Source organism: Phyllobates terribilis, unplaced genomic scaffold, assembly GCF_046119375.1.
Source record: "Phyllobates terribilis strain yellow unplaced genomic scaffold, ASM4611937v1 Scaffold_2__4_contigs__length_985480577, whole genome shotgun sequence".
NCBI classification, from domain to species: domain Eukaryota; kingdom Metazoa; phylum Chordata; class Amphibia; order Anura; family Dendrobatidae; genus Phyllobates; species Phyllobates terribilis.
The window spans coordinates 375,030,130-376,183,562 of record NW_027362762.1 but is presented as its reverse complement, the minus strand read 5'-3'; the positions used below and the strand labels follow the sequence as shown (position 1 = coordinate 376,183,562).

Here is a 1,153,433-nt window from a genome sequence, read left to right as displayed (position 1 = left end):
ACTGAATATATTTTTTTCTGCATTTACCTCTGAAAAAATATTGGGCTTCTAGCTGTGTGTGGGACTTATTGTATTAGTCCATCTATACTGACCTCCATCAGGTTGCAAATTGAATATAATTTTTATCTGCATCTAGCTCTGAAAAAATATTTGGCCTTCTAGCAGTGTGTGGGACTTTCTCTATTAGTCCATCTATACTGACCTCCATCAGGTTGCAAATTAAAAATAATTTTTATCTGCATCTACCTCTGAAAAAATATTTGGGCTTCTAGCTGTGTGTGGGACTAGTTCTATTAATCCATCTATACAGACCTCCATCAGGTTGCAAACTGAATATAATTTTTTTCTGCATCTAGCTCTGAAAAAATATTTGGCCTTCTAGCAGTGTGTGGGACTTGTTCTATTAGTCCACCTATACTGACATTCATCAGGTTACAAATTCAAAATAACTTTTTGTCTGCATCTAGCTCTGAAAAATATTTGGCCTTCTAGCAGTGTGTGGGACTTTCTCTATTAGTCCCTCTATACTGACCTCCATCAGGTTGCAAACTGAATATATTTTTTTTCTGCATCTACCTCTGAAAAAATATTGGGCTTGTAGCTGTGTGTGGGACTTGTTCTATTAATCCATCTATACAGACCTCCATCAGGTTGCAAACTGAATAAAAAATTTTTCTGCATCTACCTCTGAAAAAATATTTGGGCTTCTAGCTGTGTGTGGGACTTGTTCTACTAGTCCATCTATACTGACCTCCATCAGGTTGCAAATTGAATATAATTTTTTTCTGCATCTAACCCAGCCAATAGTTTTGGCCTAATACCACAGTTTGGCCACTCAGCTCTGCTCGGTTCCCATACATTGTTTTTTTGTGCAAACAACTCCAGAGTTGTGAATTAGTTAACCACCAAAATGAGTGGAAAAAGGCCTGCTGCTGGTGGAAAGGGGAATAGGCGTGTTGGGAAGGGGAAAAAAGGTTGTGTCCGTGGGGTAGGTGTTAAAGCAACAGTAACATCTGCAGAAGAAAGACCATCTTCCAGCCAAACTAAAATGTCTACTTCTTTTAGCGGACAATGTGATAAGATCCCTTTCTTACGGCCACGCCAATCGCTACAAATTCCAGATGAGGCACAAAAACAGCAGGTGCTTCAACGGATATCAAGCGCTCCTTTAAGTGGGCTCTCCTCCACATCAACTTCAACATCACAAATACTCCAGTCCTCAAAGGTGTCACCCCAATCGCACTTACTTCCTCACAGCTCCCAAATCTCCAGCTGCCCGTCTGAGTATGAGGTAGAACAGATGGTTGAGTCTGCAGAGCTGTTTACTCATACTATAGCCTGGGAATCAGAGGTCGACTCCAGCGCTTCTGTGAATCCAGACGAGGAAATGATCTGCACTGATGCCCAGAATCTTTATGAGTCGGATCCAGGACCAGACGCAGAAGGTTCTGACCATAATGTAGACCCTCATTCCCAAACTGTAACTCCTGTTGGTGGAGACAATGAGGAAGACAATGATAAGACTCAAATACCTGATTGGAGCGACAACTTTAGTTTTTTGTCAGGGCAGGAACAGGTTGGCTCTGAGGACGACGGGTGTGATAACGCACAGGGTGATGATGATGAGGTTGGAGATCCCACTTACTGTCAACCCACAGTCAGCCAAGAGATGAGGTCAGCAGAGGAGGTGGAGGAAGATGCTAGTGACGACGAGGTCAGGTTGCGCCTTCCTGGACAGAGACGTAGTACTGAAAGCACGTCAACAACTGCATCCTCAAACACAACTCTGCCTCTCACCACAAGTCGTGGTGACTCTTCAGGTCGCATGGGTGCTAAGCCTTGCATAGCCTGGGCATTTTTTCAGATCGATAAAGATGACCCAACTCGTGTTATCTGTAACATTTGTCAGCAAAAGCTAAGTAGAGGCCAAAAAATACATAGTTTGAGTACTTCATGCATGAACCGGCACATGGACATGAAGCATAAGTTGCAGTGGGAAGCTCAGTGTGCTACAATGCGGCCTAGCCGGCCGGGCCAGCCGCCGTCTGCCATATCTTGTGCATCCGCGGCCTCTTCATCCTCTGTGACTGGGGGGACAGCAGTCACACCTGTTTTGGGGCGCAGACATGCCACCTCTTTACCCGCAACAACCAGCGTGATTGGCAGGTCATCATTTTCTTTGGAGGTGGTAACACCAGCTGGTGTTGAGCGCTGTCCGACATCGATAGCACCACCTTTGGATCAAGGCAACCTAACATGTCCGCCTGCATCTTCCTCACAGACCGGCAGTTTGCCGGGGACACCCTTATCAACCCCGTCTAAGCACAATAGCCAGCCCTCGGTCCCTCAGATGTGGACAAGTAAAAGACCATTTCCTCCTAGCCATGAGAAAGCTAAGAGGTTGAATTTCACCATCTGCAAGCTCTTGGCTACAGAAATGCTGCCTTTCCGCCTGGTGGACACAGAGGATTTTCGAGACCTTATGTCCGTCGCAGTGCCCCAGTACCAGATGCCCAGTCGGCACTACTTCTCAAAGAAAGGTGTGCCTGCGCTCCACCAGCATGTCGCACACAACATCACCGATTCTTTGAGAAACTCTGTGTGTGACAGGGTGCATTTCACCAAAGACACTTGGACGAGTAGGCATGGACAGGGGCGTTACATGTCGCTGACTGGGCACTGGGTAACTATGGTGACAGCAGGACAAGGGGCTGCTGTACAAGTCTTGCTGTCCCCACGAGTTGTGCGTCAATCCTCTTTATGTCAAAGTTCCTCCACTGCTTCTGCCCCCTCAACCTCCTCTCGGTCTTCCACCTGCACCCAAAGCCTGTCTGGTCATGCCACAAGCTTTCTAACTGCGCAGAAGGGATCCTGCACACCTCCTTACTATGCTGGCAGTAGGGCTCAACGTCATCAGGCGGTTTTTACATTGAAATGTCTGGGAAATGTGAGTCACACAGCTGAGGAGTTGTGGTCAGCTCTGGAGAACCAATTTCATGAATGGTTATCTCCACTGGACCTGAAACCAGGGAAGGCCGTGTGCGACAGTGCTGCAAACCTGGGTGCGGCCCTTCGCCGGGGCAATGTCACACACGTGCCTTGTATTGCTCACGTGTTGAACCTGGATAAATGGCCGGAGCTAGCCACTTACGCCTTGGAGATCTTGTCATGCCCCTCAGCCAGCGTTCTGTCTGAACGTGTGTTCAGCGCTGCTGGTGGTGTGCTGACAGATAAGCGCACGCGGCTCTCCACTGATAATGTAGACAGACTCACGTTCATAAAGATGAACAAATCATGGATCCGAAATGACTTTTCTACCCCTGTGTCATCCTGGGGAGAGTAAAAGCTTGATGATTGGTTAAAATCACCCTACCAACCGTTTTAAGCTTTCAAATTACTAATTATGTTTATCTGTATCTTGGCTGGAAAATAATTTGGGCTTTGTAGCAGTGTGCAGCACTGATTCTATTAGGCCATCTATAATAAGCTCCACCAGATTTAAAATTACTAATCATGTTTATCTGTATCTTGACTGGAAAATAATTTGGGCTTTGTAGCAGTGTGCAGCACTGATCCTATTAGGCCATCTATAATAAAGCTTCACCAGATTTAAAATTAATAATAATTTTTAGCTGCATCTAGCCCGGAAAATAATTTTGGGGCTCCAAGATGCGCAAGACACATAAGTGCCTTCTTGCTGCACTACCTGCAGCATGACCCTCATATTGTCAGAATTCGAAGTTATCATAACTACTGGGTTGCCACACTCTTAGATCCCCCAAACTTTTCGATCAACCTTTTCATTTTAATAAAGACCAAAAAAATGGTCATTTTTGAAATTATAAGCATTAGCAGGTTGTTAGAAACTGAAATCAAACAGTTTTCAACTCAAAACTTTATTCTAGGTGATGTTACATTTTCACATAGGACCCCTTGTTCGAAAGGAGCTTCTGAACTCTCTCGTCCATTGAATTTGTCAGGTTTTGGATGGTTTCTGCTTCAATTGTTTTGCATGAGGACAGAATACCCTCCCAGAGCTGTTGCTTAGATGTGAACTGCCTCCCGCCATCATAGACACTCCTTTTAATGATGCTCCAAAGGTTCTGAATGGGGTAGAGGTCAGGGGAGCATGGGGGTCACACCATAAGTTTGTCCCCTTTTATGCCCATATCAGCCAGAGATGCAGATGTTTTATGTGCAGCATGAGATGGTGCATTATCATGCAAAAAAAATGATCTTGCTGTGAAATACACGGTTCTTCTTCTTGAACCATGGCAGGAAGTGCTGTTCGAGAAAATCCACATACATTATGGAGTTCATCTTTAGCGCCTTCAGGGATCCTAAAGGGGCCGACAATCTCTCTCCCCATGATTCCAGCCCAAAACATTACTCCACCTCCTCCTTGTTGGCGCTGTAGCCGTGTTTGCGTGGGGTGTCCATCAACCAGCCATCCTCCAGTCCATCCATCTGGACCATCGAGCGCTGCACGGCACTCATCCGTGAACAAAACAGTTTTGAAATCAGTCTTCATGTAATGTTTGGCCCACTGGAGCCGTTTCTGCTTGTGTGAAGTGGATAGAGGAGGTCGACAGGATGGCGTATGCACAGCTGCAAACCTCTGAAGGACCCTGCATCTTGTTGTTCAGGGGACGTTGGAGGCACCAGCAGCTTCAAAAACTTGTCTGCTGCTATGACAAGGCTTTTTTGCCGCTGCTCTTTCAACCTGACGTAATTGCCTGTAGGAAAGAGTCCTCAATTTGCCCTTATCAGCACGCACACGTGTGTACTGTGAATCAGCTACATACTTCTTGATTGCCAAGACACTTCATCCTGATCATCGCACAATGTTGATTGTAGTCATGCCTTGACCTAAACACTCCACAATTTGTTGCTTCTCAGCAGCCGACACATCCTTTTTCTTTCCCATTTTGGCAGAAAATGTAGGCTGCTTAATAATGTGAGACAGCCTTCTTAAGTAGTCTTGCCTTTCATTGGACACACCTGCCAAACTAATTAGGACAGGTGTCTGCAATTGCTTACAGTGATATAAAAAGCCCTGACACACATCACCATCAATGAGTTTAACTGACAAACAAACAAATTCTTCCCTTATCACTCCTAAACACTTTTTGCATAATAATTTGGAACACAGTGTACATGTGCTTTTCCACAAAACACCAGTGGTTCACGTAGTGAATCTTACAGTTCTAACTTGCCAACCGTGGTCTGTATGGAGTTGTTCAATAAAGGGCCCAAAATTAAGATAACATAGATGGAAGAGGTCTCTATGAATAGGAATTCCTAAGTATTTGATACCCTGTGAGGGCCAGGCAAAGGGAAAATTGGACTGGATGGAATCCTATATGGATTTGGGGAGGGAGACATCGAGGGCCTCAGACTTCGCTGCATTGATTTTAAAATTTGACCATGTAACAAAGTGATCTATTTCAGCCATAACAGCATGGATGGATATATGTGATTGAGTGATATATACTAGGACATCATCAGCAAATAGAGAGCACTTGTACTCGGTGCCTCCCACCTCAATCCACCTAATATTGGGGTTATGGCGAATTGATGAGAGCAGGTGCTTCGTCACTAGGATGTATAAGAGAGGGGACAGAGAACATCCCTGCCTTGTCCCATTGGTGATTGTGAAAGGTGATGAAAATGTTCTGACGCGCCCCCTGGGCCTTGGGACACCCGGAGCCGGACCCTTTTTGGTGGATGCTGATGGTTGTAGTCTCCGTGGCGGCGACCCGGTTCCGTGGCTCAGGGCGGTCAAACCAGTGGCGGAACTATTTATGTGGTTTTGATGTTTAAATGTCCGACTACGCCACCCGTGGATTGCGGTCAGAGTGAACCGCCGCTCCAGGGCAGACCGCTGAGGCTGGTGTTGTGGGTGCAGCAGAGCGTAGCATAACTCCCCACGGGAGGAGTATAGCCTCAGGGCAGTGTATGCAGAGGATGGGGGTGATGGTGCAGGGCAGCAGCAGTAATGACACGGAGTCAGTGATGCAGTCCAGGGCCTTTACTCACAGTTCTTATTATCCAGACCACGTCTGCAGGTAACGGCTGCCCACGTCGTACTGTGCTCACCAGGTGAGGGGCTCAGACAACTCCCAGATAACTTTGGAGCGCTTCACAGGACCCCCTTTGTGTGTCCTTTGTCTGGCCTTTCTTACCAACCCTTCTGTCCGGCTGCCTCGGGCCTCCTCTTGGTAAACTTGGCGCCAGTTTCCCTGACCCTATGTGGTGCCTTCCTAGCGGGTGTAGCGAGGGGCTGCGCCACATAAAATGTCACAGCCTCCTGTTTCTAGCTGAGGGTCGTTTCCTGCCTCCACTAGTTTCGGGGACCGGTCTCCCCCTTTGGCCTGACCCCTCCACGCAGGTGGATTCGAGCGTGCGGTGGCGACTCGCCCGTACGCACCCCTGGGATCCCTTCGTTCCTCGTTCCTGGAGCCTTCTCCGCTCCTCTTCCTTCCTTCTCCCTCTTCCAGGCCTGGGCCTCTGTTACTAGGCCCGTCTCCGGAGCAGAGCTCATGCAGGGCCCCTGCTTCCTGCCACTTCTGCTCAGACTTCTCTGCACGGAACTAAGATGGTGCCCACCTTTTATACTCCCTTCTCAATGCACCCAGGAACTGCTTCCTCCCTGCTCCTGCACTACAGGGTTCCCCTTCCTCAGTGTTCCCTCCCCCCACTCCAGCCAGGGACAGGGACTGTCGTGCCCATCTCAGGGGCATATTGGTCGCCCTGCCCCACGGCAATGTGGTGTAATGCATGCAGGTGTCGGGTCCTGATCCACACTACATCCTTACCTGAGAGTGAGATATCACACCTCTGGGTGAGGTGCAATACCTCTGTAGCAAACGAGCCCTCAGGGTGCTACAGTTCCATTTATCTTCAGCCTAGGTGACATATTGCGATACAGGGCCGTGATTTTGGCTATAAAAGGGTCCCCTAGACCCCTACCCCAAGCTTTTTAAGAGAATCATATATGGCGTGCAGATTACGCGGCTGCTGGCATGAGACTTGCCCTCCAATAGATCCTTGTAAATGGATTTAAAGTGTATTCATTCAAATTAGAGAGACAATTTAAATTAAAAAGCTTAGAGCTGCCTCCACCACAGGGGGGCTCGCTCGACCCACCAGCGGACAGGCACCAGTATTGGGAGAGGGGGGCTGGCCGTCAGGGTTCACCGCGGCTCTGGCACAAACCCGGCGACACGGAGGTGGCACGGGCAGGAGCGGACTGAACGTGTCGGCTTCTCACTTTTTGGATTTTAGAAGGGCATGACATGCCTATATCTGTGTCTCCCCCTCCTTTTACTCCTCCACCTCTTTTCTTTTCGCATGACTATATGTACTTGTCACTTTTCCATGTGTTAGTTGTGTCTTCTGAGCAGTTTGTCAGCTTTTGGACACCTTTGAAGGTGTTTTCTATGTGTTTCTATGTGTTTTTGTTTGCCTGCCATTGGTTTTAACGGTGTTCGAAGGTGTTCGACGAACAGTTCGACGAACAGTTCGGCGAACACACAGGTGTTCGACGAACCGAACCGAACTCGAACACTACGGGGGTGGCTCAACACTACTCGCCACTTACGCCTTGGAGATCTTGTCATGCCCTGCAGCCAACGTTCTGTCTGAACGTGTGTTCAGCGCTGCTGGTGGTGTGCTGACAGATAAGCACACGCGGCTCTCCACTGATAATGTAGACAGACTCACGTTCATAAAGATGAACAAATCATGCAATTGAAATGACTTTTCTACCCCTGTGTCATCTTGGGGAGAGTAAAAGCTTGATGATTTGTTAAAATCACCTCACCAACTGTTTTAAGCTTTCAAATTACTAAACATTAGTGTTGAGCGAGCACTAAAATGCTTGGGTGCTCGAAGCTCGGGCCGAGCTCGCCGTGATACTCGGGTGCTCGACCCGAGCAACGAGCCCAATGTTAGTCTATGGGAGACTCGAGCATTTTTGCGGTGGCACCCCCGGCAGTCTTTTAAAAGCCTAACAAGTGCCCAAAACGACAGTCCCCAAATGACATGGGGACAGCATGGGGATCGCCCTAGGAAGCATTTCTGACCCCCAGGTCACTGTTGTCAACAACGTGGTCAGAGGTATTAAGCCACTTTTACAGGCTCACAATAAAACGAAAGTGAAACTTTTTTCCTGTGAAATATGTAAAGGAACCTCCTTTCCAGGGAAAAGACTTGTGTATATGTTAAAATAAATGACCAAAAACAAAAATACTCCTCCACACCTTCGACTATGTTCACAAGTAGCATTTTTTATGCGTATTTGCACTTTTGTATTGCTTTCAACTATGACAAATGCATTCACCGGGAAATGTCATTTTAACATTTTACAACCTTATCTGGCCATGTGCTGTGTGACACATGCATAAAGTGCTGAAAAGACATGGGAACAGCATGGGGAAGACCCCTAGAAGCATCTCTGACTCCCAGGTCACTGTCTAAAAGTGTGCCCATCATAAGTGATCCTTGCCGCATCAGAAGATGCAGACTTGCAACTATCCCCATGCAAGTTCTAGTCCCAGGGCAGTGTTCAATTGTACCTCCCCCATTCCTTGCAATACAAGCGCAAGTATGCAGCCTGCCATCCACCCACCCCCAGGCTGCAATACCATACTGCTTGCTTGCTTGAACTTGAAATTGGGCCTTTTAGGCATGTGGAGGCGGAATCTTACCACCACATCATGGCTGTGTTGGCGGCCTGGAATCCATACTCAATCCCCAGCCGCCCGGCGGCCGGGTGTCCATACTCAGTCCCCAGCCGCCCCGCGGCCGAGTGTCCACACGGTCCCCAGCCGCCTGGGGGCAGTCGGGTGTCCATAAACGGTCCCCAGCCACCCCCATTTCACTTTGGAACATCCCCCCACACACTTTTCTTAGCCCGGCCTGCTTTAGGCAGCATTGGACGAGCCCACCAGAGAACCAGACTCCTCCGGTAGGCCCTGACTTCTCCATCGGTGGAGTTGAGAGTGCCAAGGTGAGGAGCATGATGATGATGACAGAAGTTAGCATCTGCTATGTTTTCTTTTAATGCAAGTGTAAGTGTGCAGCCTGCCACCCACCCACCCCCAGACTGCAATTCATATTGCTAGCTTGCACTTGAAATGGGGCCTTTTAGACATGTGGAGGCGGAATCTGGCCACCACGCCATGGCTGTGTCGGCGGCTTGGTATCCATACTCAGTCCCCAGCCGCCTGGTGGCCGGGTGTCCCCGCTTGCTCTCCAGCCTCCAGTGGGTGGCCGGGTGTCCATTCTCGGTCCCCAGTCACCCCTATTTGTACCGGTAACCTTTCCCACACTTTTCTTAGCCTGGCCTGCTTTAGGGCAGCATTGGCCGAGCCCACCGGACTATCAGACTCCTCCGGTGGGCCCTGGCTTCTCCATCAGGGGAGTTGAGAGTGCCAAGGTGAGGAGCATGATGAGGATGATAGAAGTTTGCATCTGCTTTGTTTTGTTGTAATGCAACCGCATGTATGTAGTAGCGGCTAGGCCTGAGGAGGTCAGCGTTTTGGCACATATCCTACCTCCTCCGAGGATTGCTGGATGTTTTCCTGCTACTATCCAAGTTCTATGACTCCCGTTAAAACAAAGCTTCAGGTGATAAATGATGGATGAGGTAGTGGCAAAGGAGAAAGAGCAGGAGGAACAGGGACCATTCACATCAATATCAGGCCAGTCAACCAGATATGTCTTGTAGGATATGTTTCTGTAACAAAAGGAGCGGTTCGGCTACACAGTTATAGCGCATACAGTGAGTGCAATGCCTACCAAAAATTTCGAGGCACTCCAATGCCCCTTGAAAATGACATGGAGGTCAGAGGGCGTTAACTAAACCTTTTTTTCCATTTATAGCAACTGGGTCTCCTGTGCACTGTTGGCCTAAGCAGTGAATGGAATGCTTTCCAAAAATTATGAGGTACTCCAATGCCCCTTACAAGAGCCATGTGTGGCACCCCAGGGGTCTGGTCACCACAGTAATAGAGATTACGTCGGAGAGCAAGTGGGAGGTTTCCTGGTCAGGATCCCTTAAACATGCAACATCCTCCTGCCCCAGTCCTGGGAGGGGAGAATTCTGCCCTTATAAACTGGATCTGGGGTGGGGTTGAGTGAGTCAGAAAACAGAGAACAGTCAGAGTCAGAGTGAGAGCAAGGGAAAGTAACAGCAAGGAGCTCTGTAGGAGCTAGGAGCTAAAGACGATGGGCTGGAAGCTGAGCAGAGCTCGTCCTGGCAGAAGACAATAGGAGCCGGACACAGGAGTCCGAAGCTGTGAGGACTTATATATCCAGCAGCAGAACAAGCCGGCAGGGGATTTCAGGTCCTTTGGCCGTCGAAGCCCGGAGGCTCAGTCACAAGCAAGGGACCAGCACCGCCGTCGTGGAGCGGAGGCTAACAGAAGGCCCCATGTCACCAGCCATACGGTTGAGCACTACACGGTACACTCAGGGACGTGGGCTACTTCTACTCGCTTACAGCAAGGTAGCCAGGAAGAGTGCAGACAGACGGGGAGGCCTACAACTCCACCTGGCCAGGGGAACTCCTGCTTGCTCACAGACTGACCAGGCCTCTTATGCTAGCCAGTACTCCCGGGAGGGTCTACCTTATAATCATCAGTAAAGACCCTGAACTGCACTGCAAAGACTCTGAGTCATTCCTGCTGCGCTCGTGCACCATCACCCCCATCATCCACACTCACTGCCCTGAGGCTATACTCCTCCCGAGGGGAGTTATCCCATTTTATGCTGCGCACACAACACCAGCCTCAGCGGTCTGCCTCGCAGCGGTGGTACTCCCTGACCGCAATCCACGGGTGGCGCAGTCGGACAATTAACCTCAAAACCTAAGAAAGATTGCCATTGGTTTGACCAGCCTGAGCCACGGGACAGGGTCACCGCCACAGAGACTATAGACCCCAGAGACCCGGCACCGGGTATCCCACACACGAGTACACACGGCCCAGGGGGCGCGTCACATGCAGTACAGCATATTACAAACATAAGTCCCATTATTGGGGAGTGGGTGTCCCATAGTATTTGCTTATGCCTTGCAAGCAAAAGCTGCCAAAAATTAGGACGGAGCAACTTGCAATGCCCCTTACAAGAGCCATGCAGTACAGCATATTACAAGCATAAGACCCATTATTGGGGAGTGGGTCTCCCATAGTATTTGCTTATGCTTTCCCAGCAAAAGCTGCCAAAAATTAGGATGGAGCAACTTGCAATGCCCCTTACAAGAGCCATACAGTAAAGCATATTACAAACATAATTCCCATTATTGGGGAGTGGGTCTCCCATAGTATTTGCTTATGCTTTCCCAGCAAAAGCTGCCAAAAATTAGGACGGAGCAACTTGCAATGCCCCTTACAAGAGCCATGCAGTACAGCATATTACAAACATAAGTCCCATTATTGGGGAGTGGGTGTCCCATGGTATTTGCTTATGCTTTCCCAGCAAAAGCTGCCAAAAATTAGGACGGAGGAACTTGCAATGCTGGCACCCTGGTGGTATAGTGGTGGTGGAGGCTGAGGATAAGGAGAAGAAAATGAAACAGCCGAAACGAAGAAGCATATACCCATGTGTGGGTGTGAAGCGGTGCATGTGAATATACCTCCCGAAATAACACAGTGGATTTGACTTTATGTTACTCTGCTGTCATTTGGTGGTGATGAGAAGTCTGGCCCAATCCAGGCTTTGTTCATTTTGATAAGGGTCAGCTTGTCAGCATTGTCAGTTGACAGGCGAGTGTGCTTATCAGTTATAATTCCCCCAGCGGCACTAAAAACACGCTCCGATAACACGCTAGCGGCAGGGCAGCCCAGGACCTCCAAGGCGTACAGAGCGAGTTCATTCCAAGTGTCCAGCTTGGATACCAAATAATTAAAAGGCACAGAGGAATCACGGAGGACGCTTGTACGATCGGCAAGTTACTCCCTCACCATCTTTTGAAACTTTCCACTCCTTGTGAGAGTACCCCGCGCCTCAGGGCCTGTAAGCTGGGCGGGTGTCAGAAAACTATCCCAGAACGTTGACAGTGTTCCCCTGCCTCTGCTGGATTGGAGTTGCATCTCTCTCGCCTGTACGCCTTGTTTGGGCAACGAACTGTGACCTCTGCCGCTAGCGTGTTCAGATGGGAATTTTTTTAAGAGTTCTGCAGCAAGGGCCTTCTGGTATTGCCCCATTTTTGTAGACCTCTCCACCTCAGGAATAAGAGAGTGAAAGTTCTCCTTGTACCTGGGGTCTACAAGTGTCACCAACCAGTAATGACTGTCACCCAACATTTTGACAACGCGAGGGTCACGTTTAAGGCAGCGTAACATAAAGTCAGCCATGCGTGCCAGACTGGTAACGGGCAAGATTTCCGTGTCCTCACCAAGATGACGACTGACCATGCTCTCCTCCTCCTCCTCCTCTTCCTCCTCCCCCATGTCCTCAGGCCACCCACGCTGACCCAACGGTATGACACTTGAACAGGTACTACCGTCTACAACGCATTATAGCAGCTCCTGTTCTTCCTCCTCCTCCTCCTCTCCCTCATTGTCCCCCAATGCACAATGGGATGAGATGAGGCTGGGCTGTGTGTAATCGCCCACTACGGCTTCTTGATCCATCTCATCATACTCTGGCTGCAATGCCTCCTCTGTAATTCTCTGCAGAGAGCGTTGCAAAAGACAGACAAGTGGGATGCTGACACTAATGATGGTGTCATCGCCACTCACCATCTTGGTGGCCTCCTCAAAGTTTGTCAGGATGGTATATATGTCAGACATCCAGGTCCACTCCTGAGGTCTTATGTGTGGAGTCTGACCTGAATATCGACGGCCTTGTTGCAGCTGGTACTCCACATCTGCTCTCTTCTGCTCACAAATCCTTTGCAACATGTGGAGGGTAGAGTTCCAACGTGTGGGGACATCACACACCAGTCGGTGTGCCGGAAGCTGCAAACGCTGCTGCAACACAGCAAGGGCGGCGGAAGCTGTAGCCGACTTGCGAAAATGAGCTGACAGGCGGCGTACTTTCACGAGCAGATCTGGCAACTCGGGGTACGATTTAAGAAACCGCTGAACCACGAGGTTAAGCACATGAGCCAGGCATGGTACGTGTGTGATCTCACCTCGCCTCAGAGCCGCCACCAGGTTACGGCCATTGTCACACACGACCATGCCGGGATGTAGGTTCAGCGGTCTCAGCCACAGATCTGCCTGCTCTTTCACAGCTGTCCACAACTCACAAGCAGTGTGAGGTTTATCACCTAAGCTTATGAGTTTCAGCACAGCCTGTTGCCGCTTGGCGGAGGCAGTACTGCAATGCTTCCAGCTTGTAACTGATGTGGTGATATCTGAGATGGAGGCTGAACATGAGGAGGAGGAGGAGGAGGAGGATGCGCAGGAGCTGTACACTGTGGGGGCAACTCTGACTGACATAGGGCCCGCAATCCTCGGTGTGGGGAGGATGAGTTCCGTCCCAAGGTCCGACTGGGTCCCGGCTTCCACTATGTTTACCCAGTGTGCCGTCAGAGAGATGTACCGTCTCTGGCCACAAGCACTTGTCCACGTGTCCGTTGTCAGGTGGACTCTCCAAGTAACTGCATTGTTGAGGGCATGGCAGATGCTTTGGGACACGTGCTTGTGTAGTGCGGGGATGGCACACCGGGCAAAATAGTGTCGGCTGGGGACCGAGTACCGAGGAACGGCCACCGCCATAAGATTGCGGAAGGATTCCGTCTCCACCAGCCTAAAAGGCAGCATTTCCAATGCAAGCAGTTGTGAAATGTGCGAATTTAGGACTGTGGCCTGTGGGGCGTTAGCTGCAAATTTCCGCTTTCGTTCAAAGGTCTGGGATATGAACAATTGAACGCTGCGGTGGGACGTGGACGTGGACGTTGATGCTGTTTCTTGAGAAACTGCCATAACAAGTGAAAACTGAGAGGAGGGGGCATCTTTACATGCAGTATGGACAGGGGATTGCCTTGCACACTCAACAGGGGGTTCTATTGCACTCACAACAGCGGAAGAAGCAGTGGTGACACCCGCTGACACTGGTCGTGGACCCGGGGTTTCGCCCCACAAAGTCGGGTGCTTTGCTGCCATGTGCCTGATCATGCTGGTGGTGGTCAGGCTGGTAGTTTTGTCACCCCTGCTGATGATGGCATGGCAGGTGGAACATATGGCCTTTTTGGGGTTATCAGCAGAGTCTTTAAAAAAATTCCAGACTCTGGAAGACCTACCGCTTGTACTGGCAACGTCCCTCGTGTTGGTGTTACGGGGAACGGTTGCCTGCCTTTTGTCTGCTGCCACCACACTGCTTCTTCTAGCCTGTTGGGGTACTCTGCCTCCCTCCCCCTGTGTGCTGCTGGCCTCACTCTGCATGTCCTCCTTCCACGTTGGGTCAGTTACTAGATCATCCACCACCTCCTCCTCTTCCACTTGCGCACCACGATCCTCCTCCTCACTTCCTGGCAATTGTGTCTCGTCATCGTCCACCTCTTGTGACAGATTGCCAACGTCGACTTCCTGTGGCCGTGGCTGTTCAAATATTTGGGCATCGCAACATGGGATCTCCTCTTCCACCACTTCAAGAGTATCAGGCGAGGGGCCCAAATATGGAAATGGACCAGTGAACAGCTCTTCAGAGTGTCCAAGTGTGGGATCACTTGCTGTCTGACGACACTCGGCATGGTGGGAGGAAGTAGCATCAGGGTGAAGAGGAGTATGCGGTCGAGACTCACGGCTACTAAGAGTTGACCGTGTGGAAGACAGACCGGAGGTGGTGGTGCCCAGGTAACTGGAAGTATTGTCTGCTATCCAATTAATAACCTGTTCACACTGATCAGTTCTCAATACTGGTGTTGTTCTGTGCTTCCCTAGTAATTCGGTCAAGAAATGGGAGCGAGAAGATGTGGCTGTTGGTTGTGGCACATTTTCACCTTGGCCACGGCCCCGTCCTCTGCACGAACCATCACCAGAACGCTCACTTCCACGTCCCTTGCCACGCGCCTTGCCCATTGTAAATGAAGTAAAATAGCTTACACTTGCACTATCAATAGAAAAAGGGTAATAAAGAGTAGATTACAACCGTGGAAGAAGAAAACCACAGTTATTGTTTACTGGGGTATACCACACTTTTTTAAATAGAGATATTTGCGGCTGAACAGTGAGCGACACACTCAAACTGCTTTTTTTTTAGATACCAAAGGCCCAAAACTGGATAGTACAGCGATTTGACCCGTGGAACTGTGAAACCACACTGGGATGTCGGGCTTACACAAGACAGATATATTTTTTGTGTCACAACAGTCAGGAGACACTACTGTTTTTCTTTATGGAAAAAACTACCAAAACCTGAATAATAGAGATTTTTTACCGTGGAACAGCAAAACCACAGTTATAATTTACTGGTGTATACCAGGCTTTTTAAAATATATATATATTTGCGGCTGAACAGTGAGCGACACACTCAAACTGTTTTTTCTAGATACAAATGGCCCAAAAGTGGATAATACAGAGGTTTGTACCGTGGAACTGCAAAACCACACTTGTATTTCTTGGGCCTACACCAGACTATTTTCAACAGATATATTTGTGTCTGAAAAATCCTTGAGACACTATTTTTTTTTTTTTTACAGCAAAAAATGCAAAAAGCAGGATAATAGAGATTTTTTACCGTGGAACAGCAAAAGCACACTTCTGTCTCTCTGGCCTACACCAGACTATTTTCAACAGATATATTTGTGTCTGAAAAATCAGGGAGACACTATTATTATTTTTATACAGCAAAAAATGCCAAAAACAGGATAATAGAGATGTTTTATCGTGGAACATCAAAACCACAGTAATAATTTACTGGTGTATGCCAGGCTTTTTAAAATATATATATATATTTGTGGCTGAACAGTGAGCAACACACTCAAACTGTTTTTTTTAGATACAAATGGCCCAAAAGTGGATAATACAGAGGTTTGTACGGTGGAACTGCAAAACCACACTTGTATTTCTCGGGCCTACACCAGACTATTTTCAACAGATATATTTGTGTCTGAAAAATCAGGGAGACACTATTTATTTTTTTTTTTGCAGCAAAAAATGCAAAAAGCAGGATAATAGAGATTTTTTACCGTGGACAGCAAAAGCACACTTCTGTCTCTCTGGCCTACACCAGACTATTTTCAACAGATATATTTGTGTCTGAAAAATCAGTGTGACACTATTTTTTTTTTTTTACAGCAAAAAATGCAAAAAGCAGGATAATAGAGATTTTTTACCGTGGAACAGCAAAAACACACTTCTGTCTCTCTGGCCTACACCAGACTATTTTCAACTGATATATTTGTGTCTGAAAAATCAGGGAGACACTATTATTATTTTTATACAGCAAAAAATGCCAAAAACAGGATAATAGAGATGTTTTACCATGGAACATCAAAACCACAGTAATAATTTACTTGTGTATACCAGGCTTTTTAAAATATATATATATTCGCGGTTGAACAGTGAGCGACACACTCAAACTGTTTTTTTTAGATACAAATGGCCCATAGAACTGCAAAACCACACTTCTATTTCTCTGGCCTACACAAGTCTATTTTCAACAGATATATTTGTGTCTGAAAAATCAGAGGCACACTTTTTTTTTTTGGGGGGGGGGCACCAAAAGGTTAATAAGATGGGTAGTTGTACATTGTGAAGGAGAAAAAAAAAAGAGGATTTAGATTAAAAAAAAGGATTTTTCCTGGCCCCCGGGACCTGGAGCTAAGTCCAGCAATTTCAGCAACAGGAGCAGCACACAGGACTGTAATGCAGGGTTTGCTGGTATAACCACTGCATATCCTATACAGCCTGCCTGCCTGCCTGCCTGATATACCTGGGATGGATATTAGTCCTGAGAAGGACTGTTTGTTTGATCTGGCAGCCTTTACAGACCCTACACTAACTATTTTGCAGGATATATCTCTCCCTAAATCAGCAGCGCTGTCCCTACACTGTCTGATCCGGAGCGACTGTGTCCAAGAAGGTGGCGCCCGGTTTTAAATACTCGAGGTTACGCTGTGCGCCAAGCCAATCACTGTAATGCCCACAAACAACATGGCTGCGGCATTACAGTGACTGGCTGGCAATCCCTGCATGTTCATTGGCTTTGTAAAGAGCACCAAACATGCAGGGCGGAGACCCGAGCTCCTGCCCGAGTAACCCGGAAATGCTCGGTGCTCGCCGAACAACCCGAGTAGCGTGATGCTCGGGCGAGTACCGAGCACTGTCGAGCATGTTCGCTCAACACTACTAATCATGTTTATCTGTATCTTGGCTGGAAAATAATTTGGGCTTTGAAGCAGTGTGCAGTACTGATTCTATTAGGCTATCTATACTAAGCTTCACCAGATTTAAAATTACTAATCATGTTTATCTGTATCTTGGCTGGAAAATAATTTGGGCTTTGGAGCAGTGTGCAGTACTGATTCTATTAGGCCATCTATACTAAGCTCCACCAGATTTAAAATTACTAATCATGTTTATCTGTATCTTGGCTGGAAAATAATTTGGGCTTTGTAGCAGTGTGCAGTTCTGATTCTATTAGGCCATCTATACTAAGCTCCACCAGATTTAAAATTACTAATCATGTTTATCTGTATCTTGGCTGGAAAATAATTTGGGCTTTGGAGCAGTGTGCAGTACTGATTCTATTAGGCCATCTATACTAAGCTCCATAAGATTTAAAATTACTAATCATGTTTATCTGCATCTTGGCTGGAAAATAATTTGGGCTTTGTAGCAGCGTGCAGTACTGATTCTATTAGGCCATCTATACTAAGCTCCACCTGATTTAAAATTACTAATCATGTTTACCTGTATCTTGGCTTTAAAATAATTTGGGCTTTGAAGCAGTGTGCAGTACTGATTCTATAAGGCCATCTATACTAAGCTCCACCAGATTTAAAATTACTAATCATGTTTATCTGTATCTTGGCTGGAAAATAATTTGGTCTTTGTAGCAGTGTGCAGTACTGATTCTATTAGGCCATCTATACAAAGCTCCACCAGCTTTGAAATTAATAATAATTTTTAGCTGCATCTAGCCCGGAAAATAATTTTGGGTCTCCTAGATGCGCAAGACACATTAGTGCCTTCTTGCTGCACTCCCTGCAACATGACCCTCAGATTGTCAGAATTCGAAGTAATCCTGACTACTGGGTTGCCACACTCTTAGATCCCCCACACTCTTCGATCAACCTTTTCGTTTTAATAAAGAACAAAAAAATGTTCATTTTTGAAATGATAAGCATTAGCAGGTTATTAGAAACTGAAAACAAACAGTTTTCAACTCAAAACTTTATTCTAGGTGATGTTACATTTGCACATAGGACCCATTGTTCGAAAGGAGCTTCTGAACTGTCTCGTCCATTGAATTTGTCAGGTTTTGGGTGGTTTCTGCTTCAATTGTTTCGCATGAGGACAGAATACCCTCCCAGAGCTGTTGCTTAGATGTGAACTGCCTCCCGCCATCATAGACGCTCCTTTTGATGATGCTCCAGAGGTTCTGAATGGGGTTGAGGTCAGGGGAGCAGGGGGGTCACACCATAAGTTTGTCCCCTTTTATGCCCATATCAGCCAGAGATGCAGATGTGTTATGTGCAGCATGAGACGGTGCATTATCATGCATGAAAATGATCTTGCTGTGGAATACACGGTTCTTCTTCTTGAACCATGGCAGGAAGTGCTGTTTGAGAAACTCCACATACATTATGGAGTTCATCTTTACCCCTTCAGGGATCCTAAAGGGGCCGACAATATCTCTCCCCATGATTCCAGCCCAAAACATTACTCCACCTCCTCCTTGTTGGCGCTGTAGCCGTGTTTGCGTGGGGTGTCCTTCATCCAGCCATCCTCCACTCCATCCATCTGGACCATCGAGCGTTGCATGGCACTCATCGGTGAACAAAACAGTTTTAAAGTCAGTCATCATGTATTGTTTGGCCCACTGGAGCCGTTTCTGCTTGTGTGCAGTGGATAGATGAGGTCGACAGGATGGCTTACGCACAGCTGCAAACCTCTGAAGGACTCTGCATCTTGTTGTTCGGGGGACGTTGGAGGAACCAGCAGCTTCAAAAACTTGTCTGCTGCTATGACAAGGCTTTTTTGCCGCTGCTCTTTTAACCTGACATAATTGCCTGTAGGAAAGAGTCCTCAATTTGCCCTTATCAGCACGCACACGTGTGTACTGTGAATCAGCTACATACTTCTTGATTGTGCGATGATCAGGATGAAGTGTCTTGGCAATTTGGATTGTAGTCATGCATTGACCTAAACACTCCACAATTTGTTGCTTCTCAGCAGCCGACACATCCTTTTTCTGTCCCATTTTGGCAGAAAATGTAGGCTGCTTAATAATGTGGGACAGCCTTCTTAAGTAGTCTTGCCTTTGATTGGACACACCTGTCAAACTAATTAGCACAGGTGTCTGCAATTGCTTACAGTGATATAAAGAGCCCTGACATACATCACCATCAATGAGTTTAACTGACAAACATACAAATTCTTCCCTTATCACTCCTAAACACTTTTTGCATAATAATTTGGAACACAGTGTACATGTGCTTTTCCACAAAACACCAGTGGTTCACGTAGTGAATCTTACAGTTCTAACTTGCCAACCATGGTCTGTATGGAGTTGTTCAATAAAGGGCCCAAAATTAAGATAACATAGATGGGAGAGGTCTCTATGAATAGGAATTCCTAAGTATTTGATACCCTGTGAGGGCCAGGCAAAGGGAAAGTTGGACTGGATGGAATCCTGTATGGATGTGGGGAGGGAGACATCGAGGGCCTCAGACTTCGCTGCATTGATTTTAAAATTTGACCATGTAACAAAGTGATCTATTTCAGCCATAACAGCAGGGATGGATATATGTGATTGAGTGATATATACAAGGACATCATCAGCAAATTCAGAGCACTTGTACTCGGTGCCTCCCACCTCAATCCACCTAATATTGGGGTTATGGCGAATTGATGAGAGCAGGTGCTCCGTCACTAGGATGTATAAGAGAGGGGACAGAGGACATCCCTGCCTTGTCCCATTGGTGATTATGAAAGGTGACGAAAATGTTCTGACGCGCCCCCTGGGCCTTGGGACACCCGGAGCAGGACCCTTTTTGGTGGATGCTGGTGGTTGTAGTCTCCTTGGCTGCGACCCGGTTCAGTGGCTTAGGGCGGTCAAACCAGTGGCGGAACTATTTATGTGGTTTTGATGTTTAAATGTCCGACTACGCCACCCGTGGATTGCGGTCAGAGTGAACTGCCGCTGCAGGGCAGACCGCTGAGGCTGGTGTTGTGGGTGCAACAGAGCGTAGTATAACTCCCCACGGGAGGAGTATAGCCTCAGGGCAGTGTATGCGGAGGATGGGGGTGATGGTGCAGGGCAGCAGCAGTAACGACACGGAGTCAGTGATGCAGTCCAGGGCCTTTACTCACAGTTCTTATTATCCAGACCACTTCTTCAGGTAACGGCTGCCCACGTCGTACTGTGCTCACCAGGTGAAGGGCTCAGACAACTCCCAGATAACTTTGGAGCGCTTCACAGGACCCCCTTTGTGTGTCCTTTATCTGGCCTTTCTTACCAACGCTTCTGTCCGGCTGCCTCGGGCCTCCTCTTGGTAAACTTGGCGCCAGTTTCCCTGACCCTATGCGGTGCCTTCCTAGTGGGTGTAGTGAGGGGCTGCGCCACAAAAAATGTCACAGCCTCCGGTTTCTAGCTGAGGGTCATTTCCCGCCTCCACTAGTTTCAGAGACCGGTCTCTCCCTTTGGCCTGACCCCTCCACGCAGGTGGATTCTGGCGTGCGGTGGCGACTCGCCCATCCGCACCCCTGGGATCCCTTCGTTCCTCGTTCCTGGAGCCTTCTCTGCTCCTCTTCCTTCCTTCTCCCTCTTCCAGGCCTGGGCCTCTGTTACTAGGCCCACCTCCGGAGCAAGGCTTATGCAGAGCCCCTGCTCCCTGTCACTTCTGCTCAGACTTCTCTGCACTGAACTAAGATGGTGCCCACCTTTTATACTCCCTTCTCAATGCACCCAGCAACTGCTTCCTCCCTGCTCCTGCACTACAGGGTTCCCCTTCCTCGGTGTTCCCTCCCCCCACTCCAGCCAGGGACAGGGACTGTCGTGCCCATCTCAGGGGCATATTGGTCGCCCTGCCCCACGGCAATGTGGTGTAATGCATGCAGGTGTCGGGGTCCTGATCCACACTCCATCCTTACCTGAGAGTGAGATATCACACCTCTGGGTGAGGTGCAATACTTCTGTAGCAACCGAGCCCTCGGGGTGCTACAGTTCCATTCATCTTCAGCCTAGGTGACGTATTGTGATACAGGGCCGTGATTTTGGCTATAAAAGGGTCCCCTAGACCCCTACCCCAAGCTTTCTAAGAGAATAATATATGGCGTGCCAGGAGACTCTATGGAATGCTTTCTCAGCATCCAATGAGAGTATCTAATTACAAATTTTTAACTGCATCTAGCCCAGGAAATACTTTGTGCCTAGTAGCAGTGTCTGCTAGTCAGCGGATGATCCCAGCTGTTAAGCAAGCTACACCACCTGTAGTTTGGCACTTCATTTTTTCAAAGGAAATGCTTCAGGACCCCGGGATACTCAGTGAAGAGCATCAGCAAGCACCCAAAGGCATAGGGGCTGGGACTGGCGGTAGGACGCCTTGCGGTGGACTGCCGAGCTCGATCCTTATGAAAGCTTTTTAACTGCAGCAGCTTTAGTGGACGCTACTGGATCAAGAATTACGCGGCTGCTGGCATGAGACTTGCCCTCCAATAGATCCTTGTAAAAGGATTTAAAGTGTATTCATTCAAATTAGAGAGACAATTTAAATTAAAAAGCTTAGACCTGCCTCCACCACAGGGGGGCTCGCTCGACCCACCAGCGGACAGGCACCAGTATTGGGAGAGGGGGGCTGGCCGTCAGGGTCCACCGCAGCTCTGGCACAAACCCGGCGACACGGAGGTAGCACGGGCAGGAACAGACTGGCCGTTTTGGCTTTGCACTTTTTCGGTTTTAGAAGGGCATGACATGCCTATATCTGTGTCTCCCCCTCCTTTTACTCCTCCACCTCTTTTCTTTTCTCATGACTATATGTACTTGTCACTTTTCCATGTGTTAGTTGTGTCTTCTGAGCAGTTTGTCAGCTTTTGGACACCTTTGAAGGTCTTTTATATGTGTTTCTATGTGTTTTTGTTTGCCTGCCAGTGGTTTTAACGGTGTTTGAAGGTGTTCGACGAACAGTTCGATGAACATACGGGTGTTCGACGAACCGAACCGAACTCGAACACTACGGGGGTGGCTCAACACTAGTAGTTACTCTTTAGGAGCCCATCATGATACCTGTTAGACTAGCCTTAAAGCTCATTAAAGAGAACTTGTCATCAGGATTTTATACTCCAACCTGTGGATATGTGCTTTATTGCAGATTAAATCCTTACCTTTCTAATATTTCGATTTGAGAGTCCTCAGTGGTTGATATCTTTTAATGGCTATCTGAAAAGATGGTAACAGGTTGCAAGCTTTTGAGACTACTCAGGCCTCTTCATCAGGCTAGTATAACCCAAAATCTGAAGAGTCACATATTTATACACAATATGGCACAGAAATAATGCAATAGATGAGACAGGTGATGAAAAACAGAGCAATTACTATGGGAGAGATAAACATTTCTGGCTGTAAATATTTTAGCAGTTCATAGATATAGACTGTGAAAGTTTTATTGTTTGGTTAAGTGTGGTGATGACCCCACAAGTCTTATGGCCACATTCCTTAGTTGATCTAGAATGACATAAATCCATGTGACACATTCATTCCTGCTCTGAAGGTGTCAAAGGTCACCATTAGCTTATATTCGGAGACTCTCCTTTCTCTCTGAAATTTGAAGTTACCTTTTAATACCAGTAAAAGCACATAAGCACATCTAGTATGAATTAGGATGAGATAGGGTAAGTCTTCGATGTGGGCTGCGCCATTGATGTGTATGTAGGGTGCCAACCTCCGTGGCAAGGCAAAGCAATTCACAAGGCATTTGCAGGGAAAGGCTTTCCTCAACATCATTATAGGGCATAATAGAAATCCATTTTGCTTGAAAAATTTAAAGTTGAAATTGCATGCTAAGGAGCCGCATGTTCAGTGGGATGAAGTTTGCACTTACTGTACTCTTACTTTGCCTTTTCATCACCTGCTGTCCACCTCCTGTCTCTGACCGACAGCTTACTGAAAGATGAGTGACCTGTCACATAAAGACATGAAGCAGGCAGTGCACTGGGGATTAGGCGAGAGGTCATGAAGACTTTAAGTGCAGTGCTTGCCCACTGCACTTGCAACTCATTAGCATATAATTTCAACTATGGATTTCTCTAAATCAGGAAAACAGATTTGTAAAATAACAGTAAGGATTTAGTCAGTATTAAAGAATCTTTATATATATGCCTTTAGTTTGGGGCATAAAATCTTGATGACATTTTTTTTTTAATCTGCATATAACTCAAACAATACTTTTGTTATGATACAATTTGTCCTCGGTTCTGATTTAACTAGTGCTATTAGTTCTATTGAAAGAGTAAAGCTTGACCAAAGAATATTTTTGATATAACTTTCAACCCGGGCCCAATAATGGACATACATGGACAGTGCTACCAGATATGTGGAAGGGAGCCAACATGATTAAAAAATATCCAGCATTTTATTTGAGTTTCAAGCCCCTAAGCATGCAGTCATTCTGAGGTTTTTTACCACGTTGTGGGGAGTTTAAAGTGGCTCTCTTGAAGGTAAATCTATGGAGAGTAAAGCATGCTTCATTTGAAAGGATGAAAGGTTTTAGGATTAACAAATAAGTCATTAAACAGCCTTGAAATCTTCCTAGGTTTCATAGTCTTGGAGTTTAAGCAGCAAAGTTTTCTAAAGTTTGGAAATTGTCTTAACTGTAAGCAAATGCTTATGAGGTTTTCAAGTTTAGTATACCTGACTGTGAGGACCTGAGTAGACTTTTTTGACATTTATCATTAGCAATTTGGTTTAGTTCGGCAACTCCAACATGTTTTTTTGAGTCTAGCTTGTGCTATAAACTAATATTTAGGGTAATTTGCAGAGAGAATAGGAGATGGAGTAGGAGATAGGGGTGGTTGTAGGAAAATTCACATTAGACAATCTCTTTTTAACCGAGGGAGGAACAGTTATATTTTTACTAAGTCTAAAAGTTGTGATTGAATAATCTTTTAAGAAGTTTGACCCATGTGCTGTTTTTGGTAGTTATTAGTTGTAACATGCTGGAGTTCTTGCTTGGGTTTACAAGCTCCACCCATCTGCCAAAATAATTGGATTTCTCAAAGCATATATAAATTATTATTAACCTGAACCATCTTTCATTTTCTTTTGTTTTAAATGTGAATGTGCTGGCCTGAGTCTTCTGTGCTTCCATAAAAGGTGGAGAAGAGCCACCCTATTACCCTATTGTTTGAACGAAAGTTAGTGGGAGGTAAATTGATCTGTAGTATTTTAGATGTACTATATGTATGTCTTTAACAATCTATTTCTTCCCATCCAATATATTAATGGGAGGTTAAAAACTTGGGTTAGCCTTTGAGTATAATACATTTTTCTAATTCCATAGATCGAGCTCATTGAACAAATTATATGAATAGCTTCTATGTTTCTATTCTTTATGGTTATTTTTTCACATTGTGACCTATGGCTATTCATATTTAAATAAATTATTATAAATAAACCATTAGCATAATAAAATAATGTAGTAGCGTGTTTTTCTGCTGATGCACTGTTTTTCCAGATAATTTGCCAAATCTTCACATGATTTAGACTGTGTTCTATAAACAGTCTTCCCACGTATTTTAATCAACAGAATAATGCTCAATTTGATCTTATTGAAATCCTTGCTGTTGTGCTCAGTTTCAACTCCATTTCTTTACTCTCATTAGTAATCTTTTAATAAAAATTAGTTTTGATTCATATCACACATTTTTATATTTGTGAAATAACACATTTCGGTTACCCTTCAATATAACCTTTTAGTCAATATAAAAAAATGGTGAAATTAGAAATATGCACTTCAAAATGGACTAGATTATAATTCAATTTCTGGAATTAACAAAGAAGGTAAAATTGTGTTGTTGATTTCAGCGAATAGAGAAATGAAAGTCAGGTTAAAAAAGGGGTTAAACAAGTTATATTATTAGCGCTTGGTAGCAGAACTCTTATTAAAAATGGCAGTACCATAAATGTTCAAGTATTGTCAGGAATATTCTGTTGGATGACACTACACTGTGATTTGTACACACAGCGGACCATAGCTGATGGGTGAATGAAATGATCCATAACCCTCACTGACACATTTAGAGCAGTTCAGCTGCACACAGAGAACAGTCCATCATTTGCACCCTTCTGTGAAAGCTGGCTTTACCAAGTGTTTCAATGAAATATGTGCAACTTCCCATTTAAATTAGTACCACATGAACCATGAAGAGCACCACAGGTATCTGTTGTAGCACCAGCCTAATGCAAAAGTGGCCAGAGTTATATTGCTTTACCAGGAAAGCCGTACAACCACTCTTCTGTAACATATTAAAACCAGAAGAAATAAATTACTCCATATTTGATGAATTATTGCATATGTAGAGAAAATATTAAAGAAGTGCTTCACTTCTAAAAAGCATATGATATATATTTACTAATTTATTGTATTATGAGAAATTATAATTATATTTTTTCTTTGCTTTTTTTGTTAAATAATACGTATGAAACCAATGTTTTATTCAATATTACCTTCCTTTCTTGTAGTATTTTTTAATAAAAAACAAGAAAAAAAACTTGTAAAAAAACATGATCCATTCAACAATATGATAAAATAATATTAGATAATGTTTAAGCCACATTAGATCTTTGTTCATAATTGAACTGTGACATTCCATCAGTCTTTAAAGTATTTTTTTATGGCAGGTATTTAACAATATGAAGAGCTAGGCCAGCCTTTAACCCCTTTCCAATCAAGTCAGTAATAGTACGTAGCTGCGCCATGGGACTTATGGACCAGCTACGTACTATTACGCATAATGCGATCGTGCCTGCACACAAGCGGTGCGGGGCGATCGCCGCCGGGTGTCAGCTGATTATCACTAGAGAGGTAAGCGTCAGTACTCACCTCCTCTCCTGCGTCCAGCGATGTCGCCCAATGTCATCATGACAACATCCGGGTCACCAGGAGGCAGGAAGTTACTTTGTTCATGCGCAGTGCATGATCAAAGTAACTGTGCAGTGCGAACAGACTGCATGGCATAGGGAGCTGCTGCTCTCTATGCTATACAGCCGATCAGGCTGCAAAAAGTGAAAGTCCCATAGTGGGACAATGTGTAAAAGTAAAAAAAAGTGTAGGAAAGTGAAAAAAATAATAAAACATTTTTTTTTTAAATATAGAAAAATGAAAAAAATAATCCCCAAAAAATACAAATATATTGTACCCATAATATTTATTTATTATGAAAAAAAAAAATAAACCAATAAAATGACCTGACCTATAAAACTGTCCCACTAGTTAACCCCTTTAATGAGCATGATATAAAAAATAAATAAAAAACAAAGCAAAACGCAATGCTTTATCATCATACCATCAAACAAAAAATGGAATAACACGAGATCAAAAAGACGAATATAAATAAAAATGGTACCGCTGAAAACGTCATCTTGTCCCGCAAAAAACAAGCTGCCATACAGCTCCACCATCAGAAAAATAAAAACGTTATAGGTCTCAGAATGAAGCCATACAAAAAGTTATTTTTTCTCGAAAATACACTGCTCAAAAAAGGGAACACTTAAACAACAGAATATAACTCCAAGTAAATCAAACTTCTGTGAAATCAAACTGTCCACTTAGGAAGCAACTCTGATTGACAATCAATTTCACATGCTATTGTGCAAATATAATAGACAATAGATGGAAATTATTGGCAATTATCAAGACACCCTCAATAAAGGAGTGGTTCTGCAGGTGGGGACCAATGCTTTCTGGCTGATGTTTTGGTCACTTTTGAATGTTGGTTGTGTTTTCACACTCGTGGTAGCATGAGATGTACTCTACAACCCACAGAAGTTGCTCAGGTAGTGCAGCTCATCCAGGATGGCACATCAATGCGAGCTGTGGCAAGAAGGTTTGCTGTGGCTGTCAGCGTAGCGTCCAGAGGCTGAAGGTGCTACCAGGAGACAGGCCAGTACACCAGGAGACGTGGAGGGGGCCATAGGAGGGCAACAACCCAGCAGCAGGACCGCTTCCTCCGCCTTTGTGCAAGGAGGAACGGGAGGAGCACTGCCAGAGGACTTCAAAATGACCTCCAGCAGGCCACAAATGTGCATGTGTCTGCAGAAACGGTTAGAAACCGACTCCATGAGGGTGGTATGAGGGCCCAACGTCCACAGATGGGGGTTGTGCTCACAGCCCAACACCGTGCAAGACGCTTGGCATTTGACACAGAACACCAGGATTCGCAAAGTCGCCACTGGCGCTCTGTGCTCTTCACAGATGAAAGTAGGTTCACACTGAGCACATGTGACAGACGTGACAGAGTCTGGAGATGCCGTTGAGAGCGATCTGCTGCCTGCAACATCCTTCAGCATGATCGGTATGGCAGTGGGTCAGCAATGGTGTGGGGTGGCATTTCTTTGGAGGGCCGCACAGCCCTCCATGTGCTCGCCAGAGGTAGCCTGACTGACATTAGGTACCGAGATGAGATCCTCAGACCCCTTGTGAGACCATATGCTGGTGCGGTTGGCCCTGGGTTCCTCCTAATGCAGGACAATGCCAGACCTCATGTGGCTGGAGTGTGTCAGCAGTTCCTACAAGATTAAGGCATTGAAGCTATGGACTGGCCCGCCCATTCCCCAGACCTGAATCCGTTTGAGCACGTCTGGGACATCATGTCTCGCTCCATCCACCAACGTCACGTTGCCCCACAGGAGTTGGCGGATGCTTTAGTCCAGGTCTGGGAGAAGATCCCACAGGAGAGAATCCGCAACCTCATCAGGACCATGCCCAGGCATTGTAGGGAGGTCATGCAGGCATGTAGATGCCACACACAATACTGAGCCTCATTTTGACTTGTTTTAAGGACATTACATCAAAGTTGGATCAGCCTGTAGTGTGATTTTCCACTTTAATTTTTGGGGTGACTTCAAATCCAGGCCTCCATTGGTTAATAAATTTTATTTCCAATGATGATTTTTGTGTGATTTTGTTGCCAGCACATTCACCTTTATACTGAACAAAGTATTCAATGAGAATATTTCATTCATTCAGATCTAGGATGTGTTATTTGAGTGTTCCCTTTATTTTTTTGAGCAGTGTAGTTTTTATTGTGTAAAAGGGCCAAAACATAAAAAAATTATATAAATGCGGTACCGCTGTAAATGTACTGACCCGTAGAATAAAGCTGCCTTATCAATTTTACTACACGTGGAATGGCATAAAAAAAAAAAAAAAAACAATCCAGAATTGCTGTTTTTTGTTTATTCTGCCTCCCAAAAATCGGATCAAAAAATCACGTGCCCAAAAATGGTACCAATAAAAAAGTCAATTTGTCCCGCAAAAACAAGCCCTTACATGACTCTGTCGGCCAAAATATGGAAAATTTATAGCTCTGAAAATATGGCGATGCAAAAAAAAGCGTCTTTTAGTGTGTGACAGCTGTCAATTATAAAAACTCGATATGAAACTAGTATCGCTGTAATCACAACAATCTGAAGAATAAAGTCATCTAATCACTTATACCACACGAGGAACGGCATAAAAAATAAACTCTAGGATTAGGGATGTGCTAGGGTTATGGTTAGGGTTGTGCTATGGTTAAGGTTGGGGTTTGGGTTGTGCTAGGTTTAGGGTGGACTAGGGTTAGGGTTGGGCTAGGGTTAGGGTTGAGCTAGGGTTAGGGTTGGGGTTGTATTAGGGTTGGGGTATGGGTTGTGCTAGGGTTGGGGTTGGGCTAGGGTTAGGGTTGGGCTAGGATTGGACTAGGGTTATGGTTGGGGTTGGGGTTAGGGTTAGGGTTGGGCTAGGGTTAGTGTTGGGTTAGGGTTGGGGTTAGGGTTGGGATTTTTTCAAAAGTAAAGAAAAAAAAAATTATGACGATATGGCGACCAGTGTTGAGTGCAAGTGCTCGCTACTTGAGTTTGCATCGGGTGCTTGGGTATGCATTGAGTATCGCGGGTGTTCAAGTGATATGCTCGAGTCTCTGCCCCTTATGCCAAGAAAAAATTGCTGGGATCGCCTGCCATGCTCGGGTGATCTCCACATGTTTTTTTTTTGGGTGTCTTACAACCGTGAAACATGCGGGGCGGGGATTCGAACATGTCACTCGAGCACCCGTGATACATGGTGCATACCTGAGTACCCGATGCAAACTGAAGTAGCAAGCACTTGCGTTCAAGACTAATGACAACTTATTCAATATGATGACCTAATGTTATCAAATTCTATCATACTTCTGGGTTCAAAATGTACACTATACCCCTTAATAAAATCCTTGAGGGGTCTAGTATCAAAAATGGTGTCACTTGTGGGGGGTTTCCACTGTTTAGGCACATCAGGGGCTGTCCAAACGCAACATGGTGTCCGCTAATTATTCAAGCAAATTTTACATTCAAAAAGTCAAATGGCGCTCCTTCCCTTCCGAACCCTGCCGTGCGCCCAAACAGTGGTTTTCTCCCACATATGGGGTATCGCCTTACTCAGAAGAAATTGCACAACAAGATGCATGGTGCAATTTCTCCTGTTACCCTTATGAAATTGCAAAACTGGGGACTGAAAAACATTTTTGTGGGAAAAATGAGAAAATTTTATTCTTGCGGCTCGATGTTACAAACTTCTGTGAAGCACCTGGGGGTTCAAGATGCTCACCACACATCTAGATAACTTCCCTGAGGGGTCTAGTTTCCAAAATGGTGTCACTAATTATTCAAGCAAATTTTACTTTCAAAAAGTCAAATGGTGCTCCTTCCCTTCTGAGCCCTGCCGTGCGCCCAATCAGTGGCTTTTCCCCACGTATGGGGTATCTGTGTGCTCAGGGGAAATTGCACAACAAATTTTGGGGTCAATTTTGTCCTGTTACCCCTGCAAAAATAAAAAAATTTGAGTCTAAATTAACATTTTAGTGAAAAAAGTTAAATGTTCGTTTTTTTCTTCCCCATTCCGAAAATTCCTGTGAAGCACCTGAAGGGTTAATAAACTTATTGAATGTGGTTTTGAGCACCTTGAGGGGTGCAGTTTTTAGAATGGTGTCACTTTGGGGCATTTTCTGTCATAAAGGGCACTCAAAGTCACTTCAAATGTGATGTGGTCCCTAAAAAAATGGTTTTGTAAATTTTGTTGTAAAAATGAGAAATTGCTGGTCAACTTTTAACCCCTATAGCTCCCCAATAAAATAAAATTTTGGTTCCAATATTGTGCTGATGTAAAGTAGACATGTGGGAAATGTTATTTATTAACTATTTTGTGTGAAATATCTCTCTGATTTAAGGGCATAAAAATTAAAATTTTGAAAATTGCGAAATTTTCATATTTCACGGGTATGCAGCACATGGTGGATAATTAGGAGAGATTTGAACAGCTCTCCTAAGGCAACATCAAGGATCACAGGTATCCAACTCAAAAATCAATGTGGCTCTTCCCAAAAAAATCTTTCACATGTTCTCATCATACAGTATATATGAAAATATTTTTTTATTCTAGGCAATCAATAAAGCGCAACGTGTTTCAGCTAATTTTTCACAATAGCCTTCTTCGGGTGATAAAAAATAAAATCAAAAGCACAAAAATCCATGGTCAACACACAACAACAGTTCTTCCATAATAAAGGGAATCAAGTTTAGTAGGAGTGGTTGTTCACAAGAATAGGCTATGTTTCACATACCTATTTTTAGCATTATGCCTGTGGCCATTCATGCTGGACGGCACAGTCTGAACAGTGAGGCCCACATATTGAATACCACAGGTACAGCTGATAACATACAGTACAGACCAAAAGTTTGGACACACCTTCTCATTTAAAGATTTTTCTGTATTTTCTTGACTATGAAAATTGTACATTCACACTGAAGGCATCAAAACTATGAATTAACACATGTGGAAATATGTACTTAACAAAAAAGTGTGAACCAACTGAAAATTTGTCTTATATTCTAGGTTCTTCACAGTAGACACCTTTTGCTTTGATGACTGCTTTGCATACTCTTGGCATTCTCTTGATGAGCTTCAAGAGGTAGTCACCGGAAATGGTCTTCCAACAATCTTGAAGGAGTTCCCGGAGATGCTTAACACTTGTTGGCCCTTTTGCCTTCACTCTGCGGTCCAGCTCACCCCAAACCATCTCGATTGGGTTCAGGTCTGGTGACTGTGGAGGCCAGGTCATCTGGCGTAGCACCCCATCACTCTCTTTCTTGGTCAAATAGCCCTTACACAGCCTGAAGGTGTGTTTAGGGCCATTGTCCTATTGAAAAATAAATGATGGTCCAACTAAATGCAAACCGGATGGAATAGCATGCCGCTGCAAGATGCTGTGGTAGCCATGCTGGTTCAGTATGCCTTCAATTTTGAATAAATCCCCAACAGTGTCACCAGCAAAGCAGCACCCACACACCATCACACCTCCTCCTTCCTGCTTCAAGGTGGGAACCAGGCATGAGTCCATCCGTTCACCTTTTCTGCGTCGCACAAAGACACGGTGGTTGGAACCAAAGATCTCAAATTTGGCCTGCTCAGACCAAAGCACAGAATTCCACTGGTCTAATGTCTTTTCCTTGTGTTCTTTAGCCCAAACAAGGCTTGTTGCCTGTCCTTAGCAGTGGTTTTCTAGCAGCTATTTTACCATGAAGGCCTGCTGCACAAAGTCTCCTCTTAACAGTTCTTGAAGAGATGTGTCTGCTGCTAGAACTCTGTGTGGCATTGACCTGGTCTCTAATCTGAGCTGCTGTTAACCTGCAATTTCTGAGGCTGGTGACTCGGATAAACTTATCCTCAGAAGCTGAGGTGACTCTTGGTCTTCCTTTCCACGGGTTGTCCTCATGTGAGCCAGTTTCTTTGTAGCGCTTGATGGTTTTTGCAACTGCACTTGGGGACACTTTCAAAGTTTGCCCAATTTTTCAGACTGACTCACCTTCATTTCTTAAAGTAATGATGGCCACTCGTTTTTCTTTACTTAACTGCTTTTTTCTTGCCATAATACAAATTCTAAAAGTCTATTCAGTAGGACGATCAGCTGTGTATCCACCAGACTTCTGCACAACACAACTGGTGGTCCCAACCCCATTTATAAGGCAAGAAATCCCACTTATTAAACCTGACAGGGCACACCTGTGAAGTGAAAACCATTTCCGTTGACTACCTCTTGAAGCTCATCAAGAGAATGCCAAGAGTGTGCAAAGCAGTCATCAAAGCAAAAGGTGGCTACTTTGAAGAACATAGAATATAAGACATATTTTCAGCTGTTTCACACTTTTTTGTTAAGCATATAATTCCACATGTGTTAATTCATAGTTTTGATGCCTTCAGTGTGAACGTACAATTTTCATAGTCATGAAAATACAGAAAAATCTTTAAATGAGAAGGTGTGTCCAAACTTTTGGTCTGTACGGTATATAATGTAATTGCTGTTGCATGACATTCTTTGTTTAATTTGGAATGTTTCACCATTAGCATTGGATCTGATACTTTTTGCTCAATTATTGATCAATTATATTGCAACTGCAACATTTTTTCGAATTGCATTTATATACACCTGCATCTCGTGTTTTAAAGGTAGTGATTTTTTCTTTATTTTTAATCGCTTTAATACTGCTTGGTGCTAGTAAATTCTTTATTGCTTGCCCCCTTTTGAATGTTATTCCTGGTTCAGTCGGGAGGAGTTTAATTAGTACTGGATCTTTCATAGGAATATACCAGTATTTTTTCAAAACCTGACGAACTATCCTGTTCATAGTCATCCAGAATAGAGATGATTATCTCAAAGAAGTGATAAATATACTTTCTGTTAATAAATATTATAAAGAGGTATCTATAGATCCAAGCCACGATTTTAATAAGGAATATCACAAATTAATTAATAATGCCTTCGAGGAAAATATTTTGAACAAAAAAGAAAAACATTTTTTAACGAATAATTCTCCCGCTACAGCATTTTTCTATCATTTGCCGAAGGTCCATAAGGACCCAGTGACACCCCTGGGCCGCCCGATAATATCAGGGATTGGGTAATTAACAAGCTACCTCTCGCACTATATAGACCTGTTTTTACAGAATATTGTGAAAACTCTACCGTCATACTTGCGTGACTCAAGTCAACTCATCAAGGAATGCAAATCTCTATCATGGCATGAAATTTTTTTTTTTATAACACTTGATGTTAATGGGCTCTATTCAAATATTGATCACGAACTGCGTGTCAGAGCAGTGGATTATTATTTGAGTCTTGTTCCAAATATGCAGGTTGCACAAAAAAACTTTCTACTTGAAGGTCTATATTTTATTCTAAGGCACAGTTTGTTTTCTCTTCAAGATAAATTGTATATACAGCAACTCGGCACCGCGATGGGGACTCTAGTCGCGCCAAGTTTTGCTAATTTATTTATGGGGAGATTTGAGTCCCTATCGCCATTACAGTCTCCACAATATAGAGAGATCATGTTATACCGGCAGTACATAGATGATTTGGTTATATTTTGGAAGGAGAGTGAAGTAGATGCTCAAAAACTAATAGAAGATTTAAACCACAATGATTGAGGTATATCTTTTTCCTCTAATATTAGTAATAAAACTATAGAGTTTTTGGATTTGGAAATAAGCTATCATAATACTACTATAATTACAAAAACTCATTTTAAAAAAGTTGACAAATGGTAATCTGGACTTTCGCAGCGCGCACTATACAAAGCGGAAAAGAAACATCCCCTATAGTCAGCTTTTTAGGATTAGAAAATATTGTACTGATACTAATCAATATATTACAGAGTCTGATATTTTAAAAAGAAAATTTAAAGAAAAAAGATACCCAGACAAACTTATAAGTGGAGCATATGAAATTAACTTACAAAAAGCCCAGGAGGATTGTTTCATAAAATCGAATGAGAATAAAAAAACAGAAATGAAAATGCATTGCGAATTAAGAAAAAAGGAGAATGTGAAAGAAAAGAAAATATGTGGAAATACAATTTTGTGACGACGTATAATAAAGGGAACAGGATAGTTCGTCAGGTTTTGAAAAAATACTGGTATATTCTTATGAAAGATCTAGTACTAAATAAATTCCTCCCGACTGAACCAGGAGTAACGTTCAAAAGGGGGCAAACAATAAAAAATGTATTAGCACCAAGCAGGATTATAGCGATTAAAAATAAAGAAAAAATCACTACCTTTAAAACAAGAGATGCAGGCGTATATAAATGCAATTTGAAAAAATGTTGCAGTTACAATATAATTAATCATGGAGCAAAAAGTATCAGCTCCAATGCTACTGGTGAAACAATCCAAATTAAACAAAGAATGTCATGCAACAGCAATTACGTTAGATACGTTATCAGCTGTACCTGTGGTCTTCAATATGTGGGCCGCACTGTACAGACTGTGTGATCCCGCATGAATGGCAACAGGCATAATGCTAAAAATGGGTATGTGAAACACAGCCTATCAAGACATTTGATGCTAAAACATAAGAAATGCTTTGATGTGAAAATGACTCCTATAGAGCAGATTCCCAAAAATGCGAATAATCGCAATGCACTATTACCGCCTGCAATGCCTTTACCCAGATGTGTTGAATGATGTGGTGGAGAAAATATAATTTTTTAGTACTCATGATTTTATTTAAAAATATAGTGAAACAAAGCAGTGAATTTTAGATATGTTTATCTGATTTATATGCAAGTTTCTAAAAAAAAACAACTTTTGAATGGGTGTGGTTGTAGCAATTCTCTTCCTGTGAACAACCACTCCTACTAAACTTGATTGTCTTTATAATGGAAGAACTGTTGTGTGTTGACCATGTTTTTTTGTGCTTTTGATTTTATTTTTTATCACCTGAAGAAGGCTATTGTGAAAAATTAGCCAAAATGCGTTCTGCTTTATTGATTGCCTAGAATAAAAAATTATTTTCATATATATGATGAGAACATTCGAAAGATTTTTTTGGGAAGCGCCACGTTGATTTTTGAGTTGGATACCTATGAGCCTTGATTTCATCTTGAAGGTCTCTGGAAGGCATTGCCCACACGGTCTCCAATCTAATCTCAGTCTATCATTGCATTCAAAACAAAAGTGGGTTTCATCTCTAAAGAGGATAGACCTTCATTGCAGTTTTTATTGTCATCTTGCTTATGACAGGTGGCATGAGATCATGAAGAGGACTTCATAAGGTAATTTCACACCTGCCCAACTTCTGGGATTATGGTGGTGGGTAGCATAATATACAGTAATCGGACCCCTCTGTCTTAATTTCAGGTAGATTAAGAGCTCAGCATTACATTGATTTGGTTGTAGAATAGCCTGCATGGCGTAAATATACTACAATGGTCTCCAGACTTGATTCCCATTGACCATATCTGGTGAGTAATTAATAATAATAATAATAATAATAATTTTATTTATATAGCACCAATATATTCTGCAGCACTTTACAATTAAGCTGGGACATGTACAGACGATAAAGGCAATACAAAGTAACCCATTGAGGTTGTTGAAGGGGGCCTGTATTTTAGGGCTCATGAGGGAATGGAAAATTTGGAAGGGTCAGTTTGGATTATTGTATAGTTATTTGATGAGGGTAGTGAAGTAATCTTGTTTGGCCAGATGGAGAGCTTAGTTATATGTTTTGAGCTTATACTGGATGTAGACTTCTGCTGAAAGTGATTTTTTCACTGACACTCATTACATCTGGTGCACTGCTGAAGAAAATCTGTTTGCAGCATGTGCCAGGGTTGCCATCATCTGTGTTGGGTTGTTCTGGGTGTAGAAGGTGCTGCTTCACCCAGGGCACTCTCTAATGTTGTATTATAATGTGACAATAATATGTCTGGACAAGAGAGGGAGGCGATTGGAGTTAACGATGACTGTATATTGTTCATAAGCTGCTGGATATTGCAGACACTAAATTTCTGTATGTGTGGTACATGGGGTTGTCTTGAGTGTGGTAACAGTTTTTGGCAGAGAAAAAAAAAAGTTGTGGTCAGAAAATGGGAGAGGTGAATTAATAATATCAATCACTGAGCAGTAATGGGAAAAGACCAGGTCCAGTGTATTCCCATCTTCATGCGTAGGTGAGTTAGTAAGCTGTGAATGGCCAATAGAGGAGATAAGAGAAAGAAGATGAGCTTCAGATGCAGAGAGTGAATTATCAATGGGGATGTTAAAGTTCACCATGATGAGAGTAGCAATGTTAGTGAATAGAAAGTGTGGAAGAAAGGTGGCACAGTGTTCCAGAAACTGGCTGATTTTGCCTGGAGTACAATACATAACCACTAGTGATGAGTAGAGATGAGCGGTGTTCGACTAGAACTGTTCGCCAATCTCAAATTCGAGCTGTTTTGGGCGGTGTTCGAGTTGTTCGACGAACCCGAACGATTTGCAAAAAATTCGGCTGTTCGAGGTTATGTTCGATAACTGTTCGTACACCAAAAGCGTGTCCTGCATGGATTGTCTGCCACTCACTGTAATGCCACAGCCATGGTGGTTGTGGCATTACAGTGATTGCCCAAATCGATGGGAACAGTGCCAACAGTGAAACATGAAAAGCCGGCAATTCAGCAGCGGCATACACCTGTACCCGACAATTTAGAACCGAAAGAATAGAGCTTCACACATAGATTAGATAGATATAAACATGTCAGTCACATATATATGAAGTACAGTGACAGTGTTGCTTACTGTACTTGTCATTTAGCGTAAAGGATTTATCAAAAAAAATAATAGTGTTTTCATGCACCGTCTCTTTAAAAAAGCCGGCCAGCAATTCAGCAGCGGTACCCGACAATTTATAACAGACAGAATAGAGCTTCACACATAGATTAGATAGATAGAAACATGTCAGTCACATATATATGAAGTACAGTGATAGTGTTGGTTACTGTACTTGTCATTTAGTATTAAAATAAAGGATTTATTATTAAAAAAATTGGCGTGGGGTTCTCCTTAATTTTAGGCTCTAGCGGAGGTTAAGCAGACGGCTGGGGCAGATGTTTGAAGCCTGGGAAGGGGGTAATACCCACGGAGCTTCCCAGGCTACTAATATCAGCCCCCAGCTGAATACATAGCCTTTACTAGCTATTAAAATGGGGACCCCCCCAAAAAAATGACGTGGGGTCCCCCCTAATTTAATAGCTAGCAAAGGCTAGGCAGACAGCTGGGGGCTGATATTAATAGCCCAGGAAGGGAGCCATGAATATTGGCCCCCTCCCAGGCTAGAAACACCAGCCGTCAGCCGCCCCAGAAATGGCGCATTCATAGGATGCGCCAATTCTGGCACTTAGCCTCGCTCTTCCACGCTGCCCTGGTGCGGTGGCAGGGGGTAATAGGGTTGGGGTTGATGTCAGCTTATAATGCCAGCTGACATCAAGCCCAGGTTAGTAATGGAGAGGCGTCTATAAGACACCCCCATTACTAACCCCATAGTCAAAGTTAAAAAAAACACAAACACCCAGAATAAAGTCCTTTAATTGAAATAAAGACACAGTCCTTTATTGTTCTAAATTAAACCATACTTACCGTCACGCCCATTCCAGCTGAAGCCAACGATCTCCTGCAATAAAAGAAAAATAATAAAGCAACCTCATCCTTACCTTTCCATGGTTCCCACGACAGCTTCAGCTCTGCTACATCGAGATGACAGGCTGGACCGCAGCAGAACGCTGCCATCCAGCCTCTCATCCCGCAGACACTGAGAAGCGCAGGCTTGCTTGCGCTGCTCAGCGTCTCTCTGTGACGACATCCAGATGAGCCGAGTTCATGTCCAATGAACTCGGCTCACCTCATGCACGTCACTGACAGCGTGGGAAAATTCTCAAGCTGAAGCGCTGAGTGCAGGAGAATTTTCCCACGCTGTCAGTGACGTGCATAAGGTGAGCTCATGTCCAATGAACTCAGCTCACCTCCTGCACGTCACTGACAGCGTGGGAGAATTCTCCTGCACTCAGCGCTTCAGTGTGAGAATTCTCCCACGCTGAAGCGCTGAGTGCAGGAGAATTTTCCCACGCTGTCAGTGACGTGCATGAGGTGAGCCGAGTTCATTGGACATTAACTCGGCTCATCTGGATGCCCTCACAGAGAGACACCGTGGAGCGCAAGCAAGCCTGCGCTTCTCAGTGTCTGCGGGATGACAGACTGGATGGCAGCGTTCTGCTGCGGTCCAGCCTGTCATCTCGATGTAGCAGAGCTGAAGCTGTCATGGGAACCATGGAAAGGTAAGGATGATGTTGCTTTATTATTTTTCTTTTATTTCAGGAGATCGTTGGCTTCAGCTGGAATGGGCGTGACGGTAAGTATGGTTTAATTTAGAACAATAAAGGACTGTGTCTTTATTTCAATTAAAGGACTTTATTCTGGGTGTTTGTGTTTTTTTTAACTTTGACTATGGGGTTAGTAATGGGGGTGTCTTATAGACGCCTCTCCATTACTAACCTGGGCTTGATGTCAGCTGGCATTATAAGCTGACATCAACCCCAACCCTATTACCCCCTGCCACCGCACCAGGGCAGCGTGGAAGAGCGAGGCTAAGTGCCAGAATTGGCGCATCCTATGAATGCGCCATTTCTGGGGCGGCTGACGGCTGGTGTTTCTAGCCTGGGAGGGGGCCAATATTCATGGCTCCCTTCCTGGGCTATTAATATCAGCCCCCAGCTGTCTGCCTAGCCTTTGCTAGCTATTAAATTAGGGGGGACCCCACGTCATTTTTTTTGGGGGGTCCCCCATTTTAATAGCTAGTAAAGGCTATGTATTCAGCTGGGGGCTGATATTAGTAGCCTGGGAAGCTCCGTGGGTATTACCCCCTTCCCAGGCTTCAAACATCTGCCCCAGCCGTCTGCTTAACCTCCGCTAGAGCCTAAAATTAAGGGGAACCCCACGCCAATTTTTTTAATAATAAATCCTTTATTTTAATACTAAATGACAAGTACAGTAACCAACACTATCACTGTACTTCATATATATGTGACTGACATGTTTCTATCTATCTAATCTATGTGTGATGCTCTATCTTTCTGTTCTAAATTGTCGGGTACCGCTGCTGAATTGCCGGCCGGCTTTTTTAAAGAGACAGTGCATGAAAACACTATTATTTTTTTAAATAAATCCTTTACACTAAATGACAAGTACAGTAAGCAACACTATCACTGTACTTATTATATATGTGACTGACATGTTTCTATCTATCTAATCTATGTGTGAAGCTCTATTCTTTCTGTTCTAAATTGTCGGGTACAGATGCTGAATTGCCGGCTGGCTTTTTTAAAGAGACGGTGCATGAAAACACTAATATTTTTTTTAATAAATCCTTTACACTAAATGACAAGTGCAGTAACCAACACTGTCACTGTGCTTCTTATATGTGTGACTGACATGTTTCTATCTATCTAATCTATGTGTGATGCTCTATTCCTTCTTGTCTAAATTGTCGGGTACCGGTGTATGCCGCTGCTGAATTTGCCGGCCGGCTTTTTTAAAGAGAGTGTCTTCTGAGCAGTTTGTCAGCTTTTGGACACCTTTGCAGGTGTTTTCTATGTGTTTCTTTGTGTTTTTGTTTGCCTGCCATTGGTTTTAACGGTGTTCGACGGTGTTCTAAGGTGTTCGACGAACAGTTCGACTAACAGTTCCTCGAACATCCCGGTGTTCGAGGAACCGAACCGAACCCGAACACTACGGGGGTGGCTCAACACTAGTGATGAGCGAGTATGTTTGGTTAACCCTTTCGCCGAGTATACTCAGCCGAGCACCGAGTATTTATAGTGTGTTCGGGCTTTAAGTTTTCGTCGCTCCATGAACATGATTTGCAACTGTTTGACAAATTTAATACATGTGAGGAATGCTGAAAAAACAGGCATTCCTCACATGTATTAAATCTGTCAAACAGTCGCAAATCATGTTCACGGAGCGACGAAAACTTAAAGCCCGAGCACGCTATAAATACTCGGTGCTCGGCCGTGTATACTCGGCGAAAGAGTTAACAAAACATACTCTCTCATCACTAATAACCACCACTCACAGGGAGAATGGTTTGAAGAGTCTAACAGTATGGACTTCAAAGGAAGGAAACACAAGCCAGGGTACTGGGGGATAACCTGAAAAGCACATTGTGATGAAGAGAGCAGACCAACTCCTCCACTTAGTCTGCTCTCAGGTCTGGAGAAATGTAAAAAATGTAGCCTAGCATACGAGAGAGCAGTAGCAATGGTAGAATCTGACTGCTGAATCCAGGTTCACTGAGAGCCAGAAGGTTAAGGGAATTGAGAAGGAAGAAGTTGTGGATGTAGGGGAGTTTGTTACACACTGACTGAGTTCCAGAGGGCTCAATTAAGAGAGGCAGGAGAAGGTATGTACTGAATGTTAATAAGATTATCAGGATTTGTATGTGCAGCATGAACAGAGTTATATTTAGTGGAAGGAGGGCCAGGGTTAGAGAGATGGAGATAAGGAGAAGGAGAATAAGAGAATAAAGAAAATGAGCAGGTGATTCAGTGATTTGTGTGAGTGTTTTGTGAACTGTATAGTGGTAGTGGATGGAAACAGACAAATGAACAATTAGTGTATACCAAAAATAAAATCTTGCAATAAAAGGAGAGAAGATCACACATGACAGGGGTTAAACAGCAGTATCAATAGTATATACCTTTATGAAGAGAAGGGAGATGAGTATAAGCTTCATGTCATGTTTAACTGTAATACATTTTGACAATATTCCACTTAGAAAGATAATGTACACATGCACCCAGCAGGTTATTGGTCGGCAACTGCATTGGGATCTGCTGCTGCAAGTCTTGATGATTTACACACCCAAGTACATTCAGTATGGCAGAAAATTCCACAGACAACCATTAACAACCTAATTGGTAGCATGATAAAGTGTTTAAGTGTGAGCTTTGTGTGCCATACTTACATCAAGATGGTTTGAATACATTTGAATAAATATGATTAATTGTGCTTCACCATTTTAAGCCATGAAACATAGTTGTGTGGATGGAAAATTTATCACCACACACACTATTTGTTAGGGAAAAAAACATAGAAATTAGTTTCCAAAAGAATCTGCACCATGGCCTGGGCGCTGGGGGGGTCTGAGATTTTTGTCCCAGACCTTTGACAGTGTTCAACTTCCATCTTGTTTGTGTCTCCCTCACCTGTACTCCTTGGTTGTCCAAGGAACTGTGACCTTTGCCGCCAAGGTCACGGGAAAGGCAGTGGAACATAAAGTCAGTCACGTGTGCCAGACTGCCAAGGCTTCCCTTTCCTCACCAAGAGGACAACTGTCCATGTTCTCCTCCTCATCCTCCTCCTAGTCCTCCTCCTCGTTCTTCCTCTCCTCAGGCCATCCACGCTGAACAGACGGTATGAATGCTTTGTGGGTAGTACCGTCTGTAGCGCAGGAAGCCAGCTTCTATTTCTCCCCTCTTACTCCTCCTTCTCAATATCACCCAATCCGTGTTAAGATGAGATGAGGCTGTGTAGCATCACCCTGTATAGTTCCTTGCTCTATCTCATTATGTTCCGCCTGCAATGCCTCCTCTTTAATTGTGAGCAGCAAGCGTTTCAGTAGAAGTGGGATGGTGATGCTAATTATGGCATCATCGCCGCTCACCATCTTGATGGAGTCCTCAAAGTTTTGGAAAATTGGCACAGATGTCAGACATCCATGTCCACTTATCAGCTCTTATGTGCGGCGGCTGACCTGAATACCGACAGGCGTGATCAAGCTAGTACTCAGAAACTGCCCTCTGTTGCTCACAAATCCTTCCCAACATATGCAACTTTGAGTTCCAATGCGTGGTCACATCGCACACCAATCAGTGAGCTGGAAGCTGCAAATGCTGCTGTAGCACCATGAGGGCGGTGGAAGCTGTAGGTAACTTTCTGAAATGGGTCTACACACGGTGTACTTTTACAAGCAGCTCCAGAAGATACGGGTAGGCTTTGAGAAACTGCTGAACCACTAGGTTAAGCACATGGGCCAGGCATGGTACGTGTGCAAGGTTGCCAAGCTTCAGAGCCGCCACCAGGTTCCGGCCATTGTCACACACGACCATACCTGGCTTTACACTCAGCGGTGGGAGCCACAGATCTGCCTGCTCTGTTACAGCTTTCAACAACTCTGCAGCGGTGTGCGGTTTGTCACCTAAGCATATTACCTTCAGCAAAGACTGTTGCTGCTTGGCTAAGGCAGTACTAGAGTGCTTCCAGCTTCCGACTGATGTGGTCATTTCAGAGATGTAGGCTCAAGAGGAGAAGGAGGAGGTGCAGGAGTTGTAGAATGTGGCGGCAACACTGATTGACCCAGGGCCCGCAATCCTCGGCGTTGGAAGGATGTGTTCCGTCCCAGTGTTCGACTGGGTCCCGGCTTCCACAATATTAACCCAGTGTGCCGTCAATGAGATGTACTAACCCTGGCTACAAGGCCTAGTCCACGTGTCCGTGGTTAGGTGGACCTTCCCAGTAAATGTGTTGTTGAGGGCATGGGTAATGCTCTGGGACACGTTCTTGTGTAAGGTGGGGATGGCACCGAGAGAAAGAGTGGAGGCTGGGGATTAAGTACCGAGGGACAGCCACCACCCTGAGGTTGTGGAAATCAGTTGAGAAATGTGTCAGTTTAGTGTTGTAGACTGTGGGTGGGTGGCTGCGTATCTGTGCTTGCGTTCAAAGGACTGGGATAGGGACAGCTGGGACAAGGACGTGGACGTGGATGTGTTTGCTGACGGTGATGGTTGCATGTGTGCAATGACAGGTGCAGGGTGGGAGGCATCCTCTCTCGCATCATGGATGGAGGCTTGGCATGCACGTACAAAAGGTGAAGAAGCAGTGGTGTCACCCGCAGACACTGTTTCTGGACCCTGGTGTTCCGCAGCCCCCTAGAAATTGGGACAGGAAGGTAGGGCGACATGATGTGGGTGTTGTGCTTCCTCTGCAGGCACAGTTTCATTTTGCTCATTGCCTCGGCCTCTGCGTGTGCCATCCGAATCACGTCCACTTCCCCGTCCCTTGCCACGCGCCTTGAATATTTTAAATGGACTATAATATTTTGCAGCTTGCAAAAAAAAATCAGGATTAATACCACAGTATTTGATCACGTCTGATGATCAATTCTTTTGCCCAGCATGGTTATAGCGATGCTATTGGTCAGCAAACAAGTGTGAATATATTTTTAAATGCAGTATAATATTTTGCAGCTTTCAAAAAAAAAATCAGGATTAATACTAGTGATGAGCGAATTTGTTCGTAATCCGAACTTACAACTTAAATTAAATTTGACATGAATATGGCACATTCGGATTTGCGATTGGAAATGCGAGCAAAATTTCTTAAATTCAGGAAAAATCGGCAACGTTCGGCGAATAAATGGGGTAACGTGATTGCGGGGCAACTACAGTGTTTTGAACTGTTTGGCTAGCATAGTGCTTGTATATGATGAGCGAGGGGACCTGGTAGATGAGTAGGGGGGCTGGTGATAGCTCAGAACAGGTTAGATCAGCGGCACGCTTGTAATTTTTTTCTTCTTCCAGTAGGCGGTAACTTTAAGTCAGGAAAGCGCGGCTAGCCAATCCGAGCGCAGGAAGCATCCACACTGTCCAGACACAAGGGCTTCTGCAATTGGCTGGTGAAATCACATGTCCTCTCTATATAAAAAGTGGCCATGTTCCCTCAGCGCCATTTTATCCATATCACTGCTGGAGACGCTGCTCAGTGTGCGCTTGTGTACTGAGAGATATTAGCTAGATACAGTGGTGGCCAAAAGTATTGGCACCCCTGCAATTCTGTCAGATAATACTCAGTTTCTTCCTGAAAATGATTGCAATCACAAATTCTTTGGTATTATTATCTTCATTTAATTTGTCTTCAATGAAAAAACACAAAAAGAATTGTCCTAATGCCAAATTGGATATAATTCCACACCAAACCTAAAAAGGGGGTGGACAAAAGTATTGGCACTGTTTGAAAAATCATGTGATGCTTCTCTAATTCATGTAATTAACAGCACCTGTAACTTACCTGTGGCACCTAACAGGTGCTGTCAATTACTAAATCACACTTGCAGCCAGTTAACATGGATTAAAGTTGACTCAACTTCTGTCCTGTGTCCTTTTGTGTACCACATTGAGCATGGAGAAAAGAAAGAAGACCAAAGAACTGTCTGAGGACTTGAGAAACCAAATTGTGAGGAAGCATGAGCAATCGCAAGGCTACAAGTCCATCTCCAAATACCTGAATGTTCCTGTGTCTTCCGTGCGCAGTATCATCAAGAAGTTTAAAGCACATGGTACTGTGGCTAACCTCCCTAGATGTGGACGGAAAAGAAAAATTGACGAGAGATTTCAACGCAAGATTGTGCGGATGGTGGATAAAGAACCTCGACTAACATCCAAACAAGTTCAAGCTGCCCTGCAGTCCGAGGGTACAACAGTGTCAACCCGTACTATCCGTCGGCGTCTGAATGAAAAGGGACTGTATGGTAGGATACTCAGGAAGACGCCACTTCTTACCCCGTGACATAAAAAAGCCAGGCTGGAGTTTGCCAAAATTATCTGAGAAAGCCTAAAACGTTTTGGAAGAATGTTCTCTGGTCAGATGAGACAAAAGTAGAGTTTTTTGGGAAAAAGCATCAACATAGAGTGTACAGGGAAAAAAAAGAGGCAATCAAAGAAAAAAACACGGTCCCTACAGTCAAACATGGCGGAGGTTCCCTAAAGTTTTGGGGTTGCTTTGCTGCCTCTGGCACTGGACTGCTTCACCGTGTGCATGGCATTATGAAGTATGAAGACTACCAACAAATTTTGAAGCATAATGTAGGACCCAGTGTGAGAAAGCTGGGTCTCCCTCAGAAGTCATGGGTCAACCAGCAGGACAATGACCCAAAACACACTTCCAAAAGCACTATAAAATGGTTTGAGAGAAAGCACTGGAGATTTCTAAGGTGGCCAGCAATGAGTCCAGACCTGAATCCCATAGAACACCTGTGGAGAGATCTCAAAATGGCAGTTTGGAGAAGGCACCCTTCAAATATCAGGGAGCTGGAGCAGTTTGCCAAAGAAGAATGGTCTACAATTCCAGCAGAGCATTGTAAGAAACTCATTGATGGTTACCGGAAGCGGTTGTTCGCAGTTGTTTTGGCTAAAGGTTGTGCAACCAAGTATTAGGCTGAGGGTGCCAATACTTTTGTCTGGCCCATTTTTGGAGTTTTGTGTGAAATGATCAATGATTTGATTTTTGCTTCATTCTCTTTTGTGTTTTTTAATTGAAGACAAATTAAATGAAGATAATAATACCAAAGAATTTGTGATGGCAATCATTTTCAGGAAGAAACTGAGTATTATCTGACAGAATTGCAAGGGTGCCAATACTTTTGGCCACCACTGTAGATGGGCGCTTGTTTGGAAGTCAGATAGAGTAGATAAGTCCTCTGCTGTGTACATGTTCAATTGACCTTCCAGCACATTTTCTTTTCTTATACAATTACTGAGATTCTGACAGAAAAATCAGGGCCCATGCACTAGAACAGTGTGTGCACCGGTTGTATTGTGCTCCATACATGCTCCATACACAAGTATACCTTCAATCTATTTTTTCACTTGATAAAGTGATAAAGCAAGCAAGACCTTGTAGGCCACTTTTTTATTTTGTGGGGTTGAAATGCAGCTATCTGTAAAGCTTGTCAGTGCAGAGCTTCTGAGTGCAGAGCACAAAAACCTTTTTTTTTCATTTGCTAACGTGATAGTGCAAGTCCACCAAAAAAATTTTTGTGTCGCAAGCGTGATGCACTCTGCTAAAAGCCACCTACAACATTAGAGGTGTTGAAGTTCTGCTGTTTTCAGAGTTAAAAAGTAGACTTTGTCTTGCTAGACAGAGTCCACAAAAGATTTTTTATGTCGTAAATAGTGTTGAGCCACCCCCGTAGTGTTCGAGTTCGGTTCGGTTCGTCGAACACCCGTGTGTTCGCCGAACTGTTCGTCGAACTGTTCGTCGAACACCTTCGAACACCGTTAAAACCAATGGCAGGCAAACAAAAACACATAGAAACACATAGAAAACACCTTCAAAGGTGTCCAAAAGCTGACAAACTGCTCAGAAGACACAACTAACACATGGAAAAGTGACAAGTACATATAGTCATGCGAAAAGAAAAGAGGTGGAGGAGTAAAAGGAGGGGGAGACACAGATATAGGCATGTCATGCCCTTCTAAAATCCAAAAAGTGAGAAGCCGAGACGGCCAGTCCGCTCCTGCGCGTGCCACCTCCGTGTCGCCGGGTTTGTGCCAGAGCCGTGGTGAACCCTGACGGCCAGCCCCCCTCTCCCAATACTGGTGCCTGTCCGCTGGTGGGTCGAGAGAGCCCCCCGGTGGTGGAGGCAGCTCTAAGCTTTTTAATTTAAATTGTCCCTCTAATTTGAATGAATACACTTTAAATCCATTTACAAGGATCTATTGGAGGGCAAGTCTCATGCCAGCAGCCGCGTAATTCCAGCTCCAGTAGCGTCCACTAAAGCTGCTGCAGTTAAAAAGCTTTTATAAGGATCGAGCTCGGCTGTCCACCGCAAGGCATCCTAGTGCCAGTCCCAGCCCCTATGCCTTGGGGTGCCTCCTGATGCTCTTCACTGAGTATCCCGTGGTCCCGAAGCATTTCCTTTGAAAAAATTAAGTGTCCAAACTACAGGTGGTGTAGCTTGCTTAACAGCCGGGATAATCCGCTGACTAGCAGACACTGCTACTAGGCACAAAGTATTTCCTGGGCTAGATGCAGTTAAAAATTTGTAAGTAGATACTCTCGTTGGATGCTGAGAAAGCATTCCATAGAGTCTCCTGGCACGCCATATATAATTCTCTTAAAAAGCTTGGGGTAGGGGTCTAGGGGACCCTTTTATAGCCAAAATCACGGCCCTGTATCACAATACGTCACCTAGGCTGAAGATAAATGGAACTGTAGCACCGAGGGCTCGGTTGCTACAGACGTATTGCACCTCACCCAGAGGTGTGATATCTCACTCTCAGATAAGGATGGAGTGTGGATCAGGACCCGACACCTGCATGCATTACACCACATTGCCGTGGGGCAGGGCGACCAATATGCCCCTGAGATGGGCACGACAGTCCCTGTCCCTGGCTGGAGTGGGGGGAGGGAACACTGAGGAAGGGGAACCCTGCAGTGCAGGAGCAGGGAGGAAGCAGTTCCTGGGTGCATTGAGAAGGGAGTATAAAAGGTGGGCACCATCTTAGTTCAGTGCAGAGAAGTCTGAGCAGAAGTGGCAGGGAGCAGGGGCTCTGCATGAGCTCTGCTCCGGAGGCGGGCCTAGTAACAGAGGCCCAGGCCTGCAAGAGGGAGAAGGAAGGAAGAGGAGCGGAGAAGGCTCCAGGAACGAGGAATGAAGGGATCCCAGGGGTGCGGACGGGCGAGTCGCCACCGCACGCCCGAATCCACCTGCGTGGAGGGGTCAGGCCAAAGGGGGAGACCGGTCCCCGAACTAGTGGAGGCAGGAAACGACCCTCAGCTAGAAACCGGAGGCTCTGACATTTTATGTGGCGCAGCCCCTTGCTCCACCGGCTAGGAAGGCACCACATAGGGTCAGGGAAACTGGCGCCAAGTTTAACAAGTGGAGGCCCGAGGCAGCCGGACAGAAGTGTTGGTAAGAAAGGCCAGACAAAGGACACACAAAGGGGGTCCTGTGAAGCGCTCCAAAGTTATCTGGGAGTTGTCTGAGCCTCTCACCTGGTGAGCACAGTACGACGTGGGCAGCCGTTACCTGCAGACGTGGTCTGGATAATAAGAACTGTGAGTAAAGGCCCTGAACTGCATCACTGACTCCGTGTCGTTACTGCTGCTGCCCTGCACCATCACCCCCATCCTCCGCATACACTGCCCTGAGGCTATACTCCTCCCGTGGGGAGTTATGCTACGCTCTGCTGCATCCACAACACCAGCCTTAGCGGTCTGCCCTGCAGCGGCGGTTCACTCTGACCGCAATCCACGGGTGGCGTAGTCGGACATTTAAACATCAAAACCACATAAATAGTTCCGCCACTGGTTTGACCGCCCTGAGCCACGGAACCGGATCGCCGCCACGAAGACTACAACCACCAGCATCCACCAAAAAGGGGTCCGGCTCCGGGTGTCCCAAGGCCCAGGGGGAGCGTCAGAACATTTTCATCACCTTTCACAATCACCAATGGGACAAGGCAGGGATGTCCTCTGTCCCCTCTCTTATACATCCTAGTGACGGAGCACCTGCTCTCATCAATTCGCCATAACCCCAATATTAGGTGGATTGAGGTGGGAGGCACCGAGTACAAGTGCTCTCTATTTGCTGATGATGTCCTAGTATATATCACTCAATCACATATATCCATCCCTGCTGTTATGGCTGAAATAGATCACTTTGTTACATGGTAAAATTTTAAAATCAATGCAGCGAAGTCTGAGGCCCTCGATGTCTCCCTCCCTAAATCCATATAGGATTCCATCCAGTCCAACTTTCCCTTTGCCTGGCCCTCACAGGGTATCAAATACTTAGGAATTCCTATTCATAGAGACCTCTCCCATCTATGTTATCTTAATTTTGGGCCCTTTATTGAACAATTCCATACAGACCACGGTTGGCAAGTTAGAACTGTAAGATTCCATACGTGAACCACTGGTGTTTTGTGGAAAAGCACATGTACACCGCGTTCCAAATTATTATGCAAAAAGTGTTTAGGAGTGATAAGGGAAGAATTTGTTTGTTTGTCAGTTAAACTCATTGATGGTGATGTGTGTCAGGGCTCTTTATATCACTGTAAGCAATTGCAGACACCTGTGCTAATTAGTTTGGCAGGTGTGTCCAATGAAAGGCAAGACTACTTAAGAAGGCTCTCTCACATTATTAAGCAGCCTACATTTTCTGCCAAAATGGGAAAGAAAAAGGATGTGTCGGCTGCTGAGAAGCAACAAATTGTGGAGTGTTTAGGTCAAGGCATGACTACAATCAACATTGTGCGATGATCAGGATGAAGTGTCTTGGCAATCAAGAAGTATGTAGCTGATTCACAGTACACACGTGTGCGTGCTGATAAGGGCAAATTGAGGACTCTTTCCTACAGGCAATTACGTCAGGTTGAAAGAGCAGCAGCAAAAAAGCCTTGTCATAGCAGCAGACAAGTTTTTGAAGCTGCTTGTGCCTCCAACGTCCCCCGAACAACAAGATGCAGGGTCCTTCAGAGGTTTGCAGCTGTGCATACGCCATCCTGTCGACCTCCTCTATCCACTTCACACAAGCAGAAACGGCTCCAGTGGGCCAAACATTACATGAAGACTGATTTCAAAACTGTTTTGTTCACGGAGGAGTGCCGTGCAGCGCTCGATGGTCCAGATGAATGGAGTGGAGGATGGCTGGTTGATGGACACCCCACGCAAACACGGCTACAGCGCCAACAAGGAGGAGGTGGAGTAATGTTTTGGGCTGGAATCATGGGGAGAGAGATTGTCGGCCCCTTTAGGATCCCTGAAGGTGCTAAAGATGAACTCCATAATGTATGTGGATTTTCTCAAACAGCACTTCCTGCCATGGTTCAAGAAGAAGAACCGTGTATTTCACAGCAAGATCATTTTTCTGCATGATAATGCACCATCTCATGCTGCACATAAAACATCTGCATCTCTGGCTGATATGGGCATAAAAGGGGACAAACTTATGGTGTGATCCCCATGCTCCCCTGACCTCTACCCCATTCAGAACCTTTGGAGCATCATTAAAAGGAGTGTCTATGATGGCGGGAGACAGTTCACATCTAAGCAACAGCTCTGGGAGGGTATTCTGTCCTCATGCAAAACAATTGAAGCAGAAACCATCCAAAACCTGACAAATTCAATGGACGAGAGAGTTCAGAAGCTCCTTTCGAACAAGGGGTCCTATGTGAAAATGTAACATCACCTAGAATAAAGTTTTGAGTTGAAAACTGTTTGATTTCAGTTTCTAACAACCTGCTAATGCTTATAATTTCAAAAATGACCATTTTTTTGGTCTTTATTAAAATGAAAAGGTTGATCGAAAAGTTTGGGGGATCTAAGAGTGTGGCAACCCAGTAGTCATGATTACTTCGAATTCTGACAATATGAGGGTCATGCTGCAGGTAGTGCAGCAAGAAGGCACTTATGTGTCTTGCGCATCTCGGAGCCCTAAAATTATTTTCCGGGCTAGATGCAGCTAAAAATTATTTTTAATTTTAAATCTGGTGAAGCTTATTATAGATGGCCTAATAGGATCAGTGCTGCACACTGCTACAAAGCCCAAATTATTTTCCAGTCAAGATACAGATAAACATGATTAGTAATTTGAAAGCTTAAAACGGTTGGTAGGGTGATTTTAACCAATCATCAAGCTTTTACTCTCCCCAGGATGACACAGGGGTAGAAAAGTCGTTTCGGATCCATGATTTGTTCATCTTTATGAACGTGAGTCTGTCTACATTATCAGTGGAGAGCCGCGTGCGCTTATCTGTCAGCACACCAACAGCAGCGCTGAACACACGTTCAGACAGAACGCTGGCTGCGGGGCATGACAAGATCTCCAAGGCGTAAGTGGCTAGCTCCGGCCATTTATCCAGATTGGAAGCCCAAAAAGAGCAAGGGTCCAGTGACACAGTCGTGGCTTCAATGTTTACTTGGAGATACTCCTGTACCATCGTCTCTAGGCGTTGACTATGTGTCAGACTTCTTGTCTCCTGTGGCCTTGCAAAGGATGGGCTAAAAAAGTGGTGAAATGATTCCGCAAAATTGATGTTACCAGCAGATACTGTGGTTCTGTTACGGTTTGAGTGCTGAACACTTGACGGTCCCACGGTTGGCAAGTTGGAACTGTGAGATTCACTACGTGCACCACTGGTATTTTGTGGAAAAGCACATGTAAGATTCTGCAACAGTCTCTGCTGATACTCCTGCATGCGTGCATCCCTTTCTATGGCAGGAATAATTTCTGCAAATTTACTTTTGTACCGGGGATCTAACAGTGTGGCAACCCAGTAGTCAGGATTATTTCTAATTCTCACAATTCGAGGGTCATGTTGCAGGTAGTGCAGCAAGAAGGCACTCATGTGTGTTGCGCATCCAGGAGCACCAAGTCCCTGTTGTGTTGGTGGCGAGGTAACAATCATGCTTCCTTCCTCTGTCCTCTCCCCCCAACCTCGCACAACAGAAATGTGATCAAGGTCTCCCTCATCTGATGAGTCTTCCATCAGTTCGTCCTCCACTTCTTCCTGGGCTCCTGCACCTTCCTCACTAGTTTGGCTGCTACCATGCGCCCTGGTAAAATCATCTCCCCCACCCTCACATGCCTGCCGCCTTGGTGCTGCCGACCGTCTGGACCTTGCAGATGTTAGCCCTTCCGCATACAACTCCTCCTCCTCTACTTCCTCCACCTCCTCTTGTGCCACCACCTGACTCCGAATTCTGTTTAACATGTGCTCCAGCATGTAAATCACCGGAATAGTCATGCTGATAATGGCATCGTCAGCACTAAACATCTTCGTCGCCATTTCAAAACTGTGCAGAAGGGTGCATAGGTCCCTGATCTGAGACCACTCCTCCAGCGTGATTTGCCCCACCTCTGAATCTTGTTGGCCCAGGCTATACGTCAGAACGTATTGCACCAGGGCTTGTCGGTGCTGCCACAGTCGCTGCAACATGTGCAGAGTTGAATTCCACCGGGTAGGCACATCGCATTTTAGCCGGTGAAGTGGCAGGCCCAACGACTTCTGTAGAGATGTAAGTCGCTGAGCTGCGGGATGCGAACAGCGGAAGTGAGCACACAGCGACCGTGCCCTCTGCAGAAGGCCATCTAGTCTGGGATAGTGGGCTAAAAATTGCTGGACAACCAGGTTCAACACGTGAGCCATACAAGGCACGTGTGTGACATTGCCCCGGCGAAGGGCCGCACCCAGGTTTGCAGCATTGTCGCACACGGCCTTCCCTGGTTTCAGGTCCAGTGGAGACAACCATTCATGAAATTGGTTCTCCAGAGCTGACCACAACTCCTCAGCTGTGTGACTCACATTTCCCAGACATTTCAATGTAAAAACCGCCTGATGACGTTGAGCCCTACTGCCAGCATAGTAAGGAGGTGTGCAGGATCCCTTCTGCGCAGTTAGAAAGCTTGTGGCATGACCAGACAGGCTTTGGGTGCAGGTGGAAGACCGAGAGGAGGTTGAGGAGGCAGAAGCAGTGGAGGAACTTTGACATAAAGAGGATTGACGCACAACTCGTGGGGACGGCAAGACTTGGACAGCAGCCCCTTGTCCTGCTGTCACCATAGTTACCCAGTGCCCAGTCAGCGACATGTAACGCCCCTGTCCATGCCTACTCATCCAAGTGTCTGTGGTGAAATGCACCCTGTCACACACAGAGTTTCTCAAAGAAGCGGTGATGTTGTGTGCGACATGCTGGTGGAGCGCAGGCACACATTTCTTTGAGAAGTAGTGCCGACTGGGCATCTGGTACTGGGGCACTGCGACGGACATAAGGTCTCGAAAATCCTCTGTGTCCACCAGGCGGAAAGGCAGCATTTCTGTAGCCAAGAGCTTGCAGATGGTGAAATTCAACCTCTTAGCTTTCTCATGGCTAGGAGGAAATGGTCTTTTACTTGTCCACATCTGAGGGACCGAGGGCTGGCTATTGTGCTTAGACGGGGTTGATAAGGGTGTCCCCGGCAAACTGCCGGTCTGTGAGGAAGATGCAGGCGGACATGTTAGGTTGCCTTGATCCAAAGGTGGTGCTATCGATGTCGGACAGCGCTCAAGACCAGCTGGTGTTACCACCTCCAAAGAAAATGATGACCTGCCAATCACGCTGGCTGTTGCGGGTAAAGAGGTGGCAGGTCTGCGCCCCAAAACAGGTGTGACTGCTGTCCCCCCAGTCACAGAGGATGAAGAGGCCGCGGATGCACAAGATATGGCAGACGGTGGTTGGCCCGGCCGGCTAGACCGCATTGTAGCACACTGAGCTTCCCACTGCAACTTATGCTTCATGTCCATGTGCCGGTTCATGCATGAAGTACTCAAACTATGTATTTTTTGGCCTCTACTTAGCTTTTGCTGACAAATGTTACAGAAAACACGAGTTGGGTCATCTTTATCGATCTGAAAAAATGCCCAGGCTATGCAAGGCTTAGCACCCATGCGACCTGAAGAGCCACCACGACTTGTGGTGAGAGGCAGAGTTGTGTTTGAGGATGCAGTTGTTGACGTGCTTCCAGTACTACGTCTCTGTCCAGGAAGGCGCAACCTGACCTCGTCGTCACTAGCATCTTCCTCCACCTCCTCTGCTGACCTCATCTCTTGGCTGACTGTGGGTTGACAGTAAGTGGGATCTCCGACCTCATCATCATCACCCTGTGCGTTATCACACCCGTCGTCCTCAGAGCCAACCTGTTCCTGCCCTGACAAAAAACTAAAGTTGTCGCTCCAATCAGGTATTTGAGTCTTATCATCGTCTTCCTCATTGTCTCCACCAACAGGAGTTACAGTTTGGGAATGAGGGTCTACATTATGGTCAGAACCTTCTGCGTCTGGTCCTGGATCCGACTCATAAAGATTCTGGGCATCAGTGCAGATCATTTCCTCGTCTGGATTCACAGAAGCGCTGGAGTCGACCTCTGATTCCCAGGCTATAGTATGAGTAAACAGCTCTGCAGACTCAACCATCTGTTCTACCTCATACTCAGACGGGCAGCTGGAGATTTGGGAGCTGTGAGGAAGCAAGTGCGATTTGGGTGACACCTTTGAGGACTGGAGTATTTGTGATGTTGAAGTTGATGTGGAGTAGAGCCCACTTAAAGGAGCACTTGATATCCGTTGAAGCACCTGCTGTTTTTGTGCCTCATCTGGAATTTGTAGCGATTGGCGTGGCCGTAAGAAAGGGATCTTATCACATTGTCCGCTAAAAGAAGTAGACATTTTAGTTTGGCTGGAAGATGGTCTTTCTTCTGCACCTACCCCACGGACACAACCTTTTTTCCCCTTCCCAACACGCCTATTCCCCTTTCCACCAGCAGCAGGCCTTTTTCCACTCATTTTGGTGGTTAACTAATTCACAACTCTGGAGTTGTTTGCACAAAAAAACAATGGATGGTAACCGAGCAGAGCTGAGTGGCCAAACTGTGGTATTAGGCCAAAACTATTGGCTGGGTTAGATGCAGAAAAAAATTATTTTTAATTTGCAACCTGATGGAGGTCAGTATAGATGGACTAATAGACCAAGTCCCACACACCGCTAGAAGCCCAAATATTTTTTCAGAGCTAGATGCAGAAAATTTTTTTATTCAATTTGCAACCTGATGGAGGTCAGTATAGATGGACTAATAGACCAAGTCCCACACACTGCTAGAAGCCCAAATATTTTTTCAGAGCTAGATGCAGAAAAAAAATATTTTTAATTTGCAACCTGATGGAGGTCAGTATAGATGGACTAATAGAACAAGTCCCACACGCTGCTAGAAGCCCAAATATTTTTTCAGAGCTAAATGAAGAAAAAAATTATATTCAGTTTGCAACCTGATGGAGGTCAGTATAGATGGACTAATAGAATGATGCTATGCCCAAAAGATTTTACTTCACTAGGTGCAGTAAAAAAATTGGTATTCTATACACAGGTGGTATATCTTGCAACACAGATAGGCTACTCCACTGACTAACACACTCTGCAATAGGCCAAAAAGGATTAGCTTTGCTAGATTCAGCCAAATGCTGTGAAAAAAACTTGCACAGCACTGGCACAGACCTGCCTGGCAAAAACTGATAGGAACTGATGTAACCTAGTCCTGAAAAGGACTCCAATTACAATTAGTCTTTACTCCCACAATCTATCTATTTAAGAGCACAGACCTGCTTGATAAAAGTCGTAGGAAATGCTGTAACCTAGTCCTTAAAAGGACTGCAATCACAACTATTCCCTACTCCCAAGCTATCTGTATATTTGTGCGAAAATTGGCTTGAAATTAACAAGGTATAGCGCACACAGCAACAGCGGTGCCGTCTAACACGCAGCTGCAGCAGTGAGAAAATGGTGGCGACGGGGAAAATGGCTTGGTCTTATAGGGCAAGGACATGTGACATACACTGCCAATCACACATGCCCTTGCTTGTGTGAAAAAAAGCACTTCGCTCCGTGTGTGCGCTGCTGATAGGCTGACAGATTGCACCTCCCCACTGCAAATGCGGGAAAGAGAAAAAAAAATGGAGATCTTCATTGTTCCTGCAGAGATCCATCCCCTGCCCCTCCCCCCGCCCCGCTGTACACTCAAACTGCGTATTAACATTAATTTTCATCATTACTGAGAAAAAATCCAGTTATGATTTTGGTGCACGAACAGTTATCGAACATAACCTCGAACAGCCGAATTTTTCTCAAATTGTTCGTGTTCGCCGACCGGCTCGAACACCGCCCAAAACAGCTCGAATTTGAGATTGGCGAACAGTTCGAGTAGAACAACGCTCATCTCTAGTCGTAAACATGATACACTCTGCTAAAAGCCACCTGCAATATTAGTGGCATTGAAGTTCTGCTGTTTCCAGAGTTAAAGGGAATCTGTCACCCCCCTGGGACCTACAGGACCTCTAATATGGGCTTCCACGTGATAGAAATGTGAATCTATACTTACTTCTATGGCCCATATTGGAGGTCTACTTGCTTTGTAATAGCTTTTTATTAAATTAGCTTTGGCAAGAAATCCCCGCCTATTAACTTCATTTCCATATCTCCCCCCTCCCCTGCACGGCACAATGCCCTGTAACATGCAGTTCCCGGCCGGATCCCGCGCCTGCGCAATTTACCCTGTACGGAAGGCGCTCTTTTTCCTGCAGTCTGTGTAGCCTTGTGGAGCAGGAAACTTGTGCGCAGGCGCCGGGAAGGCTGAGTGACTCACCAGCGCCTTCACACAAGTTTCCTGCTCCACAAGGCTACACAGACTGCAGGAAGAAGAGCGCCTTCCATACAGGGTAAGTTGCACAGGCGCGGGATCCGGCCGGGAACTGCACGTCACAGAGCACTGTGACGTGCAGGAGAGGGGGAGGGGGTATGGAAATTAAGCTAATAGGCAGGGATTTCTTTGCATCCCCCGGATGGGAATCTTGCCCAAACGATTTAATAAAAAGCTATTTCAAAGCAAGCAAACCTCTAATATGGAGCATACAGGTAAGTATAGATTCAGATTTTTAGGACCTGTATGCCCATATTAGAGGTCTGATAGGTCTCAGCTAGTAATGAGCGAGTATGTTTCGGTGATATGTTTGAATCACTCTCGTGTGCATGATTTGCGACTGTTTGACAGCTTTAATACATATGAGGAATGCTTGTTTCTTAAGCATTCCTCACATGCAATATTGTTGATAAGGGTCAGAATGAGCAGGTGCTCCAGTAGATGGCAAGCGCTGCTTCAAGTTGCCTCTCCTTTTCTTCCTCCACCTCAACATCACACACAGTACAGTCCACAGTGGTGGCACCCCAATTACAATTGCTTCCCCCGCGTCACAACTGTCCAAGTGTTCAACTGACTGTAGCGAGCCACAGATGGGCGAGTCTGTAGAACTGTTCACCCATTCTATACCAAGGGCATCAGAAGTGTACTCCAAATATTCACATAGTCAAGAAGAGGAGGAAAGCATCTGCACCGATGCCCAAAAATTTTTTAGGTTGGATTCGGGACAGGACTGAGTAGGGTCCGAGCAGGTTCCTTACCCTTGTCACCAGACGTTAAGCACCAGGCATGAAGGTGATCCTGATGAGATACCTGAGGCTCATGCGGACTGTACTGTGCTGTCAGGGCAACAAGAAAAGAAGGATCACTCTGAGGGTGAGGAATGGGATAACACATTGGATGATGACGAGGTTGAAGATCCTACTTGGTGTGAATTCAAAGTCACGCAGCCGAGTAGCTGAGTAGCTCATCTGAGGAGGAAGACAAGGAGGTTACCTTTCACCCTACAGCGCAGACACGGAGTGATGCCAGCAGCGGTCACGGATCTGAAGCTTGCAGGGGCTGCAGGGGTTGCCTCTACTGGGCCTTTTTTGTCACCACAAAGGATGCGCCAACTCACTTTGCAATAAAAAACTCAATAGAGGGAAAAACTGCAAAAATTTAACTACTACATGCATGAATGTTCACATGTGCAAACAACATTCGTTACGCTGAGAATCTCACCGTTCTGAAATGCAGATGAGCGGACCTCAACCACCATCAGCTGTCCAATCAACCGCATGCCTGGCTTCTTCCTCCTCCTCTGTTACTGTGCCAAATATTGGCATGCTGGTCTCCCACCACAGAACCTCTGGTTCTCTACCCGTCCAGTTAGGTTGAGTGAGAGCCCGTCATATGTAACTGAAGTGGATATGCCTGCTGTGTTTGCTTCACCGAGCACACCTCATCTTTCTCAATCCACCGTAGCATCTAGGCTTGCACCTCACTCCAGCAGTTTGTCCGTTTCACCTTACTCCGCCCTCTCTCAGCACTTCAGCCAGCCCTCGGTCCTGCAGTTGTGGTCACCTACACATGACAAAGCTAAGAGGTTGAACTCCACCATCTTCAATCTGTTAGACACAGAAATGCTGCCTTCCCACCTGGTAGATACAGACGGTTTCTGAAAGCTGCTGACCGTCTCAGTCCCCCAGTACCAGTTGCCCATTCGCCATTACTTCTCTAAGAAAGCTGTGACTGCGCTACACCAGCATGTCGCAGACAACATCATCTGTTCCTTGACTAAATCTATGTCTGCCAGGGTGCATTTCACCACAGACACCAGGACGAGTAAGCATGGCTAAGGACGTTACATCTTGCTGACTGGGCACTGGATGACTCTGGGAGCAGGTGGGGAATGGGCTGCTCCACAAATCTTAGAATCCCCAAGGCTTGCAGAACAAACCTCTGTATTTCCCACTTCCTCAACTGCTTCTGCCTCCTCCACCTCCTCTAGGGCCTCCACCTGCGCAATCAACCTCTGCCTTAATGAGACAGGAGTTCCAACACTGCAGAGCGAATCCACACCACCTCTGTACTGCGCAGCCAGGGCTCACCGCAATCAGGCAGTCTTCAAATTAATATGCCTTGGAGATGGCAGTCATACAGCTGAAGAGCTGTGGCCAGCTCTCCATGCTCAGTTTGAGCAATGGCTGTCTCCACTGAACCTGGAGCCAGGTAAGGCAGTGTGTGATAATGATGCAAAAATGTTGGCGGCCCTACGCCGAGGTGAGCTCACACACGTGCCTTGCATGGCTCACATCCTCAATCTGGTGGTATTGCGATTTCTCCGCCACTATCTCAGCCTGGATTAGCTGCTTCAGAAAGTACGGAAACTGTGTGCTCACTACCGCCGTTTGCACTGCTCATGTCATCGACTTGCATGATACAGAGGTCTTTCTCCATGTCGGCTAACAGGTTGATATTCGTTGTGCCGTCATGGTGGAATTCCACTCTGCACATGTTGCAGTGACTGTGGCAGCAGCAATGAGCCAATGAAGCAGCAGGTCATGTCATAAAGCCTGGGCCAACGCAGTACGGACGTGGGCATATCATGTTTACGGAGTGGGAACAGATTAAGGACCTCTGCACCCTTTTGCACAGTTTTGAAATGGCTGCTAAATTAGTTAGCACTGACGAAGCCGTCATTTGCATCACTATTCCGGTCATCTACATGCTGGAGCAGAATTTGAATAGCGCATTGCACGAGGTGGTTGTCCCAGAAGAAGAGGAGGATGCGAAAGGGATAAGAATGTCCAGACTGTTTTCACACAGGCGGATGCCAAGTGATGGTGAATTCCCTCGATCGAGGGGGTTTGGTGACACCAGACATACTGTTAGTGAAGGTGCAAGAGCCAAGGAACAAATGGAGGAGGAAAAGGTGATGGATGAGCAACAGTCAGAAGATGAAGAGGATGGAGGAAACAAGCATCAGTGTTATGCAGCCAACAAAAGAGCCTGGGCTTGGACCACCTGGAAGAGCCCGACATATGAGTGCCTTCTTGATGCACTATCCGCAACATGATCCCCGTATAGTTAGGATTAGTGTTGAGCGATACCTTCCGATATCGGGAAATATCGGATCGGATTGGATCGGACCGATACCGAAAAAGTATCGGATATCGCCGATTCCTATACGGGAAACCAATGCAAGTCAATGGGACAGAAATATCGGAATGAAAATAAACCCTTTCTTTCCTTGTAGGTTAATTCTACATGAAGGAAAACAACTAAGAATAATGTAGAATGTATTGGGGGAGGTGGTGGAGACAATAAAGGCATAGAGTTTTAGCCCAATCAAATGGAATAGCAGGAATTAATATTTTTTTTTAAGACGTTCTGAGTTACAGAAATATTGACTATGCTAAGTATTTTTATATTTTGTCAGATATTTATGTTTCACTACTTCCATGCTCTTCACCTTCTTTTTACTTCTCCCACACTTTCTCCTTCATCATCCTCAGCATCTTTTTCATCCACTTCATCTTCTTCTTCTTCACCTTCTTCGTATTATTCTTTTTTTTTTAACATTCTTCATATTCTACTTCTTCATATTCTTCTTCTTCATCATATTCTTATTTGTGACAGGCATTCCTGTAGTTGTTATCTATAAAAGGTTGGACATTACACCTTTCGTTCTGCCCGTCACAAAAGATTTACAACAGGATTTGTCCGCGTTCAGTTTGGCATGCAGCAGCAGGTCTTTTCCAGGGGCACCACGAGGAGGAACGGACTCACCCCCATACACTGCTTAGTCATCTTCTGCTTATAATTTAGATATTATCCTTTGCTCTGATTTTTAGTCTTATGCGTAATGTTCTTCCGCTTTTTGTTCAGCAGCTTCTTGTATTTCTGCTTCTTGGTTTTCTGTCTCTTGATCTTCTGTATCTTGGTGCTTGTCTTCTCTTCTTTGTCCTCCTGGTCAACTTCTTCAGGGTCATCTTCTTGGTCTTCTTCGGGGTGGTCTTCAGGGTCGTCGTCTTCTTCGGGTTGGTCTTCTGGGTCCTCGTCTTTGGGGTCCTCGTCTTCTTCGGGGTGGTCTTCAGGGTCCTCGTCTTCTTCAGGGTGGTCTTCAGGGTCCTCGTCTTCAGGGTCGTCGTCTTCGGGGTCCTTGTCTTCTTCGGGTTGGTCTTCAGGGTCCTCGTCTTCAGGGTCCTCGTCAGGGAGATCCAGAGTGATTACCAAGAACCATTTCAAAAAGCTTGAACTTGGAAATGTAGCAGAAGGTACAAGAAGGCTGAGAACCTACCGAGGACCAGCTGACGGTACTGGAACCTGGATAGGTAGCAGAAGGTAAAAGAGCCAATGGAACTACCGAGGACCAGCTGACGGTACTGGAACTCGGTTACTAAGCAGGTGGTACCTGTGCCAGAAAGCACTACCAAGGACCAGAAGGCACCATAGAGTCAGCTGATGGTACTGGAAACCGGATGGGTAGTAGAAGGTACAAGAGCAAATGGAACTACCGAGGACCAGCTGACGGTACTGGAACCCGGATGGGTAGCAGAAGGTACTAGAGCCAATGGAACTGCCGAAGACCAGCTGACGGTACTGTAACTCGGTTACTAAGCAGGAGGTACCTGTGCCAGAAAGCACTACCAAGGACCAGCAGACGTTGGTGGAACTTGGATACCGAGAAGGAGGCACCTAATCCAAAGGCACTGCCGAGAACCAGCTGACGGTACTGGAACCCGGATGGGTAGCAGAAGGTACCCATGTAAAAAAAAGTTTCAAGGCCGCGAGCCGGCCGCAGTTACCAAAACCCACAGTCCTACAGGGGGTGCTTGTCCTATTGGCACTATGTAACCAGCCTTCATTGCCAGATTCCGCAGCCCACATAGGAGTCACCTAAACTGCAGGCACCATAGAGTCGGCTAACCCGACCGCAACACGACAGGACAACGCAATGGAGGCAAAGTGACGTTGACACTACCCAGAAACAGCTAGCGTGCTGGAACCAGGCTGGGCAGGAGGGAGTACCCGTGCCAAAGACACTGCTAGGAAACAGCTGGCGGTGCTGGAACCCAGGGTAAATACTAAAAACAGAGGAGCCAGAGGTGTAATTGGAGCAAGTTTTAAATCAGTAGTACAGTGGATGTGGACAAAGCAGGAGAATTCGCCGGACACACAGCTGGGGAACAGCTGACGTTACTGAACCCCAATAACACTGGAGCAAGCGTTGACTGTGCAGACGGCACTTCTGAGCAGCAACTAGCGGTATTGGAGCCCAGGGTAAATACTAAAAACAGAGGAGCCAGAGGTGTAATTGCAGCAACTTTAAAATCTGTAGTAGTGAGAATGTGGACAGAGCAGGAGAAATTGCCGTCCGCACAGCAGGGGAACAGCTGACGTTACTGAACCCCAATAATACGGCAGCAAGTGTTGACTGTGCAGACGGCACTTCCGAGCGCCAACTGGCGGTGTTGGAGCTCAGGGATAATACTGAAAACAGAGGAGCCAGAGGTGTAATTGGAGCAACTTTAAAATCTGTAGTAGTGAGAATGTGGACAGAGCAGGAGAAATTGCCGTCTGCACAGCAGGGGAACAGCTGACGTTACTGAACCCCAATAACACGGCAGCAAGTGTTGACTTTGCAGACGGCACTTCCGAGCACCAACTGGCGGTGTTGGAGCTCAGGGATAATACTGAAAACAGAGGAGCCAGAGGAGTAATTGGAGCAACTTTAAAATCTGTAGGAGTGAGAATGTGGACAGAGCAGGAGAAATTGCCGTCCGCACAGCAGGGGAACAGCTGACGTTACTGAACCCCAATAACACGGCAGCAAGTGTTGACTTTGCAGACGGCACTTCCGAGCGCCAACTGGCGGTGTTGGAGCTCAGGGATAATACTGAAAACAGAGGAGCCAGAGGTGTAATTGGAGCAACTTTAAAATCTGTAGTAGTGAGAATGTGGACAGAGCAGGAGAAATTGCCGTCCGCACAGCAGGGGAACAGCTGACGTTACTGAACCCCAATAACACGGCAGCAAGTGTTGACTGTGCAGACGGCACTTCCGAGCGCCAACTGGCGGTGTTGGAGCTCAGGGATTACAGTTCAGGTGGTAGAAACATGAACACAACAGGAGACCTGGATACTGTTGCCAACCAATTATTTATTCTGGAAGAGGACTGGCAAATTCATGAGCGATCCAGGCCTTGTTCATTTTGAGAAAAGTAAGCCGGTCAACGTTATCGGAGGATAGTCGCATGCGACAGTCTGTTAGTACACCACCTGCGGCACTAAAGACGCGTTCCGATAATACACTAGCAGCAGGGCAAGCTAGCACCTCCAATACATACTGACTAAGCTCTGGCGATGCATCCAGCTTACAGACCCAAAACTTGAAGGGAGAAGAGCCGTCTGGGAGTACACTAAGAGGGCAAGACATGTAGTCTGTCACCATCTGACGGAAACGTTGCCTCCTGCTGACTGGAGCCGTCTGTGATGGTGTAGACATTTGTGGCGGCGGGGACACAAAACGTTGCCACATTTCGGCCATAATGGTCTTGCCTTGTGCTGAGGCGCTGCTTCTGCTCCCTCTTTGTGCAGAGCTTCCTCCACTGCCTCGACGCACTGAGCTGCTTTGTAAAGCACTAGCAGCACTGCTCTCGGTTGGAATGGAGAACATGATGGAATGCACCAGTGCTTCTTGGTACTCCCGCATTTTACGCTCCCGGTTCAACGGTGTTATGAGGCTTTGTAAGTTGTCCCAGTAGCGAGGATCTAGGAGGGTGGACACCCAATAATCAGCCGTGTTGAGAATGTGGGCGATGCGGCGGTCGTTTCTCAGGCACTGCAGCATGAAATCAACCATGTGCTGCAGACTGCCAACTGGCCATGAAACTCTGTCCCCTGCTTGAGGCGTGATCTCTGCCTGCTCTGCATCACCCCACCCTCGCTCTAGATACTGACTACTAGAGCATTGTGTACCTCCCTCCTCTGGACAGATGTCTTCCTCATCCATTGACTCCTCCTCATCCTCCTCACAAAGTGTCCCCTGCCTAGGCCTTTGTGAGGAACCACGTTGCGCAGACTGTAGAGAAGCAGATGGCATTTGTGACTCCTCATCCTCCACCTCTTCCAAAACCTCGTCCCTTAGTGCTTGCTGTGTTTTTTCAAGCAGGCAGATAAGGGGGATAGTCATGCTGACTAGTGCATCATCTGCACTCGCCATCCGCGTGGAATAATCGAAGGCACGCAAAACGTGGCAAATGTCCTTCATAGGGGCCCACTCAGTGGTGGTGAAGTGTGAACAGCGCACACTGCGACTTGTTTGCGCCTGCTGCAGCTGGTACTCCATTACTGCAGCCTGCTGCTCACACAACCTCTCCAACATATGTAACGTTGAATTCCACCTGGTGGGTAGGTCACATATGATGCGATGTTCCGGAAGACGTAATCGGCGCTGCAGAGCTGCAATGCGTGATCTTGCGTTGCTGGAACGCCGCAAGTGAGCGCACTCTATGCGGACCTTGTGAAGCAGTGCATCAAGATCCGGATAGTCCCTCAAAAAACTCTACACGACCAAGTTGAGCACATGTGCCAGACATGGGATGTGAGTGAGGTTGCCTAGGCCCAGAGCTGCCACCAGATTTTCGCCATTGTCACACACTACCATGCCTGGCTGGATATTCGCTGGCACAAACCACACGTCGCTCTGCTGCTTGATGGCATTCCAGAGCTCCTGCGCTGTGTAGCTTCGATTCCCCAAATAAATTAATTTTAATACGGCCTGTTGACGTTTGGCCACGGCTGTGCTCATATCGGTCGTAACAGGTAACCGTTCACGGGTCGATGTGGAGGTAGACCGTGACGGCTCCTGCAGCGCTGATTCAGAGGAACTGGAGTATGAGGAGGAGTCAATGTGTACAGACTGGATTCCTGCAATCCTTGGAGTTGGCAGAACACGTACAGCGCCACTCTCAAGATCTGTACCCGGCTCCACAACATTTACCCAATGGGCAGTGAGGGAAAGGTATCGTCCCTGTCCATGCTTACTGGTCCACGTATCGGTGGTCAGGTGGACCTTGCTACTGACGGCGTTTTGTAGCGCATGTTTAATTTTTCCCTCCACATGATGTTGCAGGGCAGGGACGGCTTGCCTGCTGAAATAAAAGCGGCTGGGCACGTGGTATTGTGGGACTGCCAATGCCATAAAGTTAAGGAATGTGTCAGTCTCCACCAGCCTGAATGATAGCATTTCAAGGGCCAGTAGTTTAGCAATGCCAGCATTCAGAGCCTGTGCTCGGGGGTGGTTTGCCGAGTATGGGCGCCTTTTCTCCCATGCCTGTGCTAACGATGGCTGTAGACTGGCCTGGGAGTGTGAGGATGACTGGGAAAGTGGTGCTGTGGGTGGAATTACACTGTGTCTCTATACAACAGTGCCAGAGATTCTTCCATGGCGATCCTGTGAGTAAGCCGAACCAGCTGTGTGTGAGCTTTAGGAAGAGGCTACAACACGAGCTGAAGAGGTGGTAGGTGGCGCTGTAGGTTGGCCTAGGTCTTCAGTGTGTTTTTGTAACTCCACCACGTGCTTGGTCCGCACATGTTTCCACATATTTGTGGTATTGAGGTTGCTGACACTTTTCCCTCTTTTCACCTTCTGATTACACAGCTTGCATTTGACAAAGCAAATGTCATCTGCAACTGTGTCAAAAAAGGATCAGGCACTGCAAGTCTTGGGAGCACCCGCTTTGGATTTTGGAAGAGCCATGCTCCTAATGGGTGCCGAAGTGGAGGCTACAGGCAACCAAGTCTGCCCCCTCCCTCTCCCTCCTTTTTGGGCTGCTCGGGGAATCTCTTCCTCAGAGCTGCTCCCACCACCTTCCTGTCCCTCAGGCCATGATGGGTCAAGGACCTCATCATCTACACCACCCTCTTCAAACAACTGCTTCTCCTGGGTAGTCTCGACAGCACAGTACGCACCAGAAAGTGGCACCTGAGTCTCATCATCAGATGCGTACTGAGGTGTGCTGCTGACCATAGGCACTGGCTCACCGGCCTCTTCAGATTCAGAGAGACAAAACGGTTGCGCATCACTGCATACTACCTCTTCTTCAAATTCTCGAATTCTGCTTGGCTGGTCCCCTCTTTCCAAGCCAAGAGATTCAGAGAACAGAAGTAGAGATGGCTCCTGTCCAGGGCTCTCTGACTGCCTGGGCAATTTGGCAGGTGGTGAAGAGACAGATGGGTGCTCTTCAGTGCTCAGGACCTGAGAGGATCTGGAACTAATTGAAGTCGATGCGTTAGCTGCCATCCATCCGACAACGGCTTCAATTTGGTCCTCCTGCTGCAGTGGGGTACGGCTAGCTCCTACAAAGCTGCGCATAAAGGACTGTTCCCTGGTAAAACTGAGGGATGCTGAGTCACTGGTGCCCGCAGCAGTCACAGAATCCCCACGTCCTCTCCCTGCAGGCACAGAATCCTCACGTCCTCTCCCTGCAGAAACTCCACGCCCACGCCCACGACCACATGCCTTACTCCCTGCCTTCTTCATCTTGGTAGACTGAAAAAGATAGGCAGAAAAGTACTAAGGGCTTAGTGTGCTTATTCCTGAACAGCTGCTAACAGGTATAAGAAACACTAATTTTATAAAGTGTGGACTAGACTTTAATATGAGCTAATGTGGCCTACACAACTGTAAAGTGGAGTGTTTGGTGAACTTTATTTAGGTTTTTTTTGTCACAAAAAGACACTGGATGTGCCTAAAGATGAAATACCGATAGTATCACAAACTTTTGTAGCTATTACAATGTAGGAAGGTAACCTACAATGCAATAGATGAGGCTACAAAAAATAGGCTAATACTAATCTGGCTGGGGCTGCAGGATCCAATGCTGCAGAAAGGCTCCTCTAACTACTCCTATATAGTGTGTTTGGAACCAATTTAGCTGAATACGGATGGAACCACCACACTAATAGGAGATATCAGGAAAAATTATGAATTGGCAAAAAAGGACAATGTATGAGGCAGTGAGACACACTGAGTGCACTACAACAAGACGTGGCTGAAGTACACACTACAGGGTGAGCTGCACTCACACACACAGACCTTGCAGAAAGCGGTGAACAGTACAGATGCAGAGCACTGTGCACTAGCGCTGCAAAACCAAAAAAATTTCTCTATCTACTCCTATATAGTGTGTTTGGAACCAATTTAGCTGAATACAGATGTAACCACCACACTAATAGGAGATATCAGGAAAAATTATGAATTGGCAAAAAAGGACAATGTATGAGGCAGTGACACACACTGAGTGCACTACAACCAGACGTGGTTGAAGCACACACTACAGGGTGAGCTGCACTCACACACACAGACCTTGCAGAAAGCGGTGAACAGCACAGAGAACTGTGCACTAGCGCTGCAAGGCACAGCGATTTATAAAGTAGCTTGGGTAAAGCAGAATAGACCAAATAGGTAGCTAAAACTGTCCCTCAGAACAACAGCGTCCTATCCCTAACTGAATTCACAGCAGAGTGAGCTCAAAATGGCGGCGGCGGCTTTTATAGTGCATCATGACATCATTTCAGCAGCCAATCACAGCCATGCCATTAGTTAAGATGCCTACATGCCTAACAGGATGTGCCCACACTTCTTAGGATCCTCATTGGCTGAATAAAATGAAAATGGCTCATTGCATTATGGGAACTTCCGATTCCGGCATACGATATTGCAAAAGTATCGGAATTAAGTATCGGAATTCCGATACCGCGAATATCGGCCGATACCCAATATTTCAGTATCGGAATGCTCAACACTAGTTAGGATTCAAAATAATTCTGACTACTGAGTTGCCACTGTTATGATAGGCTACAAGCACTAAGGAAAGACAGGAGATCTGTCCCTACAATAGAACTAAGCTAGATCCCTACGATGTAACGGGGAACCTGATCCTGCGATCAGACCCGCTAAAGTCCTCAGCTAGTCTGAACGAAGACCTATAGATGTGAGGGAGGGATCCCTACAAGAACTAGGGACTGGGAGAAAGATGGACACCTCCTAGCAGAAATTGTAGCAGTAAAAAGACAAACACACAACATAGAACATAAAGGTCAAAAGACCTAGCTAAACTGACTGAGAAAGCTTACAAAGCACCTGGCTCGCTTTAGAGTAGAAATTACAATGAAGTCCAGCATGGCCAGAAGGGCGGAGCAGGATTAAATAGGCAAAAAGGTCATGTGACCAGCATAATAGAAAAAACCTAACAGGAGAGTTCTAACAGTACCCCCTCTTCTATGAGGATCCTCCGGATCCCCTAGGCCCAGGCTTATCAGGAAGCCTCTTGTGAAACGCTCTGACAAGTCTGGAAGCAGAAACATCATCCACCCTCACCCATGAGTTATCCTCAGGACCGAAACCCTTCCAAGCGACGAGATACTGCAAACTCCCCTTATACAGTCTAGAATTAAGGATGCAGGAAATTTCATATTCCCCGTCCTCCACCACCGAGGAACAGGGGCAGTGGCGTCTCTATCTGATACATCAGCTTTTTTCAATAGAGAAACATGAAACACCGGATTAATCTTCCAGGAGGTAGGAACCTCCAACCTAACAACAGATTGGTTAACTACCTGAAGCACCTTAAAGGGCCCTACTAACTTGGGATCCAATTTTTTAGAAGGAGTCCTCAACTGCAGATTCTTAGAGGACAACCAAGCCATGTCACCAACCATAAACAAAACCTCTTGACGTTTCCTGTCAAAGTACCTCTTAGATTTTTGTTAGCCTCCTGAAGATTACCACTCACATCCGTCCAAACTCTCTCCAAATCACCGGAAAAACTCTCCTCCTCAGGCACAGCCGATACCAATTTGGAGAATGACCCAAAAGACAGAGGTCTCCCAGAACAACCAAAAAAAGGTGAACACCCAGCAGAAGAGGATGTATGGTTGTTAAGAGCAAATTCAGCAAGCGGCAGAAACTCAGACCACCCCTCTTGATTGTCTGCCACAAAACAACGCAAGAACTGCTCAACATCCTGATTCTTCCTTTCTGTCTGGCCATTAGACTCAGGATTAGTGTTGAGCCACCCCCGTAGTGTTCGGGTTCGGTTCGGTTCGTTGAACACCGGGATGTTCGAGGAACTGTTCGTCGAACTGTTCGTCGAACACCTTAGAACACCGTCGAACACCGTTAAAACCAATGGCAGGCAAACAAAAACACATAGAAACACATAGAAAACACCTGCAAAGGTGTCCAAAAGCTGACAAACTGCTCAGAAGACACTCTCTTTAAAAAAGCCGGCCGGCAAATTCAGCAGCGGCATACACCGGTACCCGACAATTTAGACAAGAAGGAATAGAGCATCACACATAGATTAGATAGATAGAAACATGTCAGTCACACATATAAGAAGCACAGTGACAGTGTTGGTTACTGCACTTGTCATTTAGTGTAAAGGATTTATTAAAAAAAATATTAGTGTTTTCATGCACCGTCTCTTTAAAAAAGCCGGCCGGCAATTCAGCATCTGTACCCGACAATTTAGAACAGAAAGATAGAGCATCACACATAGATTAGATAGATAGAAACATGTCAGTCACATATATATGAAGTACAGTGATAGTGTTGGTTACTGTACTTGTCATTTAGTATTAAAATAAAGGATTTATTATTAAAAAAATTGGCGTGGGGTTCCCCTTAATTTTAGGCTCTAGCGGAGGTTAAGCAGACGGCTGGGGCAGATGTTTGAAGCCTGGGAAGGGGGTAATACCCACGGAGCTTCCCAGGCTACTAATATCAGCCTCCAGCTGAATACATAGCCTTTACTAGCTATTAAAATGGGGGACCCCCCCAAAAAAATGACGTGGGGTCCCCCCTAATTTAATAGCTAGCAAAGGCTAGGCAGACAGCTGGGGGCTGATATTAATAGCCCAGGAAGGGAGCCATGAATATTGGCCCCCTCCCAGGCTAGAAACACCAGCCGTCAGCCGCCCCAGAAATGGCGCATTCATAGGATGCGCCAATTCTGGCACTTAGCCTCGCTCTTCCACGCTGCCCTGGTGCGGTGGCAGGGGGTAATAGGGTTGGGGTTGATGTCAGCTTATAATGCCAGCTGACATCAAGCCCAGGTTAGTAATGGAGAGGCGTCTATAAGACACCCCCATTACTAACCCCATAGTCAAAGTTAAAAAAAACACAAACACCCAGAATAAAGTCCTTTAATTGAAATAAAGACACAATCCTTTATTGTTCTAAATTAAACCATACTTACCATCACGCCCATTCCAGCTGAAGCCAACGATCTCCTGCAATAAAAGAAAAATAATAAAGCAACCTCATCCTTACCTTTCCATGGTTCCCACGACAGCTTCAGCTCTGCTACATCGAGATGACAGGCTGGACCGCAGCAGAACGCTGCCATCCAGCCTGTCATCCCGCAGACACTGAGAAGCGCAGGCTTGCTTGCGCTGCTCAGCGTCTCTCTGTGACGACATCCAGATGAGCCGAGTTCATGTCCAATGAACTCGACTCACCTCATGCACGTCACTGACAGCGTGGGAAAATTCTCACGCTGAAGCGCTGATTGCAGGAGAATTTTCCCACGCTGTCAGTGACGTGCAGGAGGTGAGCTGAGTTCATTGGACATGAGCTCACCTCATGCACATCACTGACAGCGTGGGAGTATTCTCCTGCACTCAGCACTTCAGCGTGAGAATTTTCCCACGCTGTCAGTGACGTGCATGAGGTGAGCCGAGTTCATTGGACATGACCTCGGCTCATCTGGATGCCGTCACAGCGAGACAGTGAGGAGCGCAAGCATGCCTGCGCTTCTCAGTGTCTGCGGGATGACAGACTGGATGGCAGCGTTCTGCTGCGGTCCAGCCAGTCATCTCGATGTAGCAGAGCTGAAGCTGTCGTGGGAACCATGGAAAGGTAAGGATGAGGTTGGTTTATTATTTTTCTTTTATTGCAGGAGATCGTTGGCTTCAGCTGGAATGGGTGTGATGGTAAGTATGGTTTAATTTAGAACAATAAAGAATTGTGTCTTTATTTCAATTAAAGGACTTTATTCTGGGTGTTGTGTTTTTTTTAAATACTTTACTAGAAATTCATGGCGGTCATGTCTAATACTGGCGTGACCCCATGAATTTTGGGCTTGGGGCCAGCTGATAATACCAAGCTGGCCCTAACCCCTTTATTACCCAGTGAGCCACCGCACCAGGGCCCTGGATGAGTTGGGTACAGCGCCAGAAGATGGCGCTTCTATGAACGCGCCATTTTCTGGGGTGGCTGCGGACTGCAATTTGTAGCGGGGGGGGGCCCAGAAAGCTTGGGCCTCCCTGCGCTGCAGATTCCAGCCCCCAGCTGCCTAGTTGTACCTGGCTGGACACAAAAATAGGGCGAAGCCCCACGTACTTTTTTTTTAATTATTTCATGAAATTCATGAAATAATTAAGAAAAAAAGGGCTTCCCTATATTGTTGTGTCCGGCCAGGTGCAAATAGGCAGCTGGTGGATGGGGGCAGCCCGTTCCTGCCTGCTGTACCTGGCTGGACACAAATATAGTGCGAAGCCCCACTTCAATTTTTTTTAATTATTTCATGAAATTCATGAAATAATTAAGAAAAAAAGGGCTTCCCTATATTGTTGTGTCCGGCCAGGTACAAATAGGCAGCTGGTGGATGGGGGCAGCCCGTTCCTGCCTGCTGTACCTGGCTGGACACAAATATAGTGCGAAGCCCCACTTCAATTTTTTTAAATTATTTCAGGAAATTCATGAAATAATTTAAAAAAAATTGACGTGGGGCTTCGCACTATATTTGTGTCCAGCCAGGTACAGCAGGCAGGAACGGGCTGCCCCCAACCACCAGCTGCCTATTTGTACCTGGCCGGACACAACAATATAGGGAAGCCCTTTTTTCTTAATTATTTCATGAAATAATTTAAAAAAAATTGACGTGGGGCTTCGCACTATATTTGTGTCCAGTCAGGTACAGCAGGCAGGAACGGGCTGCCCCCAACCACCAGCTGCCTATTTGTACCTGGCCGGACACAACAATATAGGGAAGCCCTTTTTTTCTTAATTATTTCATGAAATAATTTAAAGAATATTGACGTGGGGCTTCGCCCTGTTTTTGTGTCCAGCCAGGTACAACTAGGCAGCTGGGGGCTGGAATCCGCAGCGCAGGGAGGCCCAAGCTTTCTGGGCCACCCCCGCTGCAAATTGCAGTCCGCAGCCACCCCGGAAAATGGCGCGTTCATAGAAGCGCCATCTTCTGGCGCTGTACCCAACTCATCCAGGGCCCTGATGCGGTGGCTCACTGGGTAATAAAGGGGTTAGGGCCAGCTTGGCATTATCAGCTGGCCCTAAGCCCGAAATTCATGGGGTCACGCCAATATTAGACATGACCACCATGAATTTCTAGTAAAGTATTTAAAAAAAACACAACACCCAGAAAAAAGTCCTTTAATTGAAATAAACACACAATTCTTTATTGTTCTAAATTAAACCATACTTACCATCACGCCCATTCCAGCTGAAGGCAACGATCTCCTGAAATAAAAGAAAAATAATAAAGCAACATCATCCTTACCTTTCCATGGTTCCCATGACAGCTTCAGCTCTGCTACATCGAGATGACAGGCTGGACCGCAGCAGAACGCTGCCATCCTGCCTGTCATCCCGCAGACACTGAGAAGCGCAGGCTTGCTTGCGCTCCACAGTGTCTCTCTGTGAGGGCATCCAGATGAGCCGAGTTAATGTCCAATGAACTCGGCTCACCTTATGCACGTCACTGACAGCGTGGGAAAATTCTCCTGCACTCATCGCTCCAGCGGGAGAATTCTCACGCTGAAGCGCTGAGTGCAGGAGAATTCTCTCACGCTGTCAGTGACGTGCAGGAGGTGAGCTGAGTTCATTGGACATGAGCTCACCTTATGCACGTCACTGACAGCGTGGGAGAATTCTCCTGCACTCACCGCCTCAGCGTGAGAATTTTCCCACGCTGTCAGTGACGTGCATGAGGTGAGCCGAGTTCATTGGACATGAACTCGGCTCATCTGGATGTCGTCACAGAGAGACGCTGAGCAGCGCAAGTAAGCCTGCGCTTCTCAGTGTCTCCGGGATGAGAGGCTGGATGGCAGCGTTCTGCTGCGGTCCAGCCTGTCATCTCGATGTAGCAGAGCTGAAGCTGTCGTGGGAACCATGGAAAGGTAAGGATGAGGTTGCTTTATTATTTTTCTTTTATTGCAGGAGATCGTTGGCTTCAGCTGGAATGGGCGTGACGGTAAGTATGGTTTAATTTAGAACAATAAAGGATTGTGTCTTTATTTCAATTAAAGGACTTTATTCTGGGTGTTTGTGTTTTTTTTAACTTTGACTATGGGGTTAGTAATGGGGGTGTCTTATAGACGCCTCTCCATTACTAACCTGGGCTTGATGTCAGCTGGCATTATAAGCTGACATCAACCCCAACCCTATTACCCCCTGCCACCGCACCAGGGCAGCGTGGAAGAGCGAGGCTAAGTGCCAGAATTGGCGCATCCTATGAATGCGCCATTTCTGGGGCGGCTGACGGCTGGTGTTTCTAGCCTGGGAGGGGGCCAATATTCATGGCTCCCTTCCTGGGCTATTAATATCAGCCCCCAGCTGTCTGCCTAGCCTTTGCTAGCTATTAAATTAGGGGGGACCCCACGTCATTTTTTTTGGGGGGTCCCCCATTTTAATAGCTAGTAAAGGCTATGTATTCAGCTGGGGGCTGATATTAGTAGCCTGGGAAGCTCCGTGGGTATTACCCCCTTCCCAGGCTTCAAACATCTGCCCCAGCCGTCTGCTTAACCTCCGCTAGAGCCTAAAATTAAGGGGAACCCCACGCTATTTTTTTTAATAATAAATCCTTTATTTTAATACTAAATGACAAGTACAGTAACCAACACTATCACTGTACTTCATATATATGTGACTGACATGTTTCTATCTATCTAATCTATGTGTGAAGCTCTATTCTGTCTGTTATAAATTGTCGGGTACCGCTGCTGAATTGCCGGCCGGCTTTTTTAAAGAGACGGTGCATGAAAACACTATTATTTTTTTTGATAAATCCTTTACGCTAAATGACAAGTACAGTAAGCAGCACTTTCACTGTACTTCGTATATATGTGGCTGACATGTTTATATCTATCTAATCTATGTGTGAAGCTCTATTCTTTCGGTTCTAAATTGTCGGGTACCGGTGTATGCCGCTGCTGAATTGCCGGCTTTTCATGTTTCACTGTTGGCACTGTTCCCATCGATTTGGGCAATCACTGTAATGCCACAACCACCATGGCTGTGGCATTACAGTGAGTGACAGACAATCCCTGCATGATTGGTGCTCTAAATAGCGCCAGACATGCAGGACAAGCTTTTGGTGCACGAACAGTTATCGAACATAACCTCGAACAGCCGAATTTTTTGCAAATCGTTCGGGTTCGTCGAACAACTCGAACACCGCCCAAAACAGCTCGAATTTGAGATTGGCGAACAGTTCTAGTCGAACACCGCTCATCTCTACTCAGGATGATATCCAGATGAAAACGACAAATGAACTCCCAACCTGTCACAAAAGGCACACCAAAAATGAGCCACGAACTGAGGTCCCCTATCAGAAATAATGTCAGTAGGAACACCATGGAGTCTGACAATTTCCTTGACAAAGGCCTTAGTGAGTGTCTTAGCGCAGGGCAGATTGATGAAGGGAACCAAGTGACACATCTTGCTAAAACGGTCCACGACCACCCAGATGACCGTGAAACCCTCAGAGGAGGGAAGGTCAGCAATAAAGTCCATAGCCAGATGTGTCCAAGGTGCACTAGGAACCTCCAGAGGGCAAAGCAACCCCGCAGCAGGAGTATGAGAAGACTTAGATCTAGCACACACAGTAAATTGACGCACGCACTTAATGACTTCCTTCTGCCATCCAGGCCACCAAAAACTGCGACCCACAAGTCTCTTGGTCTCAGGAATTCCTGGGTGACCTGCCAACCGAGACTCATGACACTCAACAAACAAATCTCTCCTAAAGGTCCTAGGCGCAAACAGCCTCCCATGGGGAGTGTTGGATGGGGCATTCTCCTGTGCTTTAAGAATCTGTATCTTCCAAAACGGAGTCCAATGCAGCAATCACAACACCTTCTTTTGAAAGGTGCTCCTCCTCCTCCGCACCGACCATGGGAGAAAAGCTGCGAGACAACGCATCAGCTTTAACATTCTTGGTATCTGGGATGTAAGTAACGGAAAAATTAAACCGCGAAAAAAAAAGTGCCCACCTTTCCTGACGGGCATTCAAGCGCTTGGCAGCATCAAGATAGATCAGATTTTTATGATCAGTGAAAACCTGAATGGGAAATTCAGCACCTTCCAAGAGATGACGCCAGTGTTCAAATGAAAGTTTAATAGCCAGCAATTCCCGATTACCAATATCGTAATTAAGTTCAGTCTCAGAAAATTTTTTTGAAAAAAAGGCACAGGGATGTACTCCATCCTTGTTTTCCTGAGACAACACCGCACCGACCCCCACCGAAGAAGCATCAACCTCAACCAAAAACGGCTTAGTCACATCAGGCTGCATAAGGATGGGAGCAGAGCTGAACCTCTCCTTTAGAAACACAAACGCTTCAATGGCCTCAGTAGTCCACTGAACCGTATTAGCACCTTTCCTAGTGAGATCGGTCAGTGGTTTAACAATAATAGAAACATTTTTAATGAATTTTCTGTAATAATTGGCGAAACCCAAAAACCTCTGTATCGATTTCAAACCAATAGGCCTAGGCCATTCCTGCACAGCTTGAACTTTCACTGGGTCCATCTCAAAGCCCTCGCTGGAGATAATGTAGCCCAAAAAACTAATTCTCTGTACAGCGAATTCACATTTCTCTAGCTTAGCAAAAAGCGAATTGTTAATTAATAACTGTAATACTTCACGTACGCTCCGCCAATGAGACTCCAGATCAGGCGAATAAATCAAAATGTCATCCAAATACACAACCACATTTTTGCCGATTAAAGGTCTAAGGATGTCATTAATAAGATTCTGAAAAAATGCTGGAGCATTGGTAAGACCAAAAGGCATAAGCAGATTCTCAAAATGACCCACAGGAGTGTTAAAAGCAGTCTTCCATTCATCACCCTTCTTCATGCGCAACAAATTGTATGCCCCCCGGAGATCAATTTTAGAGAATCACTTGGCCCCCACTAACTGGTTAAACAAATCAGGAATCAATGGCAGTGGGTAGGGATTACGTACAGTAATTTTATTAATCTCGCGAAAGTCCAGACAAGGATGTAAACCGCCGTCCTTTTTTTTAACAAAAAAAATCCAACAGCCACAGGTGACTTAGAGGGTCTGATATGACCGGCGGCCAAGCTCGTCTGTATGTATTCCTCCAAAGCCTTTCTCTCAGGAATAGTAAGACTAAATAAACGACTTTTAGGAAGAGTCGCTCCAGGGACAAATTCAATGGTACAGTCATAGTCTCTATGGGGAGGCAAAATTTGCGACTTCTCCTCAGAAAAAACTTTCCAAAAATCCTGAATAGGTACTGGTAATTCCCCTTTATCCACAGCAGCAATGCGCCCATTGCAACACTTGTCATAACACGTAGGGCTCCAGGACTTAATTTCATTAGTAGACCAATCCAGTACAGGATTGTGCAATTTTAGCCAGGGTAACCCCAATATTACTGGAGAAGGCAAATTATTTAATACTACCAAATCCAAATTTTCTTGGTGAATACCATTAATAGTGAGGGGAAATTCATAAACCTTGTGAGTAACACATTTCAAGGGAGAGCCATCGACAGAAACCACGGCAATAGGGGATGACAAAAGTTTGGGTTTTAATTTAAGTTTTCCAAGAATCCCCCATCAATCACATTCAGAGTAGAACCACAATCCACAAATACCCGAAATTCAATTAATTCTTCCTGAGCTGCAGTAGTAGCAGAAATAAATACCCCCTTAGTATTTAAACAGGCTATATGGGCGTAACTGACTTTTTTCTTTTTTCTTTGTTCATACGAAGCACAATGAAATGGTCAGATTGTCCGCAATAAAAGCACAAACCTTCAGAAAACCTGCGGTCTTTTTCCTGTGAGTGGGATGACTTAGCCCCAATCTCCATCGGCTCTCCAATGTCAGTACAGACCCTCTCAAGACTAGGAGCTGACATGGCAAAGGATTTACTCTCATTAACCCTTGCACGCAGTCTGTCCACCCGTATAGCTAATTGCATTGCCTCCTACAAGTTTCCAGGTGTAGGATAAGCAATAAGCAGATCCTTAACCCTTTCACCTAGCCCCGCAAGAAACAAACTTTTCAGAGCTGAATCATTCCACCCCACCTGAGTAGACCACCGACGGAAGTGAGTACAATAATTTTCCATATTACCTGATCCCTGCCTCAAAAGTCTCAATTCCGTCTCAGCTGATGAGACACGACCAGGATCATCATACAACAACCCCAAAGCAGAAAAAAAACTATCCACTGATCTAAAGCACAGATCACTAGGTTGGAGAGAAAAGGCCCATCCCTGAGGTTCTTTGCCCAAAAGTGACATTATAAACCCTATGCGCTGTGATTCATCGCCAGAGGATCTGGGTCTCAAACGAAAATACAATAAACAAGCATTTTTAAAGGAAAAAAAGTCTTGTTGTTCACCTAAAAATAAATCAGGCAATCGTACCTTTGGCTTCACAAAATGCGCTCCAGAACAGCTACTCACGTGTTGTTGGAGCTCGGCCACCTCCAGAGAGAGTCCCTGCAGGCGTTGAGCCAAATCCTGAACCGACACCATGATGGAAACTGGAGGTCTTTCCTTAGAGATATTTTTGGGCTGGACTTACTGTTATGATAGGCTACAAGCACTAAGGAAAGACAGGAGAGCTGTCCCTACAATTGAACTAAGCTAGATCCCTACGATGTAACGGAGAACCTGACCCTGCGATCAGACCCGCTAAAGTCCTCAGCTAGTCTGAACGAAGACCTATAGATGTGAGGGAGGGATCCCTACAAGAACTAGGGACTGGGAGAAAGATGGACACTAGTGTTGAGCCACCCCCGTAGTGTTCGAGTTCGGTTCGGTTCGTCGAACACCCGTGTGTTCGCCGAACTGTTCGTCGAACACCCGTGTGTTCGCCGAACTGTTCGTCGAACACCGTTAAAACCAATGGCAGGCAAACAAAAACACATAGAAACACATAGAAAACACCTTCAAAGGTGTCCAAAAGCTGACAAACTGCTCAGAAGACACAACTAACACATGGAAAAGTGACAAGTACATATAGTCATGCAAAAAGAAAAGAGGTGGAGGAGTAAAAGGAGGGGGAGACACAGATATAGGCATGAACAAATAAAGTAGCACACTGTAACACTGAGTATATAGATATGAAATATGAAATATGAATAGCATAACTGCTGTAAAAAATAGAAATAAATGAAAAATGTTTTAAAAAAATTTTTTTTTTAGTGCATGAAATATGAAGTATGGAAAATGAATAGCATTACTGCTGTAAATAAATGAGAAATCTTAGCGCAAAAATTGGCCAATTCATGTGTACCTGACAGCCGCGGTAAGGCGTTTCTCGATGTCAGGACCTACCAATGTGAATACCTCTCTAAGAGACCTCCGTCTGCTTATGTGTGGGAAAGACAGATCCTGATGCATTTAAAACCACCTGCGGCATGGGGGTGGGGGTGGAGTGCTCAGTCAACGCTAAATCTAGTAACAAAGAAAATGATGGCACTTCCACTACAAAAACTAGGTGTGAACAGGTGCTTACTAAGAGCAGCTACCTCCATATATAATGAACAAATAAAGTAGCACACTGTAACACTGAGTATATAGATATGAAATATGAAATATGAATAGCATAACTGCTGTAAAAAATAGAAATAAATGAAAAATTTTTTTTAAAAAAATTTTTTAGCGCATGAAATATGAAGTATGGAAAATGAATAGCATTACTGCTGTAAATAAATGAGAAATCTTAGCGCATAAATTGGCCAATTCATGTGTACCTGACAGCCGCGGTAATAAATACTTCATATTTCATGCGCTTAAAAAAATTTTTTTTAAAAAATTTTTCATTTATTTCTATTTTTTACAGCAGTTATGCTATTCATATTTCAGATTTCATATCTATATACTCAGTGTTACAGTGTGCTACTTTATTTGTTCATTATATATGGAGGTAGCTGCTCTTAGTAAGCACCTGTTCACACCTAGTTTTTTGTAGTGGAAGTGCCATCATTTTCTTTGTTACTAGATTTAGCGTTGACTGAGCACTCCACCCCCACCCCCATGCCGCAGGTGGTTTTAAATGCATCAGGATCTGTCTTTCCCACACATAAGCAGACGGAGGTCTCTTAGAGAGGTATTCACATTGGTAGGTCCTGACATCGAGAAACGCCTTACCGCGGCTGTCAGGTACACATGAATTGGCCAATTTATGCGCTAAGATTTCTCATTTATTTACAGCAGTAATGCTATTCATTTTCCATACTTCATATTTCATGCGCTAAAAAAATTTTTTTTTAAAAAATTTTTCATTTATTTCTATTTTTTACAGCAGTTATGCTATTCATATTTCATATTTCATATCTATATACTCAGTGTTACAGTGTGCTACTTTATTTGTTCATTATATATGGAGGTAGCTGCTCTTAGTAAGCACCTGTTCACACCTAGTTTTTGTAGTGGAAGTGCCGTCATTTTCTTTGTTACTAGATTTAGCGTTGACTGAGCACTCCACCCCCACCCCCATGCCGCAGGTGGTTTTAAATGCATCAGGATCTGTCTTTCCCACACATAAGCAGACGGAGGTCTCTTAGAGAGGTATTCACATTGGTAGGTCCTGACATCGAGAAACGCCTTACCGCGGCTGTCAGGTACACATGAATTGGCCAATTTATGCGCTAAGATTTCTCATTTATTTACAGCAGTAATGCTATTCATTTTCCATACTTCATATTTCATGCGCTAAAAAAAAATTTTTTTTTAAAAATTTTTCATTTATTTCTATTTTTTACAGCAGTTATGCTATTCATATTTCATATTTCATATCTATATACTCAGTGTTACAGTGTGCTACTTTATTTGTTCATTATATATAGAGGTAGCTGCTCTTAGTAAGCACCTGTTCACACCTAGTTTTTGTAGTGGAAGTGCCGTCATTTTCTTTGTTAACAGATATAGGCATGTCATGCCCTTCTAAAATCCAAAAAGTGAGAAGCCGACACGGCCAGTCCGTTCCTGCCTGTGCCACCTCTGTGTCGCCGGGTTTGTGCCAGAGCCGCGGTGGACCCTGACGGCCAGCCCCCCTATCCCAATACTGGTGCCTGTCCGCCGGTGGGTCGAGGCCCCCCACGGTGGGGGGGGGAGTAACATCTGCAGAAGAAAGACCATCTTCCAGCCAAACTAAGATGTCGACTTCTTTTCGTGGACAATGTGATACGATCCCATTCTTACGGACACGCCCATCGCTACAAATTCTAGATGAGGCACAAAAACAGCAGGTGCTTCAACGGATATCAAGTGCTCCTTCAAGTTTGCTCTCCATCACCTCAATTTCAACATCACAAATACTCCAGTCCTCAGAGGTGTCACCCCAATCGCACTTGCTTCCTCACAGCTCCCAAGTCTCCAGCTGCCCGTCTGAGTATGGGGTAACACAGATGGCTGAGTCTGCCCAGCTGTTTACTCATACTATAGCCTGGGAAACGGAGGTCTGCTCCAGAGCTTCTGTTAATCCAGATGAGGAAATGATCTGATCCGATGCCCAGAATCTTTATAAGTTGGATCCAGGACCAGATGAAGAAGGTTCTGAGCATAATGTAGACCCTTGTTCCCAAACTGTAACTCCTGTTGGTGGAGACAATGATGAAGACGATGATGAGACTCAAATACCTGATTGGAGCGACAACTTGACTTTTCGGTCAGGGCAGGAAGAGGTTGGCTCTGAGGGCGACGGGTGTGATAACACACAGGGTGATGATGACGAGGTTGGAGATCCCACTTACTGTCAACCCACAGTCAGGCAGTCGATGAGGTCAGCAGAGGAGGTGGAGGAGGATGTGACTAGCCCTGGGGATGGGGATGACTCGGTACCCGGGCATTTGCCTGGCCTTGGGGATGTCGCGGTGGTCGGCTCCCTGGCCCGTACCCTGGTGTCTCTCTTTAAAAGGGTGGATAATTGTTAATTTTATAAGAGTTCATGACGCCACCTGTGGTATCTGGTGACAAGCACCAGCGCTGCAGCAGTCCACTGTGGCCGGTGATAAGGCAGCTCGATGGTATAACTCCCCACAGGTGGAGCTAGGTCTCAGGGCAGCATATGCAGGGGGAATGCAGGACAGGCGAGACCCAGCTGGGTCAGAGCAAGAAAGGGAACGGACACGGTAGTCACTTCAGTACCTTTTACTGGTGTAAATTCAGGCACATCCCGGAGCACTGTAGGGTGAAGGGTGCATATCAGGATCCTCCCCAATGAGCGGGTGTAGGGCCTCCTGTTTCTTGCCTCTGCGTAGTAAGTTTCTGACCTGCCTGGAGCTAGGCTTAACTTTGTCTCTGTCCTGCGCTGGCTGACCTTGTGGTAGGGCCTTCTCTTGGAGTTCACGCTCCCAGTATGCGGGGCCTAAGCGTCTCCTGGCTCTGTTACATATCAGCACCTTAGCGATCCTGGGACTTGTAGTTCTCCAGGGATTCCGGTTATGCCTTACTGGGTCATAGAGATACCGGTAAGCTCGGATCCTGTGTCCGGTAAATGCTTCGGGGTGAGCTGGTTAAGCTCCTCTGCCCCTTATGTACTAACTCGCCACTCGCCTTCGGCCTACTCGGGCCCTCACTAGGCTATACACACTAACAGCAGCTTGCCGCGCTTCACTGATCTTACGGCACCGGCACACCTTAAGCTCTATCTGGGCTCCCTGAATCTAGCAAGCAGGAGCCTCGTGCTCCACTGCTGAACTATTAACTGCGTTCTCTAGACTAGACTGAGCTTCACTGCAGACTGACCTCTCTTAGGCTTCTCTACTGCAGGAACTCTTCAGAGGAACTGAACTGCCTAGCTCCACCTTCCCTATTTATATCCCTAACGGGCTCCCTCTGCTGGTCTGAGGTGGAAGGTGGAGATGTGTGAATGTTTATGGGGGCCTCTTGTGGAGGATTCCATCAATGCACTCTTGTAGGATCTGTGATACCAAGCGCAGCGGGGCATCACAGATGCTATTGACGACGAGGTTAGGTTGCGCCTTCCTGAACAGAGACACGTCAACAACTGCATCCTCAACCACAACTCTGCCTCTGACCACAAGTCGTAGTGGCTCTTCAGGTCACATGGGCTCTAAGCCTTGCATAGCCTGGGCAATTATTCAGATCGATAAGGATGACCCAACTCGTGTTATCTGTAATATTTGTCAGCAAAAGCTAAGTAGAGGCCAAAAAATACATAGTTTGAGTACTTCATGCATGTACCGTCACATGGATATGAAGCATAAGTTGCAGTGGGAAGCTCACTGTGCTACAATGCGGCCTAGCCGGCTGGGCCAACCACCGTCTGCCCCATCTTGTGCATCCGCAGCCTCTTCATCCTCTGTGACTGGGGGGACAGCAGTCACACATGTTTTTGGACGCAGACCTGCCACCTCTTTACCCGCAACAGCCAGTGTGATTGGCAGGTCGTCAGTTCATTGGGAAGTGGAAAAACCTGCTAGTGTTGAGCGCTCTCCGACATCGAGAGCACCACCTTTGGATCAAGGCAACCTAACATGTCTGCCTGCATCTTCCTCACAGACCGGCAGTTGCCGGGGACACCCTACTCAACACCGTCTAAGCACAACAGCCAGCCCTCGGTCCCTCAGATGTGGAAAAGTAAAAGACCATTTCGTCCTAGCCATGAGAAAGCTAAGAGGTTGAATTTTACCATCTGCAAGCTGTTGGCTACAGAAATGCTGCCTTTCCACCTGGAGGACACAGAGGATTTTCAAGACCTTATGTCCGTCACAGTGCCCCAGTACCAGATTACCAGTCGGCACTACTTCTCAAAGAAAGGTGTGCCTGCACTCCACTAGCATGTCGCACACAACATCACCACTTCTTTGAGAAACTCTGTGTGTGACAGGGTGCACTTCACCACAGACACTTGGACGAGAAGGCATGGACAGGGGCGTTACATGTCGCTGACTGGGCACTGGATAACTATGGTGACAGCAGGACAAGGGGCTGCTGTCCAAGTCTTACCGTCCCCACGAGTTGTGTGTTAATCCTCTTTATCTCGAACTTCCTCCACTGATTCTGCCTCCACAACCTCCTCTCGGTCCTCCACCTGCACCCAAAGCCTGTCTGGTAATGCCACCTGCTTTCTAACTGCGCAGAAGGAATCCTGCACACCTCCTTACTATGCTGGCAGCAGGGCTCAACGCATCAGAGTTTACTTTGAAATATCTGGGAAATGTCAGTCACACAGCTGAGGAGTTTTGGTCAGCTCTGGAGACCCAGTTTCATGAAAGGTTGTCTCCACTGGACCTGCAACCAGGGAAGGCCATGTGCAACAATGCTGCAAACCTGGGTGCGGCACTTCGCCGGGGCAATGTCACACACGTGCCTTGTATGGCTCACGTGTTGAACCTGGTTGTCCAGCAATTTTTAGCCCACTATCCCGGACTAGATGGCCTTCTGCAGAGTGCACGGTCGCTGTGTGCTCACTTCCGCCGTTCGCATCCCGCAGTTCAACGACTTACATCTCTACAGAAGTCGTTGGGCCTGCCAGTTCACTGGCTGAAATGCGATGTGCCGACACGGTGGAATTCAACTCTGCACATGTTGCAGCGACTGTGGCAGCACCGACAAGCCCTGGTGCAATACGTTCTGACGTATAGCCTGGGCCAGCGAGATCCAGAGGTGGGGCAAATCACACTGGAGGAGTGGTCTCAGATCAGGGACCTATGCACCCTTCTGCACAGTCTTGAAATGGTGACGAAGATGTTTAGTGCTGACGATGCCATTATCAGCATGACTATTACGGTGATTTACATGCTGGAGCACATGTTAAACAGAATTCGGAGTCAGGTGGTGGGACAAGAGGAGGTGGAGGAAGCAGAGGAGGAGTCGTATGCGGAAGGGATAACATCTCCAAGGTCCAGACGGTTGGCAGCACCAAGGCGGCAGGCATGGGAGGGTGGGGGAGAGGGATTAACCAGGGCGCATGGAAGCAGCCAAACTGTTGAGGAAGGTGCAGGAGCCGAAGAAGAAGTGGAGCACGAACTGGCAATGGGCATGGAAGACTCATCAGATGAGGGAGACCTTGATCACATTTCTGTTGTGCGAGGTTGGAGGGAGAGGGCAGAGGAAGGAAGCATGATTCTTACCTCGCTACCAACACAACAAGGACTTGGTCCTTCTGGATGCACAAGACACATGAGTGCCTTCTTGCTGCACTACCTGCAACATAACCCCCGGATTGTCAGAATTCGAAGTAATCCCGACTACTGGGTTGCCACACTCTTAGATCCCCGGTACAAAAGTATATTTGCCGAAATAATTCCTGCCATAAAAAGGTATTGACGAATGCAGGAGTATCTGTTGCAGAATCTTACATGTGCTTTTCCACAAAACACCAGTGGTGCACGTAGTGAATCTCATAGTTCTAACTTGCCAACGGTGGGACTGTCGAGTCTTCATCACTCAAACAGTAACAGTAACACAGTATCTGCTGGTAACAGCAATTTTGTGGAATCGTTTCACCACTTTTTTAGACCATCCTTTGCAAGGCCACAGGAGACAAGAAGTGTGACACATAGTCAATGCCTAGAGAGGATGGTACAGGAGAATCTCCAAGTGAACATCGAAGCCATGACTGTGTCACTGGACCCTTGCTCATTTTGGTATTCCAATCTTGAAAAATCGCCGGAGCTCGCCACTCACGCCTTGGAGATCTTGTCATGCCATGCAGCCAGCGTTCTCTCTGAACGTGTGTTCAGCGCTGCTGGTGGTGTGCTGACAGATAAGCGCACGCGGCTGTCCACTGAGAATGTAGACAGACTCACGCTCATAAAGATGATCAAATCATGGATTCGCAAGGACATTTCTACCCCTGTGTCATCCTTGGGAGACTAAAAGCTTGGGGATTTTGTAAAATCACCTCACCAACCGTTTTAAGCAACAATGGGGCAATTGATGCCACTTAACCCTAGAACGCATAACCATAAAAATCTACACTTTCACATACCTGGGGCCCTTTAGGCCCATGTGCACATAACATGGAATAACTCAAACTCAAATGACAAACAACTATATACATGAAGAATACCTAGAGTTTCAAAATTCTAACTAAAGCAATCTTGCAGAAAATAGAAAACAATTAACTGGGCGGGCCTGCAAGGCCACAGGTATGCGTTCTAGGGTTAAGTGGTGTCTGTGCCACAATTTTGAGAGTCCCCTTGCTGTGTCTTATGTGACATTGGCATCGTCAATTCCAGGTGGGTTGGGTCGCCCCCCCCCCCCTTTTAACTGTAAGAAACTACATACACTATGGCTTGGGGTAACACAGATGGTTGAGTCTGAAGAGCTGTTTACTCAGAGGTCTGCTCCAAATCTTCAGTGTCTGCTAGTCAGCGTAGAATTTTTAACTGCATCTAGCCTAGGCAATACTTTGGGCGTAGTAGCCCAGCTGCGAAGCAAGCTGCACCGCCTGTGTATCTAATAAGAATTTTTAAATTAATCTAGCCTAGGCAGACTGTGGGGACCCCCAACCAAACCCAGATGCTCAGCCCCCCTACCGCCCCCCTTTCATGGACAACCCAATAATGTAACTCTTACAACTGGATGGGTGAGGATGGGTCACAGCTTTATTAACTCTTTATACTCATTCCATTAGAAAGGCATTTTATTTCTAAAATAATTCAGCTTGTTGCAGCATGCCCTGGGTCCCCACTCCGGCAAGTTGGCCAACAAGTGTAACTCTCCAACATGTCCTTTCTATTTCCAGGCCACGGAGGATCCAGCGTACTCGTATGCAGGACTCTGACCCAAACCCATCACTCTTAACGCTTGTTCCACTCCGTCCTGGAGTCCTGACAGGAATATGTCCAGTCCAATATCTATTAAGTGAACACCGTCGGGTCGTATGAGGCCTGCTTTATCTCCTTCCAGTTGTCGGTGTCGTATCACTACACCGCCTCTGTCTCTTCTAAATTTTGCCATCCGAATATTTATTACCCGCCTTGTCCATTCGATGGCCGTGATGTCTCGCGCACCTTGCCATACCGCTATCGGCACAATCTCTGACCATACTATAGCTAATTTTGTGAAAAATTCTCTGAAGCGCTCAGTGTCTAGTTTCATTAATGCCATTAGTTATGCGCTCTTGTGATGACCTAGGTTGTTTCCCCCGGCCTGTATAACTAAGATCACCGGACCTCTTGCCTCTCTCCCTACCTTGATTACCTCCATTAGTACCTGTGGCCATAGCAGGCCTCTAATACCTCTCCAGTTGAAATATGTGTTATGAAACTCTAATTTCCTCCCGCCTGGGCGGACTTTCGCCCTTTTTTGTGCCCAATATATATACGAGTGGCCTATCACTCACACTGTTGGCTTAGCGTCACCTGTAAAAGAAACAAACCACGTTAGGATAACAAGTCCGGTCTTATGTATCTCGCCAAACACGTGGATCGCCATCTCCCTATCCTCTGAACTTCCGTTTCTGACAGTCCTGCTCTTGCTGCTTCCGTGGCCGCACCTATGCGGAATGAGTGTGTCCCGTAATCTTTGGGGTGGTTCCCTGCCGATGTTATGCATTTATTAAATATAGCTTGGAACAGGTATCTTGATAATGGTGTTCTATCAATGTGTGATACGAAGAAATTACTTTGTGATCTGATGGTTAGATATGTTTTTACTATTGTTACCCGACTCAGTGTACCATTTGTGGGTTGTAGAAGTACCCAAGTACCCCTGCCCGCTGGAACCGTTTTCGATTTGTGTATGCGTACACGTATTGCATTATTGGCTATGACTACTTCCTGGTGTAATAAGCGTCCATTGGTGGTAATTTTGGATTGAGGGACTAATTCGCTTATACATAACGCCCCGAAGAAGGCGATCACAAATGCAGTAGACATTAGTGTTGCTTCAAATTGTGAGTGTCATGTTAATGGTGTTAGGGATAAGATGTGAGAAATCAGTTTTAGTGACACGGGACGGGACGTCTACATTCCTGACTTGGCTGACCCCTTTTCCACCCTTTTATGGATTGTCTGATGATGAATCTTTGTCACATCTCCCCAATTCAGTAGTTGGAAGTGAAATGCTACTCCGGTCAGACACCGCTGCGCTGACGCCCCTGATATGCCCCTCATCATTAGCTGGTGGAGAAATTCTATGGTGACTTGTGATCTGGCTTGTTCACATTGGTCAACCCGTCTGCCTGCTACTAGTCGTGTCCACTCTTCCCATGCCTTACCGTATACTTGCCACGTTGACGGGTCAACTGACGCTCTGATTAATGGCATCAACTATTCGCCACTAGATCCCATAGGGAGGGTGGGCAACTGTTGCCCGATGGGTGGGCGTTGTGGAAGAGCTCTGTGAAAATCTGCCAATTGAATTGTTATAAACCGTTAGCAGCAGCTTTATACCCCTCAGCATAGTGGCTAGCGCGGACCCATACATTGTGTTTTAGGCACAGGAATACTAGCCTGCGTAGTAGGCCTAGCACTGGGAGAGACGATGATGCCATCTTATTAATGCAGTGCGCTAGGCTGGTGTTTTGTGTTATGAAGCGTATATTTTTGTTAGCCAGGCGCGCGCCCCATATTTCTATTGCTACCACTTTTGGGAAAAATTATTTTCAGGGCTAGATGCAGCTAAAAATTATTATTAATTTCAAAGCTGGTGGAGCTTGGTATAGATGGCCTAATACAATGAGTCCCACACACTGCTAGAAGCCCAAATATTTTTTCAGAGGTAGATACAGATAAAAATTATTTAAATTTGCAACCTGATGGAGGTCAGTATAGATGGACTAATAGAGAAAGTCCCACACACTGCTAGAAGGCCAAATATTTTTTCAGAGCTAGATGCAGATAAAAATTATATTCAATTTGCAACCTGATGGAGGTCAGTATAGATGGACTAATAGAACAAGTCCCACACACAGCTAGAAGCCCAATATTTTTTCAGAGGTAGATGCAGAAAAAAATATATTCAGTTTGCAACCTGATGGAGGTCAGTATAGATGGACTAATACAACAAGTCCCACACACAGCTAGAAGCCCAAATATTTTTTCAGAGGTACTGTAGATGCAGATAAAAATTATTTTTAATTTGCAACCTGATGGAGGTCAGTATAGATGGACTAATACAACAAGTCCCACACACAGCTAGAAGCCCAATATTTTTTCAGAGCTAGATGCAGACAAAAATTATTTTGAATTTGCAACCTGATGGAGGTCAGTATAGATGGACTAATAGAGAAAGTCCCACACACTGCTAGAAGGCCCAATATTTTTTTCAGAGGTAGATGCAGAAAAAAATATATTCAGTTTGCAACCTGATGGAGGTCAGTATAGATGGAGTAATACAACAAGTCCCACACACAGCTAGACGCCCAATATTTTTTCAGAGGTAGATGCAGAAAAAAATATATTCAGTTTGCAACCTGATGGAGGTCTGTATAGATGGATTAATAGAACAAGTCCCACACACAGCTAGAAGCCCAATATTTTTTCAGAGGTAGATGCAGAAAAAAATATATTCAGTTTGCAACCTGATGGAGGTCTGTATAGATGGATTAATAGAACAAGTCCCACACACAGCTAGAAGCCCAATATTTTTCAGAGGTAGATGCAGAAAAAAATATATTCAGTTTGCAACCTGATGGAGGTCAGTATAGATGGACTAATACAACAAGTCCCACACACAGCTAGAAGCCCAATATTTTTTCAGAGCTAGATGCAGACAAAAATTATTTTGAATTTGCAACCTGATGGAGGTCAGTATAGATGGACTAATAGAGAAAGTCCCACACACTGCTAGAAGGCCATATAATTTTTCAGAGGTAGATGCAGAAAAAAATATATTCAGTTTGCAACCTGATGGAGGTCTGTATAGATGGATTAATAGAACAAGTCCCACACACTGCTAGAAGCCCAATATTTTTTCAGAGGTAGATGCAGAAAAAAATATATTCAGTTTGCAACCTGATGGAGGTCTGTATAGATGGATTAATAGAACAAGTCCCACACACAGCTAGAAGCACAAATATTTTTTCAGAGGTAAATGCAGAAAAAAATATATTCAGTTTGCAACCTGATGGAGGTCAGTATAGATGGACTAATACAACAAGTCCCACACACAGCTAGAAGCCCAATATTTTTTCAGAGGTAGATGCAGAAAAAAATATATTCAGTTTGCAACCTGATGGAGGTCTGTATAGATGGACTAATAGAACAAGTCCCACACACAGCTAGAAGCCCAAATATTTTTTCAGAGGTACTGTAGATGCAGATAAAAATTATTTTTAATTTGCAACCTGATGGAGGTCTGTATAGATGGACTAATACAACAAGTCCCACACACAGCTAGAAGCCCAATATTTTTTCAGAGGTAGATGCAGAAAAAAATATATTCAGTTTGCAACCTGATGGAGGTCTGTATAGATGGATTAATAGAACAAGTCCCACACACAGCTAGAAGCCCAATATTTTTTCAGAGCTAGATGCAGAAAAAAATTATATTCAATTTGCAACCTGATGGAGGTCAGTATAGATGGACTAATAGAATGATGCTATGCCCAAAAGATTTTACTTCACTAGGTGCAGTAAAAAAATTGGTATTCTATACACAGGTGGTATATCTTGCAACACAGATAGGCTACTCCACTGACTAACACACTCTGCAATAGGCCAAAAAGGATTAGCTTTGCTAGATTCAGCCAAATGCTGTGAAAAAAACTTGCACAGCACTGGCACAGACCTGCCTGGCAAAAACTGATAGGAACTGATGTAACCTAGTCCTGAAAAGGACTCCAATTTCAATTAGTCTTTACTCCCACAACCTATCTATTTAAGAGCACAGACCTGCCTGATAAAAGTCATAGGAAATGCTGTAACCTAGTTCTTAAAAGGACTGCAATCACAACTATTCCCTACTCCCAAGCTATCTGTAGATTTGTGCGAAAATTGGCTTGAAATTAACAAGGTATAGCTCACACAGCAACAGCGGTGCCGTCTAACACACAGCTGCAGCAGTGAGAAAATGGTGGCGACGGGGAAAATGGCTTGGTCTTATAGGGCAAGGACATGTGACATACACTGCCAATGACACATGCCCTTGCTTGTGTGAAAAAAAGCAATTCGCTCCGTGTGTGCGCTGCTGATAGGCTGACAGATTGCACCTCCCCACTGTAAATGCGGGAAAGAGAAAAAAAAAATGGAGATCTTCATTGTTCCTGCAGAGATCCATCCCCTGCCCCTCCCCCCACCCCGCTGTACACTCAAACTGCGTATTAACATTAATTTTCATCATTACTGAGAAAAAATCCAGTTATGATTTTGGTGCACGAACAGTTATCGAACATAACCTCGAACAGCCGAATTTTTCTCAAATTGTTCGTGTTCGCCGAACGGCTCGAACACCGCCCAAAACAGCTCGAATTTGAGATTGGCGAACAGTTCGAGTAGAACAACGCTCATCTCTAATGGACACCTCCTAGCAGAAATTGTAGCAGTGAAAAGACAAACACACAACATAGAACATAAAGGTCAAAAGACCTAGCTAAACTGACTGAGAAAGCTTACAAAGCACCTGGCTCGCTTTAGAGTAGAAATTACAATGAAGTCCAGCATGGCCAGAAGGGCGGAGCAGGATTAAATAGGCAAAAAGGTCATGTGACCAGCAAGATAGAAAAATACTAACAGGAGAGTTCCAACAGCCACTCTGCTAGATCCATGTTATAAGAGTAAATTTTGCCAGATGCTTCCAGCCCTGGAAAGGGATGCGCTAATGTTGGAGTATTGAAACAAGCTTTTAAGCAACCTTAATAGAGCTTTTCCCCTAGATAGCAGTGAGACACACAGTGTGTATCGCAGCTGTAGTCTTTGAACCTCCAGCATGTCAGTTCGTCAATGCCAAAACATTAGCAGCAGCAGAGTAAGTGGCAGAAGCAATTTCTGTGAGTCCTTTCACACATGATTTAGACCAGCTCATGCACCAGCACAACAGAGTTCAAGTCTGACACGTGGTGAACGACTAGAGTGTCTTCAGCGCTGCTGGTGGTGTCCTGGTGATTACGTGCAGCCGACTGTCCCATGAAAGTGTTGACCGCCTAACTTTCATCAAGATGACAAGTCATGGCTCTCAAAGAACATTTGCACCCAAATTGCAGAGGGTACAGACTAGGCAATGTTGTAGTTTTTAGTGTGCTGCATTGACCATGCGGAATTGCAGTCTGTGATACGGCTTGTGTGCCTGCTCTTGCTGCTGCTGCAGGTTTTAGGCCCTAATTTTATGAAATGTGGAGAACACAAATTTGATCTCTCAATCCATTGGGTTGGCTGTAGTGGAAGAGGTGTCGTTCCTAATTCTACAATTTCTACTGTACTCAAATTGATGCCACTTTGCTGGCGCTAGGTCCTAATTTAGGATAACGTGAACCCTCAAGGTTAGATCTCCATCTCCTGGGTTGGCTGTAGTGGGGGAGGTGTCGTTCCTAATTTTACAATTTCTACTGTACTGGAATTGATGCTACTTTGTTGGTGTCTGCCACTAATGTTTGAAAATGTGGAGAATCCTGATTGGTTCTCCATCTATTGGGTTGGCTGTAGTGGAAATGGTGTCGGTCCCCATTATGCTACTTATACTCAAGTGAAATTGATGCCACTTTGGTGGTTTTAGGCCCAAATGTTTTCAAATGTGAACACTCCTGATTGGGTCTCCATCTACTGGGTTGGCTGTAGAGGAAGAGGTTTTGTTCCTAATTCTACAATTTCTACTGTAGTGAAATTGATGCCACTTTGTTGATGTCTGCCACTAATTATTTGAAAACTGGGGAATCCTGATGGTTCTCCATCTAATGGATTGGCTGTAGAGGAAGAAGTGTCGGTCCTAATTATATTAATTCTACTGTAGTGAAATTGATGCCACTTTGGTAGTTTTAGGCCCAAATGTTTTCAAATGTAAATACTCCTGATTGGGTCTCCATCTACTGGGTTTGTTGTAGGGAAAGAGGCGTCGTTCCTAACTCTAAAATTTTTTACTGTAGTGAAGTTGATGCCACTTTGTTTCTGTCTGACACTAATTTTTGGAAATGTGATGAATCCTGATTGGTTCTCAATCAATTGGGTGGGCTGTAGTGGACGAGGTGTCGGTCCCCATTATACTCTTTCTACTCTGGTGAAATTGATGCCACTTTGGTGGTTTTAGTCACAAATGTTTTCAAATGTGAACACTCCTGATTGCGTCTCAATCTACTGGGTTGGCTGTAGGGGTAGTGGTTTTGGTCTCCTTTACAATAGTAATACTAGTGAAATAAATTTTTGGTGCGGATATTCTTCTCCACACAGACCTGATAAACTCAAAATTGGTATATAAAGCAGGATACATCTCCACTTAAAATTGTTTGGGGCAGATATTCTTATTCATACAGGGGTACACAGACTCGATAAACTCAAAATTGGTATATAAAGCAGGCTACATCTCCGCTTAAAATTGTTTGGGGCAGATATTCCTCTGTGAAGTGAGAAACAATGAGTGGGGATTGTGGTCTCCCTCCGTGGGGGGATCCCCAGTCCTGGGCTTTCTCTCTGCAAACTAACTCTCCATCCCTACGGTCGGTGGACGAGTTTTTTACGGCTTTGGCGTTGGTTTATGGTGACCCTGTGCTACGCTCGCACCCGGACTGACTGGCGTGAGCGTGATTAGTGATCCCACTGTACCATGAACCGAGGAGTGCCTGGAGGGGCGTAACTAAGTATCAACCCGATACTAACCCGCACGGCGGCTTAGTCGACTCCGTGGACCAAGGAGGAACCAAGCAGAGGGGCCAGGTGTGACTCCAGGTCAGACCCCGGTCAAAATTGTTGACCCTCACCGGGGTATGCAGGAACAGGCAGGTTAGACTGGCAGACATGCAGGTGGGCACTGGCAAGCACGGTTGGCATGCAAACAGGTGGGCACCGGCAAGCACGGCTGGCATGCAGACAGATGGGCACTGGCAAGCATGGCTGGTATGCAGACAGGGGGGTACTAGCAGATTGGAGCACAGGCTGAATAGGGTCCATTACAGACTGGGAGACGGGTTCAGAGCCGCAGATGCGGTAGTGAAGCAGAGCAAAGTGAAACCACAGGTGCGGTAGTCAAGCAGAGCAAAGCGAAACCGCAGATGTTGTGGTGGACAAGGCTAAGCAGAGCGATACCGCAGGTGCGGTGGACAAGGCTGAGCAGAGCGAAACCACAGGTGCGGTGGACAAGGCTGAGCAGAGCGAAACCGCAGGTGCGGTGGACAAGGCTGAGCAGAGCGAAACCGCAGGTGCGCTGGACAAGGCTGAGATGAGCGAAACCGCAGGTGCGGAGGACAAGGCTGAGCAGAGCGAAACTGCAGGTGCGGTGGACAAGGCTGAGCAGAGCGAAACCGCAGGTGCGGTGAACAAGGCTGAGCAAAGCGAAACGGCAGGTGCGGAGGACAAGGCTGAGCAGAGCGAAACCGCAGGTGTGGTAGACAAGGCTGAGCAGAGCGAAACCGCAAGTGCGGTGGACAAGGCTGAGCAGAGCGAAACCGCAGATGCGGTGGACAAGGCTGAGCAGAGCAAAACCGCAGGTGCGATGGACAAGGCTGAGCAGAGCGAAACCGCAGGTGCGGTGGACAAGGCTGAGCAGAGCGAAACCGCAGGTGCGGTGGACAAGGCTGAGCAGAGCGAAACCGCAGGAGTGGTGGACAAGGCAGAGGGGACAGGGCTCTGTTCACATGGAACAGACAGGAAAATGAAGGAAGATTGCTAGAACACAGGAGGAAGATACGGAGGAAAGGAAAAGGGACAAGCAGAACCAGATACACACAAGGTACTACACATGAAGTAGCAAGCGGACACAAAACTCACAAACAGAAGTACAGAAACAACGAGATGGAGTTAGGTGCAGGTTCAGATACTGCAGGAAAAGGGAAGGTACGGACATAGAGACAAACAGGCTAGGAGAGTGTTCAGACAGGAACTGACACTGCAACAAAATACAGGAGCGAGTCTGGGTATACGGCCCCCAGAGAGGCGGACAAACAGGCTAAGAGATAGTTCAGACAGGCCTGGGAATACAGCCCCCAGGTTGGCGGACAGGCAAGAAACAGAACGAGACCTGGCACATCAGAGGCAAGGAGCCTTCAGAAGGTAAGAGTTGCTCAGGCACCTTCTTCTGGGAGAAGGAGGTTTAAATATCCAGTGACCCACAGCAATAGGCTGGGGACGCATTAGGGGTGTGCCCACAGCAGCTACAAGAATCAGGAAGTAACCGGGCCGCCGCCCTAAGCAGTCAGACCAGAGCATGCACACCGTAGAACAGGAGCACGGCTTACAAACTGGACTGAAGGTTAAGATGCGATCTTGCATAGTGGGAGATGGTGCACTATGCAAGCATGCCGCCAGGAATGTTACAGTACCCCCCCCTTTATGCCCCCTTTTCTAAAAGCCTGCAAGGGTCTTCCGCAGAGAATTTGGAGGCCAATTCTTCTCTTCAAGAGGATTACCTCTTCTGTCCACTAGAGGAAACGAAACTGGTCTCATCATCTTGGTAACTAGGATGCTTCCTCCCATCAAGCCATCTTCAGCAACAGATGAAGTGGGTGAAGTACCAGGAATAGCACATAGTAAAGTCTCTCTCCATTTGTTATCAGATAGCACCCCGGTGGATTCTGGAGACAACTGGAGGTCCTCCGCCTGCTTGGAGGGGTGCAGAGACTTGGGAATAACCATCTCCTTGACGTACACTTTGCCAAGCTTACTGGATGAAGTGGGCGGCATACCAAGTTCAGGGTGTAGGAAAGTCTCTCTTCCTTTGTTATCAGGTAGCACCCAGGAGGATTCAGGAGACAACTGGAGGTCCTTTGCCTGGTTGGAGGAGTGCAGAGACTCGGGAGTAACCACTGCTTTGAAGTATACTTTGTCAAGCTCACTGGATGAAGTGGGCGAAGTATCAGGTACAGGGTGTAGGAAAGTCTCACTCCAATTGTTATCAGGTAGCACCCCGGGGAATTCAGGAGACAACTGGAGGTCCTCCACCTGGTTGGTGGGGTGCAGAGACTCGGGTGTAACCACTGCTTCGGAGTACACTTTGTCAAGCTCACTGGATGAAGTGGGAGAGGTATCAGGTACAGGGTCTAGGAAAGTCTCTCTCCATTTGTTATCAGGTAGCACCCTGGAGGAATCAGGAGGCATCTGGAGGTCCTCCACCTGGTTGGAGGGGTGCAGAGACTTAGAGGTATCCACCGCCTTGATGGACGTAAGGCCAGATTTATTAGAGATGGAGGGTCCATGCTTTGGGACCATCTTAAGTCTGGTTTTCAGAGATGACATGTCTGTGAGGCGGGACGGTACCTTAAGCCAGATCATTGGTACAATCGTCAAGACTGTGTGGGGACATTGCCGCCACTTCTCTTCCTTCGGAGACTTCAGTGCACAGCGAGTCAGCGACTAGCAGATCTCGTGAAGAAGAAGAAGAAACTGCTAACTGTCCTGAAAATATGGGAACTGGATACCCCTTGTACCTTAGCAGTCCCCCAGGATACACCATGATGCAGAGTCTCCAGACCTGAGCGGGCACTAGATCTCTCGGCTCTGGACGACTTGTGGGTAAACCAGTCAGCACCTGGAATGTAAGCTTCTTCATGTGTAATGCTCCAATCTGGAGCTTAATTTGTACAGACATATTTTGACTGTTTCTGAGTAGGGCTCGTCCTTCCGCTGACAATGCCCAAACCGGCTTCTGGAGTCTTCGGACGGGAATCAAACACTGACTCTTCAAGGCTTTAAGCCCGAAACTTCCGGTTAATCCGAGGCCTTCACTTGCCACGGAGACAGTCATGGTCATCTGTGGAGAGGAAACACTAAAGCCAAGGGCAGCCTCTCCTACAGGGATAATGTCTTGGGATTCTCCAGCCTTCGCTGGACAAAGACCGTCAGGGGGTCCCAAACCACCGCAGCGGGACCGCAATCCGATTTTGTGACTGAGTTCTGGCTTCTGCTTTGCCTGACAAACATGGTCAACCTTCATGGATTCAGTGCAGGTAGCTGCTTCTTCAGGCTGGGGAACAGGAGGTCTTTGGGAGGACAGAACCTGGCGTGATGGTTTGCCTCTATGCCTTGCACGTCTGGACTGCCTCTTGAGGTTGGGAAGAGAAGTATTCTGCGGAGCATAGTCATCCTGTGTGGATTCTGGGTGGGCAGCAGTCTCTTCAGTCTGTAGAACTGATGAGCTACCCACACACATTACCCATCGGGGCTGCTCCGGGATATTGGGAAGGGAAGCTTTAGCTGAGGCTTCAGGATTAGGGTCATCGAAGACCATTAGAAAGGCCACCAGGAAGGCCTGCAGGTCAAAGACGATAGGATCCCATGCTTCCCATAGGGGGGTGATCCATTTCAAGGCGTCACCCGCTAGGTAGGACATCATAAATGCCACTTTAACCTGATCAGTAGGAAAATAGTGAGCATAGAACTTGAAATGCAGCATGCATTGCTCCACAAATACACGGCTTCGTTTTGGATCCCCATAGTAGCGTGGTAGATCCGCAGGAACGATTGTTGATAGATCCATTTGGGCTGATGCGTAAATCGCCTGGGCCATAGCTTGAGAAAAAATTTTTTCTTGGTGCACATATTCGCCAGACAAGGATTCAAAATGTCTGTGAAAGCAAAAGGCCGTGGGGCTCAATGGGAACCATGGCCTGAGCAAACTGTTACGCTCGCGCCCGGACTGACTGGCGTGAGCGTGATTAGTGATCCCACTGTACCATGAACCGAGGAGTGCCTGGAGGGGCGTAACTAAGTATCTGTTAGAACCTTGCTGTTAGGTTTTTTTTTCCTTTGCTGGTCACATGACCTTGTTGGCCTATTTAATCCTGCTCCGCCCTTCTGGCTTTGCTGGACTTCATTGTATATCTACTTTCTAGCTAGCCTGTGCTCTGTATCTAACTCTGTTAGTTTGCTTGGTCTACGGACCTCTATGTTCTATCTATTTTGTTTGTTCGTCTGTCTGCTACTATTTCTGTTAGGAGGTGTCCCATATTCCTCCCAGTCCTTAGTACTTGTAGGGATTCCCTCCCCAAATCTATAGGTCTCCGTACAGACTAGATTAGGACTTTAGCAGGTCTGATCGCAGGATCAGGTTCCCTGTTACATCGTAGGGATTCAGCTGAGTCTTATGGTAGGGACAGATCTCCTCTCTTTCCTTAGCTTTGGTAGCAGAACATAACAGTAAGTCCAGCCTGTAAATTCTCTAAGGAAAGATTTTTTTTTGTTCCATCATGGTGTCGGTTCAGGATTTGGCTAAACACCTGCAGGGACTCTCTCTGGAAGTGGCCGAGCTCCGTCAGCACGTGAGTAACTGTCCTGGAGCATATTTCTTGGAGCCTAAGGTATGTTTGCCGGATTTATTTTTTGGTGAACATCGAGAATTTTTTTCATTTAAAAATGCTTGCTTATTGTATTTTCGTTTGAGACCCAAGTCCTCTGGGGATGAATCCCAGCGCGTAGGGTTCATAATGTCACTTTTGCGCAAAGAGCCTCAGGAGTGGGCCTTTTCTTTGCAACCTAGTGATACATGCTTCAGATCAGTGGATAGTTTTTTTTCTGCTTTAGGACTATTATATGATGATCCTGACCGTGTGGCATCAGCTGAGACTGAGTTGAGACGTTTAAAACAAGGATCAGGTAATATGGAAAAATATTGTACACATTTTCGTCGTTGGTCCACTCAAACAGGGTGGAACGATTCTGCTCTGAAAAGTCTATTTCTTGCTGGGCTCAGTGAAAAGGTTAAAGACCTGCTAATTGCTTATCCTACACCTGAGGATTTGCAACAGGCTATGCAATTAGCTATACAGGTGGACAGAAGACTGCGTGCTAGGGTTAATGAGAGCAAATCCTCTGCTATGTCAGTTTCTGGTTATGATAATGTGTGTACTAACAGTGGTGAACCGATGGAGATTGGATCGGTGGCACCTCGCTCTCAAGAAAAACACCGTCGTTTTTCAGAAGGCTTGTGTTTCTATTGTGGAAAATCTGGTCATTTGATTAAAGGCTGTGAGCTTCGTATGAAGAAAGAAAAAAAAATGGTCAGTCACGCCCGTATTGCCTGTTTAAATTCCAAGGGTATATTTTTAGCTGCTTCCACGATTGCTCAGGAAAAATTAATGGAATTTCGGGTGTTTGTTGATTGCGGGTCTACACTGAATGTTATTGATGGGGGATTCGTGGAAAAACTCAATTTAAAACCTGAACCTTTATCATCCCCCATTGCTGTGGTTTCTGTGGATGGCTCCCCTTTGAAGAATATTACTCTCAAGGTCAGTGAATTTCCTCTCACTATTAATGGTGTTCACCATGAGAAATTGGATTTGGTAGTGTTGAATAACTTGCCTTCTCCAGTAATATTGGGTTTGCCCTGGTTAAAATTTCACAATCCTGTACTGGATTGGTCTACCAGTGAAATTAAATCCTGGAGCCATAAATGTTATGACAAGTGTTGTAACGGGCGTATTGCAGCTTTGGATAGGGGAGAATTGCCTGTTCCTATTCAGGATTTTTGGAGAGTTTTTTCTGAGAAAGAATCGCAGGTTTTGCCTCCCCATAGAGACTATGATTGTTCTATTGAATTTGTCCCTGGAGCGACTCTTCCTAAAAGTCGTTTATTTAACCTTACTATTCCTGAGAGGAAGGCTTTGGAGGAATACATACAGACAAGTTTGGCCGCCGGTCACATTAGGCCCTCTAAGTCTCCTGTGGCGGTTGGATTTTTTTTTGTAAAAAAAAAGGACGGCGGTTTACGTCCTTGTCTGGATTTTCGTGAGATTAACAAAATTACGGTACGCAATCCTTACCCACTGCCATTGATTCCTGATCTGTTTAACCAGTTATTGGGGGCCAAGTGGTTCTCTAAAATTGACCTTAAGGGGGCATACAATCTGTTGCGCATGAAGGAGGGTGATGAATGGAAGACTGCTTTTAACACTCCTGTGGGTCATTTTGAGAATCTGGTTATGCCTTTTGGTCTTACTAATGCTCCTGCATTTTTTCAGAATCTGATTAATGACATCCTTAGACCTTTGATCGGTAAAAATGTGGTTGTGTATTTGGATGACATTTTGATTTATTCGCCAGATCTGGAGTCTCATTGGCGGAGCGTGCGTGAGGTATTACAGTTATTAATGGACAATTCGCTTTTTGCTAAGCTGGAGAAATGTGAGTTCGCTGTACAGAGAATTAGTTTTTTGGGCTACATTATCTCCAGCAAAGGTTTTGAGATGGATCCGGTTAAGGTTCAGGCTGTGCAGGAATGGCCTAGGCCTATTGGTTTGAAATCAATACAGAGGTTTTTGGGTTTCGCCAATTACTATAGAAAATTCATAAAAAATTTTTCTAGTATTGTCAAACCTCTGACTGATCTCACCAGGAAAGGTGCTGATGCGGTTCAGTGGTCTTCTGAGGCCATTGAAGCTTTTGTGTATCTCAAGGAGAGGTTCACCTCTGCTCCCATCCTTATGCAGCCTGATGTTACTAGGCCGTTTTTGGTTGAGGTTGATGCTTCCTCTGTGGGGGTTGGCGCAGTATTGTCTCAGGATAACGGGGATGGATTACATCCCTGTGCATTTTTTTCAAAAATATTTTCGGAGACTGAATTGAATTACGATATTGGTAATCGGGAATTATTGGCTATTAAACTCGCATTTGAACACTGGCGCCACTTCTTGGAAGGTGCGGAATTTCCCGTTCAGGTTCTTACGGATCATAAAAATCTGATATATCTTGACGCTGCCAAGCGCCTGAATGCCCGTCAGGCTAGGTGGGCACTGTTTTTCTCGCGGTTTAATTTCTCCGTTACTTACATCCCTGGTACTAAGAATGTTAAGGCGGATGCCTTGTCTCGCAGTTTTTCTCCCATAGTCGGTGCTGAGAAAGAGGAAAACATTTTACAAGAAGGTGTTGTGATAGCTGCTTTAGACTCCGTTTTGGAAGATGAGATTCTTAAAGCTCAGGAGAATGCCCCATCTAACACTCCTCATGGGAGGTTGTTTGTGCCTGGGACCTTTAGGAGAGATTTGTTTGTTGAGTGTCACGAATCTCGGTTGGCAGGTCATCCCGGAATCTCTGAGACCAAGAGACTGGTGGGTTGCAGTTTTTGGTGGCCTGGATGGCAGAAGGAAGTCATTAAGTGGGTGCGCCAATGTACTATATGTGCTAGATCTAAGTCCTCACATACTCCTGCTGCGGGGTTGCTTTGTCCTTTGGAGGTCCCCAGTGCTCCTTGGACACATTTGGCTATGGACTTTATAACTGACCTTCCCCCCTCTGAGGGTTTTACTGTCATCTGGGTGGTCGTGGACCGTTTTAGCAAGATGTGTCACTTGGTTCCCTTCGTCAAACTGCCCTGCGCTAAAACTCTCGCTAAGGCCTTTGTCAAGGAAATTGTCAGACTTCATGGCGTTCCTACTGACATTGTTTCTGATAGGGGTCCTCAGTTCGTGGCTCGTTTTTGGCGTGTCTTTTGTGACAGGTTGGGAATTCATTTGTCGTTTTCGTCCGGATATCATCCTGAATCTAATGGCCAGACAGAAAGGAATAACCAGGATGTTGAGCAGTTCTTGCGTTGTTTTGTGGCAGACAATCAAGAGGGGTGGTCTGAGTTTCTGCCACTTGCCGAATTTGCTCTGAACAATCATACATCTTCTTCTGCTGGTTGTTCGCCTTTTTTTTGTTGTTCTGGGAGACATCCGTCGTTTGGGTCGTTCTCCAAGTTGGGATCTGCCGTGCCTGAGGAGGAGAATTTTTCCGGTGATTTGGAAAGAGTTTGGACGGATGTGCGTGGTAATCTTCAGGAGGCCAACAGAAAATCTAAAGACTACTTTGATAGGAAACGACAGGAGGTTTTGTTCGCTGTTGGTGACATGGTTTGGTTGTCCTCTAGGAATCTGCGGTTGAGGATTCCTTCTAAGAAATTGGGTCCCAAGTTTGTAGGGCCCTTTAAGGTGCTTCAGGTTGTCAACCAATCTGCTGTTAGGTTGGAGGTTCCTACCTCCTGGAGAATTAATCCGGTCTTTCATGTCTCTCTGTTAAAAAAAGCTGTTGTGTCGGATGGTGACGCCTCTGCCTCTGTTCCTCCGGTGGTGGAGGACGGGGAATATGAAATTTCTCGCATCCTTGACTCTAGACGGTATAGAGGTAGTTTGCAGTATCTTGTGGCCTGGAAAGGTTTCGGACCCGAGGATAACTCTTGGGTGAGGTCAGATGATGTTTCCGCGTCCAGACTTATCAGAGCGTTTCACAGGAGATTTCCTGATAAGCCTGGTCCTAGGGGATCCGGAGGATCCTCTTAGAAGGGGGGGTACTGTTAGAACCTGGCTGTTAGGTTTTTTTTTCCTTTGCTGGTCACATGACCTTGTTGGCCTATTTAATCCTGCTCCGCCCTTCTGGCTTTGCTGGACTTCATTGTATATCTACTTTCTAGCTAGCCTGTGCTCTGTATCTAACTCTGTTAGTTTGCTTGGTCTACGGACCTCTATGTTCTATCTATTTTGTTTGTTCGTCTGTCTGCTACTATTTCTGTTAGGAGGTGTCCCATATTCCTCCCAGTCCTTAGTACTTGTAGGGATTCCCTCCCCAAATCTATAGGTCTCCGTACAGACTAGATTAGGACTTTAGCAGGTCTGATCGCAGGATCAGGTTCCCTGTTACATCGTAGGGATTCAGCTGAGTCTTATGGTAGGGACAGATCTCCTCTCTTTCCTTAGCTTTGGTAGCAGAACATAACAGTATCAACCCGATCCGACCAAGGTCGCACGGCAGCTTAGTCGACTCCGTGGACCAAGGAGGAACTGACAGAGGGACCAGGTGCGACTCCAGGTCAGACCCCAGTCACAGTTGTTGACCCACACCGGGCAATGCAGGAACAGGCAGGTTAGACTGGCAGACAGGCAGGTGGGCACTGGCAAGCACGGCTGGCATGCAAACTGGTGGGCACCGGCAAGCACGGCTGGCATGCAGACAGATGGGCACTGGCAAGCACGGCTGGTATGCAGACAGGGGGGTACTAGCAGATTGGAGCACAGGCTGGATAGGGTCCAATACAGACTGGGAGACGGGTTCAGAGCCGCGGATGCGGTAGTCAAGCAGAGCAAAGCGAAATAGACAAGCAGAGCAAAGCGAAAACGCAGGTGCGGTGGACAAGGCTGAGCAGAGCGAAACCGCAGGTGCGGTGGACAAGGCTGAGCAGAGCGAAACCGCAGGTGCGGTGGACAAGGCTGAGCAGAGCGAAACCGCAGGTGCAGTGGACAAGGCTGAGCAGAGCGAAACCGCAGGTGCGGTGGACAAGGCTGAGCAAAGCGAAACCGCAGGTGCGGTGGACAAGGCTGAGCAGAGCGAAACCGCAGGTGCGGAGGACAAGGCTGAGCAGAGCGAAACCGCAGGTGCGGTGGACAAGGCTAAGCAGAGCGAAACCGCAGGTGCGGTGGACAAGTCTGAGCAGAGCGAAACCGCAGGTGCGGAGGACAAGGCTGAGCAGAGCGAAACCGCAGGTGTGGTGGACAAGGCTGAGCAGAGCGAAACCGCAGGTGCGGTGAACAAGGCTGAGCAAAGAGAAACCACAGGTGCGGAGGACAAGGCTGAGCAGAGCAAAACCGCAGGTGTGGTGGACAAGGCTGAGCAGAGCGAAACCGCAGGTGCGGTGGACAAGGCTGAGCAGAGCGAAACCGCAGGTGCGGTGGACAAGGCTGAGCAGAGCGAAACCGCAGGTGTGGTGGACAAGGCTGAGCAGAGCGAAACCGCAGGAGTGGTGGACAAGGCAGAGGGGACAGGGCTCTGTTCACATGGAACAGACAGGAAAATGAAGGAAGATGGCTAGTACACAGGAGGAAGATACGGAGGAAGGGAAAAGGGACAAGCAGAACCAGATACACACAAGGTACTACACATGAAGTAGCGAGTGGACACAAAACTCACAAACAGAAGTACAGAAACAACGAGAGTGAGTTAGGTGCAGGTTCAGATACTGCAGGAAAAGGGAAGGTACGGACATAGAGACAAACAGGCTAGGAGAGTGTTCATACAGGAACTGACACTGCAACAAAATACAGGAGCGAGTCTGGGTATACGGCCCCCAGAGAGGCGGACAAACAGGCTAAGAGATAGTTCAGACAGGCCTGGGAATACAGCCCCCAGGTTGGCGGACAGGCAAGAAACAGAACGATACCTGGCACATCAGAGGCAAGGAGCCTTCAGATGGTAAGAGTTGCTCAGGCAACTTCTTCTGGGAGAAGGAGGTTTAAATATCCAGTGACCCACAGCAATAGGCTGGGGATGTATTAGTGGTGTGCCCACAGCAGCTACAAGAATCAGGAAGCAACCGGGCCGCCGCCCTAAGCAGTCAGACCAGAGCATGCACACCGTAGAACAGGAGCACGGCTTACAAACTGGACTGAAGGTTAAGATGCGATCTTGCATAGTGGGAGATGGTGCACTATGCAAGCATGCCGCCAGGAATGTTACAGTACCCCCCCTTTACGCCCCCTCTTCTTCAAGCCTGCAAGGGTCTTCCGCAGAGAATTTGGAGGCCAATTCTTCTCTTCAAGAGGATTACCTCTTCTGTCCACTAGAGGAAACGAAACTGGTCACATCATCTTGGTAACTAGGATGCTTCCTCCCATCAAGCCATCTTCAGCAACAGATGAAGTGGGTGAAGTACCAGGAATAGCACATAGTAAAGTCTCTCTCCATTTGTTATCAGATAGCACCCCGGTGGATTCTGGAGACAACTGGAGGTCCTCCGCCTGCTTGGAGGGGTGCAGAGACTCGGGAATAACCATCGCCTTGACGTACACTTTGCCAAGCTTACTGGATGAAGTGGGCGACATACCAAGTACAGCGTGTAGGAAAGTCTCTCTTCCTTTGTTATCAGGTAGCACCCAGGAGGATTCAGGAGACAACTGGAGGTCCTCCGCCTGGTTGAAGGGTTGCAGAGACTTAGAGGTATCCACCGCCTTGATGGACGTAAGGCCAGATTTATTAGAGATGGAGGGTCCATGCTTTGGGACCATCTTAAGTCTGGTTTTCAGAGATGACATGTCTGTGAGGCGGGACGGTACCTGAAGCCAGATCATTTGTACAATCGTCAAGACTGTGTGGGGACATTGCCGCCGCTTCTCTTCCTTCGGAGACTTCAGTGCACAGCGAGTCAGCGACTAGCAGATCTCGTGAAGAAGAAGAAGAAACTGCTAACTGTCCTGAAGATATGGGAACTGGATACCCCTTGTACCTTAGCCGTCCCCCAGGATACACCATGATGCAGGGTCTCCAGACCTGAGCGGGCACTAGATCTCTCGGCTCTGGACGACTTGTGGGTAAACCAGTCAGCACCTGGAATGTAAGCTTCTTCATGTGTAATGCTCCAATCTGGAGCTTAATTTGTACAGACATATTTTGACTGTTTCTGAGTAGGGCTCGTCCTTCCGCTGACAATGCCCAAACCGGCTTCTGGAGTCTTCGGACGGGAATCAAACACTGACTCTTCAAGGATTTTAGCCCGAAACTTCCGGTTAATCCGAGGCCTTCACTTGCCACGAAGACAGTCATGGTCATCTGTGGAGAGGAAACACTAACGCCAAGGGCAGCCTCTCCTACAGGCCTAATGTCTTGGGATTCTCCAGCCTTCGCTGGACAAAGACCGTCAGGGGGTCCCAAACCACCGCAGCGGGACCGCAATCCGATTTTGTGACTGAGTTCTGGCTTCTGCTTTGCCTGACAAACCTGGTCAACCTTAATGGATTCAGTGTGGGTAGCTGCTTCTACAGGCTGGGGAACAGGAGGTCTTTGGGAGGACAGAACCTGGCGTGATGGTTTGCCTCTATGCCTTGCACATCTAGACTGCCTCTTGAGGTTGGGAAGAGAAGTATTCTGCGGAGCATAGTCATCCTGTGTGGATTCTGGGTGGGCAGCAGTCTCTTCAGGCTGTAGAACTGATGAGCTACCCACACACATTACCCATCGAGGCTGCTTCGGGATATTGGGAAGGGAAGCTTTAGCTGAGGCTTCAGGATTAGGGTCATCGAAGACCATTAGAAAGGCCACCAGGAAGGCCTGCAGGTCAAAGACGATAGGATCCCATGCTTCCCATAGGGGGGTGATCCATTTCAAGGCGTCACCCGCTAGGTAGGACATCATAAATGCCACTTTAACCTGATCAGTAGGAAAATAGTGAGCATAGAACTTGAAATGCAGCATGCATTGTTCCACAAATGCACGGCTTCGTTTTGGATCCCCATAGTACCGTGGTGGATCCGCAGGAACGAGTGCTGATAGATCCATTTGGGCTGATGCGTAAATCGCCTGGGCCATAGCTTGAGAAAAAAAATTTTCTTGGTGCACTTATTCGCCAGACAAGGATTCAAAATGTCTCTGAGAGCAAAAGGTTGTGGGGCTCAATGGGAACCATGGCCTGAGCAAACTGTTGCTCTCGCGCCCGGACTGACTGGCGTGAGCGTGATTAGTGATCCCACTGTACCATGAACCGAGGAGTGCCTAGAGGGGCGTAACTAAGTATCAACCCGATCCGACCAAGGTCGCACGGCAGCTTAGTCGACTCCGTGGACCAAGGAGGAACTGACAGAGGGACCAGGTGCGACTCCAGGTCAGACCCCGGTCACAGTTGTTGACCCACACCGGGGAATGCAGGAACAGGCAGGTTAGACTGGCAGACAGGCAGGTGGGCACTGGCAAGCACGGCTGGCATGCAAACCGGTGGGCACCGGCAAGCACGGCTGGCATGCAGACAGATTAGCACTGGCAAGCACAGCTGGTATGCAGACAGGGGGGTACTAGCAGATTGGAGCACAGGCTGGATAGGGTCCAGTACAGACTGGGAGACGGGTTCAGAGCCGCTGATGCGGTAGTCAAGCAGAGCAAAGCGAAATAGACAAGCAGAGCAAAGCGAAACCGCAGGTGCAGTGGACAAGGCTGAGCAGAGCGAAACCGCTGGTGCGGTGGACAAGGCTGAGCAGAGCGAAACCGCAGGTGCGGTGAACAAGGCTGAGCAGAGCGAAACCGCAGTTGCGGTGGACAAGGCTGAGCAGAGCGAAACCGCAGGTGCGGTGGACAAGGCTGAGCAGAGCGAAACCGCAGGTGCGGTGCACAAGGCTGAGCAGAGCGAAACCGCAGGTGCGGAGGACAAGGCTGAGCAGAGCGAAACCGCAGGTGCGGTGGACAAGGCTGAGCAGAGCGAAACCGCAGGTGCGGTGGACAATGCTGAGCAGAGCGAAACCGCAGGTGCGGTGGACAATGCTGAGCAGAGCGAAACCACAGGTGCGGAGGACAAGGCTGAGCAGAGCGAAACCGCAGGTGCGGTGGACAAGGCTAAGCAGAGCGAAACCACAGGTGCGGTGGACAAGACTGAGCAGAGCGAAACCGCAGGTGCGAAGGACAAGGCTGAGCAGAGCGAAACCGCAGGTGTGATGGACAAGGCTGAGCAGAGCGAAACCGCAGGTGCGGTGAACAAGGCTGAGCAAAGAGAAACCACAGGTGCGGAGGACAAGGCTGAGCAGAGCGAAACCACAGGTGTGGTGGACAAGGCTGAGCCGAGCGAAACCGCAGGTGCGGTGGACAAGGCTGAGCCGAGCGAAACCGCAGGTGCGGTGGACAAGGCTGAGCAGAGCGAAACCGCAGGTGCGGTGGACAAGGCTGAACAGAGCAAAACCGCAGGTGCGGTGGACAAGGCAGAGGGGACAGGGCTCTGTTCACATGGAACAGACAGGAAAATGAAGGAAGATGGCTAGAACACAGGAGGAAGATACGGAGGAAGGGAAAAGGGACAACCAGAACCAGATACACACAAGGTACTACACATGAAGTAGCGAGTGGACACAAAACTCACAAACAGAAGTACAGAAACAACGAGATGGAGATAGGTGCAGGTTCAGATACTGCAGGAAAAGGGAACGTACGGACATAGAGACAAACAGGCTAGGAGAGTGTTCAGACAGGAACTGACACTGCAACAAACTACAGGAGCGAGTCTGGGTATATTGCCCCCAGAGAGGCGGACAAACAGGCTAAGAGATAGTTCAGACAGGCCTGGGAATACAGCCCCCAGGTTGGCGGACAGGCAAGAAACAGAACGAGACCTGGCACATCAGAGGCAAGGAGCCTTCAGAAGGTAAGAGTTGCTCAGGCAACTTCTTCTGGGAGAAGGAGGTTTAAATATCCAGTGACCCACAGCAATAGGCTGGGGATGTATTAGTGGTGTGCCCACAGCAGCTACAAGAATCAGGAAGCAACCGGGCCGCCGCCCTAAGCAGTCAGACCAGAGCATGCACACCGTAGAACAGGAGCACGGCTTACAAACTGGACTGAAGGTTAAGATGCGATCTTGCATAGTGGGAGATGGTGCACTATGCAAGCATGCCGCCAGGAATGTTACAGTACCCCCCCTTTACGCCCCCTCTTCTTCAAGCCTGCAAGGGTCTTCCGCAGAGAATTTGGAGGCCAATTCTTCTCTTCAAGAGGATTACCTCTTCTGTCCACTAGAGGAAACGAAACTGGTCACATCATCTTGGTAACTAGGATGCTTCCTCCCATCAAGCCATCTTCAGCAACAGATGAAGTGGGTGAAGTACCAGGAATAGCACATAGTAAAGTCTCTCTCCATTTGTTATCAGATAGCACGCCGGTGGATTCTGGAGACAACTGGAGGTCCTCCGCCTGCTTGGAGGGGTGCAGAGACTCGGGAATAACCATCGCCTTGACGTACACTTTGCCAAGCTTACTGGATGAAGTGGGCGTCGTACCAAGTACAGGGTGTAGGAAAGTCTCTCTTCCTTTGTTATCAGGTAGCAACCAGGAGGATTCAGGAGACAACTGGAGGTCCTCCGCCTGGTTGGAGGAGTGCAGAGACTCGGGAGTAACCACTGCTTTCAAGTATACTTTGTCAAGCTCACTGGATGAAGTGGGCGAAGTATCAGGTACAGGGTGTAGGAAAGTCTCACTCCAATTGTTATCAGGTAGCGCCCCGGGGAATTCAGGAGACAACTGGAGGTCCTCCACCTGGTTGGTGGGGTGCAGAGACTCGGGGGTAACCGCTGCTTCGGAGTACACTTTGTCAAGCTCACTGGATGAAGTGGGAGAGGTATCAGGTACAGGGTCTAGGAAAGTCTCTCTCCTTTTGTTATCAGGTAGCACCCCGGAGGATTCAGGAGGCATCTGAGGTCCTCCGCCAGGTTGGAGGGGTGCAGAGACTTAGAGGTATCCACCGCCTTGATGGACGTAAGGCCTGATTTATTAGAGATGGAGGGTCCATGCTTTGGGACCATCTTAAGTCTGGTTTCAGAGATGACATGTCTGTGAGGCGGGACGGTACCTGAAGCCAGATCATTGGTACAATCGTCAAGACTGTGTGGGGACATTGCCGCCGCTTCTCTTCCTTCGGAGACTTCAGTGCACAGCGAGTCAGCGACTAGCCGATCTCGTGAAGAAGAAGAAGAAACTGCTAACTGTCCTGAAGATATGGGAACTGGATACCCCTTGTACCTTAGCAGTCCCCCAGGATACAACATGATGCAGGGTCTCCAGACCTGAGCGGGCACTAGATCTCTCGGCTCTGGACGACATGTGGGAAAACCAGTCAGCACCTGGAATGTAAGCTTCTTCATGTGTAATGCTCCAATCTGGAGCTTAATTTGTACAGACATATTTTGACTGTTTCTGAGTAGGGCTCGTCCTTCCACTGACAATGCCCAATCCGGCTTCTGGAGTCTTCGGACGGGAATCAAACACTGACTCTTCAAGGCTTTAAGCTCGAAACTTCCGGTTAATCCGAGGCCTTCACTTGCCACGGAGACAGTCATGGTCATCTGTGGAGAGGAAACACTAACGCCAAGGGCAGCCTCTCCTACAGGCCTAATGTCTTGGGTTTCTCCAGCCTTCGCTGGACAAAGACCGTCAGGGGGTCCCAAACCACCGCAGCGGGACCGCAATCCGATTTTGTGACTGAGTTCTGGCTTCTGCTTTGCCTGACAAACATGGTCAACCTTCATGGATTCAGTGCGGGTAGCTGCTTCTACAGGCTGGGGAACAGGAGGTCTTTGGGAGGACAGAACCTGGCGTGATGGTTTGCCTCTATGCCTTGCACGTCTAGACTGCCTCTTGAGGTTGGGAAGAGAAGTATTCTGCGGAGCATAGTCATCCTGTGTGGATTCTGGGTGGGCAGAAGTCTCTTCAGGCTGTAGAACTGATGAGCTACCCACACACATTACCCATCGGGGCTGCTCCGGGATATTGGGAAGGGAAGCTTTAGCAGAGGCTTCAGGATTAGGGTCATCGAAGACCATTAGAAAGGCCACCAGGAAGGCCTGCAGGTCAAAGACGATAGGATCCCATGCTTCCCATAGGGGGGTGATCCATTTCAAGGCGTCACCCGCTAGGTAGGACACCATAAATGCCACTTTAACCTGATCAATAGGAAAATAGTGAGCATAGAACTTGAAATACAGCATGCATTGCTCCACAAATACACGGCTTCGTTTTGGATCCCCATAGTACCGTGGTGGATCCGCAGGAACGAGTGCTGATAGATCCATTTGGGCTGATGCGTAAATCGCCTGGGCCATAGCTTGAGAAAAAAAATTTTCTTGGTGCACATATTCGCCAGACAAGGATTCAAAATGTCTCTGAGAGCAAAAGGCTGTGGGGCTCAATGGGAACCATGGCCTGAGCAAACTGTTACGCTCGCGCCCGAACTGACTGGCGTGAGCGTGATTAGTGATCCCACTGTACCATGAACCGAGGAGTGCCTGGAGGGGCGTAACTAAGTATCAACCCAATCCGACCAAGGTCGCACGGCGGCTTAGTCGACTCCGTGGACCAAGGAGGAACTGACAGAGGGACCAGGTGAGACTCCAGGTCAGACCCAGGTCACAGTTGTTGACCCATACCGGGAAATGCAGGAACAGGCAGGTTAGACTGGCAGACAGGCAGGTGGGCACTGGCAAGTACGGCTGGCATGCAAACAGGTGGGCACCGGCAAGCACGGCTGGCATGCAGACAGATGGGCACTGGCAAGCACGGCTGGTATGCAGACAGGGGGGTACTAGCAGATTGGAGCACAGGCTGGATAGGGTCCAATACAGACTGGGAGACGGGTTCAGAGCCGCAGATGCGGTAGTCAAGTAGAGCAAAGCGAAACCGCAGGTGTGATAGACAAGCAGAGCACAGCGAAACCGCAGGTGTGGTGGAGAAGGCTGAGCAGAGCAAAACCGCAGGTGCGGTGGACAAGGCTGAGCAGAGCGAAACCGCAGGTGCGGTGGACAAGGCTGAGCAGAGCGAAACCGCAGGTGCGGTGGACAAGGCTGAGCAGAGCGAAACCGCAGGTGCGGTGGACAAGGCTGAGCAGAGCGAAACCGCATGTGCGGTGGACAAGGCTGAGCAGAGCGAAACCGCAGGTGCGGAGGACAAGGCTGAGCAGAGCGAAACCGCAGGTGCGGTGGACAAGGCTGAGCAGAGCGAAACCGCAGGTGCGGTGGACAAGGCTGAGCAGAGCAAAACCGCAGGTGCGGTGGACAAGGCTGAGCAGAGCAAAACCGCAGGTGCGGTGGACAAGGCAGAGAGGACAGGGCTCTGTTCACATGGAACAGACAGGAAAATGCAGGAACATGGCTAGAAAACAGGAGGAAGATACGGAGGAAGGGAAAAGGGACAAGCAGAACCAGATACACACAAGGTACTACACATGAAGTAGCGAGTGGACACAAAACTCACAAACAGAAGTACAGAGGCAACGAGTTGGAGTTAGGTGCAGGTTCAGGTACTGCAGGAAAAGGGAAGGTACGGACATAGAGACAAACAGGATAGGAGAGTGTTCAGACAGGAACTGACACTGCAACAAAATACAGGAGAGAGTCTGGGTATACGGCCCCCAGAGAGGCGGACAAACAGGCTAAGAGATAGTTCAGACAGGCCTGGGAATACAGCCCCCAGGTTGGCGGACAGTCAAGAAACAGAACGGGACCTGGCACATCAGAGGCAAGGAGCCCTCTGAAGGTAAGAGTTGCTCAGGCACCTTCTTCTGGGAGAAGGAGGTTCAAATATCCAGTGACCCACAGCAATAGGCTGGGGACGCATTATGGGTGTGCCCACAGCAGCTACAAGAATCAGGAAGTAACCGGGCCGCCGTCCTAAGCAGTCAGACCAGAGCATGCACACCGTAGAACAGGAGCACGGCTTACAAACTGGACTGAAAGTTAAGATGCGATCTTGCATAGTGGGAGATGGTGCACTATGCAAGCACGCCGCCAGGTATGTTACACCCTGATGGCGTCTCCCTGGCTGAGTCTAAACTCCGGAAGATAAGCCAAGGTGTGCGGCCGGCTGAAGAGTATTGCTCAGAGTTCCAGAGATGGGCCACTTATACTCAGTGGAATGACCATGCACTGAGGAGTCAGTTTATTCAGGGTCTGTTAGATAGGCTGCAGGATTCTCTGGTCCAGTACGCTTCTCTGGGTTCATTGGAGGCCACCATGGATCTTGCTATCAGTGTGGATAGATGCCTCAAGGAGAGACTAAGAACTACATTGCCCCCTGTTGTTCGCCCCAGGGGGAGGACCCACAGGTGTCGCCTGAGGAACCCATGCAGTTGGGGGGTACCTTTGTTCGAACTGGGATGCCTGCGGTTCCCCGGGGAAAAGGGGCATTTTTTTCTGTGGTCACATGGACCATTATATTAACGTCTGTCTGGCTCAGGCTAAGGCTGCTACTCCATCTCAGAAGCCTCACTCCCCTGGTCGTTTGGAGGGAGATGATCAGGTTGTATACATTTCCTCCATTAACCGTTCAGTGTTTTCCATACAAGGTGAAATTGTTGTTGGAGGGAAGACGGAGACCACTCCGGTTTTTGTGGACAGTGGAGCTGAAGTTAATTTGGTGGAATCTCACTTTGCTCAGACCATGGGTCTAACATCTAAGGCCCTGGTGAGTTTCAGTCTTTGTCATTGGCTCAGCTCCTCTCAGCCAGAAGAGTTTGACTCATGTGATTCATGGTGTGAACTTGCGCATGAGTTCTGACCATAGTGAGTCCATGTCGTGTTATGTGTTTTCGGGTCTGCCTGCCCCATTATTTTGGGTTATCCCTGACTGAATAAACACAACCTGGTCTTTGATTGGTGGTCCAGTAGCATAGTCAGTTGGGGCAACTTATATGGTAAAAATTGCCTGGCTACCACTATTTCTGTCGTCCTGAGGAAAGCTACCTGTTCTCTGGTGGGGGGGCATAGGTGCAACCAGAGAATAGGGGTGGGTCTCTTCCCATACCCCTGCTTAACGGGAGACTGCGGGGCCCCCCTGGGAGGTGTGACAAGGTGGGGGTGAAAATTGCCACAAGTCATCCAGTGGGTAAGAATTCTTAGATAAGGGGAAACTCTTCCTTAGTCGGTCCTTCAAGGGGAGATCCATCTACTCCCAGTCATGTGTGTGGTAATAAATGTCCAGGACCGGACCTGTGTGTGAATGATCACTTATGGGTGTCCACTAGGAATATCAGGTGGAGGTATTCATCAGGGTCTCAAGGTTCTCGGGAAATTGGTCCATATAGAATTTCGGCCATACTCAGTTCTACGACCTTTCAGGTGGAGTTACTCTCGGTGATACCATGCCATAATGTTTTCCACAGGTCATCGCTTAGGCGATTAATTGTGACTTTGAAGCTTGTGTCTCTATCATCTTCTTTAGTGTATTATGACTATGGGGACCATGTGTTTGCGGAAGTGACCTGTGACATTCGAAGTGTCACTTCTGCAGGTTATTTGCGGGATAAATCCGGTCTAAAGTGTCCTGGGGCCACTCGTAGAGGAGGGAGTACTGTCACAAAGTATTAAATGATTTGTGGCGGCCCTGTCTTCTTTGCTGTTTTTTCCCTTTGGGCTGTCAGGGGTTAATGTCAGTTTTCCTTGCCTAGCTTGATGTGTGGATTATTCTGCTGATGTGGGTGTGGCCTCTTTCTCTACCTTATAAATAGTCTCACCTTCAGCTGATGTTGGTGTTCAGTTCATTCTGTTGGTGTTCAGTTCATTCTGCCTAACCTGGTGTGAGGAGTAGGAGTCTGTCGTCTGGAGAAGGTGGAGGTTTTTCTTGTGTTTTCTGCTTGCTGTTTGGCTGAGTGTTTTCCTATCCTTGGTCCCATTTAGTTTACCTACCTTCTCTTTCCCGGTGTTTACCTTTATGGCTTTGTGTGTATTTTTTGGAAGCTTGCTTAACTGTTATCCCTGTGTGTGTTGCCCTGTTCTGTTGGTTCTGTTCCCTTCTTCCTGAGGGGAGAAGGGCTCACTGACAAGGCTTCGGTAGGAGTCAGGGATACGCTGGGGGCTCGAACTTTGGCACCATTAGCGGTACCTTCGGGATAAGTGTTACCCACCAGTTGCAGGGTCTGGTGTGGGTCCCAGTTTGTAGCCACCTCCCCAGTTTGCTGTATATCGGCTTGACAGGTACATAGACCTGATAAACTCAAAATTGATATATAAAGCAGACTACATCTCAACTTAAAATTGTTTGGGCCAGATATTGTTCTCCTCACAGGGGTACACAGACCTGATAAACTCAAAATTGGTATATAAAGCAGACTACATCTCAACTTAAAATTGTTTGGGCCAGATATTGTTCTCCACACAGGGGTACACAGACCTGATAAACTCCAAATTGGTACATAAAGCAGGCTACATCTCCGCTTAAAATTGTTTGGGGCAGATATTGTTCTCCACACAGGGGTACACAGACCTGATAAACTCAAAATGGGTATATAAAGCAGGCTACATTTCCGCTTAAAATTGTTTGGGCCAGATATTGTTCTCCACACAGAGGTACACAGACCTGACGAACTCAAAATGGGTATATAAAGCAGGCTACATCTCAACTTAAAATTGTTTGGGGCAGATATTCTTCTCCACACAGGGGTACACAGACGTGATAAACTCAAAATTGGTATAAAAAACAGACTACATCTCTGCTTAAAATTGTTTGGAGCAGATTTTGTTCTCCATGCAGGAAGGAAAAAAAAGGTTGGGTATGAGCAGCTTCCTGACCCTCAACTGTACTGTGCTTTCAGGGCAAAAAGAGGAGGAGGGTGATTCTGAAGGCGAGGAATGGGATAACACATTGGATGATGATGAGGTTGTACATCCAACTTGGTGTGAACCCAGAGGAACACAGCTGAGTAGCTCATCTGAAGAGGTGGAGGAAGAAGAGGAGGTTACATTGCGTCCTATGGCGCAGACACGGAGTGATGCAAGCACGAGGAGCACTGTTTCCTTGCCCACAACCGTGGCAGTGACCAGCAGCACTTGCAGGTCTGCAGCTCACAGGGGTGGCAAGGATTGCCTAGCCTGGCCTTTTTTGAGACCGCAAAGGATGAGCCAGCTCACGTTATCTTCAAACTTTGAGATTAAAAGACTCAGTAGAGGGAAAAACTGCAATAATTTGACTAATACATGCATGAATCTTCACAGGCGCAATCAACATGCGTTACTCTGGCAATCTCATTGCGATAAAATGCAGATCTCAACAACCATCAGCCGCCCTATCAACCGCATCTGCTGCTTCTTCCTCCGTCTCTGTTACCGTGCCAAGTATTGTCACGCAGATTTAGGCTCTCGGCATATTTGTCCCATGCATCTCCCCTACTGTGATAACACTGTACCCCAACACATCAAACTGTTGCCTAGTATTTTCACGCAGGTCTCACACCGCAGAACTTCTGGTTCTCTACCCACTCCAGTCAGGCTGAGAGAGAGCCCATCAGCTGTAACAGAAGCGGACATGCCTGCTGTGTTTGTTTCACCGAGCACACCACATGTTTCTTAATCCACCGTAACATCTGCGCCTGCACCTCACTGACTCCAGCAGTTTGTCAGTTCCACCATACTCCGCCCTCTCTCAGCACTGCCAGCTCTCGGTCCCACAGTTGTGGTCACGTAAAAGATTGTTTCCTCCCACACATGACAAAGCTAAGAGGTTGAACTCCACCATCTCCAATCTGTTGGTTTCAGGCCCTAATTTTTTTTAACTGTGAACACTCCTGTATGGCTGCTTTTTTACTGAGGAGGTAACCAGAGAACCTGGGAGAAACTCCCGCAAATACGGGGAGAACATACAAGCTACTTGCAGATGTTGTCCTCTATCATCATAAAAGAGTTAGCTCGCTGTCTAGGAGACCAACAACAGCTGCTGTCTACCTTGTGAACATTGTGTTGAAGCTTGCAAGGTTTCATGGGTTTACCGTGACAGAGAGGAGCCAGAAGACCGCAGCGTCTGATTCCTTCCACTTCTGCAGTCATTAGAAGCCTTTCGTCTTCATATTAATCAGTGCAGGGGTTAATCAGCTCAGTTGTGAGCTCCTGGAAGCTTACGTGATTTAGGTTCTCAGCATATTTGTCCCGTGCATCTCCCCTACTATGAGAACACTATACCCCAACACATCAGACTGTTGCCTACCGTGGAAACTATGAAAAGGGAGCTGAAGATCCAATTCTTGTGACAAGCGTACAACCTGCGGTAAACTTCGCTTCAGCATACTGCTGCACGACTAGCTGTACCCTGACCTACTTTATCCTCATCCATCCCTTGTAGATTGTTTGTGCGCCCTCGTAACCAGGGTCCTCTCTCTTCTTGTAAATATCTTGTCTAAATATGCGGCGAACATTTCCAAACCGAACATTGAAATGTTTGCTCATCTCTAATTAATACCACACGTCTGATGACCAATTCTTTGGCCCAGTCACGGTATAGCAATGCTATTGGTCAGCAAACAAGTGTGAATATATTTTTGACACACAAGTAGCAGACTTTAAAAGGAGTATAATCTTTTGCAGATTGCAAAAAAAAAAACAGGATTAATACAGCAGTAATATTTGACCACTTGAAATGATGGACAAGTTTTCCTGCTTCCACTATACAGCAATGCTAGTCAAATCAACCAAATTTGGCTGTATGCTGCTAACAAGCAAATGGAGCAGTAAAAATAGTATATTATATTGATTTTCACCAAAATTAACAGGATTAAGAACAAAGAATATTATCAGCCCTGATATCTAGGGCTATTGATAGGAGTTCCAGCAGCAGAAAGAACGTGTAATGGACCCTATTCTGTACTATACTAGCTCTCCACAAACTCTGCCTAACTAATGCTATCAGCAGGATTAATATATTCTTCAGAATTAGTCCTTGGAAGGACTGTTAGAGTAGATTTCTGATAGTGGTGTGGATTCTCTGTTTAAAATAACCGCCAATTCTCTCCCTCACTCAGATGCAGCACTCCCTACTTTGTGTCTCTGACTGGTAGGCTGTGACAAGCATAGGGTCCCGGGACTTATATAGACACGATGACGCTATGCAGCCAACCAATCACTGTAATGCCACAACCAATATGGCTACGGCATTACAGTGACTGTCAGACAATCCCAGCATGTTAATTGGCTGCCTAAAATGCGCCCAACATGCGGGGCGGGGACTCGAACTCCCGCCCGAGCATTTCAAAATTACTCGCCGAGCACCGAGCATCTCGAACACTGTGATGCTCGAGCAAGTAGCGAATAGTAGTGAGCATGCTCGCTCATCACTACTAAAGACTAGTGTTGATCGAGCACTAAAATGCTCGGGTGTTCGAAGCTTGGGCCGAGCTCGCCGTGATACTCGGGTGCTCGACCCGAGCAACGAGCCAAATGTTAGTCTATGGGAGACCCGAGCATTTTTGCGGTGGCACCCCCGGCAGTCTTTTAAAAGCCAAACAAGTGCCCAAAACGATAGTGACAGTGCTCAAATGACATGGGGACAGCATGGGGATCGCCCCAGGAAGCATTTCTGACCCCCAGGTCACTGCTGTCAACAACGTGGTCAGAGGTATTAAGCCACTTTTACGGGCTCACAATAAAATGTTCAAAAACGAAACTGAAACTTTTATCCTGTGAAATATGTTAAGGAATTTATTTTCCAGGGTAAAGACTTGTGTATAAGGTAAAATAAATAACCAAAAACAAAAATACTCCTCCACACCTTGGACTATGTTCACAAGTAGCATTTTTTATGCGTTTTTGCACTTTTGTATTGCTTTCAGCTGTGAAAAATGCATTCACCGGGAAATGTCATTTTAACATTTTACAACCTTATCTGGCCATGTGCTGTGTGACACATGCATAAAGTGCTGAAAAGACATGGGAACAGCATGGGGAAGACACCTGGAAGCATCTCTGACACCCAGGTCACTGTCTAAAAGTGTGCCCATCATAAGTGATCCTTGCCGCATCAGAAGATGCAGACTTGCAACTATCCCCGTGCAATTTCTAGTCCCAGGGCAGTGTTCAATTGTACCTCCCCCATTCCTTACAATGCAAGCACAAGTATGCACCTGCCACCCACCCACCCCCAGGCTGCAATGCTATACTGCTTGCTTGCTTGCACTTGAAATTGGGCATTTTAGGCATGTGGAGGCGGAATCTGGCCACCACGTCATGGCTGCGTTGGCGGCCTGGAATCCATACTCAGTCCCCAGCTGCCAGGCGGCCGGGTGTCCATGCTCGGTCCCCAGCCGCCCCGCGGCCGGGTGTCCACACACGGTTCCCAGCAGCCTGGGGGCAGCCGGGTGTCCATAAAGGGTCCCCAGCCGCCCCTATTTCTCCTTGGAACATCCCCCCCACACACTTTTCTTAGCCCGGCCTGCTTTAGGGCAGCATTGACCGAGCCCACCAGACAACCAGACTCCTCCGGTGGGCCCTGGCTTCTCCATCAGGGGAGTTGAGAGTGCCAAGGTGAGGAGCATGATGAGGATGATAGAAGTTAGCATCTGCTTTGTTTTGTTGGAATGCAAGCGCATGTTTGTAGTAGCGGCTAGGCCTGAGGTGGTCAGCGTTTTGGGGCATATCCTACCTCCTCTGAGGATTGCTGGATGTTTTCCTACTACTATCCAAGTTCTATGACTCCCGTTAAAACAAAGCTTCAGGTGATAAATGATGGATGAGGTAGTGGCAAAGGAGAAAGAGCAGGAGGAACAGGGACCATTCACATCAATATAAGGCCAGTCAACCAGATATGTCTTGTAGGATATGTTTCTGTAACAAAAGAAGCGGATCGGCTACACAGTTATCGGGCATACAGTGAGTGCAATGCCTACCAAAAATTTCGAGGCACTCCAATGCCCCTTGGAAATGACATGGAGGTCAGAGGGCCTTAACTAAATCTTTTTTTCCATTTATAGCAACTGGGTCTCCTGTGCACTGTTGGCCTAAGCAGTGAATGGAAGGCTTTCCAAAAATTATGAGGAACTGCAATGCCCCTTACAAGAGCCATGCAGTACAGCATATTACAAACATAAGTCCCATTATTGGGGAGTGGGTCTCCCATAGGATTTGCTTATGCCTTCCAAGCAAAAGCTTCCAAAAATTAGGACGGAGCAACGTGCAATGCCCCTTAAAAGAGCCATGCAGTACAGCATATTACAAACATAAGTCCCATTATTGGGGAGTGGGTCTCCCATAGGATTTGCGTGTGCATTCCAAGTAAAAGCTTCCAAAAATTAGGACGAAGAAACTTGCAATGCCCCTTACAAGAGCCATGCAGTACAGCATATTACAAACATAAGTCCCATTATTGGGGAGTGGGTTTCCCATAGGATTTGCTTATGCCTTCCAAGCAAAAGCTTCCAAAAATTAGGACGGAGCAACTTGCAATGCCCCTTACAAGAGCCATGCAGTACAGCATATTACAAACATAAGTCCCATTATTGGTGAGTGGGTCTCCCATAGGATTTGCTTATGCCTTCCAAGCAAAAGCTTCGGAAAATTAGGACGGAACAACTTGCAATGCCCCTTACAAGAGCCATGCAGTACAGCATAATACAAACATAAGTCCCATTACTGGGGAGTGGGTCTCCCATAGGATTTGCTTATGCCTTCCAAGCAAAAGCTTCCAAAAATTAGGACGGAGCAACTTGCAGTGCCCCTTACAAGAGCCATGCAGTACAGCATATTACAAACATAAGTCCCGTTATTGGGGAGTTGGTCTCCCATAGGATTTGCTTAAGCCTTGCAAGCTAAAGCTTCCAAAAATTAGGACGGAGCAACTTGCAATGCCCCTTACAAGAGCCATGCAGTACAGCATATTACAAACATAAGTCCCATTATTTGGGAGTGGGTCTCCCATAGGATTTGCTTATGCCTTCCATGCAAAAGCTTCCAAAAATTAGGATGGAGCAACTTGCAATGCCCCTTACAAGAACCATGAAGTACAGCATATTACAAACATAAGTCCCATTATTTGGGAGTGGGTCTCCCATAGGATTTGCTTATGCCTTCCAAGCAAAAGCTTCCGAAAATTAGGACGGAGCAACCTGCAATGCCCCTTACAAGAGCCATGCAGTACAGCATATTACAAACAAAAGTCCCATTATTGGCGAGTGGGTCTCCCATAGGATTTGCTTAAGCCTTCCAAGGAAAAGCTTCCAAAAATTAGGACGGAGCAACTTGCAATGCCCCTTACAAGAGCCATGCAGTACAGCATATTACAAACAAAAGTCCCATTATTAGGGAGTGGGTCTCCCACAGTCTTTGCTTATGCCTTCCAAGCAAAACCTGACAAAAATAAGGATGGAGGAACTTGCAATGCTGGCACCCTGGTGGTATAGTGGTGGTGGAGGCTGAGGATAAGGAGAAGAACATAAAACAGCCGACATGAGGAAGCGTATACCCATGTGTGGGTGTGAAGCAGTGCATGTGAATACACCTCCCGAAATAACACAGTGGATTTGACTTTATGTTACTCTGCTGTCATTTGGTGGTGATGAGAAGTCTGGCCCAATCCAGCCCTTGTTCATTTTCATAAGGGTCAGCTTGTCAGCATTGTCAGTTGACAGGCGAGTGCACTTAACAGTTATAATTCCCCCAGCGGCAATAAAAACACGCTCCGATAACACGCTAGCGGCAGGCAGGCCAGGACCTCCAAGGCGTACAGAGCGAGTTCATTCAAAGTGTCCAGCTTGGATACCCAATAATTAAAAGGCACAGAGGAATCACTGAGGATGCTGGTACGGTCGGCAAGGTACTCCCTCACCATCTTTTGAAACTTTCCACTCCTTGTGAGAGTACCCCGTGCCTCAGGGCCTATAAGCTGGGTGGGTGTCAGAAATCTGTCCCAGAACGTTGACAGTGTTCCCCTGCCTCTGCTGGATTGGAGTTGAATCTCTCTCGCCTGTACACCTTGGTTGGGCAACGAACTGTGACCTCTGCCACTAGCGTGTTCAGATGGAAAATTTTTTAAGAGTTCTGCAGCAAGGGCCTTCTGGTACTGCCCCATTTTTGTAGACCTCTCCACCTCAGGAATAAGAGAGTGAAAGTTCTCCTTATAGCGGGGGTCTAAAAGTACCAACCAGTAATGACTGTCACCCAACATTTTGGCAACGCGAGGGTCACGGTTAAGGCAGCGTAACATAAAGTCAGCCATGCGTGCCAGACTGGTAACGGGCAAGATTTCCGTGTCCTCACCAAGATGATGACTGACCATGCTCTAGTCCTCCTCCTCCTCCTCCTCCCCCCTGTCCTCAGGCCACCCACGCTGTACCGACGGTATGACACTTGTACAGGTACTACCGTCTACAGCGCATGATAGCAGCTCCTGTTCTTCCTCCTCCTCTCCCTCATTGTCCCCCAATGCACGTTGGGATGAGATGAGGCTGGGCTGTGTAAAATCACCCTCTACTGCTTCTTGATCCATCTCATCATACTCTGGCAGCAATGCCTGCTCTTTAATTCTCTGCAGAGAGCGTTGCAAAAGACAGACAAATGGGATGCTGACACTAATGATGGCGTCATCGCCACTCACCATCTTGGTGGCCTCTTCAAAGTTTGTCAGGATGGTACATATATCAGACATCCAGGTTCACTCCTGAGGTCTTATGTGTGGAGTCTGACCTGAATATCGACGGCCTTGTTGCATCTGGTACTCCACAACTGCTCTCTTCTGCTCACAAATCCTTTGCAACATGTGGAGGGTAGAGTTCCAACGTGTGGGGACATCACACATCAGTCGGTGTGCCCGAAGCTGCAAACGCTGCTGCAACACAGCAAGGGCAGCGGAAGCTGTAGCTGACTTGCGAAAATGAGCTGACAGGCGGCGTACTTTCACGAGCAGATCTGGCAACTCAGGGTACGATTTAAGAAACCGCTGAACCACGAGGTTAAGCACATGAGCCAGGCATGGTACGTGTGTGATCTCACCTCGCCTCAGAGCCGCCACCAGGTTATAGCCATTGTCACACACGACCATACCGGGATGTAGGTTCAGCGGTCTCAGCCACAGATCTGCCTGCTCTTTCACAGCTGTCCACAACTCACAAGCAGTGTGAGGTTTATCACCTAAGCTTATGAGTTTCAGCACAGTCTGTTGCCGCTTGGCGGAGGCAGTACTGCAGTGCTTCCAGCTTGTAACTGATGTGGTGATATCTGAGATGGAGGCTGAACATGAGGAGGAGGAGGAGGAGGATGATGCGCAGGAGCAATAAACTGTGGGGGCAACTATGACTGACATAGGGCCCGCAATCCTCGGTGTGGGGAGGACGTGTTCCGTCCCAAGGTCCGACTGGGTCCCGGCTTCCACTATGTTTACCCAGTGTGCCGTCAGAGAGATGTACCGTCCCTGGCCACAAGCACTTGTCCACGTGTCCGTTGTCAGGTGGACTCTCCCAGTAACTGCGTTGTTGAGGGCACGGCAGATGCTTTGGGACATGTGCTTGTGTAGTGCAGGGATGGCACACCGGGCAAAATAGTGTCGGCTGGGGACCGAGCACCGAGGGACGGCCACCGCCATAAGATTGTGGAAGGATTCCATATGCACCAGCCTAAAAGGCAGCATTTCCAATGCAAGCAGTCGTGAAATGTGCGAATTTAGGACTTTGGCCTGTGGGGCGTTAGCTGCGAATTTCCGCTTTCGTTCAAAGGTCTGGGATATGGACAATTGAACGCTGCGGTGGGACGTGGACGTGGACGTTGATGCTGTTTCTTGAGAAACTGCCATAAAAAGTGAAGACTGAGAGGAGGGGGCATCTTTACATGCAGTATGGACAGGGGATTGCCTTGCACACACAACAGGGTGTTCTATTGCACGCACAACAGTGGAAGAAGCAGTGGTGACACCCCCTGACACTGGTCGTGGACCCTGGGTTTCGCCCCACAAAGTCGGGTGCTTTGCTGCCATGTGCCTGATCATGCTGGTGGTGGTCAGGCTGGTAGTTTTGTCACCCCTGCTGATGCTGGCCTGGCAGGTGGTACAAATGGCCTTTTTGGGGTTATCAGCAGAGTCTTTAAAAAAATTCCAGACTCTGGAAGACCTACCGCTTGTACTGGTAACGTCCCTCGTGTTGGTGTTATGGGGAACGGTTGCCCGCCTTCTGTCTGCGGCCACCACACTGCTTCTTCCTGCCTGTTGGGGTACTCTGCCTCCCTCCCCCTGTGTGCTGCTGGCCTCACTCTGCATGTCCTCCTGCCACGTTGGGTCAGTTACTAGATCATCCACCACCTCCTCCTCTTCCACTTGTGCACCACGATGCTCCTCCTCACTTCGTGGCAATTGTGTCTCGTCATCGTCCACCTCTTGTGACAAATTGCCAGCGTCGACTTCCTGTGGCCGAGGCTGTTCAAATATTTGGGCATCGCTACATGGGATCACCTCTTCCACCACTTCAAGCGTATCAGGCCAGGGGCACAAATATGGAAATGGACCAGTGAACAGCTCTTCAGAGTGTCCAAGTGTGGGATCAATTGCTGTCTGACGACACTCGGCATGGTGGGAGGAAGGAGCATCAGGGTGAGGAGGAGTATGCGGTCGAGACTCACGGCTACTAAGAGTTGACCATGTGGAAGACAAACCGGAGGTGGTGGTGCCCAGGTAACTGGAAGTATTATCTGCTATCCAATTAATAACCTGTTCACACTGATCAGTTCTCAATACTGGTGTTGTTCTGTGCTTCCCTAGTAATTCGGTCAAGAAGTGGGAGAGAGAAGATGTGGCTGTTGGTTGTGGCACATTTTCACCTTGGCCACGGCCCGTCCTCGGCACGAACCATCACCAGAACGTCCACTTCCACGTCCCTTGCCACGCGCCTTGCCCATTGTAAAGGAAGTAAAATATCTTACACTTGCACTATCAATGGAAAAAGGGTAACAAAAAGTAGATTAGAACCGTGGAAGAGGAAAACCACAGTTCTATTTCTCTGGCCTACACCTGACTCTTTTAAACAATCTGAACAATCAGGGAGAAACTATTACTGTTTTTCTTTACGTAAAAAATACCAAAACCTGAATAATAGAGATTTTTTACCGTGGGATGGCAAAACCACAGTTATTGTTTACTGGGGTATGCCAGACTTTTTAAATACATAGATTTGCGGCTGAACAGTGAGCGACACACTCAAACTGTGTTTTTTTAGATACCAAAGGCCCAAAACTGGATAGTACAGAGATTTGACCCGTGGAACTGCAAAACCACACTGGGATTTGTCGGGCCTACACCAGACTATTTTCAACAGATATATTTCTGTGTCACAACAGTCAGGAGACACTACTGCTTTTCTTTACGGAAAATATACCAAAACCTGAATAATAGAGATTTTTTACCGTGGGATGGAAAAACCACAGTTATTGTTTGCTGGGGTATACCAGACTTTTTAAAATAAATAGATTTGCGGCTGAACAGTGAGCGACACACTCAAACTGTGTTTTTTTAGATACCAAAGGCCCAAAACTGGATAGTACAGCGATTTGACCCGTGGAACTGCAAAACCACGCTGGGATTTGTCGGGCCTAAACCAGACTATTTTCAACAGATATATTTTTGTGTCACAACAGTCAGGAGACACTACTGTTTTTCTTTATGGAAAATATACCAAAACCTGAATAATAGAGATTTTTTACCGTGGGATGGCAAAACCACAGTTATTGTTTACTGGGGTATACCAGACTTTTTTAAATAGATATATTTGCGGCTGAACAGTGAGCGACACACTCAAACTGTTTTTTTGTTAGATACAATTGACCCCAAAGTGGATAATACAGAGGTTTGAACCGTGGAAGTGCAAAACAACACTTCTGTTTCTCTAGCCTACACCTGACTATTTTCAACAGATATATTTGTGTCTGAAAAATCAGAGACACGCTTTTTTTTTTGGTTAATAAGATGGGTATTTGTACAGTGTGAAGGAGGAAAAAAAACGAGGATTTAGATGAAAAAAAAAGGATTTTTCCTGTCCCCTGAGACCTGGAGCTAAGTCCAGCAATTTCAGCAACAGGGGCAGCACACAGGACTGTAATGCAGCGTTTGCTGGTATAACCACTGCGTCTCCTATACAGCCTGCCTGCTTGATATCTGGGATGGATATTAGTCCTGAGAAGGACTGTTTGTTTGATCTGGCAGCCTTTACAGACCCTATACTAACTATTTCGCAGTTTATATCTCTCCCTAAATCAGCAGTGCTGTCCCTACACTGTCTGATCCGGAGCGACTGTGTCCAAGATGGCGGCGCCCGGTTTTAAATACTCGAGGTGACGCTGTGCGGCCAGCCAATCACTATAATGCCCACAACCAACACGGCTGCAGCATTACAGTGACTGGCTGGCAATCCCTGCATGTTCATTGGCTCTGTAAAGAGCACCAAACATGCAGGGCGGAGACCCGAGCTCCCGTCCGAGTAACCCGGAAATGCTCGGTGCTCGCTGAACATCCCGAGTAGCGTGATGCTCGGGCGAGTACCGAGCAGTGTCGAGCATGTTCGCTCAACACTACTAAAGACCTAACAAATATGCTATAGTATATCCTTCCATGACCTTAGGACTAAAATGTCCATCTTAAGTACTTTCAGTTAACTGACACCTCACTTGTGCTCTATTGAGGTCCAATTTTGCACCACGCCTATATTTGTTGTAAACACCAGGAAAGTCCTTGTAAGGTATACATCTAAAATATGAATAGACTTTGATAGGCAATGTGTCAAAAAAGTGCAGTTTTGACATTAGTTTTGCTAACATGCATGAATTATATTATAGCAATTACATTGAAGAGTGTCAAGTTTGCCTGGTTACTTTTAGGCACTCTGCTTTACATTTTATTCCACACTGCTAGTTTTTCCTTTCTGCTCTCCAAGGTAGAGATGTGTTATGGCAACCAACATAAAGGGCAGTAGACAATTGGGCCAGAATTTTAACACTCAATTATGTAAATTATATATAAATAGGAATAAATAAGTATACACATTTAAGGGCACTGTGAGACAGCTGTATAACATGGGCAACGATTGCATCGCAATGCTTGGATTGGCCGGCTGCTCTCCTGACCCGGGCATGATAGCACATATTTCTATGCAGCTGTCATGCTCGGGTCAGGAGGGTCGTTGGCCACTCCGTGCACTGCGATGCAATCATCATCTGTGTTATATGGCCATCTGACTGCACCCTAATAGATATTTCCCACAATTGATAAACTCTTGACCAAATGCCATCCACATCGCAATCACTGTGTTATCACTCATATTCACAAATAGCATGTCACAGAGTATCACAAAATCAGGTTTTCAATAATCGCATTTGATGAGTGAGGAGAAAAAGTTATGAAGAACACATCAATAAGCTCCTTGAAAAAGCTACAATGATCACTAAGATACAGCACATGAAGGATTCCTCATCTGGTTTGGGCAATATACTAAATTAATACAATAATTCATCCTTTTTCTCATGCTGCTGCATGACTTCCAGGAGAAATGAAAATATACATTTTAAATGCATTCAACATATTTTAAGAAAAACTGAACTCTGAAAAAAATTACATTTAGGGATAATTAATTGTTATAGATTTTCGTGTACCTTGTTTTCAATTCTTACTTTTTTCTCCCCTGCTGACTCTGCAACCAATATCGTCAGATAGATATAGTATCTGTTTATTAAAAAAAAAAAGGAATTTAAATTATTTTCTAGAAATATTGCAGAGGTGAGTGAGTAATTATAAAAATAAAAGTAAGCGAATATATAGTTTAGAGATACAGACATAGAACAAAGTGGCCATCTTCAAAACACCATCTATCCTGTAGTCTCTAATGATATTGTCTAATTTTAACTGTATTTTAATGAAATGATAATTCCTTTATGATAAGTGAATAGAGCAAATTTTAATTAACAACAAAAAGGTAAAATTTAGAGATATGAAACCTTAGTAAGGATATTTCAATATTGCTTTCATGTCAGCATTGTCAAAAAGACTGGTCAGCAAAAGTAATCTTAACTCGCTAGGAAGCTATGTATCGCAAACTTGTATAAACACATGTACAGTACATTTTCACTGGAAAAGGTGGTCATATAGTTACATCAGTAATATGACCATTTGTATACATAATATAGGCCAATAATACTAAATATATATAGCACACTCCATGAGTCATTCGTCTGTCATTACAGTTGGGCAAATATACTTGATTGGAACTGAATTCTACTCAAATTTTGCAAAAAAAATTATTCGCCAGAATGCATATTTTTGTATAATTCACTCCAGGCAAATTCATCAAAATGGCGGCCATGCCAACTGTAGAGGGCTAACAAAAGCTTAAAAAAAAGAATATTCTCCTCATCACACATCTCTCTGGCCTCCTCTGCTGTTCACTCTTCATAGGGTCTTCTCAATAGGTGAAATGTTCTAAAAGAGCTGGTAGACAATTTACAGATAGAGGTAAATCTCAGATCCGGAACTAACTACAAATCTTCTGTGAATTGCACAAATTCTTCAGTCTCTTCTTGTAATCCCAGACATACTTGATGTCGCGCTCACTGCTCTGTAGAGGCAATATCATCACTTTCAGGTCTCCTTTTTTTACCCTAAAGATACTTCTTAGGGACATTGGCTGAATGTTTGGGGTCATTATCCTGCTGCAGAATAAATTTGGAGAAAATTACATACCTCTCTGATGGTATTACAAGATGGATAAGTATCTGCTTATATTTGCCAGCTTTGAAGAAACCATTAATTGTGAAAAAATCCTATATTCCATTCCGTCAATGACATTTGTTTCTGTTCTTCCTCATAGGCCCTTAACACACAGTACCCTAGGCTCTAAGGAACATGCTAACTAGAACAACTTCTTCTAGTTGATTAATTGGAAGAGATGAACAGTCACCCTTTGTACTCAGATGACATGGAATGGAAGGAGATGGAGTGTATGATTCTAGTGCCAAGCTGTGTTGCATTTTCTGCAAACTAAAGTGGTAGGGGCATTGGTAAGGGTAATAGCAATGGTAGAAGAACTTTAACCTAGGGCAACACTCAAGGTGGGATTGAGGCAGGGGGACAAGGACCTTAGGACAAGACATGTGTACCAGACAGGTGTGCTAAGAAGGTGATGTCCTTGGAGGAGTGCGTTGGCATCGGCGCAAAACAACACAATTAAATGGCAGCTAAAAGATCCTCTGGGGCAAAATCTGATTCTTCCATGGTCATCTCTGAAGCTGGTGGTGCTGCATGTGCTATTGGTGGTCAAGGCAACAGTGCTTAAAAGATATGGTGTTGGAGATTTTTATGTGGTGGCACACATCAACTAGCAACAACATCACTCCATCAGCACATGCACTGGCATCAACTGTTCATGTAGGGAAAGCAAGCGGACCAGCAAGAATAGGAAGTTTCAAGCTGTTCTTCTCTTTGTGATCCTCTATCTGGTAATTAGTCCACATCAACAAGTAGTGCCTTGCTTTTGCCATCAGAAACATTATTATTATTTATTATTATAGCGTAATTTATTCCATGCTGCTTTACATATGAAAATCATCATCATCCTGGACTACTGATTTCCATACTCTTCCTTCTCTCCCTCCATTGTGTTGTCAATTAGCCTTTTGTGTGCCCAAGAAACACAAATTCAGTCATCTGTTTGTGTGGATACTTAATTCCCACTTGTCCAAGGTCACCACAATCTATGCTAAACCATCTGAATTGTGCTGACTTTTGAAAAATAATAATTTGCATTCAACCTCATTGGAAGATACTTAGCTGCAATGATTTAATTTAAAACAATCAGACCACCAAGGTTTTGGCCCAAAATGCAACATTTTTCCCATAACAAAATTTATCATGTTGAGAGCATAACATTTTTATATGTCTCATAATTCTCACCTTTTTTTCAAATACTTGGTGAAATTAAATGTTATTGTGTGTGCATCTGAGGTGACTTTTCCCAGTAGCACACATTGCAGGGCAGGGTTCAAATGGTAAAATTCTGGGAACTTAGTTAGAATAAGTTTCTTGGAATTCCGTAAATGAAATTTTCATGTTTAAAATTCACAATTTTTGTTGAAATTGTTAATGATTTTTTTGCGTGAGTGAGCCGGTGTATTACCATGATAAGCTGTGTTTCCTGCTTGGTGAGCTATTGCAGAAAAGACAGCTATCAACTGCATAAATCTAAACATAAATTAACCATCAGATGCAAGAATTGTAACATTTCCCATTCCACTTGAACAAGATGGGACCCAACATCTCACAGTTCAGATTGCAGATAGTGGAACATGTTCTACCTGTTAGATGTTAGATGGCAAGGAGTAGGGATGGGGAATAGTACTGGGATATTGAAAAAAATAGAAGCCTTTTAAATCCATACCCTGCAGTCCCTAGAATCTAGTGAACTGAACAGTGCGTATGAGATCCAAAGTTTCAGTACTTACAGTAAATCTTTTAACCACCATAGTTTCAGTATTTCAGCTAATTCTTTACTCATTCATATGTTTTGAGTATGCCAACCAATACTTGACTTATTTGTCCTCTTCTTGCTCCCTTTATATCATTCTACTACTATTTTTACTAGGATTAGTAATGAGCGAACATGCTTGCCACTGCTCGGTACTCACCCGAGCACAACTGTGCTCGACAAGCTCGGCTAGTATTTCCGGGTTGCTCGGGCGGGAACTCGGGTCCCCTCTCTATATGTTTGGCGCTCTTTAGAGAGTCAGTAACCATGCAGGGATTGCCTGCCATGCACTGTAATGCCCTAGCCATGTTGGATGTTAGCATTACAGTGATTGGCTGGCCGCACAGCATCATCAGGTCTATATAAGACCTGGCGCCGCTATGCTCATCACAGTGTAACCCGGAATCAGGCACAGTAGGGAGAGGTGCTACTACGTCAGGGAGAGATTTGCTTCTTTATAGATAGTATACTGTAGGTAGAGATGAGCGGTGTTCAACTCGAACTGTTCGCCAATCTCAAATTCGAGCTGTTTTGGGTGGTGTTCGAGCCGTTCGGCGAACACGAACGATTTGAAAAAAATTCGGCTGTTCGAGGTTATGTTCGATAACTGTTCGTGCACCAAAATCATAACTGGATTTTTTCTCAGTAATGCTGAAAATTAATGTTAATAAGCAGTTTGAGTGTACAGCGGGGGGAGGGGCAGGGGATGGATCTCTGCAGGAATAATGAAGATCTCCATTTTTATTTCTCTTTCCTGCATTTACAGTGGGGAGGTGCAATCTGTCAGCCTATCAGCAGCGCACACACGGAGCGAAGTGCTTTTTTTCACACAAGCAAGGGCATGTGTGATTGGCAGTGTATGTCACATGTCCTTGCCCTATAAGACCCAGCCATTTTCCCAGTCGCCACCATTTTCTCACTGCTGCAGCTGTGTGTTAGACGGCACCGCTGTTGCTGTGCGCGCTATACTTTCAGTGTTAATTTCAAGCCAATTTTCGCACAAATCTACAGATAGCTTGGGAGTAGGGAATAGTTGTGATTGCAGTCCTTTTAAGGACTAGGTAACATCATTTCATACAACTTTTATCAGGTAGGTTTGTGCTCTTAAATAGATAGGTTGGGAGTAAAGACTAATTGTAATTGCAGTCCTTTTCAGGACTAAGCTACATCAGTTCCTATCACTTTTTGCCAGGCAGGTCTGTGCCAGTGCTGTGCAAGTTTTTTTCACAGCATTTGGCTAAATCTGGCAAAGCAAATCCTTTTTGGCCTATTGCAGAGTGTGTTAGTCAGTGGAGTAGCCTATCTGTGTAGCAAGCTACACCACCTGTGTATAGAATAATTTTTTTTTTACTGCACCTAGTGAAGTAAAACCTTTTGGGCATAGCATCATTCTATTAGTCCATCTATACTAACCTCCACCAGGTTGCAAATTCAATATAATATTTTTCTGCATCGAGCTCTGAAAAAATATTTCGGCTTCTAGCAGTGTGTGGGACTTGTTCTATTAGTCCATCTATACTAACCTCCATCAGGTTGCAAATTCAATATAATATTTTTCTGCATCTAGCTCTGAAAAAATATTTCAGCTTGTAGCAGTGTGTGGGACTTGTTCTATTAGTCCATCTATACTGACCTCCATCAGGTTGCAAATTCAATATAATTTTTTTCTGCATCTAGCTCTGAAAAAATATTTCGGCTTCTAGCAGTGTGTGGGACTTGTACACTAATGCCAGAAGCCTCACCAACAAAATGGAGGAATTAGAATTAATTTTGTTGGAAAATAATTATGGCATGGTAGGGATATCTGAGATGTGGCTGGGCGAGAGCCATGACTGGGCAGTTAATTTACAGGGCTATAGTCTGTTCAGAAGTGACCGTACAAACAATCGAGGGGGGGGTGTTTATATGTAAAATCATCCTTAAAACCTGTCTTGCAGGAGGATATATGTGAGTCTAATGAAAATGTAGAAGTTTGCAGGAGTTTGATATGTCTCCAAAAATAATGGAAGTAGCAGAGAATATCCTCGTAAATCAAATAGATGAAGCAGCGACTCAAGGAGAAGTCATTATTATGGGAGACTTCAACTACCCTGAAATACATTGGGGGACAGAAACATGTAGTTCAAGCAAAGGAAATAGGTTTTTGACTACTATGAGAGACAATTACCTTTCACAACTGGTTCAGGACAAGAAGGGGGGCACTGCTAGACCTAATATTAACCAATAGGCCAGACCGCATATCAAATATACGAGTTGGGGGTCACTTGGGTAATAGTGATCACAAAATAATAAGTTTTCATGTAACCTCTAATAAGATGTGTAGTATAGGGGTTACAAGGACACTAAACTTTAGGAAGGAAAATTTCCAACAGTTAAGAGATGATCTTAGTGCAATAAACTGGGACGATATCCAGAGACATAAAACTACACAAAGCAAATGGGAGACATTTATTAACATCCTGAATAGGACCTGTGTACAATATATACCCTATGGGAATAAACATGCTAGAAATAGGAGGAAACCACTATGGCTAAATAGAGCTGTAAGGGGCGCAATAAGTGACAAAAGAAAGCATGTAGAGAACTAAAGCAAGTAGGTAGTGATGAAGCATTAAATAAATATAGAAAATAAAATAAATTATGTAAAAACCAAATCAAGGCAGCAAAGATTGAGGCAGAGAGAATCATTGCCAGAGAAAGAAAAATAACCCCAAAATATTCTTTAACTACATAAATAGTAAAAAACTAAAAAATGATAGTGTTGGCCCCCTTAAAAATAGTCTGGGAGAAATGGTGGATGAGGATGAGGAAAAAGCCAATATGCTAAATGATTTTTTTTCAACCGTATTTACACAAGAAAATCGCATGACAGAAAACATGATTAGTGATAACAAAAATTCTCCAGTAAATGTCACTTCCTTAACCCAGCAGGAAGTACGGCGGCGTCTAAAAATCACTAAATTTTACAAATCTCCGGGCCCGGATGGGATAAACCCGCGAGTACTGCAGGAATTAAGTAACATCATAGATAGACCATTATTTTTAATCTTTAAGACTCCATAATAACAGGGTCTGTACCACAGGACTGGCGTATAGCAAATGTGGTGCCAATATTCAAAAAGGGGACAAAAACTGAACTTGGAAATTATAGGCCGGTAAGCTTAACCTCTACTGTGGGTAAAATCCTGGAGGGTTTCCTAAGAGATGCTATACTAGAGTATCTGAAGAAGAATAACCTCATAACCCAATATCCACATGGGTTTACGAGGGACCGTTCCTGTCAAACTAATCTGATCAGTTTTTATGAGGAGGCAAGTTCTGGACTGGACCAAGGAAATGCAGTGGATGTTGTGTATATGGTCTTTTCAAAAGCTTTTGATACGGTTCCACACAAAAGGTTGATACATAAAATGAGAACAATGGGGATAGAGGAAAATATATGTATATGGGTTAAGAATTGGCTCAGTGATAGGAAACAAAGGGTGGTTATTAATGGAAAACACTCAGACTGGGTCTCAGTTAACAGTGGGGTACCACAGGGGTCAGTATTGGGCCCACTTCTTTTTAACATATTTATTAATGACCTTGTAGGGGGCATACAGAGTAATATTTCAATATTTGCAGATGACACTAAACTCTGCAGGGTAATCAATACAGAGGAGGACAATTTTATATTACAGGAGGATCTATGTAAACTAGAAGCTTGGGCTGATAAATGGCAAATGAGCTTTAATGGGGATAAATGTAAGGTAATGCACTTGGGCAGAGGAAATAAAATGTATAATTAAATGCTTAATTGTAAAACACTGGGCAAAACTGTCACTGAAAAAGACCTGGGTGTATTGGTGGACGACAAGCTCATGTTTAGTGGCCAGTGTCAGGCTGCTGCTGCAAAGGCAAATAAAATAATGGGATGCATTAAAAGAGGCATAGATGCTCATGAGGAGAACATAATTTTACCTCTATACAAGTCATTAGTGTGACCACACTTAGAATACTGTGTACAGTTCTGGTCTCCGGTGTATAAGAAAGACATAGCTGAACTAGAGCGGGTGCAGAGAAGAGCGACAAAGGTTATTAGAGGACTGGGGGGTCTGCAATACCAAGACAGGTTATTACACTTGGGGTTAATTACTATGGAAAAAAGAAGGCTTAGGGGTGATCTTATTACTATGTACAAGTATATGAGTGGACAATACAAAGACCTTTCTACTGATCTTATTACTCTGAGTCCTGAGACGGGGACACGGGGGCATCTTCTACGTCTGGAGGAAAGAAGGTTTAAACATAATCATAGACGGGGATTCTTTACTGTAAGAGCAGTGAGACTATGGAACTCTCTGCCGCATGATGTTGTAATGAGTGATTCACTGTTAAAATTTAAGAAGGGCATGGATGCCTTTCTTGAAAAGTATAATATTACAGGTTATAAATACTAGATTCCTTGATAGGGCGTTGATCCAGGGAACTAGTCTGATTGTCGTATGGAGTCGGGAAGGAATTTTTTTCCCCAATGTGGAGCTTAGTGTTTGCCACATGGGTTTTTTTTGCCTTCCTCTGGGTCAAAAAGTTAGGCTATGGGTTGAACTAGATGGACTTAGCCTTCCTTCAACCTTAAAAACTATGTTATTAGTCCATCTATATTAACCTCCATCAGGTTGCAAATTCAATCTATTTTTTTTCTGCATCTAGCTCTGAAAACAAATTTCAGCTTGTAGCTGTGTGTAGGACTTGTTCTATTAGTCCATCTATACTGACTTCCATCAGGTTGCAAACTGAATACAATTTTTTTCTGCATCTACCTCTGAAAAAATATTTGGGCTTCTAGCTGTGTGTGGGACTTGTTCTATTAGTCCATCTATACTGACTTTCATCAGGTTGCAAATTTAATATAATTTTTATCTGCATCTAACCCAGCCAATACTTTTGGCCTAATACCACAGTTTGGCCACTCAGCTCTGCTCGGTTCCCATCCATTGTCTTTTTGTGCAAACAACTCCAGAGTTGTGAATTAGTTAACCACCAAAATGAGTGGAAAAAGGCCTGCTGCTGGTGGAAAGGGGAATAGGCGTGTTGGGAAGGGGAAAAAGGTTGTGTTCGTGGGGTAGGTGTTAAAGCAACAGTAACATCTGCAGAAGAAAGACCATCTTCCAGCCAAACTAAAATGTCTACTTCTTTTAGCGGACAATGTGATAAGATCCCTTTCTTACGGCCACGCCAATCACTACAAATTCCAGATGAGGCACAAAAACAGCAGGTGCTTCAACGGATATCAAGTGCTTTAAGTGGGCTCTCCTCCACCTCAACTTCAACATCACAAATACTCCAGCCCTCAGAGGTGTCACCCCAATCGCACTTTCTTCCTCACAGCTCCCAAGTCTCCTGCTGCCCGTCTGAGTATGGGGTAGAACAGATGGTTGAGTCTGCAGAGCTGTTTACTCATACTATAGCTTGGAAATCAGAGTTCGGCTCCAGAGCTAGTGTGAATCCAGACGAGGAAGTGATCTGCACTGATGCCCAGAATCTTTATGAGTCGGATCCAGGACCAGACGCAGAAGGTTCTGACCATAATGTAGACCCTCGTTCCCAAACTGTAACTCCTGTTGGTGGAGACAATGAGGAAGACGATGATGAGACTCAAATACCTGATTGGAGCAACAACCTTAGTTTTTTGTCAGGGCAGGAACAGGTTGGCTCTGAGGACGACGGGTGTGATAACACACAGGGTGATGATGATGAGGTTGGAGATCCCTCTTACTGTCAACCCACAGTCAGCCAAGAGATGAGGTCAGCAGAGGAGGTGGAGGAGGATGCTAGTGACGACACGGTCAGGTTGCGCCTTCCTGGACAGAGACGTAGTACTGGAAGCCCGTCAACAACTGAATACTCAAACACAACTCTGCCTCTGACCACTAGTCGTGATGGCTCTTCAGGTTGCATGGGTGCTAAGCCTTGCATAGCTTGGGCATTTTTTCAGATCGATAAAGATGACCCAACTCGTGTTATCTGTAACATTTGTCAGCAAAAGCTAAGTAGAGGCCAAAAAATACATAGTTTGAGTACTTCATGCATGAACCGGCACATGGACATGAAGCATAAGTTGCAGTGGGAACTCACTGTGCTACAATGCGGCCTAGCCGGCTGGGCCAACCACAGTCTGGCCCATCTTGTGCATCTGCGGCCTCTTCATCCTCTGTGACTGGGGGGACAGCAGTCAAACCTGTTTTGGGACGCAGACCTGCCACCTCTTTACCCGCAACAGCCAGCGTGATTGGCAGTCATCATTTTCTTTGGAGGTGGTAACACAAGCTGGTGTGAGCGCTGTCCGACATCGATAGCACAACCTTTGGATCAAGGCAACCTAACATGTCCGCCTGCATCTTCCTCACAGACCGGCAGTTTGCCGGGGACACCCTTCTCAACCCCGTCTAAGCACAACAGCCAGCCCTCGGTCCCTCAGATGTGGACAAGTAAAAGACCATTTCCTCCTAGCCATGAGAAAGCTAAGAGGTTGAATTTCACCATCTGCAAGTTCTTGGCTACAGAAATGTTTCCTTTCCGCCTGGTGGACACAGAGGATTTTCGAGACCTTATGTCCGTCGCAGTGCCCCAGTACCAGATGCCCAGTCGGCACTACTTCTCAAACAAATGTGTGCCTGCGCTCCACCAGCAGGTCGCACACAACATCACCGCTTCTTTGAGAAACTCTGTGTGTGACAGGGTGCATTTCACCACAGAACTTGGACGAGTAGTCATGGACAGGGGCGTTACATGTCGCTGACTGGGCACTGGGTAACTATGGTGACAGCAGGACAAGGGGCTGCTGTCCAAGTCTTGCCGTCCCCACGAGTTGTGCATCAATTCTCTTTATCTCAAAGTTCCTACACTGCTTCTGCCTCCTCAACCTCCTCTCGGTCCTCCACCTGCACCCAAAGCCTGTCTTGTCATGCCACAAGCTTTCTAACTGCGCAGAAGGGATCCTGCACACCTCCTTACTATGCTGGCAGCAGGGCTCAATGTCATCAGGCAGTTTTTACTTTGAAATGTCTGGGAAATGTGAGTCACACAGCTGAGGAGTTGTGGTCAGCTCTGGAGAACCAGTTTCATGAATGGCTGTCTCCACTGGACCTGAAACCAGGGAAGGCCGTGTGCGGCAATGCTGCAAACCTGGGTGCGGCCATTCGCCGGGGCAATGTCACACAGCCTTGTATGGCTCACGTGTTGAACCTGGTTGTCCAGCAATTTTTACCCCACTATCCTGGACTAGATGGCCTTCTGCAGAGGGCAGGGTCGCTGTGTGCTCACTTCTGCCGTTCGCATCCCGCAGCTCAGAGACTTACATCTCTACAGAAGTCGTTGGGCCTGCCACTTCACCGGCTAAAATGCGATGTGCCTACCCGGTGGAATTCAACTCTGCACATGTTGCAGCGACTGTGGCAGCACCGACAAGCCCTGGTGCAATACGTTCTGACGTATAGCCTGGGCCAACGAGATCCAGAGGTGGGGCAAATCACGCTGGAGGAGTGGTCTCAGATCAGGTACCTATGCACCCTTCTGCACAGTTTTGAAATGGCGACGAAGATGTTTAGTGCTGACGATGCCATTATCAGCATGACTATTCTGGTGATTTACATGCTGGAGCACATGTTAAACAGAATTCGGAGTCAGGTGGTGGCACAAGAGGAGGTGGAGGAAGTAGAGGAGGAGGAGTTGTATGCGGAAGGGCTAACATCTGCAAGGTCCAGACGGTCGGCAGCATCAAGGCGGCAGGCATGTGAGGGTGGGGGAGATGGTTTTACCAGGGCGCATGGTAGCAGCCAAACTAGTGAGGAAGGTGCAGGAGCCCAGGAAGAAGTGGAGGACGAACTGATGGAAGACTCATCAGATGAGGGAGACCTTGATCACATTTCTATTGTGCGAGGTTGGGGGGAGAGGTCAGAGGAAGGAAGCATGATTGTTACCTCGCCACCAACACAACAGGGACTTGGTGCTCCTGGATGCGCAACACACATGAGTGCCTTCTTGCTGCACTACCTGCAACATGACCCTCGAACTGTGAGAATTAGAAATAATCCTGACTACTGGGTTGCCACACTGTTAGATCCCCGGTACAAAAGTAAATTTGCAGAAATTATTCCTGCCATAGAAACGGATGCACGCATGCAGGAGTATCAGCAGAGACTGTTGCAGAATCTTACATGTGCTTTTCCACAAAATACCAGTGGTGCACGTAGTGAATCTCACAGTTCCAACTTGCCAACCGTGGGACCGTCAAGTGTTCAGCACTCAAACCGTAACAGAACCACAGTATCTGCTGGTAACATCAATTTTGCGGAATCATTTCACCTCTTTTTTAGCCCATCCTTTGCAAGGCCACAGGAGACAAGAAGTCTGACACATAGTCAACGCCTAGAGACGATGGTACAGGAGTATCTCCAAGTAAACATCGAAGCCATGACTGTGTCACTGGACCCTTGCTCTTTTTGGGCTTCCAATCTGGATAAATGGCCGGAGCTAGCCACTTACGCCTTGGAGATCTTGTCATGCCCCGCAGCCAGCGTTCTGTCTGAACGTGTGTTCAGCGCTGCTGTTGGTGTGCTGACAGATAAGCGCACGCGGCTCTCCACTGATAATGTAGACAGACTCACGTTCATAAAGATGAACAAATCATGGATCCGAAACAACTTTTCTACCCCTGTGTCATCCTGGGGAGAGTAAAAGCTTGATGATTGGTTAAAATCACCCTACCAACCGTTTTAAGCTTTCAAATTACTAATCATGTTTATCTGTATCTTGGCTGGAGAATAATTTGGGCTTTGTAGCAGTGTGCAGCACTGATTCTATTAGGCCATCTATAATTAGCTCCACCAGATTTAAAATTACTAATCATGTTGATCTGTATCTTGACTGGAAAATAATTTGGGCTTTGTAGCAGTGTGCAGCACTGATCCTATTAGGCCATCTATACTAAAGCTTCACCAGATTTAAAATTAATAATAATTTTTAGCTGCATCTAGCCCGGAAAATAATTTTGGGGCTCCGAGATGCGCAAGACACATAAGTGCCTTCTTGCTGCACTACCTGCAGCATGACCCTCATATTGTCAGAATTCGAAGTAATCATGACTACTGGGTTGCCACACTCTTAGATCCCCCAAACTTTTCGATCAACCTTTTCATTTTAATAAAGACCAAAAAAATGGTCATTTTTGAAATTATAAGCATTAGCAGGTTGTTAGAAACTGAAATCAAACAGTTTTCAACTCAAAACTTTATTCTAGGTGATGTTACATTTTCACATAGGACCCCTTGTTCGAAAGGAGCTTCTGAACTCTCTCGTCCATTGAATTTGTCAGATTTTGGATGGTTTCTGCTTCAATTGTTTTGCATGAGGACAGAATACCCTCCCAGAGCTGTTGCTTAGATGTGAACTGCCTCCCGCCATCATAGACACTCCTTTTAATGATGCTCCAAAGGTTCTGAATGGGGTAGAGGTCAGGGGAGCATGGGGTTCACACCATAAGTTTGTCCCCTTTTATGCCCATATCAGCCAGAGATGCAGATGTTTTATGTGCAGCATGAGATGGTGCATTATCATGCAAAAAAATGATCTTGCTGTGAAATACACGGTTCTTCTTCTTGAACCATGGCAGGAAGTGCTGTTTGAGAAAATCCACATACATTATGGAGTTCATCTTTAGCGCCTTCAGGGATCCTAAAGGGGCCGACTATCTCTCTCCCCATGATTCCAGCCCAAAACATTACTCCACCTCCTCCTTGTTGGCGCTGTAGTCGTGTTTGCGTGGGGTGTCCATCAACCAGCCATCCTCCACTCCATCCATCTGGACCATCGAGCGCTGCACGGCACTCATCCGTGAACAAAACAGTTTTGAAATCAGTCTTCATGTAATGTTTGGCCCACTGGAGCCGTTTCTGCTTGTGTGAAGTGGATAGAGGAGGTCGACAGGATGGCGTATGCACAGCTGCAAACCTCTGAAGAACCCTGCATCTTGTTGTTCGGGGGACGTTGGAGGCACCAGCAGCTTCAAAAACTTGTCTGCTGCTATGACAAGGCTTTTTTGCCGCTGCTCTTACAACCTGACGTAATTGCCTGTAGGAAAGAGTCCTCAATTTGCCCTTATCAGCACGCACACGTGTCTACTGTGAATCAGCTACATACTTCTTGATTGCCAAGACACTTCATCCTGATCATCGCACAATGTTGATTGTAGTCATGCCTTGACCTAAACACTCCACAATTTGTTGCTTCTCAGCAGCCGACACATCCTTTTTCTTTCCCATTTTGGCAGAAAATGTAGGCTGCTTAATAATGTGAGACAGCCTTCTTAAGTAGTCTTGCCTTTCATTGGACACACCTGGCAAACTAATTAGCACAGGTGTCTGCAATTGCTTACAGTGATATAAAGAGCCCTGACACACATCACCATCAATGAGTTTAACTGACAAACAAACAAATTCTTCCCTTATCACTCCTAAACACTTTTTGCATAATAATTTGGAACACAGTGTACATGTGCTTTTCCACAAAATACCAGTGGTTCACGTAGTGAATCTTACAGTTCTAACTTGCCAACCGTGGTCTGTATGGAGTTGTTCAATAAAGGGCCCAAAATTAAGATAACATAGATGGGAGAGGTCTCTATGAATAGGAATTCCTAAGTATTTGATACCCTGTGAGGGCCAGGCAAAGGGAATGTTGGACTGGATGGAATCCTATATGGATTTGGGGAGGGAGACATTGACGGCCTCAGACTTCGCTGCATTTATTTTAAAATTTGACCATGTAACAAAGTGATCTATTTCAGCCATAACAGCATGGATGGATATATGTGATTGAGTGATATATACTAGGACATCATCAGCAAATAGAGAGCACTTGTACTCGGTGCCTCCCACCTCAATCCACCTAATATTGGGGTTATGGCGAATTGATGAGAGCAGGTGCTCCGTCACTAGGATGTATAAGAGAGGGGACAGAGAACATCCCTGCCTTGTCCCATTGGTGATTGTGAAAGGTGCTGAAAATGTTCTGACGCGCCCCCTGGGCCTTGGGACACCTGGAGCCGGACCCTTTTTGGTGGATGCTGGTGGTTGTAGTCTCCGTGGCGGCGATCCGGTTCCGTGGCTCAGGGCGGTCAAACCAGTGGCGGAACTATTTATGTGGTTTTGATGTTTAAATGTCCGACTACGCCACCCGTGGATTGCGGTCAGAGTGAACCGCCGCTCCAGGGCAGACCGCTGAGGCTGGTGTTGTGGGTGCAGCAGAGCGTAGCAAAACTCCCCACGGGAGGAGTATAGCCTCAGGGCAGTGTATGCGGAGGATGGGGGTGATGGTGCAGGGCAGCAGCAGTAACGACACAGAGTCAGTGATGCAGTCCAGGGCCTTTACTCACAGTTCTTATTATCCAGACCACGTCTGCAGGTAACGGCTGCCCACGTCGTACTGTGCTCACCAGGTGAGGGGCTCAGACAACTCCCAGATAACTTTGACGCGCTTCACAGGACCCCCCTTGTGTGTCCTTTGTCTGGCCTTTCTTACCAACCCTTCTGTCCGGCTGCCTCGGGCCTCCTCTTGGTAAACTTGGCGCCAGTTTCCCTGACCCTATGTGGTGCCTTCCTAGCGGGTGTAGCGAGGGGCTGCGCCACATAAAAAGTCACAGCCTCCTGTTTCTAGCTGAGGGTCGTTTCCTGCCTCCACTAGTTTCGGGGACCGGTCTCCCCCTTTGGCCTGACCCCTCCACGCAGGTGGATTCGGGCGTGCGGTGGCAACTCGCCCGTCCGCACCTTTGGGATCCCTTCGTTCCTCATTCCTGGAGCCTTCTCCGCTCCTCTTCCTTCCTTCTCCCTCTTCCAGGCCTGGGCCTCTGTTACTAGGCCCGCCTCCGGAGCAGAGCTCATGCAGAGCCCCTGCTCCCTGCCACTTCTGCTCAGACTTCTCTGCACTGAACTAAGATGGTGCCCACCTTTTATACTCCCTTCTCAATGCACCCAGGAACTGCTTCCTCCCTGCTCCTGCACTACAGGGTTCCCCTTCCTCAGTGTTCCCTCCCCCCACTCCAGCCAGGGACAGGGACTGTCGTGCCCATCTCAGGGGCATATTGGTCGCCCTGCCCCACGGCAATGTGGTGTAATGCATGCAGGTGTCGGGTCCTGATCCACACTACATCCTTACCTGAGAGTGAGATATCACACCTCTGGGTGAGGTGCAATACCTCTGTAGCAACCGAGCCCTCAGGGTGCTACAGTTCCATTTATCTTCAGCATAGGTGACGTATTGCGATACAGGGCCGTCATTTTGGCTATAAAAGGGTCCCCTAGACCCCTACCCCAAGCTTTTTAAGAGAATCATATATGGCGTGCCAGGAGACTTTATGGAATGCTTTCTCAGCATCCAACGAGAGTATCTAATTACAAATTTTTAACTGCATCTAGCCCAGGAAATACTTTGTGCCTAGTAGCAGTGTCTGCTAGTCAGCGGATTATCCCGGCTGTTAAGCAAGCTACACCACCTGTAGTTTGGACACTTAATTTTTTCAAAGGAAATGCTTCGGGACCACGGGATACTCAGTGAAGAGCATCAGGAGGCACCCCAAGGCATAGGGGCTGGGACTGGCAGTAGGATGCCTTGCGGTGGACAGCCGAGCCCGATCCTTATAAAAGCTTTTTAACTGCAGCAGCTTTAGTGGACGCTACTGGAGCTGGAATTACGCGGCTGCTGGCATGAGACTTGCCCTCCAATAGATCCTTGTAAATGGATTTAAGGTGTATTCATTCAAATTAGAGAGACAATTTAAATTAAAAAGCTTAGAGCTGCCTCCACCACAGGGGGACTCGCTCGACCCACCAGCGGACAGGCACCAGTATTGGGAGAGGGGGGCTGGCCGTCACGGTTCACCGCGGCTCTGGCACAAACCCGGCGACGCGGAGGTGGCACGGGCAGAAGCGGACTGAACGTGTCGGCTTCTCACTTTTTGGATTTTAGAAGGGCATGACATGCCTATATCTGTGTCTCCCCCTCCTTTTACTCCTCCACCTCTTTTCTTTTCGCATGACTATATGTACTTGTCACTTTTCCATGTATTAGTTGTGTCTTCTGAGCAGTTTGTCAGCTTTTGGACACCTTTGAAGGTGTTTTCTATGTGTTTCTATGTGTTTTTGTTTGCCTGCCATTGGTTTTAACGGTGTTCGAAGGTGTTCGACGAACAGTTCGACGAACAGTTCGGCGAACACACGGGTGTTCGACGAACCGAACCGAACTCGAACACTACGGGGGTGGCTCAACACTAATTGTTACCTCGCCACAAACACAACAGGGACTTGGTGCTCCTGGATGTGCAAGACACATGAGTGCCTTCTTGCTGCACTACCTGCAACATGACCCTCGAATTGTGAGAATTAGAAATAATCCTGACTACTGGGTTGCCACACTGTTAGATCCCCGGTACAAAAGTAAATTTGCAGAAATTATTCCTGCCATAGAAAGGGATGCATGCATGCAGGAGTATCAGCAGAGACTGTTGCAGAATCTTACATGTGCTTTTCCACAAAACACCAGTGGTGCACGTAGTGAATCTCACAGTTCCAACTTGCCAACCGTGGGACCGTTGAGAGTTCAGCACTCAAACAGTAACAGAAACACATTATCTGCTGGTAACATCAATTTTGCGGAATCATTTCACCATTTTTTTAGCCCATCCTTTGCAAGGCCACAGGAGACAAGAAGTCTGACACTTAGTCAATGCCTAGAGATGATGGTACATGAGTATCTCCAAGTAAACATTGAAGCCATGACTGTGTCACTCGACCCTTGCTCTTTTTGGGCTTCCAATCTGGATAAATGGCCGGAGCTCGCCACTTACGCCTTGGAGTTCTTGTCATGCCCTGCAGCCAGCGTTCTGTCTGAACGTGTGTTCAGCGCTGCTGGTGGAGTGCTGACAGATAAAGCACGCAGCTCTTCACTGATAATGTAGACAGACTCACGTTCATAAAGATGAACAAATCATGGATCTGAAATTACTTTTCTACCGCTGTGTCATCCTGGGGAGAGTAAAAGCTTGATGATTTGTTAAAATCACCTCACCAATCGTTTTAAGCTTTAAAATTACTAATCATGTTTATCTGTATCTTGGCTGAAAAATAATTTGGGCTTTGTAGCAGTGTGCAGTACTGATTCTATTAGGCCATCTATACTAAGCTCCACCAGATTTAAAATTACTAATCATGTTTATCTGTATCTTGGCTGGAAAATAATTTGGGCTTTGTAGCAGTGTGCAGTACTGATTCTATTAGGCCATCTATACTAAGCTCCACCAGATTTAAAATTACTAATCATGTTTATCTGTATCTTGGCTGGAAAATAATTTGGGCTTTATAGCAGTGTGCAGTACTGATTCTATTAGGCCATCTATACTAAGCTCCATCAGCTTTCAACTTAATAATAATTTTTAGCTGCATCTAGCCCAGAAAATAATTTTGGGTCTCCTAGATGCGTAAGACACATGAGTGCCTTCTTGCAGCACTACCTGCAACATGACCCTCAGATTGTCAGAATTCGAAGTAATCCTGACTACTGGGTTGCCACACTCTTAGATCCCCCACACTCTTCGATCAACCTTTTCATTTTAATAAAGAACAAAAAAATGGTAATTTTTGAAATTATAAGCATTAGCAGGTTATTAGAAACTGAAATCAAACAATTTTCAACTCAAAACTTTATTCTAGTTGATTTTACATTTGCACATAGGACCCCTTGTTCGAAAGGAGCAGTTCTGAACTGTCTCGTCCATTGAATTTGTCAGGTTTTGGATGGTTTCTGCTTCAATTGTTTTGCATGAGGACAGAATACCGTCCAAGAGCTCTTGTTTAGATGTGAACTGCCTCCCGCCATCATAGACACTCCTTTTGATGATGCTCCAGAGGTTCTGAATGGGGTTGAGGTCAGGGGAGCATGGGGGTCACACCATAAGTTTGTCCCCTTTTATGCCCATATCAGCCAGAGATGCAGATGTGTTATGTGCAGCATGAGACGGTGCATTATCATGCATGAAAATTATATTGCTGCGGAATACACGGTTCTTCTTGAACCATGGCAGGAAGTGCTGTTTGAGAAGCTCCACATACATTATGGAGTTCATCTTTACCCCTTCAGGGATCCTAAAGGGGCTGACAATCTCTCTCCCCATGATTCCAGCCCAAAACATTACTCCACCTCCTCCTTTTGGCGCTGTAGCCGTGTTTGCGTTGGGTGTCCATCAACCAGCCATTCTCCACTCCATCCATCTGGACCATCGAGCGTTGCACGGCACTCATCGGTGAACAAAACAGTTTTGAAGTCAGTCTTCATGTATTGTTTGGCCCACTGGAGCCGTTTCTGCTTGTGTGAAGTGGATAGAGGAGGTCGACAGGATGGCTGACGCACAGCTGCAAACCTCTGAAGGACTCGGCATCTTGTTGTTCGGGGGACGTTGGAGGCACCAGAAGCTTCAAAAACTTGTCTGCTGCTATGACAAGGCATTTTTGCCACTGCTCTTTTAACCTGACTTAATTGCCTGTAGGAAAGAGTCCTCAATTTTACCTTATCAGCACGCACACATGTGTACTGTGAATCAGCTACATACTTCTTGATTGTGCGATTATCAGGATAAAGTGTCTTGGCAATGTTGATTGTAGTCATGCCTTGACCTAAACACTCCACAATTTGTTGCTTCTCAGCAGCCGACACATCCTTTTTCTTTCCCATTTTGGCAGAAAATGTAGGCTGCTTAATAATGTGGGACAGCCTTCTTAAGTAGTCTTGCCTTTCATTGGACCCACCTGCCAAACTAATTAGCACAGGTGTCTGCAATTGCTTACAGTGATATAAAGAGCCCTGACACACATCACCATCAATGAATTTAACTGACAAACAAACAAATTCTTCCCTTATCACTCCTAAACACTTTTTGCATAATAATTTGGAACACAGTGTACATGTGCTTTTCCACAAAACACCATTGGTTAACGTAGTGAATCTTACAGTTCTAACTTGCCAACCGTGGTCTGTATGGAGTTGTTCAATAAAGGGCCCAAAATTAAGATAACATAAACGGGAGAGGTCTCTATGAATAGGAATTCCTAAGTATTTGATACCCTGTGAGGGCCAGGCAAAGGGAAAGTTGGACTGGATGGAATCCTGTATGGATTTGGGGAGGGAGACATTGAGGGCCTCAGACTTCGCTGCATTGATTTTAAAATTTGACCATGTAACAAAGTGATCTATTTCAGCCATAACAGCAGGGATGGTTATATGTGATTGAGTGATATATACTAGGACATCATCAGCAAATGCAGAGCACTTGTACTCGGTGCCTCCTTCCTCAATCCACCTAATATTGGGGTTATGGCGAATTGATGAGAGCAGGTGCTCCGTCACTAGGATGTATAAGAGAGGGGACAGAGGACATCCCTGCCTTGTCCCATTGGTGATTATGAAAGGTGATGAAAATGTTCTGACGCGCCCCCTGGGCCTTGGGACACCTGGAGCAGGACCCTTTTTGGTGGATGCTGGTGGTTGTAGTCTCCGTGCGGCGACCCGGTTCCGTGGCTCAGGGCGGTCAAACCAGTGGCGGAACTATTTATGTGGTTTTGATGTTTAAATGTCCGACTACGCCACCCGGGGATTGCGGTCAGAGGGAACCGCCGCTGCAGGGCAGACCGCTGAGACTGGTGTTGTGGGTGCAGCAGTGCGTAGTATAACTCCCCACGGGAGGAGTATAGCCTCAGGGCAGTGTATGCGGAGGATGGGGGTGATGGTGCAGAGCATCAGCAGTAACGATACGGAGTCAGTGATGCAGTCCAGGTCCTTTACTCACAGTTCTTATTAACCAGACCACTTCTGCAGGTAACGGCTGCCCACGTCGTACTGTGCTCACCAGGTGAGGGGCTCAGACAACTCCCAGATATCTTTGGAGCGCTTTACAGGACCCCCTTTGTGTGTCCTTTGTCTGGCCTTTCTTACCAACGCTTCTGTCCGGCTGCCTCGGGCCTCCTCTTGGTAAACTTGGTGCCAGTTTCCCTGACCCTATGTGGTGCCTTGATAGCAGATGTAGCGAGGGGCTGCGCCACATAAAATGTCACAGCCTCCGCAGGTGGATTCGGGCGTGCGGTAGCGACTCGCCCATCTGCACCCCTGGGATCCCTTCGTTCCTCGCTCCTGGAGCCTTCTCCGCTCCTCTTCCTTCCTTTTCCCTCTTCCAGGCCTGGGCCTCTGTTACTAGGCCCACCTCCGGAGCAGAGCTCATGCAGAGCCCCTGCTCCCTGTCACTTCTGCTCAGACTTCTCTGCACTGAACTAAGATGTAGCCCACCTTTTATACTCCCTTCTCAATGCACCCAGGAACTGCTTCCTCCCTGCTTCTGCACTACAGGGTTCCCCTTCCTCGGTGTTCCCTCCCCCCACTCCAGCCAGGGACAGGGACTGTCGTGCCCATCTCAGGGGCATATTGGTCGCCCTGCCCCATGCAATGTGTTGTAATGCATGCAGGTGTCGGGGTCCTGATCCACACTCCATCCTTACCTGAGAGTGAGAAATAACACCTCTGGGTGAGGTGCAATACCTCTGTAGCAACCGAGCCCTCGGGGTGCTGCAGTTCCATTTATCTTCAGCCTAGGTGACGTATTGCGATACAGGGCTGTGATTTTGGCTATAAAAGGGTCCCCTAGACCCCTACCCCAAGCTTTTTAAGAGAATATATATGGCGTGCCAGGAGACTCTATGGAATGCTTTCTCAGCATCCAACGAGAGTATCTAATTACAAATTTTTAACTGCATCTAGCCCAGGAAATATTTTGTGCCTAGTAGCAGTGTCTGCTAGTCAGCGGATTATCCCAGCTGTTAAGCAAGCTACACCACCTGTAGCTTGGACACTTAATTTTTTCAAAGGAAATGCTTCGGGACCCCGGGATACTCAGTGAAGAGCATCAGGAGGCACCCCAAGGCATAGGGGCTGGGACTGGCGGTAGGACGCCTTGCGGTGGACCGCTGATCTCGATCCTTATAAAAGCTTTTTAACTGCAGCAGCTTTAGTGAACGCTACTGGAGCTGGAATTACGCGGCTGCTGGCATGAGACTTGCCCTCCAATAGATCCTTGTAAAAGGATTTAAAGTGTATTCATTCAAATTAGAGAGACAATTTAAATTAAAAAGCTTAGACCGGCCTCCACCACAGGGGGGCTCGCTCGACTCACCAGCGGACAGGCACCAGTATTGGGAGAGGGGGGCTGGCCGTCAGGGTCCACCGCAGCTCTGGCACAAACCCGGCGACACTGAGGTCGCACGGGCAGGAACGGACTGGCCGTGTCGGCTTCACACTTTTTCGGTTTTAGAAGGGCATGACATGCCTATATCTGTGTCTCCCCCTCCTTTTACTCCTTCATCTCTTTTCTTTTCGCATAACTATATGTACTTGTCACTTTTCCATGTGTTAGTTGTGTCTTCTGAGCAGTTTGTCAGCTTTTGGACACCTTTGAATGTGTTTTCTATGTGTTTCTATGTGTTTTTGTTTGCCTGCCATTGGTTTTAACGGTGTTCGAAAGTGTTCATCGAACAGTTCGGCGAACATACGGGTGTTCGACGAACCGAACCGAACTCGAACACTACGGGGGTGGATCAACACTAACTGTAGGTATTCCACAATATATATATATATATATATATATATATATATATATATATACAGTACAGACCAATAGTTTGGACACACCTTCTATTGGTCTGTACTGTATATATATATATATATATATATATATATATATTGTGCAAAGCAGTCATCAAAGCAAAAGGTGGCTACTCTGAAGAACCTAGAATATAAGACATATTTTCAGTTGTTTCACACTTTTTGTTAAGTATATAATTCCACATGTGTTAATTCATAGTTTTGATGCCTTCAGTGTGAATGTACAATTTTCATAGTCATGAAAATACAGAAAAATCTTTAAATGAGAAGATGTGTCCAAACTTTTGGTCTGTACTGTATATCCAACTGAACTAACAGTTCTTCTGAGGACTAATTCAGCTGCATATATTCAGTGGTGATAGCAGGAGTTAGGAAGGGAGGCAGGGTATGTGGCTGACTGCAGTGCATATAGTGCAAGATGGTCCATTGAACATCCTGTTAGTATAGGTATTCCGCAACACACATATATATATATATATATATATATATATATATATATATATATATATATATATATATATATATATATATATATATATACTGTATATATATCCATCTGAACTAACAGTTCTTCTGAGGACTTTTTCAGCTGCATATAATCAGTGCTAGGCAGGCAGTGTATAAGGCAGACTGCAGTGTATGATACAGCACAAGTGGGTCCATTAAATGTCCTGTCTGCTGCTGTAATAATTACAGATATTTGTAGACATAGCCCCAGATATCAGGGGTCAGGGAATTTTTTTTTTATCTTAATCTTGGTTATTTGCTTAAAAAGCAGTCCAGCGTACACCATTTTTCTGCTCCATTTACTTGTTCTCACTGCAGAATAAAGCCAGTTCTGTTCCATATTTCCACATTTCTGTGTGTCAGTCAAGCTATTCACACTAGGTTTCTGTGACGAATAGTATTAGTAAATTAGAGGCATGCTATTTAAAACCAAGGTTCTCTGTCAGATATATCACCTATAAGACTGTTCCAAAATCAGACATTTCTTCCATTTTTATTCCGTTGCAGTGTATTGGTCAAGCTATTCACACTAGGTGTCTGTAAGAAATAGTATTAGCAAATTACAGGCCTGCTATTTAAAACCGTGGTTCTCTGTCAGACATAACACCTATAAGAGTGTTCCAAAATCAGCCATTTCTTCCATTTTCATTTCATTCCAGTGTGTCGGTCAAGCTATTCACACTAGGTGTCTGTGTAGAATAGTATTAGTAAATTACAGGCTTGCTGTTTAAAATTCTGGTTCTCTGTCAGACATATCACCTATAAGACTGTTCCAAAATCAGCCATTTCCTCCGTTTCCATTCTGTTACAGTGTGTCTGTCAAGCTATTCACACTAGGTCTCTGAGTGAAATAATATTAGTAAATTACTTGCCTGCTATTTAAAATTGTGGTTCTCTGTCAGACGTATCACATATAACTGAGTTCCAAAATCAGACATTTTTCATGAATGTGGAAAATATTGTCATTAAAAATGGGCAAGGTGTGTGGCAAGGGACGGGGAAGTGGACGTCATGGCGATGGTGCATGCAGAGGCCGATGGGCAAGCAGAAATTGTGCCACAACAAACACCCACATCTTGTCGCTTGACCTTCCTGTCCCAATTACTAGGGGACCGCAGAATACCACTATTGAACACAAAGCAGTGTCAAAAGGTTGTTGGTTGGATAGCAGATAATGCTTCCAGTCACTTTGCCACCACCACCACCACTCTGTCTTCCACATGGTCAAGTCTCAGTAGCCATGAGTCTGGACTGCATATTCCTCACCCTGATCCTCCTTCCTCCCACCATGCCGAGTGCCCGGAGACAGCTGATCCCATACTTGGACACTCAGAAGAGCTGTTCACTTTTCCATTTGTAGATTCGGGCCTCTCACCTGGCTAGCTTCAAGAGAGTCAAGAGGAGAACGCTTGTAGCGATGCCCAAATAATGGAGCAGCCGCGGTCACACGAAGGCAACGGTGGGAATGTGCATTTACTGTCACACTAGGTGGATGATAATGATGATGAGACACAATTGCCAGAAAGTCAGGAGGAGGACCAGGGAGCATAAGTGGAAGAGAAGGTGGTGGATGATATAGTAACTGAGCCAACCTGGCAGGGGGACATACAGAGCGAGGACAGAAGCACATAGGGGGAGGGAGGCGTAGCAGTACAACAGGCAGGAAGAAGCAGTGTGGTGGCTGCAGACACAAGGTGGGAAAGAGTTCCTCGTAACAACAACACGACGGAAGTTGCCAGTACAACTGTTAGGTCTATTTTTTAAAGACTCTGCAGATAACCTCAAAAAGGCCATTTGCACCACCTGTCAAGCCAGCAACAGCAGGGGTAGCAAAACTAGCAGCCTGACCACCATCAGCATGATCAGGCACATGGCAGCAAAGCACCCGATTAAGTGGGCCGAACCCCAGGGTCCAGCAACAGTGTCTGCGGGTGACACCACTGCTTGTTCTGCTGTTGTGCGTGCATGCCAATTCCTGTCTATGGTGCATGCCAAGATGCCTCCCGCCCTGCACCTGTCATTGAACCCTCTCAACTAGCACCAACAGCAAGCACGTCCATGTCCTTGTCCCAGTGCAGCGTTCAGTTGTCCTTACCCCAGTCCTTGGAATGCAAGTGCAAATATGTAGCCAACGCCCCACAGGCCACACTACTAAATTCACACATTTTGGGAAAGCTTGCGCTCGAAATGTTGACTTTTAGGCTTGTGGAGACGGAAGCTTTCTGCAATGTGATGGCGGCAGCAGTCCCTTGGTACTCGGTCCCCAGCCGCCTCTTTTTCTCCAGGTGTGCCATCCCTTCATTACACGAGCATGTGTCCCACAACTTTAAAAGTGCCCTCAACAACGCAGTTACTGGGAAAGTCCCCCTAACCACAGACACATGGACAAGTGCTTGTGGGCAGGGAGGGTATATCTCGCTGACAGCACACTGGGTTAATATAGTGGAAGCCTGGACCGAGTTGGACCTTAGGATGGAGCATGTCCTCCCGACTCCGAGGATTGAGGGCCCTGGGTCAATCAGGGTTGCCCCCACATTCTACAGCTACTGCACCTCCTCCAACTCTGAAATTACCACTTCAGTTGCAAGCTGGAAGCACGGCAGCACTGCCTCGGCCAAGCAGTAACAGGCTGTGCTGGAGGCAATATGCTTAGGTTACAAACCGCATAACGCTGATGAGTTGTGCACAGCTCTGAAAGTGCAGGCAGATCTGCTGTGTCATCTGGCTGACACCGCTGACCCTACAGCCAGGCATGGTCGTGTCTGAAATGGCTGGGACCTGGTGGCGGCTCTGAGGCAAGGCTGTTAGAACCCTCCTGTTTGTTTTTTAGATCTTGTGTTTGCAGTCACGTGACCATCTGCCTTTATATTCCAGCTCCGCCCTTCTGGCTGTGCTGGACTTCAGTGTTTAGTGTGTAAATTGAAGTGGTCAGTGGGGCGCTAGAAACTGGATAAGGTGCTGGAAAAGGATAAAACAAACCTCTTATTGAAGTTCTAATACCCTAATGGGCATTAGAACTTCAATCAAGTGGTTTGTTTTATCCTTTTCCAGCGCCTTATCCAGTTTCTAGCGCCCCACTGACCACTTCAATTTGCACACTGTTCACCTTTCCCTTGGGAGTTGTGTCTCGGGGCTGCAGAGAACTGGTTACAATTTCAGCTGCAGGACCTGTAGGACCTGCGATGATGTCATCACCCACATGATCCTACCCGGAACCACGTGATTGGAAGCTCCATCTGCTAACCCAGAGGAGACACTGAAGGCATCATGGCAGCGCTATCAGTTCCAGCAGCTGTTTAACCTGGGTTGTGCAGTCTGCACAACCCACTCAGGTGAGCAGACCACTGTATCTGCACGCATATTCTACTTTCATACAGGTTCACACAAGCACTGCGCTTTTCCACCCTACCCACTTTTCGACTTCAGTGTTTGACTGTCTCTCTAGCCAGGTGCTTCTGTGCCTTTCTCTGTCAAGTTCGCTTGGTCCTCTGGGACCTCTAGTACTTTTTGTCAGTTTGTCTTTTGTGTTCTGCAACAACTTCTGTTTAGGAGGTGTCCCATTTTTGTTCCAGTCCTTAGTTCTTTTAGGGACCCCTCCCTTAATTCTATAGGTCTTCGTTCAGACTAGCCGAGGACTAAGGCGAGTCTGTTTACTAGGAACAGGCAGCCCGCTACATCGTAGGGATTCAGCTTCGTCTTACTGTAGGGACAGCTTTCCCCTATCTTTCCTTAGAACATGTTGCAGATCATAACAGAGGCGAGCTCACACATGTACCATGCCTGGCCCATGTGCTTAACCTCATGGTTCAGCGGTTTCTCAAAACCTACCCAGATCTGCCAGATCTGCTTGTCAAAGTACGCTGCCTGTGTGCCCATTTTAGAAAGTCAGCTACAGCTTCCGCCACCCTTGCCGTGCTTCAGCAGCATTTGCAGCTTCCAGATTACAGACTGATCTGTGATGTCCCCACAGGTTGGAACTCTACATTGCAGATGTTGGGAAGGATTTGTGAGCAGAAGAGGGTAGTTGTTGATTACCAGCATCAATAAGGCCGTTGGTATTCAGTTCAGACTCCACACATAAAACCTCAAGAGTGGACATGGATATCAGACATATGTACCATCCTCCAAAACTTTGAGGACTCCACCAAGATGATGAGCGGTGATGATGCCATAATTATCATCACCATCCCGCTTCTCTGTCTTCTGAAATGCTCTCTGCTCACAATTAAAGAGAATGCATTGCAGGCGGTACACGATGAGATGGAGCAAGGAACCATACAGGGTGATTCCACACAGCCCAGCTTCATCTCATCCCAATGTGGATTGGGTGACAATGAGGAAGAGGAGGAGGAGGAAGAACAGGAGCTAGTTTGCTGCGCTATAGACGGTATTACCTGCACAACTGTCATACCGTCTGTTAAGCGTGGATGGCCTGAGGACAGGGAAGAGGAGTAAGATGAGGAGGATGAGGAGGAGAGCATGGTCTGTTGTCCTCTTGGTGAGGACACGGAAGTCTTGCCTCCTTTCAGTCTGACACACATGGCTGGGTTTATGTTACGCTGCCTTTCCTGTGACCCTCGTGTTTTCCAAATTTTGGGTCACAGTCATTACTGGTTGGTGACAATTCTAGACCCACGCTACAACGAGAACTTTCTGTCTCTTATTCCCGCACAAGACAGGTCTAATAAAATGGTGCAGTACGAGAAGGTCCAAATTGCAAAATTATTAAAAAAATTCCCATCTGAAAACGCTGGTCGCAGAGGTCACAGTTCATTAGACAACAAAGGAGTACAGGCGAGAGAGACACAAATGCAATCCAGCAGAGGCAGAGGAACACTGTCAAAGTTCTAGGACAGTATTCTCAGACCCCCCTATCGCACAAACCCTGATACGCGGGGTACTCTCCCAAGGGAGGAAAATGCTGAGGGAGTAGCTTGCTGACCGCACCAACATCCTCCGTGATTCCTCTGTGCCTTATAATTATTGGGTATCCAAGCTGGGCACGTGGCATGAACTTGGTCTCTACGCCTTGGAGGTCCTGGCTTGCCCTGCCACTAGCTTTTTGTCAGAGTGTGTTTTTAGTGCTGCTTGTGGAATTATAACCGATAGGTGCATCCGCCTGTCAGCTGAAAATGCTGACAGGATGACTCTTATAAAAATGAACAAGGGCTGGATTGGGCCAGACTTCTCAACACCACTGATAGCAGTGTAACATAAACTCAAATACAGTGTCTTTTTTTCGTGAGGTCTAATTCTATTCACATGCACATATGTCTACACACTCAGACATGGGTATAAACTTCCTGATTTTATCTATTTGCTCTTGTCCTCCTCCTTCTCCGTATTCTCATCCTCCACCACCATATCACCATCATACTGTGGGTATGGAAAGTATTCAGATCCCTTATAATTTTTCACTCTTTGTTTCATTGCAGCCATTTGGTAAATTCTAAAAAGTTCATTTTTTTTCTCATTAAAGTACATTCTGCACCCCATCTTGACTGACAAAAAAATCACCATCATATGTACCATATCAACATATCTACATCTCTTGCAAAGGACATTGGAGTTCCTCCAAATTTTTGGCAGCCGTTGCTCCAGTGCATAGGCAAACAGTATGGGAGACCCACTTCCTAATAATGGAAACATTGTTTTTAGGATGCGCTCCGACCTCTACATCTCTTGCAAGGGGCATTGGAGTTCCTCCAAATTTTTGGCAGCTGTTGCTTCACTGCATAGGCAAACAGTATGGGAGACACACTTCCTAATAATGTGAACATTATTTTCAGGAGGCCCTCCGACCTCTACATCTCTTGCAAATGCATTTGAGTTCCTCTATATTTTTGGCAGCCGTTGCTTCACTGCATAGCCAAACAGTATGGGAGACCCACTTCCTAATAATGGGAACATCTCTACGTCTCTTGCAAAGGGCATTGGAGTGCCTCCAAATTTTTGACAGCCATTGCAGTCACTGCATAAGCAAAGAGTATGGGAGACCCTCTCCTTTCTAATGGAAATATGTCGTTACCGTGGTCCAGCTCTATGTCTCTTTAAATTGTTAGTGGGGTTTTTCCTAAATTTTGGCAGCCTTTGGACTCACTGCATACCCTATAACTGAATAGCAGACCCTCTCCTTTCTAATGGGAACATGTCATTACTGTGGCCCAGCTCTATGTGTGTTTAATTTGTTGGTAGCATTTTTCCTAAATTTTGGCAGCCGTTGCACTCACTGCATACCCTATAACTGAATAGCAGACTCTCTCCTTTCTAATGGGAACATATCGTACTCGTTACTGTGGCCCAGCTCTATGTATCTTTAAATTGTTAGTGAGGTTTTTCCTAAATTTTGGCAGCCGTTGGATTCACTGCATACCCTATAACTGTATAGCAGACCCTCTCCTTTATAATGGGAACATGTTATTACTGTGGGCCAGCCCTATGTGTCTTTAAATTGTTAGTGGTGTTTTTCCTAAATTTTGGCAGCCGTTGGACTCACTGTATACGCTATAACTGAATAGCATACCCTCTCCTTTCTAATGGGAACATGTCGTACTCGTTACTGTGGCCCAGCTGTATGTGTCTTTAAATTGTTAGTGGGGTTTTTCCCAAATTTTGGCAGCCCTTGCAGCCCACAGCATTGGCATTACCACTCTAGGAGACCCGCTCCTTTATAATGGGGACATTTTTTTTACTGAGACGCTCCTCTATGTCTCTTGAAAGGGGTATTGGGTTGCATCCAAATTTTTGGCAGCCCTTGCCGTCACTGTATACGCAATGACAGTATAGGAGACCCACTTATTAATAATGGGAACAACAAAGCAGAACCGGCTGATGGCTCTCTAACAATATCAAGGGCCGACTGCTGGCCCATTAAGAATAGTAAGGGCCGTCTGATGGCCCTATAAAAATAGGCTTTGTTACTTTCAGAGTCCCTCCATCATAAATGAAACAGGATGTGTCTGATGATGTGTCACACACCACATGGCCAGATAAGGTTGTAAAATGTTAAAATGACATTTCCTGGTGAATGCATTTGTCTTGGTTGAATGCAATGCAAAAGTGCAAAAACGCATCAAAAACACTACGTGTGAACAAAGCCAAAGGTGTGGAGGAGCATTTTTGTTTTTGTACATTTATTTTGCCTTATATACAAGTCATTACCCTGGAAAGGATATTGCTTAACATATTTCCTAGGAAAATCCATTTTGGTTTCGTTTTTGTATGTTTTATTGTGAGTCCATAAAAGTGGCATAATACTCTGACAACTTTGTTTACAGCATTGACCTGGGAGTCAGAAATGCTTCCAGGGGTCTTCCCCATGCTGTTCCCATGTCATTTTAGCACTGTTCCCATCGATTTGGGCAATTTTTAGGCCCTCTGCAGACCGCAAGCGGGAGCCGCCGGAAAAATGTTCGAGTTTACTAAAGACTTGCATTGATCTCGTTACTCGGACCGAGCACTCGAGCATTCCAATTTGCTTGACTCGAACAACAAGTACCCAAGCATTTTAGTGCTTGCTCATCACTAACTAGGGTATCTTTCCACAATCCTCTCACTTTTAATGACCACTTCCATTCACCCATAGGTGCACGAAGAACATGTCCTATATGGAACTGAGATGACTTGTTACAATGTGTCCCACTTCCTTCTTAATAGGAGAAATGCCCACACATGAAAAAAGGTAGTAATGGGTGATTCCGAACTGTGAAGTTTGGGATTCGTACCGAACACCTAGTGTCCGGGCATGGACCCCGAAAACGGACTTCTCCCGGAAGTCTGTGTTACTGTTCGGGTTCAGCAGCCCAAACATCCGGTGTTTCCCACACTGTCATCTGTGTGACAGCTCCAGAAACATTTGCTCTAATCGGCCAAGTTCATTACTGTCAGTCAGAGCACGGCAGTTCTCACGCAGCAGCTGTGACCGGCAGTAAAAATGTTACAGCCGGCCACAGGCATCAGCTGATGAGAGTACTACACTCATCATCCTACACCTGGTCTCGCTGAGAGCAGCGAGAACAGGCGAGGTTGATGAGAGTATTCACCAGCCAGAACCTGTGCAATAAAAAAATAAATAAATGATATGCTGTTCCCTCTATTTTTGCTAACTCGCTCAAGTAAAGCTGACAGCTGAGGGCTGCAGCCCCCAGCAGTCAGTTTTATATTGGCTGGTTATCCTAAATAGAGGGGTCCAACGTTTTTTTTAAAATTATTTTAATAAATAATTTAAAAAAGGCATGGAGTCACCCCATTTTTGACAAACGGCTCTTTCCACTTTTCATGGTGCAGCGGCAAGTAGGGTAATATTTGTGGGGTTGATGTCAGCTTTGTAATGTCAGCTGACATCAAGCCCACAGGTTAGTAATGGAAAGGTGTCAATAAGATGCCCCTATTATTAACCCCAAAGTTAAATGTAATAAAAACATAGCCAAGGTAAAGTCTAGTGATGAGCGAGCACTAAAATGCTCGGGTACTCGTTGCTCGGGTCGAGCAAATTGGATTACTCGGGTACTCGACCCGAGCAACGAGCCCAATGTAAGTCTATGGGAAACGCGAGCATTTTTCAGGAGGCTCCCCCCGCAAGGGCCTAAAAATTTCCCAAATCGATGGGAAAAGTGCTCAAATGACATGGGGACAGCATGGGGAAGACCCCTGGAAACATTTCTAACTCCCAGGTCACTTCTGTCAACAACGTTGTCAGAGGTACTACGCCACTTTTACGGACTCACAATAAAACATATCAAAACGAAACCAAAATGGATTTTCCTGGGAAATATGTTAAGGAACATCCTTTCCATGACATGTACAATGTATATAAAGCAAAATAAATAAACAAAAACAAAAATACTCCTCCACACCTTGGGCTATGTTCACACGTAGCGTTTTTGATGTGTTTTTGCACTTTTGCATAGCTTTCAACCAAGACAAATGCATTCACCAGGAAATTTAATTTTAACATTTTACAACCTTATCTGGCCATGTGGTGTGTGACACATCATCAGACACATGCATACAGTGCTGAAAAGTCATGGGAACAGCATGGGGAAGACCTCTTGAAGCATCTCTGACTCCCAGGTCACTGCATAAAAGTGTGGCCATCATAAGTGATCCTTGGGGCATGCGAAGATGCCTCCCACCATGTACCTGTCGTGGAAGACTTGCAACAATCACGGTCCACGTCCTTGTCCCACTGCAGTGTTCAGTTGTCCCTACCCCATTCTTTCGAATGCAAGCGCAAGTATGCAGGCAGCCAGCCACCCACCCAGCCACAGGCTGCAATACTATACTGCCAAATTTTTGACAGCTGCTTGCACTTGAAATGTAGCCTTTTAGGCTCATGGAGGGGGAAGCTTTTCATAACCTCATGCCGGTGGCAGCCGGGTGTCCATACTCGGTCCCCAGCCGCCACTAAATTTCCCGGTATCGCCTCCGCTTTCCACAATCACGGGTCCCACAACATTACCCGTGCCCTCCCCAGTGCACTTACTGGGAAGGACCGCCTAACCACAAACAAGTGGACAGGTGAATGTAGCCAGGGACGGTACGGAGACACTCCACAACTTTGTTTGCTGACAGTTGTATTTAGCTCGGTGAAAGGACTGGCATAGAGGGAAACCCTATCTACCCTGCATGTCATTTCTCACAGGAAGTCCTGTAATGCAGCTTGTTGCAGAAGCAATGGCAGCCCGTCCAACATCAACTCGCCCTTGTCGGTGGTGCTTTGACACACACACATCTGTCTTTGCACATTTAATTTCTTAAATACAGAGTTGGACAATGGCCGGATCTGTAATGTGGTTTGAGAAATAACATGCATAAGCATTGCGGATCCACATTAAAAAAGCAGCCATAGAGTGTCTGGGAACCTTCCCCCACACTTTTCTTAGCCAGGGCTGCTTTTCTCCAGAGAACAGGAGACTCCTCCAGCGGGCCCTGGCTTCTCCTTCAGGAGAGTTCATAGTGTCGAGGTGAGGCCATGATGATGATAGAGGCCACCATCTGCTTAGTTTTCTGTTACTTGGAATGCAAGTGCAAGTATGCAGCCAGCCACCCACCCACAGGCCGCAACACTAAACTGCCAGATTTCTGGGCAGCTTTTTGCACATGAAATATGGACTTTTAAGCTCGTGGAGGCGGAAGCTTTTCACAACCTCATGCGGGCAGCGGCCGGGTGTTCATACTCGGTCCCTATCTACCCTGCATGTCATTTCTAACAGGAAGTTCTGTAAAGCTGCTTTCACTTGAAATGTGGCCTTTTAGGCTCGTGGAAGCGGAAGCTTTTCACAACCACATGCCTCATGCCTCGTGTCCATACTCGGTCCCCAGCCGTCACTATTTCTCCCGGTGTTGTCTCCGTCTTCTACAAGTGCGGGTCCCTGAACATTACTGCTGGTACTTTTCTGTGGGAATTTGCTTGCCTCCTACAAGCCTGAAATATTTCCAGCAAACTACTGCTCCCTGTACCAGTAGCGAAACCACCCCAAATTTCCTTCTCAGGAATTTTATTTGGTAGACTGAGTGGCTGCCCAAATACATTTTCTCACAAAGGAGCTGAAGATAGAGTGGCAGTAGGTGCAAGTTTCTCCAGCCTGTTAGATATTAGAGGGTGAATGGCAGCACATTGGATCAGTGGTTAGCACTGAAGACTTGCAGCGCTGGGATCCTGGGTTCAAATCCCAGCAAGGCCAATATCTGCAAGGACTTTTTATGTTCTCCCCGTATTTGCGTGTGTTTCCTCCTCAGTAAAAAAGCAGCCATTGATTGTCCGGGAACCTTTCCACACGCTTTTATTAGCCAGGATGGGTTGGACGGTCCCACCAGAGAATCCTCTGGTGTGCCTTGGCTTCTACATCAGGAGAGTTCATGATAGAGCTAACTTTGCAGCTGCTATGGGGCTCTTGAGAGGGGGAGAAAGGTTAGCCCTCAGAATCAAATCCTCTGGTGGGCACAATGTTTTTCAATCTGAAACAGCTTCTCAGTGGGAGTGGTATTTCACCACAGCCATATGAAAGGACTGGCATAGAGGGAAACCGTATCTATCCCGGCTGTCATTTCTCCGTCACCAGGTTCCGCCCATTGTCACACACGACCATGCCTGGCTGTATGTTCAGCGGTGAGAGCCACAGATCAGGCTGCTGTGTTACAGCTTTCAACAACTCTGCAGCACTGGGCGGTTTGTCAATTAAGCATTAAGCATGTTAGCTTCAGCACACCCTGTTGCCACTTGACCAAGACAGTGCTGCAGTGCTGTCAGCTTGTGACTGATGTGGTCATTTTGGAGATGGAGGAGGAGGTGCATGAGCTGAACAATGTGGTTATATTGAGATTAAACTGGTGATGCTGTTTTTTATACTAAAGAAAGATCCTATTGTTTTTTTTTTGTTTTGTTTTTTTTTAAGACAAATGCACCGGGAAATGTAATTTTAACATTTTACAACCTTATCTGGCAATGTGGTGTGTGACACATCATCAGACAAGTTCTGTTTTATTTATGATGGAGGGACTCTGAAAGTCATAAAGCCTATTTTTATAGGGACATCAGACGGCCCTTACTATTCTTAAAATGCCAGCAGTCGGCTCTAGCTATTGTTAGAGAGCCATCAGCCGGCTATGCTTTGTTGTTCCCATTATTAACAAGTGGGTCTCCTATACTGTTATTGCGCATCCAGTGACTGCAAGGGCTGCCAAAAATTTGGACGCAAGCCAATACCCCTTTGAAGAGACATAGAGGAGGGTCTCAGTAAAAAAAAATGTTCATATTATAAAGGAGCGGGTCTCCTATAGTGGTAATGCCCATGCTGTGACTGCAAGGGCTGCCAAAGTTTGGGAGAAACCCCACTAAGAATTTAAAGACACATAGAGCAGGACCACAGTAACAAGGTATGACATGTTCCCATTAAAAAGGAGAGAGTCTGCTATACAGTTATAGGGTATGCAGTGAGTCCAACGGCTGACAATTTTAGGAAAAAAAACACTAAGAATTTAAAGACACATGGAGCAGGGCCACAGTAACAAGGTACGACATGTTGCCATTATAAAGGAGAGAGTCTGCTATACCGTTATAGGGTATGCAGTGAGTCCAATGGCTGACAATTTTAGGAAAAACTCCACTAAGAATTTAAAGACACACAGAGTAGGGCAACAGTAACAAGGTTTGACATGTTCCCATTAGAAAGGAGAGGGTCTGCAATACAGTTATAGGGTATGCAGTGAGTCCAACGGCTGACAATTTTAGGAAAAACCCCACTAAGAGTTTAAAGACACATGGAGCAGGGCCACAGTAACAAGTACGACATGTTTCAATTAGAAAGGAGAGAGCCTGCTATACAGTAATAGGGTATGCAGTGAGTCCAACGGCTGACAATTTTAGGAAAAGCCCCACTAAGAATTTAAAGACACATAGAGCAGGGCCACAGTAACGACAAATTCCCATTAGAAAGGAGAGAGTCTCCCATAGTGTTGGCCTATGGAGTGAATGCAGAGGCTGCCAAAAATTTGGAGGCACTTCAATGCCCCTTGGAAGAGACGTGGAGGAGGGCCTCATAAAAAAATATTCCCATTAGAAAGGAGCGGGCCTCCTATACTTACAATGCCCATGCACTAAGTGTATGGGCTGACAAACATTTATCCCTGGGGGGTATAAATGAACATACTGGATAACATTTTTTTTTACGGGCATCATAAACTCCCTTTACAAAAATTAGGTGGGTGTTGCATCACGGACCACGGTCACCCTGGTGATGTGGTGGTGGAGAATGAGAAGAAGGAGGAGGACAAGAGCAAATAGCCCAAATCAGGAAGCGCATACCCATGTGTCGGTGTGAAAAGGTGCATGGGAATACACCTCCCAAGAAAAGACACTGGATTGGAGTTTATGTTACACTGCTATCATTCAGTGGTGTTGGGAAGTCTGGCCCAATCCAGCTCTTGTTCATTTTTATAACAGTCAGCCTGTCAGCATTTTCATTTGATAGGCGGATGCACTTATCAGTTATAATTCCACCAGCGGTACTAAAAACCCGCTCTGATAAAACGCTGGCGACAGGGCAGCCCATGACCTCCAAGGCACAGAGAGCCAGTTCATTCCATGTATCCAGCTTGGATACCCAATAATTAGAAGGCACAGCGGAATCACGAAGGACGTTGGTACGGTTGGCAAGGTACTCCCTCAGCATCTTCCCAAACTTTGCACTCCTTGTAAGAGTGCCCCACGCCTCAGAGCCAGTCCGATGGGAGGGTCTGAGAAAACTCTCCCAGAAATTTGACAGTGTTCCCCTGCCTCTGCTGGATTGAAGTGGTGTCTCTCTCGCCTGTATTCCTTGGTTGTCCAATGAAGTGTGCCCTCTGCCACCAGCGTTTTCAGATGGGAATTTCTTTAATAGTTCCGCAACAAGGGCCTTCTGGTACAGCCCGACGGAGATAAAAAGTTCTCCTTGTAGGGTGGGTCTAGAAGTGTCACCAACCAGTAATTACCCAAAATTTTGAGAACGCGAGGGTCATGGGAAAGGCAGCATAACATAAACTCGGCCATGCGTGCAAGACTACTAACAGGCAAGACTTCTGTGTCCTCACCAAGAGAATGACTGACCATGCTTTCCTCCTCCTCCTCCTCTCTGTTCTCTGGCCATCCACGCTGAACAGACGGTATGACAGCTGTGCAGGTAGTACCATCGATAGTACATGAAACTAGCTCCTGTCCTTCCTCCTCCTCCTCTTCTTCCTCATTGTCACCCAATCCACATTGGGATGAGATGAGGCTTGGCTGTGTGTAATCACCCTGTATGGTTCCTTGCTACATCTCATCGTGCTCCGCCTGCAATGCATCCTCTTTGATTGTGAGCAGAGAGCGTTTCAGAAGACAGAGAAGTGGGATGGTGATGCTAATTATGGCGTCATCGCAGCTCACCATCTTGGTGGAGTCCAAGTTTTGGAGGATGGTACATATGTCTGACATCCATGTCCACTCCTAAGGTCTTATGTGTGGAGTCTGAACTGAATACCGACGGCCTTGTTGATGTTGGTACTCAACAAGTGCCCTCTTCTGCTCACAAATCATTCCCAAAATCAGCACTGTAGAGTTCCAACGCGTGGGGTCATCACACACCAGTCTGTGAGCCGGAAGCTGCAAACGCTGCTGAAACACTGCAAGGGCGGCGATACCTGTAGCTGACTTTCTAAACTGGGCACACAGGTGGCGTACTATAACAAGCAGATCCGGCAACTCCGGGTAGGATTTGAGAAACCACTGAACCATGAGGTTAAGCACATGGACCAGGCATGGTACATGTGTGAGCTCACCTCGCCTCAGAGCCACCACCAGGTTCTGGCCATTGTCATACATGACCATGCCTTGATGTAGGTTCAGCGGTGTGAGCCACAGATCTGCCTACTCTTTCAGAGCTGTCCACGACTCTTCAGCATTGTGTGGCTTTTCACCTAAGCATATTAGCTTCAGCACAGCCTGTTGCCGCTTGGCCGAGGCAGTGCTGCAGTGCTTCCAGCTTGTGACTGATGTGGTCATTTCGGAGATGGAGGCTGAAGAGGAGGAGGAAACTGAGGAGGATGAGGTTCAGGAGCTGTAGACCTTGGGGGCAACCCTGATTGACCTAGGGCCCGCAATCCTTGGCGTCCCAAGGTCCGACTGGGTCCCGGCTTCCACTATGTTAACCAAGTGTGCCATCAGCAAGATGTACCGTCCCTGCCCACAAGCACTTGTCCACGTGTCTGTGGTTAGATGGACTTTTACTGGTAACTGCATTGTTGAGAACACGGCTAATGTTTTGGGACACATGGTTGTGTAATGTGGGGATGGCACACCAGAAGAAATAGAGGTGGCTGGGGACTGAGTACCGAGGGACAGCTGCCGCCATCAGGTTGCGGAATGCTTCCGTCTCCATGAGCCTAAAAGGCGACATTTCGAGCGCAAGCAGTCGTGAAATGTGAGAAATTAGTAGTGCGGCCTGTGGGGCATTGGCTGCATATTTGTGCTTGCGGTCCAAGGACTTAGGGTATGGACAATTGAATGCTGCGCTGGGACAAGGACATGGACGTGCTTCCTGATGCTGCTACTTGAGCGTGTGCAACAACAGGTGCAGGGCAGGAGGCATCTTCGCATGCACCATGGACAGGGGATTTGCTCGCATGCACAACAGCGGAAGAAGCAATGGTGCCACCCGCAGACACTGTTCCTGGACGCTGGGGTTCTGTCCACAAAATCAGGTGCTTTTCTGCCATGCGCCTGATCATGCTGGTGGTGGTCAGGCTGGTCATTTTGCCACCCCTGCTGATGCTGGCCTGGCAAGTGTTGCAAATGGCCTTTTTGGGGTTATCGGCAGAGTCTTTAAGAAACAACCAGACTCGGGAAGACCTAACAGTTGTACTGGCAACTTCCTTCGTGTTGGTGATATGGGGAACGGTTGCCTGCCTTCTGTCTGCGGCCACCACACTGCTTATTCCTGCCTGTTGGGGGTGCTCTGTCTCCCTCCCCCTTTGTGCTGCTGTCCTCGCTCTGCATGTCCTCCTGCCAGGTTTGGTCAGTTACAATATCATCCACCACCTCGTCTTTCACCTCCGCACCCTGGTCCTCCTCCTGACTTTCTGGCAATTGTGTCTCATCATCGTCCACCTCTTGTGACACTTTCCCACCGTCGCCTTCATGTGACCGTGGCTGCTCAAATATTTGGGCATCGCTACACGCGATCTCCTCTTGCCCTGCTTCAAGTGGACCGGGCGAGAGGCCCAAATTTATAAATGGAAAGTGAACAGCTCTTCAGAGTGTGGGATCAGTTGTCTCTGGGTACTCGGAATGGTGAGAGGAAGGGGGATCAGGGTGAGGAATATGCGGTCCAGACTCACGGCTACTGAGACTTGACCGTGTGGAAGACAGGGTGGTGGTGGTGGCTAAGTGACTGGAAGCATTATCCGCTATCCAACCAACAAACTTTTGACACTGCTCTGGGTTCAATAGTGGTGTCCAGCGGTTCCCTAGAAATTAGGACAGGAAGGTCAGGCGAGTGAACGTGGGTGTTTGCTGTGGCACAATTTCGGCTTGCCCACGGCCTTGTCCTCGGCCTCTGCATGCACCATTACCATCACGTCCAGTTCCCCGTCCCTTGCCATGTGTCTTGCCCATTTTAAATGAAGGACAGTATCTTCCACGCTCACTACAATTGACTGAGTTTGAAGCAAATTTATAATACTTGGCCTGTAGGTATCTATTTTGAACAGCAATCTGGTGTCAATTGCTTCACTGACACACTGAAATTTTTTTTTAATGGAGGCCAGAAATGGCAGTATTTTCTGAAATCTTACATGTAATCCGTGTGACGAAGAAAACACAGTTTTAAATACCTGGCCTGTAGGTATTTGTTTTGAACAGCAAACCAGTGCAAAAAACTTTGCGGACACACTGAAAAAAATATGTAATGGTGGCCAGAAATGGCAGTATTTTCTGACAACGTATATGTTAGCCGTGTGATGGAGAAAACACAGTTTAAAATACCTGGCCTGTATGTAACTATTTTGAACAGCAATCTGGTGTCAATTGCTTCACTGACACACTGACATTTTTTTTAATGGAGGCCAGAAATGGCAGTATTTTCTGAAAACATATATGTAATCCATGTGACAGAGAAAACACAGTTTTAAATATCTGGCCTGTAGGTAACTATTTTGAACAGCAATCTGGTGTCAATTGCTTTACTGACACACTGAAAATTTTTTTTAATGGAGGCCAGAAATGGCAGTATTTTCTGAAAACATATATGTAATCCGTGTGACGGAGAAAACACAGTTTTAAATACCTGGCCTGTAGGTAACTGTTTTGAACAGCAAACCAGTGTCAAAAACTTTGCTGACACAGTGAAAAAAAAATTTAATGGTGGCCAGAAATGGCATTTTCTGACAACGTATATGTGAGCTGTGTGACGGAGAAAACACAGTTTTAAATACCTGGCCTGTATGTAACTATTTTGAACAGCAATCTGGTGTCAATTGCTTCACTGACACACTGAAATTTTTTTTTAATGGAGGCCAGAAATGGCAGTATTTTCTGAAAACATATATGTAATCCATGTGACAGAGAAAACACAGTTTAAAATACCTGGCCTGCAGGTAAATATTTTGAGCAGCAATCTGGTGTCAATTGCTTAACTGACACACTGAAAATTTTTTTTAATGGAGGCCAGAAATGACAGTATTTTCTGAAAACATATATGTAATCCGTGTGACTGAGAAAACACAGTTTTAAATACCTGGCCTGTAGGTAACTGTTTTGAACAGCAAACCAGTGTCAAAAACTTTGCTGACATACTGAAAAAAAAATTTAATGGAGGTCAGAAATGGCAGTATTTTTTGACAACGTATATGTGAGCCGTGTGACGGAGAAAACACAGTTTTAAATACCTGGCCTGTAGGTAACTATTTTGAACAGCAAACCAGTGTCAAAAACTTTGCTGACACACTGAAAAACATATTTATTGGAGGCCAGAAATGGCAGTATTTTCTGAAAATGTATGCGTGATCCGTGTGACGGAGAAAACACAGTTTTAAATACCTGGCCTGTAGGTAACTGTTTTGAACAGCAAACCAGTGTCAAAAAGTTTGCTGACACACTGAAAAATGTTTTTAATGGAGGCCAGAAATGGCAGTATTTTCTGAAAATGTATATGTGATCCGTGTGACAGAGAAAACACAGTTTTAAATAGATGGATTTTTAGTGCTGTAATATGAAAAGGACCTGGCTGTATTCTGCAGTGTCAACAAGCAAATGGCGCAGAAAAACCGTGTTCTCTGGATTGCTTTTTAAGCAAATATTGAGGATTAAGATGCAAAAAAAATTATTCCTGGCCCCTGAGACCTTGGCCTATTTCCAGAAATATCTAACAGCAGCAGCCGACAGAACTGGACTGGAGTGCTATGTGCACTGCAGTCTGCTATTTACACTGCCTGCCTGCCTATATGCACTGCCTGCCTGATATCTCGGCAGATGGATTAGTTAGTCCTCAAAAGGACTGTTTGTTAAGATGGATATGTGTAATGAATGGTTTTTCTCCCTACACTACCTAATACACAAGCAAATCTCTCCCTGACACAGCAGAAGCTCTCCCTACATTGTCTGATCTGGAGTGACTATGACGAGCATGGCGGCGCCAGATCTGATATACACCTGATGACGCTGTGCAGCCAGCCAATCACTGCAATGCCCACAACCAACATGGCTACGGCATTACAGTGCATTGCAGGCAATCCCTGCATGTTCATTGGCTCTCTAAAGAGCGCCAAACATGCAGGGACGGGACCCGAGTTCCCGCCTGAGAAACCCGAAAATACTCGAGGACCATGATGCTCGAGCGAGTACCGAGTAGTGGCAAGCACGTTCACTCATCACTAGTAAAGTCTAGTGATGAGCGAGTATGTTTTGTTAACCCTTTTGCCGAGTATACTTGGCCGAACACCGAGTATTTATAGCGTGCTCGGGCTTTAAGTTTTCGTTCCTCCGTGAACATGATTTGCAACTGTTTGACAGATTTAATACATGTGAGGAATGCTGGAAAAACAGGCATTCCTCACATGTATTAAATCTGTCAAACAGTCGAAATCATGTTCACGGAGCGACGAAAACTTAAAGCCCGAGCACGCTATAAATACTCAGTGCACGGCCGAGTATACTCTGCGAAAGGTTTAACAAAACATACTCGCTCATCACTAGTAAAGTCCTTTAATTGAAAAAAAAACACAGACTCTTTTATTTGAAAGAAACACTCCCCATCCTCTTTCATCTATTTATTAATGTAAAAGTAAAAATAATAAAACATCTTATTCACCGCCGGTCACAGGTAGGCAGCACTTTTCATGCTTTGCTCAGTGTAAGCCAGCTGGGGTGGAGAGCTGTCGCATCACTGATGTGACTGCTCTCCAAACCATCCAGATCGTAGTAAGACATGGCCATTAATAGATTATCTATCAGCGGAAAGGTGAGGAATATGGTGTTTTATTATTTTTACATTAATACATAGGTGAAAGAGGGTGGGGAACAATTCTTTCAAATAAAGGAGTCTGTGTTTTATTACATGTGCCTTTTAGGTTAATAATGGCGGTGTCTTATACACGCCTCTCCATTACTAACCTGTGAGCTTGATATCAGCTGATATTACAACAACTCCACAAATACTAACCCGCTTGCCACCGCACCAGGGCAAGTGAGAAGAGCCGGGCAAAGATCCATAATTGGTGAATCTAATAGTTGCACCATTTCTGGGGAGGCTGCGGGCTGCTATTTTAAGGCTGGGGAGTAGAGATGAGCGTTGTTCGACTCGAACTGTTCGCCAATCTCAAATTCGAGCTGCTTTGGGCGGTGTTCGAGCCGTTCGGCGAACACGAACGATTTGAGAAAAATTCGGCTGTTCGAGGTTATGTTCGATAACTGTTCGTGCACCAAAATCATAACTGGATTTTTTCTCAGTAATGATGAAAATTAATGTTAATACGCAGTTTGAGTGTACAGCGGGGTGGGGGGAGGGGCAGGGGATGGATCTCTGCAGGAATAATGAAGATCTCCATTTTTTTTTTCTCTTTCCCGCTAGTGTTGAGCCACCCCCATAGTGTTCGAGTTCGGTTCGGTTCGTCGAACAGCCGTGTGTTCGCCGAACTGTTCGTCGAACTGTTCGTCGAACACCGTTAAAACCAATGGCAGGCAAACAAAAACACATAGAAACACATAGAAAACACATTCAAAGGTGTCCAAAAGCTGACAAACTGCTCAGAAGACACAACTAACACATGGAAAAGTGACAAGTACATATAGTCATGCGAAAAGAAAAGAGGTGGAGGAGTAAAAGGAGGGGGAGACACAAATATAGGCATGTCATGCCCTTCTAAAATCCAAAAAGTGAGAAGCCGACACGTTCAGTCCGCTCCTGCCCGTGCCACCTCCGTGTCGCCGAGTTTGTGCCAGAGCCGCGGTGAACCCTGACGGCCAGCCCCCCTCTCCCAATACTGGTGCCTGTCCGCTGGTGGGTCGAGCGAGCCCCCCTGTGGTGGAGGCAGCTCTAAGCTTTTTAATTTAAATTGTCTCTCTAATTTGAATGAATACACTTTAAATCCATTTACAAGGATCTATTGGAGGGCAAGTCTCATGCCAGCAGCCGCGTAATTCCAGCTCCAGTAGCGTCCACTAAAGCTGCTGCAGTTAAAAAGCTTTTATAAGGATCGAGCTCGGCTGTCCACCGCAAGGCATCCTACTGCCAGTCCCAGCCCCTATGCCTTGGGGTGCCTCCTGATGCTCTTCACTGAGTTTCCCGTGGTCCCTAAGCATTTCCTTTGAAAAAATTAAGTGTCCAAACTACAGGTGGTGTAGCTTGCTTAACAGCCGGGATAATCCGCTGACTAGCAGACACTGCTACTAGGCACAAAGTATTTCCTGGGCTAGATGCAGTTAAAAATTTGTAATTAGATACTCTCGTTGGGGACCCTTTTATAGCCAAAATCACGGCCCTGTATCACAATACGTCACCTAGGCTGAAGATAAATGGAACTGTAGCACCCTGAGGGCTCGGTTGCTACAGAGGTATTGCACCTCACCCAGAGGTGTGATATCTCACTCTCAGGTAAGGATGGAGTGTGGATCAGGACCCGACACCTGCATGCATTACACCACATTGCCGTGGGGCAGGGCGACCAATATGCCTCTGAGATGGGCACGACAGTCCCTGTCCCTGGCTGGAGTGGGGGGAGGGAACACTGAGGAAGGGGAACCCTGTAGTGCAGGAGCAGGGAGGAAGCAGTTCCTGGGTGCATTGAGAAGGGAGTATAAAAGGTGGGCACCATCTTAGTTCAGTGCAGAGAAGTCTGAGCAGAAGTGGCAGGGAGCAGGGGCTCTGCATGAGCTCTGCTCCGGAGACGGGCCTAGTAACAGAGGCCCAGGCCTGGAAGAGGGAGAAGGAAGGAAGAGGAGCGGAGAAGGCTCCAGGAATGAGGAATGAAGGGATCCCAGGGGTGCGGACGGGCGAGTGGCCACCGCACGCCCGAATCCACCTGCGTGGAGGGGTCAGGCCAAAGGGGGAGACCGCTCCCCGAAACTAGTGGAGGCAGGAAACGACCCTCAGCTAGAAACCGGAGGCTCTGACATTTTATGTGGCGCAGCCCCTCGCTACACCCGCTAGGAAGGCACCACATAGGGTCTGGGAAACTGGCGCCAAGTTTACCAAGAGGAGGCCCGAGGCAGCCGGACAGAAGGGTTGGTAAGAAAGGCCAGACAAAGGACACACAAAGGGGGTCCTGTGAAGCGCTCCAAAGTTATCTGGGAGTTGTCTGAGCCCCTCACCTGGTGAGCACAGTACGACGTGGGCAGCCGTTACCTGCAGACGTGGTCTGGATAATAAGAACCGTGAGTTAAGGCCCTGGACTGCATCACTGACTCCGTGTCGTTACTGCTGCTGCCCTGCACCATCACCCCCATCCTCCGCAAACACTGCCCTGAGGCTATACTCCTCCCGTGGGGAGTTATGCTACGCTCTGCTGCACCCACAACACCAGCCTCAGCGGTCTGCCCTGCAGCGGCGGTTCACTCTGACCGCAATCCACGGGTGGCGTAGTCGGACATTTAAACATCAAAACCACATAAATAGTTCCGCCACTGGTTTGACCGCCCTGAGCCCTGAGCCACGGAACCGGGTCGCCGCCACGAAGACTACAACCACTAGCATCCACCAAAAAGGGTCCGGCTCCGGGTGTCCCAAGGCCCAGGGGGTGCATCAGAACATTTTCATCACCTTTCACAATCACCAATGGGACAAGGCAGGGATGTCCTCTGTCCCCTCTCTTATACATCCTAGTGACGGAGCACCTGCTCTCATCAATTCGCCATAACCCCAATATTAGGTGGATTGAGGTGGGAGGCACCGAGTACAAGTGCTCTCTATTTGCTGATGATGTCCTATTATATATCACTCAATCACATATATCCATCCATGCTGTTATGGCTGAAATAGATCACTTTGTTACATGGTCAAATTTTAAAATCAATGCAGCGAAGTCTGAGGCCCTCGATGTCTCCCTCCCCAAATCCATATAGGATTCCATCCAGTCCAACTTTCCCTTTGCCTGGCCCTCACAGGGTATCAAATACTTAGGAATTCCTATTCATAGAGACCTCTCCCATCTATGTTATCTTAATTTTGGGCCCTTTATTGAAGAACTCCATACAGACCACGGTTGACAAGTTAGAACTGTAAGATTCACTACGTGAACCACTGGTGTTTTGTGGAAAAGCACATGTACACTGTGTTCCAAATTATTATGCAAAAAGTGTTTAGGAGTGATAAGGGAAGAATTTGTTTGTTTGTCAGTTAAACTCATTGATGGTGATGTGTGTCAGGGCTCTTTATATCACTGTAAGCAATTGCAGACACCTGTGCTAATTAGTTTGGCAGGTGTGTCCAATGAAAGGCAAGACTACTTAAGAAGGCTGTCTCACATTATTAAGCAGCCTACATTTTCTGCCAAAATGGGAAAGAAAAAGGATGTGTCGGCTGCTAAGAAGCAACAAATTGTGGAGTGTTTAGGTCAAGGCATGACTACAATCAACATTGTGCGATGATCAGGATGAAGTGTCTTGGCAATCAAGAAGTATGTAGCTGATTCACAGTACACACGTGTGCGTGCTGATAAGGGCAAATTGAGGACTCTTTCCTACAGGCAATTACGTCAGGTTAAAAGAGCAGCTGCAAAAAAGCCTTGTCATAGCAGCAGACAAGTTTTTGAAGCTGCTGGTGCCTCCAACGTCCCCCGAACAACAAGATGCAGGGTCCTTCAGAGGTTTGCAGCTATGCATTCGTCATCCTGTTGACCTCCTCTATCCACTTCACACAAGCAGAAACGGCTCCAGTGGGCCAAACATTACATGAAGACTGATTTCAAAACTGTTTTGTTCACGGATGAGTGCCGTGCAGCGCTCGATGGTCCAGATGGATGAAGTGGAGGATGGCTGGTTGATGGACACCCCACGCAAACATGGCTACAGCGCCAACAAGGAGAAGGTGGAGTAATGTTTTGGGCTGGAATCATGGGGAGAGAGATTGTCGGCCCCTTTAGGATCCCTGAAGGCGCTAAAGATGAACTCCATAATGTATGTGGATTTTCTCAAACAGCACTTCCTGCCATGGTTCAAGAAGAAGAACCGTGTATTTCACAGCAAGATCATTTTTTTGCATGATAATGCACCATCTCATGCTGCACATAAAACATCTGCATCTCTGGCTGATATGGGCATAAAAGGGGACAAACTTATGGTGTGACCCCCATGCTCCCCTGACCTCTACCCCATTCAGAACCTCTGGAGCATCATCAAAAGGAGAGTCTATGATGGCGGGAGGCAGTTCACATCTAAGCAACACCTCTGGGAGGGTATTCTGTCCTCATGCAAAACAATTGAAGCAGAAACCATCCAAAACCTGACAAATTCAATGGACGAGAGAGTTCAGAAGCTCCTTTCGAACAAGGGGTCCTATGTGAAAATGTAACATCACCTAGAATAAAGTTTTGAGTTGAAAACTGTTTGATTTCAGTTTCTAATAACCTGCTAATGCTTATAATTTCAAAAATGACCATTTTTTTGGTCTTTATTAAAATGAAAAGGTTGATCGAAAAGTTTGGGGGATCTAAGAGTGTGGCAACCCAGTAGTCAGGATTACTTCGAATTCTGACAATATGAAGGTCATGTTGCAGGTAGTGCAGCAAGAAGGCACTTATGTGTCTTGCGCATCTCGGAGCCCCAAAATTATTTTCCGGGCTAGATGCAGCTAAAAATTATTATTAATTTTAAATCTGGTGGAGCTTAGTATAGATGGCCTAATAGGATCAGTGCTGCACACTGCTACAAAGCCCAAATTATTTTCCAGCCAAGATACAGATAAACATGATTAGTAATTTTAAATCTGGTGGAGCTTATTATAGATGGCCTAATAGAATCAGTGCTGCACACTGCTACAAAGCCCAAATTATTTTCCAGCCAAGATACAGATAAACATGATTAGTAATTTGAAAGCTTAAAACGGTTGGTAGGTTGATTTTAACCAATCATCAAGCTTTTACTCTCCCCAGGATGATACAGGGGTAGAAAAGTCGTTTCGGATCGATGATTTGTTCATCTTTATGAACGTGAATCTGTCTACATTATCAGTGGAGAGCCGCGTTATCTGTCAGCACACCACCAGCAGCGCTGAACACACGTTCAGACAGAACGCTGGCTGCGGGGCATGACAAGATCTCCAAGGCGTAAGTGGCTAGCTCCGGCCATTTATCCAGATTGGAAGCCTAAAAAGAGCAAGGGTCCAGTGACACAGTCATGGCTTCAATGTTTACTTGGAGATACTCCTGTACCATCGTCTCTAGGCGTTGACTATGTGTCAGACTTCTTGTCTCCTGTGGCCTTGCAAAGGATGGGCTAAAAAAGTGGTGAAATGATTCCGCAAAATTGATGTTACCAGCAGATACTGTGGTTCTGTTACGGTTTGAGTGCTGAACACTTGACGGTCCCACGGTTGGCAAGTTGGAACTGTGAGATTCACTACGTGCACCACTGATGTTTTGTGGAAAAGCACATGTAAGATTCTGCAACAGTCTCTGCTGATACTCCTGCATGCGTGCATCCCTTTCTATGGCAGGAATAATTTCTGCAAATTTACTTTTGTACCGGGGATCTAACAGTGTGGCAACCCAGTAGTCAGGATTATTTCTAATTCTCACAATTCGAGGGTCATGTTGCAGGTAGTGCAGCAAGAAGGCACTCATGTGTGTTGCGCATCCAGGAGCACCAAGTCTCTGTTGTGTTGGTGGCGAGGTAACAATCATGCTTCCTTCCTCTGTCCTCTCCCCCCAACCTCGCACAACAGAAATGTGATCAAGGTCTCCCTCATCTGATGAGTCTTCCATCAGTTCGTCCTCCACTTCTTCCTGGGCTCCTGCACCTTCCTCACTAGTTTGGCTGCTATCATGCGCCCTGGTAAAACCATCTCCCCCACCCTCACATGCCTGCCACCTTGGTGCTGCCGACCGTCTGGACCTTGCAGATGTTAGCCCTTCCGCATAACTCCTCCTCCTCTACTTCCTCCACCTCCACTTGTGCCACCACCTGACTCCGAATTCTGTTTAACATGTGCTCCAGCAGGTATTTGAGTCTCATCATCGTCTTCCTCATTGTCTCAACCAACAGGAGTTACAGTTTGGGAATGAGGGTCTACATTATGGTCAGAACCTTCTGCGTCTGGTCCTAGATCCGACTCATAAAGATTCTGGGCATCAGTGCAGATCATTTCCTCGTCTGGATTCACAGAAGCGCTGGAGTCGACCTCTGATTCCCAGGCTATAGTATGAGTAAACAGCTCTGCAGACTCAACCATCTGTTCTACCTCATACTCAGACGGGCAGCTGGAGATTTGGGAGCTGTGAGGAAGCAAGTGCGATTGGGGTGACACCTTTGAGGACTGGAGTATTTGTGATGTTGAAGTTGATGTGGAGGAGAGCCCACTTAAAGGAGCACTTGATATCCGTTGAAGCACCTGCTGTTTTTGTGCCTCATCTGGAATTTGTAGCGATTGGCGTGGCCGTAAGAAAGGGATCTTATCACATTGTCCGCAAAAAGAAGTAGACATTTTAGTTTGGCTGGAAGATGGTCTTTCTTCTGCAGATGTTACTGTTGCTTTAACACTTACCCCATGGACACAACCTTTTTTCCCCTTCCCAACACGCCTATTCCCCTTTCCACCAGCAGCAGGCCTTTTTCCACTCATTTTGGTGGTTAACTAATTCACAACTCTGGAGTTGTTTGCACAAAAAAACAATGGATGGGAACCGAGCAGAGCTGAGTGGCAAAACTGTGGTATTAGGCCAAAACTATTGGCTGGGTTAGATGGAGAAAAAAATTATATTCGATTTGCAACCTGATGGAGGTCAGTATAGATGGACTAATAGAACAAGTCCCACACACAGCTAGAAGCCCAAATATTTTTTCAGAGGTAGATGCAGAAAAAAAATATATTCAGTTTGCAACCTGATGGAGGTCAGTATAGATGGACTAATAGAGAAAGTCCCACACACTGCTAGAAGGCCAAATATGTTTTCAGAGCTAGATGCAGACAAAAAATTATTTTGAATTTGCAACCTGATGGAGGTCAGTATAGGTGGACTAATAGAACAAGTCCCACACACTGCTAGAAGGCCAAATATTTTTTCAGAGGTAGATGCAGAAAAAAATTATATTCAGTTTGCAACCTGATGGAGGTCAGTATAGATGGACTAATAGAACAAGTCCCACACACAGCTAGAAGCCCAAATATTTTTTCAGAGGTAGATGCAGATAAAAATTAATTTTAATTTGCAACCTGATGGAGGTCAGTATAGATGGACTAATAGAGAAAATCCCACACACTGCTAGAAGGCCAAATATATTTTCAGAGCTAGATGCAGATAAAAATTATTTTTAATTTGCAACCTGATGGAGGTCAGTATAGATGGACTAATAGAGAAAATCCCACAAACTGCTAGAAGGCCAACTATTTTTTCAGAGCTAGATGCAGAAAAAATTATATTCAGTTTGCAACCTGATGGAGGTCTGTATAGATGGATTAATAGAACAAGTCCCACACACAGCTAGAAGCCCAATATTTTTTCAGAGGTAGATGCAGAAAAAAAATATATTCAGTTTGCAACCTGATGGAGGTCTGTATAGATGGATTAATAGAACAAGTCCCACACACAGCTAGAAGCCCAATATTTTTTCAGAGGTAGATGCAGAAAAAAAATTATTTTTAATTTGCAACCTGATGGAGGTCAGTATAGATGGACTTATAGAGAAAGTCCCACACACTGCTAGAAGGCCAAATATTTTTTCAGAGCTAGATGCAGAAAAAAATTATATTCAGTTTGCAACCTGATGGAGGTCAGTATAGATGGACTTATAGAACAAGTCCCACACACAGCTAGAAGCCCAAATATTTTTTCAGAGGTAGATGCAGATAAAAATTATTTTTAATTTGCAACCTGATGGAGGTCAGTATAGATGAACTAATAGAGAAAGTCCCACACACTGCTAGAAGGCCAAATATTTTTTCAGAGCTAGATGCAGAAAAAAATTATATTCAGTTTGCAACCTGATGGAGGTCAGTATAGATGGACTAATAGAACAAGTCCCACACACAGCTAGAAGCCCAAATATTTTTTCAGAGGTAGATGCAGATAAAAATTATTTTTAATTTGCAACCTGATGGAGGTCAGTATAGATGGACTAATAGAGAAAGTCCCACACACTGCTAGAAGGTCAAATATTTTTTCTGATCTAAATGCAGATAAAAATTATTTTTAATTTGCAACCTGATGGAGGTCAGTATAGATGGACTAATAGAGAAAGTCCCACAGACTGCTAGAAGGCCAACTATTTTTTCAGAGCTAGATGCAGAAAAAAATTATATTCAGTTTGCAACCTGATGGAGGTCTGTATAGATGGATTAATAGAACAAGTCCCACACACAGCTAGAAGCCCAATATTTTTTCAGAGGTAGATGCAGAAAAAAAATATATTCAGTTTGCAACCTGATGGAGGTCTGTATAGATGGATTAATAGAACAAGTCCCACACACAGCTAGAAGCCCAATATTTTTTCAGAGGTAGATGCAGAAAAAAATTATATTCAGTTTGCAACCTGATGGAGGTCACTATAGATGGACTAATAGAACAAGTCCCACACACTGCTAGAAGCCCAAATATTTTTTCAGAGCTAGATGCAGAAAAAAATTATATTCAGTTTGCAACCTGATGGAGGTCACTATAGATGGACTAATAGAACAAGTCCCACACACTGCTAGAAGCCCAAATATTTTTTCAGAGCTAGATGCAGAAAAAATTTGCATTCAATTTGCAACCTGATGGAGGTCAGTATAGATGTACTAATAGAATGATGCTATGCCCAAAAGATTTTACTTCACTAGGTGCAGTAAAAAATTGGTATTCTATACACAGGTGGTATATCTTGCAACACAGATAGGCTACTCCACTGACTAACACACTCTGCAATAGGCCAAAAAGGATTTGCTTTGCTAGATTCAGCCAAATGCTGTGAAAAAAACTTGCACAGCACTGGCACAGACCTGCCTGGCAAAAACTGATAGGAACTGATGTAACCTAGTCCTGAAAAGGACTGCAATTACAATTAGTCTTTACTCCCACAATCTATCTATTTAAGAGCACAGACCTGCCTGATAAAAGTCGTAGGAAATGCTGTAACCTAGTCCTTAAAAGGACTGCAATCACAACTATTCCCTACTCCCAAGCTATCTGTAGATTTGTGCGAAAATTGGCTTGAAATTAACAAGGTATAGCGCACACAGCAAAGCTAATCCTTTTTGGCCTATTGCAGAGTGTGTTAGTCAGTGGAGGAGCCTATCTGTGTTGCAAGATATACCACCTGTGTATAGAATACCATTTTTTTTACTGCACCTAGTGAAGTAAAATCTTTTGGGCATAGCATCATTCTATTATTCCATCTATACTGACCTCCATCAGGTTGCAAATTGAATATAATTTTTTTCTGCATCTAGCTCTGAAAAAATATTTGGCCTTCTAGCAGTGTGTGGGACTTTCTCTATTAGTCCATCTATACTGACCTCCATCAGGTTGCAAATTAAAAATAATTTTTTGTCTGCATCTAGCTCTGAAAAAATATTTGTCCTTCTAGCAGTGTGTGGGACTTTCTCTATTAGTCCATCTATACTGACCTCCATCAGGTTGCAAATTCAAAATAATTTTTTGTCTGCATCTAGCTCTGAAAAAATATTTGGCCTTCTAGCAGTGTGTGGGACTTTCTCTATTAGTCCATCTATACTGACCTCCATCAGGCTGCAAATTAAAAATAATTTTTATCTGCATCTACCTCTGAAAAAATATTTGGCCTTCTAGCTGTGTGTGGGACTTGTTCTATTAGTCCATCTATACTGACCTCAATCAGGTTGCAAACTGAATATAATTTTTTTCTGCATCTAGTTCTTAAAAAATTTTTGGCCTTCTAGCAGTGTGTGGGACTTTCTCTATTAGTCCATCTATACTGACCTCCATCAGGTGGCAAATTAAAAATAATTTATATCTGCATCTAGCTCTGAAAAAATATTTGGCCTTCTAGCAGTGTGTGGGACTTTCTCTATTAGTCCATCTATACTGACCTCCATCAGGTTGCAAACTGAATATATTTTTTTTCTGCATCTACCTCTGAAAAAATATTGGGCTTCTAGCTGTGTGTGGGACTTGTTCTATTAATCCATCTATACAGACCTCCATCAGGTTGCAAACTGAATATAATTTTTTTCTGCATCTACCTCTGAAAAAATATTTGGGCTTCTAGCTGTGTGTGGGACTTGTTCTATTAATCCATCTATACAGACCTCCATCAGTTTGCAAGCTGAATATAATTTTTTTCTGCATCTACCTCTGAAAAAATATTTGGGCTTCTAGCTGTGTGTGGGACTTGTTCTATTAGTCCATCTATACTGACCTCCATCAGGTTGCAAACTGAATATAATTTTTTTCTGCATCTAGCTCTGAAAAAATATTTGGCCTTCTAGCAGTGTGTGGGACTTTCTCTATTAGTCCATCTATACTGACCTCCATCAGGTTGCAAATTAAAAATAATTTTTATCTGCATCTAGCTCTGAAAAAATATTTGGCCTTCTAGCAGTGTGTGGGACTTTCTCTATTAGTCCATCTATACTGACCTCCATCAGGTTGCAAATTAAAAATAATTTATATCTGCATCTAGCTCTGAAAAAATATTTGGCCTTCTAGCAGTGTGTGGGACTTTCTCTATTAGTCCATCTATACTGACCTCCATCAGGTTGCAAATTAAAAATAATTTTTTGTCTGCATCTAGCTCTGAAAAAATATTTGGCCTTCTAGCAGTGTGTGGGACTTTCTCTATTAGTCCATCTATACTGACCTCCATCAGGTTGCAAACTGAATATATTTTTTTTCTGCATCTACCTCTGAAAAAATATTAGGCTTCTAGCTGTGTGTGGGACTTGTTCTATTAATCCATCTATACAGACCTCCATCAGGTTGCAAACTGAATATAATTTTTTTCTGCATCTACCTCTGAAAAAATATTTGGGCTACTAGCTGTGTGTGGGACTTGTTCTATTAATCCATCTATACAGACCTCCATCAGTTTGCAAGCTGACTATAATTTTTTTCTGCATCTACCTCTGAAAAAATATTTGGGCTTCTACCGGTGTGTGGGACTTGTTCTATTATTCCATCTATACTGACCTCCATCAGGTTGCAAATTAAAAATAATTTTTTGTCTGCATCTAGCTCTGAAAAAATATTTGGCCTTCTAGCAGTGTGTGGGACTTTCTCTATTAGTCCATCTATACTGACCTCCATCAGGTTGCAAATTAAAAATAATTTTTTGTCTGCATCTAGCTCTGAAAAAATATTTGGCCTTCTAGCAGTGTGTGGGACTTTCTCTATTAGTCCATCTATACTGACCTCCATCAGGTTGCAAATTAAAAATAATTTTTTGTCTGCATCTAGCTCTGAAAAAATATTTGGCCTTCTAGCAGTGTGTGGGACTTTCTCTATTAGTCCATCTATACTGACCTCCATCAGGTTGCAAATTAAAATTAATTTTTTGTCTGCATCTAGCTCTGAAAAAATATTTGGCCTTCTAGCAGTGTGTGGGACTTTCTCTGTTAGTCCATCTATACTGACCTCCATCAGGCTGCAAATTAAAAATAATTTTTATCTGCATCTACCTCTGAAAAAATATTTGGCCTTCTAGCTGTGTGTGGGACTTGTTCTGTTAGTCCATCTATACTGACTTCCATCAGGTTGCAAACTGAATATAATTTTTTTCTGCATCTAGCTCTGAAAAAATATTTGGCCTTCTAGCAGTGTGTGGGACTTTCTCTATTAGTCCATCTATACTGACCTCCATCAGGTTGCAAATTAAAAATAATTTATATCTGCATCTAGCTCTGAAAAAATATTTGGCCTTCTAGCAGTGTGTGGGACTTTCTCTATTAGTCCATGTATACTGACCTCCATCAGGTTGCAAATTAAAAATAATTTTTTGTCTGCATCTAGCTCTGAAAAAATATTTGGCCTTCTAGCAGTGTGTGGAACTTTCTCTATTAGTCCATCTATACTGACCTCCATCAGGTTGCAAATTAAAAATAATTTATATCTGCATCTAGCTCTGAAAAAATATTTGGCCTTCTAGCAGTGTGTGGGACTTTCTCTATTAGTCCTTCTATATTGAGCTCCATCAGGTTGCAAATTAAAAATAATTTTTTGTCTGCATCTAGCTCTGAAAAAATATTTGGCCTTCTAGCAGTGTGTGGGACTTTCTCTATTAGTCCATCTATACTGACCTCCATCAGGTTGGAAACTGAATATATTTTTTTTCTGCATCTACCTCTGAAAAATATTGGGCTTCTAGCTGTGTGTGGGACTTGTTCTATTAATCCATCTATACTGACCTCCATCAGGTTGCAAATTCAAAATAATTTTTTGTCTGCATCTAGATCTGAAAAAATATTTGGCCTTCTAGCAGTGTGTGGGACTTTCTCTATTAGTCCATCTATACTGACCTCCATCAGGCTGCAAATTAAAAATAATTTTTATCTTCATCTACCTCTGAAAAAATATTTGGCCTTCTAGCTGTGTGTGGGACTTGTTCTATTAGTCCATCTATACTGACCTCCATCAGGTTGCAAACTGAATATAATTTTTTTCTGCATCTAGCTCTGAAAAAATATTTGGCCTTCTAGCAGTGTGTGGGACTTTCTCTATTAGTCCATCTATACTGACCTCCATCAGGTTGCAAATTAAAAATAATTTATATCTGCATCTAGCTCTGAAAAAATATTTGGCCTTCTAGCAGTGTGTGGGATTTTCTCTATTAGTCCATCTATACTGACCTCCATCAGGTTGCAAACTGAATATATTTTTTTTCTGCATCTACCTCTGAAAAAATATTTGGGCTTCTAGCTGTGTGTAGGACTTGTTCTATTAGTCCATCTATACTGACCTCCATCAGGTTGCAAACTGAATACAATTTTTTTCTGCATCTACCTCTGAAAAAATATTTGGGCTTCTAGCTGTGTGTGGGACTTGTTCTATTAGTCCATCTATACTGACCTCCATCAGGTTGCAAATTGAATATAATTTTTTTCTGCATCTAACCCAGCCAATAGTTTTGGCCTAATACCACAGTTTGGCCACTCAGCTCTGCTCGGTTCCCATCCATTGTTTTTTTGTGCAAACAACTCCAGAGTTGTGAATTAGTTAACCACCAAAATGAATGGAAAAAGGCCTGCTGCTGGTGGAAAGGGGAATAGGCGTGTTGGGAAGGGGAAAAAAGGTTGTGTCCGTGGGGTAGGTGTTAAAGCAACAGTATCATCTGCAGAAGAAAGACCATCTTCCAGCCAAACTAAAATGTCTACTTCTTTTAGCGGACAATGTGATAAGATCCCTTTCTTACGGCCACGCCAATCGCTACAAATTCCAGATGAGGCACAAAAACAGCAGATGCTTCAACGGATATCAAGTGCTCCTTTAAGTGGGCTCTCCTCCACATCAACTTCAACATCACAAATACTCCAGTCCTCAAAGGTGTAACCCCAATCGCACTTGCTTCCTCACAGCTCCCAAATCTCCAGCTGCCCGTCTGAGTATGAAGTAGAACAGATGGTTGAGTCTGCAGAGCTGTTTACTCATACTATAGCCTGGGAATCAGAGGTCGACTCCAGCGCTTCTGTGAATCCAGACGAGGAAATGATCTGCACTGATGCCCAGAATCTTTATGAGTCGGATCCAGGACCAGACGCAGAAGGTTCTGACCATAATGTAGACCCTCATTCCCAAACTGTAACTCCTGTTGGTGGAGACAATGAGGAAGACGATGATGAGACTCAAATACCTGATTGGAGCGACAACATTAGTTTTTTGTCAGGGCAGGAACAGGTTGGCTCTGAGGACGACGGGTGTGATAACGCACAGGGTGATGATGATGAGGTTGGAGATCCCACTTACTGTCAACCCACAGTCAGCCAAGAGATGAGGTCAGCAGAGAAGGTGGAGGAAGATGCTAGTGACGACGAGGTCAGGTTGCGCCTTCCTGGACAGAGACGTAGTACTGGAAGCACGTCAACAACTGCATCCTCAAACACAACTCTGCCTCTCACCACAAGTCGTGGTGGCTCTTCAGGTCGCATAGGTGCTAAGCCTTGCATAGCCTGGGCATTTTTTCAGATCGATAAAGATGACCCAACTCGTGTTATCTGTAACATTTGTCAGCAAAAGCTAAGTAGAGGCCAAAAAATACATAGTTTTAGTACTTCATGCATGAACCGGCACATGGACATGAAGCATAAGTTGCAGTGGGAAGCTCAGTGTGCTACAATGCGGCCTAGCCGGCCGGGCCAACCACCGTCTGCCATATCTTGTGCATCCGCGGCCTCTTCATCCTCTGTGACTGGGAGGACAGCAGTCACACCTGTTTTGGGGCGCAGACCTGCCACCTCTTTACCCGCAACAGCCAGCGTGATTGGCAGGTCATCATTTTCTTTGGAGGTGGTAACACCAGCTGGTGTTGAGCGCTGTCCGACATCGATAGCACCACCTTTGGATCAAGGCAACCTAACATGTCCGCCTGCATCTTCCTCACAGACCGGCAGTTTGCCGGGGACACCCTTATCAACCCCGTCTAAGCACAATAGCCAGCCCTCGGTCCCTCAGATGTGGACAAGTAAAAGACCATTTCCTCCTAGCCATGAGAAAGCTAAGAGGTTGAATTTCACCATCTGCAAGCTCTTGGCTACAGAAATGCTGCCTTTCCGCCTGGTGGACACAGAGGATTTTCGAGACCTTATGTCCGTCGCAGTGCCCCAGTACCAGATGCTCAGTCGGCACTACTTCTCAAAGAAAGGTGTGCCTGCGCTCCACCAGCATGTCGCACACAACATCACCACTTCTTTGAGAAACTCTGTGTGTGACAGGGTGCATTTCACCACAGACACTTGGACGAGTAGGCATGGACAGGGGCGTTACATGTCGCTGACTGGGCACTGGGTAACTATGGTGACAGCAGGACAAGGGGCTGCTGTCCAAGTCTTGCCGTCCCCACGAGTTGTGCGTCAATCCTCTTTATGTCAAAGTTCCTCCACTGCTTCTGCCTCCTCAACCTCCTCTCGGTCTTCTACCTGCACCCAAAGCCTGTCTGGTCATGCCACAAGCTTTCTAACTGCGCAGAAGGGATCCTGCACACCTCCTTACTATGCTGGCAGTAGGGCTCAACGTCATCAGGTGGTTTTTACTTTGAAATGTCTGGGAAATGTGAGTCACACAGCTGAGGAGTTGTGGTCAGCTCTGGAGAACCAATTTCATGAATGGTTGTCTCCACTGGACCTGAAACCAGGGAAGGCCGTATGCGACAATGCTGCAAACCTGGGTGCGGCCCTTTGCCGGGGCAATGTCACACACGTGCCTTGTATGGCTCACGTGTTGAACCTGGTTGTCCAGCAATTTTTAGCCCACTATCCCAGACTAGATGGCCTTCTGCAGAGGGCACGGTCGCTGTGTGCTCACTTCCGCCATTCGCATCCCGCAGCTCAGCGACTTACATCTCTACAGAAGTCGTTGGGCCTGCCACTTCACCGGCTAAAATGCGATGTGCCTACCCGGTGGAATTCAACTCTGCACATGTTGCAGCGACTGTGGCAGCACCGACAAGCCCTGGTGCAATACGTTCTGACGTATAGCCTGGGCCAACGAGATCCAGAGGTGGGGCAAATCACGCTGGAGGGGTGGTCTCAGATCAGGGACCTATGCACCCTTCTGCACAGTTTTGAAATGGCGACGAAGATGTTTAGTGCTGACGATGCCATTATCAGCATGACTATTCCGGTGATTTACATGCTGGAGCACATGTTAAACAGAATTCGGAGTCAGGTGGTGGCACAAGAGGAGGTGGAGGAAGTAGAGGAGGAGGAGTTGTATGCCGAAGGGCTAACATCTGCAAGGTTTAGACGGTCGGCAGCACCAAGGCGGCAGGCATGTGAGGGTGGGGGAGATGGTTTTACCAGGGTGCATGGTAGCAGCCAAACTAGTGAGGAAGGTGCAGGAGCCCAGGAAGAAGTGGAGGACGAACTGATGGAAGACTCATCAGATAAGGGAGACCTTGATCACATTTCTGTTGTGCGAGGTTGGGGGGAGAGGACAGAGGAAGGAAGCATGATTGTTACCTCGCCACCAACACAACAGGGACTTGGTGCTCCTGGATGCGCAACACACATGAGTGCCTTCTTGCTGCACTACCTGCAACATGACCCTCGAATTGTGAGAATTAGAAATAATCCTGACTACTGGGTTGCCACACTGTTAGATCCCCGGTACAAAAGTAAATTTGCAGAAATTATTCCTGCCATAGAAAGGGATGCACGCATGCAGGAGTATCAGCAGAGACTGTTGCAGAATCTTACATGTGCTTTTCCACAAAACACCAGTGATGCACGTAGTTAATCTCACAGTTCCAACTTGCCAACGGTGGGACCGTCAAGTGTTCAGCACTCAAACCGTAACAGAACCACAGTATCTGCTGGTAACATCAATTTTGCGGAATCATTTCACCACTTTTTAAGCCCATCCTTTGCAAGGCCACAGGAGACAAGAAGTCTGACACATAGTCAACGCCTAGAGACGAAGGTACAGGAGTATCTCCAAGTAAACATTGAAGCCATGACTGTGTCACTGGACCCTTGCTCTTTTTGGGCTTCCAATCTGGATAAATGGCCGGAGCTAGCCACTTACGCCTTGGAGATCTTGTTATGCCCCGCAGCCAGCGTTCTGTCTGAACGTGTGTTCAGCGCTGCTGGTGGTGTGCTGACAGATAAGCGCACGCGGCTCTCCACTGATAATGTAGACAGACTCACGTTCATAAAGATGAACAAATCATGGATCCGAAACGACTTTTCTACCCCTGTGTCATCCTGGGGAGAGTAAAAGCTTGATGATTGGTTAAAATCACCCTACCAACCGTTTTAAGCTTTCAAATTACTAATCAAGTTTATCTGTATCTTGGCTGGAAAATAATTTGGGCTTTGTAGCAGTGTGCAGCACTGATTCTATTAGGCCATCTAAAATAAGCTCCACCAGATTTAAAATTACTAATCATGTTTATCTGTATCTTGGCTGGAAAATAATTTGGGATTTGTAGCAATGTGCAGCACTGATCCTATTAGGCCATCTATACTAAGCTCCACCAGATTTAAAATTAATAATAATTTTTAGCTGCATCTAGCCCGGAAAATAATTTTGGGGCTCCGAGATGCGCAAGACACATAAGTGCCTTCTTGCTGCACTACCTGCAACATTTATATTGTCAGAATTCGAAGTAATCATGACTACTGGGTTGCCACACTCTTAGATCCCCCAAACTTTTCGATCAACCTTTTCATTTTAATAAAGACCAAAAAAATGGTCATTTTTGAAATTATAAGCATTAGCAGGTTATTAGAAACTGAAATCAAACAGTTTTCAACTCAAAACTTTATTCTAGGTGATGTTACATTTTCAAATAGGACCCCTTGTTCGAAAGGAGCTTCTGAACTCTCTCGTCCATTGAATTTGTCAGGTTTTGGATGGTTTCTGCTTCAATTGTTTTGCATGAGGACAGAATACCCTCCCAGAGCTGTTGCTTAGATGTGAACTGCCTCCCGCCATCATAGACACTCCTTTTGATGATGCTCCAGAGGTTCTGAATGGTGTAGAGGTCAGGGGAGCATGAGGGTCACACCATAAGTTTGTCCCCTTTTATGCCCATATCAGCCAGAGATGCAGATGTTTTATGTGCAGCATGAGATGGTGCATTATCATGCAAAAAAATGATCTTGTTGTGAAATACACGGTTCTTCTTCTTGAACCATGGCAGGAAGTGCTGTTTGAGAAAATCCACATACATTATGGAGTTCATCTTTAGCGCCTTCAGGGATCCTAAAGGGGCCGACAATCTCTCTCCCCATGATTCCAGCCCAAAACATTACTCCACCTCCTCCTTGTTGGCGCTGTAGCCGTGTTTGCGTGGGGTGTCCATCAACCAGCCATCCTCCACTCCATCCATCTGGACCATCGAGCGCTGCACGGCACTCATCCGTGAACAAAACAGTTTTGAAATCAGTGTTCATGTAATGTTTAGCCCACTGGAGCCGTTTCTGCTTGTGTGAAGTGGATAGAGGAGGTCGACAGGATGGCGTATGCACAGCTGCAAACCTCTGAAGGACCCTGCATCTTGTTGTTCGGGGGACGTTGGAGGCACCAGCAGCTTCAAAAACTTGTCTGCTGCTATGACAAGGTTTTTTTGCCGCTGCTCTTTTAACCTGACGTAATTGCCTGTAGGAAAGAGTCCTCAATTTGCCCTTATCAGCACGCACACGTGTGTACTGTGAATCAGCTACATACTTCTTGATTGCCAAGACACTTCATCCTGATCATCGCACAATGTTGATTGTAGTCATGCCTTGACCTAAACACTCCACAATTTGTTGCTTCTCAGCAGCCGACACATCCTTTTTCTTTCCCATTTTGGCAGAAAATGTAGGCTGCTTAATAATGTGAGACAGCCTTCTTAAGTAGTCTTGCCTTTCATTGGACCTACCTGCCAAACTAATTAGCACAGGTGTCTGCAATTGCTTACAGTGATATAAAGAGCCCTGACACACATCACCATCAATGAGTTTAACTGACAAACAAACAAATTCTTCCCTTATCACTCCTAAACACTTTTTGCATAATAATTTGGAACACAGTGTACATGTGCTTTTCCACAAAACACCAGTGGTTCACGTAGTGAATATTACAGTTCTAACTTGCCAACCGTGGTCTGTATGGAGTTGTTCAATAAAGGGCCCAAAATTAAGATAACATAGATGGGAGAGGTCTCTATGAATAGGAATTCCTAAGTATTTGATACCCTGTGAGGGCCAGGCAAAGGGAAAGTTGGACTGGATGGAATCCTATATGGATTTGGGGAGGGAGACATCGAGGGCCTCAGACTTCGCTGCATTGATTTTAAAATTTGACCATGTAACAAAGTGATCTATTTCAGCCATAACAGCATGGATGGATATATGTGATTGAGTGATATATACTAGGACATCATCAGTAAATAGAGAGCACTTGTACTCGGTGCCTCCCACCTCAATCCACCTAATATTGGGGTCATGGCGAATTGATGAAAGCAGGTGCTCCGTCACTAGGATGTATAAGAGAGGGGACAGAGGACATCCCTGCCTTGTCCCATTGGTGATTGTGAAAGGTGATGAAAATGTTCTGACGCACCCCCTGGGCCTTGGGACACCCGAAGCCGGACCCTTTTTGGTGGATGCTGGTGGCTGTAGTCTTCGTGGCGGCGACCCGGTTCCGTGGCTCAGGGTGGTCAAACCAGTGGCGGAACTATTTATGTGGTTTTGATGTTTAAATGTCCGACTACGCCACCCGTGGATTGCGATCAGAGTGAACCGCCGCTGCAGGGCAGACCGCTGAGGCTGGTGTTGTGGGTGCAGCAGAGCGTAGCATAACTCCCCACGGGAGGAGTATAGCCTCAGGGCAGTGTATGCGGAGGATGGGGGTGATGGTGCAGGGCAGCAGCAGTAACGACACGGAGTCAGTGATGCAGTCCAGGGCCTTTACTCACAGTTCTTACTATCCAGACCACGTCTGCAGGTAACGGCTGCCCACGTCGTACTGTGCTCACCAGGTGAGGGGCTCAGACAACTCCCAGATAACTTTGGAGCGCTTCACAGGACCCCCTTTGTGTGTCCTATGGCTGGCCTTTCTTACCAACGCTTCTGTCCGGCTGCCTCGAGCCTCCTCTTGGTAAACTTGGCACCAGTTTCCCTGACCCTATGTGGTGCCTTCCTAGCGGGTGTAGCGAGGGGCTGCGCCACATAAAATGTCACAGCCTCCGGTTTCTAGCTGAGGGTCGTTTCCCGCCTCCACTAGTTTCAGGGACCGGTCTCCCCCTTTGGCCTGACCCCTCTACGCAGGTGGATTCGGGTGTGCGGTGGCGACTCGCCCGTCCGCAACCCTGGGATCCCTTCGTTCCTCGTTCCTGGAGCCTTCTCCGCTCCTCTTCCTTCCTTCTTCCTCTTCCAGGCATGGGCCTGTGTTACTAGGCCCGCCTCCGGAGCAGAGCTCATGCAGAGCCCCTGCTCCCTGTCACTTCTGCTCAGACTTCTCTGCACTGAACTAATATGGTGCCCACCTTTTATACTCCCTTATCAATGCACCCAGGAACTGCTTCCTCCCTGCTCCTGCACTACAGGGTTCCCCTTCCTCAGTGTTCCCTCCCCCCACTCCAGCCAGGGTCAGTGACTGTGGTGCCCATCTCAGGGGCATATTGGTCGCCCTGCCCCACGGCAATGTGGTGTAATGCATGCAGGTGTCGGGGTCCTGATCCACACTCCATCCTTACCTGAGAGTGAGATATCACACCTCTGGGTGAGGTGCAATACCTCTGTAGCATCCGAGCCCTCAGGGTGCTACAGTTCCATTTATCTTCAGCCTAGGTGACGTATTGTGATACAGGGCCGTGATTTTGGCTATAAAAGGGTCCCCTAGATCCCTACCCCAAGCTTTTTAAGAGAATCCTATATGGCGTGCCAGGAGACTCTATGGAATGCTTTCTCAGCATCCAACGAGAGTATCTAATTACAAATTTTTAACTGCATCTTGCCCAGGAAATACTTTGTGCCTAGTAGCAGTGTCTGCTAGTCAGCAGATTATCCCGGCTGTTAAGCAAGCTACACCACCTGTAGTTTGGACACTTACTTTTTTCAAAGGAAATGCTTCGGGACCACGGGATACTCAGTGAAGAGCATCAGGAGGCACCCCAAGGCATAGGGGCTGGGACTGGCAGTAGGATGCCTTGCGGTGGACAGCCGAGCTCGATCCTTATAAAAGCTTTTTAACTGAAGCAGCTTTAGTGGACGCTACTGGAGCTGGAATTACGCGGCTGCTGGCATGAGACTTGCCCTCCAATAGATCCTTGTAAATGGATTTAAAGTGTATTCATTCAAATTAGAGAGACAATTTAAATTAAAAAGCTTAGAGCTGCCTCCACCACAAGGGGGCTCGCTCGACCCACCAGCGGACAGGCACCAGTATTGGGAGAGGGGGGCTGGCCATCAGGGTCCACCGCGGCTCTGGCACAAACCCGGCGACACGGAGGTGGCACAGGCAGGAGCGGAGTGAACGTGTCGGCTTCTCACTTTTTGGATTTTAGAAGGGCATGACATGCCTATATCTGTGTCTCCCCCTCCTTTTACTCCTCCACCTCTTTTCTTTTCGCATGACTATATGTACTTGTCACTTTTCCATGTGTTAGTTGTGTCTTCTGAGCAGTTTGTCAGCTTTTGGACACCTTTGAATGTGTTTTCTATGTGTTTCTATGTGTTTTTGTTTGCCTGCCATTGGTTTTAACGGTGTTCGAAGGTGTTCGACGAACAGTTCGACGAACAGTTCGGCGAACACACGGGTGTTCGACGAACCGAACCGAACTCGAACACTACGGGGGTGGCTCAACACTACTGGGGAGGGCCAATTTCTATGCCATCTTCCCAGGCTGAGAATACCAGCCCCCCAGCTGTCTGCTTTAGCTTGACTGGTTGTCCAAAATAGGGGTGACCCCACGCATTTTTTTTCAATTATTTATTTAAATAATTTAAAAAAAAAAGCATGGGACCCCTCTGTTTTTCATAACCAGCCAATATAAAGCTGACAGCTGGGGCTGCAGCTTTACTTGCGCTAATTAGCAAAAATAGAGGGGACTGCACGTAATTTTTTTTTTTTATTGCACAGATGCTGGCTGATGAATGCTCTCATCATCCTCGCCTGTTCTCACTGCTATCAACAAGACCAGTTGTAGGATCATCAGCAGTGATGAGCAAGTATGTTCTGTTAACCCTTTCGGCAAGTATGCTCAGGTGCTCACTGAGTATCTTCAGCGTGCTCGGGTGTTATGTTTCAGTCACTCCATGCTCATCATTTGCGACTGTCTGACAGCTTTAATACATGTGAGGAATGTCTAAGAGACAGGAATTCCTCACATGTATTAAAGCTGTCAAACAGTCGCAAATCATGAGCACGGAGTGACTGAAACATAACACTCAAGCTTGTTGAAGATTCTCAGAAAACACCCGAGCATGCTCGCAAATCTCAAGTAACGAACATGCTTCCTCATCACTTAGAAGGGATAGAGGGAAGAAGTATAGGAAGGCTGGTTCAGAACCGGCATTATTGGAGCACGACAGATCCTCTGACCGCCGGGGTAGTGTATGCTCCAGTAATGAGGGGGAGGGGGGAAGTGTAGGGCAGGCTAGACAGGTCCTGGTAGTGGGTGACTCTATTATTAGGGGGACAGACAGGGCAATCTGTCACAAAGACCGGGATCGCCGAACGGTGTGCTGCCTCCCTGGCGCTCGAGTCCGGCACATCGCGGATCGGGTTGACAGGTTACTGGGTGGGGCTGGCGAAGACCCAGCGGTCATGGTCCACATTGGCACCAATGACAAAGTGAGTGGTAGATGGAGGGTCCTTAAAAATGATTTCAGGGATCTAGGTAGGAAGCTTAGGGCAAGGACCTCCAAGGTAGTTTTCTCAGAAATACTACCAATCCCGCGAGCCACACAGGAGCGCCAACGGGAGGTTAGGGAGGTGAATAAGTGGCTAAAGAGTTGGTGCAAGGCAGAAGGGTTTGGGTTCATGGAGAACTGGGCCGACTTCGCTGTCGGCTACAGGCCCTACCGTAGGGACGGGCTGCACCTCAATGGGGAGGGTGCAGCGGTGCTGGGGAAGAAGATGGCTAATAGGTTGGAGGAGTTTTTAAACTAGAGACGGGGGGGGGAAACCAAGGAAATAGGTGGGATGTGAGGCAAGCAAGGGGGAAGGGGAGAAGTGAATATAATGAGGGTGGAGAGGGGGGTGGGGATAGTACAGTTAGATCGTTAGAGAAGAATAGGATGCTAAATAACCCCAAAGTTTTATCTTGCATGCTGACCAACGCAAGAAGCCTGACCAATAAGGCGGATGAGCTGCGGGCGCTTATATCGGAGGAGAGGTATGACATCGTAGGTATAACAGAGACTTGGCTAGACGATAGCTACGACTGGGCGGTAAATTTAACAGATTATAGTTTATTTAGAAGGGACCGGAAACAGGGGAAGAGCGGAGGAGTCTGCTTATATGTAAAGTCACGTCTAAAGCCCAGACTAAGGGAAGATATAGGAGAGGGAGAAGAGGGGGTCGAGTCCATGTGGGTAGAGATAGAGGGGGCAAAAATTAATAATAAAATATTACTGGGGGTCTGCTATAAGCCACCCAATATAACAGAGGAGAATGAGAAACTGCTATTAGGACAAATAGACAAAGTAGCAAAACATAATGAGGTGATTGTAATGGGGGACTTCAACTACCCGGATATTGACTGGGAAACAGAAACCTGTAGATCGCAGAAAGGAAAAAGGTTCTTGACAAATATCAAGGATAATTATCTCTCCCAACTAGTGCAGGAACCAACGAGAGGGAAGGCAGTGTTGGACTTAATATTGACTAATAGGCCTGATAGAATAACTGAGGTACAGATAGGGGGGCACCTAGGTAATAGCGATCATAATATTATCAATTTCAAAATGCCCTTCAGTAGGGTTATCAATAAGGGAACAACTAAAACATTAAACTTTAGGAGGGCGAAGTTTGATCAGCTGAAAGAAAACCTTCAACTTATAGACTGGGACAAAGTTCTTAATCAAGGAAATACGAATAGTAAATGGGAAACCTTCAAAAGAATTCTGAATACTCAGTGCGAGAGGTATATACCGTATGGGAATAAAAGGGCCAGAAATAAGAGGAAACCAATATGGTTGAATAAGAACGTAAAAGGGGCGTTAAATAGCAAAAAAGAGGCATTCAAGAGATTAAAACAGGAAAACAGCAAGGAGGCACTAATGTGTTACAAGGAAAAAACGAGAACCTGCAAAAAACAAATAAAAATAGCAAAGGAGGAAACAGAGAGACGTATTGCTAGGGAAAGTAGATCAAATCCCAAACTGTTCTTTACGTATATAAATAGTAAAAGGATTAAATCGAATAATATTGGACCGATAAAAAGTGATGAAGGCAAAATCATAGAGAAAGATGAGGATAAAGCTAATCTATTAAATAAATTTTTTTCGTCAACTTTCACAAAGGAAAAAGAACTAACAGGCGAAATGAGAAGTGACAAGCTTAATCCTCCACTAAGTATGACAAATCTAACCCAAGCTGGGGTACAGAAACGCCTCAGTAACATTAAAATAAACAAATCACCAGGACCTGATGGCATACACCCACGGGTACTAAGGGAACTAAGTAATGTGATAGGCAGACCGTTATATCTTATATTTAAGGACTCTGTTGAGACTGGGTCTGTACCACTTGATTGGCGACAGGCGAATGTAGTGCCAATATTCAAAAAGGGAGCAAAAAGTGACGCCGGAAACTATCGGCCGGTGAGTCTGACGTCCGTTGTGGGCAAAATTTTTGAAGGCTTTATTAATGAGGCAATCATGGAGCATCTTGACGCTAATAATCTATTAACCCCGAACCAACATGGATTCATGAGGAATCGCTCCTGCCAAACAAACCTGATTGACTTCTACGAGGAGGTTAGCTCTCGAGTAGATCAGGGGGAACCAGTGGATGTCGTGTATCTCGACTTCTCAAAAGTGTTCGATAGCGTGCCACATAATAGGTTGGTATACAAAATGAGAATGATGGGGCTGGGGGAAAATTTCTGCAAGTGGGTAGCTAACTGGCTAAAGGATAGAAGGCAGAGGGTGGTTATAAATGGAATATACTCAGATTGGGTAAGCGTCACTAGTGGGGTACCACAGGGGTCTGTACTAGGCCCAATGTTATTTAATATCTTTATTAACGACATAGTCAACGGGATAAATAGTAAAATATCAATATTTACAGATGACACAAAGTTATGTAAAACAATTAATACAAAAGAGGATAGTGAAGACCTTCAGAGGGATTTGGATAAGCTGGGTAGGTGGAGCATTAAATGGCAAATGAGGTTTAACGAGGAGAAATGTAAGGTCATACATATGGGAAGGAAAAATGGAAGTCACCAGTACTCACTGAATGGGAAATCATTGGGGAATTCAGAGATGGAGAAGGACTTGGGCATCTTGATTGATAGCAAACTAAATTGGAGTGCCCAAAGTCAGGCCGCTGCTGTAAGGGCAAACAGGGTAATGGGATGTATCAGAAGAGGTATAGCTGCAAAGGATGAGAACATTGTTCTTCCACTGTACAAAGCACTGGTCAGACCACACTTGGAATACTGTGCTCAGTTATGGGCCCCAATATATAGAAAGGATATAAATGAGCTTGAAAAGGTACAAAGGAGGGCAACAAAATTAATAAAGGGAATGGAGGGACTGCAATACCCAGAGAGGTTGGCAAAACTAGGACTATTCAGCCTGGAAAAGAGAAGGTTGAGGGGGGACATAATAAATGTGTACAAATATGTTAGGGGACAGTATAGAGACCTTGCCCGGGATTTGTTCAAAAGGAGGGATATTACGGTAACAAGAGGGCACTCACTAAGACTGGAAGAGAAAAGGTTTCAGCACCAGCATAGGAAGGGGTTCTTTACGGTAAGAGCAGTGAGAATATGGAATTCACTGAGTGAGGAGACGGTAATGTCGGATTCACTACACCAGTTCAAGCGGGGACTGGATGCTTTTCTAGATACCAGGCAGATTTCTGCATATACTTAAAAATAGAATAAAATAGTAGGTTGATACAGGGATTTATTCTGACTGCTGGTTTCAGAGTCGGGAGGGAATTTTTCCTCAGGTGAAGATTGGCTAAATCATTTGGGGTTTTTGCCCTCCTCTGGATCAACTTTAGCAACTACAGAACTTACAGGTCGAACTTGATGGACGCAAGTCTTTATTCGGCTTTACAAACTATGTATGTAATCATCAACTGACAGCTGTGATCGGCGGTAACCTGTTTCCTGCAGGTCACAGCTACTGTGTGGGAACCGCAGCAATCTGACCGGTGGTAACGAACTTACCGCCGATTAGAGCTTGTGTTTCTTGCCCTGTCACACAGATGACAGCGTGGGAAACATCGGATGTCCAGTCCCCCATTCAATTGAATGGGGTCAGGGTTCGGGTTCGAGTTCGGGTACTGTTCTGGTATATAAGGGAAAAAAAAGGGAAAATTTCAGCCTCCCATGCATATGCCATAAGGGTCCACTGATGCACAGAAATCCTTGGTAGCAAATCCAGGGATGAGAATCAATAAGAAGTAGATTAGAAAAACTCCAGCATTTTCTCCATATCCATTACAAGAGATGTAAAGTTAAAACGTCCATTTTATTAGCTCCATTAAAAAAGCACCATATGTAAGGCAGACCTTACGCATTTTGAACCAAACAGGGGTTGAACAATCTCTTCAACAACTATTAAGAGGAGACTTTGTGCAGCAGGCCTTCATGGTAAAATAGCTGCTAGGACACCACGGCTAAGGACAGGCAACAAGCAGAAGAGACTTGTTTGGGCTAAAGAACACAAGGAATAGACATTAGACCAGTGGAAATCTGTGCTTTGGTCTGATGAGTCCAAATTTGAGATCTTTGGTTCCAACCACCGTGTCTTTGTGCAACGCAGAAAAGGTGAATGGATGGACTCTACATGCCTGGTTCCCACCGTGAAACATGGAGGAGGAGGTGTGATGGTGTGGGGGTGCTTTGCTGGTGACACTGTTGGGGATTTATTCAAAATTGAAGGCATACTGAACCAGCATGACTACCACAGCATCTTGCAACGGCATGCTATTCCATCCGGTTTGCCTTTAGTTGGACCATCATTTATTTTTTAACAGGACAATGACCCCAAACACACCTCCAGGCTGTGTAAGGGCTATTTGACCAAGAAGGAGAGCGATGGGGTGCTACTCCAGATGACCTGGCCTCCACAGTCACCAAACCTGAACCCAATCGAGATGCTTTGGGGTGAGCTGGATCGCAGAGTGAAGGCAAAAGGGCCACCAAGTGCTAAACATCTCTGGGAACTGCTTCAAGATTGTTGGAAGACCATTTCCGGTGACTACCTCTTGAAGCTCCTCAAGAGAATGCAAAGAGTGTGCAAAGCAGTCATCAAAGCAAAAGGTGGCTACTTTGAAGAACCTAGAATATAAGACATATTTTCAGTTGTTTCACACTTTTTTGTAAAGTATATAATTCCACATGTGTTAATTCATAGTTTTGATGCCTTCAGTGGTCATGAAAATACAGAAAAATCTTTAAATGAGAAGGTGTGTCTAAACTTTTGGTCTGTACTGTATATATATGTCTTTTAACTATAGCAATGTAACCTATGATTAAGAACCCCTGTTTGTTTCGAAATGCGTAAGGTCTGCCTTACATATGGCGCTTTTTTAATGGAACTAATAAAATGGACGTTTTAACTTTACATCTCTTGTGATGGATACCGAGAAGGTGCTGTAGTTTTTCTAATCTACTTCTTACTACTATTCTGGTACCTGAACCAAACTTTTTAAATGATAGTCCGGACCCGCCGGACTCATGGGTTCACCCATCACAAGTGTCAGGCAGTGGTAACATCCTCCATGCTTGCTCTATACCAGCATCGTTTAACATGTACTACACAGCGACTTTCACAAGGGCGATAATACCACCACTCTTTGTGTCATTGTGCTTCTCTTCTAAATTCTGATCAGCTCCTGCAATTTGGTAAGGGTCATTCTTCATTTCATGCTATATTGTTTTGAATTACTATGATTTTCAACAACCAAATGTGATTAACTATGTTGTATTTGACATCCAAGTTTCACACAGATATACTGCTTAGGGCACTGCTGGAACTAATTTTTATACCATTAGAGATAAGCGAATCAGGAAAAATTAGAATTTGCATGTTTTTTCCTGGGAAATTTAATGTCCCTTATGCTCTGAGGACTTTCCATAGCCCCAAAGCATATTAAATGTAATATGTGAAAAATAAGAGAAATTGTTATATTCAACCTCTCTACTTACCTCTCCAGCCCTTCCCTTACTCATCGCCAACGGTCCTTGCCTCATCTTTAGGTCTCCCAATGCTCACATTTGAATCTTGGGTCCTCTCGCACTGTGTTGGACTTCAGGGTATCATGGCGCCTGGGAGGGTTCTGCATAGGGGCGAGGAGGTCAATGGCTTCATGAGTTCACAACCTGTGTATGTGACTTTCTGTGCACATGTGCAGAATGCTCCCAGGCACCACGGAAGTCTGGCAAAGTGCAAGAGGCCTGAAGATTCCATCGCAAGCGGTGGAGGATCAGAAAATGCTGAGAGGGCAAGATGGGTGGCATTGAGTAGTGAAGAAGTGAGTAGTGAGCCAAATATACATTTTTTTAAAATTATTTTAACCTTTTAATCGCCCATTATGGTTCAGAATAATGGCAGCCATTGACCGCCATTTTGCTAAATCTGCACAGAAGCAAATTATAGAAAAATCCACATGGCGAAAGAGTTTTGTAGAATTTGAGTAGAATTCAATTCTGCTCTAATTTATTTGCTCATCTCTACCTACCATTGATACATTTTAGATACTTTATATAACTTCATAAGCAGGTATACCTTAGTTCGAAATGTATTCCTGTTTATATAACCCCCTCCTGATGTTTATAACTTCCTGACAGAGTAGACACATTTGTCCTATTAATATTACACAGTACTAAAGATTGCTATTGTATTTAGCTACGAGAGGCTAATCAACCTTCCTTTGTTGTATCATAATACTCGTCTTATGGTTAAAACATTCTTGTTTTTGGTTCCTTTCTTATTCCATATGTACAGTATGTTATATATGCTTATTATTTTTAACATTTATTCTAGTTTACACAATATATTATATAATGTTTACTAACTTTGTACATACAGTATGTATATATTAGATGAGATCTATTCCCTTCCACATGTCGCTTTGTACATTTTGATTTTTTTTTCTCAGTTTTGTAATATATACATATGTTTGAGAATGGTCATACAATCTGATTGAAGAGTCACATTTTAGAATGCTTAATAGTAAACAGAACAACTATGCATCTTGCAATTGTACTGGAGTGCTGTGTTCACTATTCAGTTGCTGACTGCATGTCTGGCCAGGAGAACCCTCTCTGCTTCCTGCATAGTTAACACAACCTCATGTGTCCCTGCATAGGGCTGGGGCACAAGGGGCAGAAATGTTACAAATTATCATACCAAAAGTCTTGGATTTCTGTAATGTAATTTTCTTTAACAAAGTTTTAAATTTTTGTCAAATATTGTGAATGAATTTTTGGGATGGCATTTCCCCACATGTGCCAGCATTTCAGATATAACAAATAACCAAAGCAGACATTAGAATATATATAATTTGATGGACCAGATGTTTATTCTTCCACTGCATTAACCCGATTAACATTAGTAAAATGAGTCTCAGATACCCTAAACCACGATCCCATGATTTCAGGCACAGCAAATTAAACCAGTGACAAGAAGTGACCCAGTTTGCTGTCATGTGCAGCCTCCAGTGTTCTGTCCGAGAGGTAATTCAGTGTGGCCAGTGGCTTTATCACACCAAAGTGAACAAGGTTATCCATGACATATGTGGAAAACCTTTGTAAATATTAATCAGACAAGGATCAGTGCCGATTTTCATTTACCTATGGCTGATGCCAATAATTTATTTGTCAATACCAGCCTGACTGTCTGATATCTGTCTTTTAGACATTTCTGCTGCCATTAATTGGGAATATTCAGTAACGTAGGTGTATTGAAATTTTAAAATAATCAATCATATCTAGTGGTCATACCAAATATTGATTTGATTTATATTTCTCATTTGTTCATGCACTTTGCATTTTGCTAATTGATAAAAATAAATTAACACTTCTATTTTTGACAGCATTTTCACTTTGCAGTATTTTTTCTAAATCCTACTAAAACTTTTGCACAGTACATGTACAGATACTATGCAACTGCACCCAGCAATCAACAAATACATGAATTCCACTATTGCCTCGTGTAATGCACACGCCCGGACTGACTGGCGTGTGCGAGTATATGTAGTGATTCCACTGGACCGTACAGGAGAGTGAATGCCTGGAAGGGCGTAACTAAGTATCCACCCGATCCGACCAAGGTCGCACGATGGCATACAACGCCAGTGCACCAAGGAGGAACCGAGCAGAGGGACCAGGTGCTACTCCAAGTCAGACCCCGGACACGGCTGTTGACCCACACCGGGGAATACAGGAACAGGCAGGTTAGGCTGGCACACAGACTGGTGGGTATAGGCAAACACGGCTGGTATGCAGACAGGTGGATGCAGGCAAGCACGACTGGTATGCAGGCAGGGAGTTACTGGCAGGTACGACAGGTTGGAGCACAGAGTGGATAGGACCCAGTACAGACTGGGACTCAGGAAAAGAACCGCAGATGCGGTGGACAAACACAGCAGAGTGAGGCCGCCCGGAGCGGCGAGCAAGAGCAGAGCAAGACGAGGTCGCCTGGAGCGGTGAGCGAGAGTAGAGCAGAACGAGGCCGCCTGGAGCGGTGAGCAAGAGAGGAGCAGGACAAGACTTCCGGAGCAGTGAGCAAAGGGTCAGAGCAGAGCGGGACTGCCGGAGCAGTGAGCAAAGGGTCAGAGCAGAACGAGACTGCCGGAGCAGTGAGCAAAGGGTCAGAGCAGAGCGAGACTGCCGGAGCAGTGAGCAAAGGGTCAGAGCAGAGCAAGACTGCCGGAGCAGTGAGCAAAGGGTCAGAGCAGAGCGAAACTGCCGGAGCTGTGAGCAAAGGGTCAGAGCAGAGTGAGACTGCCGGAGCAGTGAGCAAAGGGTCAGAGCAGAGCAAGACTGCCGGAGCAGTGAGCAAAGGGTCAGAGCAGAGCGAGACTGCCAGAGCAGTGAGCAAAGGGGCAGAGCGAGACTGCCGGAGCAGTGAGCAAAGGGGCAGAGCAGAGCGAGACTGCTGGAGCAGTGAGAAAAGGGTCAGAGCAGAACGAGACTGCCGGAGCAGTGAGCAAAGGGGCAGAGCAGAGCGAGACTGCCGAAGCAGTGAGCAAAGGGTCAGAGCAGAGCAAGACTGCCGGAGCAGTGAACAAAGGGTCAGAGCTGAGTGAGACTGCTGGAGCAGTGAGCAAAGGGGCAGAGCAGAGCGAGACTGCCGGAGCAGTGAGCAAAGGGTCAGAGCAGAGCGAGACTGCCGGAGCAGTGAGCAAAGGGCCAGAGCAGAGTGAGACTGCCGGAGCAGTGAGAAAAGGGGCAGAGCAGAGCGAGACTGCCGGAGCAGTGAGCAAAGGGGCAGAGCAGAGCGAGACTGCCAGAGCAGTGAGCAAAGGGGCAGAGTGAGACTGCCGGAGCAGTGAGCAAGGCAGAGCAGGCAAGATCTGCCGGAGCGTTGAGCAAGGCAGAGCAGGTAAGATCCGCCGGAGCGGTGAGCATGGCAGAGCAGGCAAGAACTGCCGGAGTGGTGAGCAAGGCAGAGCAGGCAAGAACCGCCGGAGCGGTGAACAAGACAGAGCAGGCAAGAACCACCGGAGCGGTGAACAAGGCAGAGCAGGCAAGATCCGCTGGAGCAAGGCAGAGCAGAGGGGACAGGGCTCTTTTCACATGGAACAGACTGGAAGGGAAAGGCAGAACCAGATACACACAAGATACTTGCAGTGAAGTAGCGAGTGGACCACAAACTCACAAACGGAAGTACAGTGACAACGAGCAGGAGTTAGGTACGAGTTCAGACTCTGCAGAAAAAGGGAAGATATGGGCGTAGATAGAAACGGGAAACAGGCTGGAAGATAGTTAGGGCAGGAACAGACACTGGGAAAAGACACAGACAACAGATCTAGGTATGCGGCCCCTAGAGGGCAGAAGGAACAGGCTAAGAGCGTGTTCACACGGGCCTGGAATTACAGCCTCCAGGAAAGGCAGAAAGACAGCTGGCTAGAGTGCACAGACAGGACACAGTTCAGACACGGGAACTGATACGGCAAGGCAGGAAACATAGACAGGACCTGGCACATCAGTGACAAGAAGCCAACTGACAGAACAAGATGCTCAGGCATGGATTCCAAGGAGGAGCTGGTTTAAATACCAGGTGACAGACAGCAATAGGGTGAGGACGCATTAGAGGTGTGTCTGCAGCAGCTACAAGAAACAGGAAGCAGCCAGAGCAGAGCAAAGCAGACACTATGGAAAGAAGCCAGAGTGTCAGTCTGGACTGGAAATCAAGTGCGCGCTCTTGCACAGTGGGAGATGGACCACAATACAAGGACGCCGCCAGGTATGTTACAGTACCCCCCCCTTACGCCCCCTCTTCTTCAGGCCTGCCAGAATCTTCTGCAGGGAATTTGAGGGCCAATCCTTCTCTTCAAGGAGATTACTTCTACTGTCCACAGGAAGAGACAAAACTGGTCTCATCTGGGTAGCTAGGATGCTACCTCTTATCCAGCCATCCTCAGCAACAGACGAAACGGGTGGAGTACCAGGAACAGCACACAAGGAAGTCTCTCTCCACTTATTATCAGGTAGCACCCCAGAGGGTTCAGGAGACAACTGGAAGTCCTCCGCCGGGTTGGAGGGGTGCAGAGACTCGGGGGTAACTTCTGCTTCGGGGTACATCTTGTCAAGCTCACAGGATGAAATGGGCGAGGTATCAGGTACAAGGTGTAGAAAAGTCACTGTCTCTTTGTTATGTGGTGGTACCCTGGAGGATTCAGGAAACAACTGGGGGTCCTCCGCCGGGTTGGAGGGGTGCCGAGACTCGGGGGTAACCTCCTCTTTGGAGTACACTTGTTCAGACTCACTGGATGAAGCAGGCGAGGTATCAGGTACCGGGTATAGGAACATCTCTGTCCATTCGCTATCAGGTAGTACCCCGAAGGGTTCATGAGACACCTGGAGGTCCTCCGCCGGGTCAGAGGAGTGCAGAGACTCGGGGGTAACCTCTGCTTCGGAGTACACTAGGTCGGACTCACTGGAAGAAGCGGGCGAGGTATCAGGTACCGAGTATAGGAGAGTGTCTGTCCATTTGTCATCAAATGGTATCCCGGAGGATTCAGGAGGCAACAGGGGGTCCTCCGCCAGGTTGTAGAGGTGCACAGACTCGGAGGTAATCACTGCTTTGGAGTACCCTTGGACAGGCTCACCGGGTAAAGTGGGTGATGTATCAGATACCGGGTGCAGGAAGTCCTCCTGTGTGGATTCTGGGTGGGGAGCAGTCTCTTTGGGCAGGAGAACTGGTGCGCTACCCATGCACATTACCCGTCGGGGCTGCTACAGGATACTGGGAAGTGAAGCTTCAGCAGGGACTTCAAGGTTGGGGTCAGGAGGTCTTTGGGAGGACAGACCCTGGCGTGACAGCTTGCCTCTACGCCTAGCACGTCTGGACTGCCTCTTTAGGTTGGGAGAAGTATTCCGGAGAGTGTAGTCATCCTGTGTGGATTCTGGGTGGGCAGTAGTCTCTTCAGGCAGGAGGACTAGTGCGCTACCCACACACATTACCCATCGGGGCTGCTCCGGGATATTGGGAAGTGAAGCTTCAGCAGGGGCTTCCGGGTTAGGGTCATCGAAGACCATTAGAAAGGCCACCAGGAAGGCCTGCAGGTCCAGGACGATAGGATCCTGTGCTTCCCATAGGGGGGTGATCCATTTCAAGGCATCACCCGCTAGGTAAGACATCATGAATCCCACCTTAACCCGATCGGTGGGAAAATAAAGAGGGTAGAACTTGAAGTGTAGCATGCATTGCTCCACAAATGCACGACTCTGTCTTGGATCCCCATGGTACTGTGGCGGATCCGCAGGAACGGGTGCAGAAAGCTCCATCTGGACGGGTGCGTAATTCGCCTGGAACTCAGCTTGTAGCAAAAAAAAAATAAATTTCTTCTAGATGCACGTATTCGCTGGAAAACGACTCAGAGAGCGAAGGCCGTGGGGCTCAACGGGAACCATGGCCTGAGCATGCTGTAATGCACACGCCGGACTGACTGGCGTGTGCGTGTATAAGTAGTGATTCCACTGGACCGTACCGGAGAGTGAATGCCTGGAGGGGCGTAACTAAGTATCCACCCGATCCGACCAAGGTCGCACGACGGCATATGACGCCAGTGCACTAAGGAGGAACCGAGCAGAGAGACCAGGTGCTACTCCAGGTCAGACCCCGGACACGGCTGTTGACCCACACCGGGGAATACAGGAACAGGCAGCTTAGGCTGGCACACAGACTGGTGGGTATAGGCAGACATGGCTGGTATGCAGACAGGTGGATGCAGGCAAGCACGACTGGTATGCAGGCAGGGAGGTACTGGCAGGTACGACAGGTTGGAGCACAGAGTGGATAGGACCCAGTACAGACTGGGACTCAGGAACAGAACTGCAGATGCGGTGGACAAACACAGCAAAGTGAGGCCGCCCGGAGCGCGATCAAGAGCAGAGCAAGACGAGACCGCCTGGAGCGGTGAGAGAGAGTAGAGCAGGATGAGGCCGCCTGTAGCGGTGAGCAAAGGGTCAGAGCAGAGCGGGACTGCCAGAGCAGTGAGCAAAGGGTCAAAGCAGAGCGAGACTGCCGGAGCAGTGAGCAAAGGGTCAGAGCAGAGCGAGACTGCCGGAGCAGTGAGCAAATTGTCAGAGCAGAGCGAGTCTGCCGGAGCAGTGAGCAAAGAGTCAGAGCAGAGCGAGACTGCTGGAGCAGTGAGCAAAGGGTCAGAGCAGAGCGAGACTGCCGGAGCAGTGAACAAAGGGTCAGAGCAGAGCGAGACTGCCGGAGCAGTGAACAAAGGGTCAGAGCAGAGCGAGACTGCCAGAGCAGTGAGCAAAGGGGCAGAGCAGAGCGAGACTGCCGGAGTAGTGAGCAAAGGGGCAGAGCAGAGCGAGACTGCCGGAGCAGTGAGAAAAGGGGCAGAGCAGAGCGAGACTGCCGGAGCAGTGAGCAAAGGGACTGAGCAGAGCGAGACTGCCGGAGCAGTGAGCAAAGGGGCAGAGCGAGACTGCCGGAGCAGTGAGCAAGGCAGAGCAGGCAAGAACTGCCAGAGCGGTGAGCAAGGCAGAGCAGGCAAGAACCGCCGGAGCGGTGAGCAAGGCAGAGCAGGCAAGAACCGCCAGAGTGGTGAGCAAGGCAGAGCAGGCAAGAACCGCTGGAGCGGTGAACAAGGCAGAGCAGTTAAGAACTGCCGGAGCGGTGAATAAGGCAGAGCAGGCAAAAACTGCTGGAGCAAGGCAGAGCAGAGGGGACAGGGCTCTGTTCACATGGAACAGACTGGAAGGGAAAGGCAGAACCAGATACACACAATATACTTGCAGTGAAGTAGCGAGTGGACCACAAACTTACAAACGGAAGTACAGTGACAACGAGCAGGAGTTAGGTACGAGTTTAGACTCTGCAGAAAAAGGGAAGATATGGGCATAGAGAGAAACGGGAAACAGGCTGGAAGATAGTTAGGGCAGGAACAGACACTGGGAAAAGATACAGACTACAGATCTAGGTATGCGGCCCCAAGAGGGCAGAAGGAACAGGCTAAGAGCGTGTTCACACGGGCCTGGAATTACAGCCTCCAGGAAAGGCAGAAAGACAGCTGGCCAGAGTGCACAGACAGGACACAGTCCAGACACGGGAACTGATACCGCAAGGCAGGAAACATAGACAGGACCTGGCACATCAGTGACAAGAAGCCAACTGACAGAACAAGATGCTCAGGCATGGATTCCAAGGAGGAGCTGGTTTAAATATCAGGTGACAGACAGCAATAGGCTGAGGACGCATTAGGGGTGTGTCTGCAGCAGCTACAAGAAACAGGAAGTTCAGGGGCGTAGCCCTAAGCAGCCAGAGCAGAGCAAAGCAGACAGTATGGAAAGAAGCCAGAGTGGCAGTCTGGACTGGAAATCAAGTGTGCACTCTTGCACAGTGGGAGATGGACCACAATGCAAGGACGCCGCCAGGTATGTTATACCTCATATGAAAAAAGCATAATTTACTTAGCTAACATTTCATTTTAATCAGAAAGTGTATAAGCCATCCATGAATAATAAAGTGACTTCGTTGGATGAATCCTAAGTCATGATTTACTGTACTTTTCCATGTGCCTAATCAGGCCTCAAATGACCTGGGGAAGGAGATTCCAACTTAGCTCTAATTAAAACCTGTCTAGGAAAAATGGGTGGCTAAGGGTGCACTGACCAGAGGGCAGCCACACCTCCCAATACACAAAGCAAAAAATATATATGGACAATGCCATCATTCCTATATTATTTAACCCCTTTACCCCCGAGGGTGGTTGGCACGTTAATGACCAGGCCAATTTTACAATTCTGACCACTGTCACTTTATGAGGTAATTACTCTGGAACACTTCAACAGATCCCACTGATTCTGAGATTGTTTTTTGTGACATATTGTAATTCATGCCAGTAGTAAAATTTTATTTGTGAAAAAAACGTAAATTTGGAGAAAATTTTGAAAATTTTGTAATTTTCAAACTTTGAATTTCCATGCCCTTAAATCAGAGATATGTCACACAAAATAGTTAATAAATAAACTTTCCAACATGTCTACTTTACAATTTTGGAACCCAAATTTTTTTTGTTAGGGAGCTATAAGGGTTAAAAATTGACAAGCGATTTCTTATTTTTACAACAAAATTTACAAAACTATTTTTTTAGGGACCACATCACATTTATGACAGAAAATACTCAAAAGTGACACCATTCTAAAAACTGCACTCTCAAGGTGCTCAAAACCACATTCAAGAAGTTTATTAACCCTTCAGGTGCTTCACAGCAATTTTTGGAATGTGGAAGAAAACTTTAGACCCGAATTTGTTTATTTTCACAAGGGTATCATTAAAAAATGAACCCCAAAATTTGTTGTACAACTTCCTCCTGAGCACACTGATACCCCATATGTGGGGGAAAAACACTGTTTGGGCGCACGGCAGGGTTCGGAACGGAAGGAGCGCCATTCGACTTTTTGAATGTAAAATTTGCTTGAATACTTAGCGGATGCCATGTTGCGTTTGGGGAGCCCCTGATGTGCCTAAACAGTGGAACCCCCCTAAGTGACTTTATTTTGGAAACTAGACCCCTCAAGGATTTTATCTAGGGGTATAGTGAACATTTTGAACCCAGAGGTACGACACAGAATTTAATAATATTAGGTCATCATATTGAATAAGTTGTCATTAGTTGTCTTGAGTTCAAGTGCTTGCTACTTGAGCTGGTATTGAGTTCTCGGTATGCACAAAGTAAAGCGGGTGCTCAAGTGACATGTTCGAGTCCCCACCCACATATTTCACGGTTATTAGACACCCAAAATCATGCGGGGATCGCTCATGCATGGCAGGCAATTCCCGCAAGTTTTTTTTGGCTGTATAACAGCGGCAAAACATTTGGGATGGAGACTCGAGCATGTCACTCGAGCACCCGCTATACTCGGTGCATACCCGAGCACCCGATGCAAACTCAAGTAGCGAGCACTTGCGCTCAACATTAGTTGCCATATCTTTACTTCTGAAAAAATCCCAACCCCAACACAATCCCAACTCCAACAAAAGCCCAATCCTAGCCCTAACCCTAGCCCAGCCCTAACCCTAGCTGAACCCTAGCCCAACCCTAACCCTAGCATAACCCTAGCAAAACCCTAACCCTCACCATAGCCCAACCCTAACCCTGACCCTAGCACAACCCAAGCCCAACCCTAACCCTAGCCCAACTCTAACCCTAGCCCAACCCTAACCCTAGCCCTAGCCCAACCCTAGCCCTATCCCAACCCTAACCCGAGCCCTACCCTAACCCTAGCACATCCCTAGCCCAACCCTAACCCTAGCCCAACCCTAACCCTAGCCCAACTCTAACCCTAGCCCAACTCTAATTCTAGCCTAACCCTAGCCCAACCCTAACCCCTTGCTCAACTCTAACGCTAGCCTAAACCTAACCCTAGCCCAGCCCTAACCCTAGCCTAACTCTAACCCTAGCCCAACCCTAACCCTAGGCGAGCCCTAACCCTGGCCCAACCCTAACCCTAGCACAACCATAGCCTAACACAACCCTAACCCTAGAGTTTATTTTTTACGCCGTTCCTCATGTGGTTTAAGTGTTTAGTAGTGTTGAGCCACCCTCGTAGTGTTCGAGTTCGGTTCGGTTCATCGAACACCCGTGTGTTCGCCGAACTGTTCGTCGAACTGTTCGTCGAACACCTTCGAACAACGTTAAAACCAATGGCAGGCAAACAAAAACACATAGAAACACATAGAAAACACCTTCAAAGGTGTCCAAAAGCTGACAAACTGCTCAGAAGACATAACTAACACATGGAAAAGTGACAAGTACATATAGTCATGCGAAAAGAAAAGAGGTGGAGGAGTAAAAGGAGGGGGAGACACAGATATAGGCATGTCATGCCCTTCTAAAATCCAAAAAGTGAGAAGCCGACACGGCCAGTTCGTTCCTGCCCGTGCCACCTCCGTGTCGCCGGGTTTGTGCCAGAGCCGCGGTGGACCCTGACGGCCAACCCCCCTCTCCCAATACTGGTGCCTGTCCGCTGGTGGGTCGAGCCCCCCCCCGCAGTGGGGGGGTGGTAAGATCTGCAGAAGAAAGACCATCTTCCAGCCAAACTAAGATGTCGACTTCTTTTCGTGGACAATGTGATACGATCCCTTTCTTACGGACACGCCCATCGCTACAAATTCCAGATGAGGCACAAAAACAGCAGGTGCTTCAGCGGATATCAAGTGCTCCTTCAAGTGGGCTCTTCTCCACCTCAATTTCAACATCACAAATACTCCAGTCCTCAGAGGTGTCACCCCAATCGCACTTGCTTCCTCACAGCTCCCAAGTCTCCAGCTGCCCGTCTGAGTATGGGGTAGAACAGATGGTTGAGTCTGCAGAGCTGTTTACTCATACTATAGCCTGGGAAACGGAGGTCTGCTCCAGAGCTTCTGTTAATCCAGACGAGGAAATGATCTGCACTGATGCCCAGAATCTTTATAAGTCAGATCCAGGACCAGATGAAGAAGGTTCTGAGCATAATGTAGACCCTCGTTCCCAAACTGTCACTCCTGTTGGTGGAGACAATGATGAAGATGATGATGAGACTCAAATACCTGATTGGAGCGACAACTTGACTTTTCGGTCAGGGCAGGAAGAGGTTGGCATTGAGGACGACGGGTGTGATAACACACAGGGTGATGATGACGAGGTTGGAGATCCCACTTACTGTCAACCCACAGTCAGCCAGTCGATGAGGTCAACGGAGGAGGAGGAGGAGGATGTGACTAGCCCAGGGGATGGGGATTACTCGGTACCCGGGCCTTTGCCTGGCCTTGGGGATGTCGCGGTGGTCAGCTCCCTGGCCCGTACCCTGGAGTCACTCTTTAAAAGAGTGGATAATTGTTAATTTTATAAGAGTTTGTGACGCCACCTGTGGTATCTGGTGAGAAGCACCAGCGCTGCAGCAGTCCACTGAGACCCGTGATAAGGCAGCTCGATGGTATAGCTCCCCACAGGTGGAGCTAGGTCTCAGGGCAGCGTATGCAGGGGGAATGCAGGACAGGCGAGACCCTGCTGGGTCAGAGCAAGAACGGGAACGGACACGGTAGTCACTTCAGTACCTTTTACTGGAGGAAATTCAAGCACATCCCGGAGCACTGAAGAGTGAAGGGTGAATATCAGGATCCTCCCCAATGAGCGGGTGTAGGGCCTCCTGTTTCTTGCCCCTGCGTAGTAAGTTTCTGACCTGCCTGGAGCTAGGCCTAACTTTGTCTCTGTCCTGCGCTGGCTGACCTTGTGGTAGGGCCTTCTCTTGGAGTTCACGCTCCCACTATGCGGGGCCTAAGCGTCTCCTGGCTCTGTTACGTATCAGCACCTTAGCGATCCTGGGACTTGTAGTTCTCCAGGGATTCCGGTTATGCCTTACTGAATCTAGCTAGCAGGAGCCTCGTGCTCCACTGCTGAACTGTTAACTGAGTTCTCTAGACTAGACTGAGCTCCACTGCAGACTGACCTCTCTTAGGCTTCTCTACTGCAGGAACTCTTCAGAGGAACTGAACTGCCTAGCTACACCTTCCCTATTTATATCCCTAACGGGCTCCCTCTGCTGGTCTGAGGTGGAAGGTGGAGATGTGTGAATGTTTATGGGGGCCTCTTGTGGAGGATTCCATCAATACACTCTTCTAGGATCTGTGATACCAAGCACAGCGGGGCGTCACAGATGCTATTGACGACGAAGTTAGGTTGCGCCTTCCTGGACAAAGACGGAGTACTGGAAGCACGTCAACAACTGCATCCTCAACCACAACTCTGCCTCTGACCACAAGTCGTAGTTAGTGTTGAGCCACCCCCGTAGTGTTCGAGTTCGGTTCGTCGAACACCCGTGTGTTCGCCGAACTGTTCGTCGAACTGTTCGTCGAACACCTTCGAACACCGTTAAAACCAATGGCAGGCAAACAAAAACACATAGAAACACATAGAAAACACCTTCAAAGGTGTCCAAAAGCTAACAAACTGCTCTGAAGACACAACTAACACATGGAAAAGTGACAAGTACATATAGTCATGCGAAAAGAAAAGAGGTGGAGGAGTAAAAGGAGGGGGAGACACAGATATAGGCATGTCATGCCCTTCTAAAATCCAAAAAGTGAGAAGCCGACACGTTCAGTCCGCTCCTGCCCGTGCCACCTCCGTGTCGCCGGGTTTGTGCCAGAGCCGTGGTGAACCCTGACGGCCAGCCCCCCTCTCCCAATACTGGTGCCTGTCCGCTGGTGGGTCGAGCGAGCCCCCCTGTGGTGGAGGCAGCTCTAAGCTTTTTAATTTAAATTGTCTCTCTAATTTGAATGAATACACTTTAATCCATTTACAAGGATCTATTGGAGGGCAAGTCTCATGCCAGCAGCTGCGTAATTCCAGCTCCAGTAGCGTCCACTAAAGCTGCTGCAGTTAAAAAGCTTTTATAAGGATCGAGCTCGGCTGTCCACCGCAAGGCATCCTACTGCCAGTCCCAGCCCCTATGCCTTGGGGTGCCTACTGATGCTCTTCACTGAGTATCCCGTGGTCCCGAAGCATTTCCTTTGAAAGAATTAAGTGTCAAAACTACAGGTGGTGTAGCTTGCTTAACAGCCGGGATAATCCGCTGACTAGCAGACACTGCTACTAGGCACAAAGTATTTCCTGGGCTAGATGCAGTTAAAAATTTGTAATTAGATACTCTCGTTGGATGCTGAGAAAGCATTCCATAGAGTCTCCTGGCACGCCATATATGATTCTCTTAAAAAGCTTGGGGTAGGGGTCTAGGGGACCCTTTTATAGCCAAAATCACGGCCCTGTATCGCAATACGTCACCTAGGCTGAAGATAAATGGAACTGTATTACCCTGAGGGCTCGGTTGCTACAGAGGAATTGCACCTCACCCAGAGGTGTGATATCTCACTCTCAGGTAAGGATGGAGTGTGGATCAGGACCCGACACCTGTATGCATTACACCACATTGCCGTGCGGCAGGGCGACCAATATGCCCCTGAGATGGGCACGACAGTCCCTGTCCCTGGCTGGAGTGGGGGGAGGGAACACTGAGGAAGGGGAACCCTGTAGTGCAGGAGCAGGGAGGAAGCAGTTCCTGGGTGCATTGAGAAGGGAGTATAAAAGGTGGGCACCATCTTAGTTCAGTGCAGAGAAGTCTGAGCAGAAGTGGCAGGGAGCAGGGGCTCTGCATGAGCTCTGCTCCGGAGGCGGGCCTAGTAACAGAGGCCCAGGCCTGGAAGAGGGAGAAGGAAGGAAGAGGAGCGGAGAAGGCTCCAGGAACGAGGAACGAAGGGATCCCAGGGGTGCGGACGGGCGAGTCGCCACCGCACGCCCGAATCCACCTGCGTGGAGGGGTCAGGCCAAAGGGGGAGACCGGTCCCCGAAACTAGTGGAGGCAGGAAACGACCCTCAGCTAGAAACAGGAGGCTGTGACATTTTATGTGGCGCAGCCCCTCGCTACACCCGCTAGGAAGGCACCACATAGGGTCAGGGAAACTGACGCCAAGTTTACCAAGAGGAGGCCTGAGGCAGCCGGACAGAAGGGTTGGTAAGAAAGGCCAGACAAAGGACACACAAAGGGGGTCCTGTGAAGCGCTCCAAAGTTATCTGGGAGTTGTCTGAGCCCCTCACCTGGTGAGCACAGTACGACGTGGGCAGCCGTTACCTGCAGACGTGGTCTGGATAATAAGAACTGTGAGTAAAGGCCCTGGACTGCATCACTGACTCAGTGTCGTTACTGCTGCTGCCCTGCACCATCACCCCTATCCTCCGCATACACTGCCCTGAGGCTATACTCCTCCCGTGGGGAGTTATGCTACGCTCTGCTGCACACACAACACCAGCCTCAGCGGTCTGCCCTGGAGCGGCGGTTCACTCTGACCGCAATCCACGGGTGGCGTAGTCGGACATTTAAACATCAAAACCACATAAATAGTTCCGCCACTGGTTTGACCGCCCTGAGCCACGGAACCGGGTCGCCGCCACGGAGACTACAACCACCAGCATCCACCAAAAAGGGTCCGGCTCCTGGTGTCCCAAGGCCCAGGGGGCGCGTCAGAACATTTTCATCACCTTTCACAATCACCAATGGGACAAGGCAGGGATGTTCTCTGTCCCCTCTCTTATACATCCTAGTGACGGAGCACCTGCTCTCATCAATTCGCCATAACCCCAATATTAGGTGGATTGAGGTGGGAGGCACCGAGTACAAGTGCTCTCTATTTGCTGATGATGTCCTAGTATATATCACTCAATCACATATATCCATCCATGCTGTTATGGCTGAAATAGATCACTTTGTTACATGGTCAAATTTTAAAATCAATACAGCGAAGTCTGAGGCCCTCGATGTCTCCCTCCCCAAATCCATATAGGATTCCATCCAGTCCAACTTTCCCTTTGCCTGGCCCTCACAGGGTATCAAATACTTAGGAATTCCTATTCATAGAGACCTCTCCCATCTATGTTATCTTAATTTTGGGCCCTTTATTGAACAACTCCATACAGACCACGGTTGGCAAGTTAGAACTGTGAGATTCACTACGTGAACCACTGGTGTTTTGTGGAAAAGCACATGTACAGTGTGTTCCAAATTATTATGCAAAAAGTGTTTAGGAGTGATAAGGGAAGAATTTGTTTGTTTGTCAGTTAAACTCATTGATGGTGATGTGTGTCAGGGCTCTTTATATCACTGTAAGCAATTGCAGACACCTGTGCTAATTAGTTTGGCAGGTGTGTCCAATGAAAGGCAAGACTACTTAAGAAGGCTGTCTCACATTATTAAGCAGCCTACATTTTCTGCCAAAATGGGAAAGAAAAAGGATGTGTCGGCTGCTGAGAAGCAACAAATTGTGGAGTGTTTAGGTCAAGGCATGACTACAATCAACATTGTGCGATGATCAGGATGAAGTGTCTTGGCAATCAAGAAGTATGTAGCTGATTCACAGTACACACGTGTGCGTGCTGATAAGGGCAAATTGAGGACTCTTTCCTACAGGCAATTACGTCAGGTTAAAAGAGCAGCGGCAAAAAAGCCTTGTCATAGCAGCAGACAAGTTTTTGAAGCTGCTGGTGCCTCCAACGTCCCCCGAACAACAAGATGCAGGGTTCTTCAGAGATTTGCAGCTGTGCATACGCCATCCTGTCGACCTCCTCTATCCACTTCACACAAGCAGAAACGGCTCCAGTGGGCCAAACATTACATGAAGACTGATTTCAAAACTGTTTTGCTCATGGATGAGTGCCGTGCAGCGCTCGATGGTCCAGATGGATGGAGTGGAGGATGGTTGGTTGATGGACACCCCACGCAAACACGGCTACAGCGCCAACAAGGAGGAGGTGGAGTAATGTTTTGGGCTGGAATCATGGGGAGAGAGATTGTCGGCCCCTTTAGGATCCCTGAAGGCGCTAAAGATGAACTCCATAAGGTATGTGGATTTTCTCAAACAGCACTTCCTGCCATGGTTCAAGAAGAAGAACCGTGTATTTCACAGCAAGATCATTTTTTTGCATGATAATGCACCATCTCATGCTGCACATAAAACATCTGCATCTCTGGCTGATATGGGCATAAAAGGGGACAAACTTATGGTGTGACCCCCATGCTCCCCTGACCTCTACCCCATTCAGAACCTCTGGAGCATCATCAAAAGGAGTGTCTATGATGGCGGGAGGCAGTTCACATCTAAGCAACAGCTCTGGGAGGGTATTCTGTCCTCATGCAAAACAATTGAAGCAGAAACCATCCAAAACCTGACAAATTCAATGGACGAGAGAGTTCAGAAGCTCCTTTCGAACAAAGGGTCCTATGTGAAAATGTAACATCACCTAGAATAAAGTTTTGAGTTGAAAACTGTTTGATTTCAGTTTCTAATAACCTGCTAATGCTTATAATTTCAAAAATGACCATTTTTTTGGTCTTTATTAAAATGAAAAGGTTGATCGAAAAGTTTGGGGGATCTAAGAGTGTGGCAACCCAGTAGTCATGATTACTTCGAATTCTGACAATATGAGGGTCATGTTGCAGGTAGTGCAGCAAGAAGGCACTTATGTGTCTTGCGCATCTCGGAGCACCAAAATTATTTTCCGGGCTAGATGCAGCTAAAAATTATTATTAATTTTAAATCTGGTGGAGCTTAGTATAGATGGCCTAATAGGATCAGTGCTGCACACTGCTACAAAGCCCAAATTATTTTCCAGTCAAGATACAGATAAACTTGATTAGTAATTTGAAAGCTTAAAACGGTTGGTAGGGTGATTTTAACCAATCATCAAGCTTTTACTCTCCCCAGGATGACACAGGGGTAGAAAAGTCGTTTCGGATCCATGATTTGTTCATCTTTATGAACGTGAGTCTGTCTACATTATCAGTGGAGAGCCGCGTGCGCTTATCTGTCAGCACACCACCAGCAGCGCTGAACACACGTTCAGACAGAACGCTGGCTGCGGGGCATGACAAGATCTCCAAGGCGTAAGTGGCTAGCTCCGGCCATTTATCCACATTGGAAGCCCAAAAAGAGCAAGGGTCCATTGACACAGTCATGGCTTCAATGTTTACTTGGAGATACTCCTGTACCATCGTCTCTAGGCGTTGACTATGTGTCAGACTTCTTGTCTCCTGTGGCCTTGCAAAGGATGGGCTAAAAAAGTGGTGAAATGATTATGCAAAATTGATGTTACCAGCAGATACTGTGGTTCTGTTACGGTTTGAGTGCTGAACACTTGACGGTCCCACGGTTGGCAAGTTGGAACTGTGAGATTCACTACGTGCACCACTGGTGTTTTGTGGAAAAGCACATGTAAGATTCTGCAACAGTCTCTGCTGATACTCCTGCATGCGTGCATCCCTTTCTATGGCAGGAATAATTTCTGCAAATTTACTTTTGTACCGGGGATCTAACAGTGTGGCAACCCAGTAGTCAGGATTATTTCTAATTCTCACAATTCGAGGGTCATGTTGCAGGTAGTGCAGCAAGAAGGCACTCATGTGTGTTGCGCATCCAGGAGCATCAAGTCCCTGTTGTGTTGGTGGCGAGGTAACAATCATGCTTCCTTCCTCTGTCCTCTCCCCCCAACCTCGCACAACATAAATGTGATCAAGGTTTCCCTCATCTGATGAGTCTTCCATCAGTTCGTCCTCCACTTCTTCCTGGGCTCCTGCACCTTCCTCACTAGTTTGGCTGCTACCATGCGCCCTGGTAAAACCATCTCCCCCACCCTCACATGCCTGCCGCCTTGGTGCTGCCGACCGTCTGGACCTTGCAGATGTTAGCCCTTCCGCATACAACTCCTCCTCCTCTACTTCCTCCACCCCCTCTTGTGCCACCACCTGACTCCGAATTCTGTTTAACATGTGCTCCAGCATGTAAATCACCGGAATAGTCATGGAGATAATGGCATCGTCAGCACTAAACATCTTCGTCGCCATTTCAAAACTGTGCAGAAGGGTGCATAGGTCCCTGATCTGAGACCACTCCTCCAGCGTGATTTGCCCCACCTCTGGATCTCGTTGGCCCAGGCTATACATCAGAACGTATTGCACCAGGGCTTGTCGGTGCTGCCACAGTCGCTGCAACATGTGCAGAGTTGAATTCCACCGGGTAGGCACATCGCATTTTAGCCGGTGAAGTGGCAGGCCCAACGACTTCTGTAGAGATGTAAGTCACTGAGCTGCGGGATGCGAACGGCGGAAGTGAGCACACAGCGACCGTGCCCTCTGCAGAAGGCCATCTAGTCTGGGATAGTGGGCTAAAAATTGCTGGACAACCAGGTTCAACACGTGAGCCATACAAGGCACGTGTGTGACATTGCCCCGGCGAAGGGCCGCACCCAGATTTGCAGCATTTTCGCACACGGCCTTCCCTGGTTTCAGGTCCAGTGGAGACAACCATTCATGAAATTGGTTCTCCAGAGCTGACCACAACTCCTCAGCTGTGTGACTCACATTTCCCAGACATTTCAAAGTAAAAACCGCCTGATGACGTTGAGCGCTACTGCCAGCATAGTAAGGAGGTGTGCAGGATCCCTTCTGCGCAGTTAGAAAGCTTGTGGCATGACCAGACAGGCTTTGGGTGCAGGTGGAAGACCGAGAGGAGGTTGAGGAGGCAGAAGCAGTGGAGGAACTTTGACATAAAGAGGATTGACGCACAACTCGTGGGGACGGCAAGACTTGGACAGCAGCCCCTTGTCCTGCTGTCACCATAGTTACCCAGTGCCCAGTCAGCGACATGTAAAGCCCCTGTCCATGCCTACTCGTCCAAGTATCTGTGGTGAAATGCACCCTGTCACACACAGAGTTTCTCAAAGAAGCGGTGATGTTGTGTGCGACATGCTGGTGGAGCGCAGGCACACCTTTCTTTGAGAAGTAGTGCTGACTGGGCATCTGGTACTGGGGCACTGCGACGGACATAAGGTCTCGAAAATCCTCTGTGTCCACCAGGCGGAAAGGCAGCATTTCTGTAGCCAAGAGCTTGCAGATGGTGAAATGCAACCTCTTAGCTTTCTCATGGCTAGGAGGAAATGGTCTTTTACTTGTCCACATCTGAGGGACCGAGGGCTGGCTATTGTGCTTAGACGGGGTTGATAAGGGTGTCCCCGGCAAACTGCCGGTCTGTGAGGAAGATGCAGGCGGACATGTTAGGTTGCCTTGATCCAAAGGTGGTGCTATCGATGTCGGACAGCGCTCAACACCAGCTGGTGTTACCACCTCCAAAGAAAATGAAGACCTGCTAATCACGCTGGCTGTTGCGGGTAAAGAGGTGGCAGGTCTGCGCCCCAAAACAGGTGTGACTGCTGTCCCCCCAGTCACAGAGGATGAAGAGGCCGCGGATGCACAAGATATGGCAGACGGTGGTTGGCCCGGCCGGCTAGGCCGCATTGTAGCACACTGAGCTTCCCACTGCAACTTATGCTTCATGTCCATGTGCCGGTTCATGCATGAAGAACTCAAACTATGTATTTTTTGGCCTCTACTTAGCTTTTGCTGACAAATGTTACAGATAACATGAGTTGGGTCATCTTTATAGATCTGAAAAAATGCCCAGGCTATGCAAGGCTTAGCACCCATGCGACCTGAAGAGCCACCACGACTTGTGGTGAGAGGCAGAGTTGTGTTTGAGGATGCAGTTGTTGACGTGCTTCCAGTACTACGTCTCTGTCCAGGAAGGCGCAACCTGACCTCGTCGTCACTAGCATCTTCCTCCACCTCCTCTGCTGACCTCATCTCTTGGCTGACTGTGGGTTGACAGTAAGTGGGATCTCCAACCTCATCATCATCACCCTGTGCGTTATCACACCCGTCGTCCTCAGAGCCAACCTGTTCCTGCCCTGACAAAAAACTAAAGTTGTCGCTCCAATCAGGTATTTGAGTCTCATCATCGTCTTCCTCATTGTCTCCATCAACAGGAGTGAGTTACAGTTTGGGAATGAGGGTCTACATTATGGTCAGAACGTTCTGCGTCTGGTCCTGGATCCAATTCATAAAGATTCTGGGCATCAGTGCAGATCATTTCCTCGTCTGGATTCACAGAAGCGCTGGAGTCGACCTCTGATTCCCAGGCTATAGTATGAGTAAACAGCTCTGCAGACTCAACCATCTGTTCTACCTCATACTCAGACGGGCAGCTGGAGATTTGGGAGCTGTGAGGAAGCAAGTGCGATTGGGGTGACACCTTTGAGGACTGGAGTATTTGTGATGTTGAAGTTGATGTGGAGGAGAGCCCACTTAAAGGAGCACTTGATATCCGTTGAAGCACCTGCTGTTTTTGTGCCTCATCTGGAATTTGTAGCGATTGGCGTGGCCGTAAGAAAGGGATCTTATCACATTGTCCGCTAAAAGAAGTAGACATTTTAGTTTGGCTGGAAGATGGTCTTTCTTCTGCAGATGTTACTGTTGCTTTAACACCTACCCCACGGACTCAATCTTTTTCCCCTTCCCAACATGCCTATTCCCCTTTCCACCAGCAGCAGGCCTTTTTCCACTCATTTTGGTGGTTAACTAATTCACAACTCTGGAGTTGTTTGCACAAAAAAACAATGGATGGGAACCGAGCAGAGCTGAGTGGCCAAACTGTGGTATTAGGCCAAAACTATTGGCTGGGTTAGATGCAGAAAAAAATTATATTTAATTTGCAACCTGATGGAAGTCAGTATAGATGGACTAATAGAACAAGTCCCACACACAGCTAGAAGCCCAAATATTTTTTCAGAGGTAGATGCAGAAAAAAATTGTATTCAGTTTGCAACCTGATGGAGGTCAGTATAGATGGACTAATAGAACAAGTCCTACACACAGCTAGAAGCCCAAATATTTTTTCAGAGGTAGATGCAGAAAAAGAATATATTCAATTTGCAACCTGATGGAGGTCAGTATAGATGGACTAATAGAGAAAGTCCCACACACTGCTAGAAGGCCAAATATTTTTTCAGAGATAGATGCAGATAAAAATTATTTTTAATTTGCAACCTGATGGAGGTCAGTGTAGATGGACTAATAGAGAAAGTCCCACACACTGCTAGAAGGCCAAATATTTTTTCAGAGCTAGATGCAGAAAAAAATTATATTCAGTTTGCAACCTGATGGAGGTCAGTATAGATGGACTAATAGAACAAGTCCCACACACAGCTAGAAGCCCAAATATTTTTTCAGAGGTAGATGCAGAAAAAAATAATATTCAGTTTGCAACCTGATGGAGGTCTGTATAGATGGATTAATAGAACAAGTCCCACACACAGCTAGAAGCCCAAATATTTTTTCAGAGGTAGATGCAGAAAAAAATTATATTCAGTTTGCAACCTGATGGAGGTCTGTATAGATGGATTAATAGAACAAGTCCCACACACAGCTAGAAGCCCAATATTTTTTCAGAGGTAGATGCAGAAAAAAAATATATTCAGTTTGCAACCTGATGGAGGTCTGTATAGATGGATTAATAGAACAAGTCCCACACACAGCTAGAAGCCCAATATTTTTTCAGAGGTAGATGCAGAAAAAAAATATATTCAGTTTGCAACCTGATGGAGGTCTGTATAGATGGATTAATAGAACAAGTCCCACACACAGCTAGAAGCCCAAATATTTTTTCAGAGCTAGATGCAGAAAAAAATTATATTCAGTTTGCAACCTGATGGAGGTCTGTATAGATGGATTAATAGAACAAGTCCCACACACAGCTAGAAGCCCAATATTTTTTCAGAGGTAGATGCAGAAAAAAAATATATTCAGTTTGCAACCTGATGGAGGTCTGTATAGATGGATTAATAGAACAAGTCCCACACACAGCTAGAAGCCCAATATTTTTTCAGAGGTAGATGCAGAAAAAAAATATATTCAGTTTGCAACCTGATGGAGGTCTGTATAGATGGATTAATAGAACAAATCCCACACACAGCTAGAAGCCCAAATATTTTTTCAGAGCTAGATGCAGATATAAATTATTTTTAATTTGCAACCTGATGGAGGTCAGTATAGATGGACTAATAGAGAAAGTCCCACACACTGCTAGAAGGCCAAATATTTTTTCAGAGCTAGATGCAGATATAAATTATTTTGAATTTGCAACCTGATGGAGGTCAGTAAAGATGGACTAATAGAAAAAGTCCCACACACTGCTAGAAGGCCAAATATTTTTTCAGAGCTAGATGCAGAAAAAAATTATATTCAGTTTGCAACTTGATGGAGGTCTGTATAGATGGACTAATAGAACAAGTCCCACACACAGCTAGAAGGCCAAATATTTTTTCAGAGGTAGATGCAGATAAAAATTATTTTTAATTTGCAGCCTGATGGAGGTCAGTATAGATGGACTAATAGAGAAAGTCCCACACACTGCTAGAAGGCCAAATATTTTTTCAGAGATAGATGCAGACAAAAAATTATTTTTAATTTGCAACCTGATGGAGGTCAGTATAGATGGACTAATAGAGAAAGTCCCACACACTGCTAGAAGGCCAAATATTTTTTCAGAGCTAAATGCAGAATAAAATTATATTCAGTTTGCAACCTGATGGAGGTCAGTATAAATGGACTAATAGAACAAGTCCCACACACAGCTAGAAGGCCAAATATTTTTTCAGAGCTAGATGCAGATAAAAATTATTTTTAATTTGCAACCTGATGGAGGTCAGTGTAGATGGACTAATAGAGAAAGTCCCACACACTGCTAGAAGGCCAAATATTTTTTCAGAGCTAGATGCAGAAAAAAATTATATTCAGTTTGCAACCTGATGGAGGTCAGTATAGATGGACTAATAGAACAAGTCCCACACACAGCTAGAAGCCCAAATATTTTTTCAGAGGTAGATGCAGAAAAAAATAATATTCAGTTTGCAACCTGATGGAGGTCTGTATAGATGGATTCATAGAACATGTCCCACACACAGCTAGAAGCCCAAATATTTTTTCAGAGGTAGATGCAGAAAAAAATTATATTCAGTTTGCAACCTGATGGAGGTCTGTATAGATGGATTAATAGAACAAGTCCCACACACAGCTAGAAGCCCAATATTTTTTCAGAGGTAGATGCAGAAAAAAAATATATTCAGTTTGCAACCTGATGGAGGTCTGTATAGATGGATTAATAGAACAAGTCCCACACACAGCTAGAAGCCCAATATTTTTTCAGAGGTAGATGCAGAAAAAAAATATATTCAGTTTGCAACCTGATGGAGGTCTGTATAGATGGATTAATAGAACAAGTCCCACACACAGCTAGAAGCCCAAATATTTTTTCAGAGCTAGATGCAGAAAAAAATTATATTCAGTTTGCAACCTGATGGAGGTCTGTATAGATGGATTAATAGAACAAGTCCCACACACAGCTAGAAGCCCAATATTTTTTCAGAGGTAGATGCAGAAAAAAAATATATTCAGTTTGCAACCTGATGGAGGTCTGTATAGATGGATTAATAGAACAAGTCCCACACACAGCTAGAAGCCCAATATTTTTTCAGAGGTAGATGCAGAAAAAAAATATATTCAGTTTGCAACCTGATGGAGGTCTGTATAGATGGATTAATAGAACAAGTCCCACACACAGCTAGAAGCCCAAATATTTTTTCAGAGCTAGATGCAGATATAAATTATTTTTAATTTGCAACCTGATGGAGGTCAGTATAGATGGACTAATAGAGAAAGTCCCACACACTGCTAGAAGGCCAAATATTTTTTCAGAGCTAGATGCAGATATAAATTATTTTGAATTTGCAACCTGATGGAGGTCAGTAAAGATGGACTAATAGAAAAAGTCCCACACACTGCTAGAAGGCCAAATATTTTTTCAGAGCTAGATGCAGAAAAAAATTATATTCAGTTTGCAACTTGATGGAGGTCAGTATAGATGGACTAATAGAACAAGTCCCACACACAGCTAGAAGGCCAAATATTTTTTCAGAGGTAGATGCAGATAAAAATTATTTTTAATTTGCAGCCTGATGGAGGTCAGTATAGATGGACTAATAGAGAAAGTCCCACACACTGCTAGAAGGCCAAATATTTTTTCAGAGCTAGATGCAGACAAAAAATTATTTTGAATTTGCAACCTGATGGAGGTCAGTATAGATGGACTAATAGAGAAAGTCCCACACACTGCTAGAAGGCCAAATATTTTTTCAGAGCTAGATGCAGACAAAAAATTATTTTTAATTTGCAACCTGATGGAGGTCAGTTAAGATGGACTAATAGAACAAGTGCCACATACATCTAGAAGCCCACATATTTTTTCAGAGGTAGATGCAGATAAAATTATTTTTAATTTGCAACCTGATGGAGGTCAGTATAGATGGACTAATAGAGAAAGTCCCACACACTGCTAGAAGGCCAAATATTTTTTCAGAGCTAGATGCAGACAAAAAATTATTTTGAATTTGCAGCGTGATGGAGGTCAGTATAGATGGACTAATAGAACAAGTCCCACACACTGCTAGAAGCCCAAATATTTTTTCAGAGGTAGATGCAGAAAAAAATAATATTCAGTTTGCAACCTGATGGAGGTCTGTATAGATGGATTAATAGAACAAGTCCCACACACAGCTAGAAGCCCAAATATTTTTTCAGAGGTAGATGCAGAAAAAAATTATATTCAGTTTGCAACCTGATGGAGGTCTGTATAGATGGATTAATAGAACAAGTCCCACACACAGCTAGAAGCCCAAATATTTTTTCAGAGGTAGATGCAGAAAAAAAATATATTCAGTTTGCAACCTGATGGAGGTCTGTATAGATGGATTAATAGAACAAGTCCCACACACAGCTAGAAGCCCAATATTTTTTCAGAGGTAGATGCAGAAAAAAAATATATTCAGTTTGCAACCTGATGGAGGTCTGTATAGATGGATTAATAGAACAAGTCCCACACACAGCTAGAAGCCCAAATATTTTTTCAGAGCTAGATGCAGAAAAAAATTATATTCAGTTTGCAACCTGATGGAGGTCTGTATAGATGGATTAATAGAACAAGTCCCACACACAGCTAGAAGCCCAATATTTTTTCAGAGGTAGATGCAGAAAAAAAATATATTCAGTTTGCAACCTGATGGAGGTCTGTATAGATGGATTAATAGAACAAGTCCCACACACAGCTAGAAGCCCAATATTTTTTCAGAGGTAGATGCAGAAAAAAAATATATTCAGTTTGCAACCTGATGGAGGTCTGTATAGATGGATTAATAGAACAAGTCCCACACACAGCTAGAAGCCCAAATATTTTTTCAGAGCTAGATGCAGATATAAATTATTTTTAATTTGCAACCTGATGGAGGTCAGTATAGATGGACTAATAGAGAAAGTCCCACACACTGCTAGAAGGCCAAATATTTTTTCAGAGCTAGATGCAGATATAAATTATTTTGAATTTGCAACCTGATGGAGGTCAGTAAAGATGGACTAATAGAAAAAGTCCCACACACTGCTAGAAGGCCAAATATTTTTTCAGAGCTAGATGCAGAAAAAAATTATATTCAGTTTGCAACTTGATGGAGGTCTGTATAGATGGACTAATAGAACAAGTCCCACACACAGCTAGAAGGCCAAATATTTTTTCAGAGGTAGATGCAGATAAAAATTATTTTTAATTTGCAGCCTGATGGAGGTCAGTATAGATGGACTAATAGAGAAAGTCCCACACACTGCTAGAAGGCCAAATATTTTTTCAGAGATAGATGCAGACAAAAAATTATTTTTAATTTGCAACCTGATGGAGGTCAGTATAGATGGACTAATAGAGAAAGTCCCACACACTGCTAGAAGGCCAAATATTTTTTCAGAGCTAAATGCAGAAAAAAATTATATTCAGTTTGCAACCTGATGGAGGTCAGTATAATTGGACTAATAGAACAAGTCCCACACACAGCTAGAAGGCCAAATATTTTTTCAGAGCTAGATGCAGATAAAAATTATTTTTAATTTGCAACCTGATGGAGGTCAGTGTAGATGGACTAATAGAGAAAGTCCCACACACTGCTAGAAGGCCAAATATTTTTTCAGAGCTAGATGCAGAAAAAAATTATATTCAGTTTGCAACCTGATGGAGGTCAGTATAGATGGACTAATAGAACAAGTCCCACACACAGCTAGAAGCCCAAATATTTTTTCAGAGGTAGATGCAGAAAAAAATTATATTCAGTTTGCAACCTGATGGAGGTCTGTATAGATGGATTAATAGAACAAGTCCCACACACAGCTAGAAGCCCAATATTTTTTCAGAGGTAGATGCAGAAAAAAAATATATTCAGTTTGCAACCTGATGGAGGTCTGTATAGATGGATTAATAGAACAAGTCCCACACACAGCTAGAAGCCCAATATTTTTTCAGAGGTAGATGCAGAAAAAAAATATATTCAGTTTGCAACCTGATGGAGGTCTGTATAGATGGATTAATAGAACAAGTCCCACACACAGCTAGAAGCCCAAATATTTTTTCAGAGCTAGATGCAGAAAAAAATTATATTCAGTTTGCAACCTGATGGAGGTCTGTATAGATGGATTAATAGAACAAGTCCCACACACAGCTAGAAGCCCAATATTTTTTCAGAGGTAGATGCAGAAAAAAAATATATTCAGTTTGCAACCTGATGGAGGTCTGTATAGATGGATTAATAGAACAAGTCCCACACACAGCTAGAAGCCCAATATTTTTTCAGAGGTAGATGCAGAAAAAAAATATATTCAGTTTGCAACCTGATGGAGGTCTGTATAGATGGATTAATAGAACAAGTCCCACACACAGCTAGAAGCCCAAATATTTTTTCAGAGCTAGATGCAGATATAAATTATTTTTAATTTGCAACCTGATGGAGGTCAGTATAGATGGACTAATAGAGAAAGTCCCACACACTGCTAGAAGGCCAAATATTTTTTCAGAGCTAGATGCAGATGTAAATTATTTTGAATTTGCAACCTGATGGAGGTCAGTAAAGATGGACTAATAGAAAAAGTCCCACACACTGCTAGAAGGCCAAATATTTTTTCAGAGCTAGATGCAGAAAAAAATTATATTCAGTTTGCAACTTGATGGAGGTCAGTATAGATGGACTAATAGAACAAGTCCCACACACAGCTAGAAGGCCAAATATTTTTTCAGAGGTAGATGCAGATAAAAATTATTTTTAATTTGCAGCCTGATGGAGGTCAGTATAGATGGACTAATAGAGAAAGTCCCACACACTGCTAGAAGGCCAAATATTTTTTCAGAGCTAGATGCAGACAAAAAATTATTTTGAATTTGCAACCTGATGGAGGTCAGTATAGATGGACTAATAGAGAAAGTCCCACACACTGCTAGAAGGCCAAATATTTTTTCAGAGCTAGATGCAGACAAAAAATTATTTTTAATTTGCAACCTGATGGAGGTCAGTTAAGATGGACTAATAGAACAAGTGCCACATACAGCTAGAAGCCCACATATTTTTTCAGAGGTAGATGCAGATAAAATTATTTTTAATTTGCAACCTGATGGAGGTCAGTATAGATGGACTAATAGAGAAAGTCCCACACACTGCTAGAAGGCCAAATATTTTTTCAGAGCTAGATGCAGACAAAAAATTATTTTGAATTTGCAGCGTGATGGAGGTCAGTATAGATGGACTAATAGAACAAGTCCCACACACTGCTAGAAGGCCAAATATTTTTTCAGAGCTAGATGCAGAAAAAAATTATATTCAGTTTGCAACCTGATGGAGGTCAGTATAGATGGACTAATAGAACAAGTCCCACACACTGCTAGAAGCCCAAATATTTTTTCAGAGCTAGATGCAGAAAAAAATTATATTCAATTTGCAACCTGATGGAGGTCAGTATAGATGGACTAATAGAATGATGCTATGCCCAAAAGATTTTACTTCACTAGGTGCAGTAAAAAAATTGGTATTCTATACACAGGTGGTATATCTTGCAACACAGATAGGCTACTCCACTGACTAACACACTCTGCAATAGGCCAAAAAGGATTAGCTTTGCTAGATTCAGCCAAATGCTGTGAAAAAAACTTGCACAGCACTGGCACAGACCTGCCTGGCAAAAACTGATAGGAACTGATGTAACCTAGTCCTGAAAAGGACTGCAATTACAATTAGTCTTTACTCCCACAATCTATCTATTTAAGAGCACAGACCTGCCTGATAAAAGTCGTAGGAAATGCTGTAACCTAGTCCTTAAAAGGACTGCAATCACAACTATTCCCTACTCCCAAGCTATCTGTAGATTTGTGCGAAAATTGGCTTGAAATTAACAAGGTATAGCGCACACAGCAACAGCGGTGCCGTCTAACATGCAGCTGCAGCAGTGAGAAAATGGTGGCGACGGGGAAAATGGCTTGGTCTTATAGGGCAAGGACATGTGACATACACTGCCAATGACACATGCCCTTGCTTGTGTGAAAAAAAGCACTTCGCTCCGTGTGTGCGCTGCTGATAGGCTGACAGATTGCACCTCCCCACTGTAAGTGCGGGAAAGAGAAAAAAAATGGAGATCTTCATTATTCCTGCAGAGATCCATCCCCTGCCCCTCCCCCCACCCCGCTGTACACTCAAACTGCGTATTAACATTCATTTTCATCATTACTGAGAAAAAATCCAGTTATGATTTTGGTGCACGAACAGTTATCGAACATAATCTCGAACAGCCGAATTTTTATCAAATCGTTCGTGTTCGCCGAACGGCTCGAACACCGGCCAAAACAGCTCGAATTTGAGATTGGCGAACAGTTCAAGTCGAACAACGCTCATCTCTATTGGTAAGTAAAGGCTTTTTTCTGCCCACTCTTCCATAAAGTCCACCTCTATGGAGTGTACAGCTTATTGTGGTCAGATGCTACAGTCTCTGTTCAGGAACTTTGCGGCTCCTTCAGGGTTACCTTTGGTCTTTGTGCTGCCTCTCTGATTAAATGCCCTCCTTTTGTCTTCTGAGAGTTTTGGCGGGCAGCCCTCTCTTGGCAGGATTATTGTGATGCCTTGTTTTTTTCCATTTAATGATAATGGATTTGATGGTGCTCTGGGGGATCATCAGAGATTGGGATATTTTTTTATAACCCAACCCTGACTTGTATTTCTCAACAACTTTGTCCCTGACTTGTTTGGAGATCTCACCACAAAAGAGAAATACCTAAACAGGTCCCAATAAGAAGAACAACACTAAAAAAAAACCCACCTACTATATACAACAAGCTTTATTACCAAATATTACAGAGGGGGGGTTGTAAATGGTGGAGCAGGGAGGGGTCATACATGTGAGGAAAAGGGGTACTGACCTTTGTAATGGTCTAATAGTTACCCTACCTTGCTGTGGAGGTCAATTCTCACCTCAGTTGATCATATTATCTCCTCAACTGTGAGAATTTCCCACATGCAAAATGCCTTCTACACTGTTCCCCTGATGAACCCCTGATATGAGAGGGGGAAAACACTAGGGACTAGTGATGAGAGAACGTGCTCGCCACTGCTTGGTACTCGGGTCCCCTCCCTACATGTTTGGTGCTCTTTAGAGAGCCAATGAACATGCAGAGATTTCCTGCCATGCACTGTAATGCCGTAGCCATGTTGGTTGTGGGCATTACAGTGATTGGCTGGCCGCACAGCATCATCAGGTGTATATAAGACTGGGCACCACCATGCTTATCACAGTCTACTCCGGAAACAGGCAGAGTAAGGAGAGCTGCTGCTGCTTTGTCAGGGAGAGATTTGCTTCTTCATAGTTAGTATAGGTATTTCACAATATATATATATATATCCAACTGAACAAACAGTCCTTCTGAGGACTAAAGCCCCCGTCACACTAAGCGAGATCGCTAGCGAGATCGCTGCTGAGTCACAAGGTTTGTGATGCAACAGCGACCTCAGCAGCGATCTTGCTACATTAGACATGTAGCAGCGACCAGGCCCCTGCTGTGAGATCGCTGGTCGTGTTGAAATGGCCTGGTCCGTTTTTTGATCTTTGAGGTCCCGCTGGGTAGCATGCATCGGTGTGTTTGACACCTTACCAACGACCGCGTTGGCGAGTCAGAACTGAGAAGTCGTCCCTCTTAGAGGTCGGAATCGTCAGAGTAGCTGCTATGTGACAGGGTCCCAATGACCGCCGACATCGTTATACAGGTTGCTACGGGTCGCCGTATCGTTGCTGCGTCGTTGGGAAGATCTGACTGTTTGAGATCTCACCAGCGACCACATAGCGACGCAGCAACGATCCCTGCCAGGTCGTATCATTGTCGGGATCACTGTAGCATCGTTTAGTGTGACGGTACCTTAATCCAGCTGCATATATTCAGAGATGTTAGCAGGAGTTAGGCAGGCAGGCTGTGCATGTGGCAGACTGCAGTGCATATAGTGCAAGAGGGTCCATTGAACGTTCCTGCTGCTGCTGTTCTTACAGATATTTGTTGACATAGCCCCAGATATCAGGGGCCAGGGCAATTTTTTTTTTTTATCTTAATCCTGCTTATTTGCTTAAAAAGCAATCCAGAGTACACCATTTTTCTACTCCATGTGCTTGTTCTCACTGCAGAATAAAGCCGGATCTGTTCCATATTTCAGCGATAAAAATCCAGAAATTTAAACTGAACGGGGAAAATATTGGCCTCCTTTTCCATTCTGTTGCAGTGTGTCAGTCAAGTTATTCACACTAGGTGTCTGTGAAGGATAATATTAGCAAATTACAGGCCTGCTATTTAAAACTGTGTTTCTCTGTCAGACATAACACCTTTAAGAGTGTTCCAAATCAGAATTCTTCCATTTTCATTTTGTTGCACTGTGTCGCCCTTAGTCGCCCTCCTTTGTACCCTCTCTAGCTCCAATATGTCTTTCCTGAGCACCGGAGCCCAGAACTGTGCACAATATTCTAAGTGCGGCCTTACCAGCGCTTTATACAGAGGAAGAACAATGTTCTCATCATATGCCCCTATTCCTCTTCTGATGCATGCCATTACTCTATTTGCCTTCGCAGCTGCTGCCTGACACTGGGCACTCCAATTTAATTTGCTATTAACCAAGACGCCCAGGTCCTTCTCCATGTCAGATTTCCCCAACGGTTTCCCATTTAATATGTATGGGTGACTGCTGTTTTTCTTTCCCATGTGCATGACCTTACATTTATCGGCATTGAACCCCATTTGCCATTTTTTGGCCCAACTCCCCAATTTATCTAAATCCTCCTGTAGCTGTGCCCTATCCTCATCTGTATTAACTACTTTACAAAGTTTAGTATCATCTGCAAATATTGCTATTTTACTATGCAACCCTTCCACTAGATCATTAATAAATATATTAAATAATATAGGGCCCAAGACAGACCCTTGAGGCCCCCCCCCTAGTAACCCTGACACACCCTGAGCTTACACCATTGATAACCACCCTCTGCTTTCTATCACTCAGCCATTTTCCCACTTGCACACATTATCCCCCAGACCAAGCATTCCCATTTTATATACCAACCTTTTGTGTGGCACGGTATCAAACGCTTTGGAGAAGTCAAGGTATACAACATCCACTGAATCTCCCCGGTCCAGCTGTGAGCTCACCTCCTCGTAGAAGGCCATCAGGTTTGTTTGGCAGGAGCGATCCCTCATGAATCCATGTTGATATGGAGTTAGACAGTTATTATCATTAAGATATTCTACAATAGCATCTCTAAGAAATCCTTCAAACAATTTACCCACAACAGACGTTAAGCTGACTGGTCTATAGTTCCCAGGGTCACTTTTAGACCCCTTTTTGAATATTGGTACCACATGTGCTTGGCGCCAGTCAAGTGGGACAGTCCCTGTCCATAAAGAGTGCTTGAATATAAGATACAGCGGTCTGTCTTTCACATTACTTAATTCTTTTAGTACCCGGGTGTGTATGTCATCTGGGCCTGGTGACTTGTCTATTTTGATATTATTTAGGCGTTTCTGAACTTCCTCCTGGGTTAGGTGGGTGATATTTAGCAGAGGGTTTACTTTATCACTCTGCATTTCCTCTGATAAATTGTTTTCTTTTGTGAAAACAGTGGAGAAGAAGCTATTGAGTAGGTTTGCTTTACCCTCGTCGCCCTCTATGATTTTACCCAGGTTATTTTTCAATGGGCCAACTCCATCAGTTTTAATCCTTTTACTGTTTATATAGTTAAAGAACAGTTTGGGATTCGTTTTACTTTCCTTGGCAATTAGTCTCTCTGTCTCCTCTTTTGTTATTCTTATTTGGTTCTTACAGATTTTGTTTTTTTCCCTATAAGATATTAGCGCTTCCTCGCTGCCTTCTTGTTTAAGTTTACCGAAAGCCCTTTTTTTGTTTTTCATTGCCCTCTTGACTTCCTTATTTAGCCACATTGGCTTCCTCCTATTCCTAGCCCTTTTATTCCCATAAGGTATGTACCTTCTACAGTGACTATGTAGGACTGTTTTGAAAATTTCCCATTTTCTATCCGTGCTCCTATTACTAAAGATACTATCCCAGTCTATAAGGTGAAGGGCATCTCTTAGCTGATCAAACTTTGCCCTCCTGAAGTTCAGTGTTTTTGTGAGTCTCTTGCTGGGCACCCTACTGAAGCACATGTGGAATTGTATAATGTTGTGGTCACTATTTCCCAGGTGCCCCCCGACCTGCACCTCAGTTATTCTGTCTGGCCTGTTAGTTAATATTAAGTCTAAAAGGGCCATCCCTCTAGTTGGTTCCTGCACAAGTTGTGACAAATAATTGTCTTTGATAATTGACAGAAACCTGTTTCCTTTCTGAGATGTACAGCTTTCGGTTTCCCAGTCTATATCGGGGTAGTTGAAGTCCCCCATAATAATCACCTCGTTATTTTTTGCTACTTCGTCTATTTGTCTCATTAATAGACTTTCCGTGGCTTCTGCTATATTTGGTGGTTTATAACAGACTCCTATGATAATTTTATTATTGTTTTTTGCCCCATGTATCTCCACCCATAAGGACTCGACCTCCTCATGTCCCTCCCATACATCCTCCCGTATTGTAGGCTTTAGACACGTCTTTACATATAGACAGATTGTGCACCCACATCTTGTCTCTCGACCTTCCTGTTCCAATTACTAGGGAACCGCAGAACACCACTATTGAACACAGAGCAGTGTCAAAAGGTCATTGGTTGAATAGCAGATAATGCTTCCAGTCACTTAGTCAACACCACCCTGTCTTCCACACGGTCAAGTCTCAGTAGCCATGAGTCTGGACCCCATATTCCTCATCCTGATCCTCCTTCCTCCCACCATGTTGAGTGCCTGGAGACAACTCATCCCACACTTGTACACTCAGAGCTGTTCACTTCTCCATTTGTAGATTCGGGCCTCTCGTCTGGCCAGCTTCAAGCGAGTCAAGAGAAGAAAGCGTGTAGCAATGACCAAATATTTGAGCAGCCACGGTCATACAAAGGCGACGGTGGGAAAGTGCAATTACTGTCGAAAGAGGTGGATGATGATGATGATGAGACACAATTGCCAGAAAGTGAGGAGGAGGACCAGGTTGCGGAAGTGGAAGACGAGGTGGTGGGTGATATAGTAACTGACCCATTCTGGCAGGGGGACATACAGAGCGAGGACAGAAGCACATAGGGGGAGGGAGGCATAGCACTACAGCAGGCAGGAAGAAGCAGTGTGGTGGCCGCAGACACAAGGTGGGAAAGAGTTCCTCGTAACGCCAAAACGGCAGAAGTTGTCAGTACAACTGTTAGGTCTTCCCGAGTCTGGTTATTTTTTAAAGACTCTGCCGATAACCCCAAAAAAGCCATTTGCACCACCTGCCAGGCCAGCATCGGCAGGGGTAGCAAAAACTAGCAGCCTGACCACTACCAGCATAATGAGGCACATGGCAGCAAAGCACCCGACTAAGTGGGCAGAACCCCAGGATCCAGCAACAGTGTCTGCAGGTGACACCACTACTTGTTCCACTGTTGTGCGTGCACGCCAATCCCCTGTCCATGGCGCATGCCAAGATGCCTCCCGTCCTGCACCTGTTGTTGCACGCTCTCACGTACACATCCTTGTCCCAGCGCAGCATTCAGTCCTTGGAACGCAAGCGCAAATACGCAGCCAATGCCCCACAGGCCACACTACTAAATTCACACTTTTCACCACTGATTGCGCTCGAAATGTTACCTTTTAGGCTCGCAGAGATGGAAGCATTCCGCAACCTGATGGCGGTGGCCATCCCTCGGAACTCGGTCCCCAGCCACCATTATTTCTCCTGGTGTGCCGTCCCCGCATTACATGAGTATGTGTCCCACAACAATAGCAGTGCCCTCAACAACGCAGTTACTGGGAAAGTACACCTAACCACGGACACGTGGACAAGTGCTCTTGGGCAGGGACGGTACATCTTGCTGACGTCACACTGGGTTAATATAGTGGAAGCCGGGACCCAGTTGGACCTTGGGATGGAACAAGTCCTCCCGATGCAGAGGATTGCGGGCCCTGGTCAATAAGGGTTGCCCCAACATTCTACAGCTCCTGCACCTCCTCCTCCTCTTCAGTCTCCATCTCCAAAATGACCACATCAGTCGCAAGCTGGAAACACTGCAGCACTGCCTCGGCCAATCAGCAACAGGCTGTGCTAAAGCTAATATGTTATGTGACAAACCGCACAACGCTGAAGAGTTGTGGACAGCTCTGAAAAAGCAAGCAGATCTGTGGCTGACACCGCTGACCCTACAGCCAGGCATGGTCATGTGTGAAATGGCAGGAACCTGGTGGCGGCTCTAAGGTGAGGCGAGCTCACACAAACCATGCCTGGCCCATGTTCTTAACCTCGTGGTTCAGCAGTTTCTCAAAACCTACCCTGATCTGCCAGATCTGCTTGTCAAAATACGCTGCCTGTGTGCCAATTTTAGAAAGTCAGCTACAGCTTCCGCTGCCCTTGCCGTGCTTCAGCAGTGTTTACAGCTTCAAGCTCACCGACTGATCTGCGATGTCCCCACAGGTTGAAACTCTTCATTGCAGATGTTGGGAAGGATTTGTGACCAGAAAAGGCAATTGTTGACTACCAGCATCAACAATGCCGTCGGTATTCAGGTCAGACTCCACACATAAAACCTCAAAAGTGGACATGGATGTCAGACATATGTACCAGCCTCCAAAACTTTGAGGACTCCACCAAGAAGGTGAGCGGCGATGACGCCATAATTAGCGTCACCATACCACTTCTCTGTCTTCTGAAATGCTCTCTGCTCGCAATTAAAAAGGATGCATTGCAGGCGGAGCACGATGAAATGACACAATGAACCATATAGGGTGATTCCACACAGCCCAGTCTCATCTCATCCCAATGTGGATTGGGTGACAATGAGGAAGAGGAGGAGGAGGAAGGAAAGGAGCTAGTTTCCTGCACTATAGACGTTACTACCTGCACATCTGTCAATCCGTCTGTTCACCGTGGATTGCCTGAGGACAGGGAGGAGGACGAAGAGGAGAAGGAGGATGAGGAGAGCATGGTCAGTCATTCTCTTGGTGAGGACACGGAAGTCTTGCCTTTTTGCAGTCTGGCACACATGACTGAGCTTATGTTATGCTGCCTTTACTGTGACCCTCGCTTTGTCCAAGGGGTCTCCTGAAAACAATGTTCCCATTATTAGGAAGTGGGTCTCCCATGCTGTTTGCCTATGCACTGAAGTAATGGCTGCCAAAAATTTGGTGAAACTCCAATGTCCCTTGCAAGAGACGTAGATATGTTGATATGTTACATATGGTGGTGATTTGGTGGTGGAGGATGAGGCTGTGGAGAAGGAGGAGGACAAGAGCAAATAGATAAAATAAGGAAGCGTATACCCATGTCTGGGTGTGAAGACAGAGGTGCATCAGAATAGAGTTAGATCTCCAAAAAAGACACTGTATTTGAGTTTATGTTACGCTGGTATCATTCGGTGGTGTTGAGAAGTCTAGCCCAATCCAGCACTTGTTCATTTCTATAAGAGTCAGCTAGTCAGCATTTTCAGTTTACAGGCAGATGCTCCAATCGCTTATATTTCCACCATCGGCACTAAAAACCCGCTCTAACAAAACACTAGCGGCGGGGCAGGCCAGGACCTCTAAGGTGCAGAGAGTCAGTTCATGCCATGTGTCCAGCTTGGATACACAATAATTATAAGGCATAGAGGAATCATGGAGGACATTGGTATGGTCGGCAAGGAACTCCCTCAGCATTTTCCAAAACTTTTCCCTCCTTGGGAGAGTACTCTGCGCCTCAGGGCCTGTGCGATTGGAGGGTCTGAGAAAACTATCCCAGAACTTTGACAGTGTTCCCTTGCCACTGCTGGATTACATTTGTGTCTCTCTCGCCTGTACTCCTTGGTTGTCCAACAAACTGTGACCTCTGCAGCCAGTGTTTTCAGATGGGAATTTTTTAATAATTCCACAACAAGGGCCTTCTCGTACTGCCCCATTTTATTAGGCCTGTCCTGCGTGGGAATAAGAGACAGAAAGTTCTCCTTGTAGCGCGAGTCTAGAAGTGTCACCAACCAATAATGACTGTCACCCAAGGACCCTGCCCGCGAAGGCTTACAATCTACAAGGAATGGGTGATGATACAGTAGGTGAGGGTAGGGCTGGTCATGGGGCGGTATGGTGGAGCGATGGTTAATCCATGTTGTAGTCTTGTCGGAAGAGGTGAGTCTTCAGGTTCCTTTTGAAGGTTTCCTCGGTCCGCGAGAGTCTGATATGTTGAGGTAGAGAGTTTCAGAGTAGGGGTGATGCACAGGAGAAATCTTCTATGCGATTGTGGGAGGAGGAGATAAGAGGGGAGTAGAGAAGGAGATCTTGTGAGGATCGGAGGTTGCATGCTGGTATGTACCGGGAGGCTAAGTCACAGATATATTGAGGAGACAGGTTGTGAACGGCTTTGTATGCCATGGTTAGGGTTCTGAACTGGAGTCTCTAGGCTATGGGGAGCCAGTGAAGAGATTGACAGAGAGGAGAGGCTGGGGAGTAGGGGGGGGACAGGTGGATTAGTCGGGCAGCTGAGTTTATGATAGATTGGAGGGGTGCAAGAGTGTTGGAAGGGAGGCCACAGAGCAGGAGGTTGCAGTAGTCCAGGCAGGAGATGATGAGGGCGCGCACTAATGTTTTTGCAGATTCATGGTTGAGGAATGTGCGGATCCGGGAGATATTTTAATTTGGAGTTGGTAGGAAGTAGAAAGGGCTTGGATATGTGGTTTGAAGGAGAGTGCAGAGTCCAAGGTTACCCCAAGGCAGCAAGCTTGAGGGACTGGGGAGAGTGGACAGCCATTGACGTTGATAGATAGGTCTGTTGGGGAGGATGAATGAGATGGCGGAAAGATGATGAATTCTGTTTTGTCCATGTTCTAAGTTTTAGAAATCTAGCAGAGAAGAAGGATGAAATAGCGGACAGACATTGTGGGATTTTGGTTAGTAGGGAGGAGATATCGGGTCCAGAGAGGTAGATCTGTGTGTCATCGGCATAGAGGTGATAATGAAAACCATGAGACTCTATGAGCTATTCCAGGACTAAGGTGTAGATGGAGAAGAGTAGGAGTCCTAAAACTAAACCTTGGGGGACACCGACAGAAAGGGGGTGAGATGAGGAGATGGTGTGTGAGTGGGAGACACTGAATGTCCGGTCTGTTAGGTATGAGGAGATCCAGGATAGGGCAAAGTCTGTGATGCCGAGAGATGAGAGAGTCTGGAGTAAGAGGGAATGGTCCACTGTGTCTAAAGCAGATGACAGGTCCAGGAGGAGGAGGACAGAGTAGTGTCGCTTGGATTTGGCGGTTATTAGGTCGTTGGTGACTTTAGTCAGTGCAGTTTCAGTAGAATGGTGCGGTCGGAAACCAGATTGTAGGTGGTTGAAGAGGGAGCAGGAGGAGATGTGGGAGGACAGTTCAGAATGGACGTGTTGTTCCAGTAGTTTTGAGGCATAGGGGAGAAGTGATATGGGGCGATAGCTACTCAGAGAGGATGGCTCAAGGGGGGCTTTTTGAGGATGGGTGTGATTGAGGCATGTTTGAAGCATTAGGGGAAGACACCAGTTGTTAGTGACAGGTTGAAAATGTGGGCTAGGGTTGGGATGAAGACCGTGGTAAGGTTTGGGAAGAGGTGGGATGGGATTGGGTCAAGTTCACAGGTGGTGAGGTGTGATTTGGAGAGTAAAGAGGAAAGTTGATCTTCCATAATGGTGGAGAAGGTGGTTATGGAGGAGGAGGATTGAGTAGGTGTGGGAAGGGGCTGTGGGGACTTTAGGCAAAAGCTTTGTCTAATGGTGTCAATCTTCTGCTTGAAGAATGAGGCAAAGTCTTCGGCTGAAATAAGAGGAGAGGGAAGAGGCACTGGGGGACAGAGGAGAGAATTGAAGGTGTTGAATAGCTGTTTAGGGTTGTGAGACAGGGAGGATATGAGAAATGAGAAGTATGTGTGTTTTTCTGCAGTGAGTGTGGACTTGAAGGTAGTGAGGGACTGTTTGAATGCGATGAAGTGCTCATTGGAGTGGGACCTTTTCCATCTATGCTCAGCAACCCAGGAGGCCCATCGCAGTTCTTTAGTTAGGCTGGTGTGCCAGGGTTGCTCGATTGTGCGAGCTTTGATATGTGTGAGGGGGCGACCGAATTGATAGCTGTAGCTGTTGTGGTGTTGTATAAAGTGACAGCAACATCTGCATCATGTAAGCCCATTTTAAATGGAGGACAATATCTTCCATATTCACTACAAATGGCTGAATTTGGAGCAAAGTTAGATAGGCCAGAAATGGCAGAATTTTCAGAAAACGTATATGTGATCAGTTTGACGGACAAACCACAGTTTTAAATACCTGGCATGTAGGTAACTATTTTGAACAGCAACCCGGTGTCAAAAACTTTGTTGACACACTGAACAAAAAATTTAAATAAAGGCCCAAAATGGCAGTATTTTCAGTGTAATTATATGTGATCCGTGTGACGGAGAAACCACAGTTTTAAATAGCTGGAATTTTAGCACTGTAATATGGAAAGGACCAGGCTGTATTCTGCAGTGCCAACAAGCAAATGGCGCAGAAAAACCGTGTTCTCTGGATTGCTTTTTAAGCAAATAATGAGGATTAAGATGCAAAAAAAATTATTCCTGGCCCCTGAGACCTGGGCCTATTTCCAGAAATATCTAGCAGCAGCAGCCGACAGAACTGGACTTGAGTGCTATGTGCACTGCAGTCTGCTATATACACTGCCTGCCTGCCTATATACACTGCCTGCCTGATATCTCTGCAGATGGATTAATTAGTCCCCAAAAGGACTGTTTGTTAAGATGGATATGTGTAATGTACGGTTTTTCTCCCTACACTACCTAATACACAAGTAAATTTCTCCCTGACACAGCAGCAGCTCTCCCTACACTGTCTGATCGGGAGTGACTGTGACGAGCATGGCGGTGCCAGGTCTGATATTCACCTGATGACACTGTGCGGCCAGCCAATCACTGTAATGCCCACAACCAACATGGCTACTGCATTACAGTGCATGGCAGGCAATCCCTGCATGTTCATTGACTCTCTAAAGAGCGCCAAACAAGCAGGAAGGGGACCCAAGTTCCCGCCCGAGCAATCTGGAAATACTCGCCGAGGACCGAGCATGTCGAGCACCATGATGCCTATATACTCGGCGAAAGGGTTAACAAAACATACTCACTAGTAAAGTCCTTTAATTGAAATAAAAACACAGACTCTTTAATTTGAAAGAAACACTCCCCATCCTCTTTCACCTATTTATTAATGTAAAAGTAAAAATAATAAAACATCATATTCACCGCCGGTCAAAGGTAGGCAGCACTTCTCATGCTTTACTCAGTGTAAGCCTGCTGGGGTGGAGAGCGGTCGCATCACTGATGTGACTGCTCTCCAAATCATCCAGATCGTAGTAAGACATGGCCATTAATGGATTATCGATCAGCGGAAAGGTGAGGAATATGGTGTTTTATTATTTTTATTTTTACATTAATACATAGGTGAAAGAGGGTGGGGAACAATTCTTTCAAATAAAGGTGTCTGTGTTTTATTACATGTGACTTTTAGGTTAATAATGGCGGAGTCTTATACACGCCTCTCCATTACTAACCTGTGAGCTTGATATCAGCTGATATTACAGCAACTCCACAAATACTACCCCACTTGCCACCACACCAGGGCAAGCGGGAAAAGCCGGGCAAAGATCCAGAATTGGCGAATCCAATAGTTGCACCTTTTCTGGAGTGGCTGCGGGCTTCTATTTTTAGGCTGGGGAGGGCCAATTTCTATGGCACCTTCCCAGTCTGAGAATACCAGCCCCCAGCTGCCTGCTTTAGCTTGACTGGTTGTCAAAAATAGGGGCGACCCCACGCATTTTTTTTTCAATTATTTATTGTGATCCGTTTGACGGACAAACCACAGTTTTAAATACCTAGACTGTAGGAAACTATTTTTAACAGCAAACCGGTGTCAAAAACGTTGTTGACACACTGAAAAAAAATTGGAATAAAGGCCAAAAATGGCAGTATTTTCAGCGCAATTACATGTGATCTTTGTGATGGAGAAACCACAGTTTTAAATAGCTGGATTTTTAGCGCTGTAATATGGAAAGGACCTGGCTGCATTCTGCAGTGCCAACAAGCAAATGGCGCAGAAAAACGGTGTTCTCTGGATTGCTTTTTAAGTAAATAATGAGGATTAAGATGCAAAAAAAATTATTCCTGGCCCCTGAGACCTGGGCCTATTTCTAGAAATATCTAACAGCAGCAGAAGGCAGAACTGGAATGGAGCCTCTTGTTCTGTATGCACTGCAGTCTGCTATATACACTGCCTGCCTGCCTATATACACTGCCTGCCTGATATCTCTGCAGATGGATTAGTCCTCAGAAGGACTGTTTGTTGAGATGGATTTGTGTAATGTACTTGCTTTCTCCCTACACTACCTAATACACAACCAAATCTCTCCCTAACTCAGCAGCACCTCTCCCTACACTGCCTGATTGCGGAGTAGACTGACGAGCACAGCGGCGCGAGGTCTGTTATAGACCAGATGATGCTGTGCGTCCAGCCAATCACTGTAATGGCACAACCAACATGGCTGTGTTATTACAGTGAGTAGCAGGCAATCCCTGCATGTTAATTGGCGCTCTAAAGATGCTTGGCACTCGCCGAGTACTTGCGAGATGCTCGGGCGTGTACCGAGTACTTGCGATTATGCTCGCTCATCACTACAGTCCGCAAAAGGCGCCACTTCCCTGCATTTTTAATGGAAATGGAATAAAAGAACATTTTATTACATCGGTGTGCCACATCACTCTTTTCATGTATGAATTGTGACTTACTTTGTTTCTGGAGGGAGTTGCACCCGATGGTAAGATTGATTGCTCCAGCTGATGAGGTCGAGCTTCTGGAGTCTCTGCACAAGGACTGAGTCGCTGCAGTGCTGGTTGCCTGTGCATTTGTATTTGAACTTTATATCTCTTATTCCCACAGCAGACAGGCCTAATAAAATGTGGCAGTACCAGAAAGCCCTTGTTGTGGAATTACTACAAAAATTACCTTCTGAAAACACTGAGGTAACAGTTCCGTGGGACAACCGAGGAGTACAGGCGAGAGAGACACAATCCAATTCAGCAGAGGCAGGGGAACACTGTCAAAGTTCTGGGACAATTTTCTCAGACCCTCCCATCAAACAGGCCCTGATGCGTGGGATACTCTCACAAGGAGGGAAAGGTTTTGGAAGATGCTGAGGGAGTACCTTGCTGACCGTACCAATGTCCTCCATGATTCCTCTGTGCCTTATATTTATTGGGTATCAAAGCTGGACACGTGGCATGAACTGGCTCTCTACCCCTTGGAGGTCCTGGCCTGTCCTGCTGTTAGCATTTTGTCAGAGCGGGTTTTTAGTGCCGCTGGTGGAATTATAACTATAAGCGCATCCGTGTGTCAACTGAAAATGTTGACAGGCTGACTCTTATAAAATTGAAGAAGGGCTGGATTGGGCCAGACTTTTCAACACCACCGAATGGTATCATAAACTCAAATACAGTGTCTTTTTGTGGGAGGTCTATTCCCAAGCACTTCTTCACACCCAGACACGGGTATACGCTTCCTGATTTTGTCTATTTGCTCTTGTCCTCCTCCTTCTGTTCATGCTCCATCACCATATCATTCACCACTATATCTACCATATCACCTCCTCTACGTCTCTTTCAAGGGGCATTGAAATGCCTCCAAATTTTTGGCAAACATTGCATTAACTGCATAGGCAAACATTATAGGAGAACCACTTCCTAATAATGGGAACATTGTTTTCAGGAGGACCTCCTCTATGTAGCATCGGCGTCTCTGCCCCGTTCTAGGCAGAGACGCCGTCCCTCTCACCTCCCCGCTCCTGGCGCGGCGTCCTCCAGCGCTTCTCTCCCCGCTGCTTCCGGCAAGCGCTCCTTCCCCGGCAGTGTGCTTAGGGCGCGCGCGCGCGCGCTCCCCCTCTCTTAAAGGGACCGCGCGCGCCGTCCTAAGGAGTCCCCGGCCAATTGCCGGAGGACCTCCCATATAAAAGGCACCTCCTCCAAAATGGAGGTGCCCGAGCAATGTTGTAGCACTGTTCACTACTCTGCTTCAGCCCTCAGGTCCCGTTGCCAGTTACCTGCCAGATACCTGCCAGATTCCTGCCAGTCTACTGTCTAATTCCTGCCTGATATCCTGCTACCTGCCTGCTAGCCTGAGGTCCGACGGTCTGCCTTCCAACTTCTGTCAGTCTGTCTAAGGACCAGCTTGCCCGCTCACCTGGGAGCGCACATCTTCTACCTGCCTGCTTGCCTGAGGTCCGACGGTCTGCCTTCCAACTCCTGTCAGTCTGTCTAAGGACCAGCTTGCCCGCTCACCTGGGAGCGCTCATCTGCTACCTGTCTGCTAGCCTACCAGGAGGCTCTGCCGTCACGTGCTGTGACCACCCGCCTGTCCAGAGACTCCTGCCCGCTCACCTGGGAGCGCTCATCTGCTACCTGTCTGTTGGTCTACCTGGAGGCTCCGCCGTCACATGCTGTGACCACCCGATTATCCAGAGACTCTCGCCTGCTCACCTGGGAGCTCACGTCTATCATCTGCCGCCACAGGTCGTACCAATCCTTTACCCAGAGACTGCCCCGGTCACTTGCCGTGACCTCCTGCCCGTTCATCCAGAGACTGCCCCGGTCACTTGCCGTGACCTCCTGCCCGTTCATCCAGAGACTGCCCCGGTCACTTGCCGTGACCTCCTGCCCGTTCATCCAGAGACTGCCCCGGTCACTTGCCGTGACCTCCTGTCCGTTCATTCAGAGACTGTCCCAGTCACCTGCTGTGACTGCCTGCCCGTCTACCCTGGTCGCCACCCGCTCCCTTACAAGGACCGCCCCCTTGTATAGTAGCTCAGAGGTTCCGCCTCCCAGACCCGTTACACTCTATATCTTTTGCAAGGGGCATTGGAGTGCCTCCAAACTTTTGGCAGCCGTTGCATTCACTGCATAGGCAAACAGTATGGGAGACCCACTTCCTAATAATGGGAACATTGTCTTTAAGTTGTTATTGAGGTTTTTCCCAAATTTTGGCAGCCGTTGTACTCACTGCACACCCTATAACTGTATAGCATACCAGCTCCTTTCTAATGGGAGCATGTCGTACTCATTACTGAGGCCCACCTCTATGTGTCTTTAAATTGTTATTGGGGTTTTTCCTAAATTTTGGCAGCCTTACAGTCACTACATGGGCATTACCACTATAGGAAACCCACTCCTTTATAATGGGAACCTTTATTTTAACCGAGACCATCCTCTATGTCTCTTTAAAGGGGTATTGGGATGCATCCAATTTTTTGGCATCCCTTGCCATCACTGTACAGTATGACAGTATAGTAGACCCACTCTTTAATAATGGGAACAATAAAGCATAGCTGGCTGATGGCCCTCTAACAATAGTGAGGGCCGACTGCTGCCCTTTAAGAATATTAAGGGCCGCCTGATGGCCCTATAAAAATAGTCTTTGTGACTTTCAGAGTCTCTCTTTCATAAATGAAATGTGTCTGATCGTGTCTCACACACCACATGGCAAGTTAAGGTAGTAAAATGTTAAAATGACATTTACCGGTGAAAGTATTTTTCACCATTGAAACCAATGCAAAAGTGAAAAAACGCATCAAAAATGCTATGTGTGAATATAGCCGAAGATGTGGAGGAGCATTTTTGTGTATTAATTTTGCCTTATATACAAGTCATTACCCTGAAAGGGATGTGCCTTAACATTTTTCCTAAGAAAATCCATTTTGGTTTCGCTTTTGTATGTTTTTTTGTGAGTCCATAATACTCTGACAACATTGTTGACAGCAGTGACCTGGGAGTCAGAGATGCTTCAAGGGGTCTTCACCATGCTGTTCCCCTTGTCATTTGAGCACTATTCACATCGATTTGGGCAATTTTTAGGGCCTATAGAATTTTACAGGAAGATATAGGATGTTTTCATGTTTTCATATGAAAATAAAGTTGTGTATCTGAGCATGGTCCCATTTCTCTTTTGAAATAGGTAAATAACCTATTTTTATACTTGCTTGTATAGTGCCAACAAATTGAGCAGCTCTTTGCAGACATTGTCATCACCATCCCTATTTTGGCTCACAATCTAAGTTCCTTGTCACGCATGTCTTTGGACTATGAGAGGAAACCCATGCATATACAGGAGAACATGCAAACTTGGTAAAAGTTGAACCCAGGACCTCAGTGCTGCAAAATAACAGTGCCGACTATTGAGTAGCTATGCTGCATAAGCTATCAGAATGTACATTATTTCACACACACTAGAGCTCATATTTTCTGCATTGATATTTGTAATTGTAATTTTCATGTTCATAATTTGAGCTAGCTCTTCAAAACCCAGAATTAAAATAAGAAAAGATCTTTTATTCTGTTTCTATCCCTGATTTTACAGTACTGATAGCTCTTTATAGTCCTGAGATAATAAATGAGAAAAAGTGTGTGCTGATGACAAGTGAATGTCATTGTGTAAGTGGATAGACAATTCGCTATGTACCGTATGTTTCACAAAAAGTAAATGACACCGCATGCTGGATGGGAATACAAATGAGATGCCATATAATTCTTCAGAAAGTCAAGTACATTCGGACCATCTTGTCTAATAGTGTCAATCGACTCAATCACTGTAGTTGTTTAGCAATGTTCAAAGCACACTGATTCACTGTTACATTCCTAACTATTATATTTTTTTCTTTGAGTAAAACCACCAGCTATGAATGCATGAGCTTTTACCATATATGCCTATATTGAAGAGAATCTGTGACTATAATAAAGCTGTTAACAAATGTTGTTCTATTTTCTTTAATGTTTTAAATGCAGTAGTTTTATGAACTGCAGCTTCCACAGCCATCTCATAGCATAGTGACTATTTTCTCACTATACACATTGGAAAAAACTTTTAATCAACCAGAGAAGGGTGGGTGGTTGTGTGTCCTTTTTAAATGCTATATTTGACAGCTGTGATTAAAATTATGTTGCCTTCATTAGTTTATCATTCTAGTGCATCTTCATTCTTCTAATGATTTCTTTTTCAACAACAGTGCATAATTTTCTAAAACCCATCTTACTCGCCACTCCACATGCACACACATTTCTACACAGCCTGTATAATTTTCTATTCTATAAACATTCTCATTTAATCTTTCCTTGTTATCTTAGCCTCTGTGTTCTTCTCTTCCTTGGTTTTTCATTGTTCTCCATTCATGCCTTGACCAACCTGTTATTTGTCCCTACAAGGGGGAGAGCAGGGAGAGACAACAGAGCCAAAAGCAGTACCCTGTCTGATTTATGTAAGAATCAGCAACGCAATCAGACACTACAGCAGTTGAATGGTTGGAAGATTCTTTGGAAAGTTGTATAATTTTGAATTTAATAAGAAAACGTAGGTATTTACTGTATCACATTTAACTATTTCCCTGTAAAAACATTGTTAATAATTAATGAAATGCACCTATTACTGACCATTTTAATTTTGCAGCCATTATTGAAGCAAAAGCTGACAATGAATTAAAGGCTTGCAAGAGATGTCAAAAGCAATAAAAAAGGATTTTGGGGGTATGTCAAAAGTAAAAGAAAAGTCAAAGATGCTATAGGATTTTTACAGGATGAAAATGGTGAAATGGTAAGAAAGGATGTTGAGAAGGCCGAACTTTTTAATTCCTATTTTGCATCTGTTTTCTCTCAGAAAGAAAATGTAACATCAACTGATCTTCACTGTCCTATTAAAGGAATAGAAAAATCCAAGTTATCTGTAAACAGAGAGATTATGAGGGAATATTTAGCTAACATAAATGAGTTCAAGTCTCCAGGTCCAGATGAATTACACCCCAGAGTACTGAAGGAGATCGTAGAAGAAATTTTAGAAAGACTCTCCATAATCTTTGAAAATTCTTGGAGAACAGGAGAAGTCCCAGAAGACTGGAGAAGAGCAAATGTTGTTCCTATCTTCAAAAAGGGGAAGAAGGTGGACCCAGGGAACTATAGGCCGGTGAGTCTGACATCTATACTAGGTAAGATCTTTGAACAAATTATTAAACAACATGTATGTAAGTACCTGGATAAGAATGAAGTGATTAACCAGAGTCAGCATGGGTTTGTAACTAGCAAGTCATGTCAGACTAACTTAATTTCCTTCTATGACAGAATCACTGACTGGGTGGATGAGGGAAATGCTGTAGCTATAGTATATCTTGACTTCAGCAAAGCATTTGACAAAGTATCTCACACCATCCTTATTACCAAGTATGGAATGAACAAGGCAACTGTTAGGTGGATTCATAACTGGCTTAGTGATCGGACTCAAAGAGTGGTCGTAAATGGCTTCACATCCAGTTGGATGAATGTCTCAAGTGGGGTACCACAGGGCTCTGTCCTGGGACCTGTATTGTTCAACATCTTTATCAATGATTTAGATGAAGGAATTGAGGGTAAACTGATTAAATTTGCTGATGACACAGAGCTAGGAGGGATAGCTAATGCTAGAGAAGAGAGAGAGAGGATTCAAAAAGACCTAAATAAACTGGAGCAGTGGGCTGTAGCCAACAGAATGGATTTTAACAGGGAAAAATGCAAAGTACTACATCTGGGCAATAAAAATGAAAAAAGCATATACAAAATGGGAGGAATAGAGCTAAGCAACAGTACATGTGAAAAAGACTTAGGTATACTAATATATCATAGACTGAACATGAGTCAACAGTGTGATGAAGCAGCAAAAAAGACAAATACAATTCTGGGATGTATTAACAGAAGCATACAGTCTAGCTCACGTGAAGTCATTATTAGACTTTACTCCTCTTTGGTCAGACCTCATCTGGAATACTGTGTCGAGTTTTGGGCACCACATTTTAAAAAAGACATCGACAAACTGGAGCAAGTTCAGAGAAGAGCGACCAGAATGGTGACCATTCTGCAAACCATGTCCTATGAGGAATGGTTACAGGATTTGGGAATGTTTAGCTTGCAAAAAAGAAGACTGAGAGGAGACTTAATAGCTGTCTACAAATATCTCAAGGGCTGTCACATTGTAGAAGGATCATCTTTATTCTCATTTGCACAAGGAAAGACTAGAAGCAATGGGATGAAAATGAATGGGAGGATACGCAGATTAGATATTAGAAAAAACTTTTTGACAGTTAGGGTGATCAATGCGTGGAACAAGCTGCCACGAGAGGTGGTGAGTTCCCCTTCAATGGACGTCTTCAAACAGAGGCTGGACAGATATCTGTCTGAGATGATTTAGTGAATCCTGATTTGAGCAGGGGGTTGGACCTGATGACCCAGGAGGTCCCCTCCAACTCTACCATTCTATGATTCTATGATTCTATGATTCTATGAAAATATATTAAATTGTACAAAAATAACACCCACGATGGAATATTAAAATGAAATATAAATTTAAACAGTAGTCTGACTAATTGAGCATCACATTTATTTGTATTCTTAGAAAAACAGCAACATGACAATCCAACAGTGCTTTCTGAGGCCCTCTCCACAAGTATACACCAGGGGTAAGCAAACTTCAACTTATCAATTGAATTTAACTCTATTAAATAATCAGTGCTAAATGCAGTGTTAAATAAACCCAGTTAGGAGATGAGAATTATAGATGAGCTAACTGTTTGAAATTCGGCTTTTCCAAATTTTTTCATGAGATTAAGTTTGCGTCTAATAAAATTATTAAAAAATCTACTAATTGCCCAGAAAATACATGTATAACACTGAAATATTTTTGGAAGATGTATGGTAACTGGTTCTAACCAGCAGCTTATTTAACTGAAAACTGGAGGCTTAGACCTTGCAGGCTACTTAAATTGTTTAAAAGGTCCAAGAATTATAACCTTTGGTGGCAGATGACTGCTTTGCTGGTTTTTAAACACAGGCAGTTCAAAAGGAAGAAACCGTGACTTTTTCACATGGATAGCGCAAAAGTTTTGGAGGTATCAAGAGCTTTGTTCTTTGCTATATGAAGTTGCAATGGCTTTTTCACAAGTCATCCAAAAATTATCCCTTTATTTAAGGAAACAAAACACGTGTACCATTTTGAACATCAAAAAGCAATGGATTCTCAACTAGGAGTAAAAAAAATTGCCTTTTTTGAGATTCGCAGCAGGTATGTTTTTTAGCAAATGGTTAAGCTGTTCAAAGGCTATCCCTTTTTTTTAGAGAGCAGGAACAGACTAGCTGTTTTGAAAGTTATAAAGCAATGGCTTGTCACGAAGCCTTCCAAAAAATTAGCCCTTTTTTTGCGAGCTGTTTCATATTTGTATTTACTATTTGCATTTACTATAAAATACAGTAGGCATGCAGCCCGGAAATGTGTGGCTAATATGGCTGTGCTGGTAGGATGGAGCAGGCAAGGAGATGTCTGGCAGTGTAGGGCTAGCAACAGCAGCCCGGAGAGCAGCAGTATGGTCTAATGTTGTAAAACACTGTGGGCAGCCAGCCAGAAAATATGTGCCTGGTGTGGCTTGGCAGTGGCAAAACCTGCACTGTAAATAAAGCATTTGGATGGACCAGGCAAGAAGATGTGTGATAACTTGAATAACTATGTAGCAAAGGCAAACCTGCAATGTTAAATGTCTCAATTTACTGTAATAATTTGTTTGCAAATTTTGGGTAAAGCACATTAGCCCCAGGCTAAAAAGGACTACGCAAAAGCAAATGCCAGGAGATAGGAACATAGCCAAAATATGCTGCAGCAGACCGCTGTATAGTGTGCTATACTGGTTCCAATCTGGAATATAAAAATAGATATGTAAAAAGTAAATTGTGTGAAACTGTGTGGGCATTTCTTTTCTTTTCATTTTTTTGAAGGGGGATAAATATCCTTCCCTTAACAAAAATTGCTTACAGAAGTTGTCCATGTCCCAAACTTAGTTAAACGTTTTGCCTAAGAATAAGACCCTTAAATAAAACCATATATTTTTTTTGTTGTATTCCTTTCTGCTTCATTTTCTGTACCCTGGCACTAGTTATGATACACACAGCCATCATTTCCTCTTCAAATTACTTTTCAAGCCAGCAGTGAGCACAACTCCTGTATCTCCACCTAAACCCCTCCCTTTCCTCCTTCAATTTCACACAAAGCATCAACATAACAGACTGCTGTAGGTAAATCAATGTTACAGTGCATAGAATCTTTAGTGTCTCTGTTGCTCAAAGCACCAGCACACCAGCCCAGTATGTACATATATAATTTACTGTATAAATACAGATATAAGTGAGAGCTCTTGAGGTAGAAATGTGCAGGGAGATGGGAGAGCTGTGTTTCCAGTTATATGAACAGAAGTAGTGAGTGAGCTCTGCTGAGTAAAGCCCCATCCACACACTCAGCATGAAAAGTCACATGATTTTGATGTCACACCAGATTCCAGACCTAAGAAATCAGGGAGAAGTTGATGTGACATTACAGTAAGTCAGAAGATTCTCAGCCTGAGATCATATGACCAGGAAATCAGCTCAGGTTACAGAAGGATTTAGGAAAGCAAAGTATTTACAACCGAGCTTTTATGGCAATTAGTTCAAATGAAAGGGACTTGTAAAGTAGTGGCCATAACTCTTAACCCTAAAAACTAAGCTGCTACATAGGTACACAAAATGAAAGTAATTTGTGGCAATAGACAGCTGAATTGTGACTCCTACATTATTTTCACTTTATTTTTGCTTATTTTTGTACACATACTCAAAAAGGAGCACATGCAGAGCATGTTTACAGAATATTAATTTTCTTATAATGTTTTATTTTTCAACTGTGACTGTTCAGATCTCACAAATTGGACCTTTATTCAGTTGTTGTAACCTACCAAGCACAAAAAATAAGTCATGGGATACAATAAATTCAAAAATTTTCCAAAAGTTTATTTAATGATACTTAACTTATTAATATTTCTTTAATACATCTAGTAGACAAAGCTGTACAGATCAAGTCATTCCAAAAACTGAGAATTAAGATCTCTAGTATTGGGCCAGTTTATAGTATTGTGACCATCTCAGAACCTGTCAGGCTTCTACCAACGGACCCTGATCTACTGGTTTCTTTCCTGAGGTTTATATCCCATTATTTATATATTGCTGCTTTTCAGTCATGGAATAAAAACAAATGTGTAGCTAATTGTTAATGGGGTTCTCCACTTTAGCAAAAGTAGATCTCAATTGACTCATGTAATGTAAAGTAACATAGAATCACCCTCCTCCAATCTAGCACCAGATTCCTGCTGCTGATTTGGACGCTATTTTGGTTGCAGTAATTACTTCAAATTACTACAAATTTTGCACTGTTAGCCTCCTATAGCCGCTGTATTATACTGTCTATTGCTGGCTGCAGAGTGAGTTAATGAGGTTGGCCACATTATCTTTACTTTATCAGATGTATTGGTAACATGATTACTTGGCTCTTATTATTATACAAGTATTACAAGTTCTCCTCCTGCTCTTGTTACTGCAGCTTTTCTAACAGACGGCACAATTCTCTGGTCCATAAAATGACTGCTGGCGGAGGACCATGTGACCAGACCTATCCATCAGGCTTGTCCAATTGAAAACCTAATATGAGAAAACTGATTTTCTATTGGAAAAGACTGATGGACAGCTTTGGTCACATGCTCCTCCACCAGCAGCCATTGTATGGACAGTAGAACTGTTAGAAAAGCTATTGTAACAAGTGCAGAAGAAGAATCTGTCATACCTATACAGTATAATAGTAAATGCCACAAAATCATGTCTCCAACACATCTGATAAAATAAAGATAATATGACCGACCCTGTTAATGCATTGTGCAGCCAGCAATAGACAGTGTAATACAGTGGCTATAGGAGGCAGATGGTGCAACATTTTTAATAAAACAAAATTGAAAAAATTATTTTTGGTCCCAATTGCATGCATTTAAGCAAGCAAAAAAGGCTCCAATGGTGAACAATCCCTTTAATAATCTTCCTTTTTTATTCACCTACTGTTTCCTCACCCATCCCTTGTAAACTATGAGCCTTAGCGGGCAGGCTCCTCTCCTCCTGTACTTGTATGTTCATGATTATTGTACTTGTTTTTTATAATTTATACCCCTTTCCACATGTAAAGCGCCATTGATCGAATGGGACTATAATAATAATAATCATACTTGACTTTTGCAGGCAATCTGTTTAATTTTTAAGATACTATTTTCAGCTTTATAATTCCTAAAAACTGGAATATTTCATATTAATGAGCTAGTCCCTTCAAGATTTTATCATTTTTATAGCTGCTTATAGACTTCAGACCAAGCCAATTTTAAAGTAGACTGAAGTTCAGATGAACCACAGGTTCCCATTAAATTCCTCCAACAGTTTGCAAGAAGTATATGCTGTCAATTTTAAAATTGAGCACCCTGCTGGCTCCAGACTTTAAAATTGTTTTTATTAAATGTTTATTAGAGAAGACAAACAATATATGATATGTTATTCAACTGAAATATTCTTGTTGAGCTGGTAAGCTGCTCCATAGGGCTCAGTCAAGACTAGCTTGTAGAGACAATTAATCTAAACATATCAGCAATCCGATCACATGGGGTAGCAGAGATAATCATGGGGCTAATACAGGCAGTATAAAACATAGGGATTGGCTACAGAAAGCCATTTTGTACGTGCATTGTGTAGGGCTAAGAGCACTCAGAGCACACATAGGGACAGATTAAGGCCTAATGCAATTGTGGTGAACTACTTCAGTGCTTATGTGCCAAATTGAAAATGAGAGTGATGGTCTCATATCTGTGATATACAGTGAACTGTTGTAGCAGTCTCATAATTACCACTCAGTGTGTGACACCACCACTCAGTGTGTGAGAGTGAATTAATACATCTATAATATACAAAAGTACCCTAATAGCTATTTTCGTTTTATACATTGACAGCAAGCGTGGGTAGTTTTAAAGCACTCAATGCATATTTTGCAACTAAAGCTGGATTCAAGGGTAGCTTCTCTTTGTAAATGAAAGTGCATTCACTCTGTTTTGAGATCCAGTATTTTTCTTAAAGGGGTTGTCCGGTCAAAAGTGATAATTCTGCAGTCACTCTGTGTGACTGCAGACTTATGAATATCCCCAGCGCACGCACTGTGAACTGCGGAGATTCACTGGCTTCAGATCCGGTAACAGTGGTATGTATGTGTTATACAAACCCCCGGCCAGTGGACGTGGCCTCATTCTCCATACACTTGTATTGAGCAAGGCCGCTCCTTCTAGTCGGATGCGCCCACTGGCAGTCCACATCACTAGATGGGGCATGGCCTCGCTCAATACAAGTGTATGGAGCGAGGCGACGCTGACTGGCCAGGGGTATGTATAACTTATACATACCCTCCGGTACCCGGTCTGAAACCAGCGAATCCCCCCACGGACAGTGCGCTGGGGGGATTCATAAGTCTCCAGTCACAGAGTGACTGCAGACTTATCACTTTTGACCAGACAACCCCATTAAAGAAAAGTCTCTCAAATCCTGAAACTTAAGCACAAATGTTTACCTACCAAAGTGCGTGCGCTGTTTAAAGTATTTTTTTGAGCTCGCTTCATTCCTCCAATAGTCTAATAATAGTCACGTACACACACCACCTGAATACAGCGGGCAGTTACGCATGCTTGCTATTGGGACCTGATTTTATCCGGATTTCCTGGTTCTATCCTATTTTGGTACAGTGACTTTTTTTTTAAAGAGAAAAGAAAAACAACATAATCCAGAAAGTTAAACACAAAAGTTTAACTAACAAATTGTATGCATTGTTTAAAATAATTTGTTGAACTCTCTTCATTGCTTCAATGGTCTAAAATTAAATTTGTATACATGCCACCTGACTACAGCAGTCAGTTGCACATGCTTTATTGTGGCAAGTGATTCTACAAACATTTTCTGCTAACATCCAACTTTGTGAATGCACTTCAACTTTTTATTTCTTCAACTTTAATATAGAAAGTCTCTTTTTTTTTTGAATACCAGATTTGTTTAGTCTAGATAGCACACACCCCACGATCATACTGCCGTTGCTGCCACAAATTTGTTACCGGTTATGAAACTACATGTAGCAACTCTGCAACATAGAATTTTAGGTTTCATTGACTTACTTTTCATTTTAGTTGTACTTTATTATTGAACAAAAAAAACAACAATAAGAGGTTAAGGTTTTGCAACTGTGTGACTATTCGCATTTAACAATCATAGACGCCACAACAATACTGCTGGCTGTAGCCACAAATTACTTTCTGTGCATGTATTTATGAAGTGATCTTTTTATTCAGGGTTAAGCTTTTTTTTTTTTTACAACAAAAATTGGTTAAATTTGTTACCAACATTTAGAAACAGAAACAAAATGTTATACTTTTGTCCAAAATGTATGCTGAACTCAAACATGGTACAAGCAACAGATGTGGCAGGACAATAGAAAAAAAATTTCAGATAAGAATGTGGTTGCCTCAAGCAGTAGCACTAACATCACTGGCAGTGCTGGCAGCAACCATCCCAGCAGTAGTAGTGCCAAAGACAAGCCACATTTGGCCTACATTGTAAACTCTGGCAAATACATTAGTCAGCAGTAAGCAGAGAGAATAATAGAGTATATGTCCTATTGCTCATCTCAATCACAGCAGGATGATGTAGCCTCTAACAGCGACACCATCAGCTGGAGTCAACATTCTGCTCAGTACACCTCCTTCTAAACCATAACAGTTAGCGCAGCCTCATATTTTGCCAAAACGTTGAGACTTTTCAAAGCTGTCTAGACCAGAATCCTGGCTTAAAAGCTTTGAGAAATACAGCCCTATAAGGTTTTTTTTGTATTATTCATAGGTTGCCTTTCTTTCAGTTGTGAAAGAACTTTTCTTCTTCCACATCAGTTTTGGCTAGTGCCCTAGTCTTGTACTTGAATGCATTTTCTAGGGCATGATGGCTTAATTGTGCCACAAGAGCACCCAGAACCAAGGACACCTAGCCAGCTTGCACCCCTTAATTTATTTCTACCAGTCATTTCAGTCATTTCTCTCTTGAACAAAACTTTACACAGTCTAGGTATAAACAAATGTGAATTGAATTCATGTTGAATTTTAGATTTCCTAGACCCAAAGAATTTCAACAATTTTCAATTTGATTTTCATCAATCCCCAAAAATGCTCACCACAATTTTACACAATGCAATATATTGCATCAGCTAGAGATAGCTCACATGATCTTGAGCGTGACCAGGAGAGCATTCCAATAATGCTGTGCAGCTATCACATGACATAGATTAGCATAGTCATTATACCATAAAGCACATCACATAGAATAACACAGCCTAACATAGCTTGTTTAAAAGCCGAGGCAGGGAATAATTTCAGCAACAATTTTAGGGTGAATCTGTTTCGTGAGATGATGTCACAGTTCACAGCTTAGTAATAGAAATGGTAAGAAAAAGACAAATAACTCTGAATATAATGCACTGATAGTATGAAAGATAAAACAACAATTCAACATCCATTTACATATAGCCATATATTTAGAGGTCAGTTTTACATTACTTTAGCTGCGGTTAATGAAAAAACTTGGAAGGGTTTGGATATAGTCCTGGGAGACCTGAGAGTCTACAGAGTATTATACATGTCATTTCATGGGAATTGGAGTGATTCATGTCCAATAATTTGAATTGAATTGTTTGGGAAAAATTTGTCTAAGCTTTCAAATTCGAATTTTAAAATATATGATCATTTCTAGTGCAGTCACAAATCTATTTTTTATTTTTTAATTAGTTTTGTGAATTCTGAAAAGTAGAATACTTTCAGTCAATAGTAGCTACTTAACTGAAAAGGGCTAATATTACTTTTTATTCCAAAACTGTATCACATTCTGTAATATATTTTTAAATACTGGAAAATACCCCTTTTTCATTTTTCCAATTCATAGCTCTGCCTAACTTTTATTATTCTGATATGTTTAACAGCCATTGTCACTTCTATCCCTTTGTAACATATGCTTCATAAGTGTCTAAGTAGAGAGTATAATCAAGAATAATTTTTGAATGTTTTATTTTAACAATCTTTTGCCATCAGTCATGAAACTCAGACAGTTGTAATGGGTTTCTAATGCTTTTGGTAGATTTAAAGTCAAGTAGACAAAGAATGATTTCTCCAAAATGTATCTACATAGAATGGCCTCATCACAAGCTTAATGCCTTTGGGTTGAGCATATACTTCTAACTCATCATCTTTTATATATATTGCAGGCAATCATACTTTTGGACCTAGACTCCTACTCTGAACAAAGCTGCCCAATATGCCTTTTGGGAGAAATTTATCATTTCACATGTTGCTTTGTCAGAAAGTGTGACTGAAACAGTTATGGGCTGAATGATGAAGGAATGATTTTCTAAGATTCCACCTTGCTAGCAATAGAGGACACAGAAGTCCAGCAAAGTATTTCTAGACAGCTTTTAAAGAATGCAATGCATTTGTTTATATATGTATATATATATATATATATATATATATATATATATATATGTATATATATATGTATATATATATATATATATACATATACAGTACAGACCAAAAGTTTGGACACACCTTCTCATTTAAAGATTTTTCTGTATTTTCATGACTATGAAAATTGTACATTCACACTGAAGGCATCAAAACTATGAATTAACACATGTGGAATTATATACTTAACAAAAAATTGAGAAACAACTGAAAATATGTCTTATATTCTAGGTTCTTCAAAGTAGCCACCTTTTGCTTTGATGACTGCTTTGCACACTCTTGTCATTCTTTTGATGAGCTTCAAGAGGTAGTCACCGGAAATGGTCTTCCAACAATCTTGAAGGAGTTCCCAGAGATGCTTAGCACTTGTTGGCCCTTTTGTCTTCACTCTGCGGTCCAGCTCACCCCAAATCATCTCGATTGGGTTCAGGTCTGGTGACTGTGGAGGCCAGGTCATCTGGCGTAGCACCCCATCACTCTCCTTCTTGGTCAAATAGCCCTTACACAGCCTGGAGGTGTGTTTGGGGTCATTGTCCTGTTGAAAAATAAATGATGGTCCAACTAAACGCAAACCTGATGGAATAGCATGCGGCTACAAGATGCTGTGGTAGCCATGCTGGTTCAGTATGCCTTCAATTTTGAATAAATCCCCAACAGTGTCACCAGCAAAGCACCCCCACACCATCACACCTCCTCCTCCATGCTTCACGGTGGGAACCAGGCATGTAGAGTCCATCCGTTCACCTTTTCTGCGTCGCACAAAGACATGGTGCTTGGAACCAAAGATCTCAAATTTGGACTCATCAGACCAAAGCACAGATTTCCACTGGTCTAATGTCCATTCCTTGTGTTCTTTAGCCCAAACAAGTCTCTTCTGCTTGTTGCCTGTCCTTAGCAGTGGTTTCCTAGCAGCTATTTTACCATGAAGGCCTGCTGCACAAAGTCTCCTCTTAACAGTTCTTGAAGAGATGTGTCTGCTGCTAGAACTCTGTGTGGCATTGACCTGGTCTCTAATCTGAGCTGCTGTTAACCTGCGATTTCTGAGGCTGGTGACTCGGATAAACTTATCCTCAGAAGCAGAGGTGACGCTTGGTCTTCCTTTCCTGGGGCGGTCCTCATGTGCGCCAGTTTCTTTGTAGCGCTTGATGGTTTTTGCAACTGCACTTGGGGACACTTTCAAAGTTTGCCCAATTTTTCGGACTGACTGACCTTCATTTCTTAAAGTAATGATGGCCACTCGTTTTTCTTTACTTAGCTTCTATTTTCTTGCCATAATACAAATTCTAACAGTCTATTCAGTAGGACTATCAGCTGTGTATCCACCTGACTTCTGCACAACACTACTGATGGTCCCAACCCTATTTATAAGGCAAGAAATCCCACTTATTAAACCTGACAGGTCACACCTGTAAAGTGAAAACCATTTCCGGTGACTACCTCTTGAAGTTCATCAAGAGAATGCCAAGAGTGTGCAAAGCAGTCATCAAAGCAAAAGGTGGCTACTTTGAAGAACCTAGAATATAAGACATATTTTCAGTTGTTTCACACTTTTTTGTTAAGTATATGATTCCACATGTGTTAATTCATAGTTTTGATGCCTTCAGTGTGAATGTACAATTTTCAAAGTCATGAAAATGCAGAAAAATCTTTAAATGAGAAGTTGTGTCCAAACTTTTGGTCTGTACTGTACATATATACAGTTAGCTCCAGAAATATTGGGGCAGTGACTGAATATTCTTGATTCGGGCTCTCCGTGCTACTTGTTTTTATTTAAAATGAAACAACTGAGATGCAATTGAAGTGTAAACTTTTAGGTTTAATTAAAGGGTTGAACAAAAAATATCTTGTGAGAAGATTAGGAATTGCAACAATTTTTATACAAAGCCTCCTCATTTCAGAGGCTCAAAAGTAATTGGACAAATTTTACCATAACTCTGCCATAAATAAAATGTTCATTTTTAATACTGTGTAGAGAATCCTTTGCAAGTATTGACTGACAGAAGTCTGGAAGCCATGGACATCACCAAACGCTGGTTTTACTCCTTTGTGATGCTTTCCAGGCCTTTACTGCAGCTTACTTTAGTTGTTTCTTGTTCGTGGGTTTTTCTGTCTTAAGTTTTGCCTTAAGCATGCGAAATGCATGCTTGATGGGGTTGAGATCTGGTGATTGACTCAGCCTTTAAAATAATTCCACTTCTTTGCCTTAAACTCTAGGGTTGCTTTTGCAGTATGTTTTGGGTCATTGACCATCTGTACTGTGTAGCGCCATCCAATTAATTGTGCTGCATTTGGTTGAATCTGAGCAGAAAGTATAGCCCTGTACACTTCAGATTTCATGCTTCCGTCTTCAGTCACATCATGAATAAACACTAGTGACCCAATGCCATTGGAAGCAATGTATGCCCATGCTATCACACTGCCTCCACCATGGTTTAAACGGAATGTGGTGGGCTTTCGCTCATGAGTCATTCCAAGCCTTCTCCATACTTTCTTCTTCCCATCTTTCTGGTAAAGGTTGATCTTACAAATATTCAAAAAGCACATATAAATATTCACTTTGACTATAAACATATTGATATCAGTCTCTCCATCAGTATATGAAAAAGTAAAGGGAGTGGGTTACTCAAATATTAGTACCTATATATGAATACCAAGGTATTCACTAAACCACTCACACATAATAAAATCTAAAATAAATTGTATTGAACAGAATTAAAAACGTTTTTAGACATACTAAACAAACATGGGGTTCAAAGAGGAAGGATCTTCGGGTGGTCGTGGTGGTCTTGACATTATGGTTGAGTAGTGACACTTTACTATTCAAACAAAGTATGGTCTCGCTTTACCTTACTTGTGTCAATACCAGACTGTTTATATGAATGGCAGCCATCTTTAATATGTTATAGTTGTGAATACTGACTTTTATTGGATCTACCATCCTCTTAACTTTATCCTTCTTCTTTGAACCCTATGTTAGTGTATTATGTCTAAAACTTTTTTGATAATGTTCAATAAAATGTATTTCATATTTTATTATGTGTGAGTAGTTTAGTGAATACCTCAGTACTAAAGGTACTAAAGAAAGCTTTTCCAGAACTGCACTGGCTTCTTTAGATGATATTTGGCAAAGTCTAATCTAGCCTTTCTATTTTTAAGGCTGATTTGCACATTATGGTGAACCCTCTGTATATGCTCTCATGAAGTCTTCTCTTTATGATATACTTTGATACTGAAAAACCTACTTTCTGCATAGTGTTCTTCACTTGGGTGGATGTTATGAAGGGGTTTTTCTCCATCATGGAAAGCATTTTGCGATTCTCCACCAGTGTTGTCTTCCGTGGACATCTACACCTTTTTGAGTTCCCAAGCACACCAGTGCACTTTTTTTTGGAGAATGTAACAAACTGTTGATTTTGCCATTCCTAGCCTTTCTGCTATCTCTCTGATGAATTTCTTATTTTTTTCAGCCCATTGATGGTCTGTTTCTCTTCCATTGAGAGATCCTTTGATTGCATGTTGTGGGTTAACAGCAGCAGCTTCCAAATGCAAATGCCACACCGGGAATCACCTCCAGCCCTTTTACCTGCTTAATTGATGATGGATTAATGAGGGAATAGCCCATGAAGTCCATTAAAAAGCTTTTGAGATATCTGTTCAATTGCAGTACTTTTGGTCCCTTTAAAAAGAGGCAGCTACATATTAAAGAGATGTATTTCTTAAACCCTCACTACAATTAGGATGTGAATACCCTCAAATTAAAGCTGAGAGACTACACTTTAAGCCATATTGATTATATATGGGAAGCAGGCCCGACGCGCTTTTCGCATTATAGTGTAACGCTTTGTCAAGGGCATAGTGCCAGAATGCGTCCACCATGATTATATACCCAAGTATCACTCAATCGATTAGGCATTTCCAGTCAGGTGGCCGGCTCCGGTCACATGGGAGTAAGAAAGTGATAGCGCCATGTGGCGTCGCCCCACTGATCGGACCAGGTGATGTGATCAATGAGGTCACATGATGCCCGAAAGCGGAAGTGCATAGACGGCACGTGCGCAGTGCACCGCGGGTGGAGAAATCCCAGGCGTGCGCAAGGAGCCAATAGATAGCCGAACATGGGCGGAACTACGGGGTGCCTCAATGCACATGTGAACCGCACCATTCACGAAAATAAGAAAACATGACTGAAAGGAAGAAAGCACAATTTAAGCACGCGGCCAAAAGGTACAAGGGACAACAAGGTATAACATATAATAATACAGTCGCACATGAAATATAAATGCTTTGAAATAGTAATGTTTACAACAGTAAAAGTAACAAAAATTTGTCAAATGTAAACAAACACACACAATGATACACAACAGTACAACCCTAATACAAGAATCCATGATGATCAAAGCAGATGACGTTGAAGGCAATCGCCATGTGGACTGTGTCACAGTGCGTTTCTGGTCGCATGGCATAAAGTATGGGATTAATCATGGAGAGAAAGCATGAGGCACATCAGAATTTAGATCAGTGCTAATAGGATGTAAAAAGAGAATAAGATATAAAATTAAAACAATTAAAACAATTAAATGCATAAACCAACCCCCACAAAAGGGGGAGGGAAGGTGACAAGAACCGAGGATACGACAGGGCAAAGCACACTCCCCATAATCAATTATTATACGCACCACCACGTAAATCTAAATTAGGCGAAGATCGCATTAGATTTATTGCCACTTTTATCCATGAATGGACGAACATCAGAGAAATTTTGAGATGGCACTGGGATGTGTAGAGAACTAAGCCCTTCCTGGGTGCACATGTGGGTGACACCCCTTCCATGACACCTAGAAGATCCAGAAATTTGGGTGACCTCCTTTTGAACATTCATTACCTTCCTGTCAGGCCAAAATCATTTGGCTCCAGAGGACCAACTTTGGGGTGCTTTACGTGCGGTCACTGTCTTGCCTGCGCCAATGTCCTTCGCTGCTCCACGTTCTGCTCCACGGATGGCCTTAAGTAGTATAACATTAGACTCCACATCTCGTGTAGCACCTCTAATATTATTTATTACGCGACATGTGGTTCTCTCTTATTTATATAGGCCTCACGTCAAGAGAACTTAGGGTGTGAGTCCGGTAGCATATGCGGGACATTGGCGCGACCAAGACAGTGGCCTACCCATCTGAGTTAAACACTATCCCGCGTCATTTTCACGCAGCCCATAATTGTGACCCTAGGTCACTTAAAATAAGAGGTATTGATGTCGCCCACAAGGGGATTGGAGGGGGCAACGTAAAGAAAATCTTGCCCAAAAAGAAGCTCAGTGGATTGTCCGACTCAACAACATGGTCCCTAGGGGTCTGAATGAATCCTTGAGCTTCTCCTCCTTCCTATGATAAGTACTTCTCCTTTGTCGTAGGTTCCGACATACTACTGGTTCTTGTCACCTTCCCTTCCTGACCGGAAAACCCCTTTAAGTAACAGAATCAGGTTAGCCATTTTGAAAGTAAATAAGTAATGGCTTCTCAATTAGGAGTAAAAAAATGTATCCCTTTTTTAGGAACCATAACAGATTTGTAATTCTCAAAATGAATGATCAATTACAAAGATTTTTTATCAAAAGGTCCAAAAATTATCCCTTTCCTTAGGTATCTAGAACAGGCTAGATATTTTCGAAGTCAAGAAGCAATGACTAGGGATGAGCGAATGTGCCCAGTGATACTCGGATATCACTCGAGTATCTCGGTGCTCGGATGTGCTCAGCACTCAGCCAGCATTAGCCGATGCTCGTATCTGAAGCTTGAATCTCCGCCCCACATGTTTGGCACCTGTTACACAGCCAATAAATATGTGAGGATTGCCTCCCAGTCACTGTAATGCTGTTGTCATCTTGGTAGTGGCATTACTGTGATAGTCTGGCTGTATTACATCATCAGGGGTTATAAAAGGACAGGTGCTGCCACACTCAGCACACTGATGCAATTGAACATCCCAGGGACAGTTCTTACTGAAAGGAGAGAGTAGTTGTTCAGGCCTGCATGTGCACAGTTTAACAAATCAGAGTCTTATAGTGTTGATACTGGTGCTGATGCCGAACCACCATACTAACAGTCTTACTAAGGACTAATTTTGTGCTCTATTGTTTGTATCAGATCCATTCTGCATTTAACCTAGGGAGGGACATTTGCAGGAGCAGAAAGAGTGGCAGAATACAGTCTCTAGGCAGGGCTTAGGGCTTTCCAGGCCATTGCTCAATGTATAGATACAGCAGTTGACCACGTTCTTTTTTTGGGGGATGAAAAATTAACTATATTGTCATCCATAGAGTATTACATGCTTTGTGGTACATTTTGGTGGTATATAACACGCCAAAAAAGTATTGAAATTTTTTTCTGGATTCAATTAGTCATCCATACAGTTTTACATGCTTTGTGGTGTTGAGCGAGCATGCTCGACACTGCTCGGTACTCGCCCGAGCATCTCACTACTCGGGATGTTCGGCGAGCACCGAGCATTTCCGGGTTACTCGGGCAGGAGCTCGGGTCTCTGCCCTACAGAGCCAATGAACATGCAGGGATTGCCAGACAGTCACTGTAATGCCGCAGCCATGTTGTTTGTGGGCATTACAGTGATTGGCTGGCCGCACAGCGTCACCTCGAGTATTTAAAACCGGGCGCCACCGTCTTGGACACAGTCGCCCGGGATCAGACAGTGTAGGGTCAGTGCTGCTGAGTTAGGGAGAGATATATAGTGCAAAATAGTTAGTGTAGGGTCGCTAAAGCCTGCCAAATCAAACAAACAGTCCTTGTCAGGACTAATATCCATCCCAGATATCAGGCAGGCAGGCAGGCTGTATAGGAGACGCAGTGGTTATACCAACAAACACTGCATTACAGTCTTGTGTGCTACCACTGCTCAAATTGCTAGACTTAGCCCCAGGTCTCAGGGGCCTGGAAAAATCCTTTTTTTTTCATCTAAATCCTCTTTTTTTTTTTTTTCCTCAGTCAGACTGTACAAATACCCGTTTTATTAACCTTTTGGTATTTCCACCCACCCCAAAAAAAAAATTGAGTGTGTTTGTGAGTGTTCAGACACAAATATATCTGTTTAAAAGAGTCTGGTGTAGGCCAGATAACTAGAACGGTAGTTTTGCAGTTCCACGGTTCAAATCTCTGTATTATCCACTTTTTTGCATAAAAAAAAACATTTTGAGTGTCTCGCTGACTGTTCAAAGTAGAGAAATCCCGGCACTCACGTGTATTCGATCAATTCATTTTTTCCACATGTAGGAAAACTACAACAAGACGTTTCAGCCCCTTGCTGGCTTTTTTCAATTGTGGATAAGAAAACAACTTCCACACATATATAAAGAAATTTCAAGGAAATGACATCATACAAAATTTACAAAAAATAAAACTCATGCCAAAATTTGGCTTAGATTTATAGACGATATTTTTTGCATATGGGAGGGGCCACATGAAACACTCATGGAGTTTCAAAACTATTTAAACAGTATTTGGCTGGAATTAAAATTTACTTTATCATGTGATGGTGAACGCATGAATTTTTTGTATACAATGATCTTCAAAACTGGCACTGGACGTGTCGATGTTGATTTATATAAAAAGACTACAGATAGAAATAGTTTTTTACACTTTAAAAGTGCTCACCCATATTCTATGAAGCAGGCGATTCCTAGATCACAGTTTTTAAGGGTAAAAAGGATTGTTACAGATCCTGCAATCTGTGAGCAACGTATAATGGAAATGAGGAACAACTTCCTACTTCGTGGTTATCCCAAACATGTTTTGGATCAGGCAGATAGAGATATGGGACTTGATAGGGTTAAAGGAGACAGTGATGTGCCACGGATATCTTTGTAAGACAGCATCATCCGATTAATGTTAAGGTGGATAAAATAATTAATGAACATTGGCATATTTTGAGGGAAGCTTTCCCAAATGTTAGTAAATTTCAAACACCTCCCCGAATTTGTAATAAAAAGGTTCCTAACATCAGGGATAAATTAGTGCATGCTGATGTAGGCAGTGATTTATTGATCCCCAGACAGACATTCCTTAGTACAAAAAATAAAGGAACATATCCCTGTTTGGGATTTGCGCAATGTAATAATGTTATCAGAGGAGAATATTTCTGTCACCCCCTCACTGGGAAGAGATTTAATATCAAAGGTTTTTTCACTTGTAAATCTGTCAATGTTGTTTATTTAATAATGTGCCCCTGTGGTTCTATTTATATAGTCGAGACTACACAGGCAGTTGGTGTACGCATTAATAAGCAGAAATCTACTATTAGATGTCGCAATGTCACACTTCCGTTACCACTGCATTTTAAAGAAAAAAAACACTCTGTGGCACAATTAAAATATCAAGTAATTGAGGAAGTTAGTGTACCCAGAAGAGGGGGAAGCCTCAAAAAACTTCTTTTGAGGAAGGAGGCATTTTTAATTTTTAGACTTAATAGTTTGTTTCCCAATGGTTTGAATAAGGATTATAGTGTAAGCCAAATGTTCTAAATCTCTACCCTTTTCCTCTCCTTTTTTCAGACTATTCAAAACCAGTGAATATTTTTTTGGGACATTACAGTATTGGATGAAGTCAATGAGAAGGCGATATTCAGATATGGCCATATCTTGCAGTAGTGTAATATGTTATTTGTGGCATAAAACTATATGTTTTTGAGATTTCCTTCACTCTCTATCACTTTGAATTAATTAATTTATTTTTACAACAGGACTAGTGGTAGGAATGACTATAAACATGATTTGGTAGAAACATCATGGATGGTGATGCTATAATTGTGATACGACTCTACACAGAATGATTTGATTATTGGCACCATTTTAAAGATTAATCTTTATACATATTAAATTCAGAGAGCATCATAAAATTAATAAAAACTTTAAAGCTATATATAGATGTTTGTAAAAAATCCTTTATGAAATAGTCATGGTTTGCGATGCTATAATTGTGATATGACCCCATATAGAATGATTTGATTATTGGTACTATTTTAAAGATTAGTGTCAATATATTGGAGCTATTAATTATGTTTAGTGAGCATTATAAAATTAATAAAAATTATAAAGTTTTTTTATATATATAAAAATTCTAAAAAGTAGTTTCCAAATAATATTCTATAAAATCATATTAATTGTAATAATTGCGGATGGTCTATGCATATATTCTAGTTGGGTGAATTTGACAATTGGAGAAAATTTTGATAAATGAGAATGTTTAGGTTTTTGTTTTAGTACTGGTATGGAGACATCATTATATTAATTTATGATTGTATTTTTGATGTTTTTTCTTTTTATAATGTTTCATTATTATTTCATACATTATTTCATATATGATGTTGTATTTTGTGTAATATTTCGTTGTAGTTTTTTATAATATATACAATTTTTATATTTTTTGTTACATTTTTTGTTTTGTTTTTTGTAAATTTTGTATGATATAATTTCCTTGAAATTTCTTTATATATGTGTGGAAGTTGTTTTGTTATCCACAATTGAAAAAAGCCTGCAAGGGGCTGAAACGTCTTGTTGTAGTTTGTGTGGAATAAATGAATTGATCTAATACATATGAGTGCCGGGATTTCTCTACCTTGTCTGCAATTTCTCCACGTGCACCACTATTACTAACGAGGACTATGGAGTGCCAACTATTCTTTGTATCAACATCGCTGACTGTTCAGACACAAATATATCTGTTTAAAAGAGTCTGGTGTAAGCCAGATAACTAGAACTGTGGTTTTCCTCTCCCACGGTTCAAATCTGGGTGTAATCCACCTTTTTGCATAAAAAAAAACATTTTGAGTGTCTCACTGACTGTTCAGACACAAATATATCTGTTTAAAAGAGTCTGGTGTAGGCCAGATAAGTAGAACTGTGGTTTTCCTCTCCCACGGTTCAAATTTGGGTGTAATCCACCTTTTTGCATAAAAAAAACATTTTGAGTGTCTCGCTGACTGTTCAGACACAAATATATCTGTTTAAAAGAGTCTGGTGTAGGTCAGGTAACTAGAACTGTGGTTTTGCAGATTCACAATTCAAATCTCTGTATTATCCACTTTTTTGCCTTTTTTGCAAACAAAACATTTTGAGTGTCTCGCTGACTGTTCAGACACAAATATATCTGTTTAAAAGAGTCTGGTGTAAGCCAGATAACTAGAACTGTGGTTTTGCAGTTCCACAGTTCAAATCTCTGTATTATCCACTTTTTTGCCTTTTTTGCATAAAAAAAACATTTTGAGTGTCATGCTGACTGTTCAGACACAAATATACCTGTTTAAAAGAGTCTGGTGTAGGCCAGAAAACTAGAACTGTGGTTTTCCTCTTCCACGGTTCAAATCTCCTTTTGATTACCCTTTTGCAATTGATAGTGCGAGTGTAAGCTATTTTACTTCATTTACAATGGGCAAGGCGCGTGGCAAGGGACGTGGAACTGGACGTTCTGGTGATGGTGCGTGCAGAGGACAGGGTCATGGCCAAGGTGAAAATGTGCCACAACCAACAGCCACATCTTCTCGCTCCCAGTTCTTGACCGAGTTACTAGGGAAGCACACAACAGCACCACTATTGCGAACTGATCAGTGTGAACAGGTTATTAATTGGATAGCAGATAATACTTCCAGTCACCTGGGCACCACCACCTCCGGTCTGTCTTCCACATGGTCAAGTGTTAGTAGCCGTGAGTCTCGACTGCATACTCCTCCTCACTCTGATGCTCCTTCCTCCCCCCATGCCGAGTGTCATCAGACAGCAACTGATCCCACAGTTGGACACTCTGAAGAGCTGTTCACTGGTCCATTTCCATATTTGTGCCCCTCGCCTGCTCCACTTGAAGTGGTGGAAGAGGAGATCCCATGTAGTGATGGCCAAATATTTGAACAGCCACGACCACAGGAAGGCGACGCTGGCAATTTGTCACAAGAGGTGGACGATGACGAGACACAATTGCCACGAAGTGAGGAGGAGGACCTTGGTGCGGAAGTGGAAGAGGAGGAGGTGGTGGATGATCTAGTAACTGACCCAATGTGGCAGGAGGACACGCAGAGCGAGGCCAGCAGCACACAGGGGGAGGGAGGCAGAGTACCCCAACAGGCAGGTAGAAGCAGTGTGATGGCTGCAGACAGAAGGCGGGCAACCGTTCCCCGTAACACCAACACGAGGGATGTTGCCAGTTCAACCGGTAGGTCTTCCAGAGTCTGGAATTTTTTTAAAGACTCTGCTGATAACCCCAAAAAGGCCATTTGTACCACCTGCCAGGCCAGCATCAGCAGGGGTGACAAAACTACCAGCCTGACCACCACCAGCATGATCAGGCACAAGTCAGCAAAGCACCCGACTTTGTGGGGTGAAACCCAGGGTCCACGACCAGTGTCAGCGGTTGTCACCACTGCTTCTTCCGCTGTTGTGCGTGTAAGAGAACCCCCTGTTGTGCGTGCAAGACAATCCCCTGACCATATTGCATGCAAAGATGCCCCCTCCTCTCAGTCTTCACTTATTATGGCAGTTTCTCAAGAAACAGAATCAACGTCCACGTCCACGTCCCACCGCAGAGTTCAATTGTCCATATCCCAGGCCTTTGAACGAAAGTGCAAATTCGCAGCCAACGCCCCACAGGCCACAGTCCTAAATTCGCACATTTCACGACTGCTTGCATTGGAAAGCAGGCTAATGGAGACGGAATCCTTCCGCAACTTATGACGGTGGCCGTCTCTCGGTACTCGTTCCCCAGCCGACACTATTTTGCCCGGTGTGCCATCCCCACACTCCACAAGCACGTGTCCCAAAACATCTGCTATGCCCACAACAACGCAGTTACTGGGAGAGTCCACCTGACAACGGACACGTGGACAAGTGCTTGTGGCCAGGGACGGAACATCTCCCTGATGTCACACTGGGTAAACATAGTGGAAGCCGGGACTCAGTCGGACCTTGGGACAGAACACATCCTCCCCACACCGAGGATTGTGGGCCCTATGTTAGTCAGAGTTGCCCCCACAGTGTACAGCTCCTGTGCATCATCCTCCTCCTCCTCATGTTCAGCCTCCATCTCAGATATCACCACATCAGTTACAAGCTGGAAGCACTGCAGTACTGCCTCAGCCAAGCGGCAACAGGCTGTGCTGAAACTCATAAGCTTAGGTGACACTTCTTGTGAGTTGTGGACAGCTGTGAAAGAGCAGGCAGATCTGTGGCTGAGACCGCTGAACCTACATCCAGGCATGGTCATGTGTGACAATAGCCGTAACCTGGTGGCGGCTCTGAGACGAGGCGAGATCACACACGTACCATGCCTAGCTCATGTGCTTAACCTCGTGGTTCAGCGGTTTCTTAAATCGTACCCCGAGTTGCCAGATCTGCTCGTCAAAGTACGCCGCCTGTCAGCTCATTTTCGGAAGTCGGCTACAGCTTCCGCCGCCCTTGCTGTGTTGCAGCAGTGTTTGCAGCTTCCGGCACACCGACTGGTGTGTGATGTCCCCACACGTTGGAACTCTACCCTCCACATGTTGCAAAGGATTTGTGAGCAGAAGAGAGCAGTTGTGGAGTTCCAGCTGCAAAAAGGCCGTCAATATTCAGGTCAGACTCCACACATAAGAACTCTGGAGTGGACCTGGATGTCTGACATATGTACCATCCTGACAAACTTTGAGGAGTCCACCAAGATGGTGAGTGGCGATGACGCCATCATTAGCGTCAGCATCCCACTTGTCTGTCTTTTGCAACGCTCTCTTCAGAGAATTAAAGAGGAGGCATTGCAGCCAGAGTATGATGAGATGGATCAAGAAGACGTAGCGGGCGATTACACACAGCCCAGCCTCATCTCATCCCAACATGCATTGGGGGACAATGAGGGAGAGGAGGAGGAAGAGCAGGAGGAGGAGGAAGAACAGGAGCTGGTATCATGCACTGTAGACGGTAGTACCTGTACAACTGTCATACTGTCGTCGGTTCAGCGTGGATGGCCTGAGGACAGGGGGGAGGAGGAGGAGGAGAGCATGGTCAGTCGTCATCTTGGTGAGAACACGGAAGTCTTGCCCATTACCAATCTGGCACGCATGGCTGTCTTTATGTTACTCTGCCTTAACCGTGACGCTCGCGTTGTCAAAATATTGGGTGACAGTCATTACTGGTTGGTGACACTTTTAGACCCCCGCTACAAGGTGAACTTTCACTGTCTTATTCCTGAGGTGGAGAGGTCTACAAAAATGGGGCAGTGCCAGAAGGCCCTTGCTGCAGAACTGTTAAAAAAATTTCCCTTTTGAACAAGCTAACGGCAGAAGTCACAGTTTGCTGCCCAACCAAGGCGTACAGGCAAGAGAGATGCAACTCCAATCCAGCAGAGGCAGTGGAACACTGTCAACATTCTGGGACAGTTTTCTGAGACCCGCCCAGCTTACAGGCCCTGAGGCGCGGGGTACTCTCACAAGGAGTAGAAAGTTTCAAAAGATGGTGAGGGAGTACCTTGCCGACTGTACCACCGTCCTCCTTGATTCCTCTGTGCCTTTTAATTATTGGGTATCCAAGCTGAACACTTGGAATGAACTCGCTCTGTACGCCTTGGAGTTCCTGGCCTACCCTGCCGCTACCGTGTTATCGGAGCGTGTTTTTAGTGCCGCTGGGGGAATTATAACTGATAAGCGCACTCGCCTGTCAACTGACAATGCTGACAAGCTGACCCTTATCAAAATGAACAAGGGCTGGATTTTGCCAGACTTCTCATCACCACCAAATGACAACAGAGTTACATAAAGTCAAATCCACTGTGTTATTTCGGGAGCTGTATTCCCATACACCGATTCACACCCACACATGGGTATATGCTTCCTCATTTCGGCTGTATTTGGCTCTTCTCCTTATCCTCAGCCTCCACCACCACTATAACACCAGGGTGACCGTGGTCCGTGTTGCCAGCATTGCAAGTTCCTCCGTCCTAATTTTTGGCAGCTTTTGCTTGGAAGGCATAGGCAAAGACTATGGGAGACCCACTGCCCAATAATGGGAATAATGTTTTTAATATGCTGTTCTGCATGGCTGATGTAAGGGGCAATGCAAGTTCCTCCATCCTATTTTTTGGCAGCTTTTGCTTGAAAGGCATAGGCAAAGACTATGGGAGACCCACTCCTCAATAATGGGAATAATGTTTTTAATATGCTGTACTGCATAACTTTTGTAAGGGGCATTGCAAGTTCCTCCATCATAATTTTTGCCAGCTTTTGCTTGGAAGGCATAGGCAAAGACTATGGGAGATCCACTCCCCAATAATGGGAATAATTTTTTTAATATGCTGTACTGCATGGCTCTTATAAGGGGCATTAAAACTGTCTTGTTAAGCTACTGTGACCGCCATGTCTCTTCCAAGGTGCATTGAAACCATCTTGTTAAACCTCTCTGACCTCCACGTCTCTTCCAAGGGGCAATAAAACCATCTTGTTAAGCTACTGTGACCTCCACGTTTCTTCCAAGGGGCATTAAAACCGTCTTGTTAAACCACTCTGACCTCCACGTCTCTTCCAAGGGGCATTAAATCCATCTTGTTAAACCACTCTGACCTCCACGTCTCTTACAAGGGGCATTAAAACCATCTTGTTAAACCACTCTGACCTCCACGTCTCTTCCAAAGGGCATTAAAACCCCCTTGTTGAACCACTCTGACCTCCACGTCTCTTGCAAGCGGTATTAAAACCGTTTTGTTAAACCACACTGACCTCCACGTCTCTTCCAAGGGGAATTAGAACCATCTTGTTAAGCTACTGTGACCTCCACGTCTCTTCCAAGGGACATTAAACCATCTTGTTAAACCACTCTGACCTCCACGTCTCTTCCAAGGGGCATTAAAACCGTCTTGTTAAGCTACTGTGACCTCCACGTCTCTTCCAAAGGGCATTAAAACCGTCTTGTTAAACCACTCTGACCTTCACGTCTCTTCCAAGGGGCATTCAAACCATCTTGTTAAACCACTCTGAACTCCACGTCTCTTCCAAGGGGCATTCAAACCATCTTGTTAAACCACTCTGACCTCCACGTCTCTTCCAATGGGCATTAAAACCGTCTTGTTAAACCACTCAGACCTCAACGTCTCTTCCAAGGGGCATTAAAACCATCTTGTTAAACCACTCTGACTTCCACGTCTCTTCCAAGTGGCATTAAAACCGTCTTGTTAAACCACTCTGACCTCCACGTCTCTTCCACGGAGCATTAAAACCATCTTGTTAAACCACTCTGACCTCCAAGACTCTTCCAAGGGGCATTAAAACCGTCTTCTTAAGCTACTGTGACCTCCACGTCTCTTCCAAGGGGTATTATAACCATCTTGTTAAGCTACTGTGACTTCCCCGTCTCTTTGAAGGGGCATTATAACAGTCTTGTTAAACCTCTCTGACCTCCAAGTCTCTTCCAAGGGGCATTAAAACCTTCTTGTTAAACCACTCTAACCTCCACGTCTCTTCCAAGCGGCATTAAAACCGTCTTGTTAAACCACTCTGACCTCCACGTCTCTTCCAAGGGGCATTAAAACCGTCTTCTTAAGCTACTGTGACCTCCACGTCTCTTCCATGGGGTATTATAACCGTCTTCTTAAGCTTTTGTGACCTCCACATCTCTTCAAAGGGGCATTGCAACCGTCTTGTTAAACCTTTCTGACCTACACGTCTCTTCCAAGGGGCATTAAAACCGTCTTGTTAAACCACTCTGACCTCCACGTCTCTTCCAAGGGGCATTAAAACCATCTTGTTAAACCACTCTGACCTCCACGTCTCCTCCATGGGGCATTAACCCCTTTACAACCCAAGGTGGTTTGCACGTTAATGACCAGGCCAATTTTTACAATTCTGACCACTGTCACTTTATGAGGTAATTACTCTGGAACGCTTCAACGGATCCCCCTGATTCTGAGAATGTTTTTTGATGAAATATTGTACTTCATGATTGTGGTAAAATTTCTTCGACATCACTTGCGTTTATTTGTGAAAAAAACGGAAATTTGGCGAAAATTTTGAAAATTTTGCAATTTTCAAAATTTGAATTTTTATGTCCTTAAATCAGAGAGATATGTCACACAAAATAGTTAATAAATAACATTTCCCACATGTCTACTTTACATCAGCACAATTTTGGAACAAAATTTTTTTTTGTTATGGAGCTATAAGGGTTAAAAGTTGACCAGCGATTTCTCAAATTTACAAAACCATTTTTCTAGGGACCACATCACATTTGAAGTCACTTTGAGAGGTCTTAATGACAGAAAATACCCAAAACTGACACTATTCTAAAAACTGCACCCCTCAAGGTGCTCAAAACCACATTCAAGAACTTTATTAACCCTTCAGGTGCTTCACAGGAATTTTTATAATGTGGAAGAAAAAAATGAACATTTAACTTTTTTCACAAAAATGTTACTTTAGACCCAATTTTTTTTATTTTCGCAGGGGTAACAGGAAAAAATGGACCCCAAAATTTGTTGTGCAATTTCTCCTGGGCATGCAGATACCTCATATGTGGGGAAAAAACACTGTTTGGGTGCACGGCAGGGCTCGGAAGGGAAGGAGCGCCATTTGAATTTTCGATTGTAAAATTTGCTTGAATAATTAGCGGACGCCATGTTGCGTTTGGAGAGCCCCTGATGTGCCTAAACAGTGGAAACCCCCCACAAGTGACCCCATTTTGGAAACTAGACCCCCCCTGAGAACTTATCTAGATGGGTGGTGAGCATTTTGAACCCCCAGGTGCTTCACAAATTAATCCCTAAAAATGAAAAAGTATTTTTTTTCCACTTTTTCATTTTTACGAATCAATTTGTGAAGCACCTGGGGGTTCCAAGTGCTCACTACGCATCTAGATAGGTGCCTTTCGGGGTATAGTTTCAAAAATGGGGTCACTTGTGGGAGAGCTCTAATGTTTAGGCACCCAGGGGCTCTCCAAACGCGACATGGTGTCCGCTAACAAATTGAATGGAAAATCGGCTCAAATTGTAAGCGGACACCATGTTGCATTTGGAGAGCCCCTGTGTGCCTAAACATTGGAGCTCCCCCACAAGTGACCACATTTTAGAAACTAGACCCCCCAAGGCACCTATCTAGATGCATAGTGAGCACTTGGAACCCCCAGGTGCTTCACAAATTGATTCTTAAAAATGAAAAAGTATTTCTTTTTCCACTTTTTCATTTTTACGAATCAATTTGTCGTCTTGATAAAACACTCTAACCTCCACGTCTCTTCCAAGGAGCATTAAAACCGTCTTGTTAAGCTACTGTGACCTCCACGTCTCTTCCAAGGGGCATTTAAACCATCTTGTTAGGCTACTGTGACCTCTAGGTCTCTTCCAAGGGGCATTAAAACCGTCTTGTTAAACCACTCTGACCTCCATGTCCCTTCCAAGTGGCATTAAAACCATCTTGTTAAACGACTCTGACCTCCACGTCTCTTCCAAGGAGCATTAAAACCGTTTTGTTAAACCACTCTGACCTCCACATCTCTTCCAAGGGGCATTAAAACCGTCTTCTTAAGCTACTGTGACCTCCACGTCTCTTCAAAGGGGTATTATAACCATCTTGTTAAGCTACTGTGACTTCCCCGTCTCATTGAAGGGGAATTAAAACAGTCTTGTTAAACCTCTCTGACCTCCAAGTCTCTTCCAAGGGGCATTAAAACCTTCTTGTTAAACCACTCTAACCTCCACGTCTCTTCCAAGCGGCATTAAAACCGTCTTGTTAAGCCACTCTGACCTCCACGTCTCTTCCAAGGAGCACTAAAACCGTCTTGTTAAACCACTCTGACCTCCACGTCTCTTCCAAGGGGCATTAAAACCGTCTTCTTAAGCTACTGTGACCTCCACGTCTCTTCCATGGGGTATTATAACCGTCTTGTTAAGCTTTTGTGACCTCCACATCTCTTCAAAGGGGCATTGCAACCGTCTTGTTAAACCTTTCTGACCTACACGTCTCTTCCAAGGGGCATTAAAACCGTCTTGTTTAACCACTCTGACCTCCACGTCTCTTCCAAGGGGCATTAAAACCATCTTGTTAAACCACTCTGACCTCCACGTCTCCTCCATGGGGCATTAACCCCTTTACAACCCAAGGTGGTTTGCACGTTAATGAACAGGCCAATTTTAACAATTCTGACCACTGTCACTTTATGAGGTAATTACTCTGGAACGCTTCAACGGATCCCCCTGATTCTGAGAATGTTTTTTGATGAAATATTGTACTTCATGATTGTGGTAAAATTTCTTCGACATCACTTGCGTTTATTTGTGAAAAAAACAGAAATTTGGCGAAAATTTTGAAAATTTTGCAATTTTCAAAATTTGAATTTTTATGTCCTTAAATCAGAGAGATATGTCACACAAAATAGTTAATAAATAACATTTCCCACATGTCTACTTTACATCAGCACAATTTTGGAACAACATTTTTTTTTGTTATGGAGCTATAAGGGTTAAAAGTTGACCAGCGATTTCTCATTTTTCCAACAAAATTTACAAAACCATTTTTCTAGGGACCACATCACATTTGAAGTCACTTTGAGATGTCTTCATGACAGAAAATACCCAAAACTGACACCATTCTAAAAACTGCACCCCTCAAGGTGCTCAAAACCACATTCAAGAACTTTATTAACCCTTCAGGTGCTTCACAGGAATTTTTGGATTGTGGAAGAAAAAAATGAACATTTAACTTTTTTCACAAAAATGTTACTTTAGACCCAATTTTTTTTATTTTCGCAGGGGTAACAGGAAAAAATGGACCCCAAAATTTGTTGTGCAATTTCTCCTGGGCATGCAGATACCTTATATGTGGGGAAAAAACACTGTTTGGGTGCACGGCAGGGCTCGGAAGGGAAGGAGCGCCATTTGAATTTTCGATTGTAAAATTTGCTTGAATAATTAGCGGACGCCATGTTGCGTTTGGAGAGCCCCTGATGTGCCTAAACAGTGGAAACCCCCCACAAGTGACCCCATTTTGGAAACTAGACCCCCCCTGGGAACTTATCTAGATGGGTGGTGAGCATTCTGAACCCCAGGTGCTTCACAAATTAATCCCTAAAAATGAAAAAGTATTTTTTTTCCACTTTTTCATTTTTACGAATCAATTTGTGAAGCACCTGGGGGTTCCAAGTGCTCACTACGCATCTAGATAGGTGCCTTTCGGGGTATAGTTTCAAAAATGGGGTCACTTGTGGGGGAGCTCTAATGTTTAGGCACCCCGTGGCTCTCCAAACGCGACATGGTGTCCGCTAACAAATTGAATGGAAAATCGGCTCAAATTGTTAGCGGACACCATGTTGCATTTGGAGAGCCCCTGTGTGCCTAAACATTGGAGCTCCCCCACAAGTGACCACATTTTAGAAACTAGACCCCTCAAGGCACCTATCTAGATGCATAGTGAGCACTTGGAACCCCCAGGTGCTTCACAAATTGATTCTTAAAACTGAAAAAGTATTTCTTTTTCCACTTTTTCATTTTTACGAATCAATTTGTCGTCTTGATAAAACACTCTAACCTCCACGTCTCTTCCAAGGAGCATTAAAACCGTCCTGTTAAGCTACTGTGACCTCCACGTCTCTTCCAAGGGGCATTTAAACCATCTTGTTAGGCTACTGTGACCTCTATGTCTTTTCCAAGGGGCATTAAAACCGTCTTGTTAAACCACTCTGACCTCCATGTCCCTTCCAAGTGGCATTAAAACCGTCCTGTTAAACGACTCTGACCTCCACGTCTCTTCCAAGGAGCATTAAAACCGTTTTGTTAAACCACTCTGACCTCCACATCTCTTCCAAGGGGCATTAAAACCATCTTGTTAAGCTACTGTGACCTCCACGTCTCTTCAAAGGGGCATTATAACCATCTTGTTAAACCTCTCTGACCTCCACGTCTCTTCCAAGGGGCATTAAAACCATCTTGTTAAACCACTCTGACCTCCACATCTCTTCCGTGGAGCATTAAAACCATCTTGTTAAACCACTCTGACCTCCACGTCTCTTCCAAGTGGCATTAAAACTGTCTTGTTAAACCACTCTGACCTCCAAGTCTCTTCCAAGGAGCATTAAAACCGTCTTGTTAAAACACTCTACCCTCCACGTCTCTTCCAAGGGGCATTAAAACTGTCTTGTTAAGCTACTGTGACCTCCACGTCTTTTCCAAGGGGCATTAAAACCATCTTGTTAAACCACTCTGACCTCCACGTCTCTTCCAAGGAGCACTAAAACCGTCTTGTTAAAGCACTCTGACCTCCACGTCTCTTCCAAGGGGCATTAAAACCGTCTTCTTAAACTTCTGTGACCACCACGTCTCTTCCATGGGGTATTGAAATGTTGTTTTTAATTAACTCTAACCTCCACAACTCTTCCAACGGGCATTGCATTTCCTCCTAATTTTAGTCAGCTTTTGCTTTTCAATGCATAGGCGAACACTAAGGGAGACCCACTCCCCTATAATGGGTAGAAGGTTTTTAGTACGCTGTAATCCACGTCTGTTTCAAGTGGCATTGCAATTCCTCATAATTTTTGGAAAGCTTTCCATTCACTGCTTAGGCCAACAATGTACAGGAGACCCAGTTGCTATAAAAAGAAAAAACGGTTTAGTTACGGCCCTCTGACCTCCATGTCACTTCCAAGGGGCATTGGAGTGCCTCGAAATTTTTGGTAGGCATTGCACTTTCTGTATGCCCTATAATTGTGTAGCCGAATCGCTCCTTTTGGTACAGAAACATATCCTACAAGACATGTGTGGTTGACTGGCCTGATATTGATGTTAATAGTCCCTGTTCCTCCTGCTCTTTCTCCTTTGCCACCACCTCATCCATCATTCATCACCTGAAGCTTTGTTTTAACGGGAGTCATAGAACTGGGATAGTAGCAGGAAAACATACAGCAATCCTCGGAGGAAGTAGGATATGCGCCAAAATGCTGACCACCTCAGGCCTAGCCGCTACTACATACATGCGTTTTCATTCCAAGGAACAGAAAGCTAAGGAGATGGATGGCCTCATGATCATTAATAATTTACTCGTTGTGTAGGAGGCCAACCACTGCTGCTGTCTACCTTCTGAACTTTGTGTTGAAGCCTGATTCACCCAGGACCCGCAATCCTCTATGTCTGGAGAACGTGCTGCATCCCAGTGTCCCACTGTGTCCCGACTTCCACAATATTAACCCAGTATGAAGGCGTCAGTGAGATGGACCATCCCTGGCCACATTCACTTGTCCACGTGTTTTTGGTTAGGCTGTCCTTCCCACTAAATGCACTGGGGAGGGCACAGGTAATGTTATGGTATGCACGCTTGTGTATAATGCGCACCGGGACAAATAGGGGAGGCTGGGGACCGTTCATGGACAACCGGCCGTCCCCAGGCAGCTGGGGACCGTGTGTGGGCACCCGGCCGCTGGGCGGCTGGGGACCGAGTATGGATACCAGGCCGCCGACGCAGCTATGACGTGGTGGCCAGATTCTGCCTCCACATGCCTAAAAGGCCCAATTTCAAGTGCAAGCAAGCAAGAAGTATAGTATTGCAGCCTGGGGGTGGGTGGGTGGCAGGCTGCATACTTGCATTTACATTGCAAAGAATGGGGAGGTACAATTGAACACTGCCCTGGGAGAAGGACTTGCACAGGGATAGTTGCAAGTCTGCATCTTCTGATGTGGCAAGTATCACTTCTGATGGGCACACTTTTAGTCAGTGACCTGGGTGTCAGAGTTTCTTCCAGGGGTCTTCCCCATACTGTTCCCATGTCTTTTCAGCACTGTATGCATGTGTCACACAGCACATGGCCAGATAAGTTGTAAAATGCTAAAATGACATTTCCCGGTGAATGCATTTCTCACGATTGAAAGCAATACAAAAGTGCAAAAACGCATAAAAAATACTTCTTGTGAACATAGCCCAAGGTGTGGAGGAGTATTTTTGTTTTTGGTTATTTATTTTACCTTATACACAAGTCTTTACCCTGGAAAGGATGTTCCTTAACATATTTCACAGGAAAGCAGTTTCAGTTTCGTTTTTGAACATTTTATTGTGAGCCCGTAAAAGTGGCTTAATACCTCTGTCCACATTGTTGACAGCAGTGACCTGGGGGTCAGAAATGCTTCCTGGAGCGATCCCCATGCTGTCCCCATGTCATTTGAGCACTGTCACTATCATTTTGGGCACTTTTTAGGCTTTCTACTGACTGCCAAGGTTGCTGCCGCAAAAATGCTCGGGTCTCCCATAGACTAACATTGGGCTCGTTGCTCGGGTCGAGCACCCGAGTATCACGGTGAGCTCAGCCCGAGCTTCGAGCACCCGAGCATTTTAGTGCTCGCTCAACACTAGTGCTTTGTCGTAAATTACAGTGATATAAGCACTCAAAAAAGCATTGAAATTTTGTTCAGGATTGAATTAGTCATCCATAGAATATTACGTGCTTTGTGGTACAGTTCAATGGTATGCAACACTCCAAAAAAGCTTTGAAATTTTTTATGGATTCAATTATTCATCCATAGAGTATTACGTGCTTTGTGGTACATTTTGGGGTATATAACACTCCAAGAAAGCATTAAAAAAGATTTCTGGATTCAATAAGTCATCCATAGAATATTACGTGCTTTGTTGTACATTTCGGTGGTATTAAAATAAAAAAAAAAAAGCTTTGACTGCTGCAGGTGAATAATTTTTTTTATTAAAAATAAACTTTGTTTCAAGAGATAAAGAGATGAGAAAATGCATAATTCGTGATATAAGCTCTGCAGCACTGCCTCAGCGAAGCGGCAACAGGTTCTGCTGAAGCTAATTTGTCTGGGAGACAAACCGCACACTTCAGCAGAGTTACTTAATGGAGTAACAGACCAGACAGATCTGTGGCTTTTGCGACTGAACCTCTAACCAGACATGATTGTGTATGATAATGAGCATAACCTGGTGGCGGCTGTGAAGGTTGGCAAGCTCACACAAATACAATGCTAGGTAAACGTGTTCAACTTGGTAGTTCAGCGGCTTGTGAAAAAAAAAACAGAGCTTCAGGTCAAGGTACGCCACGTTATCGCCCATTTCCACAAGTTGGCTACAGCTGCTGTTGCTTTGGCAGTTCTGCAGCAACACATGCAAGTTCCAGCTCACCGACTGGTGTGCAACGTGACCACGAACTTGAACTTCACACTGCACATGCTGGAAAGGCTTTGGAGTAGCATAAGCCAGTTTTGGAATACCAGCTCCAACACGCCCATCAATATTCTGAGCAGCCTCCGCACATAACTGAAGAGTGGCATGGATGTCACTTTGAGGACTCCACAAAGATGGTGAGCAGCGATGGCGCCATAGTCAGTGGAATAATCCCGCTTCTGTGCCTGCTTAAACAGTCGCTGCTCTCAATTAAACATGAAGCTATGCATGTGGACCAAGTGGAAATGGAGGAAAACATGAGACGGGTGGATACTACCTAGCCCAGCCTCATCTTAATTGCTTAGCATGAATTGGGTAACAATGAACAGATGGAGGCTGGAGAGGATGAGGAACAGAAGCTAGTTACTAGCGTAACAGAGGCTAGTACCCACATAACCTTCGTTCTGTCTCTCCTACATGTATGGACTGAGAAGGGGAATGAGGAGAAAGAGAGGGAGGAGGAGATGGAGATCATCATAATGGAGACAGGGAAGTGTTGGCTGTAGGGAGCTTGGCACATATGGTCGACTTTATGTACCGCTGCCTTTCCCGTGACTTGTGTTATATTTGTCTTGGCCAAAAAAGAATACTGGTTGTTCACCCTGTTAGACCCATGCTACAAGGAGAACTTTGCATCTCTCCTTCCTGAGTCAGAGAGGTCTTCTAAAATGGTACTATACAGGCCCGGCATCAGCACCCGGCGCACTCAGGCAAGTGCTGGGGCCTACATTGGTTTAGCGGCCTCCCAAACCTATTTTGATTTATCGCTGCTTTTTTTAATTTATCCATAAAAATTATATTTTATAGGGTTTTTTTATTTTTTGCTTTTGTTTAATACAGATCCTTATTCTATCTAACGTTTGGTTTTTGAGCATTATATGGGGCCCATTATGTATGGAGCAATATATGGGCCCACTATGTATGGAGCATTATATGGGGCCCATTATGTATGCAGCACTATATGGGCCTATTATATTGTATGGTGCATTATATGGGGCCATTATGAATGGAGAATTATATGGGGCCCATTATGTATTCAGCATTATATAGGGCCCATTATGTATGGAGCACTATATGGGGCCCATTATACTGTATGGTGCATTATATGGGGTCCATTATTCTGTATGGAACCTTATATGGGGCTCATTATTCTGTGTGGAGCACTATATGGAGCCCATTATACTGTATGGAGCATTATATGGGGCCCATTATACTGTATGGTGCATTATATGGGGTCCATTATTCAGTATAGAGCATTATATGGGGTCAATTATTCAGTATGGAGCATTATACAGTGGTGGCCAAAAGTATTGGCACCCCTGCAATTCTGTCAGATAATACTCAGTTTCTTCCTGAAAGTGATTGCAATCACAAATTCTTTGGTATTATTATCTTCATTTAATTTGCTTGGAAGGAAAAAACACAAAAGAGAATGAAGCAAAAATCAAATCATTGATCATTTCACACAAAACTCCAAAAATGGGCCAGACAAAAGTATTGACACCCTCAGCCTAATACTTGGTTGCACAACCTTTAGCCAAAATAATTGCGAACAACCGCTTCCGGTAACCATCAATGAGTTTTTTACAATGCTCTGCTGGAATTGTAGACCATTCTTCTTTGGCAAACTGCTCCAGGTCCCTGATATTTGAAGGGTACCTTCTCCAAACTGCCATTTTGAGATCTCTCCACAGGTGTTCTATGGGATTCAGGTCTGGACTCATTGCTGGCCACCTTAGAAGTCTCCAGTGCTTTCTCTCAAACCATTTTATAGTGCTTTTGGAAGTGTGTTTTGGGTCATTGTCCTGCTGGAAGACCCATGACCTCTGAGGGAGACCCAGCTTTCTCACACTGGGCCCTACATTATGCTTCAAAATTTGTTGGCAGTCTTCAGACTTCATAATGCCATGCACACGGTCAAGCAGTCCATTGCCAGAGGCAGCAAAGCAACCCCAAAACATCAGGGAACCTCCGTCATGTTTGACTGTAGGGACCATGTTCTTTTCTTTGAATGCCTCTTTTTTTTTCCTGTACACTCTATGTTGATGCTTTTTCCCAAAAAGCTCTACTTTTGTCTCATCTGACCAGAGAACAATCTTCCAAAACGTTTTAGGCTTTCTCAGGTAAGTTTTGTCAAACTCCAGCCTGGCTTTTTTATGTCTCGGGGTAAGAAGTGGGGTCTTCCTGGGTATCCTACCATACAGTCCTTTTTCATTCAGAAGTTGACGGATAGTACGGGTTGACACTGTTGTACCCTCGGGCTGCAGGGCAGCTTGAACTTGTCTGGATGTTAGTCGAGGTTCTTTATCCACCATCCGCACAATCTTGCGTTGAAATCTCTCGTCAATTTTTCTTTTCCGTCAACATCTAGGGAGGTTAGCCACAGTGCCATGGGCTTTAAACTTCTTGATGACACTGCGCACGGAAGACACAGGAACATTCAGGTCTTTGCAGATGGACTTGTAACCTTGAGATTGCTCATGCTTCCTCAAAATTTGGTTTCTCAAGTCCTCAGTAGAGATTAGCGATGTTCGACTCGAACTGTTCGCCAATCTCAAATTCGAGCTGTTTTGGGCGGTGTTCGAGCCGTTTGGCGAACACGAACGATTTGAAAAAAATTCGGCTGTTCGAGGTTATGTTCGATAACTGTTCGTGCACCAAAATCATAACTGGATTTTTTCTCAGTAATGATGAAAATTAATGTTAATACGCAGTTTGAGTGTACAGCGGGGCAGGGGGAGGGGCAGGGGATGGATCTCTGCAGGAATAATGAAGATCTCCATTTTTTTTTCTCTTTCCCGCATTTACAGTGGGGAGGTGCAATCTGTCAGCCTATCAGCAGTGCACACACGAAGCGAAGTTCTTTTTTTCACACAAGCAAGGGCATGTGTCATTGGCAGTGTATGTCACATGTCCTTGCCCTATAAGACCCAGCCATTTTCCCCGTCGCCACCATTTTCTCACTGCTGCAGCTGCGTGTTAGATGGCACCGCTCTTGCTGTGTGCACTATACCTTGTTAATTTCAAGCCAATTTTCGCACAAATCTACAGATAGCTTGGGAGTAGGGAATAGTTGTGATTGCAGTCCTTTTAAGGACTAGGTTACAGCATTTCCTACGACTTTTATCAGGCAGGTCTGTGCTCTTAAATAGATAGGTTGGGAGTAAAGACTAATTGTAATTGCAGTCCTTTTCAGGACTAAGTTACATCAGTTCCTATCAGTTTTTGCCAGGCAGGTCTGTACCAGTGCTGTGCAAGTTTTTTTCACAGCATTTGGCTAAATCTAGCAAAGCTAATCCTTTTTGGCCTATTGCAGAGTGTGTTAGTCAGTGGAGTAGCCTATCTGTGTTGCAAGCTACACCACCTGTGTATAGAATACCAATTTTTTACTGCACCTAGTTAGGTAAAACCTTTTGGGCATAGCATCATTCTATTAGTCCATCTATACTGACCTCCATCAGGTTGCAAATTGAATATAATTTTTTTCTGCACCTAGCTCTGAAAAAATATTTGGGCTTCTAGCAGTGTGTGGGACTTGTTCTATTAGTCCATCTATACTGACCTCCACCAGGTTGCAAATTGAATATAATTTTTTTCTGCATCTAGCTCTGAAAAAATATTTGGGCTTCTAGCAGTGTGTGGGACTTGGTCTATTAGTCCATCTATACTGACCTCTATCAGGTTGCAAATTAAAAATAATTTTTATCTGCATCTAGCTCTGAAAAAATATTTGGGCTTCTAGCAGTGTGTGGGACTTGGTCTATTAGTCCATCTATACTGACCTCCATCAGGTTGCAAATGAGAAATAATTTTTATCTGCATCTAGCTCTGAAAAAATATTTGGGCTTCTAGCAGTGTGTGGGACTTGGTCTATTAGTCCATCTATACTGACCTCCATCAGTTTGCAAATTAAAAATAATTTTTATCTGCATCTAGCTCTGAAAAAATATTTGGGCTTCTAGCAGTGTGTGGGACTTGGTCTATTAGTCCATCTATACTGACCTCCATCAGGTTGCAAATTACAAATAATTTTTATCTGCATCTTGCTCTGAAAAAATATTTGGGCTTCTAGCAGTGTGTGGGACTTGTTCTATTAGTCCATCTATACTGACCTCCATCAGGTTGCAAATTAAAAATATTTTTTTTCTCCATCTAGCTCTGAAAAAATATTTGGGCTTCTATCAGTGTGTGGGACTTGGTCTATTAGTCCATCTATACTGACCTCCATCAGGTTGCAAATTAAAAATAATTTTTATCTGCATCTAGCTCTGAAAAAATATTTGGGCTTCTAGCAGTGTGTGGGACTTGGTCTATTAGTCCATCTATACTGACCTCCATCATGTTGCAAATTCAATATAATTTTTTTCTACATCTAGCTCTGAAAAAATATTTGGGCATCTAGCAGTGTGTGGGACTTGGTCTATTAGTCCACCTATACTGACCTCCATCAGGTTGCAAATTGAATATCATTTTTTTCTGCATCTAACCCAGCGAATAGTTTTGGCCTAATACCACAGATTGGCCTTTCAGCTCTGCTCGGTTCCCATCCATTGTTTTTCTGTGCAAACAACTCCAGAGTTGAGAATTAGCTAACCACCAAAATGAGTGGAAAAAGGCCTGCTGCTGGTGGAAAGGGGAATAGGCGTGTTGGGAAGGGGAAAAAAGGTTGTGTCCGTGGGGTAGGTGTTAACGCAACAGTAACATCTGCAGAAGAAAGACCATCTTCCAGCCAAACTAAAATGTCTACTTCTTTTAGCGGACAATGTGATAAGATCCCTTTCTTACGGCCATGCCAATTGCTACAAATTCCAGATGAGGCACAAAAACAGCAGGTGCTTCAACGGATATCAAGTGCTCCTTTAAGTGGGCTCTCCTCCACATCAACTTCAACATCACAAATACTCCAGTCCTCAGAGGTGTCACCCCAATCGCACTTGCTTCCTCACAGCTCCCTAATCTCCAGCTGCCCGTCTGAGTATGAGGTAGAACAGATGGTTGAGTCTGCAGAGCTGTTTACTCATACTATAGCCTGGGAATCAGAGGTCGGCTCCAGCGCTTCTGTGAATCCAGACGAGGAAATGATCTGTACTGATGCCCAAAATCTTTATGAGTCGGATCCAGGACCAGACGCAGAAGGTTCTGACCATAATGTAGACCCTCATTCCCAAACTGTAACTCCTGTTGGTGGAAACAATGAGGAAGACGATGATGAGACTCAAATACCTGATTGGAGCGACAACTTTAGTTTTTTGTCAGGGCAGGAACAGGTTGGCTCTGTGGACGACGGGTGTGATAACACACAGGGTGATGATGATGAGGTTGGAGATCCTGCTTACTGTCAACCCACAGTCAGCCAAGAGATGAAGTCAGCAGAGGAGGTGGAGGAGAATGCTAGTGAAGACGAGGTCAGGTTGCGCCTTCCTGGACAGAGACGTAGTACTGGAAGCACGTCAACAACTGCATCCTCAAACACAACTCTGCATCTCACCACAAGTCGTGGTGGCTCTTCAGGTCGCATGGGTGCTAAGCCTTGCATAGCCTGGGCATTTTTTCAGATGGATAAAGATGACCCAACTCATGTTATCTGTAACATTTGTCAGCAAAAGCTAAGTAGAGGCCAAAAAATACATAGTTTGAGTACTTCATGCATGAACCGGCACATAGACATGAAGCATAAGTTGCAGTGGGAAGCTCACTGTGATACAATGCGGCCTAGCCGTCCGGGCCAACCACCGTCTGCCACATCTTGTGCATCGGTGGCCTGTTCATCCTCTGTGACTGGGGGGACAGCAGTCACACTTGTTTTGGGGCGCAGACCTGCCACCTCTTTACCCGCAACAGCCAGCGTGATTGGCAGGTCATCATTTTCTTTGGAGGTGGTAACACCAGCTGGTGTTGAGCGCTGTCCGACATCGATAGCACCACCTTTGGATCAAGGCAACCTAACATGTCCGCCTGCATCTTCCTCACAGACCGGCAGTTTGCCGGGGACACCCTTATCAGCCCTGTCTAAGCTAAACAGCCAGCCCTCGGTCCCTCAGATGTGGACAAGTAAAAGACCATTTCCTCCTAGCCATGAGAAAGCTAAGAGGTTGAATTTCACCATCTGCAAGCTCTTGGCTACAGAAATTCTGCCTTTCCGCCTGGTGGACACAGAGGATTTTCGAGACCTTATGTCCGTTGCAGTGCCCCAGTACCAGATGACCAGTCGGCACTACTTCTCAATGAAAGGTGTGCCTGCGCTCCACCAGTATGTCGCACACAACATCACCGCTTCTTTGAGAAACTCTGTGTGTGACAGGGTGCATTTCACCACAGACACTTGGACGAGTAGGCATGGACAGGGGCGTTACATGTCGCTGACTGGGCACTGGGTAACTATGGTGACAGCAGGACAAGGGGCTGCTGTCCAAGTCTTGCCGTCCCCACGAGTTGTGCGTCAATCCTCTTTATCTCAAAGTTCCTCCACTGCTTCTGCCTCCTCAACCTCCTCTCGGTCCTCCACCTGCACCCAAAGCCTGTCTGGTCATGCTACAAGCTTTCTAACTGCGCAGAAGGGATCCTGCACAGCTCCTTACTATGCTGGCAGTAGGGCTCAACGTCATCAGGCGGTTTTTTCTTTGAAATGTCTGGGAAATGTGAGTCACACAGCTGAGGAGTTGTGGTCAGCTCTGGAGAACCAATTTCATGAATGGTTGTCTCCACTGGACCTGAAACCAGGGAAGGCCGTGTGCGACAATGCTGCAAACCTGGATGCGGCCCTTCGCCGGGGCAATGTCACACACGTGCCTTGTATGGCTCAAGTGTTGAACCTTGTTGTCCAGCAATTTTTAACCCACTATCCTGGACTAGATGGCCTTCTGCAGAGGGCACAGTCGCTGTGTGCTCACTTCCGCCGTTCGCATCCCGCAGCTCAGCGACTTACATCTCTACAGAAGTCGTTGGGCCTGCCACTTCACCGGCTAAAATGCGATGTGCCTACCCGGTGGAATTCAACTCTGCACATGTTGCAGTGACTGTGGCAGCACCGACAAGCCCTGGTGCAATACGTTCTGACGTATAGCCTGGGCCAACGAGATCCAGAGGTTTGCAAATCACGCTGCACAGTTTTGAAATGGCGACGAAGATGTTTAGTGCTGTCGATGCCATTATCAGCATGACTATTCCGGTGAAGTACATGCTGGAGCACATGTTAAACAGAATTCGGAGTCAGGTGGTGGCACAAGAGGAGGTGGAGGAAGTAGAGGAGGAGGAGTTGTATGCGAAAGGGCTAACATCTGCAAGGTCCAGAGGGTCGGCAGCACCAAGGCGGCAGGCATGTGAGGGTGGGGGAGATGGTTTTACCAGGGCGCATGGTAGCAGCCAAACTAGTGAGGAAGGTGCAGGAGCCCAGGAAGATGTGGAGGACGAATTGATGGAAGACTCATCAGATGAGGGAGACCTTGATCACATTTCTGTTGTGCGAGGTTGGGGGGAAAGGACAGAGGAAGGAAGCATGATTGTTACCTCGCCACCAACACAACAGGGACTTGGTGCTCCTGGATGCGCAAGACACATGAGTGCCTTCTTGCTGCACTACCTGCAACATGACCCTCGAATTGTGAGAATTAGAAATAATCCTGACTACTGGGTTGCCACACTGTTAGATCCCCGGTACAAAAGTAAATTTGCAGAAATTATTCCTGCCATAGAAAGGGATGCACGCATGCAGGAGTATCAGCAGAGACTGTTGCAGAATCTTTCATGTGCTTTTCCACAAAACACCAGTGGTGCACGTAGTGAATCTCACAGTTCCAACTTGCCAACCGTGGAACCGTCGAGTGTTCAGCACTCAAACTGTAACAGAAACACAGTATCTGCTGGTAACATCAATTTTGCGGAATCATTTCACCACTTTTTTAGCCCATCCTTTGCAAGGCCACAGGAGACAAGAAGTCTGACACATAGTCAACGTCTAGAGACGATGGTACAGGAGTATCTCCAAGTAATCATTGAAGCCATGACTGTGTCACTGGACCCTTGCTCTTTTTGGGCTTCCAATCAGGATAAATGGCCAGAGCTAGCCACTTACGCCTTGGAGATCTTGTCATGCCCCGCAGCCAGCTTTCTGTCTGAACGTGTGTTCAGCGCTGCTGGTGGTGTGCTGACATATAAGCACACGCGGCTCTCCTCTGATAATGTAGACAGACTCACGTTCATAAAGATGAACAAATCATGGATCCGAAACGACTTTTCTCTCCCTGTGTCATCCTGGGGAGAGTAAAAGCTTGATGATTGGTTAAAATTACCTCACCAACCGTTTTAAGCTTTCAAATTACTAATCATGTTTTTCTGTATCTTGGCTGGAAAATAATTTGGGCTTTGTAGCAGTGTGCAGTACTGATTCTATTAGGCCATCTATACTAAACTCCACCAGATTTAAAATTACTAATCATGTTTATCTGTATCTTGGCTGGAAAATAATTTGGGCTTTGTAGCAGTGTGCAGTACTGATTCTATTAGGCCATCTATACTAAGCTCCACCAGATTTAAAATTACTAATCATGTTTATCTGTATCTTGGCTGGAAAATAATTTGGGCTTTGTAGCAGTGAGCAGCACTGATTCTATTAGGCCATGTATACTAAGCTCCACCAGATTTAAAATTACTAATCATGTTTATCTGTATCTTGGCTGGAAAATAATTTGAGCTTTGTAGCAGTGTGCAGTACTGATTCTATTAGGAAATCTATACTAAGCTCCACCAGATTTAAAATTAATAATAATTTTTAGCTGCATCTAGCCCGGAAAATAATTTTGGGGCTCCCAGATGCGCAAGACACATAAGTGCCTTCTTGCTGCACTACCTGCAACATGACCCTCAGATTGTCAGAATTCAAAGTAATCCTGACTACTGGGTTGCCACACTCTTAGATCCCCCACACTCTTTGATCAACCTTTTCCTTTTAATAAAGAACAAAAAAATGGTCATTTTTGAAATTATAAGCATTAGCAGGTTATTAGAAACTTTATTCTAGGTGATGTTAAATTTGCACATAGGACTCCTTGTTCGAAAGGAGCTTCTGAACTCTCTCGCCTTTGAATTTGTCAGGTTTTGGATGGTTTCTGCTTCAATTGTTTTGCATGAGGACAGAATACCCTCCCAGAGCTGTTGCTTAGATGTGAACTGCCTCCCGCCATCATAGACACTCCTTTTGATGATGCTCCAGAGGTACTGAATGGGGTTGAGGTCAGGGGAGCATGGGGGTCACACCATAAGTTTGTCCCCTTTTATGTCCATATCAGCCAGAGATCCAGATGTGTTGTGTGCAGCATGAGACGGTGCATTATCATGCATGAAAATGATCTTGCTGTGGAATACATGGTTCTTTTTCTTGAACCATGGCAGGAAGTGCTGTTTGAGAAACTCCACATACATTATGGAGTTCATCTTTACCCCTTCAGGGATCCTAAAGGGGCCGACAATCTCTCTCCCCATGATTCCATCCCAAAACATTACTCCACCTCCTCCTTGTGGGCGCTGTAGCCGTGTTTGCGTGGGGTGTCCATCAACCAGCCATCCTCCACTCCATCCATCTGGACCATCGAGCGTTGCACGGCACTCATCCGTGAACAAAACAGTTTTGAAATCAGTCTTCATGTACTGTTTGGCCCACTGGAGCCGTTTCTTCTTGTGTGCAGTGGATAGAGGAGGTCGACAGGATGGCGCACGCACAGCTGCAAACCTCTGAAGGACCCTGCATCTTGTTGTTCGGGGGACGTTGGAGGCACCAGCAGCTTCAAAAACTTGTCTGCTGCTATGACAAGGCATTTTTGCCGCTGCTCTTTTAACCTGACGTAATTGCCTGTAGGAAAGAGTCCTCAATTTGCCCTTATCAGCATGCACACGTGTGTACTGTGAATCAGCTACATACTACTTGATTGCCCAGACACTTCATCCTGATCATCACACAATGTTGATTGTAGTCATGCCTTGACCTAAACACTCCACAATTTGTTGCTTCTCAGCAGCCGACACATCCTTTTTCTTTCCCATTTTGGCAGAAAATGTAGGCTACGTAATAATGTGGGACAGCCTTCTTAAGTAGTCTTGCCTTTCATTGGACACACCTGCCAAACTTATTAGCACAGGAGTCTGCAATTGCTTACAGTGATATAAAGAGCCCTGACACACATCACCATCAATGAGTTTAACTGACAAACAAACAAATTCTTCCCTTATCACTCCTAAACACTTTTTGCATAATAATTTGGAACACAGTGTACATGTGCTTTTCCACAAAACACCAGTGGTTCACGTAGTGAATCTTTCAGTTCTAACTTGCCAACCATGGTCTGTATGGAGTTGTTCAATAAAGGGCCCAAAATTAAGATAGCATAGACGGGAGAGGTCTCTATGAATAGGAATTCCTAAGTATTTGATACCCTGTGAGGGCCAGGGAAAGGGAAAGTTGGACTGGATGGAATCCTGTATGGATTTGGGGAGGGAGACATCGAGGGCCTCAGACTTCGCTGCATTGATTTTAAAATTTGACCATGTAACAAAGTGATCTATTTCAGCCATAACAGCAGGGATGGATATATGTGATTGAGTGATATATACTAGGACATCATCAGCAAATAGAGAGCACTTGTACTCGGTGCCTCCCACCTCAATCCACCTAATATTGGGGTTATGGCGAATTGATGAGAGCAGGTGCTCTGTCACTAGGATGTATAAGAGAGAGGACAGAGGACATCCCTGCCTTGTCCCATTGGTGATTATGAAAGGTGATGAAAATGTTCTGACGCGCCCCCTGGGCCTTGGGACACCCGGAGCCGGACCCTTTTTGGTGGATGCTGGTGGTTGTAGTCTCCGTGGCGGCGACCCTGTTCCGTGGCTCAGGGCGGTCAAACCAGTGGCAGAACCATTTATGTGGTTTTGATGTTTAAGCTTCCGACTACGCCACCCGTGGATTGCGGTCAGAGTGAACCGCCGCTGCAGGGCAGACCGCTGAGGATGGTGTTGTGGGTGCAGCAGAGCGTAGCATAACTCTCCACGGGAGGAGTATAGCCTCAGGGCAGTGTATGCGGAGGATGGGGGTGATGGTGCAGGGCAGCAGCAGTAACGACACGGAGTCAGTGATGCAGTCCAGGGCCTTTACTCACAGTTCTTATTATCCAGACCACTTCTGCAGGTAACGGCTGCCCACGTCGTACTGTGCTCACCAGGAGAGGGGCTCAGACAACTCCCAGATAACTTTGGAGCACTTCACAGGACCCCCTTTGTGTGTCCTTTGTCTGGCCTTCCTTACCAACCTTTCTGTCCGGTTGCCTCGGGCCTCCTCTTGGTAAACTTGGCGCCAGTTTCCCTGACCCTATGTGGTGCCTTCCTAGCGGGTGTAGCAAGGGGCTGCGCCACATAAAATGTCACAGCCTCCGGTTTCTAGCTGAGGGTCGTTTCCTGCCTCCACTAGTTTCGGGGACCGGTCTCCCCCTTTGGCCTGACCCCTCCACGCAGGTGGATTCGGGCGTGGTGTGGCGACTCGCCCGTCCGCACCCCTGGGATCCCTTCATTCCTCGTTCCAGGAGCCTTCTCCGCTCCTCTTCCTTCCATCTCCCTCTTCCAGGCCTGGGCCTTTGTTACTAGGCCCGCCTCCGGAGCAGAGCTCATGCAGAGCCCCTGCTCCCTGTCACTTCTGCTCAGACTTCTCTGCACTGAACTAAGATGGTGCCCACCTTTTATACTCTCTTCTCAATGCACCCAGGAACTGCTTCCTCCCTGCTCCTGCACTACAGGGTTCCCCTTCCTCAGTGTTCCTTCCCCCCACTCCAGCCAGGGACAGGGACTGTCGTGCCCATCTCAGGGGCATATTGGTCGCCCTGCCCCATGGCAATGTGGTGTAATGCATGCAGGTGTCAGGTCCTGATCCACACTCCATCCTTACCTGAGAGTGAGATATCACATCTCTGGGTGAGGTGCAATACCTCTGTAGCAACCGAGCCCTCAGGGTGCTACAGTTCCATCTATCTTCAGCCTAGGTGACGTATTGCGATACAGGGCCGTGATTTTGGCTATAAAAGGGTCCCCTAGACCCCTACCCCAAGCTTTTTAAGAGAATATTATATGGCGTGCCAGGAGACTCTATGGAATGCTTTCTCAGCATCCAACGAGAGTATCTAATTACAAATTTTTAACTGCATCATGCCCAGGAAATACTTTGTGCCTAGTAGCAGTGTCACATGATTTTTCAAACAGTGCCAATACTTTTGTCCACCCCCTTTTTTAGGTTTGGCATGGAATTGTATCCAATTTGGCTTTAGGACAATACTTTTTGTGTTTTTTCATTGAAGACAAATTAAATGAAGATAATAATACCAAAGAATTTGTGATTGCAATCATTTTCAGGAAGAAACTGAGTATTATCTGACAGAATTGCAGGGGTGCCAAAACTTTTGGCCACCACTGTATGGGGTCCATTATTCTGTATGGAGCATTATATGGGGCTCATTATTCTGTATGGAGCATTATATGGGGTACATTATTTTTTATGGAGAATTATATAGGGTCCATTATTTTGTATGGAGCAATATATGGGGTCCATTATTCTGTATGAAGCAATATATGGGGCTCATTATACTGTTGGAGCAATTTATGGGGTCCATTATTCTGTATGGAGCAATATAGGGGGTTCATTATACTGTATGAAGCAATATATGGGGTCCATTATACTGTATGAAGCAAAATATGGGGCTCATTATTCTGTATGGAGGACTATGTGGTGCCCATAATTTTGTATGGAGAACTATGTGGTGCCCATAATTCTGTATGGAGGACTAAGTGGTGCCTATTATACTGTATGGAGTACTATACTGTCAGGTCTAAAATGAAAACTTTTGAATCTCCCCAGGGCACGCACTGTGCGCTGCGAGGATTCGCCGATTTCTGGGCTATTGAAGAATTTACAATAAATATCACTCATGTAACGTAAGTAGTAGTGTTGATCAAGCACTAAAATGCTCGGGTGCTCGAAACTCGGGCAGAGCTCACCGTGATACTCGGGTGCTCGACTCAAGCAACGAGCTCAATGTTAGTTTATTGGAGACCGAGCATTTTTGTGGCAGCACCCCCGGCAGTCTGTAGAAAGCCTAAAAAGTGCCCAAAACGATAGTGACAGTGCTCAAATGACATGGGGACAGCATGGGGATCACCCCCGGAAGCATTTCTGACCCCCAAGTCACTGCTGTCAACAAAGTGGTCAGAGGTATTAAGTCACTTTTACGGGCTCACAATAAAACGCTCAAAAACGAAACTGAAACGATTTTCCTGTGAAATATGTTAAGGAACATCCTTTCCAGGGTAAAGACTTGTGTATAAGGTAAAATAAATAACCAAAAACAAAAATACTCCTCCACACCTTAGGCTATGTTCACAAGTAGCATTTTTTATGCGTTTTTGCACTTTTGTATTGCTTTCAACCATGACAAATGCATTCACTGGGAAATGTAATTTTAACATTTTACAACCTTATCTGGCCATGAGCTGTGTGACACATGCATACAGTGCTGAAAAGACATGGGAACAGCATGGGGAAGACGCCTGGAAGAATCTATGACACCCAGGTTACTGCCTAAACGTGTGCCCATCAGAAGTGATCATTACCGCATCAGAAGATGCAGACTTGCAACTATCCCCGTGCAAGCCCTTGTCCCAGGGCAGTGTTCAATTGTACCTCCCCCATTCCTTGCAATGCAAGTGCAAGTATGCAGCCTGCCACCCACTCACCCCCAGGCTGCAATACAATACTGCTGGCTTGCTTGCCCTTGAAATTGGGCTTTTTAGGAATGTGAAGGTGGAATCTAGCCACCACGTCATGGCTGCGTCGGTAGCCTGGCATCCATACTCAGTCCCCAGCCGCCCGGCGGCCCGGGTGTCCACGCTTGGTCCCCAGCCGCCCGGCGGCCGGGGGTCCACGCTTGGTCCCCAGCCGCCAGGGGGCGGCGAGGGTGTCCATACTCGGTCCCCAGCAGCCCCGCGGCCAGGTGCCCACACACGGTCCCCAGCAGCCTGGGGGCGGCCGGGTGTCCATAATCAGTCCCCAGCCGCCCCTATTTGTCCCGGTGCGCCATATACACAAGCACGCATACCAAAACATTACTTGTGCCCTCCCCAGTGCATTTAGTGGGAAGGACAGCCTAACCACAATCACATGGTCAAGTGAATGTGGCCAGGGATGGTCCATCTCACTGATGCCTTCACACTGGGATAATATTGTGGAAGCCGGGACACAGTTGGACACTGGGACGCAACACGTCCTCCAGACATAGAGGATTGCGGGTCCTGGGTCAATCAGGCTTCAACACAAAGTACAGAAGGTAGACAGCAGCAGTGGTCGGCCTCCTACACAACGAGTAAATTATTAATGATCATGAGGCCATCGGTCTCCTTAGCATTCTGTTCCTTGGAATGCAAGCGCATGTATGTAGTAGCAGCTAGGCCGGAGGTGGTCAGCATTTTGGCGCATATCCTACCTCCTCTGAGGATTACTGTATGTTTTCCTGCTACTATCCCAGTTCTATGACTCCTGTTAAAACAAAGCTTCAGGTGATGAATGATGGATGAGGTGATGGCAAAGGAGAAAGAGCAGGAGGAACAGGGACCATTCACATCAATATCAGGCCAGTCAACCACACATGTCTTGTAGGATATGTTTCTGTACCAAAAGGAGCAGTTCGGCTACACAGTTAAAGGGCATACAGTTAGTGCCATGCCTACCAAAAATTTTGAGGCACTCCAATGCCCCTTGGAAGTGACATGGAGGTCAGAGGGCCTTAACTGAACCGTTTTTTCCATTTATAGCAACTGGGTCTCCTGTACACTGTTGGCCTAAGCAGTGAATGGAAGGCTTTCCAAAAATTATGAGGAACTGCAATGCCCCTTGAAACAGACGTGGACTACAGCGTACTAAAAACCTTCTACCCATTATTGGGGAGTGGGTCTCCCTTAGTGTTCGCCTATGCATTGAAAAGCAAAAGCTGACAAAAATTAGGAGGAAATGCAATGCCCGTTGGAAGAGTCGTGGAGGTTAGAGTTAATTAAAAACAACATTTCAATGCCCCTTGGAAGAGACGTGGAGTTCAGGGTGGTTTAATAAGACGGTTTTAATACCCCTTGGAAGAGACGTGGAGGTCACAGTAGCTTAACAAGATGGTTTTAATGCCCCTTGGAAGAGACGTGGAGTTCAGAGTGGTTTAACAAGACCGTTTTAATGCCCCTTGCAAGAGATGTGGAGATCCCAGTGAAATAAAAAGACAATATCAATGCCCCTTGGAAGAGTGGTGGAGGTCCCAGTGGAATAAAAGGACAATATCAATGCCCCTTGGAAGAGTGGTGGAGGTCCCAATGGAATAAAAAGACAATATCAATGACCCTTGGAAGAGAAGTGGAGGTCACAATAGCTTAACTAGATGGTTTTAATGCCCATTGGAAGAGAAGTGGAGGTCCCACTGGAATAAAAAGACAATATCAATGCCCCTTGGAAGAGTGGTGGAGGTCGCAGTGGAATAAAAAGACAATATCAATGCCCCTTGGAAGAGTGGTTGAGGTCGCAGTGGAATAAAAAGACAATATCAATGCCCCTTGGAAGAGATGTGGCGGTCACAGTAGCTTAACAAGATGATTTTAAGGCCCCTTGAAATAGACGTGGAGGTCACAGTATCTTAACAAGATGATTTTAATGCCCCTTGGGAGAGACGTGGAGTTCAGAGTGGTTTAACAAAACGGTTTTAATGCTCCTTGGAAGAGACGTGGAGGTCACAGAAGCTTAACAAGACGATTTTAATACCCCTTGGAAGAGACGTGTAGTTCAGAGTGGTTTAACAAGACGGTTTTAATGCCCCTAAGAAGAGACGTGGAGGTCACAGTAGCTTAACAAGACGGTTTTAATGCCCCTTGGAAGAGACATGGAATACAGAGTGGTTTAACAAGACGGTTTTAATGCCCCTTGGAAGAGATGTGGAGGTCACAGTAGCTTAACAAGACGGTTTTAATGCCCCTTGGAAGAGACGTGGCGGTCACAGTGGAATAAAAAGACATTATCAATGACCCTTGGAAGAGACGTGGAGGTCACAGTAGCTTAACAAGACAATTTTAATGCCCCTTACAAGAGCCATGCAGTACAGCATATTACAAACTTTATTCCCATTATTGGGGAGAGGGTCTCCCATAGTCTTTGCCTATGCCTTCCAAGCAAAGCTGGCAAAAATTAAGACGGAGGAACTTGCAGTGCCCTTTACAAGAGCCAGGCAGTACAGCATATTAAAAACTTTATTCCCATTATTGGGGAGTGGGTCTCCCATAGTCTTTGCCTATGCCTTCCAAGCAAAAGCTGCCAAAAATTAGGATCGAGGAACTTGCAATGTCCCTTACAAGAGCCATGCAGTACAGCATATTAAAAACATTATACCCATTATTGGGGAGTGGGTCTCCCATAGTCTTTGCCTATGCCTTCCAAGCAAAAGCTGCCAAAAATTAGGAGGGAGGAATTGCAATGCTGGCAACACGGACCACAGTCACCCTGGTGGTATAGTGGTGGTGGAGGCTGAGGATAAGGAGAAGAGCAAAAAACAGCCGAAATGAGGAAGCGTATACCCATTTGTGGGTGTGAAGCCGAGCATGGGAATTCACCTCCCAAAATAACACAGTGGATTTGACTTTATGTTACTCTGCTGTCATTTGGTGGTGATGAGAAGTCTGGCCCAATCCAGCCCTTGTTCATTTTGATAAGGGTTAGCTTGTTAGCATTGTCAGTTGACAGGCGAGTGCGCTTATCAGTTATAATTCCCCCAGCGGCTCTAAAAACACGCTCCGATAACACGCTAGAGGCAGGGCAGGCCAGTACCTCAGGAATAAGACAGTGAAAGTTCTCCTTGTAGTGGGGGTCTAAAAGTATCACCAACCAGTAATGACTGTCACCCAACATTTTGACAACACGAGCGGCACGGTTAAGGCAGCGTAACATAAAGTCAGCCATGCGTGCCAGACTGGTAACGGGCAAGACTTCCGTGTCCTCACCAAGATGACGACTGTCCATGCTCTCCTCCTCCCCCCTGTCCTCAGGCCACCCACGCTGAACCGACGGTATGACAGTTGTACAGGTACAACCGTCTACAGCGCATGATACCAGCTCCTATTCTTCCTCCTCCTCCTCCTCCTCCTCCTCTCCCTCATTGTCCCCCAATGCACGTTGGGATGAGATGAGGCTGGGCTGTGTGTAATCACCCGTTACGGCTTCTTGATCCATCTCATCATACTCTGGCTGCAATGCCTCCTCTTTTATTCTCTGAAGAGAGCGTTGCAAAAGACAGACAAGTGGGATGCTGACGCTAATGATGGCGGCATCGCCACTCACCATCTTGGTGGACTCCTCAAAGTTTGTCAGGATGGTACATATGTCAGACATCCAGGTCAACTCCTGAGGTCTTATGTGTGGAGTCTGACCTGAATAACGACGGCCTTGTTGCAGCTGATACTCCACAACTGCTCTCTTCTGCTCACAAATCCTTTGCAAAATGTAGAGGGTAGAGTTCCAAAGTGTGGGGACATCACACACCAGTCGGTGTGACGGAAGCTGCAAACGCTGCTGCAACACAGTAAGGGCGGCGGAAGCTGTAGCCGACTTCCAAAAATGAGCTGACGGGCGACGTACTTGACGAGCAGATCTGGCAACTCGGGGTACGATTTAAGAACCCGCTGAACCACGATGTTAAGCACATGAGCAAGGCATGGTACGTGTGTGATCTCGCCTCGCCTCAGTGCCGCCACCACGTTGCGGCCATTGTCACACACAACCATGCCTCGATGTAGGTTCAGCGGTCTCAGCCACAGATCTGCCTGCTCTTTCACAGCTGTCCACAACTCACAAGCAGTGTGAGGTTTATCACCTAAGCTTATGAGTTTCAGCACAGCCTGTTGCCGCTTGGCTGAGGCAGTACTGCAGTGCTTCCAGCTTGTAACTGATGTGGTGATATCTGAGATGGAGGCTGAACATGAGGAGGAGGATGATGCGCAGGAGCTGTACACTGTGAGGGCAGCTCTGACTGACATAGGGCCCGCAATCCTCGTTGTGGGGAGGATTTGTTCCGTCCCAAGGTCCGACTGGGTCCCGGCTTCCACTATGTTTACCCAGTGTGCCATCAGGGAGATGTACCGTCCCTGGCCTCAAGCACTTGTCCACGTTTCCGTTGTCAGGTGGACTCCCAGTAACTGCGTTGTTGAGGTCACGGCAGATGTTTTGGGACACGTGCTTGTGTAGTGCGGGGATGGCATACCGGGCAAAATAGTGTCAGCTGGGGACCGAGTACCGAGGGACGGCTACCGCCATAAGGTTGCGGATGGATTCCATCTCCACCAGCCTAAAAGGCAGCATTTCCAACGCAAGCAGTTGTGAAATGTGCGAATTTAGGACTGTGGCCTGTGGGGTGTTGGCTGCGAATTTGCGCTTTCATTCGAAGGTCTGGGATATGGACAATTGAATGCTGCGGTGGGACGTGGATGTGGACATTGATGCTGTTTCTTGAGAAACTGCCATAACAAGTGAAGACTGAGAGGAGGGGGCATCTTTGCATGCAGTATGGACAGGGATTTGCCTTGCACGCACAACAGGGGGTTCTCTTACACGCACATCAGCGGAAGTAGCAGTGGTGACACCCGCTGACACTGGTCGTGGACCCTGGGGTTTGCCCCACAAAGTCGGGTGCTTTGCTGACATGTGCCTGATCATGCTGATGGTGGTCAGGCTGGCAGTTTTGTCACCCCTGCTGATGCTGGCCTGGCAGATGGTACAAATGTCCTGTTTGGGGTTATCAGCAGAGTCTTTAAGAAAATTCCAGACTCTGGAAACAATACCGGTAGCACTGGCAACGTCCCTCATGTTGGTGTTACGGGGAATGATTGCCCGCCTTCTGTCTGCGGCCACCACACTGCTTCTTCCTGCCTGTTGGGGTACTCTTCTTCCCTCCCCCTGTGTGCTGCTGGCCTCACTCTATGTGTCCTCCTTCCACGCTGGGTCAGTTACTGGATCATCCACCGCCTCCTCCTCTTCCACTTCCGCACCACGGTCCTCCTCCTCACTTTGTGGCAATTGTGTCTCGTCATCGTCCACCTCTTGTGACAAATTGCCAGCGTCGCCTTCCTGTGGCCATGGCTGTTCAAATATTTGGCCATCGCTACATGGGATCTCCTTTTCCACCCCTACGTGCGGAGCAGGCGAGGGGCACAAATCTGGAAATGGACCAGTGAACAGCTCTTCAGAGTGTCCAAGTGTGGGATCACTTGCTGTCTGACGACACTCGGCATGGTGGGAGGAAGGAGCATCAGGGTGAGGAGGAGTATGCGGTCAAGACTCACGGCTACTAAGATTTGACCAGTTGTTGTAGTGTGCTTCCATAGTAATTCGGTCAAGAAGTGGGAGCGAGAAGATGTGGCTGTTGGTTGTGGCACATTTTCACCTTGGCCAAGGCCCCGTCCTCTGCACGCACCATCACCAGAACGTCCAGTTCCACGTCCCTTGCCACGCGCCTTGCCCATTGTAAAGGAAGTAAAATAGCTTACACTCGCACTATCAATGGAAAAAGGGTAATAAAAAGTAGATTAGAACCGTGGAAGAGGAAAACCACAGTTCTATTTCTCTGGCCTACAACCGACTCTTTTAAACAATCTGAACAATCAGGGAGAAACTATTACTGTTTTTCTTTACGGAAAAAATATCAAAAGCTGAATAATAGAGATTTTTTACCATGGAATGGAAAAACCACAGCTATTGTTTACTGGGGTATACCAGACAAGTTTAAATAGATATATTTGCGGCTGAACAGTGAGCGACCCACTCAAAATGTTTTTTTTTTAGGTAAAAATGGCCCAAAAATGGATAATACAGAGGTTTGAACCGTGGTACTGCAAAACCACACTTCTATTTCTCTGGCCTACACCAGACTCTTTTAAAAAAATATATTTGTGTCTGAGGATTTAGATGAAAAAAAAAGGTTTTTCCTGGCCCCCGAGACCTGGAGCTAAGTCCAGCAATTTCAGCAACAGGAGCAAACAGGACTGTAATGCAGCGTTTGCTGGTATAACCACTCCATCTCCTATACAGCCTGCCTGCCTGATATCTGGGATGGATATTAGTCCTAAGAAGGACTGTTTGTTTGATCTGGCAGCCTTTACAGACCCTACACTAACTATTTTGCAGTATATATCTCTCCCTAAATCAGCAGCGCTGTCCCTACACTGTCTGATCCCAGCCGTCTGTGTCCAAAATGGCGGCACCCGGTTTTAAATACTCGAGGTGACGCTGTGCGGCCAGCCAATCACTGTAATGCCCACAAACAACATGGCTGCGGCATTACAGTGACTTGCTGGCAATCCCTGCATGTTCATTGGCTCTGTAAAGAGCGCCAAACATGCAGGGCGGGGACCCGAGCTCCCGCCCCAGTAACCCGGAAAAGCTCGGTGCTCGCCGAACATCCCGAGTAGCGTGATGCTCGGGCGAGTACCGAGCAGTGTCGAGCATGTTCGCTCAACACTACTCAGGATATAACCACATACAAAGTAGTATTAGAAACAGTCTGTTACATATCATAGATATAACAAAATCTTAATTCTAGCTGTATTGTGTCACAGAACTTTGACTTTCCAGCTCATCCAAGTGCCAAATAGTATAGAAATAAAAAAATAATATTATAGTGTTGCATAGTGATCTCTATGGATCTGTTATAAGCCATTGATACAGAAATGTTGTCTTTTCTCTATCAATATAATAGGTTGATAAGAGTATATGCTTTAATTTGAAATTAGTTTCATTTTAAATTTACAAAACGAATGCCATTCTTCCCTCTAAGCAATGTACTTTGGAAAATAAATAATTAAAACAAGATATTAATGAAGAATAACAAGCACAATAGCTGCCATACCTATCTGCAAAGTTTGGAAGTTTTAGCTCTATCATTCCTAAAGCATAGCATAATCAATGCCTACAGCTTCTTAATCATGGCATGGCCATGACAAAACTTTGTTCTTTTCTTTGGCATGTTCAGTATTTAGTTACATTGGAGCATTTCTTGGTTCCAAAGCAGCATCCACAACAGTGACAGTCACTTTCTGTCTCTATTTTATATATTGAACATCTAAAAATTCATTAGTTCAGATAAATTAACTTTTTTCCTAAAAAGACAAAATGTATTAGCACATTTCCTGAACTTAAATGTCATCGAACAAATGAGACAATTAAATGAATCAGTATTAGTATTACATTAGCTACCCTTTTATTTAAAATTGAATTTAAAATCTTTTATGACAAAGAGTCATGATGAATTATGTGCTATAGTCTTGGTCAAGCTTTTATAATGATAATACTTTTAAAGTTCACGTTTCGGGACTAAAAACTAATTAATGCTCAAAGGACTATTTAAGAAAATAATCATTAAAAACTCCAAGAATTGGCACAAACTATTTTTTTTCTAGATTTGACATGGTCATTCTCAATAGACTGCAAAATATCCTGGAGGAATACAACTTTTCCCAGCATTTTAAATTAAATGGCTCATTAATACACTGTACGAAACTACACAATAGAGTCAGGGTCTCCTTATGAACACTACTCTAAACAACTTGATGCTTGGTTAATCTCTACACAATTATCTGCATTTGCTAATCATCCCTGATACTTTTTCACTATGCAAAGTGCGATTCAAAGATTTTATTTTGTTAATCATCTCAGTTTGATCAGGAGAGATGTTAATCATCTGTAGACATTTGTAATGACCCTTGAACAAAACTGAGTAAAACTGAATCAAAGCCCTGACAAGGGAATGGGAGCGGAAACAGAAGTACTAATTATGGTCTTGTGAAGTACACTTTCCCTTTTGCACTATTTGTAAGTGAATTGCATACTTGCTCAAGAATACTTGTTCAATGTAACTTTTATGGATTCAACCATTAAAAAAGTAATGCCTTCCAGTCCTGAGTGTAAATTAACACATTTGATGTGTAAAGACCTTGAAGATAGACCTGTGGATTAATAAGCACAGAGAACAAAGAATTAGGTAAGAACTGGACAGATAAATTTGACTAACCTGAAAAAGGGGAAAAAAGCTTGAGAAGCTTCATTATTAGATTATAAGCTTTGAGTGAGCTCTCTTTTTATTTTTCTTGTCATGTAAATATTTTTTCGGCTTACTGAGCCACACACCACCACTTACAAAGACTTACAGGCAAAGAATAAAATGGTAAAGAAAATGGACTACTGGCTGACGCAAAAAATGAACAGTAATGATAACTGTTAACTATCCCACGTGTCACTATAAAACCAATTTTATTAAAATCCACCTATTACAGAGCCAGCAGTTTGGGGACGGCTCTAAACTTTTTAGGCTTTGTTGTAAACAAATTATTATGCATTTTAGTATCTATCCAAGGAACAAAGGTAAGATGACATGAGATTTCATTAGTGTAATTGTTGCATTTTTCATGATTGTGCCATACATTGATGGTGAATCCACCACTGCACCAGAGCCCAAAAAATAAATACAATTTCTTTTGCTGCTAAAAAGTATCTAAGAATAATGTCAACTAAGAATATCTTTTAAGGCTCTAAACTTGTATAAAAGTATTAACAGCCTAAGAAAGCAATGTGACAGTTCAAAGAAAATAAATCTAATCTATGTCTAGAGTTTCTACATGCCATAGTTAATTCCTCCAAAAAAAAGAATAATTAACGTGGAATAATGTTAAAATCTTCAGGTCTGGAAATTCTTGCTTCTCTAGCTGTTGTCATTAAATGCCCTACATTTTCCAAATCTGGAACATAAGATCGAGTAATCTGAATATATATATTTTTTAAATAGTTTTTAATGAAAATAGATGAAATAAAATATTTAATCTTTTACATTTCATTCCTCCTGTAAACTGGTAGAATATTTTTAGTAGGCATATCATTTTAATATTTTTATTTGCACACATGAATAGATAATAAGAATATGAAACACTTATATTTTGTTGAACTTATCAAGCTCTAAACAATAACATTAAAATGCATTGTTTAATTGAACTATTCAAATGCAGTAGGTATACAGTAATATTAGGTGACTATGGAATGCAACATATAAACATAAAGTTGTATGCTGATAAATATTTCACATAGTATAAAAGTTGAAAAATTAAATGATAGATTGCAGCACCTGAAGTTGTAGTGTGTATTGACACAATTATGTATTTTATTTATATATATAATCTATATGAAAAATGTTAACTACATATGAGATAAGTTATCCGATAGGATAACTTACTCTTTACAGTAACTCTTAGAAAAGATGACACTATCAATGTTCTGCTAGCACAATTAACGTCTAAAGCACTGTACATTTTTCCTAAAGAGCCTTCTCCTCCACCAGTGTTTAGCATGAATTTGCATATATTTTCTAACACGTTGATCCCTATTGTACAACAGAAAAATATGGAAATAAGTGTCTTTTGCTCACTGTTACATTAATACTTTTCATATATGCAATTGTTTATTTGGGACAGAAAAATGATTGATAAAGAAATATAAGTAAATTAAAATAAATATTTAGCAAACTTCTCAATAGACAGTAGCAGGGATTTGATGGGGAAAGCTGCAGAACGGGCTTCAATAAGCAGGAGGATGTGTGAGTGCACCAACAGTAGATTATATGGTGATAGGTGTAACGCCTAGGTTTTATTAAAGAAAACAAGAAATATATTATTTCCCTCAATAGCACTATATACCTGTTTGTAATTATATTTCATATATGTAATAATTTATGAAATAATCATGGTTATGACTTTCTAATTCTTTTTTTATTTTAAAATCTATTTTTATGACACTACATGGAAACATATACATATATAAAAGAGCGCGTACAAAATTTTTTTTAAATTTGATATATCTGTTGTGAAGATAAATAATAGTAATAATTAAAAATACAAGCTATCATTTGTTCTAATCACTGTTGCCTTTTCTCATTATCATTTATGCAAGAACAGTATGTCATGTCACAGGACATTTTCTGTTGATTTATGGTTACAGTAGATGTAAGATCTTCACTTCTGTTTTGCAAGTTATGCCGTAGTCAAGGAAGAAAATACAGCAGTATTGGTAATGCAATTCATTTGCAACATGGGACTTGCTATATTGGACATGTATTTTGTGAACTAAATGGAAAACAGAAATAGATCAGGTGACTGATGCAAAATTCATAACAGGTCTGTGGTGTATTGTTGTACATGCAAATTTATTAAACCAATATGTCCATAGACTTTAGTGGACTCAACTGTATTGAAAAATAGCTGATTATACTTTTTGATACAAAAATGTATACCGTGCAGAATATGTTTTATTTCTTTAAGATCATTGTATGGCAGATGTACTCTACTCAACCATATTGTCACTCCCCTCAAACATAGTGAATTTGAGTCTTAGCTCAATCAGGATCAGTTTTCTAAAGGATCCAATGGTGTGGTATGCTTTGTCTATGAATATTGTAATAATCAAAGATGTAAATAATTGACTGAAAATTTTAAAGAAACTGATGCCACTGGATAAAAAATATTCATCTTTATGATGAACTGTTTATTAAGCTCCAGATTAATAAATATTATTGCAGCATAAAAAATAATATTTTAGTAAAATGTATGCAATGCATGTTCAGCCAATTGTGGTGAGCCCAAGCTGTTCCTTGCTAATGGTTGAATAACTAAGTATACTAATTTCAGGTGTGATTACTTTTTAGCAATTCTGGTTTTGGCAAATAATTAGTGCTTGTATGGTATATAACATATTATTTTCTCGATCATGTTAGATTTTCCATTATATTATTTAAATTGATTTCAGTTTATTGAAATGTGTAAGTCTGCGTTCCAAAGAAATGTTGTTGGTGTTAGGATATAATTTTTATGCAGACCAATAGCCTGAATTGCTACTTGTGAATATAGTAACATGTGTCATATTTTCATTCATAAATTACTGATAATAGTAAAATATCAAGGTAAAATTGTAAATAGAGCATTTCTTTTATAAAGGTTAATGTAGTTATATGCTCTTAAATTTTATCTGGTCCCTGCATCTTCAGAATTAATTTTTATGTGCTGTTGTAAACTGTATTTTATTCTTCGTAGAATATTTGAGAATTAATTGTAAATTACTGTATGAGTAATGTGCTGTACACTTTGTCCTTTTTCAATGAAAACTGTTTCCAGGACTTTAACCTCTTACTGATATATGAAGTAATGGTTCATAAGTCGTCTTCCTGTGTTTGCTGCTAGATCAGAGACTTGCCTGCATCTTTGCTGGCAGGTGATAGCTGTGTTATTCAGCCATCATCTGCCGCTAACAGTCATGAGTGGAGCAAAGCTGGTAACCAGTTAAATGCTATCAATTTGTGACAGCAGCATTTACAGTGCACAGCCTGGGATTCGAGCTGTTGTAACTGCCCATCAGCTTCTCTATGAGGCGATAGTGGGGTGTTAATAGGTTGCCATGACATCCTTGGGTCTTCTGAAGACCTCCGTGACTGTCAGGAATGGTACTCCTGTAAAAGCCAGCCCATGACTGGTGTTAATTTGAGGCAGTGATTTTTGACTATGATTTTTGCTATACATAGCAGTACTGTGAAACTGCTGTGTATAGTACAAGCAATCAGACGATCGCAGGTTTAAGTCCCTTAAAGAGATTACAGTATACTGCAAAAATAAATAAATAAAATATGTAAAAAAAGTTTAAAAAATAAATAATAATAATAGCTCTGAATAACTCTCCTTATCTCCATTAAAAATAAAGAAATTAAAATACATAATATTTAATAAATGTATTATATCATATAGTAATATATTAATAAATAAATGCACATATGTGGCATCACTACATCCATAAAGGGCTAATCTATCAAAATATAAAATTAATTAGCCCGATCACTAATCTCTGTAATGAGAAAAAAAAATTAAAACACCATAATTGCAGATCAGGCATGATAAGGCAATTATAACATCATATCTACCCCAAAATGGTATCAATAGAAACATCAGGTTAAGGTGCAAAGCTGCTTTGACCAAAAATTTAAAAGATTACGGATCTTGGAAAATAGTGATGCATGCAAATATTTTTCACCACTAAAAAAAAAATAAAACTATGTATCTTTGGTATCACCATAATCATTCTCACCTGGAGAATCATAATGCTAGGTCATGTCATAGAAGGAACACTGTAAAAACCAATCCACAAAAGTATTGGGGAATAGCACTTTTTTGCAATTTTGACCCATCCCTGAAATTTTTTCTCTCTTTCCATTAGATCACAGGGTAAAATGGATGGTTTCATGCAAAAGTATAACTCTTCCCACAAAAATTAAGCCCTCATACAGCCTTCTCAATGGAAAATATTAATCGTTATGGATCATGGAAGAAGTGGAGGAAAAGGCAAAAGCGCAAAAACAAAAAATTGCCATGTTGGGAACAGGTTACAGGGTCATTTTGTCACGGGTGTGTCAGATGTGACAGACAGTCGCCCTGCAGTTGGTTGCAGTAGATCTCTTCGCTTGGCATTACAGACACCTTCTTAGATGTGTCTCACTCTAGGACCCAGCAGCTATTTCCCTCCGGCTGATTGACACCAAGGCCTGGGTGTTTAAATACTTCCTATTTGCTATAGGGAGGTGCCGGTGATATTCACATGACCTCTTGTGAAGGCTTGGAGCTGTTGCCGTCTTCTTATTTCCACATTGATACTAAGAGGCCGTGCGTGTAATCTCTCTGAAGTCGGCTCAAACATGTCTGTCTCCTCTTGCTGTCTTTAGTTGTTAGTGGGGTCTGACTAGCGCTCACCCCCCCCCCACCCAGGGCCTAGCTCTAGGGAGATAAAGGGTTTTAGGTTCCTTATCGGTGATTGGTGAGAAACCAATATAGGGATGGTAGGGAAGACAGGTTGATATCAGATCAGCCTAGGAGGTCTCTACCCCCTCTTTCCTTAGTGTCGGGGCTCCCTTCTTCTCATCCCTTCGTGTTGCACTTTGTCTTTCCTACGCTGTGTGTGACATATTTTTACATTAATTATTCACATTATTCTAATATAACTCTTGGGAAAATCCTAAACTAATGAGCAACCCTTATTTATAACTTTGCATTTCTTACTGTGGTCCAATTAAACTTTGAAAGATAGGTGTGAAAATGTTACTTAAATAAAAACTGCTTCCAGTGGATCAGATTTGTATTAGAATATACTAAAATAAAGATATTAGATTAGATAAAACATGTACAGGGTGTGCAATTTATATGGATACACCTAAATAAAATTGGAATGGTTGGTGATATCAACTTCCTGTTTGTGGCACATTAGTATATGGGACGGGGAAAACTTTTCCAGATGGGTGGTGATCATGGCGGCCATTTTGAAGTCTGACATTTTGGATCCAACTTTATTTTTTTCAATGGGAAGAAGGTCATGTGACACATCAAACTTATTGAGAATTTCATAAGAAAAACAATGGTGTGCTTGGTTTTAACTTAACTTTATTCTTTCATGAGTTATTTACAAGTTTATGACCACTTATAAAATGTGTTGAAAGTGCTGCCCATTGTGTTTGATTGTCAATGCAACCTTCTTCTCCCACACTGATAGCAACACCACAGAAGAAATGCTAGCACATTCTTCCAGTATCCATTGTTTCAGATGCTGCACATCTCGTATCTTCACAGTATAGACAATTGCCTTCAGATGACCCCAAAGATAAAAGTCTAGGAGGGTTAGATCGGGAGACCTTGGTGGCCATTCAACTGGCCCACGATGACCAATCCACTTTCCAGGAAACTGTTCATGTAGGAATGCTCGGATCTGACACCCATAATGTGGTGGTGCACCATCTTGTTGGAAAAACTCAGGGAACGTGCCTTCTTCAGTGCATAAAGAGGGCAACACATCATCATGTAGCAATTACATGCCCACCAAGGTCTCCCGATCTGACCCCCCAATTCTGGCACTAAGCCTCGCTCTTCCCACTGCCCTGTAGCGGTGGCAGTGGGGTAATAGGGCTGGGGTTGATGTCAGCTTATAATGCCAGCTGACATCAAGCCCAGGTTAGTAATGGAGAGGCGTCTATAAGACACCCCCATTACTAACCCCATAGTGAAAGTTAAAAAAAACCACAAACACCTAGAATAAAGTCCTTTAATTGAAATAAACACACAATTCTTTATTGTTCTAAATTAAACCATACTTACCGTCACACCCATTCCAGCTGAAGCCAACGATCTCCTACAATAAAAGAAAAATAATAAAGCAACCTCATCCTTACCTTTCCATGGTTCCCACGACGGCTCCAGCTCTGCTACATCGAGATGACAGGCTGGACCGCAGCAGAACGCTGCCATCCAGCCTGTCATCCCGCAGACACTGAGAAGCGCAGGCTTGCTTGCGCTCCTCTGTGTCTCTCTGTGACGGCATCCAGATGAGCCGACAATGAACTCTGCTCACCTCATGCACGTCACTGACAGCGTGGGAGAATTCTCACGCTGAAGCGCTGAGTGCTGGAGAATTTTCCCACGCTGTCAGTGACGTGCATGAGGTGAGCCGAGTTCATTGGACATGACCTCACCTCATGCACGTCACTGACAGCGTGGGAAAATTCACCTGCACTCAGCGCTTCAGCGTGAGAATTTCCCCACGCTGTCAGTGACGTGCATGAGGTGAGCTTATGTCCAATGAACTCAGCTCACTTCATGTACGTCACTGACAGCGTGGGAGAATTCTCACGCTGAAGCGCTGAGTGCAGGAGAATTTTCCCACGCTGTCAGTGACGTGCATGAGGTGAGCTGAGTTCATTGGACATGAACTCGGCTCATCTTTATGCCGTCACAGAGAGACACTGAGGAGCGCAAGCATGCCTGCGCTTCTCAGTGTCTGCGGGATGACAGGCTGGATGCCAGCGTTCTGCTGCGGTCCAGCCTGTCATCTCGATGTAGCAGAGCTGAAGCTGTTGTGGGATCCATGGGAAGGTAAGGATGAGGTTGGTTTATTATTTTTCTTTTATTGCAGGAGATCGTTGGCTTCAGCTGGAATGGGCGTGATGGTAAGTATAGTTTAATTTAGAACAATAAAGAATTGTGTTTTTATTTCAATTAAAGGACTTTATTCTGGGTGTTGTGTTTTTTTTAAATACTTTAATAGAAATTCATGGTGGTCATGTCTAATGTTGGCGTGACCCCATGAATTTCGGGCTTAGGGCCAGCTGAAAATGCCAAGCTGGCCTTAACCCCTTTATTACCCAGTGAGCCACCGCACCAGGGCCCTGGATGAGTTGGGTACAGCGCCAGAAGATGGCGCTTCTATCAACGCGCCATTTTCCGGGGCGGCTGCGGACTGCAATTTGCAGCGGGTGGGGCCCAGAAAGCTTGGGCCTCCCTGCGCTGCAGATTCCAGCCCCCAGCTGCCTAGTTGTACCTGGCTGGATACAAAAATAGGGCGAAGCCCCACGTATTTTTTTTTTTAATTATTTCATGAAATTCATGAAATAATTAAGAAAAAAAGGGCTTCCCTATATTGTTGTGTCCGGCCAGGTACAAATAGGCAGCTGGTGGTTGGGGGCAGCCCGTTCCTGCCTGCTGTACCTGGCTGGACACAAATATAGGACGCAGCCCCACATCAATTTTTTTTTAATTATTTCATGAATTTCCTGAAATAATTAAAAAAAAATTGACGTGGGGCTTTGCACTATATTTGTGTCCAGCCAGGTACAGCAGGCAGGAACGGGCTGCCCCCAACCACCAGCTGCCTATTTGTACCTGGCCGGACACAACAATATAGGGAAGCCCTTTTTTTCTTTATTATTTCATGAATTTCATGAAAAAATTAAAAAAAAAAATACGTTGAGCTTCGCCCTATTTTTGTGTCCAGCCAGGTACAACTAGGCAGCTGGGGGCTGGAATCTGCAGCGCAGGGAGACCCAAGCTTTCTGGGGCCCCCCCCGCTGCAAATTGCAGTCCGCAGCCACCCCGGAAAATGGCGCGTTCATAGAAGCTGGATGCTGTACCTGGCTGGCATACAAAAATATAGCAAAGCCCACGTCAAAATTTTTGGGAAAAATTAATTAAAAAATAAATAATAATTTAGGGACTGCATCTTTATTAACTCCTCAAATGTCATTTAGTGTTAAAATAAAGGATTTATTTAAAAAAAAAATTGGCGTGGGATCCCCCATAATTTTAGTCTCTAACGGAGGTTAAGCAGACGGCTGGGGAAGATGTTTGAAGCCTGGGAAGGGGGTAATACCCACGGAGCTTCCCAGACTACTAATATCAGCCCCCAGCTGAATACCTAGCCTTTACTAGCTATTAAAATGGGGAACCCCCCCAAAAAATGACGTGGGGTCCCCCCTATTTTAATAGCTAGCAAAGGCTAGGCAGACAGCTGGGGGCTGATATTAATAGCCCCGGAAGGGTGCCATGAATATTGGCCCCCTCCCAGGCTAGAAACACCTGTCAGCTGCCCCAGAAATGGCTCATCCATAGGATGCGCCAACTCTGGCACTTAGCCTCGCTCTTCCACGCTGCCCTGGTGCGGTGGCAGGGGGTAATAGGGCTGGGGTTCATGTCAGCGCCAGCTGCCATGAAGCCCAGGTTAGTAATGATGGGCGTCTATAAGACACCCCCATTACTAACCTACAAAGTGTTAAAAAGAAAAAACACACTACACCCAGAAAAAAATAATTTATTTGAAATAAAACACACAATTTTATTAAATTTTTAGTTTACTAAAAAAAATAGTTACCTGTCCACGTTCCTGCGCTGATCTCCCATGCACAGCTGTCACATCTGGAGATGGTGACAGCTGTGCATGGCTGCTATAAGTTCACACTGCCGGGAACACGTCCGCTCCCGGCAGCGGGAGCCACTGACTGAGGTCACCAGAGTGCATTCAATCAGCGCTGCTCCGGAGACCTCCTTTACGGCACTGCTGTACCGTGGGAATTTCTCACGATACAGCAGGGCCGTAAAGGAGTTGACCGGAGCAGCGCTGCCTGAACTCCGGTGAACCCGCTTATGCAATGACGGGGCTGCTTTACGGCCCCGTCATTCTAGCGGCGGCAGCGGTTCAGAGCGGTCACATTCTATGTGGCTGCTCTGAACTGGAGATCATCGTGGGACACTCGTGGACTACTACGGAGGGGTAAGGATAAGGTTGTGGTTTATTATTTTATATTTTATTACAGGAGATCGATGGCTTTGGGGAATTAGGTGTCTAGGTGAGTATAGGTGTAGTTTTTTATTTTTTACTTTATTTTAGGTGGTGATCGGCGGGGACAGGTAATGTATGAACTAATTTATTGTAGGTAACCACTGGCCACCAATGACATGTATTTAACATTTATTGGGGACACAGTAGGGCAATTTAAATAGCAGGATCAGGCTGATGGGAACTACTGCTCCCATCAAGCTGATCCTGCTGGCACGAGTGGACAGGGGACAGACATAGGCCGATGGGAGTAGTAGTGTCACATCGGCCTATGTCTGCCTGCACGCACACACCCGCACACATCACACAGACACCGCGCACACCCGCGCACACTCGCAGACACCGCACACACCCACAGACACCGCGCACACCCGCACACATCGCACAGACACCCACACACACCAATCATGACGGGTCTGGGAGGTGAGGCTGACCTGTGCGACCGTGGGAAAGTTCATGTGAGTTCATGCAATGCAGTCAAGCATGAACTCACATGAACCCTCTGAGGGCACCGCGGCGACTTCAAATGAACAGCTGATCGGCATCACCTGATACCTCAGCTGTTCATTTGAAATAACCGGCGGGAAAGCGCAGCACAGAACGGGAAAGCTGGCGGTGAAGTCTTTTCACAGCCGGCTTCCCCGCCCGGGTCCTTCGCTCCCCTCTCCTTGGTGCTGCGCTCCCTGCCCGGTCCTAACTTACGATCGGGATGGGAGGTGGCGAGGGGAGCGGAGGATCGGGGTGGGAGGCTGCGGGGAAGTAGTATAGGGTTGTGTGATTGTTTAAAAGCCGGCGGCTTTTTACCGCGCGCCGGCTTTTAAACAATCAGGAGAATTCTCCCACGCTGGGATGGCATTCTGATGACAGGCTGGATCTCAGCTGAGCGCTGCCACCCAGCTTGTCATCCTTCAGAGCGCAGGCATTATGGGAACTTCCGATTCCGGTATTCGATATTGTAAAAGTATCGGAATTAAGTATCGGAATTCCGATACCGCGAATATCGGCCGATACCCGATATTTCAGTATCGGAATGCTCAACACTAGTCACCACCCATCTGGAAAAGTTTTTCCCCTCCCATATACTAATGTGCCACAAACAGGAAGTTGATATCACCAACCATTCCCATTTTATTTAGGTGTATCCATATAAATGGCCCACCCTGTAGAAGCCAAGTAAAAATATCTGAGAAGTGAAAATAAAAATAATCCAGATGTCTAGTCCAATAATAAATCTGTTTTAAAATTAAAACTAATTGTGAATTAAATGAATTTTCATGCTTTTCATGTATGAGTATATTGAAAGAATTCTGCATTTTATAAACTGTATTTTGCAGCATAGAAGATTGAACTCATACAACATCAAATTTGAGTCGAATTTCTTGAAATCCGCAGGTCCTGGTGAATTTCAACAATAAAGATCCGATTCATGTGAATCATTTTACACATATTGTGCCACCAACCATGATAGCAATCCAGCAGTTAACATTACCTGATGTGCCTATCTTTCTCTCCAGCACACAGCAGGTTCAGTACATAGCAGTATGCTGCTACTTTTGCTAAGATAGAAGGCAGCAGATGACATTTATTTTGCACATTGTCAAAGTTCAGCTCGCAATTTAACCTAGCGTACAGCCTGCCACAGTAGCGGACACAGACAGAATATATAAGCCCCTTGCAGCTGTCCAATAGCTCATTTTAAGGCACAATTCCACCTGCTGGATGGTGGATTTGGGCCCCCCTTAACTCTTAGGCCCCTACTCAACCGCACTGGTAACAACAATTGTATGTCCACCCTTGGCCTGCCACCACAATATTGCATAGAATAATAGTGTTAAAAGGAATAATCTCCAGCCCTGCGAAAAGAGGATTTACCCTGAGGGTAATCCAGGAATAAACCTTATAGATGTGGCAAAATAGCGACTTACATTGAGCTCTGTGACTTTATTAGTTAACCCACTCCCACCCGCCACTCTACTTTGTAATATATATCACATATCTGAAATGTCTTCAAAAACCTTGCTGATATGGGACCTACATTACACCACTGGGATCTTGAGCTAAACCTACCCCATATATGGTGGGTGTCAGCTATCTTATTCAGTTGACTCCCACATGCAATTGCCATGAACTGAAATAATTCAGAGTACCAATGTTGTTTCTGTCATATTACTACTTCCATTTTTCAAGCTCAAGTCCCCTATTGGGACTAAAAGAAAAAGGATAAAAATAACTTAAATATGTCAGCAAAGTAATAAAAAACAGATTACCACAGGTAATTTCCAAATTACTGAGGCTGGCTCGGCATTAGAGATCTTAAAAGAATTTGCATACACTTCTAGAATACGTCAGAGCTTTAGACACATGTTTTAAAAAAAATTGGACCACCTACAATTTGCGGTAAATTTTTTGCATTGAATAACATTTTTGGCAAAAATTGTCCAAAGCTGGAAAATTTGAATTTCAAAAGGTTCGATCATTTCTAATCTGCAAGGCTTCAATGATAAATAAAACATTTTAAAATTTTGCATATCAGTGCATATAGCTAAGAGATTAGTCATGCGGTACTTTTACCCTCCCTGAACATTCCCATAGGTTTTTAAATTGAATTTTATCAATAATGTCCTATTTTATTGCATGTATTGATGGGTAGTTTAATAAAGAAGGTGCTGTGTAGGACAAACACTGCTTCTTTAATGTTTAAACAGACTTAATGTATTCAAAATGTAGGTGCTCATTGGATATTTATGACAATAAACATCAAAAGATTACACATCTTGGAACGTGACTATTACTATTACATCTGCAGCATGACAATAACTCTGACTTTGATTCTATCCTTAATATTCTATAGTTGCATAAATGAAGGCCTAGAGACAATTGAGTCAAGGTCTTTTTAAGATATTTAAAGAAACTGAAAACTTTTTTTTTTATGGAGCAACTTTTTTTTGTTTGAAATGTAGTAGACCTGGTCAGAGTTTAAATAAACGTTTTAGACAATATTGGTACATTGTGTTATGCCTAGCGTAGGGTATAGCATGATACATGGGTTCTATCTTTGAAGTTTTTTAAAATGCCATGGACACCATTTTATGCTCATATACTTTACTAATAAAATCAAAGTTCTTTATACCATTACTTTTTTTTTCTCATCTATTGCTATGTCCAACACATGCTTTTTTTATTTATCAAGGGTTACTTCTAAGATTTTTATTTTTGGAAAACAGAATGCAGTATATCACTAATCCAGTTGTACCTTCCAAGCTTAACAGAAGAACTGGAAAAGAGAGACAATGAATCTATCCCACTTACTGTAATCTATATTGTTGTCTCTGCTGCTAGAAACTGTGGATCTACACAATACAGCCAATACAAGCGAGCAGACTAGTAATGGGAAGGCACAATACAATTATTCTCTGCAAGCATGGTAGCTGAGATTTAGGCAATAAAGAGGTTATCCCACCAACAAAGTACATTTTTATTAATAGATCTTGGAATAATAAGGTTCACTATTAAATGGGTTAAAAAATGTTCCGGTCCAGAGATAATCTTATAAATGTGCCCCTACTATATGCTGTTATTTCCTGTGTCTGACCATGCAGATCTGCTCCAGTTCATTTTTGGCACATAGTACAGCTTCTGGCCAGGGGAGAAAGCATAAGTCATTTTTGATAAGTGACTATATAGATGAAACGGCTTGAGTTCACAGTTGCTACTTTATGAAGTAACACATTTCCTTGCCTGTTTTATCACAAGAGCAAGTGCTTTTGCCACGTTTCCACCACTCTGAGCTCAACATAAATTAAGTCAGTGATGTAGGAGCTCCAGTGGCTTCTTAGCTTATACAGTATGTCACTGAGTTGAATTATGATGAGTTCATAGGGCTGGAGATGCAGCAGAAACACTCACTCCTGTGATAAAACAGGCAGAGAAATGTGTTACCTTAAAAAGTTGCAACTACGAGCCCTTGCTGTTTTGTCTGTATACTGACTTATCATAAAATATATCATAAGAGACTTATGCTTCCTCCCTTTGGACAGGAGCTGAGGTATGTGCTGACCATGAACTAGAACAGCTCTGCATGGGGGCACATTTATAAGATTATCTCAGCACAAGAACATTTTTTTTAACACTTCCAGTTGTGGAAATTGTTATTATTATACCAAGATCTATTGATTAAATGTACTTTATTTATGGGACATTCCCTTTAATTATAATATGAAAGTACAATATTGGTAAAAAAGATAAATGTAGTGCTATAGATTTAATGTGTGTAGGGAGTTGGGGTTGTTAACATTAGTTCTCACCACATAATTTATTATGTTAAATTACTGAAGAGGGTAGGAACTTTGCTATCACACAAAAAGTAGGAAATAGTTCTTGTATTTCATTCTGACTCATTGCTGTAGAGGTAATGCCTACTTCTTTTTTCAGCTGAATAGTACTTCTGAGAGCCTGTGCAACTAGTTGGCATTTGATCATGTGTCTTTATAACATATCATTTTTGGAATGTAATATAGCAAAAAATAGGCTGCAATAGGAAACAAATGCAATTTGCAAATGTATTTTAGGTTTACGATCTCTTGTTTAAGCATGTAGTCTTTCTGGTAGTTTTTAATACAATTTTTAAAATTTTTGAGTCAAAGCCAGGATTGGATTTTAGAGGAATGAGAAATATGAAAGAAGGACTTATACTTTTCCTTCCCATTAAATTTACTTCTAGTTTGAGCTAAAAAAAATAAAACCTGTATGTGTGTCTCCAACGTTAGTTGAAATTGAGTACAACATCTAAAGGCGTTTTTATATTCATATTTTCTTTGCTCATAGGTTAGAACAAAGACACTTAGCCTTACTTACCCCCTGCTGCTCCAGTGCTAAAATTCTGCTGCTTCCTACAGTTGACATGATTAGCAATGGTGACATTATGACTACAGCAACTTGCAGCTGCAGCCAATCACAGGGCTTAGTGGCAACACTGAGGTAGGTGGAACTGTAAGGGCAATGAAATGCTGATTTTTTAGCAATCAAGCCCATGGACTAAAAAAATTAAACCTTAAAAAAACATTTTAAGCTTTTCACTATTTATCAATTTTGTTATTTTATTCAGATTACGCCACCTGAATGTCAGCAGAGACTTTTGTTATAAGGGTTTGCTCACATCTGCGTGTACGGTAAATATTTCGATTGCAAAGTAATAAAAATCTAATTACACTCGAACCAATGGTATTCAATGGGGCAATGCAGATCTGAAAATTTTTTCTCAGCTGTATTAGGCATGAGAAAAAAATTGCATGGCATACGGACCATCAGTATAGCATCTGTTTTTACAGATACGTTATAATTCTGTAACATAGGAAACTGTGAATGGTCCTGTAAATGATTAATTGCTGCTAAGTTGAAAAACAGATTATATATGGACAGCAGACAGACGGAAAGTGAGAAAAAAATCGTCCTACTCTGCTGGATGACAATAAGACCGATTATTTATATGCAAGTGTAAGCGAACTCGAACACTGTATTGGTCAGAGGCATATTGAGGAAATAGTTCTGAGGGCTTCAAGATATACATAATAAGGTCAGTTTTTATTGTTCTCACAAGTTATATCATTATCACCATCTTCTTCTGGTGTAACAATCCAATCTGAGGGAAACTAAAGCTGTAAATGTAACTTTTAGCATCACACCATTTCCAGTATCAGGTAAGCTGCACTAATACGTCTTTCAATAAAAATGGTCTTGGTATTGTAAATCTAAAAACCTACCGATTACTTGATCCAATCCCGGTAAGAGTCTTACTACATTGTGTTTGCAGCTGTATTTAGATAGTCTCTGTAATGCAATAGAAGAAGAAAAGTCCCAACACTCACGTGTAGAATAAGTTGTGTTTAATCCAGCACACACATGGAAATCCAATGTGTGCTGGATTAAACAAGATTTATTCTACGCGTGAGTGTCGAGACTTTTTTTCCTCTATTGTATTGACCTCTATGAGCACCACTACATGCGAAATGCCGATCTATCCTTCCACTATTGAGCTGTGATGCAATAGTCTGGTATCATTTTATGAGTATATTAATGTATAAACTAGTACTTTTTGGGTTTGCCTCTTTCTTGTGTTTGTGCAGCTTTTCTCGCAAACTGCACAAAACTCCTGTCTATAAAATGACTGCTCATGGAGGAGAATGTGACCAAGACCAGTACATCAGTCTTTTCCAATTGCAAAGCAACTTATATGCAAAAACTTCTTCCCAATTGGAGGCGGCTGATGGACTGGTCACATGCTCCTCCATCAGTGGTCATTTTATAGATAGAATTGCTGGTCAATTTGTGAGGAAAGCTTCACTAACAATATAAAGTGAACCACCTCTTTAGGCAACTTACATAATAGGTAAGTACATCTACACCCAAAATTCAATGTGACATTTTCTGCTGACGCATACATTGAGTGATCATTTAAAAGTTTTCCACATACTTTAGTAAAGCGTTATTCTTATTTATAGGGGATTCCAGTGATACATCAGGCTTTTAGAGTTATTATAAATCCTTTGTTAGAATTATTGCGGCTGGTTCAATAATTCAGATTAGACCTCATGTTTATTAATGTACTACATCTGTGCAAACAACATGTCAAGCAGAGAGTTTATTGTAATTGCCTGAGCAAACAGAACCTGAAAGAAGCAATTTCCAGTTACAATGTGCTATGACAAGTAATGGGGTAATTGGCATTCTATCCTGATTACTTCCACCTTCCTTTTCATCAGGTCTATATTGTATGTGATAGATAGAGTTATAGAAAGTGAAGGTGTTTGATAATATAGTTAGCTGCTTTATAGGGTTAGTGATTAAATACAATAATCATTTTGTCTCAGAGATCTTATTACTTTTAACATTATTTATTCATATGTGTAACACATGGGAACAAAGTAGATTCCATAGTTAGAGAATATGATGTCCTAATACAAGCTATGAAATGGTCTGCTATATTGTTCTTTTAAAGTCCTACTAAATCACAAAGTGGACAGGTTGTCTCAAAAAATGTCACAGTTATCTGTTTAAATATTCTATTCTGATTCTACTGTACATAACAGGTATCTTAATGTCAATGACTCGTAGAACATGTTATCAACAATTGCCAGAGATGGAGTATCACAACCTGTTCTCTATGTGCCACCTACACGTGATGCTATCACTACTGTTTAACAGGATAATTCGTTTGTAGTCCTACACAGTACTCCATCCTCTTCACATCCATTAAACTGATATTTTAGGACCTGATATCCAAGTCTTTGAACTTTATCTTTGAGCTTTTTAATTTTTCGGTCGGTGCAGCCATATGAAGGCTGGTTGTTTTTTTTTTACCTGGTCAAGTTTTAATGGTACTGTACTGCAATGATGTGTTGATAAACTTATTTTTTATTTAATTCAGTAATACAGAGCATTTTGTCTGTCGCAATAACACTGTTAGGCATTTTACTAGACCCATCCTATGCTAAGCTATTTTTAATATACTTACTGAAATACAATTTCAAAACTGCACTCATCAGATTAAGACCAGAATTAAACCAGAAATGAACTGAAGGAAAGTGCTTTGGCTCATATTTATTCTTTATTGTGCTGTTTCTTTTATCTTATCTTAGCATACGTATAGGAGCTTTCCGATTGTTTCATATTGATAAACAATCCATAGGATAGGTTTTCAATAAGAGATGAGAGTGGATCCAAGACCTGTCATCATGACCAATCAGCTTTTTTTTGTTATGGTGACAGCTGGAGGTAAGCATACTGAATGGAGTCACACAACGCCAAATCGTTAAATGTTATTTGCAGTCGCCAGAACATATTTCAGTTGATCAGTCAGGGTGCTTGTGTAGGACCCCCACCATTCTCCTATTTATGACCCATCCTATTGATAGGTCATCAACATATTGTGACCAAATAACACTTTTAACTTACTAAAACTAAAATGTTAATATCTGTCCTCACAATTATTGCTCTCATATTCCTGAAAGTGTTTGAAGTCTCCGAAACACCAATACCGTAAAAAGAAATATTTATTAGAGAGTGTCAGAAAGTAAAAAATACACGTGAAAATGAAACATTCATATTCTGGCGAGTCACCATGTTTCTCTAATAGTGATGAGTGAATCTCATGAAATCCAAATTCACCAGTTTAGACTTTTAAAACAATTGGAATTGCAGCAAATTGATTCGCCATGAATTGCAATTTTGCAAAGCCTCCAATTGCCAGGAAAAGGCTTGTGTAGCACACTAAGATCTCATAGGACTGTATTGAACCCCCTTTGAAATCAAAAATAGCCTTAGTAAAGTGAAAATTACCTCACAAGATAAACAGATGATTTCCGATGAACCAAAAGCCTGTTTAACAACACACTAAAAGACTTCACCTTTTTAAGAATAAATAAGGTCCAAAATGTATCTCTCTTAGTGTTTTGTGATCAGACAGACCCTTTTGTCGCTGCATGTAAGAGAAAAAATTGTAGGAGCTGGTCTGTCCACTGAAGATCATTCGGCTGAAAGCCGATTCTCCTCTGGGGACATTACCTCCTCGGCACTCCAATTGGGTACCCAGGTCTTATTAACCAGACGATTACCTAAATTTGTGAAATTTATCACTGGTTATCACGACTAGATTTGACTTGATTCAGAGTGTCACTACCCCCTCGGGTGCCTCTGCCAGTGTGTCATGGCTGACAGTCACTAACACAGCTAGGCATTTCAACAATACTTTCTGTGATGACACCGCTTTTATTATAAATTATGCCAGACATATATATTCACTAGGCTCAGGGACATTATCTATTGTTCATATGAGTCTGAACGTTGACCCTTGTTGTAGGTTGAATTAATGTTTGTTGATTTGTTGAAAGGTTGCTTACTACCTATTGTATAAGTCCTTGCAGCTTATTGTTCTGCTATCCTTGAGGGACAAAGGCGCAGGTAAATTAAACAATCAATGTTTGTTAATTTGGTGAATACCTGCTGACTACCTATTGTATCAGTCCATGCAGCTTGTTCTACAAACATTGAAGGACAAAATATGCAGGCTTTGAAAACTCGAACAATGAGAGATGACCTCATCCCACATCCCACAAACCTTTGGATAATGCACTGAAGGACAGCTTTGGGTATAAAAAGGATCTCTATTCTTTTACAAAGAAACTGTAGAGGACAGCAGCCAAGGCACCATGTCTCCAACTGGAGGAATACAGATTTGATCCACTGCCCAACACTGAACCCATAAAGAAGTTTGGAGAACTCAGGTTGGGACAATCAGGTCACCTGTCCACGTACATCAAAGGACTTTGTCAGCTTCCTAAGCTTGCCGTTGCCACCTCTCTGTGGGTGCCCGCCAAAAGCAAAGTGCTACTGGTTGTGGTAGTTAGCCCTGGAAACCCGAAGTCACAGATGTTCTAATTCCCGGCAAGCCAGTGGAAGGTTGGGATGTTATTGACCTGTTGTTGATCCAATAAATTTATTATCATAGTGTGTTACCCTCACCCTGTGTTGTCTGAGTAGTATTTTGAACATGGAAAGGAGTGCAGGCGTTCAGTAGGCTGAGCACTGGTTCATGCGGTCTTTCTAAACACAACTGGTCCCATGTTATCTGAGTACTAAGGCTGACTCTTCATCTCATCCAGTAAATCAGCAAAAAGGAGCTATTGTGAAATATTTTCCTAAGCTCGTTGAGTGCTGTGGCTTTGAGGACTAAGGGCCAGAAGAGATAGAAGTGTCATTGATGGAATTGAAAGTCCACAATGTAAAAGATTAACAGTTATGGTGGTGGAGGATGAATACGCACAACATTGACTTAAACTGATGATGTCGCTGTCAAAGGTGTAGCATCGGCGTCTCTGCCTCTTGATAGGTAGAGACGCCGTCCCTCTCACCTCCCCGCTCCTGGGGCGATGTCCTCCAGCGCTTCTCTCCCCGCTGCTTCCGGCACGCGCTCCTTCCCCGGCAGTGTGCTTAGGGCGCGCACGCGCGCGCTCCCCCTCTCTTAAAGGGACCGCGCGCGCCATCCTAAGGAGTCCCCGGCCAATTGCCGGAGGACCTCCCATATATAAGGCACCTCCTCCAAAATGGAGGTGCCCGAGCAAAGTTGTTTGCACTGTGTCTGATCTGTGCTTCAGCCCTCAGGTCCCGCTGCTAGCCTGAATTCTCCTCCTGCCTGCCAGCCTGTTATCTGCCCATTACCTGCCGAGCCTGCCAGCCTGCTCACCTGGAGTGCTCACCTGTTACCTACCTGTTACCTGCCTTGGCTATCTGTCCGCTCACCTGGGAGCATCCGCCTGCCCTGTCTGCCAGACCGCTCACCTGGGAGCGTCCTCCAGTTACCTGCCTGTTACCTGTCTTGTCTGTCTGCCTGCTCACCTGGGAGCATCCACCAGTTACCTGCCTGCTACCTGCTGTGTCCATCAGCCCGCTCACCTGGGAGCGCCCACCAGTTACCTGTCAGTTACCCGCCTTGTCTGTCTGCCCGCTCACCTGGGAGCACCAGCCTGTTTCCTGCCAGCCTGCCTGGAGACCCTGCCGTCACTTGCTGTGACCACCTTCCTGGTAAACCTAAAGACTGCTACTTGCCCTGCTTTCTCGAACTGTGACCACCTGTCAGCTACCAGAGACTTCCGCCTGCTTGCCGTGTCCATCCGCCTTATCGGTCAGTCCCAGCCATCTGACCCGTGGGAGCCACCTGCTCTCTTACAAGGTCATCCCCAGAGTAGCACCTGGTCCCTCAGCCCGGATCCTCCCTGGTCACGGTGTCATTAGCTGCCGTACGACCAGGGTCGGTTCGGGTGGATACTTAGTCACGCCCCTCTGGGTCCCTCCTTGCACCTCGGCACAGAGGTTCCACCACCCGGACCCGTAACAGTTTGCTCGGTCCATGGAACCCGGTGGCACCCAAGCTCCCTCGCTCTATGACCTATACCATGAAGTCTCCCGTCAGTGATCCCAGCAGGTGTCCATCCTGAACCACCTGCGGAATGTCAACTCCCGCCTGGACACACTGACTGTTCCACCAGCAACCACCGCTAGTGTCACGACTCGCACCCCGGCAGCGCCGCAGCCCACCAATACCATGGCATCCTGTCCCGGACCCCGGCTTTCTGCACCTCCTCGTTTCGGAGGCAACCCCGCTCAAGCTCGGGGCTTCATAAACCAGTGCACCCTGCTCTTTGAACTCCTGGCTCACCAGTTTATCTCCGACCGGGCCAAAGTGGCATTTATCATGTCTAGTGTTGAGCGAGCACTAAAATGCTCAGGTGCTCGAAGCTCAGGCCGAGCTCACTGTGATACTCGGGTGCTCGACCCGAGCAACGAGCCCAATGTTAGTCTATGGGAGACCCGAACATTTTTGCGGCGGCTCCCCCGGCAGTCTGTAGAAAGCCTAAAAAGTGCCCAAAACGATAGTGACAGTGCTCAAATGACATGGGGACAGCATGGGGATTGCCCCTGGAAGCATTTCTGACCCCCAGGTCACTGCTGTTAACAACGTGGTCAGAGGTATTAAGCCACTTTTACAGGCTCACAATAAAACGTTGAAATACTAAAGTGAAAGTGCTTTCCTGTGAAATATGTTAACCCCTTAACGACCATGGGTCTTTCCGTTTTGGTGTTTTCCTTTTTTGCTCCCCTTCTTCCCAGAGCCAGAACTTTTTTAATTTTCGTTCAATATGGCCATGTGAGGGCTTATTTTTTGCGGGACGAGTTGTACTTTTAAACACCATCACTGGTTTTACCATATCGTGTGCTGCAAAATGGGAAAAAAATTCCAAGTGCAGTGAAACTGCAAAAAAAATGCTATTCCACAGTTGTTTTTTGGGTCCTTTTTTTACCACGTTCACAGATTGCTAAAACTGACCTGCCATCATTATTTTCCAGGTCGTTATGAGTTCATAGACACCAAACATTGCTAAAAAAACAAAAAAAAATGACGCCATTTTCCGAGACCCTTAGCTTCTCCATTTTTCGGGATCTGGGGCCAGGTGAGGGCTTATTTTTTGCGTGCCGGGCTGCCGTTTTTATTGATACCATTTTGGGGTAGATCCGATGTTTTGATCGCCCGTTATTGCATTTTATTGCAAAGTTGTAGCGACCAAAAAAACTTAATTCTGGCGTTTAAAATTTTTTTCTCGTTACGTCGTTTACTGATTGTATTAATTCTTCTTTTATATTGATAGATCGGGTGATTCTGAATGCGGCGATACCAAATATGTGTATGTGTTTTTTTTTTTATTTATATATATTTTATTTTGAATGGGGCGAAAGGGGGGTGACTTAAACTTTTATATATTTTTTATTTTTTTTATTTTTTTAAAAACTTTTTTTTTACACTTTCTGCTTGCTTCTATAGTCTCCAGAGGAGACTAGAAGCAGCAGTTGTCTGATTGCTTCTACTGCATACAAACGATGAGCAGATCGCTTGTATGCAGGAGAAATGCTCACTTGCTATGAGCGCTGACCACTAGGTGGCGCTCATAGCAATTGAGACATGACAACCACAGGCGTCTGCTGCAGACCCTGAGTTGTCATGCCCACCCTTTGGTGACCCGCGATCACGTGACGGGGTCACTGATGGGCGGGGCTTAGGACTCCCGGAAGCGCGAGTTAAATGCCACTGTCAGAGATTTAACATGTTAACAGCCGCGGGTGGATTGCGATTCCAATAATCAGCTGACATGTGCTCGCTTCAGTGCGGGCTCACCGCCGGAGCCCCCGCTGAACCGGCCTTCCCGACCTGGTGCGTACTATTACTGACCAGGTCGGAAAGGGGTTAAGGAACATCCTTTCCAGGGTAAAGACTTGTGTATAAGGTAACATAAATAACCAAAAACAAAAATACTCCTCCACACCTTGGGCTATGTTCACAAGTAGCATTTTTTATGCGTTTTTGCACGTTTGTATTGCTTTCAACCGTGACAAATGCATTCACCGGGAAATGTCATTTTAACATTTTACAACCTTATCTGGCCATGTGCTGTGTGACACATGCATACAGTGCTGAAAAGACAAGGGATCAGCATGGGGAAGACCCCTGGAAGCATCTCTGACCCCCAGGTCACTGTCTAAAAGTGTGCCCATCAGAAGTGATCCTTTTCGCATCAGAAGATGCAGACTTGCAACTATCCCCGTGCAAGTCCTTGTCCCAGGGCAGTGTTCAATTGTACCTCCCCCATTCCTTGCAATGCAAGCAAAAATATGCAGCCAACCACCCACCCACCCGCAGGCTGCAATACCATACTGCTAGCTTTCACTTGAAATGGGGCCTTTTAGTTTGGAGGAGGCCGAAGCTGGCCACTACCTCATGGCCGCTTCGGCAGCAAGGTATCCATACTCTGTCCCCAGCCGCCCAGCGGCTGGGTGTCCACGCTCGGTCCCCAGCCGCCAGGTGGTGGCCAGGTGTCCATACTCGGTCCCCAGCCACCCTGATTTCTCCTGTCACCTTCCCCCACACTTTTCTTAGCCTGGCCTGCTTTAGGGCAGAATTGGATGAGCCCACCAGAGAACCAGACTCCTCCGGTGGGCCCTGGCTTCTCCATCAGGGGAGTTGAGAGTGCCTAGGTGAGGAGCATGATGATGATGATAGAAGTTAGCATCTGCTTTGTTTTCTTGGAATGCAAGCGCATGAATGTAGTAGCGGCTAGGCCTGAGGTGGTCCGCATTTTGGCGCATATCATACCTCCTCCGAGGATTGCTGGATGTTTTCCTGCTACTATCCCAGTTCTATGACTCCCGTTAAAACAAAGCTTCAGGTGATAAATGATAGATGAGGTGGTGGCAAAGGAGAAAGAGCAGGAGGAACAGGGACCATTCACATCAATATCAGGCCAGTCAATCAGATATGTCTTGTAGGATATGTTTCTGTAACAAAAGGAGCGGTTCGGCTACACAGTTATAGGGTATACAGTGAGTGCAATGCCTACCAAAAATTTTGAGCCACTCCAATACCCCTTGGAAATGACATGGAGGTCAGAGGGCGTTAACTAAACCTTTTTTTCGATTTATAGCAATTGGGTCTCCCGTGCACTGTTTGCCTAAGCAGTGAATGGAAGGCTTTCCAAAAATTATGAGGAACAGCAATGCCCCTTACAAGAGCCATGTGTGGCACCCCAGGGGTCTGGTCACCACAGTAATAGAGATATTACGTCGGAGAGCAAGTGGGAGGTTTACTGGTCAGGATCCCTTAAACATGCATCATCCTCCTGCCCCAGTCCTGGGAGGGGAGAATCCTGCACTTATAAACTGGATCTGGGGCGGGGTTGAGTGAGTCAGAGAACAGTCAGAGTCAGAGTGAGAGCAAGAGAAAGTAACAGCAAGGAGCTCTGTAGGAGCTAGGAGCTAAAGACCAGGGGCTGGAAGCTGAGCAGAGCTCGCCCTGGCAGAAGACAATAGGAACCGGACACAGGAGTCCGAAGCTGTGAGGACTTATATATCCAGCAGCAGAAACCAGCCGGCAGGGGATTTCAGGTCCTCTGGCCAAAGAAGCCCGGAGGCTCAGTCACAAGCAAGGGACCAGCACCGCCGTCGTGGAGCGGAGGCTAACAGAAGGCCCCAAGTCACCAGCCATATGGGTGAGCACTACACGGTACACTCAGGGACGTGGGCTACTTCTACCCGCTTACAGCAAGGTAGCCAGGAAGAATGCAGACAGATGGGGAGGCCTACAACTCCACCTGGCCAGGGGAACTCCTGCTTGCTCACAGACTGACCAGGCCTCTTATGCAAGCCAGTACTCCCGGGAGAGTCTACCTTATAATCATCAGTAAAGACCCTGAACTGCACTGCAAAGACTCTGAGTCATTCCTGCTACGCTCGTGCACCATCACCCCCATCATCCACACTCACTGCCCTGAGGCTAAACTCCTCCCGAGGGGAGTTATCCCATTCTATGCTGCGCACACAACACCAGCCTCAGCGGTCTGCCTCACAGCGGTGGTATTCCCTGACCGCAATCCACGGGTGGCGCAGTCGGACAATTAACCTCAAAACCTAAGAAAGACTGCCACTGGTTTGACCAGCCTGAGTCACGGGACCGGGTCACCGCCAACGAGACTACAGACCCCAGAGACCCGGCACCGGGTATCCCACACACGTGTACACACGGCCCAGGGGGCGCGTCACATGCAGTACAGCATATTACAAACATAAGTCCCATTATTGGGGAGTGGGTGTCCCATAGTATTTGCTTATGCCTTGCAAGCAAAAGCTGCCAAAAATTAGGACGGAGCAACTTGCAATGCCCCTTACAAGAGCCATGCAGTACAGCATATTACAAACATATTGGGGAGTGGGTCTCCCATCGTATTTGCTTATGCTTTCCCAGCAAAAGCTGCCAAAAATTAGGACGGAGCAACTTGCAATGCCCATTACAAGAGCCATGCAGTACAGCATATTACAAACATAAGTCCCATTATTGGGGAGTGGGTCTCCCATAGTATTTGCTTATGCTTTCCCAGCAAAAGCTGCCAAAAATTAGGACGGAGCAACTTGCAATGCCCCTTACAAGAGCCATGCAGTACAGCATATTACAAACATAAGTCCCATTATTGGGGAGTGGGTGTCCCATGGTATTTGCTTATGCTTTCCAAGCAAAAGCTGCCAAAAATTAGGACGGAGGAACTTGCAATGCTGGCACCCTGGTGGTATAGTGGTGGTGGAGGCTGAGGATAAGGAGAAGTAGATTAAACAGCCGAAACAAGGAAGCGTATACCCATGTGTGGGTGTGAAGCGGTGCATGTGAATACACCTCCCGAAAAATAACACAGTGGATTTGACTTTATGTTACTCTGCTGTCATTTGGTGGTGATGAGAAGTCTGGCCCAATCCAGCCCTTGTTCATTTTGATAAGGGTCAGCTTGTCAGCATTGTCAGTTGACAGGCGAGTGTGCTTATCAGTTATAATTCCCACAGCGGCACTAAAAACACGCTCCGATAACACGCTAGCGGCAGGGCAGGCCAGAACCTCCAAAGCGTACAGAGCGAGTTCATTCCAAGTGTCCAGCTTGGATACACAATAATTAAAAGGCACAGAGGAATCACGGAGGACGCTGGTACGATCGGCAAGGTACTCCCTCACCATCTTTTGAAACTTTCCACTCCTTGTGAGAGTACCCCGCGCCTCAGGGCCTGTAAGCTGGGCGGGTGTCAGAAAACTGTCCCAGAACGTTGACAGTGTTCCCCTGCCTCTGCTGGATTGGAGTTGCATCTCTCTCGCCTGTATGCCTTGGTTGGGCAACGAACTGTGACCTCTGCCGCTAGCGTGTTCAGATGGGAATTTTTTTAACAGTTCTGCAGCAAGGGCCTTCTGGTATTGCCCCATTTTTGTAGACCTCTCCACCTCAGGAATAAGAGAGTGAAAGTTCTCCTTGTAGCGGGGGTCTACAAGTGTCACCAACCAGTAATGACTGTCACCCAACATTTTGACAACGCGAGGGTCACGGTTAAGGCAGCGTAACATAAAGTCAGCCATGCGTGCCAGACTGGTAACGGGCAAGATTTCCGTGTCCTCACCAAGATGACGACTGACCATGCTCTCCTCCTTCTCTTCCTCCTCCCCCCTGTCCTCAGGCCACCCACGCTGAACCGACGGTATGACACTTGAACAGGTACTACCGTCTACAATGCATGATAGCAGCTCCTGTTCTTCCTCCTCCTCCTCCTCCTCCTCTCCCACATTGTCCCCAATGCACGTTGGGATGAGATGAGGCTGGGCTGTGTGTAATCGCCCGCTAAGGCTTCTTGATCCATCTCATCATACTCTGGCTGCAATGCCTCCTCTTTAATTCTCTGCAGAGAGAGTTGCAAAAGACAGACAAGTGGGATGCTGACACTATTGATGGCGTCATCACCACTCACCATCTTGGTGGCCTCCTCAAAGTTTGTCAGGATGGTACATATGTCAGACATCCAGGTCCACTCCTGAGGTCTTATGTGTGGAGTCTGACCTGAATATCGACGGCCTTGTTGCAGCTGGTACTCCACAACTGCTCTCTTCTGCTCACAAATCCTTTGCAACATGTGGAGGGTAGAGTTCCAACGTGTGGGGACATCACACACCAGTCGGTGTGCCGGAAGCTGCAAACGCTGCTGCAACACAGCAAGGGCGGCGGAAGCTGTAGCAGACTTGCGAAAATGAGCTGACAGGTGGCGTACTTTCACGAGCAGATCTGGCAACTCGGGGTACAATTTAAGACACCGCTGAACCACGAGGTTAAGCACATGAGCCAGGCATGGTACGTGTGTGATCTGACTTCGCCTCAGAGCCGCCACCAGGTTACGGCCATTGTCACACACGACCATGCCGGGATGTAGGCTCAGCGGTCTCAGCCACAGATCTGCCTGCTCTTTCACAGCTGTCCACAACTCACAAGCAGTGTGAGGTTTATCACCTAAGCTTATGAGTTTCAGCACAGCCTGTTGCCGCTTGGCGGAGGCAGTACTGCAATGCTTCCAGCTTGTAACTGATGTGGTGATATCTGAGATGGAGGCTGAACATGAGGAGGAGGAGAAGGAGGAGGATGTGCAGGAGCTGTACACTGTGGGGGCAACTCTGACTGACATAGGGCCCGCAATCCTCGGTGTGGGGAGGATGTGTTCCGTCCCAAGGTCCGACTGGGTCCCGGCTTCCACTACGTTTACCCAGTGTGCCGACAGAGAGATGTACCGTCCCTGGCCACAAGCATTTGTCCACGTGCCCATTGTCAGGTGGACTCTCCCAGTAACTGCGTTGTTGAGGCCACGGCAGATGCTTTGGGACAAGTGCTTGTGTAGTGCGGGGATGGCACACCGGGAAAAATAGTGTCGGCTGGGGACCGAGGGACGGCCACCGCCATAAGATTGCGGAAGGATTCCGTCTCCACCAGCCTAAAAGGCAGCATTTCCAATGCAAGCAGTCGTGAAATGTGCGCATTTAGGACTGTGGCCTGTGGGGCGTTAGCTGCGAATTTCCGCTTTCGTTCAAAGGTCTGGGATATGGACAATTGAATGCTGCGGTGGGACATGGACGTGGACGTTGATGCTGTTTCTTGAGAAACTGCCATAACAAGTGAAGACTGAGAGGAGGGGGCATCTTTACATGCAGTATGGACAGTGGATTGCCTTGCACACACAACAGGGGGTTCTATTGCACTTACAACAGTGGAAGAAGCAGTGGTGACACCCGCTGACACTGGTCGTGGACCCTGGGCTTCGCCCCACAAAGTCGGGTGCTTTGCTGCCATGTGCCTGATCATGCTGGTGGTGGTCAGGGTGGTAGTTTTGTCACCCCTGCTGATGCTGGCATGGCAGGTGGAACATATGGCCTTTTTGGGGTTATCAGCAGAGTCTTTAAAAAAATTCCAGACTCTGGAAGCCCTACCACTTGTACTGGCAACGTCCCTCGTGTTGGTGTTACGGGGAACGGTTGCCTGCCTTCTGTCTGCGGACACCACACTGCTTCTTCCTGCCTGTTGGGGTACTCTGCCTCCCTCCCCCTGTGTGCTGCTGGCCTCACTCTGCATGTCCTCTTTCCACGTTGGGTCAGTTACTAGATCATCCACCACCTCCTCCTCTTCCACTAGCGCACCACGATCCTCCTCCTCACTTCCTGGCAATTGTGTCTCGTCATCGTCCACCTCTTGTGACAGATTGCCAACGTCGACTTCCTGTGGCCGTGGCTGTTCAAATATTTGGGCATCGCAACATGGGATCTCCTCTTCCACCACTTCAAGCGTATCAGGCGAGTGGCCCAAATATGGAAATGGACCAGTGAACAGCTCTTCAGAGTGTCCAAGTGTGGGATCACTTGCTGTCTGACGACACTCGGCATGGTGGGAGGAAGGAGCATCAGGGTGAGGAGGAGTATGCGGTCGAGACTCACGGCTACTAAGAGTTGACCGCGTAGAAGACAGACCGGAGGTGGTGGTGCCCAGGTAACTGGAAGTATTTTCTGCTATCCAATTAATAACCTGTTCACACTGATCAGTTCTCAATACTCGTGTTGTTCTGTACTTCACTAGTAATTCGGTCAAGAAGTGGGAGCGAGAAGATGTGGCTGTTGGTTGTGGCACATTTTCACCTTGGCCACGGCCCCGTCCTCTGCACGAACCATCACCAGAACGTCCACTTCCACGTCCCTTGCAACGCGCCTTGCCCATTGTAAATGAAGTAAAATAGCTTACACTTGCACTATCAATGGAAAAAGCGTAATAAAGAGTAGATTAGAACCGTGGAAGAGGAAAACCACAGTTATTGTTTACTGGGGTATACCACACTTTTTTAAATAGAGATATTTGCGGCTGAACAGTGAGCGACACACTCAAACTGTTTTTTTTTAGATACAAATGGCCCAAAAGTGGATAATACAGAGGTTTGTACCGTGGAACTGCAAAACCACACTTGTATTTCTCGGGCCTACACCAGACTATTTTCAACAGATATATTTGTGTCTGAAAAATCAGGGAGACACTATTTTTTTTTTTTTTTTCAGCAAAAAATGCAAAAAGCAGGATAATAGAGATTTTTTACTGTGGAACAGCAAAAGCACACTTCTGTCTCTCTGGCCTGCACCAGACTATTTTCAACAGATATATTTGTGTCTGAAAAATCAGGGAGACGCTATTTTTATTTTTATACAGCAAAAAATGCCAAAAACAGGACAATAGAGATGTTTTACCGTGGAACATCAAAACCACAGTAATAATTTACTGGTGTATACCAGACATTTCTAAATATATATATTTGCGGCTGAACAGTGAGCAACACACTCAAACTGTTTTTTTTAGATACAAATGGCCCATAGAACTGCAAAACCACACTTCTATTTCTCTGGCCTACACCAGACTATTTTCAACAGATATATTTGTGTCTGAAAAATCAGAGGCACACTTTTTTTTTTTTTTGGGGGGGGGGGGGACACCAAAAGGTTAATAAGATGGGTATTTGTACATTGTGAAGGAGGAAAAAAAAAAGAGGGTTTAGATAAAAAAAAGAATTTTTCCTGGCCCCCGGGACCTGGAGCTAAGTCCAGCAATTTCAGCAACAGGAGCAGCACACAGGACTGTAATGCAGCGTTTGCTGGTATAACCACTGCATCTCCTATACAGCCTGCCTGCCTGCCTGACATACCTGGGATGGATATTAGTCCTGAGAACGACTGTTTGTTTGATCTGGCAGCCTTTACAGACCCTACACTAACTATTTTGTAGGATATATCTCTCCCTAAATCAGCAGCGCTGTCCCTACACTGTCTGATCCGGAGCGAATGTGTCCAAGATAGCGGCGCCCGGTATTAAATACTCGAGGTGATGCTGTGCGGCCAGCCAATCACTGTAATGCCCACAAACAACATGGCTGCGGCATTACAGTGACTGGCTGGCAATCCCTGCATGTTCATTGGCTCTGTAAAGAGCGCCAAACATGCAGGGCGGAGACCCGAGCTCCCGCCCGAGTAACCCGGAAATGCTCGGTGCTCGCCGAACATCCCGAGTAGCGTGATGCTCAGGCGAGTACCGAGCAGTGTCGAGCATGTTCGCTCAACACTAATCATGTCCCATCTCACTGGGGAGGCACTGGCATGGCTTAACCCCCTGTGGGAGAAAGGGGATCCCCTGGTGTCCGACCTGTCATCTTTCCTCACTGCTTTCCGGAGAGTCTTCGATGAACCGGGACGAAAGACCTCATCTGCCTCCTCGTCTCCGCCAAGGGAGTCTCACCGTGGGCCAATATGCCATACGGTTCCGCACCCTCGCTTCTGAGCTTGCCTGGGATAACGAGGCCCTGGTGTCCGTCTTCTGGGAGGGCCTTTCCGGTCGGATTAAAGATGAGCTCGCCGGTCGGGACATTCCTACCACCCTGGATGACCTGGTGTCGCTGGCTACCCGGATTGACATCCGGTTTCAAGAACGCACCAAAGAGACCACCCGTGAGAGAAGGTTTCCCCGCCTAGCTCCTACTTTCCAGAGACCTGTTTCCTCTTCTGTCACTCCCCGGGCGCACTCACCCAAGCCCATGCAGATCGACCAGATCAAGATGGTCAAATCTCGCCAAGAGTCACGCCGAGCCGAGGGGAGCTGTTTCTATTGTGGCAGTAAGGAGCACCTGATCCGTTCCTGCCCGGAGAGGCTGGGAAACTCCAGTGTCTAGGACCACTCGGAGAGGTCGCCCTAGACAAAAGTAAGTCCTCTCCAACCCTGACTTTGTCTGTATCTATCTCCTGGGGAGAGAACCGTCACTTTGAACTCGCCCACCTGGATTCTGGATCCGCTTGAAACCTCATCTCCCGGTTCCTGGTTGAGAAATACCGTATTCCCACCATGTCTCTGGCTGAACCTTTGTCAGTCGCCTCCATGGATGGAAGACTCCTTCCGGTGTCCATCCTGCTCATCACAGAACCCATATCCCTGCAGGTGGGAATGCTGCACTCTGAGGTAATCTCCTTCCATGTGTTGCCCGGACTCTCCCACTCCCTATTGCTGGGTCTACCTTGGCTCCAGACACATGAACCTGTGCTGAACTGGCATTCCGGTGAAGTACTCCGGTGGGGGCCGGTCTGCCATAAGACCTGCCTGGTTCCGGTTCGTCCGGTTCGTCCTCCACCTACCCCAGCTAATTTACCCGGTCTTCCGGCTCCTTACTGGCCCTATGCTGACGTCTTTGGTAAAAAGGAAGCAGAGACATTGCCCCCTCATAGGCCATATGATTGTCCGATCGACCTGGTACCTGGCGCCACTCCACCCCGTGGGCGTATTTATCCGTTGTCTGCGGCAGAAACCTGGGCCATGTCTGAGTACATAGAGGAGAATCTGGCCAGGAGATTCATCCGGAAGTCTACTTCCCCGGCTGGAGCCGGATTCTTCTTTGTAAAAAAAAAAAAGATGGCTCGCTACGCCCCTGTATTGACTATAGAGGACTCAATTAGATCACGGTTAAAAATAAATACCCTCTTCCGCTCATCTCTGAGTTATTTGATCGCCTTAAAGGCGCCAGGATCTATTCCAAGCTGGATCTACGTGGAGCGTATAACCTGGTCCGTATCTGTCAAGGAGATGAGTGGAAAACGGCATTTAATACCCGGAACAGACACTATGAGTACCGTGTCATGCCCTTCGGCCTCTGCAATGCTCCCGCCATCTTCCAAGAACCGGTCAACGACATCTTCCGTGACCTTCTTTACTCCTGTGTGGTGGTATACCTGGACGACATCTTGGTCTTCTCTCCGGATCTTCCCACACACCGGAGGGATGTTCGTCAGGTCCTGCTTAGGCTCAGGCAGAACCACCTCTATGCTAAATACGAGAAGTGCCTTTTTGAGAAGACCTCTCTTCCATTCCTGGGCTATGTTATCTCCCAGACAGGCTTGAGAATGGATCCCGAGAAGCTCTCTGCTGTCCTAAAGTGGCCCCGTCCGGAGGGCTTGAAGGCGATACAGCAATTCCTGGGCTTGGCTAATTACTATCGACTCTTCATTCCTCACTTCTCGTCTCGGACTGCTCCCATATCTGCGCTCACCCGTAAGGGAGCAAATCCCAAGGTATGGCCACCCGAAGCTGAGGAGGCCTTCCTTTCCCTGAAGCAAGCCTTCTCCTCTGCCCCTGTGCTGCACCGTCCGGACTGCAACAAACTGTTCTTTCTGGAGGTTGATGCTTCCTCCTCTGGAGCCGGAGCGGTGCTCACCCAAAAGTCTTCATCCGGGAGAAAGGTAACCTGCGGCTTTTTCTCCAAAATCTTCTCCTCCTCTGAGCGCAATTACTCCATAGGAGACCGAGAACTGCTGGCCGTCAAATTGGCGCTGGAAGAGTGGCGCTATCTGCTTGAAGGGGCTCTATACACGGTGATCATCTACACGGATCACAAAAACCTGGCATATCTTCAAAATGCCCAGAGACTTAATCCACGTCAGGCCCGGTGGTCTTTGTTTTTTGCCCGCTTCGATTTCATCCTTCATTTCCGCCCGGCGGACAAGAATGTCAAAGCTGATGCCTTGTCCCGATCCTTCCTGTCCTCCGAGCAAGAGGAGGAGCCTATGCACATTATCGACCCCTCCAAGGTGATGAATGTGGCCCCCTTGGATTTGACTCGTCTTCCACCCGGCAAGACGTTCGTGGCGGCTCCTTACCGTGAGAAGATTCTTCGCTGGGGTCATTCTTCTAAACTAGCTGGCCATGCTGGCCAAAAGAAGACCTTCCTACTCATTTCCCGGCATTACTGGTGGTCTACCCTGCTTAAGGATGTGGTAGACTTCGTATCTGCCTGTTCATCTTGTGGCCGCAACAAAGTTCCCAGACACTTACCAGCTGGTCATCTCCTGTCGCTTCCCATACCTGTTGCCCCGTGGCAACACATCGCTATGGACTTCATTACCGATCTTCCTGTTTCTGCCGGGTGTACTGTCATTTGGGTGGTAGCGGACCGCTTTTCTAAAATGGCCCACTTCATTCCCCTGCCTGGTCTCCCGTCTGCACCTGAGCTGGCTAAGGACTTTTTCCGCCATATCTTCCGTCTCCATGGCCTACCCCTCCACATCGTGTCGGATCGAGGGGTTCAGTTCACCTCATGCTTCTGGAGAGCCAGATGTAAACTGCTGGACATCACCCTGGATTTCTCCTCCGCTTACCACCCTCAGTCCAATGGTCAAGTGGAGCAGATCAATCAGATCCTTACCAGCTATCTCCGGCACTTTGTTAATGCCCACCATTCTGATTGGGTGGACCTCCTTCCTTCGGCCGAATACTCTTATAATAACCACGAGAGCGAATCCTCTTTCAAGTCCCTGTTCTTTATTGTCTATGGCCAGCACCCCCGGATTCCGTTTCGTGTCTCCGCCTCTGTGGACTACCCTGCCGCGCAGTCTCTTGTCAGTGAATTTTCTACTATTTGGGAGAGTACTAGGTCCGCACTTTTTCAGTCCTCCGAGCGGATGAAGAGATATGCTAATAAGAGACGTCTGGATCCGCCTCAAGTCCATCCGGGAGACAAGGTTTGGCTCTCCTCCAAACATGTACGGCTCAAGATACCCTCCTACAAGTTAGGTCCTCGCTTCATCGGCCCTTTCGAAATCCTCAGGCAAATTAATCCAGTGGCCTACAAATTAAAACTCCCGGCCACCTTACGGATTCCCAACTCCTTCCACGTATCTCTCCTCAAACCCGTTGTCTTTAACTCTTTTTCCAACAATCCAGGTACTTCCCCTGCTCCGGTTTCCGCTGAAGACGTCTTTGAGGTAGAGAGTATTCTGGCCACCAAGACGAAAGACCTTTTTTCTGGTATATTGGAAGGGGTTTGGTCCTGAGGAGAGAACTTGGGAACCCAGGGAGAACATCAACGCCCCGCTTCTCCTTGAAAAATTTATTTCTGGCCTAAAAAAGATGGGGCCTAAAGGGGGGGTACTGTAGCATCGGCGTCTCTGCCCCTTGCTAGGCAGAGACGCCGTCCCTCTCACCTCCCCGCTCCTGGCGCGATGTCCTCCAGCGCTTCTCTCCCCGCTGCTTCCGGCACGCGCTCCTTCCCCTGCAGTGTGCTTAGGGCACGCGCGCGCGCTCCCCCTCTCTTAAAAGGACCGCGCGCACCGTCCTAAGGAGTCCCCGGCCAATTGCCGGAGGACCTCCCATATATAAGGCACCTCCTTCAAAATGGAGGTGCCCGAGCAAAGTTGTTTGCACTGTGTCTGATCTGTGCTTCAGCCCTCAGGTCCCGCTGCTAGCCTGACTTCTCGTCCTGCCTGCCAGCCTGTTATCTGCCCGTTACCTGCCGAGCCTGCCAGCCTGCTCACCTGGAGCGCTCACATGTTAGCCAAGGCAGGTAACAGGCTGGTAACATGCAGGTATCTGTCCGCTCACCTGGGAGCATCCGCCTGCCCTGTCTGTCAGACTGCTCACCTGGGAGCATCCTCCAGTTACCTGCCTGTTACCTGCCTCGTCTGTCAGACCGCTCACCTGGGAGCGTCCATCAGTTACCTGCCTGTTACCTGTCTCGTCTGTCTGCCTGCTCACCTGAGAGCATCCTCCAGTTACCTGCCTGCTACCTACTGTGTCCGTCAACCCGCTCACCTGGGAGCGCCAACCAGTTACCTGTCAGTTACCCGCCTTGTCTGTCTGCCCACTCACCTGGGAGCACCTGCCTGTTTCCTGCCAGCCTGCCTGGAGACCCTGCCGTCACTTGCTGTGACCACCTTCCTGGTAAACCTAAAGACTGCTACTTGCCCTGCTTTCTCGAACTGTGACCACCTGTCAGCTACCAGAGACTTCCGCCTGCTTACCGTGTCCATCCGCCTTACCGGTCAGTCCCAGCCATCTGACCCATGGTAGCCACCTGTTCTCTTACAAGGTCGTCCCCAGAGTAGCACCTGGTCCCTCAGCCCAGATCCTCCCTGGTCACGGTGTCGTTAGCTGCCGTACGACCAGGGTCGGTTCGAGTGGATACTTAGTCACGCCCCTCTGGGTCCCTCCTTGCACCTCGGCACAGAGGTTCCACCACCCGGACCCGTAACAAAAGGTAACATCCACCAGCTGTGACTAGACAAGTGACAAGTAACGTGTCATATATTCCATAATGCCCTTCACTTCTTCTTTGCTAATATTATTAATAGTGTTGAGCGAACATGCTCGACACTGCTCGGTACTCGCCCGAGCATCACGCTACTCGGGATGTTCGGCGAGCACCGAGCATTTCCAGGTTACTCGGGCGGGAGCTCGGGTCTCCGCCCTGCATGTTTGGCGCTCTTTACAGAGCCAATGAACATGCAGGGATTGCCAGCCAGTCACTGTAATGCTGCAGCCATGTTGGTTGTGGGCATTACAGTGATTGGCTGGCCGCACAGCGTCACCTCGAGTATTTAAAACCGGGCGCCGCCATCTTGGACACAGTCGCTCCAGATTAGACAGTGTAGGGACAGCGCTGCTGATTTAGGGAGAGATATAAACTGCGAAATATTTAGTCTAGGGTCTGTAAAGGCTGCCAGAACAAACAAACAGTCCTTTTCAGGACTAATATCCATCCCAGATACCAGGCAGGCAGGCTGTATAGGAGACACAGTGGTTATATCAGCAAACGCTGCATTACAGTCCTGTGTGCTCCTGTTTCTGAAATTGCTGGACTTAGCACCAGGTGTCGGGGGCCAGAAAAAATCTTTTTTTTTTTTCATCTAAATCCTCCTTTTTTTTTCTTCCTTCACACTGTACAAATACCCATCTTATTAACCTTTTGGTGTCCCCCCTCCCCCCCAAAAAAAGCGTGTCTCTGATTTTTCAGACACAAATATAACTGTTGAAAATAGTCTGGTGTAGGCTAGAGAAACAGACGTGTTGTTTTGCACTTCCACGGTTCAAACCTCTGTATTATCCATTTTGGGCCATTTGTATCTAAAAAAAAAACAGTTTGAGTGTGTCACTCACTGTTCAGCCGCAAATCTATATATTTAAAAAAGTCTGGTATACCCCAGTAAACAATAACTGTGGTTTTACCATCCCACGGTAAAAAATCTCTATTATTCAGCTTTTGTTAGTTTTTTTCGTAAAGAAAAACAGTAGTGTCTCCTGACTGATGTGACACAAAAATATATCTGTTGAAAATAGTCTTGTGTAGGCCCAACATCCCAGTGTGGTTTCGCAGTTCCATGGGTCAAATCGCTGTACTATCCAGTTTTGGGCCTTTGGTATCTAAAAAAAAAGCAGTTTGAGTGTGTCGCTCACTGTTCAGCCGCAAATATCTCTATTTAAAAAAGTGTGGTATACCCCAGTAAACAATAACTGTGGTTTTGCCATCCCACGGTAAAAAATCTCTATTATTCAGGTTTTGGTATATTTTCCGTAAAGAAAAACAGTAGTGTCTCCTGACTGTTGTGACACAAAAATATATCTGTTGAAAATAGTCTTGTGTAGGCCCGACATCCCAGTGTGGTTTCGCAGTTCCACAGGTCAAATCGCTGTACTATCCAGTTTTGGGCCTTTGGTATCTAAAAAAAAAGCAGTTTGAGTGTGTCGCTCACTGTTCAGCCGCAAATATCTCTATTTAAAAAAGTGTGGTATACCCCAGTAAACAATAACTGTGGTTTTGCCATCCCACGGTAAAAAATCTCTATTATTCAGCTTTTGGTAGGTTTTTCCGTAAAGAAAAACAGTACTGTCTCCTGACTGTTGTGACACAAAAATATATCTGTTGAAAATAGTCTTGTGCAGGCCCGACATCCCAGTGTGGTTTCGCAGTTCCATGGGTCAAATCGCTGTACTATCCAGTTTTGGGCCTTTGGTATCTAAAAAAAAAAGCAGTTTGAGTGTGTCGCTCACTGTTCAGCCGCAAATATCTCTATTTAAAAAAGTGTGGTATACACCAGTAAACAATAACTGTGGTTTTGCCATCCCACGGTAAAAAATCTCTATTATTCAGCTTTTGGTATATTTTCCATAAAGAAAAATAGTAGTGTCTCCTGACTGTTGTGACACAAAAATATATCTGTTGAAAATAGTCTTGTGTAGGCCCGACATGCCAGTGTGGTTTCGCAGTTCCACTGGTCAAATCGCTGTACTATCCAGTTTTGGTCCTTTGGTATCTAAAAAAAAAAGCAATTTGAGTGTGTCGCTCACTGTTCAGCCGCAAATATCTCTATTTAAAAAAGTGTGGTATACCCCAGTAAACAATAACTGTGGTTTTCCTCTTCCACGGTTCTAATCTACTCTTTATTACCCTTTTTCCATTGATAGTGCAAGTGTAAGCTATTTTACTTCATTTACAATGGGCAAGGCGCGTGGCAAGGGACGTGAAAGTGGGCGTTCTGGTTATGGTTCGTGCAGAGGACGGGGCCGTGGCCAAGGTGAAAATGTGCCACAACCAACAGCCACATCTTCTCGCTCCCACTTCTTGACCGAATTACTAGGGAAGCACAGAACAACACCAGTATTGAGAACTGATCAGTGTGAACAGGTTATTAATTGGATAGCAGATAATACTTCCAGTAACCTGGGCACCACCACCTCCGGTCTGTCTTCCACACGGTCAACTCTTTTTAGCCGTAAGTCTCGACCGCATACTCCTCCTCACCCTGATGCTCCTTCCTCCCACCATGCCGAGTGTCGTCAGACAGCAAGTGATCCCACACTTGGACACTCTGAAGAGCTGTTCACTGGTCCATTTCCATATTTGGGCCCTTCGCCTGATACACTTGAAGTGGTGGAAGAGGAGATCCCATGTTGCGATGCCCAAATATTTGAACAGCCACGGCCACAGGAAGTCGACGTTGGCAATCTGTCACAAGAGGTGGACGATGACGAGACACAATTGCCTGGAAGTGAGGAGGAGGATCGTGGTGCGCTAGTGGAAGAGGAGGAGGTGGTGGATGATCTAGTAACTGACCCATCGTGGAAGGAGGACATGCAGAGTGAGGCCAGCAGCACACAGGGGGAGGGAGGCAGAGTACCCCAACAGGCAGGAAGAAGCAGTGTGGTGGCCGCAGACAGAAGGCAGGCAACCGTTCCCCGTAACACCAACACGAGGGACGTTGCCAGTAAAAGCGGTAGGTCTTCCAGAGTCTGGAATTTTTTTAAAGACTCTGCTGATAACCCCAAAAAGGCCATATGTTCCACCTGCCATGCCAGCATCAGCACGGGTGACAAAACTACCAGCCTGACCACCACCAGCATGATCAGGCACATGGCAGCAAAGCACCCGACTTTGTGGGGCGAAACCCAGGGTCCACAACCAGTGTCAGCGGGTGTCACCACTGCTTCTTCCACTGTTGTAAGTGCAATAGAACCCCCTGTTGTATGTGCAAGGCAATCCCCTGTCCATACTGCATGTAAAGATGCCCCCTCCTCTCAGTCTTCACTTGTTATGGCAGTTTCTCAAGAAACAGCATCAACGTCCACGTCCACGTCCCACTGCAGCGTTCAATTGTCCATATCCCAGACCTTTGAATGAAAGCCGAAATTCGCAGCTAACGCCCCACAGGCCACAGTCCTAAATGCGCACATTTCACGACTGCTTGCATTGGAAATACTGCCTTTTAGGCTGGTGGAGACGGAATCCTTCCGCAATCTTATGGCGGTGGCCGTCCCTCGGTACTCGGTCCCCAGCCGACACTATTTTGCCCGGTGTGCCATCCCCGCACTACACAAGCACTTGTCCCAAAGCATCTGCCGTGCCCTCAACAACGCAGTTACTGGGAGAGTCCACCTGACAACGGACACGTGGACAAGTGTTTGTGGCCAGGGACGGTACATCTCTCTGACGGCACACTGGGTAAACATAGTGGAAGCCGGGACCCAGTCGGACCATGGGACGGAACACATCCTCCCCACACCGAGGATTGCAGGCCCTATGTCAGTCAGAGTTGCCCCCACAGTCTACAGCTCCTGCGCAACCTCCTCCTCCTCATGTTCAGCCTCCATCTCAGATATCACCACATCAGTTACAAGCTGGAAGCATTGCAGTACTGCCTCCGCCAAGCGGCAACAGGCTGTGCTGAAACTCATAAGCTTAGGTGATAAACCTCACACTGCTTGTGAGTTGTGGACAGCTGTGAAAGAGCAGGCAGATCTGTGGCTGAGACCGCTGAACCTACATCCCGGCATGGTCGTGTGTGACAATGGCCGTAACCTGGTGGCGGCTCTGAGGCGAGGTGAGATCACACACGTACCATGCCTGGCTCATGTGCTTAACCTCGTGGTTCAGCGGTGTCTTAAATCGTACCCCGAGTTGCCAGATCTGCTCGTGAAAGTACGCCACCTGTCAGCTCATTTTCGCAAGTCGGCTACAGCCTCCGCCGCCCTTGCTGTGTTGCAGCAGCGTTTGCAGCTTCCGTCACACCGACTGGTGTGTGGTGTCCCCACACGTTGGAACTCTACCCTCCACATGTTGCAAAGGATTTGTGAGCAGAAGAAAGCAGTTGTGGAGTACCAGCTGCAACAAGGCCGTCGATATTCAGGTCAGACTCCACACATAAGACCTCAGGAGTGGACCTGGATGTCTGACATATGTACCATCCTGACAAACTTTGAGGAGGCCACCAAGATGGTGAGTGGCGATGACGCCATTATTAGTGTCAGCATCCCACTTGTCTGTTTTTTGCAACCCTCTCTGCAGAGAATTAAAGGGGAGGCATTGCAGCCAGAGTATGATGAGATGGATCAAGAAGCCTTAGCGGTCGATTACACACAGCCCAGCCTCATCTCATCCCAACGTGCATTGGGGGACAATGAGGGAGAGGAGGAGGAGGAGGAGGAGGAGGAAGAATAGGAGCTGCTAGCATGCGTTGTAGACGGTAGTACCTGTACAAGTGTCATACCGTCGGTTCAGCGTGGGTGGCCTGAGGACAGGGGGGAGGAGGAAGAGGAGGAGGAGGAGGAGAGCATGGTCAGTCGTCATCTTGGTGAGGACACGGAAATCTTGCCCGTTACCAGTCTGGCACGCATGGCTGACTTTATGTTACGCTGCCTTAACCGTGACCCTCGCGTTGTCAAAATGTTGGGTGACAGTCATTACTGGTTGGTGAAACTTGTAGACCCCCGCTACAAGGAGAACTTTCACTCTCTTATTCCTGAGGTGGAGAGGTCTACAAAAATGGGGTAGTACCAGAAGACACTTGCTGCAGAACTGTTAAAAAAATTCCCATCTGAACACGCTAGCGGCAGAGGTCACAGTTCGTTGCCCAACCAAGGCGTACAGGCGAGAGAGATGCAACTCCAATCCAGCAGAGGCAGGGGAACACTGTCAACGTTCTGGGACAGTTTTCTGACACCCGCCCAGCTTACAGACCCTGAGGCGCGGGGTACTCTCACAAGGAGTGCAAAGTTTCAAAAGATGGTGAGGGAGTACCTTGCCGACCATACCAGCGTCCTCCGTGATTCCTCTGTGCCTTTTAATTATTGGGTATCCAAGCTGGACACTTGGAATGAACTCGCTCTGTACGCCTTGGAGGTCCTGACCTGCCAGGCCGCTAGTGTGTTATCGGAGCGTGTTTTTAGTGCCGCTGGGGGAATTATAACTGATATGCGCACTCGCCTGTCAACTGACAATTCTGACAAGCTGACCCTTAACAAAATGAACAAGGGCTGGATTGGGCCAGACTTCTCATCACCACCAAATGACAGCAGAGTAACATAAAGTCAAATCCACTGTGTTATTTCGGGAGGTGTATTCACATGCACCGCTTCACACCCACACATGGGTATATGCTTCCTTGTTTCGGCTGTTTTATCTTCTTCTCCTTATCCTCAGCCTCCACCACCACTATACCACCAGGGTGCCAGCATTGCAAGTTCCTCCGTCCTTATTTTTGGCAGCTTTTGCTTGCAAGGCATAAGCAAATACTATGGGACACCCACTCCCCAATAATGGGACTTATGTTTGTAATATGCTGCACTGCAAGGCTCTTGTAAGGGGCATTGCAAGTTGCTTCGTCCTAATTTTTGGCAGCTTTTGCTTGGAAAGCATAAGCAAATACTATGGGAGACCCACTTCCCAATAATGGGACTTATGTTTGTAATATGCTGTACTGCATGGCTCTTGTAAGGGGCATTGCAAGTTGCTCCGTCCTAACTTTTGGCAGCTTTTGCTTGCAAGGCATAAGCAAATACTATGGGAGACCCACTCCCCAATAATGGGACTTATGTTTGTAATATGCTGTACTGCATGGCTCTTGTAAGGGGCATTGCAAGTTGCTCCGTCCTAATTTTTGGCAGCTTTTGCTTGCAAGGCATAAGCAAATACTATGGGAGACCCACTCCCCAATAATGGGACTTATGTTTGTAATATGCTGTACTGCATGTGACACGCCCCTTGGGCCGTGTGTACACGTGTGTGGGATACCCGGTGCCGGGTCTCTGGGGTCTGTAGTCTCAGTGGCGGTGACCCGGTCCTGTGGCTCAGGCTGGTCAAACCAGTGGCAGTCTTTCTTAGGTTTTGAGGTTAATTGTCCGACTGTGCCACCCGTGGATTGCGGTCAGGGAGTACCACGGGTGGCGCTGAGGATGGTGTTGTGTGCGCAGCATAGAATGGGATAACTCCCCACGGGAGGATTATAGCCTCAGGGCAGTGAGTGTGGATGATGTGGGTGATGGTGCACAAGCGCAGCAGGAACGACTCAGAGTCTTTGCAGTGCAGTTCAGGGTCTTTACTGATGATTATAAGGTAGACCCTCCCGGGAGTACTGGCTTGCATAAGAGGCCTGGTCAGTCTGTGAGCAAGCAGGAGTTCCCCTGGCCAGGTGGAGTTGTAGGCCTCCCCGTCTGTCTGCACTCTTCCTGGCTACCTTGCTGTAGAAGTAGCCCACGTCCCTGAGTGTACCGTGTAGTGCTCACCCGTATGGCTGGTGACTTGGGGCCTTCTGTTAGTCTCCGCTCCATGATGGCGGTGCTGGTCCCTTGCTTGTGACTGAGCCTCCGGGCTTCTATGGCCAGAGGACCTGAAATCCCCTGCCGGCTGGTTTCTGCTGCTGGATATATAAGTCCTCACAGCCTCAGACTCCTGTGTCCGGTTCCTATTGTCTTCTGCCAGGGCGAGCTCTGCTCAGCTTCCAGCCCCTGGTCTTTAGCTCCTAGCTCCTACAGAGCTCCTTGCTGTTACTTTCCCTTGCTCTCACTCTGACTCTGACTGTTCTCTGTTGTCTGACTCACTCAACCCCGCCCCAGATCCAGTTTATAAGGGCAGAATTCTCCCCTCCCAGGACTGGGGCAGGAGGATGTTGCATGTTTAAGGGATCCTGACCAGGAAACCTCCCACATGCTCTCCAACGTAATATCTCTATTACTGTGGTGACCAGACCCTGGGGTGCCACACATGGCTCTTGTAAGGGGCATTGCAGTTCCTCATAATTTTTGGAAAGCCTTCCATTCACTGCTTAGGCCAACAGTGCACAGGAGACCCAGTTGCTATAAATGGAAAAATAAGTTTAGTTTACGCCCTTTGACCTCCATGTCATTTCCAAGGGGCATTGGAGTGCCTCGAAATTTTTGGTTGGCATTGCACTCACTGTATGCCCTATAACTGTGTAGCCGAACCGCTCCTTTTGTTACAGAAACATATCCTACAAGACATATCTGGTTGACTGGCCTGATATTGATGTGAATGGTCCATGTTCCTCCAGCTCTTTCTCCTTTGCCACTACCTCATCCATCAGTTATCACCTGAAGCTTTCTTTTAATGGGAGTCATAGAACTTGGATAGTAGCAGGAAAACATCCAGCAATCCTCGGAGGAGGTAGGATATGCTCCAAAACGCTGACCACCTCAGGCCTAGCCGCTACTACATACATGCGCTTGCATTACAACAAAACAAAGCAGATGCTAACTTCTATCATCCTCATCATGCTCCTCACCTTGGCACTCTCAACTCCCCAGATGGAGAAGCCAGGGCCCACCGGAGGAGTCTGATAGTCCGGTGGGCTCGGCCAATGCTGCCCTAAAGCAGGTCAGGCTAAGAAAAGTGTGGGAAAGGTTACCGGGACAAATAGAGGTGGCTGGGGACCGAGTATGGACACCCGGCCACCCCCTGGAGGCTGGGGAGCAAGCGGGGACAACCGGCCACCAGGCGGCTGGGGACTGAGTATGGATACCAGGCCGCCGACACAGCCATGGCGTGGTGGCCAGATTCCGCCTCCACATGCCTAAAAGGCCCAATTTAAAGTGCAAGCAAGCAAGCAGTATGGTATTGCAGCCTGGGGGTGGGTGGGTGGCAGGCTGCATACTTGTGCTTGCATTGCAAGGAATGGGAGAGGTACAATTGAACACTGCCCTGGGACAAGGACTTGAATGGGGATAGTTGCAAGTCTGAAACGACAGGTGCAAGGTGGGAGGCATCTTCGCATGTACCATGAACAGGGGTTTGGCATGCACACACTACAGCGGAATAGGCTCTCCTTCCCACTAAATGCACTGGGGAGGGCACAGGTAATGTTTTGGTATACGCGCTTAATCTTATGTATAAGGCACACCAGGACAAATAGGGGCGGCTGGGGACTGAGCATGGATACCTCGCTGCCAAAGCAGCAATGAGGTAGTGGCCAGCTTCGGCCTCCTCCAAACTAAAAGGCCCCATTTCAAGTGCAAGCTAGCAGTATGGAATTGCAGTCTAGGGGTGGGTGGGTGGCAGGCTGCACACTTACACTTGCATTAAAAGAAAACATAGCAGATGCTAACTTCTGTCATCATCATCGTGCTCCTCACCTTGGCACTCTCACCGATGGAGAAGTCAGGGCCCACCGGAGGAGTCTGGTTCTCTGGTGGGCTCGTCCAATGCTGCCTAAAGCAGGCCGGGCTAAGAAAAGTGTGTGGGGGGATGTTCCAAGGAGAAATAGGGGTGGCTGGGGACCATTTATGGACACCCGGCTGCCCCCAGGCGGCTGGGGACCGAGTATGCACACCCGGCCGCTGGCGGCTGGGGACTGAGTATGGATTCCAGGCCGCCAACACAGCCAGGACGTGGTGGCCAGATTCCGCCTCCACATGCCTAAAAGGCCCAATTTCAAGTTCAAGCAAGCAGTATGGTATTGCAGCCTGGGGGTGGGTGGGTGGCAGGCTGCATACTTGCGCTTGTATTGCAAGGAATGGGGGAGGTACAATTGAACACTGCCCTGGGACTAGAACTTGCATGGGGATAGTTGCAAGTCTACATCTTCTGATGCGACAAGGATCACTTATGATGGGTACACTTTTAGACAGTGACCTGGGAGTCAGAGATGCTTCCAGGGGTCTTCCCCATGCTGTTCCCATGTCTTTTCAGCACTTTATGCATGTGTCACACAGCACATGGCCAGATAAGGTTGTAAAATGTTAAAATGACATTTCCCGGTGAATGCATTTGTCATAGTTGAAAGCAATACAAAAGTGCAAAAACGCATAAAAAATGCTACTTGTGAACATAATCGAAGGTGTGGAGGATTATTTTTGTTTTTGGTCATTTATTTTAACTTATACACAAGTCTTTTCCCTGGAAAGGATGTTCCTTATCATATTTCACAGGAAAAAAGTTTCACTTTCGTTTTTGAACGTTTTCTTGAGACCCCGTAAAAGTGGCTTAATACCTCTGATCGCGTTGTTGACAGCAGTGACCTGGGGGTCAGAAATGCTTCCTGGGGCGATCCCCATGCTGTACCCATGTCATTTGAGCACTGTCACTATCGTTTTGGGCACTTGTTAGGCTTTTAAAAGACTGCCGGGGGTGCCACCGCAAAAATGCTCGAGTCTCCCATAGACTAACATTGGACTTGTTGCTCGGGTCGAGCACCCGAGTATCACGGCGAGCTCGGCCCGAGCTTCGAGCACCCGAGCATTTTAGTGCTCGCTCAACACTAATTATTAACAAAGCAAAGAATTTTATACGTGGAACGAGTTTGGTATTATTACTTCCTGAATGGCTTGTGCCAGTGGTGGTGATGGTAGTGTTGCAGATGTTCATGCTAACTTATCTTACAATCTTAACATTTTGTGCAGCACAAAAAATCTTTTCAACTACAATTATCCAACCCTTACCAAATAAGATTTAACAAGACATTCTAGTTAGATGGGTACACATAGAAAAAGTAAACTACAGTAGCATATAAACATTTGGACTGTTAAAACAATTGTGCAAGCATGAATATGCAAAGTTAAATGTTTAGATTTTTTTTTCAATTTAATTAAAAAAATGCAACCCCACTTTCTAAAAAGGATTTAACAAGAACTGCTAGTTAGGTAGCTAGCTACATGTATAGAAAGCATAGTGCAGCAGCAGGCCACAGTATATGTGTACAGTAGCTTGTACAGTTGTCAAATTGGAATTGTAAAGCAGGTGTGCAAAAACAGACATTCACAGTAAAATGCCTAGACTTTTAAAAAATTAGTTTTTCCATTTTTAACAGAATTACCCCCCTCTTCTCATAAAGGACATCAAAATACTTTTTTGGGAGCTAGGCTCATATTGTAGGGGGTTAGCATTAGGCATTAGGTCTTAGGTAGCGCTCTCACAGGCAATGCAGTTTTAGTCCAAAGATGGACAATTTTTATTACTTTCCACAGGTTGCACAGCAACAAAAGAAAATCATAAACATAAATCCCTAGTCTTGTCCAAGCGCTAATTAAACGAAACAGCCCCTGGCTACTCATACACGGCTGAGTTAGCCCCAACTCATTCAAACAAATTATTATTTCTGCTGCTGAAATACAGTGCTGGTCACTATTATTGCCACCCCTTCATTTTTTTCAAAGACTGTACAATGTCTTCAGAAATGAATGGAAATGTACCAAAGTTATAACCTCAGGATTTTTCAATTAGTGGTCGAAAGTAATACAACAATAAAACATTGTTTTTCAACTTCCATTTTGCAATTTCAAACAAGAAATAGAATAAACAGCATGTGCAGCAATAAATAGAAAAAAGAGAGGGGTCGCTCACTGGTCTATTCGGGTGCTCTGAAGAAAAGAGTAATCTCAATTTCAAAAAGAACTTCGGCACTCCATACATGAAAATATAAGAAATATTGTATCTAGACTAATGTCACTTTGAAAAATGAAGGTTTTTTTGCGCATAATTTGGCCAATTTATGTGTGCCCATCAACCACGACAAGGTCACCTTCGTATGATGGGAAACTACGCTACGCTACCACTGGATATGCCACTCTTGGGCTGTAAGCCTGTATGGACAATATGTCTTTGCTTGGGCTTTTAACCTACAATGTATGGGCTGGTAGAGCTAGTTAAAACCACCTGTGACTGAATGGGAGGGACACATGGTCAGAAAAAAGGTTGTCAAACTTCTAATAGTGTGAACACGTACCTGCTGCAATGCTCCAGGAGCGGGATCCCAAAAATGATAAATAGAAAAAAGAGAGGGGTCGCTCACTGGTCTATTCGGGTGCTCTGAAGAAAAGAGTAATCTCAATTGCAAAAAGAACTTCGGCACTCCATACATGAAAATATAAGAAATATTGTATCTAGACTAATGTCACTTTGAAAAATGAAGGTTTTTTTGCGCATAATTTGGCCAATTTATGTGTGCCCATCAACCACGACAAAGTCACCTTCGTATGATGGGAAACTACGCTACGCTACCACTGGATATGCCACTCTTGGGCTGTAAGCCTGTATGGACAATATGTCTTTGCTTGGGCTTTTAACCTACAATGTATGGGCTGGTAGAGCTAGTTAAAACCACCTGTGACTGAATGGGAGGGACACATGGTCAGAAAAAAGGTTGTCAAACTTCTAATAGTGTGAACACGTACCTGCTACAATGCTCCAGGAGCGGGATCCCAAAAATGATTAATAGAAAAAAGAGAGGGGTCGCTCACTGGTCTATTCGGGTGCTCTGAAGAAAAGAGTAATCTCAATTGCAAAAAGAACTTCGGCACTCCATACATGAAAATATAAGAAATATTGTATCTAGACTAATGTCACTTTGAAAAATGAAGGTTTTTTTGCGCATAATTTGGCCAATTTATGTGTGCCCATCAACCACGACAAGGTCACCTTCGTATGATGGGAAACTACGCTACGCTACCACTGGATATGCCACTCTTGGGCTGTAAGCCTGTATGGACAATATGTCTTTGCTTGGGCTTTTAACCTACAATGTATGGGCTGGTAGAGCTAGTTAAAACCACCTGTGACTGAATGGGAGGGACACATGGTCAGAAAAAAGGTTGTCAAACTTCTAATATTGTGAACACGTACCTGCTGCAATGCTCCAGGAGCGGGATCCCAAAAATGATTAATAGAAAAAAGAGAGGGGTCGCTCACTGGTCTATTCGGGTGCTCTGAAGAAAAGAGTAATCTCAATTGCAAAAAGAACTTCGGCACTCCATACATGAAAATATAAGAAATATTGTATCTAGACTAATGTCACTTTGAAAAATGAAGGTTTTTTTGCGCATAATTTGGCCAATTTATGTGTGCCCATCAACCATGACAAGGTCACCTTCGTATGATGGGAAACTACGCTACGCTACCACTGGATATGCCACTCTTGGGCTGTAAGCCTGTATGGACAATATGTCTTTGCTTGGGCTTTTAACCTACAATGTATGGGCTGGTAGAGCTAGTTAAAACCACCTGTGACTGAATGGGAGGGACACATGGTCAGAAAAAAGGTTGTCAAACTTCTAATAGTGTGAACACGTACCTCCTGGAGCATTGCAGCAGGTACGTGTTCACACTATTAGAAGTTTGACAACCTTTTTTCTGACCATGTGTCCCTCCCATTCAGTCACAGGTGGTTTTAACTAGCTCTACCAGCCCATACATTGTAGGTTAAAAGCCCAAGCAAAGACATATTGTCCATACAGGCTTACAGCCCAAGAGTGGCATATCCAGTGGTAGCGTAGCGTAGTTTCCCATCATACGAAGGTGACCTTGTCGTGGTTGATGGGCACACATAAATTGGCCAAATTATGCGCAAAAAAACCTTCATTTTTCAAAGTGACATTAGTCTAGATACAATATTTCTTATATTTTCATGTATGGAGTGCCGAAGTTCTTTTTGCAATTGTGCAGCAATAAAGGCACCCCTAATTAATACTTGGTTATACTCCCTTTGGCACTGCTGACAGCCTCCAAACATTTGCTGTAGCCATCTATAAGCTTCTTACACTTCTCAGCTGGAATATTCTCCCACTCTACCTTTGCAGTTTGTTCAAGATCTTGAATATTTGCAGGGTTATTTTTCCCAACGGCAGATTTCAGCTCACTCCAAAGATTTTCAATGGGATTGAGGTCAGGACTCATTGTTGGCCATTTTTATTTTAACCATTCCTGTGTACTTTTGCATGTGTGCTTTGGGTCATTGTATTGCTGGAGGACACATGATCTTCGACTCAAGCCAAGTTTTCTTACACTGGGTAGGACATTTCGCTCTAAAATCTCTGAATAATTCTCTGATTTCATTATTCAAGTGATACGGTCAAAGCCTCCAGTACCAGGTGCAAGAAACAACCCCACAGCATTATGGATCCTCCACCAATGTTTAACTGTTGGTAATGTGTTCTATTTTTGTTTCATCTGCCAACAGAACATTTTCTCAGAAGGATTATGTTTTGTCAAGGTACTCTTTGGCAAAGATCAGTCATTCCTTTTTATGTCTTTTCTTCAGCAATGATTTCTTCCTTGGCATTTGCTCATAAAGTTCTGCTTGGTTTAGTGTACTTGTCGAAAACAATGACCCCAGACTGTTCCAGGTTGGCCTTCAGGTCTTTGGATGTTTGATGTGGTGTGCTGGTGCCACTGTGCTGGTGCCATAAGTGAGGTCACAGGTGTTCATCAGCTGATGAACTCGTGTGACCTCTGTCACAGCAGCTCATCAGGATACACTGTGGAAGTGATCATGCTCTTGTCAGTGTATCGCCGGCTGCCAGAAAGCACAGTTACATCTCCGGATGTGGCTGTTCTATCAATGATTAGATTGCCATGGGATAATCTGGATTACGTGGATTACGAAGGATAGGTGAGTATTATGGTGGTTTATTTATTTTTTTCTTTATTACAGTTGACATGGGCATCAGTGATTAGGCGTTAAGGTGAGTGCATGGTGTTTTTTTTCTTTTTTCTTTATTATAGGGGACAAGGCCATTGGCAATTAGGTGTATTTCATTTCAATAATTATTTATTCATTTTAACTTTTTTTTTACTTTCACTTCACTACTCTTCTCATCAGCCGTAACTATGTTACCACAGATCAAAGCTCCTGTTTCCCACACTGTCATGCAGATGACTGCGTGGGAAACTACTGATCTTCGGGTTCATGCTTGACTTTTGACGATTTTGAGAAAACCGCTCAGGGGTCCAATCGCGAATGTGCAATGTTCGTGCCAAATTTGAAAAAAAAAAACATTTTCCGAACATGTTCACTCATCTCTAATCATAGTATATAGCATTATATGCTTACAATTGCTAAGTTTCCCTTCTACCCAGTAAATTCTTCTCTATTCTCTGCTCTATGTAGAAACAGGAAGTCTCTTTTCCCTGGAAAAATTATTCCCCTTTTTAACTCCTAGCCCAGCAGCTCCACTCCTCCCCCTGCCAGGGAATTTTGCAGTGACTCATGAGTCATGCAATGAAAATGTACTTCCTATTTCTACATAGAGCTTAGAAGGATTCAGCTAGTCAGTTTTTAATCATGTAATTTCATAGACTTAATGGAAAGCAGAAGAATTGACTTGGTAGAAAGGCAAAATGAGTAATTGTAGGTACACAGTGTTATATTATACAATGATTGCAATATGTTAAGAGGAAAAAACTTTGACCAGAGTGCTTCTTTAAATGTCCTGATATTCATATAAACTTTGACTCTCTTCTTCCATTCTCTACTTTATATTCACTTTGTGATGCAAAACTAGACACCCTTTTTCTACAACGTATTTTAACAATTTGCCAAGTCCCCAAAATTATAATTAGGAACCAGGAAGATCCAGCTGAACAAATCTTCTAAAATCCATATTTTATTGGGTCATGCAAAAAAATATTTTAAAAGTCCACCTTGGAGAAGAACAGCAAACGCTTTTCGAACTAAATGTTCTTAATCATTGCATAGCAAAAAAACAGCAAGGAAGTGGTATTTATATGTCATGTCCTGCTATGCACCTGTTCAGAACTAGGTTAATCAGAAATTTAAACACACTTACCATATTAAAATCGTATAGCATAGAAACAATGCATATAAATGTGAATAATCCAAAAGAAAAAAGGGGAACATAATCATAATAATAATCCATAAATAATCACTCATAATGATGCATCAAATCATGTCTGATATTTAAACCTGCTGGTACACGTGTATTTAAAGTATAAATCCACCAACTTTCCCTATTAAGGAGTTTTCTCCTATGATCACCCCCTCTATGAGGTTTCAAAACTTTTTCTATGCCCGTTACTATAAATGTTGAAGTATCTCCATTATGGCATAACGAAAAATATCTTGATGCTCTAGAACACCTGATACTTAATTTATTATGTGCATCTGATAAATGCCGTCTGATGCGTTTTTTCAAGGGAGTACACATACATCCCACGTATTGGAGACAGCACGCACTGCATGAAATAATATATTATATTATTATAATTATTATATTATTTCATGCAGTATTATTAGTCCAGGGTTTAAGAGCTTTTTCTTCCTATTTATATTGCTGAACTGTAAGCTATGACATAAACTCACTTTCAAAAATCACCCTAAAATGATTGCTGCTTTCTCTTTTATACAGGCTATGTTAGACCCTCTTTTTTGTCTGCACTATACCATGTGATGTGATAGTGGAAAGGCATTATGAGGAAACCTCCATGATCATGCTAATTGAATATGTCAGTTTTATTTGACTGATGCAATTTTATGAAATGTGTAAGAAGCAGCAGCCATGTTTTGGCAATTTGCGCAAATTAATTTACAAACTCTCTAAATTCACCAGCACCTGCAAATTTGATAAAATTTGGCTTTTATTCCATTCACTTTTAATCGATTTTATAATTTCTAGTTGCTAGCTTAGACAAGAGTAATGGCCTGGAAATTCCCTGTGGGAAAATTCATACCCCCTTGAATGGCATGGAGATAAAGAAAACATAATTCCTTAACAACCCTGTGGGTCCACATCTCCTGCTGGCCTTGTTACATGGCACAATAACTTCAGGTATCAATTCTGTTGTCCCTCTTACACACAACAGAACTTGAAAAATTAATGAACAGCGCTAGTACAACAATCTGAAGAAAAGATTGAGAAAAGTTTCCAGGGTTGTAGAGTGGTGTTAGAAACAGGACTACTTAACTACTGTCATATCTTCTGTGTTGAACAAGTTTAAAAAAATGTATGACAGCTTTCACCTTTATCTTTGCCAATATTTGAAACAAAGACCAACACTAGATATAGCTTCAACATACAGTCCAATTGATCAGAATCTATAATTAGTGATGAGCGAGTGCCTTAATATTCATAATCACTATACTCTTAATGAGTACTTTGTAATAATTGGGTATTCGTTCCGAATAGCGAGTACAATGTAAGTCAATGGGAAATGCGAGTAATTTTCTGCTGGACCCTACAAAGGGGTTTGTGGGCATGAGGAAAAGACTGAAATGGATGGGAAAGCGATGAAACAGAATGGGAAGAGTCTGGAGAATATGCCTGCATGCATTTCTGACTCACGTATGGTTTCTGGGAATAAGTTTGACGCAGTGTTACGCCACTTTTACAGACACACAAGAACACCTACCAAACCTAACCAAAATTGCATTTAACAGGCCAAAGGGTTAAGAAACAGTTTTTCCTGCATAATCACTTGCATATAAGGCTAAATAAACCAGAGAAACCAAAAAATATCCCTTTTAGCATTTGTTCACACATACTGTTGTTGCTTTTTTTAGCCTTTTACAATTGGGAGGGCCCTGACTTATACATTTTGTAGGTCCCTCTGTCATACATCATTTTTAGTTCGCTATTCCCCAGCACTTTACAAGCACAGCTAGAACGCACCAGTAGGTATGTTGATCTTTGACTTGAGAGGCCTCAGGTGGCTCTGTAACATGCATTTTGGAGGGACAGCTGTTACTTGGACATTTGGGTGGTTCCTCCATCATTTACACTCAGATAGTGGAATACATATTCCATAGCAGTTTGCAATGTGCCCATTGTAGCGTTGGGCTTGACCCCCTCCTCCTCCTCCTTCTCCTCCACCACCATGTGATACTGCGGCCCTAAATTCAAATGTTCAGAGGGCCTGCAGTAGGCAGGAAAGCTGAGTTTTGTGAGAGCGCTCGTGTGGCCCTGTAACATACATTTTGAAGTGCCCTCCTCTAGAAATTTTGGAGGTGCCTCTGGTGTACATTTGAGAGTGCCCTAACTTATTCATATTGTAGGGCCCTCTCTATTATTTAACTAATTTAAGGGCAGAGACTACAGAGAAAATGGCCAAGAGACATGGAGTACTAGAAGGTAGCAGTGAGTGCAGCCTACGATCCTCAGGTATGGCTGAACTCTGTGAACTGGAATAATAAAGCTGCCCTAGTCAACTGGATGATGAGTTCAAATATATCACTTGTGCAAGTCAATGGACAAAGGATATATGGTGCCCCCCCTCCAGGAAGGGTTGGAGAAGCTTCTCCAAATGGCTTAGAGATTTTGATTGTCAATATTCCCCAGATTATATAGCAAGAGAAGACTTCTTAATACTGTACTACTTGGTCCAGTGCAGAATGTGCATCATATTTCCAAAAATTACTCCTGGGGTTGGGGGCTGAGTCATAGGTGCAGGAAGATTCCATGACAAGGGTCTCCCTTGACAAACATTATCTACGATGGAGTACTATAGTAGTTTTCAGAGGGCCATCAGTTGGTCATCAACAGTCAGTGTAAATTAATTTGAATATGTATCCCCTATCTCAGTCACAAAGTGGCACAACCTGTGACAAGGGCCTCCAATGACAAATATTAGTTTGGTAGGACTACTGTACATTCCAGATTTGTCCACTGCACAATGTGCATAGGGTTTGTGAAAATTAGCCCTATGGGCTGAGTCATGGTTAGAATCATAGAATCATAGAATGGTAGAGTTGGAAGGGACCTCCTGGGTCATCTGGTCCAACCCCCTGCTCAAAGCAGGATTCACTAGATCATCTCAGACAGATGTCTGTCCAGCCTCTGTTTGAAGACGTCCATTGAAGGGGAACTCACCACCTCTCGTGGCAGCCTGTTCCACTCATTAATCACCCTAACTGTCAAAAAGTTTTTTCTAATATCTAATCTGTGTCTCCTCCCATTTAGTTTCATCCCATTGCTTCTAGTCTTTCCTTGTGCAAATGAGAATAAAGATGATCCTTCTACAATGTGACAGCCCTTGACATATTTGTAGACAGCTATTAAGTCTCCTCTCAGTCTTCTTTTTTGCAAGCTAAACATTCCCAAATCCTGCAACCGTTCCTCATAGGACATGGTTTGCAGACCAGTCACCATTCTGGTCGCTCTTCTCTGAACTTGCTCCAGTTTGTCTATGTCTTTTTTAAAATGTGGTGCCCAAAACTGTACACAGTATTCCAGATGAGGTCTGACCAAAGAGGAGTAAAGACCAATAATGACTTCACGTGATCTAGACTGTATGCTTCTGTTAATACATCCAAGAATTGTATTTGCCCTTTTTGCTGCTGCATCACACTGTTGACTCATGTTCAGTCTATGATTTATTAGTATACCTAAGTCTTTTTCACATGTACTGTTGCTTAGCTCTATTCCTCCCATTCTGTATATGCTTTTTTCATTTTTATTGCCCAGATGTAGTACTTTGCATTTTTCCCTGTTAAAAACCATTCTGTTGGTTGCTACCCACTGCTCCAGTTTATTTAGGTCTTTTTGAATCCTCTCTCTCTCTTCTCTAGTATTAGCTATGCCTCCTAGCTTTGTGTCATCAGCAAATTTAATCAGTTTACCCTCAATTCCTTCATCTAAATCATTGATAAAGATGTTGAACAATACAGGTCCCAGGACAGAGCCCTGTGGTACCCCACTTGAGACATTCATCCAGCTGGATGTGAAGCCATTTACAACCACCCTTTGAGTCCGATCACTAAGCCAGTTATGAATCCACCTAACAGTTGCCTGGTCCATTGCATACTTGGTCATTTTTTCAATAAGGATGGTGTGAGATACTTTGTCAAATGCTTTGCTGAAGTCAAGATATACTATATCTACAGCATTTCCCTGATCCACCCAGTCAGTGATTCTGTCATAGAAGGAAATTATGTTAGTCTGACATGACTTGTTAGTTACAAACCCATGCTGACTCTGGTTAATCACTTCATTCTTATCCATGTACTTACATACATGTTGCTTAATAATTTGTTCAAAGATCTTTCCTGGTATAGAAGTCAGACTCACCGGCCTATAGTTCCCTGGGTCCACCTTCTTCCCCTTTTTGAAGATAGGAACAACATTTGCTCTTCTCCAGTCTTCTGGGACTTCTCCTGTTCTCCAAGAATTTTCAAAGATTATGGAGAGTGGTTCTAAAATTTCTTCTATGATCTCCTTCAGTACTCTGGGGTGTAATTCATCTGGACCTGGAGACTTGAACTCATTTATGTTAGCTAAATATTCCCTCACAATCTTTCTGTTTACAGATAACTTGGATTCCTCTATTCCTTTAAAAGGACAGTGAAGATCAGTTGATGTTACATTTTCTTTCTGAGAGAAAACAGATGCAAAATAGGAATTAAAAAGTTCGGCCTTCTCAACATCCTCTCTTACCATTTCTCCATTTTCATCCTGTAAAAATCCTATAGCATCTTTGACTTTTCTTTTACTTTTGACATACCCCCAAAATCCTTTTTTATTGCTTTTGACATCTCTTGCAAGCCTTAATTCATTGTCAGCTTTAGCTAACCTGATACGTGCCCTGCAGGATCTGCAGACTGCATTATAATCTTCTTTAGATATGCCTCCCTCTTTCCATTTAATAAACATTTCTTTCTTTCTTTTTAGCATGTGTTTAAGTTCTGTGTTCATCCATCCTGGTTTCCTTAAATGCTTCCCATTCTTCCTACTTTTCGGGATTGTTAACGATTGTGCTTTGAGAATCTCATTTTTAAAAATTTCCCATTTCTGGTTGACACAGAAAGCCCCCATCAAAAGGGCCTCCAATAACAAACAGTAGTTAGGCTGGAGTAGGAATACTGTCCTGGTTTGTCCACTGCACAATGTGCAGAGGATTTGTAAAAATTAGCCCTATGGGCTGTGTCATGGTTGACTCACTATTTTGGCTGTGCCTGTGACAGCTAGCTTGGCTTGTGCCATCAACATCTGAAAATCTGTCAACAAAACCCAAATTGCCAAAAAAGCCTGTTGTTAAGGGACGTGAACGTGGTGTTGTCAGTGGTGCGTGAGAAGGCACTCAGTCTGTGTCAGGTCAGAAGATGCTTGATGCATCCATTATGTTCCTGGAAAAATTTCCCGGTCTGTAACGTAAACGTGTGTGGAAGCCAGAAGAATGAGAGCAGATTCTGGCTTGGATAGCAGACAAGGCCTTTACGCATTTGTTAAGCAGCAACAAATCTTCCACGACCACACAGTCTACTGTGGATACACAGAAGGCTGGCCCTTCCAATTCTGAAGCTGTTTCTCCTTCCTCCCGCCATCACCAGTCACAGAAGACATATGACCCCAAGCTTGGCCACTCTGAGGATCTGTTTGGTACGTATCCTTTGGTTGGCTCTGGCCTGTCACCGTGCAGCATTGAAGAGGGATAAGAGGAAGTGGCGTGCGTTGATGCTCAAGTATTTGAGGACCTACGGCCAGAAGACAGCCACTTGGAGGAACATCATTCACTGTCTCCAGAGGTGGAGGCTGATGATAATGAGACACAGTTGCCATCAGGTCAGCCTGCAATGTCAACTGGGAAGGAGGATGAGATAGAAGATGAGATGGTCGATGATGAGTCCACTGATCCGACCTGGACCGTTGGCACGCATAGCCATGACAGCAACACAGAGGAAGATTGATATGTAGAACCAACACAGGCACCAAGGGGTCGTGGTTTGCCCAGAGTGAGAACTAGGTCAACTGTTCTCAAGAGCAGCCCCACTGTGCGCCAAGCCAGGGCTAGGGGGCGTTCAACTGCTGTGTGGAATTTTTTTTTCTGAAAATCCTTCAGAGAAAAACATTGTTGTCTGTAGCATCTGCTATACTAAGTTGAGCAGAGGCCAGGGCAAAGGAAACTTGAGCACCACCAGTATGAGAAACCACATGGCAGCCAAGCAGCCCAGTAGGTGGGCGGAACACCAGGGTACCATATCTGAGTCTACGGGTCAAATCAATAATAATAATAATAATAATACTCTTTATTTATATAGCGCCAACCTATTCCACAGTGCTTTACAATTCAGAGGTTCATATTCAACAGTCATAAGTAACATAGCTAAAGACAATGCAATAATTAAAGCAAAAATAATGACGACCCTGCTCATAACAGCTTACAATCTACAATGAGGTGGGTGTGACACAAAGTACAGGGGCTTATTTACAATGATGGTCCAGCCATCTTGAGGGGATGAAGGATAGATAAAGGCTGCATGAGCTCATCACCAGCCAGTATCTGTGGTGCTTTTGGGTTCGGTGGAGACTTATGCTATGTCGCCTGGGCTATGTCCTTCAGAATCTGCTGTTCAAGAAGCAGGCTCTCATACCTCCTGCCCACAAGCTGCAGTTGCTCACACACAACAAACATCAACCACATCCACTTCCTTGTGCCAGTAAATCGTCCAATTGTCCATGCCTGAGAGCTTGGAAAGAATGCGTAAATACCCAGCCACGCACCCACAGGCACAAATTCTAAACTCGCACATTGCCAAATTGCTAGCTGGGGAGATGTTGCCATTTAGACATGTGGGAATACAGTCTTCTGTGATCTCTTGGCTATGGCTGCCCCACAATACAGTGTTCCCAGCTGCCACTATTTTGCCTGGTGTGCCGTCCCTGCGTTACCCAAGCACGTGTTGAACAATCTGAACCGTGCTTTCACCAACACCGTAACCCGGAAGGTCCACCTAACAACAGACACCTGGACAAATTATTGTGTACACGGATGATACATTTCTGTCATGGCACACTGAGGGAACCTGGTGGAGTGTGGGAAAAAGGCGCAAACTGGAACATCATACATCGCACCTAAGCTAAGAATAGTGGGCCCAACTTCTGTCAGGGCTTCCACCTCTTCATATTCCACTTCCTCTCTCCCTTTCTCCTGGTCCTCATCCTCTGCTGAATTACCCTCCCCATCACTGCCAAGCTGGGACGTGTGCCGCAGCGCATCGGCAAAGTGGCAAGACGCTCTGCTGAAGCTGATCTGTTTAGGTCAGAAAGCACACACTGCAACAGAGCTGTGGCAAGCTTTAAAACAACATACCGATCAGTGTCTCTCCCCACTGCACCCTCCAACCCGGTCTGGTCATCTGCGATAATCGGCGTAACCTGGTGGTGTCTTTAAAGATTGTCAAGCTGGTACACGTGCCATGCATGGCTTACATGCTGAACCTAGTTGTTTAGGAATTTCTGAAAACTTTCCGTGACTTGCTATACCTACTTGAGAAGGTGCGTCGTATGAGGGCCCATTTCCACCATTCCTCTGCTGCTTTTGCTGCTTTTACAGTTCTGCAAAAGTGCTTGAATTTACCAAGTCACCCGCTCATTTGCGACCTTCCCACGTGGTAGAACTCAACCTGTCATATGTTGGCGATGATTAGTGAACTGCAGAGGGCAGTAGCTGAATACCATCTTCAGCATGCCAGTCAGACAGAGACTCAGCCACCACACATAACAACTGTCGAGTGGATGTGGATCGCTGACATTTGTGAGGTTCTTGAGAACTTTGTGTACTGCACCAACGTTGTGAGCGGTGATCAGGCTATTATCAGCTTAACCATCCCGCTGCTATGTCTCTTGAAATAATCACTGCATAATCTCAAAGAGGAAGCTTTCAGTACCCAGCATGTTGGTATGGAGTCATATTTCCCAATGGGCGATACTACCCAGCCTAGCCAATATTCTGAGGCAATATTGGGTGATGAGGAGAAAGATGAGGAGGGATAGGACTTGTTTTTCTGTGCTACCGAGGGGACTCGTAATGCTACAGAGGGGACACCCAACCCAAGCTTCATGTCTGTCCAGCCTGGATGGGCTGGAGAGGTGGAGGAGGAGGAGGCGAGTCAGAGGAGGAGAGGATGGGTATTGTTTTTACTGTTGGGGACACAGAACATTTGCCTTTTTGCAGTTTTGCCCACATGGCACTGTTCATGTATAAGAGTCTGTGGCAAGAAGCTCACGTGATACACATTTTATCCAACAGTAATAATAATAACATTTTTAATTTATATATATTGCCAAAATATTCCACAGCACTTTACAATTAAGCGAAGACATGTACATACAATAAATTCAATACAAGGTAAGAGAGTTTAAACAGTTACATAAAGAGTAAGGTCCCTTACATTCAACAATGAATTGGGTGGACACCATAGGTGAAAAGTGCTTGTTATTTCAGGTCAGGCAATTATAATAAGTAGGGATTTTCATATAAGACTGCATGATCCGGTCATCAGCCAGTATGTTTAAGTGCAATAATCAAGTATTGAGTGTAGTTATCGTGTGCATGGAGGGTGTGGAGACAGATGATTAGTAGGATGCAGATTCAGAATAATATTTAGAAGGAGGGAACAGGGGAAAGTTAGTTTACTAAGTAGTTGAGGTGGTAGGCTTGTTTAAAGAGTAGTGTTGAGCATTCCGATACTGAAATATCGGGTATCGGCCGATATTCGCGGTATCGGAATTCCGATACTTAATTCCGATACTATTGCAATATCGTATACCGGAATCGGAAGTTCCCATAATGCAATGAGACATTTTCATTTTATTCAGCCAATGAGGATCCTAAGAAGTGTGGGCACATCCTGTTAGGCATGTAGGCATCTTAACTAATGGCATGGCTGTGATTGGCTGCTGAAATGATGTCATGATGCACTATAAAAGCCACCGCCGCCATTTTGAGCTCACTCTGCTGTGAATTCAGTTAGGGATAGGACGCTGTTGTTCTGAGGGACAGTTTTAGCTACCTATTTGCTCTATACTGCTTTACCCAAGCTACTTTCTAAATCACTGTGCCTTGCAGTGCTAGTGCACAGTTCCCTGTGCTGTTCACCGCTATCTGCAAGGTCTGTGTGTGTGAGTGCAGCTCACCCTGTAGTGTGTGCTTCAGCCAAGTCTGGTTGTAGTGCACTCAGTGTGTGTCACTGCCTCATACATTGTCCTTTTTTGCCAATTCATAATTTTTCCTGATATCTCCTATTAGTGTGGTGGTTCCATCTGTATTCAGCTAAATTGGTTCCAAACACACTATATAGGAGTAGATAGAGAAATTTTTTTCCGTCTTGCAGCACTAGTGCACAGTGCTCTGCATCTGTACTGTTCACCGCTGTCTGCAAGGTCTGGTGTGTGAGTGCAGCTCACCCTGTAGTGTGTGCTTCAACCCCGTCTGGTTGTAGTGCACTCAGTGTGTGTCACTGCCTCATACATTGTCCTTTATTGCCAATTCATAATTTTTCCTGATATCTCCTATTAGTGTGGTGGTTCCATCTGTATTCAGCTAAATTGGTTCCAAACACACTATATAGGAGTAGATAGAGAAATTTTTTTCCGTCTTGCAGCACTAGTGCACAGTGCTCTGCATCTGTACTGTTCACCGCTGTCTGCAAGGTCTGGTGTGTGAGTGCAGCTCACCCTGTAGTGTGTGCTTCAACCCCGTCTGGTTGTAGTGCACTCAGTGTGTGTCACTGCCTCATACATTGTCCTTTATTGCCAATTCATAATTTTTCCTGATATCTCCTATTAGTGTGGTGGTTCCATCTGTATTCAGCTAAATTGGTTCCAAACACACTATATAGGAGTAGATAGAGAATTTTTTTTCCGTCTTGCAGCACTAGTGCACAGTGCTCTGCATCTGTACTGTTCACCGCTGTCTGCAAGGTCTGGTGTGTGAGTGCAGCTCACCCTGTAGTGTGTGCTTCAACCCCGTCTGGTTGTAGTGCACTCAGTGTGTGTCACTGCCTCATACATTGTCCTTTATTGCCAATTCATAATTTTTCCTGATATCTCCTATTAGTGTGGTGGTTCCATCCATATTCAGCTAAATTGATTCCAAACACACTATATAGGAGTAGATAGAGGAGCCTTTCTGCAGCATTGGGCCCTGCAGCCCCAGCCAGATTAGTATTAGCCTATTTTTTGCAGCCTCATCTATTGCATTGTAGGTTACCTTCCTACATTGTAATAGCTACAAAAAGTTTGTGATACTATCGTTATTACATCTTTAGGCACATCCAGTGTCTTTTTGTGACAAAAAAAACCTAAATAAAGTTCACCAAACACTCCACTTTACAGTTGTGTAGGCCACATTAGCTCATATTAAAGTCTAGTCCACACTTTATAAAATTAGTGTTTCTTATACCTGTTAGCAGCTGTTCAGGAATAAGCACACTAAGCCCTTAGTACTTTTCTGCCTATCTTTATCAGTCTACCAAGATGAAGAAGGCAGGGAGTAAGGCATGTGGTCGTGGTCGTGGGCGTGGGCGTGGAGTTTCTGCAGGGAGAGGACGTGAGGATTCTGTGCCTGCAGGGAGAGGACGTGGGGATTCTGTGCCTGCTGCGGGCACCAGTGACTCAGCATCCCCCAGTTTTACCAGGGAACAGTCCTTTATGCGCAGCTTTGTAGGAGCTAGCCGTACCCCACTGCTGCGCGAGGACCAAATTGAAGCCGTTGTCGGATGGATGGCAGCTAACGCATCGACTTCAATTAGTTCCAGATCCTCTCAGGTCCTGAGCACTGAAGAGCACCCATCTGTCTCTTCACCACCTGCCAAATTGCCCAGGCAGTCAGAGAGCCCTGGACAGGAGCCATCTCTACTTCTGTTCTCTGAATCTCTTGGCTTGGAAAGAGGGGGCCAGCCAAGCAGAATTCGAGAATTTGAAGAAGAGGTAGTATGCAGTGATGCGCAACCGTTTTGTCTCTCTGAATCTGAAGAGGCGGGTGGGCCAGTGCCTATGGTCAGCAGCACACCTCAGTACGCATCTGATGATGAGACTCAGGTGCCACTTTCTGGTGCGTACTGTGCTGTCGAGACTACCCAGGAGAAGCAGTTGTTTGAAGAGGGTGGTGTAGATGATGAGGTCCTTGACCCATCATGGCGTGAGGGACAGGAAGGTGGTGGGAGCAGCTCTGAGGAAGAGATTCCCCGAACGGCCCAAAAAGGAGGGAGAGGGAGGGGGCAGACTTGGTTGCCTGTAGCCTCCACTTCGGCACCCATTAGGAGCATGGCTCTTCCAAAATCCAAAGCGGGCGCTCCCAAGACTTGCAGTGCCTGGTCCTTTTTTGACACAGTTGCAGATGACATTTGCTTTGTCAAATGCAAGCTGTGTAATCAGAAGGTGAAAAGAGGGAAAAGTGTCAGCAACCTCAATACCACAAATATGTGGAAACATGTGCGGACCAAGCACGTGGTGGAGTTACACAAACACACTGAAGACCTAGGCCAACCTACAGCGCCACCTACCACCTCTTCAGCTCGTGTTGTAGCCTCTTCCTCCAGCTCACACACAGCTGGTTCGGCTTCCTCACAGGATCGCCATGGAAGAATCTCTGGCACTGTTGTACAGAGACACAGTGTAATTCCACCCACAGCACCACTTTCCCAGTCATCCTCACACTCCCAGGCCAGTCTACAGCCATCGTTAGCACAGGCATGGGAGAAAAGGCGCCCATACTCGGCAAACCACCCCCGAGCACAGGCTCTGAATGCTGGCATTGCTAAACTACTGGCCCTTGAAATGCTATCATTCAGGCTGGTGGAGACTGACACATTCCGTAACTTTATGGCATTGGCAGTCCCACAATACAACGTGCCCAGCCGCTTTTATTTCAGCAGGCAAGCCGTCCCTGCCCTGCAACATCATGTGGAGGGAAAAATTAAACATGCGCTACAAAACGCCGTCAGTAGCAAGGTCCACCTGACCACTGATGCGTGGACCAGAAAGCATGGACAGGGACGATACCTTTCCCTCACTGCCCATTGGGTAAATGTTGTGGAGCCGGGTACAGATCTTGAGAGTGGCGCTGTACGTGTTCTGCCAACTCCAAGGATTGCAGGAATCCAGTCTGTACACATTGACTCCTCCTCATACTCCAGTTCCTCTGAATCAGCGCTGCAGGAGCCGTCACGGTCTACCTCCACATCGACCCGTGAACGGTTACCTGTTATGATGACCGATATGAGCACAGCCGTGGCCAAACGTCAACAGGCCGTATTAAAATTAATTTCTTTGGGGAATCGAAGCCACACAGCGCAGGAGCTCTGGAATGCCATCAAGCAGCAGAGTGACGTGTGGTTTGTGCCAGCGAATCTCCAGCCAGGCATGGTAGTGTGTGACAATGGCCGAAATCTGGTGGCAGCTCTGGGCCTAGGCAACCTCACTCACATCCCATGTCTGGCACATGTGCTCAACTTGGTCGTGCAGAGTTTTTTGAGGGACTATCCGGATCTTGATGCACTGCTTCACAAGGTCCGCATAGAGTGCGCTCACTTGCGGCGTTCCAGCAATGCAAGATCACGCATTGCAGCTCTGCAGCGCCGATTATGTCTTCCGGAACATCGCATCATATGTGACCTACCCACCAGGTGGAATTCAACGTTACATATGTTGGAGAGGTTGTGTGAGCAGCAGGCAGCAGTAATGGAGTACCAGCTGCAGCAGGCGCAAACAAGTCGCAGTGCGCGCCGTTCACACTTCACCACCACTGAGTGGGCCTCTATGAAGGACATTTGCCACGTTTTGCGTGCCTTCGATTATTCCACGCGGATGGCGAGTGCAGATGATGCACTAGTCAGCATGACTATCCCCCTTATCTGCCTGCTTGAAAAAACACTGCAAGCACTAAGGGACGAGGTTTTGGAAGAGGTGGAGGATGAGGAGTCACAAATGCCATCTGCTTCTCTACAGTCTGCGCAATGTGGTTCCTCACAAAGGCCTAGGCAGGGGACACTTTGTGAGGAGGATGAGGAGGAGTCAATGGATGAGGAAGACATCTGTCCAGAGGAGGGAGGTTCACAATGCTCTAGTAGTCAGTATCTAGAGCGAGGGTGGGGTGATGCAGAGCAGGCAGAGATCACGCCTCAAGCAGGGGACAGCGTTTCTTGGCCAGTTGGCAGTCTGCAGCACATGGTTGATTTCATGCTGCAGTGCCTCAGAAACGACCGCCGCATCGCCCACATTCTCAACACGGCTGATTATTGGGTGTCCACCCTCCTAGATCCTCGCTACCGGGACAACTTACAAAGCCTCATAACACCATTGAACCGGGAGCGTAAAATGCGGGAGTACCAAGACGCACTGGTGCATTCCATCATGTTCTCCATTCCAACCGAGAGCAGTGCTGCTAGTGCTTTACAAAGCAGCTCAGTGCGTCGAGGCAGTGGAGGAAGCTCTGCACAAAGAGGGAGCAGAAGCAGCGCCTCAGCACAAGGCAAGACCAGTATGGCCGAAATGTGGCAAAGTTTTGTGTCCCCGCCGCCACAAATGTCTACACCATCACAGACAGCTCCAGTCAGCAGGAGGCAACGTTTCCGTCAGATGGTGACAGACTACATGTCTTGCCCTCTTAGTGTACTCCCAGACGGCTCTTCTCCCTTCAAGTTTTGGGTCTGTAAGCTGGATACATGGCCAGAGCTTAGTCAGTATGCACTGGAGGTGCTAGCTTGCCCTGCTGCTAGTGTATTATCGGAACGCGTCTTTAGTGCCGCAGGTGGTGTACTAACAGACCGTCGCATGCGACTATCCTCCGATAACGTTGACCGGCTTACTTTTCTCAAAATGAACAAGGCCTGGATCTCTCATGAATTTGCCAGTCCTCTTCCAGAATAAATAATTGGTTGGCAACAGTATCCAGGTCTCCTGTTCTGTTCATGTTTCTACCACCTGAACTGTAATCCCTGAGCTCCAACACCGCCAGTTGGCGCTCGGAAGTGCCGTCTGCACAGTCAACACTTGCTGCCGTGTTATTGGGGTTCAGTAACGTCAGCTGTTCTCCTGCTGTGCGGACGGCAATTTCTCCTGATTTGTCCACATCCACTGTACTACACATTTTAAAGTTGCTCCAATTACTCCTCTGGCTCCTCTGTTTTCATTCTTATCCCTGGGCTCCAGCACCGCCAGTTGGCGCTCGGAAGTGCTGTCTGCACAGTCAACACTTGCTACCATGTTATTGGGGTTCAGTAACGTCAGCTGTTCCCCTGCTGTGCGGACGGCAATTTCTCCTGCTCTGTCCACATTCTCACTACTACAGATTTTAAAGTTGCTCCAATTACACCTCTGGCTCCTCTGTTTTCAGTATTATCCCTGAGCTCCAACACCGCCAGTTGGCGCACGGAAGTGCCGTCTGCACAGTCAACACTTGCTGCCGTGTTATTGGGGTTCAGTAACGTCAGCTGTTCTCCTGCTGTGCGGACGGCAATTTCTCCTGCTTTGTCCAAATCCACTGTACTACACATTTTAAAGTTGCTCGAATTACACCTCTGGCTCCTCTGTTTTCATTCTTATCCCTGGGCTCCAGCACCGCCAGTTGGCGCTCGGAAGTGCCGTCTGCACAGTCAACACTTGCTGCCGTGTTATTGGGGTTCAGTAACGTCAGCTGTTCCCCTGCTGTGCGGACGGCAATTTCTCCTGCTCTGTCCACATTCTCACTACTACAGATTTTAAAGTTGCTCCAATTACACCTCTGGCTCCTCTGTTTTCATTCTTATCCCTGGGCTCCAGCACCGCCAGTTGGCGCTCGGAAGTGCTGTCTGCACAGTCAACACTTGCTACCATGTTATTGGGGTTCAGTAACGTCAGCTGTTCCCCTGCTGTGCGGACGGCAATTTCTCCTGCTCTGTCCACATTCTCACTACTACAGATTTTAAAGTTGCTCCAATTACACCTCTGGCTCCTCTGTTTTCATTCTTATCCCTGGGCTCCAGCACCGCCAGTTGGCGCTCGGAAGTGCCGTCTGCACAGTCAACACTTGCTGCCGTGTTATTGGGGTTCAGTAACGTCAGCTGTTCTCCTGCTGTGCGGACGGCAATTTCTCCTGATTTGTCCACATCCACTGTACTACACATTTTAAAGTTGCTCCAATTACTCCTCTGGCTCCTCTGTTTTCATTCTTATCCCTGGGCTCCAGCACCGCCAGTTGGCGCTCGGAAGTGCTGTCTGCACAGTCAACACTTGCTACCATGTTATTGGGGTTCAGTAACGTCAGCTGTTCCCCTGCTGTGCGGACGGCAATTTCTCCTGCTCTGTCCACATTCTCACTACTACAGATTTTAAAGTTGCTCCAATTACACCTCTGGCTCCTCTGTTTTCAGTATTATCCCTGAGCTCCAACACCGCCAGTTGGCGCTCGGAAGTGCCGTCTGCACAGTCAACACTTGCTGCCGTGTTATTGGGGTTCAGTAACGTCAGCTGTTCTCCTGCTGTGCGGACGGCAATTTCTCCTGCTTTGTCCAAATCCACTGTACTACACATTTTAAAGTTGCTCGAATTACACCTCTGGCTCCTCTGTTTTCATTCTTATCCCTGGGCTCCAGCACCGCCAGTTGGCGCTCGGAAGTGCCGTCTGCACAGTCAACACTTGCTGCCGTGTTATTGGGGTTCAGTAACGTCAGCTGTTCTCCTGCTGTGCGGACGGCAATTTCTCCTGCTTTGTCTACATCCACTGTACTACACATTTTAAAGTTGCTCGAATTACACCTCTGGCTCCTCTGTTTTCATTCTTATCCCTGGGCTCCAGCACCGCCAGTTGGCGCTCGGAAGTGCCGTCTGCACAGTCAACACTTGCTACCATGTTATTGGGGTTCAGTAACGTCAGCTGTTCCCCTGCTGTGTTCACGGCAATTTCTCCTGCTCTGTCCATATTCACTGTGCTACTTATTTAAAACTTGCTCCAATTACACCTCTGGCTCCTCCGTTTTTAGTATTTACCCTGGGCTCCAACACCGCCAGTTGGCGCTCGGAAGTGCTGTCTGCACAGTCAACACTTGCTGCCGTGTTATTGGGGTTCAGTAACGTCAGCTGTTCCCCTGCTGTGCGGACGGCAATTTCTCCTGCTCTGTCCACATTCTCACTACTACAGATTTTAAAGTTGCTCGAATTACACCTCTGGCTCCTCTGTTTTCATTCTTATCCCTGGGCTCCAGCACCGCCAGTTGGCGCTCGGAAGTGCTGTCTGCACAGTCAACACTTGCTACCATGTTATTGGGGTTCAGTAACGTCAGCTGTTCTCCTGCTGTGCGGACGGCAATTTCTCCTGCTTTGTCCAAATCCACTGTACTACACATTTTAAAGTTGCTCGAATTACACCTCTGGCTCCTCTGTTTTCATTCTTATCCCTGGGCTCCAGCACCGCCAGTTGGCGCTCGGAAGTGCCGTCTGCACAGTCAACACTTGCTGCCGTGTTATTGGGGTTCAGTAACGTCAGCTGTTCCCCTGCTGTGCGGACGGCAATTTCTCCTGCTCTGTCCACATTCTCACTACTACAGATTTTAAAGTTGCTCCAATTACACCTCTGGCTCCTCTGTTTTCATTCTTATCCCTGGGCTCCAGCACCGCCAGTTGGCGCTCGGAAGTGCCGTCTGCACAGTCAACACTTGCTGCGGTGTTATTGGGGTTCGGTAACGTCAGCTGTTCCCCTGCTGTGTTCACGGCAATTTCTCCTGCTCTGTCCATATTCACTGTGCTACTTATTTAAAACTTGCTCCAATTACACCTCTGGCTCCTCCGTTTTTAGTATTTACCCTGGGCTCCAATACCGCTAGTTGCTGCTCAGAAGTGCCGTCTGCACAGTCAACGCTTGCTCCAGTGTTATTGGGATTCAGTAACGTCAGCTGATCCCCAGCTGTGTGTCCGGCAAATTCTCCTGCTTTGTCCACATCCACTGTAGTACGGATTTAAAACCTCCTCCAAATACACCTCTGGCTCTTCTGTTTTTAGTATTTACCCTGGGCTCCAGCACCGCCAGCTGGTTCTCGGCAGTTCCATTGGCTCTTGTACCTTCTGCTACCCATCCGGGTTCCAGTACCGTCAGCTGGTTCTCGGCAGTGTCTTTGGCACGGGTACTCCCTCCTGCCCAGCCTGGTTCCAGCACGCCAGCTGTTTCCGGGTAGTGTCAACGTCACTTTGCCTCCAATGCGTTGTCCTGTCGTGTTGCGGTCGGGTTAGCCGACTCTATGGTGCCTGCAGTTTAGGTGACTCCTATGTGGGCTGCGGGATCTGGCAATGAAGGCTGGTTCCATAGTGCCAATAGGACAAGCACCCTCTGTAGGACTGTGGGTTTTGGTAACTGCGGCCGGCTCGCGGCCTTGAACTTTTTTTTTACATGGGTACCTTCTGCTACCCATCCGGGTTCCAGTACCGTCAGCTGGTTCTCGGCAGTGCCTTTGGATTAGGTGCCTCCTTCTCGGTATCCAAGTTCCACCAACGTCTGCTGGTCCTTGGTAGTGCTTTCTGGCACAGGTACCTCCTGCTTAGTAACCGAGTTCCAGTAACATCAGCTGGTCCTCGGTAGTTCCATTGGCTCTTGTACCTTCTGCTACCCATCCGGGTTCCAGTAACATCAGCTGGTCCTCGGTAGTTCCATTGGCTCTTGTACCTTCTGCTACCCATCCGGGTTCCAGTACCGTCAGCTGGTTCTCGGCAGTGCCTTTGGATTAGGTGCCTCCTTCTCGGTATCCAAGTTCCACCAACGTCTGCTGGTCCTTGGTAGTGCTTTCTGGCACAGGTACCTCCTGCTTAGTAACCGAGTTCCAGTAACATCAGCTGGTCCTCGGTAGTTCCATTGGCTCTTGTACCTTCTGCTATCCATCCGGGTTCCAGTACCGTCAGCTGGTCCTCGGTAGTTCCTCAGCTTTCTTGTACCTTCTGCTACATTTCCAAGTTCAAGCTTTTTGAAATGGTTCTTGGTAATCACTCTGGATCTCCCTGACGAGGACCCTGAAGACGAGGACCCTGAAGACCAACCCTAAGAAGACGAGGACCCCGAAGACAATGACCCTGAAGACGAGGACCCTGAAGACCACCCCGAAGAAGACGAGGACCCTGAAGACCACCCCGAAGAAGACGAGGACCCTGAAGACCACCCCGAAGAAGACGAGGACCCCGAAGACGAGGACCCAGAAGACCAACCCGAAGAAGACGAGGACCCCGAAGACGAGGACCCCCGAAGACGACGACCCTGAAGACCACCCCGAAGAAGACCAAGAAGATGACCCTGAAGAAGTTGACCAAGAAGACAAAGAAGAGAAGACAAGCACCAAGATACAGAAAAACAAGAGACAGAAAACCAAGAAGCAGAAATACAAGAAGCTGCAGAACAAAAAGCGGAAGAACATTAAGCATAAGACTAAAAATCAGAGCAAAAGATAATATCTAAATTATAAGCAGAAGATGACTAAGCAGTGTATGGGGGTGAGTCCGTTCCTCCTCGTGGTGCCCCTGGAAAAGACCTGCTGCTGCAGGCCAAACTGAACGCGGACAAATCCTGTTGTAAATCTTTTGTGACGGGCAGAACGAAAGGTGTAATGTCCAACCTTTTATAGATAACAACTACAGGAATGCCTGTCACAAATAAGAATATGATGAAGAAGAAGAATATGAAGAAGATGAAGAAGTAGAATATGAAGAATGTAAAAAAAAGAATAATACGAAGAAGGTGAAGAAGAAGAAGGTGAAGAAGAAGTGGATGAAAAAGATGCTGAGGATGATGAAGGAGAAAGTGTGGGAGAAGTAAAAAAGAAGGTGAAGAGCATGGAAGTAGTGAAACATAAATATCTGACAAAATATAAAAATACTTAACATAGTTAATATTTCCGTAACTCAGAACATAATAAAAAAATATTAATTCCTGCTATTCCATTTGACTGGGCTAAACCTCTATGCCTTTATTGTCTCCCCCACCTCCCCCAATACATTCTACATTATTCTTAGTTGTTTTCCTTCATGTAGAAATAACCTACAAGGAAAGAAAGGGTTTATTTTAATTCCGATATTTATGTCCCATTGACTTGCATTGGTTTCCGGTATCGGAATCGGCGATATCCGATACTTTTTCGGTATCGGTCCGATCCAATCCGATCCGATATTTCCCGATATCGGAAGGTATCGCTCAACACTATTAAAGAGATGGGATTTTAAAGTGCACTTGAAGACGTGCTGGCTAGGCATCAGTCGGATCGTCTGGGGTAGAGCATTCCAGAGAACTGGTGCAGCAGCAGAGAAGTCTTGGAGATGGAGGTGCGATGTTCGGATTATGGGGGATGTTAGTCTTAGGTCATTTGTAGAACGGCGGGCACGTGTAGCGTGATAGAGATGAGAGAGGAGATATAAGGAGTGCAAAATGTGGAGAGCTTTGTGAGTGAGAGTGATGAGTTTATATTGGACTCTGTAGCAAATGGGCAACCAGTGTAATGACTGGCACAAGATGGAGGCATCGGTGAAGCGGCTGGACAGAAATACAACCCTGGCTTCCACATTCAGGACGGATTGAAGTGAAGAAAGTTTGGTAAGAGAGAGACCGATCAGAAAAGAGTTGCAGTCGTCCAGATGAGCGTGAATAAGACAGACAATAAGAGTTTTAGCAGTTTCAAAGGTTAGAAAAGGTCAGATTCTGGGGATGTTTTTAAGGTGCAGGTGACAAGAGCGACTTACACTGGTTGACCACCTTTCTCGATCCACAGTACAGGGAGAAATTTCCTTCTCTCCTTTTGGAGTCAACAAAGAGTTTTACAATTTAATTGTTCAAGAGGGCCATTGTAGATCAGTTGCTGAAAACATCACCCTCAGACAATGCTGGTGGCAGAGGTAGCGGCTCTTTTCAACACCAAGGGATAATGGGGAGAAACAAGAACACCAGCTCCAAGAGAGGTGAGGGGGAAATGTGCAGAAATTGGGCAATTTTCAATAAACCAGCACAACAGTAAATGCTATCTGTTCCTGTAACAATGCCAAGGAGGGATAAGTTGCAGAACATGGTCAAGGATTACTTAAGTTACCATACGTGCGTCCTTTCTGACTCTTCAGTTCCCTTTAATTATTGGGTATCTAAGGTGAACACTTGGCCCGACCTCTACTTATATGCCTTGGAGGTGCTGGCCTGCCCGGCTGCTAGTGTGGTGTCAGTGTGTGTTTTCAGTTCCACTGGGGCAATCATCACTGATAAGTGCACACGCCTCTCCATGGAAAATGCAGACAGACTTACTCTGATTAAATTCAACAAGGACTGGACATCTCCACAGTTCCCCGCAGTGTGTCGCTGGCCGCCGGGAGGAGAACATTGCCAGGGACCAGGACCAGGAGGACACCGGGGGGCGCTGGACAGGTGAGTATAGTGGGTTTTTTTATTACTTTTTTTTTTTCTTTTTTTACACCGCGTGATAGCCGGCTTGGCGGAGTAGACTACTTCTCCCCCCAGCCGACTTGCTCTCGCTGTTATCAGCGGGAGCGGCAGTCGGATCAGAGGAGTATTAGTCCTCCTCTCCCAACCTGGGTACCATCCGCACCGCGTTTCCACCATGAATTCGCAGCTATTGACTTTAATTGAAATGAAGCAAATCCACAGGTATAAATACTATACCTGCGGATTTGATGCGGTTCAATTCAAGTCAATGGGCATGAATTTGCGGCGGAAATGCCCGCACAATTGTCGTGCTGCGGTTTTTACCGCAATGGTAATCCTGAGTGGAAATTTCCGCATCATGTGCACAGCACATCAGGATTACCATTGCTATAGCTGGCTGACCTATTAACAAATGTTTTTGCAGCATTTCCGCGATGTAAAAACTTCCGTGGAAACGCAGTAAAAACGCTTCGTGTGCACATAGCCTAAGTGATGTTTCTTTTTGCAAGATAATTTTCTGAAGCAAAAGAAAGGTAAGAACAAAGAAAGAATTCAAATTCAAAATGTGACCATACACATAGCTAAAAATAGTTTTAGGACTAAAAATTATTTTAAGAAATTCATGTTTTTTGGAAAATTTGTAACAAACTCCAAGTTTTCGGGACTTTTTAGTTTAGAACATATTAATTGTAAGCATAAGTTGTCAATTTTTATATTAGCAATTCTTAAAATACCACTATGGCTGACAAAACACTAGAAACTGTTTTTATTTGAATTATTATTTCTGTAAGAATAAGACAAGTTATGACATGACTGCAGTGTAGTCCATAATAAGATGTTGAAATTGTGTATTTCGCTCAGTGTAATAGTGTTGATTAAACTTTGGTGAGGACATTTTTTTTTAAATTACTTTTTTGTATGGTGTTTTTGTCGACAGACATTCACCTATGTTATTACATTTCCAAATGCTAAAGTTTAGATCATTGATACCTATAAATCCCACCAAATTAGTACATTTTTTGCTAAAACGGGCAATTGCTTTGTATTTAATAAGTCAACTGATGAGGATAGATTACAATCTCTATAACAGACATGAATCTTGAATAAGTAAATAGATACAATGGGGAAAATAAGTATTTGGTACAATGCCAATTTTGCAAGTTTTCCAACCTACAAAGAATGAAGAGATCTATTATTTTTACCATAGGGACACTTCAACTGTGAGAGATACAATCTTAAAAAATCCAGAAAAATCACATTGTGTGATTTTTACATACTTAATTTGCATTTTATTGCATGGAATAAGTATTTGGTACAATAAAAAAACAGAACTTAATATTTGGAATAGAAACTTTTATTTGCAATTACAGAAGTCAGACATTTCCTGTAGTTCTTGACCAAGTTTACAAACACTGCAGCAGGGATTTTGGCCCACTCCTCCATACAGCTCTCCAGATGTTTCAGGTTTAGGGCTGTTGCTGGGCAACATTGGGATTCAGTTCCCTCCAAAGATTTTCTATTGGGTTCAGGTCTGGAGAATGGCTAGGCCACTCCAGGACTTAATAATCCAAAACACACAGCCAAGGCAACTTAGGTGTGGCTCTGTAAGAAGTATTTCTGTCACGCTGGAAGACCCAATCATGACCCACCTTCAATCCTCTTACTGAGGGAAGGAGGTGGTTGGCAATCTTGCGATACATGATCCCATTCATCCTCCCTTCAATATGGTGCAGCCACCCTGTCCACTTTGAGGAAAAGCACCCACAAAGTATGATGTTTCCCCCACCATGCTTCATGGTTAGGATGACGTTCTTGGGGTTGTACTCATCCTTCTTCCTCGGAGAATGGCGAGCAAAGTTGATGCCAAAAAGTTCCATTTGGGTCTATCCGACCACTTGACCTTCTCCTATGCCTCCTCTGGATCATCCAGATGGTCATTGGTGAACTTCAAATGGGCCTGGCTATGTGTTGGTATAAGCAGGTGGACCTTGCGTGCCCTGCAAGATTTTAATCCATGACAGCGTAGTGTGTTAAAAATGGTAATGAGACTGTGGTCCTAGCTCTCTTCAGGTCATTGACCAGGTCATCCTGTGTAGATCTGGGCTGATCCATGACCTTTCTCAGAATCATCCTTACCCGAGATCTTGCATGGAACACCAGACGAAGGAAGCTTGACAGTAATCTTGTGTTTCTCCCATTTTCTAATAATTGTGCCAACAGTTGTTGATGTCTCATCAAGCTGTTTGCCTATTGTCCTGTAGCCCATCACAACCTTGTGTAGGTCCACAATTATTTCCCTGGTGTCTTTAGACAGCTGTTTGGTCTTGGGCATGGTGGAGAGGTTGGAGTGTGATTGATTGAGTTTGTGGACAGGTGTCTTTTATGCAGGTAATGAGTTCAAACAGGTGCAACTAACACGGGTAATGAGTGCAGAGTAGGAAGGCTTCTTAAAGAAAAACTAACAGGTCTGTGAGAGCCAGAATTCTTGCATGTTGGTAGGTGATGAAATATTTAGTTCATGCAATAAAATGCAATTTAATTATTTAAAAATCATACAATGTGATTTTCAGGTTTTTATTGTTAGATTCTGTCTCTCACAGTTGAAATGTATCTATGATAAAAATTACAGACCTCTCCATTCTTTGTAGGTGGGAAAATTTGCAAAATCAGCAGTGTATCAAATACTTATTTTCCTCACTATTAGTGTTGAGCCACCCCCGTAGTGTTCGGGTTCGGTTCGGTTCGTCGAACACCGGGATGTTCGAGGAACTGTTCGTCGAACTGTTCGTCGAACACCTTAGAACACCGTCGAACACCGTTAAAACCAATGGCAGGCAAACAAAAACACATAGAAACACATAGAAAACACCTGCAAAGGTGTCCAAAAGCGGACAAACTGCTCAGAAGACACTCTCTTTAAAAAAGTCGGCCGGCAAATTCAGCAGCGGCATACACCGGTACCCGACAATTTAGACAAGAAGGAATAGAGCATCACACATAGATTAGATAGATAGAAACATGTCAGTCACACATATACGAAGCACAGTGACAGTGTTGGTTACTGCACTTGTCATTTAGTGTAAAGGATTTATTAAAAAAAATATTAGTGTTTTCATGCACCGTCTCTTTAAAAAAGCCGGCCGGCAATTCAGCATCTGTACCCGACAATTTAGAACAGAAAGAATAGAGCTTCACACATAGATTAGATAGATAGAAACATGTCAGTCACATATATAATAAGTACAGTGATAGTGTTGCTTACTGTACTTGTCATTTAGTGTAAAGGATTTATTTAAAAAAATAATAGTGTTTTCATGCACTGTCTCTTTAAAAAAGCCGGCCGGCAATTCAGCAGCAGTACCCGACAATTTAGAACAGAAAGATAGAGCATCACACATAGATTAGATAGATAGAAACATGTCAGTCACATATATATGAAGTACAGTGATAGTGTTGGTTACTGTACTTGTCATTTAGTATTAAAATAAAGGATTTATTATTAAAAAAATTGGCGTGGGGTTCCCCTTAATTTTAGGCTCTAGCGGAGGTTAAGCAGACGGCTGGGGCAGATGTTTGAAGCCTGGGAAGGGGGTAATACCCACGGAGCTTCCCAGGCTACTAATATCAGCCCCCAGCTGAATACATAGCCTTTACTAGCTATTAAAATGGGGGACCCCCAAAAAAAATGACGTGGGGTCCCCCCTAATTTAATAGCTAGCAAAGGCTAGGCAGACAGCTGGGGGCTGATATTAATAGCCCAGGAAGGGAGCCATGAATATTGGCCCCCTCCCAGGCTAGAAACACCAGCCGTCAGCCGCCCCAGAAATGGCGCATTCATAGGATGCGCCAATTCTGGCACTTAGCCTCGCTCTTCCACGCTGCCCTGGTGCGGTGGCAGGGGGTAATAGGGTTGGGGTTGATGTCAGCTTATAATGCCAGCTGACATCAAGCCCAGGTTAGTAATGGAGAGGCGTCTATAAGACACCCCCATTACTAACCCCATAGTCAAAGTTAAAAAAAACACAAACACCCAGAATAAAGTCCTTTAATTGAAATAAAGACACAGTCCTTTATTGTTCTAAATTAAACCATACTTACCGTCACGCCCATTCCAGCTGAAGCCAACGATCTCCTGCAATAAAAGAAAAATAATAAAGCAACCTCATCCTTACCTTTCCATGGTTCCCACGACAGCTTCAGCTCTGCTACATCGAGATGACAGGCTGGACCGCAGCAGAACGCTGCCATCCAGCCTGTCATCCCGCAGACACTGAGAAGCGCAGGCTTGCTTGCGCTGCTCAGCGTCTCTCTGTGACGACATCCAGATGAGCCGAGTTCATGTCCAATGAACTCGGCTCACCTCATTCACGTCACTGACAGCGTGGGAAAATTCTCACGCTGAAGCGCTGATTGCAGGAGAATTTTCCCACGCTGTCAGTGACGTGCAGGAGGTGAGCTGAGTTCATTGGACATGAGCTCACCTCATGCACATCACTGACAGCGTGGGAGAATTCTCCTGCACTCAGCACTTCAGCGTGAGAATTTTCCCACGCTGTCAGTGACGTGCATGAGGTGAGCCGAGTTCATTGGACATGACCTCGGCTCATCTGGATGCCGTCACAGCGAGACAGTGAGGAGCGCAAGCATGCCTGCGCTTCTCAGTGTCTGCGGGATGACAGACTGGATGGCAGCGTTCTGCTGCGGTCCAGCCAGTCATCTCGATGTAGCAGAGCTGAAGCTGTCGTGGGAACCATGGAAAGGTAAGGATGAGGTTGGTTTATTATTTTTCTTTTATTGCAGGAGATCGTTGGCTTCAGCTGGAATGGGTGTGATGGTAAGTATGGTTTAATTTAGAACAATAAAGAATTGTGTCTTTATTTCAATTAAAGGACTTTATTCTGGGTGTTGTGTTTTTTTTAAATACTTTACTAGAAATTCATGGCGGTCATGTCTAATACTGGCGTGACCCCATGAATTTTGGGCTTGGGGCCAGCTGATAATACCAAGCTGGCCCTAACCCCTTTATTACCCAGTGAGCCACCGCACCAGGGCCCTGGATGAGTTGGGTACAGCGCCAGAAGATGGCGCTTCTATGAACGCGCCATTTTCCGGGGTGGCTGCGGACTGCAATTTGTAGCGGGGGGGGGCCCAGAAAGCTTGGGCCTCCCTGCGCTGCAGATTCCAGCCCCCAGCTGCCTAGTTGTACCTGGCTGGACACAAAAATAGGGCGAAGCCCCACGTACTTTTTTTTCAATTATTTCATGAAATTCATGAAATAATTAAGAAAAAAAGGCCTTCCCTATATTGTTGTGTCCGGCCAGGTACAAATAGGCAGCTGGTGGTTGGGGGCAGCCCGTTCCTGCCTGCTGTACCTGGCTGGACACAAATATTGTGCGAAGCCCCACTTCAATTTTTTTTAATTATTTCGTGAAATTCATGAAATAATTAAGAAAAAAAGGGCTTCCCTATATTGTTGTGTCCGGCCAGGTACAAATAGGCAGCTGGTGGATGGGGGCAGCCCGTTCCTGCCTGCTGTACCTGGCTGGACACAAATATAGTGCGAAGCCCCACTTAAATTTTTTTTAATTATTTCAGGAAATTCATGAAATAATTTTAAAAAAATTGACGTGGGGCTTCGCACTATATTTGTGTCCAGCCAGGTACAGCAGGCAGGAACGGGCTGCCCCCAACCACCAGCTGCCTATTTGTACCTGGCCGGACACAACAATATAGGGAAGCCCTTTTTTCTTAATTATTTCATGAAATAATTTAAAGAAAATTGACGTGGGGCTTCGCCCTGTTTTTGTGTCCAGCCAGGTACAACTAGGCAGCTGGGGGCTGGAATCCGCAGCGCAGGGAGGCCCAAGCTTTCTGGGCCACCCCCGCTGCAAATTGCAGTCCGCAGCCACCCCGGAAAATGGCGCGTTCATAGAAGCGCCATCTTCTGGCGCTGTACCCAACTCATCCAGGGCCCTGATGCGGTGGCTCACTGGGTAATAAAGGGGTTAGGGCCAGCTTGGCATTATCAGCTGGCCCTAAGCCCGAAATTCATGGGGTCACGCCAATATTAGACATGACCACCATGAATTTCTAGTAAAGAATTTTAAAAAAACACAACACCCAGAAAAAAGTCCTTTAATTGAAATAAACACACAATTCTTTATTGTTCTAAATTAAACCATACTTACCATCACGCCCATTCCAGCTGAAGCCAGCGATCTCCTGAAATAAAAGAAAAATAATAAAGCAACATCATCCTTACCTTTCCATGGTTCCCATGACAGCTTCAGCTCTGCTACATCGAGATGACAGGCTGGACCGCAGCAGAACGCTGCCATCCAGCCTGTCATCCCGCGGACACTGAGAAGCGCAGGCTTGCTTGCGCTCCACAGTGTCTCTCTGTGAGGGCATCCAGATGAGCCGAGTTAATGTCCAATGAACTCGGCTCACCTCATGCACGTCACTGACAGCGTGGGAAAATTCTCCTGCACTCAGCGCTTCAGCGTGGGAGAATTCTCACACTGAAGCGCTGAGTGCAGGAGAATTCTCCCACGCTGTCAGTGACGTGCAGGAGGTGAGCTGAGTTCATTGGACATGAGCTCACCTTATGCAGGTCACTGACAGCGTGGGAAAATTCTCCTGCACTCAGCGCTTCAGCTTGAGAATTTTCCCACGCTGTCAGTGACGTGCATGAGGTGAGCCGAGTTCATTGGACATGAACTCGGCTCATCTGGATGTCGTCACAGAGAGACGCTGAGCAGCGCAAGCAAGCCTGCGCTTCTCAGTGTCTGCGGGATGAGAGGCTGGATGGCAGCGTTCTGCTGCGGTCCAGCCTGTCATCTCGATGTAGCAGAGCTGAAGCTGTCGTGGGAACCATGGAAACGTAAGGATGAGGTTGCTTTATTATTTTTCTTTTATTGCAGGAGATCGTTGGCTTCAGCTGGAATGGGCGTGACGGTAAGTATGGTTTAATTTAGAACAATAAAGGACTGTGTCTTTATTTCAATTAAAGGACTTTATTCTGGGTGTTTGTGTTTTTTTTAACTTTGACTATGGGGTTAGTAATGGGGGTGTCTTATAGACGCCTCTCCATTACTAACCTGGGCTTGATGTCAGCTGGCATTATAAGCTGACATCAACCCCAACCCTATTACCCCCTGCCACCGCACCAGGGCAGCGTGGAAGAGCGAGGCTAAGTGCCAGAATTGGCGCATCCTATGAATGCGCCATTTCTGGGGCGGCTGATGGCTGGTGTTTCTAGCCTGGGAGGGGGCCAATATTCATGGCTCCCTTCCTGGGCTATTAATATCAGCCCCCAGCTGTCTGCCTAGCCTTTGCTAGCTATTAAATTAGGGGGGACCCCACGTCATTTTTTTGGGGGGGTCCCCCATTTTAATAGCTAGTAAAGGCTATGTATTCAGCTGGGGGCTGATATTAGTAGCCTGGGAAGCTCCGTGGGTATTACCCCCTTCCCAGGCTTCAAACATCTGCCCCAGCCGTCTGCTTAACCTCCGCTAGAGCCTAAAATTAAGGGGAACCCCACGCCAATTTTTTTAATAATAAATCCTTTATTTTAATACTAAATGACAAGTACAGTAACCAACACTATCACTGTACTTCATATATATGTGACTGACATGTTTCTATCTATCTAATCTATGTGTGAAGCTCTATTCTGTCTGTTATAAATTGTCGGGTACCGCTGCTGAATTGCCGGCCGGCTTTTTTAAAGAGACGGTGCATGAAAACACTATTATTTTTTTTGATAAATCCTTTACGCTAAATGACAAGTACAGTAAGCAGCACTTTCACTGTACTTCGTATATATGTGGCTGACATGTTTATATCTATCTAATCTATGTGTGAAGCTCTATTCTTTCGGTTCTAAATTGTCGGGTACAGGTGTATGCCGCTGCTGAATTGCCGGCTTTTCATGTTTCACTGTTGGCACTGTTCCCATCGATTTGGGCAATCACTGTAATGCCACAACCACCATGGCTGTGGCATTACAGTGAGTGGCAGACAATCCATGCAGGACACGCTTTTGGTGTACGAACAGTTATCGAACATAACCTCGAACAGCCGAATTTTTTGCAAATCGTTCGGGTTCGTCGAACAACTCGAACACCGCCCAAAACAGCTCGAATTTGAGATTGGCGAACAGTTCTAGTCGAACACCGCTCATCTCTACTCACTATATCTCAGTTTCTTCAAACCTTACTATTCTAAGTTCTTCCTGCACATACCATATATGGTTACTCTCTCCTTCTAACTCTTCACTAAACTAGAACCAATAACTAATTTCCCCATTTCTTCTCACCATCTAGGCTGGCCATCTGTTAACCCTTTCTTTCCCAGTAGCCTAAATTTCACAGCCCAGAACAAGGGAATAGTACTAAATTACATAAATTGTGTCACATGAATATCATCATATCAAAAATTACAGCATGAAGGTCTTCCTGAGAAATCAGACATCTTCTCACTTCTTTACATTGGCCATATATGCATCTATACATGTAAAAGAGATTACCTCTAAGGTGTCTTTTATTCTGAGCTAAGCAAACTCAATTTCCCAACCTCTCATAATAGGACAGACTTTCCATCCCATGTAATAATCTAGTTGCCCAGTTTTGAACTGACTCTAGCGTTCCAATGTCCCTTTTAAAAGAAGGAACCCCAATTGGATCCCATACTCAAGATGTGTCCTTACTAGTGATGAGCAAGCATGCTTGCCACTGCTCGGTACTCACTCAAGCATCACTGTGCTCGATGAGCTCGGCGCTCGATGAGTATTTCCGGGTTGCTCGGGCGGGAACTCGGGTACACTCCCTGCATGTTTGGTGCTCTTTAGAGAGCTAATGAACAAATGCAGGGATTGCCTGACATGTACTGTAATGCCGTAGCCATGTTGGTTGTGGGCATTACAGTGATTGGCTGGCCGCACAGCATCATCAGGTGTATATAAGACCGGGCGCCGCCATGCTTGTCACAGTCTACCCCGGAATCAGGCAGAGTAAGGAGAGCAAAAAAACCTACAAGAAGGAAAATGAACAAAAACCCTGCTGTAAATAAATAAAAAGCAATGCAAGTGCATTTAAATAAAATAGGGTTCTTAGTAACATTGTTTTTGATCAAAAATAGTATATAAACCATCCCACCATCGACAAGGTGAACCAGCTCGGGACGGTCCTACACTGTCTAATATTAAAAATCTTACCATGTCAAAGTTGACCTCAATGTGTGAATAAGGGCAGACAAAGGTCTGAGTCCCAAACTGTGAACACCAGCCTAGGGAAGCTTTAAATGCATTTTCCAGTTCCAGGAAGGTAGGCCACACCCAGGTTTGCACAGAATGCAAAAAAAAACCAAAGAAAAAACGCAAAATTTGATCTTGGTTTAAGTTGGTATACATGCAGCACATAAATGCATGTTTCACAATGGCCATGAATAAGAAAAACCTACAAGAAGAAAAAGGAACACAAACCCTGCTGTAAATAAATAAAAAAGAAGTGCATTTAAATAAAATAGGGTTCTTAGTAAAACTGTTTTTGATCAAAAATAGTATATAAGCCATCCCACCATCGACAAGGTGAACCCGCTCGGGATGGTCCTACACTGTCTAAAATTAAAAATCTTACCATGTTTCAAAGTTGACCTCAATGTGTGAATAAGGGCAGACAAAGGCCTGAGTCCCAAACTCTGAACATCAGCCTAGGGAAGCTTTAAATGTATTATTCAGCTCCAGGAAGGGAGGCCACACTCAGGTTTGCTCAGAATGCAAAAAATACAAAGAAAAAACACAAAATTTAAGCTTGGATTAAACCCTTTCTGGCCCAGGGCGTACTAATACATATCTGTGCCCTGGGCCTTATGGGTCTGATACCTATAAGTACGCCTTGGCGATTTAGCCCGCACACAAGCGGTGCGGGCGAGATCGCCGCAAGGTGTCAGCTGATTGTCACAGCTGACACCCGGTTCTATGTGCAGGGAGCAGTCCCGCACCGCTCCATGCACATTAACCCCCGAAATGCTGCAATCAAAATCGATCACAGCATTACGGTGGCAAGAGGAGGAAAGTGCGATAATTACCTTCTCTGCCAGCGTCCCGCGGCGTCTGAGTCCGGTCCCGGATGTTGCCATGGTGACCCAATGTCATCATGACAACATCCAGGTCACTAGGAGGCAGGAAATTGCTTTGGTCATGCGCAGTGCACGACCCAAGTAACTTCTCCCTGTGCAGCGCTGATGGTTATTATTATTTTTATTATCATTATTATAGCGCCATTAATTCCATGGTGCTTTACAAGCTTAAAAGGGGTATACATAGCAAACACCAAGTGCAATAATTTGAACTAAATGAATCAGTGACTGGTACAGGAGAGAGAGGACCCTGCCCGCAAGGGCTCACAATCTACAAGGATGGGTGAGGATACAGTAGGTGGAGGTAGAGCTGGCCATGCAGCGGTATGGTGGAGTATGGTTACTGCAGGTTTTAGGCTTGTCAGGAGTGGTGGGTCTTCAGGTTCCTTTTGAAAGTTTCCACAGTAGGCAAGAGTTTGATGCTTTGGGGTAGAGAGTTCCAGAGTAGGGGGATGCATGGGAGAAATCTTGTATGCGATTGTGGGAAGAGGAGATAAGAGGGGAGTAGTAGAGAAGGAGATCTTGTGAGGATCGGAGGTTATGTGTAGGTAAGTATCGGGAGACTAGGTCACAGATGTATGGAGGAGACAGTTTGTGGATGGCTTTGTATGCCATGGTTAGGGGTTTGAACTGGAGTCTCTGTGCAATGGGGAGCCAGTGAGCGGATTGACAGAAAGGAGAGGCCGGGGAATAGCGGGGGGTCTGGTGGATTAGGCAGGCTGCAGAGTTTAGGATAGATTGGAGGGGTGTGAGAGTGATAGAAGAAAGGCCACAGACCAGCAGATTGCAGTAGTCGAGATGAGAGATCATGAGGGCATGCACTAGTGTTTTTGCATATTCGTGGTTGAGGAATGTGCAGATCCGGGAAATATTTTTGAGCTGGAGTCGACAGGAAGTGGAAAGGGCTGGGATATGAGGTTTGAAGGAGAGATCAGAGTCAAGGGTTACCCCAAGGCAGCGAGCCTGCGGGACTGGGGAGAGTGGACAGCCATTGACTATGATGGATAGGTCAGATGGGGGAGTTGAGCGAGATAGTGGAAAGATGATGAATTCAGGTTTATCCATATTAAGTTTTAAGAACCTAGCAGAGAAGAAAGATGAAATAGCGGACAGACATTGTGGGATTCTGGTTAGTAAGGACGAGATTTCAGGTTCAGAGAGGTAGATATGTGTGTCATCAGCATAGAGGTGATACTGAAAGCCATGAGACTCTCTTACCTGTCCCAAACCATAGGTATAGATGAAGAAGAGCAGGGGTCCTAGAACTGAGCCTTGGGAAACACTGACAGATAGGGGGCGAGGTGAGGAGGTGGTGTGTGAGTGGGAGATGCTGAATGTCCGGTCTGTTAGGTATGAGGAGATCCAAGATAGGGTCAAGTCTGTGATGCCGAGAGATGAGAGAGTCTGTGGTAGGAGGAAATTGTCTACTGTGTCAAAGGCAGATGACAGGTCCAGAAGGAGAAGGAAAGAGTAGTGTCGCTTGGATTTGGCGGTCAGTAGGCTGTTGGTGACTTTAGTCAGGGCAGTTTCAGTAGAATCGTGCAGTCGGAAGCCAGATTGGAGGCGGTCAAAGAGGGAGCAGGAGGAGAGGTGAGAGGACAGCTCAAGATGGACGTGTTGTTCCAGTAGTTTTAAGGCATAGGGGAGAAGTGATATGGGGCGATAGCTAGACAAAAAGGATTGGTCGTGGGATGGCTTTTTGAGGATGGGTGTGATCGAGGCATGTTTGAAGCATGAGGGGAATACACCAGTTGCTAGTGACAGGTTGAAGAGGTGGGTTAGGGTTGGGATGAAAACTGCAGTAAGGTTTGGGATGAGGTGGGATGAGATTGGGTCAAGTTCGCAGGTGATTAGATGTGACTTGGAGAGTAAAAAGGAAAGTTGAAATTCCGTGATGGCGGAAAACTGGCTTTGGAGGAGGAGAGTTGAGTATGAGATGGGATTATGGGGACTTATGGCAAAAGCTTTGTCTGATAGTGTCAATCTTCTACTTGACGAATGAGGCAAAGTCTTCAACTTAGATGAGTGGAGAGGGAAGAGGTGCTGGGGGATGGAGGAGAGAATTGAAAGTACTGAATAGCTGTCTAGGGTTGTGAGACAGGGAGGATATGAGAGATGAGAATTATGTTTGTTTTGCTGCAGTGAGTGTGGACCCGAAAGTAGTGAGGGCTTGTTTGAATGCGATGAAGTGCTCTGTGGAATGAAACCTTTTCCATCTCCGCTCAGCAACCCTGGAAGCCCATCTCAGTTATTTAGTCAGGCTGGTGTGCCAGGGTTGCCTGTTGATTGTGCGAGCTTTGGTATGTATGAGGGGGGAGACCGAGTCAAGAGCTGCAGCTGTTGTGGTGTTATATAAGGTGGCAGCAGCATCTGCATCATGTAAGGAAATTATGTCTGTAAGAGGGAGGAGGGATTCGGAGAGTGAGTGTAGGTTGAGGTGTTTGAGATTTCTGCGAGGATGTGGAGGTTTCTGGATGGGCGATTGTGGACCTGGAGAGGAGAGGGGAGAGAATGTGAGTAAGTTGTGGTCAGAAAGAGGGAAAGGAGAGTTAGAGAGGTTGGATAGGGAACAGAGGCGGGTGAAGATGAGGTCCAGAGTGTGGCCATCTTTGTGAGTGGGAGCTGAAGACCATTGAGCAAGGCCGAAGGAGGAGGTGAGGGATAGAAGCTTAGAGACAGATGGGTGTGAAGTGTCAATGGGGATGTTGAAGTCGCCCATGATGATAGTGGGGATGTCAGTGGAAGGAAGTGAAGTAGCCAGGTGGTGAAGTGGTCTAAGAAGGTGGTGGGTGGCCCTCAGAAAAAGGTGGTGGCTTGCCCTGGGGGGTGCTAGATGACAGCCAGTTGGAGGTTGGAGGGGGAGTAAATGCGCATGCAGTGCACTTCAAAAGAGGGGAGAGTAATGGAGGGTGGCAGTCGGATATGTGAGAAGGAGCAGTTGTCTGACAGGAGAAAGCCAAGTTCTCCATCATGCTTGCCACTGAGGCAGGGGGTGTGGGAAAGGTGGAGTCTGCCATACGAAAGTGCAGCTGGTGAGGCTATGTCAGAAGCGGTGAGCCAGGTTTCAGTGATGGCGAGGAAGGAAAGTTTGTTAGTGATAAAAAGATCATGGATGTAGGAAAGTTTGGTACAGAAGAAGCAAGCATTCCATAGAGCTCCTGTTAGTGGGACTGGGGAAGAGGGGGCTGGGCAAATGGGTATAAGGTTAGCGAGGTTGCCAAAATGTGTGCTAGATCTAGGATAAAAGGTAGAAGTGACTGTGGGGATGTGGTGGGGGGGTGGGATTTGGAGAGATATTGCCAGTAGTGAGGAGGAGCAGAGAAAGCGTTAACAGGTCGGAGCAGAAGAGGGCATGAGGTGGCTATCTGTGCTTAGATATGCAGGATTGTATGTTGAGGAATAGTTCTGAGGAGGAGGTGAGGTGGATGGGGAGGATGGAGGGAGAGATGACCAGTTCCTTACTAGGTGTAGGGATTAGGGGGTTAGTAGAAAGTGAAGGATTATAGAGGAGAGAGTGAAAACAAACAGGAACATTGTTTACTGTGACTAAGTATCCAGTTACCTTCAGTTCCAATTCAGGACTAATTTAAAGCTGTACACTTCTATGTTACACTTGTATGGTACACTGGCCGAGGACATGTCCTGCAGACTTACAGCTCACAAATATATGTGCTATAAAGTGCAGGCAGCTGTTAAACAGAGGGGAGTGGCCTCTGCTCATCTATATCAGATAATTAACACTGGGCCACATGCAGGATATTTAATCCAGAGTAAACAAGGAGGTCATAAATATTTGTACGGGTAGAACATTGAGTAGGTGAAATGCATACCAGAGACTAATGCCAGCAAAGAAGGGAGAGATCACAGCATAGGAAAAGTTGGGTTGCATACCAGAGACTAATGCCAGCAAAGAAGGAAGAGATCACAGCATAGGAAAAATTGGGTTGCATACCAGAGACTAATGCCAGCAAAGAAGGAAGAGATCACAGCATAGGAAAAGTTGGGTTGCATACCAGAGAATAATGCCAGCAAAGAAGGGAGAGATCACAGCATAGGAAAAGTTGGGTTGCATACCAGACACTAATGCCAGCAAAGAGGGGAGAGATCACAGCATAGGAAAAGTTGGGTTGCATACCAGAGACTAATGCCAGCAAAAAGGTTCTGAATTCCTTTGCTATTCAGCCAATCAGGCTGCAAAAAGTGAAAGTCCCATAGTAAGACAAAGTGTAAAAGTAATAAAAATGTCAGAAAGTGAAAATATTTTTTTTAAATATTGTAAAAAAATAAAAAATATATATATATTGTACCCATAAATACCGCATTTTTCAGACCATAAGACACACTTTTTTTCTCCAATATTAAGGAGGAAAATGAGGGGTGCGTTTTATGGTCTGAACGTTACCTGTGGTGGTGGTAAAGTGGGATCGCAGGGCCCTCCAGGAATGCGGTGGTGGTAGCTGTGGTTGTAATGGCGGCGGTGTCGTCATCAGCGGAAGAGGAGGTGAGCGGTTGGGGCCAGGAATTGTGCTTGGCCGGTAATAGGGCTGAGGCCGGTGTCGGGCTGTGAGCGGCATGCGCAGGTTTCCAGTGTGCGCGGCCATCTTCCTAGAGCTGTGATCCACAGGAAAATGGCCACCAGTGCCCACGCATGCGTGGACCGGTAGCTCCGGCAGCCATTTTCCTGTAGATCACAGCTCTAGGAAGATGGCCGCGCACACCGGAAACCAGCGCAGGCCGCACTGCTTCGCCACTCACAGCCTAGCACCGAACGCAACCTGGTAGAGGCCCCAGCCCGAGACCCTGGCCCCAGCCAGAGGCCCCGGCCCCAGCCAGAGGTCCCGGCCCCAGCCTCAGCCAGAGGCCACGGCCACTGCCCCAGCCCCAGCCAGAGGTCCCGGCCTCTGCCTTGGCCCCAACCCCAGCCAGAGACCTCGGCCTCAGCCCCAGCCAGAGGCCCCAGCCTCAGCTCCAGCCAGAGGTCTCTGCACAGGAACCACCCAGGCAAAGGGCCTCAGCCAGGCACAGGCCACGGCCCAGCACAGGCTCCACAGCATCTGACCTCTTCTGCTGCAGTCGCCGACTTCCTGAGGGACCCTGCCTCCTGTGACTCTCACTCCACTGCCCCCCCGGTAAGATACCATACCTATTCAGACTATAAGATGGACCTCTATCTTATAAAAAAAAAAAATTCCATTTTCCTCCCCAAAATTTGGGGTGCGTCTTATGGTCCGGTGCGTCTTATAGTCTGAAAAATATGGTAAACAATCTTATGAAAAAAAATAAATAAACCAATAAATGTACACAATTTGGTATTGCCGCATCCGGAACGACCTGACCTCTAAAACTGTCCCGCTAGTGTTCGACTTTGCATTGAAAAGCAAAAGCTGACTAAAATTAGGAGGAAATGCAATGTCCGTTGGAAGAGTCATGGAGGTTAGAGTTAATTAAAAACAACATTTCAATGCCCCTTGGAAGAGCTGTGGAGTTCAGAATGGTTTAACAAGACGGTTTTAATGCCCCTTGGAAGAGACGTGGAGGTCGCAGTAGCTTAACAAGACGGTATTAATGCCCCTTGGAAGAGACGTGGAGGTCGCAGTAGCTTAACAAGACGGTTTTAATGCCCCTTGGAAAAGTGGTGGAGGTCACAGCAGCTTAACAAGATGGTTTTAATGCCCCTTGGAAAAGACGTGGAGGTTGCAGTAGCTTAACAAGACGGTTTTAATGCCCCTTGGAAGAGACGTCGAGGTCGCAGTAGCTTAACAAGACTGTTTTAATGCCCATGGGAAAAGTGGTGGAGGTCACAGTAGCTTAAAAAAGATGGTTTTAATGCCCCTTGGAGAGGAGGTGGAGGTCGTAGTAGCTTAACAAGATGATTTTAATGCCCCTTGGAAGAATGGTGGAGGTCGCAGTAGCTTAACAAGATGGTTTTAATGCCCCTTGGAAGAGCGGTGAAGGTCGCAGTAGCTTAACAAGACAGGTTTAATGCCCCTTGGAAGAGACGTGGAGGTCACAGTGGAATAAAAAGACAATATCTATGACCCTTGAAAATGTGGTGGAGGTCGCAGTAGCTTAACAAGATGGTTTTTATGCCCCTTGGAGAAGTGGTGGACGTCGCAGTAGCTTAAAAAGATGGTTTAAATGCCCCTTGGAAGAGACGTGGAGGTTGCAGTAGCTTAAAACTACGGTTTTAATGCCCCTTGGAAGAGACGTGGAGGTCGCAGTAGCTTAACAAGACGGTTTTAATGCCCCTTTTAAGAATGGTGGAGGTCGCAGTAGCTTAACAAGACGGTTTTAATGCCCCTTGGAAGAGCCATGCAGTACAGCATCTTAAAAACATTATTCCCATTATTGGGGAGTGGGTCTAACATAGTCTTTGTCTATGCCTTCCAAGCAAAAGCTGCCAAAAATTAGGAGGGAAGAACTTGCAATCCTGGCAACATGGACCAAGGTCACCCTGGTGGTATAGTGGTGGTGGAAGCTGAGGATAAGGGGAAGGGCAAAATACAGCCGAAATGAGGAAGCGTATACCCAAGTGTGGGTGTGAAGCGGTGCATGGGAATACACCTCCCGAATTAACACGTGGATTTGACTTTATGTTACTCTGCTGTCATTTGGAGGTGATGAGAAGTCTGGCCCAATCCAGCCCTTGTTTATTTTGATAAGGGTCAGCTTGTCAGCATTGTCAGTTGACAGGCGAGTGCACTTATCAGTTATAATTCCCCCAGCAGCACTAAAAACACGCTCCGATAACACACTAGCGGTAGGACAGGCCAGGAACTCCAAGGCGTACAGAGCAAGTTCATTCCAAGTGTCCAGCTTGGATACCCAATAATTAAAAGGCACAGAGGAATCACGGAGGACGCTGGTACGTTCGGCAAGATACTCCCTCACCATCTTTTGAAACTTTCCACTCCTTGTGAGAGTACCCTGCGCCTCAGGGCCTGTGAGCTGGGCGGGTCTCAGAAAACTGTCCCAGAATGTTGACAGTGTTCCGCTGTCTCTGCTAGATTGGAGTTGCGTCTCTCTCGCCTGTACGCCTTGGTTGGTCAATGAACTGTGACCTCTGCCACTAAATTGTTCAGATCGGAATTTTTTTAACAGTTATGCAGCAAGGGCATTCTGGTTCTGCCCCATTTTTGTAGATCTCTCCACCTCAGGAATAAGAGAGTGAAAGTTCTCCTTGTAGCGGGGGTCTAAAAGTGTCACCAACCAGTAATGACTGTCACCCAACATTTTTACAACGCGAGGGTCACGGTTAAGGCAGTGTAACATGAAGTCAGCCATGCGTGCCAGACTGGTAATGGGCAAGACTTCAGTGTCCTCACCAAGATGACGACTGACCATGCTCTCCTCCTCCTCCTCCTCCCCCCTATCTTCAGGCCACCCACGCTGAACCGACGTTATGACAGTTGTACAGGTACTACCGTATACAGCGCATGATACCAGCTCCTGCTCTTCCTCCTCCTCCTCCTCCTCTCCCTCATTGTCCCCCAATGCACGTTGGGATGAGATGAGGCTGGGCTGTGTGTAATCGCCCGCTATGGCTTCTTGATCCATCTCATCATACTCTGGCTGCAATGCCTCCTCTTTAATTCTCTGCAGAGAATGTTGCAAAAGACAGACAAGTGAGATGCTGACGCTAATGATGGCGTCATCGCCACTCACCATCTTGGTGGACTCCTCAAAGTTTGTCAGGATGGTACATATGTTAGACATCCAGGTCCCTTTCTGAGGTCTTATGTGTGGAGTCTGACCTGAATATCGACGGCCTTGTTGCAGCTGGTACTCTACAACTGCTCTCTTCTGCTCACAAATACTTTGCAACATGTGAAGGGTAGAGTTAAAACATGTGGGGACATCACACACCAGTCGGTGTTCTGGAAGCTGCAAACGCTGCTGCAACACAGCAAGGGCGGCGGAATCTGTAGCAGACTTGCGAAAATGAGCTGACAGGCGGCGTGCTTTGACAAGCAGATCTGGCAACTCGGGATACCATTTAAGAAACCACTGAACCACGAGGTTAAGCACATGAGCCAGGCATGGTACGTGTGTGATCTTGCCTCGCCTTAGAGCCGCCACCAGGGTACGGCCATTGTCACACACGACCATGCCTGGATGTAAGTTCAGCGGTTTCAGCCACAGATCTGCCTGCTCTTTCACAGCTGTCCACAACTCACAAGCAGTGTGAGGTTTATCACCTAAGCTTATGAGTTTCAGCACAGACTGTTGCCGCTTGGCTGAGGCAGTACTGCAGTGCTTCCAGCTTGTAACTGATGTGGTGATATCTGAGATGGAGGCTGAACATGAGGAGGAGGATGAGGTGCAGGAGCTGTACACTGTGGGGGCAACTCTGACTGACATAGGGCCCGCAATCCTCGGTGTGGGGAGGATGTGTTCCATCCCAAGGTCCGACTGGGTCCCGGCTTCCGCTATGTTTACACAGTGTGCCGTCAGGGAGATGTACCGTCCCTGGCCAAAAGCACTTGTCCACGTGTCCGTTGTCAGGTGGACTCTCCCAGTAACTGTGTTGTTGAAGGCACGGCAGATGTTTTGGGACACGTGCTTGTGTAGTGCGGGGATGGCACATGGGGCAAAATAGTGTCGGCTGGGGACCGAGTACCGAGGGACGGCCACCGTCATATGGTTGTGGAAGGATTCCGTCCCCACCAGCCTAAAAGGCAGCATTTCCAACCAAACCAGTCATGAAATGTGCGAATTTAGGACTGTGGCCTGTGGGGTGTTGGCTGCGAATTTGCGCTTTCGTTCAAAGGTCTGGGATATGGACAACTGAACGCTGCGGTGGGACGTGGACGCGGACGTTGATGCTGTTTCTTGAGAAACTGCCATAACAAGTGAAGACTGAGAGGAGGGTGCATCTTTGCATGCAATATGGATAGGGGATTGCCTTGCACGCACAACAGGGGGTTCTATTACACGCACAACAGCGGAAGAAGCAGTGGTGACACCCGCTGACACTGTTCGTGGACCCTGGGGTTCGCCCCACAAAGTCGGGTGCTTTGCTGCCAAGTGCCTGATCATGCTGGTGGTGGTCAGGCTGGTAGTTTTGTCACCCCTGCTGATGTTGGCATGGCAGGTGGTACAAATGGCCTTTTTGGGGTTATCAACAGAGTCTTTAAAAAAATTCCAGACTCTGGAAGACCTACCGGTTGTACTCGCAATGTCCTTCCTGTTGGTGTTACGGGGAACTGTTGCCCGCCTTCTGTGTGCAGCCACCACACTGCTTCTTCCTGCCTGTTGGGGTACTCTGCCTCCCTCCCCCTGTGTGCTGGTGGCCTCGCTCTACGTGTCCTCCTGCCACATTGGGTCAGTTACTAGTACATCCACCACCTCCTCCTCTTCCACTTGCACACCACGATCCTCCTCCTCACTTTGTGACAATTGTGTCTCGTCATCGTCCACCTCTTGTGACAAATTGCCAGCGTCGACTTTCTCTGGTCGCGGCTGTTCAAATATTTGGTCATCGCTACATGGGATCTCCTCTTCCACCACTTCAAGCGGAGCAGGTGAGGGGCACAAATATGGAAATAGACCAGTGAACAGCTCTTCAGAGTGTCTAAGTGTGGGATCAGTAGCTGTCTGACAACACTCGGCATGGTGGGAGGAAGGAGCATCAGGGTGAGGAGGAGTATGCGGTCGAGACTCACCGCTACTGAAACTTGACCGTGTGGAAGACAGACCGGAGGTGGTGGTGCCCAGGTAACTGGAAGTATTATTTGCTATCCACTTAATAACCTGTTCACACTGATCAGTTCACAATACTGGTGTTGTAGTGTGCTTCCCTAGTAATTCGGTAAAAAAGTGGGAGCGAGAAGATGTGGCTGTTGGTTGTGGCACATTTTCACCTTGGCCACGGCCCCGTCCTCTACACGCACCATCACCAGAACGTCCAGTTCCACGTCCCTTGCCACGTGCCTTGCCCATTGTAAATTAAGTATATTAGCTTAAACTCGCACTATCAATGGAAAAAGGGTAATAAAAGGGAGATTAGAACCATGGAAGAGGAAAACCACAGTTCTATTTCTCTGGCCTACACCAGAATCTTTTAAACAGATATATGTGTCACTGAACAGACAGGGAGACATTATTTATTTCTTTTTTTTACGTAAAACAGGCAAAAAGCTGGATAATACAGAGATTTGAACGGTGGAACTTCAAAACAACAGTGCTAATTTACTGGCGTATACCAGACTTTTTTTAATAGATATATTTGGTGCTGAACAGGCAGCGACACACTCAAACTGTTTTTTTATGTAAAAAAGGCCCAAAATTGGATAATACAGAGATTTGACCCGTGGAACTGCAAAACCACAGTTATATTTTTCTGGCCTACACCAGAATCTTTCAAACAGATATATTTGTGTCTGAACAATCAGGGAGACACTATTACTGTTTTTCTTTACGGAAAAATTGCCAAAAGCTGGATAATTCAGAGATTTGAAATGTGGAACTGCAAAACCACAGTTATATTATTCTGGCCTACACCAGAATCTTTCAAACAGATATATTTGTGTCTGAACAATCAGGGAGACACTATTACGGGGTTTTTTTATGGCAAAAAATGCCAAAAACAGGATAATACAGAGATTTGACCCATGGAACTGCAAAACCACAGTTATATTTTTCTGGCCTACACCAGAATCTTTCAAACGGATATATTTGTGTCTGAACAATCAGGGAGACACTATTACTGTTTTTCTTTACGGAAAAAGTATTAAAAGCTGGATAATACAGAGATTTGAACCGTGGAACTGCAAAACCACAGTTATAGTTATGTGGCCTACACCAGAATCTTTTGAACAGTTATATTTGTGTCTGAACAGTCAGGGAGACACTATTACTGTTTTTCTTTACAGAAAAACTACCAAAAGCCAGATAATACAGAGATTTGAACCATTGAACTGCAAAACCACAGTTATATTTTTCTGGCCTACACCAGAATCTTTTTAACAGATATATTTGTGTCTGAAAAATCAGGGAGACACTATTACTGTTTTTCTTTACGGAAAAAATACCAAAAGCTGGATAATACAGAGATTTGAACCGTGGAACTGCAAAACCACAGTTATAGTTATGTGGCGTACACCAGACTCTTTTAAACAGATATATTGGTGTCTGACCAGTAAGGGAGACACTATTAAGTTTTTTTCTAATGTCAAAAAATGCCAAAAAACAGGATAATACAGAGATTTGAGCGGTGGAACTGCAAAACCACAGTTATATTTTTCTGGCCTACACCAGAATCTTTCAAGCAGATATATTTGTGTCTGAACAATCAGGGAGACACTATTACTGTTTTCTTTACGGAAAAAATACCAAAAGCTGGATAATACAGAGATTTGAACCGTGGAACTGCAAAACCACAGTTATATTTTTCTGGCCTACACCAGACTCTTTTCAACAGATATATTGGTGTCTTAACAGTCACAGACACACTCAATTTTTTTTTTTGGGGGGGAGGGGGTATGACAAAAGGTTAATAAGACGTGTATTTGGACAGTCTGACTGAGGGAAAAAAATACAGGATTTAGATGAAAAAAAAAAATATTTTCCTGGCCCCTGAGACCGGGGTGATAAGTCTAGCAATTTGACCAGCAGGAGCACACAGGACTGTAATGCAGCGTTTGCTGGTATTACCACTGAGTCTCCTATACAGCCTGCCTGCCTGCCTGATATATGGGATGGATAATCGTCCTGAGAAGGACTGTTTGTTTGATTTGGCAGGCTTTAGAGACCCTACACTAACTATTTCGTAATATAAATCTCTCACTAGCTCAGCAGCACTGACACTACACTGTCTGATCCGGAGCGACTGTGTCCAAGATGGCGGCGCCCGGTTTTTAATACTCGAGGTGACGCTATGCGGCCAGCCAATCACTGTAATGCCCACAAACAACATGGCTGCGGCATTACAGTGACTGGCTGGCAGTCCCTGCAAGTTCATTGGCTCTGTAAAGAGCGCCAAACGTGCAGGGCGGAGACCCGAGCTCCTGCCCGAGTAACCCGGAAATGCTCGGTGCTCGCCGAACATCCCGAGTAGTGAGATGCTCGGGTGAGTACCGAGCAGTGTCGAGTATGCTCGCTCAACACTAAATACAACGCGATCAAAAAGAGAAATGTAAATAAAAGTAAAACCACTGAAAACGTCATCTTTTCCTGCAAAAAACAAGCCACCATACAGCTCCAACGGCCGAAAACTAAAAAAGTTATAGCTCTCAGAATAAAGCGATGCAAAAACAATTCTTTTTTCTATCAAATAGTTTTTATTGTTTAAAAGTGCCAAAACATTAAAAAAATATCAATGCGGTACCGCTGCAAACGTACTGACTAGTATTGAGTGAGCACTAAAATGCTCGGGTGCTCGAAGCTCGGGCCGAGCTCACAGTGATACTCGGGTGCTCGATCCGAGCAACGAGCCCAATGTTAGTCTATGGGAGACCCGAGCATTTTTGTGGCGACACCCCCAGCAGTCTGTAGAAAGCCTAAAAGGTGCCCAAAACGACAGTGACAGGGTTCAAATGGCATGGGGATCACCCCAGGAAGCATTTCTGACCCCAAAGTCACTGTTGTCAACAACGTGGTCAGAGGTATTAAGCCACTTTTACAGGCTCACAATAAAATGTTCAAAAACGAAACTGAAACGCTTTTCCTGTGAAATATGATAAGGAACTTCCTTTCCAGGGTAAAGACTTGTGTATAAGGTAAAATAAATAACCAAAAACAAAAATACTCCTTCACACCTTGGTTTATGTTCACTAGTAGCATTTTTTATGCGTTTTTGTACTTTTGTATTGCTTTCAACCGTGACAAATGCATTCACCGGGAAATGTCATTTTAACATTTTACAACCTTATCTGTCCATGTGCTGTGTGACACATGCATACAGTGCTGAAAAGACATGGGAACAGCATAGGGAAGACCCCTGGAAGCATCTCTGACTCCCAGGTCAATGCCTAAAAGTGTGCCCATCAGATATGATCCCTGCCGCATCAGAAGTTGCAGACTTGCAACTATCCCCGTGCAAGTCCTTGTCCCAGGGCAGTGTTCAATTATACCTCCCCCATTCCTTGCAATGCAAGAGCAAGTATGCAGCCTGCCACCCACCCACCCCTAGGCTGCAATACCATACTGCTAGCTTGCTTGCACTTGAAATTGGGCCTTTTAGGCATGTGGAGGCGGCATCAGGCCACCACGTCATGGCTGCGTCGGCGGCCTGGTATCCATACTCAGTCCCCAGCCACCCGGCGGCCGGGTGTCCACGCTTGGTCCCCAGCTGCCAGGGGGCGGCCGGGTGTCCATACTCGGTCCCCAGCCGCCCAGCGGCCGGGTGCCCACACACTGTCCCCAGCCGCCTAGGGGCGACCGGGTGTCCATAAACTTCAGCTGCCCCTATTTGAAGGACAGCCTAACCACAAACACGTGGACAAGTGAATGTGGCCAGGGATGGTCCATCTTACTGACGCCTTCACACTGGGTTAATATTGTGGAAGCCGGGACACAGTTGGACACTGGGATGCAACACATCCTCCAGACATAGAGGATTGCGGGTCCTGGGTCAATCAGGCTTCAACACAAAGTTCAAAAGGTAGACAGCAGCAGTGGTCGGCCTACTATACAACGAGTAAATTATTCATGATCATGAGACCATCCATCTCCTTAGCTTTCTGTTCCTTGGAATGCAAGCGCATATATGTAGTAGCGGCTAGGCCTGAGGTGGTCAGCGTTTTGGCGCATATCCTACCTCCTCCGAGGATTGCTGGATGTTTTCCTGCTACTATCCCGTTAAAACAAAGCTTCAGGTGATGAATGATGGATGAGGTGGTGGCAAAGGAGAAAGATCAGGAGGAACAGGGACCATTCACATCAATATCAGGCCAGTCAACCACACATGTCTTGTAGGATATGTTCCTTTACCAATAGGAGCGGTTCGGCTACACAGTTATAGGGCATGCAGTGAGTGCAATGCCTACCAAAAATTTCGAGGCACTCCAATGCCCCTTGGAAGTGACATGGAGGTCAGAGGGCCTTAACTAAACTGTTTATTCCATATATAGCAACTGGGTCTCCTGTACACTGTTGGCCTAAGCACTGAATGGAAGGCTTTCCAATAATTATGAGGAACTGCAATGCCCCTTGAAACAGACGTGGATTACAGCATACTAAAAACCTTCTACCCATTATTGGGGAGTGGGTCTCCCTTAGTGTTCACCTATGCATTGAAAAGCAAAAGCTGACAAAAATTAGGAGGAAATGCAATGCCCGTGTAAGAGTCGTGGAGGTTAGAGGTAATTAAAAACAACATTTCAATGCCCTTGGAAGAGCTGTGGAGTTCAGAGTGGTTTAACAAGATGGTTTTAATGCCCATTGGAAGAGACGTGGATGTCACAGTAGCTTAACAAGACAGTTTTAATGCCCCTTGGAAGAGTGGTGGAGGTCACAGTAGCTTAACAAGACGGTTTTAATGCCCCTTGGAAGAGTGGTGGAGGTCACAGTAGCTTAACAAGATGGTTTTAAAGTCCCTTGGAACAGACTTGGATGTCACAGTAGCTTAACAAGACAGTTTTAATGCCCCTTGGAAGAATGGTGGAGGTCGCAGTGGAATAAAAAGACAATATCAATGCCCCTTGGAAGAGTGGTGGAGGTCACAGTAGCTTAAAAAGACAGTTTTAATGCCACTTGGAAGAGACGTGGAGGTCACAGTAGCTTAGCAAGACGGTTTTAATGCCCCTTGGAAGAGACGTGGAGGTCACAGTAGCTTAACAAGACTGTTTTAATGCCCCTTGGAAGAGACGTGGAGTTCAGAGTGGTTTAACAAGATCGTTTTAATGCCCCATCGAAGAGACGTGGAGGTCACAGTAGCTTAACAAGACGGTTTTACTGCCCCTTGGAAGAGTGGTAGAGGTCGCAGTGGAATAAAAAGACAATATCAATGCCCCTCGGAAGAGTGGTGGAGGTCGCAGTGGAATAAAAAGCCAATATCAATGCCCGTTGGAAGAGTGTTGGAGGTCACAGCAGCTTAACAAGACAGTTTAATGCCCCTTAGAAGAGCTGTGGAGTTCAGAGTGGTTTAACAAGACTGTTTTAATGCCCCTTGGAAGAGTGGTGGAGGTCACAGTAGCTTAACAAGATGGTTTTAATTCCCCTTGGAAGAGACGTAGAGGTCACAGTAGCTTAACAAGACGGTTTTAATGCCCCTTGGAAAAGCTGTGGAGTTCAGAGTGGTTTAACAAGACGGTTTTAATGCCCCTTGGAAGAGTGGTGGAGGTCACAGTAGCTTAACAAGACGGTTTTAATGCCCCTTGGATGAGACGTGGAGGTCACAGTAGCTTAAAAAGTCGGTTTTATTGCCCCTTGGAAGAGACGTGGAGGTCACAGTAGCTTAAAAAGATGGTTTTAATGCCCCTTGGAAGAGTGGTGGAGGTCACAGTAGCTTAACCAGACGGTTTTAATGCCCCTTTCAAGTGTGCTGGAGATCACAGTAGCTTATCAAGACTGTTTTAATGCCCCTTGGAAGAAACGTGGAGGTCACAGTAGCTTAACAAGACGGTTTTAATGCCCCTTGGAAGAGTGGTGGAGGTCACAGTAGCTTATCAAGACGGTTTTAATGCCCCTTGGAAGAATGGTGGATGTCGCAGTAGCTTAACAAGATGGTTTTAATGCCCCTTGGAAGAGCGGTGAAGGTCACAGTAGCTTAACAAGACAGGTTTAATGCCCCTTGGAAGAGACGTGGAGGTCACAGTGGAATAAAAAGACAATATCTATGCCCCTTGAAAATGTGGTGGAGGTCGCAGTAGCTTAACAAGATGGTTTTTATGCCCCTTGGAGAAGTGTTGGACGTCGCAGTAGCTTAAAAAAATGGTTTAAATGCCCCTTGGAAGAGACGTGGAGGTTGCAGTAGCTTAAAACTACGGTTTTAATGCCCCTTGGAAGAGACGTGGAGGTCGCAGTAGCTTAACAAGACGGTTTTAATGCCCCTTTTAAGAATGGTGGAGGTCGCAGTAGCTTAACAAGACGGTTTTAATGCCCCTTGGAAGAGCCATGCAGTACAGCATCTTAAAAACATTATTCCCATTATTGGGGAGTGGGTCTAACATAGTCTTTGCCTATGCCTTCCAAGCAAAAGCTGCCAAAAATTAGGAGGGAAGAACTTGCAATCCTGGCAACATGGACCAAGGTCACCCTGGTGGTATAGTGGTGGTGGAAGCTGAGGATAAGGAGAAGGGCAAAATACAGCCGAAATGAGGAAGCGTATACCCAAGTGTGGGTGTGAAGCGGTGCATGGGAATACACCTCCCGAAATAACACGTGGATTTGACTTTATGTTACTCTGCTGTCATTTGGAGGTGATGAGAAGTCTGGCCCAATCCAGCCCTTGTTTATTTTGATAAGGGTCAGCTTGTCAGCATTGTCAGTTGACAGGCGAGTGCACTTATCAGTTATAATTCCCCCAGCAGCACTAAAAACACGCTCCGATAACACACTAGCGGAAGGACAGGCCAGGAACTCCAAGGCGTACAGAGCAAGTTCATTCCAAGTGTCCAGCTTGGATACCCAATAATTAAAAGGCACAGAGGAATCACGGAGGACGATGGTACGTTCGGCAAGATACTCCCTCACCATCTTTTGAAACTTTCCACTCCTTGTGAGAGTACCCTGCGCCTCAGGGCCTGTGAGCTGGGCGGGTCTCAGAAAACTGTCCCAGAATGTTAACAGTGTTCCGCTGTCTCTGCTAGATTGGAGTTGCGTCTCTCTCGCCTGTACGCCTTGGTTGGTCAACGAACTGTGACCTCTGCCACTAAATTGTTCAGAACGGAATTTTTTTAACAGTTATGCAGCAAGGGCATTCTGGTTCTGCCCCATTTTTGTAGATCTCTCCACCTCAGGAATAAGAGAGTGAAAGTTCTCCTTGTAGCGGGGGTCTAAAAGTGTCACCAACCAGTAATGACTGTCACCCAACATTTTTACAACGCGAGGGTCACGGTTAAGGCAGTGTAACATAAAGTCAGCCATGCGTGCCAGACTGGTAATGGGCAAGACTTCAGTGTCCTCACCAAGATGACGACTGACCATGCTCTCCTCCTCCTCCTCCTCCCCCCTGTCTTCAGGCCACCCACGCTGAACCGACGTTATGACAGTTGTACAGGTACTACCGTATACAGCGCATGATACCAGCTCCTGTTCTTCCTCCTCCTCCTCCTCCTCTCCCTCATTGTCCCCCAATGCACGTTGGGATGAGATGAGGCTGGGCTGTGTGTAATCGCCCGCTATGGCTTCTTGATCCATCTCATCATACTCTGGCTGCAATGCCTCCTCTTTAATTCTCTGCAGAGAATGTTGCAAAAGACAGACAAGTGAGATGCTGACGCTAATGATGGCGTCATCGCCACTCACCATCTTGGTGGACTCCTCAAAGTTTGTCAGGATGGTACATATGTTAGACATCCAGGTCCTTTTCTGAGGTCTTATGTGTGGAGCCTGACCTGAATATCGACGGCCTTGTTGCAGCTGGTACTCCACAACTGCTCTCTTCTGCTCACAAATACTTTGCAACATGTGGAGGGTAGAGTTAAAACATGTGGGGACATCACACACCAGTCGGTGTTCCGGAAGCTGCAAACGCTGCTGCAACACAGCAAGGGCGGCGGAATCTGTAGCAGACTTGCGAAAATGAGCTGACAGGCGGCGTACTTTGACAAGCAGATCTGGCAACTCGGGATACCATTTAAGAAACCGCTGAACCACGAGGTTAAGCACATGAGCCAGGCATGGTACGTGTGTGATCTTGCCTCGCCTTAGAGCCGCCACCAGGTTACGGCCATTGTCACACACGACCATGCCTGGATGTAAGTTCAGCGGTTTCAGTCACAGATCTGCCTGCTCTTTCACAGCTGTCCACAACTCACAAGCAGTGTGAGGTTTATCACCTAAGCTTATGAGTTTCAGCACAGACTGTTGCCGCTTGGCTGAGGCAGTACTGCAGTGCTTCCAGCTTGTAACTGATGTGGTGATATCTGAGATGGAGGCTGAACATGAGGAGGAGGATGAGGTGCAGGAGCTGTACACTGTGGGGGCAACTCTGACTGACATAGGGCCCGCAATCCTCGGTGTGGGGAGGATGTGTTCCATCCCAAGGTCCGACTGGGTCCCGGCTTCCACTATGTTTACACAGTGTGCCGTCAGGGAGATGTACCGTCCCTGGCCAAAAGCACTTGTCCACGTGTCCGTTGTCAGGTGGACTCTCCCAGTAACTGTGTTGTTGAAGGCACGGCAGATGTTTTGGAACACGTGCTTGTGTAGTGCGGGGATGGCACACGGGGCAAAACAGTGTCGGCTGGGGACCGAGTACCGAGGGACGGCCACCATCATATGGTTGTGGAAGGATTCCGTCTCCACCAGCCTAAAAGGCAGCATTTCCAACCCAACCAGTCATGAAATGTGCGAATTTAGGACTGTGGCCTGTGGGGCGTTGGCTGCGAATTTGCGCTTTCGTTCAAAGGTCTGGTATATGGACAAGTGAACGCTGCGGTGGGACGTGGACGTGGACGTTGATGCTGTTTCTTGAGAAACTGCCATAACAAGTGAAGACTGAGAGGAGGGTGCATCTTTGCATGCAATATGGATAGGGGATTGCCTTGCACGCACAACAGGGGGTTCTATTACACGCACAACAGCGGAAGAAGCAGTGGTGACACCCGCTGACACTGGTCGTGGATCCTGGGGTTCACCCCACAAAGTCGGGTGCTTTGCTGCCAAGTGCCTGATCATGCTGGTGGTGGTCAGGCTGGTAGTTTTGTCACCCCTGCTGATGCTGGCATGGCAGGTGGTACAAATGGCCTTTTTGGGGTTATCAACAGAGTCTTTAAAAAAATTCCAGACACTGGAAGACCTACCGGTTGTACTCGCAATGTCCTTCCTGTTGGTGTTACGGGGAACTGTTGCCCGCCTTCTGTGTGCAGCCACCACACTGCTTCTTCCTGCCTGTTGGGGTACTCTGCCTCCCTCCCCCTGTGTGCTGGTGGCCTCGCTCTGCGTGTCAGTTACGTTGGGTCAGTTACTAGTACATCCACCACCTCCTCCTCTTCCACTTGCACACCACGATCCTCCTCCTCACTTTGTGGCAATTGTGTCTCGTCATTGTCCACCTCTTGTGACAAATTGCCAGCATCGACTTTCTCTGGCCGCGGCTGTTCAAATATTTGGGCATCGCTACATGGGATCTCCTCTTCCACCACTTCAAGCGGAGCAGGTGAGGGGCACAAATATGGAAATAGACCAGTGAACAGCTCTTCAGAGTGTCTAAGTGTGGGATCAGTAGCTGTCTGACAACACTCGGCATGGTGGGAGGAAGGAGCATCAGGGTGAGGAGGAGTATGCGGTCGAGACTCACTGCTACTAAAACTTGACCGTGTGGAAGACAGACCGGAGGTGGTGGTGCCCAGTTAACTGGAAGTATTATCTGCTATCCAATTAATAACCTGTTCACACTGATCAGTTCACAATACTGGTGTTGTAATGTGCTACCCTAGTAATTCGGTAAAGAAGTGGGAGCGAGAAGATGTGGCTGTTGGTTGTGGCACATTTTCACCTTGGCCACAGCCCCGTCCTCTACACGCACCATCACCAGAACGTCCAGTTCCACGTCCCTTGCCACGTGCCTTGCCCATTGTAAATTAAGTATATTAGCTTAAACTCGCACTATCAATGGAAAAAGGGTAATAAAAGGGAGATTAGAACCATGGAAGAGGAAAACCACAGTTCTATTTCTCTGGCCTACACCAGAATCTTTTAAACAGATATATGTGTCACTGAACAGACAGGGAGACATTATTTATTTATTTTTTTTACGTAAAACAGGCAAAAAGCTGGATAATACAGAGATTTAATCCGTGGAACTTCAAAACAACAGTGCTAATTTACTGGCGTATACCAGACTTTTTTTAATAGATATATTTGGTGCTGAACAGGCAGCGACACACTCAAACTGTTTTTTTATGTAAAAAAGGCCCAAAATTGGATAATACAGAGATTTGACCAGTGGAACAGCAAAACCACAGTTATATTTTTCTGGCCTACACCAGAATCTTTCAAACAGATATATTTGTGTCTGAACAATCAGGGAGACACTATTACTGTTTTTCTTTACGGAAAAATTGCCAAAAGCTGGATAATTCAGAGATTTGAAATGTGGAACTGCAAAACCACAGTTATATTATTCTGGCCTACACCAGAATCTTTCAAACAGATATATTTGTGTCTGAACAATCAGGGAGACACTATTACGGGGTTTTTTTATGGCAAAAAATGCCAAAAACAGGATAATACAGAGATTTGACCCATGGAACTGCAAAACCACAGTTATATTTTTCTGGCCTACACCAGAATCTTTCAAACAGATATATTTGTGTCTGAACAATCAGGGAGACACTATTACTGTTTTTCTTTACGGAAAAAGTTTTAAAAGCTGGATAATACAGAGATTTGAACCGTGGAACTGCAAAACCACAGTTATAGTTATGTGGCCTACACCAGAATCTTTTGAACAGTTATATTTGTGTCTGAACAGTCAGGGAGACACTATTACTGTTTTTCTTTACAGAAAAACTACCAAAAGCTGGATAATACAGAGATTTGAACCATTGAACTGCAAAACCACAGTTATATTTTTCTGGCCTACACCAGAATCTTTTTAACAGATATATTTGTGTCTGAAAAATCAGGGAGACACTATAACTGTTTTTCTTTACGGAAAAAATACCAAAAGCTGGATAATACAGAGATTTGAACCGTGGAACTGCAAAACCACAGTTATAGATATGTGGCGTACACCAGACTCTTTTAAACAGATATATTGGTGTCTGACCAGTCAGGGAGACACTATTACGTTTTTTTCTAATGGCAAAAAATGCCAAAAAACAGGATAATACAGAGATTTGAGCGGTGGAACTGCAAAACCACAGTTATATTTTTCTGGCCTACACCAGAATCTTTCAAACAGATATATTTGTGTCTGAACAATCAGAGAGACACTATTACTGTTTTCTTTACGGAAAAAATACCAAAAGCTGGATAATACAGAGATTTGAACCGTGGAACTGCAAAACCACAGTTATATTTTTCTGGCCTACACCAGACTCTTTTCAACAGATATATTGGTGTCTTAACAGTCACAGACACACTCAATTTTTTTTTTTGGGGGGGGGGGGGGAATGACAAAAGGTTAATAAGACGTGTATTTGGACAGTCTGACTGAGGGAAAAAAAATACAGGATTTAGATGAAAAAAAAAATATTTTCCTGGCCCCTGAGACCGGGGTGATAAGTCTAGCAATTTGACCAGCAGGAGCACACAGGACTGTAATGCAGCGTTTGCTGGTATTACCACTGAGTCTCCTATACAGCCTGCCTGCCTGCCTGATATATGGGATGGATATTAGTCCTGAGAAGGACTGTTTGTTTGATTTGGCAGGCTTTAGAGACCCTACACTAACTATTTCGTAATATAAATCTCTCACTAGCTCAGCAGCACTGACACTACACTGTCTGATCCGGAGCGACTGTGTCCAAGATGGCGGCGCCCGGTTTTAAATACTCGAGGTGATGCTATGCGGCCAGCCAATCACTGTAATGCCCACAAACAACATGGCTGCGGCATTACAGTGACTGGCTGGCAATCCCTGCAAGTTCATTGGCTCTGTAAAGAGCGCCAAACGTGCAGGGCGGAGACCCGAGCTCCTGCCCGAGTAACCCGGAAATGCTCGGTGCTCGCCGAACATCCCGAGTAGTGAGATGCTCGGGTAAGTACCGAGCAGTGTCGAGTATGCTCGCTCAACACTAAATACAACGCGATCAAAAAGACAAATGTAAATAAAAGTAAAACCACTGAAAACGTCATCTTTTCCTGCAAAAAACAAGCCACCATACAGCTCCAACGGCCGAAAAGTAAAAAAGTTATAGCTCTCAGAATAAAGCGATGCAAAAACAATTCTTTTTTCTATCAAATAGTTTTTATTGTTTAAAAGTGCCAAAACATTAAAAAAATATCAATGCGGTACCGCTGCAAACGTACTGACTAGTATTGAGCGAGCACTAAAATGCTCGGATGCTCGAAGCTCGGGCCGAGCTCACAGTGATACTCGGGTGCTCGATCCGAGCAATGAGCCCAATGTTAGTCTATGGGAGACCCGAGCATTTTTGTGGCGGCACCCCCAGCAGTCTGTAGAAAGCCTAAAAGGTGCCCAAAACGATAGTGACAGGGTTCAAATGGCATGGGGACAGCATGTGGATCACCCCAGGAAGCATTTCTGACCCCAAAGTCCCTGTTGTCAACAACGTGGTCAGAGGTATTAAGCCACTTTTACGGGCTCACAATAAAATGTTCAAAAACGAAACTGAAACGTTTTTCCTGTGAAATATGATAAGGAACTTCCTTTCCAGGGTAAAGACTTGTGTATAAGGTAAAATAAATAACCAAAAACAAAAATACTCCTTCACACCTTGGTTTATGTTCACAAGTAGCATTTTTTATGCGTTTTTGCACTTTTGTATTGCTTTCAACCGTGACAAATGCATTCACCGGGAAATGTCATTTTAACATTTTACAACCTTATCTGTCCATGTGCTGTGTGACACATGCATACAGTGCTGAAAAGACATGGGAACAGCATAGGGAAGACCCCTGGAAGCATCTCTGACTCCCAGGTCAATGCCTAAAAGTGTGCCCATCAGATGTGATCCCTGCCGCATCAGAAGTTGCAGACTTGCAACTCTCCCCGTGCAAGTCTTTGTCCCAGGGCAGTGTTCAATTATACCTCCCCCATTCCTTGCAATGCAAGAGCAAGTATGCAGCCTGCCACCCACCCACCCCCAGGCTGCAATACCATACTGCTAGCTTGCTTGCACTTGAAATTGGGCCTTTTAGGCATGTGGAGGCGGCATCAGGCCACCACGTCATGGCTGCGTCGGCGGCCTGGTATCCATACTCAGTCCCCAGCGGCCCGGCGGCCGGGTGTCCACGCCTGGTCCCCAGCTGCCAGGGGGCGGCCGGGTGTCCATACTCGGTCCCCAGCCGCCCAGCGGCCGGGTGCCCACACACTGTCCCCAGCCGCCTAGGGGCGGCCGGGTGTCCATAAACAGTCTTCAGCTGCCCCTATTTGAAGGACAGCCTAACCACAAACACGTGGACAAGTGAATGTGGCCAGGGATGGTCCATCTGACTGACGCCTTCACACTGGGTTAATATTGTGGAAGCCGGGACACAGTTGGACACTGGGATGCAACACATCCTCCAGACATAGAGGATTGCGGGTCCTGGGTCAATCAGGCTTCAACCCAAAGTTCAAAAGGTAGACAGCAGCAGTGGTCGGCCTACTATACAACGAGTAAATTATTCATGATCATGAGACCATCCATCTCCTTAGCTTTCTGTTCCTTGGAATGCAAGCGCATATATGTAGTAGCGGCTAGGCCTGAGGTGGTCAGCGTTTTGGCGCATATCCTACCTCCTCTGAGGATTGCTGGATGTTTTCCTGCTACTATCCCAGTTCTATGACTCCCGTTAAAACAAAGCTTCAGGTGATGAATGATGGATGAGGTGGTGGCAAAGGAGAAAGATCAGGAGGAACAGGGACCATTCACATCAATATCAGGCCAGTCAACCACACATGTCTTGTAGGATATGTTCCTTTACCAATAGGAGCGGTTCGGCTACACAGTTATAGGGCATGCAGTGAGTGCAATGCCTACCAAAAATTTTGAGGCACTCCAATGCCCCTTGGAAGTGACATGGAGGTCAGAGGGCCTTAACTAAACTGTTTATTCCATTTATAGCAACTGGGTCTCCTGTACACTGTTGGCCTAAGCACTGAATGGAAGGCTTTCCAATAATTATGAGGAACTGCAATGCCCCTTGAACCAGACGTGGATTACAGCATACTAAAAACCTTCTACCCATTATTGGGGAGTGGGTCTCCCTTATTGTTCACCTTGGAAGAGCTGTGGAGTTCAGAGTGGTTTAACAAGATGGTTTTAATGCCCATTGGAAGAGACGTGGATGTCACAGTAGCTTAACAAGACAGTTTTAATGCCCCTTGGAAGAGACGTGGAGGTCACAGTAGCTTAACAAGACTGTTTTAATGCCCCTTGGAAGAGACGTGGAGTTCAGAGTGGTTTAACAAGATGGTTTTAATGCCCCATCGAAGAGACGTGGAGGTCACAGTAGCTTAACAAGACGGTTTTACTGCCCCTTGGATGGGTGGTAGAGGTCGCCGTGGAATAAAAAGACAATATCAATGCCCGTTGGAAGAGTGTTGGAGGTCACAGCAGCTTAACAAGACAGTTTAATGCCCCTTGGAAGAGCTGTGGAGTTCAGAGTGGTTTAACAAGACTGTTTTAATGCCCGTTGGAAGAGTGGTGGAGGTCACAGTAGCTTAACAAGATGGTTTTAATTCCCCTTGGAAGAGACGTAGAGGTCACAGTAGCTTAACAAGACCGTTTTAATGCCCCTTGGAAGAGCTGTGGAGTTCAGAGTGGTTTAACAAGACGGTTTTAATGCCCCTTGGAAGAGTGGTGGAGGTCACAGTAGCTTAACAAGACGGTTTTAATGCCCCTTGGATGAGACGTGGAGGTCACAGTAGCTTAAAAAGATGGTTTTAATGCCCCTTGGAAGAGTGGTGGAGGTCACAGTAGCTTAACCAGACGGTTTTAATGCCCCTTTCAAGTGTGCTGGAGATCACAGTAGCTTATCAAGACTGTTTTAATGCCCCTTGGAAGAAACGTGGAGGTCACAGTAGCTTAACAAGATGGTTTTAATGCCCCTTGGAAGAGACATGGAGGTCTCAGTAGCTTAACAAGACGGTTTTAATGCCCCTTGGAAGAGTGGTGGAGGTCACAGTAGCTTATCAAGATGGTTTTAATGCCCCTTGGTAGAGTGGTGGAGGTCACAGTAGCTTAACAAGATGGTTTTAATGCCCCTTGGAAGAGACGTGGAGGTCACAGTAGCTTATCAAGATGGTTTTAATGCCCCTTAGAAGAGCCTTGCAGTACAGCATATTAAAAACATTATTCCCATTATTGGGGAGTGGGCCTGCCATAGTCTTTGCCTATGCCTTCCAAGCAAAAGCTGCCAAAAATTAGGACGTAGGATCTTGCAATGCTACAAACACGGACCAAGGTCACCCTGGTGGTATAGTGGTGGTGGAGGCTGAGGATTAGGAGAAGAGCAAAATACAGCCAAAATGAGGAAGCGTATACCTATGTGTGGGTGTGAAGAGGTGCATGGGAATACACCTCCTGAAATAACACAGTGGATTTGACTTTATGTTACTCTGCTGTCATTTGGTGGTGATGAGAAGTCTGGCCCAATCCAGCCCTTGTTCATTTTGATAAGGGTCAGCTTGTGAGCATTGTCAGTTGACAGCGAGTGCGCTTATCAGTTATAATTCATTCAGCGGCACTAAAAACACGCTCCGATAACAAGCTATCGGCAGGGCAGGCCAGGACCTCCAAGGCGTACATTCCAAGTGTCCAGCTTGGATACCCAATAATTAAAAGGCACAGAGGAATCATGGAGGATGCTGGTACGGTCGGCAAGGTACTCCCTCACCATCTTTTGAAACTCTCCACTCCTTGTGAGAGTACCCTGCGCCTCAGGGCCTGTAAGCTGGGTGGGTCTCAGAAAACTGTCCTAGAACGTTGACAGTAGTGTTGAGCCACCCCCGTAGTGTTCGAGTTCGGTTCGGTTCGTCGTATACCCGTATGTTCGCCGAACTGTTCATCGAACTGTTCGTCGAACACCTTCGAACACCGTTAAAGCCAATGGCAGGAAAACAAAAACACATAGAAACACATAGAAAACACATAGAAAACACTTCAAAGGTGTCCAAAAAGCTGACAAACTGCTCAGAAGACACAACTAACACATGGAATAGTGACAAGTACTAAGGAAAGACAGGAGAGCAGTCCCTACAATTGAACTAAGCTAGATCCCTACGATGTAACGGAGAACCTGACCCTGCGATCAGACCCGCTAAAGTCCTCAGCTAGTCTGAACGAAGACCTATAGATGTGAGGGAGGGATCCCTACAAGAACTAGGGACTGGGAGAAAGATGGACACTAGTGTTGAGCCACCCCCGTAGTGTTCGAGTTCGGTTCGGTTCGTCGAACACCCGTGTGTTCGCCGAACTGTTCGTCGAACACCTTCGAACACCGTTAAAACCAATGGCAGGCAAACAAAAACGCATAGAAACACATAGAAAACACCTTCAAAGGTGTCCAAAAGCTGACAAACTGCTCAGAAGACACAACTAACACATGGAAAAGTGACAAGTACATATAGTTATGCGAAAAGAAAAGAGGTGGGGGAGTAAAAGGAGGGGGAGACACAGATATAGGCATGTCATGCCCTTCTAAAACCAAAAAGGTGCGAAGCCGACACGGACAGTCCGTTCCTGCCCGTGCGACCTCCGTGTCGCCGGGTTTGTGCCAGAGCTGCGGTGGACCCTGACGGCCAGCCCCCCTCTCCCAATACTGGTGTCTGTCCGCTGGTGGGTCGAGCGAGCCCCCCTGCGGTGGAGGCAGGTCTAATCTTTTTAATTTAAATTGTCTCTCTAATTTGAATGAGTACACTTTAAATCCTTTTACAAGGATCTATTGGAGGGCAAGTCTCATGCCAGCAGCCGTGGTAATTCCAGCTCCAGTAGCGTCCACTAAAGCTGCTGCAGTTAAAAAGCTTTTATAAGGATGGAGCTTGGCGGTCCACTGCAAGCCGTCCTACCGCCAGTCTGAGCCCCTGTGCCTTGGGGTGCCTCCTGATGCTCTTCACTGAGTGTCCCGGGGACCCAAACCATTTCCTTTGAAAAAGTTAAGTGTCCAAAATACAGGTGGTGTAGCTTGCTTAACAGCTGGGTTAATCCGCTGACTAGCAGACACTGCTACTAGGCTCAAAGTATTGCTTGGGCTAGATGCAGTTAAAAATTTGTAATTAGATACTCTCGTTGGATGCTGAGAAAGCATTCCATAGAGTCTCCTGGCACGCCATATATTATTCTCTTAAAAAGCTTGGGGTAGGGGACCCTTTTATAGCCAAAATCATGGCCCTGTATCGCAATCCGTCAGCTAGGCTGAAGATAAATGGAACATTATCATCATCTTTCATAATCACCAATGGGAGAAGGCAGGGATGTCCTCTGTTCCCTCTCTTATACATCCTAGTGATGGAGCACCTGCTCTCATCAATTCACGATAACCCCAATATTAGGGGGATTGAGGTGGGAGGCACCGAGTACAAGTGCTCTGCATTTGCTGATGATGACCTAGTATATATCACTCAACCACATATATCCATCACTGCTGTTATGGCTGAAATAGATCACTTTGGTACATGGTCAAATTTTAAAGTCAATGCATCGAAGTCTGAGGCCCTCGATGTCTCCCTCCCCAAATCCATACAGGATTCCATCCAGTCCAACTTTCCCTTTGCCTGGCCCTCACAGGGTATCAAATACTTATGAATTCGTATTCATAGAGACCTCTCCCATCTATTTTATCTTAATTTTTGGCCCTTTATTGAACAACTCCATAGAGATCTTTCTTCTTGGACGGTGAAGGATTTTTCCTGGTTCGGCAGAATAAATATACTAAAAATGAACGTCCTACCTAAACTCTTATACCTCTTCCAAACCATTCCCATGGTAATTCCCTCAAATTTTTGGAAAACACTACGCAGTAGCTATTGCAGATTTATCTGGGCAAGTGGGCGTCCACGCATTCGGGGGGACGTTCTGATCAGACACAAACAAAAGGGGGGCCTTAGCCTTCCGGATTGTAGAAGGTATTACATGGCAGCAGTACACGCTAGAATCCTGGACTTCTTCCACCATTCGGAGGGGAAATTGTGGGTCAAAATAGCTCAATCCATTTTTCCTAAAGCTCTTACCACTCTCCCATGGTGCGCCCATTTAATTGTCCCCTCTCTTGGCCTCATGTCATATAGTACTTATGCCACTGCTTTGGCTTTGAGATCCCAAAAAAAGAGCTTATCCTCAATCGACCCCCAGGGCCCCTTGCTCCCGATTTCAGATAATCCAGATTTCCCACCAGGACTATCTGCAAATAGATTTCTCGGTTCAAATATTATTTTCTCATGTCATCTCCAATACTTCGCTGCTCCCCCTCAATGACTTGTTACAGGGAAGAGCCACTTCCCCGAAGGCTAACTTTGAATATAGCCAGTTACAACACTTCTATTCAACTGTGAAGAAGTGCACACATCTTCATAGAGATCTCACAAACTTTGAAAAATGTAGCCAATGATTGTCACCCCCTACACACTCCATCTCCCTACTGTATAATCTCCTCATTGCCCAGGTAACTGACAATAGGCCAGGATTCTGCGGTGCATGGGAAAGGGAACTGGGGAAGTCCTTCTCTGGCTCACAATGGGATAAATGTTTCTTCCTAACACATAAAACCTCAATAGGGTCCAAAGCTCAGGAAACCTCCTTCAAAATTATCTCTAGATGGTATCCAGTGGTCTCAGATAGATGTTGGAGATGTGGGGAGGGGGAAGGGACAATGTCACACCTATGGTGGGCATGCCCTATAATAAATGCATTTTGGGCAAAGGTGGTTCCCATGATTGAGAAAATAACTGGTTTGACTATCCCTAATACGCCAGAAGTCCTCCTTTTATCAATGTTACCAATAAGTAAACATAGTTATAAAAGGTCATCAGTAGGCTACCTAATAGAGGCGGCTAAGAATGTCATTCCACGACACTGGAAAAGCAGAGACCCACCCACTGTGGAGGAAAGGTTTGCGGAGATCTCCCTCCTTAATAGGATGGAGCATCTGATTGCCATCTCACCGGCTGATGTTGATAGATACTGTGTGATTTGGAGGGATTGGATTGATTTGCAAAACTCTGACGCCTACCATTTAGCCCCCAACTAAAGTTATCCGTGATGTCGGCACAACAATGATCTCAATCGCACTCTATTGATTGGTGGTCTGCCGTGGTCCGCTCCCTCTCTCTCTATCTTTCATATGGAAAAATACATGCTTGATCTGGATATTGATGGAAAACCCTCCCTGCACCCCCCAATGTACTGTCGTTATGCATAGATTTATAGTTATACTACCCCTTTTACTATGTATATTGTATTTTCTTGTACTTTTTCAACACAAAAATAAAAAAAAACTTGAATTTGAAAAAAAAAATTGTAATTAGATCTACAGGCGGTGGTTACTCCGCTGACTAGCAGACACTGAAGCTTTGGAGCAGACCTCTGATTCCCAGGCTATAGTATGAGTAAACAGCTCTTCAGACTCAACCATCTGTGTTAACCCAAACCATCGTGTATGTAGTTTCTTACGGTTAAAAGATGAAGAGAGACCCGACCCACCTGGAATTGACGATGGCAACGTCTTGTAAAGCACAGCAAGGGGACTCCAAAAGAGTCTCCATTTTTTCCCAAAATTGTGGCACAGACACCACTTAAGTGGCATCAATTGTCCCAGAGTTGCTTAAAATGGTTGGTGAGGTGATTTTCCAAAATCCTCAAGCTTTTAGTCTCCCCAGAATGACACAGGTGGGGCAGATGGTGGTTGTCCTGGCCCGCTAGGCCACATTCTAGCACATTGAGCTTCGCACTGCAACTTATGCTTCATATCCATGTGACGGTTCAGGCATGAAGTACTCAAACTATGGATTTTTTGGCCTCTACTTAGCTTTTGGTGACAAATGTTATGGATAACACGAGTTGGGTCATCCTTATCGATCTGAAAAAATGCCCAGGCTATGCAAGGCTTAGAACCCATGCTACCTGAAGAGCCACCACGACTTGTGGTCAGAGGCAGAGTTGTGTTTGAGGATGCAGTTGTTGACGTGCTTCCAGTACTACGTCTCTGTCCAGGAAGGAGCAACCTGACCTTATCATCAGTAGCATCCTCCTCCACCTCCTCTGCTGACCTCATCGACTGGCTGACTGTGGGTTGACAGTAAGTGGGATCTGCAACCTCGTCATCATCACCCTGTGTGTTCTCACACCCATCGTCCTCAGAGCCAACCTCTTCCTGCCCTGACCGAAAACTCAAGTTGTCGCTCCAATCAGGTATTTGAATCTCATCATCGTCTTCCTCATTGTCTCCACCAACAGGAGTAACAGTTTGTGAACGAGGGTCTAAATTATGCTCATAACCTTCTTCATCTTGTCCTGGATCCGACTCATAAAGATTCTGGGCATCAGTGCAGATCATTTCCTCGTCTGGATTCACAGAAGCTCTGGAGCCGACCTCTGATTCCCAGGCTATAGTATGAGTAAACAGCTCTGCAGACTCAACCATCTGTTCTACCCCATACTCAGATGGGCAGCTGGAGACTTGGGAGCTGTGGGGAAGCAAGTGCGATTGGGGTGACACCTCTGAGGACTGAAGTATTTGTGATGTTGAAGTTGAGGTGGAGGAGAGCCCACTTAAAGGAGCACTTGATATCCGTTGAAGCACCTGCTGTTTTTGTACCCCATCTGGAATTTTTAGCGATGGGCGTGGCCGTAAGAAAGGATCATATCACATTGTCCACTAAAAGAAGTAGACATCTTAGTTTTGCTGGAAGAAGGTCTTTCTTCTGCAGATGTTACTGTTACTTTAACACCTACCCCACGGACACAACCTTTTTTTCCCTTCCCAACACGCCTATTCCCTTTTCCACCAGCAGCAGGCCTTTTGCCATTCATTTTGGTGGTTAACTAATTGACAACTCTGGAGTTGTTTGCACAAAAATCGATGGATGTAAACCGAGCAGAGCTGAGTGGCAAAATTGTGGTACTAGCCCAAAAGGATTGGCTGGGTTAGAAGCAGTAAAACAATTTTATTAGATACACAGGTGGTGGAGCTTGGTATAGATGGCCTAATAGAATGAGTACCAAACACTGCTACAGGCCCAAAATTATTTTCCAGGCAAGATGCAGCTAAAAATTATTAGTAATTTAAAAGCTGGTGGGGCTTAGTATAGATGGACTAATAGAATGAGTACCACACACTGCTACAGGCCCAAAATTATTTTCCAGGCAAGATGCAGCTAAAAATTATTACTAATTTGAAAGCTGGTGGAGCTTAGTATAAATAGCCTAATAGAATGAGTACCACATACTGCTACTTTGCCCAAAATTATTTTCCAGGCAAGATGCAGCTAAAAATTATTAGTAATTTGAAAGCTGGTGGAGCTTAGTATAGATGGCCTAATAGAATGAGTACCAGACACTGCTACAGGCCCAAAAATTATTTTCCAGGAAAGATGCAGCTAAAAATTATTATTAATATGAAAGCTGGTAAAGCTTAATATAGATGGCCTAATAGAATGAGTACCACACACTGCTACTATGCCCAAAATTATTTTCCAGGCAAGATGCAGCTAAAAATTATTAATAATTTGAAAGCTGGTGGAGCTTAGTATAGAGGGCCTAATAGAATGAATACCACACACTGCTACAGGCCCAAAATAATTTTCCAGGCAAGATGCAGTTAAAAATTATTAGTAATTTGAAAGCTGGTGGAGCTTAGTATAGATGGCCTAATAGAATGAGTACCACACACTGCTACAGGCCCAAAATTATTTTCCAGGCAAGATGCAGCTAAAAATTATTAGTAATTTGAAAGCTGGTGGAGCTTAGTATAGATGGCCTAATAGAATGAGTACCACACACTGCTACTATGCCCAAAATTATTTTCCAGGCAAGATGCAGCTAAAAATTATTAGTAATTTGAAAGCTGGTGGAGCTTAGTAAAGATGGCCTAATAGAATGAGTACCACACACTGCTACAGGCCCAAAATTATTTTCCAGGCAAGATGCAGCTAAAAATTATTATTAATTTGAAAGCTGGTGGAGCTTAGTATAGATGGCCTAATAGAATGAGTACCACATACTGCTACTTTGCCCAAAATTATTTTCCAGGCAAGATGCAGCTAAAAATTATTAGTAATTTGAAAGCTGGTGGAGCTTAGTATAGATGGCCTAATAGAATGAGTACCAGACACTGCTACAGGCCCAAAAATTATTTTCCAGGCAAGATGCAGATAAAAATTATTATTAATGTGAAAGCTGGTAAAGCTTAATATAGATGGCCTAATAGAATGAGTACCACACACTGCTACTATGCCCAAAGTTATTTTCCAGGCAAGATGCAGCTAAAAATTATTAGTAATTTGAAAGCTGGTGTAGCTTAGTATAGATGGCATAATAGAATGAATACCACACACTGCTACAGGCCCAAAATAATTTTCCAGGCAAGATGCAGTTAAAAATTATTAGTAATTTGAAAGCTGGTGGAGCTTAGTATAAATGGCCTAATAGAATGAGTACCACACACTGCTACAGGCCCAAAATTATTTTCCAGGCAAGATGCAGCTAAAAATTATTAGTAATTTGAAAGCTGGTGGAGCTTAGTATAGATGGCCTAATAGAATGAGTACCACACACTGCTACTATGCCCAAAATTATTTTCCAGGCAAGATGCAGCTAAAAATTATTAGTAATTTGAAAGCAGGTGGAGCTTAGTAAAGATGGCCTAATAGAATGAGTACCACACACTGCTACAGGCCCAAAATTATTCTCCAGGCAAGATGCAGCTAAAAATTAATAGTAATTTGAAAGCTGGTGGAGCTTAGTATAGATGGCCTAATAGAATGAGTACCAGACACTGCTACAGGCCCAAAAATTATTTTCCAGGCAAGATGCAGCTAAAAATTATTATTAATGTGAAAGCTGGTAAAGCTTAATATAGATGGCCTAATAGAATGAGTACCACACACTGCTACTTTGCCCAAAATTATTTTCCAGGCAAGATGCAGCTAAAAATTATTAGTAATTTGAAAGCTGGTGGAGCTTAGTATAGATGGCCTAATAGAATGAATACCACACACTGCTACAGGCCCAAAATAATTTTCCAGGCAAGATGCAGTTAAAAATTATTAGTAATTTGAAAGCTGGTGGAGCTTAGTATAGATGGCCTAATAGAATGAGTACCACACACTGCTACAGGCCCAAAATTATTTTCCAGGCAAGATGCAGCTAAAAATTATTAGTAATTTGAAAGCTGGTGGAGCTTAGTATAAATAGCCTAATAGAATGAGTACCACATACTGCTACTTTGCCCAAAATTATTTTCCAGGCAAGATGCAGCTAAAAATTATTAGTAATTTGAAAGCTGGTGGAGCTTAGTATAGATGGCCTAATAGAATGAGTACCAGACACTGCTACAGGCCCAAAAATTATTTTCCAGGCAAGATGCAGCTAAAAATTATTATTAATATGAAAGCTGGTAAAGCTTAATATAGATGGCCTAATAGAATGAGTACCACACACTGCTACAGGCCCAAAATTATTTTCCAGGCAAGATGCAGCTAAAAATTATTATTAATATGAAAGCTGGTAAAGCTTAATATAGATGGCCTAATAGAATGAGTACCACACACTGCTACTATGCCCAAAATTATTTTCCAGGCAAGATGCAGCTAAAAATTATTAATAATTTGAAAGCTGGTGGAGCTTAGTATAGATGGCCTAATAGAATGAGTACCACACACTGCTACAGGCCCAAAATTATTTTCCAGGCAAGATGCAGCTAAAAATTATTAGTAATTTGAAAGCTGGTGGAGCTTAGTATAGATGGCCTAATAGAATGAGTACCACACACTGCTACTATGCCCAAAATTATTTTCCAGGCAAGATGCAGCTAAAAATTATTAGTAATTTGAAAGCTGGTGGAGCTTAGTAAAGATGGCCTAATAGAATGAGTACCACACACTGCTACAGGCCCAAAATTATTTTCCAGGCAAGATGCAGCTAAAAATTATTATTAATTTGAAAGCTGGTGGAGCTTAGTATAGATGGCCTAATAGAATGAGTACCACATACTGTTACTTTGCCCAAAATTATTTTCCAGGCAAGATGCAGCTAAAAATTATTATTAATGTGAAAGCTGGTAAAGCTTAATATAGATGGCCTAATAGAATGAGTACCACACACTGCTACTATGCCCAAAGTTATTTTCCAGGCAAGATGCAGCTAAAAATTATTAGTAATTTGAAAGCTGGTGTAGCTTAGTATAGATGGCATAATAGAATGAATACCACACACTGCTACAGGCCCAAAATAATTTTCCAGGCAAGATGCAGTTAAAAATTATTAGTAATTTGAAAGCTGGTGGAGCTTAGTATAAATGGCCTAATAGAATGAGTACCACACACTGCTACAGGCCCAAAATTATTTTCCAGGCAAGATGCAGCTAAAAATTATTAGTAATTTGAAAGCTGGTGGAGCTTAGTATAGATGGCCTAATAGAATGAGTACCACACACTGCTACTATGCCCAAAATTATTTTCCAGGCAAGATGCAGCTAAAAATTATTAGTAATTTGAAAGCAGGTGGAGCTTAGTAAAGATGGCCTAATAGAATGAGTACCACACACTGCTACAGGCCCAAAATTATTCTCCAGGCAAGATGCAGCTAAAAATTATTAGTAATTTGAAAGCTGGTGGAGCTTAGTATAGATGGCCTAATAGAATGAGTACCAGACACTGCTACAGGCCCAAAAATTATTTTCCAGGCAAGATGCAGCTAAAAATTATTATTAATGTGAAAGCTGGTAAAGCTTAATATAGATGGCCTAATAGAATGAGTACCACACACTGCTACTTTGCCCAAAATTATTTTCCAGGCAAGATGCAGCTAAAAATTATTAGTAATTTGAAAGCTGGTGGAGCTTAGTATAGATGGCCTAATAGAATGAATACCACACACTGCTACAGGCCCAAAATAATTTTCCAGGCAAGATGCAGTTAAAAATTATTAGTAATTTGAAAGCTGGTGGAGCTTAGTATAGATGGCCTAATAGAATGAGTACCACACACTGCTACAGGCCCAAAATTATTTTCCAGGCAAGATGCAGCTAAAAATTATTAGTAATTTGAAAGCTGGTGGAGCTTAGTATAGATGGCCTAATAGAATGAGTACCACACACTGCTACTATGCCCAAAATTATTTTCCAGGCAAGATGCAGCTAAAAATTATTAGTAATTTGAAAGCAGGTGGAGCTTAGTAAAGATGGCCTAATAGAATGAGTACCACACACTGCTACAGGCCCAAAATTATTCTCCAGGCAAGATGCAGCTAAAAATTATTAGTAATTTGAAAGCTGGTGGAGCTTAGTATAGATGGCCTAATAGAATGAGTACCAGACACTGCTACAGGCCCAAAAATTATTTTCCAGGCAAGATGCAGCTAAAAATTATTATTAATATGAAAGCTGGTAAAGCTTAATATAGATGGCCTAATAGAATGAGTACCACACACTGCTACAGGCCCAAAATTATTTTCCAGGCAAGATGCAGCTAAAAATTATTATTAATATGAAAGCTGGTAAAGCTTAATATAGATGGCCTAATAGAATGAGTACCACACACTGCTACTATGCCCAAAATTATTTTCCAGGCAAGATGCAGCTAAAAATTATTAATAATTTGAAAGCTGGTGGAGCTTAGTATAGATGGCCTAATAGAATGAGTACCACACACTGCTACAGGCCCAAAATTATTTTCCAGGCAAGATGCAGCTAAAAATTATTAGTAATTTGAAAGCTGGTGGAGCTTAGTATAGATGGCCTAATAGAATGAGTACCACACACTGCTACTATGCCCAAAATTATTTTCCAGGCAAGATGCAGCTAAAAATTATTAGTAATTTGAAAGCTGGTGGAGCTTAGTAAAGATGGCCTAATAGAATGAGTACCACACACTGCTACAGGCCCAAAATTATTTTCCAGGCAAGATGCAGCTAAAAATTATTATTAATTTGAAAGCTGGTGGAGCTTAGTATAGATGGCCTAATAGAATGAGTACCACATACTGTTACTTTGCCCAAAATTATTTTCCAGGCAAGATGCAGCTAAAAATTATTAGTAATTTGAAAGCTGGTGGAGCTTAGTATAGATGGCCTAATAGAATGAGTACCAGACACTGCTACAGGCCCAAAAATTATTTTCCAGGCAAGATGCAGATAAAAATTATTATTAATGTGAAAGCTGGTAAAGCTTAATATAGATGGCCTAATAGAATGAGTACCACACACTGCTACTATGCCCAAAGTTATTTTCCAGGCAAGATGCAGCTAAAAATTATTAGTAATTTGAAAGCTGGTGTAGCTTAGTATAGATGGCATAATAGAATGAATACCACACACTGCTACAGGCCCAAAATAATTTTCCAGGCAAGATGCAGTTAAAAATTATTAGTAATTTGAAAGCTGGTGGAGCTTAGTATAAATGGCCTAATAGAATGAGTACCACACACTGCTACAGGCCCAAAATTATTTTCCAGGCAAGATGCAGCTAAAAATTATTAGTAATTTGAAAGCTGGTGGAGCTTAGTATAGATGGCCTAATAGAATGAGTACCACACACTGCTACTATGCCCAAAATTATTTTCCAGGCAAGATGCAGCTAAAAATTATTAGTAATTTGAAAGCAGGTGGAGCTTAGTAAAGATGGCCTAATAGAATGAGTACCACACACTGCTACAGGCCCAAAATTATTCTCCAGGCAAGATGCAGCTAAAAATTATTAGTAATTTGAAAGCTGGTGGAGCTTAGTATAGATGGCCTAATAGAATGAGTACCAGACACTGCTACAGGCCCAAAAATTATTTTCCAGGCAAGATGCAGCTAAAAATTATTATTAATGTGAAAGCTGGTAAAGCTTAATATAGATGGCCTAATAGAATGAGTACCACACACTGCTACTTTGCCCAAAATTATTTTCCAGGCAAGATGCAGCTAAAAATTATTAGTAATTTGAAAGCTGGTGGAGCTTAGTATAGATGGCCTAATAGAATGAATACCACACACTGCTACAGGCCCAAAATAATTTTCCAGGCAAGATGCAGTTAAAAATTATTAGTAATTTGAAAGCTGGTGGAGCTTAGTATAGATGGCCTAATAGAATGAGTACCACACACTGCTACAGGCCCAAAATTATTTTCCAGGCAAGATGCAGCTAAAAATTATTAGTAATTTGAAAGCTGGTGGAGCTTAGTATAGATGGCCTAATAGAATGAGTACCACACACTGCTACTATGCCCAAAATTATTTTCCAGGCAAGATGCAGCTAAAAATTATTAGTAATTTGAAAGCAGGTGGAGCTTAGTAAAGATGGCCTAATAGAATGAGTACCACACACTGCTACAGGCCCAAAATTATTCTCCAGGCAAGATGCAGCTAAAAATTATTATTAATTTGAAAGCTGGTGGAGCTTAGTATAGATGGCCTAATAGAATGAGTACCACACACTGCTACAGGCCCAAAAGGTTTTACTTGGCTAGGTGCAGTAAAAAATTTGTATTACATAAACAGGTGGTGTAGCTTGCAACACAGATAGGCTACTCCACTGACTAACAGACACTGCTAATATGCCAAAAGGTTTTACTTGGCTAGGTGCAGTAAAAAATTTGTATTACATACATTGGTGGTGTAGCTTGCAACACAGATAGGCTACTCCACTGACTAACACACACTGCAAGAGGCCCAAAAGGATTTGCTTAGCTAGATTTAGACAAATTCTGTGAAAAACACTTGCACAGCACTAAAACAGACCTGCCTGGCAAAAAGTGATAGGAACTGATGTAACATAGCCCTCAAAAGGGCTGCAATTACAACTAGTCACTACTCCCAACCTATCTGTCTATTTAAGAGCACAGACCTGCCTGCTAAATGTCGTAGGAAATGCTGTAACCTAGCCCTCAAAAGGGCTGCAATTAGAACTAGTCCCTACTCCCAAGCTATCTGTCTATTTCAGATAAAATTCGCTTGCAATTCACACAGTTATACTGGATAGCGCGCACACAGCAGCAGCGGTGCTGTCTAACACTCAGCTGCAGCAGTGAGAAAATGGTGGCGATGGGGAAAATGGCTGGGTCTTATAGGGCAAGGACATGTGACATACACAGCCAATGACACATGCCTTTGCTTGTGTGAAAAAAAGCACTTCTCTCCATGTGTGTGCTGCTGATAGGCTGACAGACTGCACCTCCCCACTGTAAATGCGGGAAAGAGAAAAAAAAACGGAGATCTTCATTATTTCTGCAGAGATGCATCCCATGCCCCTCCCCCCGCCCCGCTGTGCACTCAAACTGTGTATTAACATTGATTATCAGCTGTGAAAAACTCCAGTTACAATTTTGGCGCACGAACAGTTATCGAACATAACCTCGAACAGCCAGATTTTTTTTAAATCGTTCGGGTTCGTCGAGCGGCTTGAACACCGCCCAAAACAGCTCACATTTGAGATTGGCGAACAGTTCGATTCGAACATCGCTCATCTCTAGTTGACAGTGTTCCCCTGCCTCTGCTGGATTGGAGTTGCGTCTCTCTCGCCTGTACGCCTTGGTTGGGCAACGAACTGTGACCTCTGCCGCTAGAGTGTTCAGATGGGAATTTTTTAACAGTTCTGCAGCAAGGGCCTTCTGGTACTGCCCCATTTTTGTAGACCTCTCCACCTCAGGAATAAGAGAGTGAAAGTTCTCCTTGTAGCGGGAGTCTAAAAGGGTCACCAACCAGTAATGACTGTCACCCAACATTTTGACAACACGAGGGTCACGGTTAAGGCAGCGTAACATAAAGTCAGCCATGTGTGCCAGACTGGTAATGGGCAAAACTTCCGTGTCCTCACCAAGATGACGACTGACCATGCTCTCCTCCTCCTCCTCCTCCCCCCTGTCCTCAGGCCATCCATGCTGAACCGACGGTATAACAGTTGTACAGGTACTACCGTCTACAGCCCATGATACCAGCTCCTTTTTTTCTTCCTCCTCCTCTGTGAAATGTGCGAATTTAGGACTGTGGCCTGTGGGGCGTTGGCTGCGAATTTGCGCTTTCTTTCAAAGGTCTGGGATATGGACAAGTGATTGCTGCGGTGGGACGTGGACGCTGATGCTGTTTCTTGAGAAACTGCCATAACAAGTGAAGACTGAGAGGAGGGGGCATCTTTGCATGCAGTATGGACAGGGGATTGCCTTGCACGCACAACAGGGGGTTCTCTTACACGCACAACAGTGGAAGAAGCAGTGGTGACACCCGCTGACACTGGTCGTGGACCCTGGGGTTCGCCCCACAAAGTCGAGTGCTTTGCTGACATGTGCCTGATCATGCTGGTGGTGGTCAGGCTGGTAGTTTTGTCTCGCCTGCTGATGCTGACATGGCAGGTGGTACAAATGGCCTTTTTGGGGTTATCAGCAGAGTCTTTAAAAAAATTCCAGACTCTGGAAGACCTACCGGTTGTACTGGCAACGTCCCTCGTGTTGGTGTTACGGGGAACTGTTGCCCGCCTTCTGTGTGCGGCCACCACACTGATTCTTCCTGCCTGTTGGGGTACTCTGTCTCCCTTCCCCTGTGTGCTGCTGGCCTAGCTCTGCGTGTCCTCCTGCCACGTTGGGTCAGTTACTAGATCATTCACCACCTCCTCCTCTTCCACTTGCACACCACGATCCTCCTCCTCACTTCGTGGCAATTGTGTCTCGTCATCGTCCACCTCTTGTGACAAATTGCCAGCGTCGACTTCCTGTGGCCGTGGCTGTTCAAATATTTGGGCATCGCTACATGGGATCTCCTCTTCCACCACTTCAAGCGGAGCAGGCGAGGGGCACAAATATGGAAATGGACCAGTGAACAGCTCTTCAGAGTGTCCAAGTGTGGGATCAGTTGCTGTCTGACGACACTCGGCATGGTGGGAGGAAGGAGCTTCAGGAATAAAAAGACAATATCAATGCCCCTTGGAAGAGTGGTGGAGGTCGCAGTGGAATAAAAAGACAATATCAATGCCCCTTGGAAGAGTGTTAGAGGTCACAGTAGCTTAACAAGATGGTTTTAATGCCCCTTGGAAGAGCTGTGGAGTTCACTGTATTTTTTTAAGGAAAAAAGGCCAAAAGCTGGATAATATTGAGATTTGAACCGTGGAACTGCAAAACCACAGTTATAGTTATTTGGCCTACACCAGAATCTTTTAAACAGATATATTTGTGTCTGAACAGTCAGCGAGACACTATTACTGTTTTTTTTTACGGAAAAAAGGCCAAAAGCTGGATAATACAGAGATTTGAACTGTGGAACTGCAAAACCACAGTTATAGTTATGTGGCCTACACCAGAATCTTTTAAACAGATATATTTGTGTCTGAACAGTCACAGACACACTCAATTATTTTTTTTGGGGGGGCGGTATATTTGGGTATATTTGTACAGACTGACTGAGGAAAAAAAAAATACAGGATTTAAATGAAAAAAAAAAGGATTTTTCCTGGCCCCTGAGACTGGGGGATAAGTCTAGCAATTTGACCAGCAGGAGCACATAGGACTGTAATGCAGTGTTTCTTGGTATAACCACTGCGTCTCCTATGCAACCTGCCTGCCTGCCTGATATCTTGGATGGATATTAATCCTGAGAAGGACTGTTTGTTTGACTTGGCAGGCTTTAGAGACCCTACACTACCTATTTCGCACTATATATCTCTCCCTAACTCAGCAGCACTGACCCTACACTGTCTGATCCCGGGCGACTGTGTCCAAGATGGCGGCGCCCGGTTTTAAATACTCGAGGTGAAGCTGTGCGGCCAGCCAATCACTGTAATGCCCACAAACAACATGGCTGCGGCATTACAGTGACTGGCTGGCAAACCCTGCATGTTCATTGGCTCTGTAAAGAGCACCAAACGTGCAGGAGCGGAGACCCGAGCTCCCGCCCGAGTAACCCGGAAATGCTCGGTGCTCGCCGAACATCCCGAGTAGCGAGATGCTCGAGCGAGTACCGAGCAGTGTTGAGCATGCTCGCTCAACACTAGTACTGACCCGAAGAATAAAGCTGCCTCATCAATTTTACCACACGCTAAACGGCATAAAAAAAAAACAATTCCTGAATTGTTGTTTTTTGTTTATTCTGCCTCTCAAACATCGGAATAGAAAGCGATCAAAAATGTCACGTGCCCGAAAATGGTACCAATAAAAGCTTCAACTTGTCCCGCAAAAAACAAGCCATCACATGACTCTGTCGGCTGAAATATGGAAAAATTATAGCTCTCAAAGTATGGCGATGCAAAAACTAGTCTTTGCAAAAAAAAGTTTTTTTAGTGTGTGACAGCTCTCAATCATAAAAACCCAATATGAATCTGGCATCGCTGCAATTGCACTGACCCAAAGAATAAAGTCGTCTATTCACTTATACCGCACAAAAAACGGTGTAAAAATTAAACTCTAGGGTTAGGGTTGTGCTAAGGTTAGGGTAAGGGTTGTGCAAGGGTTAGGGTTAGGGTTATGCTTGGGTTAGGGTTGGGCTAGGGTTAGGGTTGGGCTATAGTTATGGTTGGGCTAGGGTTACAGTTGAGCTAGGGTTGCGCTAGGGGTAGGGTTGGGCTATGGATAGGGTTGGGCTATGGGTAGGGTTGGACTAGGGTTAGGGTTGTGCTTGGGTTAGGGTTGTGCTTGGGTTAGGGTTGTGCTAGGATTAGGCTAGGGTTCAGGTTAGGTAAGGGTCAGGCTAAGGTTAGGGTTAGGTTAGGGTTAGGCTAGGGTTAGAGTTGAGCAAGGGTTAGGCAAGGGTTAGGATTGGGCAAAGGTTAGGGTTGGGGTTGGGATTTTTTCCGAAGTAAAGAAAAAAAAATGATGACGATATGGTGACTAATGTTGAGCGCAAGTGCTCGCTACTTGAGTTTGCATCGGGTGCTTGGGTATGCACCAAGTATAGCGGGTGCTCGAGTGACATGCTCGAGTCTCCGCCCCAAATGTTTTGCAGCTGTTGTACAGCCAAAAAAACCTAGCGGGGATTGCCTGCCATGCACGAGCGATCCCTGCATGTTTTTTTAGGGTGTCTGATAACCGTGAAACATACAGGGCGGGGACTCGAGCATGTCACTTGAGCACCCGTGATACTTGGTGCATATCCAAGTACCTGATGCAAACTCAAATAGTGAGCACTTGCAATCAAGACTAATGACAACTTATTCAATATGATGACCTAATGTTATCAAATTCTGTGGCGTACCTCTGGGTTCAAAATGTTCACTAAACCCCTTGATAAAATCCTTGAGGGGTGTAGTTTCCAAAACGGAGGGTTTCCATTATTTAGGCACATCAGAGACTCCCCAAACACAACATGGTGTTCGCTAATTATTCAAGCAAATTTTTCATTCAAAAAGTCAAATGGTGCTCCTTCCTTCCGAACCCAGCCATGCGCCAAAATAGTGCTTTTTCCCCACATATGGGGTATTGACTTATTCGGAAGAAAGTGCACAACAAATTGCATGGTGCAATTTCTCCTGGTACCCTTATGAAAATGCAAAATTGGGGGCTGAAAAACATTTTTGTTGAAAAAATGAGAACATTTTATTTTTACAGCTCAATGTTATAAACTTCTGTGAAGTACCTGGGGGTTCAAGGTGCTCACCACACATCTAGATAAGTTCCCTGAGGGGTCTAGCTTACAAAATGGTGTCACGTGTTGGGGGTTTCCACTGTTTAGGCACATCAGGGGCTCCCCAAACGCAACATAATGTCAGCTAATTATTCAAGCAAATTTTACATTCAAAAAGTCAAATGGTGCTCCTTTCCTTCCGAATCCTGCCGTGCGCCAAAACAGTGGTTTTTCCCCACATATGGGGTATCTGATTACTCAGGGGAAATTGCAAAACAAATTTCATCATGCAATTTCTCCTGTTACCCTTGTGAAAATGCAAAATTGGGGGCTGAAAAACATTTTCCTTGGAAAAATTTTATTTTTAAGGCTCAATGTTATAAACTTCTGTGAAGCACCTGGGGGTTCAAGGTGCTCAGCACACACTTAGATAAGTTCCATGAGGGGTCTAATTTCCAAATTAGGCACATCAGTGGCACATCCGCTAAGTATTCAAGCAAATTTTACATTCAAAAAGTCAAATGGTGCTCCTTCCCTTCTGAACCCTGCCGTGTGTCCAAACAGTGTTTTTTCCTCACATATGGGGTATCTGCGTGTTCATGGGAAATTGCACAACAAATTTTGGGATCCATTTTGTCCTGTTACCCCTGTGAAAATAAAAAAATTTGGGTCTAATGTAACATATTAGTGAAAAAAGTTAAATGTTCATTTTTTTCTTCCATATTCCAAAAATTCCTGTGAAGCACCTGAATAAAGTTCTTGAATGTGGTTTTGAGCACCTTGAGGGGTGCAGTTTTTAGAATGGTGTCAATTTTGCGTATTTTCTGTCATAAAGGCCCCTCAAAGTCACGTAAAATGTGATGTTGTCTCTAACAAAATGGTTTTGTAAATTTTGTTGTAAAAATAAGAAATTGCTGGTCAACTTTTAACCCTTATAGCTCCTTAATAAAACAATAATATAACATAATTTAATATAAATAATAAAATAATAATAATAACAAAATTGTGCTGATGTGAATTAGACATGTGGGAAATGAAAATTATTAACTATTTTTTGTAACATACTGTATCTCTCTGATTTAAGGGAATAAAAATTAAAATTTTGAATATTGTGAAATTTTCAAAATTTTCGCCAAATTTCTGATTTTTTCACAAATTAACACAAGTGATATCGAAGAAGTTTTACCACAATCATGAAGTACAATATGTCACAAAAAAACAGACTCAGAATCAGCGGGATCCATTGAAGCGTTCCAGAGTAATTACCTCATAAAGTGACAGTGGTCAGAAATGTAAAAATTGGCCTGGTCATTAATGTGCAAACCACCCTCGGGGGTAAAGGGGTTAAGTTGGTATACATGCAGCACATAAATGCATGTTTCACAATGGCCATGAATCAGAAAAACCTACAAGAAGAAAAAGGAACAAAAACCCTGCTGTAAATAAATAAAAAGCAAGAGCATTTAAATAAAATAGGGTTCTTAGTAAAACTGCTTTGGATCAAAAATATTATATAAGCCATCCCACAATCAGCAAGGTGTACCCGTTCGGGACAGTCCTAAACTGTCTAATAATAAAAACCTTAACGTGTGTCAAAGTTGACCTCAATGTGTGAATAAGGGCAGACAAAGGACTGAGTCCCAAGCTGTGAACACCAGCCTAGGAAAGCTTTAAATGTATTATCCAGCTCCAGGAATGGAGGCCACACCCTGGTTTGCACAGAATGCAAAAAATACAAAGAAAAAACGCAAAATTTGAGCTTGGGAGAGCTCCTGCTGCGTCAGGGAGAGATTTGCTTGTTTATAGTTAGTATAGGTATTCCAGAACATATATCTATATTTATCTGAACTAACTGTCCTTCTGAGGACTAATCCAGCTGCATATATTCAGTGGTGATAGCAGGAGTTAGGCAGGCAGGCAGTGTATGTGGCAGACTGCAAGGCATGATACAGCACAAGAGGGTCCATTGAACATCCTGTTTGTATAGGTATTTCACAACATATATATACATAAATCCATCTGAACTAACAGTCATTCTGAGGACTAATTCAGCTGCATAAAATCAGTGCTAGGCTGGCAGGCAGTGTATGTGGAAGACTGCAGTGTATGATACAGAACAAGAGGGTCCATTGAACGTCCTGTCTGCTGCTGCTGTAATAATTACAGATATTTCTAGACATAGAAAAGCAATTTTTTTAACCTTAATCCTGGTTATTTGTTTAAAAAGCAATCCAGAGTACACCATTTTTCTGCTCCATTTGCTTGTTCTCACTTCAGAATAAAGCCAGATCTGTTCCATATTTCAGCGATAAAAATCCAGAAATTTGAACTCAGCATGGAAAATATTGGCCTCCTTTTCCATTCTGTTGCAGTATGTCAGTCAAGCTATTCACACTAGGTCTCTGTGTAGAATAATATTAGTAAATTACAGTCCTGCTATTTAAAACCGTGGTTCTCTGTCAGTCATATCACCTATAAGTCTGTTCAAAAATCATACATTTCTTCCATTTTCATTCCGTTGCAGTGTGTCGGTGAAGCTATCTCACACTAGGTCTCTATGTAGAATAATATTAGTAAATTACAGACCTACTATTTAAAACCATGGTTCTCTGTCGGACTCATCACCTATAAGAGTGTTCCAAAATCAGACATTTCTTCCATTTTCAGTACTTTGCAGTGTGTCGGTGAAGCTATCCACACTAGGCATCTGTGAAGAATAGTATTAGCAAATTACAGGCCTGCAATTTAAAATTGTGGTTCTCTGTCAGACGTATCATATATAACTGTGCTCCAAAATCATCCATTTCTCGTGAACGTGGAAAATATTGGGCAAGGTGCGTGGAAAGGGACAGGGAAGTGGACGTGATGGTGCATGCAGAACCCGAGGCTGAGGACGTGCCCGTAGGCAAGCTGAAATTGTGCCACAACAAACACCCACATCTTGTCACTCGACCTTCCTGTCCCAATTAATAGGGGACCACAGAACACCACTATTGAACACTGAGCAGTGTTAAAAGGTTATTGGTTGGATAGCAGATAATTCTTCGAGTCACTTGGCCACCACCACCACCCTGTCTTCCACAAGGTCAAGTCTCTGTAGCCGTGAGTCTGGACCGCATATTTCTCACCATGGTCCTCCTTCCTCCCACCATGGCGAGTGCCCGGAGACAACTGACCTCACCCTTGGACACTTAGAAGAGCTGTTCACTTTTCCATTTGCAGATTAGGGCCTCTCATCCGGCCATCTTCAAGCGAGTCAAGAGGAGAACGCGTGTAGCGATGCCCATACATACCATGCCTGGCTCATATGCTTAACCTCGTGGGTTCAGCGGTTTATCAAAACCTACCCGGATCTGTCGGATCTGCTTGTCAAAATATGCCGCCTGTGTACCTATTTTAGAAAGTCAGCTAAAGCTTCCACCATCCTTGTCGTGCTTCAGCAGCATTTGCAGCTTCCAGCTCACCGACTGATCTGCGATGTCCCCACACGTTGGAACTCTACATTACAGATGTTGGGAAGGATTTGTGAGCAGAAGAGGGCAGTTGTTGAGTACCAGCATCAACAAGCCATCGGTACTCAGGTCTGACTCCACACATAAGACCACAGGAGTGGACATGGATGTCAGACATATGTATCATCCTCCAAAACTTTGAGGACTAGATCACCAAGATGGTGAGTGGTGATGACGCATAATTAGCATCACCATCCCACTTCTCTATCTTCTGAAATGCTCTCTGCTCACAATTAAAGAGGATACATTGCAGGCGGAGCACGATGAGATGGAGCAAGGAACCATACAAGATGATTCCACACAGCCCAGCCTCATCTCATCCCAACGTGGATTGGGTGACAATGAGGAAGAGGAGGAGGAGGAGGAAGAACAGGAGCTAGTTTCCTGTGCCACAGATGGTACTAACTGCAAAACTGTCATACCGTCTGTTCAGCGTGGATGGCCGGAGGACAGGGAGGAGGAGGAAGAGGATGAGGAGGAGAGCATGGTCAGTCATCCTATTGATGAGGACACGGAAGTCTTGCCTCTTTGTAATCTGGTACATATGGCTGAGTTTATATTTACGCTGCCTTTCCCGTGACCCTCGCGTTGTTCAAATTTTGGGTGACAGTCATTATTGGTTGGTGACACTTCTAGACCCACGCTACAAGGACAACTTTCTGTCTTTTATTTCCTTGCAGGACAGGTCTAATAAAATGGTGCAGTACAGGAAGGCCCTTGTTGCGGAATTATCAAAAAATTTCCCATCTGAAAGCGCTGGTGGCAGAGGTCACAGTTTGTTGGACAACCAAGGAGCACAGGCGAGAGAGACACAAATGCAATCGAGCAGAGGCAGAGGAACACTGTCAAAGTTCTGGGACAGTTTTCTCAGACACTCCCATCGCACAAGCCCTGATGCGCGGGGTACTCTCTCAAGGAATTAAATGTTTCTGGAAATGGTGAGGAAGAACCTTGCCAACTGTACCAACATCCCCCATGATTCCTCTGTGCCTTATAAATATTGGGTATCCTGCTGGACATGTGGCATGAACTTGCTCTCTATGCCTTGGATGTCCTGGCCTGACCGGCTTCTAGAATTTTGTCAGGGTGTGTTTTTAGTGCCGCCAGTGGAATTATAATTAATAGGCGCATCCGCCTGTCAACTGAAAATGCTGAGAGGCTGACTCCTGTAAAAATGAACAAGGGCTAGATTGGGCCAGACTATTCAACACCACCAAATGATAGCAGCGTAACATAAACTCAAATCCAGTATCTTTTTTGGGGGAGGTCTAACTCTATTCCCATGCACCTCTGTCTTCACACCCAGACATGGGTATACGCTTCCTGATTTTGTCTATTTGCTCTTGTCCTCCTCCTTCTCCACATCCTCATCCTCCACCACCATATCACCACCATACAGTGGGTATGGAAAGTATTCAGACCCCTTATAATTTTTCACTCTTTGTTTCATTGCAGCCATTTGGTAAATTCTAAAAGGTTCATTTTTTCTCATTAAAGTACACACTGCACCCCATCTTAACTGACAAAAAAACAGAAATGTAGAAATTTTTGGAAATTTATTAAAAAAGAAAAACTGAAATATCACATGTTCATAAGTATTCAAACCCTTTGCTCAGACACTCATATTTAAGTCACATGCTGTCCATTTCCTTGTGATCCTCCTTGAGATGGTTCTACTCCTTCATTGGAGTCCAGCTGTGTTTAATTAAACTGATAGGACTTGATTTGGAAAGGCACACACCTGTCTATATAAGACCTCACAGCTCACAGTGCATGTCAGACCAAATGAGAATCATGAGCTCAAAGGAACTGCCAAAGGAGCTCAGAGACAGAATTGTGGCAAGGCACAGATCTGGCTCAGGTTACAAAAGCATTTCTGCATTACACAAGGATCCTAAGAGCACAGTGGCCTCCATAATCCTTAAATTGTTGAAGTTTGGGACTACCAGAAGTCTTCCTAGACCTGAACGTCCAGCCAAACTAAGCAATCATGGGAAAAGAGCCTTGGTGAGAGAGGTAAAGAATAACCCCAAGATCACTGTGGCTGAGCTCCTGAGATGCAGTAGGGAGATGGGAGAAAGTTCCACAAAGTCAACTATCTCTGCAGCGCTCCACCAGTCTGGCCTTTATGGCAGAGTGGCCCGAAGGAAGCCTGTCTTCAGTGCAAGACATATGAAAGCCCACATAGAAACACACATGAAGGACTCCCAGACTATGACAAATAAGATTCCCTGGTCTGATGAGACAAAGATAGAACTTTTTGATGATAATTCTAAGCGGTATGTGTGGTGAAAACCAGGCACTGCTCATCTCCTGCCCAATACAATCCCAACAGTGAAACATGGTGGTGGCAGCATCATGCTATGGGGGTATTTTTCAGCTGCAGGGACAGGACGACTGGTTGCAATTGAAGAAAACATGAATGCAGACAGAGATATCCTGAATGAAAATCTCTTCCAGAGTGCTCTGGACCACAGACTTGACCAAAGGTTCAACTTCCAACAAGACAATGACCCTAAGCACACAGCTAAAATAACAAAGTAGTGGCTTCAGAACAACTCTGTGACCATTCTTGACTGGCCCAACCAGAGCCCTGACCTAAACTCAATTGAGCATCTCTGGAGAGACCTGAAAATGACTGTCCACCAACGTTCACCATCCAACCTACTGGAACTGGAGAGGATCTGCAAGGAAGAATGACAGAGGATCCCCAAATCCACGTGTGAAAAACTTGTTCAATCATTCCCAAGAAGACTCGAGGCTGTACTAGCTCAAAAGGGTGCTTCTACTCGATACTGAGCAAAGGGGTGATATTTCAGTTGTTCTTTTTTAATAAATTTACAAAAATTTCTACATTTCTGTTTTTTTTTTTCAGTCAAGATGGGGTGCAGAGTGTACTTTAATGAGAAAAAAAAGAACTTTTTAGAATTTACTAAATGGCTGCAATGAAACAAAGAGTAAAAAATATCTACGTCTCTTGCAAGGGATATTGGAGTTCCTCCAAATTTTTGGCAGCCATTGCTTCACTTCATAGGCAAACAGTGTGGGATACCCACTTCTTAATAACGGGAACATTGTTTTCAGGAGGCCCTCTGACCTCTAAGTCTCTTGCAAGAGGCATTGGGGTTTCTCCAAATTTTTGGCAGCCGTTGCTTTACTGCATAGGCAGACAGTATGGGAGACACACTTCCTAATAATAGGAGCATTTTTTGCAGGAGGCCCTCTGACCGCTACGTCTCTGGCAAGGGGCATTGGAGTTCCTCCAAATTTTTTGCAGCCGTTGCTTCACTGCATAGGCAAACAGTATGGGAGATACACTTCCTAATAATGGAAGCATTTTTTGTAGGAAGCCCTCCGACCTCTACGTCTCTTGCAAGGGGCATTGGAGTTATTCTAAATTTTTGGCAGCCGTTGCAGTCACTGCATGCACAGTAACAGTATAGTAGACCCACTCATTAATAATGGGAACAACAAAGCAGAGTCGACTGCAGGCCCTTTAAGAATAGCAAGGGCCGCCTGATGGCCCTTTAAAAATAGTCTTTGTGACTTTCAGAGTCCCTCCATCATAAATGAAACAGGATGTGTCTGATGATGTGTCACACACCACATAGTCAGTTAAGGTTGCAAAATATTAAAATGACATTTCCTGGTAAATGCATTTGTCTTGGTTGAAAGCAATGCAAAAGTGCAAAAAACGCATCAAAAACGCTACGTGTGAACATAGCCCAAGGTGTGGCGGAGCATTCTTGCTTTTGCATATTTATTTTGCCTTACATACAAGTCACTACCCTGCAAAGCATGCTCCTTAACATATTTCCCAGGAAAATCCATTTTGGTTTTGTTTTTGTATGTTTTATTGTGAGTCCGTAAAAGTGGCGTAATACCTCTGACAACGTTGTTGACAACAGTGACTTGGGAGTCAGAAATTCTTCCAGGGGTCTTCCCCATGCTGTTCCCATGTCATTTGAGCACTGTTACCATCGATATGGGCAATTTTTAGTCCCTTTGCAGACCGCTGGGGGGAGCCGCCAGAAAAATGCTCGAGTTTCCCATAGACTTACATTGGGCTCGTTACTCAGTCCGAGCACTCGAGCATTAAATTTGCTCTACTCAAACGACGAGTACCCGAGCATTTTAGTGCTCGCTCCTCCCTAGTCCTTACAAGTGATTTATAGGGGGGTAATAATACATTAGGATCACAGGATTTTCTCTCTTTTTATATACCCCAAAATCTTTCTCAATATTGAATTTAATCAGATGCTGTACTTTTTCTTGTGTTAGCTTAGTTTTATTGGGTGGTGAACCTTGATTACTACTTTGTTGAATGATAACTGGCACAGGAAGTTCATTGGTAAACATGGATGAAATATGCACATTTAATATCTTATGCACAGCACCATGGAATCAATGGCAATCTGTAAATAAATAATAATAATAAAAAAATAATATCTCATCCAATTTTTCCTGTAGAGTTAAATTACTTTGATCATTCTTATAAAAGAGAACATAGTTTTTCTTTTTGTACTAATATATTTACATACAGTCCAGCTCATTATTATTGGCACCCAAAAAGTTTAAGTACATAATGTGGAATATCTCCTGAAAAAAAATAATCAATTGAAACAGGTTTTTAGTATAGAGCACTCTTGTTAAATACAAAAAAGCAAATGATAAACAATAATTTAAAGCCAAAAATAATGGGAGGGAAAAATAGAAAAACCTATAGCTTGCTGTGACACTGTTATTGGCATTCATTACATTAATTTAGTATGGAAACACATTTTAACTTGCCTGTGGTAAATCACAAAAGAGATTCTCCTGTGATTAATTGTTGGCGCCCATGTGACATGAATTAGACAATGAATGATCACTTCACTGTTTTAAAAAGCCACATGGTAGGCCCTGTTCCTTTGTCACAATGGTAAAAACAAAGGAGCTGCCTAAGGACATCAGAATTGCTATTATTAGCAAACACAAGACATCTAAAGGGTATAAGGCCATCTCTGAAGACCTTGATATCCCAGTTTCAACAGTGTGAAATTGTATTAAGAAGTTTGCCAAGCATGGAACCATTAAAAAGTTCTTGGATGTGGAGGGAAAGAGGAAAATTGACAAGAGATGTCTTCAAAGGTTAGTGTAAATGGTGGAAAAAACACCACATCAAACATCCAAAGACATGAAGGCCAACCTGGCACAGTATGCGCTCATGGTTTCAACAAGTACCATACGCCATACACTAAACCAAGCAGAACTTTATGAGCAAAGGCCAAGGAAAAATCATTGCTGAAGAAAAGTCATAAAAGGAGTGACTGATCTTTGCCAAAGAGTACCTTGACAAACCATAATCCTTCTGGGAAAATGTTCTGTGGACAGATGAAACAAAAATAAATCTTTTTGGCAATGCAAAGCAACAGTTTGTTCACAGACAGCGCAATGAAGCTTATAAGGAAAAGAACACGTTACCAAAAGATATGGATGGTGGAGGATCCATAATGCTGTGGTGTTGCTTTGCTGTGTCTGGTACTAGAGGCCTTGACCATATTACAGGAATAATGAAATCAGAGAATTATCAAGAGATTTTAGAGCGAAATATTCTACAGGAGTAAGAAAACTTGGTTTCAGTCAAAGACCAAGGGTCCTCCAGCAAGACAATGACCCAAAGCATACATCCAAAAGTACACAGGAATGGTTGAAAAAGAAAAAAATGGACTGTTTTAAAATGGCCGGCAATGAGTACTGACCTCAATCCCATTGAAAATCTTTGGGGTGAGCTGAAATCTTCTGTTGGGCAAAAGAACCCTGCAAACATTCAAGAGCTTGAACTGCAAAGGAAGAGTGGGGGGAAAATTCCAGATGAGGAGTGCAAGAAGCTTATAGGTGACTACTAGAAATGTTTGGAGCCTGTCAGCAATGCCTAAGGGTGTGCTACCAAGTATTAATTAGGGGTGCCTTTATTGCTGCACATGCTGTTTATTCTGTTTCTTCTTTGAAATTGCAACATAGAAGTTGAAAAACAATGTTTTATTGTTGTATTACTTTGGACCACTAATTAAAAAATCCTGAGGATATAACTTTGGTACATTTCCATTTATTTCTGAAGATATTGTACAGTCTATGAAAAAAAATGAAGGGGTGCTCATAATGTTGAGCAAACTGTAATTTCTTTGGATTTATTTTAATGCCCTGGTAATTTCTATCTCTGTTGCAAACATTATACCTTAATTAAATTTTTACATTTTCTGTTGAGATCGTTAAATTCCTGGAATGCCATTTCTGACCTACGAGCCTTCAAAGTTTTAAATGCCCTTTGTTCTTGTCTCAATAAACTTAGTACTGCCCTATTTAACCATAATGGTTTCTGGTTTCTTCCTGGACATTTTGTTACAGGATTCCAATAATAAAACAGATAAAAGAGGCAAGTGCCCATAGGGTAACACTGTGTGGTAAAATGGGCATGAGGGGTGAGATGTTGCTGATGGAGTTGCCAGTGTCACAACTCCAATAAAAGCGTGTGTTAGGCTATGTGCCCACGATGCAGAAATGCTCAGGATCTTTTCCTGAGCGTGTCTGCATCTCCCTGGCAGAAAAAAACGCATGCGGATTGTACATGCGTTTTCCTGCCTGGGACATGCGGAAGTGAAGCGTTCTTCACTTGCATTTCCGCATGCGGGTTGACAAGCGCTTTCCAAGCGATTTTAGCATCACTTGGAAAGTGCTCGTCAACTTGGTCACACTATATAAATCCATGCAAACAGCATGGATTTATATAGTGTGACCCGAGAGAATGTAAAAAAATAAAAAAATAAATATATACTTACACTCCGATGGCCCGCGCTGTCTTGCTTCGCTCGGGCCCGGCTGCCGGCAGCGGTAGAGTGAAGGACCTGCCGACGTCAGCGTCGCGTGACCCGTCACATGACTCTGACGTCAACGCAGGTCCTTCATTCCATTGCGAAGTGCCGGGAAGCAAGGAGGAGCGCAACGCGGGCCGCCAGAAGGTAAGCATACATTTATTTTTTATTTTATTCTTTTTTTACAGCTTTTTTAATGGTACCTGGGTGTGGATGAGACTCTCCTCTCCTCTACACCCGGGTACCATCCGCACAATAGAACGCACCAATTACGCAAGTACAGATGCAGTCTTGCGGAATTGTCGCGTTCTAATGCAAGTCAATGGCGGCGAAAACACAGCACTTCCGCAAAATAATTGTTAGTGCTGCATTTTTTTCCGCAATGATAATCCGCAGCGGAAATTTCCGCAGCATGTGCAAAGCACATGCGGATTATCATTGGGGGACATGGCAGGCCTTCTACCATGAGCTTTTTAAGCATTTCTGCAGCGTTTTTGCCGCTGCGGAAATGCTTAAAAAACGCATCGTGGGCACACAGCCTTAGTATCAGCCACCGCAGACTCCAGCCGGTAGAAGAATTCCTTCTGCACACTTGTAGATATAGAAAAGATTAGCGTATAGGTGTTTTAAATTATTTCCCTGGTGTCCTTAGACAGATCTTTGGTCTTGGCCATGTAGATTGGAGTGTGATTAATTGAGCTTGTGTACAGGCGTTTTTATACAGGTAATGAATTCAAACAATTGCAATCAATACAGGTAATGAGTGCAGAGTAGGAGGGCTTCAAGTAGATTTAATATGTGCTTCTGACTTGAACCAAGCCCTATTTCAAATCTACTATAGAACTGTACAGAACTGAATCTGAAGTTTGATTTAAAACAGGGTTCAGTTCAAGCCACAGACTCGTGAAAAAAACTACTTGAATCTACCTGGAGTGTGGAATATTTCACAGCAGTGCAGTCATCTTCTAATGAATATCCTCTAATCTAATCAGGATTCTAATAATATATCTTTAAACACTGCCCATTTATATTTGATATTCTCTCTTTCCTTAGTGAACTGAAACTAGCTTTTCTAAAGTTCCATGTTTTTGTTTCCCCTTTGTAATGTTTTTTTTTGTTTTTGTTATGGTTGCTACTGCCCAAGATCTCATGGATCTAGAGATTTGTCTTTTGTTTCACAAACCACCTGAGAAAGGAAGTTGTTTTAATTGTGGATAAACACTTACAGACTAGCACAACCAGCAGACCTTATGTCCAAGTTAATTAATTAATTTATTTTACTTTTTTACACAGTACTAATAATTTTCACAGTCATCATCATCAATTTCCCTATTGAGGCTCAAATTTAAATTCCCTATAAGTATGTCTTTGGAGTGTAAAAGGAAACCAGAGTACTCAGAAGAAACCCATGCAAACATGGGGAGACTATGCAGAATTCTTGAATATACTGTCCTTGGTAGGATTTGAACTCAGGACCCCAGTGCTGCAATGGTACAGTGCTACAAGGATACAGGCAAGCCATTCAGCCACCATGCTGCCCTCTGGATAGTTAAAATCCCCATAAAAAGAAGCTTATCTGATGTCTTTTACATTTGTTGCATATTTTCATCCTCTACCTGTTTAGTTATGCTACGAGGCTTATAGCAAACTACAATTAGTGGCTTATCAATATTGCCAGCCTAATGGATAGTTACCTATATAATATCTCTTTACTATCTCAGTTCACCCCAATGTCATCATTGAGCACATGTCTTAAGTTCGATTCATGAAAACACACATCTATTTCCCTTTTTTATCTTTCTTATGCTATTTGAATGTGTTATAACCCTCCACATTTGTCACCCATTTATGGCTCTCATCCAGCCAGGTTTCTGTATTGCCAACCACATGGTAATCTATGTAATCTATGGTTCACATTAGGGTCTCTTATTCATGAATTTTATTTGAAAGACATCTTGTATTTGCCAGCAGACATTTAATATTATTAACACATTTATTATTACTAGTCATTTCCCTACTTTCCTTGCCAGTCACTGGGTACTCTAATCCACATACCCCTTTGTTATCCAACTCTGTCTGCCCTATCTATCCATTTTTTATACAACCACCCTACTTCATCCCATATCCTAATTTTAAAGCTCCTTCATCTTTCCATCCATTCTTTCCCCCAGCACATCTGTACCCTCTCCATTGGGGTTCTGTCCATCCCTATTATAAAAATAATTGTTAATATCCTTCCTTCTCCCTCTGACTTTGTCATTGATACCAATGTGTGCCATGACAGCTGCATTTTTCCCCAGCCCCACACAGCAATCTGTCTTATCTGATTCACAATATGCCAAACCAAAACAGCCAGAAAACAACTCATTGTTCAGCATTCACTGTCTTTGCAGCAGATAAACCTGTCTGTCCATCTAATTATCCTTTACCACCAATATCTCTCTGGCCTCTGCTGCACTTTTATTTCCCTCCTTCCTACATCAGTCATTTTCCTGCTTGCTAGGAAATAGGTCCTGCTGTAGTGATCCTAGTCCGAGACTTGCATCCGTAATATCAGCCAAACAAGCATATGTACTAGTGTGTACAAGCTGAAGACTGAACAACTAGACACTATTTCTCCTAAACCTTCTTTTCAGCGTTACCCACCTTCTTATCTCTGTGTCCTGATCATACCCACCTCCACATCAGTGGCCCAGAGCATGCTCAGTGGGCTCTAAACTTCTCTCTAGATTTTCAATACACTTGAGTGTTGCAAGTTGCATATTTAGGTCCATGACCTGGTCTTCAAAATATAAAACATGTTGACCTGACATCTAGCGCAGATGGCTGCTAAAGGCTGAAATGCCTGACCAGTAGTTTCTAATGGTTAATATTGTGACAATATTTAGGCTAGTTTATTAGTTTCTACATCAATGTTTGCCCCCTTCCTGATTTTTTATTCGTTTGCATGTTTCTCACACTTAAATGCTTCAGATCACAAAACAAATATGAAAACAACATGTAGTTTTTAAATAAAGGTTTTTCTTTTTAAGGGAAAAAAAATCCAAACCTACAGGGCCCTGTGTGAAAAAGTGATCTCTCCTTCTACTTAAAACATAAATTAGCTGTGGTCTATCACGTCTTTACGAAGCTGAGTTCAATTTCCCTAGCCACACACCAAAAAATCATCAAAAGCTAGACCTCATGCTGCAATTCAAAGAAATTCAGGAACAAATGAGAAACAAAGTAATTGAGGTCTATCAGTCTGGAAAAGGTTATAAATCCATTTCTAAAGCTTTGGGACTCCAGTGAACCACAGTGAGAGTCATTATCCACAAATGGCGAAAACATGAAACAGTGGTGGACATTCCCAGGAGTGGCCAGCCAACCAAAATAATCCCAAGAGCGCAGCGACGACTCATCCAAGAGGTCACAAAAGACCCTACAACAACATCCAAATAACTGCAGGCCTCACTTGCCCCAGTTAAGGTCAGTGTTCATGACTCCGCTGTAAGAAAGTGCCTTAGCAAAAATGGCATGCATGGCAGAGTACCAACACAAAAACCACTGCTGAGCAAAAAGAACATAAAGGCTCGTCTCAATTTTGCCAGAAAGCATCTTCATAATCGTCAATACTTTTGGGCGAATACTCAGTGGACTGACGAGACAAAAGTTCAACTTTTTGGATGGTGTATGCCCCATTTCATCTGGCGTAGAAGTAACACAGCAGTTCAGAAAAGGAACATCATACCAACAGTAAAATATGGTAGTGGTAGTGTGATGGTCTGGGGCTCTTTTGCTGCTTTAGGACCTGGAAGACTTGCTGTGGTAAATGGAACCATTAATTCTGCTGTCTACCAAAAAATCCTGAAGGAGAATCTGTGGCCATCTGTTTGTGACGTCAGGACAACGATCCAAAACACACCAGCAAGTCCACCTCTGAATGGCTTAAGAAAAACAAAATTAAGACTTTGAAGCGGCCTAGTCAAAGTCCTGATCTTAATCCGATTGAGATTCTGTGGCATGACCTTAAAAAGGCGGTTCATGCTTGGAAACCCTCCAATGTGGCTGAATTATAACAATTTTACAAAGATGAGTGGGCCAAAATTCCTCCAGAGTATTGTAAAAGACTCATTGCCAGTTATCACAAATGTTTGATTGCAGTTGTTGCTGCTAAGGGTGGCTCAACCAGTTATTAGGTTTAGGGAGCAATCACTTTTTCACACATGGCCCTGTAGGTTTGAATTTCTTTTTCTCTTAATAATAAAGACCTTTATTTAAAAAACTGCATTTTAGGTTTACTTGTGTTATCTTTGTCTAGTAATTGAATTTGTTTTGTGATCTGAAACATTTAAGCGTGAGAAACATGCAAAATAATAAGAAATCAGGAAGGGAGCAAACACTTTTTCACACCACTGTATATTCAAAGTGGGTAACCTAAAAAACATTTACTAGGAATAGAGGAACACTTAACAATATTTACTAGAGTCCTTCAACAATGGACTTGGGGTTTCATAAAATTGTCAATGTCATGTCCATAATAATTATCAGTTATAAATGGATATAAAATATAATGCTGCACTTTCTCATGTGTTTAATCTACTATCTATCTATCTATCTATCTATCTATCTATCTATCTATCTATTTATAGATAGAAAAATAAAAGCAGTTTTTTACATTCTAAGATGAGTGTAAGGCCCCCAAGTTATCATCAAACTTTCTTGCTGCATGGGGCAGCACTCCAAAGTTAGGTGATAAAAAAAAATAATTTTAATCAGTCAATGCGATGATTCTGCTCAAAATGGCAGAGCCTTTCTCAAACATTATATATGAAGATAAGGTGAAGAGCATAGGATATGTATTTTTTTTTAAGTAATATCTGTAACATTGACTTAACAATCTGCTATGAATGGTCTAATTCAACGAATTACAATTTTTAAGTCTTGCAGTATATAAACATTCCCATGAGACTGATGCAAATAGTTGAAACCACAAATTGCAAATCTTCTGGTGTAAAATGGTGTGAAGTAGCAATGACACGAAAATGTTTTGACAAGAAACCAAGATATGCACATGCCAAACCATGCCAGTTGTGCCATGTAACAATGATGTAGCTGATCCATTATAGGCCTGCTCAGCTGTTTCCATTATTATATAAGGTTCTTTATAATATTGACATTAGACTTTTTCCAAATTTAACTAAATGACTCCTTGTGAAAAATCAATGGGTGTTCTTCCCCACCCAACCAAAAAATATAATTGACCCTCTGGAAAATTTTATTGGCTAAGGTCTGAACCAAAATGAAACTTGTGCCTAAGTAGATGTTCAATCAGAAGGAACACTTTTGATTGCTAGAATAAAGAAGCTGCAGGCCTACGTCATCTAAATTTTTCCCTACAAATTCTCTCTCTCATCCAGGCGCTATACAGTTATTGCAAACAAGCCTATCTCACTTGAATAAGGTAGAGTAGTTATCTGCATAATCTTTGAAAAGTAAATATATCTCTATTATCTTCATCAGCAAGGGAAGATATATGCTAGTGATTTACTTTCTTTTGCTCTTACTAGAATACCACTTTAAATATTAAATCTTGCATTTAATTGATATATTTAAGCAAAATGGTAAATATTAAAAATTAGGTATATCAATTCATCAGAGCATACTGTAGATGTAAATAGTTAAAATGTTGGGAGTTTGCAAGTATGCTATAGGCATGTTCAGTGGCTTCTCTTACACAAAAGACTGAACATGTTCTATTGTGGATTTTCAGATTCAATTTGACCTTTCTAGAAGAAGGTAAAATCTAGGAAACTCTTTGCTCTGTTAAAGTACTGGGTTGTAAGACTGTAGTTTGTTACATTTTACTCTCCAGAGTGTAATTGCACTAAGATCATTTCGTTTCCATTTGGAAAGTGAGTGGCAATTACTAGAATACAATGTATCATGCATTTGCTCACAGGATATAAAATGTATATACTAATTCGCAATAAAATGTAACAGCTGTCAGTGTATTTTCTGCTCTGTTACTTCAATAAATTGGAAGTCTGACGAGAAAATGGGAATATTGCATTTTAACACACTATATAATGCCTCTACTTTTTACAAATACAATTTATTTATTTTTCCAGGACAAAATGGTGGTTTGTTATTACGGCTATTGGATAAACATTCATAAAACCAGAAGGAATAACACACAGCAAGCGGAAGAAATGTAATAATTTTAACATTTACTACAACCTATCTTTATACCTTATCTTGCGCAAACAAATGCACTTAACCTATTTCTGTCTGTATTGCCAATCTCTTTATTTAGAGTCAAATAACAAAGTACCGTATGTGTTTTTTTTTTATAATCCCTGGAAATATGCAAATGAGCAGAAATTTTGCTGCTTAACAGTGGCATCTGTGGTGGGATTTTCCAATTTTAATGTGTATATTTTGACTATTTTTGTAATAGTGTTCTGCCATAGCTTGGACATTCTTGGAAAGTTGACACTTGTGTAACCAGGAGATTCAGTACATTGTACGTATTTCTACTTGAGGTCAGATTTTTCACAGATAATTAGTCTTTTACACACTGTGAAATCAACCTGCATCGGCTATTTGGCTAGATATTTTGCTTCACTTCTGCATTTCCCTTAAGGTACTGTGCGAAAACGCTAGCTTCTAGATGAAAAGGATGTCTTTGTGTTGCTAATTATGCTTTTGCATAATTATTAATATTGGTAACAGGAAAAGAGACAGTCACAAAAAAACAGCAGTTAATTCAGGTTTTGTGACAGGAAGCTAGTGCTACATTAATAAAACGTGCCTGTGCCAATATCACAGAAGATAGGAGCATTCCTTGTTAAGGATCATTTATTAACTGAGATCATCTTTTAGTTCGCCTTGGGGTAATGACTAATGTCAATGGCAAATTTCACAGTTGTCTAGAGAAATGAATTAAATTTGTAATAAAAAGCCCTTCGGCTTGTTGTACATGTTCATTTATTGGAGTAGTTGAACTAGAAGAACTGTAAAGCAACCAAGAACATCATCTTAATTTTCCTTACATATAATGGTGGCCTTTAGCACTGTTCTGTAGAACGTTACCTACTATGATTGAGTAAATTGAATGAGAAGTCCTTTTAATGCAGATGAAACTAGGTGACTCTATTAAACGGAAAAGACCTTTAACGCTCACTTAAAACTTAAGGCATCAGTTTTATCTGTTTAGGCCAGCAGATAATTTTTTCATTAGCCCTTTACCGAATTTAACTGAATGAATTACACATTCAATTGGACTTATTCTGCTGACTGATTTCTATCACCAGAAGGTAACATCACATTTTTAATGCTTAGAGTACAACATTTGCACTGTACTTAAAGAGGACCTATCACAGAAAAAACATATCCAGTTATATTACAGTAGAGAGGAAGTCAATATAACTAAATGTAGAATAATTCACCTTTGAAATAAGAATGACTGTGAATATAGTCATTATAGAAATGAGAAAGCCATACTGAATAGGATACATGAGAGCTGACATCTTGAGATTGGCAGTTTAGCCTGCTGTGTTTTAATAGGACATGAATGACATTCCAGGCTGGTTACTAGGCTGAGCATCTAGTCAGTAGCAGTATAGTAATTCAAAGAGTTAAAGCGGGATTCCCATCACAAAGTTCCAATCACAATATGTAAAAAATTAGAGTGGAGGTTATCAGGCACCAGCTCTTATTTTCCTAGCAAAATTATTTTCCCATATGTGGAGAAAATCAGCCATATGCAGAACTCATTGGTGGTGCACACCTTAGTGATAAATCAATGTCATTCTAATAAAAACATGAAAAAATGTCGCTCACCACTTTCTGCAAAATACTTGTTCTTTAATCCATTCGAAATACAAACATGCCAGCAGGCAGGGAGTGAGCAGGGAGCTTGTGTAGGACGACAGCCATTTTATCCTGTCAAGTCGCTTCTACGGCTCCAAATCATCTCTACATAACTGGGAAATTTGCTTATTTAAAGGGGTATTCCCATCTTCAAGAGCCTATCCAAATATGTAGTAGGTTAAATACTAATAAAAATATTAGCAAATACCTCCAATTAGAAATGTAGTGTAGTTCTTCTGATTCACTATGTTGCTTATCCCATGTGCAGAGCATTGCAGTAGCTTTGGTATGGTTGTTGTGGTAGCTCCTTCCAATAAGAGCTAATTTAGATTGAGATACAAATTATCTCCAAATTTGCCATTTTTGGTTCAAATTAAATAAATAAAATAAATACGATGCATCGGAGAAAAGAAAATAACACCCTGCCAGTGTCTGAGTGTACAATTCTTGTCTGCCATCAGATTCCAAGCAACAAGTATTTTATTACATCCTCAGAAGAAAGCTGATGGCTACGTACATTACATAACATAGAAAGTATTTTACAGTTCTAAATCTAATTTTATTTTTGTGAAAATGAAGACTAACATATGACATTTTTAAAGGAACATGTGACTTTTTGCTCTAAAAGGTGTAAAAATGGTAAAATAAAATAAGAACATTTTTGATTTTTGTGTGAAATACCACAAGACAAAAGGGAAAAGTCAATGAAAAAAGCACTAATTATGAATTGGGGCCATACTGTAGCTAAGCCTAGAATATGTGGTTCAGCAACTCACTGTTTCTGAGCCAGTGTATCTAAGCATTTGTAATACCGTGCAGTCATAATTTAGATAGTGCTGTTTATCTGTTAGTGTATCTGATCCTATTGTGATATGTTTAGAAACAATGACTAAGAAGCACTATCTAAATTACCATGCGATTGGATATATATTGGAGTTCAATATCCAGGGTGGGCCATTTATATGGATACACCTATATTAAATGGGAATGGTTGGTGATATCAACTTCTTGTTTGTGGCACATTAGTATATGGGAGGGGGAAAACTTTTTCAGATGGGTGGTGACTAGTGTTGAGCAATACCTTCCGATATCGGGAAATATCGGATCGGATTGGATCGGACCAATACCCAAAAAATATCGGATATCGCCGATTCCGATACCGGAAACCAATGCAAGTCAATGGGACACAAATATCGGAATGAAAATAAACCCTTTCTTTCCTTGTAGGTTAATTCTACATGAAGGAAAACAACTAAGAAAAATGTAGAATGTATTACATGAAAAGCCGGCAATTCAGCAGCAGCATACACCGGTACCCGACAATTTAGAACAGAAAGAATAGAGCATCACACATAGATTAGATAAATAGAAACATGTCAGTCACATATATAAGAAGTACAGTGACAGTGTTGCTTACTGTACTTGTCATTTAGTGTTAAACGATTTATTAAAAAAAATAATAGTGTTTTCATGCACAGTCTCTTTAAAAAAGCCGGCCAGCAATTCAGCATCGGTTCCCGACAATTTAGAATAGAAAGAATAGAGCATCACACATAGATTTGATAGATAGAAACATGTCAGTCGCATATATAAGAAGTACAGTGATAGTGTTGATTACTGTACTTGTCATTTAGTGTTAAAATAAAGGATTTATTTAAAAAAAAATTGGCGTGGGGTTCCCCGTAATTTTAGTCTCTAGCGGAGGTTAAGCAGACGGCTGGGGCCGATGTTTGAAGCCTGGGAAGGGGGTAATAACCACGGAGCTTCCCAGGCTACTAATATCACCCCCCAGCTGAATACTTAGCCTTTACTAGCTATTAAAATGGGGTACCCCCAAAAAAATGATGTGGGGTCCCCTCTATTTTAAAAGCTAGCAAAGGCTAGGCAAACAGCTGGGGGCTGATATTACTAGCCCAGGAAGGGTGCCATGAATATTGGCCCCCTCCCAGGCTAGAAACACCAGCCGTCAGCCGCCCCAGAAATGGCGCATCCATAGGATGCGCCAATTCTGGCACTTAGCCTCGCTCTTCCCACTGCCCTGTAGCGGTGGCAGTGGGGTAATAGGGCTGGGGTTGATGTCAGCTTATAATGCTAGCTGACATCAAGCCCAGGTTAGTAATGGAGAGGCGTCTATAGGACACCCCCATTACTAACCCAATAGTGAAAGTTAAAAAAAAACACAAACACCCAGAATAAAGTCCTTTAATTGAAATAAACACACAATTCTTTATTGTTCTAAATTAAACCATACTTACCATCACGCCATTCCAGCTGAAGCCAATGTCTTCTGCAATAAAAGTAAAATAATAAAGCAACCTCATCCTTACCTTTCCATGATTCCCAGGACAGCTTCAGGGCTTGTGCAATTGACAGCTGAAATCACATGTCCTCCCTATATAAAAACCGGCCATGTTCCCTCAGTGCCATTTAATGCATGTCAGTGAAGGAGATAGACGCTGCTGAGTGTGCTCTCTCCTGTGTAATGAGAGATATTAGCTAGCTAGATGGGCGCTTGTGTAGAAGTCAGATAGTGTAGATACAGTAATTCCTGGCCTGTGTACCAGTGCAATCGATGGTGCAGCACATTTTTTGTTTTCTTGTGCAAGTACTGAGATTCATACAGAAAGAGAGGGCCCATGCCATACAACAGTGTTGTGCACCGCTTGTATTGAGCTCCATGCATGATTATACCTTCAATCGATTTTTGCACTTACTAATGTGATCAAGCAAGCAAACGCAGCCCACCTTTTCATTTTGTGGGTGGAAATTATGCTCTATGCAGAGCTTCTGACCGCAGAGCACAAAAAACTTTTTTTTTTCTGTTGATAATGTGATAGTGCAAGCTGTGTTAGCCCAGTTTTTCCGTTTTTGGCTGGGTGAAATGTAGCTGTTTGCACAGTAAAACAAATCAATTTTTTGGGTTGGCAGGCAGAGTCCACAAAAGTTTTTTTAGTGTGGCAAAGGTGATCCAGTCTGTTAAAAGCCAGATACTATTTTAGTGGCGTTGACTATTTTAGTGGTTTCAGAGTAAAAAAATACTTTTTTTCTCTTGCTAGGCAAAGTCCAAAAAATACTTTTTCGTGTCACAAACGTGATACATTGTGCTATAAGCCAGATTCTACGTCAGTGGTGGTCAAATTCAGCTGTATGCACAGTCAAACAAATATATATTTTTTTGGTTGGCAGGCAGAGTCCACAAAAGTTTTGTTTGTGTAGCAAATGTGATCAGGTCTGCTAAAAGCCAGATGCTGCCGGTATTTTAGTGGCGTTGAACTTCAACTGGTTTCAGAGTAAAAAAATAATTTTTTTCTCTTGCTAGGCACAGTCCAAAAAATATTTTTTCATGTGGCAAACGGGAAACGTGATACACAGTGCTATAGGCCAGCTACTACGTCACTGGCGGTCAAATTCAGCTGTGCGCAGAGCTTATGCAGAGTAACAAAAAAATTAGTAACTTGATACAGCAGGCTAGATCTGAGTGTGAAATATTTGTCATACTGGCTCATCCACAGTAAAAAAAAAATTCTTCTGTTTCTAATGTGACATCATGGGATATCTCAGTTTGAAATAATTTGGATACAATTTCCCATGTTATACAGGCCTCATCCACACTTAAAAAAAATACTTTCTTCTGTTCCTAACGTTATACAGTAGGGGACATCTCAGTTTGAAATTGTTTGCATCTTATCTTTTATGATATACAGGCCTTATCCACAGTAAAAATATACTTTCTTCTTTTACTAATGTGATAGAACATGGGACATCTCAGTTTGAAATTGTTTGGAGAATATGTTTTATCGGCCTCATCCACACTAAAAAATTTCTTTTGTCTGTTAGTAACGTTATACGTTAGGCCATATCTTACCTTGTCATTTAATGTCACTGAAATTCAGGTGTGTGAAGAGCTGTTGCAGAGGAAAAAAACTAATTTTTGTTTAGTTAATAGCGTGCTCCTACCACAGTATCTGAGCAACATGAGTGGGAAAAAGAGAGGTCGTGGTGGAAGGGAGAATAGGCTTGGTGTTAAAGGTATACGTGGGGTAGGTGGTAATGTTAGTGAAAGCACTAGTGAACCAACACAAACAGGTCCTATACAAAGACAACTGACAAATTATGTTACTGGATGACCTACTCCACTCTCTTTCTTAGGCAGCCGCACAGCGATACGCCTTGTTGATAAGGGCCAGAAAGAGCAGGTGCTCCAGTGGATTGCAAGCTCTGCTTCAAGTGCCCTCTCCTCTTCTTCCTCCACCTCAACATCACACGCAGTACAGTCCACAGAGGTGGCACCCCAATTACCCATGCTTCCCCCCACATCACAACAGTTCAGCTACCCAACTGACTGTAGCGAACCACAGATGTAGAGCTGTTCACACATTCTATACCTGTGAGGTTCTCAGACTCTTTTGCTATATCTGATATCATTTTTTGTTTGAATTTAGTTCTTTTACTTTCTGTCATGCTGCATCATCTTGCCCTCTTTCAGTATGGAGTCCTCAGCCTCTTTGTTCCCGCCCAGTCCTTTTCCACTTGCCTATGTAAGCCGCCTCAGCTGTGTAATCAGTGCTTCTGAATCATGTCTGCAACCTGTCTGAAGTTTGGTCTCCAGAAGCCTTGGACCTTCTATCTCTGCTGTCTTTTTGCAATGGAACTTTGGGACACATGCAAGAACCCAGTTGCTCTAAAATCTGCTCTGCACTGAAGTAAGAGAGACCTTTTACCGAACTGAGGGTTTATTCCTGCTTACTGTAATCCCTACATTTGTACCAGCGCCAGTGACTTTTCTGTTGTTAAACTACTTGTATGAAGTAATACAAGACTTTTTCAAAGACAAGCCTGTGTTTCCAGAGTTTTCCTTTGCACTCACGCATAAGACTCTATACTAACAGTATTAACATCTGACAATATCATGGGCATCAGAAGTGTACTCCAAACAGGCACAGAGTCAAGAGGAAGAAAGCATCTACACCGATGCTCAAAATTTTTTAGCTTGGATTTGGGGCAAGACGAAGTAGGGTCCGAGTAGGTTCCTGACCCTCGTCACCAGACGTTAACCGCACGGGAGGGAGGTGATCCCGATGAGACTCAGATACCTGAGGCTGATGCGGACTGTACTGTGCTGTCAGGGCAACAAGAGGAAAAGGGTCACTGTGAGGTCAAAGAATGGGATAACACATTGGATGATGACGAGGTTGAAGATCCTACTTGGTGTGAACCAAGAGTCACGCAGTCGAGTAGCTCACCTGAGGAGGTTGAGGAGGAAGACGAGGAGGTTACATTTCGCCGTACGGCGCAGACACGGGGAGATGCAAGCACGAGGAGCATTGCATCCTCAGAAACAACTGTGGCTGTGGCCAGCAGTGGTCGCAGGTCTGCAGCTCGCATGGGCGGCAAGGGTTGCCTAGCATGGGCCTTTTTTGTCACAGCAAAGGATGAGCCTACTCACGTTATCTGCGAACTTTGCGATAAAAAGCTCAGTAGTGGCAAAAACTGCAATAATTTGATTACTACATGCATGAACGTTCACATGGTCAAGCAACATGTGTTACGCTGGAAATCTCACCGCGCTGAAATGCAGACCAGCAGTCCTCAACAACCATCAGCTTCCCTATCAAACACATCCGCTGCTCCTTCGTCCTTTTACCGTGTCAAGTATTGTCACGCAGGTCTCCCATCGCAGAAACTCCATTTCTTTACCCGCTGCAGTCAGGCCGAGTGACAGCCCGTCAGCTGTAACGGAAGCTGACATGCCTGCTGTGTTTGTTTCACCGAGCACACCGCATGTTTCTCAATCCACAGTAACATTTGCGCTTGCACCTCACTCACGGTCCAGCAGTTTGTCCGGTTCATCATACTCTGCCCTCTCTCAGCACCAAAGCCAGGCCTTGGCCCCGCAGTTGTGGACACGTAAAATATTGTTTCATCCTATGCATGACAAAGCTAAGAGGTTGAACTCCACCAACTCCAATCTATAGGCCACGGAAAGGTCTTAAGGTCTAATTTTATTAAATGTGAACAGTCCTGATTGTGTCTCCATCTACTGGGTTGGCTGTAGTGGGAGAGGTGTCGGTCCTAATTATACTATTTGTACTGTAGTGAAATTGATGCCACTTTGCTGGTGTCTGCTACTAATTTTTGGAAATGTGGAGAATCCTGATTGGGTCTCCATCTACATTGGATTTAGCTGTAGAAGAAGATGTTTCTGTCTCCCTTTAACTACTTCTACTCTGGTGAAATTGATGCCACTTTGATGGTGTCTGCCACTAATTTTTGTAAATGTGGAGTATCCTGATTGGGTCTCCATTGGGTTTGGCTGTAGTGGAAGAGTTGTCAGTCACCATTATACTAGTTCTACTCTAGTGAAATTGTTTGGTGCAGATACTTTTGTCACAGGGGTACACAAGATAGAATCAAAATTGGTTTTCATAGTACCGTGGTATATAAAGCAGGCTGTATTTCATCTTTCAATTTTTCGGTGCTGATATTGTTCTCCATACAGGGTTACACATTAGTAATGAGAGAGCACTAAAGGTACTCAACTTAGCGGTTCAGCGATTTCTCAAAACCTACCCAGATCTGCCACAGCTGTTTGTGAAAGTACAACGCGAGTGTGCCCATTTGAGAAAGTGAGTTATAGCTTCTGCCACCCTGTCAGTGCTTCAGCAGCATTTGCAGCTTCTGGCTCACTGTTGTGTGATGTCACCACATTTTGGAAATCAACGTTGCAGATGTTGGGAAGGATTTGTGAGCAGCAGAGGGCAGTTGTTGAGTACCAGCTTCAACACGCCCATTGGCATTCAGGTCAGCCTCTGCACATAAGAGCTGATGAGTGGGCATGGATGTCTGTGCCATCCAAAACTTTGAGGACTCCACCAAGATGGTGAGTGGTGATGACGCCATAACTAGCATCACCACCACACTTCTCTGTCTACTGAAACGCTTGCTGCTCACAGTTAAAGAGGAGGTATTGCAGGTCGAGCAAGGAACTATGCAGCCCAGCCTCATCTCATCTCAATGCGGATTGGGTGATAATAATGAGGAGGAGGATGAGGAGGAGGACAGGGAAGTCTTGCCTGTCTTGGAAGTCTTGATACTGCTCTTTCAGTCTGTGGGAAAGCTGTATGAGTTTTGCTTAATGACCTTCAGTGGCTTAAAACGTGGCTTTGCTTATGCACGTTATTTCTCAAAACTCATTGCAGATCAGGACATTGTCCAATTCTGTTGTGATTAAATTCAGGACATAAAGAAAGATCTTTGTCTGTGGCTAAGCTGCAGCGAGAATTGTGAACTGATGTTGGAAGGGCTGCCATTGCTTATGCAAGAAGATGCATTAGAGGACTTCCTGGGAGAAATGACAGCTGGAGTAGATACGGTTTTCCAAGTCCTTTCACTGAGCTAAAGAATATGGCTGTGGTGAAATACAACTCTCACCGGCAAGCTGTGGACTTGTTCCGTTCTGTCCCTGGCCACATGTTTGTGGTTAGGCGGTCCTTCCCAGTCAGTGCACTGGGTGGGGGCACAGGTAATGTTCTGATCTGAGACCCGTGGTTGTGGAAGGCGGGGAGGACACCGGGAGAAATAATGGTGGCTGGGGACCGAGTATGGATACCCGGCTACAGCTGCCATGAAGTTGTAAAAAGCTTCCGCCTACAAGAGCCTAAAAGGCAACATTTCAAGTGAAAGAAGCTGTGCAGAAATGTGGCAGTTTAGTATTGCGGCCTGTGAGTGGGTGGCTGGATGCATACTTGCACTTGCATTTCAAATAACAGAAAACTGGCCTCATCATCATCACAACCTGCGAGCTTTGCTCTATGAACTCTCTTGATGGAGAAGCAAGGGCCAACCGGGGGATTCTCGGTTTCTCTGGTGGGCCCGTCCAACCCTGCTGAGAAGCAGCCCTGGCTAAAAAAAGTCTATGGTAAGGTTCCCCAAACACTTTGTGGCTGATTTTTCACTGTGGACTGGCTCCGTACCATCCCTGGCCACATTAACTTGTCCATGTGTTTGTGGTTAGGTAGTCCTTCCCAGTAAGTGCACTGGGGAGGGCACGGGTAATGTTCTGGGGCACAAGCTCTTCTCCATCTACAAATTCGGCCTGGGACAGCTCATGGTCTCATGGCTTTCAGTATCATCTCTATGCTGATAACACACAGATCTACTTCTCTGGACCTGATATCACCTCCTTACTAACCAGAATCCCACAATGTGTATCTTGTATTTCATCTTTCTTCTCTGCTAGATTTGTAAAACTTAACATGGATACAACGGAATGCATCGTCTTTCCACCATCTCATTCATCCCCCCCAACTGACCTATCCATCAAAGTGAATGGCTGCCCACTCTCACCAGTCTCGAAAGCTTGACTCTGTCCTTCAAACGTCAGATCCAAGCCTTTTCCACTCGCTGTTGACTCCAACTCCAAAGTATCTTGGGGATCCCCACTTTCCTCAACCATGCATCTAGAAAAACACCAGTGCATGCCCTCATCATCTCCCACCTCTTTTACTACAAGCTCCTGCTCTGTGGCCTCCATTCTACCACTCTCACACCCCTCCAATCTATCCTAAAGTGTGCTGGCCGATTAATCCACCTGTCTCCCCGCTATTCCCAGGCTTTTCCCCTCTGTCAATCCCTGCGCGGACTCCCTGTTGCCCAGACACTCCAGTTGAAAAGCCTAACTTTGGCATACCAAGCCATCGAAAACCTGTTTCCTAAATACATGTGTGACCTAGTCTCCCTGTACTAGTTACCTGCATGCAACCTCCCATCCTTCCAAGATCTCCTGCTCTACTTCCTTCTTATCTCTTCTTGTCACAATCGCATACAAGATTTGTTCGGTGTATCTCTGCTACTGTGTAATTCTGTACCCCAACACATCAGACTGTCACCTACCGTGGAAACCTTGAAAAGGAAGCTGAAGACCCACTTCTTGTGACAAGCGAACAATCTGCTGTAACCCTTGCTCCAGCATACCGCTGCATGACTAGCTGTACCCTGACCTACTGTAACCTCCCCCATCCCTTGCAGGTTGTTTGTGTGCCCTCGCAAGCAGGGTGCTCTCTCCTCTTGTACCAGTCGGTGACCCCTTTTTCCATTTAAAGCGCCACGGAATAAATGTAGCTGTCATAGTAATAATAATTATAGTACTTGTACTCTGGGTCAATTGATGGCACTTCCCTGGTGTCTACACCTAATTTGATGTGTTTTGACAGCTTTTGGGCCCATTTGTTGGTGTTGTATATGCATTTTTTTGGTCCCCCTCTTGACTCCTATGGGGTTCTGGAATGTTTGTCGAATGTTGGACGAATAAATTCGGCAAATGTCTATCTGTTCGCCGAGCTTTCCCGAACCAAACATTGAAATGTTCGCTCATCTCTATCTGTGAGCTCCAAAGTGCAGCGCTCGCTAGATACATGGAGCAGCAACTCTTGCCAAGGACAATATATCAGTTTCACAGCTCACTGTGTGGATGTTTTCAGTGCAGTTATACTGCAGTTATCTTTCTTTTCCTGCACCTTTTCTGGATCCTACTCACATCATGAGCGCTTTGTTTCCTCCCGGCCTGTTTGTTTCTGCACTGTTCGGCAGGTTTCTGGTGCACCAGAAAACTGCGAAACACTGCAGAGACAAACGGGCCGGGAGGAAACAAAGTGCTCCTGATGTGAGCGTCACATTGCGCATGCCCGGGAAATGAGTAAGACCAGCGAACGTCACAGGGCCCTGTGACATGCAGGGGAGGGGAGGACATGCTAAATCAGCAGATAGGCGGGGATTTCTGGGCTAACTAAAGAGATAGGCGACGATTTATTGGCGTCCAGGGGACGCCAAGCATGTGAAGGCAGATTTTACAAAATTTAATTTCACTGCAAGCAGACCTCTACTATGGGCCATACAGGTATATATAGATTTACTTTTCTATAACCTGTATGCCCATATTAGATGTCTCATATCTCCCAGGGGGTGACAGATTCCCTTTAACTTTCCACCATGCTACACCTGCGGCAACAACTGCACAGCCACAGCAATCATACTTCTCCTGGCTGCCCATTGTGTTTTTTTGTGCTAGACAGCATTACTGATTCTGGGAAATGTACTCTCATTTTTTTGTATCCTAAATAGTGATGAACGAGCATGCTCGCTACTGCTTGGTACTCGCCCGAGCCTCTCACTGCTTGAGATGCTCGCAGCTCGCTGAGTATTTCCGAGGTTGCTCGGCTGGAGCTTGGGTCCCCTCCCTGCATGTTTGGCACTATTTAGAGAGTCAATGAACATTCAGGGATTGTCTACCACACACAGTAATGCCACAGCCATGTTGGTTGTGGCATTACAGTGATTGGCTGGCCGCACAGCATCATCAGGTCTATATCAGACCAGGCGCCGCCATGCTTGTCATAGTCTTCTCCGGAATCAGGCAGTGTAGGGAGAGGTGCTGCTAAGCTAGGGAGAGATTTGCTTGTTTCTTAGTTAGTGTAGGTATACCACCATATATTATACACATATCCATCTCAACTAATAGTCCTTCTGAGGACTAATCCAGCTGCATAGATATCAGTGCTAGGAAGGCAGGCAGTGTATGTAGCAGATTGCAGTGCATATAACAAGACGGTCCATTCCAGTTCAGTCTGCTGCTGGTGCTTTTACAGATGTTTCTAGAAATAGCCCCAGGTATCAGGGGCCAGAAATATTTTTTTTATCTTAATCCTGATTATTTGCTTAAAAAGCAATCCAGAGAACAATATTTTTCTGCTCCATTTGCTTGTTGGCCCTTCAGAATACAGCCAGATCCTTTCCATATTACAGCGCTAAAAATTCATCTATTTAAAACTGTGGTTTGTCAGTCACACGGATCACATATAAGTGCGCTGAAAATTCTGCCATTTTTGGCCTCCATTGAAATTTTGTTGCAATTTGTTAGCGAAGTCATTGACACCAGTTCGCTGCTAAAAATAGTTACAGTACCTGCAGGCCAGCTATTTAAAACTGTGGTTTTCCGTCACTCGTATCACATATCACTGCCGTTCAAATTCAGCATTTGTAGTGAACGTGGAAAATATTGTCCTCCATTTAAAATGGGCAAGGCGCGTGGCAAGGGACGGGGAAGTGGACATGATGGTGATGATGGTGCATGTTGAGGACGAAGTCTAGGCCGTGGGCTAGCTGAAATTGTGCCGCAACAAACACCCACATCTTCTCGCTTGACCTTCCTGTCCCAATTAATAGAGGATCGCAGAACACCACTATTGAACACAGAGCAGTGTAAAAAGGTTATTGGTTGGATAGCAGATACTGCTTCCAGTCACTTGGCCACCACCACCACCACCCTGTCTTCCACACGGTCAAGTCTCAGTAGCCGTGAGTCTGTACTGCATATTCCTCACCATGATCCTCCTTCCTCCCACCATGCCGAGTGCCTGGAGACAACTGATCCCACACTTGGACACTCCGAAGAGCTATTCACTTTTCCATTTATAGATTCGGGACTCTCGCCCAGTCCATTTTAACCCCTTTACAGCCTACGGCGTACTAATACGTACCTGCGCCCTGGGCTATAAGAGCCAGGTACGTAATAGTACACCCTGTTCATTTCGCCCGCACACAGGCTGTGCGGGCGCGATCGCCGCCGAGTGTCAGCTGATTGTCACAGCTGACACCTGGTGCTATGTGCTGGGAGTGGTCACGCACCGCTCCCAGCACATTAACCCCCGCAATGCTGCAATCGAAGTCAATCGCAGCATTGCAGAGATAAGCGCTGCATTCTTACCCCTTCCCCGCAGTCCCGCACTGTCTGAGGCCAGGTTCTGTGGTTGTCATGGTGACCGGGATCTCGTCATGACAACATCCAGGTCACCAGACAGCAGGAAGATATTTTGATCATGTGTAGTGCATGACCAAAGTATCTTCTGCATCTGCTGCGCTGACAGCCTATATAGCACAGGGATGGTGTACCATCCCTATACTATACAGGCTATCAGAGTAAAAAAAGTGAAAGTCCCATAGTAGGACAAAGTATAAAAGTAAAAAATGTGTTAAAAAATGAAAAAAAAAAAAAAAAAATATTAAAACAAATCAAAAAAATAATCCACTAAAAATAAAAATATAATGTACCCATCAATAAATGTTATTATGAAAAAAAACAAAAAAAACAATAAAAGTACACATATTTGGTATTGACGCATCCGGAACGGCCTGACCTATAAAACTGTCCCACTAGCTAACTCCTATAGTGAACACGGTAAAAAATAATAATAAAAAACCTAGCAAAAAACTATGCTTTATCATCATACCGCCAAACAAAAAATGGAATAAAACGCGATCAAAACGACTAATATAAATGAAAATGGTACCACTGAAAACGTCATCTTGTTCCGCAAAAAAACAAGCCATATACAGCTCCATCAGCTGAAAAATAAAAAGGTTATAGCTCTCAAAATAAAGCGATGAAAAAAAATATTTTTTTCTATAAAATAGATTTTATTGTGTAAAAGCACCAAAATATAGAAAAACTATATAAATGTGGTACCACTGTAAATGTACTGACCCAAAGAAAAAAGCTACCTCATCAATTTTACCACATGTGGAACAGCATAAAACATTTTTTTAAAAAAACAATTCTTGAATTGTTGGTTTTTGTTTATTCTGCCTCCCAAAAATCGGAATAGAAAGCGATCAAAAAATGTCACGGGCCTGAAAATGGTACCAATAAAAACGTCAACTCATCCCACAAAACACAAGCCATCACATGACTCTGTCGGCCGAAATATGGAAAAATTATAGCTCTCAAAATATGGAGATGCAAAAACTAGATTTTGCAAGAAAAATGCGTATTTTAGTGTGTGACAGCTGTCAATCATAAAAACCCGATATGATACTGGTATTGCTGTAATCGCACTGACCCAAAGAATAAAATTGTATAATCACTTAAACTGCACGAGGAACGGAGTAAAAAAATAAACTCTAGGGTTAGGGTTGTGCTATGGTTGGGATTTTTTTCAAAAGTAAAAAAAAAAAAGATGACGATATGGAGACTAGTGTTGAGAGCAAGTGCTCGCTACTTGAGTTTGCATCGAGTGCTTGGGTATGCACTGAGTATCACGGGTGCTCGAGTGATATGTTCGAGTCTCCGCCTCATATGCTTCGCGGCCAAAAAAATCCTCGCGGGGATTGCCTACCATGCACGAGCGATCCCCGCATGTTTTCTTTTGGATGTCTAATAAATGTAAAACATGCAGAAGGGGACTTGAGCATGTCACTCGAGCATGTGCGATACATGGTGCATACCTGAGTACCCGATGCAAACTCAAGTAGCGAACACTTGCACTCAAGACTTATGATAACTTATTCAATATGATGACCTAACGTTATCAAATTCTGTGTCGTACCTCTGGGTTCAAAATGTTCACTATACCCCTTGATAAAATCCTTGAGGTGTGTAGTTTCCAAAATGGGGTCACTTGTGCGGGGTTTCCACTATTTAGTCACATTAGTGGCTCTCCAAACGTGACATGGCGTACACTCTCAATTCCAGCCAATTTTGAGTTCAAAAGTGACACAGTGCTTCTTCCATTCTGAACCCCGCCGTGCGCCCCAACACGATATTTTCCCCATATATGGGGTATTGACTTACTCAGGAGAAATTGCACAAAATATTTTGCAGTCCATTTTCTCTCCATACCCTTGTAAAAATAAAAAAATTGGGACTAAAACATAATTTTTGTGGAAAAAGTTAGATTTTTTTATTTTCATGGCTGCATGTCATAAACTTCTGTAAAGCACTTGGGGGTTCAGGGTGCTCTCCACACATCTAGATAAGTTCCCTGAGGGGTCTAGTTTCCAAAATGGTGTCCTTGTGGGGGGTTTCCACTGTTTAGGCACATCAGGGGCTCCCCAGACAAAACATGGCGTCCGCTAATTATTCAAGCAAATTTTACATTCAAGAAGTCAAATGGCACTCCTTCCCTTCCGAACCCTGCCATGCACCCAAACAGTGTTTTTTTCCCCACATATGGAGGAATCTTCTTACTCAGGAGAAACTGCACAACAAATTGCATGGTGCAATTTCTCCTGTTACCCTTATGAAAATGCAAAGTTGGGGGCTGAAAAACATTTTTGTGGGAAAAATATGAAAATTTTATTTTTACGGCTCAATGTTATAAACTTCTGTGAAGCACCTGGGAGTTCAAGATGCTCACCACACAGCTAGATAAGTTCACTGAGGGGTCTAGTTTTCAAAACAGTGACACATATGGGGGGTTTCCATTGTTTAGGCACATCAGGGGCTCCCCAAACGCATCATGACATCTGCTAATTATTCAAGCAAATTTTACATTCAAAAAGTCAAATGGCGCTCCTTCCCTTACAAACCCTGCCGTGCGCCAAAACAGTGTTTTTTCCCCACATATGGGGTATCAATATGCTCAGGAGAAATTGTACAACAAATTTTGGGGTCCATTTTTTCCTGTTACCTCTGCAAAAATAAAACAATTTGGGTCTAAAGTAATATTTTTGTGAAAAAAGTTAAATGTTAATTTTTCTCTTCCACATTCCAAAAATTCCCGTGAAGCACCTGAAGGGTTAATAAACTTCTTGAATGTGGTTTTGAGCAACACCTTGAGGGGTGCAATTTTTAGAATGGTGTCACTTTTAGGTATTTTCTGTAAAAAAAAAACCCTCAAAGTGACTTTAAATGTGATGTGGTCCCTAAAAAAATGGTTTTGTTAATTTTGTTGGAAAAATGAGAAATCGCTGGTCAACTTTAACCCTTATAGCTCCCTTATAAAAATTTTAGTTCCAAAATTGTGCTGATGTAAAGTAGACATGTGGGAAATGTTATTTATTAACTATTTTGCGTGACATATTTCTCTGATTTAAGGGCATAAAAATTCAAATTTTGAAAATTGCAAAATTTTCAACATTTTCACAAAATTTCCTTTTTTTTCACAAATAAACGCAAGTGATATCGAAGAAATTTTACCACAATCATGAAGCACAATATGTCATGAAAAAACAATCTCAGAATCAGGGGGATCTGTTGAAGCATTCCAGAGTAATTACCTCATAAAGTGACAGAGGTCAGAATAGTAAAAATTGGCCTGGTCGTTAACGTGCAAACCACCTTTGGGTAGTAAAGGGGTTAAGCGGGGAAAGAGGAGATCACATGTAGCGATGTCCAAATATTTGAGCAGCCACTGTCACACGAAGGTGATGGTGGGAAACCGTCACAAGAGGTGGACGATGATGAAACACAATTGCCAGAAACTCGGGAGGAGGACAAGGGTGTGGAAGTGTAAGACGAGGACGTGGATGATTTAATAACTGACCCAACCTGGCAGCGGAACATACAGAGTGAGGACAGCAGCACACAGGGGGGAGGGAGGTATAGCACCACAATAGGCTGGAAAAAGCAGTGTGGTGGCAAAAGACAGAAGGCGGACAACCATTCCTGGTATCATCAACACGACGGAAGTTGCCAGTACAACTGTTAGGTCTTCCCGAGTCTGGTTGTTTTTAAAGACTCTGCCGATAACCCCAAAAAGACCATTTGCACCACCTGCCAGGCCAGCATCAGCAGGGGTAGCAAAAACTACCAGCCTGACCACCACCAGCACAATCAGGCACATGGCAGCAAAGCACTCGACTTTGTGGGCCGAACCCCAGGATTCAGGAACAGTATCTGCGGGTGGCATCACTGCTTCTTCTGCTGTTGTGCGTTCAAGCCAATCCTCTGTCCATGGTTCATGCCAAGATGGCTCCTGCCTTGCACCTGTCGTTGCACACTCTCAACTAGCACCATCAGCAAGCACGTCCACGTCCTTGTACCAGCGCAGTGTTCAGTTGTCCCTATCCCAATCCTTGGAACGCAAGCGCAAATACGCAGCCAATGCCCCAAAGGCCGCCACACTACTAAATTCACACATTTCGCGACTGCTTGCACTTGAAATGTTGCCTTTTAGGCTCGTGGACATGGAAGCTTTCCGCAACCTGATGGCGGCGGCCGTCCCTCGGTACTCGCTCCCCAGCAGCCACCATATCTCCCGGTGTGCCATCCCCGCATTACACAAGCACGTGTCCCACAACATTAGCCGTGCCCTCAACAACGCAGTTACTGGGAAAGTCCACCTAACCACAAACATGTGGAAAAGTGCTTGTGGGCAGGGACGGTATATCTCGCTGACGGCACACTGGGTTAACATAGTGGAAGCTGGGACCCAGTCAGACCTTGGGATGGAACACGTCCTCCTGACGCTGAGGAATGCGGACCCTGGGTCAATCAGGGTTGCCCCCCACATTCTACAGCTCCTTCACCTCCTCATACTCTTACTCTTCAGAATCCATCTTCGAAATGACCACATAAGTCACAAGCTGGAAACACTGCAGCACTGCTTCAGCCAAGCAGCAACATGCTGTGCTGAAGCTAATATGTTTAGGTGACAAACCACACAACGCTGAACAGTTGTGGACAGCTCTGAAAGAGCAGGCAGATCTTTGGCTGACACAGCTGAACCTACAGACAGGCATGGCTGTGTGTGACAATGGCCGGGACCTGATGGGATCTCTGAGGCGAGGTGAGATCACACACATACCATGCCTGGCCCATGTGCTTAACCTCGTGGTTCAGCGGTTTCTCAAAACATACCCAGAGCTTCCGGATCTTCTTGTCAAAGAACGCTGCCTGTGTGCCCATTTTGGAAAGTCACCTCCAGCTTCCGCCGCCCTTGCCGTGTTTCAGCAGCGTTAGCAGCTTCCAGCTCACCGACTGGTGTGTGATGTCCCCACACATTGGAATTCTACACTGCAGATCTTGGGAAGGATTTGTGAGCAGAAGATGGCAGTTGTTGACTTCCAGAATCAACAAAGCCGTCGGTATTCAGTTCAGACTCCACACATAATACCTCAGGAGTGGACATGGATGTCAGACATCTGTAGTATCCTCCAAAACTTTGAGGACTCCACCAAGATGGTGAGCGGTGATGACGCCATAATTAGCGTCACCATCCCGCTTCTCTATCTTCTAAACAATCTCTCTGCTCACAATCAAAGAAGATGCATTGCAGGCAGAGCACGATGAGATGGAGCAAGGAACCATACAGGGTGATTACACACAGCCCAGCCTCATCTCATCCCATCGTGGATTGGGTGGCAATGAGGAAGAGGAGGAGGAGCTAGTTTTATGCGCTATAGACGGTTACTACCTGTACAACTGTCATGCCGTCTGTTTAGCGTGGATGGCCTGAAGACAGGGAGGAGGAGGAGAGCATGGTCAGTCATACTCTTGGTGAGGTCATGGAAGTCTTGCCTGTTAGCAGTCTAGCATGCATGGCTGAGTTTATGTTACACTGCCTTTCCCGTGACCCTCACCTTCTCCAAATTTTGGGTGACAGTCAATACTGGTTAGTGACACTTCTAGACCCCGCGCTACAAGGAGAACTTTCTATCTCTTATTCCCGAAGCGGACAGGTCTACTAAAATGGGGCAGTACCAGAAGGCCCTTGTAGCTTATTAAAAAAAATTTAGTTGGACAACCAAGGAGTACAGGCAAGAGAGACACAACTTCAAGCCAGCAGAGGTAGGGGAACACTGTCAAAGTTCTAGGACAGTTTTCTCAAACCCTCCCATCTTACAGGCCCTGAGGTGAGGGGTACTCTCACAAGGAGTGCAAAGTTTGGGAAGATGTTGTGGGAGTACCTTGCCGACCGTATCAGTGTCATCCGTGATTCCTCTGTGCTTTATAATTATTGGGTATCCAAGCTGGACATGTGGCATGAACTGGCTCTCCATGTCTTGGAGGTCCTAGCCTGCACTGCCACCAGCATTTTGTCAGACCGGGTTTTTAGTTCCACTGGTGGAATTATAACTGATAAGCGCATCCGCCTGTCAACTGAAAATGCTGACAGGCTGACTCTTATAAAAATGAAAAAGGGCTGGATTGGGCCAGACTTCTCAACACCACCGAATGATACCAGCATATCATAAGCTCAAATCCAGTGTCTTTTTTTGGGAGGTCTTCCCATACACCTCTTCACACCTACACATAGGTATACGCTTCCTGATTTTGTCTCTTTGCTCTTGTCCTCCTCCTTCTACTTATACTCTATCACCATATCATTCACCACCTTATCTACCATATCACCTCCTCTATGTGTCTTGTAAGGGGCATTGGAGTTCCTCCAAATTTTTGGCAGCTTTTGCATTCACTGCATAGGCAAATACTATGGAAGATCCACTTCCTATTAATTGGAACATTGTTTTTAGGAGGCTCTCTGACCTCTACGTCTCTTGCAAGGGGCATTGGAGGTCCTCCAAATTTTTGGCAGCTTTTGCATTCACTGCATAGGCAACACTATGAGAGACCCACTTCCTAATAATGGGAACATTGTTTATAGGAGGCTCTCTGACTTCTACGTCTCTTGCAAGGGGCATTGAAGTTTCTTCAAACTGTTGGCAGCTTTTGCATTCACTGCATAGGCAAACACTATGGGAGACCCACTTTCTAATAATTGGAACATTTTTTCATGAGGCCCTCTATGTCTCTTTTAAGGGACATTGGAGTGCCTCCAAATTTTTGGCAGATTTTGCATTCACTGCATAGGCAAACAGTATGGGAGACCCACTTCCTATTAATGGGAACATTGTTTTTAGGAGGCTCTCTGACCTCTTTGTCTCTTGCAAGGAGAATTGGAGTTCCTCCAAATTTTTGGAAGCTTTTGCATTCACTGCATAGACACACAATATGGGAGACCCACTTCCTAATAATGCAAACATTTTTTCATGAGGCCCTCAATGTCTCTTCCAAGGGGCATTGGAGTGCCTCCAAATTTTGGGCAGCTTTTGCATTCACTGCATAGGCAAACACTATGAGAGACCCAAATCCTAATAATGGGAACCTTGTTTTTAGGAGGCTCTCTGACCTTTACGTCTCTTGCAAGGGGCATTGGAGTTCCTCCAAACTGTTGGCAATTTTTGCATTCACTGCATAGGCAAACACTATGGGAGACCCACTTCCTAATAATGAGAAAATTTTTTCATTAGGCCCTCTACGTCTCTTCCAAAGGGCATTGAAGTGCCTCCAAATTTTTGGCAGCTTTTGCATTCACTGCATAGGCAAACACTATGGGAGACCCACTTCCTAATAATGGGAATATTGTTTTTAGGGGGCTATTTGACCTGTACGTCTCTTCCAAGGGGCATTGGAGTGTCTCCTAATTTTTGGCAGCTTTTTCATTCACTGCATAGGCAAACACTATGGGAGACCCACTTCCTAATAATGGGAACATTTTTTCATGAGACCCTCTACGTCTTTTCCAAGGGGCATTGGAGTGCCTCCACTTTTTTGGCAGCCCTTGCTGTCACTGCTTACACAATAATAGTATAGGAGACCCACTCATTAATAATGGGAACAACAAAGCATAGCAGGTTGATGGCTCTCTAACAATAGCAAGGGCTGACTGCTGGCCCTTAAGAAAAGTAAGGGCCGCCTGATGGCCCTATAAAAATAGGCTTTGTGACTTTCAAAGTCCCACAATCATAAATGAAACAGGATGTCTGATGATGTGTCACACACCACATGGCCAGATAAGGTTGTAAAATGTTAAAATGACATTTCCCGCTGAATGCATTTGTCTTGGTTGAAAGCAATGCAAAAGTTCAAAAATGCATCAAAAACTCTACATGTGAACATAGCCCAAGGTGTGGAGGAGCATTTTTGCTTTAGGTTATTTATTTTGTATTATATTTGAGTCATTACCCTGGAAAGGATGTTCCTTAACATATTTCTCAGGAAAATCCATTTTGGTTTCATTTTTGTATGTTTTATTGTGAGTCCGTAAAAGTCGCATAATAGCTTTGACAACATTGTTTACAGCAGTGACTTGGAATCAGAAATGCTTCCAGGTGTCTTCCCCATGCTGTTCCCATGTCATTCAAGCACTTGTCCCATAGATTTGGGCAATTTTTAGTCCCTCTGCAGACCGCCGGGGGGAGTCGCCGGAAAAATGTTCCCGTTACCCATAGACTTACATTGGGCTCGTTGCTCGGGTCGAGCACCGGAGCATTCCAATTTGCTCGACCCGAGCAATGAGCACCCGAGCATTTTACTGCTCGCCCATCACTAATCCTAAAGAAACAGCTCTCAAAATAGGGCTACTTTTTAAAAGGTTTCATGACAATAAGCCATAACTCCTTCATGTTCAAAAGAGTACCCCTTTTTTGTCTCCAGAATGAAGGGGATAATTGTTGTAAAGATTGATGAAAATGTTTTTTTAATTGGCCTATCATTTTGTGATTAGCAAATTAGTTGCGGACCCCAAAAAAAATAATATTTTTTTCACTTCTAGTTCAGAGGCGATTACGTTTTCACCTACCAAACAGTACAGTACACATATTTTATCTCCCTAATTAAGGAAATATTTTTTGATGGCGTATAAAATAGCTTTGCCTACTTCAGATAGAAAAAATACAAAGCTCCTTATCCTCCTCAAACAGGGAAAATTGTTGTACCCAACCATGTGAAATTATCATGGTTTCTCCTGTTTGCACCGCCTCTCTACTAACAAAATCATTATTAGACCAATTATACAATTTAGGTTGCTTATAAAATCTTATTTTCATGGGGTTACTGCAATGGGGTGGAGGCAGTAGACAGCAGCATCTGAGGGTTCCTACTCCGGCTCCGAGAAGAAGCACTCCTCATTCATTTTAAGACATGTTTTATTTCTTCTGGCAGAACAGGGGTTAAAGAGCCATGTTGGAAATCTTGGTGCTCTCAGCTGAGCTCAGTTAGCCACTCCTTTTCCCTTTATAATCTGGGCTCTGATATTAGTCCTTGTTAGAGCTAGCTTTTGCTGCATGGCTAACGGAGGGAGAGGAGTTATTATGAGAAGGAGAGTTGGAGGGATTATCAGAGACTCTTGTTTAGTTTGTATGCATGGTAATTCCTTATCGTTCTCCATTTTGGTTTATTCCCCTACCTTCATACCCTGGTGCTTCCCTCTGTTATATGTGAGTGAATATTTAGTGTGCCGGGAGTTTTCTGTTTACCCCTGTCTGTATAGCCTTGTCTGTCGGCTGGGTGTTCTATGGTGCACAGTAGCACCCCCTTCCATGGCTGGGGGAGAACATATGGAGGGCTAACTCAGGAGTTAGGGCGAGGGTGGAGGCCCTGGTATCCTCACCTTCAGAGGTATCCTGGCGAATAGGGCGAGCTAGGGCTCCCCCTAGTGTTAGGGACAGGGTAGGAGGCCCTATTCCCTGGTCACCAACCAAACGTTCAGTGACACTTATACAGCAGTGTGTTCTTAAATGTAGTGTTGATTACCTCTGATTACCAATCATTTTCTCCTAGCCAGATAGGTTTAAATCATTTGGACTAGTGATGAGCGCAAGTGCTCATTATTTGAGTTTGCCTAGAGTGCTCGGGTGTGCATCGTGGGTGACATGTTCGAGTCCCTGCAGCTGCATGCTTTCGCAGCTGTTAGACAGCCACAAAACAAGCGGGTATTGCCTGACAAACACAGGCAATCTCCACATGTTTTGTTGAAGTCTAGCAGCTGTGAAACATGTGGCAGCGGGAATGTGAACATGTCACTCGAGCACCCGCGATATTTGGTGCATACCACAGCACCATAGGCAAGCTCAAGTAATGAGCACTTGTGCTCATCACTAATTAGGACCTTAAAGGAGTCGTCCACTACTAGGACAACCCCTTCTTAAACTATATGTTCGGCACCGATAAATTAAAAAAATATATACTCACCTCCCATGCTGTCTCCGTTCCAGAAGTGTCAGCACTCGCAGTACTGGGGCTGTGATGCGGTGGAATGACATGTGATGCCCGGCGCCCAATCAGCGCTATCGTAACTGTCTCTGCCTTCAGACAAACTGAACATGAAGAGGAAGTTCGGGATCAGCTGCAGCCCTGGCTTCTTTTTCATGTTCAGTTTGTCTAAAGGTGGAGATAGTGACGCCAGAGCTGATGGGGCGCGGGGCATCACGTGTCACTCCACATAGTCACAGCCCCTGGACTGCGAGTGCTGACACCATGGAGCCGGCACCGGAGGTGAGTTGTTTTTCATTTATCATTTTATTAAACGAACATTTAGTTTAAGAAGGGGTTGTCCTAGTAATGGACAACCTTTTTTAAAAAGGCTGTATTTGCATTCCAGAGCTCAAAGCATGTTCACTTGACTCCAAAGGGAATTCACAGTTCACTACACATATTTTCCAAGCAAGTCAAGGCTTTTTAATAATGTGATTCACACAAATTCATTAGCTGTAAACCAAATCTTTGGGGAAAATGACAAATTTGAATTTTAAAAAATCTGCTTTCAAATTTTGAAAGGTTACATGACAGTAGGATTTGTTTTTTAACAAACTGTGCTACTCTTTTCAATTTGTTTTTTTATTACATTATTCTAAATAGAGTTAAGCTGCAATACCAGACTCAACACCTTGAGCCTTGTGTTTTAGAAATATTTTTTTTGTTGCTGTCCATCTGAGAAATACTGTATATTCTTTTTACATTGGCTGTGTGTGGATGATCTACAGTACCGGTCTATCTACTCTATGTTTATTATTTTATTTTTGGCTGTTATGAATATTCAATAATAAAAACTTCTCAAACTTATTTAAATGTTAAGCAGTGTACTGATTAACATTATAGAAAGGTAATTTCCAGCCAATATTACATTGCAAAGGCCAAAAACAGTAATAACTTCAATCCTGGGTTTTTTACACCACCGAAATTACAGCATCAAAGTTTTCAGAAGATTGTGGCTTCTCTGTTTAGCTCTTAGAATTGAGAATTAAAAAAAAAGTGGTTGTCAACTTTATCTTTATGTTAACAGATGTACTGAGGAAATGATATTGTGTACACTTATATTATACAGGTATGACAGATTCTTCTCCTGTGCTTGCTAATGCAGCTTTCAAAGACTACAGCAAGATACTGTACATAAAATGGCTGCTGGCGGAGGAACGAACATGTGATCAAATCACTCTCTCAGCCTTGTACAATTGAAAAACATCTCACATGGAAAGCTACTTTTCTATTTTTATTGGAGGAGACTAATGGACAGGTCTGATCACATGTTCCTCCACCAGCAGCCATTTTATGGACCGGAGAGCTGTGCAGCCTGTGAGGAAGGCTGTACCATCAAGAGCAGGAGAAGACCCTGTTATTTCTATGCAATAGTAGTGTACACAAAATGCTGTCCTCAATACATCTGTTAGCATAAAGATAAAGTGATCCACTCTTATAGGCTATCAAATGATTGCATTGTATAGCCCCTGCGAAAGACTAAAAGATAATTAAATTTTAATAACATTAGAAAAAGAGTTTCTGTTTGGAAAAAATAATGGTCTTATTGTGAAAACATGTTCAGCCAAAAAATCTATTGCATTATAATTAGAAATGCATTGCATGATAAATTCCATAAAAAAACAATCAAATAACCATGGTGGCTTTTTTTATTTTTTACATTGTCTATTCTTTAACAGTTAGCCATCAACTGACATGTACCCCAAAATTCTATTCTGGTTCTAGTATAAAATATGACTCATCCTTCAAAAAACAAGTCCTAATACAATGACTGAAAAATAAATAAAAAAACAAAAATCAAATGCTTTATCCTAAAGACCCCAATTTGTCCGGTTCTCTAGGGGTTAAGGCATATTAGCTGTACCTAAGCAGAGAAGCTATAACTCAATTGTCTGGCTTTATATAATCATGGATGATGTCATGGAAGCATTCTAACAAAGAGAATACAACTGTGGTTAGCTCACAGAAGCTATTCATTAATTTTCAGAACTTCCCATAGAATCTTAGGTACTAACATAATTCAGTTCAGTCTCCTTTTGATTCCCTTTACAATTGGGAAAAATGTTGACATTTCTAATGAATAAGAGAAGGAGGGGCTTTGTAAGAGTGACCCCTGTGAGAATTCCTGTGAAAGGGCCAATGTTTTTGTGTGTGATATACTACTTGGTTCATTCATCAATTTAAGATCCCCCCAAAGAAACTTGTATATTATTCACTACACTTAAAAACCAACTAAGCAGTCATGATTCACAGTGGCTTACAATAATATACTATTTGATAATATGTAAAAGTGGAATGATATATATTCTACATCTAAAATCCTACAATAAAATTAAAGTGGCTTTGCAAATACTTTGGTTTAGGGATGTTCAATTACATGATGTCTTCTTCATCATGTCTAAAGCATGTATTTATGTTAGGCCTCATTCAGACATCCATGTTGCACATTATAATCTATAGTGCTATTCACATGTCAGCATTTTTTCACAGACCGAATGTCTTTGAAAAACTCACACAGACATGTCCGTTTTTTTATGGTATGACAGGTGAAAAGGGCCAATACAAGTCTATGGGTCAGTGAAAAACACATACAGCAGATGGATGGCATCCGTATACTGTCCATATTTAACATTGCAAAAGATAGAAAAAGCTTTGTCATTTATTTATTTATTTATCCATCCATGAAAAACACTGATGGGAAAAACAGACACATGGATGACACATTTATGGCAAAAACGGACACACGGATTACACACTGATGGTAAAAGCAGTCACACGGATGACACTCTGATCTCGTGGTTTTATATAAGACAACAAGCTTGATGGATTCCACAATCTCAATAGAGACAACCGCTTGACTAGAGCAGAGGTAGATGTTATCTGCTCCAGTGGGCTGAGACTCAGGACACATTGCTTGCACTTATGACTAGAGATTATTACTATTTACTATTATAGCGCCATGGCGCTTTACATTTGAAGGGGGTATAGATAGCAAAAACAATTACAGTAATCATGAACAATACAAGTCAGCGACTGGTACAGTAGGAGAGAGGACCCTGCCCGCGAGGGCTCACAATCTAAAAGGGATGGGTGAGGATACAGTAGGTGGGGGTAGAGCTGGTCGTGCAACAGTATGGTGGAGTGAGGGTTACTGCAGGTTGTACGCTTGTCGGAAAAGGTGGGTCTTCAGGTTCCTTTTGAAGGTTTCCATGGTAAGAAAAAACAGCAAAAGAGGGTAGCAATGTTTACCTGTCCAGATCTTCAAACCCAAATGCACTACCAGGATGCAGCAGACCCACATAAAGATGGCGGCTACACAGGTGCAAAATACTGATGAGACAATCACTCACAGCCTACCATTTCATGGAGGGGGTGACTGCTTAGTATTTAAATTTCACAAAAAAAGGATTGTATAGGGTGCTATTCACACTAGGGTAGTGCACAGTATCCGGCTTACAGCCTATTAGTTACGCCCATAATATTCGACTAGGCGGGCTGCCCGATACTATCCAAGTGCACCCCCTGGGAACAGACACCCTAGTTTACAAAGCCCGTACTGATGGGCCTGGCTGCACTCTGGAATAAAAAAGTGCAAAAACAAACACACACATATATATATACAGTACAGACCAAAAGTTTGGACACACCTTCTAATTTAAAGATTTGTCTGTGTTTTCATGATTATGAAAATTGTACATTCAGACTGAAGGCATCAAAACTATGAATTAACACATGTGGAATTATATACTTAACAAAAAAGTGTGAAACAACTGAAAATATGTTTAATATTCTAGGTTCTTCAAAGTAGCCACCTTTTGCTTTGACGACTGCTTTGCACACTCTTGGCATTCTCTTGATGAGCTTCAAGAGGTAGTCACTGGAAATGGTCTTCCAACAATCTTGAAGGAGTTACCAGTGATGCTTAGCACTTGTTGGCCCTTTTGCCTTCACTCTGCGGTCCAGCTCACCCCAAACCATGTCGATTGGGTTCAGGTCTGGTGACTGTGGAGGCCAGGTCATCTGGCGCAGCACCCCATCACTCTCCCTCTTGGTCAAATAGCCCTTACACAGCCTGGAGGTGTGTTTGGGATCATTGTCCTGTTGAAAAATAAATGATGGTCCAACTAAACACCAATCGGATGGAATAGCATGCTGCTGCAAGATGCTGTGGTAGCCATGCTGGTTCAGTATGCCTTCAATCCCCAACAGTGTCACCAGCAAAGCACCCCCACACCATCACACCTCCTCCTCCATGCTTTACGGTGAGAACCAGGCATGTAGATTCCATCCGTTCACCTTTTCTGCATCGCACAAAGACACGGTGGTTGGAACCAAAGATCTCAAATTTGGACTCATCAGACAAAGCACAGATTTCCACTGGTCTAATGTCCATTCCTTGTGTTCTTTAGCCCAAACAAGTCTCTACTGCTTGGTGCCTGTCCTTAGCAATGGTTTCCTAGCAGCTATTTTAACATGAAGGCCTGCTGTACAAAGTCTCCTCTTAACAGTTGTTGCAGAGATGTGTCTGCTGCTAGAACTCTGTGTGGCATTGACCTGGTCTCTAATCTGAGCTGCTGTTAACCTGCGATTTCTGAGGCTGGTGACTCAGATAAACTTATCCTCAGAAGCAGAGGTGACTCTTGGTCTTCCTTTCCTGGGGCGGTCCTCATGTGAGCCAGTTTCTTTGTAGCGCTTGATGGTTTTTGCAACTGCACTTGGGGACACTTTCAAAGTTTTCATAATTTTTCGCACTGACTGACGTTCATTTCTTAAAGTAATGATGGCCACTCATTTTTCTTTACTTAGCTGCTTTTTTCTTGCCATAATACAAATTCTAACAGTCTATTCAGTAGGACTATCAGCTGTGTATCCACCAGACTTCTGCACAACACAACTGATGGTCCCAACCCCATTTATAAGGCAAGAAATCCAACTTATTAAACCTGACAGGGCAAACCTGTGAAGTGAAAACCATTTCTGGTGACTATCTCTTGAAGCTCATCAAGAGAATGCCAAGAGTGTGCAAAGCAGTCATCAAAGCAAAAGGTGGCTACTTTGAAGAACCTAGAATATAAGACATATTTTCTGTTGTTTCACACTTTTTTGTTAAGTATATAATTCTACATGTGTTAATTCATAGTTTTGATGCCTTCAGTGTGGATGTACAATTTTCATAGTCATGAAAATACAGAAAAATCTTTAAATGAGAAGGTGTGTCCAAACTTTTGGTCTGTACCGTAGATATATATATATATATATATATATATATACACAATATATGAGGTATAAGTTGATATTTTGGCCAAAATACGTAAGCTCGTAACCCACGTCAAGGGTCCTTATGCTTACGAGTCCTACTCTAAACACTAAATGCTGCATCCTGGTAGTGCATTTGGCTTTGAAGATCTGGGCAGGTAAACATTGCTGCCCTCTTTTGCTGTTTTTTCTTGAATTTTTGGGGGAATTTTAATTCTTCTTAGTGTGGCTTTAAGGTTTCCATGGCAGGTGAGAGTCTGATGTGTTGGGGTAGGGAGTTCCAGAGTAGGGGGGATGCACGGGAAAAATCTTGTATGCGTTTGTGGGAAGAGGAGATAAGAGGGGAGTAGAGAAGGAGATCTTGTGAGGATCGGAGGTTGCGTGCAGGTAAGTACCAGGAGACTAGGTCACAGATGTATGGAGGAGAAAGGTTGTGGATGGCTTTGTATGCCAAGGTTAGGGTCTTGAACTGGAGTCTCTGGGCAATGGGGAGCAAGTGAAGGGATTGACAGAGAGGAGAGGCCGGGAATAGCAAGGGGTCATGTGCATTAATCTGGCAGCAGAGTTTAAGATAGATTGGAGGGGTGTGAGAGTGTTAGAAGGGAGGCCCCAGAGCAGTAGGTTACAGTAATTGAGGCATGAGATGATGAGGGCATGCACTAATGTTTTTGCATATTCGTGGTTGAGGAATGTGCAGATCCGGGAGATATTTTTGAGTTGGAGTCGGCAGGAAGTGGAAAGCTCTGAGCAAATCTGACAAAATAAGTTGTTCTCCATGAACTGAATGTTCCGTAACATGCTCTTCAAACCCCAAGGTGCAAGGATCTCAAGTGGCCTGCTCATGTCCGGAAGTCCTGGCCTAAAGAGAATACCCAGTCATAAATGCGGCACGACGAAGGCATGGAATGGAGAACAAGACAGCTGGAGAGGTGAGCAGACAGGTATGTTTTTTTTTTTAACATTTTTCCAGCACTCTACTGTTAAGGAAAGTGGAGGCCAAATTTGGAATCTATATTTGATGAATTTGTGAGGAAAGAATAATACAAAATCCATATTCTCCAGAATGCATATTTTTGTAAAATTTGAGTAGAATTTAATTCCACTTGAATACATTCACCCATCTCCACTTCTGACAATTTGCTGCAAATCACTTTTTACTCTAGGAAAGTCTCTGTGATAGTAGCAATCTCCTGCAGAAGCAAGCATGTTAGGCACTTTGCATACTCTTGCAGTCCTATCTCCACAGTTACTGCATAATAGTCTCTCACACACAAGGGCTAGTTTTCTAGCCCTCACAAGCATTACACAACTCTTAAAACTCAGGCATCATCTTACAGACAAATGTAATCTTTTAAAATTCAAATTCAATAGATCACTCAAATTTGGCAGGGAATTTTCACTTGTATAAATGTTATTTGATGCATTTGCATTTGGAATCAATAGGGGTGGACCTGCAGTACACTACTGCGGCCACTATACAGTATACTGTTCCACTCCGCAACTGATCACATCCAGCCGCCACCAGTACCAGGAACAGCTTATCCACGGAGGAGTCAGGTGTCGCACCCCTACCAATCTGACATTGATGACCTATTCTAAAGATAGGCCATCAGTGTAAAAGTACTAGACAAACCCTTTAAATTTCAACTGGACTTTTGATGGAAAAACAATTAGTTGTTTTATCGACATTATTCCTAATAATTTCAAGCGACTTTTAAAAAACTTTTAAAAGATCTAAGTAGCCAGAATAACTTACATTAAGGCAGAGATCCCTTCTACAGGAAAGAATAATGTCAATATGGTGGCCACTGTTTTGTACATTATGTATAACATCTATGACATTCGGTTTATTAAATGTCATTTGAAGGGAATAACAACTCCTTTGAACAGTTAAATTCATTCCAGTTCTCTGCAGTTTGTAAATGCTGTAAACCAAATGTGCTTAAGAATCAGTTCAATAAATTAAGGCACCCATAGTTCAAAGAATACACCTTTTTTAGCTACGATAATTATACACATTTCAAAAGCTCCAGTTAAGTAAATGATATTCAAAGGCTACATGCTGGAAGCCCTTTTATTTTGCACAATAACCCCTGCCCCCTTCACACTATTGATGCAAACTGATGACATTTTAAAATCACAATTTCTTTGCAAAGAACTGTTCAGTAAAAAAAAAAATTTAGCATACTTTTTACATTTTAACTGAAGTAAGACTGTACATTTCTTTAGGCAAATTTCCTTCTATATTTCATTTTGTCCTGCTATGACATTGTTTGTGATGCATATTCTTGCATTGTAATATTGTATTGTAAACTTTTAATACTTTGTTTGAACTGCAAAACTTGCATAAAAGATTTTTTTTACTAAGATGTAAAAATATATCAAGTTAGAGTCAAAATTGCATAATAAAAATTAATCAATGTATTTAATGTGGTTGTCCATTATAAAAAAGAAACATTTTTTTTACTTACTGAAGCCGGGCTACAACTTATGATTGCTGCAGCCAATCACTGGGTCCAGTGATGGGGCTAAGATAGGTGACACCAGTGAGCCCAGTGATTGGATGCAGCAGTCACGTGTTGTACACAGATGGGATGTGGGGAGAAATCAGCAGAGACGTCTGTCTGGTTGTTGTGATGCCATTTCCCTGGTGATGAATTGAAAGTGCATGAAGTTGTCATCATGCAAGACGTTAATTTTAACCAAAATGCTTTTGAATATAGGTATGGTCATTTAATTAAAGAAAACTGACTGCAAAAAGTTTTGGATATACTTTTTATTGATCACAACATAGAGAGTAATTAATTTTTTACAATGCCATAACTTAAAATTTTGTAGCATAACCTCTTGCTTTAATTACTGCACCACAATCACAGGGCATTGGAGCCACTAGGGTATTTAAGACATCTAGAAGGGTCTTGCGCCATTCCATTTGCAAATCTGCAAACAATTCATTTTTATTGCTATGGGTACGGACCCCAACTCGTCACCCTAACTCATCCCAAAGGTGCTCTACTGGGTTTAAATTAGGTGATTGGCTTGGCCAATGCAACCGGCGAATATTTTAATTTGCTAACCAATTTTTGACTTAATTGGATGTGTGCTTGAGATCATTGTCTTTCTGGAATTTCCCTCCCCTGACTACTTTGGCTTTATCATGTGGCAGCATTACATTCTCCAGTATATCCTTGTACATGGTAGCATTCATATTTCCATCAATTTTATGCAGAGTTCCAATGGCAGATGCAGAAAAGTATCCCCAAACCATGACATTGCCACCACCATGTTTCACTGTAGGTGTTTGTTACCTTCCATAATTACGTTTTCCAATTGGGTGGTATTTATAGTGCTTGCCATCACTACTAGAGATGAGCGTTGTTCTACTCGAACTGTTCGCCAATCTCAAATTCGAGCTGTTTTGGGCGGTGTTCGAGCCGTTCGGCGAACACGAACAATTTGAGAAAAATTCGGCTGTTCGAGGTTATGTTCGATAACTGTTCATGCACCAAAATCATAACTGGATTTTTTCTCAGTAATGATGAAAATTAATGTTAATACGCAGTTTGAGTGTACAGCGGGGTGGGGGGAGGGGCAGGGGATGGATCTCTGCAGGAACAATGAAGATCTCCATTTTTTTTTCTCTTTCCCGCATTTGCAGTGGGGAGGTGCAATCTGTCAGCCTATCAGCAGCGCACACACGGAGCGAAGTGCTTTTTTTCACACAAGCAAGGGCATGTGTCATTGGCAGTGTATGTCACATGTCCTTGCCCTATAAGACCAAGCCATTTTCCCCGTCGCCACCATTTTCTCACTGCTGCAGCTGCGTGTTAGACGGCACCGCTGTTGCTGTGTGCGCTATACCTTGTTAATTTCAAGCCAATTTTCGCACAAATATACAGATAGCTTGGGAGTAGGGAATAGTTGTGATTGCAGTCCTTTTAAGGACTAGGTTACAGCATTTTCTACGACTTTTATCAGGGAGGTCTGTGCTCTTAAATAGATAGGTTGTGGGAGTAAAGACTAATTGTAATTGGAGTCCTTTTCAGGACTAGGTTACATGAGTTCCTATCAGTTTTTGCCAGGCAGGTCTGTGCCAGTGCTGTGCAAGTTTTTTTCACAGCATTTGGCTGAATCTAGCAAAGCAAATCCTTTTTGGCCTATTGCAGAGTGTGTTAGTCAGTGGAGTAGCCTATCTGTGTTGCAAGATATAACACCTGTGTATAGAATACCAATTTTTTTACTGCACCTAGTGAAGTAAAATCTTTTGGGCATAGCATCATTCTATTAGTCCATCTATACTGACCTCCATCAGGTTGCAAACTGAATATAATTTTTTTCTGCATCTAGCTCTGAAAAAATATTTGGGCTTCTAGCAGTGTGTGGGACTTGGTCTATTAGTCCATCTATACTGACCTCCATCAGGTTGCAAATTAAAAATAATTTTTTTCTTCATTTAGCTCTGAAAAAATATTTGGGCTTCTAGCAGTGTGTGGGACTTGTTCTATTAGTCCTTCTATACTGACCTCCAGCAGGTTGCAAATTGAATATAATTTTTTTCTGCATCTAGCTCTGAAAAAATAGTTGGGCTTCTAGCGGTGTGTGGGACTTGGTCTATTAGTCCATCTATACTGACCTCCATCAGGTTGCAAATTAAAAATAATTTTTTTCTGCATCTAGCTCTGAAAAAATATTTGGGCTTCTAGCAGTGTGTGGGACTTGGTCTATTAGTCCATCTATACTGACCTCCATCAGGTTGCAAATTAAAAATAATTTTTTTCTGCATCTAGCTCTGAAAAAATATTTGGGCTTCTAGCAGTGTGTGGGACTTGGTCTATTAGTCCATCTATACTGACCTCCATCAGGTTGCAAATTAAAAATAATTTTTTTCTTCATTTAGCTCTGAAAAAATATTTGGGCTTCTAGCAGTGTGTGGGACTTGTTCTATTAGTCCTTCTATACTGACCTCCAGCAGGTTGCAAATTGAATATAATTTTTTTCTGCATCTAGCTCTGAAAAAATAGTTGGGCTTCTAGCGGTGTGTGGGACTTGGTCTATTAGTCCATCTATACTGACCTCCATCAGGTTGCAAATTAAAAATAATTTTTTTCTGCATCTAGCTCTGAAAAAATATTTGGGCTTCTAGCAGTGTGTGGGACTTGGTCTATTAGTCCATCTATACTGACCTCCATCAGGTTGCAAATTAAAAATAATTTTTATCTGCATCTACAGTACCTCTGAAAAAATATTTGGGCTTCTAGCAGTGTGTGGGACTATTTGTATTAGTCCATCTATACTGACCTTCATCAGGTTGCAAATTCAAAATAATTTTTTTCTGCATCTAACCCAGCCAATAGTTTTGGCCTAATACCACAGTTTGGCCACTCAGCTCTGCTCGGTTACCATCCATTGTTTTTTTGTGCAAACAACTCCAGAGTTGTGAATTAGTTAACCACCAAAATGAGTGGAAAAAGGCCTGCTGCTGGTGGAAAGGGGAATAGGCGTGTTGGGAAGGGGAAAAAAGGTTGTGTCCGTGGGGTAGGTGTTAAAGCAACAGTAACATCTGCAGAAGAAAGACCATCTTCCAGCCAAACTAAAATGTCTACTTCTTTTAGCGGACAATGTGATAAGATCCCTTTCTTACGGCCACGCCAATCGCTACAAATTCCAGATGAGGCACAAAAACAGCAGGTGCTTCAACGGATATCAAGTGCTCCTTTAAGTGGGCTCTCCTCCACATCAACTTCAACATCACAAATACTCCAGTCCTCAAAGGTGTCACCCAAATCGCACTTGCTTCCTCACAGCTCCCAAATCTCCAGCTGCCCGTCTGAGTATGAGGTAGAACAGATGGTTGAGTCTGCAGAGCTGTTTACTCATACTATAGCCTGGGAATCAGAGGTCGACTCCAGCGCTTCTGTGAATCCACACGAGGAAATGATCTGCACTGATGCCCAGAATCTTTATGAGTTGGATCCAGGACCAGACGCAGAAGGTTCTGACCATAATGTAGACCCTCATTCCCAAACTGTAACTCCTGTTGGTGGAGACAATGAGGAAGACGATGATAAGACTCAAATACCTGATTGGAGCGACAACTTTAGTTTTTTGTCAGGGCAGGAACAGGTTGGCTCTGAGGACGACGGGTGTGATAACGCACAGGGTGATGATGATGAGGTCGGAGATCCCACTTACTGTCAACCCACAGTCAGCCAAGAGATGAGGTCAGCAGAGGAGGTGGAGGAAGATGCTAGTGACGATGAGGTCAGGTTGCGCCTTCCTGGACAGAGACGTAGTACTGGAAGCACGTCAACAACTGCATCCTCAAACACAACTCTGCCTCTCACCACAAGTCGTGGTGGCTCTTCAGGTCGCATGGGTGCTAAGCCTTGCATAGCCTGGGCATTTTTTCAGATCGATAAAGATGACCCAACTCGTGTTATCTGTAACATTTGTCAGCAAAAGCTAAGTAGAGGCCAAAAAATACATAGTTTGAGTACTTCATGCATGAACCGGCACATGGACATGAAGCATAAGTTGCAGTGGGAAGCTCAGTGTGCTACAATGCGGCCTAGCCGGCCGGGCCAATCACCGTCTGCCATATCTTGTGCATCCGCGGCCTCTTCATCCTCTGTGACTGGGGGGACAGCAGTCACACCTGTTTTGGGGCGCAGACCTGCCACCTCTTTACCCGCAACAGCCAGCGTGATTGGCAGGTCATCATTTTCTTTGGAGGTGGTAACACCAGCTGGTGTTGAGCGCTGTCCGACATCGATAGCACCACCTTTGGATCAAGGCAACCTAACATGTCCACCTGCATCTTCCTCACAGACCGGCAGTTTGCCGGGGACACCCTTATCAACCCCGTCTAAGCACAATAGCCAGCCCTCGGTCCCTCAGATGTGGACAAGTAAAAGACCATTTCCTCCTAGCTATGAGAAAGCTAAGAGGTTGAATTTCACCATCTGCAAGCTCTTGGCTACAGAAATGCTGCCTTTCCGCCTGGTGGACACAGAGGATTTTCGAGACCTTATGTCCGTCGCAGTGCCCCAGTACCAGATGCCCAGTCGGCACTACTTCTCAAAGAAAGGTGTGCCTGCGCTCCACCAGCATGTCGCACACAACATCACCGCTTCTTTGAGAAACTCTGTGTGTGACAGGGTGCATTTCACCACAGACACTTGGACGAGTAGGCATGGACAGGGGCGTTACATGTCGCTGACTGGGCACTGGGTAACTATGGTGACAGCAGGACAAGGGGCTGCTGTCCAAGTCTTGCCGTCCCCACGAGTTGTGCGTCAATCCTCTTTATGTCAAAGTTCCTCCACTGCTTCTGCCTCCTCAACCTCTCGGTCTTCCACCTGCACCCAAAGCCTGTCTGGTCATGCCACAAGCTTTCTAACTGTGCAGAAGGGATCCTGCACACCTCCTTACTATGCTGGCAGTAGGGCTCAACGTCATCAGGCGGTTTTTACATTGAAATGTCTGGGAAATGTGAGTCACACAGCTGAGGAGTTGTGGTCAGCTCTGGAGAACCAATTTCATGAATGGTTGTCTCCACTGGACCTGAAACCAGGGAAGGCCGTGTGCGACAATGCTGCAAACCTGGGTGCGGCCCTTCGCCGGGGCAATGTCACACACGTGCCTTGTATGGCTCACGTGTTGAACCTGGTTGTCCAACAATTTTTAGCCCACTATCCCAGACTAGATGGCCTTCTGCAGAGGGCACGGTCGCTGTTTGCTCACTTCCGCCGTTCGCATCCCGCAGCTCAGCGACTTACATCTCTACAGAAGTCGTTGAGCCTGCCACTTCACCGGCTAAAATGTGATGTGCCTACCCGGTGGAATTCAACTCTGCACATGTTGCAGCGACTGTGGCAGCACCGACAAGCCCTGGTGCAATACGTTCTGACGTATAGCCTGGGCCAACGAGATTCAGAGGTGGGGCAAATCACGCTGGAGGAGTGGTCTCAGATCAGGGACCTATGCACCCTTCTGCACAGTTTTGAAATGGCGACGAAGATGTTTAGTGGTGACGATGCCATTATCAGCATGACTATTCCGGTGATTTACATGCTGGAGCACATGTTAAACAGAATTCGGAGTCAGGTGGTGGCACAAGAGGAGGTGGAGGAAGTAGAGGAGGAGGAGTTGTATGCGGAAGGGCTAACATCTGCAAGGTCCAGACGGTCGGCATCACCAAGGCGGCAGGCATGTGAGGGTGGGGGAGATGGTTTTACCAGGGCGCATGGTAGCAGCCAAACTAGTGAGGAAGGTGCAGGAGCCCAGGAAGAAGTGGAGGACGAACTGATGGAAGACTCATCAGATGAGGGAGACCTTGATCACATTTCTGTTGTGCGAGGTTGGGGGGAGAGGACAGAGGAAGGAAGCATGATTGTTACCTCGCCACCAACACAACAGGGACTTGGTGCTCCTGGATGCGCAACACACATGAGTGCCTTCTTGCTGCACTACCTGCAACATGACCCTCGAATTGTGAGAATTAGAAATAATCCTGACTACTGGGTTGCCACACTGTTAGATCCCCGGTACAAAAGTAAATTTGCAGAAATTATTCCTGCCATAGAAAGGGATGCACGCATGCAGGAGTATCAGCAGAGACTGTTGCAGAATCTTACATGTGCTTTTCCACAAAATACCAGTGGTGCACGTAGTGAATCTCACAGTTCCAACTTGCCAACCGTGGGACCGTCAAGTGTTCAGCACTCAAACCGTAACAGAACCACAGTATCTGCTGGTAACATCAATTTTGCGGAATCATTTCACCACTTTTTTAGCCCATCCTTTGCAAGGCCACAGGAGACAAGAAGTCTGACACATAGTCAACGCCTAGAGACGATGGTACAGGAGTATCTCCAAGTAAACATTGAAGCCACGACTGTGTCACTGGACCCTTGCTCTTTTTGGGCTTCCAATCTGGATAAATGGCCGGAGCTAGCCACTTACGCCTTGGAGATCTTGTCATGCCCCGCAGCCAGCGTTCTGTCTGAACGTGTGTTCAGCGCTGCTGGTGGTGTGCTGAAAGATAAGCGCACGCGGCTCTCCACTGATAATGTAGACAGACTCACGTTCATAAAGATGAACAAATCATGGATCCGAAACGACTTTTCTACCCCTGTGTCATCCTGGGGAGAGTAAAAGCTTGATGATTGGTTAAAATCACCCTACCAACCATTTTAAGCTTTCAAATTACTAATCATGTTTATCTGTATCTTGACTGGAAAATAATTTGGGCTTTGTAGCAGTGTGCAGCACTGATCCTATTAGGCCATCTATACTAAAGCTTCACCAGATTTAAAATTAAAAATAATTTTTAGCTGCATCTAGCCCGGAAAATAATTTTGGTGCTCCGAGATGCGCAAGGCACATAAGTGCCTTCTTGCTGCACTACCTGCAGCATGACCCTCATATTGTCAGAATTCGAAGTAATCATGACTACTGGGTTGCCACACTCTTAGATCCCCCAAACTTTTCGATCAACCTTTTCATTTTAATAAAGACCAAAAAAATGGTCATTTTTTAAATTATAAGCATTAGCAGGTTGTTAGAAACTGAAATCAAACAGTTTTCAACTCAAAACTTTATTCTAGGTGATGTTACATTTTCACATAGGACCCCTTGTTCGAAACGAGCTTCTGAACTCTCTCGTCCATTGAATTTGTCAGGTTTTGGATGGTTTCTGCTTCAATTGTTTTGCATGAGGACAGAATACCCTCCCAGAGCTGTTGCTTAGATGTGAACTGCCTCCGGCCATCATAGACACTCCTTTTAATGATGCTCCAAAGGTTCTGAATGGGGTAGAGGTCAGGGGAGCATGGGGGTCACACCATAAGTTTGTCCCCTTTTATGCCCATATCAGCCAGAGATGCAGATGTTTTATGTGCAGCATGAGATGGTGCATTATCATGCAGAAAAATGATCTTGCTGTGAAATACACGGTTCTTCTTCTTGAACCATGGCAGGAAGTGCTGTTTGAGAAAATCCACATACATTATGGAGTTCATCTTTAGCGCCTTCAGGGATCCTAAAGGGGCCGACAATCTCTCTCCCCATGATTCCAGCCCAAAACATTACTCCACCTCCTCCTTGTTGGCGCTGTAGCCGTGTTTGCGTGGGGTGTCCATCAACCAGCCATCCTCCACTCCATCCATCTGGACCATCGAGCGCTGCACGGCACTCATCCGTGAACAAAATAGTTTTGAAATCAGTCTTCATGTAATGTTTGGCCCACTGGAGCCGTTTCTGCTTGTGTGAAGTGGATAGAGGAGGTCGACAGGATGGCGCATGCACAGCTGCAAACCTCTGAAGGACCCTGCATCTTGTTGTTCGGGGGACGTTGGAGGCACAAGCAGCTTCAAAAACTTGTCTGCTGCTATGACAAGGCTTTTTTGCCGCTGCTCTTTCAACCTGACGTAATTGCCTGTAGGAAAGAGTCCTCAATTTGCCCTTATCAGCACGCACACGTGTGTACTGTGAATCAGCTACATACTTCTTGATTGCCAAGACACTTCATCCTGATCATCGCACAATGTTGATTGTAGTCATGCCTTGACCTAAACACTCCACAATTTGTTGCTTCTCAGCAGCCGACACATCCTTTTTCTTTCCCATTTTGGCAGAAAATGTAGGCTGCTTAATAATGTGAGAGAGCCTTCTTAAGTAGTCTTGCCTTTCATTGGACACACCTGCCAAACTAATTAGCACAGGTGTCTGCAATTGCTTACAGTGATATAAAGAGCCCTGACACACATCACCATCAATGAGTTTAACTGACAAACAAACAAATTCTTCCCTTATCACTCCTAAACACTTTTTGTATAATAATTTGGAACGCAGTGTACATGTGCTTTTCCACAAAACACCAGTGTTTCACGTAGTGAATCTTACAGTTCTAACTTGCCAACCGTGGTCTGTATGGAGTTGTTCAATAAAGGGCCCAAAATTAAGATAACATAGATGGGAGAGGTCTCTATGAATAGGAATTCCTAAGTATTTGATACCCTGTGAGGGCCAGGCAAAGGGAAAGTTGGACTGGATGGAATCCTATATGGATTTGGGGAGGGAGACATCGAGGGCCTCAGACTTCGCTGCATTGATTTTAAAATTTTACCAAGTAACAAAGTGATCTATTTCAGCCATAACAGCATGGATGGATATATGTGATTGAGTGATATATACTAGGACATCATCAGCAAATAGAGAGCACTTGTACTCGGTGCCTCCCACCTCAATCCACCTAATATTGGGGTTATGGCGAATTGATGAGAGCAGGTGCTCCGTCACTAGGATGTATAAGAGAGGGGACAGAGGACATCACTGCCTTGTCCCATTGGTGATTGTGAAAGGTGATGAAAATGTTCTGACGCACCCCCTGGGCCTTGGGACACCCGGAGCCGGACCCTTTTTGGTGGATGCTGGTGGTTGTAGTCTTCGTGGCGGCGACCCAGTTCCGTGGCTCAGGGCGGTCAAACCAGTGGCGGAACTATTTATGTGGTTTTCATGTTTAAATGTCCGACTACGCCACCCGTGGATTGCGGTCAGAGTGAACCGTCGCTACAGGGCAGACCACTGAGGCTGGTGTTGTGGGTGCAGCAGAGCGTAGCATAACTCCCCACGGGAGGAGTATAGCCTCAGGGCAGTGTATGCGGAGGATGGGGGTGATGGTGCAGGGCAGCAGCAGTAACGACACGGAGTCAGTGATGCAGTTCAGGGCCTTTACTCACAGTTCTTATTATCCAGACCACGTCTGCAGGTAACGGCTGCCCACGTCGTACTGTGCTCACCAGGTGAGGGGCTCAGACAACTCCCAGATAACTTTGGAGCACTTCACAGGACCCCCTTTGTGTGTCCTTTGTCTGGCCTTTCTTACCAACACTTCTGTCCGGCTGCCTCGGGCCTCCTCTTGGTAAACTTGGCGCCAGTTTCCCTGACCCTATGTGGTGCCTTCCTAGCGGGTGTAGCGAGGGGCTGCGCCACATAAAATGTCAGAGCCTCCGGTTTCTAGCTGAGGGTCGTTTCCTGCCTCCACTAGTTCGGGGACCGGTCTCCCCCTTTGGCCTGACCCCTCCACGCAGGTGGATTCGGGCGTGCGGTGGCGACTCGCCCGTCTGCACCCCTGGGATCCCTTCATTCCTCGTTACTGGAGCCTTCTCCGCTCCTCTTCCTTCCTTCTCCCTCTTCCAGGCCTGGGCCTCTGTTACTAGGCCCGCCTCCGGAGCAGAGCTCATGCAGAGCCCCTGCTCCCTGCCACTTCTGCTCAGACTTCTCTGCACTGAACTAAGATGGTGCCCACCTTTTATACTCCCTTCTCAATGCACCCAGGAACTGCTTCCTCCCTGCTCCTGCACTACAGGGTTCCCCTTCCTCAGTGTTCCCTCCCCCCACTCCAGCCAGGGACAGGGACTGTCGTGCCCATCTCAGGGGCATATTGGTCGCCCTGCCCCACGGCAATGTGGTGTAATGCATGCAGGTGTCGGGTCCTGATCCACACTCCATCCTTACCTGAGAGTGAGATATCACACCTCTGGGTGAGGTGCAATACGTCTGTAGCAACCGAGCCCTCAGGGTGCTACAGTTCCATTTATCTTCAGCCTAGGTGACGTATTGCGATACAGGGCCGTGATTTTGGCTATAAAAGGGTCCCCTAGACCCCTACCCCAAGCTTTTTAAGAGAATCATATATGGCGTGCCAGGAGACTCTATGGAATGCTTTCTCAGCATCCAACGAGAGTATCTAATTACAAATTTTTAACTGCATCTAGCCCAGGAAATACTTTGTGCCTAGTAGCAGTGTCTGCTAGTGAGCGGATTATCCCGGCTGTTAAGCAAGCTGCACCACCTGTAGTTTAGACACTTAATTTTTTCAAAGGAAATGCTTCGGGACCATGGGATACTTAGTGAAGAGCATCAGGAGGCACCCCAAGGCATAGGGGCTGGGACTGGCAGTAGGATGCCTTGCGGTGGACAGCCGAGCTCGATCCTTATAAAAGCTTTTTAACTGCAGCAGCTTTAGTGGACGCTACTGGAGCTGGAATTACCGCGGCTGCTGGCATGAGACTTGCCCTCCAATAGATCCTTGTAAATGGATTTAAAGTGTATTCATTCAAATTAGAGAGACAATTTAAATTAAAAAGCTTAGAGCTGCCTCCACCACAGGGGGGCTCGCTCGACCCACCAGCGGACAGGCACCAGTATTGGGAGAGGGGGCTGGCCGTCAGGGTTCACCGCGGCTCTGGCACAAACCCGGCGACACGGAGGTGGCACGGGCAGGAGCGGACTGGCCGTGTCGGCTTCTCACTTTTTGGATTTTAGAAGGGCATGACATGCCTATATCTGTGTCTCCCCCTCCTTTTACTCCTCTACCTCTTTTATTTTCGCATGACTATATGTACTTGTCACTTTTCCATGTGTTAGTTATGTCTTCTGAGCAGTTTGTCAGCTTTTGGACACCTTTGAAGGTGTTTTCTATGTGTTTCTATGTGTTTTTGTTTGCCTGCCATTGGTTTTAACGGTGTTCGAAGGTGTTCGACGAACCGAACCGAACTCGAACACTACGGGGGTGGCTCAACACTAATCACTACCTTTGACTCATTGATGGTGATGTGTGTCAGGGCTCTTTATATCACTGTAAGCAATTGCAGACACCTGTGCTAATTAGTTTGGCAAGTGTGTCCAATGAACGGCAAGACTACTTAAGAAGGCTGTCCCACATTATTACGCAGCCTACATTTTCTGCCAAAATGGGAAAGAAAAAGGATGTGTCGGCTGCTGAGAAGAAACAAATTGTGGAGTGTTTAGGTCAAGGCATGACTACAATCAACATTGTGCGATGATCAGGATGAAGTGTCTTGGCAATCAAGAAGTATGTAGCTGATTCACAGTACACACATGTGCGTGCGGATAAGGGCAAATTGAGGACTCTTTCCTACAGGCAATTACGTCAGGTTAAAAGAGCAGCGGCAAAAAAGTCTTGTCATAGCAGCAGACAAGTTTTTGAAGCTGCTGGTGCCTCCAATGTCCCCCGAACAACAAGATGCAGGGTCCTTCAGAAGTTTGCAGCTGTGCGTACGCCATCCTGTCGACCTCCTCTATCCACTGCACACAAGCAGAACTGGCTCCAGTGGGCCAAACATTACATGAAGACTGATTTCAAAACTGTTTTGTTCACGGATGAGTGCCGTGCAACGCTCGATGGTCCAGATGGATGGAGTGGAGGATGGCTGGCTGATGGACACCCCACGCAAAAACGGCTACAGCGCCAACAAGGAGGAGGTGGAGTAATGTTTTGGGCTGGAATCATGGGGAGAGAGATTGTCAGCCCCTTTAGGATCCCTGAAGGGGTAAAGATGAACTCCATAATGTATGTGGAGTTTCTCAAACAGCACTTCCTGCCATGGTTCAAGAAGAAGAACCGTGTATTCCGCAGCAAGATCATTTTCATGCATGATAATGCACCGTCTCATGCAGCACATAACACATCTGCATCTCTGGCTGATATGGGCATAAAAGGGGACAAACTTATGGTGTGACCCCCATGCTCCCCTGACCTCTACCCCATTCAGAACCTCTGGAGCATCATCAAAAGGAGTGTCTATGATGGCGGGAGGCAGTTCACATCTAAGCAACAGCTCTGGGAGGGTATTCTGTCCTCATGCAAAACAATTGAAGCAGAAACCATCCAAAACCTGACAAATTCAATGGATGAGAGAGTTCAGAAGCTCCTTTCGAACAAGGGGTCCTATGTGCAAATGTAACATCACCTAGAATAAAGTTTTGAGTTGAAAACTGTTTGATTTCAGTTTCTAATAACCTGCTAATGCTTATAATTTCAAAAATGACCATTTTTTTGGTCTTTATTAAAATGAAAAGGTTGATCGAAGAGTGTGGGGGATCTTAGAGTGTGGCAACCCAGTAGTCAGGATTACTTCGAATTCTGACAATCTGAGGGTCATATTGCAGGTAGTGCAGCAAGAAGGCACTTATGTGTCTTGCACATCTCGGAGCCCCAAAATTATTTTCCGGGCTAGATACAGCTAAAAATTATTATTAATTTTAAATCTGGTGGAGCTTAGTATAGATGGCCTAATAGAATCAGTACTGCACACTGCTACAAAGCCCAAATTATTTTCCAACCAAGATACAGATAAACATGATTAGTAATTTGAAAGCTTAAAACGGTTGGTGAGGTGATTTTAACCAATAATCAAGCTTTTACTCTCCCCAGGATGACACAGGGGTAGAAAAGTCATTTCGGATCAATGATTTGTTCATCTTTATGAACGTGAGTCTGTCTACATTATCAGTGGAGAGCCGCGTGCGCCTATCTGTCAGCACACCACAAGCAGCGCTGAACACACGTTCAGACAGAACACTGGCTGCGGGGCATGACAACATCTCCAAGGCGTAAGTGGCGAGCTCCGGCCATTTATCCAGATTGGAAGCCCAAAAAGAGCCAGGGTCCAGTGACACAGTCATGGCTTCAATGTTTACTTGGAGATACTCCTGTACCATCGTCTCTAGGCGTTGACTATGTGTCAGACTTCTTGTCTCCTGTGGCCTTGCAAAGGATGAGCTAAAAAGTGGTGAAATGATTCCGCAAAATTGATGTTACCAGCAGATACTGTGGTTCTGTTACGGTTTGAGTGCTGAACACTCAACGGTCCCACGGTTGGCAAGTTGGAACTGTGAGGTGCACCACTGGTGTTTTGTGGAAAAGCACATGTAAGATTCTACAACAGTCTCTGCTGATACTCCTGCATGCGTGCATCCCTTTCTATGGCAGGAATAATTTCTGCAAATTTACTTTTGTACCGGGGATCTAACAGTGTGGCAACCCAGTAGTCAGGATTATTTCTAATTCTCCCAATTCGAGGGTCATGTTGCAGGTAGTGCAGCAAGAAGGCACTCATGTGTCTTGCGCATCCAGAATCACCAAGTCCCTGTTGTGTTGGTGGCGAGGTAACAATCATGCTTCCTTCCTCTGTCCTCTCCCCCCAACCTCGCACAACAGAAATGTGATCAAGGTCTCCCTCATCTGATGAGTCTTCCATCAGTTCGTCCTCCACTTCTTCCTGGGCTCCTGCACCTTCCTCACTAGTTTGGCTGCTACCATGCACCCTGGTAAAACCATCTAACCCACCCTCACATGCCTGCCGCCTTGGTGATGCCGACCGTCTGGACCTTGCAGATGTTAGCCCTTCCGCATACAACTCCTCCTCCTCTACTTCCTCCACCTCCTCTTGTGCCACCACCTGACTCCGAATTCTGTTTAACATGTGCTCCAGCATGTAAATCACTGGAATAGTCATGCTGATAATGGCATCGTCACCACTAAACATCTTCGTCGCCATTTCAAAACTGTGCAGAAGGGTGCATAGGTCCCTGATCTGAGACCACTCCTCCAGCGTGATTTGCCCCACCTCTGGATCCCGTTGGCCCAGGCTATACGTCAGAACGTATTGCACCAGGGCTTGTCGGTGCTGCCACAGTCGCTGCAACATGTGCAGAGTTGAATTCCACCAGGTAGGCACATTGCATTTTAGCCGGTAAAGTGGCAGGCCCAAAGACTTCTGTAGAGATGTAAGTCACTGAGCTGCGGGATGCGAATGTCGGAAGTGAGCACACAGCGACCGTGCCCTCTGCAGAAGGCCATCTAGTCCGGGATAGTGGGCTAAAAATTGCTGGACAACCAGGTTCAGCACATGAGCCATACAAGGCACGTGTGTGACATTGCCCCGGCGAAGGACCGCACCCAGGTTTGCAGCATTGTCGCACACGGCCTTCCCTGGTTTCAGGTCCAGTGGAGACAACCATTCATGAAATTGGTTCTCCAGAGCTGACCACAACTCCTCAGCTGTGTGACTCACATTTCCCAGACATTTCAAAGTAAAAACCACCTGATGACATTGAGCCCTACTGCCAGCATAGTAGGGAGGTGTGCAGGATCCCTTCTGCGCAGTTAGAAAGCTTGTGGCATGACCAGACAGGCTTTGGGTGCAGGTGGAGGACCGAGAGGAGGTTGAGGAGGCAGAAGCAATGGAGGAACTTTGAGATAAAGAGGATTGACGCACAACTCGTGGGGACGGCAAGACTTGGACAGCAGCCCCTTGTCCTGCTGTCACCATAGTTACCCAGTGCCCAGTCAGCGACATGTAACGCCCCTGTCCATGCCTACTCGTCCAAGTGTCTGTGGTGAAATGCACCCTGTCACACACAGAGTTTCTCAATGAAGCGTTGATGTTGTGTGCGACATGCTGGTGGAGCACAGGCACACCTTTCTTTGAGAAGTAGTGCCGACTGGGCATCTGGTACTGGGGCACTGCGACGGACATAAGGTCTCGAAAATCCTCTGTGTCCACCAGGCGGAAAGGCAGCATTTCTGTAGCCAAGAGCTTGCAGATGGTGAAATTCAACCTCTTAGCTTTCTCATGGCTAGGAGGAAATGGTCTTTTACTGGTCCACATCTGAGGGACTGAGGGTTGGCTGTTGTGCTTAGACGGGGTTGATAAGTGTGTCCCCGGCAAACTGCCGGTCTGTGAGGAAGATGCAGGTGGACATGTTAGGTTGCCTTGATCCAAAGGTGGTGCTATCGATGTCGGACAGCGCTCAACACCAGCTGGTGTTACCACCTCCAAAGAAAATGATGACCTGCCAATCACGCTGGCTGTTGTGGGTAAAAAGGTGGCAGGTCTGTGTCCCAAAACAAGTGTGACTGCTGTCCCCCCAGTCACAGAGGATGAAGAGGCCATGGATGCACAAGATGCGGCAGACGGTGGTTGGCCCGGCCGGCTAGGCCGCATTGTAGCACAGTGAGCTTCCCACTGCAACTTATGCTTCATGTCTATGTGCCGGTTCATGCATGAAGTACTCAAACTATGTATTTTTTGGCCTCTACTTAACTTTTGCTGACAAATGTTACAAATAACACGAGTTGGGTCATCTTTATCGATCTGAAAAAATGCCCAGGCTATGCAAGGCTTAGCACCCATGCGACCTGAAGAGCCACCACGACTTGTGGTGAGAGGCAGAGTTGTGTTTGAGGATGCAGTTGTTGACGTGCTTCCAGTACTACGTCTCTGTCCAGGAAGGCGCAACCTGACCTCGTCGTCACGAGCATTCTCCTCCACCTCCTCTGCTGACCTCATCTCTTGGCTGACTGTGGGTTGACAGTAAGTGGGATCTCCAACCTCATGATCATCACCCTGTGTGTTATCACACCCGTCGTCCTCAGAGCCAACCTGTTCCTGCCCTGACAAAAAACTAAAGTTGTCGCTTCAATCAGGTATTTGAGTCTCATCATCGTCTTCCTCATTGTCTCCACCAACAGGAGTTACAGTTTGGGAATGAGGGTCTATATTATGGTCAGCACCTTCTGCGTCTGGTCCTGGATCCGACTCATAAAAATTCTGGGCATCAGTGCAGATTATTTCCTCATCTGGATTCACAGAAGCGCTGGAGCCGACCTCTGATTCCCAGGCTATAGTATGAGTAAACAGCTCTGCAGACTCAACCATCTGTTCTACCTCATACTCAGACGGGCAGCTGGAGATTTGGGAGCTGTGAGGAAGCAAGTGCGATTGTGGTGACACCTCTGAGGACTGGAGTATTTGTGATGTTGAAGTTGATGTGGAGGAGAGCCCACTTAAGGAGCACTTGATATCCTTTGAAGCACCTGCTGTTTTTGTGCCTCATCTGGAAATTGTAGCGATTGGTGTGGCCGTAAGAAAAGGATCTTATCACATTGTCCGCTAAAAGAAGTAGACATTTTAGTTTTGCTGGAAGATGGTCTTTCTTCTGCTGATGTTACTGTTGCTTTAACACCTACTCCACGGAAACAACCTTTTTTCCCCTTCCCAACACGCCTATTCCCCTTTCCACCAGCAGCAGGCCTTTTTCCACTCATTTAGGTGGTTAACTAATTCACAACTCTGGAGTTGTTTGCACAAAAAAACAATGGATGGGAACCGAGCAGAGATGAGTGACCAAACTGTGGTATTAGGCCAAAACTATTGTCTGGGTTAGATGCAGAAAAAAATTATATTCATTTGCAACCTGATGGAGGTCAGTATAGATGGACTAATAGAACAAGTCCCACACACAGCCAGAAGCCCAAATATTTTTTCAGAGGTAGATGCAGAGAAAAATGATATTCAATTGGCAACCTGATGGAGGTCAGTATAGATGGAATAATAGAACAAGTCCCACAGGCAGCTAGAAGCCCAAATATTTTTTCAGAGGTAGATGCAGAAAAAAATTATATTCAATTTGCAACCTGATGGAGGTCAGTATAGATGGACTAATTGAACAAGTCCCACACACTGCTAGAAGACGAAATATTTTTTCAGAGCTAGATGCAGAAAAAAATTATATTCAATTTGCAACCTGATGGAGGTCAGTATAGATGGACTAATAGAAAAAGTCCCACACACAGCTAGAAGCCCAAATATTTTTTCAGAGGTAGATGCAGAAAAAAATTATGTTCAATTTGCTTCCTGATGGAGGTCAGTATAGATGGAATAATAGAACAAGTCCCACACTCTGCTAGAAGGCCAAATATTTATTCAGAGCTAGATGCAGAAAAATATTATATTCAATTTGCAACCTGATGGAGGTCAGTATAGATGGACAAATAGAACAAGTCCCACACACTGCTAGAAGGCCAAATATTTTTTCAGAGCTAGATGCAGAAAAATATTATATTCAATTTGCAACCTGATGGAGGTCAGTATAGATGGACTAATAGAACAAGTCCCACACACAGATAGAAGCCCAAATATTTTTTCAGAGGTAGATGCAGAAAAAAATTATATTCAGTTTGCAACCTGATGGAGGTCAGTATAGATGGACTAATAGAACAAGTCCCACACAAAGCTAGAAGCCCAAATATTTTTTCAGAGCTAGATGCAGAAAAAATTTATATTCAATTTGCAACGTGATGTAGGTCAGTATAGATGGACTAATAGAACAAGTCCCACACACTGCTAGAAGGCCAAATATTTTTTCAGAGCTAGATGCAGAAAAATATTATATTCAATTTGCAACGTGATGGAGGTCAGTATAGATGGACTAATAGAACAAGTCGCACACACTGCTAGAAGGCCAAATATTTTTTCAGAGCTAGATGCAGAAAAATATTATATTCAATTTGTAACCTGATGGAGGTCAGTATAGATGGACTACTAGAATAAGCCCCACACACTGCTAGAAGGCCAAATATTTTTTCAGAGCTAGATGGAGAAAAATATTATTTTCAATTTACAACCTGATGGAGGTCAGTATAGATGGACTAATGGAAAAAGTCCCACACACTGCTAGAAGGCCAAATATTTTTTCAGAGCTAGATGCAGAAAAATATTATATTCAATTTGCAACCTGATGGAGGTCAGTATAGATGGACTAATAGAACAAGTCCTACACACTGCTAGAAGGCCAAATATTTTTTCAGATCTAGTTGCAGAAAAAAATTATATTCAATTTGCAACCTGATGGAGGTCAGTATAGATGGACTAAAAGAACAAGTCCCACACACTGCTAGAAGGCCAAATATTTTTTCAGAGCTAGATGCAGAAAAAAATTATATTCAATTTGCAACCTGATGGAGGTCAGTATAGATGGACTAATAGAACAAGTCCCACACACTGCTAGAAGGCCAAATATTTTTTCAGAGCTAGATGCAGAAAAATATTATATTCAATTTGCATCCTGATGGAGGTCAGTATAGATGGACTAGTAGAACAAGTCCCACACACTGCTAGAAGGCCAAATATTTTTTCAGAGCTAGATGCAGAAAAATATTATATTCAATTTGCAACATGAAGGAAGTCAGTATAGATGGACTAATAGAACAAGTCCCACACACAGCTAGAAGCCCAAATATTTTTTCAGAGGTAGATGAAAAAAAAAATTATATTCAGTTTGCAACCTGATGGAGGACAGTATAGATGGACTAAAATAACAAGTCCCACACACTGCTAGAAGGCCAAATATTTTTTCAGAGCTAGATGCAGAAAAAAATTATATTCAATTTGCAACCTGATGGAGGTCAGTATAGATGGACTAATAGAACAAGTCCCACACTTTGCTAGAAGGCCAAATATTTTTTCAGAGCTAGATGCAGAAAAAAATTATATTCAATTTGCAACCTGATGGAGGTCAGTATTGATGGATTAATAGAACAACTACCACACACAGCTAGAAGCCCAAATATTTTTTCAGAGGTAGAAGCAGAAAAAAATTATATTCAATTTGCAACCTGATGGAGGTCAGTATAGATGGACTAATAGAACAAGTCCCACACGCTGCTAGAAGGCCAAATATTTTTTCAGAGCTAGATGCAGAAAAATATTATATTCAATTTGCAACCTGATGGAGGTCAGTATAGATGGACTAATAGAACAAGTCCCACACACAGCTAGAAGCCCAAATATTTTTTCAGAGGTAGATGCAGAAAAAAATTACATTCAGTTTGCAACCTGATGGAGGTCAGTATAGATGGACTAATAGAACAAGTCCCACACACTGCTAGAAGGCCAAATATTTTTTCAGAGCTAGATGCAGAAAAAAATTATATTCAATTTGCAACCTGATGGAGGTCAGTATAGATGGACTAAAAGAACAAGTCCCACACACTGCTAGAAGGCCAAATATTTTTTCAGAGCTAGATGCAGAAAAAAATTATATTCAATTTGCAACCTGATGGAGGTCAGTATAGATGGACTAATAGAACAAGTCCCACACACTGCTAGAAGGCCAAATATTTTTTCAGAGCAAGATGCAGAAAAAAATTATATTCAATTTGCAACCTGATGGAGGTCAGTATAGATGGACTAATAGAACAAGTCCCACACACTGCTAGAAGGCCAAATATTTTTTCAGAGCTAGATGCAGAAAAATATTATATTCAATTTGCAACCTGATGGAGGTCAGTATAGATGGACTAATAGAACAAGTCCCACACACTGCTAGAAGGCCAAATATTTTTTCAGAGCTAGATGCAGAAAATATTATATTCAATTTGCAACCTGATGGAGGTCAGTATAGATGGACTAATAGAGGAAGTCCCACACACTGGTAGAAGGCCAAATATTTTTTCAGAGCTAGATGGAGAAAAATATTATATTCAATTTGCAACCTGATGGAGGTCAGAATAGATGGACTAATAGAACAAGTCCCACACACAGCTAGAAGCCCAAATATTTTTTCAGAGTTTCAATGCAGAAAAAAATTATATTCAGTTTGCAACCAGATGGAGGTCAGTATAGATGGACTAATAGAACAAGTCCCACACACAGCTAGAAGCCCAAATATTTTTTCAGAGCTAGATGCAGAAAATAATTATATTCAATTTGCAACGTGATGGAGGTCAGTATAGATGGACTAATAGAACAAGTCCCACACGCTGCTAGAAGGCCAAATATTTTTTCAGAGCTAGATGCATAAAAATATTATATTCAATTTGCAACCTGATGGAGGTCAGTATAGATGGACTAATAGAACAAGTCCCACACACTGCTAGAAGGCAAAATATTTTTTCAGAGCTAGATGCAGAAAAAAATTATATTCAATTTGCAACCTGATGGAGGTCAGTATAGATGGACTAATAGAACAAGTCCCACACTCTGCTAGAAGGCCAAATATTTTTTCAGAGCTAGATGCAGAAAAAAATTATATTCAATTTGCAACCTGATGGAGGTCAGTATTGATGGATTAATAGAACAACTACCACACACAGCTAGAAGCCCAAATATTTTTTCAGAGGTAGAAGCAGAAAAAAATTATATTCAATTTGCAACCTGATGGAGGTCAGTATAGATGGACTAATAGAACAAGTCCCACACGCTGCTAGAAGGCCAAATATTTTTTCAGAGCTAGATGCAGAAAAATATTATATTCAATTTGCAACCTGATGGAGGTCAGTATAGATGGACTAATAGAACAAGTCCCACACACAGCTAGAAGCCCAAATATTTTTTCAGAGGTAGATGCAGAAAAAAATTACATTCAGTTTGCACCCTGATGGAGGTCAGTATAGATGGACTAATAGAACAAGTCCCACACACTGCTAGAAGGCCAAATATTTTTTCAGAGCTAGATGCAGAAAAAAATTATATTCAATTTGCAACCTGATGGAGGTCAGTATAGATGGACTAAAAGAACAAGTCCCACACACTGCTAGAAGGCCAAATATTTTTTCAGAGCTAGATGCAGAAAAAAATTATATTCAATTTGCAACCTGATGGAGGTCAGTATAGATGGACTAATAGAACAAGTCCCACACACTGCTAGAAGGCCAAATATTTTTTCAGAGCAAGATGCAGAAAAAAATTATATTCAATTTGCAACCTGATGGAGGTCAGTATAGATGGACTAATAGAACAAGTCCCACACACTGCTAGAAGGCCAAATATTTTTTCAGAGCTAGATGCAGAAAAATATTATATTCAATTTGCAACCTGATGGAGGTCAGTATAGATGGACTAATAGAACAAGTCCCACACACTGCTAGAAGGCCAAATATTTTTTCAGAGCTAGATGCAGAAAATATTATATTCAATTTGCAACCTGATGGAGGTCAGTATAGATGGACTAATAGAGGAAGTCCCACACACTGGTAGAAGGCCAAATATTTTTTCAGAGCTAGATGGAGAAAAATATTATATTCAATTTGCAACCTGATGGAGGTCAGAATAGATGGACTAATAGAACAAGTCCCACACACAGCTAGAAGCCCAAATATTTTTTCAGAGTTTCAATGCAGAAAAAAATTATATTCAGTTTGCAACCAGATGGAGGTCAGTATAGATGGACTAATAGAACAAGTCCCACACACAGCTAGAAGCCCAAATATTTTTTCAGAGCTAGATGCAGAAAATAATTATATTCAATTTGCAACGTGATGGAGGTCAGTATAGATGGACTAATAGAACAAGTCCCACACGCTGCTAGAAGGCCAAATATTTTTTCAGAGCTAGATGCATAAAAATATTATATTCAATTTGCAACCTGATGGAGGTCAGTATAGATGGACTAATAGAACAAGTCCCACACACTGCTAGAAGGCAAAATATTTTTTCAGAGCTAGATGGAGAAAAAAATTATATTCAATTTGCAACCTGATGGAGGTCAGTATAGATGGACTAATAGAACAAGTCCCACACACTGCTAGAAGCCCAAATATTTTTTCAGAGCTAGATGCAGAAAAATATTATATTCAATTTGCAACCTGATGGAGGTCAGTATAGATGAACTAATAGAACAGGTCCCACACACTGCTAGAAGCCCAAATATTTTTTCAGAGCTAGATGCAGAAAAATATTATATTCAATTTGCAACCTGATGGAGGTCAGTATAGATGGACTAATAGAACAAGTCCCACACGCTGCTAGAAGGCCAAATATTTTTTCAGAGCTAGATGCAGAAAAATATTATATTCAATTTGCAACCTGATGGAGGTCAGTATAGATGGACTAATAGAAGAAGTCCCACACACAGCTAGAAGCCCAAATATTTTTTCAGAGCTATATGCAGAAAAAAATTATATTCAATTTGCAACGTGATGGAGGTCAGTATAGATGGACTAATAGAGGAAGTCCCACACACTGCTAGAAGGCCAAATATTTTTTCAGAGCTAGATGGAGAAAAATATTATATTCAATTTGCAACCTGATGGAGGTCAGTATAGATGGACTAATAGAACAAGTCCCACACACAGCTAGAAGCCCAAATATTTTTTCAGAGGTTCAATGCAGAAAAAAATTATATTCAGTTTGCAACCAGATGGAGGTCAGTATAGATGGACTAATAGAACAAGTCCCACGCACAGCTAGAAGCCCAAATATTTTTTCAGAGCTAGATGCAGAAAAAAATTATATTCAATTTGCAATGTGATGGAGGTGAGTATAGATGGACTAATAGAACAAATCCCACACACTGCTAGTAGGCCAAATATTTTTTTAGAGCTAGATGAGAAAAAAATTATATTCAATTTGCAACCTGATGGAGGTCAGTATAGATGGACTAAAAGAACAAGTCCCACACACTGCTACAAGGCCAAATATTTTTTCAGAGCTAGATGCAGAGAAAAATTATATTCAATTTGCAACCTGATGGAGGTCAGTATAGATGGACTAATAGAACAAGTCCCACACACTGCTAGAAAGCCAAATATTTTTTCAGAGCTAGATGCAGAAAAATATTATATTCAATTTTCAACCTGATGGAGGTCAGTATAGATGGACTAAAAGAACAAGTCCCACACACTGCTAGAAGGCCAAATATTTTTTCAGAGCTAGATGCAGAAAAAAATTATATTCAATTTGCAACCTGATGGAGGTCAGTATAGATGGACTAATAGAACAAGTCCCACACACTGCTAGAAGGCCAAATATTTTTTCAGAGCAAGATGCAGAAAAAAATTATATTCAATTTGCAGCGTGATGGAGGTCAGTATAGATGGACTAATAGAACGAGTCCCACACACTGCTAGAAGGCCAAATATTTTTTCAGAGCTAGATGCAGAAAAATATTATATTCAATTTGCAACCTGATGGAGGTCAGTATAGATGGACCAATAGAACAAGTCCCACACACTGCTAGAAGGCCAAATATTTTTTCAGAGCTAGATGCAGAAAATATTATATTCAATTTGCAAACTGATGGAGGTCAGTATAGATGGACTAATAGAGGAAATCCCACACACTGCTAGTAGGCCAAATATTTTTTCAGAGCTAGATGGAGAAAAATATTATATTCAATTTGCAACCTGATGGAGGTCAGTATAGATGGACTAATAGAACAAGTCCCACACACAGCTAGAAGCCCAAATATTTTTTCAGAGGTTCAATGCAGAAAAAAATTATATTCAGTTTGCAACCAGATGGAGGTCAGTATAGATGGACTAATAGAACAAGTCCCACACACAGCTAGAAGCCCAAATATTTTTTCAGAGCTAGATGCAGAAAATAATTATATTCAATTTGCAACGTGATGGAGGTCAGTATAGATGGACTAATAGAACAAGTCCCACACGCTGCTAGAAGGCCAAATATTTTTTCAAAGCTAGATGCAGAAAAATATTATATTCAATTTGCAACCTGATGGAGGTCAGTATAGATGGACTAATAGAACAAGTCCCACACACTGCTAGAAGGCAAAATATTTTTTCAGAGGTAGATGGAGAAAAAAATTATATTTAATTTGCAACCTGATGGAGGTCAGTATAGATGGACTAATAGAACAAGTCCCACACTCTGCTAGAAGCCCAAATATTTTTTCAGAGCTAGATGCAGAAAAATATTATATTCAATTTGTAATCTGATGGAGGTCAGTATAGTTGGACTAATAGAACAAGTCCCAAACGCTGCTAGAAGGCCAAATATTTTTTCAGAGCTAGATGCAGAAAAATATTATATTCAATTTGCAACCTGATGGAGGTCAGTATAGATGGACTAATAGAACAGGTCCCACACACTGCTAGAAGCCCAAATATTTTTTCAGACCTAGATGCAGAAAAATATTATATTCAATTTGCAACCTGATGGAGGTCAGTATAGATGGACTAATAGAACAAGTCCCACACACTGTTAGAAGCCCAAATATTTTTTCAGAGCTAGATGCAGAAAAATATTATATTCAATTGGCAACCTGATGGAGGTCAATATAGATGGACTAATAGAACAAGTCCCACACACTGCTAGAAGGCCAAATATTTTTTCAGAGCTAGATGCAGAAAATTATTATATTCAATTTGCAACCTGATGGAGGTGAATATAGATGGACTAATAAAACAAGTCCCACAGACAGCTAGAAGCCCAAATATTTTTTCAGAGGTAGATGCAGAAAAAAATATATTCAATTTGCAACCTGATGGAGGTCAGTATAGATGGACTAATGGAACAAGTCCCACATGCTGCTAGAAGGCCAAATATTTTTTCAGAGCTAGATGCAGAAAAATATTACATTCAATTTGCATCCTGATGGAGGTCAGTATAGATGGACTAGTAGAACAAGTCCCACACACTGCTAGAAGGCCAAATATTTTTTCAGAGCTAGATGCAGAAAAATATTATTTTCAATTTGCAACATGATGGAAGTCAGTATAGATGGACTAATAGAACAAGTCCCACACACAGCTAGAAGCCCAAATATTTTTTCAGAGGTAGATGCAGAAAAAAATTATATTCAGTTTGCAACCTGATGGAGGACAGTATAGATGGACTTATAGAAAAAGTCCCACACACAGCTAGAAGCCCAAATATTTTTTCAGAGCTAGATGCAGAAAAAAATTATATTCAATTTGCAATGTGATGGAGGTCAGTATATATGGACTAATAGAACAAGTCCCACACACTGCTAGAAGGCCAAATATTTTTTTAGAGCTAGATGAGAAAAAAATTATATTCAATTTGCAACCTGATGGAGGTCAATATAGATGGACTAAAAGAACAAGTCCCACACACTGCTAGAAGGCCAAATATTTTTTCAGAGCTAGATGCAGAAAAAAATTATATTCAATTTGCAACCTGATGGAGGTCAGTATAGATGGACTAATAGAACAAGTCCCACACACTGCTAGAAGGCCAAATATTTTTTCAGAGCAAGATGCAGAAAAAAATTATATTCAATTTGCAGCCTGATGGAGGTCAGTATAGATGGACTAATAGAACAAGTCCCACACACTGCTAGAAGGCAAAATATTTTTTCAGAGCTAGATGCAGAAAATATTATATTTAATTTGCAAACTGATGGAGGTCAGTATAGATGGACTAATAGAGGAAGTCTCACACACTGCTAGAAGGCCAAATATTTTTTCAGAGCTAGATTGAGAAAAATATTATATTCAATTTGCAACCTGATGGAGGTCAGTATAGATGGACTAATAGAACAAGTCCCACACACAGCTAGAAGCCCAAATATGTTTTCAGAGGTTCAATGCAGAAAAAAATTATATTCAGTTTGCAACCAGATGGAGGTCAGTATAGATGGACTAATAGAACAAGTCCCACACACAGCTAGAAGCCCAAATATTTTTTCAGAGCTAGATGCAGAAAATAATTATATTCAATTTGCAACGTGATGGAGGTCAGTATAGATGGACTAATAGAACAAGTCCCACACACTGCTAGAAGGCAAAATATTTTTTCAGAGCTAGATGCAGAAAATATTATATTTAATTTGCAAACTGATGGAGGTCAGTATAGATGGACTAATAGAGGAAGTCCCACACACTGCTAGAAGGCCAAATATTTTTTCAGAGCTAGATGGAGAAAAATATTATATTCAATTTGCAACCTGATGGAGGTCAGTATAGATGGACTAATAGAACAAGTCCCACACACAGCTAGAAGCCCAAATATTTTTTCAGAGGTTCAATGCAGAAAAAAATTATATTCAGTTTGCAACCAGATGGAGGTCAGTATAGATGGACTAATAGAACAAGTCCCACGCACAGCTAGAAGCCCAAATATTTTTTCAGAGCTAGATGCAGAAAAAAATTATATTCAATTTGCAATGTGATGGAGGTCAGTATAGATGGACTAATAGAACAAATCCCACACACTGCTAGTAGGCCAAATATTTTTTTAGAGCTAGATGAGAAAAAAATTATATTCAATTTGCAACCTGATGGAGGTCAGTATAGATGGACTAAAAGAACAAGTCCCACACACTGCTAGAAGGCCAAATATTTTTTCAGAGCTAGATGCAGAGAAAAATTATATTCAATTTGCAACCTGATGGAGGTCAGTATAGATGGACTAATAGAACAAGTCCCACACACTGCTAGAAAGCCAAATATTTTTTCAGAGCTAGATGCAGAAAAATATTATATTCAATTTTCAACCTGATGGAGGTCAGTATAGATGGACTAATAAACAAGTCCCACACACTGCTAGAAGGCCAAATATTTTTTCAGAGCTAGATGCAGAAAAAAATTATATTCAATTTGCAACCTGATGGAGGTCAGTATAGATGGACTAATAGAACAAGTCCCACACACTGCTAGAAGGCCAAATATTTTTTCAGAGCAAGATGCAGAAAAAAATTATATTCAATTTGCAGCCTGATGGAGGTCAGTATAGATGGACTAATAGAACGAGTCCCACACACTGCTAGAAGGCCAAATATTTTTTCAGAGCTAGATGCAGAAAAATATTACATTAAATTTGCAACCTGATGGAGGTCAGTATAGATGGACCAATAGAACAAGTCCCACACACTGCTAGAAGGCCAAATATTTTTTCAGAGCTAGATGCAGAAAATATTATATTCAATTTGCAAACTGATGGAGGTCAGTATAGATGGACTAATAGAGGAAATCCCACACACTGCTAGTAGGCCAAATATTTTTTCAGAGCTAGATGGAGAAAAATATTATATTCAATTTGCAACCTGATGGAGGTCAGTATAGATGGACTAATAGAACAAGTCCCACACACAGCTAGAAGCCCAAATATTTTTTCAGAGGTTCAATGCAGAAAAAAATTATATTCAGTTTGCAACCAGATGGAGGTCAGTATAGATGGACTAATAGAACAAGTCCCACACACAGCTAGAAGCCCAAATATTTTTTCAGAGCTAGATGCAGAAAATAATTATATTCAATTTGCAACGTGATGGAGGTCAGTATAGATGGACTAATAGAACAAGTCCCACACGCTGCTAGAAGGCCAAATATTTTTTCAAAGCTAGATGCAGAAAAATATTATATTCAATTTGCAACCTGATGGAGGTCAGTATAGATGGACTAATAGAACAAGTCCCACACACTGCTAGAAGGCAAAATATTTTTTCAGAGGTAGATGGAGAAAAAAATTATATTCAATTTGCAACCTGATGGAGGTCAGTATAGATGGACTAATAGAACAAGTCCCACACTCTGCTAGAAGCCCAAATATTTTTTCAGAGCTAGATGCAGAAAAATATTATATTCAATTTGTAATCTGATGGAGGTCAGTATAGTTGGACTAATAGAACAAGTCCCACACGCTGCTAGAAGGCCAAATATTTTTTCAGAGCTAGATGCAGAAAAATATTATATTCAATTTGCAACCTGATGGAGGTCAGTATAGATGGACTAATAGAACAAGTCCCACACACTGCTAGAAGCCCAAATATTTTTTCAGAGCTAGATGCAGAAAAATATTATATTCAATTTGCAACCAGATGGAGGTCAGTATAGATGGACTAATAGAACAAGTCCCACACGCTGCTAGAAGGCCAAATATTTTTTCAGAGCTAGATGCAGAAAAATATTATATTCAATTTGCAACCTGATGGAGGTCAGTATAGATGGACTAATAGAACAGGTCCCACACACTGCTAGAAGCCCAAATATTTTTTCAGACCTAGATGCAGAAAAATATTATATTCAATTTGCAACCTGATGGAGGTCAGTATAGATGGACTAATAGAACAAGTCCCACACACTGCTAGAAGCCCAAATATTTTTTCAGAGCTAGATGCAGAAAAATATTATATTCAATTGGCAACCTGATGGAGGTCAATATAGATGGACTAATAGAACAAGTCCCACACACTGCTAGAAGGCCAAATATTTTTTCAGAGCTAGATGCAGAAAAACATATATTCAATTTGCAACCTGATGGAGGTCAGTATAGATGGACTAATGGAACAAGTCCCACACGCTGCTAGAAGGCCAAATATTTTTTCAGAGCTAGATGCAGAAAAATATTACATTCAATTTGCATCCTGATGGAGGTCAGTATAGATGGACTAGTAGAACAAGTCCCACACACTGCTAGAAGGCCAAATATTTTTTCAGAGCTAGATGCAGAAAAATATTATTTTCAATTTGCAACATGATGGAAGTCAGTATAGATGGACTAATAGAACAAGTCCCACACACAGCTAGAAGCCCAAATATTTTTTCAGAGGTGGATGCAGAAAAAAATTATATTCAGTTTGCAACCTGATGGAGGACAGTATAGATGGACTTATAGAAAAAGTCCCACACACAGCTAGAAGCCCAAATATTTTTTCAGAGCTAGATGCAGAAAAAAATTATATTCAATTTGCAATGTGATGGAGGTCAGTATAGATGGACGAATAGAACAAGTCCCACACACTGCTAGAAGGCCAAATATTTTTTTAGAGCTAGATGAGAAAAAAATTATATTCAATTTGCAACCTGATGGAGGTCAGTATAGATGGACTAAAAGAACAAGTCCCACACACTGCTAGAAGGCCAAATATTTTTTCAGAGCTAGATGCAGAAAAAAATTATATTCAATTTGCAACCTGATGGAGGTCAGTATAGATGGACTAATAGAACAAGTCCCACACACTGCTAGAAGGCCAAATATTTTTTCAGAGCAAGATGCAGAAAAAAATTATATTCAATTTGCAGCCTGATGGAGGTCAGTATAGATGGACTAAAAGAACAAGTCCCACACACTGCTAGAAGGCCAAATATTTTTTCAGAGCTAGATGCAGAAAAAAATTATATTCAATTTGCAACCTGATGGAGGTCAGTATAGATGGACTAATAGAACAAGTCCCACACACTGCTAGAAGGCCAAATATTTTTTCAGAGCAAGATGCAGAAAAAAATTATATTCAATTTGCAGCCTGATGGAGGTCAGTATAGATGGACTAATAGAACAAGTCCCACACACTGCTAGAAGGCCAAATATTTTTTCAGAGCTAGATGCAGAAAAATATTATATTCAATTTGCAAACTGATGGAGGTCAGTATAGATGGACTAATAGAGGAAGTCTCACACACTGCTAGAAGGCCAAATATTTTTTCAGAGCTAGATTGAGAAAAATATTATATTCAATTTGCAACCTGATGGAGGTCAGTATAGATGGACTAATAGAACAAGTCCCACACACAGCTAGAAGCCCAAATATGTTTTCAGAGGTTCAATGCAGAAAAAAATTATATTCAGTTTGCAACCAGATGGAGGTCAGTATAGATGGACTAATAGAACAAGTCCCACACACAGCTAGAAGCCCAAATATTTTTTCAGAGCTAGATGCAGAAAATAATTATATTCAATTTGCAACGTGATGGAGGTCAGTATAGATGGACTAATAGAACAAGTCCCACACGCTGCTAGAAGGCCAAATATTTTTTCAGAGCTAGATGCAGAAAAATATTATATTCAATTTGCAACCTGATGGAGGTCAGTATAGATGGACTAATAGAACAAGTCCCACACACTGCTAGAAGGCAAAATATTTTTTCAGAGGTAGATGGAGAAAAAAATTATATTCAATTTGCAACCTGATGGAGGTCAGTATAGATTGACTAATAGAACAAGTCCCACACTCTGCTAGAAGCCCAAATATTTTTTCAGAGCTAGATGCAGAAAAATATTATATTCAATTTGTAATCTGATGGAGGTCAGTATAGTTGGACTAATAGAACAAGTCCCACACGCTGCTAGAAGGCCAAATATTTTTTCAGAGCTAGATGCAGAAAAATATTATATTCAATTTGCAACCTGATGGAGGTCAGCATAGATGGACTAAAGAACAAGTCCCGCACACTGCTAGAAGCCCAAATATTTTTTCAGAGCTAGATGCAGAAAAATATTATATTCAATTTGCAACCAGATGGAGGTCAGTATAGATGGACTAATAGAACAAGTCCCACACGCTGCTAGAAGGCCAAATATTTTTTCAGAGCTAGATGCAGAAAAATATTATATTCAATTTGCAACCTGATGGAGGTCAGTATAGATGGACTAATAGAACAGGTCCCACACACTGCTAGAAGCCCAAATATTTTTTCAGAGCTAGATGCAGAAAAATATTATATTCAATTTGCAACCTGATGGAGGTCAGTATAGATGGACTAATAGAACAAGTCCCACACACTGCTAGAAGCCCAAATATTTTTTCAGAGCTAGATGCAGAAAAATATTATATTCAATTGGCAACCTGATGGAGGTCAATATAGATGGACTAATAGAACAAGTCCCACACACTGCTAGAAGGCCAAATATTTTTTCAGAGCTAGATGCAGAAAATTATTATATTCAATTTGCAACCTGATGGAGGTGAATATAGATGGACTAATAAAACAAGTCCCACAGACAGCTAGAAGCCCAAATATTTTTTCAGAGGTAGATGCAGAAAAAAATATATTCAATTTGCAACCTGATGGAGGTCAGTATAAATGGACTAATGGAACAAGTCCCACACGCTGCTAGAAGGCCAAATATTTTTTCAGAGCTAGATGCAGAAAAATATTACATTCAATTTGCATCCTGATGGAGGTCAGTATAGATGGACTAGTAGAACAAGTCCCACACACTGCTAGAAGGCCAAATATTTTTTCAGAGCTAGATGCAGAAAAATATTATTTTCAATTTGCAACATGATGGAAGTCAGTATACATGGACTAATAGAACAAGTCCCACACACAGCTAGAAGCCCAAATATTTTTTCAGAGGTGGATGCAGAAAAAAATTATATTCAGTTTGCAACCTGATGGAGGACAGTATAGATGGACTTATAGAAAAAGTCCCACACACAGCTAGAAGCCCAAATATTTTTTCAGAGCTAGATGCAGAAAAAAATTATATTCAATTTGCAATGTGATGGAGGTCAGTATAGATGGACTAATAGAACAAGTCCCACACACTGCTAGAAGGCCAAATATTTTTTTAGAGCTAGATGAGAAAAAAATTATATTCAATTTGCAACCTGATGGAGGTCAGTATAGATGGACTAAAAGAACAAGTCCCACACACTGCTAGAAGGCCAAATATTTTTTCAGAGCTAGATGCAGAAAAAAATTATATTCAATTTGCAACCTGATGGAGGTCAGTATAGATGGACTAATAGAACAAGTCCCACACACTGCTAGAAGGCCAAATATTTTTTCAGAGCAAGATGCAGAAAAAAATTATATTCAATTTGCAGCCTGATGGAGGTCAGTATAGATGGACTAATAGAACAAGTCCCACACACTGCTAGAAGGCCAAATATTTTTTCAGAGCTAGATGCAGAAAAATATTATATTCAATTTGCAACCTGATGGAGGTCAGTATAGATGGACTAATAGAACAAGTCCCACACACTGCTAGAAGGCAAAATATTTTTTCAGAGCTAGATGCAGAAAATATTATATTTAATTTGCAAACTGATGGAGGTCAGTATAGATGGACTAATAGAGGAAGTCCCACACACTGCTAGAAGGCCAAATATTTTTTCAGAGCTAGATGGAGAAAAATATTATATTCAATTTGCAACCTGATGGAGGTCAGTATAGATGGACTAATAGAACAAGTCCCACACACAGCTAGTAGCCCAAATATGTTTTCAGAGGTTCAATGCAGAAAAAAATTATATTCAGTTTGCAACCAGATGGAGGTCAGTATAGATGGACTAATAGAACAAGTCCCACACACAGCTAGAAGCCCAAATATTTTTTCAGAGCTAGATGCAGAAAATAATTATATTCAATTTGCAACGTGATGGAGGTCAGTATAGATGGACTAATAGAACAAGTCCCACACACTGCTAGAAGGCAAAATATTTTTTCAGAGCTAGATGCAGAAAATATTATATTTAATTTGCAAACTGATGGAGGTCAGTATAGATGGACTAATAGAGGAAGTCCCACACACTGCTAGAAGGCCAAATATTTTTTCAGAGCTAGATGGAGAAAAATATTATATTCAATTTGCAACCTGATGGAGGTCAGTATAGATGGACTAATAGAACAAGTCCCACACACAGCTAGAAGCCCAAATATGTTTTCAGAGGTTCAATGCAGAAAAAAATTATATTCAGTTTGCAACCAGATGGAGGTCAGTATAGATGGACTAATAGAACAAGTCCCACACACAGCTAGAAGCCCAAATATTTTTTCAGAGCTAGATGCAGAAAATAATTATATTCAATTTGCAACGTGATGGAGGTCAGTATAGATGGACTAATAGAACAAGTCCCACACGCTGCTAGAAGGCCAAATATTTTTTCAGAGCTAGATGCAGAAAAATATTATATTCAATTTGCAACCTGATGGAGGTCAGTATAGATGGACTAATAGAACAAGTCCCACACACTGCTAGAAGGCAAAATATTTTTTCAGAGGTAGATGGAGAAAAAAATTATATTCAATTTGCAACCTGATGGAGGTCAGTATAGATGGACTAATAGAACAAGTCCCACACTCTGCTAGAAGCCCAAATATTTTTTCAGAGCTAGATGCAGAAAAATATTATACTCAATTTGTAATCTGATGGAGGTCAGTATAGTTGGACTAATAGAACAAGTCCCACACGCTGCTAGAAGGCCAAATATTTTTTCAGAGCTAGATGCAGAAAAATATTATATTCAATTTGCAACCTGATGGAGGTCAGTATAGATGGACTAATAGAACAAGTCCCACACACTGCTAGAAGCCCAAATATTTTTTCAGTGCTAGATGCAGAAAAATATTATATTTAATTTGCAATCAGATGGAGGTCAGTATAGATGGACTAATAGAACAAGTCCCACACGCTGCTAGAAGGCCAAATATTTTTTCAGAGCTAGATGCAGAAAAATATTATATTCAATTAGCAACCTGATGGAGGTCAGTATAGATGGACCAATAAAACAAGTCCCACAGACAGCTAGAAGCCCAAATATTTTTTCAGAGGTAGATGCAGAAAAAAATATATTCAATTTGCAACCTGATGGAGGTCAGTATAGATGGACTAATGGAACAAGTCCCACACGCTGCTAGAAGGCCAAATATTTTTTCAGAGCTAGATGCAGAAAAATATTACATTCAATTTGCATCCTGATGGAGGTCAGTATAGATGGACTAGTAGAACAAGTCCCACACACTGCTAGAAGGCCAAATATTTTTTCAGAGCTAGATGCAGAAAAATATTATTTTCAATTTGCAACATGATGGAAGTCAGTATAGATGGACTAATAGAACAAGTCCCACACACAGCTAGAAGCCCAAATATTTTTTCAGAGGTGGATGCAGAAAAAAATTATATTCAGTTTGCAACCTGATGGAGGACAGTATAGATGGACTTATAGAACAAGTCCCACACACTGCTAGAAGGCCAAATATTTTTTCAGAGCTAGATGCAGAAAAATATTATATTCAATTTGCATCCTGATGGAGGTCAGTATAGATGGACTAGTAGAACAAGTCCCACACACTGCTAGAAGGCCAAATATTTTTTCAGAGCTAGATGCAGAAAAATATTATATTCAATTTGCAACATGATGGAAGTCAGTATAGATGGACTAATAGAACAAGTCCCACACACAGCTAGAAGCCCAAATATTTTTTCAGAGGTGGATGCAGAAAAAAATTATATTCAGTTTGCAACCTGATGGAGGACAGTATAGATGGACTTATAGAACAAGTCCCACACACAGCTAGAAGCCCAAATATTTTTTCAGAGCTAGATGCAGAAAAAAATTATATTCAATTTGCAATCTGATGGAGGTCAGTATAGATGGACTAATAGAACAAGTCCCACACACTGCTAGAAGGCCAAATATTTTTTCAGAGCTAGATGCAGAAAAATATTATATTCAATTTGCAACCTGATGGAGGTCAGTATAGATGGACTAATAGAACAAGTCCCACACACTGCTAGAAGGCAAAATATTTTTTCAGAGCTAGATGCAGAAAATATTATATTTAATTTGCAAACTGATGGAGGTCAGTATAGATGGACTAATAGAGGAAGTCCCACACACTGCTAGAAGGCCAAATATTTTTTCAGAGCTAGATGGAGAAAAATATTATATTCAATTTGCAACCTGATGGAGGTCAGTATAGATGGACTAATAGAACAAGTCCCACACACAGCTAGTAGCCCAAATATGTTTTCAGAGGTTCAATGCAGAAAAAAATTATATTCAGTTTGCAACCAGATGGAGGTCAGTATAGATGGACTAATAGAACAAGTCCCACACACAGCTAGAAGCCCAAATATTTTTTCAGAGCTAGATGCAGAAAATAATTATATTCAATTTGCAACGTGATGGAGGTCAGTATAGATGGACTAATAGAACAAGTCCCACACACTGCTAGAAGGCAAAATATTTTTTCAGAGCTAGATGCAGAAAATATTATATTTAATTTGCAAACTGATGGAGGTCAGTATAGATGGACTAATAGAGGAAGTCCCACACACTGCTAGAAGGCCAAATATTTTTTCAGAGCTAGATGGAGAAAAATATTATATTCAATTTGCAACCTGATGGAGGTCAGTATAGATGGACTAATAGAACAAGTCCCACACACAGCTAGAAGCCAAAATATGTTTTCAGAGGTTCAATGCAGAAAAAAATTATATTCAGTTTGCAACCAGATGGAGGTCAGTATAGATGGACTAATAGAACAAGTCCCACACACAGCTAGAAGCCCAAATATTTTTTCAGAGCTAGATGCAGAAAATAATTATATTCAATTTGCAACGTGATGGAGGTCAGTATAGATGGACTAATAGAACAAGTCCCACACGCTGCTAGAAGGCCAAATATTTTTTCAGAGCTAGATGCAGAAAAATATTATATTCAATTTGCAACCTGATGGAGGTCAGTATAGATGGACTAATAGAACAAGTCCCACACACTGCTAGAAGGCAAAATATTTTTTCAGAGGTAGATGGAGAAAAAAATTATATTCAATTTGCAACCTGATGGAGGTCAGTATAGATGGACTAATAGAACAAGTCCCACACTCTGCTAGAAGCCCAAATATTTTTTCAGAGCTAGATGCAGAAAAATATTATACTCAATTTGTAATCTGATGGAGGTCAGTATAGTTGGACTAATAGAACAAGTCCCACACGCTGCTAGAAGGCCAAATATTTTTTCAGAGCTAGATGCAGAAAAATATTATATTCAATTTGCAACCTGATGGAGGTCAGTATAGATGGACTAATAGAACAAGTCCCACACACTGCTAGAAGCCCAAATATTTTTTCAGTGCTAGATGCAGAAAAATATTATATTTAATTTGCAATCAGATGGAGGTCAGTATAGATGGACTAATAGAACAAGTCCCACACGCTGCTAGAAGGCCAAATATTTTTTCAGAGCTAGATGCAGAAAAATATTATATTCAATTAGCAACCTGATGGAGGTCAGTATAGATGGACCAATAAAACAAGTCCCACAGACAGCTAGAAGCCCAAATATTTTTTCAGAGGTAGATGCAGAAAAAAATATATTCAATTTGCAACCTGATGGAGGTCAGTATAGATGGACTAATGGAACAAGTCCCACACGCTGCTAGAAGGCCAAATATTTTTTCAGAGCTAGATGCAGAAAAATATTACATTCAATTTGCATCCTGATGGAGGTCAGTATAGATGGACTAGTAGAACAAGTCCCACACACTGCTAGAAGGCCAAATATTTTTTCAGAGCTAGATGCAGAAAAATATTATTTTCAATTTGCAACATGATGGAAGTCAGTATAGATGGACTAATAGAACAAGTCCCACACACAGCTAGAAGCCCAAATATTTTTTCAGAGGTGGATGCAGAAAAAAATTATATTCAGTTTGCAACCTGATGGAGGACAGTATAGATGGACTTATAGAACAAGTCCCACACACTGCTAGAAGGCCAAATATTTTTTCAGAGCTAGATGCAGAAAAATATTATATTCAATTTGCATCCTGATGGAGGTCAGTATAGATGGACTAGTAGAACAAGTCCCACACACTGCTAGAAGGCCAAATATTTTTTCAGAGCTAGATGCAGAAAAATATTATATTCAATTTGCAACATGATGGAAGTCAGTATAGATGGACTAATAGAACAAGTCCCACACACAGCTAGAAGCCCAAATATTTTTTCAGAGGTGGATGCAGAAAAAAATTATATTCAGTTTGCAACCTGATGGAGGACAGTATAGATGGACTTATAGAACAAGTCCCACACACAGCTAGAAGCCCAAATATTTTTTCAGAGCTAGATGCAGAAAAAAATTATATTCAATTTGCAATCTGATGGAGGTCAGTATAGATGGACTAATAGAACAAGTCCCACACACTGCTAGAAGGCCAAATATTTTTTTAGAGCTAGATGAGAAAAAAATTATATTCAATTTGCAACCTGATGGAGGTCAGTATAGATGGACTAAAAGAACAAGTCCCACACACTGCTAGAAGGCCAAATATTTTTTCAGAGCTAGATGCAGAAAAAAATTATATTCAATTTGCAACCTGATGGAGGTCAGTATAGATGGACTAATAGAACAAGTCCCACACACTGCTAGAAAGCCAAATATTTTTTCAGAGCTAGATGCAGAAAAATATTATATTCAATTTGCAACCTGATGGAGGTCAGTATAGATGGACTAAAAGAACAAGTCCCACACACTGCTAGAAGGCCAAATATTTTTTCAGAGCTAAATGCAGAAAAAAATTATATTCAATTTGCAACCTGATGGAGGTCAGTATAGATGGACTAATAGAACAAGTCCCACACACTGCTAGAAGGCCAAATATTTTTTCAGAGAAAGATGCAGAAAAAAATTATATTCAATTTGCAGCCTGATGGAGGTCAATATAGATGGACTAATAGAACAAGTCCCACACACTGCTAGAAGGCCAAATATTTTTTCAGAGCTAGATGCAGAAAAATATTATATTCAATTTGCAACCTGATGGAGGTCAGTATAGATGGACTAATAGAACAAGTCCCACACACTGCTAGAAGGCCAAATATTTTTTCAGAGCTAGATGCAGAAAATATTATATTCAATTTGCAACCTGATGGAGGTCAGTATAGATGGACTAATAGAGGAAGTCCCACACACTGCTAGTAGGCCAAATATTTTTTCAGAGCTAGATGGAGAAAAATATTATATTCAATTTGCAACCTGATGGAGGTCAGTATAGATGGACTAATAGAACAAATCCCACACACAGCTAGAAGCCCAAATATTTTTTCAGAGGTTCAATGCAGAAAAAAATTATATTCAGTTTGCAACCAGATGGAGGTCAGTATAGATGGACTAATAGAACAAGTCCCACACACAGCTAGAAGCCCAAATATTTTTTCAGAGCTAGATGCAGAAAATAATTATATTCAATTTGCAACGTGATGGAGGTCAGTATAGATGGACTAATAGAACAAGTCCCACACGCTGCTAGAAGGCCAAATATTTTTTCAAAGCTAGATGCAGAAAAATATTATATTCAATTTGCAACCTGATGGAGGTCAGTATAGATGGACTAATAGAACAAGTCCCACACATTGCTAGAAGGCAAAATATTTTTTCAGAGGTAGATGGAGAAAAAAATTATATTCAATTTGCAACCTGATGGAGGTCAGTATAGATGGACTAATAGAACAAGTCCCACACTCTGCGAGAAGCCCAAATATTTTTTCAGAGCTAGATGCAGAAAAATATTATATTCAATTTGTAATCTGATGGAGGTCAGTATAGTTGGACTAATAGAACAAGTCCCACACGCTGCTAGAAGGCCAAATATTTTTTCAGAGCTAGATGCAGAAAAATATTATATTCAATTTGAAACCTGATGGAGGTCAGTATAGATGGACTAATAGAACAAGTCCCACACACTGCTAGAAGCCCAAATATTTTTTCAGAGCAAGGTGCAGAAAAATATTATATTCAATTTGCAACCAGATGGAGGTCAGTATAGATGGACTAATAGAACAAGTCCCACACGCTGCTAGAAGGCCAAATATTTTTTCAGAGCTAGATGCAGAAAAATATTATATTCAATTTGCAGCCTGATGGAGGTCAGTATAGATGGACTAATAGAACAGGTCCCACACACTGCTAGAAGCCCAAATATTTTTTCAGAGCTAGATGCAGAAAAATATTATATTCAATTTGCAACCTGATGGAGGTCAGTATAGATGGACTAATAGAACAAGTCCCACACACTGCTAGAAGCCCAAATATTTTTTCAGAGCTAGATGCAGAAAAATATTATATTCAATTGGCAACCTGATGGAGGTCAATATAGATGGACTAATAGAACAAGTCCCACACACTGCTAGAAGGCCAAATATTTTTTCACAGCTAGATGCAGAAAATTATTATATTCAATTTGCAACCTGATGGAGGTGAATATAGATGGACCAATAAAACAAGTCCCACAGACAGCTAGAAGCCCAAATATTTTTTCAGTGGTAGATGCAGAAAAAAATATATTCAATTTGCAACCTGATGGAGGTCAGTATAGATGGACTAATGGAACAAGTCCTACACGCTGCTAGAAGGCCAAATATTTTTTCAGAGCTAGATGCAGAAAAATATTACATTCAATTTGCATCCTGATGGAGGTCAGTATAGATGGACTAGGAGAACAAGTCCCACACACTGCTAGAAGGCCAAATATTTTTTCAGAGCTAGATGCAGAAAAATATTATTTTCAATTTGCAACATGATGGAGGTCAGTATAGATGGACTAATAGAACAAGTCCCACACACAGCTAGAAGCCCAAATATTTTTTCAGAGGTGGATGCAGAAAAAAATTATATTCAGTTTGCAACCTGATGGAGGACAGTATAGATGGACTTATAGAACAAGTCCCACACACAGCTAGAAGCCCAAATATTTTTTCAGAGCTAGATGCAGAAAAAAATTATATTCAATTTGCAATGTGATGGAGGTCAGTATAGATGGACTAATAGAACAAGTCCCACACACTGCTAGAAGGCCAAATATTTTTTTAGAGCTAGATGAGAAAAAAATTATATTCAATTTGCAACCTGATGGAGGTCAGTATAGATGGACTAAAAGAACAAGTCCCACACACTGCTAGAAGGCCAAATATTTTTTCAGAGCTAGATGCAGAAAAAAATTATATTCAATTTGCAACCTGATGGAGGTCAGTATAGATGGACTAATAGAACAAGTCCCACACACTGCTAGAAGGCCAAATATTTTTTCAGAGCAAGATGCAGAAAAAAATTATATTCAATTTGCAGCCTGATGGAGGTCAGTATAGATGGACTAATAGAACAAGTCCCACACACTGCTAGAAGGCCAAATATTTTTTCAGAGCTAGATGCAGAAAAATATTATATTCAATTTGCAACCTGATGGAGGTCAGTATAGATGGACTAATAGAACAAGTCCCACACACTGCTAGAAGGCAAAATATTTTTTCAGAGCTAGATGCAGAAAATATTATATTTAATTTGCAAACTGATGGAGGTCAGTATAGATGGACTAATAGAGGAAGTCCCACACACTGCTAGAAGGCCAAATATTTTTTCAGAGCTAGATGGAGAAAAATATTATATTCAATTTGCAACCTGATGGAGGTCAGTATAGATGGACTAATAGAACAAGTCCCACACACAGCTAGAAGCCCAAATATTTTTTCAGAGGTTCAATGCAGAAAAAAATTATATTCAGTTTGCAACCAGATGGAGGTCAGTATAGATGGACTAATAGAACAAGTCCCACACACTGCTAGAAGGCAAAATATTTTTTCAGAGGTAGATGGAGAAAAAAATTATATTCAATTTGCAACCTGGTGGAGGTCAGTATAGATGGACTAATAGAACAAGTCCCACACTCTGCTAGAAGCCCAAATATTTTTTCAGAGCTAGATGCAGAAAAATATTATATTCAATTTGTAATCTGATGGAGGTCAGTATAGTTGGACTAATAGAACAAGTCCCACACGCTGCTAGAAGGCCAAATATTTTTTCAGAGCTAGATGCAGAAAAATATTATATTCAATTTGCAACCTGATGGAGGTCAGTATAGATGGACTAATAGAACAAGTCCCACACACTGCTAGAAGCCCAAATATTTTTTCAGTGCTAGAAGCAGAAAAATATTATATTCAATTTGCAATCAGATGGAGGTCAGTATAGATGCACTAATAGAACAAGTCCCACACGCTGCTAGAAGGCCAAATATTTTTTCAGAGCTAGATGCAGAAAAATATTATATTCAATTAGCAACCTGATGGAGGTCAGTATAGATGGACTAATAGAACAGGTCCCACACACTGCTAGAAGCCCAAATATTTTTTCAGAGCTAGATGCAGAAAAATATTATATTCAATTGGCAACCTGATGGAGGTCAGTATAGATGGACTAATAGAACAAGTCCCACACACTGCTAGAAGGCCAAATATTTTTTCAGAGCTAGATGCAGAAAATTATTATATTCAATTTGCAACCTGATGGAGGTCAATATAGATGGACTAATAAAACAAGTCCCACACACAGCTAGAAGCCCAAATATTTTTTCAGAGGTAGATGCAGAAAAAAATTATATTCAATTTGCAACCTGATGGAGGTCAGTATAGATGGACTAATGGAACAAGTCCCAAACGCTGCTAGTAGGCCAAATATTTTTTCAGAGCTAGATGCAGAAAAATATTATATTCAATTTGCATCCTGATGGAGGTCAGTATAGATGGACTAGTAGAACAAGTCCCACACACTGCTAGAAGGCCAAATATTTTTTCAGAGCTAGATGCAGAAAAATATTATATTCAATTTGCAACATGATGGAAGTCAGTATAGATGGACTAATAGAACAAGTCCCACACACAGCTAGAAGCCCAAATATTTTTTCAGAGGTGGATGCAGAAAAAAATTATATTCAGTTTGCAACCTGATGGAGGACAGTATAGATGGACTTATAGAACAAGTCCCACACACATCTAGAAGCCCAAATATTTTTTCAGAGCTAGATGCAGAAAAAAATTATATTCAATTTGCAACGTGATGGAGGTCAGTATAGATGGACTAATAGAACAAGTCCCACACACTGCTAGAAGGCCAATTATTTTTTAGAGCTAGATGAGAAAAATATTATATTCAATTTGGAATCAGATGGAGGTCAGTATAGATGCACTAATAGAACAAGTCCCACACGCTGCTAGAAGGCCAAATATTTTTTCAGAGCTAGATGCAGAAAAATATTATATTCAATTAGCAACCTGATGGAGGTCAGTATAGTTGGACTAATAGAACAAGTCCCACACGCTGCTAGAAGGCCAAATATTTTTTCAGAGCTAGATGCAGAAATATATTATATTCAATTTGAAACCTGATGGAGGGCAGTATAGATGGACTAATAGAACAAGTCCCACACACTGCTAGAAGCCCAAATATTTTTTCAGAGCAAGATGCAGAAAAATATTATATTCAGTTTGCAACCAGATGGAGGTCAGTATAGATGGACTAATAGAACAAGTCCCACACGCTGCTAGAAGGCCAAATATTTTTTCAGAGCTAGATGCAGAAAAATATTATATTCAATTTGCAGCCTGATGGAGGTCAGTATAGATGGACTAATAGAACAGGTCCCACACACTGCTAGAAGCCCAAATATTTTTTCAGAGCTAGATGCAGAAAAATATTATATTCAATTTGCAACCTGATGGAGGTCAGTATAGATGGACTAATAGAACAAGTCACACACTCTGCTAGAAGGCCAAATATTTTTTCAGAGCTAGATGCAGAAAAATATTATATTCAATTTGCAACCTGATGGAGGTCAGTATAGATGGACTAATAGAACAAGTCCCACACACTGCTAGAAGCCCAAATATTTTTTCAGAGCTAGATGCAGAAAAATATTATATTCAATTTGCAACCTGATGGAGGTCAGTATAGATGGACTAATAGAACAAGTCCCACACACTGCTAGAAGCCCAAATATTTTTTCAGAGCTAGATGCAGAAAAATATTATATTCAATTGGCAACCTGATGGAGGTCAATATAGATGGACTAATAGAACAAGTCCCACACACTGCTAGAAGGCCAAATATTTTTTCAGAGCTAGATGCAGAAAATTATTATATTCAATTTGCAACCTGATGGAGGTCAGTATAGATGGACTAATAAAACAAGTCCCACACACAGCTAGAAGCCCAAATATTTTTTCAGAGGTAGATGCAGAAAAAAATTATATTCAGTTTGCAACCTGATGGAGGTCAGTACAGATGGACTAATAGAACAAGTCCCACACACAGCTAGAAGCCCAAATATTTTTTCAGAGCTAGATGCAGAAAAAAATTATATTCAATTTGCAACGTGATGGAGGTCAGTATAGATGGACTAATAGAACAAGTCCCACACACTGCTAGAAGGCCAAATATTTTTTCAGAGCTAGATGCAGAAAAATATTATATTCAATTTGCAACCTGATGGAGGTCAGTATAGATGGACTAATAGAACAAGTCCCACACACTGCTAGAAGGCCAAATATTTTTTCAGAGCTAGATGCAGAAAAAAATTATATTCAATTTGCAACCTGATGGAGGTCAGTATAGATGGACTAATAGAACAAGTCCCACACACAGCTAGAAGCCCAAATATTTTTTCAGAGGTAGATGCAGAAAAAAATTATATTCAATTTGCAACCTGATGGAGGTCAGTATAGATGGACTAATAGAACAAGTCCCACACACTGCTAGAAGGCCAAATATTTTTTCAGAGCTAGATGCAGAAAAATATTATATTCAATTTGCAACCTGATGGAGGTCAGTATAGATGGACTAATAGAACAATTCCCACACACTGCTAGAAGGCCAAATATTTTTTCAGAGCTAGATGCAGAAAAATATTATATTCAATTTGCAACCTGATGGAGGTCAGTGTAGATGGACTAATAGAACAAGTCCCACACACTGCTAGAAGGCCAAATATTTTTTCAGAGCTAGATGCAGAAAAAAATTATATTCAATTTGCAACCTGATGGAGGTCAGTATAGATGGCCTAAAAGAACAAGTCCCACACACTGCTAGAAGGCCAAATATTTTTTTCAGAGCTAGATGCAGAAAAAAATTATATTCAATTTGCAACGTGATGGAGGTCAGTATAGATGGACTAATAGAACAAGTCCCACACACTGCTAGAAGGACAAATATTTTTTCAGAGCAAGATGCAGAAAAAAATTATATTCAATTTGCAACCTGATGGAGGTCAGTATAGATGGACTAATAGAACAAGTCCAACACACAGCTAGAAGCCCAAATATTTTTTCAGAGCTAGATGCAGAAAATAATTATATTCAATTTTCAACGTGATGGAGGTCAGTATAGATGGACTAATAGAACAAGTCCCACACGCTGCTAGAAGGCCAAATATTTTTTCAGAGCTAGATGCAGAAAAATATTATATTCAATTTGCAACCTGATGGAGGTCAGTATAGATGGACTAATAGAACAAGTCCCACACACTGCTAGAAGCCCAAATATTTTTTCAGAGCTAGATGCAGAAAAATATTATATTCAATTTGCAACCTGATGGAGGTCAGTATAGATGGACTAATAGAACAAGTCCCACACGCTGCTAGAAGGCCAAATATTTTTTCAGAGCAAGATGCAGAAAAATATTATATTCAATTTGCAACCTGATGGAGGTCAGTATAGATGGACTAATAGAACAAGTCCCACACACAGCTAGAAGCCCAAATATTTTTTCAGAGGTGGATGCAGAAAAAAATTATATTCAGTTTGCAACCTGATGGAGGACAGTATAGATGGACTTATAGAACAAGTCCCACACACATCTAGAAGCCCAAATATTTTTTCAGAGCTAGATGCAGAAAAAAATTATATTCAATTTGCAACGTGATGGAGGTCAGTATAGATGGACTAATAGAACAAGTCCCACACACTGCTAGAAGGCCAATTATTTTTTAGAGCTAGATGAGAAAAATATTATATTCAATTTGGAATCAGATGGAGGTCAGTATAGATGCACTAATAGAACAAGTCCCACACGCTGCTAGAAGGCCAAATATTTTTTCAGAGCTAGATGCAGAAAAATATTATATTCAATTAGCAACCTGATGGAGGTCAGTATAGTTGGACTAATAGAACAAGTCCCACACGCTGCTAGAAGGCCAAATATTTTTTCAGAGCTAGATGCAGAAATATATTATATTCAATTTGAAACCTGATGGAGGGCAGTATAGATGGACTAATAGAACAAGTCCCACACACTGCTAGAAGCCCAAATATTTTTTCAGAGCAAGATGCAGAAAAATATTATATTCAGTTTGCAACCAGATGGAGGTCAGTATAGATGGACTAATAGAACAAGTCCCACACGCTGCTAGAAGGCCAAATATTTTTTCAGAGCTAGATGCAGAAAAATATTATATTCAATTTGCAGCCTGATGGAGGTCAGTATAGATGGACTAATAGAACAGGTCCCACACACTGCTAGAAGCCCAAATATTTTTTCAGAGCTAGATGCAGAAAAATATTATATTCAATTTGCAACCTGATGGAGGTCAGTATAGATGGACTAATAGAACAAGTCCCACACACTGCTAGAAGGCCAAATATTTTTTCAGAGCTAGATGCAGAAAAAAATTATATTCAATTTGCAACCTGATGGAGGTCAGTATAGATGGACTAATAGAACAAGTACCACACACAGCTAGAAGCCCAAATATTTTTTCAGAGGTAGATGCAGAAAAAAATTATATTCAATTTGGAACCTGATGGAGGTCAGTATAGATGGACTAATAGAACAAGTCCCAGACGCTGCTAGAAGGCCAAATATTTTTTCAGAGCTAGATGCAGAAAAATATTATATTCAACTTACTTCCTGATGGAGGTCAGTATAGACGGACTAATAGAACAAGTCCCACACACTGCTAGAAGGCCAAATATTTTTGCAGAGCTGGATGCAGAAAAATATTATATTCAATTTGCAACCTGATGGAGGTCAGTATAGATGGACTAATAGAACAAGTCCCACACACAGCTAGAAGCCCAAATATTTTTTCAGAGGTAGATGCAGAAAAAAATTACATTCAGTTTGCAACCTGATGGAGGTCAGTATAGATGGACTAATAGAACGAGTCCCACACACAGCTAGAAGGCCAAATATTTTTTCAGAGCTAGATGCAGAAAAATATTATTTTCAATTTGCAACCTGATGGAGGTCAGTATAGATGGACTAACAGAACAAGTCCCACACACTGCTAGAAGGCCAAATATTTTTTCAGAGCTAGATGCAGAAAAAAATTATATTCAATTTGCAACCTGATGGAGGTCAGTATAGATGGACTAAAAGAACAAGTCCCACACACTGCTAGAAGGCCAAATATTTTTTCAGAGCTAGATGCAGAAAAAAATTATATTCAATTTGCAACCTGATGGAGGTCAGTATAGATGGACTAATAGAACAAGTCCCACACACTGCTAGAAGGCCAAATATTTTTTCAGAGCTATATGCAGAAAAAATTATATTCAATTTGCAACGTGATGGAGGTCAGTATAGATGGACTAATAGAACAAGTCCCACACACTGCTAGAAGGCCAAATATTTTTTCAGAGCTAGATGCAGAAAAAAATTATATTCAATTTGCAACCTGATGGAGGTCAGTATAGATGGACTAAAAGAACAAGTTCCACACACTGCTAGAAGGCCAAATATTTTTTTCAGAGCTAGATGCAGAAAAAAATTATATTCAATTTGCAACCTGATGGAGGTCAGTATAGATGGACTAATAGAACAAGTCCCACACACTGCTAGAAGGCCAAATATTTTTTCAGAGCAAGATGCAGAAAAAAATTATATTCAATTTGCAACGTGATGGAGGTCAGTATAGATGGACTAATAGAACAAGTCCCACATACAGCTAGAAGCCCAAATATTTTTTCAGAGCTAGATGCAGAAAATAATTATATTCAATTTTCAACGTGATGGAGGTCAGTATAGATGGACTAATAGAACAAGTCCCACACGCTGCTAGAAGGCCAAATATTTTTTCAGAGCTAGATGCAGAAAAATATTATATTCAATTTGCAACCTGATGGAGGTCAGTATAGATGGACTAATAGAACAAGTCCCACACACTGCTAGAAGGCAAAATATTTTTTCAGAGCTAGATGGAGAAAATAATTATATTCAATTTGCAACCTGATGGAGGTCAGTATAGATGGAATAATAGAACAAGTCCCACACACTGCTAGAAGCCCAAATATTTTTTCAGAGCTAGATGCAGGAAAATATTATATTCAATTTGCAACCTGATGGAGGTCAGTATAGATGGACTAATAGAACAAGTCCCACACACTGCTAGAAGCCCAAATATTTTTTCAGAGCTAGATGCAGAAAAATATTATATTCAATTTGCAACCTGATGGAGGTCAGTATAGATGGACTAATAGAACAAGTCCCACACACAGCTAGAAGCCCAAATATTTTTTCAGAGCTAGATGCAGAAAAAAATTATATTCTATTTGCAACGTGATGGAGGTCAGTATAGATGGACTAATAGAACAAGTCGGACACACTGCTAGAAGCTCAAATATTTTTTCAGAGCTAGATGCTGAAAAATATTATATTCAATTTGCAACCTGATGGAGGTCAGTATAGATGGACTAATAGAACAAGTCCCACATGCTGCTAGAAGGCCAAATATTTTTTCAGAGCTAGATGCAGAAAAATATTATATTCAATTTGCAACCTGATGGAGGTCAGGATAGATGGACTAATAGAACAAGTCCCACACACTGCTAGAAGCCCAAATATTTTTTCAGAGCTAGATGCAGAAAAATATTATATTCAATTTGCAACCTGATGGAGGTCAGTATAGATGGACTAATAGAACAAGTCCCACACTCTGCTAGAAGGCCAAATATTTTTTCAGAGCTAGATGCAGAAAAATATTATATTCAATTTGCAACCTGATGGAGGTCAGTATAGATGGACTAATAGAACAAGTCCCACACACTGCTAGAAGCCCAAATATTTTTTCAGAGCTAGATGCAGAAAAATATTATATTCAATTTGCAACCTGATGGAGGTCAGTATAGATGGACTAATAGAACAAGTCCCACACACTGCTAGAAGCCCAAATATTTTTTCAGAGCTAGATGCAGAAAAATATTATATTCAATTGGCAACCTGATGGAGGTCAATATAGATGGACTAATAGAACAAGTCCCACACACTGCTAGAAGGCCAAATATTTTTTCAGAGCTAGATGCAGAAAATTATTATATTCAATTTGCAACCTGATGGAGGTCAGTATAGATGGACTAATAAAACAAGTCCCACACACAGCTAGAAGCCCAAATATTTTTTCAGAGGTAGATGCAGAAAAAAATTATATTCAGTTTGCAACCTGATGGAGGTCAGTACAGATGGACTAATAGAACAAGTCCCACACACAGCTAGAAGCCCAAATATTTTTTCAGAGCTAGATGCAGAAAAAAATTATATTCAATTTGCAACGTGATGGAGGTCAGTATAGATGGACTAATAGAACAAGTCCCACACACTGCTAGAAGGCCAAATATTTTTTCAGAGCTAGATGCAGAAAAATATTATATTCAAATTGCAACCTGATGGAGGTCAGTATAGATGGACTAATAGAACAAGTCCCACACACTGCTAGAAGGCCAAATATTTTTTCAGAGCTAGATGCAGAAAAAAATTATATTCAATTTGCAACCTGATGGAGGTCAGTATAGATGGACTAATAGAACAAGTCCCACACACAGCTAGAAGCCCAAATATTTTTTCAGAGGTAGATGCAGAAAAAAATTATATTCAATTTGCAACCTGATGGAGGTCAGTATAGATGGACTAATAGAACAAGTCCCACACACTGCTAGAAGGCCAAATATTTTTTCAGAGCTAGATGCAGAAAAATATTATATTCAATTTGCAACCTGATGGAGGTCAGTATAGATGGACTAATAGAACAATTCCCACACACTGCTAGAAGGCCAAATATTTTTTCAGAGCTAGATGCAGAAAAATATTATATTCAATTTGCAACCTGATGGAGGTCAGTGTAGATGGACTAATAGAACAAGTCCCACACACTGCTAGAAGGCCAAATATTTTTTCAGAGCTAGATGCAGAAAAAAATTATATTCAATTTGCAACCTGATGGAGGTCAGTATAGATGGCCTAAAAGAACAAGTCCCACACACTGCTAGAAGGCCAAATATTTTTTTCAGAGCTAGATGCAGAAAAAAATTATATTCAATTTGCAACGTGATGGAGGTCAGTATAGATGGACTAATAGAACAAGTCCCACACACTGCTAGAAGGACAAATATTTTTTCAGAGCAAGATGCAGAAAAAAATTATATTCAATTTGCAACCTGATGGAGGTCAGTATAGATGGACTAATAGAACAAGTCCAACACACAGCTAGAAGCCCAAATATTTTTTCAGAGCTAGATGCAGAAAATAATTATATTCAATTTTCAACGTGATGGAGGTCAGTATAGATGGACTAATAGAACAAGTCCCACACGCTGCTAGAAGGCCAAATATTTTTTCAGAGCTAGATGCAGAAAAATATTATATTCAATTTGCAACCTGATGGAGGTCAGTATAGATGGACTAATAGAACAAGTCCCACACACTGCTAGAAGCCCAAATATTTTTTCAGAGCTAGATGCAGAAAAATATTATATTCAATTTGCAACCTGATGGAGGTCAGTATAGATGGACTAATAGAACAAGTCCCACACGCTGCTAGAAGGCCAAATATTTTTTCAGAGCAAGATGCAGAAAAATATTATATTCAATTTGCAACCTGATGGAGGTCAGTATAGATGGACTAATAGAACAAGACCCACACACTGCTAGAAGCCCAAATATTTTTTCAGAGCTAGATGCAGAAAAATATTATATTCAATTTGCAACCTGATGGAGGTCAGTATAGATGGACTAATAGAACAAGTCCCACACGCTGCTAGTAGGCCAAATATTTTTTCAGAGCTAGATGCAGAAAAATATTATATTCAATTTGCAACCTGATGGAGGTCAGTATAGATGGACTAATAGAACAAGTCCCACACACTGCTGGAAGCCCAAATATTTTTTTAGAGCTAAATGCAGAAAAATATTATATTCAGTTTGCAACCTGATGGAGGTCAGTATAGATGGACTAATAGAACAAGTCCCACACACTGCTAGAAGCCCAAATATTTTTTCAGAGCTAGATGCAGAAAAATATTATATTCAATTGGCAACCTGATGGAGGTCAGTATAGATGGACTAATAGAACAAGTCCCACACGCTGCTAGAAGGCCAAATATTTTTTCAGAGCTAGATGCAGAAAAATATTATATTCAATTTGCAACCTGATGGAGGTCAGTATAGATGGACTAATAGAACAAGACCCACACACTGCTAGAAGCCCAAATATTTTTTCAGAGCTAGATGCAGAAAAATATTATATTCAATTTGCAACCTGATGGTGGTCAGTATAGATGGACTAATAGAACAAATCCCACACGCTGCTAGAAGGCCAAATATTTTTTCAGAGCTAGATGCAGAAAAATATTATATTCAATTTGCAACCTGATGGAGGTCAGTATAGATGGACTAATAGAACAAGTCCCACACACTGCTAGAAGCCCAAATATTTTTTTAGAGCTAGATGCAGAAAAATATTATATTCAATTTGCAACCTGATGGAGGTCAGTATAGATGGACTAATAGAACAAGTCCCACACACTGCTAGAAGCCCAAATATTTTTTCAGAGCTAGATGCAGAAAAATATTATATTCAATTGGCAACCTGATGGAGGTCAATATAGATGGACTAATAGAACAAGTCCAACACACTGCTAGAAGGCCAAATATTTTTTCAGAGCTAGATGCAGAAAATTATGATATTCAATTTGCAACCTGATGGAGGTCAGTATAGATGGACTAATAAAACTAGTCCCACACACAGCTAGAAGCCCAAATATTTTTTCAGAGGTAGATGCAGAAAAAAATTATATTCAGTTTGCAACCTGATGGAGGTCAGTATAGATGGACTAATAGAACAAGTCCCACACACAGCTAGAAGCCCAAATATTTTTTCAGAGCTAGATGCAGAAAAAAATTATATTCAATTTGCAACGTGATGGAGGTCAGTATAGATGGACTAATAGAACAAGTCCCACACACTGCTAGAAGCCCAAATATTTTTTCAGAGCTAGATGCAGAAAAATATTATATTCAATTTGCAACCTGATGGAGGTCAGTATAGATGGACTAATAGAACAAGTCCCACATGCTGCTAGAAGCCCAAATATTTTTTCAGAGCTAGATGCAGAAAAATATTATATTCAATTTGCAACCTGATGGAGGTCAGTATAGATGGACTAATAGAACAAGTCCCACACGCTGCTAGAAGGCCAAATATTTTTTCAGAGGTAGATGCAGAAAAAAATTATATTCAGTTTGCAACCTGATGGAGGTCAGTACAGATGGACTAATAGAACAAGTCCCACACACAGCTAGAAGCCCAAATATTTTTTCAGAGCTAGATGCAGAAAAAAATTATATTCAATTTGCAACGTGATGGAGGTCAGTATAGATGGACTAATAGAACAAGTCCCACACACTGCTAGAAGGCCAAATATTTTTTCAGAGCTAGATGCAGAAAAATATTATATTCAATTTGCAACCTGATGGAGGTCAGTATAGATGGACTAATAGAACAAGTCCCACACACTGCTAGAAGGCCAAATATTTTTTCAGAGCTAGATGCAGAAAAAAATTATATTCAATTTGCAACCTGATGGAGGTCAGTATAGATGGACTAATAGAACAAGTCCCACACACAGCTAGAAGCCCAAATATTTTTTCAGAGGTAGATGCAGAAAAAAATTATATTCAATTTGCAACCTGATGGAGGTCAGTATAGATGGACTAATAGAACAAGTCCCACACACTGCTAGAAGGCCAAATATTTTTTCAGAGCTAGATGCAGAAAAATATTATATTCAATTTGCAACCTGATGGAGGTCAGTATAGATGGACTAATAGAACAATTCCCACACACTGCTAGAAGGCCAAATATTTTTTCAGAGCTAGATGCAGAAAAATATTATATTCAATTTGCAACCTGATGGAGGTCAGTGTAGATGGACTAATAGAACAAGTCCCACACACTGCTAGAAGGCCAAATATTTTTTCAGAGCTAGATGCAGAAAAAAATTATATTCAATTTGCAACCTGATGGAGGTCAGTATAGATGGACTAAAAGAACAAGTCCCACACACTGCTAGAAGGCCAAATATTTTTTTCAGAGCTAGATGCAGAAAAAAATTATATTCAATTTGCAACGTGATGGAGGTCAGTATAGATGGACTAATAGAACAAGTCCCACACACTGCTAGAAGGACAAATATTTTTTCAGAGCAAGATGCAGAAAAAAATTATATTCAATTTGCAACCTGATGGAGGTCAGTATAGATGGACTAATAGAACAAGTCCAACACACAGCTAGAAGCCCAAATATTTTTTCAGAGCTAGATGCAGAAAATAATTATATTCAATTTTCAACGTGATGGAGGTCAGTATAGATGGACTAATAGAACAAGTCCCACACGCTGCTAGAAGGCCAAATATTTTTTCAGAGCTAGATGCAGAAAAATATTATATTCAATTTGCAACCTGATGGAGGTCAGTATAGATGGACTAATAGAACAAGTCCCACACACTGCTAGAAGCCCAAATATTTTTTCAGAGCTAGATGCAGAAAAATATTATATTCAATTTGCAACCTGATGGAGGTCAGTATAGATGGACTAATAGAACAAGTCCCACACGCTGCTAGAAGGCCAAATATTTTTTCAGAGCAAGATGCAGAAAAATATTATATTCAATTTGCAACCTGATGGAGGTCAGTATAGATGGACTAATAGAACAAGACCCACACACTGCTAGAAGCCCAAATATTTTTTCAGAGCTAGATGCAGAAAAATATTATATTCAATTTGCAACCTGATGGAGGTCAGTATAGATGGACTAATAGAACAAGTCCCACACGCTGCTAGTAGGCCAAATATTTTTTCAGAGCTAGATGCAGAAAAATATTATATTCAATTTGCAACCTGATGGAGGTCAGTATAGATGGACTAATAGAACAAGTCCCACACACTGCTGGAAGCCCAAATATTTTTTTAGAGCTAGATGCAGAAAATTATTATATTCAATTTGCAACCTGATGGAGGTCAGTATAGATGGACTAATAGAACAAGTCCCACACACTGCTAGAAGCCCAAATATTTTTTCAGAGCTAGATGCAGAAAAATATTATATTCAATTGGCAACCTGATGGAGGTCAGTATAGATGGACTAATAGAACAAGTCCCACACGCTGCTAGAAGGCCAAATATTTTTTCAGAGCTAGATGCAGAAAAATATTATATTCAATTTGCAACCTGATGGAGGTCAGTATAGATGGACTAATAGAACAAGACCCACACACTGCTAGAAGCCCAAATATTTTTTCAGAGCTAGATGCAGAAAAATATTATATTCAATTTGCAACCTGATGGTGGTCAGTATAGATGGACTAATAGAACAAGTCCCACACGCTGCTAGAAGGCCAAATATTTTTTCAGAGCTAGATGCAGAAAAATATTATATTCAATTTGCAACCTGATGGAGGTCAGTATAGATGGACTAATAGAACAAGTCCCACACACTGCTGGAAGCCCAAATATTTTTTTAGAGCTAGATGCAGAAAAATATTATATTCAATTTGCAACCTGATGGAGGTCAGTATAGATGGACTAATAGAACAAGTCCCACACACTGCTAGAAGCCCAAATATTTTTTCAGAGCTAGATGCAGAAAAATATTATATTCAATTGGCAACCTGATGGAGGTCAGTATAGATGGACTAATAGAACAAGTCCCACACGCTGCTAGAAGGCCAAATATTTTTTCAGAGCTAGATGCAGAAAAATATTATATTCAATTTGCAACCTGATGGAGGTCAGTATAGATGGACTAATAGAACAAGACCCACACACTGCTAGAAGCCCAAATATTTTTTCAGAGCTAGATGCAGAAAAATATTATATTCAATTTGCAACCTGATGGTGGTCAGTATAGATGGACTAATAGAACAAGTCCCACACGCTGCTAGAAGGCCAAATATTTTTTCAGAGCTAGATGCAGAAAAATATTATATTCAATTTGCAACCTGATGGAGGTCAGTATAGATGGACTAATAGAACAAGTCCCACACACTGCTGGAAGCCCAAATATTTTTTTAGAGCTAGATGCAGAAAAATATTATATTCAATTTGCAACCTGATGGAGGTCAGTATAGATGGACTAATAGAACAAGTCCCACACACTGCTAGAAGCCCAAATATTTTTTCAGAGCTAGATGCAGAAAAATATTATATTCAATTGGCAACCTGATGGAGGTCAGTATAGATGGACTAATAGAACAAGTCCCACACGCTGCTAGAAGGCCAAATATTTTTTCAGAGCTAGATGCAGAAAAATATTATATTCAATTTGCAACCTGATGGAGGTCAGTATAGATGGACTAATAGAACAAGACCCACACACTGCTAGAAGCCCAAATATTTTTTCAGAGCTAGATGCAGAAAAATATTATATTCAATTTGCAACCTGATGGAGGTCAGTATAGATGGACTAATAGAACAAGTCCCACATGCTGCTAGAAGGCCAAATATTTTTTCAGAGCTAGATGCAGAAAAATATTATATTCAATTTGCAACCTGATGGAGGTCAGTATAGATGGACTAATAGAACAAGTCCCACACACTGCTAGAAGCCCAAATATTTTTTCAGAGCTTGATGCAGAAAAATATTATATTCAATTTGCAACCTGATGGAGGTCAGTATAGATGGACTAATAGAACAAGTCCCACACACTGCTAGAAGCCCAAATATTTCTTCAGAGCTAGATGCAGAAAAATATTATATTCCCTTGGCAACCTGATGGAGGTCAATATAGATGGACTAATAGAACAAGTCCCACACACTGCTAGAAGGCCAAATATTTTTTTCAGAGCTAGATGCAGAAAATTATTATATTCAATTTGCAACCTGATGGAGGTCAGTATAGATGGACTAATAAAACAAGTCCCACACACAGCTAGAAGCCCAAATATTTTTTCAGAGGTAGATGCAGAAAAAAATTATATTCAGTTTGCAACCTGATGGAGGTCAGTATAGATGGACTAATAGAACAAGTCCCACACACAGCTAGAAGCCCAAATATTTTTTCAGAGCTAGATGCAGAAAAAAATTATATTCAATTTGCAGCGTGATGGAGGTCAGTATAGATGGACTAATAGAACAAGTCCCACACACTGCTAGAAGGCCAAATATTTTTTCAGAGCTAGATGCAGAAAAATATTATATTCAATTTGCAACCTGATGGAGGTCAGTATAGATGGACTAATAGAACAAGTCCCACACACTGCTAGAAGGCCAAATATTTTTTCAGAGCTAGATGCAGAAAAAAATTATATTCAATTTGCAACCTGATGGAGGTCAGTATAGATGGACTAATAGAACAAGTCCCACACACTGCTAGAAGGCCAAATATTTTTTCATAGCTAGATGCAGAAAAATATTATATTCAATTTGCAACCTGATGGAGGTCAGTATAGATGGACTAATAGAACAAGTCCCACACACTGCTAGAAGGCCAAATATTTTTTCAGAGCTAGATGCAGAAAAATATTATATTCAATTTGCAACCTGATGGAGGTCAGTATAGATGGACTAATAGAACAAGTCCCACACACTGCTAGAAGGCCAAATATTTTTTCAGAGCTAGATGGAGAAAAATATTATATTCAATTTGCAACCTGATGGAGGTCAGTATAGATGGACTAATAGAACAAGTCCCACACACAGCTAGAAGCCCAAATATTTTTTCAGAGGTTCAATGCAGAAAAAAATTATATTCAGTTTGCAACCTGATGGAGGTCAGTATAGATGGACTAATAGAACAAGTCCCACACACAGCTAGAAGCCCAAATATTTTTTCAGAGCTAGATGCAGAAAAATATTATATTCAATTTGCAACCTGATGGTGGTCAGTATAGATGGACTAATAGAACAAGTCCCACACGCTGCTAGAAGGCCAAATATTTTTTCAGAGCTAGATGCAGAAAAATATTATATTCAATTTGCAACCTGATGGAGGTCAGTATAGATGGACTAATAGAACAAGTCCCACACACTGCTGGAAGCCCAAATATTTTTTTAGAGCTAGATGCAGAAAAATATTATATTCAATTTGCAACCTGATGGAGGTCAGTATAGATGGACTAATAGAACAAGTCCCACACACTGCTAGAAGCCCAAATATTTTTTCAGAGCTAGATGCAGAAAAATATTATATTCAATTGGCAACCTGATGGAGGTCAGTATAGATGGACTAATAGAACAAGTCCCACACGCTGCTAGAAGGCCAAATATTTTTTCAGAGCTAGATGCAGAAAAATATTATATTCAATTTGCAACCTGATGGAGGTCAGTATAGATGGACTAATAGAACAAGACCCACACACTGCTAGAAGCCCAAATATTTTTTCAGAGCTAGATGCAGAAAAATATTATATTCAATTTGCAACCTGATGGTGGTCAGTATAGATGGACTAATAGAACAAGTCCCACACGCTGCTAGAAGGCCAAATATTTTTTCAGAGCTAGATGCAGAAAAATATTATATTCAATTTGCAACCTGATGGAGGTCAGTATAGATGGACTAATAGAACAAGTCCCACACACTGCTGGAAGCCCAAATATTTTTTTAGAGCTAGATGCAGAAAAATATTATATTCAATTTGCAACCTGATGGAGGTCAGTATAGATGGACTAATAGAACAAGTCCCACACACTGCTAGAAGCCCAAATATTTTTTCAGAGCTAGATGCAGAAAAATATTATATTCAATTGGCAACCTGATGGAGGTCAGTATAGATGGACTAATAGAACAAGTCCCACACGCTGCTAGAAGGCCAAATATTTTTTCAGAGCCAGATGCAGAAAAATATTATATTCAATTTGCAACCTGATGGAGGTCAGTATAGATGGACTAATAGAACAAGACCCACACACTGCTAGAAGCCCAAATATTTTTTCAGAGCTAGATGCAGAAAAATATTATATTCAATTTGCAACCTGATGGAGGTCAGTATAGATGGACTAATAGAACAAGTCCCACACACTGCTAGAAGCCCAAATATTTCTTCAGAGCTAGATGCAGAAAAATATTATATTCCCTTGGCAACCTGATGGAGGTCAATATAGATGGACTAATAGAACAAGTCCCACACACTGCTAGAAGGCCAAATATTTTTTTCAGAGCTAGATGCAGAAAATTATTATATTCAATTTGCAACCTGATGGAGGTCAGTATAGATGGACTAATAAAACAAGTCCCACACACAGCTAGAAGCCCAAATATTTTTTCAGAGGTAGATGCAGAAAAAAATTATATTCAGTTTGCAACCTGATGGAGGTCAGTATAGATGGACTAATAGAACAAGTCCCACACACAGCTAGAAGCCCAAATATTTTTTCAGAGCTAGATGCAGAAAAAAATTATATTCAATTTGCAACGTGATGGAGGTCAGTATAGATGGACTAATAGAACAAGTCCCACACACTGCTAGAAGGCCAAATATTTTTTCAGAGCTAGATGCAGAAAAATATTATATTCAATTTGCAACCTGATGGAGGTCAGTATAGATGGACTAATAGAACAAGTCCCACACACTGCTAGAAGGCCAAATATTTTTTCAGAGCTAGATGCAGAAAAAAATTATATTCAATTTGCAACCTGATGGAGGTCAGTATAGATGGACTAATAGAACAAGTCCCACACACTGCTAGAAGGCCAAATATTTTTTCATAGCTAGATGCAGAAAAATATTATATTCAATTTGCAACCTGATGGAGGTCAGTATAGATGGACTAATAGAACAAGTCCCACACACTGCTAGAAGGCCAAATATTTTTTCAGAGCTAGATGCAGAAAAATATTATATTCAATTTGCAACCTGATGGAGGTCAGTATAGATGGACTAATAGAACAAGTCCCACACACTGCTAGAAGGCCAAATATTTTTTCAGAGCTAGATGGAGAAAAATATTATATTCAATTTGCAACCTGATGGAGGTCAGTATAGATGGACTAATAGAACAAGTCCCACACACAGCTAGAAGCCCAAATATTTTTTCAGAGGTTCAATGCAGAAAAAAATTATATTCAGTTTGCAACCTGATGGAGGTCAGTATAGATGGACTAATAGAACAAGTCCCACACACAGCTAGAAGCCCAAATATTTTTTCAGAGCTAGATGCAGAAAAATATTATATTCAATTTGCAACCTGATGGAGGTCAGTATAGATGGACTAATAGAACAAGTCCCACACACAGCTAGAAGCCCAAATACTTTTTCAAAGGTAGATGCAGAAAAAAATTATATTCAGTTTGCAACCTGATGGAGGTCAGTATAGATGGACTAATAGAACAAGTCCCACACACAGCTATAAGCCCAAATATTTTTTCAGAGCTAGATGCAGAAATAAATTATATTCAATTTGCAACGTGATGGAGGTCAGTATAGATGGACTAATAGAACAAGTCCCACACACTGCTAGAAGGCCAAATATTTTTTCAGAGCTAGATGCAGAAAAATATTATATTCAATTTGCAACCTGATGGAGGTCAGTATAGATGGACTAATAGAACAAGTCCCACACACTGCTAGAAGGCCAAATATTTTTTCAGAGCTAGATGCAGAAAAAAATTATATTCAATTTGCAACCTGATGGAGGTCAGTATAGATGGACTAATAGAACAAGTCCCACACACAGCTAGAAGGCCAAATATTTTTTCAGAGGTAGATGCAGAAAAAAATTATATTCAATTTGCAACCTGATGGAGGTCAGTATAGATGGACTAATAGAACAAGTCCCACACACTGCTAGAAGGCCAAATATTTTTTCAGAGCTAGATGCAGAAAAATATTATATTCAATTTGCAACCTGATGGAGGTCAGTATAGATGGACTAATAGAACAAGTCCCGCACACTGCTAGAAGGCCAAATATTTTTTCAGAGCTAGATGCAGAAAAATATTATATTCAATTTGCAACCTGATGGAGGTCAGTATAGATGGACTAATAGAACAAGTCCCACACACTGCTAGAAGGCCAAATATTTTTTCAGAGCTAGATGGAGAAAAATATTATATTCAATTTGCAACCTGATGGAGGTCAGTATAGATGGACTAATAGAACAAGTCCCACACACAGCTAGAAGCCCAAATATTTTTTCAGAGGTTCAATGCAGAAAAAAATTATATTCAGTTTGCAACCTGATGGAGGTCAGTATAGATGGACTAATAGAACAAGTCCCACACACAGCTAGAAGCCCAAATATTTTTTCAGAGCTAGATGCAGAAAAATATTATATTCAATTTGCAACCTGATGGAGGTCAGTATAGATGGACTAATAGAACAAGTCCCACACACTGCTCGAAGCCCAAATATTTTTTCAGAGGTAGATGCAGAAAAAAATTATATTCAATTTGCAACGTGATGGAGGTCAGTATAGATGGACTCATAGAACAAGTCCCACACGCTGCTAGAAGGCCAAATATTTTTTCAGAGCTAGATGCAGAAAAATATTATATTCAATTTGCAACCTGATGGAGGTCTGTATAGATGGACTAATAGAACAAGTCCCACACACTGCTAGAAGCCCAAATATTTTTTCAGAGCTAGATGCAGAAAAATATTATATTCAATTTGCAACCTGATGGAGGTCAGTATAGATGGACTAATAGAACAAGTCCCACACACTGCTAGAAGCCCAAATATTTTTTCAGAGCTAGATGCAGAAAAATATTATATTCAAATGGCAACCTGATGGAGGTCAATATAGATGGACTAATAGAACAAGTCCCACACACTGCTAGAAGGCCAAATATTTTTTCAGAGCTAGATGCAGAAAATTATTATATTCAATTTGCAACCTGATGGAGGTCAGTATAGATGTACTAATAAAACAAGACCCATACACAGCTAGAAGCCCAAATATTTTTTCAGAGGTAGATGCAGAAAAAAATTATATTCAGTTTGCAACCTGATGGAGGTCAGTATAGATGGACTAATAGAACAAGTTCCACACACAGCTAGAAGCCCAAATATTTTTTCAGAGCTAGATGCAGAAAAAAATTATATTCAATTTGCAACGTGATGGAGGTCAGTATAGATGGACTAATAGAACAAGTCCCACACACTGCTAGAAGCCCAAATATTTTTTCAGAGCTAGATGCAGAAAAATATTATATTCAATTTGCAACATGATGGAGGTCAGTATAGATGGACTAATAGAACAAGTCCCACATGCTGCTAGAAGGCCAAATATTTTTTCAGAGCTAGATGCAGAAAAATATTATATTCAATTTGCAACCTGATGGAGGTCAGTATAGATGGACTAATAGAACAAGTCCCACACACTGCTAGAAGCCCAAATATTTTTTCAGAGCTAGATGCAGAAAAATATTATATTCAATTTGCAACCTGATGGAGGTCAGTATAGATGGACTAATAGAACAAGTCCCACACACAGCTAGAAGCCCAAATATTTTTTCAGAGGTAGATGCAGAAAAAAATTATATTCAATTTGCAACCTGATGGAGGTCAGTATAGATGGACTAATAGAACAAGTCCCACACACTGGTAGAAGGCCAAATATTTTTTCATAGCTAGATGCAGAAAAATATTATATTCAATTTGCAACCTGATGGAGGTCAGTATAGATGGACTAATAGAACAAGTCCCACACACTGCTAGAAGGCCAAATATTTTTTCAGAGGTAGATGCAGAAAAATATTATATTCAATTTGCAACCTGATGGAGGTCAGTATAGATGGACTAATAGAACAAGTCCCACACACTGCTAGAAGGCCAAATATTTTTTCAGAGCTAGATGGAGAAAAATATTATATTCAATTTGCAACCTGATGGAGGTCAGTATAGATGGACTAATAGAACAAGTCCCACACACAGCTAGAAGCCCAAATATTTTTTCAGAGGTTCAATGCAGAAAAAAATTATATTCAGTTTGCAACCTGATGGAGGTCAGTATAGATGGACTAATAGAACAAGTCCCACACACTGCTAGAAGGCCAAATATTTTTTCAGAGCTAGATGGAGAAAAATATTATATTCAATTTGCAACGTGATGGAGGTCAGTATAGATGGACTAATAGAACAAGTCCCACACGCTGCTAGAAGGCCAAATATTTTTTCAGAGCTAGATGCAGAAAAATATTATATTCAATTTGCAACCTGATGGAGGTCTGTATAGATGGACTAATAGAACAAGTCCCACACACTGCTAGAAGCCCAAATATTTTTTCAGAGCTAGATGCAGAAAAATATTATATTCAATTTGCAACCTGATGGAGGTCAGTATAGATGGACTAATAGAACAAGTCCCACACACTGCTAGAAGCCCAAATATTTTTTCAGAGCTAGATGCAGAAAAATATTATATTCAAATGGCAACCTGATGGAGGTCAATATAGATGGACTAATAGAACAAGTCCCACACACTGCTAGAAGGCCAAATATTTTTTCAGAGCTAGATGCAGAAAATTATTATATTCAATTTGCAACCTGATGGAGGTCAGTATAGATGTACTAATAAAACAAGACCCATACACAGCTAGAAGCCCAAATATTTTTTCAGAGGTAGATGCAGAAAAAAATTATATTCAGTTTGCAACCTGATGGAGGTCAGTATAGATGGACTAATAGAACAAGTTCCACACACAGCTAGAAGCCCAAATATTTTTTCAGAGCTAGATGCAGAAAAAAATTATATTCAATTTGCAACGTGATGGAGGTCAGTATAGATGGACTAATAGAACAAGTCCCACACACTGCTAGAAGCCCAAATATTTTTTCAGAGCTAGATGCAGAAAAATATTATATTCAATTTGCAACATGATGGAGGTCAGTATAGATGGACTAATAGAACAAGTCCCACATGCTGCTAGAAGGCCAAATATTTTTTCAGAGCTAGATGCAGAAAAATATTATATTCAATTTGCAACCTGATGGAGGTCAGTATAGATGGACTAATAGAACAAGTCCCACACACTGCTAGAAGCCCAAATATTTTTTCAGAGCTAGATGCAGAAAAATATTATATTCAATTTGCAACCTGATGGAGGTCAGTATAGATGGACTAATAGAACAAGTCCCACACACAGCTAGAAGCCCAAATATTTTTTCAGAGGTAGATGCAGAAAAAAATTATATTCAATTTGCAACCTGATGGAGGTCAGTATAGATGGACTAATAGAACAAGTCCCACACACTGCTAGAAGGCCAAATATTTTTTCAGAGGTAGATGCAGAAAAATATTATATTCAATTTGCAACCTGATGGAGGTCAGTATAGATGGACTAATAGAACAAGTCCCACACACTGCTAGAAGGCCAAATATTTTTTCAGAGCTAGATGGAGAAAAATATTATATTCAATTTGCAACCTGATGGAGGTCAGTATAGATGGACTAATAGAACAAGTCCCACACACAGCTAGAAGCCCAAATATTTTTTCAGAGGTTCAATGCAGAAAAAAATTATATTCAGTTTGCAACCTGATGGAGGTCAGTATAGATGGACTAATAGAACAAGTCCCACACACAGCTAGAAGCCCAAATATTTTTTCAGAGGTAGATGCAGAAAAAAATTATATTCAATTTGCAACCTGATGGAGGTCAGTATAGATGTACTAATAGAACAAGTCCCACACACTGCTAGAAGGCCAAATATTTTTTCATAGCTAGATGCAGAAAAATATTATATTCAATTTGCAACCTGATGGAGGTCAGTATAGATGGACTAATAGAACAAGTCCCACACAGTGCTAGAAGGCCAAATATTTTTTCAGAGCTAGATGCAGAAAAATATTATATTCAATTTGCAACCTGATGGAGGTCAGTATAGATGGACTAATAGAACAAGTCCCACACACTGCTAGAAGGCCAAATATTTTTTCAGAACTAGATGGAGAAAAATATTATATTCAATTTGCAACCTGATGGAGGTCAGTATAGATGGACTAATAGAACAAGTCCCACACACAGCTAGAATCCCAAATATTTTTTCAGAGGTTCAATGCAGAAAAAAATTATATTCAGTTTGCAACCTGATGGAGGTCAGTATAGATGGACTAATAGAACAAGTCCCACACACAGCTAGAAGCCCAAATATTTTTTCAGAGCTAGATGCAGAAAAATATTATATTCAATTTGCAACCTGATGGAGGTCAGTATAGATGGACTAATAGAACAAGTCCCACACACTGCTCGAAGCCCAAATATTTTTTCAGAGGTAGATGCAGAAAAAAATTATATTCAATTTGCAACGTGATGGAGGTCAGTATAGATGGACTAATAGAACAAGTCCCACACGCTGCTAGAAGGCCAAATATTTTTTCAGAGCTAGATGCAGAAAAATATTATATTCAATTTGCAACCTGATGGAGGTCTGTATAGATGGACTAATAGAACAAGTCCCACACACTGCTAGAAGCCCAAATATTTTTTCAGAGCTAGATGCAGAAAAATATTATATTCAATTTGCAACCTGATGGAGGTCAGTATAGATGGACTAATAGAACAAGTCCCACACACTGCTAGAAGCCCAAATATTTTTTCAGAGCTAGATGCAGAAAAATATTATATTCAAATGGCAACCTGATGGAGGTCAATATAGATGGACTAATAGAACAAGTCCCACACACTGCTAGAAGGCCAAATATTTTTTCAGAGCTAGATGCAGAAAATTATTATATTCAATTTGCAACCTGATGGAGGTCAGTATAGATGTACTAATAAAACAAGACCCATACACAGCTAGAAGCCCAAATATTTTTTCAGAGGTAGATGCAGAAAAAAATTATATTCAGTTTGCAACCTGATGGAGGTCAGTATAGATGGACTAATAGAACAAGTTCCACACACAGCTAGAAGCCCAAATATTTTTTCAGAGCTAGATGCAGAAAAAAATTATATTCAATTTGCAACGTGATGGAGGTCAGTATAGATGGACTAATAGAACAAGTCCCACACACTGCTAGAAGCCCAAATATTTTTTCAGAGCTAGATGCAGAAAAATATTATATTCAATTTGCAACATGATGGAGGTCAGTATAGATGGACTAATAGAACAAGTCCCACATGCTGCTAGAAGGCCAAATATTTTTTCAGAGCTAGATGCAGAAAAATATTATATTCAATTTGCAACCTGATGGAGGTCAGTATAGATGGACTAATAGAACAAGTCCCACACACTGCTAGAAGCCCAAATATTTTTTCAGAGCTAGATGCAGAAAAATATTATATTCAATTTGCAACCTGATGGAGGTCAGTACAGATGGACTAATAGAACAAGTCCCACACACAGCTAGAAGCCCAAATATTTTTTCAGAGGTAGATGCAGAAAAAAATTATATTCAATTTGCAACCTGATGGAGGTCAGTATAGATGGCCTAATAGAACAAGTCCCACACACTGCTAGAAGGCCAAATATTTTTTCATAGCTAGATGCAGAAAAATATTATATTCAATTTGCAACCTGATGGAGGTCAGTATAGATGGACTAATAGAACAAGTCCCACACACTGCTAGAAGGCCAAATATTTTTTCAGAGGTAGATGCAGAAAAATATTATATTCAATTTGCAACCTGATGGAGGTCAGTATAGATGGACTAATAGAACAAGTCCCACACACTGCTAGAAGGCCAAATATTTTTTCAGAGCTAGATGGAGAAAAATATTATATTCAATTTGCAACCTGATGGAGGTCAGTATAGATGGACTAATAGAACAAGTCCCACACACTGCTAGAAGCCCAAATATTTTTTCAGAGGTTCAATGCAGAAAAAAATTATATTCAGTTTGCAACCTGATGGAGGTCAGTATAGATGGACTAATAGAACAAGTCCCACACACTGCTAGAAGGCCAAATATTTTTTCAGAGCTAGATGGAGAAAAATATTATATTCAATTTGCAACCTGATGGAGGTCAGTATAGATGGACTAATAGAACACGTCCCACACACAGCTAGAAGCCCAAATATTTTTTCAGAGGTTCAATGCAGAAAAAAATTATATTCAGTTTGCAACCTGATGGAGGTCAGTATAGATGGACTAATAGAACAAGTCCCACACACAGCTAGAAGCCCAAATATTTTTTCAGAGCTAGATGCAGAAAAATATTATATTCAATTTGCAACCTGATGGAGGTCAGTATAGATGGACTAATAGAACAAGTCCCACACACAGCTAGAAGCCCAAATACTTTTTCAAAGGTAGATGCAGAAAAAAATTATATTCAGTTTGCAACCTGATGGAGGTCAGTATAGATGGACTAATAGAACAAGTCCCACACACAGCTATAAGCCCAAATATTTTTTCAGAGCTAGATGCAGAAATAAATTATATTCAATTTGCAACGTGATGGAGGTCAGTATAGATGGACTAATAGAACAAGTCCCACACACTGCTAGAAGGCCAAATATTTTTTCAGACCTAGATGCAGAAAAATATTATATTCAATTTGCAACCTGATGGAGGTCAGTATAGATGGACTAATAGAACAAGTCCCACACACTGCTAGAAGGCCAAATATTTTTTCAGAGCTAGATGCAGAAAAAAATTATATTCAATTTGCAACCTGATGGAGGTCAGTATAGATGGACTAATAGAACAAGTCCCACACACAGCTAGAAGCCCAAATATTTTTTCAGAGGTAGATGCAGAAAAAAATTATATTCAATTTGCAACCTGATGGAGGTCAGTATAGATGGACTAATAGAACAAGTCCCACACACTGCTAGAAGGCCAAATATTTTTTCAGAGCTAGATGCAGAAAAATATTATATTCAATTTGCAACCTGATGGAAGTCAGTATAGATGGACTAATAGAACAAGTCCCACACACTGCTAGACGGCCAAATATTTTTTCAGAGCTAGATGCAGAAAAATATTATATTCAATTTGCAACCTGATGGAGGTCAGTATCGATGGACTAATAGAACAAGTCCCACACACTGCTAGAAGGCCAAATATTTTTTCAGAGCTAGATGGAGAAAAATATTATATTCAATTTGCAACCTGATGGAGGTCAGTATAGATGGACTAATAGAACAAGTCCCACACACAGCTAGAAGCCCAAATATTTTTTCAGAGGTTCAATGCAGAAAAAAATTATATTCAATTTGCAACCTGATGGAGGTCAGTATAGATGGAATAATAGAACAAGTCCCACACACAGCTAGAAGCCCAAATATTTTTTCAGAGGTAGATGCAGAAAAATATTATATTCAATTTGCAACCTGATGGAGGTCAGTATAGATGGACTAATAGAACAAGTCCCACACACAGCTAGAAGGCAAAATATTTTTTCAGAGCTAGATGGAGAAAAAAATTATATTCAATTTGCAACCTGATGGAGGTCAGTATAGAAGGACTAATAGAACAAGTCCCACACACTGCTAGAAGCCCAAATATTTTTTCAGAGCTAGATGCAGAAAAATATTATATTCAATTTGCAACCTGATGGAGGTCAGTATAGATGGACTAATAGAACAAGTCCCACACGCTGCTAGAAGGCCAAATATTTTTTCAGAGCTAGATGCAGAAAAATATTATATTCAATTTGCAACCTGATGGAGGTCAGTATAGATGGACTAATAGAACAAGACCCACACACTGCTAGAAGCCCAAATATTTTTTCAGAGCTAGATGCAGAAAAATATTATATTCAATTTGCAACCTGATGGAGGTCAGTATAGATGGACTAATAGAACAAGTCCCACACGCTGCTAGAAGGCCAAATATTTTTTCAGAGCTAGATGCAGAAAAATATTATATTCAATTTGCAACCTGATGGAGGTCTGTATAGATGGACTAATAGAACAAGTCCCACACACTGCTAGAAGCCCAAATATTTTTTCAGAGCTAGATGCAGAAAAATATTATATTCAATTTGCAACCTGATGGAGGTCAGTATAGATGGACTAATAGAACAAGTCCCACACACTGCTAGAAGCCCAAATATTTTTTCAGAGCTAGATGCAGAAAAAAATTATATTCAGTTTGCAACCTGATGGAGGTCAGTATAGATGGACTAATAGAACAAGTCCCACACACAGCTAGAAGCCCAAATATTTTTTCAGAGCTAGATGCAGAAAAAAATTATATTCAATTTGCAGCGTGATGGAGGTCAGTATAGATGGACTAATAGAACAAGTCCCACACACTGCTAGAAGGCCAAATATTTTTTCAGAGCTAGATGCAGAAAAATATTATATTCAATTTGCAACCTGATGGAGGTCAGTATAGATGGACTAATAGAACAAGTCCCACACACTGCTAGAAGGCCAAATATTTTTTCAGAGCTAGATGCAGAAAAAAATTATATTCAATTTGCAACCTGATAAAAGTCAGTATAGATGGACTAATAGAACAAGTCCCACACACAGCTAGAAGCCCAAATATTTTTTCAGAGCTAGATGCAGAAATAAATTATATTCAATTTGCAACGTGATGGAGGTCAGTATAGATGGACTAATAGAACAAGTCCCACACACTGCTAGAAGGCCAAATATTTTTTCAGACCTAGATGCAGAAAAATATTATATTCAATTTGCAACCTGATGGAGGTCAGTATAGATGGACTAATAGAACAAGTCCCACACACAGCTAGAAGCCCAAATATTTTTTCAGAGGTAGATGCAGAAAAAAATTATATTCAATTTGCAACCTGATGGAGGTCAGTATAGATGGACTAATAGAACAAGTCCCACACACTGCTAGAAGGCCAAATATTTTTTCAGAGCTAGATGCAGAAAAATATTATATTCAATTTGCAACCTGATGGAAGTCAGTATAGATGGACTAATAGAACAAGTCCCACACACTGCTAGACGGCCAAATATTTTTTCAGAGCTAGATGCAGAAAAATATTATATTCAATTTGCAACCTGATGGAGGTCAGTATCGATGGACTAATAGAACAAGTCCCACACACTGCTAGAAGGCCAAATATTTTTTCAGAGCTAGATGGAGAAAAATATTATATTCAATTTGCAACCTGATGGAGGTCAGTATAGATGGACTAATAGAACAAGTCCCACACACAGCTAGAAGCCCAAATATTTTTTCAGAGGTTCAATGCAGAAAAAAATTATATTCAATTTGCAACCTGATGGAGGTCAGTATAGATGGAATAATAGAACAAGTCCCACACACAGCTAGAAGCCCAAATATTTTTTCAGAGGTAGATGCAGAAAAATATTATATTCAATTTGCAACCTGATGGAGGTCAGTATAGATGGACAAATAGAAAAAGTCCCACACACTGCTAGAAGGCCAAATATTTTTTCAGAGCAAGATGCAGAAAAAAATTATATTCAATTTGCAACGTGATGGAGGTCAGTATAGATGGACTAATAGAACAAGTCCCACACACAGCTAGAAGCCCAAATATTTTTTCAGAGCTAGATGCAGAAAATAATTATATTCAATTTTCAACGTGATGGAGGTCAGTATTGATGGACTAATAGAACAAGTCCCACACGCTGCTAGAAGGCCAAATATTTTTTCAGAGCTAGATGCAGAAAAATATTATTTTCAATTTGCAACCTGATGGAGGTCAGTATAGATGGACTAATAGAACAAGTCCCACACACTGCTAGAAGGCAAAATATTTTTTCAGAGCTAGATGGAGAAAAAAATTATATTCAATTTGCAACCTGATGGAGGTCAGTATAGAAGGACTAATAGAACAATTCCCACACACTGCTAGAAGCCCAAATATTTTTTCAGAGCTAGATGCAGAAAAATATTATATTCAATTTGCAACCTGATGGAGGTCAGTATAGATGGACTAATAGAACAAGTCCCACACGCTGCTAGAAGGCCAAATATTTTTTCAGAGCTAGATGCAGAAAAATATTATATTCAATTTGCAACCTGATGGAGGTCAGTATAGATGGACTAATAGAACAAGTCCCACACACAGCTAGAAGCCCAAATATTTTTTCAGAGGTAGATGCAGAAAAAAATTATATTCAATTTGCAACCTGATGGAGGTCAGTATAGATGGACTAATAGAACAAGTCCCACACACTGCTAGAAGGCCAAATATTTTTTCAGAGCTAGATGCAGAAAAATATTATATTCAATTTGCAAATTGATGGAGTTCAGTATAGATGGACTAATAGAACAAGTCCCGCACACTGCTAGAAGGCCAAATATTTTTTCAGAGCTAGATGCAGAAAAATATTATATTCAATTTGCAACCTGATGGAGGTCAGTATAGATGGACTAATAGAACAAGTCCCACACACTGCTAGAAGGCCAAATATTTTTTCAGAGCTAGATGGAGAAAAATATTATATTCAATTTGCAACCTGATGGAGGTCAGTATAGATGGACTAATAGAACAAGTCCCACACACAGCTAAAAGCCCAAATATTTTTTCAGAGGTTCAATGCAGAAAAAAATTATATTCAGTTTGCAACCTGATGGAGGTCAGTATAGATGGACTAATAGAACAAGTCCCACACACAGCTAGAAGCCCAAATATTTTTTCAGAGGTAGATGCAGAAAAATATTATATTCAATTTGCAACCTGATGGAGGTCAATATAGATGGACTAATAGAACAAGTCCCACACACTGCTAGAAGGCCAAATATTTTTTCAGAGCTCGATGCAGAAAATTATTATATTCAATTTGCAACCTGATGGAGGTCAGTATAGATGGACTAATAGAACAAGTTCCACACACAGCTAGAAGCCCAAATATTTTTTCAGAGCTAGATGCAGAAAAAAATTATATTCAATTTGCAACGTGATGGAGGTCAGTATAGATGGACTAATAGAACAAGTCCCACACACTGCTAGAAGCCCAAATATTTTTTCAGAGCTAGATGCAGAAAAATATTATATTCAGTTTGCAACCTGATGGAGGTCAGTATAGATGGACTAATAGAACAAGTCCCACACACAGCTATAAGCCCAAATATTTTTTCAGAGCTAGATGCAGAAATAAATTATATTCAATTTGCAACGTGATGGAGGTCAGTATAGATGGACTAATAGAACAAGTCCCACACACTGCTAGAAGGCCAAATATTTTTTCAGAGCTAGATGCAGAAAAATATTATATTCAATTTGCAACCTGATGGAGGTCAGTATAGATGGACTAATAGAACAAGTCCCACACACTGCTAGAAGGCCAAATATTTTTTCAGAGCTAGATGCAGAAAAAAATTATATTCAATTTGCAACCTGATGGAGGTCAGTATAGATGGACTAATAGAACAAGTCCCACACACAGCTAGAAGCCCAAATATTTTTTCAGAGGTAGATGCAGAAAAAAATTATATTCAATTTGCAACCTGATGGAGGTCAGTATAGATGGACTAATAGAACAAGTCCCACACACTGCTAGAAGGCCAAATATTTTTTCAGAGCTAGATGCAGAAAAAAATTATATTCAATTTGCAACCTGATGGAGGTCAGTATAGATGGACTAATAGAACAAGTCCCACACACAGCTAGAAGCCCAAATATTTTTTCAGAGGTAGATGCAGAAAAAAATTATATTCAATTTGCAACCTGATGGAGGTCAGTATAGATGGACTAATAGAACAAGTCCCACACACTGCTAGAAGGCCAAATATTTTTTCAGAGCTAGATGCAGAAAAATATTATATTCAATTTGCAACCTGATGGAGTTCAGTATAGATGGACTAATAGAACAAGTCCCGCACACTGCTAGAAGGCCAAATATTTTTTCAGAGCTAGATGCAGAAAAATATTATATTCAATTTGCAACCTGATGGAGGTCAGTATAGATGGACTAATAGAACAAGTCCCACACACTGCTAGAAGGCCAAATATTTTTTCAGAGCTAGATGGAGAAAAATATTATATTCAATTTGCAACCTGATGGAGGTCAGTATAGATGGACTAATAAAACAAGTCCCACACACAGCTAGAAGCCCAAATATTTTTTCAGAGGTTCAATGCAGAAAAAAATTATATTCAGTTTGCAACCTGATGGAGGTCAGTATAGATGGACTAATAGAACAAGTCCCACACACAGCTAGAAGCTCAAATATTTTTTCAGAGGTAGATGCAGAAAAATATTATATTCAATTTGCAACCTGATGGAGGTCAGTATAGATGGACAAATAGAAAAAGTCCCACACACTGCTAGAAGGCCACATATTTTTTCAGAGCAAGATGGAGAAAAAAATTATATTCAATTTGCAACGTGATGGAGGTCAGTATAGATGGACTAATAGAACAAGTCCCACACGCTGCTAGAAGGCCAAATATTTTTTCAGAGCTAGATGCAGAAAAATATTATATTCAATTTGCAACCTGATGGAGGTCTGTATAGATGGACTAATAGAACAAGTCCCACACACTGCTAGAAGCCCAAATATTTTTTCAGAGCTAGATGCAGAAAAATATTATATTCAATTTGCAACCTGATGGAGGTCAGTATAGATGGACTAATAGAACAAGTCCCACACACTGCTAGAAGCCCAAATATTTTTTCAGAGCTAGATGCAGAAAAATATTATATTCAAATGGCAACCTGATGGAGGTCAATATAGATGGACTAATAGAACAAGTCCCACACACTGCTAGAAGGCCAAATATTTTTTCAGAGCTAGATGCAGAAAATTATTATATTCAATTTGCAACCTGATGGAGGTCAGTATAGATGTACTAATAAAACAAGTCCCATACACAGCTAGAAGCCCAAATATTTTTTCAGAGATAGATGCAGAAAAAAATTATATTCAGTTTGCAACCTGATGGTCAGTATAGATGGACTAATAGAACAAGTTCCACACACAGCTAGAAGCCCAAATATTTTTTCAGAGCTAGATGCAGAAAAAAATTATATTCAATTTGCAACGTGATGGAGGTCAGTATAGATGGACTAATAGAACAAGTCCCACACACTGCTAGAAGCCCAAATATTTTTTCAGAGCTAGATGCAGAAAAATATTATATTCAATTTGCAACATGATGGAGGTCAGTATAGATGGACTAATAGAACAAGTCCCACATGCTGCTAGAAGGCCAAATATTTTTTCAGAGCTAGATGCAGAAAAATATTATATTCAATTTGCAACCTGATGGAGGTCACTATAGATGGACTAATAGAACAAGTCCCACACACTGCTAGAAGCCCAAATATTTTTTCAGAGCTAGATGCAGAAAAATATTATATTCAATTTGCAACCTGATGGAGGTCAGTATAGATGGACTAATAGAACAAGTCCCACACACTGCTAGAAGCCCAAATATTTCTTCAGAGCTAGAAGCAGAAAAATATTATATTCAATTGGCAACCTGATGGAGGTCAATATAGATGGACTAATAGAACAAGTCCCACACACTGCTAGAAGGCCAAATATTTTTTCAGAGCTAGATGCAGAAAATTATTATATTCAATTTGCAACCTGATGGAGGTCAGTATAGATGGACTAATAGAACAAGTCCCACACACAGCTAGAAGCCCAAATATTTTTTCAGAGGTAGATGCAGAAAAAAATTATATTCAATTTGCAACCTGATGGAGGTCAGTATAGATGGACTAATAGAACAAGTCCCACACACTGCTAGAAGGCCAAATATTTTTTCATAGCTAGATGCAGAAAAATATTATATTCAATTTGCAACCTGATGGAGGTCAGTATAGATGGACTAATAGAACAAGTCCCACACACTGCTAGAAGGAAAAATTTATTTTCAGAGCTAGATGCAGAAAAATGTTATATTCAATTTGCAACCTGATGGAGGTCAGTATAGATGGACTAATAGAACAAGTCCCACACACTGCTAGAAGGCCAAATATTTTTTCAGAGCTAGATGGAGAAAAATATTATATTCAATTTGCAACCTGATGGAGGTCAGTATAGATGGACTAATAGAACAAGTCCCACACACAGCTAGAAGCCCAAATATTTTTTCAGAGGTTCAATGCAGAAAAAAATTATATTCAGTTTGCAACCTGATGGAGGTCAGTATAGATGGACTAATAGAACAAGTCCCACACACAGCTAGAAGCCCAAATATTTTTTCAGAGCTAGATGCAGAAAAATATTATATTCAATTTGCAACCTGATGGAGGTCAGTATAGATGGACTAATAGAACAAGTCCCACACACAGCTAGAAGCCCAAATACTTTTTCAAAGGTAGATGCAGAAAAAAATTATATTCAGTTTGCAACCTGATGGAGGTCAGTATAGATGGACTAATAGAACAAGTCCCACACACAGCTATAAGCCCAAATATTTTTTCAGAGCTAGATGCAGAAAAAAATTATATTCAATTTGCAACGTGATGGAGGTCAGTATAGATGGACTAATAGAACAAGTCCCACACACTGCTAGAAGGCCAAATATTTTTTCAGAGCTAGATGCAGAAAAATATTATATTCAATTTGCAACCTGATGGAGGTCAGTATAGATGGACTAATAGAACAAGTCCCACACACTGCTAGAAGGCCAAATATTTTTTCAGAGCTAGATGCAGAAAAAAATTATATTCAATTTGCAACCTGATGGAGGTCAGTATAGATGGACTAATAGAACAAGTCCCACACACAGCTAGAAGCCCAAATATTTTTTCAGAGGTAGATGCAGAAAAAAATTATATTCAATTTGCAACCTGATGGAGGTCAGTATAGATGGACTAATAGAACAAGTCCCACACACTGCTAGAAGGCCAAATATTTTTTCAGAGCTAGATGCAGAAAAATATTATATTCAATTTGCAACCTGATGGAGGTCAGTATAGATGGACTAATAGAACCAGTCCCACACACTGCTAGAAGGCCAAATATTTTTTCAGAGCTAGATGCAGAAAAATATTATATTCAATTTGCAACCTGATGGAGGTCAGTATAGATGGACTAATAGAACAATTCCCACACACTGCTAGAAGGCCAAATATTTTTTCAGAGCTAGATGGAGAAAAATATTATATTCAATTTGCAACCTGATGGAGGTCAGTATAGATGGACTAATAGAACAAGTCCCACAAACTGCTAGAAGGCCAAATATTTTTTCAGAGCTAGATGCAGAAAAATATTATATTCAATTTGCAACGTGATGGAGGTCAGTATAGATGGACTAATAGAACAAGTCCCACACACTGCTAGAAGGCCAAATATTTTTTCAGAGCTAGATGCAGAAAAATATTATATTCAATTTGCAACCTGATGGAGGTCAGTATAGATGGACTAATAGAACAAGACCCACACACTGCTAGAAGGCCAAATATTTTTTCAGAGCTAGATGCAGAAAAATATTATATTCAATTTGCAACCTGATGGAGGTCAGTATAGATGGACTAATAGAACAAGTCCCACACACTGCTAGAAGGCCAAATATTTTTTCAGAGCTAGATGGAGAAAAATATTATATTCAATTTGCAACCTGATGGAGGTCAGTATAGATGGACAAATAGAACAAGTCCTACACACTGCTAGAAGGCCAAATATTTTTTCAGAGCTAGATGGAGAAAAATATTATATTCAATTTGCAACCTGATGGAGGTCAGTATAGATGGACTAATAGAGCAAGTCCCACACACAGCTAGAAGCCCAAATATTTTTTCAGAGGTTCAATGCAGAAAAAAATTATATTCAGTTTGCAACCTGATGGAGGTCAGTATAGATGGACTAATAGAACAAGTCCCACACACAGCTAGAAGCCCAAATATTTTTTCAGAGGTAGATGCAGAAAAAAATTATATTCAATTTGCAACCTGATGGAGGTCAGTATAGATGGACTAATAGAACAAGTCCCACACACTGCTAGAAGGCCAAATATTTTTTCAGAGCTAGATGCAGAAAAATATTATATTCAATTTGCAACCTGATGGAGGTCAGTATTGATGGACTAATAGAACCAGTCCCACACACTGCTAGAAGGCCAAATATTTTTTCAGAGCTAGATGCAGAAAAATATTATATTCAATTTGCAACCTGATGGAGGTCAGTATAGATGGACTAATAGAACAAGTCCCACACACAGCTAGAAGCCCAAATATTTTTTCAGAGGTTCAATGCAGAAAAAAAATATATTCAGTTTGCAACCTGATGGAGGTCAGTATAGATGGACTAATAGAACAAGTCCCACACACAGCTAGAAGCCCAAATATTTTTTCAGAGGTAGATGCAGAAAAATATTATATTCAATTTGCAACCTGATGGAGGTCAGTATAGATGGACAAATAGAAAAAGTCCCACACACTGCTAGAAGGCCAAATATTTTTTCAGAGCAAGATGCAGAAAAAAATTATATTCAATTTGCAACGTGATGGAGGTCAGTATAGATGGACTAATAGAACAAGTCCCACACACTGCTAGAAGGCAAAATATTTTTTCAGAGCTAGATGGAGAAAAAAATTATATTCAATTTGCAACCTGATGGAGGTCAGTATAGATGGACTAATAGAACAAGTCCCACACACTGCTAGAAGCCCAAATATTTTTTCAGAGCTAGATGCAGAAAAATATTATATTCAATTTGCAACCTGATGGAGGTCAGTATAGATGGACTAATAGAACAAGTCCCACATGCTGCTAGAAGGCCAAATATTTTTTCAGAGCTAGATGCAGAAAAATATTATATTCAATTTGCAACCTGATGGAGGTCAGTATAGATGGACTAATAGAACAAGACCCACACACTACTAGAAGCCCAAATATTTTTTCAGAGCTAGATGCAGAAAAATATTATATTCAATTTGCAACCTGATGGAGGTCAGTATAGATGGACTAATAGAACAAGTCCCACACGCTGCTAGAAGGCCAAATATTTTTTCAGAGCTAGATGCAGAAAAATATTATATTCAATTTGCAACCTGATGGAGGTCTGTATAGATGGACTAATAGAACAAGTCCCACACACTGCTAGAAGCCCAAATATTTTTTCAGAGCTAGATGCAGAAAAATATTATATTCAATTTGCAACCTGATGGAGGTCAGTATAGATGGACTAATAGAACAGGTCCCACACACAGCTAGAAGCCCAAATATTTTTTCAGAGCTAGATGCAGAAAAATATTATATTCAAATGGCAACCTGATGGAGGTCAATATAGATGGACTAATAGAACAAGTCCCACACACTGCTAGAAGGCCAAATATTTTTTCAGAGCTAGATGCAGAAAATTATTATATTCAATTTGCAACCTGATGGAGGTCAGTGAAGATGTACTAATAAAACAAGTCCCATACACAGCTAGAAGCCCAAATATTTTTTCAGAGGTAGATGCAGAAAAAAATTATATTCAGTTTGCAACCTGATGGAGGTCAGTATAGATGGACTAATAGAACAAGTTCCACAAACAGCTAGAAGCCCAAATATTTTTTCAGAGCTAGATGCAGAAAAAAATTATATTCAATTTGCAACGTGATGGAGGTCAGTATAGATGGACTAATAGAACAAGTCCCACACACTGCTAGAAGCCCAAATATTTTTTCAGAGCTAGATGCAGAAAAATATTATATTCAATTTGCAACATGATGGAGGTCAGTATAGATGGACTAATAGAACAAGTCCCACATGCTGCTAGAAGGCCAAATATTTTTTCAGAGCTAGATGCAGAAAAATATTATTTTCAATTTGCAACCTGATGGAGGTCAATATAGATGGACTAATAGAACAAGTAACACACACTGCTAGAAGGCCAAATATTTTTTCAGAGCTAGATGCAGAAAATTATTATATTCAATTTGCAACCTGATGGAGGTCAGTATAGATGGACTAAGAGAACAAGTCCCACACACAGCTAGAAGCCCAAATATTTTTTCAGAGGTAGATGCAGAAAAAAATTATATTCAATTTGCAACCTGATGGAGGTCAGTATAGATGGACTAATAGAACAAGTCCCACACACTGCTAGAAGGCCAAATATTTTTTCAGAGCTAGATGCAGAAAAATATTATATTCAATTTGCAACCTGATGGAGGTCAGTGTAGATGGACTAATAGAACAACTCCCACACACTGCTAGAAGGCCAAATATATTTTCAGAGCTAGATGCAGAAAAATGTTATATTCAATTTGCAACCTGATGGAGGTCAGTATAGATGGACTAATAGAACAAGTCCCACACACTGCTAGAAGGCCAAATATTTTTTCAGAGCTAGATGGAGAAAAATATTATATTCAATTTGCAACCTGATGGAGGTCAGTATAGATGGACTAATAGAACAAGTCCCACACACAGCTAGAAGCCCAAATATTTTTTCAGAGCTAGATGCAGAAAAAAATTATATTCAATTTGCAACCTGATGGAGGTCAGTATAGATGGACTAATAGAACAAGTCCCACACACAGCTTGAAGCCCAAATATTTTTTCAGAGCAAGATGCAGAAAATAATTATATTCAATTTTCAACGTGATGGAGGTCAGTATAGATGGACTAATAGAACAAGTCCCACACGCTGCTAGAAGGCTAAATATTTTTTCAGAGCTAGATGCAGAAAAATATTATATTCAATTTGCAACCTGATGGAGGTCAGTATAGATGGACTAATAGAACAAGTCCCACACACTGCTAGAAGGCAAAATATTTTTTCAGAGCTAGATGGAGAAAAAAATTATATTCAATTTGCAACCTGATGGAGGTCAGTATAGATGGACTAATAGAACAAGTCCCACACACTGCTAGAAGCCCAAATATTTTTTCAGAGCTAGATGCAGAAAAATATTATATTCAATTTGCAACCTGATGGAGGTCAGTATAGATGGACTAATAGAACAAGTCCCACACGCTGCTAGAAAGCCAAATATTTTTCCAGAGCTAGATGCAGAAAAATATTATATTCAATTTGCAACCTGATGGAGGTCAGTATAGATGGACTAATAGAACAAGACCCACACACTGCTAGAAGCCCAAATATTTTTTCAGAGCTAGATGCAGAAAAATGTTATATTCAATTTGCAACCTGATGGAGGTCAGTATAGATGGACTAATAGAACAAGTCCCACACGCTGCTAGAAGGCCAAATATTTTTTCAGAGCTAGATGCAGAAAAATATTATATTCAATTTGCAACCTGATGGAGGTCAGTATAGATGGACTAATAGAACAAGTCCCACACACTGCTAGAAGCCCAAATATTTTTTCAGAGCTAGATGCAGAAAAATATTATATTCAATTTGCAACCTGATGGAGGTCAGTATAGATGGACTAATAGAACAAGTCCCACACACTGCTAGAAGCCCACATATTTTTTCAGAGCTAGATGCAGAAAAATATTATATTCAATTGGCAACCTGATGGAGGTCAATATAGATGGACTAATAGAACAAGTCCCACACACTGCTAGAAGGCCAAATATTTTTTCAGAGCTAGATGCAGAAAATTATTATATTCAATTTGCAACCTGATGGAGGTCAGTATAGATGGACAAATAAAACAAGTCCCACACACAGCTAGAAGCCCAAATATTTTTTCTGAGGTAGATGCAGAAAAAAATTATATTCAGTTTGCAACCTGATATAGGTCAGTATAGATGGACTAATAGAACAAGTCCCACACACAGCTAGAAGCCCAAATATTTTTTCAGAGCTAGATGCAGAAAAAAATTATATTCAATTTGCAACGTGATGGAGGTCAGTATAGATGGACTAATAGAACAAGTCCCACACACTGCTAGAAGGCCAAATATTTTTTCAGAGCTAGATGCAGAAAAATATTATATTCAATTTGCAACCTGATGGAGGTCAGTATAGATGGACTAATAAAACAAGTCCCACATGCTGCTAGAAGGCCAAATATTTTTTCAGAGCTAGATGCAGAAAAATATTATATTCAATTTGCAACCTGATGGAGGTCAGGATAGATGGACTAATAGAACAAGTCCCACACACTGCTAGAAGCCCAAATATTTTTTCAGAGCTAGATGCAGAAAAATATTATATTCAATTTGCAACCTGATGGAGGTCAGTATAGATGGATTAATAGAACAAGTCCCACACACTGCTAGAAGCCCAAATATTTTTTCAGAGCTAGATGCAGAAAAATATTATATTCAATTTGCAACCTGATGGAGGTCAGTATAGATGGACTAATAGAACAAGTCCCACACACTGCTAGAAGCCCAAATATTTTTTCAGAGCTAGATGCAGAAAAATATTATATTCAATTGGCAACCTGATGGAGGTCAATATAGATGGACTAATAGAACAAGTCCCACACACTGCTAGAAGGCCAAATATTTTTTCAGAGCTAGATGCAGAAAATTATTATATTCAATTTGCAACCTGATGGAGGTCAGTATAGATGGACTAATAAAACAAGTCCCACACACAGCTAGAAGCCCAAATATTTTTTCAGAGGTAGATGCAGAAAAAAATTATATTCAGTTTGCAACCTGATGGAGGTCAGTATAGATGGACTAATAGAACAAGTCCCACACACAGCTAGAAGCCCAAATATTTTTTCAGAGCTAGATGCAGAAAAAAATTATATTCAATTTGCAACGTGATGGAGGTCAGTATAGATGGACTAATAGAACAAGTCCCACACACTGCTAGAAGGCCAAATATTTTTTCAGAGCTAGATGCAGAAAAATATTATATTCAATTTGCAACCTGATGGAGGTCAGTATAGATGGACTAATAGAACAAGTCCCACACACAGCTAGAAGCCCAAATATTTTTTCAGAGCTAGATGCAGAAAAAAATTATATTCAATTTGCAACCTGATGGAGGTCAGTATAGATGGACTAATAGAACAAGTCCCACACACAGCTAGAAGCCCAAATATTTTTTCAGAGGTAGATGCAGAAAAAAATTATATTCAATTTGGAACCTGATGGAGGTCAGTATAGATGGACTAATAGAACAAGTCCCACACACTGCTAGAAGGCCAAATATTTTTTCAGAGCTAGATGCAGAAAAATATTATATTCAATTTGCAACCTGATGGAGGTCAGTATAGATGGACTAATAGAACAAGTCCCACACACTGCTAGAAGGCCAAATATTTTTTCAGAGCTAGATGCAGAAAAATATTATATTCATTTTGCAACCTGATGGAGGTCAGTGTAGATGGACTAATAGAACAAGTCCCACACACTGCTAGAAGGCCAAATATTTTTTCAGAGCTAGATGCAGAAAAAAATTATATTCAATTTGCAACCTGATGGAGGTCAGTATAGATGGACTAATAGAACAAGTCCCACATACAGCTAGAAGCCCAAATATTTTTTCAGAGGTAGATGCAGAAAAAAATTATATTCAATTTGCAACCTGATGGAGGTCAGTATAGATGGACTAATAGAACAATTCCCACACACTGCTAGAAGGCCAAATATTTTTTCAGAGCTAGATGGAGAAAAATATTATATTCAATTTGCAACCTGATGGAGGTCAGTATAGATGGACTAATAGAACAAGTCCCACACACTGCTAGAAGGCCAAATATTTTTTCAGAGCTAGATGCAGAAAAATATTATATTCAATTTGCAACGTGATGGAGGTCAGTATAGATGGACTAATAGAACAAGTCCCACACACTGCTAGAAGGCCAAATATTTTTTCAGAGCTAGATGCAGAAAAATATTATATTCAATTTGCAACCTGATGGAGGTCAGTATAGATGGACTAATAGAACAAGACCCACACACTGCTAGAAGGCCAAATATTTTTTCAGAGCTAGATGCAGAAAAATATTATATTCAATTTGCAACCTGATGGAGGTCAGTATAGATGGACTAATAGAACAAGTCCCACACACTGCTAGAAGGCCAAATATTTTTTCAGAGCTAGATGGAGAAAAATATTATATTCAATTTGCAACCTGATGGAGGTCAGTATAGATGGACAAATAGAACAAGTCCTACACACAGCTAGAAGGCCAAATATTTTTTCAGAGCTAGATGGAGAAAAATATTATATTCAATTTGCAACCTGATGGAGGTCAGTATAGATGGACTAATAGAGCAAGTCCCACACACAGCTAGAAGCCCAAATATTTTTTCAGAGGTTCAATGCAGAAAAAAATTATATTCAGTTTGCAACCTGATGGAGGTCAGTATAGATGGACTAATAGAACAAGTCCCAAACACAGCTAGAAGCCCAAATATTTTTTCAGAGGTAGATGCAGAAAAAAATTATATTCAATTTGCAACCTGATGGAGGTCAGTATAGATGGACTAATAGAACAAGTCCCACACACTGCTAGAAGGCCAAATATTTTTTCAGAGCTAGATGCAGAAAAATATTATATTCAATTTGCAACCTGATGGAGGTCAGTATTGATGGACTAATAGAACCAGTCCCACACACTGCTAGAAGGCCAAATATTTTTTCAGAGCTAGATGCAGAAAAATATTATATTCAATTTGCAACCTGATGGAGGTCAGTATAGATGGACTAATAGAACAAGTCCCACACACAGCTAGAAGCCCAAATATTTTTTCAGAGGTTCAATGCAGAAAAAAATTATATTCAGTTTGCAACCTGATGGAGGTCAGTATAGATGGACTAATAGAACAAGTCCCACACACAGCTAGAAGCCCAAATATTTTTTCAGAGGTAGATGCAGAAAAATATTATATTCAATTTGCAACCTGATGGAGGTCAGTATAGATGGACAAATAGAAAAAGTCCCACACACTGCTAGAAGGCCAAATATTTTTTCAGAGCAAGATGCAGAAAAAAATTATATTCAATTTGCAACGTGATGGAGGTCAGTATAGATGGACTAATAGAACAAGTCCCACACACAGCTAGAAGCCCAAATATTTTTTCAGAGCTAGATGCAGAAAATAATTATATTCAATTTTCAACGTGATGGAGGTCAGTATTGATGGACTAATAGAACAAGTCCCACACGCTGCTAGAAGGCCAAATATTTTTTCAGAGCTAGATGCAGAAAAATATTATATTCAATTTGCAACCTGATGGAGGTCAGTATAGATGGACTAATAGAACAAGTCCCACACACTGCTAGAAGGCAAAATATTTTTTCAGAGCTAGATGGAGAAAAAAATTATATTCAATTTGCAACCTGATGGAGGTCAGTATAGATGGACTAATAGAACAAGTCCCACACACTGCTAGAAGCCCAAATATTTTTTCAGAGCTAGATGCAGAAAAATATTATATTCAATTTGCAACCTGATGGAGGTCAGTATAGATGGACTAATAGAACAAGTCCCACACGCTGCTAGAAGGCCAAATATTTTTTCAGAGCTAGATGCAGAAAAATATTATATTCAATTTGCAACCTGATGGAGGTCTGTATAGATGGACTAATAGAACAAGTCCCACACACTGCTAGAAGCCCAAATATTTTTTCAGAGCTAGATGCAGAAAAATATTATATTCAATTTGCAACCTGATGGAGGTCAGTATAGATGGACTAATAGAACAGGTCCCACACACAGCTAGAAGCCCAAATATTTTTTCAGAGCTAGATGCAGAAAAATATTATATTCAAATGGCAACCTGATGGAGGTCAATATAGATGGACTAATAGAAAAAGTCCCACACACTGCTAGAAGGCCAAATATTTTTTCAGAGCTAGATGCAGAAAATTATTATATTCAATTTGCAACCTGATGGAGGTCAGTATAGATGTACTAATAAAACAAGTCCCATACACAGCTAGAAGCCCAAATATTTTTTCAGAGGTAGATGCAGAAAAAAATTATATTCAGTTTGCAACCTGATGGAGGTCAGTATAGATGGACTAATAGAACAAGTTCCACACACAGCTAGAAGCCCAAATATTTTTTCAGAGCTAGATGCAGAAAAAAATTATATTCAATTTGCAACGTGATGGAGGTCAGTATAGATGGAATAATAGAACAAGTCCCACACACAGCTAGAAGCCCAAATATTTTTTCAGAGGTAGATGCAGAAAAAAATTATATTCAATTTGGAACCTGATGGAGGTCAGTATAGATGGACTAATAGAACAAGTCCCACACACTGCTAGAAGGCCAAATATTTTTTCAGAGCTAGATGCAGAAAAATATTATATTCAATTTGCAACCTGATGGAGGTCAGTATAGATGGACTAATAGAACAAGTCCCACACACTGCTAGAAGGCCAAATATTTTTTCAGAGCTAGATGCAGAAAAATATTATATTCATTTTGCAACCTGATGGAGGTCAGTGTAGATGGACTAATAGAACAAGTCCCACACACTGCTAGAAGGCCAAATATTTTTTCAGAGCTAGATGCAGAAAAAAATTATATTCAATTTGCAACCTGATGGAGGTCAGTATAGATGGACTAATAGAACAAGTCCCACATACAGCTAGAAGCCCAAATATTTTTTCAGAGGTAGATGCAGAAAAAAATTATATTCAATTTGCAACCTGATGGAGGTCAGTATAGATGGACTAATAGAACAATTCCCACACACTGCTAGAAGGCCAAATATTTTTTCAGAGCTAGATGGAGAAAAATATTATATTCAATTTGCAACCTGATGGAGGTCAGTATAGATGGACTAATAGAACAAGTCCCACACACTGCTAGAAGGCCAAATATTTTTTCAGAGCTAGATGCAGAAAAATATTATATTCAATTTGCAACGTGATGGAGGTCAGTATAGATGGACTAATAGAACAAGTCCCACACACTGCTAGAAGGCCAAATATTTTTTCAGAGCTAGATGCAGAAAAATATTATATTCAATTTGCAACCTGATGGAGGTCAGTATAGATGGACTAATAGAACAAGACCCACACACTGCTAGAAGGCCAAATATTTTTTCAGAGCTAGATGCAGAAAAATATTATATTCAATTTGCAACCTGATGGAGGTCAGTATAGATGGACTAATAGAACAAGTCCCACACACTGCTAGAAGGCCAAATATTTTTTCAGAGCTAGATGGAGAAAAATATTATATTCAATTTGCAACCTGATGGAGGTCAGTATAGATGGACAAATAGAACAAGTCCTACACACAGCTAGAAGGCCAAATATTTTTTCAGAGCTAGATGGAGAAAAATATTATATTCAATTTGCAACCTGATGGAGGTCAGTATAGATGGACTAATAGAGCAAGTCCCACACACAGCTAGAAGCCCAAATATTTTTTCAGAGGTTCAATGCAGAAAAAAATTATATTCAGTTTGCAACCTGATGGAGGTCAGTATAGATGGACTAATAGAACAAGTCCCAAACACAGCTAGAAGCCCAAATATTTTTTCAGAGGTAGATGCAGAAAAAAATTATATTCAATTTGCAACCTGATGGAGGTCAGTATAGATGGACTAATAGAACAAGTCCCACACACTGCTAGAAGGCCAAATATTTTTTCAGAGCTAGATGCAGAAAAATATTATATTCAATTTGCAACCTGATGGAGGTCAGTATTGATGGACTAATAGAACCAGTCCCACACACTGCTAGAAGGCCAAATATTTTTTCAGAGCTAGATGCAGAAAAATATTATATTCAATTTGCAACCTGATGGAGGTCAGTATAGATGGACTAATAGAACAAGTCCCACACACAGCTAGAAGCCCAAATATTTTTTCAGAGGTTCAATGCAGAAAAAAATTATATTCAGTTTGCAACCTGATGGAGGTCAGTATAGATGGACTAATAGAACAAGTCCCACACACAGCTAGAAGCCCAAATATTTTTTCAGAGGTAGATGCAGAAAAATATTATATTCAATTTGCAACCTGATGGAGGTCAGTATAGATGGACAAATAGAAAAAGTCCCACACACTGCTAGAAGGCCAAATATTTTTTCAGAGCAAGATGCAGAAAAAAATTATATTCAATTTGCAACGTGATGGAGGTCAGTATAGATGGACTAATAGAACAAGTCCCACACACAGCTAGAAGCCCAAATATTTTTTCAGAGCTAGATGCAGAAAATAATTATATTCAATTTTCAACGTGATGGAGGTCAGTATTGATGGACTAATAGAACAAGTCCCACACGCTGCTAGAAGGCCAAATATTTTTTCAGAGCTAGATGCAGAAAAATATTATATTCAATTTGCAACCTGATGGAGGTCAGTATAGATGGACTAATAGAACAAGTCCCACACACTGCTAGAAGGCAAAATATTTTTTCAGAGCTAGATGGAGAAAAAAATTATATTCAATTTGCAACCTGATGGAGGTCAGTATAGATGGACTAATAGAACAAGTCCCACACACTGCTAGAAGCCCAAATATTTTTTCAGAGCTAGATGCAGAAAAATATTATATTCAATTTGCAACCTGATGGAGGTCAGTATAGATGGACTAATAGAACAAGTCCCACACGCTGCTAGAAGGCCAAATATTTTTTCAGAGCTAGATGCAGAAAAATATTATATTCAATTTGCAACCTGATGGAGGTCTGTATAGATGGACTAATAGAACAAGTCCCACACACTGCTAGAAGCCCAAATATTTTTTCAGAGCTAGATGCAGAAAAATATTATATTCAATTTGCAACCTGATGGAGGTCAGTATAGATGGACTAATAGAACAGGTCCCACACACAGCTAGAAGCCCAAATATTTTTTCAGAGCTAGATGCAGAAAAATATTATATTCAAATGGCAACCTGATGGAGGTCAATATAGATGGACTAATAGAAAAAGTCCCACACACTGCTAGAAGGCCAAATATTTTTTCAGAGCTAGATGCAGAAAATTATTATATTCAATTTGCAACCTGATGGAGGTCAGTATAGATGTACTAATAAAACAAGTCCCATACACAGCTAGAAGCCCAAATATTTTTTCAGAGGTAGATGCAGAAAAAAATTATATTCAGTTTGCAACCTGATGGAGGTCAGTATAGATGGACTAATAGAACAAGTTCCACACACAGCTAGAAGCCCAAATATTTTTTCAGAGCTAGATGCAGAAAAAAATTATATTCAATTTGCAACGTGATGGAGGTCAGTATAGATGGAATAATAGAACAAGTCCCACACACTGCTAGAAGCCCAAATATTTTTTCAGAGCTAGATGCAGAAAAATATTATATTCAATTTGCAACATGATGGAGGTCAGTATAGATGTACTAATAGAACAAGTCCCACATGCTGCTAGAAGGCCAAATATTTTTTCAGAGCTAGATGCAGAAAAATATTATTTTCAATTTGCAACCTGATGGAGGTCAATATAGATGGACTAATAGAACAAGTCCCACACACTGCTAGAAGGCCAAATATTTTTTCAGAGCTAGATGCAGAAAATTATTATATTCAATTTGCAACCTGATGGAGGTCAGTATAGATGGACTAAGAGAACAAGTCCCACACACAGCTAGAAGCCCAAATATTTTTTCAGAGGTAGATGCAGAAAAAAATTATATTCAATTTGCAACCTGATGGAGGTCAGTATAGATGGACTAATAGAACAAGTCCCACACACTGCTAGAAGGCCAAATATTTTTTCATAGCTAGATGCAGAAAAATATTATATTCAATTTGCAACCTGATGGAGGTCAGTGTAGATGGACTAATAGAACAACTCCCACACACTGCTAGAAGGCCAAATATATTTTCAGAGCTAGATGCAGAAAAATGTTATATTCAATTTGCAACCTGATGGAGGTCAGTATAGATGGACTAATAGAACAAGTCCCACACACTGCTAGAAGGCCAAATATTTTTTCAGAGCTAGATGGAGAAAAATATTATATTCAATTTGCAACCTGATGGAGGTCAGTATAGATGGACTAATAGAACAAGTCCCACACACAGCTAGAAGCCCAAATATTTTTTCAGAGCTAGATGCAGAAAAAAATTATATTCAATTTGCAACCTGATGGAGGTCAGTATAGATGGACTAATAGAACAAGTCCCACACACAGCTAGAAGCCCAAATATTTTTTCAGAGCAAGATGCAGAAAATAATTATATTCAATTTTCAACGTGATGGAGGTCAGTATAGATGGACTAATAGAACAAGTCCCACACGCTGCTAGAAGGCTAAATATTTTTTCAGAGCTAGATGCAGAAAAATATTATATTCAATTTGCAACCTGATGGAGGTCAGTATAGATGGACTAATAGAACAAGTCCCACACACTGCTAGAAGGCAAAATATTTTTTCAGAGCTAGATGGAGAAAAAAATTATATTCAATTTGCAACCTGATGGAGGTCAGTATAGATGGACTAATAGAACAGGTCCCACACACAGCTAGAAGCCCAAATATTTTTTCAGAGCTAGATGCAGAAAAATATTATATTCAAATGGCAACCTGATGGAGGTCAATATAGATGGACTAATAGAAAAAGTCCCACACACTGCTAGAAGGCCAAATATTTTTTCAGAGCTAGATGCAGAAAATTATTATATTCAATTTGCAACCTGATGGAGGTCAGTATAGATGTACTAATAAAACAAGTCCCATACACAGCTAGAAGCCCAAATATTTTTTCAGAGGTAGATGCAGAAAAAAATTATATTCAGTTTGCAACCTGATGGAGGTCAGTATAGATGGACTAATAGAACAAGTTCCACACACAGCTAGAAGCCCAAATATTTTTTCAGAGCTAGATGCAGAAAAAAATTATATTCAATTTGCAACGTGATGGAGGTCAGTATAGATGGAATAATAGAACAAGTCCCACACACTGCTAGAAGCCCAAATATTTTTTCAGAGCTAGATGCAGAAAAATATTATATTCAATTTGCAACATGATGGAGGTCAGTATAGATGTACTAATAGAACAAGTCCCACATGCTGCTAGAAGGCCAAATATTTTTTCAGAGCTAGATGCAGAAAAATATTATTTTCAATTTGCAACCTGATGGAGGTCAATATAGATGGACTAATAGAACAAGTCCCACACACTGCTAGAAGGCCAAATATTTTTTCAGAGCTAGATGCAGAAAATTATTATATTCAATTTGCAACCTGATGGAGGTCAGTATAGATGGACTAAGAGAACAAGTCCCACACACAGCTAGAAGCCCAAATATTTTTTCAGAGGTAGATGCAGAAAAAAATTATATTCAATTTGCAACCTGATGGAGGTCAGTATAGATGGACTAATAGAACAAGTCCCACACACTGCTAGAAGGCCAAATATTTTTTCATAGCTAGATGCAGAAAAATATTATATTCAATTTGCAACCTGATGGAGGTCAGTGTAGATGGACTAATAGAACAACTCCCACACACTGCTAGAAGGCCAAATATATTTTCAGAGCTAGATGCAGAAAAATGTTATATTCAATTTGCAACCTGATGGAGGTCAGTATAGATGGACTAATAGAACAAGTCCCACACACTGCTAGAAGGCCAAATATTTTTTCAGAGCTAGATGGAGAAAAATATTATATTCAATTTGCAACCTGATGGAGGTCAGTATAGATGGACTAATAGAACAAGTCCCACACACAGCTAGAAGCCCAAATATTTTTTCAGAGCTAGATGCAGAAAAAAATTATATTCAATTTGCAACCTGATGGAGGTCAGTATAGATGGACTAATAGAACAAGTCCCACACACAGCTAGAAGCCCAAATATTTTTTCAGAGCAAGATGCAGAAAATAATTATATTCAATTTTCAACGTGATGGAGGTCAGTATAGATGGACTAATAGAACAAGTCCCACACGCTGCTAGAAGGCTAAATATTTTTTCAGAGCTAGATGCAGAAAAATATTATATTCAATTTGCAACCTGATGGAGGTCAGTATAGATGGACTAATAGAACAAGTCCCACACACTGCTAGAAGGCAAAATATTTTTTCAGAGCTAGATGGAGAAAAAAATTATATTCAATTTGCAACCTGATGGAGGTCAGTATAGATGGACTAATAGAACAAGTCCCACACACTGCTAGAAGCCCAAATATTTTTTCAGAGCTAGATGCAGAAAAATATTATATTCAATTTGCAACCTGATGGAGGTCAGTATAGATGGACTAATAGAACAAGTCCCACACGCTGCTAGAAGGCCAAATATTTTTCCAGAGCTAGATGCAGAAAAATATTATATTCAATTTGCAACCTGATGGAGGTCAGTATAGATGGACTAATAGAACAAGACCCACACACTGCTAGAAGCCCAAATATTTTTTCAGAGCTAGATGCAGAAAAATGTTATATTCAATTTGCAACCTGATGGAGGTCAGTATAGATGGACTAATAGAACAAGTCCCACACGCTGCTAGAAGGCCAAATATTTTTTCAGAGCTAGATGCAGAAAAATATTATATTCAATTTGCAACCTGATGGAGGTCAGTATAGATGGACTAATAGAACAAGTCCCACACACTGCTAGAAGCCCAAATATTTTTTCAGAGCTAGATGCAGAAAAATATTATATTCAATTTGCAACCTGATGGAGGTCAGTATAGATGGACTAATAGAACAAGTCCCACACACTGCTAGAAGCCCAAATATTTTTTCAGAGCTAGATGCAGAAAAATATTATATTCAATTGGCAACCTGATGGAGGTCAATATAGATGGACTAATAGAACAAGTCCCACACACTGCTAGAAGGCCAAATATTTTTTCAGAGCTAGATGCAGAAAATTATTATATTCAATTTGCAACCTGATGGAGGTCAGTATAGATGGACAAATAAAACAAGTCCCACACACAGCTAGAAGCCCAAATATTTTTTCTGAGGTAGATGCAGAAAAAAATTATATTCAGTTTGCAACCTGATATAGTTCAGTATAGATGGACTAATAGAACAAGTCCCACACACAGCTAGAAGCCCAAATATTTTTTCAGAGCTAGATGCAGAAAAAAATTATATTCAATTTGCAACGTGATGGAGGTCAGTATAGATGGACTAATAGAACAAGTCCCACACACTGCTAGAAGGCCAAATATTTTTTCAGAGCTAGATGCAGAAAAATATTATATTCAATTTGCAACCTGATGGAGGTCAGTATAGATGGACTAATAAAACAAGTCCCACATGCTGCTAGAAGGCCAAATATTTTTTCAGAGCTAGATGCAGAAAAATATTATATTCAATTTGCAACCTGATGGAGGTCAGGATAGATGGACTAATAGAACAAGTCCCACACACTGCTAGAAGCCCAAATATTTTTTCAGAGCTAGATGCAGAAAAATATTATATTCAATTTGCAACCTGATGGAGGTCAGTATAAATGGACTAATAGAACAAGTCCCACACGCTGCTAGAAGGCCAAATATTTTTTCAGAGCTAGATGCAGAAAAATATTATATTCAATTTGCAACCTGATGGAGGTCAGTATAGATGGATTAATAGAACAAGTCCCACACACTGCTAGAAGCCCAAATATTTTTTCAGAGCTAGATGCAGAAAAATATTATATTCAATTTGCAACCTGATGGAGGTCAGTATAGATGGACTAATAGAACAAGTCCCACACACTGCTAGAAGCCCAAATATTTTTTCAGAGCTAGATGCAGAAAAATATTATATTCAATTGGCAACCTGATGGAGGTCAATATAGATGGACTAATAGAACAAGTCCCACACACTGCTAGAAGGCCAAATATTTTTTCAGAGCTAGATGCAGAAAATTATTATATTCAATTTGCAACCTGATGGAGGTCAGTATAGATGGACTAATAAAACAAGTCCCACACACAGCTAGAAGCCCAAATATTTTTTCAGAGGTAGATGCAGAAAAAAATTATATTCAGTTTGCAACCTGATGGAGGTCAGTATAGATGGACTAATAGAACAAGTCCCACACACAGCTAGAAGCCCAAATATTTTTTCAGAGCTAGATGCAGAAAAAAATTATATTCAATTTGCAACGTGATGGAGGTCAGTATAGATGGACTAATAGAACAAGTCCCACACACTGCTAGAAGGCCAAATATTTTTTCAGAGCTAGATGCAGAAAAATATTATATTCAATTTGCAACCTGATGGAGGTCAGTATAGATGGACTAATAGAACAAGTCCCACACACAGCTAGAAGCCCAAATATTTTTTCAGAGGTAGATGCAGAAAAAAATTATATTCAATTTGGAACCTGATGGAGGTCAGTATAGATGGACTAATAGAACAAGTCCCACACACTGCTAGAAGGCCAAATATTTTTTCAGAGCTAGATGCAGAAAAATATTATATTCAATTTGCAACCTGATGGAGGTCAGTATAGATGGACTAATAGAACAAGTCCCACACACTGCTAGAAGGCCAAATATTTTTTCAGAGCTAGATGCAGAAAAATATTATATTCAATTTGCAACCTGATGGAGGTCAGTGTAGATGGACTAATAGAACAAGTCCCACACACTGCTAGAAGGCCAAATATTTTTTCAGAGCTAGATGCAGAAAAAAATTATATTTAATTTGCAACCTGATGGAGGTCAGTATAGATGGACTAATAGAACAAGTCCCACATACAGCTAGAAGCCCAAATATTTTTTCAGAGTTAGATGCAGAAAAAAATTATATTCAATTTGCAACCTGATGGAGGTCAGTATAGATGGACTAATAGAACAAGTCCCACACACTGCTAGAAGGCCAAATATTTTTTCAGAGCTAGATGCAGAAAAATATTATATTCAATTTGCAACCTGATGGAGGTCAGTATAGATGGACTAATAGAACAAGTCCCACACACTGCTAGAAGGCAAAATATTTTTTCAGAGCTAGATGGAGAAAAAAATTATATTCAATTTGCAACCTGATGGAGGTCAGTGTAGATGGACTAATAGAACAAGTCCCACACACTGCTAGAAGCCCAAATATTTTTTCAGAGCTAGATGCAGAAAAATATTATATTCAATTTGCAACCTGATGGAGGTCAGTATAGATGGACTAATAGAACAAGTCCCACACGCTGCTAGAAGGCCAAATATTTTTCCAGAGCTAGATGCAGAAAAATATTATATTCAATTTGCAACCTGATGGAGGTCAGTATAGATGGACTAATAGAACAAGTCCCACACACTGCTAGAAGCCCAAATATTTTTTCAGAGCTAGATGCAGAAAAATATTATATTCAATTTGCAACCTGATGGAGGTCAGTATAGATGGACTAATAGAACAAGTCCCACACACTGCTAGAAGGCCAAATATTTTTTCAGAGCTAGATGCAGAAAAATATTATATTCAATTGGCAACCTGATGGAGGTCAATATAGATGGACTAATAGAACAAGTCCCACACACTGCTAGAAGCCCAAATATTTTTTCAGAGCTAGATGCAGAAAAATGTTATATTCAATTTGCAACCTGATGGAGGTCAGTTTAGATGGACTAATAGAACAGGTCCCACACACTGCTAGAAGCCCAAATATTTTTTCAGAGCTAGATGCAGAAAAATATTATATTCAAATGGCAACCTGATGGAGGTCAATATAGATGGACTAATAGAACAAGTCCCACACACTGCTAGAAGGCCAAATATTTTTTCAGAGCTAGATGCAGAAAATTATTATATTCAATTTGCAACCTGATGGAGGTCAGTATAGATGTACTAATAAAACAAGTCCCATACACAGCTAGAAGCCCAAATATTTTTTCAGAGGTAGATGCAGAAAAAAATTATATTCAGTTTGCAACCTGATGGAGGTCAGTATAGATGGACTAATAGAACAAGTTCCACACACAGCTAGAAGCCCAAATATTTTTTCCGAGCTAGATGCACAAAAAAATTATATTCAATTTGCAACGTGATGGAGGTCAGTATAGATGGACTAATAGAACAAGTCCCACACACTGCTAGAAGCCCAAATATTTTTTCAGAGCTAGATGCAGAAAAATATTATATTCAATTTGCAACATGATGGAGGTCAGTATAGATGGACTAATAGAACATGTCCCACATGCTGCTAGAAGGCCAAATATTTTTTCAGAGCTAGATGCAGAAAAATATTATTTTCAATTTGCAACCTGATGGAGGTCAGTATAGATGGACTAATAGAACAAGTCCCACACACTGCTAGAAGCCCAAATATTTTTTCAGAGCTAGATGCAGAAAAATATTATATTCAATTTGCAACCTGATGGAGGTCAGTATAGATGGACTAATAGAACAAGTCCCACACACTGCTAGAAGCCCAAATATTTCTTCAGAGCTAGATGCAGAAAAATATTATATTCAATTGGCAACCTGATGGAGGTCAATATAGATGGACTAATAGAACAAGTCCCACACACTGCTAGAAGGCCAAATATTTTTTCAGAGCTAGATGCAGAAAATTATTATATTCAATTTGCAACCTGATGGAGGTCAGTATAGATGGACTAAGAGAACAAGTCCCACACACAGCTAGAAGCCCAAATATTTTTTCAGAGGTAGATGCAGAAAAAAATTATATTCAATTTGCAACCTGATGGAGGTCAGTATAGATGGACTAGTAGAACAAGTCCCTCACACTGCTAGAAGGCCAAATATTTTTTCATAGCTAGATGCAGAAAAATATTATATTCAATTTGCAACCCGATGGAGGTCAGTATAGATGGACTAATAGAACAACTCCCACACACTGCTAGAAGGCCAAATATATTTTCAGAGCTAGATGCAGAAAAATGTTATATTCAATTTGCAACCTGATGGAGGTCAGTATAGATTGACTAATAAAACAAGTCCCACACACTGCTAGAAGGCCAAATATTTTTTCAGAGCTAGATGGAGAAAAATATTATATTCAATTTGCAACCTGATGGAGGTCAGTATAGATGGACTAATAGAACAAGTCCCACACACAGCTAGAAGCCCAAATATTTTTTCAGAGGTTCAATGCAGAAAAAAATTATATTCAGTTTGCAACCTGATGGAGGTCAGTATAGATGGACTAATAGAACAAGTCCCACACACAGCTAGAAGGCCAAATATTTTTTCAGATCTAGATGCAGAAAAATATTATATTCAATTTGCAACCTGATGGAGGTCAGTATAGATGGACTAATAGAACAAGTCCCACACACAGCTAGAAGCCCAAATACTTTTTCAAAGGTAGATGCAGAAAAAAATTATATTCAGTTTGCAACCTGATGGAGGTCAGTATAGATGGACTAATAGAACAAGTCCCACACACAGCTATAAGCCCAAATATTTTTTCAGAGCTAGATGCAGAAAAAAATTATATTCAATTTGCAACGTGATGGAGGTCAGTATAGATGGACTAATAGAACAAGTCCCACACACTGCTAGAAGGCCAAATATTTTTTCAGAGCTAGATGCAGAAAAATATTATATTCAATTTGCAACCTGATGGAGGTCAGTATAGATGGACTAATAGAACAAGTCCCACACACTGCTAGAAGGCCAAATATTTTTTCAGAGCTAGATGCAGAAAAAAATTATATTCAATTTGCAACCTGATGGAGGTCAGTATAGATGGACTAATAGAACAAGTCCCACACACAGCTAGAAGCCCAAATATTTTTTCAGAGGTAGATGCAGAAAAAAATTATATTCAATTTGCAACCTGATGGAGGTCAGTATAGATGGACTAATAGAACAAGTCCCACACACTGCTAGAAGGCCAAATATTTTTTCAGAGCTAGATGCAGAAAAATATTATATTCAATTTGCAACCTGATGGAGGTCAGTATAGATGGACTAATAGAATCACTCCCACACACTGCTAGAAGGCCAAATATTTTTTCAAAGCTAGATGCAGAAAAATATTATATTCAATTTGCAACCTGATGGAGGTCAGTATAGATGGACTAATAGAACAAGTCCCACACACTGCTAGAAGGCCAAATATTTTTTCAGAGCTAGATGGAGAAAAATATTATATTCAATTTGCAACCTGATGGAGGTCAGTATAGATGGACTAATAGAACATGTCCCACACACAGCTAGAAGCCCAAATATTTTTTCAGAGGTTCAATGCAGAAAAAAATTATATTCAGTTTGCAACCTGATGGAGGTCAGTATAGATGGACTAATAGAACAAGTCCCACACACAGCTAGAAGCCCAAATATTTTTTCAGAGCTAGATGCAGAAAAAAATTATATTCAATTTGCAACCTGATGGAGGTCAGTATAGATGGACTAATAGAACAAGTCCCACACACAGCTAGAAGCCCAAATATTTTTTCAGAGCAAGATGCAGAAAATAATTATATTCAATTTTCAACGTGATGGAGGTCAGTATAGATGGACTAATAGAACAAGTCCCACACGCTGCTAGAAGGCTAAATATTTTTTCAGAGCTAGATGCAGAAAAATATTATATTCAATTTGCAACCTGATGGAGGTCAGTATAGATGGACTAATAGAACAAGTCCCACACACTGCTAGAAGGCAAAATATTTTTTCAGAGCTAGATGGAGAAAAAAATTATATTCAATTTGCAACCTGATGGAGGTCAGTATAGATGGACTAATAGAACAAGTCCCACACACTGCTAGAAGCCCAAATATTTTTTCAGAGCTAGATGCAGAAAAATATTATATTCAATTTGCAACCTGATGGAGGTCAGTATAGATGGACTAATAGAACAAGTCCCACACGCTGCTAGAAGGCCAAATATTTTTCCAGAGCTAGATGCAGAAAAATATTATATTCAATTTGCAACCTGATGGAGGTCAGTATAGATGGACTAATAGAACAAGACCCACACACTGCTAGAAGCCCAAATATTTTTTCAGAGCTAGATGCAGAAAAATGTTATATTCAATTTGCAACCTGATGGAGGTCAGTATAGATGGACTAATAGAACAAGTCCCACACGCTTCTAGAAGGCCAAATATTTTTTCAGAGCTAGATGCAGAAAAATATTATATTAAATTTGCAACCTGATGGAGGTCAGTATAGATGGACTAATAGAACAAGTCCCACACACTGCTAGAAGCCCAAATATTTTTTCAGAGCTAGATGCAGAAAAATATTATATTCAATTTGCAACCTGATGGAGGTCAGTATAGATGGACTAATAGAACAAGTCCCACACACTGCTAGAAGCCCAAATATTTTTTCAGAGCTAGATGCAGAAAAATATTATATTCAATTGGCAACCTGATGGAGGTCAATATAGATGGACTAATAGAACAAGTCCCACACACTGCTAGAAGGCCAAATATTTTTTCAGAGCTAGATGCAGAAAATTATTATATTCAATTTGCAACCTGATGGAGGTCAGTATAGATGGACAAATAAAACAAGTCCCACACACAGCTAGAAGCCCAAATATTTTTTCTGAGGTAGATGCAGAAAAAAATTATATTCAGTTTGCAACCTGATATAGGTCAGTATAGATGGACTAATAGAACAAGTCCCACACACAGCTAGAAGCCCAAATATTTTTTCAGAGCTAGATGCAGAAAAAAATTATATTCAATTTGCAACGTGATGGAGGTCAGTATAGATGGACTAATAGAACAAGTCCCACACACTGCTAGAAGGCCAAATATTTTTTCAGAGCTAGATGCAGAAAAATATTATATTCAATTTGCAACCTGATGGAGGTCAGTATAGATGGACTAATAAAACAAGTCCCACTTGCTGCTAGAAGGCCAAATATTTTTTCAGAGCTAGATGCAGAAAAATATTATATTCAATTTGCAACCTGATGGAGGTCAGGATAGATGGACTAATAGAACAAGTCCCACACACTGCTAGAAGCCCAAATATTTTTTCAGAGCTAGATGCAGAAAAATATTATATTCAATTTGCAACCTGATGGAGGTCAGTATAGATGGACTAATAGAACAAGTCCCACACGCTGCTAGAAGGCCAAATATTTTTTCAGAGCTAGATGCAGAAAAATATTATATTCAATTTGCAACCTGATGGAGGTCAGTATAGATGGATTAATAGAACAAGTCCCACACACTGCTAGAAGCCCAAATATTTTTTCAGAGCTAGATGCAGAAAAATATTATATTCAATTTGCAACCTGATGGAGGTCAGTATAGATGGACTAATAGAACAAGTCCCACACACTGCTAGAAGCCCAAATATTTTTTCAGAGCTAGATGCAGAAAAATATTATATTCAATTGGCAACCTGATGGAGGTCAATATAGATGGACTAATAGAACAAGTCCCACACACTGCTAGAAGTCCAAATATTTTTTCAGAGCTAGATGCAGAAAATTATTATATTCAATTTGCAACCTGATGGAGGTCAGTATAGATGGACTAATAAAACAAGTCCCACACACAGCTAGAAGCCCAAATATTTTTTCAGAGGTAGATGCAGAAAAAAATTATATTCAGTTTGCAACCTGATGGAGGTCAGTATAGATGGACTAATAGAACAAGTCCCACACACTGCTAGATGGCCAAATATTTTTTCAGAGCTAGATGCAGAAAAATATTATATTCAATTTGCAACCTGATGGAGGTCAGTATAGATGGACTAATAGAACAAGTCCCACACACAGCTAGAAGCCCAAATATTTTTTCAGAGCTAGATGCAGAAAAAAATTATATTCAATTTGCAACCTGATGGAGGTCAGTATAGATGGACTAATAGAACAAGTCCCACACACAGCTAGAAGCCCAAATATTTTTTCAGAGGTAGATGCAGAAAAAAATTATATTCAATTTGGAACCTGATGGAGGTCAGTATAGATGGACTAATAGAACAAGTCCCACACACTGCTAGAAGGCCAAATATTTTTTCAGAGCTAGATGCAGAAAAATATTATATTCAATTTGCAACCTGATGGAGGTCAGTATAGATGGACTAATAGAACAAGTCCCACACACTGCTAGAAGGCCAAATATTTTTTCAGAGCTAGATGCAGAAAAATATTATATTCAATTTGCAACCTGATGGAGGTCAGTGTAGATGGACTAATAGAACAAGTCCCACACACTGCTAGAAGGCCAAATATTTTTTCAGAGCTAGAGGCAGAAAAAAATTATATTCAATTTGCAACCTGATGGAGGTCAGTATAGATGGACTAATAGAACAAGTCCCACATACAGCTAGAAGCCCAAATATTTTTTCAGAGGTAGATGCAGAAAAAAATTATATTCAATTTGCAACCTGATGGAGGTCAGTATAGATGGACTAATAGAACAAGTCCCACACACTGCTAGAAGGCCAAATATTTTTTCAGAGCTAGATGCAGAAAAATATTATATTCAATTTGCAACCTGATGGAGGTCAGTATAGATGGACTAATAGAACAAGTCCCACACACTGCTAGAAGGCAAAATATTTTTTCAGAGCTAGATGGAGAAAAAAATTATATTCAATTTGCAACCTGATGGAGGTCAGTGTAGATGGACTAATAGAACCAATCCCACACACTGCTAGAAGCCCAAATATTTTTTCAGAGCTAGATGCAGAAAAATATTATATTCAATTTGCAACCTGATGGAGGTCAGTATAGATGGACTAATAGAACAAGTCCCACACGCTGCTAGAAGGCCAAATATTTTTCCAGAGCTAGATGCAGAAAAATATTATATTCAATTTGCAACCTGATGGAGGTCAGTATAGATGGACTAATAGAACAAGTCCCACACACTGCTAGAAGCCCAAATATTTTTTCAGAGCTAGATGCAGAAAAATATTATATTCAATTTGCAACCTGATGGAGGTCAGATAGATCGACTAATAGAACAAGTCCCACACACTGCTAGAAGCCCAAATATTTTTTCAGAGGTAGATGCAGAAAAAAATTATATTCAGTTTGCAACCTGATGGAGGTCAGTATAGATGGACTAATAGAACAAGTCCCACACACTGCTAGAAGGCCAAATATTTTTTCAGAGCTAGATGCAGAAAATTATTATATTCAATTTGCAACCTGATGGAGGTCAGTATAGATGGACTAATAAAACAAGTCCCACACACAGCTAGAAGCCCAAATATTTTTTCAGAGCTAGATGCAGAAAATTATTATATTCAATTTGCAACCTGATGGAGGTCAGTATAGATGGACGAATAGAACAAGTCCCACACGCTGCTAGAAGGCCAAATATTTTTTCAGAGCTAGATACAGAAAAATATTATATTCAATTTGCAACCTGATGGAGGTCAGTATAGATGGATTAATAGAACAACTCCCACACAATGCTAGAAGCCCAAATATTTTTTCAGAGCTAGATGCAGAAAAATATTATATTCAATTTGCAACCTGATGGAAGTCAGTATAGATCGACTAATAGAACAAGTCCCACACACTGCTAGAAGCCCAAATATTTTTTCAGAGCTAGATGCAGAAAAATATTATATTCAATTGGCAACCTGATGGAGGTCAATATAGATGGACTAATTGAACAAGTCCCACACACTGCTAGAAGGCCAAATATTTTTTCAGAGCTAGATGCAGAAAATTATTATATTCAATTTGCAACCTGATGGAGGTCAGTATAGATGGACTAATAAAACAAGTCCCACACACAGCTAGAAGCCCAAATATTTTTTCAGAGGTAGATGCAGAAAAAAATTATATTCAGTTTGCAACCTGATGGAGGTCAGTATAGATGGACTAATAGAACAAGTCCCACACACAGCTAGAAGCCCAAATATTTTTTCAGAGCTAGATGCAGAAAAAAATTATATTAAATTTGCAACCTGATGGAGGTCAGTATAGATGGACTAATAGAACAAGTCCCACACACAGCTAGAAGCCCAAATATTTTTTCAGAGGTAGATGCAGAAAAAAATTATATTCAATTTGGAACCTGATGGAGGTCAGTATAGATGGACTAATAGAACAAGTCCCACACACTGCTAGAAGGCCAAATATTTTTTCAGAGCTAGATGCAGAAAAATATTATATTCAATTTGCAACCTGATGGAGGTCAGTATAGATGGACTAATAGAACAAGTCCCACACACTGCTAGAAGGCCAAATATTTTTTCAGAGCTAGATGCAGAAAAATATTATATTCAATTTGCAACCTGATGGAGGTCAGTGTAGATGGACTAATAGAACAGGTCCCACACACTGCTAGAAGGCCAAATATTTTTTCAGAGCTAGATGCAGAAAAAAATTATATTCAATTTGCAACCTGATGGAGGTCAGTATAGATGGACTAATAGAACAAGTCCCACACACAGCTAGAAGCCAAAATATTTTTTCAGAGGTAGATGCAGAAAAAAATTATATTCAATTTGCAACCTGATGGAGGTCAGTATAGATGGACTAATAGAACAAGTCCCACACACTGCTAGAAGGCCAAATATTTTTTCAGAGCTAGATGCAGAAAAATATTATATTCAATTTGCAACCTGATGGAGGTCAGTATAGATGGACTAATAGAACAAGTCCCACACACTGCTAGAAGGCAAAATATTTTTTCAGAGCTAGATGGAGAAAAAAATTATATTCAATTTGCAACCTGATGGAGGTCAGTATAGATGGACTAATAGAACAAGTCCCACACACTGCTAGAAGCCCAAATATTTTTTCAGAGCTAGATGCAGAAAAATATTATATTCAATTTGCAACCTGATGGAGGTCAGTATAGATGGACTAATAGAACAAGTCCCACACGCTGCTAGAAGGCCAAATATTTTTCCAGAGCTAGATGCAGAAAAATATTATATTCAATTTGCAACCTGATGGAGGTCAGTATAGATGGACTAATAGAACAAGACCCACACACTGCTAGAAGCCTAAATATTTTTTCAGAGCTAGATGCAGAAAAATATTATATTCAATTTGCAACCTGATGGAGGTCAGTATAGATGGACTAATAGAACAAGTCCCACACGCTGCTAGAAGGCCAAATATTTTTTCAGAGCTAGATGCAGAAAAATATTATATTCAATTTGCAACCTAATGGAGGTCAGTATAGATGGACTAATAGAACAAGTCCCACACGCTGCTAGAAGCCCAAATATTTTTTCAGAGCTAGATGCAGAAAAATATTATATTCAATTTGCAACCTGATGAAGGTCAGTATAGATGGACTAATAGAACAAGTCCCACACACTGCTAGAAGGCCAAATATTTTTTCAGAGCTAGATGCAGAAAAATATTATATTCAATTGGCAACCTGATGGAGGTCAATATAGATGGACTAATAGAACAAGTCCCACACACTGCTAGAAGGCCAAATATTTTTTCAGAGCTAGATGCAGAAAATTATTATCTTCAATTTGCAACCTGATGGAGGTCAGTATAGATGGACTAATAAGACAAGTCCCACACACAGCTAGAAGCCCAAATATTTTTTCAGAGCTAGATGCAGAAAAATATTATATTCAATTTGCAACCTGATGGAGGTCAGTATAGATGGACTAATAGAACAAGTCCGACACGCTGCTAGAAGGCCAAATATTTTTTCAGAGCTAGATGCAGAAAAATATTATATTCAATTTGCAACCTGATGGAGGTCAGTATAGATGGATTAATAGAACAAATCCCACACACTGCTAGAAGCCCAAATATTTTTTCAGAGCTAGATGCAGAAAAATATTATATTCAATTTGCAACCTGATGGAGGTCAGTATAGATGGACTAATAGAACAAGTCCCACACACTGCTAGAAGCCCAAATATTTTTTCAGAGCTAGATGCAGAAAAATATTATATTCAATTGGCAACCTGATGGAGGTCAATATAGATGGACTAATAGAACAAGTCCCACACACTGCTAGAAGGCCAAATATTTTTTCAGAGCTAGATGCAGAAAATTATTATATTCAATTTGCAACCTGATGGAGGTCAGTATAGATGGAATAATAAAACAAGTCCCACACACAGCTAGAAGCCCAAATATTTTTTCAGAGGTAGATGCAGAAAAAAATTATATTCAGTTTGCAACCTGATGGAGGTCAGTATAGATGGACTAATAGAACAAGTCCCACACACAGCTAGAAGCCCAAATATTTTTTCAGAGCTAGATGCAGAAAAAAATTATATTCAATTTGCAACGTGATGGAGGTCAGTATAGATGGACTAATAGAACAAGTCCCACACACTGCTAGAAGGCCAAATATTTTTTCAGAGCTAGATGCAGAAAAATATTATATTCAATTTGCAACCTGATGGAGGTCAGTATAGATGGACTAATAGAACAAGTCCCACACACAGCTAGAAGCCCAAATATTTTTTCAGAGCTAGATGCAGAAAAAAATTATATTCAATTTGCAACCTGATGGAGGTCAGTATAGATGGACTAATAGAACAAGTCCCACACACAGCTAGAAGCCCAAATATTTTTTCAGAGGTAGATGCAGAAAAAAATTATATTCAATTTGGAACCTGATGGAGGTCAGTATAGATGGACTAATAGAACAAGTCCCACACACTGCTAGAAGGCCAAATATTTTTTCAGAGCTAGATGCAGAAAAATATTATATTCAATTTGCAACCTGATGGAGGTCAGTATAGATGGACTAATAGAACAAGTCCCACACACTGCTAGAAGGCCAAATATTTTTTCAGAGCTAGATGCAGAAAAATATTATATTCAATTTGCAACCTGATGGAGGTCAGTGTAGATGGACTAATAGAACAAGTCCCACACACTGCTAGAAGGCCAAATATTTTTTCAGAGCTAGATGCAGAAAAAAATTATATTCAATTTGCAACCTGATGGAGGTCAGTATAGATGGACTAATAGAACAAGTCCCACACACAGCTAGAAGCCCAAATATTTTTTCAGAGGTAGATGCAGAAAAAAATTATATTCAATTTGCAACCTGATGGAGGTCAGTATAGATGGACTAATAGAACAAGTCCCACACACTGCTAGAAGGCCAAATATTTTTTCAGAGCTAGATGCAGAAAAATATTATATTCAATTTGCAACCTGATGGAGGTCAGTATAGATGGACTAATAGAACAAGTCCCACACACTGCTAGAAGGCAAAATATTTTTTCAGAGCTAGATGGAGAAAAAAATTATATTCAATTTGCAAAATGATGGAGGTCAGTATAGATGGACTAATAGAACAAGTCCCACACACTGCTTGAAGCCCAAATATTTTTTCAGAGCTAGATGCAGAAAAATATTATATTCAATTTGCAACCTGATGGAGGTCAGTATAGATGGACTAATAGAACAAGTCCCACATGCTGCTAGAAGCCAAATATTTTTTCAGAGCTAGATGCAGAAAAATATTATATTCAATTTGCAACCTGATGGAGGTCAGTATAGATGGACTAATAGAACAAGTCCCACACACTGCTAGAAGCCCAAATATTTTTTCAGAGCTAGATGCAGAAAAATATTATATTCAATTTGCAACCTGATGGAGGTCAGTATAGATGGACTAATAGAACAAGTCCCACACGCTGCTAGAAGGCCAAATATTTTTTCAGAGCTAGATGCAGAAAAATATTATATTCAATTTGCAACCTGATGGAGGTCAGTATAGATGGACTAATAGAACAAGTCCCACACACTGCTAGAAGCCCAAATATTTTTTCAGAGCTAGATGCAGAAAAATATTATATTCAATTTGCAACCTGATGGAGGTCAGTATAGATGGACTAATAGAACAAGTCCCACACACTGCTAGAAGGCCAAATATTTTTTCAGAGCTAGATGCAGAAAATTATTATATTCAATTTGCAACCTGATGGAGGTCAGTATAGATGGACTAATAGAACAAGTCCCACACACTGCTAGAAGGCCAAATATTTTTTCAGAGCTAGATGCAGAAAAATATTATATTCAATTTGCAACCTGATGGAGGTCAGTATAGATGGACTAATAGAACAAGTCCCACACACAGCTAGAAGCCCAAATATTTTTTCAGAGCTAGATGCAGAAAAAAATTATATTCAATTTGCAACCTGATGGAGGTCAGTATAGATGGACTAATAGAACAAGTCCCACACACAGCTAGAAGCCCAAATATTTTTTCAGAGGTAGATGCAGAAAAAAATTATATTCAATTTGCAACCTGATGGAGGTCAGTATAGATGGACTAATAGAACAAGTCCCACACACTGCTAGAAGGCCAAATATTTTTTCAGAGCTAGATGCAGAAAAATATTATATTCAAATTGCAACCTGATGGAGGTCAGTATAGATGGACTAATAGAACAAGTCCCACACACTGCTAGAAGGCCAAATATTTTTTCAGAGCTAGATGCAGAAAAATATTATATTAAATTTGCAACCTGATGGAGGTCAGTGTAGATGGACTAATAGAACAAGTCCCACACACTGCTAGAAGGCCAAATATTTTTTCAGAGCTAGATGCAGAAAAAAATTATATTCAATTTGCAACCTGATGGAGGTCAGTATAGATGGACTAATAGAACAAGTCCCACACACAGCTAGAAGCCCAAATATTTTTTCAGAGGTAGATGCAGAAAAAAATTATATTCAATTTGCAACCTGATGGAGGTCAGTATAGATGGACTAATAGAACAAGTCCCACACACTGCTAGAAGGCCAAATATTTTTTCAGAGCTAGATGCAGAAAAATATTATATTCAATTTGCAACCTGATGGAGGTCAGTATAGATGGACTAATAGAACAAGTCCCACACACTGCTAGAAGGCAAAATATTTTTTCAGAGCTAGATGGAGAAAAAAATTATATTCAATTTGCAAAATGATGGAGGTCAGTATAGATGGACTAATAGAACAAGTCCCACACACTGCTAGAAGCCCAAATATTTTTTCAGAGCTAGATGCAGAAAAATATTATATTCAATTTGCAACCTGATGGAGGTCAGTATAGATGGACTAATAGAACAAGTCCCACATGCTGCTAGAAGCCAAATATTTTTTCAGAGCTAGATGCAGAAAAATATTATATTCAATTTGCAACCTGATGGAGGTCAGTATAGATGGACTAATAGAACAAGTCCCACACACAGCTAGAAGCCCAAATATTTTTTCAGAGGTAGATGCAGAAAAAAATTATATTCAATTTGGAACCTGATGGAGGTCAGTATAGATGGACTAATAGAACAAGTCCCACACACTGCTAGAAGGCCAAATATTTTTTCAGAGCTAGATGCAGAAAAATATTATATTCAATTTGCAACTTGATGGAGGTCAGTATAGATGGACTAATAGAACAAGTCCCACACACTGCTAGAAGGCCAAATATTTTTTCAGAGCTAGATGCAGAAAAATATTATATTCAATTTGCAACCTGATGGAGGTCAGTGTAGATGGACTAATAGAACAAGTCCCACACACTGCTAGAAGGCCAAATATTTTTTCAGAGCTAGATGCAGAAAAAAATTATATTCAATTTGCAACCTGATGGAGGTCAGTATAGATGGACTAATAGAACAAGTCCACACACAGCTAGAAGCCCAAATATTTTTTCAGAGGTAGATGCAGAAAAAAATTATATTCAATTTGCAACCTGATGGAGGTCAGTATAGATGGACTAATAGAACAAGTCCCACACACTGCTAGAAGGCCAAATATTTTTTCAGAGCTAGATGCAGAAAAACATTATATTCAATTTGCAACCTGATGGAGGTCAGTATAGATGGACTAATAGAACAAGTCCCACACACTGCTAGAAGGCAAAATATTTTTTCAGAGCTAGATGGAGAAAAAAATTATATTCAATTTGCAACCTGATGGAGGTCAGTATAGATGGACTAATAGAACAAGTCCCACACACTGCTAGAAGCCCAAATATTTTTTCAGACCTAGATGCAGAAAAATATTATATTCAATTTGCAACCTGATGGAGGTCAGTATAGATGGACTAATAGAACAAGTCCCACATGCTGCTAGAAGCCAAATATTTTTTCAGAGCTAGATGCAGAAAAATATTATATTCAATTTGCAACCTGATGGAGGTCAGTATAGATGGACTAATAGAACAAGTCCCACACACAGCTAGAAGCCCAAATATTTTTTCAGAGCTAGATGCAGAAAAAAATTATATTCAATTTGCAACCTGATGGAGGTCAGTATAGATGGACTAATAGAACAAGTCCCACACACAGCTAGAAGCCCAAATATTTTTTCAGAGGTAGATGCAGAAAAAAATTATATTCAATTTGCAACCTGATGGAGGTCAGTATAGATGGACTAATAGAACAAGTCCCACACACTGCTAGAAGGCCAAATATTTTTTCAGAGCTAGATGCAGAAAAATATTATATTCAAATTGCAACCTGATGGAGGTCAGTATAGATGGACTAATAGAACAAGTCCCACACACTGCTAGAAGGCCAAATATTTTTTCAGAGCTAGATGCAGAAAAATATTATATTCAATTTGCAACCTGATGGAGGTCAGTGTAGATGGACTAATAGAACAAGTCCCACACACTGCTAGAAGGCCAAATATTTTTTCAGAGCTAGATGCAGAAAAAAATTATATTCAATTTGCAACCTGATGGAGGTCAGTATAGATGGACTAATAGAACAAGTCCCACACACAGCTAGAAGCCCAAATATTTTTTCAGAGGTAGATGCAGAAAAAAATTATATTCAATTTGCAACCTGATGGAGGTCAGTATAGATGGACTAATAGAACAAGTCCCACACACTGCTAGAAGGCCAAATATTTTTTCAGAGCTAGATGCAGAAAAATATTATATTCAATTTGCAACCTGATGGAGGTCAGTATAGATGGACTAATAGAACAAGTCCCACACACTGCTAGAAGGCAAAATATTTTTTCAGAGCTAGATGGAGAAAAAAATTATATTCAATTTGCAAAATGATGGAGGTCAGTATAGATGGACTAATAGAACAAGTCCCACACACTGCTAGAAGCCCAAATATTTTTTCAGAGCTAGATGCAGAAAAATATTATATTCAATTTGCAACCTGATGGAGGTCAGTATAGATGGACTAATAGAACAAGTCCCACATGCTGCTAGAAGCCAAATATTTTTTCAGAGCTAGATGCAGAAAAATATTATATTCAATTTGCAACCTGATGGAGGTCAGTATAGATGGACTAATAGAACAAGTCCCACACACTGCTAGAAGCCCAAATATTTTTTCAGAGCTAGATGCAGAAAAATATTATATTCAATTTGCAACCTGATGGAGGTCAGTATAGATGGACTAATAGAACAAGTCCCACACGCTGCTAGAAGGCCAAATATTTTTTCAGAGCTAGATGCAGAAAAATATTATATTCAATTTGCAACCTGATGGAGGTCAGTATAGATGGACTAATAGAACAAGTCCCACACACTGCTAGAAGCCCAAATATTTTTTCAGAGCTAGATGCAGAAAAATATTATATTCAATTTGCAACCTGATGGAGGTCAGTATAGATGGACTAATAGAACAAGTCCCACACACAGTTAGAAGCCCAAATATTTTTTCAGAGCTAGATGCAGAAAAAAATTATATTCAATTTGCAACCTGATGGAGGTCAGTATAGATGGACTAATAGAACAAGTCCCACACACAGCTAGAAGCCCAAATATTTTTTCAGAGGTAGATGCAGAAAAAAATTATATTCAATTTGCAACCTGATGGAGGTCAGTTTAGATGGACTAATAGAACAAGTCCCACACACTGCTAGAAGGCCAAATATTTTTTCAGAGCTAGATGCAGAAAAATATTATATTCAAATTGCAACCTGATGGAGGTCAGTATAGATGGACTAATAGAACAAGTCCCACACACTGCTAGAAGGCCAAATATTTTTTCAGAGCTAGATGCAGAAAAATATTATATTCAATTTGCAACCTGATGGAGGTCAGTGTAGATGGACTAATAGAACAAGTCCCACACACTGCTAGAAGGCCAAATATTTTTTCAGAGCTAGATGCAGAAAAAAATTATATTCAATTTGCAACCTGATGGAGGTCAGTATAGATGGACTAATAGAACAAGTCCCACACACAGCTAGAAGCCCAAATATTTTTTCAGAGGTAGATGCAGAAAAAAATTATATTCAATTTGCAACCTGATGGAGGTCAGTATAGATGGACTAATAGAACAAGTCCCACACACTGCTAGAAGGCCAAATATTTTTTCAGAGCTAGATGCAGAAAAATATTATATTCAATTTGCAACCTGATGGAGGTCAGTATAGATGGACTAATAGAACAAGTCCCACACACTGCTAGAAGGCAAAATATTTTTTCAGAGCTAGATGGAGAAAAAAATTATATTCAATTTGCAAAATGATGGAGGTCAGTATAGATGGACTAATAGAACAAGTCCCACACACTGCTAGAAGCCCAAATATTTTTTCAGAGCTAGATGCAGAAAAATATTATATTCAATTTGCAACCTGATGGAGGTCAGTATAGATGGACTAATAGAACAAGTCCCACATGCTGCTAGAAGCCAAATATTTTTTCAGAGCTAGATGCAGAAAAATATTATATTCAATTTGCAACCTGATGGAGGTCAGTATAGATGGACTAATAGAACAAGTCCCACACACTGCTAGAAGCCCAAATATTTTTTCAGAGCTAGATGCAGAAAAATATTATATTCAATTTGCAACCTGATGGAGGTCAGTATAGATGGACTAATAGAACAAGTCCCACACGCTGCTAGAAGGCCAAATATTTTTTCAGAGCTAGATGCAGAAAAATATTATATTCAATTTGCAACCTGATGGAGGTCAGTATAGATGGACTAATAGAACAAGTCCCACACACTGCTAGAAGCCCAAATATTTTTTCAGAGCTAGATGCAGAAAAATATTATATTCAATTTGCAACCTGATGGAGGTCAGTATAGATGGACTAATAGAACAAGTCCCACACACTGCTAGAAGGCCAAATATTTTTTCAGAGCTAGATGCAGAAAATTATTATATTCAATTTGCAACCTGATGGAGGTCAGTATAGATGGACTAATAAAACAAGTCCCACACACAGCTAGAAGCCCAAATATTTTTTCAGAGGTAGATGCAGAAAAAAATTATATTCAGTTTGCAACCTGATGGAGGTCAGTATAGATGGACTAATAGAACAAGTCCCACACACAGCTAGAAGCCCAAATATTTTTTCAGAGCTAGATGCAGAAAAAAATTATATTCAATTTGCAACGTGATGGAGGTCAGTATAGATGGACTAATAGAACAAGTCCCACACACTTCTAGAAGGCCAAATATTTTTTCAGAGCTAGATGCAGAAAAATATTATATTCAATTTGCAACCTGATGGAGGTCAGTATAGATGGACTAATAGAACAAGTCACACACACTGCTAGAAGGCAAAATATTTTTTCAGAGCTAGATGGAGAAAAAAATTATATTCAATTTGCAACCTGATGGAGGTCAGTATAGATGGACTAATAGAACAAGTCCCACACACTGCTAGAAGCCCAAATATTTTTTCAGACCTAGATGCAGAAAAATATTATATTCAATTTGCAACCTGATGGAGGTCAGTATAGATGGACTAATAGAATAAGTCCCACATGCTGCTAGAAGCCAAATATTTTTTCAGAGCTAGATGCAGAAAAATATTATATTCAATTTGCAACCTGATGGAGGTCAGTATAGATGGACTAATAGAACAAGTCCCACACACTGCTAGAAGGCCAAATATTTTTTCAGAGCTAGATGCAGAAAAATATTATATTCAATTTGCAACCTGATGGAGGTCAGTATAGATGGACTAATAGAACAAGTCCCACACACAGCTAGAAGCCCAAATATTTTTTCAGAGCTAGATGCAGAAAAAAATTATATTCAATTTGCAACCTGATGGAGGTCAGTATAGATGGACTAATAGAACAAGTCCCACACACAGCTAGAAGCCCAAATATTTTTTCAGAGGTAGATGCAGAAAAAAATTATATTCAATTTGCAACCTGATGGAGGTCAGTATAGATGGACTAATAGAACAAGTCCCACACACTGCTAGAAGGCCAAATATTTTTTCAGAGCTAGATGCAGAAAAATATTATATTCAAATTGCAACCTGATGGAGGTCAGTATAGATGGACTAATAGAACAAGTCCCACACACTGCTAGAAGGCCAAATATTTTTTCAGAGCTAGATGCAGAAAAATATTATATTCAATTTGCAACCTGATGGAGGTCAGTGTAGATGGACTAATAGAACAAGTCCCACACACTGCTAGAAGGCCAAATATTTTTTCAGAGCTAGATGCAGAAAAAAATTATATTCAATTTGCAACCTGATGGAGGTCAGTATAGATGGACTAATAGAACAAGTCCCACACACAGCTAGAAGCCCAAATATTTTTTCAGAGGTAGATGCAGAAAAAAATTATATTCAATTTGCAACCTGATGGAGGTCAGTATAGATGGACTAATAGAACAAGTCCCACACACTGCTAGAAGGCCAAATATTTTTTCAGAGCTAGATGCAGAAAAATATTATATTCAATTTGCAACCTGATGGAGGTCAGTATAGATGGACTAATAGAACAAGTCCCACACACTGCTAGAAGGCAAAATATTTTTTCAGAGCTAGATGGAGAAAAAAATTATATTCAATTTGCAAAATGATGGAGGTCAGTATAGATGGACTAATAGAACAAGTCCCACACACTACTAGAAGCCCAAATATTTTTTCAGAGCTAGATGCAGAAAAATATTATATTCAATTTGCAACCTGATGGAGGTCAGTATAGATGGACTAATAGAACAAGTCCCACATGCTGCTAGAAGCCAAATATTTTTTCAGAGCTAGATGCAGAAAAATATTATATTCAATTTGCAACCTGATGGAGGTCAGTATAGATGGACTAATAGAACAAGTCCCACACACTGCTAGAAGCCCAAATATTTTTTCAGAGCTAGATGCAGAAAAATATTATATTCAATTTGCAACCTGATGGAGGTCAGTATAGATGGACTAATAGAACAAGTCCCACACGCTGCTAGAAGGCCAAATATTTTTTCAGAGCTAGATGCAGAAAAATATTATATTCAATTTGCAACCTGATGGAGGTCAGTATAGATGGACTAATAGAACAAGTCCCACACACTGTTAGAAGCCCAAATATTTTTTCAGAGCTAGATGCAGAAAAATATTATATCCAATTTGCAACCTGATGGAGGTCAGTATAGATGGACTAATAGAACAAGTCCCACACACTGCTAGAAGGCCAAATATTTTTTCAGAGCTAGATGCAGAAAATTATTATATTCAATTTGCAACCTGATGGAGGTCAGTATAGATGGACTAATAGAACAAGTCCCACACACTGCTAGAAGGCCAAATATTTTTTCAGAGCTAGATGCAGAAAAATATTATATTCAATTTGCAACCTGATGGAGGTCAGTATAGATGGACTAATAGAACAAGTCCCACACACAGCTAGAAGCCCAAATATTTTTTCAGAGCTAGATGCAGAAAAAAATTATATTCAATTTGCAACCTGATGGAGGTCAGTATAGATGGACTAATAGAACAAGTCCCACACACAGCTAGAAGCCCAAATATTTTTTCAGAGGTAGATGCAGAAAAAAATTATATTCAATTTGCAACCTGATGGAGGTCAGTATAGATGGACTAATAGAACAAGTCCCACACACTGCTAGAAGGCCAAATATTTTTTCAGAGCTAGATGCAGAAAAATATTATATTCAAATTGCAACCTGATGGAGGTCAGTATAGATGGACTAATAGAACAAGTCCCACACACTGCTAGAAGGCCAAATATTTTTTCAGAGCTAGATGCAGAAAAATATTATATTCAATTTGCAACCTGATGGAGGTCAGTGTAGATGGACTAATAGAACAAGTCCCACACACTGCTAGAAGGCCAAATATTTTTTCAGAGCTAGATGCAGAAAAAAATTATATTCAATTTGCAACCTGATGGAGGTCAGTATAGATGGACTAATAGAACAAGTCCCACACACAGCTAGAAGCCCAAATATTTTTTCAGAGGTAGATGCAGAAAAAAATTATATTCAATTTGCAACCTGATGGAGGTCAGTATAGATGGACTAATAGAACAAGTCCCACACACTGCTAGAAGCCCAAATATTTTTTCAGAGCTAGATGCAGAAAAATATTATATTCAATTTGCAACCTGATGGAGGTCAGTATAGATGGACTAATAGAACAAGTCCCACATGCTGCTAGAAGCCAAATATTTTTTCAGAGCTAGATGCAGAAAAATATTATATTCAATTTGCAACCTGATGGAGGTCAGTATAGATGGACTAATAGAACAAGTCCCACACACTGCTAGAAGCCCAAATATTTTTTCAGAGCTAGATGCAGAAAAATATTATATTCAATTTGCAACCTGATGGAGGTCAGTATAGATGGACTAATAGAACAAGTCCCACACGCTGCTAGAAGGCCAAATATTTTTTCAGAGCTAGATGCAGAAAAATATTATATTCAATTTGCAACCTGATGGAGGTCAGTATAGATGGACTAATAGAACAAGTCCCACACACTGCTAGAAGCCCAAATATTTTTTCAGAGCTAGATGCAGAAAAATATTATATTCAATTTGCAACCTGATGGAGGTCAGTATAGATGGACTATTAGAACAAGTCCCACACACTGCTAGAAGGCCAAATATTTTTTCAGAGCTAGATGCAGAAAATTATTATATTCAATTTGCAACCTGATGGAGGTCAGTATAGATGGACTAATAGAACAAGTCCCACATGCTGCTAGAAGCCAAATATTTTTTCAGAGCTAGATGCAGAAAAATATTATATTCAATTTGCAACCTGATGGAGGTCAGTATAGATGGACTAATAGAACAAGTCCCACACACTGCTAGAAGCCCAAATATTTTTTCAGAGCTAGATGCAGAAAAATATTATATTCAATTTGCAACCTGATGGAGGTCAGTATAGATGGACTAATAGAACAAGTCCCACACGCTGCTAGAAGGCCAAATATTTTTTCAGAGCTAGATGCAGAAAAATATTATATTCAATTTGCAACCTGATGGAGGTCAGTATAGATGGACTAATAGAACAAGTCCCACACACTGCTAGAAGCCCAAATATTTTTTCAGAGCTAGATGCAGAAAAATATTATATTAAATTTGCAACCTGATGGAGGTCAGTATAGATGGACTAATAGAACAAGTCCCACACACTGCTAGAAGGCCAAATATTTTTTCAGAGCTAGATGCAGAAAATTATTATATTCAATTTGCAACCTGATGGAGGTCAGTATAGATGGACTAATAAAACAAATCCCACACACAGCTAGAAGCCCAAATATTTTTTCAGAGGTAGATGCAGAAAAAAATTATATTCAGTTTGCAACCTGATGGAGGTCAGTATAGATGGACTAATAGAACAAGTCCCACACACAGCTAGAATCCCAAATATTTTTTCAGAGCTAGATGCAGAAAAAAATTATATTCAATTTGCAAGGTGATGGAGGTCAGTATAGATGGACTAATAGAACAAGTCCCACACACTTCTAGAAGGCCAAATATTTTTTCAGAGGTAGATGCAGAAAAATATTATATTCAATTTGCAACCTGATGGAGGTCAGTATAGATGGACTAATAGAACAAGTCCCACACACTGCTAGAAGGCCAAATATTTTTTCAGAGCTAGATGCAGAAAAAAATTATATTCAATTTGCAACCTGATGGAGGTCAGTATAGATGGACTAATAGAACAAGTCCCACACACAGCTAGAAGCCCAAATATTTTTTCAGAGGTAGATGCAGAAAAAAATTATATTCAATTTGCAACCTGATGGAGGTCAGTATAGATGGACTAATAGAACAAGTCCCACACACTGCTAGAAGGCCAAATATTTTTTCATAGCTAGATGCAGAAAAATATTATATTCAATTTGCAACCTGATGGAGGTCAGTATAGATGGACTAATAGAACAAGTCCCACACACTGCTAGAAGGCCAAATATTTTTTCAGAGCTAGATGCAGAAAAATATTATATTCAATTTGCAACCTGATGGAGGTCAGTATAGATGGACTAATAGAACAAGTCCCACACACTGCTAGAAGGCCAAATATTTTTTCAGAGCTAGATGGAGAAAAATATTATATTCAATTTGCAACCTGATGGAGGTCAGTATAGATGGACTAATAGAACAAGTCCCACACACAGCTAGAGGCCCAAATATTTTTTCAGAGGTTCAATGCAGAAAAAAATTATATTCAGTTTGCAACCTGATGGAGGTCAGTATAGATGAACTAATAGAACAAGTCCCACACACAGCTAGAAGCCCAAATATTTTTTCAGAGCTAGATGCAGAAAAATATTATATTCAATTTGCAACCTGATGGAGGTCAGTATAGATGGACTAATAGAACAAGTCCCACACACTGCTAGAAGGCCAAATATTTTTTCAGAGCTAGATGCAGAAAAATATTATATTCAATTTGCAACCTGATGGAGGTCAGTATAGATGGACTAATAGAACAAGTCCCACACACTGCTAGAAGGCCAAATATTTTTTTAGAGCTAGATGGAGAAAAATATTATATTCAATTTGCAACCTGATGGAGGTCAGTATAGATGGATTAATAGAACAAGTCCGACACACAGCTAGAAGCCCAAATATTTTTTCAGAGGTTCAATGCAGAAAAAAATTATATTCAAATTGCAACCTGATGGAGGTCAGTATAGATGGACTAATAGAACAAGTCCCACACACTGCTAGAAGGCCAAATATTTTTTCAGAGCTAGATGCAGAAAAATATTATATTCAATTTGCAACCTGATGGAGGTCAGTATAGATGGACTAATAGAACAAGTCCCACACACTGCTAGAAGGCCAAATATTTTTTCAGAGCTAGATGCAGAAAAATATTATATTCAATTTGCAACCTGATGGAGGTCAGTATAGATGGACTAATAGAACAAGTCCCACACACTGCTAGAAGGCCAAATATTTTTTTAGAGCTAGATGGAGAAAAATATTATATTCAATTTGCAACCTGATGGAGGTCAGTATAGATGGACTAATAGAACAAGTCCCACACACTGCTAGAAGGCCAAATATTTTTTCAGAGCTAGATGCAGAAAAATAGTATATTCAAATTGCAACCTGATGGAGGTCAGTATAGATGGACTAATAGAACAAGTCTCACACACTGCTAGAAGGCCAAATATTTTTTCAGAGCTAGATGCAGAAAAATATTATATTCAATTTGCAACCTGATGGAGGTCAGTGTAGATGGACTAATAGAACAAGTCCCACACACTGCTAGAAGGCCAAATATTTTTTCAGAGCTAGATGCAGAAAAAAATTATATTCAATTTGCAACCTGATGGAGGTCAGTATAGATGGACTAATAGAACAAGTCCCACACACAGCTAGAAGCCCAAATATTTTTTCAGAGGTAGATGCAGAAAAAAATTATATTCAATTTGCAACCTGATGGAGGTCAGTATAGATGGACTAATAGAACAAGTCCCACACACTGCTAGAAGCCCAAATATTTTTTCAGAGCTAGATGCAGAAAAATATTATATTCAATTTGCAACCTGATGGAGGTCAGTATAGATGGACTAATAGAACAAGTCCCACACACTGCTAGAAGCCCAAATATTTTTTCAGAGCTAGATGCAGAAAAATATTATATTCAATTTGCAACCTGATGGAGGTCAGTATAGATGGACTAATAGAACAAGTCCCACACACTGCTAGAAGGCCAAATATTTTTTCAGAGCTAGATGCAGAAAATTATTATATTCAATTTGCAACCTGATGGAGGTCAGTATAGATGGACTAATAGAACAAGTCCCACATGCTGCTAGAAGCCAAATATTTTTTCAGAGCTAGATGCAGAAAAATATTATATTCAATTTGCAACCTGATGGAGGTCAGTATAGATGGACTAATAGAACAAGTCCCACACACTGCTAGAAGCCCAAATATTTTTTCAGAGCTAGATGCAGAAAAATATTATATTCAATTTGCAACCTGATGGAGGTCAGTATAGATGGACTAATAGAACAAGTCCCACACACTGCTAGAAGGCCAAATATTTTTTCAGAGCTAGATGCAGAAAATTATTATATTCAATTTGCAACCTGATGGAGGTCAGTATAGATGGACTAATAAAACAAATCCCACACACAGCTAGAAGCCCAAATATTTTTTCAGAGGTAGATGCAGAAAAAAATTATATTCAGTTTGCAACCTGATGGAGGTCAGTATAGATGGACTAATAGAACAAGTCCCACACACAGCTAGAATCCCAAATATTTTTTCAGAGCTAGATGCAGAAAAAAATTATATTCAATTTGCAACGTGATGGAGGTCAGTATAGATGGACTAATAGAACAAGTCCCACACACTTCTAGAAGGCCAAATATTTTTTCAGAGGTAGATGCAGAAAAATATTATATTCAATTTGCAACCTGATGGAGGTCAGTATAGATGGACTAATAGAACAAGTCCCACACACTGCTAGAAGGCCAAATATTTTTTCAGAGCTAGATGCAGAAAAAAATTATATTCAATTTGCAACCTGATGGAGGTCAGTATAGATGGACTAATAGAACAAGTCCCACACACAGCTAGAAGCCCAAATATTTTTTCAGAGGTAGATGCAGAAAAAAATTATATTCAATTTGCAACCTGATGGAGGTCAGTATAGATGGACTAATAGAACAAGTCCCACACACTGCTAGAAGGCCAAATATTTTTTCATAGCTAGATGCAGAAAAATATTATATTCAATTTGCAACCTGATGGAGGTCAGTATAGATGGACTAATAGAACAAGTCCCACACACTGCTAGAAGGCCAAATATTTTTTCAGAGCTAGATGCAGAAAAATATTATATTCAATTTGCAACCTGATGGAGGTCAGTATAGATGGACTAATAGAACAAGTCCCACACACTGCTAGAAGGCCAAATATTTTTTCAGAGCTAGATGGAGAAAAATATTATATTCAATTTGCAACCTGATGGAGGTCAGTATAGATGGACTAATAGAACAAGTCCCACACACAGCTAGAAGCCCAAATATTTTTTCAGAGGTTCAATGCAGAAAAAAATTATATTCAGTTTGCAACCTGATGGAGGTCAGTATAGATGAACTAATAGAACAAGTCCCACACACAGCTAGAAGCCCAAATATTTTTTCAGAGCTAGATGCAGAAAAATATTATATTCAATTTGCAACCTGATGGAGGTCAGTATAGATGGACTAATAGATCAAGTCCCACACACTGCTAGAAGGCCAAATATTTTTTCAGAGCTAGATGCAGAAAAATATTATATTCAATTTGCAACCTGATGGAGGTCAGTATAGATGGACTAATAGAACAAGTCCCACACACTGCTAGAAGGCCAAATATTTTTTTAGAGCTAGATGGAGAAAAATATTATATTCAATTTGCCACCTGATGGAGGTCAGTATAGATGGATTAATAGAACAAGTCCGACACACAGCTAGAAGCCCAAATATTTTTTCAGAGGTTCAATGCAGAAAAAAATTATATTCAAATTGCAACCTGATGGAGGTCAGTATAGATGGACTAATAGAACAAGTCCCACACACTGCTAGAAGGCCAAATATTTTTTCAGAGCTAGATGCAGAAAAATATTATATTCAATTTGCAACCTGATGGAGGTCAGTATAGATGGACTAATAGAACAAGTCCCACACACTGCTAGAAGGCCAAATATTTTTTCAGAGCTAGATGCAGAAAAATATTATATTCAATTTGCAACCTGATGGAGGTCAGTATAGATGGACTAATAGAACAAGTCCCACACACTGCTAGAAGGCCAAATATTTTTTTAGAGCTAGATGGAGAAAAATATTATATTCAATTTGCAACCTGATGGAGGTCAGTATAGATGGACTAATAGAACAAGTCCCACACACTGCTAGAAGGCCAAATATTTTTTCAGAGCTAGATGCAGAAAAATAGTATATTCAATTTGCAACCTGATGGAGGTCAGTATAGATGGACTAATAGAACAAGTCTCACACACTGCTAGAAGGCCAAATATTTTTTCAGAGCTAGATGCAGAAAAATATTATATTCAATTTGCAACCTGATGGAGGTCAGTGTAGATGGACTAATAGAACAAGTCCCACACACTGCTAGAAGGCCAAATATTTTTTCAGAGCTAGATGCAGAAAAAAATTATATTCAATTTGCAACCTGATGGAGGTCAGTATAGATGGACTAATAGAACAAGTCCCACACACAGCTAGAAGCCCAAATATTTTTTCAGAGGTAGATGCAGAAAAAAATTATATTCAATTTGCAACCTGATGGAGGTCAGTATAGATGGACTAATAGAACAAGTCCCACACACTGCTAGAAGCCCAAATATTTTTTCAGAGCTAGATGCAGAAAAATATTATATTCAATTTGCAACCTGATGGAGGTCAGTATAGATGGACTAATAGAACAAGTCCCACATGCTGCTAGAAGCCAAATATTTTTTCAGAGCTAGATGCAGAAAAATATTATATTCAATTTGCAACCTGATGGAGGTCAGTATAGATGGACTAATAGAACAAGTCCCACACACTGCTAGAAGCCCAAATATTTTTTCAGAGCTAGATGCAGAAAAATATTATATTCAATTTGCAACCTGATGGAGGTCAGTATAGATGGACTAATAGAACAAGTCCCACACGCTGCTAGAAGGCCAAATATTTTTTCAGAGCTAGATGCAGAAAAATATTATATTCAATTTGCAACCTGATGGAGGTCAGTATAGATGGACTAATAGAACAAGTCCCAAACACTGCTAGAAGCCCAAATATTTTTTCAGAGCTAGATGCAGAAAAATATTATATTCAATTTGCAACCTGATGGAGGTCAGTATAGATGGACTAATAGAACAAGTCCCACACACTGCTAGAAGCCCAAATATTTTTTCAGAGCTAGATGCAGAAAAATATTATATTCAATTTGCAACCTGATGGAGGTCAGTATAGATGGACTAATAGAACAAGTCCCACACACTGCTAGAAGGCCAAATATTTTTTCAGAGCTAGATGCAGAAAATTATTATATTCAATTTGCAACCTGATGGAGGTCAGTATAGATGGACTAATAGAACAAGTCCCACATGCTGCTAGAAGCCAAATATTTTTTCAGAGCTAGATGCAGAAAAATATTATATTCAATTTGCAACCTGATGGAGGTCAGTATAGATGGACTAATAGAACAAGTCCCACACACTGCTAGAAGCCCAAATATTTTTTCAGAGCTAGATGCAGAAAAATATTATATTCAATTTGCAACCTGATGGAGGTCAGTATAGATGGACTAATAGAACAAGTCCCACACGCTGCTAGAAGGCCAAATATTTTTTCAGAGCTAGATGCAGAAAAATATTATATTCAATTTGCAACCTGATGGAGGTCAGTATAGATGGACTAATAGAACAAGTCCCACACACTGCTAGAAGCCCAAATATTTTTTCAGAGCTAGATGCAGAAAAATATTATATTCAATTTGCAACCTGATGGAGGTCAGTATAGATGGACTAATAGAACAAGTCCCACACACTGCTAGAAGGCCAAATATTTTTTCAGAGCTAGATGCAGAAAATTATTATATTCAATTTGCAACCTGATGGAGGTCAGTATAGATGGACTAATAAAACAAATCCCACACACAGCTAGAAGCCCAAATATTTTTTCAGAGGTAGATGCAGAAAAAAATTATATTCAGTTTGCAACCTGATGGAGGTCAGTATAGATGGACTAATAGAACAAGTCCCACACACAGCTAGAATCCCAAATATTTTTTCAGAGCTAGATGCAGAAAAAAATTATATTCAATTTGCAACGTGATGGAGGTCAGTATAGATGGACTAATAGAACAAGTCCCACACACTTCTAGAAGGCCAAATATTTTTTCAGAGGTAGATGCAGAAAAATATTATATTCAATTTGCAACCTGATGGAGGTCAGTATAGATGGACTAATAGAACAAGTCCCACACACTGCTAGAAGGCCAAATATTTTTTCAGAGCTAGATGCAGAAAAAAATTATATTCAATTTGCAACCTGATGGAGGTCAGTGTAGATGGACTAATAGAACAAGTCCCACACACAGCTAGAAGCCCAAATATTTTTTCAGAGGTAGATGCAGAAAAAAATTATATTCAATTTGCAACCTGATGGAGGTCAGTATAGATGGACTAATAGAACAAGTCCCACACACTGCTAGAAGGCCAAATATTTTTTCATAGCTAGATGCAGAAAAATATTATATTCAATTTGCAACCTGATGGAGGTCAGTATAGATGGACTAATAGAACAAGTCCCACACACTGCTAGAAGGCCAAATATTTTTTCAGAGCTAGATGCAGAAAAATATTATATTCAATTTGCAACCTGATGGAGGTCAGTATAGATGGACTAATAGAACAAGTCCCACACACTGCTAGAAGGCCAAATATTTTTTCAGAGCTAGATGGAGAAAAATATTATATTCAATTTGCAACCTGATGGAGGTCAGTATAGATGGACTAATAGAACAAGTCCCACACACAGCTAGAAGCCCAAATATTTTTTCAGAGGTTCAATGCAGAAAAAAATTATATTCAGTTTGCAACCTGATGGAGGTCAGTATAGATGAACTAATAGAACAAGTCCCACACACAGCTAGAAGCCCAAATATTTTTTCAGAGCTAGATGCAGAAAAATATTATATTCAATTTGCAACCTGATGGAGGTCAGTATAGATGGACTAATAGAACAAGTCCCACACACTGCTAGAAGGCCAAATATTTTTTCAGAGCTAGATGCAGAAAAATATTATATTCAATTTGCAACCTGATGGAGGTCAGTATAGATGGACTAATAGAACAAGTCCCACACACTGCTAGAAGGCCAAATATTTTTTTAGAGCTAGATGGAGAAAAATATTATATTCAATTTGCAACCTGATGGAGGTCAGTATAGATGGATTAATAGAACAAGTCCGACACACAGCTAGAAGCCCAAATATTTTTTCAGAGGTTCAATGCAGAAAAAAATTATATTCAAATTGCAACCTGATGGAGGTCAGTATAGATGGACTAATAGAACAAGTCCCACACACTGCTAGAAGGCCAAATATTTTTTCAGAGCTAGATGCAGAAAAATATTATATTCAATTTGCAACCTGATGGAGGTCAGTATAGATGGACTAATAGAACAAGTCCCACACACTGCTAGAAGGCCAAATATTTTTTCAGAGCTAGATGCAGAAAAATACTATATTCAATTTGCAACCTGATGGAGGTCAGTATAGATGGACTAATAGAACAAGTCCCACACACTGCTAGAAGGCCAAATATTTTTTTAGAGCTAGATGGAGAAAAATATTATATTCAATTTGCAACCTGATGGAGGTCAGTATAGATGGACTAATAGAACAAGTCCCACACACTGCTAGAAGGCCAAATATTTTTTCAGAGCTAGATGCAGAAAAATAGTATATTCAAATTGCAACCTGATGGAGGTCAGTATAGATGGACTAATAGAACAAGTCTCACACACTGCTAGAAGGCCAAATATTTTTTCAGAGCTAGATGCAGAAAAATATTATATTCAATTTGCAACCTGATGGAGGTCAGTGTAGATGGACTAATAGAACAAGTCCCACACACTGCTAGAAGGCCAAATATTTTTTCAGAGCTAGATGCAGAAAAAAATTATATTCAATTTGCAACCTGATGGAGGTCAGTATAGATGGACTAATAGAACAAGTCCCACACACAGCTAGAAGCCCAAATATTTTTTCAGAGGTAGATGCAGAAAAAAATTATATTCAATTTGCAACCTGATGGAGGTCAGTATAGATGGACTAATAGAACAAGTCCCACACACTGCTAGAAGCCCAAATATTTTTTCAGAGCTAGATGCAGAAAAATATTATATTCAATTTGCAACCTGATGGAGGTCAGTATAGATGGACTAATAGAACAAGTCCCACATGCTGCTAGAAGCCAAATATTTTTTCAGAGCTAGATGCAGAAAAATATTATATTCAATTTGCAACCTGATGGAGGTCAGTATAGATGGACTAATAGAACAAGTCCCACACACTGCTAGAAGCCCAAATATTTTTTCAGAGCTAGATGCAGAAAAATATTATATTCAATTTGCAACCTGATGGAGGTCAGTATAGATGGACTAATAGAACAAGTCCCACACGCTGCTAGAAGGCCAAATATTTTTTCAGAGCTAGATGCAGAAAAATATTATATTCAATTTGCAACCTGATGGAGGTCAGTATAGATGGACTAATAGAACAAGTCCCAAACACTGCTAGAAGCCCAAATATTTTTTCAGAGCTAGATGCAGAAAAATATTATATTCAATTTGCAACCTGATGGAGGTCAGTATAGATGGACTAATAGAACAAGTCCCACACACTGCTAGAAGGCCAAATATTTTTTCAGAGCTAGATGCAGAAAATTATTATATTCAATTTGCAACCTGATGGAGGTCAGTATAGATGGACTAATAGAACAAGTCCCACATGCTGCTAGAAGCCAAATATTTTTTCAGAGCTAGATGCAGAAAAATATTATATTCAATTTGCAACCTGATGGAGGTCAGTATAGATTGACTAATAGAACAAGTCCCACACACTGCTAGAAGCCCAAATATTTTTTCAGAGCTAGATGCAGAAAAATATTATATTCAATTTGCAACCTGATGGAGGTCAGTATAGATGGACTAATAGAACAAGTCCCACACGCTGCTAGAAGGCCAAATATTTTTTCAGAGCTAGATGCAGAAAAATATTATATTCAATTTGCAACCTGATGGAGGTCAGTATAGATGGACTAATAGAACAAGTCCCACATACTGCTAGAAGCCCAAATATTTTTTCAGAGCTAGATGCAGAAAAATATTATATTCAATTTGCAACCTGATGGAGGTCAGTATAGATGGACTAATAGAACAAGTCCCACACACTGCTAGAAGGCCAAATATTTTTTCAGAGCTAGATGCAGAAAATTATTATATTCAATTTGCAACCTGATGGAGGTCAGTATAGATGGACTAATAAAACAAATCCCACACACAGCTAGAAGCCCAAATATTTTTTCAGAGGTAGATGCAGAAAAAAATTATATTCAGTTTGCAACCTGATGGAGGTCAGTATAGATGGACTAATAGAACAAGTCCCACACACAGCTAGAAGCCCAAATATTTTTTCAGAGCTAGATGCAGAAAAAAATTATATTCAATTTGCAACGTGATGGAGGTCAGTATAGATGGACTAATAGAACAAGTCCCACACACTTCTAGAAGGCCAAATATTTTTTCAGAGCTAGATGCAGAAAAATATTATATTCAATTTGCAACCTGATGGAGGTCAGTATAGATGGACTAATAGAACAAGTCCCACACACTGCTAGAAGGCCAAATATTTTTTCAGAGCTAGATGCAGAAAAAAATTATATTCAATTTGCAACCTGATGGAGGTCAGTATAGATGGACTAATAGAACAAGTCCCACACACAGCTAGAAGCCCAAATATTTTTTCAGAGGTAGATGCAGAAAAAAATTATATTCAATTTGCAACCTGATGGAGGTCAGTATAGATGGACTAATAGAACAAGTCCCACACACTGCTAGAAGGCCAAATATTTTTTCATAGCTAGATGCAGAAAAATATTATATTCAATTTGCAACCTGATGGAGGTCAGTATAGATGGACTAATAGAACAAGTCCCACACACTGCTAGAAGGCCAAATATTTTTTCAGAGCTAGATGCAGAAAAATATTATATTCAATTTGCAACCTGATGGAGGTCAGTATAGATGGACTAATAGAACAAGTCCCACACACTGCTAGAAGGCCAAATATTTTTTCAGAGCTAGATGGAGAAAAATATTATATTCAATTTGCAACCTGATGGAGGTCAGTATAGATTGACTAATAGAACAAGTCCCACACACAGCTAGAAGCCCAAATATTTTTTCAGAGGTTCAATGAAGAAAAAAATTATATTCAGTTTGCAACCTGATGGAGGTCAGTATAGATGGACTAATAGAACAAGTCCCACACACAGCTAGAAGCCCAAATATTTTTTCAGAGCTAGATGCAGAAAAATATTATATTCAATTTGCAACCTGATGGAGGTCAGTATAGATGGACTAATAGAACAAGTCCCACACACTGCTAGAAGGCCAAATATTTTTTCAGAGCTAGATGCAGAAAAATATTATATTCAATTTGCAACCTGATGGAGGTCAGTATAGATGGACTAATAGAACAAGTCCCACACACTGCTAGAAGGCCAAATATTTTTTTAGAGCTAGATGGAGAAAAATATTATATTCAATTTGCAACCTGATGGAGGTCAGTATAGATGGATTAATAGAACAAGTCCGACACACAGCTAGAAGCCCAAATATTTTTTCAGAGGTTCAATGCAGAAAAAAATTATATTCAGTTTGCAACCTGATGGAGGTCAGTATAGATGGACTAATAGAACAAGTCCCACACACAGCTAGAAGCCCAAATATTTTTTCAGAGCTAGATGCAGAAAAATATTATATTCAATTTGCAACCTGATGGAGGTCAGTATAGATGGACTAATAGAACAAGTCCCACACACAGCTAGAAGCCCAAATATTTTTTCAGAGCTAGATGCAGAAAAATATTATATTCAATTTGCAACCTGATGGAGGTCAGTATAGATGGACTAATAGAACAAGTCCCACACGCTGCTAGAAGGCCAAATATTTTTTCAGAGCTAGATGCAGAAAAATATTATATTCAATTTGCAACCTGATCGAGGTCAGTATAGATGGACTAATAGAACAAGTCCCACACACTGCTAGAAGCCCAAATATTTTTTCAGAGCTAGATGCAGAAAAATATTATATTCAATTTGCAACCTGATGGAGGTCAGTATAGATGGACTAATAGAACAAGTCCCACACACTGCTAGAAGGCCAAATATTTTTTCAGAGCTAGATGCAGAAAATTATTATATTCAATTTGCAACCTGATGGAGGTCAGTATAGATGGACTAATAAAACAAGTCCCACACACAGCTAGAAGCCCAAATATTTTTTCAGAGGTAGATGCAGAAAAAAATTATATTCAGTTTGCAACCTGATGGAGGTCAGTATAGATGGACTAATAGAACAAGTCCCACACACAGCTAGAAGCCCAAATATTTTTTCAGAGCTAGATGCAGAAAAAAATTATATTCAATTTGCAACGTGATGGAGGTCAGTATAGATGGACTAATAGAACAAGTCCCACACACTGCTAGAAGGCCAAATATTTTTTCAGAGCTAGATGCAGAAAAATATTATATTCAATTTGCAACCTGATGGAGGTCAGTATAGATGGACTAATAGAACAAGTCCCACACACTGCTAGAAGGCCAAATATTTTTTCAGAGCTAGATGCAGAAAAAAATTATATTCAATTTGCAACCTGATGGAGGTCAGTATAGATGGACTAATAGAACAAGTCCCACACACAGCTAGAAGCCCAAATATTTTTTCAGAGGTAGATGCAGAAAAAAATTATATTCAATTTGCAACCTGATGGAGGTCAGTATAGATGGACTAATAGAACAAGTCCCACACACTGCTAGAAGGCCAAATATTTTTTCATAGCTAGATGCAGAAAAATATTATATTCAATTTGCAACCTGATGGAGGTCAGTATAGATGGACTAATAGAACAAGTCCCACACACTGCTAGAAGGCCAAATATTTTTTCAGAGCTAGATGCAGAAAAATATTATATTCAATTTGCAACCTGATGGAGGTCAGTATAGATGGACTAATAGAACAAGTCCCACACACCGCTAGAAGGCCAAATATTTTTTCAGAGCTAGATGGAGAAAAATATTATATTCAATTTGCAACCTGATGGAGGTCAGTATAGATGGACTAATAGAACAAGTCCCACACACAGCTAGAAGCCCAAATATTTTTTCAGAGGTTCAATGCAGAAAAAAATTATATTCAGTTTGCAACCTGATGGAGGTCAGTATAGATGGACTAATAGAACAAGTCCCACACACAGCTAGAAGCCCAAATATTTTTTCAGAGCTAGATGCAGAAAAATATTATATTCAATTTGCAACCTGATGGAGGTCAGTATAGATGGACTAATAGAACAAGTCCCACACACAGCTAGAAGCCCAAATACTTTTTCAAAGGTAGATGCAGAAAAAAATTATATTCAGTTTGCAACCTGATGGAGGTCAGTATAGATGGACTAATAGAACAAGTCCCACACACAGCTATAAGCCCAAATATTTTTTCAGAGCTAGATGCAGAAAAAAATTATATTCAATTTGCAACGTGATGGATGTCAGTATAGATGGACTAATAGAACAAGTCCCACACACTGCTAGAAGGCCAAATATTTTTTCAGAGCTAGATGCAGAAAAATATTATATTCAATTTGCAACCTGATGGAGGTCAGTATAGATGGACTAATAGAACAAGTCCCACACACTGCTAGAAGGTCAAATATTTTTTCAGAGCTAGATGCAGAAAAAAATTATACTCAATTTGCAACCTGATGGAGGTCAGTTTAGATGGACTAATAGAACAAGTCCCACACACAGCTAGAAGCCCAAATATTTTTTCAGAGGTAGATGCAGAAAAAAATTATATTCAATTTGCAACCTGATGGAGGTCAGTATAGATGGACTAATAGAACAAGTCCCACACACTGCTAGAAGGCCAAATATTTTTTCAGAGCTAGATGCAGAAAAATATTATATTCAATTTGCAACCTGATGGAGGTCAGTATAGATGGACTAATAGAACAAGTCCCACACACTGCTAGAAGGCCAAATATTTTTTCAGAGCTAGATGGAGAAAAATATTATATTCAATTTGCAACCTGATGGAGGTCAGTATAGATGGACTAATAGAACAAGTCCCACACACAGCTAGAAGCCCAAATATTTTTTCAGAGGTTCAATGCAGAAAAAAATTATATTCAGTTTGCAACCTGATGGAGGTCAGTATAGATGGACTAATAGAACAAGTCCCACACACAGCTAGAAGCCCAAATATTTTTTCAGAGCTAGATGCAGAAAAATATTATATTCAATTTGCAACCTGATGGAGGTCAGTATAGATGGACTAATAGAACAAGTCCCACACACAGCTAGAAGCAAAAATACTTTTTCAAATGTAGATGCAGAAAAAAATTATATTCAGTTTGCAACCTGATGGAGGTCAGTATAGATGGACTAATAGAACAAGTCCCACACACAGCTATAAGCCCAAATATTTTTTCAGAGCTAGATGCAGAAAAAAATTATATTCAATTTGCAACGTGATGGAGGTCAGTATAGATGGACTAATAGAGCAAGTCCCACACCCTGCTAGAAGGCCAAATATTTTTTCAGAGCTAGATGCAGAAAAATATTATATTCAATTTGCAACCTGATCGAGGTCAGTATAGATGGACTAATAGAACAAGTCCCACACACTGCTAGAAGCCCAAATATTTTTTCAGAGCTAGATGCAGAAAAATATTATATTCAATTTGCAACCTGATGGAGGTCAGTATAGATGGACTAATAGAACAAGTCCCACACACTGCTAGAAGGCCAAATATTTTTTCAGAGCTAGATGCAGAAAATTATTATATTCAATTTGCAACCTGATGGAGGTCAGTATAGATGGACTAATAAAACAAGTCCCACACACAGCTAGAAGCCCAAATATTTTTTCAGAGGTAGATGCAGAAAAAAATTATATTCAGTTTGCAACCTGATGGAGGTCAGTATAGATGGACTAATAGAACAAGTCCCACACACAGCTAGAAGCCCAAATATTTTTTCAGAGCTAGATGCAGAAAAAAATTATATTCAATTTGCAACGTGATGGAGGTCAGTATAGATGGACTAATAGAACAAGTCCCACACACTGCTAGAAGGCCAAATATTTTTTCAGAGCTAGATGCAGAAAAATATTATATTCAATTTGCAACCTGATGGAGGTCAGTATAGATGGACTAATAGAACAAGTCCCACACACTGCTAGAAGGCCAAATATTTTTTCAGAGCTAGATGCAGAAAAAAATTATATTCAATTTGCAACCTGATGGAGGTCAGTATAGATGGACTAATAGAACAAGTCCCACACAAAGCTAGAAGCCCAAATATTTTTTCAGAGGTAGATGCAGAAAAAAATTATATTCAATTTGCAACCTGATGGAGGTCAGTATAGATGGACTAATAGAACAAGTCCCACACACTGCTAGAAGGCCAAATATTTTTTCATAGCTAGATGCAGAAAAATATTATATTCAATTTGCAACCTGATGGAGGTCAGTATTGATGGACTAATAGAACAAGTCCCACACACTGCTAGAAGGCCAAATATTTTTTCAGAGCTAGATGCAGAAAAATATTATATTCAATTTGCAACCTGATGGAGGTCAGTATAGATGGACTAATAGAACAAGTCCCACACACTGCTAGAAGGCCAAATATTTTTTCAGAGCTAGATGGAGAAAAATATTATATTCAATTTGCAACCTGATGGAGGTCAGTATAGATGGACTAATAGAACAAGTCCCACACACAGCTAGAAGCCCAAATATTTTTTCAGAGGTTCAATGCAGAAAAAAATTATATTCAGTTTGCAACCTGATGGAGGTCAGTATAGATGGACTAATAGAACAAGTCCCACACACAGCTAGAAGCCCAAATATTTTTTCAGAGCTAGATGCAGAAAAATATTATATTCAATTTGCAACCTGTTGGAGGTCAGTATAGATGGACTAATAGAACAAGTCCCACACACAGCTAGAAGCCCAAATACTTTTTCAAAGGTAGATGCAGAAAAAAATTATATTCAGTTTGCAACCTGATGGAGGTCAGTATAGATGGACTAATAGAACAAGTCCCACACACAGCTATAAGCCCAAATATTTTTTCAGAGCTAGATGCAGAAAAAAATTATATTCAATTTGCAACGTGATGGATGTCAGTATAGATGGACTAATAGAACAAGTCCCACACACTGCTAGAAGGCCAAATATTTTTTCAGAGCTAGATGCAGAAAAATATTATATTCAATTTGCAACCTGATGGAGGTCAGTATAGATGGACTAATAGAACAAGTCCCACACACTGCTAGAAGGCCAAATATTTTTTCAGAGCTAGATGCAGAAAAAAATTATATTCAATTTGCAACCTGATGGAGGTCAGTATAGATGGACTAATAGAACAAGTCCCACACACAGCTAGAAGCCCAAATATTTTTTCAGAGGTAGATGCAGAAAAAAATTATATTCAATTTGCAACCTGATGGAGGTCAGTATAGATGGACTAATAGAACAAGTCCCACACACTGCTAGAAGGCCAAATATTTTTTCAGAGCTAGATGCAGAAAAATATTATATTCAATTTGCAACCTGATGGAGGTCAGTATAGATGGACTAATAGAACAAGTCCCACACACTGCTAGAAGGCCAAATATTTTTTCAGAGCTAGATGGAGAAAAATATTATATTCAATTTGCAACCTGATGGAGGTCAGTATAGATGGACTAATAGAACAAGTCCCACACACAGCTAGAAGCCCAAATATTTTTTCAGAGGTTCAATGCAGAAAAAAATTATATTCAGTTTGCAACCTGATGGAGGTCAGTATAGATGGACTAATAGAACAAGTCCCACACACAGCTAGAAGCCCAAATATTTTTTCAGAGCTAGATGCAGAAAAATATTATATTCAATTTGCAACCTGATGGAGGTCAGTATAGATGGACTAATAGAACAAGTCCCACACACAGCTAGAAGCCCAAATACTTTTTCAAATGTAGATGCAGAAAAAAATTATATTCAGTTTGCAACCTGATGGAGGTCAGTATAGATGGACTAATAGAACAAGTCCCACACACAGCTATAAGCCCAAATATTTTTTCAGAGCTAGATGCAGAAAAAAATTATATTCAATTTGCAACGTGATGGAGGTCAGTATAGATGGACTAATAGAACAAGTCCCACACCCTGCTAGAAGGCCAAATATTTTTTCAGAGCTAGATGCAGAAAAATATTATATTCAATTTGCAACCTGATGGAGGTCAGTATTGATGGACTAATAGAACAAGTCCCACACACTGCTAGAAGGCCAAATATTTTTTCAGAGCAAGATACAGAAAAAAATTCTATTCAATTTGCAACCTTATGGAGGTCAGTATAGATGGACTAATAGAATGATGTTATGCCCAAAATTTTTTACTTCACTAGGTGCAGTAAAAAAATTGGTATTCTATACACAGGTGGTGTAGCTTGCAACACATATAGGCTACTCCACTGACTAACACACTCTGCAATAGGCCAAAAAGGATTAGCTTTTCTAGATTTAGCCAAATGCTGTGGAAAAAAACTTGCACAGCACTGGCACAGACCTGCCTGGCTAAAACTGATAGGATCTGATCTAACTTAGTCCTGAAAAGGACTGCAATTACAATTAGTCTTTACTCCCAACCTATCTATTTAAGAGCACAGACCTGCCTGATAAAATTTTTTCGGAAATGCTGTAACCTAGTCCTTAAAAGGACTGCAATCACAACTATTCCCTACTCCCAAGCTATCTGTAGATTTGTGCGAAAATTGGCTTGAAATTAACAAGGTATAGCGCACACAGCAACAGCGGTGCCGTCTAACACGCAGCTGCAGCAGTGAGAAAATGGTGGCGACGGGGAAAATGGCTGGGTCTTATAGGGCAAGGACATGTGACATACACTGCCAATGACACATGCCCTTGCTTGTGTGAAAAAAAGCACTTCGCTCCGTGTGTGCGCTGCTGATAGGCTGACAGATTGCACCTCCCCACTGTAAATGCGGGAAAGAGAAAAAAAAAATGGAGATCTTCATTATTCCTGCAGAGATCCATCCCCTGCCCCTCCCCCCACCCCGCTGTACACTCAAACTGCGTATTAACATTAATTTTCATCATTACTGAGAAAAAATCCAGTTATGATTTTTGTGCACGAACAATTATCGAACATAATCTCGAACAGCCGAATTTTTTTCAAATCGTTCGCGTTCGCCGAACGGCTCGAACACCGCCCAAAACAGCTCGAATTTGAGATTGGTGAACAGTTCAAGTCGAACACCGCTCATCTCTAATCACGGGTACCTGATCTCCCACCCGAGCATTCCAGAAATACTTGCCAAGCGCCGAGCATCTCGAGCAGTGAGATGCTCTGGCGAGTACCGAGTAGTGACGAGCACGCTCACTCATCACTAGATTTGAACCCAGGACCCCAGCTGTGCAAGGCTGCAGTGCTAACCACTAAGCCACCATGCTGCCCTATGGTTTAACACATATTCTAGTTTGTTTCACACTTCTGTATTGCTTCTTGTTTACATATGTGTTCCTTTGTGGTTTTGCTGCCCTTATTCTGAATCTGTATTGTGGACATTCCAATAGGACCAAGGAAAATCTTTGCATGAACAGATGTGTATAGACTTTGACTGATACTGTACCCTTGCCCTTTTATGTCTTATCTGGAGTTATCACTTTAAGGAAATATGTAAATTCATTAATAATACCATCTGGAAAATTTATACTACAAGGTGATAGCTTTTTATTACTCATTTCAAAAGAATAATAACACTTTACAATAATAATAGTTATTAGTAAGAGTATCTTAATCATTATTGCTACTGTTATTATTACTCTTTTAACTTCTTGCTGTGTACCCTAAGTTAAATTCTAAACATTATATTTTTTTGTGTATAATAATTATTATTCAACACAATTGTTTCTGATTGCATTGATGAGAAAGGTGGAAAGGTAGGAGGTATACTTTTCATCAGAACTTGCACATGCTAGCATGAGTTCAATACACTTTTATTAGAACAGAATTGGCCTATTTGATAACTTTCTCTGTAAAGTCTTAACATAAGTGCAAAATATCATTTGCTAAACGGAAAGAGTGAAAACACTTTTCCTGCTGTGCACAGTTGTATCTTTAAGTAATAAAACAGCTCCAGTCGGAAATAAAAGGATAGGGTTCAAAGAGCAATTAAGATGAGTGTGTACTACAGTATGGTTAAGCTAAATTCTGCTTACTTATATAATCAATAAATCAAGATGTTGAAATGTTTCTCGATTCCACACTTAAATAAAGATTATGCTCTAACACTAGGGTTTCACTGTATAAGAGATTGTCACACACCATATAGGATTGAGAGGCAAATTATGTAAATTACCATTTTCCCTGGAAAGTGTAACAAAGGCCCTCAGCAAGGATATAGTAAGTATATATTTGCAGCTTTTATAACTAGAGTTGCTTACCTTATGATACTATAATGAGTTTTAATAAAAAAAAGTCCACTGATCAAGAAAAAGGAAGGATTTCATTCTATTTCTACTGTGAGCCTTACATAAAGTAAATACAATTGTTCTGTCCTCGCTACACGTTATCCTGGGATGTATGTGTACTCCGACAGGCAGCTAAACCTTATCTACTTGTAATCCAATAAGGAGACTGTGTCTTGTAGTCTATGCAGTTTATTGAACGATTAGTAGATGAATTTGGTAAAACTAGGAGCAATGGAAAAACAAACAATCAATATGTGTATACACAACACAGAATTACATGAAGTCAATGGCAGAACAGCATATAACATGTAATGAAGCAGCTTGCAAGTCTCATAAGTATAACTGGAAGATGCAGGGATTAGAGTCCTACATATCAGGTGTCTGCAATCAGGAAAAGCATAGTCTGTCTTACCAACGATGCTATCACAAGAGAGATAAAATGGTGGACGTCTTCTCTGCAATCAGTCTGTGTGGAAAAGGACCTTCCTTCTCCCAGAGTGCATCACTACAGACAAAACTATGGTGTGCTGAGTAGATCAAAAAGGAAACAAATGCAGACAAACAAACTCAACATTCAGCCGCTAGAGGGAGTCAGTGAGCTGCAAACAAGAAATGGGTCTGTCTGAAGACATAACACTCCCCGTCTGGCATCAATGGATGTCACCATCCTGGTCCTTCAAGGGTAAAAGTAGAACTAGTTTGGATATTGGTCTGAGGAACGTCTTTGGTTCGTCTCTTCTGGTCATCCACACTTCCACTTTCCGGACATTTCCATCTTTGCTAGGGAACATTGCAGTTACTAAGCCAAGTGGCCACTGGTTTCTGTGGGTTTGAACGTCTTTCACAAGTACGAGGTCACCAATGTTCAGATTGTGTCTTGTAGATTGCCACTTTGTCCGTGGTTGCAGTGTAGATAGGTATTGCTTGCGCCACCTGTCCCAGAATGTATTTGCAAGACTTTGTACCTGTCTCCACTGTCGCTTATAAAGGTCTTTGACATTAAATTCTCCTGGAGGAACGCTGAATGGTCCTGTTTTCTGGGTAAGGAGAGTTGCTGGAGTCAATAGTAAGGGTTCTTCAGGGTCATTCGGGATTGGAGCCAAGGGTCTGGCATTTATTATAGCCACTGCTTCGGACATAAAGGTTATTAAGCTTTCGAGGGTGAGCCTTGTTGTGCCTGCTTGAAACAGAATTGAGTCAAGAATTCTTCGAACTACACCAATCATTCTTTCCCAAGATCCTCCCATGTGAGACGAGTGAGGTGGGTTAAAGGTCCATGTGCAACTCTGGTCACTAAGGAATCTCTCAATAGGTTTGCAGTCCATATTTGAAGGAATTCCCAATTCTTTGACTGCCCCAACAAAGTTAGTACCTCTGTCTGAACGTATGTGTTTGATGGGGCCTCGGATGGCAATGAATCATCTGAGAGCGTTAATGAAACTCGAAGTGTCGAGGGACTCAATGACCTCTATGTGAATAGCTCTGATGGACATGCAGGTGAATATGACTGCCCAACGTTTACTATTGGCTTGACTGCTTCTTGTCTGTCGCGTAGCAACTGACCAAGGTCCAAATACATCAAGATCAACGCTTGTAAAAGGAGGGTCCATGCTGAGTCTGTCTGCTGGGAGGTCAGCCATCTTTTGGGTTTGAGTTGAACCACGAAGTCTGCGACAGGTGATGCATTTAAAGATGACGCTGCTGATGAGTTTTTTTGCGCCGACAATCCATAGGCCGGCAGTTCTTATGGCTCCTTCTGTGAATAGTCTTCCTTGGTGCTTGACCAAATTGTGGTAGTGCTGTACAATCAAACAGGCGACGTGACACTTTCCGGGAAGGATAAGAGAGAATTTTCCTATAAACTCTATTTTAGCTTCTTTTTGTCGGCCTCCCACTCTCAGCAGGCCACTGTTATCGATGAATGGATCGAGTTTTCTCAAAACGCTGTTTGCTGGTACTGAGGTCTAATTCATGAGGCATTGAATTTCTCTTGGGTAGGCTTCCCTTTGAACGGTGAAGATGATGTGATTTCTAGAAAAATCCAAATCCGGGGTAGCGTAGGTATTCTCACAAAGATGCCAGCCTTTACATCTGTCTATATCACAAGTTCTGGTGGCTTTAAATGAGCGAGCTATGTGAGACAAACAGGTGATAGCTCGGATGAGTGACTTCCAGCTTGAAAACTTGTCGAATCTGTGGGATCCGAGTTGAATATCCGAGGTTGTCGTATGAAGTGTAGACACCTGAGAGCGGATTTCGACGTCTGAGTCCTCCTCTACCAGCTCGAAGGTTTCGGAGGATAGTTCTTTGCTGTATAACAGTTTTGGTCCTGAGAGCCATGTTGTACTCTCTAGCTGATTAGCATCTACTGATCTAGTAGCGTGATCTGCGGGATTATGATCTGTAGCTATGTAATGCCACTGCTTTGGATGTACGGATCTTCTGATTCGTAGCACTCTGTTGTTCACATAGACGTAGAACCGTCTTGTCTCGTTGTAGATATAACCTAGGACTACTTTGCTGTCCATATAGAACTTAGTTTCCTCTAGATCCATGTCCATCTCAGATGAAATGAGTTCAGCTAACTCGACAGCTAATACAGCAGCACAAAGCTCTAACCTGGGTATAGTGTGCTCTGGGAGTGGTGCAAGTTTGGCTTTCCCCATGACAAATCCGATATGAATCTGACCTTTAGAGTCCACCGTCTTAATGTACGCAATGGCAGCAATTGCCTGGACAGAAGCATCTGAGAATACGAAGAGGTTCTGGCTCTGCATCTCTGTAGAAGGCACGGAGGCGTATGGTCTCGGCACGTTCAGTTTTGTCAGGGCTGCAAGGGAGTTCCTCCATTCCTCCCAGAGGATCCTCTTGTCAGGTGGCAGAGGTGTATCCCAGTCGGATGTTTCACGAATTAAGTCTCTTAATAAGGCCTTACCCTTTATCGTAACTGGAGCTGCAAATCCTAAGGGATCATATAGGCTGTTGACGGTGGATAGAACGCCTCTACGCGTGAAGGGTTTTTCTTCCTGGCTGATTTGGAAGGTGAAAGTGTCTGACTTTAAATTCCAAATAAGACCGAGGCAGCGTTGCATTGGAACAGGGTCAATTCCTAAGTCCATGTCTCTAAGACCGTTGCATAAGTCCTGAGAAGGAAACGCTTCCATCAGATCTTGGCTGTTAGAGGCTATTTTGTGAAGCCTGAGGTTAGAGCAGGCAAGCATCTCCTGAGCTCTCCTGAGGAGACTGATGGCTGTCTCATTTGAAGGCATGGCTTTCAAGCAGTCATCGACTTAGAAGTCCTTGTCTATGAATTGTTTGACATCGGATCCATATTCTGCTTCTCCTTCTTGAGCAGACCTTTTGAGTCCATAAATGGCAACTGCGGGTGAAGGACTGTTGCCGAAAATGTGTACCCTCATGCGATACTCTGTGACTTCATTAGAAGGATTATTGTCTCTGTACCAGAGGAACCTTAAGAAATTCCTGTCTTTTTCTTTCACGAGGAAGCAGTGGAACATCTGCTGAAGCTCGGCGACAAAGGCAATGGAATCCTTACGGAAACGCATCAGTACTCCCAGCAGTTTGTTGTTGAGGTCTGGACCTGTTAGGAGGATATCATTCAGAGAGACATTTCCGAACTTGGCGCTAGAATCAAACACCACTCTAATCTGGCCCGGTTTCTTTGGGTGGTATACTCCGAACATGGGTAGGAACCAGCATTCATCAGAGTCTTTGAGAGTGGGAGCTATCTCTGCGTGATTGTTTTCGAAAATCTTTTCCATGAAGGAGAAAAAGTGCTCTTTCATTTCTGGTTTCCTTTGAAAATTGTGCTTGAGAGAGGAGAAACATTTTAACACTTGATCTCTGTTATTTGGCAAACGTGGTCTGTGGGTTCTGAAGGGAAGAGGTGCGACCCAGCTGTTAGTCTCATCTTTAACAAGTCCCTTGCCCATTATCTCTAAGAACAGCTTGTCTTCTATAGACATTGCCAGCTGATTGTCTTGTTTGATTCTCTGGAAAACTGCGCACCCTAACTGATCCTCATAGCTGTTGGGTAATTGGGTGCTGTATGGCAGTTCCTTGATATGAAAGTCATTGTTACAGGGTTGGAACAAAGATGGATGACCATTCTCCAGCATGTTAGTAAGCATACTTGTCGCAGAGGTGGGAGTGTGCATGCGCCCTAGGCACACGTCTCCTACTATGACCCATCCCAAGTCTAGCCTTTGAGCATAAGGAGCGTTGCGGGGTCCATTGATGTGGTGTCTCACTTTATGGACTTGCAGGATATCTCTTCTCAAGAGCAGGACTATTTGGGCTTGATGATCGAGTTGTGGTATAAGATGTGCTATATGTTTTAAGTGAGCATGGTGGATCGCTACATCTGGTGTTGGAATTTCAGATCTGTTGTCAGGAATTTGGTTACATTCAATGATTGTAGGTAATGGCTGGCTGAACTGTCCATCTATGGATTCAATTTGGTAATCAGCAACTTTCCTTCCCGTTGTCATCACAGTACCTGCACATGTTTTTAGTGAATAGGGAGTATTTGGCCCTTTGACGTTGAATAGATCGAAGAACGCTGATCTAGCCAAGGATCTGTTACTTTGATCATCCAAGATGGCATATAGTTTTACGGCTTTGTCTCTGTGGCCCTTTGGGTAAACTCTGACAAGGCAGATTTTGGAGCAGGACCTACTGTCTATTGACCCTTTGCAAATTTCAGTACATTGTGAAGTGATCTCTGGTGTAGTTGTAGTCGTGTTCCTTTCCTCCCTGCCTTGCTCATTGTCCGTTGAAGTGTTTTTGGCACTCCAAGGGGCTGAGCCAGGGTGTAGTGCTGTGTTGTGGTCTGCAGTGCCACATTCTGAGCATTTCACACTGACCTTACAGTCCTTTGCAAGATGTGATGTAGATGAACAGCACTTGTAGCATATACCGTTTTCTTTCAAGAAGCTCTTACGATCCTGCATAGGTTTCACTCTGAAGGCTCTGCATTTCAGGAGAGGATGAGGCTTTTGATGAAGGGAGCACTGCTTGCTGGGTTCTTGTTCCTTTGTCTCTACTTGAGAGTAGTTGCCAGACCTGTGAACAGAACCTGAAGAAGAAACATTAGTCTTGTGTACTGCTACAGACGTCTTGCGTGGATTGGGAGCTGGTGTCGGTGTGGCATACGACAGCATAAAGTCGAAGCTAGGGTCGTTCCTGATCCTTGCCTGTTGATGCACAAATTCTACGAAAACGGAGAAGGGAGGAAATGGAGCATTGTGTTTATATTTGTACGTTGATCCATGTGTGAGCCACTTTTCCCGCAGATTGTCGGGCAACTTTTGGACTATAGAGTTAACACCTCTTGCTGTGTCGAGGAATGTGAGTCCTGGTAAGTCCTCTTCGCATTTTGCAACCTGGACTTCCATTAGCAGGTCACTTAACTCTCTGAGTTTCTGAAGACCTTTGTTAAATATTTTGGGAAAATCGTCTATTCTTTTAAATAAGCACTTTCTATTGCCTCTGCTGAGCCGTAACACTCATCCAGTCTGTCCCAGATCATTTGAGACCAATCTCGGGGTTGTTTATATTAATGTCTCTGAACCTTGATGCGTGTCTACTTGACTCTTCTCCAAGATATTTGACTAAGAGGTCTACCTCTTCTCTCTCTGACAACTCCAAGTCTCTAGTAACATTTTGGAAAGAATCTCTCCAGGCCCTATAGCCTCCAGCATGGTCGTTGAATTTTAAGAGCCCTTTGGCCACTAGTTCACTTTGTGTAAAGAAATTGGCAAAGTCTGTTGTGAATTGGTTATCAGTAGGGTATACTGGTGGAGGTGCGTTCATACCTGCTAGTGTCCTCTGGGTGGCGCCAGCCGGTGCTATCTTGTTTCGGCGTGATGAAAGACGTGCCAGGAAGGTGCTTTGCTTCGGTAACCTGTTGAGTGACAGGGTTGTCACTAGCAGAATTGTATTCACGTTTATAACTGATCTGGGTATGCCTGCCATGTTGAATTCTGTTTGTTTCACTGGAGATATCGCATTCTTGCTTTAGTATTGGCTCAGGATTGTAATTTGAATCAGGGAGCTCATTGACATACTGAGTTGTGTGCTGTAATGAGTCCTGTGAGATAAGCTTCAGACTCGGCATACTGCTTTGTCTTTGCAAATCAGGGAGTTGTGCAGCCTCTAAGAACTCTGCTTCAGCCACAGTGGCTGCAGCTTCCTTTTCTGCTGTTAGTTTTTCTAAGGCGGCATCCAGACGTGCCTTATCAAGTTGCGCTCTCCGTTCTCTGTGCGCTTTCTCTATCTGCATTCTTGTTTCTTGCTCTGCTTTTTCTAGCTTGAGATGCATTTCCTGGTTAGCAAATGTTGCTCGTGTTTTGGCAGCTTCAGCTTTTGCCCGGGCAATGGCGGCAGCGTTGCTGATAGATGATGCCTTTGAGGAGGCAGAAGCTACGGATTTCGTACTGTATGATTTTTGGGACATGGTGCCTTTAAGGGAATGCTTGGCTGTGCAGAGATTGCTGTAGCTGTATTAAGTCTCTGTGTAGCCGGTGTCCTGAATCTCACTAGCCGGTAGCCGTTGTTTTACTGTTCTGTCCTCGCTACACGTTATCCTGGGATGTGTGTGTACTCCGACAGGCAGCTAAACCTTATCTACTTGTAATCCAATAAGGAGACTGTGTCTTGTAGTCTATGCAGTTTATTGAACGATTAGTAGATTAATTTGGTAAAACTAGGAGCAATGGAAAAACAAACAATCAATATGTGTATACACAACTCAGAATTACATGAAGTCAATGGCAGAACAGCATATAACATGTAATGAAGCAGCTTGCAAGTCTCATAAGTGTAACTGGAAGATGCAGGGATTAGAGTCCTACATATCAGGTGTCTGCAATCAGGAAAAACATAGTCTGTCTTACCAACGATGCTATCACAAGAGAGATACAATGGTGGACGTCTTCTCTGCAATCAGTCTGTGTGGTAAAGGACTTTCCTTCTCCCAGAGTGCATCACTACAGACAAAACTATGGTGTGCTGAGTAGATCAAAAAGGAAACAAATGCAGACAAACAAACTCAACATTCGGCCGCTAGAGGGAGTCAGTGAGCTGCAAACAAGAAATGGGTCTGTCTGAAGACATAACAACAATAGATTTTATGTGTGAACTGGAAGTTACTTTACCAATGTAAGCTTATACAACCTAGTTTTAACGTTGCAGGGATTGAGACAGAGAGACAACCATACTGATCATAAGAGCTTACACTCTACAGGAAAGAGATTGGGATAAGAACCCTGCTGATCACGAGATTACACTCTACAGGAGAGAGAACCCTGCTGACAATAAGAGCTTACACTCGACAGGAGAGCGAGGACCCTGCTGACCATAAGAGCTTACACTCCACAGAGGAGAGAGTGAGAGAGTACCCCGCTGATCATAAGAACTTACACTCTTCAGAAGAGAGTGTGAGAGAGAGGACCATGATGATCATAAGAGCTTACACTCTACAAGAGAGACAGAGAACCCTGCTGACAGTAAGAGCTTACACTCCACAGAAGAGTGAGAGAGACAGGACCCCACTGATTATAAAATCTTACACCTTACACGAGAGATAGTGAAAGAAGGTGAGAGCACCTTACTGGCCATAAGTGTTTACACTCTACAGAAGTGAGTGAGAGAGAGAAGACCATGCTGATCTTAAGAGCTTACACTCAACAGAAGAGATAGACTTATCCAGTGACTATGGAGATGGAAAACGATTCTCCTGTACAAACTGTACTCCACTGTAAAACACTAATCTGTGATGGCTTAGGTATGGAACACCAATATACAAGGTATGATAATCAGCTAATTATTATAGCCGCAATGCATTATGGGGAAGCCTACATGCAAAAAGTCATTAGCCCATTCTCTGATGCTTCGGAAGTATGGGAAATGGTGTCGGGCAAGATTCTTTTTTTTGGGAATTAAATCTCAAAGTGTTTCAATTAAATTTGATCCTTTGACGATCAATCTGCACATCTCTAAATGTAACAACCATACACGTCACACCTACACTGCAACCTGCTGTCAATTTTGCTTTCTGTAGTAGGTATACCTACTAGGGTTGCATGGATCTATTGACATTCTAATCTTCTGGCCTTGCCAAAGTTTCTCCCAAATTTTGATACTTGTCGAATAAAATTGCTATGGATCGCAATGCTACAAAGCCTCTAATTGCTCAGAAAGTAAGTGTATAATACTCTAAGGTCCCTTAGGTATGTATTAAACCAATTTTGAGCTCTGTAATGTAAATTAAACCTTTTTAATGTCCAAGTGACCTCAACCGATCTGGCTAGGTTAATTTGACTACTTGTTTTCACCGGTTACCATCCATTTGGGTGATAACAAGTAGTCAAATTAACCAAACACTGCAGTTTCAGACTTTGTAGGCTGCTTATATTGCATTAAAATTATTCCTCTTTTGGGACAGATGCCTGCCTTGTACCAGCAGTGCAAGCATAAGAAGCCATGGTGTTTTCACATGAGGAGTGTAAAAATTATTGTTTGATTGGGTAACCAGAGCTTTGTCCTTTGCTAAATGAAAAACGAATAGCTTATTCACAATCCATCCAAAAATTAGGGATACAAAAAAGGTACACTATTTTAAAAGCAAAGAAGTAATGGCTTCTTAGGATAAAAAAGTATCCCTATTTGGGATCTGCAACAGGTTTGCTCTTCACATAATTACAAAGGCTTTTTATCAGGTCATCCAAAAAGAAACCTTTTTTAGGTAGCAGGAATAGGCAAGCCATTTTCAAAATGAAATTGAAATGGCTTGTCAAGAAGCCTTTCGTAAAATGAGCCCTATTTTGTCAGCTGCTTTCATATCCTCAAGATAGTATGCTTGACATCCACTGTACATTATACCTATAAAGCACAGTGGGCAGCTAGGAGATGTGTGGCTATCATTGCTATGCAGTGGCAGTGGCTGAAGCTGCATATTAGAGAAATATGAATGGGCAGGGCAAGGAGCAGTACTACAATATAGATGACATGTTGGACAAGGAGTAGATGCCTTGCAGACTATGGGCCATTGGCACTGGCGGCAGTAGAACAGTGTAGAAAACAGCCTATGGACAGGCAGGCAGAAGATATAAACAATCTAATCATTCACATCAACGATAGATGAATGAAAATCAACACTGATCCATGCCTGATTTTTTTTACAAAAATATGGTTTTCTACAATGGAGGAGGATAACCTGGTCTGCTTGGACCAAAACCAGTGGCCAGTTGAATCCCCTCTCTGGACAATGGAGGTAGGACATTACAGTACGTCCATAGGAAACTGTTCCACTTATTTCCACTGCTCTAATCAGTTGAGTCAAAAGTCTATGAAATCAGGGCTGACAGTATTTGCTGGAAAAGGGACTTGGTTATTTGTAAAATTGTTAATTTTGATTTTGTGAAAGAAAATTGCACTTACGGCAGTACAGATTTTTCTGGTAATATACCAAGTCCCCAAGCCCAAAAAAATTTTCAAAGAAAAGTTCACTTACAGAATTCAATTTAAAATTCAAATTTACCACACATAGAGATGCTAAAATTTAATTTCTTCCTTCATTAGAAAGAAGGTGAGTTGTATCAAAAAATTGATGCACATAACAAGATAAATTTTGCAGCTGAAAATTTTTTGACTTTTTTTGTTCCCAAATCTGTCAGAGTCAGTTTTTTAGTACAGTGAATAATGGTGGATAGGTATCTTCCATTAAGATTGAGCGCACACAATTTTTTCCCAAAAAGCAGTACAATTTAGGTGTTCTGCTATTGTGGTGAACTTGGATACGTGGATGTACAATTTCCACATGATTGGACAACTGAAAGCATGTTTTTAAGCACCTAAAAGGTCTTTCTAGGACCCAAAATTGTTTTTAAAAACAACAGTATTGCTGTGCTTGATTGGCCAGCAAACTTGTCTGACCTTAACCCCATAGAGAATCCAGTTATTTTATTATTTATTTTTTTAAGTCATTTTCTTTAATTTTTTTCAATTGCCGGACAACATTTTTAAGGAGTTCCGAAGCTTTTTTTTTCTAATATGTGACAAGGACTTAAACACCATGGAAATGTGTGATTAATGGGGGTCTCAAGACCCAGAAACCAAATGATTGCTCAAAACACAGGAGATGTGCTCAGGAAGAAGGTGTAACCATAAACCACCCAAAGGTGAAAAGTAAAACATAACAACTTTATTAGAAAATATGCCATAAAATCATATATATATATGATAGTGAAGGAAATAATTATTTGATCGCTTCCTGTTTTTGTAAGTTTGTCCACTGACAAAGACATGAACAATCTATAATTTTAAGGGTAGGTTAATTTTAACATTGAGAGATAGAATATCCCCAAAAAAATCAAGAAAATCATATTGTATGAATTAGATACATTTATTTGCATTTTGCAGTGAGAAATGAGTATTTGATCCCCTACAAACCATTATGAGTTCTGGCTCCTACTGACCAGTTAGACGCTCCTAATAAACTCATTACCTGTATTAAAGACAGTTGTCTTACATAGTCATCAGTATAATAGACTCCTGTCCACAGACGCAATCAGTCGGCCTCTAACCTCTACAACACGGGCAAGACCAAAGAGCTTTCTAAGGATGTCAGGGACAAGATCATAGACCTGCACAAAGCTGGAATGGGCTACAAAACCATAAGTAAGACGCTGGGTGAGAAGGAGACAACTGTTGGTGCAATAGTAAGAAAATGGAAGAAATATAAAATGACTGTCAATCGACATCGATCAGGGGCACCATGCAAAATCTCACCTCATTGGGTATCCTTGATCATGAAGAAGGTGAGGGATCAGCCTAAAACTCCACAGGGGGAACTTGTTAATGATCTCAAGGCAGCAGGGACCACAGTCACCAAGAAAACCATTGGTAACACATTATGCCTTAAATGTTTAAAATCCTGCAGCCCCTCTGCTCAAGAAGGCACATTTGCAGGTCCGTCTGAAGTTTGCCAATAAACACCTGGATGATTCTGTGAGTTATTGGGAGAAGGTGCTTTGGTCAGATGAGACAAAAATTGAGCTCTTTGGCATTAACTCAACTCGCCGTGTTTGGAGGAAGAGAAATGCTGCCTATGACCCAAAGAACACCGTCCCCACTGTCAAGCATGGAGGGGGAAACATTATGTTTTGGGGGTGTCTCTCTGCTAAGGGCACAGGACTACTTCACTGCATCAAATGGGAGAATGGGTGGAGCCATGTACTGTAAAATCCTGAGTGACAACCTTCTTCCCTCCGCCAGGACATTAAAAATGGGTCGTGGCTGGGTCTTCCAGCAAGACAATGACCCAAAACATACAGCCGAGGCAACAAAGAAGTGTCTCATAAAGAAGCACAGTAAGGTCAGGGAGTGGCCTAGCCAGTCTCCAGACCTTAATCCCATAGAAAACTTGGAGGGAGTTAAAGCTCCGAGTTGCCAAGCAACAGCCTCAAAATCTGAATGATTTAGAGATGATCTGCAAAGAGGAGTAGACCAAAATTCCTTCTGACATGTACGCAACCCTCATCATTAGCTATAAAAAACGTCTGATTGCTGTGTTTGCCAACAAGGGTTTTGCCACAAAGTGTTAAGTGTTGTTTGCCAGAGGGATCAAATACTTATTTCTCACTGCAAAATGCAAATAGATTTATCTAATTTATATAATGTGATTTTCTTGATTTTTTGGGGGGATATTCTATCTCTCAATGTTAAAATTAACCTACCCTTAAAATTATAAACTGTTCATGTCTTTGTCAGTGGGCAATCTTACAAAAAGAGCAAGGAATCAAATAATTATTTCCTTCACTGTGTGTGTGTGTATAAATATATATATATGTATATATATATATATATATATATATATATATACTGTATATGTGTATATATACAGTATGTGTATATACACTGCTCAAAAAAATAAAGGGAACACTTAAACAACAGAATATAACTCCAAGCAAATCAAACTTCTGTGAAATCAAACTGTCCAGTTAGGAAGCAACACTGATTGACAATCAATTTCACATGCAAATGGAATAGACAATTGATGGAAATTATTGGCAATTATCAAGACACCCTCAATAAAGGACTGGTTCTGCGGGTGGGGACCACAGACCACATCTCAGTACCAATGCTTTCTGGCTGATGTTTTGGTCACTTTTGAATGTTGGTTGTGCTTTCACACTCGTGGTAGCATGAGACGGACTCTACAACACACAGAAGTTGCTCAGGTAGTGCAGCTCATCCAGGATGGCACATCAATGCGAGCAGTGGCAAGAAGGTTTGCTATGTGTAACGGGTCTGGGAGGCGGAACCTCTTAGCTACTATACAAGGGGGCGGTCCTTGTAAGGGAGCGGGTGGCGACCAGGGAAGACGGGCAGGCAGTCACAGCAGGTGACCGGGACAGTCTCTGAGTGAACGGGCTGGAGGTCACGGCAAGTGACCGGGGCAGTCTCTGGATGAACGGGCAGGAGGTCACGGCAAGTGACCGGGGCAGTCTCTGGATGAACGGGCAGGAGGTCACGGCAAGTGACCGGGGCAGTCTCTGGGTAAAGGGTAGGTCTGACCTGTGATGGCAGAGCCTCCAGGTAGGCTAGCAGGCAGATGGTTGATGTGTGCTCCCAGGTGAGCAAGCGAGAGTCTCTGGAATGGCAGGTGGTCACAGCACGTGACGGCGGAGCCTCCAGGTAGGCTAGCAGGCAGGTAACAGGTGTGCGCTCCCAGGTGAGCGGGCAGGAGTCTCTGGAATGGCAGGTGGTCACAGCACGTGACGGCGGAGCCTCCAGGTAGGCTAGCAGGCAGGTAACAGGTGTGCGCTCCCAGGTGAGCGGGCAGGAGTCTCTGGAATGGCAGGTGGTCACAGCACGTGACGGCGGAGCCTCCAGGTAGGCTAGCAGGCAGGTAACAGGTGTGCGCTCCCAGGTGAGCGGGCAAGCTGGTCCATAGACAGACTGACAGGAGTTGGAGGGCAGACCGTCGGACCTCAGGCTAGCAGACAGGTAGCAGAGGAGCGCTCCCAGGTGAGCGGGCAAGCTGGTCCTTAGACAGACTGACAGGAGTCGGTAGGCAGACCGTCGGACCTCAGGCTAGCAGGCAGGTAAGCAGAATATCAGGCAGGAATCAGACAGCAAACTGGCAGGAATCTGGCAGGTAACTGGCAACGGGACCTGAGGGCTGAAGCAGAGTAGTGAACAGTGCAACAACATTGCTCTGGCACCTCCATTTTGGAGGAGGTGCCTTATATATGGTGAAGTCCTCCGGCCATTGGCCGGGGACTCCTTAGGACGTCGCGCGCGGCCCCTTTAAGAGGGAGGGAGCGCGCGCGCCCTAAGCACAGTGGCCGGGAAGGAGTGCGCGCTGCCAGCAGAGCGGGAGGAGGACTCCGGGCTCGGAGCAGAGGGGTGAGGGGAACAGCGTCCCTGCCTAGCAGAGGGCAGGGACGCCGGCGCTACACTATGTCTGTCAGCGTAGTGTCCAGAGGCTGGAGGTGCTACCAGGAGACAGGCCAGTACACCAGGAGACGTGGAGGGGGCCGTAGGAGGGCAACAACACAGCAGCAGGACCGCTACCTCCACCTTTGTGCAAGGAGGAACAGGAGGAGCATTGCCAGAGCCCTAAAAAATGACCTCCAGCATTTGCCACAGAACACCAGGATTGGCAAAGTCGCCACTGGTGCCCTGTGCTCTTCACAGATGAAAACAGATTCACACTGAGCACATGTGACACACGTGACAGAAATTGGAGATGCCGTGGAGAGCGATCTGCTGCCTGCAACATCCTTCAACATGACTGGTTTAGCAGTGGGTCAGTAATGGTGTGGGGTGGCATTTCTTTGGAGGGTCGCACAGCCCTCCATGTGCTCATCAGAGGTAGCCTGACTGCCATTAGGTACCGAGATGAAATCCTCAGACCCCTTGTGAGACCATATGCTGGTGCGGTTGGCCCTGGGTTCCTCATAATGCAGGACAATGCCAGACCTCATGTGGCTGGAGTGTGTCAGCAGTTCCTGCAAGATGAAGGCATTGAAGCTATGGACTAGCGCGCCCATTCCCCAGACCTGAAGGGTGGAGGGAGATGAGGTAGGGAAATGGTGATGGAAGAGGTGGGGAGATATGGGAATGGTGACGGAGGAGGTGGCTGAAGATATGTATGGCATGGTGATGGAGGATGTGGAGGGATATGGCATGGCAATGGTGATGGAGGAGGTGGGGTGAGATATCGCAATGGTGATGGAGAAAGTGGGGGGACATGTGGCATGGCAATGGTGATGGATGAGGTGGGGGGAGATATGGCATGGCAATGGTGATGGAGGAGGTGGGGGAAGATATGGCAATGATGATGGAGTAGGTGGCAAGAGATATGGCAATGATGGAGGAGGTGGGGGAGATATGGCAACGATGATGGAGGAGGTGAGGGAGATATGGCAATGATGATGGAGGAGGTGAGGGAGATATTGCAATGATGATGGAGGAGATAGGGAAGATATTGCAATGATGATGGAGGAGGTGGGGGAGATATGTCAATGATGATGGAGGAGGTGGCGGATATATAGCATGGCAATGATAATGGAGGAGGTGGGGGGGATATGGCAATGATGGAGGAGGTGGGGGGACATATGGCAATGATGATGGAGGAGGTGGGTGAAATATGTCAATGATGATGGAGGAAGTGGGGGAGATATGGCAATGACGGTAGAGGAGGTGGGGGGGATATGGCAATGAGGGAGGAGGTGGAGGGAGATATAGCAACGATGATGGAGGAGGTGGGGGGGAGATATAGCATGGCAATGATGATGGAGGAGGTGGGGAAATATGGCAATGATGATGGAGGAGGTGGGAGGAGATATGGCAATGATGGAGGAGGTGGGGGGAAATTTAGCAATGATGGAGGAGGTGGGGGATATAGCAATGATAGAGGAGATGGGAGAGATATGGCAATGATGATGGAGGAGGTGGGACTGATATGGCAATGGTGATGGAGGAGTTGGAGGGGATATGGCAATGATGAAGGTGGTGGGGGAAGACATGGCAATAATGATGGAGGAGGTGGGGGAGATATCACAATGATGGAGGAGGTGGGGGGAGTTATGGCAATGATGATGGAGGAGGTGAGGGAGATATGGCAATGATGATGGAGGAGGTGGGGGAAATATGGCAATGATGATGTAGGAGGTGGGTGGAGATATGAAAATGATGGAGGAGGTGGGGGAGATTTGGCAATGATGAAGGAGGTGGGGGATATGGCAATGATGGAGGAGGTAGGAGAGATATGGCAATGATGATGGAGGAGTTGGGGTGGAGATATGTTAATGATGATGAAGGAGGGGGGGAAGATATGTCAATGATGATGAAGGAGGTGAGGGAAGATATGGCAATGATGATGGAGGAGGTGGGGGGAGATATGGCAATGATGATGGAGGAGGTGGAGGGGTATGGCAATGATGGAGGAGGTGGGGGGGATATGGCAATGATGATGGAGGAGGTGGGGAAGATATGGCAATGATGATTGAGGAGGTGGAGGAGATATGGAAACGATGGAGAAGGTGGGGGAGAACAATGATGGAGGAGGTGGGGAGAGCAATGATAGAGGAGGTGGGGAGAGCAATGATGGGGATGGGGAAGAGCAAAGATGGAGGAGGTAGGAAGAGCTATGATGGGGAATTATTTGGACTCAATATCTGGTCTGGTCATGGTGTGATGGTATTTCTCCCTTGTATGTGGTATTATTCGGTCACTATGTGGTGTTAATATGTGGTCTGGTCACGGGTGTCACTGTATTTCTCCCTTTTATGTATTATTACTCGGTCACTATGTGGTGGTAATATGTGGTCTGGTCATGGTGTGGCAGTATTTCTCCCTTGTATGTGGTACTATTGGTGTTGGTATAGTGGATTGTGTTGTGTATGGCGGTCATTTGTTCTCTCTGATATTATTTAGAAGATTCTTTATTTCCATTAGTGATTAAATGCTTGGAACAAGATGCACTTACAGGGGTTCTCCGGGGAAAACAAGTAGTCACCACTCCACAGGATAAGTGATAAATTATTGATTAGTGTGGGACTGACTGCTGGGACCCGCACTGATTGGTAGAATGTGGAGCGTTTATCCCCATTAGACTTGACCACTGATCCATTCATTCCATCAGTGGCTGTTCTTGTTTTATTCTAGAAGCCACAAAGAGAATGAATGAGGCTAGGATCAGATGTCCCACCGGCTGCTGCATTTTAAAATGGGGATAAATAAGTGTCCTGTCAGGGACAAAATGTCCCCATTCTTCCAATCAGTGCGTTTTCCAATGTTAGAACCCAAACGATCAATAAGTTATCACCTATTTTGTGGAGCCCATAGATCGGTGATAATTTGTTTTAACCAAAGAACCCCTTTAATGCAAACTAACTTAATTGTACTTCCCAGTTACAGCGGTGCACAGTAGATGTGCAGAAGCTCCTGTGATTTACAGTCGATGCTCCACTATAAGAGGGATAACGGCTAACAGGTATTTCTAATGGGAACATGTCGTACTAGTTACTGTGACCCTGCTCTATGTGTCTTTAAATTCTTAGTGAGGTTTTCCCTAAAATTGGTCAGCCGTTCGACTCACTGCATACCCTATAACTGTATAGCAGACTCTCTCCTTTCTACTGGGAATTTGTCGTTACTGTGGCCCTGCTCTTTGTGTGTTTAAATTCTTAGTGGGGTTTTACCTAAAATTGGTGAGCCGTCGGACTCACTGAATACTCTATAACTGTATACCAGACCCTCTACTTTCTAAAGGGTATCTGTTGATGTTGTGGTACTGATCTATGTGTCTTTAAATTCTTAATGGGGTTTTTCCTAAAATTGGTTAGCCGTTGGACTATATGCATACCCTATAACTGTATAGGAGACCCTCTCCTTTCAAATGGGAACATGTAGTACTTGTTACTGTGGCCCTGCTCTATGTGTCTTTAAATTCTTAGTGCAGTTTTTCATAAAATTGGTCAGTCGTTGGACTCACAGCATTCCCTATAGCTGTATAGCAGACTCTCTCCTTTATAATGGGAATTTTTCATTTCTGTGGCCCTGCTCTATGTGTCATTAAATTCTTAGTGGGGTTTTTCCTAAAATTGGTCAGTCGTTGGACTCACTGCATACCCTATAACTGTATAGCATACTCTTTCCTTTCTAATGGGAATTTGTCATTACTGTGGCCCTGCTCTATGTCTCTAAAATCTTAGTGGGGTTTTTCCTAAAATTGGTCAGCCGTTGGACTCACTGCATGCCCTATAGCTGTATAGCAGACTCTCTCCTTTCTAATAGGAATGTGTCATTACTGTGGCCCTGCTCTATGTGTCTTTAAATTCTTAGTGGGGTTTTTCCTAAATTTAGTCAGCCTTTGGACTCACTGCATACCCTATAATTGTATAGCAGACCCTCTCCTTTCAAATGGGAGCATGTAGTACTTGTTACTGTGGCCCTGCTCTATGTGTCTTTAAATTCTTAGTGGGGTTTTTCCTAAAATTCGCCAGCCGCTGGACTCACTGCATACCCTATAACTGTAAAGCAGACTCTCTACTTTCTAATGGGAATTTGTTGTTACTGTGGTCCTGATCTATTTTTCTTTAAATTCTTTGTGAGGTTTTTCCGAAAATTGGTCAGCCGTTGGACTCACAGCATTCCCTATAACTGTATAGCAGACTCTCTCCTTTATAATGGGAATTTTTTGTTACTGTGGCCCTGCTCTATGTGTCTTTAAATTCTTAGTGGGGTTTTTTCTAAAATTGGTCAGTCGTTGGACTCACTGCATACCCTATAACTGTATAGCAGACTCCCTCTTTCCTAATGGGAATTTGTCATTACTGTGGTCCTGCTCTATGTCTCTAAAATCTTAGTGGAGTTTTCCTTAAATTGGTCAGCCGTTGGACTCACTGCATACCCTATCACTGTATAGCAGACCCTGTCCTTTCTTATGGGAACATGTCGTACTTGTTAGTGTGGCCCTGCTCTTGGTGTCTTTAAATTCTTAGTGAGGTTTTTCCTAAAATTGGTCAGCCATTGGACTCACTGCATACCCTATAACTGTATAGCAGACTCTCTCCTTTGTAATGGGAACATGTTGTACTTGTTACTGTGGCCCTGCTCAATGTGTCTTTAAATTCTTAGTGGGGTTTTTCCCAAAATTGGTGAGCCGTCAGACTCACTGCATATCCTATAACTGTATAGCAGACCCTCTGCTTCCTAATGGGAATTTGTTACTGTGGCCCTCATCTATGTGTCTTTAAATTCTTAGTGGAGTTTTTCTTCAAATTGGTCAGCCATTGGACTCACTGCATACCCTATAACTGTATAGCAGACCCTCTCCTTTCTCATGGGAACATGTCGTACTTGTTACTGTGGCCCTGCTCTATGTGTCTTTAAATTCTCAGTGGGGTTTTTCCTAAAACTTTTCAGACGTTGGACTCACTGCATGCCCTTTACCTGTATAACAGACCCTCTCCTTTCTAATAGGAACATGTCGTACTTGTTACTGTGGCCCTGCTCTATGTGTCTTTAAGTTCTTAGTGGGGTTTTTGCTAAAATTGGTCAGCCATTGGACTCACTGCATACCCTATAACTGTATAGCAGACTCTCTCCTTTCTAATGGGAATTTGTCGTTACAGTGGCCCTGCTATATGTGTCTTTAAATTCTTTATAGGATTTTTCCTAAAATTGGTCAGCCGTTGGACTCACTGCATACCCTATAACTGTATAGCAGACTCTCCTTTCTAATGGGAATTTGAAGTTATTTGTTGTTATTTCTGAAACCGCGTTGCAGATCAGTCCATTTTCCAACTCTGTATTCATTAAATTAAATGCGCAAAATGAGATGTTTATGTGTTAAAGCACAACCGACAAGTGCTAGTTGATGTTGGATGGGCTGCCATTGCTTCTGCATCAAGCTGCATTAGAGGACTTACTGGGAGAAATGACACCCAGGGTACATACGGTTTCCCTCTATGCCTGTCCTTTCACCGAGTTAAATACAGCTCTCAGCAAAAAAAGCTGTGGACTGGCTTCGTACCGTTCCTGGCCACATTCACCTGTCCACGTGTTTGTGGTTAGGCGGTCCTTCCCAGTAAGTGCACTGGGGAGGGCATGGGTAATATTGTGGGACTCGTGCTTGGGGAAGGCTGAGACGATACCGGGTGAAATAGCGGCTGTTAGGGACCGAGTAAGGACACCCAGCTGCCGCCGGCATGAGGTTGTGAGAAGCTTCTGCCTCCACGCGCCTAAAAGGCCATATTTCAAGTGCAATCAGCTGCCCAGAAATCTGGCAGTTTAGTATTGCGGCCTGTGAGTGGGTGGGTGGCTGCCTGCATACTTACTCTTGCATTCCAAGTAACAGAAAACTAAGCAGATGGTGGCCTCTATCATCATCATGGCCTCACCTCGGCACTATGAACTCTCCTGAAGGAGCATCAAAAGACTTTTCCATACACACCTGAACAAAATGGAGTAGCAGAAAGGAAAAACCGAACGCTGATTGAAATGATAAGGTGTATGCTGACAGATTCCAAACTATCAGAGAAATATTAGCAGCAATGACAGCTACATATCTACAGAACCAACTTTTTTCTAGAAAACTGAAAAAAAACACATATGAACTGTGGCAAGGTATGAAACCAAGTGTAAATTATTTACGAGTTTTTGGTTGTAAAGTTTTTGTATTCATTCCAACAGAAAAACATTCCAAACTTCAAAATAGGTCCATGGAAGGAATATTTGTTGGATATAGTGAAAATTGCAAAGGATATAGAATCCTAGATCCCAAAACAGACAGAGTTATGGTGAGTAACAATGTGACATTCATTTAAGACACTATGATTTCACTGGAAACAAAAAATGACAAAAACAGCAATGATAGAGCTGATGGAATATCTGATGAAAAAGAAGTTGAAATTAATAAAAAACAAAATACTGAAAGTGAAGAGATACAACTACAAACAGACACAGAACCAAGACGTTCAATAAGAGAAAACAAAGGAAAACCACCAATACGCCTTTCATACAAGGCAAGTACAAGTAAAATTTATGAGCCTACCTCTTGGGAAGACAAATCTCGACATCCTGAAGAAGAAGCCAATAAATGGATAGAGGCAACAGAAATGAAAATAAAATCCATGAATGACTCAAAAACATGGACACTAACAGAATTACCAAAAGGAAGAAAAGCTATAGGATGTAAATGGGTTTTTAAAGTAAAGTACCGAACAAATGGCACAGCTGAACGATACCGAGCAAGACTCGTAGCTAAAGGTTATTCTCAAAAATATGGAGATTATGATGAAACATTTGCTCCAGTTCTCAAACATAATACAATAAGAACTTTGTTTGCAGTTGCAGCAATGAAACAAATGGCACTGAAACATCTGGATGTAAAGACAGCATTTTTGAATGGAAGTTTAACAGAAGATATTTACATGGAACAACCTCCAGGATTCAAAGATGAAAGTAACCCAAACATGGTTTGCAAATTACAAAAAACTATATACGGTTTAAAACAAGCTTCTAAAGCGTGGAATGATAAAATCACGGAGGTGCTCACAAATGAAAAATTTAAAAGAAGCAAAGCTGATCCTTGCCTGTACTCAAAAAGACTAATGGACAGATGGATCTATGTACTCATATATGTTGATGATATTTTAGTTTGTTTTGAAAAAGAAAGGGATAAAGAGGATATACTAAAAATCATGAATCAACATTTCGAGATCAAAGACTTGGGAAATGTGAAACAGTTCTTGGGAATAAAGAAAGAAAGAGAAGATGGAAGTTTCCTACTTAATCAAAATCACATGATTCATGACATAACCAAAACATTTGGATTGAACGATGCAAAACCAGCAAAGTCTCCAATGGAAACTAATTACCTTAAAGAGATGAGTAGTGAGAAAAATGTGTTACCAAATAATGAAGAGTACAGAATGGCGATAGGAAAATTACTGTATCTAGTGACTGTTACAAAGCTATACATTGCTGCAGCAGTAGGAATTCTGAGTAGAAAAGTGTCCTAGCCAAATAAAGCGGATTGGAATGCTATGAAGACAGTAATACGCTATTTGAAAGGAACCAGCAATGTTAAACTGAAACTGATAAATGCATTTTAACTGGATACGTTGATGCAGATTGGGCTGGAGATCCAACTGGCAGAAAATCTACCAGTGGCTATCTTTTCTTTCTCTCAGGTGGACCAATTAGTTGGACTAGTAAAAAACAATCAATAGTAACACTGCTGTCAACAGAAGCAGAATATGTTGCAGCAGCACATGCGAGTCAAGAAGTTCTATGGTTAAGACAATTGCTAACAGACCTAGGACAAGCACAGTTGGAACCAACAAAATAAATGAGGACAATCAGGGATGTCTTGCTCTTGCTCAGATGGAAAGAGTTAACCCAAGAACAAAGCACATTGATCTGAAGTATCATTTCTTGAGGGACCATCAGGAACAAGGAATCCTGAAATTAGAATATTATCCAACTGAAGGTATGACAGCAGACATTTTCACAAAGGCATTGAATGCTGAAAAACATCAGAGACTAATGAAGAAATTAGGTTTGACTGAATAAGTGTTAGAACCCTCCTGTTTGTGTTTTCCATCTTGTGTTTTGCTTTTCTATTGCGGTATATTCCAGCTCCACCCTTTTGGCTGTGCTGGACTTCAGTGTTTGACTGTTTCTCTAGCCAGGTGCTTCTGTGCCTTTCTCTGTCAGTTCGTTTGGTCCTTCTGGGACCTCTAGTACTTTTTTGTCTGTTTGTCTTTTTGTGTTCTGCAGCAACTTCTCTGTTAAGGAGGTGTCCCATTTTTGTCCCAGTCCTTAGTTCTTTTAGGGACCCCTCCACTTATGCTATAGTTCTTTGTTCAGACTAGCCGAGGACTAAGGCGGGTCTGTTCGCTAGGAACAGGCAGCCCCCTACATCGTAGGGATTCAGCTTAGTTTTACTGTAGGGACAGTTTTCCCTTATCTTTCCTTAGTACATGTTGCAGATCATAACAGTAAGTCCAGCCCCAAAAAACTAAAAGGAAAGTAATTCGGGGATCAGTATGGTTTCCGTCCAGAATTTGGCTCAACGCCTGCAGGGATTGTCTCTGGAGGTGGTCGAGCTCCAGCAGCACATGAGTAGCTGTTCTGAAGCTCATTTTTTGGAACCCAAGGTAGGACAGCCTGATGTTTTTTATGGTAAGCAGCAAGATTTTTTTTCCCTTAAAAATTCTTGTTTGTTATATTTTCGTTTGAAACCAAGGTCCTCTGGGAATGAATCACAGCGCATGGGTTTTATTATGTCACTTTTGCGCAAAGAACCACAGGGGTGGGCCTTTTCTCTTCAACCTAATGATCCATGTTTAAGGTCGGTAGAAGAATTTTTTTCTGCTATGGGGCTATTATATGACAATCCTGATCGAATCTCATCTGCTGAGGCAGAACTCAGGCGTTTGAATCAGGGGTCAGGTGGTGTTGAAAATTATTGCACACACTTCAGAAAATGGGCCTCAGAAGTTAATTGGAATGATCCAGCTCTGAAATGTCTATTTCTTGCTGGTCTGAGTGAAAGGGTTAAGGATTTGCTAATTGCATTCCCCGCACCTGAGACTCTGCAGGATGCCATGCAATTAGCTGTTCGTGTGGATAGGAGTCTGAGACTTAGACAGAATGAGGTAAAGACTCCTGTAATGCCAGGTCCAAGTCCCCAGAAAATCTGCTCTGACGGCGGAGAACCGAAGGAGGTTGGGGCAAAGTCGCTCCCCTCTCAGGAAAGAGACCGTAGGTTCGCCGAGGGATTGTGTTTTTATTGTGGTAAAGCTGACCATTTGATTAAGTATTCTGAGCTTCGTTTAAGTAAAGAAAAAAAAAAGGTCAGTTACTCCCGTATAGCTCGTTTACGCTCTGCAGGAGTATTTCTTTCAGGGAGTACTACTTTGCAGGAAAACTTGATTGAATTTCAGGTATTTGTGGATTGTGGTTCAACACTTAATGTGATTGATAGATGGTTTTTGGAAAACCTTAAATTGAAATCCAAACCTTTGTCATCACCTATTTCTGTGATTGCAATTGATAAAACTCCCTTGAAATGTATTACTCACAAGTTTTCTGCATTTCCCCTCACTATAAATGGAGTTCACCAAGAAATTTTGGACTTGGTTGTATTAGATAATTTACACTCTCCGGTTTTTCTAGGATTGCCTTGGTTAAAACTGCACAATCCTTTGCTGGACTGGTCTACTAATGTGATTAAGTCTTGGAGTCCGAAGTGCTATGATAAATTTTGTAATGGTTGCATTGCGGCTGTGGAAAAAGGGGAATTACCTGTACTATTCAAGATTTTTGGAGGGTTTTTTCAGAGGAGGAGTCACAAGTTTTACCTCCTCATAGGGATTATGATTGCGCCATTGAGTTTGTTCCTGGAGCTACTCTTCCCAAGAGTCGCTTGTTTAATCTGACTATCCCTGAAAGAAAGTCGTTGGAGGAGTACATACAGACTAGCCTGGCTGCTGGTCACATTAGACCTTCTAAGTTGCCTGTAGCAGTTGGATTTTTCTTTGCTAAAAAAAGGACAGGGGTTTACGTCCATGTCTGGATTTTCGTGAAATTAATAAGATTACCGTACGCAATTCTTACCCATTGCCGTTAATTCCTGACTTGTTTAACCATTTGGTGGGGGCCAAGTGGTTTTCTAAAATTGATCTCCAGGGGGCATACAATTTGTTACGTGTGAAGGAGGGTGATGAATGGAAAACTGCTTTTAACACTCCGGTAGGTCATTTTGAGAATCTGGTGATGCCTTTTGGTCTTACCAATGCACCTGCATTTTTTCAGAACCTTATTAATAACATCCTGAGACCTTTGTTTGGTAAGAATGTGGTTGTGTATTTGGATGACATTTTAATGTATTATCCAGATCTAGAGTCCCATTGGCAGAGTGTACGTGAAGTTTTGAAGTTATTGAGTGATAATTCACTCTTTGCTAAGCTGGAGAAATGTGAGTTCGCTGTGCAGAAAATTAGTTTTTTGGGCTACATTGTCTCCAGCGAGGGCTTTGAGATGGACTCGGTGAAGGTTCAGGCTGTGCAGGAATGGCCTAGGCCTATTGGTTTGAAATCTATACAGAGATTTTTGGGTTTTGCCAATTATTACAGGAAATTCATTAAGAATTTTTCTGTAATTGTTAAGCCTCTGACCGATCTCACCAGGAAAGGTGCGAATACGGTCCAGTGGACTACTGAGGCCATTGAAGCGATTGAGTATCTTAAAGAGAGGTTCAGTTCTGCCCCTCTCCTTATGCAGCCTGATGAGATCAAGCCTTTTTTGGTCAAGGTCGATGCTTCATCGGTGGGGGTCTGAGCAGTTTTGTCTCAGGAGAACAAGGATGGAGTACATCCTTGTGCCTTCTTTTCGAAAAAAATTTCGGAAACCGAACTGAATTATGATGTTGGAAATCGGGAGTTGCTGGCTATTAAACTCACGTTTGAATATTGGCGTAATTTTTTGGAAGGCGCTAGATTTCCTATTCAGGTTTTCACAGATTATAAGAATTTGATCTATCTGGATGCTGACAAGCGCTTGAATGCCCGTCAAGCTAGGTGGGCACTTTTTTTTTCTCAGTTTCATTTTTCTGTTACCTACATCCCTGGTACTAAGAATGTTAAAGCCGATGCTTTATCTCGCAGCTTCTCTCCTATGGTCGGTGCCGAGGAGGAGGAGAGCATTTTACAGAAAGGAGTTGTGGTGGCGGCATTGGACTCCGTTTTGGAGAATGGGATTCTGAAAGCTCAAGATGATGCTCCATCTAACACTCCGCATGGGAGGTTGTTCGTGCCTAGAGCCTTTAGGAGAGATTTGTTTGTGGAGTGTCATGAGTCTCGGTTGGCAGGTCATCCAGGAATTTCGGAGACTAAGAGACGTATCAGTCGCAGTTTTTGGTGGCCAGGATGGCAGAAGGAAGTCATCAAGTGGGTGCGTCAATGTACTGTGTGTGCTAGGTCAAAGACTTCACATACTCCTGCTGCGAAGTTGCTTTGCCCTCTGGATGTTCCTAGTGTGCCTTGGACGCATCTCACAATGGATTTTATTACTGATCTTCCTGTGTCCGAGGGTTTTACTATCATCTGGGTGGTCGTTTTAGTAAGATGTGTCATTTGGTTCCATTCATTAAGTTGCTCTGCGCCAAGACACTCGCTAAGGCGTTTATTAAGGAGATTGTCAAGCTACATGGCATTCCCACGGATATTGTTTCTGATAGAGGACCTCAGTTTGTGGCTCACTTTTTGCATGCTTTTTGTGACAGGTTGGGAGTCAATTTGTCATTTTCATCTGGGTATCATCCTGAGTCTAATGGATAGACTGAAAGAAAGAACCAGGATGTTGAACAGTTTTTGCGTTGTTTTGTGGCGGACAATCAAGAGGTGTGGTCTGAGTTTCTGCCTCTCGCAGAATTTGCTCTTAACAATCATACATCCTCCTCTGCTGAGTGTTCTCCTTTTTTTTGTTGTACTGGGAGACATCCGTCTTTTGGTTCATTCTCCAAATTGGGGTCGGCGGTGCCGGAGGAGGAGAATTTTTCCAGTGATTTGGAGAGAGTTTGGACTAATGTACATTTCAACCTTCAAGTGGCTAACAAGAAGTCCAAGAAGTATTTTGACAGGAAACGTAAGGAGGTTTTGTATACTGTGGGTGACATAGTTTTGGTGTCCTCAAAGAACCTGAGGTTGAGGATTCCCCCTAAAAATCTGGGTCCTAAGTTTGTGGATCCATTTAAGGTGCTTCAGGTTGTTAACCCGTCTGCTGTTAGGTTGGATGTCCCTACTTCCTAGAAGATTAATCCTGTGTTTCATGTTTCCTTGTTGAAAACGGCTGATGTATCAGATAGGGATGCCACTGTTTCAATTCCTCCTGTGGTGGAAGACGGCGAATATGAAATTTCTCGCATCTTGAATTCTAGATGGCATAGAGGGAGATTACAGTATCTTGTCTCCTGGAAGGGTTTCGGTCCCGAAGGCAACTCCTGTGTAACGACGGATGATGTCTCTGCTCCTAGGCTTGTTAAAGCTTTCCACAAGAGGATTCCGGATAGGCCTGGGCCTGGATTATCCGGAGGATCCTCATAAAAGAGGGGTTACTGTTAGAACCCCCCTGTTTGTTTTTTCCATCTTGTGTTTTGTGGTCACATGACCATCTGCCTTTATATTCCAGCTCCACCCTTTTGGCTGTGCTAGACTTCAGTGTTTGACTGTTTCTCTAGCCAGGTGCTTCTGTGCCTTTCTCTGTCAGTTCGTTTGGTCCTTCTGGGACCTCTAGTACTTTTTTGTCTGTTTGTCTTTTTGTGTTCTGCAACAACTTCTCTGTTTAGGAGGTGTCCCATTTTTGTCCCAGTCCTTAGTTCTTTTAGGGACCCCTCCCCTTATGCTATAGTTCTTTGTTCAGACTAGCCAAGGACTAAGGCGGGTCTGTTCGCTAGGAATAGGCAGCCCGCTACATCGTAAGGATTCAGTTTAGTTTTACTGTAGGGACAGTTTCCCTTATCTTTCCTTAGTACATGTTGCAGATCATAGCAAAAAGTCCTTACTGTTGAGAAAGGGTGTTGGTATATGCAACAGTTGTGGACTTCTTTGTTTGTGTGAAGGAGAATTTTATGCTGATCTGACAGATGGCGATGTTGTGTAAAGTTTCCTTGTTTACTGTATTGTAAAAGAAAAAAGTCTCTCTTGTACTTTGTTTTGTTCTTACTTCCTGGTGCAGTACTGTGTGACTGTGCGTTTTTTCCTTTACCTCATGTTCTGAGAAGTAAAATGTTGTTATCCCATGTAATCTGCTCTGTGAAGTTTATGGCATCTGGATACTGTGGGTATCTAGAAGCTGTGCAACATAAGCATGGCCAAGGGCGTTACATCTCGCTGACTGGGCACTGAGTGACTCTGGTGGCTGTGGGGGCAGGCGGGAAAGGGGCTGCTCTACAAATCTTGGAATCCCCTAAGGCTTACAGAAAAAACCTCTGTATTTCCCATTTCCTCCACTGCTTCTTCATCCTCCACCTCCTCTAGGGCCTCCACTTGCGCACTCAACCTCTACCTTGACGAGACACGCATTCCAAGGGTGCAGAGCGAATCCAGACCACCTCAGTACTGTGCAGTCTGGACTCACCACAATCAGGCAGTCTTAAAATTAATATGCCTTGGAGATTGCAGGCATACAGGTGAAGAGTTGTGGGCAGCTCTCCAGGCTCAGTTTGATCAATGGCTGTCTCCGCTGAACCTAAAGCCAGGGAAGGCCATGTGTGATAATGGTGCGAACCTGTTTGTGCCGAGGCAAGCTCACACAGGTGCCTTGCATGGCTCACGTCCTCAACCTGGTGGTACAGCGGTTTCTCTGCCACGATCCTGACCTGGATGAGCTGCTTCATAAAGTACGGAAGCTGTGTGCTCACTTCCGCTGTTCGCACCCCTCATGTCATCTACTTGCATCGATACAGAGGTCTTTGTCTGTGCCAGTTAACAGGTTGATCAGCGATGTGCCGACTCGGTGGAATTCCACTCTGTACATGTTGCAGCGAGTGTGGCAGCAGCAACAAGCTCTGTTGCAGTATGTCATGTTGTATTGCCTGGGCAAACGCAGTACGAACGTGGGGCATATCACGTTTACGGAGTGGGAACAGATTAAGGACCTCTGCACCCTTCTGTACAGTTTTGAAATGGTTACTAAACTGGTTAGTCCTGATGATGTCATCATCAGCATCACTATTCCGATCATCTACATGCTGGAGCAGACTTTGAATAACCTGAGGCAGGAGGTGGTGGTCGCAGAAGAAGAGGAGTATGCAGAAGGGATGAGAATGTCTCAAAGTTCCAGACTCTCGTCACACAGGCGGATTCCAAGTGATGGTGGATTCCTGCAATCGAGGGGGTTTGGTGATACCAGGCAAACTGTTAGTGAAGATGCAAGAGCTGAAGAATTAATGGAGGAGGAAGAGGCGATGGGCAAGCAGCTGTCAGTGTTATGATCTGCTACAAGAACTAAGTAAAGAAAGGGAATCTGTCCCTACAATAAGACTAAGCTGATTCCCTACGTTACAGCGGGCGACCTGTTCCTTGTGAACAGAACCGCCTTTGTCCTCAGCTAGTCTGAACGCAGACTTATAGAATAAAGGGAGGGGTCCTTAAAAGAAATAAGGACTGGGACAAAATAGCAGATGTTGTAGCGGAGCAAAAAGACAAACAGACAAAAAGTACTTAGAGGTCCAAAGGACCAAACGAACTAGAGAGATAGGTACAAAAGCACCTGGCTAGATAGAGAGTCAAATAACACTGAAGTCCAGCAAAGCCAGAAAGGCAGATGGTCATGTGACTACAAAACACAAGATGGAAAAAACAAACAGGAGAGTTCTAACAGTACCCCCTCTTCTATGAGGATCCTCCGGATCCTCCAGGCCGAGGCCTATCAGGAAACCTCCTGTGGAATACGCTGACAAGTCTAGGGGCAGAGACATCATCCACCCCTACCCAGGAGTTATCCTCGGGACCGAAACCTTTCCAAGCGACGAGATACTGCAATCTCCCTTTATGTCTTCTGAAATTCAGGATATGAGAAATTTCATATTCGCCGTCTTCCACCACCGGAGGAACTGTGACAGTAGCATCCCTATCCGATACATCAGCCTTTTTCAACAAGGAAACATGAAACACAGGATTAATCTTCCAGGAGGTGGGGACCTCCAACCTAACAGCAGACTGATTAACCACCTGAAGAACCTTAAATGGCCCCACAAACTTTGGACCCAATTTTTTAGAGGGATTCCTCAACCGCAGATTCTTTGAAGACAACCAAACCATGTCACCCACCATAAACAAAACGTCTTTACGTTTCCTGTTAAAATACTTCTTGGACTTTTTGTTTGCCTCTTGAAGGTTACAATGTACGTCAGTTCAAACTCTCTCCAAATCACCAGAAAAATTCTCCTCCTCCGGCACAGCCGACACCAATTTGGAGAACGAACCAAATGACGGATGTCTCCCAGTACAACAAAAAAAGGAGAACACCCAGCAGAAGAGGATGTATGGTTGTTAAGAGAAAATTCAGCGAGTGGCAGAAACTCAGACCACCCCTCTTGATTGTCTGCCACAAAACAATGCAAAAACTGTTCAACATCCTGGTTCTTTCGTTCTGTCTGTCCATTAGACTCAGGATGATACCCAGATGAAAATGACAAATGGACTCCCAACCTGTCACAAAAAGCACACCAAAAGCGAGCAACAAACTGAGGTCCCCTAACAGAAACAATGTCGGTGGGAACGCCATGGAGTCTGACAATTTCCTTAACAAATGCCTTAGTGAGTGTCTTAGCGCAGGGTAGTTTAATGAAAGGAACCAAATGACACATCTTGCTAAAACGGTTCACGACCACCCAGATGACAGTCAAACCCTCGGACACAGGAAAGTCAGTAGTAAAATCCATTGCCAGATGCGTCCAAGGCACACTAGGAACCTCCAGAGGGCAAAGCAACCCCGCAGCAGGGGTATGCGAAGCCTTTGACCTAGCACACACCGTACATTGACGCACCCACTTGATGACTTCCTTCTGCCACCCAGGCCACCAAAAGATGCGACTTATAAGTCTCTTAGTCTCAGAAATTCCTGGATGACCTGCCAACCGAGACTCATGATATTCCAAAAACAAATCTTTCCTAAAGGTTCTAGGCACAAACAATCTCCCATGGGGAGTGTTAGATGGGGCATCCTCCTGGGCTTTCAGAATCCCATCTTCCAAAAAGGAGTCCAATGCTGCTACCACAACTCCTTCCTGTAAAATGCTCTCCTCCTCCTCAGTACTAACCATGGGAGAAAAACTGCGAGATAAAGCATCGGCTTTAACATTCTTGGTACCCGGGATGTAAGTAACAGAAAAATTAAACCGAGAAAAGAAAAGTGCCCACCTAGCCTGACCGGCATTCAAGCACTTGGCAGCATCCAGATAAATCAAAGTTTTATGATCAGTGAAAACCTGAACCGGAAATTTAGCACCTTCCAAGAAATGTCGCCAATGTTCAAACGCAAGTTTAATAGCCAGCAATTCCCGATTACCAACATCGTAATTAAGTTTGGTTTCTGAAAATTTTTTAGAAAAAAAGCACAGGGATGTACTCCATCCTTGTTCTCCTGAGACAAAACCGCACCGATCCCACCGAAGAAGCATCAACCTCGACCAAAAAAGGCTTGGTCTCATCAGGCTGCATAAGGATAGGGGCAGAACTGAACCTCTCCTTGAGATACACAAAAGCTTCAATGGCCTCAGTAGTCCACTGGACAGTATTCGCACCTTTCCTGGTGAGATAGGTCAGCGGCTTAACAATTATAGAAACATTCTTAATGAATTCTCTGTAATAATTGGCTAAACCCAAAAATCTCTGTATCGATTTCAAACCAATAGGCCTAGGCCATTCGTGCACAGCCTGAACCTTCACCGGGTCCATCTCAATGCCCTCGCTGGAGATAATGTAGCCCAAAAAACTAATTCTCTGCACAGCGAACTCACATTTCTCCAGCTTAGCAAAAAGTGAATTGTCACTTAATAACTGCAATACCTCACGTACGCTCTGCCAATGAGACTCCAGATCTGGCGAATAAATCAAAATGTCATCCAAATACACAACCACATTCTTACCACTCAAAGGACTCAGGATGTCATTAATAAGGTTCTGAAAAAACGCGGGTGCATTGGTAAGACCAAAAGGCATCACCAGATTCTCAAAATGACCTACCGGAGTGTTAAAGGCAGTTTTCCATTCATCACCCTCCTTTATTCGTAACAAATTGTATGCCCCCCGGAGATCAATTTTAGAGAACCACTTGGCCCCCACTAACTGGTTAAACAAGTCAGGAATTAATGGCAATGAATAGGAATTGCGTACGGTAAATTTATTAATTTCGCGAAAGTCCAGACATGGACGTAAACCGCCATCCTTTTTTTTTACAAAAAAAATCCAACAGCCACATGTGTCTTAGAAGGTCTAATGTGACCAGCAGCCAAGCTCGTCTGTAGGTATTCCTCCAAGGCATTTCTCTCAGGGATAGTCAGATTAAATAAGCGACTCTTGTGAAGAGTAGCTCCAGGAACAAACTCAATGGTGCAATCTTAGTCCCTATGAGGAGGTAAAACTTGCGACTCCTCCTCTGAAAAAACATTCCAAAAATCCCTAATAGGTACAGGTAATTCCCCTTTTTCCACAGCCGCAATGCGACCATTACAACACTTATCAAAGCACTTAGGACTCCAAGACTTATTCTCATTAGTAGACCAGTCCAGTAAAGGATTGTGCAGTTTTAACCAGGGCAAACCTAAAACTACTGCAGAAGGTACATTATTTAATACCACCAAATCTAAATTTTCCTGGTGAATACCATTGATAGTGAGGGGAAATTCAGCAACCTTGTGAGTAATACATTTCAAAGGAGTGTTGTCAATAGCAATCACAGAAATAGGTGATGACAAAGGTTTGGATTCCAATTTAAGTTTTTCCAAAAACCCCTTATCAATCACATTAAGTGTTGAACCACAATCCACAAATACCTGAAATTCAATCAAATCTTCCTGCAATAAGGTACTCCCTGAAAGAAATACTCCCTTAGAATTCAAACAAGCAATACGGGCGTAACTGACCTTTTTTTTTTCTTTGCTTAAGCGAAGCTCACAGTTCTTAATTAAATGGTCAGATTTACCACAGTAAAAACACAATCCCTTGGAAATCCTGCGGTCTCTTTCCTGAGAGCGGAGTGACATCGCCCCAACCTCCATCGGTTCTCCGCCGTTCGAGCTGACTCTCTGAGGACTAGGAGCTGCCATTGAAGGGATTTTCTCATCATTAACCCAGGCACGCAGTCTCCTGTCCACGCGTATAGCTAATTGCATGGCCTCTTGCAATGTCACAGGTGCAGGAAATGCAATCAGCAGATCTTTAGCCCTTTCACTTAGGCTGGCAAGAAACGAACATTTTAATGTCGAATCATTCCATTTCACTTCTGAAGACCACCTTCTGAAGTGTGTACAATAATTTTCAACATCACCTGATCCCTGCTTCAAACGTCTCAGTTCTGTCTCAGCAGATGAGACTCGATCAGGATCGTCATACAATAACCCCATAGCAGAAAAAAAATCCTCCATTGATCTAAAACATGGATCATTAGGTTGGAGAGAAAAGGCCCACCCCTGTGGTTCCTTGCGCAAAAGTGATATGATAAACCCAATGCGCTGTGATTCATTCCCAGAGGACCTGGGTCTCAAACGAAAATATAATAAACAAGCATTTTAAAAGGAAAAAAAATCTTGTTGTTTACCATCAAAAATATCAGACAGTCCTATCTTTGGTTCCACAAAATGCGCTCCAGGACAGCTACTCACGTGTTGCTGGAGATCGGCCACCTCTAGAGACAATCCCTGCAGGCGTTGAGCCAACTCTTGAACATACACCATACTAATCCCAGGATTTCTTTCCAAGTTTAATTTGGGCTGGACTTACTGTTATGATCTGCTACAAGAACTAAGGAAAGAAAGGGAATCTGTCCCTACAATAAGACTAAGCTGAATCCCTACGTAGCAGCGGGCGACCTGTTCCTTGTGAACAGACCCGCCTTCGTCCTCAGCTAGTCTGAACGCAGACCTATAGAATAAAGGGAGGGATCCCTAAAAGAACTAAGGACTGGGACAAAATTGGACACCTCCTAGCAGATGTTGTAGCGGAACAAAAAGACAAACAGACAAAAAGTACTTAGAGGTCCAAAGGACCAAACGAACTAGAGAGATAGGTACAATAGCACCTGGCTAGATAGAGAGTCAAATAACACTGAAGTCCAGCAAAGCCAGAACGGCGGAGCTGGAATAAATAGGCAGCAGGTCACGTGACCAAAATAGAAAAAAAACTAACAGGAGAGTTCTAACAGTCAGAGGATGACGAGGATAATCATCCCCTCTTGGTTGACCGTGGTTGGCAGGAGGGGACAGAGGAAACAAGCATCAGTGCTACGCAGCCCACAATACAGCCTGGCTTAGGACCTCCTGAAAGAGCCTGACATATGAGTGCTTTCTTGATGCACTGTCTGCAACATCATCCCCATATACTTAAGATTCAAAATAATGCTGACTACTGGGTTGCCACTCTGCTATATCCACATTATAAGAGTCAATTTTGTCAGATGCTTCACACCCTGGAAAGGGACCCGCTTATGTTGGAGTATCGAAATAAGCTTTTCCCCAATGTAGCAGTGAGGCACACAGTGTGCATCGCAGCTGTAGTCTTTCAGTCTCTGGCACGTCAGTTCGTCAATGCCAAAACATTAGCAGCAGCAGAAGAGTAAGTGGCAGAAGCAATTTCTGTAAGTCCTTTCACACATTTTTTAGACTAACTCATGCACCAGCACAACAGGATAGAAGCTGACACGTGGTGAACGACTGGAGAGGATGGTGGAGGAGTATCTAGAGCTTAATATGAATACCATCAGGGAGGATTTGGACCCTTTTACATTTTGGTCTTCAAAAATGGATGAATGGCCAGAGGTCACCTGCCACGCCTTGGAGGTTTTATCATGCCCGGCAGCCAGCTTTCTCTCAGAACGTGTTTTCAGTGCTGTTGGTGGTGTCTTGACGAATAAAGCGCAGATGGCTGTCCCATGAAAGTGTAGACTGCCTAACCTTCATCAAGATGAACAAGTCATGGCTCTCCAAGGACTTATGCATCCTAATTGCAGACTGTACAGAGTAGGCGATGTTGTAGTTTTTAGTGTGCTGCATTGATCTCGTGAAATTGCAGTCTGTGATATGGCTTCTGTGCCTGCTCTTGCTGCTGCTGCAGGTTTTAGGCCATAATTTTGGGAAATGTGGAGAATCCTGATTGGGTCTCCATACATTGGGTTGGCTGTAGTGGGAGAGGTTTGGGTCTCCGGTAAACTACTTGTAGTCTGATGAAATTGATGCCACTACAGTGGTGTTAGGCCCTCATTTAGGGAAATGTGAACAGTCCTGGTTATCCCAACAAGATAGTACATCAGGCCTACAATAAAAGTAAATCTAGAAGAAGGTCTAGTCTCTTGGCCCCTGGGGTCAAGAATGGTGATGGAGAGGTGGTGAGATTTTTCACGACTTTCGGGAATGGAGCCTGAGATGCAAAGGATATCCTCCGTAAACATTGGCCAATCCTGGAAATGAATAGCGATAGCTCTCCATTTCTGGGGGGCCTCCCCACGTGACCTGTAAGAGGGGCCGTTCTCTGCAAGACAGACTGGTACATAGCCATTTTTCTGCCCAGAGACAGGAATCCTGGCTTGGGTCGGGAGTTAAGGAGTGCTCTAGATGCGGTAAATGTGTTGCACATTCGTCTGTTCAGTGTGGTAAAAGCTTTAGGGGTACCAATATTGATAGAGAATTCCAGGTGTTGGGTTTTATCAACTGTCGTACACAGGGGTTGTCTACAAGGGCACTTGCCACTGTGGTCTTGAGTATATTGGCAAGACCAAACGAGAGCTCAGACGGAGGATAGGCGAGCATTTGGGCGACATTGAACACAAAAGACAGACCCCAATTGCAAGATATGTTAATGAAGTTCATGGGGGTGATAAAAAAGTAATTAAGTTTATGGGTATTGAGAAGGTTCCCAGACCTCAGAGGGGTGGTGACTGGGATCGCCTAATTTTACAAAAAGAAGCGGGATGGATTTTTCAGTTCAAAACAGTATCCCCCCGACAGTCTCAACGAACAGCTGACATTTGGTTGTTTTATCTAAGATCATATACTTTGCTTTCTTTATTATTTTTTGTTTACCTTATTTATTCTGTTAAAGATATGGGCTTCATGCCCCCTCCTTATCTCTGTGAATGTCTGCCTGGATACACAAAAGTTAAGTGAGCATAAGCTTAAAAGAGAGCCCCTTTCTTTCCCTACCCACCCTCCCCCCCGAAAAAGGTATGTATATACATTGATACATCTATATAAAGGAAAGGGATCAGAAAATGAATTCCCTTTTGTTCCCCCCCTCCAAAAGCACTCCCCCACTCCTTCCCCTTCTCCCTTTGCCATTATCTTACTAATTATATCCCCTATTCATTCCATTAATGGGGTGTGAAGCTGTGGAAGGAATTTGGGGTAATGGCAATAATTATAGCGCTGTGTTGCGACTAAAAGAACCAATACCAATGGTCCTATCCCCTCGGAATATTGGAGCACTATGATCCCACTGGACTAGTAGCTCCTTATAGGGAATTAGGATATATGTAACAGCGAGACATATGTATACTGCTATGCCTTGTACTTTTTCCCATGTGGAACCTGGACTATACAGGGTTAATGTGGGCTGGATCGTGTAATATGGGTTGGAATGCACATATGATCTCCACAGGACCGGAAATGAAGACTGCCGGTATCAGATCAGGTGAGGCTGACCGGAAATGACATCAGTGGAACGCATTTTGCGTTCCACATCTAAGGCAGCGTCAGTGACAGAGGGCGGACACACTGGATGTGACGTTCGCGGTGCGTGCGTTCCACAGCAATGGGGACGGCGTTCTATGGTGGTGAAATTACCGGAGTGGACAGGCATGGAACCTACGTGCGGTCCAAAGAACCGGTAAATTACACCTCATTAATACAAACGTGGAAACGAGGTGTTGAGTATGAGCCAGCATCAGTGTTTATGGGGTGGGGTTACCTTTGAAATTAAGGGGTGTCTATTATATGCCTTGATTGGCTAGCGTTCACTTCCACTTGTAGCCCTGTCCAATATAGTGGCAGAGATCTGTGATCACACACATGACAGGTGTTTAGACTGATTGCAAATGAACATATATACACTGTGTTCCAAATTATTATGCAAATAATATTTTCTCAGATTTTCCCAAATTACCTATATGAATTGCAGTCATTGTAATTTTCCAGTCAAATAACTATTAGAGTACAATTGAAAGGTTTTTGTACAAACTGCCTATGATAACAGTATATTTTTAAAAAAATAAAAAACTCAAACTGCACTCAAAATACATGTTCCAAATTATTATGCACAGCAGAGTTTTCAATCTTTTCATATTAATAAAGAGCAAAAAAAATGGTCATTTTTGAAATTATAAGCATTAGCAGGTTATTACAAACTGATATCAAACAGTTTTCAGCTCAAAACTTTATTCTAGGTGATGTTACATTTGCACATAGGACCCCTTGTTCGAAAGGAGCTTCTGAACTCTCTCGTCCATTGAATTTGTCAGGTTTTGGATGGTTTCTGCTTCAATTGTTTTGCATGAGGACAGAATACCCTCCCAGAGCTGTTGCTTAGATGTGAACTGCCTCCCGCCATCATAGACACTCCTTTTGATGATGCTCCAGAGGTTCTCAATGGGGTTGAGGTCAGGGGAGCATGTGTGCCACACCATAAGTTTGTCCCCTTTTATGCCCATAGCAGCCAGAGATGCAGATATGTTATGTGCAGCATGAGACAAGTAATTGAGGGTCAGCTGTGGACTGCCCTTGTAAGGGTGGGAGTCTTGGGGTCCCAGGGTCAGCCTGCGATATAGGGTCTGATAGGGTCAGTCATTGATGACCATCCCGGTGAGTCCGGTGTCTTTGGATGGGACAACCTATGCTGCGGGACTGGTGAGACTGTTCCTTTTTTTCACTTTTTCACCTTATGATTATACAGTATTCTCGCTAAACAGGAGTATTTTGTTGGTTAGGTGAAGTGAATTGGGAAACGGATATTGCCCCTAAACTGTATAACTATTGTTATCACCTCTCCCATACCGAGTTAAGGGCTATTCTAATATACCTGTTTTGTGTGTGTCTTAAATTTAATTATATTGTTCTTTTAAGGAATATATTAAAAGTTATATTTTAAGTAGAGATGAGCGTTGTTCTACTCGAACTGTTCGCCAATCTCAAATTCGAGCTGTTCTGGGCGGTGTTCGAGCCGTTCGGCGAACACGAACAATTTGAGAAAAATTCGGCTGTTCGAGGTTATGTTCGATAACTGTTCGTGCACCAAAATCATAACTGGATTTTTTCTCAGTAATGATGAAAATTAATGTTAATACGCAGCTTGAGTGTACAGCAGGGTGGGGGGAGGGGCAGGGGATGGATCTCTGCAGGAACAATGAAGATCTCCATTTTTTTTTTTCTCTTTCCCGCATTTACAGTGGGGAGGTGCAATCTGTCAGCCTATCAGCAGCGCACACACGGAGCGAAGTGCTTTTTTTCACACAAGCAAGGGCATGTGTCATTGGCAGTGTATGTCACATGTCCTTGCCCTATAAGACCAAGCCATTTTCCCCGTCACCACCATTTTCTCACTGCTGCAGCTGCGTGTTAGACGGCACCGCTGTTGCTGTGTGCGCTATACCTTGTTAATTTAAAGCCAATTTTACAGATAGCTTGGGAGTAGGGAATAGTTGTGATTGCAGTCTTTTTAAGGACTAGGTTACAGCATTTCCTATGACTTTTATCAGGTAGGTCTGTGCTCTTAAATAGATAGGTTGTGGGAGTAAAGACTAATTGTAATTGGAGTCCTTTTCAGGACTAGGTTACATCAGTTCCTATCAGTTTTTGCCAGGCAGGTCTGTGCCAGTGCTGTGCAAGTTTTTTTCACAGCATTTGGCTGAATCTAGCAAAGCTAATCCTTTTTGGCCTATTGCAGAGTGTGTTAGTCAGTGGAGTAGCCTATCTGTGTTGCAAGATATACCACCTGTGTATAGAATACCAATTTTTTTACTACACCTAGTGAAGTAAAATCTTTTGGGCATAGCATCATTCTATTAGTCCATCTATACTGACCTCCATCAGGTTGGAAATTGAATATAATTTTTTTCTGCATCTAGCTCTGAAAAAATATTGGGCTTCTAGCTGTGTGTGGGACTTGTTGTATTAGTCCATCTATACTGACGTCCATCAGGTTGCAAACTGAATATATTTTTTTCTGCATCTACCTCTGAAAAAATATTGGGCTTCTAGCTGTGTGTGGGACTTGTTCTATTAATCCATCTATACAGACCTCCATCAGGATGCAAACTGAATATATTTTTTTCTGCATCTACCTCTGAAAAAATATTGGGCTTCTAGCTGTGTGTGGGACTTGTTGTATTAGTCCATCTATACTGACCTCCATCAGGTTGCAAATTGAATATATTTTTTTCTGCATCTACCTCTGAAAAAATATTGAGCTTCTAGCTGTGTGTGGGACTTGTTCTATTAATCCATCTATACAGACCTCCATCAGGTTGCAAACTGAATATATTTTTTTCTGCATCTACCTCTGAAAAAATATGTGGCCTTCTAGCAGTGTGTGGGACTTTCTCTATTAGTCCATCTATACTGACCTCCATCAGGTTGCAAACTGAATATAATTTTTTTCTGCATCTAGCTCTGAAAAAATATTTGGCTTCTAGCAGTGTGTGGGACTTTCTCTATTAGTCCATCTATACTGACCTCCATCAGGTTGCAAATTAAAAATAATTTTTATCTGCATCTACAGTACCTCTGAAAAAATATTTGGGCTTCTAGCTGTGTGTCGGACTTGTTCTATTAGTCCACCTATACTGACCTCCATCAGGTTGCAAATTGAATATAATTTTTATCTGCATCTAGCTCTGAAAAAATATTTGGCCTTCTAGCAGTGTGTGGGACTTTCTCTATTAGTCCATCTATACTGACCTCCATCAGGTTGCAAATTGAATATAATTTTTATCTGCATCTAGCTCTGAAAAAATATTTGGCCTTCTACCAGTGTGTGGGACTTTCTCTATTAGTCCATCAATACTGACCTCCATCAGGTTGCAAATTAAAAATAATTTTTATCTGCATCTACCTCTGAAAAAATATTTGGGCTTCTAGCTGTGTGTGGGACTTGTTCTATTACTCCATCTATACTGACCTCCATCAGGTTGCAAACTGAATATATTTTTTTCTGCATCTACCTCTGAAAAAATATAGGGCTTCTAGCTGTGTGTGGGACTTGTTGTATTAGTCCATCTATACTGACCTCCATCAGGTTGCAAATTAAAAATAATTTTTATCTGCATCTACCTCTGAAAAAATATTTGGGCTTCTAGCTGTGTGTGGGACTTGTTCTATTACTCCATCTATACTGACCTCCATCAGGTTGCAAACTGAATATATTTTTTTCTGCATCTACCTCTGAAAAAATATAGGGCTTCTAGCTGTGTGTGGGACTTGTTGTATTAGTCCATCTATACTGACCTCCATCAGGTTGCAAATTAAAAATAATTTTTATCTGCATCTACCTCTGAAAAAATATTTGGGCTTCTAGCTGTGTGTGGGACTTGTTCTATTAATCCATCTATACAGACCTCCATCAGGTTGCAAACTGAATATAATTTTTTTCTGCATCTAGCTCTGAAAAAATATTTGGCCTTCTAGCAGTGTGTGGGACTTGTTCTATTAGTCCACCTATACTGACCTCCATCAGGTTGCAAATTCAAAATAATTTTTTGTCTGCATCTAGCTCTGAAAAAATATTTGGCCTTCTAGCAGTGTGTGGGACTTTCTCTATTAGTCCATCTATACTGACCTCCATCAGGTTGCAAACTGAATATATATTTTTTCTGCATCTACCTCTGAAAAAATATTGGGCTTGTAGCTGTGTGTGGGACTTGTTCTATTAATCCATCTATACAGACCTCCATCAGGTTGCAAACTGAATAAAAAATTTTTCTGCATCTACCTCTGAAAAAATATTTGGGCTTCTAGCTGTGTGTAGGACTTGTTCTATTAGTCCATCTATACTGACCTCCATCAGGTTGCAAATTGAATATAATTTTTTTCTGCATCTAACCCAGCCAATAGTTTTGGCCTAATACCACAGTTTGGCCACTCAGCTCTGCTTGGTTCCCATCCATTGTTTTTTTGTGCAAACAACTCCAGAGTTGTGAATTAGTTAACCACCAAAATGAGTGGAAAAAGGCCTGCTGCTTGTGGAAAGGGGAATAGGCGTGTTGGGAAGGGGAAAAAAGGTTGTGTCCGTGGGGTAGGTGTTAATGCAACAGTAACATCTGCAGAAGAAAGACCATCTTCCAGCCAAACTAAAATGTCTACTTCTTTTAGCGGACAATGTGATAACATCCCTTTCTTACGGCCACGCCAATCGCTACAAATTCCAGATGAGGCACAAAAACAGCAGGTGCTTCAACGGATATCTAGTGCTCCTTTAAGTGGGCTCTCCTCCACATCAACTTCAACATCACAAATACTCCAGTCCTCAAAGGTGTCACCCCAATCGCACTTGCTTCCTCACAGCTCCCAAATCTCCAGCTGCCCGTCTGAGTATGAGGTAGAACAGATGGTTGAGTCTGCAGAGCTGTTTACTCATACTATAGCCTGGGAATCAGAGGTCGACTCCAGCGCTTCTGTGAATCCAGATGAGGAAATGATCTGCACTGATGCCCAGAATCTTTATGAGTCGGATCCAGGACCAGACGCAGAAGGTTCTGACCATAATGTAGACCCTCATTCCCAAACTGTAACTCCTGTTGGTGGAGACAATGAGGAAGATGATGATAAGACTCAAATACCTGATTGGAGCGACAACTTTAGTTTTTTGTCAGGGCAAGAACAGGTTGGCTCTGAGGACGACGGGTGTGATAACGCACAGGGTGATGATGATGAGGTTGGAAATCCCACTTACTGTCAACCCACAGTCAGCCAAGAGATGAGGTCAGCAGAGGAGGTGGAGGAAGATGCTAGTGACGACGAGGTCAGGTTGCGCCTTCCTGGACAGAGACGTAGTACTGGAAGCACGTCAACAAATGCATCCTCAAATACAACTCTGCCTCTCACCACAAGTCGTGGTGGCTCTTCAGATCGAATGGGTGCTAAGCCTTGCATAGCCTGGGCATTTTTTCAGATCGATAAAGATGACCCAACTCGTGTTATCTGTAACATTTGTCAGCAAAAGCTAAGTAGAGGCCAAAAAATACATAGTTTGAGTACTTCATGCATGAACCGGCACATGGACATGAAGCATAAGTTGCAGTGGGAAGCTCAGTGTGCTACAATGCGGCCTAGCCGGCCGGGCCAACCACCGTCTGCCATATCTTGTGCATCCACGGCCTCTTCTTCCTCTGTGACTGGGGGGACAGCAGTCACACCTGTTTTGGGGCGCAGACCTGCCACCTCTTTACCCGCAACAGCCAGCGTGATTGGCAGGTCATCATTTTCTTTGGAGGTGGTAACACCAGCTGGTGTTGAGCGCTGTCCGACATTGATAGCACCACCTTTGGATCAAGGCAACCTAACATGTCCGCCTGCATCTTCCTCACAGACCGGCAGTTTGCCGGGGACACCCTTATCAACCCCGTCTAAGCACAATAGCCAGCCCTCGGTCCCTCAGATGTGGACAACTAAAAGACCATTTCCTCCTAGCCATGAGAAAGCTAAGAGGTTGAATTTCACCATCTGCAAGCTCTTGGCTACAGAAATGCTGCCTTTCCGCCTGGTGGACACAGAGGATTTTCGAGACCTTATGTCCGTCGCAGTGCCCCAGTACCAGATGCCCAGTCGGCACTACTTCTCAAAGAAAGGTGTGCCTGCGCTCCACCAGCATGTCGCACACAACATCACCGCTTCTTTGAGAAACTCTGTGTGTGACAGGGTGCATTTCACCACAGACACTTGGACGAGTAGGCATGGACAGGGGCGTTACATGTCGCTGACTGGGCACTGGGTAACTATGGTGACAGCAGGACAAGGGGCTGCTGTCCAAGTCTTGCCGTCCCCACGAGTTGTGCGTCAATCCTCTTTATGTCAAAGTTCCTCCACTGCTTCTGCCTCCTCAACCTCCTCTCGGTCTTCCACCTGCACCCAAAGCCTGTCTGGTCATGCCACAAGCTTTCTAACTGCGCAGAAGGGATCCTGCACACCTCCTTACTATGCTGGCAGTAGGGCTCAACGTCATCAGGCGGTTTTTACATTGAAATGTCTGGGAAATGTGAGTCACACAGCTGAGGAGTTGTGGTCAGCTCTGGAGAACCAATTTCATGAATGGTTGTCTCCACTAGACCTAAAACCAGGGAAGGCCGTGTGCGACAATGCTGCAAACCTGGGTGCGGCCCTTCGCCGGGGCAATGTCACACACGTGCCTTGTATGGCTCACGTGTTGAACCTGGTTGTCCAGCAATTTTTAGCCCACTATCCCAGACTAGATGGCCTTCTGCAGAGGGCACGGTCGCTGTGTGCTCCCTTCCGCCATTCGCATCCCGCAGCTCAGCGACTTACATCTCTACAGAAATTGTTGGGCCTGCCACTTCACCGGCTAAAATGCGATGTGCCTACCCGGTGGAATTCAACTCTGCACATGTTGCAGCGACTGTGGCAGCACCGACAAGCCCTGGTGCAATACGTTCTGACGTATAGCCTGGGCCAACGAGATCCAGAGGTGGGGCAAATCACGCTGGAGGAGTGGTCTCAGATCAGGGACCTATGCACCCTTCTGCACAGTTTTGAAATGGCGACGAAGATGTTTAGTGCTGACGATGCGATTATCAGCATGACTATTCCGGTGATTTACATGCTGGAGCACATGTTAAACAGAATTCGGAGTCAGGTGGTGGCACAAGAGGAGGTGGAGGAAGTAGAGGAGGAGGAGTTGTATGCGGAAGGGCTAACATCTGCAAGGTCTAGACGGTCGGCAGCACCAAGGCGGCAGGCATGTGAGGGTGGGGAGATGGTTTTACCAGGGCGCATGGTAGCAGCCAAACTAGTGAGGAAGGTGCAGGAGCCCAGGAAGAAGTGGAGGACGAACTGATGGAAGACTCATCAGATGAGGGAGACCTTGATCACATTTCTGTTGTGCGAGGTTGGGGGGAGAGGACAGAGGAAGGAAGCATGATTGTTACCTCACCACCAACACAACAGGGACCTGGATGCGCAACACACATGAGTGCCTTCTTGCTGCACTACCTGCAACATGACCCTCGAATTGTGAGAATTAGAAATAATCCTGACTACTGGGTTGCCACACTGTTAGATCCCCGGTACAAAAGTAAATTTGCAGAAATTATTCCTGCCATAGAAAGGGATGCACGCATGCAGGAGTATCAGCAGAGACTGTTGCAGAATCTTACATGTGCTTTTCCACAAAATACCAGTGGTGCACGTAGTGAATCTCACAGTTCCAACTTGCCAACCGTGGGACCGTCAAGTGTTCAGCACTCAAACCGTAGCAGAACCACAGTATCTGCTGGTAACATCAATTTTGCGGAATCATTTCATCAATTTTTTAGCCCACCCTTTGCAAGGCCACAGGAGACAAGAAGTCTGACACATAGTCAACGCCTAGAGACGATGGTACAGGAGTATCTCCAAGTAAACATTGAAGCCATGACTGTGTCACTGGACCCTTGCTCTTTTTGGGCTTCCAATCTGGATAAATGGCCGGAGCTAGCCACTTACGCCTTGGAGATCTTGTCATGCCCCGCAGCCAGCGTTCTGTCTGAACGTGTGTTCAGCGCTGCTGGTGGTGTGCTGACAGATAAGCGCACGCGGCTCTCCACTGATAATGTAGACAGACTCACGTTCATAAAGATGAACAAATCATGGATCCGAAACGACTTTTCTACCCCTGTGTCATCCTGGGGAGAGTAAAAGCTTGATGATTGGTTAAAATCACCCTACCAACCGTTTTAAGCTTTCAAATTACTAATCATGTTTATCTGTATCTTGGCTGGAAAATAATTTGGGCTTTGTAGCAGTGTGCAGCACTGATTCTATTAGGCCATCTATAATAAGCTCCACCAGATTTAAAATTACTAATCATGTTTATCTGTATCTTGACTGGAAAATAATTTGGGCTTTGTAGCAGTGTGCAGCACTGATCCTATTAGGCCATCTATACTAAAGCTTCACCAGATTTAAAATTAATAATAATTTTTAGCTGCATCTAGCCCGGAAAATAATTTTGGGGCTCCGAGATGCGCAAGACACATAAGTGCCTTCTTGCTGCACTACCTGCAGCATGACCCTCATATTGTCAGAATTCGAAGTAATCATGACTACTGGGTTGCCACACTCTTAGATCCCCCAAACTTTTCGATCAACCTTTTCATTTTAATAAAGACCAAAAAAATGGTCATTTTTGAAATTATAAGCATTAGCAGGTTGTTAGAAACTGAAATCAAACAGTTTTCAACTCAAAACTTTATTCTAGGTGATGTTACATTTTCACATAGGACCCCTTGTTCGAAAGGAGCTTCTGAACTCTCTCGTCCATTGAATTTGTCAGGTTTTGGATGGTTTCTGCTTCAATTGTTTTGCATGAGGACAGAATACCCTCCCAGAGCTGTTGCTTAGATGTGAATTGCCTCCCGCCATCATAGACACTCCTTTTAATGATGCTCCAAAGGTTCTGAATGGGGTAGAGGTCAGGCGAGCATGGGGGTCACACCATAAGTTTGTCCCCTTTTATGCCCATATCAGCCAGAGATGCAGATGTTTTATGTGCAGCATGAGATGGTGCATTATCATGCAAAAAAATGATCTTGCTGTGAAATACACGGTTCTTCTTCTTGAACCATGGCAGGAAGTGCTGTTTGAGAAAATCCACATACATTATGGAGTTCATCTTTAGCGCCTTCAGGGATCCTAAAGGGGCCGACAATCTCTCTCCCCATGATTCCAGCCCAAAACATTACTCCACCTCCTCCTTGTTGGCGCTGTAGCCGTGTTTGCGTGGGGTGTCCATCAACCAGCCATCCTCCACTCCATCCATCTGGACCATCGAGCGCTGCACGGCACTCATCCGTGAACAAAACAGTTTTGAAATCAGTCTTCATGTAATGTTTGGCCCACTGGAGCCGTTTCTGCTTGTGTGAAGTGGATAGAGGAGGTCGACAGGATGGCGTATGCACAGCTGAAAACCTCTGAAGGACCCTGCATCTTGTTGTTCGGGGGACGTTGGAGGCACCAGCAGCTTCAAAAACTTGTCTGCTGCTATGACAAGGCTTTTTTGCCGCTGCTCTTTCAACCTGACGTAATTGCCTGTAGGAAAGAGTCCTCAATTTGCCCTTATCAGCACGCACACGTGTGTACTGTGAATCAGCTACATACTTCTTGATTGCCAAGACACTTCATCCTGATCATCGCACAATGTTGATTGTAGTCATGCCTTGACCTAAACACTCCACAATTTGTTGCTTCTCAGCAGCCGACACATCCTTTTTCTTTCCCATTTTGGCAGAAAATGTAGGCTGCTTAATAATGTGAGACAGCCTTCTTAAGTAGTCTTGCCTTTCATTGGACACACCTGCCAAACTAATTAGCACAGGTGTCTGCAATTGCTTACAGTGATATAAAGAGCCCTGACACACATCACCATCAATGAGTTTAACTGACAAACAAACAAATTCTTCCCTTATCACTCCTAAACACTTTTTGCATAATAATTTGGAACACAGTGTACATGTGCTTTTCCACAAAACACCAGTGGTTCACGTAGTGAATCTTACAGTTCTAACTTGCCAACCGTGGTCTGTATGGAGTTTTTCAATAAAGGGCCCAAAATTAAGATAACATAGATGGGAGAGGTCTCTATGAATAGGAATTCCTAAGTATTTGATACCCTGTGAGGGCCAGGCAAAGGGAAAGTTGGACTGGATGGAATCCTATATGGATTTGGGGAGGGAGACATCGAGGGCCTCAGACTTCGCTGCATTGATTTTAAAATTTGACCATGTAACAAAGTGATCTATTTCAGCCATAACAGCATGGATGGATATATGTGATTGAGTGATATATACTAGGACATCATCAGCAAATAGAGAGCACTTGTACTCGGTGCCTCCCACCTCAATCCACCTAATATTGGGGTTATGGCGAATTGATGAGAGCAGGTGCTCCCTCACTAGGATGTATAAGAGAGGGGACAGAGAACATCCCTGCCTTGTCCCATTGGTGATTGTGAAAGGTGATGAAAATGTTCTGACGCGCCCCCTGGGCCTTGGGACACCCGGAGCCGGACCCTTTTTGGTGGATGCTGGTGGTTGTAGTCTCCGTGGCGGCGACCCGGTTCCGTGGCTCAGGGCGGTCAAACCAGTGGCGGAACTATTTATGTGGTTTTGATGTTTAAATGTCCGACTACGCCACCGGTGGATTGCGGTCAGAGTGAACCGCCACTCCAGGGCAGACCGCTGAGGCTGGTGTTGTGGGTGCAGCAGAGCGTAGCATAACTCCCCACGGGAGGAGTATAGCCTCAGGGCAGTGTATGCGGAGGATGGGGGTGATGGTGCAGGGCAGCAGCAGTAATGACACAGAGTCAGTGATGCAGTCCAGGGCCTTTAATCACAGTTCTTATTATCCAGACCACGTCTGCAGGTAACGGCTGCCCACGTCGTACTGTGCTCACCAGGTGAGGGGCTCAGACAACTCCCAGTTAACTTTGGAGCACTTCACAGGACCCCCTTTGTGTGTCCTTTGTCTGGCCTTTCTTACCAACCCTTCTGTCCGGCTGCCTCGGGCCTCCTCTTGGTAAACTTGGCGCCAGTTTCCCTGACCCTATGTGGTGCCTTCCTAGCGGGTGTAGCGAGGGGCTGCGCCACATAAAATGTCACAGCCTCCTGTTTCTAGCTGAGGGTCGTTTCCTGTCTCCACTAGTTTCGGGGACCGGTCTCCCCCTTTGGCCTGACCCCTCCACGCAGGTGGATTCGGGCGTGCGGTGGCGACTCGCCCGTCCGCACCCCTGGGATCCCTTCGTTCCTCGTTCCTGGAGCCTTCTCCGCTCCTCTTCCTTCCTTCTCCCTCTTCCAGGCCTGGGCCTCTGTTACTAGGCCCGCCTCCGGAGCAGAGCTCATGCAGAGCCCCTGCTCCCTGCCACTTCTGCTCAGACTTCTCTGCACTGAACTAAGATGGTGCCCACCTTTTATACTCCCTTCTCAATGCACCCAGGAACTGCTTCCTCCCTGCTCCTGCACTGCAGGGTTCCCCTTCCTCAGTGTTCCCTCCCCCCACTCCAGCCAGGGACAGGGACTGTCGTGCCCATCTCAGGGACATATTGGTCGCCCTGCCCCACGGCAATGTCGTGTAATGCATGCAGGTGTCGGGTCCTGATCCACACTACATCCTTACCTGAGAGTGAGATATCACACCTCTGGGTGAGGTGCAATACCTCTGTAGCAACCGAGCCCTCAGGGTGCTACAGTTCCATTTATCTTCAGCCTAGGTGACGTATTGCAATACAGGGCCGTGATTTTGGCTATAAAAGGGTCCCCTAGACCCCTACCCCAAGCTTTTTAAGAGAATCATATATGGCGTGCCAGGAGACTCTATGGAATGCTTTCTCAGCATCCAACGAGAGTATCTAATTACAAATTTTTAACTGCATCTAGCCCAGGAAATACTTTGTGCCTAGTAGCAGTGTCTGCTAGTCAGCGGATTATCCCGGCTGTTAAGCAAGCTACACCACCTGTAGTTTGGACACTTAATTTTTTCAAAGGAAATGCTTCGGGACCATGGGATACTCAGTGAAGAGCATCAGGAGGCACCCCAAGGCATAGGGGCTGGGACTGGCAGTAGGATGCCTTGCGGTGGACAGCCGAGCTCGATCCTTATAAAAGCTTTTTAACTGCAGCAGCTTTAGTGGACGCTACTGGAGCTGGAATTACGCGGCTGCTGGCATGAGACTTGCCCTCCAATAGATCCTTGTAAATGGATTTAAAGTGTATTCATTCAAATTAGAGAGACAATTTAAATTAAAAAGCTTAGAGCTGCCTCCACCACAGGGGGGCTCGCTCGACCCACCAGCGGACAGGCACCAGTATTGGGAGAGGGGGGCTGGCCGTCAGGGTTCACCGCGGCTCTGGCACAAACCCGGCGACGCGGAGGTGGCACGGGCAGGAGCGGACTGAACGTGTCGGCTTCTCACTTTTTGGATTTTAGAAGGGCATGACATGCCTATATCTGTGTCTCCCCCTCCTTTTACTCCTCCACCTCTTTTCTTTTCGCATGACTATATGTACTTGTCACTTTTCCATGTGTTAGTTGTGTCTTCTGAGCAGTTTGTCAGCTTTTGGACACCTTTGAAGGTGTTTTCTATGTGTTTCTATGTGTTTTTGTTTGCCTGCCATTGGTTTTAACGGTGTTCGAAGGTGTTCTACGAACAGTTCGACGAACAGTTCGGCGAAAACACGGGTGTTCGACGAACCGAACCGAACTCGAACACTACGGGGGTGGCTCAACACTACTTTTAAGTCTGCTATATATGCTACAATAATAACATAATCCTTGTTAGGTCTCCATCTCCTGGGTTGGCTGTACAGGAAGCGCTATGGGCCTTATTTACACTATTTCTACTGTAGTGAAATTGATTACACATTGCTAGTGTCTGACACTAATTTTTGTAAATGTGGAGAATCCAGATTGGGTCTCCATCTATTGGGTTGACTGTAGTGGAAGAGGTTTTGATCTCCTTTGCAATACTTATACTGTAGTGAAATTGATGCAACTTCGGTGGTGTTAGGCCCTCATTTAGGGAAATGTGAACACTCCTGGTTAGGTCTCCATCTCCTGGGTTGCCTGTACTGGAAGAGGTGTGGGTCTTATTTACACTGTTTCTACTGTAGTGAATTTGATTACACTTTGCAGGCGTCTGCCACTAATTTTTGAAAATGTGGAAAATCCTGATTGAGTCTCCATCCATTGGGTTGGCTGTAGTGGGAGAGGTGTCGGTCTCCTTAACAATAGTTATCCTCTAGTGAAATTGATGCCACTTCGGTGGTGTTAGGCCCTCATTAAGGGAAATGTGAACAGTCCTGGTTAGGTCTCCATATCCATTGGGTTTGGCTGTAGTAGAAGAGGTTTCTGTCTCCATTAAACTACTTCTACTCCGGTGAAATTGATGCCACTTTGATGGTGTCTGCCACTAATTTTTGGAAATGTGGGGTATCCTGATTGGGTTTCCATTGGGTTTTGCTGTAGTGAAAGAGTTGTCGGTTACCATTATACTAGTTCTACTCTAATGAAATTAATTCTTTGGTGCAGATAATTTGTCACAGGGGTACACAAGATAGAATCAAAATTGGTTTTCTTAGTACCGTGGTATATTTCATTTTTCAATTTTCAGTGCTAATATTTTTCTCCATACATGATTACACATTAGTTATGAGAGCGCACTAAATGTGCTCAACTTAGTGGTTCAGCGATTTCTCAAAACCTATCCAGATCTGCCACAGCTGCTTGTGAAAGTACAACGCGTTTGTGCCCATTTGAGATAGTCAACTATAGCTTCCGCCACCCTGGCAGTGCTTCAGCAGTGTTTGTAGCTTCCAGCTCACCAACTGTTGTCCGATGTCACCACATGTTGGAAATCATTGTTGCAGATGTTGGGAAGGATTTGTGAGCAGCAGAGGGCAGTTGTTGAGTACCAGCTTCAACACGCCCATTGGCATTCAGGTCAGCCTGCGCACATAAGAGCTGATGAGTGGGCATGGATGGCTGTGCTGTCCTCCAAAACTTTGAGGACTCCACCAAGATGGTGAGTGGCGATGACACCATAACTAGCATCACGATCCTGCTTCTCTGTCTACTGAAACGCTCGCTGCTCACAATTAAAGAGGAGGCATTGCTGGCAGACCAAGGTACTAAGCAGCCCAGCCTCATCTCATCTCAATGCGGATTGGGTGATAATGAGGAGGAGGAGGATGAGGAGGAGAACAGTCGTCCTCTTGGGGAGGACAAGGAAGTCTTGGCTGTCTTGGAAGTCTTGAAACCCCTCTTTCAGTCTGTGGGAAAGCTGTATGAGTTTCGATTAACGACCTTCAGTGGCCTAAACCGTAGCTTTGCCTATGCATGTTATTTCTCAAAGCGCATTGCAGATCAGGCCATTGTCCAACTCTGTAACCAAAAAAGAGCCAAAAATGGAGAAGTGAAACCAATATCCACAAAATAAATGGGAGAGTGAAATCCAAAAAATTAAGTCTAAGAAATATATGCGTGACCTTGCTGACTATCAGTCGAATAATATCTATCGGTGGAAACATAGAGGTAAAGCAAGACCCCGCATACATTCAATTTCATCTATCTCCACTAATTCAGAGGAAGAATGTGGCAGTGGAACTGGGCGTTTTTTAGGCAAACGTCCTCTTTCCAACTTGGAAGACATTCCTGTGCAACCGCACATTTAAACAAGAACACCCCCCGCGCATCTAAGAGGTCGCCCCTACAATTTCAGGGAGAAAAGAGGAAAGAAACCTTAGAGGTAATAAATCTTTCTAATAAACCTTTATCAATAGCCCAAATTGATGTACTGTCAAAGGGACTTTCCTTTTCCCCTGTAGAAAGATTTGACTACTTTACAGTGGTTAAAGACTTGGAATTATTTGCGAGAACCTTACTGTATAAAAAACATTTTAATTCAACAGTGGCCATGGACCTATCCCTTTCAGAAGCACAGGCTCTGAGGGATTTAGAGTCGCTAGAAGAGGAACAATTGTCGTCATTGGCCATCAACAGCCCCGTGCATCTCCACCGCCGATCCCGTGCCTTCCCGCCCTTGTCTGCATGCCCACAGATTGATATATTTGTGAAACTTGTCCGAGAGGATCTGAGTAAACTCGATTCACGGATTCAACAAGATAATCTGTCTTTTTCATCAAGGCGTGCTATACGTGAATTGCAACAGATGAAAAATGTAGTAATTAAACGAGCGGATAAAGGTGGGAATGTGGTGGTGTGGCCGGTAGAGATGTACGAGGCTGAGGCATTTAAACAACTCCACTGTACTCAGAAATATAGAAAATTGGACAGTATCCCTTTGAGTTCCTTTAAGCAGGAACTAAAAAATCTCATCGACGATGGCATGGAAGACCATGTCATTACGCCTAAAATGGGTGAGGCATTATTACCGGAGTTTCCTATAAACCCTACATTTTATCTTCTGCCTAAGGTTCACAAGGACCCCCTGTGCCCTCCAGGCAGACCCATTGTCTCCGGCATCGGGGGTCTTTGTGAACCAATATGCAAATTTGTGGATTTCTTTTTACAGCAGTGTGTGGAGACCCTTCCTTCCTTTGTGAAGGACACTACTGATGTCCTCAGGAGGTTGGATGGGGTATTTTTAGATAATGATATGTGGTTGGTCACTTGCGACGTGGAGTCCCTGTACACGTCGATACGGCATGACCAGGGAATCCGTGCAGTAGAATTCTTTCTTAATATGACCAACTTAGAACCTGAGAATATAGAATTCATATTGAAACTGCTCAATTTTATTTTGACGCATAACTACTTTGTGTTCAAGGACCGCCCCTTCCTTCAGATCCAGGGTACTGCGATGCGGCATGTTGTGCGCCCTCGTACGCTAACTTATTCCTGGGGCTGTGGGAGAGGTATGTTGTCATGAACACTTTGGGTATTGAAGCAGTAATTCTCTGGTCGCGCTATATTGATGACGTTCTTTTATCTGGCAGGGCTCCACGTCGCAATTGGAGGGTTTCCTGGCCCATCTTAATGTCAACGACTTGAATATTAGATTGACCTGGAAGTACAGTCAGAGTCACATTGATTTTTTGGACTTGCTTATCTTTAAGAATCTAGATGGCAGCCTTGAAACTGACATCTTTCGCAAGGAGACCTCGACGAACTCTCTCTTGCATTATAGCTCATCCCATCCTCCAAATTTAAAGAATTCCATACCAGTGGGGCAGTTCCTGCGGGCCCGCAGGATCTGCTCCTCTGAGGGAAGGTTCCTGGATCAGGCACAGGAGCTATCCTCACGTTTCTCAGAGAGAGGATATAGGAATCAAGATATAGAAAGGGGTTTTGTTAGAGCCTTGCAATCTGATAGGCAACTACTATTGAATAAACCACGACGACGAGATCATAGAAGGAAATATATACAGTGGAATACAATCCCTCGCTTTATTTCCACCTTTAATTCAAACTGGTCAGCTATTAAATTAATTTTATCTAGACATTGGCCTATTCTCCTTACGGACAAAGATCTGCGCTACAATCTAACAGCACACCCATCCATTACATGGCGCAAAAGTAGGACTTTGGGAGATCTTCTATCTAGGAGCCACTATATCCCTCCAGGAAATAAATTTATCTTTAAGAGTAAGGGTCCATCATGGGGAAGTCATTCTTGTGGTAGATGTTCAATTTGTAAATATGTTCCCAGGGTCACAGAATTTTGTGACTCTGGTAACAATAAGCAATATAAAATAGTGCATCACATCTCTTGTGAAACTGAGGCAGTTGTGTACTATCTAACATGCCCTTGTAAACTTATTTACATAGGAATGACGACAAGACCACTTAAAGTTCGTATTCAGGAGCACATCCGCGATATAAAAAATTCTAATACATGCCTCGATCCCCAAGCACTTAAAACCATCCCAAGACACTATCGGGAAGTTCATAAAGGTGACCCAAAAGGTACAACTATCTGTGGGATCGATCATGTCTATTTGGGGATCAGGGGTGGTGATGTAAAACAAAAGCTTTTGCAAAAAGAAACTCGTTGGATTGTGCTCCTGAATACAATAGCCCCCTATGGGCTTAATGAGCACGTTAGCTTCAAATCCTTCTTGACCTAAGACATTGGCGGGTGGTATTATCTATCTTCTTCTTTTAATTGTGTGATGTTTTTAACTGCTGTTAATTAGTACATTTGTTTTCCAGATATTCATTTATATTTTTTCATATGTGGTGTCCATATTGGGGAGATTATTGAACATGCCAGTCCACTTACTATCCTGGAAATTTACGAACATCCTGGATGTATGAATCATTGATGAAAGAAAAGGACCTATACAATTGTTATTTAAATTATATTGAAATTTAATAATAATTTTTTGTGTTTGGTAAAAATTGTATACTATGCTATTTGGGATGACGCTCATTGTATACAGAGACTGATCTTAGTCATTTAGACATAATTGGGATCAGTTGGATATATTCATCTTATGAAAATCTTTTGTATTTGTTATTATTTCGATTAATCATTATGTGTTGTATATACACTTTGCAAAAAGATCTTCTTTTAAGAGGGATGACTACGTATATGAGAACAGTATCTGTTTTAACTGTATAGTATCTGCAATACTGTCCTCTATATGGTATACTAGTCTATATTGTAATTGATATGGATCAAAATCATTCTCTGGGAGTTTGTGGACTGGCCACCCACCTACTTACCGATCACTGATATTTGGTTGCATGTCACACTCCCCCTCTGTTTCAGGTGCGCGTCCGGCCTCTGCTGGTCCCCGCTCGCGTGTTGTGATCCGAGCGTTGTGGGCGTGCCCTTGGTCGCTCGGACAACGGGGAAGTGACGTGTTTCCTTTTCCTGTTCTGCCGGGTGGCGGGGGTATCGTCTGCACGCCGGAGCGTATGGGACGCCGCGACTGGAGGCGCACCTATTGGACACCTCTGCTTATTATTTTATATAAATATACTCACCTGCCCTGTCTGGCTACGCCTCCTGACGAAGCCATTCAGGTGAAACGCGCGTCGAGGCGCGCTGTTTGTTTCCCGTTCTGCAGACCGTATACCTCTATACCTTAATATGACTCAAGGTAATGTGTGACCATATACTATGTGGACGTCTATGTGATTTTTGTATTTATCTGGTTCTATTGACCAGATTGGTCACACTCTTTATTTGCTTTAACCTAGTCATTGTACTGTTCTGTGTCCTTGTGTAGTCTGAGATCTGGGCATGAGCCCCAAGACTTGCACTTGGACACATTAGACAGATAGCTGTCTGCAGGAGGGTATGAGTCCTCCTTTCTCTTTGTTGGGGTTTGCTTTTGCTCACCCACGATCGTATCTTTCACCTTAGTCATCTATAATCATATATATTCTCTATATTTATTTATTCTGGAATATTGTCTGTCATTTAATAAAATATTATTATATGTTTCATTCTTAATAGTATTCCTTTGTCTTTGTATTAGTGTGAGCAGTGTCCTTCACGATATTTTGTGGATATTGGTTTCACTTCTCCATTTTTGGCTCTTTTTTGGTTACATTTACTTTGGTTGGTTAGCTTCTTTTATAGGTTTATATGGTTTTGATTTATTGTATTTTCAGAGACCTTAACAGGTTACATGGACTATAGAAAACGTGACAAATCCTGGGTTAATCAACTCGGGGAGGTCTTTGGTGAGAGGACGGTCAGTGAAAGCGAGACTCTTGATATTAAGGATTTGAAGCTTAAAATACGGGAGCTCCTGAAGAAATGGGTAAAATTGTGGTGGAATAAAGCGGCCTTGGAGAACTATCTCCATAAAGAAATTTTGCCAAGAGGTCTCCGTATTCAATTATTTCCAATATTGGACATTGATGACCCTGTCTTCATTAATAAATGGGAAGACACACTTACTAAATGTTCCCGAACTCTTCTGGAGCTACTTATAGGTCTTGATAAAAAGGCCCTTGAACCGCTAGAAAAAGAGATTGATAGTATTCGAGAGAAATTACATAACTCCTTAACCTCTGAAGAATGTAAGGCTTTTGATATAATTCTGGAGGAAGATCTCAATAAATGGGAGAGTGAAATCCAAAAAATTAAGTCTAAGAAATATATGCATGAACTTGCTGACTATCAGTCGAATAATATCTATCGGTGGAAACATAGAGGTAAAGCAAGACCCCGCATACATTCAATTTCATCTATCTCCACTAATTCAGAGGAAGAATGTGGCAGTGGAACTGGGCGTTTTTTAGGCAAACGTCCTCTTTCCAACTTGGAAGACATTCCTGTGCAACCGCACATTTATACAAGAACACCCCCCGCGCATCTAAGAGGTCGCCCCTACAATTTCAGGGAGAAAAGAGGAAAGAAACCTTAGAGGTAATAAATCTTTCTAATAAACCTTTATCAATAGCCCAAATTGATGTACTGTCAAAGGGACTTTCCTTTTCCCCTGTAGAAAGATTTGACTACTTTACAGTGGTTAAAGACTTGGAATTATTTGCGAGAACCTTACTGTATAAAAAACATTTTAATTCAACAGTGGCCATGGACCTATCCCTTTCAGAAGCACAGGCTCTGAGGGATTTAGAGTCGCTAGAAGAGGAACAATTGTCGTCATTGGCCATCAACAGCCCCGTGCATCTCCACCGCCGATCCCGTGCCTTCCCGCCCTTGTCTGCATGCCCACAGATTGATATATTTGTGAAACTTGTCCCAGAGGACCTGAGTAAACTCGATTCACGGATTCAACAAGATAATCTGTCTTTTTCATCAAGGCGTGCTATACGTGAATTGCAACAGATGAAAAATGTAGTAATTAAACGAGCGGATAAGGGTGGGAATGTAGTGGTGTGGCCGGTGGAGATGTACGAGGCTGAGGCATTTAAACAACTCCACTGTACTCAGAAATATAGAAAATTGGACAGTATCCCTTTGAGTTCCTTTAAGCAGGAACTAAAAAATCTCATCGACGATGGCATGGAAGACCATGTCATTACGCCTAAAATGGGTGAGGCATTATTACCGGAGTTTCCTATAAACCCTACATTTTATCTTCTGCCTAAGGTTCACAAGGACCCCCTGTGCCCTTCAGGCAGACCCATTGTCTCCGGCATCGGGGGTCTTTGTGAACCAATATGCAAATTTGTGGATTTCTTTTTACAGCAGTGTGTGGAGACCCTTCCTTCCTTTGTGAAGGACACTACTGATGTCCTCAGGAGGTTGGATGGGGTATTTTTAGATAATGATATGTGGTTGGTCACTTGCGACGTGGAGTCCCTGTACACGTCGATACGGCATGACCAGGGAATCCATGCAGTAGAATTCTTTCTTAATATGACCAACTTAGAACCTGAGAATATAGAATTCATATTGAAACTGCTCAATTTTATTTTGACGCATAACTACTTTGTGTTCAAGGACCGCCCTTTCCTTTAGCTCCAGGGTACTGCGATGGGAGCATGTTGTGCGCCCTCGTACGCTAACTTATTCCTGGGGCTGTGGGAGAGGAATGTTGTCATGAACACTTTGGGTATTGAAGCAGTAATTCTCTGGTCGCGCTATATTGATGACGTTCTTTTTATCTGGCAGGGCTCCACGTCGCAATTGGAGGGTTTCCTGGCCCGTCTTAATGTCAGCAACTTGAATATTAGATTGACCTGGAAGTACAGTCAGAGTCACATTGATTTTTTGGACTTGCTTATCTTTAAGAATCTAGATGGCAGCCTTGAAACTGACATCTTTCGCAAGGAGACCTCGACGAACTCTCTCTTGCATTATAGCTCATCCCATCCTCCAAATTTAAAGAATTCCATACCAGTGGGGCAGTTCCTGCGGGCCCGCAGGATCTGCTCCTCTGAGGGAAGGTTCCTGGATCAGGCACAGGAGCTATCCTCACGTTTCTCAGAGAGAGGATATAGGAATCAAGATATAGAAAGGGGTTCCATCATGGGGAAGTCATTCTTGTGGTAGATGTTCAATTTGTAAATATGTTCCCAGGGTCACAGAATTTTGTGACTCTGGTAACAATAAGCAATATAAAATAGTGCATCACATCTCTTGTGAAACTGAGGCAGTTGTGTACTATCTAACATGCCCTTGTAAACTTATTTACATAGGAATGACGACAAGACCACTTAAAGTTCGTATTCAGGAGCACATCCGCGATATAAAAAATTCTAATACATGCCTCGATCCCCAAGCACTTAAAACCATCCCAAGACACTATCGGGAAGTTCATAAAGGTGACCCAAAAGGTACAACTATCTGTGGGATCGATCATGTCTATTTGGGGATCAGGGGTGGTGATGTAAAACAAAAGCTTTTGCAAAACGAAACTCGTTGGATTGTGCTCCTGAATACAATAGCCCCCTATGGGCTTAATGAGCACGTTAGCTTCAAATCCTTGATATATTGTAATTGATATGGATCAAAATCATTCTCTGGGAGTTTGTGGACTGGCCACCCACCTACTTACCGATGACTGATATTTGGTTGCATGTCACACTCCCCCTCTGTTTCAGGTGCGCGTCCGGCCTCTGCTGGTCTCCGCTCGCGTGTTGTGATCCGAGCGTTGTGGGCGTGCCCTTGGTCGCCCGGACAACGGGGAAGTGACGTGTTTCCTTTTCCTGTTCTGCCGGTTGGCGGGGGTATCGTCTGCACGCCGGAGCGTATGGGACGCCGCGACTGGAGGCGCACCTATTGGACGCCTCTGCTTATTATTTTATATAAATATACTCACCTGCCCTGTCTGGATACGCCTCCTGACGAAGCCATTCAGGTGAAACGCGCGTCGAGGCGCGCTGTTTGTTTCCCGTTCTGCAGACCGTATACCTCTATACCTTAATATGACTCAAGGTAATGTGTGACCATATACTATGTGGACGTCTATGTGATTTTTGTATTTATCTGGTTCTATTGACCAGATTGGTCACACTATTTATTTGCTTTAACCCAGTCATTGTACTGTTCTGTGTCCTTGTGTAGTCTGAGATCTGGGCATGAGCCCCAAGACTTGCACTTGGACACATTAGACGTATAGCTGTCTGCAGGAGGGTATGAGTCCTCCTTTCTCTTTGTTGGGGTTTGCTTTTGCTCACCCCCGATCGTATCTTTCACCTTAGTCATCTATAATCATATATATTCTCTATATTTATTTATTCTGGAATATTGTCTGTCATTTAATAAAATATTATTATATGTTTCATTCTTAATAGTATTCCTTTGTCTTTGTATTAGTGTGAGCAGTGTCCTTCACGATATTTTGTGGATATTGGTTTCACTTCTCCATTTTTGGCTCTTTTTTGGTTACATTTACTTTGGTTGGTTAGCTTCTTTTATAGGTTTACATTGTCCAACTCTGCAGTGATTAAATTCAAGAAAGAAAGATCTTTGTCTGTGGCTAAGCACCAATGAGAAGTGTGAGCTGATGTTGAAAGGGCTGCCATTGCTTATGCAAGAAGATGCATTAGAGGACTTCCTGGGAGAAATGACAGCCGGAGTAGATACGGTTTCCCAAGTCCTTTCTCCGAGCTAAGAATATGCCTGTGGTGAAATACAACTCTCACCAACAAGCTGTGGACTGGCTCCATACCATCCCTGGCCACATTCACTTGTCCAAGTGTTTGTGGTTAGATGGTCCTTCCCAGTCAGTGCACTGGGGGGGGGGGTACGGGTAATGTTCTGGGAACCGTGCTTGTGGAATGCGGGGACAACACCGGGAGAAATAGTGGCGGCTGGGTACTAAGTATGTAATACCCAGCCTCCGCCATGAGGTTGTGAAAAGCTTCTGCCTACACGAGCTTAAACGGCAACATTTCAAGTCCAAGTAGCTGCCCAGAAATGTGGCAGTTTAGTATTGCGGCCTGTGGGTGGGTGGATGGGTGGCTGCATACTTACGCTTACATTCCAAGTAACAGAAAACTAAGGAGATGGATGGCCTCATCATCATCACAACCTGCAAGGTTTGCGCTATGAACTCTCCCGATGGAGAAGCCAGTGCCCACCGAGGGATTCGCCGTTTCTCTGGTGGGCCCCTCCAACCCTGCTGAGAAGGAGACCTGGCTAAGAAAAGTCTGTGGGAAGGTTACCCAACACTTTGTGGCTGATTTTTCACGGTGGACTGGCTCCATACCATCCCTGGCCACATTCACTTGTCCACGTGTTTGTGGTTAGGCATTCCTTCCCAGTAAGTGCACTGGGGAGGGCACGGATAATGTTCTGGGACACAGGCTCTTCTCCCTCTACACCTTAGGCCTGGGACAGCTCATGGTCTCATGGCTTTCAGTATCACCTCTATGCTGATAACACATAGATCTACCTCTCTGGACCTGATATCACCTCCTTACTAACCAGAATCCCACAATGTGTATCTTGTATTTCATCTTTCTTCTCTGCTAGATTTGTAAAACTTAACATGGATAAAATGGAATGCATTGTTTTTCCACCATCTTATTCATCCCCCCTAACAGACCTATCCATCAAAGTGAATGGCTGCCCACTCTCCCCAGTCCCGAAAGCTTGACTCTGATCTGTCCTTCAAACGTCAGATCCAAGCCCTTTCCACTTGCTGCTGACTGCAATTCCAAAGTATCTCGAGGATCCGCACATTTCTCAACCATGCATCTAGAAAAACACCAGTGCATGCCCTCATCATCTCCCGCATCTTTTACTACAAGCTCCTGCTCTGTTGCCTCCCTTCTACCACTCTCGCACCCCTCCAATCTGTCCTAAAGTGTGCTGGCCGATTAATCCACCTGTCACCCCGCTATTCCCAGGCTTCTCCACTCTGTCAATCCCTGCGCGGGCTCCCTGTTGCCCAGACACTCCAGTTGAAAAGCCTAACTTTGGCATACCAAGCCATCGAAAACCTGTTTCCTCCATACATGTGTGACCTAGTCTCCCTGTACTAATTACTTGCAAGCAACCTCCCATCCTTCCAAGATCTCCTTCTTTACTTCCCTCTTATCTCGTCTTGTCACAATCACATACAAGATTTGTCCGGTGCATCTCCGCTACTGTGCAACTCTGTACCCCAACACATCAGACTGTCGCCTACCGTGGAAACCTTGAAAAGTAAGCTGAAGACCCACTTCTTGTGACAAGCGTACAATCTGCGGTAACCCTCGCTCCAGCATACTGCTGCACGACTAGCTGTGCCCTGACCTACTGTATCCTCCCCCATTCCTTGCAGATTGTTTGTGCGCCCTCACAGACAGGGTCCTCTCTCCTCTTGTACCAGTCGGTGACCCCTTTTGACATGTAAAGCGCCATGGAATAAATAGTAATAATAATTATAGTACTTGTACTCTGGGTCAATTGATGGCACTTCCCTAGTGTCTACACCTAATTTGATGTGTTTTGACAGCTTTTGGGCCCATTTGTAGGTGTTGTATATGCATTTTTGATCCCCCCCATTGACTCCTATGGTGTTCGGAAATATTCGTCGAATATAAATTCGGCGAATTTCTATTTGCTCGTCAAACTTTCCAGAACCGAACATTCAAATGTTCGCTCATCTCGATCAAAGAATTGTCCTGCAGTAATATGCAAAAAAAATCCTATACATGAGAAGCCCACACATACGATTCACCATCCCCAGATCTTTTAGGTGCTGTAGAGCCTTCTCGACCAACAGCATGTGTGGCATCACCTAACACTGAACTGCCAGCACACAATGATGCTTTGTCCCCAGAGGATTTTTGTTACTCACGTGATCTTACTCACTATGTATTGCTCATACAAGCAACCTTTTCCTCTGATGAACCCACCTTCTTGTCACCCCTGTCTGGTTACCAGGCCTTGTCTGCCACAGAATCATCATTGTCATCCCTAATTTGGCCAACAGTTGCCTTAGTGTGTAAAATGGCTTGCGCTCCTTGCTTCCCTGCCGGTTTTTCCATGGCTCGGACTGCTTCTACCACTGGCTATTTCACTGACACCATTGCTCGCAGAGCCTGCAACACAGCTTGGGGTTCAAATTTTTTGATGCAGTATGTTCCTTAGCCCTCAGGGTGCTGTAGGTTATGGGATAATGGATCAGAACAGAAACAGGTGTCACTGATGGATTTCAAAATCTGCTATGTTCAACATTAAGGCCTCATTCACATGTCATTATTTTTGCATCATTGTTTGTATACCAAAGCCAGGAGTGGAACGTAAAGAGAAAAACTATAATTGAAAGATTGACACCAGTTTTGTGTTTTGGAGACACTTCTGATTTTGACATACAAATACTGATGAAATACTGATGCAAAAATACTGATGTGTGAATAAGGCCTAAGTATTATGGCGATGGAGGAGGTGAACAGAGCAGAACATTGACTCCAGTTGAAGGTGTTGCTGTCAGAGGAACATCATCCTGCCGTGATTGAGATGAGTGATAGGACATATGCTCCTTTATGCCCTCAGCTGCCTCCCTACTAATATGTTTCCAGTGGAAAAGAAGGCATAATATGATCAATGTTTGGTATGAGTCTGCCAGCACACTTGCTGCCAGCACTGGCAGTGGTGCTGCTGCTAGGGGCTAACACCTTCTTTTACTTGATAGCTTTTTTTTCGATCGTGCTCCTATGTACGATGCCCATGTCAGGTTTGGGTTTCATCTATGTTTTGGATAGATGGATTATCCTTAATTTGTTTCTAAACTTTGTTTCTTTAACAACAGTCTGTTTAAAATATCGGTGTGGAAAAAAAGAAAAGAGAGTGGTATCAAACGGGAGCTATAATAAAGTAGATGAATCAGCTCCCTGCCCAGAACATTTTCCCAGCAGTCAGTGCAGCAGCAGTTTGGGGGAGTTGTCTGTGCTGATTCCATTGTCGTGCCTGTGTAGCACACCCACCTGAAGTAAGCGCTATTCACATCTTTCCTATTTGCTGGTCATATATCGATTCACACATGTGTGGCACCCCAGGGGTCTGGTTACCACAGTAATAGAACTATTACATCTGGGAGCAAGTGGGAGGTTTCCTGGTCAGGAGCCCTTAAGCATGCAACACCTCCTGCCCAGTCCTGGGAGGGAAGGAATCTGCCCTTATAAACTGGGTCTGGGGCGGGATTAGTCAGTCAGAGCCTGGAGTGAAGTTCCAGACACAGGGCGAGAAACAGCTAGGAGCTCTGTAGGAGCAGGAGCTGAGTGCCAGGGACTGGAAGCAGATATTGCTCGTCCTGGCTGAAGAGACTACTACCGGACAACGGAGTCCGAGGCTGTGGGAACCTCTAAGTCCAGCAGCAGAAACCAGCCGGCAGGGGATTCCAGGTCCTCTGGCCAAAGAAGCCCGGAGGCTCAGTCACAAGGAAGGGACCAGCACCTCCATCGAGGAGCGGAGGCTATCAGAAGGCCCCAAGTCACCAGCCATATGGGTGAGCACCACACGGTATACTCAGGGACGTGGGCTACTTCCACTCGCTTACAGCTAGGTAGCCAGGAAGAGTGCAGATAGACAAGGAGGCCTACAACTCCACCTGGCCAGGGGAACTCCTGCTTGCTCGCAGACAGACCAGGCCCCTTATGCTAGCCAGTACTCCCGAGAGGGTCTGCCTTAATATCATCAGTAAAGACCCTGAACTGCACTGCAAAGACTCTGAGTCGTTCCTGCTTTCTCACCGCATACAGCACTACTAGTACTGGGACGCCCGCGCACCATCACTCCCATCATCCACATTCCCTGCCCTGAGGCCATACTCTTCCCGTGGGGAGTTATCCCATCTTTAGCTGCGCACACCACACCAGCCTCAGCAGACTGCCTCGCAGCGGCGGTACACCCCGACCGCAATCCACGGGTGGCGTAGTCGTACATTAAACCACAAAACCCCTATAAAGACTGCCACTGGTTTGACCACCCTGAGCCACGGGACCGGGTCGCCGCCACAGAGACTACAACCCCCAGAGACCCGGCTCCGGGTATCCCACACACGTACACACACGGCCCAGGGGGCACGTCACATGGAGCGCTTTTCTTTGCCTTTTTGACAAATTTGCCAATTTTAACAGGTGTGGTAAAACAGATCTGCACAGTTAAATATCTCGATCTACTTTAAAAATGTATTTTCACAACTTGGGTTAAAACAGATGAAGTCCCACTGGCTAAGAGAGACCACAAAAAAACTAATGCCTAGAGAACACTGCCTAAAAATGTTGCAAGAGACAAGAGACCACATAATAGTAAGGTGGTGTCCCATTACCAAATTGGAATATTGAAATATAGAATGAAAAAAAGTAAATTGGAATGGAAAAAAGTAAAGCAATTTATTTTTTTATTTCACTTTTTTTTTCTTTAACAACATATATTCTTGATTTCAAATTTTCCCACCCTTAACAAAAAATGCTTAACCCTATAAAAGAAGTCACTACAAAGGTACATGCAAGGGAAGTAATTTGCCATGACAGACAGCAGTAAAGTTGTGGTGCCTACAATTGTTAAATACAACTAGTAAAACTGTTGCAAATAATTAAACTATTATTATTTTTTTAATAATTTATATATTTTTTTAAATATTGATTATCCTCCCCATTCAACCACACTGAAAAGTAATTTAATAATATACAAGTTGGTGATATATTGCAACATCTATCTTTTCCAATTCTTCAAGAACAATCTATTTTAGAGTTAGGATGGTCAATGGAGAGTGATGCTTAATTTGTCTCTTCAGAATTCCCCAAAGGTTTTCAGTTGAGTTCATATCTGAAGACATATTTGGCCACTAAATCATCTTCTTCAAAAATGTAACAATGGCCTTAGATATGTATTTTGGATCATTGACATGTTGGAAAAGTGCACGCCTACCAAGGTCAGGGAGTGATGGTAGCATCTTCTCTTTCAATATGGAGCAGTACATCTGTGAATTCATGATACCAGCAATGAAATATAGCTCCCTGACACCAGCAGCACTCATGCAGCCCCACATAAGGACACTGCCACCACCAACTTTCATGAAGGCACCATGCATTTTTATTTGTATTCCTCACCTTTGCGACACCATACGATTTTGAAGCCGTCAATTCCAGATATTTATCTTGGTCTTTTCACTCCAGAGTAGAGTCCCAGTAGTCTCAATATTTTAGAGCATTAGCTCTGGCAAATTGTAGGCAGGCTTTTTTGTGCATTAGCTTTAGAAGAAAATTTATTTGTGGATGAATGTTGGAGTATCGAAACACACTTTTTCACAACCTTAAGATTGGTTTTCCCCAAGTCAGCAATGAGGCACGCATAGTTCATCGCAGCTCTACACTTCTAACCTCCGGCACGTCAATTCGTCAACACCAAAATATTAGCAGCAGCAGTAGTGTAAGTGGCACAAGCAATTTCTGTGAGTCCTTTCACATATATTTTAGACCAGCTTGTGTGCCTGCACAACAAAGTACAAGTCTGACATGTGGTGAACAACTTGAAAGGATGGTGAACTCCTGATTGAGTCTCCATCTGTTGGGTTGGCTGTAGTGCAAGAGGTTTTGGTTCCTAATTCTCCAATTTCTATTGTAGTGAAATTAATGCCGCTTTGCTGATGTCTGCCACTAATTTTTGTAAATGTGGAGAATCCTGATTGGGTCTCCATATACTGGGTTGGCTGTAGTGGAATAGGTGTCAGTCCCAATTATACTATTTCTACTGAAGTGAAATTGATGCCACTTTGGTGTTTTAGGCCCTAATTTTTTGAAATGTGGAGAATACTGATCAGTAGTGTTGAGCGATACCTTCCGATATCAGGAAATATCGGATAGGATTGGATCGGGCCGATACCCAAAAAGTATCGGATATCGCCAATTCCGATACCGGAAACCAATGCAAGTCAATGGGACACAAATATCGGAATGAAAATAAACCCTTTCTTTCCTTGTAGGTTAATTCTACATGAAGGAAAACAACTAACAATAATGTAGAATGTATTGGGGGAGGGGGTTGCCCAAATCGATGGGAACAGTGCTCACAGTGAAACATGAAAAGCCGGCAATTCAGCAGCGGCATACACCGGTACCCGACAATTTATAACAGAAAAATAGAGCATCAAACATAGATTAGATACATAGAAACATGTCAGTCACATATATAAGAAGTACAGTGACAGTGTTGCTTACTGTACTTGTCATTTAGTGTTAAGGATTTATTTAAAAAAATATTAGTGTTTTCATGCACAGTCTCTTTAAAAAAGCCGGCCGGCAATTCAGCAGCGGTACCCGACAATTTATAACAGAAATAATAGAGCATCACACATAGATTAGATAGATAGAAACATGTCAGTCACATGTAATAAGTACAGTGATAGTGGTGGTTACTGTACTTGTCATTTAGTGTTAAAATAAAGGATTTATTAAAAAAAAAATTGGAGTGGGGTTCCCCGTAATTTTAGTCTCTAGCGGAGGTTAAGCACACAGCTGGGGCAGATGTTTGAAGCCTGGGAAGAGGGTAATACCCACAGAGCTTCCCAGGCTACTAATATCAGCCCCCAGCTGAATACCTAGCCTTTACTAGCTATTAAAATGGGGGACCCCCCCAAAAAAATGACGTGGGGTCCCCCCAATTTTAATAGCTAGCAAAGGCTAGGCAGACAGCTGGGGGCTGATATTAATAGCCCAGGAAGGGTGCCATGAATATTGGCCCCCTCCCAGGCTAGAAACACCAGCCGTCAGCCGCCCCAGAAATGGAGCATCCATAGGATGCCCCAATTCTGGCACTTAGCCTCGCTCTTCCCACTGCCCTGTAGCGGTGGCAGTGGGGTAATAGGGCTGGGGTTGATGTCAGCTTATAATGCCAGCTGACATCAAGCCCAGGTTAGTAATGGAGAGGCGTCTATAAGACACCCCCATTACTAACCCCATAGTCAAAGTTACAAAAAAACACAAACACCCAGAATAAAGTCCTTTAATTGAAATAAACACACAATACTTTATTGTTCTAAATTAAACCATACTTACCATCACGCCCATTCCAGCTGAAGCCAACGATCTCCTGCAATAAAAGAAAAATAATAAAGCAACATCATCCTTACCTTTCGATGGTTCCCAGGACAGCTCCTGCTCTGCTACATCGAGATGACAGGCTGGACCGCAGCAGAACGCTGCCATCCAGCCTGTCATCCCGCAGACACTGAGAAGCGCAGGCATGCTTGCGCTCTGCAGTGTCCGGCTGTGACGGCATCCAGATGAGCCGACAATGAACTCAGCTCACCTCATGCACGTCACTGACAGCGTGGGAGAATTCTCCTGCACATGCGGTGAGCGTGAGAGACTCGGCTCATCTGGATGCCGTCACACCCTGACACTGAGGAGCGCAAGCAAGCCTGCGCTTCTCAGTGTCTGCGGGATGACAGGCTGGATGGAAGTTTTCTGCTGCGGTCCAGCCTGTCATCTCGATGTAGCAGAGCTGAAGCTGTCCTGGGAACCATGGAAAGGTAAGGATGATGTTGCTTTATTGTTTTTCTTTTATTGCAGGAGATCGTTGGCTTCAGCTGGAATGGGCGTGATGGTAAGTATGGTTTAATTTAGAACAATAAAGAATTGTGTCTTTATTTCAATTAAAGGACTTTATTCTGGGTGTTGTGTTTTTTTTTAAATACTTTACTAGAAATTCATGGCGGTCATGTGTAATATTGGCGTGACCCCATGAATTTCGGGCTTAGGGCCAGCTGATAATAACAAGCTGGCCCTAACCCCTTTATTACCCAGTGAGCCACCGCACCAGGGCCCTGAATGAGTTGGGTACAGCGCCAGAAGATGGCGCTTCTATGAACGCGCCATTTTCCGGGGTGGCTGCGGACTGCAATTTGCAGCGGGTGGGGTCCAGAAAGCTTGGACCTCCCTGCGCTGCAGATTCCAGCCCCCAGCTGCCTAGTTGTACCTGGCTGGACACAAAAATAGGGAGAAGCCCCACGTATTTTTTTTTTTAATTATTTCATGAAATTCATGAAATAATTAAGAAAAAAAGGGCTTCCCTATATTGTTGTGTCCAGCCAAGTACAAATAGGCAGCTGGTGGTTGGGGGCAGCCCGTTCCTGCCTGCTGTACCTGGCTGGACACAAATATAGTGCGAAGCCCCACGTCAATTTTTTTTAAATTATTTCATGAAATAATTTAAAAAAAAGGGCTTCCCTATATTGTTGTGTTCGGCCAGGTACAAATAGGCAGCTGGGAGTTGGGGGCAGCCCATTTCTGGATGCTGTACCTGGCTGGCATACAAAAATATGGCAAAGCCCACGTCAAAATATTTGGGAAAAATTAATTAAAAAATAAATAATAATTTAGGGACTGCATCTTTATTAACCCCTCAAGTGTCATTTAGTGTTAAAATAAATGATTTATTAAAAAAAAAATTGGCGTGGGATCCCCCATAATTTTAGTCTCTAGCGGAGGTTAAGCAGACAGCTGGGGCAGATGTTTGAAGCCTGGGAAGGGGGTAATACCCACGGAGCTTCCCAGGCTTCTAATATCAGCCCCCAGCTGAATACCTAGCCTTTACTAGCTATTAAGATGGGAGACCCCCCCAAAAAATGACGTGGGGTCCCCCCTATTTTAATAGCTAGCAAAGGCTAGGCAGACAGCTGGGGGCTGATATTAATAGCCCAGGAAGGGTGCCATGAATATTGGCCCCCTCCCAGGCTAGAAACACCAGCCGTCAGCCGCCCCAGAAATGGCGCATCCTATGGATGCGCCAATTCTGGCACTTAGCCTCGCTCTTCCACGCTGCCCTGGTGCGGTGGCAGTGGGGTAATAGGGTTGGGGTTCATGTCAGCGCCAGCTGCCATGAAGCCCAGGTTAGTAATGATGGGTGTCTATAAGACACCCCCATTACTAACCTACAAAGTGTTAAAAAGAAAAAACACACACTACACCCAGAAAAAAATAATTTATTTGAAATAAAACACACCATTTTATTTAATTCTTAGTTTACTTAGTTTACTAAAAAAAATAGTTACCTGTCCACGTTCCTGCGCTGATCTCCCATGCACAGCTGTCACATCTGGAGATGGTGACAGCTGTGCATGGCTGCTGTAAGCTCACACTGCCGGGAGCCACTGACTGAGGTCACCGGAGTGCATTCAGTCAGCGCAGCTCCGAAGACCTCCTTTACGGCACTGCTGTACCGTGGGAATTTCTCACGGTACAGCAGGGCCGTAAAGGAGCTAACCGGAGCAGCGCTGCCTGAACTCCGGCGAACCCGCTTATGCTGTCATTCTAGCGGCGGCAGCGGTTCAGAGCGGTCACATTCTATGTGGCTGCTCTAAACTGGAGATCATCGTGGGACACTCGTGGACTACTACGGAGGGGTAAGGATAAGGTTGTGGTTTATTATTTTATATTTTATTACAGGAGATCGATGGCTTCGGGGAATTAGGTGTCTAGGTGAGTATAGGTGTATTTTTTTATTTTTTACTTTATTTTAGGTGGCGATCGGCGGGGACAGGTAATGTATAAACTAATTTATTTTAGGTAACAACTGGCCACCAATGACATGTATTTAAAATTTATTGGGGACCAAAAACAAATATATATGGGGGCCTAAGAATACACGTATAGGGGCAAAAATAACACATGGGGCAGTTTAAATAGCAGGATCAGGTTGATGGGAACTACTGCTCCCATCAAGCTGATCCTGCTGGCACGAGTGGACGGGGGACAGACATAGGCCGATGGGAGTAGTAGTGTCACATCGGCCTATGTCTGCCTGCACACACACACCCGCAGACATCGCACAGACACCGCGCACACACCCGCAGACATCGCACAGACACCGCACACACCCGCAGACATCGCACAGACACCGCGCACACACCAATCATGATGGGTCTGATGGTCTGGGAGGTGTGGCTGACCTGTGCGGCCGTGGGAAAGTTCATGTGAGTTCATGCAGTCAAGCATGAACTCACATGAACCCTCTGAGGGCACCGCGGCTACTTCAAATGAACAGCTGATCGGCATCACCTGATACCTCAGCTGTTCATTTGAAATAACCGGCGGGAAAGCGCAGCACAGAACGGGAAAGCCGGCGGTAAAGTCTTTTCACCTCCGGCTTCCCCGCCCGGGTCCTTCGCTCCCCGCTCCTTGGTGCTGCGCTCCCCACCCGGTCCTAACTTACCATCGGGATGGGAGGTGGCGAGGGGAGCGGAGGATCGGGGTGGGAGGCTGCGGGGAAGCAGTATGGGGCTGTGTGATTGTTTAAAATTCTCTCACGCTGGGATGGCATTCTGATGACAGGCTGGATCGCAGCTGAGCGCTGCCATCCAGCTTGTCATCCTTCAGAGACACTGCAGAGCGCAGGCATTATGGGAACTTCCGATTCCGGTATTCTATATTGTAAAAGTATCGGAATTAAGTATCGGAATTCCGATACCGCGAATATCGGCCGATACCCGATATTTCAGTATCGGAATGCTCAACACTACTGATCAGGTCTCCATCTATTGGGTTGGCTGTAGTGGAAGTGGTGTCAGTCCCCATTATACTACTTAAACTCTAGTGAAATTGATGCCACTTTAGTGGTTTTAGGCCCTCATTTATTTAAATGTGAACACTCCTGATTGTGTCTCCATCTATTGGGTTGGCTTTAGTGGAAGAGGTTTCTGTCTCCATTAAACTACTTCTACTCTGGTGAAATTGATGCCACTTTGCTGGTGTCTGCCACTAATTTTTGGAAATGTGGAAAATCCTTATTGGGACTCCATCTATTGGATTTGGCTGTAGTGGAAGCGGTGTCGGTCCCCATTATACTACTTAAACTCTAGTGAAATTGATGCCACTTTGTTGGTTTTAGGCCCACATTTTTTAAAATGTGAACACTCCAGAGTGTGTCTCCATCTATTGGGTTGGCTGTAGCGGAAGAGATTTCTGTCTCCATTAAACTACTTATACTCTGGTGAAATTGATGTCACTTTGCTGGTGTCTGCCACTAATTTTTGAAAATGTGGAGAATCCTGATTGGGTCTCCATCTATTGGGTTTGGCTGTAGTGGAAGAGTTGTCAGTCACCATTATACTAGTTCTACTCTAGTGAAATAAATTATTTGGTGCAGATATTTTAGTCACAGGGGTACACAAGATATAATCGAAATTGGTATTCTTAGTACCATGCTATCAAAAGCAGGCTATATTTCATCTTGTAATTTTTCGGTGCAGATATTTTTCTCAATACAGGGGTACACATTAGTAATGAAAGAGCACTAAATGTGCTCAACTTAGTGGTACAGTGGTTTCTCAAAACCTATCCAGATCTGCCAGAGCTGCTTGTGAAAGTACAATGCGTGTGTGCCCATATCAGAAAGTCAGCTATAGCTTTCGCCACCCTGGAAGTGCTTCAGCAGCATATGCTGTTAGAACTCTCCTGGTAGTTTTTTTTAGTTTGCTGGTCACATGACCATTTTTGCCTATTTAATCTGGCTCCGCCCTCCTGGTCTTGCTGGACTTCATTGTATTTACTACTCTTGAGCTAGCTTGGTGCTCTGTTGCCGTTCTCTGTTAGTTTTGCTAGGTCTTCTGACCTCTATGCTTTTTGTTGTGTGTTTGTCTTTGACTGCTACTATTTCTGCTAGGAGGTGTCCAACTTATCCCAGTCCCTAGTTCTTGTAGGAATCCCTCCCTCACATCTATAGGTCTTCGTTCAGACTAGCCGAGGACTTTAGCGGTTCTGATCGCAGGATCAGGTTCCCCGTTACATCGTAGGGATCTAGTTTAGTTCTATTGTAGGGACAGTTCTCCTGTCTTTCCTTAGTCCCTGTAGCAGATCATAACAGTAAGTCCAGCCCTAAAAGAAAATTAAAAAAAATTTTCTTTAAGTAAAGACCTCCAGTTTTCCATCATGGTCTCGGTTCAAGATTTGGCTCAACGCTTGCAGGGACTCTCTCTGGAGGTGGCCAAGCTCCAGCAACACGTGAGTAGCTGTTCTGGAGCACATTTTGTGGAACCTAAGGTACGTCTGCCTGATTTATTTTTTGGCGAACAACAAGATTTTTTTTCTTTTAAAAATGCTTGTTTATTGTATTTTCGCTTGAGACCCGGATCCTCTGGTGATGAATCACAGCGCATAGGTTCATAATGTCACTTTTGCGCAAAGATCCTCAGGGAGGGGCCTTCTCTCTCCAACCTAGTGATCCGTGCTTTAGATCAGTGGATAGTTTTTTTTCTGCTTTGGGTTTGTTGTATGATGATCCTGATCGTGTCTCATCTGCTGAGTCTGAATTGAGACGTTTGAGGCAGGGATCAGGTAATGTGGAAAAATATTGTTCTCACTTCCGTCGGTGGTCTGCCCAGGTGAGGTGGAACGATTCAGCTTTGAAAAGCTTGTTTCTTGCAGGGCTAGGTGAAAGGGTTAAGGATTTACTGATTGCTTATCCCACACCTGGAAACTTGCAGGAGGCAATGCAATTAGCTATACGGGTGGACAGGAGACTGCGTGCAAGGGTTAATGAGAGCAAATCCTCTGCTATGTCAGCTCCGAGTCTTGAGAGGGTCTGTGCTGACAATGGAGAGCCGATGGAGATTGGGGCGATGGCACCCCGCTCTCAGGAAAAAGATCGCAGGCTTTCTGAAGGCTTGTGCTTCTATTGCGGAAATTCTGGTCATTTTATTAAAAACTGTGTGCTTCGTATGAAGAAAGAAAAAAAAATGGTCAGTTATGCCCATATTGCCTGTTTAAATTCTAAGGGAGTATTCCTATCTGCCACTACTGCTGCTCAGGATGAATTAATTGAATTTCGGGTATTTGTGGATTGTGGTTCTACTCTGAATGTGATTGATGGGGGATTCTTGGAAAAACTTAGATTAGAACCTAAAACTTTGTCATCCCCTATTGCTGTGGTTTCTGTTGATGGCTCTCCCTTGAAGAGTGTTACTCATATGGTCTGTGAATTTCCCCTCACTATTAATGTTATTCACCAAGAAAATTTGGATTTGGTGGTATTGGATAATTTGCTTTCTCCAGTAATATTGGGGTTACCCTGGTTAAAATTGCACAATCCTGTACTGGATTGGTCTACCAATGAAATTAAGTCCTGGAGCCCTAAGTGTTATGACAAGTGTTGTAACGGACGTATTGCTGCTGTGGATAAAGGGGAATTGCCTGTACCTATTCAGGATTTTTGGAGAGTTTTTTCTGAGGAGGAGTCACAAATTTTGCCTTCCCATAGAGACTATGATTGTACCATTGAATTTGTCCCTGGAGCGACTCTTCCTAAAAGTCGTTTATTTAATCTTACTATTCCTGAGAGAAAGGCTTTGGAGGAATACATACAGACAAGCTTGGCCGCCGGTCACATTAGGCCTTCCAAGTCTCCTGTGGCTGTTGGATTTTTTTTTGTAAAAAAAAAAGATGGCGGTTTACGTCCTTGTCTGGACTTTCGTGAAATTAATAAAATTACTGTACGCAATCCTTACCCACTGCCATTGATTCCTGATTTATTTAACCAGTTAGTCGGGGCCAAGTGGTTCTCTAAAATTGATCTCCGGGGGGCATACAATTTGTTGCGCATGAAGGAGGGTGATGAATGGAAGACTGCTTTTAACACTCCTGTGGGTCATTTTGAGAATCTGGTTATGCCTTTTGGTCTTACCAATGCTCCAGCATTTTTTCAGAATCTTATTAATGACATCCTTAGACCTTTAATCGGCAAAAATGTGGTTGTGTATTTGGATGACATTCTGATTTATTCGCCTGATCTGGAGTCTCATTGGCGGAGCGTACGTGAGGTATTACAGTTATTAATGGACAATTCGCTTTTTGCTAAGCTGGAGAAATGTGAGTTCGCTGTACAGAGAATTAGTTTTTTGGGCTACATTATCTCCAGTGAAGGTTTTGAGATGGACCCGGTTAAAGTTCAAGCTGTGCAGGAATGGCCTAGGCCTATTGGTTTGAAATCGATACAGAGGTTTTTGGGTTTCGCCAATTATTACAGAAAATTCATAAAAAATTTTTCTATTATTGTCAAACCGCTGACCGATCTCACCAGGAAAGGTGCTAATGCGGTTCAGTGGACTTCTGAGGCCATTGAAGCTTTTGTGTTTCTAAAGGAGAGGTTCACCTCTGCTCCCATCCTTATGCAGCCTGATGTGACTAAGCCGTTTTTGGTTGAGGTTGATGCTTCTTCGGTGGGGGTCGGTGCGGTGTTGTCTCAGGAAAACAAGGATGGAGTACATCCCTGTGCCTTTTTTTCAAAAAAATTTTCTGAGACTGAACTTAATTATGATATTGGTAATCGGGAATTGCTGGCGATTAAACTCGCATTTGAACACTGGCGTCACCTCTTGGAAGGTGCTGAATTTCCCATTCAGGTTTTCACTGATCATAAAACTTTGATTTATCTGGATGCTGCCAAGTGCTTGAATGCCGGTCAGGCTAGGTGGGCACTTTTCTTTTCTCGGTTTAATTTTTCTGTTACTTACATCCCGGGTACGAAGAATGTTAAAGCGGATGCTTTGTCTCGCAGCTTTTCTCCCATGGTCAGTGTTGAGGAGGAAGAGGAGAGCATTTTACAAGAAGGTGTTGTGATTGCTGCTTTGGACTCCGTTTTGGAGGATGAGATTCTTAAAGCTCAGGAGAATGCCCCATCTAACACTCCCCATGGGAGGTTGTTTGTGCCTAGGACCTTTAGTAGAGATTTGTTTGTTGAGTGTCATGAGTCTCGGTTGGCAGGTCATCCAGGAATTTCTGAGACCAAGAGACTTGTGGGTTGCAGTTTTTGGTGGCCTGGATGGCAGAAGGAAGTCATTAAGTGGGTGCGCCAATGTACTGTGCTAGATCCAAGTCTTTGCATGCTCCTGCTGCGGGGTTGCTTTGCCCTCTGGAGGTTCCTAGCGCACCTTGAACACATCTGGCTTTGGACTTTATTACTGACCTTCCCCCCTCTGAAGGTTTCACGGTCATCTGGGTGGTCGTGGACCGTTTTAGCAAGATGTGTCACTTGGTTCCCTTCATCAAACTGCCTTGCGCTAAGACACTCGCTAAGGCCTTTGTCAAGGAAATTGTCAGACTACATGGTGTTCCTACTGACATTGTTTCTGATAGGGGACCTCAGTTCGTGGCTCGTTTTTGGCGTGCCTTTTGTGACAGGTTGGGAGTTCATTTGTCGTTTTCATCTGGATATCATCCTGAGTCTAATGGCCAGACAGAAAGGAAGAACCAGGATGTTGAGCAGTTCTTGCGTTGTTTTGTGGCAGACAATCAAGAGGGGTGGGCTGAGTTTCTGCTACTTGCTGAATTTGCTCTTAAAAACCATACATCCTCTTCTGCTGGGTGTTCGCCTTTTTTTTGTTGTTCTGGGAGACATCCGTCTTTTGGGTCATTCTCCAAATTGGTTTCGGCTGTGCCTGAGGAGGAGAGTTTTTCCGGTGATTTGGAGAGAGTTTGGACGGATGTGCGTGGTAATCTTCAGGAGGCTAACAAAAAATCTAAGAGGTACTTTGATAGGAAACGGCAAGAGGTTTTGTTTGCTGTTGGTTACATGGTTTGGTTGTCCTCTAAGAATCTGCGATTGAGGATTCCTTCTAAAAAATTGGGTCCCAAGCTCGTAGGGCCCTTTAAGGTGCTTCAGATAATTAACCAATCTGCTGTTAGGTTGGAGGTTCCTACGTCCTGGAAGAATAACCCGGTGTTTCATGTTTCTCTGTTGAAAAAAACTGATATGTCTGATTGTGTCGCCTCTGCCACTGTTCCTCCGGTGGTGGAGGACGGGGAATATGAAATTTCCCGCATCCTAAATTCTAGACAGTATAGAGGGAGTTTGCAGTATCTCGTCACTTGGAAGGGTTTTGGACCTGAGGATAACTCATGGGTGAGGGCGGATGATGTTTCTGCTTCCAGACTTGTCAGAGCATTTCACAGGAGGTTTCCTGGTAAGCCTGGGCCTAGGGGATCCGGAGCATCCTCTTAGAAGAGGGGGTACTGTTAGAACTCTCCTGTTAGTTTTTTTTTAGTTTGCTGGTCACATGACCATTTTTGCCTATTTAATCCGGCTCCGCCCTCCTGGTCTTGCTGGACTTCATTGTATTTACTACCCTTGAGCTAGCTTGGTGCTCTGTTGCCGTTCTCTGTTAGTTTTGCTAGGTCTTCTGACCTCTATGCTTTTTGTTGTGTGCTTGTCTTTGACTGCTACTATTTCTGCTAGGAGGTGTCCAACTTATCCCAGTCCCTAGTTCTTGTAGGGATCCCTCCCTCACATCTATAGGTCTTCGTTCAGACTAGCCGAGGACTTTAGCGGGTCTGATCGCAGGATCAGGTTCCCCGTTACATCGTAGGGATCTAGTTTAGTTCTATTGTAGGGACAGTTCTCCTGTCTTTCCTTAGTCCCTGTAGCAGATCATAACATATGCAGCTTTCAGCTCAGCGACTGTTGTGCGATGTTACCACATGTTGGAAATCAACGTTGCAGATCTTGGGAAGGATTTATGAGCAGGAGAAGGCAGTTGTTGAGTACCTGCTTCAACACACCCATTGGCATTCAAGTCAACCTGCGCACTTAAGAACTGATGAGTGGGCATGGATGTCTGACACCTCTGCCATCCTCCAAATCTTTGAGGACTCCACCTAGATGGTGAGCGTCAATGACGCCATAATTAGCGTCACCATCCCGCTTCTCTGTCTTGTTGCAGGCGGAGCAAGGAACTAAGCAGCCAAGCCTCATCTCATCTCAATGCGGATTGGGTGATATTGAGGAGGTGGAGAGTGAGGAAAGAACATGGACAGTCATCCTCTTAGGGAGGACAGGGAGGTCTTGGATGTCTTGGAAGTCTTGATAACCCCTCTTTCAGTCTGTGGGAAAGCTGTATGAGTTTTGCTTTATGACCTTCAGTGGCCTAAACCGTGGCTTTGCTTATGCACGTTATTTCTCAAAATGCATTGCAGATCAGGCCATTGTCCAACTCTGTAGTGATTAAATTCAAGGCGTAAAGAAAGATCTTTGTCTGTGACTAAGCACCACCGAGAAGTGTGAACTGATGTTGGGCTGGCTGCCATTGCTTATGCAACAAGCTGTATTAGAGGACTTCCTGGGAGAAATGGCAGCCGGAGTAGATACGGTTTCCCTCTATGCCAGACCTTTGATTGAGCTAAAGAATATGGCTGTGGTGAAATAGAACTCTCACCGAGAAGCAGTGTCAGACTGAAGAACATTGGGCCCACCAGAGGATTTGATTCTGAGGGACCACCTTCCCCGCCCACTAAAGAACCCCATAGCAGCTGCAAGGTTTGAGCTATGAACTCTCCTGAAGGAGGAACGGGGCCTACCGGAGGATTCTCCGGTTCCCAGATGGGCCCCTTCCAACCCTGCCGAGAAGCATCCCTGGTTAAGAAAAGTCTGTGAGAAGTTTCCTGAACACGCTATGGCTGTTTTTTTTTTACTGTGGACTGGCTCTGTACCGTCCCTGGCCGCATTCACTTGTCCACATGTTTGTGGTTAGGCAGTCCTTCCCAGTAAGTGCACTGGGGAGGGCACGGGTAATGTTCTGGGACCCATGCTTGTGGAAGGTTGGGACGACACCGGGAGGAATACTGGCACCTGGGGACCAAGTATGGACACCCTGTCACCGCCGGCATGAGATTGTGAAAAGTTTCCGCCTCCACAAGGCTAAAAGGCAACATTTCAAGTGCAAGCAGCTGTGCAAAAATGTGGCAGTTTAGTATTGCGGCCTGTGGGTGGGAGGGTGGCTGGCTGCATACTTGCGCTTGCATTCCAAATAACAGAAAACTAAGCAGATGGATGGCCTCATCATCATCACAACCTGCAAGGTTTGCGCTATGAACTCTCCTTATGGAGAAGCCAAGGTCCAACAGAGGTTTCTCCGGTGGGCCCGGGCAACCCAGCTCTGCAGACTCGCCCATCTGTGCTTCCCCATAGTCAGTTGGCTGGTTGGAGAGTTGTGACGTGGGTGAAAACAAGGGTAATTTGGGTGGCACCTCTGAGGACTGTACTGTGTGTGATGTTAAGGTGGAGAAAGAGGAGCAGAGGCCACTTGACACAGCGCTTGTCATCTACTGGAGCACATGTTCTTTCTGCCCCTCATCTACAAGGCGTGCTACTGTGCGACTGCCAAAGAAAGTGTAACATACCTGGCGGCGTCCTTGCATAGTGGTCCATCTCCCACTGTGCAAGAGCGCGCACTTGATCTCCAGTCCAGGGTGTCTCTCTGGCTTCCCTCCATGCTGTCTGTTTGCTTCTGTGTCTGCTGCTTATGGGCGGCGCCCGATCACTTCCTGCTTTTTGTACCTGCTGCAGGCACACCCTTTGTGCGTCCTCAGCCTATTGCTGTCTGTCACCTGGTATTTAAACCAGCTGCCCCATTAACCCATGCCTGAGCATCTTGCCCTGTCAGTTGGCTTTTGTCTCTGACATGCCAGGTCCTGTCTATGTTACCTGTCTTGCAGTATCTGTTCCCATGTCTGTACTGTGTCCTATCTGTGTACCTTAACCTGCAGTCTGTACTCGTTCCTTGCCTGTTCGTTCCGCCTTCCTGGAGGCTGTATTTCCAGGCCAGTCTGAACACGCTCCTTGCCTGTTCGTCCCGCCTCTCTGGGGGCCGTATTCCCAGACCCGCTCCTGTATCCCGCTGCAGTGTCGGTCTCCTACGTACACTCAGTTCCAGTCTGAACTCTCTCCTATCTTTTACCTGTTTTTTCTCTATGTCCGTTCCTTTCCTTTTTCTGCAGAGTCTGAACTCGTACCTACTCCTGCTCGTTGTCACTGTACTTCCGTTTGTGAGTTTGTGGTCCACTCGCTACTTCTCTGCAAGTACCCTGTGGGTATCTGGTTCTGCCTTTCCCTTCTAGTCTGTTCCGTGTGAACAGAGCCCTGTTCCTTCCGCGTCTGTGGTTTTTGCTTTGCTCTGCTCTGTCCACCGCGTCTGCGGTTTTCGCTTTGCTCAGCTCTGTCCGCCGCGTCTGCGGTTTTCGCTTTGCTCAGCTCTGTCCGCCGCGTCTGCGGTTTTCGCCTTGCTCAGCTCTGTCCGCCGCGTCTGCGGTTTTCGCTTTGCTCAGCTCTGTCCGCCGCGTCTGCGGTTTTCGCTTTGCTCAGCTCTGTCCGCCGCGTTTGCGGTTTTCGCTTTGCTCAGCTCTGTCCACCGCGTCTGCGGTTTTCGCTTTGCTCAGCTCTGTCCACCGCGTCTGCGGTTTTCGCTTTGCTCAGCTCTGTCCACCGCGTCTGCGGTTTTCGCTTTGCTCAGCTCTGTCCACCGCATCTGCGGTTTTCGCTTTGCTCAGCTCTGTCCACCGCGTCTGCGGTTTTCGCTTTGCTCAGCTCTGTCCACCGCGTCTGCGGTTTTCGCTTTGCTCAGCTCTGTCCACCGCGTCTGCGGTTTTCGCTTTGCTCAGCTCTGTCCACCGCGTCTGCGGTTTTCGCTTTGCTCAGCTCTGTCCACCGCGTCTGCGGTTTTCGCTTTGCTCAGCTCTGTCCACCGCGTCTGCGGTTTTTGTTTTGCTCAGCTCTGTCCACCGCGTCTGCGGTTTTCGCTTTGCTCAGCTCTGTCCACCGCATCTGCGGTTTTCGCTTTGCTCAGCTCTGTCCACCGCGTCTGCGGTTTTCGCTTTGCTCAGCTCTGTCCACCGCGTCTGCGGTTTTCGCTTTGCTCAGCTCTGTCCACCGCGTCTGCGGTTTTCGCTTTGCTCAGCTCTGTCCACCGCGTCTGCGGTTTTTGCTTTGCTCAGCTCTGTCCACCGCGTCTGCGGTTTTCGCTTTGCTCAGCTCTGTCCACCGCATCTGCGGTTTTCGCTTTGCTCAGCTCTGTCTACCGCGTCTGCGGTTTCGAATTTGTCTCCCAGTCTGTACTGGACCCTACCCAGCTTGTGCTCTAGTCTGCCTGTTCCTGTATTCCCCGGTGTGGGTCAACAGCCGTGTCCGGAGTCTGACCTGGAGTAGACCCTGGTTCCTCTGCTCGGTTCCTCCCTGGTGCACTGGCGTCGTATGCCGTCGTGCGACCTTGGTCGGATCGGGCAGATACTTAGTTACGCCCCTCCAGGCACTCTCCGGTTCATGGCACAGTGGAATCACTACATAAACATGCACACGCCAGTCAGGCCGGGCGTGTGCATTACAGCATGCTCAGGCCATGGTTCCCGTTGAGCCCCACGGCCTTCGCTCTCTGAGAAGTTTTCCAGCGAATACATGCATTAAAATAAATAAATAAAAATTTTTTTTTCCCTTTAGCTGAGTTCCAGGCGAATTACGCACCCGTCCAGATGGATCTATCTGCTCTCGTTCCTGCGGATCCGCTACGTTATTATGGGGATCCAAGACAAAGTCGTGCATTTGTGGAGCAATGCATGCTACACTTCAAGTTCTACCCTCTATGTTTTCCCACCGATCGGGTTAAGGTGGAATTCATTATGTCTTACCTGGCGGGTGATGCCTTGGAATGGATCAACCCCCTATATGAAACACAGGATCCGATCCTCCTGGACCTAATGGCCTTCCTGGTGGCCTTTCTAATGGTCTTTGATGATCCTAACCCGGAGGCTCCTGCTGAAGCTTCACTTCCCAATATCCCGGAGCAGCCCCAATGGGTAATGTGTGTGGGTAGCGCAATAGTCCTCCAGCCCAATGAGACTACTGCCCACCCAGAATCCTCACAGGGTGACTACGCTTTCCGGAATACTTCTCCCAACCTCAAGAGGCAGTCCAGACGTGCTAGGCGTAGAGGCAAGCCGTCACGCCAGTGTCTCTCCTCCCTGAGACCTCCTGACCCCAACCTTGAAGTCCCTACTGAAGCTTCATCTCCCTGTATCCCGGAGAAGCCCCAACGGGTAATGTGCGTGGGTAGTGCACCAGTTCTCCTGCCCGAAGAGACTTCTGCCCATCCAGACTCCACACAGGAGAACTTCCTGCACCCGGCATCAGATGCTTCACCCACTTTAACCGGTGTGCATGTCCAAGGATGCTCCAAAGCTGTGGTTACCTCAGAGTCTGTGCACCTCTACTACCTGGCGGAGGACCCCCTGTTGCCTCCTGAATCCTCCGGGATACCACTCGATGACAAATGGAGAGAGACTTCTCTACACCCAGTACTCGATACTTTGTCCGCTTCGTCCTGTGAGCCTGACAATGGGTACCCCAAAGTGGTAGTTACCTCCGAGTCTCTACACCCCTCCGACCAGGCGGAGGACCTCCAGTTGTCTCCAGAACCCTTCGGGGTGCTACCTGGTAGCGAAAGGACAGAGACTCTCCTATACTCTGTACCTGATACCTCGCTCGCTTCGTCCAGTGAGTCCAACCTATTGTACTCCGAAGCAGAGGTTACTCCCGAGTCTCTACACCCCTCCGACCAGGCGGAGGACCTCCAGTTGTCTCCAGAACCCTTCGGGGTGCCACATGGTGGTGAATGGATAGAGACTTTCCTATATCCTGGATCTGATACCTCGCTTGCTTCGTCCAGTGAGTCCGACCTAGTGTACTCTGAAGCAGAGGTTACCCATGAGTCTCTACACCCCTCTGACCAGGCGGAGGACCTCCAGTTGTCTCCAGAACCCTTCGGGGTGCCACCTGGTGGTGAATGGACAGAGACTTTCCAATGCTCGGTACCCGATACCTCACCTGCTTCGTCCAGTGAGTCCGACCTTGTATACTCTGAAGCAGATGTTTACCCCGAGCCTCTGCACTCTTCTGACCCGGCAGAGGACCTCCAGTTGTTTCCTGACTCCTCCGGGGTACCACCAGATAACAAAGAGACAGTGACTTTTTTTCACCCTGTACCTGATAACCTGTCTATTTCTTCCTGTGAATTTGACAAGATGTACCTCGAAGCAGAGGTTATCCCCGGGTCTCTACACCCCTCCGACCAGGCGGAGGACCTCCAGTTGTCTCCTGAACCCTTCGGGGTGCTACCTGATAACGAATCAACAGGTACTCTTCTATATTCGGTACCTGATACCTCGCCCGCTTCATCCAGCGAGTTCGACCTAGTGTACTCCGAAGCAGAGGTTACCCCCGAGTCTCTGCACTATTCCGACCCGGCGGAGGACTCCCAGTTGTTTTCTGAATCCTCCTGGGTACCACCAGATAACAAGGTAACAGGGACTTTTCTACACCTTGTACCTGATACCTCGCCCATTTCATCCTGTGAGTTTGACAAGATGTACCCCGAAGCAGAGGTTACCCCCGAGTCTCTGCACTCCTTCAACCCGGCGGAGGACTTCCAGTTGTCTCCTGAACCCTCTGGGGTGCTACCTGATAATAAGTGGAGAGAGACTTCCCTGTGTGCTGTTCCTGGTACTCCACCTGTTTCGTCTGTTGCTGAGGATGGCTGGATAGGAGGTAGCATCCTAGCTACCCAGATGAGACCAGTTTCTCCAGTGGACAGTGGAAGTGATCTACTTGAAGTAAAGGATTGGCCCTCGAATTCCCTGCGGAACATTCTGGCAGGCCTGAAGAAGAGGGGGCGTAAGGGGGGGGGGTACTGTAACATACCTGGCGGCGTCCTTGCATAGTGGTCCATCTCCCACTGTGCAAGAGCGCGCACTTGATCTCCAGTCCAGGGTGTCTCTCTGGCTTCCCTCCATGCTGTCTGTTTGCTTCTGTGTCTGCTGCTTATGGGCGGCGCCCGATCACTTCCTGCTTTTTGTACCTGCTGCAGGCACACCCTTTGTGCGTCCTCAGCCAATTGCTGTCTGTCACCTGGTATTTAAACCAGCTGCCCCATTAACCCATGCCTGAGCATTTTGCCCTGTCAGTTGGCTTTTGTCTCTGACATGCCAGGTCCTGTCTATGTTACCTGTCTTGCAGTATCTGTTCCCATGTCTGTACTGTGTCCTATCTGTGTACCTTAACCTGCAGTCTGTACTCGTTCCTTGCCTGTTCGTTCTGCCTTCCTGGAGGCTGTATTTCCAGGCCAGTCTGAACACGCTCCTTGCCTGTTCGTCCCGCCTCTCTGGGGGCCGTATTCCCTGACCCGCTCCTGTATCCCGCTGCAGTGTCGGTCTCCTCCGTACACTCAGTTCCAGTCTGAACTCTCTTCTATCTTTTACCTGTTTTTTCTCTATGTCCGTTCCTTTCCTTTTTCTGCAGAGTCTGAACTCGTACATACTCCTGCTCATTGTCACTGTACTTCCGTTTGTGAGTTTGTGGTCCACTCGCTACTTCTCTGCAAGTACCCTGTGGGTATCTGGTTCTGCCTTTCCCTTCTAGTCTGTTCCGTGTGAACAGAGCCCTGTTCCTTCCGCGTCTGCGGTTTTTGCTTTGCTCTGCTCTGTCCACCGCGTCTGCGGTTTTCGCTTTGCTCAGCTCTGTCCGCCGCGTCTGCGGTTTTCGCTTTGCTCAGCTCTGTCCGCCGCGTCTGCGGTTTTCGCCTTGCTCAGCTCTGTCCGCCGCGTCTGCGGTTTTCGCTTTGCTCAGCTCTGTCCGCCGCGTCTGCGGTTTTCGCTTTGCTCAGCTCTGTCCGCCGCGTTTGCGGTTTATCGCTTTGCTCAGCTCTGTCCGCCGCGTTTGCGGTTTTCGCTTTGCTCAGCTCTGTCCACCGCGTCTGCGGTTTTCGCTTTGCTCAGCTCTGTCCACCGCGTCTGCGGTTTTCGCTTTGCTCAGCTCTGTCCACCGCGTCTGCGGTTTTCGCTTTGCTCAGCTCTGTCCACCGCGTCTGCGGTTTTCGCTTTGCTCAGCTCTGTCCACCGCGTCTGCGGTTTTCGCTTTGCTCAGCTCTGTCCACCGCGTCTGCGGTTTTCGCTTTGCTCAGCTCTGTCCACCGCGTCTGCTGTTTTCGCTTTGCTCAGCTCTGTCCACCGCGTCTGCGGTTTTCGCTTTGCTCAGCTCTGTCCACCGCGTCTGCGGCTTTCGCTTTGCTCAGCTCTGTCCACCGCGTCTGCGGTTTTCGCTTTGCTCAGCTCTGTCCACCGCGTCTGCGGTTTTTGCTTTGCTCAGCTCTGTCCACCGCGTCTGCGGTTTTCGCTTTGCTCAACTCTGTCCACCGCGTCTGCGGTTTTCGCTTTGCTCAGCTCTGTCCACCGCGTCTGCGGTTTTCGCTTTGCTCAGCTCTGTCCACCGCGTCTGCGGTTTTCGCTTTGCTCAGCTCTGTCCACCGCGTCTGCGGTTTTCGCTTTGCTCAGCTCTGTCCACCGCGTCTGCGGTTTTCGCTTTGCTCAGCTCTGTCCACCGCGTCTGCGGTTTTCGCTTTGCTCAGCTCTGTCCACCGCGTCTGCAGTTTTCGCTTTGCTCAGCTCTGTCCACCGTGTCTGCGGTTTTCGCTTTGCTCAGCTCTGTCCACCGCGTCTGCTGTTTTCGCTTTGCTCAGCTCTGTCCACCGCGTCTGCGGTTTTCGCTTTGCTCAGCTCTGTCCACCGCGTCTGCGGCTTTCGCTTTGCTCAGCTCTGTCCACCGCGTCTGCGGTTTTCGCTTTGCTCAGCTCTGTCCACCGCGTCTGCGGTTTTTGCTTTGCTCAGCTCTGTCCACCGCGTCTGCGGTTTTCGCTTTGCTCAACTCTGTCCACCGCGTCTGCGGTTTTCGCTTTGCTCAGCTCTGTCCACCGCGTCTGCGGTTTTCGCTTTGCTCAGCTCTTTCCACCGCGTCTGCGGTTTTCGCTTTGCTCAGCTCTGTCCACCGCGTCTGCGGTTTTCGCTTTGCTCAGCTCTGTCTACCGCGTCTGCGGTTTCGAATTTGTCTCCCAGTCTGTACTGGACCCTACCCAGCTTGTGCTCTAGTCTGCCTGTTCCTGTATTCCCCGGTGTGGGTCAACAGCCGTGTCCGGAGTCTGGCCTGGAGTAGACCCTGGTTCCTCTGCTCGGTTCCTCCCTGGTGCACTGCCGTCGTATGCCGTCGTGCGACCTTGGTCGGATCGGGCAGATACTTAGTTACGCCCCTCCAGGCACTCTCCGGTTCATGGCACAGTGGAATCACTACATAAACACGCACACGCCAGTCAGTCCGGGCGTGTGCATTGCAGCATGCTAAGGCCATGGTTCCCGTTGAGCCCCACGGCCTTCGCTCTCTGAGAAGTTTTCCAGCGAATACATGCATTAAAATAAATAAATAAAATTTTTTTTTTCCCTTTAGCTGAGTTCCAGGCGAATTACGCACCCGTCCAGATGGATCTATCTGCTCTCGTTCCTGCGGATCTGCTACGTTATTATGGGGATCCAAGACAAAGTCGTGCATTTGTGGAGCAATGCATGCTACACTTCAAGTTCTACCCTCTATGTTTTCCCACCGATCGGGTTAAGGTGGCATTCATTATGTCTTACCTGGCGGGTGATGCCTTGGAATGGATCAACCCCCTATATGAAACACAGGATCCGATCCTCCTGGACCTAATGGCCTTCCTGGTGGCCTTTCTAATGGTCTTTGATGATCCTAACCCGGAGGCTCCTGCTGAAGCTTCACTTCCCAATATCCCGGAGCAGCCCCAATGGGTAATGTGTGTGGGTAGCGCAATAGTCCTCCAGCCCAATGAGACTACTGCCCACCCAGAATCCTCACAGGGTGACTACGCTTTCTGGAATACTTCTCCCAACCTCAAGAGGCAGTCCAGACGTGCTAGGCGTAGAGGCAAGCCGTCACGTCAGGGTCTGTCCTCCCTGAGACCTCCTGACCCCAACCTTGAAGTCCCTACTGAAGCTTCATCTCCCTGTATCCCGGAGAAGCCCCAACGGGTAATGTGCGTGGGTAGTGCACCAGTTCTCCTGCCCGAAGAGACTTCTGCCCATCCAGACTCCACACAGGAGAGCTTCCTGCACCCGGCATCAGATGCTTCACCCACTTTAACCGGTGTGCATGTCCAAGGATGCTCCAAAGCTGTGGTTACCTCAGAGTCTGTGCACCTCTACTACCTGGCGGAGGACCCCCTGTTGCCTCCTGAATCCTCCGGGATACCACTCGATGACAAATGGAGAGAGACTTCTCTACACCCAGTACTCGATACTTTGTCCGCTTCGTCCTGTGAGCCTGACAATGGGTACCCCAAAGTGGTAGTTACCTCCGAGTCTCTACACCCCTCCGACCAGGCGGAGGACCTCCAGTTGTCTCCAGAACCCTTCGGGGTGCTACCTGGTAGCGAAAGGACAGAGACTCTCCTATACTCTGTACCTGATACCTCGCTCGCTTCGTCCAGTGAGTCCAACCTATTGTACTCCGAAGCAGAGGTTACTCCCGAGTGTCTACACCCCTCCGACCAGGCGGAGGACCTCCAGTTGTCTCCAGAACCCTTTGGGGTGCCACCTGGTGGTGAATGGATAGAGACTTTCCTATATCCTGGATCTGATACCTCGCTTGCTTCGTCCAGTGAGTCCGACCTAGTGTACTCTGAAGCAGAGGTTACCCATGAGTCTCTACACCCCTCTGACCAGGCGGAGGACCTCCAGTTGTCTCCAGAACCCTTCGTGGTGCCACCTGGTGGTGAATGGACAGAGACTTTCCAATACTCGGTACCCGATACCTCACCTGCTTCGTCCAGTGAGTCCGACCTAGTATACTCTGAAGCAGATGTTTTCCCTGAGCCTCTGCACTCTTCTGACCCGGCAGAGGACCTCCAGTTGTTTCCTGACTCCTCCGGGGTACCACCAGATAACAAAGAGACAGTGACTTTTTTTCACCCTGTACCTGATAACCTGTCTATTTCTTCCTGTGAATTTGACAAGATGTACCTCGAAGCAGAGGTTATCCCCGAGTCTCTACACCCCTCCGACCAGGCGGAGGACCTCCAGTTGTCTCCTGAACCCTTCGGGGTGCTACCTGATAACGAATGGACAGGTACTCTTCTATATTCGGTACCTAATACCTCGCCCGCTTCATCCAGCGAGTTCGACCTAGTGTACTCCAAAGCAGAGGTTACCCCCGAGTCTCTGCACTATTCCGACCCGGCGGAGAACTCCCAGTTGTTTTCTGAATCCTCCTGGGTACCACCAGATAACAAGGTAACAGGGACTTTTCTACACCTTGTACCTGATACCTCGCCCATTTCATCCTGTGAGTTTGACAAGATGTACCCCGAAGCAGAGGTTACCCCCGAGTCTCTGCACTCCTTCAACCCGGCGGAGGACTTCCAGTTGTCTCCTGAACCCTCTGGGGTGCTACCTGATAATAAGTGGAGAGAGACTTCCCTGTGTGCTGTTCCTGGTACTCCACCTGTTTCGTCTGTTGCTGAGGATGGCTGGATAGGAGGTAGCATCCTAGCTACCCAGATGAGACCAGTTTCTCCAGTGGACAGTGGAAGTGATCTACTTGAAGTAAAGGATTGGCCCTCGAATTCCCTGCGGAACATTCTGGCAGGCCTGAAGAAGAGGGGGCGTAAGGGGGGGGGGTACTGTAACATACCTGGCGGCGTCCTTGCATAGTGGTCCATCTCCCACTGTGCAAGAGCGCGCACTTGATCTCCAGTCCAGGGTGTCTCTCTGGCTTCCCTCCATGCTGTCTTTTTGCTTCTGTGTCTGCTGCTTATGGGTGGCGCCCGATCACTTCCTGCTTTTTGTACCTGCTGCAGGCACACCCTTTGTGCGTCCTCAGCCTATTGCTGTCTGTCACCTGGTATTTAAACCAGCTGCCCCATTAACCCATGCCTGAGCATCTTGCCCTGTCAGTTGGCTTTTGTCTCTGACATGCCAGGTCCTGTCTATGTTACCTGTCTTGCAGTATCTGTTCCCATGTCTGTACTGTGTCCTATCTGTGTACCTTAACCTGCAGTCTGTACTCGTTCCTTGCCTGTTCGTTCCGCCTTCCTGGAGGCTGTATTTCCAGGCCAGTCTGAACATGCTCCTTGCCTGTTCGTCCCGCCTCTCTGGGGGCCGTATTCCCAGACCCGCTCCTGTATCCCGCTGCAGTGTCGGTCTCCTCCGTACACTCAGTTCTAGTCTGAACTCTCTCCTATCTTTTACCTGTTTTTTCTCTATGTCCATTCCTTTCCTTTTTCTGCAGAGTCTGAACTCGTACCTACTCCTGCTCGTTGTCACTGTACTTCCGTTTGTGAGTTTGTGGTCCACTCGCTACTTCTCTGCAAGTACCCTGTGGGTATCTGGTTCTGCCTTTCCCTTCTAGTCTGTTCCGTGTGAACAGAGCCCTGTTCCTTACGCGTCTGCGGTTTTTGCTTTGCTCTGCTCTGTCCACCGCGTCTGCGGTTTTCGCTTTGCTCAGCTCTGTCCGCCGCGTCTGCGGTTTTCGCTTTGCTCAGCTCTGTCCGCCGCGTCTGCGGTTTTCGCCTTGCTCAGCTCTGTCCGCCGCGTCTGCGGTTTTCGCTTTGCTCAGCTCTGTCCGCCGCGTCTGCGGTTTTCGCTTTGCTCAGCTCTGTCCGCCGCGTCTGCGGTTTTCGCCTTGCTCAGCTCTGTCCGCCGCGTCTGCGGTTTTCGCTTTGCTCAGCTCTGTCCGCCGCGTCTGCGGTTTTCGCTTTGCTCAGCTCTGTCCGCCGCGTTTGCGGTTTTCGCTTTGCTCAGCTCTGTCCACCGCGTTTGCGGTTTTCGCTTTGCTCAGCTCTGTCCACCGCGTCTGCGGTTTTCGCTTTGCTCAGCTCTGTCCACCGCGTCTGCGGTTTTCGCTTTGCTCAGCTCTGTCCACCGTGTCTGCGGTTTTTGCTTTGCTCAGCTCTGTCCACCGCGTCTGCGGTTTTCGCTTTGCTCAGCTCTGTCCACCGCGTCTGCGGTTTTCGCTTTGCTCAGCTCTGTCCACCGCGTCTGTGGTTTTCGCTTTGCTCAGCTCTGTCCACCGCATCTGCGGTTTTCGCTTTGCTCAGCTCTGTCCACCGCGTCTGCGGTTTTCGCTTTGCTCAGCTCTGTCCACCGCGTCTGCGGTTTTCGCTTTGCTCAGCTCTGTCCACCGCGTCTGCGGTTTTCGCTTTGCTCAGCTCTGTCCACCGCGTCTGCGGTTTTCGCTTTGCTCAGCTCTGTCCACCGCGTCTGCGGTTTTCGCTTTGCTCAGCTCTGTCCACCGCGTCTGCGGTTTTCGCTTTGCTCAGCTCTGTCCACCGCGTCTGCGGTTTTCGCTTTGCTCAGCTCTGTCCACCGCGTCTGCGGTTTTCGCTTTGCTCAGCTCTGTCCACCGCGTCTGCGGTTTTCGCTTTGCTCAGCTCTGTCCACCGCGTCTGCGGTTTTCGCTTTGCTCAGCTCTGTCTACCGCGTCTGCGGTTTCGAATTTGTCTCCCAGTCTGTACTGGACCCTACCCAGCTTGTGCTCTAGTCTGCCTGTTCCTGTATTCCCCGGTGTGGGTCAACAGCCGTGTCCGGAGTCTGACCTGGAGTAGACCCTGGTTCCTCTGCTCGGTTCCTCCCTGGTGCACTGGCGTCGTATGCCGTCGTGCGACCTTGGTCGGATTGGGCAGATACTTAGTTACGCCCCTCCAGGCACTCTCCGGTTCATGGCACAGTGGAATCACTACATAAACACGCACACGCCAGTCAGTCCGGGCGTGTGCATTACAGAAAGGGAGTGCAGTGCAGTTGTCGCGCCCAGGGGATGGGGAGGACTCAGCGCCCGGGCCTTGTTGTTGGTTTTGGGGGATGTTGCGGTAGTCAGCTCCCGGGCCCGTACCCTGGGCCTCTCTTCAAAAGGGTGGATAATTATGTGAAAGTTCGTGACGCCACCTGTGGTGTCTGGTGAGGATCACCAGTGCTGCGGCAGCCCACTGAGGCCGGTATTAAGGCAACGTGCATGGTATAGCTCTGTGACACCTGTCACCCTCCCTGGGAAAAGGGGTTACTCGGAGCCGGGTCAGTGTAGGTGTTGCGGGGGATGCAGTCGTGGCCTGGACCCGTTCCGTGCCCAGGGCAGTCACATAAAGGATGTAATGGGCTTTCAAGTAAGAGTGGTATTTTTCGACTACGCCACCTGCGGTTTCTGGTGATGGGCCCCAGCGCTGCTTCAGTCCACTGAGGCTGGTGTTACGGGCAGCTAAGATGGAACGGCTCCCCACAGGCGGAGCAGGCCTCAGGGCAGTGTGAGAAAGAGTGGTGGGTGCAGTGCCGCGCAGGAAATAATAGGCTGAAGCGAGGTGTGAAGTCATCCAGGGTTTTTACTCACATTCAGATGAACTTTAGCCACAAAGCTTCCCTCTGCTCCTCGCGGCGTACTGCGGCCAACGGGAAGGGAGTCCAGCACTTTCCAGGTAGATCAGGAGCACCTGTCGAGACCCCTCTGGTGTGTGTTCCTCTCCTTGGGGAGTTCTCCCACTAAGTCTTCTCCTGACTGTGTGGTTAGAACAAGGTGAAAGGCTGGGTCCCACTGGATAAACGCAGGTAGAGAGATACAGGTGGCATAAGCCGCTCCATCCGTATCCCCCCTGGGAACCACTAAGCCTCCAGGCTTTTCTGACTGGGACGTGAAGTGACAAAGCAGATATCGGGGGCCGGTCACCCCTCTTGCAACAGGAATCCCTATGACTAGGCCAGAATAAATAATACAGGTGGCGTAGGCCGCTCCGTCCGTATCCCCCTGGGATCCTTTAGCCTGTGGAGCCTATCTCCTCTGCTCCCCTCCAGGCCTTCTTAGGTAAGGACTTTGACCTGGTAGAGACAGTGGTTAACTCTGACCCGCTCCTCATCTCAAGGCCAAAGTACGCGGACCGTGTATCTTCAGTCGGATGCAGACTCTAGCAGAGGACCACAATCACAGATGAAGATCACTATCAAAAGACCTTGAACTTAAGATGGCCGTAGATTAAATATGAATTAGTAAGTGTTGCATAAAAGTGTGTCCTCCACCCTCACCCACTACATGGTTCCCCCTATCTTTGGTTCACCCCATCTCCTCCATCCCGGGCCGGGGCAGCACCCTGGTGCATTTAGGCCCCCTACAGGACAGGAGTGGTGTAGTGTTGAGTGGTGAAGTGGTGTCCCGAGAGATGCTCCATCCTTACCTGAAAGAGGAGATACCACACCTCTACTGAGGTGCAGTACCCCTGTGGCGACTGGACCCTCAGGGGCGCCACACAGTAACAGAAGTTTTCAAAATGCTGCACAATTGCTCGCTGCAGCAAAACAAACCTACTTCTCATCTCTCATATCATACCTGTCTCACAACCCTAAAAAGCTATTCAGTACCTTCAAGTCCTTCCTCTGTCCACCAGCTCCGCCTCCCTCTCCTCTCCTCTCATCTCAGCTGAAGACTTAGCCTCATTCTTCAAGCAGAAGATTGATAACATAGGGCAAACCTTTTGCTTAAAGTCCCAACAGCCCCTTCTGTCTCATAATGACTCAACTATCCTCCTCCAAAACCAGCTTCTCCGCCATCACAAAAGATCATCTTTACTCTCCAAATCACATCTCACCACCTGTGAACTTGACCTAATACCATTCCACCTCATTCCAAACCGCACCACAGTCTTCATTCCAAGCTTAACCTCCTCGTCTACCTGTCACTAACAACTGGCGTCTTCCCTTCATGATTCAAAGATACCTCGATCACACCCATCCTCCAAAAGCCCTCCCTTGACCCATCCTATGTTTAGCTATCGCCCCATCTCACTTCTCCCTTATGCCTCTAAACTACTGGATCAACAAGTCTATTTTGAACTGTCCTCCCATCTCTCCTCCTGCTCCCTCTTTGACCGCTTACAATCAGGCTTCCAACCTCACCATTCCACTGAAACTGTCCTGACTAAAGTCACTAATGACCTACAAACTGCCAAATCCAAGTCAGACTACTCTGTCTTCCTCCTCCTAGACCTGTAGTCTGCCTACAGACTCTCATCTCTCGGCATCGCAGACTTGGCCCTGTCTTGGATCTTTTCATACATAACCGACAGGACATTCAGTGTCTCCCACTCACACATCACTTCCTCATCTCACTCGCTATGTGTCGGTGTCCCCTAAGGTACAGTTGTAGGACTCAGGCTCTTCTCCATCTACACCTTTGGCCTGGGACAGCTCATGGTCTCACGGCTTTCAGTATCACCTCTATGCTGATGAAACACAGATCTACCTCATTGGACCTGATATCACCTCCTTACTAACCAGAATCCTACTATGTGTGTCCTGTATTTCATCTTTCTTCTCTGCTAGACTTGTAAAAATTAACATGGATAAAACAGAATGCATCATCTTTCCACCATCTCATTCATCCCCCCTCAACTGACCTATCCATCAAAGTGAATGGCTGCCCACTCTCCCCTGTCCTGCAAGCTTGACTTTTATCTGTCCTTCAAACGTCAGATCCAAGCCCTTTCCACTTGCTGCTGACTCCAACTTCAAAGTATCTCTGGGATCCGCACATTCCTCAACCAGGATAGTAGAAAAACACCAGTGCACGCCCTCATCATCTCCCGATTCGACTACTACAATCTCCTGCTCTGTTTCCTCCCTTCTACCACTCTCGCACCCCTCCAATCTATCCTAAAGTGTGCTGGCCTATTAATCCACCTGTCACACCACTATTCCCAGGTTTCTCCCCTCTGTCAATCCATGCACTGGCTCCCTGTTGCCCAGACACTCCAGTTGAAAAGCCTAACTTTGGCATACCAAGCCATCGAAAACCTGTCTCCTCCATAAATGTGTGACGTATTCTCCCTGTAATAGTTATCTTCACGCAACTTCCCATCCTTCCAAAATCTCCTTCTGTACTTCCCTCTTATCTTTTCTTGTCATGATCACATACAAGATTTGTTCCATGCATCTCCGCTACTGTGCAACTCTGTACCCCAACAAATCAGACTCTCGCGATTACACTCCTGTGTCAGTGTGTAGCCAGCTGTCCTTTAGAGCAGTTACATTTGCTGATGTGACTGTTCTACAAGTGAGATCTGCATGGGATACTGTGGATTATTTCAATACGCCGGACAGGTGAGGGATATGGTTGTTTTTTATTTTTTATTTTTTTTACAGGAAACTAGGACTTCAATGGAATGGGCATTAGGAGAGTATATCTGTGTTTGTTATTTTTAAATAAAAAAGAAAAAGTATGTTTTTTTATTTCAAATAAAGGATTTTTTTCTGGCAGTGTCTTTATTTCACAAATTTTACTATGAGGTTAGTAATGGGGGTGTCTTATAGACGCCTCTCCATTACTAACCTGGGCTTCATGTCAGCTACCCCCCAATGAATCCTATGGCGTTCGGTAACGTTCGACGAACATTCGATTAATAAATTGGCGAATATTGCAAATTGAAATATTCGCTCATCTCTACTCCTAACCCAAAATGCGTTTTGGCGCACCTTAATCAGGGGATCATACTCTTTCCCTTATTATATCCAGTTTATAGGTTTGTGTCTACATTTTCTCTTTTGAACATTACGGTTTACTTCACTTCGTCAGGCAGGTCCTATTTAAGTGATTTCTTGATTGAGAACAGGTGTGGCAGTAATAAGACCTGTGTGTGGCTAGGGAAATTGAACTCAGCCTATCAAAGATGTGATAAACCGCAATTAATTTATGCTTTAAGGGGGGGCATTCATTTTTTCACACAGGCCCTGTAGGTTTGGATTTCTTTTCCCCTTAATAATAAAACCTTTATTTAAAAACTGCATTTTGTGATCTAAAAGATTCAAGTGTGACAAACATGCAGAAAAATAAGAAATCAGGAAGGGGGCAAACACTTTTTCACAACACTGTATGTACAAGTGTATGCTCTACAATCCCAGATGTTAGAAAGTTAGTTTGTCCCACTTATAGCTATTGCCACATTGTATATATAAGCACTTTAATGTTGATTTTTATTGCCTGATAAAAAAATAGACATTTAGGCACAACAGAAATAATTTTATATAGGTCTACAACAGAAATTATTTTATATAGGTTGTATGTTTGTAAAGTACAGTATTCAGAAAAAATCTCCAACACAGACTGCTGCACTGAATAGTGATATGCAACCAATGTGCCCAATTCTTATTTTTATGGTTCAAAACTCGATATTAATCTCATTGTCATATGTATAATTACATGTCTTATATTTAGATTCAATAAATGTAAACTATTCTGTCTGATAACTATATTTCTAAATTGCAATGCTGTAAGTTATAACAATGAATTTTGTTAAACTGGCAGTTGTGCACCTGAACTCTACGAAATAAAAGTCACATGAACATTGAAACCCATTTAGTATCGTTAATTTTGTCTCATGCAGAAATGCAATTGATGAGTAATCTTTTAATAAAATCAAATGTAATGCTTAAAAGGTTAAAAACTGCTGAGTATAAGTAATATAAAAAACTTGAATATATTTAAATTAACGGTACTATATTCCAATGGCTGTTTAAGAAGAAAATTGTTCTCTAATAGGGTATTTGACATTTTAAAATACAATTGTAATGATTTATTTGCTGTATATACATGAATGCATTTATTTGTTCAACCCATAATGAATGCAGTTGTATTGTACAGTTAATGGCTAATTTAAATATGAGGTTTTTTAAGACATTTTGAAATGATAAAAGGCACAAAATACTCTTGGGAGTCCTAAGACATTTACATTTGCAAAAAGTAACTTAAATTCATCACTATAAACAATCAGAGATTTTTTTTTTCTGGAGATAGAACATAAATATCTTACCTGAAGTTATACATTTTATTGGGAATAAAACTTGCAAACCTAAACTATCAATTTTTTTCATATGGAAATAAATTATACCCACCTGTCCTAGGCCCTCAGCTATCTTATGCCAACTTCACTGCTGCTATTGTAGGTTCTTGCACCTCTGAGCCAGTTTTTAGTTCTTCTGACATTTCTTCCTCTTCAGTGATTGGCTTCATGTTGCATGTCACCCCTGATTTGATCAGCACTGAGGCCAGAGACTTGAACAATTTAACCACATGCCCTTTCACTTGCCTTATTGCGGGGAAAAAACGCCAAAAGAACTAAAGACTGGCTTGGAAGATCAGAGATCTAATGCGACAGTTGTGGATGACAGTGGTTGAGGAATGGCATAAGACAGCTGAAGGCCTAAAAAGGGTAAGCTTATTATGCTTTTGAATCTGGAGAGACCACAATAAAAAACTTTTCCTGGCCATTGGGGCACTTTCAATTTGGACCGATTTTATTTGGCCAAGTTAAATCTAAGTTAAAGCAAATCAGCCTGAAATAAAATTTTGGAGATTCATTCATATTTAGATTTGAGAGTCTTCAGTGGTTGATACTAGAGATGAGCGGTGTTCGACTAGAACTGTTCGCCAATCTCAAATTCGAGCTGTTTTGGGTGGTGCTCGAGTTGTTCGACGAACCCGAACGATTTGCAAAAAATTCGGCTGTTCGAGGTTATGTTCGATAACTGTTCGTGCACCAAAAGCTTGTCCTGCATGTCTGGCGCTATTTAGAGCACCAATCATGCAGGGATTGTCTGCCACTCACTGTAATGCCACAGCCATGGTGGTTGTGGCATTACAGTGATTGCCCAAATCGATGGGAACAGTGCTCACAGTGAAACACGAAAAGCCGGCAATTCATCAGCGGCATACACCGGTACCCGACAATTTAGAACCGAAAGAATAGAGCTTCACACATAGATTAGATAGATAGAAACATGTCAGTCACACATATAAGAAGCACAGTGACAGTGTTGCTTACTGTACTTGTCATTTAGTGTAAAGGATTTATCAAAAAAAATAATAGTGTTTTCATGCACCGTCTCTTTAAAAAAGCCGGCCGGCAATTCAGCAGCGGTACCCAACAATTTAGAATAGAAGGAAAAGAGAATCACACATAGATTAGATAGATAGAAACATGTCAGCCACATATATACGAAGCACAGTGACAGTGTTGCTTACTGTACTTGTCATTTAGTGTAAAGGATTTATTAAAAAATATAATAGTGTTTTCGTGCACCGTCTCTTTAAAAAAGCCGGCCGGCAATTCAGCAGCGGTACCCGACAATTTATAACAGACAGAATAGAGCTTCACACATAGATTAGATAGATAGAAACATGTCAGTCACATATATATGAAGTACTGTGACATTGTTGCTTACTGTACTTGTCATTTACTGCAAAGGATTTATTAAAAAAAATAATAGTGTTTTCATGCACTGTCTCTTTAAAAAAGCCGGCCGGCAATTCAGCATCTGTACCCGACAATTTATAACAGAAAGAATAGAGAATCACACATAGATTAGGTAGATAGAAACAAGTCAGTCACATATATATGAAGTAGTGTGACAGTGTTGCTTACTGTACTTGTCATTTACTGCAAAGGATTTATTAAAAAAAATAATAGTGTTTTCATGCACCGTCTCTTTAAAAAAGCCGGCCGGCAATTCAGCATCTGTACCCGACAATTTATAACAGACAGAATAGAGCTTCACACATAGATTAGATAGATAGAAACATGTCAGTCACATATATAATAAGTACAGTGACAGTGTTGGTTACTGTACTTGTCATTTAGTATTAAAATAAAGGATTTATTATTAAAAAAAATTGGCGTGGGGTTCCCCATAATTTTAGTCTCTAGCGGAGGTTAAGCAGACAGCTGGGGCACATGTTTGAAGCCTGGGAAGGGGGTAATACCCACGGAGCTTCCCAGGCTACTAATATCAGCCCCCAGCTGAATACCTAGCCTTTACTAGCTATTAAAATGGAGGACCCCCCCAAAAAAAATGACGTGGGGTCCCCCCTAATTTAATAGCTAGCAAAGGCTAGGCAGACAGCTGGGGGCTGATATTAATAGCCCAGGAAGGGAGCCATGAATATTGGCCCCCTCCCAGGCTAGAAACACCAGCCGTCAGCCGCCCCAGAAATGGCGCATCCATAGGATGCGCCAATTCTGGCACTTAGCCTCGCTCTTCCACGCTGCCCTGGTGCGGTGGCAGGGGGTAATAGGGTTGGGGTTGATGTCAGCTTATAATGCCAGCTGACATCAAGCCCAGGTTAGTAATGGAGAGGCGTCTATAAGACACCCCCATTACTAACCCCATAGTCAAAGTTAAAAGAAAACACAAACACCCAGAATAAAGTCCTTTAATTGAAATAAAGACACAATTCTTTATTGTTCTAAATTAAACCATACTTACCGTCACGCCCATTCCAGCTGAAGCCAACGATCTCCTGCAATAAAAGAAAAATAATAAAGCAACCTCATCCTTACCTTTCCATGGTTCCCACGACAGCTTCAGCTCTGCTACATCGAGATAACAGGCTGGACCGCAGCAGAACGCTGCCATCCAGCCTGTCATCCCGCAGACACTGAGAAGCGCAGGCATGCTTGCGCTCTGCAGTGTCTGGCTGTGACGGCATAAAGATGAGACGAGTTCATGTCCAATGAACTCGGCGCACCTCATGCACGTCACTGACAGCGTGGGAGAATTCTCCAGCACTCAGCACTTCAGCGTGAGAATTCTCCCACGCTGTCAGTGACGTGCATGAGGTCAGCTGAGTTCATTGGACATGAATGAGCTCACCTCATGCACGTCACTGACAGCGTGGGAGAATTCTCACCCTGTCACAGAGAGACACTGAGGAGCGCAAGCATGCCTGCGCTTCTCAGTGTCTGCGGGATGACAGGCTGGATGGCAGCGTTCTGCTGCGGACCAGCCTGTCATCTCGATGTAGCAGAGCTGAAGCTGTCCTGGGAACCATGGAAAGGTAAGGATGAGGTTGCTTTATTATTTTTCTTTTATTGCAGGAGATCGTTGGCTTCAGCTGGAATGGGCGTGATGGTAAGTATGGTTTAATTTAGAACAATAAAGAATTGTGTGTTTATTTCAATTAAAGGACTTTATTCTGGGTGTTTGTGTTTTTTTTTTAACTTTGACTATGGGGTTAGTAATGGGGGTGTCTTATAGACGCCTCTCCATTACTAACCTGGGCTTGATGTCAGCTGGCATTATAAGCTGACATCAACCCCAACCCTATTACCCCCTGCCACCGCACCAGGGCAGCGTGGAAGAGCGAGGCTAAGTGCCAGAATTGGCGCATCCTATGGATGCGCCATTTCTGGGGCGGCTGACGGCTGGTGTTTCTAGCCTGGGAGGGGGCCAATATTCATGGCTCCCTTCCTGGGCTATTAATATCAGCCCCCAGCTGTCTGCCTAGCCTTTGCTAGCTATTAAATTAGGGGGGACCCCACGTCATATTTTTTGGGGGGGTCATCCATTTTAATAGCTAGTAAAGGCTAGGTATTCAGCTGGGGGCTGATATTAGTAGCCTGGGAAGCTCCGTGGGTATTACCCCCTTCCCAGGCTTCAAACATCTGCCCCAGCTGTCTGCTTAACCTCCGCTAGAGACTAAAATTACGGGGAACCCCACGCCAATTTTTTTTAATAATAAATCCTTTATTTTAATACTAAATGACAAGTACAGTAACCAACACTGTCACTGTACTTATTATATATGTGACTGACATGTTTCTATCTATCTAATCTATGTGTGCAGCTCTATTCTGTCTGTTATAAATTGTCGGGTACAGATGCTGAATTGCCGGCCGGCTTTTTTAAAGAGACGGTGCATGAAAACACTATTATTTTTTTTAATAAATCCTTTGCAGTAAATGACAAGTACAGTAAGCAACACTGTCACAGTACTTCATATATATGTGACTGACATGTTTCTATCTATCTAATCTATGTGAGAAGCTCTATTCTGTCTGTTATAAATTGTCGGGTACAGATGCTGAATTGCCGGCCGGCTTTTTTAAAGAGACGGTGCACGAAAACACTATTATATTTTTTAATAAATCCTTTACACTAAATGACAAGTACATTAAGCAACACTGTCACTGTACTTCATATATATGTGACTGACATGTTTCTATCTATCTAATCTATGTGTGATGCTCTATTCCTTCATGTCTAAATTGTCGGGTACCGGTGTATGCCGCTGCTGAATTGCCGGCCGGCTTTTTTAAAGAAAGCGTCTTCTGAGCAGTTTGTCAGCTTTTGGACACCTTTGAAGGTGTTTTCTATGTGTTCCTATGTGTTTTTGTTTGCCTGCCATTGGTTTTAACGGTGTTCGACGGTGTTCTAAGGTGTTCGACGAACAGTTCGACGAACAGTTCCTCGAACATCCCGGTGTTCGACGAACCGAACCGAACCCGAACACTACGGGGTGGCTCAACACTAGTTGATACCTTTTAATGGCTAACTGAAAAGATGGTAACAAGTTGCAAGCTTTCGAGACTACTCAGGCCTCTTCATCAGGTTAGTATAACCCAAAATCTGAAGAGTCACATATGTATACAAAATAGTACACAGAAATAATGCAATAGATGAGACAGGTGATGAAAAGCATATAAAAAATATAAAAAATATTTTAGCAGTTCAAAAATAAGGAGTGTGAAGGTTTTATTTTCCTGTGACTATGTCCAGTGTTATGATGACCCCTCAAGTCTGATGGGAACATTCCTTAGTTGATGTAGAATGACATAAATTCATGCGTCACATTCATTCCTGCTATGAAGGTGTCAAAGGTCACCATAAGTTTATATTCCCAGACTCTTCTTTCTCTCTGAGATTTGAAATTACCTTTTAATACCAGTAATTTCATGTCCTTAATAGAGTTGAGCCACCCACCGTAGTGTTCGGGTTCGGTTCGGTTCGTCGAACACCGGTGTGTTCGCCGAACTGTTCGTCGAACTGTTCATCAATCATTTTTAAAACCAATGGCAGGCAAACAAAAACACATAGAAACACATAGAAAACACCTTCAAAGGTGTCCAAAAGCTGACAAACTGCTCAGAAGACACAACTAACACATGGAAAAGTGACAAGTACATATAGTCATGCGAAAAGAAAAGAGGTGGAGGAGTAAAAGGAGGGGGAGACACAGATATAGGCATGTCATGCCCTTCTAAAATCAAGAAAGGCTGGAGTAAAAATCTAAAATCAGCCTACCAACACCCAGACGTCGTGACAAGAAAATTAAAAAAATAAATATCTTTAGGTAGAATGGCGGTCCCATTCAGAACACTTTAATTACAAGACATAGTGGTATCCCCATTGTGAGTTGTGCCAAAAACGGAACCCAATACATTCGGACTAATCCACCATTTGTCATATCCAAGGGGCAGGTCAGTAAACGATAACATCGACGCGGAACCAAGTACAGTAGTATATACTGTACATCCTTTGACAAGGCAATCAGGCGGATCAAGAAGTTGGGAAGAGTCACCCTAATGGCCAAAACAGACATTGATGCGGAGTTCTGGTTACTTACTACCTGTGCCTCCGAATAGTGTCCACCTATTGGGCTGCTTCGAAGAAGGAGCATACTATATAGATCGCTGTTTGCCGATGGGGTGGTCCAGATCCTGCTCACTATTTGAGGCGTTTAGTTGCTTCCTCGAATGGGTTGTAATGGACTATTCTAAGGGGGCACATATTATCCATTACCTCGACAACTTCTTATGCCTGGGCCCAAAAGATTCACCACAGTGTGAATACACGCGGTAGTCCACCTGTGAGAAGGAGAGAGCTGGAGGGAGAGCGGACACCACAGAGCCGAGGGGTTAGATGGAGAAGGGAAGAAGGAAAGAGGGCAAGAGAGGTAAGGGAGTACAGTGGAAGGCCGACCTGAGCTCCCCCACATTCCTGCTGGGCGGGGAACAGCCCTGGGAAGAAAAGCCACTTGCACATCCCTTTGAGGTTACGGGCGCGAGCGTGCAGAGGGACTACGCTGGAGTGCGAAGCCGACACGGCCAGTCCGTTCCTGCCCGTGCGACCTCCGTGTAGCCGGGTTGGTGCCAGAGCCACGGTGGACCATGACGGCCAACCCCCCTCTCCCAATACTGGTGTCTGTCCGCTGGTGGGTCGAGCCCCCCCGTGGTGGAGGCAGGTCTAAGCTCTGTAATTTAAATTGGCTCTCTAATTTGAATGAGTACACTTTAAATCCTTTTACAAGGATCTATTGGAGGGCAAGTCTGATGCCAGCAGCCGTGGTAATTCCAGCTCCAATAGCGTCCACTAAAGCTGCTGCAGTTAAAAAGTTTTTATAAGGATCGAGCTTGGCAGTCCACCGCAAGGTGTACTACCGCCAGTCCCATCCCCTTTTCCTTGGGGCACCTCCCCGATGCCCTTCACTGAGTGTCCCGGGGGCCCGAAGCATTTCCTTTGAAAAAATTAAGTGTCCAAACCACAGGTGGTGTTGCTTGTTTAACAGCTGGGATACTCCGCTGACTAGCAGACACTGCTACTAGGCCCAAAGTATTGCCTGGGCTAGATGCAGTTAAAAATTTGTAATTAGATCTACAGGCGGTGGCTACTCCGCTGACTTGCAGACAGTGAAGCTTTGGAGCAGACCTCTGATTCCCAGGCTGTAGTATGAGTAAACAGCTCTTCAGACTCAACCATCTGTGTTACCCCAAGCCACAGTGTATGTAGTTTCTTACGGTTAAAAGGGGGGGGGGAGCGACCCAACCCACCTGGAATTGATGATGCCAACATCATGAAAAACACAGCTAGGGGACTCCAAAAAGAGTCTCCATTTTTTCCAAAAATTGTGGCACAGACACCACTTAAGTGGCATCAATTGCCCCAGAGTTGCTTAAAACTGTTGGTGAGGTGATTTTACCATAGAAAAGTCCTTGCAGATCCATGATTTGTTCATCTTTATGAACATGAGTCTGTCTACATTCTCAGTGGAGAGCTGCGTGCGCTTATCTGTCAGCACACCACCAGCAGCGCTGAACACGCGTTCAGAGAGAACGCTGGCTGCCGGGCATGACAAGATCTCCAAGGCGTGAGTGGCGGGCTCCGGCCATTTTTCCAGATTGGAAGCCCAAAATGAGCAAGGGTCCAGTGACACAGTCATGGCTTCGATGTTCACTTGGAGATACTCCTGTACCATCCTCTCGAGGCATTGAGTATGTGTCAGACTTCTTGTCTCCTGTGGCCTTGCAAAGGATGGTCTAAAAACGTGGTGAAACGATTCCACAAAATTGCTGTGACCAGCAGATACTGTGTTACTGTTACGGTTTGAGTGATGAAGACTCGACAGTCCCACAGTTGGCAAGTTAGAACTGTGAGATTCACTACGTGCACCACTGGTGTTTTGTGGAAAAGCACATGTAAGATTCTGCAACAGCCTCTGCTGATACTCCTGCATGAGTGAATCCCTTTCCATGGCAGGAATTATTTTGGGAAATTTACTTTTGTACCGGGGATCTAAGAGTGTGGCAACCCAGTAGTCGGGATTACTTCGACTTCTGACAATCCGAGGGTCATGTTGCAGGTAGTGCAGCAAGAAGGCACTCATATGTCTTGCGCATCCAGGAGGACCAAGTCCTTGTTGTGTTGGTAGCGAGGTAAGAATCATGCTTCCTTCCTCTGCCCTCTCCCCCCAACCTCGCACAACAGAAATGTGATCAAGGTCTCCCTCATCTGATGAGTCTTCCATGCCCATCGCCAGTTCGTCCTCCACTTCTTCCCCTGCTCCTGCACCTTCCTCAACAGTTTGGCTGCTACTATGCACCCTGGTTAATCCCTCTCCCCCACCCTCCCATGCCTGCCCCCTTGGTGCTGCCGACCGTCTGGACCTTGGAGATGGTATCCCTTCCGCATACGACTCCTCCTCTACTTCCTCCACCTCCTCTTGTCCCACCCCCTGACTCCGAATTCTGTTTAACGTGTGCTCCAGCATGTAAATCACGGGAATAGTCATGCTGATAATGGCATCGTCAGCAATAAACATCTTCGTCGCCATTTCAAAACTGTGCAGAAGGGTGCATAGGTCCCTGATCTGAGACCACTCCTGCAGCGTGATTTGCCCCACCTCTGGATCTCTTTGGCCCAGGCTATACGTCAGAACGTATTTCACCAGGGCTTGTCAGTGCGGCCATAGTCGCTGCAACATGTGCAGAGTTGAATTCCACCGTGTCGGCACATCGCATTTCAGCCGGTGAACTGGCAAGCCCAACGACTTCTGTAGAGATGTAAGTCGCTGAGTTGCTGGATGCGAACAGTGGAAGTGAGCACACAGCGACCGTGCGCTCTGCAGAAGGCCATCTAGTCCGGGATAGTGGGCTAAAAATTGCTGGACAACCAGGTTCAACACGTAAGCCATACAAGGCATGTGTGTGACATTGCCCCGGTGAAGGGCCGCACCCAGGTTCGCAGCATTGTCGCACACGGCCTTCCCTGGTTGCAGGTCCAGTGGAGACAACCATTCATGAAACTGGGTCTCCAGAGCTGACCACAACTCCTCAGCTGTGTGACTCACATTTCCCAGACATTTCAAAGTAAACACCGCCTGATGCCATTGAGCCCTGCTGCCAGCATAGTAAGGAGGTGTGCAGTATTCCTTCTGCGCAGTTAGAAAGCGGGTGGCATTACCAGACAGGTTTTGGGTGCAGGTGGAGGACCGAGAGGAGGTTGAGGAGACAGAAGCAGTAGAGGAACTTCTAGAAAAAGAGGATTGACGCACAACTCGTGGGTCCGGCAAGACTTGGACAGCAGCCCCTTGTCCTGCTGTCACCATAGTTACCCAGTGCCCAGTCAGCGACATCTAACGCCCCTGTACATGCCTACTCGTCCAAGTGTCTGTGGTGAAATGGACCCTGTCACACACAGAGCTTCTCAAAGAAGTGGTGATGTTGTGTGCGACATGCTGGTGTAGCGCAGGCACACCTTTCTTTGAGAAGTAGTGCCGACTGGGCATCTGGTACTGGGGCACTGCGACGGACATAAGGTCTCGAAAATCCTCTATGTTTACCAGGCAGAAAGGCAGCATTTCTGTAGCCAAGAGCTTGCAGATGGTGAAATTCAACCTCTTAGCTTTGTCATGGCTAGGAGGAAATGGTCTTTTACTTGTCCACATCTGAAGGACCGAGGGCTGGCTGTTGTGCTAAGACGGGGTTTAGTAGGGTGTCCCCGGCAAACTGCCGGTCTGTGAGGAAGATGCAGGTGGAAAAGTTATGTTGCCTTGATCCAAAGGTGGTGCTCTCGATGTTGGAGAGCCCTCAACACCAGCTGGTGTTTATATTTTCAAATGAAATGATGACCTGCCAATCACACTGGCTGTTACGGGTAAAGAGGTGGCAGGTCTGCGTCCAAAAACATGTGTGACTGCTGTCCCCCCAGTCAGAGAGGATGAAGAGGCCGTGGATGCACAAGATGGGGCAGACGGTGGTTGGCCCGGCCCGCTAGGCCGCATTGTAGCACAGTGAGCTTCCCACTGCAACTTATGCTTCATATCCATGTGACGGTTCATGCATGAAGTACTCAAACTATGGATTTTTTTACCTCTACTTTGCTTTTGGTGCCAAATATTACAGATAACACGAGTTGGGTCATCCTTATCGATCTGAAAAAATGCCCAGGCTATGCAAGGCTTAGAGCCCATGCGACCTGAAGAGCCACCACGACTTGTGGTCAGAGGCAGAGTTATGGTTGAGGATGCTCCTGCTGTTTTGGTGCCTCATCTGGAATTTGTAGCTATGGGCGTATCCATAAGAAAGGGATCGTATCACATTGTCCATGAAAAGAAGTAGACATCTTAGTTTGGCTGGAAGATGGTCTTTCTTCTGCAGATGTTACTGTTGCTTTAACACCTACCCCACGGACACAGCCTTTTTTTCCCTTTCCAACACGCCTATTCCCCTTTCCACCAGCAGCAGGCCTTTTGCCACTCATTTTGGTGGTTAACTAATTGACAACTCTGTAGTTGTTTGCACAAAAAACAACGGATGGAAACCAAGCAGAGCTGAGTGGCCAAACTGTGGTACTAGAACAAAAGGATTGGCTGGGTTAGATGCAGTAAAACAATTTTATTAGATACACAGGTGGTGTAGCTTGGTACAGATGGGCTACTACAATGAGTAACAGACACTGCTACAGGCCCAAAAGTATTTACTGGGCTAGATGCATTAAAAAATTGTTATTAATTACAAAGGTGGTGTAGCTTGGTACAGATGGGCTACTACAATGAGTAACAGACACTGCTACTATGCCCAAAAGTATTTACTGGGCTAGATGCAGGAAAAAAATTGTTATTAAATACAAAGGTGGTGTAGCTTGGTGCAGATGGGCTACTACAATGAGTAACAGACACTGCTACAGGCCCAAAAGTATTTACTGGGCTAGATGCAGTAAAAAATTGTTGTTAAATACAAAGGTGGTGTAGCTTGTACAGATGGGCTACTCCAATGAGTAACAGACACTGCTACTATGCCCAAAAGGTTTTACTGGGCTAGATGCAGTAAAAAATTGTTATTAAATACAAAGGTGGTGTAGCTTGGCACAGATGTGCTACTCCAATGAGTAACAGACACTGCTGCTATGCCGAAAAGGTTTTACTTGGCTAGGTGCAGTAAAAAATTGTTATTAAATACAAAGGTGGTGTAGCTTGGTACAGATGGGCTACTACAATAAGTAACAGACATTGCTACATGCCCAAAAGTATTTACTTGGCTAGATGCAGTAAAAAATTGTTATTAAATGCAAAGGTGGTGTAGCTTTGTGCAGATGGGCTACTCCAATGAGTAACAGACACTGCTACTATGCCCAAAAGGTTTTACTGGGCTAGGTGCAGTAAAAAATTGGTATTAGATACACAGGTGGTGTAGCTTGCAACACAGGCTACTCCACTGACTAACACACACTGCTAGAGGCCCAAAAGGATTGGCTTAGCTCGATTTAGCCAAATGCTGTGAAAAACACTTGCACAGCACTGGCACAGACCTGCCTGGCAAAAAGTGCTAGGAACTGCTGTAATCTAGCCCTCAAAAGGGCTGCAATTACAACTAGTCCCTACTCCATAAACCTATCTGTCTATTTAAGAGCAAATTCACTTGCAATTCACACAGTTACAAAGTATAGCGCCCACAGCAGCAGCGGTGCCGTCTAACGCTCAGCTGCAGCAGTGAGAAAATGGTGGCGACGGGGAAAATGGCTGGGTCTTATAGGGCAAGGACATATAACATACACAGCCAATGACACATGCCCTTGCTTGTGTGAAAAAAAAACACTTCGCTGCGTGTGTGCGCTGCTGATAGGCTGACAGACTGCACCTCCCCACTGTAAATGCAGGAAAGAAAAAAAATGGAGATCGGCATTATTTCTGCAGCGATCCATCCCCTGCCCCTCCCCCCGCCCACTCTACACTGAAGCTGTCTATTAACATTGATTAACAGTATTACTGTGAAAAATTGCTCGGGTTCGTCGAACGGCTCGAACACCGCCCAAAACAGCTCGAATTTGAGATTGGCGAACAGTTCGAGTTGAACACTGCTCATCTCTAGTCCTTAATGCTGTGATCAGGGAATACAAAAATGTTTGGCTACAGGTAGATCTATTCTTATTTCTTTTATTGTATGGCGATGATGATTCATCCTTGTCCTAAGTTTTTACCCTGTCTGCCCTGCATACAGACCCCCAGCTGGACATTTGGTACATACTATTAAGTACACTATATTGGATGTGATACAAGCTTAAAGTACATGGGATCTTTTCCTGATGTGAATTGGGGATCTTTATCTTGTCTGTGGTCATTATAAAGGGATGCTTCTTAGATTTGGGGGTTGCCTGAAACACAGAAGTGGGGGGTCTGGAAATATGGATTGTAATCAGGCATCTTTTTGTAGTAAGGGTTTTAGTTTCCGTGCAGCTCTCCTTAGCGCTTCAAGATTTGGATTGTAGGTGACTACTAGAGGCACCCGGTTGCTTTCTTGTTTAGTTTTGTAATGTAAGAGGTTATTCCTTGAAATTTTGGTGGCTCTTTTAATCTGGTTCTCAATTGTTCTTGAATGGTAGCTCTGATTCAAAAAGTTGTTTCTGGGGCCACCAAGGGGTTTGCCTCTATCCATAGGGTTGGAACATATCCAATTGTATCTGATGGCTTGGCTGTAGACAATAGAGTTTTTTAATGTGTTTTGGATGGAAACTGTCCCACTTAAGGTACAGTACAGACCAAAAGTTTGGACACACCTTCTCATTAAAAGATTTTTCTGTATTTTCATGACTATGAAAATAGTACATTCACACTGAAGGCATCAAAACTATGAATTAACACATGTGGAATTATATACTTAACAAAAAAGTGTGAAACAACTAAAAATATGTCTTATATTCTAGGTTCTTCAAAGTAGCCACCTTTTGCTTTGATGACTGCTTTGCACACTCTTGGCATTCTCTTGATGAGCTTCAAGAGGTAGTCACCGGAAATGGTTTTCACTTCACAGGTGTGCCCTGTCAGGTTTAATAAGTGGGATTTCTTGCTTTATAAATGGGGCTGGGACCATCAGTTGTGTTGTGCAGAAGTCTGGTGGATACACAGCTGATAGTCCTACTGAATAGACTGTTAGAATTTGTATTATGGCAAGAAAAAAGCAGCTAAGTAAAAAAAAAATGAGTGGCTTTCATTACTTTAAGAAATGAAGGTCAGTCAGTGAGAAAAATTGGGAAAACTTTGAAAGTGTCCCCAAGTGCAGTTGCAAAAATGATCAAGCGCTACAAAGAAACTGGCTCACATAAGGACCGCCCCAGGAAAGGAAGACCAAGAGTCACCTCTGCTTCTGAGGATAAGTTTATCCGAGTCACCATCCTCAGAAATCGCAGGTTAACAGCAGCTCAGATTAGAGACCAGGTCAATGCCACACATAGTTCTAGCAGCAGACACATCTCTTTAACAACTGTTAAGAGGAGACTTTGTGCAGCAGGCCTTCATGGTAAAATAGCTGCTAGGAAATCACTGCTAAGGACAGGCAACAAGCAGAAGAGACTTGTTTGGGCTAAAGAACACAAGGAATGGACATTAGACCAGTGGAATTCTGTGCTTTGGTCTGATGAAATGTTTGGTTCCAACCATCGTGTCTCTGTGCAACACAGAAAAGGTGAACGGATGGACTCTACATGCCTGGTTCCCACCGTGAAGCATGGAGGAGGAGGTGTGATGGTGTGGGGGTGCTTTGCTGGTGACATTGTTGGGGATTTATTCAAAATTGAAGGCATACTGAACCAGCATAGCTACCACAGCATCTTGCAGCGGCATTCTATTCCATCCGGTTTGTGTTTAGTTGGACCATCATTTATTTTTCAACAGGACAATGACCCCAAACACACCTCCAGGTTGTGTAAGGGCTATTTGACCAAGAGTGAGAGTGATGGGGTGCTACACCAGATGACCTGGCCTCCACAGTTACCAGACCTGAACCCAATCGAGATGGTTTGGGGTGAACTGGACTGCAGAGTGAAGGCAAAAGGGCCAACAAGTGCTAAGCATCTCAGGGAACTCCTTCAAGATTGTTGGAAGACCATTTCTGGTGACTACCTCTTGAAGCTCATCAAGAGAATGCCAAGAGTGTGCAAAGCAGTCATCAAAGCAAAAGGTGGCTACTTTGAAGAACCTAGAATATAAGACATATTTTCAGTTGTTTCACACTTTTTTGTTAAGTATATAATTCCACATGTCTTAATTCATAGTTTTGATGCCTTCGGTGTGAATGTACAATTTTCATAGTCATGAAAATGCAGAAAAATCTTTAAATGAGAAGGTGTGTCCAAACTTTTGGTCTGTACTGTATGTTGGAAGGTTGATTGGCTTCCAGTACAAGGATTTCTCGATTTCATTGTTCTGATGATGGTGTCCAAAAAGTTAATATCAGTACAGGAGTAGTTGAGTGTTAGGTTGATGGTGGGATGAAATTGAATAAAGTGTTCATGGAATGTCTTCAGCTGTTGCTCAGACTTCATCCAGATGATTAAAATATCGTCAGTGTAACGATAGTAGGCCAGAGGCCTGATGGGACATGAGGACAAAAAGTCACTTTCAAGCTTGACCATGAAAACATGTGCGTACTGTGGAGCCATTTTGCTTCCCATCGCTGTACCAGTTTGCTGCAGATATATGTTATCAAATTCAACGTAATTGTGGGTGAGAATGAATTTTGTAAGTTTCACCACAGAATCAGCATCAATTCCTGTATTTTCCATGAAGATTTTGCAGACATTTAATCCGTCCTGGTGTGGGATATTAGAGTACAAAGATTCCACATCCATGGTGGCCAGGATGGTTCCATCTGGTAGAGAACCTATTGCTGCTAGTTTATTCAGTAGGTCTGTCTTGTCCTGAATGTAGCTGAATGTAATCTTTACCAGTGGTTTAAGAACACACTCTACCCATCCAGAAACTTTCTCAGTAAGGGTGCCCACACATGAATTAATTGGTCTTCCTGAATTACCCGATTTGTGGATTTTGGGAAGCATATAGAATGTCCCTATTCTTGGACTCTGTGGTAGCAGGTCATCGGCTCTTATGGAGTCATCAGGCAGACAAGATACCAACTTGTTTAGTTCCTTGTAATAGTCATGTGTAGGGTCAGACTCCAATTTTTTTGGAAGATTCATTCATCTCTAACATAGACTAAATAAATTATTTTACAGCTTCTGCTGTATTTGTCCATATCTCTATCCATACCTGGTGCATGGCATAGCAACAGTGCTCTTCTTACTGTCCAACATACTAATGCCCACCACTGTGTTCAGTACATAGTAAAATGCCCCCCCCCTTGTTCCCTCTAGATGGTTAAATTGCCCCCTACAAGATATTACATTTCTAAGTGACTGCACTAAAAGTGAAAGTGTTCACAGTTTGTATCTAGAAAGTAATAATGCCTTCTATGTGTCTCTCTGACAGTTTTATTACTTTAATGTTTTGATGCTTCTTATATGCACATTGCCAATCACACAAAATGTAATATTCTCAGCCTAGTGCCCCTAATGCAGAGTTTAACTGTAACAATATGCATAGTTATAAGTGGTGTTCACTCTGGGTGGGCCCCTCCATGTGGGTGGACTCGGGTTAACCTCTCCCTCTGTTTCACTACTGTTGGGGGCCCTGTTAGTTATGAGTGCCATGAGTAATTGCCCAGTTTGCCCCCTCAACATTAGCCCTGAATAGGGGAAACAGATGGTAACTGATGGTAATCAGCAGCCATTTAACTAAATACTTGAATTTCAGTCTTTTTAGGCTATTTAAATTGTATAAACAGCCCAAAAATGATCCTTCTTTGAGGGCAGGTAGTTTCCTTGCTGGTGTTTATAAAGAAGTGGTGAAAGTGGAAGGAGCTGAGGCTTTTTCACATAGGAAGTGAAAAATTATCCCTTTTTTGTGCAGTGTCCAGAGATTTGAACTTTGCTAAATTAAGTTGTGATAGCTTTTTAACAAGCCATCCAAAAATTACACCATTATTTAAGAAAAAAAACAGGTGTACTGTTTTATATATGAAGAAGTAAAGACTTCTCAACTAGGAGTGGAATCTCTCTTTTAGAATCTACAACAGATTTGCAATTCACAAAATGGTGAAACAAATACAAAGGCTTTATATCAAGCTATCCCAAAATTATTAGTAGGTAATGAACCAGAGAGGCGCTTCCATTTTGAAGAAGGAGGATCCCAATGGAGTGGCTAGCAATATGTTGTCATGGAGTGGTGGAAACGTCTGAGTGGTGGAAACATTTGTAATTGCAAACAAAGGTTCCTGTACCAAATATTAAGTTCTGTTTTTTTATTGTATCAAATACCTATTTCATGCAATAAAAATCATGTTTGACATTCTTTAGAGAGCAAATGAAAATGCAGAGATTGCTTGCCACGCACTGTAATGCCGCAGCCATGTTGGTTGTGGCATTATAGTGATTGGCTGTCCGCATAGCATCATCGGGTCGGCATAAGACCTGGTGGCCCCATGCTCGTCACAGTCTTCCCCGGAAACAGACAGAGTAGGGCAATCTGCTGCTGAGTCAGGGAGAGATTTGCTTGTTTATAGTTAGTAAAAGAATTCCACAGCATATATATATATCCATCTGAACTAACAGTCCTTTTGAGGACTTATCTAGCAGCATATTTTCAGTGGTGAAGGACTGCAGTGCATGATACAGCACAAGAGGGTCCATTGAATGTTCTTACTGATCCTGCTCTTGCTCTTACAGATATTTGTAGACATAGCCCCAGATATCAGAGGCCAGGGCTATTTTATTTTTTTATCTTAATCCTGACTATTTACTTAAAAATCAAGGCAGGCAGTGTATGGTGAAAACTGCAGTGCATACAGCACAAGAGGGTCCATTGCACGTTCTGTCTGCTGCTGCTGTTACAGATATTTGTAGACATAGCCCCAGATAACAGGGGCCAGGGATAATATTTTTTTATCTTAATCCTGATTATTTGCTCAAAAAGCAATCCAGAGTACACAATTTTTCCACTCCATTTGCTTGTTAGCATTGAAGAATACAGACAGATCTTTTCCATATTACAGAGAAAAAAATACAGAAATTTGTAGTGAACGTGGAAAATATTGGCCTCCATTTACAGTTTGTTGCAGTATGTCAGCGAAGCTATTCACACGAGGTTGCAGTGAAGAATAGAAATCTACAGGACCGCTATTTAAATCCGTGATTGTCCATCAGATGTATCATATATAACTGCAGTCCAAATTCAGCCATTTCTGGCCTCCATTTACAGTTTGTTGCAGTGTGTCAGTGAAGCTATTCACACGAGGTCACAGGGAAGAATAGTAATCTACAGGACCGCTATTTAAATCCGTGATTGTCCGTCAGATGTATCACATATAACTGTGATCCAAATTCAGCCATTTTTGACCTTCATTTACAGTTTGTTGCAGTGTGTCAGTGAAGCTTTCTACACAAGGTCGCTGTGAAGAATAGTACTAGTAAACTACAGGACCGCTATTTAAAACTGTCCTTCTCCGTAAGACATATCACATATAACTGCAGTCCAAATTCAACCATTTCTGGCCACCATTTACAGTTTGCTGCTGATTGTCAGTGAAGCTATTCACTTGAGGTTGCTGTGAAGAATAGTGAAATACAGGCCCGCTATTTAAAACCATGGTTGTCTGTCAGACCAATCACATATAACTGCGGTCCAAATTCAGCCATTTGTAGTGAACGTGGAAAATATTGTCCTCCATTTAAAATGGGCAAGGCGCGTAGCAAGGGATGGGGAAGTGGACATGATGGTGATAGTGCATGCAGAGGCCAAGGCCATGGGCAAGCTGAAATTGTGCAACAACAAACACCCACATCTTGTCGCTCGACCTTCCTGTCCCAATTAATAGAGGACCGCAGAACACCACTATTGAACACAGAGCAGTGTCAAAAGGTTGTTGGTTGGATAGCAGATAATGCTTCCAGTCACTTTGCCACCACTACCACAACCCTGTCTTCCAATCGGTCAAGTCTCAGTAGCCGTGAGTCTGGACCGCATATTCCTCACCCTGATCCTCCTTCCTCCCACCATGCCGAGTGCCCAGAGACAACTGATCTCACACTTGGACACTCCGAAGAGCTGTTCACTTTTCCATTCATAGATTCGGGCCTCTCACCCGCTAGCTTCAAGTGGGGCAAGAGAAGTAGGCGTGTTGCGATGCCCAAATATTTGAGCAGCCAAGGTCACACGAATGCAACAATGGGAAAGTGCAATTACTGTTGCAAGAGGTGGATGATGTTGAGACATATTTGCCAGAAAGTCAGGAGGAGGGCCAGGGTGCAGAAGTGGAAGAAGAGGTGGTGGATGATATAGTAACTGACCCAACCTGGCAGGGGGACATGCAGAATGAAGGCAGTAGCACACAGGGGGAGGGAGGAGTAGCACCCCAACATTTATGAAGAAGCAGTGTGGTGGCCACAGACACAAGGCGGGATGCGTTCTCCATAACACCAACATGACGGAAGTTGCCAGTACAACTGTTAGGCCTTCCTAAGTCTGGTTGTTTTTAAAGACTCTGCAGAAAACCACAAAAAGGCTATTTGCACCATCTGCCAGGCCAGCATCAGCAGGGGTAGCAAAACTAGCAGCCTGACCACCACCAGCATGATCAAGCACATGACAGCAAAGCACCCTACTAGATGGGCTGAACGCCGGTGTCCAGAAAGAGTGTCTGCGGCTGACACCACTGATTCTTCCACTGTTGTGCATGCAAGCCTATCCCCTGTCCATAGTGCATTCAAAGATGCCTCCTGCCATGCACCTGTCGTTGCACACTCTCAACTAGCACCATAAACAAGTACGTCCTTGTCCCAGCGCAGCGTTCAATTGTCCATACCCCAGTTCTTCCGCTGTTGTGCGTGCACGCCAATCCCCTGTCGATGGATCATGCATAGATGCCTCCTGCCCTGCACCTCTCGTTGCACACTCTAAGGCTAACTTCCAGTAAGATAGGCCTAGTTCCAGTAAGTTAGGCCTAGTTCCAGTAAGTTAGTGTAGTGTTGGTAGGGGAGTACAATTGGGGGAGAACGATTGAACTTGATGGACCTAGGTCTTTATTCAACCTACGTTATTATGTTACTAACTAGCATCATCAGCAGGGACATCTCGCTGACGGCACACTGGGTTAATATAGTGTAAGCTGGGACCAAGTCGGACCTTGGGATGGAACACAACCTTCCGACGCAGAGAATTGCGGGCCCTGGGTCAATCAGGGTCAGTCTCCATCTCCGAAATGACCACATCGGTCACAAGCTGGAAGCCCTGCAGCACTGCCTCAGCCAAGCGGCAGCAGACTGTGCTGAATCTAATATGCTTAGGTGACAAACCGCACAATGCTGAAGAGTTGTGGACAGCTCTGAAAGAGCAGGCAGATGTATGGCTGACATCACTGAACCTGCAGACACCGCTAAACCTAAAGCCAGGCATGGGCATGTGGGACAATGGCCGGAACCTGGTGGCGGCTCTGAAGTGAGGCTAGCTCACACACGTACCATGCCTGGCTCATGTGCTTAACCCTGTGGTTGAGCAGTTTCTCAAAACCTACCCGGATCTGTTGGATCTGCTTGCCAAAGTATGCCGCGTGTGTGCCCATTTTAGAAAGTCAGCTACAGATTCCGCTGCCCTTGCCATGCTTCAGCAGCATTTGCAGCTTACACATCACACCGGCTGGTGTGTGATGTCTCCACACGTTGGAACTCTACATTGCAGATATTGCGAAGGATTCTTGAGCAGAAGAGGGCAGTTGTTGACTGCCAGCATCAACATGGCCATCGGTATTCAGGTCAGAATCCACACATAAGAATTCACGAGTGGACGTGGATATCAGACATCTGTACCATCCTCCAAAACTTTGAAGACTCCACCAAGATGGTGAGCGACGATGACGCCATAATTGGCATCATTATCCCGCTACTCTGTCTTGTGAAATGCTCTCTGTTCACTGTATCTGACCCCTGCCAGGCAGAGACGCCGCCCCCCTTACGCAGCGGTCCTGCTCCGGCCTCTTCCGGCCTCCCTGCTGCTTCGGCTGGTGCACGCAGCTTCCCCGACACTGTGCTTGGGGCGCGCATGCGCTCCCTCCCTCTTAAAGGGGCCATGTGTGCCGTCCTAAATAGTCCCCGGCCAATGGCCGGAGGACTTTCTCAATAAAAGGCACCTCCTCCAATATGGAGGTGCCCCTGCAAGGTTGTTGCTCTGTGATACTTACTTTGCTTCAGCCCTCACGTCCTTTGCAAGTCAGTCTTGTCCGCCATTCTGATCTTCAGTCCCGTCCCCCAGTCTGATCTTCAGTCCAGTCCACCAGTCTGACTACTTTCCAGCGTGACAGTCTGCCTTCAGTTCAGTCCGCCAGTCTGTCACAGGCTCTGCCCGCCTGCTTACCTGGAAGCACCTGCCTGTTACCTACCGTGCCCGCTTGCCTGCCTTTACCTGCCATGCCCACCTGCATGCTTACCTGGAAGCACCTGCCTGTTATCTGTTGTGCTCGCCAGCTTGCCTACCCAGAGCACCTGTCTGGCTATCAGCCGAATCAGCCTACCTGACTACCTGGACCACCCGTCAGCCTGCCTGCCGTGCTCTTCCACTGTACTGGTCAGTTCCTGCCTTCTGACCCGTGGAAGTCACCTGCTCTCATACAAGGTCAGTCCCAGAGTGGCACCTGGTCCCTCTGCTCGGTCCCTCCCTGGTTCACAGAGTCTACTTAGCCACCGTGCGACCCTGGTCAGGCTGAGTAGATACTTAGTCACGCCCCTCTGGTCCCTCCTTGCACCTCAGCACAGAGGTTCCATCACCCGGATCCGTAACACTCACAATTAAAGAGGATGCATTGCAGGTGGAGCATGATGAGATGGAGCAAGGAACCATAGAGGGTGATTACACACAGCCCAGCCTCACCTCATCCCAACATGGATTGGGTGTCAATGAGGAAGAGGAGAAGGAGAAATAACAGGAACTAGTTGACTGCACTATTGGCTGTACTACCTGCACAACTGTCATAACGTCTGTTCAACGTGGATGGCCTGAGGACACGGAGAAGGAGGAGGAGGAAAAGGATGAGGAGGAGAGCATGGTCAGTCGTCCTCTTGGTCAGGACACGGAAGTCTTGCCTGTTAGCAGTCTGGCACACATGGCTGAGTTTGTTACGCTGCCTTTCCCGTGACCCTCGCGTTGTCCAAAATTTTGGGTGACTGTCATTACTGGTTGGTGACACTTCTGGACCCACGCTACAAGGAGAGCTTTCTATCTCTTTTTCCCATGGAAGACAGGCCTTATACAATTGTGCAGTACCAGAAGGCCCTTGTTGCGGAATTATTAAAAAAATTCCAATCTGAAAACGCTGGCGGCAGAGATCCCAGTTCGTTGGGCAACCAAGGAGTACAGACGAGAGAGACACAAATACAATCCAGCAGAGGCAGGGGAACACTGTCAAAGTTCTGGGACAGTTTTGTCAGACCCTCCTATTACATAGGCCCTGAGGCGCGGGGTACTCTCTCAAGGAGAGAAAAGTTTGAAAAGCTGCTGAAGGTGTGTACCTTTCCAACCGTACCAACGTCCTCCATGATTCCTCTGTGGCTTATAATTATTGGGTATCCAAGCTGAACACATGGCATGAACGTCTCTATGCCTTAAAAGTCATGGCCTGCCCTGCCGCTAGCATTTTGCCAGAGCAAGTTTTTAGTGCCACCGCGTGAATTATAACTGATAGGTGCATCCGCCTGTCAGCTGAAAAGGCTGACAGGCTGACTATTATAAAAATGAACAAGGGCTGGATTGGGCCAGACTTCTCAACAACACCACCGAATGATAGCAGCATAACATAAACTCAAATCCAGTGGTTTTTATTTGGGAGGTTTATTCCCATGTACCTCTTCACACCCAGACATGGGTAAACGCTTCCTAATTTTGTCTATTTGCTCTTATCCTCCTCCATCTCCTCATCCTCCATCACTATATCATTCACCACCATATCTACCATATCACCCCCTCTATGTCTCTTGCAAGGGGCATTGGAGTGCCTACAATTTTTTGGCAGTCACTGCATACGCAACAACAATATGGGAGACCTGCTCCTTTCTAATGGGAACATGTCATTACTGAGATCCACCTCTATGTGTCTTTAAATTGTTATTGGTGTTTTTCCCAAATTTTGGCAGCCGTTGTACTCACTGCATACCCTTTAACTGTATAGTATAACCACTCCTTTCTATTGGGACCATGTTATTACTTAGGCCCATGTCTATGTGTCTTTAAATTACTATTAGGGTTTTTCCCAAATTTAGGCAGCCCTTGCAGTCACTGCATGGGCATTACCACTATAGGAGACCCGCTCCTTCATAATAGTAACATTTTTTTTACAGAGGCCCTCCTCTGTGTCTCTTTAAAGGGGTATTGAGGTGCGTCCAAATTATTGGCAGCCATTGCAGTCACTGCATACGCAATAACAGTATAGTAGATGCACTCGTTAATAATGGTAACTAAAAGCATAGCCAGCTGATGGCTCTCTAACAATAGCGAGGGTCGAGTGCAAGCCCTTTAAGAATAGTAAGGGCCGCCTGATGGCCCTATAAAAATAGGCTTTGCGACTTTCAGAGTCCCTCCTTCATAAATGAAACAGGATGTGTCTGATCATGTCTCACACATTACATGGCCTGATAAGGTAGTAAAATGTTATAATTACCGGTTAATGTATTTTTCACCATTGAAAGCAAAGCAAAAGTGCAAACACGCATCAAAAACACTACTTGTGAACATAGCCCAAGGTGTGGAGGAGCATTTTTGTTTTTAGTTTTTTTATTTTGCCTTATATACAAGTCATTACCCTGGAAAGGATGTTCTTTAACATTTTTGCAAGGAAAATCCATTTTGGTTTCGTTTTGTATGTTTTCTTGTGAGTCAGTAAAAGTGGCGTAATACTCTGACAACATTGTTGACAGCAGTGACCTTGGAGTCAGAGATGCTTCCAGGGGTCTTCCCCATGCTGTTCCCATGTCATTTGAGCACTGTTCCCATCGATTTGGGCAATTTTTATGCACTCTGCAGAACGCCGGGGGGAGGCCGCTGGAAAAATGCTCGAATTTCCCGTAGACTTACATTGGGCTCATTGCTCGGATCGAGCACTTAAGCATTTCAATTTGCTCGACCTGAGCAATGAGTTCGCAAGCATTTTAGTGCTCGCTCATCACTAGTTTAGATCACTCGAACGTTAGTAAGACTGTGCTTGAATTACAGAGCTCAAACAGGTTTAATACACATCTATGAGTCCATAGAGTGTTATATACATATTTTCCAAGTAATTGGAGACATTTCAGTAATATGAGTAGCAGCAAATTTATTTGTCGTGAATTGATTTTCAAATGATCTGCTAATCTCTACTCCATAGAGATTCCTCCTGTCTGACGTACATTTACCCTAAATTCAAGAGTTTACACACGTTATATATTTAATGCAATTATTTAAAACACAGTGTAAAATGTGCAATATTTAATTCTAAATTAACTGATTCAGATATAGAAAGTGAATTGTAGATGATAGATGCTTATTTTTAATTAACTGTACTGACATTTATAAATTTGTACGTAAAAACAAATACATAGAATAAAAAAAATCTAAATTTATGCTATACTGATTATACAACATATAGATTTAAATTCAAATTTATATTTCTATAAGTGCAAATTTTCTCATGAAAGAACTTTGAAAAGCCATCATAAAACTACACTGCAATTATGGAAGAATTATGAACAATGCAGCACATAGATTTTTTGTGGGGAAAATTACAGTAACTTGGCCAAACAAATATCTTTTCTGAATGGAATATATATATAATCTCTGCTCAGTGGGAATGAAGTAATGACAAACATGCATTCTTCAGTGATACAAAAGAAGGCTCCTCCTCTCTGCTAATATCCTTTTTGACTGTTTGAAGAAATATCATGCAAAATGAAAAAATATAATTGCTGGGGCATTACAAAGATGCTAACTTGGAAAGAAGCACTGCTATTAAATTAGTCTATCTCCTGTGATGTTATTATACTAATTACAGAGATTTTAATTTGGAACAATTCCCAGATGTTATTAGTAATCTTTGTTGTATTTATCCAAAGTGTTTGGTTTCCAAAGAAATGCTTTGTGGAAAGGTCTATGCTTTAGATTGATGTGTGTGGGTACCATATGTAAATGTCAAGATTTTTTAAAAAAAAATATTTAATTGCTGTAACAGGATTTTATACAAATTTAAATGTATGTTACAAAGTATCAACAAAGTGATAACTTTTTGTAATTTGCATAGTATTACAATTTTTCTGCTAATCCTAAATACAAAAAGGAGAAGAGAAGCTATCAACCTGTATTGAATTTTTGGGCTTTTCCTATTTAGTGGCTGCAAGGATGATATTGCATCCATAGAGCACCAATGCAGGCACATAATCAAAAAGTATTTGCTTCTTAGTGAAGGTATAAACTTTTGTCTCACACAATTGGTTTCGTTTACAAAGGTTGCTTCAGCTTATTTGGTATACTTTTGCATCAAAAATTATGGTACAAAAGTTTTTACATTCATTTATTAATATTTTGCACCAAAAAGAATTTGGTGCACAATGTCCAAACTTTTTTTCATTTTTGTAAATAGGTGAGGCTAATCAATAGCTTTCAGCAAACAAGGTTAGGAAAATTATTGCAGTGAAACTACAGTGTTTTTCACAGTTTGGCTAGCATACTGCTTGTGTGTGATGAGCAGGGGGACGTGTTTGGTGAGTGGAGGGGCTGGGGAGAGCTCAGAGGAGCGGCGTACTTATAATCTTTTTTTTTGCCTGTAACTTTAAGTGTGCAAATCGCGGCTAGCAAATCAGAGCGCAGGAAGCATCCACACTGTCCAGACACAAGTCCTTCTGCCATTGGCTGCTGAAATCACATGTTCTCTCTATATAAAGAGCGGCTATGTTCCCTCAGCACCATTTTATGCATGGCACTGCTCACAGATGCAGCTGCTGACTGTGCTCCTGTGTAAAGAGCGATTTTAGCTAGATAGATAGGCTGTTGTTGGAAGTCAGATAAGATAGCTTAGATAAGTACTCTGCTGTGTGCCTGTGAAATCGATCTTGCAGAATATTTTTTTTTCTTTTGCAATTAATGAAATTCAGACAAAAATAGCAGGGCCCATGGCATAGAACTGTGTTATGCACTGCTTGTATTGGGCTCTATGCACAAGTATCCCTTCAATCTATATTTTCACTTGCTAATGTGATACAGCAAGCAAGGAAGCAAGCCCTAATAGCCCACCATTTGATTTTGTGGGGTTGAAATTCAGCTGTATGCAGACTCTGCAGAGCTTCTGAGTACAGAGCATAAAAAACTTTTTTTTTATTTGCTAATGTGATAGCGCAAGCTATAGTAGTCCACTTTGTTATTTTTTGTGGGTGAAATTCAGCTGTATGCAAAGTAAAAACAATAGATTTTTTCTATTGCTAGCCAGAGTCGACAAAATATTTTTTTGTGCTGCAAACATGAAACACTCTGCTATAGGCCACCTAGTACTTTAGTGGCATTGAACTTCAGCTGTTTTAATAGTAAAAAAATAGATTTTTTCTGTTGCTAGCCAGAGTCCACAAAATATTTTTTTCTGTAACAAACGTGATAGAGTCTGCCATAAGCCACCTAGTCCTTTTGTGGCCGTGAAATTCAGCTGTATGCAGAGCTTATGCAGAGTCAAAAAATCTATTTTGTGCTGGGACTAATGTAATACAGCAGGCTAGTTCTGAGTTTGAAATATCTTGGAGCATATATTCTATGTTATACAGGCCTCATCCACAGTATAAAAATACTTTCTTCTGTTCCTAATAGTGATGAGCGAGCACTAAATTGCTCGGGTACTCGTTGCTCGGGTCGAACAAATTGGAATACATGGGTGCTCGACCCAAGCAACGAGCTCAATGTAAGTCTATAGGAAACTAGAGCATTTTTCAGGCGTCTCCCAACCGCGGTCTGCAGAGGGCCTAAAAATTGCCCAAATTGATGGGAACAGTGCTCAAATAACATGGGAACAGCAAGGGAAAGACCCCTGGAAGCATTTCTGACTCCCAGGTCACTGCATTACACCACTTTTACAGACTCACAATAAAACAAACAAAAACAAAAACAAAATAGATTTTCATGGGAAATATATTAAGGAACATCCTTTCCAGGGTAATGACTTGTATATAAGGCAAAATAAATAACCAAAAACAAAAATACTCCTCCACACCTTGGGCTATATTCACACGTAGCGATTTCGATGCGTTTTTTTCACTTTTGCATTCCTTTCAACCGTGACAAATTTATTCACTGGGAAATGTAATTTTAACATTTTACAACCTTATCTGGCCATGTGGTCTGTGGCACATCATCAGACACAAGCATACAGTGCTGAAAAGACATGGGAGCAGCATGGGGAAGACCTCTGGAAGCATTTCTGACTCCCAGGTCACTGCCCATCATAAGTGATCCTTGGCGCATGCGAAGATGCCTCCCGTCATGCACCTGTCATTGCAGACTTGCAACAATCACCGTCCACGTCCTTGTCCCAGTGCAGCGTTCAGTTGTCCCTACCCCATTCCTTGGAATGCAAGTGCAAGTATGCAGCCAGCCACCCACCCACCCACAAGCTGCAATACTGTAATGCCAATTTTTGACAGCTGCATGAACTTGAAATGTGGACTTTTAGGCTCGTGGAGGCGGAAGCTTTTCATAACATCATGCCGGCGGCCGGGAGTCCATACTCTGTCCCCAGCCTCCACTGTTTCTCCCGGTGTCGTCTCCGCCTTCCACAAGCACGGGTCTCAAAACTTTACCCGTGCCCTCCCCAGTGCACTTACTGGGAAGGACCGCCTAACCACAAGCACATGGACAGGTGAATGTGGCCAGGGATGGTATAGAGCCAGTCCACAACTTTTTCTTGCTGACAGTTATATTTAGCTCAGTGAAATGACTGGCATAGAGGGAAACCGTATCTGCCCTGGGTGTCATTTCTCCCAGGAAGTACTCCAATGCAACTTGTTGCAGAAGCAATGGCAGCCTGTCCAACATCAACTCGCACTTGTCGGTGATGCTTTGATACACAAACATCTTTCTTTGCGCATTTAATTTCATGAATACAGAGTTGAACAATGGCCTGATCTGCAATGCGGTTTAAAAAATAACATGCATAAGCATGTCCGATCCACATAAAAAAAGCAGCCATAGAGTGTCCGAGAACCTTCCCCCCACACTTTTCTTAGCCAGGGCTGCTTCTCGGCAGAATTGGACGGGCCCACCAGAGAACCGGAGACTCCTCCGGTGGGCCCTGGCTTCTCCTTCAGGAGAGTTCATAGTGCCGAGGTGAGGACATTATGATGATAGAGGCCACCAACTGCTTAGTTTTCTGTTACTTGGAATGCAAGCGCAAGTATGGAGCCAGCCACCCACCCACCCACAGGCCGCAACACTAAACTGCCAGATTTCTGGGCAGTTGCTTGCACTTGAAATATGGCCTTTTAGGCTCTTGGTGGCAGAAGTTTTTCACAACCTCATGCCGGCGGTGGCCGGGTGTCCATACTCGGTCCCCAGCCACCACTGTTTCTCCCGGTGTTATCTCCGCCTTCCACAAGCACGGGTCCCACAACATTACCCATGCCCTCCCCAGTGCACTTACTGGGAAGGACCACCTAACCACAAACACTTGGACAGGTGAATGTGGCCAGGGACGGTACAGAGCCAGTCCACAGCTTTTCTTGCTGAGTTGTATTTCACCACAGACATATTCTTTAGCTTAGTGAAAGTACTTGGGAAACCATATCTGCCCAGCTGTCATTTCTCCCAGGAAGTCCTCTAAAGCTGTTTTCACTTGAAATGTGGCCTTTAAGGCACGTGGAGGCGGAAGATTTTCACAACCTCATGCCGGCGGCGGCCGGGTGTCCATACTCGGTCCCCAGCAGCCATTATTTTTCCTGGTATCGTCTCAACCTTCCACAAGCATGGGTCCCACAACATTACCCTTGCCCTCCCCAGTGCACTTACTGGGAAGGACAGTCTACTCACAAACACGTGGACAGGTGAATGTGGCCAGGGACAGTACGGAGCCAGTCCACAGCTTTTTTTATGAGAGTTGTATTTAGCTCGGTGAAAAGAATGGCATAGAGGGAAACCGTATCTACTCTGGGTGTCATTTCTCCGTCACCAGATTCCGCCCATTGTCACACACGACCATGCCTGGCTGTATGTTCAGCGCTGAGAGCCACAGATCAGGCTGCTGTGTTACAGCTTTCAACAACTCTGCAGCGCTGGGCAGTTTGTCAATTAAGCATGTTATCTTAAGCACAGCCTGTTGCCGCTTGGCCAAGGCAGTGCTGCAGTGCTGTCAGCTTGTGACTGATGTGGTCTTTTCGGAGATGGAGAAGGAGGTGCATCAGCTGAACAATGTGATTACACTGAGGTTAAATTGGTGACGCTGTTTTTTATACTAAAGAAAAGTCCTATTGTTTTGTTTTTTTTACGTTACTTTTTAAGACAAATGCATTCACTGGGAAATGTAATTTTAACATTTTACAACCTTATCTGGCAATGTGGTGTGTGACACATCATCAGACACATCCTGTTTTATTTATGATGGAGGGACTCTGAAAGTCATAAAGCCTATTTTTGTAGGGACATCAGATGGCCTTTACTATTCTTAAAAGGCCGGATCACAGGCAGATGCGCTTATCAGTTATATTTCCACCAGCGGCACTAAAAACCCGCTCTGATGAAACGCTGGCGGCAGGGCAGGCCAGGACCTCCAAGGCATAGAGGGCCAGTTTATTCCACGTATCCAGCTTGGATACCCAAATAATTATAAGGCACAGAGGAATTACGGAGGACGTTGGTACAGTTGGCAAGGTACTCCCTCAGCATCTTTCAAAACTTTACACTCCTTGTGAGAGTACCCTGCGCCTCAGGGCCTGTGCAATGGGTGGGTCTGAGAAAACTCTCCCAGAACTTTGACAGTGAGAATTTGGTAGTGTGGCCTGTGGGGCGTTGGCTGTATATTTGCGCATTCGTTCCAAGGACTGGGATATGGACAACGGAACGCTGCGCAGGTACAAGGTGCTTCCTGATGCTGCTACTTGAGAGTGCGCAACGACAGGTGTATTGCAGGAGGCATCTTTGCATGCACCATGGACAGGGGATTGTCTTGCATGCACAACAGTGGAAGAAGCAATGGTGCCACCTGCAGAAACTGTTCCTGGACCCTGGGGTACAGCCCACAAAGTCGAGTGCTTTGCTGCCATGTGCCTGATCATGCTGTTGGTGGTCAGGCTGGTCGTTTTGCCACCCCTGCTGATGCTGGCCTGGCAGGTGGTGCAAATGGCCTTTTTGGGGTTATCGGCAGAGTCTTTAAAAAACAACTAGACTCGGGAAGACCTAACAGTTGTACTGGCAACTTCCTTCGTGCTGATGTTACGGGGAACGGTTGCCTGCCTTCTGTCTGCTGCCACCATACTGCTTCTTCCTGCCCGTTGGGGTGCTCTGTCTCCCTCCCCCTGTGTGCTGCTGTCCTCGCTCTGCATGTCCCTCTGCCAGGTTGGGTCAGTAACTATATTATCCACCACCTCGTCTTCTACTTCCGCACGCTGGTCCTCCTCCTGACTTTCTGGCAATTGTGTCTCATCATCGTCCACCTCTTGTGACACTTTCCCACCGTCGTCTTCATGTGACCGTGGCTGCTCAAATATTTGGGCATCGCTACACGCGATCTCCTCTTGCCCCGCTTCAAGTGGACCAGTCGAGAGGCCTGAATCTATAAATGGAAAAGTGAACAGCTCTTCAGAGTGTCCAAGTGTCGGATTAGTTGTCTCTGGGCACTCGGCACGGTGGGAGGAAGGAGGATCAGGGTGAAGAATATGCGGCCCAGACTCACGGCTACTGAGACTTGACCGTGTGGAAGACAGGGTGGTGGTTGTGGTGGTGGCTAAGTGACTGGAAGCGTTATTCGCTATCCAACCAACGACCTTTTGACACTGCTCTGGGTTCAATAGTAGTGTGCTGCGGTCCCCTAGAAATTAGAAAGGGAAGGTCAGGCAAGAAGATATGGGTGCTTGTTGTGGCACAATTTCAGCTTGCCCATAGCCTTGTCCTCGGCCTCTGCATGCACCATTACCATCACGTCCAGTTCCCCTTCCCTTGCCACGTGCCTTGCCCATTTTAAATGGAGGACAGTATCTTCCACGCTCACTACAAATGACTGAGTTTGGAGCAAACTTATATGTGATTCGGGTGACGGAGAAAACAGAGTTTTAAATACCTGGCCTGTAGGTAAGTAGTTTGAGCAGCAAACTGCTGTGAATTGCTTCACTGACACACTAAAGGAAATTTTTAATGGAGGCCAGAAATGGCAGTATTTTCTGACAACGTATATGTGATCGGTTTGACGGAGAAAACAGTGTTTTAAATAGCTGGCTTTCTAGCGCTGTAATATGGAAAGGACCTGGCTGTATTTTGCAGTGCCAACAAGCAAATGGCGCAGAAAAACGGTGCTCTCTGGATTGCTTTTAAGCAGGTAATGAGGATATCTCTGCAGGTGGATTAGTTAGTCCTCAAAAGGACTGTTAGTTAAGATGGATATGTGTAATGTACAGTTTTTCTCCCTACACTACCTAATACACAAGCAAATCTCTTCTTGACGCAGCAGCACCTCTCCCTACACTGTCTGATTCCGGAGTGACTGTGACGAACATGGCGGCGCCAAGTCTGATATAGACCTGATGATGCTGTGCGGACAGCCAATCACTGTAATGCCACAACCAACATGGCTACGGCATTACAAAGAGTGGCAGGCAATCCCTGCATGTTAATTGGCCCTCTAAAGAGCGCCAAACATGCAGGGAGGGGACCCGAGCTTCCGCCGAGCAACCCCGGAAATACTCGGCAAGCGCCGAACATCTCGAGCAGTGAGATGCTCGGGTGAGCACCGAGCAGTAGCGAGCATACTCGCTCATCACTAGTTCCTAACTTTAAACAGCAGGGGACATCTCTGTTTGAAATAGTTTGGAGAATATCTCGTATGTTATACAGGCCTCATCCACAATAAAAAATACTTTTTTCTGTTGCTAACATTATACAGCAGGAGACATCTCAGTTTTAAATTGTTTGCAGCACATCTCCAATGTTATACAGGCCTCATCCACAATAAAAAAATACTTTCTTCTGTTCCTAACGTTATACAGCAGCGGACATCTCAGTTTGAAATTGTTCGAAGCATATCTCATATGTTATACAAGCCTCATCCACACTAAAAAAAAATATTTTCTTCTGTTACTAACATGATACAGTAGGGGACACCTCTGTTTAAAATTGTTCGTAGCATATCTCCTATGTTATACAGGCATCATCCACACTAAAAAAATACTTTCTTCTGTTAGTAACGTTTAACAGCAAGCCGTATCTTATCTTGTCATTTAGTGCCATTGAAATTCAGGTGTGTGCAGAGCTGTTGCAGAGGAAAAAAATCCAATTTTGTTTTGCTAATAGCATGCTCCTACCACAGTATTTGAGCAACATGAGTGGGAAAAAGAGAGGTCGTGATGGAAGGGGGAATAGGCTTGGTGTTCAAGGTATACGTGGGGTAGGTGGTAATGTTAGTGAAAGCAATAGTGAATAATGATGAGCAAGCACTAAAATGCTCAGGTATTCGTTGCTCGTGTCGAGAAAATTGGAATACTCGGCCCGAACAACGAGCCCAATGTAAGTCTATGGGAAACTCGAGCATTTTTCAGGCGGCTCCCCCCAGCGGTCTGCAGAGGGCCTAAAAATTGCCCAAATCGATGGGAACAGTGCTCTAATGACATGAGAACAGCATGGGGAAGACCCCTGGAAGCATTTCTGACTCCCAGGTAACTGCAGTCAACAACTTTGTCACAGGTATTACGCCACTTTTACGGACTGACAATAAAACATACCAAAACGAAACCAAAATGGATTTTCCTGGGAAATATGTTAAGGAACATCCTTTCCATGACATGTACAATGTATATAAAGCAAAATAAATAACCAAAAACAAAAATACTCCTCCACACCTTGGGCTATGTTCACACATAGCGTTTTTGATGCGTTTTTGCACTTTTGCATTGCTTTCAACCGTGAAAAATGCATTCACTAGGAAATATCATTTTTACATTTTCCAACTTTATCTGGCCATGTGGTGTGTGACACATAATTGGACACATGCACACAGTGCTGAAAAGAGATGGGAACAGCATGGGGAAGACCTCTGGAAGCATTTCTGACTCCCAGGTCACTGCCTAAAAGTGTGCCCATCATAAGTGATCCTTGGCGCATGTGAAGATACCTCCCGCCATGCACCTGTTGTTGCAGACTTGCAACAATCACCGTCCACGTCCTTGTCCCAGTGCAACGTTCAGTTGTCTCTACCTCATTCCTTAGAATGCAAGTGCAAGTATGCAGCCAGCCACCCACCCACCCACAGGCTGCAATACTATACGGCCAAATTTTTGACAGCTGCTTGCACTTGAAATGTGGCCTTTTATGCTCGTGGAGGCGGATGCTTTTCATAACCTCATGCCGGCGGCGGTCGGGAGTCCATACTCGGTCCCCAGCCACCACTGTTTCTCCCGATGTCGCCTCCGCCTTGCACAAGCACGGGTCCCACAACAATACCCGTGCCATCCCCAGTGCACTTACTGGGAATGACCGCCTAACCACAAACACGTGGACAGGTGAATGTGGACAGGGATGGTACACAGCCAGTCCACAACTTATTTTGCTGAGAGTTGTATTTAGCTCAGTGAAAGGACTGGCATAGAGGGAAACCGTATCTACTCCAGCTGTCAATTCTCCGTCACCAGGCTCCACCCATTGTCACACACGACCATATCTGGCTGTATGTTCAGAGGTGAGAGCCACAGATCAGGCTGCTGTGTTACAGCTTTCAACAACTCTGCAGTGCTGTGAGGTTTGTCAATTAAGCATTGAGCATGTTATCTTCAGCACAGCCTGTTGCCGCTTGGCCAAGGCAGTGCTGCAGTGCTGTCAGCTTGTGACTGATGTGGTCATTTCGGAGATGGAGAAGGAGGTGCATGAGCTGAACAATGTGATTACATTGAGGTTAAATTGGTGACGCTGTTTTCTATACTAAAGAAAGATCCTATTGATTTGTTTTCTTTACGTTATTTTTTAAAACAAATGCATTCACCGGGAAATGTAATTTTAACATTTTACAACCTTATCTGGCAATGTGGTGTGTGACACATCATCGGACACATCCTGTTTTATTTATGATGGAGGGACTCTGAAAGTTATAAATCCTATTATTATAGGGACATCAGACGGCCCTTACTATTCTTAAAAGGCCAGCAGTCGGCCCTCGCTATTGTTAGAGAACCATCAGCCGGCTATGCTTTGTTGTTCCCATTATTAAAAAGTGGGTCTCCTATACTGTTATTGCATATCCAGTGATTGTAAGGGCTGCCAAAAATTTGGACGCAACCCAATACACCTTTGAAGAGATATAGAGGAGGGTCTCAGTAGAAAAGAAATGTTCCCATTATAAAGGAGCTGTACTCCTATAGTGGAAATGCCCATGCTGTGACTGCAAGGCCTGCCAAAATTTGGGAAAAACCCCTCTAAGAATTTAAAGACACATAGAGCAGGGCCACAGTAACAATTATGACATGTTCCCATTAGAAAGGAGAGGGTCTGCTATACAGTTATAGGGTATGCAGTGAGTCCAACAGCTGACCAAATTTAGGAAAAACCCCACTAAGAATTTAAATACACATAGAGCCAGGGCCACAGTAACAAGGTACGACATGTTCCCATTAGAAAGGAGAGGGTCCACTATACAGTTATAGGGTATGCAGTGAGTCCAACAGCTGACCATTTTTAGGAAAAGCCCCACTAAGAATTTAAAGACACACAGAGCAGGGCCACAGTAACAACACATTCCCATAGGAAAGGAGAGAGTTTGCTCTACAGTTATAGGGTATGCAGTGAGTCCAAAGGCTGACCAATTTTAGGAAAAACCCCACTAAGAATTTAAAGACACACAGAGCAGGGCCACAGTAACGAGTATGACACATTCCCATAAGAAAGGAGAGAGTCTGCTATACAGTTATAGGGTTTGCAGTGAGTCCAACGGCTGACCAATTTTAGGAAAAACCCCACTAAGAATTTAAAGACACATAGAGCAGGGCCACAGTAACAACAAATTCCCATTAGAAAGGAGAGAGTCTGCTTTACAGTTATAGGGTATGCAGTGAGTCCAAAGGCTGACCTATTTTAGGAAAAACCCCACTAAGAATTTAAAGACACACAGAGCAGGGCCACAGTAACAAGTACGTTATGTTCCCATTAGAAAGGAGAGAGTCTGCTATACAGTTATAGGGTATGCAGTGAGTCCAATGGCTGACCAATATTAGTTAAAACCCCACTAAGAATTTAAAGACACACAGAGCAGGGCCACAGTAACAAATACGACATGTTCCCATTAGAAAGGAGAGGGTCTGCTACACAGTTATAGGGTATGCAGTGAGTCCAACGGCTAACCAATTTTAGGAAAAACCCCACTAAGAATTTAAAGACACATAGAGCAGGGCCACTGTAATGACAAATTCCCATTAGAAAGGAGAGAGTCTCACATAGTGTTGGCCTATGCAGTGAATGCAAGGGCTGCCAAAAATTTGGAGGCTCTTCAATGCCCCTTGGAAGAGACGTGGAGGAGGGCCTCACAAAAAAATGTTGCCATTAGGAAAGGAGCGGGCCTCCTATTCTTGTAATGCCCATGTATGGGCTGACAAACATTTACCCCTGGGGGGTATACATGAACATACTGTATAAATTTTTTTTTTTTACGGGCATCATAAACACCCTTTAAAAAATTATGCGGGTGTTGCATCACTGACCACGGTCACCCTGGTGATATGCTGATGGAGGATGAGGAGATGGAGGAGGACAAGAGCAAATAGCCAAAATCAGGAAGCATATACGCATGTGTGGGTGTGAAAAGGTGCATGTGAAAACACCTCCCAAGAAAAGACACTGGATTTGAGTTTATGTTACGCTGCTATCATTTGGTTGTGTTTAGAAGTCTGGCCCAATCCAGCCCTTGTTCATTTTTATAAGAGTCAGCCTGTCAGCATTTTTCAGCGGAATCACGGAGGACGTTTGTACGGTCGGCAAGGTACTCCCTCAGCATCTTCCCAAACTTTGCACTCCATGTGAGAGTACTTCGCGCCTCAGGGCCTGTGCGATAGGAGGGTCTGAGAAAACTCTCCCAGAACTTTGACAGTGTTCCCCTGCCTCTGCTGGATTGGAGTTGTGTCACTCTCGCCTGTACTCCTTGGTTGTCCAATGAAGTGTGCCCTCTGCTATAGCGTTTTCAGATGGGAATTTTTTTAATAGTTCCGCAACAAGGGCCTTCTGGAACTGCCCCATTTTTGTAGACCTGTCAGCCTCAGGAATACTAGATATAAAGTTCTCCTTGTAGCGTGGGTTTAGAAGTGTCACCAACCAGTAATGACTGTCACCTAAAATTTTGAGAATGCGAGGGTCATGGGAAACGCAGCGTAACATAAACTCAGCCATGTGTGTCAGACTACTAACAGGCAAGACTTCCGTGTCCTCACCAAGAGAATGACTGACCATGCTCTCCTCCTCCTCCTCTCTGTCCTCTGGCCATCCACGCTGAACAGACGGTATGACAGCTGTGCAGGTAGTACCGTTTATAGCGCATGAAACTAGTTCCTGTCCTTCCTCCTCCTCCTCTTCCTCATTGTCACCCAATCAACGTTGGGATGAGATGAGGCTTGGCAGTGTGAAATCACCCTGTATGGTTCCTTGCTCCATCTCATTGTGCTCCGCCTACAATGCATCCTCTTTGATTGTGAGCAGAGAGCGTTTCAGAAGACAGAGAAGCGGGATGGTGACGCTAATTATGGCGTCATCACCGCTCGCCATCTTGGTGGAGTCCTCAAAGTTTTGGAGGATGGTACATATGTCTGACATCCATGTCCACTCCTGAGGTCTTATGTGTGGAGTCTGAACTGAATAACGACGGCCTTGTTGATGCTGGTACTCAACAAATGCCCTCTTCTGCTCACAAATCTTTCCCAACATCTGCAGTGTAGAGTTCCAACGCATGGGGACATGACACACCAGTTTGTCAGCCGGAAGCTGCAAACGCTGTTGAAACACTGCAAGGGCAGCAGAAGCTGTAGCTGACTTTCTAAAATGGGCACACAGGCGGCGTACTTTAACAAGCAGATCCGGCAGCTCCGGGTAGGATTTGAGAAACCGCTGAACCACGAGGTTAAGCACATGGGCCAGGCATGGTACGTGTGTGAGCTCGCCTCGCCTCAGAGCCTCCACGAGGTTCCAGCTATTGTCACACACAACCATACCTGGCTGTAGGTTCAGCGGTATGAGCCACAGATCTTGCTGCTCTTTCAGAGCAGTCCACAACTCTTCAGCATTGGGCGGTTTGTCACCTAAGCATATTAGCTTCAGCACAGCCTGTTCCCGCTTGGCCGAGGCGGTGCTGCAGTGCTTCCAGCTTGTGACTGATGTGGTCATTTTGGAGATGGAGGCTGAAGAGGAGGTGGAGGCTGAGGAGGATGAGGTGCAGGAGCTGTAGACCATGCGGCCACCCTGATTGACCTAGGGCCCGCAATCCTTGGCGTCAGGAGGACGTGTTCCGTCCCAAGGTCTAACAGGGTCCCGGCTTCCACTATGTTAACCCAGTGTGCCGTCAGCGAGATGTACCATCCCTGCCCACAAGCACTTGTCTACGTGTCCGTGGTTAGGTGGACATTACCGGTAACAGCGTTGTTTAGGGCACGGCTAATGTTTTGTGACATTTTGAGCGCAAGCAGTCGTGAAATGTGAGAATTTAGTAGTGTGGCCTGTGGGGAGTTGGCTGCATATTTGTGCTTGCGTTACAAGGACTGGGGTATGGACAACTAAACGCTGCGCTGGGACAAGGACATGGATGTGCATCCTACTGCTGCTACTTGAGAGTGTGCAACGACAGGTGCAGGGCAGGAGGTATCTTCGCATGCACCATGGACAGAGGATTGGCTTGCATGCACAACAGCGAAAGAAGCAATGGTGCCGCCCGCAGACACTGACATTGGACCCTGGGGTTCGGCCCTCAAAGTCGGGTGCTTTGTTGCCATGTGCCTGATCATGATGGTGGTGGTCAGGCTGGTCGTTTTGCCACCCCTGCTGATGCTGACCTGGCAGGAGGTGCAAATGGCCTTTTTGGAGTCATCGGCAGAGTCTTTAAAAACAAAAAGACTCGGGAAGACTTAACAGTTGTACTGGGAACGTCCTTCATGTTGGTGTTATGGGAAACGGTTGCCTGCCTTCTGTCTGCGGCCACCACTCTGCTTGTTCCTGCTTATTGGGGTGCTCTGCCTCCCTCCCCCTGTGTGCTGCTGTCCTCGCTCTGCATGTCCTCCTGCCAGGTTGAGTCAGTTACTATATCATCAACCACCTCGTCTTCCACTTCCGCACCATGGTCCTCCTCCTGACTTTCTGGCAATTGTGGCTCATCATCGTCCACCTCTTGTGACACTTTCCCACCGTTGCCTTCGTGTGACCGTGGCTGTTCAAATATTTGGGCATCGCTACACGCGATCTCCTCTTGCCCCACTTCAAGTGGACCGGGCGAAAGGCCCGAATCTCTAAATGGAAAAATGAACAGCTCTTCAGAGTGTCCAAGTGTGGCATCAGTTGTTTCTGGGTACTCGGCATGGTGGGAGGAAGGAGGATCAGAGTGAAGAATATGCGGTCCGGACTCATGGCTACTGAGACTTGACCGTGTGGAAGACAGGGTGTTGGTGGTGGTGGTGGCTAAGTGACTGGAAGCATTATCCACTATCCAACCAACAACCTTTTGACACTGCTCTGGGTTCAATAGTGGTGTGCTGCGGTCCCCTAGAAATTGGGACAGGAAGGTCAGGCAAGAAGATGTGGGTGTTTGTTGTGGCACAATTTCGGCTTGCCCACGGCCTTGTCCTCGGCCTCAGCATGCACCATTACCATCACGTCCAGTTCCCCATCCCTTGCCCATTTTAAATGGAGGACAGTATCTTCCACGCTCACTACAAATGACTGAGTTTGGAGCGAACTTATATGTGATCCGGTTGACGGAGAAAACAGAGTTTTAAATACCTGGCCTGTAGGTAGGTAGTTTGAACAGCAAACTGCTGTGAATTGCTTCACTGACACATTGAGAGGAATTTTTAATGGAGGCCAGAAATGGCAGTATTTTCTGACAACATATATGTGATCCATGTGATGGAGAAAACAGAGTTTTTAATACCTGGCTTGTAGATAAGTAGTTTGAACAGATAACTGCTATGAATTGCTTTAGTGACACACTAAAGGAAATTTTTAATGGAATCCAGAAATGGCATTATTTTCTGACAACGTATATGTGATCCTTGTGACGGAGAAAACAGAGATTTCAATACCTGGCCTGTAGGTAAGCAGTTTGAAAAGCAAACTGCTGTGAATTGCTTCACTGACACACTGAGAGAAATTCTTAATGGAGGCCAGAAATGGCAGTGTTTTCTGACAACGTATATGTGGTTCGTGTGACGGAGAAAACAGAGTTTTAAATACCTGGCCTGTAGGTAAGTAGTTTGAACAGCAAACTGCTGTGAATTGCTTCACTGACACACTAAAGGAAATTTTTAATGAAGGCCAGAAATGGTAGTATTTTCTGACAACATATATGTGATCCTTGTGACGGAGAAAACAGAGATTTCAATACCTGGCCTGTAGGTAAGCAGTTTGAAAAGCAAACTGCTGTGAATTGCTTCACTGACACACTGAGAGAAATTTTTAATGGAGGCCAGAAATGGCAGTATTTTTTGACAACGTATATGTGGTCCGTGTGACGGAGAAAATAGAGTTTTAAATACTTGGCCTGTAGGTAAGTAGTTTGAACAGCAAACTGCTGTGAATTGCTTCACTGACATACTGAGAGAAATTTTAATGGAGGCCAGAAATGGCAGTATTTTCTGACAACGTATATATGATCCGTTTGACGGAGAAAACACAGTTTTAAATAGCTGGATTTTTAGCGCTGTGATATGGAAAGGACCTGGCTGTATTCTGCAGTGCCAACAAGCAAATGGCACAGAAAAACGGTGTTCTCTGGATTGCTTTTTAAGCAAGTAATGAGGATTAAGATCCAAAGAAAAGTATTTCTGGCCCCTGAGACCTGGGCTTTTGTATAGAAATATGTAACAGCAGCAGAAGGCAGAATTGGAATGGAGCCTCTTTTGCTATATGCACTGCAGTCTGCTATATACACTGCCTGCCTATACACCCTGCCTGCCTGATATCTCTGCAGATGGATTAGTCCTTAGAAGGACTGTTTGTTAAGATGGATATGTGTAATGTACGGTGTTTCTACCTACATTACCTAATACACAAGCAAATCTCTCCCTGACGCAGCAGCAGCTCTCCCTACACTGTCTTATCCGGAATGACTGTGACAAGCATGGCGGCGCCAGGTCTGATATAGAGCCGATGACGCTGTGTGGCCAGCCAATCACTGTAATGCCCACAACCAACATGGTTACGGCATTACAGTGCATGGCAGGTAATCCCAGGATGTTCATTGGCTCTCTAAGGAGCGCCAAGCATGCAGCGAGGGGACCCGAGTTCCTCCCCGAGCAACCCGGAAATACTGGGCGAGCGCCGAGCATCTCGAGCAGTGAGATGCTCAGGCGAGCACCGAGCAGTAGCGAACATGCTCGCTCATCACTAACAGTGAACGAACACTGTCATGTCCTATCCGAAGACAACTGACAACTTCTGTTACTAGACAGGCTACTCCACTCCCTTGCTTTGGCAGCGGCACTGTGTAATGACTAGAGATGAGCGTTGTTCTACTCGAACTGTTCGCCAATCTCAAATTCGAGTTGTTTTGGGCGGTGTTCGAGCCGGTCGGCGAACACGAACAATTTGAGAAAAATTCGGCTGTTCGAGGTTATGTTCGATAACTGTTCGTGCACCAAAATCATAACTGGATTTTTTCTCAGTAATGATGAAAATTAATGTTAATACGCAGTTTGAGTGTACAGCGGGGCGGGGGGAGGGGCAGGGGATGGATCTCTGCAGGAACAATGAAGATCTCCATTTTTTTTTCTCTTTCCCGCATTTGCAGTGGGGAGGTGCAATCTGTCAGCCTATCAGCAGCGCACACACGGAGCGAAGTGCTTTTTTTCACACAAGCAAGGGCATGTGTGATTGGCAGTGTATGTCACATGTCCTTGCCCTATAAGACCAAGCCATTTTCCCCGTCGCCACCATTTTCTCACTGCTGCAGCTGCGTGTTAGACGGCACCGCTGTTGCTGTGTGCGCTATACCTTGTTAATTTCAAGCCAATTTTCGCACAAATATACAGATAGCTTGGGAGTAGGGAATAGTTGTGATTGCAGTCCTTTTAAGGACTAGGTTACAGCATTTCCTACGACTTTTATCAAGCAGGTCTGTGCTCTTAAATAGATAGATTGTGGGAGTAAAGACTAACTGTAATTGGAGTCCTTTTCAGGACTAGGTTACATCAGTTCCTATCAGTTTTTGCCAGGCAGGTCTGTGCCAGTGCTGTGCAAGTTTTTTTCACAGCATTTGGCTGAATCTAGCAAAGCTAATCCTTTTTGGCCTATTGCAGAGTGTGTTAGTCAGTGGAGTAGCCTATCTGTGTTGCAAGATATACCACCTGTGTATAGAATACCAATTTTTTTACTGCACCTAGTGAAGTAAAATCTTTTGGGCATAGCATCATTCTATTAGTCCATCTATACTTACCTCCATCAGGTTGCAAACTGAATATAATTTTTTTCTGCATCTAGCTCTGAAAAAATATTTGGGCTTCTAGCAGTGTGTGGGACTTGGTCTATTAGTCCATCTATACTGACCTCCATAAGGTTGCAAATTAAAAATAATTTTTTTCTTCATTTAGCTCTGAAAAAATATTTGGGCTTCTAGCAGTGTGTGTGACTTGTTCTATTAGTCCTTCTATACTGACCTCCAGCAGGTTGCAAATTGAATATAATTTTTTTCTGCATCTAGCTCTGAAAAAATATTTGGGCTTCTAGCGGTGTGTGGGACTAGGTCTATTAGTCCATCTATACTGACCTCCATCAGGTTGCAAATTAAAAATAATTTTTTTCTGCATCTAGCTCTGAAAAAATATTTGGGCTTCTAGCAGTGTGTGGGACTTGTTCTATTAGTCCTTCTATACTGACCTCCAGCAGGTTGCAAATTGAATATAATTTTTTTCTGCATCTAGCTCTGAAAAAATATTTGGGCTTCTAGCGGTGTGTGGGACTTGGTCTATTAGTCCATCTATACTGACCTCCATCAGGTTGCAAATTAAAAATTATTTTTTTCTGCATCTAGCTCTGAAAAAATATTTGGGCTTCTAGCAGTGTGTGGGACTTCGTCTATTAGTCCATCTATACTGACCTCCATCAGGTTGCAAATTAAAAATAATTTTTTTCTTCATTTATCTCTGAAAAAATATTTGGGCTTCTAGCAGCGTGTGGGACTTGTTCTATTAGTCCATCTATACTGACCTCCATCAGGTTGCAAATTAAAAATAATTTTTTTCTGCATCTAGCTCTGAAAAAATATTTGGGCTTCTAGCAGTGTGTGGGACTTGGTCTATTAGTCCATCTATACTGACCTCCATCAGGTTGCAAATTAAAAATAATTTTTTTCTTCATTTAGCTCTGAAAAAATATTTGGGCTTCTAGCAGTGTGTGGGACTTGTTCTATTAGTCCTTCTATACTGACCTCCAGCAGGTTGCAAATTGAATATAATTTTTTTCTGCATCTAGCTCTGAAAAAATATTTGGGCTTCTAGCGGTGTGTGGGACTTGGTCTATTAGTCCATCTATACTGACCTCCATCAGGTTGCAAATTAAAAATAATTTTTTTCTGCATCTAGCTCTGAAAAAATATTTGGGCTTCTAGCAGTGTGTGGGACTAGGTCTATTAGTCCATCTATACTGACCTCCATCAGGTTGCAAATTGAATAAAAAAATTTTCTGCATCTAGCTCTGAAAAAATATTTGGGCTTCTAGCGGTGTGTGGGACTTGGTCTATTAGTCCATCTATACTGACCTCCATCAGGTTGCAAATTAAAAATAATTTTTTTCTGCATCTAACCCAGCCAATAGTTTTGGCCTAATACCACAATTTGGCCACTCAGCTCTGCTCGGTTACCATCCATTGTTTTTTTGTGCAAACAACTCCAGAGTTGTGAATTAGTTAACCACCAAAATGAGTGGAAAAAGGCCTGCTGCTGGTGGAAAGGGGAATAGGCGTGTTGGGAAGGGGAATAAAGGTTGTGTCCGTGGGGTAGGTGCAGAAGAAAGACCATCTTCCAGCCAAACTAAAATGTCTACTTCTTTTAGCGGACAATGTGATAAGATCCCTTTCTTACGGCCACGCCAATCGCTACAAATTCCAGATGAGGCACAAAAACAGCAGGTGCTTCAACGGATATCAAGTGCTCCTTTAAGTGGGCTCTCCTCCACATCAACTTCAACATCACAAATACTCCAGTCCTCAAAGGTGTCACCCAAATCGCACTTGCTTCCTCACAGCTCCCAAATCTCCAGCTGCCCGTCTGAGTATGAGGTAGAACAGATGGTTGAGTCTGCAGAGCTGTTTACTCATACTATAGCCTGGGAATCAGAGGTCGACTCCAGCGCTTCTGTGAATCCAGACGAGGAAATGATCTGCACTGATGCCCAGAATCTTTATGAGTCGGATCCAGGACCAGACGCAGAAGGTTCTGACCATAATGTAGACCCTCATTCCCAAACTGTAACTCCTGTTGGTGGAGACAATGAGGAAGACGATGATAAGACTCAAATACCTGATTGGAGCGACAACTTTAGTTTTTTGTCAGGGCAGGAACAGGTTGGCTCTGAGGACGACGGGTGTGATAACGCACAGGGTGATGATGATGAGGTCGGAGATCCCACTTACTGTCAACCCACAGTCAGCCAAGAGATGAGGTCAGCAGAGGAGGTGGAGGACGATGCTAGTGACGACGAGGTCAGGTTGCGCCTTCCTGGACAGAGACGTAGTACTGGAAGCACGTCAACAACTGCATCCTCAAACACAACTCTGCCTCTCACCACAAGTCGTGGTGGCTCTTCAAGTCGCATGGGTGCTAAGCCTTGCATAGCCTGGGCATTTTTTCAGATCGATAAAGATGACCCAACTCGTGTTATCTGTAACATTTGTCAGCAAAAGCTAAGTAGAGGCCAAAAAATACATAGTTTGAGTACTTCATGCATGAACCGGCACATGGACATGAAGCATAAGTTGCAGTGGGAAGCTCAGTGTGCTACAATGCGGCCTAGCCGGCCAGGCCAACCACCGTCTGCCATATCTTGTGCATCCGCGGCCTCTTCATCCTCTGTGACTGGGGGGACAGCAGTCACACCTGTTTTGGGGCGCAGACCTGCCACCTCTTTACCCGCAACAGCCAGCGTGATTGGCAGGTCATCATTTTCTTTGGAGGTGGTAACACCAGCTGGTCTTGAGCGCTGTCCGACATCGATAGCACCACCTTTGGATCAAGGCAACCTAACATGTCCGCCTGCATCTTCCTCACAGACCGGCAGTTTGCCGGGGACACCCTTATCAACCCCGTCTAAGCACAATAGCCAGCCCTCGGTCCCTCAGATGTGGACAAGTAAAAGACCATTTCCTCCTAGCCATGAGAAAGCTAAGAGGTTGAATTTCACCATCTGCAAGCTCTTGGCTACAGAAATGCTGCCTTTCCGCCTGGTGGACACAGACGATTTTCGAGACCTTATGTCCGTCGCAGTGCCCCAGTACCAGATGCCCAGTCGGCACTACTTCTCAAAGAAAGGTGTGCCTGCGCTCCACCAGCATGTCGCACACAACATCACCGCTTCTTTGAGAAACTCTGTGTGTGACAGGGTGCATTTCACCACAGACACTTGGACGAGTAGGCATGGACAGGGGCGTTACATGTCGCTGACTGGGCACTGGGTAACTATGGTGACAGCAGGACAAGGGGCTGCCGTCCCCACGAGTTGTGCGTCAATCCTCTTTATGTCAAAGTTCCTCCACTGCTTCTGCCTCCTCAACCTCCTCTAGGTCTTCCACCTGCACCCAAAGCCTGTCTGGTCATGCCACAAGCTTTCTAACTGCGCAGAAGGGATCCTGCACACCTCCTTACTATGCTGGCAGTAGGGCTCAACGTCATCAGGCGGTTTTTACATTGAAATGTCTGGGAAATGTGAGTCACACAGCTGAGGAGTTGTGGTCAGCTCTGGAGAACCAATTTCATGAATGGTTGTCTCCACTGGACCTGAAACCAGGGAAGGCCGTGTGCGACAATGCTGCAAACCTGGGTGCGGCCCTTCGCCGGGGCAATGTCACACACGTGCCTTGTATGGCTCACGTGTTGAACCTGGTTGTCCAGCAATTTTTAGCCCACTATCCCAGACTAGATGGCCTTCTGCAGAGGGCACGGTCGCTGTGTGCTCACTTCCGCCGTTCGCATCCCGCAGCTCAGCGACTTACATCTCTACAGAAGTCGTTGGGCCTGCCACTTCACCGGCTAAAATGCGATGTGCCTACCCGGTGGAATTCAACTCTGCACATGTTGCAGCGACTGTGGCAGCACCGACAAGCCCTGGTGCAATACGTTCTGACGTATAGCCTGGGCCAACGAGATTCAGAGGTGGGGCAAATCACGCTGGAGGAGTGGTCTCAGATCAGGGACCTATGCACCCTTCTGCACAGTTTTGAAATGGCGACGAAGATGTTTAGTGCTGACGATGCCATTATCAGCATGACTATTCCGGTGATTTACATGCTGGAGCACATGTTAAACAGAATTCGGAGTCAGGTGGTGGCACAAGAGGAGGTGGAGGAATTAGAGGAGGAGGAGTTGTATGCGGAAGGGCTAACATCTGCAAGGTCCAGACGGTCAGCAGCACCAAGGCGGCAGGCATGTGAGGGTGGGGGAGATGATTTTACCAGGGCGCATGGTAGCAGCCAAACTAGTGAGGAAGGTGCAGGAGCCCAGGAAGAAGTGGAGGACGAACTGATGGAAGACTCATCAGATGAGGGAGACCTTGATCACATTTCTGTTGTGCGAGGTTGGGGGGAGTGGACAGAGGAAGGAAGCATGATTGTTACATCGCCACCAACACAACAGGGACTTGGTGCTCCTGGATGCGCAACACACATGAGTGCCTTCTTGCTGCACTACCTGCAACATGACCCTCGAATTGTGAGAATTAGAAATAATCCTGACTACTGGGTTGCCACACTGTTAGATCCCCGGTACAAAAGTAAATTTGCAGAAATTATTCCTGCCATAGAAAGGGATGCACGCATGCAGGAGTATCAGCAGAGACTGTTGCAGAATCTTACATGTGCTTTTCCACAAAATACCAGTGGTGCACGTAGTGAATCTCACAGTTCCAACTTGCCAACCGTGGGACCGTCAAGTGTTCAGCACTCAAACCGTAACAGAACCACAGTATCTGCTGGTAACATCAATTTTGCGGAATCATTTCACCACTTTTTTAGCCCATCCTTTGCAAGGCCACAGGAGACAAGAAGTCTGACACATAGTCAACGCCTAGAGACGATGGTACAGGAGTATCTCCAAGTAAACATTGAAGCCACGACTGTGTCACTGGACCCTTGCTCTTTTTGGGCTTCCAATCTGGATAAATGGCCGGAGCTAGCCACTTACGCCTTGGAGATCTTGTCATGCCCCGCAGCCAGTGTTCTGTCTGAACGTGTTTTCAGCGCTGCTGGTGGTGTGCTGACAGATAAGCGCACGCGGCTCTCCACTGATAATGTAAACAGACTCACGTTCATAAAGATGAACAAATCATGGATCCGAAACGACTTTTCTACCCCTGTGTCATCCTGGGGAGAGTAAAAGCTTGATGATTGGTTAAAATCACCCTACCAACCGTTTTAAGCTTTCAAATTACTAATCATGTTTATCTGTATCTTGACTGGAAAATAATTTGGGCTTTGTAGCAGTGTGCAGCACTGATCCTATTAGGCCATCTATAATAAGCTTCACCAGATTTAAAATTAAAAATAATTTTTAGCTGCATCTAGCCCGGAAAATAATTTTGGGGCTCCGAGATGCGCAAGACACATAAGTGCCTTCTTGCTGCACTACCTGCAGCATGATCCTCATATTGTCAGAATTCGAAGTAATCATGACTACTGGGTTGCCACACTCTTAGATCCCCCAAACTTTTCGATCAACCTTTTCATTTTAATAAAGACCAAAAAAATGGTCATTTTTGAAATTATAAGCATTAGCAGGTTGTTAGAAACTGAAATCAAACAGTTTTCAACTCAAAACTTTATTCTAGGTGATGTTACATTTTCACATAGGACCCCTTGTTCGAAAGGAGCTTCTGAACTCTCTCGTCCATTGAATTTGTCAGGTTTTGGATGGTTTCTGCTTCAATTGTTTTGCATGAGGACAGAATACCCTCCCAGAGCTGTTGCTTAGATGTGAACTGCCTCCCGCCATCATAGACACTCCTTTTAATGATGCTCCAAAGGTTCTGAATGGGGTAGAGGTCAGGGGAGCATGGGGGTCACACCATAAGTTTGTCCCCTTTTATGCCCATATCAGCCAGAGATGCAGATGTTTTATGTGCAGCATGAGATGGTGCATTATCATGCAGAAAAATGATCTTGCTGTGAAATACACAGTTCTTCTTCTTGAACCATGGCAGGAAGTGCTGTTTGAGAAAATCCACATACATTATGGAGTTCATCTTTAGCGCCTTCAGGGATCCTAAAGGGGCCGACAATCTCTCTCCCCATGATTCCAGCCCAAAACATTACTCCACCTCCTCCTTGTTGGCGCTGTAGCCGTGTTTGCGTGGGGTGTCCATCAACCAGCCATCCTCCACTCCATTCATCTGGACCATCGAGCGCTGCACGGCACTCATCCGTGAACAAAACAGTTTTGAAATCAGTCTTCATGTAATGTTTGGCCCACTGGAGCCGTTTCTGCTTGTGTGAAGTGGATAGAGGAGGTCGACAGGATGGCGTATGCACAGCTGCAAACCTCTGAAGGACCCTGCATCTTGTTGTTCGGGGGACGTTGGAGGCACAAGCAGCTTCAAAAATTTGTCTGCTGCTATGACAAGTCTTTTTTGCCGCTGCTCTTTCAACCTGACGTAATTGCCTGTAGGAAAGAGTCCTCAATTTGCCCTTATCAGCACGCACACGTGTGTACTGTGAATCAGCTACATACTTCTTGATTGCCAAGACACTTCATCCTGATCATCGCACAATGTTGATTGTAGTCATGCCTTGACCTAAACACTCCACAATTTGTTGCTTCTCAGCAGCCGACACATCCTTTTTCTTTCCCATTTTGGCAGAAAATGTAGGCTGCTTAATAATGTGAGAGAGCCTTCTTAAGTAGTCTTGCCTTTCATTTTACACACCTGCCAAACTAATTAGCACAGGTGTCTGCAATTGCTTACAGTGATATAAAGAGCCCTGACACACATCACCATCAATGAGTTTAACTGACAAACAAACAAATTCTTCCCTTATCACTCCTAAACACTTTTTGCATAATAATTTGGAACGCGGTGTACATGTGCTTTTCCACAAAACACCAGTGGTTCACGTAGTAAATCTTACAGTTCTAACTTGCCAACCGTGGTCTGTATGGAATTGCTCAATAAAGGGCCCAAAATTAAGATAACATAGATGGGAGAGGTCTCTATGAATAGGAATTCCTAAGTATTTGATACCCTGTGAGGGCCAGGCAAAGGGAAAGTTGGACTGGATGGAATCCTATATGGATTTAGGGAGGGAGACATCGAGGGCCTCAGACTTCGCTGCATTGATTTTAAAATTTTACCATGTAACAAAGTGATCTATTTCAGCCATAACAGCAGGGATGGATATATGTGATTGAGTGATATATACTAGGACATCATCAGCAAATAGAGAGCACTTGTACTCGGTGCCTCCCACCTCAATCCACCTAATATTGGGGTTATGGCGAATTGATGAGAGCAGGTGCTCCGTCACTAGGATGTATAAGAGAGGGGACAGAGGACATCCCTGCCTTGTCCCATTGGTGATTGTGAAAGGTGATGAAAATGTTCTGACGCTCCCCCTGGGCCTTGGGACACCCGGAGCCGGACCCTTTTTGGTGGATGCTGGTGGTTGTAGTCTTCGTGGCGGCGATCCGGTTCCGTGGCTCAGGGCGGTCAAACCAGTGGCGGAACTATTTATGTGGTTTTGATGTTTAAATGTCCGACTACGCCACCCGTGGATTGCGGTCAGAGTGAACCGCCGCTACAGGGCAGACCGCTAAGGCTGGTGTTGTGGGTGCAGCAGAGCGTAGCAAAACTCCCCACGGGAGGAGTATAGCCTCAGGGCAGTGTATGCGGAGGATGGGGGTGATGGTGCAGGGCAGCAGCAGTAACGACACGTAGTCAGTGATGCAGTTCAGGGCCTTTACTCACAGTTCTTATTATCCAGACCACGTCTGCAGGTAACGGCTGCCCACGTCGTACTGTGCTCACCAGGTGAGGGGCTCAGACAACTCCCAGATAACTTTGGAGCGCTTCACAGGACCCCCTTTGTGTGTCCTTTGTCTGGCCTTTCTTACCAACACTTCTGTCCGGCTGCCTCGGGCCTCCTCTTGGTAAACTTGGCGCCAGTTTCCCTGACCCTATGTGGTGCCTTCCTAGCGGGTGGAGCAAGGGGCTGCGCCACATAAAATGTCAGAGCCTCCGGTTTCTAGCTGAGGGTCGTTTCCTGCCTCCACTAGTTCGGGGACCGGTCTCCCCCTTTGGCCTGACCCCTCCACGCAGGTGGATTCGGGCGTGCGGTGGCGACTCGCCCGTCCGCACCCCTGGGATCCCTTCATTCCTCGTTCCTGGAGCCTTCTCCGCTCCTCTTCCTTCCTTCTCCCTCTTGCAGGCCTGGGCCTCTGTTACTAGGCCCGCCTCCGGAGCAGAGCTCATGCAGAGCCCCTGCTCCCTGCCACTTCTGCTCAGACTTCTCTGCACTGAACTAAGATGGTGCCCACCTTTTATACTCCCTTCTCAATGCACCCAGGAACTGCTTCCTCCCTGCTCCTGCACTGCAGGGTTCCCCTTCCTCAGTGTTCCCTCCCCCCACTCCAGCCAGGGACAGGGACTGTCGTGCCCATCTCAGGGGCATATTGGTCGCCCTGCCCCATGGCAATGTGGTGTAATGCATGCAGGTGTCGGGTCCTGATCCACACTCCATCCTTATCTGAGAGTGAGATATCACACCTCTGGGTGAGGTGCAATACGTCTGTAGCAACCGAGCCCTCGGTGCTACAGTTCCATTTATCTTCAGCCTAGGTGACGTATTGTGATACAGGGCCGTGATTTTGGCTATAAAAGGGTCCCCTAGACCCCTACCCCAAGCTTTTTAAGAGAATCATATATGGCGTGCCAGGAGACTCTATGGAATGCTTTCTCAGCATCCAACGAGAGTATCTACTTACAAATTTTTAACTGCATCTAGCCCAGGAAATACTTTGTGCCTAGTAGCAGTGTCTGCTAGTCAGCGGATTATCCCGGCTGTTAAGCAAGCTACACCACCTGTAGTTTGGACACTTAATTTTTTCAAAGGAAATGCTTCGGGACCACGGGATACTCAGTGAAGAGCAACAGGAGGCACCCCAAGGCATAGGGGCTGGGACTGGCACTAGGATGCCTTGCGGTGGACAGCCGAGCTCGATCCTTATAAAAGCTTTTTAACTGCAGCAGCTTTAGTGGACGCTACTGGAGCTGGAATTACGCGGCTGCTGGCATGAGACTTGCCCTCCAATAGATCCTTGTAAATGGATTTAAAGTGTATTCATTCAAATTAGAGGGACAATTTAAATTAAAAAGCTTAGAGCTGCCTCCACCACAGGGGGGCTCTCTCGACCCACCAGCGGACAGGCACCAGTATTGGGAGAGGGGGGCTGGCCGTCAGGGTTCACCGCGGCTCTGGCACAAACCCGGCGACACGGAGGTGGCACGGGCAGGAGCGGACTGGCCGTCTCGACTTCTCACTTTTTGGATTTTAGAATGGCATGACATGCCTATATCTGTGTCTCCCCCTCCTTTTACTCCTCCACCTCTTTTCTTTTCGCATGACTATATGTACTTGTCACTTTTCCATGTGTTAGTTGTGTCTTCTGAGCAGTTTGTCAGCTTTTGGACACCTTTGAAGGTGTTTTCTATGTGTTTCTATGTGTTTTTGTTTGCCTGCCATTGGTTTTAACGGTGTTCGAAGGTGTTCGACGAACAGTTCGACGAACAGTTCGGCGAACACACGGGTGTTCGACGAACCGAACCGAACTCGAACACTACGGTGGTGGCTCAACACTAGTAATGACCCAAAAGGGGCCATTACAAACATTTCTGCATTCATATGAGCCTGTGGAATAAGTCATGCTTTGATGTATTGCATGGTGTCATTCTGTTAAATTAAATGTTTATTGTTGCTCTGTAACAGAACTGGAAACCAGCATGTGGTGGTATAAGGGTCGGCAATAGACTGTATTGGAGGATGTCTGATCAACATCGTCTATAGTCTGGTTACTATGGTGACTGGGGGAGTTGGCAGTTGGCGGTTAGAGAGAGTTAAGCTTGTCTCGAGGTGAGGTGTCGTGTACAAGGGCTGCTAAAATTAAGTACCTTACCAAAAAATCTCTTCAGAGCCCATCGCTGCAAGGCCAAACCTTTTACCATATCAGAGTGTCAGTCCCGTTGTCATCCAGCCGGCACCTGAATGAAAAACCAGTATTGTAGCTAAATGCTGGAGAAGCTTTGATCCCTTTATCTGTGATGCAGTAAACCATTTGAACTGTTCATACCAAGGTCTGGTCTGCCTTCTTCCTACCTACCTCTAAATCTGCTAGATGTACCCTGTGAATGGGTCTGGAGCGCCAGGAACCAGGTAGGAGCACCGTGACACCCCAAGCTGCACAACACTACAGAAGAGCCATACCGCTCGGCACCTACGTCTGGGCCTAATAGTGCCTTCTGGCCCTACTACTTTGGTACATTACATCTGAAATTTATGGCGTCAACAACAGAATTATTTACTTCTGTGCCTTACCTTCACCTTGTACTGAATTGACCCGGTCCTGTTTTAAAAGAACTTTGTTTACCTGAGAATAGGGGAAGATCCTGCTGCCACGGTTGCTTCAGCAGGCACCAGGGTCATCCGCCATTTTGCAGTTTCCTATGCACCACAGCAATTCCTGAATCACTGGAGCTCTGAGTATCGTGCTACAGAGGCCTGAGTGAGTACTGCTGGGAAAATCTAAGGGGGGAGAGACTGTCTGAATCTTTCTGTCATCTGGTATAGCAGACTGCATCTCTTAAAGGGGCCACACTCCCATTTCTCGGCTGTTGCCCATAGGAACACCTCCCAAAGTTTCGAATTTGCTCAAATTGATTCATCTGGTCTGGTGCAGGATATCAAAAGCAATGTCTCACAGCGAAGATAGCTACACCATGGAGCAAGAGGACTCATCAGCAACCAAAGTGATGCGGCTACGGAGAAGTTTACCTAGTAGTCCATCCCCAGCATCCACAGCAGCCAGCTGTATCATGCCTCTGACTATGCCATATTACTTTAGGGCCCCTTGGCTTCCCCGCTATGAAGGAGCGCCTCACACCTACGTAGAGTTCAAAGAAACAATGCAGGCTACCTTCAAACTACCCTGTCTCTGAAGAGCAGAAAGTGAAGATCCTAATTGGTCAGTTACAGGGAGCCGCACTTCGGGAGGTCAAGTCCTGGCCTCGGTCTGAACACCAAACCGTAGATCAGATCTTGGAGAGACTGAAGGTCACTTTTGAATCAAGGACCGCTTCAGAGCTGAAGAAGCATTTTTACGGAAAGAGGAAGAAACCCCAAGAGTCCCTCAGAAACTTTGCCCTGTCACTGCAGGAAGCCTTGAGGGCCATCATCTATGTGGGCCCTCAAGAGGCTGAGGTTCAAGATCAGAATCTTCGAGAACAATTCATAGAAGGTGTATTGGACAAGACACTGAAGTGTCAACTAAAAATGCTGTCCATCCAGCATCTGGGTACCTCTTTCCTGGAATTCAAGAAACTGGTCATAGAGGTCCTGGAGGAGAAGCCTCAGTCTGAGACTCAAGAAAATGGAAGGATTAAGCCTGCCTCCGAGATTCCCCTTTCAAGTTATATTGCTGAGCAAAGAGCCCGGGTCCCACCTTCAGAAGATGAAGCCTCCCTAGTTGGTCAAGTCTCTCATCTCGGTGCAAATCTGGGAAAGGCGATGAAGCAGTTGGAGCGACTGTAGTATCCTTCTAAAGGGGAAAGAGAAGATTCTCCAAGATTAGAATGGGAACAGCACCTCCAGGACCAAGAGAGAACAGACGCCGACCCCCAGAGAGATCTTCAGATACCTGGTTCAAGAGTATCCGAAAACTAGAATGGGATACTGTCATCAACGCGGACACGAAGAGGAGGATTTCTGGCAGTTAAACGATTATCCCCTGAGGCAGCGGGACACCACTCAGGAGGAGAGACATTAAGTTATGAAGATCCAGCCTGGATGCTGAAGTTTGTGGGCGTTCACCCCATGGTTGAAGTCAGCATTAACGGACTGAGTTTCCCTGCCTTGATTGACACCGGGTCTCAAGTGACCACTATCCGGCATGCGGCATTTAAAGAGTGCCGAAAAGAAGCCCAGCTGACACAACTTCCAAAGGCCTGGCTCCACATCATAGCCACCAATGGAAAATCAGTAGCAATAAGCGGCTACTGGGAACCCACACTTCAGATAGGAGAGACCGAACTCACACGGCAAGGGGTAGTAGTGATCCAAGTTCAAGAAAATTACAACTTTCCTGTGATTCTAGGCACTAATGTTCTCCGAAATTGCTATACCGAAGTGCTGGAAGCCCTAGAACAGTCCCTTCCAAATGTCCCCAAAGACTCTCAGAAGGCTATCCATGAGACCATGCAGGTATTGGCGGCTCAACATAAGTTTACCAACAAAAAAGGGGAGATATGCCGCACCTGCATCCAGGATGCCCAACCTGTCTGGTTACAACCTGGAATAGAGACTCTGGGGTGGTGTAAAGCCGGCATGGGAGTGCTGGGACAAGACTACGAGGCCGTTGTAGAGCCTCTCTTGATGAGGGATGAAATACCTGTCCTATCAGCAAGAAGTCTAGTTACTGTGTCCAGAGGGCGAGTACCCATACGTCTGATCAATCTAGGGGACCAACCAGTGGACCTGAAGAAATATTATGATGTAGCCAGCCTGCATAATGTACATCCAGAAGATCTAGTGGAAATCTCTCTCATGGCTTCACAACAAGCAATCTCAGCAGAAAAACCTACAAAAGACAAAAATATATCTCATACCCTACCATCATTATATATATATGTAAAGCAAAGTTGCATAATAAATATAGGGTACTTAGTGAACTATTTTTGATCAAAAAAAGTATACAAGCCGTCCCACCAGCGGCAAGGTGACCCTAAATTGGGACGGTACCTATACTGCCTATATTAAAAACCTTACTGTATACCAAAGTTGAAGTAATGCATATAAAAGGGTAGACAAATAGGACCGGGTCCCAACTCCAGACCACCTAGGCCCGTGGTAAGCTACATATATACCAATCAGCTCAACAAAGGGGATGCCACACCCTTAAATTGCACAGAATGCAAACAAGACAAAAAACCAAGCAATGTGAACTGAGGTCTAAGATGGTAGACATGCAAGAAATAGGAGCATGTTCACACTAGCAAAAAGAAGCAAAACCTACAAAAGACAAAAATATATCTCATACCCTACCATCATTATATATAAATGTAAAGCAAAGTTGCATAATAAATATAGGGTACTTAGTGAACTATTTTTGATCAAAAAAAGTATACAAGCCGTCCCACCAGCGGCAAGGTGACCCTAAATTTGGACGGTACCTATACTGCCCATATTAAAAACCTTACTGTATATCAAAGTTGAAGTAATGCATATAAAAGGGTAGACAAATAGGACCGGGTCCCAACTCCAGACCACCTAGGCCCGTGGTAAGCTACATATATACCAATCAGCTCAACAAAGGGGATGCCACACCCTTAAATTGCACAGAATGCAAACAAGACAAAAAACCAAGCAATGTGAGCTGAGGTCTAAGATGGTAGACATGCAAGAAATAGGAGCATGTTCACACTAGCAAAAAGAAGCAAAACCTACAAAAGACAAAAATATATCTCATACCCTACCATCATTATATATAAATGTAAAGCAAAGTTGCATAATAAATATAGGGTACTTAGTGTACTATTTTTGATCAAAAAAAGTATACAAGCCGTCCCACCAGCGGCAAGGTGACCCTAAATTGGGACGGTACCTATACTGCCTATATTAAAAACCTTACTGTATATCAAAGTTGAAGTAATGCATATAAAAGGGTAGACAAATAGGACCGGGTCCCAACTCCAGACCACCTAGGCCCGTGATAAGCTACATATATACCAATCAGCTCAACAAAGGGGATGCCACACCCTAAAATTGCACAGAATGCAAACAAGACAAAAAACCAAGCAATGTGAACTGAGGTCTAAGATGGTAGACATGCAAGAAATAGGAGCATGTTCACACTAGCAAAAAGAAGCAAAACCTACAAAAGACAAAAATATATCTCATACCCTACCATCATTATATATAAATGTAAAGCAAAGTTGCATAATAAATATAGGGTAAATAGAGAATGCAGCTGAAGATCCTGCCTCGCCACCCTGGTGGGCCACATTGAACGTTGGCGTGGATACCACTCCAGATGAACAGATCCAAGGAGTACTAGAGGTAGTCAAACAGCACCAACAAGCCTTCAGACAACATCCCATGGACTACAGGCAGACCAGTCTAATCCAGCATACCTTCCCGACAGGCAACCATCTCCCCATCAAGGAAAGGTACAGACAGGTACCACCTGACATGTACCAACAGGTGAAGAAAATGGTCCAAGACATGAAGACAGCAAATGTGATCAGAAATAGCCACAGTCCGTGGGTCCGCCCCCCCTTGTTCTAGTGAAGAAGAAAGATGGGTCCATACGGTTCTACGTGGACTATCGCAAAATCAACAATATCACGCATAAAGATGCCTATCACTTGCCTCGGATAGAGAAATCTCTCGCAGCTTTGGGGGCCGCGGCATACTTCCACTTTAGACCTGACTAGCGGCTTCTGGCAAGTTCCTATGGCCCCTGAAGACAAAGAGAAAACTGCCTTCAGAACACCAATGGACCTCTTCGAATTCAATTATATGCCATTTGGACTTTGCAATGCCCCAGGGACGTTTCAGAGACTGTTGGAGAGGTGTCTTGAACACCGTACTTTTGAAACAGTTCTATACCTGGACGATATAATAGTGTACTCCAGGATGTATGAGGATCATCTCCAACATCTGGCGGAAGTGTTCCAGACCCTGGCCCCACATGGGTTGAAGATAAAACCTTCCAAGTGCTTCCTCCTGAAGCCTCAAGTGAAGAATTTGAGCCACATTGTGAGTGCTGCTGGAGTCCAGCCAGACCCAGACAAAATAGAAGCAGTGTGAGACTGGCCTGCTCCTACCACAGTCAAGGAAGTGAAGAGTTTCCTGGGATTTGCCAGTTACTATTGGAGATTTATCCCAAAATTTGCCCAGATAGCGAGTCCTCTCCAAGAGCTCCTAAAGGGGCAGCCCAAAGGCTGCCAGAAGGCCAGACTCCTGGTGGATTGGACTGCTGACAGAGAAGCCGCGTTCAGGTTACTGAAAGAGAAGCTGACTGAGCCACCGGTGCTGGGGTATCCAGATTACAGTTTACCCTTTAACCTATACACGGATTCCGTCAAAAATGGCTTAGGAGCAGTGCTTTCTCAGATGCAGGCCCGAACTGAAAGGATTATTGCATATGCCAGTCATTCACTTAGAGAGCCTGAGCAAAATGATCAGAACTATAGCTCCTTCAAGCTGGAATTCCTGGTCCTGGTCCGGCCAGTAACTGAGAAATTTAAGGACTATCTAGCTGCATCACCCTTCACCATATACACAGATAACAACCCGTTGGCACATCTGAATTCAGCCCATCTGGGAACTCTGAAGCAGAGATGGGCCTCTCGATTGGCAAACTTCAGTTTTTGTATAAGATACCGGGGCGACAAGGCCAGTGATAACGCCGATGACTTTTCCAGGCTGCCTGCTTAGACAGAACAGATGTGGAGATGCCCGCTTTTTAAACCTGGCTCGCCCAGCAGGAAGCCCTGCAGATCAGACAGCAGATTCCTAAGACTATTAGTACTTCCCAGCCAGACGATTTTCTGCATCCCATTGAAAAGGAGCTCTGGAAGAATCTCCAGGCTGAAAGCAGAGTCATTGGAGATCTACTGGATTATTTTTCCAGTGGGCGGGTGCCAGACAGAATCCGAAGGAAGAGAGCTGATGCAGAGCTGGGACGTCTCTGGCGGCAGAGAAAACGGCTATTTCTCCAACAGGGCCTATTGCATAGAAGAACCTTGGATCCAATAACGTATGAGAGAATTCTTCAAGTGGTGGTCCCCAGAAGAGACACTAAAATTGTTCTGGAAATGTATCATAAGCAATCTGATCACTTTGGGATCCAAAAGACAAAGGCTATCAGGCAACGGTTCTATTGGATCAACATGAGAGCGTATATCGAGGCTTGGTGTCAACAGTAGAGATGAGCGGTGTTCGACTCGAACTGTTCGCCAATCTCAAATTCGAGCTGTTTTGGGCGGTGTTCGAGCCGTTCGGCGAACACGAACAATTTGAAAAAAATTTGGCTGTTCGAGGTTATGTTCGATAACTGTTCGTGCACCAAAATCATAACTGGATTTTTTCTCAGTAATGCTGAAAATTAATGTTAATACGCAGTTTGAGTGTATAGCAGGGCGGGGAGAGGGGCAGGGGATGGATCTCTGCAGAAATAATGAAGATCTCCATTTTTTTTTCTCTTCCCCGCATTTACAGTGGGGCGGTGCAGTCTGTCAGCCTATCAGCAGCGCACACACGGAGCGAACTGCTTTTTTTCACACAAGCAAGGGCATGTGTCATTGGCAGTGTATGTCACATGTCCTTGCCCTATAAGAAACAGCCATTTTCCCCGTCACCACCATTTTCTCACTGCTGCAGCTGTGTGTTAGATGGCACTGCTGTTGCTGTGTTCGCTATACTTTGTTAATTTCAAGCCAATTTTCGCACAAATCTACAGATAGCTTGGGAGTAGGGAAGAGTTGTGATTGCAGTCCTTTTAAGGACTAGGTTACATAATTTCCTACGACTTTTATCAGGCAGGTCTGTGCTCTTAAATAGATAGGTTGGGAGTAAAGACTAATGGTAATTCCAGTCCTTTTCAGGGCTAGGTTACATCAGTTCCTATCACTTTTTGCCAGGCGGGTCTGTGCCAGTGCTGTGCAAGTTTTTTTCACAGCATTTGGCTAAATCTAGCAAAGCAAATCCTTTTTGGCCTATTACAGAGTGTGTTAGTCAGTGGAGAAGCCTATCTGTGTTGCAAGCTACACCACCTGTGTATAGAATACAAATTTTTTTACTGCACCTAGTGATGTAAAACCTTTTGGGCATGGCATCATTCTCTTAGTCCATCTATACTGACCTCCGTCAGGTTGCAAATTCAATATAATTTTTTTCTGCATCTAGCTCTGAAAAAATATTTCGGCTTCTAGCAGTGTGTGGGACTTGTTCTATTAGTCCATCTATACTAACCTCCACCAGGTTGAAAATTCAATATAATTTTTTTCTGCATCTAGCTCTGAAAAAATATTTCAGCTTGTAGCAGTGTGTGGGACTTGTTCTATTAGTCCATCTATACTGACCTCCATCAGGTTGCAAATTCAATATAATTTTTTTCTGCATCTAACCCAGCCAATACTTTTGGGCTAATACCACAGTTTGGCCACTCAGCTCTGCTCGGTTCCCATCCATTGTTTTTTGTGCCAACAACTCCAGAGTTGTCATTTAGTTAACCACCAAAATGAGTGGAAAAAGGCCTGCTGCTGGTGGAAAGGGGAATAGGCGTGTTGGGAAGGGAAAAAAAGGTTGCGTCCGTGGGGTAGGTGTTAAAGCAACAGTAACATCTGCAGAAGAAAGACCATCTGCCAGTCAAACTAAGATGTCTACTTCTTTTAGCGGACAATGTGATAAGATCCCTTTCTTACGGCCACGCCAATCGCTACAAATTTCAGATGAGGCACAAAAACAGCAGGTGCTTCAACAGATATCAAGTGCTCCTTTAAGTGGGCTCTCCTCCTCCTCAACTTCAACATCACAAATACTCCAGTCCTCAGAGGTGTCACCCCAATCGCACTTGCTTCCTCACAGCTCCCAAGTCTTCAGCTGCCTGTCTGAGTATGGGGTAGAACAGATGGTTGAGTCTGGAGAGCTGTTTACTCATACTATAGCCTAGGAATCAGAGGTCGGCTCCAGAGCTTCTGTGAATCCAAACGAGGAAATGATCTGCACTGATGCCCAGAATCTTTATGCGTCGGATCCAGGACCAGACGCAGAAGGTTCTGACCATAATGTAGACCCTAGTTCCCAAACTGTAACTCCTGTTGGTGGAGACAATGAGGAAGACGATGATGAGACTCAAATATCTGATTGGAGCGACAACTTCAGTTTTTTGTCAGGGCAGGAACAGGTTGGCTCTGAGGACGACGGGTGTGATAACACACAGGGTGATGATGATGAGGTTGGAGATCCCACTTACTGTCAACCCACAGTCAGCCAAGAGATGAGGTCAGCAGAGGAGGTGGAGGAGGATGCTAGTGACGACGAGGTCAGGTTGCGCCTTCCTGGACAGAGACATAGTACTGGAAACACGTCAACAACTGCAGCCTCAAACACAACTCTGCCTCTGACCACAAGTCGTGGTGGCTCTTCAGGTCGCATGGGTGCTAAGCCTTGCATAGCCTGGGCATTTTTTCAGATCGATGAAGATGACCCAACTCGTGTTATCTGTAACATTTGTCAGCAAAAGCTAAGTAGAGGCCAAAAAATACATAGTTTGAGTACTTCATACATGAACCGACACATGGACATGAAGCATAAGTTACAGTGGGAAGCTCACTGTGCTACAATGCGGCCTAGCCGGCCGGGCCAACCACCGTCTGCCACATCTTGTGCATCTGCGGCCTCTTCATCCTCTGTGACTGGGGGGACAGCAGTCACACCTGTTTTGGGACGCAGACCTGCCACCTCTTTACCCGCAACAACCAGCGTGATTGGCACGTCATCATTTCCTTTGGAAGTGGAAGCACCAGCTGGTGTTCAGCGCTGTCCGACATTGATAGCACCACCTTTGGATCAAGGCAACCTAACATGTCTGCCTGCATCTTCCTCACAGACCGTCAGTTTGCCGGGGACACCCTTCTCAACCCCGTCTAAGCACAACAGCCAGCCCTCGGTCCCTCAGATGTGGACAAGTAAAAGACCATTTTCTCCTAGCCATGAGAAAGCTAAGAGGTTGAATTTCACCATCTGCAAGCTCTTGGCTACAGAAATGCTTCGTTTACGCCTGGTGGATACAGAGGATTTTCGAGACCTTATATCCGTCGCAGTGCCCCAGTACCAGATGACCAGTCGGCACTACTTCTCAAAGAAAGGTGTGCCTGCGCTCCACCAGCATGTCGCACACAACATCACCGCTTCTTTGAGAAACTCTGTGTGTGACAGGGTGCATTTCACCAAAGACACTTGGACGAGTAGGCATGGACAGGGGCGTTACATGTCACTGACTGGGCACTGGGTAACTATGGTGACAGCAGGTCAAGGGGCTGCTGTCCAAGTCTTGCCGTCCCCACGAGTTGTTGCGTCAATCCTCTTTATCTCAAAGTTGCTCCACTGCTTCTGTATAATCAACCTCCTCTCGGTCCTCCACCTGCACCCAAAGCCTGTCTGGTCATGCCACAAGCTTTCTAACTGCGCAGAAGGGATCCTGCACACCTCCTTACTATGCTGGCAGCAGGGCTCAACGGCATCAGGCAGTTTTTACTTTGAAATGTCTTTGAAATGTGAGTCACACAGCTGAAGAGTTGTGGTCAGCTCTGCAGAACCAGTTTCATGAATGGTTGTCTCCACTGGACCTGAAACCAGGGAAGGCCGTGTGCGACAATGCTGCAAACCTGGGTGCGGCCCTTCGCCGGGGCAATGTCACACACGTGCCTTGTATGGCTCACGTGTTGAACCTGGTTGTCCAGCAATTTTTAGCCCACTATCCCGGACTAGATGGCCTTCTGCAGAGGGCACGGTCGCTGTGTGCTCACTTCCGCCGTTCGCATCCCGCAGCTCAGCGACTTACATCCCTACAGAAGTCGTTGGGCCTGCCACTTCACTGGCTAAAATGCGATGTGCCTATCCGGTGGAATTCAACTCTGCACATGTTGCAGCGACTGTGGCAGCACCGACAAGCACTGGTGCAATACGTTCTGACGTATAGCCTGGGCCAATGAGATCCAGAGGTGGGGCGAATCACGCTGGAGGAGTGGTCTCAGATCAGGGACCTATGCACCCTTCTGCACAGTTTTGAAATGGCGACGAAGTTGTTTAGTGCTGACGATGCCATTATCAGCATGACTATTCCGGTGATTTACATGCTGGAGCACATGTTAAACAGAATTCGGAGTCAGGTGGTGGCACAAGAGGAGGTGGAGGAAGTAGAGGAGGAGGAGTTGTATGCAGAAGGGCTAACATCTGCAACGTCCAGACGGTCGGCAGCACCAAGGCGGCAGGCATGTGAGGGTGGGGGAGATGGTTTTACCAGGGCGCATGGTAGCAGCCAATCTAGTGAGGAAGGTGCAGGAGCCCAGGAAGAAATGGAGGACGAACTGATGGATGACTCATCAGATGAGGGAGACCTTGATCACATTTCTGTTGTGCGAGGTTGGGGGGAGAGGACAGAGGAAGGAAGCATGATTGTTACCTCGCCACCAACACAACAGGGACTTGGTGCTCCTGGATGTGCAAGACACATGAGTGCCTTCTTGCTGCACTACCTGCAACATGACCCTCGAATTGTGAGAATTAGAAATAATCCTGACTTCTGGGTTGCCACACTGTTAGATCCCCGGTACAAAAGTAAATTTGCAGAAATTATTCCTGCCATAGAAAAGGATGCTTGCATGCAGGAGTATCAGCAGAAACTGTTGCAGAATCTTACATGTGCTTTTCCACAAAACACCAGTGGTGCACGTAGTGAATCTCACAGTTCCAACTTGCCAACCGTGGGACCGTCGAGTGTTCAGCACTCAAACCGTAACAGAAACACAGTATCTGCTGATAACATCAATTTTGCTTAATCATTTCACCACTTTTTTAGCCCATCCTTTGCAAGGCCACAGGAGACAAGAAGTCTGACACATAGTCAACGCCTAGAGACGATGGTACAGGAGTATCTCCAAGTAAACATTGAAGCCATGACTGTGTCACAGGAACCTTGCTCTTTTTGGGCTTCCAATCTGGATAAATGGCCGGGGCTCGCCTCTTAAGCCTTGGAGATCTTGTCATGCCCTGCAGCCAGTGTTCTGTCTGAACGTGTGTTCAGCGCTACTGGTGGTGTGCTGACAGAGAAGCGCACGCGGCTCTCCACTGATAATGTAGACAGACTCACGTTCATAAAGATGAACAAATCATGGATCGGAAACGACTTTTCAACCCCTGTGTCATCCTGGGGAGAGTAAAAGCTTGATGATTGGTTTAAATCACCTCACCAACCATTTTAAGCTTTAAAATTACTAATCATGTTTATCTGTATCTTGGCTGGAAAATAATTTGGGCCTTGTAGCAGTGTGCAGTATTAATTCTATTAGGCCATCTATACTAAGCTCCAGCAGATTTAAAAGTACTAATCATGTTTATCTGTATCTTGGCTGGAAAATAATTTGGGCCTTGTAGCAGTGTGCAGTACTGATTCTATTAGGCCATCTATACTAAACTCCACCAGATTTAAAATTACTAATCATGTTTATCTGTATCTTGGCTGGAAAATAATTTGGGCTTTGTAGCAGTGTGCAGTACTGATTCTATTAGGCCATCTATACTAAGCTCCACCAGATTTAAAATTACTAATCATGTTTATCTGTATCTTGGCTGGAAAATAATTTGGGCTTTGTAGCAATTTGCAGTACTGATTCTATTAGGCCATCTATACTAAGCTCCACCAGCTTTTAAATTAATAATAATTTTTAGCTGCATCTAGCCCAGAAAATAATTTTGGGTCTCCTAGATGCGCAAGACACATGAGTGCCTTCTTGCTGCACTACCTGCAACATGACCCTCAGATTGTCAGAATTTGAAGTGATCCTGACTACTGGGTTGCCACACTCTTAGATCCCCCACACTCTTCGATCAACCTTTTCATTTTAATAAAGACCAAAAAAATGGTAATTTTTGAAATTATAAGCATTAGCAGGTTATTAGAAACTGAAATCAAACAGTTTTCAACTCAAAACTTTATTCTAGGTGATGTTACATTTGCACATAGGACCCCTTGTTCGAAAGGAGCTTCTGAACTCTGTCGTCCATTGAATTTGTCAGGTTTTGGTGGGTTTCTGCTTCAATTGTTTTGTATGAGGACAGAATACCCTCCCAGAGCTGTTGCTTAGATGTGAACTGCCTCCCGCCATCATAGACACTCCTTTTGATGATGCTCCAGAGGTTCTGAATGGGGTTGAGGTCAGGGGAGCATTGGGGTCACACCATAAGTTTGTCCCCTTTAATGCCCATATCAGCCAGAGATGCAGATGTGTTATGTGCAGCATGAGACAGTGCATTATCATGCATGAAAATGATCTTGCTGCGGAATACACGGTTCTTCTTCTTGAACCATGGCAGCAAGCGCTGTTTGAGAAACTCCACATACATTATGGAGTTCATCTTAACCCCTTCATGGATCATAAAGGGGCCGACAATCTCTCTACCCATTATTCCAGCCCAAAACATTACTTCACCTCCTCCTTGTTGGCGCTGTAGCCGTGTTTGTGTGGGGTGTCCATCAACCAGCCATCCTCCACTCCATCCATCTGGACCATCGAGCGTTGCACGGCACTCATCGATTAACAAAACACTTTTGAAGTCAGTCTTCATGTATTGTTTGGCCCACTGGAGCCGTTTCTGCTTGTTTGCAGTGGATAGAGGAGGTCGACAGGAAGGCTTACGCACAGCTGCAAACCTCTGAAGGACTCTGCATCTTGTTTTTCGGGGGACGTTGGAGGCACCAGCAGCTTCAAAAACTTGTCTGCTGCTATGACAAGGCTTTTTTGCCGCTGCTCTTTTAACCTGACGTAATTGCCTAGAGGAAAGAGTCCTCAATTTTCCCTTATCAGCACGCACACGTGTGTACTGTGAATCAGCTACATACTTCTTGAGTGTGCGATGATCAGGATGAAGTGTCTTGGCTATGTTGATTGTAGTCATGCCTTGACCTAAACACTCCACAATTTGTTGCTTCTCAGCAGCCGACACATCCTTTTTCTTTCCCATTTTGGCAGAAAATGTAGGCTGCTTAATAATGTGGGACAGCCTTCTTAAGTAGTCTTGCCTTTCATTGGACACACGGGCCAAACTAATTAGCACGGTGTCTGCAATTGCTTACAGTGATATAAAGAGCCCTGACACACATCACCATCAATGAGTTTAACTGACAAACAAATTCTTCCCTTATCACTCCTAAACACTTTTTACATAATAATTTGGAGCACAGTGTACATGTGCTTTTCCACAAAACACCAGTGGTTCACATAGTGAATCTTACAGTTCTAACTTGCCACCCATGGTCTGTATGGAGTTGTTCAATAAAGGGCCCAAAATTAAGATAACATAGATGGGAGAGGTCTCTATGAATACGAATTCCTAAGTATTTGATACCCTGTGAGGGCCAGGCAAAGGGAAAGTTGGACTGGATGGAATCCTGTATGGATTTGGGGAGGGAGACATCGAGGGCCTCAGACTTCGCTGCATTGATTTTAAAATTTGACCATGTAACAAAGTGATCTATTTCAGCCATAACAGGAGGGATGGATATATGTGATTGAGTGATATATGATAGGACATCATCAGCAAATGCAGAGCACTTGTACTCGGTGCCTCCCACCTCAATCCACCTAATATTGGGGTTATGGCGAATTGATGAGAGCAGGTGCTCCGTCACTAGGATGTATAAGAGAGGGGACTGAGGACATCCCTGTCTTGTCCCATTGGTGATTATGAAAGGTGATGAAAATGTTCCATTTATCTTCAGCCTAGGTGACGTATTGCGATACAGGGCCGTGATTTTGGCTATAAAAGGGTCCCCTAGACCCCTACCCCAAGCTTTTTAAGAGAATAATATATGGCGTGCAAGGAGACTCTATGGAATGCTTTCTCAGCATCCAACGAGATTATCTAATTACAAATTTTTAACTGCATCTAGCCCAGGAAAAACTTTGTGCCTAGTAGCAGTGTCTGCTAGTCAGCGGATTATCCCAGCTGTTAAGCAAGCTACACCACCTGTAGTTTGGACACTTAATTTTTTCAAAGGAAATGGTTCGGGCCCCCGGGACCCTCAGTGAAGAGCATCGGGGAGACACCCCAAGGCATAGGGGCTGGGACTGGCGGTAGGACGCCTTGCGATGGAGCGCCAAGCTCGATCCTTATAAAAGCTTTTTAACTGCAGCAGCTTTAGTGGACGCTACTGGAGCTGGAATTAGGCGGCTGCTGGCATGAGACTTGCCCTCCAATAGATCCTTGTAAAAGGATTTAAAGTGTATTCATTCAAATTAGAGAGACAATTTAAATTAAAAAGCTTAGACCTGCCTCCAGCACAGGGGGGCTCGCTCGACCCACCAACGGACAGGCACCAGCATTGGGAGAGGGGGGCTGGTCGTCAGGGTCCACCGCAGCTCTGGCTCAAACCCGGCGACACGGAGGTCGCACGGGCAGGAACGGACTGGCCGTGTCGGCTTCGCACTTTTTTGGTTTTAGAAGGGCATGACATGGCTATATCTGTGTCTCCCCCTCCTTTTACTCCTCCACCTCTTTTCTTTTCGCATGACTATATGTACTTGTCACTTTTCCATGTGTTATTTGTGTTTTCTCAGCAGTTTGTCAGCTTTTGGACACCTTTGAAGGTGTTTTCTATGTATTTCTATGTGTTTTTGTTTGCCAGCCATTGGTTTTAACGGTGTTCGAAGGTGTTCGACGAACAGTTCGACGAACAGCTCGGCGAACATACGGGTGTTCGACGAACCGAACTCGAACACTACGGGGGTGGTTCAACACTAGTCAACAGTGCCCCTCCTGTGCTGTGGCCAGGGGTGAAACGCATAATCAGCGTGCTCCTCTTCATCCCATTGTGAACAAGAGCCCCTTGGAGCTGGTAGCCATCGACCATGTTAAACTGGAGCCTAGTTGGTCTGGGTATACGTATGCTATGATAGTCATTGATCACTACACAAAGTTCGTGGTGGCAGTCCCCGTGAGATATCTTACTGCCTATACCTCCACGGCTGCCTTGTGGAAAAGTTTCATCTTACCCTATGGTAGTCCTATAAAGATTCTCACAGATCAAGGGACGGCCTTCGAGTCTCAGTTGTTTCAGGAGCTGTGTGCACTATATAATTGCATGAAGCTGAGAACTACAGCCTATCATCCGCAGGGAAATGATCCGTGCGAGAAGTTGAACCAATTCCTAATTAGCATGCTCAAGGCAGTTCCCACATACCAGCGAACGGACTGGCCAAGACTTCTGCCCGAACTGGTGTATCTCTACAATAATACCACGCACTGCTCCACCGGATACACCCCTTACTATCTGAAGTTCAGGAGACATGGACACTTGCCCGCTGACGTTGTTTTGGATATCTTTGGACCAGACTCAGAGTCTCTCCTTCCTCAGTCTGATTGGGTCAAAGAGCACTAGAGATTCTTGGAAGATGCCAGAGGAATTGTGGACTCTATAATTGAAAAGGCTCAACAAAGACAGAAGCAAAACTTTGACCTCCATGCCTGTGCCGAGCCCTTGCAGTCAGGAGATCAAGTGTGCTAAAGATCAATCACTCGATCAGTAAGCTAGATAGCAGATGGGAGCGTGAGCATAAGTAGTTAGGGACAGTCTCTCACCTGAAGTCTACTTGATTTATAGAGAGGACTGAGGTTCCCAAAAAGTTCACCATAACCGGCTGAAAAGTGCTTGCAAGAGCCCATTCCTCAGCAACTATCAAGAGAAAGTCAGCCAACTGGGCAATCGTCTTCTTCAAGGGGGTCTCCCTTCGAGATGTCTTCGCTACCTGACCCGCTTTAATTGTCTTTGTTGCCTCAGATCCTGGTGAGGATACCTATATCGACAACCACAATTTGGGCGGGGTCTCTGAAGAAACCTCTTGCCCCTTCTCTACCTTCAATTGAGGATAATGTCTCTCCAGAGAAATGGGTTGCTTTGCTTAGAAACTCTGAACCTACAAGAAGTCCACTTCTGGTGGAGAATTTTCAGGACACTCTGCGAAGGTCTCAAAGGGAGAACAAGGGACAACTTTCCTCTTATCTGCACAGTTATGAGTTGTCCCAAGAGCAGAAGAAAGTTCCTCTTCCTCAAAACCCTAGATCTAAAGTCTAGAGTTACCTCTTCAACAATAAGTACCTCACCCTACTGTTGTGTTTGAAGCCATGTGCCCAGGGAAAGGACTTAGATGGATACTTGAGCTCCCTGTGATCCTGTTTTTCACAGGAAAGCACCCTGTTGGTGGTCTTTCTGCTTTTACAAGTTAATCCCAGTTATTCCATTCAAGTACTTGTGCCCATTGTGTGGACTCCTTCTGCCGTTTGGGTGCCGCAATGTGCTGGTTTTTAAAAATCTATTGCACCTCACCAAAAGACTCCTTGCACTGAAATATGGGACTCATTGCTTTTAAAAATATGGACTCTTTGCTAACTATAAGTTTTGTAGAATACAGTAGCTAGGCTTTGCAGGTCCTAAATAAGAAGAAACCATGGTTCCAGTACTGAATGTCTCAAGTGTTCCAGAGAGCTACTCCCACAGAAAAGTCCTGCCTCTGAGGATCAATGTGTAATGGTTTTATTTCACTGTACTGCTAGTAAATGTACTTAAGTTGCATATACTCTTAACCAGAGGTCTCCTTAAAGGAAGCTGGAGCTAGCGGATAAGGTATCTCTGGTAATATGTGTTGCGCATCAGTGAGACTTACACACTAGGTTACAAGCAGGCACAAATACACACTAGAAGTTATCAAGGTGATGAAGCATTCAGAGTAATTACAGGCCTTGATGAGCTTGAAGGGCTAACTGTATCAGGACACCCTTATAAAGTTAGATTGGTTCAACTGGTTAAGTGGTTGGGATAACCATGCCCCCACTCTCTTTGTTTTCTTAAGAGCTCAAAGAAGTGAGGCGTCTGCTAGACTAGTATTTGCCATAGGACACTAATATTAGTAGGAAATACACTTTAGTAAAAGCTTAGTCAGGGAACTGGGTATGAGATTATGGCACTTAGCATACATGGGAGCCACATGCAGCATGAAGAGTAGCCTCGTGAGCTGAAGTTATAGAACACTAGTAACAGGAATTTCCAAAAGTGACACTATGATAGGACGAAGGCATTCTCTTCAGGTGTACATCACCACACATCTGGGTGGTTAGAGGACAAACCCCCATTATCTATTTAGTAGAGACCTCTTAGGCAAGCCAAGGGTGGCTTGGTTCTTCTTCAAGGGAGTATGTAATGACTCAAAATGAGCCATTACAAATATTTCTGCATTCAAATGAGCCTGTGGAATAAGTCATGCTTTGATGTATTGCATGGTGTCATTCTGTTAAATTAAATATAAATTGTTGCTCTGTAATAGCACTGGAGACCAGCAGGTGGTGGTATAAGGGTCGGCAATGGACTGTATTGGAGGATGTCTGATCAACATCATCTATAGTCTGGTTACTATGGTGACTGGGGGAGTTGGCAGTTGGTGGTTAGAGAGAGTTAAGTCTGTCTAGATGTGAAGTGTAGTGTACAAGGGCTGTTAGGATTAAGTACCTTGCCAGAAAATCTCTTCAGAGACCATCGCTGCAAGGCCAAATCTTTTACCTTATCAGAGTGTCAGTCCCATTGCCATTCAGCCGGCACCTGAATGGAAAACCAGCATTGCAGCTAAATGCTGGAGAAGCTGTGATCCCTTGATCTGTCATGCAGTAAACCATTTGAACTGTTCATACCAAGGTCTGGTCAGCCTTCTTCCTACCAACCTCTAAATCTGCTAGATGTACCTTGTGAACGGGTATGGAGCGCCAGGAACCAGGTAGGAGCACCGTGACACCTCAAACTGCACAACACTGCAGAAGAGCCATACCGCTCGGCACCTACGTCTGGGCTTAATAGTCCCTTCTGGCTCAACTACTTTGGAACATTACCACAGCGATACGCTTGTTGATAAGGGCCAGAGAAAGCAGGTGCTCCACTGGATGGCAAGCTTTGCTTCAAGTGGCTTCTCCTCTTCTTCCTCCACCTCAACATCACACACAGTACAGTCCACAGAGGTGGCACCCCAATTACCCTTGCTTCCCCCCCCGCGTCACAACTGCAAAACTGACTGTAGCGAACCACAGATGGGCGAGTCTGTAGAACTGTTCACCCATTCTATACCAGGGCATCAGAAGTGTACTCCAAACATTAACAGAGTCAAGAGGAGGAAAGCATTTGCACCGATGCCCAAAATATTTTTACATTGGATTTGGGGCAGGACGAAGTAGGGTCCGAGCAGGTTCCTGACCCTCGTCACCAGACGTTGACCACCATGGAGGGAGGTGATCCTTATGAGACTCAATACTCGAGGCTCATGCGGACTGTACTGTGCTGTCAGGGCAACAAGAGGAGAAGGGTCACTCTGAGGAATGGGATAACACTTTGGATGATGATGAAGTTAAAGATCCTACTTGGTGTGAACCCAGAGTCACGCAGCTGAGTAGCTCATCTGATGAGGTGGAGGAGGAAGATGAGGAGGTTAAGTTTCGCCCTACATCGCAGACACGGAGTGATGAGAGCACAAGGAGCACTCCATCCTTAGCCCCAACTATGGCTGTAGCCAGCTGCGGTCATGGGTCTGCAGCTCAGAGGGCTGGCAAGGGTTGCGTAGCCTGGGCCTTTTTTGACACCACAAAGGATGAGCCAACTCACGTTGTCTGCAGACATTGTCAGGAAAATCTCAGTAGAGGGAAAAAGTGCAATAATTTGACTACTACATTCATGAACCTTCACATGCGTTATCAACATGCGTTACGTTGGCAATTTCACTGTGCTGAAATGCGGACCAGTGGACCTCAACAACCATCAGCTGCCCAATGAACTGCATCTGCTGCTTCTTCCTCTTCCTCTGTTACCATGCCAAGTATTGTCATAAAGGTCTCCCACTGCAGAACCTCTGGTTCTCTACCCGCTCCAATCAGGCTGAGTGAGAGCCTGTCAGCTGTAACGGAAGTGGACATGCCTGCTGTGTTTGTTTCATCGAGCACACCGCATCTTTCTCAATCCACTGTAACATCTCCGCCTGCACCTCACTCACGGTCCACCAGTTTGTCCGTTTCACCTTTCTCCGCCCTCACTCAGCACTGCAGCCAGCCGTCGGTCCCATAATTGTGGTCACGTAAAAGATTGTTTCATCCTACACATGAGAAAGCTAAGAGGTTGAACTCCACTATATCCATCTGTTGGCCATGGAAATGTTGCTTTTTCCCCTCACTCATGAGAGCACACCTTGAGAGAGAGGGATCCGCCCCACCAAGGACAGGAAACCATCTGAAATAAAAGGGCGGTACCTCTCCCTCACTTCAGTTGGTTTCCTGTCCTTGATGGGAACCTGTCTGGAAGAAGATGTTCATACTTACCTGGGCCTGTTCCAGTGTGGAAGAGCGGGCGCCAGCCTGTGCACCGGGTTCCAGGCTCCAGAAGCGCAGTCCGCGGTTCCCTGGAGCCATGTCCGAGTGTGCACAGGCGGTGAGGAGGGCTCCGGCTCCCCGCAGACCGCTGCGCTGTCCTCTCCCTGCCGCAGGCTCCTGGCTGGCCGCACGCCGGGAGCGGCGTCTTCCGGGTGTGACGCGCTTGACATCACGGCGCGGTGCATGCTCGGAGAGGCGTGACCGATGACGACGGGGGACGGCACCTGGATACATCATGGCGGCGCCCTGTAAGCACTTGCAGGCCTGCTTTTGGAACCTCAGCCGGCGGGCGTCAGGAGGGGGGGAGGACACCTGAACCGGAGAAGGTTCCGGATGTGCCCTATTTTTGGTGGGGGGGTTGTCCTGGTAATACAAGGTACTACGGTATACTCCTGGTATACTCGTGTTTGTGGTATAGCAGCTATGGTAGACCTGGACAGCCAGGAGCAGCAGCAGCTGACCCCTCCACCTCAGCAACGTCAGCGAAAGAAGCAGTCGGACGCCTCTCACATGGACAGCCACTCCAGTAACCTTAGCGGCAGCAGGAGAAGAAAGGTGTCGGACGCTTCAGAGCCATCCAGAAGAGATTCATCTTATGTCCCTCCACAGCTTCCAAATCCAGTACCTTTTTGTGACTTCAGGGGTGAGTGATCTTCGTGAATGTCACTTAATAGTATTGGAAAGTTATTATGTGCTTCATTCTTAGGAACCTAAGAAGAGTAGCGCCAAACAGAAGCACAGGGTTTGCCAAGTCCCCCTTTCCATAGATTGGCAGAAACAGCTTTGTGCTAGCTGTATTAACCAAACCATAGCAGAGAGCACCCAGGATTTAGCTTCTAATTTGAGATCCATAATCCGTACAGAGGTTCAAGATTCCCTAAAAGGCTTACTTAAGGGGAAAGAGATCCCATAAGGATATCTCCTCAGACTATGATTCATCCTCCCAGTCGGAGGATCCATGCCTCAGTGAATCATCATCCTCCTCTTCATCAGACAGTGGTAGGCCCTGTTTCCCTATTAAGGGTACGGACAAGTTGGTCAGTGCTGTCAGATCAACCATGGGGTTGAGGGAGGAGAAGGCAGCCAGGTCCCTGGAAGACATTATGTTCGCAGGCCTGGAGGAAAAAAAGAGACGCTCCTTTCCAGTGAATCCAAAAATTCAGACCCTTATAGACCGGGAATGAAGGAAGCCTGAGAAATCGGGAGTGTTGCCCTCATCCTCTAAAAGGAGGTACCAATTCGAGGATAGTGTCTCTAGGTCCTGGGATAAAATTCCTAAAGCTGATGGGTCTGTCGCCCGATCATCCAAAAAATCGTCCCTACCCCTGGGGGATTCGGGCATTCTAAAGGATGCTCTAGATAAGAAGGCAGACTCCTTCCTGCGTCACACCTGGGTAGCAGCAGCAGGGGGCCTGAAACCAGCGGTAGACAGGCACTTGTGTTGCTAGGTCACTCATGGTGTGGCTTCAACAATTAGAAGACCAGCTCAAGGATAAAAAGATATCCAGAGATAAAATCCTCTCCAATCTACCTTTACTACAGGCAGTGTTCGCTTTCCTTGCTGACTCCTCAGCGGATTTGGTTAAACTCGCTGCCAGGTCTGCAAACTTATCTAATGCTGCCAGACGAGCCCTGTGGCTCAAGGGTTGCCCAGGAGACCTGCAGTCTAAACATAAACTATGTTCCTTTCCTTGTGATGGTAAATTCTTGTTTGGCCAAAACTGTATGAGCTTTTGGAGAAGGCTGGCGACAGGAAGAGAGGTTTGCCAGGGTTCACGGTTGACACAAAAAGGTCCTACTTTCAGAGGAAAAGATTTAACCAGGGAGAAAGGAAAATATGGGAGCCCAGATCTAAACAAGACTCTGGTTACATATTTGGGGGGCCATCCTTCAGTACCAAAAAATCTTCCCAATGACGCAGGGCTAGAGGTCGGTGGAAGGCTTTCCCATTTTATCCCAGCTTGCGAAGCCATTACTTCAAATCCCTGGGTGTTGAGTATCATAAAGAATCTCCTAAAGATACGCTTCAGTCAAATCTCTCTCCAAACCTTCATGATCACCCCCAGGAGGAAGTCCAGGGAGGAGCAGATAGCCCTAGAGTCGGAGGTGCTAGATTTAGTCAACAAGCTGGTCCTTCACGAAGTTCCGGATACACAAAGAGGAAGGGGATTTTATTCCCCCTATTTGTGATAAAAAAAACAAATGGGTCCTTAAGGACCATTATCAACCTCAAAAGTCTAAGTCAGCTGATAGAGAACCAGACTTTCAAGATGGAATCAGTGAACTCTGCAGTAAAACTCCTACACCACAATTGTTTCATGGCAGCTATCGACCTAAAAGATGCCTATTATCACGTCCCAATCCATCGAGACTACCAGAAGTACTTAAGGGTAGCCCTATTCATCCAAGGGGAATTGAGGCATTTACAATTTACTGCTCTACCCTTTGGACTCTCGATAGCACCAAGAGTGTTTACAAAGGTTATAGCGGAGGTGACAGCCTTTCTCCGAATCAAAAACATGGTGATTGTTCCCTAATTGGATGACTTTCTGTTAATAGGGAAATCGTAAGACTACTGTTCCTCTCAACTTTTAGAGGTCAGGACAGCCTTACATCAGCTAGGATGGTTGATAAATATTCAAAAATCAAAACTATCCCCCTCAAGGACTCAGATCTTTCTGAGCTTGACCTTAAATTCCCAACTCCAAGCCTGCTTCCTCCCGGAGGACAAGGTTTGCAAAATAATCAGCTTGGTCTCAAGGGCCTTAGAGTCTCCAGTGATGTCCCTGAGAGGAGCAATGTCCCTACTGGGCTCCATGACGTCCTGTCTCCCAACAGTCAAATGGGCCCAAGGTCATATGAGGCTTCTTCAGTGGGAGGTCCTGTCAGTGCAAAAATCCTTCAACGGACATTTAGAAAGAGGACTATCTCTTTCCCTAGAGATGGTAGACTCCCTCTCATGGTGGACAAACAGGGAGAATCTCACCTCAGGCTTGCAGTGGTCCAGACCAGTCGACCATACAATTACAACAGATGCAAGTGGCTTCAGCTGGGGGGGGGGTCATCTAGCAGATCTCTCGGTTCAGGGGCTCTGGCTACGTCACGAAATAGGGACATCATCGAACCTAAAAGAGCTTTTGGTAGTGGAGAAATCCCTGATAGGCTTCCTTCCCCACATACAGGGTCGCTATGTCCAGATCAGGTCCGACAATCGGACGACAGTGGCTTATATAAATCACGAGGGAGGAACAAGATCACGCTTCCTGATGGTAGTGGCAAACAGAATCCTGCAACTAGCAGAAAAGCATCTCCCATCCCTCTGTGTTCTTTGCATCCGGGGGGGGAAAATTCAAAGGCAGATTTTCTCAGTCGCCACACTTTAAGACAGGGAGAGTGGGCTCTAAACCCGATAGTCTTCCAGCAGATTATCCAACTATAGGGGTCACCGAACATAGATTTGTTTGCCACCAGGGCGAACAGGAAGGTGGAGAGATTCTGTTCACTAGATCCGACAGAGTATCCCTATGCTGCAGACGCTCTCCAGATACCATGGAGGTTCAGGAGGGTCCATGCTTTTCCACCGATAGTAATGATCCCGGCAGTTGTGAGGAAAATTCATGAGGAGAGGGCAAGGATAATTCTGATAGTCCCCTTTTGGCCAAAAAGACCATGGTTCTCCCTGCTTTGTCTAATGTCGGTCTCGGAACCCTGGGTTCTGCCGGACAGGCCGGACCTTTTCATCCAGCGGCCAATGTTCCATGCACAAGCCAAAGGTTTCCATCTGGCGGCTTGGAATTTGAGAGGATGTTACTGAGTAATAGGGGATTTTCACCGGGCCTAGTTTCCACCCTATTGGGTAGTAGGAAGCCCATAACAACTAAGATTTATAGCAGAATCTGGGGAAAGTTCCTGGATTTTATAGACTCCCCGTTGTCGGATAAACCTCCAATTAAAGATGTACTAGTGTTTTTACAGAAGGGACATGACCTGGGGTTAGCTACGGGAACACTTAAAGTTCAGGTGTCCGCCCTAGGGGTGTTCTATAATTGCAACTTGGTGGGGAACGGGTAGGTCTCTAGATTCACTAAATCATGTTCCAGAGCTAAGCCAGTTCGGGCTCTCAGAGTTCCTCCCTGGGACCTGAATTTGGTTTTAAACGCACTATCTGGTGACTCATTTGAACCCCTGCAGGTTACCTCACCAAAGTTCCTCACCCTCAAAACCATTCTCCTAGTGGCCCTAACATCGGTCCGTAGGGTGAGTGACCTGCAGGTCCTTTCTGTTGATCCCCCATTCACCCAAATTCATGATGACTAGTGATGAGCGAACGTGCTCGCCACTTTTCGGTACTCGCCCGAGCATCATGGGTTGCTCGGGCAGGAACTCGGGTTCCCTCCCTGCATGTTTGCCGCTCTTTAGAGAGCCAATGAACATGCAGGGATTGCCTGCCATGCACTGTAATGCTGTAGCCATGTTGGTTGTGGGCATTACAGTGATTGGCTGGCCGCACAGCGTCATCAGGTGTATATCAGACCTGGCGCCGCTATGCTCGTCACAGTCACTCCGGATCAGACAGTGTAGGGAGATCTGATGTGTCAGGGAGAGATTTGCTTGTGTATTAGGTAGTGTAGGGAGAAAAACCGTGCATTACACATATCCATCTTAACAAACAGTCATTTTGAGGACTAACTAATCCATCTGCAGAGATATCAGGCAGGCAGTGTATATAGGCAGGCAGGCAGCGTATATAGCAGATTGCAATGCACATAGCACTCCAGTCCAGTTCTGTCGGCTGCTGCTGTTAGATATTTCTGGAAATAGGCCCAGGTCTCAGGGGACAGGAATAATTTTTTTTGCATCTTAATCCTCATTATTTGCTTAAAAAGCTATCCAGAGAACATGGTTTTTCTGCGCCATTTGCTTGTTGGCACTGCAGAATACAGCCAGGTCCTTTCCATATTACAGCGCTAAAAATCCATCTATTTAAAACTGTGGTTTCTCCGTCACACGGATGACATGTACGTTTTCAGAAAATACTGCCATTTCTGGCCTCCATTAAATTTTTTTTCAGTGTGTCAGCAAAGTTTTTGACACTGGTTTGCTATTCAAAACAGTTACCTACAGGCCAGGTATTTAAAACTGTGTTTTTTCCGTCACATGGATCACATATACGTTTTCAGAAAATACTGCCATTTCTGGCCTCCATTAAAAAAAATTTTCAGTGTGTCAACGAAGCAATTGACACCAGATTGCTGTTCAAAATAGTTACCTACAAGCCAGGTATTTAAAACTGTGTTTTCTCTGTAACATGGCTCACATATACGTTGTCAGAAAATACTGCCATTTATGGCCTCCATTAAAAAAATTTTTCAGTGTGTCAGCAAAGTTTTTGACACTGGTTTGCTGTTCAAAACAGTTACCTACAGGCCAGGTATTTAAAACTGTGTTTTCTCCGTCACACGGATTACATATACGTTTTCAGAAAATACTGCTGACTCGCCCAGGGGTATATGGGGGACTCGGTACCCGGGCCTTTACCTTCTTGGGAGGTCACAGCAGTCTGCTGCTGGGCCCGTACTTTAGGGTCACTCTTTAAAAGGGGCTTGCTACTTGAAGGGACGAGTAACAGTTTTGTCTCGTGACGCCACCTGTAGTTCCCGGTAATAGGTACCGGCGCTGCTGCAGACCTCTGGAGCAGATGTTAGGGCAGCTTGGTTGGCTCTCCACAGGCAGAGCACAGCTCCAGGGCAGTGTAAGTGCAGATGGTGACGCTGAGCATTGTAGTGCAGGGGGGACAACGTGGTAGAAATAACTGACAGAAACAGTGGGGTGCAGTCATCCGAGTTTACTCACAGTTATTTAGGTTCTTCAGGTGGCACTGTACAGGTGTCGGCCTCCCACGTCGCGCAGCGTTTACCAGGCAGGGGTTCAGCACTCCCTCAAGTACTTCAAGAGCACTTAACGGGACCCCTCTCTTTATGTTCCTTTCTTAGCCGACTTCCCGCGCTGGGACTCTCCCTCCTGCCCTGCGTCCCGCCACGCAAAGTCCCGATCAGGTACCTTGAGATCCCTCTGGGCAACTTGAAGTTCCCGGACCTGACTTGGTGCCCTTTTCGGCGGCTTAGGTGCGAATGTGGCAACTGCACCTTGAAAGTGCAGAAGCCTCCGGTTTTCCTGCCGAGACTTGAAGTAACATGGCTGGTCCAGGGACCGGTTCCCTTCTTGCGGCCTGATCCCTCTGACACTTGGCAGATTCGGGCATACGGGTGCCGTCCTGCACTCACCGTACCCCCTTGGATTCCTTCTGTTCCTGGATCCTTCCTCCCTGACTCCCCTCTCACTCTTGGGCCTCTCTTATTAGGCCCCACTGTGGAGCAGAGCACCTTAGGAGACCCTGCTCCTCTCCTCTTCTCTCTCACTGAATACACTCACTCCCCTCCTACTCTAAGATGGCTCCCCTTTATATACACCTCCTATTCAAGTGCTCCCCTGGTCTACATCCTCCACCCACACCCACTACTTGGTTTCCCCTCACTTTTGGTTCCCCCCACTCTAGCCAGTGACGGGGCAGCAAAAGAAGTGCATAATGCCCTTCCAGCCGGCCTGGAGTAGTGTACTGTTGAGTGCAGGTGGTGGGGTCCCAGGCAGTACTCCATCCTTACCTGAGAGAAGGAGATGCCACACCTCTGGGTGAGGTGCAGTACCTCTGTGGCGACTGAACCCTCAGGGGAGCCACAATTCCATTTCTAGCCTCCATTAAAAAAAAAATTCAGTGTGTCAGTGAAGCAATTGACACCAGATTGCTGTTCAAAATAGTTACCTACAGTCCAGGTATTTAAAAGTGTGTTTTCTCCGTCACACGGCTCACATATAAATTCGCTCCAAACTCAGTCATTTGTAGTGAGCGTGGAAGATACTGTCCTCCATTTAAAATGAGCAAGGCACGTGGCAAGGGACGGGGAACTGGACGTGATAGTAATGGTGCATGCAGAGGCCGAGGACAAAGCCGTGGGCAAGCCGAAATTGTGCCACAACAAACACCCACATCTTCTCGCCTGACCTTCCTGTCCCAATTTCTAGGGGATCGCAGCACACCACTATTGAACCCAGAGCAGTGTCAAAAGGTTGTTGGTTGGATAGCGGATAATGCTTCCAGTCACTTAGCCACCACCACCCTGTCTTCCACACGGTCAAGTCTCAATAGCCATGAGTCTGGACTGCATATTCCTCACCCTGATCCTCCTTCCTCCCACCGTGCCGACTACCCAGAGACAACTGATCCCACACTTGGACACTCTGAAGAGCTGTTCACTTTTCCATTTAGAGATTCGGGCCTCTCGCCCGGTCCCCTTGAAGCGGGGCAAGAGGAGATCGCGTGTAGCGATGCCGAAATATTTGAGCAGCCACAGTCACACGAAGGCGACGGTGGGAAAGTGTAACAAGAGGTGGATGATGATGAGCCACAATTGCCAGAAAGTCAGGAGGAGGACCAGGGTGCGGTAGTGGAAGACGAAGTGGTGGATGATATAGTAACTGACACAACCTGGCAGGAGGACAGGAAGAGCGAGGACAGCAGCACACAGGGGGAGGGAGGCAGAGCACCCCAACAGGCAGGAATAAGCCATGTGGTGGCCACAGACAGAAGTCAGGCAATCGTTTCCCGTAACACCAACACAAAGGAAGTTGACAGTACAACTTTTACGTCTTCCCGAGCCTGGTTGTTTTTTAAAGACTCTGCCGATTACCCCAAAAAGGCCAATTGCAACACCTGCCAGGCCAACATCAGCAGGGGTGGCAAAACGACCAGCCTGACCACTACCAGCATGATCAGGCACATCAGGTTCCAGTCCTTGGAACGCAAGCGCAAATATGCAGCCAACGCCCCACAGGCCACACTAATAAATTCTCACATTTCACGACTAGTGTTGAGCCACCCCCGTAGTGTTAGAGTTCGGTTCGGTTCGTCGAACACCCGTGTGTTCGCCGAACTGTTCGTCGAACTGTTCGTCGAACACCTTCGAACACCGTTAAAACCAATGGCAGGCAAACAAAAACACATAGAAACACATAGAAAACACCTTCAAAGGTGTCCAAAAGCTGACAAACTGCTCTGAAGACACAACTAACACATGGAAAAGTGACAAGTACATATAGTCATGCGAAAAGAAAAGAGGTGGAGGAGTAAAAGGAGGGGGAGACACAGATATAGGCATGTCATGCCCTTTTAAAATCCAAAAAGTGAGAAGCCGACACGTTCAGTCCGCTCCTGCCCGTGCCACCTCCGTGTCGCCGGGTTTGTGCCAGAGCCGCGGTGAACCCTGACGGCCAGCCCCCCTCTCCTAATACTGGTGCCTGTCCGCTGGTGGGTCGAGCGAGCCCCCCTGTGGTGGAGGCAGCTCTAAGCTTTTTAATTTAAATTGTCTCTCTAATTTGAATGAATACACTTTAAATCCATTTACAAGGATCTATTGGAGGGCAAGTCTCATGCCAGCAGCCGCGTAATTCCAGCTCCAGTAGCGTCCACTAAAGCTGCTGCAGTTAAAAAGCTTTTATAAGGATCGAGCTCGGCTGTCCACCGCAAGGCATCCTACTGCCAGTCCCAGCCCCTATGCCTTGGGGTGCCTCCTGATGCTCTTCACTGAGTATCCCGTGGTCCCGAAGCATTTCCTTTGAAAAAATTCAGTGTCAAAACTACAGGTGGTGTAGCTTGCTTAACAGCCGGGATAATCCGCTGACTAGCAGACACTGCTACTAGGCACAAAGTATTTCCTGGGCTAGATGCAGTTAAAAATTTGTAATTAGATACTCTCGTTGGATGCTGAGAAAGCATTCCATAGAGTCTCCTGGCACGCCATATATGATTCTCTTAAAAAGCTTGGGGTAGGAGTCTAGGGGACCCTTTTATAGCCAAAATCACGGCCCTGTATCGCAATACGTCACCTAGGCTGAAGATAAATGGAACTGTATTACCCTGAGGGCTCGGTTGCTACAGAGGTATTGCACCTCACCCAGAGGTGTGATATCTCACTCTCAGGTAAGGATGGAGTGTGGATCAGGACCCGACACCTGCATGCATTAAACCACATTGCCGTGGGGCAGGGCGACCAATATGCCCCTGAGATGGGCACGACAGTCCCTGTCCCTGGCTGGAGTGGGGGGAGGGAACACTGAGGAAGGGGAACCCTGTAGTGCAGGAGCAGGGAGGAAGCAGTTCCTGGGTGCATTGAGAAGGGAGTATAAAAGGTGGGCACCATCTTAGTTCAGTGCAGAGAAGTCTGAGCAGAAGTGGCAGGGAGCAGGGGCTCTGCATGAGCTCTGCTCCGGAGGCGGGCCTAGTAACAGAGGCCCAGGCCTGGAAGAGGGAGAAGGAAGGAAGAGGAGCGGAGAAGGCTGCAGGAACGAGGAATGAAGGGATCCCAGGGGTGCGGACGGGCGAGTCGCCACCGCACGCCCGAATCCACCTGCGTGGAGGGGTCAGGCCAAAGGGGGAGACCGGTCCCCGAAACTAGTGGAGGCAGGAAACGACCCTCAGCTAGAAACAGGAGGCTGTGACATTTTATGTGGCGCAGCCCCTCGCTACACCCGCTAGGAAGGCACCACATAGGGTCAGGGAAACTGGCGCCAAGTTTACCAAGAGGAGGCCCGAGGCAGCCGGACAGAAGGGTTGGTAAGAAAGGCCAGACAAAGGACACACAAAGGGCGTCCTGTGAAGTGCTCCAAAGTTATCTGGGAGTTGTCTGAGCCCCTCACCTGGTGAGCACAGTACGACGTGGGCAGCCGTTACCTGAAGACGTGGTCTGGATAATAAGAACTGTGAGTAAAGGCCCTGGACTGCATCACTGACTCCGTGTCGTTACTGCTGCTGCCCTGCACCATCACCCCCATCCTCCGCATACACTGCCCTGAGGCTATACTCCTCCCGTGGGGAGTTATGCTACGCTCTGCTGCACCCACAACACCAGCCTCAGCGGTCTGCCCTGGAGCGGCGGTTCACTCTGACCGCAATCCACGCGTGGCGTAGTCGGACATTTAAACATCAAAACCACATAAATAGTTCCGCCACTGGTTTGACCGCCCTGAGCCACGGAACCGGGTCGCCGCCACGGAGACTACAACCACCAGCATCCACCAAAAAGGGTCCGGCTCCGGGTGTCCCAAGGCCCAGGGGGCGCGTCAGAACATTTTCATCACCTTTCACAATCACCAATGGGACAAGGCAGGGATGTTCTCTGTCCCCTCTCTTATACATCCTAGTGACGGAGCACCTGCTCTCATCAATTCGCCATAACCCCAATATTAGGTGGATTGAGGTGGGAGGCACCGAGTACAAGTGCTCTCTATTTGCTGATGATGTCCTAGTATATATCACTCAATCACATATATCCATCCATGCTGTTATGGCTGAAATAGATCACTTTGTTACATGGTCAAATTTTAAAATCAATGCAGCGAAGTCTGAGGCCCTCGATGTCTCCCTCCCCAAATCCATATAGGATTCCATCCAGTCCAACTTTCCCTTTGCCTGGCCCTCACAGCGTATCAAATACTTAGGAATTCCTATTCATAGAGACCTCTCCCATCTATGTTATCTTAATTTTGAGCCCTTTATTGAACAACTCCATACAGACCACGGTTGGCAAGTTAGAACTGTAAGATTCACTACGTGAACCACTGGTGTTTTGTGGAAAAGCACATGTACACTGTGTTCCAAATTATTATGCAAAAAGTGTTTAGGAGTGATAAGGGAAGAATTTGTTTGTTTGTCAGTTAAACTCATTGATGGTGATGTGTGTCAGGGCTCTTTATATCACTGTAAGCAATTGCAGACACCTGTGCTAATTAGTTTGGCAGGTGTGTCCAATGAAAGGCAAGACTACTTAAGAAGGCTGTCTCACATTATTAAGCAGCCTACATTTTCTGCCAAAATGGGAAAGAAAAAGGATGTGTCGGCTGCTGAGAAGCAACAAATTGTGGAGTGTTTAGGTCAAGGCATGACTACAATCAACATTGTGCGATGATCAGGATGAAGTGTCTTGGCAATCAAGAAGTATGTAGCTGATTCACAGTACACACGTGTGCGTGCTGATAAGGGCAAATTGAGGACTCTTTCCTACAGGCAATTACGTCAGGTTAAAAGAGCAGCGGCAAAAAAGCCTTGTCATAGCAGCAGACAAGTTTTTGAAGCTGCTGGTGCCTCCAACGTCCCCCGAACAACAAGATGCAGGGTCCTTCAGAGGTTTGCAGCTGTGCATACGCCATCCTGTTGACCTCCTCTATCCACTTCACACAAGCAGAAACGGCTCCAGTGGGCCAAACATTACATGAAGACTGATTTCAAAACTGTTTTGTTCACGGATGAGTGCCGTGCAGCGCTCGATGGTCCAGATGGATGGAGTGGAGGATGGCTGGTTGATGGACACCCCACACAAACACGGCTACAGCGCCAACAAGGAGGAGGTGGAGAAATGTTTTGGGCTGGAATCATGGGGAGAGAGATTGTCGGCCCCTTTAGGATCCCTGAAGGCGCTAAGGATGAACTCCATAATGTATGTGGATTTTCTCAAACAGCACTTCCTGCCATGGTTCAAGAAGAAGAACCGTGTATTTCACAGCAAGATCATTTTTTTGCATGATAATGCACCATCTCATGCTGCACATAAAACATCTGCATCTCTGGCTGATATGGGCATAAAAGAGGACAAACTTATGGTGTGACCCCCATGCTCCCATGACCTCTACCCCATTCAGAACCTCTGGAGCATCATCAAAAGGAGTGTCTATGATGGCGGGAGGCAGTTCACATCTAAGCAACAGCTCTGGGAGGGTATTCTGTCCTCATGCAAAACAATTGAAGCAGAAACCATCCAAAACCTGACAAATTCAATGGACGAGAGAGTTCAGAAGCTCCTTTCGAACAAGGGGTCCTATGTGAAAATGTAACATCACCTAGAATAAAGTTTTGAGTTGAAAACTGTTTGATTTCAGTTTCTAATAACCTGATAATGCTTATAATTTCAAAAATGACCATTTTTTTGGTCTTTATTAAAATGAAAAGGTTGATCGAAAAGTTTGGAGGATCTAAGAGTGTGGCAACCCAGTAGTCATGATTACTTCGAATTCTGACAATTTGAGGGTCATGTTGCAGGTAGTGCAGCAAGAAGGCACTTATGTGTCTTGCGCATCTCGGAGCCCCAAAATTATTTTCCGGGCTAGATGCAGCTAAAAATTATTATTAATTTTAAATCTGGTGGAGCTTAGTATAGATGGCCTAATAGGATCAGTGCTGCACACTGCTACAGAGCCCAAATTATTTTCCAGCCAAGATACAGATAAACATGATTAGTAATTTTAAATCTGGTGGAGCTTATTATAGATGGCCTAATAGAATCAGTGCTGCACACAGCTACAAAGCCCAAATTATTTTCCAGCCAAGATACAGATAAACATGATTAGTAATTTGAAAGCTTAAAACGGTTGGTAGGGTGATTTTAACCAATCATCAAGCTTTTACTCTCCCCAGGATGACACAGGGGTAGAAAAGTCGTTTCGGATCCATGATTTGTTCATCTTTATGAACGTGAGTCTGTCTACATTATCAGTGGAGAACCGCGTGCGCTTATCTGTCAGCACACCACCAGCAGCGCTGAACACACGTTCAGACAGAACGCTGGCTGCGGGGCATGACAAGATCTCCAAGGCGTAAGTGGCTAGCTCCGGCCATTTATCCAGATTGGAAGCCCAAAAAGAGCAAGGGTCCAGTGACACAGTCATGGCTTCAATGTTTACTTGGAGATACTCCTGTACCATCGTCTCTAGGCGTTGACTATGTGTCAGACTTCTTGTCTCCTGTGGCCTTGCAAAGGATGGGCTAGAAAAGTGGTGAAATGATTGCGCAAAATTGATGTTACCAGCAGATACTGTGGTTCTGTTATGGTTTGAGTGCTGAACACTTGACGGTCCCACGGTTGGCAAGTTGGAACTGTGAGATTCACTACGTGCACCACTGGTGTTTTGTGGAAAAGCACATGTAAGATTCTGCAACAGTCTCTGCTGATACTCCTGCATGCGTGCATCCCTTTCTATGGCAGGAATAATTTCTGCAAATTTACTTTTGTACCGGGGATCTAACAGTGTGGCAACCCAGTAGTCAGGATTATTTCTAATTCTCCCAATTCGAGGGTCATGTTGCAGGTAGTGCAGCAAGAAGGCACTCAAGTGTGTTGCGCATCCAGGAGCACCAAGTCCCTGTTGTGTTGGTGGCGAGGTAACAATCATGCTTCCTTCCTCTGTCCTCTCCCCCCAACCTCGCACAACAGAAATGTGATCAAGGTCTCCCTCATCTGATGAGTCTTCCATCAGTTCGTCCTCCACTTCTTCCTGGGCTCCTGCACCTTCCTCACTAGTTTGGCTGCTACCATGCGCCCTGGTAAAACCATCTACCCCACCCTCACATGCCTGCCGCCTTGGTGCTGCCGACCGTCTGGACCTTGCAGATGTTAGCCCTTCCGCATACAACTCCTCCTCCTCTACTTCCTCCACCTCCTCTTGTGCCACCACCTGACTCCGAATTCTGTTTAACATGTGCTCCAGCATGTAAATCACCGGAATAGTCATGCTGATAATGGCATCGTCAGCACTAAACATCTTCGTTGCCATTTCAAAACTGTGCAGAAGGGTGCATAGGTCCCTGATCCTAGACCACTCCTCCAGCGTGATTTGCCCCACCTCTGGATCTCGTTGGCCCAGGCTATACGTCAGAACGTATTGCACCAGGGCTTGTCGGTGCTGCCACAGTCGCTGCAACATGTGCAGAGTTGAATTCCACCGGGTAGGCACATCGCATTTTAGCCGGTGAAGTGGCTGGCCCAACGACTTCTGTACAGATGTAAGTCGCTGAGCTGCGGGATGCGAACGGCGGAAGTGAGCACACAGCGACCGTGCCCTCTGCAGAAGGCCATCTAGTCTGCGATAGTGGGCTAAAAATTGCTGAACAACCAGGTTCAACACGTGAGCCATACAAGGCACGTGTGTGACATTGCCCCGGCGAAGGGCCGCACCCAGGTTTGCAGCATTGTCGCACACGGCCTTCCCTGGTTTCAGGTCCAGTGGAGACAACCATTCATGAAATTGGTTCTCCAGAGCTGACCACAACTCCTCAGCTGTGTGACTCACATTTCCCAGACATTTGAAAGTAAAAACCGCCTGATGACGTTGAGCCCTACTGCCAGCATAGTAAGGAGGTGTGCAGGATCCCTTCTGCGCAGTTAGAAAGCTTGTGACATGACCAGACAGGCTTTGGGTGCAGGTGGAAGACCGAGAGGAGGTTGAGGAGGCAGAAGCAGTGGAGGAACTTTGACATAAAGAGGATTGACGCACAACTCGTGGGGACGGCAAGACTTGGACAGCAGCCCCTTGTCCTGCTGTCACCATAGTTACCCAGTGCCCAGTCAGCGACATGTAACACCCCTGTCCATGCCTACTCGTCCAAGTGTCTGTGGTGAAATGCACCCTGTCACACACAGAGTTTCTCAAAGAAGCGGTGATGTTGTGTGCGACATGCTGGTGGAGCGCAGGCACACCTTTCTTTGAGAAGTAGTGCCGACTGGGCATCTGGTACTGGGGCACTGCGACGGACATAAGGTCTCGAAAATCCTCTGTGTCCACCAGGCGGAAAGGCAGCATTTCTGTAGCCAAGAGCTTGCAGATGGTGAAATTCAACCTCTTAGCTTTCTCATGGCTAGGAGGAAATGGTCTTTTACTTGTCCACATCTGAGGGACCGAGGGCTGGCTATTGTGCTTAGACGGGGTTGATAAGGGTGTCCCCGGCAAACTGCCGGTCTGTGAGGAAGATGCAGGTGGAAATGTTAGGTTGCCTTGATCCAAAGGTGGTGCTATCGATGTAGGACAGCGCTCAACACCAGCTGGTGTTACCACCTCCAAAGAAAATGATGACCTGCCAATCACGCTGGCTGTTGCGGGTAAAGAGGTGGCAGGTCTGCGCCCCAAAACAGGTGTGACTGCTGTCCCCCCAGTCACAGAGGATGAAGAGGTCGCGTATGCACAAGATATGGCAGACGGTGGTTGGCCCGGCCGGCTAGGCCGCATTGTAGCACACTGAGCTTCCCACTGCAACTTATGCTTCATGTCCATGTGCCGGTTCATGCATGAAGTACTCAAACTATGTATTTTTTGGCCTCTACTTAGCTTTTGCTGACAAATGTTACAGATAACATGAGTTGGGTCATCTTTATCGATCTGAAAAAATGCCCAGGCTATGCAAGGCTTAGCACCCATGTGACCTGAAGAGCCACCACGACTTGTGGTGAGAGGCAGAGTTGTGTTTGAGGATGCAGTTGTTGACGTGCTTCCAGTACTACGTCTCTGTCCAGGAAGGCGCAACCTGACCTCGTCGTCACTAGCATCTTCCTCCACCTCCTCTGCTGACCTCATCTCTTGGCTGACTGTGGGTTGACAGTAAGTGGGATCTCCAACCTCATCATCATCACCCTGTGCGTTATCACACCCGTCGTCCTCAGAGCCACACTGTTCTTGCCCTGACAAAAAACTAAAGTTGTCGCTCCAATCAGGTATTTGAGTCTCATCATCGTCTTCCTCATTTTCTCCACCAACAGGAGTTACAGTTTGGGAATGAGGGTCTACATTATGGTCAGAACCTTCTGCGTCTGGTCCTGGATCCGACTCATAAAGATTCTGGGCATCAGTGCAGATCATTTCCTCGTCTGGATTCACAGAAGCGCTGGAGTCGACCTCTGATTCCCAGGCTATAGTATGAGTAAACAGCTCTGCAGACTCAACCATCTGTTCTACCTCATACTCAGACGGGCAGCTGGAGATTTGGGAGCTGTGAGGAAGCAAGTGCGATTGGGGTGACACCTTTGAGGACTGGAGTATTTGTGATGTTGAAGTTGATGTGGAGGAGAGCCCACTTAAAGGAGCACTTGATATCCGTTGAAGCACCTGCTGTTTTTGTGCCTCATCTGGAATTTGTAGCGATTGGCGTGGCCGTAAGAAAGGGATCTTATCACATTGTCCACTAAAAGAAGTAGACATTTTAGTTTGGCTGGAAGATGGTCTTTCTTCTGCAGATGTTACTGTTGCTTTAACACCTACCCCACGGACACAACCTTTTTTCCCCTTTCCAACACGCCTATTCCCCTTTCCACCAGCAGCAGGCCTTTTTCCACTCATTTTGGTGGTTAACTAATTCACAACTCTGGAGTTGTTTGCACAAAAAAACAATGGATGGGAACCGAGCAGAGCTGAGTGGCCAAACTGTGGTATTAGGCCAAAACTATTGGCTGGGTTAGATGCAGAAAAAAATTATATTCAATTTGCAACCTGATGGAGGTCAGTATAGATGGACTAATAGAACAAGTCCCACACACAGCTAGAAGCCCAAATATTTTTTCAGAGGTAGATGCAGAAAAAAAAATATTCAGTTTGCAACCTGATGGAGGTCAGTATAGATGGACTAATAGAGAAAGTCCCACACACTGCTAGAAGGCCAAATATTTTTTCAGAGCTAGATGCAGACAAAAAATTATTTTGAATTTCCAACCTGATGGAGGTCAGTATAGATGGACTAATAGACCAAGTCCCACACACTGCTAGAAGCCCAAATATTTTTTCAGAGCTAGATGCAGAAAAAAAATATTTTTAATTTGCAACCTGATGGAGTTCAGTATAGATGGACTAATAGACCAAGTCCCACACACTGCTAGCAGCCAAAATATTTTTTCAAAGCTAGATGCAGAAAAAAATTATATTCAATTTGCAACCTGATGGAGGTCAGTATAGATGGACTAAAAGACCAAGTCCCACACACTGCTAGAAGCCCAAACATTTTTTCAGAGCTAAATGCAGAAAAAAAATATTTTTAATTTGCAACCTGATGAAGGTCAGTATAGATGAACTAAAAGACCAAGTCCAACACACTGCTAGAAGCCCAAATATTTTTTCAGAGCTAGATGCAGAAAAAATTATATTCAATTTGCAACCTGATGGAGGTCAGTATAGATGGACTAATAGAACAAGTCCCACACACTGCTAGAAGCCCAAATATTTTTTCAGAGCTAGTTGCAGAAATAATTATTTTTAATTTGCAACCTGATGGAGGTCAGTATAGATGGACTAATAGACCAAGTCCCACACACTGCTAGAAGCCCAAATATTTTTTCAGAGCTAGATGCAGAAAAAAATTATATTCAATTTGAAACCTGATGGAGGTCAGTATAGATGGACTAATAGACCAAGTCCCACACACTGCTAGAAGCCCAAATAATTTTTCAGAGCTAGATGCAGAAAAAAATTATATTCAATTTGCAACCTGATGGAGGTCAGTATAGATGGACTATTAGAACAAGTCCCACACACTGCTAGAAGCCCAAATATTTTTTCAGAGCTAGATGCAGAATAAAATTATATTCAATTTGCAACCTGGTGGAGGTCAGTATAGATGGACTAATAGAACAAGTCCCACACACTGCTAGAAGCCCAAATATTTTTTCAGAGCTAGATGCAGAAAAATATTATATTCAATTTGCAACCTGATGGAGGTCAGTATAGATGGACTAATAGACCAATTCCCACACACTGCTAGAATTCCAAATACTTTTTCAGAGCTAGATGCAGATAAAAATTATTTTTAATTTGCAACCTGATGGAGGTCAGTATAGATGGACTAATAGAACAAGTCCCACACACTGCTAGAAGCCCAAATATTTTTTCAGAGCTAGATGCAGAAAAAAATTATATTCAATTTGCAACCTGATGGAGGTCAGTATATATGGACTAATAGAACAAGTCCCACACACTGCTAGAAGCCCAAATATTTTTTCAGAGCTAGATGCAGAAAAAAATTATGTTCAATTTGCAACCTGATGGAGGTCAGTATAGATGGACTAATAGACCAAGTCCCACACACTGCTAGAAGCCCAAATATTTTTTCAGAGCTAGACGCAGAAAAAAATTATATTCAATTTGCAACCTGATGGAGGTCAGTATAGATGGACTATTAGAACAAGTCCCACACACTGCTAGAAGCCCAAATATTTTTTCAGAGCTAGATGCAGAATAAAATTATATTCAATTTGCAACCTGGTGGAGGTCAGTATAGATGGACTAATAGAACAAGTCCCACACACTGCTAGAAGCCCAAATATTTTTTCAGAGCTAGATGCAGAAAAATATTATATTCAATTTGCAACCTGATGGAGGTCAGTATAGATGGACTAATAGACCAATTCCCACACACTGCTAGAAGTCCAAATATTTTTTCAGAGCTAGATGCAGATAAAAAATATTTTTAATTTGCAACCTGATGGAGGTCAGTATAGATGGACTAATAGAACAAGTCCCACACACTGCTAGAAGCCCAAATATTTTTTCAGAGCTAGATGCAGAAAAAAATTATATTCAATTTGCAACCTGATGGAGGTCAGTATATATGGACTAATAGGACAAGTCCCACACACTGCTAGAAGCCCAAATATTTTTTCAGAGCTAGATGCAGAAAAAAATTATATTCAATTTGCAACCTGATGGAGGTCAGTATAGATGGACTATTAGAACAAGTCCCACACACTGCTAGAAGCCCAAATATTTTTTCAGAGCTAGATGCAGAATAAAATTATATTCAATTTGCAACCTGGTGGAGGTCAGTATAGATGGACTAATAGAACAAGTCCCACACACTGCTAGAAGCCCAAATATTTTTTCAGAGCTAGATGCAGAAAAATATTATATTCAATTTGCAACCTGATGGAGGTCAGTATAGATGGACTAATAGACCAATTCCCACACACTGCTAGAATTCCAAATACTTTTTCAGAGCTAGATGCAGATAAAAATTATTTTTAATTTGCAACCTGATGGAGGTCAGTATAGATGGACTAATAGAACAAGTCCCACACACTGCTAGAAGCCCAAATATTTTTTCAGAGCTAGATGCAGAAAAATATTATATTCAATTTGCAACCTGATGGAGGTCAGTATAGATGGACTAATAGACCAATTCCCACACACTGCTAGAATTCCAAATACTTTTTCAGAGCTAGATGCAGATAAAAATTATTTTTAATTTGCAACCTGATGGAGGTCAGTATAGATGGACTAATAGAACAAGTCCCACACACTGCTAGAAGCCCAAATATTTTTTCAGAGCTAGATGCAGAAAAAAATTATATTCAATTTGCAACCTGATGGAGGTCAGTATATATGGACTAATAGAACAAGTCCCACACACTGCTAGAAGCCCAAATATTTTTTCAGAGCTAGATGCAGAAAAAAATTATGTTCAATTTGCAACTTGATGGAGGTCAGTATAGATGGACTAATAGACCAAGTCCCACACACTGCTAGAAGCCCAAATATTTTTTCAGAGCTAGATGCAGAAAAAAATTATACTCAATTTGCAACCTGATGGAGGTCAGTATAGATGGTCTATTAGAACAAGTCCCACACACTGCTAGAAGCCCAAATATTTTTTCAGAGCTAGATGCAGAATAAAATTATATTCAATTTGCAACCTGGTGGAGGTCAGTATAGATGGACTAATATAACAAGTCCCACACACTGCTAGAAGCCCAAATATTTTTTCAGAGCTAGATGCAGAAAAATATTATATTCAATTTGCAACCTGATGGAGGTCAGTATAGATGGACTAATAGACCAATTCCCACACACTGCTAGAAGTCCAAATATTTTTTCAGAGCTAGATGCAGATAAAAAATATTTTTAATTTGCAACCTGATGGAGGTCAGTATAGATGGACTAATAGATCAAGTCCCACACACTGCTAGAAGCCCAAATATTTTTTCAGAGCTAGATGCAGAAAAAAATTATATTCAATTTGCAACCTGATGGAGGTCAGTATATATGGACTAATAGGACAAGTCCCACACACTGCTAGAAGCCCAAATATTTTTTCAGAGCTAGATGCAGAAAAAAATTATATTCAATTTGCAACCTGATGGAGGTCAGTATAGATGGACTATTAGAACAAGTCCCACACACTGCTAGAAGCCCAAATATTTTTTCAGAGCTAGATGCAGAATAAAATTATATTCAATTTGCAACCTGGTGGAGGTCAGTATAGATGGACTAATAGAACAAGTCCCACACACTGCTAGAAGCCCAAATATTTTTTCAGAGCTAGATGCAGAAAAATATTATATTCAATTTGCAACCTGATGGAGGTCAGTATAGATGGACTAATAGACCAATTCCCACACACTGCTAGAATTCCAAATACTTTTTCAGAGCTAGATGCAGATAAAAATTATTTTTAATTTGCAACGTGATGGAGGTCAGTATAGATGGACTAATAGAACAAGTCCCACACACTGCTAGAAGCCCAAATATTTTTTCAGAGCTAGATGCAGAAAAAAATTATATTCAATTTGCAACCTGATGGAGGTCAGTATATATGGACTAATAGAACAAGTCCCACACACTGCTAGAAGCCCAAATATTTTTTCAGAGCTAGATGCAGAAAAAAATTATGTTCAATTTGCAACCTGATGGAGGTCAGTATAGATGGACTAATAGACCAAGTCCCACACACTGCTAGAAGCCCAAATATTTTTTCAGAGCTAGATGCAGAAAAAAATTATATTCAATTTGCAACCTGATGGAGGTCAGTATAGATGGACTAGTAGAACAAGTCCCACACACTGCTAGAAGCCCAAATATTTTTTCAGAGCTAGATGCAGAATAAAATTATATTCAATTTGCAACCTGGTGGAGGTCAGTATAGATGGACTAATAGAACAAGTCCCACAAACTGCTAGAAGCCCAAATATTTTTTCAGAGCTAGATGCAGAAAAATATTATATTCAATTTGCAACCTGATGGAGGTCAGTATAGATGGACTAATAGACCAATTCCCACACACTGCTAGAAGTCCAAATATTTTTTCAGAGCTAGATGCAGATAAAAAATATTTTTAATTTGCAACCTGATGGAGGTCAGTATAGATGGACTAATAGAACAAGTCCCACACACTGCTAGAAGCCCAAATATTTTTTCAGAGCTAGATGCAGAAAAAAATTATATTCAATTTGCAACCTGATGGAGGTCAGTATATATGGACTAATAGGACAAGTCCCACACACTGCTAGAAGCCCAAATATTTTTTCAGAGCTAGATGCAGAAAAAAATTATGTTCAATTTGCAAGCTGATGGAGGTCAGTATAGATGGACTAATAGACCAAGTCCCACACACTGCTAGAAGCCCAAATATTTTTTCAGAGCTAGATGCAGAAAAAAATTATATTCAATTTGCAACCTGATGGAGGTCAGTATAGATGGACTATTAGAACAAGTCCCACACACTGCTAGAAGCCCAAATATTTTTTCAGAGCTAGATGCAGAATAAAATTATATTCAATTTGCAACCTGGTGGAGGTCAGTATAGATGGACTAATAGAACAAGTCCCACAAACTGCTAGAAGCCCAAATATTTTTTCAGAGCTAGATGCAGAAAAATATTATATTCAATTTGCAACCTGATGGAGGTCAGTATAGATGGACTAATAGACCAATTCCCACACACTGCTAGAAGTCCAAATATTTTTTCAGAGCTAGATGCAGATAAAAAATATTTTTAATTTGCAACCTGATGGAGGTCAGTATAGATGGACTAATAGAACAAGTCCCACACACTGCTAGAAGCCCAAATATTTTTTTCAGAGCTAGATGCAGAAAAAAATTACATTCAATTTGCAACCTGATGGAGGTCAGTATATATGGACTAACAGGACAAGTCCCACACACTGCTAGAAGCCCAAATATTTTTTCAGAGCTAGATGCAGAAAAAAATTATGTTCAATTTGCAACCTGATGGAGGTCAGTATAGATGGACTAATAGACCAAGTCCCACACACTGCTAGAAGCCCAAATATTTTTTCAGAGCTAGATGCAGAAAAAAATTATATTCAATTTGCAACCTGGTGGAGGTCAGTATAGATGGACTAATAGAACAAGTCCCACACACTGCTAGAAGCCCAAATATTTTTTCAGAGCTAGATGCAGAAAAAAATTATATTCAATTTACAACCTGATGGAGGTCAGTATAGAAGGACTAATAGAATGATGCTATGCCCAAAAGGTGTTAATTCACTAGGTGCAGTAAAAAAATTGGTATTCTATACACAGGTGGTATAGCTTGCAACACAGATAGGCTACTCCACTGACTAACACACTCTGCAATAGGCCAAAAAGGATTAGCTTTGCTAGATTTAGCCAAATGCTGTAAAAAAAACTTGCACAGCACTGGCACAGACCTGCCTGGCAAAAACTGATAGGAACTGATGTAACTTAGTCCTGAAAAGGACTGCAATTACAATTAGTCTTTACTCCCAACCTATCTATTTAAGAGCACAGACCTGCCTGATAAAAGTCATAGGAAATGCTGTAACCTAGTCCTTAAAAGGACTGCGATCACAACTATTCCCTACTCCCAAGCTATCTGTAGATTTATGCGAAAATTGGCTTGAAATTAACAAGGGATATCGCACACAGCAACATCGGTGCCGTCTAACACGCAGCTGCAGCAGTGAGAAAATGGTGGCGACGGGGAAAATGGCTGGGTCTTATAGGGCAAGGACATGTGACATACACTGCCAATGACACATGCCCTTGCTTGTGTGAAAAAAAGCACTTCGCTCCGTGTGTCCACTGCTGATAGGCTAACAGATTGCACCTCCCCACTGTAAATGCGGGAAAGAGAAAAAAAAATGGAGATCTTCATTATTCCTGCAGAGATCCATCCCCTGCGACTCCCCCCGCCCCGCTGTACACTCAAACTGCGTATTAACATTAATTTTCATCATTACTGAGAAAAAATCCAGTTATGATTTTGGTGCACGAACAGTTATCGAACATAACCTCGAACAGCCGAATTTTTTTCAAATCGTTCGTGTTCGCCGAACGGCTCGAACACCGCCCAAAGCAGCTCGAATTTGAGATTGGCGAACAGTTCGAGTCGAACAACGCTCATCTCTACACGGGACATCCTCCGGACTTGAAGCCAACTCGATGGGTCTTGACGGGTCCACTTGTAACGCCTGGACGGTCCTGGTCAGTGCCGCAACGCTCCTGGTCAGCTCCTGGACTTGGTGAAGCAGATCTTTCGACGGGGCTTGGTTCAGGGCCTGTGCATTGGCCCCCACAGAGTCCATAGAGGAGGGTGCCGCCTCCTGGTGGTAGGTGAGAGCAGGGCGCCGGGGGTTTATAGCGCCACTTGTTGCGGGTTCACCCAGCACCCTTATGTCCCTGTCCTTGAATTGGGCAAAGGTCAGATCAGGGTTCTGAAATAACATGAGGCGCAGCTGGGTCCTGTGGGCGCTAGACAGCAGACCTTCTATGAACTGTTCTGTTAGTAGCTTATCCGTATCCTGCACGCTGCCAGGGTCAGCTTGTTTGATGGCTCTCAAGGCTTCCTGCAAATTTAGGGCATAGTCTCTGATGCTGTCCTGAGCCCGCTGCTTACATCCATAGAACCGCATTTTAATTTCAGCGGAGGTACGGGTATCAAAGGTACCCCGCAGCCGGGCTAAAATGTCCTTTACGGTCCTTTTCTCTTCAGTGGGCCATGACTTTACCTCCCGCTGGGCTGCGCCAGTTAACTGCCCTGTCAGTAGGCTAATCTTCTGTTCCTCTGTCAGGGGGTAAACTTGGAACAAACTGTACAGCCTTTCCTTAAAGTCAGTTAGTGCATGGAGCTCCCCTGAATACTTGGGCAGCCAGGCCGCTCCAGGGATGTAAGGCAGGGAGAATGGCATCACCGCTGTTGCAGCTGCGCTGGTGGTAGTGGGCGCCTCCGTGTCCGACAACTTCCTCCCCCCTAGTTAAGCATGGCCTACCTTCCGACGATCCTCTTCTGTAGGCCGTGGCTCCGCTGGTGCTGCTCCGGACGAGGACCTTGCGTCGCGTCCTGGTGACTTCAGCGTCGCTCTCTCTCCCTTCCAGGACCTTGCGCAGCGTCGGTGCGTGGGGCGGAGTTTCAGGTCTCGCGCGGTTTGGACGTCCACGCCCCTCTTCTTCCCGTTCGGCGTCCTGAAGATGGCGTCCGATGGCGGGAAAATGGCTGAAGATGGCGGGAACCGACGGAAGATGGCGGGAGGCGGCTGAAAATGGTGGGAAACGGCTCCGGATGGCGGGAAAACTCTTCTTCAGGTACGTGTACAGTCTTTTTCAGGCACGCAATACCCGTTTGTGGTGGGTTGGTTACTATCCTGCCGACTACGCCAAAGCTGACTCGCCCCCTGGGCCATGGGGCACTCGGAGCCGGGCAATAGGGAGACGATGGGGGTAGTAGTGGCAACCCGGTCCGTGGCTCAGGGTGGTCAGACCAGTGGCAGTCCTTTATAAGTTTTAAGTAATGTCCGACTACGCCACCCGTGGTTTGCGGTCAGTGCTAACGGCGGCTGCAGTGCAGACCTCTGGGGCAGATGTAAATGTGCAGCTCCGAATAGTACAACTCCCCACGGGAAGAGTAGGGCCCCAGGGCAGTGTATGATGGATGATGGAGGGGATGATTCCGACCGCGTTAGCCAGGAAACGGAGGCCTCTTAAACAGTTCAGGGTCTTTATTAGAACAGGTAAAACGACCCAGAAACAGGCCCGGCTAGGAGGGGGCCTGGATGTCTGAGAGCAAGTGGGAAGCTGGCCCTGGTCAAGGTGAGGGTGTAGGCCTACCGTGTTCTCTGTGCTCCTTCTGGCTATTTCCCTTCTGGTAATGTAACAGCCCCACGTTCCTGAGCTCACCGTGTCCTCTCGCCCGTATGGCTTGCAACTCGGGTCCCTTGCTACTCCCGGCCTGGTATGGCTCTGCTGGTCCCTTCTGCTGTGGCGGAGCCTCCGGGCTTCTTAGGCCAAGGAACATACAGTCCCCTGCAGACTGGTTATCTGCTGTAGGATGTGGAATCCTCACAGCCTCAGACACCAAAGTCTGGTAGATCAGTTTCTTTATCTGCCAGGACTGACTCACTTCACCTTTTGACCCTGGCTCGTGGCTCTCCTGCTGCCACACGTCCTCTTAGGCTGCAACACTACTGTCTGTCCCTGCTCTGGGACACCTCTCAATCCAGAGACAGGTTGTCCAGTTCTCCCTAACCCTGCCCCCAGTTCCAGCTTTTATAGGGGCAGCCTGCTCCCCCTACTGGCCTGTGAAAGGAGGTATTGCATGCTAATGGCCCTTGACTAGAGAACCTCCCCCTTGCTCTCAGACACAGCTTTATTATACATTTGTGGCATCCAGGCCAGGGTGACACACCCTCACCTACTGTATACTCACCCATCCCTTATAGACTGTTTGTGCGCCATAACGGACAGGGTCCTCTCTGCTCTTGTACCCATCAGTGACTTTTTTTCACATGTAAAGCACAATGGAATAAATGAAAAATATTCATAAATCCAAATATATAATGGAATATAATAATGAATAATAATAATTATACTACTTGTACTCTGGGTCAATTGATGGCACTTTCCTGGTGATTGCCCCTAAATTGATGTGTTTTGGCAGCTTTTGGTCCCGTTTGAAGGTGTAGTGTATACGTTTGGTTTTGGCACCTATTGAATCCAATGGCGTTTGGCAATGTTCGGCGAATATTCGACAATTAGATTGACGAATATTGCAAAAACGGCGAATTTAATCCGAAACAAATATTGAAATATTTGCTGGTCTCTGATCAGAAACACGCTTGAAAAAAATTATGTGAGTGTTGCATCATGGTCTCCCTGGTGATATGGTGGTGGAGGATGAGGAGAAGGAGGAGGGTGACATAAAATAGAACAATTCCTGAAGGGTATACCCATGTCTGGGTGAAAAGGAGTGCATGGGAATAGTCTACCAAAAAAATAACCACTGGATTTGAGTTTGAGTCTGGCCCAATTCAGCCCTTGTTTATTTTTATAAGAGTCAGCCTGTCAGCATTTTCACTTGACAGGCAGATGCGCCTATCAGTTTTATCAGTTATAGTGATGAGCGAGCATGTTTGCTACTGCTCAGTGATCGCCCGAGCATCTCACCGCTCGACATGCTCGGCGCTCACCGAGTATTTCCGGGGTTGCTCGGCGGGAGCTCGGGTCTCCTCCCTGCTTGTTTGGCGCACTTCAGAGAGCCAATCAACATGCAGGGAAAGCCTGCCACTCACTGTAATGCCGAAACTATGTTGGTTTTGGCATTACAGTGATTGGCTGGCCGCACAGCGTTATCAGGTCTATATCAGACCTGGCACCGCTATGCTCGTCACAGTCACTCCGGAATCAGACAGTGTAGGGAGAGGTGCTGCTGAGCTAGGGAGAGATTCACTTGCTTCTAGTTAGTGTAGGTGTACCAAACTATATTAGAGACACATATCCATCTCAACAAACAGTCCATCTGAGGAATAATCCATCTGCAGAGATATCAGGCAGGCAGTGTATATAGCCAGGCTGGCAGTGTATATAGCAGACTGCAGTGCGTATAGCACAAGAGGCTCCATTCCAGTTCTGCCTTCTGCTGCTGTTATACATTTCTAGACAAAGGCCCAGGTCTCAGGGGCCATGAATAATTTTTGGGGGATCTTAATCCTCATTACTTGCTTAAAAAGCAATCCAGAGAACACCGTTTTTCTGCTCCATTTGCTTGTTGGCACTGCAGAATACAGCCAGGTTCGTTCCGTATTACAGCGCTAAAAATCCAGCTATTTAAAACTGTGTTTTCTCTGTCACATGGATCACATATACGTTTCCAGAAAATACTGCCATTTCTGGCCTCCATTAAATTTTTCATTCAGTGTGTCAGCAAAGTTTTTGACACTGGTTTACTGTTCAAAATAGTTACCTACAGGCCAGGTATTTAAAACTGTGCTTTCTCCGTCACACAGATCATATATACGTTTGAGAAAATACTGCCATTTCTGACCTCCATTAAAAATTTGTTTCAGTGTGTCAGTGAAGCAATTGATACCAGTTTGCTGTGCAAAATAGTTACCTACAAGTCAGGTAGTTAAAACTGTGGTTTGTCCGTCACACGGATCACATATTAGTTCGCTCGAAATTCAGTCATTTGTTGTGAGCGTGGAAGATATTGTCATCCATTTAAAATGGGCAAGGCAAGTGGGGATGGACGTGATGGTGATGATGGTGCATGCAGAGGCCGAGGCCGTGGGCAAGCTGAAATTGTGCCACAACAAACACCCACATGTCCTTGCTCGACCTTATAGTCCCTATTAATAGGGGACCGCAGTACACCACTATTGAACACAGAGCAGTGTGAAAAGGTTATTGGTTGGATAGCAGATAATGCTTCCAGTCACTTGGCCACCACCACCACCACTTTGTCTTCCACACGGTCAAGTCCCAGCAGCTGTGAGTCTGGACTGCATATTCCTCACCCTGAACCTCTTTCCTCCCACCATGCCAAGTGCCCAGATACAACTGATTCCACGCTTGGACACTCCGAAGAGCTGTTCACTTTCCCATTTATAGATTCTTGCCTCTCGCCCGGTCCATTTGAAGCTGGGCAAGAGGAGATCGCATGAAGCAATGCCCAAATATTTGAGCAGCCACGGTCACACGAAGGAGATGGTGGGAAAGTGTCCCAAGAGGTGGAAGATGATGAGACACAATTGCCAGAAAGTCAGGGGGAGGACCAGAGTGCAGGAGTGGAAGAAGAGGCGGTTGATGATATAGTAACTGACCCACCCTGGCAGGAGGACATGCAAAGGGAGGATGGCAGCACACAGGGGGAGGGAGGCAGAGCACCCCAACAGGCAGGAAGAAGCAATGTGATGGCCGCAGAAAGAAGTCAGGCAACCGCTCCCCGTAACACCAACACGAAGGAAGTTGCCAGTACAACTGTTAGGTCTTCCCGAGTCTGGTTGTTTTTTAAGACTCTGCCGATAACCCCAAAAAGGCCATTTGCAACACCTGCCAGGCCAGCATCAGCAGGGGTGGCAAAACGACCAGCCCGACCACAAACAGCATGATCAGACACATGGCAGCAAAGCACCCGACTTTGTGGGCCAAATATCAGGGTCCAGGAACAGTGTCTGCGGGTGGCACCATTGCTTCTTCCGCTGTTGTGCATGCAAGCCAATCCCCTGTCCATGGTGCATGCGAAGATGCCTCCTGCCCTGCAACTGTTGTTGCACACTCTCAAGTAGCAGCATCAGGAAGCATGTCCACATCCTTTTTCCAGCACAGCATTCAGTTGTCCATACCCAAGTCCTTGGAACGCAAGCGCAAATACGCAGCCAATGCCCCACAGGCCACAGTACTAAATTCCAACATTTCAACACTGCTTGCGCTCGAAATGTTGCCTTTTAGGCTCGTGGAGACAGAAGCATTCCGCAACCTGATGGTGGTGGCCGTCCCTTGGCACTCGGTCCCCAGACGCCACTATTTCTCCCGGTGTGCCGTCCCCGCATTACACAAGCAAAACATTAGCGTGCCCTCAACAGCGCAGTTACCTCAAAAGTCCACCTATCCACGGACATGTGGACAAGTGCTTGAGGGCAGGGACGGTAAATCTCGCTGACCACACACTGGGTTAACATAGTGGAAGTCGGGACCCAGTCGGACCTTGGGACGGAACATGTCCTCCCGACTCCGAGGATTGCAGGCCCTGCATCAATTAGGGTTTCCCCCACGGTCTACAGCTCCTGCACCTCATCCTCCTCAGCTTCCTCCTCCTCTTCAGCCTCCATCTCCGAAGTAACCACATCAGTCACAAGCTGGAAGCACTGCAGCACTGCCTCGGCCAAGCGGAAACACGCTGTGCTGAAGCTAATTTGCTTAGGTGACAAACCGCACAATGCTGAAGAGTTGTGGACAGCTCTGAAAGAGCAGGCAGAACTGTGGCTCACACCGCTGAACCTACAGCCAGACATGGTCATGTGTGACAATGGCCGGAACCTGGTGGCAGCTCTGAGGCGAGGTGAGCTCACACACGTACCATGCTGGCCCATGTGCTTAACGTCGTGATTCAGCGGTTTCTCAAATCCTACCCGGAGCTGCCAGATCTGCTTGTTAAAGTACGCCGCCTGTGTGCCAATTTTAGAAAGTCAGCTACAGCTTCCGCCACCCTTGCAGTGTTTCAGCAGCATTTGCAGCTTCCGGCTCACAGACTGTTGTGTGATGTCCCCATGTGTAATGTCGGTATTGAGTTCAGACTCCACACATAAGACCTCAGGAGTGGACATGGATGTCAGACATATGTATCATCCTCCAAAACTTTGAGGACTCCACCAAGATGGTGAGCGGCGATGACACCATAATTAGCGTCACCATCCAGCTTCTCTGTCTTCTGAAATGCTCTCTGCTCACAATCAAAGAGAATGCATTGCAGGCAGAGAACGATGAGATGGAGCAAGCAATCATACAGGGTGATTACACACAGCCCAGCCTCATCTAATCCCAACATGGATTGGGTGACAATGAGGCTGAGGAGGAGGAGGAAGAACAGGAGCAAGTTTCCAGCGCTATAGACGGTACTACCTGCAGAGCTGTCATACCGTCTGTTCAGCGTGGATGGCCAGAGGACAGAGAGGAGGAGGAGGAGAGCATGGTCAGTCATCTTCTTGGTGAGGACACGGAAGTCTTGCCTGTTAACAGTCTGGCACGCATGGATGAGTTTATGTTACGCTGCCTTTCCCATGACCCTCTCGTTCTCAAAATTTTGGGTGACAGTAGTTGGTGACACTTCTAGACCCATGCTACAAAGAGAAAATATATCTCTTATTCCTGAGGTGGACAGGTGTACAAAAAATGGGGCAGTAACAGATGGCCCTTGTTGCAGAACTATTAAAAAAATTCCCATCTGAAAATGCTGGGGCAGAGGTCACAGTTCATTGGGCAACCAAAGGAGTACAGGCGAGAGAGCCACAAATGCAATCCAGCAGAGGCAGGGTAACACTGTCAAAGTTCTGGGACAGTTTTCTCAGACCCTCCCATCAGACGGGCCCTGAGGTACGGGGTTCTCGAACAATGAGTGCAAAGTTTGGGAAGATGCTGACAGAGTACCTTGCCGACTGTACTAGCGTCCTCCGTGATTCCTCTGTGCCTTTTTAATTATTGGGTATCCAAGCTGGATACGTGGAATGAACTGGCTCTTTATGCCTTGGAGGTCCTGGGCTGCCCTGCCGCTAGCGTTTTATCAGAGCGGGTTTTTAGTGCCGCTGGTTGAATTATAACTGATTAGCGCATCCGCCTGTCAACTTAAAATGCTGACAGGCTGACTCTAATAAAAACGAACAAGGGCTGGATTGGTCCAGACTTCTCAACACCACTGAATGATAGCAGCGTAACATAAACACAAATCTAGTGTCTTTTTTTGAGAGGTGTATTCCCATGCAACTCTTCACACCCACACATGGGTATATGCTTCCTGATTTTAACTATTTGCTCTTGCCCTCCCCCTTCTCCTCATCCTCATCCTCCACCATCATATCACCAGGGTGACCGTGGTTCGTGATGCAACACCCACATAATTTTTTTAAAGGGTGTTTATGATGCCCGTAAAAAAAAAAAATATAGAGTATGTTCATATATACCCCCCAGGGGCAAATTTTTGTCAGCCAAAACACATAGTACATGGGCATTACAAGTATAGGAGACCCGCTCCTTTCTAATGGGAACATTTTTTTATGAGGCCCCCTAATTCTCTTTCAAGGGGCATTGGAGTGCCTCCCAATTTTTGGCAGCCCTTGCATTCACTGCATAGGCCAACACTATGCGAGACCCTCTCCTTTCCAATGTGAATTTGTCATTACTGTGGCCCTGCTCTATGTGTCTTTAAATTCTTAGTATGATTTTTCCTAAAATTGGTCAGCCATTGGACTCACTGCATACCCTATAACTGTGTAGCAGACTCTCTCCTTTCTAATGGGAATTTGTCGTTACTGTGGCCCTGCTCTATGTGTCTTTAAATTCTTCGTGGAGTTTTTCCTAAAATTGGTCAGCCGTTGGACTCACTGCATACCCTATAACGGTATAGCAGACTCTCTCCTTTCTAATGGGAATTTGTCGTTACTGTGGCCCTGCTCTATGTGTCTTTAAATTCTTAGTGGGGTTTTTCCCAAATTTTGGCAGCCCTTGCAGTCACAGCATGGGCATTACCACTATAGGAGAACCGCTCCTTTATAATGGGAACATTTTTTTTACTGAGACCCTCCTCTATGTTTCTTCAAAGTAGTATTGGGTTGCGTCCAAATTTTTGGCAGCCCCTGCAGTCACTGCATGTGCAATAACAGTATAGGAGACCCACTTGTTAATAATGGGAACAACAAAGTATAGCCGGCTGATGGCTCTCTAACAATAGCGAGGGCTGACTGCTGGCCTTTTAAGAATAGTAAGGGCAGTCGGATGGCCATATAAAAATAGGCTTTATGACTTTCAGAGTCCCTCCATCACAAATAAAATATGATGTGTCTGATGATGTGTCACACACCACATTGCCAGATAAGGTTGTAAAATGTTAAAATGACATTTCCCGGTGAATGCATTTGTCTTAAAAAATAACATAAAAAAAACAAAACAATAAGATCTTTGTTTAGTATAAAGACAGCCTCACCAATTTAACCTCAATGTAATCGCATTGTTCAGCTCCTGCACCCCCTCCTCCAACTCCAAAATGACCACATCAGTCACAAGCTGACAGCACTGCAGCACTACCTTGGCCAAGCGGCAACAGGCTGTGCTGAAGATAAGATGCTTAATGCTTAGGTGACAAACCGCCCAGCGCTGCAGAATTGTTGAAAGCTGTAACACAGCTGCCTGATCTGTGGCTCTCACCGCTGAACATAGAGCCAGGCATGGTCGTGTGTGACAATTGCCGGAACCTGTTACGGAGAAATGACAGCCGGTGTAGATACGGTTTCCCTCTATGCCAGTTCTTTCACCGAGTTAAAGAATATGGCTGTGGTGAAATACAACTCCCACTGAGAAGCTTTTTCAGATTGAAAAACATTGGGCCCACCAGAGGATTTGATTCTGAGTGCTCACCTTTCTCCCCCGCTCAAGAGCCCAATAGCAGCTGCAAAGGTAGCACTATCATGAACTCTCCTGAGATAGAAGCCAAGGCACACTAGAGGATTCTCTGGTTGGACCGTCCAACCCTGCCGAGAGGCAGTCCTGGCTAAGAAAAGTGTGGGGGAAGGTTCTCGGAGACTCTATGGCTGCTTTTTTAATGTGGATCGGACGTGCTTATGCATGTTATTTCTCAAACCGCATTGCAGATCAGGCCATTGCCCAACTCTGTAGTCATGAAATTAAATGCGCAAAGAAAGATGTGTGTGTGTCAAAGCACCACCGACAAGTGTGAGTTGATGTTGGACGGGCTGCCATTGCTTCTGCAACAAACTGCATTAGAGGACTTCCTGGGAGAAATGACACCCAGAGTACATGAGACAGGGAGGTACATGAGACAGGTCAAGCGGGGCAACAGTCATTATTTTGGAGGGGTCAATGATATGTAGAGGCTCCTCCTCCTTGTCGGTAGACAAAAATGAATGTGATAGTGCGTCGGCTTTAATGTTCTTGTCTGCCGGACGGTAGTGAAGAGTGAAGCAGAATCGAGCGAAGAATAGTGACCACCTGGCCTGACGTGGGTTTAGTCTTTCGGCATTCTGCAAATAATCAAGGTTTTTATGGTCAGTTTAGATGACCACCGGGTGCAGAGCCCCTTCCAGCATGTAGCATCACTCCTCCAGTGCTAATTTGATGGCCAGCAGCTCTCGATCTCCTATGAAGCATTTGCACTAGGACGAGGAGAAGAGTTTGGAGAAGAAGCCGCAGGTTACCATTCTCCCGGAAGAGGATTTCTGGGTGAGCAACCTCTTAGGCCCTGGAGGAGGAGGCATCAACCTCCAGGAAGAACTGCTTGTTGCAATCTGGATGGTGTAGCAATGGAGCGGAGGAGAGGAAGAGAAAGCTTGTTTTAGGGAGAGGAAGGCTTTCTCCGCCTCGGAAGACCACTCCCTGGGATTTTCTCCTTTACAGATGAGAGCAGAGATGGGAGCAGTCTTCGAGGAAAAATGAGGAATGAAGAGGCGGTAATAGTTTTCGAAACCCAGAAACCGTTGAATCGCCTTCAATCCCTCCGGTCGGGGCCACTTTAAGACGGCAGACACCTTCTCGGGATCCATCCGCAGACCAGTCTCAGAAATGATGTAACCAAGAAACGGCAAGGAGGTCTGCTCAAAGAGGCATTACTCGTATTTAGCATACAGGCGATTCTTCCGGAGCCTCAGCAGAACCTGACGAACATCCCTCCGGAGTGATGGCACATCCGGGGAGAACACCAAGATGTCATCCAGGTACACCACCAGGCAGGAATACAGGAGATTTCAGAAGATGTCGTTAACTAGCTCCTGGAAGATGGCTGGAGCATTACAGAGACCGAAGGGCATCACGCGGTATTCGTAGTGACCATCCCGGGTGTTGAATGCCGTCTTCCACTCGTCTCCCTGGCGAATCAGGACCAGATTGTACTCCCCTTGCAGATCGAGCTTGGTTATAATCTTCGCGTCTTTTAGGCGGTCAAACAACTCCGAGATGAGAGGCAGGGGGTACTTATTTTTGATGGTAATCTGGTTTAGACCCCTATAGTCAATACAAGGATGAAGCAAGCCGTCTTTCTTCTTGATGAAGAAGAATCCTGCTCCAGATGGAGAGTTGGATTTCCAGATAAATCCCCTAGCAAGATTCTCCCCAATGTACTCAGACATAGCACGGGCATCGGCCAACGACATGGGGTAGATTCGCCCATGTGGAAGCACCAGGTATTAGGTCGATGGGGCAATCATACGGCCTATGAGGTGGTAGTGTTTCAGTCTCCTTTTTGTCAAAGATGTCCACATAGGACCAGTAGGGTGCCGTCAGGCCAGGTAGGTTAGCCGGCGTAGATGGGGGTCAAGCAGAACGAACCGGAACCAGACAGGATTCATGGCATTCCTGACCCCAACAGAGCACTTCACCAGATCTCCAATTCAGGACGGGCTCATGTCTCTGTAACCAGGGCAGTCCAAGCAAGAGGGGTACCTCATTCCCACCTGAAGAGTTACAGGCTCAGTGACCAGCAAGATAGTTTCTGGAAGAAGCTTTCCATCCACTGAGGAAACCGCCAAAGGTTCAGCCAGAGGTATGGCAGGAATCTGATAATGCTCATCAACGGCCTGTTGAATGAGATTCCCTGCGGCTCCGGAATCCAGAAAGGCAGTCTCGAAGAAGCGGGTCTCACCACTGGTGACAGAAACGGACAGAGTCAAGGATGGAGAGGAAGAACTCTTGCCTAGGATGACCTCTCTGAGCGGTCCTAGACACTGAAGTTTCCCGGTCTCTCTGGGCAGGAACGGATCAGATTCTCTATACTGCCACAGTAGAAGCAACTCCCCTTGGCACAGTGTGTCTCCTGGCAAGACTTTACCATCTTAGCTTTTGGTCAATTTGCATTGGCTCTGGAGAAGACACCCGGGGGATTGCTGGTTGCGAGACAGGCCTTTGGAAGGTTGGAGCGAGACGCGGAGGTCTTCTCTCCCGGGTCGTCTCCTTAGCACGTTCCAGAAAGCGGATGTCGATCCGGGTAGCTAAAGACACCTGGTCGTCCAGGGTGGGAGGTATGTCTCTCCCGGCTAGCTCATCCTTGATCTGTCCAGAAAGGTTCTTCCAAAAGGTGGACACCAGTGCCTCATTATTCCAGGCCAGTTCAGATGCGAGGGTGCGGAAACGCATGGCAGACCGACCCAGAGAAAGATTCCCTTGATGGAGTCAGAGAAGTGAGGAGGCAGTAGAAGATCTTCGTCCAGGTTCATCAAACACCTTCTGGAAAGCCGCGAGGAAGGCATGGAGATCAGACACCAGAGGATCCCCTCTCCCACAGGGGGTTAAGCCACGCCAACGCCTCTCCGGTGAGGTGAGACATGATGAATGCCACCTTGGCCTGTTCAGAGATGAACTGGTGTGCCAGAAGTTCAAAGTGCAGCGTGCACTGATTTATGAAGCCCCGAAATAGGACAGGGTCACCATCGGAATGTGGAGGCGCAGAAAGTCAGGGTCGAAAGCCGGGTGCCACTGCGCCACAGGGTAGAGGTGTCGCCGGAGTGGGTGCCACCGGGGTGGGTGCCGCTTGATTAGAGACAGACACCATTGGAGTAGACAGCGTGTCCAGGCAGGAGTTGACTGTCCGCAGATAGGACAGGATAGTCTCCTGTTGGGATATCTGATGAGAGACCTCCTTGTGCAAGTCATAGAGCGAAGGAGCCTGGGAGCCACCGGATTCCATGGCCTGTGCAAATTGTTACGGATCCGGGAGGTGGAACCTCTGTGCTTTGATGCAAGTAGGGACAAGAGGGGAGTAACTAAGTGCTTACTCGGACCAACCTAGGTCACACAGAGGCTTAGTCGACTCCGTGAACCAAGGAGGGACCGGGCAGGTGAACCAGGTGCCACTCTGGGACTGACCTTGTGTGAGAGCAGGTGACTCCCACGGGTCAGATGACAGGAGCTGACTGGTACAGCAGATAAGCACTGCAGGTAGGCTGGCAGGTGATCCGGGTAGACAAGCAGGCGGGTTCGGTGGATAGCCAGACAGGTACTCTGGGTAAACGAGCAGGCAGGTATGGCAGGTAACTTGGCAGGTGCTCTGGATAGGCAGGCTGGCGGGCATGGCAGGTAACTGGCAGGTGCTCCAGGTAGGCAGACGGACAGGCATGGCAGGTAACTGGCAGGTGCTCCGGGTAGGCAGATGGATGGGCACAGCAGGTAACTGGCAGGTGCTCCAGGTAGGCAGGCTAGTGGGCACGGCAGGTAACTGGCAGATGCTCCGGGTAGGCAGATGGACGGGCATGGCAGGTAACTGGTAGGTGCTCCGGGTAGGCAGACAGACGGGCACAGCAGGTAACTTGCAGGTGCTCTGGGTAGGTGGGCTGGCAGGCATGGCAGTTAACTGGCAGGTGCTCCGGGTAGGCAGGCACTCCGGGTAGGCAGGCTGACGGGCACAGCAGGTAACAGACTGGCGGGCAGGACTGTTAGACAGACTGGCAGGCAGGACTGTTAGACAGACTGGCGGGCAGGACTGTTAGGCAGACTGGCGGGAAAGGAACCTGAGGGCTGAGGAGAGTGTTAGCACACAAACAACAACCTTGCACAGGCACCTCCAATTTGGAGGAGGTGCTTAATATTGGGGCAGTCCTCCGGCCATTGGCCGGGGACCCATTAGGACGGCGTGCGCGACCCCTTTAAGAGCGGCGGAGCGTGCACGCCCTAAGCACAGTGCCCAGGAAGCTGCGCGCAGTGCGTGCCTCAGCAGCAGGAGAAGAGGAAGACGCCGGACTGGAACCGCGGCGGTGAGGGGAACGGCGTCTCTGCCTGGCAGGAGGCAGAGACGCTGATGCTACATACTCCTTGGTTGCCCAATGAACTGTCTGACTGTGACCTCTGCCACCAGCGTTGTCAGATGGGAATTTTTTTTTGTTATACTTCTTCAACAAGAGCCTATACTTAATATCTCCCAAAATGAACTCCTTCGGTTTCCTCCCTCTACTAACCTACCTATGCCTGACTTTGTAATTTCCTTTAGGTGCTACCACCATAACTCCCACTCGGCATGCCTGCTATCTTGGAGTCATATTTGACACACAGCTTTCCTTTATTCAACTTGGAAAATCACTCACTCACTCATATCACCTGCACCTTAAAAACTTCTACAGAAGTTGACCTTTTCTCACCTTTGATACTGCAAAAACTCTTACTGTCACTCTTATTCACTAGTGCAACTCTATTCTAATCGGTCTTCCTCTAAACAAACTGTCTCCTCTCCGATCCCTTCTGAATGCAGCAGCCAGGGTCTTATTTCTATTAAGTCACATCACCGATGCTTCTACCCTGTGTTAGTCATTGCATGGGTTAGGTTAAACAATCACTACAGAATACAATACAAACTCATCTCTCTCACCCAACAAGCTGTCCACAGTTCTGCATCAGCCAATATTTCTTCCCTCATTTCTATGTATCACCCCTCCTGTGGCCTCCATTCTGCAACTCATCTAAGACAGACATCCTCCTTAATCAGAACCTCTCACCTCCATCTCAAAGAAATCTCTCGTGCCGTGCCAGTTTTCTGTAATGCCCAAAATGCGTATTACGCAATTGTCATGGTAAAGGCAGGGGAACATAAAGTCGGCCTTGTGTGCCAGATTGCCAACAGCTAAGACTTCCCTGTTCTCACGAAGAGTATTACTGTCTATGTTCTCTTCCTCCTCCTCCTCATTATCACCCAATCTGCCCTGAGATGAGGCTGGGCTGGGTAGCATCACCCTGTACAGTTCCTTGCTCCGCCTGCAATGCCTCCTCTTTAATTGTGAGCAGTGAGTGTTTCAGTAGACAGAGAAGTGGGATGGTGATGCTAATTATGGCCTCATCGCCGCTCACCTCAAAGTCCTCAAAGTTTTGGAGAAGGGCACAGATGTCAGACATCCATGCCCACTCATCAGCTCTTATGTGCGAAGGCTGGCCTGAATGCCAACGGACGTGTTGAAGCTAGTACTCAGCAACTGCTCTCTGCTGCTCAAAATCATTCCAAACATCTGCAATGTTGATTTCCAATGCGTAGTCACATCGCACACCAGTCTGTGATCTGGAAGCTGCAAACGCTGCTGAAGCCTTGCCAGGCCAGCTGTAGCTGACTTTCTGAAATGGGCACACACACGGCATGCTTTCACAAGTAGCTCTGGCAGATTTTGAGAAACTGCAGAACCACTAAGTTGAGCACATGGGCCAGGCGTGGTACATGTGTGAGCTTGCCTAGCTTCAGAGCTGACACCAGGTTCTCTGATACAGTGATTAGTGTTGAGCCACCCCCGTAGTGTTCGAGTTCGGTTCGGTTCGTCAAACACCCGTGTGTTCGCCGTACTGTTCGTCGAACTGTTCGTCGAACACCTTCGAACACCGTTAAAACCAATGGCAGGCAAACAAAAACACATAGAAACACATAGAAAACACCTTCAAAGGTGTCCAAAAGCTGACAAACTGCTCAGAAGACACAACTAACACATGGAAAAGTGACAAGTACATATAGTCATGCGAAAAGAAAAGAGGTGGAGGAGTAAAAGGAGGGGGAGACACAAATATAGGCATCTCATGCCCTTCTAAAATCCAAAAAGTGAGAAGCCGACACGTTCAGTCCGCTCCTGCCCGTGCCACCTCCGTGTCGCCGGGTTTGTGCCAGAGCCGCGGTGAACCCTGACGGCCAGCCCCCCTCTCCCAATACTGGTGCCTGTCCGCTGGTGGGTTGAGCGAGCCCCCCTGTGGTGGAGGCAGCTCTAAGCTTTTTAATTTAAATTGTCTCTCTAATTTGAATGAATACACTTTAAATCCATTTACAAGGATCTATTGGAGGGCAAGTCTCATGCCAGCAGCCGCGTAATTCCAGCTCCAGTAGCGTCCACTAAAGCTGCTGCCGTTAAAAAGCTTTTATAAGGATCGAGCTAGGCTGTCCACCGCAAGGCATCCTACTGCCAGTCCCAGCCCCTATGCCTTGGGGTGCCTCCTGATGCTCTTCACTGAGTATCCCGTGGTCCCGAAGCATTTCCTTTGAAAAAATTAAGTGTCAAAACTACAGGTGGTGTAGCTTGCTTAACAGCCGGGATAATCCGCTGACTAGCAGACACTGCTACTAGGCACAAAGTATTTTCTGGGCTAGATGCAGTTAAAAATTTGTAATTAGATACTCTCGTTGGATGCTGAGAAAGCATTCCATAGAGTCTCCTGGCACGTCATATATGATTCTCTTAAAAAGCTTGGGGTAGGGGTCTAGGGGACCCTTTTATAGCCAAAATCACGGCCCTGTATCACATTACGTCACCTAGGCTGAAGATAAATGGAACTGTAGCACCCTGAGGGCTCGGTTGCTACAGAGGTATTGCACCTCACCCAGAGGTGTGATATCTCACTCTCAGGTAAGGATGGAGTGTGGATCAGGACCCGACACCTGCATGCATTACACCACATTGCCGTGGGGCAGGGCGACCAATATGCCTCTGAGATGGGCACGACAGTCCCTGTCCCTGGCTGGAGTGGGGGGAGGGAACACTGAGGAAGGGGAACCCTGTAGTGCAGGAGCACGGAGGAAGCAGTTCCTGGGTGCATTGAGAAGGGAGTATAAAAGGTGGGCACCATCTTAGTTCAGTGCAGAGAAGTCTGAGCAGAAGTGGCAGGGAGCAGGGGCTCTGCATGAGCTCTGCTCCGGAGGCGGGCCTAGTAACAGAGGCCCAGGCCTGGAAGAGGGAGAAGGAAGGAAAAGGAGCGGAGAAGGCTCCAGGAACGAGGAATGAAGGGATCCCAGGGGTGCGGATGGGCGAGTCGCCACCGCACGCCCGAATCCACCTGCGTGGAGGGGTCAGGCCACAGGGGGAGACCGGTCCCCGAAACTAGTGGAGGCAGGAAACGACCCTCAGCTAGAAACCGGAGGCTCTGACATTTTATGTGGCGCAGCCCCTCGCTACACCCGCTAGGAAGGCACCACATAGGGTCAGGGAAACTGGCGCCAAATTTACCAAGAGGAGGCCAGAGGCAGCCGGACAGAAGGGTTGGTAAGAAAGGCCAGACAAAGGACACACAAAGGGGGTCCTGTGAAGCGCTCCAAAGTTATCTGGGAGTTGTTTGAGCCCCTCACCTGGTGAGCACAGTACGACGTGGGCAGCCGTTACCTGCAGACGTGGTCTGGATAATAAGAACTGTGAGTAAAGGCCCTGGACTGCATCACTGACTCCGTGTCGTTACTGCTGCTGCCCTGCACCATCACCCCCATCCTCCGCATACACTGCCCTGAGGCTATACTCCTCCCTTGGGGAGTTATGCTATGCTCTGCTGCACCCACAACACCAGCCTCAGCGGTTTGCCCTGCAGCGGCGGTTCACTCTGACCGCAATCCACGGGTGGCGTAGTCGGACATTTAAACATCAAAACCACATAAATAGTTCCGCCACTGGTTTGACCACCCTGAGCCACGGAACCGGGTCGCCGCCACGAAGACTACAACCACCAGCATCCACCAAAAAGGGTCCGGCTCCGGGTGTCCCAAGGCCCAGGGGGTGCATCAGAACATTTTCATCACCTTTCACAATCACCAATGGGACAAGGCAGGGATGTCCTCTGTCCCCTCTCTTATACATCCTAGTGACGGAGCACCTGCTCTCATCAATTCGCCATAACCCCAATATTAGGTGGATTGAGGTGGGAGGCACCGAGTACAAGTGCTCTCTATTTGCTGATGATGTCCTAGTATATATCACTCAATCACATATATTCATCCATGCTGTTATGGCTGAAATAGATCACTTTGTTACATGGTCAAATTTTAAAATCAATGCAGCGAAGTCTGAGGCCCTCGATGTCTCCCTCCCCAAATCCATATAGGATTCCATCCAGTCCAACTTTCCCTTTGCCTGGCCCTCACAGGGTATCAAATACTTAGGAATTCCTATTCATAGAGACCTCTCCCATCTATGTTATCTTAATTTTGGGCCCTTTATTGAACAACTCCATACAGACCACGGTTGGCAAGTTAGAACTGTAAGATTCACTACGTGAACCACTGGTGTTTTGTGGAAAAGCACATGTACACTGTGTTCCAAATTATTATGCAAAAAGTGTTTAGGAGTGATAAGGGAAGAATTTGTTTGTTTGTCAGTTAAACTCATTGATGGTGATGTGTGTCAGGGCTCTTTATATCACTGTAAGCAATTGCAGACACCTGTGCTAATTAGTTTGGCAGGTGTGTCCAATGAAAGGCAAGACTACTTAAGAAGGCTGTCTCACATTATTAAGCAGCCTACATTTTCTGCCAAAATGGGAAAGAAAAAGGATGTGTCGGCTGCTGAGAAGCAACAAATTGTGGAGTGTTTAGGTCAAGGCATCACTACAATCAACATTGTGCGATGATCAGGATGAAGTGTCTTGGCAATCAAGAAGTATATAGCTGATTCACAGTACACACGTGTGCGTGCTGATAAGGGAAAATTGAGGACTCTTTCCTACAGGCAATTACATCAGGTTAAAAGAGCAGCGGCAAAAAAGCCTTGTCATAGCAGCAGACAAGTTTTTGAAGCTGCTGGTGTCTCCAACGTCCCCCGAACAACAAGATGCAGGGTCCTTCAGAGGTTTGCAGCTGTGCATACGCCATCCTGTCGACCTCCTCTATCCACTTCACACAAGCAGAAATGGCTCCAGTGGGCTAAACATTACATGAAGACTGATTTCAAAACTGTTTTGTTCACGGATGAGTGCCGTGCAGCGCTCGATGGTCCAGATGGATGGAGTGGAGGATGGCTGGTTGATGGACACCCCACGCAAACATGGCTACAGCGCCAACAAGGAGGAGGTGGAGTAATGTTTTGGGCTGGAATCATGGGGAGAGAGATTGTCGGCCCCTTTAGGATCCCTGAAGGCGCTAAAGATGAACTCCATAATGTATGTGGATTTTCTCAAACAGCACTTCCTGCCATGGTTCAAGAAGAAGAACCGTGTATTTCACAGCAAGATCATTTTTTTGCATGATAATGCACCATCTCATGCTGCACATAAAACATCTGCATCTCTGGCTGATATGGGCATAAAAGGGAACAAACTTATGGTGTGACCCCCATGCTCCCCTGACCTCTACCCCATTCAGAACCTCTGGAGCATCATCAAAAGGAGTGTCTATGATGGCGGGAGGCAGTTCACATCTAAGCAACACCTCTGGGAGGGTATTCTGTCCTCATTCAAAACAATTGAAGCAGAAACCATCCAAAACCTGACAAATTCAATGGACGAGAGAGTTCAGAAGCTCCTTTCGAACAAGGGGTCCTATGTGAAAATGTAACATCACCTAGAATAAAGTTTTGAGTTGAAAACTGTTTGATTTCAGTTTCTAATAACCTGCTAATGCTTATAATTTCAAAAATGACCATTTTTTTGGTCTTTATTAAAATGAAAAGGTTGATCGAAAAGTTTGGGGGATCTAAGAGTGTGGCAACCCAGTAGTCATGATTACTTCGAATTCTGACAATATGAGGGTCATGTTGCAGGTAGTGCAGCAAGAAGGCACTTATGTGTCTTGCGCATCTCGGAGCCCCAAAATTATTTTCCGGGCTAGATGCAGCTAAAAATTATTATTAATTTTAAATCTGGTGGAGCTTAGTATAGATGGCCTAATAGGAACAGTGCTGCACACTGCTACAAAGCCCAAATTATTTTCCAGCCAAGATACAGATAAACATGATTAGTAATTTTAAATCTGGTGGAGCTTATTATAGATGGCCTAATAGAATCAGTGCTGCACACAGCTACAAAGCCCAAATTATTTTCCAGCCAAGATACAGATAAACATGATTAGTAATTTGAAAGCTTAAAACGGTTGGTAGGGTGATTTTAACCAATCATCAAGCTTTTAATCTCCCCAGGATGACACAGGGGTAGAAAAGTCATTTCGTATCCATGATTTGTTCATCTTTATGAACGTGAGTCTGTCTACATTATCAGTGGAGAGCCGCGTGCGCTTATCTGTCAGCACACCACCAGCAGCGCTGAACACACGTTCAGACAGAACGCTGGCTGCGGGGCATGACAAGATCTCCAAGGCGTAAGTGGCTAGCTCCGGCCATTTACCCAGATTGGAAACCCAAAAAGAGCAAGGGTCCAGTGACACAGTCATGGCTTCAATGTTTACTTGGAGATACTCCTGTACCATCGTCTCTAGGCGTTGACTATGTGTCAGACTTCTTGTCTCCTGTGGCCTTGCAAAGGATGGGCTAAAAAAGTGGTGAAATGATTCCGCAAAATTGATGTTACCAGCAGATACTGTGGTTCTGTTACGGTTTGAGTGCTGAACACTTGACGGTCCCACGGTTGGCAAGTTGGAACTGTGAGATTCACTAAGTGCACCACTGGTGTTTTGTGGAAAAGCACATGTAAGATTCTGCAACAGTCTCTGCTGATACTCCTGCATGCGTGCATCCCTTTCTATGGCAGGAATAATTTCTGCAAATTTACTTTTGTACCAGGGATCTAACAGTGTGGCAACCCAGTAGTCAGGATTATTTCTAATTCTCACAATTCGAGGGTCATGTTGCAGGTAGTGCAGCAAGAAGGCACTCATGTGTGTTGCGCATCCAGGAGCACCAAGTCCCTGTTGTGTTGGTGGCGAGGTAACAATCATGCTTCCTTCCTCTGTCCTCTCCCCCCAACCTCGCACAACAGAAATGTGATCAAGGTCTCCCTCATCTGATGAGTCTTCCATCAGTTCGTCCTCCACTTCTTCCTGGGCTCCTGCACTTTCCTCACTAGTTTGGCTGCTACCATGCGCCCTGGTAAAACCATCTCCCCCACCCTCACATGCCTGCCACCTTAGTGCTGCCGACCGTCTGGACCTTGCAGATGTTAGCCCTTCCGCATACAACTCCTCCTCCTCTACTTCCTCCACCTCCTCTTGTGCCACCACCTGACTCCGAATTCTGTTTCTCTGGATCTCGTTGGCCCAGGCTATACGTCAGAACGTATTGCACCAGGGCTTGTCGGTGCTGCCACAGTCGCTGCAACATGTGCAGAGTTGAATTCCACCGGGTAGGCACATGGCATTTAAGACGGTGAAGTGGCAGGCCCAACGACTTCTGTAGAGATGTAAGTCGCTGAGCTGCGGGATGCGAACGGCGGAAGTGAGCACACAGCGACCGTGCCCTCTGCAGAAGGCCATCTAGTCTGGGATAGTGGGCTAAAAATTGCTGGACAACCAGGTTCAACACGTGAGCCATACAAGGCACGTGTGTGACATTGCCCCGGCGAAGGGCCGCACCCAGGTTTGCAGCATTGTCGCACACGGCCTTCCCTCGTTTCAGGTCCAGTGGAGACAACCATTCATGAAATTGGTTCTCCAGAGCTGACCACAACTCCTCAGCTGTGTGACTCACATTTCCCAGACATTTCAAAGTAAAAACTCCCTGATGACATTGAGCCCTACTGCCAGCATAGTAAGGAGGTGTGCAGGATCCCTTCTGCGCAGTTAGAAAGCTTGTGGCATGACCAGACAGGCTTTGGGTGCAGGTGGAAGACCGAGAGGAGGTTGAGGAGGCAGAAGCAGTGGAGGAACTTTGACATAAAGAGGATTGACGCACAACTCGTGGGGACGGCAAGACTTGGACAGCAGCCCCTTGTCCTCCTGTCACCATAGTTACCCAGTGCCCAGTCAGCGACATGTAACGCCCCTGTCCATGCCTACTCGTCCAAGTGTCTGTGGTGAAATGCACCCTGTCACACACAGAGTTTCTCAAAGAAGCGGTGATGTTGTGTGCGACATGCTGGTGGAGCGCAGGCACACCTTTCTTTGAGAAGTAGTGCCGACTGGGCATCTGGTACTGGGGCACTGCGACGGACATAAGGTCTCGAAAATCCCCTGTGTCCACCAGGCGGAAAGGCAGCATTTCTGTAGCCAAGAGCTTGCAGATGGTGAAATTCAACCTCTTAGCTTTCTCATGGCTAGGAGGAAATGGTCTTTTACTTGTCCACATCTGAGGAACCGAGGGCTGGCTATTGTGCTTAGACGGGGTTGATAAGGGTGTCCCCGGCAAACTGCCGGTCTGTGAGGAAGATGCAGGCGGACATGTTAGGTTGCCTTGATCCAAAGGTGGTGCTATCGATGTCGGACAGCGCTCAACACCAGCTGGTGTTACCACCTGCAAAGAAAATGATGACCTGCCAATCACGCTGGCTGTTGCGGGTAAAGAGGTGGCAGGTCTGCGCCCCAAAACAGGTGTGACTGCTGTCCCCCCAGTCACAGAGGATGAAGAGGCCGCGGATGCACAAGATATGGCAGACGGTGGTTGGCCCGGCCGGCTAGGCCGCATTGTAGCACACTGAGCTTCCCACTGCAACTTATGCTTCATGTCCATGTGCCGGTTCATGCATGAAGTACTCAAACTATGTATTTTTTGGCCTCTACTTAGCTTTTGCTGACGAATGTTACAGATAACACGAGTTGGGTCATCTTTATCGATCTGAAAAAATGCCCAGGCTATGCAAGGCTTAGCACCCATGCGACCTGAAGAGCCACCACGACTTGTGGTGAGAGGCAGAGTTGTGTTTGAGGATGCAGTTGTTGACGTGCTTCCAGTACTACGTCTCTGTCCAGGAAGGCGCAACCTGACCTCGTCGTCACTAGCATCTTCCTCCACCTCCTCTGCTGACCTCATCTCTTGGCTGACTGTGGGTTGACAGTAAGTGGGATCTCCAACCTCATCATCATCACCCTGTGCGTTATCACACCCGTCGTCCTCAGAGCCAACCTGTTCCTGCCCTGACAAAAAACTAAAGTTGTCACTCCAATCAGGTATTTGAGTCTCATCATCGTCTTCCTCATTGTCTCCACCAACAGGAGTTACAGTTTGGGAATGAGGGTCTACATTATGGTCAGAACCTTCTGCGTCTGGTCCTGGATCCGACTCATAAAGATTCTGGGCATCAGTGCAGATCATTTCCTCGTCTGGATTCACAGAAGCGCTGGAGTCGACCTCTGATTCCCAGGCTATAGTATGAGTAAACAGCTCTGCAGACTCAACCATCTGTTCTACCTCATACTCAGACGGGCAGCTGGAGATTTGGGAGGTGTGAGGAAGCAAGTGCGATTGGGGTGACACCTTTGAGGACTGGAGTATTTGTGATGTTGAAGTTGATGTGGAGGAGAGCCCACTTAAAGGAGCACTTGATATCCGTTGAAGCACCTGCTGTTTTTGTGCCTCATCTGGAATTTGTAGCGATTGGCGTGGCCGTAAGAAAGGGATCTTATCACATTGTCCGCTAAAAGAAGTAGACATTTTAGTTTGGCTGGAAGATGGTCTTTCTTCTGCAGATGTTACTGTTGCTTTAACACCTACCCCACGGACACAACCTTTTTTCCCCTTCCCAACACGCCTATTCCCCTTTCCACCAGCAGCAGGCCTTTTTCCACTCATTTTGGTGGTTAACTAATTCACAACTCTGGAGTTGTTTGCACAAAAAAACAATGGATGGGAACCGAGCAGAGCTGAGTGGCCAAACTGTGGTATTAGGCCAAAACTATTGGCTGGGTTAGATGGAGAAAAAAATTATATTCGATTTGCAACCTGATGGAGGTCAGTATAGATGCACTAATAGAACAAGTCCCACACACAGCTAGAAGCCCAAATATTTTTTCAGAGGTAGATGCAGAAAAAATTATATTCAGTTTGCAACCTGATGGAGGTCAGTATAGGTGGACTAATAGAACAAGTCCCACACACTGCTAGAAGGCCAAATATTTTTTCAGAGCTAGATGCAGAAAAAAAATATATTCAGTTTGCAACCTGATGGAGGTCAGTATAGATGGATTAATAGAACAAGTCCCACACACAGCTAGAAGCCCAAATATTTTTTCAGAGGTAGATGCAGAAAAACATTATATTCAGTTTGCAACCTGATGGAGGTCTGTATAGATGGATTAATAGAACAAGTCCCACACACAGCTAGAAGCCCAATATTTTTTCAGAGGTAGATGCAGAAAAAAAATTATTTTTAATTTGCAACCTGATGGAGGTCAGTATAGATGGACTAATAGAGAAAGTCCCACACACTGCTAGAAGGCCAAATATTTTTCAGAGCTTGATGCAGAAAAAAATTATATTCAGTTTGCAACCTGATGGAGGTCAGTATAGATGGACTAATAGAACAAGTCCCACACACAGCTAGAAGCCCAGATATTTTTTCAGAGGTAGATGCAGATAAAAATTATTTTGAATTTGCAACCTGATGGATGTCAGTATAGATGGACTAATAGAGAAAGTCCCACACACTGCTAGAAGGCCAAATATTTTTTCAGAGCTAGATGCAGATAAAAATTATTTTTAATTTGCAACCTGATGGAGGTCAGTATAGATGGACTAATAGAGAAAGTCCCACACACTGCTAGAAGGCCAAATATTTTTTCAGAGCTAGATGCAGAAAAAAATTATATTCAGTTTGCAACCTGATGGAGGTCAGTATAGATGGACTAATAGAACAAGTCCGACACACAGCTAGAAGCCCAAATATTTTTTCAGAGGTAGATGCAGATAAAAATTATTTTTAATTTGCAACCTGATGGAGGTCAGTATAGATGGACTAATAGAGAAAGTCCCACACACTGCTAGAAGGCCAACTATTTTTTCAGAGCTAGATGCAGAAAAAAATTATATTCAGTTTGCAACCTGGTGGAGGTCTGTATAGATGAATTAATAGAACAAGTCCCACACACAGCTAGAAGCCCAATATTTTTTCAGAGGTAGATGCAGAAAAAAAATATATTCAGTTTGCAACCTGATGGAGGTCTGTATAGATTGATTAATAGAACAAGTCCCACACACAGCTAGAAGCCCAATATTTTTTCAGAGGTAGATGCAGAAAAAAAATATATTCAGTTTGCAACCTGATGGAGGTCAGTATAGATGGACTAATAGAGAAAGTTCCACACACTGCTAGAAGGCCAAATATTTTTTCAGAGCTAGATGCAGAAAAAAATTATATTCAGTTTGCAACCTGATGGAGGTCAGTATAGATGGACAAATAGAACAAGACCCACACACAGCTAGAAGCCCAAATATTTTTTCAGAGGTAGATGCAGATAAAAATTATTTTTAATTTGCAACCTGATGGAGGTCAGTATAGATGAACTAATAGAGAAAGTCCCACACACTGCTAGAAGGCCAAATATTTTTTCAGATCTAGATGCAGATAAAAATTATTTTTAATTTGCAACCTGATGGAGGTCAGCATAGATGGACTAATAGAGAAAGTCCCACACACTGCTAGAAGGCCAAATATTTTTTCAGAGCTAGATGCAGAAAAAAATTATATTCAGTTTGCAACCTGATGGAGGTCAGTATAGGTGGACTAATAGAACAAGTCCCACACACTGCTAGAATGCCAAATATTTTTTCAGAGCTAGATGCAGAAAAAAATTATATTCAGTTTGCAACCTGATGGAGGTCATTATAGATGGATAAATAGAACAAGTCCCACACACAGCTAGAAGCCCAAATATTTTTTCAGAGGTAGATGCAGAAAAAAATTATATTCAGTTTGCAACCTGATGGAGGTCTGTATAGATGGATTAATAGAACAAGTCCCACACACAGCTAGAAGCCCAATATTTTTTCAGAGGTAGATGCAGAAAAAAAATTATTTTTAATTTGCAACCTTATGGAGGTCAGTATAGATGGACTAATAGAGAAAGTTCCACACACTGCTAGAAGGCCAAATATTTTTCAGAGCTAGATGCAGAAAAAAATTATATTCAGTTTGCAACCTGATGGAGGTCAGTATAGATGGACTAATAGAACAAGTCCCACACACAGCTAGAAGCCCAAATATTTTTTCAGAAGTAGATGCAGATAAAAATTATTTTTAATTTGCAACCTGATGGAGGTCAGTATAGATGGACTAATAGAGAAAGTCCCACACACTGCTAGAAGGCCAAATATTTTTTCAGAGCTAGATGCAGATAAAAATTATTTTGAATTTACAACCTGATGGAGGTCAGTATAGATGGACTAATAGAGAAAGTCCCACACACTGCTAGAAGGCCAAATATTTTTTCAGAGCTAGATGCAGATAAAAATTATTTTTAATTTGCAACCTGATGGACGTCAGTATAGATGGACTAATAGAGAAAGTCCCACACACAGCTAGAAGGCCAAATATTTTTTCAGAGCTAGATGCAGAAAAAAATTATATTCAGTTTGCAACCTGATGGAGGTCAGTATAGATGGACTAATAGAACAAGTCCCACACACAGCTAGAAGCCCAAATATTTTTTAAGAGGTAGATGCAGAAAAAATTATTTTTAATTTGCAACCTGATGGAGGTCAGTATAGATGGACTAATAGAGAATGTCCCACACACTGCTAGAAGGCCAAATATTTTTTCAGAGCTAGATGCAGATAAAAATTATTTTTAATTTGCAACCTGATGGAGGTCAGTATAGATGGACTAATAGAGAAAGTCCCACACACTACTAGAAGGCCAAATATTTTTTCAGAGCTAGATGCAGAAAAAAATTATATTCAGTTTGCAACCTGATGGAGGTCAGTATAGATGGACTAATAGAGAAAGTCCCACACACTGCTATAAGTCCAAATATTTTTTCAGAGCTAGATGCAGATAAAAATTATTTTTAATTTGCAACCTGATGGAGGTCAGTATAGATGGACTAATAGAGAAAGTCCCACACACTACTAGAAGGCCAAATATTTTTTCAGAGCTAGATGCAGAAAAAAATTATATTCAGTTTGCAACCTGATGGAGGTCAGTATAGATGGACTAATAGAGAAAGTCCCACACACTGCTGGAAGGCCAACTATTTTTTCAGAGCTAGATGCAGAAAAAAATTATATTCAGTTTGCAACCTGATGGAGGTCTGTATAGATGGATTAATAGAACAAGTCCCACACACTGCTAGAAGCCCAATATTTTTTCAGAGGTAGATGCAGAAAAAAAATATATTCAGTTTGCAACCTGATGGAGGTCTGTATAGATGGATTAATAGAACAAGTCCCACACACAGCTAGAAGCCCAATATTTTTTCAGAGGTGGATGCAGAAAAAAATATATTCAGTTTGCAACCTGATGGAGGTCAGTATAGATTGACTAATAGAGAAAATCCCACAGATACCCAGACAAAAATGACAAATGGACTCCCAACCTGTCACAAAAAGCACACCAAAAGCGAGCCACAAACTGAGGTCCTCTATCAGAAACAATATCCGTGGTAACGCCATGAAGCTTAACAATCTCCTTAAAAAACGCCTTAGCGAGTGTCTTGGCGCAGGGCAACTTAATGAATGGAACAAAATGACACATCTTACTAAAACAGTCCACGACCACCCTGATGACAGTAATACCCTCGGACACAGGCAGATCAGTAATAAAATCCATTGTGAGATGCGTCCAAGGCTCATTAGGAACCTCCAGAGGGAAAAGCAACCCCGCAGCAGGTGTATGTGAAGCCTTTGACCTAGCACACACAGTACATTGACACACCCACTTGATGACTTCTTTCTGCCATACAGGCCACCAAAAACTGCGACTCATAAGTCTCTTAGTCTCCGAAATTCCTGGATGACCAGCCAACCAAGACTCATGACACTCCACAAACAAATCTCTCCTAAAGGTTCTAGGCACGAACAACCTCCCATGGGTAGTGTTAAATGGAGCATCATCTTGAGCTTTCAGAATCCCATTCTCCAAAACGGAGTCCAATGCCGCCACCACAACTCCTTTCTCTAAAATGCTCTCCTCCTCGTCAGCACCGACCGTAGGAGAGAAGCTGCGAGATAAAGCATTGGCTTTAACATTCTTAGTACCAGGGATATAGGTAACAGAAAAATTAAACCGAGAAAAAAAGTGCCAGCCTAGCTTGACGGGCATTCAAGCGCTTGGCAGCATCCAGATAGATCAAATTCTTATGATCTGTGAAAACCTGAATAGGAAATCTAGCGCCTTCCAAAAAATGATGCCAATGTTCAAACGTGGGTTTAATAGCCAGCAACTCCCGATTTCCAACATCGTAATTCAGTTCAGTTTCCGAAAAATTTTACGAAAAGAAGGCACAAGGATGTACTCCATCCCTGTTCTCCTGAGACAAAACTGCTCCGACCCCCACCAATGAAGCATCGACCTCGACCAAAAAAGGCTTGGTCTCATCAGGCTGCATAAGGATAGGGGCAGAACTGAACCTCTGTTTGAGATGCTTAAACACTTCAATGGCCTCAGTAGTCCACTGGACAGTATTCGCACCTAGGAAAGGTGAGATCGGTTAGAGGCTTAACAATTACAGAAAAATTCTTAATGAATTTCCTATACTAATTGGCAAAACCCAAAAATCTATGTATTGATTTCAAACCACTAGGCCTTGGCCATTCCTGCACAGCCTGAACCTTCACTGGGTCCATCTCAAAGCCCTCGCTGGAGACAATGTAGCCCAAAAAACTAATTTTCTGCACAGCGAACTCACATTTCTCCAGCTTAGCAAACAGTGAATTATCACTCAATAACTGCAGAACTTCACGTACACTCAGCCAATGGGACTCCAGATCTGGCGAATAAATCAAAATGTCATCCAAATACACAACCACATTCTTACCAATCAAAGGTCTCAGGATGTCATTAATAAGGTTCTGAAAAAATGCAGGTGCATTGGTAAGACCAAAAGTCATCACCAGATTCTCAAAATGACCTACCGGAGTGTTAAAAGCAGTTTTCCAAGTTTGCCACTTGGCCCCCACTAACTAGTTAAACAAGTCAGGAATTAACGGCAATGGGTAGGAATTGCGTACGGTAATCTTATTAATTTCACGAAAATCCAGACATGGACTCCCGTCCTTTTTTTTAACAAAGAAAAATCCAACTACCTCAGGCGACTTAGAAGGTCTAATGTGACCAGCAGCCAGGCTAGTCTGTATGTTCTCCTCCAAGACCTTTCTTTCAGGGATAGTCAGATTAAGCAAATGACTCTTGGGAAGAGTAGCTCCCGGAACAAACTCAATGGCGCAATCATAATCTCTATGAGGAGGTAAAACTTGCGACTCCTCCTCTGAAAAAACCCTCCAAAAATCTTGAATAGGTACAGGTAATTCCCCTTTTCCCACAGCCGCAATGCGACCATTACAACATTTATCATAGCACTTCGGACTCCAAGACTTTATCATATTTGTAGACCAGTCCAGCAAAGGATTGTGAAGTTTTAACGAAGGCAATCCCAGAACAACCGGCGAGGGTAAATTATTTCATACAACCAAGTCCAAAATTTCTTGGTGAAGTCCATTGATAGTGAGGGAAATGCAGCAACCTTGTGAGTAATACATTTCAAGGGAGTGTTATCAATTGCAATCACAGAAATAGGTGATGACAAAGGTTTGGATTTCAATTTAAGTTTTTCCAAAAACCCTTTATCAATCACATTAAGTGTTGAACCACAATCCACAAATACCTGAAATTCAATCAAATTTTCCTGCAAAGTACTGCTCCCTGAAAGAAATACTCCTGCAGAGCGTAAACAAGCTATACAGGCGTACCTGACCTTTTTTTTTTCTTTACTTAAACGAAGCTCAGAATACTTAATCAAATGGTCAGCTTTACCACAATAAAGACACTATCCTTCGGCGAACCTCCGGTCTCTTTCCTGAGAGCTGAGCGACATTGCCCCAACCTCAATCGGTACTCTGCCATCTGAGCAGATTTTCTGGGGACTAGGATCTGGCATTACAGGAGTCTTTACCTCATTCTGCCTAGATCTCAGCCTCCTATACACAAGAACAGCTAATTGCATGGCATCCTGCAGAGTCTCAGCAAATCCTTAACCCTTTCACTCAGACTAGCAAGAAATAGACATTTCAGAGCAGGATCATTCCATTTGACTTCTGAAGCCCATCTTCTAAAGTGTGTGCAATAATTTTCAACATCACCTGACCCCTGATTCAAACGCCTGAGTTCTGCCTCAGCAGATTAGATTCGATCAGGATCGTCATATAATAGACCCACAGCTGAAAAAAAGTCTTCTACAGACCTTAAGCATGAATCATAAGGTTGGAGAGAAAAGGCCCACCCTTGTGGTTCATTGCGCAAAAGTGATATATTAAAACCAATGCGCTGTGATTCATTCCCAGAGGACCTTGGTCTCAAACAAAAATATAACAAACAAGTATTTTTAATGGAAAAAAAAACTTGATGTTTACCATAGAAAACATCAGGCAGTCCTACCTTGGGTTCCACAAAATGCGCTCCAGGACAGCTACTCACATGTTGCTAGAGCTCGGCCACCTCCAGAGGCAATCCCTGCAAGCGTTGAGCCAAATCCTCGATGGAAGCCATACTGATCCCAGAATTTTTTTCCTTTTCGTTTTTTTGGGCTGGACTTACTGTTATGATCTGCAACAAGTACTAAGGAAAGAAAGGGGAAAGCTATCCCTACAGTAAAACTAAGCTGAATCCCTATGATGTAGCGGGCTGCCTGTTCCTTGCGAAAAGACCTGCCTTAGTCCTCGGCTAGTCTGAACGAAGACCTATAGCATAAAGGAAGGGGTCCCTAAAAGAACTAAGGACTGGAACAAAAATGGGACACCTGAACAGAGAAGGCTGTTGCAGGACACAAGAAGATAAACTGACAAAAAGGTACTAGAGGTCCCAGAAGAACCAAGCAAACTGACAGAGGTAGGCACAGAAGCACCTGGCTAGCAAAACAGTCAAACAACACTGAAGTCCAGCAAAGCCAAAAGGACGGAGCTGGAATATATAGGCAGATGGTCACGTGACCGCAAAACACAAGATGGAAAAAACAAACAGGAGGGTTCTAACAGCACTGAAGTGCACCCTTGGTGTGACCTATGCTTTGGTGCACCGTTGCACCCTCCTATTTGTATATTAAAGCCAGTCTTTTGTCTTTATTGGCAGTGCTCTGCTGGTAAAAGTGAGTGTAAAGATCTGAAGATGTGGATTGTAAGTAATCACCTAGGCAAGTTAGCGATTAAACAATATTTTATTGATCACAGCCATGGTAATAAAGCAATTCCAGGTAAATGGCCAAAATACAGTTCTCTCAGTCCTCAAGTTCCCAATCTGGGTTCAGGAGTTCCACTGGCTTTGTATAAGGCCATACTCACTGTCTCCCAACTTTTGGTTGGCCCACAGATTTCGTATCTCCATCCAGTATAGTCTGTAGCCACAGTCCATGATCCTCTAAATGGCAAATAAAACGATGAAAGCACAGGTATCCAGTAGCAGCAGTCCTTTTAAGAAAGTTTAAATCCAAACGACATGATCCATAATGGTAACATGTTTATCCATCCATCCTTCCAAGTCCACCGTCTCCATCCTCTTCCTTCAATCCTTCCACACAACTCTGACTAAAACATGTCTGTCCTTTCTTTCGCTGGGATCAGTCCCTCCCAGGTCAGAAGTGATCACTCTCTCCCTTAACCATTTACTGTTAGCTAAAAACAATGAAGAATATTCTAGAAGCCTTCATCTGAGACTGCATGTAAGACACCCTTTGGTGACAGCTCCACTGTGTCTACAATCTGCACACACATAATGAGATTATTGGCTGTTGGAACAATGGTTAGATATCCTGAGATACAGATATCCTGAGATACAGATTCGTGGAATGCTGGACATTTTACAAGTGAATCTAGTGCACATATTGACAAGTTAGCAGAACTATACAAAACACAACAAGTAAATCACCAATAAAACACAACAATAATATTGCCAAAAATGGTGGTCCGTTGCTGACAAAATATGTTAGAACCCTCCTGTTAGTTTTTTCTATCTTGTATTTTGCGGTCACGTGACCATCTGCCTATATATTCCAGCTCCGTCCTTCTGGGTTTACTGGACTTCAGTGTTGTTTGACTGTTTTGCTAGCCTGGTGCTTCGGTGCCTTTCTCTGTCAGTTTGCTTGGTCCTCTGGGACCTCTAGTACTTTTTGTCAGTTTGTCTTTTGTGTTCTACAACAATTTCTGTTTAGAAGGTGTCCCATTTTTGTCCCAGTCCTTAGTTCTTTTAGGGACCCCTCCCTTAATTCTATAGGTCTTCGTTCAGACTAGCCGAGGACGAAGGCGGGTCTGTTCACTAGGAACAGGCAGCCCGCTACATCGCAGGGATTCAGCTTAGTCTTACTGTAGGGACAGCTTTCCCCTATCTTTCCTTAGTTCTTTTTGCAGATCATAACAGTAAGTCCAGCCCAAAAAACTTAAAGGAAAGAAATTCGGGGATGAGTATGGTTTCCGCCCAGGATTTTGCTCAACGCCTGCAGGGATTGTCTCTGGAGGTGGCCGAGCTTCAGCAACATGTGAGCAGCTGTCCTGGAGCGCATTTTGTCGAACCAAAGGTAGGACTGCCTGATGTTTTTTATGGTAAACATCAAGATTTTTTTTCCTTTAAAAATGTTTGTTTGTTATATTTTCGTTTGAGACCAAGATCCTCTGGGAATGAATCACAGTGCATTGGTTTTATTATGTATCTTTTGCGAAAAGAACCACAGGGTTGGGCCTTTTCTCTCCAGCCTAACGATCTGTGTTTAAGTTCTGTGGAAGAATTTTTTTCTGCTATGGGGCTATTATATGACAATCCTGATCAAATCTCATCTGCTGAATCAGAACTTAGACGTTTGAATCAGGGGTCAGATGATGTTGAAAATTATTGCACACACTTCAGGAGATGGGCCTCAGAAGTTAAATGGAATGATTCTACGCTGAGATGTTTATTTCTTGCTGGTAGAGTGAAAGGGTTAAGCTTTTGCTAATTGCATTCCCTGCACCTGAGACTCTGCAGAAAGCTATGCAGTTAGCTGTTCTTGTGGACAGGAGACTGAGGTCCAGGGTGAATGATGTAAAAACTCCTGTAACGTCAGGTCCTAGTTTCCAGAAATTCTGCTCTGACAGCGGAGAACCAATGGAGGTGGGGGCAATGTCACTCCGCTCTCAGGAAAGAGACAGGAGATTCGCCGAGGGTTTATGTCTTTATTGTGGTAAAGCTGATCATTTGATTAATTATTGTGAGCATCGTTTAAGTAAAGAAAAAAAAAGGTCATTTACGCCCGTATAGCTTGTTTACGCTCTGCAGCAGTATTTCTTTCTGGGAGTACTACTCTGCAGGGAGATTTGATTGAATTTCAGGTACTTGTGGATTGTGGTTCAACACAATGTGATTGATAAAGGGTTTTTGGAAAACCTTAAATTGAAATCCAAACCTTTGTCATCACCTATTTCTGTGGTTGCAATTGATAACACTCCTTTGAAATGTATTACTCACAAGACTGCTGCATTTTCCCTCACTATCAATGGAGTTCACCAAGAAATTTTGGACTTGGTTGTTTTGGATAATTTGCCCTCTCCAATTGTTCTAGGATTGCCTTGGTTAAAACTGCACAATCCTTTATTGGACTGGTCTACTAATGTGATTAAGTCTTGGAGTCCAAAGTGCTATGATAAATGTTGTAATGGTCGCATTGCGGCTGTGGAAAAAGGGGAATTACCTGTACCTATTCAGGATTTTTGGAGGGTTTTTTTGGATGAGGAGTCGCAAGTTTTACCTCCTCATAGGGATTATAATTGCGCCATTGAGTTTGTTCCGGGTGCTGCTCTTCCCAAAAGTCGCTTGTTTAATCTGACTATCCCTGAAAGAAAGGCTTTGGAGGAGTACATAGAGACTAGTCTGGCTGCTGGTCACATTAGACCTTCTAAGTCGCCTGTGGCAGTTGGATTCTTCTTTGTTAAAAAAAAGGACGGCGGTTTACGTCCATGTCTGGATTTTCGTGAAATTAATAAGATTACCGTACGCAATTCCTACCCATTGCCGTTAATTCCTGACTTGTTTAACCAGTTAGTGGGAGCCAAGTGGTTCTCCAAAATTGATCTCCGGGAGGCATACAATTTGTTATGGATGAAGGAGGGTGATGAATGGAAAACTGCTTTTAACACTCCGGTAGGTCATTTTGAGAATCTGGTGATGCCTTTTTGTCTTACCAATGCACCTGCAATTTTTCAGAACCTTATTAATGACATCCTGAGACCTTTGATTGGTAAGAATGTGGTTGTGTTTTTGGATGACATTTTGATTTATTCGCCAGTTCTGGAGTCCCATTGGCAGAGTGTACGTGAAGTCTTGCAGTTATTGAGTGATAATTCACTCTTTGCTAAACTGGAGAAATGTGAGGTCGCTGTGCAGAAAATTAGTTTTTTGGGCTACATTGTCTCCAGCGAGGGCTTTGAGATGGACCCTGTGAAGGTTCAGGCTGTGCAGGAATGACCTAGGCCTATTGGTTTGAAATCTATACAGAGATTTTTGGGTTTTGCCAATTAGTACAGGAAATTCATTAAGAATTTTTCTTTAATTGTTAAACCTCTAACCTTTCTCATGAAGAAAGGTGTGAATACGGCCCAGTGGACTACTGAGGCCATTGAAGCGTTTGAGTATCTCAAAGAGACGTTCAGTTCTGCCCCTATCCTTCTGCAGCTTGATGAGACCAAGCCTTTTTTGGTCGAGGTCGATGCTTCATCGGTGGGGGTCGGAGCAGTTTTGTCTCAGGAGAACAAGGGTGGAGTGCATCCTTGTGCCTTCTTTTCGAGGAAATTTTTGGAAACCAAACTGAATTATGATGTTGGGAATCAGGAGTTGCTGGCTATTAAACTTGCGTTTGAACATTGGCGTCATTTTTTGGAAGGCTCTAGATTTCCTATTCAGGTTTTCACAGATCATAAGAATTTGATCTATCTGGATGCTGCCAAGCGCTTGAATGCCCATCAAGCTAGGTGTGCACTTTTTTTTTCTCGGCTTCATTTTTCTGTTACCTATATCCCTGGTACTAAGAATGTTAAAGACTATGCTTTATCTCGCAGCTTCTCTCCTATGGTCGGTGCCGAGGAGGAGGAGAGCATTTTACAGAAAGGAGTTGTGGTGGCGACTTTGGACTCCGTTTTGGAGAATGGGATTCTGAAAGCTCAAGATGATGCTCCATCTAACACTCCCAATGGGAGGTTGTTCGTGCCTAGAGCCTTTAGGAGAGATTTGTTTGTGGAGTGTCATGAGTCTCGGTTGGCAGGTCATCCAGGAATTTCCGAAACTAAGAGACTTATCAGTCGCAGTTTTTGGTGGCCTGGATGGCAGAAGGAAGTCATCAAATGGGTGCGTCAATGTACTGTGTGTGCTAGGTCAAAGGGTTCACATTCTCCTGCTGCGGGGTTACTTTGCCCTCTGGAAGTTCCTAGTGTGCCTTGGATGCATCTCACAATGGATTTTATTACTGATCTTCCTTTGTCCGAGGGTTTTACTGTCATCTAGGTGGTCGTGGACCGTTTTAGTAAGATCTGTCACTTGGTTCCATTCATTAAGTTGCCCTGCGCCAAGACACTCGCTAAGGCATTTGTTAAGGACATTGTCAAACTCCATGGCGTTCCCACAGATATTGTTTCTGATAGAGGACCTCAGTTTGTGGCTCGCTTTTGGCGGGCTTTTTGTGACAGGTTGGGAGTCCATTTGTCATTTTCGTCTGGTTATTATCCTGAGTCTAATGGACAGACTGAAAGAAAGAACCAGGATGTTGAACAGTTTTTGCGTTGTTTTGTGGCAGACAATCAAGAGGTGTGGTCTGAGTTTCTGCCTCTCACAGAATTTGCTCTCAACAATCATACATCCTCCTCTGCTGGGTGTTCTCCTTTTTTTTGTTGTACTGGGAGACATCCGTCTTTTGGTTCGTTCTCCAAATTAGGGTCGGCGGTGCTGGAGGAGGAGAATTTTTCTGGTGATTTGGAGAGAATTTGGACTAATGTACGTTGCAACCTTCAAGAGGCTAACAAGAAGTCCAAGAAGTATTTTAACAGGAAACGTAAAGAGGTTTTGTTTACTGTGGGTGACATGGTTTGGTTGTCCTCAAAGAACCTGAGGTTTAGCATTCCCTCTAAAAAACTGGGTCCTAAATTTGTGGCTCCATTTAAAGTGCTTCAGGTTGTTAACCCGTCTGCTGTTAGGTTGGATGTTCCAAGTTCCTGGAAGATTAATCCTGTGTTTCATGTTTCCTTGTTGAAAAAGGCTGACGTATCTGATAGGGACGTCACTGTCACAGTTCCTCCTGTGGTGGAAGACGGCGAATATGAAATTTCGCGTATCTTGAATTCTAGATGGCATAGAGGGAGATTACAGTATCTTGTCTCCTGGAAGGGTTTCGGTCCCGAAGACAACTCCTGGGTAAGGACAGATGATGTCTCTGCTCCTAGGCTTAGCTTTCCACAGGAGGCTTCAGGATAGGCCTGGGCCTCGAGGATCCGGAGGATCCTCATAAAAGAGCGGGTACTGTTAAAACCCTCCTGTTAGTTTTTTCTATCTTGTGTTTTGCGGTCATGTGACCATCTGCGTATATATTCCAGCTCCGCCCTTCTGGCTTTGCCGGACTTCAGTGTTGTTTGACTGTTTTGCTAGCCTGGTACTTCGGTGCCTTTCTCTGTCAGTTTGCCTGGTCCTCTGGGACCTCTAGTACTTTTTGTCAGTTTGTCTTTTGTGTTCTACAACAATTTCTGTTTAGGAGGTGTCCCATTTTTGTCCCAGTCCTTAGTTCTTTTAGGGTCCCCTCCCTTAATTCTATAGGTCTTTGATCAGACTAGCCGAGGATGAAGGCGGGTCTGTTCACTAGGAACAGGCAGCCCGCTACATCGTAGGGATTCAGCTTAGTCTTACACTAAGGACAGCTTTCCCCTATCTTTCCTTAGTTCTTGTTGCAGATCATAACAGTATCATAGTCTTTAGTAAGTGAGCAGCTCCTCACAGTGAGTGCTGTCTAAAATCAGCTTACAAGTCTGTGCTTGCATAATGACACTGGACAAGTGCAGCAGCTTGCTCCAAGTGTCAGTGTGGGTGCACACAATGTGGTTGCAGGCTCGTTCTGACGCCTGGCTCTTGTCTCTTTAGTTGCCCTTTGAACAGTTACAGTAAAGAAGAGGGGTGTTGAATGAGTAGACTGCATGCGCATATCATAGATATGACAGCTCTACAGGACAGCTGGCTACACACTGACACAGTACAGAGCTGCAGTGAGAGAGGTCACTGGAGTGCATCAGCTGATGAGCCCCGGTGACCTCACTTACAGCAACACTGCTATGTGAGGATTTTCTCACTCATCAGTGGTTCCGTGAGATCACAGTAGCTCATCAGCTGATGAACTCAAGTGACCTCTCTCATGGCAGCTCAGCATTATGCACTGCAGGAGCGATCACGCTCCTGTTAGTGTATCGCTGGATGCCGGATAGAGCAGTCATATCTCCCAATGTGACTGTTCTATAAGTGAGATCCCCATGGGGCACTCTGGATTACTGGGATTACAGGGGATAGGTGAGGAATATGGTGGTTTATTACTTTTTCTTTATTACAGGTGACATCGGCATCGGGGATTAGGCGCTAAGGTGAGTATTATGGCGTTTTTTTATGTTACATTTTTTGCAGGGGACAAGTGCATCGGCGATTAGGTGTAGGTGAGTATAATGTGTTTTTCATTTTTATTTGAATATTTATTAACTTTAACTTTTTTTTTACTTTGAGCACAGGTGCCGACTTATGAGAGACTACTGCTCCCACTAGCGACGCCTGCACTCGCTGTTTACAGTGACAGCAGGCTCCGGCTGATGGGAATAGTAGTCTCATCAGCCGACACCTGTGACCTGTGGTAACCTTTTTACTGCAGGTCACAGTCACAGCTGCAGGATCACGCTGACATCTGACAGCATGATCCTGCAGCACTCTGACCGGCCGTAACGTAGTTCAAAGTCCCTGTTTCCCGTGCTGTCAAGCAGATGACAGTGTGGGAAGCCACGGTTGTTCGGGGCCCCATTCGGGTTTGTGTTTGTGTTTGGGTGCCCAAACACCAACCTTTTTTTTGATGTTCGGGTAAAGTCGATGAACCCGAACATCAAAAGGTTCACTCATCTTTAGTCGTGTACCGACGGTGGTTCTGGTGATGTATTCGTAAACTGATGTTGTTCTGGTGATGTCGTCGTGTATCGACAGTGGTTCTGGTGATGTAGACATCTAGATGTAGCAATATTTAATTTATTAGACTTGATAGTAGATCATTATAGGGTAAGTGCGCCATACTAAAAATATAGCTGTCTGAATGAGGCCATATATGTTAGCTGAACAAGCATTTGAATAAAGCCCCCATACACTATAGACAGCTGTCCCACCATTTGGCTGGCAGCTATCTCACCCGACTTGCCCATACACAGGAGCGCTCACTTTGTTAAGCTCTCTTGTGTTCTCTATAAGAGAACTGCTGCTATACATCTCTGGCGGTGTGCTTATCTTTTAGAGAACAAAAGCATCCGCAGTCTGAATTCAGACATGCTGGATCCTTATCTCCCTCTCCATTAGACTGTCAGATGAATCTTTCTATCTCTGGGGTCAGTCAACTTTAGTCTAATGTGTGTGAGTGCCCTTAACTACTATCGAAAGGGTATGTGAATTTTTAGGGTATGTACACTTAATGTGTTTTAGACATCTGCAAATCCTGTGAGTTTTACAGACTGAAGACACATTAGGATTAGTGTTGAGCCACCCCCGTAGTGTTCGAGTTCGGTTCGGTTCGTCGAACACCCGTGTGTTCGCCGAACTGTTCGTCGAACTGTTCGTCGAACACCTTCGAACACCGTTAAAACCAATGGCAGGCAAACAAAAACACATAGAAACACATAGAAAACACCTTCAAAGGTGTCCAAAAGCTGACAAACTGCTCAGAAGACATAACTAACACATGGAAAAGTGACAAGTACATATAGTCATGCGAAAATAAAAGAGGTGGAGGAGTAAAAGGAGGGGGAGACACAGATATAGGCATGTCATGCCCTTCTAAAATCCAAAAAGTGAGAAGCCGACACGGCCAGTCTGCTCCTGCCCGTGCCACCTCCGTGTCGCCGGGTTTGTGCCAGAGCCGCGGTGAACCCTGACGGCCAGCCCCCCTCTCCCAACACTGGTGCCTGTCCGCTGGTGGGTCGAGCGAGCCCCCCTGTGGTGGAGGCAGCTCTAAGCTTTTTAATTTAAATTGTCTCTCTAATTTGAATGAATACACTTTAAATCCATTTACAAGGATCTATTGGAGGGCAAGTCTCATGCCAGCAGCCGCGGTAATTCCAGCTCCAGTAGCGTCCACTAAAGCTGCTGCAGTTAAAAAGCTTTTATAAGGATCGAGCTCGGCTGTCCACCGCAAGGCATCCTACTGCCAGTCCCAGCCCCTATGCCTTGGGGTGCCTCCTGATGCTCTTCACTAAGTATCCCATGGTCCCGAAGCATTTCCTTTGAAAAAATTAAGTGTCTAAACTACAGGTGGTGCAGCTTGCTTAACAGCCGGGATAATCCACTCACTAGCAGACACTGCTACTAGGCACAAAGTATTTCCTGGGCTAGATGCAGTTAAAAATTTGTAATTAGATACTCTCGTTAGATGCTGAGAAAGCATTCCATAGAGTCTCCTGGCACGCCATATATGATTCTCTTAAAAAGCTTGGGGTAGGGGTCTAGGGGACCCTTTTATAGCCAAAATCACGGCCCTGTATCGCAATACGTCACCTAGGCTGAAGATAAATGGAACTGTAGCACCCTGAGGGCTCGGTTGCTACAGACGTATTGCACCTCACCCAGAGGTGTGATATCTCACTCTCAGGTAAGGATGGAGTGTGGATCAGGACCCGACACCTGCATGCATTACACCACATTGCCATGGGGCAGGGCGACCAATATGCCCCTGAGATGGGCACGACAGTCCCTGTCCCTGGCTGGAGTGGGGGGAGGGAACACTGAGGAAGGGGAACCCTGTAGTGCAGGAGCAGGGAGGAAGCAGTTCCTGGGTGCATTGAGAAGGGAGTATAAAAGGTGGGCACCATCTTAGTTCAGTGCAGAGAAGTCTGAGCAGAAGTGGCAGGGAGCAGGGGCTCTGCATGAGCTCTGCTCCGGAGGCGGGCCTAGTAACAGAGGCCCAGGCCTGGAAGAGGGAGAAGGAAGGAAGAGGAGCGGAGAAGGCTCCAGGAACGAGGAATGAAGGGATCCCAGGGGTGCGGACGGGCGAGTCGCCACCGCACGCCCGAATCCACCTGCGTGGAGGGGTCAGGCCAAAGGGGGAGACCGGTCCCCGAACTAGTGGAGGCAGGAAACGACCCTCAGCTAGAAACCGGAGGCTCTGACATTTTATGTGGCGCAGCCCCTCGCTACACCCGCTAGGAAGGCACCACATAGGGTCAGGGAAACTGGCGCCAAGTTTACCAAGAGGAGGCCCGAGGCAGCCGGACAGAAGTGTTGGTAAGAAAGGCCAGACAAAGGACACACAAAGGGGGTCCTGTGAAGTGCTCCAAAGTTATCTGGGAGTTGTCTGAGCCCCTCACCTGGTGAGCACAGTACGACGTGGGCAGCCGTTACCTGCAGACGTGGTCTGGATAATAAGAACTGTGAGTAAAGGCCCTGAACTGCATCACTGACTCCGTGTCGTTACTGCTGCTGCCCTGCACCATCACCCCCATCCTCCGCATACACTGCCCTGAGGCTATACTCCTATAGCTCCTACGCTCTGCTGCACCCACAACACCAGCCTCAGTGGTCTGCCCTGTAGCAGCGGTTCACTCTGACCGCAATCCACGGGTGGCGTAGTCGGACATTTAAACATGAAAACCACATAAATAGTTCCGCCACTGGTTTGACCGCCCTGAGCCACGGAACTGGGTCGCCGCCACGAAGACTACAACCACCAGCATCCACCAAAAAGGGTCCGGCTCCGGGTGTCCCAAGGCCCAGGGGGTGCGTCAGAACATTTTCATCACCTTTCACAATCACCAATGGGACAAGGCAGTGATGTCCTCTGTCCCCTCTCTTATACATCCTAGTGACGGAGCACCTGCTCTCATCAATTCGCCATAACCCCAATATTAGGTGGATTGAGGTGGGAGGCACCGAGTACAAGTGCTCTCTATTTGCTGATGATGTCCTAGTATATATCACTCAATCACATATATCCATCCATGCTGTTATGGCTGAAATAGATCACTTTGTTACATGGTAAAATTTTAAAATCAATGCAGCGAAGTCTGAGGCCCTCGATGTCTCCCTCCCCAAATCCATATAGGATTCCATCCAGTCCAACTTTCCCTTTGCCTGGCCCTCACAGGGTATCAAATACTTAGGAGTTCCTATTCATAGAGACCTCTCCCATCTATGTTATCTTAATTTTGGGCCCTTTATTGAACAACTCCATACAGACCACGGTTGGCAAGTTAGAACTGTAAGATTCACTACGTGAACCACTGGTGTTTTGTGGAAAAGCACATGTACACTGCGTTCCAAATTATTATACAAAAAGTGTTTAGGAGTGATAAGGGAAGAATTTGTTTGTTTGTCAGTTAAACTCATTGATGGTGATGTGTGTCAGGGCTCTTTATATCACTGTAAGCAATTGCAGACACCTGTGCTAATTAGTTTGGCAGGTGTGTCCAATGAAAGGCAAGACTACTTAAGAAGGCTCTCTCACATTATTAAGCAGCCTACATTTTCTGCCAAAATGGGAAAGAAAAAGGATGTGTCGGCTGCTGAGAAGCAACAAATTGTGGAGTGTTTAGGTCAAGGCATGACTACAATCAACATTGTGCGATGATCAGGATGAAGTGTCTTGGCAATCAAGAAGTATGTAGCTGATTCACAGTACACACGTGTACGTGCTGATAAGGGCAAATTGAGGACTCTTTCCTACAGGCAATTACGTCAGGTTGAAAGAGCAGCGGCAAAAAAGCCTTGTCATAGCAGCAGACAAGTTTTTGAAGCTGCTTGTGCCTCCAACGTCCCCCGAACAACAAGATGCAGGGTCCTTCAGAGGTTTGCAGCTGTGCATGCGCCATCCTGTCGACCTCCTCTATCCACTTCACACAAGCAGAAACGGCTCCAGTGGGCCAAACATTACATGAAGACTGATTTCAAAACTGTTTTGTTCACGGATGAGTGCCGTGCAGCGCTCGATGGTCCAGATGGATGGAGTGGAGGATGGCTGGTTGATGGACACCCCACGCAAACACGGCTACAGCGCCAACAAGGAGGAGGTGGAGTAATGTTTTGGCCTGAATCATGGGGAGAGAGATTGTCGGCCCCTTTAGGATCCCTGAAGGCGCTAAAGATGAACTCCATAATGTATGTGGATTTTCTCAAACAGCACTTCCTGCCATGGTTCAAGAAGAAGAACTGTGTATTTCACAGCAAGATCATTTTTCTGCATGATAATGCACCATCTCATGCTGCACATAAAACATCTGCATCTCTGGCTGATATGGGCATAAAAGGGGACAAACTTATGGTGTGACCCCCATGCTCCCCTGACCTCTACCCCATTCAGAACCTTTGGAGCATCATTAAAAGGAGTGTCTATGATGGCGGGAGGCAGTTCACATCTAAGCAACAGCTCTGGGAGGGTATTCTGTCCTCATGCAAAACAATTGAAGGAGAAACCATCCAAAACCTGACAAATTCAATGGACGAGAGAGTTCAGAAGCTCCTTTCGAACAAGGGGTCCTATGTGAAAATGTAACATCACCTAGAATAAAGTTTTGAGTTGAAAACTGTTTGATTTCAGTTTCTAACAACCTGCTAATGCTTATAATTTCAAAAATGACCATTTTTTTGGTCTTTATTAAAATGAAAAGGTTGATCGAAAAGTTTGGGGGATCTAAGAGTGTGGCAACCCAGTAGTCATGATTACTTCGAATTCTGACAATATGAGGGTCATGCTGCAGGTAGTGCAGCAAGAAGGCACTTATGTGCCTTGCGCATCTCGGAGCCCCAAAATTATTTTCCGGGCTAGATGCAGCTAAAAATTATTTTTAATTTTAAATCTGGTGAAGCTTTAGTATAGATGGCCTAATAGGATCAGTGCTGCACACTGCTACAAAGCCCAAATTATTTTCCAGTCAAGATACAGATAAACATGATTAGTAATTTGAAAGCTTAAAACGGTTGGTAGGGTGATTTTAACCAATCATCAAGCTTTTACTCTCCCCAGGATGACACAGGGGTAGAAAAGTCGTTTCGGATCCATGATTTGTTCATCTTTATGAACGTGAGTCTGTCAACATTATCAGTGGAGAGCCGCGTGCGCTTATCTGTCAGCACACCACCAGCAGCGCTGAACACACGTTCAGACAGAACGCTGGCTGCGGGGCATGACAAGATCTCCAAGGCGTAAGTGGCTAGCTCCGGCCATTTATCCAGATTGGAAGCCCAAAAAGAGCAAGGGTCCAGTGACACAGTCGTGGCTTCAATGTTTACTTGGAGATACTCCTGTACCATCGTCTCTAGGCGTTGACTATGTGTCAGACTTCTTGTCTCCTGTGGCCTTGCAAAGGATGGGCTAAAAAAGTGGTGAAATGATTCCGCAAAATTGATGTTACCAGCAGATACTGTGGTTCTGTTACGGTTTGAGTGCTGAACACTTGACGGTCCCACGGTTGGCAAGTTGGAACTGTGAGATTCACTACGTGCACCACTTGTATTTTGTGGAAAAGCACATGTAAGATTCTGCAACAGTCTCTGCTGATACTCCTGCATGCGTGCATCCCTTTCTATGGCAGGAATAATTTCTGCAAATTTACTTTTGTACCGGGGATCTAACAGTGTGGCAACCCAGTAGTCAGGATTATTTCTAATTCTCACAATTCGAGGGTCATGTTGCAGGTAGTGCAGCAAGAAGGCACTCATGTGTGTTGTGCATCCAGGAGCACCAAGTCCCTGTTGTGTTGGTGGCGAGGTAACAATCATGCTTCCTTCCTCTGTCCTCTCCCCCCAACCTCGCACAACAGAAATGTGATCAAGGTCTCCCTCATCTGATGAGTCTTCCATCAGTTCGTCCTCCACTTCTTCCTGGGCTCCTGCACCTTCCTCACTAGTTTGGCTGCTACCATGCGCCCTGGTAAAACCATCTCCCCCACCCTCACATGCCTGCTGCCTTGGTGCTGCCGACCGTCTGGACCTTGCAGATGTTAGCCCTTCCGCATACAACTCCTCCTCCTCTACTTCCTCCACCTCCTCTTGTGCCACCACCTGACTCCGAATTCTGTTTAACATGTGCTCCAGCATGTAAATCACCGGAATAGTCATGCTGATAATGGCATCGTCAGCACTAAACATCTTCGTCGCCATTTCAAAACTGTGCAGAAGGGTGCATAGGTCCCTGATCTGAGACCACTCCTCCAGCGTGATTTGCCCCACCTCTGAATCTCGTTGGCCCAGGCTATACGTCAGAACGTATTGCACCAGGGCTTGTCGGTGCTGCCACAGTCGCTGCAACATGTGCAGAGTTGAATTTCACCGGGTAGGCACATCGCATTTTAGCCGGTGAAGTGGCAGGCCCAACGACTTCTGTAGAGATGTAAGTCGCTGAGCTGCGGGATGCGAACGGAAGAAGTGAGCACACAGCGACCGTGCCCTCTGCAGAAGGCCATCTAGTCTGGGATAGTGGGCTAAAAATTGCTGGACAACCAGGTTCAACACGTGAGCCATACAAGGCACGTGTGTGACATTGCCCCGGCGAAGGGCCGCACCCAGGTTTGCAGCATTGTCGCACACGGCCTTCCCTGGTTTCAGGTCCAGTGGAGACAACCATTCATGAAATTGGTTCTCCAGAGCTGACCACAACTCCTCAGCTGTGTGACTCACATTTCCCAGACATTTCAATGTAAAAACCGCCTGATGACGTTGAGCCCTACTGCCAGCATAGTAAGGAGGTGTGCAGGATCCCTTCTGCGCAGTTAGAAAGCTTGTGGCATGACCAGACAGGCTTTGGGTGCAGGTGGAAGACCGAGAGGAGGTTGAGGAGGCAGAAGCAGTGGAGGAACTTTGACATAAAGAGGATTGACGCACAACTCGTGGGGACGGCAAGACTTGGACAGCAGCCCCTTGTCCTGCTGTCACCATAGTTACCCAGTGCCCAGTCAGCGACATGTAACGCCCCTGTCCATGCCTACTCGTCCAAGTGTCTGTGGTGAAATGCACCCTGTCACACACAGAATTTCTCAAAGAAGCGGTGATGTTGTGTGCGACATGCTGGTGGAGCGCAGGCACACCTTTCTTTGAGAAGTAGTGCCGACTGGGCATCTGGTACTGGGGCACTGCGACGGACATAAGGTCTCGAAAATCCTCTGTGTCCACCAGGCGGAAAGGCAGCATTTCTGTAGCCAAGAGCTTGCAGATGGTGAAATTCAACCTCTTAGCTTTCTCATGGCTAGGAGGAAATGGTCTTTTACTTGTCCACATCTGAGGGACCGAGGGCTGGCTATTGTGCTTAGACGGGGTTGATAAGGGTGTCCCCGGCAAACTTCCGGTCTGTGAGGAAGATGCAGGCGGACATGTTAGGTTGCCTTGATCCAAAGGTGGTGCTATCGATGTCGGACAGCGCTCAACACCAGCTGGTGTTACCACCTCCAAAGAAAATGATGACCTGCCAATCACGCTGGCTGTTGCGGGTAAAGAGGTGGCAGGTCTGCGCCCCAAAACAGGTGTGACTGCTGTCCCCCCAGTCACAGAGGATGAAGAGGCCGCGGATGCACAAGATATGGCAGACGGTGATTGGCCCGGCCGGCTAGGCCGCATTGTAGCACACTGAGCTTCCCACTGCAACTTATGCTTCATGTCCATGTGCCGGTTCATGCATGAAGTACTCAAACTATGTATTTTTTGGCCTCTACTTAGCTTTTGCTGACAAATGTTACAGATAACACGAGTTGGGTCATCTTTATCGATCTGAAAAAATGCCCAAGCTATGCAAGGATAGCACCCATGCGACCTGAAGAGCCACCACGACTTGTGGTGAGAGGCAGAGTTGTGTTTGAGGATGCAGTTGTTGACGTGCTTCCAGTACTACGTCTTTGTCCAGGAAGGCGCAACCTGACCTCGTCGTCACTAGCATCTTCCTCCACCTCCTCTGCTGACCTCATCTCTTGGCTGACTGTGGGTTGACAGTAAGTGGGATCTCCGACCTCATCATCATCACCCTGTGCGTTATCACACCCGTCGTCCTCAGAGCCAACCTGTTCCTGCCCTGACAAAAAACTAAAGTTGTCGCTCCAATCAGGTATTTGAGTCTTATCATCGTCTTCCTCATTGTCTCCACCAACAGGAGTTACAGTTTGGGAATGAGGGTCTACATTATGGTCAGAACCTTCTGCGTCTGGTCCTGGATCCGACTCATAAAGATTCTGGGCATCAGTGCAGATCATTTCCTCGTCTGGATTCACAGAAGCGCTGGAGTCGACCTCTGATTCCCAGGCTATAGTATGAGTAAACAGCTCTGCAGACTCAACCATCTGTTCTACCTCATACTCAGACGGGCAGCTGGAGATTTGGGAGCTGTGAGGAAGCAAGTGCGATTTGGGTGACACCTTTGAGGACTGGAGTATTTGTGATGTTGAAGTTGATGTGGAGGAGAGCCCACTTAAAGGAGCACTTGATATCTGTTGAAGCACCTGCTGTTTTTGTGCCTCATCTGGAATTTGTAGCGATTGGCGTGGCCGTAAGAAAGGGATCTTATCACATTGTCCGCTAAAAGAAGTAGACATTTTAGTTTGGCTGGAAGATGGTCTTTCTTCTGCAGATGTTACTGTTGCTTTAACACCTACCCCACGGACACAACCTTTTTTCCCCTTCCCAACACGCCTATTCCCCTTTCCACCAGCAGCAGGCCTTTTTCCACTCATTTTGGTGGTTAACTAATTCACAACTCTGGAGTTGTTTGCACAAAAAAACAATGGATGGTAACCGAGCAGAGCTGAGTGGCCAAACTGTGGTATTAGGCCAAAACTATTGGCTGGGTTAGATGCAGAAAAAAATTATTTTGAATTTGCAACCTGATGGAGGTCAGTATAGATGGACTAATACAAATAGTCCCACACACTGCTAGAAGCCCAAATATTTTTTCAGAGGTACTGTAGATGCAGATAAAAATTATTTTTAATTTGCAACCTGATGGAGGTCAGTATAGATGGACTAATAGACCAAGTCCCACACACTGCTAGAAGCCCAAATATTTTTTCAGAGCTAGATGCAGAAAAAAATTATTTTTAATTTGCAACCTGATGGAGGTCAGTATAGATGGACTAATACACCAAGTCCCACACACCGCTAGAAGCCCAACTATTTTTTCAGAGCTAGATGCAGAAAAAAATTATATTCAATTTGCAACCTGCTGGAGGTCAGTATAGAAGGACTAATAGAACAAGTCCCACACACTGCTAGAAGCCCAAATATTTTTTCAGAGCTAAATGAAGAAAAAAATTATTTTTAATTTGCAACCTGATGGAGGTCAGTATAGATGGACTAATAGACCAAGTCCCACACACTGCTAGAAGCCCAAATATTTTTTCAGAGCTAGATGCAGAAAAAAATTATTTTTAATTTGCAACCTGATGAAGGTCAGTATAGATGGACTAATAGACCAAGTCCCACACACCGCTAGAAGCCCAAATATTTTTTCAGAGCTAGATGCGGAAAAAAATTATTTTTAATTTGCAACCTGATGGAGGTCAGTATAGATGGACTAATAGACCAAGTCCCACACACTGCTAGAAGCCCAAATATTTTTTCAGAGCTAGATGCAGAAAAAAATTATTTTTAATTTGCAACCTGATGTAGGTCAGTATAGATGGACTAATAGACCAAGTCCCACACACCGCTAGAAGCCCAACTATTTTTTCAGAGCTAGATGCAGAAAAAAATTATATTCAATTTGCAACCTGCTGGAGGTCAGTATAGAAGGACTAATAGAACAAGTCCCACACACTGCTAGAAGCCCAAATATTTTTTCAGAGCTAAATGAAGAAAAAAATTATTTTTAATTTGCAACCTGATGGAGGTCAGTATAGATGGACTAATAGACCAAGTCCCACACACTGCTAGAAGCCCAAATATTTTTTCAGAGCTAGATGCAGAAAAAAATTATTTTTAATTTGCAACCTGATGGAGGTCAGTATAGATGGACTAATAGACCAAGTCCCACACACTGCTAGAAGCCCAAATATTTTTCAGAGCTAGATGCAGAAAAAAAATATTTTTAATTTGTAACCTGATGGAGGTCAGTATAGATGGACTAATAGACCAAGTCCCACACACTGCTAGAAGCCCAACTATTTTTTCAGAGCTAGATGCAGAAAAAAATTATATTCAATTTGCAACCTGCTGGAGGTCAGTATAGAAGGACTAATAGAACAAGTCCCACACACTGCTAGAAGCCCAAATATTTTTTCAGAGCTAAATGAAGAAAAAAATTATTTTTAATTTGCAACCTGATGGAGGTCAGTATAGATGGACTAATAGACCAAGTCCCACACACTGCTAGAAGCCCAAATATTTTTTCAGAGCTAGATGCAGAAAAAAATTATATTCAGTTTGCAACCTGATGGAGGTCAGTATAGATGGACTAATAGAATGATGCTATGCCCAAAAGATTTTACTTCACTAGGTGCAGTAAAAAAATTGGTATTCTATACACAGGTGTTATATCTTGCAACACAGATAGGCTACTCCACTGACTAACACACTCTGCAATAGGCCAAAAAGGATTAGCTTTGCTAGATTCAGCCAAATGCTGTGAAAAAAACTTGCACAGCACTGGCACAGACCTGCCTGGCAAAAACTGATAGGAACTCATGTAACCTAGTCCTGAAAAGGACTCCAATTACAATTAGTCTTTACTCCCACAACCTATCTATTTAAGAGCACAGACCTCCCTGATAAAAGTCGTAGGAAATGCTGTAACCTAGTCCTTAAAAGGACTGCAATCACAACTATTCCCTACTCCCAAGCTATCTGTATATTTGTGCGAAAATTGGCTTGAAATTAACAAGGTATAGCGCACACAGCAACAGCGGTGCCGTCTAACACGCAGCTGCAGCAGTGAGAAAATGGTGGCGACGGGGAAAATGGCTGGGTCTTATAGGGCAAGGACATGTGACATACACTGCCAATGACACATGCCCTTGCTTGTGTGAAAAAAAGCACTTCGCTCCGTGTGTGCGCTGCTGATAGGCTGACAGATTGCACCTCCCCACTGCAAATGCGGGAAAGAGAAAAAAAAATGGAGATCTTCATTGTTCCTGCAGAGATCCATCCCCTGCCCCTCCCCCCACCCCGCTGTACACTCAAACTGCGTATTAACATTAATTTTCATCATTACTGAGAAAAAATCCAGTTATGATTTTGGTGCACGAACAGTTATCAAACATAACCTCGAACAGCCGAATTTTTCTCAAATTGTTCGTGTTCGCCGAACGGCTCGAACACCGCCCAAAACAGCTCGAATTTGAGATTGGCGAACAGTTCGAGTAGAACAACGCTCATCTCTAATTAGGATACACTGACATCCTTTTTTTCCTTAAGTGGCTGTTTTTTGCTTCTTTTCCAACATCTTTTGGCCACCACTTTTTTTAATTGAAATTGTATTATGCAGTAGTGAGCTGCTTCCTAGTGGTAGCATGAAAAATGGTTAGGTTACCTATTTTAACCTCTTGGCGTTTTTGAAAACCTGAAGCTGTTAAAAGAAGCTCCAAAGACTGAACATATGCGCAGAAAGTGCAGATGTTCATTCTTTTTAGCATTTAATTAGTGCTTTTTAAGGCAGGTTACATAGGAGATCTGCCTATAATAGATGTTGTGTGTACATACTCATAGTTTGACTTATGAGTAGGGGACGTGACCACTTAAAGTGCCTAGGGCAGCATGAATGCCAAATACGACCTAGAAAACAGCCATGATTATCTTCCCCCCAATCTTGAGGAGCACAATGCCCTAAAATGTGAGCTGAGGGATATAAAAATCGGCTTGCTCCTGTCATCGGTGTGATTCTGGCTAGACACCATGGTTCCAGTTGGCTGATTACAGAACTGCTCCGCTGCCCAACACTGAGCCCACAAATTCGTTTGGATAACCAAGGGGATGGATTTGAACAATCAGCATTTGACTAGGATGAGATGGGGACAGAGGAAGTGGAGGACAAGACTTAAACATTTAGCTGTGATGATGGTGGTTGTAATAGTTGAACTGGCAACCATGGTGGGAGAACTGGCAGTGGCAGGTGAGACATGGTACATCTAAATCTTGTATTTTTTCCAAAATGAGATAACTGTCAGCCAAGTCAGGAATAATGTTGATAATGATGATTGTTTGGTGGACAGGACATGGGAAACAGATCAAAGGCATGAGAATGTGACTTTCTACCTCACAAAGCATGACTGTTGTAAAAAATATATTTTTTGCACATTTCTTTTATATAATAGTCTAATATTAGATCTGTACATGCCACCTGGACACAGCAGTCTGTTGCAGTTGCTTGCTTTTGGGATGTGAGCCTACCTAGCTTTTCTTAATTATAATTAAATCGCTGCACTCCCATGTTGTGGTGCTCAAGAAGGGACCAAGCCCTGAATCTAGTAGGAATAACCTTGGCACTCGAAAGTATGTTCAAATAGTGAAAATTTATTGCAGTCCATTATATACAATACAAAACGTTTCGGTCACTTTTGACCTTCTTCAGTTGACAGTATATAGACTGGAATAGGAATAGTGGACAAAAGCAGGTATCTTAAGTGGGTCCATAAGGACTGCCTGATTGAAGTGTAATAGACAGTGACGGCGTCACAACGCGGTATCCACCGCTTGTTGTTCCAATAACTTTTCACTATTTGAACATACTTTCGAGTGCCAAGGTTATTCCTACCTAGCTTTTCTTGTCTCGTCTTTTTTAATAAATTGATGGGGGTGTTATTTAGGATTTTTTAACCTCTACAATAAAAAGAATACATTTTAATTTTTTAATATCTGTTTTAGTAGTCCGTATACTCCATTACCATACTGCATGCTGTTGCTGCACGTTCCTTTCTGGGCATGAATCTACATGTAGCTACTTAGCCAAGTACCACTTTATGGTTACGTTGCATATTTAGTCAAGGGGAGGATAACTGAAAAAAAATAAATAAATAGAATACAAGAAGAGGTTAAGGTTTTTGAAACTGTTTTACTGATCCAATTTAACAACTGTACAAGCAACAACATTACAACTTCCTTTCTATGTGTCAACAGTGTGAATAATACATTTTAAGTGTGTATAATAATGCCATGGTCTTATCCTAATAAAGAAAATATAAAATAATAATAATAATAATAATAATAATAATAATAATACTATTTATTATATATGGTGAATATTAGGTCAAGCATTATGTTTAAAGAATTTATGCTGTGAAGAACATTTGTTGCTTATTGAAATTAACATGCCTTTTGTTTTTAGTGCAAAATATCAATGTTTTATTTTGTTAAACTTTGTGATTTAGTTTTCTCACTATTTACGTTTTACAAATAGATCTCTTATTATTTTCACTCTTATTTATGCATTATTTATATACACTGTGTGCAGAATTATTAGGCAAATGTGTATTTTGATCACATGATACTTTTTATACATGTTGTCCTACTCCAAGCTGCATAGGCTTGAGAGCCAACTACCAATTAAGTAAATCTGGGGATGTGCATCTCTGTAATGAGGAGGGGTGTTGACAAATGACATCAACACCCTATATAAGGTGTGCTTAATTATTAGGCAACTTCCTTTCCTTTGGCAAAATGGGTCACAAGACAGATTTGACGGGCTCTGAAAAGTAGAAAATTGTGAGATGTCTTGCAGAGGGATGCAGCAGTCTTGAAATTTCCAAACTTTTGAAGCGTGATCACCGAACAATCAAGCGTTTCATGGAAAATAGCCAACAGGGTCGCAAGAAGCGTGTTGGCCAGAAAAGGCGCAAAATAACTGCCCATGAATTGAGGAAAATCTAGCGTGAAGCTGCCAAGATGCCATTCGCCACCAGCTTTGACATATTTCAGAGCTGCAACGTTACTGGATTATCAAAAAGCACAAGGTGTGCGATACTTCTTCAAGCAGTGGTACAGGATGAAGTCGGTATCGTTCAAGAAAAACATGATTTTCATGTAGGACAATACTCCATCAAATGCATCCAACTACTCCATAGCGTGGCTGGCCAGTAAAGGTCTAAAAGAAGAAAAAATAATGACATGGGCCCCTTGTTCACCTGATCTGAACCCCATAGAGAACCTGTGGTCCATCATAAAATGTGAGATATACAGGGAGGGAAAACAGTACACCTCTCGGAACAGTGTCTGGGAGGCTGTGGTGGCTGCTGCACGCAATGTTGATCGAAAATAGATCAAGCAACTGACAGAATCTATGGATGGAAGGCTATTGAGTGTCATCATAAAGAAAGGTGGCTATATTGATCCCTAATTTTTGGGGGTTTTTGTTTTTGCATGTCAGAAATGTTTATTTCTAAATTTTGTGCACTGATATTGGTTTACCTGGTGAAAATAAACAAGTGAGATGGGATTATATTTGGTTTTTATTAAGTTGTTTAATAATTCTGCACAGTAATAGTTACCTGCACAAACAAATATCCTCCTAAGATAGCCAAATCTAAAAAAAAACCACTCCAACTTCCAAAAATATTAAGCTTGGATATTTATGAGTCTTTTGGGTTGATTGAGAACATAGTTGTTGATCAATAATAAAAATAATCCTCTAAAATACAACTTGCCTAATAATTCTGCACACAGTGTAGTAATCTATTTTTATGATCACTTTACTATGTGACATTGTACGAGTTACCTAGTGATCTAATTTAGCCTTCATATTTTGATGTTAAGATAAAATTTAGTTTTCCTAAAAAGGATGTTTATAACAAAGTCTATGAGGGAAAGAAATCTCATAGTTTCTATAGCCCTTAATTCAATCCTTTCACCCATTCTCCTGCGGTATATACTCGCTTGTCACTGACCTCAGCCATGTTTTATTGTCTTTTACTCTTTGAGGCTGCACATGTGCAACAGTGCTGAGCGAGCAAACTAATTGTATAAAATTGCGTACAGCTAGCAATGCAGAAATTTGGCTGATTCTGTGCTGGGCCATTGCGCTAAAGGAGGTTTCTTTCTAGGTGGTTAACATAAAAGCACGGTCTTATTAAATATGACAGTGTATATGTCTGACCAATAATACTGGGGGGTAAATCTAATATAAAATGGTATGAAATTTGACTGTTGTATTACATGTATTAATAACATTTTAGCAGCAAAGAAAATATTTTATACATACTGTAATTTTCTAAGCATAGTATGCACTTTTTAGCAACAAAAAAAATTATGTGGGAAATTAGGGGCATGACATAGTCCAGAGGCAGATGGAGAGGAGTGCTGATATAGCGTTCTTTCTAATCACTAAGAAAACTATGCAGCACAGTTCTCTCTCCTCCTGCTCAACACTATTTCACCTGATAAGTGCAGGGCAGCAGGGGAAGCTGAACCTTCACCTCACTACTGCTGAATGGGACTTGGGCAGTCTTCAGCATTCTGCAGGTCCTGAATTAGCATACCACTGAAACCTGGAGCTGAAGGAACTTCCAAAATATCACAATCATGAGATCTGCCCTATCCCTTGAGGAAACTGGAATGTATGGAAAATAAGACTTTATACATAGTACAACTCATGACTGGATGCCTACAGCAAACGTGTGTGTTTTCTACATATGAATGCAGTAGTGTTTTATGTGTAAATGTTTGCATGTACTAGAGATGTTTGTGTGTATATACTCTATGTATATAGCAGAGTTGTGCATGTATTTACTGAATATGCAGCAGTGTTGTGTGAGCTGCAGAGTTGTGAGAATATGCAATTTGCACAGCAGTGCTGTGTATGTCACCTTTGCATGCAGCACTGCTGTCTGTATTGCAGTGATGGATGCATAATGTAAATGTTGCAGACAAACTTTATCAGAAAAGTTTTAATTAATAGAATATATATGTATGTGACTTTTCGAAAACTGTAACAAATATTTTTTGTGCTGCTAATCATTTTATCACTTCCAATATATATATTGGAAGGTGGCTACTTTGAAGAACCTAGAATATAAGACATATTTTCAGTTGTTTCACACTTTTTTGTTAAGTATATAATTCCACATGTGTTAATTCATAGTTTTGATGCATTCAGTGTGAATGTACAATTTTCATAGTCATGAAAATACAGAAAAATCTTTAAATGAGAAGGTGTGTCCAAACTTTTACTGTATATACAGTAAAGACCAAAAGTTTGGACACACCTTCTCATTTAAAGATTTTTCTGTATTTTCATGACTATGAAAATTGTACATTCACACTGAAGGCATCAAAACTATGAATTAACACATGTGGAATTATATACTTAACAAAAAAGTGTGAAACAACTGAAAAGATGTCTTATATTCTAGGTTCTTCAAAGTAGCCACCTTTTGCTTTGATGACTGCTTTGCACACTCTTGGCATTCTCTTGATGAGCTTCAAAAGGTAGTCACCGGAAATTGTTTTCACTTCACAGGTGTGCCCTGTCAGGTTTAATAAGTGGGATTTCTTGCCTTATAAATGGGGTTGGGACCATCAGTTGTGTTGTGCAGAAGTCTGGTGGATACACAGCTGATAGTCCTAATGAATAGACTGTTAGAATTTGTATTATGGCAAGAAAAAAGCAGCTAAGAAAAGAAAAACGAGTGGCCATCATTACTTTAAGAAATGAAGGTCAGTCAGTCCGAAAAATTGGGAAAACTTTGAAAGTGTCCCCAAGTGCAGTTGCAAAAACCATCAAGCACTACAAAGAAACTGGCTCACATGAGGACCGCCCCAGGAAAGGAAGACCAAGAGTCACCTCTGCCTCTGAGGATAAGTTTATCCGAGTCACCAGCCTCAGAAATCGCAGGTTAACAGCAGCTCAGATTAGAGACCTGGTCAATGCCACACAGAGTCCTAGCAGCAGACACATCTCTTCAACAACTGTTAAGAGGAGACTTTGTGCAGCAGGCCTTCATGGTAAAATAGCTGCTAGGAAACCACTGCTAAGGACAGGCAACAAGCAGAAGAGACTTGTTTGGGCTAAAGAACACAAGGAATGGACATTAGACCAATGGAAATCTGTGCTTTGGTCTGATGAGACCAAATTTGAGATCTTTGGTTCCAACCACCGTGTCTTTGTGCGACGCAGAAAAGGTGAATGGATGGACTCTACATGCCTGGTTCCCACCGTGAAGCATGGAGGAGGAGGTGTGATGGTGTGGGGGTGCTTTTCTGGTGACACTGTTGGGGATGTATTCAACATTGAAGGCATACTGAACCAGCATGGCTACCACAGCATCTTGCAGCGGCATGCTATTCCATCCGGTTTGCGTTCAGTTGGACCATCATTTATTTTTCAACAGGACAATGACCCCAAACACACCTCCAGGCTGTGTAAGGTCTATTTGACCAAGAGGGTGAGTGATGGGGTGCTACGCCAGATGACCTGGCCTCCACAGTCACCAGACCTGAACCCAATCGAGATGGTGTGGGGTGAACTGGACCGCAGAGTGAAGGCAAAAGGGCCAACAAGTGCTAAGCAGCTCTGGGAACTCCTTCAAGATTGTTGGAAGACCATTTCTGGTGACTACCTCTTGAAGCTCATCAAGAGAATGCCAAGAGTGTGCAAAGCAGTCATCAGAGCAAAAGGTGGCTACTTTGAAGAACCTAGAATATAAGACATATTTTCAGTTGTTTCACACTTTTTTGTTAAGTATATAATTCCACATGTGTTAATTCATAGTTTTGATGCCTTCAGTGTGAATGTACAATTTTCATAGTCATGAAAATACAGAAAAATCTTTAAATGAGAAGGTGTGTCCAAACTTTTGGTCTGTACTGTATATATATATACAGCGGGTGAAATAACTATTGAACACATCACCAATTTTCTAAGTAAATACATTTCAAAAGGTGCTATTGACATGAAATTCTCACCAGATGTCAGTAACAATCCTTCCAATCCACATAGGCAAATAAATCAAACCATAGATGTCCATAAATTAAGTTATATGAATTAATAAGAGATGACACAGGGGAAAAGTATTGAACATATGAAGTAAGGGAAGTGTAAAGGGCCATGGAAAGTCATGACACCAGCTGAAATCTATCAGTGAAAAGTAATATAAGCTGGTTTAACTGAAGACCTATAAAAAGGTCATTACCAAGGTGCCACACAAGAAATATCTCATAATGGATAAAACCAGTGAGCTGTCACAAGACCTTTGCAACTTTTTTGTTGCAAAACATATTGATGGCATTGGTTACAGAAGAATTTCTAAACTTCTGAATGTTACAATGAACACTGCTTGGGCCATAATGCAGAAATGGAAAAAACATCATTTCACCATAAACCGACAGTGAATTATCAGAAGAGTTGTCCAAGAGCCAAGTGTAGAGAGCTACAGACCTAGAATCAGCAGGTACAATTGTATAAAAAAAAACTATAAGTAATGCACTCCATCTCCATGTACGCTTACCATGCAAGACTCCATTGCAGAACAAAAAGCATGTTTAATTGTGTTGAAAGTTTGCTCAACAACATTTACACAAGCCCATGAAATACTGGTTGAATATAGTCTGATCAGAGGAGACAAAAATTGACCTCTTTGGATGCCATAATACACATCATGTTTGGAGGCCAAAAGGCACTGCATACCACCCCAAACACACCATACCAACAGTGAAGTTTGGAGGTGGGAACATCAAGGTGTGGGGCTGTTTATCAGCGTACGGCACTGGCAAGCTAATTAAACTGATTAAAGGATGTATGAACAAATGTACAGAGACATTCTTAATAAAAATCTGCTGCCATCAACCAGGATGATGAAGATGAAATGAGGATAGACATTTCAGCAAGACAATGATCCCAAGCACACAGCCAAGGAAACACTCAATTGGTTTCAGAAAAAAAAAAAAAAAAAAAGCTGCTAGAATAGCCCAGCCAATCACCTGACCTGAATGCAATAGAAAATTTATGGAAGTAACTAAAGCTCAGAGTTCAGAAAGGCAGCCACAGAACCTTCAGTATTTGAAGAGTGTTTGTTTGGAAAAATGGGCCAACATCATACATGAGCAATGCATGCAACTAGTTTCTCCAAAAAGGAGGCATCTTGAAACTCATCACCAATAAAGGCTTTAGTAAAAGGTATTAAATACATTTTATAAAGCATATTCAATATTGTTTCCCTGTGTAATTTCCCATTATTACACATAATGTCTTGACATCTATGGTTTGATTTCTTTCTTATGTGGATTTGATGGGTTGTTGCTGATAACTGGCAAGAATTTCATGTCAATAGCACCTTTAGAAATAAATTTACTTAGAAAACTGGTGACGTGTTCAATATTTATTTCACCCACCGCATACGTATTTTTACAGTACTGTGCAAACGTTTTAGGCAGGCATGGAAAAAAATGCTGCAAAGTCAAAATGCTTTCAGAAATAGAACTGTTAATAGTTTATTTTTCAATTAATTAAATGCAAAATGAATGAGCAAAAACAAATCTAAATAAAATCAATATTTAGAAATCAAAGCAAAATTCTAAATATGGTGAGTGCTAGTGATGAGCGAGCGTGCTCGCTACTGCTTGGTACTCGCCTAAGCATCTCATTGATCGAGATGCTCGTTGCTCGGCGAGTATTTCCAGGATGCTCGGGCAAGAGCTCGGATCTCCGCCCTGCATGTTTGGCACTCTTTCGAGAGCCAATAAATATGCAGGGATTGTCTGCCACTCACTGCACTGCCGTAGCCATCTTGGTTGTGGCTTTACAGTGATTGGCTGGCCACATAGCATCATCGGGACTATATAAGACCACGTGACGCTATGCTCATCACAGTCTAACTTCAGACAGTCAGAGTAGGGAGAGGTGCTGCTGTGTGAGGGACAGAATTGGCAGTGTAATAGTTAGGCATAGGTATTTCACATCAGAATGCATATTCATCTGAACTAACAGTCCTTCTGAGAACTAATCCAGTTGCATATATTCAGTGGTGACAGCAGGAGTTAAGCAGGCAGAGAAATTTGTAAACACTATACAGCACAATAATGTCCATTGCACGTTCTGTCTGCTTCTGCTGCTGCTGCCTGTTGCAGGTAGCCATTGGACTAGATATCAGTTTTTTTTTTTTCTTAATCCTGATTATTTTCTTAAAAACTAATAGAGTCCAACATTTTACTACTGCATTTGCTTTTTAGTACTGCAGAATACATCCAGATCTTTTCCATCATCAGACGTGATCCCATATTACAGCGATAAAAATCTAGAAATTTGTAGTGAACATGTAAAATATTGTCCTCCATTTACAGTTTGGCAGCAGTGTGTCAGTAAAGCTATTCACACGTGATCGCTGGCAAAAATAGTAAACTACAAGGCCACAATTTAAAACCGTGGGCGTCCGTCAGATGTATCACATATAACTGTGGCAAATATTCAGCCATATGTGACTGATTGTCAACATATGTGTTTATTGATCAACGGTTGGTTACCATTTGTTTTTATACCATGTATCATAAGGAATCTGTATCTCAGTGAATAAGGGCTTTTTGCCAGAAACACATTGAGATGCATTCCCAACCTGTATGATCTTTTAAATTATTTTGTAATAAATTGAGGATTTTAATTATTTTTGTGACTCACCAAAATTATTTTCTTACATTGGGCTTGTTGCTTTGGTAGAGCACCTGAGCATTCCAATTTGCTCGACTCGAGCAACGAGCACCTGAGCATTTTAATGCTCACTCATTACTAGTAACTGCCCTTTGCTTTCATATATATCATGTGGCTGGGATGTAACCCTTTAGCATATGCTTTGTGGTTGGCTTCCGAGTTACAGCTGATACACTTTTTCTGCGGGTGTTTAGTTTCTGTTATCCTTGCTTCAGTCTATTTAACGATAACATGTGTTTACATTTACTCATTTGTCAGCCTGTTACCTTTTGGGTGAAGCTTTATATACTTTCCCCCTGTTGGTATTTCCTGCTAGTGGTGGTCTCATTTGGATGTCCAGCCATTCTGCTGTAGTTTAAGCCTATCAGTGAAAGACCAGCTAGGGTTTATCTCTCTGCTGTTTATGTTCTTTACCCTGCACCTATCTTCTGTTTCTTTTTAGGAAGCAGGCAGCATATCCTCTAACAGTACATATTTAATCCTTTATTTTGCATTTAGTGATTTGTTTTTACTCACTCTGGAATATCTTTCTATTTCAGCACACTTTCTCTTCTGTAAGTAATTTGCACTCTGCTCTGCCCTCTGGTTCTTTAGGAGGAATGTGAAGAGCTCAGCGGCCTTTCAGGCAGCATAGGTTTGAGTTGCCATTGTCTAGTCTATGGTTTGCGCTATCTCAGCTCATGCAGGAACCACTAGGGACTACAGGGTCAGGATCTCTAGTTTGTATAGGAGTTGGCAGGGTCAGTTGCAGTTAGTGTGTTACCTATTTTCCCGAGTGAGTTGCTACACTATCATAACAATATATCATCAAAACATCAGTTCTTCTAGGCACACTTGCATACAGTTTTTTTAAGTAATTGGGAGGTTTTTCCAAAAATTTGGAGAATTAACCATATCATTTTTGTGGATTAAGGCTTGTGCAAATCTCAGACAGACTCGATGATGTTCAGATCAGATCAATGCTCTGTGGTGGCCATATCATCAATTCCAAGACTTCTTGTTTAGATAAGCGAATAATTTTAATATTCAAATTTGCTGACTTCGTTGTTATTTTTCCCCAAAATTTTATTTGCTGTGAAGAAATTTGCAAGAAACTCAATGCTATAAAGCAGGAGAGAGAGCGAGGAACCCACTAACCATAAGAGCTGACATTCTACAGAAGAGAGGACCCCACTGACCATGAGAGCTTACACACTAAAGGTGAGAGTGAGGACCTCGCTGATCATAAGAGTCTATAATCTGGAGTAACTCTAGAGGTGAAAAACAACTCTGTTGTACAATCTGCGCTCCACTGGGAACCATTGATCTGTGATTTCCCAGGTACTGGCCGCCACTGTACAAGGAATGCTATCTACTAAATGTCATAGTTGCAGGGAATTATGAGGAAGCCTTTTCAGCCTCAGAAAATGTTGGTAACTCACTCTCAGATGATTTAGCAGTGTGAAATTGTGCCGGGAAAGTTTTTTTTTTGTGAACCGCAAAGTAAATCCCAAAACGTTCAATTTTGCTTCAAATTGTGAATTTTAGGTAGGTAATTCATGGTGAACTTGATCCTCCATAGATCAGTCCTCTCATCTCATCTTTTTTTTCATTATGTCACAGTTCTGATGCTGAATAAATTTGGAGCCAATCAGATGCTTCCCTGATGGTATTTTCTTATGGATAAATATCTGCCTGTATTTCTCAGTGTTGCGCTCACGCCCGGACTGACTGGCGTGAGCGTGGTTAGTGGTCCCTCTGGGCCACGAATCGAGAAGTGCCTGGAGGGGTGTGACAAGGGGCCTCGCCAGATCCGACCTCGAACACACGGCGGCTTAATCGAATCCGTGATCCGAGGAGGGACGTGGGAGGTGGCCCAGGTGCTACTCCAGGTCAGACCCCAGTCACAGCTGTTGACCCACACCGGGTAATGCAGGAACGAGCAGGTTAGGCTGGTATGCAAATAGGTGGGCACCGGCAGGTATGGCTGGTATGCAGACAGGTGGGTACTGGCAGGCACGGCTGGTATGCAGACAGGCGGGTACTGGCAGGCACAGCTGGTACGCCGACAGGCGGGTACTGGCAGGTAGGAAAACAGGCTGGATGGGGACCAGTACAGACTGGGATACAGGAACAGAGGTGCAGGTGCAGTGGACAAGCAGAGCAGAGCCGCAGGCGCGGAGGACAAGCAGAGCGGAGCAGAGCCGCAGGTACGGAGGGCAAGTAGAGTGGGGCAGAGCAGAGCAGAGGGCAAGCTGAGTGGGGTGGAGCGGAGCAGAGCCGCAGGTGCAGAGGGCAAGTGGAGCAGAGCCGCAGTTGCGGAGGGCAAGCGGAGCAGAGCAGAGTGGAGCAGAGCCACAGGTGCGGAGTTCAAGCGGAGCAGAGTGGAGCAGAGCCGCAGGTGCGGGCAGACAGGACAGGGCTCTGTTCACATGGAACAGACTGGGAAACACAGGAAGATAGCTAGAACACAGGAGGTAGATACGGAGGCAGGGAAATGGGACAAGCATAACCAGATACACACAAGGTGTATATGCAATGAAATAACGAGTGGACACTAAACTCACAAACAGAAGTACAGAGAAAACGAGTTGGAGTTAGGTGAAGGTTCAGACACTGCAGGAAAAGGGAAGAATCGGACATAGAGACAAACAGGTAATGGGCAAGGACACAGTTCAGACAGGAACTGAACCTCAAACAAGATACAGGAACGAGCCTGGGTACTCAGCCCCCAGGGTGGCGGAAACAGACAAGATATAGGACAGGACCTGGCAACACAGTTGCACAGAACACACTGAAAGAAAGTATTGCTTAGGCACCTCCTACTGGGTAGAGGTGATTTAAGTATCCAGTGACTCACAGCAATAGGCTGGGGACGCATTAGGACTGTGCACACACTGTAACTTTAAGAATCAGGAAGTAACAGCGCTGCCGCCCTAAGCAATCAGACAAGAGACATGCACACAGCAAGTAATGGAGCAAAGTGTGTAGCCAGAACTGATAGATAAGTTGGCGGTCTTGCATGGTGGGAGATGGTAAGCCATGCCAGCACGCCGCCAGGGATGTTACACTGAGTATTGAAGATACCATAACTCCTGATGAAATCCCCAACTACATTTGCTGACATGCAGCCCCAAACTTTCTAGAAACCTCTAGCATGCTTCACTGTTGCCTGTAAACACTCATTATTGTGCTGCTGTCTAGCTCTTTGGTGCACAAACTGTCTTCTGTTATAGCCAAATTTTTTAAATTTTGACCCATCAGTCCTGAGTGCCTGTTGCTAATTTTCTGCAGCCCAGTTACTATGTTTTCATCCATAGTTGAGTCACTTGGCCTTGTTAACATGTGGAATGTGTGTCTTTTGGGCACAATTCTTACAAGATGACCACTTTTGATCAGATTTCTCCAAACACTAGATAAGTGAATGTCACACTGGCTATTGTCATTTCCAAGGTGATTGTACTGCTGGACATTTTCTATCTTCATGGGTACGTAAGCATGATGTATCATTCATTTGGTGCACCAAATTTTCGTGGCCGACCTCTGTGTCCACGGTTCTCAACTAGAGATGAGCGGTGTTCGACTAGAACTGTTCGCCAATCTCAAATTCGAGCTGTTTTGGGCGGTGTTCGAGTTGTTCGACGAACCCGAACGATTTGCAAAAAATTCGGCTGTTCGAGGTTATGTTCGATAACTGTTCGTGCACCAAAAGCGTGTCCTGCATGTCTGGCGCTATTTAGAGCACCAATCATGCAGGGATTGTCTGCCACTCACTGTAATGCCACAGCCATGGTGGTTGTGGCATTACAGTGATTGCCCAAATCGATGGGAACAGTGCTCACAGTGAAACATGAAAAGCCGGCAATTCAGCAGCGGCATACACCGGTACCCGACAATTTAGAACCGAAAGAATAGAGCTTCACACATAGATTAGATAGATATAAACATGTCAGCCACATATATACGAAGTACAGTGAAAGTGCTGCTTACTGTACTTGTCATTTAGCGTAAAGGATTTATCAAAAAAAATAACAGTGTTTTCGTGAACCGTCTCTTTAAAAAAGCCGGCCGGCAATTCAGCATCTGTACCCGACAATTTATAACAGACAGAATAGAGCTTCACACATAGATTAGATAGATAGAAACATGTCAGTCACATATATATGAAGTACAGTGATAGTGTTGGTTACTGTACTTGTCATTTAGTATTAAAATAAAGGATTTATTATTAAAAAAATTGGCGTGGGGTTCCCCTTAATTTTAGGCTCTAGCGGAGGTTAAGCAGACGGCTGGGGCAGATGTTTGAAGCCTGGGAAGGGGGTAATACCCACGGAGCTTCCCAGGCTACTAATATCAGCCCCCAGCTGAATACATAGCCTTTACTAGCTATTAAAATGGGGGACCCCCCAAAAAAAATGACGTGGGGTCCCCCCTAATTTAATAGCTAGCAAAGGCTAGGCAGACAGCTGGGGGCTGATATTAATAGCCCAGGAAGGGAGCCATGAATATTGGCCCCCTCCCAGGCTAGAAACACCAGCCGTCAGCCGCCCCAGAAATGGCGCATTCATAGGTTGCGCCAATTCTGGCACTTAGCCTCGCTCTTCCACGCTGCCCTGGTGCGGTGGCAGGGGGTAATAGGGTTGGGGTTGATGTCAGCTTATAATGCCAGCTGACATCAAGCCCAGGTTAGTAATGGAGAGGCGTCTATAAGACACCCCCATTACTAACCCCATAGTCAAAGTTAAAAAAAACACAAACACCCAGAATAAAGTCCTTTAATTGAAATAAAGACACAATCCTTTATTGTTCTAAATTAAACCATACTTACCGTCACGCCCATTCCAGCTGAAGCCAACGATCTCCTGCAATAAAAGAAAAATAATAAAGCAACCTCATCCTTACCTTTCCATGGTTCCCACGACAGCTTCAGCTCTGCTACATCGAGATGACAGGCTGGACCGCAGCAGAACGCTGCCATCCAGCCTGTCATCCCGCAGACACTGAGAAGCGCAGGCTTACTTGCGCTGCTCAGCGTCTCTCTGTGACGACATCCAGATGAGCCGAGTTCATGTCCAATGAACTCGGCTCACCTCATGCACGTCACTGACAGCGTGGGAAAATTCTCCTGCACTCAGCGCTTCAGCGTGAGAATTCTCCCGCTGAAGCGCTGAGTGCAGGAGAATTTTCCCACGCTGTCAGTGACGTGCATAAGGTGAGCTCATGTCCAATGAACTCAGCTCACCTCCTGCACGTCACTGACAGCGTGGGAGAATTCTCCTGCACTCAGCGCTTCAGTGTGAGAATTCTCCCACGCTGAAGCGGTGAGTGCAGGAGAATTTTCCCACGCTGTCAGTGACGTGCATGAGGTGAGCCGAGTTCATTGGACATGAACTCGGCTCATCTGGATGCCCTCACAGAGAGACACTGTGGAGCGCAAGCAAGCCTGCGCTTCTCAGTGTCTGCGGGATGACAGGCTGGATGGCAGCGTTCTGCTGCGGTCCAGCCTGTCATCTCGATGTAGCAGAGCTGAAGCTGTCATGGGAACCATGGAAAGGTAAGGATGATGTTGCTTTATTATTTTTCTTTTATTTCAGGAGATCGTTGGCTTCAGCTGGAATGGGCGTGATGGTAAGTATGGTTTAATTTAGAACAATAAAGAATTGTGTGTTTATTTCAATTAAAGGACTTTTTTCTGGGTGTTGTGTTTTTTTTAAATACTTTACTAGAAATTCATGGTGGTCATGTCTAATATTGGCGTGACCCCATGAATTTCGGGCTTAGGGCCAGCTGATAATGCCAAGCTGGCCCTAACCCCTTTATTACCCAGTGAGCCACCGCATCAGGGCCCTGGATGAGTTGGGTACAGCGCCAGAAGATGGCGCTTCTATGAACGCGCCATTTTCCGGGGTGGCTGCGGACTGCAATTTGCAGCGGGGGTGGCCCAGAAAGCTTGGGCCTCCCTGCGCTGCGGATTCCAGCCCCCAGCTGCCTAGTTGTACCTGGCTGGACACAAAAACAGGGCGAAGCCCCACGTCAATTTTCTTTAAATTATTTCATGAAATAATTAAGAAAAAAAGGGCTTCCCTATATTGTTGTGTCCGGCCAGGTACAAATAGGCAGCTGGTGGTTGGGGGCAGCCCGTTCCTGCCTGCTGTACCTGGCTGGACACAAATATAGTGCGAAGCCCCACGTCAATTTTTTTTAAATTATTTCATGAATTTCCTGAAATAATTTAAAAAAATTGAAGTGGGGCTTCGCACTATATTTGTGTCCAGCCAGGTACAGCAGGCAGGAACGGGCTGCCCCCATCCACCAGCTGCCTATTTGTACCTGGCCGGACACAACAATATAGGGAAGCCCTTTTTTTCTTAATTATTTCATGAATTTCATGAAATAATTAAAAAAAAAGTACGTGGGGCTTCGCCCTATTTTTGTGTCCAGCCAGGTACAACTAGGCAGCTGGGGGCTGGAATCTGCAGCGCAGGGAGGCCCAAGCTTTCTGGGCCCCAACCCCGCTACAAATTGCAGTCCGCAGCCACCCCGGAAAATGGCGCGTTCATAGAAGCGCCATCTTCTGGCGCTGTACCCAACTCATCCAGGGCCCTGGTGCGGTGGCTCACTGGGTAATAAAGGGGTTAGGGCCAGCTTGGTATTATCAGCTGGCCCCAAGCCCAAAATTCATGGGGTCACGCCAGTATTAGACATGACCGCCATGAATTTCTAGTAAAGTATTTAAAAAAAACACAACACCCAGAAAAAGTCCTTTAATTGAAATAAAGACACAATTCTTTATTGTTCTAAATTAAACCATACTTACCATCACACCCATTCCAGCTGAAGCCAACGATCTCCTGCAATAAAAGAAAAATAATAAACCAACCTCATCCTTACCTTTCCATGGTTCCCACGACAGCTTCAGCTCTGCTACATCGAGATGACTGGCTGGACCGCAGCAGAACGCTGCCATCCAGTCTGTCATCCCGCAGACACTGAGAAGCGCAGGCATGCTTGCGCTCCTCACTGTCTCGCTGTGACGGCATCCAGATGAGCCGAGGTCATGTCCAATGAACTCGGCTCACCTCATGCACGTCACTGACAGCGTTGGAAAATTCTCACGCTGAAGTGCTGAGTGCAGGAGAATACTCCCACGCTGTCAGTGATGTGCATGAGGTGAGCTCATGTCCAATGAACTCAGCTCACCTCCTGCACGTCACTGACAGCGTGGGAAAATTCTCCTGCAATCAGCGCTTCAGCGTGAGAATTTTCCCACGCTGTCAGTGACGTGCATGAGGTGAGCCGAGTTCATTGGACATGAACTCGGCTCATCTGGATGTCGTCACAGAGAGACGCTGAGCAGCGCAAGCGAGCCTGCGCTTCTCAGTGTCTGCGGGATGACAGGCTGGATGGCAGCGTTCTGCTGCGGTCCAGCCTGTCATCTCGATGTAGCAGAGCTGAAGCTGTCGTGGGAACCATGGAAAGGTAAGGATGAGGTTGCTTTATTATTTTTCTTTTATTGCAGGAGATCGTTGGCTTCAGCTGGAATGGGCGTGATGGTAAGTATGGTTTAATTTAGAACAATAAAGGATTGTGTCTTTATTTCAATTAAAGGACTTTATTCTGGGTGTTTGTGTTTTTTTTAACTTTGACTATGGGGTTAGTAATGGGGGTGTCTTATAGACGCCTCTCCATTACTAACCTGGGCTTGATGTCAGCTGGCATTATAAGCTGACATCAACCCCAACCCTATTACCCCCTGCCACCGCACCAGGGCAGCGTGGAAGAGCGAGGCTAAGTGCCAGAATTGGCGCATCCTATGAATGCGCCATTTCTGGGGCGGCTGACGGCTGGTGTTTCTAGCCTGGGAGGGGGCCAATATTCATGGCTCCCTTCCTGGGCTATTAATATCAGCCCCCAGCTGTCTGCCTAGCCTTTGCTAGCTATTAAATTAAGGGGGACCCCACGTCATTTTTTTTGGGGGGTCCCCCATTTTAATAGCTAGTAAAGGCTATGTATTCAGCTGGAGGCTGATATTAGTAGCCTGGGAAGCTCCGTGGGTATTACCCCCTTCCCAGGCTTCAAACATCTGCCCCAGCCGTCTGCTTAACCGCCGCTAGAGCCTAAAATTAAGGGGAACCCCACGCCAATTTTTTTAATAATAAATCCTTTATTTTAATACTAAATGACAAGTACAGTAACCAACACTATCACTGTACTTCATATATATGTGACTGACATGTTTCTATCTATCTAATCTATGTGTGATGCTCTATCTTTCTGTTCTAAATTGTCGGGTACCGCTGCTGAATTGCCGGCCGGCTTTTTTAAAGAGACAGTGCATGAAAACACTATTATTTTTTTAAATAAATCCTTTACACTAAATGACAAGTACAGTAAGCAACACTATCACTGTACTTATTATATATGTGACTGACATGTTTCTATCTATCTAATCTATGTGTGAAGCTCTATTCTTTCTGTTCTAAATTGTCGGGTACAGATGCTGAATTGCCGGCCGGCTTTTTTAAAGAGACGGTGCATGAAAACACTAATATTTTTTTTAATAAATCCTTTACACTAAATGACAAGTGCAGTAACCAACACTGTCACTGTACTTCTTATATGTGTGACTGACATGTTTCTATCTATCTAATCTATGTGTGATGCTCTATTCCTTCTTGTCTAAATTGTCGGGTACCGGTGTATGCCGCTGCTGAATTTGCCGGCCGGCTTTTTTAAAGAGAGTGTCTTCTGAGCAGTTTGTCAGCTTTTGGACACCTTTGCAGGTGTTTTCTATGTGTTTCTATGTGTTTTTGTTTGCTTGCCATTGGTTTTAACGGTGTTCGACGGTGTTCTAAGGTGTTCGACGAACAGTTCGACGAACAGTTCCTCGAACATCCCGGTGTTCGACGAACCGAACCGAACCCGAACACTACGGGGGTGGCTCAACACTATTCTCAACACTGCCCATTTTTTGATGTCCTCAATGCTAAAAAGATACAGGCAGATACTTATCTATCATACAATACCACCACTGAGGCTGATTTCCCCCAAATTTATTCTGCAGCAGGACAGTAACCACCAGCATACAGCCAATGTAATTAAGATTAAGAACAATCTTCAGAGTAAAAAAGAACAGGGAGTCCTGGAAGTGATGATATGGTCACCACAGAGCCCTGATAAACATTATTAAAGGGGTGATCTGAAGGTAAAGAATTTTTTTCCTAACTCTATTTAGTCCCATAATTCTAAGCTATTTTTTTATATACTTGTCTTAAAAAATTCCCCACCGTTTCCTAATTGCACAGTCTAACTGCTTTTGTATTTTTTTCCTGTCTGTTGATGATTTGTTTGAGTATCACCAGTGCATGCTGGTATGCGTAAACGGATATCAAAAGACTAACCATCACTTCCAAACAGAAAACCGGTCTGCACAGGTGCTTACTAAGAGTAGCCATCTCCAAATATAACTAACAAATGAAGTAGCACTCTGTAGCGTTATAGTTTGCAAACATGAAGTACGCATACTATAGCACTACAGAGTGCTACTTTATTTGTTAGGAACACTTAAACGAAGCATCATGAAAGGGACAGAGTCTGTTGTCACTGTCACAGCCTCTGCCCCTACCCTGAAACAAAGCGTCATCAGTGACGCTAATTTCAGGGGCAGTGCTGTCCCTATTGTGTCCCTGAGTGTCTCCGTTGTGCTGTGTCTCCTCCCTTGTACAGACTCCTCCTGGACGAAGCATTTGCTTGCGAACCGCGCATCGGGTGTGGTTGGTTCCTAGTTACCTATCTCTAAGGTAATTATGTGCAATATCAATTAAGTATTTTATTGCTTTACTTTGTATATATGTGCGGTTTGTTTGATACTCTATGTTTGATATGTGACTAGCATGATGCTCTGCTCGTTTGCTTACCTTCTTGCCACGCAGTTGAATCACATGCATACTCTGTATATATACAGCCAAATATATCTGAATTTCTCTATATGACATATAATGCATGCGTACATATAATGCTTGATTACTTTACTGGATATTAATTTTTATTGACAAATTTTGGACAGATAATTGATCCGTATACATATTGTTAGTATACATACAGACACATGCGATTTTCCTTATGTGTGCTTATTGATTCATATTGAACTTCTTACTGACTGTATTTATAATGCACAAATAATGTATATATCATTATCCAGGTATATCCACCAAATGTCTCTTCTGTGGTTTCTCACTTTTTAAATGTACTGACACTTTGTTTTTTAAATTTTGTCTTCTCAATAAAAATATTGTTTTTATACATAGCTTTTTCTAATCGATGTGGATGTTCACTATATGGTAAAACTGATTTTTTTTGTGCCCTAAACTGTCATTTTAACTGTTTACTAATACCACTTTGGGGTAGATATGATGTTTTAAACGACTTTTATTGCATTTTATTGCAATGTTACGGCGGCCATAGAACTTAATTTTGGAGTTTTGATTTTTTTCTCTTTACGCCGTTTACCTTTAAGATTAATTTACTTTATATTTTGATAGATCAGACTTTTACGAATGCAGCTATACCAAATATGTGTATCTTTTATTTTGTTTTATTTTTAATGGGGCAAAAATGAGGTGATTTGAACTTTTATGCTTTGCTTGTTTTTTTTCATATATTTTTTTTTAATTTCACCTTTAACTTCATTCAATAGTCCTCTTAGACTATGTTCACACATCATGTTTTTTTTCAGGGTTTTTTGCTGCAGATTTTTATGCAAATTTTCAACTGCCTTTTTCAGTACCAGAAAAGTCAATGAGATTCCAGAATTCATAGTTCACACATCATGTTTGTTTTTTTTCAGAATTTTGTGCCTTTCTTGTTTTTTTTGAAAATAGAGCATGCAACTTCTTTCAGTGTTCTTTCAGTGTTTTTTCACCCATAGGAAGTAATCGGTGGTGAAAAAATGCACCAAAAACGCAGGTAACTATTTTTCAGCGTTTTTTGTGCATTAACCAGAATGAGATTTCTTTCACTGAACTTTATGTACATGCATAACAGAGACAAAAGGACAGTGAAAAAAAACGCTGAAAAAACGCACCTACAAAAAAGAAAAAAAAGCAAGAAAACTGCACAAAAATCCTGAACAATCTCCTGGCAAGAGATTAGGTTTTTCTGCAGAAAATGAATGCAAAAAAAACATGATGTGTGAACATATCCTTAATGGTCTGGAAGCTGCGATTTTCTGAACACTTGTGCTATACATAGCAGTGTATTAGCGCTGCTCTGTATAGCTAAAATCATGATCTCTTACGAATGCCAACCACGGTATTGTCAAGGTAAAATATATATATTATAGAAAATCAATTAGTTTCTTTTAATAGATTACCTAAATGTGTATATGCACATGGATTATCTTAATAGTTAATGAATATATAACTAACAGTTTCTATTCTTATTGTAGAAATGATTTCCTGGCTGATAAGAGAGAGATTCATGTCGAGTTGGCAAAGATGGCGCTGAGAGACAAACTCACCCCCTCCCATCGGAATTCCTAAGGCATTACTAAGGCCTAAAGATACATGGATGAACAAATTGCAGTGTGCCGAGTTATCAGAAAAAGCAAGGAATTTTACTAATCCCACCTAGAAGGAGAATACTATTTAACCCCATGTCTACGTAATAAAGTATGCCATTTGCGTGGTTCAGTCTCTGAGTGAAGTTTTTCAACCAGATTAACAGATTTGGTTAATTAGCTTCTCTGCATGCACTCAGACATCTTTAAATTTGAAGGAGAGCAGTTACCTGGTGTATCTTAAATTGGTGAAACCTCCACAAATGGTGCTGTGACTCGGATGACACGCGAGGGGACTCTAAGTCTCAGGGTGCCCATCACCAGACTACCTACGGACGAGCCGGGACTGCTCAAAGCGAGAGCCTGATCAGCTCTCATCACTGAATACGGTATGTCTGAAGATTTAATGAATCCGTAGTGCTTACTCATATTTTGAGCGGTCTCTGGTGAGTTTGTGGTGTCTAGATTGGCCCTTAGGGACAGCCCGTGCAACTAGGTGGGTCCCCGCTGTGTGATTCCAAGAAATCTGGTGTGTAATTGCTCCTGGCTAACTGCTGCTCTGTGGTATCTTAGGTGTCCCATCCCGTTAGAATGATCTTTGTACGCAGGGGTGTACAAGTATACGCTTGTGAATTTAGGAAAATTTCATTGTTTATAACGTGGGCACGTGGGGAGTGACGTTGCTGATAAGTTGTGTATTAAGACGTCATTAGGACGCGGGCACGCGGGGTTAACCAATCCTCTATTAAGACGTTCAGTGCTTCATTAAGTCGTAAAAGAATCAATTCAGTGCTTGGTAGGGAGTGTAGGGACTTGTTACAATTCTACTTGTGTATCAGCTGCCTGCTGCCTCGTCTGATCATAAGTCTAAGGGGACGGAACGCCTGGAGCCAAAATCATGGGGAAACTAAAGACATTGTTTGGGTTGCAGGGGTCGCTCGACCAGGAGCAACAGGACCCCAAAGATATAGTTGCTAGAAGAGAAGGAAGGAAATATGTAGAGAAAACCAAAAGAGTAATGTCATTGTGTGGGTTGTACCCAGGGGGTAGATTACAGTACGAGATGTTGAATGTAGCAATTTGTGAAAGCGCGAAAACTGAAAGATAATAGGTTGTTGCAAAGTGCATACATGTGGAAAAAGGTTGCGCTGAGTTTATCGAAAGAAGGGAAAAAGTATGTGCAGAAACTTAAATAGTTAACTAAAATATGTGAGCTACCAGATAAGGGCCGGTTACAGTCGCTAGAATGGCAAGAAATTATGAAGAAGAAAAAGGGCAAGCTAGAAGATGAAGGATTGTTACAAACAGCTTTGGCTTGGTATAGAACAGCAGAGAATTTGTCAAAAGAGGGGTGAGTGGAGGAAGAAAATACAAACAATAAGGGAAAGACGCCATGCTATGTGTATTACAAAGATACTGCTCTTCAGCCACCGCCCGATAATGGCGGACAGGGCGGGTGGACATGTACAAATTGCAGTCAGCAGAATCCTGATACTAGAGATACTTGTGTTGCATGCGGGGCACCACGTCCCAGACCTCACACTGTTCCTCCCCTCCCCACCATGCCTCCGCCACCGCCCTATAATGGCAGCGCAATGAATTGTTGGGTGTGTTCTAATTGTGGCCAGCAGAATCCATTGTCAGCAGATTATTGTGTTGCATGTCACGGGACCCATCCAGGAGGCCCACCCCTTGCTACTACCCAAGCCACTCCTAGAGCCCCATCCTCACCTGTTATACCTATGTCTGCCCAAAGTTCCAACCCTTCCTGCAGCAGTCATGTTGCTACACCCATTGCTTCGCCTCTGATCAGATGTCCCTTTGGTGGCGGCCATCTTGGCACACCCTTCCTGTAGTGTGCTTCCTTCCGGTGGTGGCCATCTTGGCGCACCCGGAATATAGACCGCAATACACACTACACCCGGAATGTGTATGATGAAGATCATCATGATCAATGTGTGACACAACTTAGAGCTACAATCAACAATATTCAGAACTATGTTGGAACAAGGAACCTTACTTCTATTGCTCTTCCTGCTATAAGTTCTGGAATGTATGGATTTCCTATTCAAGCCTGTGCCTAAGCAATACTCCAAGCTGTACGGGAGTATAGAGGATTAACTATGTTGGAGGAGATAAGACTAATCAGCAATGACTATCAGAAATATCAAATTCTCACCCGACCTAGATCAGACCCACTCAGCCACCAGATGACCTCAGAAGATAACCCAAATGAACTATTTCCTGGACAAACAAGCCCACCTCCTGTTGCTATGTTGCCGGCAACTCCCTCAACATCTTCTCAGTCAGAATCTCCAGTGCCAGATCACCATAATAGATATGTGGCATTCACACCCTCACAAGTTAATCAAGTGATTAGTCAACTACCTGACCCAGACAGACACCCTATGGCATTGTAAAGAAGTATCTGACAAATTCAACAAACTTACTCAGCCACTTGGAAAGATCTTAATGAAATCACTAGCATTAAAACGGGAGATGCCTTCTGGCCAATAATTCAAGTAGCTTTGAATGACAGCTAAGTGACAGACAAGGAGACTTTCCAATCAGGAGGAGCTTTGCGTCAACAACTTCAGCAATGGGCCAAGGAGCAGCTCATAGACTCATCTACCAGTGCATTGGACTGTACTCAAGAATCAGGGGAGAATGTCGAAAAATTTTACACCAGAATCTATATTCTGTTCAAGGATCAAGGGTTCGATGAAGGTCAGAGGATCCAACAGAATCTGCTAGTCACTTCATTTGTCAGGGGATTCAGAGAGGAAATCTCAGCAAAGCTTACAGACTCCAGACCAGAATATGTGGACATGTCCCCGTGAAAGGTACTCCTCATTGCTAAAGCTATAGAGAAACAATTGAATGCTGTACCAAGGCCAGCTCCAGAGCCTGCTCCAGCACCTGCACTGACTCCTGTTCCTGCTCCTGCTCCAGTTGCTCTAGTAGTCTATCAACCTGCAGATAATCAACAAGAACAGTTGCCATATCCCCCAGGATACCAACCACAACTATACTGCTCACCCTAACGATGGATGGGTCCCCAACAAATGTACAGAGGTCCAAGTTTAAGACTAAAGGAACCAATCTGTCACTGTTGTAACCAACCAGGTCATTTCAGAAGAGAATGTCCAGAGAATAGAGGGGATCCTTTCTATGGCTTGATGCCACTCTCCTACAACCCGCAATTTGAAAGAAGAGATTCTTCACGCTACCAAGGGAATCCACGGTACTCCCGCCAAGAGTATAGACAGTCATCACGGCAGCCACCACAAAGAGAGTATGAGACAATGTCAAGAGAACGTGTGAAGAATTACAGAGACCAGCCACTGCAACAGATGTACCAAAATAACAGGGACCTACCACGCCGGTTTGCGGGGGAAGACCAGAATTACCCCGCATAGGACAGTGGCAAACCCGTGCTCACATTGACCTCAGTTGAAAACATCCCCACTAAATCTGGACTGATTTCTACTGTCAAAATTGATGTAGAGGAGAGAACTTTACCATTTCTAGTAGACACGGGTGCAGCCAGAGCAGTAATAAGTGTCAAGAGATTTACCCAATGAATCGTTTATATCTGATGATTTCCTTTCATGTGTGGGAGTGGATGGAAAACCACACTCATCCTGACTAACTTTTCCATTGCCTATTGGAAAAGAACAGAAGCTGCTGGCCAGATTGCTTGTTTCAGACACCTGCCCGCTTAATTTGTTGGGAGCAGATCTACTCCAGAAGTTAAATGCTCAGATATCATATGATGAGAATGGAATGCATCTAGATGTCTCTACTCCGTTATCATTAGAGGAACAAACAAAGGTACATGCCCTCCCATTGTGTGTCATCCAATTTGAAACAACCGCCATACCACAGCATTATCTTGACGGCATACCACCTGAACTCTGGTCTCAAGATCCTGATGATATAGGCCGACTGCCTGTCCCGCCAGTCCAAGTTTTCCTGAAAGAAGGTGCATGGATTCCCAGACTCCCAGAGCACCCACTGAAAGCAGTCCAAGAGGCATCATTAGATGCCCAGATCCAAAAATTACTCAAGAAAGGAGCATTAATTCCCTGTGTTTCTCCTGCTAATACTCCATTGTTTCCAGTGAAGAAGAAAACTGCAAGAGGAGGACCGGATAAATTCAGGAAGGTGCAAGATCTGAGAGCTGTGAATGCAGTTACAATCCTGGAGACCCCAGTGGTGCCAAATCCACATACATTACTCAGTGAAATTCTCCCTGAGGCAACACATTTTACAGTAATCGACAAGGCAAACGCCTTCTTCAGTGTGCCTCTGCATCCAGACTGTAGTATCTTTTTGCTTTTACACACAGAGGAGTACAGTACACCTGGACCGTTATGCCTCAAGAAGCTCAGAACTCCCCTCATCACTTCACACTGGCCTTAACTACCTGTCTCCAACGCTGGAAGAGTGAGAACCTTGAAGTCATATTGATACAATATGTCGATGATCTACTCCTCTGTTGTCCCGATGACCAAACTTTCCACAGGTTCAGCTATTCTTTGCTCCAATTTCTGGCCACCAACGGATGCAAAGTTACTCTGCGAAAGCTACAATGGTGTTGTACCAAAGTTGTGTTTGTAGGTCATTGCATATCCCAAGGTACCAAGCAACTCACTGAAGAGCGGAAAACTGCCATCCGTGACATCCCGTACCCGAGAACTGTCAAACAACTCCAAGCTTTCCTGGGAATGGTCACATACTGCAGGCAGTGGATCCCTAATGCATCAGTTCTCATGCAACCTCTATATGATCGGGTCCACTCTTCTGAGCTTGACCTGCGTTTTGACCAAGAAGCTGAAGATGCAATGGACCAGTTGAAAGAACTCATCATTTCATCCCCTGCAGTGGGGATTCCCAACTATGAATTTCCATTCTTTCTATTTGTCTCTGAAGTGTGTGGTCATGCCTCAGGAGTTCTGGCACAAAAACATGGAGGCCACATGAGACCCATCGGATATTATTCCAGTAAATTGGATCCAGTGGCGCAAACAGCTCCAACATGTCTCAAAGCAGTGCTGGCAGCTACAGAACTCCTCCACAGAACAGGAGATGTTGTATTTGGCCTTCCTACAACTATACTGGTCCCTCATGATTTGAAAACAATCCTTGCACAAACCCTGCACAACCATCTATCTATGCAAAGTCGTGTCAAAATCCAATGTGAGATCCTTTTACCAGAAAATATAGCTCTTCGGTGATGTACTGTCTTGATCCCCTCCACTCTGCTTCCTCTGTCAAGGGGGGACTGCTCTGAAGACTTAGGGGGGTCCTCAGAAGACCATGAATACCCTGATTCGAGTGACTATGATTGCCTTGAGGTCATGAAGGCAAAAACCTCTCACCTACCTACTGTTTCTGAGCAGCCACAGGCTGAAGCGGATCTGATACTGTATACTGACGGGTCCAGATACGCAGATGAATATGGAACTTACCATACCGGATATGTGGTGGTGTCCCCACCAACGGTTGTTTCTGCTGGACCACTGCCATCTTATATGTCAGTTCAAGAGGCCGAACTGTATGCTCTGACCGAAGCCTGCAAGTGCGCAGAGAGTCGAGTGGCCAATATCTACATGGACTCGAGGTACGGATTCGAGATTGCCCACGACTTTGGCCTGATATGGGCCCTGAGGGGCTACAAGACAGCCGGTGAAGCTCCAATCCAGAATGCATCGGCAGTGAGAAATCTGCTAGAAGCTCTGAAGTTATCTAGGCAAGTGGCTGTGATCAAAATTAAGGCTCATGGGAAACTGAACTCAGAAGAAGCCAAGGGGAATCATCTGGCTGACATTACAGCAAAAGCAGCAGCTATGGAACCAATATTCCCAGAGGATGCCAAGGTGTCGGGGGGTACATAGGTGTTTGTGCTCACCAGAAGTCAGAGACAATGAGAAGATGAGGAAGAAACGGGAATGAGAAATTTGGGGTTGGAAGAAGAAGAGGAGAAAGATGAAGAGGAGCAAAGACTGGAAGAGAATCCGACACACAGGACTTAAGTGGACCAGCAGAATGCAGTAACAGAAGAAGAAAAAAAAGGATGCATCGGATGGGGAGGAACGTTTTGTAAGGACGGAATCTGGAGAGTGGGAAGAAGAATATGTCTGCCAAGAGCACTGCATCCTACAGTGGTTCAGTGGGCTCATGGAAAGGTACATAGAGGGAAGAATCAGATGATTTCAGCTATCAATAAATTCTATATTGCACCCGAGATCTCAGTTCTTGCTACAAACTATACTAGGATCTGTGAGATTTGTAGCGCTTGTAATCTCGGAAGAACAGAACATGTGCCAAAGAAGAAACTGACAAAGTCACAGTATCCTTTCCAGAGAATCCAAATTGATCATATGCAATTACCCAAGAGTGGAAGATATGAATATGTTCTAGTGGTGATGGATATGTTTTCCGGCTGGACAGAAGCATACCCAGTAGCCAACATGACCGCTAGAACTACATTGAAAAGGCTTCTGGCAGAACTTATCTGCAGATTCGGGATTCCAGAAGTGATTGAAAGTGATCAAGGATCCGCCTTCACTGAAGAAGTTACAAAATCAATCTGGGAGATGATTGGGGAGGATTTGGCCCTGCATACTCCTTATCATCCTCAAAGTAGCGGCAAAGGTGAAAGGATGAATGGCACTTTGAAAAACAAAATTCTTAAAGCCAGTAAAGAATTGTCACTTCCATGGCCGGAGGTGCTGCCTATTGCCCTATACTCAATATGAAATACCCCAAGACAACCCACAGGGTTCACACCACATGAGATCTTGTTTGGGGGGCCATCTAGAATGGGTCGATATTACCCAGAGCAGCTTAGTTCAGGGAATGATAAGCTTGTGAATTTTGTTGTCGGACTTGCTAAAGAGTTAAAACTAACTCATGCTACAGTGTACTCTTCTATTCCAGAATCAGATCTCGAACCAGGTACTCACAGCATCCAGCCTGGAGATTTTGTCTGGATAAAGAATCACGTGCGAGGCACACTGGATGCCTGATTTGAAGGGCCCTACCAAGTGTTGCTTACATCACCTACGGCTGTGAAGGTCGAAGGCCGAACATCATGGGTCCACGAATCCCATTGCAAGAAGGCGGTCTCAGTCCCACGACCCTGATGTTCCTTTTTCTGATGATAGTAGCTGGGGGGAAGCCTTTGTAATGGTAACACGTGCATTCCAAGCAATTGTTACCAAAGAGAATGATATTCCAGTTTTCTGGTACAACACTTCCTTGAATGCGGTGACATGAAGATTTGGATTAGACTGGAGGGCAAATGGACTGGGGAATGTGCCTTAACTAAAGCAATAATGTCTGTTTACCTAATATCTGAGTCCTAGGAATCCAAAAAAGAAATAAAGGCTGCGTTTGCAGGTACATACAGGGCCAAGAGAGAAGTTAACCCAAAAGGCAGTTTTGACCCACATATATACAGTACAGACCAAAACTTTGGACACACCTTCTCATTTAAAGATTTTTCTGTATTTTCATGACTATGAAAATTGTACATTCACACTGAAGGCATCAAAACTATGAATTAACACATGTGGAATTATATACTTAACAAAAAAGTGTGAAACAACTGAAAATATGTCTTATATTCTAGGTTCTTCAAAGTAGCCACCTTTTGCTTTGATGACTGCTTTGCACACTCTTGGCATTCTCTTGATGAGCTTCAAGAGATAGTCACCGGAAATGGTCTTCCAACAATCTTGAAGGAGTTCCCAGAGATGCTTAGCACTTGTTGGCCCTTTTGCCTTTACTCTGCGGTCCAGCTCACCCCAAACCATCTCGATTGGGTTCAGGTCTTGTGACTGTGGAGGCCAGGTCATCTGGCGTAGCACCCCATCACTCTCCTGCTTGGTCAAATAACCCTTACACAGCCTGGAGGTGTGTTTGGGGTCATTGTCCTGTTGAAAAATAAATGATGGTCCAACTAAACACAAACCAGATGGAATAGCATGCCGCTGCAAGATGCTGTGGTAGTAATGCTGGTTCAGGTTGCCTTCAATTTTGAATAAATCCCCAACAGTGTCACCAGCAAAGCCCCCCCACACCATCACACCTCCTCCTCCATGCTCCATGGTGGGAACCAGGCATGTAGAGTCCATCCATTCACCTTTTCTGCGTCGCACAAAGACATGGTGGTTGGAACCAAAGATCTCAAATTTGGACTCATCAGACCAAAGCACAGATTTCCACTAGTCTAATGTCCATTCCTTGTGTTCTTTAGCCCAAACAAGTCTCTTCTGCTTGTTGCCTGTCCTTAGCAGTGGTTTCCTAGCAGCTATTTTACCATGAAGGCCTGCTGCACAAAGTCTCCTCTTAACAGTTGTTGAAGAGATGTGTATGCTGCTAGAACTCTGTGTGGCATTGACCTGGTCCCTAATCTGAGCTGCTGTTAACTTGTGATTTCTGAGGCTGGTGACTCGGATAAACTTATCCTCAGAAGCAGATGTGACTCTTGGTCTTCCTTTCCTGGGGCGGTCCTCATGTCAGCCAGTTTCTTTGTAGCGCTTGATGGTTTTTGCAACTGCACTTGGGGACATTTTCAAAGTTTTCCCAATTTTTCGGACTGACTGACCTTCATATTTTAAATTAATGATGGCCACTCATTTTTCATTACTTAGCTGCTTTTTTCTTTCCATAATACAAATTCTAACAGTCTATTCAGTAAGAGTATTAGCTGTGTATCCACCAGACTTCTGCACAATACAACTGATAGTCCCAACCCCATTTATAAGTCAAGAAGTTTCACTTATTAAACCTGACAGGGCACACCTGTGAAATGAAAACCATTTCCGGTGACTACCTCTTGAAGCTCATCAAGAGAATGCCAAGAGTGTGCAAAGCAATCATCAAAGCAAAAGGTGGCTACTTTGAAGAACCTAGAATATAAGAGATATTTTCAGTTGTTTCACACTTTTTTGTTAAGTATATAATTCCACATGTGTTAATTCAGGGTTTTGATGCCTTCAGTGTCAATGTACAATTTTCATAGTCATGAAAATACAGAAAAATCTTTAAATGAGAAGGTGTGTCCAAACTTTTGGTCTGTACTGTATATTGATGTTCTCGGAGTGCTTAGAGGGGTGCAAGACGAATTCAAGGCCTGAGACCAAGTGAAGGCGGGATTTGAGTCCATAATACCCATAATAACTGTTAACAAGAACGTAGATTGGATAAATTGCATATATTATAACCAACAAAGATTTGTCAATACACCAAAGATGCCTTACAAGGGATAGCTGACCAATTAGCACCCACATACAACATGGCCTTCCAAAACAGAATAGCTCTGGATATGTTGCTTGCAGAAAAAGGAGCTGTATGCAAAATGATAGGTGAGCATTGTTGTACTTATATCCCAGACAATACCGGCCCCACAGGGAAAGTTACTAAGGCTCTCAAAATCTATGAACAAACAGTTCCCCTTTGAACAAAAGTGTTGTACCAAAGAGATTACTGGAAGTAATTGAGTTTGTAAAGTTAATATCCATATTTCTGTGTTAGGGGTGGCCCTTAATTACCCAGACACTAGATCTTTTAGGGTCTCCATCCCTTTCCTGTAGGTCTTCGTATGAGTTAGATTTAGGAACATTGGTGTGTCCGTCCAAAAGGGACGGGGTGCCCGTCACATCATAGGGTCCCAGAATAGCCTTAACATAGGGTCAATACTTCTCCCCCTCTGATTTTTAGCATATGGATATTAAAAGCAAATAATTGATTTTAGGGTAGTCTGTCAAGGTAAAATATATATATTATAGAAAATCAATTAGTTTCTTTTAATAAATTACCTAATCTGTGTGAATTAATATAGGGATGATGGAATAATCTATGTGTATGTATGTATGCAAATGTGTAGATGCACATGGATTATGTTAATAGTTAATGAATATATAACTAACAGTTTCTATTCTTATTGAAGAAATGATTTCCTGGGAATGACGTATGCATGTGCATGGCTGATAACAGAGAGATTCATGTCGAGTTCTCAAAGATGGCGCTGAGAGACAGACTCACCCCCTCCCATCAGAATTCCTAAGGCGTTACTAAGGCCAAAAGATACATGGATGAACAAATTGCAGTGTGCCGAGTTATCAGAAAAAGCAAGGAATTTTACTAATCCCATCTAGAAGGAGAATACTATTTAACCCCATGTCTACGTAATAAAGTATGCCATTTGCGTGGTTCAGGCTCTGAGTGAAGTTTTTCAACCAGATTAGCAGATTTGGTTAATTAGCTTCTCTGCATGCACTCGGACATTTTTAAATTTGGAGGAGAGCAGTTACCTGGTGTATCTTAAATTGGTGAAATCTCCACAGTATTGATTTCACAGAAAGATCGTAATGATTAGAGATGAGCATTGTTCTACTCGAACTGTTCGCCAATCTCAAATTCGAGCTGTTTTGGGCGGTGTTCGAGCCGTTCGGCGAACACGAACGATTTGAGAAAAATTCGGCTGTTCAAGGTTATGTTCAATAACTGTTCGTGCACCAAAATCATAACTGGATTTTTTCTCAGTAATGATGAAAATTAATGTTAATACGCAGTTTGAGTGTACAGCGGGGTGGGGGGAGGGGCAGGGGATGGATCTCTGCAGGAATAATGAAGATCTCCATTTTTTTTTCTCTTTCCCGCATTTGCAGTGGGGAGGTGCAGTCTGTCAGCCTATCAGCAGCACACACACGGAGCGAACTGCTGTTTTTCACACAAGCAAGGGCATGTGTCATTGGCAGTGTATGTCACATGTCCTTGCCCTATAAGACCAAGCCATTTTCCCCGTCGCCACCATTTTCTCACTGCTGCAGCTGCGTGTTAGACGGCACCGCTGTTGCTGTGTGCGATATACCTTGTTAATTTCAAGCCAATTTTCGCACAAATCTACAGATAGCTTGGGAGTAGGGAATAGTTGTGATTGCAGTCCTTTTAAGGACTAGGTTACAGCATTTCCTACGACTTTTATCAGGCAGGTCTGTGCTCTTAAATAGATTGTGGGAGTAAAGACTAATTGTAATTGCAGTCCTTTTCAGGACTAGGTTACATCAGTTTCTATCAGTTTTTGCCAGGCAGGTCTGTGCCAGTGCTGTGCAAGTTTTTTTCACAGCATTTGGCTGAATCTAGCAAAGCTAATCCTTTTTGGCCTATTGCAGAGTGTGTTAGTCAGTGGAGTAGCCTATCTGTGTTGCAAGATATACCACCTGTGTATAGAATACCAATTTTTTTACTGCACCTAGTGAAGTAAAATCTTTTGGGCATAGCATCATTCTATTAGTCCATTTATACTGACCTCCATCAGGTTGCAAATTGAATATAATTTTTTTCTGCATCTAGCTCTGAAAAAATTTTTGGGCTTCTAGCAGTGTGTGGGACTTGTTCTATTAGTCCATCTATACTGACCTCCATCAGGTTGCAAACTGAATATAATTTTTTTCTGCATTTAGCTCTGAAAAAATATTTGGCCTTCTAGCAGTGTGGGGGACTTTCTCTATTAGTCCATCTATACTGACCTCCATCAGGTTGCAAATTAAAAATAATTTTTATCTGCATCTACCTCTGAAAAAATATTTGGGCTTCTAGCTGTGTGTGTGACTTGTTCTATTAGTCCATCTATACTGACCTCCATCAGGTTGCAAACTGAATATAATTTTTTTCTGCATCTAGCTCTGAAAAAATATTTGGCCTTCTAGCAGTGTGTGGGACTTTCTCTATTAGTCCATCTATACTGACCTCCATCAGGTTGCAAATTAAAAATAATTTTTATCTGCATCTACCTCTGAAAAAATATTTGGCCTTCTAGCAGTGTGTGGGAGTTTCTCTATTAGTCCATCTATACTGACCTCCATCAGGTTGCAAATTAAAAATAATTTTTATCTGCATCTACCTCTGAAAAAATATTTGGGCTTCCAGCTGTGTGTGGGACTTGTTCTATTAGTCCATCTATACTGACCTCCATCAGGTTGCAAACTGAATATAATTTTTTTCTGCATCTAGCTCTGAAAAAATATTTGGCCTTCTAGCAGTGTGTGGGACTTTCTCTATTAGTCCATCTATACTGACCTCCATCAGGTTGCAAATTAAAAATAATTTTTTTCTGCATCTAGCTCTGAAAAAATATTTGGCCTTCTAGCAGTGTGTGGGACTTTCTCTATTAGTCCATCTATACTGACCTCCATCAGGTTGCAAACTGAATATATATTTTTTCTGCATCTACCTCTGAAAAAATATTTGGGCTTCTAGCAGTGTGTGGGACTTGTTCTATTAATCCATCTATACAGACCTCCATCAGGTTGCAAACTGAATATATTTTTTTTCTGCATCTACCTCTGAAAAAATATTGGGCTTCTAGCTGTGTGTGGGACTTGTTCTATTAATCCATCTATACTGACCTCCATCAGGTTGCAAACTGAATATAATTTTTTTCTGCATCTAGCTCTGAAAAAATATTTGGCCTTCTAGCAGTGTGTGGGACTTTCTCTATTAGTCCATCTATACCGACCTCCATCAGGTTGCAAATTAAAAATTATTTTTATCTGCATCTAGCTCTGGAAAAATATTTGGCCTTCTAGCAGTGTGTTGGACTTTCTCTATTAGTTCATCTATACTGACCTCCATCAGGTTGCAAATTAAAAATAATTTTTATCTGCATCTACCTCTGAAAAAATATTTGGGCTTCTAGCTGTGTGTGGGACTTGTTCTATTAGTCCATCTATACTGACCTCCATCAGGTTGCAAACTGAATATATTTTTTTTCTGCATCTAGCTCTGAAAAAATATTTGGCCTTCCAGCAGTGTGTGGGACTTTCTCTATTAGTCCATCTATACTGACCTCCATCAGGTTGCAAATTAAAAAGAATTTTTATCTGCATCTAGCTCTGAAAAAATATTTTTCCTTCTAGCAGTGTGAGGGACTTTCTCTATTAGTCCATCTATACTGACCTCCATCAGGTTGCAAATTAAAAATAATTTTTATCTGCATCTACCTCTGAAAAAATATTTGGGCTTCTAGCTGTGTGTGGGACTTGTGCTATTAGTCCATCTATACTGACCTCCATCAGGTTGCAAACTGAATATAATTTTTTTCTGCATCTAGCTCTGAAAAAATATTTGGCCTTCTAGCAGTGTGTGGGACTTGTTCTATTAGTCCACCTATACTGACCTCCATCAGGTTGCAAATTCAAAATAATTTTTTGTCTGCATCTAGCTCTGAAAAAATATTTGGCCTTCTAGCAGTGTGTGGGACTTTCTCTATTAGTCCATCTATACTGACCTCCATCAGGTTGCAAACTGAATATATTTTTTTTCTGCATCTACCTCTGAAAAAATATTTGGGCTTCTAGCTGTGTTTGGGACTTGTTCTATTAGTCCATCTATACTGACCTCCATCAGGTTGCAAATCGAATATAATTTTTTTCTGCATCTAACTCAGCCAATAGTTTTGGCCTAATACCACAGTTTGGCCACTCAGCTCTGCTCGGTTCCCATCCATTGTTTTTTTGTGCAAACAACTCCAGAGTTGTGAATTAGTTAACCACCAAAATGAGTGGAAAAAGGACTGCTGCTGGTGGAAAGGGGAATAGGCGTGTTGGGAAGGGGAAAAAAGGTTGTGTCCGTGGGGTAGGTGTTAAAGCAACAGTAACATCTGCAGAAGAAAGACCATCTTCCAGCCAAACTAAAATGTCTACTTCTTTTAGCGGACAATGTGATAAGATCCCTTTCTTACGGCCACGCCAATCACTACAAATTCCAGATGAGGCACAAAAACAGCAGGTGCTTCAACGGATATCAAGTGCTCCTTTAAGTGGGCTCTCCTCCACGTCAACTTCAACATCACAAATACTCCAGTCCTCAAAGGTGTCACCCCAATCGCACTTGCTTCCTCACAGCTCCCAAATCTCCAGCTGCCCGTCTGAGTATGAGGTAGAACAGATGGTTGAGTCTGCAGAGCTGTTTACTCATACTATAGCCTGGGAATCAGAGGTCGACTCCAGCGCTTCTGTGAATCCAGATGAGGAAATGATCTGCACTGATGCCCAGAATCTTTATGAGTCGGATCCAGGACCAGACGCAGAAGGTTCTGACCATAATGTAGACCCTCATTCCCAAACTGTAACTCCTGTTGGTGGAGACAATGAGGAAGACGATGATGAGACTCAAATACCTGATTGGAGCGACAACTTTAGTTTTTTGTCAGGGCAGGAACAGGTTGGCTCTGAGGACGACGGGTGTGATAACGCACAGGGTGATGATGATGAGGTTGGAGATCCCACTTACTGTCAACCCACAGTCAGCCAAGAGATGAGGTCAGCAGAGGAGGTGGAGGAAGATGCTAGTGACGACGAGGTCAGGTTGCGCCTTCCTGGACAGAGACGTAGTACTTGAAGCACGTCAACAACTGCATCCTCAAACACAACTCTGCCTCTCACCACAAGTCGTGGTGGCTCTTCAGGTCGCATGGGTGCTAAGCCTTGCATAGCCTGGGCATTTTTTCAGATCGATAAAGATGACCCAACTCGTGTTATCTGTAACATTTGTCAGCAAAAGCTAAGTAGAGGCCAAAAAATACATAGTTTGAGTACTTCATGCATGAACCGGCACATGGACATGAAGCATAAGTTGCAGTGGGAAGCTCAGTGTGCTACAATGCGGCCTAGCCGGCCGGGCCAAACACCGTCTGCCATATCTTGGGCATCCGCGGTCTCTTCATCCTCTGTGACTGGGGGGACAGCAGTCACACCTGTTTTGGGGCGCAGACCTGCCACCTCTTTACCCGCAACAGCCAGCGTGATTGGCAGGTCATCATTTTCTTTGGAGGTGGTAACACCAGCTGGTGTTGAGCGCTGTCCGGCATCGATAGCACCACCTTTGGATCAAGGCAACCTAACATGTCCGCCTGCATCTTCCTCACAGACCGGCAGTTTGCCGGGGACACCCTTATCAACCCCGTCTAAGCACAATAGCCAGCCCTCGGTCCCTCAGATGTGGACAAGTAAAAGACCATTTCCTCCTAGCCATGAGAAAGCTAAGAGGTTGAATTTCACCATCTGCAAGCTCTTGGCTACAGAAATGCTGCCTTTCCGCCTGGTGGACACAGAGGATTTTCGAGACCTTATGTCCGTCGCAGTGCCCCAGTACCAGATGCCCAGTCGGCACTACTTCTCAAAGAAAGGTGTGCCTGCGCTCCACCAGCATGTCGCACACAACATCACCACTTCTTTGAGAAACTCTGTGTGTGACAGGGTGCATTTCACCACAGACACTTGGACGAGTAGGCATAGACAGAGGCGTTACATGTCGCTGACTGGGCACTGGGTAACTATGGTGACAGCAGGACAAGGGGCTGCTGTCCAAGTCTTGCCGTCCCCACGAGTTGTGCGTCAATCCTCTTTATGTCAAAGTTCCTCCACTTCTTCTGCCTCCTCAACCTCCTCTCGGTCTTCCACCTGCACCCAAAGCCTGTCCGGTCATGCCACAAGCTTTCTAATTGCACAGAAGGGATCCTGCACACCTCCTTACTATGCTGGCAGTAGGGCTCAACGTCATCAGGCGGTTTTTACTTTGAAATGTCTGGGAAATGTGAGTCACATAGCTGAGGAGTTGTGGTCAGCTCTGGAGAACCAATTTCATGAATGGTTGTCTCCACTGGACCTGAAACCAGGGAAGGCCGTGTGCGACAATGCTGCAAACCTGGGTGCGGCCCTTCGCCGGGGCAATGTCACACACGTGCCTTGTATGGCTCACGTGTTGAACCTGGTTGTCCAGCAATTTTTAGCCCACTATCCCAGACTAGATGGCCTTCTGCAGAGGGCACGGTCGCTGTGTGCTCACTTCCGCCGTTCGCATCCCGCAGCTCAGCGACTTACATCTCTACAGAAGTCGTTGGGCCTGCCACTTCACCGGCTAAAATGCGATGTGCCTACCCGGTGGAATTCAACTCTGCACATGTTGCAGCGACTGTGGCAGCACCGACAAGCCCTGGTGCAATACGTTCTGACGTATAGCCTGGGCCAACGAGATCCAGAGGTGGGGCAAATCACGCTGGAGGAGTGGTCTCAGATCAGGGACCTATGCACCCTTCTGCACAGTTTTGAAATGGTGACGAAGATGTTTAGTGCTGACGATGCCATTATCAGTCTGACTATTCTGGTGATTTACATGCTGGAGCACATGTTAAACAGAATTCGGAGTCAGGTGGTGGCACAAGAGGAGGTGGAGGAAGTAGAGGAGGAGGAGTTGTATGCAGAAGGTCTAACATCTGCAAGGTCCAGATGGTCGGCAGCACCAAGGCGGCAGGCATGTGACGGTGGGGGAGATGGTTTTACCAGGGTGCATGGTAGCAGCCAAGCTAGTGAGGAAGGTGCAGGAGCCCAGGAAGAAGTGGAGGACGAACTGATGGAAGACTCATCAGATGAGGGAGACCTTGATCACATTTCTGTTGTGCGAGGTTGGGGGGAGAGGACAGAGGAAGGAAGCATGATTTTTACATCGCCACCAACACAACAGGGACTTGGTGCTCCTGGATGCGCAACACACATGAGTGCCTTCTTGCTGCACTACCTGCAACATGACCCTCGAATTGTGAGAATTAGAAATAATACTGACTACTGGGTTGCCACACTGTTAGATCCCTGGTACAAAAGTAAATTTGCCGAAATTATTCCTGCCATAGAAAGGGATGCACGCATGCAGGAGTATCAGCAGAGACTGTTGCAGAATCTTACATGTGCTTTTCCACAAAACACCAGTGGTGCACGTAGTGAATCTCACAGTTCCATCTTGCCAACCGTGGGACCGTCAAGTGTTCAGCACTCAAACCGTAACAGAACCACAGTATCTGCTGGTAACATCAATTTTGCGGAATCATTTCACCACTTTTTTAGCCCATCCTTTGCAAGGCCACAGGAGACAAGAAGTCTGACACATAGTCAACGCCTAGAGACGATGGTACAGGAGTATCTCCAAGTAAACATTGAAGCCATGACTGTGTCACTGGACCATTGCTCTTTTTGGGCTTCCAATCTGGATAAATGGCCGGAGCTAGCCACTTACGCCTTGGAGATCTTGTCATGCCCCGCAGCCAGCGTTCTGTCTGAACGTGTGTTCAGCGCTGCTGGTGGTGTGCTGACAGATAAGCGCACGCGGCTCTCCACTGATAATGTAGACAGACTCACGTTCATAAAGATGAACAAATCATGGATCCGAAACGACTTTTCTACCCCTGTGTCATCCTGGGGAGAGTAAAAGCTTGATGATTGGTTAAAATCACCCTACCAACCGTTTAAAGCTTTCAAATTACTAATCATGTTTATCTGTATCTTGGCTGGAAAATAATTTGGGCTTTGTAGCAGTGTGCAGCACTGATTCTATTAGGCCATCTATAATAAGCTCCACCAGATTTAAAATTACTAATCATGTTTATCTGTATCTTGGCTGGAAAATAATTTGGGCTTTGTAGCAGTGTGCAGCACTGATCCTATTAGGCCATCCACCATAAGCTCCACCAGATTTAAAATTAATAATAATATTTAGCTGCATCTAGCCCGGAAAATAATTTTGGGGCTCCGAGATGCGCAAGACACATAAGTGCCTTCTTGCTGCACTACCTGCAACATGACCCTCATATTGTCAGAATTCGAAGTAATCCTGACTACTGGGTTGCCACACTCTTAGATCCCCCAAACTTTTCGATCAACCTTTTCATTTTAATAAAGACCAAAAAAATGGTCATTTTTGAAATTATAAGCATTAGCAGGTTATTAGAAACTGAAATCAAACAGTTTTCAACTCAAAACTTTATTCTAGGTGATGTTACATTTTCACATAGGACCCCTTGTTCGAAAGGAGCTTCTGAACTCTCTCATACATTGAATTTGTCAGGTTTTGGATGGTTTCTCCTTCAATTGTTTTGCATGAGGACAGAATACCCTCCCAGAGCTGTTGCTTAGATGTGAACTGCCTCCCGCCATCATAGACACTCCTTTTGATGATGCTCCAGAGGTTCTGAATGGGGTAGAGGTCAGGGGAGCATGGGGGTCACACCATAAGTTTGTCCCCTTTTATGCCCATATCAGCCAGAGATGCAGATGTTTAATGTGCAGCTTGAGATGGTGCATTATCATGCAAAAAAATGATCTTGCTGTGAAATACACGGTTCTTCTTCTTGAACCATGGCAGGAAGTGCTGTTTGAGAAAATCCACATACATTATGGAGTTCATCTTTAGCGCCTTCAGGGATCCTAAAGGGGCCGACAATCTCTCTCCCCATGATTCCAGCCCAAAACATTACTCCACCTCCACCTTGTTGGCGCTGTAACCGTGTTTGCGTGGGGTGTCCATCAACCAGCCATCCTCCACTCCATCCATCTGGACCATCGAGCGCTGCACGGCACTCATCCGTGAACAAAACAGTTTTGAAATCAGTCTTCATGTAATGTTTAGCCCACTGGAGCCGTTTCTGCTTGTGTGAAGTGGATAGAGGAGGTCGACTGGATGGCTTATGCACAGCTGAAAACCTCTGAAGGACCCTGCATCTTGTTGTTCGGGGGACGTTGGAGGCACCAGCAGCTTCAAAAACTTGTCTGCTGCTATGACAAGGCTTTTTTGCCGCTGCTCTTTTAACCTGACGTAATTGCCTGTAGGAAAGAGTCCTCAATTTGCCCTTATCAGCACGCACACGTGTGTACTGTGAATCAGCTACATACTTCTTGATTGCCAAGACACTTCATCCTGATCATCGCACAATGTTGATTGTAGTCATGCCTTTACCTAAACACTCCACAATTTGTTGCTTCTCAGCAGCCGACACATCCTTTTTCTTTCCCATTTTGGCAGAAAATGTAGGCTGCTTAATAATGTGAGACAGCCTTCTTAAGTAGTCTTGCCTTTCATTGGACACACCTGCCAAACTAATTGGCACAGGTGTCTGCAATTGCTTACAGTGATATAAAGAGCCCTGACACACATCACCATCAATGAGTTTAACTGACAAACAAACAAATTCTTCCCTTATCACTCTTAAACACTTTTTGCATAATAATTGGGAACACAGTGTACATGTGCGTTTCCACAAAACACCAGTGGTTCACGTAGTGAATCTTACAGTTCTAACTTGCCAACCGTGGTCTGTATGGAGTTGTTCAATAAAGGGCCCAAAATTAAGATAACATAGATGGGAGAGGTCTCTATGAATAGGAATTCCTAAGTACTTGATACCCTGTGAGGGCCAGGCAAAGGGAAAGTTGGACTGGATGGAATCCTATATGGATTTGGGGAGGGAGACATCGAGGGCCTCAGACTTCGCTGCATTGATTTTAAAATTTGACCATGTAACAAAGTGATCTATTTCAGCCATAACAGCATGGATGGATATATGTGATTGAGTGATATATACTAGGACATCATCAGCAAATAGAGAGCACTTGTACTCGGTGCCTCCCACCTCAATCCACCTAATATTGGGGTTATGGCGAATTGATGAGAGCAGGTGCTCCGTCACTAGGATGTATAAGAGAGGGGACAGAGGACATCCCTGCCTTGTCCCATTGGTGATTGTGAAAGGTGATGAAAATGTTCTGATGCACCCCCTGGGCCTTGGGACACCCGGAGCCGGACCATTTTTGGTGGATGCTGGAGGTTGTAGTCTTCGTGGCGGCGACCCGGTTCCGTGGCTCAGGGTGGTCAAACCAGTGGCGGAACTATTTATGTGGTTTTGATGTTTAAATGTCCGACTACGCCACCCGTGGATTGCGGTCAGAGTGAACCGCTGCTGCAGGGCAGACCGCTGAGGCTGGTGTTGTGGGTGCAGCAGAGCGTAGCATAACTCCCCACAGGAGGAGTATAGCCTCAGGGCAGTGTATGCGGAGGATGGGGGTGATGGTGCAGGGCAGCAGCAGTAACAACACGGAGTCAGTGATGCAGTCCAGGGCCTTTACTCACAGTTCTTATCATCCAGACCATGTCTGCAGGTAATGGCTGCCCACGTCGTACTGTGCTCACCAGGTGAGGGGCTCAGACAACTCCCAGATAACTTTGGAGCACTTCACAGGACCCCCTTTGTGTGTCCTTTGTCTGGCCTTTCTTACCAACCCTTCTGTCCGGCTGCCTTGGGCCTCCTCTTGGTAAACTTGGCGCCAGTTTCCATGACCCTATGTGGTGCCTTCCTAGCGGGTGTAGCGAGGGGCTGCGCCACATAAAATGTCACAGCCTGCGGTTTCTAGCTGAGGGTCGTTTCCTGCCTCCAATAGTTTCGGGGACCGGTCTCCCCCTTTGGCCTGACCCCTCCACGCAGGTGGATTTGGGTGTGCGGTGGCGACTCGCCCGTCCGCACCCCAGGGATCCCTTCATTCCTCATTCCTGGAGCCTTCTCCGCTCCTCTTCCTTCCTTCTCCCTCTTCCAGGCCTGGGCCTCTGTTACTAGGCCCGCCTCCGGAGCAGAGCTCATGCAGAGCCCCTGCTCCCTGCCACTTCTGCTCAGACTTCTCTGCACTGAACTAAGATGGTGCCCACCTTTTATACTCCCTTCTCAATGCACCCAGGAACTGCTTCCTCCCTGCTCCTGCACTACAGGGTTCCCCTTCCTCAGTGTTCCCTCCCCCCACTCCAGCCAGGGACAGGGACTGTCGTGCCCATCTCAGAGGCATATTGGTCGCCCTGCCCCACGGCAATGTGGTGTAATGCATGCAGGTGTCGGGTCCTGATCCACACTCCATCCTTACCTGAGAGTGAGATATCACACCTCTGGGTGAGGTGCAATATCTCTGTAGCAACCGAGCCCTCAGGGTGCTACAGTTCCATTTATCTTCAGCCTAGGTGACGTATTGTGATACAGGGCCGTGATTTTGGCTATAAAAGGGTCCCCTAGACCCCTACCCCAAGCTTTTTAAGAAAATCATACATGGCGTGCCAGGAGACTCTATGGAATGCTTTCTCAGCATCCAACGAGAGTATCTAATTACAAATTTTTAACTGCATCTAGCCCAGGAAATACTTTGTGCCTAGTAGCAGTGTCTGCTAGTCAGCGGATTATCCCGGCTGTTAAGCAAGCTACACCACCTGTAGTTTTGACACTTAATTTTTTCAAAGGAAATGCTTCAGGACCACGGGATACTCAGTGAAGAGCATCAGGAGGCACCCCAAGGCATAGGGGCTGGGACTGGCAGTAGGATGCCTTGCGGGGGACAGCCGAGCTCGATCCTTATAAAAGCTTTTTAACTGCAGCAGCTTTAGTGGACGCTACTGGAGCTGGAATTACGCGGCTGCTGGCATGAGACTTGCCCTCCAATAGATCCTTGTAAATGGATTTAAAGTGTATTCATTCAAATTAGAGAGACAATTTAAATTAAAAAGCTTCAGGGTTCACCGCGGCTCTGGCACAAACCCGGCGACACGGAGGTGGCACGGGCAGGAGCAAACTGAACGTGTCGGCTTCTCACTTTTTGGATTTTAGAAGGGCATGACATGCCTATATCTGTGTCTCCCCCTCCTTTTACTCCTCCACCTCTTTTCTTTTCGCATGACTATATGTACTTGTCACTTTTCCATGTGTTAGTTGTGTCTTCTGAGCAGTTTGTCAGCTTTTGGACACCTTTGAAGGTGTTTTCTATGTGTTTCTATGTGTTTTTGTTTGCCTGCCATTGGTTTTAATGGTGTTCGAAGGTGTTCGACGAACAGTTCGACGAACAGTTCGGCGAACACACGGGTGTTCGACGAACCGAACTCGAACACTACGGGGGTGGCTCAACACTAGTAATGATCAGCTTGTGAGCCCTTATCAAAGGCAGGGACACAACATATGACATACATGTACATCAAATGTTGTGAAGGGGATAAACTGCCCTAAATAATTTCTACTTGGTTCAACTAACCAGCCATCCAACCAACCATCCATCCAACTAACCGGGCAACCAGCAAGCCAACGAACCAGACAACCAGCTACATTATCTTATTTTATTTTTTTTCGCAGTTACATTTATGATGTTCATAAATGAAAATGTAGGTAGTAGGTGTACGTACCCTCAATTATGTGTGCTAATTTGGGAAATCATAAAGACTCATAATTAGCGCTAAATAACGTGAGAATTTCTAATGTCAACAATAAGACTAAAGGAATTACCGAAAAAAAAAACAACCAACAGAGTTTTGTTTTAATGCTGTTGTTAGCAAATATCGTAAACAAACCAATTTAATTACTGCACTTTATGGGGCTTAACTGTAAGCGTTTATTAATACAAACTAAATGTTCATTACGAATTTCCGTAGAAATGATAAAATATCATGTAAGAAATGAATCATTTGCATGGATCATTAATTCCTCTATTTTCACGTAATTGAATTTGTCAGTAGTACCCTCTCTAACTGAAAACCAGTCATAACCACTAAATTAAATAATAATTAAAGAAACAAGTATTCAAAGAGTAGCTTGTAAGCTAAGGTGCCATTTAACTAACACCCAGCAATTTAACGTAAATTGCAGTCCATATATGTGTTGTTCTGAAAATTGTGCATCCTGTGATTCATATGTTTTATTTAACAAGCAAATTGAATATTTCACAGTGGACATGTACAGTGCAGGAAAATTAAATAAGTATTTAAGTAAACACATAAAAGTGATATGCTGAATTACAGAAGAATGCCTGGAGTTTCATTTAGTATTACTGGAGGTACTGTATATATATTTCAAAGTTTTAAATCATTCATTATGTATAGAATACTGTATGTATTATATTTGTATGTTTTATTTAGAAAATAAGTATATTATATATATATATTTAGAAAAACATATACAATTTTTAAAACTATTCTAAGATTGTTTTTTTCTAATACAAATATAATACCTGCACTTCAGTGATTAAACTGTAGTACACATGATTTGGAGCATTCTTCTGATATAGTTGATAAAAATTAGGTACTACCTTTCTAAAGAGGATAGGAATCATCATTTTTGCCTAATTTTGAGTTCTGCTGAACCAGTTTGGCATTCACTCTCCAAAGGGATGCATAAGTGAATTAATCTGCCAGGGTTAAAGATTGCTTTCGGTGTTTGTCTTGCCTCTAGTGGCTGGAAACAGAATCCTTTTATGTCCCCTAGAGCGTTACTCGGGGCTTCGATGCGCTTATTGCCCTAACCCCACACTCCCTTTTGACCCAGGCATTTCACCAGCAACTTAGTGATTTATTCTTAAAATGCATAGCATTACCCTCACTTCTAATGAGCAGTACCTCAGACCTCCTCTGACATATCGGCTAAGGATTATAGAAGTGTATCAGCATATTTCCGTCAGAAAAATCATCTTGTATGATTTCATAAATAATTTGGGTGAATATAGCAAAAAAAAGAACACTTTCAAAGGCCTAATATATCTCACAACCGGAAACTAATGGTTTCCATTTAAGGAATCAACCAAACACCAAAACTGTTGCAAAGTCTGCCAGACAATGCAAAAACTGAAAGTCTTGCCACTAGCCTATCCATCTTTCAGATCTCAGAGGAAACCTTGGCTTCACTGTTAGACCCTAATACAGGAATCTGAATTGACACTTTTCTGTGCACCACTCCTTTTTTCAATTGTCTCAGGTTTTTTTCATCCCTTTTAATGCTTTTTTTTCTCCTTTTTTCTTTCTTTCAATTTTATTGCACAGTCTCAATCCTTCTTCGTTACTAGTTGAATTCCCCTCACCTACCACATTGATTCAAACTTCCCTGTAGATGTTCCCATAAAACTTTGGTGCTCATTTTAGGCTACTAAACCCTATATCTTGGTATGTCTTGCACATTTGATTTTTTCACTTCAGATAGATGCCAGTTTGACGTTGAAACATATTGTGAATAATTAAAAATAACTTACAATTTCCATTGTTGAAGAATCAGTTTATTCAGCATCACAGCCCACCTAATGTGCTTTATCCAACTGTATCAAAGATTTACTGTAGGACCTCATCCACCAACCAAAGGGCAGCAGCAGCTGTTTTATTCCAAGCCTTCATAGGAGTTGCTCCTATCACAACTTCACCAGCTGAGCGCAACTAAACACTTACTCTCCCTCCCTAGGGTATCATCATACTGTGCACTTTGTTTAGCACCTATAGATTTCCTCAATACTGGATTTACAACTGGGTTCCTTGGGTTGTTTCCATGGAATGACTGCTAGCTGTAACTGCAAGCTTAAGTCAAGGATGGTCAGACAAAGTTGGGTCAGTATCAGGAGGGACAAAACAAAGTACAGAACAGTAGTCTAAAACCAAATTCAGAGTGGAAGTCAGGGTCAGATGCCAGATGGTAAGGCAAGTGAGAAGTCAGACAAGCTGAGGTCGGAATCACGAGGGAAAACACATACCAAAAGGTCAGTCAGAGGCAAAGCCAGTTTGCAAACTATGTCTGTACCTGGGATAGCAAAACAGAGCACTAGTGTCTATGGAACTTCCATCACAATATCTGGCAACTAAAAATATAGCTGGGAGTTTATATAGTGTGTGATATGGCCCCATTGGCCACAGCAGTAAGATGATTACACCAGCTGGGCTTCTGGACAGCACACACACCCATTAGCTTGACTGAACAGAACTACAAGCTTGAGCCAGATTATTTCCTGCCTGGACAGCGTCTGTATTGTTCAGAGATGCTTGCTTCAACATCTTCTTTATTACCAGCACTGCTTGGAGAGTGAATATGCTAGTGACTCTTGACTGAAGCAAATGTACATTAACTGGATCAGATCCAGGTTGAGATATGTCAATATTATTTTGCAATATATTTTTCTGCAAGCAGTAAATTAAACTTGAGGACCTTAACTCCTTTCCGCTTTTGCGCTTTTATTTTTTCCTCCCTTATTCCAAGAGCCTTAACGTTTTTATTTTGCTGTTGACATAGCCATGTGAGAGTTTGTTCTTTGCAGGACAAGTTGTAATTTTAAATAATGACATTAGTGATGAGCGAGCACTAAAATGCTCGGTTGCTCATTGCTTGGGTTGAGCAAATTGGAATGCTCGAATGCTCGACCCGAGCAACAAGCCCAATGTAAGTCTATGGGAAACTCGAGCATTTTTTGGCAGCCCCCCCTGGAGGTCTGCAGGGGGCCTAAAATTTGCCCAAATTGATGGGAACAGTGCTCAAATGACATGGGAACACCATGGGGAAGACCCCTGGAAGCATATCTGACTCCGAGGTCACTGCTGTGAACAATGTTGTCAGAGTATTACGCCACTTTTATGGACTCATAATAAAACATACAAAAGTGAAACCAAATAACCAAAAACAAAAATGGTCCTCCGCACCTTGGACCATGTTCACACGTAGCGTTTTTGATGCATTTTTGCAGATTTGCATTGACTTTAACGGTGAAAAAAACATTTACCAGTAAATATAATTTTAACATTTTACTACCTTATCTGGCCATGTGGTGTGTGAGACATAGTCAGGCACATCCTGTATTCTTTATGAAGGAGGGTCTCAGAAACTCACAAAGTCTATTTTTATAGGACCATCAAGCTGCCCATACTATTCTTAAAGAGCCAGCAGTCGGCCCTCACTATTGTTAGAGAGCCATCAGCTGGCTATGCTTTTTTGTTCCCATTATTAGGGAGCGGGTCTCCTATAGTATTATAGCGTTTGGCAGTGACTGCAGTGGCTGCCTAAATTTTCGATGCATCCCAATACCCCTTTGAAGAGACATAGAGGAGGGCCTCGATTACAAAATGTTTACATTATAAAGGAGCTGTTCTGCTATACAGTTATTGAGTATGCAGTGACTGCAACGGCTGCCTAAATTTTGGAAAGTCCCCAATGCCAATTTAAAGACACATAGAGGAGGGCCTTCATAACAAAATATTCCCTTTATAAAGGAGCGATTCTGTTATACGGTTATTGCATATGCAGTGACTGAAACGGCTGCCTAAATTTAGGAAAAATCAAAATACCAATTTAAAGACACATACAGGATGGCCTCCATAACAAAATGTTCCCATTATAAAGGAGCGGTTCTACTATACAGTTATTGCATATGCAGTGACTGCAACGGCTGCCTAAATTTTCGACGCATCCCAATGCCCCTTTGAAGAGACATAGAGGAGGGCCTCCATAACAAAATGTTCCCATTATAAAGGAGCTATTCTGCTATATACTTAGGCTGTGTGCCCACGATGCGTTTTTAAGCGTTTCCGCAGCGGCAAAAATGCATGGTAGAAGGCCTGCCATGTTCCCCAATGATAATCCGCATGTGCTTTGCACATGCTGCGGAAATTTCCGCTGCGGATTGTCATTGCGGAAAAAAGCACAGCACTACCAATTATTTTGCGGAAGTGCTGCGCTTTCGCCGCCATTAACTTGCATTAGAAGGCATGCATTCCGCTTCACAAGATAAGCACATGCGGAATACATGCATTCAATGTGCGGATGGTACCCAGGTCTAGAGAAGACCTGGGTACCATAGAAAACTGTAAAAAAAAGAATAAAATGAAAAAGAAATATATACTTACCTTCTGGCGGCCCGCGGTGCGCTCCTCCTCTCATGCCGGCAGATCGCGATGGACTGGAGGACCTGCGCTGACATCATAGTCATGTGATGGGTCACGCGATGCTGACGTCGGCAGGTCCTTCAGTGTACCGCGATCTGCCGGCAGCCTGGACCGAGCGAAGCAAGACTGCGGGGGCCATCAGAAGGTAAGTATAGATTTATTTTTTATTTTTTGACATTCTCTCAGGTCACACTATATAAGTCCATGCTGTTTGCATGGATTTTTATAGTGTGACCAAGTTGTCAAGCACTTTCCAAGTGATGTTAAAATCGCTTGGAAAGCACTTGTCAACCCGCATACGGAAATGCATGTGAAGAACGCTTCACATCCGCATGTCCTTGGCAGGAAAAACGCATGTACAATCCGCATGCGTTTTTTTCTGCCAGGGAGATGCAGAAATGTTCAGGTAAAATCCGGAGCATTTCTGCATCGTGGGCACATAGCCTTATTTCATATGCAGTGACTGCAATGGCTGCCTAAATTTAGGAAAAACCACAATACCAATTTAAAGTCACATAAAGGAGGGCCTCCGTAACAACAAGTTCCCCTTATAAAGGAGAGGGTCTCCTATACTGTTATTGCATATGCAGTGGCTGCAAGGGCTGCCAAAAATTTGGACGCACTCCAATGCCCCTTGGAAGAGACGTAGAGGAGGGCCTCATTAAAAAAATGTTCCCATTATAAAGGAGCGGGTCTCCTATATTTGTAATGCCCATGCACTAAGTGCATGGGCTGAAAAACATTTACCTCTGGGGGGTATACATGAACATACTGTATAACAAACATTTTTTAAGGGCATCATAAACACCCTTAAAAAAACTACACTGTGTGCAGAATTATTAGGCAAGTTGTATTTTAGAGGATTATTTTTATTATTGATCAACAGCTATGTTCTCAATCAACCCAAAAGACTCATAAATATCCAAGCTTAATATTTTTGGAAGTTGGAGTGTTTTTTTTTTTCGATTTGGCTATCATAAGAGGATATCTGTTTGTGCAGGTAACTATTAGTGTGCCGAATTATTAGGCAACTTAATAAAAAACAAATATAATCCCATCTCACTTGCTTATTTTCACCTGGTAAACCAATATCAGTGCACAAAATTTAGAAATAAACATTTCTGACATGTAAAAAAAAAAAATAGTCATCAATATAGCCACCTTTCTTGATGAAGACACTCAACAGCCTTCCATCCATAGATTCTGTCTGTTGCTTGATCTATTTTCGATCAACATTGCGTGCAGCAGCCAACACAGCCTCCCAGACACTGTTCCGAGAGGTGTACTGTTTTCCCTCCCTGTAGAACTTACATTTTATGATGGACCACAGGTTCTCTATGGGGTTCAGATCAGGTGAACAAGGGGGCCATGTCATTATTTTTTCTTCTTTTAGACCTTTACTGGCCAGCCATGCTGTGGAGTAGTTGGATGCATGTGATGGAGCATTGTCCTGCATGAAAATCATGTTTTTCTTGAACGATACCGACTTCTTCCAGTACCACTGCTTGAAGAAGTTGTCTTCCAGAAACTGGCAGTAGGTCTGGGAGTTGAGCTTCACTCCATCCTCAACCTTAAAAGGTCCTACAAGTTCATCTTTGATGATACCAGCCCATACCAGTACCCCATCTCCAGCTTGCTGGCATCTGAGTCGGAGTGGAGCTCTCTGCCCTTAACAGATCCAGCCTCTGGCCCATCCATCTGGCCCATCAAGAGTCACTCTCATTTTATCAGTCTATAAAACCTTTGAAAAATCAGTCTTAAGATATTTTTTGGCCCATTCTTGACGTTTTATCTTATGTTTCTTGTTCAAAGGTGGTAGTTTTTCAGCCTTCCTTACCTTGGCCATGTCCCTGAGTATCACACACCTTGTGCTTTTTGATACTCCAGTAACGTTGCAGCTCTGACATATGGCAAAACTGGTTGCGAATGGCATCTTGGCAGCTTCACGCTTGATTTTCCACAATTCATGGGCAGTTATTTTGCGCCTTTTTTGGCCAACACGCTTCTTGCGACCCTGTTGGCTATTTGCCATGAAACGCTTGATTGTTCGGTGATCACGCTTCAAAAGTTTGGAAATTTCAAGACTACTGTATCCCTCTGCAAGACATCTCACAATTTTGGACTTTTCAGAGCCCGTCAAATCTGTCTTCTGACCCATTTTGCCAAAGGAAAGGAAGTTGCCTAATAATTAAGCACACCTTATATAGGGTGTTGATGTCATTAGTCAACACCCCTCCTCATTACAGAGATGCACATCACCAGATTTACTTAATTGGTAGTTGGCTCTCAAGCCTATTCAGCTTGGAGTAGGACAACATGTATAAAAAGTATCATGTGATCAAAATACTCATTTGCCTAATAATTCGGCACACAGTGTATATGGGTGTTTCATCACAGTCATCCTGGTGATATGGTGGTGGAAGATAAGGATGAGGAGAAGGAGGAGGACAACAGAAAATAGACAAAATCTGGAAGCGTATACCCATGTCTGGGTGTGAAGAGGTGCATGGGAATTAACCTCCCAAAAAAAAGACACTGGATTTGAGTTTATGTTCCGCTTTTATCATTCGGTGGTGTTGAGAAGTCTGGCCCAATCCAGTCGTTGTTCATTTTTATAAGAGTCAGCCTGTCAGCATTTTCATTTGCCAGGTGGATGTGCCTATCAGTTTTAACTCCCCTGGCGGCAATAAAAACCCGCTCTGACAAAACGCTAGCGGCAAGACAGGCCATTACCTCTGAGGCATAGAGAGCCAGTTCATGCCACGTGTCCAGCTTGGATACCCAATAATTATAAGGCACAGAGGAATCACGGAGGACATAGGTACGGTCGGCAAGGTACTCCTTCAGAATCTTCGTTAAATTACCCCTCCTTGTGAGAGTACCCCGCGCATCAGGGCCTGTGTGATGGGAGGGTCTGAGAAAACTCTCCGAGACCTTTGACAATGTTCCCCTACCTCTGCTGGATCGTATTTGTGTCTCTCTCGCCTGTACTCCTTGGTTGTCCAATGAACTGTGACCTCTGCCTCCAGCATTTTCAGATGGGAATTTTTTTAATAATTCCGCAACAAGGGCATTTTGGTATTGCACCATTTTAGTAGACCTGTTCGCTGCCGGAATGAAAGACAGAAAGTTCTCCTTGTAGTGTGGTTCTAGAAGTGTCACCAACCAGTAATGACTGTCACCCAAAATTTGGAGAATGTGAGGGTCACGGGAAAGGTAGTGTAACATAAACTCAGCCATGTGTGCCAGACTGCTAACAGGCAAGACTTCCGGGTCCTTACCAAGAGGACGACTGACCATGCTCTCATCCTCATCCTCCTCGCTATTAGTGCTGAACAGATGGTATGTCAGTTGTGTGCGTGGTACCGTCTATAGCACAGGAAAATAGCTACTGTTCTTCCTCCTCCTCCTCTTCCTCATTATCACCCAATCCACATTGGGATGAGATGAGGCTGGGCTGTGTGGAATCACCCTGTATGGCTCCTTGCTCCATCTCATCGTGCATAGCCTACAATGTCTCCTCTTTAATTGAGAGCAGCGATCATTTCAGAAGACAGAGATGGTGACGCTAATTATGGCATCATTGCCGTTCACCATTTTGGTGGAATCCTCAAAGTTTTGGAGGACGGCACAGATGTCTGACATCCATGCCCACTCCTAAGCTCTTATATGCGGAGGCTGACCTGAATACCGATGGGCGTTTTAATGCTGGTGCTCAACAACTGCCCTGTGCTGCTCACAAATCCATCCCAACATATGCAACATTGAGTTCCAATGCCCGGGGACATCGCACCACAGTCGGTGAGCTGGAAGCTCAAACACTGTTGAATCACGGCAAGGGCGGCAAAAGTTGTAGCTGACTTTCTAAAATTGGCACATACGCGGCGTACTTTGACAAGCTGATCTGGGTAGGTTTTGAGAAACCGCTAAACCATGAGGTTGAGCAAATGGCCAGGCATGGCACATGTGTGAGCTCGCCTCGCTTCAGAGCCGCCACTAGGTTCTGGCCATTGTCACACACGACCATGCCTGGCTGCATGTTCAGCGGTGACAGCCACAGATCTCCCTGCTCATTCAGAGCTGTCCACAACTCTTCAGCGGTGTGTGGTTTGTCACCTAAGCATATTAGCTTCAGCACAGCCTGTTTGCGCTTGGCCAAGGCAGTGCAGCAGTGCTTCCAGCTTCTGACTGATATGGTCATTTTGGAGAAGGAGGATGAAGAGGAGGAGGGGGAGGTGCAGGAGCTGTAGAATGTGGAGGCAACCCTAATTGACCCAGTGCCCGCTATTCTAGGTGTTGGGAGGATGTGTTCCATCCCAAGGTCCGACTGGGTCCCAGTTTCCACTATATTAACCCAATGTGCCATCAGCGATATGTACTGTCCCTGCCCACAAGCACTTGTCCACATGTCTGTAGTTAAGTGAACCTTCCCAGTAATTGCGTTGTTGAGGGCACTGCTAATGTTGCGGGAAACGTGCTTGTGTAATGCGGGGATGGTACACAGTGACAAATAGTGGTGCCTTGGGGCATAGTACCAAGGGGCGGCCGCTGCCATAAGGTTGCGGAAAGATTCCATCTCCACGAGCCTAAAAGGCAACATTTTGAGCACAAGCATTTGCGAAATATGTGAGTTTTGTAGTCTGGCCTGGGGCGTTGCCTGTGCATTTGTGTTCCAAGGACTGGGGTAGACACAACTGAATGCTGCACTGGGACAAGGATGTGGACAAGGTTGCTGTGCTGTGGTAGTTGCGAGTGTGCAAGAGTGATCTTCGCATGCGCCATGGACAGAGTATTGGCGTGCATGCACAACAGCGGAAGAAGCAGTGGTGTCACCCCCAGACGCTGTTTATGGACCCTGGCATTCAGCCCACCTAGTCGGGTGCTTTGCTGTCATGTGCCTGAGCATGCTGGTGATGGTCAGGCTGCTAGTTTTGCTACCCCTGCTGATGTTGTCCTGGCAGATGTTGCAAATAGACTCTTTTTGGGTTATCTGCAGAGTCTTTAAAAAATAACCATACTCGGGAAGACCTAAGTGTTGTACTGGCAACTTCCTTCGTGTTGGCGTTCCGGGGAACGGTTGCCTGCCTTGTTTCTATGGCCACCACACTGCTTGTTCCTGCCTGTTGTGGTGCTACGTCTCCCTCCCCCTGTGTGCTGCTGTCCTTGCTCTGCATGTCACCTTGCCAGGTTGAGTCAGTGACTACATCGTCCACCATCTCGTTTTCCACTTTCGGACCCTGGTCCTCTTCATGACTTTCTGGCAATTGTGTCTCATCATCATCATCCACCTCTTGCGACAGTAATTGCACCTTCCCACTGTCGGCTTTGTGTGACCGTGGCTGCTCAAATATTTGGGCATTGCTACACATGTCCTCCTCTTGCCCCGCTTGAAGATGGCCAGGAGAGAGGCCTGAATCTATAAATGGAAAAGTGAACAGCTCTTCTGAGTGTCCAAATGTGGGATCAGTTGTCTCCGGGCACTCAGCATGGTGGGAGGAAGGAGTATCAGGATGAGGAATATGCTGTCCAGACTCACGGCTACTGAGACTTGACTGTGTGGAAGATAGGGTGGTGGTGGTTACAGCAAAGTGACTGGAATCATTATCTGCTATTCAACCAACAACCTTTTGACACTGCTCTGGGTTCAATAGTGGTGTGCTGCAGTCCCCTAGTAATTGGGACAGGAAAGTCGAGCAACAAGATGTGGGTGTTTGGTGTGGCACAATTTCCGCTTACCCATGGCCTCGACCTCAGCCTCTGCATGCACCATCACCATCAAGTCCATTTCCCCATCCCCTGGCACATGCCTTGCCCATTTTAAATGGAGGACAATATTTTGCATCGTCGCTATAAATGGCTGTATTTATATCGCAGTTATATGTGATACGCCTGACGAACGCCCATGGTTTTAATAGCGGCCTTGTAGTTTCCTGTTATTGCCAGCGACCACGTTTGAATAGCTTCACTGACCCATTGCTGCCAAACTGTAAATGGAGGACAATATTTTGCACGGTCACTACAAATAAATAGCTGGCTTTGTAACACAGTTATATGTGATACGTCTGACGGACGCCCCCCGGTTTTAAATAGCGGGTTTGTAGTTTCTTATTATTGCCATTGACCACATGTGAATAGCTTCACTAACACGCTGCTGCCAAACTGTAAATGGAGGACAATATTTTCTATTTTCACTACGAATTTCTGAATTTTTATCGCTGTAATATGGGATCACGTTTGGTGATAGAAAGGATCTGGCTGTATTCTGCTGTGATAAAAATAAAATGGAGCAGTAAAATGTTGGACTCTATTATTTTTTTAGAAAATAATCAGGATTAAGATAAAAAGAAAAATGATCCTAGCCCCTGATATCTGGGGCTATGTCTACAGATATCTGTAACAGCAGGAGCAGACAGAATGTGCAATGGACACTATTGTGCTGTATAGTGTTCACAAATTTCTCTGCCTGCCTAACTCCTGCTATCACCACTAAATATATGCAGCTGAATTAGTCCCCAGAAGGACTGTTGGTTCAGATGGATATGTATCCTGGTGTAGAATACCTATTCCTAAGGCACACATAAGAAAAAAGAAAAGATCGCACTCATTACGGGATGCCTTGTGAATGATCCTTTATTTCAGATCTGGCGTGTAATTATAGGTGCAGGTACATGGGTGCGGGGGTGAAAAGGCATCCCGTGATGAGTGTGATCTTTTCTTTTTCCTTATGTGTGCCTCATGATCATTCGCTTGAATTGATGCAGCACCACCCGCAGTGGATTAGCCAAGGATTTTCTGCAATATAGGACTGTGTGCTGGAAAAGGCTGTAGGCAGAGCTGGTGCTGGTTAGCTGCTCTTTTGTTCAGTATACCTATGCCAAACTATTGCACCTCCAATTCTGTCCCTCACACAGCAGCACATTTCCCTAATTTGCCTGTCTGAAGGTTAGACTGTGATGAGCATAGCATCACCAAGTCTAATATAGACCAGATGACACTATGCGGCCAGCCAATCACTGTAGTGCCACAACCAACATGGCTACAGCATTACAGTGAGTGGCAGACAATCCTTGCATGTTCATTGGCTCTCTAAAGAGCGCCAAAAATGCAGGGCGAAGACCCAAGCTCCCGCCTGAGCATCCCTGAAATATGCACTGAGCAGTAGCGAGCACACTCGCTCATCAGTAAGCGCCATTCATTTTATCATGAGATGTACTGGAAAGCTGTAAATAAATTCGAAGTGTGGCGAAATAGCTAAAAAAGCGCAATTTCGCAATTTTTATTTTTTCATTTACAGCGTTTCTTTTATGGTAAAAAATAACCTGGTTTAATGATTCTCTAGGTCAGTACAATTATGGCAATACCAAATATGCATAGTTTTTTTTATTTATGTGGTAAAAGTTGTTTGTTCGAGATCTGTAACGTTTTCAATTTTCAAGATATTGAGCTGTGTGAGAATTTGTTTTTTGCAGCTTGAGTTGATGTTTTTATTGATACCATTTTGGGTAGATATTATTTTTTGATCACCTCTTATTGCATTTTTTTGTGTCTTTGCAGCAACCAAAAAAAGCAGTTCTGGCATTTTGATTTTTTTCTTGTTACGCTATTTACCAATGTGTATTTTCTTTATTTCTTAATTTTGACTGAGAGAAAAGGGGAGTGATTTGAACTTTTATATTTTTTTTGTTAAAAAAATGTAAACTTTTTTTTATTTTTTATTGTATTTGTTTGTCCTTTAAAGGGACTTGAGCCTATGATAATCTGATTGCTTGTGCTATAAACTGCAATGCCACAGTATTGCTATATGTAGCAAAAATCATGGTCTTATATGAATGCCAGCCACTGATTGACTGTCACAGGGGTACCGTAATGACAGACAGTAAACCCCTGGCTGTCACAGCAATCCAGTGGTGTCTGCGATCACATCACGAGTGTCCATAGGCAGTTAGATCTCAGCCCTGCAGAAACAATGCAAATACCACATATTGACCAGGGCATTTAACAGGTTAACCACCTTGGGCGAAGTGTCACGGGTGTGTCAGAGGTGACAGTCGCCCTGCAGTGGGTTGCAGGAGATCTCTACGTTTGGCATTGCAGACAGCCTCTTAGGTAAGAGGCTGTCTTTAGGACCAAGCGGCTACCTCTCCCTTGCTAATTAGCTCTCTGCCTGGGTGTATATATACCTGGTGTGTCTGAGAGGGAGTCACCGGCTATATCCATTTCTACTTGTGAGGCTTAGCAGGAGCAGTACTTTGTCCTCTCTGGAGCTTGAGGCCTTGTGCTTATTCATCTGAAGCTAAGCCATTTCCCCTGTTTTGTCCATCCTTGTTGTCTATAGAGTTTAGTGGAGGTTGACTAGTGCTCATCTCCTTCCATCCCTAGCGTAGCAATACGCCAGGGAGAGTAGGGCGAGGCACACATGTGGCGATTGCTGAGGAGGCAATATAGGGGAGACAGGGTGACCCTAGACCAGACTAGGAGGTCCACACTTCCCCCTTTACCTATTGCACTAAGTCTTTCCCACACCTGGCGTAACATTATAGCTGGCCGAGCATGTTTTGAAAAGGGAAAAAAAAAACGGGAACTGACATTTTTTTTCCCTTTATGTGTTTTTGTGCGTACACCTTTTTTTTTTCCTTTCTCCCTTGGGTATGTGTTCAGTTGCAGAGCTTGCAGAGTGGCTGCCCAGGCTTTCTCTGGAGATGAATGACCTCCGCGGTGAGGTACAGCAGCATCATCAGTGGTTACAGGTCGCCAATTTGGGGTCTCTGCAGGTAAGCCTGTCCAGCATGAACCCAAGGTTGCCCTCTCGGACATGATTTCAGGAGGTAGGGACAAGTTTTTTGTATTTAAGGAGGCATGCAAATTGTATTTTAAACATCGGCCCTACTCCTCCGGTAATGAGGAGCAAAGGGTTGGTATTGTTGTCATCTCTCTATTGCAGGGTGATCTTCAGTCATGGCCATTTTCGTTACCGCAGGACTCAGTTTATCTCCAATCTGAGGAGGGGTTTTTCGGAGCTATGATGACCCTGACCGTGTCGCCTTGGCTGAGTCTAGGCTACATCGCCTTCAGCAGGGAATTCGGTCAGTGGAAACATACAGTTCGGAATTCCGTAGATGGGCAATAGATTCCAAATGCAATGAATCAGCCATTAAAAGTCAATTTTGTGAGGGGCTTACTGAAAGGTTTAAAGATGTCTTGGCTGTATATGAAACTCCTCAGTCCTTGGAGGCTGCCATGTATTTGGCCATACATCTTGGTAGACGCCTTTGGGATAGACGGGTGCGACCACCTTCTCTGGGGCCTTCTTGCCAGGGTTGCGTACCTCTGCCAGGGGAGCAGTCTGGGGGTGAGCAAGTACTGGGGGAGGTGGAGGAACCCATGCAGTTAGGTGGTGTCTCTACATCATACATCTCCCCAGAGATTCACAAGAAAAAAGGTGTATGTTTTTTTTGTGGGAAAAAGGGACACTTTATTGGGACCTGTCCTTCAATTCCTAAACAAAAGGAGACTCGATTAACTCTGGGTAGTCTGAAGTAAGATAAACATGGGGTGCATTTGTGGCCAAACTGCAGTCCCCACTTTGTCCTGACAGCAGAGGTGGTGCTAGAGAGCAAAACCAAAAACATTTCTGTGTTTGTTGACAGTGGAGCTGGAGTCAGCATGGTTGATGCTAAATTTGTGAAAAAACATGATCTTGCCTGCTGTACTTTAGGTGAACCTATTTCCATGTTAGACATTGACTCGGCACTAGTGATGAGTGAACATGCTTGCTGCTGCTCGGCACTCGCCGAGTATTTCCGGGGTTGCTCGGCGGGAGCTCGGGTCCCCTCCCTGCATGTTTGGCGCTCTTTAGAGCGCCAATCAACATGCAGGGATTGCCTGCCACTCATTGTAATGCTGTAGCCATGTTGGTTGTGGCATTACAGTGATTGGCTGTCCGCATAGCGTCATAGAGTCTATATCAGACCTGGCACCGCCATGTTCGTCACAGTCACTCCGGAATTAGACAGTGTAGGGAGAGGTGCTGCTGCGTCAGGGAGAGATTTGCTTGTGTAATAGGTAGTGTAGGGAGAAAATCTGTACATTACACATATCCATCTTAACAAACAGTCCTTTTGAGGACTAACTAATTCATCTGCAGAGATATCAGGCAGGCAGTGTATATAGGCAGGCAGGCAGAGTATATATCAGACTGCAGTGCATAAAGCACAAGAGGCTCCATTCCAATTCTGCCTTCTGCTGCTGTTAGATATTTCTATACAAAGGCACCGGTCTCAAGGGGCCAGGAATACTTTTCTTTGGATCTTAATTCTCATTATTTGCTTAAAAAGCAATCCAGAGAACACCGTTTTTCTGCGCCATTTGCTTGTTTGCACTACAGAATACAGCCAGGTCCTTTCCATATTACAGAGCTAGAAATAAAGCTATTTAAAACTCTGTTTTCTCCGTCACACGGATCATATATACGTTGTCAGAAAATAATGCCATTTCTGGCTTCCATTAAAAATTTCATTTAGTGTGTCAGTGAAGCAATTCACAGCAGTTTGCTGTTCAAACTACTTACCTACAGGCCAGGTATTTAAAACTCTGTTTTCTCCGTCACACGGATTACAAATACGTTGTCAAAAAATGCTGCCATTTCTGGCCTCCATTAAAAATTTCCATTAGTGTGTCAGTGAAGCAATTCACAGCAGTTTGCTGTTCAAACTACTTACCTACAGGCCAGGTATTTAAAACTCTGTTTTTTCTGTCCCACGGATCACATATATGTTGTCAGAAAATACTGCCATTTCTGGCTTCCATTAAAAATTTCTTTCAGTGTGTCAGTGAAGCAATTCACAGCAGTTTGCTGTTCGAACTACTTAACTACAGGCAAGGTATTTAAAACTCTGTTTTCTCCGTCACACAGATCACATATACGTTGTCAGAAAATACTGCCATTTCTGTCCTCCATTAAAAGTTTCCTTTAGTGTGTCAGTGAAGCAATTCACACCAGTTTGTTATTAAAACTACTTACCTAGAGGCCAGATATTTAAAACTCTGTTTTCTCCGTCACGCGAATCACATACAGTATAAGTTCGCTCCAAACTCAGTCATTTGTAGTGAGCATGGAAGATACTGTCCTCGATTTAAAATGGGCAATGCACGTGGCAAGGGACGGGGAACTGGACGTGATGGTAATGGTGCATTAAGAGGCCGAGGACAAGGCCGTGGGCAAGCTGAAATTGTGCCACAACAAAACTCACATCTTCTCGCCTGACCTTCCCGTCCCAATTTCTAGGGGACTGCAGCACACCACTATTGAACCAAGAGCAGTGTCAAAAGGTTGTTGGTTGGATAGCGGATAATGCTTCCAGTCACTTAGCCACCACTACTAGAGATGAGCGGTGTTCGACTAGAACTGTTCGCCAATCTCAAATTCGAGCTGTTTTGGGCGGTGTTCGAGTTGTTCGACGAACCCGAACGATTTGCAAAAAATTCGGCTGTTCGAGGTTATGTTCGATAACTGTTCGTGCACCAAAAGCGTGTCCTGCATGTCTGGCGCTATTTAGAGCACCAATCATGCAGGGATTGTCTGCCACTCACTGTAATGCCACAGCCATGGTGGTTGTGGCATTACAGTGATTGCCCAAATCGATGGGAACAGTGCCAACAGTGAAACATGAAAAGCCGGCAATTCAGCAGCGGCATACACCTGTACCCGACAATTTAGAACCGAAAGAATAGAGCTTCACACATAGATTAGATAGATATAAACATGTCAGCCACATATATACGAAGTACAGTGAAAGTGCTGCTTACTGTACTTGTCATTTAGCGTAAAGGATTTATCAAAAAAAATAATAGTGTTTTCATGCACCGTCTCTTTAAAAAAGCCAGCCGGCAATTCAGCAGCGGTACCCGACAATTTAGAATAGAAAGAATAGAGCTTCACACATAGATTAGATAGATAGAAACATGTCAGTCACATATATATGAAGTACAGTGACAGTGCTGCTTACTGTACTTGTCATTTAGCGTAAAGGATTTATCAAAAAAAATAATAGTGTTTTCATGCACCGTCTCTTTAAAAAAGCCGGCCGGCAATTCAGCAGCGGTACCCGACAATTTATAACAGACAGAATAGAGCTTCACACATAGATTAGATAGATAGAAACATGTCAGTCACATATATATGAAGTACAGTGATAGTGTTGGTTACTGTACTTGTCATTTAGTATTAAAATAAAGGATTTATTATTAAAAAAATTGGCGTGGGGTTCCCCTTAATTTTAGGCTCTAGCGGAGGTTAAGCAGACGGCTGGGGCAGATGTTTGAAGCCTGGGAAGGGGGTAATACCCACGGAGCTTCCCAGGCTACTAATATCAGCCCCCAGCTGAATACATAGCCTTTACTAGCTATTAAAATGGGGGACCCCCCAAAAAAAATGACGTGGGGTCCCCCCTAATTTTATAGCTAGCAAAGGCTAGGCAGACAGCTGGGGGCTGATATTAATAGCCCAGGAAGGGAGCCATGAATATTGGCCCCCTCCCAGGCTAGAAACACCAGCCGTCAGCCGCCCCAGAAATGGCGCATTCATAGGATGCGCCAATTCTGGCACTTAGCCTCGCTCTTCCACGCTGCCCTGGTGCGGTGGCAGGGGGTAATAGGGTTGGGGTTGATGTCAGCTTATAATGCCAGCTGACATCAAGCCCAGGTTAGTAATGGAGAGGCGTCTATAAGACACCCCCATTACTAACACCATAGTCAAAGTTAAAAAAAACACAAACACCCAGAATAAAGTCCTTTAATTGAAATAAAGACACAATCCTTTATTGTTCTAAATTAAACCATACTTACCGTCACGCCCATTCCAGCTGAAGCCAACGATCTCCTGCAATAAAAGAAAAATAATAAAGCAACCTCATCCTTACCTTTCCATGGTTCCCACGACAGCTTCAGCTCTGCTACATCGAGATGACAGGCTGGACCGCAGCAGAACGCTGCCATCCAGCCTCTCAACCCGCAGACACTGAGAAGTGCAGGCTTGCTTGCGCTGCTCACCGTCTCTCTGTGACGACATCCAGATGAGCCGAGTTCATGTCCAATGAACTCGGCTCACCTCATGCACGTCACTGACAGCGTGGGAAAATTCTCACGCTGAAGCGGTGAGTGCAGGAGAATTCTCCCACGCTGTCAGTGACGTGCATAAGGTGAGCTCATGTCCAATGAACTCAGCTCACCTCCTGCACGTCACTGACAGCGTGGGAGAATTCTCCTGCACTCAGCGCTTCAGTGTGAGAATTCTCCCACGCTGAAGCGCTGAGTGCAGGAGAATTTTCCCACGCTGTCAGTGACGTGCATGAGGTGAGCCGAGTTCATTGGACATTAACTCGGCTCATCTGGATGCCCTCACAGAGAGACACTGTGGAGCGCAAGCAAGCCTGCGCTTCTCAGTGTCTGCGGGATGACAGGCTGGATGGCAGCGTTCTGCTGCGGTCCAGCCTGTCATCTCGATGTAGCAGAGCTGAAGCTGTCATGGGAACCATGGAAAGGTAAGGATGATGTTGCTTTATTATTTTTCTTTTATTTCAGGAGATCGTTGGCTTCAGCTGGAATGGGCGTGATGGTAAGTATGGTTTAATTTAGAACAATAAAGAATTGTGTGTTTATTTCAATTAAAGGACTTTTTTCTGGGTGTTGTGTTTTTTTTAAATACTTTACTAGAAATTCATGGTGGTCATGTCTAATATTGGCGTGACCCCATGAATTTTGGGCTTAGGGCCAGCTGATAATGCCAAGCTGGCCCTAACCCCTTTATTACCCAGTGAGCCACCGCATCAGGGCCCTGGATGAGTTGGGTACAGCGCCAGAAGATGGCGCTTCTATGAACGCGCCATTTTCCGGGGTGGCTGCGGACTGCAATTTGCAGCGGGGGTGGCCCAGAAAGCTTGGGCCTCCCTGCGCTGCGGATTCCAGCCCCCAGCTGCCTAGTTGTACCTGGCTGGACACAAAAACAGGGCGAAGCCCCACGTCAATTTTCTTTAAATTATTTCATGAAATAATTAAGAAAAAAAGGGCTTCCCTATATTGTTGTGTCCGGCCAGGTACAAATAGGCAGCTGGTGGTGTCGGCAGCCCGTTCCTGCCTGCTGTACCTGGCTGGACACAAATATAGTGCGAAGCCCCACGTCAATTTTTTTTAAATTATTTCATGAATTTCCTGAAATAATTTAAAAAAATTGAAGTGGGGCTTCGCACTATATTTGTGTCCAGCCAGGTACAGCAGGCAGGAACGGGCTGCCCCCATCCACCAGCTGCCTATTTGTACCTGGCCGGACACAACAATATAGGGAAGCCCTTTTTTTCTTAATTATTTCATGAATTTCATGAAATAATTAAAAAAAATTGAAGTGGGGCTTCGCACTATATTTGTGTCCAGCCAGGTACAGCAGGCAGGAACGGGCTGCCCCCAACCACCAGCTGCCTATTTGTACCTGGCCGGACACAACAATATAGGGAAGGCCTTTTTTTCTTAATTATTTCATGAATTTCATGAAATAATTTAAAAAAAAGTACGTGGGGCTTCGCCCTATTTTTGTGTCCAGCCAGGTACAACTAGGCAGCTGGGGGCTGGAATCTGCAGCGCAGGGAGGCCCAAGCTTTCTGGGCCCCCCCGCTACAAATTGCAGTCCGCAGCCACCCCGGAAAATGGCGCGTTCATAGAAGCGCCATCTTCTGGCGCTGTACCCAACTCATCCAGGGCCCTGGTGCGGTGGCTCACTGGGTAATAAAGGGGTTAGGGCCAGCTTGGTATTATCAGCTGGCCCCAAGCCCAAAATTCATGGGGTCACGCCAGTATTAGACATGACCGCCATGAATTTCTAGTAAAGTATTTAAAAAAAACACAACACCCAGAATAAAGTCCTTTAATTGAAATAAAGACACAATTCTTTATTGTTCTAAATTAAACCATACTTACCATCACACCCATTCCAGCTGAAGCCAACGATCTCCTGCAATAAAAGAAAAATAATAAACCAACCTCATCCTTACCTTTCCATGGTTCCCACGACAGCTTCAGCTCTGCTACATCGAGATGACTGGCTGGACCGCAGCAGAACGCTGCCATCCAGTCTGTCATCCCGCAGACACTGAGAAGCACAGGCTTGCTTGCGCTCCTCACTGTCTCGCTGTGACGGCATCCAGATGAGCCGAGGTCATGTCCAATGAACTCGGCTCACCTCATGCACGTCACTGACAGCGTGGGAAAATTCTCACGCTGAAGTGCTGAGTGCAGGAGAATTCTCCCACGCTGTCAGTGATGTGCATGAGGTGAGCTCATGTCCAATGAACTCAGCTCACCTCCTGCACGTCACTGACAGCGTGGGAAAATTCTCCTGCAATCAGCGCTTCAGCGTGAGAATTTTCCCACGCTGTCAGTGACGTGCATGAGGTGAGCCGAGTTCAGTGGACATGAACTCGGCTCATCTGGATGTCGTCACAGAGAGACGCTGAGCAGCGCAAGCAAGCCTGCGCTTCTCAGTGTCTGCGGGATGACAGGCTGGATGGCAGCGTTCTGCTGCGGTCCAGCCTGTCATCTCGATGTAGCAGAGCTGAAGCTGTCGTGGGAACCATGGAAAGGTAAGGATGAGGTTGCTTTATTATTTTTCTTTTATTGCAGGAGATCGTTGTCTTCAGCTGGAATGGGCGTGATGGTAAGTATGGTTTAATTTAGAACAATAAAGGATTGTGTCTTTATTTCAATTAAAGGACTTTATTCTGGGTGTTTGTGTTTTTTTTAACTTTGACTATGGGGTTAGTAATGGGGGTGTCTTATAGACGCCTCTCCATTACTAACCTGGGCTTGATGTCAGCTGGCATTATAAGCTGACATCAACCCCAACCCTATTACCCCCTGCCACCGCACCAGGGCAGCGTGGAAGAGCGAGGCTAAGTGCCAGAATTGGCGCATCCTATGAATGCGCCATTTCTGGGGCGGCTGACGGCTGGTGTTTCTAGCCTGGGAGGGGGCCAATATTCATGGCTCCCTTCCTGGGCTATTAATATCAGCCCCCAGCTGTCTGCCTAGCCTTTGCTAGCTATTAAATTAGGGGGGACCCCACGTCATTTTTTTTGGGGGGTCCCCCATTTTAATAGCTAGTAAAGGCTATGTATTCAGCTGGGGGCTGATATTAGTAGCCTGGGAAGCTCCGTGGGTATTACCCCCTTCCCAGGCTTCAAACATCTGCCCCAGCCGTCTGCTTAACCTCCGCTAGAGCCTAAAATTAAGGGGAACCCCGCGCCAATTTTTTTAATAATAAATCCTTTATTTTAATACTAAATGACAAGTACAGTAACCTACACTATCACTGTACTTCATATATATGTGACTGACATGTTTCTATCTATCTAATCTATGTGTGAAGCTCTATCTTTCTGTTCTAAATTGTCGGGTACCGCTGCTGAATTGCCGGCCGGCTTTTTTAAAGAGACAGTGCATGAAAACACTATTATTTTTTTAAATAAATCCTTTACACTAAATGACAAGTACAGTAAGCAACACTATCACTGTACTTATTATATATGTGACTGACATGTTTCTATCTATCTAATCTATGTGTGAAGCTCTATTCTTTCTGTTCTAAATTGTTGGGTACAGATGCTGAATTGCCGGCCGGCTTTTTTAAAGAGACGGTGCATGAAAACACTAATATTTTTTTTAATAAATCCTTTACACTAAATGACAAGTGCAGTAACCAACACTGTCACTGTGCTTCTTATATGTGTGACTGACATGTTTCTATCTATCTAATCTATGTGTGATGCTCTATTCCTTCTTGTCTAAATTGTCGGGTACCGGTGTATGCCGCTGCTGAATTTGCCGGCCGGCTTTTTTAAAGAGAGTGTCTTCTGAGCAGTTTGTCAGCTTTTGGACACCTTTGCAGGTGTTTTCTATGTGTTTCTATGTGTTTTTGTTTGCCTGCCATTGGTTTTAACGGTGTTCGACGGTGTTCTAAGGTGTTCGACGAACAGTTCCTCGAACATCCCGGTGTTCGACGAACCGAACCGAACCCGAACACTACGGGGGTGGCTCAACACTAACCACTACCACCACCACCCTGTCTTCCACAAGGTCAAGTCTCAGTAGCCATGAGTCTGGACCGCATATTCTTCACCCTGATCCTCCTTCCTCCCACCATGCCGAGTACTCAGAGACAACTGATCCCACACTTGGACACTCTGAAGAGCTGTTCACTTTTCCATTTATAGATTCGGGCCTCTCGCCCTGTCTACTTGAAGCGGGGCAAGAGGAGATCGCGTGTAGCGATACCCAAATATTTTAGCAGCCACGGTCACATGAAGGCGATGGTGGGAAAGTGTCACAAGAGGTGGACGACAATGAGACACAATTGCCAGAAAGTCAGAAGGAGGACCAGGGTGCGGAAGTGGAAGATGAGGTGGTGGATGATATAGTAACTGACCCAACCTGGCAGGAGGACATGCAGAGCGAGGACAGCAGCACACAGGGGGAGGGAGGCAGAGCACCCCAACAGGCAGGAAGAAGCAGTGTGGTGGCTGCAGACAGAAGACAGGCAACCATTCCCCGTAATACCAACACGAAGGAAGTTGCCAGTACAACTGTTAGGTATTCCCGAATATGGTTGTTTTTTAAAGACTCTGCCGATAACCCCAAAAAGGCCATTTGCACCAGCTGCCAGGCCAGTATCAGCAGGGATGGCAAAGCGATTAGCCTGACCACCACCAGCATGATCAGGCACATGGCAGCAAATCACCCGACTTTGTGGGCCGAACTCCAGGGTCCAGGAACAGTGTCTGCAGGTGGCACCATTGCTTCTTCCGCTGTTGAGCATGCAAGCCAATCCCCTGTCCATGGTGCATGCGATGATGCCTCCTGCCCTGCACCTGTCGTTGCGCACTCTCAAGTGGCAACATCAGGAAGCACGTCCATTTCCTTGTCCAGTCCTTGGAATGCAAGCGCAAATATGCAGCCAAAGCCCCACAGGCCACAATGCTAAATTCTCACATTTCATGACTGCTTGCGCTCGAAATGTTACCTTTTAGGCTCGTGGAGACGGAAGCATTCCGCAACCTGATGGCGGCGGCCGTCCCTCGGTACTCTGTCCCCAGCCGTCCCCGCATTGCACAAGCATGTGTCCCAAAACATTAGCCATGACCTCAACAAACCAGTTACCGGGAAAGTCCACCTAACCAAGGACACGTGGACAAGTGCTTGTGGGCAGGGACAGTACATCTCGCTGACGGCACATTGGGTTAACATAGTGGAAGCCGGGACCCAGTCGGACCTTGGGACGGAACATGTCCCCCGGCCGCCAAGGATTGCGGGCCCTAGGTCAATCAGGGTTGCCCCCACGGTCTACAGCTCCTGCACCTCATCCTCCTCAGCCTCCTCCTCCTCTTCAGCCTCCATTTCCGAAATGATCAGTCACAAGCTGGAAGTACTGTAGCACTGCCTCAGCCAAGCGGCAACAGGCTGTGCTGAAGCTAATATGCTTGATGACAAACCGCACAACATTGAAGAGTTGTGGACAGGTGTGAAAGAGCAGGCAGATCTGTGGCTCACACTGCTGAACCTACAGCCAGGCATGGTCGTGTGTGACAATGGCCGGAAACTGGTGGCGGCTCTGAGGCGAGGCGAGCTCACACACGTACCATGCCTGGCCATGTGCTCAACATCATGGTTCAGTGGTTTCTCAAATCCTTCCCGGAGCTGCCAGATCTGCTTGTTAAAGTACGCCGCCTGTGTGCCCATTTTAGAAAGTCAGCTACAGCTTCCGCCGCCCTTGCCATGTTTCAGCAGCATTTGCAGTTTCCGGCTCACAGACAGGTATGTGATGTCCTCACGCATTGGAACTCTACACTGCAGATGTTGGGAAGGATTTGTGAGCAGAAGAGGGCAATGGTTGACTACCAGCATCAACAAGGCCGTCAGTATTCAGTTCAGACTCCAGACATAAGACCTCAGGAGTGGACTTGGATGTCAGACATATGTACCATCCGCCAAAACATTGAGGACTCCACCAACATGGTGAGCAGTGATGATGTCATAATTAGCGTCACCATCCCGCTTCTCTGTCATTTGAAACGCTCTCTGCTTACAATCAGAGAGGATGCATTGCAGGCGGAGCACGATGAAATAGAGCAAGGAACCATACAGGGTGATTCCACACAGCCCAGCCTCCTCTCATCCCAACGTGGATTGGGTGACAATGAGGAAGAGGAGGAGGAAGGACAGGAGTTAGTTTCATGCACTATAGACGGTACTACCTGCACAGCTGTCATACCGTCTGTTCAGCATGGATGGCCAGAGGACAGAGAGGAGGAGGAGGAGAGCATGGTCAGTCACCCTCTTGGTGAGGACACGGAAGTCTTGCCTGTTAGTAGTCTGGCACGCATGGCTGAGTTTGTGTTACGCTGCCTTTCCCATGACCCTCGCATTCTCAAAATTTTGGTTGACAGTCATTACTGGTTGGTGACACTTCTAAACCCACGCTACAAGGAGAACTTTATATCTTTTATTCCTGAGGCGCACAGGTCTACAAAAATGGGGCTGTACCAGAAGACCCTTGTTGCGGAACTATTAAAAAATTCCCATCTGAAAACGCTGGCCGCAGAGGGCACACTTCGCTGGACAACCAAGGAGTACAGGCGAGAGATACACAACTCCAATCCAGCAGAGGCAGGGGAACACGGTCTAAGTTCTGGGAGAGTTTTCTCAGACCCTCCCATCGGACAGACCCTGAGGCGCGGGGTACTCTCACTAGGAGTGAAAAGTTTAGGAAGATGCTGAGGGAATACTATGCCGACCGTACCAACGTCCTCCGTGATTCCCCTGTGCCTTATAATTATTGGGTATGCAAGCTGGATACGTGGAATGAACTGGCTCTCTATGCCTTGGAGGTCCTGGCCTGCCCTGCCACCAGCGTTTTATCAGAGCGGGTTTTTAGTGCCGTTGGTGGAATTATAACTGATAAGCGCATCCGCCTGTCAACTGAAAATGCTGACAGGCTGACTCTTTTAAAAATGAACAAGGGCTGGATTGGACCAGACTTCTCAACACCACCGAATGATAGCAGCGTAGTATAAACTCAAATCCAGTGTCCTTTCTTTGGAGGTGTATTCCCATGCACCTTTTCACACTCAGACATTGGTATACGCTTCATGATTTTGGCTATTTGCTCTTGTCCTCCTCCATCTCCTCATCCTCCACCACCATATCACCAGTGTGATCGTGGTCCGTGATGCAACACCCACAAAATTTTTTTAAAGGGTGTTTATGATGCCCGCAAAAAAAAAAAAATGTATACAGTATTTTCAAGTATACCCCCCAGGGGTAAATGTTTGTCAGCCCATACACTTAGTGCATGGGCATTACAAGTATAGGAGGCCCGCTCCTTTCTAATGGGAACATTTTTTATGAGGCCCTCCTCCATGTCTCTTCCAAGGGGCATTGAAGTGCCTCCAAATTTTTGGCAGCCCTTGCATTCACTGCATAGGCCAACCCTATGGGAGACTCTCTCCTTTCTAATGGGAATTTGTCGTTACTGTGGCCCTGCTCTATGTGTCTTTAAATTCTTAGTGGGGCTTTTCCTTAAATTGTTCAGCCATTGGAATCACTGCATACCCTATAACTGTATAGCAGACCCTCTCCTTTCTAATGGGAACATATCGTACTTGTTACTGTGGCCCTGCTCTGTGTGTCTATAAATTCTTAGTGGAGTTTTTCCTAAAATTGGTCAGCCTTTGGACTCACTGCATACCCTATAACTGTATAGCAGACTCTCTCCTTTCTAATGGGAATTTGTCGTTACTGTGGCACTGCTCTATGTGTCTTTAAAATCTTAGTGGGGCTTTTCCTAAAATTGTTCAGCCATTGGACTCACTGCATACCCTATAACTGTATAGCAGACCCTCTCCTTTCTAATGGGAACATATCGTACTTGTTACTGTGGCCCTGCTCTATGTGTCTTTAAATTCTTAGTGGGGTTTTTTCTAAAATTGGTCAGCCGTTGGACTCACTGCATACCCTATAACTGTATAGCAGACGCTGTCCTTTCTAATGGGAATTTGTCATTACTGTTGCCCTGCTCTATGTGTCTTTAAATTCTTAGTAGGGTTTTGCCTAAAATTGGTCAGCCGTTGGACTCACTGCATACCCTCTAACTGTATAGAAGACTCTCTCCTTTCTATTGGGAATTTGTCATTACAGTGGCCCTGCTCTATGTGTCTTTAAATTCTTAGAGCGGTTTTTCCCAAATTTTGGCAGCCCTTGCACTCACAGCATGGGCATTACCACTATAGGAGACCCGCTCCTTTATAATGGGAACATTTTTTTTTACTGATACCCTCCTCTATGTCTCTTCAAAGGGGTATTGGGTTGCGTCCAAATTTTTGCAACCCTTGCAGTCACTGGATATGCAATAACTGTATAGGAGACCCACTTGTTAATAATGGGAACAACAAAGCATAGCCGGCTGATGGCTCTCTAACAATAGCGAGGGCCGACTTCTGGCCTTTTAAGAATAGTAAGGGCCGTCTGATGGCCCTACAAAAATAAGCTTTATGACTTTCAGAGTCCCTCCATCATAAATAGAAAAGGATGTGTCTGATGATGTGTCACACACCACATTGCCAGATAAGGTTGTAAAATGTTAAAATGACATTTCCCGGTGAATGCATTTGTCTTAAAAAATAACATAAAAAAACAAAACAATAGGATCTTTCTTTAGTATTAAAAACAGCGTCACCAATTTAACCTCAATGTAATCACATTGTTCAGCTTCTGCATTTCCTCCTTCATCTCTGAAATGACCACATCAGTCACAAGCTGACAGCACTGCAGTACTGCCTTGGCCAAGCGGCAACAGGCTGTGCTGAAGATAGCATGCTTAATGCTTATTTGACAAACCGCCCAGCGCTGCAGAGTTGTTGAAAGTTGTAACACAGCAGCCTGATCTGTGGCTCTCACCGAACATAAAGCCAGGCATGGTCGTGTGTGACAATGGGCGGAAACTTGTCACGGAGAAATGACACCCAGGGTCGATTCGGTTTCTCTCTATGCCAGTCCTTTCACCAATACAACTCTCATCAAAAAAGCTGTGGACTGGCTCTGTACCGTCCGTGGCCACATTCATCTGTCCACGTGTTTGTGGGCAGGTGGTCCTTCCCAGTAAGTGCACTGGGGAGGGCACGGGTAATGTTGTGGGACCCATGCTTGTGGAAGGCGGAGACGATATCGGGAAAAATAATGGCAGTTGGGGACCGAGTATGGACACCCGGCCACCGCCGGCATGAGGTTGTGAAAAGCATCCGCCTCCACGAGCCTAAAAGGCCACATTTCAAGTGAAAGCAGCTTTAGAGAACTTCCTGGGAGAAATGACAGCTGGGTAGATATGGTTTCCCAAGTCCTTTCACGGAGCTAAAGAATATGGCTGTGGTGAAATGCAACTCAGCAAAAAAAGCTGTGGACTGGCTCTGTACCGTCCCTGGCCACATTCACCTGTCCACGTGTTTGTGGTTAGGCGGTTCTTCCCAGTAAGTGCACTGGGGAGGGCATGGGTAATGTTGTGGGACCCGTGCTTGTGGAAGGCGGAGATGACACCGGGAGAAACAGTGGCGGCTGGGGACCAAGTAAGGACACCTGGCTGCCGCCGGCATGAGGTTGTTAAAAGCTATCACCTCAATGAGCCTAAAAGGCCACATTTCAAGTGCAAGCAGCTGCCCAGAATTCTGGCAGCTTAGTGTTGCGGTCTGTGGGCGGGCGGGTGGGTGGCTGCCTGCATACTTGCGCTTGCATTCCAAGTAATAGAAAAGTAAGCAGACGGTGGCCTCTATCATCATCATGGCCTCACCTCGGCGCTATGAACTCTCCTGAAGGAGAAGCCAGGGCCCAACGGGGGAGTCTCCGGTTCTCTGGTGGGCCCGTCCAACCCTGCCGAGGAGCAGCCCTGGCTAAGAAAAGTGTGGGGGAAGGTTCCCGGACACTCTATGAAAACCGACAAAAGACCCATTTTGGGAGAGAGAGGTTACAAGATAGAGGGGAAGAAAACCCCTTGTTAGAAATGATTACCTCGATCTACCTGTTGGTAGCCCCGAAATGACACAAGAGGGATTTATATCATAAAATATAAACTTTATTGAAACATATGCATTTATATATTGTTACACAAATTCAATAAATATAGATAGGGGAAAAAAGAGTATTAAGAGAGGAGGGAGAGGAGGGGAGAGGGGAGAGGACAGCTAGAGAAGGCAGGATGAGATGATGAAGTTCCCGCAAAGGGACTAATGTGACACCCCAGGGGTCTGGTTGTCACAGTGATAGAGATATTACGTCTGAGAGCAGGTGGGAGGTCCTTTGGTCAGGGATCCTGTGCATGCCACACCTCCTGCCCAGTCTTGGGAGGGGAAGGACTTCCCCTATATAAACCTGGGGCTGAGGCAGGGTAGGGAGTTCTGAGAGGAGAAGACAGGGAGCAGAGCTGCTCTATGGGCTCTGCTCCACAGGCAGGCCCTGTCCAGGGGCCTGAGCCTGGAGTCCAGGAAGAGTAGAGACAAGAGCAGCATAGGAAGCAGCAGAGTCACAAGGAGTCAGGGGCTGGCAGCTAAAGAGCTCGCCCTGACTAAGAAGATTCTTTACCGGACCCGGAGTCCGAGGCTGTGGGGACTAACTGCTACCCAGCAGCAGAATCCGTCAGGCAGGGGATTTCAGGTCCCCTGGCCCAGAAGCCCGAAGGCCCGGTCACACGCGTGGGACCAGCACCGCCATCGTGGAGCGGAAGCCATTAGAAGGCCCCGAGTCACCGGCCATACGGGTGAGCACCACACGGTACACTCAGGGACGTGGGCTACTTACATCAGCTTCTAGCAAGGTAGCCAGAAGAGTACAGTCAGCTTGGGAGGCCTACAACTACGCCTGGCCAGGGGAGATCCCATCTGCTCAAGGACTGACCAAGCCCCGTTCGCTAGCAAGTACTCCGGGAGGGTCTATCGTTGTTACCAGTAAAGACCCTGAACGCTACCATACCGTCTCTGAGTGGTTCCTGCTACCCCCATCATCCACGTCGGCTGCCCTGAGGCCATACCCCTCCCGTTGGGGGTTATACTATCACGCTGCACCATCCTTCCACCGGCCTCAGCGGTCTGCCCTGCAGCAGCAGCCCCCTGGCTGCATTCAACGGGTGGCGTAGTCATCAACCATTTTCTACCGCTAACAGACTGCCGTCCAGTTTGACTCCCTGGGCACGGACCGGGTCACCGCCACGAGACTACAACCCTAAACAGATCCGGCTCCGGGTAAGCTCCCGCGTGCGCAACGCAGCGCGACACAGGCCCAGGGGCGCGTCACTAACATCCCTTAATCAGCATACTATATGTAACAGGTCACAATACATTTTATCTAAATCTCAAAAGGAAGTTCTTTCTAAAGGACTCTCCTTCTCCCCAGTAGATAAATATGACCACTTCACCACCATTAAAGACTTAGAATTATTTGCTCACAAATTAATTTTTAAAAAATATTTAAAATCCTCATCTGACCAGTTCTCTACAGCCACTGAAAGACAGGCCTTACGAGACTTGGAAGAGTTGGCGCGGGAGAGTGAAACCACACAATCAGCCACGATGCCCATGCATTTATACCCACAATCGACAGCATTTCCCCCCTTGTCCACCTGCCCACAGGTCGACATATTTGTCAGACTAGTGAGGAATTACCTTTCCCACCTTGGAGAGGAAATATCACGGGACAACCTTTCCCATTCCCAAAGACTGGCAATACAAGAATTACGACAGATTAAAGACGTGGTCATCAAAAGAGCGGACAAGGGGGGTAATGTGGTGACCTGGCCTTCACAGGACTATGAAAAAGAGGCCTTCAAACAACTCAACAAAAACGATTGTTATAAAAGATTGGATATCATCTCCCTTTTAACATTCCAAAGGGAGTTGACTGACTTATTGGATGATGGGGTTGAATCATCTGCAATTTCTGCAAAAATGAAGGGGGCTCTTCTACCGGAATTTCCGGTGATTCCTACTTTCTATTTACTTCCCAAGGTTCACAAGGACCCCCTTTGCCCACCAGGCAGACCCATTGTCTCTGGCATGGGTGGTCTTTGTGAACCTATATGTCAATTTGTGGACTTCTTTTTGAAACAATGCGTTGAAACAATCCCATCATTCGTAAAGGATGCAACCGACGTTCTGAGAAAGCTTGACGGCATTACCCTAGAAACAGACATGTGGCTTGTTACGTGCGACGTGGAGTCCCTGTGTACATCTATACAGCATAACGATGGCAATACAGCGGCCAGATTTTTCCTAGAGATGACCAACCTTGAACCAGCACTTATGAAATACATCTTGGAACTTTTAGAATTCATTCTAAGACATAATTTTTTTGTGTTCAAAGACCGACCCTTCCTACAGCTCCAGGGGACCACGATGGGGGCGTCCTGTGCGCCTTCATACGCTAATCTTTTCCTGGGGCTGTGGGAAAGGGACACGGTCTTTTAAACACCCGGTCATGAATCAGTTATCTCTTGGTTGCGCTATATAGATGATGTGATTTTTATCTGGCAGGGCTCCACATCGCAACTAGACAAATTTCTCCATCATCTCAATAATAACAAATTGAACATCAAGCTAACTTATAAATACAGTCAGTCTCATATCGACTTTCTCAATTTATCTATTAATAGAATGGAAGATGGGAGGATCGGTACAGATATCTATCGTAAGGAGACCTCTACCAACTCTTTACTACATTTTACTTCGTAACACCCTCCAAAATTAAAAAGCTCAATTCCCATTGGCCAGTATCTCAGAGCTCGTCGGATATGTTCGAGCGATGATAGATTTAATAATCAGGCTCAAGACCTCTCCAAAAGATTATTAAGTAGAGGTTACAACATCCGAGATATTAATAAAGCATATATCAGAGCTAAAAACTCCGACAGACAAAATCTTCTTGCCACAAATCGAAAGCTAAGGGGAAAGGAGTTTTCAGAAAACGCATACCCCAGATTCATAACTACCTTCAATAATAATTGGATAGATATCAAGAAAATTCTGACTAGAAATTGGCCAGTTTTACTGACCGATAAAGATTTAAAATGTCAACTTCCCAACCGACCTGCGATGATCTGGCGGAAGTCAAATACACTGAGTGACCTACTAACTAATAGCCACTATATTCCACCAAAAAGCTCGCTCCTCTTTGGAAGTAAAGGCCCTCCCTGGGGTAGCTCCTCTTCTGGTAGGTGTTCGGTATGCAGATTCCTTCCAAAAGTGTCGCATTTCTGTAATTCCAATGGAGAAAAGTCCTTTCGCATTGTCCACCACATTACGTGTAACACTGAAGAAGTCGTCTATCACCTCACTTGCCCATGTGGATTAATCTATATAGGCATGACTACTAGGGCCTTAAAAGTACATATATAGGAACATATAAGAGACATAAACAACGCTTCTTCATGTATTGATCAGTGTTGAGCCACCCCCGTAGTGTTCGAGTTCGGTTTGGTTCGTCGAACACCCGTATGTTCAAACACCGTTAAAACCAATGGCAGGCAAACAAAAACACATAGAAAACACATAGAAAACACTTAAAAGGTGTCCAAAAGCTGACAAACTGCTCAGAAGACACAACTAACACATGGAAAAGTGACAAGTACATATAGTCTTGCGAAAAGAAAAGAGGAGGAGGAGTAAAAGGAGGGGGAGACACAGATATAGACATGTCATGCCCTTCTAAAATCAAGTAAGGCTGGAGTAAAAAATCTAAAATCAGCCTACCAACACCCAGACGTCGTGACAAGAAAATTAAAAAAAGAAATATCTTTAGGTAGAATGGCGGTTCCATTCAGAACACTTTCCTTACAAGACGTAGTGGTATCCCCATTGTGAGTTGTGCCAAAAACGGAACCCAATACATTCGGACTAATCCACCATTTGTCATATCCAAGGGGCAGGTCAGTAATCGACAACATCGACGCGGAACCAAGTACAGTAGTATATACTGTACATCCTTTGACAAGGCAATCAGGTGGATCAAGAAGTTGGGAAGGGTCACCCTAATGGCCAAAACAGACATTGATGCGGCGTTCCGGTTACTTACTACCTGTGCCTCCGAATAGTGTCCACCTATTGGGCTGCTTCTGGGAAGGAGCATACTATATAAATCGCTGTTTGACCATGGGGTGGTCCAGATCCTGCTCACTATTTGAGGCGTTTAGTTGCTTCCTCAAATGGGTTGTAATGGACGTTTCTAAGGGGGCACATATTATCCATTACCTCAACAACGTCTTATGCCTGGGCCCAAAAGATTCGCCACAGTGTGAATACACGCGGTAGTCCACCTGTGAGAAGGAGAGAGCTGGCGGGAGAGTGGACACCACAGAGCCGAGGGGTTAAAGGGAGAACGGAAGAAGGAAAGAGGGCGAGGGATGTAAGGGAGTACAGTGGAAGGCCGACCTGAGCTCCCCCACATTCCTGCTGGGCGGGGAACAGCCCTGGGAAGAAAAGCCGCTTGCGCATCCCTTTGAGGTTACGGGCGCGAGCGGGCAGAGGGACTACGCTGGAGTGCGAAGCCGACATGGCCAGTCCGTTCCTGCCTGTGCGAGCTCCGTGTCACCGGGTTTGTGCCAGAGCCGCGGAGGACCCTGATGGCCAGCCCCCCTCTCCCAATACTGGTGCCTGTCCGCTGGTGGGTTGAGCCCCCCCGCGGTGGGGGAGAGTAACATCTGCAGAAGAAAGACCATCTTCCAGCCAAACTAAGATGTCTACTTCTTTTCGTGGACAATGTGATACGATCCCTTTCTTACGGACACGCCCATCGCTACAAATTCCAGATGAGGCACAAAAACAGCAGGTGCTTCAACGGATATCAAGTGCTCCTTCAAGTGGGCTCTCCTCCACCTCAACTTCAACATCACAAATACTCCAGTCTTCAGAGGAGTCACCCTAATCGCACTTGCTTCATCACAGCTCCCAAGTCTCCAGCTGCCCGTCTGAGTATGGGGTAACACAGATGGTTGAGTCTGCACAGCTGTTTACTCATACTATAGCCGGGGAAACGGAGGTCTGCTCCAGAGCTTCTGTTAATGCAGACGAGGAAATGATCTGCACTGATGCCCAGAATCTTTATGAGTTGGATCCAGGACCAGATGAAGAAGGTTCTGAGCATACTGTAGACCCTCGTTCCCAAACTGTAACTCCTGTTGGTGGAGACAATGATGAAGACAATGAGACTCAAATACCTGATTGGAGCGACAAGTTGACTTTTCGGTCAGGGCAGGAAGAGGTTGGCTCTGAGGATGACGGGTGTGAGAACACACAATAAGTGGGATCTCCAACCTCGTCATCATCACCCTCAGCCCACAGTCAGCCAGTCGATGTAGTCAGCGCTTCAGCAGTCCACTGAGGCTGGTGATAAGGCAGCTCGATGGTATAGCTCCCCACAGGTGGAGCTAGGCCCCAGGGCAGCGTATGCAGGGGGAATGCAGGACAGGCAAGACCCAGCTGGGTCAGAGCAAGAACGGGAACGGATACGGTAGTCACTTTAGTACCTTTTACTGGTGGAAATTCAGGCACATCCCGAAGCACTGTAGGGTGAAGGGTGCATATCAGGATCCTCCCCAATGAGCGAGTGTATGGCCTCCTGTTTCTTGCCTCTGCGTAGTAAGTTTCTGACCTGCCTGGAGCTAGGCCTAACTTTGTCTCTGTCCTGCGCTGGCTGACCTTGTGGTAGGGGCTTGTCTTGGAGTTCACGCTCCCAGTGTGCCGGCCCTAAGCATCTCCTGGCTCTGTTACGTATCAGCACCTTAGCGATCCTGGGACTTGTAGTTCTCCAGGGATTCCGGTTATGCCTTACTGGGTCATAGAGATCCCAGTAAGCTCGAATTTGGTGTCCGGTAAATGATTCGGGGTGAGCTGGTTAAGCTCCTTTGCCCCCTATGTACTAACTCTCCACTCGCCTTTGGCCTACTCGGGCCCTCACTAGGCTATACACACTAACGGCAGCTTGCCGCGCTTCACCGATCTTATGGCGTCGGCACACCTTAAGCTCTAACTGGGCTCCCTGAATCTAGCTAGCAGGAGCCTCTTGCTCCACTGCTGAACTATTAACTGAGTTCTCTAGACTAGACTGAGCTCCACTGCAGACTGACCTCTCTTAGGCTTCTCTACTGCAGGAACTCTTCAGAGGAACTGAACTGCCTAGCTCCACCTTCCCTATTTATATCCCTAACGGGCTCCCTCTGCTGGTCTGAGGTGGAAGGTGGAGATGTGTGAATGTTTATGGGGGCCTCTTGTGGAGGATATCATCAATGCACTCTTCTAGGATCTGTGATACCAAGCGCAGCTTGGCGTCACAGATGCTATTGACGATGAGGTTAGGTTGCGCCTTCCTGGACATAGACGGAGTACTGGAAGCACGTCAACAACTGCATCCTCAACCACAACTCTGCCTCTGACCACAAGTCGTGGTGGCTCTTCAGGTAGCATGGGCTCTAAGCCTTGCATAGCCTGGGCACTTTTTTCAAATTGATAAGGATGACCCAACTCGTGTTATCTGTAATACTTGTCACCAAAAGCTAAGTAGAGGCCAAAAAATCCATAGTTTGAGTACTTCATGCATGAACCCTCACATGAATATGAAGCATAAGTTGCAGTGGGAAGCTCACTGTGCTACAATGCAGCCTAGCGGGCCGGGCCAACCACTGTCTGCCCCATCTTGTGCATCCGCGGCCTCTTCATCCTCTGTGACTGGGGGGACAGCAGTCACACATGTTTTTGGACGCAGACCTGCCACCTCTTTACCCGCAACAGCCAGTGTGATTGGCAGGTCATCATTTCATTTGGAAGTGGAAACACCAGCTGGTGTTGAGCTCTCTCCGACATCGAGAGCACCACCTTTGGATCAACGCAACCTAACTTTTCCACCTGCATTTTCCTCACAGACCGGCAGTTTGCCGGGGACACCCTTATCAACCCCGTCTAAGCACAACAGCCAGCCCTCGGTCCCTCAGATGTGGACAAGACCATTTCCTCCTAGCCATGACAAAGCTAAGAGGTTGAATTTCACCATCTGCAAGCTGTTGGCTACAGAAATGCTGCCTTTCTGCCTGGTGGACACAGAGGATTTTCGAGACCTTATGTCCGTCGCAGTGCCCCAGTACCAGATGCCCAGTCGGCACTACTTCTCAAAGAAAGGTGTGCTTGCGCTCCACCAGCATGTCGCACACAACATCACCACTTCTTTGAGAAACTCTGTGTGTGACAGGGTGCATTTCACCACAGACACTTGGACGAGTAGGCATGGACAGGGGCGTTACATGTCGCTGACTGGGCACTGGGTAACTATGGTGACAGCAGGACACGGGGCTGCTGTCCAAGTCTTGCCGTCCCCATGAGTTGTGCGTCAATCCTCTTTATCTAGAAGTTCCTCCACTGCTTCTGCCTCCTCAACCTCCTCTCGGTCCTCCACCTGCACCCAAGGCCTGTCTGGTAATGCCACTCGCTTTCTAACTGCGCAGAAGGAATCCTGCACTTCTCCTTACTATGCTGGCAGCAGGGCTCAATGGCATCAGGGGGTGTTTACTTTGAAATGTCTGGGAAATGTGAGTCACACAGTTGAGGAGTTGTGGTCAGCTCTGGAAACCCAGTTTCATGAATGGTTGTCTCCACTGGACCTGCAACCAGGGAAGGCCGTGTTCGACAATGCTGCAAACCTGGGTGCGGCCCTTCACCGGGGCAATGTCACACATGTGCCTTGTATGGCTCACGTGTAGAACCTGGTTGTCCAGCAATTTTTAGCCCACTATCCCGGACTAGATGGCCTTCTGCAGAGGGCACGGTGGCTCTGTGCTCACTTCCGTCGTTCGCATCACGCAGCTCAACGACTTACATCTCTACAGAAGTCGTTGGGCCTGCCAGTTCACCAGCTGAAATGCGATGTGCCGACATGGTGGAATTCAACTCTGCACATGTTGCAGCGACTGTGGCTGCACTGACAAGCCCTGGTGCAATACGTTCTGACGTATAGCCTGGGCCCACGAGATCCAGAGGTGGGGCAAATCACGCTGCAGGAGTGGTCTCAGATCAGGGACCTATGAAGTTGATGCACCCCCTGGGCCGTGGAGTACCCAGCGCCGGGCCAGTAGACGCTGTGGGTTGTAGTCACTGTGGCAGTGACCCCGTCCGTGACCCAGGGTGCTCAGTCCAAGGGTAATTTGTATATATGGGCTTTATAATGTCCGACTACGCCACCTGTGGAGTGCGGCCAAAGGGGCTGCCGCTGCGGAACAGTCCTCTGAAGCTGGTGGTTTTGCAGCAATGGTATTATTACTCCACACAGGAAGAGTGTATGTTCAGGGCAGTGTGGGTGGATGATGGTGGTTGTAGTGCAGGGAGTCAGTAATGAACACAGAGTCCGTGTGATGCAGTCCCAAGATCTTTATTCACAGTTGTTGCAGTCCAGATTACAGGTACCAGAGCAATCTCCCCCGTCGTGCTGTGCGTACTCAGTGAGGGGCTCAGTCCACCCCCAGATAGCTCCGGAGTACTTAGCAGGACCCCCTTCTGTGTGTCCTTTCCATGGTCTTCTCCCTGCACCTCACACCCAGTGACACTTCTATCCGGTATCCTCGGCCTTGGCGGGCGACGTGTGTTCCATCCCCTGGGTCCAATGTGGCTACCTTCTTAGTGAGACTGGTGTGGACTTTGGCCTGTAGTACATGAAATGCTGCAGCCTCCGGTTTCTAGTTGAGCCTTGCTGTTTCTCCGCTAGTTGAGGGACCGGTTCCCCTTATCCGGCCTGACCCCTCTACCTCCTGGTAGCAGCGGGCGTACGGGTGGCCTTCTGCATGGCCAGTACCCCTAGGGTCCCTTCGGTTCCTGGAGCCTTCCTGCTCCCACTCCTCTCTTTTCTCCTTCAGTCCTGAGCCTCTGCTCCTGTCACTTCTCCTCCTCTGACTGGCTTGCTCTTTTTAAGATGGCTTCCTATTTATACTCTCCCTGTCATGTGCTCCCCTAAGCTGCTTTCTCTATCCACACCCACTACATAAGACCCTCCCGACAGTTGGGACCTGGGACTGTGCACTCCCTTAGGAGCAACCTCGCCCTACCCCCACTGCGGGTATGTGTTGGATGCAGGTGTTAGGGTCCCGAGCCATACTCCTTCCTTACCTGAGGGTGAGATACCACACCTCTGGGTGAGATGTAGTACCTCTGTGGCGACTGAACCCTCAGGGGCGCCGCACACCCTTCTGCACAGTTTTGAAATGGCGACGAAGATGTTTAGTGCTGACGACGATGCCATTATCATCATGACTATTCTGGTGATTTACATGCTGGAGCACATGTTAAACAGAATTCAGAGTCAGGTGGTGGGACAAGAGGAGGTGGAGGAAGTAGAGGAGGAGTCGTATGCGGAAGGAATTACATCTCCAAGGTCCAGATGGTCGGCAGCACCAAGGCGGCAGGCATGGGAGGATGGGGGATAGGGATTAACCAGGACGCATGGTAGCAGCCAAACTGTTAAGGAAGGTGCAGGAGCCGAGGAAGAAGTGGAGGACGAACTGGCGATGGGCATGGAACACTCATCAGATGAGGGAGACCTTGATCACATTTCTGTTGTGGAAGGTTGGGGGGGGAGGGCAGAGGAAGGAAGCATGATTCTTACCTCGCTACCAACACAACAAGGACTTGGTCCTCCTGGATGCGCAAGACACATGAGTGCCTTCTTGCTGCACTACCTGCAACATGACCCTCGGATTGTCAGAATTCGAAGTAATCCCGACTACTGGGTTGCCACACTCTTAGATCCCCGGTACAAAAGTAAATTTGCCGAAATAATTCCTGCCATAGAAAGGGATTCACTCATGCAGGAGTATCAGCAGAGGCTGTTGCAGAATCTTACATGTGCTTTTCCACAAAATACGAGTGGTACACGTAGTGAATCTCACAGTTCTAACTTGCCAACCGTGGGACTGTCGAGTCTTCATCACTCAAACCATAACAGTAACACAGTATCTGCTGGTAACAGCAATTTTGTGGAATCGTTTCACCACTTTTTTAGACCATCCTTTGCAAGGCCACAGGAGACAAGAAGTCTGACAAATAGTCAACGCCTAGAGAGGATGGTACAGGAGTATCTCTAAGTGAACATCGAAGCCATGACTGTGTCACTGGACCCTTGCTCATTTTGGGATTCCAATCTGGAAAAATGTCCGGAGCTCGCCACTCACGCCTTGGAGATCTTGTCATACCCTGCAGCCAGCATTTTCTCTGAACGTGTGTTCACTGAGAATGTAGACAGACTCACGTTCATAAAGATGAACAAATCATGGATCCGCCGCAAGAACTTTTCTACCCCTGTGTCATCCTGGGGAGACTAAAGCTTGAGGATTTTGGAAAATCACCTCACCAACCATTTTAAGCAACTCTGGGGTAATTAATGCCACTTAAGTGGTGTCTGTGCCACATTTTTTGGAAAAAATGGAGACTCTTTTTGGAATCCCCTTGCTGTGTTTTACGTGACGTTGGCATCGTCAATTCCAGGTGGGTTGGGTCTCTCCCCCCCCTTTTAACTGTAAGAAACTACATGCACTATGGCTTGGGGTAACACAGATGGTTGAGTCTGAAGAGCTGTTTACTCAGAGGTGTGCTTCAAAGCTTCAGTGTCTGCCAGTCAGTGAAGAATTTTTAACTGCATCTAGCCTAGGCAATACTTTGGGCGTAGTAGCCCAGCTGCGATGCAAGCTGCACCGCATGTGTATCTAATAAGAATTTTTAAATTTTTAAATGCATCTTGCCTAGGCAGACAATACAATAATGTAACTCTTTCAAATGGATGGGTGAGGATCGGTCACAGCTTTATTAACTCTTTATACTCTTTCCATTAGAAAGGCATTTTATTATAAAATAATTCAGCTTGTTGCAGCATGCCCTGGGTCTCCACACCGGCAAGTTGGCCAACAAGTGTAACTCTCCAACATGTCCTTTCTATTTCCAGGCCACGGAGGATCCTGCGTACACGAATGCAGGACTCTGACCCCCACCCATCACTCTTAACGCTTGTTCCACTCCGTCCTGAAGTCCTGACAGGAATATGTCCAGTCCAATATCCATTAAGTGAACACCGTCGGGTCGTATGAGGCCTGCTTTATCTCCTTCCAGTTGTTAGTGTTGTATCACTACACCGCCTCTGTCTCTTCTAAATTTTGCCATCCGAATATTTATTACCCACCTTGTCCGTTCGATGGCCGTGATGTCTTGCGCACCTTGCCATACCGCTATCGGCACAATCTCTGACCATACTATAGTTAATTTTGTGAAAAATTCTCTGAAGCGCTCAGTGTCTAGTTTCATTATTGCCATTAGTAATGTGCTCTTGTGATGACCTAGGTCGTTTCCCCCGGCCTGTATAACTAAGATGACCGGACCTCTTGCCTCTCTCCCTACCTGGATTACCTCCATTAGTACCTGTGGCCATATCAGGCCTCTAATACCTCTCCAGTTGAAATATGTGTTATGAAAATCTAATTTCCTCCCGCCTAGGCGGACTTTCGCCCTTTTTTCTGCCCAATATAAATACGAGTGGCCTATCACCCACACTGTTCCGGTCTTATGTATCTCGCCAAACACGTGGATCGCCATCTCCCTATCCTCTGAACTTCCGTTTCTGACAGTCCTGTTCTTGCTGCTTCCGTGGCCACGCCTATGCGGAATGAGTGTGTCCCTTAATCTTTGGGGTGGTTCCCTGCTGATGTTATACATTTATTAAATATAGCTGGGAACTGGTATCTTGATAATGGCATTCCATCAATGTGTGATAGGAAGAAATTACTTTGTGATCTGATAGTTATATATGTTTTTACTATTGTTACCCGACTCAGTGTACCGTTTGTGGGTTGTAGAAGTACCCAAGTGCCCCTGCCCACTGGAAACACTTACGATTGGCGTATGCGTAGACGTATTGCATTATTGGCTTTGACTATGTCCTGGTGTAATAAGCCTCCACTGGTGGTAATTTTGGATTGAGGGATTGAGGGACTAATTCGCTTATGCATAGCGCCCCGAAGAAGGCGATCGCAAATGCAGTAGACAGTAGTGTTGCTTCAAATTGTGAGTGTCATGTTAATGGTGTTAGGGATATGATGTGAGAAATCAGTTTTAGTGACACGGGACAGGATGTATATACACTCCTGACTTGGCTGACCCCTTTTCCACCCTTGTATGGATTGTCTGATGATGAATCTCTTTGTCATATCTCCACAATTCAGTAGTTGGAAGTGAAATGGTACTCCGGTCAGACACCGCTGCGCTGACGCCCCTGATATGCCCCTCATCATTAGCTGGTGGAGAAATTCTATGGTGACTTGTAATCTGGCTTGTTCACATTGGTCAACCCGTCTGCCTGCTACTAGTCGTGTCCACTCTTCCCATGCCTTACCGTATGCTTGCCACGTCGACGGGGCAACTGACGCTCTGATTAATGGCATCAACTATTCGCCACTAGATCCCATAGGGAGGGTGGGCAACTGTTGCCCGATGGGTGGGCGTTGTGAAGGAGCTCTGTGAAAATCTGCCCATTGAATTATGATAAAGTGTTAGCAGCAGCATTAGACCCCTCAGCATCGTGGCTTGCGAGGACCCATACATTGTGTTTTAGGCACAGGAATGCTAGCCGGCGTAGTAGGCCTAGCACTGGGAGAGACGATGATGCCATCTTATTAATGCAGTGTGCAAGGCTGGTGTTTTTTGTTATGAAGAGTATATTTTTGTTAGCCAGGCGCGCGCCCCATATTTCTATTGCTACCACTATTGGGAAGAAAAATTATTTTCCGAGCTAGATGCAGCTAAAAATTATTATTAATTTCAAAGCTGGTGGAGTTTTGTATAGATGGCCTAATAGAATGAGTACCACACACTGCTAATACGCCCAAAATTATTTTACAGGCAAGATGCAGCTAACAATTAGTATTAATTTCAAAGCTGGTGGAGCTTGGTATAGATAGCCTTATAGAATTAGTACCACACACTGCTAATATGCCCAAAATTATTTTACAGGCAAGATGCAGCTAAAAATTATTATTAATTTCACAGCTGATGGAGATTGGTATAGATGGCCTAATAGAATTAATACCACACACTACTACTTTGCGCAAAATTATTTTCCAGGCTTGATGCAGCTAAAAATTATTAGTAATTTGAAAGCTGGTGGAGCTTAGTATAGATGGCCTAACAGAATGAGTACCACACACTGCTAATATGCCCAAAATTATTTTACAAGCAAGATGCAGCTAAAAATTATTATTAATATCACAGCTGGTGGAGATTGGTATAGATGGCCTAATAGAATGAGTCCCACACACTACTACTATGCCCAAAATTATTTTCCAGGCAAGATGCAGCTTAAAATTATTAGTAATTTGAAAACTGGTGGAGCTTAGCATAGATGGCCTAATAGAATGAGTACCACACACTGCTAATATGCCCAAAAATTATTTTACAGGCAAGATGCAGCTAAAAATTATTATTAATTTCAAAGCTGGTGGAGCTTGGTATAGATGGCATAATAGAATGAGTACCACACACTGCTAATATGCCCAAAATCATTTTACAGGCAAGATGCAGCTAAAAATTATTATTAATTTCAAAGCTGGTGGAGCTTGGTATAGATAGCCAAATAGAATGAGTACCACACACTACTACTATGCCCAAAATTATTTTCCAGGCAAGATGCAGCTAAAAATTATTAGTAATTTGAAAGCTGGAGGAGCTTAGTATAGATGGCCTAATAGAATGAGTACCACACACTGCTAATATGCCCAAAATTATTTTACAGGCAAGATGCAGCTCAAAATTATTCTTAAATTCAAAGCTGGTGGAGCTTTGTATAGATGGCCTAACAGAATGAGTACCACACACTGCTAATATGCCCAAAATTACTTTACAGGCAAGATGCAGCTAAAAATTATTATTAATTTCAAAGCTGGTGGAGCTTGGTATAGATAGCCAAATAGAATGAGTACCACACACTACTACTATGCCCAAAATTATTTTCCAGGCAAGATGCAGCTAAAAATTATTAGTAATTTGAAAGCTCGTGGAGCTTAGTATAGATGGCCTAATAGAATGCTTACCACACACTGCTAATATGCCCAAAATTATTTTACAGGCAAGATGCAGCTAAAAATTATTATTAATTTCAAAGCTGGTGGAGCTTGGTATTGATGGCCTAATAGAATGAGTACCACACACTACTACTATGCCCAAAATTATTTTCCAGGCAAGATGCAGCTAAAAATTATTAGTAATTTGAAAGCTGGAGGAGCTTAGTATAGATGGCCTAATAGAATGAGTACCACACACTGCTAATATGCCCAAAATTATTTTACAGGCAAGATGCAGCTGAAAATTATTATTAAATTCAAAGCTGATGGAGCTTTGTATAGATGGCCTAACAGAATGAGTACCACACACTGCTAATATGCCCAAAATTACTTTACAGGCAAGATGCATCTAAAAATTATTATTAATTTCAAAGCTGGTGGAGCTTGGTATAGATGGCCTAATACAATGAGTACCACACACTACTACTATGCCCAAAATTATTTTCCAGGCAAGATGCAGCTTAAAATTATTAGTAATTTGAAAACTGGTGGAGCTTAGCATAGATGGCCTAATAGAATGAGTACCACACACTGCTAATATGCCCAAAAATTATTTTACAGGCAAGATGCAGCTAAAAATTATTATTAATTTCAAAGCTGGTGGAGCTTGGTATAGATGGCCTAATAGAATGAGTACCACACACTCCTAATATGCCCAAAATTATTTTACAGGCAAGATGCAGCTAAAAATTATTATTAATTTCAAAGCTGGTGGAGCTTGGTATAGATAGCCAAATAGAATGAGTACCACACACTACTACTATGCCCAAAATTATTTTCCAGGCAAGATGCAGCTAAAAATTATTAGTAATTTGAAAGCTGGTGGAGCTTAGTATAGATGGCCTAATAGAATGCGTACCACACACTGCTAATATGCCCAAAATTATTTTACAGGCAAGATGCAGCTAAAAATTATTATTAATTTCAAAGCTGGTGGAGCTTGGTATAGATGGCCTAATACAATGAGTACCACACACTACTACTATGCCCAAAATTATTTTCCAAGCAAGATGCAGCTAAAAATTATTAGTAATTTAAAAGCTGGTGGAGCTTAGTATAGATGACCTAATAGAATGAGTACCACACACTGCTAATATGCCCAAAATTATTTTACAGGCAAGATGCAGCTAAAAATTATTATTAATTTCAAAGCTGGTGGAGCTTGGTATAGATGGCCTAATACAATGAGTACCACACACTACTACTATGCCCAAAATTATTTTCCAGGCAAGATGCAGCTAAAAATTATTATTAATTTCAAAGCTGGTGGAGCTTGGTATAGATGGCCTAATACAATGAGTACCACACACTACTACTATGCCCAAAAATATTTTCCAGGCAAGATGCAGCTAAAAATTCTTATTAATTTCAAAGCTGGTGGAGCTTGGTATAGATGGCCTAATAGATTGAGTACCACACACTGCTACAGGCCCAAAAGGTTTTACTTGGCTAGGTGCAGTAAAAAATTTGTATTACATACACAGGTGGTGTAGCTTGCAACACAGATAGGCTACTCCACTGACTAACACACACTGCAAGAGGCCCAAAAGGATTTGCTTAGCTAGATTTAGCCAAATGCTGTGAAAAACACTTGCACAGCACTAAAACAGACCTGCCTGGCAAAAATTGATAGGAACTGATGTAACCTAGCCCTCAAAAGGGCTGGAATTACAACTAGTCACTACTACCAACCTATCTATCTATTTAAGAGCACAGACCTGCCTGCTAAAAGTGCTAGGAACTGCTGCAACCTAGCCCTCAAAAGGGCTTCAATTACAAACTAGTCCCTACTCCCTAAACCTTTCTGTCTATTTAAGAGAAAATTCGCTTGCAATTCAGTTACACAATATAGCGCTAACAGCAGCAGCAGTGCCGTCTAACACGCAGCTGTAGCAGTGAGAAAATGGTGGCGACGGGGAAAATGGCTGTGTCTTATAGGGCAAGGACATGTGACATACACAGCCAATGACACATGCCCTTGCTTGTGTGAAAAAAAGCACTTCGCTCCGTGTGTGCGCTGCTGATAGGCTGACAGACTGCACCTCCCCACTGTAAATGCGGGAAAGAGAAAAAAAAATGGAGATCTTCATTATTTCTGCTGAGATCCATCCCATGCCCCTCCCCCGCCCCGCTATACACTCAAGCTGTGTATTAACATTGATTATCAGCATTACTGTGAAAAAATCCAGTTACGATTTTGGTGCATGAACAGTTATCGAACATAACCTCGAACAGCCGGTTTTTTTCAAATCGTTCGGGTTCGTCGAACGGCTCGAACACCGCCCAAAACAGCTCGAATTTGAAATTGGCGAACAGTTCGATTCGAACACCGCTCATCTCTAGTATTGATCCTCAATCTCTCAAAACGATACCTAAGCATTTTCTAGAAAATCATAAAGGTAATCCACGAGGTCTCACCGTCCGGGGTATCGACCATATATACATGGGCATAAGAGGTGGTAACATCAAAAAGAAGCTGCTTCAGAAAGAAACACGGTTGATTGTGCTATTTGACACTATCTCTCCAAAAGGGCTAAATGACATGGTTAGTTTCAAGTCCTTTTTGTAAAAATAAGTGCTGCGCTGCTTTAATACTCGACACCTCGTGTTTCCATTTTAATCTCTAGACGTTTTTGTCTCTTATCTGAATAGGTTTTATCTTATATTTTTTCTGTTTGACTATTTATCCGACTTAGGTCTATAGTGTCACGGTAACGTGGAGGCATGGGCGGCCTGAAAGAGTTCCACTCACGTATCAACTCGTAAGGAGATATGATCTATGGATCACAACAATGAAACTGAAAATGGCCAATATAACCCCGGACAGAAGATTTTGACAACAACAGTATTATGACAAGTATCATCCTAACAACAAAAAACTTTTAAGATCTTTCTAATAGAAGAAATATTCTTTGAATGATTACATCCAATAATTATTAAATAGATGTGAAAACTCTGTTTATTATGGGGGAATTATTGGTCTCTCCATAGGAAGAGATTCATGGGGATGTTCGGCCATTTATTTGTTTATTTGCTTATTTGTTTATTTATTTATATTTCTCTGTTCAGCTCTAAGGTTTTCTTCTAAAATAGTGTTTTTCTTCGATTTATGGTCTTTGACCATTTTACCGCTTTCCTCTGATTGGCCATTTATTTATTTTCATGGCCACTCTCATGACTCATACACCTTGCGGCCTCCTACTTATTATCTGAGTGGTTACTCGGCTTTTTCTGAATAATGGTTGAATGCGAATTATATAGCTAATGGACTTTGTACCCACTCCCTGATTGATTAATTATCATTATATCTATTTGTATACAGGGGGTATACTCTATACAGGACTATCTCTTCTTTATGCAAGAGAACACAGCATAGCGACGCAGTGAAGTGGCCATTCCGTGCGTTCGCATAGTGCTGCATCTCCCATAGTTTTCAGCTCTCCCACAATGGCTCCCTGACACTCTATACACTGCAGCGTTATTTACCTCCGCGTGTGTATGTCTCCACTCCGGCGGCGTCCTGGGAAGACCACGTTGCCACGGAAACGGAGGGGACCAGACATCCCCTCCCTAGCTGTAGGCGGCATGTGTGTGTGCCTGTGCCATCGCTGTGGGCGGGGCCCTATCGCGCACAGGATTTTGATTGCTGGACTCGTGTACATAAGGTGTCCTCCCTTCGCTGACAGCCACGCCTCCTGACGAAGCCATTTCCGGGCGAAATGCGCGTCCAGGCTATCACACATCCCCAGCATCTCGCTTCAAGCTGCCCCAGATTCTGCCAATATGACCCAAGGTAATGTAAATTCTATGGCGTCACTTTCTTTGATCTGTTGATGTGGGTGTCGCTATGGCATAACAATTGAGAGCATTGCTCAGTTCTCTGCACTTAAACCCTTCAACATTTGACATCCCACACATAGGGGGAACTGTTATATGCAATATCCCCCTTTGCTTTTGGGTCCCACTAGTGGGAACTTTTGACTTTAAACTACCAGGCTGGATCCGGACTAGGATTTTCATTCGACTACAATTTTGTATTACCTAGTTGGCAGCACAGACTTACACCTGTTACATATAGTATGCTGATTAAGGGATGTTAGTCCCTTTGCAGGAACTTCATCATCTCATCCTGCCTTCTCTAGCTGTCCTCTCCCTTCCCCCCTGCTCCCTCTCCTCTTTTCATACTCTTTTTTCCCCTATCTTTATTTATTGAATTTGTGTAACAATATATAAATGCATATGTTTCAATAAAGTTTATATTTTATGATATAAATCCCTCTTGTGTCATTTCGGGACTACCAACAAGTAGATCGAGGTAATCATTTCTAACAAGGGGTTTTCTTCCCTTCTATCTTGTAACCTCGCTCTCCCAAAATAGGTCTTTTGTTGGTTTTGATATTTTTATAGGGATTGCGGACCATATATCATATGGTCGGTGAATAGGTTTTCCCGGACACTCTATGGCTGCTTTTTTAATGTGGATCGGACATGCTTATGCATGTTATTTCTTAAACCGCATTGCAGATCAGGCCATTGTCCAACTCTGTATTCATGAAATTAAATGTGCAAATAAAGATATTTGTGTGTCAAAGCACCACCAACAAGGGCGAGTTGATGTTGGATGGGCTGCCATTGCTTCTGCAACAAACTGCATTAGAGTACTTTGTGGGAGAAATGACACCCAGGGTAGATACGGTTTCCCTCTATGCCAGTCCTTTCACTGAGCTAAATACAACTCTCAGCAAAAAAAGTTGTGGACTGGCTCCGTACTGTCCCTGGCCACATTCACCTGTCCACGTGTTTGTGGTTAGGCAGTCCTTCCCAGTAAGTGCACTGTGGAGGGCACGGGTAATGTTGTGGGACCCGTGCTTGTGGAGGCGACACCTGGACCAAGTATGGACACCCAGCTGCGCCGGCATGAGGTTATAAAAAACTTCCGCCTACATGAGCCTAAAAGGCCACATTTCAAGTGCAAGCAGCTGTCAAAAATTGGCAGTATAGTATTGCAGCCTGTGGGTGGGTGGGTGGCTGGCTGCATGCTTGCACTTGCATTTCACGAAATGGGGTAGGGACAACTGAACGCTGCACTGGGACAAGGACGTGGATGGTGATTGCAACGACAGGTGCATGGCGGGAGGCATCTTCGCATGCGCCAAGGATCACTTATGATGGGCACACTTTTATGCAGTGACCTGGGAGTCAGAAATGCTTCCAGAGGTCTTCCCCATGCTGTTTCCATGTATTTTCAGCACTGTATGCATGTGTCTGATGATGTGTCACACACCACATGGCCAGATAAGGTTGTAAAATGTAAAAATGACATTTCCCAATGAATGCATTTGTTACGGTTGAAAGCAATGCAAAAGTGAAAAAACGCATCAAAAACGCTACGTGTGAACATAGCCCAAGGTGTGGAGGAGTATTTTTGGTTTTGGTTATTTATTTTGCCTTATATACAAGTCATTACCCTGGAAAGGATGTTCCTTAATATATTTCCCAGGAAAATCCATTTTGGTTTTGTTTTTGTATGTTTTATTATGAGTCCATAAAAGTGGCGTAATACTCTGACAACGTTGTTGACAGCTGTTCCCATGTCATTTGAGCACTGTTCCCATCGATTTGGGCAATTTTTAGGCCCTCTGCAGACTGCTGGGTGGAGCCGCCTGAAAAATACTTGAGTTTCCCATAGACTTACATTGGGCTCGTTGCTCAGGTCGAGCAATCGAGTATTCCAATTTGCTTGACCCGAGCAAAGAGTACCCAAGCAATTTAGTGCTCGCTCATCACTACTCAGCACCACTTGCACAGAAAGCATTTACTCAGATTGTACATAATATAAAACTGAGTGTAGGGTCAGTTCATTGTGAAATCATCCCTTGCTATGTTCTGTACAATCTTCCTACTCCGATTGTCTTAGGTATTCCTTGGCTTGTTAAATATAATTCGTTGGTGGATTGGCAAGCCGGGGAGATTATTGAATGGGGAGATTACTGCCATGAGAACTGTCTAGATATTTCCATTGCTACTGTCCCTACGGAAATTTTACCTGCTTTTCTGACTGGTTTTGAGGATGTTTTTTCTGAGAAGGGGTGCCAGGATTTGCCTCCTCATCTTGCTTATGACTGTCCTATTAACCTGACCCCCGGAGCTAAACTAACCAAGTCCAGACTGTATAACCTTTCTGGCCCTGAGAGACAAGCCATGAAGGATTTTATTGGGGAAAGTCTGGAGAAGGGACGCATCAGACCCTCATCTTCGCCCATGGCGGCAGGGTTCTTCTTTGTGAAGAAAAAAGATGGCGGGTCCCTGTTTAGATTTCCGGGAATTAAATCAAATTTCCATCCTTGATCCATACCCTCTTCCTCTGATTCCTGATTTGTTCAGCCAGGTTGTGGGAGCTAAGGTATTCTCCAAGTTGGATTTAAGGGGAGCCTACAATCTGGTTAGAATTAGAGAAGGGGACGAATGGAAGACAGCGTTCAATACCCCGGAAGGACATTTTGAGAGTCTGGTTATGCCTTTTGGTTTGACCAATTCACCTGCAGTATTCCAGCATTCCATAAATTATATTTTCCATCATTTGGTGGGGAGGTTTGTGGTGGTCTATCTGGACGATATTTTGGTTTATTCACATGATTTTGAGACTCATCGGGGGCATGTTAAGCAGGTGCTCCAGATATTAAGGGATAGCAAACTTTATGACAAACTAGAATAATGTGTTTTTGCTGTTCAGGAGGTGTAGTTTTTGGGGAACTTGTTGTCATCTTCAGGTTTTCGTATGCAACCGGAGAAGATCCATGCAGTTCTTGACTGGGAACGTCCCGAGAACCTGAAGGCTGTATAACGTTTTCTGGGATTTACTAATTTTTACAGGAAATTCATCCAAAATTACTCTGTTACAGTGAAACCCCTTACTGACATGACTAAGAAGGGTTCTGATTTTTCCAAATGGTCAGATGCTTGCCTCCAGGCTTTTTCTTCCTTAAAGAATCATTTTGCCACTGCACCTATACTCAATCAACCCGATGTTTCTCAATCTTTAATTATGGAGGTCGATGCTTTGGATGTCGTGGTTGGGGCTGTGTTGTCTCAGGGTTCTTCCCCTGGTAAATGGCATCCACGAGCCTTCTTTTCTAAAAAATTGTCTTCGACTGAGAGAAATTATGACGTGGGTAATAGGGAACTTTCGGTGACCAAATTGGTATTCGAGGAATGGCAACATTGGTTGGAGGTGGCTGTCCATCCTATTACTGTTATTACTGACCATAAGAACCTATCTTATCTCCAGTCAGCTAAACATCTCAACCCTAGGCAAGCCAGATGGTCCCTGTTTTTTACTAGGTTCAATTTTGTTGTCTCTTTTCATCCAGGGGTCAAAAATGTCAAGGCTGATGCTTTGTCCCAGAGCTTCCCTGGTGGTGGTGACCATGAGAATCCTGCCCTGATATTACATAAAGGGGTAGTCATTTTGGCTCTTTATCCTGAACTGGAGGGTGAGGTGTTGGAGGCTCAGGGGGACGCCCCTGCCTCCTGCCCTTCAGGAGAGTTATTTGTACCATCTGATCTGTGCCGCAAAGTAATCAAGGAACATCATAACTCTGTGCTTGCTTGGCATCCAGGTGGTAAGGCAACCGCGGACCTCTTATCTCATCGTTTTTGGTGGCCAGGGTTGCATTGGGATGTAATTGAACATATAGCTGCTTATAGTATTTGCGCGCGTTCTAAGGTTTCGCATACCCATCCATCTGGTACTTTTCTTCTGCTACCTATCCCTAGTAGACCATGGACACACTTGTCCATGGATTTTATTACTGACCTACTGGTTTCTGCAGGCAAAATGGTGGTTTTGGTCGTAGTAGATAGGTTCAGTAAAATAGTTCACTTCGTCGCATTACCTACACTTCCCAATGCCAAGACACTTGCTCAGGTGTTTCATAAATCATAAATTAGATTGTGAAGCTTCACTGGGCTCCCTCCGATGTGGTGTCTGATCGGGGGACCCAGTTTGTTTCCAAGTTCTGGAAGGCATTCTGTTCTCAGCTGGGGATGCAGCTATCCTTTTCCTCTGCCTTCTACCCTCAGTTGAATGGTCAGACCGAACGTGTCAATCAGAACTTGGAGACATACCTCAGGTGTTTCGTCTCCGAAAATCAGGAGAGATGGGCATAATAATTACCGCTGGCAGAATTTGCCATCAATAATCATCGTCAAGAATCCACTGGCAGGTCACCGTTCTTTGGTGCAAATGGTTATCTTCCACAGCTTGGTACCTTCAGTGGGGGAGGAGCTTCAGGAGTTCCTGAGGAGGAACAGTTTGCTTCGTCGCTCTCCTCATTATGGCAGGGTGTTCTGTTTAATTTAAAGACAATGGGAGACAGGTATAAACGTATGGCTGACAGAAAACGCTTGCTAGGTCCGGACCTGAATGTGAATGACTTTGTGTGGTTGTCTACCAGGAATATAAGATTGAAAGTTCCTTCTTGGAAGCTGGGACCTAGGTTTATTTGTTCCTATAAAATAACCACCATCAATAACCCAGCAGCGTTTCGTCTTGAACTTCCTCAGGCCCTTAAGGTCCACAATGTGTTCCACAGGTTCTTACTCAAAAGGTATGTGGAACCTCTTGAGTCCTCACCTCTACCACCTAGTAGTGGTTGATGGTAATCTGGAGTTCCAGATTTCGAGGATTGTAGATTGTAGTCTCCAACGTCGCTCTCTACAATACTTGGTGCACTGGAAAGGCTATGGTCCAGAGGAGAGGATGTGGGTTTCTGCATCAGAGGTGAATGCTCCCAGATTGGTTCGCTCATTCCACACCTCTTTTCCTGAGAAACCTGGTCCTGAGTGTCCAGAGGCCACTCATAGAGGGGGGTACTGTCACGGATGTGTCAGAGGTGACAGACAGTCACCCTGCAGTGGGTTGCAGGAGATCTCTACGTTTGGCATTGCAGACAGTCTCTTAGATAAGAGTCTGTCTTTAGGACCGAGCGGCTACCTCTCCCTTGCTAATTAGCTCTTTGCCTGGGTGTATATATACCTGGTGTGTCTGAGAGGGAGCTTTATCCATTTCTACTTGTGAAGCTTAGCAGGAGCAGTACTTTGTCCTCTCTGGAGCTTGAGGCCATGTGCTTATTCAGAGTTCATCTAAAGCTAAGCCATTTCCCCTGTTTTGTCCACCCTTTTTGTCTATAGAGTTTAGTGGAGGTTGACTAGTGCTCATCTCCTTCCATCCCTAGCATAGCAATATGCCAAGGAGAGTAGGGCAAGGCAAGCATGCGGCGATTGATGAGGAGGCAATATAGGGACATCAGGGGATACAGGGTGACGCTATACCAGACTAGGAGGTGTCTATTTCCCCCTTTCCCTAGTGTCTGGGCTCCCTTTCGCTTTTCCCTCTGTGTTGTACTAAGTCTTTCCCACACCTGGCGTGACCCGACCCTTGGATCCACATGCGGCTGTTAGAGACCAATAAGGGCTGAATAACGCAGCCATCATATGCCGGCAGTGATGTGGACTTCTGAGCTCGCATCAAAGTCAGGGAGCCGGCATATAACTGTATGCCACTGTTACGGGTCCGGGAGGTGGAACCTCTGAGCTGCAATATAAGGGGGAAGTCCTTGTAAGGAAGCGAGTGACTCCCAGGGAGGGCAAGCAGGTAGTCACAGCAAGTGACGAGGACAGTCTCTGGGTAAACAGGCAGGTGGTCACGGCAGGTGACGAGGACAGTCTCTGGGTAAACGGGCAGGTGGTCACGGCAGGTGACGGGTACAGTCTCTGGGTAGACAGGCAGGTGGTCACGGCAAGTGACCGGGACAGTCTCTGGGTAGACAGGCAGGTGGTCACGGCAAGTGACCGGGACAGTCTCTGGATAGACAGGCGAGGCGGATACCGGACAGGTAACTGGCGGGCGCTCCCAGGTGAGCGGGCTGACGGAGACAACAGGTAACAGGCAGGTAACTGGTGGCCGCTCCAGGTGAGCGGGCTGACAGACGAGGCAGGAGACAGGCAGGTAACTGGTGGACGCTCCCAGGTGAGCAGTCTGGCAGACGAGGCAGGTAACAGGCAGTAACTGGTGGACGCTCCCAGGTGAGCGGTCTGACTGACGAGGCAGGTAACAGGCAGGTAACTGAAGGACGCTCCCAGGTGAGCGGTCTGGCAGACAAGGCAAGTAACAGGTTGGCAGGCAGGACGAGAAGTCAGGCTAGCAGCGGAACCTGAGGGCTGAAGCACAAGTGAGACACAGTGCAAACAACATTGCTCGGGCACCTCCATTTTGGAGGAAGTGCCTTATATATAGGAGGTCCAACGGCAATTGGCCGGGGACTCCTAAGGACGGCACGCGCGGTCCCTTTAAGAGAGGGGGAGAGCGCGCGTGCGCGCCCTAAGCACACTGCCGGGGAAGGAGCGCGTGCCGGAAGCAGCGGGGAGAGAAGCGCTGGAGGACGCCGCGCCAGCAGCAGGGAGGTGAGAGGGACGGCGTCTCTGCCTACCAAGGGGCAGAGACGCTGATGCTACAGCCACATATAGGTAAAGGGCTAAAGGAGTTTCTGTTTCTCGAAAACCTCTGCTCCCCAGCTTCATTTTGTTCTTAAAACTATGTTCCCATGTAGGGGACAATGGTAGCATGTGGAAGAAGGTGTTATGTTTAGATAAGACCAAAGTAGAACTAAAAGCAAAACACTATGTGTGGCTGAAAACTAAATATTGCACATCTCCCTGAAAACTCTATCCCCAGCACCTAGCATGGTGGTGGGAGCATCATAATATTGGGATGCTTTTCTTTAGCAGGTACCGGGAATCTGGTCAGAAATGATGGAAAGATGCATGCAGCTAAATACAGGGTGTAACAACCCTGGCGGCATGCTGGCAGGGCTTACCATCTCCCACCTTGCAAGACCGCCAACTTACCTACCAGTCCAGGCTGCGCACTCTGCTCCTCTACTTGCTGTTTGCATGTCTTTTGTCTTTTGTCTGCTGGCTTAGCATGGCGGCGCTGGAACTTCCTGATTCTTAAAGGTAGAGTATGCGCAGTTCTAATGCGTCCCCAGCCTATTGCTTTGAGTCATGGGATACTTAAACCACCTCCCCCAGTGGGAGGTGCCTGAGCAACACTTTCTTACAGTGTGTTCTGTGCAACTGTGAGTTGCCAGGTCCTGTACTGAATCTTGCCTGTTTCTGCCACCCTGGGGAATGAGTACCCAGGTCCATACCTGTATCTTGTTCCTGTACCTCGTTCCTGTCTGAACTGTGTCCTAGCCCGTTACCTGTTTGTCTCTATGTCTGATGCTTCCCTTTTCCTGCAGTGTCTGAACCAGAACCTAACTCCAACTCGTCTATGTACTACTGTTTGTGTGTATCTGTTTCTGCTTGTCCCGTTTCGCTGCCTCCGTATCTACCTCCTGTGTTCTAGCTATCTTCCTGTGTTTTCCCGTCCCTGTCTGTTCCATGTGAACAGAGTCCTGTCCTGTCTGTCGCTCCTGCGGCTCTGCCCTGCTCCGCTTCTCATCCGCACCTACGGCTCTGCTCTGTCCTGCTCTGCTTCCTGTCCGCACCTGTGGCTCTGCTCTGCCCTGCTCCACTTTCCATCCGCACCTGTGGCCCTGCTCCGCTTCCCGTCCGCAGCTGCGGCTCTGCCCTGCTCCACTTACCGCCTGCACCTGCGGCTCTGCTCTGCTCTGCTCCTCTTCCCGTCCGCACCTGCGGCTCTGCTCTGCCCTGCTCCGCTTCCTGTCCGCCCCTGTGGCTCTGCTCTGCCCTGCTCTGCTTCCTGTCCTCACCTGTGGCTCTGCTCTGCCCTGCTCCGCTTCCCATCCGCACCTGCGGCTCTGCTCTGCCCTGCTCCGCTTCCTGTCCACACCTGCGGCTCTGCTCTGTTCTGCCCTGCTCCGCTTCCTGTCCGCACCTGCGGCTCTGCTCTGCCCTGCTCCACTTCCTGACCTCACCTGCGTTCTGCTCCTCTATCCCAGTCTGTACTGGTCCCTATTCAGACTGTTTACCTACCTGCCAGTTTCTGCCTGTCTGTATACCATCCATGCCTGCCAGTACCCGCCTGTCTGTATACCAGCCGTGCCTGCAAGTACCCGAAAGTCTGTATACCAGCCGTGCCGGCCAGTACCCGCCTGTCTGTATACCAACCAAACCTGCCCGTTCCAACATTCCCTGGCTTGGGTCAACAGCTGTGTGACTGGGGTCAGACCTGGAGTAGCACCTGGGCCTCCTTCCTCATCCCTCCTTGGACCACGGAGTCAATTAAGCCACCGTGCATCCGTGGTCAGATCAGGCGAGGCCTCTAGTCACGCCCCTCCAGGTACTCCTCGGTTCGTGGCCCAGTGGGACCACAAACCACGCTCACGCCAAACAGTCCAGGCATGAGCGTAACACAGGGCAATCCTTGAGGAAATTCTGTTAGAGGCTGAAAAAGACTTGATACTAGGGCGTGGGTTCACCTTCAAGCAGGAAATTGACCCTAAGCATACTATACCATGGAATGGTTTAGATGAAAGTATATAAATGTGTTTGAATTACTCAAAGGCCAAACTTAAATCCCATTGAGCACCTATGGCAAGACTTGAAAATTGCTGTTCACAGACGCTCTTTATCCAATCTCACTAAGCTAGAGCTAGTTTGCGAAGAATGGCAAAGATTTCCACCTCTGCATGTGCAAAGCTGTTAGAGACAACAACTTGCAACATTAATTGCAGAGAAAGGTTGTCCTGTAAATTATTGACTTTTGGGGGGTGCTAAGTACAAATGCACATCACAATTTTCAAACTTATATTTTTAAAATATTTAGAAAACTATATATCATTTCCTTTACACTTCGCAGATACTTTTTACTTAGTGTTGGCATATTTCATAAAATCCTAATAAAGTACATTTACGTTTGTGGGTGTAACATGAAAAAATTGTGGAAAGTTCACTGGGTATAAATACTTTTTCAAGGCATTATATTTATTGTCCCTATCAATAATTGCTGCTCCATGTGTTAACAGTGCAGTGCACTTTCAAGCTTAATGCCAAGTCTAGAGAGCAGTCCACATTGTCCTGCACGTGAGATCACAAAGCAAGCACCCCTTTCCGAGAGAAGTAATGGTGGCTAAGTATATTCCTGCACACCATCATTTCTCAATGGAGTCTACAAAATGGAAAGGAAGCGACTGCAATACCACGCTCCTCTGATGATGACATCACAATCTATTTTCCAAGTCTTATCCACCTGACATGATCACTATCATCCTCATCATCCTTGATTGGGCTGTCATTTGTATCACTGTGGGAAATGTCTGAGCTCATTTATCTACACTTCAGAGTAAGATTTGTGTAAAGTGCACACGGAGTCGCAGGTCACTTTTCAGATACGCCGGATTCATAAAGTGCTGTGCACCTCTTAAAAGATCAGGAGCGTCTGACTCCAGCATGCCACCTAATCAATGGCGGCGTGAAAATCACCAGTCTTGATGAATCAGGACCAAAGACTGTGAGATTTTTTTGCAATTGTGCAATACCCACAGCAAGTTATGCCATACTATAGCGCTGATATTACAGATTTAATTCTATGTATATTTCCTCTGCCCTATTCTGTAATCTGTATCTGATGAAGGTCTAATTTAAACTCAAAAGTTATAGAATTTTTACAGTGGATAGCTTTTCCAAATAAAAAGTTGTATTTTTCTGCATTGACCCTTGCGTACCAAGTGTAAAGTTTATTTGAAGTGGTGGGGATATCAGACTACATATTTGGAAAGTATGCACTATTGCTTCATTACAAATTATGTGTGCATTTAGTCATCTCTCTTCACCTCTCAAAAAGTCCTTCCCTTACATACAAGTGTTGCCTGAGAGTTACTGTTTTGAATAGATTATAATCCTGTTGAGAAATATTATATAATACAGTCATAATTTCTAACATTTTCTCATTTGTGACTGGGTATTATTGCTAATGTTTAAAAAAAAAAAATAAAAACATATTAGCAGCAAAAAGGAGTCTATTACAATTTTACTGATCCAGAACAGACATACAGTATAAAGATCCATTTTATGAAGTTAATATATTAAAATAAAAATCCAAACAAAATGTATGATTTTATAATTAGAGTACAATAATTTGTATAATTACATGAATATTTAATTGATATTACACTTTTCTCACAATGTTAAATTAAACAACATATTTAGTTATAAACTGTAATTTGCATCTTTTCATCCCTTAATAGCAGCACAATGTTGCTGTTGTTGTAATTCTTCACACTTTCCTTTAACATTAACCACTCAATAATGTCCAACATTTATGATATTATAAATCACTGATTTATCAGATTCAGACATGTGAATAGTGACTTATATCACACTACAACTACATACACTATAAGTGTCTTAATTTCTACTTTTCAATTTCCCCTTAGTTGTCCTGGGCATAGAGACATGATGCATGAAAAACAGAAGTAATTACTTAATTAGGTTCAAGGGGCAGTCATTATAAATAGTAAAATAATATCAGAAAAAATGATCATTTGCATTCCAGAAAAAATGATAAACAAGAGTAATAATAAGAATTGTAATCCTTTTGTTCACTACCTCATCCTTCCCCAACAAAAACTGTAGATTTAGATCTATTAAAGAAGAGAAAGGGTTATTGGCAAATATCCATTTCACAACATGGAAATCTAAATTGGCTGTGTAAATACAGAATCCAGTGTTGGGTTGTAAGGTTTGGTTTGGAGTATTGCCAAAGATGTAATGTATTTAGCTGGGAAAAGTGCCTAAAAGTTAATTGAGAGGAAAACACTAATATAAAGATCCTTCCTCCATCACTTCCCCTAATAAAAACATGCAATGGCTTTACATATGGCACTGACAATGGGATAAAATATACTCATGTACATATTTATCTTCACATATGTTTGAAAAGCAAAATTGCCAGTTACTGAGTAATAATTATTATTATTATTATTACTTCTAGCACAAATATAGTTATTATTTTCCCATGACAGTCGATGAAAATACCAGTTCTTTTTTTAACTGCCAGTAAAAGAGTTTTGACATAGCAAGCTATTTTATTTCAAGTTTGCCGCCTTGAATTTGCTATAGCAGATCTGAATTTATCAATGCAACATTGATGAGTTTTTGTAATTTATGGTAACTTATTTTCTTTGTTTTTCATTGGACTGCTGCTAAAACTCTTGATTTCATCTAAAGTTACTGTGTGGGTAAATCTGAAATGTAAAATATTAATGAAGTTATATTTCAATTACCGTATATACTCGAGTATAAGCTGACCCGAGTATAAGCCGAGGTACCTAATTTTACAAAAAAAAACTGGGAAAACGTATTTACTCAAGTATAAGCCTAGGGTGGGAAATGCAGCAGCTACTGATAAATTTTCCCATCCTGGAATGCATTGCTCCCTCATCCCCAATCTTGCTATGCATGGCTCCTTCAACCCCCAATCCTGGTATGCATGGCCCCCTCATCCTCCAATCCTTGTTTGCATGGCCCCCTCAACCCTCAATCCTGGTATGCATGGCTACCTCATCCCCCAATCCTGGTATGCATGGCCCCCTCATCCCCCAATCCTGGTATGCATGACCCCCTCATCCCTCAATCCTGGGGTGCATGGCCACCTCATCCCCCAATCCTGGTATGCATGGCCTCCTCATCCCCCAATCCTAGTGTGCATAGCCTCCTCCTCCCAATCCTGGTATGTATGACCTTCTCATCCCCCAATCCTGGTATGTATGGCCCCTTCATCCCCCAATCCTGTTATGTATGGCACCATCATCCCCAATCCAGGTATTCATGGCCTTCTCATGCCCCAATCCTGGTATGTATGGCACCCTCATCCCCAATCCTGGTATGTATGGCCTCCTCTTCTGTTAATTCTGGTATGAATGGCACCCTCATCAACCAATCCTGATATGTCTCGCCTCCTCATCCCCCCAATCCTGGTATGTTTGGCCCCCTCATCCCCCAATCCCAGTATGCATGGCCCCGTCACTGCACACAAAAAAATAAACACTTATACTCACCCTCCTTCCTCGCCTCTGCTCCAGCGCTGCATCCTGTTCTCCTGCAGCAGCTCATGTCAGCATCTGAGCAGCACATGGCATCACAGCCATGTGCTCTCAGACATTGATGTGAGCTGCCAGAATATTCACTCATCTCCACGCCGGGACTATGGGCGTGGAGAAGAGTGAATATGCATTCTCTTTAGTAGTGGGCACTGTTAGCAGGAGCCACGGCTCAGCGCTCCTCCGTGACCACTGCTAAAGAGAATAAATATTCATTCTTCTCCATGCCCATGGGAGTGAAGAAGAGGAAATATTCATTTCCCTTTAGCAGCGGGCACACGTGGTAGCTGCAGCCGTGGCTACTGCCTGTGCACCGCTCCTCCGCCGCTGCAACCCGCTCCTCCGCCAACGGAATTTCTATATACTCGGGTATATACCCGAGTATAAGCCGAGGGGGGCTTTTTCAGCACAAAAAATGTGCTGAAAAACTCGGGTTATACTCGAGTATATACGGTACTCATCATTTTACCATAATGTATCAAACAGATCCATAACATTCCTTGCACCCAGCAGAAACCAATCAAGTCTATTTTGTCCTTGCCAGAATTATAGTTGTTGGTTAGGCCATTTTCTGCTGTATGGATTAAGCAAAAAAATGTATGCTATGCGGCATATCCCTATGGTTGATGGATGCCACTATTTGACTATACATCGGCATCCATTGGAGGTATTTTATATGATGGGAAATCCACCAGATAGAGACCTCTGATGGACACTGAAAACCACAGATGTAATATTTCTTATAGTTGAGGGTTTGCTACAACTAATTCCAGTATATCTAATTCTCTATGAGAAAAATAGCCTTGAATGCTAATCCATATAATCCAGACTTTATACCTTAAAGGGGATGTGACATGTGTTTATAGTATTGATGAGAGGAGATCAAGTCAGTGGTTAGCATGAAGCGGAGTAAAAAGAAAGGAGAACCGACAGAAGGACAGAGTGGTCAATTGGAGATGGGTCCTAAGAGACGATGACTAGTAGTATGGCCCCGAGTTTACAACTCAGAGAGGTAACGGGGCCAAAGCGCTGCAGAATATTTTGGCGCTATATAAATAAAGATTATAATTATATTATTATAAGAGACAACTCCTTTCAGGACTGAGCCCCAATGATGATCATCTGATCACTCTGGATGCAGGTCCTATTCCACCAGGAAAAACAGATGATTTGGGCCTGGAAAGCCATGATGAGCCAGGATTTCTCCAGCGATGGTCACTGCAAGGGAAATACAGCATTAGGTATGGACAATCAAATGACCGGAATCCTTGTAATACATCAAAGTCCACCAGTCTTCAAAGCAGACCAAAGCAAGAATGGCCTGAGCATTGATAGTTTCTATTGGGACACATAGTTGTAGGGTCCCAAGTGGATTTAAGATATATTTTAAAGTTGGAGATGATAAGTGTTTAGATTTTCATTTTGAAACGCAGGGCCGAGTCGACAGTTACCCTGAGGCAGCAGACCTTTAAGACTGGAGAAAGTGTGAAGCCTTTAACAGTGATTGATAGATCTGGTAGGTGGATTAAGTGAGATGGTTGCAAGGTAAAGAATTAAGTATTCTCCATGTTGAGTTTGTAAGGAGATGGTCATATTGCCCACGTTCCCCCTTGAAGACATGTATTGTTGCAAAAGTAGTTTGATATGTAATGTGTTTATAGTATTGATGAGAGGAGACCATGTCATTGGTTAGCATGAAGCAGACTAAAAAGAAAGGAGAACCGACAGATGGACAGAGTGGTCACTTGGAGATGGGTCCTAGGAGATGACGACTAGTAGTACGGCCCGAGTTTTCAACTCAGAGAGGTAACCAGGCCAAGACAGGACAGAGAAAGTCAGATGAAGAATGCCTCAGGTGGGAGTTCCAAGGCGTCAGTAGAAGAGAAGTTTAGAACCAGCCATACTGGCAACAAAGTTCACTTAAGAGGGAAAGAGGACTCAGGACCTCAGATTGAGAATAGGATTCTTGCTAACTGGACTGTAGTTCTGAGCTGGGTTGTGGTGAAGGAGAGTGGAAAACTGAAGATAGAGACCAAATGAGTAAAGACAAAGAAATTGAGACTGTGTGTGAAGATACTCCATATTGTGAAGGGAACGTTCATGAATTTGTGTACCCACTACCTACTGTACATAATTCTCACAAAGTTATTGTTCAGTAAAAAGTTTATTTTTGATTGGTGGTCTCCCTCATTGAACTCTACATCTGGTCCACGCCAAATTAAAGTCATCGGTAACATGCGGCCTGCAAGGGCGTAATCGCCCCTCAGCAAAATTCCACACACCCAGCCAGGATCCCCCCCTTCATCTAATGTGCATAAGAGACAAGTATCTCGCCCATGGCTACCGCCCCCCGCACGTTACATTTTTAAAGAATCATTAATGGAAAAGAAAGCAATATCTGAGAGCAAGGTAGTATAGATTTTTGGTATGGCATATAGACAGGGGTGGGCTTCATGAAGCAACCTTTTTAATAAATATTAGCAATATCATACGACAGAACAGTGTAATAGCTGATATATTTTGCTCACATAGAAGTTTGCTTTGAATATATGCAAGTTATGAGAAAAGTTAAGTACATCGGTTTTAGTCACTGCATGAAAATAAGATTGTTTCCATTCACTAAGAGAAATCATAGATCTTGAAAATTAGAAATTAGAACACAAAATGCAATGAATTTCCATATACCCTCTTATGGGCCTAAAACAAAGAGCAGCTTTTGTTCTCGAAAACCGGACTCATCCATTAGAGATGAGCAATTAATTTTAGTTGAATACAATTCTACTGAAATTTTACCTAAATCTACATTTGCCAAAATGCAGACTATTTTATAATTCGCTTATGCGCGAATTCGGTAGATTGGTTTATTCTAAACTGTAAAAAGCCATCAAAAGGGTAAAATACAAATTCTCATACTCACCTCATCACTCACCTCTCCAGGCCTCCAATTCCTACAGCCACCCTTTCAGATGTAGCCACATCTTCTGATCACCAACACTAACGCTGAAATCTGATGAGGCCCTGATGAGGTTCTACATTTGCGTGTGTAAGGGCACAGCATATATGGAAATGTGATGACATTGTGACTTTCCATGCTCTTGCACAGAACCCTCCCTGGCTTCATTAAAACTGCTTGTGAGATGTTGAGTGATTGAATGGCAGTGATCAGTAAATGTGGCATGGTTCGGACTGGTCACGATGAGGAGTAGGGGCTTTTTTCCTTGCAGCGTTTCAAAATAGGTCATGTTTGCTAAGCTTACCTCATTATTCTTTATTTACAAAATTAGCTCAGTAGGCAAATGTAAAGTGGAGTACCAGCCCCAGTTACAAGGGAAATCAGCAATGAAATTACTGTATTAATATGCTAAAATGCCCCCACCCCACACATCAAAGGTTTTTTAACGCCTTATTATTTCATAGTGTGCAAAATAAATTTAAAAGACACTGCCAGTCCAAACTACTGTTTCTAGCCAAGCCCTGTCAAAAAATATGTCCAATATATAAAAATTATTTCTACAGGAACAATTTAATATTTTTAGCAGTATTTGTGGTCATCAAAAAAAAAGTGAAAAATAGACACATATTTACCATTTTTATTTACATTTTCTCCTGATAACAGCAAAAACAGAATATAAAATTACAAGAATAAATCCCTGTGTATCATCAAAAAAGAGGCACAAATTATTTAAATATTAAAAAATGTATTTTTTTGCAGGAGCGCATGTGCGATATAACCCAAAAATGTGCCTGGTCAGGAACCAAAGAAAATGGCATTTTCCTGAACTGGTTAATCTAGGAGGTTTATATGAAATGCAATCATTTTGCTTTCGCCCCAATATAAAATCACTGGGTCGAATTCCTGCCACTTACTCTTATTAATGAATTGGGCTAATGAACGTTGCTAAATGGTAGGAATTGGTGAACAGCTGCATCAAGGCAGGTAATGCAGCTCAGATTTAATTGGTAGAAGGTATTGGAGGGCTGTATTACTTTAATTGGTGAGGGTTTTTCTAAATAGAATGGACAAAGTATAATGGACAAATTGTGCTATACAATAGCACTTAGGCTGGGATTGTATGCATTTGTTAATCTGCTGAGGAATGAGGCAATTCTAAACAATTTTCTCAGTGAAATCAACTCCAGAAAGCTTGTCCCTTTTGTTCTCCCTTGGGAAAATGCAAGATTGAAACAGAAAATACCTTTACCAAGGCAATCATATGCCACGTGTGGAAAGCGGATACAGCTGTAAAGTATGAAAAGGGGATCTTTGTAGGATAATAAGGGATGGAGAAAAGAGATAAAGCTTGGGATAAGAGTCGGCTTGTCACCGCATCCAAAAGAGAAATAAAGTGATGACATTTACAGTGACAGATGAGACCGTAAATAGAACTCAGGACAATTTGATGTGGGATACTTGATATTTAAAAGAAAGGGCTTTGATAATTAAAAGTAGAGTTGCATTAAACTGTTATGCATGTCATTAAGTGACAGAAGGGAACTGGGGCCTTTTTAAAAGTTAATGATGCATGTGGATTAGTTCAGAAGTTTTTTTTTCCCACAAAGTTTCATGTAGAAACCCATAACAATTAATAGAATATATTCCTCTTTCAACTAGAATTAAGGATCACATTTTTAAAAACATTATTGCAATTCACTTGACAGACAGAATTGGAATATATATATATATATATATATATATATATATATATATATATATATATATATTCATATATGTCTATCTATCTATCTATCTATCTAAATATATAATCTTTAGATATAAATGGTGACCATTTTTTGGGGATTTTAATTGTTAACTTAATGTAGTTTTTGCCGACACTTTGTCATTTGTCATTGTTGGCGATATAACTTTTCACCAAACCAATCCAAGTTGTTAAATGTCACTGGGGTTAACAGTGTTATTGCAGCTGATTCTTTACTAGTACATTTTACTCTTGTATATTTTGTTACAAGTGGGAAAATAGGAAGGATTGGATGTCCCCAAGGGTCCATGTAGGCCCTCTGGTAGGAGGAGACAAACAAAATGAAGTATAAAGACAGTGTTCAGCAAGCTTTCCCAAGATCCCCAGGTGGTTTCATTTATTACTTAATGTTGAAAATGAGACCAATTCAGCTTTCTTCTCTTGCTGTAAGAGCTGAATTATCTTTCCTTTGCTATTGTCTGCTACTGAAGCTAAGAGGGTAGAACTGTAACCTACTTCATGAATTCTTTGTTAATAAAGCCACTTGTTTTCCCTAAGTCTGCTTTTTAAAGTAAGGAGAGAATTTATTTCAGATTGTTATTACAGTATTTTTGTAAAGGTTAATTTTATACACTTTTAAAGCTTCTTTTTCATCTCTCAAAAAATTAATTTGAAAAAAAAAGACAACATAATAATTAATTTTAACTAACACAAATTCTACAAATAATACAAAATAATAATATATTATCTCTAACACTTTCTAACAAACCCTGAGCTCTTCGTTATAAACACAGTTAGTTATGGTTATATTTTAAAATATATTGAAGTCTTAAGCATATTCAATGAATGAAGCCAACCAGTTTTAAGATATAACATTGCTTTACTTATATATTACTTTATTTCAAAGAATAATAGCGGAGTATTCAAGTATAGTTTAGCTTGTGGATTTAAGGTAACCCTTTATTTATTTATTTTTTCTTTCTTTTATGCAAAGGCTTAATATTTTTACAGTAAAAACAATGCTCTTGATTTAAAATTACGCCAAAATGTATGTGTGTGCACTGCAGCTTCATCCAGACAATTTATTTACTTTGCATTTGCTTTAGGTGATTAAAATTCAATTTTGAGTGAATATAATTTTCATTCTAAATGTTCAAATATGTGTACTATTTGAAGCAAACCTAATTCTAATAGTTTAAGATTACATAACATTTTTCAATTTTAAATTTATAGTTATGAATATCTGTGACAAATCTTACTCGAAAAAGCCCTTTTCTTTACCCTGGGAGATGGGGGACTCGGAGTCGGGTCCTGTGATGGAGAGATGGGGTGCAGCCATGGCCTGGACCCAACCCCTGCTCAGGGCCATCACAGTTAAAAAAGGATGGTATGGGCTTGTCCGAGTTGAGTGGCTGATTTATGACTACGCCACCTGTGGCACCTGGTGAAGGCCACCAGCGCTGCTGCAGTCCGCTGAGGCATGGTGTTATGGCGGCCAAAGTTATTACTACTCCCCACAGGTGGAGCAGGGCCTCAGGGCAGAGGGACAGGATGGAGGGGGTAGTAGTAGAGGAGTACGGGCTCCGCGTCGCGCGGTGTGGCGCAGAATAAACAGTCCGGAGGCCATAGGGGTGAACTTCCAAGGCTTTACTCACTTTAGAGATGGCAGAAGGAAGGCGACTCCCTGCTCCCCGTGGAGTCCTGCGGTCACCGGAGACGGGGGTCCGACAACCTCCGAGTAAGTCCAGCATTCAGTCGGGACCCTACACCAGAGTGTTCCTGAACTACAGACCGAATCCTTTCCTGTCCGTGTGTGTGCAAATAGGCCGGGTCTCCCTCTGAGCTCCTCTCAGAACAAGGGCATGGGTGGCAGCTCCGCTCCGTCCGATACCCGGTGGGATCCTCAGGGCCTACCGGGCTTTCCCGACCAGGACGTGGAGTAACAAGGTCGGGTGTCGGGGGCCGGTACCCCTCTTGCAGCCGGACTCCCTCTGAATATATCAGCATGGCGAGGACAGGTGGCGTACACCGCTCCGTCTGCATCCTGCCTGGGATCCATTTGCTGTGGAGCCACACTCTTAAGCTCCAGGCCTTCTTAGTCCTGGTCCTTGACCGGGTTGAGACATTCCTTGTCTACAACCTACCCCTCATCCCAAGGCCGGGGCACGAAGGCTGTGTCTCCATCCGGTGCGGGCCCACACAGGATCCGCGTTAGGGTGGGAGATCACAGTCCACTCAGCAATTGACAGCATAGAGACAGTCAAAGAGCGATTGAAGGCAGTCAAAGAACCAAAACCAAAGATGGCTTTCTATTAAATATGAAATTTAAAGTGTAACTAACTTGTAAGTCCTCCACCCATACCCACTAACTGGTTCCCCTAACTCTTGGTTCCCCAGTCTCCCTGTAACCAGGAGGACAGCACCTAGTTCATACTAGCCCCCTCTGGTGGAGAAATGTGGTGTTGGATGCAAAGGTTGGGTCACGACTATCACACTGTTCTTACCTCAGAGGAGGAACACTACACTCCATTAGAGAAGTGCAGCATCCCTGTGGCGGTCGAACCCTCAGGGGTGCCACAAATACATTGTACTTTTTTTATAGTAACTATCATTAATTTATTTTTTTTATTTGCAATTTTTAAATTAAATGTCTCACAGCTTTTAGTTAGTGTTTTTCCTCACTCAAGTCTTGGATTCAAAGCTACTTTGCTCAGTACTGCTGTGTAATGAAATTGTGGAGTTGAGTCATATCTACTCTTTATGTCAGACATTATAGAGGTAGTCTCTGTACATTCGGGAGATCAGGTAAAGGAAAACTAAGAGATATTTAGTCTACAAAAGGAAAAACGCTACATGACAGATACTAGATGGGGGCCAGGATGATAAACATTATTAATGAACGGTGCCAGGCTGCGAGACATTATTACAGGAATGGGCCTGGATGAGGTACTTTATTGCAAGATGGGTGCCAGGATGAGGGACAATATTACAGGATGGTGGCCAGAATATAGAACAATATTACAGGAGGGTGGCCAGGACAGAGAACATTATTACAAAGTAGGGGACATTATTACTGGATGGAAGACATTTTTACTGAATGAGGGCCAGCCTGGGGAATATTCTTTTAGGAATAAACCAGCACAAGGAACAGTACTGGATGGGACCCAGGATGGGAGACATTATTTCATGAATGGGCCAGGATTGAGGCCATTATTATAGGACAGTGGCTTGCATGAAGGACATTATTACAAGATGGGGCCAAAGACACAGGACTTTATTACAGGATAGGGGCCAGGATGGAGGATATTATTATAAGGCACTGTAGATTTGACCAATGCTGTTGGGGGTAGGTCCAAATTTTGCCCTGATGTCCTTAGGACTCCAGTTATGCCATTGACATCTACCCTAGAGCTCTTAAATTCTTCAAAGGGTTTTTCCAAAATCAACTTTTCATCTATCCAAAGGACACTGAGACCTCCACCAATCATGAGAAAGGGGTTCAGTGTCCCCCATTTAATTAAATTGACATCCGAGCATGCATACTGCTGCTTTATTTCAAATTTTAGGATACTAATGGATGTAGACATTGCACAGCACATCCATATTGTAGAGTGGGAACATTTCTGCTAATTTAGTTGAAAGACTAATAGACAAGACAATGCCTACTGGAGGTTGTATTTCCTGCCAAGAGGGTAATGCCAAGTATTAAATTCAAGAATGTACTCCCTTTTCCACAGAAAAAAAACTGTAATATGCATGTGTGAACATTTTTTTCTTAATAAATGCATTTTATTATTGTATTTTTAATCTTTATATATTGATATTGCAGAATATTTTTTCACATGTTCACTTGTCATTATTATTCTCATTGTTTAATTCATTTAATCCTACTACAGTAATATCCATATATTTTCCCCTTTCTTAATATGAAGTTGAGTCGTATGATTCCTCCTTCAACAACTAGTTTAGTACATGCCCCAATGTGTAGACAAATTGTCAGTCTCTGAATTTCTGTGACTACACGACTACATAATCTATGAAATCCCCCCTGGCAGCTCTCAAATTCATTCCTCCATTCATAACCCTGCTGTACCCTCTTTTTCCCATTTCAGCTGAGGTCTGTCTGGGAACTGTTTAAAAACTGTATTTTCTGCTTATACTAACCAATAATAAAGTTACTTTTATTTTGCATTCTGATTTAGAAAAAATAATGCTTTTGAGTTCCTGAGTAGTGTTGAGCCACCCCCGTAGTGTTCGAGTTCGGTTCGGTTCGTCGAACACCCGTGTGTTCGCCGAACTGTTCGTCGAACACCTTCGAACACCGTTAAAACCAATGGCAGGCAAACAAAAACACATAGAAACACATAGAAAACACCTTCAAAGGTGTCCAAAAGCTGACAAACTGCTCAGAAGACACAACTAACACATGGAAAAGTGACAAGTACATATAGTCATGCGAAAAGAAAAGAGGTGGAGGAGTAAAAGGAGGGGGAGACACAGATATAGGCATGTCATGCCCTTCTAAAATCCAAAAAGTGAGAAGCCGACAAGTTCAGTCCGCTCCTGCCCGTGCCACCTCCGTGTCGCCGGGTTTGTGCCAGAGCCGCGGTGAACCCTGATGGCCAGCCCCCCTCCCCCAATACTGGTGCCTGTCCGCTGGTGGGTCGAGCGAGCCCCCCTGTGGTGGAGGCAGCTCTAAGCTTTTTCATTTAAATTGTCTCTCTAATTTGAATGAATACACTTTAAATCCATTTACAAGGATCTATTGGAGGGCAAGTCTCATGCCAGCAGCTGCGTAATTCCAGCTCCAGTAGCATCCACTAAAGCTGCTGCAGTTAAAAAGCTTTTATAAGGATCGAGCTCGGCTGTCCACCGCAAGGCATCATACTGCCAGTCCCAGCCCCTATGCCTTGGGGTGCCTCCTGATGCTCTTCACTGAGTATCCCGTGGTCCCGAAGCATTTCCTTTGAAAAAATTAAGTGTCCAAACTACAGGTGGTGTAGCTTGCTTAACAGCCGGGATAATCCGCTGACTAGCAAACACTGCTACTAGGCACAAAGTATTTCCTGGGCTAGATGCAGTTAAAAATTTTTAATTAGATACTCTCGTTGGATGCTGAGAAAGCATTCCATAGAGTCTCCTGGCACCCCATATATGATTCTCTTAAAAAGCTTGGGGTAGGGGTCTAGGGGACCCTTTTATAGCCAAAATCACGGCCCTGTAACACAATACGTCACCTAGGCTGAAGATAAATGGAACTGTAGCACCCTGAGGGCTCGGATGCTACAGAGGTATTGCAACTCACCCAGAGGTGTGATATCTCACTCTCAGGTAAGGATGGAGTGTGGATCAGGACCCCGACACCTGCATGCATTACACCACATTGCCGTGGGGCAGGGCGACCAATATGCCCCTGAGATGGGCACGACAGTCACTGACCCTGGCTGGAGTGGGGGGAGGGAACACTGAGGAAGGGGAACCCTGTAGTGCAGGAGCAGGGAGGAAGCAGTTCCTGGGTGCATTGATAAGGGAGTATAAAAGGTGGGCACCATATTAGTTCAGTGCAGAGAAGTCTGAGCAGAAGTGACAGGGAGCAGGGGCTCTGCATGAGCTCTGCTCCGGAGGCGGGCCTAGTAACAGAGGCCCAGGCCTGGAAGAGGGAGAAGGAAGGAAGAGGAGCGGAGAAGGCTCCAGGAACGAGGAACGAAGGGATCCCAGGGGTGCGGACGGGCGAGTCGCCACCGCACTCCCGAATCCACCTGCGTAGAGGGGTCAGGCCAAAGGGGGAGACCGGTCCCTGAAACTAGTGGAGGCGGGAAATGACCCTTAGCTAGAAACCGGAGGCTGTGACATTTTATGTGGCGCAGCCCCTCGCTACACCCGCTAGGAAGGCACCACACAGGGTCAGGGAAACTGGTGCCAAGTTTACCAAGAGGAGGCCCGAGGCAGCCGGACAGAAGCGTTGGTAAGAAAGGCCAGACAAAGGACACACAAAGGGGGTCCTGTGAAGCTCTCCAAAGTTATCTGGGAGTTGTCTGAGCCCCTCACCTGGTGAGCACAGTACGACGTGGGCAGCCGTTACCTGCAGACGTTGTCTGGATAATAAGAACTGTGAGTAAAGGCCCTGGACTGCATCACTGACTCTGTGCCGTTACTGCTGCTGCCCTGCACCATCACCCCCATCCTCCGCATACACTGCCCTGAGGCTATACTCCTCCCGTGGGGAGTTATGCTACGCTCTGCTGCACCCACAACACCAGCCTCAGCGGTCTGCCCTGCAGCGGCGGTTCACTCTGACCGCAATCCACGGGTGGCGTAGTCGGACATTTAAACATCAAAACCACATAAATAGTTCCGCCACTGGTTTGACCACCCTGAGCCACGGAACCGGGTCGCCGCCACGAAGACTACAACCACCAGCATCCACCAAAAAGGGTCCGGGTCCGGGTGTCCCAAGGCCCAGGGGATGCGTCAGAACATTTTCATCACCTTTCACAATCACCAATGGGACAAGGCAGGGATGTCCTCTGTCCCCTCTCTTATACATCCTAGTGACGGAGCACCTGCTCTCATCAATTCGCCATAACCCCAATATTAGGTGGATTGAGGTGGGAGGCACCGAGTACAAGTGCTCTCTATTTGCTGATGATGTCCTAGTATATATCACTCAATCACATATATCCATCCATGCTGTTATGGCTGAAATAGATCACTTTGTTACATGGTCAAATTTTAAAATCAATGCAGCGAAGTCTGAGGCCCTCGATGTCTCCCTCCCCAAATCCATACAGGATTCCATACAGTCCAACTTTCCCTTTGCCTGGCCCTCACAGGGTATCAAATACTTAGGAATTCCTATTCATAGAGACCTCTCCCATCTATGTTATCTTAATTTTGGGCCCTTTATTGAACAACTCCATACAGACCACGATTGGCAAGTTAGAACTGTAAGATTCACTACGTGAACCACCGGTGTTTTGTGGAAAAGCACATGTACACTGTGTTCCAAATTATTATACAAAAAGTGTTTAGGAGTGATAAGGGAAGAATTTGTTTGTTTGTCAGTTAAACTCATTGATGGTGATGTGTGTCAGGGCTCTTTATATCACTGTAAGCAATTGCAGACACCTGTGCTAATTAGTTTGGCAGGTGTGTCCAATGAAAGGCAAGACTACTTAAGAAGGCTGTCTCACATTATTAAGCAGCCTACATTTTCTGCCAAAATGGGAAAGAAAAAGGATGTGTCGGCTGCTGAGAAGCAACAAATTGTGGAGTGTTTAGGTCAAGGCATGACTACAATCAACATTGTGCGATGATCAGGATGAAGTGTCTTGGCAATCAAGAAGTATGTAGCTGATTCACAGTACACACGTGTGCGTGCTGATAAGCGCAAATTGAGGACTCTTTCCTACAGGCAATTTTGTCAGGTTAAAAGAGCAGCGGCAAAAAAGCCTTGTCATAGCAGCAGACAAGTTTTTGAAGCTGCTGGTGCCTCCAACGTCCCCCGAACAACAAGATGCAGGGTCCTTCAGAGGTTTGCAGCTGTGCATACGCCATCCTGTCGACCTCCTCTATCCACTTCACACAAGCAGAAACGGCTCCAGTGGGCCAAACATTACATGAAGACTGATTTCAAAACTGTTTTGTTCACGGATGAGTGCCGTGCAGCGCTCGATGGTCCAGATGGATGGAGTGGAGGATGGCTGGTTGATGGACACCCCACGCAAACACGGCTACAGCGCCAACAAGGAGGAGGTGGAGTAATGTTTTGGGCTGGAATCATGGGGAGAGAGATTGTCGGCCCCTTTAGGATCCCTGAAGGCGCTAAAGATGAACTCCATAATGTATGTGGATTTTCTCAAACAGCACTTCCTGCCATGGTTCAAGAAGAAGAACCGTGTATTTCACAGCAAGATCATTTTTTTGCATGATAATGCACCATCTCATGCTGCACATAAAACATCTGCATCTCTGGCTGATATGGGCATAAAAGGGGATAAACTTATGGTGTGACCCCCATGCTCCCCTGACCTCTACCCCATTCAGAAACTCTGGAGCATCATCAAAAGGAGTGTCTATGATGGCGGGAGGCAGTTCACATCTAAGCAACAGCTCTGGGAGGGTATTCTGTCCTCATGCAAAACAATTGTAGCAAAAACCATCCAAAACCTGACAAATTCAATGTATGAGAGAGTTCATCAGCTCCTTTCGAACAAGGGGTCCTATGTGAAAATGTAACATCACCTAGAATAAAGTTTTGAGTTGAAAACTGTTTGATTTCAGTTTCTAATAACCTGCTAATGCTTATAATTTCAAAAATGACCATTTTTTTTTACTTTATTAAAATGAAAAGGTTGATCAAAAAGTTTGGGGGATCTAAGAGTGTGGCAACCCAGTAGTCATGATTACTTCGAATTCTGACAATATGAGGGTCATGTTGCAGGTAGTGCAGCAAGAAGGCACTTATGTGTCTTGCGCATCTCGGAGCCCCAAAATTATTTTCCGGGCTAGATGCAGCTAAACATTATTATTAATTTTAAATCTGGTGGAGCTTAGTATAGATGGCCTAATAGGATCAGTGCTGCACACTGCTACAAAGCCCAAATTATTTTCCAGTCAAGATACAGATAAGCATGATTAGTAATTTTAAATCTGGTGGAGCTTATTATAGATGGCCTAATAGAATCAGTGCTGCACACTGCTACAAAGCCCAAATTATTTTCCAGCCAAGATACAGATAAACATGATTAGTAATTTGAAAGCTTAAAATGGTTGGTAGGGTGATTTTAACCAATCATCAAGCTTTTACTCTCCCCAGGATGACACAGGGGTAGAAAAGTCATTTTGGATCCATGATTTGTTCATCTTTATGAACGTGAGTCTGTCTACATTATCAGTGGAGAGCCGCGTGCGCTAATCTGTCAGCACACCACCAGCAGCGCTGAACATACGTTCAGACAGAACTCTGGCTGCGGGGCATGACAAGATCTCCAAGGCGTAAGTGGCTAGCTCCGGCCATTTATCCAGATTGGAAGCCCAAAAAGAGCAAGGGTCCAGTGACACAGTCATGGCTTCAATGTTTACTTGGAGATACTCCTGTACCATCGTCTCTAGGCGTTGACTATGTGTCAGACTTCTTGTCTCCTGTGGCCTTGCAAAGGATGGGCTAAAAAAGTGGTGAAATGATTCCGCAAAATTGATGTTACCAGCAGATACTGTGGTTCTGTTACGGTTTGAGTGCTGAACACTTGACGGTCCCACGGTTGGCAAGTTGGAACTGTGAGATTCACTACGTGCACCACTGGTGTTTTGTGGAAAAGCACATGTAAGATTCTGCAACAGTCTCTGCTGATACTCCTGCATGCGTGCATCCCTTTCTATGGCAGGAATAATTTCTGCAAATTTACTTTTGTACCGGGGATCTAACAGTGTGGCAACCCAGTAGTCAGGATTATTTCTAATTCTCACAATTCGAGGGTCATGTTGCAGGTAGTGCAGCAAGAAGGCACTCATGTGTGTTGCGCATCCAGGAGCACCAAGTCCCTGCTGTGTTGGTGGCGAGGTAACAATCATGCTTCCTTCTTCTGTCCTCTCCCCCCAAACTCGCACAACAGAAATGTGATCAAGGTCTCCCTCATCTGATGAGTCTTCCATCAGTTCGTCCTCCACTTCTTCCTGGGCTCCTGCACCTTCCTCACTAGTTTGGCTGCTACCATGCGCCCTGGTGAAACCATCTCCCCCACCCTCACATGCCTGCCGCCTTGGTGCTGCCGACCGTCTGGACCTTGCAGATGTTAGCCCTTCCGCATACAACTCCTCCTCCTCTACTTCCTCCACCTCCTCTTGTGCCACCACCTGACTCCGAATTCTGTTTAACATGTGCTCCAGCATGTAAATCACCGGAATAGTCATGCTGATAATGGCATCGTCAGCACTAAACATCTTCGTCGCCATTTCAAAACTGTGCAGAAGGGTGCATAGGTCCCTGATCTGAGACCACTCCTCCAGCGTGATTTGCCCCACCTCTGGATCTCGTTGGCCCAGGCTATACGTCAGAACGTATTGCACCAGGGCTTGTGGGTGCTGCCACAGTCGCTGCAACATGTGCAGAGTTGAATTCCACCGGGTAGGCACATCGCATTTTAGCCGGTGAAGTGGCAGGCCCAACAACTTCTGTAGAGATGTAAGTCGCTGAGCTGCGGGATGCGAATGGCGGAAGGGAGCACACAGCGACCGTGCCCTCTGCAGAAGGCCATCTAGTCTGGGATAGTGGGCTAAAAATTGCTGGACAACCAGGTTCAACACGTGAGCCATACAAGGCACGTGTGTGACATTGCCCCGGCGAAGGGCCGCACCCAGGTTTGCAGCATTGTCGCACACGGCCTTCCCTGGTTTCAGGTCCAGTGGAGACAACCATTCATGAAATTGGTTCTCCAGAGCTGACCACAACTCCTCAGCTGTGTGACTCACATTTCCCAGACATTTCAAAGTAAAAACCGCCTGATGACATTGAGCCCTACTGCCAGCATAGTAAGGAGGTGTGCAGGATCCCTTCTGCGCAGTTAGAAAGCTTGTGGCATGACCAGACAGGCTTTGGGTGCAGGTGGAAGACCGAGAGGAGGTTGAGGAGGCAGAAGCAGTGGAGGAACTTTGACATAAAGAGGATTGACGCACAACTCTTGGGGACGGCAAGACTTGGACAGCAGCCCCTTGTCCTGCTGTCACCATAGTTACCCAGTGCCCAGTCAGCGACATGTAACGCCCCTGTCCATGCCTACTCGTCCAAGTGTCTGTGGTGAAATGCACCCTGTCACACACAGAGTTTCTCAAAGAAGCGGTGATGTTGTGTGCGACATGCTGGTGGAGCGCAGGCACACCTTTCTTTGAGAAGTAGTGCCGACTGGGCATCTGGTACAGGGGCACTGCGACGGACATAAGGTCTCGAAAATCCTGTGTGTCCACCAGGCGGAAAGGCAGCATTTCTGTAGCCAAGAGCTTGCAGATGGTGAAATTCAACCTCTTAGCTTTCTCATGGCTAGGAGGAAATGGTCTTTTACTTGTCCACATCTGAGGGACCGAGGGCTGGCTAATGTGCTTAGACGGGGTTGATAAGGGTGTCCCCGGCAAACTGCCGGTCTGTGAGGAAGATGCAGGCGGACATGTTAGGTTGCCTTGATCCAAAGGTGGTGCTATCGATGTCGGACACCGCTCAACACCAGCTGGTGTTACCACCTCCAAAGAAAATGATGACCTGCCAATCACGCTGGCTTTTGCGGGTAAAGAGGTGGCAGGTCTGCGCCACAAAACAGGTGTGACTGCTGTCCCCCCAGTCACAGAGGATGAAGAGGCCGCGGATGCACAAGATATGGCAGACGGTGGTTGGCCCGGCCAGCTAGGCCGCATTGTAGCACACTGAGCTTCCCACTGCAACTTATGCTTCATGTCCATGTGCCGGTTCATGCATGAAGTACTCAAACTATGCATTTTTTGGCCTCTACTTAGCTTTTGCTGACAAATGTTACAGATAACACGAGTTGGGTCATCTTTATTGATCTGAAAAAATGCCCAGGCTATGCAAGGCTTAGCACCCATGCGACCTGAAGAGCCACCATGACTTGTGGTGAGAGGCAGAGTTGTGTTTGAGGATGCAGTTGTTGACGTGCTTCCAGTACTACGTCTCTGTCCAGGAAGGTGCAACCTGACCTCGTCGTCACTAGCATCTTCCTCCACCTCCTCTGCTGACCTCATCTCTTGGCTGACTGTGGGTTGACAGTAAGTGGGATCTCCATCCTCATCATCATCACCCTGTGCGTTATCACACCCGTCGTCCTCAGAGCCAACCTGTTCCTACCCTGACAAAAAACTAAAGTTGTCGCTCCAATCAGGTATTTGAGTCTCATCATCGTCTTCCTCATTGTCTCCACCAACAGGAGTTACAGTTTGGGAATGAGAGTCTACATTATGGTCAGAACCTTCTGCGTCTGGTCCTGGATCCGACCCATAAAGATTCTGGGCATCAGTGCAGATCATTTCCTCATCTGGATTCACAGAAGCGCTGGAGTCGACCTCTGATTCCCAGGCTATAGTATGAGTAAACAGCTCTGCAGACTCAACCATCTGTTCTACCTCATACTCAGACGGGCAGCTGGAGATTTGGGAGCTGTGAGGAAGCAAGTGCGATTGGGGTGACACCTTTGAGGACTGGAGTATTTATGATGTTGAAGTTGATGTGGAGGAGAGCCCACTTAAAGGAGCACTTGATATCCGTTAAAGCACCTGCTGTTTTTGTGCCTCATCTGGAATTTGTAGCGATTGGCGTGGCCGTAAGAAAGGGATCTTATCACATTGTCCGCTAAAAGAAGTAGACATTTTAGTTTGGCTGGAAGATGGTCTTTCTTCTGCAGATGTTACTGTTGCTTTAACACCTACCCCACGGACACAACCTTTTTTCCCCTTCCCAACACGCCTATTCCCCTTTCCACCAGCAGCAGGCCTTTTTCCACTCATTTTGGTGGTTAACTAATTCACAACTCTGGAGTTGTTTGCACAAAAAAACAATGGATGGGAACCGAGCAGAGCTGAGTGGCCAAACTGTGGTACTAGGCCAAAACTATTGGCTGGGTTAGATGCAGAAAAAAATTATATTCAATTTGCAACCTGATGGAGGTCAGTATAGATGGACTAATAGAACAAGTCCCACACACAGCTAGAAGCCCAAATATTTTTTCAGAGGTAGATGCAGAAAAAAATTGTATTCAGTTTGCAACCTGATGGAGGTCAGTATAGATGGACTAATAGAACAAGTCCTACACACAGCTAGAAGCCCAAATATTTTTTCAGAGATAGATGCAGAAAAAAAATATATTCAGTTTGCAACCTGATGGAGGTCAGTATAGATGGACTAATAGAGAAAGTCCCACACACTGCTAGAAGGCCAAATATTTTTTCAGAGCTAGATGCAGACAAAAAATTATTTTTAATTTGCAACCTGATGGAGGTCAGTATAGATGGACTAATAGAGAAAGTCCCACACACTGCTAGAAGGCCAAATATTTTTTCAGAGCTAGATGCAGATATAAATTATTTTTAATTTGCAACCTGATGGAGGTCAGTATAGATGGACTAATAGAGAAAGTCCCACACACTGCTAGAAGGCCAAATATTTTTTCAGAGCTAGATGCAGAAAAAAATTATATTCAGTTTGCAACCTGATGGAGGTCAGTATAGATGGACTAATAGAGAAAGTCCCACACACTGCTAGAAGGTAAAATATTTTTTCAGAGCTAGATGCAGACAAAAAATTATTTTGAATTTGCAACCTGATGGAGGTCAGTATAGATGGACTAATAGAGAAAGTCCCACACACTGCTAGAAGGCCAAATATTTTTTTAGAGCTAGATACAGACAAAAAATTATTTTGAATTTGCAACCTGATGGAGGTCAGTATAAATGGACTAATAGAGAAAGTCCCACACACTGCTAGAAGTCCAAATATTTTTTCAGAGCTAGATGCAGATAAAAATTATTTTTAATTTGCAACCTGATGGAGGTCAGTATAGATGGACTAATAGAGAAAGTCCCACACACTGCTAGAAGGCCAAATATTATTTCAGAGCTAGATGCAGAAAAAAATTATATTCAGTTTGCAACCTGATGGAGGTCAGTATAGATGGACTAATAGAACAAGTCCCACAAACAGCTAGAAGCCCAAATATTTTTTCAGAGGTAGATGCAGAAAAAAATTATATTCAGTTTGCAACCTGATGGAGGTCTGTATAGATGGATTAATAGAACAAGTCCCACACACAGCTAGAAGCCCAAATATTTTTTCAGAAGTAGATGCAGAAAAAAATTATATTCAGTTTGCAACCTGATGGAGGTCAGTATAGATGGACTAATAGAACAAGTCCCACAAACAGCTAGAAGCCCAAATATTTTTTCAGAGGTAGATGCAGAAAAAAATTATATTCAGTTTGCAACCTGATGGAGGTCTGTATAGATGGATTAATAGAACAAGTCCCACACACAGCTAGAAGCCCAAATATTTTTTCAGAGGTAGATGCAGAAAAAAATTATATTCAGTTTGCAACCTGATGGAGGTCTGTATAGATGGATTAATAGAACAAGTCCCACACACAGGTAGAAGCCCAATATTTTTTCAGAGGTAGATGCAGAAAAAAAATATATTCAGTTTGCAACCTGATGGAGGTCAATATAGATGGACTAATAGAGAAAGTCCCACACACTGCTAGAAGGCCAAATATTTTTTCAGAGCTAGATGTAGACAAAAAATTATTCTTAATTTGCAACCTGATGGAGGTCAGTATAGATGGACTAATAGAGAAAGTCCCACACACTGCTAGAAGGCCAAATATTTTTTCAGAGCTAGATGCAGATATAAATTATTTTTAATTTGCAACCTGATGGAGGTCAGTATAGATGGACTAATAGAGAAAGTCCCACAGACTGCTAGAAGGCCAAATATTTTTTCAGAGCTAGATGCAGACAAAAAAATATTTTTAATTTGCAACCTGATGGAGGTCAGTATAGATGGACTAATAGAGAAAGTCCCACACACTGCTAGAAGGCCAAGTAATTTTTCAGAGCTAGATGCAGATATAAATTATTTTTAATTTGCAACCTGATGGAGGTCAGTATAGATGGACTAATAGAGAAAGTCCCACACACTGCTAGAAGGCCATATATTTTTTCAGAGCTAGATTCAGAAAAAAATTATATTCAGTTTGCAACCTGATGGAGGTCAGTATAGATGGACTAATAGAACAAGTCCCACACACAGCTAGAAGGCCAAATATTTTTTCAGAGGTAGATGCAGATAAAAATTATTTTTAATTTGCAGCCTGATGGAGGTCAGTATAGATGGACTAATAGAGAAAGTCCCACACACTGCTAGAAGGCCAAATATTTTTTCAGAGCTAGATGCAGACAAAAAATTATTTTGAATTTGCAACCTGATGGAGGTCAGTATAGATGGACTAATAGAGAAAGTCCCACACACTGCTAGAAGGCCAAATATTTTTTCAGAGCTAGATGCAGACAAAAAATTATTTTTAATTTGCAACCTGATGGAGGTCAGTATAGATGGACTAATAGAGAAAGTCCCACACACTGCTAGAAGGCCAAATATTTTTTCAGAGCTAGATGCAGAAAAAAATTATATTCATTTTGCAACCTGATGGAGGTCAGTATAGATGGACTAATAGAATGATGCTATGCCCAAAAGATTTTACTTCACTAGGTGCAGTAAAAAAATTGGTATTCTATACACAGGTGGTATAGCTTGCAACACAGATAGGCTACTCCACTGACTAACACACTCTGAAATAGGCCAAAAAGGATTAGCTTTGCTAGATTCAGTCAAATGCTGTGAAAATAACTTGCACAGCACTGGCACAGACCTGCCTGGCAAAAACTGATAGGAACTGATGTAACCTAGTCCTGAAACGGTCTGCAATTACAATTAGTCTTTACTCCCACAATCTATCTATTTAATTGTACAGACCTGCCTGATAAAAGTCGTAGGAAATGCTGTAACCTAGTCCTTAAAAGGACTGCAATCACAACTATTCCCTACTCCCAAGCTATCTGTAGATTTGTGCGAAAATTGGCTTGAAATTAACAAGGTATAGCACACACAGCAACAGCGGTGCCGTCTAACACGCAGCTGCAGCAGTGAGAAAATGGTGGCGACGGGGAAAATGGCTTGGTCTTATAGGGCAAGGACATTTGACATACACTGCCAATGACACATGCCCTTGCTTGTGTGAAAAAAAGCACTTCGCTCCGTGTGTGCGCTGCTGATAGGCTGACAGATTGCACCTCCCCACTGTAAATGCGGGAAAGAGAAAAAAAAATGGAGATCTTCATTATTCCTGCAGAGATCCATCCCCTGCCCCTCCCCCCACCCCGCTGTACACTCAAACTGCGTATTAACATTAATTTTCAGCATTACTGAGAAAAAATCCAGTTATGATTTTGGTGCATGAACAGTTATCGAACATAACCTCGAACAGCCAAATTTTTCTCAAATCGTTCGAGTTCGCTGAACGGCTCGAACACCGCCCAAAACAGCTCGAATTTGAGATTGGCGAACAGTTCGAGTCGAACAACGCTCATCTCTATTCCTGAGGAGTATAAATCATGGAGCTTTACGTCACTGATCTATTACTAGTAATCATTGGACTGAACATTATGATGAGAAGATTATTATAAAACTCTGGAATCATAGGAATGTAGTCTGTATTAAGAGAACCTTATCAGAGGCGAAACATGGAGAAAACCCATGACATGGCTCATCAACTATAACAAGTAAACTTGAAGCATACATAGGAGTCAGTACATTATTTTTTTTAATATTAGTCTGTGCTGAAAAAAAATATTGTGTGAGTGCTGCTTTAAAGAAGTTGTCCCTTCGCATACCCCATGCTTAGCCCTGATAAATAAAAAAGCTTATACTCACTTCCCGTGCCGGCGGAGTTCTAGCAGTTTCTGCACTTGTGTTCCTGGGGCTCCCGTGTGGTTGTTATGACATGTGAGCCCAGCGCCCAATCAGCGCTGGTGTCACTGGCCCCGTCTTTGGACAAATAGAACATCAAGAGGAAGTCAGGGATGTGGCTGCTCTCTCACTTATTCTTGATGTTTGATTTGTCTGAAGGCTGAGACAGTGAAGTGCTGACACCTCTGGAATGGTGTCGGCATGGAAGGCGAGTATAAGCTTTGTTATTTTATCGGTACCAAACATTTAAATCAAGAAGGGGTTGTCCTAGCAGTGGACAACTCCTCTAACTATGAATTGATATACATGTCTTCACATGAGGTTTCCCCTCTGTCAATCCCTGCACTGACTCCCTGTTGCCCAGACACTTCAGTTGAAAACCTTAACTTTGGCATACAAGGCAACCAAACCCTGTCTCCTCCATACATCTGTGATCCCAGTACTTACCTGCGTGCTAACTAGAGATGAGCGTTGTTCTACTCGAACTGTTCGCCAATCTCAAATTCGAGCTGTTTTGGGCGGTGTTCGAGCCGATCGGCGAACACGAACAATTTGAGAAAAATTCGGCTGTTCGAGGTTATGTTCGATAACTGTTCGTGCACCAAAATCATAACTGGATTTTTTCTCAGTAATGATGAAAATTAATGTTAATACGCAGTTTGAGTGTACAGCGGGGCGGGGGGAGGGGCAGGGGATGGATCTCTGCAGGAACAATGAAGATCTCCATTTTTTTTTCTCTTTCCCGCATTTGCAGTGGGGAGGTGCAATCTGTCAGCCTATCAGCAGCGCACACACGGAGCGAAGTGCTTTTTTTCACACAAGCAAGGGCATGTGTGATTGGCAGTGTATGTCACATGTCCTTGCCCTATAAGACCAAGCCATTTTCCCCGTCGCCACCATTTTCTCACTGCTGCAGCTGCGTGTTAGACGGCACCGCTGTTGCTGTGTGCGCTATACCTTGTTAATTTCAAGCCAATTTTCGCACAAATATACAGATAGCTTGGGAGTAGGGAATAGTTGTGATTGCAGTCCTTTTAAGGACTAGGTTACAGCATTTCCTACGACTTTTATCAGGCAGGTCTGTGCTCTTAAATAGATAGATTGTGGGAGTAAAGACTAATTGTAATTGGAGTCCTTTTCAGGACTAGGTTACATCAGTTCCTATCAGTTTTTGCCAAGCAGGTCTGTGCCAGTGCTGTGCAAGTTTTTTTCACAGCATTTGGCTGAATCTAGCAAAGCTAATCCTTTTTGGCCTATTGCAGAGTGTGTTAGTCAGTGGAGTAGCCTATCTGTGTTGCAAGATATACCACCTGTGTATAGAATACCAATTTTTTTACTGCACCTAGTGAAGTAAAATCTTTTGGGCATAGCATCATTCTATTAGTCCATCTATACTGACCTCCATCAGGTTGCAAACTGAATATAATTTTTTTCTGCATCTAGCTCTGAAAAAATATTTGGGCTTCTAGCAGTGTGTGGGACTTGGTCTATTAGTCCATCTATACTGACCTCCATCAGGTTGCAAATTAAAAATAATTTTTTTCTTCATTTAGCTCTGAAAAAATATTTGGGCTTCTAGCAGTGTGTGGGACTTGTTCTATTAGTCCTTCTATACTGACCTCCAGCAGGTTGCAAATTGAATATAATTTTTTTCTGCATCTAGCTCTGAAAAAATATTTGGGCTTCTAGCGGTGTGTGGGACTTGGTCTATTAGTCCATCTATACTGACCTCCATCAGGTTGCAAATTAAAAATAATATTTTTCTGCATCTAGCTCTGAAAAAATATTTGGGCTTCTAGCTGTGTGTGGGACTTGGTCTATTAGTCCATCTATACTGACCTCCATCAGGTTGCAAATTAAAAATAATTTTTTTCTTCATTTATCTCTGAAAAAATATTTGGGCTTCTAGCAGCGTGTGGGACTTGTTCTATTAGTCCATCTATACTGACCTCCATCAGGTTGCAAATTAAAAATAATTTTTTTCTGCATCTAGCTCTGAAAAAATATTTGGGCTTCTAGCAGTGTGTGGGACTTGGTCTATTAGTCCATCTATACTGACCTCCATCAGGTTGCAAATTAAAAATAATTTTTTTCTGCATCTAGCTCTGAAAAAATATTTGGGCTTCTAGCAGTGTGTGGGACTTGGTCTATTAGTCCATCTATACTGACCTCCATCAGGTTGCAAATTGAATAAAAAAATTTTCTGCATCTAGCTCTGAAAAAATATTTGGGCTTCTAGCGGTGTGTGGGACTTGGTCTATTAGTCCATCTATACTGACCTCCATCAGGTTGCAAATTAAAAATAATTTTTTTCTGCATCTAGCTCTGAAAAAATATTTGGGCTTCTAGCAGTGTGTGGGACTTGGTCTATTAGTCCATCTATACTGACCTCCATCAGGTTGCAAATTAAAAATAATTTTTTTCTTCATTTATCTCTGAAAAAATATTTGGGCTTCTAGCAGCGTGTGGGACTTGTTCTATTAGTCCATCTATACTGACCTCCATCAGGTTGCAAATTAAAAATAATTTTTTTCTTCATTTATCTCTGAAAAAATATTTGGGCTTCTAGCAGTGTGTGGGACTTGGTCTATTAGTCCATCTATACTGACCTCCATCAGGTTGCAAATTAAAAATAATTTTTTTCTGCATCTAGCTCTGAAAAAATATTTGGGCTTCTAGCAGTGTGTGGGACTTGGTCTATTAGTCCATCTATACTGACCTCCATCAGGTTGCAAATTAAAAATAATTTTTTTCTTCATCTAGCTCTGAAAAAATATTTGGGCTTCTAGCAGTGTGTGGGACTTGGTCTATTAGTCCATCTATACTGACCTCCATCAGGTTGCAAATTAAAAATAATTTTTTTCTGCATCTAGCTCTGAAAAAATATTTGGGCTTCTAGCAGTGTGTGGGACTTGGTCTATTAGTCCATCTATACTGACCTCCATCAGGTTGCAAATTGAATAAAAAAATTTTCTGCATCTAGCTCTGAAAAAATATTTGGGCTTCTAGCGGTGTGTGGGACTTGGTCTATTAGTCCATCTATACTGACCTCCATCAGGTTGCAAATTAAAAATAATTTTTTTCTGCATCTAACCCAGCCAATAGTTTTGGCCTAATACCACAGTTTGGCCACTCAGCTCTGCTCGGTTACCATCCATTGTTTTTTGTGCAAACAACTCCAGAGTTGTGAATTAGTTAACCACCAAAATGAGTGGAAAAAGGCCTGCTGCTGGTGGAAAGGGGAATAGGCGTGTTGGGAAGGGGAAAAAAGGTTGTGTCCGTGGGGTAGGTGCAGAAGAAAGACCATCTTCCAGCAAAACTAAAATGTCTACTTCTTTTAGCGGACAATGTGATAAGATCCCTTTCTTACGGCCACGCCAATCGCTACAAATTCCAGATGAGGCACAAAAACAGCAGGTGCTTCAACGGATATCAAGTGCTCCTTTAAGTGGGCTCTCCTCCACATCAACTTCAACATCACGAATACTCCAGTCCTCAAAGGTGTCACCCAAATCGCACTTGCTTCCTCACAGCTCCCAAATCTCCAGCTGCCCGTCTGAGTATGAGGTAGAACAGATGGTTGAGTCTGCAGAGCTGTTTACTCATACTATAGCCTGGGAATCAGAGGTCGACTCCAGCGCTTCTGTGAATCCAGACGAGGAAATGATCTGCACTGATGCCCAGAATCTTTATGAGTCGGATCCAGGACCAGACGCAGAAGGTTCTGACCATAATGTAGACCCTCATTCCCAAACTGTAACTCCTGTTGGTGGAGACAATGAGGAAGACAATGATAAGACTCAAATACCTGATTGGAGCGACAACTTTAGTTTTTTGTCAGGGCAGGAACAGGTTGGCTCTGAGGACGACGGGTGTGATAACGCACAGGGTGATGATGATGAGGTCGGAGATCCCACTTACTGTCAACCCACAGTCAGCCAAGAGATGAGGTCAGCAGAGGAGGTGGAGGAAGATGCTAGTGACGACGAGGTCAGGTTGCGCCTTCCTGGACAGAGACGTAGTACTGGAAGCACGTCAACAACTGCATCCTCAAACACAACTCTGCCTCTCACCACAAGTCGTGGTGGCTCTTCAGGTCGCATGGGTGCTAAGCCTTGCATAGCCTGGGCATTTTTTCAGATCGATAAAGATGACCCAACTCGTGTTATCTGTAACATTTGTCAGCAAAAGCTAAGTAGAGGCCAAAAAATACATAGTTTGAGTACTTCATGCATGAACCGGCACATGGACATGAAGCATAAGTTGCAGTGGGAAGCTCAGTGTGCTACAATGCGGTCTAGCCGGCCGGGCCAACCACCGTCTGCCATATCTTGTGCATCCGCGGCCTCTTCATCCTCTGTGACTGGGGGGACAGCAGTCACACCTGTTTTGGGGCGCAGACCTGCCACCTCTTTACCCGCAACAGCCAGCGTGATTGGCAGGTCATCATTTTCTTTGGAGGTGGTAACACCAGCTGGTCTTGAGCGCTGTCCGACATCGATAGCACCACCTTTGGATCAAGGCAACCTAACATGTCCGCCTGCATCTTCCTCACAGACCGTCAGTTTGCCGGGGACACCCTTATCAACCCCGTCTAAGCACAATAGCCAGCCCTCGGTCCCTCAGATGTGGACAAGTAAAAGACCATTTCCTCCTAGCCATGAGAAAGCTAAGAGGTTGAACTTCACCATCTGCAAGCTCTTGGCTACAGAAATGCTGCCTTTCCGCCTGGTGGACACACAGGATTTTCGAGACCTTATGTCCGTCTCAGTGCCCCAGTACCAGATGCCCAGTCGGCACTACTTCTCAAAGAAAGGTGTGCCTGCGCTCCACCAGCATGTCGCACACAACATCACCGCTTCTTTGAGAAATTCTGTGTGTGACAGGGTGCATTTCACCACAGACACTTGGACGAGTAGGCATGGACAGGGGCGTTACATGTCGCTGACTGGGCACTGGGTAACTATGGTGACAGCAGGACAAGGGGCTGCTGTCCAAGTCTTGCCGTCCCCACGAGTTGTGCGTCAATCCTCTTTATGTCATTTTTCCTCCACTGCTTCTGCCTCCTCAACCTCCTCTCGGTCTTCCACCTGCACCCAAAGCCTGTCTGGTCATGCCACAAGCTTTCTAACTGCGCAGAAGGGATCCTGCACACCTCCTTTCTATGCTGGCAGTAGGGCTCAACGTCATCAGGCGGTTTTTACATTGAAATGTCTGGGAAATGTGAGTCACACAGCTGAGGAGTTGTGGTCAGCTCTGGAGAACCAATTTCATGAATGGTTGTCTCCACTGGACCTGAAACCAGGGAAGGCCGTGTGCGACAATGCTGCAAACCTGGGTGCGGCCCTTCGCCGGGGCAATGTCACACACGTGCCTTGTATGGCTCACGTGTTGAACCTGGTTGTCCAGCAATTTTTAGCCCACTATCCCAGACTAGATGGCCTTCTGCAGAGGGCACGGTCGCTGTGTGCTCACTTCCGCCGTTCGCATCCCGCAGCTCAGCGACTTACATCTCTACAGAAGTCGTTGGGCCTGCCACTTCACCGGCTAAAATGCGATGTGCCTACCCGGTGGAATTCAACTCTGCACATGTTGCAGCGACTGTGGCAGCACCGACAAGCCCTGGTGCAATATGTTCTGACGTATAGCCTGGGCCAACGAGATTCAGAGGTGGGGCAAATCACGCTGGAGGAGTGGTCTCAGATCAGGGACCTATGCACCCTTCTGCACAGTTTTGAAATGGCGACGAAGATGTTTAGTGCTGACGATGCCATTATCAGCATGACTATTCCGGTGATTTACATGCTGGAGCACATGTTAAACAGAATTCGGAGTCAGGTGGTGGCACAAGAGGAGGTGGAGGAAGTAGAGGAGGAGGAGTTGTATGCGGAAGGGCTAACATCTGCAAGGTCCAGACGGTCGGCAGCACCAAGGCGGCAGGCATGTGAGGGTGGGGGAGATGATTTTACCAGGGCGCATGGTAGCAGCCAAACTAGTGAGGAAGGTGCAGGAGCCCAGGAAGAAGTGGAGGACGAACTGATGGAAGACTCATCAGATGAGGGAGACCTTGATCACATTTCTGTTGTGCGAGGTTGGGGGGAGAGGACAGAGGAAGGAAGCATGATTGCTACCTCGCCACCAACACAACAGGGACTTGGTGCTCCTGGATGCGCAACACACATGAGTGCCTTCTTGCTGCACTACCTGCAACATGACCCTCGAATTGTGAGAATTAGAAATAATCCTGACTACTGGGTTGCCACACTGTTAGATCCCCGGTACAAAAGTAAATTTGCAGAAATTATTCCTGCCATAGAAAGGGATGCACGCATGCAGGAGTATCAGCAGAGACTGTTGCAGAATCTTACATGTGCTTTTCCACAAAATACCAGTGGTGCACGTAGTGAATCTCACAGTTCCAACTTGCCGACCGTGGGACCGTCAAGTGTTCAGCACTCAAACCGTAACAGAACCACAGTATCTGCTGGTAACATCAATTTTGCGGAATCATTTCACCACTTTTTTAGCCCATCCTTTGCAAGGCCACAGGAGACAAGAAGTCTGACACATAGTCAACGCCTAGAGACGATGGTACAGGAGTATCTCCAAGTAAACATTGAAGCCACGACTGTGTCACTGGACCCTTGCTCTTTTTGGGCTTCCAATCTGGATAAATGGCCGGAGCTAGCCACTTACGCCTTGGAGATCTTGTCATGCCCCGCAGCCAGCGTTCTGTCTGAACGTGTGTTCAGCGCTGATGGTGGTGTGCTGACAGATAAGCGCACGTGGCTCTCCACTGATAATGTAGACAGACTCACGTTCATAAAGATGAACAAATCATTTATCCGAAATGACTTTTCTACCCCTGTGTCATCCTGGGGAGAGTAAAAGCTTGATGATTGGTTAAAATCACCCTACCAACCGTTTTAAGCTTTCAAATTACTAATCATGTTTATCTGTATCTTGACTGGAAAATAATTTGGGCTTTGTAGCAGTGTGCAGCACTGATCCTATTAGGCCATCTATAATAAGCTTCACCAGATTTAAAATTAAAAATAATTTTTAGCTGCATCTAGCCCGGAAAATAATTTTGGGGCTCCGAGATGCGCAAGACACATAAGTGCCTTCTTGCTGCACTACCTGCAGCATGACCCTCAGATTGTCAGAATTCGAAGTAATCATGACTACTGGGTTGCCACACTCTTAGATCCCCCAAACTTTTCGATCAACCTTTTCATTTTAATAAAGACCAAAAAAATGGTCATTTTTGAAATTATAAGCATTAGCAGGTTGTTAGAAACTGAAATCAAACAGTTTTCAACTCAAAACTTTATTCTAGGTGATGTTACATTTTCACATAGGACCCCTTGTTCGAAAGGAGCTTCTGAACTCTCTCGTCAATTGAATTTGTCAGGTTTTGGATGGTTTCTGCTTCAATTGTTTTGCATGAGGACAGAATACCCTCCCAGAGCTGTTGCTTAGATGTGAACTGCCTCCCGCCATCATACACACTCCTTTTAATGATGCTCCAAAGGTTCTGAATGGGGTAGAGGTCAGGGGAGCATGGGGGTCACACCATAAGTTTGTCCCCTTTTATGCCCATATCAGCCAGAGATGCAGATGTTTTATGTGCAGCATGAGATGGTGCATTATCATGCAGAAAAATGATCTTGCTGTGAAATACACGGTTCTTTTTCTTGAACCATGGCAGGAAGTGCTGTTTGAGAAAATCCACATACATTATGGAGTTCATCTTTAGCGCCTTCAGGGATCCTAAAGGGGCCGACAATCTCTCTCCCCATGATTCCAGCCCAAAACATTACTCCACCTCCTCCTTGTTGGCGCTGTAGCCGTGTTTGCGTGGGGTGTCCATCAACCAGCCATCCTCCACTCCATTCATCTGGACCATCGAGCGCTGCACGGCACTCATCCGTGAACAAAACAGTTTTGAAATCAGTCTTCATGTAATGTTTGGCCCACTGGAGCCGTTTCTGCTTGTGTGAAGTGGATAGAGGAGGTCGACAGGATGGCATATGCACAGCTGCAAACCTCTGAAGGACCCTGCATCTTGTTGTTCGGGGGACATTGGAGGCACAAGCAGCTTCAAAAACTTGTCTGCTGCTATGACAAGGCTTTTTTGCCGCTGCTGTTTCAACCTGACGTAATTGCCTGTAGGAAAGAGTCCTCAATTTGCCCTTATCAGCACGCACACGTGTGTACTGTGAATCAGCTACATACTTCTTGATTGCCAAGACACTTCATCCTGATCATCGCACAATGTTGATTGTAGTCATGCCTTGACCTAAACACTCCACAATTTGTTGCTTCTCAGCAGCCGACACATCCTTTTTCTTTCCCATTTTGGCAGAAAATGTAGGCTGCTTAATAATGTGAGAGAGCCTTCTTAAGTAGTCTTGCCTTTCATTGGACACACCTGCCAAACTAATTAGCACAGGTGTCTGCAATTGCTTACAGTGATATAAAGAGCCCTGACACACATCACCATCAATGAGTTTAACTGACAAACAAACAAATTCTTCCCTTATCACTCCTAAACACTTTTTGCATAATAATTTGGAACGCGGTGTACATGTGCTTTTCCACAAAACACCAGTGGTTCACGTAGTGAATCTTACAGTTCTAACTTGCCAAACGTGGTCTGTATGGAATTGTTCAATAAAGGGCCCAAAATTAAGATAACATAGATGGGAGAGGTCTCTATGAATAGGAATTCCTAAGTATTTGATACCCTGTGAGGGCCAGGCAAAGGGAAAGTTGGACTGGATGGAATCCTATATGGATTTAGGGAGGGAGACATCGAGGGCCTCAGACTTCGCTGCATTGATTTTAAAATTTTACCATGTAACAAAGTGATCTATTTCAGCCATAACAGCAGGGATGGATATATGTGATTGAGTGATATATACTAGGACATCATCAGCAAATAGAGAGCACTTGTACTCGGTGCCTCCCACCTCAATCCACCTAATATTGGGGTTATGGCGAATTGATGAGAGCAGGTGCTCCGTCACTAGGATGTATAAGAGAGGGGACAGAGGACATCCCTGCCTTGTCCCATTGGTGATTGTGAAAGGTGATGAAAATGTTCTGATGCACCCCCTGGGCCTTGGGACACCCGGAGCCGGACCCTTTTTGGTGGATGCTGGTGGTTGTAGTCTTCGTGGCGGCGATCCGGTTCCGTGGCTCAGGGCGGTCAAACCAGTGGCGGAACTATTTATGTGGTTTTGATGTTTAAATGTCTGACTACGCCACCCGTGGATTGCGGTCAGAGTGAACCGCCGCTACAGGGCAGACCGCTGAGGCTGGTGTTGTGGGTGCAGCAGAGCGTAGCATAACTCCCCACGGGAGGAGTATAGCCTCAGGGCAGTGTATTCGGAGGATGGGGGTGATGGTGCAGGGCAGCAGCAGTAACGACACGGAGTCAGTGATGCAGTTCAGGGCCTTTACTCACAGTTCTTATTATCCAGACCACGTCTGCAGGTAACGGCTGCCCACGTCGTACTGTGCTCACCAGGTGAGGGGCTCAGACAACTCCCAGATAACTTTGGAGCGCTTCACAGGACCCCCTTTGTGTGTCCTTTGTCTGGCCTTTCTTACCAACACTTCTGTCCGGCTGCCTCGGGCCTCCTCTTGGTAAACTTGGCGCCAGTTTCCCTGACCCTATGTGGTGCCTTCCTAGCGGGTGGAGCAAGGGGCTGCGCCACATAAAATGTCAGAGCCTCCGGTTTCTAGCTGAGGGTCGTTTCCTGCCTCCACTATTTCGGGGACCGGTCTCCCCCTTTGGCCTGACCCCTCCACGCAGGTGGATTCGGGCGTGCGGTGGCGACTCGCCCGTCCGCACCCCTGGGATCCCTTCATTCCTCGTTCCTGGAGCCTTCTCCGCTCCTCTTCCTTCCTTCTCCCTCTTGCAGGCCTGGGCCTCTGTTACTAGGCCTGCCTCCGGAGCAGAGCTCATGCAGAGCCCCTGCTCCCTGCCACTTCTGCTCAGACTTCTCTGCACTGAACTAAGATGGTGCCCACCTTTTATACTCCCTTCTCAATGCACCCAGGAACTGCTTCCTCCCTGCTCCTGCACTGCAGGGTTCCCCTTCCTCAGTGTTCCCTCCCCCCACTCCAGCCAGGGACAGGGACTGTCGTGCCCATCTCAGGGGCATATTGGTCGCCCTGCCCCACGGCAATGTGGTGTAATGCATGCAGGTGTCGGGTCCTGATCCACACTCCATCCTTATCTGAGAGTGAGATATCACACCTCTGGGTGAGGTGCAATACGTCTGTAGCAACCGAGCCCTCGGTGCTACAGTTCCATTTATCTTCAGCCTAGGTGACGTATTGTGATACAGGGCCGTGATTTTGGCTATAAAAGGGTCCCCTAGACCCCTACCCCAAGCTTTTTAAGAGAATCATATATGGCGTGCCAGGAGACTCTATGGAATGCTTTCTCAGCATCCAACGAGAGTATCTACTTACAAATTTTTAACTGCATCTAGCCCAGGAAATACTTTGTGCCTAGTAGCAGTGTCTGCTAGTCAGCGGATTATCCCGGCTGTTAAGCAATCTACACCACCTGTAGTTTGGACACTTAATTTTTTCAAAGGAAATGCTTCGGGACCACGGGATACTTAGTGAAGAGCATCAGGAGGCACCCCAAGGCATAGGGGCTGGGACTGGCACTAGGATGCCTTGCGGTGGACAGCCGAGCTCGATCCTTATAAAAGCTTTTTAACTGCAGCAGCTTTAGTGGACGCTACTGGAGCTGGAATTACGCGGCTGCTGGCATGAGACTTGCCCTCCAATAGATCCTTGTAAATGGATTTAAAGTGTATTCATTTAAATTAGAGGGACAATTTAAATTAAAAAGCTTAGAGCTGCCTCCACCACAGGGGGGCTCTCTCGACCCACCAGCGGACAGGCACCAGTATTGGGAGAGGGGGGCTGGCCGTCAGGGTTCACCGCGGCTCTGGCACAAACCCGGCGACACGGAGGTGGCACGGGCAGGAGCGGACTGGCCGTCTCGGCTTCTCACTTTTTGGATTTTAGAAGGGCATGACATGCCTATATCTGTGTCTCCCCCTCCTTTTACTCCTCCACCTCTTTTCTTTTCGCATGACTATATGTACTTGTCACTTTTCCATGTGTTAGTTGTGTCTTCTGAGCAGTTTGTCAGCTTTTGGACACCTTTGAAGGTGTTTTCTATGTGTTTCTATGTGTTTTTGTTTACCTGCCATTGGTTTTAACGGTTTTCGAAGGTGTTCGACGAACAGTTCGACGAACAGTTCGGCGAACACACGGGTGTTCGACGAACCGAACCGAACTCGAACACTACGGGGGTGGCTCAACACTAGTGCTAACTCCGATATTCACAAGATCTCCTTCTCTACTTCTCACTTATCTCTTCTTGCCATAATCGTATACAAGATTTCTCCCGTGCATCTCACCTACTCAGGAACTCACTACCCCAACACATCAGACTCTCGCCTACCGTGGAAACCTTCAAAAATAACCTGAAGATCCACCTCTTCCAACAAGCATACAACCTGCAGCAACCCTCGCTCTACCATACCGCTGCACGACCAGCTCTACCCTCACCTACTGTATCCTCACCATCCCTTGTAGATTGTTTGTGAGCCCTCACGGACAGGGTCCTCTCTCCTCCTGTACCAGTCGGTGACCCCTTTTCACATGTAAAAGTGAAGAGGAGGAATAATCCATAGATCATAATTTATCAAATTAGAAGAACTAATAGACCAATATAATCTTATCCATAAATAATCAAAACGCTATATAGATTATATATACTCTGGTATATATGTATTGTTGCAAAGGGACTATCCAATGTCTTTTTTGTCTTTCATGTTTTTTAATCATGTTTTAACTATTGGTGTCTGTTTGGTGTTCTAAATAAAATTTATATATTTTGTGTATAGTGTTTTATTGATACTTCTTATTTAGAATACTTGGTGTCTTTTCTGCCCCTCTTCCTCCTCTCCACTTCTACAATATAATACTTCAAAGGCATTGGCACAGCATTTATTTATAAATCTGTGGTGCCAGGTCAGGCTTAGTTTATCCCCTTTTCACATGTAAAGTGCTATGGAATAAATGGCACTATAATAACAAATAATAATAATAATTATACTATTTGTACTCTGGGTCAATTGATGCCATTTTCCTGGTGTTTTCCCTAAATTTGAGCTGTTTTGGCAGCTTTGGTGACCCTTTGAAGGTGTTGTGTATGCATTTGGTTTTGCCTCCCACTGAATGCAATCTGATTCGGATATGTTCGACAAATTTTTTGGAGAACATCGATAAGTTTGCCGATCTGAAATGAATTGAACCTTGACAGGTTCGCTCATCTCTAGTCTGTAGTGAGTAAGCAGTAGACAGCTCTCTGCACATTCGGTTTCACATGGACATGTAAAGCATTGGCGAGAACTGTGGCCAGTGATTGGCTGCAGTGGTCACATGCCTGCCAGGGCTGAGCAAGGAAGTACAGAGACTAAAGGGGGACCCAGCAGCCTTGGAACAGGAACAATCGTGGCTACTATAAAGTGAGTCTTATTTAATTTTGGATGGGTTTTAATAAAAATATTGGACACACATAGAAATATTTAATAATTTGCTAAATGTTGGTGCCTACAACCCCTGGCAAAAATTATAGAATCACCGGGCTCGGAGGATGTTCGTTCAGTTGTTTAATGTTGTTGAAAAAAAGCAGATCACAGACATGGCACAAAACTAAAGTAATTTCAAATGGCAACTTTAGGGCTTTAAGAAACACTAAAAGAAATCAAGATAAAAAATGTGGTACTCAGTAAGGGTAATTTTTTCAGACCAAGCAGAGGGAAAAAATTATGGAATCACTCAATTCTGAGGAAAAAATTATGGAATCATGAAAAACAAACACATAAAAGAACACTCCAATACATCACAAGTATTTTGTTGCACCACCTCTGGCTTTAATAACAGCTTGCAGTCTCTGAGGCATGGACTTAATGAGTGACAAACAGTACTCTTCATCAATCTGGCTCCAACTTTCTCTGATTGCTGTTGCCTGATCAGCTTTGCAGGTTGGAGCCTTGTCATGGACAATTTTCTTCAACTTCCACCAAAGATTTTCAATTGGATTGAGATCCGGACTATTTGCAGGCCATGACATTGACCTTATGTGTTTTCTTTCAAGGAATGTTTTCACAGTTTTTGCTCTATGGCAGGATGCATTATCATCTTGAAAAATGATGTCATCATCCCCAAACATCCTTTCAATTGATGGGATAAGAAAACTATCCAAAATATCAATGTAAACGTGGGCATTTATTGAAGATGTAATGACAGCCATCTCCCCAGTGCCTTTATCTGACATGCAGCCCCATATCATCAATGACTGTGGAAATTTGCATGTTCTCTTCATGCAGTCATCTTTATAAATCTCATTGGAACGGCACCAAACAAAAGTTCCATCATCTTCACCTTGCCCAATGCAGATTAGCGATTCAACACTGAATATAACTTTCATCCAGTCATCCACAGTCCACGATTGCTTTTCCTTAGCCCATTGTAACCTTGTTTTTTTCTGTTTAGGTGTTAATGATGGCATATGTTTAGCTTTTCTGTATGTAAATCCCATTTCCTTTAGGCGGTTTCTTACAGTTCGGTCACAGATACTGACTCCAGTTTCCTCCCTTTCATCCCTCATTTGTTTTGTTGTGCATTTCCTGTTTTGGAGACATATTGCTTTAAGTTTCCAGTCTTGACGCTTTGATGTCTTCCTTGGTCTACCAGTATGTTTGCCTTTAACAACCTTCCCATGTTGTTTGTATTTGGTCCAGATTTTAGACACAGCTGACTGTGAACAACCAACATGTTTTGCAACATTGCATAATGATTTACCTGTTATGTACTGCAACTTAGAACTAAGGAATTAGGAGGGAAAAGCTGTCCCTGCACTGAGACTCAGCTTAACCCTACGCTGGGGTGGGTGCCCTATTCCTTATGAATAGCACCACCGAAACTCCTGCACTGAACTCAAACGAAGACCTGTTGGATGGGGAAGGGGTCCATAAAAGATCTAAGGACTGGGAGCAAAATCAGGAGACCTCCTAACAGAAAAGTTAGTTGCAGAAACAAAAAATAAAGGAAACAAAACTCGTGGAACAAGAACTCCCAGGAGAACAATAGTCCAAAGCAAGAAGAACTAAACAAGGCTACTTAGCGAGAGCACGAGCGTTACAACACTGATGTCCAGCAGGGAATGGGAGCCAGGTGCTGGGTAATAAAGAGTGCAGAGATCACGTGACCAAGAAACCCAGCACCAGAGGAAAAGACTAGAAGCTAGCAAACCACAACAAGATGGCCGATAGTAAAACAAAATAGCTCTTAACAGTACCTCACCTTTAACGAGGATCCTCCGGATCCTCTGGGCCAAGCCTTACCAGGAAATCTCCTGTGAAAAGCCTTAATTAGCCTTGAGGCCGAGACGTCCTCGGCCTTCACCCAGGAATTATCCTCGGGGACGAAACCTCTCCAGGAGACAAGATACTGTAACCTTCCTCTATCCCACCTGGAATCCAAAATGCGAGAAATCTCAAATTCACCATCCTCATCAACAGGAGGAACAGTAGGCTTTGCCTGCTTATCAGTAGAGATGAGCGTTGTTCGACTAGAACTGTTCGCCAATCTCAAATTCGAGCTGTTTTGGGCGGTGTTCGAGCCGTTCGGCGAACACGAACGATTTGAGAAAAATTCGGCTGTTCGAGGTTATGTTCGATAACTGTTCGTGCACCAAAATCATAACTGGATTTTTCTCAGTAATGCTGAAAATTAATGTTAATACGCAGTTTGAGTGTACAGCGGGGCGGGGGGAGGGGCAGGGGATGGATCTCTGCAGGAATAATGAAGATCTCCATTTTTTTTTCTCTTTCCCGCATTTACAGTGGGGAGGTGCAATCTGTCAACCTATCAGCAGCGCACACACAGAGCGAAGTGCTTTTTTCACACAAGCAAGGGCATGTGTCTTTGGCAGTGTATGTCACATGTCCTTGCCCTATAAGACCCAGCCATTTTCCCCGTCGCCACCATTTTCTCACTGCTGGAGCTGCGTGTTAGACGGCACCGCTGTTGCTGTGTGCGCTATACCTTGTTAATTTCAAGCCAATTTTTGCACAAATCTACAGATAGCTTGGGACTAGGGAATAGTTGTGATTGCAGTCCTTTTAAGGACTAGGTTACAGCATTTCCTACGACTTTTATCAGGCTGGTCTGTGCTCTTAAATAGATAGGTTGTGGGAGTAAAGACTAATTGTAATTGCAGTCTTTTTCAGGACTAAGTTACATCAGTTCCTATCAGTTTTTGCCAGGCAGGTCTGTGCCAGTGCTGTGCAAGTTTTTTTCACAGCATTTGGCTAAATCTAGCAAAGCTAATCCTTTTTGGCCTATTGCAGAGTGTGTTAGTCAGTGGAGTAGCCTATCTGTGTTGCAAGATACACCACCTGTGTATAGAATACCAATTTTTTTCTGCACCTAGTGAAGTAAAACCTTTAGGGCATAGCATCATTCTATTAGTCCATCTATACTGACCTCCATAAGGTTGCAAATTGAATATAATTTTTTTCTGCATCTAGCTCTGAAAAAATATTTGTCCTTCTAGCAGTGTGTGGGACTTGTTCTACTAGTCCATCTATACTGACCTCCATCAGGTTGCAATTTCAAAATAATTTTTTGTCTGCATCTATCTCTGAAAAATATTTGGGCTTCTAGCAGTGTGTGGGACTTGTTCTATTAGTCCATCTATACTGACCTCCATCAGGTTGCAAATTAAAAATATATTTTTGTCTGCATCTAACTCTGAAAAAATATTTGGCCTTCTAGCAGTGTGTGGGACTTGGTCTATTAGTCCATCTATACTGACCTCCATCAGGTTGCAAATTAAAAATATTTTTTTGTCTGCATCTAGCTCTGAAAAAATATTTGGGCTTCTAGCAGTGTGTGGGACTTGTTCTATTAGTCCATCTATACTGACCTCCATCAGGTTGCAAATTAAAAATAATTATTATCTGCATCTAGCTCTGAAAAAATATTTGGGCTTCCAGCAGTGTGTGGGACTTGTTCTATTAGTCCATCTATACTGACCTCCATCAGGTTGCAAATTAAAAATAATTTTTATCTGCATCTAGCTCTGAAAAAATATTTGGCCTTCTAGCAGTGTGTGGGACTTGTTCTACTAGTCCATCTATACTGACCTCCATCAGGTTGTAAACTGAATATAATTTTTTTCTGCATCTAGCTCTGAAAAAATATTTGGGCTTCTAGTAGTGTGTGGGACTTGTTCTATTAGTCCATCTATACTGATCTCCATCAGGTTGCAAATTAAAAATAATTTTTTGTCTGCATCTAGCGCTGAAAAAATATTTGGCCATCTAGCACTGTGTGGGACTTGTTCTATTAGTCCATCTATACTGACCTCCATCAGGTTGCAAAATGAATATAATTGTTTTCTGCATCTAGCTCTGAAAAAATATTTGTCCTTCTAGCAGTGTGTGGGACTTGTTCTACTAGTCCATCTATACTGACCTCCATCAGTTTGCAAATTCAAAATAAATTTTTTTCTGCATCTAGCTCTGAAAGAATATTTGTCCTTCTAGCAGTGTGTGGGACTTATTCTACTAGTCCATCTATACTGACTTCCATCAGGTTGCAAACTGAATATAATTTTTTTCTGCATCTACCTCTGAAAAAATATTTGGGCTTCTAGCAGTGTGTGGGACTTGTTTTATTAGTCCATCTATACTGATCTCCATCAGGTTGCAAATTAAAAATATTTTTTTGTCTGCATCTAGCTCTGAAAAAATATTTGGCCTTCTCGCAGTGTGTGGGACTTGGTCTGTTAGTCCATCTATACCGACCTCCATCAGGTTGCAAATTGAATATAATTTTTTTCTGCCTCTAGCTCTGAAAAAATATTTGTCCTTCTAGCAGTGTGTGGGACATGTTCTACTAGTACATCTATACTGACCTCCATCAGATTGCAAATTCAAAATAATTTTTTGTCTGCATCTAGCTCTGAAAAAATATTTGGCCTTCTAGCAGTGTGTGGGACTTGTTCTATTAGTCCATCTATACTGACCTCCATCAGGTTGCAAATTGAATATAATTTTTTTATGCATCTAGCTCTGAAAAAATATTTGGGCTTCTAGCAGTGTGTGGGACTTGGTCTATTAGTCCATCTATACTGACCTCCATCAGGTTGCAAACTGAATATAATTTTTTTCTGCATCTACCTCTGAAAAAATATTTGGGCTTCTAGCTGTGTGTGGGACTTGTTCTATTAGTCCATCTATACTGACCTCCATCAGGTTGCAAATTGAATATAATTTTTTTCTGCATCTAACCCAGCCAATAGTTTTGGCCTAATACCACAGTTTGGCCACTCAGCTCTGCTCGTTTCCCATCCATTGTTTTTTTGTGCAAACAACTCCAGAGTTGTGAATTAGTTAACCACCAAAATGAGTGGAAAAAGGCCTGCTGCTGGTGGAAAGGGGAATAGGTGTGTTGGGAATGGGAAAAAAGGTTGTGTCCGTGGGGTAGGTGTTAAAGCAACAGTAACATCTGCAGAAGAAAGACCATCTTCCAGCCAAACTAAAATGTCTACTTCTTTTAGCGGACAATGTGATAAGATCCCTTTCTTACGGCCAGGCCAATCACTACAAATTCCAGATGAGGCACAAAAACAGCAGGTGCTTCAACGGATATCAAGTGTTCCTTTAAGTGGGCTCTCCTCCACATCAACTTCAACATCACAAATACTCCAGTCCTCAAAGGTGTCACCCCAATCGCACTTGCTTCCTCACAGCTCCCAAATCTCCAGCTGCCCGTCTGAGTATGAGGTAGAACAGATGGTTGAATCTGCAGAGCTGTTTACTCATACTATAGCCTGGGAATCAGAGGTCGACTCCAGCGCTTCTGTGAAACAAGACCAGGAAATGATCTGCACTGATGCCCAGAATCTTTATGAGTCGGATCCAGGACCAGACTCTAAAGGTTCTGACCATAATGTAGACCCTCATTCCCAAACTGTAACTCCTGTTGGTGGAGACAATGAGGAAGACGATGATGAGACTCAAATACCTGATTGGAGCGACAACTTTAGTTTTTTGTCAGGGCAGGAACAGGTTGGCTCTGAGGACGACGGGTGTGATAACGTACAGGGTGTTGATGATGAGGTTGGAGATCCCACTTACTGTCAACCCACAGTCAGCCAAGAGATGAGGTCAGCAGAGGAGGTGGAGGAGAATGCTAGTGACGACGAGGTCAGGTTGCGCCTTCCTGGACAGAGACGTAGTACTGGAAGAACGTCAACAACTGCATCCTCAAACACAACTCTGCCTCTCACCACAAGTCGTGGTGGCTCTTCAGGTCGCATGGGTGCTAAGCCTTGCATAGCCTGGGCATTTTTTCAGATCGATAAAGATGACCCAACTCGTGTTATCTGTAACATTTGTCAGCAAAAGTTAAGTAGAGGCCAAAAAATACATAGTTTGAGTACTTCATGCATGAACCGGCACATGGACATGAAGCATAAGTTGCAGTGGGAAGCTAACTGTGCTACACTGCGGCCTAGCCGGCCGGGCCAACCACCGTCTGCCACATCTTGTGCATTCGCGGCCTCTTCATCCTCTGTGACTGGGGGGACAGCAGTCACACCTGTTTTGGGGCGCAGACCTGCCACCTCTTTACCCGCAACAGCCAGCGTGATTGGCAGGTCATCATTTTCTTTGGAGGTTGTAACACCAGCTGGTGTTGAGCGCTGTCCGACATCGACAGCACCACCTTTGGATCAAGGCAACCTAACATGTCCGCCTGCATCTTCCTCACAGACCGGCAGTTTGCCGGGGACACCCTTATCAACCCCGTCAAAGCGCAATAGCCAGCCCTCGGTCCCTCAGATGTGGACAAGTAAAAGACCATTTCCTCCTAGCCATGAGAAAGCTAAGAGGTTGAATTTCACCATCTGCAAGCTCTTGGCTACAGAAATGCTGACTTTCCGCCTGGTGGACACAGAAGATTTTCGAGACCTTATGTCCATCGCAGTGCCCCAGTACCAGATGCCCAGTCGGCACTACTTCTCAAAGAAAGGTGTGCCTGCACTCCACCAGCATGTCGCATACAACATCACCACTTCTTTGAGAAACTCTGTGTGTGACAGGGTGCATTTCACCACAGACACTTGGACGATTAGGCATGGACAGGGGCGTTACATGTCGCTGACTGGGCACTGGGTAACTATGGTGACAGCAGGACAAGGGGTTGCAGTCCAAGTCTTGCCATCCCCACGAGTTGTGCATCAATCCTCTTTATCTCAAAATTCCTCCACTGCTTCTGCCTCCTCAACCTCCTCTCGGTCCTCCACCTGCACCCAAAGCCTGTCTGGTCATGCCACAAGCTTTCTAACTGCGCAGAAGGGATCCTGCACACCTCCTTACTATGCTGGCAGTAGGGCTCAACGTCATCAAGCGGTTTTTACTTTTAAATGTCTGGGAAATGTGAGTCACACAGCTGAGGAGTTGTGGTCAGCTCTGGAGAACCAATTTCATGAATGTTTGTCTCCACTGGACCTGAAACCAGGGAAGGCCATGTGCGACAATGCTGCAAACCTGGGTGCGGCCCTTCACCGGGGCAATGTCACACACGTGCCTTGTATGGCTCACGTGTTGAACCTGGTTGTCCTGCAATTTTTAGCCCTCTATCCCGGACTAGATGGCCTTCTGCAGAGGGCACGGTCGCTGTGTGCTCACTTCCGCCATTCGCATCCCGCAGCTCAGCGACTTACATCTCTGCAGAAGTTGTTGGGCCTGCCACTTCACCGGCTAAAATGCGATGTGCCTACCCGGTGGAATTAAACTCTGCACATGTTGCAGCGACTGTGGCAGCATCGACAAGCCCTGGTGCATTAAGTTCTGACATATAGCCTGGGCCAACGAGATCCAGAGGTGGGGCAAATCACGCCGGAGGAGTGGTCTCAGATCAGGGACCTATGCCCCCTTCTGCACAGTTTTGAAATGGCGACGAAGATGTTTAGTGCTGACGATGCCATTATCAGCATGACTATTCTGGTGATTTACATGCTGGAGCACATGTTAAACAGAATTCGGAGTCAGGTGGTGGCACAAGAGGAGGTGGAGGAAGTAGAGGAGGAGGAGTTATATGCGGAAGGACTAACATCTGCAAGGTCCAGATGTTCGGCAGCACCAAGGCAGCAGGCATGTGAGGGTGGGGGAGTTGGTTTTACCAGGGCGCATGGAAGCAGCCAAACTAGTGAGGAAGGTGCAGGAGCCCAGGAAGAAGTCAAGGACAAACTGATGGAAGACTCATCAGATGAGGGAGACCTTGATCACATTTCTGTTGTGCGGGGTTGGGGGGAGAGGACAGAGGAAGGAAGCATGATTGTTACCTCGCCACCAACACAACAGGGACTTGGTGCTCCTGGATGCGCAATGCACATGAGTGCCTTCTTGCTGCACTACCTGCAACATGACCCTCGAATTGTGAGAATTAGAAATAATCCTGACTACTGGGTTGCCACACTGTTAGATCCCCGGTGCAAAAGTAAATTTGCAGAAATTATTCCTGCCATAGAAAGGGATGCACGCATGCAGGAGTATCAGCAGAGACTGTTGCAGAATCTTACATGTGCTTTTCCACAAAACACCAGTGGTGCACGTACTGAATCTCACAGTTCCAACTTGCCAACCGTGGGACCGTCGAGTGTTCAGCACTCAAACCATAACAGAAACACAGTATCTGCTGGTAACATCAATTTTGCGGAATCATTTCACCACTTTTTTAGCCCATCCTTTGCAAGGCCACAGGAGACAAGAAGTCTGACACATAGTCAACGCCTAGAGACGATGGTACAGGAGTATCTCCAAGTAAACATTGAAGCCATGACTGTGTCACTGGACCCTTGCTCTTTTTGGGCTTCCAATCTGGATAAATGGCCAGAGCTAGCCACTTACGCCTTGGAGATCTTGTCATGCCCGCAGCCAGCGTTCCGTCTGAACGTGTGTTCAGCGCTGCTGGTGGTGTGCTGACAGATAAGCGCACGCGGCTCTCCACTGATAATGTAGACAGACTCACGTTTATAAAGATGAACAAATCATGGATCCGAAACGACTTTTCTACCCCTGTGTCATCCTGGGGAGAGTAAAAGCTTGATGATTAGTTAAAATCACCTCACCAACCATTTTAAGCTTTCAAATTACTAATCATGTTTATCTGTATCTTGGCTGGAAAATTATTTGGGCTTTGTAGCAGTGTGCAGTACTGATTCTATTAGGCCATCTATACTAAGCTCCACCAGATTTAAAATTACTAATCATGTTTATCTGTATCTTGGCTGGAAAATAATTTGGGCTTTGTAGCAGTGTGCAGTACTGATTCTATTAGGCCATCTATACTAAGCTCCACCAGATTTAAAATTAATAATAATTTTTAGCTGCATCTAGCCCGGAAAATAATTTTGGGGCTCCGAGATGCGCAAGACACATAAGTGCCTTCTTGCTGCACTACCTGCAACATGACCCTCAGATTGTCAGAATTCGAAGTAATCCTGACTACTGGGTTGCCACACTCTTAGATCCCCCACACTCTTCGAACAACCTTTTCATTTTAATAAAGACCAAAAAAATGGTCATTTTTGAAATTATAAGCATTAGCAGGTTATTAGAAACTGAAATCAAACAGTTTTCAACTCAAAACTTTATTCTAGGTGATGTTACATTTGCACATAGGACCCCTTGTTCGAAAGGAGCTTCTGAACTCTCTCGTCCATTGAATTTGTCAGGTTTTGGATGGTTTCTGCTTCAATTGTTTTGCATGAGGACAGAATACCCTCCCAGAGCTGTTGCTTAGATGTGAACTGCCTCCCGCCATCATAGACACTGCTTTTGATGATGCTCCAGAGATTCTGAATGGGGTAGAGGTCAGGGGAGCATGGGGGTCATACCATAAGTTTGTCCCCTTTTATTCCCATATCAGCCAGAGATGCAGATGTGTTATGTGCAGCATGAGACGGTGCATTATCATGCATAAAAATGATCTTGCTGTGGAATACACGGTTCTTCTTCTTGAACCATGGCAGGAAGTGCTGTTTGAGAAACTCCACATGCATTATGGAGTTTATCTTTACCCCTTCAGGGATCCTAAAGGGGCCGACAATCTCTCTCCCCATGATTCCAGCCCAAAACATTACTCCACCTCCTCCTTGTTGGGGCTGTAGCCGTGTTTGCGTGGGGTGTTCATCAACCAGCCATCCTCCACTCCATCCATCTGGACCATCGAGTGTTGCACGGCACTCATCCGTGAACAAAACAGTTTTGAAATCAGTATTCATGTAATGTTTGGCCCACTGGAGCCGTTTCTGATTGTGTGAAGTGGATAGAGGAGGTCGACAGGTATGCACAGCTGCAAACCTCTGAAGGACCCTGCATCTTGTTGTTCGGGGGATGTTGGAGGCACCAGCAGCTTCAAAAAATTGTCTGCTGCTATGACAGGGCTTTTTTGCCGCTGCTCTTTTAACCTGACGTAATTGCCTGTAGGAAAGAGTCCTCAATTTGCCCTTATCAGCACGCACACGTGTGTACTGTGAATCAGCTACATACTTCTTGATTGCCAAGACACTTCATCCGGATCATCGCACAATGTTGATTGTAGTCATGCCTTGACCTAAACACTCCACAATTTGTTGCTTCTCAGCAGCCGACACATCCTTTTTCTTTCCCATTTTGGCAGAAAATGTAGGCTGCTTAATAATGTGGGACAGCCTTCTTAAGTAGTCTTGCCTTTCATTGGACACACCTGCCAAACTAATTAGCACAGGTGTCTGCAATTGCTTACAGTGATATAAAGAGCCCTGACACACATCACCATCAATGAGTTTAACTGACAAACAAACAAATTCTTCCCTTATCACTCCTAAACACTTTTTGCATAATAATTTGGAACACAGTGTACATGTGGTTTTCCACAAAACACCAGTGGTTCACGTAGTGAATCTTACAGTTCTAACTTGCCAACCGTGGTCTGTATTTAGTTGTTCAATAAAGGGCCCAAAATTAAGATAACATAGATGGGAGAGGTCTCTATGAATAGGAATTCCTAAGTATTTGATACCCTGTGAGGGCCAGGCAAAGGGAAAGTTGGACTGGATGGAATCCTGTATGGATTTGGGGAGGGAAACATCGAGGGCCTCAGACATCGCTGCATTGATTTTAAAATTTGACCATGTAACAAAGTGATCTATTTCAGCCATAACAGCAGGGATGGATATATGTGATTGAGTGATATATACTAGGACATCATCAGCAAATAGAGAGCACTTGTACTCGGTGCCTCCCACCTCAATCCACCTAATATTGGGGTTATGGCGAATTGATGAGAGCAGGTGCTCCGTCACTAGGATGTATAAGAGAAGGGACAGAGGACATCCCTGCCTTGCTCCATTGGTGATTATGAAAGGTGATGAAAATGTTCTGAAGCGCCCCCTGGGCCTTGGGACACCCGGAGCCGGACCCTTTTTGGTGGATGCCTCATGGCAGTGTATGCGGAGGATGGGGGTGATGATGCAGGGCAGCAGCAGTAAAAACACGGAGTCAGTGATGCAGTCCAGGGCCTTTACTCACAGTTCTTATTATCCAGACCACGTCTGCAGGTAACGGCTGCCCACGTCGTACTGTGCTCATCAGGTGAGGGGCTCAGACAACTCCCAGATAACTTTGGAGCGCTTCACAGGACCCCCTTTGTGTGTCCTTTGTCTGGCCTTTCTTACCAACCCTTCTGTCCGGCTGCCTCGGGCCTCCTCTTGGTAAACTTGGCGCCAGTTTCCCTGACCCCTATGTGGTGCCTTCCTAGCGGGTGTAGCGAGGGGCTGCGTCACATAAAATGTCACAGCCTCCGGTTTCTAGCTGAGGGTCGTTTCCCGCCTCCACTAGTTTCGGAGACCAGTCTCCCCCTTTGGCCTGACCCCTCCACGCAGGTGAATTCGGGCGTGCGGTGGCGACTCGCCCGTCCGCACCCCTGGGATCCCTTCGTTCCTCGTTCCTGAAGCCTTCTCCGCTCCTCTTCCTTCCTTCTCCCTCTTCCAGGCCTGGGCCTCTGTTACTAGGCCCGCCTCCGGAGCAGAACTCATGTAGAGCCCCTGCTCCCTGTCACTTCTGCTCAGACTTCTCTGCACTGAACTAAGATGGTGCCCACCTTTTATACTCCCTTCTCAATGCACCCAGGAACTGCTTCCTCCCTGCTCCTGCACTACAGGGTTCCCTCACCCCACTCCAGCCAGGGACAGTGACTGTCGTGCTCATCTCAGGAGCATATTGGTCGCCCTGCCCCACGGCAATGTGGTGTAATGCATGCAGGTGTCGGGTCCTGATCCACACTTCATCCTTACCTGAGAGTGAGATATCACACCTCTGGGTGCAATATCTCTGTAGCAACCGAGCCCTCAGGGTGCTACAGTTCCATTTATCTTCAGGCTAGGTGACGTATTGCGATACAGGGCCGTGATTTTGGCTATAAGAGGGTACCCTAGACCCCTACTCCAAACTTTTTAAGAGAATAATATATGGCGTGCCAGGAGACTCTATGGAATGCTTTCTCAGCATCCAACGAGAGTATCTAATTACAAATTTTTAACTGCATCTAGCCCAGGAAATACTTTGTGCCTAGTAGCAGTGTCTGCTAGTCAGCGGATTATCCCGGCTGTTAAGCAAGCTACACCACCTGTAGTTTGGACACTTAATTTTTTCAAAGGAAATGCTTCGGGACCACGGGATACTCAGTGAAGAGCATCAGGAGGCACCCCAAGGCATAGGGGCTGGGACTGGCAGTAGGATGCCTTGCGGTGGACAGCCGAGCTCGATCCTTATAAAAGCTTTTTAACTGCAGCAGCTTTAGTGGACGCTACTGGAGCTGGAATTACGTGGCTGCTGGCATGAGACTTGCCCTCCAATAGATCCTTGTAAATGGATTTAAAGTGTATTCATTCAAATTAGAGAGACAATTTAAATTAAAAAGCTTAGAGCTGCCTCCACCACATGGGGGCTCGCTTGACCCACCAGCGGACAGGCACCAGTATTGGGAGAGGGGGGCTGGCCGTCAGGTTTCACCGCGGCTCTGGCACTAACCCGGCGACACGGAGGTGGTACGGGCAGGAGCAGACTGCCGTGTCGGCTTCTCACTTTTTGGATTTTAGAAGGGCATGACATGCCTATATCTGTGTCTCCCCCTCCTTTTACTCCTCCACCTCTTTTCTTTTCGCATGACTATATGTACTTTTCACTTTTCCATGTGTTATGTCTTCTGAGCAGTTTGTCAGATTTTGGACACCTTTGAAGGTGTTTTCTATGTGTTTCTATGTGTTTTTGTTTGCCTGCAATTGGTTTTAATGGTGTTCGAAGGTGTTCGACGAACAGTTCGGCAAACACACGGGTGTTCGACGAACCGATCTCGAACTCGAACACTACGGGGGTGGCTCAACACTACTTATCAGGCGTGTCTGCCTTCTTAAGTAACGACACATGAAACACAGAATTAATCCTCCAGGACAAGGGAATGCCCAATCTCACCGCTGCCGAGTTGACAATCTGAATCACTTTGAAAGGACCCACAAATTTAGGCCCCAGGTTTTTAGAAGGAATCTTCAGACGAAGATTCCTAGAGGACAACCAAACCATATCCCTAACAGCAAACAAGGACTCCTTTCTTTTTTTGTCAAAATACCTTTTTGATCTCCTGTTAGCCTCCTTAAGGTTCAGACGAACACTGCTCCAAACCCTCTACAAATAACCAGAAAAATTGTCCTCCTCTGGTACAGTAGGCCCAACTTTGGAAAATGGATCAAAAGATGGATACCTGCCAGTACAACAAAAAATAGGAGAACAACCAGCCGAGGAAGAAGTATGATTATTAAGGGCAAACGCCGCAAGTGGTTGAAATTCTGACCACATTTCCTGATTGTCTGCCACAAAACATCTCAAAAACTGCTCGACATCCTGGTTCTTCCTTTCAGTCTGTTCATTGGACTCTGGATGCTACCCCGACGAGAATGACAAATGAATTTTCAATCTGTCATAAAAAGCACGCCAAAAGTGTGCCACAAACTGTGGTCTTCTATCGGAAACAATGTCCGTGGGAACACCATGGAGCCTAACCATCTCCTTCACAAAAGCTTTAGCAAGAGTCCTGGCGCAAGGTAACTTGTTGAACGGAACAAGAAGACACATTTTACTAAAACGGTCCACAACAACCAAGATGACAGAAAAATCCTCTGATAAAGGCAGATCGGTGATAAAATCCATGGCAAGGTGCGTCCATGGCGAACTAGAACTTACAAGGGGCATAGCAACACGGCAGCCGGAGTGTGAGAGGCCTTCGACCTAGCACACACAGAACACTGATGCACCCTCTTGATGACTTCCCTTTGCCACCCTGGCCACCAAAAACTCCGACTGATAGACTTCCTAGTTTCCGAAATCCCTGGGTGAACCGCCAACCGAGACTCATGACATTCAACAAACAATGGTCTCCTCAAGGCTCTAGGCACAAACAATTTACCACACGGAGTGTTAGTTAGTGTCGCACTCTGAGCTCCTAGGACGATATTCTCCAACTCAGAATCCAATGCAGCCACCACCACCCCTCTCTGCAAAATACACTCCTCCCTCTCAGCATTCACCGCTGGAGAGAAACTACGAGACAAAGCGTCAGCTTTAACATTCCTTGTCCCCGGGACAAAGGTTCCGGAAAAATTGAACTGGGAAAAAAACAGTGCCCACCTAGCCTGACGAGCATTCAAACGTTTAGCTGCGTCCAGATAAATAAAATTCTTATGATCAGTAAAAACCTGTATAGAATGTAGAGCCCCCTCCAAAAAATGTCGTCAATGCTCGAACGCGAGTTTAATAGCCAACACCTCACAATTCCCAACATCATAGTTAAGCTCTGTCTCAGAAATTTTTTTTGAAAAGAAAGCACAGGGATGAACCCCATCCTCACCTTCCTGGGACAGAACTGCCCCTACGCCTATAGGTGAGGCATCCACCTCAACCAAAAATGGCTTGGTCTCATCCATCTGGATAAGAACAGGAGCAGAGCTGAACCTCTCCTGCTGATACTCAAAAGCTTCAATAGCCTGATTGGACCATTGGACTGTATTAGCACCCTTCTTGGTGAGATCAGTAATGGGTTTAGCGGTGACAGAGAAATTCTTTATGATTTTCCTGTAATAATTGTCAAACCCCAAAAACCTCTGTACGGGCTTCAAACCGTCAGGCCTCGGCCACTCCAGCACAGCCTGAACTTTCACTGGGTCCATCTCAAAACCATCACAAGAGACAAAGTAACCCAAAAAACTAATTTTCTGGACAGCAAACTGACACTTCTCCAATTTAGCAAAGAGTGTGTTATCTCTCAGAATCTGAAGAACTTCGCGGCCTCTCTGCCAATGAAACTCAAGATCCGATGAATAAATCAAAATGTCATCCAGATAAACAATAACACTTCTACCAACCAAGGGTCTCAGAATGTCATTGATGAAATTTTGAAAAAATGCAGGGGCGTTAGTAACCCCAAAAGGCATCACCACTCAAAATGTCCTTCCAGGGTGTTAAAAGCTGTCTTCCATTTATCTCAGTCCTTCACCAGCAGCAAATTATATGCCCCATGAAGGTCAATCTTAGAAAACCATTTAGCTCTGGTCAATTGGTTAAACAAATCTGGAATAAGTGGTAACGGGTAAGGATTGCGCACAGTGATCTTATTAATCTCCCGAAATTCCAGACATGGCCTAAGACCCCCATCCTTCTTTTTGACAAAAAAGAATCCAACCGCCACAGGAGACTTAGAGGGTCTTATGTGACCTGCAGCTAAACTAGTCTGAAGGTACTCCTTCAAAGCCTCCCTCTCAGGAATTGTCAGATTAAACAACCGACTCTTAGGGAGCTTAGCATCAGGGACGAAGTCAATAGCGCAATCATAATCTCTATGAGGTGGTAAAGCTTTCGACTCCACCTCTGAAAAAACCCTCCAAAAATCCTGAATGGGTTCAGGTAACTCCCCCTTCACAACAGCCGCAATGTGAACATTACAACACTTACCATAACACCCCTGACCCCAGGATCTTATGGAACCAGATGACTAGTCCAGCAAAGGATTATGCACTTTTAACCAGGGCAAACCCCGGACGACTGGGGAATGCAACTTAGCAAGTACAAATAAGACAATCTGCTCCTGATGTTCCGTATTCATAGTAAGCCGAAACCCAGTGACCTTTCGAAGAATGCTCCCATGCTCCAGGGGAGTATTATCAATCGCCACCACAGGAAAAGGAGACGACTAAGGTTCAGAATCAAACTTATACTTTTCCAGAAATTGTTGATCAATCAAATTAAGTGCAGAACCACAATCCACCATAACCTGAAACTCAATCAAATGACCCTGACAGGTGGTATTACCAGGAAAAAACACCCCAGAAGAACGTAAAAATGCAATGCGAATGGGAGTGTTATTTCTACTGACCATTTTTTTTTCTTTCCTTAAGCAAACCTCACTTTGCTTTAAAAAATTATCAGCCTTACCGCAATACAAGCAAAGTCCCTCAGAGAACCTCCTGTCCCTCTCCTTGAAATGGGATGACTTTGCACTGACCTGCATAGGTTCTCCAGTGTTGGCAGGAATATCGTGAGAAACAGAATCCAGTAATACAGGAAACTTCTCCTCATTCTGTCTAGCCCTCAACCTTTTATCCACATGGATAGCTAACTGCATGGCAACTTGCAGAGTATCAGGTGCAGGGAATGCAATGAGCAAATCTTTAACCCTTTCACTCAAGCCTGCCAGAAATTGAAACTTGAGGGTCGTTCCACCTGACCTCTGCAGACCATCGTCTGAACAGGGTGCAATAACTCTCAGCATCAAGAGAACCCTGTTTGACACGTCTGAGCTCTGCCTCAGCTGATGTAACCCGATCAGGATCATCATATAGCAAACCCATGGCATTAAAAAATGCCTTCACAGAACTCAAACAATGATCATCAGGAGACAAGGAAAACACCCAGATTTGAGGTTCCTTTCGCAATAGAGACATAATAATTCCTACATGCTGTAGTTCACTACCAGAAGACCTAGGTCTGAGCTGAAAATACAACAAACAAGCATTTTTAAATGAAAAAAAATCCTATCGTTTCCCCGAGAAACACTCAAGTAATCCTACCTTAGGTTCTTCATAGCGTTCTGCAGGGTATTTACTCACGTACTTTTGAAGATCGGCAACCTCCAGAGTCAACCCTTGCAAGCATTGAGCAAGCTCCTTGATGGTAACCATACTGAAGAAAATCCAGGTAGAGGAAAGAAGAAGAAGAAAAAAACCTTTTTTTTTTTTTTTCCTTTTTAAATGCGGCTGGACATACTGTTATGTACTGCAACTTAGAACTAAGGAATAGGAGGGAAAAGCTGTCCCTGCACTGAGACTCAGCTTAACGCTACACTGGGGTGGGTGACCTATTCCTTATGAATAACCCCACCAAAACTCCTGCACAGAACTCAAATGAAGACCTGAAGGAAGGGGAAAGGGGTCCATAAAAGATCTAAGGACTGGGAGCAAAAGCAGGAGACCTCCTAACAGAAAAGTTAGTTGCAGAAGCAAAAAATAAAGGAAACAAAACTCGTGGAACAAGAAGTCCCAGGAGAACAATAGTCCAAAGCAAGAAGAACTAAACAAGGCTACTTAGCCAGAGCACGAGCGCTACAACACTGATGTCCAGCAGGGAATGGGAGCCAAATGCTGGGTAATAAAGAGTGCAGAGATCACGTGACCAAGAAACCCAGCACCAGAGGAAAAGACTAGAAGCTAGCAAACCACAACAAGATGGCCGATAGTAAAACAAAATAGATCTTAACATTACCTTCTTTTAAGAGTTTGATAATCCTCTCCTTTGTTTTAATTGCCATCTCTCATGTTGGAGCCATGATTCATGTCAGTCCACTTGGTGCAACAGCTCTTCAAGGTGTGATCACTCCTTTTTAGATGCAGACTAATGAGCAGATCTAATTTCATGCAGGTGTTAGTTTTGTAAATTTAAATTTACATGGTGATTCCATAATTTTTTCCTCAGAATTGAGTGATTCCATAATTTTTTCCCTCTGCTTGGTCTGAAGAAAATTACCCTTACTGAGTACCACATTTTTTATCTTGATTTCTTTTAGTGTTTCTTAAAGCCCTAAAGTTGCCATTTGAAATTACTTTAGTTTTGTACCATGTCTGTGATCTGATTTTTTTCAACAACATTAAACAACTGAATGAACATCCCCCGAGCCCGGTGATAGCATAATTTTTGCCAGGGTTTGAAGTAGTTTTCAGAGACTATTTTATGGTGTTCCTTATGTGAATGCTGCATACACGAAACTGAATATTCCAGATGTGAATTCAATTCATATTCAATTGCAGTATGTAATAATTCATAATGCGAAAGTATAGTTTTTTTTTGGGTGGGGGCATTTAATTTCAGTTTTACAGTCTTTATCTGTTCACCAAGTAACCTAATGAAATACTTTGTACAATGTTTTTACTCAATAAATATTTAAAAAATGGCCCACAAGGGGAAGGATTTGATACTTTTTATAGACAGTGTACTTCAAATGCTCTGTCATGTACCTATAAATTCCAGGCAGAATTTAATATACCTTTCCTATTTTCCTAGCATATTTTTCAATACAGTAAGCAGATACTGCCCACATCTTTAGTTGATTGACAACCTTGACATATGGAATAGTTCACATAATCCTCAGTGACTAACAGATGGAGAACTGAAAGACGAGAAAAGTTGCCTAGAGTTGTGGGTGATTACATATGCAGTGGTTTTGATAAAAAGGATTCTAGATCTAATACTGTATTAGGCATCACTGACAATTAGTGACAACATTTTTATCTACAGATTGGTGCAAGGAAACACTCCCTTTAACTTACTTTTCCTTTTTAAAAGAGTATTTGATTTGTTACTCTGACACTGAAAAATATTTTGGCATAAATTGTAAAGTAACAGTCATTCACCTTGATCCTTTAAAAAAAATATATTTATTCATATATGAAAAAGTATAGTTGATATGATAATCTCGATTAATTAATACATTAAAAATTACTTCTATACTTTTGTAAAACAAATATATTTTATTTAAAACTTTAGAATAAGGTAGTACAAGCTGGGATATTTATACATAATTATGCTTCTTCTTTTTTTTAGAGTAAAATACTGATACAGTTGTTATTATTACTTATTACTTATGGCCTGCAAACATGATACTACAGGTCAGTACAACTGGGGAGATACCAAAATTTCATTGTTTTTTATTTTATTTAACCCCTTTATGTCCAATGATGAACATTGCCCATTATGAGTGGGTGTCAGTTCCCGCAATCTCACTGACCGATCACAGCATGATCGCGCAGGAGATGCTGAAATATCAGCACCTCCTGCCCGATAAGAGCAGGAGCTCGGTGCTGCCAGTCGCTGAGCTCCTGCACAAAACAGGCAGGAGCGGTGCCAGCACTGTCCCTTGCTGTTAACCCCCTGAATACTGTGGAGTGCAATCGCAGCATTCAGGAGGCAGCTCTTGTCCCTCTACCTTCAGACCTGCGCCCCTGTGACATTATCGCGGGGGCCTGATCGCTGCTATGGTAAGCCAGGGTCATCATGACAACCCCCGAGTCACTAAGCTATGGAAAGCTTCTGAGATCATGCTCACAGCATGTTCTTAGAAGCTTTCAGTATTGGTATAATTCACTGCAATGCTAGTGCATTTTAATGCATTATACCTGTAAAAAAAAGTGAAAGTCCCATAGAGGGACTATGTAAAAAAGTAAAAAATAGGTAAAAATCAAAATGGTAAAAATATTTAAAAATTGTATATATATATATATATATATATATATATATATATATATATATATATATTACACTAATAAATCCACATTTTTATGTAAAAAAATAAAAATAAACAAAAAAAGTACACATATTTAGTACCGGAACAACCAAATCTATAAAAATATCACACTAGTTAACCCCTTCAGTGAACGCTGTAAAAAAACCCAAACATAGCAAACTATTCTTTATCATCATACAGCTGGTGAAATATGGAATAAAACGCGATCAAAAAGACAAATATAAATAAAAATGTTATCGCTGAAAACATCATCTTGTCCCTCAAAAAACAAGCCACCATACTGCTCCACCAGTCGAAAAGTAAAAAAGCTATAGCTCTCAGAATAAAATGATTCAAAAATAATTATTTTTCTAAAAAAAAATGTATTGTGTAAAAGCGTCAAAGCACAAAAAAAATATATAAATGTGGTGTCGCTGTAATCTTACTGACCCGAAAAATAAAGTTGTCTTATCAAGTTTACCCCACGCGGAAAGGCATAAAAAAAAAATTCCTGAACTGTTTTTTTTTGCATTTTGCCTCCCCAAATATTGGAATAAAAGGCAATCAAAAAATGTCATGTCCCTGATAATAGTACCAATAAAAACATCAATTTGTCCCGCAAAAAACAATCCCAGACATGACTCTGTCGGCCAAAATATGGAAAAATTGTAGCTCTTAAAATATGATGATGCAAAAACTAGTTTTTGAAAAATAAAGTCTTTTAGTTTGTGATAGCAGCCAAACAAAAATCCCAATATAAATTTGGTATCACTGTAATCGCACCGACCCGAAGAATAAAGTAGTCTAATCACTTATACCACATTAGGAGCAGTGTAAAAAATAAATAAAACCAATTCTTCACCAGCTGTTGATTTGTTCATTCTGGCTCCTAAAGGTCGCAGTAGGGCTCAACTCATATTTATCCTGCGCTCTATGCTGATTACTTCTACTGGGGTTTCCAAGTAAATCTCTGAAATACATGATTCAGACGGAACAGCCGGCTGAATATTCCCTATGGTGAAGCAGGTGGAGGCACTGTGGATGCTTTCCAACCTGTGATCCGGTAGTGTCCTCTGAAAAAAACGACACCACTGTACAAAGACCCTTATAGTGAATGGATCCATCATGGATTTCATCTGAATCATGTCACTCACAGATTTAGATGGAAACCCCAATGTAAGAGCGCTAGATAAATGTGGTCCAAAATGTTATGTCAAATGTTCGCAATAAAAGCTTCAACTCAATCCACAAAAAAAGCAAGTCCCGACTCAGGTCCGTCATCTGCTATCAGTAACATAGGGGGTTAAGGCTCCTCGCCCCTCAAAAGAAATTAGCTAATTCTGTGATCTTAAACCGAAATGCCCCCCTCCCTTCTAAGCCACAGTGTGCCTAAACCACAGTTAGCTTCCACATGTTTGGCAAGGGTATAATTTCCAAAATGAAGTCACTTAAGGAGGGATTCTGCTCTTCTAGCACTTTGGAGCTCTGTAAAAGGACTCCTCAATCTGTTCTAGGAAAATCTGCGCTCCAGGAGGCTAATAGCACTAAGTCCCTCCCAAGTCTCGCCATTTGGCTAAGCAGTACTATACAGCCACATATGGGATATTTCCACTTTCATCAGAAATTGTAGGACACATTTTGGTGCCATTGTGAAAATGTAAAGTCTGGGGCTATAACAAAATTTTTGTGTTAAAAAAGTAACTATTTCTTCTTTACTGCCCAATAATATAAAATTCTGTGACCCATCAGTGGTGTCAATATGATCACTGCACCCCTATATGAATTCATTGAGATGTGTAGTTTGTAAAATGCGGTCACTTATTGGGAATTCTGCTTTTCTGGCACCTCAAGGGCTCTCCCAGTGGGTCATGGCACCCTCAAACCATAACAGTAAAATCTGCACTATAATATGATGCTCCTTCCCTTCTGAGTTTTGCATTATGCCTCAAAAGTAGTTCCTGATTACATGTAGGGTATTGACATACTCAGGAAAAATTGCACAACAAACTGAGAGGTCCATTTTTTCCTGTTAGCCCTTATAAAAATAAAAAATTTGGGGCTTAAGCAACATTTTAGTGGAACAAATGTAATAATTCTTTCTTCACTGCCCAATAGTATAAATTTCTGTGAAGCACATATGGTGTCAATATATGAATTCATTGAGAGGTGTAGTTTGTAAAATGATGTTACTTATGGAGGTTCTGCTGTTCTGACACCTCATGGTCTCTGCCAATGTGACATGACACCCTCAAACCATTTCAGGAAAATCCAATATGGATGTGCCTCAAAAGTAGTTTGTCCCAACAAATGGTGTATTGGCACACTCAGGAGAAATTGCACTACACATTTTGGGGTCCATTTTCTCCTGTTACTCTTATGAAAATAAAAAATTTGAAGCTAAAATAATATTTTTTTTGTGGTAAAAATGTCATTTTTTTATTTTCTTGGCTCTACGTTACAAACTTCTGTGGAACATCTGGGGGTACAAGGTGCTTACCACACATCTAGATACATTCCTTGAGGCATCTAGTTTTCCATAATGGAGTCAATTGTGGGGGTTTCTACTGTTTAGACACATCAGGGGCCCTCCAAACGCGACATGGCATCCACTCTCGATTCCAGCCAATTTTATGTTCAAAACTTCAAATGGTGCTCTTTCCCTTCCAAGCCCTGCCGTGCTCTCAAAGAGTGGTTTTCCTCCACACATGGGATATCGTCGTACTGTGGAGAAATTGCACAACAATTTTTTGAGTCTATTTTTTCCTGTTACCCTTGTGAAAATAAAAAAATGTGGGGATAAAAATCATTTTTGGTGAAAAAAAATGTGATTTTTTTATTTTCACGGCTCTATGTTATAAACTTCTGTGAAGCACCTGGGGTTTCAAAGTGCTCACCACAAATCTTGATAAGTTACTTGAGGGTTTTCGTTTCCGAAATGATGTCCCTTGTGGGGTTTTTTCATTGTTAAGACTCATCAGGTGCTCTCCAAGCGTGACATGGCGTCTGCTCTCGATTCCAATTAATTTTGTGTTCAAAAAGTCAAATGATGCTCCTTCCCTTCCAAGCCCTGCTGTGCACCCAAACAGTGTTTTTTCTCCACACATGGGGCATTAGCGTACTCAGGAGAAATTGCACAATAAATTTTGTTCTCAATTTTTCCTGTTACCCTTGTGAAAATAAAAAAAATGTGGTTTAAATAAAAATTTTAGTGAAAAAAAGTTAAATGTTCATTTTTTCCTTCCACATTGCTTCAGTTCCTGTGAAGCACCTGAATGATTAATAAACTTCTTGAATGTGGTTTTAACTATTTTGTGTGACATAACTCTCTGATTTTAGGGCATAAAAATTCAAAGTTTGAAAATTGTGAAATTGTGAATTTTTTTGCCAAATTTCCGATTTTTTCACAAATAAATACAAGTCATATCAAAGAAATTTTACCACTGCCATGAAGTACAATATGTCTCGAAAAAATAGTCTCTGACCCAGTGGGATCTTTTGAAGCGTTCCAGAGTTATTACCTCATATATTGACACTGGTCAGATTTGAAAAATGAGGCCCAGTCATTAACCTTCAAAGTGGCTCGGTCCTTTAGGGGTTAAGTAATGAAACAGAATTTGAAAGTTTGTTAAAACAAAAATGTTGGTTTCTGTCCCCATCCTCTGAGATTTAAAATATTTTTCATTTTGTCATTAATGGAGCTAAATGAAAACTTGTTTTTTTGTGCTGTGAGCTGACAGTTTTAATAATACCAATTTATGATACATACAATATTTTATTGCTTTTTATTGTATTTTTTTAGTAAGGTGTAGTGATGAAAATCTAAAATTCTAGCATTTTGAGGTTTTTTTCATTGCAACATTTTCCATATAGGTTAATTACTTTTATATTATCATAGACTAGACTTTTACAGACTAATAAATGCCAAATATGTTTTTTTTCTTTTTTTTTAGCTTGTTATTCTTTATGTGAGGGAAGAGATTTATTAAAATATTGGGTTTTGATTTTTTTATATTTTTTAAAACCTTTTCTTATTTTATTATTTTAGATTCCTTTGATCGCTTGTTCTTTATACTGTAATACCACATTATAATCATTTACATGTGTAGAGACACGGGGGTTAGTGGGTGCTCTTGTCCGCTGGCCTGGCTGTCTTTAGAACACTCAGACAATACAGGTGGCAATACTTTATTGAACCACCAACAGACAGTAACATATAGTACAGTCCCAGCAAATACACAAGATGGTGCAAATTACAGAGTCTCACCCTTCCATTGGCTTGCCAGGATTAGAACAGCTGCAATTTCGGGGCTTCAAGGGCCAACTACCCCAACCAATGGCACACTGCTTTGGATGGGCACCCACAGAGAGAGGTGGTAGCGGCTAGCTTAGGAAGCTGACAGTCCATTGGGGTACGTGGCCTGGTGACTTGATTGTCCCAACCTAGCTTCTCCAAACGTTTCCATGGGGCCAGGTGACCTGATTGTTCCAACCTGGCTTCTCCAAATGTGTCCATGGGCCGTGGTCCCTTAATCTGGCGTCCTGTAGAGTGTCTCAAATCTGTATTCCTATGTTTGGAGTCATGATTCTCTGGCTGATGTTCTGTAGAGTCTCCTGCAGAAGGACAGAGATCCCTTTTTATACCCAAATCTGTCCTGCAGGTCATCATCCACAGGTCAAGGGGAAGGTGGGATGAGGTCATCTCTCATTGTTTGAGTATTCAATCAATCTGTATCGTTTGTCCTTCAATGTTTGCAAGTCAACAAGCTGCCTGGACTGATACAATGGGTAATGAACATAATAGAGAACATTGATTGTTCAATTACCTGGTATCCCTTTCCTCTAAGCATAGCAACACAATAAGCTGTAAAAAACATCAATTCAAGAGTCAACGTTCAAGCTCACATGAACAATAGCTTAGGTCTCTTGTCCTACCAAAAGACATGTCTGGAAACAGAATCACTAGAACAGAGTTCATAATAAAAATAGTCACTAGGGCCCTATGCCAGACAATCTAAGGACCCCAAAAAATCCATTTAAAGGACACTCCCAAATAGGAATATATACACAAGAAACATGGAGTAACACAGTCCTAATGTAGGTACATATATCAAAATTATTGAGAATAAAGAAGTAATTAGGCATACATATCAATACATACAATACATAAAAAATCAATTGTAAGACACAGGTGTTAAAAACACATTGTCCACAGCAAAATTTAATGCATGGGGAGAAAAAAATGGAGATTCTGAATATATATACAAAAATATATAAAGTGCCAGTGCTTATTTCCTTAATAATATCAATGCAACCTATTTTGTGGCCTGAGGTACCAAATATCAGTAGCTCTTTAAATAAAAATACATGGATAGTACATATATTACATAAGCACTAAGGCCCACGGTATCTAGGAGTATACAATGTAAAATGTACCCACTAGTGTGGTATACCACTTTAAGGAAGCGAAAAATCATGTACAGAAAAATAATTTAGGTCTTACCCATTGTTCCCAATGTGGATCAGTATGACGCCAGCCACATTGGGAACTACGATCCTGTGCTGTAATGTCTGTATACGCTTTTTCTTCCTCCCCTGCTCAGCAGCTGTGGTATGATCAGACCATGTACTTGTATTGTCAGATACAGCCATTACACAGTACACATTGAAAAGATCTCAGCACAAGAAGATTTAATTTAAATACATCCAATTGTGGAAGTAATTATTATTCCAAGATCTATTGATTAAAATGAACTTTTCTTCATGGGGCAGCCACTTTAGGCAGGCTTTCAATTTGCCAAATTTGTCATTCACCCCAGCTGAATTTGTCCTTTTGTCCTTTGTGGTCTCAAGGTGATCTGGTGAGTGGCGCAGACTGATCCTGTATCTGAGGAGGTGTACAAAACTATGGGCTCATCCTCTAGTCAGTCCATGCATCTGTAAAGGACACTTCCACCGCCTGTATGGAGAGTTACGCTGGTACCTTGATAAATTTTTTTCATTTTGCCGAATGTGGATTGCCACATTTGACCAGCTGTTGGAGGAGCTGTGTCCTGAGCTTATGCTCTGAAATACAAATATGAGACGTTGTATTTTGGCTGAGGAACATCTTGTTGTCACCCAGAGATATGTTTTATATACCATATTTTATTTGAAATGTACCCCTCAAGGTTGCTTGTTCCATAGTTTCATTCTTTTCAGATGTGCTGCAGTCCTTCCTGTGCGGAGTGCTATGGATTTCCTCACAAGCTAGCCTGTGGCTGTTTGCATTTAGTTCCTCTAACAAAACAAAGAGGTGTTGTGCACAAACAGGTCTTTTTGGCCCCATTAATTTAAGGAGTATGGTGTGCCTTCACTTCTGTTTCTATCTGACTGTTTCTGTTGCCCATGTCTGCTTGTGGCTACATACATTTGTAGTGTTTGATTTGTAATTTGACAATACTTTGAGGCACACTAGGGCATGGACTTTTCTGTTCCTAAATGATAACTTGAGCTTTCGCTTTCTGGGCCCCATATAATTCCCATGTGTGCGCATACCAATTGTTGTATTTCTACTTGTTATGCATTCCTTACTAACAATTGTATATTGATCCAAACCCAAAACTAATTTATACCAAAAATATAATGTTGAGGCACCTTGTGAGTTATAACACTAACTGTAACATTATAAATTCTATATGATTAATTATTTTAAATTAGCATTGAAACTGATGTGTCCTTTTGCTTGGCCTACAGGTGATTTGCAGCTGGATCTGCTTTTGCATCATTGAATTTGGAATTTTTGGTGGGGAAGTCTACCATTTTTCTGATTGTGATGACCATCTGTGATGTCTTCTGGGGGAAACTTCAAAAATCAATGATGCCACAGAATACTCGCAATATTGGCTGAAGATTGCCAGGAGTTTTCAGAGAAATTGTTTCCAAACTGTATTGGGCCCTGCGTGGCAAACACATTTATGTGACAAAGACGCCGCACTTATTGTCCCAATACTACAATTATAAACAGTACTTTTCTGTAATCTGTAGTATATAATAGTAGATATTGGGGTGTATGGAAGAACTGGAGATTCCAGAATCTTCAATTCAAGTCAGCAGCTTCTTAAGAATCAAGTGGGAGTGCAAGCACCACAAACCCTGACTGGGTCTACCGGGAAACCTGTGCCATTTGTCATGGTAGCAGATGAGGACTTTGGTTTTACCTCAAATGTTCCAGCCATAATCCCATAGATTGGTGGACTGCACATTTGCAATCCTCCGTGAAAAATGGTGAGTTCTCACAAATGCCATTCATATGAGTGAGGCAAATGTAAATTCCATTATAAAATTGTGTGATTCTCCACAACTTCACGTGCAATCATGACACACCAGTGGATGTGGATAATGTTGCACATGTGTTCACAAATCCTAACAATCTACAAAATATACGGCCACATAAACCCGCCTCTTTGGGAATCCGAGTCCGTGATTTGCTTGCAAACTATTTTAAGATCAATGAATGAAGGACATAGGAAGCATAAAACCTCAAAAAGAGTAATCTCAAATAAATCAAATATCCTGTTTACCATAAAATGCAAAACTTTATTGAGATACATACATCATAAAAACAGGTTGAAGTAATAAGTAATAATAATATTTTTTATATATATAGCACCAACATATTCTGCAGCACTTTACATTTAAGCGGGGACATGTATAGACAATAAATTCAATACAATTTAAGACAATTTAAACAGTTACATTAGGAATGAGGTCCCTGCTCCAAGCTTACATTCTATAAGGAAATCCGGGGACACAATAGGTGAAAAGTGCTTGTTAGTTCATGTATGGTAATTATAATAAATAGGGATTTTCATATAAAGTTGCATGATCCGGTCACCAGCCAGTATGTTTAAGTGCAATACTCAAGTATCGAGTGCAGTTATCGTGTGCATGGAGGGTGTGGAGACAGATGACTAGTAGGGTGCAGTTTCTGAATAATATTTAGAAGGAGGGGACAGGGGAAAGTTAGTTTACTGAGTAGTTGAGGTGGTAGGCTTGCTAGGAGCAAAATAATAAATACAAGGGCTGGTGGCAATACAAACATGAAGGAGATAGCACAGGCCATCATATGCAGCCCATAGGGGCATTGCATATAAGTATATATGTACATTAGTGCAAAAAATATTGTAATAAAAAGAATTCCCACTACAAGAAGAGGGGAAAGAAATTGTCTCCAGTCCAAGCACCCTTATGTATGAACAGAAATCAAATAAGATAAGCAACATGTGCGATTAACATGGATCAACAGACACTATGGTGACAGTGACCTCCATTTGCACATACAATATACAAGGGACTAAGGATAACCTATTCCTAAAGATTACAATCAGTTGTTATGCTGCACATGAGTAACATAATGGTAAGGAATACCATATGTAAATGAAAGACAAGAGAAAGCAAGGATGGAGCTTCTTACCTATGGAAAGTGATAATGCCTGTGCGTGCCGCCGGAGCCCCGATGAGCGTTTTGCGTTGGCTTCCTCGGGGGACAATATGTCCTAAGTGTGTTATGGAATATATATACCCCCCTCATCCCAATTGCTTCCAATAGGAAGAAGGCCTTCAGAGGGCATCTGTGGATGGAACGTCGGCCACCACGTACGCCACTTTCGGCGTCATGGTGCATGTCGGGAAAAAGAGTTCCCAGTGAATACAGACAGGGAACTGTGCACACATGAATGCACATGTGTGCGGATCTTCTTATCCACCTGCGTCGCTGAAGGCATGTGCATGGGGGGCAGTGCACATCACTTCACAGGGAACTCTTTTTCCCGACAAGCAAAGCGACCGAGATGCCGGAAGTGACGTACTTGGCCAGGAGCAAGTGGTGGTGATTGAGAAGGCAGAGAGGGTGTAATAATGATATTAAACTGAGTGGACAAGTTTGATGCCAACGCTCCAATAATTCCATGGGCTCATTAGGCAGAATAGTAGCCTGAACTATTATTTGTAAATAGCCCGGGTACGTAGTCAAATCTAGTTGGGCACTTGGCGCAAATAAGGGTTCAAGCTGTGGCAAAATCAATCCTCTCCATAATCATTAACAGTGCAACTTAAATAATCAAGAACCCTGTTATCAATCTTAGCTGCAGTAGTGGTGGTTGACTCCTTTCTCTTCCTAGTCCTTCTTGATGCACAGGAAGGCACATTTGGTGACTCTGCTGCCCCTGTGGTAGTGGTAGTGGCAACTAACACAGATTCAGTTTCCTCTTGGTTTATAACCTCTTCTGTGACCTGCGCTCTTGTCATATATATCTGAGGGGTTAATGGTCTCTTTTTCCAAAGCTGGCTCCACATCTTGTATGTTGGCTTCTGAATTGAAATGTGTAAAAACAATCAATACAATGTACATCTCTAAAAATCCTTTTGCCAATGAAGATACCAAATATTGCACTTACGGTTGCAGCTCTATAATTGGTAAAAGGAAATTAAGCCTTTGAAAATAAATGTATAGCCTCTTTTTTGTGTGCAGAGGACCCACTTTTGGCATTTTGCACAGTCTCCCTTCAGTAATGATCTCTACAGCTTCTCCATTCTCTAGTGACATCATTCTTTTAATGATTACATAGATTTTAATTGGGAAATAAAATTATACAAATAATGTTTTCTTAATGATTTTGTTGCAGAAAGTGCATGTTCCTTTATAAACATGATATTTCAAAGAGCCATAAGTTAAAGTTTGGTTTGTTAAACATATCTAGTAGCTTTGCTTGGTTTTTGGCTGCTCATATGATGGTGCCAGCTCAAAAATGTTCTGTACTCATAAAGTTTGTCAGTTAATTCTTGGAAAACTTGCACTGTATACACTACAATAAATATAATCTGTTTTATTGGAGGCAGAAATATGAGCCAAACACATATCATAGTGTGAAAAGCATTTAGCTGTGTATCACAGTTAGAGATGAGTGGGATGGTGACGCTAGTTATGGTGTCATAGCCACTCACCATCTTGGTGGAGTCCTCAAAGTTTTGGAGGATGGCACAGATGTCACACATCCATGCCCACTCATCAGCTCTTATGTGCGGAGGCTGATCTGAATGCCGATGGGCGTGTTGAAGCTGGCACTCTATAACTGCCCTCTGCTGCTAACAAATCCTTCCCAAAATCTGCAACAGTGATTTCCAACATGTGGTGACATCGCACAACAGTCGGTGAGCTGGAAGCTGCAAATGCTGGTAAAGAACTGCCAGGGTGGCGGAAACTATAACTGACTTTCTCAAATGGGCACACACTCGTACTTTCACAAGCAGCTGTGGCAGATCTAGGAAGGTTTTGAGAAATCACTGAACCAGTAAGTTAAGCATATTTAGTGCTCTGTCATTACTAATGTGTAACCCTGTATGGAGAACAATATCAGCACTGAAAAATTGAAAGATGAAATATAGCCTGCTTTATATACCACAGTACTAAGAAAACCAATTTTGATTTTATCTTGTGTACCTCTGTGACAAAAATATCTGCACCAAAGAATTAATTTCATTAGAGTAGAACTAGTATAATGGTGACTGACAACTCTTCCACTACAGCCAAACCTGATAGAGACCCAATCAGGATACTCCACATTTAAAAAAATTTAAAAGTGGCATCGATTTCACCAGAGTAGAAGTAGTGTAATGGAGACAGAAACCTCTTCTACTACATCCAAACCAAATAGATGGAGACCCAATCAGGATGCTCCACATTTCCAAAACTTAGTGGCAGACAATAGCAATGTGTAATCGATTTCACTCCAGTAGAAATAGTGTAAATAAGACCCGCAGCTCTTCCAGTACAGCCAACCCAGGAGATGGAGACTCAATCAGAAGTGTTTACATTTAAAAAAAAAGGGCCTAAGACCACAATTTCCATGGCAAAGAGATTGGAGATGATGGAGTTCAACCTCTTAGCTTTGTCATGTGTAGGATGAAGCAATCTTTTACATGACCACAACTGCGGGACTGAGGGCTGGCTGCAGTGCTGAGAGAGGGCAGAGTATGGTGAAATGGACAAACTGATAGACCGTGAGTGAGGTGCGGCAGAGATGTTACAGTGGATTGAGAAACGTGTGATGTGCTCAGTGAAACAAACAAAGCAGGCGTGTCCGCTTCTGTTACAGTTGAGGGGCTCTCACTCAGCCTAACAGCAGCGGGTATACAGCTGATTCTGTCGGAGACCTGCGTGAGAATTCTATGCACGGTAACAGAGGAGGAGGAAGAAGCAGCAGAGGCATTTGATGGGGCGGCTGATGGTTGTTTATTGAAAATCAATTTAGAGTTCATCATGCTTGTGTACCAGTTTGGGGAGAACAATATCTGCACCAAATACTTAATTTAACTAGAGTATAACTATACAAATGCATGCAGACGCAAACCTCTTCCACTACAGCCAACCCAATAGATGGAGACTAGTGATGAGTGAACGTGCTCGCCACTGCTCAGTGCTCGACTTGTATTTCCAGGTTGCTTGTGCGGGAGCTCAGGTCTCCTCCCTGCATGTTTGGCGCTCTTTAGAGAGCCAATGAACATGCAGTGATTGCCTGCCACGACTGTAATGCTGTAGCCATGTTGGTTGGGGGCATTATAGTGATTGGCTGGCCGCACAGCACCATACTCGTCACAGTCTACCCCGGAATGAGGCAGAGTAGGGAGAAGTGCGGCTGCATCAGGGAATGATTTGCTTGTTTAGAAGTTAGTATAGGTATTCCACAACATATATCTATATCCATCTGAACTAACAGTCCTTCTGAGGACTAATCCAGCTGCATATAATCTGTGCTAGGCAGGCAGGCAGGCAGTGTATGTGGCAGACTGCAGTGCATATAGTGCAAGATGGTCCATTGAACGTTCCTGCTGCTGCTGTTCTTATAGATATTTGTAGACATAGCCTCAGATATCAGGGGCCAGGGAAATTTTTTTTTTATCTTAATCCTGGTTATTTGATTAAAAAGCAATCCAGAGTACACAATTTTTCTGCTCCATTTGTTTGTTAGCACTGCAGAATACAGCCAGATCCTTTCAATATTACAGCGATAAAAATCCAGAAATTTGTAGTGAAAGTGGAAAATATTGGCCTCCATTTAAATTTTGCTGCAGTGTGTCAGTGAAGTTATTGACAAGAGGTCACTGTGAAAAATAGTAACCTACAGGCCAGCTATTTAAAAGTGTGGTTTTCCATCACACGTATCACATATAAGTGTGCTCCAAATTCAGCCATTTCTGGCCTCCATTTAAATTTTGTTGCAGTGTGTCAGTGAAGTTATTGACATGAGGTTGCTGTGAAAAATAGTAACCTACAGGCCAGCTATTTAAAACTGTGGTTTTCCATCACACGTATCACATACCACTGCGATTCAAATCCAGCCATTTGTAGCGAACGTGGAAAATAGTGTCCTCCATTTAAAATGGGTAAGGCGCGTGGCAAGGGACAGGGAAGTGGACATGATGGTGATGGTGCAGGCAGAGGACGAAGCCTACGCCGTGGGCAAGCTGAAATTGTGCCACAACAAACACCCACATCTTGTGGCTCGAACTTTCTGTCCCAATTAATAGGGGACCACAGAACACCACTGTTGAACACAGAGCAGTGTCCAAAGGTTATTGGCTGGATAGCAGACAATACTTCCAGTCAATTAGCCACCATCACCACCCTGTCTTCCACATGCTCAAGTCTCAGTAGCCGTGAGTCTGGACTGCATATTCCTCACCCTGATCCTCCTTCCTCCCACCATGCTGAGTGCCCGGAGACAACTGATCCCACACTTGGACACTCCGAAGAGCTGTTCACTTTTCCATTTATAGATTCGGGCCTCTTGCCCGGTCCACTTGAAGCGGGGAAAGAGGAGATCGCATGTAGTGATGCCCAAAAATTTGAGCAGCCACAGTCACACAAAGGCGACGGTGAGAAACTGTCACAAGAGGTGGATGATAATGAGACACAATTGCCAGAAAGTCAGGAGGAGGACCAGGGTGCGGAAGAGGAAGATGAGGTGGTGAATGATGAAATCACTGAACCAACCTGGCAAGGTGTCATGCAGAGTGAGGACAGCAGCACATAGAGTGAGGGAGGCGTAGCACCACAACAGGCAAGAACAAGCAGTGTGGTGGCCGCAGACAGAAGGCGGGCAACCATTCCCCGTAACATCAACATGACGGAAGTTGCCAGTACAACTTTTAGGTCTTCTCAAATCTGGTTGTTTTTAAAGACTCTGCCTATAACCCCAAAAAGGCCATTTCCACCATCTGCCAGGCCAGCATCAGCAGGGGTAGCAAAATTAGCAGCATGACCACCATCAGCATAATCAGGCACATGGCAGCAAAGCACACGACTAAGTGGGCTAAACCCCAGGGTCCAGCAACTGTGTCTGTGGGTGACACCACAGCTTGTTTGGCTGTTGTGCGTTCAAGGAAATCCTCTGTCCATAGCGCCTGCCAAGATGCCTCCCGTCCAGCACCTGTCGTTGCACACTCTCAAATAGCACCATCAGCGAGCACATCCACATCTTTTTCCCAGTGCAGCGTTCAGTTTTCCCTACCCCAGTCCTTGGAACGCAAGTGCAAATACACAGCTAATGCCCCACAGTCCACACTACTAAATTCATACATTTTGCGAATGCTTATGCTCGAAATGTTGCCTTTTAGACTCATGGAGATGGAAGCTTTCCACAACCTGATGGTGGCGGCCATCTCTCGGTACTCGGTCCCCAGTATTTCTCCCGGTGTGCCATCCCCGCATTACACAAGCACGAGTCCCACAACATTAGACGTGCACTCAACAATGTAGTTACTGGGAAAGTCCACCTAACCACAGACATGTGTACAAGTGCTTGTGAGCAGGGACGGTACATCTCGCTGACGGCACAGGGTTGCCCCCACATTCTACAGCTCTTGCACCTCCTCCTCTTCCTTCTCTTCAGCCTCCATCTCTGAAATGACCACATCAGTAGGAAGCTGGAAGCACTGCAGCACTGACTCAGCCAAGCTGCAACAGGCTGTGCTGAAGCTAATATGCTTAGGTGACAAACCGCACAGTGCTGAAGAGTTGTGGACAGATCTGAAAGAGCAGGCAGATCTGTGGCCGACAGCACGGAACCTACAGCCAGGCATGGTCATGTGTGACAATGGCCAGAACGTGGTGGCGGATATGAGGCAAGGCGAGCACAAACACGTACCATGCCTGGCCCATGTGCTTAACCTCGTGGTTCAGAGGTTTCTCAAAACCTACCCAGATCTACTGGATCTGCTTGTCAAAGTATGCCACCTGTGTGCCGATTTTGGAAAGTCAGTTACAGCTTCCGCCGCCCTTGCCGTGCTTCAGCAGCATTTGCAGTTTCTGGCTCACCGACTGGTGTGTGATGTCCCCACATGTTGGAACTCTACACTGTAGATGTTGCAAAGGATTTGTGAGCAAAAGGGGGCAGTTGTTGACTACCAGCATCAACAAGGCCATCGGTATTCAGGTCAGACTCCACACATAACACCTCAGGAGAGGACATGGGTGTCAGACATCTGTATCATCCTCCAAAACTTTGAGGACTCAGACAAGATGGTGAGCGATGATGACGCCATAATTAGCATCACCATCTTGCTTCTCTGTCTTCTGAAATGCTCTCTGCTCTCAATTAAAGAGGATTCATTGCATGCGGAGCACGATGAGATGGAGAAAGGAACCATACAGGGTGATTACACATAGTCCAGCCTCCTCATCTCATCCCAACATGGATTGGGTGACAATGAGGAAGAGGAGGAGGAAGAACAGGAGCTAATTTCCTGCGCTACAGACGGTACTACCTGCGCAACTGTCATACCGTCTGTTCAACATGGATGTCCTTACGACAGGGAGGAGGAAGAGGAGGAGGATGAGGAGGAGAGCATGGTCAGTTGTCCTCTTGGTGAGGACACGAAAGTCTTGCCTCTATGCAGTCTGGCACACATGGCTGAGTTTATGTTACGCTGCCTTTCCCGTGACCCTTAACTTGTCCAAATTTTGAGTGACAGTCATTACTGGTTGGTGACACTTCTATACCCATGCTACAGGGAGAACTTTATGTCTCTTATTCCTTTGCAGGACAGGTCTAATAAAATGGTGCAGTACGAGAAGGCCCTTGTTGTGGAAATATTAAAAGAATTCCCATCTGAAAACGCTGGTGGCAGAGGTCACAATTCGTTGGACAGCCGAGGAGTACAAGCAAGAGAGCCACAAATGCAATCCAGCAGAGGCAGGGGAACACTGTCAAAATTCTGGGATAGTTTTCTCAGACCCTCCCATCGCACAGGCCCTGAGGCATGGGGTACTCTCCTAAGGTAGTGCAAAGTTTCAGTTTCAAATTTCTCGGGTGGGACCGTCCAGCCCTGTTGAGAAGCAGTCCTGGCTAAGAAAAGTGTGTGGTAAGGTTCCTGGACACTCTATGGCTGCTTTCTTTAATGTGGATTGAACATGCTTAATTGCATGTTATTTCTGAAACCACATTGCAGATCAGGCCATTGCCGAACTCTGTAGTCATGAAATTAAAGGGCATAGAAAGATGTTTTTGTGTTGAAGCACCACTGACAAGTGCGAGCTGATGTTGGACGGGCTGCCATTGCTTTTACGCCAAGCTGCATTAGAGGAGTTACTGGGAGAAATGACAGCTGGAGTAGATACGGTTTCCTAAGTCAGTCCTTTCACCGAGCTAAAAAATATGGCTGTGGTGAAATACAACTCTAACTGGCTCCATATTGCCCCTGGCCACATTCACTTGCCCACGTTTTTGTGGTTAAGCGGTCGTAAGTCGTAAGTGCACTGGGGAGGGCACGGGTAATGTTTTAGGACCAGTGCTTGTGGAAGGCAGAGACGACACCGGGACAAATAGTTGGTGGCTGAGGACCGAGTATGAACACCCGGATGCTGCCACTATAAGGTTGTGGACAGCTTCCCCCTCCACAAGCCTAAAAGGCCACGTTTCAAGTGCAAGCAGCTGTCAAAAATTTGGCAGTATAGTATTGCAGCCTGTGGGTGGGTGGGTGGCTGGCTACATACTTGCACTTGCATTCCAAGGAATGGGGTATTGCTGCAAATCTGCAATGACAGGTGCATGGCGGGATGCATCTTTGCATGCGCCAAGGATCACTTGTGATGGGCACACTTTTAGGCAGTGACCTGGGAGTCAGAAATGCTTTCAGGGGTCTTCCCCATGCTGTTCCCATGTCTTTTCAGCACTGTATGCATGTGTCTGATGATGTTTCACACACCACATGGCCAGATAAGGTTGTAAAATGTTAAAATGACATTTCCCAGTGAATGCATTTGTCTTGGTTGAAAGCAATGCAAAAGTGCAAAAATGCATCAAAAACGCTACGTGTGAACATAGCCCAAGGTGTGGAGGAGCATTTTTGTTTTTGGTTATTTATTTTGCTTTATATACAAGTCATTACCCTGGAAAGGCTGCTCCTTAACATATTGCCCAGTAAAATCAATTTTGATTTCGTTTTTGTATGTTTTTTATGTTGTATGTTGAGTCCGTAAAGTGGCGTAATACCTCTGACAATGTTGTTGACAGCAGTGACCTCGGAATCAAAAATGCTTCCAGGGGTCTTCTCATGTCATTCCCATGTCATGTGCCCATGTCATTTGAGCACTGTTCCCATCGAGTTGGGCAATTTTTATGCCCTCTGCAGACCGCCGGGGGGAGCCGCCGGAAAAATGCTCGCGTTTCCCATAGACTTACATTGGGCTCGTTACTCGGACCGAGCGCTCGAGCATTCCAATTTGCTCGACTTAAAGAATGAGTATTTTAGTGCTCGCTCATCACTAATGGAAACCCAATCAGGATTCTCCACATTTCCAAAAATTAGTGGCAGACGTCAGCAAAGTGTAATCAATTTCACTACAGTAGAAATAATGTAAATAAGACCCAAACCTCTTCCAGCACAGACAACCCACGAGATGGAGACCTAACCAGGAGTGTTCACATTTCCCTAATTTACGGCCTAACACCACCAAAGTGGCATCAATTTCATCAAAGTACAAGTAGTTTAATGGTCACCCAAACCTCTTCTACTACAGCCAACCCAATAGATGAAGACCCAATCAGGATTCTCCACATTTCCAAAAATTAGTGGCAGACGCCAGCAAAGTGGCATCAATTTCACTACAGTAGAAATAGTGTAAATAAAACCTACACCTCTTCCAGTACAGACAACCCATGATATGGAGACCTAACCAGGACTGTTCACATTTCCCTAAATTAGGGCCCAACACCACCGAAGTGGCATAAATTTCATTAGAGTATAAGTATTGCAAAGGAGACCAAAACCTCTTCCACTACAGCCAACCAAATAGATGGAGACCCAGTCAGGATTCTCCACATTTCCAAAAATTAGTGGCAGATGCCAGCAAAGTGGCATCAATTTCACTACAGTAGAAATAGTGTGAATAAAACCTACACCTCTTGCAGTACAGACAACCCAGGATATGGAGACCTAACCAGGACTGTTCACATTTTCCTAAATTAGGGCCCAACACCACCGAAGTGGCATACATTTCACTAGAGTAAAAGTATTGCAAAGGAGACCAAAACCTCTTCCTCTACAGCAAACCAAATAGATGGAGAACCAATCAGGATTCTCCACATTTCCAAAAATTAGCAGCAGACACCAGCAAAGTGGCATCAATTTCACTACAATAGAAATAGTGTAAATAAGACCCACACTTCTTCCAGTACAGACAACCCAGGAGATGGAGACCTAACCAGGACTGTTCACATTTGCCTAAATGAGGGCCTAACCTATCCTGGGGAAAAGCTATATTAAGGTTGCTTAAAAGCTTGTTTCGATACTCCAACATAAACGTGGTCCCTTTCCAGGGCAGAAAGCATCTGGCAAAATTGACTCTTATAACGTGGATCTAACAGAGTGGCAACAGTGTAGTCAGCATTATTTTGAATCCTAAGTATACAGGGATCATGTTGCAGATAGTGCATCAAGAAGGCACTCATATGTTGAGCTCTTCCAGGAAGTCCAAAGCCTGGCTGGATTGTGGGCTGCGTAACACTGATGCTTGTTTCCTCCGTCCCCTCCTGGCAACCACGTTCAACCGAGAGGGGATGATTATTCTCTTCATCCTCTGACAGCTGCTCGGCCATCACCTCTGTTACCCACACGCCCGGACTGATTTGCGTGTGCGTGTTTAGTGATCCCACTGGACCATGTACCGGAGAGTGCCTGGAGGGGCGTAACGAAGTATCTACCCGATTCGACCAAGGTCGCACGACGGCTAACGACGCCAGTGCACCAGGGAGGAACCGAGCAGAGGGACCAGGTGCTACTCCAGGTCAGACCCCGGACACGCCTGTTGACCCACACCGGAGAATACAGGAACAGGCAGGTTAGGCTGGCACACTGACTGGTGGGTATAGGCAGGCACGGCTGGTATGCAGACAGGCGGGCACTGGTAAGCACGACTGGTATGCAGGCAGGTGGTACTGGCAAGCGTGGCTGGAGTGCCGACAGGGAGGCACTAGCAGGTTGGAGCACAGGCTGGATAAGGTCCAGTACAGACTGGGACTCAGGAACAGAACCGCAGATGCGGTAGACAAGCAGAGCAGAGCGAGACCGCCGGAGCGGTGAACAGGAGCAGAGCAGGGCGAGGCTGCCAGAGCGGTGAGCAAGAGCAGAGCAGGGCGAGACCGCCTGGAGCAGTGAGCAAAGGCAGAGCAGAGCGAGACCGCCTGGAGCGGTGAGCAAAGGCAGAGCAGAGCGAGACCACCTGGAGCGGTGAGGAAAGGCAGAGCAGAGCGAGACCGCCTGGAGCGGTGAGCAAAGGCAGAGCAGAGCGAGACCGCCTGGAGCGGTGAGCAAAGGCAGAGCAGAGCGAGACCGCCTGGAGCGGTGAGCAAGAGCAGAGCAGGGCGAGATCGCCGGGGCGGTGAGCAAGAGCAGAGCGAGACCGCCTGGAGCGGTGAGCAAAGGCAGGGCAGAGCGAGACAGCTTGGAGCGGTGAGCAAAGGCAGAGCAGAGCGAGACCGCCTGGAGCAGTGAGCAAAGGCAGAGCAGAGCAAGACCGCCTGGAGCGGCGAGCAAAGGAAGAGCAGAGCGAGACCGCCTGGAGCGGTGAGCAAAGGCAGAGCAGAGTGAGACCGCCTAGGGCGGTGAGCAAAGGCAGAGCAGAGCAAGACCGCCTGGAGCGGCGAGCAAAGGAAGAGCAGAGCGAGACCGCCTGGAGCGGTGAGCAAAGGCAGAGCAGAGTGAGACCGCCTAGAGCGGTGAGCAAAGGCAGAGCAGAGCGAGAACCACCCTAGTGGTGAGCAAGGCAGAGCAGGCATGAACCGCCGGAGCGGTGAGCAAGGCAGAGCAGGCAAGAACCGCCGGAGCGGTGAGCAAGGCAGAGCAGGCAAGAACCGCCGGAGCGGTGAGCAAGGCAGAGCAAGCAGGAATCGCCGGAACGGTGAGCAAAGGCAGAGCAGAGGGGACAGGGCTCTGTTCACACGGAACAGACTGGAAGGGAAAGGCAGAACCAGATACACACAAGATACTTGCAATGAAGTAGCGAGTGGACTCTAAACTCACAAATGGGAGTACAGGGACAACGAGTAGGAGCTAGGAACGGGTTCAGACTCTGCAGGAAAAGGGAAGGTACAGACATAGAGAAAAACAGGTAACAGGCTAGGAGAGTATTCAGACAAGAATAGACACAGCAGCAAGATACAGGAGCAGGTCTAGGTATGCCGCCCCTAGATGGTGGAACGAACAGGCTAGGAGTGTGTTAAGTCAGGAACAGGCAAGACACAGGAGTGGGTCTAGGTATGCGGCCCCTAGAAGGTGGAACGAACAGGCTAGGAGCGTGTTCAGACAGCAACAGGCAAGATACAGGAGCGGGTCTAGGTATGCTGCCCATAGAAGGCGGAAAGAACAGGCTAGGAGCGTGTTCAGACAGGAACAGGCAAGATACAGGAGCGGGTCTAGGTATGCGGCCCCTAGAAGGCAGAAAAAACAGGCTAGGAGCGTGTTCACACTGGCCTGGAAATACAGCCTCCAGGATAGGCAGACAGACAACATGCTAGAAGATAGTTCAGACAGGACCTGGCACATCAGCGGCGAAAAGCCATCTGACGGAACGCATTGCTCAGGCACCAGTATGTGAAGCTGGTTTAAATATCCAATGACTGACAGCAATAGGCTGAGGACGCATTAGGGGTGTGCCCACAGCAGCAACAAGAAACAGGAAGTGACCGGGCCGCCGCCCTAAGCAGCCAGAACAGAGGCAAGAAGACAGCATGGAAAGAAGCCAGGCTAGCAGACTGGACTGATGATCAAGTTTGCGATCTTGCATATTGGGAGATGGTGCCCTATGCAAGAACGCCACCAGGTATGTTACAGTACCCCCCCTTCATGCCCCCTCTTCTTCAAGCCTGCAAGAGTGTTCCGCAGAGAATTTGGAGGCCAATCCTTCTCTTCAAGAGGACTACCTCTTCTGTCCACTAGAGGAAACAAAACTGATCTCATAATCTTGGAAACTACGATGCTTCCTCCCATCAAGCCATCCTCAGCAACAGATGAAGTGGGTGAAGTACCAGGAACAGCACACAGGAAAGTCTCTGTCCATTTATTATCAGAAAACACCCCGGTGGATTCTGGAGACAACTGGAGGTGCTCCGCCTGGTTAGAGGGGTGCGGAGACTCGGGGGTCATTACTGCTTCGAAGTACATTTTGCCAAGCTTACTAGATGAAGTAGGTGCAGTACCAGGTACAGGGGGTAAGAAAGTCTCTGTCCATTTGTTAACAGGTAGCACCCCAGTGGCTTCAGGAGACAACTGGAGGTCCTCCACTTGGTTTGAGGGGTGCAGAGTCTAGGGGGTAACCACTGCTTCGGGGAACACTTGGTCCAGCTCACAGGAAGAAGTGGGTGAAGTATCAGGTACAGGGTGTAGGAAAGTCTCACTGCAATTGTTACCAGGTAGCACCCCGGGGAATACAGGAGACAGCTGGAGGTCCTCCGCCTGGTCGGAGGGGTGCAGAGACTCGGGGGTAACCACTGCTTCGGAGTAAACTTGGTCCGGCTCACTGGATGAAGTGGGCAAGGTATCAGGTACAGGGTGTAGGAAAGTCTCACTGCAATTGTTACCAGGTAGCACCCCGGGGAATACAGGAGACAACTGGAGGTCCTCCGCCTGGCCGGAGGGGTGCAGGGAATCGGGGTTAACCACTGCTTCGGAGTATACTTGGTCAAGCTCACTGGAAGAAGTGGGCGAGGTATCCGGTACAAGGTGTAGGAAAGTCTCTCTCCATTCGTTAACAGGTAGCACCCCGGATGATTCAGGAGGCAACTGGAGGTCCTCTGCCAGGTTAGAGGGGTGCAGAGACTTGGGAGTATCCTCCGCCTCGATGGACGTATCGCCAGATTCATTAAAGATGGAGAGTCCCTGCTTTGGGACCATTTTCAGTCTGGTTTCTGGGTGGGCAGCAGTCTCTTCAGGCAGGAGAACTGGTGAGCTACCCACACACATCACCCATCGGGGCTGCTCCGGGACACTGGGAAGGGCAGCTTCAGCAGAGTCCCCAGGATTAGGGTCGTCGAAGACCATTAGAAAGGCCACCAGGAAGGCCTGTAGGTCAAGGATGATAGGATCCCATGCTTCCCAAAGGGGGGTGACCCATTTCAAGGCATCACCCGTTAGGTAGGAAATCATAAATGCCACTTTAGCCCAATCGGTAGGAAAATAGAGAGGGTAGACCTTGAAATGCAGCATGCATAGCTCCACAAATGCACGACTACGTTTTGGAGCCCCATAGTACCGTGGCGGATCTGAAGGATCGAGTGCCGATAGCTCCATTTGGACTGGTGCGTAATTCGCCTGGGCCATAGCTAGAGAAATTTTTTTTTAAATTTATTTATTTTTAATGCACATATTCGCTGGACACGGATTCAAAATGTCTCAGAGAGCAAAGGGCCGTGGGGCTCAACAGGAACCATGGCCTCAGCAAACTGTTATGCACACGCCCGGACTGACTGGCGTGTGCGTGTTTAGTGATCCCACTGGACCATGAACCGGAGAGTGCCTGAAGGGGCATAACTAAGTATCTACCCGATCCGACCAAGATACAAGAACAGGCAAGATACAGGAGCGGGTCTAGGTATGTGGCCCCTAGAAGGCAGAACGAACAGGCTAGGAGCGTGTTCAGACAGGAACAGGCAAGATATAGGAGCGGGTCTAGGTATGCGGCCCCTAGAAGGCGTAAAGAACAGGCTAGGAGCGTGTGCAGACAGGAACAGGCAAGATACAGGAGCGGGTCTAGGTATGCGGCCCCTAGAAGACGGAAAGAACAGGCTAGGAGCATGTTCACACTGGCCTGGAAATACAGCCTCCAGGATAGGCAGACAGACAACAGGCTAGAAGATAGTTCAGACAGGACCTGGCACATCAGCGGCGAAAAGCCATCTGACGGAACGCATTGCTCAGGCACCAGCTTGTATGTGAAGCTGGTTTAAATATCCAATGACTGACATCAATAGGCTGAGGACGCATTAGGGGTGTGCCCACAGCAGCTACAAGAAGCAGGAAGTGACCGGGCTGCCGCCCTAAGCAGCCAGAACAGAGGGAAGCAGACAGCATGGAAAGAAGCCAGGCTAGCAGACTGGACTGATGATCAAGTTTGCGATCTTGCATAGTGGGAGATGGTGCCCTATGCAAGAACGCCGCCAGGTATTTTACAACCTCTTCCTCCTCCATTACTTCCTCGGCTCTTGCACCTTCACTAACAGTTTGCCTGGTATTACCAAACCCCCTCGATTGCAAGAATCCTCCGTCACTTGGCTTCCGCCTGTGTAACGAGAGTCTGGAACTTTGAGACATTCTCATTAGTGTTGAGCCACGCCCGTAGTGTTCGAGTTCGGTTCGGTTCGTCGAACACCCGTGTGTTCGCCGAACTGTTCATCGAACTGTTCGTCGAACTGTTCGTCGAACACATTCGAACACCGTTAAAACCAATGGCAGGCAAACAAAAACAAATAGAAACACATAGAAAACACCTTCAAAGGTGTCCAAAAGCTGACAAACTGCTCAGAAGACATAACTAACACATGGAAAAGTGACAAGTACATATAGTCATGCAAAAAGAAAAGAGGTGGAGGAGTAAAAGGAGGGGGAGACACAGATATAGGCATGTCATGCCCTTCTAAAATCCAAAAAGTGAGAAGCCGACACGGCCAGTTCGTTCCTGCCCGTGCCACCTCCGTGTCGCCGGGTTTGTGCCAGAGCCGCGGTGGATCCTGACGGACAGCCCCCCTCTCCCAATACTGGTGCCTGTCCGCTGGTGGGTAGAGCCCCCCCGCGGTGGGGGGGGGGGTAACATCTGCAGAAGAAAGACCATCTTCCAGCTAAGCTAAGATGTCGACTTCTTTTCGTGGACAATGTGATACGATCCATTTCTTACGGACACGCCCATCACTACAAATTCCAGATGAGGCAAAAAAACAGCAGGTGCTTCAGCGGATATCAAGTGCTCCTTCAAGTGGGCTCTCCTCCACCTCAATTTCAACATCACAAATACTCCAGTCCTCAGAGGTGTCACCCCAATCGCACTTGCTTCCTCACAGCTCCCAAGTCTCCAGCTGCCCGTCTGAGTATGGGGTAACACAGATGATTGAGTCTGCAGAGCTGTTTACTCATACTATAGCCTGGGAAATGGAGGTCTGCTCCAGAGCTTCTGTTAATCCAGACGAGGAAATGATCTGCACTAATGCCCAGAATCTTTATAAGTTGGATCCAGGACCAGATGAAGAAGGTTCTGAGCATAATGTAGACCCTCGTTCCCAAACTGTCACTCCTGTTGGTGGAGACAATGATGAAGACGATGATGAGACTCAAATACCTGATTGGAGCGACAACTTGACTTTTTGGTCAGGGCAGGAAGAGGTTGGCTTTGAGGACGACGGGTGTGATAACACACAGGGTGATGATGACGAGGTTGGAGATCCCACTTACTGTCAACCCACAGTCAGCCAGTCGATGAGGTCAACGGAGGAGGTGGAGGAGGATGTGGCTAGCCCAGGGGATGGGGATGACTCGGTACCCGGGCCTTTGCCTGGCCTTGGGGATGTCGCGGTGGTCGGCTCCCTGGCCCGTACCCTGGGGTCACTCTTTTAAAGAGTGGATAATTGTTAATTTTATAAGTGTTCGTGACGCCACCTGTGGTATCTGGTGAGAAGCACCAGCGCTGCAGCAGTCCACTGAGACCTGTGATAAGGCAGCTCGATGGTATAGCTCCCCACAGGTGGAGCTAGGTCTCAGGGCAGCGTATGCACGGGGAATGCAGGACAGGCGAGACACAGCTGGGTCAGAGCAAGAACGGGAACGGACACGGTAGTCACTTCAGTACCTTTTACTGGAGGAGATTCAGGCACATCCCGGAGCACTGAAGAGTGAAGGGTGAATATCAGGATCCTCCCCAATGAGCGGGTGTAGGGCCTCCTGTTTCTTGCCTCCGCGTAGTAAGTTTCTGACCTGCCTGGAGCTAGGCCTAACTTTGTCTCTGTCCTGCGCTGGCTGACCTTGTGGTAGGGCCTTCTCTTGGAGTTCACGCTCCCACTATGCGGGGCCTAAGCATCTCCTGGCTCTGTTACGTATCAGCACCTTAGCGATCCTGGGACTTGTAGTTCTCCAGGGATTCCAGTTATGCCTTACTGAATCTAGCTAGCAGGAGCCTCGTGCTCCACTGCTGAACTATTAACTGAGTTCTCTAGACTAGACTGAGCTCCACTGCACACTGACCTCTCTTAGGCTTCTCTACTGCAGGAACTCTTCAGAGGAACTGAACTGCCTAGCTCCACCTTCCCTATTTATATCCCTAACGGGCTCCCTCTGCTGGTCTGAGGTGGAAGGTGGAGATGTGTGAATGTTTATGGGGGCCTCTTGTGGAGGATTCCATCAATACACTCTTCTAGGATCTGTGATACCAAGCACAGCGGGGCGTCACAGATGCTATTGACGACGAGGTTAGGTTGCGCCTTCCTGCACAGAGACGGAGTACTGGAAGCACGTCAACAACTGCATCCTCAACCACAACTCTGCCTCTGACCACAAGTCGTAGTGGCTCTTCAGGTCGCATGGGCTCTAAGCCTTGCATAGCGTGGGCATTTATTCTGAATGATAAGTATGACCCAACTCGTGTTATCTGTAATATTTGTCACCAAAAGCTAAGTAGAGGCCAAAAAATCCATAGTTTGAGTACTTCATGCATGTACCGTCACATGGATATGAAGCATAAGTTGCAGTGGGAAGCTCACTGTGCTACAATGCGGCCTAGCAAGCTGGGCCAACCACCGTCTGCCCCATCTTGTGCATCCGCAGCCTCTTCATCCTCTGTGACTGGGGGGACAGCAGTTACACAAGTTTTTGGACGCAGACCTGCCACCTCTTTACCTGCAACAGCCAGTGTGATTGGCAGGTCGTCAGTTCATTGGGAAGTGGAAACACCTGCTGGTGTTGAGCGCTCTCTGACATCGAGAGCACCACCTTTGGATCAAGGCAACCTAACATGTCCGCCTGCATCTTCCTCACAGACCGGCAGTTTGCCGGGGACACCCTACTCAACCCCGTCTAAGCACAACAGCCAGCCCTCGGTCCCTTAGATGTGGAAAAGTAAAAGACCATTTCCTCCTAGCTATGAGAAAGCTAAGAGGTTGAATTTCACCATCTGCAAGCTCGTGGCTACAGAAATGCTGCCTTTCCGCCTGGAGGACACAGTGGATTTTCGAGACCTTATGTCCATCGCAGTGCCCCAGTACCAGATGCCCAGTCGTCACCACTTCTCAAAGAAAGGTATGCCTGCGCTCCACCAGCATGTCGCACACAACATCACCGCTTCTTTGAGAAACTCTGTGTGTGACAGGGTGCATTTCACCACAGACACTTGGACGAGTAGGCATGGACAGGGGCGTTACATGTCGCTGACTGGGCACTGGGTAACTATGGTGACAGCAGGACAAGGGGCTGCTGTCCAAGTCTTACCGTCCCCACGAGTTGTGAGTCAATCCTCTTTATCTCGAAGTTCCTCCACTGCTTCTGCCTCCTCAACCTCCTCTCGGTCCTCCACCTGCACCCAAAGCCTGTCTGGTAATGCCACCTGCTTTCTAACTGCTCAGAAGAAAACCTGCACACCTCCTTACAATGCTGGCAGCAGGGCTCAAGGCATCAGTGTTTACTTTGAAATGTCTGGGAAATGTGAGTCACACAGCTGAGGAGTAGTGTTGAGCATTCCGATACTGAAATATCGGGAATCGGAAGTTCCCATAATGCAATGAGCCATTTTCATTTTATTCAGCCAATGAGGATCCTAAGAAGTGTGGGCACATCCTGTTAGGCATGTAGGCATCTTAACTAATGGCATGGCTGTGATTGGCTGCTGAAATGATGTCATGGTGCACTATAAAAGCCACCGCCGCCATTTTGAGCTCACTCTGCTGTGAATTCAGTTAGGGATAGGATGCTGTTGTTCTGAGGCACAGTTTTAGCTACCTATTTGGTCTATTCTGCTTTACCCAAGCTACTTTATAAATCGCTATGCCTTGCAGTGCTAATGCACAGTTCTCTGTGCTGTTCACCGCTTTCTGCAAGGTCTCTGTGTGTGAGTGCAGCTCACCCTGTAGTGTGTGCTTCAACCACGTCTGGTTATAGTGCACTCAGTGTGTGTCACTGCCTCATACATTGTCCTTTTTTGCCAATTCATAATTTTTCCTGATATCTCCTATTAGTGTGGTGGTTCCATCCGTATTCAGCTAAATTTGTTCCAAACACACTATATAAGAGTAGATAGAGAAATTTTTTTGGTCCTGCAGCGCTAGTGCACAGTGCTCTGCATCTGTACTGTTCACCGCTGTCTGCAAGGTCTGGTGTGTGAGTGCAGCTCACCCTGTAGTGTGTGCTTCAACCACGTCTGGTTGTAGTGCACTCAGTGTGTGTCACTGCCTCATACATTGTCCTTTTTTGCCAATTCATAATTTTTCCTGATATCTCCTATTAGTGTGGTGGTTCCATCCGTATTCAGCTAAATTGGTTCCAAACACACTATATAGGAGTAGATAGAGAAATTTTTTTGGTCTTGCAGCGCTAGTGCACAGTGCTCTGCATCTGTACTGTTCACCGCTGTCTGCAAGGTCTGGTGTGTGAGTGCAGCTCACCCTGTAGTGTGTGCTTCAACCACGTCTGGTTGTAGTTCACTCAGTGTGTGTCACTGCCTCATACACTGTCCTTTTTTGCCAGTTCCATCCGTATTCAGCTAAATTGGTTCCAAACACACTATATAGGAGTAGTTAGAGGAGCCTTTCTGCAGCATTGGGCCCTGCAGCCCCAGCCAGATTAGTATTAGCCTATTTTTTGCAGCCTCATCTATTGCATTGTAGGTTACCTTCCTACATTGTAATAGCTACAAAAAGTTTGTGATACTATTGTTATTACATCTTTAGGCACATCCAGTGTCTTTTTGTGACAAAAAAAACCTAAATAAAGTTCACCAAACACTCCACTTTACAGTTGTGTAGGCCACATTAGCTCATATTAAAGTCTAGTCCACACTTTATAAAATTAGTGTTTCTTATACCTGTTAGCAGCTGTTCAGGAATAAGCACACTAAGCCCTTAGTACTTTTCTGCCTATCTTTATCAGTCTACCAAGATGAAGAAGGCAGGGAGTAAGGCATGTGGTCGTGGGCGTGGGCGTGGAGTTTCTGCAGGGAGAGGACGTGAGGATTCTGTGCCTGCAGGGAGACGACGTGGGGATTCTGTGCCTGCTGCGGGCACCAGTGACTCAGCATCCCCCAGTTTTACCAGGGAACAGTCCTTTATGCGCAGCTTTGTAGGAGCTAGCCGTACCCCACTGCTGCGGGAGGACCAAATTGAAGCCGTTGTTGGATGGATGGCAGCTAACGCATCGACTTCAATTAGTTCCAGATCCTCTCAGGTCCTGAGCACTGAAGAGCACCCATCTGTCTCTTCACCACCTGCCAAATTGCCCAGGCAGTCAGAGAGCCCTGGACAGGAGCCATCTCTACTTCTGTTCTCTGAATCTCTTGGCTTGGAAAGAGGGGACCAGCCAAGCAGAATTCGAGAATTTGAAGAAGAGGTAGTATGCAGTGATGCGCAACCGTTTTGTCTCTCTGAATCTGAAGAGGCGGGTGGGCCAGTGCCTATGGTCAGCAGCACACCTCAGTACGCATCTGATGATGAGACTCAGGTGCCACTTTCTGGTGCGTACTGTGCTGTAGAGACTACCCAGGAGAAGCAGTTGTTTGAAGAGGGTGGTGTAGATGATGAGGTCCTTGACCCATCATGGCGTGAGGGACAGGAAGGTGGTGGGAGCAGCTCTGAGGAAGAGATTCCCCGAACAGCCCAAAAAGGAGGGAGAGGGAGGGGGCAAACTTGGTTGCCTGTAGCCTCCACTTCGGCACCCATTAGGAGCATGGCTCTTCCAAAATCCAAAGCGGGCACTCCCAAGACTTGCAGTGCCTGGTCCTTTTTTTACACAGTTGCAGATGACATTTGCTTTGTCAAATGCAAGATGTGTAATCAGAAGGTGAAAAGAGGGAAAAGTGTCAACAACCTCAATACTAGTGTTGAGCCACCTCCGTAGTGTTCGAGTTCGGTTCGGTTCGTCGAACACCCGTGTGTTCACCGAAGTGTTCGTCGAACACCTTCGAACACCGTTAAAACCAATGGCAGGCAAACAAAAACACATAGAAACACATAGAAAACACCTTCAAAGGTGTCCAAAAGCTGACAAACTGCTCAGAAGACACAAGTAACACATGGAAAAGTGACAAGTACATATAGTCATGCGAAAAGAAAAGAGGTGGAGGAGTAAAAGGAGGGGGAGACACGAATATAGGCATGTCATGCCCTTCTAAAATCCAAAAAGTGAGAAGCCGACACGTTCAGTCCGCTCCTGCCCGTGCCACCTCCGTATCGCCGGGTTTGTGCCAGAGCCGCGGTGAACCCTGACGGCCAGTCCCCCTCTCCTAATACTGGTGCCTGTCCGCTGGTGGGTCGAGCGAGCCCCCCTGTGGTGGAGGCAGCTCTAAGCTTTTTAATTTAAATTGTCTCTCTAATTTGAATGAATACACTTTAAATCCATTTACAAGGATCTATTGGAGGGCAAGTCTCATGCCAGCAGCCGCGTAATTCCAGCTCCAGTAGCGTCCACTAAAGCTGCTGCAGTTAAAAAGCTTTTATAAGGATCGAGCTCGGCTGTCCACCGCAAGGCATCCTACTGCCAGTCCCAGCCCCTATGCCTTGGGATGCCTCCTGATGCTCTTCACTGAGTATCCCGTGGTCCCGAAGCATTTCCTTTGAAAAAATTAAGGGTCCAAACTACAGGTGGAGTAGCTTGCTTAACAGCCGGGATAATCCGCTGACTAGCAGACACTGCTACTAGGCACAAAGTATTTCCTGGGCTAGATGCAGTTAAAAATTTGTAATTAGATACTCTCGTTGGATGCTGAGAAAGCATTCCATAGAGTCTCCTGGCACGCCATATATGATTCTCTTAAAAAGCTTGGGGTAGGGGTCTAGGGGACCCTTTTATAGCCAAAATCACGGCCCTGTATCACAATACGTCACCTAGGCTGAAGATAAATGGAACTGTAGCACCCTGAGGGCTCGGTTGCTACAGAGGTATTGCACCTCACCCAGAGGTGTGATATCTCACTCTCAGGTAAGGATGGAGTGTGGATCAGTTCCCGACACCTGCATGCATTACACCACATTGCCGTGGGACAGGGCGACCAATATGCCTCTGAGATGGGCACGACAGTCCCTGTCCCTGGCTGGAGTGGGGGGAGGGAACACTGAGGAAGGGGAACCCTGTAGTGCAGGAGCAGGGAGGAAGCAGTTCCTGGGTGCATTGAGAAGGGAGTATAAAAGGTGGGCACCATCTTAGTTCAGTGCAGAGAAGTCTGAGCAGAAGTGGCAGGGAGTAGGGGCTCTGCATGAGCTCTGCTCCGGAGGCGGGCCTAGTAACAGAGGCCCAGGCCTGGAAGAGGGAGAAGGAAGGAAGAGGAGCGGAGAAGGCTCCAGGAATGAGGAATGAAGGGATCCCAGGGGTGCGGACGGGCGAGTCGCCACCGCACGCCCGAATCCACCTGCGTGGAGGGGTCAGGCCAAAGGGGGAGACCGGTCCCCGAAACTAGTGGAGGCAGGAAACGACCCTCAGCTAGAAACCGGAGGTTGTGACATTTTATGTGGCGCAGCCCCTCGCTACACCCGCTAGGAAGGCACCACATAGGGTCAGGGAAACTGGCGCCAAGTTTACCAAGAGGAGGCCCGAGGCAGCCGGACAGAAGGGTTGGTAAGAAAGGCCAGACAAAGGACACACAAAGGGGGTCCTGTGAAGCGCTCCAAAGTTATCTGGGAGTTGTCTGAGCCCCTCACCTGGTGAGCACAGTACGACGTGGGCAGCCGTTACCTGCAGATGTGGTCTGGATAATAAGAACTGTGAGTAAAGGCCCTGGACTGCATCACTGACTCCGTGTCGTTACTGCTGCTGCCCTGCACCATCACCCCCATCCTCCGCATACACTGCCCTGAGGCTATACTCCTCCAGTGGGGAGTTATGCTATGCTCTGCTGCACCCACAACACCAGCCTCAGCGGTCTGCCCTGCAGCGGCGGTTCACTCTGACCGCAATCCAGGGGTGGCGTAGTCGGACATTTAAACATCAAAACCACATAAATAGTTCCGCCATTGGTTTGACCACCCTGAGCCACGGAACCGGGTCGCCGCCACGAAGACTACAACCACCAGCATCCACCAAAAAGGGTCCGGCTCCGGGTGTCCCAAGGCCCAGGGGGTGCATCAGAACATTTTCATCACCTTTCACAATCACCAATGTGACAAGGCAGGGATGTCCTCTGTCCCCTCTCTTATACATCCTAGTGACGGAGCACCTGCTCTAATCAATTCGCCATAACCCCAATATTAGGTGGATTGAGGTGGGAGGCACCGAGTACAAGTGCTCTCTATTTGCTGATGATGTCCTAGTATATATCACTCAATCACATATATCCATCCATGCTGTTATGGCTGAAATAGATCACTTTGTTACATGGTCAAATTTTAAAATCAATGCAGAGAAGTCTGAGGCCCTCGATGTCTCCCTCCCCAAATCCATATAGGATTCCATCCAGTCCAACTTTCCCTTTGCCTGGCCCTCACAGGGTATCAAATACTTAGGAATTCCTATTCATAGAGACCTCTCCCATCTATGTTATCTTAATTTTGGGCCCTTTATTGAACAACTCCATACAGACCATGGTTGGCATGTTAGAACTGTAAGATTCACTACGTGAACCACTGGTGTTTTGTGGAAAAGCACATGTACACTGTGTTCCAAATTATTATGCAAAAAGTGTTTAGGAGTGATAAGGGAAGAATTTGTTTGTTTGTCAGTTAAACTCATTGATGGTGATGTGTGTCAGGGCTCTTTATATCACTGTAAGCAATTGCAGACACCTGTGCTAATTAGTTTGGCAGGTGTGTCCAATGAAAGGCAAGACTACTTAAGAAGGCTCTCTCACATTATTAAGCAGCCTACATTTTCTGCCAAAATGGGAAAGAAAAAGGATGTGTCGGCTGCTGAGAAGCAACAAATTGTGGAGTGTTTAAGTCAAGGCATGACTACAATCAACATTGTGCGATGATCAGGATGAAGTGTCTTGGCAATCAAGAAGTATGTAGCTGATTCACAGTACACACGTGTGCGTGCTGATAAGGGCAAATTGAGGACTCTTTCCTACAGGCAATTACGTCAGGTTAAAAGAGCAGCGGCAAAAAAGCCTTGTCATAGCAGCAGACAAGTTTTTGAAGCTGCTGGTGCCTCCAACGTCCCCCGAACAACAAGATGAAGGGTCCTTCAGAGGTTTGCAGTATGTGCATACGCCATCCTGTCGACCTCCTCTATCCACTTCACACAAGCAGAAACGGCTCCAGTGGGCTAAACATTACATGAAGACTGATTTCAAAACTGTTTTGTTCACGGATGAGTGCCGTGCAGCGCTTGATGGTCCAGATGGATGGAGTGGAGAATGGCTGGTTGATGGACACCCCACGCAAACACGGCTACAGCGCCAACAAGGAGGAGGTGGAGTAATGTTTTGGGCTGGAATCATAGGGAGAGAGATTGTCGGCCCCTTTAGGATCCCTGAAGGCGCTAAAGATGAACTCCATGATGTATGTGGATTTTCTCAAACAGCACTTCCTGCCATGGTTCAAGAAGAAGAACCGTGTATTTCACAGCAAGATCATTTTTTTGCATGATAATGCACCATCTCATGCTGCACATAAAACATCTGCATCTCTGGCTGATATGGGCATAAAAGGGGACAAACTTATGGTGTGACCCCCATGCTCCCCTGACCTCTACCCCATTCAGAACCTCTGGAGCATCATCAAAAGGAGTGTCTATGATGGCGGGAGGCAGTTCACATCTAAGCAACAGCTCTGGGAGGGTATTCTGTCCTTATGCAAAACAATTGAAGCAGAAACCATCCAAAACCTGACAAATTCAATGGACGAGAGAGTTCAGAAGCTCCTTTCGAACAAGGGGTCCTATGTGAAAATGTAACATCACCTAGAATAAAGTTTTGAGTTGAAAACTGTTTGATTTCAGTTTCTAATAACCTGCTAATGCTTATAATTTCAAAAATGACAATTTTTTTGGTCTTTATTAAAATGAAAAGGTTGATCGAAAAGTTTGGGGGATCTAAGAGTGTGGCAACCCAGTAGTCATGATTACTTCGAATTCTGACAATATGAGGGTCATGTTGCAGGTAGTGCAGCAAGAAGGCACTTATGTGTCTTGCGCATCTCGGAGCACCAAAATTATTTTCCAGGCTAGATGCAGCTAAAAATTATTATTAATTTTAAATCTGGTGGAGCTTAGTATAGATGGCCTAATAGGATCAGTGCTGCACACTGCTACAAAGCCCAAATTATTTTCCAGCCAAGATACAGATAATCATGATTAGTAATTTTAAATCTGGTGGAGCTTATTATAGATGGCCTAATAGAATCAGTGCTGCACACTGCTACAAAGCCCAAATTATTTTCCAGCCAAGATACAGATAAACATGATTAGTAATTTGAAAGCTTAAAACGGTTGGTAGGGTGATTTTAACCAATCATCAAGCTTTTACTCTCCCCAGGAAGACACAGGGGTAGAAAAGTCGTTTCGGATCCATGATTTGTTCATCTTTATGAACGTGAGTCTGTCTACATTATCAGTGGAGAGCCGCGTGCGCTTATCTGTCAGCACACCACCAGCAGCGCTGAACACACGTTCAGACAGAACGCTGGCTGCCGGGCATGACAAGATCTCCAAGGCGTAAGTGGCTAGCTCCGGCCATTTATCCAGATTGGAAGCCCAAAAAGAGCAAGGGTCCAGTGACACAGTCATGGCTTCAATGTTTACTTGGAGATACTCCTGTACCATCGTCTCTAGGCGTTGACTATGTGTCAGACTTCTTGTCTCCTGTGGCCTTGCAAAGGATGGGCTAAAAAAGTGGTGAAATGATTCCGCAAAATTGATGTTACCAGCAGATACTGTGGTTCTGTTACGGTTTGAGTGCTGAACACTTGACGGTCCCACGGTTGGCAAGTTGGAACTGTGAGATTCAGTACGTGCACCACTGGTGTTTTGTGGAAAAGCACATGTAAGATTCTGCAACAGTCTCTGCTGATACTCCTGCATGCGTGCATCCCTTTCTATGGCAGGAATAATTTCGGCAAATTTACTTTTGTACCGGGGATCTAACAGTGTGGCAACCCAGTAGTCATGATTATTTCTAATTCTCACAATTCGAGGGTCATGTTGCAGGTAGTGCAGCAAGAAGGCACTCATGTGTGTTGCGCATCCAGGAGCACCAAGTCCCTGTTGTGTTGGTGGCCAGGTAACAATCATGCTTCCTTCCTCTGTCCTCTCCCCCCAACCTCGCACAACAGAAATGTGATCAAGGTCTCCCTCATCTGATGAGTCTTCCATCAGTTCGTCCTCCACTTCTTCCTGGGCTCCTGCACCTTCCTCACTAGTTTGGCTGCTACCATGCGCCCTGGTAAAACCATCTCCCCCACCCTCACATGCCTGCCGCCTTGGTGCTGCCGACCGTCTGGACCTTGCAGATGTTAGCCCTTCCGCATACAACTCCTCCTCCTCTACTTCCTCCACCTCCTCTTGTGCCACCAACTGACTCCGAATTCTGTTTAACATGTGCTCCAGCATGTAAATCACCGGAATAGTCATGCTGATAATGGCATCGTCAGCACTAAACATCTTCGTCGCCATTTCAAAACTGTGCAGAAGGGTGCATAGGTCCCTGATCTGAGACCACTCCTCCAGCGTGATTTGCCCCATGTCTGGATCTCGTTGGCCCAGGCTATACGTCAGAACGTATTGCACCAGGGCTTGTCGGTGCTGCCACAGTCGCTGCAACATGTGCAGAGTTGAATTCCACAGGGTAGGCACATCGCATTTTAGCCGGTGAAGTGGCAGGCCCAACGACTTCTGTAGAGATGTAAGTCGCTGAGCTGCGGGATGCGAATGGCGGAAGTGAGCACACAGCGACCGTGCCCTCTGCAGAAGGCCATCTAGTCTGGGATAGTGGGCTAAAAATTGCTGGACAACCAGGTTCAACACGTGAGCCATACAAGGCACGTGTGTGACATTGCCCCGGCGAAGGGCTGCACCCAGGTTTGCAGCATTGTCGCACACGGACTTCCCTGGTTTCAGGTCCAGTGGAGACAACCATTCATGAAATTGGTTCTCCAGAGCTGACCACAACTCCTCAGCTGTGTGACTCACATTTCCCAGACATTTCAAAGTAAAAACCGCCTGATGACGTTGAGCCCTACTGCCAGCATAGTAAGGAGGTGTGCAGGATCCCTTCTGCGCAGTTAGAAAGCTTGTGGCATGACCAGCCAGGCTTTGGGTGCAGGTGGAAGACCGAGAGGAGGTTGAGGAGGCAGAAGCAGTGGAGGAACTTTGAAATAAAGAGGATTGACGCACAACTCGTGGGGACGGCAAGATTTGGACAGTAGCCCCTTGTCCTGCTGTCACCATGCCTACTCGTCCAAGTGTCTGTGGTGAAATGCACCCTGTCACACACAGAGTTTCTCAAAGAAGCGGTGATGTTGTGTGCGACATGCTGGTGGAGCGCAGGCACACCTTTCTTTGAGAAGTAGTGCCGACTGGGCATCTGGTACTGGGGCACTGCGACGGACATAAGGTCTCGAAAATCCTCTGTGTCCACCAGGCGGAAAGGCAGCATTTCTGTTGCCAAGAGCTTGCAGATGGTGAAATTCAACCTCTTAGCTTTCTCATGGCTAGGAGGAAATGGTCTTTTACTTGTCCACATCTGAGGGACCGAGGGCTGGCTATTGTGCTTAGACGGGGTTGATAAGGGTGTCCCCGGCAAACTGCCGGTCTGTGAGGAAGATACAGGTGGACATGTTAGGTTGCCTTGATCCAAAGGTGGTGCTATCGATGTCGAACAGCGCTCAACACCAGCTGGTGTTACCACCTGGAAAGAAAATGATGACCTGCCAATCACGCTGGCTGTTGCGGGTAAAGAGGTGGCAGGTCTGCGCCCCAAAACAGGTGTGACTGCTGTCCCCCCAGTCACAGAGGATGAAGAGGCCGCGGATGCACAAGATATGGCAGACGGTGGTTGGCCCGGCCGGCTAGGCCGCATTGTAGCACACTGAGCTTCCCACTGCAACTTATGCTTCATGTCCATGTGCCGGTTCATGCATGAAGTACTCAAACTATGTATTTTTTGGCCTCTACTTAGCTTTTGCTGACAAATGTTACAGATAACACGAGTTGGGTCATCTTTATCGATCTGAAAAAATGCCCAGGCTATGCAAGGCTTAGCACCCATGCGACCTGAAGAGCCACCACGACTTGTGGTGAGAGGCAAAGTTGTGTTTGAGGATGCAGTTGTTGACGTGCTTCCAGTACTACGTCACTGTCCAGGAAGGCGCAACCTGACCTCGTCGTCACTAGCATCTTCCTCCACCTCCTCTGCTGACCTCATCTCTTGGCTGACTGTGGGTTGACAGTAAGTGGGATCTCCAACCTCATCATCATCACCCTGTGCGTTATCACACCCATCGTCCTCAGAGCCAAACTGTTCCTGCCCTGACAAAAAACTAAAGTTGTCGCTCCAATCAGGTATTTGAGTCTCATCATCGTCTTCCTCATTGTCTCCACCAACAGGAGTTACAGTTTGGGAATGAGGGTCTACATTATGGTCATAACCTTCTGCGTCTGGTCCTGGATCCGACTCATAAAGATTCTGGGCATCAGTGCAGATCATTTCCTCGTCTGGATTCACAGAAGTGCTGGAGTCGACCTCTGATTCCCAGGCTATAGTATGAGTTAACAGCTCTGCAGACTCAACCATCTGTTCTACCTCATACTCAGACAGGCAGCTGGAGATTTGGGAGCTGTGAGGAAGCAAGTGCGATTGGGGTGACACCTTTGAGGACTGGAGTATTTGTGATGTTGAAGTTGATGTGGAGGAGAGCCCACTTAAAGGAGCACTTGATATCCGTTGAAGCACCTGCTGTTTTTGTGCCTCATCTGGAATTTGTAGCGATTGGCGTGGCCGTAAGAAAAGGATCTTATCACATTGTCCGCTAAAAGAAGTAGACATTTTAGTTTGGCTGGAAGCTGGTCTTTCTTCTGCAGATGTTACTGTTGCTTTAACACCTACCCCACGGACACAACCTTTTTTCCCCTTCCCAACACGCCTATTCCCCTTTCCACCAGCAGCAGGCCTTTTTCCACTCATTTTGGTGGTTAACTAATTCACAACTCTGGAGTTGTTTGCACAAAAAAACAATGGATGGGAAACGAGCAGAGCTGAGTGGCCAAACTGTGGTATTAGGCCAAAACTATTGGCTGAGTTAGATGCAGAAAAAAATTATATTCGATTTGCAACCTGATGGAGGTCAGTATAGATGGACTAATAGAAAAAGTCCCACACACAGCTAGAAGGCCAAATATTTTTTCAGAGCTAGATGCAGACAAAAAATTATTTTGAATTTGCAACCTGATGGAGGTCAGTATAGGTGGACTAATAGAACAAGTCCCACACACTGCTAGAAGGCCAAATATTTTTTCAGAGCTAGATGCAGAAAAAAATTATATTCAATTTGCAACCTGATGGAGGTCAGTATAGATGGACTAATAGAACAAGTCCCACACACAGCTAGAAGCCCAAATATTTTTTCAGAGGTAGATGCAGATAAAAATTATTTTTAATTTGCAACCTGATGGAGGTCAGTATAGGTGGACTAATAGAGAAAGTCCCACACACTGCTAGATGGCCAAATATTTTTTCATAGCTAGATGCAGATAAAAATTATTTTTAATTTGCAACCTGATGGAGGTCAGTATAGATGGACTAATAGAGAAAGTCCCACACACTGCTAGAAGGCCAAATATTTTTTCAGAGCTAGATGCAGAAAAAAATTATATTCAGTTTGCAACCTGATGGAGGTCAGTATAGATGGACTAATAGAACAAGTCCCACACACAGCTAGAAGCCCAAATATTTTTTCAGAGGTAGATGCAGATAAAAATTATTTTTAATTTGCAACCTGATGGAGGTCAGTATAGATGGACTAATAGAGAAAGTCCCACACACTGCTAGAAGGCCAAATATTTTTTCAGAGCTAGATGCAGATAAAAATTATTTTTAATTTGCAACCTGATGGAGGTCAGTATAGATGGACTAATAGAGAAAGTCCCACACACTGCTAGAAGGCCAAATATTTTTTCAGAGCTAGATGCAGAAAAAAATTATATTCAGTTTGCAACCCGATGGAGGTCTGTATATATGGATTAATAGAACAAGTCCCACACACAGCTAGAAGCCCAATATTTTTTCAGAGGTAGATGCAGAAAAAATATATATTCAGTTTGCAACCTGATGGAGGTCTGTATAGATGGATTAATAGAACAAGTCCCACACACAGCTAGAAGCCCAATATTTTTTCAGAGGTAGATGCAGAAAAAAAATATATTCCGTTTGCAACCTGATGGAGGTCAGTAGAGATGGACTAATAGAGAAAGTCCCACACACTGCTAGAAGGCCAAATATTTTTTCAGAGCTAGATGCAGAAAAAAATTATATTCAGTTTGCAACCTGATGGAGGTCAGTATAGATGGACTAATAGAACAAGTCCCACACACAGCTAGAAGCCCAAATATTTTTTCAGAGGTAGATGCGATAAAAATTATTTTTAATTTGCAACCTGATGGAGGTCAGTATAGATGGACTAATAGAGAAAGTCCCACACACTGCTAGAAGGCCAAATATTTTTTCAGAGCTAGATGCAGATAAAAATTATTTTTAATTTGCAACCTGATGGAGGTCAGTATAGATGGACTAATAGAGAAAGTCCCACACACTGCTAGAAGGCCAAATATTTTTTCAGAGCTAGATGCAGAAAAAAATTATATTCAGTTTGCAACCTGATGGAGGTCTGTATATATGGATTAATAGAACAAGTCCCACACACAGCTAGAAGCCCAATATTTTTTCAGAGGTAGATGCAGAAAAAATATATATTCAGTTTGCAACCTGATGGAGGTCTGTATAGATGGATTAATAGAACAAGTCCCACACACAGCTAGAAGCCCAATATTTTTTCAGAGGTAGATGCAGAAAAAAAATATATTCCGTTTGCAACCTGATGGAGGTCAGTAGAGATGGAATAATAGAGAAAGTCCCACACACTGCTAGAAGGCCAAATATTTTTTCAGAGCTAGATGGAGAAAAAAATTATATTCAGTTTGCAACCTGATGGAGGTCAGTATAGATGGACTAATAGAATGATGCTATGCCCAAAAGATTTTACTTCACTAGGTGCAGTAAAAAAATTTGTATTCTATACACAGGTGGTATATCTTGCAACACAGATAGGCTACTCCACTGACTAACACACTCTGCAATAGGCCAAAAAGGATTAGCTTTGCTAGATTCAGCCAAATGCTGTGAAAAAAACTTGCACAGCACTGGCACAGACCTGCCTGGCAAAAACTGATAGGAACTGATGTAACCTAGTCCTGAAAAGGACTGCAATTACAATTAGTGTTTACTCCCACAATCTATCTATTTAAGAGCACAGACCTGCCTCATAAAAGTCGTAGGAAATGCTGTAACCTAGTCCTTAAAAGGACTTCAATCACAACTATTCCCTACTCCCAAGCTATCTGTAGATTTGTGCGAAAATTGGCTTGAAATTAACAAGGTATAGCGCACACAGCAACAGCGGTGCCGTCTAACACGCAGCTGCAGCAGTGAGAAAATGGTGGCGACGGGGAAAATGGCTTGGTCTTATAGGGCAAGGACATGTGACATACACTGCCAATGACACATGCCCTTGCTTGTGTGAAAAACAGCAGTTCGCTCCGTGTGTGCGCTGCTGATAGGCTGACAGACTGCACCTCCCCACTGCAAATGCGGGAAAGAGAAATAAAAATGGAGATCTTCATTATTCCTGCAGAGATCCATCCCCTGCCCCTCCCCCCACCCCGCTGTACACTCAAACTGCGTATTAACATTAATTTTCATCATTACTGAGAAAAAATCCAGTTATGATTTTGGTGCACGAACAGTTATCGAACATAACCTCGAACAGCCGAATTTTTCTCAAATCGTTCGTGTTCGCCGAACGGCTCGAACACCGCCCAAAACAGCTCGAATTTGAGATTGGCGAACAGTTCGAGTAGAACAACGCTCATCTGTACTCAATACCACAAATATGTGGAAACATGTGCGGACTAAGCACGTGGTGGAGTTACAAAAACACACTGAAGACCTAGGCCAACCTACAGCGCCACCTACCACCTCTTCAGCTCGTGTTGTAGCCTCTTCCTCCAGCTCACACACAGCTGGTTCGGCTTCCTCACAGGATCGCCATGGAAGAATCTCTGGCACTGTTGTACAGAGACACAGTGTAATTCCACCCACAGCACCACTTTCCCAGTCATCCTCACACTCCCAGGCCAGTCTACATCCATCGTTAGCACAGGCATGGGAGAAAAGGCGCCCATACTCGGCAAACCACACCCGAGCACAGGCTCTGAATGCTGGCATTGCTAAACTACTGGCCCTTGAAATGCTATCATTCAGGCTGGTGGAGACTGACACATTCCGTAACTTTATGGCATTGGCAGTCCCACAATACAACGTGCCCAGCCGATTTTATTTCAGCAGGCAAGCCGTCCCTGCCCTGCAACATCATGTGGAGGGAAAAATTAAACATGCGCTACAAAACGCCGTCAGTAGCAAGGTCCACCTGACCACCAATGCGTGGACCAGTAAGCATGGACAGGGACGATACCTTTCCCTCACTGCCCATTGGGTAAATGTTGTGGAGCCGGGTACAGATCTTGAGAGTGGCGCTGTACGTGTTCTGCCAACTCCAAGGATTGCAGGAACCAGTCTGTACACATTGACTCCTCCTCATACTCCAGTTCCTCTGAATCAGCGCTGCAGGAGCCGTCACGGTCCACTTCCACATCGACCCGTGAATGGTTACCTGTTATGGTGACCAATATGAGCACAGCCATGGCCAAACGTCAACAGGCCGTATTAAAATTAATTTCTTTGGGGAATCGAAGCCACAAAGCGCAGGAGCTCTGGAATGCCATCAAGAAGCAGAGCGACGTGTGGTTTGTGCCAGCGAATCTCCAGCCAGGCATGGTAGTGTGTGACAATGGCCGAAATCTGGTGGCAGCTCTGGGCCTAGGCAACCTCACTCACATCCCATGTCTGGCACATGTGCTCAACTTGGTCGTGCAGAGTTTTTTGAGGGACTATCCGGATCTTGATGCACTGCTTCACAAGGTCCGCATAGAGTGCGCTCACTTGCGGCGTTCCAGCAATGCAAGATCACGCATTGCAGCTCTGCAGCGCCGATTACGTCTTCCGGAACATCGCATCATATGTGACCTACCCACCAGGTGGAATTCAACGTTACATATGTTGGAGAGGTTGTGTGAGCAGCAGGCAGCAGTAATGGAGTACCAGCTGCAGCAGGCGCAAAGAAGTCGCAGTGCGCGCTGTTCACACTTCACCACCACTGAGTGGGCCTCTATGAAGGACATTTGCCACGTTTTGTGTGCCTTCGATTATTCCACGCGGATGGCAAGTGCAGATGATGCACTAGTCAGCATGACTATCCCCCTTATCTGCCTGCTTGAAAAAACACTGCCAGCACTAAGGGATGAGGTTTTGGAAGAGGTGGAGGATGAGGAGTCAAAAATGCCATCTGCTTCTCTACAGTCTGCGCAACATGGTTCCTCACAAAGGCCTAGGCAGGGGACACTTTGTGAGGAGGATGAGGAGGAGTCAATGGATGAGGAAGACATCTGTCCAGAGGAGGGAGGTACACAATGCTCTAGTAGTCAGTATCTAGAGCGAGGGTGGGGTGATGCAGAGCAGGCAGAGATCACGCCTCAAGCAGGGGACAGCGTTTCTTGGCCAGTTGGCAGTCTGCAGCACATGGTTGATTTCATGCTGCAGTGCCTGAGAAACGACCGCCGCATCGCCCACATTCTCAACACGGCTGATTATTGGGTGTCCACCCTCCTAGATCCTCGCTACGGGGACAACTTACAAAGCCTCATAACACCGTTGAACCGGGAGCGTAAAATGCGGGAGTACCAAGACGCACTGGTGCATTCCATCATGTTCTCCATTCCAACCGAGAGCAGTGCTGCTAGTGCTTTACAAAGCAGCTCAGTGCGTCGAGGCAGTGGAGGAAGCTCTGCACAAAGAGGGAGCAGAAGCAGCGCCTCAGCACAAGGCAAGACCAGTATGACCGAAATGTGGCAAAGTTTTGTGTCCCCGCCGCCACAAATGTCTACACCATCACAGACGGCTCCAGTCAGCAGGAGGCAACGTTTCCGTCAGATGGTGACAGACTACATGTCTTGCCCTCTTAGTGTACTCCCAGACGGCTCTTCTCCCTTCAAGTTTTGGGTCTGTAAGCTAGATACATGGCCAGAGCTAAGTCAGTAAGCATTGGAGGTGCTAGCTTGCCCTGCTGCTAGTGTATTATCGGAACGCGTCTTTAGTGCCGCAGGTGGTGTACTAACAGACCGTCGCATGCGACTATCCTCCGATAACGTTGACCGGCTTACTTTTCTCAAAATGAACAAGGCCTGGATCTCTCATGAATTTGCCAGTCCTCTTCCAGAATAAATAATTGTTGGCAAAAGTATCCAGGTCTCCTGTTCTGTTCATGTTTCTACCACCTGAACTGTAATCCCTGAGCTCCAACACCGCCAGTTGGCGCTCGGAAGTGCCGTCTGCACAGTTAACATTTGCTGCCGTGTCATTGGGGTTCAGTGACGTCAGCTGTTCCCCGGCTGTGCGGACGGCAATTTCTCCTGCTCTGTCCACATTCTCACTACTACTGATTTTAAAGTTGCTCCAATTACACCTCTGGCTCCTCTGTTTTCAGTATTATCCCTGAGCTCCAACACCGCCAGTTGGCGCTCGGAAGTGCCGTCTGCACAGTCAACACTTGCTACCGTGTTATTGGGGTTCAGTAACGTCAGCTGTTCCCCTGCTGTGCGGACGGCACTTTCTCCTGCTCTGTCCACATCCACTGTACTACTGATTTAAAACCTCCTCCAAATACAACTCTGGCTCCTCTGTTTTCAGTATTATCCCTGAGCTCCAACACCGCCAGTTGGCGCTCGGAAGTGCCGTCTGCACAGTCAACACTTGCTACCGTGTCATTGGGGTTCAGTAACGTCAGCTGTTCCCCTGCTGTGCGGACGGCAATTTCTCCTGCTCTGTCCACATTCTCACTACTACAGATTTTAAAGTTGCTCCAATTACACCTCTGGCTCCTCTGTTTTCAGTATTATCCCTGAGCTCCAACACCGCCAGTTGGCGCTCGGAAGTGCCGTCTGCACAGTCAACACTTGCTGTCGTGTCATTGGGGTTCAGTAACATCAGCTGTTCCCCTGCAGTGCGGATGGCAATTTCTCCTGCTCTCTCCACATTCTCACTACTACAGATTTTAAAGTTGCTCCAATTACACCTCTGGCTCCTCTGTTTTCAGTATTATCCCTGAGCTCCAACACCGCCAGTTGGCGCTCGGAAGTGCCGTCTGTACAGTCAACACTTGCTGCCGTGTTGTTGGGGTTCAGTAACATCAGCTGTTCCCCAGCTGTGCGGACGGCAATTTCTCATGCTCTGTCCACATCCACTGTACTACTGATTTAAAACCTCCTCCAAATACACTTCTGGCTCCTCTGTTTTCAGTATTATCCCTGAGCTCCAACACCGCCAGTTGGCGCTCGGAAGTGCCGTCTGTACAGTCAACACTTGCTGCCATGTCATTGTGGTTCAGTAACGTCAGCTGTTCCCCTGCTGTGCGGACGGCAATTTTTCCTGCTCTGTCCACATTCTCACTACTACTGATTTTAAAGTTGCTCCAATTACACCTCTGGCTCCTCTGTTTTCAGTATTATCCCTGAGCTCCATCACCGCCAGTTGGCACTCGGAAGTGCCGTCTGCACAGTCAACACTTGCAGCCGTGTCATTGGGGTTCAGTAACGTCAGCTGTTCCCCTGCTGTGCGGACGGCAATTTCTCCTGCTCTGTCCACATTCTCACTACTACAGATTTTAAAGTTGCTCCAATTACACCTCTGGCTCCTCTGTTTTCAGTATTATCCCTGAGCTCCAACACCGCCAGTTGGCGCTCGGAAGTGCCGTCTGCACAGTCAACACTTGCTGCCGTGTTTTTGGGGTACAGTAACGTCAGCTGTTCCCCTGCTGTGCGGACGGCAATTTCTCCTGCTCTGTCCACGTCCACTGTACTACTGATTTAAAACCTCCTCCAAATACACCTCTGGCTCCTCTGTTTTCATTATTATCCCTAAGCTCCAACACCGCCAGTTGGCGCTATGAAGTGCCGTCTGCACAGTCAACACTTGCTGCCATGTTATTGGGGTTCGGTAACGTCAGCTGCTCCCCTGCTGTGCGGACGGCAATTTCTCATGCTCTGTCCACATTCTCACTACTACAGATTTTAAAGTTGCTCCAATTACACCTCTGGCTCCTCTGTTTTCAGTATTATCCTTTAGCTCCAACACCGCCAGTTGGCACTCAGAAGTGCCGTCTGCACAGTCAACACTTGCTGCCGTGTCATTGGGGTTCAGTAACGTCAGCTGTTCCCCTGCTGTGCGGACGGCAATTTCTCCTGCTCTGTCCACATTCTCACTACTACAGATTTTAAAGTTGCTCCAATTACACCTCTGGCTCCTCTGTTTTCAGTATTATCCCTGAGCTCCAACACCGCCAGTTGGCGCTCGGAAGTGCCGTCTGCACAGTCAACACTTGCTGCCGTGTTATTGGGATTCTGTAACGTCAGCTGTTCCCCTGCTGTGCGGACGGCAATTTCTCCTGCTCTGTCCACATCCACTGTACTACTGATTTAAAACCTCCTCCAAATACACCTCTGGCTCCTCTGTTTTCAGTATTATCCCTGAGCTCCAACACCGCCAGTTGGCACTCGGAAGTGCCGCCTGCACAGTCAACACTTGCTGCCGTGTCATTGGGGTTCAGTAACGTCAGCTGTTCCCCCGCTGTGCGGACGGCAATTTCTCCTGCTCTGTCCACATTCTCACTACTACAGATTTTAAAGTTGCTCCAATTACACCTCTGGCTCCTCTGTTTTCAGTATTATCCCTGAGTTCCAACACCGCCAAGTGGCGCTCGGAAGTGCCGTCTGCACAGTCAACACTTGCAGCCGTGTCATTGGGGTTCAGTAACGTCAGCTGTTCCCCTGCTGTGCGGAAGGCAATTTCTCCTGCTCTGTCCACATTCTCACTACTACAGATTTTAAAGTTGCTCCAATTACACCTCTGGCTCCTCTGTTTTCAGTATTATCCCTGAGCTCCAACACCACCAGTTGGCACTCGGAAGTGCCGTCTGCACAGTCAACACTTGCTGCCGTGTTATTGGGGTTCAGTAACGTCAGCTGTTCCCCTGCTGTGCGGACGGCAATTTCTCCTGCTCTGTCCACATCCACTGTACTACTGATTTAAAACCTCCTCCAAATACACCTCTGGCTCCTCTATTTTCAGTATTATCCCTGAGCTCCAACACCGCCAGTTGGCGCTCGGAAGTGCCGTCTGCACAGTCAACACTTGCTGCCATGTTATTGGGGTTCGGTAACGTCAGCTGTTCCCCTGCTGTGCGGACGGCAATTTCTCCTGCTCTGTCCACATTCTCACTACTACAGATTTTAAAGTTGCTCCAATTACACCTCTGGCTCCTCTGTTTTCAGTATTATCCCTGAGCTCCAACACCGCCAGTTGGCGCTTGGAAGTGCCATCTGCACAGTCAACACTTGCTGCCGTATTATTGGGGTTCAGTAACGTCAGCTGTTCCCCTGCTGTGCAGACGGCAATTTCTCCTGCTCTGTCCACATCCACTGTACTACTGATTTAAAACCTCCTCCAAATACACCTCTGGCTCCTCTGTTTTCAGTATTATCCCTGAGCTCCAACACCGCCAGTTGGCGCTCGGAAGTGCCGTCTGCACAGTCAACACTTGCTGCCGTGTTTTTGGGGTTCGGTAACGTCAGCTGTTCCCCTGCTGTGCGGACGGCAATTTCTCCTGCTTTGTCCACATCCACTGTACTACTGATTTAAAACCTCCTCCAAATACACCTCTGGCTCCTCTGTTTTTAGTATTTACCCTGGGCTCCAATACCGCTAGTTGCTGCTCAGAAGTGCCGTCTACACAGTCAACGCTTGCTCCAGTGTTATTGGGGTTCAGTACCATCAGCTGTTCCCCTGATGTGTGTCCGGCAAATTCTCCTGCTTTGTCCACATCCACTGTACTACTGATTTAAAACTTGCTCCACTTACGCCTCTGGCTCCACTCTGTTTTTAGTATTTACCCTGGGTTCCTGCACCGCCAGCTGGTTCTCGGTAGTTCCATTTGCTCTTGTACCTTCTACTACCCATCCGGGTTCCAGTACCATCAGCTGGTTCTCGGCAGTGCCTTTGGATTAGGTGCCTCCTTCTCGGTATCCAAGTTCCACCAACGTCTGCTGGTCCTTGGTAGTGCTTTCTGGCACAGGTACCTCCTGTTTAGTAACCGAGTTCCAGTACCGTCAGCTGGTCTTCGGCAGTTCCATTGGCTCTTGTACCTTCTGCTACCCATCCGGGTTCCAGTACCGTCAGCTGGTCCTCGGTAGTTCCATTTGCTCTTGTACCTTCTACTACCCATCCGGGTTCCAGTACCGTTAGCTGTTTCTCGGCAGTGACTTTGGCACGGGTACTCCCTCCTGCCCAGCCTGGTTCCAGCACGCCAGCTGTTTCCGGGTAGTGTCAACGTCACTTTGCCTCCAATGCGTTGTACTGTCGTGTTGCGGTCGGGTTAGCCGACTCTATGGTGCCTGCAGTTTAGGTGACTCCTATGTGGGCTGCGGGATCTGGCAATGAAGGCTGGTTCCATAGTGCCAATAGGACAAGCACCCCCTGTAGGACTGTTGGTTTTGGTAACTGCGGCCGGCTCGCGGCCTCGAACTTTTTTTTACATGGGTACCTTCTGCCACCCATCTGGGTTCCAGTACCGTCAGCTGGTTCTCGGCAGTGCCTTTGGATTAGGTGCCTCCTTCTCGGTATCCAAGTTCCACCAACGTCTGCTGGTCCTTGGTAGTACTTTCTGGCACAGGTACCTCCTGCTTAGTAACCGAGTTCCAGTACCGTCAGCTGGTCTTCGGCAGTTCCATTGGCTCTTGTACCTTCTGCTACCCATCCGGGTTCCAGTACCGTCAGCTGGTTCTCGGTAGTTCCTCAGCTTTCTTGTACCTTCTGCTACATTTCCAAGTTCAAGCTTTTTGAAATGGTTCTTGGTAATCACTCTGGATCTCCCTGACGAGGACCCTGAAGACGAGGACCCTGAAGACCAACCCTAAGAAGACGAGGACCCCGAAGACAACGACCCTGAAGACGAGGACCCTGAAGACCACCCCGAAGAAGACGAGGACCCTGAAGACCACCCCGAAGAAGACGAGGACCCTGAAGACCACCCCGAAGAAGACGAGGACCCCGAAGACGAGGACCCAGAAGACCAACCCGAAGAAGACGAGGACCCCAAAGACGAGGACCCCCGAAGACGACGACCCTGAAGACCACCCCGAAGAAGACCAAGAAGATGAACCTGAAGAAGTTGACCAAGAGGACAAAGAAGCACCAAGATACAGAAGAACAAGAGACAGAAAACCAAGAAGCAGAAATACAAGAAGCTGCAGAACAAAAAGCGGAAGAACATTAAGCATAAGACTAAAAATCAGAGCAAAAGATAATATCTAAATTATAAGCAGAAGATGACTAAGCATTGTATGGGGGTGAATCCGTTCCTCCTCGTGGTGCCCCTGGAAAAGACCTGCTGCTGCAGGCCAAACTGAACGCGGACAAATCCTGTTGTAAATCTTTTGTGACGGGCAGAACGAAAGGTGTAATGTCCAACCTTTTATAGATAACAACTACAGGAATGCCTGTCACAAATAAGAATATGATGAAGAAGAAGAATATGAAGAAGATGAAGAAGTAGAATATGAAGAATGTAAAAAAAAAGAATAATACGAAGAAGGTGAAGAAGAAGAAGATGAAGAAGGTGAAGAAGAAGAGGATGAAAAAGATGCTGAGGATGATGAAGGAGAAAGTGTGGGAGAAGTAAAAAAGAAGGTGAAGAGCATGGAAGTAGTGAAACATAAATATCTGACAAAATATAAAAATACTCAACATAGTCAATATTTCCATAACTCAGAACGTCTTAAAAAAAATATTAATTCCTGCTATTCCATTTGATTGGGCTAAACCTCTATGCCTTTATTGTCTCCCCCACCTCCCCCAATACATTCTACATTATTCTTAGTTGTTTTCCTTCATGTAGAATTATCCTACAAGGAAAGAAAGGGTTTATTTTCATTCCGATATTTCTGTCCCATTGACCTGCATTGGTTTCCGGTATCGGAATCGGCGATATCCGATACTTTTTCGGTATCGGTCCGATCCAATCCGATCCGATATTTCCCGATATCGGAAGGTATCGCTCAACACTACTGAGGAGTTGTGGTCAGCTCTGGAGACCCAGTTTCATGAATGGTTGTCTCTACTGGACCTGCAACCAGGGAAGGCCGTGTGCGACAATGCTGCAAACCTGGGTGCGGCCCTTCGCCGGGGCAATGTCACACACGTGCCTTGTATGGCTCACGTGTTGAACCTGGTTGTCCATAAATTGATAGCCCACTATCCCAGACTAGATGGCCTTCTGCAGAGGGCACGGTCGCTGTGTGCTCACTTCCGCCGTTTGCATCCCGCAGGTCAACGACTTACATCTCTACAGAAGTCGTTGGGCCTGCCAGTTCACCAGCTGAAATACGATGTGCCGACACGGTGGAATTCAACTCTGACCATGTTGCAGCGACTGTGGCAGCACCGACAAGCCCTGGTGCAATACGTTCTGACGTATAGCCTGGGCCAACGAGATCCAGAGGTGGGGCAAATCACGCTGCAGGAGTGGTCTCAGATCAGGGACCTATGAAGTTGACACGCCCCCTGGGCCGTGGGGTACCCTGATCCTGGCCGGTAGACTCTGGGGGTTGTAGTCACTGTGGCGGTGACCCGGTCCGTGATCCAGGGCGGTCAATCCAAGGGTAATTTGTATATATGGGTTTTATAATGTCCGACTACGCCACCTCTGGAGTGGGGCAAAAGGGGCCGCCGCTGCGGAACAGTCCTCTGAAGCTGGTGGTTTTGCAGCAATGGTATTATTACTCACCACAGGAAGAGTGTAGCTTCAGGGCAGTGTGGGTGGATGATGGTGGTTGTAGTGCAGGGAGTCAGTAATGAACACAGAGTCCGTGTGATGCAGTCCCAAGATCTTTACTCACAGTTGTTGCAGTCCAGATTACAGGTACCAGAGCAATCTCACCCGTCGTGCTGTGCGTACTCAGTGAGGGGCTCAGTCCACCCCCAGATAGCTCCGGAGTACTTAGCAGGACCCCCTTCTGTGTGTCCTTTCTCTGGCCTTCTCCCTGCACCTCACACCCAGTGACACTTCTATCCGGTATCCTCGGGCCTTGGCGGGTGACTTTTGTTCCGTCCCCTGGGTCCTATGTGGCTACTTTCTTAGTGAGACTGGTGTGGACTTTTACCTGCAGTACATGAAATGCTGCAGCCTCCGGTTTCTATTTGAGCCTTGCTGTTTCTCCGCTAGTTGAGGGACCGGTTCCCCTTATCTGGCCTGACCCCTCTACCTCCTGGTAGCAGCAGGAGTACGGGTGGCCTTCTGCACGGCCCGTAGCCCTAGGGTCCCTTCGGTTCCTGGAGCCTTCCTGCTCCCACTCCTCTCTTCTCTCCTTCAGTCCTGGGCCTCCCAGGCTAGGCCCGCCTCTGGAGCAGAGCTCATGCCGAGCCTCTGCTCCTGTCACTTTTCCTCCTCTGACTGGCTTGCTCTTTCTAAGATGGCTTCCTATTTATACTCTCCCTGTCATGTGCTCCGCTAAGCTGCTCCCCATAGGACCCTCCCACCAGCTAGGGACCTGGGACTGTGCTCTCCCTTAGGAGCAATCTCGCCCTACCCCCACTGCAGGTATGTGTTGGATGCAGGTGTTAGGATCCCGAGCCATATGCCTTCCTTACCTGAGGGTGAGATACCACACCTCTGGGTGAGATGCAGTAACTCTGTGGCGACTGAACCCTCAGGGGCGCCACACACCCTTCTGCACAGTTTTGAAATGACGACGAAGATGTTTAGTGCTGACGACGATGCCATTATCAGCATGACTATTCCGGTGATTTACATGCTGGAGCACACATTAAATAGAATTCAGAGTCAGGTGGTGGGACAAGAGGAGGTGGAGGAAGTAGAGGAGGAGTCGTATGCGGAAGGGATAACATCTCCAAGGTCCAGACTGTTGGCAGCACCAAGGCGGCAGGCATGGGAGGGTGGGGGAGAGGGATTAACCAGGGCGCATGGTAGCAGCCAAACTGTTGAGGAAGGTGCAGGAGCCGAGGAAGAAGTGGAGGACGAACTGGCGATGGGCATGGAAGACTCATCAGATGAGGGAGCCCTTGATCACATTTCTGTTGTGCGAGGTTGGGGGTAGAGGGCAGAGGAAGGAAGCATGATTCTTACCTCGCTACCAACACAACAAGGACTTGGTCCTCCTGGATGCGCAAGACACATGAGTGCCTTCTTGCTGCACTATCTGCAACATGACCCTCAGATTGTCCGAATTCGAAGTAATCCCGACTACTGGGTTGCCACACTCTTAGATCCCCGGTACAAAAGTAAATTTGCCGAAATAATTCCTGCCATAAAAAGGGATTGACGCATGCAGGAGTATCTGCAGACGCTGTTGCAGAATCTTACATGTGCTTTTCCACAAAACACCAGTGGTGCACGTAGAGAATCTCACAGTTCTAACTTGCCAACCGTGGGACTGTCGAGTCTTTATCACTCAAACCGTAACAGTAACACAGTATCTGCTGGTAACAGCAATTTTGTGGAATCGTTTCACCACTTTTTTAGACCATCCTTTGCAAGGCCACAGGAGACAAGAAGTCTGACACATAGTCAATGCCTAGAGAGGATTGTGCAGGAGTATCTCCAAGTGAACATCGAAGCCATGAGTGTGTCACTGGACCCTTGCTCATTTTGGTATTCCAATCTGGAAAAATGGCTGGAGCTTGCCACTCACGCCTTGGAGATCTTGTCATGCCCTGCAGCCATTGTTCTCTCTGAACGTGTGTTCAGCGCTGCTGTTGGTGTGCTGACAGATAAGCGCACGCGTCTGTCCACTGAGAATGTAGACAGACTCACGTTCATAAAGATGAACAAATCATGGATTCGCAACGACTTTTCTACCACTGTGTTATCCTTGGGAGACTAAAACCTTGAGGATTTGGTAAAATCACCTCACCAACCGTTTTAAGCAACTGTGGGGCAATTGATGCCACTTAACCCTAGAACGCATGACCATAAAAATCTACACTTTCATATACCTGGGGCCTTTTAGTCCCGTGTGCAAATAACATGGAATAACTCAAACTCAAATGACAAACAACTATATACATGAAGAATACCTAGAGTTTCAAAATTCTAACTAAAGTAATCTTGCAGAAAATAGAAAACAATTAACAGGGCGGGCCTGCGATTCCCCAGGTATGCGTTCAAGGGTTAAGTGGTGTCTGTGCCACAATTTTGGGAAAAAATGGAGACTCTTTTTGGAGTCCCCTTGCTGTGTCTTACGTGACGTTGGCATCGTCAATTCCAGGTGGGTTGGGTCGCTCCCCCCCCTTTTAACTGTAAGAAACTACATACACTATGGCTTGGGGTAACACAGATGGTTGAGTCTGAAGAGCTGTTTACTCAGAGGTCTGCTCCAAATCTTCAGTGTCTGCTAGTCAGCGTAGAATTTTTAACTGCATCTAGCCTAGGCAATACTTTGGGCATAGTAGCCCAGCTGCGAAGCAAGCTGCACCGCCTGTGTATCTAATAAGAATTTTTAAATGCATCTAGCCTAGGCAGACTGTGGGGACCCCCAACCAAACCCAGATGCTCAGCCCCCCTACCGCCCCCCTTTCCTTGACAATACAATAATGTAACTCTTACAACTGGATGGGTGAGGATCGGTCACAGCTTTATTAACTCTTTATACTCATTCCATTAGAAAGGCATTTTATTTCTAAAATAATTCAGCTTGTTGCAGCATGCCCTGGGTCTCCATTCCGGCAAGTTGGCCAACAAGTGTAACTCTCCAACATGTCCTTTCTATTTCCAGGCCACAGAGGATCCTGCGCACTCGTATGCAGGACTCTGACCCCCACCCATCACTCTTAACGCTTGTTCCACTCCATCCTGGAGTCCTGACAGGAATATGTCCAGTACAATATCCATTAAGTGAACAACGTCGGGCCCCATGAGGCCTGCTTTATCTCCTTCCAGTTGTCAGTGTCATACCACTACACCGCCTCTGTCTCTTCTAAATTTTCCCATCCGAATATTTATTACCCGCCTTGTCCGTTCGATGGCCGTGATGTCTCGCGCACCTTGCCATACCGCTATCGGCACAGTCTCTGACCATACTATAGCTAGTTTTGTGAAAAATTCTCTGAAGCGCTCAGTGTCTAGTTTCATTATTGCCATTAGTTATGCGCTGTTGTGATGACCTAGGTTGTTTCCCCCGGCCTGTATAACTAAGATGACCGGACATCTTGCCTCTCTCCCTACCTTGATTACCTCCATTAGTACCTGTGGCCATAGCAGGCCTCCAATACCTCTCTAGTTGAAATATGTGTTATGAAACTCTAATTTCCTCCCGCCTGGGCAGACTTTCGCCCTTTTTTCTGCCCAATACATATACGAGTGTCCTATCACCCACACTGTTGGCTTAGCGTCACCTGTAAAAGAAACAAACCACGTTAGGATAACAAGTCCGGTCTTATGTATCTTGCCAAACACGTGGATCGCCATCTCCCTATCCTCTGAACTTCCGTTTCTGACAGTCCTGCTCTTACTGCTTCCGTGGCCGCGCCTATGCGGAATGAGTGTGTCCCGTAATCTTTGGGGTGGTTCCCTGCCGATGTTATGCATTTATTAAATATAGCTTGGAACTGGTATCTTGATAATGGCATTCCATCAATGTGTGATAGGAAGAAATTACTTTGTGATCTGATGGTTAGATATGTTTTTACTATTGTTACCCGACTCAGTGTACCGTTTGTGGGTTGTAGAAGTACCCAAGTACCCCTGCCCGCTGGAACCGTTTTCGATTTGTGTATGCGTAGACGTATTGCATTATTGGCTATGACTACATCCTGGTGTAATAAGCCTCCACTAGTGGTAATTTTGGATTGAGGGACTAATTCTCTTATGCATAGCGCCCCGAAGAAGGCGATCACAAATGCAGTAGACAGTAGTGTTGCTTCAAATTGTGAGTGTCATGTTAATGGTGTTAGGGATATGATGTGAGAAATCAGTTTTAGCGACACGGGACGGGACGTCTACACTCCTGACTTGGCTGACCCCTTTTCCACCCTTTTATGGATTGTCTGATGATGAACCTTTGTCACATCTCCCCAATTCAGTAGTTGGAAGTGAAATGCTACTCCGGTCAGACACCGCTGCGCTGACGCCCCTGATATGCCCCTCATAATTAGCTGGTGGAGAAATTCTATGGTGACTTGTGATCTGGCTTGTTCATATTGGTCAACCCGTCTGCCTGCTACTATTCGAGTCCACTCTTCCCATGCCTTACCGTATGCTTGCCACGTCGACGGGGTAACTGACGCTCTGATTAATGGCATCAACTATTCGCCACTAGATCCCATAGGGAAGGTAGGCAACTGTTGCCCGATGCGAGGGCGTTGTGGAAGAGCTCTGTGAAAATCTGCCAATTGAATTGTTATAAAGCGTTAGCAGCAGCTTTAGACCCCTCAGCATAGTGGCTAGCGCGGACCCATACATTGTGTTTTAGGCACTGGAATGCTAGCCTGGGTAGTAGGCCTAGCACTGGGAGAAACGATGATGCCATCTTATTAATGCAGTGCGCTAGGCTGGTGTTTTTTGTTATGAAGCGTATATTTTTGTAAGCCAGGCACGCGCCCCATATTTCTATTGCTATCACTATTGGGAAGAAAAATTATTTTCAGGGCTAGATGCAGCTAAAAATTATTATTAATTTAAAAGCTAGTGGAGCTTGGTAAAGATGACCTAATACAATGAGTCCCACAAACTGCTAGAAGGCCAAATATTTTTTCAGAGCTAGATGCAGATAAAAATTATTTTTAATTTGCAACCTGATGGAGGTCAGTATAGATGGACTAATAGAGAAAGTCCCACACACTGCTAGAAGGCCAAATATTTTTTCAGAGCTAGATGCAGATAAAAATTATTTTTCATTTGCAACCTGATGGAGGTCAGTATAGATGGACTAATAGAGAAAGTCCCACACACTGCTAGAAGGCCAAATATTTTTTCAGAGCTAGATGCAGACAAAAAATTATTTTGAATTTGCAACCTGATGGAGGTCAGTATAGATGGACTAATAGAGAAAGTCCCAAACACTGCTAGAAGGCCAAATATTTTTTCAGAGCTAGATGCAGATAAAAATTATTTTTCATTTGCAACCTGATGGAGGTCAGTATAGATGGACTAATAGAGAAAGTCCCACACACTGCTAGAAGGCCAAATGTTTTTTCAGAGCTAGATGCAGACAAAAAATTATTTTTAATTTGCAACCTGATGGAGGTCAGTATAGATGGACTAATAGAGAAAGTCCCACACACTGCTAGAAGGCCAAATATTTTTTCAGAGCTAGATGCAGATAAAAAATATTTTTCATTTGCAACCTGATGGAGGTCAGTATAGATGGACTAATAGAGAAAGTCCCACACACTGCTAGAAGGCCAAATATTTTTTCAGAACTAGATGCAGACAAAAAATTCTTTTTAATTTGCAACCTGATGGAGGTCAGTATAGATGAACTAATAGAGAAAGTCCCATACACTGCCAGAAGGCCAAATATTTTTTCAGAGCTAGATGCAGATAAAAAATATTTTTCATTTGCAACCTGATGGAGGTCAGTATAGATGGACTAATAGAGAAAGTCCCACACACTGCTAGAAGGCCAAATATTTTTTCAGAGCTAGATGCAGATAAAAATTATTTTTCATTTGCAACCTGATGGAGGTCAATATAGATGGACTAATAGAGAAAGTCCCACACACTGCTAGAAGGCCAAATATTTTTTTCAGAGCTAGATGCAGACAAAAAATTATTTTTGATTTGCAACCTGATGGAGGTCAGTATAGATGGACTAAAAGAGAAAGTCCCACACACTGCTAGAAGGCCAAATATTTTTTCAGAGCTATATGCAGAAAAAAATAATATTCAGTTTGCAACCTGATGGAGGTCAGTATAGATAGACTAATAGAACAAGTCCCACACACTGCTAGAAGGCCAAATATTTTTTCAGAGCTAGATGCAGATAAAAATTATTTTTCATTTGCAACCTGATGGAGGTCAGTATAGATGGACTAATAGAGAAAGTCCCACACACTGCTAGAAGGCCAAACATTTTTTCAGAGCTAGATGCAGATAAAAATTATTTTTAATTTGCAACCTGATGGAGGTCAGTATAGATGGACTAATAGAGAAAGTCCCACACACTGCTAGAAGACCAAATATTTTTTCAGAGCTAGATGCAGACAAAAAATAATTTTTCATTTGCAACCTGATGGAGGTCAGTATAGATGGACTAATAGAGAAAGTCCCACACACTGCTAGAAGGCCAAATATTTTTTCAGAGCTAGATGCAGAAAAAAATTATATTCAATTTGCAACCTGATGGAGGTCAGTATAGATGGACTAATAGAACAAATCCCACACACTGCTAGAAGGCCAAATATTTTTTCAGAGCTAGATGCAGATAAAAATTATTTTTAATTTGCAACCTGATGGAGGTCAGTATAGATGGACTAATAGAGAAAGTCCCACACACTGCTAGAAGGCCAAATATTTTTTTCAGAGCTAGATGCAGATAAAAATTATTTTTAATTTGCAACCTGATGGAGGTCAGTATAGATGGCCTAATAGAGAAAGTCCCACACACTGCTAGAAGGCCAAATATTTTTTCAGAGCTAGATGCAGATAAAAATTATTTTTCATTTGCAACCTGATGGAGGTCAATATAGATGGACTAAAAGAGAAAGTCCCACACACTGCTAGAATGCCAAATATTTTTTTCTGAGCTAGATGCAAACAAAAAATTATTTTGAATTTGCAACCTGATGGAGGTCAGTATAGATGGACTAATAGAGAAAGTCCGACACACTGCTAGAAGGCCAAATATTTTTTCAGAGCTAGATGCAGAAAAAAATTATATTCAATTTGCAACCTGATGGAGGTCAGTATAGATGGACTAATAGAACTAGTCCCACACACTGCTAGAAGGCCAAATATTTTTTCAGAGCTAGATATAGATAAAAATTATTTTCAATTTGCAACCTGATGGAGGTCAGTATAGATGGACTAATAGAACAAATCCCACACACTGCTAGAAGGCCAAATATTTTTTCAGAGCTAGATGCAGATAAAAATTATTTTTAATTTGCAACCTGATGGAGGTCAGTATAGATGGACTAATAGAGAAAGTCCCACACACTGCTAGAAGGCCAAATATTTTTTTCAGAGCTAGATGCAGATAAAAATTATTTTTAATTTGCAACCTGATGGAGGTCAGTATAGATGGACTAATAGAGAAAGTCCCACACACTGCTAGAAGGCCAAATATTTTTTCAGAGCTAGATGCAGATAAAAATTATTTTTCATTTGCAACCTGATGGAGGTCAATATAGATGGACTAAAAGAGAAAGTCCCACACACTGCTAGAAGGCCAAATATTTTTTTCTGAGCTAGAGGCAAACAAAAAATTATTTTGAATTTGCAACCTGAAGGAGGTCAGTATAGATGGACTAATAGAGAAAGTCCCACACACTGCTGGAAGGCCAAATATTTTTTCAGAGCTAGATGCAGAAAAAAAATATATTCAATTTGCAACCTGATGGAGGTCAGTATAGATGGACTAATAGAACAAGTCCCACACACTGCTAGAAGGCCAAATATTTTTTCAGAGCTAGATGGAGATAAAAATTATTTTTAATTTGCCACCTGATGGAGGTCAGTATAGATGGACTAATAGAGAAAGTCCCACACACTGCTAGAAGGCCAAATATTTTTTCAGAGCTGGATGCAGATAAAAATTATTTTTAATTTGCAACCTGATGGAGGTCAGTATAGATGGACTAATAGAGAAAGTCCCACACACTGCTAGAAGGCCAAATATTTTTTCAGAGCTAGATGCAGACAAAAAATAATTTTTCATTTGCAACCTGATGGAGGTCAGTATAGATGGACTAATATAGAAAGTCCCACACACTGCTAGAAGACCAAATATTTTTTCAGAGCTAGATGCAGAAAAAAATTATATTCAATTTGTAACCTGATGGAGGTCAGTATAGATGGACTAATAGAACAAGTCCCACACACTGCTAGAAGTCCGAATATTTTTTCAGAGCTAGATGCAGATAAAAATTATTTTTAATTTGCAACCTGATGGAGGTCAGTATAGATGGACTAATAGAGAAAGTCCCACACACTGCTAGAAGGCCAAATATTTTTTCAGAGCTAGATGCAGATAAAAATTATTTTTAATTTGCAACCTGATGGAGGTCAGTATAGATGGACTAATAGAGAAAGTCCCACACACTGCTAGAAGGCCAAATATTTTTTCAGAGCTAGAAGCAGATAAAAATTATTTTTAATTTGCAACCTGATGGAGGTCAGTATAGATGGACTAATAGAGAAAGTCCCACACACTGCTAGAAGGCCAAATATTTTTTCAGAGCTAGATGCAGAAAAAAATTATATTCAGTTTGCATCCAGATGGAGGTCAGTATAGATGGACTAATAGAACAAGTCCCACACACAGCTAGAAGGCCAAATATTTTTTCAGAGCTAGATGCAGAAAAAAATTATATTCAATTTGCAATTTGAAATCTTATGGAGGTCAGTATAGATGGACTAATAGAATGATGCTATGCTCAAAAGGTTTTACTTCACTAGGTGCAGTAAATAAATTGGTATTCTATACACAGGTGGTGTATCTTGCAACACAGATAGGCTACTCCACTGACTAACACACTCTGCAACAGGCCAAAAAAGATTAGCTTTGCTAGATTCAGCCAAATGCTGTGAAAAAAACTTGCACAGCACTGGCACAGACCTGCCTGGCAAAAAGTGATAGGAACTGATGTAACCTAGCCCTGAAAAGGACTGCAATTACAATTAGTCTTTACTCCCAACCTATCTATTTAAGAGCACAGACCTGCCTGATAAAAGTCGTATGAAATGATGTAACGTAGTCCTTAAAAGGACTGCAATCACAACTATTCCCTACTCCCAAGCTATCTGTAGATTTGTGCGAAAATTTTCTTGAAATTGACAAGGTATAGCACACACAGCAACAGCAGTGCCGTCTAACACGCAGCTGCAGCAGTGAGAAAATGGTGGCGACGGGGAAAATGGCTGGGTCTTATAGGGCAAGGACATGTGACATACACTGCCAATGACACATGCCCTTGCTTGTGTGAAAAAAAGCACTTCGCTCCGTGTGTGCGCTGCTGATAGGCTGACAGATTGCACCTCCCCACTGTAAATGCGGGAAAGAGAAAAAAAAATGGAGATCTTCATTATTCCTGCAGAGATCCATCTCCTGCCCCTCCCCCCACCCCGCTGTACACTCAAACTGCGTATTAACATTAATTTTCATCATTACTGAGAAAAAATCCAGTTATGATTTTGGTGCATGAACAGTTATCGAACATAACCTCGAACAGCCGAATTTTTCTCAAATTGTTCGTGTTCGCCGAACGGCTCGAACACCGCCCAAAACAGCTCGAATTTGAGATTGGCGAACAGTTCGAGTCAAACAACGCTCATCTTTAATTCTCATTCCTTCCACATCCTCCTCTTTTTCTGGGACCACCACCTCCTGCTGCAGGTTATTCAAAGTCTGCTACAGCGTGTAGATGACCGGAATAGTGATGATGATGATGGCATCATCAGCGCTAACCAGTTTAGTAGCCATTTCAAAACTGTGCAGAAGGGTGCAGAGGTCCTTAATCTGTTCCCACTCCGTAAACGTGATATGCCCCACATCCGTACTGCGTTGGCCCAGGCTATACAACATGACATGCTGCTTCAGAGCTCGTTGCTGCTGCCACATTTGCTGAAACATGTGCAGAGTTGAATTCCACATCGTTGGTACTTTGCAGATCAACCTGTTAACTGGCACGGACAAAGACCTCTGTATCAATGCGAGTCGATGACATGAGGGTTGCGAATGGCGGAAGTGAGCACACAGATTTCGTAGTTTGTGAAGCAGCTCATCCAGGCCAGGATAGTGGTGGAGAGATCACTGTACCACCAGGGTGAGGACGTGAGCCATGCAAGGCATGTGTGTGAGCTTGCCTCGGCCTAAGGCCACTAACAGGTTCGTACCATTATCGCACACGGCCTTCCTTGGCTCTAGGTTCAGCGGAGACAGCCATTGCTCAAACTTAGCTTGCAGAGCTGCCCACATCTCTTCACCTGTATGACTGCAATCTCAAAGGCATATACATTTTAAGACTGCCTGATTGCGGTGATCCCTGACTGCGCAGTACGGAAGTGGTGTGGATTCACTCTGCACCCTTGGAACGCATGTCTCGTTAAGGCAGAGGTTGAGTGCGCAGGTGGAGGCCCTAGAGGAGGTAGAGGATGCAGAAGCAGTGGAGGAAGTGGGAAATACAGAGGTTTCTTCTGCAAGCCTTGGGGATTACAAGATTTGTGGAGCAGCCCCATTCCCACCTGCCGCCACAGCCCTGTAACGCCCTTGGCCATGCTTACTCGTCCAGGTGCCTGTGGTGAAATGCACCCTGGCAGACGTAAATTTAAACAAGGAATGAGTGATGTTGTCTGCGACATGCTGGTGTAGCACAGGCAAAGCTTTCTTAGGGAAGTACTGGGGACTGGGGCAACTGGTACTGGAGGACTGCAACGGCCATCAGCTTTCAGAAACCGTCTGTATCTACCAGACGGAAAGGAATCACTTCCGTGGCCAACAGATTGGAGATTATGGAGTTCAACCTCTTAGCTTTGTCATGCATAGGATGAAACAATCTTTTACATGAGGGGTGGCTGCGGTGCTGAGAGAGGGTGGAGTATGGTGAACCGGAGAAACTGTTGGACCGTGAGTGAGATGCATCTCCCGGCTGCATCGCTGCTGACCTCTGTGCAGAGCAGGGTTTAAATTTGGCGCCATTAATGCTGATTGGTCGCGGCTGGCGACCGCGACCAATCAGCCAAGCGGTGTTTAAATTTGGCGGCACTATCGCTGATTGGTCGCGGCCACCGTGTTAGTGAGGACCGTGTTAGTGAGGACGGGAGAGCGCGTTGAAATTTGGCGCCAAAGTCGCGACCAATCAGCAGAGCGGTGTTTAAATTTGGCGCCAAGATCAATGATTGGTCGCGGCCGTGACCAATAAGCGAACCGTATTAGTGAGGACCGGGGAGAGGCGCTGCCTGTGCGGGTACTTCCGCTGCGAGCAGCTGGGAGATGACCGGTTGCTCGCAGGAGAAGTATCCCGACCAGTGGCGCCGCTCCCCAGTCCTCCCTTCACGCTTGCCCTCAGGAGATCAGCGGCCCTGAACCAGGCCTGAACCCAATCGAGATGGTTTGGGGTGAGCTGGAGCGCAGAGTGAAGGCAAAAGGGCCAACAAGTGCTAAGCATCTCTGGGAACTCCTTCAAGATTGTTTGAAGACCATTTCCGGTGACTACTTCTTGATGCTCATCAAGAGAATGCCAAGAGTGTGCAAAGCAGTCATCAAAGCAAAAGGTGGCTACTTTGAAGAACCTAGAATATAAGACATATTTTCATTTGTTTCACACTTTTTTGTTAAGCATATAATTCCACATGTGTTAATTTATAGTTTTGATGCATTCAGTGTGAATGTACAATTTTCATAGTCATGAAAATACAGAAAAATCTTTAAATGAGAAGGTGTCCACACTTTTGGTCTGTACTGTATATACACACAGGGCATTGTGAAAGTATTTGGCCCCCTTGAACTTTTCTATCTTTTGCCACATTTCTGGCTTCAAACATAAAGATATAAAATTCTAATTTTTTGGAGAAGAATCAACAACAAATGGGACACAATTGTGAAGTGGAACGAAATTTATTGGATATTTTAAACTTTTTTAAAAAATTAAAAAATGAAAAGTGAGGAGTGCAATATTATTCGTCCCCCTTGAGTTAATACTTTGTAGCGCCACCTTTTGATGCGATTACAGCTGCAAGTCACATGGGGTATGTGTAGCGCCGGCGTCCCTGCCCTCTGCTAGGCAGGGACGCTGTTCCCCTCACCTCTCTGCTCCGTGCCTGGCGTCCTCCTCCCGCTCTGCTGGCAGCGCGCGCTCCTTCCCGGCCACTGTGCTTAGGGCGCGCGCGCTCTCCCTCCCTCTTAAAGGGGCCGTGCGCGCCGTCCTAAGGAGTCCCCGGCCAATGGCCGGAGGACGTCACCATATATAAGGCACCTCCTCCAAAATGGAGGTGCCCGAGCAATGTTGTTGCACTGTTCACTACTCTGCTTCAGCCCTCAGGTCCCGTTGCCAGTTACCTGCCAGATTCCTGCCAGTTGCTGTCTGATTCCTGCCTGATATTCTGCTTACCTGCCTGCTAGCCTGAGGTCCGACGGTCTGCCTACCGACTCCTGTCAGTCTGTCTAAGGACCAGCTTGCCCGCTCACCTGGGAGCGCTCCTCTGCTACCTGCCTGCTAGCCTGAGGTCCGACGGTCTGCCCTCCAACTCCTGTCAGTCTGTCTATGGACCAGCTTGCCCGCTCACCTGGGAGTGCACACCTGTTACCTGCCTGCTAGCCTACCTGGAGGCTCCGCCGTCACGTGCTGTGACCACCTGCCATTCCAGAGACTCCTGCCCGCTCACCTGGGAGCGCACACCTGTTACCTGCCTGCTAGCCTACCTGGAGGCTCCGCCGTCACGTGCTGTGACCACCTGCCATTCCAGAGACTCCTGCCCGCTCACCTGGGAGCGCACACCTGTTACCTGCCTGCTAGCCTACCTGGAGGCTCCGCCGTCACGTGCTGTGACCACCTGCCATTCCAGAGACTCTCGCTTGCTCACCTGGGAGCACACATCAACCATCTGCCTGCTAGCCTACCTGAAGGCTCTGCCATCACAGGTCGGACCTACCCTTTACCCAGAGACTGCCCCGGTCACTTGCCGTGACCTCCTGCCCGTTCATCCAGAGACTGCCCCGGTCACTTGCCGTGACCTCCTGCCCGTTCATCCAGACACTGCCCCGGTCACTTGCCGTGATCTCCTGCCCGTTCATCCAGAGACTGCCCCGGTCACTTGCCGTGACCTCCAGCCCGTTCACTCAGAGACTGTCCCGGTCACCTGCTGTGACTGCCTGCCTGTCTTCCCTGGTCGCCACCCGCTCCCTTACAAGGACCGCCCCCTTGTATAGTAGCTCAGAGGTTCCGCCTCCCAGACCCGTTACAGTTTGCTCGGGCCATGGAACCCGGTGGCACCCAAGCTCCCTCGCTCTCGGACCTGTGTCATGAACTGTCCCGTCAGAGGTCCCAACAGGAGTCCATCCTGGGTCTCCTGCGGAATGTCAATTCTCGCCTGGACACTCTGACTGCTCCACCAGCAACCTCCGCCAGTGCCATGACTCGCAATCCGGCAGCTCCGCTGCCCACTAATACCATGGTATCCTACCCGGACCCCGGCTTTCTGCACCTCCTCGCTTCGGAGGCGACTCCGCCCAGGCTCGTGGTTTCATAAATCAGTGCACCCTGCACTTTGAACTATTGTCCCACCAGTTTAACTCCGACCGGGCCAAAATTGCCTTCATCATGTCCCATCTCACCGGGGAGGCCCTGGCCTGGCTAAATCCTCTATGGGAGAGAGGAGACCCCCTGGTGTCCGACTTGCCTGCCTTTCTCACGGCTTTCCGGAAAGTCTTCGACGAACCCGGACGGAAGACCTCATCCGCATCATCACTGCTACGCCTCCGTCAGGGAGGTCTCACCGTGGGCCAATATGCCATACGGTTCCGTACCCTTGCCTCGGAGCTGGCCTGGGATAACGACGCTCTGGTATCCGTCTTCTGGGAGGGTCTGTCAGGCCATATTAAAGATGAACTTGCCAGTCGGGACATTCCTACCACTCTCGATGACCTAATAACTCTTGCCACCCGGATTGACCTACAGTTCCAGGAGCGTGCCAAAGAGGTCACCCGTGAGAGGAGGTTTCCACGTCTAGCTCCTACTTTTCAGAAACCCGTCACTCCCTCCGTCTCTCCCCAGGTACACTCTCCTGAGCCTATGCAGGTCGACCAGACCAAGATGGTCAAAACCCGTCAGGACTTACGCCGTGCCGAGGGGAGCTGCTTCTACTGTGGCAGTAAGGAGCACCGGATCCGTGCCTGCCCGGAGAGGTCGGGAAACGCCTGTGTCTAGGTTCGCTCAGAGAGGTCGACCTAGACAAGAATAAATCCTCTCCATCTCTGCTGCTGTCAGTCTCAATCGTCTGCGGGGAGAACCGTTATTTCGAACTAGCCCAACTTGACTCTGGAGCAGCCGGGAATCTTATTTCACAGTCCCTGGTAGAGAAATACCGCATCCCCACCAAACCTCTGGCTGTACCCTTGTCTGTTGCTGCCGTGGATGGGGGTCTCTTACCACGCCCCATCCAACTCATCACCGAATCCATTACTCTGCAGGTGGGAATGCTGCATTCTGAGAGTATCTCCTTTCATGTTCTGCCTGGACTCTCTCACGCCCTCTTGCTAGGTCTACCTTGGCTCCAGAGACATGCACCCGTGCTTGACTGGCAGACCGGAGAGGTCCTTCGCTGGGGACAGGACTGCCATAAGACCTGTCTGGTTCCCGTCCATCCCGTCCGTCCTTCTCCTACCCCAGCTAATCTACCTGGACTTCCGATTCCTTATTGGTCTTATGCTGATGTCTTTAATAAAAAGGAGGCAGAGACACTACCCCCTCATAGACCATACGACTGCCCTATCGACCTGTTACCCGGTACTACTCCTCCCCGTGGGCGTATTTATCCATTATCCGCTGCTGAGACCCGGTCGATGTCCGAATATATTGAGGAGAATCTGGCCAGGGGATTCATCCGGAAATCTACCTCCCCGGCGGGAGCAGGCTTCTTTTTCGTCAAAAAGAAGGACGGTTCTCTCCGTCCCTGTATAGACTATAGAGGCCTTAACCAGATCACGGTGAAGAATAAGTACCCCCTTCCGCTCATTCCGGAGTTATTTGATCGTCTGAGGGGGGCTAGAATCTTCACCAAACTGGACCTCCGTGGGGCGTACAACCTGGTTCGTATCCGTCAGGGGGATGAATGGAAGACGGCATTCAACACCCGGGACGGCCACTATGAATATCTGGTAATGCCCTTTGGTCTCTGTAACGCTCCTGCCGTCTTTCAAGAGTTGGTCAATGACATCTTCCGGGACCTTCTCTACTCCTGCGTAGTGGTGTACCTGGACGACATCTTGGTCTTCTCTCCGGATCTCCAGACTCACCGGAGGGACGTTCGTCAGGTCCTGCTCAGGCTCAGGCAGAATCACCTCTTCGCTAAATACGAGAAGTGCCTCTTTGAGCAGACCTCGCTTCCGTTTTTGGGCTACATTATTTCTCAGACCGGCCTACGAATGGATCCAGAGAAACTGTCTGCCATCGAGAAATGGCCTCGACCGGAGGGGTTGAAGGCCATTCAGCGGTTCCTGGGCTTCGCCAACTACTACCGCCTCTTCATACCACACTTCTCTTCCCGGACTGTCCCAATTTCCGCGCTCACCCGTAAGGGTACTAATCCCAAAGAGTGGCCGCCCGAAGCAGAGGAGGCCTTTCTTTCCTTAAAACAGACCTTCTCTTCCGCCCCGGTGCTGCATCGCCCGGACGGCAACAAGCAGTTCTTCCTGGAAGTTGACGCCTCCTCCTCTGGAGCCGGAGCGGTACTTACTCAAAAATCATCTTCCGGGAGGATGGTAACTTGCGGCTTCTTCTCTAAACTCTTCTCCTCCTCAGAGCGCAATTATTCCATAGGAGACCGAGAGTTATTGGCCATCAAACTGGCATTGGAGGAGTGGCGTTACCTGCTCGAGGGGGCTCTTCACCCGGTAATAATTTACACTGACCACAAGAACTTGGCTTACCTCCAGCATGCCCAGAGACTTAACCCGCGCCAAGCCCGGTGGTCCTTGTTTTTTGCTCGCTTTGATTTTGTTCTACATTTTCGCCCGGCTGACAAAAACGTCAAGGCGGACACCTTGTCTCGATCCTTTCTGGTGTCTGATCTCGAGGAAGATCCGAAACACATCATCGATCCCGCCAGAGTAATGCAGGTGGCTCCCGTGAGTCTAAATCGTCTCCCTCCCGGAAAGACGTTCGTATCAGTACCTGATCGGGAGAAGATCCTTCACTGGGGTCACTCGTCTAAACTGGCTGGCCATGCCGGTCAGAAAAAGACCCTCCAGCTTATTACCCGGCACTACTGGTGGCCTACCCTGCACAAGGACGTAATAGACTTTGTTTCTGCCTGTGTGTCCTGCGCCCGCAACAAGGTTCCGAGACATCTGCCAGCCGGTCGCCTCCTTCCGCTTTCTGTACCTGCTGCCCCCTGGCAGCATATAGCAATGGACTTTATAACTGACCTCCCAGTCTCTGCCGGTTGTATGGTCATTTGGGTGGTCGCTGACCGCTTCTCCAAGATGGCTCATTTCGTTCCCCTGCCAGGCCTCCCGTCTGCACCCGAGCTAGCTAAAGACTTTATTCATCACATCTTTCGTCTTCATGGCCTGCCCCTCCACATCGTGTCGGATCGTGGGGTACAGTTCACCTCACGCTTCTGGAGAGCCACTTGTAAACTGCTAGACGTCACCCTGGACTTCTCTTCCGCTTACCACCCACAGTCCAATGGTCAAGTGGAGCGGATCAATCAGAACCTGACCAGTTACCTCCGGCACTTCGTTAATGCCCATCATTCAGACTGGGTGGATCTCCTACCATGGGCCGAGTTCTCTTATAACAATCACGAGAGTGAATCCTCCTCCAAATCCCCGTTTTTTGTAGTCTTCGGTCAGCATCCTCGGATTCCTTTTCCTGTCTCCACCTCTGTGGACAACCCGGCTGCGGAATCTCTCGTTAGCAAATTTTCCTCCATTTGGGAGAGTACCCGATCCGCACTCCTTCAGTCGTCCGAACGGAAGAAAAGACACGCTGACAAAAAACGCCTGGATCCTCCACAATTTCGTCCTGGAGATAAAGTCTGGCTCTCATCTAAATATGTCCGACTCAAGATACCTTCTTACAAGTTAGGGCCTCGGTTCATCGGTCCTCTGGAGGTCATCAGTCAGATCAACCCGGTGGCCTATAAATTGAAACTCCCGGCCAACTTACGGATCCCTAACTCCTTCCATGTATCTCTCCTCAAACCTGTGGTACTTAACTCTTTTTCCAAGTCTACAGGTACGCCTCCTGCTAGGGTTGCTGCTGAGGACGAGTTTGAGGTAGAGAACATTCTTGCCACCAAAAGGGTAAGAGGAAAGACCTTTTTTCTAGTAGATTGGAAGGGGTTTGGTCCTGAGGAGAGAATGTGGGAGCCCCGGGAGAACATCCATGCCCCTCTTATCCTTGCTAAATTTCTCTCTGGCCTAAAAAAGGGGGGGCCTAAAGGGGGGGGTACTGTAGCGCCGGCGTCCCTGCCCTCTGCTAGGCAGGGACGCTGTTCCCCTCACCTCTCTGCTCCGTGCCCGGCGTCCTCCTCCCGCTCTGCTGGCAGCGTGCGCTCCTTCCCGGCCACTGTGCTTAGGGCGCGCGCGCTCTCCCTCCCTCTTAAAGGGGCCGCGCGCGCCGTCCTAAGGAGTCCCCGGCCAATGGCCGGAGGACGTCACCATATATAAGGCACCTCCTCCAAAATGGAGGTGCCCGAGCAATGTTGTTGCACTGTTCACTACTCTGCTTCAGCCCTCAGGTCCCGTTGCCAGTTACCTGCCAGATTCCTGCCAGTTTGCTGTCTGATTCCTGCCTGATATTCTGCTTACCTGCCTGCTAGCCTGAGGTCCGACGGTCTGCCTACCGACTCCTGTCAGTCTGTCTAAGGACCAGCTTGCCCGCTCACCTGGGAGCGCTCCTCTGCTACCTGCCTGCTAGCCTGAGGTCCGACGGTCTGCCCTCCAACTCCTGTCAGTCTGTCTATGGACCAGCTTGCCCGCTCACCTGGGAGCGCACACCTGTTACCTGCCTGCTAGCCTACCTGGAGGCTCCGCCGTCACGTGCTGTGACCACCTGCCATTCCAGAGACTCCTGCCAGCTCACCTGGGAGCGCACACCTGTTACCTGCCTGCTAGCCTACCTGGAGGCTCCGCTGTCACGTGCTGTGACCACCTGCCATTCCAGAGACTCTCGCTTGCTCACCTGGGAGCACACATCAACCATCTGCCTGCTAGCCTACCTGGGGGCTCTGCCATCACAGGTCGTACCTACCCTTTACCCAGAGACTGCCCCGGTCACTTGCCGTGACCTCCTGCCCGTTCATCCAGAGACTGCCCCGGTCACTTGCCGTGACCTCCTGCCCGTTCATCCAGAGACTGCCCCGGTCACTTGCCGTGATCTCCTGCCCGTTCATCCAGAGACTGCCCCGGTCACTTGCCGTGACCTCCAGCCCGTTCACTCAGAGACTGTCCCGGTCACCTGCTGTGACTGCCTACCCGTCTTCCCTGGTCGCCACCCGCTCCCTTACAAGGACCGCCCCCTTGTATAGTAGCTCAGAGGTTCCGCCTCCCAGACCCGTTACAGTATGTCTCTATTAGTGATGAGCGAACTTGCTCGCCACTACTCGATACTCGCCCGAGCATCATGGTGCTCGACAAGCTCGGTGCGCGGCGAGTATTTCCGGGTTGCTCGGGCGGGAACTCGGGTCCCCTCCATGCATGTTTAGCGCTCTTCAGAGAGCCAATGAACATGCAGGGATCGCCTGCCATGCACTGTAATGCCGTAGCCATGTTGGTTGCGGGCATCACAGTGATTGGCTGGCTGCACAGCGTCATCAGTTGTATTTCAGACCAGGCGCCGCCATGCTCGTCACAGTCATTCCGGATCAGACAGTGTAGGGAGAGCTGCTGCTGTGTCAGGGAGAGATTTGCTTGTGTATTAGGTAGTGTAGGGAGAAAAACCGTACATTACACATATCCATCTTAACAAACAGTCCTTTTGAGCACTAACTAATCCATCTGCAGAGATATCAGGCAGGCAGTGTATATAGCAGACTGCAGTGCACATAGTACTCCAGTCCAGTTCTGTCGGCTGCTGTTGTTAGATATTTCTGGAAATAGGCCCAGGTCTCAGGGGCCAGGAATAATTTGTTTTGCATCTTAATCCTCATTATTTGCTTAAAAAGCAATCCAGAGAACACGTTTTTTCTGGGCCATTTGCTTGTTGGCACTGCAGAATACAGCCAGGTCCTTTCTAAATTACAACGCTAAAAATCCATCTATGTAAAACTGTGTTTTCTCCGTCACACGGCTCACATATACGTTTTCAAAAATACTGCAATTTCTGGCCTCCATTAAATTTTTTTTTCAGTGTGTCAGCAAAGTTTCTGACACTGGTTTGCTGTTCAAAACAGTTACCTACAGGCTAGGTATTTAAAACTGTGTTTTCTCCGTCACACGGATCACATATACGTTTTCAGAAAATACTGCCATTTCTGGCCTCCATTAAAAACAATTTTCAGCGTGTCAGCAAAGTTTTTGACACTGGTTTGCTGTTCAGAACAGTTACCTACAGGCCAGGTATTTAAAACCGTGTTTTCTCCATCACACGGATCACATATACATTGTCAGAAAATATTGCCATTTCTGGCCTCCATTAAAAAAAATTTCAGTGTGTCTGTGAAGCAATTGACACCAGATTGCTGTTCAAAACAGTTACCTACAGGCCAGGTATTTAAAACTGTGTTTTCTCCGTCACACGGCTCACATATACGTTTTCAGAAAATACTGCCTTTTCTGGCCTCCATTAAATTTTTTTTCAGTGTGTCAGCAAAGTTTTGGACACTGGTTTGCTGTTCAAAACAGTTACCTACAGGCCAGTTATTTAAAACTGTGTTTTCTCCATCACACGGATTACATATACGTTTTCAGAAAATACTGCCATTTCTGGCCTCCATTAAAAAAAAATTTCAGTGTGTCAGTGAAGCAATTGACACCAGATTGCTGATCAAAATAGTTGCCTACAGGCCAGGTATTTAAAACTGTGCTTTCTCCGTCACACGGCTCACATATACATTGTCAGAAACTACTGCCATTTCTGGCCTCCATTAAAAATTTCTTTCAGTGTGTCAGTGAAGCAATTCACAGCAGTTTGCTGGTCAAACTACTTACCTACAGGCCAGGTATTTAAAACTCTGTTTTCTCCGTCACACGGATCACATATAAATTTGCTCCAAACTCAGTCATTTGTAGTGAGCATGGAAGATACTGTCCTCCATTTAAAATGGGCAAGGCACGTGGCAAGGGACGGGGAACTGGACGTGATGGTAATGGTGCATGCAGAGGCCGAGGACAAGGCCATGGGAAAGCCGAAATTGTGCCACAACAAACACCCACATATTCTCGCCTGACCTTCCTATCCCAATTGGACACTCTAAAGAGCTGTTCACTTTTCCATTTATAGATTCGGGCTTCTCGCCCGATCCACTTGAAGCAGGGCAAGAGGAGATCGCGTGTAGCGATGCCCAAATATTTGAGCAGCCACGGTAACACGAAGGCGATGGTGGGAAAGTGTGACAAGAGATGGACGATGATGAGACACAATTGCCAGAAAGTCAGGAGGAGGACCAGGGTGCGGAAGTGGAAGACGAGGTGGTGGACGATATAGTAACTGATCCAACCTGGCAGGAGGACATGCAGAGCGAGGACAGCAGCACACAGGGGGAGGAAGGCAGAGCACCCCAACAGGCAGGAAGAATCAGTGTGGTGGCCGCAGACAGAAGGCAGGCAACTGTTCCCCGTAACACCAACATGAAGGAAATTGCCAGTACACCTGTTAGGTCTTCCCGAGTCTGGTTGTTTTTTAAAGACTCTGCCGATAACCCAAAAAAGGTGATTTGTACCACCTGCCAGGCCAGCATCAGCAGGGATGGCAAAACGACCAGCCTGACCACCACCAGCATGATCAGGCACATGGCAGCAAAGCACCCGACTTTGTGGGCCGAACCCCAGGGTCCAGGAACAGCGTCTGCGGGTGGCACCATTGCTTCTTCCGCTGTTGTGCATGCAAGCCCATCCACTGTCCATTGTGCATGCGAAGATGCCTCCTGCCCTGCACCTGTCGTTGCACACTCTCAAGTAGCAGCATCAGGAAGCACGTCCATGTCCTTGTCCCAGTGCAGCGTTCAATTGTCCATAGCCCAGTCCTTGGAACGCAAATATGCAGCCAACGCCCCACAGGCAACACTACTAAATTCTCAAATTTCACGACTGCTTGCGCTCGAAATGTTGCCTTTTAGGCTCGTGGAGACAGAAGCATTCTGCAACCTGATGGCGACGGCCGTCCCTCAGTACTCGTTCCCCAGCCACCACTAATTCCCCCATTGTGCCGTCCCCCCCAAGCACGTGTCCCAAAACATTAGCCATGCTCTCAACAACGCAGTTACCTGTAAAGTCCAACTAACCACGGACACTTGGACAAGTGCTTGTGGGCAGGGATGGTACATCTCGCTGATGGCACACTTGGTTAACATAGTGGAAGCTGGAACCCAGTCGGACCTTGGGACGGAACACGTCTTCCCGATGTCAAGGATTGCGGGCCCTAGGTCAATCAGGGTTGCCCCCACGGTCTACAGCTCCTGCACCTTATCCTCCTCAGCCTCCTCCTCCTCTTCAGACTCCATCTCCGAAATGACCACATCAGTCAAAAACTGAAAGCACTACAGAACTGCCTAGGCCAAGCGGCAACAAGCTTTGCTGAAGCTAATATGCTTAGGTGAAAAACCACAAAATGCTAAAGAGTTGTGGACAGCTCTGAAAGAGCAGGCAGATCTATGGCCTACACCGCTGAACCTACAGCCAGTCATGGTCATGTGTGACAATGGCCGGAACCTGGTGGCGGCTTTGAGGCGAGGCGAGCTCACACAAGTACCATGCCTGGCCCATGTGCTTAACCTCGTGGTTCAGCGGTTTCCAAAATCCTACCCGGAGCTGCTGGATCTGCTTGTTAAAGTACGCCGCTTCTGTGCCCATTTTAGAAAGTCAGCTACAGCTTCCTTCTCCCTTGAAGTGTTTCAGCAGCATTTGCAGCTTCTGGCTCACAGACTGGTGTGTGATGTCCCCACGTGTTGGAACTCTACACTGCAGATGTTGGGAAGGATTTGTGAGCAGAAGAGGGCAGTTGTTGAGCACCAGCATCAACAAGGCCGTCGGTATTCAGTTCAGACTCCACAAATAAGACCTCAGGAGTGGACATGGATGTCAGACATATGTACCATCCTCCAAAACTTTGAGGACTCCACCAAGATGGTGAGCGGCGATGATGCCATAATAAGCATCACCATCCCACTTCTCTGTCTTCTGAAATGCTCTCTGCTCACAATCAAAGAGGATGCAGGCGGAGCATGATGAGATGGAGCAAGGAACCATACAGGGTGATTACACACAGCCCAGCCTCATCTCATCCCAACGTGGATTGGGTGACAATGAGGTAGAGGAGGAGGAGGAAGGACAGGAGCTAGTTTCATCCACTAAAGACGGTACTACCTGCACAGCTGTCATACCATCTGTTCAGCGTGGATGGCCAGAGGACAGAGAGGAGGAGGCAGAGGAGAGCATTCTCAGTCATCCTCTTGGTGAGGACACGGAAGTCTTGCCTGTTAGTAGTCTGGCACGCATGGCCGAGTTTGTTACGCTGCCTTTCCCATGACCCTCGCGTTCTCAAAATTTTGAGTGACAGTCATTACTGGTTGGTGACACTTCTAGACCCACGCTACAAGGAGAAATTATATCTCTTTTTCCTGAGGCGGACAGGTCTACAAAAATGGGGCTGTACCAAAAGGCCATTGTTGCGGAACTATTAAATAAATTCCCATCTGAAAACGCTGGCGGCAGAGGGCACACTTCGTTGGACAACTAAGGAGTAGAGGCAAGTGAGACACAACTTCAATCCAGCAGAGGCAGGGGAACACTGTCAAAGTTCTGGAATAATTTTCTCAGACCCTCCCATCGGACAGGCCCTGAGGCGCGGGGTACTTTCACAAGTAGTGCAAAGTTTGGGAAGATGCTGAGGGAGTACCTTGCCAACCGTATCAACATCCTCCGTGATTCCGCTGTGCCTTATAATTATTGGGTATCGAAGCTGGTTACGTGGAATGAACTGGCTCTCTATGCCTTGGAGGGACTGGCCTGCCCTGCCACCAGCGTTTTATCAGAGCGGGTTTTTAGTGCCGCTGTTAGAATTATAACTGTTAAGCGCATCCACCTGTCAACTGAAAATACTGACAGGCTGCCTCTTATAAAAATGAACAAGGGCTGGATTGGGTCAGACTTCTCAACACCACCAAATGATAGCAGTGTAACATAAACTCCAATCCAGTGTCTTTTCTTCGGTGGTGTATTCCCATGCAAATTTTCACACCCACACATGGGTATACTATGCGTAAATTTGATTTTGGCTATTTGCTCTTGTCCTCCTCCTTCTCCTCATCCTCCACCACCATATCACCAGGGTGACCAAGGTCTGTGATGCAATACCCACCGAATTTTTGTAAAGGGTGTTTATGATGCCCGTAAAATATTTTTTTTATACAGTAAGTTCATGTATACCCCCCAGGGGTAAATGTTTGTCAGCCCATACACTTAGTGCATGGGCATTACAAGTGTAGGAGGCCCACTCCTTTCTAATGGGAACATTTTTTTATGAGGCCCTCCTCCACGTCTCTTCCAAGGGGCATTGAAGTGCCTCCAAATTTTTAGCAGCCCTTGCATTCACTGCATAGGCCAACACTATGGGAGACTCTCTCCTTTCTAATGGGAATTTGTCGCTACTGTGGCCCTGCTTTGTGTGTTTTTAAATTCTTTGTGGGGTTTTTCCTAAAATTGGTCAGCCGTTGGACTCACTGCACACCCTATAACTGTATAGCAGACTCTCTCCTTTCTAATGGGAACATGTTGTATCTTGTTACTGTGGCCCTGCTCTGTGAGTCTTTCAATTCTTAGTGGGGTTTTTCCTAAAATTGTCAGCCGTTGGACTCACTGCATACCCTATAACTGTATAGCAGACCCTCTCCTTTCTAATGGGAACATGTCGTACCTTGTTACTGTGGCCATGCTCTGTGTGTCTTTAAATTCTTAGTGGGGTTTTTCCTAAAATTGTCAGCCGTTGGACTCACTGCATACCCTATAACTGTATAGCAGACTCTCTCCTTTCTAATGGGAACATGTTGTACTTGTTACTGTGGCCCTGCTCCATGTGTCTTTAAATTCTTAGTGATGTTTTTCCTAAAATTGTCAGCCGTTGGACTCAATGCATACCCAATAACTTTATAGCAGTCCCTCTCCTTTCTAATGGGAACATGTCGTACCTTGTTACTGTGGCCCTGGTCTATGTGTCTTTAAATTCTTAGTGGGTTTTTCCCAAATTTTGGCAGCCCTTGCAGTCACAGCATGGGCATTACCACTATAGGAGACCCTATCCTTTATAATGGGAACATTTTTTTTACTGAGACCCCCCTCTATGTCTCTTCAAAGGGGTATTGGGTTGCTTCCAAATTTTTGGCAGCCCTTGCAGTCACTGTATTCTGTAATGCAGCAGCTTGCTAGCATTACTGTAAATGGTCCAGGATGTGTTTTACCTGACCATGTACCTTCCCCTTTAACTGACTGGTCACATGACTGTGACATCACACAGGTCCTGTATGCACAGTAAAGGCCTGTACACATGACTGGGACAGCACACAGGACCTATACACACAGCTGACTGATCACATGACTGTGACATCAGCAAGGTCCTGTCAGTTTGTGTGTGTGTGCACAGGATATATAAACCCTGGTAATTTGAGACAGGTGTGATCAGTGTGAGGCGTGAGGCCTGTGCTCCATTTGTGTGGGACACCATTTGTGAGAGGCCTAGTGAGGCCGAGTGAAGCCTGGCAGCCTGAAAGGCAAAGACTGGATCCTGTGCGGATGCTAGTGGCCTTGGAAGGCAGCGGCTTTGGAGCGAAGCCTGGTACCTGAAAGGTCGAGCCTGGATCCTGTGTGGATGTCAGTGGCCTTTGAGGGAGAGCCGGCTTGGTGAGGAGTCCTGAAAGGCAAAGCCTGGATCCTGTGTGGATGTCAGTGGCCTTTGAGGGAACGACGGCTGGAGACCCCTACCTGGGAAGTCACAAAGCCACAGTGGTGGCAGATTAAATGGACTGCAGCAACTAAACCCGGCAAATGTAATACACTTTGTTACATGGACTGTGTTATGGACATTGATAATTTATTACCTTGCCGTAGGCTGTAACCTGGAGCAAGTGGGCCTGTGTGCCACTTGGCTCGTGAATATTATAGATATGTGTGTCGGCGTGCCACTGAGTTGGACCCGGTGAACTGTGGCTTATGAAGTAATAAATTGCAGCATTGTGAGAAAAATGTAAAGACATTGCACGTGTGCATTGATTGTCGCAGCGAAGTGAGTATCCCCCATTATGATGACTAGCGCTGCCTTACATATGGTGGAGAATGCGGGCAGCGGCAGCCTGGTTGTTAGGGGCAACGACACAGGACGACGAGTGTAGATAAAGCATCTTGCTGCAACTCGGCGGGGTTGCGAAGATTGGCGTCGCACTCAAATCTGGTTGTTTCCTGCAACTCGGCGGGGTTGCGAAGATTGGTGTCGCACTCAAATCCGGTTGTTTGCTGCAACTCGGCGGGGTTGCGAAGATTGGCGTCGCACTCAAACTTGGTTTGCTGTGGCTCAGCGGGGCTCACGAAATTAAAAGCATCTGTCTGCAACTCGGCGGGGTTGCGAAGATTATCATCGCACTCCAACCTGGTTTGCGGTGGCTCGGCGGGGCCACGAATATTTTTTCCGGGAGAGCGGTGAAGTTCTAGTGTGAACAGCGTACCGCGATGACTGTGAGCAAAGCAGCAGATCTGTCTGGAGCTATTGAGCGGTTGAAGGGCCGGTTGGGACCGGAACAGGTATTTGGGAAACTTTTACTGGACATGGTGCAGGAACCGCAGGAGCTGTGGGCACCATATGGAATGGCGGCAGTGGACCATTCCATGGACTCTCTGGGGGCGCCAGTGTTGTCCCAGAGTGCCCGGGGAGGTGGTAAGAGATGTTGTGAACTGAGTCCTAAGACTACTGCTGATTTTTTGTGTAAAAATTACCCTGCCGGTGTGGTTGCTAAAAAGGGGGCGGAGTCTAAAAAAGGGGCGGAATTTTCACAAGAGTGTGGAGTGTAGAAAACTGAAAATTGTTACTGGTTGTGGGTTGGTACCTCCTAAAAATGACAATGTGACCGTTGATAACGGGGTAACTCCAGTAGAAGGGGGTGACGTCAAAGTGGGAGGTGACCTGTTAGTCCACAACACCATGGGGAGTGACATAGACCCCGTAGCTGACTGTGACACTATGAAAGTAAAAAGTGAGTTCAGTCAGAAGGGGCTAGACGAGGGGAGAGAGTCCCCCTCTCGTCGTCGACGACGCAAGGGCCACAAAAAGGTTGCTCCGGTAGTCCTCGCTGAAAATGAAAATAAAGAGAATGTAGTACTGTGTGCCTTTGCTTCAAGTGTGGGTCCTCCTTTAGAGGTAGAAGAGGAGGTGACGTTGCCAGTAGCAACCTCCGGTACGGTACTGAGACTGACGGATCAGGATCTGACAGCCCTGAAAGAGAAGGTGGCCAGTCATGACCAAGAACTGGAGCCTATCAGTCAACACTGTCAGAGTGACGTGCAGCAGATAAGGGAAAACCTGGGGAACGTGTCCGCAGACCAGCTGAACCTGGAGTCTGAACAGCAGAAAATATACCAGGTTATGAGGAACTGGCAGCGAGACGTGGAGGGAAGCAACGCGGAAATTAACCATTGGAAGGAAATGTTCTACGCAATTAAGGAGGACTGCCGCAAAATCAAGGAAGAGGTTTTGCAGTTGAAGCTTGAGAAGGAGGCGCGGCAGGATGGTGTTTCTGGACGTGAACAAATCCTAGAACGTCTGCGCAAACAGCTCAACCAGGAGCTGTGTGACTCCAAGAAGGAGTGTGGTGAACGCAGTAGGGAACTGCAACAGAGTAAGAGAGATTATGAGGATCTCCTCAAGGTGAAGGAAAAACTAGAGGAGGATAAGGCGGGTGCAGAGCAAGTGCGACAAGTGGTTGAGACCACCCTGCAAGACACCCGTGAGGAGAATGATGGTCTCCGGGGAAAGACCCTAGATCTGGAAGCTCAGGTGAAGGAGCTACAGATGTCTTGTGATACTCTCCAGAAGGCGGAGACGTACCTTAAGGAAACAGTCAGCAAGATGGAAGCTGAGCGAGAGAGGATGGAGGAGTCCATCGGAAAAGCCACAGACCAGGGCCAGGAGTTGACCGCTGGTGATGGGAGGTATGAAGCAGATACTTCCTCGAGTGATGTGGGCTCGGAGGGTTCGGTGGATGTCGGAGCCGAGTTCAAGCAGCTCAAGGAGTTGCTACAAACCCAGTGGACGCAAGAGAAGCGTGAGAGACTGGCTATTGAGAGCCGAGTGGGCGCATTGGGGATGGAGAGGTCTGAGAGAACTCTGCTGCTGGAAGAGCAGTTGAAGCAGGAAGAGCTTCAGAGACGGGCTGAGAGGCGAGTGGCGGAGCTAGATGAAGAAGTTTCCGGGCTCAAAAGTCGCCTTACAAAGTATCACTCAGTGAACGAGGCCTTCTTGTAGAAGGAAAAGGGCGAAAACGTTGTACTCCCTTATACCATGAGAAGGTGGACCTGAGGAGAGCTAAGAGCAGGGTAACAGAAGATATATATGAAGTGGAAGTGGTCAAGATGAAAATTCGTGAATTTGTAGCTGTAAGTCAGCTCAGGGTAAGCATACAGGGGGAAGAAGCTGAAAGTCAGTTGTCCTTGAACCCTGAGCTGATTGATCGTCTGGAAACTACTGGTGAGTCCGAAACGTCTTGGTACAAATGCCTCATAGATGTACCCGAGGATTTGAGGGGAGAATGCACCCGTGAGTCCGTGCATGAAGAGTTTAAGAACGCTGTGGGAGCCTGTAAGGTGTACTTGACCTCTGAAGCTAAACAGCTGGTGGTTCTGTCCATGACCGAAGTCACAGTGAAGAGGGTGGCGATCCTAAGTGATATGCATTAGCAATGTATTCGCACGAAGCGGTTTCTCCGGTTGAAGATGGAACAAGCCGTTAGACAACTGGAGCTAATGAGGAAAGCTCACAGTATGCGTGAAGAGGTCATCCGGGTGCATCATGTTCTGGTGAGAAAGCTCATTGGGAGAAGCGGTCGAGCCATGCAGATGATGGTCAAGAAGTCTGGTGTGGTGAAAGTAAGCAGTCCACGTGATCATCAGGACTGGATACCAGACGAAGACGGCATGGTGTCCTTCTCCGCTGTAGGAACAGAAGAAAGCCTAGAATATATACGCATGCTGATTGAATACCGAGTGACCTACCTGCAGGAGGTAGAACAATTGAATCTCGCTAGACTGCGAGTAGATAGACAGCATCATCTGAGCAGCAGAAGATGGAAGCCGTCTAGAAATAGTGAGACCCGACAGAGAAAGGGCCCCCTAAATACCAGAACAGCTACAGCTGGAGTTAGGGACCTTTCAAGATGTCCTGAGAGTAGTGGGCGTGGGTTTAGAGGTAGTAAGACCTCCAGTAACTCAGGTTTGAGAAGCCCATACAAACGACCCAATAGAGGACGGGACGTTACGGAGTCAAACCGGACCTTAGATACCAGGGCATGTGAGTCACACCGCTGTATGACTGACCGCTGGGAGCGGGGGAGACCTGACAAGGTTACGACTGACCGCTGGGAGCGGGGGAGGTCTGACAAGAATATGACTGACCGATGGGAGCGGGGGAGACCTGACAAGGTTACGACCCGAAAAGGTGACCTGACGAAGTCAGTGACAGGGACAAATGGTATGTCCCTAAGGAATGGGCTAATGTCGTTGACTAAGGTTCCAGGGGCTGAGTAGCACAATTGTAAAGTACATGGTCTCTATGTGAGCTGGGGGTTATAATGTTATTGTGTATATTATGTGTTCAACCCCACAAGTTTGAACAGAGGGGGGATATGTAATGCAGCAGCTTGCTAGCATTACTGTAAATGGTCCAGGATGTGTTTTACCTGACCATGTACCTTCCCCTTTAAGTGACTGGTCACATGACTGTGACATCACACAGGTCCTGTATGCACAGTAAAGGTCTGTACACATGACTGGGACAGCACACAGGACCTATACACACAGCTGACTGATCACATGACTGTGACATCAGCAAGGTCCTGTCAGTTTGTGTGTGTGGGCACAGGATATATAAACACTGGTAATTTGAGACAGGTGTGTTCGGTGTGAGGCGTGAGGCCTGTGCTCCAAGTGTGTGGGACACCGTTTGCGAGAGGCCTAGTGAGGCCGAGTGAAGCCTGGCAGCCTGAAAGGCAAAGACTGGATCCTGTGCGGATGCTAGTGGCCTTGGAAGGCAGCGGCTTTGGAGCGAAGCCTGGTACCTGAAAGGTCGAGCCTGGATCCTGTGTGGATGTCAGTGGCCTTTGAGGGAGAGCCGGCTTGGTGAGGAGTCCTGAAAGGCAAAGCCTGGATCCTGTGTGGATGTCAGTGGCCTTTGAGGGAACGACGGCTGGAGACCCCTACCTGAGAAGCCACAAAGCCACAATGGTGGCAGATTAAATGGACTGCAGCAACTAAACCCGGCAAAGGTAATACACTTTGTTACATGGACTGTGTTATGGACATTGATAATTTATTACCTTGCCGTAGGCTGTAACCTGGAGCAAGTGGGCCTGTGTGCCACTTGGCTCATGAATATTATAGATATGTGTGTCGGCATGCCACTGAGTTGGACCCGGTGAACTGTGGCTTATGAAGTAATAAATTGCAGCATTGTGAGAAAAATGTAAAGACATTGCACGTGTGCATTGATTGTCGCAGCGAAGCGAGTATCCCCCATTATGATGACTAGCACTGCCTTACAATACGCAATAACAGTATAGGAGACCCACTTGTTAATAATGGGAACAACAAAGCATAGCCGGCTGATAGCTCTCTAACAATAGCTTGGGCAAACTGCTGGCCTTTTAAGAATAGTAAGGGCCGTCTGATGTCCCTATAAAAATAGGCTTTATGACTTTCAGAGTTCCTCCATCATAAATAAACAGGATGTGTCTGATGACGTGTTACACACCACATTGCCAGATAAGGTTCTAAAATGTTAAAATGACATTTCCCGGTGAATGCATTTGTCTTAAAAAAAACATAAAAAAACCAAAACAATAGGATCTTTCTTTAGTATAAAAAACAGCGTCACCAATTTAACAACAATGTAATCCCATTGTTCAGCTCATGCACCTCCTCCTCCATCTCTGAAATGACCACATCAGTCACAAGCTGACAGCACTGCAGCACTGCCTTGGCCAAACAGCAAAAGGCTGTGCTGAAGATAACATGCTTAATGCTTACTTGAGAAACCTCCCAGTGATGCAGAGTTGTTGAAAGCTGTAATACCGCAGCCTGATCTGTGGCTCTCACCGCTGAACATAAAACCAGGCATGGTCGTGTGTGACAATGGGCAGAACCTGGTGACGGAGAAATGACAGCCGGGGTAGATATGGTTTCCCTCTATGCCAGTCCTTTCACCGAGCTAAAGAATATGGCTGTGGTGAAATACAACTCCCACTGAGAAGCTGTTTCAGATTGAAAAACATTGTGCCCACCAGAGGATTTGATTCTGAGGGCTAACCTTTCTCACCGGCTCAAGAGCCCCATAGCAGCTGCAAAGTCAGCGCTATCATGAACACTCCTGAGGTAGAAGCTGGAGAAACTTGCACCTACTGCCACTCTATCTTCAGCTCCTTTGTGAGAAAATGTATTTGGGCAGCCACTCAGTCTACCAAATAAAATTCCTGAGAAGGAAATTGGGGATGGCTTCGCTACTGGTACTGGGGGCAGTGCTAATACCATGCCGTCGTACCATAGTTTGCTGGAAGTATTCCAGGCTGGTAGGAGGCAAGCAAATTCCCACAGAAAAGTACCAGCAGTAATGTTCAAGGACCCATGCTTGTAGGAGAAGGAGACAACACCGGGAGAAATAGTGACGGCTGGGGACCGAGTATGGACACGAGGCATGAGGCATGTGGTTGTGAAAAGCTTCCGCCTCCACGAGCCTAAAAGGCCACATTTCAAGTGAAAGCAGCTTTACAGGACTTCCTGTGAGAAATGACACGCAGAGTAGATAGGGTTTCCCTCTTTGCCAGTCCATTCACCGAGCTAAATACAACTGTCATCAAAAATAGTTGTGGACTGGCTCCGTACCGTCCCTGGCCATATTCACCTGTCCACGTGTTTGTGGTTAGGCGGTCCTTCTCAGTAAGTGCACTGGGGAGGGCACGGGTAATGTTGTGGGACCCGTGTTTGTGGAAGGCGGAGGCGATAACGGGAAATATAGTGGCGGCTGGGGACCGAGTATGGACACCCGGCTGCCGCCAGCATGAGGTTGTGAAAAGCTTCCACCTCCACGATTTTAAAAGGCCGTATTTCAAGTGCAAAATGCTGCCCAGAAATCTGGCAGTTTAGTGTTGCGGCCTGTGGGTGGGTGGGTGGCTGGCTGCATACTTGCATTTGCATTCCAAATAACAGAAAACTAAGCAGATGGTGGCCTCTATCATCATCATGGCCTCACCTTGGCACTATGAACTCTCCTGAAGGAGAAGCCAGGGCCCGACAGAGGAGTCTCCGGTTCTCTGTTGGGCCCGTCCAACTTTGCCAAACAGCAGCCCTGACTAAGAAAAGTGTGGGGGGAAAGTTCCCGGACACTCTATGGCTGCTTTTTTAATGTGGATCGGCCATGCTTATGCATGTTATTTCTCAAACCGCATTGCAGATCAGGCCATTGTCCAACTCTGTATTCAAGAAATTAAATGCGCAAAGAAAGATGTGTGTGTGTCAAAGCACCACCAACAAGGGCGAGTTGATGTTGGACGGGCTGCCATTGCTTCTGCAAGAATCTGCATTACAGGATTTCCTGTGAGAAATGACACGCAGGGTAGATAGGGTTTCCCTCTATGCCAGTCCTTTCACCGAGCTAAATACAACTGTCAGCAAAAAAAGTTGTGGACTGGCTCCGTACCATCCCTGGCGACATTCACCTGTCCACGTGTTTGTGGTTAGGCGGTCCTTCCCAGTAAGTGCACTGGGGAGGGCACGGTTAATGTTGTGGGACCCGTGCTTGTGGAAGGCGGAGGCGATACTGGGAAATATAGTGGCGGCTGCGGACCGAGCATGGACACCCGGCTGCCGCCGGCATGAGGTTATGAAAAGCTTCTGCCTCCACAAGCCTAAAAGGCTACATTTCAAGTGCAAGCAGCTGTCAAAAATTTGGCAGTATAGTATTGCAGCCTGTGGGTGGGTGGGTGTAAACCTATAAAGAAATTACTGAAAAGTGAAATCAATCCCAAAATTAGTAGAAAACCAAAAAAGCATTCCCAAGTCTATATCATGCACCGGTGATATGTCATAATAATATTGCATAGGAGACTAACGGGAATCAAAAACAAACTGTGGAGTCAGTTTTATACAAAAGTAATACATTTTATTCAAAGTAATACAAATATAGAACATGAAAGCAGGTCATCTAAAAGGTTTGGAAGAAAGTGCTGCTGTGGACCTATGGAGAGCGTGATGGAGTATCCGACACACTACAAAAATCATAGAGACACATAGGGTCCCATTCAACCAGAACAAGGCATATAAGCATTTAAGGTGAGCCACTAACTATGCTCAGTGATTGAATGGCAGCTGGATTAAATGCCAGCGATCAGTCAAAAGTATAGTGTAAGGCCATAGCAATCCTCTGTATGTTTAAATAACCGACTAAAAGAGATGCAGAGTAAAGGAGTTACCTTGTGCCATGTTCTCCAATGGAGCAGAGCTTCTGTGGGACCCGTGCAATAGCCTCGATGCGCGTTTCACCTTCCGGCTTCGTCAGGAGGCATGGTTGTGATTTAAAAGCAGGGGCTATTTAAATGAATGAATCCCAGCCAAGGAGCGAATCGGCGCGCCGCATGTCATGTTGACCCGCCCTGTGGCGCAGCCGGCCGGCATCCTCAGGAAGTGACAAGGAGGAGGACGCAATGCGTCATCCCCCCCGTCACCCCGGCAACCCGCCCGGCCAGCGACGCCACACGGCGCGGACAGCGCAAGCACGGGGCGCGTCTGCGCTATGAAGGAGGTAATGGAATCTAAATAACTGTGTCAAGGTGTGTGTACCTATGCCCACGAAAGAAGTTTTTGATCTATGTGTAATAGTGGAGGGTGAGAGCTGGCATGCTCTCGCCCTACAGAGCTAAACTATTGCACGCCAGTATAATTATACAGAGAATTTCAAGAGATGGTCCACAATAAATAATATATATATAACATTATAAGCTGATTTGAAATTTCTTAATATTCACAGCAAATCCTATATCACAGGTGGCAGCACCTTCAACAACATAGGAGAAAAGATCAAAAAATGTGATATAAGGGCGTATCCCCCATTGATGACAAATAACAGTTATCTAACCAATGACAGGCCGGATTATGATACACAATAAATATCAAAAAAGGGGGGAGGAAGAGGTAAGAATGTTATAACTGCTAGATAGTGCATAGGCGTCCTTAGTAGAGATGGAAGACTATGTACATTTATTGAAAATGCACAGGTCAGCATTATAAATATGAAAAAATGAAAAAAATATGAAAAAAATATATATATATTATATTCTCCGATATACAGTACTGTCATTAACTTGGGCCGTGATGATTGCATGTTCCAACATATATGAATCATCATACTCCCGCCATGTTGGCTTTGTCTTCCCACACATATGCACCCATAAGTGCACCAGAGTTGTGTGCCATGGCCATATTATGTGCACCCTGGCACTATGCACTCACTGGTAACCCAATCGCAGACAATATTGAGGTAATAGGCAGTAATAAATATAATACTGACAGAAGATGGTTATATACATTGCTGACCACCATATAGGTAGGTATGATAATAAGACATAATATGCACATCAAGTAAAGTAATTGTCCGGACCCCTTCGTAGAAGTAATAAAAGATCTTCTTTGTAGAAGCTTAAACGATGAAAGCAGATTAATCATAGTAGTTGATCCAATAAATATGTGCAGACCATATGACTCGTGTTCTCCTGATAGCTGTGCAGCAGAAAATCATGGCAAAAGGGATTCTAACACTAAAGAAAAAGTCAATAGGCAAAATCAATATCAGAACCAGACACAATTAAACATAAAAACATGATAGCTGCTGCGGTTAAAACAAAAAACACTCAAGAGAGATTAGAGAAAAGACTTGAAACTGATGGCTTCATTGAGGCTATTGGGGACCAGCGTATCCAATGTGACCATCCATCTAGTTTGTTTTTGAAGCAGTTTCTGCTTGAAGTTCCCACCCCTGATCCCTGTATATATGCGGTCAATGCCGCAGGCCATGAAACCTTTGGGATTGCTGCTGTGACATTCATAAAAGTGTCTGGGGATGGTTTTCAGTGACTGGGGCTCTATACAATTAGCTGCATTCTTGATGTCCCGGATATGCTCCTGTATCCTTATTTTAAGTGGTCTGGTGGTCATACCTATATATATAAGACCACAAGGGCATCTTACATGGTAGACCACCGCTTCAGTCTCACATGTGATGTGATGAGCTATTTTGAAATTTCTGCCATTTTTGGAATTGGAGAAGGATTTGGTCCTCAAAATATACTTACATACCGAACAGCCCCCACAAGAAAAACAGCCCCATGGGGGGCCGGGACTGTCAAACAGAACCTTGCTTCTGGGTGGCACACAGTGGCTTTTGCAGAGTATGTCTCCCAATGTGCGCGATTTACGCCATGTAATGAGAGGGTATTTTGGAAGTTCATATTGTAAGCTTCTGTCAGTACGTAGTACTGACCAATGTTTAGATAAAAATACCTTTAATGTCCTTCCAGTTAGTGTTGAAGGTAGTATGAATCTTGGTGGGACATGCGTTGAGGGAGATTTGTTCTTACCTTGTCCCATGAGAAGGGTTTGTGGGTGGGTGGGTGGCTGGCTGCCTGCATACTTGCGCTTGCATTCCAAGGAATGGGGTAGGGACAACTAAACGCTGCAGTGGGACAAGGACATGGATGGTGATTGTTGCAAGTCTGCAATGACAGGTTCATGGCGGGAGGCATCTTCGAATGCACCAAGGATCACTTATGCTTGGCACACTTTTAGGCAGTGACCTGGGAGTCAGAGATGCTTCCAGAGGTCTTCCCCATGCTGTTCTCATGACTTTTCAGCACTATATGCATGTGTCTGATGATCTGTCACACACCACATGGCCAGATAAGGTTGTAAAATGTAAAAATAAAATTTCCTGGTGAATGCATTTGTCTTGGTTGAAAGCAATGCAAAAGTGGAAAAACCCATCAAAAACGCTACGTGTGAACATAGCCCAAGGTGTGGAGGAGTATTTTTGTTTTTGGTTATTTATTTTGCTTTATATCCATTGTACATGTCATGCAAAGGATGTTCCTTAACATATTTCCCAGAAAATCCATTTTGGTTTAGTTTTCGTATGTTTTATTGTGAATCCGTAAAAGTGGCATAATACCTCTGACAACGTTGTTGACAGAAGTGACCTGGGAGTCAGAAATGCTTCCAGGGGTCTTCCCCATGCTGTCCCCATGTCATTTGAGCACTATTCCCATTGATTTGGGCAATTTTTGGCCCTCTACTGACCGCCGGGGGAGCCGCCTGAAAAATGCTCAAGTTTCCCATAGACTTACATTGTGCTTGCTGCTTGGGTCAAGTACCCGAGTATTCCAATTTGCTCGACCCGAGCAACAAGTACCCAAGCATTTTAGTGCTCGCTCATCACTAGTCTCTATCAGTTTTTCACATCGAGAGGCTGAAATTCTTGCTCATTCTTCCGTGCAAAACAGCTCAAGCTCATTGAGGTTGGATGGAGAACGCTTATGAAGCTCTTTCCACAGATTCTCGCTTGGATTCACGTCTAGACTTTGACTTGGCCATTCTAACACCTGGTTACATTTATTTTTGAACCATTTCATTGTAGATTTTTCTTTATGTTCCGGATCATTGTCTTGCTGGAAGATAAATCTCCGTCCTAGTCTCAGGTCTTTTGCAAACTCCAACAGGGTTTCTTCCAGAATGATAGTGTATTTGGCTCCGTCCATCTTCCCATCAATTTTAACCATCTTCCCTATCCCTGCAGAAGAAAATCAGGCCCAAACCATGATGCTGCCACCACCATGTTTGACAGTGGGGATGGTGTTTAGAGGGTGATAAGCTGTGATGCTTTTACGCCAAACATATCGTTTTGCATTGTGGCCAAAATGTTTTATTTTGGTTTCATCTGACCAGAGCACCTTATTCCACATGTTTGGTGTGTCTCCCAGGTGGCTTGTGGCAAACTTCAACAGAGACTTTTTATGGATATCTTTGAGAAATGGCTTTCTTATTGCCACTCTTCCATAAAGGCCATATTTGTGCAGTGTACAACTAATTGTTGTCCTATGGACAGACTCTCCCACCTCAGCTGTAGATCTCTGCAGTCCATCCAGAGTGATCATGGGCCTTTTGGCTGCATCTCTGATTAGTCTTCTCCCTGTTCGAGATGAAAGTTTAGAGGGACGGCCGGGTCTTGGTAGATTTGCAGTGGTCTGATACTCCTTCCATTTCATTATGATCGCTTGCACAGTGCTCTTTGAGATGTTTAAAACTTGGGAAATCTTTTTGTATCCAAATCCAGCTTTAAACTTAGCCACAACAGTATCTCGGACCTGCCTGGTGTGTTCCTTGGTCTTCATGATGCTCTTTGAACTTGAAACAGAACCCTGAGACTATCACAGTGCAGGTGCATTTATACGGAGACTGGATTACACACAGGTGGATTTAATTTATCATTACCAGTCATTTAGAACAACATTGGATCATTCAGAGTTCCTCACTGAACTTCTGGAGTGAGTTTGCTGCACTGAAAATAAAGGGGCCAAATAATATTGCATGCCCCACTTTTGATTTTTTGTTTTTTAAAAAGTTTAAAATATCCAATAAATTTGTTCCACTTCACGATTGTGCCCCACTTGTTGATGATTCTTACCAAAAAAATTAGAATTTTATATCTTTACGTTTGAAGCCAGAAATGTGGCAAAAGGTAGAAAAGTTCAAGGGAGCCAAATACTTTCACAATGCACTATATATATATATATATATATATATATATATATATACATATAGCAAAAGTTTGGACACACCTTCTCATTTAAAGATTTTTCTGTATTTTCTTGACTATGGAAATTGTACATTCACACTGAAGGCATCAAAACTATGAATTAACACGTGGAATTATATACTTAACCCCTTAAGCCCCGAGGGTGGTTTGCACGTTAATGACCAGGCCAATTTTTACAATTCTGACCACTGTCACTTTATGAGGTAATTACTCTGGAATGCTTCAACGGATCCCCCTGATTCTGAGAATGTTTTTTCGTGACATATTGTACTTCATGATTGTGGAAAAATTTATTCGATATCACTTGCGTTTATTTGTGAAAAAAATGGAAATTTGGTGAAAATTTTGAAAATTTTGCAATTTTAAAAATTTGAATTTTTAAGCCCTGAAATCAGAGAGATATGTCACACAACATAGTTAATAAATAACATTTCCCACATGTCTACTTTACATCAGCACAATTTTGGAAACAAAATTATTTTTTGTTAGGGAGCTATAAGGGTTAAAAGTTGACCAGCGATTTCTCATTTTTCCAACAAAATTTACAAAACCATTTTTTTAGGGACCACATCACATTTGAAGTCACTTTGAGAGGTCTTTATGACAGAAAATACCCAAAAGTGACACCATTCTAAAAACTGCACCACTCAAGGTGCTCAAAACCACATTCAAGAACTTTATTAACCCTTCAGGTGCTTCACAGGAATTTTTTGAATGTGGAAGAAAAAAATGAACATTTAACTTTTTTCACAAAAATGTTACTTTAGACCCAATTTTTTTTATTTTCACAGGGGTAACAAGAAAAAATGGACCCCAAAATTTGTTGTGCAATTTCCCCTGGGCACACAGATACCCAATATTTGGGGAAAAAACGCTGTTTGGGCGCACGGCAGGGCTCGGAAGGGAAGGAGCGCCATTTGACTTTTTGATTGTAAAATTTGCTTGAATAATTAGCGGACGCCATGTTGTGTTTGGAGAGCCCCTGTGTGCCCAAACTTTGGAGCTCCCCCACAAGTGACCCCATTTTGGAAACTAGACCCCCCAAGGCACCTTTCTAGATGCATAGTGAGCACTTGGAACCCCCAGGTGCTTCACAAATTGATTCGTAAAAATGAAAAAGTGAAAAAAAAAACACTTTTTCATTTTACGAATCAATTTGTGAAGCACCTGGGGGTTCCAAGTGCTCACTATGCATCTAGATAGGTGCCTTGGGGGGTCTAGTTTCCAAAATGGGGTCACTTGTGGGGGAGCTCCAATGCTTGGGCACACAGGGACTCTCCAAATGCAACATGGTATCCGCTAACAAATTGAATGGAAAATCGGCTCAAATTGTTAGCGGACACCACGTTGCGTTTGGAGAGCCCCTCTGTGCCCAAACATTGGAGCTCCCCCACAAGTGACCCCATTTTGGAAACTAGACCTCCCAAGGCACCTATCTAGATTCATAGTGAGCACTTGGAACCCCAGGTGCTTCATAAATTGATTCATAAAAATGAAAAAGTGTTTTTTTTTTCACTTTTTCATTTTTACGAATCAATTTGTGAAGCACCTGGGGGTTCCAAGTGCTCACTATGCATCTAGAAAGGTGCCTTGGGGGGTCTAGTTTCCAAAATGGGGTCACTTGTGGGGGAGCTCCAATGTTTGGGCACACAGGGGATCTCCAAACGCAACATGGCGTCTGCTAACAATTTGAGCCAATTTTCCATTCAATTCGTTAGCGGACACCATGTAGCGTTTGGAGAGCCCGTGAAATGCCTAAACAGTGGAGCTCCCCCACAAGTGTCCCCATTTTGGAAACTATACCCCTCAAGGATTTTATTAAGGTGTATAGTGAACATTTTGAACCCAGAGGTACGGCACAGAATTTGTTTACATTAGGTCATCATATTGAATAAGTTGTCATTATTCTTGAGCGCAAGTGCTCGCTACTTGAGTTTGCATCGGGTACTCAGGTATGCACCATGTACAGCGTGTGCTCGAGTGACATGCTCGAGTCCCTGCTCCGCATGTTTCACGGTTTTTAGACACCCAAAAAAAAACATGCGGGGATCGCTCGTGCATGGCAGGCAATCCCCGTAAAGTTTTTTTGGCCGCGAAGCATATGGGGCAGAGACTCGAGCATGTCACTCAAATACCCACGATACTCAATGCATACCAGAGCACCCAATGCAAACTCAAGTAGCGAGCACTTGGGCTCAACACTAGTCGCCATATTGTCATCTTTTTTTCTTACTTTTGAAAAAAATCCCAATCCCAGCCCTAACCCTAGCACAACCCTAACCATAGCACAAACCTAGCCCCAGCACAACCCTAGCCCCAGCACAACCCTAGCCCCAAACCCAGCCCTAACCCTAGCCCAATCCTAACCCAAGAGTTTATTTTTGACGCCGTTCCTTGTGCGGTATAAGTGATTAGACGACTTTATTCTTCAGGTCAGTGTGATTACAGCAATGCCAGAATCATATGGGGTTTTTATGACTGACAGCTGTCACACACTAAAAGACGCATTTTTTGTAAAATCTAGTTTTTGCATCGCCATATTTTGAGAGCTATAATTTTTCCAGATTTTGGCAGACAGTCATGTGATGGCTCGTTTTTTGCGGGATGACTTGACGTTGTTATTGGTGCCATTTTCAGGCACGTGACATTTTTTGATCGCTTTCTATTCCGATTTTTGGGAGGCAGAATAAACAAAAACCAACAATTCATGCATTGTTTTTTTTGTTTTTTTTTTATTCTGTTCCACGAGTGGTAAAATTGATGAGGTAGCTTTATTCTTCGGGTCAGTACGTTTACAGCGGTACCACATTTGTATCATTTTTCTATGTTTTGGCGCTTATACACAATAAAAGCTATTTTATAGAAAAAAATATTTTTTAGCATCGCTTTATTCTGAGAGCTATAACTTTTTTACTTTTCGGCTGATGGAGCTGTCTGGTGTCTTGTTTTTTTGCGGGACGAGATGACGTTTTCAGCGGTACCATTTTTATTTATATACGTGTTTTTGATCGCGTGTTATTCCACTTTTTGTTTGGCGGTATGGTGATAAAGCATTGTTTTTTGCTTCGTTTTTTTTTTTTTTTACCATGTTCACTGAAGGGGTTAACTAGTGGGACAGTTTTATAGGTCAGGTTGTTCCGGACGCGGCTATACCAAATATGTGTACTTTTATTGTTTTTTTTTTGTTTTTTTATAATAATATTTATTGATGGGTACATTATATTTTTATTTTTGGTGGATTATTTTTTTTATTTTTTTTATTTTTATTTTATTTTTTTTTCCACTTTCAGACAGTTTATACACTTTATTACTTTGTCCCACTCTGGGACTTTCACTTTTTTTTCTCTGATCGCCTGCATGGCATAGGAATGAAGCACCACCCCTATGCCATGCAGGCTGTCAGCGGTGCACAGTGTGAAGATTGTTTGGAGATGCACTGCGCATGTCCAAACAATCTTCCTGCTGTCTGGTGACCCGGATGTTGTCATGACGACATTGGGTCGTCATGGCAACACCCGGGAAGCCTTTGCAGACTGCGCTGGAAGCCGGAAGAGGAGGTGAGTATCGGCGATCACCTCCCCTTGCCCCCGCAATGCCACGATCGACTTCGATCGACTTCGATCGCAGCATCGCAGGGGTTAATGTGCTGGGAGCGGTGCAGGACCGCTCCCTGCACATAGTACCGGGTGTCAGCTGTGACAATCAGCTGACACCCGGTGGCGATCGCGCCAGCACAGCCTGTGGGCGCGCGCGATTGCGATGACGTACTAATACGGGTCTGGCTCTTAAGTCCCAGGGTACAGACGCGTATTAGTACGTCAGATGTTGTTAAGGGGTTAACAAAAAAGTGTGAAACAACTGAAAATATGTCTTATATTCTAGGTTCTTCAAAGTAGCCACCTTTTACTTTGATGAATGCTTTGCACACTCTTGACATTCTCTTGATGAGCTTCAAGAGGTAGTCACCGGAAATGGTTTTCACTTCACAGGTGTGCCCTGTCAGGTTTAATAAGTGGGATTTCTTACCTTATAAATGGGGTTGGGACCATCAGTTGTGTTGTGCAGAAGTCTGGTGGATACACAGCTGATAGTCCTACTGAATAGACTGTTAGAATTTGTGTTATGGCAAGAAAAAAGCAGCTAAGTAAAGAAAAACGAGTGGCCATCATTACTTTAAGAAATGAAGGTCAGTCAGTCCGAAAAATTGGGAAAACTTTGAAAGTGTCCACAAGTGCAGTTGCAAAAACCATCAAGCGCTACAAAGAAACTGGCTCACATGAGGAGCGCCCCAGAAAAGGAAGACCAACAGTCACCTCTGCTTCTGATGATAAGTTTATCCGAGTCACCAGCCTCAGAAATCGCAGGTTAACAGCAGCTCAGATTAGAGACCAGGCCAATGCAACACAGAGTTCTAGCAGCAGACACATCTCTTCAACAACTGTTAAGAGGAGGCCTTCATGGTAAAATAGCTGTTAGGAAACCACTGCTAAGGACAGGCAACAAGCAGAAGAGACTTGTTTGGGCTAAAGAACACAAGGAATGGACATTAGACCAGTGGAAATCTGTGCTTTGGTCTGATGAGTCCAAATTTGAGATCTTTGGTTCCAACCACCGTGTCTTTGTGCGACGCAGAAAAGGTGAACGGATGGACTCTACATGCCTGGTTCCCACCGTGAAGCATGGAGGAGGAGGTGTGATGGTGTGGGGGTGCTTTGCTGGTGACACTGTTGGGGATGTATTCATAATTGAAGGCATACTGAACCAGCATGGCTACCACTGCATCTTGCAGTGGCATGCTATTCCATCCGGTTTGCGTTTAGTTGGACCATCATTTATTTTTCAACAGGACAATGACCCCAAACACACCTCCAGGCTGTGTAAGGGCTATTTGACCAAGATGGAGAGTGATGGGGTGCTACACCAGATGACCTGGCCTCCACAGTCACCAGACCTGAACCCAATCGAGATGGTTTGAGGTGACCTGGACTGCAGAGTGAAGGCAAAAGGGCCAACAAGTGCTAAGCATCTCTGGGAACTCCTTCAACATTGTTGGAAGACCATTTCCGGTGACTACCTCTAGAAGCTCATCAAGAGAATGCCAAGAGTGTGCAAAGCAGTCATCAAATCAAAAGGTGGCTGCTTTGAAGAACCTAGAATATAAGACATATATTCAGTTGTTTTACACTTTTTTTGTTAAGTATATAATTCCACATGTGTTAATTCATAGTGTTGATGCCTTCAGTGTGAATGTACAATTTCCATAGTCAAGAAAATACAGAAAAATCTTTAAATGAGAAGGTGTGTCCAAACTTTTAGTCTGTACTGTATATATATATACACACATACTCATAGTCATTTTTTTGGCATTTTAAAAATTACAAAAAGGAAAACGGGCCAATGCAAAAGTTTAGGCACCCCTGGAGATTTGTGTGATCATATAACTTTGACCAAGGTTTCAGAGTTTAATTTGCCTGTTAGGGTTATGGCTTGTTCACTATCATCATTAGGAAAGGCCATGTGATGCCAATTTCCCAGCTTTATAAAAACCCAGTCTCCTCTAAACTTGTGCCAAAAATCATCAGCCTTGGGTTCTTCCAAGCAACTGCCTAACACTGTGAAAATGAAAATGGTGGAGGACCACAAAGCAGGAAAAAGCTATAAGAAAATAGCAAAGCGCTATCAAGTTGCCCTTTCCTCAGTTCGAAATGTAATTAAGAAATGGCAGTTAGCAGGAACAGTGGAGGTCACGATAAAGTCAGAAAGACCAAGCAAAATTTCAGTGATTGCTGCTCATAGGATTGCTAGAGAGGCTAATCAGAACACCTGTGTGACTGCAAAAAACCTTTAGAAAGATTTAGCAGACTCTGGAGTTGCATTACATTGTTCTACTGTTCAGAGACACCTGCACAAATATGGCCTTCATGGAAGAGTCATCAACAGAAAACCTCTCCTTCATCCTCACCATAAAAACCAGCATCAGAAGTATGTAAAAGAACATCTAAACAAGCCGGATGTATTTTGTGTGAAGAAAAAAGGGCACACAATTTCAGGAAAAGAACATCTCGCCAACCATTAAGCATGGGGGTGGATCAATCATGCTTTGGCGTTGTGTTGCAGCCAATGGCATGGGGAACATTTCACGGGTAAAAAGAATGGATTCAATGAAATTTCAACAAAATCATGATGCAAACATAACACCATCTGTAAAAAAGCTAAAGCTGAAAAGAGGATGGCTTCTACAAATGGATAATGATCCTAAACACGCATCAAAGTCCACAATAGACTACCTCAACAGGTGCAAGCTGAACGTTTTACAATGGCCCTTACAGTCCTCTAAATCATTGAAAATTTGTGGTTATACTTCAAAATAGCAGTGCATGCAGGACGACCAAGGAATCTCACAGAACTGGAAGAATTTTCCAAGGAAGAATGGTTGAAAATCCCTCAAACAAGAATTGAAAGATTCTTGGCTGGCTACAAAAAGCATTTCCAACCTGTGATACTTTCAAAAGGGTGTGCTACTAGGTACTAATCATGCATTGTGCCCAAACATTTGCATTGGCCCATTTTTGTTTCTGTAATTTTTTTAAAAAAAAAAAATTTTTTGCCTAAAATACAAAGAAAATGTGTTATCTTGTACTTTAGGTCTTTTAGAGATCAATTCATCTTCAACTTGCTTAACTGTTCACAATAACAGTAATTTTGACCAGGGGTGCCCAAACTTTTACATGCCACTGTAAAAGTATCTTAACCAGGTACAGATTGATCATTCAGAGTTATCATATATCATCATGGGTCAGATAAAACAAATTTCATATTTAGACATAATAGAATTTGAAAAATCATCTAGCAGCTAGTCGTATTAGATCACTAAGAAAAAAAATGGGTACTAAGTAAGTAATGAGGAGTAAGCATGTTCATCACTGCTCGGTACTCACCCGAGGATCTCACTGCTTGAGATGCTCAGCACTCCTCGAGTATTTTCGGGATGCTCATTTGGGAACTCAGGTCCTATCAAGGAGACCTGATAGTAAGGTAAAACAACCTATATCTCTGTGATTAGAACGCCCACATGATTAAATGACATAAAAAATTAATATCAAGAATACATCAAAGCCAAATATAACAATAAATATTGTAAGGCAGCGCTAGACATCATAATGGGGAATACTCGCTGCACCGGGTAAATCAAAGCACACCAGCATTATCCTCCCGGTATTTCTCAATGCTGCAGTTTATTACACTTCATAAACCACAGTTCACACAGTCCATTTTAGTCTGCCACCGGCATGTTTACACACTTAACATCCGGGAGTCTCTCAAGTAGCAGACAGGCCCAAGTGGCCCAAGTAACAGCCTTCAGCAAGGTAACACTATAGCAATGTCCATATTAATGCCCATATAACACAGGGTATTACCTTTGCCGGGTTTAGCTGTCTCAGTCCATTACTCCGCCACCACTGTGGCTTTGCGGCTTCCCAGGTAGGGGTCTCCAGCCGTCGTTCCCTCAAAGGCCACTGACATCCACACAAGATCCAGGCTCTGCCTTTCAGGACTCTTACTCAAGCCTCTGCCTTCCAAGGCCACTAGCATCCACACAGGATCCAGGCTCTGCCTTTCAGGCACCAGGCTTCACTCTCGGCCTCCCTAGGCCTCTCACAAACGGTGTCCCACACACGGAGCACAGGCCTCACGCCTCACACCGAACACACCTGTCTCCAATTACCAGTGTTTATATATCCTGTGCCCACACACACAAACTGACAGGACCTTGCTGATGTCACAGTCATGTGATCAGTCAGCTGTGTGTATAGGTCCTGTGTGCTGTGCCAGTCATGTGTACAGACCTTTACTGTGCATACAGGACCTGTGTGATGTCACAGTCATGTGACCAGTCACTTAAAGGGGAAGGTACATGGTCAGGTAAAACACATCCTGGACCATTTACAGTAATGCTAGCAAGCTGCTGCATTACAATATGCAGCATATAAAAAGAAGGACCTAGAAAAAGGTCCATGATGTACCAATATACAGACCAAATGATGAATGAATGCAGCCCCAGGAAGTGGGAATGTGGCGCCCCTGAGGGTTAGACCGCCACAGGGATGCTGCACTTCTCTAATGGAGTGTAGTGTTCCTCCTCTGAGGTAAGAACAGTGTGATAGTCGTGACCCAAACTTTGCATCCAACACCACATTTCTCCACCAGAGGGGGCTATAATTAGAGATGAGCGGTGTTCAACTCGAACTGTTCGCCAATCTCTGGGCGGTGTTCGAGCCGTTCGGGGAACACGAACGATTTGAAAAAAATCCGGCTGTTCGAGGTTATGTTCGATAACTGTTCGTGCACCAAAATCATAACTGGATTTTTTTCTCAGTAATGCTGAAAATTAATGTTAATACGCAGTTTGAGTGTACAGCGGCGCAGGGGGGAGGGGCAGGGGATGGATCTCTGCATAAATAATGAAGATCTCCATTTTTTTTTCTCTTTCCCGCATTTACAGTGGGGAGGTGCAATCTGTCAGCCTATCAGCAGCGCACACACGGAGCGAACTGCTTTTTTTCACACAAGCAAGGGCATGTGTCATTTGCAGTGTATGTCACATGTCCTTGCCCTATAAGACCCAGCCATTTTCCACGTAGCCACGATTTTCTCACTGCTGCAACTGCGTGTTAGACGGCACCGCTGTTGCTGTGTGCGCTATACTTTGAGTGTTCATTTCAAGCCAATTTTCGCAGAAATCTACAGATAGCTTAGGAGTAGGGAATAGTTATGATTGCAGTCCTTTTGAGGACTAGGTTGCATCATTTCCTACGATTTTTATCAGGCACGTCTGTGCTCTTAAATAGATAGGTTGGGAGTAGGGTCTACTTGTAATTGCAGTCCTTTTCAGGACTAGGTTACAGCATTTCCAAGGACTTTTTGCCAGGCAGGTCTGTGCCAGTGCTGTGCAAGTTTTTTTCACAGTATTTGGCTAAATCTAGCTAAGCAAATCCTTTTTGGCCTCTTGCAGTGTGTGTTAGTCAGTGGAGTAGCCTATACAATTGTTTTTACTGCACCTAGCCAAGTAAAACCTTTTGGGCTTAGCATCATTCTATTAGTCCATCTATACTAACCTCCACCAGGTTGCAAATTAAAAATATTTTTTATCTGCATCTAGCTCTGAAAAAAAATTGGGCTTGTAGCAGTGTGTGGGACTTGTTCTATTAGTCCATCTATACTAACCTCCACTTGCTTGCAAATTAAAAATAATTTTTACCTGCATCTAGCTCTGAAATTTTTTTTGGGATTGTAGCAGTGTGTGGGACTTGTTCTATTAGTCCATCTATACTAACCTCCACCAGATTGCAAATTAAAATAATATTTATCTGCATCTAGCTCTGAAAAAAAATTTGGGCTTGTAGCAGTGTGTGGGACTTGTTCTATTAGTCCATCTATACTAACCTCCACCAGGTTGCAAATTAAAAATAATTTTCATCTGCATCTAGCTCTGAAAAAAAATTTGGGCTTGTAGCAGCGTGTGGGACTTGTTCTATTAGTCCATCTATACTAACCTCCACCAGGTTGCAAATTAAAAATAATTTTTATCTGCATCTAGCTCTGAAAAAAAATTTGGGCTTGTAGCAGTGTGTGGGACTTGTTGTATTAGTCCATCTATACTAACCTCCACCAGGTAGCAAATTAAAAATAATTTTTCTCTGCATCTAGGTCTGAAAAAAATTTGGGGGCTTGTAGCAGTGTATGGGACTTGTTCTATTAGTCCATCTATACTAAACTCCACCAGGTTGCAAATTAAAAATAATTTTTCTCAGCATCTTGCTCTGAAATTTTTTTTGGGCTTGTAGCAGTGTGTGGGACATGTTCTATTAGTCCATCTATACTAACCTCCACCAGGTTGCAAATTAAAAATAATTTTTCTCTGCATCTAGGTCTGAAAAAATGTTTTGAGCTTGTAGCAGTGTATGGGACTTATTCTATTAGTCCATCTATACTAACCACCACCAGGTTGCAAATTAAAAATAATTTTTCTCAGCATCTAGCTCTGAAATTTTTTTTTGGGCTTGTAGCAGTGTGTGGGACTTGTTCTATTAGTCCATCTATACTAACCTCCACCAGGTTGGAAATTAAAAATAATTTTTAACTGCATCGAGCTCTGGAAAAAATTTGGGGCTTGTAGCAGTGTGTGGGACTTATTCTATTACTCCATCTATGCTAATCTCCACCACCTGTGTATGTAATAAAATTGTTTTACTGCATCTAACCCAGCCAATACTTTTGGGCTAATACCACAGTTTGGCCACTCAGCTCTGCTCGGTTCCCATCCATTGTTTTTGTGCAAACAACTCCCGAGTTGTCAATTACTTAACCACCAAAATGAGTGGAAAAGGGCCTGCTGCTGGTGGAAAGGGGAATAGGCGTGTTGGGAAGGGAAAAAAAGGTTGTGTCCGTGGGGTAGGTGTTAAAGCAACTGTAGCATCTGCAGAAGAAAGACCATCTTCCAGCCAAACTAAGATGTCTACTTCTTTTAGCGGACAATGTGATAAGATCCCTTTCTTATGGCCACGCCAATCGCTACAAATTCCAGATGAGGCACAAAAACAGCAGGTGCTTCAACGGATATCAAGTGCTCCTTTAAGTGGGCTCTCCTCCACCTCAACTTCAACATCACAAATACTCCAGTCCTCAGAGGTGTCACCCCAATCGCACTTGCTTCCTCACAGCTCCCAAGTCTCCAGCTGCCCCTCTGAGTATGGGGTAAAACAGATGGTTGAGTCTGCAGAGCTGTTTACTCATACTATAGCCTGGGAGTCAGAGGTCGGCTCCAGAGCTTCTGTGAATCCAGACGAGGAAATGATCTGCACTAATGCCCAGAATCTCTATGAGTCGGATCCAAGAACAAACACAGAAGGTTCTGACCATAATGTAGACCCTCGTTCCCAAACTGTAACTCCTGTTGGTGAAGACAATGAGGAAGACGATAATGAGACTCAAATACCTGATTGGAGCGACAACTTGAGTTTTTTGTCAGGGCAGGAAGAGGTTGGCTCTGAGGACGACGGGTGTGATAACAGACAGGGTGATTATGACGAGGATGGAGATCCCACTTACTGTCAACCCACAGTCAGCCAGTCGATGAGGTCAGCAGAGGTGGTGGAGGAGGATGCTAGTGACGACGAGGTCAGGTTGCGCCTTCCTGGACAGAGACGTAGTACTGGAAGCACGTCAACAACTACATCCTCAAACCCAACTCGGCCTCTGACCACAAGTCGTGGTGGCTCTTCAGGTCGCATGGGTGTTAAGCCTTGCCTAGCCTGGGCATTTTTTCAGATCGATAAGGATGACCCAACTCGTGTTATCTGTAACATTTGTCAGCAAAAGCTAAGTAGAGGCCAAAAAATACATAGTTTGAGTACTTCATGCATGAACCGGCAAATGGATATGATGCAGAAGTTGCAGTGGGAAGCTCACTGTGCTACAATGCGGCCTAGCCGGCCGGCCCAACCATTGTCTGCCGCATCTTGTGCATCCGTGGCCTCTTCATCCTCTGTGACTGGGGGGACAGCAGTCACCCCTGTTTGGGACGCAGACCTGCCACCTCTTTACCCGCAACAGCCAGCGTGATTGCCAGATCATCATTTTATTTGGAGGTGGAAACACAAGCTGGTGTTGAGTGCTCTCAGACATTGATAGCACCACCTTTGGATCAAGGCAACCTAACATGTCCGCCTGCATCTTCCTCACAGACTGGCAGTTTGCTGAGGACACCCTTCTCAACCCCGTCTAAGCACAACAGCCAGCCCTCGGTCCCTCAGATGTGGACAAGTAAAAGACCATTTCCTCCTAGCCATGAGAAAGCTAAGAGTTTGAATTTCACCATCTGCAAGCTCTTGGCTACAGAAATTCTGCCTTTCTGCCTGGTGGACACAGAGGATTTTCGAGACCTTATGTCCGTCGCAGTGCCCCAGTACCAGATGCCCAGTCGGCACTACTACTCAAAGAAAGGTGTGCCTGCGCTCCACCAGCATGTCGCACACAACATCACCGCTTCTTTGAGAAACTCTGTGTGTGACTGGGTGCATTTCACCACAGACACTTGGACGAGTAGGCATGGACAGGGGCGTTACATGTCGCTGACTGGGCACTGGGTAACTATGGTGACAGCAGGACAAGGGGCTGCTGTCCAAGTCTTGCCGTCCCCATGAGTTGTGCGTCAATCCTCTTTATCTCGAAGTTCCTCCACTGCTTCTGCCTCCTCAAGCTCCTCTCGGTCCTCCACCTGTACCCAAAGCCTGTCTGGTCATGCCACAAGCTTTCTAACTGTGCAGAAGGGATCCTGCACACCTCCTTACTATGCTGGAAGCAGGGCTCAACATCATCAGGCGGTTTTTACTTTGAAATATCTGGGAAATGTGAGTCACACAGCTGAGGAGTTGTGGTCAGCTCTGAAGAACCAGTTTCATGAATAGTTGCCTCCACTGGAAATGAAACCAGGGAAGGCCGTGTGCGACAATGCTGCAAACCTCGGTGCGGCACTTCGCCGGGGCAATGTCACACACGTGCATTGTATGGCTCACGTGTTGAACCTGGTTGTCCAGCAATTTTTAGGCCACTATCCCGGAGTAGATGGCCTTCTGCAGAGGGCACGGTCGCTGTGTGCTCACTTCCGCCATTCGCATCCCGCAGCTCAGCGACTTACATCTCTACAGAAGTCGTTGGGCCTGCCACTTCACTGGCTAAAATGCGATGTGCCTACCCGGTGGAATTCAACTCTGCACATGTTGCAGCGACTGTGGCAGCACCGACAAGCCCTGGTGCAATACGTTCTGACGTATAGCCTGGGCCAACAAGATCCAGAGGTGGGGCAAATGACGCTGGAGGAGTGGTCTCTGAACAGGGACCTATGCTCCTTCTGCACAGTTTTGAAATGGCGACTAAGATGTTTAGTGCTGACGATGCCATTATCAGCGTGACTATTCCGGTGATTTACATGCTGGAGCACATGTTAAACAGAATTCGGAGTCAGGTGGTGGCACAAGTGGAGGTGGAGGAAGTAGGGGAGTAGGAGTTGTATGCGGAAGGGCTAACATCTGCAAGGTCCAGACGGTCGGCAGCACCAAGGCGGCAGCCACGTGAGGGTGGGGGAGATGGTTTACCAGGGTGCATAGTAGCAGCCAAACTAGTGAGGAAGGTGCAGGAGCCCAGGAAGAAGTGGAGAGCGAACTGATGGAAGACTCATCAGATGAGGGAGACCTTGATCACATTTCTGTTGTGCGAGGTTGGGGGGAGAGGGCAGAGGAAGAAACATGATTGTTACCTCGCCACCAACACAACAGGGACTTGGTGCTCCTTAATGCGCAAGACACATTTCAAATTATTACTAATTATGTTTATCTGCATCTTGCCTGTAAAATAATTTTGGCCTTGTAGCAGTTTGCAGTACTGATTCTATTAGGCCATCTATACTAAGCTCAACCAGATTTCAAATTAATAATAATTTTTAGCTGCATCTAGCCCGGAAAATAATTTTGGGGCTCCTAGATGCGCAAGACACATGAGTGCCTTCTTGCTGCCCTACCTGCAACATGACCCTCGAATTGTGAGAATTAGAAATAATCCTGATTACTGGGTTGCCACACTGTTAGATCCCTGGTACAAAAGTAAATTTGCAGAAATTATTCCTGCCATAGAAAGAGATGAACGCATGCAGGAGTATGAGCAGATACTGTTGCAGAAACTTACATGTACTTTTCCACAAAACACCAGTGGTGCATGTAGTGAAACTCACAGTTCCAACTAGCCAACCATGGGACCGTCGAATGTTCAGCACTCAAAACGTAACAGAAACACAGTATCTGCTGGTAACATCAATTTTGCGGAATCATTTCACCACTTTTTTAGCCCATCCTTTGCAAGGCCACAGGAGACAAGAAGTCTGACACATAGTCAATGCCTAGAGACGATGGTACAGGAGTATCTCCAAGTAAACATTGAAGCCATGACTGTGTCACTGGACCCTTGCTCTTTTTGGGCTTCCAATCTGGATAAATGGCCGGAGCTCGCCACTTACGTCTTGGAGATCTTGTCATGCCCCGCAGCCAGCGTTCTGTCTGAACGTGTGTTCAGCGCTGCTGGTGGTGTGCTGACAGATAAGCGCACGCGGCTCTCCACTGATAATGTAGACAGACTCACGTTCATAAAGATGAACAAATCATGGATCCGAAACGACTTTTCTACCCCTGTGTCATCCTGGGGAGAGTAAAAGCTTGATGATTTGATAAAATCACCTCACCAACCGATTTAAGCTTTCAAATTAATCATGTTTATCTGTATCTTGCCTGTATAAAAATTTTGGCCTTGTAGCACTGTACAGTACTGATTCTATTAGGCCATCTATACTAAACTCCACCAGATTTCAAATTACTAATCATGTTTATCTGTATCTTGGCTGGAAAATAATTTGGGCCTTGTAGCAGTGTGCAGTACTGATTTTATTAGGCCATCTATTCTAAACTCCACCAGATTTAAAATTACTAATCATGTTTATCTGTATCTTGGCTGGAAAATAATTTGGGCCTTGTAGCAGTTTGCAGTACTGATTCTATTAGGCCATCTATACTAAGCTCCACCAGATTTAAAATTACACTGGTCAACGCAATTTTTCTGTCAAAAGGTTTTAAAACATATTTTAAGTCAATTTTGGCTTCTGATTACTAATACGAACTCCGTTTTTGGCTATCACATCAGGATTTCGAGATATTAATAATGGAAATTACTGCTATCGAATGTTTTTTGATAAAAACCTCATAATTTTCGTTACTACATTTTGTATATTTTTAATCAAGGAATAACAAAAATTACAAAGTCTGTGTACAACAAATCAAATATACTTACAAAATTAAACTACAAAATATAAAAACACATATATATGGCACACAGATGAATGGCAAATGGCAGTTATTTGATCTTTCTTTTCTTGGCTGATCTGTGATGTACAGCTTCTGAGTTGTCTCTCATCAAGCTCCAGCAATAGTCAGACATCATATGTGAGTCCCACCGGCCTTGATACCGTTCTTCCATTGTTTTAATGTCCTGATGAAAACGCTCCCCTTGTTCCTCGCTCACATCCCCAAGGTTCTCTGGAAAAATTCCAAATGGCTGTGTAAATAGTGAATCTTGATACTCATTCTACATCCAAGATTTTGCAGACTCATTAGTAGCTCTTCCACAGTCTCTTCATAGTTGTCTGCTTTCTTATTCCCTAGAAAATTCTGCACCACATTACGAAATGCATTCCAAGCTCTTTCTTCTGTCTCATTCATTGATGTGATAAAGTTTGGGTCTCTCATAAGTGTTCTTATTTGAGGTACATCAAATATTCCAGCCTTTTTCTTCTCTTCACTAAGACCAGGAAAAGTTGAACATATATAGTTAAAGCATTCTCCACTGTGATTGAGAGCTTTGAGGAACTGCTTCATCAATCCAAGTTGTATGTGCTAGGGAGGAAAGACAATGTTCTTCCTATCCACTAGAGGATCATGGATGACATTCTTATCGCCAGATGCCAAACTCTGTCGCTGAGGTCATTCAGTTTTCACCCAATGCTCTGCTATAGCTCTACTGTCCCAGTAGCACAGAAAACAAGGGTGTTTGAAAACAGCTTTTTTACTTTCTTATCATAACAAATGGGAATTATGCATGTTCAAAGGAAACAAAGATATTCTCACATTTATTGGGAGACTAAATGAAAACTAAATTTACCTTAGAGAACTGTATAAACCGGCACTTTTCATACACTACTTATATTTTTCTTGGAATTATTGAAAATGGGCTATATACCTATAGCACAAAAACGTGATGTGATAGAGAAATTATAAGATCAGATTTGAATTCAGCACCCTCAAATTAGTCTAAAACTGTTCTTAAAGTTTTTTTTTTTACACCAGTGTTATTAATAATCATGTTTATCTGTATCTTGCCTGTAAAATAATTTTGGCCTTGTAGCAGTTTGCAGTACTGATTCTATTAGGCCATCTATACTAAGCTCCACCAGATTTCAAATTAATAATAATATTTGTTCTCTCTGAACGTGTGTTCAGCGCTGCTGGTGGTGTGCTGACAGATAAGCGCACGCGGATGTCCACTGACAATGTAGACAGACTCACGTTCTTAAAGATGAACACATCATGGATCCGCAAGGACTTTTCTATCCCTGTGTCATCCTGGGGAGAGTAAAAGCTTGAGGATTTGGTAAAATCATCTCACCAACCGTTTTAAGCTTTCAAATTAATTATCATTTTTATCTGTATCTTGCCTGGAAAATAATTTGGGCATAGTAGCAGTGTGCAGTACTGATTCTATTAGGCCATCTATACTAAGCTCCACCAGATTTCAAATGATTACTAATCATGTTTTTCTCTATCTTGCCTGTAAAATAATTTTGGCCTTGTAGCAGTTTGCAGTACTGATTCTAATAGGCCATCTATACTAATCTCCTCCAGATTTCAATTTATTACTAATCATGTTTATCTGTATCTTGCCTGTAAAATAATTTTGGTCTTGTAGCAGTTTGCAGTACTGATTCTATTTGGCCATCTATACTAAGCTCCACCAGATTTCAAATTATTACTAATCATGTTTATCTCTATCTTGCCTGTAAAATAATTTTGGCCTTGTAGCAGTTTGCAGTACTGATTCTATTAGGCCATCTATACTAAGCTTCTCCAGATTTCAAATTATTACTAATCATGTTTATCTCTAGATTGCCTGTAAAATAATTTTGGCCTTGTGGCAGTTTGCAGTACTGATTCTATTAGGCCATCTATACTAAGCTCCTCCAGATTTCAAATTATTACTAATCATGTTTATCTGTATCTTGCCTGTAAAATAATTTTGGCCTTGTAGCAGTTTGCAGTACTGATTCTATTAGGCCATCTATACTAAGCTCAACCAGATTTCAAATTAATAATAATTTTTAGCTGCATCTAGCCCGGAAAATAATTTTGGGGCTCCTAGATGCGCAAGACACATGAGTGCTTTATTGCTGCACTACCTGCAACATGACCCTCAGATTGTCAGAATTCGAAATAATCCTGACTAGTGGGTTGCCACACTCTTAGATCACCCACACTCTTCGATCAACCTTTTCATTTTAATAAAGAACAAAAAAATTGTCATTTTTGAAATTATAAGCATTAGCAGGTTATTAGAAACTGAAATCAAACAGTTTTCAACTCAAAACTTTATTCTAGGTGATGTTACATTTGCACATAGGACCCCTTGTTCGAAAGGAGCTTCTCAACTCTCTCGTCCATTGAATTTGTCAGGTTTTGGATGGTTTCTGCTTCAATTGTTTTGCATGAGGACAGAATACCCTCCCAGAGCTGTTGCTTAGATGTGAACTGTCTCCCACCATCATAGACACTCATTTTGATGATGCTCCAGAGGTTCTCAATGGGGTTGAGGTCAGAGGAGCATGGGGGTCACACCATAAGTTTGTCCCCTTTTATGCCCATATCAGCCAGAGATGTAGATGTGTTATGTGCAGCATGAGACGGTGCATTATCATGCATGAAAATGATCTTGCTGCGGAATGCACGGCCCTTCTTCTTGAACCATGGCAGGAAGTTCTGTTTGAGAAACTCCACATACATTATGGAGTTCATCTTTACCCCTTCAGGGATCCTAAAGTGGCCGACAATCTCTCTCCCCATGATTCCAGCCCAAAATATTACTCTACCTCCTCCTTGTTGGCGCCGTAGCCGTGTTTGCATGGGGTGTTCATCAACCAGCCACCCTCCACTCCATCCATCTGGACCATCGAGCGTTGCACGGCACTCATCGTTGAACAAAACAGTTTTGAAGTCAGTCTTCATGTATTCTTTGGCCCACTGGAGCCGTTTCTGCTTGTGTACAATGGATAGAGGAGGTCGACAGGATGGCTTACGCACAGCTGCAAACCTCGGAAGGACCCTGCATCTTGTTGTTCGGGGGACGTTGGAGGCACCAGCAGCTTCAAAAACTTGTCTGCTGCTATGACAAGGCTTTTTTGCAGCCGCTCTTTTAATCTGACGTAATTGCCTGTAGGAAAGAGTCCTGAATTTTCCCTTATCAGCACGTGTGTACTGTGAATCAGCTACATACTTCTTGATTGTGCGATGATCAGGATGAAGTGTCTTGGCAATGTTGATTGTAGTCATGCCTTGACCTAAACAATCCACAATTTGTTGCTTCTCAGCAGCTGAAACATCCTTTTTCTTTCCCCTTTTGGCAGAAAATGTAGGCTGCTTAATAATGTGGGACAGCCTTCTTAAGTAGTGTTGCCTTTCATTGGACACACCTGCCAAACTAATTAGCACAGGTGTCTGCAATTGGTTACAGTGATATAAAGAGCCCTGACTGATCCCCAGTCCTTAGTTAATTGACCCACCGTCCATACCTATTTATTTGCTTTACCCCCCATCCTATTTAATTAAACCCCCTGTCCATAATTAATTGATTGATTCCCTAGTCCACAATTAATTATTTCCCCAGTCCATACTTATTGATCCCAGTCCATAGTTAATTGACACACCGTCCATACTTAATTAATCCACCTGACCCACTCAGCTGATCGCCTGTCCATACTTAATTGATACTTAATTGATCCCCCGTCCATACTTAACTGATCCCGTGCCGATATCTAATCGATACACTTGCACATCCCTAATTGATCCCCGTCCATACACCTATATATAAATAATTGTGTTTTGTACTTGTACATATATACTGACTGTATCCCCATATTTAGAATGACGTCCATGTTGGCCGGAGCCGTGCAGTGTACATCTTGCGCAATGTATGCATTCCCTGAGCTACCGCTCAGGGATCCATACTGCTGCGAGAGATGTGAGCATATCATGCAATTGGAAGCCCAAATCCTGGATCTAAGTGCTCATATAGCGGTACTGAGGAGCATCGACAACATGGAACGGAGTTTGCTGCTCACCGAGCAGACACTCAATGGGTCAACACTGGGGGTGGAGCTTAGTGGGGAAGCGCAGGCTGAACAGGCAGGGAGCTGGGTAACAGATAGAAGGGATAGAGGGAAGAAGTATAGGAAGGCTGGTTCAGAACCGGCATTATTGGAGCACGACAGATCCTCTGACCGCCGGGGGAGTGTATGCTCCAGTAATGAGGGGGAGGGGGGAAGTGTAGGGCAGGCTAGACAGGTCCTGGTAGTGGGTGACTCTATTATTAGGGGGACAGACAGGGCAATCTGTCACAAAGACCGGGATCGCCGAACGGTGTGCTGCCTCCCTGGCGCTCGAGTCCGGCACATCGCGGATCGGGTTGACAGGTTACTGGGTGGGGCTGGCGAAGACCCAGCGGTCATGGTCCACATTGGCACCAATGACAAAGTGAGTGGTAGATGGAGGGTCCTTAAAAATGATTTCAGGGATCTAGGTAGGAAGCTTAGGGCAAGGACCTCCAAGGTAGTTTTCTCAGAAATACTACCAATCCCGCGAGCCACACAGGAGCGCCAACGGGAGGTTAGGGAGGTGAATAAGTGGCTAAAGAGTTGGTGCAAGGCAGAAGGGTTTGGGTTCATGGAGAACTGGGCCGACTTCGCTGTCGGCTACAGGCTCTACCGTAGGGACGGGCTGCACCTCAATGGGGAGGGTGCAGCGGTGCTGGGGAAGAAGATGGCTAATAGGTTGGAGGAGTTTTTAAACTAGAGACGGGGGGGGGGAAACCAAGGAAATAGGTGGGATGTGAGGCAAGCAAGGGGGAAGGGGAGAAGTGAATATAATGAGGGTGGAGAGGGGGGTGGGGATAGTACAGTTAGATCGTTAGAGAAGAATAGGATGCTAAATAACCCCAAAGTTTTATCTTGCATGCTGACCAACGCAAGAAGCCTGACCAATAAGGCGGATGAGCTGCGGGCGCTTATATCGGAGGAGAGGTATGACATCGTAGGTATAACAGAGACTTAGCTAGACGATAGCTACGACTGGGCGGTAAATTTAACAGATTATAGTTTATTTAGAAGGGACCGGAAACAGGGGAAGGGCGGAGGAGTCTGCTTATATGTAAGGTCACGTCTAAAGCCCAGACTAAGGGAAGATATAGGATAGGGAGAAGAGGGGGTCGAGTCCATGTGGGTAGAGATAGAGGGGGCAAAAAATAATAATAAAATATTACTGGGGGTCTGCTATAAGCCACCTAATATAACAGAGGAGAATGAGAAACTGCTATTAGGACAAATAGACAAAGTAGCAAAACATAATGAGGTGATTGTAATGGGGGACTTCAACTACCCGGATATTGACTGGGAAACAGAAACCTGTAGATCGCAGAAAGGAAAAAGGTTCTTGACAAATATCAAGGATAATTATCTCTCCCAACTAGTGCAGGAACCAACGAGAGGGAAGGCCGTGTTGGACTTAATATTGACTAATAGGCTGATAGAATAACTGAGGTACAGATAGGGGGGTACCTAGGTAATAGCGATCATAATATTATCAATTTCAAAATGCCCTTCAGTAGGGTTATCAATAAGGGAACAACAAAAACATTAATCTTTAGGAGGGCGAAGTTTGATCAGCTGAAAGAAAACCTTCAACTTATTGACTGGGACAAAGTTCTTAATCAAGGAAATACGAATAGTAAATGGGAAACCTTCAAAAGAATTCTGAATACTCAGTGCGAGAGGTATATACCGTATGGGAATAAAAGGGCCAGAAATAAGAGGAAACCAATATGGTTGAACAAGAACGTAAAAGGGGCGTTAAATAGCAAAAAAGAGGCATTCAAGAGATTAAAACAGGAAAACAGCAAGGAGGCACTAATGTGTTACAAGGAAAAAACGAGAACCTGCAAAAAACAAATAAAAATAGCAAAGGAGGAAACAGAGAGACGTATTGCTAGGGAAAGTAGATCAAATCCCAAACTGTTCTTTACGTATATAAATAGTAAAAGGATTAAATCGAATAATATTGGACCGATAAAAAGTGATGAAGGCAAAATCATAGAGAAAGATGAGGATAAAGCTAATCTATTAAATAAATTTTTTTCGTCAACTTTCACAAAGGAAAAAGAACTAACAGGCGAAATGAGAAGTGACAAGCTTAATCCTCCACTAAGTATGACAAATCTAACCCAAGCTGGGGTACAGAAACGCCTCAGTAACATTAAAATAAACAAATCACCAGGACCTGATGGCATACACCCACGGGTACTAAGGGAACTAAGTAATGTGATAGACAGACCGTTATATCTTATATTTAAGGACTCTGTTGAGACTGGGTCTGTGCCACTTGATTGGCGACAGGCGAATGTAGTGCCAATATTCAAAAAGGGAGCAAAAAGTGACGCCGGAAACTATCGGCCGGTGAGTCCGACGTCCGTTGTGGGCAAAATTTTTGAAGGCTTTATTAATGAGGCAATCATGGAGCATCTTGATGCTAATAATCTATTAACCCCGAACCAACATGGATTCATGAGGAATCGCTCCTGCCAAACAAACCTGATTGACTTCTACGAGGAGGTTAGCTCTCGAGTAGATCAGGGGGAACCAGTGGATGTCGTGTATCTCGACTTCTCAAAAGCGTTCGATAGCGTGCCACATAATAGGTTGGTATACAAAATGAGAATGATGGGGCTGGGGGAAAATGTCTGCAAGTGGGTAGCTAACTGGCTAAAGGATAGAAGGCAGAGGGTGGTTATAAATGGAATATATTCAGATTGGGTAAGCGTCACTAGTGGGGTACCACAGGGGTCTGTACTAGGCCCAATGTTATTTAATATCTTTATTAACGACATAGTCAACGGGATAAATAGTAAAATATCAATATTTGCAGATGACACAAAGTTATGTAAAACAATTAATACAAAAGAGGATAGTGAAGACCTACAGAGGGATTTGGATAAGCTGGGTAGGTGGAGCATTAAATGGCAAATGAGGTTTAACGAGGAGAAATGTAAGGTCATACATATGGGAAGGAAAAATGGAAGTCACCAGTACTCACTGAATGGGAAACCATTGGGGAATTCAGAGATGGAGAAGGACTTGGGCATCTTGATTGATAGCAAACTAAATTGGAGTGCCCAAAGTCAGGCCGCTGCTGTAAGGGCAAACAGGGTAATGGGATGTATCAGAAGAGGTATAGCTGCAAAGGAGGAGAACATTGTTCTTCCACTGTACAAAGCACTGGTCAGACCACACTTGGAATACTGTGCTCAGTTATGGGCCCCAATATATAGAAAGGATATAAATGAGCTTGAAAAGGTACAAAGGAGGGCAACAAAATTAATAAGGGGAATGGAGGGACTGCAATACCCAGAGAGGTTGGCAAAACTAGGACTATTCAGCCTGGAAAAGAGAAGGTTGAGGGGGGACATAATAAATGTGTACAAATATGTTAGGGGACAGTATAGAGACCTTGCCCGGGATTTGTTCAAAAGGAGGGATATTACGGTAACAAGAGGGCACTCACTAAGACTGGAAGAGAAAAGGTTTCAGCACCAGCATAGGAAGGGGTTCTTTACGGTAAGAGCAGTGAGAATATGGAATTCACTGAGTGAGGAGACGGTAATGTCGGATTCACTAAACCAGTTCAAGCGGGGACTGGATGCTTTTCTAGATACCAGGCAGATTTCAGCATATACTTAAAAATAGAATAAAATAGTAGGTTGATACAGGGATTTATTCTGACTGCTGGTTTCAGAGTCGGGAGGGAATTTTTCCTCAGGTGAAGATTGGCTAAATCATTTGGGGTTTTTGCCCTCCTCTGGATCAACTTTAGCAATTACAGAACTAACAGGCCGAACTTGATGGACGGAAGTCTTTATTCGGCTTTACTAACTATATGTAACTATGACACACATCACCATCAATGAGTTTAACTGACAAACAAAAAAATACTTACCTTATCACTCCTAAACACTTTTTGCATAATAATTTGGAACACAGTGTACATGTGCTTTTCCACAAAACACCAGTGGTTCACGTAGTGAATCTTACAGTTCTAACTTGCCAACCGTGGTCTGTATGGAGTTGTTCAATAAAGGGCCCAAAATTAAGATAACATAGATGGAAGAGGTCTCTATGAATACAAATTCCTAAGTATTTGATACCCTGTGAGGGCCAGGCAAAGGGAAAGTTGGACTGTATGGAATCCTGTATGGATTTGGGGAGGGAGACATCGAGGGCCTCAGACTTCGCTGCATTGATTTTAAAATTTGACCATGTAACAAAGTGATCTATTTCAGCCATAACAGCAGTAATGGATATATGTGATTGAGTGATATATACTAGGGCATCATCAGCAAATGCAGAGCACTTGTACTCGGTGCCTCCCACCTCAATCCACCTAATATTGGGGTTATGGCGAATTGATGAGAGCAGGTGCTCCGTCACTAGGATGTATAAGAGAGGGGACAGAGGACATCCCTGCCTTGTCCCATTGGTGATTATGAAAGGTGATGAAAATGGTCAATTTATCTTCAGCCTAGGTGACGTATTGCGATACAGGGCTGTGATTTTGGCTATAAAATGGTCCCCTAGACCCCTACCCCAAGCTTTTTAAGAGAATAATATATGGCGTGCCAGGAAACTCTATGCAATGCTTTCTCAGCATCCAACGAGAGTATCTAATTGCAAATTTTTAACTGCATCAAGCCCAGGAAATACTTTGTGCCTAGTAGCAGTGTCTACAAGTCAGCAGATTATCCCAGCTGTTAAGCAAGCTACACCACCTGTAGTTTGGACACTTAATTTTTTCAAAGGAAATGCTTCGGGCCCCCGGGACACTCAGTGAAGAGCATCGGGAGGCACCCCAAGCCACAGGGGCTGGGACTGGCGGTAGGACGCCTTGAAGTGGACCGCCAAGCTCGATCCTTATAAAAGCTTTTTAACTGCAGCAGCTTTAGTGGATGCTACTGGAGCTGTAATTCCCGTGACTGCTGGCATCAGACTTGCCCTCCAATAGATACTTGTAAAAGCATTTAAAGTGTACTCATTCAAATTAGAGAGACAATTTAAATTAAAAAGCTTAGACCTGCCTCCACCGCAGGAGGGCTCGCTTGACCCACCAGGGGACAGGCACCAGTATTGGGAGAGGTGGGCTGACCATCAGGGTCCACTGCAGCTCTGGCACAAACCCGGCGACACGGAGGTCGCACGGGCTGGAATGGACTGGCCATGTCAGCTTCGCACTTTTTTGGTTTTAGAAGGGCATGACATGCCTATAGCTGTGTCTCCCCCTCCTTTTACTCCTCCACCTCTTTTCTTTTTGCATGACTATATGTACTTGTCACTTTTCCATGTGTTAGTTGTGTCTTCTGAGCAGTTTGTCAGCTTTTGGACACCTTTGAAGTGTTTTCTATGTGTTTTCTATGTGTTTCTATGTGTTTTTGTTTGCCTGCCATTGTTTTTAACGGTGCTCGACGGTATTCGACGAACAGTTCGACGAACAGTTCGGCGAACATACAGGGGTGGCTCAACTCTAGCTATAATGCACTAGGTGCTGCTCCCCTGGTTACAGGGAGACTGAGGAACCAAGAGTTAGGGGAACCAGTTAGTCGGTGAGGGTGGAGGACTTACAAGTTAGTTACACTTTAGATTTCATATTTAATAAAAAGCCATCTTTGGTCTTGGTCTTTCGGCTGTTCTCTGTGCTGTCATATACTGTGTGAAATGTGACCTCCCTCCCGGAGCGCAGATCCTGCGTGGGCCTGCACCGGCAAGGGACACAGCCCTCGTACCTTAGCCTTGGGTCGAGGGGCAGGTTGCAGACCAGGAATGTCTCAACCCGGCCAATGACCAGGACCAAGAAGGCCCGGAGCTCAAGAGTGTGGCTCCACAGCAAATGGATCCCAGGCAGGATGCAGACAGAGCGGAGTACTCCACCTGTCCTCGCCATGCTGATATATTCAGAGGGACTCCGGCTGCAAGAGGGGTACCGGCCCCCGACACCCGACCTTGCTACTCTATGTCCTGGACGAGAAAGCCCGGTAGGCCCAGAGGATCCCACCGGGTATCGGACTGAGCGGAGCTGCCACCCGTGCCCTTGTTCTGAGAGGAGCTCAGAGGGAGACCCGGCCTATTTGCACACACAAGGACAGGAAAGGATTCGGTCTGTAGTTCAGGAACACTCTGGTGTAGGGTCCAGACTGAATGCTGGACTTACTCGGAGGTATCGGACCCCCGTCCCTGGTGACCGCAGGACTCCGCGGGGAGCAGGGAGTCGCCTTCCTTCTGTCATCTCTAAAGTGAGTAAAGCCTTGGAAGTTCACCCCTATGGCCTCCGGACTGTTTATTCTGCGCCACACCGCGCGACGCGGCATCCGATCACCTCTACTACTACCCCCTCCATCCTGTCCCTCTGCCCTGAGGCCTTGCTCCGCCTGTGGGGAGTAGTAATAACTCTGGCTGCCATAACACCATGCCTCAGCGGACTGCGGCGGCGCTGGTGGCCTTCACCAGGTGCCACAGGTGGCGTAGTCGTTAAATCAGCCACTCAACCCGGATGAGCCCACACCATCTCTTTTAATGTGACGGCCCTGAGCACGGGTCGGGTCCGGGCCATGGCTGCACCCCATCTCTCCATCACAGGACCCAATTCCGAGTCCCCCATCACCCAGGGTAAACTAAAGGGGCTTTTTCTGAGCATGAGGCGTCACAGGAACAAGGGAGGACCCCACACATTACGCTACCACCATATAGCTTCTATTATGGTAAAATGGCTTTGATGTATTCTTGATATTAGTTTTTTATGTCATTTAATCATTTGGGCAGTCTAATCTTACTGATATCTGATATAGGTTGTTTCACCTTACTATCATGTCACCTTGACTAGCATACATATGTATTTATTATTATTATTTTTCTTTATTTATTCATGTATTTGACATAATCGTACTGGCCATTTGCTATCCCCTCATTCCCTTGTATGTTCACTGTGGGATTTGGTTTCAATAGCGCTATATCTTTGTTTATTATAACAGCAGTGTGTCTTTGGTTTTGTCCACTCTTTAATTGCTTTTACCTGTGGTGTATGATTTTTGCTAATTAATAAAACTTTTGCTATACATGTTTTTCATTTATATTATTGGATATCTGGTGCCGTACATACGCCAATTTTTTTCTTTGTGTTCCCATATTGCTTATCTTTGGTGTATGGCACAGTATCCCCAGTATTGCCATGTAGTGCCAGTTCTAATTGTATTTCTCAAATATTTGAGCAGCCACGGTCACACAAAGGTGATGGTGGGAAAGTGAAATTACTGTCGCAAGAGGTGGATGATGATGAGACACAATTGCCAGAAAGTCAGGAGGAGGACTAGGGTGCAGAAGTCGAAGACTAGGTGGTGGACGATGAAATCACTGACCCAACCTGGCAAGGTGACATGCAGAGCGAGGACAGCAGCACAGAGGGGGAGGGAGGAGTAGCACGACAACAGGCAGTGTTGTGGTCACAGACACAAGCCGGCCAACTGCTCCCCGGAACACTAACATAGCGTAAGTTGCCAGTACAACTGTTAGGTCTTCCAAGTCTGGTTGTTTTTTAAAAACTGTTCAGATAACCATAAAAACTGTTCAGATAACCATTTGCAACATCTGCTAGGCCAGCATCTTCAGGGGCAGCAAAACTACCAGCCTGACCACCACCAACTTGCTTAGGCACATGACAGCAAAGCACCCGCCAGAGTTCAGAAACAGTGTCTGCAGGCGACACCACTGCTTGATCCGTTACTGTGTGTGCACAATCCCCTGTTCATGGCACATGCCTCCCTCCCTGCACCTGTCGTTGCACACTCACAACTGCCACCATCAGCAGCCACATCCACATCCTTATCCCAGTGCAGCATTCAGTTGTCTGCTGTCCTCGCATTACACAAGCACATGTCCCAGAACATTAGCTATGCCCTCAACAATGCAGTTACCGGGAAGGTATACCTAACCACAGACACATGGACAAGTGCTTGTGGACAGGGATGGTACATCTCTCTGACGGCAAACTGGGTTAATATAGTGGAAGCTGGGACCCAGTCGGATCCTCCCGACACCGAGGATTGCGCGCTCTGGGTCAATCAAGGTTGCCTCCACATTCTACAGCTCCTGCACCTCCTCCTCTTCCTTCTCTTCAGCCTCCATCTCTGAAATGACCACATCAGTAGAAAGCTGGAAGCACTGCAGCACTGACTCAGCATAGCGGCAACAGGCACTGCTGAAGCTAATATACTTAGGGGACAAACCGCACACCTCTGAAGAGTTGTTGACAGCTGTAGCAGAGCAGGCAGATCTCTGGTTGTCACCACTTAACCTACAGCCAGGCATGGTTGTGTATCACAATGGTCGGAACCTGGTGGCGGCTCTGAAGCTAGGCAAAATAGAATAGCTATAATCTGCTTAACGTACGGCAGAAAAATTACCTCAGTATCAACAACATATAACAGCCAAGAGATATCTCTTAAAATATAACCTTTAATAAATCTCTAAGAAAACATTTATACCTCCAATATCTGATACTAGCTACTCATTACATCTTATTCACATCAGGAGGGACAGATATGACCTCTTAGATAACATACCAAAAAAGAGGTCAAAAATTTCAAAAATAGACTAATAGACCTAAGACATATAATGTCTAATTAGCCCCTTTAGGATGTACACATATGACCCTTTAGATAACGAATACCAAAAGGCCAATGACTTCAAACCAATCCTGGTCAATAAATGAAAAAATACAGTGCTATCATACGTTAGTGATATGTGTGGCTCTTTCTATGTTTGTGGGTAATGTTGTAAGATATACTTGGGTACTGCCCTTGTTAGGGCGGGAGCTAACACCAGGGGCATGACAGGGTAGATTTCTTCTAAAGCACAAATTGACTGATTGGGCTGAAGAACCCTGGATGATGCCCGCATGCAAAAAATGGGTGAGATCCTCACATATCACTAACGTTTGATAGCACTGTATTTTTTCATTTAGTGACCAGGATTGGTTTGAAATCATTGGCCTTTTGGTATTCGTTATCTAAAGGGTCATATGTATACATCCTAAACAGGCTAATTAGACATTATATGTCTTAGGTCTACTAGTCTATTTTTGAATTTTTTTACCTCTATTTTGGTATGTTATCTAAGAGGTCATATCTGTCCCTCCTGATGTGAATAAGATGTAATGAGTAGCTAGTATCAGAAATTGGAGGTATAAATGTTTTTTTAGAGATTTAGTAAAGGTTATATTTTAAGAGATACCTCTGAAGCTAGGCAACCTCGCACATGTACCATGCCTGGCCCATGAGCTCAACCTAGTGGCTCAGCAGTTTCACAAAACCTATCCGGATCTGCTTGTCAAAGTACACCGCGTGCGTGCCCATTTCAGAAAGTCACCTACAGTTTCCGCCGCCCTTGCCATGCTTCAGCAGCGTTTTCAGCTTCCAGCTCACCGACTGCTGGGTGATCTCACCATGCATTGGAACTCAACCTTGTAAATGTTGGAAAGGATTTTTTAGCAGCAGAGAGCAGTTGTTGAGTACCAGGTTCAAAACGCTCGTCGACATTCAGGTCAGCCTCCGCATTCAAAAACTGAGGAGTGGGCATGGATGTCAAACATCTGTGTCACCCTCCAAAACTCTGAGGACTCCACCAAGATGGTGAGCGGCAATGATGCCATAATTAGCGTCACCATCCCACTTCTCTGTCTTCTTAAACAATCGTTGCTCACAATTAAAGAGGAGGCATAGCAGACGGAGTACGATGAGATGGAGCAAGGAACCATACAGGGTGATGACACACAGCCCAGCCTCATCTCATGTCAATCCAGATTGGGTGCTAATGGGGAGGAGGAGAATGAGAAGGAACAGGAGTTGTTTTCCTGCACTACAGATGGTACTACCCACACCACATTCATACCATCTGTTCAGCGTGGATGGACTGAGGAAAGGGAGAATGAGGAGGAGGAGGAGAAGGATGAGGAGTAGAGCATGGACAGTCATCCTCTTGTTCAGGAAAGTGAAGACCTGGCTGTTGGCAGTCTGGCACACATGGGCTGACTTTATGCTCCGCTCCCTTTCCCGTGACCCTCGTATTGTACGCATTTTGGCCAACAATAATTACTGGTTGGTCACAGTTCTAGACCCAGGCTACAAGGAGAACTTTATATCTCTCCTTGCAGTGGTGGACAGGTCTAGTACAATGTTGCAGTACCAGAAGGCCCTTGTTGCAGAATTATTAAAACAATTCCCATCTGAAAACACTGGCAGGAAAGGTCATAGTTCCTTGGACAACCAAGGAGTACAAGTGAGAGAGACACAAATACGACACAGCGGAGGCAAGGGAACACTGTCAAAGGTGTGGGACAGTTTTCTCAGACCCTCCCAATGCCCAGGACCAGATGCGCGAGGTATTCTGACAAGGAGGGAAAAGTTTGGGAAGATGCTGAAGGAGTACCTTGCCGACCGTACCAACATCCTCCGTGATTCCTCTGTGCCTTATAATTATTGGATATCCAAGCTGACAAGAGGCAAGAACTGTCTCTCAACGCCTTTGAGGTCCTGGCCTGCCCTGCCACTAGCGTATTATGAGAGCGGGTTTTTAGTGCCACTGAGGGCATTATAACTGATAGGTGCACCCACCTGTCAACTGAAAATGCTGACAGACTGACTCTTATAAAAATGAAAAAGGGTTGGATTGGGTCAGACTTCTCAACACCACTGGATGATAGCATAGGAACATAAAGTCAAATCAAGTGGCTTTTTTGGGGGGGTCTATTCCCATGCAGCTCTTCACACCCAAACATGGGTATATGCTTCCTGATTTTGGCCATTTTCTGCTGTCCTCCTCCTTCTTATCATCCTCAACCACCATATCACCAGGATAACTGTGATGCAACATCCACATAATTTTTTTAAGGGTGTTTATAATGCCCGTAGGAATTTTTTTTAGAGGCCTACCTCTAACATTTTGTATGATAAACAGTATGTTCATGTATACCCCCCAGGGGTAAATGTTTTTTAGCCCATGTACTTAGGTACCCATTCCTTAACAATGGTAACAATTGTTTTTAATGAGGACCTCCTCTATGTCTCTTCAAAGGCGTATTGGAGTGTGTCCTAATTTTTGGCAGCCCTTGCAGTCACTGCATAGGCGATAACAGTATAGCAGAACCACTCCTTTATAAGGGGAACATTTTTTTACTGAGGCCCTCCTAATTGTGTCTTTAAATTGGTATTGAGGTTTTTCCAAAATTTAGGCAGCTGTTGTAGTCACTGTATATGATATAGCACTATAGGAGACCCACTCCTTAATAATAAAAACTATTTTTTTAAAAATCAGGCCCTCTGTGTGTCTTCAAAGGTGTATTGGGGTTTTTCCAAATTTTGGGCAGGCCTTAAAGTTACTGAATACTCAATAACAGTATAGGGAACCTGCTCCTTAATAATGGGAACAAAACATAGCTGACTGATGGCCCTCTAACAATAGTAAGGGCCACCTGGTGGTCTTCTAAAAATAGGATTTGTGACTTTCACAGAGTCCCTTTTTCATAAATGTGTGTCTGATCATGTCTCACACACCACATGGAAAGATAAGGTAGTAAAATATTAAAATGACATTTACAGGTGAAAGCAATGCCAAAGTGCAAAAATGCATCAAAAATGCTATGTGTGAACATAGCCCTAAATGTGGAGGATCATTTTTGTGTTTAGTTATTTATTTTGTCTTATATGCAAGTTATTACCCTGGAAAGGATGTTCCTTAACATTTTTCCCAGGAAAATCCATTTTGGTTACGTTTTTGTATGTTTTATTGTGAGCCCGTAAAAGTGGGGAATACTCTGACAACATTGTTGACAACAGTGACCTGGGAGTCAGAGATGCTTTCAGGGGTCTTCCCCATGCTGTTCCCATGTAATTTCTGCACTGTTCCCATCGATTTCGACAATTTTTAGGCCCACTGCAGACCTCCAGGGGGGCCGCCGGAAAAATGCTCGAGTTTCCATAGACTTACATTGGGCTCATTGCTCGGGTCGAGCACCCGAGCATTCCAATTTGCTCGACCCGAGCAGCGAGCACCGAAGCATTTTAATGCTCGCTCATCACTAGTACTAAGCCAATGAGTTTATCTTTTTTTCCAAAATCTAAAAGGCTCTTTAAATGTGGAACCTACAAATGTCAGCGATGTCCCTTTATTGAACATGGTTGTAATAATGTTATAATGATTATCACCCAAGACAGTTTATTGATTAATCAGTTTTTAAATTGTAGTACTTCATTTGTTGCATAACTTTTACATTGAAATTACTATACAAACAGTCAGAAAGAGGAAGAATAAACATAGATGCAATACTAGGAATGGAATTATTAACCACAGTCTGTTTAAACATTTTTTTTGAATATCAAAAAGATCTTAGTAGTTTTACCATATCAGAACAAATTCCTTCAAATACTGTGAATCAATATCAGAGAATGATTAATTGAGAGTCTTTCTGGATTTTAAAACTTTGTATGCTGGCCCCAGAATGTTTAAATGAGACCATGAAAAATGCTCATTATTCAGTGTATTATGTGTATCCAACTTTACTTTTTATATATGTGTTTGTAACATAATGCTATTTGTAACACGTGAGAGAATTTGTAACTTTTGACTTATTATATAAATAAATATTTTATTTATTTTTACAAGTAATTATTCTATTAAGTAGTTGATCATGTGATATCATTATATCATTGTTACCTCTGTATATAAGATCAAAGGTCATTTCCTGTTACCCTGTACCTGATGAAAGCGTTGGATCAACTCTAAAATACATTGTTCAATAAAGTTTTAACTTCTCATATCATCAGATTATGGTTATCAGGACAGAGGTAGCATAAATGAAAAATCTATGTTCTTCATTCCGATCGATAAGCTCCTAGTATAGGCAATTTTGCCTCTGCATCACGGGAGAAGCACAGGGGCACTGAGGCAGGTTGGATCCAGATATATACGGCCAGTTTCAGAGCGATGTGAGCAGGCTTTAAAGTATAGAGCCTGCTAGAGGCTTGTGCTCATTACCTAAGAAACTGACGACTCTGAGACCGTAGGGTGGCCAGTAACATGCGTAATAAACTGTATGCAATAGAGTTCAAAATCCCTCCATTTTTGAGAACACAGACGATTTTTAGTAAGTATAAAATTGTTATAACGTTATTAATTATTTAGATTTACATGAACAATTGGGCATATTATGGCCATTATGCTGTGGTCTGTTGTATCATTTATACACTGCATTGTTTTTTTTTTGTTTGTTTATTTTTCAAGATTGAGCCGCTGTATAATTGAGCCAATTTCTGCAATCTTTTAGCTATTTGAGCTCTATTTTTATCACCGGTAGCATGACTTTAATGAACTGAACTTGTTTTGTTTCCTTTAAAAAAAGGTCACTGTCACGTCACATATTGTTTTTCCATGTAACCTCAACAGATCCTTAAATCAGCTGGCCTATGTTTAACGTGGACCATTATGAGATTTGCATTTTACATTTCAAGAGAGAAAACCTTAACTAACCCTGTATAAACATATAAGAAATCATTTTTCTCCAAACACTGTTATTACATTGATAATACCTAATCATAAGACATATTTTTTGCCCATGACTATCAAACAGTATAATATAGTACATGGATATAGAAAATCACATGCTTGGTGTGTAAAACAGTAATTCATTATACTTACTACAGTACCATGCAGAGTAAATGAAAGAGGTATACAGTTGTATAACGAGCGTTTTTATTTTGCCAAGTAGATTAGTGGGTAGAATATAATATAAATAGAAATTTAGTTTTTAAAAGTTTGAATACAATGCAATGCATATGTAAAAGCAGTGGACACCTTTGTTTATGGTTACCTATAGGTCATGAAATTAAATTAAGTTTTAGTCTACAAACTTTATTCCTTCATTTATTTTCAAATTGGCTGAAATGCAGTTTGAAGCTTGATCCTGGTCCAAACTGACCACCTGTTATACTGGACAATATTGCTTGTGAGGTACACTGCTGTAGGCCAACATGGGCCACCACCAATTCTCCCACTCCCTTTAATTTTATTTAAGACTTTTTCCTGTACTCTGCTGTTGTGCACATGAGACATTGCTGCCAAGTCTGGTGCTGAATATTGCCCATTGCAATGCCAATTCACAGACTGAATACATATACTGACTCTCTCTCTGAGGACTCATCTAAGAGTGTGAGAAAAAATTATCGAAAAGTTGCCAATCAAAGACACTTCAGGAAAAAAGACACGCGAGTCTTGAAGTGTCTTCTTCTGGCAGCACACAACTGGTACTTATCTCACATCTCACCTGTCCAGCTCCTCCACTCCTCGCCATCACCCAACTGGTATTCGCCTCATCTTGTTACTTCATCCATTTTTGCTGAAATCCCCGGGTCTCTCACACTAGGCCGAGATTTCCGGGAGTGTTCTGTGCAAGTGCTCGAAAACTCATGACGTTATAACGCCATGACATGCGCCATGACCTTAAATGAGAATAGTGGTAATAAAAGGATGCGGCAAGAATTGGATGGGTGAAGTTGAGGAGTGAAGAAGTAGGAGAGCTGAGCATTGAGGTGAGTATAAGGATTTCTTTTTATTTTTTAACATTTTGAAAGTCTTTTGCGGTCAGCAGTTACCATTTTACTGAATCAGCGCAGAATCGAATCAGCAAAAAAAAATCAGCATTTTGGCAAATACAATTTGGTTAAATTCAACCACGTTTCAATTCCAATCAAATATATTCGCTCAACTCTAATTGCCATTATTTATGTAGGAAACTGCATTTCATCATATAGATTTTAAAATAATGATGTATAAAAACGTATATCACAAGTGTGACAATACTGATGAATATAGCCGAGTTTTCAGGATTAATATCGGACGATTTTTCATACGCTCATATAAAGCTAGCCTGTATTCGGATATTCCCTATTTTAAAGTCTATTGGTTACAATGGAGTGTCCAATATTTTGTATATTTTCAGAAGGGTTAATAGATGGCTCAACGCAATTTGAGAGAATATTCTTAACATATCCAAGGCAGCAAATGGATTAGGTATAAAATTTGTTATACTACTTAATCTGTACTTGAGCTGACCAGCTCTATAGTTCTGTGGTCATGGATATATTGAATATTTAACAATATGGTTTGCATAGATCTTGTAATTCTGTTTCAGAGAGAAGCAAATGTAATAAAGAAAGAGTACTTGATGTTACTGATGTAAATAAGATCATCTGTGCTTGAACAAATTATATTGCTTTTATTATTACAGTTTAGTGTGTTATTTGTCCTCATAATTTTCACTTCAGTTATTTTAATCATTATAGTACTTTTTCTACCAATGTAACAATATCAAGAAAAAGCTTTTTGTATTATGATTGTCTTCATAGCATCTCTGATGTAAAACCACTTTTAGCTGTTTTTTTTATACATTTTATAAGCAATGCAGAATGTGCTTGCTTTTGTCTGTGAAATCCTTAGTATTTAACATAGAAAATTGGAAATAAGCAATTAACAAATGAAACATCTGCTCTGCAACAATTATTTTACATTTCAACATTAATAAGCAGATGTCTTTAGAAAACAATGAATTACATATTTAGAATCTTTCATTGTCCGTGAAGATGAAGGTATCAGAAGACCACTTACATCTGATTGTCCTGACTCAGGGCTTCATGTCAGTAATATTGATCACTGTTATATTTCAAAGCCAATGGATTGGATCTTGATGTCAGATTTTACTAAAGTAGAGACAACCATACACTTTAAACTAAAGTTGGCCAAATTGGTTGACATTAGGATCAGGGGAGAGAAAGATCCAGTGTGTTGGATTTCTGCAGTCCAACACCTTTGTTTTTCAGGATATTAGGTGCTCTCAAAGGAGGATGCCAGTGGCTCACTCATAAATACACAGGACCAATCAGCCAGCAGCTTTCTTATGTGTATATGGAATCTTTATTCTTAATGTTATTGATAAACTTGAATATCTGCAGCTGTTAACACTCAGTGAACTAGTGAGGTTGAAGGAAATAAATAGGAGGATCATGCAAGTTTTATATAGGATTGATTTGGCTCTGTTCACTTTTGAGTTTCATTTTATTTTTATTTTCTGTAGTTTCCTGGACATCCAGGATCCGTGCAATTGCAGATGAAAACTTAAAAGGAATCTGACAGCAGGTTTTTGCTATGTAATCTTAGAACAGTATGAGGTTGGGCCAGAGACTGATTTTAGGGATGTGTCACTTATTATGCTTTGTGCTGTTGTTTCTATACAATGAATGTTTCATCTCCAGGAGATAATCACTGCCTGGACTATAGCTCACCTTGTCTGACTAAACCCCCTGCTCTGATAAGCAGCTTACTGTCAATAGATAATGTACACAGAAAGCTGTGGTGTGGGCAGGGTTAGCTTTCTGAGCTCTGCTGCATTCTTCATCTAAAAACTCTGATTATATCACAACTGCTGCAAACAGTAAACTAATTGATACATCACTGGAATCAGGGTCTATTTTCCTATATTATGCTGCTTTCAGAAGAGGTAGCAAACTCCTGGTGACAAATTCCCATTAAGGGCAAGACAATTAACAGTTTCACCTGTTAATTGTTACACAAGACTAGAACATGCAATAAATTAGTGCAAGTGCAGTATTTCTATTCTATATTTCTATCTCCTATTCATTTTGATGTTTTTCTGTGTATTTTTTCTACTTTACACTGGTGTATAGAATCGGATCTACATGATCCAAATGTCTCTATCCAGTGAGCTTATACCTGTTAACCCCTACCCAACATCTCCCTTATGTTTACAGTTTCATCCTTTCTTAATAAGAGTGCTTTTACAAGATGCTTTTTTGCACATTCGTGAGTCTCATCAGGGCTTGTGTCTGAGTGTCTGCCTCCAGTAGGCGTATACACCTGAAAATGATGCACAGCAGAGCACACGTTTGCTCTGCCGGCACCATTATAATCTATGGCCCCATAAGCACATATGTTCAAATCCCGTTTTGAAGGGGTGTTCGAATGCAACGAACGTGCTGAAAAGTGCAATGTTAGCGCACCCAAAGTCGCTATTAGAACCCTCCTGTTTGTTTTTTCCATCCTGTGTTTTGCGGTCACGTGACCATCTGCCTTTATATTACAGCTCCGCCCTTTTGACTGTGCTGGACTTCAGTGTTGTTTGACTGTTTTGCTAGCCAGGTGCTACGGTGCCTTTCTCTGTCAGTTCGCTTGATCCTTCTGGGACCTCTAGTACTTTTTTGTCAGTTTATCTTTTTGTGTTCTGCAACTACCTTCTCTGTTCAGGAGGTGTCCCATTTTTGTTCCAGTCCTTAGTTCTTTTAGGGCCCTTTTCCCCTTATGCTATACGTCTTCGTTCAGACTAGCCGAGGACTAAGGCGGGTCTGTTCACAAGGAACAGGCATCCCGCTACATCGTATGGATTCAGCTTAGTCTTACTGTAGGGATAGCTTTCCCCTTCTTTCCTTAGTACATGTGGCAGATCATAACAGTAAGTCCAGCCCAAAAAAAACTAAAAGGAAATAAATTCGGGGATCAGTATGGCTTCTGTCCAGGATTTGGCTCAACGCTTTCAGGGATTCTCTCAGGAGGTGGCGGAGCTCCAGCAACACGTGAGTAGCTGTTCTGGAGCGCATTTTGTGGAACCCATGGTAGCACTGCCTGATGTTTTTTATGGTAAACAGCAAGATTTTTTTTCCTTTAAAAATGCTTGTTTGTTATATTTTCGTTTGAGACCAAGGTCCTCTGGGAATGAATCACAGTGCATTTGTTTTATTATGTCACTTTTGCGCAATGAACCACAAGGTTGGGCCTTTTCTCTCAAACCTAATGATCCATGCTTAAGGTCGGTAGAAGAATTTTTTTCTGCTATGAGTCTATTATATGACGATCCTGATCGAATCTCATCTGCTGAGGCAGAACTCAGGCGTTTGAATCAGGGGTCAGGTGATGTTGAAAATTATTGCACACACTTTAGAAGATGGGCTTCAGAAGTCAAATGGAATGATCCTGCTCTGAAATGTCTATTTCTTGCTGGTCTGAGTGAAAGGGTTAAGGATTTGCTAATTGCATTCCCTGCACCTGAGTCTCGGCAGGGTGCCATGCAATTAGCTGTTTGTGTGCATAGGAGGCTGAGATCTAGGCAGAATGAAGTAAAGAATCCTGTAATGCCAGGTGTTAGTCCCCAGAAAATCTGCTCAGACGGCGGAGAACCGATGGAGGTTGGGGTGATGTTGCTCCGCTTTCAGGAAAGAGACCAGAGGTTTGCCGAGGGATTGTGTCTTTATTGTGGTAAAGCTGACCATTTGATTAAGCATTGTGAGCTTCGTTTAAGTAAAGAAAAAAAAAGGTCAGGTACGCCCGTATAGCTGTTTACGCTCTGCAGGTTTATTTCTTTCAGGGAGTACACTTTGCAGGAAAATTTGATTGAATTTCAGGTATTTGTGGATTGTGGTTCAACACTTAATGTGATTTATAAAGGGTTTTTGGAAAAACTTAAATTGAAATCCAAACCTTTGTCATCACCTATTTCTGTGATTGCAATTGATAACACTCCCTTGAAATGTGTTACTCACAAGGTTGCTGCAATTCCCCTCACTATCAATGGAATTCACCAAGAAATTTTGGACTTGGTTGTATTAGATAATTTACCCTCTCCGTTCGTTCTAGGATTGCCTTGGTTAAAACCGCACAATCCTTTGCTGGACTGGTCTACTAATATGATAAAATCTTGGAGTCTGAAGTGCTATGATAATGTTAGAACTCTCCTGTTAGGTTTTTTCTATCTTGCTGGTCGCATGACCATTTTTGCCTATTTAATCCTGCTCCGCCCTCCTGGCTTTGCTGGACTTCATTGTAATTTCTACTCTTAAGTTAGCCTGGTGCTTAGTTACCTTTCTCAGTCAGTTTTGCTAGGTCTTCGGACCTTTATGGTCTATGTTGTGTGTTTGTCTTTTTCTGCTACAATTTCTGCTAGGAGGTGTCCAACTTTATCCCAGTCCCTAGTTCTTGTAGGGATCCCTCCCTTGCATCTATAGGTCTGCGTACAGACTAGCCGAGGACTTTAGCGGGTCTGATCGCAGGATCAGGTTTACCGTTACATCGTAGGGATCTAGCTTAGTTCTATTGTAGGGACAGATCTCCTTTCTTTCCTTAGTGCTTGTAGCAAATCATAACAGTAAGTCCAGCCCAAAAATATCTCTAAGGAAAGACTTCCAGTTTCCATCATGGTGTCGGTTCAGGATTTGGCTCAACGCCTGCAGGGACTCTCTCTGGAGGTGGCCGAGCTCCAACAACACGTGAGTAGCTGTTCTGGAGCACATTTTGTGGAGCCAAAGGTACGTTTGCCTGATTTATTTTTTGGTGATCAAGAAGAATTTTTTTCCTTTAAAAATGCTTGTTTGTTGTATTTTTGTTTGAGACCCAGATCCTCTGGTGATGAATCACAGTGCATAGGGTTCATATTGTCACTTTTGCGCAAAGAACCTCAGGGATGGGTCTTTTCTCTCCAACCTAGTGATCCATGCTTTAAATCAGTGGATAGTGTTTTTTCTGCTTTGGGTTTGTTGTATGATGATCCTGATCGTGTCTCATCAGCTGAGACTGAATTAAGACATTTGAGGCAGGGATCAGGTAATGTGGAAAAATATTGTTCTCATTTCCGTCGGTGGTCTGCCCAGGTGGGGTGGAACGATTCAGCTTTGAAAAGTTTGTTTCTTGCAGGGCTAGGTGAAAGGGTTAAGGATTTGCTGATTGCTTATCCCACACCTGGAAACTTGCAGGAGGCAATGCAATTAGCTATAAGGGTGGACAGGAGACTGCATGCAAGGGTTAATGAGAGTAAATCCTCTGCCATGTCAGCTCCGAGTCCTGAGAGGGTCTGTACTGACACTGGAGAGCTGATGGAGATTGGGGCGATGACACCCCGCTCTCAGGAAAAAGATCACAGATCTTCTGAAGGTTTGTGCTTTTACTGAGGGGAAATCTAACCATTTTATTAGGAACTGTGTGCTGCGTATGAACAAAGAGAAAAAAAAGGTCAGTTATGCCCTTATTGCCTGTTTAAATTCTAAGGGGGTATCTCTTTCTGTGACTACTGCTGCTCAGGAAGAATTAATTGAATTTCGGATATTTGTGGATTGTGGTTCTACTCTGAATGTGATTGATGGGGGATTCTTGGAAAAACTTAAATTAAAACCCAAACCTTTGTCATCCCCTATTTCTGTGGTTTCTGTCGATGGCTCCCCCCTGAAGAGTGTTACTCACAAGGTCTGTGGATTTCCCCTCACTATTAATGGTATTCACCAAGAAAATTTGGATTTGGTGGTATTAAATAATTTGCCTTCTCCAGTGATTTTGGGGTTACCCTGGTTGAAATTGCACAATCCTGTACTGGATTGGTCTACCAATGAAAATAAGTCCTAGAGCCCTAAGTGTTATGACGAAGTGTTGTAACGGACGTATTGCTGCGGTGGAAAAAGGGGAATTACCTGTACCTATTCAGGATTTTTGGAGAGTTTTTTCTGAGGAGGAGTCACAAGTTTTGCCTCCCCATAGAGACTATGATTGTACCATTGAATTTGTCCCTGGAGCGACTCTTCCTAAAAGTCGTTTATTTAATCTTACTATTCCTGAGAGAAAGGCTTTGGAGGAATACATACAGACAAGCTTGGCCGCCGGTCACATTAGGCATTCCAAGTCTCCTGTGGCTGTTGGATTTTTTTTTGTTAAAAAAAAGGACGGCGGTTTACGTCCTTGTCTGGATTTTCGTGAGACTAATAAAATTACTGTACGCAATCCTTACCCACTGCCATTGATTCCTGATTTGTTTAACCAGTTAGTGGGGGCCAAGTGGTTCTCTAAAATTGATCTCCGGGGGGCAAACAATTTGTTGCGCATGAAGGAGGGTGATGAATGGAAGAATGCTTTTAACACTCCTGTGGGTCATTTTGAGAATCTGGTGATGCCTTTTGGTCTTACCAATGCTCCAGCATTTTTTCAGAATCCTATTAATGACATCCTTACACCTTTGATCGGCAAAAATGTTGTTGTGTATTTGGATGACATTTTGATTTATTCACCTGATCTGGAGTCTCATTGGCGGAGCATACGTGAGGTATTACAGTTATTAATTGACAATTCGCTTTTTGCTAAGCTGGAGAAATGTGAGTTCGCTGTACAGAGAATTAGTTTTTTGGGCTACATTATCTCCAGTCAGGGCTTTGAGATGGACCCTGTGAAGGTTCAGGCGGTTCAGGAATGGCCTAGGCCTATTGGTTTGAAATCGATACAGAGGTTTTTGGGTTTCGCCAATAATTACAGAAAATTCCTTAAAAATTTTTCTATTATTGTCAAACCACTGACCGATCTCACCAGGAAAGGTGCTAATGCGGTTCAGTGGACTACTGAGGCCATTGAAGCTTTTGTGTTTCTAAAGGAGAGGTTCAGCTGTGCTCCCATCCTTATGCAGCCTGATGTGACTAAGCCGTTTTTGGTTGAGGTTGATGCTTCTTCGGTGGGGGTCGGTGCGGTGTTGTCTCAGAAAAACAAGGATGGAGTACATCCCTGTGCTTTTTTTTCAAAAAAGTTTTCTGAGACTGAACTTAATTACGATATTGGTAATCGGGAATTGCTGGCTATTAAACTCGCATTTGAACACTGGCGTCATCTCTTGGAAGGTGCTGAATTTCCCATTCAGGTTTTCACTGATCATAAAAATCTGATCTATGTTGATGCTGCCAAGCGCTTGAATGCCCGTCAGGCTAGGTGGACACTTTTTTTCTCGCGGTTTAATTTTTCCGTTACTTACATCCCGGGTACCAAGAATGTTAAAGCTGAAGCTTTGTCTCGCAGCTTTTCTCCCATGGTCGGTGCTGAGGAGGAAGGGAGCATTTTAAAAGAAGGTGTTGTGATTGCTGCATTGGACTCCATTTTGGAACATGAGATTCTTAAAGCACAGGAGAATGCCCCATCTAACACTCCTCATGGGAGGTTGTTTGTGCCTAGGACCTTTAGGAGAGATTTGTTTGTTGAGTGTCATGAGTCTCTGTTGGCAGGTCATCCAGGAATTTCTGAGACCAAGAGACTTGTGGGTCGCAGTTTTTCGTGGCCTGGATAGCAGAAGGAAGTCATTAAGTGGGTGCGTCAATGTACGGTGTGTGCTAGATCTAAGTCTTCTCATACTCCTGCAGGGGGGTTACTTTGCCCTCTGGAGGTCTCTAGTGCACCTTGGACACATCTGGCTCTGGACTTTATTACTGACCTTCCCTCCTCTGAGGGTTTCACAGTCATCTGGGTGGTCGTGGACCGTTTTAGCAAGATGTGTCACTTGGTTCCTTTCATCAAACTGCCCTGCGCTAAGACACTCGCTAAGGCCTTTGTCAAGGAAATTGTCAGACTACATGGCGTTCCTACTGACATTGTTTCGGATAGGGGACCTCAGTTCGTGGCTCTTTTTGGCGTGCTTTTTGTGACAGGTTGGGAGTTCATTTGTCGTTTTCATCCGGAGATCATCCTGAGTCTAATGGCCAGACAGAAAGGAAGAATCAGGATGTTGAGCAGTTCTTGCGTTGTTTTGTGGCAGACAATCAGGAGGGGTGGTCTGAGTTTCTGCCACTTGCTGAATTTGCTCTTAACAACCATATATCCTCCTCTGCTGGTTGTTCGCCTTTTTTTTGTTGTTCTGGGAGACATCCGTCTTTTGGGTCATTCTCCAAATTGGTTTCGGCTGTGCCTGAGGAGGAGAGTTTTTCCGGTGATTTGGAGAGAGTTTGGACGGATGTGCGTGGTAATCTTCAGGAGGCTAACAAAAAATCTAAGAGGTATTTTGATAGGAAACGGCAAGAGGTTTTGTTTGCTATTGGTGACATGGTTTGGTTGTCCTCTAAGAATCTGCGGTTGAGGATTCCTTCTAAAAAATTGGGTCCCAAGTTTGTAGGGCCCTTTAAGGTGCTTCAGGTAGTTAACAAATCTGCTGTTAGGTTGGAGGTTCCAATCTCCTGGAAGATTAATCCGGTGTTTCATATTTCTCTGTTGAAAAGAGCTTATGTGTCGGATGGAGACGCCTCTGCCACTATTCCTCCAGTGGTGGAGGACGGGGAATACGAAATTTCCCACATCCTAAATTCTAGACGGTATAGAGGGAGTTTGCAGTATCTTGTCGCTTGGAAGGGTTTCGGACCCGAGGATAACTCATGGGTGAGGGCGGATGATATTTCTGCTTCCAGACTTGTCAGAGCGTTTCACAAGAGGTTTCCTGATAAGCCTGGGCCTAGGGGATCCAGAGGATCCTCTTAGAAGAGGGGGTACTGTTAGAACTCTCCTGTTAGGTTTTTTCTATCTTGCTGGTCACATGACCTTTTTTGCCTATTTAATCCTGCTCCTCCCTCCTGGCTTTGCTGGACTTCATTGTAATTTCTACTCTTAAGTTAGCCTGGTGCTTAGTTACCTTTCTCAGTCAGTTTTGCTAGGTCTTCGGACCTTTATGTTCTATGTTGTGTGTTTGTCTTTTTCTGCTACAATTTCTGCTAGGAGGTGTCCAACTTTATCCCAGTCCCTAGTTCTTGTAGGGATCCCTCCCTTGCATCTATAGGTCTTCGTACAGACTAGCCGAGGACTTTAGCGGGTCTGATCGCAGGATCAGGTTCCCCGTTACATCGTAGGGATCTAGCTTAGTTCTATTGTAGGGACAGATCTCCTTTCTTTCCTTAGTGCTTGTAGCAGATCATAACAGATAAATGTTGTAATGGTCGCATTGCGGCTGTGGAAAAAGGGGATTTACCTGTACCTATTCAAGATTTTTGGAGGGTTTTTTCGGAGGAGGAGTCGCAAGTTTTACCTCCTCATAGGGATTATGATTGCGCCATTGACTTAATTCCGGGAGCTACTCTTCCCAAGAGTCGCTTGTTTAATCTGACTATCCCTGAAAGAAAGACTTTGGAGGAGTACATACAGACTAGCCTGGCTGCTGGTCACATTCAGCATCCTAAGTCGCCTGTGGCAGTTGGATTTTTCTTTGTTAAAAAAAAGGACGGGGGTTTACGTCCATGTCTGGATTTTCGTGAAATTAATAAGATTACCATACGCAATTCCTACCCATTGCCGTTAAATCCTGACTTGTTTAACCAGTTAGTGGGGACCAAGTAGTTCTCTAAGATTGATCTCCGGGGAGCATACAATTTGTTACCGGTGAAAGAGGGTGATGAATGGAAAACGGCTTTTATCACTCCAGTAGGTCATTTTGAGAACCTGGTGATGCCTTTTGGTCTTACCAATGCACCTGCATTTTTTCAGAACCTTATTAATGACATCCTGAGACCTTTGATTGGTAAGAATGTGGTTGTGTATTTAGATGACATTTTGATTTATTCACCAGATCTGGAGTCCCATTGGCAGAGTGTATGTGAAGTTTTGCAGTTATTGAGTGATAATTCACTCTTTGCTAAGCTGGAGAAATGTGAGTTCGCTGTGCAGAAAATTAGTTTTTCGGGCTACATTGTCTCCAGCGAGGGCTTTGAGATGGACCCGGTGAAGGTTCAGGCTGTGCTGGAATGGCCTAGGCCTATTGGTTTGAAATTTATTCAGAGATTTTTGGGTTTTGCCAATTATTACAGGAAATTCATTAAGAATTTTTCTGCAATTGTTAAGCCTCTAACCGATCTCACCAGGAAAGGTGCGAATGCGGTCCATTGGACTACCGAGGCCATTCAAGCTTTTAAGTTTCTGAAAGAGAGGTTCAAAATTTTCGGAAACCGAACTGAATTATGATGTTGGAAATCGGGAGTTGCTGGCTATTAAACTCGCGTTTGAACATTGGCGTCATTTTTTGGAAGGCCCTAGATTTCCAATTCAGGTTTTCACAGATCATAAGAATTTGATCTATCTGGATGCTGCCAAGCGCTTGAATGCCCATCAAGCTAGGTGGGCACTTTTTTTTTCTGGGTTTCATTTTTCTGTTACCTATATCCCTGGTACTAAGAATGTTAAAGCCGATGCTTTATCTCGCAGCTCCTCTCCTACGGTCAGTGCCGAGGAGGAGAGCATTTTACTGAAAGGAGTTGTGATGGCGGCATTGGACTCCGTTTTGGAGAATGGGATTCTGAAAGCTCATCTAACACTCCCCATAGGAGGTTGTTTGTGCCTAGAACCTTTAGGAGAGATTTGTTTGTGGAGTGTCATGAATCTCTGTTGGCAGGTCATCCAGGAATTTCGGAGACTAAGAGACTTATCAGTTGCAGCTTTTGGTGGCCTGGATGGCAGAAAGAAGTCATCAAGTGAGTGGGTCAATGTACTGTGTGTGCTAGGTCAAAGGCTTCACATACTCCTGCTGCTGGGTTGCTTTGCCCTCTGGAGGTTCCTAGTGCGCCTTGGACACATCTCACAATGGATTTTGATTACTGATCTGCCTGTGACCAAGGGTTTTACTGTCATCTGGGTGGTCGTGGACCATTTTAGTAAGATGTGTCATTTGGTTCCATTCATTAAGTTGCCCTGCGCCAAGACACTCGCTAAGGTGTTTGCTAAGGAGATTGTCAAGCTTCATGGCGTTCCCACGGATATTGTTTCTGAAAGAGGACTTCAGTTTGTGGCTCACTTTTGCCGTGCTTTTTGTGACAGGTTGGGAGTCCATTTGTTATTTTCGTCTGGGTATCATCCTGAGTCTAATGGACAGACTGAAAGAAAGAACCAGGATGCAGAACAGTTTTTGCGTTGTTTTGTGGCGGACAATCAAGAGGTGTGGTCTGAGTTTCTGCCTCTCGCAGAATTTGCTCTTAACAATCATACATCCTCCTCAGCTGGGTGTTCTCCTTTTTTTCTCTTGTACTGGGAGACATCCGTCTTTTGGTTCGTTCTCCAAATTGGGGTCGGTGGTGCCGGAGGAGGAGAATTTTTCCGGTGATTTGGAGAGAGTTTGGACTAATGTACGTTGCAACCCTCAAGAGGCTAACAAGAAGTCCAAGAAGTATTTTGACAGGAAACGTAAGGTTTTGTTTACTGTGGGTGACAAGGTTTGGTTGTCCTCAAGGAACTTGCGTTTGAGGATTCCCTCTAAAAAACTGGGTCCTAAGTTTGTGGGTCCCTTTAAAGTGCTTCAGGTTGTTAACCAGTCTGCTGTTAGGTTGGATGTCCCTACTTCCTGGAAGATTAATCCTGTGTTTCATGTTTCCATGTTGAAAAAGGCTGATATATCTGTTAGGGATGCCACTGTCACAGTTCCTTCTGTGGTGGAAGACGGCGAATATGAAATTTCTCTATCTTGAATTTTGATGGCATAGAGGGAGATTACAGTATCTCATCTCCTGGAAGGGTTTCGGTCCGTAAGATAACTCCTGGGTAAGGACGGATGATGTCCCTGCTCCTAGGTTAGTTAGAGCTTTCCACAGGAGGTTTCCAGATAGGCCTGGGCCTGGAGAATCCGGAGGATCCTCATAAAAGAGCGGGTACTGTTTGAACCCTCCTGTTTGTTTTTTCCATCTTGTGTTTTGTGGTCACGTGACCATCTGCCTTTATATTCCAGCTCCGCCCTTTTGACTGTGCTGGACTTTAGTGTTGTTTGACTGTTTTGCTAGCCAGGTGTTTCTCTGTCAGTACGCTTGGTCCTTTTGGGACCTCTAATACTTTTTTGTTAGTTTATATTTTTGTGTTCTGCAACTACCTTCTCTGTTCAGGAGGTGTCCCATTTTTGTTCCAGTCCTTAGTTCTTTTAGGGACCCCTTTCCTTTATGCTATTGGTCTTCGTTTAGACTAGCCGAGGACTAAGGCGGGTCTGCTCACAAGGAACAGGCAGCCCGCTACATCGTAGGGATTCAGCTTAATCATACTGTAGGGATAGCTTTCCCCTTCTTTCCTTAGTACTTGTTGCAGATGATAACAGTCGCGAGTTCATGTGTTCTCCGTTAGAGAGCCAATTTTAGACATCTCTGGTGGTGAAATATCTTAGGGAAAACAAAAATATCTGCAGTCTGAAATCGGACATACCGGATCCTTAACTTCCCCAATAATTATGTGTCCAGGGCCCCCATAAACATTAGACTGTTGCAAAACACATCATGGAGACATATCATTTGTGATTCGAGTCATGAAAACCCAGGCTCATAATAACCCAAATAAGTCTAAGGGTCTGTGAAAAGCAGAGAGCACACGGATGGCATTTGTGTGCAATTCGTTTGGTGTCCGTGATTAAAATTGTAATGGGCATTGCAAATTTAGTATTATATTTTCATAGGTGGGAATCACTGATGAAACCCTGATGAAAATCAAATAAAAATGACTCGCCCCCTGGGCTGTGGGGCACTCGGAACTGGACTTCAGGGCAATGCTGGGAGTAGTAGTGGCGACCCGGTTCCGTGGCTCAGGGTTGTCAGACCAGTGGTAGTCTGCTATGTGCTGTAGGTAATGTCCGACTACGCCACCCGTGGATTGCGGTCAGGGCTAACCACCGCTGCAGTGCAGACCGCTGGGGCTGATATAAATGTGCAGCACTGAATAGTTCAACTCCCCACAGGAGGAGTAGGGCCCCAGGGCAGAATATATAATGGATGATGGAGGGGATGATTCCAACCACGATAGCCAGGAAACGGAGGCCTCTTAAACAGTTCAGGGTCTTTATTAGAACAGGTAATATGACCCAGAAACAGGCCCGGCTAGGAGGAGGCCTGGATGTCTGAGAGCAAGTGGGAAGCTGGCCCTGGTCAGGGTGAGGGTGTAGGCCTACCGTGCTCTCTGTGCTCCTTCTAGCTGTTTCCCTCCGTGTAGTGTAACAGCCCACGTTTCCGAGCTCACCGTGTCCTCTCGCCCATATGGCTTGCAACTTGGGTCCCTTTCTACTCTCGGCCTAGTACGGCTTTGCTGGTCCCTTCTGCTGTGGCGGAGCCTCCGGGCTTCTTAGGCCAAGGAACATACAGTCCCCTGCGGACTCGTTATCTGCTGTAGGACGTGGAATCCTCACAGCCTCAGACACCAAAGTCTGGTAGATTAGTCTCTTCGTCTGCCAGGACAGGCGCACTTCGCCTCTTGTCCCTGACTCGTGGCTCCCCTACTGACACACGTCCTCTTAGGCTGCAACACAACTGTCTGTCCCTTCTCTGGGACACTTCTCTATCCAGAGACAGGTTGTCCAGTTCTCCCTAACCCTGCCCCCAGCTCCAGCTTTTATAGGGGCAGCCTGCTCCCCCTACTGGTCTGGGACAGGAGGTGCTGCATGCTAATGATCCTTGACTAGAGGACCTCCCCCTTGCTCTCAGACACAGCTTTATTATATTTGTGGCGTCCAGGCCAGGGTGACACAAAAACACTGATAGAAATTGGACTATTTTTTGTGTACCAAAAAACAACAAACCCTTGAATTAGGCCTAAGGCTAGGCAAGTATACACTGTTTTGTGCCCACTATTGGAGGTATGCGATCATCAGTGGTCACAGTCAGGATAGATGTCAAGGAAACTGGAAGTGAAAGAGGGATTTTTTCTGCGCAGCCGATGACCTCAATGTGAGGAAGAAAGGAATCCAGGAGGCGATGAGTGGAGGACTGTGGTATTTATTGGTCAATGAGTTTCGAAGTTCACAGACTTCTTCATCAGGACAAACTCCATTGTCCTGATGAAGTCTTCGAACTTCAAAATGCGTTCACCAATAAAAACCGCAGTCCTCCACACATCGCCTCCTGGATTCCTTTCTTCCTCATATTGAGGTCATCAGTAGCACAGAAAAAATCCATCTTCGACTTACAGTTTCCTGCAACATTCTTGTATTTGCAGCAGCCGGTTTAATAAGCTTCATATGGTGTTATGATCCCACAACCTTGCCAGGTGAGCACATCCCTGTGCATACTGTTTTTCTATCCTCTATCTGGATAAGACCCTATTTTGTGCTATTGTTTTTCAGTCCTGTTTTCATAGGATGGATGTATAAGTATCCATCCACCCTTGGGACCCATTGTAAAAAAAATTATACCGCATGATATACATTTTGTTGTAGTGTCCCTCTGTATAGGAAAGCATAGAATCCAGTACTTTCTCATACAGTAATCCAAATGGTATGCAAACGCATACAGAGGCCATAAAAACACACTTTTTGCCTTTGTCAAATGAATGGGAGCCTATGGGGGTTAAAGTATATGTTGAGGAAAGCTTCTGATGCATACTGTAGGCTAAGTCTACAGATGCAGTGTTTACTCACCCTTAATTTTGCGTTTTACTTTGATTACTATTTACATGAGTCGCTTTTGTACATAGTCTAGCGCTGTGTTTTTTTCAATAATGTTGGAGATATTTTATATACATATTATTTTTATATTTTCACATGAGTTACATTGTTTTTCTTTATGACCTGCAGTTTTATAGTTAAAGTAAAATATAGTAATAAATAAGCAGCATCTGTACCCTAAACTTGCTGTGCTTATTTAATGACTTGAATACATTAGGTTTCAATTGATAGCTATACTACTATATTAATCAGTTTATAAGATTTGCCTTTCAATAGAATAGTGCATTTATATGTTAATTTCACCATTGTACCATTTTACCTGCAGCTTTTCTAGGAATGTATATCCCACTCTTCTGAAATGTTATCACGTTTAATTGCCTGATCTTATTTGGGTTGCAATCACAGTCATTAATTAGCAAGAAGGTGAGGGACAGCATCATATCTAACTATCTGTTATGGCTGCTTTAATGAGGAAAATACCTGCCATCATTTTAAAGGCATCTTGTATATTTCGCAAATACAGCTTGCTGCTGCATTCTCATTTAGACTGTGAACATCAAAGGAAATTGGTGTCAGGTGTGAATGGAAGCTGTTGAATACATTATGCGCTGAAGAAACTGAATATTGTGTCTAGATTAGCTGGATGTGGGGCAGATTATAACATTATCAAAACTATAGGTAATTAGCTAAAACTTTTAAGGGGATGGTGTGCAAAATTGGCTGTAATTATTTGTGGGATAATACGAAATGAAGAGACTACTATTTGTACTCAATGGAAGCTTTTATTATAGTTAAGGAGATACTATTTCTGTGAAGTACTATAAGTACAATTTATGATGTAGAGGATTATTAAATTTACAAGTGAGCACAACATGCAGTGTGTTTAAATAAATATTCTCTAGAAAGATGAGACTATTAAGCGATAACAATATGAAAACCTGATACTCTAATGTACCTCCACTGGTAGCCACTATTTTGCTTTCAATTCTCATTACACTATGGGGCCTATTCATGAAAGCTTTTACACCACAAAAAGTGCATAAAAACTTTGAAGAATCACATTTTTTTTGCATAATGCAAAGTTGGGCAAAGATTTTGTGACTTTTGGCATTTTCACACCACTTTAGGTCAGCTACATCAAAATAAGCTGAGTTGGGAAGAAGCCGGGGTAGGGTGTAGTGGCTATGACCCCCCATCAAATTCATCAAAAGTGACGGCATTTTCTACACCAGAAATGCTACTCCAGTCTCTGATTGTACAAACAAGCACAAGAAAAAAGCTGATCGGTCAGAAATTTGTCAGAAACTCTACCCAGAGGCAGCAGCAATTCTGACAAAAAAAAACAAACCTCGATATGTAAATTACTGAACTGTGCCATCCTATTTGGCCTTTGCAAATAAATACAGTGGGGAAAATAAGTATTTGATACACTACCGATTTTGCAAGTTTTCCCACCCACAAAGAATGAAGAAGTCTGTAATTTTTATCGTAGGTACACTTCAACTGTGAGAAACAGAATCTTAAAACAAATCCAAAAAATCCCATTGTATGATTTTTACATAATTAATTTGCATTTTATTGCATGAAATAAGTATTTGATACTATAGAAAAACAGAACTTAATATTTGGTACAGAAACCTTTGTTTATATTAAAGAGGTCAGACATTTCTTGTAGCTTTTGACCAAGTTTGCACACAATGCAGCAGGGTTTTTGGTCCACTCCTCTATACAGATCTTCTCCAGATTTTCCAGGTTTCATGGCTGTCACAGGGCAACATGGAGTTTCAGCTCCCTCCAAAGATTTTCTATTTGATTCACATCTGAAGACTGGCTAGGCCACTCCAAGATCTTGAAATGCTTCTTACAGAGCCACTCCTTAGTTGCTCTCGCTGTGTGTTTCGGGTCATTGTCATGCAGGAAGACCAAGCCATGACCCATCTTCAATGCTCTTACTCAGGTAAGAAGGTTGTTGGCCAAATTCTCTCGATACATGACCCCATCCATCCTCCCTTCAATACAGTGCAGTCGTCCTGTCCCCTTTCCAGAAAAGCACCCCCAAAGTATGTTTTCCCCACCATGCTTCGCTTCATGGTTGGGACAGTATCTTTGGGGTTGTACTCATCCTTTTTCTTCTTCATCCTTCCAAACATGGCAAGTGGAGTTGTTACCAAAAAGTTCTATTTTGGTCTCATCTGACCACATGACCTTCTCCCATGCCTCCTCTGGATCATCCAGATGGTCATTGGCAAATTTCAAACAGACCTGGATATGTGCAGGCGTGAACAGGGTGACCTTGCGTGCCCTGCAGGATTTTAATCCATGACGGCATAGTGTGCTACTAATGGTAATGTTTTAGTTTGTGTTCTAAGCTCTCCTCGTGTCATTGACAAGGTCCTCCCATGTTGTTCTGGGCTGATTCCTGACCTTTCTCAGAATCATCTTTACCGCACGAGGCAAGATCTTGCATGAAGCCCCATTTTCTAATAATTGCATGAACAGTTGTTGCCTTCTCTCCAAGCTGCTTGCCTATTGTCCTGCAGCCCATTCCAGCCTTGTGCAGGTCTACACTTTTGTCCCAGGTGTCCTTAGACAGCTCTTTGTTATTGGCCATGGTGGAGAGGTTGGAGTGTGAATGATTGAGTTTGTGGACAGGTGTCTTTTATGCAGGTAATGAGTTCAAACAGATGCAATTAATACAGGTGAGTGCAGAGTTGGAGGGCTTCTTAAAGAAAAACTAACAGGTCTGTGAGAGCCAGAATTCTTGCTGGTTGATAGGTTATCAAATACTTATTTCATGCAATAAAATGCAATTTAACTATTTAAAAATCATAAAATGTGATTTTCTGTGTTTTATTTTTACTTTCTGTCTCTCACAGTTGAAGTGTACCTACGATAGAAATTATAGACCTCTCCATTCTTTGAAGGTGGAAAAACTTGCAGAGTCGGCAGTGTATCAAATACTTATTTTCCCCACTGTATGTATGTATATACAGTACAGACCAAAAGTTTGGACACACCTTCTCATTTAAAGATTTTTCTGTATTTTCATGACTTTGAAAATTGTACATTCACATCAAAACTATGAATTAACACATGTGGAATTATATACTTAACAAAAAAGTGTGAAACAACTGAAAATATGTCTTATATTCTAGGTTCTTCAAAGTAGCCACCTTTTGCTTTGATGACTGCTTTGCACACTCTTGGCATTCTCTTGATGAGCTCTTCATGGTCTGTACTGTATATGTATTGTAAGGCAGCGCTAGTCATCACGCTGAGGGACACTCGCTTCACCGGGTCAATTAAAGCACACATGCAACGTTTTCCAGAAACATTAAATCCAGCAGTTTATTATACTTCATAACTGCTTATAACATAGTCCGTCTCAGTGGCTCAACGGCATGTTTACGCACATAACATCCAAGACCCTTTCAAGTGGCAGACCGGCCCACTTGGCTCCAGTTACAGCCTTCAGTAACTATATCAATGTCCATATAACGCACCGCTTTTACCTTTTGCCGGGTCTAGCGGTTTCCAGCAGAATTGTTCTGCCACAGCTGTGGCTTTACGGCTTCCCAGATGGGGGTCTCCAGCCCTCGTAACTTCCAAGGCTACTGGCATATCTTACACACACAAGGATCCAGCCTCTGCCTTTCAGGACTCTTGTCTTCCAAGCCTCTTGCCCTCCAAGGCTACTGGCATCTCTTACACACAAGGATCCAGCCTCTGCCTTTTAGGACTCTTGCCATCCAAGGCTACTGGCATCCCCCACAGACGTGGATCCAGCCTCTGCCTTTCAGGATTCACCAGGCTTCACACTCTCACGGTGTCCCACACACGTGGAACAGGCCTCATGCCTTTTACACTGTCACAAAAGCACCAAGATTTATATATCCTTCAGTGCATACAGGACCTGTGCTGATGTCACAGTCATGTGATCAGTCCTTCAGTGTGCACAGGACCTGTGCTGATGTCAAAGTCATGTGATCAGTCACCTGAGGGAGAGGTACATGGTGAGCCAGAACACACCCTGGACCATTACATTAATGCCGCAAGCTGCTGCATTACAATATATATATATATATATATATATATACTACCGTTCAAAAGTTTGCGGTCACCCAGACAATTTTGTGCTTTCCATGAAAACTCATACTTTTATTTATCAAATGAGTTGCAAAATGATTAAAAAATATAGTCCAGACATTGACAAGGTTAGAAATAATGATTTTTATTAGAAAGAATAATTCACTCCTTCAAACTTTGCTTTCGTTAAAGAATGCTCCCTTTGCAGCAATTACAGCATTGCAGACCTTTGGCATTCTAGCTGTTAATTTGCTGAGGTAATCTTGAGAAATTTCACCCAATGCTTCCTGAAGCCCCTCCCACAAGTTGGATTGGCTTGATGGGCAATATTTGCATACCATATGGTCAAGCTGCTCCCACAATAGCTCAATGGGGTTAAGATCTGGTGACTGCACTAGCCAAGCCGTTACAGATAGAATACCAGCTGCCTGCTTCTTCCCTAAATAGTTCATGCATAATTTGGAGGTGTGCTTTGGGTCATTGTCCTGTTGTAGGATGAAATTGGCTCTAATCAAGCACTGTCCACAGGGTATGATATGGCATTGCAAAATGGAGTGATAGCCTTCCTTATTGAAAATCCTATTTACCTTGTACAAATCTCCCACTTTACCAGCACCAAGGCAACCCCAGACCATCAAATTATCTCCACCATGCTTGACAGATGGCGTCAGGCACTCTTCCAGCATCTTTTCAGTTGTTCTGTGTCTCACAAATGTTGTTCTGTGTGAGCCAAACACCTCAAACTTTGATTCATCTGTCCATAAAACTTTTTTCCAATCTTCCTCTGTTGAATGTCTGTGTTCTTTTGCCCATATTAATATTTTCCTTTTATTAGCCAGTCTCAGATATGGATTTTTCTTTGCCACTTTGCCCTGAAGGCCAGCATCTCGAAGTCGCCTCTTCACTGTAGACGTCGACAGTGTCGTTTTGCGTGTACTATTTAATGAAGCTGCCAGTTGAGGAGCTGTGAGGCGTCGATTTCCAAAGCTAGAGACTCTAATGTGCTTGTCTTGTTGCTCAGTTGTGCAGCAGGGCCTCCCACTTCTCTTTCTACTCTGGTTAGAGCCTGTTTGTGCTTTCCTCTGAAGGGAGTAATACACACCGTTGTAGGAAATCTTCAGTTTCTTGGCAACTTCTCGCATGGAATAGCCTTCATTTCTAAGAACAAGAATAGACTGTCGAGTTTCACATGAAAGTTCTCTTTTTCTGGCTATTTTGAGAGTTTCATAGAACAAACAAATGTAATGCTCCAGATTCTCAACTAGCTCAAAGGAAGGTCAATTGTATAGCTTCTCAAATCAGCCAAACCGTTTTCAGCTGGGCTAACATACTTGTGCAAGGGTTTTCTAGGGTTTTCTAAACATCCATTAGCCTTCTTACACAGTTAGCAAACACAATGTACCATTAAAACACTGGAGTGGTGGTTGTTGGAAATAGACCTCTATACACCTATGTAGATATTGCAATAAAAACAAGACGTTTGCAGCTAGAATAGTCATTTACCACATTAACAATGTATAGAGTGTATTTCTGATTCATTTAATGTTAGCTTCATTGAAAAAAATGTGCTTTTCTTTCAAAAATAATGAAATTTCTAAATGACCCCAAACTTTTTAACGGTAGTGTATATTGTATGCATACTCAGGTGGAAATACTCTTAAAGAGAGGGTTATCAATGAAATACATACAGCAAAACATAAACACATAACAACAACAAAAAAAAGAAAACAGAAAAAATCCCCAAAATCAAATATCCTTCTCCAGCATACATACAAAGTGGTTATAATTTTCTGAAGTAAAAGGGAAGGAATAAACTATTAAACTGTTTCCTATTTGAGCCCATATCCTCTATATAAAACTTAAAAAAGATTTTATATATATATACTATATATATGATATACACTTCCTTTGAAAAGTAAGATTTCAATGAATATCTCAGTGAACACAAGAACAATTTCCAAAAGACTGAGTTTCGTAGAATATTTTAACCGAAAGCAAGAAAGTAAATACAACTTTTATTACAAAATTTTCATTTTAACTCAGAGTAGTTGATGCAAAAATGAATATACCCCACATGAAAACATCTTTTTATCTTTTTCAAAATTGCAACAAATGTTTGTTTTGTATCAAATATAGAGCAGTACATCTGTAAATGAATGATACCATCAATGAAATGTAGCTTCCTGACATGTCATGCTGTCCCACTTAAGGACACTGCCACAGCCATATATTACTGTAGGCACCATGCATTTTTCTAAATTCATTTTTCTAAATTTATGGTGCCTATAGTGAAACATGTTGGTGTAAGTGTCCTTATGTGGGGCTGCATGAGTGCTCTTAGTGTCGAGGAGCTACATTTCATTGATGGTAGCATGAATTCATAATGGGAACTATCACAGACCCTATAAAAGATGAGTTTTTCAAAGCAATGGAATTTTTGGATTTTACAGGCTAAGGATAGGAGGACAGCTCAGACATTTCACAAAGAGATCTAAAAATGTCTAAGGGATCATTCACACTACAGTGTTTATGTTATGAGTGTTACACATGTTTATTATGGATAGCACTCATACTTACTATGGATTATGGGGTAGTTCACATGTTTAATTTTTTTCCTTGGAATGAGTAGTTCCCACAAAAACATGGAGACTTGAATGATTTTGATCTGAGTGTTGAATTAAACTTGAAAATGCAAGTCTGTGGTACTGTGAAAAATTTGGATAGCACTCGGATGCCATCTATGTGCTGTCCATTTTTCATGGACTATTTGATAGGAGAAGCTTGAGAAACCTCCATCAGTATTTCTTTATTGAAGAAAAATTTATGAAACTCTGATCACATTCTAATGACACATAATAAAAATATGATGATAAAAACTGATGCATTGACCAAACTCTAGTAATACTTTTTATCAAAAACATTAATGAAACTCCGACCAATTTTTGGCATGAGAAAAATCACTGATGTGTGAAGGACCCCTAAATCCGATGTGGTGTACTACTGCAGTGGTGAAGTAGATTGAAAATGGCAGGGCTAGTTTGTGAATAATAATCCAAATATTCAAATGATATAGGGAGTTGCTGTACCTGCATAGTTAGTGTGACTGTGAATTGATCTATGATTTTTCAGTAAAGAACCTTAATAACACAATTTTTTTATATTGTTGAAGCAGTACGTGCAATCCTATTACCCTCTATCCTAATTTTGCTACTGAAGAAAATAACTAAACTGACGCTTGTGTGTCAGAGAAAGTGTGCTTTCTGGTGTTATGAACATAACACACACTCACTCACAGGTAACAGAAAAAAATAAAATATCTACTACAGGGAGACACTACACCCACACCAAACTGGTTCCTGTACAGACTAGAAGGATTCTAGCTGCACAATTCCAAAACACCACCACTGACCTGGCTCCCTAAAAGGCCTTCGAGGGGTTTCTTGTACCTCCTGAGGAACCAGAGGGCAGGCCCCAGCACACTGCCAACAAGTAGAGAGGAAAGAGTGCAGAAAGATATGAAAACCCAGGGTGAGAATATTAAAACACATCCTTTTATTGTAAAGAGGAAAAACTAAGGAGAGCTAAAAGTAAATGGAATAAGTATAACCTCCCATAAACCTAAAGAGATGAAAGAAAGAGGAACTGGGAAGGGCAACAAATAGACTCACTGCAGGAATTCATCTGGTGTTTACCATGAAAGGTAAACCCCTTAGCTGAAGGGCGGGAACTCCTAAACCCAAGTCCACTTAGAGGTATAGCCAGCAACAAAGTGCAGTGAAGGGTGAACATTTAAAACCCAATCCATAATGTGATAGGGCAGAACAAAATGGGAAGATGGAAAACATCTGGAGAAGAGCAAACCGAGAAGTGTGAACAAAGACAATTGGAACCATGAGCATTTGGTCAGGGAAGAAAAGGCAATAGCTCAGCAGACAGAGGAACTGACCACACAGCAACAGGTCAGTGCATAGAATCTCCATACCAAGCCAAGACAGTATCTCCCCTTCCATGAGAAGCCACCAGACCCTCAGAAGCCTCTGTCTGATGTCACTGATAGAAGTCCCTCACCACACGATCTGCATGAAGATTCTTGGAATCAACCTAGGAGTTATCTTCAGAACTATAACCTTTCCACTTAATAAGATACTGCAGATGGCGCTTGATCTGCCTGGAACCAAGAACTCGCTCTACCTCATACTCCCGATCCCCTTCCAAATCCCTCAATTATGTCTTGAGGACCAGGTGTCCCCTCACATTTTTTTTTCAAAAGGAAGAATGGAAAGAAATAGTGATCCTCCAGGAAATAGGAAGTTGTAAGTTAATTGTTACATGATTTGAAATTTTAATTATTTTATAAGGACCTACAAATTTAGGTGCAAAGTTCATAGAAGCGCGGATTTTTGAGGACAGCCACACAAAATCCCCCACCCTAAAGATGGGAGCCTTCGTACATCTGTGACTAGCACTTCTTTTGGCCCATTCACTAGCTACCAAAAGACCCTTTTTGACCTCCTTCCAGACCTTAATTAATCAGGAAAAAAAACTCTCCTCCTATGGCATGGAGGACTGTAACCCTGAAAAGTTCCCAAACACTGGTTGAAAACCCCCGCAGCAGAAAAAAGGCGAGGTCACCAGTAGCTATGGAGGTACAGTTATTTAGAACAAACTTGGCAAGGGGCAGAAACTCTAGCCAGTCTTCTTGATTAGAGGAAACAAAATTTACTCAAATACCTCTTGGTTCATCCTTTCTGTTTGTCCATTAGTCTTGTAGTCTTGGGATGATAAACTAAGGAAAAAGGCAGCTCAACACCCAATCTGGAGCAAAAAACTATGCCAAAAGCTAACCAAAAATTGAGTCCCTCTATCAGAAATAACGTTTTTGGGAACACCATGCAATTTAACAATATTATAAATGAGCAAAGTTGCCAAGCTCTTAGCAACTGTCAACTTTTGAAGTGGGACCAAATAAAGCATTTAGCTAAAACTGGAATTAAAATGTTGTGTTAGCGCCAAATGTTTCCTTTACCCTAAGGAAATAGAATAACAAAGATCCAACAATTTGTTATAGATTTTACTACCTGTCTTCCAAATGCGGTGATATCCCATATGTGGCTAGAACTTACTGTTTTTGTGTGCAAATATGGCTGCAATAGATTGCGGACACCATATTGCACTTGAGTTCCTGTGGTACCTGTTATGTTCTGCTACCAGAGCTAAGGAAAGAGAGGAGATCTGTCCCTACGATAGAACTCAGCTTAATCCCTACGATGTAACAGGGGACCTGATCCTGCGATCAGACCTGCTAAAGTCCTAAGCTAGTCTGTACGGAGACCTATAGATGTGGGGAAGGAATCCCTACAAGTACTAAGGACTGGGAGGAATATGGGACACCTCCTAACAGAAATAGTAGCAGACAGACGAACAAACAAAATATATAGAACATAGAGGTCAGTAGACCAAGCAAACTAACAGAGCAAGACACAGAGCACAGGCTAGCTAGAAAGTAGATATACAATGAAGTCCAGCAAAGCCAGAAGGGCGGAGCAGGCTTAAATAGGCCAACAAGGTCATGTAACCAGCAAAGGAAAAAAAACCTAAGAGCAAGGTTCTAACAGTACCCCCCCTTCTAAGAGGATCCTCTGGATCCCCTAGGACCAGGCTTATCAGGAAATCTCCTGTGAAACGCTCTGATAAGTCTGGACGCGGAAACATCATCCGACCTCACCCAAGAGTTATCCTCGGGTCCGAAACCTTTCCAGGCCACAAGATACTGCAAACTACCTCTATACAGTCTAGAGTTAAGGATGCGAGAAATTTCATATTCCCCGTCCTCCACCACCGGAGGAACAGAGGCAGAGGCGTCACAATCCGATACAACAGCTTTTTTCAAAAGAGAGACATGAAATACCGGATTAATTCTCCAGGAGGTAGGAACCTCCAACCTAACAGCAGATTGGTTGACAACCTGAAGCACCTTAAAGGGCCCTACAAACTTGGGACCCAATTTCTTAGAAGGAATCCTCAACCGCAGATTCCTAGAGGACAACCAAACCATGTCACCAACAGCGAACAAAACCTCCTGTCGTTTCCTATCAAAGTAGTCCTTAGATTTTCTGTTGGCCTCCTGAAAATTACCACGCACATCCGTCCAAACTCTCTCCAAATCACCGGAAAAATTCTCCTCCTCAGGCACGGCAGATCCCAACTTGGAGAATGACCCAAACGACGGATGTCTCCCAGAACAACAAAAAAAAGGCGAACAACCAGCAGAAGAAGATGTATGATTGTTCAGAGCAAATTCAGCAAGTGGCAGAAACTCAGACCACCCCTCTTGATTGTCTGTCACAAAACAACGCAAGAACTGCTCAACATCCTGGTTTTTCCTTTCTGTCTGGCCATTAGATTCAGGATGATATCCGGACGAGAACGATAAATGAACTCCCAACCTGTCACAAAAGGCACGCCAAAAACGAGCCACGAACTGAGGACCCCTATCAGAAACAATGTCAGTAGGAACGCCATGAAGTCTGACAATTTCCTTGACAAAGGCCTTAGCGAGAGTTTTAGCGCAGGGCAGTTTGACAAAGGGAACCAAGTGACACATCTTGCTAAAACGGTCCACGACCACCCAGATGACAGTAAAACCCTCAGAGGGGGGAAGGTCAGTTATAAAGTCCATAGCCAAATGTGTCCAAGGAGCACTGGGAACCTCCAAAGGACAAAGCAACCCCGCAGCAGGAGTATGTGAGGACTTAGATCTAGCACATATAGTACATTGACGCACCCACTTAATGACTTCCTTCTGCCATCCAGGCCACCAAAAACTGCGACCCACCAGTCTCTTGGTCTCAGAGATTCCGGGATGACCTGCCAACCGAGATTCGTGACACTCAACAAACAAATCTCTCCTAAAGGTCCCAGGCACAAACAACCTCCCATGAGGAGTGTTAGAAGGGGCATTCTCCTGTGCTTTAAGAATTTCATTTTCCAAAACGGAGTCCAAAGCAGCTATCACAACACCTTCTTGTAAAATGTTCTCCTCTTTCTCAGCACCGACTATGGGAGAAAAACTGCGAGACAAGGCATCCGCCTTAACATTCTTAGTACCAGGGATGTAAGTAACGGAGAAATTAAACCGCGAGAAAAACAGTGCCCACCTAGCCTGACGGGCATTCAGGCGCTTGGCAGCATCAAGATATATCAGATTTTTATGATCCGTAAGAACCTGAACGGGAAATTCCGCACCTTCCAAGAAGTGGCGCCAGTGTTCAAATGCGAGTTTAATAGCCAATAATTCCCGATTACCAATATCGTAATTCAGTTCAGTCTCCGAAAAATTTTTTGAAAAAAAGGCACAGGGATGTAATCCATCCCCGTTATCCTGAGACAACACTGCGCCAACCCCCACAGAGTAAGCATCAACCTCAACCAAAAACGGCCTAGTAACATCAGGCTACATAAGAATGGGAGCAGAGGTGAACCTCTCCTTGAGATACACAAAAGCCTCAATGGCCTCAGAAGACCACTGAACCGCATCAGCACCTTTCCTGGTGAGATCAGTCAGAGGTTTGACAATACTAGAAAAATTTTTTATGAATTTTCTGTAGTAATTGGCGAAACCCAAAAACCTCTGTATCGACTTCAAACCAATAGGCCTAAGCCATTCCTGCACAGCCTGAACCTTAACCGGATCCATCTCAAAACCTTTGCTGGAGATAATGTAGCCCAAAAAACTAATTCTCTGTACAGCGAACTCACATTTCTCCAGCTTAGCAAAAAGCGAATTGTCCATTAATAACTGTAATACCTCACGCACGCTCCGCCAATGAGACTCCAGATCCGGCGAATAAATCAAAATGTCATCCAAATACACAACCACATTTTTGCCGATCAAAGGTCTAAGGATGTCATTAATCAGATTCTGAAAAAATGCAGGAGCATTAGTAAGACCAAAAGGCATAACCAGATTCTCAAAATGACCCACAGGAGTGTTAAAAGCAGTCTTCCATTCGTCACCCTCCTTCATGCGCAACAGATTGTATGCCCCCTTAAGGTCAATTTTAGAGAACCACTTGGCCCCCATTAACTGGTTAAACAGATCAGGAATCAATGGCAGTGGGTAAGGATTGCGTACAGTAATTTTGTTAATCTCACGAAAATCCAGACAAGGACGTAAACCGCCGTCCTTTTTTTTTTACAAAAAAAAATCCAACCGCCACAGGAGACTTAGAGGGCCTAATGTGACCGGCGGCCAAACTTGTCTGTATGTATTCCTCCAAAGCCTTCCTCTCAGGAATAGTAAGGTTAAATAAACGACTTTTAGGAAGAGTCGCTCCAGGGACAAATTCAATAGAACTATCAAAGTCTCTATGGGGAGGCAAAACCTGCGATTCCTTCTCAGAAAAAACTCTCCAAAAATCCTGAATAGGAACAGGCAATTCTCCCCTATCCAAAGCTGCAATACGCCCGTTACAACACTTGTCATAACATTTATGGCTCCAGGATTTAATTTCACTGGTAGACCAATCCAGTACAGGATTGTGAAATTTTAACCAGGGCAATCCCAATATTACTGGAGAAGGCAAGTTATTCAACACTACCAAATCCAATTTCTCATGGTGAACACCATTAATAGTGAGAGGAAATTCACAGACCTTGATAGTAATATTCTTCAAAGGGGAACCATCCACAGAAACCACAGCAATGGGGGATGATAAAGGTTCAGGTTTTAAATTGAGTCTTTCCACCAATCCCCCATCAATTACATTCAGAGTAGACCCGCAATCAACAAAAACCCGAAATTCCATTAATTTTTTCTGAGCAATCGTGGAAGCAGCTAAAAATATACCCTTGGAATTTAAACAGGCAATACGGGCGTGACTGACCATTTTTTTTTTCTTTCTTCATACGAAGCTCACAACCTTTAATCAAATGACCAGATTTTCCGCAATAGAAACACAAGCCTTCAGAAAATCGACGGTCTTTTTCTTGAGAGCGAGGTGCCACCGATCCAATCTCCATCGGTTCACCACTGTTAGTACACACATTCTCATAACCAGAAACTGACATAGCAGAGGATTTGCTCTCATTAACCCTTGCACGCAGTCTTCTATCCACCCGTATAGCTAATTGCATAGCCTGTTGCAAATCTTCAGGTGTAGGATAAGCAATTAGCAGGTCTTTAACCCTTTCACTGAGCCCAGCAAGAAATAAACTTTTCAGAGCAGAATCTTTCCACCCTGTTTGAGTAGACCAACGACGGAAATGAGTACAATATTTTTCCACATTACCTGATCCCTGTTTTAAACGTCTCAACTCAGTCTCAGCTGATGCGACACGGTCAGGATCATCATATAATAGTCCCAAAGCAGAAAAAAAACTATCCACTGAACTGAAGCATGTATCACTAGGTTGCAAAGAAAAGGCCCACTCCTGAGGCTCTTTGCGCAAAAGTGACATTATGAACCCTACGCGCTGGGATTCATCCCCAGAGCATTTTTAAATGAAAAAAATTCTTGGTGTTCACCAAAAAATAAATCCGGCAAACATACCTTAGGCTCCAAGAAATGTGCTCCAGGACAGTTACTCACGTGCTGACGGAACTCGGCCACCTCCAGAGAGAGTCCCTGCTGGCGATGAACCAAATCCTGAACCGACACCATGATGGAACAGAAAAATCTTTCCTTAGAGAATTTGCTGGCTGGACTTACTGTTATGTTCTGCTACCAGAGCTAAGGAAAGAGAGGAGATCTGTCCCTACGATAGAACTCAGCTTAATCCCTACGATGTAACAGGGGACCTGATCCTGCGATCAGACCTGCTAAAGTCCTAAGCTAGTCTGTACGGAGACCTATAGATATGGGGAAGGAATCCCTACAAGTACTAAGGACTGGGAGGAATATGGGACACCTCCTAACAGAAATAGTAGCAGACAGACGAACAAACAAAATATATAGAACATAGAGGTCAGTAGACCAAGCAAACTAACAGAGCAAGACACAGAGCACAGGCTAGCTAGAAAGTAGATATACAATGAAGTCCAGCAAAGCCAGAAGGGCGGAGCAGGCTTAAATAGGCCAACAAGGTCATGTGACCAGCAAAGGAAAAAAAACCTAAGAGCAAGGTTCTAACAGTACCAAAATGACAAAATCCCATCTTATGTTGCATTCAGATGCTTCACAGAATTTTGTAACATTGGGTTATGAAAATGAAAACTTCCTTTTTTTTCAATAAAATGTTGTTTTAGCCATACATTTTTAATTTTCACATAATATAACAGGACAATGGCTTCACAATTTGTTATACAATGTCTACCGAACGCATAAATACCTTTTGTGTTTTGTGTTCCAATTAGCTTTTGGAACACAGATGTTGCTGTTATCGATTTTGAGTGCCATTTTCAGAACTCATTGACATGGTGGCATACTGAATCCACATCCCAAAAGGGACCACATTTTGGAAACTGTAACCCTTAAGGAATCCAGCTAAGGATGTAGTAAGGTTTTTGAGCAGGTGCCTCATGTCTCACAGAATTTTAAAACACTGGGTAATGAAAATAAAAACATTATATTTTTTAATTACTAAAATGTTATATTAGATCCAAATATTTCCTCTTCACTAGGTGCAAAAGGACAAAATGTCCCCACAATTTTTAACACTTTTTTTACTAAACATGCCAATATCCTATGTGTGGTTGTATACTACTGTTTGGGCAAAAAGCAGGGCTTGGAAGGGATAAAGAACTATTTGACTATTTTACTGCAATAGTTTGTGGATGCAATTTGCAGTGCTCCAGAAACTCCCAAAAGTGAATTCATATTGGAAATTATACCAATCGGCAAATTTATTTATGGATATAGGGAATATTTTGATCCCAAAACTGTTTTCCATGCCATCTTAATGCTCAATACATTGTTCCTAGCGTGTGCTATTGTAATCTTCTCCTGACAGATGATGGACCTCAGTGGGAGGTATGTTTAGTTTTAATTTGTAGCATTTTAGGATGCTTAACATTTTTGATCAGTTTTAAGGCTAGTCTCACATTCATCCAGTGCTTTACATTGAGCACTTACATCAGGGTTTCCTTCTAAATCCCCCCCAAAAGCAGGTTTCAGATTTAACTATTCACTATAATGAGTATGATGGAGTCCTTTTGATTCCATTAGGCCTGCATTCTGGTGGTGTCACTTATCTTTAGGAATTCACAAAACTGTAGTCGACCATAGTTTTGAGCATGTCTAAAATACAGATACAGCTGGAAATGAGGCCATATGGAGTCCAAAGTGACAGGAACACTAGAGGTATAAGGTCTATAGTTAGACATTTCAAACGTGTCTATTTCATTAAAGGGCCAATGCTTACATTACTTTCTGCAACTTTGTGTAAGGTATAAAGATGAGCGTTGTTCTACTCGAACTGTTCGCCAATCTCAAATTCGAGCTGTTTTGGGCAGTGTTCGAGCCGTTCGGCGAACATGAACGATTTGAGAAAAATTCGGCTGTTCGAGGTTATGTTCGATAACTGTTCGTGCACCAAAATCATAACTGGATTTTTTCTCAGTAATGATGAAAATTAATGTTAATACGCAGTTTGGGTGTACAGCGGGGTGGGGGGAGGGGCAGGGGATGGATCTCTGCAGGAATAATGAAGATCTCCATTTTTTTTTCTCTTTCCCGCATTTGCAGTGGGGAGGTGCAGTCTGTCAGCCTATCAGCAGCGCACGCACGGAGCGAAGTGCTTTTTTTCACACAAGCAAGGGCATGTGTCATTGGCAGTGTATGTCACATGTCTTTGCCCTATAAGACCAATCCATTTTCCCCGTCGCCACCATTTTCTCACTGCTGCAGCTGCGTGTTAGACGGCACCGCTGTTGCTGTGTGCGCTATACCTTGTTAATTTCAAGCCAATTTTCGCACAAATCTACAGATAGCTTGGGAGTAGGGAATAGTTGTGATTGCAGTCCTTTTAAGGACTAGGTTACAGCATTTCCTACGACTTTTATCAGGCAGGTCTGTGCTCTTAAATAGATAGATTGTGGGAGTAAAGACTAATTGTAATTGCAGTCCTTTTCAGGACTAGGTTACATCAGTTCCTATCAGTTTTTGCCAGGCAGGTCTGTGCCATTGCTGTGCAAGTTTTTTTCACAGCATTTGGCTGAATCTAGCAAAGCTAATCCTTTTTGGCCTATTGCAGAGTGTGTTAGTCAGTGGAGTAGCCTATCTGTGTTGCAAGATATACCACCTGTGTATAGAATACAAATTTTTTTACTGCACCTAGTGAAGTAAAATCTTTTGGGAATAGCATCATTCTATTAGTCCATCTATACTGACCTCCATCAGGTTGCAAATTAAATATAATATTTTTCTGCATCTAGCTCTGAAAAAATATTTGGCCTTCTAGCAGTGTGTGGGACTTGTTCTATTAGTCCATCTATACTGACCTCCATCAGGTTGCAAATTGAATATAATTTTTTTCTGCATCTACCTCTGAAAAAATATTTGGGCTTCTAGCTGTGTGTGGGACTTGTTCTATTAGTCCATCTATACTGACCTCCATCAGGTTGCAAATTGAATATAATTTTTTTCTGCATCTAGCTCTGAAAAAATATTTGGGCTTCTAGCAGTGTGTGGGACTTGTTCTATTAGTCCATCTATACTGACCTCCATCAGGTTGCAAACTGAATATAATTTTTTTCTGCATCTAGCTCTGAAAAAATATTTGGCCTTCTAGCAGTGTGTGGGACTTTCTCTATTAGTCCATCTATACTGACCTCCATCAGGTTGCAAATTAAAAATAATTTTTATCTGCATCTAGATCTGAAAAAATATTTGGCCTTCTAGCAGTGTGTGGGACTTTCTCTATTAGTCCATCTATACTGACCTCCATCGGGTTGCAAATTAAAAATAATTTTTATCAGCATCTACCTCTGAAAAAATATTTGGGCTTCTAGCTGTGTGTGGGACTTGTTCTATTAGTCCATCTATACTGACCTCCATCAGGTTGCAAACTGAATATAATTTTTTTCTGCATCTAGCTCTGAAAAAATATTTGGCCTTCTAGCAGTGTGTGGGACTTTCTCTATTAGTCCATCTATACTGACCTCCATCAGGTTGCAAACTGAATATATTTTTTTTCTGCATCTACCTCTGAAAAAATATTGGGCTTCTAGCTGTGTGTGGGACTTGTTCTATTAATCCATCTATACAGACCTCCATCAGGTTGCAAACTGAATACATTTTTTTTCTGCATCTACCTCTGAAAAAATATTGGGCTTCTAGCTGTGTGTAGGACTTGTTCTATTAATCCATCTATACAGACCTCCATCAGGTTGCAAACTGAATATAATTTTTTTCTGCATCTAGCTCTGAAAAAATACTTGGCCTTCTAGCAGTGTGTGGGACTTTCTCTATTAGTCCATCTATACTGACCTCCATCAGGTTGCAAATTAAAAATAATTTTTATCTGCATCTACCTCTGAAAAAATATTTGGGCTTCTAGCTGTGTGTGGGACTTGTTCTATTAGTCCATCTATACTGACCTCCATCAGGTTGCAAACTGAATATAATTTTTTTCTGCATCTAGCTCTGAAAAAATATTTGGCCTTCTAGTAGTGTGTGGGACTTTCTCTATTAGTCCATCTATACTGACCTCCATCAGGTTGCAAATTAAAAATAACTTTTATCTGCATCCAGCTCTGAAAAAATATTTGGCCTTCTAGCAGTGTGTGGGAATTTCTCTATTAGTCCATCTATACTGACCTCCATCAGGTTGCAAATTAAAAATAATTTTTATCTGCATCTACCTCTGAAAAAATATTGGGCTTCTAGCTGTGTGTGGGACTTGTTCTATTAATCCATCTATACAGACCTCCATCAGGTTGCAAACTGAATATAATTTTTTTCTGCATCTACCTCTGAAAAAATATTTGGGCTTCTAGCTGTGTGTGGGACTTGTTCTATTAGTCCATCTATACTGACCTCCATCAGGTTGCAAACTGAATATAATTTTTTTCTGCATCTAGCTCTGAAAAAATATTTGGCCTTCTAGCAGTGTGTGGGACTTGTTCTATTATTACACCTATACTGACCTCCATCAGGTTGCAAATTCAAAATAATTTTTTGTCTGCATCTAGCTGTGAAAAAATATTTGGCCTTCTAGCAGTGTGTGGGACTTTCTCTATTAGTCCATCTATACTGACCTCCATCAGGTTGCAAACTGAATATTTTTTTTTTCTGCATCTACCTCTGAAAAAATATTTGGGCTTCTAGCTGTGTGTGGGACTTGTACTATTAGTCCATCTATACTGACCTCCATCAGGTTGCAAATCGAATATAATTTTTTTCTCCATCTAACCCAGCCAATAGTTTTGGCCTAATACCACAGTTTGGCCACTCAGCTCTGCTCGGTTCCCATCCATTGTTTTTTCGTGCAAACAACTCCAGAGTTGTGAATTAGTTAACCACCAAAATGAGTGGAAAAAGGCCTGCTGCTGGTGGAAAGGGGAATATGCCTGTTGGGAAGGGGAAAAAAGGTTGTGTCCGTGGGGTAGGTGTTAAAGCAACAGTAACATCTGCAGAAGAAAGACCATCTTCCAGCCAAACTAAAATGTCTACTTCTTTTAGCGGACAATGTGATAAGATCCCTTTCTTACGGCCACGCCAATCGCTACAAATTCCAGATGAGGCACAAAAACAGCAGGTGCTTCAACGGATATCAAGTGCTCCTTTAAGTGGGCTCTCCTCCACATCAACTTCAACATCACAAATACTCCAGTCCTCAAAGGTGGCACCCCAATCGCACTTGCTTCCTCACAGCTCCCAAATCTCCAGCTGCCCGTCTGAGTATGAGGTAGAACAGATGGTTGAGTCTGCAGAGCTGTTTACTCATACCATAGCCTGGGAATCAGAGGTCGACTCCAGCGCTTCTGTGAATCCAGGCGAGGAAATGATCTGCACTGATGCCCAGAATCTTTATGAGTCGGATCCAGGACCAGACGCAGAAGGTTCTGACCATAATGTAGACCCTCATTCCCAAACTGTAACTCCTGTTGGTGGAGACAATGAGGAAGACGATGATGAGACTCAAATACCTGATTGGAGCGACAACTTTAGTTTTTTGTCAGGGCAGGAACAGGTTGGCTCTGAGGACGACGGGTGTGATAACGCACAGGGTGATTATGATGAGGTTGGAGATCCCACTTACTGTCAACCCACAGTCAGCCAAGAGATGAGGTCAGCAGAGGAGGTGGAGGAAGATGCTAGTGACGACGAGGTCAGGTTGCGCCTTCCTGGACAGAGACGTAGTACTGGAAGCACGTCAACAACTGCATCCTCAAACACAACTCTGCCTCTCACCACAAGTCGTGGTGGCTCTTCAGGTCGCATGGGTGCTAAGCCTTGCATAGCCTGGGCATTTTTTCAGATCGATAAAGATGACCCAACTCGTGTTATCTGTAACATTTTTCAGCAAAAGCTAAGTAGAGGCCAAAAAATACATTGTTTGAGTACTTCATGCATGGACCGGCACATGGACATGAAGCATAAGTTGCAGTGGGAAGCTCAGTGTGCTACAATGCGGCCTAGCCGGCCGGGCCAACCACCGTCTGCCATATCTTGTGCATCCGCGGCCTCTTCATCCTCTGTGACTGGGGAGACAGCAGTGACACCTGTTTTGGGGCGCAGACCTGCCACCTCTTTACCCGCAACAGCCAGCGTGATTGGCAGGTCATCATTTTCTTTGGAGGTGGTAACACCAGCTGGTGTTGAGCGCTATCCGCCATCGATAGCACCACCTTTGGATCAAGGCAACCTAACATGTCTGCCTGCATCTTCCTCACAGACCGGCAGTTTGCCGGGGACACCCTTATCAACCCCGTCTAAGCACAATAGCCAGCCCTTGGTCCCTCAGATGTGGACAAGTAAAAGACCATTTCCTCCTAGCCATGAGAAAGCTAAGAGGTTGAATTTCACCATCTGCAAGCTCTTGGCTACAGAAATGCTGCCTTTCCGCCTGGTGGACACAGAGGATTTTCGAGACCTTATGTCCGTCGCAGTGCCCCAGTACCAGATGCCCAGTCGGCACTACTTCTCAAAGAAAGGTGTGCCTGCGCTCCACCAGCATGTCGCACACAACATCACCGCTTCTTTGAGAAACTCTGTGTGTGACAGGGTGCATTTCACCACAGACACTTGGACGAGTAGGCATGAACAGGGGCGTTACATGTCGCTGACTGGGCACTGGGTAACTATGGTGACAGCAGGACAAGGGGCTGCTGTCCAAGTCTTGCCGTCCCCACGAGTTGTGCGTCAATCCTCTTTATGTCAAAGTTCCTCCACTGCTTCTGCCTCCTCAACCTCCTCTCGGTCTTCCACCTGCACCCAAAGCCTGTCTGGTCATGCCACAAGCTTTCTAACTGCGCAGAAGGGATCCTGCACACCTCCTTACTATGCTGGCAGTAGGGCTCAACGTCATCAGGCGGTTTTTACTTTGAAATGTCTGGGAAATGTGCGTCACACAGCTGAGGAGTTGTGGTCAGCTCTGGAGAACCAAGTTCATGAATGGTTGTCTCCACTGGACCTGAAACCAGGGAAGGCCGTGTGCGACAATGCTGCAAACCTGGGTGCGGCCCTTCGCCGGGGCAATGTCACACACGTGCCTTGTATGGCTCACATGTTGAACCTGGTTGTCCAGCAATTTTTAGCCCACTATCCCAGACTAGATGGCCTTCTGCAGAGGGCACGGTCGCTGTGTGCTCACTTCCGCCGTTCGCATCCCGCAGCTCAGCGACTTACATCTCTACAGAAGTCGTTGGGCCTGACACTTCAACGGCTAAAATGTGATGTGCCTACCCGGTGGAATTCAACTCTGCACATGTTGCAGCGACTGTGGCAGCACCGACAAGCCCTGGTGCAATACGTTCTGACGTATAGCCTGGGCCAACGAGATCCAGAGGTGGGGCAAATCACGCTGGAGGAGTGGTCTCAGATCAGGGACCTATGCACCCTTCTGCACAGTTTTGAAATGGCGACGAAGATGTTTAGTGCTGACGATGCCATTATCAGCATGACTATTCCGGTGATTTACATGCTGGAGCACATGGTAAACAGAATTCGGAGTCAGGTGGTGGCACAAGAGGAGGTGGAGGAAGTAGAGGAGGAGGAGTTGTAAGCGGAAGGGCTAATATCTGCATGGTCCAGACGGTCGGCAGCACCAAGGCAGCAGGCATGTGAGGGTGGGGGAGATGGTTTTACCAGGGCGCATGGTAGCAGCCAAACTAGTGAGGAAGGTGCAGGAGCCCAGGAAGAAGTGGAGGACGAACTGATGGAAGACTCATCAGATGAGGGAGACCTTGATCACATTTCTGTTGTGCGAGGTTGGGGGGAGAGGACAGAGGAAGGAAGCATGATTGTTTCCTCGCCACCAACACAACAGGGACTTGGTGCTCCTGGATGCGCAACACACATGAGTGCCTTCTTGCTGCACTACCTGCAACATGACCCTCGAATTGTGAGAATTAGAAATAATCCTGACTACTGGGTTGCCACACTGTTAGATCCCCGGTACAAAAGTAAATTTGTCGAAATTATTCCTGCCATAGAAAGGGATGCACGCATGCAGGAGTATCAGCAGAGACTGTTGCAGAATCTTACATGTGCTTTTCCACAAAACACCAGTGGTGCACGTAGTGAATCTCACAGTTCCAACTTGCTAACCGTGGGACCGTCAAGTGTTCAGCACTCAAACCGTAACAGAACCACAGTATCTGCTGGTAACATCAATTTTGCGGAATCATTTCACCACTTTTTTAGCCCATCCTTTGCAAGGCCACAGGAGACAAGAAGTCTGACACATAGTCAACGCCTAGAGACGATGGTACAGGAGTATCTTCAAGTAAACATTGAAGCCATGACTGTGTCACTGGACCCTTGCTCTTTTTGGGCTTCCAATCTGGATAAATGGCCGGAGCTAGCCACTTACGCCTTGGAGATTTTGTCATGCCCCGCAGCCAGCGTTCTGTCTGAACGTGTGTTCAGCGCTGCTGGTGGTGTGCTGACAGATAAGGGCACGCGGCTCTCCACTGATAATGTAGACAGACTCACGTTCATAAAGATGAACAAATCATGGATCCGAAACGACTTTTCTACCCCTGTGTCATCCTGGGGAGAGTAAAAGCTTGATGATTGGTTAAAATCACCCTACCAACCGTTTTAAGCTTTCAAATTACTAATCATGTTTATCTGTATCTTGGCTGGAAAATAATTTGGGCTTTGTAGCAGTGTGCAGCACTGATTCTATTAGGCCATCTATAATAAGCTCCACCAGATTTAAAATTACTAATCATGTTTATCTGTATCTTGGCTGGAAAATAATTTGGGCTTTGTAGCAGTGTGCAGTACTGATTCTATTAGGTCATCTATACTAAGCTCCACCAGATTTAAAATTAATAATAATTTTTAGCTGCATCTAGCCCGGAAAATAATTTTGGGGCTCCGAGATGCGCAAGACACATAAGTGCCTTCTTGCTGCACTACCTGCAACATGACCCTCATATTGTCAGAATTCGAAGTAATCATGTCTACTGGGTTGCCACACTCTTAGATCCCCCAAACTTTTCGATCAACCTTTTCATTTTAATAAAGACCAAAAAAATGGTCATTTTTGAAATTATAAGCATTAGTAGGTTATTAGAAACTGAAATCAAACAGTTTTCAACTCAAAACTTTATTCTAGGTGATGTTACATTTTCACATAGGACCCCTTGTTCGAAAGGAGCTTCTAAACTCTCTCGTCCATTGAATTTGTCAGGTTTTGGATGGTTTCTGCTTCAATTGTTTTGCATGAGGACAGAATACCCTCCCAGAGGTGTTGCTTAGATGTGAACTGCCTCCCGCCATCATAGACACTCCTTTTGATGATGCTCCAGAGGTTCTGAATGGGGTAGAGGTCAGGGGAGCATGGGGGTCACACCATAAGTTTGTCCCCTTTTATGCCCATATCAGCCAGAGATGCAGATGTTTTATGTGCAGCATGAGATGGTGCATTATCATGCAAAAAAATGATCTTGCTGTGAAATACACGGTTCTTCTTCTTGAACCATGGCAGGAAGTGCTGTTTGAGAAAATCCACATACATTATGGAGTTCATCTTTAGCGCCTTCAGGGATCCTAAAGGGGCCGACAATCTCTCTCCCCATGATTCCAGCCCAAAACATTACTCCACCTCCTCCTTGTTGGCGCTGTAGCCGTGTTTGCGTGGGGTGTCCATCAACCAGCCATGCTCCACTCCATCCTTCTGGACCATCGAGCGCTGCACGGCACTCATCCGTGAACAAAACAGTTTTGAAATCAGTCTTCATGTAATGTTTAGCCCACTGGAGCCGTTTCTGCTTGTGTGAAGTGGATAGAGGAGGTCGACAGGATGGCGTATGCACAGCTGCAAACCTCTGAAGGACCCTGCATCTTGTTGTTCGGGGGACGTTGGAGGCACCAGCAGCTTCAAAAACTTGTCTGCTGCTATGACAAGGCTTTTTTGCCGCTGCTCTTTTAACCTGACGTAATTGCCTGTAGGAAAGAGTCCTCAATTTGCCCTTATCAGCACGCAAACGTGTGTACTGTGAATCAGCTACATACTTCTTGATTGCCAAGACACTTCATCCTGATCATCGCACAATGTTGATTGTAGTCATGCCTTGACCTAAACACTCCACAATTTGTTGCTTCTCAGCAGCCGACACATCCTTTTTCTTTCCCATTTTGGCAGAAAATGTAGGCTGCTTAATAATGTGAGACAGCCTTCTTAAGTAGTCTTGCCTTTCATTGGACACACCTGCCAAACTAATTAGCACAGGTGTCTGCAATTGCTTACAGTGATATAAAGAGCCCTGACACACATCACCATCAATGAGTTTAACTGACAAACAAATTCTTCCCTTATCACTTCTAAACACTTTTTGCATAATAATTTGGAACACAGTGTACATGTGCTTTTCCACAAAACACCAGTGGTTCACGTAGTGAATCTTACAGTTCTAACTTGCCAACCGTGGTCTGTATGGAGTTGTTCAATAAAGGGCCCAAAATTAAGATAACATAGATGGGAGAGGTCTCTATGAATAGGAATTCCTAAGTATTTGATACCCTGTGAGGGCCAGGCAAAGGGAAAGTTGGACTGGATGGAATCCTATATAGATTTGGGGAGGGAGACATCGAGGGCCTCAGACTTCGCTGCATTGATTTTAAAATTTGACCATGTAACAAAGTGATCTATTTCAGCCATAACAGCATGGATGGATATATGTGATTGAGTGATATATACTAGGACATCATCAGCAAATAGAGAGCACTTGTACTCAGTGCCTCCCACCTCAATCCACCTAATATTGGGGTTATGGCGAATTGATGAGAGCAGGTGCTCCATCACTAGGATGTATAAGAGAGGGGACAGAGGACATCCCTGCCTTGTCCCATTGGTGATTGTGAAAGGTGATGAAAATGTTCTGATGCACCCCCTGGGCCTTGGGACATCCGGAGCCGGACCCTTTTTGGTGGATGCTGGTGGTTGTAGTCTTCGTGGCGGCGACCCGGTTCCGTGGCTCAGGGTGGTCAAACCAGTGGCGGAACTATTTATGTGGTTTTGATGTTTAAATGTCCGACTACGCCACCCGTGGATTGCGGTCAGAGTGAACCGCCGCTGCAGGGCAGACCGCTGAGGCTGGTGTTGTGGGTGCAGCAGAGCATAGCATAACTCCCCACGGGAGGAGTATAGCCTCAGGGCAGTGTATGCGGAGGATGGGGGTGATGGTGCAGGGCAGCAGCAGTAACGACACGGAGTCAGTGATGCAGTCCAGGGCCTTTACTCACAGTGCTTATTATCCAGACCACGTCTGCAGGTAACGGCTGCCCACGTCGTACTGTGCTCACCAGGTGAGGGGCTCAGACAACTCCCAGATAACTTTGGAGCGCTTCACAGGACCCCCTTTGTGTGTCCTTTGTCTGACCTTTCTTACCAACCCTTCTGTCCAGCTGCCTCGGGCCTCCTCTTGGTAAACTTGGCGCCAGTTTCCCTGACCCTATGTGGTGCCTTCCTAGCGGGTGTAGCGAGGGGCTGCGCCACATAAAATGTCAGAGCCTCCGGTTTCTAGCTGAGGGTCGTTTCCTGCCTCCACTAGTTTCGGGGACCGGTCTCCCCCTTTGGCCTGACCCCTCCACGCAGGTGGATTCGGGCGTGCGGTTGCGACTCGCCCGTCCGCACCCCTGGGATCCCTTCATTCCTTGTTCCTGTAGCCTTCTCCGCTCCTCTTCCTTCCTTCTCCCTCTTCCAGGCCTGAGCCTCTGTTACTAGGCCCGCCTCCGGAGCAGAGCTCATGCAGAGCCCCTGCTCCCTGCCACTTCTGCTCAGACTTCTCTGCACTGAACTAAGATGGTGCCCACCTTTTATACTCCCTTCTCAATGCACCCAGGAACTGCTTCCTCCCTGCTCCTGCACTACAGGGTTCCCCTTCCTCAGTGTTCCCTCCCCCCACTCCAGCCAGGGACAGGGACTGTCGTGCCCATCTCAGAGGCATATTGGTCGCCCTGCCCCACGGCAATGTGGTGTAATGCATGCAGGTGTCGGGTCCTGATCCACACTCCATCCTTACCTGAGAGTGAGATATCACACCTCTGGGTGAAGTGCAATACCTCTGTAGCAACCGAGCCCTCAGGGTGCTACAGTTCCATTTATCTTCAGCCTAGGTGACGTATTGTGATACAGGGCCGTGATTTTGGCTATAAAAGGGTCCCCTAGACCCCTACCTCAAGCTTTTTAAGAGAATCATATATGGCGTGCCAGGAGACTCTATGGAATGCTTTCTCAGCATCCAACGAGAGTATCTAATTACAAATTTTTAACTGCATCTAGCCCGGGAAATACTTTGTGCCTAGTAGCAGTGTCTGCTAGTCAGCGGATTATCCCGGCTGTTAAGCAAGCTACACCACCTGTAGTTTGGACACTTAATTTTTTCAAAGGAAATGCTTCGGGACCACGGCATACTCAGTGAAGAGCATCAGGAGGCACCCCAAGGCATAGGGGCTGGGACTGGCAGTAGGATGCCTTGCGGTGGACAGCCGTGCTCGATCCTTTTAAAAGCTTTTTAACTGCAGCAGCTTTAGTGGACGCTACTGGAGCTGGAATTACGCGGCTGCTGGCATGAGACTTGCCCTCCAATAGATCCTTGTAAATGGATTTAAAGTGTATTCATTCAAATTAGAGAGACAATTTAAATTAAAAAGCTTAGAGCTGCCTCTACCACAGGGGGGCTTGCTCGACCCACCAGCGGACAGGCACCAGTATTGGGAGAGGGGGGCTGGCCGTCAGGGTTCACCGCGGCTCTGGCACAAACCCGGCGACACGGAGGTGGCACGGGCAGGAGCGGACTGAACGTGTCGGCTTCTCACTTTTTGGATTTTAGAAGGGCATGACATGCCTATATTTGTGACTCCCCCTCATTTTACTCCTCCACCTCTTTTCTTTTCGCATGACTATATGTACTTGTCACTTTTCCATGTGTTAGTTGTGTCTTCTGAGCAGTTTGTCAGCTTTTGGACACCTTTGAAGGTGTTTTCTATGTGTTTCTATGTGTTTTTGTTTGCCTGCCATTGGTTTTAACGGTGTTCGAAGGTGTTCGACGAACAGTTCGATGAACAGTTCGGCGAACACACGGGTGTTCGACGAACCGAACCGAACTCGAACACTACGGGGGTGGCTCAACACTAGTAAGGTAGTGAAGCACTAGTAGTGTTGAGATAGTTTCCTCCAAATCACCCCCTTATACATTTCTTATCACATTTATTATCCTGCCACTATTTTGTATTCTGTACTAGAGTCTAGAGACTTATGAGCGTATATTAGGGATATGTTCCAGCACAGAGTTGCCTTTTTTTAGGATAACCTGTATTACTGACTAGAGCATACAGGGGCATTGTATGGTACAATGGTGGTCCCCCTACCTATATTTACATTTATTTGTTTTGGTGCTTCGACATTGCTCCTACTACAGCACTTTTTTGTTTTTTATGCTATTTTACCAGTCATTATTATAAACTCAATATTTGTGCTGATGTTTTTTTTATTTTTGGAGGGGGTGGTTGTATTCGCCTTTAAATTTTCTTCAGTATTTATTAATATTGTTTGTTTTATGGCAACGGTTCAGTGATAGATAGTTGAATTTGTTATGTTTTACACTTCTATCTATCAAACCCAATGTATGCTGAGGCCATAGGACAAAAAAGGGAATGGTGCAACAACAAAAAAAGGACATGGTTGTTTGTGGCATGTAAGCGTAAAGAGGGAAAGGGAAATCATCATTTGGTTGATATCCGAAAACTGGATTATCAAGGGCACAAAATTTTGCGCAACATATAGTTGTACAATAATTTTGCATTTTATTTGCCTTTTTACACTACTTTTCAAAAAAGTGGAAGGATCTTAGCAGGAGAGGGCATTGCTTAGTGTGGCCCAACAGAAAAGTTCTCCAGCCATTGACAGGCTATGTGGTTGTTGGAGAAAGGGGTCCAAGTTCTGTTTAGCCCAACCTAATTTCCTACAGGGTAGTGAGAAAAAGTCAAGAAAAATAAAAATCAGAAACTATAATGGGAGCCTAGTTTGACTTTTGCTATGGGGACCCTTCTCTAGTATGTACACCACTGCTTCCCACTTTAAAGGGAATCTGTTTCTAGGTTTATGCCACCTCATCTGAGAGTAAAATAATGTAGGGAATGAGACCCTGATTCCAGCGATGAGTCACTTAGTTTAGTTTGGGTGCAGCAGTTCTGACACAATCACAATTCTTAGATGTATCATGTAGCAGAGCTGAGAAAGCTAACCCTGCCCACACCATAGCTTTCTATGTACATTGTCTATTGACAGTGAGCTGCTTATCATAGAAGGGAACGTAGTTGGATAACTTGTATAAGGCAGCTCATCTGGCCAGTGATAATGTCCTTGTTATGTTCTGCTACCAGAGCTAAGGAAAGAGAGGAGATCTGTCCCTACGATAGAACTCAGCTTGATCCCTACGATGTAACAGGGAACCTGATCCTGCGATCAGACCTGCTAAAGTCCTCAGCTAGTCTGTACGGAGACCTATAGATGTGGGGAAGGAATCCCTACAAGTACTAGGGACTGGGAGCAAAATGGACACCTCCTAACAGAAATAGTAGCAGACAGACGAACAAACAAAATATATGGAACACAGAGGTCCGAAGACCAAGCAAACTAACAGAGTTAGATACTGAGCACAGGCTAGCTAAAGAGTAGTAATACAATGAAGTCCAGCAAAGCCAGAAGGGTGGAGCAGGACTAAATAGGCCAACAAGGTCATGTGACCAGCAATAGAAAAAACCTAAGAGCAAGGTTCTAACAGTACCCCCCCTTCTAAGAGGATCCTCCGGATCCCCTAGGACCAGGCTTATCAGGAAATCTCCTGTGAAACGCTCTGATAAGTCTGGACGCGGAAACATCATCCGACCTCACCCATGAGTTATCCTCGGGACCGAAACCTTTCCAGGCCACGAGATACTGCAAACTACCTCTATACCGTCTAGAATTAAGGATGCGAGAAATTTCATATTCCCCGTCCTCCACCACCGGGGGAACAGAGTCAGAGGCGTCACAATCCGACACAACAGCTTTTTTCAACAGAGAGACATGAAACACGGGATTAATTCTCCAGGATTTAATTTCATTGGTAGACCAATCCAGTACAGGATTGTGCAATTTTAACCAGGGCAATCCCAACACCACCGGAGAAGGCAAGTTATTCAAAACTACCAAATCCAAATTCTCATGGTGAACACTATTAATAGTGAGGGGAAATTCACAGACCTTGAGAGTAACATTCTTCAATGGGGAGCCATCCACAGAAACCACAGCAATGGGGGATGACAAAGGTTCGGGTTTTAAATTGAATTTTTCCAAGAATCCCCCATCAATAACATTCAGAGTAGACCCACAATCGACAAACACCCGAAAATCCATTAATTTTTCCTGAGCAATAGTGGAAGCAGCTAAAAATACACCCTTGGAATTTAAACAGGCAATACGGGCATGACTGACCATTTTTTTTTCTTTCTTCATACGAAGCACACAGCTTTTAATGAAATGACCAGAATTTCCGCAATAGAAACACAAACCTTCAGAAAATCTGCGGTCCTTTTCTTGAGAGCGAGGTGCCATCGCTCCAATCTCCATCGGCTCTCCACTGTCAGTACACACATTCTCATGACCAGAAACTGACATAGCAGAGGATTTGCTCTCATTAACCCTTGCACGCAGTCTCCTATCCACCCGTATAGCTAATTGCATAGCCTGTTGCAAATCTTCAGGTGTGGGATAAGCAATTAGCAGGTCTTTAACCCTTTCACTAAGCCCAGCAAGAAACAGACTCTTCAGAGCAGAATCGTTCCACCCTATTTGAGTAGACCACCGACGGAAATGAGTACAATATTTTTCCACATTACCTGATCCCTGTCTCAAACGTCTCAACTCAGTCTCAGCAGATGAGACACGGTCAGGATCATCATATAATAGCCCCAAAGCAGAAAAAAAACTATCCACTGATCTAAAGCATGTATCACTAGGTTGCAAAGAAAAGGCCCACTCCTGAGGCTCTTTGCGCAAAAGTGACATTATGAACCCTATGCGCTGGGATTCATCCCCAGAGGACCTGGGTCTCAAACGAAAATACAATAAGCAAGCATTTTTAAATGAAAAAAATTCTTGGTGTTCACCAAAAAATAAGTCAGGCAAACGTACCTTAGGCTCCAAGAAATGTGCTCCAGGACAGTTACTCACGTGCTGATGGAGCTCGGCCACCTCCAGAGAGAGTCCCTGCAGGCGTTTAGCCAAATCCAGAACCGACACCATGATGGAACAGAAAAATCTTTCCTTAGAGAATTTGCTGGCTGGACTTACTGTTATGTTCTGCTACCAGAGCTAAGGAAAGAGAGGAGATCTGTCCCTACGATAGAACTCAGCTTGATCCCTACGATGTAACAGGGAACCTGATCCTGCGATCAGACCTGCTAAAGTCCTCAGCTAGTCTGTACGGAGACCTATAGATGTGGGGAAGGAATCCCTACAAGTACTAGGGACTGGGAGCAAAATGGACACCTCCTAACAGAAATAGTAGCAGACAGACGAACAAACAAAATATATGGAACACAGAGGTCCGAAGACCAAGCAAACTAACAGAGTTAGATACTGAGCACAGGCTAGCTAAAGAGTAGTAATACAATGAAGTCCAGCAAAGCCAGAAGGGCGGAGCAGGACTAAATAGGCCAACAAGGTCATGTGACCAGCAATAGAAAAAACCTAAGAGCAAGGTTCTAACAGTCCTAGTGATAAAACCTTCAATTTAAGTAAACAATAGTACACAACCTAATTAGTAACACCACTGAATTCAGTGTTTTAACCCCTACCCCATGGTGTCCTCGGATTACATAGCAAAAACCTACTGACAGATTTCCTTTAAATGGTAGTTATGCCCTGCATAAAAAGCAATAACTATAGAATATCAATTTATGTTTGCCTTTACCGCCCAAAAGCTTAGATCTCAGTATATTAACTAAGCCAAAGTATATTGATATTTTTTATGAACCTACTCTTGCAATAATTTGCATTAATTCGTATAGTTCTTCGCAACAAAAAAAGTACAAAGTAGTTATTTCTTAACTAGAAAGTTATTCTGTGTAATACTACACTGAATTTAATTCTATAGCATCACTTTGGCTCTGACCTATGTTTGTAAAATAACCCACTGACCTGCATATGTATATTATATTATTATGGTTGGTGTTTGCACAGTCAGCAAATATCAATGTCAGGTGCCTAGACCTTTTCCTTATTGCAAGATGCTTATGAAAAATTCATAAATACTTCTAGGCAACATTAGCTCAAGTGCAGGTCCATGTTTTCATTTGTTTACATTAACCCATTAGGGTGAAAGAACGGGAGGTTGGTTTGTTTTTTATTATTATGGTAGCATAACCATCCGAACAAATTTGGAAATACGATGTGACCATCATTCTGAAATAGAAACCTATAACATCTGTTACAGTAAGACATAACCTTCTCACGAGTAATGTTGAATCTTCTACTTATAAAACAGCAAAAATGTAATAATCAAAACACAGAAAGGTTTTTCCCTTCCAGCCCATACTATTACTCTGTATATATTAAACATACTGTACTATACAATATATCATACTAAACCTCTGAAAAGTCTAGAATATTATATTAATATTATATTAAATCAATACAGAGAAGCCAGTGCCCACAATTTAACATGCTTAACCCCTTAGAGACAGGGACAATTTTTGTGTTTGCACATTAACTTTTTTCTTCCCCTTCTTCTAAGAGCTTTAACTTTTTTATTTTTTTTCCATCATCACAGCCACATGAGGGCTTGATTTTGCAGAAGAAGTTGTAGTTTTGTACCACAGCAATCACTTTGTTACATTATGTTGAGATTGGCGAATTGATCCAAGGTGGATCGAGTTTGAGTTGAATTTTCTGAAATGCATGATTTCAAGTCAATTCAAACATTTTGAAATTTTATTCACAGAAAAAATCTTGCACAGCACCTGTTTCCACATTGCTGAACCATTAGAGAATGGGCTGATGTCTTTTTGTGTGGCCGTGCCGGCTTCCTCATGATGCACTGCAGCTATGGCATCTATCGGATTATAGTACCTTGTACAATGGTGGTTGGGTCATCAAAGATCAACAGTTCCCACTGGAGCACAACTTGTATGGCAGAGTTCCTTTCCATCTCCAGAGCCACAGGGTAAGTTGTTACCTTATGTAGTATAAAGCCAGTGTTAACGAGCAACGAAAACTCCTCTACATGGTTGACCAGAGGCAATTACACAAGGTATAACAGGGGCACCATTGTAAGGGCCCCGTCACACTAAGCGATGCAGCAGCGATCCCGACAAAGATACGACCTGTCAGGGATCGTTGCTGCATCGCTAATACATCGCTGGTGAGCTGTCAAACAGGCAGGCTCACCAGCGATGAGGGGAGCAGCGATATCGTGCTCCCGTTACCAGCCTGCTGCAAGCAGGAGCAGGCTGGTAACTATGGTAAACATCGGGTTACTAAGTGCGCGTGTGCCCCTAGTAACCCGCTGTTTACCATGGATACCACTCTGCTACGGTGCGCGGGAGCCTCCGCACACCATAGCAGAGTGGTATCCATGGTAAACAGCAGGTTACTAAGTGCGCGCGTGCCCCTAGTAACCCGATGTTTACCATAGTTACCAGCCAGATCGTTGGTCCCGCTGGTCACACACAGCGATGTGTGCTGGCCAGCGGGAGGCCAACGACCAAAAAATGGTCCAGGACACTTTGCAACGATCAGCGACCTCACAGCAGGGGCCTGATCGTTGCAAAGTGTCACACACAGCGACATCGCTGGTGAGTCACCAAAACCGTGACTCAGCAGTGATATCGCTAGCGATATCGCTATGTGAGACGGGGGCTTAAGGATATGTCTGGAAGGCAACATTTGTTTAAATACATCCAGTTGTGAAAATTCTTCGTTGATCATCAACCATGAATTAAACAGCATTTTTTGTGGGACAATATCTTTGAAGCCCTTATACACATTAGATTCCATTTGCCAAAACCTTTCAATTTTGGTGGGATTGAATGAACTGTATGTTGACCCCTTCCTCCCCAACTCTCTTCCAACAGATGATGTCAGGAAAGAAAAGTATCATGCATTTTACATTCAAATGCCTGATCCTTTTGATTCCACGAAAGATAAGTAGTTAAGAACTACATTTTTTTCTTTCTCATGAAAAATTGTGATAGTTGTAAGATCATTTGCAACCGTGCATTTTAAGGGAAAAAATAGTTAATAAAATAAATTGAAGCTTATTGAAGCATACTTATACAGTATGTCCTGCGCTTGCATGCCAAAGTTGTTATAATGCAGTTGTTATAATGTGGTTATATCATGTAACCACCTGGACATCACAAGGAAAAATGATCATGGCAGCTTCATTTTTAAAAGAAATGTTGAAAGTTTATAGAAGGCATATATATAGAAATAATTTTAGTATTACAGACATGCATTATACAATGTACAATACTTTTTAGATTATTATGGTTTCAGTTGTTGAATGAATTAATTTGGAGGTCAAATTTTAATGATAGTGGCTTACAATAA

At 44.3% G+C, this 1,153,433-nt stretch overlaps 1 protein-coding gene and 1 long non-coding RNA gene across 3 annotated transcripts; one reads left to right on the top strand and one right to left on the bottom strand.

Moving 5' to 3' along the window:
* Nucleotides 1–295,533: 295,533 nt before the first annotated feature.
* On the top strand, nucleotides 295,534–852,764 carry LOC141252301 (uncharacterized). Of its 2 annotated transcripts, none has more exons than XR_012313745.1 (4): nucleotides 295,534–295,770; nucleotides 464,550–464,663; nucleotides 842,195–842,314; nucleotides 852,540–852,764. It is a non-coding gene; the product is annotated as an uncharacterized lncRNA (long non-coding RNA). The 2 variants fall into 2 exon arrangements; XR_012313741.1 differs by having other exon boundaries at nucleotides 464,550–464,675.
* Nucleotides 600,777–604,485, bottom strand: LOC141210669 (uncharacterized). Its single transcript, XM_073664755.1, has 2 exons — nucleotides 604,404–604,485; nucleotides 600,777–604,213 (listed from the first exon to the last, which is right to left on the bottom strand). The coding sequence occupies exon 2, from the start codon at nucleotides 602,901–602,903 to the stop codon at nucleotides 600,777–600,779; it is 2,127 nt and encodes a 708-aa protein (XP_073520856.1). The 5' UTR covers nucleotides 602,904–604,213; nucleotides 604,404–604,485.
* Nucleotides 852,765–1,153,433: the final 300,669 nt, after the last annotated feature.

Coding starts and splice junctions, on each gene's coding strand:
- LOC141210669 (XM_073664755.1), bottom strand. CDS start 602,903: ATGGAAGTCCAGGTTGCAAAATGCGAAGAGGACTTACCAGGACTCACA.